The sequence below is a fragment of the Apteryx mantelli genome, chromosome 23, assembly GCF_036417845.1.
Source record: "Apteryx mantelli isolate bAptMan1 chromosome 23, bAptMan1.hap1, whole genome shotgun sequence".
NCBI classification, from domain to species: Eukaryota; Metazoa; Chordata; class Aves; order Apterygiformes; family Apterygidae; genus Apteryx; species Apteryx mantelli.
The window spans coordinates 5671154-6708807 of NC_090000.1; the positions used below are offsets into that span (position 1 = coordinate 5671154).

The 1037654-nt window shown below is 53.7% G+C and overlaps 4 protein-coding genes across 7 annotated transcripts; 3 read left to right on the top strand and 1 right to left on the bottom strand.

The window, feature by feature from the left end:
- Window positions 1–33966: 33966 nt before the first annotated feature.
- Window positions 33967–87902, top strand: IGSF9B (immunoglobulin superfamily member 9B). Its single transcript, XM_067310186.1, has 20 exons — window positions 33967–34030; window positions 46326–46523; window positions 47766–47912; window positions 50132–50283; window positions 52425–52542; window positions 54735–54876; window positions 55120–55265; window positions 58990–59132; window positions 60833–60973; window positions 62574–62690; window positions 65100–65250; window positions 65973–66096; window positions 69607–69782; window positions 70583–70809; window positions 70983–71067; window positions 72817–72978; window positions 73802–73847; window positions 75267–76904; window positions 86884–87005; window positions 87679–87902. Exons 1-20 carry the CDS (start codon window positions 33967–33969, stop codon window positions 87900–87902), a joined length of 4323 nt encoding a protein of 1440 aa, XP_067166287.1.
- Window positions 87903–102091: 14189 nt separating this feature from the next.
- SPATA19 (spermatogenesis associated 19) lies at window positions 102092–104300 on the top strand. Its single transcript, XM_067310019.1, has 6 exons — window positions 102092–102169; window positions 102258–102314; window positions 102944–103153; window positions 103423–103514; window positions 103674–103751; window positions 104219–104300. Exons 1-6 carry the CDS (start codon window positions 102092–102094, stop codon window positions 104298–104300), a joined length of 597 nt encoding a protein of 198 aa, XP_067166120.1.
- Window positions 104301–182982: 78682 nt separating this feature from the next.
- Window positions 182983–555448, top strand: OPCML (opioid binding protein/cell adhesion molecule like). Of its 2 annotated transcripts, XM_067309996.1 has the most exons (8): window positions 182983–183049; window positions 409061–409145; window positions 514136–514368; window positions 537584–537709; window positions 540899–541033; window positions 541634–541754; window positions 542110–542261; window positions 555342–555448. In XM_067309996.1, the coding sequence occupies exons 1-8, from the start codon at window positions 182989–182991 to the stop codon at window positions 555440–555442; spliced, it is 1014 nt and encodes a 337-aa protein (XP_067166097.1). In that variant the 5' UTR covers window positions 182983–182988; the 3' UTR covers window positions 555443–555448. The 2 variants fall into 2 exon arrangements, with proteins under 2 accessions (XP_067166097.1, XP_067166096.1); XM_067309995.1 differs by lacking the exon at window positions 182983–183049 and having other exon boundaries at window positions 408713–409145.
- Window positions 555449–565672: 10224 nt separating this feature from the next.
- Window positions 565673–930002, bottom strand: LOC106485208 (protein CEPU-1). Of its 3 annotated transcripts, XM_067309993.1 has the most exons (9): window positions 929842–930002; window positions 727593–727677; window positions 631501–631733; window positions 605489–605614; window positions 578426–578560; window positions 577812–577932; window positions 576179–576330; window positions 568846–568878; window positions 565673–567215 (listed from the first exon to the last, which is right to left on the bottom strand). In XM_067309993.1, the coding sequence occupies exons 1-9, from the start codon at window positions 929915–929917 to the stop codon at window positions 567115–567117; spliced, it is 1062 nt and encodes a 353-aa protein (XP_067166094.1). In that variant the 5' UTR covers window positions 929918–930002; the 3' UTR covers window positions 565673–567114. The 3 variants fall into 3 exon arrangements, with proteins under 3 accessions (XP_067166094.1, XP_067166093.1, XP_067166095.1); XM_067309992.1 differs by lacking the exon at window positions 929842–930002 and having other exon boundaries at window positions 727593–727865; XM_067309994.1 differs by lacking the exons at window positions 568846–568878; window positions 929842–930002 and having other exon boundaries at window positions 727593–727865.
- Window positions 930003–1037654: the final 107652 nt, after the last annotated feature.

Below are 1037654 nucleotides of genomic sequence, written 5' to 3' on the forward strand. Positions count from 1 at the left end.
GCTAAATAAATACTCTGCCCATCAGCTCCCAGCAACACATTTCCAAAGAGACCAGGATGGTGGGGAAGGCTTGCATTCCTCGGGGGTCTGTCTGCAAGCGCATGTTGGGATAACAGCTACATAGAGGAGCCCGCTAACCCCCCAGAGAGGACACAGCTGCCTTTTGGTCTTGCAGCCCACTGGCTATTGCTGCTCAGAGCTTCGTGCAGCTGTCTCCAAGCAGTACAGTTAGCACTCGTGGCCTGGAGGAGTCTGTGTCAAATGTGCTCATTTACCCTGTTCTGGTCCGGGGTGGAGAAGTGAGCGATAGTAATTAAAGATGGCCTCAAACCAGGTTACCAAATTAGGAACCTGGGCTCCTCAGCTTCCCAGCCCCAGGCTCCCTGAGCATCTCTGTCTACCTTGGTCTCTGCATCCTCCCAAGCCACCACTGGGAAGAGAAACTCTGATCCCGCCAGCAGCCCCAGCGCAGTGCAGAGGCGCGAGGGAGCTGCTGCATGTGGCTGGTGCGTGCAGTCCTTTTCTCTCCTTGTTGAACAAGCAGCATCTGTCCGACCCATTAGGCAGTGTGCACCCCTCAGGCTGACTGCATTGCTCTGCAGATATCCTTTAGCTCTCTTCACAGCCAAGTCTTCTCTCTCCTACCCCATTCCCCAGCAAACCGGAGTTGCAGATTACAAGGCCAGCTGGTCATTATCACGTTACATTGCTCACTTCCCTTGCCAGGGGGAGCCTGGGAGATGGCACCAACACGCAGAGCAGCAGGTTGGGCTCTCAGGCTGGTGACCCAGCCAGGGTCTTAACACTACAGGATGCGTAGCTGGCAAGAGGAAATAGAGCCCCTTCCCCCAGGTCAGGGCGGTGTGTGGGAGATCAGTAGCGTAACTCCCTTTTCCTCCATGTGGGGTGTGGAACCAAGGCAGAGGTCAGTGGGAAGGGGATGCCGCCTCTCTCCTGACCCCACCTAGACATTTTTTCACAAGCATGCTAATAACTGTTAGAGCAAAAGCTGTTCCAGGTGGCAAACCAGCATCTGGGCAAACTCCCCTTGGAGCTAATTGGCTGCGACTTGGGGAGGAGCTTTGCAAAAGCTTGTGCTTTGTCTCTATCAGTGGCTTGTTTTCAGCATGGAGCAGCTTAGCCATTCCTTGAATTCTCTCTGTTCTTGAGGGAAAACAAGGTTTAGAGAGGGAAAAACACTCCCTTAGGAAGAGTGAGAATGTTCTGTAGAACTTGGGCTCCCATGGGCCTCAGCCTACACGTGGGCTGCTGATATCCTGGGGGTGAAGGAGCTGTTCTGATTCCTCAGTGTTGTGGCAGGAGAGCAGTTGTGTCTTCAAATCCTTGTCGCCCTACTGTGCAGGTAAGAACAGCCTGCCTTTGCACTGCTCGCTGCCTCCCAGCAGATCTATCCCCCTTTAATCACATTTGCTAGTTCACTTCCTGAATCACTGTTTATTCTGGCTCCTAGAGCCCACGCTGATATAGAAGAGCAGTTTCATCTGCAAGCTGAATTTTCCAAACTTTCCGAGAGTGTTTTGACATGCTTGACTAGCACTTGACATGTCAGCCAAGGGTCTCAAACCACCCAAGCAGCACCTTGCTAGCCAAAGAACACATGCCCAGGGGTGAGTATTTAGCCATGCAAACACGCCCCATGCATGCAACGTGCCTATTGCACTGCTTTATTGCTTAATTGCCTTGGGTTTAGCCATCCTGGCTTTACTCTGTGTGTCTTGCTAGCAGACAGCTCTAGGCTCCCCAGCTAAAGCTTGTATTAGTGGCCTTCCATGACTTTCATAGAAATCAATGCTTGGCCAGGCTCTGGGCTGGCTGCTGTGCTGCAGTCCAGTAGGTTGTTTGGAAAGGAGTTGGGAATCTGGTTCCTCTCCTGGATCTTTCAGGTACCTCTTGGTGATCTCTTCCTATCCCTACCTATGTGATGAGTTAATCAGGCGACAGATGTCCTATGACTTGAGATCTGGAGCAGGTATTACTATGCCAAAAGAAGGATTTATCTCATGACATCAGCTATACCAATGGCTAGACTCCCTTTGTGGCCAGTAGGGATGGGGATTTCTTGGTATGAGGTCTGGTTAAATCAGGGCATTATGTTGCTTGAAACCTGTGAGGGAAGGGTACATTTGCTTGGCGTAGCTGAGCGCCTTGCTTCATACCTTCCCTCTGCTGGTGTCCTGTACTAGTCAGGTACAAAGTACTCTCTTCCTGCCTTGCAGTGGAGTGCTGTGGTTGGTTTGGAGGAGGAATAGGGCCTTAATCTCTGCCAGTTGAGTTGTGCTTGCAAAGGCGATTAGACATATGCCAGCTAATTTATAGTAAACAGGATGGAGGGAGAAGTTGCCACTTATAGATGGCAAATGAGCAAACCCATCCCTCCTGTCACTCTAGAGTAATGCATGCTGACATAAACCTGGTTTAGCTGTGAGTTTATCATTGCTAATCCTGCTGGTCCATGTTTCTGGTTCTCCCTCCTCTTGTCGTATTTCTTTCCCTTTCTCTGATTTGTCTTTTTCTCCCACTATCCTGGTACTAGCATCTCTTCGGCCTTTTGGGGCAGACAAGACCCCTGGCATCCTCCACCCTTCTCCCAAGACATTAGTGTTATTTTGTCTTCCAAATAATGTTTCTCCTTCTCTTGAAACGGTCTCCATGCAGATTAAAGCCATGCGGAAATCTCATTGTCATACCACGGTTTTGGAGGGACACCTCCCCATCCTGTTGTAGCTCTTGTCACCAAATTAGCAGTGGCTCTGTTTGCCTATCTGGCCTCCTTGGTGCTGCTACTCCATTTGATGAAGCATCACCAAGGTTCCCTTTCAGGCATGCTTGGCATCCTATCAGCTCAGTTATGAGAACTGACTCAAAGGAGTCTTTCAGCTCGCCTGATCTCTGTGCTCTACGGTTGGACTGTGCCTCCTTGGTTTGTGCTTATGATATCAGGGGGTTACCTTGTGCTCTGACCCATGTATGGCACTGCTTAACTTCCAGAGATGAACATAGGCTCATGGAATAATTCAGGTTGGAAGGGACCTTTGGAGATCTTTGACCCAACCCCCCTCAAAGCAGGACCAACTGAGACCAGGTTGCTCAGAGCCATGTCAGTCAAGTTTTGTGTATATCCAAGGACGGAGATGCCACCATGTCTCTGAGCCCATTCCCAGTGTGTCATCAATGTCAGTGAGGCTCCTGCCAGGACACCAGAAAGACATCTAGGGTGGGGGAGCTTGGACAAGCAGCCCACAAGCAGTGGTACCCTGCAGGCTCTGAGCTGCTGGCCCAGGCCAGACCAGGAGTTTCTGGTCAGCTTAGTGCTGGAGCCAGCCCAACCTGGAGTTTATTCAATACTTTTGCCTAAACAGCCACTCCTCTGGGCTTCCTACTAATAGCACCATGGGGAGTTGTAGCCTGTGACCGCCCCATTGTTTGGAGAACCACGCAGCCAAGCTAAATATTGTGCTCTTCTGTTTGAGGGACTGCTGATTGCTGCATGATTTGCTCGTGCTTTGAAAGGGGATAACACGGAGTTTGGGAGCCTAGAAGCCACCCGGGTCAGACTTCTTCTGTGTGAGTGTCTGCACAGCCCACAGTCTCCCTCTGCTTTGGGGGAGCTGGGAGCCTTTAGGGAGGTGGAAGGGAAAATATATGTCCATGCATGAAAGCAGTGGCCACAGAGCTTGGAAATGCCCCTTGACCTGGCCAGCCTGGGCAGAGTCTGAGGCTGCTGTCTGTACCTGACAGCCCCTGGGCAGCAAACAAGGAGTTCTGAATTACTTTGGGCTCTCTCCCTGGATGGGAGGGGAACATGCTCCTCAGTTCTGTTTAAACCCCTCCTGTTCCCCTTCTTTAGCTCTGCAAGCCTCAAGAGGGCGCATGAAACTTCTTCCCTCTGCCCCTGTTTTCCAGATGGGGAATAGAGGAACCTCTCTCACCCGGAGGATTACTGGAGAAATAGGACAAATTCCTCTGGGATGGGACATGGCCACTGTTTAGCAGCAGAGCTTCAGTCCTGGGCAGAGCCATTGGGGATGTAAAAGTGTGACAGTGGCAGGATTTGGGACTGATACTCAGCTTTAGTAAGCTCTTCTCTGTGTCCCATCAAAGAGCCTTGGTCTCATTCCTGAGCGCTATGAGGCCTATCAGGATACAAAGCCTCCTCCTGATACGGCTGTGGGTGCAAGGGAATGGCAACCAGAGCCAGGCCGGCTACATTTTGCTGGAAATCCTGGTGGCTTTCCGTCACTGTGATGATACGAGTGTCCCAGCTGTCCTTGCTTGACTGATCCACCCACACAGAATAAGTGGATTTCTCTTGTGGTACTAATAAACGCCAAAGAAACCTTGCCCTGCTATGCTTTCTCATTCGACTAAGCACTTCTCCGCATCCTGAGCATGAGTTGGATGTCCTGGCTGAACCTCAGCCCCAGGAGCAGATCAGCTGGTGGAAGGAGGTCAGAGACACGAATTCCGGAATGAATCAGAAACTGGGTCAGAGCTTGTATCTGTAGGGACACATTTCACGTGGGGAAGGGTGCGAGTCTTGGAGTGACAGGAGGCACTCGCAGGAGGTAGTACTGCACGAGACAAGGGGCTGGTGGCCCCTTGCTTGCGCGTTTAGTGCGGGCTGTTCTGCCTGCGTGTTGTGGCTGCCGTTTGGCCTGCTGCTTCTCCACGCTCTGGCATGGCGCAACCAGCGAATACGCCGGCACGATGCGGGGAGGTGTGAGCGTGGGGCTCCCGCTGCCTCCCCCCTGCCCAGCTCACCCCTTCCCTCTCCCCACGCCCCGAGCAGGGCGTCTGGTGGCCCGGGGGCCCGCTGGGCACCCCAGCTCTCCTGAGAGCACCTGGCAGGGCCAGCGTCGTGCTGGCTGGAGGCCGGCTGCAGCCCGCTGCGCCGGGCGCTCTGCCCCTAGGCTAACGGGGGGCCGGGTGCGTGCCAGTGGCTCGGGGACCCCCGCGCTTCGCAGGGTGCCCTCGGGGCGAGGCAGGGAGCACTGGAGCAGGGGGCTCCTCTGGGGGGGCTGGAAGCAGGAGATGCGGGTGCAAGGCCGGGAGGTGCCTCCAGCAAGAGTTTCTTCAGCCCGGGGGTTCCCCCTTGTGGCAAGAGGCTCCTCGCTCGGCGGCCCCGCTCGCAGCCGGCTGCAGCGCTGCCGTGGTGGCCCCAACCCCACCGAGCAGGGGGCAGCGGTGCCGGGCGAGAGGTGGGGTGAGCCCCCGGGTGCCAGGGCTGCCCCAGCGCCTCGTCGCAGCCCGGGCTGGCGCGGACACGTCCGCACTAGGGAGGCCCCGGCTGCGGCAAGGATGCGACGCGCTAGGAGCTGTACGGGCGAGAGCGAGCCCGGCCTGGGGGAGCAGAGGGGCGACCGCTCTCCCTCGCGGCTGGGAAGGATGGAGAGCAGCTGCGTGTCGATGCTGCGTGGGCTCGCTACGCCCGCTGCTCTGCCACGGGGCCGTGCCGCCGTCTAAAGAGCAGCACCCCGGAGGGTCCTGGCTATCGTCAGCCCCAATGCAGTGAGTGTGGACGTGCACTTATCTACCGGGCTGCAGCGCAGTAACTGGCTAGTGATGTGTTACCCGCACGGCCGCAGGGGTGTCTAGCCACCCGCTCCAGCTTAGCAGAGCTCTGCATCTCCCAGTGCTCCCTGCCAGCCTCGCGGGGGGCTGCGAGCCTGCTTTGGACACCTGGGTACCTTCGCGCGCCGTCCCCACGGGCAGGCTCCGTCTGAACGCCCCACGTTTTCTGGACAGTCCCATTGCCCGGTTGTCTCCGTGCGGGAACGCAGTGGGGCAGACTGGCCTTGCCGTGAGTCTCTGGGCTCCGTGAGCTGTGGAGAGCCAGTTTATGGGAGATGCCTGACGTTCGTGGCCATGAGTGGGGGCTGCAGCAGGGCTGCGTAGCGCAGGCAGTGCCTGCGTGTGAAACCAGATGCTCTGCAGATGCCTAGTGGGGTTTGTGGCTGCTACGGCAGCTAGACACGAAGAGGAGGCCGATACGGGCTAGCCGGGGACAGGCCGGAGGTCTGCGCAGCCTCCCGGAGCCCCGTCTCCTCCCTGCCAGTGGTGGGGGGCGAGGGGAGAGGCTGGAGCCAAAGGGAGCTGGTTCCCTGCGAGCTCTGATGAATCAGCACCTCCTCGCGCTCCTGAACGCAGGCTCCACGCTGCGCGTAGGCGGGCGGCACCCAGGCAGGATCAGTGTTTATTAATCGCTGTGTTGGGGGTGCTGTTTAGTCACTGCACCCACGGAGCACCCCCCCCTCCCGGCAGGCCCCACCGCTCTGCTCAGGAGGCATCTGAGGCACCCAGGCGCCAGCCCCGCGAGAGGCCGCGGGGAGGCCACTGCCTCTGCCCCCCCCGACGCTGCCGCGCGGCCCCTGGCGCTGCTGTTGCTGCCTGGCGCTTTGCCTGCTTCTTCCCTGCCCGGCCCTTCCGGGAGGCAGCGCAACAGGGCGATCCTTGTGGGAGAGATGGGGGAAACCGAGGCACAGACCTGGCATGTTTTGCCCGAGGATGTGTGGCGAGGGGTGACAGCAGGACACGGCCCCGCTCTGCTGACCTCCTGATGCCCAGCAGTGCAGAGGGGTAATGCCTTCCCAGCGCTGTGCTTGCAGCCTGCATCTGGCTCGCGGGGAGGGATTTATAAACGTGAAAGTGCTGCAGATTTAACCAGGGAGAGTGAGATGCGAGCGGAGGGATTAGGGGATGGGAGCGGGGGATGCAGCCCTTAAAGTGCTTGGGGGGCCTGGGAGAGGTGCTCTGGGTGCGCAGCATCGCGGTCGGCCGACCAGCCTGCACCCCAGAGCTGCGAGGGACTGACTCGCGGCTGTCTGGGGCTCTGCGGCGGCAGTAATCCTGCCTGTCCCACGGGCTCTGGATCCGGGCTCTGCAGGAGCCCCAGGATCTGCGTGGCAGCAGGGATCCAGCCTGGCCCGGAGCTGCCTGTGCGGGGAGGAAGATATTTACCCGCTGTGCAGCTCTCCGCAGGGAAAAACCCATTTAAGGGCCAAGTGCTGTTACTAAACACTCTAATAGATGGTTTCCAGCTCCACCGTCTGTAGTGACATGAAACTTGCATGAGATTTGAGAGGAAAAGTCTATTTCTTTGAAGGATGTTTTAATAAGATCAAATAGGAAAAAAAAAAAAAAAGTAACTCTTCCCCCCACCCCACAACTTTCTATCAGCTCTTTGCCTTCCGGAAACAAAACGCATTGCAAACTGGCTGCGCTCCTCTGCAGGGCAGCGCTGGGCAGCGGGGGGCTGGAGGGCTGGACTGGGCCGGGCGCTGCAGCACGTCTGAGAGCCCGCGGTGGGGAACCGGGAGCTGCTCTCCTTGATGTCTTCTGTGCGCCTGGGTGGTGCAACCTGCTGCAGGGAGCAAAAGCAGGAGAGCTGACGATGTTTTACCTGCGTTTTCCTTTCCATCTTTTTTTTTTTTCATCCTCTTAGTTGCCAGGGTGCCGCCCCAGCGCTGGCTGCATTCCTGGGAGGCTGCAGGAGACGGCAGCGAACTCGAGGGCTGTAAAACCTGCGTCGTCTGCAGCTCTGCTGTGGTGCTGCAAAGGAGGGGGCTCTCCCCAGGCTTCGCAGCCGCTGGCCCAACGCGGTGACACGCACTGACACAAGGGGCAGCGAACGGGGGCACTACGGCTCCCGTAGCTCCCCGGTGTCCTGCCCCTCGTGCTCAGTGCCGTGGGGCCCCTGCGGATGGGATTCATATCCTCTTAGTCTGAAAGGCAAAACTGCTTCAGCTCACGGGGATTAAGACATGCAATAGCTAGTGCACTCTGATATTGGCCAGGTCCTCTTCACAGCCTGCTCCGCGTCTGGCATCCGGACCGGCGGGACTGACCATCTGTGCCGGGCCGTGGTTCGGGCAGTTGGGATCAGGCCCCTTTCCAGGGGCCAGGAACACGTGAGGGGAGGGACGCCTGGAAACGTGGGGCTGGCTGTGCCCAGCGCAGGTGTGCAAGGTGCTCATGTCCTGCCAGAAAACCCCCCAGGCGTCTCCCCGGGGGGCAAAGCACCCTCCTGCCGGAGTGGCCTTCAAGGCTGGGAAGCTGCAATGTGCAAAGCTTTAATTAAGCGGATCTTTGAAATATAATTTGAATGCACTTAAGCAGTCTCTGGTGCATGGAGGCTGGGAGGAAGGGGGGGCTGGAGGAGGGACGGCCTCCAGCGTGGACCTCGGAGGTGCTCTGAAGTGTCCGGCAGCGTGGAGCAGAGCCCGTGGTGGGACGGGCTCGCGCGTGGCCGTGGCGGGGGCTGGCAGCCAGGGTCCAGGCTCCCTCCCTGTTTTGCTCGTAGGGCCGCGACGCAGGACTCTGCCCTGAGCACATTGCCGCCGCCGCGGTGCATCTCCTGCGGCGCTTGGCCGGACCGTTTGCGGAGGGAAACCACGCAGCACCCGCGCGGGGCCGGGGCCGCCAGAGGGAGTCCTCAGCCGCCGCCGCGGAGCCGGACGCCTGGCGCCGGACCGGCTGCGGCGGCCGGGCAGCGGGAGCGTGGCCAGGGCCGAGGGCGCGGGCTCCCTCTGCGCCCTCCCGGGACCTGCGCGCGCAGGACGAGGTCTGCGGGAGCCCTGACCCCTGCTGCGGGCCGAGCCCCGCTCCCGGGCCGAGCCCTCGGCGTCCTCAGCAGAGAAGCATCAAAGAGGCACCGCGGATGCGCCGGGAGCCCCGCTCTGCCCCGCTCTGGCCAAGGAGGCCAGAAAGCCCGAGCCGAGCCGTGCGGCCCCGTTCGTTCTCTGACTGCCGCAAAGCCCAGCCGGCACCTCGTGATTGCCGGGGGGATGGCCGTGCACCGCGCGGCTGCACCCCGCGTGCTGGCAGCGAGCGGCGGCATGTTGTCACCTCGCTCCGGATGCCCATCCTGGCTGAGCGCTGGGCCGGGAGGCAACGTTTGGGGTGGGGGCGCGAGCGGGGGCCAGCGCGTGGAGAAACCGGCCTCTCGCCTTGCCTGCCGCGGAGCTGGTCCCAGGATTTGCAGGTGGGTCAGGCTCAGCGGACCCTGTTGTTGTACCAGGGCCAGCGTGCGGAGGGCGATAGGCAGTGCCCGAGAGCGAGGGGAAACTGAGGCACGTCCCAAACCGTGTGCTGGGCCCACGTAGGGGAGAAAAGCGGGTTCCCAGTACAGCTTGCCCATCAGGCGCCCACCAGCCCAGGGATGTTGGGGGGTGTTCGCAGCTCTTCCCGCTCCGTTGCTGCTGTCCCTGCTCCTCGGGGAGGGGAGCAGCGCTCGCAGCACGGTGCAGGAGCCGGGGAGGCAGCAGGGGACGGCTCAGCGCGGAGCATCGGTCGCTGGGCGCTGAGCAGGAGCTCGAGGTGCCCCGCAAGGTCTGCCGTCACCCCCGAGTCGGTCTGCATCCAGCGGCAGCCACGCGGGGACGAGTCTGCTGTGTTTCACAGCAGCCGCCGTCCACCGAGGTGCCTTCCCCTGCGGGTTTTCTTGGCGTTAGCTGGAGGGAGCCAGCTTGCCCCTCCGTGCTCATGCCTGGCTGCTGTCTCGTCAGCTCATTTGAAAAAAAACCTCATCTCTTGCTGGCTTTCGTCACCGCTGCCAAACTCTCCCTAGATGCCAGAGCGATAGCGCTGCCCCCATGAGAAGGGAGCGGGAAGAGGCGCTTCCAGGATCGCTTCTTCCCTGAGCTGATAAGGCCGAGGAGAGGAAGAGGCGAGAAGCTCCCTGGTGCGCAGGGAATTTGCTAGCAGAAATCGCAGCCCTGAGAAAGCAGGCACAGATCCAATTAACTCGGCAGCGTGGGCTGGATCCTGCTGCTGGATCCTCCGCCGTGGATCCTGAGTGACTGTCATGTCCGTGGAGGTGGTGCTGCAGGGGCCGCGTTGCACCGAACGCCGGCTGTTCCGAGCACGCGCCGGCGCCCGGCTCATCGCGTCTCCCCCGCCACTCCATGTGCCGCGGTGGCTCAGCGGGCGGCAGGTGCTGGGGACCGGCACGGTCCCGTGGAGCAGGGAGGGCTGCGATGCGTCCGTCACGGTCACGGGCAGAGGGCTGAGAAACGGTGGGATTCGCGTTGCGAGAACCCGTGGCGCCCCGGAGACCCCCCCCCCGGCGAGGGCTCGACCGAGCAGACCAGCGGCAGAGCGCGCTGAACGTCTCCCCGGCGCTGAGCTGAAGGAACCCCTGGGAACGTGCTCCCTCCCGGTGGCAGCCACCAGACCAGCGCCCAGCCAGGGCTCGTTACAGCCGCCGGAGCGGTGGCCAACGGGGGCTCCTCGGTGCCACCGGAGCAGTGCGGCGGGTCCCGGCTCCAGCACCCCCGCCTGAGCACCGCGAGCCCTGCTCTCCGTCCCTTTCCGCATCCGTCGTGGCGGCCCCGGTGGGCTCACGTTCTCCACATAGCCGTAGACGTGTACAGATTTGCTTCCAGCCCTCGAACGGGTAATAAATAGAAGCAGGCCCAGTGCCTCTTGTTTTGATTGCCTCCGTTTGTTTCCTGCAAACAGCTCCTTCCCCTTGCCAAGTCTCGGCTCCCAGGGAAGTTTTGGAGCCGGTGCAGAAAACGCCCCGCGAGCAGGCGGGGACGCAGCCGCGGCGCGGTCGGGAGGGCCGTGGCCGTGCGGGACGCCTGCGCGCTCCCTCCCGCCCGCCCGCTCCCGCGCGGCGCGGCTGCGTGCGGGGTTCAGGCGCTGGAGAGGAGCGGCGGCCTCGTGCTGGGCCTCTCGGGGCTGAGGAGGAGGAGGGAGCGCTGCGAAGGCTTAGCCCGGGCAAAGGGGAAACGGAGATGCCCCGCAGCGCTCTGTGCCGTTAGTGTAGCCTGGGGTTTCCGTGTCCCCCCGGCTGCAGCTGACGGGGACGAGATGATGGGAATTAGAGGCCCAGGGCGAATCCCCCCCCCCCCCAGGCCCCGAGGTCCCCCGCAGCCCTCTGCACCCCGCTGCCGGCGAGGGGATGCGCTGGGCTCCCCGTGGCTCTGTCATGCCCTTGCCTTGGTGCCACCGCCCCTGCGCGCCCCCGAAGGGCGAGACGCCTTGGCCCAGGGCCGCGCGGCGACGCAGGGGCAGCAAAAGCTTCCTGCCTCCGGTGCTGGGTGCGGGAGAAGCCGCCCAAGAGCTGGGGCAGCGACGGGAGCCGCTCCTCGGGCGTCCGCGCGGGGACGCGGGCGCACACGACTCGGTGAATGAGCGCAGGGCGAAGACTGGCACAGGGGCCAGCAGTGCCGGGTCCCCTCTCCAGCTCCGCGGGTTTGGCAGCCGGAGGAGCCCTGTGGATGCACTCCAAGCCGCGGAGGGCCAGCGGACTCCTGCCAGGACGCCGGGGTGATGGGCAGGGCTGGCAGCCCCGCTTCCCCCCCCACCGCCAGCCCCTTCCCCAGCAGGAGGGGAGACCGGTGCAAGAGCAAGGCTAAAACCGTCCCCGCGGGGGCTGCCCCCACCGTGCCGCGGTCCCGCTCCCCTCTCCCCGGTGAGTCAGCGGGGCCGGGGGCGCTCGCAGCCCGGCTGCGGCGCTGCGTAACGGCGGAGCGGGTGTAGGCCCGAAGGACGCGCAGCTGCTGCCGCTGCCGCCGCCACGGCCGCTCGCGCGGCTCCTCTCCTCCGTCTGAGCCGCCTCATCATCATCTCCTGAGTCATCGCCGCCCCCTCCGCGCGCGCGGGGCCGGCAGCCGCTCCCAGCCGGCGCAAGCGCCCGGCCCTGCCGGGGGGCCGCGGGAGCAGGGGGGGCCGGGTGGCACTGAGGGGCTGCCCGGCCGTCACCGCCCCGCGCTGCCCCGCCGCAGCGGCGGTGGCAAACTGCGGCGTTGCCTTGCGCCGTTGCCCGGGGGGCTGGCTGGGAGGGAGGCTCGAGTGCGCGAGGCGGCGTTGCAAGGTGCTTTGCAAAGCCAGCGAGGATGGCGGTCGAGGCTGGAGCCGCTCCGCTTGCCGTGAACGAGCTGCTCCCGGAAAAGGTCCGGAGTCGGCTGCTGGCGTCGCCAGGCACGTGCTGGTTTCAGGTGAATCCTGGAGTTTGCGCGTGCGGGCGCCTGGGCACCGCTGTGCCCCCGGCACAGCCCCGCTGCCGTGCCAGCGGACGCCGGCAGAGGTTTGTCCCAGCCAAGGTGCCGGGGCAGATTGGAGGCAGGACGATCTCCCGCTTCCCTGCTCGGATGGGAGCTGCTGCCCTGAGCGGCGGCGAGACCCGACGTGCCTCTCCCCGTGCCCCGGGCGGCCTCTTCCCAGCGCTCGTCCCTTTTGCCGCTAACAACTTGTGCCTTATCCATCCTAATTCGGGTTCGCCCGGTTTTCCCTCCCGGCCATCGCTTCTGGTGCTGCCTTTCGCCGGTGGCTCAGCGAGGCTGCGGCAGGCAGCGCTGGCTCCCGGGGCTATTCCAGCCCCCTCACCGAGCCAGGGCTCTCTGCTCAGCTGAGGAGGTGGAGCAGTTTCAGTCTGCTGTCAGGAGGTGTTTTCTCCCGGCTCCCGAAACGTCGCTGTGGCTCTGCGCTGGCTCCGTGCGCTCGACAGAAGGACAAGCTGCATCGGCTCAGACCCCGGGTCCGTCTCGCAGAGTTTCCGACTCTGACAGCGGCTCACAGATGCCTCTCGGGGAAGGGAACAAGACGCGGATGAGCATATGGAGAAACTCACCCAGCCTCCGGGATCGGCAGCCTGGGGATGTCGTGGGCCGGAGGTGGCATCGCTCGGTTTAACAGCCCTTGCTAGATTTCTTTTTCTCCCGGGAAGGTGGCTGGGTGCTGCTGAGCCCACACAAGCTCAGTGCATCCACTGCGTCCCGCAGCGAGGAGTTTCCCCCCGCAACGAGCAGCGAGGTTCGCGCCGAACCGGCCGGCGGCTGGTTTCGTTTCGTGGCTCACAGCCCGTCCTTGCTCAGCTTCCCCCAGGGTCCAGGTGAGGCTCGGCTCTCTCCGGGGAGCTACAAATGCCGTTTGCCCCCTGGCTGAGCTCCTTGCAGGTCCTTCTGAAGCTCCCGGGTCCTGGGCTGACTTGCCCGTTGCCCGTTTGTTTCCGCTTCTCCGGATCCGGGCTCTCTTCCCCCCTTCTCTGCTTCGTGCTTTGCCTCCCGGGCTGGTAACTGGGTCACGAGTGCCGGAGACCAGGCGGAGCAGCAGCCCGGCGGGCGGTCACTTCCCGTCTGCCTCCACTCCGTTTTCTCCTTTTCCTCCTGTCTTTCTGGCTCGCGGGGCAGGGAGCCCCTCCTGCCTCCCCCTCCTCCTTGCCAGGGCCGTGGGAGGGATGTGAGCCTGCCTCAGTTTCCCTTCAGGACTGTCGGGACCCATCTGCTTGCTGCTTGCAGCAGCTCGAAATAGGGTCTGATCCTGCCTGCAACCCGTCCCTCACCGGCATCCCGCCCCTCCGCCCCGGGGAGCTGCTGTTTGCAGCAGGAGCAGTGTCAGATGGAGGTTTGCGAGGGCCCTGTTTTCCTGCAGCAAACGGATTACGGCCCTGCAATCCCGGCCCGCTGGCGCCGGGAGGACGGAGCTGCGGCATGTGTCGGAGCTGCAGCTGCGGCCAGTGCGGCTTGGCACCGGCGTCCCTTCACCCTCAGCGGCAGGCTTTTCCCTCTCGGTCCGGGGGACGGGGTTCGCACCTCGGCTCACAGCCGTTCCCCCGCTCTGTGCCTCAGTTTCCCCATCCGTAAGGGGGAGCGATGGGCGGGCGCTTTCTCTTTGGGAAACCTGGCACTAGCTGAGCGCCGTGAGCAGCGCGCACACGACTGCCGGGGACGGGAGGGCTGTCTCCAGGGGGGCCAGCCTTGGGTGCAGGGGATCCATCCCCACCTGGCGCCGCTGGGGTCCCGAGGCAGTAAAGAGAGGAGGAAGGATGCCTTGCTCCCTGTTTTCTCTCTGCCCCCACGGTTTTCCCGGCTGCACGTCCCATCCGAGCAGGAGCGAAGCGACAGCAGTGCTGAGGGGGTAGCGCTGCCCCATCCCTGAGAGGTGGGAACCTCCGGCCGGGGGCTGCCCGGCACGCGGGGAGGCAGGTTGTGCCGGCAGCCGCTGGGAAGGCGGGAGCATCCCGCCGGGGAGCGCGGGCGGCCGCGAACAGGCTTTGCCTTGTGCAGCGAGGAGGGCTCGCGGCGCCGACCCTCCGCCGGGGAGCGGCGAACAAGGGCGGCTGTGTGCGCCCGGCGCGCTGGCTGGCCCGCGGCCCCGACACGCATTCCTGCGCCGCCGCGGGCTTTCCGGGCAGGCTGCTGGCGTGCCCTGGGGGATGTGCCGCTGCTGTGTGGGGGGCTTGTTGTGCTTTCTTTTGATTTTCTTTTCGCAGCCTTTGGGTGCCTTTTGCAGCAATTAATCTGGGTCACGACATGCACTGAGCAAAACGGAGCGCCTGGGGCTCATTAGCACCCGGGCGAACGGCGCTGCAGAAATGCTCCGCGCGGCGCCTTGCCGCTGCCTGCTTGTTATTCCGGGCAAGTCGGGGGCTGCGGCAGCGGGAAATTCCCCTCGGAGTGAGGCCTCCACCGCACCCCCGTGGGCAGCAGGTGCAATGCGGAGGGACCGGGGTCCCCCGTCCCGCCGGGGTTCCCCGCGACGCCAGGAGCACCGAGCCCAGTGGGAGCATCGGTGCCTGACGGATGTCCGGGGGGCCTGGAGCCAGGCGGCAGCGGGGGCCCGGGGGGAGCAGCCCTGCAGGCTGGGAGCTGCTGGGTGCGCGAGGAAACAGGGGCTTGCAAGGAGAGGAGGGTGCCCAGCTGGGAGGGATCCGGCCGGCGGGCGCCGTGCCCGCTCTGCCGGGACGCAGCTGGCCGGCTTGGCTCCCCGCCGGCCGAGGCCTTGGCCGGGGCACGGGGCGGCTGGCGGCCGGGTGCGTGAACTCGTGCAGCGGGATGGGCGCGTGGCCGCTCCTCTCCCGATCGTAGTTGGGGAAACCGAGGCAGGAGCGTTTAGGAAGGTCTGGTGCAAACCCAGGCAGCTCTCCTGCCCCTGCCAGGCCCGTGTCGGACAGTGCCAGCAGCAGAGCTGAGCCTGGGCACTTCGTTTTAAGCCTCATCCAAGCACTAGAGACATTGCCAGCTCCGAGGCGTCCCAGCTGTCCCAGGGCTCGCTCCTGCACGGGAAGTGTCCGTGCGCCTCCTCGCAGAGCCCGGAGCCGCGCCGCGTCCCCGACACCCAACCTGGCTGCAGTCGCTGCTCCGCCGGCGCTGAGCCGCGCGCGCCGCCTCGGCTCCTCTCCCTCCCGGCCGCGGCGGCCCGCGTGGCTTTGCTCCGTACGGCCGGGCTACGCCTCCCTCTGCTCTCCGGCTCCTGCCGAGGAGTTTGGGCTGGGTCGAGGGCTGGGTTTAAGCCCCTCCGGCAGGTTTCGGGCCGTGTCCCCTGCCCCGAGCCTGCGGAAGGAGCTTCCTCGCTGGCCTCGAGGCTTCGTCACCTCCCGCCGCCGGCCGCCCCCTTGCCCGGACCCCTCCGCGGTGTCGGCCTTGCCGGGGGCGCCGGGCAGCCCCGGCCGGGCTGGGGGAGACGGGGTCCGCGGCGCCGAAAGCCGGGAGCCTCCCTGCGCTTGGCTGTCTGCGGAGGAGCATATGCGCTTGGATCTGCTCCGTGCCTGCTGTTTATCCGCTTCCTTCTAGTTAACTTATGTTTCCATTGCTGCCCATCTGTCTCCTTCTCTTCCTCCCGTCCCTCCGCTCCGCGCTCGCTGGCAGCCGGGGGCTCAGCGCCGCGGCCCGGGGCCCCAGCAGCGGCTCCAGCGGCGGCTCCGGCGGCAGCTCGTGGTGCTTCCCGGGGCTGGGTGCGTGGGGGCGATTCGGGCTTGCGTGCGCCCCCCAGGCTTCCTCTCCACCCGTGACTATTTTCCCCTCCGCCGATGTCTCGTTTTGGCCAGAGCGACCCACCCGCCGGCCCCAGAGCCGTGGCTCCCTGCTCTCCCGTTACGGCAGAAGCCCGTGTGGCCGGATTAGCGCCCCTCCTCGAAAAAGCCTCCTCCGCTCTGGCTGGTGATGAAGCCGTCCCTCCCTTTCCGCCAGCCCGAGGTGTTTCTTTGCTAAAGGTTTCCGAAGCCCCCGAGCCCGTTTTTTCCCCCCCTCGCCCTCCCCTGCCTCTGCTCGCCGGCTCTGTAGCTCTCCCGTCTCGTCCGCGCAATATTTGCTTTGCAGATTTATTTGACTTCCCGGCAGCGAGGGAGGGAAGCCCTGCGCCGCTCCCCCGTCAGCCGGGCGCTTCCACCCGGAGATCGGCTATTAGGGATACCCCGGCTTCTTCGGGAAACACAAAGGCATCAAGTGCCGTATCCAAAATGCACCTGCTTTTCTTGCTGCTTCAAGAAGCCCTTGTGGCTGCTGCCTCCCACTTCTCGAGCTTTTATTTATAGGCTGTCTTGCTCTCGCTTTTTTTTTTTTTCCCTTTCCCCCGGCACAGCTGAGCTGCTGAACTCGTAATATCGCGGCGATGTCTCTCTGTCAGCGCGGCGACGCGCAGGCATTGCGAAGGAAGCGCCTTGGAAAAGAAACCAAATCCCTGCAGGAGCTTCCAGGCACTCCGTCACCGCGCTCTTCATTAGCGCTGATCACCTCGCTGCGGGCGGCCGGCCGGCGAGGAGGCAGGCGGCGCCTTCCCGCCCTGCTCCCGGCATCCGGCAGCGCTCCTGCTTGGAGAAGGGAGCTGGCGGCCCGGAGCCCCGTCCCTGCGGTGGCAGCGGGACGACAGGGGCACGGCGCGGGCTCGGCGCGCCGGCACGTTTCCTGCAGCCGTGCCGGGATGGGAGACGGCGCCGGGGGGACCCGGCGGGGGAAGGGAGGGAGAGGAGGCCACGGACCGAAATAACAGCCGAAAAATAAAAACTACCGCCAGGCGGGAGGTTTGCCATCTGCCGCGTGGGCGCCCCAGCAGCAGCAGCAGCAGCAGCAGCGGGGCCCCTGCGCGCCTCGGCACCGCCGCGGCCCGCTCCAGCTGGGCAGCTCCGGGGCCAGGGCAAGGGGCCGCCCCGGCAGCGCCGTGCCCCCCTGGCGCCAGGCTGGGGACACGAGTTAGCGCTGGGGGGCTCCGGGGCGGGTGCTGCCCCCCGGCGAGGCGCTGGCCCTGCCGGGCTGCCCACGCGCCCGCCGCAGAACCAGCGTCGCAGGGGGAGAGCCTGGCTCCGGCAGGTGGGAAAATACCGCAGGTTGCATCCATGCATCCCCGTAAGAGCGGCGTGGGATTTTAGGGAGGGAGAAGTGAGGACAAGGCCCTCGTGCCCGTGCTGCTGAAGGCCGGGCTCCCCCAGGGCCGGGAGCCCCGGCTATGCCCGCCACAGGGCTCTGGGTAGGCACGTCTGCTCCCAAGGTTTGCTCTTGGCTTAAAGGTCTTTTAACAAGCTCTCGGCAAGCGTAATTCGGGGAGCGGAGCCGCCACCAGCGCAGAGCCCGAGGCGCTAATGGAAGGGCACTCGGAGGAGAGTTGCAGGCGAGGGACGAGCAAGGGGCAGGTTTGCAGCCGTGGAAGCTGCTCCTTTGCAGAGAAGCAATAATCGGCGTACGGTAAAGTTGGGATGGGAATGGGGCATGTTACTGCCCCAGTCTGGGAGAGGGGACAAAGGGGACAGTGTTTCCAAGGGGGCTTCCAAGGGGACACGGGCCAGGAGGATGCAGGTGGGAAAGGATGCAGAGCAATCACAGCCACTGCGGGAGTACCTGGGGCCCCGAAATGCCTCCAGGCCACAGCTGCAGCACCTGAGCCTTTAAACAGGGAAGGGGGGCATTTCCCACCTTTTCTGCTGCTTTGCACCCGCTTGGACCCTGCGCTGGCCTGTGACCCCCGCGGATCTCCTGGCAGGTACAGGGCTGGGAGTGCTCCTTGCTGCGGGGGGTGTTTGCCGGGCGCTGGCTGTAGCCGTCCCTCGGAAAGGTGCCTTGTGCAGGGATGCGGGTTGGGAGCTCGGCTGGAGCCGTGTAGACGGAGTGGGGTCTGTCCAGGAGCCCTGCTGGTTTGTGGCATCGGATACAGGCAGAAAAACTTGCTGCTGTCACTCGAGCTGCTGGAATAGTGGTGCCTCCTCCCCAGGGATGAGATGGGAGGCAGCTCCTCACCAGGGAAACACGGAGATCTGCTCAAGGCCAAGTGCTCCCTGCAGAGCTGTGCTTTAAATGTGGACTCCTGGCTGCTACATCCTGGGGTCAAGTGGCAGGCGGGGGAAGCTTTCACTGAGAATCAAGCGGTGAATTTTGCCAGCTGGGTTCCCCTGCTCTGACCCCTAGGCAGAGTGGGGGCTTCCTTGCTTGCCGCCCTTGGTGCATCCTTAATATTGCTAATGTTAATAAGCCTGCAAGTCCCTACAAAGCACCTAAAACTGCAATTACCCATGAAAATCCAGCATAGCATGCAATGCTGCCGCTTTGCAGTAAGTCTGTCCCTGCGCGACGTGAGCAGGGAGACCCCATGCGTGTGCCCGGGACCTGGCTGGTTGCAGAGCTGGGTCCCTCTTCCCCGCGTTGCATGAGCAACTGTTGCTCCTGCCCCACATCCATCGTGCTGAACCCCTGGTCGCCGTCCGCGTGCCTTCAGCGTGGCGAGGCTGCGGTGGCCCTGGCCGCTCGCTATTTATCTCGCAGCTGCCATAAATATCCGCTGGCATTGGTGCATCCCGCTGCGCTCATGCCCTTGTGCGTGGCACCGCTCGTGTGAGAGGCACCCGAGTAGAGATCAGGGTCCGTGGGAGATGGGGCAGAAAAACAACCAGAATTGCAGATGCTCGGAAGGGCTGTTCATTGACTTTTTATCCCTGTGGATTAATAAAGCGTTGCTGGTGGTGCTGACCTCCGCTCTTGTGGCTGCAGGTCCAGCCTTGCGACGCCTGGGGGGGCTGGAAAGGGGCTGTCGGGCTGCTGGGGGCGGTGGGGAGGGCCGGCACGCGGGGCTGCGGAGGGGCGTCCAGCGGGTTGTTTTGTGCCGACGCCGCGCGCTGCATCCGGGCAAGTCGCTGGCGGCAGCGGTGTGCAGACGTACGTCAGTAGTTAATAGGAGCAGCCCTGCCCTCGGGTGGAAGCTGCTGCCGAGGCCGAAGCAGGGGAGCAGCTGCTGAGGCTGCTGCGGGGGGACCGCGCTGCGCGGACGTGTCGGCACCGCGGAGGGCTGTCAGGGAGTGACGAACACGGGCGGGCGGCAGCTGGTGCAAAACCGGGGTGGCCGGGGTGGTAGGCGTACGAGGGTGTGTGGCGCTTTTTTAAGGGGAAGGGGGAGATGCGAGGGGAGGAGCCGCAGGCGGCGGCTGGCGGGGTGCGGAGCCGGGGGGATGCTGCAGGCAGCGCTGCAGCTCCTCCAGACCGGGGACGCCCTGCTGTGCACCATCAGGCTGGCCGAGCTTTGGCTTGTTTTGTCCCTCCGCCCCTGCACCGTGGGAAAGGCATTGGGGGGGGGGGGTGCCTGTTTTCCCCAGACTCTGCCATGGGTTGGGGTGCTGGTTTCCCCGAGGGGTCTGTCCTGCTGTGACAGCACCTTAGGTCGTCCCCATTTGTCCCGCATGGTTGTCTCCAAGGACTGGCATTGGCTTTGCAGGGTGTCCTGACTTTCCCAGCACGGTCTAAAAATAACCCAGGGCTCTGCGGGTGGGAGCTCCAGGAGGGGACGAGCAGCAGATAAGCAGGCACAGCCCTGGCTACCTTCGGGGTGCTCGGGCTGCCTCAGTGAAGTTGCAAGGCCTCCTCTCCCGTTTTTATCGAAATGGGCATTTTTGGCTCCCAGCATCACTCCTGAAGGGAAGCTCAGTGTGGGCTGCTGCAGAAGACACCAGCTCCCCTTCAAGTTTTGGTGTGTTTGAGGCTTGCCGGCCGAGCCGTCGCACCGCCGGGGCCAGGGGACGGGGAGGTGCAGCGACGCAGTTGGCCACGGGGCGCTGGGCTGGCAGCAGCTGGGTGCCAGGACAGCGCGGTGCCCGCCCAGAGCCCCCGACACGGGCCTGCGGCTTCATGGCGCCTGCTGCAATTCGGCGGGGCCCCGCAGCGCGCGAGGACCTTGGGCGAGATCCGGCTTCCTTGCCAGGAGACGTCTGCGCATTGGAGCGTCTTTGCATCTCCGCAAGCGTTGCAAGGAGCTGGGCTGTGCATTTATTTGCATTAAAAAAAAAAGAAAAGCCTTGTGCAAAGTCATAGCAGCAGCTGGGGCTCGGCACCAGTGCGGGGCAGTCACTGCTCGGCCGTCTCCAGCGTCTCTCCGGACCCGGATCCGTGCTGGCCTGGACAGCCCCCGCGAGGGCCCCGGGGCCGTGGGCGCTGGGTGCGACGCGGGCGGGCAGCCCGGGGGCCGGTGCGGCTGGGGCCGCCAGAGCCCGCGGCACAGCAGGGAAACGGGATCTATTTGCTGCGACAGCTTTGCAACAGATTCCTTGGCGGAGCTGAGTGCAAACTGCAATCCTCGACTGTAGGATGGCTCCTTTTTCCAGCCTGGGAGTGTGAGAAACAAATTTGTTTGGGTTATAAAAACATATTAAAAACCAACACGTTTTGTTTTGCAATATACATAGTTTTTCATGCCAATTTTTTTTCCTTTTTTTTAATGAGTGCCATTCTAATCCCTTCCAGACAAAGACGTTCCTTAATAACTTTTTGTGGAGGTAATTGCCGAGGAGACGTTTGGAAGCGCGGGGAGGGAGCTGTCAGTCATGCAGCCCCCGTCGACGGCTGCGTGCGTCATGCAGGTGCGAGCGGAGGGTGGCTGGAAAGCGCCGGGGCGGCTCCAGCCCACGGCAAGGCTCCCGGCCCCCCGATCCGGTGCCTGGCACGGGCGCTGCAGCACGCTCGTATGGAGCAGTGCAGCAAAGCAGGTTTCTGCTGGACTTGCAGAAATGTTTAGAGATGCTCCGGGAGCTGCAGGCGGGTTTTGACCCCAAACCGCTCACCTCGGGGTCCGAGCTCGCTCCTCTGAACGTCCGCCCGGTGAGAGGGGCCGGGGCGGCTCCAGCAGGCAGCATCTCCGAGGCGTACCCGGGCCGGCTCCCATCTTGGGGTCCTTCTGCTCCCCTTTGCCTTGCCAGGTTGCCCACGGGGTAGGTTTTGTTTTCGGAGGGGGGGACCCTGGAGAGGCGAAAATGTGCCGTTTTTTGAGATCTTGCAGCTGCAATCCTCTCCATTCAAAAACGAAACAGCAGGGCGAAGCTGGTTTCGGCAAGCTCAAATTCACATGGAGACGTTATGTCCAACCCCCAGTAGCTCTTCGCCCTGTATTTTGGGAATGGCCACATTGCTTCTCCCAGTCATTAGTGCTGGAGCAGGCAACATTACTGCTTGATCAAAAGCCATCTGCACAGGTCCAGCTCGATCCCACCAGGCTAACTGGGTACGACCAGGAGTATTAATCTATTTCAGAAGTTGTGTCTCCTCCCAGTTTCTGCCTTACGAGCGGTGAAGAGCAGAATTTGGCACCCCCTCTTCCCCTCGGCTTTTTCTCTCTGCGGAGCTGCTCCTCCTGGCCGGGTCCCTCCGGGTCCCGGGGCGGCTGCGTCCCGCCGGGGAGGCCTTTCGGGGTCTGCGCTGGGGCTGTTGTGGACCAGCTGGTCGCAGCTGCCCCCTGCATGGATTTCTCTTGGCAGGTCTGTTTTTCCAAGTTGGTGTTGGCTGCGCTCAAATCAAGCAAAATGCCTGAGGTTTATTTTTTTTTAAATGGCACTAACTTTGATTTGTAATTAAAGCACTCCATTTAATTAGAAAGGTACCACAGAACCTTTAGAAACATGACTATTTTTATATATTTACTCCCATTGCTTGTGTTTTCCTTGGTGACTTGAGCTCCAATTAAAAAAACCTCCTTATTAAGCTGACAGCTCTTAAATAAAACCGGGAGCTAAAAATACAGCAGGGCCGCCGAGCTGCCCTCCCCATCCCTTCCGCACACCTCTGCCTTGGACCTGCGGCTCCGCACTCGCGGGCAGGGAAATGATTGCTTGGGCTGCTCTTGCTCCGCTTTGCTCCTTTTGACTTTGCTCGATCGGGTTTTCTCCCTGCGTGGTGCAGAAACTCATTGGCTCCCGGCTCGTGAGCAGCCGGAGCTGCGCCGGAGTTGGGCTGGGACATGGCAGCTCCTGTTCTCCCGTGGTACAAAGTCCTTGCTGGAGGAGGAGGTAGCTTGGCCTTGCAAAGCCCCGGTGACGTACGTCCAGGTGCAACACGGTGCTTGCCGGGGCTCCGGGAGGGCTGGGGGGAAAGGGTTTGCTTTCCCTCTAAACGCTTGTGTGCACACATGCAGCGCAGCAGCCGTAGCCGCCTGCCAAGCTAAACAGGAGCCACTTGCGAAGCTCTTGGCACTTCGCTTTCTGCCAGCGGTCTGGAGAGCAGGTGGGTAAACAGCCGTTAACCACAAGCTGCAGCGCAGAGGTGGCCGGGCGGCTCGTCCCTGCGTCCGGACGAGGAGCGGAGGAACGGGAGAAGGAGCAAGCCCGGGGCTGGGGGAAATCCCCTCTCCCAGCCACCAGGTCGCGTTGCCTTTAGCTGCTGCAGCTCCCCGCTAAGCCGGGAGGACTTTGCGCTCCGGGAAACTGAGGCACGAAGCCTTGCCGACACGGCAGGGTGCCGGGGAGGACGGGGTCTAGTGCGGCGGTGCTAATCTGCAAAACGCTGCTGGGCGAGCGCTTGTGCCGCCCGGGCGCGGGAAGCATGCAGCCTGGCGAGGCCGTGCTGTGGCGGGGCAACCTGGAGGTGGGACAGACCCGGCGGGGGGAAAAGCCTCCCCCTCGGGTGTCCCTAGCCCCGACGCGGCGTGTTTGCCCCGTAGGGTCCTTGCTCGCCCGGCTGAGCCCCGGCTGCGACGCAGGCGGAGATGGATGGCCGCGCTGCCGCGCTCGCCTCGGAGGCACGGCGCTTGCCGGGATCTCTGCTTAACGGGGAGGTAATTTCCCAGAGGTGCCTGAAGTTGCCTTAATGCGAGCTGTCAAAATGATGTAAAATTGCGCTTGGCGGCTGCGCGGGCTCCCTTTCTCCCGATACATCTACTGTGACAATTTTGTCAAAGCTCGTTTCTGAAAAGCTGTTTTGATGGGGTGCTAATGGCTCCTTCTTAATCAGGCAATTGCGAGCGTGGATGTCCCCAAACGCGGCGAGAGGAAGCTGTTTCTTTCCCTTATAATTAAGAAAAAAAACAAGAATGGTTTTTGAAGGAGAGCAACCGCTCGCTCCTCCGGGGGCTGGGTGCCGCTCCGAGCCCGGGTGTCCCGGGGAGGGAGGCAGCAGATCTCCCCCGCGGGGCCGGGAAGCGGCGGCGGCGGCGGCTGCCGGGGGCAGGGGATGCTCGGCCCCCCGCACGCCGCCTGGTTTACCCGCAGCGGGCGGCGTGGGAAGGAGCCTGGCCCTGCAAACAGGGAGGCTGCCTTGGCTCGTCTTAATAAAGCGAAAGGTTAAAAATAAAAATCACTAAATGCCAGATTATCGAGATGGGATTAATATCAATTTAACCCCCCTCCCCCCCCCCCGCCTTCCCAGCATAAATAACTAGGCAGCGTAGCCCAGCTAATGAGATCGGGAGCCTCAGCAATCAAGGCAGAGGATTACCGCTGATGAGAACAAATCCCAAACGATGAGGGACGTTTCCAAAGCTCATCCTTGCCACCCCCCTGCCGTGGGGCCACGAGGGAGGCCGGGGGGCCGCCTCCGTCCCTGCTTGTGGCTCCCTCTCTTGCAGCACCCAGGTAGCCCCGCACGGCTGCGTGGGCTCCTGCCTCCCGCCGGCCTCGGGGCGCCTCGGGCTCCGGGGCTGAAACGGGGCGCCAGCGGCACTTCGGCACTGCCTGAAGCTGGTTTGCACCCTGACGCCTCGTGGCAGCGCGTGGGTAGCCCCAGCCGCCTCCTCCTGCGGCCACCCTTGGTCTCCAGCTGCGCTCTCCCTCGGCAGCCTCTGGCTTAATCCCCTCGTGCGCTTTTAATGTCTCTGCATGTCTCTAAGCTCCTCTGTACCCAGAGGCCAAACGCTCCTTGTAGGATTTTCATGTCTCCCCCGTGGATTAGATAGGAGGGCTGCAAATTCCTTGCAATTTCCTCATGCAGGGTGTATTATCCGCTTCCCGGGAAGCCTCCGAGGGACGGGGCAGGAGGGGGCTGCAGGGGCGACCCGTGCGCGTGCCCGATCTGCGCGATGACCAGCTGCGAGCGAGGCGTAGCCAGTGATCCCTTGTAGGGTCTCCCATTCGGTTTTTCTCCGCGGCGGACTTGTTGCTGGCTCCCAGGAAAAATCGCCCCGAGCCCTGACTCGGTGCCTCGTGTGCCGCATGGCTGGTTTCCCGGGAAAGGGAGAGGGGAGATGAACGGCAATAACGGAGGGCTTGGGTGCAGGGACAGCAGCGCCCGGGCTGCGTTCGGCTTGCTTACACCCCTGCTTCCCCCCGTCTGTGATCTGGCGGGTCAGTTCACCCCCCCAAACCTCTTGCTCCCCCCCCCCCGGGTTAGCCAGCCCGTTGGCTGGTTCATCAGCCGCCCCTGCTATTAGGTATCGTTGCTGCTTAATCGAGGCCCCAGGCGGCAGCCGTGATTGCGGAGGGAAAGTGCTGATTCAGCAGGTTCTGGTTAAGAGCAAATTCCTCCCCTTATGGATGGGAGCGGGACGTGGGCAGAAGGGGGAGATCTGGGGAGAGGGATTTCCTTTGGAGACAGGGATTTTTGGCTAGAAGGGGCCTTGTCGGTCCGGGCCATGCAGTCCTGGTGCCTGGTCGCTGCTGCCAGCTGCTGTCTTGTGTCCAGGAGCAAGCGAGCGGCTGGTCCCAGCATCCCGCAGGTGCTGGTCCTACCCTTAAAAACCAGTCAGTCCCGGCATGTCGCTAGGGAGTGGAGAGCATCCGATAAAGGCTGTCCCATGCATCCCGGGGCCGTGCATCCCGGAGCTTGCCGTGCGCCACGGCATCCCGGCAGGGCTGGCTGGGCCGCGGGAGCAGGGCTTTGGCTCCCGCCTCCACTCCCACGGAGCGGGGGTTGCCACCTCCTTCCCGGGACAGGAGCCGGGATTTATCTTTCCAATGTCTCTGTTGATGGCATCGATCGGGCTGGAGTGAAGAATCAATGGTAATTTGGTTGAAGGGCCCCGCGCGGGGCGCGCGAGGAGTAATTAGAGCGGAGAGGCGGCACGCGGCCGGCCTTGGCGAGCTCCCGGCATCGGGGCTGCCGGAGGAAGTCGGCAGCCCGCGCAGGGAGTTGTGAGCGGCGGGGAGGTCCTGCTGTGCGTCCCCGCTTCCCCGGGGCCAGGAGCAGGGATGCCCTCTGGAGCATCTGGAGGGCTGGGGTTGGCAGGAGTGGGGTTGACCTATGCCGCGAAGAGCTGGCTCCCTGAAGCCTGGCAAGGAAGCGCCTTTTCCTGGTGTGCTTCTCCTCCCTCCCTCTCCGCTACGGCAGCATCCCCATTCGGCTTCAGCCCCAGGCAGCAATTCTCCCCAAATTGGGCAGAGACTGCTGGAAAAAAGAGCCTGGCCCCTGGGGAGGGTCTCCCTCTCCGCCCTGTGCCTGGAAGGAGGGGACGGCGGGACCCCACCAGCCTCCATAAACTCCAAGAGCCGCTGATGAAGGATCCCAGCGAGAGTCAGGTCTTGCTGGTGGGGGGAAAAGGGAGAGGAAAAAATTTCACTGCAGCCTTGAGGAAACAGCACCGGAGAAACCCAGAACTGGGATGAAATGCTTTTGCTGCAGTTTTTCCAGCTCTCCCTTGCCCTTCCAGCCTGCCTGCAACTCCCCGGCAATTCCCACCCACACAGTTCGAGTCGGCTGCTTTTCGCAGCCCTGCCTTTGCAGGGGGCTGCGCTGGAACGGCCTTTCCGCTCTTCCCCAGCAAGAAGTAGGGGCCGTGCGGGCTTGAGAGAGCAGCCCGGCAGAGAGCGTAATGCAGAGCTGCTCCTCGCGGACGGAAGGAGGCGGCTCGGGCCCCTCGGTCACCCCCAGTTTCGCCTCCTGTGCTCTCGGTGGGGATGCTGGCAAGCGGTGTCCTGGCGGGGCCCCCGGGAATCTCTGCACGCAGCCGGGCCGCGGAGGGAGACGGGGGTGTTTTTGGAGCTGGGTGGGAGGAAGGGAAGGGAAGGGAGGATGTAAAGTTGGGGAAAAGGTCAAGCAATGCTATAAATAAGTGGCATCCGGGGAAAGAAATGTCAGCGTGCAGCATTAGCGACGCAGCAGCGCCGAGCGGGAGCGGGTGCGGATGGTTACGCGCAGGCTGGTGTTTGCGAGCAGCGGGAGGGGGCTCGGCGCGGGGCGGCTGCCGCGGGCCGGGAGCGACAGGCGAGGACCCGGCTGGAGGGAGCGGGACAGGCAGCTCCCGCCCCGTCCTCCCCGTTGCAGGGAAAAGGGAGCCGAGGTGGGCGAGAGGAGGCGGCGGGGCCGGTGGGTTGCGTGGAGGAGCTAACAGAGACCGATTAGGAGCGCTTTCTATTAAACGCCCGTATCCATCCTGCTATTAAGTGCTGCGCAGGAGACGTCTGGTGATGAATCTGTTGGCTCAACGCATGGCTGTCGTACTGCCCGGTTATTATTAGGGATGCTATTACGGCATCAGGCAGAAGCCGCCCCGTGGTCCGGGCTCTTGGGGCCTTGGAAAGCTATCCTGCTGCTGTCTGATAGGGAAAAACAGGCTGGAGCCAAGGATTTCCAGCTGCTCCGCTCCCAGGACCATCCTCAGCCCTTGCAGCAGCTGAGATGGGTACAGGGGGTCCTGTTTGCAGTCCTCCCGCCCGAGCTGGGAGCTGCGGGTCGGAGGGATGCTCCGGGGGGGAGGCCGGAGCCAGGCGGAGCGACGGATGGGCAGACAGTGGCATCAGCATCCTCCCAGCCCTGCTGCATGTTAGCCAGGCGTCCCGCTCTGCCCCACATCCCTCTGCGCCGAAGGGGGCCCGTGCCGGGCACCTCCCCGGCTGTGCCGCCCTCGGGGAAGGGGCTGGCGCTCCCCGGGGCTGATTGCGCGCTTGTCCCCGAAGCGGTCTGACTCGCTGCCTAATCATCTCCCTCGGCAGCCCTGTGAATGCAGGGCTGATTAGCGCCTGGCGGGGACGCGAGCGGGGGGGACGCGGACGCCGGGCCAAGCCCAGCTGCGGGGAAGCGATGCCGGCAGCGGCGGCGGCGGTGCCTCCCCCTCGCGCCGGCTGCCGCGGGGCTCCCGGCTCGCCGGGGCGGTCCCGGCACAGGCGCTCGCTAGTGGGGCGGCTGGCGAGGCGGCCCCATGGCCGGCCCCGGCGTGGGTGCCCCGGGCCCCACTGCACCCCATGCCTGCTGCTGGGCTTGGCTCAGCCAGCGGGAGATGGCGGACGGAGGGGGAGTGCCGTCTCCCCCGGGATGCTCATGCCAGCCCTCCCTAGGCATGGGGATGCCGGTCCTGGGGGGCAGCGCGGCTTTGCGCAGTGCCTAAAGGAAAGGTCTTTTGCTTGGGAAGCGAGGGCCATCCCTGGGAAAAGCAGGCGGCACGTGCAGCTGGCAGTGTTGGCAAAGCTGGTGGTGGGCAGAGGCAGCAGCTCCCGCGGCCAGCGCGGGAACGGGGCGGTTTTGGGTATACCTGCCTGCCCCCGCTGCTGCCCCTGCGTCCCCTGAGCCTGGGGGTCCCTTCTGGCCTGGGGCAGGTCCGGGGCTGCTGTTGCAATGCCCTGCGCTCTGCAGGCTGACCCACCATGCTTCCCCGAGCCCCTCATTGCAGTGTCTGGGCTGCAGCTGGAGGAAGCTCCTGGTTTTGCCCTGCCTTGGCTCTTGGGCCATGGGTGCACAGGAGCAGACAGCGGGCAGCGCCGCGCCGCGTCTCTGGCTGGGCAGGCTGCTGTCTCGGGGGGGAAAGGGGACTTGCCCAGCGGCGTGGGGCAGGGAGCAGCGTGTCTGCACGGGGTGGCGGGCGGCTCGGCGGGAGGGACACGGCTGGTCCCCCTGGCGGGTTCGGCTCTGCCCCTTCCCCTCCCGCGGCGGCAGGGAGGGCAGCCCTGCAGGGATGGTGGGGGGCTCATTAATCCCCGGGGCCGGCGCTGAGGCCCGGCTAAGCCCCCCAGCAGCGGGTCCGTTTCCGCATCCCTCGTTCGGAGGAGGAGCGGCGCGTCGGCCGCCGGCCCCGCTGCAGCGCGGGCAGGGAGGCGCGCGGCTCCGTCCCCCGGCCGCCGCCTGCTCCGCTCCGAACAAAGGCCGCTCTGAGCATCCCGCGGCTCTTGGCACGTTACAAGGGAGCCCTTCTCTCCGGCAGCGAGAGCCCTTCCCGAGCCCGGCCCGGCCCCCGCCTCCTGAGCCTGCTGCAGACCCCTTCCCTTCTCCATCTCCAACTGGCCGGCTCCGGGGGGACGCGGGGCCGGAGGCGGCGGGGAGCTGCCGTGGGCAGCGGCCGCGTGGGGCTGAGCCCCCGGCCGCGGGGACTGCGCAGCCGGCTGCAGCCTGCAGTAGGAGCGAGCGCCGGGGGAAGAGCTCCTGCGCCGGTAATTACCGGAGAGGTTCATGCCACATGATTCAGGGACGTCAGCAGAGTGTGTCACGGCTGATGACACGCTGCCTGCGAAGGGGCTGGGAAGGATGCTGGGGCGAGAGGTTGGAGCATCGGGGCAGCGGCGCCTGCCTGGCAGCGCTGAGCCAGCCTCGGTGCCCGACCTTCTGTGAGTCACCCTTCCCGCCCCGGCACAGCTCCAGCACCTCACCCCCTGCCCTCTTCCTGCGGGACAGCAGCCCCCCGGGGTGCACCGCTGGAGCCCCGTGCCTCAGTTTCCCCACGGGGCCGGTACCTGGGGCGTCACTGCGCCGACAGCCTGCTCTCGGTGAGGGGCGTCCCAGCACCGAGCTGCCTGGCTTTGCAGCCTGCCTGCCCACGGGGCAGCCGTGCCTGGCTCGGGGGGTGGCCGCGGGGCTGCCCCCCGCCGCCGGGAGAGATGCGTGCTCCCAGCACTTTGGGGAGGTGCCAGAGCAAGGCAGGACGCGGTGTCGTTACTCATGGTGATGACAGCGCCGATGACAAGTCCCACAGCCTCCGGGAGCACGTGCTCTGCCCATGCTCCCCGTGCCGGGATGTGTGTGCGTTCCCGGTGCCAGAGAGGCCCAGTGAGTAATTAGGTAGGCGGCCGAGCCGGGGGGCTGCGGGGGAGCGCGAGCTGCGGCGCGTTGCACCGCCGCCAGGCTGGGGCAGCTGCAGTTCGTGCCACCGAGCAGAGCGCGCGGCGGCCCCGGGCTCTGCCGTCGCTCCCGCGGGCGCCGTGGCCCCGGCGCGGCAGGTGCCGGTGCAGATGCATGGTGCGGAGCAGGAGGAGGAGGAGGAGGAGGGGGGATCTTTAATTTCTCTAGGTCTGAGTAGGGGTATGGGATGCCCCGGCCATCACGGCAAGCCTCGGGCCGCTGCTGAGCTGCGGCGGGGTCTGCGCCAGCCGCAGCAGCCGAGGGCTGGGGGCTCCGCTTGGGCGCCCGTGCCTGTCGCGGGGAGCCTGGCCGGAGGGGCGAGGAGGCGACCCAGCACCTTCCCCCATCTCTTGCCTGCCTGGAGGTTGGGCTGCAGCCTGCCGCTGGGGTGGGGGGCAGCCCCGGACCCCGGGGACGTAGTCAGGGCCAGGCGTGTGCGCCCCACTTTGGCACGGAGCCCGTTCGCCCTGCCCGAGGACCAGACGGGTGCCCGTGCCTCGTGCTGGGCAGAGGCACGCTGTGCCCAGGGCAGGTCTGAGGCTCATCGTGGCTGCCCCTGGCCTCGGCGAGCTAAGGATGGGGCATCGCGTTGCCGGAGTCAGATCCTTCTCTGAGGTTAATCTGACACGACAGACAATTGCTGCCGCTTGATACGGGGAGTGTTGTGCGAGTGAGTCTATTAGTGGGCTGATGACTAACCAGCCACGTTGGAGACCTGCTAATGGGAGGAAAAAGTTGCTAACGTGACTCAACTGACCCCTCTCCGCAGAAGTTAGTTTGTCTTTTCTGAAATACCACAGGTGGATTACTCCACGACTTGGATGGGGAGCAGGGGAAGGCATGGCAGGATATTCCTTGTTGCTTGCCAGCTGGAATCACGAGCCGGGGATGAGGCACCCGGGAAGGGAGAGGAGAAAGGGATTTGAAGGGAACGATCCCAACCCTGGGTCCACGCAAGGCGAGCCCACCCGCCCGCTTGTCCTTCGGTAGCTCAGTCAAGGAGCTCCTCAGTCTTTCCAATCGCAGGCTCGCTGTGCTCACAGCGACGCTCCAGCCTGGCTCAGCATATCCATTTTAAGCTCCCGTGTTTTCCGGGGGCTTGTGCGCGCCTCTGCCCTGAAGCCGTCGCCAGGGCAGGCTCCTTTCTCCCATGCCGCTCTCGGAGCGGGGAGCAGGTGACAGCTGGGCAGTGTGGGATGCCGTGAGACACTGAGTCCCGCTTTCCAAATGTGGGCCGTTGCCTCCCAAAGTGCAGGAGGCAGCTCTCCCGGGAGATCAGGTGTTGTGAGACTCGTGACTCCACCATGCAAATGCTGAAGGCTGTGAATAATCATGTACTTGTGCGGTGAGACTCACCCCTGCGTGGGCTGGAGCAGCCCCGGTCCACGCAGGCAGCCGGAGTGCCCGGCTCTCGCGTGCTGCCGGCCAGCCCGCCGGCGCAGCCCGAGCTCGGTGGTCCGGGCGGGCGCAGGCAGGGACCGGCACCCTGGGAAGGGCCATTTTCAGGCCAGCCCCTGTCCAGCCAGGCAAGTTAATCAAGGCTATAGCTTGCCAGGGCTTAGGTAAAGCAAGCCCCAGGCTTCTCTCCATAGGTCCATTCCATAGGTCCGTGCCCTAGCTGTATCACGGAGCTGAAGTATAGCTAGGGCTGTCTTTTTATTTTTTCTTTCTTTTTTTTTTTTTTTCTTTTTTCCTGCTCCCTGTGGAAGGCTGAACTAGAACCTCCCTGCTCCCAGGGCTGGAAATCTCTGAGTTTCTAGCCTGGACTTACAGGTCATGCCGAGTTTTCCTGTGCTGATACCCAGCCCTATGCTTCTCCTCTCCCTCCCTGGCGCTCCCAGAGAGACAAGTCCAAGGGAGCCGGCAGAAGGGCTTGACCAGAAACGCATCTCGCCGCTGACCCTGCGTGCGATAGGCAGAGCTGGATCCCCAATGCCTGTCCCGTTTCTGGGCACAAGCAGCGCCCCTGTGCAAACCATCTTTAGCCCTCGGGTTAGGCCAAGTGGTAGATCCATCACTGGGCAGTTGTCTAGTGACTCAGCTGTAAGTGACGGGCTCTGTTCGCGATGGCTATTCGGTGGGGGTGAACCTGGAGGGGAAAGGCTGTATTATTGACTTCTGATCTGCAGTGACTTTTTTTCCCCTTCCATTGAGTTTTGATCTAAAGGTTTCACAGCCCCTCGGAGGCAGCAGCAGCATCAGGTTGGCGGGCAGCCGTCCCTGAGGAGGTGGTGGGGACGCACAGGTCAGCGGCGTGAAAAATGCATATGGCTCGGGCCAGCGAAATGCTGCTGCCGATGCTGCTCCCCCATCCAAAGAGACGGGCATTTGCCTCCCAAGGTCTGTGGGATGGGTCCTGCTGGCTGCAGGACCATGGCGAGCCAGGGGCCAGGGCCGCGGTGACTCGGTCTTGGTGCCTGCGGGGAAAGGTCCCTGGAGAGAGACAGGTCGGTAGCTCCCGTATCCGTGCAGGGGCTGCCTGCCTCTCCCATGGGGACGGGTGGCCGTGGCGAGGGCCCTGGGGCTCCTGGCCCCGGTGCTGCTTGCCTGGCCATGTTGCCTGCTGCCTTCACCCGCTTGCAGCTCCGCTGCAGCAGACTGACGTGAAAGTACATGGAGTGCCCTGCTCATGTAAATAAACCAGTTATAAATAGAGAGGGAGAGAAGTGTGAAAACAGTGGGGAATGGATTTTATAAAACTAACAAATTAGTCTGGAAAAACAAGGGTGTGAACTGACAGCCGTTCTCCAACCCAAGACCATATTTCCAGGCCTTTGATGGATGATGATGGGTCGTTTGTACCATTGCTCTGCTCAGAGGTGCGCACCCGGAGCAGGGCTGGGCTCTCACCATCTATCATGGGCTAACAACGCTCCTGATGCCTCCTGGGTTGGGTTGTGTTAGCAAACATGTAATCGATGTCCCTACTTATTTCTTTCGCCCTCTTTAAAATTATGGCAAAACCCAGCTGAAGACATAAAGATGATCTGGCTCATAACATTGACTCAAGCTGGGCCAAAATATATCAACTCCTGCCCTTTGTGCAGGGGTGGATGGAGCTCCACCGGCCTTGGCCTTGCTGCCTGAGCCCAAGCCCACCGAGGCAGCGGGAAGTCTCACTGTGCGAAGGCGCTGGATCGCTCCTTCCGTACTGGAGGCTGACATATTTGCAAGCTTTCACTCCAGACCTCAGGACTAAGAGCTGAGTCAGACTTTTATAAGGTCTCAGATTTTGCTAGGGAAGCAAACCATCTCGAAGTGTGCACGAGCTTGGGCTGGGCCTGGGGGCGGCTCTCCACATAGGCCTCTGCCCTCCCGCCGCCCCGGGCATGCTGACGCTTGACCCTCGCAGAGGGTAACTCCGAGCAGAAGGTATGGGTGCTCCTTGCGCTTCTCAAACAGCTGCACCCTCTTTAAGGAACTTTTTTGCCTGTTTCCAGGATGCAAAAGGGAACAAGAGGTGAGAAGCAGCTCAGCAGCCAAACCTCTCTCCAGACACTCTCCCAACAGTGTGGGCATCAGGAACACAGTGAGTGCTGGGGGCAAAACTGTGCGCTTCTCCCACCACCCGGGCCAGGCCCCTCCTGCCCACCTGGGCTGCCTGTCATTGCTGGGGCCCGTTTCTCTGCGGGAAGCGAGCCAGGCTGTTTGCCCATCCGGTGTCACCAGAGGTCTTTGCAGGGAGGAGAAGTGGGCTTAGACAGGAAAGGAGAAAGGGACTTTCTGTGAATCTTTTCCCAGTCTTTCCTATTGGGGGGCAAAGGGAGTGGGCCCCAATTTTCTCTTCTCAAAAGGAGAGGCATGCTCAGCAGGGCACAGGGCTGTGCCAGGGACACAGCAGGGAGGAGGATGGGGTGGCACAGAGCCATGGCAGGTGGCAGGGAGCTGGGGCAGGTGGCACAGCAGGTGGTGGAGAGGTGACACAGAGCTGGGTCAGGTGGCATAGCTGGGGACAGGAAGGTGACCCTGAGTTGATGCATGGTGGCAGGTGGCACAGCTTGGGACAGGTCAGTAACCCTGAGCTGATGCATATGTGCAGGGGCAGAGGGCACAGCTTGGGACAGGGAGGTGACCCTGAGCTGATGCATATGTGCAGGGGCAGGGAGCACAGCTGGGGACAGGGAGGTGACCCCGAGCTGATGCATGTTTGCAGGGGCAGGTGGCACAGTTGGGGTCAAGGAGGTGACATGAAGCTGATGCATATGTGCAGGGGCAGGTGGCACAGCTGGGGACAGGGAGGTGATGGTGAAACAGAGCTGGTACATGGTGGCAGGTAGCACAACTGGGGAAAGGGAGGTGACCCCGAGCTGATGCATGGTGCAGGGGCAGGGGGCACAGCTTGGGACAGGGAGGTGACCCCGAGCTGATGCATGGTGGCAGGTAGCACAGCTGGGGATGGGGAGGTGACCTCGAGCTGATGCATGGTGGCAGGGGCAGGTGGCACAGCTGGGGACAGGGAGGTGACATGCACCTGATGCATGGGGGCAGGCGGCAGAGCCGGGGACAGGGAGGTGACCCCGAGCTGGTGCAGGGGCAGGCGGCAGAGCCGGGGACGGGGAGGTGACCCCGAGCCGTGCCGAGCCGAGCCGAGCCGTCCCGGCGCACCGCCCGCCGCTCCCGGCAGTGCGCATGATACTGCGGCGCGGGGCCCCGCGCGCGCCAACCCACCTTGAAACGGGCCCGGGCCGCGCCGCCAGCCAATCACCGCCCACTCCGCCGCGGCGCCGCCAATGGGCGGCGGGCGGGGGCGGTGCCGAGCCGCTAAAGGGCGCAGGCTAGGCTGCGCGCCGCGCCGTGCCGGCGGAGGGCAGGTGCAGCGCGGCGAGGCGGCGGCGGCGGTGGCGGCGGCGGGATGGGCACGGCGGCCGGCGGCCGGCCCTGAGCCGCTCCTGCGGCCCGGCCAGCCCCGCTGCGGCGCGGGGAGCCCTGCCCCGGCCGGGCCAGCCCTGCCCCGCCCCGGCCGGGCCGCCCGGCGGGCGGAAGATGCTGCGCACCGGGGGCCGGTAGTACTATGATTTGGTATGTGGCCGCTTTGGTAGCAAGTGTGCTCGGCGCCCGCGGGCTGCCCGTCCAAGGTGAGTGGGGCGGCGAGTGCTGCTCCCCCCGGGCTGCGCCGCGCCGGGGCTCCCGGGGTTCCCGGCGCGCCGGCGAGGCCGTTGGAGCTTGCCCCCCGTGTGCCCCGGGGGAGGGGGGGCTTGCACCGGGGAGCATGCACGGCGGGGGGGGACATGCACCGGGGGGGGCTTGCTGCGGAGTGGGGGAGCGCGCCCGGGGGGTTTGCACCGATGGGGACTTGCTGCGGGGTGGGGGGAGCGCGCCCGGGGGGTTGCAGCGGCGGGCAGCTGGCCCCGCGGTGCGGGTGCGTGGGGCGCGCTGCGGCTCCGCGCAGGGTTTGCGTCCTCCTCGGCGAGGGTGAGGGCGAAGGACTCGAGCTGTTGCGGCCGCGGCGCGATGCAGCGGGGCTCCTGCGCCTTTCGGAAGCCGTCCTGCGGAGGGAGCTGCGGGGGCGCCCCACGCGTGGCCACCAGTTTGGGGGGCGGCCGGTAGCGGGCGGCTGCCGGCGGTGCAGCGCTGCAGCCTCCGGGCCCGTCCGCCCCTCCCCTCGGGGGAAGTGATGAGCGGGGGGCACCGTCCCGCGGCGTTGCTCTCTCCCCTTTCCTTCTCCAAGGCTGGGGGCGGCAGCAGGCAGCGGCCCCCGATGCTCGGAGGGGAGCAGCGGAGTTTGCCCTTCTCTGCCGGGCTCTGCCCTCTGCCTGTGTGGGCAAGGGGAAATGCAGAAGGACTCACCCCCTTCCCTGCTTTTCTTCCCCTCCAGTGCCTCGGCCGTGCCTGGCTCTCGCTCCTGCCCCCAGGCTTTTGGGGTGATTTTGTTCCTTGGGACCTTGGTGTCTCTGTCTAACTGCGGGTGGCCACCCTCCTTCCTCCCCCATTCTGGCATTGATGCTGACTGCTCTCCCCGGGTAAACTGAGGCACAGGGTTGTCCAAGGTCAGGAGGGAGACAGTGGTGGGAATAACCCTGATTTTCCTGCTCGGGCTTCTTTTCCCTTAGCTGCCAGTCACTTCCGTCCCTCCCTCCCCCCGCAGCAGTCCCTGCAGGTGGAAGGTGAGCTGCATGCTGTCTGCGCTCGGCTGCTGATGCAGCACGGTCTCCTGAGCCTGCCAGCCCCACCAGGCTTCCCAGCCGCCGTGCGGGGAGCGTGCCCTGCTCGGGCAGCTTGTCCAGAGGGCGACTGCCCTGTTTACCTGAGCGCTGAGGTGCGGAAGGGGTCGGTACCCGGGCTGGGGCCCGGGGAGCGGCGCCGTGCGCTTGTAATTCAGCCCTGCCCGTGGGGATGCGGTGGTTGCCAGCAGAAAGCAATGCCTGGCTAACAGCCACCGCTGCTCTTCCCTCCCCGCAGCGCAGGGGAATACTGCCTCGCAGGCGCTTCCTCGGCAATCGCGGGCGGGCTGGGAAGGCGTCTCGCCACACGCTGGGACGCCCGCAGTGCCTGCCGCGGCGTGGGCGCGCCGGAGAGGGATTCCTCGAGCTTGTGATGTGCTTGCGGATGGATGGATGTGAGCAGGAGAGCCTCTGCCCCTCCGCACGCTGCCGCGGTCTGGGGCCGGGCATCCTGCATCCCCAGCACCAGCGTCCTGCCTTGCGGCCGGCTCCGCGCAGGGGGCTGGCTGTCGTGCAGCAGGCGGCATGGGATGCGGGATGGGGTTGCTCACCCACGGCTGCCCTGTTGGTGTGATGGGTCACTTGCTCGCTGTGCCTGGGGCTGGTTTCAAGCCGCAGCCAGCTGCTCCCTCTCTGAAATGCATCCTGCAGTGTGGCAAGGCAGGAATTTGCAGCAATGGTTGTAGAGGGAACCCCTGCCTCTCGGAAGAGCAGAGCAGGGAGGTCGGTGCCTGGGAACTTTGGCTGCTGAGAAATGCCCTTTGCGGGTCCAGCACATCCTGGAGAGGGCTCTTGAACCATGCAAGTGCCGTGGGGTGGGTGCTGGACGGGGGCAAGTGGGCTGCCGGGGGCCGCGGATGCAGGGGTGTGCGTACGGGGAGGTGCGTACGTGCTGAATGAGTGTGCTGTGAGTAATGCGTGGGTGGGCACTGTGCGTACTGGTGAGGGGGCGCTGCGGGCCAGCCTGTGCCTGCGGGGGGACCGTGTGGGGACAGGGAGCTCGCAGGAGTCGTGGCAGCTGGAGCAGCCCCTGAGCCCCCGCGTCCTCCCCTGCTGGGGAAAGCAAAGCTGCCCCCAGGGTCCTGGGGCTGGATGGGGGGCTGGAAGGCAAAGCAGAGGCTGGCTGGTGGGGATGACCCCTGGTGTCCCCTCAGTCCTTGTGCTGCGGGGGCAGAGGTTTGCTCCTGCTGCAATCACAGCCACTGGATGCAGGAAACTTTCTGCATGGTGTTTGGCTAGGCAAAAGCCAGGGGCTCCCGTGGGTGGTTGTCAAACCCCATCGCGTGGGAGTGACTGGAGGCAGCGAGGATGCAGCTGCAGGAAGGAGCCCGGAGCCCGCAGCACGTGCCACGTGGCTGGTGGCAGGGCACAGTGGGGTCTGCCAGCATCCCCTCTGCTGTCCCGCTGTCCCCTGGGGAAGGCTGGCTGTGGGCATCCCCTGGGCTGGTCGTAGTGCCTCTGCCCGGGGAGCTCTGCTTTGCCTGGCGCACCGGGAGACGTGTGGGTTTGCTCTTTGCCTGTAGCGCTGCTGGCTCTTTCTCGGTGCCCTGCAGTGGCCGCTGGTCTGGCTTGACCTCAGCCGTCTCTGCAGCGTGTCTGTCCTGAGTCACTGGTCTGAGCGCCTAAGGGCAGTGCAAGTCACTGTTGTGGCTCGCCTTGCTTCCCTGCTCTTCTCAGCTCGCTTTCCGCCTCCTCCTGGGCTGGCCACCCTCTCCAGAGGGGCCTTTCCCTGCACGTGAGCCGTGGCGGCTGAGGGGACGCGGGGCAGGCTGAGACCCCTTCCCTCTGCCCCGCATAGGGCACCGGATGCTGTTTTGGGAGAGCCCTGACTGGGCTTGCTCTCTGGGCTGGAGGTCTGCCCTTTGGGAGAGGGGGCTGTGGCCTTCCTCCCCACGCCTCCCCCTCGCAGAAATGCGGTGGGCTTGAAGCAGTGCCATACGAGCAAGTAGTCCTTTTGCCTTACGAGGCTTTCCGAGGGCTTTCCGAGCGTTAATCCGCTCAGTGAGGGAAGGAAGGAGCGTTATCCTCCTCTTACAGCGGAGGGAGGAGAGCTGAGCACAGGCAGGGCTGTGACAGTCCTGGGGCACGTTGTGAGTTGGTGTTGGAGGAGGGATCTGGACTCTTGGCGTTCCTTGTGGTGCCGTGACGCTAGGGGATTTCCTCTGTCTCCCATGAGCTTGACGTGGAGTTGCACAGCGTTCCCGCAAGAGGAAATGCTCCTGGATCTGGCTGTCACGGCTTGCCTTGGATACCAAGGATGGCTTGACTTGGCGAACTGCGCCAGCCCTGGCGAGGCTCCCACTGAAGGGGTCCCTCAGACCGTGGCGGGTTGCGGTTGCAGCTCCGACCTTTGCTGCGCGGAGCTGCTTGTCTCCACGCAGCTGTGGTGGAGCCCGCCTTTCCGGAGGGCTGCTCTGCTCTTGGCATCTGCTCTGCTGAGCATCAAGTTGTTGATAGGGCACCTGGAGCCGAAGACCTAAAGGCTTGGCGGGAGGGAGATGGCCTGTGTTGCACGAGAGGACTGGTGCCGCTCCTGGAGGTGGAGCTGCTCATTCACCGTGGAGGGATTTGGACTGGAAGCCACCTGCTTTGGCACGTGCTTCTGCCAGAGCTGGGCATCTCACCGCGTTCATCTGGCAAGGGGCTGCTTTGGCACTGGGGCTAGCCAAGGGCTTCTAGGGGTTGGCTCAGCTCCTGCGTCCATCCTTTCCCAGGGGATTTTGCTAATCTTGACCTGTTGGATGGGAGCATGTGGGGGCTGAGAAGGGCAGTAAGGGATGTGTCTGTCTTGATAGTAGATGTGGCTTGGTGATGGATTTTTGCAGTGATGCTTTTCTTGCTCAGTTGCCTTTTGATGTAGAAATGCAGGTTACCCTGATGGATGGATCCTGCAGACCTTCTCTGTTCCTCTCCAGAGCTGCTGCGGGGAAGGTTAACTCTAGTTAACCTTGGCTTGAGGGTGGAAAAGAGGCCTTAAAGATGGGTTATTGCAGTCCCTTCCTATGCTGATGGGGATCTTTCCCTCTTCCTTCCTACGCAATAGATGTCTCCAGAGCTTGGGTCCCCTGGAGATCAGCTGGCCTTGAGAGCACTAATGAAAAATAACTTCATTGCTCCTGCCTCACACTGTAGAAGCTGGCGTTGGTGGGAGGATTGTCTGAGCCAGGAACAGCATGATTCAGGAGCTGCTGGCGGGCATCTCAGCTGTCAACATGCAGAGCATTTGCATCAGAGTTATTAGTTCTAGGGTTGTAAAAGCGCCGGGGTTGGAGCAGGTGTCAGCATGGCTTGGGTTTGCATGCGCTGCTCGGTGGGCCAGGGCAGCGCGCACAGGCCGCACGCGCTTACCGGCGTGCTGCGGCTCTGGCTGTGCCCCGCTCGCGCCTCCTCTCCTGGGTCTGCCCGTGCACGCTCCCCGTGTCCTGCTGCAGCCGCTCCGCTCGGAGGTGCGCGGCGGGCGCTCGGAGGGGGCTGCTGGACAGGCGATGGCGCGCGGGTAGCTGCCGGTTGCTGGGAGATGGCTTCCGGGAGATGCCCGGCCGAGTGGCTCCCGCTCGGCGGCTGCTGCTGCTTGCGCTCTCCCAGCTCCCCCCCCAGCCGCGATGACTGCCGAGTTGGACCTGCGTCACCTTGGGCAAGGTGGCGTCCCCTTGCAGGACGGTCGTCCCCTTGCAGGACGTCCTTCGCCCCTCCAGTCCCCGTGGAGGGGCAGTGGCGGGGCTCGCGCCGGCCGTCTGGGCGAATCCGGCGGCCGCGACCCCGGCGCGCGCGCTGCTAAGCTCGTCCCCTCCAGCTAATCCCGCTCCCTTCCCCTGCGCCGCCTCTCGCCGCGTGACCTTGAGGCAAGTCACTTGACCTATGCGCGTCGCAGTCAATCCATCTGGAAAATCAGGTTTAAAATGCAGGAAGGGCGCTAGAACCCAGATGCTGCTTTTGAGCTGGGGGAGGGGGCGGCATGGTGGCGGAGGGGTGGGCGATCGCGGCCCCGCGGGGAGGCAGGCGAGCGGCGGGGTGGGGGCACAGCTTGCAGGACAGGCCCGGTTTCTCGGTCATTTCTTAGCTGAGTGAGCAGCTAATTGCAGCTTTCCGCTGCGTGGTTTCTAACTGGCTGAGCCCCCCGCGCGTCCCCCGCCAAGCTGTCGCGCTGCCATGCGTGCTATGATCCGGCACGGCCGCGGGAGGCGGGGAGACGGGGTGCTGCGGCCGCGCTGCTTTGCGGTCCCCCGCGGTCGGGCAGGCACGGGGCAGGCGGGTGGCAAGGCAGGTCCGGATGGGCACGGTGCCTCCGTCCCCGTCGGCAGGGGTGCGGGGAGGTTCGAGGCTCCTGGGGCTCTGGTCGGTGGGGAAAGCGCGTCGCCGCGCCCCTGATGAGCAGGGACGTGTCTCTCGGGGCTCGTTTCCGGATGGCAGCAGGGCGCTGACCCGTTCGCTAACGAGCTGCTGCTGGTGAAGGGCCCCGCGCGTGTCCCGGTGCCTCGGCGTCCTGGCGACCTTGCGTGACTCCTGCGGTGGTGCTGCCTGCGCGTGACGTGATGGCTCCGGTGTGCTCGGCACTATGGAAACCTCCTCCCGAGCAGCCTCCTGGGCTGGCAGCGCGGCGTTACGGCCGTCGGCAATGTGGGGAGGGGGGGTTTATCGTAGCAGCACTGCAGGGCTGCCCGGGAGGCAGCGCAAGTGGCGTTTGAGGTGCCGGCGCGCTAGGCGAGGCGCGTGGCCCAAGGACCTCCAGGTGTTCGAGAGCTCTTCAGCCTCGCGTTGTCCTTGGAGCGACCCTGTTCTCGCGCAGGGAGCAGCAGGCAGAACGTTGCTTCCTTCTCGGCTCCAGGATGTGGGAATCGAGGCTCAGCCCTTCCTCTAACCTTGAGGCACCAGGAGCCCTGAGCTTTTATTCCCTCGCCCCTTCTGAAAAACACCGTCCCCCTCTGTGAGGTTAAGCTGGCTGTGCTGGAGCGGGCAGAGTTTCCAGGTCCTCTTTGCCATCATCCGTGTGGCCTTTAGCCCCAAGGTCAGCGTTTATTGCTGCTATAAACTAAGGCAAGGGGTCCTTGCATTTGGAAATTTGTTCTGCCGCGGCCATGTCCTTCTCGGCAGGCTCGTGTGGCGCCTGTTCCGTAGGAAACATCCCGCTTCAGTGAGCGCATGCCACTTGTTGAGTATATCCCCCCGTCTTCATAGCTCCCCTGCTTCAGCCAGCTCCTGGGTGTTGCCTAGTTATGTCCTTGCTTCCCTCCTCTTGGCGCAGGAGGAACTGAAAGCCGAAGCTTAGGTGAGGGTCTTCCCAGCCTTGGTGTAGTCGTCTTCAGCCCTTGGGGGGAGCCTTGCAGTGGCGCTGTCTTTACGTGATGGCAGTCTTCCCTCTTCCCTTTGGGATGTGTTCAACTCCACCTCCACATCTTGTATTCTTGCCTCCTGGCACACAACATACTCTTATTTTTCCTGGATCCGAGTTGGTGACAAGGCCTGTTGATTAGTTTTTGGCTTTTTTTTTTGTTTTGTTTTCCTTGCAAGGTGTCCCCAGTTTTGTGTGAGCTTTGGATTTTGTGAGATTGCTGTGTTTCTCTCTGTTTCTGACCTTGTTTCAAAACCACAGGTTAAGCTCTGAAACCCCCTAAGCTTGGCTGGAAAATCAAGTGAGTTTAAAAATACACTTTGTTTGCGCTCTGTTTCTTCTGGCGTCTGCGGGTTGTTTTCAAGCATTTCTCTACAAATGTGAGGGTGCGAAACTTTTTTTTTGTTTAATTGAAAGCTGCAGTTCTCATTATTTATATGCTTTCAGGAGCTGGGACTTTAAGGAGAACTTGGACGTGGTGTGGTCAGGAGCAGCGGGAGCTGGGAGTAGGCATCTCTTAGTACAGGCTGTAAGCGCAATATTTATGGGTTGGGAAGGGGCAATGTGCCCATTCTGCAGACTCAATGGATGCCTGTAAAACATAGCTTTGTTGCTCCCTAACTGAGCTGTCGCAGCGCTGGCGAGTAGCTGAGCGCTGTCTGCTTTCCCTTCTGGAAAGAGGGGACAGGAGGGCACTTAGGTGTTCCTGGGTTCATGCGTGTAAGGACCAGTTTGTGACGACTACTACTGAAGATGGAGTGAACTCCCCTGATCGTTCTTCCCTCTGCTTGGCTTCTCCCAGGACATCTCCAGCCCCACGGTGCCCCTGGAGAGGGGAGGTCACCGGGCTGGGACCTTCATTTTGGGTGGAAGCTATGGATGTGGAGGCAGCAGAGCTTTCCTGGGAGGGGATACATGAAGGTCTCCCCTGACAAGGGGAGGGCGCGAGGGGGCCGGTGGCATGCTGGGCAGAGCGCCCCGATCCCTGCAGGAGCTGGGTGCTCGTTAGCTGTCGTGGCTGTCAGTCAGCCTTGCTCATGTGGAGGTGAAGCTTAGCCAGGCGTGCAATTACCCACCGGCCTTTTGATTAGACACCGGCGCTGCAAGCTGCCAGGAACTGACCTATTTTCCTCTGCTCACGTTCTTGCGCTTCCAGTCCAGAGGCCGTGGCCAGGCATGTGCACGGTGCTGTGCCCTGCCGCCCCGTCGGTGCATGGGTAAGCTGTGGGCTCCTGCTGGCAGCTCGCACGCGTTCGCATGCCTCGTGTTGCTCTGGGCTCTGCAGGTCCCAGGGGCTGGGCTCCCTCCTCTTGGGGTGTGCTGAGGCACGTTGGGCTCTTCCCTCTCTTTCCCAGGAGCGGAGAGGGAATTTCAGCCCTTGCCATGCCTGTTGTGCATCTCTGGGTGCGACCCAAGCAGGCATGGCCAAACGGCTTTCAGATGGACTTGGCTGTCGCTCTTGGATGAGCTGGAGATGAGGCTGCTAGCGTGAAACCCCAGTAGGTCCCTCTCCTTTGGGTTTGCTCGTTCAGTCTCTTGCTCGGTCGCTCGCTCTCCCCCTTCTCGCCATCCATTCTGTCCCTGTTTTTCACTTCTCCTTCTGTTAGCGTCTTGGCGCGCTCGCTGTGTTTGTGGCCTCGCTCAGCTGTTCACGCAGCCCTACTCCCCCGTGCGAGCTAATGAGCTGGGTTTGAACCCCCGCGTCGCCCGCGGGCGGGGAGTCCCCCTGCCTCGGCAGCCTCCCCGCGCCGGCCGGGGTGGGCTCCCTTGGGCCCGTTCAGCGGGAGCGTGGCTGGGTCCCAGTGTCCCTGCAGGTGGTGGTGTCCTTGGCTTGGGGTCTTGGGGCTTCCTGCTTGGCCTGTCCCTGGAGATGTGACCCGCTGGCTCTTTGACTTGTTGCCTCTGGTTTGCAGAGGGGCTGCGGTTCTCGGAGCTGGTAGCTGGCTCCGGGTGTTGGGCGTTGGGTCTTTGCATGAAGCAGGAGGTGCTGGAGTCACCTTCATAGGACAGGTGACTGGCAGTGTGGCAGCAGGACCTCCCTGGGGCCCACCACTGTAGTGTCAGGGCATGTGGCATCGGACGGCTCATGGCAAATCCCTTCTCAAGCAGCGTGCTTCTCCAGCTTTGCAGATGCTGCTGCGTGTGCATAGGTGGCCTTAGCTCCATTTGGCATGTAGGAACTGAAAGCCGCCGTCCCATCCTGGTCTTGAAGAGGTGGTGGTGGGCTCGGGCGGGCTGAGGGCTTTGGGAACGTCTATCTACCCCCTCAGAGAGGACAGGTGGAGAGGCAGGCACTGCGGTGAAAGGGGCAAGGTGCTAGAGCAAGCCGCCTCTTCCCTCCCAGGCAGCGAGGAGCTGCTCCTGCGCTTTATTTTATTTTCTCCTCTTTTGTGCTGAGAAGCCATTAAAGGCGTGAGCAGAGATTAAATTACTGACTTCCTTCCTGTCAGCAGGGCTTGCGAGGAAGGGCCTCGAAATCCAATCTCATTGCCGGCAAGCGGGAGCTGCTAATGGCCCGGGGAGGTGCAGGGCTGGCAGGGAGCGCCCGAGGCGGGGATCAGTCGGCTGGCTGGCCCCTGCCGTGGACGGGTTAGCTGGCAGGCTCCGTCCATCCTCGCCGGCACAGGGAGACATCTTGGGTCTCCATCGGCCGTGGGCACGGCAGCTGGGCGGCTGCTCCCCTTGAAGGTCTGGGTGCCCCGGGGAGGTGCCCGTGCTCCGCGGCGTCCCAACGGGAGCACGTGCAGCGTTGTCCGCCCGCTCCGCAGGTGAATGGAGGGTGGGTGTGGACGGGAGCCGGGGAGCGTGCCAAGACGCAGCGAGTCCATCCGGCGCTGGCCGGCCTCCAGCGGCGCCGGGGCGATGCTGCAGCTGCTGTGTGCCGGTGAGGGCTCGGATGGGCTCCGAGCTGCTGTGCTGGCCAGGGGCGCTGGGGACCTGCTCCTCCCGGCTCGGGCGAGATGGGTGCTTGGGCCTGGGGAGCTGGGGAAGAGCTTGTCCTTGGATGCTCTTGAGCTGCATGCAACAGCTGCCGTCCCCGGGAAGCAGAGAGGGACCGTGGGCAGGGCAGGGGGAATCCTGGTGCATCCAGTGCCATCTCCTCCCTGCCGGAGGAGCTCGTGGCTTGCCCTGGTGAGCTCGGAGGCTGCCTGAGGCCGAAGGCCGCTCCGGCCTCGTAATGCCCGGTGCAGGCTCCTCCCTGTGCCGCAGGCTCCCGCTGGACACGTGCAACGTGCTGCCGCAGCTCGGCCCCGGAGCAGACCAGTGCAGCTCGGCTCCCGCCTGCCCCCGTGCATAGGGGTGCTGGGGAGGGGTGCTTGCTGCATGCACCGAGGGGGCCCCGGGGTGCGGGTGGGGGGCAGGCCGGGTGCTTGCGCCTCTTCCCCAGGGCAGCGAGGCTCGGCACAGCAGGGAAGAGCTGACAGCCCCTCCTCTGCTGACAAGGCGCGAAAGCCGGAGCTCATCGGCAATGCAGCGATAATGAGGCCCAGCGAGGTGCAAGCGTGGCAGGGCGGTGGCGTGAAGGGAGACGGGGCTGTGTGGGGGAGGCAGGAGAGCGGCTGGGTGTGTTTGCACACCTTGCGCCTGTGCGCGCGGCCGTCCCTGCGCCAGCCCTGCCAGCCGCCGCCGGGATGGCGCCTGTGCCCGGCAGGTACGTGGCCCTGCAGGACCTACCTGTGGCAGAGCCGGAGGGGAGAGGCGTCTCGTGTGCCTGCTTGCAGCAGGCGTGCAGTGCGGCGAGTCTCCTCGCTGCCTGCCCCACGCGTGCTCCTCGCCAGCAGCTTACGTCCCTGCACCTTTGCACCCCGATGTCCCCCTTCCCCTCTGCCCAGCCCACCCCGTTAAACAGCCGTAATCCGGCCCCGGAGCCCTGTGTGCCGGTGCCGCAGGGCTGCGGGGAGTGGGGGCACCTGGCTGGGCACAGGGCTGGGCTGCGGACGTGCACCTTGCAGCGGGGAGCCGGGCTCAGGCTGCGATCCCTCCGCGGTCCGGCTGCCACCCCGCTCCCCCTCCTGCCGGGGCGCTCGGATGGTAAGCCTGCCGGGTGGCACGGAGCGGGCCTCTTGCCGGTGCGCGCTTGTGCCGGAGCCAAAAATAGCCGGTGATGCTCGGCTCCCGCGGCGGGGAAGCAGTGATGTCACTCCCCGCCAATCACCGGCAGCCCTGCGGAGCAGAGCGGAGGAGTGGGAACGTGCTTCCCCGAACATCCCTCCCCGAACGTCCCCCTGCGCAGGAGGCAGCAGCCGCTTGCGGGTGGCTGCCGGGGGGAGAGAGGGGGTCCTGCCTCGCCTGGCTGGAGGAGACGGGCTCAGCTCTGGAAGCCCCCGTGTGCCCCGGGCCCTGCCGTGCCGCTGCCTCCCGGGGAAGGGCCTTCCCGGGGTTTTGCCGTAGGGCGCAGCCCTGTGGGGTGTGGGTCGCCCTCCCGGCACAGGGAGGAGGGAAGGGGCCGGCACGTGGGTTTCCCAGCCCCACGGCGCCTTTCCGAGGGGCTGCGACGGGGAAAGGGGCCGGCTCAGCGCCTCGCGGTGCCGTGCTGCGGGGAAGGGAGCTGCTGCGGCGCCCCGCGCTGCAGGAGCGGCGTCGGGATGCGCCTGGTGCCCTCGGGAGCGCGCTGCGTCGGGGGCCCTCGGGCAGGGCCGCCCTGGTGCTTTCGGCTGCGCTGAGCTCTGAAACCCTCCCCGCTGCCTGGGCCGTGCCGACTCAAGCCAGGCTTTTCCCTGCTCCGGCTGCCGGGCATGTCGGTGGCTTGTCCTTTCTCAGGGCTTTGTGCCCGTCCGAAGGTGGGAGCTGCCTTTCTGCAGGGGATGAGACGCGGCAGGGAGGCGAGTGGCGTCATGGGTGGCCTGGGGCTGGGCACCTCCCGGGGCTGGGCCGCTGTCTGCTGCTTTGAAAGTCACGCTGAGGACGCCGAGCTTTGCTTGCTGATGAAAAGAGCAGGATGATAACAGGACGGGGCCGTGCTCGGAGCCGCAGCCAGGGTGGAGCAATGCCTTGGCGTAACGCTGAGACCGAAGCGAGGTTAATGACCCCCAGCCAGGCGCTGGACGAAGCGCTCGTGGGACCAGGCAGGAGGAGCAGGGTGCCAGACTCGAACCGCAGGTCGCAGCCGGCTTTCAGGCCTGGGGCTCCTGGTGACGTCTGGGAAGGAGCAGGCTTTGCCGGAGCGAGGCGGCTCCCGGGGCTCGGGCACAGCCAGGCCTGGGTGCCTGGGCTGGCGGGTTCCCGCGGGAGAGCCGGATCCGAGGGGATGCCATAGTTGTGGTTCCCTTGGCCATGCATTGCTTGGTGCTCGCTCCCGGGGCGGCTGGTCCCACTCAAGGCTTTCCTGCGGAGTGGCTGCTTTTGGGGAGGGCTGTTCCCAGGCAGGATGTGGGGCACGAGCCGAATAGCCTTTTCCCATGCCCGGGGAGCAAGATGGCCCTGGAGGTGTTGGTGGATTGGGAGCAATGCTGCGCTTCCTGCGTGTACCCCTCTGTGAGGGGACGGGAGGCAGCCCGGGAGCAGGGCGCCGGGGAAGGATGTGTGCCGTTGGGCATCCCCCTGGGTTAGGGGTGGGGGAGGCCTGCAGACGACACCCATCCCTGAGCCGGGTGGGTGCTTGTCTGAGGCGACCGGGGACGCTGGCCGAGCAGGGTGACCGGCTCCATCAAAGGCTCTCCTCGGCAGCGTGAGTCACCGGCTGTCTGGGAGCAGGCATCGTCTCCCCTTGGTGCGCCAAGGGTTGGCATTTTGGCTTTCCAGGTGGTCCTTGCTCTCGGGCTACCGCAGGTGCACTGGTCCGGCCGTGTTTCCCCGCGTGAGCGACGGGCAGTGATGGGAGCTGCTGCTGCTGCTGCGACCTGGCTGACGGGCACCGTTTTCTCCTTTCTCCCTTTGCAGGTGCCCACGGCTCAAGGGAGGAACCCGAGTTTGTGACCGCTCGCGCTGGCGAGAGCGTGATCCTGGGATGCGACGTCATCCACCCGCTCACGGGGCAGCCCCCTCCCTATGTCGTGGAGTGGTTCAAGTTCGGCGTCCCCATCCCCATCTTCATCAAGTTTGGGTTTTACCCTCCCCATGTGGACCCAGAGTATGCAGGTCAGTGCGGACGGGGGGCGCTGGGCACGCAGGGCTGGAGGGCACCGGGAGGCGCGCCAGACCCCCGGCTGCCCCGCACGGCTGTCGGGGCCGGCCGCGGCGGCGGTGGTCTCGCTGTTCGGCGCAAGGCTCGGCTCAATCTGCTCCTCTGTAGGAAATCGCGCTCGCTCTGCCTCTCATTGCATTCTTTCCACCCAGTTGGTTTTAATTAAGCAGCAGTGCTAGGAAGCCAGCTGGGCTGTGTGGGACGGGAGCAACCGAGGCAGAGAAACCAAGGGTGACGCGTGGTGGCAGTGGCGGCTGCTGCTGCTGCTCACGGGAGCAGCTGTGAGCCTTGGGGTGATGCCCTGGGAGCAGGGCACGGGCTCGGCCGCCTCAGGGGGACTCCTTCCCGTCCTCCTCCGTGCTGGAGCCAGGGATGCATGCCAGGTGGAGGTGGAAGGTGCCTCCTGGAGGTGCGGAGCCCACGTGGCTGCTCTCCAACGTGCCACCTTCCCCATGTGGCCTGTGGCTTCTGGTGGCAACTCTGAGGGCTGAGATGGGCTCAGGGCTGGTTTCTCCGTTCCCTTACGAGCCCTTGCCCTTCTGCTGAAACTGTTGGCCTGGGGGATGTTCAGGTGGGAAGGGTATGAGCACATGTCCCTAGAGCCTGGGCTGAGACCCACCAAACTCAGCTTGTGGATGAGCTGTGCTGAAGCTCAGTCGCTCCTGCGCCGAGGTGCAGTCCGGGGCGGAGGTTTTGGCTGTCTCGCTGCCAGTCTGGTTCCCCCGGCTGCGTGCGGGTTCAGCCCGGGGCAGCCGAGGGGTGTTGCCAGCAGGGTTGGTGGGGGCTGACCTGCTTTTGGGAGGCTCCCAGGCCGGGGAAAGGGCTCTGGGGCATGTCTGCTTGAAGGCTGTACCGGAGCCAGCCCGCGCGCGCGAGCAGAAGGCCTCTGTCACGGCGAGCAGACACCGCTTGAGGCGCATGAGCTTGCTGCGGCAGCTTGCTCGTCCCTCCCGAGACGGGCAAGCGCGGCGCGCCGGCTGCGAGCGGCCATGCGGGTCCTCGCCTGCCGGCGCCCATCGCCCCGTGCAAGGGCTCGTGGCCGGCGGGATGGGTGACGCTCAAAGAGCCCCCAAATTGGGGAGGGTGCGTGGTGCCTGCTCCCGGACCGGTGGAGAGCCTTGTGCGGCGCTGAGCCGGTGCCCGCGGGGCGTCACGGCGCGGCGGCGGGGGCTGACGGGGCCGCGCTCTCTCCGCAGGCCGGGCCAGCCTTCACGACAAGGCGTCGCTGCGCATTGATCAGGTGCGCTCGGAGGACCAGGGCTGGTACGAGTGCAAAGTGCTCATGCTGGACCAGCAGTACGACACCTTCCACAACGGCAGCTGGGTGCACCTCACCGTCAACGGTGAGTGCCCGCGGGCGGCTGTGCCGCCTGCCTTCGCGGGCGTCGCTCGCGGGCTCGGCGGACCGGGAGGCCGAGTCGAGTGCCTCCGCGGGGCGGCTTGCGTGCATTGGCCTAAACCAAGCTTTGCCCTCCGTTTCTGCTCCGCTGCTGTTACTGCTTAAGCCCGGAGATGGCCTGTGGGAAAATGCGCAAGGGGTTGGGATGCTGCTTGCTCCGGGCGCTCTGCCTGGAGCGCAGGGACCCCTTGGCGTGCTGCCGGCTGGAGTAACGAGCCAGCCGTGGAGAGATAACACCGGGGAACGGGGATGTGAAGGTCCAGGAGGACAGAGAGGAGCAGAGGCTTGGGGGACGTGTGTCCCTGCATCGGCCTAGGTGTTGGGAGGCACAAGGAGCTTGCTGAGCAGAGGCGAGGAGCGGCATTGCAATGGGATTTGGGGGAAAAAGCAGCTCCTCTCCCTGTGCGCACCCGTGCAGTGAGCGAGACCTGCAGCTGGCCCACCTGAGCTTTGGTTGCTCTTTGGAGGCATCGTGGGGCAGGAGGCATCTGGGGAGACGGGGTTCCCGCTGCGGCCCTGCTCCGGCCGGGGCGGCAGTGCCCTGGGAGCGCCGTTCCCCAAAGCACGGCGGGCACGCGCGGCTGGCACCTTGCTGCAGGTCTGCGTGCAGGGTCAGCTCCACACGGGGTTTCTCTCGAAGCCCTGATTGATGCTGGGCGTAGATTGTATCTGCACCTTAAAAGGAGAAGGAAAAAAAAAAGAGAGAGAGCAAACTTTGTAATTACGTAGTGTAATTATGTGAAGCTTGTTTAAAGGAAAAACATCAAGAAATGGGGCTGGGCATGAATCTCCTCTTCTATCAAACCCATCATAAAATCAAATCTTTATTTTCTTGAAATTCAGATTTACTTAAATTGCGTTTTCATTTTATTAACGCTGCGTATTAAACTAATTAGTGATTTCTCGTTCTCCACATCAGGCGGCGGCGGCGTTATTTTTAGCCCAGGCGGAGCAGCGGTAGGGCCGTACCTCTCCCTTTGAAGCAGGACGCGGTGATGAGGCTGGAGGAGCGGCGCGAGGGCTGCTCCCAGCCCCTCACCGCCCGCCTTGCCTGACCTTGAGCGTTTTATTTAACCTTTAGCGGGGACGTTTGCGCTGCGGCATGGCGTAGAGCTCCCGGATCGAGCTCGCTTAGCGAGCGGGAGCTTTGGGAGCGGCGCCGTGCCGGTGGCTCCCTGCCTGCCCGGCTGCTCCCTGCTGTCCCTCTGCCTGCAAAAAAGGTACGAGGTGCCCCGGCGCTGTGCTAGCAGCGTCTGCAAGTCCTCTGAGGCCAGCTCGCGGGGTGCTGGCTTTGGTTTAGCGGCTCCCATCTGGAGCCCCGGCGTCCCCCGGGCGGCCCGTCTGCCCCCGTGGCCATCCTGGACTCTTGGCCTCGGCTCTTTTTGCAGAACCTGTCGTTTTCTGGAGTTTTGTACAGCGCTGAGTGCACAAGGGACTTAATAGCAAAATAATAACCGTAATCCTCGAGGTCTGTGGAACTGCTTTCAGGGGGAGGGCTTTGGCTTCCCCGAGCGCATTAGAACACTTAATTTTCTTAGGGGAAAATAAAAATCATTTTGGGAGAAACAAAATATAATTCTCTTTTTCCGAGCAGATTAAATTGCCAACCTGTCTTCCTCGAAAGTGGGCTTTAACAACTGCTGGTAATTAGGGGCGGGCTGTAATCCTGCCAGCCTCTTTAATCAGGAAGGAGTCTTTCGATCTGCACTGCGGTGTTTTCTTCTGTTTTGACAATAGCGAGTTAAGATACAATGGGGAAAAGTCGCACGGTGCCCCGGAGCCAAGGGGGGGGGGGGCGGGTTACAGCTTGGGGAGGATGGGGCTTTCCTCCCCGTCCTGCGCGGGGCGGCCGGGGGTGCCGCTTGCGCGGCGTGCCTTGGTGCTGTGCGGGCACCTAGGGATGCGCCGGCGGTGCCGAGCCCCCCCGGAGCTCTGCGGCCGAGGTGGGGGGCGACCCCCGAGCGGGCGGCTCTGCCCCGAGCCGCCGGGGATGGCTGCTGCCGTGTCGGGGCAGACGGGGCACGGCTGCGTTTCTGGCTCGGCTGCAGCGCCTGACCGCAGACGGCCCCTGTCCTTGCGCCCTCCTTTCCGCAGCGTGGGCCGCGGGGACGGGGCGGGCGGCGCGAAACGCCGGGCTCACGCCGGTGTCCGTGTCCCCTGCAGCTCCCCCCACGTTCACGGAAACGCCGCCGCAGTACGTCGAGGCCAAGGAGGGCAGCAGCGTCACCTTGACCTGCATGGCCTTTGGGAACCCCAAGCCCATCGTCACCTGGCTCAGAGAGGGCGAGCTGCTGGGAGCTGACGGGAAGTACCAGGTATGGAGGGGCCCGGCTGGGGGCTGCCGGCCGCGGGAGGGGACTGCGCTGCCGCCCGGCTCCTTCGCGGGCCGGGTTTGCGTCGCCTGAACCCCTCGGCTGCCCCGGTCTCGCGGTCCGGCCGCGGGGAGGGGATGGGTGCTGGCGGATCTGCTGTGCCTGGTGCCGCAGCTCGGCTGGGGGCTGCGGGAGGAGGCGGCAGGCGCGTTGCTGCCGTGTCTGGAGCCGCGCTTGCTTTCTCAGCACTTTCTCCCGGCTTCCCAGCAGCCGGAGAGGGGGTTTCCTCTGGCTGCCGGCGGGCCGTGGCGGCACCTGCGCTCCCCGCCGTGGCGGCGGCCTGGCTGCGGTCCTGCAGCTGCCGGGCTGCTCCTGCCTTCGCTTCCCTCCTCCGGCAGCGTTTGGTGCCTCTGCCCTGCTCTCGGTCCCATGGGATGGTCCTGCAGCTGCTCGGCTCCCTCAGGGAGGTGCCTTTTCCCCCCTGGGGATGGCCGGGGCGGATGGCGGTGCTTATGGGCAGCTCTGGAGCTCCTGCTTGCTGGGAATAACGCCCCGGCTGGTCCTGCGCTGCTGTAGCTGGATGGAAACCGTGGATAACTGGTGTCGCAGGCTGGTTGGCGCAAGGCAGGAGCTGAGCTATTCCTCTTGCTGCCCCTGAAGCTGAGGGCCCCGGGGCAGGAGCCAGCCCTGTGCACCCACCTCTCCGTTCGCCTCCAGCTGCTCCCTGTCCTTTTTCCCTACCCCAGTGCTCAGGAACAGCTTGCAGCCCGGTGCTGGTACGGGAGGCCGGGCAGAGACCCAGCATGTTGGGCAGCCCGCGCCGGCTGGCTCCTCGCTGCCAGCCCTGGGCGCTGCCCGTCCCTTGGGCATTGCTGCTCCCTGGGGACTTTCCCCCCTTGCAGCGAGGGGCCGTCCTGGTGGCCGGCTCCGGACCCTGGGGACCCAGCGGCCACGGCTCCGATGCCCCCGAGGCAGAGCCTGGGTGCTGGGAAGACGGAGGAGGTTTGGGTCGGGAGGGGTTTGGCCCCTGAAGGACCCCTCTCCCATCTCCACAACTCCCGCTGCTCTCCCGGGCAGAGACTCCACGCAAGCCGTAATTGGTAAATCAGGCATTGGAATCAGCGCGGGCACTAATGAGAGTAATTAGGAATCATTTGTTACTAATTGAAATAGAAGGATGAGGCAGAAAGAGCGCAGGGGAGGGAGACTGGCGGGGAGCAAGGCTCTCGCTTTGCACGGGGAGCGGACGCCTCCGGGGGCGACAGTCCCACGTCCTGGAGCCCGGCAGAGCCCCGTCCTTCCCTTGCCGCCTCCCTGGGGCCCCGGCGAGGAATTCGGCCCCTCCTCTCCCAGCGCTGCCGAGCGGAGGAGAGGGGAGCAGAGCCGCGAGGATGATAGCGCTGTGCCGTGCTGCCGGTTGCACCGTGGCCCGCGGGACGGGTCGCTGCTAACGCCGCTGCCCGGCGGGAGAGGAAAAACGAAGGGGCTGGAGGAGGGGGAAGCACTCGGCAGCTCGCTCCCTTGCTCCCCGCTGCTGCTGGGGCAAGGCCAGGGGTGCTGGGGCTTGCAGAGCCCCTCCGCCTCCCCGGGGAAAGCCTTGGGCACGTCCTGCCCTCGTGTCCCGTGCCGGCCCCGACCCGCACAGGGCGCGCCTTCCCGCTCGCTGTTCCCCGGGGATCGGGAGCAGGTCCTGGCGGAGCGGCGCAGGGAGGGGATCCTCCAGCGAGGCTTCCTGCTTCTTGTAAAACACTGATTGTTTTGAAGTGTTTGGCAGGAGCGGAGCAGTTTGGAGTCTGGTGCATGTCAATCACTTCTTGCAATGTATTCATCTTCTGCAGGGTTTTTTTTCTTTTCTTTTCTTTTCTTTTTTTCCCCCCTTGGCATTGAACAGAAATGTGTGTTGGTTTATTAATATCAAAGCCTTGCAGGATGGGAAAACCCATTTCTCATCTGCCTCTAAAAGCAGGCGTAGCTCTCTACCGTGGGCTGCTCCTAGCCCTCGGGGGAGGCCGGCCGGGAGCATCCGAGCCTCGGTGGCTGCGGGTTTTGAACTCAGCACCGTGGAGTGGAGAAACGCCGTCCGCGAGGGGGCCCTGGGGCCGGTGCCCACAGGGGCTCCAGCGCCTTCTGCTCTCCTCCCGCAGGTGAGCGACGGGAGTCTGACGGTGCTCTCGATCACTCGGGAAGACAGAGGTGCCTACACCTGCCGGGCGTACAGCATCCAGGGGGAGGCGGTCCACACCACGCGCTTGCTCGTCCAAGGTAACTTTTCCCGGCGGGAGCCCCCCGTGCTCTTCCCCAGTGTCTCAGGGAGGCTGGAGGGGAGCGTTGATCCCTTCGGGAAGGCGCCGCATAGGAAGTGCTGTGGCCGCGCAGCTGTGCGAGAGGCGAGAGCATCCGTCGCCCCAGCGCGTGCCGCTGGGCGCTTCCCTCCCTGTCCGTCTTGCAGTGGGGAATGGGCTCGCCGGCCCCTAGTTAGTGCAGATCCGGCTCGGGGTGGCTGTCCCAGGCTTGCTGGAGGCTGGGGCCAAGCGCTTTCCCAGGAAGGCAGTTCCACGTGCTCCCCGTACCACGGCCCGGGAGCGCGAGCAGGGCCCTGCCGGCAGCGCTGCGCGGCCTGGAGCCGCGAATTGGGCAAGGCGCCGGCGCCTCGCTGGTGCTGAGCCGTCCGGCTGCGCGTCCCTGGCTCCGCGCTGCAAACCCCCTAGAGCAGGGCCCGCGGGGAGCGACCTGCCGTTAGCAGCTCCGAGGCCCAGGGGGAGGAACGAGCGGCACAAATTGCCAGGTATTTTGAGACTGACTGGCAAGACGCTACCTAAGAGATTGCCAGGTATTACTTAATTTAACCCCTGTAGTGCTTTTACGCTCGTTCACTGCTGAGAGCCTCTGACGGTGCCCCGATGTGCTCTGTGCCATGCAGAGGCGCTAGGGATGGTGTTTGTGGGGCTGGACCACTGTAGAAAGCGTAATTAGAAACATCCCAGCTGTAACCAGAGAGCAGAGCGAGGGTGAGCCGAGGCAAGCGCGCGGGGCAGCCCTGGGCCGGTCCCTGGCATGGCCTGGCCCGCAGCGGCTGCCGCACCGCCTCCCTGCAGCCTTCCGCTAAAAGCACCATCAATAAATAAACAAGGAAATAAAGCCCAAACCCCAGACATTTAAATAACATTAGAGGCTGCCAGCTCATCTGACCACATGGAGGAGAACAGGATTGAGGCTGCTGCCTCCTCCTGCAGCGGAGGCAGGGCTGGGCTGCAGCCAGTGCCGGGACGGTCCCGAGCCACCGGTGGCCCTTGGCATGTCGGGGGAGCTCTCGTCCCCGTGCTCACCCTGCTGCCTTGGCCTGGGGCGAGTCTGCCTTTCCCGGGGGCCCTGGCGCTCCTCGCAGGCTGCCGCAGCCCCTCTCTGCTGAGGCTCGTGGCCCCCATCGCCGTGTGCTCCGCTGCGCGTTGCAATACTCGGAAACCCTTTTCTAACCCAATTAGTGCCTAGCTGGGTGCCGGTGTGCAGGGGGCTGTCAGCACTGCTCCTTTGAGAGAGTGTCCCTCCTGGTCCCCGACCTGAATCGTTCACAGCAAGGCCGTGGTGCCGCCGCTGCGGGGAGCTGCCGCTGCTGCGGGCTCTGCGAGGGCAGCGTGCGTGCGTGGCCTACATCTGGTGTGCCTGGTGCCCAGTGGCTCCGCATCCCGTTTATAGGGCAGAAATCCACTTAATTGGGGCACCCTGGCGGATGGGTTGTCATGTTGATTAAGCAGCTGTGCCGATTAACAGCCGGGCTCTGATTGTGGCTTGGTTTTGTTTGGGAAGCCGGGAAAGATTGAGAATGTCACCAAGCGCCTCGTCAGATAGTGATGACACATGGCAGCTCTCCGGCTCCTTGGGACTCGGCTCCCTCTTTCATTAAATAAATCTTTAATTAGGTCAGCATCTACCAGCAGAGAGAGGAGCTCGGGGTGTCCTGTACTAGCGCTCCGCTTTCCGCCGCGGAAGCGAGCTACAAATGCTTGCTGGTTGGCTCCTCTGCCCCAGCACTTTGCTGCTTCCCCCTGGATTTTTCCCGTAGGTTGTACGATCTTGGAAACGTGCTCTGGGTTGAGAACCGTGTTAGCTGTATGCCTTGGGAGACGAGGCAGCGCTGCTGGTGGTTATCGACGCAGGGCTCCCTCCCCCAGCCCGCAGAGGTTGAGGCGGGGAAGATGCGAGTGAAGCAGCCAGGAAGGAAAGGGCCGGCGTGCTCCCCGCAGAGCTCCCTGGCTCCCCGTAATCCCGTCCTCCCACGGGGTCGTGGGGCTGGAGCCCATGAGCTGGAGCGAGCAGCGAGGCTGTGACCTGAGCCGGCCAAGGGTGCCGTGATGGAGCCGGGAGCGCGAGCGAGGCCGTGCCTCCTCGCCGGCAGGCTGCCTGCAGCCCGCGGCGCCTCTCTCGGCTGCGGGGGTGACTGTGCTCTCCGCCCCCAGGACCCCCCTTCATCGTTTCCCCGCCGGAGAACATCACCGTCAACATCTCCCAGGATGCGCTGTTCACCTGCCAGGCCGAGGCGTACCCCGGCAACCTCACCTACCTGTGGTACTGGGAGGAGGAGAACGTCTACTTCAAGAAGTAAGTTCAGGGCTGGCCCGGCTGGGGCGATCCTGCTGGGTGCTGAGCCTGCCGCCTCTTCCCCCCTTGAGGTGCCCCTCGGCCCAAGTGGGATCGCGTGTCCTTGTCCGGTCCCAGTTGTGCGGGGTGGCCCTTGCTCCCTGCTGCAGATGGGGTGGGAACAGCCCTTTTGCATCTCTGGTTCTCTGTTTTTCTCCATCCAGCTCTTTCCCCTCTCTTTTCTCCTCCTCTCCTCTTTCGCAGTGACCTGAAGCTGAGGGTCCGGATCCTGATTGACGGGACGCTGATCATTTTCCGGGTCAAACCAGAGGATGCGGGAAAGTACACCTGTATCCCCAGCAACAGCCTTGGCCGCTCGCCATCAGCCTCTGCCTACCTGACAGTGCAGTGTGAGTGGAGACCGTAGGGCCGAGACCGGAGGCACGGACTCCCGACGGACCATCACGCGCAGCGGGACGCACTCGGGTCCGATAATCATACTGCCGGCCCAGTATGACGTGCAGGGAGACGGGGAGGTTCAGGTTGATGCAGCAGCAGCCTTGGGATAGGCATCAAATCGCACTAGATCATTGCATCTGTGGAGAGATGGGAGGCTTGGCGGAGTTTCTGGGTTAATTCTGCTTGGTGCAAGGGCACCCAGCATTTGGCGCGGCGTGTCGGGCAGCCGATGCACTAAGGACCTGGGACTGTCGGCACCTGGTGCATCCGAGGAAGGCGGTCGCTCCTTGTGGTGCACAGCAGGTATCTGGGGTGACGTCCCCCCTGCCCTGGGTGCGTACTGCAGGCTGCTGAGCGCTCTGCCCTTTTGCGTGCCTTGGGGCACGTGGTTCAGTCCAGCTGTGCCCTAAAGCCAAGGGCATCTCAGCAGGTGCTGGGAGAAGTAATTCTCTAAATCTTGCACAAAGAGCCCCTTGGGCTTGTCCTGTCATGTGCGCTAGGGCAAAAGGGTGAGAGCATCTTAAACGTACTTGGAAACGTGTAACCTGGGTGACTGGGGATGTCACGTTGTCACAGATAACGCAGTTTGACTGCTATCAGCGCTCACCTTTGACAGAAGTGGTTGCTCTCCTCTTAATTAGGTGAGCATCTTCTTCTTGCTGATAGAGCTCTCCAGGCGGAGCGTGTGAGCTGCCTGCCGGTGGCGGCGGATGCTCACAGCAGGCTTTCCTCATCAGCTGCATCTTGTCGGGCATGGAAATACCGGATCAGGGCTCTTAGTATCAAATACTTGCTTATATTTGTCAGTATTTATTATCGAAGCTAGTTCTTGTGGCGTGGCTCTCCATGCATTTGTAGCTTTACAAGCAATGTTTTCGGGCGGTAACTGATCTAAACAAAGGAGAACAGACTCTGAATGGAGTATTTCTTCCCACGCTTGTTCTTTCAGACTGCCTGTGCTTTAATATGTAGTGTGCCGTGAACGTCCTATGGCATTCAACAGTAATGGTCTAAATTGCTACATTTTGCAATTGCAATATTGTTCTGCTATAAAACACTGTAGCGTTTTTATTTTATAATGAAAGATAGGCTGGAAGGAACTGGGCTTGAAATTCTGTTTTGGAGACCTTATAGCTTGAGAGTGCAGACCCACCGCTGCTAAACGTGTGTTAATGGAAAACCCAGCGTCAGCAGGGAGTCGCTATGAGAAGGGCTCGTGAGTCGGTTGCTTTCCTTACGAGTGCCAAGGAAGGGGTGAGGTGAAGGGCAGGAGAAGGGTCTGCCCTGATACCGTGCCCGGGAAGACACGCCGTTCGGCACCGTTAATGCATGCGGCTGGGCTGCTCTCGGCTCCTGGGAAAGCGCCTAGTCGCAGACTGTTAAATCTGCCCTGCCACTAATCCAAGACCTCTTGTCAATGCTGGTGGCTGTTAAAAATAGCTCTAGGTGGGGTTTGGACAGTCTGCCTTTCAGACAGGCCTTGCTAGTCTTTGGTGCTGGCAGTTAAAGCCGCAAGGTTTGCTTGGCTTTCTGTGCCCGTAAACCTGTTCCCCGCAGGGAAGCCTTTGCTGGGCCTGATGCTTTGGAAGAAAGGCTTCCTGCTCTCCCCAGTTAGGTTCTCTCCGTGCTCTGAGAAGCGCCGGTTGTCCCCTCGCTCCCCACGGAGAAGGGCACGTCCAGGCTGCGGCACCGGAGCTGCTTGCATGTTAGCGCCCGCGTGAGCGAGACCAGGACAGGGTCTGAAACTGCCTCGGCCCTTGGCGCCAGCCGCCGAAGCAGCCGTCGGATGGGGTCACAGCTGTGGCTGTTACTCGTCCAGCCTGGATTGCGGCCGGTGACCTCGTAGCGAAAGGCCCTGTATCCCGTTAGGGCCTCCTGAGCCGCCGGGCTCGCTGGTTGTGTTTCCGAAGGCGCGCGGCAGAGCCGAGGGGGAGAGCGCCTCGTCCGTACGCGCCGCTTCGCAATCTGCGTTACGGTGTCAGCGCCGCAGCGACGTGGCGCGGGCGGCCGGGAGGGCGCCATGGGGGTGAAGGGCATCGACGGCAGGAGGCCGGCGCGGGGGTGCCTTCCAGGCGCTTGCCTTCCAGGCGTTTGCCTGTCCTGGCGTGCGCAGCTCGGCACTGCTAGCGCTGCTTTTGAAAACGTGCATGGAGAACAGCTCCCGAACTTGCTTACTTTTTGCAAAAGAAAGCAATAATGAAAGGGGCTTGCAGAGATCTTAATTTCTAGGCTATAACATCTCTGCATTTTGTTCTGTTTCCCCCCCTCCCCAGGGCAGGCTTTGGTCAAATCAGAGCTGGGAGGAACGTGGGGGGCAGATCTAAACCCCCTCTTATGCTGGAAAGGCCGTGATGAATTTTCTGATTGACTTTTCTGTGTTCCCATTAATCACAGAACAAAACTTTTCTTACGCCCCAGGTTCTACCCCCGGGCACGCTGTGCCGCATCCGTCCCTTCCGGAGGATGGACCTGGATTCACCTTTCCCCTGAGCTTTGTAGTTTTGCACCAGCGCAGGGTTGCTTCACCCGCTGCAGCCTGGTGATTCCTTCCTTGACGTAGCGTAAGCTTGTTAGGATTCTCCCGTAGCCTCGTGCTGCTGGTGTCTAGACAAGATTGTAGAAATACTCGCTCTTCTCACTAGAAGTAACTTTTTTTAAAAAAGCTTCTTATTAAAGAAAGTCTAGATTCCCTCCAACCCACTCGCACTTAATTAAAAAGCTCTTAGAAGTGCTGTTAATGACACGTTCTAGACTGGAGGATTGCTAGACAACTTACTGTGTGGGTGGCGAAACTCGGGGAGGTTAGATACATATTTTAAGCTTTTTGCATCCCATTTGAAAGGGTGGAGGAAGCTGATTTGCAACACAACCCAGCCTCAATTAGGCATGGGGTGTGAATACAAACAAACAGGAGGTAACCTGTGCGAGGTGGCCTGACCGCAGGTCCCGCGTCGGTACTCAGGTGCTGCGGTGGGTATGTTTTAAGACTCTGGTGTTAGAATTTTTAGTTGCTCGCTGTTGTTGCATTTAAGTTGTTTCCGATATAAGCAAAAAGTGGAATTGATGCTTTATTGTTAGGAAGGGGACAAACTCTGCTTTCTTTCAGACTTTCCCCACAGCCTTTTCCCTCTAGCATGAAAAAATAAGATGAAGGGCACGTGGGTGGGTTTCCTGGCTGTGGCTTCACCTTGCACTCTTCCTCCACCTGGGACATCGGCCCCGTAACCCCTGTCGGTGTTGGGCTCTTGCCAGCCCTGCCGCGAGGCTCGCTGCCCCTTCGAGAAGAGGGTTGCACCTTGCGGGCCCCCGTGGCCGCGGGTGACGGAGCAGAGCTGGGCTTTTGCAGGATGGGGAGCAAGTCGATGTGGATGTGGGAGCACACATTCTTACTGTCTCTTCTTACATGCAACTTTTAATGAGCCCTGGGTGGGACCACGCTCGATAGGAGCAAAGCCTCCCAGAAATGCCGAGTATTACAGTGGATTTGGAGTGCGTAGGAAGCCCAAAGATAATGGCCTTTGGGAGCCGGGGTAGTATTTGGGTTTTGAACTCGTTACAAAAGCGGTGCTGATCCTCCGAAGGCAGGTGAGGTGTATGAAGAGCGCGTGCTTGGATGTTGAGGGAAAGAGGAGGACAGGGCTCCTGCGCAGTGTTAACCTGGTGCTGCTCTCCCAGATCCTGCCCGCGTGGTGAATATGCCCCCCGTCATTTATGTTCCCATCGGGATACATGGATACATCCGCTGTCCGGTTGAGGCAGAGCCGCCGGTCACTCTGGTCAAGTGGAACAAAGATGGACGTCCCCTGCGAGTCGAAAAGGTAAAGAAGCCCCTGGGGGAAAGGCAACGTGCCCCTCTTGGGATCAGAGGAATTGGTGCTGCCCAGAGTTGTTCATAGGGCACACGCGCTTCCCTGCCCCTGCAAGTGCTGCTGAGCACCGCTTGAACTCTGCAGATCCAGCCTTCCCACCAGGAAGGAAAAAAATGTGGACGTGAGGACGCTGCTTGTCCTTATGCAGCTTTGAACTGAGTTAATTTAGGTTCTTTGGTGGAGCCTAGGGCTCCTGCAGGCACTGTCTGCATCTCCCAAACCTAATGCCTGCTTCCCTATAAAATGACCTTTTTGGCCCTCTTTTTTTTTCCAAGGGCAGCTAATGGTTAAAAGACCCTTTAAAAAAAATCTTCATCTTCCTACAATCATGGTTTGATAGTCTGAGTGAGGATATTAGCCATTAAATATTTAAAGCAAATACTCACTATTTTAAATTTTTTGTTTAAATATTAAAGATCTGAAGTTTTCATTAAGTTTAAACCTGTTGCTACTGTGGGTTTCTGGCCTCCAGTGCCTGTAGGCTCTCAGGTGGAGTTGCAGGGTTGTGTCCTTGGTGCTGCCGGCCCACCAGGCTCAGAGGACTTCTGTGTTGGTGGGCTCTAGTCCTCAACCTCTTCCTGGGCTGGCAGGGCCTCTGCTGGGTGGCTTTTTCCTCCGACACGGATGCTGCAGAGCATGAGCTGAGACTTGTTCCACCCGGAGAGGTGGAAGGTCTTGACACATGGCTTGCTCTTTGCAGGACTCTTGGACTTTTAAGCAACGGGGGGCGGGGTATGCAGCACAGGAGACCTTTCAAAAAAAGGTTTAGGGGCTTTAGGCATGCATTTTACCTAGAATATAGCAGACTCTGTGTTGAAATCTTTTGGGCTACTCGAAAAAGCCTGACCCTATATGCAGAGGAAGGTAGCAGCAGGGTGAACGGTGACACAGGGAGGTGTCTGTGCCATTACACATGGGAGTGAGTGAGGTGACTCAAGCTGGCTGCCCCACGTCCCCTTGGATCCAAGGAAAAAAATCCTTCCTGGGAAGGCTCTGAGCCCTGCGGGGAGGAGCGGGGTAGACGATGGCCCTGCTCCCACCCGCGTGGCGGGCGCCGTGTCTCCAGCTCTCGCCTCCCTGGCAGATGTGGCTGCGGGGCGTCTGCTCAAGCTCGCCCTGCGTGTGGCACTGATGCCAAGCTTGGCGGACGTCGCGCTCAGTGCAGACTCCGTGGGTGGGATTTGTCTCGCCTAATTTTAGACCTCTTCAGCACTGATGTCTGTATTGAGGTCTAGTCTCCTAGGCGGCTTTTGCAGTCAATGGGAAGAGAATTGCTTCCAGGAAGCAGTTTTCCCTTTCAGCCGAGACGTTTACCTCTGGGTGGGATGAATCACACCCTAGCCGTACCTATTTCTCCTCATTAACTAGAAAAGGAGTCTAGACGCAGAGCTGAAATGGAGGCTTCCTCGCTGCATGCGGTCTGCATTTGGACAGCTTGATCTCGCCTGATTTTTTTTCCCCCTTTCTGCAGTTGAGCTGGCTTGGAGATGGGTTGGACATTGGGAATTGAACTTGATACTTGCAAGGGATTTGGGTGTCTCCTAGAGACGTAACAGCCAGCCTGGGCTTAGGATGTTGAGGTTGTCTGAAAGAAAAATGAACTGTTGTGTGTTGGATGCATGTCAACTCCATCTCTCTTACTGCTGTAGTATGCTGGCTGGAACCTGCTGGAAGATGGGTCAATCCGAATAGAGGAGGCAACCGAAGATGCTCTCGGCACTTACACCTGTGTGCCTTATAACGCCCTGGGTACGATGGGCCAGTCTCCCCCTGCCCGACTGGTACTGAAGGTAATGTTCCTGGTAAAATCCTTGCTCTGCAGCCGGCCAAGCAGCTTGCTTTGTGGTTAGGAGGGTTTTTTAACATGAGTTTTAATAAGTGCATGTTGCTGGTTCTGGCTTCCTGTTCAGTACAACACTGCCAAGGTGGATAAATTTTTTTCATGCCACTTATTTAGTTTTCTAATTTTGTGCAGAAATCAAGGTTTTACTTTGCTTTTCCAAGTGCTTGTGAAGAAGGGCTTATGTGCCCCCAAGCTAGTCCGTTTTTCCAGCTACATGACTCAGCTCAGTAAAAACCTACTGCCTTTCTCTGAGCCTTGTTCCTTATCTGTGCTGAGGAAGGCAAAGGCAGGACCTGGAGCCCCCTTGCAATGGCAACAGCAGGAGCTCGAGCGTGCAGGTGGGTCTACGCTGCGGTCGGAGGTGCGCTCGCTGCATGGACAGGCAAACCCTTTCTGACCGGACTCCAGTGCAGCTGCAAATACCGCGGAGAAGCGGCAGCGCGGCGCAGCGTGGGCTGGGCGAGCCTGCCGCGGTCTCTGCTGCTGGCTGGTGCTCAAGCCTGTGCTGCTGCATCGCTGCTGCTATTTTTAGCTGCGCTAGAGCGAGTGGGGGAAAGCCTACCTGTGCTGCAGTCGCACCTTTGAATGCCGTGTAGGCCCACCAAAAATCATCTGTCGAGCGGGCTGTTCGCTCTCTGCAGGCAGATTCGTGGTGGGGCTGGAGGGCGTCAGCAAGACTCAGCTCCTCTGCAGGGCTTGCTGTGAAAAGGCCGTGATTTTGGGGGCAAAAAGCTCCTTTGGAAGAAGTTCACCTGCAGACAATGGTGAAGGGGTGCAGGAGCCAGCTTAGGAAACCCTACGCAGACCAGGCAGGGAGTATGTGCTGCCTCCAGCATGTTGTGCTGAGTCCAAGGCTTCGGTGCTGGACCAGGGCTAGTTTGGGGAAGCATCATTCACATCCCTGGCAGTGCCTTTTTGCCAATAAAATGTTTAGGCCTGCTGACGTGGGCTTGGGTTAGCGGAGGATTTGGGTAACTGTATGATTTAAGCTCTAGAGGCTCAGGCTGGGCTTTTGTGCGAATGCTTAGCTGGAGGCACATGGACTGCACTGCCGTGGTGGTGATGGGCGCTGTTAGGCAGGAGCTGCTGCCTTTGTTCCCTGAACAAAAAAACACATGCTCATGAGCTGCGGTGATTAATGTTTTATTGCTGAGATTCACATGATAAAGCTTTGTAAACCTCCTCATAAATACACACATCCACTAAAATGTTTGCGGATTTGATTAAATCACGTTACTGTCTGATGCTATGTGGGTGGTTTTTTCCTGTTTACCTCCTTAAAATTTAAATAAGAAGCCCTAGCAGAGCGGCTCTTGGGAGAAAACTTCCCCTCCAGAACGTATAACCTGGTGTGATGTAAAGCTTCGTTAATGCATGCTTCCCTACAGCACCGCAACTTTACCCACGCCAATGATTGATTTATTTTGCAAGGGGCGCGTTTTGGTCAGGTGAAGCAGCTCGCAGGCGGCTACCGGAGGCAGGAGCGGCTGGGCCGGGAGCGGTGGGCGGCGTGGGTTGACGTTCCTTGCCTTTTCCCTTGGCTGCAGGACCCCCCCTATTTCACGGTGCTACCAGGCTGGGAGTACAGACAGGAGGCAGGGAGGGAGCTGTTGATTCCTTGTGCTGCTGCGGGAGACCCCTTTCCTATCATCGCCTGGAGAAAGGTACCCGGCCTGCCAGACAAATCTGCAGTGCCTTTGGCTTTTGATGAATATTGCAGACAGAGAAGCCACACTCTGTCCCGGTAAGAGCAAACTGCAGGTACAGCTGCTTCGCTTTGGGCTGAGCCACTGCCATCCTGTCCCACAGGTGGGCGGGGGAAGCCGGGCTTGTGGCAACAACAAAACCAAATAAAAGAGCGGTCTTAATACTGTGAAACCGTCACAGCAGCCTCTGCGAAGCTGAGCACTGCTCCAACCCAGCCCTGCTCCTCTTCCTCGCCCGCAGGACACCCTCCTCATCTTCCCGGCCCTCCTGCTCCGCTGTCACCAGCAGGACGTGGCCGTTCCGGCAGCGTCGTTCCTGCGGCACGGGCCGTTCTGCGTGCTGGTGTCGCGCGCCAGCAGCGCGAGGGGACGTGCTGGCCAGCAATGTCTAGGGGTCACCGCCGTGGGTCTTAGCCGCGTTTCTGGAAGGGGGGTGTTGCTCTGTGGCTCTTTTGCTGCACCGTGAGTTCAAAGACCCCGGGAAGAAGCTGACTGTTAACACTGGTGAATCGTGCTTAATGCTGGACTAGGAAAAACAGCTTCAAACTATTCCTTTCTATGGAATGGGGTAGGGTCTGGCCTGACCCGTGTCAGCTGGGGAATAACCTGATCTTGAGCCCCTCGGCTGCAGCATCCTTGGGGTGCAGCACCCAGTGTTGTGCTTGAACCTGTCACCGAAATCCCTTTGGTAACAAACCTGAAGGCTGAGCTGGCCGAGGCCCAGGGTGGGTTCGTGACAGCAGCTCCAGGAGTATTCCCGTGCAAAGCAAAGCGTTCCTGCTTGACCAGCCTTGCGGTCCGGGGCTGGGGGTTCGCTCCTGCGAGCTCTCCCCTGCTGCCATTCATGCCTAGCAGCAGTGTTGGTGCAGTGGTGCCTCCCATCCTGGGATCTCGCATCTTCCCGTAGCTGCCTCCAGTCCTCCCTTTGCTGCCAGTCTTCATTGGTGCAGTGTGAAAGCCACTGTGCTTGGGGACCCCCTTGGCCCCCATGTCTGACTCTTCTCTCCAGGCCTCCCGTCCCCTTTGCCCCTCTCTTAGGGGCTGGTAGGTGGAGGGTCCCAGACCACCCGCTTAGCAGAACTGGGATTACCCCAGTGCTGCGCAGCATCGGCCCCGAGACACAGTAGCAGGGCAGAGGGGCTCCCAAGGGACAGCTGCCCTGGCAGGGTGGGCAGCGTGGGGATCCCCCGCCGAACACCGGGGGACTGGGCCGAGCGCGCACTGTCCTTGGTCTGCGCGGTGCGCGATGCCGTGTCTGCTAGCTGCGCTGCTTGCCAGCGTTGGGCTGACTGTAACTTGCACGGGTTGCAAGTGACCTACCTGAAACTTCTTAACATTTTAGTCTTTTTATCCATCTTATTTTTTCCCTTTCCCCTTCTGACCATTTTTCATCTTATTTAGGTTTCTTTTCAACCTCTCTTGTGCCTTCTGGCCCTCTTTCCCTTGTAATGGCTCCTGGGCTTATCCTCCCTGGTGATTTCAGTCAGGGCTGACTTGGGCTAAGCTGAGTTTCCCAGGAAAAGAGCAAAGCGCTCTCGCTACCCGTCAGCCCTGTGAAAGCTGACCCGTCTCTTGAAGACTTTGGCTTTGGCACAGATAATCCCCACACCTGTTAATTCCCCTGCTGCTCCTATAAGAGGAGTGAGCTGTTTGCAGGCGCCCCGGGAGCCGGTCAGTGGCAATCCGTGCATGAACAGCAGAGACAGGACTCGGAGCAGTGTGGGATTTGTGCAGCTTCAGATAATGGCCATAAACACGAGCTGTTACCTGATATATCTTTCCGCTCGGCTTGCCGAGCTCTCCAGGCACCTTTACTCACGCCATTCTCCCGGGTCCTCTCCGGGTCTCCCAGCCCGGGAGAAGGTTTGCTGGGGGCATCCAGTGCCGGGGACCGGGAATGCGGCCGATGTCGAGCATCAGCCTTGTGTGTTTGATCATATTTCCCTCTAGCGGCTGGCACCAGGGACCACTGCTTGCTTTCCTGCTGCCCTGAAAGGAGATGCTGGGAGAGGGGTTTTGTGTTCCCCTGCAGTGGCGGCGGTTTCAGCTTTGGATGCTGAAGGTCAAGTCCTTTCAAAGGGTTCAGTGTCCCTATGAGTGTAGTAGGTTTTTTTGCTCATGTACGAGTTGTGAACATCAGCCTCTGTTCGGCACGTGTCTTGCGTTACCTCGTCAGGTCTTACTGAAAATGGGGGAACTTGCTGCCTTGCGGTGACTAGAGAGACCAGAGCCTTTGCTAGTGCCTGGTGGTGTCCTTTAGACCTTGCAGATAGCCCAGACCAAGCGCTACTGCCTTCCCCTGCCTCATGACGTGCGTCTGAGTCATGTTTTTCTCTGTCATTCTGCCCTCCCCGCTCCTTGCCCAAGGTAGGGAAGCCCAGCAGGACCAAGCACAACACGCTGCCCGGCGGCACCCTGCAGATCCGCTCCCTCGGCAAGGACGACCACGGCGAGTGGGAGTGCGTCGCCACCAACGTCGTCGCAAGCATTACTGCCAGCACTCATCTTACAGTTGTAGGTACGGGCGGCCGGGGGCTGGGGGGCCGCGGCACTCAAGGCTCGCTCCTGCGGCGGGAGGCGTGTGCTCCTGAGTGGTTTTGCCCCAGATTGTGTGTCAGAAAGGCACGAATCAGGGATCCTTCTTGTGAAGAGCCGTGCTTTCCTTTAATGTCACCCTCCAGCGGGGCTCCTTTTTGTTTTGTTTTGTTTTTGTTGTGGCCATGTCCCCCTGCAGACCGCAGGGCTCCTCTCCTCACTGGCCAAGCCCATCTGTCCCCTGCTGAAGCATGCAAGGGGCAGAGCTTGCTTTAAGGCTTGACGGTCTGCTGATATCGCAGGTGGTGTAAAATCTGTTCTTCTCCAGAGGCGCCTTTGAGGGGAGGCAGGTGGGCAGCAGCCTATGCCCCTTTAGCCAGCATGCCTTGGTGTAGCACGCCTCCGATGGTGCCTTGGGCAGAGTCAAGATGACCTGGTCCCCAGTGTGGCCAAGTGTGGAGGCATGGCTGGGTGGACACAGCTTGTGCTGTTGACATGTCTAGCAGAAATTCCAGACAGGAGAGACTTTTCCTTTGTGGAAGAGGAGTCTCTTTGAATCCTGGCTGGGAGCAAACCTACTGCAGTAGGTCTGGGCTGCGTTGGCCCTGGCAGTCACGTCCTCGCCTTGGGCATCCGTGCAGAGCGTGGCCTTGCCCGTGCAGGGGTCCCCACCGCTCTCGCCTCCAACCGCGCTCTCTCCCGCAGGCACAAGCCCTCATGCCCCAACTGGTGTGCATGTTGTGGTTGCCATGACCTCTGCCAACGTCTCCTGGGAGCCCGGCTACGACGGCGGATACGAGCAGACTTTCTCAGTTTGGTACGGCCCTCTGTGAGTCATCCCGGCATGCTTTGCTCTCTGCTTCTTTTCCTTCCTATTCAACCTGAGCTTCTAGCAGTGGGGAAGGGCCGTTGCGGAGGGCGGTGGGAGGCGGCAAGGGCAGGTTGCCCGGCTCTGTGCCGGCACGCTGTTAGGCGGGATTAGAGCTGTCGATGCCGCGGGACTTTACCCCCGCGAACGGCTGTGGCAACCCCAGCCCGAGCGTTGTGGGGTCGAGCCCTGTCATCTCGGTGTGGGGAGGGCGGGGGTGGCGACGGGCTGGTTTCTGCAGCTCCTTTCCCCCGGTGCCGAGTCAGATGAGCGACCAGCGGGGCACCTCATTGCGCTCCCGCTTACTGCTGCTGTGGGGGCATCCGAGAGGCGGCCAAAGATGCGTCTGCGAGCGCGGTCGGCAGCCTCCGGGCCCCGCGTGTTTGCGCTGCGTAGGTGTGCAGTCTCCCAGGTCGCCTTCCCCTTTAGTGCTAGCCACTACATCTGTCTGCCCCGGCAAATCTTACGCTGCTTTTCGCACAAGGGAGACACTTTGCATTCATGTAGCTTTGCCTCTGGCACTCAATTTCAAGATAAACTGTTTATGAAGCTTAGCAGCCAAGGAGAGGGTGGAAAATGCAGTGTGTAAAGCACATCCTAAAGAAGTGTGACTAAGTAGAAATGACTCCTTCCTACTCGGCGGCTCCCTGGAGGTTGTTAAACCTCCTGGAGTTTACGACCAGCCGCTGAGGCTGACGGTCTGGGTCTGAGAGACTCGTGAGGCTTTAGTCCCTTTGCTGTTGTGGTAGTTTGCCCCTTAGTACCCCTCCAAAGCAAACAGCACATTTGGGAGGGCTGAAACATTGGTGTAGCAAGTCCAGGGTTTTCTCTGGGCTCTGCACTTGCTGTCTTCTCTTTCCCTTCAGAAGAGCCACACTTTGAAATGCGAAGGGGATGGTGACTTTCCTTTCTCAGGCCGAGCCTTACATCCTCCCCCACTTCTTCGGGCTCTCTTCTTGCTCTCTTTCTTTCCTTCCGTTCTTAATTTGCCCAGATGGAGTCTGCTGATAGAGTGGAGATTGGATGCATGCTGCCCATAATGAATTCTGCTCTGCTTCAGACAGAGACTGGGCTCGGTGCTTGCCGAGTGGGGGCTGGGTAATTGTGTCGGGAGACAAAGGACAGGAGAAGGAAAGAAGAAGAAATTGAGAGAGCAGAAGAGAAGAATGAGGGAGAGAGCATGCCCTGAGTGAGCAAGGGAACAGGCAGAGCAGTGCAGAGCTTGCACAGCTGCCTCCGATGAACGTGTCCTTGGGAAGGAGGCATTAAGCCTCCTTGCTGTTGAGATGTGTCTCACCTTGGAAGGAGATGTCAGCTGCTGCTGCTGCTCTGCCTTGCTCCCTTGGTGACACCCCCCCCCCCCCCCCCCGCTGTCAGGGTCTCATTTCTTCCCACTCCCGTTTTTTCCAGATTCATAACAAAATGAGAGGCCAGCCAGCGATGGGGATGGGGGGAGGATGGAGAGGGAGGTGTCTGTCAGCCTGACAATAGGCAATTTTCAAGGTGCTGTGGGGATCTGGGAGAAGGAAGGTGAGTCCCATCTTGTCCTGACCTTAGGGCGTCAGCCCCACGGGCTCGTACTGGCCCATAGGACTGGCTAGCCTGGGAGCCAGACACGGCAATAGGGAGGCCGGGAGGGATGTGGTGCTGGGTGAACTGGAGTGCAAAGGGTAAGAGCAGAGCTGCTGTTCGCTTGGCTGGTGTCCTCTTGCTCGTGCCAGCCTCAGCTCTTTCGACGTCAGCTAATGCTGCCTGGAAATCTGGCCAGCTGAAGGTCGTGTATTTTCCTCCCTGCTGTGGTTACAGGATGCTCAGCCAGAACATTTCTTCAGCTCCCGTGGAGTCCATGCGCTTCTCCGGTTGGCGGCAGTGCTGCAAAGCAGGTCCCGTCCCCAGGGCGAACAAACCCCGGGAAGGGCAGCCGGAGCATCCCGTCAGCGTGCGTGCGCTCTCCCTGGGGAAGAGCTGCGTCACACGCGTGACGGTGATAAGCGTTGCGTTTGTCCGCTCTCCGCAGCATCGGGCCATTCCCGTTGCTTAGCTGCCTTGCTGAGCCCGACAGCGTAGAGCCCCGAGGCAGCGGTCGGGAGATGGGGCCGCGAAGGCAGCGGGGTTAAACGCCGCAGGGGAGCCTGCGCCAGGCGAGACGCTTCGCTTGGGGAGCAGCGTCTGCGGCGTCCTCCCAGCGACCGCTGCCGTGGCAGGGGAGCCTGGGAGCTGTAGTCCTAGCCGGGAGCTGTGTTGAATACGAAGCCTTCCTGCCCGCAGCCATCTCCACAGCTCGGTTTGGTCAAGCCACTCTGCACGTGCATGGCTCAGTTCCAACTTGCTTGTTTTCATAGCTTGCTGCTGCTTTTACTGCCTCACCTTTTGCTCCCGTAACAGCGGCATTATTTATCTTTTCTCCATCTCGTACTTCCTACGTGGTGGATTTACCTGGAAGAATACTCGTGGCTATAGATATGCCTTCATATCTATGCAGAATAAACCTTCTGCAGCGATCCTTCCAAAATCCTCTATGAATGCCGCTGAAGACTGCAGCTGAGGACTGGGATTCCCTAGAGTATCTAATATGAGCAGGGAGTTGACCGATATTTGCAATATCATTGCAGCGCAGTGACGCTGCTTTGAGACATGGGGGTCTTTCCCCATGGTGCTGTTCCCTGTGTGGTTACGACATGAGGAAGCAGATGCGCAGTCGTGCGTGCTGGGATCGCAGTGGGATGTCTCCGGGCACTATGTTCACCCTGGGTTTGTGGGTTAGGCCCTTGCTGAAAGGCTTTCCCTACTTTCCTGCATCTGAGTGGGGCTGTGGGGAATATGACTGTAGACTAGCTCAAACCCTGAGTTGCACGGTTGGCTTCATGGGGAGCCACCTGGCTTTTGCAAATATGGCTAAAATGGTGATTCAGTTAACTGTCTCCTGTGGGATTGCACATGCATGGATACGGTTAAGGGAAAACTTGGCTCTGACTTGGGAGCTTGATCCTACTGCTGAGGTACAATCGAGAAAAGGTTTCATCTCCCACTTCAGCTGTCACCTTTGCAGCCCTCACAGGAGTAAAAATAAGCAAACTTGCACTCTTTTTTTGGGGGTCTGACAGAAATAGCCCTTAGAGCTGGCCTGCTGGCACTGGTTTTGTCCGTGACTGCTCTAAGGGTGCATGTGTTGAGGTTGAGGGGAGGCCTGGCAGCGGTGTCAGTAGGAGCCAAAACACGGGCACCTGGCGTAGAGCGGCGCTGCGGGGACTTGCTCCCTGCCCAGCAGTCCTTGTTTGCGCCTCCCCTGAGCCGGTCACGGTGCCAGCTGTTGGGTGGCGAGCGTCAGCACCATGTCCATGCACATTGCTGGTATGAGATCAAGCCATCTATCAGGAAAGTTCCATTATTGCTTGAGAAGTTAACTTTGACTCTTTGTCCTTGCTGTCAAAGGCACCTTCCCTGAGGGGACGTTCCCATCTCTCTTGGCAGGGTGAAGAGAGCACAGTTTGGACCCCATGACTGGCTGTCTCTTCCTGTACCAGCTGGTTCCAGCTGGCTAGTGGTGGATACCTTAGAACCGGAGACCGCATACCAGTTCAGTGTCTTGGCTCAAAACAAGCTGGGCACCAGCTCCTTCAGTGAGGTGGTCACTGTGAACACTCTAGGTAGGCTGGGTCAACGGGAGGAGGGGGAAAGGGTTCAGGAGGGCCGCAGAGCTGAGGAGCAGGGAGGCTGGGTGGTGAGAAGAGGCATGGCCGTGTGGCCTTGGCCCATGTGCCCCTTCTGCTGCGGATGGAGATGGCAATGCAGCAGCAGTCGTTGCTGGCCCCATGGGGGATAGTTTGTGGAGTGTCTTGGATGAAGCTTGTGGACCTTGCATGCATTATAGTACAGAAGGCTTGTCCCAAGAGGCAGCCCAGGTGAGCTGTGCCGTGATACCAGTCACTTTTCAGCTCTTCCTTAAGTGAAACTTGGGTCAGGAGTTATTAATAGAGCGCAAGATCACTCATGTGCAACTCAGAACAGGAGCCATCACGAGAAGGCCTTGTACTGGGTGCCTGCCCTGGGGCTGTCTCAGAAGTAGGTCAGAGGAAGGAGGAGGTTTTCTAACACTGTCCCCTTTTTCTTAGCATCATTACATTTTTATTTCCCCCTTTTTGGAAAGTAAGAGAGCACATGCCTGGGAAATGTCCGAAACTCCTGGGGGGTAGGAACTGCCGCTACAGTGCTGGTCTGAGTGGGCCAATGCCAGGTCTTGTGGGAGAGCTCTGAAAGGTTCCTAGCATGCTCCTTTTGTGAGGATTTGCCCACGAACCTTGCTGGAGACTGCATGGGGTCGCAAAGAGCTGTTGTGCTGAAGTGCGAGTTGGGGCATAAGTGTGCAGCTACAGATCTAAGGAGGGATGGCATCCTCCACTCTCTTCTTAGGCCCACCTCAATGGTGTCTCTGTCCCGTCTTCTCTAGCATTCCCTGTAACAACTCCAGAGCCTCTGGTGTTGGTTACCCCACCGAGGTGCCTAACAGCCAACCGGACACAGCAAGGCGTCCTCTTGTCGTGGCTTCCTCCCGCTAACCACAGCTTTCCCATCGACCGCTACATCATGGAGTTCCGCGTCGGGGAGAGGTGGGAGATCTTGGATGACGGCATCCCAGGGACCGAGAACGAGTTTTTTGCCAAGGACTTGTCCCAGGTGAGCAGCGGCTGCCCACCTCGCAGCTCCTACGGTGGCTCGGCATCGCGCCGTCTGTCCTGCAGCCCTGGAGCGGCTTTCAGGGCTGGCTTTGTGAGCTGGGTTAGCTCGGTGGAGGCGCTTGGCGGGGAGGTGGTGGCGACAGGATCTGACAGGCATGCTTGCTCTTTCAGGACACCTGGTATGAGTTCCGGGTCCTAGCAGTCATGCAGGATCTTATCAGCGAACCCAGTAACATTGCTGGCGTGTCCAGTACAGGTAAGCGGTGGCTCTCTTCCTCTTCCTCCTTGCCCCTGGCAGCCGTGGGAGCATCTCTGCTGCCTTTGCGTTCCAGATCTAGCGCTGGTCTGACTAGAGCATGTGTCAGTACTCACGAACTTCGGATAGCAATGATGTGAGCACTGGTTTTGTACCTCTGCCTGAGCGTCCAGCTGTGTGCTTGGGCTGTGAGCAGCTACTGATCTCTGCACTGTTACAGTTAGCTGAATTTGCTAGGTAAAGGTTGAACAGTGCCACAGGTCAAATTGCTGTTTCTCCTGTCACGGAAAGTCTTAGTCTTGGACTCCGTGCTGGAAAACAGTGTTGGTGGTACGTGAGGTGTAGTGGCGGTCAGGTGCCCGGCCCCCATTTTCCTACGGGGGACTCGGGAGGTGTTGTGGGAAGTCCAGGTCAAACTGCTCCCCTCCCATCTCCAGACACAAGCAGCCAGGGCCCTGCAGAGCAGCGGCACTTGGAGCAGGCGAGGACAGATAGCCCAATTTAGTCCTTCCCTGTAGAGCACAGTGTGTTCAGGGGCACACGCCGAAGCAGAGAGGCGCAGCACATCTCGGCTCTGCTGGATGCGCCGAGAACAATGCTCTGAGCCGGAGACTGCACAGCCTAGAAATGGAGATGAAAGGTGCAGGGAGGGAAACGTAGCACTGCAGTGCAGAGTCCGCGGGAAAGTGCTGGAGCTTTGCAATAGGACTGCAACACACTGCAGCACGCGCAAGGACTCTGCTCCCGATCCGGCTCAGAGGAGCGCTCCTTGAGCAACGGGCAGGCCAGGGCACGTGACTGCCATGGGAAGGCAAGGTCTGCGGGAAGAGAAGGGAAATGAGGATGCGGTGAACCCTATTTATACCGGCGCTTCGGGAGAAGCTGCGGAGCCACCCAGCTCTGCTGTGCGCAGGAAAAAAGCAGTCTCTCTCTGCCCCCAAGTGGCGCTGGTGCGGTGCGGAAACTGCCTGCTGCAGGCTGCGTGCTTGCCTGCCTTCTGAAAGCCCAGTTCCTCTTGCACAATTTTTCTGATGGGATTTAACAGTACTCGTACGCAGAGGCAGCACCCATGGGGCTTGTGTGCATCCTTGTCCTGCATCAGCTGCTGCTGCCTGTGGCTGAAGGCTAGTGCCCGTGTCAGGTGAATGCTTGCTGACCCCAGCGTGCAAATGGGTGGTGGGGGCAGTTCTGCTCATGTGAGTTAGACTGGCCTCAAAGACTGCTCTTGCATCTGCAAATAGCTGTAGCTAAGGCCTGTTGGCGGTTCGGATCTGCTCATGGTCAGTGAGGTGGTGTAGTGAGGATTCGGAGGCCTGGGTGCTGGTTTCAGTCCAATTGTCACTGAAGAGCTAAAATGTGTTGCACTGAGACACGCAGGGGAAAATACCTTCTGGGACTGCAGCCTGAGCCGTGGTGGGTTGTTGGACCTGTAGACTGCCAGCAGCAACCATGCCTCTGTGTGCTGTGGGCACTTCTTCCCTAGGTATCAATCGAGACAAAAGGTTTGTCTTGTGGGAGGTCGCTAAATCACTTGTTGTTGGTCTGCAGCAACGTAGACTGGCCTCTCCCCATGGGCTGGGTCTGAAGCAGGGTCTTTTACTTCAAGGTTATCATTCCCAATACCAGCAACGAGTGAGCTGTCTTGCATTGAGACAGTTTTGCCCACTGAACTGTGGTGGGGACCTGAGGGGAAAGCAGCAGGCGGGGGTGCGTGTGTGTGTGTGTAACACCTGGCTTTTTTTTATCCAGACATATTCCCTCCGCCTGACCTGACGGAAGAAGGTTTAGCCCGCCCGGTGCTGGCTGGCATCGTTGCCACCATCTGCTTCCTGGCTGCTGCCATCCTCTTCAGCACACTCGCTGCCTGCTTCGTCAACAAGCAACGCAAACGGAAACTCAAGCGCAAGAAAGGTGAGCATGTGGGTGGTGTGTTTTCCATGTCCTTTCCATCTCCTCCTTTTTTCTCTCCCCTCGTCCCGAATTGCATTGTGGTGGTAATGTTCTTCCCTGTCTGTCTCTTCTTCCATCCATGCACGTCTTCAGGTGAAGCCCTAACTTCATCCTTCAGCTGTGACTGAAAGCGTCCGTGTTCGGGAGTGGGAGAGGAAGGGTGGGTGAAGAGGCAACAGAGAAACTCTAGCCTGGGATTTCCAAGGGAGCTCTCTTACATGGTGATAACTCCTAGTCCTGGGGGTTTTAGGGCTGGGGCGATCTCGCTCTTGGCCAGAGAGGGAGTAAAACTTTATGCAGACGGCTTACCTCCCCAAGGTCCCCCAGACCTTGGCATGCAAGTCGCTTCCTTCTGAGGGTCTGCGGGAGCAACTGCTCAGAGCACTGGTTTTATGTGGACCATGTAGTGTCTGACCTGCTGCACTAGACTAGAAGACCCCTGCAAGGAGACCCCACTGCTCCAGTTAAATAAAACTGGGACTGGAACCAGCCTCGCAGGAGTGCCCAGTAGGGAGAACTGTGACAAGTTCACGTGGCTGGGGAGCTGGCGAGGGCAGGGGAATTGACTTTTTTCACCTCTAGCATGTGAGATTGTGACAGCAGGATTAATAGGAAACTGTGACTGGAGCTGTTTGTTGTCCACAACCATTAAAGCACTGGAGCAATGAAAACTTGGCCTCTTGTTGAGTGTCTTCTTTTGTGTTTTGATGTTAAGTTTGTCTGTCTCTGTCTTGTTGCGCCTCCTTAGCGTTCTCTCTTCTTTCCCCTTTTTATTCTTTTCCAGACCCTCCTCTCTCGATAACCCACTGCAGGAAGAGTTTGGAGTCCCCGTAAGTATTTGTCTTAGATGTGGCGCCAAGTTGTGGTTCATCAAGTAGTTTGGATGTGCCTCTTTCTGCAGTTGTTAAGGTCAAATGGAAATATCTGACCTTGTTTTATTGCTTCTGATTTGTTTTCACTGTTCCCTAGACTTCTGGGAACAAATAATTTGCAAGAGACAAACAGGCTTTGGAGCAGAAGGCAGCAGGGACAAAAACCAAAAAGTTTAAACTAAGAGTCAACCCTGTGGAGTTGTACACATTGTCCAGAGCTGGACTTGAGGAGAGGTCAAACTAAATTACACAAGCTATGTTGCTTCTTAGGAGAACGGTTAGCCTGCTGCAAGCAGTCCTTTATGCAAGTTTGTTGTAGTTCTGAATCATTCTCTTTGCTCTGTTTTCTCTTGGGAAACTGAGATCATCTTAAATGCCTTTTTTTCTTTTCCGATGAAGAGTCCCCGACTCAAGCCTCTTCCCACATGTACCTAAAGGTTATGGGTTATGGTTCTGTACTAGCCACAACTTCTTATAGATCCCATCAAAACTGCTTAAGTGTGTTGTCCAGAGAGAACCGCTAAACAGCGGGAACATCTTCCTGATCTGAGTACAAGAATGAGAGATCTGAACACCTCAAGCTTTGGCTCCTGGACCTTTGTAAAATGTCCCAGTGCTGGTGGCTTTTAATCCTGCTTTTTTCCAGTTCTTCCACTGCACTGAAATGACCATGCCCACATCATCTCTGTTGGATCTGCTACGTTTTGCCCTTCAATCCTGTTTGTCCGAGGCTTTCTAAATAGGGATGAGTGGACTATTTTGATACTCTCTCCCCCTGCCTCTTTTCTCCCTTTTCAGGCTCTCAGCCTTACGTTTGAGTGTTCAGGATGGGGAAAACGTTGGTTTCAAATTATCTGTCAGCGTCTCTAAGGGAGATGCAGAATTCTGCAGGAGGGAATGTTTTCCTGATGTTCCTCTGAAGCCCTAGAAATCAGAGAGTCCCTCCTCTCGGGGGCTTTCCCAGGCCTGGATACCTCAGGTGAACATAGAAAGCTTAAAGGAATTGGAAGTGAGCTCTGGATCTTTCTTTTGTCCTGCTGGGGCCGTGAAGCTCATTGCAAGGCACTGGAGTGAACCGCCTGCCTTAGAGGGATGTGGAGGTATGTTGAGCTCTGCTCTGCTGAGGCCTGGAGAAGTCAGAGGAGATGTGCAGTGCTTCTGACTCCTCTCCCACTTGCTTTTCCCAGCCTGCTGGGAAGGTTCTGCCATCTTAATAGTCCCCACACTAATTTCTTCCAGCAGTTCCTCTTTTGAGAGCTGATAACGCGTTGTTTTCTGGATCCCGCTGGACTTTGATCCAGTAGTTCTTCTGGGCAAGAATAGCTTTTGTCCCCTCCCTGTGACCATCCCCTTTCTTGGTTTTTCTCTGTGGTCCAGGTTGTCTTCCGGCAAGGTGAGTCCCGAGAGCATCCGCACGCTCCGTCCCCCCTCGGAGTCCTCCGACGACCAAGGCCCGCAGGCCAAGCGGATGCTGAGCCCCAGCAAGGAGAAGGAACTGTCCCTTTACAAGAAGACCAAGAGGGCCATTAGCAGCAAGAAGTACAGCGTCTCCAAGGCCGAGGCCGAAGCCGAGGCCACGACCCCCATCGAACTCATCAGCCGCGGGCCGGACGGCCGCTTCGTGATGGACCCGGCGGAGATGGAGCCCTCTCTGAAGACGCGCCGGATCGAGGGCTTCCCGTTCGTGGAGGAGACGGACATGTACCCCGAATTCCGGCAGTCGGACGAGGAGAATGACGACCCCATCGTCCCCGCCTCTGTCACGGCCCTCAAATCCCAGCTCACCCCCCTCTCTTCCAGCCAGGAGTCCTACCTTCAGCCACCAGCATACAGTCCCCGGTTCCACCGGGCGCTGGAGGGCACCGGTGCCCTCGAGAGCCACCTGCAGGCCACCGGCCAGGCCCGACCGCCAGCCCCCCGGGCTTTCCACCACGGCCAGTTTTACGGTTACCTCAGCAGCAGCAGCCCCGGGGAGGTGGACCCGCCGCCCTTCTACATGCCGGAAGTCAGCCCGCTGAGCTCTGTCATGTCCTCCCCGCCTCTGCACCCCGAGGGGCCCTTCGGACACGCCACCATCCCCGAGGAGAACGGGGAGAACGCTTCCAACAGCACGCTGCCCCTCGCCCAGACCCCCACGGGGGGCCGGTCCCCCGAGCCCTGGGGCAGGGCCGAGTTCCCCTTCGGCGGCCTGGAGGCGTCCCCCGTGGTGTTCCCCCAGCCGCTCCAGCAGTGCGACGTGGCCGAGTGCACCCAGCCCACGGGCTGTCTTCCTCGGGGGCCGCCCCCGTCCTCCCTCCAGGTCCCCGCGTCCTACCCGGGCATCCTGCCCCTGGAGGCACCAAAGAGTTGGACTGGCAAGTCACCCGGCAGGAGCCAACCCTCTGTGCCCACCACCACCAAATGGCAGGACAAACCTATGCAACCTATGGGGAGTCAAGGGCAGCTAAGACATACCAGTCAAGGTATGGGCATACCCGTGTTGCCTTACCATGAACCGTCCGAGTCAGTCGGCCACAGCGGCACAAGCACATTCAGCCTGGACACCAGGTGGTATGAGCCCCAACCCAGACCTCGGCCCAGCCCTCGGCAAGTCAGGAGGGCTGAGCCCAGTTTACATCAGGTGGTGCTACAACCTTCGAGGCTTTCTCCTCTGACCCAAAGCCCCCTCAGCTCCCGCAACAGCTCCCCGGAGCTGACCGCCCGTGCCCGGCCACGGCCGGGCCTCATCCAGCAGGCCGAGATGTCGGAGATCACCCTGCAGCCCCCCGCGGCGGTCAGCTTCTCCCGCAAGTCCACGCCGTCGACGGGATCCCCTGCTCCGAGCAGCCGGGGAGAGAGCCCCAGCTACCAACCCACCACGGCCTTCACCTCTCTGGCCACTGGCTATTCTGGCTCCCAGGGCTCCTCCATGCCCGTGGACACCATGGATGTTTTTGGAGAAATTCCCTCTCCGAGGAGGGCTAGCGAGGAGATTCTCAGACCGGAGCCTACACCGACAACGGTAGCCACTTCGGGGTAAGTGTGGGCAACCCGTAGTCCCCCCGGCCCCCTCCTGGCTTCCCCCACCCTGCCTCACCTTCTCCCTCCAACTCCCTCCCCCACCATCATCAACCGAACTCATAGGGTTTGTCTGGATATGCTGCAGCATCCCTTTTGGAGATGGCGTCCCGCGGGCTTTGCTAGGACGCGGCTCGGAAGAGGCTCGTGCCGCGGGTACAGGTTGCATGGCCCTCGCTGGGGGCGTCGCTGCCCGAGCAGGTTACGTAGGCAGACGACCTTCCTCGTGTTCACGGCGCATTACTCGGACCGTTCCTCTTCCCCGACCAGTCGCTGGGAGTCTCGGTAACTCGGGATGCGGGCCGTCTACTAGGCTGGCAAAGACCTAGGTGCTGGGCCCGGCCCCTGTGCTTGCGTAGGTAAGTGTCCTGGTGTTACTGGCAGTTGTTTCCTCTTCTAGTTGCTGGCTCTTGGCTTTCTTCGAACGTTAGGGCCGTTGTGCCTCCTTGTCTTCCTTCTGTTCCTTCTTCCCGCGGAGTCTAGAAAGCTTTAATGCATGACAGAAGCAGCTATAAAAGTCACCTTGCCGCCCCATCTGCAAAAGGGATGCTGCAGCCCCAGGACGCGGGCAGGGAGAGAGATCAAGGACTTAGCCACACCAGCAGCATGTAAAGAGAGGAAAAAAAACCCCAGCGGAGATCAGGAAGCTGCCGGCACGCTCAGATCCTGCCCTAAAGAGGGATGTGGCTGCACTAGACTGTAGCGGCTGGTTTTCCAGGTACCAGGGTTGCTCCAGGCAAAGCGTCTTTCTCTTTCTCTCTCTCTTTCTCTCTCTTTGTATTCCTTCTTCTCCTCCGTCTCTTTCGCAGCACCTTAGATCCTGTAGCCGTGCTTCCGTTCCATCCTTTCGTCTTGCTTCATTTTGGCTTGTTGTGTAGCGGGGTTTAACCCCGCAGCTTGTGGAGGAGAGGAGTCAAGGCGTTCACCTGCCGGCGGCGTGCCGCTGCCCAGCGCGGGGCCGGCTGCGAGCCGGGGGGCCGGCGCGGTCGGAGGCCGACGGAGAAGAGGCGCGGTGGGGGCGGGAGGCAGGCGTTTCACCCCGCAGCGCCCTCCGCATTTCACTCCCTCTCTCTGGTACCTGGAAGCGTTAAGGCCTTAGAAATCCCTGGAGCCCTTCGGCACTGCTGGCTGCGGGGTGCGTGGGACCAAGGAGGGCTCACGGCCGAGGATGGGGGAGGGAGAGGACCTGGACGAGCCCGAGACGAATTCTGTGTGGCTTTTGACAGCACAGACGCCTATCTCTCTAAACGTGCACATGGATGTGGATTCACGTCTCCAGCCGGTCTCTGAGCAGGGCACCCTGATGAGTTCCAGGTGCAGGACAGTCACAGGACCAGTCTGTGTTAGAGCACTGTTGTCTGTGCTTTTATGCAGTGTATTCATTTGCTTTGTTGATTACTATTATTTCTTTTCCTTTCTTTTCTGTTTCTTTCCCCCTTTCTTCTCCAGATTTGTTTCGTTTGTGTTTTGGTTTCTTTCCCTCCTTTTCCTTTGGAGTTTTTGACGTGCTGATGTGTTGCGGAGCTCGGCTCCTTGCGGGTGTTGATAACTGCTTTGTTTTTGATTAATCTCAGCTATCTGGGCAGTGTTGTCGAGACAAGCTTCTCCTCAGCTCAATAGGTAAGGGTGATCCATGTCCGAAAGGATGGTGTGGGCGCTGCGGAGGGTGGCTGGGAGTGGGGCATGAGAGGGGACATGGAAGGGGCTTTTCCAATACCATCTCTTCCTTTAAAGGGGAATAAGGATTTGTAAAACGCTAGGGTACACCTTTGTACACATAGTCTCTGTGGCTTTTGGGTTTCCCCTCTCAGCAGTACGTCACTATCCGTGTCCCTTTGGGAAGGCAGTGTGGCTGGAGAGACTGGTGGTAGCACCCGTGTCTTTGGGGGTGAGATGGGCACGGGAGCTCTGGCTGCTTGTGTCCTGTCGCTCCTGTGCGCAGTGTGCTGGCATGATGTGGCTGGGCTTCGGGTACGTCGCTCATCTCCGCCATGGGTCTGCTGGGCACCACGAGCTCAGGCAGGTAGCTCTCATCTCGCTGTGACTGCGCTTCCTTCCTTCCTTGGAGGATCACAGTGTGTTGCACCCTCAATCCTGGCAGAGCTTGTGAAGCTCGAGGGGAAATGTATTAGGGAAATGTTTTTGTTGAGAGAAATATTTTGGGGTCTCCCAGCTGACCTAAGCAAGGAGGAGTTGATAGCCACGCACGTTGAGCAAGGTAAAATAGCCATTCTCAGGTTTTAACCAGCTGCAAATGGTGCTTTTGGACTAGGGCTCCAAAATAAGTCTCCAACTCTGTTTCAGGAAATGGAGACTTTTATTGCCATCAGTAGTTGGATTTATTTTCTTTTTCCCAGTATTTTTAGATTATAAAAAATGGGAGAAGTCTTTTTTCAAGATGGAATTCTATGGTTTGCAGTAGCGTAACTACAGTTTGAGACCACTGGTAAGGTGTTTTATCTTTGCTGTAAGCTATGGCGAGTGTAGTTGCAATAAAAGCCCTCCCTCTTCGAGATACTCCTCGGAGAAATCCTGTAAGACCTCTTCTGACCCAACTGTAATTAAACAGCTGTCTTGAAAAACTCTCCCAAGGAAACATCTCTCGGGGTCTCTCTTGGTGAGGACAGTTTCCTAGGTGGCCACAGGCATCCCTGGAACTGGAATGGAGTAACTAGGACTTTGTTTCTAGGCCTTATAAGCAAGGAACTTTCTCTTTCCCCTCTCACTATGATTGCTAAAACCAGGCAAGATCTTAGTCATTCCCAACCCCAGGGAGCAGGAACTCCGACCCATGTGGCTGTCAGGCAGACTGGTTGTGAAAAGATATGCGGTATTGCAGATGTGACTGTTTTGGGGGCCTGGCAATGCCCAGGGCTTGTTGGGACTGGTCTTCTAAAAACTTGCACTTGCTGCTGTGGATGAGAAGACTCAAGGTCCTAGCTGGTACTGCCCTAACAGCCTGAGAAGCCTCGTAGAACTGGAAGAGCGCCCTGCGAGAGGGAGACGAGTTGCCCGGTGAAATCAGGTAGATATTCCCAACAGTAAAATTCCTCCAGCTCACCTGGAGGATTGTCCTAGGGTGGGGAGAGCAGAAGAGGATGAGGGGAGGAAGGCGGTGGGTCAGTGTGAGGTTGAGAGTTGGGTCAGGTGAGAGCGACAGGGGGCACAGCGAGGGGAGCAGGTTTGGGACATATGATCCGTTGGGGGACCACGTCCTGGGGCGCTGTCCTTCCTGCCATCCTCTTGGGAGAAACTGCTGACGATACCTGGTCAGTTTGATCTCTTGAGCCATCTTCTTCCTCTGTTTTCCTATGCCAGGCCCAGAGCAGGAGGTCCCCTAAGGAGCAAAGCTAGTGCCGAGCCCTGTGGAAACCAGCTGGGCTGTGTCAGACTTCCCATGAAGTGGGGAAACCATCAGCAAGGCCTTGATTGTTGTCTTTCTCCTTTTCCCATGGTGCTTCCTGCTCTGGAAAGGCTCCAGAGCTGAGGGAAGTATCGCTTTAGCACAGCATAGGTCAGTACGAGCTTGCATCGGAGTTCGGCACTGTCTCTGAGCAGGCCTTGGATATGTTCTTGCATGGATACTAGCTTGCTCCTGTCTCTGGTGATGGGAGCCATCAGCTGATGGCATTAGGAGCAGGAGAGGAAGGGGCAGAATGGTATTGCCCAGCAGGACGTTTGCTGCAGAGCAGCGGTGCGTCCTGCTCCAAGACGCTGCCGGGGAATCCTGTGACGCTGCATGGGGTTGGACTTGCAGGCAGCATTTGCAGAGTCATTATCCCAAAAAGGGAAGCCATGAAGAGAATAAATCTTGCTCTAATAAGTGAGGCATCACATAAAGAGCCCAGCCAAATAATTTCTTTATGATTTGGGGGTCATAAAATTGTCAGTAGATGCAGAGCACAGGGTTTTTATAGCAGACCAGCCAGATTTCTATACTGCAGTAATAAAAGCTGAGAGGAGGAGAGGGAAAGGCAGTTCCGGAGCTTTGTGGCAGCTGCAGCAGAGCTGCCGAGAGCAGCAGCAGGAGGGAGCGCGGAGGTGTAACCTGCACGGGGGGCTCTCTTCACGCTGTGATCATTGGCATGTCCAGGTGCCAGGAGTGGGCAGGCTGTCGCGCAGCAGCTTTCGCCGGGTGGAGAGCGGGTGGCTTTTTTTGAAAAGCAGGAATAAATTATGCAATTACCAAATTAGTACTAGCAGTTTTCCCTTTCTTTCCAATGGGATGCAGTGGGCCGTTATGCATCTCCAGACAGGGAGGAGGGCGTTGTCGTCCCCTTGCAAGGGGGAAACCCAAAAACCACAGACGAGGCAACAAGCACCTGCACCCCTCGGCATCGCAGGCTGCCCCGAGCCGGCCGCCCCGGCTCGCCCTTGCCGGGGCAGCGCTGCCGATGGCCGGAGCGCGCAGGCTTGGACACGGCGTAGTGCGAGTGACAAAGGGCCGTCCGCTCCACGCGTGCGGGAGGAGGAGCACCCCTCGCTCCCAGCTTGAAAGCAAACAGGTTCCCCTTTAAAGACTGTCCATGTGCTGATCCTCTGCATGTGTTTCACGCCTCCTCCCGCTTGGAGAAGTTGTGAGTCCTCTTGTCTGAGTGCGTTTTTCTTGGATTATTACTTTTTGTTTCTTTTCAGTCTTTTTGATTTACTTATATATTTTCTCACTCCTGTTTTTCATTTATCTTCCTCTCTTCCCCCCCTGCCCTTCCCTGTGACTGTATTCCCCCCTTCTCTCTACTCCAGCCCTCTTTCCCTCACCCTCTCTCCTCCCTGTCCCTCTCCTGTCAGCATGGTGAAGTCCGTTGTGCAGATGAGTTGTGTTGTCTGCAGACCTGTAGAAGGGTTGTGCTCCCCGCTGTTACCAGCTCCTTCCTCTCATTGCGGCCACGGTGCCTCGGCGGCAGCGCTGTGCTCTGGGGGAAGGGGCAGTGACCGCTGTGTTTCTCTAACACCTTTGGCGCCGAAGGATCTCGAGCGATTCCCGGTTGTGTACTGGCAGCACCCGCTGGGATGGAGGCAGCAGCCAGCTCTGCCTCAGGGCTGAGGGGGAATTCCTGCCCTCGGGAAATGCCTCATGGCATCATCGGTGCCTCTGTAGCGGGCGCAGGACTTGAGATTGAGAAAGAGCCTCGTGTAGGTGAATTGACCTGTTCGTCTGAGGAGGATGAGGGGTTCAAGGAGCCTGGCTGGGACTCTGGGGCCTCTGGAGGTGTCCAAGCAGGTGCTTGGATCTGTAAGCAATTCCTGGATTTTGCTGCCTCGACTCAAGGAGAGAAGGAGACAGGGAACGTGGCGTTGAAGAGACCTCCCTCCGCGAGGTGAAATGTCTATTTTGTGCCCTTGAATCTTGTGGCCCAGTCTTTCAGTGGGTTCCCCTTTTGTGGGGAAGAGGGGTAGCGATGCTTCCATGGGCCTTCTCCCTTTCGTCCTTCACTTTGTGCCTGGAAAGAAATTTGAAGAGGAGTAACTGAGATGCATCTGTTGGGTTGGTCTGGCGGAGCCGGTCCTTTAGTCCTTCACCATCATGAATATGGGAGATGCTTGTTGCAGCTCGGCCGAGGAGAGGAGCTGCAAGGCACACAGCTGGCCTAACTCTCTCTTCTGCCCTAGGTCCCTCCCTTCCCATCTCTGGCCCTGCCGCTCTATGAGGTCCCCCCAGTGCCGTTGTGCTCTTTTCAGTAACTTTCTGTCCGTGTAGTTCAGACTCTTGCTCATTGAGAAGGGTTGTCCTCTGAAGACCCAAGGAAAACTTATTTACTGGATGTTTTGTAGAGGCTTGCAAAAGGCTCATGTCAGAAAGGTACCTGCACTTTTCTTCAAACTCCTTTGCTTGGTGCTATGCTGAAGGCTCTAGAACAAGTTCATCCGCATCCCTGAACCTCTCATCTGTTGGTGTTGAAGATATTTCTCAAGCATGGGCAGTTGCCCAATATGTTAACTCTGGGGGCCGGAAGAGGCTTTTGGCTGGGCTTAAAATGAAAATTAATTTGAAAGAATTGGAGTCCTTTAAAGAAATAAAGGGTGGGTAGAACAGATAAAACTTGGCTGGTGAGTAGCATCATTTCGTCCTCCGCTGTATCTCTTCCTTGCCAGAGGTCAGACAGTATTTATAGTGATACATGGGTTTAGTGCGCTCAGTGTTTATATTTGTGTGTATAAATACAAGTCCAATTACAGAGAACTAGTAGAAATGAGCTTCAGGCAATTTCCTCATAATCCCTCGCGTAAATCTGTTTAATTTTGTCAACATGCCACAGTTAGTAGCATCATCTTAGAAGAAAAAAGAATGGAAATAGCAAGAGCTTTTTACAAGTCAAGATTTAATAGTATGAGCAAAGTTGCCTGGGGCCGTGGGGCATGGGCAGACGCTGATGGGGCAGGACTGCAGAACGCTTGCTGAGCTCTTTGGGGTCCGGGACTCGGCAAACACAAGCTCTACGGGCTATGGACTGGGACTACAAATATGTGTTTGCTGGATATAAAATGGACAAAATAGCTACAAGCATAGAATTGAACTTGCTGCTGTGGGGCGGCTTTGTGAGCTGTTGTGTGCTGGGGTGCAGGGAGGTGGCTGTCGGTGTCGGTGCCGGTCCACGGTGCAGAGGGGGCAGTGCCACGATGGAGCTATCGCCCGGAGCCTCCGAGGCCACCGATCTCGCTAGAGGCTGTTTGTACCTGGCAGATCGGGGCTTGGGAAAGAGATGTTTAAGCACAGTAACTGCTGGCTTACACATCTAGTCTTTCCTACAAGGAAAAATTCTCCCTAGGATCCAGCCAGCAGGACTACCGGCTTATCTAATGAGGTGCTTCATCTTCTGCTGACGCGCTGCACGGCTGGGAGCTGGAACAGAGGATCTCCAGGAACATCCATGCCTTGATGTCTGTTTTGATGGGAAACATGAAAGGGGCTTTTTATACCCCACTCTTTGGGCTTCCATTGCATCTGCTGTGCCCCAGCTGCTTAATCAAATTATGCTGCACTTTTCTTGTACTCCAGTGCTGATAGCAGAACTGAGAAGCTTAGTAATCAGACACATCTTCAAAAACAACCCCCTCTACTCCCTAAGGGGGAAAACCCTTGGGAGCCCTTCACTTGTACCACTCTAGCTTAAGTATCTGCTCCTCTAGCAGCCACTTGGGATCTCGGATTGGAAGTGTTGCTCTCAAGCTGTGCTCTCAGTGATGATATTTAATGGTACGCAGAGAGACTCGCAGAGGAAAGCCTGGAACCTTCTGCATATATTTGGTGGTGCAGAGGCTGCACCTGCAACCAAAGCGAAGTGGAATGAGAGTCTCCAAACTGACCAAAGGTAGAGCTGGGCTTGTTCTCCATTCCTGGATGCGCCGAGGCCGTGAGTTCAAGCTGCCCGTACTCTCCTGGTCTGGGCTGCTCCTGCCAGGAACAATGCAGTGTTTCTTTAATGTCAAATGGGTCATAGCTTATTTATGGACAAGGTGACAAAGCAGGAATTTGAATGCACCAATGCCATCTCCTGTCAGTCCGTCTCATGTCAGTCAAGTCCTTGACTTGTCCATCCTGGCTGGCCTGTGAAGGGCATGTGGTGTGCAGGGTCCCGTGCTTCACACAGATCATGGCTCTTGCAGGCACTAGTGTCTGGATTAGACCAACTCTGAGTTGAAGAGGGCTCTGTTTTGCAGCCTTTCGGTTTGTCAGGGCAGTTTCCTGTTTCCTGCTCTTGCTGACACCTTCCATTCACAGATACAGCTCAAAGTTCTGGCCCTTTGGTAGTTTCTGTTTCAGTGGGCAGTGGAATAGCTGGTATCCTTGTCACAGTCATCTTTCCGATGGCCATTTATTTTCTTTCTTGTCTGCAATGGTTTCTAAATGAGGGAAGATGAAAATGCTTCACTTTTGTACTTGCAGCAGACTTGTAACATGGATTTCTCACCATTTTGAATTCAGTTCTTTTCATCATGCCTCTCTTTTTTGAGTCCATCATGGTTATTTGCTGTTAAACAGCTCTTGGACTGTTACTGAATAACCCGAAGTGCAATGAAATGTGAACAGAAGAATAACGCCTTGTGTTCGGATAGAAATGAGCCTGTTCAGAAGACAGTTTCTGATTAATGTTCAGTCCGGAAGACATGGGCTCAATTCCTGTTCCTATTCAGTCTGTCTCTAATTCTGTATGCGTTTGAGCTGAGAAGTGGGACATGCCATTTACACGATTCTTGCTGGTAGCTAGCCTGAAAACTGCCGCCTGGGGAAGAGCGTTGCCCTGCTTTCCGCTGGCGGTAGCTCTCGAAGCGTGGTCAGCCCCATGCTGCCTCGGGAGGTGCTCGAGGACGAGCCTTTGATCCCACGGACTACGAGCAGGGGGAGGGGATGGGCTGGCATTTGAACCCTCCCAGAACCACAAAAGCCTGAAGATTCAGGGATTGCTGTTATATCCACTGCGTAGCTGTTTTGAGAAGGTTTGGCTGCTGACCTCCAGTGACTGAGTTGTGAGACGGGAAGTGTCGTCTTTTTTTGAGAGGTAGGAGAGGGCAAGCACAGACTGTGTTGGAAGCACATTGGTTTAAATCTCCAGGCTTTCCTCTCTGGAGCCTTGGGTTCAAGCATTGGCTTTGTCACCATGAAAGGTGTTTGGATGTTTCCCATGTCATCTCTGGGCACCTCATATACAGGTTGTTCTGTGAAGACTAAAATTGCTTGCAGGTAATTATAGATGGCCTTAGCTGTCTTTACTCAGACTTCTGCCTCTGTGGGGTTACATATTTGTGCAACTTGGAGAGACATGAAAGTAAAATGGGAAGGGGGAATAAATGGGAAAGCAGCAAGAGGGGGTTGATAGGATGTAGGTGAGAGCTGGACCAACTTCTCTCCCTAGGAAAATGCCTTCCTCTGCTGCCCTGCTCCCTACGGCAGTCATAGCTTTCCCATCCTTGGACAGAAAAAACTGGTACGATGGAGGATAACAGAGTAAAAAAACCTTTGCAAAGAGGAAACCACTTAACCTTGAGCAGATTCTTGTAGAAGAGCTACTCAGGGAATAAGTCTGAGAAACAATTTATAACTACTGATTCTCCTGCAGGAAAAATCCCTTTGCAAATGCCCTCCCTATCCCTCATAATAAAACCCGTCAATGTTTTCATTTCGAAGTCATGGTAGGTCCTATCCTACAGGGCAAGAAAACCCAGCCCCCAGCATCTAAGCGTTAAGAAATGGAAGCTCCTGTAGCGTTGCATTTCTGTTGCTGCTTGTAGCAGGGATCTCGGACTTGGCCGCCCCCGCTGTGTCGGCGTGTGCCCTTCGTGTCCCTGTGTGTCGTGTGCCCCCTGTTTCCCGCCACGGGAGCGGGGGCAGGAAGGATCCCTGCCTCCGTGGTGTTTGTCGGGCCAGTGTCGTCAGAACCGGGGCGCGCACAGCTCCAGCCTGGGGGCTGTCGTGCTGCTTCTGCCTGTCTTGCCTTCTTTGTCCATCCCAAGGGGGTTTCCCACGACTTCCCAGAAAAGCCTTATCGGACATAGGATCTGCCCCATTCTTGTTATTTCACGGTGTTGGGGTTGCAGAGAGGATGAGCTGGGGTGCCCGTTGCGCTCTCGCATGGCTCTTGCGATTCCTCCCCGGCACGGCCGCCAGCAGGTGTTGGATTTTGTTTGCAGGAACAGCTGGAGCCGCGCTCTGCAGCCGGCAGCTGCGCTCATCCCGGTGCGCCGGGGCGGAGGATCCTGGGCGTGCGGGAGGGGGCAGGCAGCCGCAGCAGCCCACGAAGCCCCGGCCTTTCGCGTCCTTCAGCGCTGCGTTCTGCACTGGCACGTCGGGCTGACCGTGCTCCTCGACCCCGGCTTTCTCACCTTTTCCTTTTCCATGGCAGAGCTGGTTGGGGTTGGCTGACCCTTGCCCTGAGAGACGTCTTCAGACCCGAGCGTGGCCGAGAGCCACTGATGGCACGTGTCTGCTTTTCCTTTCTAGAAAACGTCCATCTCCGTCCCGGGACGCTGCTGCACCTGAGAGGCTCGAAGCTCTGAAATACCAGCGGATAAAGAAGCCCAAAAAGTCATCCAAGGGCTCCTCGAAATCCAGAAAACAATCCAGTGAGTGCGAGGACCCTGAGGTCCCCAACTAGTTCCCTGTCCATGTGGGCATGGACGTTCCCCGTTCCTCTCTCCTGGGGGCAGAGCTAGTGCAGGACCTCGCTGGCTCCGTCTCGGGGGGGTCTCTGAGCTCACAGCCTGCGCCTGGTTTTGTCACCAGCGTCCCAAAGGGGCTGACTCCCCTTGCCGAGCCCTGCGTAGCTGGGGTGCGCTGCCGTGACCTGTCTACGCTTCCTCCCGCCTGTGCTCTGCCCTTGCCTTTGAACGAAACCACCCCTTTCCCACTTTAACATCTGTCCACCACCTATCTCTACTGATTTTATTATTTTTTTGACTGCTGATTTTCTTTCCTGATTCCCAACATGCTTCTTGTGCTGTCAGGTCCGTCTCCTGACTCTTCCGCCACTCTCCCCTACGCTCGAAGTGACTTTCCGCTTCCTCCCTTGCAAACACCCTCTCTGCTTAGTCCTTCCAAAAACTCTCCTCCCTGCTCAAGCCTCCGCCAAGCAGCAAGGCTTGGGGTGCTCCCGTGAGGTTGAATGTGCTTGGTTCAGGGCCAGGCTTGACTTAATTTCTATTTTACGGTGCGCGAAGTACTGCGTCTGCTCCCGGCGCTGCAGAAGGATGCCGGGCCTCGTCCATCTCCCTTCTCTCCTTCCCTTCTCCTCCCCAGATGGTTCTGCCTCCCAGGTTCAGCAACTTCCCAGCTCTCAGGTACTGTGGCCTGACGAAGCTGTCTGCCTCCGCAAGAAGAAGAGACACCCTCGTCAGGACCCCTTCGCCCGCCTCTCGGCGCTCAAAGATGACCTCTGTCACCGGCAGCTCCCTGAAGACCAGACAGCGATTCTCAACAGCGTGGACCACGACGACTCCGGCGGGCACGCCACTTTGCTTTAGCCTAGCGCCCGCCCCAGAAGGTTAAAAAGGAGGGGGAGGAGGGAGCCGAGAGCCCGCGGCCCACGCGCGCCGCGGGAGGGGGGACGGCTGGGTTGTGGCTGTCGCTCCGCGGCCGGGTGGCCGGCCTCGCCGGGGCTACTTCCACCGAGCCCGGCAGCTTTACGGCGATTGGCGGCAGGGACGAGCCGGGGGGCTCCTCGGGAAGGGGCGTCTCGGCCCCTCGCGCGCCGGGGAGGGTGGGCACCGCGGCGGCGGGGATGCGGCGCTCCTTGCATCCGCTTTTCTCCGTTACGGCTCCGGTGGCGTGAGCCCGGGGAGGGAAGCGAGATGCTAGACCTCGGTTTCAGAAATTATCTCTAGACTTAAAAGGCGTAGATGGAGATTTTGACATTGCTTTCTGCAGCGTGCGTTTAGATAGAAATTGTGGAATTGAACAGCTGGCCCTGAATCACTGGAATAAATTAAATAGCACAGGGTGTAATTAATTCACAAGCAACTAACAAGCCAGACGGGAACTGATAATCCCGCGGATCTGGTTTTGATAAAATGTTACCAAATAATCCCGTGAAAGCTGTAATTGTGAAAATCTCCTTGCCTCCCTTTTCCCAGCCTCCTTTTATGTGAAGATAACAGCAACAAAAATATCAGTGACATCTTTCCTTATCTATCTCTGAAAGGAAAAACAAAAAGTTCCCCAAACCTTCAAATCCACCTGAGATGTGAGAAATCACAGTTTGTTGGTGCTTATGCATTTGAACCTCGTTAACGCATACTGAACACTTTGCAAATATGCAGGTATGGGTCTGTTTTAATCCAAGGGTGTTTTCCCCCAAAGTATAATTTGTCACTTTTGATGAGAGTGGTTTTGATTAACTCCTGGTGACGCTCCATGTATTACTAGCAAGTGTTCTTCAGTGCTGTGTAGTAATGCGATTTCTTACTACAGTAGCGTTTGTAATCTTTACTCATAACTGCAAAATGGGAAGACACCGTTTTAGGTGTGCGGTGTGCAAATGAACAGGGTTTGACTGCATAAAAGTCTCAAAAACCTCCGTTGGCAGCTTGCTGGTCCTGAAAAAGAGCAATTGGGAAATACCCAGCTCTGTGGATCAAGAATGGACGGCTTCTTATAGCAACCGCTCAAAACTAAGCCCAACGTCTTGCGTCAGTTTAAAATATGTTGCTGCTGGTTTCACTGTACCCCCCTTCTTTCTCCTGCTCCAGCCCAGTCTTATAGGCTAGATACGACACATGCTTTGGGTTTTATGCCTCCCTTGGCTCCATCTGAGGAGATCTGTTGTTCCCCTCTTGGTAATGCTGTTCTAACTCTTCACCAGAATGTATTTCCTCTTCAAAATACTTAGGATAGATTCCTTTGTCAATTGGTCTTTTTCTGGATTATGTAGGCCTTTTCTAGCAGGGTAGCTATAGCCTGCTGAAGGAATAACTGTCAGGACACCTGGGTTCGTTTTCCTGCTCTGCCTCCACTATCTAACTGTGTGGCCTTGGGCAAGTCACTTAACCTCTCTGTGCCTCAGTTCTCCCATCTGTAAAATGGGGATAAGTCATATTTAAGCACTTTTGTAAAGCACTTGAATGTCTACAGACAGGAAGTGCTAAATAAATGCTGAGTGCTATTACTGCAAAGTGATCCCTACCTTTAAACTATTTAGAGGTTTTTTTTTTTCCTCTCTCTTTTTTTTTTTAATGTGGTAAAATCAAACACTGCGTCCAGGTTTGCACGATTCTTCCTTTGCGGTAAAGTGCTAAACCCTCCAGCCTACCTGGGAATAAAATCAAGTACTTCATGTGGATGTTCTTGCTTTAAGTGGAGTCAGGCTGTAGAAGAAGTGTCAGGAGAACCGAAGAGCCTGTAGGCATTTTTTTGCCACAGGCTCTCCATTTGCATACAAAACCTTTGTTTATTCCCAGGTAGAATCGCCAGGAGATTCTTTGCAATCTCACCTTTATTGTGGTTTGCCTTGGTTATTGCTCTTGCTGCTGGTTGAACCTTGAAAGGCTTAGATGTTTGGAGGAACATGCAAGATCTCAGATGCTTGGCCAGAATGAATGGTTGGGATCTGGCAATGCAAACAAGCCAAGCTCCCAGAGAGATTTTAGGTAGAAATTCATTTTTTTTTCACTCTGGCGAGAAATTTCTGTTTTTAAAGGAGATTCTGCTTCCTCTTCCATCAGGGAGCAGGATGCTCAGAAGCCTACAACAAGTAAAAGCAGAATACAACTGCAACCTTTCAAATCTCAAAGCCCTGGCTTAGGTTCAAACCACTTGACAGAGAATCCTCTAATTCAATAATGAGATATTTTCAAGCTTTAACAACTTCATTTAGGTGATCTTCAAAACATGAGCAAGTTTGTTTCCAGAAGGAGGGAGGTTCTCTTAGAAATACCTCTCTCTTTCAAGTCTGGATCAGGGCATTTCTTCAAGTATATGATGAGTGACCTGATGTAATACCATCAGCTATCAGAGTGAGAATTCACCTTTGCTAATGGTATGACTGAGTATTTCTTTTATTTGAGTGTGTTTTAGGGATTTTTCCTAGAATCCACTTGGATCTGAATTGATTTAATACCATTTGCACATTCGGCAGTGAAAAACTCTGCCCGTGTAACTTCAGCTCACTGATATAGGCATAAGAGAAGCTGATTTCTGTCCCAGAAAATGTCTGACGTTGCAACGGAGAAGGAGATGAGCTAGCTGTAGGTACCGTCTCCAGATGTTCCCGGGAGCCTTGGGCTGGAGAGCTCCCTGCTGCTCTGGAAGGATTCCCGTTGTGTGAGTGTGTGCGTGCGTGCGCGAGCACGCATGCCTGTCGTAGCTGCTAGCGCTGTACGGACGTAAGCTGTGTGTCCTGCTTCTGATCTACAGGTGACGTCCACGCCGTGCGGGGGGCGAGGGAAGTGCCCGTGTTATCCGCGTGGTGTGACGCCCCATTGGGAGGAGACGCGTAGGCGCTGTGCTGGCGGCGGTACCAGAGCTAACTTGCAGACGTCCCTCTTTCGCTGTAGTTTCCTAGACCTCTCTGACAGGAGGTTTTTTTCTTCTGAGTGCTTTCCGAGCTATGTACGGTAGCTGTTCGTATGGGCAGGGAGGTCTCTTCAGGCTCTTGAGGTTGCTACCTTGGGACCATGCCCCTGTCCTGTCTTAAGCTCTAGAGGTTTTTCAGCGCAGAGGAGGTTGACAGAGAGGGCCGGCTTGCTTGGTCAGTCTTTTGAGAGTTTGTTTTCCTTTTGCAGGTGTTTTGAGCAGATGGCCCCCTGCTTTTCATGGTCTTCGACCTTTAGAGGCTGGAGCTGCAGCCCTCTCTCTTTCAGCTGTGTACCTGCCATGATGCTGGAATGGGGAATCCTGCCAGGGCGCCTCATGGAAGAATCTCTTTCCTAAACCATCCTTAACTCCTTCCAACAGCCTCTTCTCCACCTTCTTGGTTGTGGCTGCTGTCATGGTCAGTCGGTTTGGACAAAGGGGAGCAGGCCACGAAGGGAGAAAAGGTTGTCTGTTCCCTGCTAGACCAAGTCACCTTCCGATAGACTCTTGCCACGTTGCTGGGCCCCGCTTTGGCAGATGGTCTCTCCTTTTGCTTTGGCAACTTCCTCGCTTCTCCCAACCCTCTGGTTTCCATGCCCTTCAGGGGGTTTCTCCTCTCCTCCTGTGGACCTGGGACATTGGAGCTGTGTCAGACGATGCCCCATTTCATCCCTGTTTGAACTCCGTTTTGTTTTGGTTGTTTGCAAACACAGCTGCTGCTTTCTTTTTTCTTTTATGCTGCAAAAATATATCTTTATCTTCATCTCCCTGGGCCAAACTCTCTTCTTTTGTAAGCTTGTCCAAGGTAGGCGGTTCTTGCTGTATCGGTAAATGTACGATTCCTGCTTGCACAGTGCAAACGTGGTGTGTTTACGAGGTCCCCCAGAAAGTCCCAGCCTGCGATGGAGAAAAATGCCTCCAAAATTGCAAGCCGTCACTCAAGGTGGGGATGTTGCCCTTGGGCTTCACCAAGGGCAGCGGTGCAGTGAGCTGGCACCAGCTCGGTCCTCGGGGGAGCTGCGTTTCCCGCTGGCGCGTCCGCGTGTGAAGTCGCCGAGGTGGGAACGCTCCAGCTCCTTTTCCTTCCTGTCGTTGGGGTTTCTGAGGCGGCGGTTTGGGCTGTTGCAGCCAGCTGTCGCGGTAGCCAGGCGGCAGGGCTGGAGGTGGACCTAGGCTGGCACTGTTGGCTGCGGCTTTGTGTGGTGAGCATCAGCCTGGCAGGAAAGAAACGGGCCAGATCCAGCTGCCCCGAACCGGGGCGCAGAGAGAGTGCAGATAGGGACGTTGATACAGACGAGTCGCTTGGATCCTTGAAAGCCGGTAGGCAGAAAGGGAGGGGTGGTGCTAGGGTGCAGTCGGTCTCATCCTATGCATTGAAGGGGTGTTTTCCCTCCGCGGGCAGGTCTGGGTGCCCTCAGGTTAGGCGCTTTCCCTGCAGCAAGCTGCTTGCCGCACGGCCGGGGAGACGGAGAGCAGCGCTGATGAAACCGCACAGGAAAGTCAGAAGCGGTGGGGTAAAGCCAACGCTTGGTGTGGTTTTCCAGCAGGAACTGTTGAGCAATCTGGCCAAATATTTTTAAGGTATATTTGCCTGGTAAAGCCACTGATGTTTGGTTTGTTTTTGCAATGTTGACATTACTGAAAATGCAGGTTACTGGAGGAGGGGGAGAGGGGGCATTTAGGGCTCGCATATGGGGCTCAGTTTTCATGCCTGCCTTTAACTGCATCAGTGGGCATGTGGAAAGATGGGGTTTTGCAGGACCAGAGGGCCAAGAGCACCAGGGTCTTTTCCCAGCAGCAGCTCATGTGCCAACAGGCCAGGGTTGGGTTGTTATGCTGAGCTCTCCCACAGCTCGTGACGTGTAAGCGTTAATGGCTGGAGACCTTGGAGGAAGATACCCACCTCCCTGGGCAGGCAGATGTCACGTGCCTGTGGCATCAGGGCACACTGGGACTGGAGGCATTGCAGCGGCGTGGGACAGCCATTTGCAGCCTCGCGCGAGCGCTGTGGTGGCGTTTCGGCGTGCGGAAGTCCCCTGGTGCAGAACGGGCCCTGCCTTGAGCTTCCCGGGCGGTGGGAAGGGTTTGTGGGAGTCAGTGATGGTTTTTCTAGGGTATGAAGTTCACTGCTGCTGCTAAATGTGCAGGGTCGCTTGTGGCTTTGAGGCTGTCTTTGGATGAAGGGCACTAGGCTGTTTAGCCCGCGTTTATCTCCTTGTCAGTTGATTCGGTGCCAGCTGCGCTTTCAGGGAAGACTGGAGATAATTGTGTTTATAACTGTATATGATGGAGTTTCTTTGGATACCTGTACAAATTGCAGGGAATTGTTTGGTGACTTGTGCATGGGTAGTGTGTATTTGATAAACCGTGTTATTGTGTTTGAAATGAAGCTAACTGCTCTGCTTTGGGGTATGGGACCAGGAGCCAGGAATCAGCGTTATTTCCTAGCTCTGCCGATGGCTTCCTCTGACGCCTCAAGCAAGTTGCTTATGCTCTCTGCCTCAGTTTCCCCACCTGCAAAATGGGAATAACAACTTTGCTCTACCTACCTCCAAGGGTATTGAGGGCTCTGGGGTGACCAGGGGAGTGAAGGGTACTTTGCAGAGGAGCTGCAGAGCTACAGGCACTCTTGAAACCTCTCTGCGTGAGCTAGCGCTCTGCACCTGGAGCTGGTTGCCATGTGCTCCCTCGCTTGCTGCGGAACCTTGTTCCCCTGCTGCTGGCGGCTGGACAAAAGAGCTGGGATTATGTTGTCTGAATGTGGTTTGTACTTGGCAGAACAGCTCACCAGGGCTGGTATTGCCAGGTTGTTGTTTCCATCACGTTTATTCACAATTTGGGACGTAGATTTTTGTGTTTGCCTGAAAACACAGATGTTTGGGGTTTCTTTGCTGAAAGCAAGCCTAGTGTGTGGCGTTCAGCATGTTAGGCTTGGTCTAAGCGAGAGGTTTTTGCACCAAGGTGAGGCCCAAGTGGAGCTGGTGTCGAGTGTCCGAAGGGCGGTGGTTCACGGAGGGAGAAGAAGGGGTTTTTGCACTCATTAAGTCAGGATTAAGCAGAGAGCTCTTCTGGCTGAGCTAAGCACATAGTCATGTTTTGGAGGCCCCAAGGGGAGCAAACCTATTTTAGAACTGGTTGTCACCAGCAGGGAAAGAAGATGTGTAGATCTATCGGTAGATTTCTATAAAGGCCTACTGAACTCTTGGGGGTGGTAAAGTGAAGGAAGAGAAGGGATTGGAGACCAAAGCATGGCCATGCCTTGGTGTCCCATGGTCTTGTCTGATGGTTTCTGGATAGGACAGATGCATTTTAGACCAACTGCTGCTCAATCTTGTAGTCCCTATTGGGACAAAATCTGCCTGGTGTTTTGGTTTCTCCTCACCCTAAAGGCAGTGACACAGAATTTGGATTTCTGAGTTTTGGGTTGGTTTCAGCACGTGTTTTCAGCTGTAGTTCCCGGTTTGGGGTATTTTTTTGGAGGCTACAGAGTGGTTTTTCTGTGAGAGTGGATCGCTTGCAGTCTGACTTCACTGGTTTCTACATGTCCTGCTTGGGCTCCCTGTGGCCCAGAGCTGGTGAAGTTGATGCATTTTGTAGGAGGAAATCTTCTCAAGGAACCAGAGTAAAAAGCAATGTATATATGAGATATATATAATATACATAGAGAAGCATAGGACAAAGATAGGCACATATGCAGAAGTCCAATATATTTGCATGTAAAGGGGATGTTTGTCTCAAGGGGAGCGTGTTTAGAGCCTTGGTGGAGGAGGGGGTGGATTGGGATGGGCAAAGCTGGGCAAGGGTTGGGAGCAGCCAGAGTCCAGGGAGGGTTTGGAAATGGAGAGGCACAGATCTTCATTGCGTCCCCACTGCTACTACACAGGACTGGATATCTTTTTTCCCCACTTTTTTTTTTTCTTTATTCATGGCATGTAACTCATTGCTGGACCATGATATTGAGATGGTGGAAGTGATGCGCCCTTCTGCTTGCACATCTGAGACGCTTTGCTCTTTCTAGGGTATAGAGCGGGCACAGAGAAGGAGTCGCTTGAAAAAGCGAGGAGCCTGGCCAGGACCAGCTCTCCTGGGGCTGCTAATGCCCTACGTGGGGAACAGCGGGGCGCTGAGGATGTAGCGGTACCGAAGGTACTGTCTCTGGAGCCGTGTGCTGCATGGGCAGCCTGCGTACGTGTCACTGCTACCCGTGCAGCATGTGTGTGCACGCCACTGTCACGGCCCCATGAAGGGGGAGATATGTCATGTTTCCTCACCTCTGGTGCCATTTTTTAATAGTTTAAGGAAAACGAAACCATGCAAAATCCCCTTATCTAAAATCCGTGTAGATGTTGCTCTCCGGTTACTCATGTTAAAGCATTTTGCTTTGCGTTTGTGCTTTGCAGAAATGCATGAGTCAGAAAAGATGAGAGGGGATAAGGCTAAATTTGTTCCTTAAATTCAGCAACGTAGCATTTGCCATGCCAGGCTGTACCTGTGTTGTTTCTTCCATGGAGAAAGGCATGAACGTTCAGCCTCCCCACCAAGTGGCACATAACACAGGGTGTTTTTTTTAAGCTCATTAGTATCGCTTTTAGGCTCTAACGCATAGAGGGGATGCGTTCACCAAAGACACCACTGGAGGCCGCGTTAAAGATCACAGACCTGATAACATGAGTACTTTTTGCGCCGGAACGAGGACGCCTTCGAGAGGACAAGGAAACGCCGAACCTGCCGTGGCTGCAGCCGGCGACGTGACCCGTAAATGCAAAGCGGACTCCGTGCGCGGCGGCGCTGGGGCTCGCAGGGATGCCAGCGGCGTCTCGGGCCTTGCTCTCCGGGGAGCTGGTCCCCGTGCTCGCTACGCGGGGGTGGCTGTGCGGCCCTGGGCAAGCCGACCCTTACAGGAGACGGGATGTTGACTCACGTTTTCAACTTAATATATATATGTTTTTCTTTACCTTTCGGTGCCTGTGTTTGCACAGGAGGAGAGGCTGTGAAGTGCAATTTGTTCCTGTTAGAGGTGGCGGCTAAAATCTTTAGGGGCGATACGAGAGCCGAGTACTCGCAGGTTGCTCCTGGCTGAGGAAGCAGCGATGGCGTGCGCGACCGGCAACGCGTGCGCGTGCCGGGGAAGAAGGTTAGAGCTGCACTGAACTTCCCATAGTCCGTACAGCCCCCGCACGCGCTCTGGCTGCAGGACGAGGGCAGATCGGAGCCCGGGAGGTTCCCACGGAGCTCGTCGGTTTGGGGAGGGGACTGGGGGTGGGAGCCCTTTCCCTCTCCAGGGGAGCGGCTGCCTGCTCCCCTGCCCCTCCGTCCCCATCCACGATACTTTAGAGTTTTGGGTTTTTTTCCCCCATTTATGTTTTGGCCTGGCAGGTTTGCGCCGTTTAAACTCTGTTGCTTGTCTTTCGTGTGGCAGCAGGCGTCTTGTCCCGCGATGCAACCTCAGGACGTGCGCAGGCAGGTTGTCCCCATCCCGAATCCCGAGGGCTCTGGGTGCGTCTTTGATGCGTGCAGGGATGGAGGAGGCCCATAATAAGGGAGGGGGTGGGTAGGAGACGGGGGCAGACGGGGTGGCCGAGGCTCGGGGGGTCGGGATGTCGAAAGCATGCGACGTAGCGGTACGTAAGGATTTTCATAGTGGTTGCAGTGGGACGGGCAGCGCGGTCCGGAGGGACTGGCAGCGCTGCTTGCGCCGGCCGCGGGCTCCGAGCAGGGAGATCCCGGGGCGAGGAAGGGGTCGCTGGCAGCCGAGTGGAGCAGATTTTTTGCTTTTCCATCAAAATTGCAATTTCTCCCCTGGAGGACTTGTGTTCTAGCTCCCTTGAGGTTACAGGGCATCAGGAGGGCTGCCAAGGGGGAGCCCATCTTCCTGCGGCAAGTCAGTCCTGTGGTCTTAAAGCCCCTCTGATTTCATATTCCCCCTCCTTAACCCAGCACCTAAAAAAAAATGGTCTGCGGAACGAGCCCCAGTATCTCCAGGAAACCCTAAAGAAACGATATTGGTGTATTGAAACTGCATTGTATATAAAATTATACAAATATATATTTACTTTCTATTTTAGAGGGGGGGGAGGGAATAAATATTTAAAATAATTCCTTAGTAATAGGCATCAGAAACTTCTGTGCAGCGCGAGAGAGGCTGTCGGAGGTAGAGAGAGTCTAAATAGCTGGAGCAGAGCGAGTATTTTTACATTACATTGTGTTTCAGCTTCTCTGCTTCTCCATCCACCTATAAATAGACTAAAATATATATACAAAAAACTATATATATATATTAAAAAAAAATAGATATCTAAGCCACATAGCTGTTTTATTTTTGTATCCATGCCTAGTGCTGTTTGAGCAATACAGTACCGAGGGAGAGAGAGGCGGGCTCGGCGAGGCCAGGCGCCGGCGGCGGGGCAGGACGCCGGGGCGCGGGGGCTCTGCCCACCGGGATGCTCCGCTCCGGCTGCGGTGCCCGCCTCCGGCGCCGCTCCTCCCGCGTGCTCTGCACTCGCTGCCGCTGCCCTTGGCTGCCGCTTCGGCGTTTGGGGTTGGGGCGCGGGGCGGCCGGTTTGCTGCGAGAGCCGGGCTGGTGCCGCGGCGGGGCGCCGGCGCCGGGTGGCGGTTTTGCTGAGGGGTGTGTGTTGCATGTGCTTTCCCCCCCCCCTTCCCCCTTTCTTTTTTCTCAATGCAACAAGTGGAATTTGAGCTGAAATAGGTGCTGCTTTTCACGAGGAAAGACGAGGGCAGCCGCTAAGTGGGAGCCCTGCCCGGATGCTGCAGGCGCGGGCTCTCGGTGTCTTGGTAAATAAACCTTGCTCGCCTCCGTGGGAAGCGTGACGGGCTCCCAAAAACACGTGCGCCCGGTCCCGGCTGGGTAGGGCACCCTCTGCGCAGGCGCTTCAGTCCCTCTGCAAACCGGCGATCGCGGCCCTTGGAGGCGCTCTGGGTGCCGCGGCGGCTGCCGTGGCCTCCTCCCGGCGGGCGGCTCGGAGCAGGCTGGCGTGGGCAAGGCTGGGGCTGGCGTTTGCTCCCGCGGGGGCATTTCGCCGAACAACATCCAGGCGGTGCAGGGCAGGAGAGGAGCCGCCGCCGTTCTGCCCGGGGCGGCAGCGGCCAGGCTGCTCCCAGCAGCCCCCAGTGCGAAGGTGACTTGTTTCTTTTTTTCCCGTTCTTCTAAGCAATATGAAGCGAAAGCTAAAGGCGACTCTTCGAAGCCTGGAGGAGAGGGGGTGGAGGGCGCTGCCGGGCTGCGAGGCAGGCATGGTGCCGGCGCAGGAGACGGATCCCGCCGGGAGGTGGAGGCTGGGTGAGGTGACCTTGCCGGGGCCGGAGCCCCCGGATCTGTGCGCGGAGAGGGGGGCAGCCCAGCCCGGCCCGGCCCTTACACGGGGCGTTTTGGGTCTCTCTCCCACCTAACATCAGGCAGCACGCGGGAAACCCTTTCCCGCTCCAGCTGCCACCTCTCGCAGGCTTGGTTGTTTTACGGACCGCGTCCGTGGTGCAGGACCCCGTGCTTCGCTCCGGCCGTGTCCCCGCGCCGAGCTCCTGGGAGCCGGCGGAGGCGCGGATGGGGCCCGCGAGCCGGCACCCTGCCCGGCGGCGCGGCGTCCTCCGTAGCTTTCCCCCGTGTTTCCCATGTTTGTCGTCTTTGTTGGGGTCGGTGGGTGGGAATGGGACGGGGGGGGCGTTTCTAATCTCGAGCCAAGGTTTGTTCAGCACCGATTCTTAAAGCATGTTTGGCAGAACTTGCGTTTATTAGCAGCGAATACGTAAGTGAGTATTTTGTATATTATGGGGAAAAAAAATGAGGAGAAAGAGATGGGAAGAGGCTTCTCTCCAGCCACCACCTTGTGTCCTTGGGGCTGGGCGGCTGCACAGGTCCCCACGTCACCCGGCTGGGCTTCGGGGTGTTTTTTTGGGGGGGGGTGGGCTGGGTTGGGGCAGCTTTCTCCTTTCCCCCTCTCCCCCTTGCCCCTAGAATCACTTACAGGAAAAAAAACAGGAAAAATGTTTACAAAGCACACTTTCCACAGTACCGTTAACCCTCTGGATGCCAAATAGACACGCGGAGCCGCTCCCGGCCGCGTCCGTCACCGTGCTTTTTCCTTTTTGCACACCCAACCCCGCCGTGTCCGTCTGTCCTCGCCATGCCGGCAGCCACGCGCCTCCCTGGGCGTCCCGGCGGGGCGACGCGCTGGGGCAGCGTGCTTTCGGACGGATGTCCGCCGCCTCGGGAATTACTGCCTCTTCGCTGGCTCCGGAGCTGCGCGGGAAGGCGCCGATCCCACTCGGAGCGGGCTCGGGCGGGAGGGGGCCGCCGGCCGCTCCGGGTGCACTTTAAGGCCAAACTGCTTTTTTTTCCCCCCGGTCCCTCGGCGGCCCGGGGATGGTCCGCGCCTCGGTGCGGACGCCGTCTCTCCGCGATTCCCTCGGAGCAAGCCCTGCGGGGACCCACAGGGAGCGCCTCCCTTTCCGTGGGTTTCGTGAGCTGTCCTTGGGGCGCTTGGACGGAAGCGTCTCCCTGCGCGGCTTCTGCAGGAGACTTCCCCCCTCCGATGGGAAGCTGATACTTTTTAATCCCTTTTAATAGGTTTATAGAGTCTCTGGAACCCTCTTAAACTTCCGTAGGTAGCTCTCGACTTAATTTCCTGGTAACTCTATAGTGTTTTCCCGTAAGGCAGGATTTCCTGCAGAACTCAACAGCTCTTGGGTTGTGTGGGACAACTTTTCCTTTTTTAAGAAGAATTCTTGCCTCTTGATATCAAGACTAGACCATTCAACCTCGTTTCCATTTCTTGAATGTCAAGTATTACGATGTATAACACACGTTAGGGTGCTCTTTGGTGCTGTTTCAATGGTGACCAGTGGGACTGACTTTTTTTAATAACAATAACAATAAAGGAAACTTTAGTGCCACTGGTTCCACAATGTTTGTTGTTGTGACTTTTTTTTTTGTTTTTTCCTTTGGTCGGTTCTGTTTTTTACTAAAAACTAGTAGTGATCAGCTACTGAACTTCTGTGGTGTTGATTACTGACTCGTGCACTTCGAACCGCCGGCCGCCGCGTGGGTCGGCGGCGCGGGCGGCTGCCGGGAGCTGGGTTGGCTGTGTAACAGTTTAACAGTAGTCGGGTTTGATTCGCTTAGTTTTTAAATTGCACAGATGCACACAGCAAAAATAGCATTATGATGTGAGCCCAAACGGCAACTAGAGGGTTAATTTTTGAACTTCAGGTACGCTACTCAAAAGAAGAAAATAATAATTAAAAAAAAAAAAAAGGAAAAACGAAACACTATTTTTTCAGTAAGCTTTTTTTTTTCTGTAAACGATTTAGAAATAAATCTGAGACATGATGGTGCTGTACCAAAGCCTTATATGAAACTTATTCTGCGCTCTATATAATCTCTCTATATCTGTATTGTTGCTCTCAGCCTCGGTTCTGGTGAAGGCCTGTAAAATGCCAGCAGGAGGGACCGGCGGGGGCTTTGCAGGGCGCCGGGGGGCCGCGGGGCCGCGGAGGAAGGCTGTCGCCAAGCCCGGCCGCCGGTCCCCGCGCGGGCGGCGAGGGGAGGAAGAGGGGGTCCCGCAGCCACCACCGACGCGGGGGGCGAGCCCCCTTCGGCTCTGCTCGGGGGGGAACGGCTAGCGGCGACGGCTCGCTCCGCCCTCGGGCGCTCGGTTTTGCATCTTCCAGCTCAAGCCGCGTGCGGCGCGTTGCAGCCCCCCGCGGGCGCAGCGCTCCCCGCCGGCGGCCTCCGTGCCCTCTGCCGTCCTCCCCCCTCGAAAGCGGCGGGGCAGCCCTCCGCTGCGGTAGCTCTAAGCAATAAACCCGCTCTGCCACGAGACTTGGTCCCTTCGGCTCTTGGACTGTCGCTGGTTCCCGAGCGAGGGGTCGTAAGCGGGCGCAAGCCGGAAGGAAACGGCTCGCAGCCCTGCCTTACTGCGAGCAGCCGGGCCCTCCGTCTCTGCCTGTTGGGATTTTTAAGGCCTGCCGAGTACTTACCAAGTTATCGCCAGTAACGTTGCATGTTCATAGATTGACATTTTTTTAAATGTACCCACTTAAGAAATTATGGCAGTGTTGCAATGTTATGTATACAACTAGCCATTCTGTAGGAGAATGATGGGTTTTGGAACTGATTAACTTGCTCCTCATGTAACATTACCCTGCTTCAGAAATGTTTTGTATTTTGATATAAATAAACATTTGCTAAAAAAAAACCCACAAAACCCTGTCAATGCCGTGGATGTGGGTTGGGGCGCCGGGCTCGAGGCGCGGGCTGCCCGCGGGTGCTGTCTCTGAGCGGAGAGGGCTCCTCTCCCTGGTGCTGGGGGAGGCTGTGGGGCTGTCCTGTGCCCTGGGCACGCCGTGGGGCATAACGGGGACTGTGGGGCTGTGCCCGGTGTCCCTTGCATTTTATTTGGACGCCAACATCTAACTTTCTTGGGCGCCCGGAAGCTTGGCACCTGGGTGCTGCTCGTGCTGCCTCTGGGATGCGGCGGGCGCTTTAATCCATTGCTCCAAACGAGGGGTTTGGCCCAAGCCCCTCGGCTCAGCCCCGTGCCTGGTCCCTGTCGCTGGGGTGGTCGGTGAAGCGTGGCGCGTCCTGCACCGCAGGGGCTGCGCTCCGGAAAGGTGGCGGGGAGTAAACGTCCTTCTCTGCTATTCGCACCCCCCCCTCCCAGCGGCAGGGCTGGCTGGTTTCGGGGGAGGTTCCCAGTGGGAAGCGGGGTTTCTCTTCCCTTGTGCAACCTGCGGGAAGGTTCCCAAGCAGCACAAGTCAGGGGCGACACACGGATACTTTGCTAGACGAGCGAGGGAGTGTGACGGGGCTATGCCGTGAGATTAGCGATGCCCAGGGCATTTTTCCCATGGGAAACCCAGCAGCTCCTCCACCGCGCTGCTCCTAGCAGCCTTGGTCAGACACCGAGCCACAGGACGGCGCATGCCAGTCCCTGGTGCCCAGCACCCTTTTCCCTGTGGCCACGGGGGCTCCCCGGAGCGAGCGGTGCCAGGGCAGCACCAGCCCGGCGTCCCGGCACCGGTTCTGCTGCCGATGCAACAATGCGCAGCGCTCCGGTGTTCCGGCAGCGCTGGTGACCCCGGCTCCGCGCCACTGCCCCAGCTCGGCCCTGGGAGAGGCTGCCCCACGATGATCATTTCCACGTGGCTGGCGTATATCCTGGCCCGCGAAGGCACGGGCACTCCCTTCCCCTCCAAGAGCGCTCAGGTACACCGCGGGCCGGGGAAGGGGCGCCGCAGCGGGCTTTGCGGAGAGGTGGCCGGCGTTGCCTGCTCACAGGCTGCCTCTCTTCCAGGACATCCCGGTGGTGGAGATGGAGACGCTCTCGGTGCTCGAGCACTGGCTGCGCAAGGTGAGGATGAGGAGGGTGTCGCGAGGGATGAGGAGGGTGTCGCGAGTCTCCAATGCCCCGTACCGGCTGCATTGGCAAGCAGGGTGACCCCAGGTTTGGTGTCGCAGGGCTTGGCAGCTGACGTGGTGGGAACCCGTTCTCACGTCCAGCGGGGGGGTGAGTGAGGATGGGCTTGCAGGTGATGGGAGCACCGGGCATGACCGTGCTACCCAGAGCGCAGGGAGGCAGAGGGGGGTCCCAGGCTCAGCCCCCGGCGGGATCTGCTCTTGGACTGAGAGGCAGAGCTGTGCCAGCCCCCAAATTAAGCGAGGGAGGGACACAAACCTCGTGTTTAAAGAAGAGGTTAAGTCCTAGTGTGCAGCCTCCAGGATGGCAGGGGACCAGCCCTCGAGGGCCAGGCTGCTGCTGCCCTCCTCTGAGCTCCTGGACAGTAAAGGGCCCCAACGTCTTTCCTCGGACTGCTGTGGGCCCTAGGTGTAAAGCAGCTCTGGGGTCTCCCCTTCTGGGCCCGAGCTGCATCTACAGCAGCCGCCCAGGTGTTCTGCTTGTAAGAGTCGTTCTTGGTCTCCGTCTCCTTGGTGAGCCACTGGCTGCGTCCACGGGTGCCTGTGGTTTTGCCCCCTTTCCAGATCGAAGAGGAAGCTTCCAGGATCTTCAGGCAGAAGCTGGAAGGCAAGTCGGAGCAGAAGGCAGAGGACCAGTCGGCTCCTCTTGTGGACCAGGACTTCAGAGAGACAAACTCAGAGGTTGTCCTTTCCGGTGGGGTCCATGGGCTGAATGCGGCTGTGTCCCATGACATCTGGGACCTCGATGAGCCCCCTCCTGCACACAGCTATGAAGTGCTAGGGGTGGAAGGTGTCCTCAGGGCGACTTTGGGGTGAAATGTCCCCGCAGGCAGGGGAGCAGGCTCCGGGCAGGCCAGGCTGCAGGATGGGTCCTGCAGGGTGGGTGGGGAAGGTGCAGCTTCTCCGGTGCTGCTGTTGCTGGCAGCAGAGGCTCTTTCTTCACGCTCTCCTGCTCCTCACAGTTGCCACCAGTTGCTTTGGGGGAGCTGGGAAAGCCACCCGGCTTCTGACCTGGGATGAGCAAGCTTCTGTGCTTCCCTCAGGATGAGTACGCCTCCGACGTGAGCTCGCTGGGGCCGTCGCCCAGCCAGTCTTTTACGGACGACAGGACAAAGATCCAGTTCCTGAGGTGGAGGTAAAGATGAAGGCACGAGGGGGCGGCCTCGGGGACCCTGGGCGTCTCGGCAGAGGGACCGAGACGTGCCCCGGCGCTGGGCCAGGCTCCGAGTGGCCGGCGACGTCTCGGGGTGGCTGCGGTGGTCCGGGATTGAGGGGGCTCACAGGGTTCTTGCAGCCAGACCCAGGTCTGCCAAGCGTCGAGCAGCGTCAGGGACGAGGCGATGCAGGAGAGGCTGGACAAAATCCGGAGCAGGTGAGCCGCCCTCGGCCAGGCCCTCGGGGCGAAGGGCAGAGGGGCGCCCTGCTCCCGGGCCTCCCTGGCGCGGGAACCCTGCCGGCTCTCGGCTCGCCGAGCCCCCGCTGCCCCTGCTCCCGTGGCCACGTTACCAGCTGGAAATGAAGGCGCGGGAGCTGGAGGACTTCCAGTGCACAGTGGCAAATTCAGGAGCAGCAGGAGGAAACACTTTCTCACCCGGCGGGTGATTAGACTGGATGCTGACAGGGCGACAGACTGCCGGGGCACAGCGCAGTTTCATGAATAAGACCGTTCCCGGCTATAACAGACGTCCCCAGCCCCGTGGGGACAAGAGCGTCAGGACTTAAACCAATGCCCAGCGACTGTGGATTTACCCCCGTGGCAATAGGAGTTCCCCATATCTGATGCGGGGTCGGTCCCGTGCCACCCCACACCGCCCCCCCCGTAACCTCTCCCTCCTGCAGCGTGTCCCAGGTCATGCTCCAGGCCACGCAGGACAGCGTGTCGGACACCGACGTCCGGGCCACGCTTTCGAGCGAGGGCTAGGAGGTAAGGCTGGCCCGGGAGGAGGGCTGTGCCGCCGGCCAGGGCCACGGCTCCCTCCGGGCAGCGCGTTTGCACCGAGACGGCGGGGGACACGGTGCCGTTTGCTGCGCTGGTGCTGTGTCCCCCTCACTCGTCTGTCTCTCTGTCCCGCAGGCTCCCCATCCCCTGACCCTGCTGCACGGGGAGCTTTTTTGCCACCCGTTCCGAGACGATTTCTCCGGCCGCCTGCGTGGTAATAAAAGCCGAGTGGTGTTGGAGCACGGGGGCTGCGTGCCGGGGCTGCGTGGGGGCTGCGTGCATGCCGCAGCCGGGCATCCTGCGCGGTGCGCAGCCTCCAGGGCCTCGCGGTGCCCGGCCTCCGCGGCGGGCCGAGCCACGAGGTGGCGGTGCCGGCTCGGCAGCTGCCGCCGCCGCAGCTCCCAGGGCTGGCGAGGCGGCGGGCACGGAAAACGGGGAGGGAAGGGGAAAAGGCCGTTGCTGCGGGCGGCCGCCTCGGGCAGCTCTTGCCCCTGCTCGCCCAGCCGTCCTGCTGCGTGGCCAAGGGTGCAGGGATGCATCTGTCCACCCGCTTTCCCTTGCTCACCCCATGGCACCGGTTCCCTTTCCAAACCCCACTCTGCTGCATGCAGTGGGCAAAGGCACGGCGCAGCTCGCCCGAACCTGAGCTCCGGCGCCCAAACGCAGCTTGGTGTCCTGCAGGAAGGAGGAGGGGTGGTGGGGGGGACCTGTCCACCAGCTTGCGCCCGTACTGCAGGGGGAACCACTTCGTGCTGAATTAGAGGAAAACGAGCAGCAAACACGAGGCTGCTGAGCCGTGACCGAGGCATTTGTGTAGCTAAATGGTGCTGAAAGAGCTTATCAAGGCGATGGTGGGCCGTGGGCTCCAGGGGCAGGGCGGCTGGCAGCGGGGGCGATAGGGGGCTGCCTGGCCGTGCCGGCAGCACCCCAGACATCCCGCAGCCCTGCGGGAGGGCTCCTCGCGGGCCGCTGGGGCTGGGGGGCGGCAGGAATGGCCCCCACGAGAAGGGGGGCACTGGCAGCCGGGCAGTGCAGAGAGGGGGACACGGCTGAGCACAGCAGCGCTTCGAAGGTCTCCTGCTGCCCTGGCAGGTAGCCGCCCGGCTGCATCTCCTCCTCCCGTCGCCTGCGCCCTCGGCAGCATCCTCCCCCCGCTCCGGGGGCCGGGCTCCTGCTGCAGAGCCCTGTGCAAGGGCAAGCGACGCCGGGGGGGCGGGAGGCGGCGGCGGCAGGGTGCTCGACTCCCGCTCCGGCGGGTGAGCGGGCTGCTTCCCGCGGGAAGCGCCGCGTGCCTGCCGCGGGTGGATGGGGCCGGAGGCACCGTTACAGCCCAGCGGCGCGCTATTGATTGGTGTTAACGCTGCAGCTCTGACAACACCATTACCGGCGCTGACTTCATGTTTAAATCATCACTCCAATCACTCTGAAATACAGGATCTTTTATTTCAGACGCGCTCAGTGGCTCTTTCTGGTCCCCTGGCTCGGGCTCGCTCCTGGCGGGGCGCTGGGATAGTGTGAAGCGGAGCGGGACGGAGGGGAGGCGGGAGCGGGGGGGAGCAGGGGACGCACGCGGCTGTGCGAGCTCAGTGCCTGCGAGGAGAGGCCTTAGGGATGCAGAGGACAGTCAAGGGCACTGGTGGGCGACGTTCCCTTTTGGGCTGCGCAAATGGGTAGTAGCCCATTGCTGGGTAAGTCGAGGGCACGTCTTCCCCGCAGAGAGCATCACCCTAAACCCCAGTGCGATTGCACCGGGGCTGCAGCCGTGCCGTCTCCAGGTCCCCACTCGCAGCACGGCGCGGCCTGGCCCATCCCGCTCCAGGCTCCGCCGTGGGGATGCACGGGAAGCACAGCAGGGCTGGGATGTTCTGCGGGACATCCCTGCCCTCGGGCCCCGGCAGCCACGCCGGGCTGTGCCTGCAACACCTCGGAGGTTGGTGCCCGCATGCCCGAGCAGGTACGCCACGCGCACGGCTGCGGCGGGCACCTCCCGCAGCGGCTCCCTTTTCTCCTATTGCCAGCTGGCGCTGCAAGTCCGGCTGTGCGAGCACGGTGCTGTTCCCAGCCTGGGCTGCCCCTGCCCTCGCCAGGGCCGGCGACAAGCCCCAGGTCCCGGGCAGGATGGTGCGGCAGCAGCTGGGAGCCCGGGGGCGTGGGGAGCTCCTGGCCTGCTGCAATGCTTGCCTTTCCCTGCAGCACCCCGTGCTCTCGCCTGGGTTTCCTTGCTCTACTTTGCAGGGCAGGTGAGGCTGGGTGGTTTGTAGCAAGGGTCTGCCACCCCTGCCTCACTTTTCCCTGCTGTAAAATGGGAGCGAGGTGCTTCCCGGGACAGCACGGGGCAGCAGGTGAGGAAGGTCCCTCGCAGCCTGCAGAGACAGGCACGCCGCTGTATTTTTGCATCTGGCACTAGCTGTGCCTCGTTGCTCCTGCGCGCCCGCTGGCGTGGGCCATCACAGCTCTGCTCCTGCCTTATCGCCGCCCGGGGCTGTGGGGCTCTTGGGGTGACACTGGGGGTGCCTGACGCCGTCCCCTGCCAGGGCCCGGCGCTGACCCGTGCTGCTGGCGCGCGGCTGTGGCGCTCGCCCCGGCGGGACGCGGGGTTATCTGCAATCTGTTGTCGAGCCGGTCCCCGTTGCGTCTTTATCAGCATTACTATCCAATATTCCCTGGCTGCTTTGTCTTTGCTTTACGTTTATCAGTATTACCAGCCGATCCTCTGGTCCCCCTCCGCGGGTATATTAACGTTGCCCTCTGCTCTGCGGGCAGCAGCCGTGCTTTATATTCCAGCGCCATCCCCAGCTCCTCCAAGCCCGGACGCCATGTTTAATTAGATTTTCTCCCTGGCTCCGGCAAACACAAATTGAGCTCCCGGTATCTCTGTCTCGCGCTGGAGCTGGTGCCTGGCCGAGGCGGCCGGCTCCCTCCCTCGCGTTAATACGCCAGCGCCGTCGGGGGCCCGTGCGCGTCCGGGGGCTGCGAAGCCTGCGGAGGGCTCGCCCACCACCCGCGCCCTGCCGCTCCGCAGCACGAGGCTGTTATTTTTAACCCCCCCCCGCCCCGCTATCCAGGCGGTGCCGGGGGACGCGTTTATTGAGGAGCCCTTGGTTTTGCAGCCGCTGGCCCCATCCCGGTCTCCACCAGCACGGGCCGGTGAAGCCCCCGGGGCGCGCGGGAGCCCGGCGAGGCGCTGGGGGCCGGCGCGGGCCTCTGCTGCCAGTCGGCGGGAGCGCTTCCAGCGTGGAGGGGGGGGGAAAACTGTTTATGCAAAGTTTGTCAGATCCTCCGGGCATGAAGGGAAAGCAATGATTGTTCTCCAGCTATCTCAAATCTTTTGCCAATTTTGAAGATTAAAAATTTTCCCCGTGTCTTGCAGACGTGTTTCGTGCTCTCTCTGTGGTTTCCAGCTCCGCCATCCCACAGGCGCTTGCTTTCTCCCTGGATTTGTTCTTCTGCCACAATCCGGCCCTCTCCATGTGTCTCCGAGAGAATGTGGGCTGGGGTTTACTCGGGGGGGGGGGGGTGTAACGCCGGAGAGGCCAGCTCTGCAGCGCCCTCCAAAACGCCCGCGGGCCAAGCGAGGAGGCCGAAAATTGCTCCCTGCGTTGCACCGAGCTCGCCACATCCATCTCCCGCCTTTCTCAGCGACTCCGTAGGGGAAAATGGGCCAAAGACCTGTTTATGCCACCGGTTTGGCAGCATGCACCTGCACCTGCACCCACTGGAGCAGCTTGTGCCCTCCGGCTTGCTCCGTGCTGGGCAGCCGGGGCCAGAGCGCGCTGGGTGCAGGCTGCTCCGTGCCTTTCCCCCTCCATATCCCTGCTGCCGCGGCCGCCTGTGCCTTGAGGGCGCAGGATGCGGCCCCGCGGGGCTGATGGCTTCTCCTCTCCCTGCTCCTCGCAGCGCCGCGGCCCGAGGAGCACGTTTGCCTGAGTCAACAGCAGCCGAGTGAAGCTATTTATGGGGGAAGAGCAGGTGCTGGCGCTCAGCGCTGCTGCCGGGGGGAAGAGGCCCCGCTCCCAGGTTGGCCTCGGGGGGGGGGGGCAAATTTTCCCTTCCTCTTGCCACGTGCTCCCCTCGGGCGATCCCGGCTCCCTTCCTCCTTTAAACGCTGCTAGCGCAAGCAGGGCCTCGCTGGGACCAGCGTACGGCCTCGGCGAGGGGCCTGGCGAGGGAAAGGGGATTGAGCCTGGGAATGCTCCGGCACGGCGGCGCCAGGCAGAGGGAACGGGGGTCCCCCCTTTCCCACGGTCCTCCTTCTTCCGGAGGGCTGGAAAAGCAGCAAGTGCACAGGAGAGCAAGAGTGGGCAAGTGCAAGCTGTGCTTCGAAACACCGCAAAGGCTTTTTTTTGCGGAAAAAGGAAAAGGACACCCTGGATTGGAGCTGCTGAGCCGCTGAGAAAATGAACCTTCCTCTGAGTTGCCTGCCTGCAGTGCGGCGTCTGGTCCGGCTCATCCCATCCCATCCCATCCCATCCCGTCCCGCCGCCCGGGACTGCAGCCTGGCTCGGGGCAGGACAGCGCTGGGGCTGTTCCCGCGGCACAGCAGCCTGCGAGCGCGGCAGCGCCTTCCCACTTGCTCCCTCCCTCCGTCTCCTGTGAGTCATCCGCTGCCGAAAACAAGCCCTCGAAGAGGCTAGGATAAGTAATAAAACCTCTTGCTGCCTGCGAGGCTGCTGGTGTTGTAGCAGGAGGCGCGCTGCGCCCAGAGGCGACGAGGGAGGTTTGCTGCCGGGGCGCTCGGCGCTGTGCCCGCCCGGCACCGCGGCCCCCGCTTTCTGCCGGCCGCGGCCTGGCCGGGCTGCGCTCGCCCCTTGCAGAGCACGGCTCTGCAGCCGAGCGGGCTGCACGCTAACTTTAAATGGGCTTTTCTTGGCTAAGCCCGGGGAGGCTTTTCCAAGGCGCGCGGGCTATTCTTGGGGGCCTTTATAAGCCTTTAGTGGCTTAAGGCAGACCTCAGTTTGCCCTAATCTCTCATAAAAACACGTAGGTTTTTTGCCCTCCTGTTCCCTCAAGGTGTTAGCCCAACGCTTTCCTTCTCTGTTGTGCTTGTTTCAAAGATCGCAAAGAAATGCCTCGAAAAATCCTCCTTTTTAAAAACCCCAATCCTCAGACAAACCCCAGTGGTTTTTAGCCGGCGGGGGACGAGAGGGCGCCCGCCCCAACGCCGCCCGGCCGCTGGCCCTTGGGGCTTTAGCCGTGGCTCAGCCTCCTCCAGCCCTTGTGCCTGCCCGCAGGGGAGCGCCGCCCAGGCCCTGCCCCGTCTGCGACTGCTCCGCACCCCCATGGGGCTGATTTCCACACCCGGGCAGCCCGCGTGGGCATGGGCATCGTGCCGGACCTGCCCGCGCCAGCACATGAGGGACAGAGAGCTGTTTGCAGGCCGGCTGGACCCGAACCCCGCAGATTGGGTGCCACCAAGGGCACCGAATGGCGTGGAGCGACAGGAGCGAGCAGGGCTGTGGCACGAGGGTCCCTGGCCGAGGAACGGGCGTTTTGGGGTGGGCGAGCTCAAGCCTGCGGTCGCCTTTCTTCCCCCCCCCCCGCGCCCTCGGAGCGAGTCCTCCGCTCCTGCCGGTGTAGGCAGCTGCTTTGTGATTCTCAGCCCCGAGCAAACAAACGTGCGAAGCGCAATGATTATATTTGCTTTAAGTGACTGACACCTTGTAAACAGAGAGGAGTAAGTGTATTTATTGTTTGGGGGTTTGCAAGCGGAGTCAGCAGCCTGGGCCAGTGCCAGCAGCGGTGGCAGGGAGAGCGCGGTGACAGCTGCGCTTTTGGGGGGCCCCGTGCCCTCCGCGGCTATACACCTCCGCTGTCCTCGGTGTGCTTTTGCTTGGCCAGGGGAGGCGCGGGTTGAACGCAATGCAGGGGCAGGGAATAGCTTTTCCCTCCCGCTCCCCAAAACTAAAAGGGTTGCAGCCAGGTGCAAAAAGCGACCGTTCGAAGCCGCCGGAGCCGCGCGTAGGAACGTGGCCGGTGCCCGAGCGCCACCGCGGCAGCCGAGCCCTGGTGCATAATGCACGAGGGGGGGCTTTGCGTAATTCGCAATTAAGGCTGAGCCAAGCAGCCGCGTGTTTCCCGTTGCGCGCTCGCAACTTTGCGCTTGCCGGCGGGGAGCGAGACGGGCCTGTCTGGGACAGCCTGGCGGGAGCGGCGCCGTTTGCACATCACTCGCGCGCTCATGAATTATGCAGCCACCACGGCACGGCCGGAGGAATCGGCTGCAACACGCGAGCGCGGAAAAGCATATTTATCTTCGCGTCTTATTGATTTATTTTCCTCTCCCGTGATTTTTTTTTTTTTTTTTAAGCTCAGGCAGCTGCAGTGGAAAAGGGAAAACAACCTGGGCGTTTGGGAGGCTGCCGGAGTCAGAGAGTTTTTCTCCCCCTGCTCCCCAACCAAGCGGTCCCTTTGGATTTGCTCCGCTTCCAGGCGGGAAATGCACGGAGCTGAGCGCTGCCTGAGAAGGCCCAAGGTCTTCTGAGCCGTCTGACACTTGTTTTGATGGAGCAGGAGCCTGCGGATGTATCGCAGAGGTGGGGTTGTCCTTAGTGAGGCTAAGGGGTTGCAAAGGGGAGCGAGGTGCAGGGCATGCCCCTAGCAGAGAGTCCGGCCACCGGTGTGGTGCGTCCCATCGCTGCCCAAGGAACGGGGACCTTCTCCCGCTTGCAGCCGAGGGAGTCTGGCTCTGCTTCCGCCCTGCCGCTAGCCGCGGAGCAGGGCCTCGGCGGGACAGCCAGCTCCTGGGCACAGGACCGGGCTGCTAGGGCACGTCAGCGTGTTCGTTCTCCTCCGGGTAGAAACGCAGCCATCCGTTAGCCCGTTTTTCCCCTTGTCTCTTGGTCCCTCCATCCGCCCTTTCCATTCATTAACTCCACCATCTGCTCCCTCACTTATCTACTCCCCCAGTCACTAAATCAGCCCCTGCCCACTCCCAGCCCTCCGTGCAAACATCTCTCGGAGCTGTTCCCCAGCCGAGGGACCCCTCCTCAGCCTGGGCCCTGGGACGCGACGCTGTTTCGAGGTGTGCCGGCGGTGGCAGGGCAGGCGCCTGTCCGGCTGGGCAGCCAGCCCCGCAGGTGCAGGCCTGCAGCTCGCAAGCTCCTGCGCTGGCACCGGGGATGCCAAGGTCTTCACCACCGCGCCGACCTCCTCCCTGCTTCGTCTTCCCACGTCCTCGCTGCCTTTCTCCAAAACCGCTCGCTGCAGAGCCTGAAGTTCAGGGCTCCAAGGAAAGCTCACGAGTCTCCCAGGGTTTTGGTTTTCCCCTTAAGACAGCCCAGAAGGGGCAGGAGCAGAGAAGGGACTGGGAACCTCTTGGTCCCCGGCCTGCAGGCTGGAAACCAGCGGGTACCGCCGACATCTGTGCTCCACCTGCCTCCTCCTCCGTCCGCCCGGCCGGCCTCCTGGCTCCCAGCCTCCCCTGTCCCCGCTTTGGCTTTCTCCCCTTCGAAGGAAAGGTTAGCGGAGATCACACAGCCAGCCAGATGCCCAGATTCCTACTCCCTGGGGCTAATTATGGAACAACATTAGATAAAAGTCAACATATGTTGTAAAAGGCACTATGTATCACTGCCTGACAGTTCTTAACAATGTGCTCATGTAACAGCTGTCAGACTGCAATGCTTGAAAATGAGTAATATGTTGATTTATGTATATCAGATCTGCCCTTACATTCACCAACAGCAACACGCGAGGCCCGTGCAGCGCCGGTTTTGCAGCGGTAAAGGGAGCAGGTTGTTTCCGCCGGGCACTGGGGGAGAGGGGCTTGGCTCGGCTCCCCCGTCCCCCGTCCCCCGGGGGAGGTTTGCTGCAGCGGACCCGTAGTGGATCTCCTCCCTCGTCCGAGTCGAGATGGGCTGAGGCAGGCCTGAAAGCGCATTTCCGTGCTAATTGGGATGTTTGGCTGCAAAATGCAACGCGCAGACGCGTGCAAAGCCCTTTAAACCCCTCTGCCCCAGCTTGTTTTCGCAGGGGTCTCCGTGTTCTCCGTTAGACCAGGAGCCAACGTGTTTTGGAGCCCCGGGGCTGGAGGGGAGCCCTGGCAGCAGCTCGTAGCCGTCTCCACCGCTAGCAGTGCCTTTAGCGGAGCGCCCGGCGCTGCTGTGATACCTCACACCAGGTATTCCCAGCGGCTCTGTATCGCGGGATAAAATACATGGGAATTGAAGTTTGGGAAACCCGTGTGATGCCGGGGGGGGGGTCTCAGGTCAGCAACCCCCCCCGTGCGAGCTGGCGGCTGGAAGCACCCACGCAAAGCAGCTGCTGGTGCTGCCTCGTTAGCTGCCGGCGCTAATCAGCCTGGCTGGCGATGGGGAGGGGGCATTGCCTCCTCGCCCTTATTAGGGGGGCTGGGGGGAGGCTTTCAGGGCTGCCTGTGTGTGCGTGGGTACGTGCCTTCCTCTGCCTGCTGTCCCGGCGCTTTGCCTGGCTGTGCTGAGCAAGGGAGGGGGCGCCTGGGCAGGACCCGGTGGTGGGTCCCACCGCAGGTTCTCCACCAGCGCCCGCTGGAGCGGAGCCGGGCTGCGGCTGGGTGTTTCCCTCCGGGGGGACAGCGTTGCCCTCCCCGGCAGTTCGGGGAGCTGAGCGGGGATCTGCGTCGTGACAAGGCGGCTGAAAAACTCATGTGATTTAAACCAAACCGGAGAAAGTGTTGATTGCTTCTTTTTCCTCCACATTCTTGGCAGATCTTCAGGTTTGTGCTTGAGTTGCGTGCTCAAGCTATTTCTCTCTGACGACTGGGGTGGCTAGGCGTTTTTGATGAAAGCTGGGGTTTTTTTGTTCCCCTTCTCTTGCAAACAAGCAGCTCTGGGAGCGGGGACGTATGGGGAAGCGCAAAGCAGCTTGTGGCCCGAGCTAAAACTGCAAGAGTGGGCAAGGCGGCTGGGGCTGCAGCGTGACTCATGGGTACGTGCTTTAAACAGACCCGTCTCGGTGTGGCGGATGGGGTGAGGCTGCCTGGTGGGGAGGCAAGGGAGCCAAAATTAATTTGAGGTGGCAGTGTATTTTCAGCGCTTCTTAATGTCACAAGACATCATCGCTCTTCTTTCCTTTTCCAAAATGGTGATTTCTAGCAGTGTTTGCATCACCAGCACCCTCTTTAATTTATTCTCGCTCACCAGACATGTTTTTGTGTTTGTGCATGCTGGTTTTCCAACCTTTCTGGGTGGCTGTTTTGCTGTTTTTTTGACAAATCTGAATAGAGACACGAGCTGCACTTGCTTTGACTCCCTTTCAGTGCCTGGGTCTCGTAACCCGTGACGAGGCCACAAAGTTTCACATGCTGCAGGGGGATGTGTAAATCCCAGTAAAACTGCTCACTTCATTGAGACTTGAAAATATAATGAAACCAGTTATGTCATTTCTATAAAAGAAGTAATAAAAAATAAGGTTAATGTCATTCTTCAGCTAGGAGCCTGTGCTTTTAATCTGCAGAACAATAATGGAAAACTCCTTTTACGGAGCTGCTGAGTGGGTTGGACTGAGCCTTCACAAAACCTCACATAAGACTAAATAAACTAAGGCTCCACTGCAATTTGCTCTTTATAGACCAATATTTACCAGCCTAGCGACTACTCCACTTTCTAAGTGAATGTATTTCATACTTCTAATACATATTCATTATTTACAAACTTATTTCCATGCTCAGATTTTTGCTGCTTTGTCTGATTTCTCTTGGGGATTCTTTTAATATGCAGGCTTTGTATAAAATATTTTATATATATGTATGTATTTTGGCTACATAATTATCTAGTTGTATTGTATTTCTAAATATAACTTTCAAATTCCTAAACAAGGAAACGGTTTCAGGTGTGGCTTCTTTTTTCCCCTTCCTGTGGAGGCTGCATTAACAGCAGGCACTTGGGGGGGGGGGGGGCTGGCCCACATCCAGGCATGGTTTTGCAGCACCCTCAGCTGCAGGTGGGAGCCTGTTTCTCCTCTCACCTGGGGCTGTGGTGGGGAGGCCTTGGCTGTGTCCAGGTGTGAGGGCTGGATGGGAAAGGGAGGCTGAAATCCTCCCTCCTTCCATCTCCCCAGCTCTGCTAAGAGCTGATGTCGAGCTGCACAGAGGAAGCCCTGTCTGGTGTGTTGGGAGAGGTGGTAGTAAAGCTCCGGGTCTGTTGCCTGAAGCACAAACTGCTGGGGCAAGGTGCTCAGTGCGGGGGGTCTGGTGGAGCATCCCATCAGGTATGGTTTCAAAGCACACCACGTTGCCTGGGTTAGCTTTTTTTGTTCCCTGAGTATAGATTTAGCTCCTGAATTGCTGCAGTTAATTCCCACCTGCAAGAATACTCAAAATCAGGGCCACACCAGGACCAAACCCCAGCTGAGCATGGGCTGAGCTGCTGCTCTTCCCAACATGAGGCAGCTGTGCTGGGGCAGCAGGAGGAGATGGGAAAGCTCCTCCAGGCTGATTTCCTTGCCCCAAAGAAATATAAAACACTAAAAGTCTCTGTGTCCCTATTTGACCCAATGTTTGCATGGCTTGCTCTGGTGGACATGGTGTGGGGAGCAGCAACTGGTGACAGCTAGTGCAACAAAACACTTTCTTCTCCAGCTGGAGGTCCATAAACCATGCACAAAACACATGAATGCTAAAGGGCGTTATAGACCAAGGTTTGGGCTTTGGGGGCCAGACCAAAAGCCCTATGGCATTTGTAATGCAAATCACCCTGTCATGCCTTAATCATTACCACTGGGAGACAATTAGGGTTAAAACACAGATTTCCTGATAACGAGGGCAAACAATGCAGAAGCAAATAGAACAAAGCCTTGATATGATTCACTTCTACCAGCCCCTTGCTCTGAGGCTTGGGAAGGTGGTAGGGAGCGTGAGCTGGGCTCTTCTGCCGGGAGAGCATATCGCGGGGCTGGTTCTCCATCTCCTGCGAGCGTGCAGCATCTGGAAGGGTCTGGGCACATCCCCCTGCCGGGCAGGTGCCAGAAGAGCTGCAGTTAAATAAAAACTTGCCAGGGAGCTGCCTTGGGGGGGCTCCAGCGACCCCAGGGCTGGCCCGTTCTGCAGAAATCCCCCTGTTCCTGGACCAGAAAAGCCCTCTCTGGGATGAGAGCCCCAAAGCAAAATGGGTTAGAAACAGAGGGAAATGAATCAGCTGTTTTGGTGGCTGATCGAAGCACGAAATAAAGGACAAAAGAAGTGAAGAGCAAATGGCCTTTTTTGCATTTTTATAATCTTGTGGGTTTTATTGCCACAGTGAACTTAATAACACGGGACAAGAGCCTTACTCAGCATCGCCCTGCGGTTACACGGGGGGCGAGAGCAAGGGGAAAGGGGCCGAGGGTGGTGGGGTGGCTGCGAGCACGACGGGGCTCGCGGTGCCCCGGGAGCCGCGCGCGGTGCCCCTGCCACCCTGCTTCTCCTGCAGCATCTCCTCTGGGTGGTCCCCTCACTGCCACCTCCTGCACCTGCTGCCACCGGAAACTTCACAAAACACTCATTTAAAAAATAAATTTCCACCACGGCTTTGCCAGCTTCGGCCCTTCTTTGGGCGCCCGAATGCCTTTCCCGAATCCCAATGCAGTGGCCTGAGCCACCACTGAGAATTTGTGTAACACTTACCAATAATGTATTTAAGACTCAGTGCTGTTCCTGTGGGGGGAAAAAAACAACACCAGTGCTCTAATCTTTAATTAGATAGTTAATTAGCCTCCGTAGTTATGTACTGCGTTGCGAGGGGGCTATTGAACATGGGATGAAGCTGTTCTGCGAGTGCAACGAAGGACAAAGACCTCCCTTTTTGCTGCAATGCTGTTTTTTTCCTTCTTGAGCTCCACACACCAGACCTAGCCCTGATTTTGCAGCAGCTTCTTCTCGTTGGCACGGGCGGTGCCGGGGATTGCTGCGACAACCACGTGCAGGAGGTCCCGGGGAGCGGGGCAGCTGCGTTGCGTTGGCGGCCGGAGTGGGCCCTTCGTCCCACCTGCGCTGCCGGGGACGGGGGGCTGCAGCGATGCCTCTCTCCACGGGGGGGAGGCCTTGCTCTTTGCACGGAGCGGGGTCCTGGCCTCGCAGCAGGATGCGGCCCCGTGTGGGGAGCAGAGCTCTGCCCCAGGGCCCCGGAGGGATGTTGGAGGAGATGGTGCTTGGAGTCCCCGCGGAGGCTTTTTGCTCTGCCCCGGGCTGTAGCACATCCCTCGCTGCCCCGCCGTCCCCACAGCCCTCCTGTCACACAGCACGGTGGCTTCAGCTTCACCACATTCGGTTAAAACCAGCCATCAGCAGCCGTGCCCTCGCTGCCGGCTGCCAGCGCCCGTCCCTTCCCTGGCAGGGGCATACGGCGCTGCTTCCCGGCCTCTCGCAGTCAAAACCATCCCGTTTAACAGCATCCGGGCAGCGCCTGGTGCAAGCAGACGCCCAGCAGCACGCACACCTCGGGGGGGCCGGGGGTTGCTGCCGCACTGTAATGGTGTCACCGCTGCCTTTGGCTGCACTCCCAGGCAGCAGCTGAGGGGTGGCAACCTGTCCCTGTCCCCGTCCCCGCACCAGCGCCCCGTCCCCGTGCCGGTGCCATCTGGCGCGCGGCTGTGCCGGACCCCCCGAGCTGCGGAGCAGAGCGAGGGACCGTCCCCGGCTGGAAGCCACCTCCCTGCTCCGTAGCGGGGAAGAGATTTGCTCCAATTAGCCACGGAGCCGGGTATGGCAGGAGCATCGCCTTCAGCCCCGGCTCCTCGGTAGGCTGTCAATTACTGGCCCCGAATCTGGCACAGTAATTAAATGCCAGTCTGACAGTAAATATCAAACTGCTCGGGAGCTGCTGTTGTGAAATACAGACAAGTGGATTCTGTGTGATTGCTTTGGTAATTTGCTTTTTAATCTTTAATACCAATTAAGAGCAGGGAGGCAGGAGCCAGCTCGGTACGCGCGAGCTGGGGCAGCCGCACGCCGAAGCGGCACAGCTGAGCCCGGCTGGGGCTGGGGCGAGGGGCTGCGACGAGCTGGGGGGTCTCGGGGAGGGCACAGGGGTCCGGGGGACGGGCTGAGCACCCTCATGCTGTCCCTGGGACTGCTGCAGGGCCCTGCCCCTATGCCCAGCTCTCCGGGATAAGCAGAGCTCTCGGGCTGGAGCCTGCAATTGCCCCCAAATTTCCCCTTGCCTTGCTTGAATTGCAGGCGCAGGGCAGTTTGTCCCATCCCGGCGCTGCGCTTGCTTTTCCTTTCCCACCCCACACCTCCTGCACCCCCCAGCACCCTGGCAGAAGCCTCCTGCTGCTTCTTTCCCCCTGGCCTGGGTATTTCGGGGACTGGGGGCCCTGGGGGTCCTGCTGCAGCCGGCCCCAGGGAGCTGCCCCTCTCTCAGCCCCAGCCAGGGCCCCTGGACCCCCCCCCCCGGCCGGTGCTGGGGCTCTGCTCGGGGCTGGGCAGGGGGCGAGCACGGGGAGACGATGCAGCTAATGAATGACTTGCCTGTCAGGGGAGGAGCGCGAGTGTATTTATGAAAAAAAAAGAAAAAAAGAGAGAAACTCAAAAATCAACACAACAAAGTTGACTAAAGCAAATATTTCCATCCCTGTAGGAGGGAGCCTGGCTGACTGGAATGCTAAAATCACCTCTATTTGCATTTTTTTAAATAGGAACTGATAAAAGCAAATACTCTACCACCAATAATTATAATATTTTAATTGCGTTTCTTCGGGGCTTTTGTTTTTCCAGGAGACAAAGACAGCGTTGCAAACTGGCAAAAATCCCTGCTGCTCTTGTTTCAGCGGAGCTTTCGAGCACGCTGGCAGGGCAACCGCTGGGCTCCTTTGATCACTCTCCCGGCCCCCACGCCACCCCTCCGGGGCCTGCGGGGCTGGCGCTGGCTCTCCCCGCTCCTGCGTGATACAGCCTCTTTCAGCAACACTTCCGAGCCCCTGCAAGCTGCTTGCGTGGGGGAAGAGGGAAGCGAACGTGGAGCCGGGGCTCCTGCCCGTCTGGCCTGCTCCTGGCTTCCCCTGGGGAAGGAGGAGAGGAATATCTGCCTTGCAAGGGGCTGGTGGTGGTGGCAAGGGGGCAGTTTTTCCTTGTTTTTTCACCCTTTGCGCTCCCGAGCTGCTGTGGGAGGTAGTCCAGCTGGGTCTCCAAAACGAGGGGCTAGCAGAGGGGCTAGCAGCCACTGCCCCCCTGCTCCCTCCAGGGGTTTCCAGGCAGGTCCCAGCACAGGGGTCCTGGCCTCAGCTCAGAGACACCGCTGGCAGCCTGCCCCAGTGGCACAGGCGGCACAAGGAGGGCGCGTGGCCTGGCAGCCTGTGTTTGGGGATGCTCTCAGCTCCGCACAGCCCCGTTACCCCCCCAAAAGGGCCGTCGGGGGCATGCTTCTGCTTTGGTGAGCTGCCGCACAGCCTCCTCCTGAGGCAAAAGCTGCAGCATTGCACATTTGAACTGGGAAAGAGGAGGGTCTGCAAGCCGGGGCAGCGCATGGGGCAAGGAGGTCCCCAGGGGCATGGTCAGTGCCTCAGCGCAGCCCCGCAGCCCCCCAGGGCTGGCTCTCCCTTTGCTGAGGCTGCCGAGAGCATCCTTATCGCAGCAGAGCCCGCGCGACCTTCACCCCGGCACCCCAAACTCTCCCGTGTGAACCCCGACACCCCCGGGCTGCGGCTCGGCCGGCCCTGCGCTTTGGGGCTCGTCGGGTCCCTGGGGGGGGGGGGTGACATTGCCCCCGGGGCAGTTTGGGGCCGGGGCCGCCCCGCGCTGCCCGTCGCGGCCGCCCGGTGGCGCCGCGGGCGCGGGCGAGGCTCCCGCGGGCGGTGCGGAGCGGAGCGGAGCGGAGCGCGGAGCCGGCGGGTGAGTAGCGCCGGGGCTTCTCCCTGGGGCTTTTTTTTCCTTTTTCTTTCTCTCGTTGTTTCTTTTTTTTATTAGCTAAGCGCAAGTTGCGGCTCCGTGCACCAGCCTGCTCCGGGCTCTGTTGTTGCATTTTAGTGGTCGTCGGTGGTTTGCTCGCGCCCGGAGGGAGCCGCGTCTCGTGCAAATCGGCTCCCCCCCCCCCCCCTTCCCAAACCTGTCCCCAAGAGCGGGTTCAAGGCTTCAGTAAAACGCGACACCGTTCACTCGTCTTGTGCCCCATTGCCCCAGTGTGCACCCCATGCACGGATGAGCTGTCTGGGATTTCGGGTGACTAAGGAGTGTTCCCCAAAAGTCCTTTCCTACCCCTCCCCCCCCCCCCCACAGCACATTGCCGGTGAAGCGTTTCTCGCACCCCGCAGGACCGTGCCTGCTTTGCAGATGCACTTCATTGCCTGGGGCCGAATCCCCCTGCAAGCTTCGCTGTGTCCCCTGGCTGGTGCTGTAAAGCTCTGGCTTTGTGCAGGCAGCAGAGTGCACAAGCTCTGCCCCTCTGTGCAGGGGTAGTGTTTAATGTCACATAATGTCCTGGAGTGCACCCGTGCATCCCTTAGCTCGCCAGGGAGGCCCCCTTGCTGTTCAGCCTCCGTCCTTTCCACTGAGCCTGCAGGCTGCAAAAACAACTAGCTAACACAGGGCTCCCGGAGTAGCAAAAGTCTTAGTGATTGCAGTGTAAGCAAGGCTTGGCCTCGCTAGGCTTGATTCCCCGCCTGTGCTGGCCCTGCAGCTGCTGGCGAGCGTGCTAACGGCCCCAACGCAGCGGGGCTGGGGAGCTGCTCGCCTCGGCGCACCTGTGCCGGGAGCCGGGCATGGAGGCTGCGGAGGTACGTCCCAGGCGCTGCTCTCCCCTCGCGTGTCCCCGCGTCACGGGGGGAGTGGGGAACGGGCTCACGCGCGGGAGAGGCGCTCATGGGTGCCGTGGTGGCCACGGTCGCGCAGGCTGGACCAGGACCTGGCCTTTCCTGGGCTGGAGGGCACGTGGACCCGCAGCCTGAACGCTCTCTGAGCAGGGCTGGTGTGCGCACGAGGGGCAACCGTGCTCAGGTTACTGCCCGAGAGGGGTTTGCTCCCCGTTTCTGGCTAGCTTGGGGGATGCTGAAGTGTTTGGAGGGTGGAAAGGGGGAGCTGGATTTACGGGCGCTGATCCCAGTGCGGGGGGTCTCTGTGGGTCCTGCTGCAGCTCCTTCCAGCCTTGGAGCAGCCAGGGAGAGCGTGGGAGCAAGGGGTCTTCTCGCTGTGGTGGGCACCTGGCTCCTGGAATCGCTCCCCGTCCCTCTGAACCGGTTCATGCAGCCGTACAGGGGAGCAGACCTGGGTTCAGCAGCCGTAAGCAACCCCCTCTGGGGACTGAGGGGGGCTGTGTTTTGCTTTGGGGTCTGGGGAAGAGCCGTGTCCCTTTGCCTCGGGGTGGTAGTGCAAAAGTGAATGTAGCTAAGCAAGGGGGGGGGGGGTGTAAAAAACCAAGAAAGGGTCTGAAGGTGAATGTGGCACATGTGATCTGAAACCAGGCAGTTTGCAGCAGGTTCTGGGTCTGTACTGCTTTTGAACCTAGCCAAACGTAACTGGTTTGGCAGGGGCCTCAGGGGGAGCCCAGCCGGGGCAGGAAGGCGCGTGCCAAGGGGCAGCCGGTGCGAGAGCCCGGCCGGGCTGCGGCGCCCATGGAGCGCCTGGTTTTATTTAGGGTTTCGTTTCAGGAGAGAAAATGAGACTTTTCTTTTCTTCCCCCCCACTGCTGTTTCACCATGCTATGAAGCAGGTCTCACTCCCATTTTCTCCGTGCCCGGTGCCGGAGCCACAGAGCCCTCGTGAGGGCCGCCGGGGCGGGGGGCGATGGTTCCTCTCTCTTTCCCTGACCTCCACACGGCTCTTTTCCCCGTCTTTCCCTTCTTTCCGTGTCCTCGCGCGGCGCGGGCCCTTTCCCCTCCGGGCCGAAGTGGATTCTCTGATGTCTAGGAAGGGCTGAGGTTGGGGGTGGCAGCGTCCCTCCCCTGCCAGCTTGTCCGTGTCGCGCCGAACGCGACGGCAGCGGATGCCTTTGAGGCTTCGGGGCCACTGCCGGGCGAAGCCGAAATTGGCCTTTTTGCCCGCTTCTTCGGGGAGCCGGGTCGAAACGCGCTGAAGCGGAAGGGGCCGACGGGCGAGCGTTCCCACCCCTGCAAAGAGCCCGCCGGCCCCGGCCCCGTCCCGCCGCCCGGGCACGTGTCCCTTGTGTGCACAAGCATACCCATGCGCTACGGTATTTGCAGGGTCAGGGACTAATAATTTGAACTGCTGAGCAAGATAAATAAGTGTAAAACAAAACCAAACGCGGAGCGCCACAGGAGCAGGCAATATTGTTTGCTTTTCGAATAGACACACAAAAAATACAAACAGTAGCAGGAGGATACAGAGATTAAAAATTTTATAAAAACAAAATACCAGAAATCCCACCAGGAAGTGGTGTTTCCATTTTGTATGTGCATAAGATTAGCAACACTTTGCTGCCTGCTGTGAGTGTCCCTCTCCCCCTCCCTGCGGAAAACTTTGACAAAAATGTTTTTTTTTCTTTTAATGATTGAAATTTCCTATGAAAAATATTGACTTTTTAAATTGGAAACTGCCCCAGCTTCAGTCTGGAAGGCAGCCAGGAAGCAAACCGGTTTTGCTTTTCCGCTACCAAAAATTGAAAATTCGGAAGGAAATTAGACGCTTTCCGTGCAAATCTTTACGTCGCCGTGCGCCCCAGCTTCGCTTGCCGGGACTCTGCGAAGCGCCCCCCTCTTCCTCGCGCGACCGGCGCGGCTCTTCTCCATGCCGCTCTCCTCCCTGGCACGCAGTCCCTAAATCTGCGGGCGCTGAGGCATGGGAGCGAAGACAGGAAAAGGAGGTCGGCTGCGGTGCTGACAGTGTGGAGCTGAATGCCGGCTATCTGGGGCCATTCCCATCCCAATTCCCATAACTCGAGGGATGCTCCGTCAGCCAAGCGCAAACGATGCTCCCCAGCCCCAGCCGGCTGGAGTCCTTGCGAATATTCCCGCTGGGAAAGGGAAGGGTTTCTGTCCTGGTGTGTTTTTAGGGACTCCGGGCGCTTCCCAGGCAAAGGTGGGAGGGCAGGCTCGAAATCTCAGCCCGTTAATGACCCAGCCTTGAACGGCTTCGCTTCGAGAAGTTCCGGCAGAGTTTTATTGCGTTCTAAAATAATAATTACCATCCTGTTTGAAAGCGGAAAGTCGCTGTAAAGCAGAATCTTTTTCCTCGAAAAAAATGCTGAAGTGCATGGTTTGGACAAGGGAAAAAAAATAAACTGGAATTGATTTGTTTTGCAAATGACACTTCTGCCATTCCGCCTCTTTCTGCAACAGCGGTTGTATATTTGACAAGCTGGAAAATTTGGGATGGGGGTGGAAGAGCCCTGGCAAAACTGTCAGGTCAGCTCGCGCTGGGGCCAGCACGGCGGGCGGCTTTCCCGGGATGCTCCTGTGATTTTCCTGCCCGGCAGCAGTGCTGGAAGAGAAAGGAGCTGCTCCAACACCGCGTTGCCCCAAGCCCTCTCCGCACCCCGAGCCGGGCCCAGGCGTCCGGGCTGCCGTGCGCAGCGCTGAGGCGGCTCCTCCTCCGGCACGTGCGGTCGCCGAACCGGAGCCGAAACGCGTGCCGCTTCTGGGCGCGGGGCGCTGCGGCGGGGCGGCTCTGGCGAGCAGCATCCCATGCCGCGGCCGCCCGCGCGCCGCCGCAGAAGGCTGGGGTTCGCATTTGAATAATGAATTCTGCTGCAGACCGAAAGCTCGGAGATCCATCTGTAACGAGACTCGAAATAATTACAGCTGATGATTGCCTGGTACCTCAGCCAGAAAAAACAGAACAGATTTTGGCCGCCAGCAATTACAAGCAGCACCCGCTCGAGCGCAGAGGGAACTTTGGGAATGAATACATGAATACATTTGCGCGGATCGGGCGGCGAGGGGCCGGCCGGGGCGAGGGGCTGCCCGGCCGGGCTCGGGGGCCGCGCGCCCTCCCTGCCCGCCCGTGTGGTTTTTGAAGCTTCCCGGTTCCTCCCGGGGCTGGAAGCGCGGCGGAGACGAGGCTCCCCGGGAGCCGGCGTGCTCAGCGGTGGTGGGATGGGGCGGAGAGACGAGCCCGGGATTTCGGTCCCAGCTCCGCGTGGTCTCTGCGTTTTGCCCGGGCTTTGTGAGCCCAAACCCCGTGCTCTGCCACCGGGCTCGGCTTTGCCTTCCGCTTAATGGGGATAATTTATCAAATAGTGAATAATACACTTCCCTTCTTCCACGTCTCCTCCGCGTACCATTTCAACGAGCTGAAAATTGTCGAATTAGACTATTTTCCTTGACTGTTCCGCTGAGGAGCGGGGGGGCGAAGGCTTTGATGGCTGCGCCGGGCGTTTGCCTTGCGAAAGGAGCAGCGAACGGGAGCGTTAGCGGCCAGGCTTTGAGAAATGCCCTTGCTACCGAAGCACAGGCTTGCTCTGCCGAGGTCGGAGGCTGCTGATTTTTAGAAGTCTGTTTTCTTTGCCCCCTAGAGCGTGACTGCCCGAGCCTGGCTCCGAGTGACGCGGGGAAACCTTGGCCGCCGGCGTCGAGAACCGCTTGGGGACTGTAAGTACATTATGCTATCGCTTCTTCCCATGCGCCGAAATTGCATGTGCTTTGAATTGTCCTAGCGTAACGTGTCTATATTCATCATTGCTCCCTTATCTTGTTCGGCTCCGATCTACAAGAATCTTAGTTCTCCTCCGCACCTTAAATTCTCCTTTATCTGCCCGCGCGTCGCCGGGAAGCCCGGAGGCGCTGCGGCGGCTTTCCGCCCGCGCCTGGGAAACGCTCCCCGCGCCCCGGCCGCCGCTCCTGGGGCGCTGAGCTGTAGCGGCACGACGGCACCGTCTTATCCAGCTGGCTTTTTCCACCCGACGTGGGGCTGTCGCTCCTGCCCGGCCCCGCTGGAAATAGCTGCTTGCGGTCAGGCAGAGGGTGGGTTCGAGGTCCGCTGCGAGCGAGCGCCTGCGCTCTGCAGGTCTCCTCGTGGCCGTCGCTAGCTGCTTTTGTGAAACGGGGGGTTTTCCAGATGAGACGCGGCTTTTTTTGATCATACCTGGGGTAGGAGTTTCTCGCTTCCGCCTTTGAAGGGGAGGCTGAACGGTTTTGGTGGCGCGAAATGAAGTGCAAACTCCTCTTTCCTTGAAGACAGCAGCCGGTTTTGCAAAGCCGCTTGCATTTTTTTTCCCCGAGTTGTTTGCGCTCTCGGAGACGGAGCTGGCATCTTGCTGCGAGGGCGCTGGAAGGAGGGCTGAGAAAAGCTGGCGGCTGCGAGCGGTTGGTCCCGGGGAGGACGACGGAGCCGTCCTCAGGCCCGCAGCTGCTCTCCCGGCAGCCTGCCCCCGGCACGCTGCGGCGCGCGCGGCGGCTCTGGCAGCGACGGCTCGATTTCGGCTCCTCTCCCTTGCCAAGGTTTGGCAGGGACTGCCGCCCTTGGGTGAACCCTAATTCCCGGCTGCGAGTCCTGCTGGGAGGATGAAAGATGAAGTGCTTTACCCAAGACAGGAGGATTGAAGGGTCCCCGGGTATTTCTGCGTGTGACCGAGCGCGCAGGTGTTCCTCCCTGGGGTTCTCCCGCGCTCGCACTCCCCGTCCAAGCGAGGGTGAATGCGGAAACGGAAAGCGCCTTCTCTGCCCTCGCGTCCCAGACGCCCGGCCAGCCGGCTGCGTGCGCGGAGCGAGACTTCCCACGTGCTGCTTTGCGTCTCCATCTTACATAGCCGGAGGCTTCTTGCGGCGCTTCGCTTTTATTTCCGTCGGCACTGAGATGGGAGGATTTCTTCCTCATTGATCCGAGCTGTTTTCTCCCCTTCTGTCTTTATCATTGAAGCTGTTTAAAAAAAAAAACAAACAATCAAAACTCTTTGCCCAGGATCTGCAAAATGAGACTCTGGGTGCCCAGTTGGCAAAGACACCTAAGATATCCTGCCCTGTTCTGCCTGTCGGCGTCCTCCCGTTTCAGGTTATTGCATCTGGTGAGTTTTAAACGTGAGCGTCGAGCCTGCGTGGAAGCGCTGTCCTGGGCTGATGTGCCGCCCTGAGTCCTCTCCTAGAAATCTGTTTCCACCGTGCTCGTTTCCCGCATATCGGAGCTGCTTGGGCAATACAGACTGAGCAATATCACTTAATGGGGCCCCAAATAAGGGGAACAGCTGGTTAATCGGTTCAAGTGGCTGGGAACCAGTTTACCATGCGTTAAATATTCTTTGATTCTGTTTAATTGGGACATTGCGGAGACCCTGACGTCCAGTAATAAGGACAGTGGGAAGCTGATCAGACAGCTCGTTAACACTCAATTAATGTCGCTCTGTACGGCACAGCAGTAACTTTTAAAAAATGTATGCGTGCAGCTGAGGTGGAATTAGATTGCGATGGCAATTTCGAGAGTGCACGATCTGAGATTTCTATGCGGTGTAGCGTTAACTTGGTGCGTGCGTGCAATTGAAGTGGAATTAAAAGTTGAAGTGCGATTTTCTTTAGGTGAATGCAGTCACTTTACACAGTACAGAATTAGTTCATTTTTAATTTATAGGTGCAATTAAAGTGCACTAAGAATAAAATTCATAAATCTTTAGCTAACTGACCACGATTTTTCTGAAAACTCTTTCTGTTCCTTCTGACGCAGGCTCTGTGGGCACCTGGTGTGCTTGGAATAATAATAGTTAACTACTCCCCTTCGTGCTCTTCCCTGTCAATCTTATGTAGACTTTATAAAGACTTATCTAGATGTGCCCTTGTGATAGCTGTGTTTGCTGGTATAGTTTTGGACCTGCAGTTGTGTAGAGGTTCAGCAGGAGTGACTTAAGTGTCAGCTCTTCATCAGTGGTAAGTGCTGAGACACTGAAGTGACTTGAGCTGCAGGAGCAACTGCAGAGCTGGAGAAGAGCTGGATGGAGAGGGACTAAACTGCAGAGGAGGGAGGAAATGGGTCCCCTGAGCTCCTGTAGGGTTGGGACCACCTCGGCCTTTGGCGGAGGAGCAGCGCGACATCAGTGCAGGCGTACCGGCCGCTTAGCCCGCCGTCGCGTTTCTGGCATGGCAAAGAGCGATGGCTAGCGATGCACGTGAAATGGCCAGCGCATCATGGTGTGCTCACTGGGGGTGCTGGTCAGGAGAGGCACTTTGGTGTAGAACAGCTCTTGAGGGTGTTGTCTGTTGTGGATTGACCTTGTTTAAACTTCTGGCTTTTCCTGCGGAGAAGAGCTCCGTGGAGTATCGCCGTGCTGCGCCGTGCCCGCTCCCGCGCCGACCTGCCTGGGAATGCCCTCGCGGCAACGTCTGCGGGTCTGCCCGACGCTGGCCGGGCGCTACAGACCTGCAAGCTTTCTGCGACCCCGCTCTAAGCCGGAAGCATGAAGCTCCCGGTTGCCTTGCGGTGATGGAGAATCCCGATGACGCGGTGGAGAACAGGAGGGCGATTTCTGCCGAGGAGCACGAGGGTGACTTCCCTAGGTGCAGAAGGGCTGTCCGTCCGGGCTGCGGGGATGGAGGCTTCTCGGGGGGGGTTAGGAAGCCCAGGGCGCTGCTGCCCTCCTTTCCTTTCGGCTCCCAAATGGCAGCAGCAGATCCGACTCATAGCGTTGGTGGAGAGAGATCTCGGCCAGCTGGATCCAGCTTCCTTCTCTCCCGGCCACTTTCCCATCGTTTTCCCCCTGGACAGACCGCATCCACGCTTGGCGTAACGTGGCTGGAGGGGTAATTACCATCTCTTCATTTCCCTAATGAGCTCTGGGTCTGCTAATGAGCCTATTGCTGCTTGGCACAGTAGCCCCAGCAGAGACCTGTGCGCCGTTGGGGGCACAGCTTTGATCAGGGCATGTGTCTCGTCCCTGGGGGGTCAAAGCGGGGAGATTCCCCGCCAGCAGCTCTGTAATTCAGCTCCCTCCGACCATTCATCTCCGTCAATTGTGGTTTCATTTAAGGGCCTGTTTTTTCTTTTTTTGCCCTTCTTTCTTTTCTTTTCTTTCTTTATTTTTTTTTATTACATCTGCATGCTCAGTCATGCAAAAAATTACACGATTTCAGAGATTCGGCTGACTCCGGCCTTGGAACGCAAGGGCTGCTTAGTACCTCCATAACCATTCAATTAGGCCAGGCACACAAAAGAGATGTACTGGAATAACATGGCCTTTACTTAAAAGCCGTTCTGTCCTGTTCCGCGCGCCCCGCAGGGAGAACGCGGCCCTCCCCGAGCCACGCCGCGCCGCGTGCTCCCGCCGACAGCGCTCGCTGCTAACCATCTGTGCCGCCGATCCCGCTCGTGTCCGGAGGGGCCGGGGGACTGGGTCCCCCAGAGGGAGATGAGCGGCCTCCAGCCTGCGCCGGGGCTGCGGGCGCAAACCTCTCCCCTTCGTTTCGTTTTGCACCGGGACAAGGTCCCGCGGGGCCCCAGCCGGGGATGGGATGGGGTGCCGCTTTGCAGCTCCAGCGTGCAAAGGGTGGCAGCCGGCGGGGGAGCGCGGGGACGCGGGCGTTGCTGGCTCCGTTCCCGCCTTGCTCCCGCAGGCGGTTTTGCAGCGGCGAGAGCTGGGAGCCGGCGGATCTGTTGCTGGTGCTGTCACTCACTGACTTGCTCCGCGCCTCTGGGGGGTTGTTTCGCCCTTCCTCCCTCCCTGCCTCAGTTTCCCCTCCCGCATCAGGAATTATGGGCTTGGCGGTTCGTGGGGACCGCAAGGGCAGGGTGTTGCTGTTGTCTCTAGGAAGGGGAGCCACCGGTGAGGCCGAAGGAGGGGACGACGGGGCGGATGACGGCCTCCATCGTCCCCGAGCGGTCAGCGGGCAAGGCGACCCGCTGCGGCTGCGCTCCCAGAGGGGAGGCAACGGGGGCTTCAGACACACCGCCACTCGGTGCCACGTCTTCGGCTCCTCACGCTCGCCCTAGAGGATGCTCCGATGCTGGAAGAGCCCCAGGCCCCGCAGCCCGGACCGGGGCGAGGACGAGCCCCCCCAGCCCGTCGCTGCGGCTCCGTCCTGCCTTTGCAGCACCAGCGGCAGTTGCGGGTGGGCTGCTCGGGACGGGGGCGCGATTAAACACGCGGTCGGCAGCCGGCTTGGAGAGGCGGCGTGACATTTTCCTTGCAATTTATAGACCTCAATAAACGCTGTTCCAACGACTTCTCCTCTTCCTCCCCAAAAGCCTCGACTCTGCTGTTCAAACTGAGTCCGCGGAAGCGCGAGGCTGCGCGGTGCCGGGAGCGAGCGCGGCCGCGGGCCCGCTGCGAGGCCGGCCTCCTCGCTGCGCGGCAGGCAGCTGCCGAACGGGGCAGCCTCTTCGGGCGTCGTCTCCCCGGGCCGCTTAAAGGCTGCAGCAGCTTTGCAGTTCATGTGGCAGATCGCAATCGAAAACCCTGTATTTTTAGAATGATGATGATTAAAGTAAATCTGTTGCTTTGAAACGAGGGGCAGAGGCCAAAATAAAAGTTATTTCTTTTCTTCCACCTCTGCCCTTGAGCAGGAATTGATAAAAATCCTAATGCAGGTCTCTGTTCCGTTAGGAAGTCAGACTCCATTCCGGCTTTGCCTGGGAGCCATGTGGATAAAATATTAAGCACCGGGGCTGGAGCAATGCGGGTACAGCAGGCATAATCAGATGAGTTGTTAAAGGTCTGGCATCCTTTGGGGACATGTGTGATTGATCAGCTCTTGCAAAAATAAATAACCCAGCTCTTTAGATCTATGTAGCAAATTTAAATTTTTAATAAATCTGTATGTATGGTGAAGGATACGTCGTCACCCTGCACTCTGCGCCTATGATTCTGTGGGCAAATTTATCATGCTCTCCCTTTCAAAGGACTCCAGCTCCCGCTGATGGACAGTGGCGGCGTGATTTAAAATTCTTGTCCCATCATTATCTTGCCAAGGTGTGATGGGGAGCCAGGCTGGCTATCAGCCTTGCTGGGGATGCTCTGCCTCTGAAAGGGAGGAGGGGAGAGCGGAGGAGCCGAGGGAAGCGCCGAGATGGCAGCGCTCGCCTGCGTCCGCCGCTTGGAGGAGCCGCTTTCGCCGGCGCGCGCGGCCCGGGCCAGCGGGAGCGATGCCGCGGTGCTTCCCCGGGGCACGAAGCCCTCCCGACCGTCTCTCCCCGGGGAGCGTGCACACAGCGGGTGGGAGCCGCTGTAGCGAGGTGGCAGTTGAGAGCACGCTGCAGCCTTCAGGGAGATGACGGCACGAGGCGAACTGCATTTGCAAACTGATTACAGCAATGCCTGCTGCGCGGGCTTTGCCGGCGCTTCACCTGGGCGTCCCTGCCGATGGCACAGCAGGCAGGCGGGGAGGGCGAGATGAACAGCAGCATCTTCAGTTTGCTGCCTTGGCTGCTTTGCCTGAAATCCCGAGGTTGGTTTGTGGTCGGAAGCAGCGCGTGGAAGCAGGCACGGCTGAGCGGTGCTAAAGAGGGCTGCAGATGGAGAGGCTGGCTGGTGCTGTCCGGCCCTTGCCCATCTCCGCACGCGGAGCAGATGGCTGCTCCTCCGCGCGCGTGTGGCAGGGCAGGCAAACGGCTTCAGGGAGCTCTCGGGCTCTCTCCAGCCACCCGAGTGCGCAGGGTCATGGGCACGGGTGGCCGTCACAGCCCAGGGGGGCTCATCCCTTCCCACTTGAGTGAGAAGCAGGGGACCTGGGCAAAGGGTTTGCTCTTCTGCAAGACAGAGGCATATGTGGAGATGGAGGCAAAAGGATCCAGCCAGGCACAGCTGAGCTGCACGTCTGGAACATGCACAACATGTAGTAACGCAAAACGGGCTTTCCCGTGGTGGTTTAGTGCAGGGTCTGCCTGGGCTGGTGGCCAGGAGGAATTCACTAGGGCAGGGGCACTGCAGGGGTCGTAGCACTCCGTTAGCATCGCCAAAGTTTTGCGAAAGACTGATGGCACTTTTTATATTTTTGCATCCTCCACCACCCCACATCAGCATAAATCTGGAGTTAAACCTTGCTAGCAATGTTGCTGCCACCCCACCAGCTCACAGAGAGTCAAGGGCAAAGACAGGGGAGTCTGTCATTCTGCAGATATGACCTGAAGGTGATGCCACCGCTGCCTAGGACTGTTGATGAGGTGTCCCAGGTCCCTGCTGCTCTTCTCTCACAGCTCAAGCCTGGGGAGCATAGGCACTGTGGTCTCAGGACTCTTCTTCACCGCTTGGAACCGGGGTGGCCCCTGTTGCTTCGATGAGCCTGGTCTCCCTGGAGGAGATGCTGTTAGCAGAAAGCAGTCAGCAAATGCTTGTCTTTCCCCGTATGTGACTGCACCTGAGTGCAGACAAGTGCATGCAGAGAGGGAGATTTCTCTGCAGTATCTGGAGCTGGGTGAGATGTGATGTTTGGGTCTGCGTTCGTCTCCCCAGTCTAGCTGGGACTCTGGGCTTGCGAGGAGCTGAGGACCCGGAGTGCGCTCGGTCCTCTGTAACTCTGTCCCGTGTTTCTGCACCTTTAAGATCTCCAGAACTGTGGTCACCTGGCTGTTGTCATTTGCCCATGCTTGGTAGTGCTAATATGTCCAGATGTGCCGTCTGCACAGGGCCTTCTCAGCTACCAGTGGGCTCCTTGTCCTTCTGCTTACCTTGTGATTTAGCCAGGTAGCTACCACTGAAGTTTTTCATATGGTGCATGTAACCATGAGTATTTTTAAAACTAGGCTTGAGCTGGCAACAAATTCCTGTAGTTGTAAGACCCACTGAGACAACAGGTCCTCTCTGTCTGGCATGCTGTAACGATGCTATGCACTGACTGAGGTTTGCAACAGGAGCTTGCAGTGTTTGCAGAAGCTTGACTTCCCTCTCTGCGGGAAAGGAGAGGTGCCGACAGAGAGAGAAGATGCCTGCCTTGTGCCTCAGGCAGAGACTGTGCCTCGCCAGTGAGCCGTCGCCCAGCAAGGCAGGGCAAAGTCTCTCTCCCTTTGCAGGGTTGCTACTCGGGGTGTCCTGCTGGCATTTGTTGCTCTGTGCTTTTCGGAGGGGTGGCTACTGCAAGGAAAAGATGCTCTCTGGCCTTCTGCAAAGCGTGTTGCCGTGCCTACGGGTGCGTGGCTTCTGCAGGCCTACTTGCAGCTAGCGAGGCAGCCAGGCGGCGACTGCTGGGAGAGGCTGCGGGTTTGCACGCTGCGCAGCGAGCACGTGCTGGGTCGCAGTTGGGAAGGGGAGGAGGATCCCCCCCGAAGAAGGTCTCTCTGGGGTCGCGGCGTTCCCGTTGCACCTGAGCCTTTGTTCCCCTACTCGGCTGACCTGCCTGCAAAAACAGCCCGAGGTGGTTTTGGCGAACCGGGCGCTCATCTGTCATCTGGGCCATTTGGGTTCGTGCCGGTGGTTTTCCGTTGAGCCAAGTCCAGGTGGGCTGCTCCCCAGCATGGCAGCGTAGGCAAGGAGAAGGGGGGAGGAGATGAGACTTCAGGTTGGCCAGAAAGCCAGCGGGATGGCAGTTAGCTGTGGGGAAACCTTCCTGTGGCCTCCCTATAATGTACCTGTCACTGTGATCTGGGTACTGGTGAAAGGTTCAGGAATTATGTGTAGGAGAAGCAGCAGCTGTTCTCCCTCAAGGACAGTAAGTGAGCTGTAATCACAAGCTGGGAGAGACTCGCTGTTCTCGAGAGCAGATGTGCCTCGTCGGCATCTCTGCAAGCATCACGGTGGCTCGCGAGGGTGAGCCCCGGTGACAGGGCAAGAGGAAACGCTTAGCGAGGTCACTGGTCAGCGCAGTGGTTTGACATGATCTTCCTGGTGTTGCCACTGGTGAAATCACACCTGGAAGAAAACTGCTGCTTTTTATTCCACCTTGTGAAGGAGCCTACTACATCCAGGGGGGGTTGCTGGTAGTGCCTTGAAGGTATGGGTCTGGCCACCAGCAAAAGCTCCAAGCAGCCGCCCATCGTGGTCGGCGGCCCTGAGTGTCCCTCTGCGCGTGAGAAGTGGCAGCACGCAAGGGAGCTTGTCGCTGGCCCCACTTCCCTCCCCGAGGAGAAGCCGGGGGAGCCAGGTACTGCCCCGGCCAAGCAAGTGCCGACGGTAGGACAGGGAGAGATCTCAGCTTTGCGGTTGGGGTCACACCTTGGGGGTTGATTCCCCGATGCTGCCAGCCCGGCCGGGGGGCTGAGACGCCGTAAGCCAAGCAGAGGATCAGGGCTATAGAGACTGGTGTCTGGGACTGCGTTTCTGTTTCCTGCTCTGCTGCTTTGCGCCTCGTGTCCCTTTCCACCGTGCCTCGATGGAAGCTCTCGTCTGTCGGTAGGACTTGCAGAGTACTTGCAGCCTGCGGTACGTTGCCCCCGTGCTGGGTTTGCAGCCTCCAGCCATTACTAGAGCATAAATAACACCGAAAGTGGCGGGTGCGTTCCCTGACATGATGGATGGTCTCCTGCTTTGCTCCGGAGGAAGGTCCGAAGGCTGGAGCCATCCTTCTGCGATGGCGCAAACGGTGCGTGACCGAAACGTGGCTCTTGCCAACAGCAAATAGAGCAGAACTCGGTTCCCGCCCGGAGAGTGGCAGGGCCGGGAGCCAGACGCGGGGGGACGGACCCAGGCGACCGAGGGACGGCATGCACATCGGCAGCGACAGGCAGAGGGAGCCCCAGACTAGAAAGCAAAGGCAGTGCGCTAGGAAAGGTGGCCAGGGCACGTCGGGAGCCGAGAGCAGGCCCCAGCTCTGCAGTTGGGAGCTAACGCTGCTGTCTCCGGGCTTGTCCCGGCCTGGCAGCGCTATGATACCCATCCGTCTTTAAATACTGATGCTCAGCTCTGTAGGAAAACTTATTAAAAGCAAACATCGCCTCCTGTCCCTGCGGTAACTGAGAGCTAGTGCTGGATCTGCAGGATGGTCTTTAAAGCCAGGAGGGGGAGGAGGGAAGGTAAAAGTGCTCTGATGAAGGCCAGCCAGCACGGACCAAATAGCGTTCAGCAGGAGCAGGTTTGCCGCGGGCATGCTAGCAGGCATGCAGCCGATGGCTTCTGGCAGGTGGAAGGATGCCGACGCTAAGTTGCCATGTACTTTTGTTTCGTGATGGCATCTTTAACCCTGCAGAGGCTAGGGAAGCCGGCCAGCCCTGTCAGCAGCTGTGGGGAGGATGGGTACGTGGGCTCTGTGTGCATTAGGTTACGAATAGTTAGTTTGGCTTCCCCCACCCCACCCCGCCCCCACTTCTGATGCACATTGTGCTGATGTTCTCTGGGCACTGTCTTCTGCTAAAGCAAAACCAGCTGTGACTCCCGTTGAATCCAGTGGAGTTGCACCATGGTGAACTTGACTCTGTATGTGTTGCAGACCTTCCCACTGATCTTTAAATACTCTCATCAGCAGAGCCCTGATCTGGCAGCCAGATTCCTTGCTCGAGTTTAAATGACTGATTGCATCCCTCCTGTGCTCTGTTTGTTGTCTCAGTTTCTCTGATCACCAGCAAAGATGTTTTTTAAGACTTTCTGTTTCTTGCAGATAATATTCCTCCTTGAGCAGTCCTGCTTTACTGTGTTCCTGGTCCCTTTCTGGTATACAAGATCTGTTCAATACAGCTTCTAGGTCCTGCAAAAAGACTGCATGATTTTTCCTCTCTGCTTCTGTTGTTTGCTGCTCCTTGCAGGGCCAAACTTTCAAAAGATTCACAGCATCCTCCACAAAGGCACAGTTTCTGTTGCGTTCGGGGTCATCAGTTGCAAGATCCTGAGTGGGCTGGAGAGGACTCCCTCTAGGTCCTCCAGAGCTGCTGGACCCCGGTGGTTATTGCAAAGATGACCTCCTAGTTGGAAGCTTTCAGAGAGCGTTAAGTCTCTTGAGAAACTCAGCCCGGCCCGCTCAGCACCTGTCTGGGCAATGTGGTGGAGGATCCCCCAGGATGGACCACCTCCACCATCTCTAGCCCTCCCTAATCCCACCTGGGGCAAGGGGTGTCGATTTGGGATGGTTTTCCTTGACTAAAAAATGCACGGAGAAGGCTGTGCGTGGGTGTACAAATGTTGCCAAAGCCGCTGTTGCACACCCGTCCCCCTGGCAGCGAGCTGGCGATGGCTGCCCGTCACCGTGCTTGATGCACTGCACTGTTGAAGGACTTATGCTGCCTATTACCGTGGTGTCAGGGAACAGATACGGTGTGGAATAACGAGGAAAAGCCCTGATTCACCGGTGGCAGCATCATGACACTTTCTTTCAGGACTGACTTTCAGCAGTGTGAAGCACTGCTGAGAACATGCTTGGTTTCAAGATATATAGGTGGTTTTGTGCCTTAAAGACACGTCACGGTTCAGTATTGGTCTGTTTTCGAATCATCTTTTTTAAGCTCGCTCAGAAGGCCCAGCCGGACTATTGCAAAATAATAGTGAGCGTTTGGGTAGCTGGTTTTGCACACAAGAGGTTGACCCATAATTAAGTTACCTGTGGTTAATGTGTTAGTAATTATGAGTCATGGGGACTGCTGGTATAACTTATATGCACAATTTCACAGCAGACAAGGGACAGCACAAAGCATCTGAAGTCCTTTTCTGTGTGGACTCGCCGTTTTGCCCTGGGGAAGTGGCTGGTGGCCGCTGCTCGGCTGCTGGGCGGTGACTTGCCGACTTGCCCCAGGAAGCGGCGGTGCTCTGGTTTTACAAAGGCGAGCTGTTTCGGAGGGCAGAGGTTGCAGAGCAGCTTCGAGCGTGAAGGAGCGGGGGGACTCAAAACGTACCAGATGGAGCAAAAAGGGGGTTCACAGAGACACTTTATGGAGGTGAGCAGATGAGAAAAGCTGCTCGCTGAAGGTGATGGGCTGGGTAAAGCAAAGGGGAGGAAGGCAGCGTGTGGTAGGCTACGGTGATACCGGCAGCCTGGCTGCATGGGGGAGGCGAGTGGTTTCCAAGCCTCCCCAGCATGGCTTGTCTCCCAGCTCTTTTTGATGGCACCATGTTTTCAGGCTTGTTTTTGCCTTGCTGCAGTCCCTGGAAACCCAACCTGTCTCAATGAGGTCAGTCAGCCTGCGTTCCCTCTATGGCAGAAACCGTGGGGCGAGTGGCATCAGATGCTCTCTGTGCTCCTCTTTGCATCCTTCCGCTCATGCATGCATGTAAAAGCAGCTTTCATCTCCTGGCTCCTTTAGCATTCTCTTCCCTCCCCATTCTTTTTTATAAAAAGCAGAATTTTTGGAAATGAAGTGAAAGAGAGAAAAAGAAAGAAAGCACAGATGCAAGTTTTTGCTCATGAAAGGGAAAGCATGGAATACAACAAATTAAATAGCCACCCGGTGAGAAAAAAGGAATCGGAGTGAAAAATGGGGAGGGAGGGGGGATAAAGCCCAGATGAAAAAGGCAGGCTGGTGCGGGAACATGCCAGACAGTTCTGGAAACAGAGGCATAGCATGGTGGTAAAATAATTGTGCCCCTTCAGCTGAAGTCCACCACTTCCTTTCTGCCTCGCTAACCCAAGCCTGCCATCCTCCGTTAGCTCCCGCAATATTTTATCTGCCAGCGCCGGGCCTGTTTCACTGGCGGTGGAGAGGACTTGATTAATTAGAAGAGATCTCTTTTACACAGACAGCCTGGCTCTGTAGGGGGAAGACAGGGAACTATTTAAAGGGATGAAGATGTACAGCTGCAGCTGCCATCTCGCTCCCTGGTAATGGATTCACTTACCTATCTGAAAATTCATCTCCTTTGCCCTCTTTCTCCCCGTCTTTCTGGTGCAAAGAAATAAAATCGAGGGTAGCTTGGAGGCCAGGCAGTGCGTGCGATGGAGGCAGGGTGTTTGGCGAAAGCGGGGAGGCAGGGCAGGGTGTTTAGCAGCCCGTCCCCTGCGTGCCCTGCCTTTCTGTGCCAGCGAGAGCGGGCCCGTGCGAGGAAAAGAGCAAAATTATCCCTGGGTGAGGCTCGGCAGCATGCAAAACTCGCCTTTGCATGGGATGCTGCAGTGCAGAGGAGCTGCGGGGGCAGAGCGAGCCCGGCCGGGTGCCGCCGGCCCTGGCCTTGCCCCCCTCGCCGGGGCGGCAGCGGAGGCTGCTTCGCTGCCGGCCAACACGCGCTGGCTCCCCATGGGCTGGGTTCCCGCGGCCGGTGCTGCGCCGCGAGCTTCGCGGCTCCGGAGGAGGAGGAGGTGGGATTTAAGCAGCAGCGCTTGGGAGGTGTTTGAGGCAGTGAATAGGACTGTTTTTGGCTGGGGCGCCTGGAGCCTGCTTTATCGCAGTACTCGTATGCAGAGCGAGCGAGCCATGCGCCTGGAAACCCTGCAATTACGGTGCATTTGGTTGGGTATTTTGGCCTTTTATTTTCAGCAAATGGCTTTGTAATGCAGCCCCCCTGCGGGGCTCGCGCCACGGGGCGGGCAACGTGCTTGATGTCCTAAAAGCCAGCCGAAAGCTCTGCTGGCTGCAAGGGAGCGATTCCCCCAGCAGCAGCTGCGCCCAGAGCTTCAAACGCGCCTTCGCGGCCCTGACGCCGAGCCCCCGGGGTTCGAGCCGGGCCGGGGAAGGGACCGCCACCTTCTCGCGCTGATGCACACGGATTGCATCCCGCTTTAGGGAGGATGTGTGGGGAGGAGCTTTCCTGCTATAACACCTCTCCCGGCTCCGCGTCGGCCTCGCTCCTCTCTGTAGTCGTTGCGGTTCCCACGACTCTGGGGAAAAACTCTTCTTGGCAACTGGATGAGCAACTGTGGGCGCCCGGTTGCATGACTAATCCCTTGGGTTCCCAGGATGCCAGGGCCAGCAGGGAAGAGGTGTTGCGAGCCCAGCGGATCACGTGGCTGCAGGGCGCAGCCGGCCAGCCTGGGGTGTTACGGGGTGGCTGATTCGAGCCCGTGCACGGCCCCGCGGCGGGGCTGCGGGAGGGAGGTGAGGGGCGGCACGGCGGTCTGCCCGCCTGGCAAAGCCAGCGGTCTGGGGATACCCAGCTGTCCCGGCTGGGCTCTCCACACTGGGAGACCTCCTTCTCCTTGGTGTGCGTGGCGCATGCATGCTAATGCGATGCTCTGGCGGTGGAGGAGCCTTTTCCCTGGCAGATTCCTTAAGAGCAGACGTGGGTTTTGAGAAACCCTTGATGGCACTGCTTGTAATTATAATGTAATCGGTGTAATTGAGAGCCCAGGGCCTTTCGCTGGGGCTGATTTGCATGTTCTTAGCATTAAATCAAGACTTGTGGGGCTGTTCCCCCACCTTCCCGTGCCCGCGTTTGCGTGTGTTTCAGCGGTGCTGCTGTTGGTTGGGGCTGAGTCCGTCCTCCTGGGGCAGCAGGAGGAGTTTGGGGGCCGTGGTTTGCAGGGGCAGAGCGCCTGGATGCCTGCGGCACTGCGGGCCCGGGTTTGAGGGCCACCAGAGCTATCCATTATTGATAACCCCCAGTCTGTAATGAGCTCCCAGTCTGGATTAGCAAATCATTTGCAAGCCGATCTGGATTTCCATGGAACATGCCTGTTCTCTGAAGGGTTTCCAGGCTTTGGGCTGGTAGCAGCCTGCCAGCTCATACTGATTCAGCGCATGATGGGGTACGGCAGAATATAATGTTTATGCGTCGGAGTGGATGGCTGGGATTAGTTTTATTAAGTGGAAAGTGGATGCCGCAAGCTAGAGTTTCTCCTCCCCTGCTCCCAAAGCGGTCGGAGCGGGGCTGGGGCTGCGGTCCCTGCGGAGGGCAGCCGTCAAGGAGCAGGGCCGGAGCTGCATCTGAGGAGAGCCTCTAAATAACCCGCAGGGTTTTGAATGAGACGATTTCCAGAGAGAGGAGGGGGTTTTCCACCAAAGTGCTAATGTTGAGCCTGGAGGTTTTCCTGGGAAGAAGTGCTGTGGGCAAAGTGCACAGCTCCTGGTGCGATACAGGAACGAGCGGGCAAGGCTCTGTAGCCTGCATTGCATGGGGGGGTCAGTCCGAGTGCCTGTAAATGGCCTCGTTTAGCCTTAAAATTGCCAGTCGGGGTATGATTTGTCATCTCAGTGGTCAATTGCTTCACTTTGGTGCTGCTCAGCAGTTGTGGTTGCATTATCGCATCCAGCCTAGAAACAAGGGAACAGCCTAGGATTTTGTCATTCAGATGTTGTATTTCAGGGGATGGGTTTGTGCCTGGGCGGTAGTCGTGGGAAGAGTTCCTCTTTTCTCTCCAACCATTCTTCCAGCCTCGTCTGTAGAAGAAGAAAAACAATCAAATAAAACTGGGAAGGGCGCCTTGCTTAAATCCGCGGGGGATTTGGGAGAATATTGTTTGTGCTTCTTGAATAATGGCTTTTGATATGTAATAATATATTGTGCAGTTTTTGATGGCCAATATTACATTTATTTTAAATGATATAATCAGCCCTCAGCGTCTCAGTTGATTTAGTCAATTAAGTTTTTAACCTCATGTCTTCAATCTCATCTGTGAGTAATTTAAATGTGGTGATTTTAATGAAAGTACATCTACCTGTTCATTTATCCAGGCATATCATTGCCCTTTGAGTCTTCTGTGTTAGGGTTTGGAGATGTTTTTTCCCTTGCGCACAGAAATGTTTACCGGGGTGAGGAGACAGTAAATTGATTGGCATTAGGGAGTTGTTTCTTTCTGAGCAATCCAAATATAACAGATGCAGCGATTTCCAAAGCGAAGTGACACATACGTTAAGGCTTTTAGGGAGGACAGCAGTCTTGCCTCTAATTCTGGGGTTGCGTTTAACCCCCAGAGGAAATGGTGTTAATTAACCATCCAAAGGCGGCGGGCACGCAGCGGCCCGCAGACGGTGCGGCAAATGCCGCGGTTTGCCCTGGCAGTTCTGGCAGCCGTCAAGGGCTTGCTGTGAGCGTGCGCTGGCTGTGCAGAAACGCAGCCTGCAACCCGCCTGCGCGGCCGTCTGGCTCGCCGTACGGGACGGGCGGCTGGGAGAGCGCGCGGCGGCCGCGTCCTGGCGGTCCCTAGCTGGCGTCGCGGGAGGGAGGAGGTGCTGGGGCTCCCGGCTCTGCTTCTGGCCCCGCGGGACTGGTGCGGGCGCTGATCCGGACGGCTGGTCCCCGGGGGAGATGCCGGACTCCTGCAGCCCCCGCGATGCTCATTGCTTTTGACACGCGCTGAATTCAACATCAAAAAATGAAGCTGATGTTTTCCAGCCCTCGCAAGTGTTGCTAGGGGAAATGAAGACAAATGACCCGGTGCTTCGCCTGCTGCCCAGCCGTGCGTGCTCTCCCGGTGCCTTTGGAGCCCCGACGCAGCCTTGGCCGCCTTGCTGAAACCACGCTTGGAAGTGTTGGTGCTGGCTTTGCGTTCCCCTCTCATAGGGTAGCTTCCTCAAAATACATCTTCCTTTGGTTTTTGAAATGAAAAGGCTCAGAAGGGGGAAAATGCATGTCGTTTCCTCATGGAGGGAAACCTCCCCCAGCCCCACTGAAAATACTTGTTTTAAAATTTTCAGTGGAAAATACAAGCTGTTTTTGATAAATGTTTTCTGTCCATGAGGAGTAGCTTGTAGAGATTTGCAAAAAATTAACACGTTTTGGCAGCATAAAAGTCCCAGCTGAACACAGGAACGGGGAATATTTGAAACTTTTTTTGGTGTCATTTTCATGTGCAATTTCAGAAAAAGTTCCCCTACAGAAATCTCAGGGGATGTTTTCCTGTCAGTCCTAGGCCTAAATCGCTTAATGCTGGGGAGAGCTACAACCCTCTTATTTTAATTATCTTCTTATTGTCTTTCATAATGCCTCGTTCCCTGGAGATTTATCTCCATTTCGCCCTGGGACGTGTTTGCCGCGTGCTGGGCGTATTGAAGAGCTGGCCTTGAACTCCTCCCGCGTTATTAGCAGGTGAAGGTCATTCCGCGGTCTCATTGGAAAGTCGATTTCTCCTGGTTTTTCAATAAATGCGTCACCTTATTATTAGAGGTTCTTAACGAACTCCATGCATATCATAAACCAGTGAAACGCGGTGACATTGCCCGTGTTTGTCTGAAGCTCGCTTTGCTACGGCGAGCTCTTTTACAGCAGTGTCACTGCTGATACTCCATCAGCTCTTGCCTTGACATGAGGTACCTTGGGTTAGGGCTGGTAGAAATGGTTAATAATGTGTAGACGGGGGGGAAAATAGTTAGCATGTACTGGCTTCACCTGTACATTGGGCAGGTAAATCGAGAGGGACCTCACTGAGCTGAGTCTGAATTTATGTCAGCGAAGCCGACAGCAGGATCGGGCTGGTCCAAACCCCATAGAAATGAGGGTGTTTCCATCGCCGCTGGGGGATATGAGGAGGCAGAGATGCTTGGCGTCGCCTTGCTGCCTGCAGCTCGTCCCCTGCCTACGAGCAGCCGGCTTGCGCTCCCCCGTGTGCCGGGGAGGTTGCCGGCGCCGGTTCCCTTTAAGCAGAGCTTCAGCTGCAGCTCTGAAAACAGAATTAGAGGTAGAGTTTAATCATACAAGCTCTGGAAATATAGTAGATTAAATCTTTTTGAGGAGGGTGGCTAAGCACTTTATTTGCTGTGCTGGAATCTTCAGGGGGTCGGAGACCAGAGAACTAGATTTAAAGCTTTTAAATTCCTTCTTTTATTATTATTTTTTTTTCTTTTGAAAGAGAGGTTCTTTCACAATGCACAGTTGGACAGGAAAGACTTGAAAGTGACAGCTAGAAAAGAGAGAGAGCAGAATGAGGGGAATGGAGACACTCATCCAAAACAGGCATTAATAATGTTGCAGTGAGTCGTCCAGCTGCATTTAATCCTTAAAGTACGCTTCTGCTTGGGGAAGTGATTTTTGGCGGAGTGGGGAGAGGCTTTTCAGGGAGACTGTGTTGTGTCTCACTATTTTTGAGGATGAATTTTCTCTAGTGCGGGTGCACCACGCATTGGCAGCTGTTGCTGGACTTTTCCGACCCCATGCAGATGTGTGATGGGTGCGGGAACGTAAGGCTTGCCCAGACGGTGGGACTGGCCAGGCTGCCACCCAGAATGAGCCAAATTGGCAGAGCCAAGCCCCAAATGGGGCGTGGGGATGGTACTTGCTGCCGCCGCTCCCAGGGCTTCCTGGGGCTCCAGGTACATCGGAGAAAGGTGCTTTCCATGGGAACCCCCTAGGTGAAACTTGGAAATTCTCTCGGTGCCAGAGACCCGATGCCACGGTGAGGGGTGCTTGCAAATTGCAGGGCTCAGCCTGCTGAGGGACCTGGCTCCGGTTGCTTGGGGTGGGTATTTTGGGGGCTCTTTCTGCTTGAATTTGCCATGGGATTCCCATGCCAGCTGTTTTGTGGGTTTGGGTACTTGCCTATGAGCTGTGCATGGAGGAGAGGCCCCCAGCAAGCCCCTGATCCTGCCCTCCTCCCTGGCCGGCCAGAGCTCCTCTTTGCCCCTCCTGCACCCAGCGCTGAAGCTGCTGCTGAACCGCAGCTGGAATCAAGAGGCGAAGCGTCGCGAATGATCGAAATAAATATTAGCCAATTAATTTTGCATGCAGGGGAGCGTGGAGGGAGGAGGAAGGCAGGGAGGCCTCGCTGGAGAGTGCGAAGCCGTGCAATGCCTGGCCTGCATGGCAGCAGCCAAGCATGCATGTGGCGTGAGCAGTGGTCAGCAGGCATGCTTTGAAATGGCAGCGTGCACGCATGCACATTTGCGCGCCGCGCATTGCTTGGTTAACTTTCCTGCCAAATTCAGGAAGAGGCTTTGTGTTTCTAGCTTACTTAGCAGTCAAAAAATACCAGTGGACTTCGCTAAGCTGTTGGTTTTTGGTGTTCCTCGACAGAAACATTATTAGTCGCAACTCTGCATGGTTGTTCATAGATCCAGGCCATAAATAGATACCAAATACCTCTTTTCCTCAGGGAAGGCAGTTTTTATAGGAATGTGGACTTCAAAGCCTTGGTTGTGTTCATGCCTCTGTCTTTCAGATGTGGCGAGTGAAGCCCAGGGGAAGCTGGTAGAATCGAGATTGTAGAGCAAGGCAGGAGGCTAGATTTTTCCAGGATCTTTGAGAGTTCCAAAAACTGGAAGTGGGAGGTGGTCCAGGCAGACTCCCAGGGGTTCGATCTAGCTCTGATGACCTCTCGTGTCCAGGAAGTTCTGTAGTCGGTGTCTGTGGTCATTTTACAGAGGCATCTCCTATCCCTTTTGTGTCCTTGATGGGTGGCATGGAGGAGAGAGAGGAGGCTGCACTGCATGGAGATAGAGTGGTTCATTCAAGACAAACAAGGAGCATGGGTCGGGGAGGTGGACCCCAATGCCTTAAACCCCATTTGGTTCCCTAACCTTTGAGCACTTCTTCTTCTCTTGCATGTCCTCTCTATCCTGGCAGCTCTTAGGTACATTAGCCCAGAAAGGGCTATTAAAACACAGCCTTAGACTTTGACAGATCTGCTCTGAAATGAACCTAGATTTTTCACCTCCTGGCTGTGCTGGGAGTGTCCAGTGGCTTCCTCCTGGCTCCAGGCTCTACCTGGTGTGCGAGGGCTAGGAGTGGGGAATCACAGATGTAGAGGCAAAATGCCCAGGCAGTAGCCTGGTCCCGTGGTCCCCTCTGTACCGTGTGAGCTGGCAGCACCCACTACCTGCGCTCCCCTCATCTCCTGGCAATGTAGGCGACTTAGCCTGACGTGTGGATGCTCACATCAGCCCTCCAGGAGGCTGAGAGGTTTGCGAATCCTTTCTCGCTGCCTGTGAAATTATCATCTCCCTGAGCCTGCAAATAGGTTTCCAAGGCCCTGAGTGTGTCTCTAGTCTAAAACGTCCTTCCCACTGCTGACCTCAGCAGCAGAGCAGGCTATGGACATCAGATGCCAAGGCATGACACATTCCACTGCAATTAAGTTCACCTACGATGCAGTGTGAATAAGTGTCAGATTTATGCTTTTTCCCTTAATTTCACATGAATCCTCATTAGCAGTTTCTGGCCTAGATGCAGATGGCTCCTGTACAGCAGTGTTGCACAGGCATTGCATTGCCATTGGCTAGTAATTAGTACCCACTGGTGGGGAAGTAGGGACTTGACCCTTTCTTGTTAGTTAAGGCCTGCAGTTGACATGTGGGGTCAATGTGAAAGAAGTGTGCTCCAGCCATTGGATTGCTGCTCCAGAGGAAGTTGTCAAATGTCAGGTGGAAATGACAGCTCATTACAAGTCCAGCTGTTAAATAAATAAATGAAACAGCTCTCACTCTTTATTCTGTGTGTAGAAAAGTGATTGCAGAGCAGGCTTGATTGCTAAAAATGTTCACACTTAATTAATAAACACAGCTCACCATCAGCCTGCTTCCCCTTCTACAACATTTAGCAGAATGGCCTGTCTTCCACTTACCTGATCTGTGGCCATCATGTTTTAGAGGCCGTAAACTTTTGCATCCATTTGACTGTGCCAGTATGTGGGCACTGTGAAAGAGGACATGGAGATCAGCTTACTGCTACTTGTCTCCATGCCCTCTTCCCTTCCCCTTGCCTATTATCCCTCAGCTGCAGGCTGCTAGTGAACTGGAGCTGTCCCTGTTGTGGACCCCATGGAGCTGTGACTGCTTCTCCAGCATGAGAAGGTCTCCTCCATGTTCCTCAGATCTCCAGGTGTGAGTTGAAGAGCCCAAGTTTGAGAATGGAAGCCTGATGCTGAGACAGAAATGGGTGCCAGAAATGGCTCCAGACATTACACTCCCGTTAGCTTTGTGAACCTCTTCATTTGCAACCTTTCTCCTGTCTCTGTTGCCTCTGTGTGAAGCCATTTTAGCTTTCTGGACTCTCTGTAACGAGGAGTTCCTCATGGCATCATCCTAGAGGAGGGTTTCTCTCTCTCTCCAGTGAAGCCTGCTTCTACAACGTATGTTGATATACAAGACTCAGCGCAAGTGGGGTTCATTCCTTTCTCCCTGGCTTGCACAGTCCATGCAGCTCGAGCCGGTCTAGAAGGAGTTGGATGGGTCTCACTCTAGTACCTGGTGGCCAGGGCATGTATTTTCCATCCTGAATGCTTAATCATCCAATTTGTATTAAGGAGCCTCAGATTTCAGTTTCCAACTGTGCCAGTACAGAAGACGATACCTTGTTAATGAATGTGAAACTTGAAATGTCTTCTGTGCTGGGGGAAATGAAAGCCGAGAGAGGGGCCCGTACTTCAAGGTGCCCCAGGGAACTGGGGGCAAGGCCAGGACTGAACTAAGAGACAAGACCACCTGCAGATCACACGGCATTGTACTCAATCCAGTATCCAAATTTTAGTCTTTTAAGAGGATTATCAGGTATCTGTTTGAATTACTCTGACATGAACAGTCAGTCAGAAAATGTACATTCATTTGAAAGGTCAAGTACATCTGATTTCTGCATTTGGTATGCTGGGGCTTATCCCTTTAACTCTCCTTTTCTTAATGAGATTCTTGTTTCAAAGTGTTATGCTGCGCACCCAGGATTTGATGAAGTCAAGTGTGGTGAAGATAGTTTTTGTTAACATGTTTACCCTTTTATCTGGCTGTCCTTTGAAAGCGGGTTTCTCTCTATGGTAGACAATAAGGTTTCAGCAGGATGGCCAGCCAGGGCCTGAGAGAGAGGCTGTTTGCCAGCAACAAAGTCTTTTAGGAAGGAGAGATGAAGATGCGATAACAGGGCTGTGCTTCACAAAGAACGCCAATTTTTGCATGTAAACGAATGTGACAAATTCCTGCAAAGAGTGAGGGGCCTGGAAGGTGGTGCTGATGCTTTTGAAAGACCACCGGCCACTGCAGGTAGCTATGGGCAAACAGCAGGATACAAGCAGCTCCCTCGCAAACCGCTGTGGAAATAAATCTGAGTTTAGACAGGAATGGCAGAATAGTGTTTCTTGATTAAATTAATGTGTATTGATATTTCTCCTGTTGTTTTGACTTTGCAGGCTGTTTAAATTCAGCCTTGTCACAACAAAATACAAAGGAGGTTGCTCTGAGATTGATTTTTTTTTAATCCTGTCTCCGAAGAAGAGTATTTTAAAGTTTTATTTTTTGTTACTTCCGAGTTGACAGCCAGAGGAGGCTGCAAATGTTAAAACTGTTGCACAAATAATTATGTTAAAATGTCGAGCATACATTATCGGCAAAGATGCGTGTTGATTGTAAAGTACGAATCAATTTTCTGCGTCACAAAATTACCGACATCAGAGTTTGCTTTGGTGATTTATTCCCTTGAATGACGATTTTGTGACTACGAGCCTACTTTCCCCAGAGAGTTTTTTGATGGGTGAAGCTTTGGTCTCCTCTTTGCTGTCACCGCTGAATGCGTTTTTCTCCCCGCTCGCAGAACGGTCCCCTCCAACTTCTTAAAAATAGACTCTTTCATGCAAGCTGCATCCCAAAATGCTCTGCCAAGTTAAATAATGTAGTCACAAAGCCAAACATTGAATAATGACTGAGGAGAGGATTAAGGGAGACAGTCAAGGAACAAAAGAGAGATTCTCAAGTGTTTTGAACACAAGATTGAGAAGACAGAGATACACGGGGAGGCTTGTTCTTGCAGCAGCCGGGGAGAAGGCTCTTGCAGCTCTGCAAGATGACACAGATTAGCAGAGCCCCCCCGGACCCTGCTTTTCCCCCCAGCCAGCTTAGGGTGCAAGGTGCCACTCTGTTTAAATCAAACCTTTCCCCCAAGCCTGGCCGGTTTGAGGAATTTCTGTTGCGGGGGGTGGGGGGGTGGGTGGGTAAGGGAGCTGTAGTTAGTCCTGTTTTCCTAAAGGAAAGCCTTGTTTGTTTTTAGGATTGGAGTGACTTTTTGAAAGAAAGCGTTTTGGTTTTGCTTATTTCTTTGAAAGGGTGTAGTCCAAACAGCCTGATCAATCCTAATTTTCTACTTGACTTCTGTTTTGAGGGAAAATTTAAATAAAAAAGCGTCAGTGAAAAAATCCCAGGTGTGTAACTTCTCATGAGATTCATCATATTTTTCTAATCCAGCTCCAATTTCTTGAATTATAATAACCGTATGGCGAGTAGCTATTGGATGCTCTTATAATGAGAGACAGTGTCTGATTGAAAGAATGAGAGCTTTTGATGTTGCACAAAAACTTCTGTGAATGGCTTACCATAGCTTTTGTATAGCTAGAAAAAAAATCTTCTAGGACTGCTCTAATTCTAAAAGCGAGTGTTGGAAATGCTGCTGGTAGCCAGGAGTTTCAGGAAATGTCTTCTCTTTCCTGCACTAGAGTCAAAATACGGGTGAGGAAAGAAACATCTGTGCTCCGCTATAGCAGAAAGGGTTACCGGGCCTTCTGCTGGTTTCTTTTTTCTATTAGGTCTGGAGCCGTTTGAAAAGTAGCTAAGAATAAATTCCAAGGTGATGATTTACATGGCAGGTGACACCGAGAAGCAAATTATTCTGGGAGGAAGCACGAGGTGGGATGTATTTACTGCCTGTCTGGGCAAATTAGCCACTCTCGGATGCCTGGCATGCCTTTGTGTGGAAAACACATATGTCCAAAATAGCCTATAAAGAGAGGACCCACAGAATAGCAGTTAGTAAATGCAACCCCCCTCTATGGGTATTGCCGTGCGTCTTGCCCTGAACGCTTTTTAACTTGATCTTTGGCAAAACTGATGCCAGAGTCAATCTGAAGTGGAAAAAAAAGTGATTTTGAGTGAGCAAGCAAGCGGACAAATTTTATTCCTTCTGTTGAGGTGAGACGAGCCTGACTTGTGCTGGGAAAGGGGGAATGATCTGTATTTGCGTGGCCATCACTAGGTGAAGCCCTGTGTGTTGGGGCTGTTTAGGCTGCCCTTTTCTCACCTCTCTTGCTTGGCTTGTTTGTAACGCCACGTCCCGCTGGGGAAGCTTTTCATTCGAGATCAGGCAAATTATGCTGCGCTGGCTACTAGTTCTTGGTCTAGTCATGTTGGCTGTGATTTACTCTAAATGTTTATCCCTCCTCACCTTTGCTTCTTCCTGATGAGTAAAAAAAACCCCCAAAATAATGAAGTGCAGGGGGTAAAGTCTCTAAGCCCGTGTCGTGCAGCACTCCTGCAGCTCGCACACCATGGCGGTTTTGGAACCGAAATGCCATTTGCGAGGCTTGACCTCTCCCACGTTAGTCGTTCGCAACCCTTTGCGTAGAGAGTGCTTTAGGCCATATCTATTATGGATGGATCGCATGTGTTTCCAGAAGGGTTTTTTTTTTTCCCCAGGCAGTTTCAGGATGACTGCTTTTTATTTGTGTGTGTGCCCACGGAGAGCTCAGGATCTCATCTGGCTTTTAAGTATATACTTCTGTTATCTAGAAGGTATTGTAGGTGGATGTGTAAATTAGTATACTTCTGTTTATATAGAAATGTATGTATAGTATAAAAACAACTTACTTGTAAAAGGCTCATCCTGTCTCTGGAATGCGTTTGATTCTTAACACAATACAAAGTAATTTAATCCCCCCAAACCCATACATTGTTTGCCTCCTGGTTTCTTTCCAGCAAATTTTTCCTTCATCAAAAGATAAATCAATTTGTAGCAGCTATTGGCAGCTATTTAAGCTGGAGAATTGAACAGCTTAATTAGAGCAAGTGTATTAGAGGATCCGAGAGGCGCTAACCCATTCGGCGCCTCCTCGTGTGTGCCTGCGTGCTCCCCGGTGCCGCACGGAGCGCGTGCCTGGAAGAGCGTGCCGGCCCCGGCTGCAGCCCTGCACGCCGTGGGACGTACCGCTGCGACTGCAGTCTCGAGCCCCCGTGCTCCTGGGCTGGGGGATGGATGTTTCGGTCTGACGGGTACCCGACGCGTCTGCTCCATGTCCCCCACGCTCAACCGCTTGCTTCCCGCCGCCCCGTGCAGTACCTGGACCTCGGGAGCTTCAGCTCCGGCTCGGCTGAATTTGCTGCTACGTTTATGTGATGTTTCCTAGCTGAGGTAGCAGTGGCGAAGACAAGACTGATCTCCAGCGTAAAGCCCTTGGCAATGCCAAGGCCAATGTCTTGGCCTGGCCAGTTCAGGGACTTGAAGATTTATTCTTTTCCAGAACTTTTCCTTTTTAAATCAAAACAGTAATCACAATTTTCCTCATGATAGGTGCATGATTTTGATATCGGTTGTACCGGTGCATTAACTTTATGATGACATCTGGCCTTCTTGGGAGAAACAACTTGAGACGCAACAGGGAACTACTAGGAAAGGCAACCCTCTCAAAGCTCTGCAGCTAGGCTTGCTGCTAACTACGCTTTGGCCAGAAACAACTCAAAGAGGTATTTTAAAATGAAGTGGATGGGGGAGAGGAACTTCTTCAGAATGGCCTGCTTCACCTACAAAACTGTACTTTTGGTTCGGGCGTATTAAGGCGTCGGTATATAGAAAATCAGTCTGCCTTCGGAATGCATTTTAACAGCAGGCTTGCATGTAAACAACGGCATTCCAAAATTATCGCAAAGTGCGAACAGCGCCAGAAATAGAAATATTGCATCCTGTTGCTGCTGTTGCCAAAAGCTTGGGGTGCGCGGTCCTGGGGCAGCAGCTGAGGGTGGCTGTGTGCAGCGGGGCCCGCTGCCGCTGGGGAGCGAAGGAGCTGCAAAGTTCTTCCGACAGCGGGCAGCTGCGGTACGGTGTGCGCGTGGCCTCCTCAAAGCATGAGATTTAAGCTCATTTAAAGCTTAAATTTAAGCTTAACCTTACAGACTGCGCCCACCCGAATACATCAAGTAGAAATTGTTGGTGACAGCGTTTCCCCTGGGCCCAGGAGTCTAGTTCCCGCTGAGCCCGGTGCATTCGCGCCGCGAGGCTGGGCTGGCCGGAGGGTTCAGGGAAGGACAGTGTGTGGTGCCTGTTTCCCGTTCCCTTGCTTCCGATTTGTCCTTAAAAAAAGGGGGAAAAAAATTACCTAATAAAAGTGCAGACAGCATGAGTCAGGCTGAATCTTGTGCTGTGCCTTTGCCTTCTCCATTAACAGCTCTCGCAGACAAGTGTGGGGAGGGGTGATAGCCCCTCATTCCTAAATGACAGCTTGTTGCAGCAGTAAATTCATTAGTAACACTCCTCTAAATTACACTCCCACCCTTCTTTTCTTGCTCATGAAATTATTAGTGCTTCTGCCTGGTGTCTCCATCTCTCCGGGAGCGATCTGCTCGGGAGAGGGGCTGCTGCCCCACCACGCTCTCCCGGCATGAAATCCCCCATCGGGTAAATCAGCGTTAGGGGAGGGAGCCGCTGGCACCTTGCTGGCGTCTCTGGTATCTGCTGGCATCTCGCTGTACGAGCAGTTAGACCTCAGAAGACCTATGGGAAGAGGGAGGTGGATTTTTAGAAAGGGTTTCAGCCTGCCCTCGTTCGGGAGAGGGAACACCGCAGTCACGAGTAGTGGTTTTCCCACCGGGGCTGATTGGGGCCGGGCTCGCCGATCCTGCCCTGTCTCTGAGGCTTTTCCCCTGGGCGGCTGTGCGTGTCTAGGATCCCTAGAGATGAGCAGGTTCCCGACTGGTTGCAGCCGGTGAGATGCGTTTCTTCCAGCGGCTGGGAATTTGCAGAGCTGAACTCCCCAAGGCTTTGAGTGCGTGGGATGGTGATGGGTTACAATAATAAAAAAAAGTTCAGTTAATTTACCCTTGAACTTAGGGGGCTCAGATAAAATGGAATCGAGATCAGGGTAGTCTTGCTTAAGAGGAGAAGTATTGTCAGGGCAGACCAAAGCGTTATCCATCTGTTCCTGTAGCTGTTAACAGCCAATATTAGATGCCTCCACTGCAGCCTGGGAATCCTTAAATAGGTGCTTTTATGGCGAAACCTTCATGTGGGCAGTTTCTTCCCCCCTTTTCCTTGCTAGAGGTTACCTCGCACCCAAATCACCCAGGCGGAGGCAGGCTTTGCCAAACTCTAAGTGCTCCTGGCAATGTCTAGGCTTCGTTTCACGGCCCCCGCTTCCCCCATAAGGACAGGGCGAAAGGTGAAGGTGGAACATCAGCTTGAAAATCTCCTGCCATCAAAATGAAAATCTCAGGATGTCCTCATGAGGACAAGGTTTTCCTACTGAAGTATAAATCTTAAAAAATTAGAAGAGGTCTTGTGGGAGGCTCACACCTCAGACTGCCTCATGCGCCATTGAAAAATCATTTGTTTTATTTCTTCATTTCAGATGGCTTGTTCCACGGTAGCAGGCGTGTAGCCGTGCACGTGCACCGAGGAGGCGTGCACGCGCGTGCGCTTGTGTATACATGCACAGTTATTCTTGCCTCAGCACAGTGATTTCCTAACGATCTCTTACCCATCTAAGACAGATTGCTTTTCATGGTTCAGTGGTTGCAGCTCAGACATTCATTTTAATCAATAAAACAGTCAAAAGAGAGAATAGATTTACTTGTTTCTGGTTTTTTACATTTAATTGAAAATTTTCGAGTGATTACAAACATAGATATTATATAGATTGCAGAGTTTAGAAGACAATAAGTCCTAGAAGAGAAATCTCTCCATAGCGTAGGCCTGAGCACCGCGTCTCCCATCGTGATGCCCTGTGTAGGGCAGTGCTCAGCGCGGGGCCGTGTGGCGTTAGCTGCTTCTCCTGGCTCCTAATAGCTCTCGGCGGAGTTAATGGGGGTTTCGCCCGGACGTTGCAAAGAGAGGATACACACTGGGCGGTAATTAACACCGTTAAACCCCATTACCTGTGACAGCGGCAACTGTTCACATGTAGCTGATGGTTTGATGGTGAGCATGGACCGAAGCCCAGAGATGCCATCAGCCTCTGAACCATCTGATCGTAAAACACGTGTGAGAAGGGGCTGTAAAATTTCTGCAGATCGAACAAAAAGGGTTTAATTTTAATGAGAGCTGATTGAAAAGCAGTTTCAGGGAAGAAGAGCTTTTGGTCATAAATAGGGAAAATGCATATATTTTCCGTGGTATTTTCAGGGGGTTGGGTAGGAAGCTGTATTTTAAAGCTAAAAATGGGTCTGGGGACCTGATTTTGTGATTTCAGGCTGGGAATAAAAATGAGACTGTGAACTAGAAGGAACTTTTGTGAAAGCGTCCCTGTGATTTGAGTATGGATCATGCTGCGTTTCTAAAACTGTTTGAGAAGTGGCGTGTGAAAGGCAATACGGTTACTAGCGTGATGGCCGTCGCGTGATTTTTCTGGTTGCTCCGGGCTGTAGATGCTGGAGGTGGAGGCTTGAATCGTGAAAGATCCAGTTCTCACTTATCAGGAAAGAAAATGCCTGAAAATTTACGCAGGGGGAAAAAAAAAAAAAGATATTTTTAAGCAGTCTTTCAACCAGCAAAAAAAAGCCCTACTTTGAGGATAACGCCTGCCACTGGGAACCTCGGTGCTTACGACGCTAAGCTGCGGGCTTTGGGGGACCCAGTCCCAGGTCTTTGCCCATCGCGGGTTCCCTGGCGGTGGCAGCAGCCCAGGAAGTGGCAGGTTCGAGTCCTGCTCCCCCCGGGCTGCACGATCCTTCATTTCCAGCCTGCACCTCTAAAATGATGAAAATAGAAACCTTTCTTCGCAGAGGTGCCGTGAGAATAAATGGTTGGTAATATGAGGGGCTTGGACAGTAGGAGGAATAGGGATGGGAGCACCAAAGGTATTTGCTGGTGCCCTGCGGTGGAGCAGATGCTGCTGTGGTATTTATCACTTGCCTGCTGGTGGGTTAACCTTTTTTCCCACTGTGCTATAATAATGCATTTAATTTTTTAATCTGTCAGTTCACTGCTGTCAAGGCACCTAGGGACGTGTGTGTCTAAAGGTGCCTATGTTTGCGTGTGTGTAGGGCTACCTGTGTATATAATACATTTCTTTAAATTGGAATAAATGTATTGATTTCACCCCCAGAGCAGTGTCTTTCTGGGTCCTCCTGTGGTCTGAGGGAAAGGGTCCTTTGGGCCCTCAGTTTCCTGCATTGCAACTCAGAATGAGGCCTGAGAAACATTCCCTTTCTCCTGGGGATCTCTGGGAAAAGTAAAAAGCCATCTTGCCTCTCCGGTTGTCAATCTAATAAACCTGGCAGCAGCACGGCAGCTGAGCATATGAAAGTCATAGGCTGTTAATTCAAATGATTGTGGGAAAACTTTAAAAATAGTCATCGAGACCCCTGTGCTCTCTGCAAAATGAGATCTGATTTCTCTTTAAGTTGTTTTTAATAGCTGGAATTATCGAAGACTGGTGTTTACCAGTTAATAGGTTTGCGGGGAAGCTGCCTGTTTGGTGCCCATGGTGATATCATTTACACTGGTATTCATGTGATAACCTCTTGAGCGCTCGGGTCTCTTAACAAATTAAAGTTGAACCTCGTGTGCCGGGTACGGTCTGTCTCCCAGACAGAGAATTTCCTAGATACTTTTATTGTCATGCCTGATTTGCTCAGCTTCGTTGCCCTCTGGAAGCATATTTGTTGCAGCGTGGGCTGGGATGTGACTCCGGAGGAGCGGCTGTCGTTCGCAGTCTAGTCAAGGGCAGCAGCACCCAGGTGTCCGCTTGGGGCGAGCGCTGCTCCCTCCTCGCTGGACCAAGGAAAGGATGCTCAACTTGGGAGGAGACGGCCAGCGTGGCTCCCCCCATAGCTGGTGGTGGGGCAGTTTGGTGACGGCCTCAGAGAAGAAGAATGGGACCCAACGAGGTCCTGAAGAGCTTGCGGTTAACAACGTTTTTGCTGCTGTCACAACAGAAGTTTGTAGATTAGTGGCAATTCCTCTCTTGGCAGCGTTTTGACTCTTCACCCACGTAGTTTTTGTGCATTTTGGGCAGATTTCCCCCTACGTCCACCTTCCCAGAAAGATATGGACGTTTTCAGGAAGAACAGATCCTTTTTGTGATTTATTTTTAACATAAAATCAAATTTTCCTTGAGAAGAAGCTTCAAATGAAAAACTCTGACCAGCCTAAATTAGAGGGACTTAATTTACTATGGTAAAACACTTGGAGAGCTGCAGATGAAAACTGCAGTTTAAGTGCCTAATATTATAATTATATACTGATGTGTGTTATTAATGGGATTGCATGCGCATAGCTTTGTAGTAATGAGCTTTTTTGAAGATCCGTGTAATAGAGCTTTCTGATGGTAAGGACCCAAGTACTCTGTTCCTCTTGGAAGCATCTAGGAATTCATGGATTAACCAGGGACAGGGTTAATTCACTGGCTTGGCTAGTAATTAGTCACCCGTCTCCTGGAGGAGGCCTTCTTGGAAGGGGAGAGGAACCCAAACTTCCCCCTTTAGGGCAGTCTATGGATGAGCTTTTACTGTGGTGGGACAAGTGACTCATGCAGATGAAGTGTTCTGAGAACCTCAGAGATGAAAGGTATTGTGTTGACAAATTAGCACTTAGCAGATCACTAGTATTAAAGATCTGTGGGTTTGAGCAGTACCTACATTCTGATCTTTATAACACTGGGGAAGAAATAATTTCCCCATCCTGTAGCACCTTTTTGAATGCACTTGTGATGACAAATGGGGACAAAACATCAAAACCTTGAACATTTTCATGCGCTGCGACATCCCCTACCCACAGAATTGGGCTGGGTCAGTTGAAATGGTATATTCTTATAGTTTGCATCTACTTGCATATTCCATCTTTTATCTGAAAAAATCCTGGACAATGCTAACCTAGGTTTTGAAATGAAGACAGACTTTAAAACAAATAAGTTTCAATTTTAAAGAAAAACTTGGAATGTGATATTTTGATGACTTATTTTTTTCATATAGTCAATTTATCACAACTGCCTCTTTCCTGTGAAAAAATTTTGACTTGATAAATCAACATATAGTATTAATTATATTAATAGACACATTAATAATATAACTGTGTTAGTGCATTAGAATTCAAGACTTTCTAAGACTGAATAGGTTTAGTGGGACAGTATAGAAAATAAAGTAGCAAAGCGTAGAGACGTTACAGTGTGGGCTGGATATTTCTTACTAGGTATCTTTTGACAGGAAAAAAAAGATTTTTCAAAAGACATCACAGTGTTCTTTGCAAATCTTGCTTTTTTCTAAATTCTTCCCTTTTTCCAAAGCATAATTAGCTTTCAATAACTTTTGCATGGGGAGTTTTCATTTCGTACTTCCTTTGGAAGCTGCAACTGCTTTTCTAAAGTAGTTGGAAGTTGTGGTCCTTTTCTTCAGCATCTTTAGTCCCAAATTTGCATGACGAGAGACGCTCCTGTTTGGCCTGCCCTCGCTAGTCATGCAGAGAAATCTTTGGTACCCCTTCAGGGCAAAACCTGCTTCTGTCCTCCCAGCGCCGAGCAACTGTATGTTGCTGTCTGCTTCTTCCTTAATTGCCTGCAGCAAGTTGGGGTTCGGCTGGGGTGGGATGAAGGGACACAGCGCCGGTGATGCGGGAGGATCCCCGTCCCGTGCATTCATCTCCAAGCCTGGATTCCTCCTGCCCTTCTCATTCACTGTTGCTGTCAGTAATAAGATGGGAAGACTGGGCAAGGAGACAGCCCCAGCACCACCCTGTCCACCCCCACATTATCCTGACTTATTACATTGTAATAAATTGAACCATTCGACTTCATTATTTCATATTTGAGAAGATTTATAGATTGTCCTGGTGGCTGAAGAGGCAGTGATTAAAGGAGCAGTGTGCTAATGAATGAGCCTCAGCACAAAGCCGTTTTAATTAATGCACAGCCCAGGGGCTGTAAACGGCTTGCTGATAACAAACCTTGTCCATTCAGGACTTGAACTGACAACTTTGCACAAAATGAAGGCTTATGTGGAGACATGGGTAAGGTATTGAAATGGCAATTAAGGCTAATAAAGTGATTCATCTGCCCATCCATTGCTGCCGTGCTGGCCCTCCGATAGTATTCCCGGCCCTTTCTCTGCCTCTGAAGTAATGGCAAATGGAGATTTCATTTGGCTCTTCTAGCTATTCCTCCAGGATATAATTTATGGGCCGGCTGCTGCATCTGTTCCTCTATGTGGCTCTCTGACAGGGATTTTCACTCAAGGTCTTTCTGAACTTGCCTGGAATTTTCCTGAGTCAGATTGTTTTGTCTCGTGCTTTCCAAGGTGGCTTTTTGCTGCTGCCACCGTTGTTTTTTAAACTTTTCTAATGGAGTGCCTTGGTGGGAGAGGGGGCAGCAAATGTGTCCGCAGTTGTTGTCTGTCCATCCATCCTAGAGTGCAGTCTTGTCAGGCTGCTTGGCTAAGCAGAAGTTGGACTTGCACGGGTCTTGAATGGGAGGCTGCCAAGATGAAAATGTCATCTTGCTGCAGGCAACGAGGTTCAGCAGGAGGGTCAAGTAGCTGGCAAAGCCATGGCCTTTCTATTCTGGATCAGAGCCCCTTGTGTACCTTGACCGTGCTATAAACAACATTGTTCTGTAGCTGCACCTTCACAGGGATGAGCACGGTGATGGTTACGGCAAAGCATTATCCTTGGGAAATTATGGGTCAGATCAACAGCACAGGTAGATCTTTGCTGCTTCACTGAATTTAGGGGAGTTACAGGGATTTGTGCCAAACTCTGGATCTGTTGCTCCCATTGTGGTGGTACTTTGGTGTGTTTAAATGCTGTATCCTTTGGCAGATGGCAGTCGTAGAGCAAAACTCTCTTAGTCTGTTCAGTAACATGCAACTATCATGAATTGTATCCAACAAAACAGCTCCGATGCTGCATGGGGCTTAGCATCTCTGCTCTATTTGGCAGATGGGTTTCTCTGAGCTCTCCCAGTGGCCTGGGAGAGATGAGGCACCCAAAGCCTTCCACCATCCTATCTTATCAAGGTTTCAGCTTTTCCATTTTGCCTCACCAAAACCCTGACAGATGGAAGCACTGTTTTTAGTAAAAGCCAGCAAGAGATGTGGGAAGAGGTGGTAGTGAACTTTTAAAAAGTAAAATAAAAAGGCAAAAAATATAAATGATGCTGCCTGTGGCCTGTAGATTTAATGATATTTACCCATTTGATTGATGAAGATGATGAACGAGGCTTCGTGGCCTGTTGAGGTTGAAAAGTCTAAGTACCAGAACAGAGAGTGAATCAATCACTTCTCCTACTGCCCTGCCGGATGGGTTCATCAGTTAACTGCTGTTCCCAACAGGGTCATATATTACCCCTGGCTGAGGGACGGCATGTCAGCTATGGCTGCTGACTCTTCTCTGGAGAGATCGATAACCCATGGCAAGTAGAAACAATGCAGCCTAAATGAAACCACTAAAACTCCTCTCCAACTTTATTCTTGTGTTAAATTTTGTTTGCTAATATATATGTTCCCATAAAATGAATAGCAAGGGTTGGACTATCCCATTGGCCCGTGCAGTGCTATGTTCTTTATGCCAGCTAGTAGACAGCAACTGGAGAGGATGGTGGAAAGTGCTGTGGCAGTCTGTTGGAGAATAGTCTTCTCTGAGTGCCTGCAGTGGCCCAGTTCTTTTTTGGGTGCTTTTTAAAGCATCTATTTAGTATCTGAGCACTTGCTCATAATTTCCATGATGAAGCTCATAAGGCTTCCATGAGGAAGTATTCTGTCCCTTCTTTGGGCAGAGGCACAGAGACTAAGGATGGAAGTTGTCTCACCTGAATTCAAGCATTGATCCTAAGGTGGTTGAGTGGGGTCCCTCTCTTGTCAATGGGGAGAAGGGGTTTCCATCACTGGTTGCAACCTGAGGTATGTGTCTAGGACAGGCTGCATGAATGAACAACTCTGGGAGTGCTGATTGCCCTCTGTAGGCATTTAGATTTCTTCTTGAGATGAAAACTAGCCACCAGTCTTCTAAATGGTTGGGGTGGGCAATATGACCCCTACTCCCAGTGACTGACTCATGGACTGTTATTCAGGGCACATTGAATCCCACACTAGTAGTGGGAATTCAGTGGAATTCAGTAGCAGCGCTTCCCTTCCCGCATACATAGCAGTGTATGAACATAAACAGCCTGGGTCTGTGGATTTCCTGCAGGGAAAGTCATTAATTCACGTTAATGATAGAGCAATTTCCCAAAGGCCATTGGAGAAATGTTGTATTCCTACAAAGGTCAGACAATTCATTCTTTTTGCATCATGAGAAATATGCTCTTTGTGCCACCAAAATGGTGTAATTTCTTTGGGCTGGAACTGTATCTTTATTGCTTCAAGTAGTATTTTCCTCACCTGGGGTAGTCAGTAGAAGTAGATGAATTTTTTAAGGATGTGTTGGTAAATATGGTTTGAAAAACATTTGCATGGAACCATGTAACAAGCACAGGACTAGGGATGTTCATCAAAAATTTTGGGGTTTTATTTTTCCTGAGCTCCACCAACCTTGTAAGCAAAGCCAATGTGATTTATGGCTTTGTGTTATGTTCCTGTGAAACTCGCAGGATTTTGATATAAAATTCTCCTGGTTTTAACTGTCAAGTTTCACCTGAGTCCTGCTCGGAGACCATTATTCTTTATGTTGTCATTTCTGAAGAGCCTTTTACAGTGGGAGCTCAGCATTATGTGCCACTTAATAACTAGCAGGTTACACTCCTGAGTAAAGAACATTCTGCTATGTTCAAACCTTTTTTAGTGATCATTGCAACTGGTTGATGTCCAGGACAGATGTACAGAATGTTTTGCAATACGGTTGGGTAGGGAAAAGCCATTCTACTCAAGTACTTTTGCCTCATGATTTAGAGCTTAGAGGTGCTGGAGGATTTTCACACCATCTGAGTTTAGTTATCTAAAAAAGTCCTAAGTTAGGCTCTGCGTTTTCTTTGTCAGAGGAGGAAGGGAGGTTCCTGCCTTCAGTGCTGTGAGTTACGCTTAAAAGGGGAATGTCCCTCTCTTGAACTGGCCTACTGAAGACCCCTGCCAAACCTGTAATTGGGACCCCGTGGGGTGCTGCCATGTCTAAAGGGTCCCTGACAAGTGTAATGAATGTGGCAGAAGTCAAGGGAGGAGGATATTGTGTGGGTAATGCTAGAATGCTAGAGCTGAGGTCCCTGCGATGTGCACATCTGGACTCTGTGTCCATATAGCTGAGTCCTGCCCCATTCAGGGCTCAGATATTAAGGAGGAAGATGTTCTGGGACAGGTTTGGGAGCCCTCAGCGTGGGTGCAAAACGGGCACACTCAGTTTTCAGCCCCAGGCCACATGAAAAAAGGAGGAGGGATGGTTTTCAGGCAAGGCGGTAAGACTGGGACATCTCAGCACTGGTTCTCTTCCTGGTAAACCCACGCTGAGCATAGCTTGCAAATCATGTGAATTGGAGGCTTTTTTCTGTGTGGAAATGACTAAACTCTATGACTTATATTCAGCCCAATGCAGTCATTAGAAATTGGCTTAAGCTCATTATCTCCTTTTCATTAGCATTAACCATTAACTCTGGATAGTCTTGTTATTGATAAAAATGTCTCTGTAACCTTCTGAGTTCTTGGATTCAATAGACTTTACAGGCTGGTTGGGGAAGGTGTTTCTTTTCATCAGCTTTGAATTTGTCACTATTTCAATGGAATCAAAGGGGACTTCTTGTGTTGCAAGGCAGGGAGGATAGAAATACCAGAAGTACTTTGTCTCTCTCATTCATTATTTCATATACATTCATCAAATGACTTCCTATTTGTCTCCTTTTTAAGATAAATAATCTCAGCCCTTCCAATCCCTTGTCATATGGTGACAAGAATGATTTAAGGACATGGAAAAATTCCATATGACAAGGGCTACAGAAACTAGTATATTTTGTCTGGTTATCTCATTTCCTGAAGAAAGAGCAGAAGATGGAGATGACCAGACTGAATATGCTAGTCCTTCTGAAAACATCCCACTGATTAACACGGGAGCATGTGCATGGATACACACGTGTCCACCCAATTTTTTCCAATGGTAACATATTTCTGTATCTTTGGGCTGTGTTAAATTTGACTTGAAGTCTTTATGGAGTCGGATTCATTGAGCAGGAGGTGCCTGTACGGTAACTCGAGCCCTGAACCCAGAACTGGGTGCTGAACATGGTTGCTTTGTCCTTTACTCCATGGGAATGATTTAGAGCTTCACTGAGGTTACAGCTGTGGCATTTGTTCCACTGGCAAGAGCGTAGCAACTCAGGATACCTACCTCTGGTCTTCCTTGCTGTAAGCTAGTTAGGTCAGCTCTGCACGTCTTCGTTTCTCCATCTGTACCATGGAGCAATTGTAAGAGCTGATCTAGATGTAACGTAATTGTAAGGTCTCTTCTAGAGGGATTTGGAAGAGCTAGATTGCCTTGTCTGTTTTCTATTATTTTCAAAGTTATGTCCTCATTTTCCCCCAAGAATGCAAGAGTCTTGCTCGGGTTAATCAGGAGGGTCAGAGGGGAAGTTGTGGTCTTCGCTCTGGGTGGAAGAAGCTCTGGTTTAGGGTACTAATCCTATTGCAAATCCCGGTGCTTGGCTAGCTCTGATAATAATGCCTGGCACTTGAATGGTAGTTCACAGGCCTCCTTAAAGCGATAGGGAAACACTGAGCTAATCCTCCCCGTGCCCTGGGAGCAGCAGGGTGAGCAATCAGTTAAGGTTTGTGCAGCGCTTGCAGTGCCGAGAGGGGCTGCAGCTCTTGCTTGGGCAAGGACCCTGGGAACGTGAAGGCAGCACGGGTGCCAGCAGGAGCGTCCTGAGCGGCTCCGCTGCTCAGCCAAGGGGACATCTCTTCGTAGCACCTTTGCAATATGCCGGGCGCCCCTGGGGCTTGTTTGTTTATGAGCTCTCGGGGAGCTCAGATGGAACAAACTGTTTGAGAAATCTCTCCCCGCAGCCGAGCCTAATTCATCCTGTCAATCCGGTGCTCTCCTTCCCTCGCCTGTATTTAGTGCCATTGATTTATTGGATTGCAGGAATATTAAGAACCTCAAACTATTAGTCCTGATTACAACTTCTTGGCGGCTTCATCACTCCATGTGTCTTGCTTTGCTCCGAGGGAGCCTGGCCCCTTTGCTGGCTCTAGGAGACTATCGAACACTGGTTCGCTGGTCTCCTCTGCTCTGCCTTCTCCCCATCCTCTGCTCTTTCTGGGGTGTAGCTCTTCTTACAGTGACGTGCGAGCCCCTGTGGTTTTGGGGGGCACTATAGTGAAATGACAAAACTTTCTCAAGCTAAAATAAACTCATTTGTAGCAGAGCCAGAGAAATGAGGTTTCTTGAGTTCTCGCCCTAACCTGCCATTGGAGCACCCCTCGTTTCTCCTCTGCTGGTTCTCATTTTCCCCTTTATTCCCTTTTGCCATTGCCAGTCCTCCTGGCTCTGCTTTCCTATCTTCAACATGTTCTTTAACCATCTGGAGGTGTGTTGTCTTGCAGTGAGTGGCCTGGACAGTATTTTCCCTTCTCATCCCTTTCTGGCTCCTGAATGCTTCCAAAAAGAAACTGGGTCATCCCAAGTATGGATGCTTACTCAATGGGAATTTAGCTCCTCCAGAGAGATGGAGATACCGACTGCACAGAGGTGCTGCAGTAGCCTTGGTTTTGAGGCTGGCCCTGGTTTTGGGCATTGGGCAGTAAGGGAGGGGGGCTAAAAGCAGAGAACAAGGAGTCTGGGGTGAGAAGAGGGCTGAGAGGAGCAGGCTGTGCCGTGTTTCCCCCGTGGCCGCGTGGCGGTGGGGTTGCAGCCCCGGCGGTGCGCTCCGGCTCGGCTCTGCAAGGCTGCAGCCGAGCTCCTTACCCCGCCGGTGGCTGCGTGTGACTGTGCCTGGCGGGAGAGCGTCTCGCAGCCGGCGCTCAGCCCGGGGCTGGTTGCAGGGGCGAATCTCTCCTGCGTACGTATCTGAGGGCTGTTTGCGCCCAGGCTGGCGTGCTAATAGATGGGTTTGTTTATGAGCTGGTGAGCCGGTGGCTGCCAGAGTGCCGGCAGGTGCTTTTGTCACCGTGCCCTCCCATCCCTCTTTGCCGACCGTCCCATCCCTTCGCTCGGCTTTTGCTTTGCGCAGCCTGCGGAGGGGAGCTGGGGTTTCCAGAAGGAGCATGCCGAGCCTGCGAACCTGCCCGACGGACGTGCAGAGGTGGCGTTTAGCAGTGCAGCCGTGGGGCTTCCATTGGTGCCAACGCCTTGGGGGGCGATTGCCTCCTTGGAGAATCAGTCTGCTGCTGGTGGGGTCTAGCAACGCCTGCTAGCCGAAGTCCCGGCAACGGCTCTTTATGGCAGATGGTAGAAAGGTGAATTCCTCTGTGTTTAGCTCTTCTGATCCACCGCTGATGCAGGGCTGGTGGTGGAGAGTCCCGAGCTCTGGCCACCCTCGTGCTTTGGCGCTGGCCCCTGGAGCCCCCAGCCCCCGGCGGCTGTCGGCTTGCCCCTCCGCTCCCCGTGGTGCTAGCGCTTAGGTTTACTGCCAACTTCAGAAGCCTCCTTGCTTCTGAGGGGACGTTAGTGGCTCTGGAGACCACTTTCTTTGCTGCCTTCATGGTCGGGGGAGGACTGCCAAAGAGGAATTTAACGGGGGGGGACACACGGAAAAGGCTTTTAACTGAGTCTGAAAGCTCCAAATCACTTATGCTGATAATTAGAGAGGCTCTTACCTCTGCAGTGTCTTTTAAATGATGTCAGACGTTGCAGATGTCCCCGAGAAGCCGGGTGGCCAGGATGCAGCGCTCTGCTTGGGGTTGCCAGCTGTTTAATGCTTTGGAAATGATGTAATGTCCAGCGCTGGCTGCAGCCGGCCCCCAGCCCCCCTGTCGCCCCTCCTCTGCGTTCGGGAGGCCGCTGAGGCGCAGCCGGCAAATGGATGGGCTCCTCCATCGGCGCAGGCAGCCGGAGCGGCATCGCTGGCCAAAGCGTGCCTCTGCCGGCCCCGCTCCCCGCAGAAAGCCCGGGTGATTAGGCACAGCCGCCCAAGCCCGTCTCGCTCCCTTCGCTGAGCTGGGCCGCCCGCGGCGCTGGGCATCCACGCTGCCGCCGACGGCGAGGCGGGGAGGCGGCATCCCCGCCTGGGGCACCCCAGTGCGCTGGACCCCCGCTCCCAAGCCCCCGTCCTGCTCTGGGGAGAGCTTCGTCTCCAGACCCATCTGTCCTTAACCGCCCGTGGCCTTGAAGATATTTCAGACGAAGGGTTTCCAGTCTGCTGGCCTGAGACTCGCTAGCTCGTCTCAGCGAGCCGCTGGTGAGTGATGGCCGGCGTGTGCTCCACAAGGGTCTGGCTGTTTCCGATGAAAGGCTTTCGATCACGTTTGCTGAGCCCCGTGGCCACTCGGTGCTCTAGCCTAATTACACTTGCGCTGCTTAGTATACTGCATCCGTGAGGTGGGAGTGGGCTTCCACGCTTAGCCCACGTCTCCCAGCTTTTCCTGCTCCTGGGCAGGGCTTGGGGGGGTCGGAAAGTGGTCCCACGGGGCAGGGGCACGATTGATGGCAGGGAGAAGCGGGTCTTTAGTCAGGAGGCAGGGAAACCCGCACACAGGGGTTACTGCTGCTGCCCGCTGCGCGCGAGGATTGCGTTGCCCAAGCGCTCCGGACGGGACGTGGGCATCGGGGGTCTGCGGCCCTCCTGCGTCAGCTCTGACTGATGGGGAGAGGCAGGACGTGGTGATGGTGATGAAGGAGAAGCGAGAGAAAAGGACGTGGGGAAGCTAGTGCTCGGGAGAGGAGCAGCATGGCATGGAGGTTAGGAAGGCGAGAAAGGACTGAGACAGCAAGTGTCTCTCTTACCCAGGCTCTGGTTCCTCTAACGAGCTTTTACATACTTTTTGTTCCTGTGAATCTCACCGAAAGGCCGGAATTAAACCTGGGAAGAAGTCTGACGTGCTGAGGAGCACCTGATTCCTCCCTGGGAACTTTCCACTGGCTGGAAATTCACCTTTCTCCAGGCCCTCTTTAACATACATGGTCACCCATGGTGGTCTTTTTGCAGAGTCTGCTAGCAAAGCAGGAGATCTGGTCCCAGCTGTAATATTAAATACTGATGTGGTGCTGGGGGAGCAGGCTGAGATCAGCCAGCTGGCTTTGCAAGGGCCAGCAAAAGGTATTTGGTCTTTGCTTGATGTGTGTTTCATTTGGACCAGTATATTGGTTGCGAATAATTCTTTGGTGCACTTGCAAACCCTGTATTGTCCCTTCCCTTGGCTGTCATTGCTCCGTGGCCCCACAGTTCAGTTCTGGTCTGCCAGCTTGCCAGCCTGGGAGAGCAGCAAACATGTTACTTAAAGAGCAGCCAGCCTGCTTAAGGAGCTAAATTTATTTCATTTTCTAAACTGCAGCTGGGAAAAAATAAGGAGCCATTAGGCTGTCAGTTGTCAGAGCTTTACAGGAGCATCAACACATCGTGTTTTTCTTTACTGAGACATTAAATGTGTCAAGACCTGTGATGGACTGTCTGGATCAAATTCAGAGGGCAGATGGGATGGCGAGCTAGGGCAGGAAGACTTTCTCCTGGCACTGCCAGGCTTTACATTCGTACAAACCTCAGGGCCGGTAGACTTTCTTAAAGGTAAGGCCAAATCCTGGCCTTTTCGTGACTGCTGACTGTGCTGGGTCAAAGATTTCCCATGCAGGTGGAGTTCACACCGTGGAAGGCAGTGCCAGAAGTCACCTGCCCTTCGACCTCATGGGGAGCTGGGGCTTATGGAGGGGCACGGACAAGTATTTAGGTGTTTATTTAGTGCTTAGTACAAGGCTAGGTATTTATTTAGTGTTTAGAATGAGGCTATTTGTCAGACATCTTAAGAGTGCCTTCATTTTTTACCCACCGCTATCACATCCTTCCTGCAAACCCATGTTTCCGAGCCTTGGCTGTACACGTTTCCATGCCAGGCTCTTCCTCCCTTGCCCCGGGAAGCGTTCCTGCTCCTCCATGCTGCCTGCCCGGGGGCCCGGGCGAGGAGCGCGCCACGGCCCCGAGCGACCGCGTCGCTGCCCGGCGGCGTTGCGGCAGGGGCGAGGGAGGAGAGGGCAAGCTGGGCAGCCAGGGCGGCTGTCGCAAGAGCAGCAGGGAAGGCGGCGAGGACAGCTCCGGAGGTGCCTCTCCCCGAGGCTGAACCGTCCTTCTCTCCCGTTGAGCTGTCAAAGGCACCTGCAGTCGGCCGTGACTCAGGCCTGCTTTTACCCTGCCTCTCCTCCCGCTGAGGACGGCGGCTGTCACGGTGTCCTTCAGAGCTGCAGTCGAGAGCCGCTGTCCCATTTGCATTGTCACCTTAATGTGGCCAATCATGCTTGTATCTCCTGGGATGTCAACAGCTAATAATGGGGCTCAGGCGTTCGGTCCCATTTATATCGCTGCATAAAATGCGGTTGTCAAGTTCTTATGGGGATTAAGGTGCAGTTTGTAGATGGAGAATTTGGATGCTGCCAGTGGACAGGAGCGTTTCTCCCCGCCGGAGGTTAATGACTGGCCGACCATGGCAGTACTGCATCAGTCAGTATGCCGGGGTGCAGAGCTGACAGCAAGAGGAATGTAGAAACTGTTTGTAACTTAAGGCGAGAAAAATTCGATGTGAATGTAGGTTTTATTGTTTTTCAAAGCATAATTGGGACTTTTTTTTTTAAATGAATTTACAGAATGCACAAAAACTTCCCAAAGCCTTCAATGAATGGATCTGCAAGGTTCTCTTGAATGCAGTGTTTGGACTGCATGTAGCTGAAATGTATGGCAAATATTTTATTTCAGATGCTGGCATATTTGCACTGGCACTGACTGCATTACATGTGAGTGATGAAAGGGCCTGTACAAATATGGTGTTTCCATCGGTATTGATTGCATTATGATTGCAATTACGTTTGCAATGGAGCTGACTGTGCTGTGTGTGTCAGTATATTGGCGGTCATCATGAGAGCTTGCCTGTGGCCAGTTTCTTTCTCCTCTCGAGTCGTGGCTGGAACAGGGATTGAGCTGTCAAGGCAGAGGGAGAGGGACAAGGCTGGCTGTACACTGCGGGACGTGTGGGCACCTTCCTGGCTGTCCCGCACTTGCCCAGCAGTGCGGACTTGCCCTTGGAGCAATGGGAGCAGCAGGGGGATGGAGGTGCAAGTGCAATGCTGCCGTCAGTCCCGAGGACAGCCCTCCGGCCTCTGCCCGTTGCTGAGCTGCTCGTCCCCTCCGCGCGCGGGAGGCAGAGCGGCTCTGGTCCCCTGCCGGCTCCCGTTCCTGCTGCAGTCCCGCCTGGCTATCTAGTCAGACCCGTGCGCTGATGCAGGAAGACCTGTAAAGTTTCAAGATGCCATGCAGAAGTTCCTTTTTGCCCTCCGTGCCTGACCTGTTTATTGCAGAAGCTAATTTCCTCAGATCATCTGTGCAGTAAAATGTCTTTTCTTCTTTGATTCAACCTCTGCCTCTGTCTTTTTTGCTTAGCGAGAAGAGGTGCTATGGGCTCAGAGGTGTTTTTGATATTTTCGAAGTCAATATCCCTTCCCAGTAAGAACAAGTAGTAGTATCACTGTGTGTGTATATACAGGCTCACGCAGAGGAAGCATAAAGTTACTGGAACGGAAAGAAAGGAGCGTGCGTTTCCCAGGCGTAGGCAGGGCAGCGTGGCTTTGCCTTTTAGTGTCCTCTGAAGCTCGTGCGAAGAATCCTCTTTGCTACCCTGCTCTGGAAATGCCGTCTTGGTTTCTCTATCAGGATGGGGAGGGAGTTTTGTGCCTGCTCCTCCCCTGAGGCCGTGGGAGAATCCACTGCAAACTGCTGAAAACCAGATGCCCTTGAGCTCCCAAGGTGGTTCCCCTGCCGCAGCAGGCGTTCACGTGAAAGCTTGCAGGAACGATGGAGCAGCGGAGGCTGCGGCGAGATGGGACAGGCGGATAGGCCAGAGGGCAGGGATGATGGAAATGGAGATTTAAGGGGTGAGGAGGAGAAGAGGCACAGGGATGTCAGAGGAGACAAGTCGGTACAGCTTTTTTCCGTCTGCTCGCTTTGTTAGAGAGGAGATGAAAAGCTGGTGTGTCAGCCCTGACTTGGCCACCCATGGCCATTTGAAATGTGGCGGGATTTGCTGTAGCCTGTAGGGAGGAGCTGCAGGATTTCCCGTGGCAGACGGAGGGTTTGGCCGGGGAGGTGGAAATGCCTTTCTCAGTCCTTCGGTGCAAAGTTTTGCATTTACAGCTTAGCTGCTTAAGATGGCCCTAGCCAGATGCCAGCTCTGGGTTGTCTTCTGCAAGCACTTCCAGGCAGATGGGCCCCCTCCTAGTCCCAGGCTGTTGCACGGCATTTCCGTGCGATGCCGGGCCAGTTGCCGTCCTCCTCCCAGAAACGGGGAGGTTGCGGTTCCTTAGATAACCCCAACCACAGCAGCTCTTCCCGAGCTTTCTGGAGGCCTCTGTGCCTGGCCCTCAGCCACTGCCCCAGAGAGTTTGCCTTCCAAAGTAAGAAAGCAAAAAAATGCACGAATGGGTGAAAATGGTGAGGGGGAGGAAGGGAAGAGGAAGGGACACAAAATACACGCGCTCTGTGACAATCCACATGAGTTTGAAGTCAAAACATTCTGTGCTTGTCTGCTTTTTTCTTCACTCACCACCTGGTAGCTATTATCAGATGACAGTTTATTCCAAGCATCCTCTTGGGAGGAGATTTTGTAAGCGTAAAGATTTTAAATCCAGAAAGGGCCATTATGATCACTGGCATTGCACAAGGCAGCGAATTTGCCTCTAGATTCCTGTACGGAGCTGTGTAACTTGATGCTGGGTTTGCATCCCCTCCTGCAAAACTTCAGCCCTCGAGTCCGAAGTTGCAGCTCCGCTAGGTCCCCGCAGGAACCTTGGCATGGCGAGCATGTCCAAGGGGGAAGGAATATTGCGTTTTGGCTGGGAGAAGATGATAGGGGCTGCACGTGGGATCTGTGGATGTGTTTACCAAGGAATTTCATCTTTTATAACCTCTGGAGATACGGATCACAATGCAGATATAAATAGTTGCTGTCACCGAGCGGCTAGATAGCGCGAGCTGCCGTAGGCTCCTGAAAGGAGGTTTTGCACAGCAACCCTGTTTGGGTTCTCTGATGCAGGAATTTATCGCCCGGACAAATTGCCAGTTCATGCAGTGCCTTTTGTCTTGGCTTTTGCCTTTGTCACGCAGGCTTTTTAGTCAAATTATTAACCACCAGAATATTACTTTGCTATTAATGACATAGTAATAGGCTGCAGTGGGATAATGCAACTTGGGAAAAGCCTGTATCTTATCAAAGCGGCCGTCCTCTTCCTCGCGCTCTCCGGGGCCGCTGCCGGAGCGGGCAGGGCTTGCGCGTTCCTCGCCCGCGCCCCGCAGCCGTCACGCGTAAACGGTACGCGGGGGGGCTGCGCCTACCTTGGCGCCTGCGACTGCTCTCCGGCAGTGAAAATAGACTTGTCATGTTTGGTTTGGTTTGGTTTCCAGCAGATGTATTCACAAATAATTTCATTTGATGGCGATGATGGGGAAAGAAAAGAAAATCATCCCAATCATTTCCTGAATGTTATCCAATGATCTACAGAGCTAGTCAGAAAAAAAAAAATTGTGAATAACTTGACAAGAATGTCAGTGATTCTTGAACAAATTGCTTACAGCACATAACTCAATTGGCTTGAGTTTCTAGTCCGCTTCTCTGCTGGTTCCCAAGCACTCGGGCAAGACTGCCGTGTCTGGGTTCCCAGCACTGCGAGGGACACAGCATGCATTAAAATGCAGTAAAAATCATGGCGCTCTAAATACTGCTCTTTGGATTTGAGAGATGTTTTGGGAAGGGAAAGGAGGAATGCAATCAAATCTATTTGACCTCAGCTGCCCAAGCGTTGTCCCTTTAGTTCAGTGCCTCCAGGCATGTGCAAGCAGCAGTCGGACCAAACTGTCCGTGCTGGCGGATTCCCGTGAAAGTGGCACTGGCGGCAGTCGCTCTCCTACAGAGAGCAAAGGAGCAAGTAACTTCTGCCAAGGGGCAGCTGTTCAGCGTCCCCATGGTCATCGCGTTTGAATTTGCTTTTATTTAAAAGGGGGATTTATTGGCAGGCGGTGGGTGCGGGAGCGGCGCGCGCCATGGGGGGAAGACGCGGCTCGCTCGAACGCGGCGCTGGGGCCGGGGCTGCCCGCTGCGGGGCTCTTCTTCAAGCCTCTGACGCGGCATCTGATGGCTTCGTAGCAGCGGCGTTGGCTCTGGAAACGAAACCTGTGTTTTACGTCTCGTTGCCGGCAAACGTGGCTGCTGATAAACCTGTCAGGAGCAATCGCAGCCCTCTGCAGACAGCCTGCCAGCCGCCCTCCCCGCGCGCAGCCTCCCGACCGCCGCCGCAGCTTCCCCGCGCGCGCAGGTGGTGGCACCACGGGGGCCGCGGGCTGGCCGCTCTCGCGGTGCTCCCGCAGGCGCTCCTCTGCCTCGGCTGGCGAACGCGCGGGAAGGGCTCGGGTTGTCAGACCTGAAGGACGCGGGTGTCCCTTGCAGCCCTCTGCCACCCCGCTGAGGGTGCCCGTAACCCCCAGCCCGTGGTGGCCCGTGAGGGACAGCTTGGAGGGGCTGGTGAGGTGGCCCACTAGGAGGGACAGACTCGGTGCTGACATCAGGGATGGCGCGTTGCCTCCAAGGAACAAGTCAGCCTTTGCTCGGCCCCCCGGCGCGTGCTGACGGCTGGCTCTCCGCGGGCGCCGGCGGGGGCTGTGCCGGTGCCGTCGGAGCCACGGGCTAATGGGTGCCATATGGAGCAAGCGGTGAGGCTGGCTGCTCCTCCTGCCCGCCTGCCGCTTGTGGGCAGCCCCGGGGGATTTCTCTGAGCGCTGCCCGGACCTGCTATTTTCTCTTTCGTGGTTCAGCGGTCTCCGTTCTCACCGGGCGCTCCCCCGGGCGTCCCTGTGGGCGAGCAGAAGGGTGATGGGATAGAAGGGGGGTTCGTGGGACCCAAGAAACCGTTGCACAGGACGGCGGTGTGCACTGGGCGTCCGACCTTGGCTGGGCGCGGGAGCTCGCCCCAGCCTGCGACAGCCCAGCCTGTGACTCTCCGTTGCTCCTCTGCCCACGTTCCTCCCCGGATACCAGGGGGAAAAGGCACCCAGCCCCCTCGGAGCTTCGGTATCAGCTTTTGGGAGGTTGGTTATTTTTCTCCGTTTTCTTTTTGATATGTACTGCTAAAAAATGAAAGAGGGTGCAGCCAAAAAAGTGAAGGCTGAAACCCTCCTTCAGCATATGATTGTGGTTTGGTTTTGTTGATATTATAGTCTTGCATTTAAGCCAGTGAAGCAACAAGGTTTGCTTAACTCAGAGGGCTTGTGGTTAGAGCCAGAAAACAGCATTTGGAACAAAACTGGAAGTTAGGTGAATTTTGCCGTGTTCTAGATTTTATTATGATCCTAATGTCAGCCTGGATTTGTTGTTCTTCTGGGAGTGTCAGGAAAGACAGCAGATGGAAAGGTGCAACAATAAAATTCATTGCCTGCTGAGCTTGATGCCAGGGCTTGTATGAGCCTTGCACTTAAAGCAAATCCCCGAGGTTGTAAACCCCTGTGGAAATGCGGTGATAAAGTCTCCTGAGAGTCCTCCCCAGACCTGCACCTCAGCTCTGTCATCCACCTGTGCTTGGGAGGCTAATGGCACTTTCTGATGTCCGTCGAGATCCTTGCTCGGAAGGTGCTGTTGAAGGACAAAGTCTGATGATGTTTGGAACTTAGTGTTTTACAGCTCCCCTGCCTTCGAACAATGCCTAAAAATACAAGTGTATGCAAATTATAAACTAATTTAGATGATGGAGCATGGGAATATTGCTCATACTCCCCAAGCATGGCATTTCCAATCATATCTTTGTTTCATTTTTAAGCAAAGAAATCATAATCTTGACATGTTTATCATTCAGTGCCTGCACCAATTATCTCTTTGGGTTCATTCTATAGTTCATAGAGCTGATAGATTATGATCATGTTGTTAGGAGAATTGTGCAGTCATTATTCCTCCAGCTGGAGGAGAAGTTGAAAAACAATTATAAAGAATGATTCTCTTTGGATTGCTTTCTGAGCTCGTGAAATAGGCAAGTTCCTATTATTGAGCTGTAAGGCCATGAGCTACAAGGCTACCGCCAACCGCGGTTTTGATCTCTTGTGATCCAAACTGGATGATTTGTAAAGCTGATTTCCTTTAGCAAGTTCCAGGTATGGTTACTATTTCTTTACGGGTTGGTATTAGAGAGGTGGATGCTATTGGCCGCACAGGACTTGAAACCATGCGGAATGCTGATCTCCAGTTTAATTACAACCCCTGACCACAGACCGAGGATGTTTGTGATTAGCCTTTTGCTGGGTGGGGGGGTTAGAGCTTCATATCCAGGGCTTGCATCCAGATGATGCAGCGTTTGCCGTCTGTATCTAATTTTGACATGAAACCGGCTGTAGCGTGATTCCCTCAAATGACGTTTTGCTCGGAGATTTGTTTTCTTTCAAAATCCTTAATGAGACTCAGGGGACCGTGACCCCAAAGAAAACATTTGCAGGAGCTCCTGTAAAGGAGTCCCCCGGGACGCGGGGAGCTGTAGGCAGCGTGCTCCTGGGGGAGAGCTTGCCTTTGATCCCCAGAAGGATCTCTCTAATCCAATCCATTAATACATTTGGGCAGCTCGAGGGTGATTTGGCAGCCTTCCTTCTGTGATTGATCGCCCTCAAAGGAGTACAGCTCCTCGCCGTTCCTCCCTTCCCCCAGCTCTCCGTGCACACTATTGGATTTTCAACTTACTTGACCAGAAGGGAACAGAAACTGAAAAGCAAATGTCTTGTGAAGGCATCATTCTCGTGCTTAGCTTTTGCCTCCTCTTCTCTCCAGGGCTCCCCTTTGCTTCCCTGTCCCCCAGCTGGTATTCCAGGATGTGGCAAATGGCAGCATTCAAAGCATCGGTCGCGTTCGGGTTTATCCACTTCGGGACAAGACGAAGTCCCTGTTCCCCCAGGCCTTGTTGTTTTGCCTTCCTGCGGTGGTCAATATTGAATGCTCGGGGAGATCTATCTATTTAATAATGTACCCTGACAATATCTATGTAGCTTGTAACCAGCTCGGTATTGCAGGTCGGCACGGGTGATGAGTGGCACGCAGAAGTAACTCTCCAGATGTGAAGCGCCCTGTGCCTGGGGAACGGGGGAGCCCTGCTTGAGGGGGGCTCGTGATTTTGCCATGCCTTGGAGTGCCAGCTTCCCTTCCTGCGCTGCCACAGCTTCCCTCCTCCGGCTTTAAACTTCCTCCCTTCGCTCTCCGCTCCAGAGGGCTAGCTCCGCTTTTCCTCTGGGAAACATAGAGAACTATGGGCAGAAGACAGCATACGTGCTATGAGACCCCTAATTCCTTGGGGGGCCAGAGCTTCCTTCCACTTTTAGGACGGGATCTGCTTTCTGCCAGACCCTTTCTCTCCTCCTTCCTTGCATCCCCTGTAACACACAGTGCTTAATCAGGCTGCTTGGGGGCTGCACCCTCATGCAAGAGGGATGCGTCTCCCTCAGCAAAGCTCACGCTTCAAGGTAGGAATTGGGGAGCACAGGCAAGACCTACGGGAGCAGGGAAAGAATCTGCTGGCGGGGCGGCAAGGGCAGCCTCCGGCTCCCGGTTTGCCAGGACCCCGGCGCGGGCGGCCCCGGGTAGATGGCTGTTGCAGATTTTGTGGGAGGGTGAAGCTCTGGCTTCTCTGACTGCAAAATTAAATGGCAGGTTTGACATCATGGTGTTTTGAGACTGGGTGGATGTTTTTGCATGCTTGAGCTTGGCAGTAGGTTCAAGAGTCCTTGAAATTTTAGAGGGAAGATGGAGAAGTAAACATTATTATTCATTATTTTTGAACACCTACCACCCTGAGCTCCCAGAGTTAACAGGCTCCCTATGGGTCTCTGTTTGTTAGTATTTGGTGGATGGATAAACATACTTTATTTCTTTATAAAGGAGAAATGTTGTTTACAAGATTTAAAACAGAATGGAAATGCTGTTTTCCATCAGAAGTGTTCTGTGAACAATAACGAAATAATGTTTAAAAAGCCCTTGAAGTGTCCCTTTCAAATGAAAAATCGAAGTGCTGGGAAGAATATTAAATGCACGCAAAACCAAGGTATTAATGTGTATTAATGAACTAAGAAACAATGAAATGTAACCGAGAGCGAAATCTGCGCCTGTGCTTCATGGAAGCAGTGGTGCCAGAATACAAATCCCTTCAAGAGACAGTGTTGTTTAAAAGTCACCAAATCTAATCCCCCTTCCTACTCCTCCACTTCCCGTAGAAACTTTGTTGTAGTTTTTCTTTTCCATCCACTTTAATCGGGCAAGAGAGAAGGGAAAACGCCTTCTCCCCTCCCGCTGCAGGCAGGGAAGGGGAAAGGGATCCCGGGTCCTTCGGCAGCGGCGCAGACTCCCACGTTTGCCATGGCTCTGGGCTGGGCAACAAGACCTCGGCAGCGCCTCCGCTTTCAGGAAGAATAAGCCCTTGGGCTTCAAGACATATGGTGAAATCTTATTAATGAGGGTCAGGAACCCCCTTTTCTGGGGTAGGAAATCCCCTAGCTGTTTGCTTTAGAGTTCTTGCATCTTCCTCTGCAGTATTTCTTTAGAATAGGTCATTATAAGAAAAGGACTGTGGATATGCTAATTCTGCTTCTGATGGTACTCCTTAACGTGTATTTGACTACTTCTTTCATATTGGGTGGTAGAAGGGATAATATTTCTGGTTAATTCTCCTTTTCCTTTTAATTAGTGTAACAAGGATAGAAAAAGAAGCTTTTAAAAACGGACTCTCTGGTAGCGTATACTGAGTCAGAGCAAGACTTGCTTTGTTTTGAAGAGTAAGGCCAAGGAGGATGCCGGAAGTATTTCAGTTTACTTCATGGTCACACCAATTACAAAGTAAAAATATTTCCAAGTGCCAGAGGAGGGAGCCAGCAAAACACAGGAAATCCGAAGGATTCCACTTTTTAATGTCCCTTTTCCTAATGAAATCAGAATAAATTGATCCGAGCAGCACCAAACTTTGTGCGGGAAGTGTATGGCACCTGTGGAAGAGCTAATACAACTTGCATTGGTGTCCGGCTGACGAGTAAAGAGCGCTCCCCTTGGTACCGTGATGTTTGCAACTCATTACCTTGGAGGACAGGGCTTTCTCCTCTCTGCTGTGCTCGTAGGCTTCAGCTCATTTTTTGCAGTAGCCTCAATTGCTTGGCAAGGGGGTGTCTAGGTATGTTTGCCTCCACTCTTTCCCGCGCTGTTGTTCATGGCACTGAGTCATCCATGTGGATAACTTGAGCTGAGCATTTCACCATCGGGATGCTTGTGAGGGCCCATCGCTGCTTGTGTGCGGCAAGGAGCGGTGATGCCTTGTCCGTGGGCGTCCCCGGCCCAGAGGTTCCCAGCGCTGGGTTTGCGTGAGGGACCGTGCCCAGAGGTGGGGGCCGTGTGGGGGCGCGGGCTGAGACCCTGGTGCTGCCCAGCCCGCGTCCACCAGCCAAGGGAGGTGGCGTTCCCGCGGTTCTCTGCTGCCAAAGCGTGGGGGGAAGCAGGGAAAAGGCCACCCGGGAGATGCCGGAGGCGGCCACTCGCCCTGCAGCGTTGCTGTTGAAGGTGAGGGTGCTGCAGGAGAGGCGCATGCCACCCCGGCCGCTGCGGGCATTTCTGGGAGGTGGCCAGCCGGCTGATTTCCAGGTGCAGACCAAAAACACCTCTCTGGCTTCAGGGACACGCAGCACCGGCAGGAGCTGTCATTACCGGCCACTCGCCGCTCCTGCTCAGGCCTTGCCTTTTGATTTGCTCGCGCTCCATCCCTCTGCAAATTCCCATTCTCCGTCAACTTGCCTTGCAAAATGCCTGTGCCGCATACGAAATGGAGGAGATAAAATTACAGGAGCTCAGAATTGGCCAGGCTCAGTGCAATATATAACATAACAGATGGTACTACATGATGCCTTTGAAATATCTGTGCAATAGCATTTTAAGAAATGTATAACTGATCAGGCAGCATATGGAAAATACTTTCTGTGCTGAGAGAGGGTGCCATGCCCCCTCTCCAGGCACCTGCTCGCTCTCCCCGAGTTTGGGGTGCGACACGGCGGGGCACGTCTCTGCTCTTCAATGGAGAAACCCTCATAGAGCTCCTGGGAGCAGGGCTGCCCGTGAAACCGGGCATCTGTGTCACACTGAATATCAAGATTTCAATATGCCGTTTTTATTAAAAAAAAAAAAAAAAAGTTTTCATGCAAGAGTGAAGTGAAAACAAGGTGGTTTGAGCTGTACTTCACAAACCCCAGGAGCACCTTCCTCTGGGAGTAGCCCCAGCATGAGGCTATTCACCCCGAGTAAGGTGGCCCTTTGCTGGACTTGCTTCAGTATGTCCATGTCTCTCTTGTACTGGGGAGCCCGGCACTGGGCCCAACACTCTGGACGTGGCCTCACCAGGGCTGAGCAGCGGGGAAGGATCACCTCCTTGACCTGCTGGCAATGCTCTTCCTGATGCAGCCCAGGATACTGTTGGCCTTCTTTGCCCCAAGAGCACATTACTGGCTCATAGTCAATTTGCTGTCCACCAGGATCCCCAGGTCCTTCTCTGTAGAGCAGCTCTCCAGGCAGTGGGCCACCAGCCTGCCCCATCATCTGGTCATTACTGAAGACGTTAAACAGGATTGGCCCCGGTATTGACCCGTGGTGGATCCTGCTAGTGAGTGGCCTCCAGATGGACTTGTGCCACCGGTCACAACCCTTCGAGCCCAGCAGGTTCTCCACCCACCTCTCTGTTCACATCCCTAGCCCGTACTGTTGGTAGGCTGCCTTTTGCCTTGTGCAGGTCTAAAACCTCTTCTTTGTATTTTCTGTTCCCAGTTCTGCTTGCTGGCCTGCTGCCTGTCTTCATGGCCTTATATGTTGGTTGGCCCTCCTGTCTAATAGAGAGGACAATATTTCCTTTCTGTAAGGTTCAGCTCATATTCTTTAAGGTGCTTCGGGGTCAGGGGATGAAAGGCTCCTTGCGGTGTTTCTGCAATGAGTCAAAGTTGAGCTAAGAATAGATCTATAAACAAGACAGCAGGGAAGGTTTTCTAGCAGAGACTGATGGGACCCTGGGAATATGTTATTGCTGGAGTCATTTGCAAAGGAGGCTTGGACCATACAGAGCCCTCGGTGTGCAGGGTGCCTGGGTTTGCAATGACGGGGGCAATGACTCAGGGCAGACTAACCTCTCGCAACCTGTGAGACCTGTCGGTTGTGGTCCCGAGGAGTGTGTGCTGTGCGGAGGGTGCGGTGAACTGAGGAAAGATTGCATGAGATGTTGCAGGTAATTCTTGAAGTCAAAACCTGTGCTCCAGATGTTCCAGCTCTTGTGGTTTCCAGCTCCGCAGCTGCACTGCATAAAATAGGTGGCTGAAATAGTGAGGTTCCTCTTTCAGACGCTTGCAGGTTTCACGAGAAGTGTCAGAGTTGGCCCCTGGAAAAACCAGCAAAGAGGGGAGGGTCCGCACCTGAGGAAGGGTGCAAGAGTCTCGTGGCGGTGGGCGGCGCTGCGGGAAGCGGCTGGTGGGTCCCTGTTCAGATCCGCGGTGAAGAAACCCCGGCCGCCTCCCAGAACAAGAGCTTGCTGAGGGCTGTCCTTAGAGGAGCAAGGGCCGCAGCGTGCTCGAGGGCCCAGCTTTTTAGACGGCAGGGCGCACGCGAGATGCTTTGGCAGGAGGCAGCGTGCTTTGTTGCTACCCACGCTTGTGGAGAGAGGTATGTAGAGCTGTCAGTCTGGCATGCTGTCTGTCTGCTCACCCACCTAAATATCTATAAAAATCCAGGGGATATTAAATGTCCATGAGAGCCCTGGACACGCTGAGCTTCGTTGCTGAGCTAGGGCTCCCGGTGCAGTTTATCATCCTGACTGGAAAAGGCCGGCTGCCTCTTGCATGCACGCGTCCGACCTGAGAGCGTTTGGAGCGGAGTCTGGAATTTGCACCTTGGTCCCTGTTTCTGGACTAACCTACATGAAAACCAGAGCACAAATCTTGCAGAAAGGAGACTTCCCTTCGTTCTCTCACCTGGCTTTGTCCTCTCTGTTATCTCCGTAGTGTTCTGTTTGCTACCGTGTTTCACTTTAATCTGGTGTCCTCTGTTCTTACCTGAGCTACAGAGAATCAACGAGGAAAGCCGCTGAACTCGGAGAAAAATGAAAGGGAAGAAAGCTTTAAAAAATGTTTTCATTCTCTTTCATTCTTTAAAAGAAAAAAAAGCAAACAAAAAAAAGAACCCCCAACCCCCCAGAAGCACACAGCCAGTAAATGATGCCTGAAGTATCCTTGAACTGTCTCCTGCTTATGGATCAGGATGCATCGTTTCTGCCCTGCTTTCCCCCCCCCCCCCCCCGCTGCCCATTTCCCTGACGTTCAGTCATTTTGATCAAAGCTAGAGAAACAAAAGTCTCCCGTCTCGCCCCATTGCTGCGTTGACGGGAGATGGAAATTCGGCAACAGCGATGGCGAGTGAGCGTTTATAGCAGATTAGACGGGGGGAGCGCAGAGCTGTGGGGCACGCGGAGGGGCGGCAGGGGAGACGTGTGCTGGAGGAGTTTGACTTCTGCTCGGAGAAGACGTTTCGTAGGAAGGAGGGTTACCGCGGTCAGGGATTTGCAGGCGGGTGTCTAGCATTTCAGCGCCCTCCGGAGCGGGCCCGTCCCGCCGGCGGCCGTGGAGGAAAGCCAGCTCCGTTGCTGGCTTTTCCCACGCTGCTCGCGGCTGCTCCCTGGCCGGGGAAGAGCCTCCTGCAGCCCGCGGGAGCTGGGTGCTGGCGTGGGCAGGCGCCGGCAGCGTCCTGTGGACCCGCGGCGCTTTCGGGGGAGCCCTTGGGGATGCGCGGGGGACTCAGCTGGGGGCCCCTGCTCCCCGCGGGGTGCAGAGGGACAGAGCGAACGCATGTTGGGGAGCTCAGGGCAGGAGCCTGGCTCTTCTCAGAGGTATCGGGGACAGGGCAACAGGCAATGGGCACAAAGTGAAATACAAGAAATCCTGTTTATGCGTAAGAAAAAACTTTTTTTACGGTGAGGGTGGTTGAGCACTGGAGCAGGTTGCCCAGAGAGGTTGTGGAGTCTCCATCCTTGGAGATGAGATACTCAGAACCCGGTGGGACACCGGGGCGGTTCCTGTCACAGAGCCACCAGCGTTGGCGTGTGATTTGGAGGGCGGCGGTGGCTCAGTGGAAGCGCGGGAATTTCGGGTGAGGTGCCGGGACATATCTGGCTGGGTGCTGGTCTCCACGGTGGGGTTCCCTCCGTCGCAGAGCTGCTGAATTCATCGCTGTTCGTAGAGCATCTTTGGAGGTACCTCATCTAACACTCGGCTGGTAATGATTCTTGACGGGAATTAGTACCCTGTCCATCCGGCCCCATTCTGCCATCTAACAAGAGGAGATAAGTGCACTTAACAGCACACCGGCTCTTGTTCAGGCACCTTCTTCCCAAGCCAGAATCAATAGCAGGTCTCTCCAGCTTTTAGAGACTTGCATCCAGTCTTTTCATCTCTCGCTCGCTCATTTTTCCCAAGCAGCACACGCTTGCTTTTTTTCTTTTTTTACTCCGCAGAAATTTTCCCGTTCTACCTTTCATCTGAACCTGCGCAGCATTCCCTCGGCCCCGACTGCAGCTTGAGGGCTAGATAAGAAATCTTGTGGTAACTGGGCTTCCCAGTCCCTGTCTCCATCTTGCTCCTGGTTATTAGCACTCATACAGTCGCCTTTATCTTCAAAGTGCTTTGCAAACATTAATTAATCCTCCCACCACCCCGCCGTGGTAGGTGAGGGAGAGCTGCTCTCCCCTGGCCTGGCACGCGGTTTCTCCCCTCCGGCCCGGCGGTGGTGTCCCCCCATGCCGGGCTTGCTTGGCCTGTTTCTTGAGGAGCAGGGTCCTCCGTTCCAGGCTGGGCTTGGGGGACTATGTATTTCTCTTGCCTGCCTGGGCAGAGACCTGTGTGGAAAGGAGTACGTCTGCAGATTAATGCAAAGAGGAGGGAGAGAGAGGGATGGAGGAAATAAATGCCCAAACCAGGACCTGAATGCTCTGATAGGCTCGGGAGCAGCTACCCTGAGGCCTGAGCTTTTAACCTCCCAGGTGGTTTTTTGTCCGTGCGGTGGGAGGGTACCTGTAGCATCGGGGTGAGGGATGGAGCATGGAGTAAAGCGGTAGGGGCTGCTGGGGCAGGAGAATGGGATCGAGCCCCGGTGCTTGCCGGGTGCACCCTCAGCACCTGCTGCGGAGAGGAAGAGGCACTTCTGGAGGGAGATGTGTCTGACTGATGCGGACACCTATCTGGGGACGATGGGTGAAGCTTTTGTGGTTTGCAAGATGATCTGGAAGGTCCTTGTTCTCTCCGGGGCCTGTGAAGGGAGTCAAGGGTGACGGAGGCTTAAATAACGGCGTGTGAGCTGAGTGCCTGGGGCGGGGGGAGCCGCGTCCTCCCGCGTGCTGGAGGTGGGCAGCCAGCGCTGCCTTCGCCGCCTGCATGGGCTGTTTATTCCTTCAGTAGCTCGGAGTTCAGAGAGGCGCTTTTTTTTTTTTTTAACTACTTTTTTTTTTTTCTTCCCTTGCATGAAATGCAAATCAATAGATGTTGTATTCACATTCTAACAAGATGTCAAGGAGAAAAGGGTAGCCTTTCATTCAGGGAGAGACACAAACACACACAGGCAGCGGAGGGGGGAGCAACGAGCGGACAGGAAAAAGGGAGGGGGAGCGGCGCGATGGATGGAGAGGAGCGGAGGAAGGCGGTGGGGGAGGAGGGCGAGGGATGCAGTCGCTCCCTCGGGGCTGCCGAGAGGCTCTTGGGGCGGTGAGAGCGTGGCTGCTCGTGCATGCTGTGCTGGGCATGGCCACGGGGGAGCAACCCGCTAGGGATGAAGCAGCAGAACAGGTGAAGTCCATAGGCACGCTGCTTCGTGGACCTGTTTTATTTCTCTGAGGCCTTCGGTGTCTCCTCCTTCCCACCCCATGAAATCCCAGGCACCTAAACACTCCTGCTTTGCTCCCCGAGTGGCTTGTGCTCTGGGGAGCAAGGAAATGCAGTAACGGCTCGCTTGTGGACTTTGCACGAGAAGCAGCCCGGCAGGGAGGCTTGAAGGAGACGAAAATTATGCCGAATTGGGCTGGGGAAGGGTGGTCTGTGGAGACCGATGTAAAAGATGTGGATAAGTGGAGTGGTGAGCCCAGGACTGGACATGACAGCGTGGAGAAGAGAGTGTGCAAGGAGGGTGGTTGCAGGAGGTGGTGGTCAGCAGACGCAGCTGCTCTGGGGGCCGTGGCCCTGCGGTCGCGGGGGCTGCCGGGCTCAGCTTTGGCCAGCCCCGCTGAGGGGTCTGGGCAGCGTCTGGCTGCTTGGAGCAGCCCCGCGGGGCTGCTTGTCGCCACGATGCCCCGGTCCCTGGGGCTGACTTGTTCCTCCTCCTCCTCCTCCTCCTCCTCTCCTGTTTCTGCCCCACCTCTGTGCAAGCCGTAGGTGACTCCTGCCCGAGACTGCAAGCCCGGAGGTTTCTAGAGATCCTTGAAAGCAGGTTTCCTGGAAGGAAAGCCCACCTAGCCGGTCTTCATTGCTCTCCCCGCATGGTTTTGCCGCGTGGCGAGGAGCGGCTCTGAAGCCACGACCGCTCGTGCCGTCTCGGAGGCAGCCGTCGCAGCGCCGGGGCCATGGGGCGGCGAAGCGCCCCGTCCCACTGCTCTGCCTGCAGACCGAGCCCTCGGCGCGTCCGTCCCCCTCGGAAGTGCCGAGCCCTTGCGTTCGTGCTTTTGGGATGCTCTGCCGTGGTGGGGAAGGAGAGGGTGAGGGGATCTCTGCTTTATGGAAAGCTTAAGGCAGTGTGTTATTTACCAAGAGACTAGAATGGTCCCAGTTGTAAATATGCATTGAGACAGATTGGAAAAAAACCTGAAGATACACACAAGAATCGTGTTTAAATGTGCCCAGTAGACCATAATGTCTCCTTTCAGATCTGGTGCTGCCTGTCAAATTTAAATATGCATTTTAGATTCTCTGCTTCACATCAAAAAATAAACAACCCCGTACATCCCCAAATATCCCAGAAAAGCTCTACCAGCTAAATGCATATTTATGTTTATTTTTTTGTCTTTGAAGTCAAACAAATGAAGCAGCCAGTGCCTTGTTTAGCTCTGGAGAGCGAGCGAGCGGTGATAGATTCGTTTGCCTGACCTCCCACCAAAGCGTCTCGGTTCCCATTCTGCAGATGGGAAAGCAAAGGCAGCGATGTATTAAAGGTCTGGTCCAAGGTCATCCTTACAGCTGGGCTTAGCTCTTTGGGTGCCAGCCTAATTGGTTAAAACAGATGCAGGGAGGCTGGCTAAATGTGTGCTGGTTTTGGTTAATAGCTGTTGCCCAGGGGGATAAGAAAAAAAAAAAAAAGCATAAGGAAGAAATGTTTTGGGAGAAAAAAGTAAGAATGTGTTGTTTTGAAATTTGCCCAAATATAGCTTTTCAATTCCAGTTTTGAAAGCAGAGCAACATGTTTGTTCTGAGCCCATCAAACATTTCTGTTAATTAGAAATGATTTCTTTGTTCGTTTTCCCTGGTTCCTCAAGGATAACTATTTCTTTTTGCCTTGGATTGATCCAGGGCCCATTTTGTGGGTTCTGGGGAGTGAAGCAAAGTTGAGGTAGCGCAGTCCCCCACACAACCCGGGACCGAGGCGGGAGCTGAGCCGGGATGCAGCGCTGTCACCCCTCGGAAGGAAAGCAAGCCCTGGATCGGGCTGCCTGTGCACCACTTGAGCATGTGCCTTAAATGCCTTAAAGCCCAAACCTGTCCTCGCAGAAAGCACCGAGCGGCTGCAGCCAGGGCCAGGGCTTCAGCCGTCTCCAGGGACGGGGAAAGGGCAAGCGAGAAGGGAGATAGGAATTGTCCCAGGCTGCATGAGGTACCGGGCTAGGTATTTTACTCATCCTAGTGATTTAGCTCTTTCAGAGGTCAAAGTTATTGTGAACAAGGTTGCTTTACTCCTACTAAAAGGAAAAAAAGCCTCTGGGCGCTTCATGCTCAAGTACACCTAGAGAGCAAGCTGTGGGAGATGGGGGGCCTCCACCACATGGTGTGGGAATATGCCTGAGTTAAAAGCGTTTAAAAAGTTGTGGTTTTATTCGTGCTGAGTAGGAACTGAATAGAGATTAATGGCTAAAGGCTCCAGAAAGTTTGTCCTCCTGGCAGATGCTCAGGTCCGTTCTAGCTGCCGTCCCTTCCCTTGCCCGGCGAGTGTCCCGCTGCACGCGGCAAGCGCCGTTCCCGCTCTTCCTTGGTGCTGTTGTGAATTATAATACTGCCGAGAGGAGCGGACGTGGAGGGAGAGACGCTTGCCCTCTCTGTGATGAGCTTGCGTCCAGCTGCAACGAGTGGGTGTGACGAACCTGGGGAAGAAAACCAGCAGGGGAGGAAATCATAGAGGGTTATTTTTTTTTGGTCTGGATTTGAAGAACGTGAGGCGTTGGGTGTCAGAGAACAGCTTCGTTGCCTGAGCTCGGGGCCCCGGCGCGCAGCCCTTTAGCGGCTTGCAGGAACTACCTGGGCAGCCCGGTGTTTCGGTGACGGTGGCTTTGCTGGACCGCTGGGTTTCTAATGTCAATGAGACGTTGAGGGAGGCGTTGGACATGCAAAGAGGGGTCTAGCGGGAGAAGGGTCCTGGGGAACGCGGGGACCAAGGATGGTGAAAGAATCACCAAAAAGATGAATAGAGAGACTCAGGGAAGGAGCAGAACAAAACCTGGCATAGAAGAGAGTATGGCGGACGGGTTTATGACCAGCGCTGCCAAAAAGCTGTGGTGTGTGTGGGTATCTGGAAGTCCACAGTATTGGCCCAAGGGTGCACTCGAGCTGGCCTGAAACAGAAAAGAGACCTTTAACCAAGAGGTAATGGGGAGGGAGATTGTTTTGAGTAAAACAAAATGTTTTATTTTGCCTTCAAGCATTTTAAAATGCTTAAAATATATTTTTAGCAAAGCTGCAATGAATATGAAATAAGAAATGGAAACATTTCTGTTCAGAAAATGTCAAAAATAAGTGTTATTTCTTTTCAAAACTTTTCTTTGGAAATCGAATCAAGGCTGTAGCCTGCAAATGCTTTGAACTGGCAGGGAGGAACATTTTAGCTGAAAAATATCGTTCAGCCCTGGTGAGGGAGCTGGGGATGCAGCAGGGGGGTCATGGCTAGCAAGCGCCCCGGCGGGGAGGCCGTGTCCCATGCAATGCGGTGGGGAGGCTTGAGGCCCGGCAGTGGTGCAGGAACGCGCCCGAGGAGGCCTGGGGGAGAGCAGGAATCGGGGAGAAACTGTGGTTTGGCCTGTGCTGGGTTAAAGAGCCTCTGGAGAGGCTCTTTCCTCGGCAGGAACCAGGAGGGTTTTGGGTTGGGGTCTGCAAGAGCGGATGCCCTGGGCTCTGCGTCCTTTTAGGGTTCGGTGAATGTGCCGAAGGGGGGGAAAAAAGGCTCTGGATGGGATGCACGGAGAAGACTGCTTCTCAGTTTCGGAGATTTCGTGTGGAAAAACACCCACTCATGCTAAAAAGCTTGGCTTGCTCGCCGCTTTGCCTCTCCTGGCAGCAGGCAGAGCTGCCGGCTTGTGCTGGCGGAGGGGCCCCGGGCGCGTGGAGCCGGCGGTGTGCGTGGCAGGGGTGAGCGCCCGGGGCACCCCCAGGGACCCGCTCCGGCGGCGTCCAGCCCTCGGCGGTCCCGCTCGGCGGAGGATCTCGCACCCCGCTGCACGAGGCGCCGGGAGGGGACGGCTGCTGCGGGAGGAGCCCGTGGGGCTGCGCGTCCCCCGTGCCGGGCTGCTCTTCCCGCGCGGGGCACCGCTGCCCGCCGGGGCCGGGGTGGTGCGCGGAGGGGGTCGTCGGGCGCCTGTAGCTGCCCGGCTGCAGAGTGAGACCTGCAGAAGAGCAAGTGTGCGTGTGTCACTCAGCAACTCGAACCAATGGGTGCCTGGTAGGAGGTCTGCTTTGCACCGTGCACAGGCTGAGGCTGGTGCTCCTTCTGCGAGTTGTGCGTGCGTGCGTGTGTGTGTGTGTGCGTGCGCGCGTGTGCGCACGGGAAAAGCAGAGACACTGACTGCCTGCTCCCATCTCTCTCTCTCTCTCTAGCTCACTAACTCACTCTCCCTCCCTCTGCAAACATTGGATTTAAACCTGCTCAGAATTCAGCACAGACGAAAGCAGCGGCGGCAGCAGCAAGCAGCAAGCAAATCAGCCGCTAGTCTACCGCAGCTCCAAGATGTACCATCCTGCCTGCTGGATCGTCTTCACAGCCACAACTGCCCTGCTCTTCATCCCAGGTAGTGCAAAGAGCTTTTCCTCCAGGGGATGGCAGGGTGTCAGTTCAGAGGGAGGGAAAAACGGGCGGTGTGTGCGTGCGTGGCCGACCTGGACTTCCTGCACCGTGCGCACGAACGCACACCCGTGCATACGGGCAGCGAGTCGCTCTGCTGCAGAGAATTGCCAAGTGCTTTCGGTCGTCGGGGCGAGCGGGGCGCAGAAAGCCGTGCCCGTCCTCCGTGGCAGCGCTGGCCTCCCCGGCGGGCACCGCACCGCCTGGAGAGCCTGCGCGAGAGCGGCTCTGGCGCTTGCGGCGGAGGCTGGCGGGGATCGCCAGGCACGGCGTGCGTGCAGCCCGCGGGCTGTCGAGAAGTCTGTCCCCCTCTGCCTCGCTCCCGTCCTCGTGCTCTCTGCTCGGGCGTCCTCTCGCAGTAAATGGTGGTGGCGGGGAGCTTTTTCTCCTTGGAAGTTGGACACCTCCTGTGCCCTCCCTCCTGAGCCGTCTTGCCGTTCCCAAAGCCCCCCTGCATCTCTGCTCGCCTGAGGGCTGCAAACTCAGGCACCGCTCTGAGTCGTGCCCGTCTCCCCCTCGCTCGGGGGCTCCCTTCTGCAAGGCGAAAATGCCTCCCCCCGTGCAGGCACCTGCGCGGACCGCGTCAGGCTGCGGCGGGGGGCGAAGGTGCTGCAGTCTTCGCAAGCTGAGCAGGTGGCTGCCTCTCCCTGGGCTGTCCTCGTCCCCGCGGCTCGCCGAGCCCGCCGGGTCGGGCACGGCGTGTCGCCAGGTGGGGAGGTGAGGGGGGAGACGCGGAGCCTTGCCTCGAAACGCCGGCTCCGCGCCGATGCTCAGCGCGCGGGGCTCAGTGGGGTGGCGAACGCAGCCCTGCACTGCACTGCCAATCATCCTTGGGGGGGAACAGAGATGCACATTTCGGGGTGGAAGTCACCAGCATTTTGTGATGACAGTGTGCACTTTTAGCAGCTGCAAAGGTTATGGTGCCTGTGCAAGCAGATGGAGACTGGGTGTCGAGTCTCAGATGCGATCTTAACCCAACATGTGTTTTTCATGACTGTCAGTGAGAATTGCGCTTGACTCCAGAGGGCAGGGAAGAGGCACATCTATAATTTCAGCAGCTTTCCGTGGTTTAGTTGCAGTGCTTTTCAGTGCAGGGGTGGCATGTGTGGGAAGAAGATGAGCCCGGAGGAGGAGAGGTTAGCTGTGTCACAACTGGAAAAGAGCTCTTTTCGCAGCGCCGCTGTGACAAATAATCACAAGGCGACTCGGGCTAAAACTTCCTCCGGGAGGCTCGTGCCGTGGGACCGTCCATACCCGTGGGTTCTTTGGTAGAGCAGGGTGTAAAAGAGCCTCTGGGACAGGCCGGGGTGGCCCTGATGTTCAGCTTGAACGCAGGGCTGTGCGATGTGCAGGGGCTCCCGGGACAGGCCTGCTCCTCGGCGGCCAGCATCGCTCCCCGGGGCGTGCAGCCGGTCGAAGAGCGCCGACGGATGACCTCCTACGGCAGCGCTTTTCAGGTGTTGTCTCAAGCTCTGCAGGAAGGCCTTCAACCCAAATGGTGCAAGCAGAGTTTTGGCAGAGAGGGCACGCAGGCGTGAGCCAGAGCAAGCTGTGAGGAGGAGGAGGAGAACGCGGGGGCGTGAGCTGTCCGATTTTGCCGAATGCAAGGGGGTCTTATGGAAAATATTCCAATGCTTTATCAGTTAGGGCCAGACAAGCCAGGTACGCCATGGGAGGGGTGGGGGCAGCTTGCCTTACCAAAGCTGTGCTCAGCAGAGTGCTGGCTTTTTGTACCTGCCCGCTGGGTGAGTTCTCTCTGGGTCAAAATCGCAGAGAAATGGATGTGAGGCAGCTCAAATGGGGCACTGGACAGCGTGCGGACATATGCCGCTTGATGGGCTGTCATCGAGGTGTCCTTGATCTGTAGAAGCTGGCGAAGGCTGACATGGAGCATTTGCAGTTTGCTGGTGCCCTGCTGCAGTTTCCTCGGGACCTGGCTGTTTGGCCCAGGGCCTGCTCTAGCTGCGACCGCTCTGTGTCACGGGGAAGGAAAGAGAACCGTGCATTTAAGCCTCCAGTAGCTTGGGAGAGGGTTTCTCGGTCTGTGCTTCACAGTTGTAGCTTTCCCTTCTTATTTGTATTGAGCGGCAATATCTGCTTTGGCTCTGAATGTCCCCTGAGCCGAACCAGCCTAGGAATTTGCCCAGCTGGGCTCAGCCATTAATCCGTCAAGCTGAAAACCTGCTACCTGCATTAGAGGAAGGAAAATATGCCTGTGCCCTGGGCTGGCTTCTTGGCGCTGGGCTCAAGGGAAGCTTTTCCTCCCTGCCCCTGCACCAAGCACTTTATGCCTTGAAGCCGGGGATTTGAACATCTCCTTTTCTTGCACCAGTTCCAGAGAATGGATGTTATCCGTCTCTTCCAAACCTGGCCGCAGTAGAGATTTCAGTACTGGATTAGCCAGTGTCATGGTTTCAGTGATGTGGGTTGTAACGTGAGTAATTTTGGCAAAGTTGTTCCGGATTGTAGCCGGGATAGAGGGAAGGAAAATCTGCCAACCCATGAGGCCTGCATCTTCGCTTATTTTTTGGGGGGGTGTTTATTATTTGCAAGCATAATCCCACGTGTTTTATGCAGGTGATGCTCCCCTGGGATATGCAGAGGCTGTTTGTGAGGTGTAAACTCCTTCCCCCTCCATTTTTGTATGAATCCTGCAGGAGTTGTGCATGGGGTAGTTAAAGTGAGAAGGGAACCTGCTTTTAGAAGGTGTAATTAGAGTGAAGGGAAACATCACAACTTGAAGGCTCCTGGAGAAAATAGCATCACAAAGTTATTATTAGCTGTAATAGCTTATTTGCCAGTTTTTTCCTCTTTCTCTCTCTCCCACCTCTGTTCTTTTTTTTTTTTCCCTCTTACTTTTGTTTGGAAAGATGCGTTTTTCCCATCGGGGCTTATGCCGTCTCGTTACCAATTTACTCTTGTGGAATCTAAAGACACGAAAGGTTAATGCAATAATGAAACCCTGACCCCTCTGGTCACAGATAGCGTCTCACGCTGCAGCTTTTTATTTCTTTGTAAGACAAGTTTCCATCCAAAATAATCTCTAAGGCTAATGCTGTTGTCATCTGGGGCCTTTGGGGAGGCGGGTTCACAGACATCGGTTGCTTTCTGAGGTGCAATCTTTCTGATGGGAAGGACGTTGAAGGTTTTTAATGAGCCCGGCACTGCAAGGTGAGGTGGGTACTTTAATTGTCAAGCCAATGGCAAATGCTCTGAAGTGCTGGGGCATTTTTGGGTGCTGAGGAGTGAGTTGTATGGGGGTGGGAGGTGTGCTGCACTGGAGAATGAGGCTGGGGCAGGGAGAGCGTCTCTGGCTGCTCTGCAGTTATTATGGTGCAGTATCGTGGCTCTACAGGTGGCCGAAGGAAATGCACCCCGGCTTCTCGGGGCGTTTATACTGCTGCCTTTGTCGGCTCTGCAAAACGGGTTCCCGTGGCACGGCTCCTTGCAGCCTGGGGCTCGGGGGTACTCGAGCACCGCGACGCTCCAGTCCCCAGCGCTCGCAGCGCGGTGCCGATCCCCGTGCCCGGGCTCTGTCTCCGCAGTGCTCACAATTCCCGTGCAGGTACGTCCTGCGCTGGCTCGCTCCCAGCCTGGCTGCGGGCTGCGAGCGACGTTCCCTGCAACACGTGCCGTGCTGCTCTCCAGGGCGCCAGCAGCGCCGGGCTCTCTCTGTGTCCAGCAGCTCTGGGAGGAAATCCAGCTCTTTGGCTAGGTCTCCTTCATCTGCCGTTCTTGTTTCTCCCATACATGTATCTGAGAGATGCCCGAACCCACAGAAAAGCTGGTGCCCTCTGTCCTTCCTGGCACTGCTGCTCCGTTACCGCTGCGTTACCTGCTTTGGTACGTGCACCCGTTTTCCTTCCCCTTTTTCTGGGTGCTTTCATGCAGTGTTGGCATCGGTGATGAGACCAAGGGGGATACCTAAATCGGTATGATCCCTTTGCGCTGCCTTCCTAAGCAGGTCCTCCGTGCATTGCCCAGGTTTGTGTGAGCGGGGCTTTATCCTTTGGGGTTGCTGTTATCCTTCCTCCTACCAACAGCCATGGTGTGGGGCAAGCTGTGTGTAGTGTGTGCCGCTAGCTGTTGCCTGTCCAAGGGATGCTGGCTGTGCAAACCCTTGCGTGCCTGCCCGCCTCGCTCTCGCTTGGGCCGTGTAGCTTTGGTGATCGCCGTGAATCTGGTCTGAAAACCAGTGACTGTGCGGAAGGTGCCGCGTTTCTCTTGGGGGGCAATGCTTGCTGTGACGTTGGGAGGGAGAGTGATGGGAGAACAGGGAAACGCAGCTTTTGCTCCATGCAAATCGCTGCAGCGCAAGTTTTTGGAACAATTACTTCTGGGGGCTTCGGGTTTTGGGGCTCTGTCTCTTCAGCGGCGGCTGCCTTCCGGGCAGCACCAAACTGGTGAATATTGCTTTGCGTTTTCCAGCAGATTCTCTTAGACAGCATCGCCTTTGTGTATTCACTAGTTGCAAACGGCTGGGTGGAGGAGCTTTTGCTGGTGTGAATCCCTGTGAAAAACTGTTACGGCTGAAAAGGAGGAATTTTCCAAAGGCGCCAATGGGAGCCATGGGTACCTTGACTGGTGCCTTTGAAAATCATCCCCAAAGGCTTGAATATTTGGTTATGGTGAATTTCAAGCTGCATAAACAGCTGTGTTCATATTTTACACTTGACTATGCAATTTGAAGTTTGTGCTCTGCTTGACTAGAAAGCGAAGGCGTGAAGGAAGCAAGGACCAGGGCCCGGTGCTGGCTGGCTGCCGTCACTCACCCTGCATGTCCCCAGTGAGCTGCCGCTCCGGGTGCGCGACTCGTGCACACGTTCGGAGCAGGGGGCTGGTCCCGGGCTCTCGGCCGCGCTCTCCCTTGACCAGCGTCTGAGCTCTTGTTCCATCTAGTACCGACAGGAGCTTCGGAGGGTCCCTTTGCTACAGTCAGACAGCGATAGAGGAAAAGTTTTGGGTTTTTTGGGGGGTACGTGGATGTAGCATCCTACAAGGTCATCTGGGTGCTACGCTGGCTTCTGTCCCCCAGGGCTGCAACCTGCCCATGGTCAATCGATACTCTGCAGCCCTATAGTTTTCTCACCCCCAATTAGACGAAGTTCACATTGGTCCCCTGCTTCTTCTTCCCTTGCGGCACTGTCAGGCCGAGCTCTTCTCCGAGCTGCTCTCAGCTGCTGGGAGGGCACGAAGGGGTATGATCTCAGCTGTCACACTTCTCCTTTTTGTTTAAACTTAAAAATAATAACAGCTCTGCTGCAAGACTCCTTGCCTCCCAGTCATCTCTCCCTTTCTCTAATGAAGGCATGGTACTTATAATTACCAATGCGGCAACAGCATGTACAGAGGTGGCTTTGACACTTGCTGCTCGGTGGGTGGGTTTGTTCAGGGAACTCCTCTTTCTTTCATACTCGGAGGAAAGAAACACTTTCCTGCCTCCTTCTCCAAAGAGCCAGGGCTGTATTATCACCCTCTAGGGGTGACCAGAGAAGGTACATTGCTAGGTCCAGAGAGGTAGGCATGGCAGGGGATGCATCCTATCCCTTGCCTTGGATCTGTACCCCCATGAAATGATGATGAGTTCAGGTGTTGTGGGACTCAGACCGAGCAAGACCTGGACTAGCTGGTGGGCTCTTCTTGCAGTTTTCATTCAGGGGTTGAGTGCTTGGGGTGATGTAGGGCAGTGGTTTGGGGCTGGAGTGCAGAAGGCATTGGTTTGAGTTGCCTGGGGATGATGTGCTTCATGTGACAGGGTCAGGGAAGAGTGTTTTGCAGAGAAGCTGCCTTTTCAAGATGACCTGAAACGGTGAGTGGTCGTACAGTCACAGCAAGCAGGGATTGTGGTTTCAGGGGCTTTCTGGAAAGCACACCCTAATGCTGAGGCTCAGACTTGGTGCTTCTCACAGATCTCACTGTGCCATGGATCTGTCTCCGTGGGCTGAGTTCCCCAGATGGACCCATCAGCCTCGGGTGTCTAGGCTCAGCTAGGTCAAGCCACCCATAGGTGCAACAGTACTGAGAATAGGGCTGATGGCCTCCTTAGGAGGAGCTGTTATGGGGAAGCTGGACTTGTAGCCTTTGCAGCCTAGTCATGTGCCCACAGAATGCGTGTGAGATGAGGCAAGGAAGGGGGGAAAAAGGAAGAGTTATTTTTAGATTTACTTTTCTGTGAATTCAGCTCTAGTGAAAACTGCTGGATTGACAGCCCTGGAGACTGGAAACTGTCTGCAAACCGCAGAGAAGGGGAGGCCCAGCGAGCCTCCCTGCGAGCTCCGCACCTCAGGACAGGAGGCTGAGCTTGGACCCCATCTGCTCCGGCTGTCGGAGAGCAAGCTCACGGCACGCTTGGGTTCACTGCGACGTGGCCGTTCAAAGGTGTCAGTTCTGTCGGCCAGCACTGGGGCATTGGTGGGGTTTTATGGGGAAGGTGATCGCTTACTGAGGAGGACATCCTGGGTTACTTGTGTTTGAGGTGGCTGTGGGGCTAACCTGCCTTGTCCTTCATGGCTCACTCTGGTCTCTAGCTCCTCAGCTGTATGAGGACCAAGTTAACCTGTGGTAGGAGGATTTAGGCTTCCCTTCTGGTACAGCAGGCACACGGCTATGGTTTAAGCTTTAATATCAAGGGAAGACCCATCTGTTGCTCCAGGGTGGGCACTGCAGGAGTAGCCAGCATTCTTCTGATGGTCATTTACAGTTGTACTCTCTGCTTATGAAAGGGCTTTCCCCAAATCTAACTCTTTCTGCCTTCCCCATCCCTTTGTCCCAGCTCCAGGTAAACCAGGACAGCAACTGAAGGAAACCTTTGGTTTTGGGAGCAAGGCTCCCCATAGGACAACCCCACTGCCCAGCCTGGCAGCTCAGCTTGCCTGCAGCCTCACTTGTTGCAGGAGGCTGGGGAAAAAAAGAAAAAAAAAAAGACATTTCCACTAGCAAAATTGCCCAGGCACGTTTCTTCTGCCTGCTCCCTGCAGAGTGCCGAAAGGAGGCCTCTGCGTGGGCTTCGCACTGTCGGACCAGCACCCACGGGGTGAGGGTGGGAGGAGGTCAGGCCGTTTTGCCCCACACAGGCCTTTCCCAGCAGCAGTCCTCTGCTGTCCACCTGCCAGCCCATCACCTCTTCTCTCCCAACTGTTTACTTCTGGCTTTTGTTTCCTGTACTTGTTGCTATGCATGCAGCGTGTGGAAGGAGCTCCAGTGAATATAGGCCACACTTTGATTGTTCAGCAAGCTGGAAAATGATGATTATAATTTTTGACAGAAGGGAAGGAGGAGGAAGCAGATCTCTGGGCTTTCAAATCTGCTCTGTCATAAGCAGGATCTTGCGAGGGCCCTCTGATGACTTCTCCCTCCCCGAAGGAAATGGTGTTTGCATAGCAAGAGGGGTTACAGGAAAAATTCTTCTCTGTGCAAGGATAAAATAGCACTTCTTTCACCAAGCCTTCCACCTTGTGCTGCGGTCCTGTCACAATGCATAAGCGAAATGCAGTTGTGCTGGCCAGTAATTCAACGGGAAGCATCCGAGAGAAACCTGGAGTGGATGCTGCTAAAAAAAACCCGCAGTCCTTGTCAGACAAAGCATTGCACATGAGGTATGTCCTTTCGTCATCCCGGGAATCGCTGCCTTTCTCTTGGCATCGGCGTGAAGGTGCAGAGGGGCCAGGCAGAGCGTTGGGGCAGCGCGCTCGACGTCTTGGACTGGGCCAGTTTTTAGCACCTCTTGGCTGCGGGGCGTGCTGTGCTGCTGCAGGCGGGGTACCGAGCAGGGGCACGTTACGGGAGGCAAAACCAGTCGTGCTATCCTTCCCCTCCTGGTGGTACTGAGCGTCGTGCTGACTTGCTGTCATAACCAGGAAGAGCCCCATCCTTTAAGCCAGGCTGTGCAAGGCACAGCGAGACTTTCTGGAAATTAAGCTCTTGCAGAAATTAAGCCAGAAGGACCCCGTAGGCATGTTGCAAATAGGTGGCTGCCTATGACTGCATTGACTTAAGCAACTGGGCCACAGTCATGGCTGGACCCATAGGTGTTTCCCTTGTGCTGGGGGGCAGCGGAGCCCGTGCAGTGCTTAACCACCCATCTCTTCAGACCCAGACTATAGCCGTCGGCGTTGTCTGTACGGTCCCTGCTGGATCTGCCCGTTTATTTATTTGATATAATGGCTTTGGCTAATTTCCACTTTATTTTTTTTGTATTTATTTTAATGTGATCACTTCTAATGAGGCTAATGACATTTAGTCTCCATGGCGGCGCATTTTAATTTGGCCACTGAAATGTCAGCGCGAGGCAGCCCCTTAGTATCTGCCCACTGCAAAAGGCACCGCAGACAAAGGCCTCCGTTCCCGGCCTTCCCGCTCCCTCGTTATCTCCCGGCTCGCAGGGCTGAGCCAGGCCGTTTGGTCCCCTCCTCCTCCGGCGCCGGGGGAGCGGGTTCGGCAGCGCGCCGCCGCGGGGATGAAAGGCGACGGCCGTCGGGAAGCAGAACCTTTTGAACGAGCGCGCGCTCCGTAATTAATCAGATGTCAGAACCTCTAAGCGAAGTTAGCTTTGATCGGCAGGGAAATCTGTCAAACAGGTCATTCTGCTGCTCGTGGCATTTTTGTGTCTGTCTCTGCCCATCCATCTTACCTAGCCCCTCTCCTTTTTGTCGTCGGGATGGCAAGTGTCGGGGCTGAGCACGTATGGGCGAAGCGATGCTTAAGCCCCTTTGCTGAAATGCGACGGGACCACCCTTAGCGCGGGACGTGGCCCCCGTGGGAAACGGGACTGCAGGTGCAGCCAGCGGGGACGGGGCTGGGGTAGGAGGTCCCTGAGCCGAAAGTGGACTTCGGCTTTGCAGAGGCATCGGGGCTGTCCAGCGCTGCGGCGTGTGTTTTGGGGAGCGCCCAGCTGCAAGGTCGGGATGTCAGGAGCAACCTAAAATCTACGGGAGCCAGCTCTGAGATTACAGCTGGCCATACTAGAGAGGTGGCAACTTCCCTGAGACATATTGTACTTGAGTCCTCTCAAGATGTTGAACCTTAGAAGCACAGGCCGTTTTGCTTAAGAATGAGTCCTTTTCTCTGCAATCTGGGTCCAAATGCAGCTAAATTTGATCTGTTCTCCTTTGATCTGTTCTTCCCCCTCCATTCTGTGTACCAGGAATGGATGAAGATTAAAGTTTGCTGCTTCTGAGCAAACTAGGTTGCTCATCACTGCATGATACCCAATTACCTGCTGGTACCTCAGGAGTGAGAAGGTATTGATCCTGCTTAGATTTGAACTTGTTGAACCAGAGAGTCTGGATATTTCAAATGTGTTGCTTAAGACATGGCATTTCCTTCAGGAATCAAAGCACAATGCAGTCTCTGCTTCTGCACCCCATGGTCCTTAGATGGGAGGTGGATCTGTTGTCTCTGGCACATGGGAAATGACCAGTAAGTAATAAATAATAGACCGACACAGCATCTGTACTCTCCAGAGTAGAGGAGGGATGTGGATGTAATGACTTCCCTGTGATGTACATGAGGAATATCTCCATTTTACAGAAAATGAGTCCCCAGAAGCTGATTGTTCCCCATGCCAGTGGCTCTCTGTGCCCTCCGCGCTCGCCATCTCTTTGTGAGCCCGGCAGGCAGCAGGAGTCTCTTTGATGGCATCCCCTGTGTCTGCCTTCCTCCTGTGTTCTGCTGGCTGTCATGTTTCCAGACAGAAATAGAATTTTAATTCAAAATAAAAACAAAAACTCCCCCAAAATTATGTGGCGAGAAGAGGCCTGAGGGACTGGACTGAAACAGTTGTTAGTGAAATGCAGTGATATCAGGTCTCGCTCTTGTGTAGTGTTGTTTCCAGTAGCTCCTAAAGCGCTTCACAAAGAGGAGAAATTTAATTGTCCTCATTTTGGAGACAGGGAAACCAAGAAATAAGGATGGAAAATGACTGCCCAAGGCATGGGCAGAGGCATGTATTGAAAGACGTGTCCCTGCTGTAGCTCTAGATCTGAAGCAGAGGTGCATACCTGTTCTTCCTTGAGACACCAGTTGACTTTCAGTTTCCTCCTTTGTGAAACACAGGAGAAAGACTGTGAGATCAATAAATTGGACCCCCAAATGCCTGTGCTTTACTAAAATGGAGCTGGAGTGCAAAGGGGTTCTTGGACTTATGCTCCATGTGAATATCAGAGCGATTGGTGGGCTGGTTAACCTCACCAGAAGGAGAGGCTGTAGCACCCTTGAGGTAGCAATGCCTGGAGAGTAGGCAAACAGTAATTCACGATTAGCAAGTGACTTAGATTGTCCTTCTGAGTCGGTGGGCACCCCCCGCTCCTCTAAAACTGGGGGGAGAGCAGTGTGTGCTTGATACCTCTGTCCTTTCACATCTGGTCTCCAGCTGGATTCCCTAAAGGTCCAAGAGCGATGTTCTCTGAGTTGAAACCAGGAGGTGAATGGAGAAGAAATTCTCCAGCATGCTCTTTACTCAAGCCCTGGACTCAAAATGGAAATGCTCTTTCCAGTTTAACTGACAGCGCGCATTTGTCCTGGTAATGCCCACTGTGCTTCCGCTTTGTATGCTATAGTTTCCAGTGGCTGCTGCGAGGCGGCTAGGCGATTCCTTTGCCAGCCTTTCTATAGAGCCAGGGTACTTTATCTTTATAAAGTAGCAATAAGTGGACAGTATAATATATTTCACTTTTAATAAGGTGTTGCCAGTTGCACACACTCCACAGAGCAATTAGTGTCAAAAGCAGCTAAGCAATGGAGGGGAGCCGTAATTCGACTGTTTACCGAGTTGGAGGATTTATGGGCAGTCGGTGGGGGGAGCTGCGGCCGCAGCTTGGCTGGAGACGCGGGAGGTGCTGTGCGCCGCCTTTGAAACCACCCGCCTCCACGCGGCGGAGCGCCCCGCGGGGACGTGGCAGCCCTCGAGAGAGAGGCCAAAACGAGCTGCCGCTTGGTTCGGGTGTTCCCTGGGTCTGCGGCTTGGGAGGAAGCCTCAGGGAGCGGGTGCTCCTCCGTAGGGGAGGCTCTGCCCTGGAGCCGGGCACAGAAGCCACCGTGGTTTAGTCCCGTCTGGCCGGCGGCGGTCTTGGTCTCCGTGTTGCGGCGGGGAGTTCCTTGGATTGAAGTCAGGCACCGTTTAAGAAATAATCCTTTTTGTGATCTTTGAACACACTGCTTTTCTGTTTGGTGGGTGCTTTTTGTTCTGAAGTCGTGAGTGGATGTACGAGCGTGTCTGAGATCATTCCGATTGGGAAGATTTCTGTACGTTTTCTATTTCAAGCCCGTGTTTCTGATCTCTCCATGTTTTCTTCTGCAGAATGGAGCAGATTTCTGCAGATTCTGGAGGAAATAGATAATAATTTGGGGTCAGCCCAAAAAGAGAAGAGAGGGCTGGTTTGCCCCCCCATTTTTTAATAACTTTCAGAGATGTGAGACATCTTAGAAAATTTCAGATTGAACAGTGATTCAGTTCAAATTCAGGGACAAACAGTTTCATCCAGCCCAGATACGGGCCTCTTGCCACCTCCTCTTCATCGTTTCTCTCTGTTTGCTTTTTCCAACGTGTCCTGTGCCCAGCCTGATGGGCATCATACTTGACGGCACTGCTTAGGGGGAGGGTAGCCTCTTTTGCTGTAGTAGTGTATGATATTTTCTGTCCCGTTACTTAGGCACCCAGGATTTTTTTTTATTTTCGGCATTGCTGCACGTTGAGCAAAGAACTTCCCTGAGCTCACCCGGTGAGGTGCTTGTCTCCTTGCCTTGTTCCAGGGCACTGAACACCCCCTCCTTTTGTGCTGGGACTCTCTGATCTTCACACATTGTACTGTGCGGGAGGGAGGTAGCTGTTAGAAAGACCGTCTGCGTGTCGATCTCTCTGCCGAGACAGTCAGTAATATGATCCTGCGAGAGCCCTCCTGCCCAGATCCCACCAGGCTCGGGCTGATGCTTGGGGCTCAGGTTTCCGGAGGCTTAGCCCAGCAGTTGTGGGCCTGCCGTAGATACTAGATACGTGGGTGGACAAAGAGCAGCGCTACGATAAAGCGGCAGCGCAGGGGATGGGAGCAGGCTTCTTGAATGAGGGCGCTTCTGCGCGTAGCCATATGGATTGGGCTGGGGGAATGCTGTGAATTCAGTTCAGCCTGGTTTGAATGCAGCGCAAAGACATGGATTCGCTGCAGGGAAGCAAACTCTGTTTGTGTCTGATCTGTCGGATCTGATTTTGGGGCTCTGAAATCAGCCCATTGGGGAATGCACATGAAAGCGCAGGCTTGCAGCCACTACCTAAATGAGGAGTGATGCTGGAGAAGCGGTGAACAGCTTTTGCATCCCCAACCCGCAGGTGTAGTCAGATCTGCATGCATGAATCTGCCGCTTCCCAGCCTCTGCTGCAAGAGCGTGCTGGGGCTGCACGTTGGGGCCAGGCTCTCACAGGAGTCCCTGGATGCCCACTTACAAGGCAAAGCCTTGTCTTCACCCACAGAGGGGACAGTCAAAGCGTTTGACTTGTAGAACGAATAGAGGTAATATTTCTGAGCCTGTACCCCCATCTGCTCCCCCTTTTCCACCCCCTGTTTCTCAGTTCAATAGAGTTCCAGTTTCTTGGGTTTGTTCTCCGAATTGAAAGCCTTCCATTTTCGCACCTCTGTAATTGGTGCTATCTGTTGAGAGAAACTCTGCAACTCCGGCAAGCCAAGGTCAGGAGGAGCTGAATTGAATTAAAAGGAGTAGAAATTGGTTTGAGGTGGGCAACGGGCCGCAGAGAGAGCTACACAATTTCTCTCCTCTGGACTCCTGATGAGCAGAGAAAATGGTAGCTTCCCATCTCCACCCATGGGGGTCTGACACTGGCCCACCCACACCTTAATCTGCACACAGAGGTGGGCACCTTTCAATTGAAAACAAGGAAATGAAGCCCAGCATCTTGTCCTTTTATCTGGCCAGCAGGACAGGACTCTCCTCCTCTGGTTTCTTGGCTGGGATGCTAACAACTGTCACCTAAATGACCTTGCAGTGATTAAATACAGAAAGAAATGATGTTTTTAATAAAAAAGTGAAGCTGTGATACAAGCTGATGGCAAGGGGATTTAAAATGCTGTGTTCTAATCCTAGCTGTAACTCAAACCCAGGTGGAAAAACCTCAGCGCTGTGGGGCTAAGGATGAGCGTTGCAGCATTTGGATGACAATTCCTTAGCTCAGTTTGTGCTGTCTTAAGCTGGTGTAAAACTGGAGCAACTTCAGTGAAAGTCAGTGGATTTAGAGCCCTGTAGTCTCCCTTTCTGTTTTACCTGTTCTGCACTACAGTCGCTCCACTGACTCCTGGGGAATGACTCACGGGTGTGGATCAGGTCAGAATCAGGCAATGGTGTTGGTGTTTGCGCCGGATCGAGGGAGAAGATACCTGTACCCAGTTTGTCGTGGGTGTATGCATGCATCTCCCCCAGGTTCCTTACAGTTTTGGTGTGTGGTCCCCAGCTCCGTCCGCTGTCCCAGCGTGGGGCAGAACTGTGGTACAAACATGGCTTGAAAGTATGTTGAAAAACGCTTCTTTGTGCGCCAGTGTGGAGTTCTCCTAGAGGACTAGATGTGATGCTTATAGCTCTTTTAGAGCTTCTTGGAAATTTTCCCGTAAATCTTTTGTTTGTTTTAGTTTTGCTTGAAAAATATAGATTTCTTTGCTCACCAGAATGTACTGATGGTGAGTACTGTTTGCTGGCAAAAGTTGCTTAGCTGTAACAAAAAATAAGAAAAAAAGAAAAAAAAATGTTTGCTTGGCTCAAGGATGCAGTTTCTAGGGGCGGAAAGGCACCCATCCCAGGAAGCAAGTGCCGTGGGTTCAAGTCCCTGCTCTGCCTCCCTTCCCCAGGCCAGGCTCGCGGCGCTTTCCCCATTGGAGCTCTTCTACTGGGTATAATTAATGTTTACAACAAGGGGGTTGGCCCTAAGGTCTTCCCAAGCCCAGCGAAATGCCCTTGGCTCTTCAGAAATAGTCGCTCTTGCTTTGGTTCTGGCTTGGTGAGTATTCAGAGTAGAGTGGCTCCAACAGGATATTGCAGGAAGGGGGAGGGGTTTTTTTAAATTGTGAAATTTCAGGGAACAAGGAAACAATTTTCCACCCACTTCTGAGCTGGAGCAGAGCCCTTGCAGTCTCTCTTTCTCTCGCTGCCCAGCTGGGCTGGCGCGGGGGATGTGTAATTTATTCAGAGCAGCAAGAAGGCATGTGGCCAAGGTAGCCTTGGAGGATGCCAAGCTTGGTACCCCAGCTGCCCAGCCAGGAGTCAGTTTTGAGAGGTTCTTGGTATCTGCACGGAGGATGTCCTACACCCCTGCTGTCCCCCTCTCGCTGTCCCCTGCTCCCATCCCCGCCGCGGGGGCTCGGGAGCCTTCGGCAGGAAGAGGAGCACCAGGGGGCTGCAGCCAGCGGAGCGCCCTGCCCTCCCGCGTGGCTCTGCGTCGCTGCGGCAGCTCCGGTCCCCGCGCTGCCTCTCTCGTAATTTATACAAGAGCGAGCTGATGTTCCCTTTTAAATTGACAAAGGCAGCGAATGGAGTCTGGGAAGCCCTCTGACCCCCGAGCCCTGGTCCATGGAAATTACAGGCACTGTACAGAGCGTTTCCTCTTGATGTACTTGCAGTGGGGAGATGCTGGTTAATTTGCCAGGACTCAGAGGTGACCCGGGTTTAATAAAGAGGATTAATGGATTTGAGCTAAAGGTCTCAGCTGTTTTGAGCTGATAGCCTTCTCCTTCGAAGACAGTATGGCAAGAACAGCTCAGCCTTTGCGGGGAAAGGCTGCGGCGGCTCGTTTAAAGGAGCGCGCTGCTTTCTAATGAAATGATTTCCTCGCGGGTTAATTGGCAGAGCAAGGTACCCGTGGACCTGCACAACCCCATCTCGGGCGGCGTTGCTGTAAGGCTGTGAACCGGTCCTGTCGCCTGCCCGCGCTTGTGAGTGATAGCCGCCTCCGGGGATGGTGTGCCGGCGCAGGGAGGCTGCGGCTCGCCCGGGCTGTAGCGGGCACTGTGCGGGTCTCCTGCTGCTGGGCATGTCCCTGCCGCCCAGCCGCCCTCCCAATCGTGTGCGTGCGTGCCGTCCCCCATCTGCACCCTACCCGCGTGGGCAAGCACACCGAATGACCTGGGGACCGAAGGCAGAGGCCGTGACGTCCGGCCGTTGGACGTGGAGCTCAGACCTTGCTCTGGGTTCAGGCCCTGGCCCTGTATCTCCTGTTGTTGCTTTTGGGGGTTTGCTGCCAAATTTGGCCTTGGAGTCACCTTTACAGCACGCAGCCCTGCTGAACTATGATGCTGTGGCAGCTCCAGGGTGGAAAATGGCAGCAGTGCCATCCAGCCGGCACGTCCCTGTGGCAGTGTTGATGTATTTGTGCTTCATACCAAGCCCAGCATTGCTTCCCATACATCTGTTGCTGTACAGTGTCTTCTCCACAGCTTTTAGGTGAAGCTAACTTTAGGTGGAGGCTAACTGTCTCCACACTGTAGTAGAACTTGCTGATGCACTAGTTGGGAATAACGACGGTGGCTCTCATCCTGGACATGTGTCCTCTCTCATTATGGCCGTGAGCATGCGCACACTCTTCCCTTACCCCTCTGGGAGGAGAGGCCAGGTTTCAGGGCCTGGGGCATCCGGATGGGTACAAGGAGACTCTGCAGCAGGACAAGGCCCCTGGGAGGAGCAAGGGAGATGTTTCAGCTGCAGGGCTGGTTGGCTTGAGCTTTGTCACAGTTGGGTGTAGGGATCCAGGTAGGCTGGAGAAGGAATTTCTTGCTGGGGGGAAGAGCAGGAGGATTAACGGGTATCTGAAGAAGGTGTAAGGAAACGGCTGGCGTGACCGAACATGTGGAAGGGCTGAGAGCGGGGCGAAGGTTGGGGGAAGAGCTGCATACAGGACATTTGAGTCAGCGGATCAGTGCCGTGCTTCCTGCAGGCGAGCTCCGACATGCCACTCTCGTAAGGGTTAATGACAGCCCTGTGAGAATGATCCCACGGTGCTGTCAAAACTTGTAGCACAAGTGATAAGCTGCCAGGGACTGTGATGGGGAAGAGGCTGTGCTGCTGCTGCTGCCGTGTCCCCCCCTGCACTGCTTGCTCTCGTAATGTTTCTACCACTTAGAGCGCGATGAATTCCCTGCAGCATCCCCCTGCCTGGCCCTGTAGTCTCTGGCGATGTTCCCGTAATAAGTAAGTGGAGTACTCTGGGCAGGAACAGCAAGGAGCTGGGCCACTTTCCCTGCCAGAAAAATGCATGCACGATCAATGCAATCAACTTACCCTTCAGGTCCTTTTTGGGTTGGATGGAAGAGATGTTCTGACTGAAACCCATTTATTGAGTAGAGAAGGTGCAATGAAATTACAAGCTGTAGCTTTTACCAGCTCCTGGCTTCTGGCTTTCCTTTTTCTTATCCAACAGCCTGTCTAGTATTATGAAGCATCATTCTCTTATAACCCCATTTCTCCTCTTTTCAGAGGGGTAGGTGAGCACCCAGCAATTCATCCTTTGCCAACCATGTGTAGAGGTGTTCAACAAGAGACCCCAGCCTCCGAACACTGCCAGTCCAGCAGAAATTCTGCTGTGGAGCTGGTTCATCTCTGAACTATTATTTATATCTCTAGGGCTGGATACTGACCTTCCTTACCTTAGCACTCATCAGGGAAATCCAAATGAATTATTTCCTTGCAAAGCTGAGCATGAGGTCGGAGTCAAAGCCATTTGTGCTCTCCTTCCAATGAATCCCAGGGCTCTTTAGGACAGGAAGTGGAGGCATTAAATGTGTTGCAGAGAAATTAAGTACAGGATCCTGAATAAATGATTCAGCAAATATACTTAAATCTGATGCTGTGAGCACTGTAATGATGGGTTGTGATGTGGTCCTGGAATGCAGTTTCAGATGGAAACTGCGGAGGGAATTTGTAGAACTGTACAAAAATCATCCATCTGCTTTCATGGCATTTCTTCTGAAAACCCTGGGGAAAGGAGATTTGACTTCACTTTGTTCCCCCACTGGATTTTGCTTCCTTAGCGAAACAGGAATTGTCGGTCATTTCTTGATTAGGGAGGAAGGCAAATTTTGTCTGTCAGAGTGGCATGTTTTGGTCACTTCAGGCTGATGCTGGCTATTTTTTTGTCTGAAAACTGTGTGACTCATGGGGGATTATTCTCTTTATAAATAGGCCTATATTCAAGTCGGGGCTGAAATGAAAAAAGAAAAAACATCTTGAGTTTGCTGTCATTTGATCTCTTGTGCTGCACCTAATAGCCAGCTCGCCATAAAGCTTGATGTGATAGCCTGTCTTGCAAATAGTCTTTAATGCTCACAAGTGGCCAGGACCGGAGTTTTGTCTCTCATCCGCAGCTGCCGTTTCCTCCAGCATGGCGAGTCCTAAAGCCTGGCAGCAAACAGCATCGCCGCACGTCATCAGCTTTCCGAGGCGTGAGGGCGGCGTCCTGGCTGAGCTGCATCTGTGCCTGCCTGTGGTTTAGCTGCTCTGATGTGACATAAGTCATTTAGCTAATGGCCTTGTGCTATACTGATTCGTCCAGAGCACGGGGGACCAAATTCAGCCGTGCAGTAACAGGCGAAATGTCTATTCTGGTCCGTGGGAATCAGGCCACCGAGCGAGGGAGAGGGAGCGCTTTGGCCCAGCCGCGGCGAGGAATGCCCCGGCTTGGTGCGGATATAGCAGCTCGGATGCGGCGCGTGGCTGGAGCTGAGCCCTGCGCAGAGCTGTCTGCGCTGCTGCCTGTGGGTGCGTCAGCGGGCACCGAAGCCTTTTGCGGTGGGATCCTGCAAATGAGTCACGCTGCAGCAGGGCTGCTCTAAGCAGCCGCCGTAATGCCTTCGGCGTGCGTTGTCTTCACCCCGCCGCCGTCTGTAATTTATACCTGATACCGTCGTGTGCTGTTTAGCGTGGCGTCGGAGATGAGGAACGCGGTTTGCGGGAAGGAGCGGGCGCGGGGGGGCAGCCTGCGCGTCGGCAGGGCTCGCCCGGGCTTCGCCGGCTGCGGCGAGGAGGAGCAGGTCTGCCGAGGAACAGCTCCTCGCCCTGCAGCAGGGGATTTAATTCATCTGATCGCTAACTTAGCCTGTATGGCTCCACGTGGCGTCTTGCAGCTGCAAGTTTATCTGGGCCTTCCGAAAATCCAGCTGCAATTTTTTTCCCTTTCTTTCCCACGTGGTTTTGTTCTTTGCCTCTTACAAAAGCCTGGGCTATATAATGTTCTGGGACACTTTGGCGGCCTGTGACCACAGTAGATATTGAAGGGGGAGGAAGATTAATTTTATTTTCATAGTATGACTGCATGCTCTTGGCATTTTGCTGCGAATGGGCAATTTCCAACCAATTTGGGAAGAACGATGCGGTTTCTGTTGCAGTTTGCCTGAGTGTCGTGGAGCTCCCAGCTCCACGACTGCCCTGGTCTGCAGAAATGCAGCCTGGGAGATGCCCTCCAGGCCCGATAGCCCTGGGAGGAGGTCCCATGGGAATTTCCCGTTGCAGTTTGGGAAGGCCAAACTCCCTGAGTTGCTCAAGTTTCTGAGCTTTTTGCTGGGCGCCGGGGAGCCGCGGGTTCCCCGTTGGTGTCCCTGCTCGGACGCCGGCAGCCTGCACAATGCCTGGCAGAAAGCCAGGCCGGTTTCTTCAGGAGGCTGCTGACTGTCAGCAGAAGTTCGTTTGCATCAAGCAGTTTCCAGAAAACTTTTTTTTTTTTTTTTCTCTCCAAATGAGTTGTTTCTTCCTGCTGAAACTCTGTTTTCTCTGGAAAAGCCTACACGGGTCCTAGTTCTTTGGGCTGAGCCCTTGGTGTGGTGGCCTTTTTCCATGGCATTTGCTATCCCGTCCCCACCCATCCCACTCAGCCTTTGAAGTCAGTTTACCCCCTTTGCCAATAAAGGCAAACAAAAATTAAATCTATAATTATCATTACTAATTCCACTTAATTAGTCACAAGCCAGCAGCCAAATTGGCTTTCTCATAATTATCAGATAAGCAGTAAGCACATCTCATAGATTATAATTAACACTGCTTAATTAAAATCTAATATACATACACCCTTTCCTCAACATATGCCTAATTGGGTTCGCAAACAGAGGTGGTGTAAAGCCCCCTTCGCTGCCACTCCCCAAAAGGTTCGTTAGATGCCGCTTTTCCGTTAAGTTGGTTGAGCTGAGCGCGGAGACGGTGCATCGATGCTCAGGCTCGCGGGCGGCTGGGAGCAGGCATTGCCGCCCCGAGCTCTTGTACTGAGCAAACCGCTCGGGTGCTGCTCCCGGAGGGCAAAGTTAGCGGGAGTGCTTGGAAATGAGCCGAAAGGGGGGAAAACTGAGCTTGAGAGCGAGTCCTTGGGCTTTGCCCGCAGCCTGCCCAGGCGTGCGGTTGTCTAATGTCCCCGTCGCCACCCAGGCAGGAGGGGAGTGCGTCACGTTCATTAGCGAAAAGGGCAGAAAGAGAGGCACGAGCCCGATGAGGGTTGCCGCGGCTGGGGGAGCCGTGGAGCAGCTCAGGACCTGCTCGCTCCGGATGGCGACGTGCGCCTGGTGGAGCGGGCGCGGGATGGGACGGGACGGCGTCGCGGGAAAGGCTGTGTGCTCGCTTTCCTAGAAGAAAGGGCATCTCCTGATGGATGATGAACTTATACAAGATACTGTTCCGACTTAACTATTTTTTATTATTATTGTTATTGCTCCAGCTGTGACCTCTCCATAATCCCCCATCTACACTGGGCTCTGCAATAATAAAGGAGCTTGAATAAATTAGGCTTTCACAGGCGAAGGCCGGATTTGGCGCTGAGCTGTAGAAATTGATGTCTCTCTCATTTCCGCAGCCGAGCGGGGCTGGGAGCGGCTGTCGGCGTCGCCGTGCCCCTGCCTGGCGCTCTCCCGGAGGATGCCGTCTGGCTGCTGCGAAAAGCCCCGGTCCGTCTCTTTTTCCCCTTTCCGGCTGCAGAGCTGAGATAGCGCCTCTGGTCCCAGCGCCTCTCTGACACGCGCCAGCGGGTGCCTGACCTTGTGGCGATAGTTATACCACGTTCCCAGGGCGCGGCGGCATAGCGAGGCCTCCGGTTTGCACCGCGCTTTCACGTGTCTGGCTGCCTGCAAAAAGCGGAAACTACTGATACTGCTGATTATTAATTAGATCATTTGCCTGCCAGTTTTTGCTGAGCTAATATCTGACTGGTGAGTTTATTCACTGTGGGAGATTTGCAAAATGTGATTTCCGTCTGAGAGATGCTGAGCTGAGCTCCTTTCGGCTTTGATGGAGGGAGGCGCCTTTCCCAGGACTTAGTTCCAGCGAGGGCTCCCGTCCCGGCTGCCGAGGCGGGGAGCACTGCTGGCAGCTCACCGAGCCTCTGTCCCACCGGCATCCTCTCGGCTCCCTGGACTTCGGGCCCCCGGCTGCATGACGCGAGATGGGGCATCGCCGTCACGATCGGCAGCTCTCCGGGTTGGGGGGCTGCAGCTAAGTAGGTCTGGCTAGGTGTTTTTTAGGCCCGAGCGTTGCGACTGCTTGTGATGAAAGGGCATAATGCTCTGTGATGTGAGTTATTCTCAGAAGACCTTTAATGCGACGGCTGCAGAAAGTAAAGGCTTGGCACGTGCTCTGGTGTCGGGGGAGGATTTGCGGATTAGAGATGTGTAATTGTATGTAGTGCATGACAAAACAAAATAAGTGGCAAAAAGAACTCAGTCATATTAAGAATTCAAAGCAAGCATTAAGCTTTTTTACATAAAAAAAAAAGCAAGCAAAATGTGGAAAGCGATGAGAGGCAAAATCCCCTTTCCTTGCTGAAGCCTTTGCTCCATGTGCGTCCCCTAGCACAGTGATCTAGAGGTCCCAACGGGCTCTTCTTTCTGCAAGAGCTGAGGACAGCAGAGGGTTGTACGCAAGCAACTTTGGTAGCAGAGTGCGTATGAATCCTGCCAGCATCTGAACAGACCCTGGGGCCCAATTCTGATTTCTCTTGCACAGGCAGAACTAGAATCCCATTCGGCAGAGATGCAGCTGATAAATGTGTGTGTAGGTGGGATCTGCATTGGTTCCAAGGGGCCAGATCCTTAATGGGGGCTACACTTGTTTATGCCATGGTGGGAGCTTTTCCAGGAAGCTCAGCTCTCCCCAATATGTTGATTGTTGCTTGGAGGAAAAGGAAGAGCAGTCTCTCCTTCTCATTTTTTATCAGGGCGTTCTCTGCTCTCCGTTTGATGGGGTCCAGCACACGTTCTGTCTCAGATCTTGCCTGATACGATAAGGTACAGCCTGGATCCGTGCTGCCTATGGGACAAGTGAAGCTCGCCGTCTGTGGGATAGATAGGTGCCAACCATTTTTGAAAACTTTTCCTATCCTGGTGCCAAGCTTGGATTTATTTGTTGGCTGGGGATAGACATGCATTTGGAAATTGAAGGTGAAACATGGTAGGGGCCTACTGGCTGGTTTTCATGGTGACTTTGGAGCAAATTGAATCAGCAGAAGAGATGGGAGCAGAGTACAGGTGCCTTGAGCTGGCAGCTTGGTCCGAAGCCCTGTGCTGGAAGGGCTCAGCTGGATGCCCTCTTGTTCACGTAGCCCCTGCTGCCTTGCCGTCGGGCATTTTAGCACTGGTTGCTCACAGGCTTTCATTAGACTGTGCAAGGCAGCTGTATGCCTTTTCCATGGGGATTTCTTGACATCATGAGATCTTCCCAGATTAAGTAAATAATTTCACATTAGCTTAATTAAGTCTAATAGACTCATTAGTTCACTCTTCGTGCTTGTTCCCAAGGGAGCGATGGCCAGGAACCGTGAAGAGTTGCTGCAGAGAAATCCTGTGGCATCTCAAAGGCAGACAACGAGGAGCTCTGCTCCTGGTTGAAGGTAGGTCCTCAGCTCCAGGTGTTTTATGAATTAAGAGTTCAAATCCACATTGCAGCTCAAACCATGAGCTTTGACATTCTCTTATAAGCAGGCAAGTCTTTTCTCCCCAAAGTGACATCCAGTGTTGACCTTACTGGCCTGGTGGTTCAGATGTGCCAGGCTTTGTTGTCAGGGCTGTGTGCCAGGTGGCATCAAAGAGGTGACAGCATTGGCTTCATTGAGGCGTGGGAGTGCTGGTGGAGACGTGCAGCATCCCAAGCAGGAGCATGGTCCAATCCATCCCCTGGGGTCAGAATGGCCTCTGTGTGCTTGGGGATATCTTGACCGTCTTGGACCTTATAGAGCCATGAGATCAGTTTGGCAGTCTCATCAGATCTGGTTGCGGCTTGAATTTTTTGACACTTCTGCAGTGTGAAAAATGCACATGCATGGCTTATTTCTACCTAACATGGGAACCAAGAAGCCAAGGTGTTTCTAAGCCAACCACTTGTAGAAGCTCAGCAGCATTGCGAAGAGCAGGGTGTCCCGATCCGATGTCAGGGCTTGGGGGGGTCCCTCTGGCTTGTGAGCGGGACGGCGCACACGAGGAAGGGCTGCAGCAGGAGGCTTCAGGAGGGGAGGAGGTGCGGTGACTGATAGGGGACAGATGTTGAGCTGAGTAGCAGATGTGGGGGGAAAAGGACTGCAGCTTCCTTGAACAGAAGGTGATGGGGAATGGAGAGAGCTGATGGAAGCTAAGATGTATGTCCGTGTGCAGGCACTTGCTGGGGGAGGGAGAGTATCTATTGGCGGTGGGGGAGGACTTAGGCTTTTTATGTTACGTGCCTTCCTGGTGGTGTGCGATATTAAATTATACTGCTGTGCACAGGACATTTTTATGATGCATTTAAAGTTATGTCAAGGGCATCGAGAGCATATGGATAGGTGACCTCTTTTGGTGTTTGCATAAATCTAAATAAATAAAATAAAATTGAGAGAGAAAGGCAGGGACCTGCAGTTCTCCTTATTCTAGTGGTATGTTTCCGTCTCGTTCACACAATGTTGAGGAGCAGAAACCACAGAGGAGGGAGGGAGACATCTGGTTTCCCTTTCGAAAGTGTTGCCTATTCTTTATAAAGAAATTATTGTGTTTAGAGCAAATACTCTCCTCTCGCACCAACCTGAGAGTGGAGATAGATAGATTGGAGGGAAGCGGGTTGTGCATATAAATGGGAGTTAATCTTGGGAAAAGCGAGAGGAGGCTGGAGGCCGCGGGGCAGTTTGCTCACCGGGACGGGGAGACGCTGCTGTGACTGCGCGGTGCAGGAGCCGCGCGCGAAGCAGCAGAGGGTGAGGCTTGGCCTCGTCTCGGCCCTGCCGCGGGCAGAGGGCCGAGCGCCGGCCGGCCGCCCCGCCGCGGGGCGCAGGCGGGCAGCGAGGCGCTGCGATCTCGCCGGCGCGGTCCGGATGGGCACCGGGGTTTCATAGGCTGCGCAATGACGCTGGTGGGGGTGGGAATGGGAAGAGAATGGATTGAAACACTTAAATGCACCCAGCAGGAACCAGCTGGAGCCTGTGAAAACCTTGAATATATACCTATAAAAGGAGAACACAATATTTCGTTTGTTTTGTTTTATTTCACAAGAAAAATCTTCACAGCCCAAACTGTCACTTTGGAAATAATTCGTGGCTGAGGACTTCAACACCCACTCCAATGATATTTTATTCTGACCCTAGACAAAATCAATAGCTTTTTTTTTTTTCTCCTTTTTCTTCTTTCTTGAGAAAACAGTATTTTTCAGCTCAATGGAAGAAGAAAATAGATTCTGCTCCGTGTTGTTAAAAAGATATTATAACCAGTGTCTCTGGAAGTGTAAAAAGTACATGATCTAATATGTCTGAAGCAATTTTGAAAGGCTGCTTTATTTAGGATAATGGAGAAGCAGCAGTAAACCTCATAATCTTCCTGGATAAAGAGTACAGCAGGAGGGTTCAGAGATGCAGCTTTCTGCCCTGGCTTTTTACCTGTCACAGATAGGGGTTCGAATTTGGATTAAACCGGTGAGAGAAAGGGGAGGTTTGGAGGTGCTGGGTTCACTGGCACGTGTTTATATCCCCCCCAGCTCGCAGGCAGGCAGGTTTCAGCCAGAATAAATGGTCCCTCCATGCAGAGGGAAGTGGTAGCTCTGGGATGCGGACTCACCCCCGCGATGGCTTAGGGAAGGAGAGGGGGGCCTCGCCGCCGCCGCGCGGGCTTGTTACGTTCCCAGCCCCTGAAAGAAGAGAGAAGCCTCCAGCAATATTGTTCAGTCGGTCGTTCTTCTCGGGAATTTCAGAAAATCTTGTTTGTCAGAAGGGAGGCAAAAGGAAAAAAAAAGGAAAAAGAAAAAAGAAAAGTCTTGCGAATTTTAAAATTATAATTTTTTTTAAATAAATTATGAATACATTTTCTCTGTCAGGATTTGAGGCTCTGTACTCTGATCAAAAAGTTTTTGAGTGTGTTCTCTCCCTGCTTACTCAAATGTAGATGTGTGCGTTTCTGCTTCTGATTTGACTTTATTTTATATTTTTTTGATGAATTTTTTACTCCGCCAACAACAAATACTTTGTTTGTTCTTGACGGGCACTGAGGGAGAAAACTTTTGAAATCCTGCTCAAACACTTCGCTTGCAATCAGGGTCCATGGCAGAGGTTGCTCTGCGCAGCACCCATCCCTCCGGCGGTCGTACCGGCGGTAGGAGAAACAGCAAGGAAAGTGGTTTCGAGGAAGAGGCAGGAAGGACGGGGCTGGGCGGGTGGCAGAAGGCGGGCTTGGATTTGTGCCGCTAGCCTGAGGCTAGCAGAGGTTGCTTGCGTTACAGTTTCTTGAAGGTCTTTCCAAGAGGGAGTCAGCTCACCTAAAACCTTGGTCCTTCTCCAGGACAAGTGCCTAAATTAGGTGCTCTGATTCTCTGCTCCTCAGGGAAGGGCCAGGCAGTGGTGCAAAACTGGGCTAAGTTAGTTTTTAAAGCTAGCACCCGGAGCAGGAGTCCACCACCTTCTCAGCGGGCAGGTGGCAAACCAAGAGCATCCTCTGCAGGGCTGCCGTGGGGTGGGCAAGCGCCTCCTGAACCGCTGCAAAGCCTCGGCGGCCAGCCTTCCGGCCCCGCTCCGCTTTCTGTGAAACGGTGGTTTGTTTCTCACCTCGCCTTGTGCTGTGATGATGATGCGCGCCGCAGTCCGGCCTGCCGGACCTGGGGGCTCCCAAACCGAACCCGATGACTGACGCCGCGCTAACAAGGCTTCCCCCCAGCTCCCAGGAATTCAGCCCTTCCTCGGCAAACCCAGGGCAAAGCAGCGTCCAGGGACATCGTTCCTGCGCGTCTGGTCTTTAACTCTGTCGGTTAGGGAAGGACAGTCGATACCAGTTAAGGGTGTTGATGGTTCCCGTTTCTGGCTGCTGAGGTCCCTCTCGGGGCTCTCTTGCTCGCGTTCCTGCCCGGGAGCGAAACAGTCCTAAATGCGCTGATGTTGGTGAAACAGCAACGCGGCATGTGTAAGTGCCCGGCTGCCCCCGTTTCTGGGTCCTCCTGCCTGCCCGTAGCTCCATGAGCGTTTGCACCCCTTTCCTGAGCCTTAACGCGCGCCGGTTCGTATGTGTGTGCCGGTCTCGGTCTGCTCCCTGGAGGCCCCTGTTGCTGTGTAGCTTCTGACGTGGCCACCTGCGTGGAGGTGCCGGCACACTCGCAGCCCACCAGCCAGGGCGCGTGCCCCAAGTCGGTCTTGGCAGCCTGCCCGGGGCACTCACGGCAAGCGGAGAGTGGCGGCGGTGGCAGGTGAGGGCCAGCTTTCCGTGCAGGAGCTTGTTGTTGCTGCCTCCCAAGATGCTTTGCCGACTGCCCAACAGCACGTCCTTGGGCCGCTCGGTGGACTGGATAAAAGGGACTTTATTAGCCTTCCTTTCACGGGATGACAGGAGCAATCACTCTTGTAGATTTTAATTAAAATGTTTAATTAAGCACAGTTCTAGCAGGCAGAAAAGTTAACGCTGATCCTGGCCAAGTCCCCAGCCTTGGAGTTAGTGGAGGTGGGGGAGAGGAGGAGACAGGCGCGGCACGAAGGAGCTGCATTAAGCTGGCCATGGGTAGCGTTGCTGGACTTGCGCGAACAGCTTGCAGGAAGGGCAATAGACTGCTGCAGTCACGGTCCGCAGGGGAGGTGTTGCTGAAGGGAGGTGGTGTGGGCGTCCTAGCTCTGTTGGTGGCATGCTGGAAGAAGAAACTGCTTCTCCCACCTCCTGGGGATGTGGCTAAGACAGACAAATCGGGGGTCTGAGGTCTAAATCCCTCAAGGAGCTCGGCCAGCTTGTCCAAGCATAACGAGACCATTCCTCTCTTTCTGTCTCGGTTTCTTTTCCTGTAAAGTGAGGTAAAGGCACCAGCAAGCAGTTTTTCTCAGTGGGAAGAGCAGGGTAAAAAAACCATTGCAGTTTTATTCCAGATCGTTCTGAAATCAGACTGACTGGGAGGAAATAAATGGTGGCAGCATCCTATCCTTAGTCTCAGTGTGCAGGTGCTGCTGTTTTTCACCAACAGAAGGCACAGATGAAACCCCAGGTTGGTGCTGGAGGATTCAGGCCGGTCTCTCACCTGAGCTCCTCCCTTGCTAGGCTGGACTGCTAGGCTGCAGACTAAATGCTGCGCTGCCTGCTAAGAACCGGAGCTGGAAGAGGCTGAGGCGAGCTGGACCAAGTCAGATGAGGTGTGGGATGTGAGGGTTTGAGGGTGAATGGTGACAAGAGGACCTGTGTGTGTTGGTTATCCTCCAAGTTTGTGTTTCTAGACAAGTATAAAAACAAACTAAATGGATCTAGCTTGTGCAGCCCCTCTTCACAGGACTTGAGCTCAAGGCCCTTGACCATCTTGGTTGCCTTCCTGTGGACTCTCTCTAGTTTCTCCACCTCCCTCTTGAGGTTGGGGCCCAAACCTGGATGCAGTATTCTAGACACCTCTCTGGTGCCAGGTAGAGGGGAATGATATCTTCCTTTGATCTCCTGGCCATGCTCCTCCCACTGCAGTGGAGTTCATCGTTTGTCATAGTCACAAGTGCACCGTTGGCTCATCCTCAGCCTGGTGGGTACTGTCATCCCCAGGTTCTTCTCAGCAGGTCTCCCATGCAGCTAATCTCTTGATAGCTTGTACCAGTGCATGGGATTATTCTGCCCCAGGTGCAGAGCTTGACATTTTTCCTTGTTTAACCTCATCTATATTCTTCAAGGTGTTGATGAACACAGCTGCTTCCATAGAAGCAAAGCTGAACTGTGCTGAGGTCTGTTAAACTCATTTCCCTTGTGTAAGTCCATGAGACAACAGTGCTTGAAGTGGCAGAAGAGCCAAGGCGGTGGCTGGACTTTGTGGTCCTGTTGCTTTTTATTGTACTAGGAAAAAAAAATCAGCAGCAAGACTTGGCTTTGCCAGGTTTGGACTCTTTTTGCTGCTGGGTCAAAGAGCATCTGGAACAACAGGTCTTCCATGCAACTTCCTCCATGGCTTTAAAAAAAGGATCATAAACCAATTCCTGAAATAGGCTGTGGGGAAGGAAGGAGGGAAAAAATCAGTGCAATGTACAGCCTTTCTCCAGGGAGCAATTACCAGCCAGAGAAAAGCTATTAGTGCTCCTCTCCTTTAAATGTCTTTCCATGTACATGCATCCTCTGCAACTCCAGTTCTCCCTCATCCCTGAGCCCCAGGTGCAAGAGGAGCCCCTCCGGGTGGGAAGGGAACGCAAAGCGTGCTCCCCACTTCCATGCGGCCAGCAGAAACCTCCTGCAGAGAGAGGGCCAGCAGGGTGGAGGACCGCTGTCTCCAGAGGTGCGTTGCACCTCTCCTGAAGCATTACCCCATTCTGTCACCTCTCCTTAAGCTGAAACGGAAGAGAAAGTCTGGAGTGCCTGGAGAATGCAGGGAAATGTTTAAAATCTCCATCCTAATCTTGCAATCTTTTCATAACAGGCTGAGGGAAATGCTTTTTGTTCAGACACCCCTCTGCTGAAGTTCTTCTGCTTCCCATTTGCTCGCATTGCGCAGCACGGTGTGGTGCCACAGGCTCCCTTTCCTCCTTGTGGGGCTTTCTGTCCCTTGCCCCATCGCCCAGCACTGCCCTCAGCCTGGAAAGTGGCCTGAGGTCAGTGCTTACATCTCGCTTCCAGTCCTGCTTGTAAAGCCTGGCCTCATTTCCAGACGGAATAAGTTGTAATGATTTTTTGAAATCACCAAAAACAGGGTATAAGAGGCAGAGTTTGCATTGCAGAAGGAAGATGCAGATAGCTTGCTTAAAAAAAAAAAAAAAAAGTGTTTCTTTTCCACCTGCTGCAAAGCTCCATTTTGTCACAACCTTTTGAGATATCCCTCACCCCTGGTCCCTTTCTGTCCTGCTGTCGGTTGTGACTAACGTCACCTCATAGCCAACGTGCAGGTAATCCACTGCCACTTCAGGCTGCAGCAGGTTCGCCCCATCGCTCCTGTTCCTTCTCTCCTGAAGCGCTGCTTTTTCTCAAGATGCATGGCCAAGATGTCCCATGCCTGTTAACTTTATTAACACCTAAGAGAATTCAAGCTGTTCTTTTTAAATGCTCTCGTTAAGAGACATGCTGTGTCCTAGACTATCTTATAGTTCAAGACGCTGTGTTAAAGCTCCATCTCTTTCTTTGTTTCAAGGTTTGGGGATGATGCATCCAGGAGGACTGGGCTTTAGGACTCGTGTCACCAGCTGTGGAGTGAGGGTTCTCAATTTGGCAGTGATAGTCATAACTTTGGGGTAAGAGGCCATGGATTATTGAGTTACCTGTGAGAGGGCAGAGATTGCAGGGAAACAGGAGTACTGAGAGAACCAGAGATACCAGCAAGAGAGTGACATGGTCATGTTATCCAGGTAACAGCACGTGGACCTGGGGAGTATTCAGCTCTGGCCAGCAGGAGCCCTGGGGTTAGTGGCCAAGGGCTTTACAGCTGGCAGTTCAGTGTGAAAAAGCCAAGGTTCACTCTAAGTTGAGGACTGCAAATCACTGTCACCAGTTCTCTGTTTAGCATCCATTGCTGAGGTCGGTCTTCTCCATCTCAGAGACAGGCTCCTCTGGTTCCCTTTGCCGTGGCGATCGCTGACGTGTTTATTTCTCTGATTAATGAACTCTGCAAATTAACCTCCACGCTGCTCTATAATTGCTATTAAGGCTTCAAAAATCACTTAAGCGTTTCCGGCGCTTGCGAGCCCATTCCGTTCGGATGGCCAGCACAGCGTGCTGATTGCAGGGAGATAGAGCCAGTCTCCTGACCTCCACATTTACAATTAATTATTGCATTCAGCACCCAAATTACCCCCAGTCTCCACGTGCTCAGCTTTATCTCTCTGCACACACAGGCTTGGCTTTTAATTAAAGGCCCTTCAAATTAAATGAAAACAAATTCAATTATTACCTCTCATTGGAAGAGCTCACAGCAGATGCCTGACTATGCTTCTTCTACAGAGAACCTGGGGAGTGTTGGTCTTCCATAATCCAGTGTAACTAAATTTGCCTTGTATACTATTTTCCTTATCATCAGTTGAGCTGTTCTCTCAGCACTGGTTCAGACATGGACTTGACTGTTGCAGAGGAAGAAGCAGAGTCTTAAATGGTAATACCCTCTCTTGTCTGCATCTTCATATCTTTGCCGTTCAAGGAGAAGGTGCTCTTGTATATGAATTTCATCATCAGCCTCACAGATAACTGTGGAGGGGTGGGATCGTAATCACTAGTCCTTGTTTGGGCTGCAGTAGAACGTAGACAACCCCGAGATGAGTATTTGGCCTCCTTGTGCTGGATACCTGGCTCCCAGGGTGTGGCGGGATGGTCCCTAACTCAAAGGGACTGTAGAGTTCAGAGCTGCATGTTGGCACCCGGCGTCCTCCGGGCCCCTGGGCTTCTCCAAGGTCTCACAGGAACAAGGGCGAAGATTTTCAGAAGCAGTGTGAGTTGTGTTGTTGTAGTTGGGAAAATGTCAAAATTTAGCATTATTTCTGATAGTCTTTCGTACGGCAAAAAAAATGCGGGTGAGAAGGTTTCACAGCGTGAGGACATCTTGGGAAAGCTGAGCTCAGACAGGAGGTCTTGGCTGGAGATGAGGTTCATTTAACACGTATAGTGGCTCCTTCCTCTTGTGTGCCTTTTCAGTTGATGGTCTTACCCCTCCGCCCCATCTGCCTCAGGATTAGCTTAGCTAGCAGCTACTTCAAACATAATCTGTCCCACGCATTTTCAGTGATCCCCTAAGTGATCCTTTTTCATCTCCTCTGAAAGAGAGAGTTTCACTGGCACTGCTCTGCCAAGTCATTCTGTCCTGGTTATTATTTTTCTCCCTTTGTGGAGTTGGTGCCATCGTCTGTGCTGGCAGAAACTGGCAGGAGAGACCAGCTCCAGCCCTGCTGATGTGCGAAGGGAATCCTTCCAGCACATCCAGCTCGGGGAGGAGGGGGCCCCAAAGTCCTCAAGCGTGCCCAAGGATGAATGATAATTAACGTCAGGAGTAAGGCTCTCTGGTGGTGTAAATCGGTGGAAGCTCCGCAGCGTTATGCCAAGTAACACCAGCTGATGATCTGGCTCATTAGCTTCGCCTATGGAAAAATGTTCTCTGGCTTGCAGGGGCTGCCGGGCTACTCGTGCAGTGCGAGAGGCAGGTGGGTGGAAGGGCTGCGTGTAAATGCGCGCATGCCGAGTGGCAATAACATGCACCGGTGAGTCAGAGGGGCACTCTGCTAGCATGGTTCAAAAAGCACAGGCCTGTGCTTTCCAGAGCGGCCAAACTCCTCATAACTTCCCTGCTGTGCAGAGCCTCTCTGTGTGCTGCTTGGTATGGTAATAACATGAGATTATATTGCTCTTTAAAAGGCCACAGCGATCTCTTTTATTTTGCAGCACCACTGCCTTGCAGTGATTGAAGGTTAGGCTGCCGTGGCCGCGCGTTCCTCCTGCCTCGAGGGCAGCCTGCCTGCTCACCCTCGCCCGCGTGCCACGGAGGTCAGCTTTCCCGTGTGCCAGGCAGGCGCGGGCTGGCTGGGTCTCTGCTCCGTGACTCGCTCCTGTATCCTTTGGAGCAGGTACAAGGCTCGGGGCTGCCGCATGGCAAGCTCAGGTGCAATTATGCAGAGACCTAGTCCCACGCCGGAGTGGCTGCTGGTGAATTTGGCTCGCCTTGCTTGCACGAGGGTCTCCCCAAAATGGTGATGGCAGTGGAGGTTCAGTGCGGGGCCTCAAGAGGTCTAGTCGGGGTAGTGGTCAGCTGTGGGTCACTCATTTCAGGTCCTGGCTCTCCAGAATTCAGCATCCTCGTGGCAGCGTGGGTTTGGTGTGAGGTCTTTGCCCTAGAACGCGAAAGGAGGAGAGGTCTGTTAGGGCCGGGAGTTGCCCTTGCTCTTGCAGTGCTGCACGGGGCACTGTGCGACCCCCCGGGTCCTCTGGGCTCGCCAACAACACAACGGCACTGCAGCCACAACGGCGTGAGGCCAGCTTGGCGTAAGGAGCTCCTTCCCTTTGCCCATGTCAGAGACTACAAGGATTTTGGCTTTTATCACGCTGCTGTCTTTGCTCAGACCAGCGCAAAGGCATCTCGGTGCCGCAAGCAACCTGCTTAGCTTTCTAGTCCAGGGCAGCTGGACTCCAGCTGTCTTCACGCTCTCCGGTGGGTCGGTGCTGCTAACTGCAAACTGCAGCGAGAGAGGGAGAGAAGCAGCTGTAAATAACGGCGCTGCAGAGTGCCTCGGCCGAGCGTGGGGAAAGCAGGGGCGGGAGTCGCTGGGCGCTCTGCCCCGCGGGCAGCGGCTGTTGGGAGGGAGGGAGGCAGAGCCCGGTGAAAGCCGGAGACAGGGGACGGTTGAAAGCCTGGGGAAAGGAAGGCGAAGGAAAGGGTGCTGGGGGTGCGAGGCGTGGGAAGGATGCGGCAAGAGAAGAGGGACGAGAGAGGAAGGGAAGGGCAGTGCAGGCACGTGGCAGGGCTGGAGAGGGAGCGAGGAGCAAGCGGCGGGGAGAAGAGCTCTCCGGAAAGACGGAGCACGCTCACCTCGCCTGCCCGCAGGGAGCCAGGGCTGAGGGAGGCGGCATTGCAGGCGTTTAATTTGTTGCAGGCAGACGGACCGTGGCTGCAACGGAGAGAAACGGGCCAAACCGGGCAGCGAGTCCTGTGGTTAGCTCTCCTCTTCGGGGTGGCGGGAGCTGCGGGTGCCTCTGGATCGAGGAACAAGGGGGGTTCGGTTGCTACCACCAGGCGCTTGTGCGATTATTAGTCTCGAGTAGTCGTGGAGGATTTTCTGCTTCAGTTCACGAGTTCCCCCTTGCCGCACACACACTCTGGTGGGGAACTGATTTTCCTTGTGATGTTCCAGCAGCCACCGAGATGTCAGCTCTGCGTCTGGGGTGAAAAAATGAATGCTCCTTCCCCATCAAAACCATCTGGAGTGCTTTAATAACACAGGGTGAGATCCCAAGGTAACGCTCCCATTGCAGCCGGGGATTAAGATAGGACGTCAGAATTAGTGTCCGAGTGAATCAGGTTTTTCCTTCCTGTGGCATCTTTTCATCAGTGCGTCTCAAGGCATGTTAATCCTTGCAATTCACCCATGAGGCATCGAGGCATTAGCATCCTCGTATTGCAGCTGGGGGAAACTAGGCACTAGGGGAGAAACCGCTTGGCTGAAAAGAGGCAGTCAATAAGAGAGCTCGGACAGAGCCCAGGAGTCCTGACTCCTGTCTCCTCTGTGGCAACTGCAGCAATCACTCCCTCTGCTTTTGGTTAAATAAATGCAGTATAGTAAAGAAAACACTCCATCAGGTGCTTTGGGCTTTTAATCTCATCCACAGCTTAGTGCTGGGCATTTTAAGGGCTGCCCTGTGATTCGAGCACTGTGTTGCGTGGTGGGAAGCCCTGCAGAAGCCCCTGTAACCCGTGGACACAGCAGAGCGCGACGTTACTGTCTGTCCTTCCTGGCTGCTGGGAGGCAGAGGCAGGGCAGCAAAGTGCCTTTCCCCGGGTCGCACGAAGCCGCCTTAGAGCAGCGCCGAGACCTGAATCCTAGCCGCCAGAGCTGCGGTCTGGCTCCTCTCTTGCAAGTCCCAGATTCCTTTCTGAGAATATTTGACCTTTCAGAGAGTTCTCCGAGGGACTTGGGGAGTTCAGGAGGAAAGACAAAAGTCTGAGTTTGGGCTTGACTGCAGTGGGGTGCTTTTCACATGTGTCTGAAAAAAAGTTATTAAGCATTTTGGAAAGTGTTTATTTTGGGCATGCATTTCCCTTTTAGAAGCCCATTACTGCGTGTGAGCCTGTACTTTGCAGTGCGGTGATGGCAAAGTATGGTTTATAGGCCTAATGGAGCAAATTTGTCACTGGAGCAAGGAGGTGTGACTCTACTCAAGTTGGCAAATTGTCCCCCTGTTTCTGCAGACTGCTGGGTTTTCTTTTCTTTTCCCCCCTTTCCTCTGCCATCCATCATCATTCAGTGCTTGCCGCAGTGATTTCCCCAAAGTCATCTATCCAGAGGCTGTGCCATTAATGCGCAGGCTTCAGCGTGATGGGTTTGTTTGTTCTTGGAAAACTATAAATATTTCTGAAGTAATGGCTTAGAGGATGAAGCTAGGACTTTTTTTTTGTGTCTAGATTCCAGGGGGCTCAAACCTAATTAAAAAAATAAATAACCAAGCTTATTCGACACCATTTGTGGAGGTGAAGGTGTTTGGCAGAGTTTAGCATTGCATGTGAAGGCAGAAGTCGTCCCCTTTGGGTTTAGGCTGACGACGAAGGCAATCTCTCATCCTCTTCTCGGTGCGCTCCGGGATCAGGAAGGGGGTTGGACACGCGCTGGCCACGGTGCTCGACCTGGCGAGGTGGCCTGGCAGCGCTTCCCAGGGCCCTCGGCCTCCCGGCCCCGTCTTGTGTGGCTCGGTTGCAGCATGGGAGCCGGTTGCTGCATCCCACCGTGTCACGTCCGGAGCATCCTCTGCACTCACCGAAGTGTGGGAGGGCCGGGAATATCCCACGTAGAAATGCTCCAGTGTTCGCAATGTATGATTTGGCTACCATTTGTTATTTTTCCAGAGGGGAATAGCTGTTGGGAAAAACAAATTTTTAATTAATTTTTGACCACCACAAACTACAATCTGTTGTCCAAACCCGCAAAACTGTTTCACATTGAACGGCACAGGGGACATTCAGTTTTCAGCTGAAACCATTTCAACTCTTGTTTGCCAAGAATAAATAAATAAGAAAGTAAGTTGGGCTTTTAGGGAGCGGAGGGGAGCTTGTGACAAGAAGCTAGGTCTTTAACAAAAGACTCTCACTGTAAAGAAATATCCTTTTGTTTCATAATGACAGTCTTGAGACCACAGCAGCCTTTTGCGCCGGGGATTTGCCAGAGCCGTGCCGCGGGGCTGTGGTTACACTGCGGGCCGGCTGGAGAAGCCGCGGAGAGCTCAGAGCGGGCTAACGCACCGTGTTCTTTGGCAGGGTGCTTTCGATCGCTTGTTTTAAGCCAGCTCCATTTCTGTGGCTGCAATGTAGACGTAATTTTGGTAATTAGAGTTACTGCCAACTCTGAAATGTTAATCTCTGGGGCAAGTTTGCTGCTATCTGGCAGAGGGATGTTTGTGTCACCGCAGCCTGGAGCGAAGCAATGTGCATGTCACATGCATGGTATCTCAGGAGCTTTCTGTGCTTTTACTGGATGTGCAGCTCTCTGGGATTTCGAAGCTATGGGTCAAAATATTAAACTGTATTTCCTTTTAAAAATGAAACATTAGTGTTCTGCGGTTCTGGAATCCCCAAAGAGAAGCCCGTGGAAGATGCTGGAAGAAAGCTTGCCCTTGGTCTGAATGTCCTTATTGCCAATGGTGTCACAGCATCCTCTTTATATGTAAGATCGTCCATTCAGGGATTGGAAACAAGGATCACTTGACTTATCTCGTCAACCCCCCGGTCCAGGTAGAGCAAATATTTCATGGAGAGCTGGCTGTGCGGGATGGGTTGGCCTGACTGTGCTGTGAATACTTTTGAAGGATGCTTATGAAAGGGAAAATGGAGGTTGGAATATGACCAGTTTTCAAATAGGAAAGAGTCTGAATTCACTGGGTAATTTATTCATAGAGAATAATGCGATCCGCTTGGGACTGGTAGCAGGTTGTGCAGCCCAGGGCATGGGTTTTCCAAGGCATGTAGAGGATTTACACACGCCCTGCCACTGAGAGCAGCTGACGATATGTGTCAGTGTACCTGTGAAATGCGGCTTTTCTCGAGCAAGCTGACGCGGCCTCCTCGTGCTGCCTAAGGGCTCTGGCTCGCCCACCCCGAGAGAGGAGCGGGGTCAGCTCCTGGGGCTTCGCTTGTGGGGATCCGGAGGGTGCGCGGCTCCTCTTAGTGCTGAGGACACAACAGCTCCTGGAGGAGCTCAAGTGGCTTGTGAGCCCAGGGATGGCACCGCGACCGCTTCTGGAGAAGGCAAATCCAGTGTGGATAGAAAAGGCTGTTTTCAGGCTCTTCTTGGCCAACTGACTTTTTATTCCTCCAAAGAGCAGATGCTAATTGTTATCTGTAACCATCTACAGTCCCTGCTTTTTTAGCACAAAAGAGTGAGTACACACAAGATTGATAGGTCTGAGTTGCACCTTTGCCTCGTTTGGAGAGACTTGGCTCTGAAGGCATTTTTGCAGTGAGAGGTGGTTATTACGCAAGGGGTTTTCTTTTCCCCTTCCTCCCAGGAAGCTGGCGCCATAGTTTGCAGCTGTGTAGCAAAGCAGAGAAGAAAGCGATAAGATGGAGAGAGAGCGGCGTCCAGGAATGAGTTAGACCTATAACAGACCATCTTCCTTGAAAGAAGCTGCTACTGAAAACCCTTCACTATTATAACGCACAGAGAGAGATGAGGCAGTGGGTATGGCACAGGCTGGTGTTTGGAAACTTTCACGTAGCAAATCTTTTAATAGGGCTCTTCTCCGCATGGTTAACTTGCCTGGGCAGAGCGTTATGCTGACAGGCCTGTGCTGCTTGCAGTGCCCGGCCAAGCTCTGCGTGGTGTCGGTGTATCCCAAGCCCCCAGTCGGGGAAATGGGTGCTGCGGTGCTTCAGCAGCTGTGGGCTGCTGGCAGGATCGGTGCATTGGCTCTGTTGGGAGCCCCGGGATGCTGCAGCAAGACAAATAACAGCGAAGGAAAGGTGGGCCAAAACGGTCAGATTTCGCCTGGCTTTAGGTCAAAATCAGACTGCTCCAAAATGCAACTTGAGGCTTCTAAAGTTGAATCATGGTTTGATAGGTGCATCGTGGTCTGTAGGGCTTGGTGCAAAGCGTGGCTGAGACTGGCTTTTCAGGAGTCTGGACCCATTTGATTCTCAAACCACACTGACCCTCTGGTTTCAGACTCCAGGGCCCATGTCTCTGGGTGTGTGAGGAAGCATGTTTTGCCTGATCCCTGATGATTTTCCATGCTTCACACAGTGTACCTGTTTGGTGAGTCCCAGTGATGCATTTGAGTGCAAGTGCTTCTGTGACAGATGCGTTTGATTACGTGGGTTTACATCACATTAAGTAAAAGCAAGGCCCACAAAATCTTTCTAGTGAGTCCAAACTCTATTTTTCTGCCTAACCTGAGTGCTGCCCAAGGCATGGCTAAGGTTAAATCTTCCCTTTTAATCCCCATCTTCAGTGAAGACTGGACGACTTCGCTAAGTGTGATTGGAGCAGTTTGTTTTTAAGCTCCACATAAGCACTATGCTGGATTTATAGCGTTTTCATTCTTTCTCAATCGACCCGCTGGGAGCCATTAAACTTTTATTGCTCTCTGCAGTTGCCTGGCCAGAGCGGGATAGAGAGGCCTGCTGCTGGAAACACTCTGTCTTCTGCTGCTTGGTGCATGTTGTGGAGAGAAGGTGGCAGAGGGACACCGGGAGAGATGGATTCCCAAGCACAGAGACGCTGAGGGCTTTGCCCATTAGCTATGGGGTGCTTTATGTTTAATGGTCTTCCTGTCCTCTGCAAGGCAGAGAAAGACCTAAATGTCCTCCCCTAGTTTTTCTTGCCTCTTCCAAGGGCAGATGATATAGATGTGGACAGGGCACGAGGGGAGAAAGCTGCTGATGCTGCAGCCCTTCCTGGTGGCCATGGATAATTCGCCTCCCATCTCTAACCCTCGGTTTCCCCAGCCTTAACATTGCAATGATGTTCTCTTTAGTGAAAAGGCATCAGGTTGCCAGCTCAGTAACTTGCTGGCGGTGTCTTCCCAAAGGGAGTTGTCCAAGAGTATCCTCTGCTCATCTTTAAAAGCTGGGAACAAGGATCTAGGAGATTTAACGGTGTGTCACTATTATTTAATTCTTCCACTTAAAGAAAAGTGCTTGTTGATTCCTAGAGCGAAGAAAGGAGGGGGAGTACCCAAGGGGAAGCAGACATGTCGGGAATGCGAACCCTGGGAGCCTCGTCTTGAAAAAACGCGCGCGGCGTGTTGGTGGCACAACACAGCGTGGCAGTAATTTACAGGGCAGTTTCAAGCTGCTGAATTCGAGGGAGAATGCTGGTGCTGCCACAAAGATTGAAACATACTGGGGACTTCTTGATCTTTCTGATGTGACTCGCTTTTGCACGGCTCATCTGTCTCCTCTTGTGCACGCGCATGAGTCTTACTGGAGACAGGCCCGCGGTTGGCTGTGCCTTAATGCGGCCCTGGCCCTGGACGCTAGCTGCGGCAGGTCTTTCCGCAAAGCGCGGAAGCACTGGGAGATTTGCCTCCCCGGCGCTCGCTGGTGGGAAGGAGCTGGGAGCCGGCGGTACTGGGGTCCGGCAGCACAGGCCCTGCTGCTGTTGCAGGCTGGCTTTCCTCCCTCCCCAGTCCCATCCTTGGGCTACTTTGCTTACGAAGTGCTTGGCGCAGAGGCTGACTCATGCTGTGTGTCTTGCCGGGTGTTAGTCAGGACCTTGAAGTGTGTCCTCTGAAGGACGTCAGATCCACTGCTGGTGGTCGGTGCTGGGATGTTTGTGCAGTGCTGTCTCTCTTGAGTGTTTCATCCACAAACCTCTCAGCCAAATATTAACAAATGGAGCCTTTCTTTCCAGGGGCAAGAAAAGTTTATTGCATTTTATAGTGTGGGGAAGGCGAGACACAGATGATCTACCCTGAGCTACCTGATTTAGAGTCTCTCTAGTCATAGGGAGAGAAAGAGAGAGAGGAGACTCCCGGGGGGCATTTTTCTCCTCATCAAATGGGTTTCCAGGAGAGCGGAGATCAATGGCCGGTCCCTCCTCAGCAGTGCAGAGGCTGGATGTCTAACTTGTAGATGGCTGAGGCTGGGGGAAATGTACCCTACCGAGGAGAGAACAGGACCAAGCTAGGAGCAGAACAAGGTTCAGACCACCTTCGTGGGTGACCTGACCCCTGGTCTCATGTAGCTTAGCTGCTGTCCCTCAAAATGCACCAGCTGAGAGAGTTTCTGGCAGGAATTTGTGCTGGCACTACAACCCGTGGTTCTTGCTACGCTCTTCTCTGCCGCGCGCAGGCCCTTTGTCACCCCGTGCTGCCTCTCCAGGAAGGCGCTTCTGCAATAGAAAGAGCCATTTCTGATTTTTTCTTTGTGGTTGAACTTTCTGCAGCCCTTGTCTTTGTTTCCTGGGAGGGTCCTACTTCAAGTGTGAGTGCATTGGGTCAGGGATCAACCGCCACTGTGGCTCTGATATTTGAACTGAAATATTGGGCAGTTGGAGCTGTGCAGACAATAATTGCACAGACACAGAGTGGACACTTTCCCTCGATGAAGGAAGGCTTGCATTATTTTCTTATAGCGCAGGGAAGGCCAGGCTGGGGTACTTCTGCCGGCATGTTTTCTAATTTAATTACTTATCCTTGTCTCAAATTGTTTATGGTACACTAGGCTATTAAATGTGCCATAAGCAAATGGCTCTTGAAAGAGGAAGAGGATTTATTTGTTTTAGCAACCACTCCAACAAAAGTCTATTTCCTCAGCTAATTAAGATTCCGTTCACTAATTTAAATGTTATGCTAATTAAAGCATAATTCTGAAACTGTAAAAAGGAACTTAAGAAAAAAAAAGAGAGAGAGAAAGAAGCAGCAAGTAAGAAAGAAAGCTGGTTGGCCTTTAGGAATTACATTGAATTTATTATGTTGTTGTAACAATGGTGAGCGGAGTAATTATTTCATTTGCCTCTCATGTGCTATTCATACTGTTGCTTTTATTCATTTTCCCCCCATTCTCACACTTCATCTCATTAAGACCTGGTCTCTCCCTGCTAATGGACATTGTCTTGTGATGGTTTAAGATGAATTGTGAGCGTGATCCTTGAAGCACTCCTCGTGGTTCTCAGAGAAGGGCCGCGTGGAGAGCATTTGAGCTTGTTTATTTTTCAACCCAAGCTGAGACACTTTGTGGCCAGACTGGTTCAGAGAGTTGCGTCGTCTTCACTTTAATTAAAATATAAATAATCTGGTTGCAGGGGAAAAAAAGCAAGAAAAACAGGTGGGAGGTCTGTTTTGGTATTTGTTTTCTTTATTAAATGAGATATCTAGCTATATAGGCAACGACTAGAATTGGCTCCTATTCTCAGTTTACCCGTTGAATTCTTGGCATGTAACTTCCTGTTGTGCACTAGTTTCTGTACCTAGAAAATTGTATTGTTGAGTACTTAAACGCCGTTTTAATTCGCTGAAGACTTGGGAAAGCTTGTCTAGCCGAAACTTAAACACTTAAGGGAGTAGGAGAAACTTCATGTGACGTATGGGATCTGAACTTGCTATTTCAGTTGTGGCTCTTGGTCGAACGCCAAGCGCGAGAGCCCGTTTCCCGGGGTTTGCGCCCAGGCTGCCTGGAATTGGGTTGGAAACACAGCGATTCGTGAGAGTTGCCGTTCGACAGGATGGAAATCCCCGAGCACGGGCAGCCTCTCCCTCCCTCTTGCGTCTGCCGCGTTCAGCCTGGTTTATCCCATTTATGCCCGCTGAGAGCTGCTGTAGCCCTAGGACGATTTCAGCTCGGTGAAACCGGCTGGAGATGGGCCTCAAATGCACTGTTGGAGCCCTGGGCCAGGCTCTCCGCCTTCCCTGTGCTCCTCTTCCCTCTGGCTGGGTCTGTCCCTGCCTGGGCTGCTCGCACCCACTCTCCCCGGGCTCCCTCTTCACCCAGGGGCGAGGGCATCGTCCAGGCTGCCGTGCTTGTTCCCACTCTTTGCTGCTCTGTCTTGGGCAAGAGGATCTGCAGCAAGTTGCTTTGCAATGGCTCCTCACTGTGTTAATATTATTAATATTAAAAAAACAGCCAGGAGTGTATTGTTTTGGTTTAATTTATGTATTTGGCTTTTTTTTAAGAGGAAAGCAATTAAGACTCTCTGATGAGCTCTGCAGCTCTCCTAGCAGCTTGGGGAAACTCTAGCCATGAACTGCATTCAATATGCTGCCAGTACATTTGCATGTGGTCTTGATAAATAAATTTGGGTGGCATTGTAATAACTGAGATGTTTCCTTCCCCCTCCCTCCTCACCCCTAGCCCTAAGCCTGCTCACTGCTGAGCACCTTGTGTGACCGACTGAGCTGCCTTCGTAGTCCCTTGCTGGTGGTGGTTGGGCTGGAGCCACCAGGAGCCTGTAGAAAAGCCAACATGAAATCTGAAGCAGGGGGAGCCGACTTTCTGCCCTGCTCAATGGTGTGGCTGCTGAGCTGTAAGCCTGGGTGCAGAGCTGTGGGATGTTGGTGTGCATCAGTCCCCTCTGCCTCGTTGGCGTGCTGGTCTGCGTGCTCCCACTCAGCCTCAGGGACCTTCTGCGTGTTTCACCATACTGGGACAGATAGGGACTCAGTGGCGCTGGGCTGCTTGCTTCTGGAGCAAGGCTTTGACGTTAGCATAAGGGTGGTCTCATTCTTCTTCTGGTTCTGACACCACCTCGCTCATGGCCACAGACAAGTTGCGGTGCCCCAGTTTCCCCATCTGTAAAATGGGATATTGGCATCTCTTGTCTCAGCTCCACAAGTGTTTCCTGCTGTAAGCACTGAAGTACTCGGGAATAGCCCAGGAGAGAGCCCAAGAAATGAATGATGATCCCACCTTGTTTGCCACCTCTGCTTTCTCAGTCTGCAGCTTTGATCCAGACATTGAGGGATTTATGAATTGGGGGGGGGGGGGCATGGAAAGAAGAAAGTGAGAGAAACCAGTTCTACAGTGACCATTGTGTCCATCATGTTGATCAGATGGGAGGCAGTCAGACTGCAACCAAGCCAGTTTTCGTAGTGGCTCCTTAAGGGTGTCTATGCGGGACCTTCTGTCCTTTTCTGACGCTGTCTTCATTGTCACTCTCCCTGACATCACTTGAAAGGGTTTGCTTTCCCCATACTGGCTCTCGTGGGAGCCGGGGAGATGCTGGGATGAACACCAAATGCAGCAGGGGCGTGCAGAGCTTGTGCCAGGACACCCCACCTGGTCCTCTGCTCGAATGCAGCCCCGTGTCCCCATTGCCCTCTGCAATCGCATTGCCTCGGTGCCGCGGCAGCAAATGTTTGCATTTGCAATTGCATTGGCAATGTTTTGCCAGTGTTTGGCAACCCTCCAGCATTACCAGCTCCCTGGGACCCTGCCTTTCCCCATAAACTGCAGTGCTCTGTCTCGCCATTGGATTAGCAGCTGCTTCACCCCCTTCTTCTGACCAGCAGCCTCTCTGCCTTTCTCCAGCATCTCCCTGCGGGTGCGCTCCTGGCCAGCAGCATCTTCTCTCGGCTCCGGCTCTGCCCCTGCTGCACCTTTGGTTCAGACCTGCAAGCGGCACCTGCTGTTCCTGTCCTGGGCCGCAGATATATTTAAACTTTGATCTTGATGGGAAGTGACTGGTGATACATTAAAGCCATATGTTTTAGGTAGAACGGCGAGGACGTGTAAGCTCAGTGATATTCACATCTAGAGAGAGCTGGGAACTTGTAGTGCCACCCACGCTTGGTATTTCTGCTAGCTCTGCGAGGCTTACACAGCTGTGGAAGGCAGAGTGGGAGAGAGATCTTCTGCTTAAGGGATTTTATAGAGAGATGGATTAGGTAGATTTGATGGAAACTGAGAGTTTATGAAAATGAATTCACCTGCATCTCAATTTGGTTCTTGATGCCAGGAAAAGGGGAAAAAAAAAAAAAAGAGGAGGGGGAGAGAGAAAACAATGCAAAGTTAATTAATGTGCATTTTCGTGTGCTGTGCTCAACCGTTTTCTTTTTAACTGTTTAGCAAGTGGATCTGTTTATGTCAGGTTGCCAGAGCAGGGGGGGGTGAGGAATGCAATGCCGCTTCTCTTGATCTCTTGTATCTCCTCTGACTACCTAAGCGGTAGCTTAGGAGAATGAAGTGGGGGCTGTGGCAGAAGCAGCGAGGAGAACCGTATTGGCCATGGGTACTTGGCAGCATGAAAAAAATTGCTTATGATGGATGCGTTAATCTCCGAGGCTATCGGAAGTATCTTGCCAGGAATTGAATATATTGTTGCTAATTCAGGCACCCAGCTGGAGGAGACTGCCGTCTCCGTTGGCTGTCACGCCGCTTTGTCATGTTTGGCCACTGGAAGTTTTGGGGGGGAGCCAGATGTTGGGCTGGAAAAAAAACCTTTTGAAACTTCCCTGAGTCACCAGGAAGATGGTAAAACAAAGCCTGAGCGTTTCTATTTGAGACTGTGGATGGTCAGGGAGAATTTCGAGAGAACTTCCGGGGAGAAACGTCTTTAAGCACTTTATAAATAGTCATGTAACTAGCTTCACAAATGCAGCTAGGGAAATAGGATTATCTCCATTTTGAAGAGGCACAGGAAGAATCAGAAGCTGATTTTCAAAGGCTTTTGGTATGCCAAGGTACCCCTGCCTTCAGCATGCAGTCAAGCATATGGCACAAGCAAGGAGCACGTCTGGATTTGCAGCAAACCCATTAGGAGTGCAAATTCAGATGCTGGTTGGATCTCAGTCCAAATGTTTCCAGATTATGGGGCTGCTTAGGCAGCTGGCTGTGGGATTCGGTGGGAAATCCTGCTTTTTCCTTGCTGTCCCGAGCACTCAGGCAAGGGCCGTGATTCTGCCACCGTTAGACAGCTTGGCTTGTCCACTTGCTTTTTTTCCCACAGTAGGGAAGATCATCTCCCACGATGGGGAGCTTGTATAGCGATGCAGTTAAATCCTGTTGTCAGGGATGTGAAAGCTGGATAGCTTGGGATATCATCAGAGCTGCAAGACCAGGGTGCTGAACCTTGTTCTTCATTGCCATCTATTGATACTCTTATTACTTCAATAACTATTGGCATGGACAGATGCAAACAGCTCCTCAAACTCCATGAGACCTTAGGCAAATCGCTTCATCTCTGTGCTTCAGTACCTTCATCTATACAACAGGAATAATAATCCTTGTTTTCTATCAGCCTGTGTTGCTCTTTCAATACAAATATTAACTCCTTGGGGCAGGAAGTGTCTATGGGAACACATGAAGAATAGTGAGTGTTTCGAGGTGGCATTACATATATGAGCAGGACCGTTATCAAGGGACTGTGTGCAGTTCCAGAGAGCATTTTCCAAAGGAGGATGGGCAAAAGCCCACAGAAAGTTTAAAACAAATTCTGCGGGTAAACTGAGGCATGCCAGTCTTGCCATGGAGGGCAAGGGAAGAATTTCTGCCTGGTTTCTTCATTGAAAGGAGGTTCAGAGGTGATTTGGTTGTGGTCTACATGTTTCTCTGTGGGGCAGAGATTGCTGAAAGTAGTCAGGTCTTTAATCTAGCCGAAAAAGAGCGTATCAGGATCTGGTATTGGAAGGTGAAGCTGGACTCATTTACAACAGCCATGGAGTCCAGTTTCTGAAGAGAGGGTAATTAATCATTGCAACAACTTACTCTGAACCACAGCAGGGCTGCCATGAACTGTAAGCTTTAAGCTGAGGCTGGGCAGGGAAGGGGGTTTCTGAATGACTTTCTCCAGCTTCAAGAAAACTTAGGAGCTTGTAGAGAAGCTGCTGGCCGAAGGACCCCGGGTGGCACGGGAGCCGAGGCAGCGTGGACCCATGGGTGTTGCTGCTGGGTGCTCTCCTCCAGAAGGCAGGGGCTTGCGTGGGGTGGAGACTTCACCTGCGCGTGAAGGTCTGCCCGGTGCTTGGGGGTCCCCAGCTGGACGCAGCAGTGATGGATGTATTCAGTACTAATCGCTGTCAGGCCTCCAGGGATCAGGATAGTCATTGTGCTTAAAAAAAAAAAAGAAAAAAGAGTTTTTAAAAATCGATAAAAATAAATAAAAGGGCCATAAATCTGCAAAGACACCCACAGCTCCCTCCGGAGCCCTGGGCTCGGTGGGGACGGGCAGGCAGGCTGGAGCAGAGCCCGGCTGCCGAGGGCCGGGCAGCGGCGCTTCCCTCTGGGCCAGGGTGGCCGGATGCTGCCGCCCTGGGAGAGGGGTGGGCAGGAGCGCGGCAGCCCCTGCCTGCGCTCGTGGGGCGCTATTCGGGCGGCTGCCGGGGCCGCGCTGGGCTGCATCGGTGACAGAGGCGCTGCAAGGGCACCCGTGTCACGGGCCAAGGGGCTGGTGCCGGGGAGGACGGCCCCGGTCTTGCCTCCCCTCCTCCCCGCGCCCACGCGGCCGAGGCAGCCTGCATCTGGTTTCCGATATAGGACATCCCCAGCTGGCTACTCACCAGAGAAAAAAGACTTGCTTGAGGAGTGCTATGCTAATTTGGAGGCAGAGGCCAGGGACTGCTTGAAAAACAGAAGACCAAGCCAAGTCAGAGCTGAATAGCACCCCCTCATCTTCGCTCCCTCCCCCTGAACTCATCTGGCTTGATTTGCTTTCGCAGCGCCTGAGCTTGCAGCTTTGGGGGCATGTGTTGCTCCCAGTCTAATTTATTTGTGCTGAATAGCATCGCCTTCCTTTGGCACAGGCGGGTAGAAGTGATGGGCATGTTGCTATAAGGGGAGCTATCCTGCTTTCTCTTGTTGCTCTCCGCTTCTCAGCAGGAAGGATGTTTTTGTGGGAAAGGGTTTGGAAACATTTCACCCATCTCTGGGAGCTGAGGGTTAATAGTGAAGTGCATTCCCTTGCTGTTGGAAGTTAACTTGGAAATTGTAGATTAATTGTGAAATGCAATATAGCGAGTCGTTTCTTGTGTTCTTTCATCCATGCTTTATGATACAGGCTAGTTAAAGCTCTTCCCAAGGGGCAATACATTTTTATAAAACAGAAGATGCTGTGTGTGCCCCCCTTCTACCCTGGCCAAACAAATACCATCTCAGGCAAATAAAATATATGAGCTAGCTGACGCATGCCGCAATACCCTTTACCTGAACTGCGTGTCCTCATCGCCACACCGTGTGCAAAGAGAAGTGCTTCTGCCTTGGCAAGAGTCCTTCTGAGGGAGAAATATTTGTGCCGGTCATCTCTCACCGTGCAATTTATAGCAGCTGCAGCGGGCAGAAGGGCAGTTGGGAAGCTGCAGGCGGCAGTGCTTTTCTTGGGTCCCTCTCTAGCGTTCTCCTCCAACAAGAGCTCCCCGCGCAAGCGCGCGCCCTCTCTGCGAGGGTGCCCCTGTGCCAGGTGACTGGAGGTGGTGGGTCCCCGCTGGGGCGACACCAAGGCGTGCACCGAGCTCCTCCACGGCCAGCGTCTCCCGAGTGCCTCGCACCCTATGGAGACAGAGCCGGGCCTCTCGGTGCCGAAAGCACCCGGATCGGCCCCAAACCTCCCCCCGGCCCTGCCGGCAGCCGGACGGCCCCGTGGTATCGCGGCGGGGTGGTCTGCCCCGCTCCCCGGCGTGAGCGGGGTCGCCGCGAGGAGAATGCAGGGCTGCGGGGCTGCCTTGCTCCCCGCCGCTCCCCCTTCCCCCTGCCCGTGGCCGTTTGCTTCGTCGCCGGCGTGAAGGATGGTTTGGGGGCCGGCCACCACTCGCAGCCGCGCTGCCGGGCTTTACAGCAAGTGCTGCGCTACTTGGTAATCATAGGCTGTTAGCAGCCTGCGGAGGGTGGTCAGGCTCCAACACCAGCACTGCAAGGAGAGATAATGGTAAATAACCAGCAGCTATTGGTGAAGGCTGAAGTAAAATAAATGGATCCAATTTTCAGGCTTTTTTTTTTTTCCTTTTGTCTCCTTACTCCATCCTTTCTTCCCGTGTGACAGCCCAGCAGCTGCGGCTGTTGCGGTCCGCGCGCTGGCTGCCGAGCTGGAGAGCCCCGAATGGGGCCAGCGTGGTCCCCCCAGCTCGCAAGGTTTTAGGTACTGGGGGGGAGGCAAAAAAAGAAATCGGACTGCCCGACTAATGCGGCTCGTTTTATCAAAGGGTGTGCTGAAAAGGAAAGGGCCTGATTGCTGCTGCACGAGTGGAGGAGGGAGAAGAGGCCTCAGAAAACATCTAACACCTTAAATAAAACTTTAATCTTTTCTTCTCCCTGATATTTTGCTTTCCACACATAAACAGAAAGCATTTTCAACCTGTTCTTTCTGTTTCCTTGATGTCGTAGCGGCAGTTTTTGCAAGAAGTCATCACGGGCTGTGAAGGGGCTGGTGGAGATGAAGCGGGGAGCTGGGAGACCGTGTACTGGGGCCTGCAGAGGGAGCGACGGGGTCACTTGTTGGCCTCTGCGTGACGTCTTTAGACTTTGAATTCAGTACTCCAAAGTCATCTCTGGTGAGGACATAATAGTTTCCCAACTTGCACATCCTCCTTGTCAAAACAGGAATGTTTCTTACAAGTCTTCATCCAGGGTTTTGTCTAGTCATTGTCAAATACTTTTAGAAATTCCTCTGCAGCCACTTGCTTTTCTGTTTCACATCCAGAAGTGTTGCTGTACAAATGCTTTTCTTCCTTCTTGGCAACTCCCTCTCATTACTGCCCACTGATTTTGAGGAAAAGCGGTTCCAGAAATGGAGAAAATGAGAGGAGGTTTCAGACACGGGGTGGGGGGCACAATCTGCATTGCGTTCACGATGATTTCTCTCCAGACCTGGGCTCCTGGGTACCGGAGGGGGCTCGTTCCTGCTGAGCAGAGCTCACCTGAGCGTGGCGATGCCATTTCATGGCAGCATTTGGGGGTTTAGAAGCCTATTTTAATTTTTGCATCCATGAGGTCTCACTACAACTCAGGAGGGCGCGCGGGAGAGCCGTCCTACCGCGGATGAGTAGCTGGAAGATGAGATGAGACAGCTGGGGAGGCGGATGAGCGGATGGATAAGGCAGCCTGACCGTGCAAACCCCTAGCACGAGCCCAGGCGCCGCAGTGGCGGGGGCTTGGCCCCGTCTCGGGGTTGGCTTGGCAGCCAGTGAGACGAGTTTTGGGCGTTGTGGAGTAGGTGCAGCAACCGCCGCTGCTGCCGGCGTAGCACCGAGGAGGCTCGGGACGCCCCCATCCTCCGGCAGACTCGCGGCAGAGCACAGCATGGCTCCTCCGCCCTGACGGCAAGCTGGTTTCCGGAGCCTTGACAGGCTCCTTCCTCGCGGCGTGGCAGAGCGCCCGGGGGGTCCGCAGCCCGTCCCCACGTCAGCACCCTCCACGTGCCGCTCATCTGCCCGTTGCACCTCTTTTACAGCTAAAGAGTTACTCGTGTTGGAAAATGTACCCTTGCCAACCTACCCCACCTCTCTCTCACAGGGAAGAAGCCCGGATGGCTCACGTGATTGCAGTACGTGCTGCCTAAACCCTTCTCCCTTTCTTAAAATTTGCGTTTTATAAAAGCTAACCATGAGTCTCTGGTGAAGGGAGCTGAGGAAGGGAGGCGCCTGCTGAACGGTCGTAGGACGATGAAAAGGATGGGATCTTCCCTCTGTTCTTTATGGCCTCTCTCGCCTTCTCTTTTTCCTTGAGCCTTTGAGTGAAATTCCATAAGGGCTCGATGAAAGAGAACTTGCACACGACTCTAATTTCAGGTGTGAATATGGAGACATTTTTCATTAGGAAACATATGGTGTTAAGGTTAAAAAAAAGAGATGAAGCTTGACAGCCAGGAACAAAGCAATGAAATAATAACTACAGGTGGGCAAAACCTCCAGCAGGGTTTGCAAACAACAAAACCAAGCCAGGGGCGGTTAAGATCCAAGTGTTATTGTTACTTATTAAAGTTGCTGGAAAATTTTACAGGAGAACTGTTTCTTGATGGAAACTTGGGTTTTCATCAAAAATAAAAATTCCATGGGAAGTGTTCACCTTGTGCGGGAATTATGGACATCTGTTAGGAGAAAAACAGGCAAAAATGCAAAAAGCAAATCAGAAAACAACAGAGAAACCTTTACACCCAGTTGTGGATGAAGTTCCTCCCCCTTCCTAGTGCAAAGTACTGTACAAATATGGATTAAAAAGGTAACTCATAGATAACCAAGTTGCTATTCACTAGACCTGTGTTGGTCAGACATCTAGCCCAGGGGATGCAGATCGCTGACCCCATCCCTGGAGTCAAACAGTGGTCTCATTTCCTAGCTCAAGCAACTTTTTTCATCTTGAGTTAAATAAATGGCAAAATTCCTGACCTTTCAGTAAGAGGACGTTTCCTTGCTTCTTTCCTCTGGGACTTCATGGAAGTCTTCAGCCTCCTCATCTAGTGCTTTATTCTTTATCGCTTGGAAGTATTGTCTAAAGGCTCGAGATCTGAGCTTGGATGTCTGAGAGGCAGCTATTCTCTGAGAAGTTCTCTTTCCCTCTGCCCGACAAAATGGGGTTAAAGATATTAATCTCCTTGATAAAACGCTGGGAGAGGTACTGCTAAAAAGTACTGGATGGGAGGGAGATCATCCATTGTGCCGTTGGAGCAGTGCGTCTGGCCTCCCAGCCCTCCTTGGGGCCTCGGGAGAAAGTTGAGCTTGGGAGCTGAATGTCATTGCATGCACTCCGCTTTCTTCTCTGCTCTTTGAATTCCAAGTCCCGAGTGGCATTGCAATTTATGGTGAATATTTTACAGCTCCAAATGATGTTTTGTGGGATTCCGCTCATCTCGCCTGCTGTGCTTCCATCAGTCTCAGAGGAAGGCTGCTTTGTTGTATGTGTCAGCTTGATGAGGCGCCGTTTTTCCAAATGGATAATTCTGTTCCTTTGCCATCGAGGAAATTGTTTCCTTCCTGGAAAGGCTGCTCTGTCTTTTAAACAAGGCTTTGGCTGCCAGTGAATCGACTTGAGAAAACATGTCAAATAACTGCAGGTGACCTTGAGAAAAGGCATGTATGGGTGGGAGGAGGGGGTCTCCCTTGTATTTTTTCATGGTCCCCCTTTGTCGATTGGGAAGATCATCAGTGCATGGGGAACAAAAGCAGTCACGTGGGTTATTCCCATCCCTGCGAGGGCAGCGGTGCCATCCGTTTACTGCTTCCCATTAGCAAGCAGAGCAATACTGAGTGTGGGCCGGCACCGGGCAGCAACAGTGCAGGTTTCTCCCCAAAAGGGTGAATACCAAGAAGGCCCTGAGACATCCCGAAAGCCCTTAGGTGCTCCTGCCGTTGCACAGCTGTATTGCTCACGTGGTGCAAAACTTCCTTCGGCTGTAGGAACGATGATTATAAAATTGACTGCCTGTCTATCTGCACAGGCGGCTGAGCCTGGGGATCTGGCTTCCTTGGTAAGGCCTGTGGTTGCCTCGGAGTCCTTCTGCTTGCAAAAATTCTCTCAGAGGCTATAAGGACGGGCTAATGTTTTGAGCAGCGTGAGACAATACTGGATCCTCCTTGCACTTGCTCATGTGATAGCTAAAAAAGAAAATTTGAGAAGCAGTGTGTCTTTAAATGTGAAGATAACAGGATGGAGAAGCAAGTCAGCAGAATGACCCAAGCCAGCAGATCAGATCTGGAGTATCCTGCCCATCTTCCAGTTCCAGCAGTTACGTTCTGCTTTTTGCTAGATAAAATAGACTTGCCGCTGCTTGTGTCAACCTTGTGATAGTGGAGCCATTCCCACTGTGTGCTCCTGTGGCGCGGGAGGAGGATCAGGCCTGGCCGGCTTTGCTTGCTATCTTAAATGACGGTGTGTTGCACTCCACAGGTGGCTGCACCCCAGTGCCCTCAGTGTGTGTGTTACTGTGAAGTCTGCAAAGGCCTTTGACTTCAGGAACCTGTGGGATGAAAGGTGCCATAGAAACACGGTTTTTATTAATACCGTGGAAGCTTGCCAGTCATAATTAAAGCTGTGAGAAGCTTGGCGGTTTCACTTCGTGGAGCTTTGTACAAATATTTCTGTTGGGTTTGATCCATGCTGCTTTGCAGCCACTTAGTTTTACCTTGCACTTCTGGGCTGCCTGAAGTCTCCTAGATGAACTTGGTGAGACCTTCCCGAGTTGCATGTGACTTGGGGATGCAGCAGGGCAAATCTCGCATGATTTGCACACTGACAAGCTGACCAAGTTTGCTCTCAGCGGGCCATAGTTTGCTTGCAAAGTTAGGGTAGCAGAATAGCTTAGAGAAGTCACCCAAGTAGCATGTTGTGTGGGATTTCGCCAGGCATATTTCCCGCATATTTCTCTCTGTATCGGAGAGGAGGAGTGTGGGGAAGGAGGTGGGGAAGAAGCAGACTAAGAAGAGGAGGCAACCTTTCGTAACTGCATAGAGATCTCTCTCCTCCTTACCCACTCTTGCAGCAAGCCATCTGCTGCAACTGAGCAGCTTTTAGCCAAGTCAAACTTCTTTTTTTTTTTCCTAGCTTGTAAAATTGTTCCTTGCAAATTCATGAAGATGTCATAGTATTGGTTATACACACAACATTTTGGAGGATTTCTTTGCAAACATGTGTTCGCTAGGGAATTAGGGTTAGCTTTGTGGCACTTGGTATTAGCCCTCTAAAAGTCCAGTCTGTGCTAGGTGTCTGCGTTCTTCTGCAGTCACCAGGGAGACATGGGTGCCCCAAGAGTCATTGCTCATTTTATGCTTTTCTTGTGTTTCTCTATGGGTGGCAGAGGAAGTGTGGAAGATTTGCCTGACCAGGCACCTAACATTTAGAAGGCCAAAGCTGGATGAGATGACTTTTGGTGGGGTTTGGGGGAGGGGATCTTTTTCCTATTTGAAGGAAATATGAATAGAGAGACCAGCTGAGCTCTCTTGGGCTTCCCTTCCCTCCCCCCCAATTGAAGTTGGTTTTAATCAGCTTCTGAGAATTGTCCCATCCTTGGTGAACTCCAGTGAATGGAAATGATAGCTTAACCTCTGTGTGACAGAAACATTTGATGCAAGATACAGTAACTGTGATATTATACTTGTGATAGCAGAAGGATCATTCCTAAGATGATGAGAGACTCCCCCAGATTGAGAGATTCCTAAAAGTCCTTTGTCTCATCCACACTGTTGGGCCTCAGGCTATTGCATCCAGCCTACAGACACAGTCTAGCTGGTCTTCCCTTCTGTTTTGCGAATTTAAGATATTTCTAAGTGGTGGAATGATTGTTTGAAGGCGGGTTTCTTCAAAGCACTGCCTTCTTCCTCAACTTTCAAATTGTTTGCAGTGGGGTTAAAAATGGAGAGATGAAGAGCTCTTCCCATCTGTTGCCCACCTCTCCTTGCAAATCAGATGGAAATGCAGCATAGCGACTGACTGCATTGCGACACCCCTCCCGCAGCAGGCAGAGCAAAGGGGGCACAGCCGAACACACGCCTGTGGGAGTCTCGACTGGGAGGGTGCAGGCATGCAAGATATTTTTAACGCCGCTCCCCGAACGTGCAGGCAGCACTGGCAGAAAGTGCCAGATTGTCAGCCCAGCCGAGAGTTTGGGGCTTGTGAATTCTCGGGGAGGAAGATGAGGTGTGAATTCCAAGTGTCACGCTTATTCCTAGAAGCATGCCGTGTGTGGACCTCCTCGCTGCCCAGCGATGGTGTTCACATTTGGAGAGGTTTTGAGATCCCTGGATATTGGAGTTCTCCTGCGGCAGTCCGAGGGGGTTCTGGTTTGTAGCGTGTGCTTCGGGGCATCCTTCCCCTCTGAAATGTCCCTTTTTCTGTAAATCCCCTTTCCTTGGTGATGCTGCAGCCCCCAGCAGCGGGGTGGAGTTGATGGCATCAGCCGGTCTCCAGTCCCTGTGAGTGGTTCCATCCATGGCTGTGCTGTTGTGACGAGGCGCTGCCACCCTAGCCGAGGTTTTGCTGTTTTTCCCCGAGAAGGGGATGCCTGACGGGCCCTGAGCCTGCTAATCTTGGCAGCTGAAGACCTTTTGATCCACGCAGCTCTGTAGCACAGCCTCCTCTGTCCGCATGGTGCTAGATGGTTAAAAACCCGCAGTGCTGGGTCAAAAACCAGTTTGCACCTCCTCCCATGGCCGGGGTGTGCATCAGGGTTGGGGAGACACCACTGCCGCCTGACATGCTTGGGTGCCGGTTAAGGGTCTCGTAGCTCGTAGTTGTTCTTGGCTGTGACTCGGGGCATCGAGAGCGGTGTCACGGGGGTTTGAGGCTGCTCTCCTGCGGTGGGTCAGGGAGCGGCCCTTCGGCTTTCTTGGGAAATCAGCACCTGCTTCTCAGGATAAAGGTCTGGGGAAAACATCAAGGACTGGGAACTACTGTCCTCAAGCACTGGTGATGTTGTCTAGGCACTGGCTGTTTTGCTGGGGCTTGCAGGGAAAGATAGCGGCAGCCGCCTTTGCTGCACGGCCCCAAATTGTGTTGCTTGCTCTACAGTTGTCCCCAGGATCCCAGAGAAGAAAGCTCCTGGGGAGGAGAGCCGAGTAGTTGGCTCTGTGTCCTTAGAGTTACCTCAGAAAACTTAATTTCTAGCCTCCAAAGCTGCACATCAGAGCTGCCTCTTCAGTAGCAAGGAGTATTTTTTGGAGAGCTGTTATCTGTCTTCTCCTGTGTGTACAGCATGCCATTTGGGTTGCCAAGATGTTTGTCTAATGCCTCCTCTGCATAAGCACTTTTCTCGCTGCAAATACATGCAGTTTGTTCACAGCTCAGAGTGTTTGTAGAGGATGCTTATGTTTTGGGGGCTTGAGAAGAGAGCTGTGGCCTGTCAGGGATCAGCCTTGGCCTCTGACCTTACACCGCTGTTGCCCAGTGCTTACTGCCTACCGGGCAGGTTTAATGCCTGCGTGGAAGAGTGTTGAAGGAAGATCAGCTATTATTGGAATTGGTGTAGATGACTCGAGAGATGCCTTGCTTCTGTCTCAAATGCAATTAGTCCTTTCCACCAGCACAGGGAGAAGAAGGGTCTGAATTAGTTGTGGCTTCGCGCAGATGCAGCCGCGAACTGAGTCCTTCTGCATCTCTAAACCCGGTCTGAACAACTCCGGATGAGGTTTGCTTCCCTGTGTTTTTTCTTGTTGCTGCTTGAATCACGCTCTGCGTTAAACAGCCGCCTCTTTAACGCCGCGGGAGTGATGGAGCCGTTGCTGGGCTCCTTTACGTTTGCGACTGTGCCTGGGGTGTCGGGGGATGATGGCAGCAGAGGTGCTGCCTTGAGGGAGCCAACTGGGTCTGCCTCCTTCGGTGATGCCTTTCGATGCGGTGGCAGTGGGGAAGGGGGAGAGAGAAACCGCTTGCCAGAATCCAGCACGGAGGGACTGTTTTTTTGTTGCTCGCTGGATTTGGAGAAGGACCATTTCCAGCCTTACTTCTTTTCTTCCCTCTGACTTGTCTGGATCCGCTGGTTTTGGTTCAGTCCTGTCCTCTGTACCGTTGCCAGGCTCTGAAGCTAGGACTGTTTCTCTCCTCGGCAGGAGCTAAGGAGCAACTTTGTCAGCTGGCAGGCTGCCGCGTGGATTCGCGGAGGCGTGCTGGCTGCAGTTTTGCTCCTTTGTAGGTGAGCTCTGGCTCTACTGGAACCAGTTAGAGCGATACGCGCTGAACCCAAGTGCCACCAAGAAGTGACTTGGGTGAGATTTCTCCTGGTTTTGGTACCCCATGTACCAAAAACTTAAAGGAGACTTTTTGCCTTCGGTACTTAAAGGTTCCTTCCTTACTGAAGGGTCCTTCCTCGCTGTGCACTGTGCTTTGCCTTTAAATGGGACAGGTCATGAGGTGCTCGAAGTATGAGAGCACCTGAAGTCAATGAGTGTTTCTGAAAACCTTAGTTAAGTGCTTTTTGCTTCCATTGAGCTCCTGCCCTTAAAAACCCAAAATGCAAGACCGGACAGGCACGTTAAGGTTTCTTTACCATCCTAACTAGCTGCTTGCAGTTTCTGTCCTCCTGAAGCAATGCCCCTTCCTCCCTGGGCGGCTGGGGACAGCGGTGGCCGCTGCCCCGGCGCCTTCCCCAGCATCTCCCGGGGTCCCCGCAGGAGGGCTGCACCGCACGCAGCACCTCGCCGCCGACACCGCTGGACCTGCGCGGCTCGCCAGGTTTGCTGTCGGAACGGGGCGGCGTGTTTATGCCTGTGGGGTGTGCTCAGGCCTAAGGGTTCCCGGGTCTGGGGTTGGTGCAGCGAATTTGGGCAGTGCCTGGCGTCGGAGGGAGGTCTGAACGCGGGCGAGCTTTGCCCGGTTTCAGGAGCGGAGCGAACGCTCCGCTGCCGCAGTCTCCCCGCCTGCCCCTGGCGCACGCGCGCACCGGCGCTACCAGCCGCCCTCCGGCCCTGGCACTACTGGCTGTCTAACCGTCCCCTCCTCCTCTATTCTTATTATAGCAGGCGTATTGTTTTAAGCTGTAACCACGGCGCACTGTGAGTTTGCATAAAGGACATGTTGTGGAAGGGAATTGTATTGTATATACTGGCTGCGTGCTTCCTTTTAAACTATACCCCTGTCACCAGGCAGCTTTCTACAGGTTGGTTGCTGAGTGAACAGCTGAGAACCTGTGGGAAGACCCAAATGGCACTTAAATTATATTTGCTCTTTGATTTTGAAGACATTTAGTACCATTTAATAGAATCAGAATGCAATTTAACTCCACGAAGTGGAGGAGGCTGCCTCGGGAGAAGTGACACTGCTATAGCTGGGGAAACAAAAAAATTTAAGTGAGCAAAACAGCAGGGTCGGGTTTACTATCCAGATAATTATTATTAAATAAAGCGCAGAGTGGGACTGTGTCTATCAGCTTCCCTGTGCACTTGAAATGTCATTAACCACTTCAGCGCTGTGTAATGTGGCGGGTTGGCTGCGCCGTGGGGGAGGCCCGGAGATCCGCGGGGGAGCGAAGAGGCCGTCGCAGCCGAAGGTTGAGCGTTGGCCAGAATTAGCCGGGGAGCTTTTAGCCAGAAACCGATTTTAGTACATGCAGCCTTGCAACACCAGCAGCCCTCCTAATGCTCCTGGTACCCCAGCTTGTCTCGCTTCCCTGAACAACGTGCAGCCACAGCGCTTTAATGACAATATACTTTTCTCCACTAGGAGCTGGTTTTAAAAAAAAAAAGAAAAGAAAGGGCAGAAAAAGGGACAGCCCTACAGGACATTAGCTGTGCTGCGCTGGCTCGGCCCTCCCGCCGAACTGAAGCACCACCGTGGGGTGTCTCTCTCCGCTGTCCCCACGGTTCCTGGCTCAAAGGAGGGTGAGGGTTTAGTGCCCTGCTGCAGACTTGGTTTTATGGCCTTGGGCAATCTTATTTTTCGTGTGTGCCTCCATGTGCCTCGTTGAAACTGGCTGTTGCAGCCATCAGGATGTCTTCAGGTGTGACAGCGCCGGGTTCTCCGTGGGCTGCAAAACGCAGGCAAGGAGCCGGCTCGCCTGGATGCCTGGATGAGCTCCGTGCTGCCCTGCTACCCGGCTGCAGGTGCCTGGGGTAGTGCAAGGCTTTGTGGGCAGGTCTCCATTGCGGAGAAATGATGCTGTGGACCTGCTATTATTTCTAGCAGTTGTTCCCCGACTGTGCAAAGGAGATAATAGCCCTTTCCTACCTCAGGAGGGTTTTGCAGAGGACAAGTCTATTAAAGATTATGAGGCGCTAAAGATGTTTTGCTGATTGGGGCCATACAAGCAGCTAAGATGTCTATCTTAGGAAAAGGGTTGCCGTTGAAAAACCAGAAGATGGTCTTTTTTTATTGCCTGCCAGCTCTGCCTGGCACCTGGAAATCAAATTGAGTTTTAAAATTTTCTTTTTGCCTGCAAAAGTTACAGTAAACTAGGAGATAGCATGCATGCTGTGATGAGACGTTGCATTCTTCAAGCAGGTTTTGGCTAATAACCCCAAAGCTTCTCACTTGACAGGGAAACACCCAAGCTGCAGGCATGGAAACTGCAGCAGTGAGCAGTGAGGTGACCTGTCCGTGGCGCGGTGGGGTTTACCTGCTCTGAGAGAGACCTGGGGAGCAGAGCCCCTAGCCAGACCCCTCTGCACTGGAGACTAGGGCATTGCTGGCGGACGAGGGGGTTTGCAGGTGCCAGGATCTGTTGGATGGATGGGAATTACAGAGAGGAAAGATCCTCCCCCAAAACACTGCCACTTGCCATCTTCCAGTTTATCCAAGCAGTCCAGGCCAAGTCTGTGACTGTTACAGCTCTGATACCGCTGGGTACCAATATGTGTGTGTAGGCAGCGGCTGCTTGTAACACTAAAATCCATGGTTGTTATTAGATGAGTTTCCTTTGGAAAACGCTGAGTTCTTGTAGAACAGCCATGACAGCTGCAGGCGCCAGATCCGCATCCCTCTGCTAATAATAGGTGTGAATTTATGTCTGCGTCCCTGAAATAGCTTGATATGTCCAATCCTCCTGGATAAAGGTAAGGGATTGAATTATTACAAAAGGACAATATTTCATTTCCTATAAGTGCCTTAATCTCGTGAGTAAATATTACAGCTTTGTGCTGTAATCCCTAAGCTGGTATATCTCTTCCCTTCCCAGTTACCTTTTGTGTTGATTTACATTTAATATGTTGCCATTAAATCTCTTTTTCTCTCTGAGGCCTATTATAAGTGCGGTATTTATTCTGTTGAGTCTTTTTTAGTCACATTTGTATTGTATTCTAATGTGCTTGCACAAAAGATTGCAGGGCACATTCCTAAGATATTTTCATCTTTTCTTCCCTATTTCTGTCTGTGCTGCTGAAAACACATGCTATTTTGGCCCTCCACCCAAAGTTGCATTCCTCATATGGATGAGATGCCTGCAGGAAATCCTCTCTGCCTCCCTCTGCTAATTCCCAGGCTCTTGGGCTTTCCTGAACTGCTGTTCTCAGCGAGGAGGATGGCACCGTGCTCCCCCGGGGCTTGGGGGCTCGCCTCCACCTCCTTTGCCTCCCTACAGGGGGATTGGGCACCCAGTCTGGAGAGCAGCATTCCCGGGTAACATGAAAGCAGGAAAAAGGGGGAGCATTTCAGCTGGTTGCTGCAAATCTTTCCTTTTCCCTTCCCCGCTGCCAACATCTGCCCTCGTTGGGCGCTGCTCCGGCTCACCCATCCCTGCCCGTCTGGCCGCTTTCCAGGTCCCGCACCTTTGCTTCCCTGGCTGCCAGCATGGCCCCAGCATCATTTTGGAGGGAGACTGGAGAGATTCAGGGCCCGTGCCACCTGGGTTGCTGATTTCCTTGAGCAGATCTCTATACTTTCCTGTGTCTCCGTTCTTTCCTCCTCTGTCCCCACAATATAATTGCTTTGCTCCTTTCTAAAGTGCCTGGATCTCTACAGATTAAGGGTGCTCAGCAGGAGCTGTTATTATTGTGATGTTATTATTGCACAGAGAGACTGATATTTTAAATGCCTCCTTTGGCCTAGGCTTTTAGAGGTAGAGATGATTGGACAGGATAGATTTGGGTGAAAACATCTGCCCCGAGAGACAACCTGAAGTAGTTTGGACTGCAAGTATCTACCTAGGATGTAAGAGACTCAGGCACCGACTCCTGGTTTTCATCAGTGGTTTGAACATGAGGTTATCATCTCCTCCATGGAGCATCCTTGCCCATGGGAAGCAGCGGAAAAGCTTCCCTAGGTGGGATCTAGTTCTCCCCTCTGGCTCTTTGGAGAGGGCTGTATTGTAAAGCACGAGGTCCCAGGCGTCTGGTGGGGCGGTGGTAAACAGCTGGAAATAAAGCCTGTCCCACTTGGTTGGAAAAGGGTTACGTCTTCCGTGCAGAGCCAGTAACAGCAGCTTTTCTGGGGCCACTCCAGCAATTAGCATGGACTAAACAGCACGGACTACCAGGCCTTTCCCTATGTGACTTGCTTTTGGGATTAAGGTTCTGCAAGATTTAAAAGGAGAAGAGTACATCAAAATACCCGGAGGTAGTTAGAAAATGGTTGCATTTCTAAGCTGTTCCAATGAGGCATACAGCAAAGGAGGAAAAAACAAATGTTGGCGGTTGGGGAGGGGGGGAACAGGACAGAAATGATGCTTTTATCTTCTTTAAAATAACCCTGTTGGGTTTGATTTTAAATCTTCCATTCTCTCCAGAGTCATTCTGCTGCTCAGTGCGAAGCTACTGGGGGAGCTGGGGGGAGAGGGAAAAAAAAAATTAATTGAATCCTTAGGTTTGAGTGATGGCTACTCTGAGAGCTTGTCAACCTGATGGTAAATCTTGGGGGTGTTAATTGCTTTGAAATCCCTTTCCTCTCCGATTCCACTTGTCAGTAGCTCCCCACCTTCCAAACAGTCCCCGGCTCACATGCATGACGCACCGCTGGTTTGCAGCCCGTGGTGCGCTGACCAGGGCATTGCCCGGGCATGGCACCCATCGCCAAGGGAAGGTTTCGGGGCAAGGGAGGGAAGCCTTTTCCTTATTCTATTTCAAATGGCTCCTGTTTGCTGATAAGGTTAATTGATTTCTTTTGCTTTAATTAACGAAATTCAATTTCCACTTAATGAGAAAGATTTTGGTGTGACACGTGTAAATGGCAGAGTGAGGAGCGCTGGGCAAGGCGAAAGGGAAGGGGGAGAGCAGCTTGCACGCGGGCAGCAAGCCAGAGCGGCGTGGAAAGGCAATGCTGGTCCTCCCGCACCGGCCACCCTGCCCTGTCTCTCCAGGGTGCAGTGCAGCCCATTCCTCCTCGGACACCCAGCTGCATTCGAATTGACCCCAAGGGTACTGATATCATGCTTCTGCTTTTGCTGCTCTGGTGTGGTGAGATAGGCAGGGCCGATGTGGGACAGCTGTGCAATAGGATGAGGACAGCGACGTGCTGGGGAGGGGAATGTACCGGTTTAAGGCAGTGTTCAGTACCATCTCTCCACGTTGTGGGATGTGCCGCTATAGTGAGGGTGACCCATGTGGGCCACTGCTTTGCTGAGATATTTGTGCCGCTAGAGCAAGACCCGTGTGTCGCCCAAGCCAGCGTCGCACCCATCAGAGGCTTTTGCCAAGACTGCTCCGTTTTAAGGCCACTTTGTAGCTGTGGGCAGACTCGGGGGATGCTAACCACGGACCCGGGAGAAGTGCTGGCTGCAGCAGCAGAGACTGCTCGAGGTCCCAAGGCGCAGCACTGGGTGCTGCCAGCACCTTGGCGCCGCGCTCACCAGCGCCAAGCCCTGCTAGCAGCCATGGGGCTCCTTCCCTGGAGCTCAGCTGCCCTGTTTGCACCGAAACGGGAATCAATGGGGGGGGCGCAGGAGAATGGGCGAGAGAAAGTGAGTCACTTCTCATCAAGTTGATCAATCTTGCTGCCGCTGGAGCCTCTCGATGAGCAGCATGTGATTTTCCCTGCCTGGCGCGCGAGGTGGAAGTCAATGGCTTTCGATTCTGAGCCTGCACGGCAGGCACTCCAGCCAGCCGCCGCATTGCACCCCCGCGTCTGCGGCCGGCGAGGGGCTCCTGCGCACGCGGAGCGGCGCGGGGCAGGCTCCTGGGCGCAGCTGGCTCTTGCCTCCCTTTGCCCTGGTGCTGGCGCTGAAGCCAGCTCCAGCGTCTACGAGGGGCGGTCTGCTTTGAGGAGGAGGAGGGCCAGCTCTTTAAATGGGCCAAACAAAATGCAGCAAACTGGTCAGGGTGTATTTGCAGTGGTGCAGTCTCCTGGATGGCATCAGAGCTGCTTAACTCCATGGAGGCACGATACTGGCAGTAGAGAAGGTGGTCCTCTGTTGGCCTCAAGGGCAGGTGCTTGCTCCCTCATGGAAGGAGCCGAATGTTTTATCTGGTGCTTACGTCACTGGTCTGTGGTTGAAGACTGGGATCCCATTTCTAGAGCAGTTGCAAGCCTATGCTGGGCAAGGTGGTTAAGGTTTTGACCATGAGTTGTGTTGGATTTGGTCACCTATCCCTAGTTTTGCACAGCAGTTGGGAGCGCTCACCTTTTCAGCTGCTGGAGCAGCTAAATCTGCCCAGGACTGTAAACCAGAGCCCTGGGATCCTTAAGCTCATTGCACGTAAGCCAAAGCGAGAAGCATTCGCCATTCTGCTCTGCAGCTCCCTGCTCAGGGAATGGGAAGAGCGCCGAGCAGCGGGGCGGCATTAAGCAGCCCAGAAACGCGGAGCAGCTCTTGGCTGTCCTGCGAATTCCCATCTCCCAAGAACATGCCCCAGGAGGAGGACGCAGCAGGCGCCGGCAGGGTTATCAGGACAGCATGTGTCGGGGCCATTGTCTGCGGCCCGGGGGGCTGCGCGTGGTAGGGGAGCCTCGTGCCCGCCGCGCATAGGCCAGGGGCTGCAGATAAGAGAAAGTGATTTCTGGTTTTAATTAACTGAGCTTTCGTTTAAGGATAAACAAAGGCCATGTTTGTGTGCTGACAGCTGGCTGTCCTTCTGGGTCAGATAAGAAGGCAAGTTATTGCCTCCAAGCTGTGAGAGGGACCAGGAGAGAGTCCAAGAAGCGGGAAACGTGAACAAATGCCGAGCGGGCGTACATGCCGGCAGCCAGGATGCTTTGTCGTGTGCATTAAATAGCAAGCCTTGTGCCTATTCATCTCCCTGCCCCTGGGCAGGCAAAGTGCGGGAGCTGCTGTCCGGACATTGCTTGGGCCAATCCGCGAAGCAGCGGCGAGCGTGCTGGGGAAGGTTTCCAGGGCTGCCTCTGCAAAGGTGGGCTGCCTCTGCTCCGGGGGGGCCTTGCTGGCTGCAGCGGCGCGGGGTGCCGGAGGCACTAGCACCGCGGCTTGCTGGCACCCAGGGTTTGTGGGGCAGCGAAGGAGCCTTCTCTGAGGGTGCAGAGTCTCCCTGGTGCATGCTCCAGCCAGAGGATGTTTTCTCTGAGGGCATCGCCATGAGACGGGGCGTTTGCTGGCCCTGGGAGCCCCCGGTTGGAGCAAAGGCTCTTTCAGGAGGAGCTGGTAGTACCAGGGTAACTGCCAGCCTTGCTGTTTTGCTATCACCTCCAAGCTGAATTAAGTGTTTGAAGACCTGAGAAATTGCAGCATTCGCAGGCTTGTCATCTAAACAATCGCGTTCAGTGGGAGAAAATGAACGCTCCAGGTCGTCAGCAGCCACCTTCTGCAGCTGGTAGGTAGCAGTTAAACTGAAGGAGGAGCGAAAACGCCTTTCAACAGCTGATGATTCAGAAATTCAGTCAACCTACATTGCACCTTTCCCAATCTTGCAAGGAGAGGGTGTTCTCCGCGGGTGCCGGCTGTGGTTGCTGAGGTCTGCTGCAGCGGAGGGAAAGGCGCGACGTGGCAGGGCGCTGCGCGCCGCGGGCTTGCACGCCGCAGCAATAAGCCCTACAAGCATCCACGGCAGGCACCCGGGATGCGTCCTCCTGTTATGATCCTTCCGAAACAGCCCCTGCGCTCATAACACAGGAAAACAAGCAGCTGGCCTGGCAGGGTCAGCAGATGTGCCACGCTCCGTGCGTTTCCGAGCTGTGGTTTAGCAAGGATGGGAGGGGATCGGGGAGCCGAGAGCCCTCCCGGCTTCTTGCAGTCTCTGCCTAAACGAGTTCAGCTCTTGCCTGAGATGTGCACTGAAAGGAAGGTTGCACTGGATGTTTTCTAAGCTAGAACAGGTCTTTATTTCTTTTTTTTCCTACTACCAGAAAGTCTTTTTGACCAAAGTGAACATATTTCCTGGAAGTTTTTGTGTAGGCCAGGGTTTTCAATCATCTTCGTGAAAAATCAGAAAGCAAAACTTGATCTTTTTCAGTGAAATATTTCAGGCTGTGACTTTGAGGAAAGTGGCTTTTGCAAACCATCCCTTTGTAAGTAAAATGAAACAGAAGCATGTTCATTTCTTAACTAATTTTTTTAGTGCACTTTCTGGATTTTTTATCGAAGAGAGAGAAACAAAATCAAATCTTAAATGACCTCATGGGAAATGTGGAGGAAGAAAGTTTGTTTCTCCTCTAATCTTCAGCAAAGCGAGTTGGCAGTTCTGGTCCTGGTCTAGCCCTGGCACATTTTCTCCTTGTGCCTAATTTAAGGTGACCGCTGTAAGATCTGCTCTAGTTTCACATTCCTCAGCCTTGTTTTTTTGTACTTCCAAGACTGTGTGATGGATCTTAAGGAGTCTGCATTATGCAGCCCCATATCCATCTGTTGTCCTTACAAGTTAAACAGCTTGAAAAAAAATGGATTAGAGCCTCGGCTCCTATAATGAAGCAGCAATTTGTCTCCAGATCCTGATCCAGGTGTAGCAGAGCTAACGAGCTGGCTGGCCTTGAGCATCAGAGAATGTTAAATAAGTTTTTGGTGGAGAAAAGCTCGAGCAAGGAAGGGAATGTGAAGCTGGGGAGAGGGAGGGAGCGAGAATGGAAAAAAAAAAAAGCCATGGGAAATTGGTGTGCTGGATGGGCTTGTTCGTGCTGGGCAGCACAGCACAGCAGTGGGGCTGGGAATACATACGCCTTGGGTTGGGGCCCTGGAGCAGCCGGGTCTGTTTGAATGGTGCCGTCATCCTGCTGAGAGGGAAAATGGAGCAAGCGTTTGCCGTCGCACCGAAGCCGTTTTCTCCGAGCGCTCGTCAGCGCTTGGCTGGTCTCAGCTCACCCATGGGACACCCTGGAGAGCCGCAGGAAGGTTAAGCGTCCCAGTTGGCTCGGCAGGGAGGGCTGCAATGACTGATGCGGCGTCGCACCTCAAAGGCCAAGGGCAGGGCTGCCCGAGGGACCCAGGAGTCCTGCTTCCTAGGCCTGTTCTTTAACCGCTGTCCTGTTGCTGAGATCTGGAAATCCCGTTCTCATAGCCGAGCTGCAAGACTGGGTTTTGCTCGGCTGCTGAAGGGAACTGAGGAGAGGTGTCTTTGAAGGCAGAGTTGCAAGCAGTTGTTAAACCTCCGGTGGTGCCGTGTGTTATCTGGGAACTGGAGGGGAGAAGAAAGCCTCGCTAATAATGTCTGGTTGCTGTTCCTGCGCCGGGCCGTAAAGGCTTGCGTGCTGCTCCGAGTCTCTTAGCAACTCTCGCAGGATACAGGTTAATGGAATCGTTCCCCCTGATCTACTCCTAGCAGTTTCCAGAAGAGAAAGCAGGCATATTAAGGCAGGTAAAAATGGTGGCGAGAAAATAAGGAGGGGAGAAGGTCTCGGCCCATTATGTGGGAGAAAATACAGTCCAATTAAAGAGAAAGAGCTGAAAGCGATAGGCGTGGGGGGGAAGGGAAGGAAAGGGAGAATCACACACTTTCCTGGAAAAAAGAAAGTCGTCTTAGGTGGGGCGCATTTGCCTGCAGTGGTGTAGTGAGAGAAGAGGACAGGAGGCAGCCGGAAGGATAATTTTTTTCGTGGTGAGGAAGGTTTGGTTTTCAAAGTGAGGAGAGAGAGAGGGGAGAGAAGGGGAGGCCAGGCTGATGGCGATCACATTCCATTCAATTTGGAGAAAAGGAGAGAGAGAAAAGAAGATGAGCCTGAAATGAGGCTTAATTTTAATGAAGGAAAATTCTCCGCTAAGTACAGAGAGTTGAAAGGGAGGGGAGAGGAGGGTTTGGAAATGATAGGAGCCTGACATGCTATTGTGAGAGATTTCCTTTTCTTCCTTCTTCCTTTGGCTGAAAGAAAAGTAATAGAGACAGTGGAAGGTGGGGGGAGAAAAAGAGAGGAGAGATTTAATAAATAACTTAGAACACCTGAGAGGAGAGGTGCACTTTGTGGAGGAGCAGGGTGTTGTGGGAGGTGGCCCCGGGGGGGCTCAGGCGAGCGCTCCGGGCTCTGCTCAGGGCTCCAGGCACGGCCGGCACATTGCTCCTGTTCCTGCGGCCGCCTCGGATGCACCGCGTCTGCGTTGGGAAGAGCAGGGTCTCGGTCCAAGCCTGTTCACTGACTTTTTTTTTTCTTCACTTGGAACCGACTCACTTCCTTAACGGTACTGGAGGATTTTGAAGCACCCCAGAGGCCACCTGACGGCTGGTGCTGTAGGTATGCAAAAACGCTGAGTGTGAAGCGCTTGCTGCCGCGCGCTGAGGCCGCTCGGGATGTTGTAGTGACCGCCGCAGCAGGATTTGGATCCAGAGCACTGACTGGCCCTGCGAGGGAGGGAGGGAATCTGCCAGCAGCATACGGCCCACGATGCACGCCGGAAAGGTCTGATTTGGCAATGGGCAGTCATGCATTTTAGCTAGTATCTTAAATGAAGAGGTTGCCCAGTTGTGGCCCGTGATGAATTTTCTGCTGGGACCCTGAGAGCTGACTGCGCACGTGATGCAAGCTCCTGCTCACTCCCAGCTACTAATTTCCATTAGAAGAAGTTAAAAATACATGAATGACTTTGGTAGCATTATTTTCTTCATCTTTTGAGCGCAGTAATTGCTGTGCCTGCTACGGAACTGTGACGCAGTTACTATCAAGGGGAGGTGGAGGTGGCGACTGCTTAAAAAGTACTGTGACGCAGTCCACACTTACTGAACTTGTGAAATCCCTTTTACAGTGGTAGTTTATTGTTCTGCTTGCTGGTGTGAAGCCTCGTGAATGGTTGTGATCCTTTGCTGGCACAAGCCTTTCAGACAGGCTTGAAAGGCTTGGCTGAATAGGTGTTGCCTTTGTCATTTTGCATTGTAGTCCTAGTTGCCCTTGATTTGGTGGGAATTACTGGGTATTTCACATAGATTACTGCTCCCAAAGTATGCTGCCTGGTTTCTAGATCCTGGGTGCACAGACTGATACTAAAGAGACAACCACCGTTAAAAGCTCGTTTTATGTTCTTAATAATTCACATTATGGAACTTTGTTGATTTAAGGCTTTTTTTTTTAAATAAGTACTCATCCCCTTGGGGCAAAAAATCCACCTTGATTCAAAATGCTTCCAAGTTGCTCTGTCTTTGGGTACAAATTCAAATGCTTGGCCATTCCCCTAGGCCAGGTGAAGCTCACCATTCACTAAATCATTCTTTTGCTTGGGTGATTTTGGGTACTGCAGACTTCTTGTTCTTTATGAATAACGCTAAGTAGGTGTTAAAATAGTATTTGTGAAAAGCTAGCTGAAGAAATAGGAGGCAAATTGCCTGCATTTGCTGGTTCCTAATCAACAAGTAAACAAGGGACTTTGAGCAACGAAGAAGAGCAGGTGGTGTGAAGCAGTGACTGTGGGAGCAAAGAGGAGAAGTGGGTGGTAGCTCTGAGCAGTTCATACTTGGATGGATTCAGCGCCAGCATGTGCTCCTTTTCCGGATGGGAGGCCACGTTGAACAAAATTTTGACCCTGGGTGGTTAAGAAAGGTAATCAAGGGGAAATAGATCTTTGAAAAGTAGGCATCCTCATATCTGATGTTTCCTTTTGTTTCTAAGAGGTGATGGAAATGGGATGGGGAAGCTTTTTCCCCTTTGCTTGTTGAATCCTGCTTGCTTCACGAAAGGATAGACCCCCTTGTTGAAGGATGGGGCCCACCCAGAGTCTCAGCCCAGGTCATTTTAGTGGCATCTTAATGATCAAATTCTGTCACCCTGCTCGAGTGCGGCCAACCCTGCGTTTAATCTCAGTCAGTGGGCCCGCCTGAGTCAGAGTGAATCACTCTGTCCCCTCTCCAAGTTCTTACCCTTCTTCACTGAAATATTTCAGGATCCTCCAGAGGAGAGTGAAATCATACAAAATCATTTTCCGCATTCAGTTATTTCTTTCTTCCCCAGAAGAAAGCTGTGCGGTGAGCGTGAGCCCAAGTTTCTGGAGCCCTTTCTTGAGGGACATGCAGAGTTTAAGAGGCCCTGGAAATCTCTGGGTTTGTTCTGTCAGGCCTAAACAGGTAACAAGATCACCTTCCCCCCTTGGGGCCTAAAAGTGTGTCAGGAGAGCATCTGAGGTATGACTCTGCGATGTAGGGAAGTGGCTCAAAACAGGGGCATGGCCCTTCCTCTCCTGTATGTAATCTCAGATGTGGGACCTTTATTCTCCATAATTCAAGGCTCAGATCCTTAATTTGGTACGGAAGATTCCCTTTTGCCCCCCAAATCTTTTCCCTTTAAAATAACACCTGCTCATATCCTTGTGTCTGTCATGGGGAGGCAGAGAGATCTTCTCATCATGAAGAAACACAGTCCTCTCCATCCCCCATCACCATGCATCATCTTCCAAAATACTGCATAATGTCAGACTAAATCCTTATCAGAAATTTTAATGAGGAAAATAAAACCTGAAATCTGTGTGATTAAAATCAAATCTTCCCTCTTCTGCTCTGCTGGAGCTGGCTGCCAAAACAGAGTCGCAACGCTGACAATGGGAGGCCCCTTGTATTTAATTACCTCCGGCTTCAGTCAGCGCTTTAGATAGACATCCTCTGCAGTCCCTGCTGGGACTGTGGATAATCTAGAAGAACAAACAAAGGATAGTTAAAGTGGTCTTCACTAAAATATCTGGCCAGGCTGCTGTTCTGTGGTAGGGGAGATGAACTGTTTATGGCCTGCTTCTGGCCCCAGGGGAGAGTCTAGCATCTCCAGGGCTCTCTGGGGAGAAGAGTTGGCCAATGTTGACCCCAAGTGTCACTTGTTCTTCCCCCCAGATGATGGTCTTCACTTGACACTTGTGGAAGACTTTTCCATGGGTGTTGGTTGCTCACAGCAGATGCTCTGAAGACATTCTGCCTACCCTTGTCTTCCCGGCACCCTGCAAAACATCTCCTTTTGACTTCTCCCTTCAGCCTCACTGCACCCATGCCACTAAGGGCCTAGCTGTCTTTTCCTACTCCCAAGAGATCTCCTCTTTTTTCCTGCTTCAGCTATGTATAAGGCCTCAAAGACATCTCATGATCCTTTGCAGTTGCTGCTATGACAAACAGACATAGTGCTGGTATGTATCTCTGTCCCGAGGCATCTTCCTTGAGACCCAGGGTGGAGGCTTATCAAAGGGAGAAGAAGTGAATTCTGATGACTTGTGCCCATTATCTCAATGCTGTTCCAGTTCCATGCTCCTCTTGTATGCTTGGCAAATTCATCTTTCATCCCCTTTCTTGAAAGTGTTGTGTCTCTCTGCACCCAAATGACTTTCGGCATCAGGAAAGTCCCCCTGAACGCTTCTTGTGGCAGACTTCCTGTCACAAGTCCATGCAGTGCTTCAACAAGCTCATTGACTTATTCCCCAGTTACTTCCTTGCCTGTATTAATTCCTTGGGTACCTTTGAAAATGCGCATCTGACTTTCCCAAAGTTTCTTGAATTATGTCTTCAGCTGCATCCTCCATTTGTCGCCTTCCAAGAGGCTGTTTCATTTCATTTGTCCTTCGAATGAAGCGAGAGCATATTTCATGAGCCGTAGAATTGAATCAAATAGAAAAGAGCAGGGAGCACTCACCTGAACTCAGACCTTTCCCCATTAGAAAGAGATAATTAAGAGATACTTGAAAGGTGCAGCCAGACTATGTTTCTGGCAGGCATCCTGACTGGGTATCTCTGTCTGCCTTGCCCAGAATGCAGGAGGCTTAAATTATCATAATTTAATGGCAATAATACAAGAATCTAGATAGGAATAAGATAGAACAAATGCTGGGACGTGAGTAAGAGAACCTAGGTAGCAATGACCTTGCTGCATCTTAAAACCTGATAAGTCACAGTGACTTGAGCTGGTGAGACAGTAATGAAGTGGATATATGCAGGAAGAAGTGTCTGCCTTGGTTCGCTGTGTCATTGTTCACAAGCAGTTGGACAGCACTGCCAGCGTGACTTGTATTGTAGACAGGTCACTGTGCAGTGGTGGCATAATGGTGGGATATAGACTCTTCGTTGCTCTTCTGTTTTTTACTTTTTTTTTTTTTTTTGAATGGGAAAGCAGGAGTGATTATGCAAAGATTAGAGTGCTAATCATCACTTGCAAATGGGGGAGTCATTTCTGAAGAAGCAATAATATATTGAGCAAAGGTATGGACTGACTGACTCATTGCAGGTCTGAGAGAAGCCCGAGAACTGTTGTCCTTCAAACACAGGGGTCTTCGACCTTGTGAATCTAATGGGGCTGATGTGTGGGCAGCATCGGGTCAGAAACCTACACAAATCTTAAGAGGAATCCTGTCTTGATTAATGTCAGTGGGGCTAGATATTCTCCCCTTCTATAACTAACTATTCAGCTAGCTGAAGAAAAATATTCCACAACTGGGCTTCTGAGAAAACTTTATGTGTGCACTTTGCTTAATGTTCTCCAAGTTGTGTACGGGGAGTGCTGGGCTGGAATAAAGCATCTCCTCTCAGAAAAAGGTAGTGAAACTGAGTAGGAGAGGAAGGCTTTGCAAAGCTGGTGTGGTACAACACAGTGCCTGCAGTCCCCTTGGCTTTGTGGTCTCTGTGGTAAGTCCTTTTATCAAAAAGAATGGAGAGAGACATCTTGTTGAAAGTGTTGTTCTCTGTTTGCCCTCCCCAGAAGTAAAAACCCCGTGGGGCTGGACGTGTAGCAGCTCCCTGGAGGACCAGAACTTCTTCATTCTAATTTCATTTCATGTGACGATGATAAAATACAAACCCACAATTAAATCCATATTAATAGATACACATAGTCATGGGGCTGCTGAATTAAGGTCCAGTCCTGCTTGGTCCTGAGTGCCTTTCCTTCCTGCTGTGATTGCAGTGGGGACTTGAGAGTTTGCAGGCTCTCACATGGGGCACTCAGCATCTTGCAGGGTTGGGGCTTGCGTTTTGCAAATCGTCAAAGGCAAACCAATCCATCAATTATCAACGCTTCAGCTTGCTGCTGAGTAAATGAGAGTGTTACTGTGTATCAATTAGTAGCATCAGATGCCCTGAAATGATAGCAGAAGAGCCTGCTTTTGAGACGTGCCCGGCACCTGCACTTTCCTGTGTAGACAAATTGCAGCAGTGGATGCTGAGATGTGTCAAAAACTGGTTGCAAGACTTGGCCTGTTTGGGGAGAGAAGGTGTTTGTGAATTTGACTGCATGGGAAAGCAAAAATGTAGGTGCTACCTCCCTTATTTTACAGCATTCTCAGGCTGATCCAAATCCCGTCTCCTTTTGAAGTGCCTCAGCTCCTGTGTGCGTCGTCAGTATTTTTTACGCTTTATCAACCTCCCTGGGACCTGGCGGGTTTCTTCCTCCCCGAAGGGTAAGCACTCCCCCAGCATGGGGGCAATTTGCAGGCCCACACCTACGTCCACCAGAGACCTCGTCTTGTCTGCTAGGGCTGGGGGAAGGCCTGAGGTGTGGCGTGTGTTGGGCTGATGTGGCGAGAAGCCTTCCTCGAGGTTTGTGTCTTGGACTACCTAAGTCTGCTGCACTTAATTGAGGCAACTAGTTATAGAATATCAGTGGCTGGCTGCTGGGAATCTAGTTATACTTGTCATTCTTAGAGATTTTGAGCCCTCAGTTCTTTTTTTTTTAAGGTGTTTACTTATGAAATTCCAAAAAGGTATTAATTCCTGCTGGAGGAGAAGCATTCCCAACCTTGCCCTCTGCAGTCTCTAGCCTTTTCTCCTGGTTAAAGCCTCCGCGTTTGGGGTGCGACGCGGGGAGGTTCGCTGCAGATGCTAACCTGGATTGCCAGCCGCCCTGCGAGCCCGTCTGAGCGCGCGCGTGCTGTCGCCATGCCAAGTCCTCTTCGCTACAGCAATTCGCAGGGCTGGTTTGTCCTGTATCCTTGCAAGTTCATCACCACCAGGCTCTCATTATGTGTTCTCTCCCCCCACACTTTTTTTTTTTATTCTGTGCATTGAGCAGAGCTCAGTGAATAGCACATTTTTCTGCTCATTTGCTGGATGGAAAAATTCTTCAAAAAAAAGGGGGGGGGAGGAAAAAGAAAAAAAAATCTGAGTTCCTCCCCTGAAAACTCCAATGTTTTGTTGTGATTTCATCTATTTAAGTATATTCCCAAGAGGTTTAAATAAAACAGAAGGAAACTCTGAGACGGGCTTTTGAACCAGAAGCTCTGCATGTTTTAGCGCTTCAGCATTTTTTAAAGTTGTTCGCTTCTTCACCCTCCTCGAAACAATGCAGCGTGTTCAATATGAGGCAATGTCTTAGGGTCACCACACCTTCGTTTTTTAGAGAAACAGATTTGCTAGTTGAGCTTTAGTTTTGCTTCCCCCCATTAAGAAAATGAGCCTTGCAGGCTTTCGTGAAGTGGAGCTGGAGCGGTGCTGCCGTTTTAGACTAGCATGATACAAGACAATCTGTAAGAAAACCGAAGTTGATGGGGTTATCAGCAGTGGTGCAGATGTTAATTTAGCAGCTTGTATCTCATAATGTCAAACGTATTTTGCAAACAACGTCCACCTTAATTCCTCTCACTGGTAACTTTTGGCACCCCCTTCTTAGGTGTGGGGAAACTGAGGCACAGAGGCTTGGGCTGGCCTGCCTCAAGCAGGTTGTGTTTGCTAAAGTGTCTCCTCTGTGCTTCAGGGTAAGAGCTTGCAGTGGTGAGCAGCCGCAGGGGAGGGCATGTGCTTAAATAAGCCTGGGACCGAGCAGAGAGTACGATTTGGGACCTTTACGGTGACCCATGCTGCTGTGGCAGAACCCGTCATAGGAGAAACCTCCTTCTTCTGTGTCTGAAGGCACCCGGCAGCACCTCCGGCTCTCCCATGCTTGCTGTCTCGTGTCTGCGAGCTAAGGTACAATAGCCTTAAACATTCATGGCATGTTATATATTTAAAGAGTATTCATCTAGCACTTTTCTTAACAGCTACAGCAGTGCACCTGAGGGATTAGAGCTGATCTTTGTCACAAGTGTTTAGCACTTGATACATATGTTTATTATATATTTCAACTAAATTGGAGTCAATGGACTATCTGCATAAATATAATATATGTGAACAAAACACACATCCCCTCCCCAAATAGGCTATTTCCTATGCAGGAGCTCCAAAGAGTCGCCGGGATGTCTGATTCTTACTTCTGTTGTAATTGGCATTAAACTATAATACCCTCCCTTCAAAGAGAGGCTCCCATACTGTGAAAATGCCTTTGCTGTCCAGGCAGGGGCCAAATAATAGCAAATGATAAGCATGGAAAATATTTAGAACAAAAAAAAAAAAAGAAAGAAAGAAAAAAGGAGGAAAGAGGACTCTGAATTATCAGAGCTGATCCATAGCTTGCAGTCTCGTACAATTTGTCTTTTGAATACACCGTATGAACCAGCTATGAATAAAATCAGTCAATTTAACCCAAAATCAATGCTCTTTTGTAGAAGTGCTTAAAATCTAAGTGGAAGGGAAAGCTTTGAAGTTGCTTTCCCTTGGTAAATGCAGCACTTTACTCAGTGTTTGATTTTTAGCAGAATGTCCCTTGGTCTCCCAGTGCCCAGCACAGCACCTTCATTAGAAAAGCTGATGAGTAATTAGCAAATGTGTGGAAAATGACAAAATTAAGTATGTTTAAAGAAAAGCAGTGTTTTCGTTCCACATCCAGCATACCTGTTTTCCCTCACCCGCGCTGCGGCCCCTGCGCGAGAGGACACGTGTGGGTTCTCTTGGACTTGTGCGCCAAGATGGGCGCTCATTAGAGACATGCGTCCCTTGGCAAGTGCTGGGCACGTCTTGTAAGGAGCGCGGCGCTTCCTTTGTCTGCCTCGCGCCTCCAGGGAAAGCCCGTTGCTTCTCCACCTTGGGAGGGCTGCCAAGGCAGGAGCGCTGGCAGCCGCTTGCTTCGCAGCAGGTTGGCAGGCTGCATCTTCATGAGGGATCCAGGCAAGCCAGGTTGGCTCTTGCTGCGGGATTAGAGTCTGCTGCACGATAAAGACGTGCAAAGTGGTTCCCTTGTCTTCCTTCGGGAGGGAAGCTTGTGGGATTCCAGACCTTGGGATAACCAGCCTCGTAGAGGTGGTGTTTGTGCCAGCATGGCTTCCCTGGCTTCAAGCAGTGCCTCCGCCCGCTAGTCCTTGGCTTCGCTCCTTGGCTGCTGCCAGTTTTATGGAAGACAAATTTCCGGCCTAGGCAAGATACTAGTCCCTGTGCAGGGCAGATGGTTGAAACCCCATTGAATGAGATGTTCAGAAATGGATGGGATGTTATAGCCAAGGAATGGAGCCTGACAGGTCGCAGTGGAGGTGCCCAGTGACCACCAACTCCCTCTTCTGTGTCCAAGTTGAGAGCACTGTGATTCAGCCACTGTGATCTGGGGGCCAGAGGGGATTTGAAGACCGTTTGGGTCTCGCTGTTGTGTTTAGGCACCCTGTGCTGTCAAATGTGTTGTCTCCCAAGCACTCTTGAGGAGGTCTTAAACCCTCTGTGCAGCAGGGAAGCTGAGGCCAGGCAGGCAGCATGACTTGCTTGGTGTCTCCCGAGGAGGCTGTGGCAGAGGAGGGAAGTGACCCCTCTTCTCCCTAGTCCCAGGTCCCACTTCTATCAGTAACGTCTATAATCTTCTCATTTTACCCCTTTGCATGACTTTCTTGTCCTTGGCACCTCTTATATTAAGGTGATCCAGGGTTTTGCATGAGAAAATTACAGGGTTATGGCTGGGTGTGGGAGAAAGGGTCACTCAGGCCTTGAGCAGGTCCATTAACCAGTTTTACTTCCACTGTGATTGTGATATGAGGGTCTTCTGAACGTGTCGTGAAGATCCTCATTTGACAAGGTGCTTTCACAAGGTAAGGCCATGTTGAAGTGCAAAAGACTATTCCCATTTTGTAACTGTGAGAGTTCTCACTAGATGAGGAAATACCGCAGGGAGACTTTGCGTGTACCAGATGCCTGCTGTCTTAATCAAGTAAGTTGGCAAAAGTCCACTGTGCATGACAGATACTGCACTTGCTCGAATGTGCGTCCCACATGAGAGTTGTTATGGTACATCCACTTCTCATGAAACGTTTTCAACATGGCTTTTTCCTTGAGGAGCTCAGTATTAATCCCTGTAAGGGTCTGAGTGTCGTCTTGCTGGAGCCCATAACAAGGCCTCTCTGCTCTGCTCTTATGAGATGCATGCGTCCTTTATCAGAAATGAACCGAAGGAGAAAAGAGAAACCCCCGATGTGGTGCAGGTATAAATCAAAGGATATGGCAAAGAGATGGAGAGACAACTAGGAAGTAAGGATAGTAAAAGGGAAGCCAGGGAGAGGTGTGCATGTGTGTGTTGGGGGGCTTTACAAACGGAGCGATTTGCTAGTAGGCTTTAGAAGGTGGGGATGGGCATAGTGGTGGGCTTGCTCTTGTAAGTCCTTACAGTATGGATTACTGCAGTAAAAATTTTGTTCTCCCTCTTTGTTTTGGTCAGCTGTTGATAAATAGCTCAGTGCTGTGATGAATGTTGAGATCAGAAATTTGAACTTATTCCAGGCCTGTCAGATTTGATGTATAACTGATGTCTGCACTAATTTATACAGATGCTTCAGCAAGCTAGAACAATTCAAGATCTAGAACCACAAGAGTTAGACCAAAAAGACCAGCTCTTCTCTCTTGTCCCCAAAGACCCTGTGTGATTTCAGTGGTATGCTTGGGCATTGCGATGATCGTGGTGTTGATCGGTTGTGACATGCAGCATGGTTTTCAACCAGTGTGATGGAACCTCTTATGCCTATGAATGTTATGTTAATGCCTAGCGGCCCCAGCCAAAGTCAGGGTCCTGCAGCGTAGATGTACGCACAGATATGAAGACACAACCTTTCTTTCAGAAAGCTTAGTTCAAAATAAACATACCTGTTGAAGAGAAGGAAGGGAAACAGTAGTGTATAATGACTTCCAGAAGGGCACGCATGGGTTGGCCATGAGCGTAACCTGCTCTTCCGCTGCGTTGTCTTTACTAGATGCTGCTGCTTCTATTTCCCAAGCCAATAATATCTCAAGCAGGTTAAAAACCAGAAATAAAAAAGTGATTCTCACTAAATTTCCTAAATAAAAATATTTTGTGGCTTAGGCTATTTAAAGCTAGAGGATTGAAAACAGCACTCAGTCAGAGGGACATTGGGAGGTTAATACATGTACAGCTGGTTTGGCCAATTGATTTCTGTGACCATTAAATCCCTCTTCTGAAAGCCCTGCATATACCTTTGAGTTGATGTGCCCTTGGATGGTGGAGTGCCTGAAATACTCAGTGCTCAAAGCTTTGTTTTTCATAGCTTAGAAGCAGTAAGATGTCGCTTGTGAAAGGTGCTGGAGATAAACACGGCAGGGTTTTTTTGTTGTTTTTGTGTTTTAATTGGCTGGCAACTCTTACCATTTCTCCCCCCATCCACTCCTTATTTAGTTCAGTATGTAATTCCATACACAATACGCACACGCTGAGGTGTGGTTTCAAGGTCTTAGTGTGTTTAGCAAATATTTCAGCCGAAACGATCTGTTCAGCTGTTACATTGATTGCCAAGATTACAGCACGACAACAAACATTATTTGGGGGATCGGAGACGAAATTACAGCCCACTCTCTCCGGCGTCTGCAGCGAGGAGCAGATGCACCGTTAATTTTGTGCTGCAATGTCCATTACTCTGCGCGGTGGAATCGCAACGCATTAGCATTGCAGCCAGCCGTGCCTGATGGTGCCACCGCGGAGGCTGTAAACCCCATCGCTCGCTGGAAGGAACCATGCGAGGCCAGGGTATTTGTACGAAAGATGGCTGCAGCAGGCGAGGCCAACGCAGGGAAAGTGAAACAGGTGGTAGAGGTTGGCAGAGTCATGTGAACGGTTTGAATGCAAAAAGCGACTCCTGAAATAGTGGCAGACCCACAGCCTTTCTGTTGCGTGCAGGGCAATGGTACTGGCCATGGTGCAGGTTATTTTTTTTCTATACTAAGAGTAGCTCCTCTTGGACAGATTGAACGACTGTGTGGTAATAAACCTATTTGTTTTGGCATGGCTAGTGATGGGCAGTCTAGTCATGGTGTCTCCTCTTGAGAAGCAGGCTTCAGGTCCTGTGTGTACCTGACAGTGGGGCCCTGTTGTGTTAGTTTGGGACTCAGACTTCCACTTGAACCCAAACAGATTGGCTTGTAGGTGGTGTCTGACTCTGAACCTAGTGCAGCATGAGCCAGTGGAGCTGTAGAGGGTGGAGGAGTCAGGGTCTGGCGTGCGATCTGGATCCGTCCCTGCAGGAAGTGTGACCACCACTAACGCACACCTTCTGCCTCTGAGAACGGGGTCTTGATCTGCGCACAGCTACCAAAGGCAGCATAAATCTGACCACTGCGAGCGAGCCTGCCTCAGTTTCCCTTATCTGTACAATGGGGAACATCCGCACCTTTTCATTAGCAAACACAGAGCGCTACATGCACCCAGTGCGTGTGTGATTCCCATCATGCCGTGCTGATGTGGAGGGTGCTGAGCAGGGAGTGTCAGCAAAGAAAACAAGAAATTAGCGGGGTTCTCCTGTGACTTGTTCCCCCTGCATCTCTCAGGTGGAGCAGCCACGCATCGTGTAGGTGGGCAGGCTGTTGAGAAGAAGGCAGACTACCTTCAGGGAAAGGAAATCTTGACTCCAGCGCTGTCCTTCCTGATGGCTCTCGCTGCGGTGCCTTCCCTAAATATACGCTTTTCACCTCTAATATTGAAAGAGTAAAATATCTAATAGAACACATGAAGCTGCCGCATGCAGAATAAGGTCACTGCACTTGATCTCATTATGAACTTTTTTATGGTTGGAACTTGAATATCAACCGTAGCACGTATGATGAAGAGAAAGTGAATATACAGCTGATCTGAGAGTACCAGAATAGCCTAATACACATTACTGCCTTGAAGTTTGAGGCAGGGGCTTTGCAGTCCGAAGGACAGGGCTGTTAGCGACTCTGTGAATGACCTTGAACGAGCTGCTTTGCTTCCTGTTTTTTCGGTTTTCTCCTCTGGAAAAGCAGAGCAAACTCATTCCTAGCTGTAAAGTCACCGAGGTGGGTGAATGAGATTCCCCAGCGTAGGGCGCTCTGCTGCAGACCCTTTCTGACTTCCATCTCTCTTTTTTTGTGCATGTCAAGGAGCGCTGTTTCTACCTGTGCGACGGGCTGGACTCCCAGTGGAGTCTGGAAGTGGAAGGGGTCAGTTTTCCACACTTGATGCGGGTGCAGCTCTGATCCTGCCCCATGCTCCCCTGAGATTTCTGGCCAAGATAAGAGGTCCAGCCAGAGAAGTTGATTTAATGAGATTTCTGCTACTCAAGATGCTAGCAACAGGGTCACCCTTCATATTACACTTATTGATAGCTCTTCAGGAGTCTGCATAGAGTTAATAAGTGGTTAGCAGATGTTAGAAACATATTGCAGATATTAGTAGTAGATTGGTATAAATCCGTCAGTAGATGATGCTACTGATGGCTACATGCCATGGTTATAAGCTAAGCACTGACTCATTGGCTGAATGTTCAGCAATCCATTAACTGTTAACTATTTGCCTCTAGTAAGCCTTGTTTAACCCTCTACTGCCCAGCTGAGAGTCCCTCTCTGGAAAGTTTGGCAGGTGATAGCATGCAATACAAAAATCTCAACATTGCTGCCAAGATCTTAGCTACATTTGTAGCAAGTAATTTGTAAATCTGACTCATGCTGTACCTGAATGCGGTCCTTAGTTTGGGTCCCACTCGAAGCTCCCGCAACCTGTCTCTCCCGTTTATTAAGCATCTTTGTCCTAACAGCGATAGGGATGCAGAGAAGAAGGTGATCAAAGGGAAGGAAGAGGATGAAGTGAGATCAAATATTAAACTTCCAAATGTTTGCTGCTAAGTGACAGGGAGAAAGCAAGAATGGATTAGGTTTATGAATCGAGTGTCCAAAACCACAGCTTTCAGGGGCGTTCTCTTCCAACTGTCACAATGTAAAAAAATAAAACTGATGTGAAAGGGAAAAACCAAACAGCAAGAGGGACACATCACAGTCCTGTATCTTGCTAAACGACACACACCGAATGCTAGATTTGTTTCAGTACCTTTTATAGTAGCTGCTCCCATCTCAGCGAAGTTAATGAGTATCCAGTTTTCACTGCCTGCTGGGTAATGTCAGGTCTAAAATACAGCAAAGCCTGGCGAAGGCAGCCACTCAAGGGAGCAACAAATATCCGTTGCTTAACTGAGGTGGCTGTCTAACAGAGACAGCTCAGAATTGCTCTCGGAGGCCCTGTTTTTTGCTGTGACCAAGGAGCTTGTATGCCAAGTGCAAATGGGGAAAGATGACAAAAGTGGCTTGGAGCCAGCTCCCCACTCCTGCCCTTGGTATGCACAGGGACTGGTTTCTTCTTCTAACTTTGGCGGTAGTTCTATCTTTCTCTGGTTGCCTCTGGCTCTTTTGTATCGCTCTTCCTCTCTGCTAGCTGGAGGCTAACGGAGGAATGTCTCTTACTGGCTTTCCTCCTGCATCATGGAATGTCTTTAACCATTTGAACATCCACATTTATCTGTCTGGAGTTGCTTTTGGGTTTGTGGCAGAGTAAAATGCTGGATAAAACTGCTGTAAAATTCTCATCTGGATGACTCATGAATGTACAGACCTTACGCTGACATTTGTTATTGCTGCATTTATGATTTTCTTTATCTCCTACCAAATTGGCCTGCATGGCCCAGTCTCTAGATAAAATATCTGCTCTACAGTCAGTTGTACCTTTGATTAAACCATTAATCGGGAGAGAAGCTGGCATGACCCATGTGGTCCTGTGATTTCATGGGGCAAGTCTGGAGCCCAGGCTGCGGCTTGGTGGCGACCCTCCTGAATTAGTGCCAACCATGATCTGCAGTTACCTGTGGTATGGCCAGTTGGGATGTTTGCAAAATTGCTAGCTTGGTATGATGATTACTTACTTGAAGCTTAGTAAAAGAGCAGGAAGTTGCAGTGATAACCGCTCCCCTTTCTGTCTAACGGAGGTAGAGGAGGGCAGCAGAGAAGAACATGCATCTGGGAGGCCCATGCGGAGCTTAAATTCAAGATCCAGGCTGGGAACATCTTCATTTGACAGTCATCTTCCTCATCTTGCTTGGGGTTATTAATGACTCTGTGCAATGCAGTCTCTGTGGGAGTCCTTGCAACTTAGGGACGTACTCTTCTGCACCTTGCATGTACATGCAGGACTCTTGGGTCTTGGCAGAAGAGAGGAGCTGAAGGAGGGCCCACATGTGGTCTTCAGAGACTGCGTTTCTGTGGGATGGCATGTGCTGGGACTGAAAGCTGGGGAATTTGCCTGCAGGAAGAAGCATGGGTAGCAGATGCTGAGAAACCAGCACTCATAAAACCGAGCAGTGTCCGAGCCGAGAGTAGAGCTGAGGGCTGCTGAGATCTCCTGTTGCCCATGCCTTGTGTGGGATGCAAGGTCTCCTGCAGCCTGAATGCTGATCTGTCTGCACTTCTGCTGAATAATCCAGTCAGCATGGGGGAACGTGGGCTGGTGTAATGTCTCCTGTTACCATAGCATCTAAGTGCTTCTGAGATGTTAATGTATCTATGAAATGGGTCGGTGTTATTATTCCCATTAAACAGATGGGAAACTGAGGTGTGGAGAAATGGAAGACTGACTTGGGCTTAGTGATACTGTCACTATTTTGGGAACATGGACCCTGAGTGCGATCGGTAGCTGTAATTTAGAGACTGAGTTCCCTCTGTGGTGCTTGGGGTACTTCAGAATGGGGTATTGCTCACGGGAATCTTAAAATTTGGAGGCATGCTTTTTCCCTCAGAAATATGTATTGAAGTTCAATTAGGTGCTATGTTGAAAATGTTTTTAGGGTTACACTCATGATAATCACTCTTTTTTTATTGTTTTGCTATTATTATTATTGTAATCCTACATCATGGGGGATCTTCAGCTAGGGAATTAGTGGCCTGTCAAAGCAATTTCTCACCCCCTCCACCCAGTGCCTCTGGTTAGATTGCATTAGGTATTTAATTTATTATTTATTTCATAACATTAATGTATTATTTTGCCTCTTCTGAGTTTTCCTGTGTCTTAAGCAGTTGACATTTACCAGAATTATTTTATCCCTGATTACCTATATTTTTGATGAAAGAGAATTAAGAACTAATCAACATATGAAGTGTGTCTGAAGTCAGACAGTTGTGGAATGTGTTCATTTCCAAAAATACCGTATATCATGACTACAACTTTTTTTGATCTTGCTGTTTCTTTATTGTTTTTCTATATAAAGCTCATTGTGTCTTTTCTTTTATGTTAGCATTTCATAAGGTTTTGGTCTATTTCTCTGCCACTGGTGTCTGGAACGAGGGAGGATGTTTATATTGAATTTCATGCTCACTTATACCCGAGTCTAGTTTTTGCTTAAATGGCTGACATAGTTTTAAGAACCATGGATGGTTAGATATTGTGTTTCCAATTTCAGTTGCTTTTTTATTTCGAGCCTTTTCCAGTCCCTGTAGCATGTCTCCAGTTTATTACGCAGGCAATATTTAAAATACCCGTGTCTTGTTAAAAATAATAAAGGTTTAAAGTGTTATTCTCTCAGAGTATCTTTAGCTGGTAATGACCTTTCTACTTCTACTGAGCGCTCAGGTGAACTAAAGATGCGATTGTTCTTTATTACTGAAGGCATCTAACTAAGCCACATTTGCCAATGTCAAATTGCTTGTGAGCTGTTTGACCTGCTATTTACTTCTAATTTCTGCAAGCTGTTAGTAAGAGCCACACTAAATCAACCTGTCATTTGATCTTGTCTTTTGGTACCGTAACTGAAAGATTTTATACTTATAAGCATCAGAGAGGAACTGCTGTAAAACTCCTTAAGAGCATATTAGAGTTTACAAAGTGTGTAGGAAGTTGTTCATGGATGTAAGTGGTACAATTTATAGAGTAAGGGAATGTGCTGAAGGAGAGGAGAGGAGAGAAGAGAAGACAACCTGTTGTCTAGCTGATGTTCCTCTCAAAGGAGAAATGCAGGGAGTAGCGAGGAGAAATACGGGCTTTAAAGTAAGATTTCACCTGAGAAGTGGCAGTGGAATTCCATGTTTATTCTTACTCAATGATTTCAACAGAGAGTTTGCCCCGATTACGGGTTTACAAGATTTATTCTTTTCCCTAACTGCCAGAGCTGCAAAATCAAGCTGTATTCACCCTGCTTCTTGGCTCATCGCTAATAATAAAGATCCTTCAGTCAGAATAGAGTTGACAGTTGTGCTGAGGACAGTCGTCGCAGAATCCAGCACTAAGAGCGAGAATGCATTATTGTTCAGCGTGAACCTTTGTACGTCCATAGCGCCGTTCATTCAAAGGCTCTTAAAGCGTTGCTCAATTGTTAAGCTTCTCAATATCTCTGTTAGTGAGCTGGCGTTCAAGATTTCCCACAGCTGGGGAAACAGAGGCAGAGTGAGGAAGGAAAGGGAGATGATGTGACCAGGTTACAAAACAAGGAGGTGATCCGGTGACTTGTGCGTCTGCGTGGGGCTGGGGAGATTTGGTCCTGAGCTCTGGCATGGAAGTTGTCTCAATTTCCTTCCTTTGGAGAACTGCTGCAGAAATTTAGTCTGATAAGTGGTTGCACGTTATGGAAAATGAGCACTGTGGTAGTAGCTGGATGCAAATAGCCTTCTAAACGCACGATGGCAAAGCGGCATGTGTAACTTTCCAGCCTTTGCTCTATCATTCTCTAACTGCTGGAAAGCAGCCTTTGAGCAGCAAGCACCTTTTTTAGGGTATTGAGAAATGTGAAATTACAATGATGTACCTGCGCTTGCAAAATAGTGGGCAAAAGGCCTCGTACAGAAGGCTCACTCTATTAAAGTATTTATTGATATATGTATGTATATAAACACTGCAGAAGGCAAAGCCATAAAGGGTCCCTTTAGTGCATATTTATGGTCAGGTTCTGCTGTATCATCTTTTCCCCTCATCTTGCCATCTCCAAGGACCATTTTGCTGCAGACACAGTCTTCAAAGCAAGCTGTCCTTGCAAAAACAACCTAGGGAGCAGCATGTTTCACTTTGGCACGGTCACTTAGCTGGACTTCAAGCAAGCTTTTGATTCAGGGTTGTAAATAAAATGAGATTGTGCATGATTGCACGCTGTGGGCTTGCCTGTGACTTGGATTTACAGGCTTACATGGAAGAAAAATGAATCCTTTTAGAGCCCCATAGGACCATCAGGAACCTTACATACAGGTGTGTAACCAAGAGGACCTCGGTGTATCTGCTTCTTTTGCAGCATCAGGAGAAGGGAACCAACACAGGCAGAGCTGGAATATGAGAGAGGGCTGAGGAGAAAAATTCCTGATTTGTTCCATTGTGCAGATAAGTGAGGGGTAAAATTGGGTCCTTATTTAAGCTTCCACAAATTTGAGGGAGGATTGCTTTCCAGGGGTAAGGACATACTCCGGCCAGCACCTACTGAAGCGCTGCTGTGTTTCCTAATTGGGCTGTCGTAGTGTTACCGAGCCAAAAAAAAAAAAAAAAAGTAATGACCTTCCTTGAAACAAAGCTTGAGAGGAGAGGAAAGATGTGGAAGTGTCTTAGCAATCTGTGACCGAGTGCTTAGCACCAGCCACATGGATATGGTGAAGATGAGGGTGATATCTGTCTCCAAAGAGATAGCAGCATTGTGAAAACGCAGCAAAGTAAATCACTGCTCCCTAAGCAGAGCTAGCCCATATAAATCAACAATAATATCTCAGCCCTAGCCGAGTGCACGTCTGAGACACTGTACACAGCTCTAGTCACCATGTTATAAAGAAGGAAATTACAGAATAAGAGAAGGTGAGAATTAGGGCAGCAGGACCAGAGCTCTGTGAATCTCTGTGTTTTTTTCTTTTTTTATAGCAGTTCTGAACAATTGGGGTCAGATTGTTTTTGATTTTTTCTATAAAATCAAAGTAACACTTGAAATGAAATATCAGACAGTGGAAAAACCAAAATGTTTTGAAAAATCATGCCCTTCTCCAGGGCATGCTTTTTTTTTCCTAGCACCAAAAAACATTCAGTGACCACAGCAGAAATTCATTCAGTGTTTCAGTGGAGCCCATTTTTGGTGGAGCCTGCGCTCGCTGGGATAGCTCTGGAGCACGAAGCCCTCAGCTGTCAGCTCCTTCACTCCTAGAGATGCACAGCTGGATCACACCTGTAGCCTCCAAACATGAGAAGAGAGGGCTGCACTGAGCATTTTAAAAAATAGCTGTCCCAAATAGAAAGAGGGTGATGGATAGGGAATCAAACAAACCTCTACCTTCTTGTCTGTGTAACACTCAAAAAGAGATCAAAGTTGCCGGGTTCTGTGACAGAGGAGAGCAGGGCTGATGGTCACTTTGGTGGCAGCAGTGTCTGCAGAGGGAAAGCAAGTTTACGCCTTAAGGGGCTCAGACAAGGCAAGGGGAAGGAGTGCTTGGGCAGTTGGTTTTACTCACTGTACCTGAATGATATGCACGTAGGTGGTCATGATTTTTACAATGCTTAAATAAAACAGCTTTTTCTTACAAAAGAGGTTGGATTGCATCTGGGTTTTTATATGGGACAGTATTATTCCCGGGAGGAGTTGCATCACTTGGCCTGGACTGTGGCAGCAAAACCCAGCGGATCTGTGATGTGGGAGACTGTCACTTTGCTCAGTTCTTAATGGTGAAGGTGGGAAATGCAATATTGCTGAGTAATATGTTCATAGGAAGACTCCTTTATTAATGCTCGGTAATGACCTTGCTGGGGCACAGTTGAGCAGCTTGTCATCTGTCCTGCTCTCATTAGAGGTGGTGCTGGCAGAATTCAGTGTGCTGGACTGCGAGTTACTCTTTATCTTGGTTGCCATCAATATCATGCACTGTAATCCTGCAGTCATGATGGGGTTGTTCCCAAGGGCCTTGAATATGTCTAAAACCCACTTCATGATTTGCTATTTTAAGAGTCACATTTATAAGAAAAAAATAGACAGTAGGAGTAGGCCAGCAATGTCTTTCCTGTCAACAACAGACACATCAGAGATAAAGAGTCTTTTCTCTCTCCTTTTCCTCATGCCAGGGAGGGGAGAAATCCTGTTGATTCATGGGCTGGGAAGGCTGGGATGGTCCTTGTCTCCAGATCTACTAATCACAGATATTAACGGAGCCAACTAGAGAAGTGGGTCAGCATTCGTCCTGCGTTAGAAGGAATAGATGTCACTGAAAAGAAAAATGAGTGAACGATTAGGAGAAGGGGGGGGGGGAGTTTTGCAGTCACAGGCAGAGGCTAGGAAAGAGCGTAGAGGAAAAAGGCTCTGGTATCTCCACGGCAGATATGAGCAAACATCTTGTGTTGTAAATGGGTGAAATTGAATTGCTTGCTTGCTTGTAAATTTAAAAAGATAGTGTTTTTCTATCAATAACCAGACTCTTAAATAATAGACTTAGGTCTGACTACCAATCTCATTTCCCCATTTAGGGAGAAGGTCTCTCATAACAGCAGAGGAAGTCTCCACGTAACAGCTTGTAGCGCTATCTATCATGTACCTTATCAGTGGATGTACTGCAAGTTTTTGTACTAAGTCATCATCTTTCCCTTTGTCTCTTATGTACTCTAATTTGTGGGTTCTGTAATGCTACTTACAGGCAGGCAACATTATGGCTAAGGCCAAACCATTGCTCAGATTCAAACGTTGCGAAGGAGGTGGAAAGCAAAGCATGGGTGTCGCAGAATCTGGGGGAGGCTCTGTTTTTCTTAAATCGTGCCTTTTTGCGGTTTGCCTTTGCTGTGTGCCCAGGGGTGCTGCTTTGTGCCTAGCCTTGCTAGCATTGGCGTGCAAAGACTCCTTTACTCAGCTGGCACAGCCTGGAGAAGCTATGGCCTTTATTTGTGCGTTCAGAGAATGAATGGGAACCGCGTCTGAGTACATCCCAGTCTTGCCATAGAAATTTCCAGGGACTGGAATTCAGAAAGTATTTCTCCGTATCTGTGTTTAGAAGTGTTCATTAACATCCTTAGCATTTTACTTGGCCTAAGGTTGTATTTCCCATCGTTGGTTTTTCCCCTGCTTTTCTGGGGAAGGCAGGCCTAAACTCGGGACTGTTGCAGTGCGAGAAACCCATACAGTGGAAACTAGCTATGCGCTTGCTAAATGGGATCGTAACCGTGAGCTCTGCCGTTACCTTCTCAGCTGTGCCATTTTGCGCCCTACTGACGCCCTATTAAAATAAGCACGAATTGAGAATTAGTGCAGCGCAGTGGAAGGGACAGGCAAAACAAGTCCGAGGCTCCAAACAACAAATTATTCTTGAATCAAACATCTCATTAATGGCTGCAGTGTCGCCACTCTGTTTTGCATAATTAAGTTTCATGGGGCGTTACAATTAACAGTTGTGCCACAACGTAGGTAGGAACAATCTCCCGTTTATTTACCCTGGCTGTATCTGAAAGTGCTGTGTGGTGAATAAGATGCATTTACAAGTAGATTAGGGTGCATTCTGGGTCATAAATTGAGTAAGGCTGTAATTGCTTTCCAACAAAGGAGAGCTGCAAATAAGACAGGCCGCTTCTCTCTCTCTTTTTTTTTTTTTTCCTCCAGAAACCCCTTTTTTCCTGTTGATGTGTGTCTGAAAATTCTCATCCTGAGCTAAATAACACAGTTATGGCATTGAAAACCTTGTAGAAGCTTTTTCAACTTGACAGCTTCTACTCTAATATTTCAAGGCATATTTTTCCCCCTTCTTCTTCTTCCTTCTTGAGACTCTACTGCAGAGACTTGTTTTAAAACCGCATATTATGGCTTTGTATATTATCAGTCAAATATCCGCGTGTGCATCCATGATGTTAGGAAGGGGAGGGGGACGAGGGAGATGCTTGGGTTTCAGGCACTTGGAATTAACTGGGAAAGAAGCCAAAATGTCATTAGAAGCACTTGGATACAGCAGAATGCAAACCACCTCCAGTCTATATTCAGCTACTAAGGCAGGACCAGGAATTAAACATTTATCAAGGCAGGGGGGATTAAAACCTGACCAACAAATACTCTTCTTGGTGAAGGGTTTTCCCTGCAAGGAAGGAAGAACCCAGAGAGTTAGCTGCAGCTTCAGCCAATGATGTTTCTAGCTGTTGAGGAGCAATAGAAGCTCTCGCAGTCTAGAAACTCTCTAGGCCAAATGAGCTTTTCTTGCTTCAAATATTTCCTAATCGTAGTTTCTTATAGGATTATGAAGAGGCTGGTAGAGAATTTAAAAAATGTATTTTTTCAGCCTTACAAGTATTTCTTGGGTGGTTGATAAGACTTGGAGCTGGAGTAGCTAAAAGGGGAGAGAAAGATTTGGTTTCTGACAAATTTTGCTCCTCGTTATACACTTAAGGAAAAGCTGCCATTTCCTGCTAAAAACCCATTTGTCTTGCAAATTTCTATAATGAGCAGATTTTGGAATAAATACCATGTAATCTGCGATGACAGTTCTCTCATTTCTTTTTTATTAGTTCAGTCTTCTCAGCATCTGAAACACGTAGCAGTGGAGTCTCAGAAGAGGTTTAGGCAGCTCTGTGGGAGTTTTTTTTTTAACACCTTGGCACAGAGCTCTGCCAGTCGCTCTCCCATTTCATTCCTCCCCTTCCCTCTTTGTTACCTTTCATTTATTTATTCAATTGTATATTTTAGCAGCATCTGTCCATAGCCCCAGGCACCCTTTAAGTAATTTAGAGTACACACAGTCGCACATTAGCGAGACGTGAGACATGCCCCATCACATCATCCCCGATTCCTAGAGCAGCCTACCGAACGACAGCCCCATCAGTCCAGCCACCGCCTCGCTCTGTTTATTTTGTTCCCAGAAGGCCGGGAAAAAATGGAAGGGCTTCCCGCATATCTAGAAGGGCGTTAAGCAGGTTTCTCAACCGGGACTTGTGGTGGTTTAATTTCTCTTCGTCCTAAAGACGGTCAAACTGTTCTCTCCGAAAGTGAAGGACCAACGGTTTGAATGCCTCCTCTTGACGCATTTGTAGGAGAGGGCCCATAGCTTTGGTCTTGGCCAGCAGGCTGGAGCTGGAGGTAGGACATCCCCATCTAGAGGATGAGTGCTACAGCCTGAGCTAAGGAAGCCCGATTCTGTGGCCACTGTACCAGATCCGTGCAGGTCCTTCTCCACAGGTATGGATGCAGATGGAGCAGTTGCATCCAAGGGAACATGATGCGAGGGCTGGTTTCTGAAATGGGTGGTAGAGCTCACAGTTTAGGACTTCAGAGATTGAAAGCACAGTGTTATACCTCACCTACTTTAGAATATGGAATATTGTTGCTAGGACAAACACGGCGAAAGAAAAAGCAGGAAGCTGCTTTCTGCATTGACTTAAGTTTTGGGATGGGAAGGTGACTGAGGAAACATGTAACTTAGCAAGAGCTGTCTCTGAAGATACTTCCTCCTTTTCTGCAAGCCTGGATAGGGGGAGGTGGAAAAAGCAGCTAAATGAGTCTGTGAGAAATAAATAAGAAAACAAACAGCATGCAGGATGGCCTTTGTAACAATGTACCATTCATGCTGACCTTTACCGAAGCGTATTTAAAACTCAAGTTTTTCCCTTTGTGTTTCCTTCAGTCTAAAAGTGAATTACAGATTCCATTGCTTTCAGAATGCTCCATCCTAGAGCTATAAAACTTGGTGAACTTTAACTTTTATTTTCATTTCTCCTTCTTTTTCTTAATAGGTAAGTGGCATTTGTTTATTGTTGAACTTCTTGAAGGTCCAGAGTGGGGGATGTAAAACATCCTTGCCCAGTTGGAGATGCCTTGGCAGGTAAACCCGAATCTTTTTACTTCATTTTCTTTTCTGTTCAGTCCAAGCTGTTCTCTTTCCCTTTTGATGTTACTGAAGCAGGCTGCTCCTGCAGAGGAAGGAGCGTGGAGGTGCCGGAGCTTCATTTACAGTTCACTGGTTTGAGGAGCTGAGTTGCAATTTGGATTGGCAGCACTGTCTGTCTGCTCTTCTGGGTCAAACATTGCAATGTGGGAAAGTGGAGAGTTCAAGATCCCCTCGAGACGTGAAACTTGGACACTTTGCACTTGGGTCCAGCCGAGTTTTTTAGCAGCACCAGGAACTTGTCACTGAGCCCGTTGCTATCGTATAAACGTAGAGGGGTATTTCAGCCACTGCACATGAGAAACCAGACCAGGAATGCTTATGATTGTGCGGGGCTAGGCGCTGAGTGAAGTTTTTCAAAGCTTCAGAGCTGTTTTTCCACGAAAATGGTGCTTAAACTTGCTCTCACCTTCCTCTGACCTTTTAAAGCACGGTGCCTGCCTCTGCATAAACAACTCTCATGTGCATAGCATGCATTTCCAAATGCTTCCGTTGTACAGCGATTTTCACCATCACTTTTGCTGCAGATTTTTCCCTCAAGCATTTTGCCCTGTATCCCATGTTTTATTTGCTGGGAGTGCAGCCCAGTGATGCAGATAAACCAGGTGATGGGCATTGCCCACTTAAAAACATATTTGATACCTCGGCCGCGATGTGTGTGTTTGGTCAGATTTTGGCGATTTATTCAAGCGGAGCTATTCCCATTTATTCTCCTTGCTGTGCTCCTTTGCTGAGTTTTCCGAGGGGAAGCTGGGAGGCAAGCGGGAGCTGCCTGGGGGGATGTGGGCGTGCGCGGGCAGAGGGCTTTGCAAGGCCTTTGGTGTCCCTGTGGCTGAGATGGCCACTGTTGGCTTGGCTTCTCCAAAACTGTCCCGGGCTGTAGCTGCCCCCCTTCAGCTCGTCCCCCTTCTCCTGTACGGCTCCCTCACGCCGCCTAGCCTCCCCCCTTTCCCTTCTCTCTGCCCCATATTCTGCCTGTCACTTTTTCTTCTCCCTCCCTTCCTTCCCTCCACCAGGCAGGATGTCCTGCCGGGACACCTGCGCCATCCCCTACCCCCAAACAGCCCCCGTCGCCGCCGGCACGCGGAGGAGAAGCTGCGGCCCGCAGTAAAGCCATGACTTCTTTGCGACACCTTTATGGATGGGAAAGGCTGGGGGGGAAAAAGGTGTTTTTTCCTTTTTTTTTTAAACCTAGTAGTTGTGTTGCTTGGCGAGGCAGTAATCTAACCTGGGTGGAAACAAATGCCACTGCGTGACTGCCGTGCTAGCTTTTCCCCGCCGCTCCTGCTCCTCCAGGAAAGGTATCATTATTTTTCTCCTTTTGTTTTAGACTTCTGCGAACCAAAAGGGCTTGAGGATTTTAATGGTCTATCTTAAAGATTGAGAGGCCCTTTATATGTCAAACCACAATCCCATCCTAGGCTGTGCTGGCCTCTGCTTGATTTTATGAAGCTTATTTTGGATAGATGGTATTTTTACAGCTCCTGCCTTGCTTCACCGATGGCCATATTGATGTAGCGCCACAGGACAGGGCTAATAAATAGTTTATAAAACTGTAGGTTCATTCTCCCAAGTGATCTACGGCTGCGTCTGCACAGACTGCAAATCACAGCGCCGAGCCTCCGCACCACCGCGGGGCAGGGGAGGAATTGCAGAGAAGCAAGGCGTTCTCCTGCAGACGCTTGAGCCAAACTTTCCCGAACGGGACCGGTTTGCCCTAGCAGCAGGTGGTGGAAGGGCCGGCTTTGGGTTTCGGCAAGGCAGGCTCACCCTGCAGCTGCCGGCGCTACCCAAATTGCTGGGGCTTCGTCCCTGCCGCTCTGCTCGTGCTCAGCGTTTTCCACGGAGGCTCCCTTGAAACAAGCCAGGGCTCTGCCGGCGCGTGGAGCGCTCGGGCTGCGAGAGCACTGAGGCCAGCCCGAGGGTTTGAGGAGAGGGGCTGAACAAGCTGGTTTTGGCAAAACACGTTGCCGGTTTTCCCCGGGAATTTGCAGCATGGCTCGCTGGGAAACACGCCTGCTTTCAGGTGTGCCCTGCTGGTTTGTAAGGATGCCGTGGCTTTGGGAAGCTTTTCGTAGGTGCTGATTAAATGCCTTGTAGCTGGTGCATTTTAAATCGCCTCCCCTGCTTTGCTTAGGGTACCTAGGGCTTATCACACCGATTTCACAATAATCGGAGGGCCAAATTCTGCTGCCAGGATCTTCTTTCTTACATCAACCCGCCTAACTCTTGGGACCCCTGGTTTGTCGGCAAAGAAGGTGATTCCCGTATTTGGTTCACAGTGCCTCGTTCCCCGTGACCATCGGTGGCTGCTGGCTGGAGAGGCCCTGAGCTCAGAGCTTTAAGATCTGCTCGGTAGTGACTGCGAGGAAAAAGAAAGCAGCAAATCTCAAACGTGCGTTGAGTCATGTCTCTGCTTCCCTGAGCCATGCCACGAAGGGAAGGATGCTTTCGGAGCTGCTTTCGTCCCCGCAGTGGGCGCACTGATGTGTTTCTCTGCAGTGGAAGCCCCTGCAGTGAAACCTTTCCTCGTCCCTGCTGAATGCCTTCATGCCAGGGGGCTTTTCTGCATTTTTAGGAGGAGGTCCCACTGTGGCACAGCCCTTGATATCTGCGCAGGAGTCTCTCTGGTGCCAAAGGAGGGCTCTGCCCGTGGATAAAGGGGCAGTATGTGGTTCTGATTGAAATGGAAATCAGTCCATGGTTTTGCTTTGCCTCTTCTGTGCTTATTGCGAGCTTGACTTCCGAGGGCTGTCACACCTCCGTGTCCTTCCTTGCAATCTGCTTTTGATTTGTGCTAGGACCCTGAAATTCCCCTCCAATTTGAGCTGTTGCTTGTCCCTGTGCTTTGTTAATGTGACAATTTTGCTTGTGTTCTGAAGTGTGTGGAAGCTGAGCCCAGCCACGTCTCCGAAAGAAGCTGGGGGGAGCTCTGAAGTGCCATTTCCCTCATGCTTGTGGTTCTGTGTGCTTCAACCGAGCCACCCACCATTTCATTTTTATTCTTGCGGCCCATCAAATTTGCTTCCATAGGGTAAATATCTTGCATTTGGAAGGGATGAAATTGCACTGAGTGATGGGTATTTGAAGTGGGTTGCTAGGGACAAAATATCCCCTACCCTAAGCTCCAGCGTGTTCACACTTAATTGTCTTGTATGAAATATTTCAAGGAGTTCGTTATAGATACAGACACAGGGCCCCCAAGTTGCGGCAAGTGTGCCATGGGGTTCCCACTTGCCTGGGTCAGGACTTCACCCAGTGTTTTTCAGGAGCATTGCCAGCAAATTACAGCTTCAGGAAATGCTCAGCTTTCTCCATCTCTGCTTTTGAGGCAGTGCTTTACTTCCATCTAAGACAGCGCACATAGGCTGTTGCCTCCCTCTCCATACCTTTCCTTTGCACCCTGCCACTTGAGGCACTTGTAGTTGAAAAGCCGGGGGACCCTCATTAAAACCCTGGCAGCCTTCAAGAGCTGTGTCTTTGATGGGCTTCTCTGTTTCTATTCCGCTGTGTCGTCCCACTGCACAGCTTGTGGCATGTCCGCTCACGTGAAGTGATACTGAAACATCAATACCAGCGACTGGCTTGACACAGACGCAAAAGCTGTTGAGACAGGGGCTGTAATGAGTTTGCCATTTGAAAGACCAAGAGCGCTCATCTCACACTTCTCCATCCTCCCGGCCCCCTCCCCTTTGACACGCCAGCCACGATGACCAGGTTTCGTGGTGTAAGAACATGAGAAGCAAAGGATGGATAACAGTTTGGCTGGTCCCGCATGCTTGTCAGTTAGCATCAGAGCGCCCAACTGCACTCCGTTGGAGGAACTTTGCAGCCAGCCCTTGCTTCTCCCTCCAGTGCAGGAGCTAATGAGGAGGCAACCCTCTCTTGTACTATTGCTTGGGCATTTCCTGAGCTGCACTAGGTACCGGGTCATCTACCTCGCACTCAGGTATGCAGTTATAATAGCAATGTTTATTTTTATTGCCCTTATTTTGTACTGTGAAGTTTTAGCCACCTAAATTCAAGGCCCATTTAGCTTTCCATAGTCCTGGAGGCAGAGAGAAGGCAGCTGAGCCTGCCCAAAATCTGAGTAAGTCTTCGGAGCATGCCATGTCTTTCCATTGATGATAGAGGGGCTGCTCTTTGATTGCAGATTTCTCCAGTAGGTGCTCAAACATAGATGGGCAAAATTTGGATTAAGATCGATAGCACTACCCCCATTTTGGAGATGTGTAAACTGTCTCTGGGAGAATAAGCTCCGGGTGTGAAGGCAGTCTGCAAATCAGTGGTAATGCCAAGAAGTCCGGTTGGGTTCCCAAACCGCAGGTGCTGGGTAGGACTGCTTCCCAGGCAGCTTCCACTTGCTAGTCTTGAAATTGTGCTTCTTCCTCCCTGCAAATCCTTTTTTGCTTGTTTGTGCCTCTATTGACGTAATTACAAACGCATCTATTACAGCAGAAACTGGATGTCTGCAGCACGTATATGAGAGTGTAAAAATGTTTACTTTCGCAAGGGCAACTTTCCTAGTGACGATTGGCAGGTATGTTTGTTGTTGTTCCTTCCGTCGGCCGTCATTAAGGCACTGCCGGAGGCCTCCGTTGAGCCGCACCCCGCTGCGCTAGCACGCAACGGCACGGCGGCTTCGGGGGATTAGGTGCACGCAGTGGGAGGGTGGGGTGGCGGAGGAGGAGGTGAGCCGCACGGGCTCTGCATACAGATCCCATCCTCGGCTGCCGCCCGTCCTGCGCGCGCCTGCTCGCGCCAGCGCTCCCGACGTGGGGCCAGAAGGAGGTTAGTAGGCTAAGCCTGGCTTTCTGCTGGGTTAGCGGGGAATAAGCGCAGCCTTTTTTGTAACCATCCATTTTTATTAACCTTTGATGTTTCACATCACAGGAGATATTCTCCATCTTTCAGAGGGATGAACATTTCTTTCCATGCTCTAAATGGAAAGCGGTTGCAGGTAGATTGTCTCTGCCTATTGTGGGGTTCTTCTGTGGGAGAGATCTTGGCTATTTGGTGACAGGGCGACAGAAAAGGCCCCGTCTGGCCTGACAAAATGGATGTGGTTCCCAGCCTTTATGAGAAGCCTGCTCTGGGCAAACACTTTGTCTGTGTGTCCCTATTATCTGGCTTTAAAAGTGGCTTAACTATCTGTGTTTAATGCAGGTAGTTTTTGTGCGCAGATTTGGGTTTATGATCTGTTGGTTGAATCCCCGCAGCATGATGGGATTTGCAGAAGTGCTTAGCTTTGACCCGGCTCTGACCGCAGAGTCAACGGGAGTTTTTACCCTTGGTTTTGATTGGAGCCGGCTCAGGCCCAAGTGAATGCTTTTGAAGATCCCACCCTATTTTTTGTTCTTAAATGCTTATTTAGAGAGTTCTCTTTGAATCCCTGTTTTAAATGCCTAGGTCTGGTATCTGCTTGGCTTGTTCTTCGTTCTCCATAGCTGTCTTTTTACTTCTTCCTGTGTGTGTGAAAACCCACAGCTGTCTGCTTGGATCAAAGACTGTATCATGTTGCTTCCTTTCGGGTATTAGAACTACAAGCCTCTCTCGTTTCTCTCACTTTTCAATCTTATAACACTTAGGATTGAAGAGTCAATGAGGCTTTCTCTTCGTGGATAGTAGCATACTCTGTAATGTGGTCTTAAAAGGGACGTGAGGCAACTCTATTAGTTTTTATTCGTTGCAGCTAGGTTTGGCTGCTGAAAACACAGGGGTTGATTAAAGTGTGTGTGTGAAGAGGCAAGGACACTTGCATGGGCGTAAGATGTACACAAACACACAGATATATTAATCTCTGAGATGCTCTTGCCCAGGAATACTGTGCACCCCCCTTCGTGGTATGTGCTCACTATAGGAGGTCTCAGTGCATTAACTAGCAAAAAGACTTGTCCCATCTTCAGTAAGGATTTTATTCCTTTGCACATAGCTCAGAGGAAGAAAAAAGCCAAACCAACCCACAGCCTTCCCAGCACTTACCATCCCCCCAATTAGCATTTGGCAAATGATATAATATTAATGCCATATTTTTAAATGCTGTGCTCAGCTACCACGTTGTCCTTTTTTTTTGGAAAGGAAATGCAGTTGGGGAGACATATGGAAGTGCTTGTTCTTCTTGTTGCCATGGGTATGTCTTCAGCATCTTAAAACGTGTGGGTCTGCGTGCCCAGGTTTGGCTTGGTCCACTCAGCATCTCTCCCACACACTTTCTAGCGATGCTAGGACCACATTGCTAGTGAATGTGCCCTGGTATCCTTCCCTCTCCAAGGGTCTATACCAGGCTTCTTGCACCGTTTTAGGATTTATTTCCAGGTCAGCTGTATAATCTGAAGGCTAATTTGGTTGCCTTTCCCAGGAGAACTGTGGGAAGGCCATGGCATTATTGCTACATTATTCCTATTGCCATGGTGTTATTACAAGTGCTTTTTGCAATCACTTGAGTGATTAGTTTTTGTTTAGCTACATCTTTGCCACAAAGGGTGGATTTTGGCCTGGCTTAGAGGCTCTCAAGCTCTGTTTTTCCCAAGGTGAGTTTAAAGCACCCACAACCTCCAGTCAGGGCTTTGGTGTGTGTGGGAAGGGCTAGGTAGGAACCACGACAATTCTGCAGAGAAGACTTACCCAAAAGATTCTGCACTGAGGACCTCTCAAAGAGTTGGGGTGGGTTTTTTGGTGTTTTGGGGTTTCGTTTATTTGTTTGTTTAGGATGACTGCCTTCAATACCTGGTGTCCTTTGAGGCTAAGTGGCTGATATCGCTACAGCCACATTGCAAGCATATATCTCATTTGATGCTAGCTTAAACAATGCAAGCGGGAAAAAGACCCATGGAGGCGGCATTGTCTTTTCATTTGCCAGCTGAACCAGTCGAGGACAAATCGGCATGCTGGCATAGGAAACCTTAGGCTGTCCCTGCTTGTTTTGTTCCATGTTATAACTATTTTACGGTTAAATTTAAAAGACTTCGGTCTCCAGATATCTCAGCTGAATGTTTTTTCCTCTATTACTGTGCATGAAAGAAAAATGCAGCCCTTCTTCCCAGCTCCACAGTAGAATGCAATGAGACGGATATTTGGAGTTGATGCATTTATTAGCACCATTAGGACAAAGTAATGGGAACAGATACCTTGCTAGCTCCATGCTTTAAATTGCCATTTTTCCTTCGATTTAGATTGCTCTTACTCTTTCTGTTCCGATACAGGAAGGTCCCAGCATGGGATGATGAGATCAAGTGCGCATTGGTAGCAAATGTTGGTTGTATAAATGGCATTGTGTATAAAAAACATGTTGCAACACAACTGTAGTAATGCAGCCATGTGACATCAATTTAATGCATTTTCGCCATTAAGCTACTTGTTCAAGACATCTTTCAAGAATTTTGAGTATACCAGTGGTGTGTAAGACCTCTATTTTCTGAGTATTACTCATTTTGCAGCTAACAGATTTCAGTGCCTATTTGTCCCTTATGGAAGAGTCCCTGTAAAGTTCAATAGGGATTAAACTTGTCAGGCTCTATAGAAACATAACAGGATTCTGTGGAAATTATTCTGCAATCCTATAGAATGTAATAGACAATCTCCTCGTCTCTGGAGGTATTTTAGCTCTTATATAATTGTGGACCAGAATAGAAAATCTCCATTAAATTCAACAGGATGGCTCAAAAATCCTATAGGAAAATGATCGTTTTCTATTAAAATCAGTAGGACTTTTTCATAAGAATGTCGGTATTCATTGGGAGGTTTTATTCGTTTGCCAATCCTACTAAAAAGTGTTTTGTCAGGAGGCTGATGCTTGCTTTGTACTAGCGAACAGTGATCTGTGCATAAATGATGCTTATGTCCAATGGTCATATAATTTGTGGCAAGGCACTAAATTCCTTTTCAAAATAACTGGAGCAGGATGAGGCTTTAAATCCTGCAGGGAGGAAAAAATTTGATGGGGATTTGGAGACAGGTCTGCCTGTGAAGACCCCTCTGCGTGTTGCTATTATGTTATATAGGTCGTCAGGAGCTGCACAGCAGACCAGAGACAGGGTGTTGTGTACGTACACAGATGTGCGACAGACACAAGCTTTTCTCTGTCGTCTCCTTGGCTCTGTCGCCGCTTATCTGAAGTGTTCAGCCCAGGATGCTGCAAATTAATGTTGGATTGAGGCTCTGTTTCTGTTAAACTGTCCGTGTCTGTTTTGGACGGCTCTGTTACCTCTTGCATCTGCATTCTGCTCTCTATGGGGTGGCCTTGGTTTTGTGGAGCATTGGCTCCTCCGAAATCCAGGGCTTTGCTCTGGGAGGTCATTGCAGCTGCCTCGTTCCTAGCGGAGCACAGCCAACCCACAAGCTGGAGTAGTTAATGACATGCCGAGGTCTCTGCTTGGCTGAGGAGTGAACAGCCACCACTGAGAGGATCATCCTCCTTGACTCCAGCCATGGAAGGTGCAGCTGTGCATTTTGATGAAGGTAAGGCAGCCACCAAGCTGCTCAGAGCATTAACAGGACTTGCAAAAAACTTCCTGCAGATCATCTTATAACTGTGTCATGGTGGATAGCTGTCTTGGGTCACCGCTTGGGAGAGGCACTGCTTGAACCCTGGGAGAGGGGAGCCGTGTGGGGCAGAGACCCGTCCTGTACAAACAGGGGACGTCACACGGGACCTCGCTCGTAGGTGGGGGTTCGTAAGCACGACCGCAGTAGGAATGGGGCGAGCGGGTGGGGGAGCACTGGGGGAGCAGGGAGAGCCATGGCCATGGCTGCTCTTCGGGGCTGATTCAGACAGTGGCACCGTCTCCGCAGCAGCCCCACATGACAGCCTGATTGTCCTTTTCATGGTGGGAGGATGAGTCATATTGGAGACAGGAATTGCTACCTCCTTGGGGGGTATTTTCAAAGGATAATTTCAACTAGGAAGATTACTTTGTTTTGGCAAGGCACAATGGGACGGACTTTCTTGAAAGGATGGCGAGTCAGCTTGTCAGGCGAATACCAGCAACGCTGGTGCCGTTGCAAGGGTAGACATCATCCATCCTGTACTGTGGTTATGGCGGCCAGGGTGCATCTGCCCCGAGCAGCAGTGCAGCTGGGTTGTGCTAAGGGATAGTGCAGATCTGAGTTTTATTCCTGACATGCCCTAAAGTGTGCCAGAAGCCTGTGCCTGGATGAGGGCTTATACCCAGTGTGCACATAAGATAAGTTTGGAGCAGATTCATGGCTTAGGTCTGTATTTGAAATGCAGGGCACAAATGTAACTCCTCTGCAACAGGGAGCGTGCCAGGTAGAAGGGTTTATATAGCAGATTCTGCTTCATGGGATCAGCTGGTGAAGTTGAGAAGCTCCACGGCCAGGAGAAACATAGTGACGCAAGGTAAAGGTCAGGATTTGCTTCTTGATGAGGACTGTGCACAGAGAACAGACGCGGCCTCCAATTTATAAGTGCCTGCATTCCTTTGCACAGCCCCGATGCAAATCTGCAGAAACGCAGACTGTAAAAATCAATTGACACAACATATGTAATGGTCCCATCTACTAGGGAATAGAAATGTGTGTAAATCTGACATTAAACATGAGTTTACACTTCTTCCCTTCTTGAGAGAGCAGTGATTGACAGTGCTGTGTAAATGACATGTACACTCTGGTAGAAGCTGGGAAACATTTACCCTTCTGAGATACATGTGTACATTGGAGAATTGCATTGACTTGCCATGAGCTTAAGCACATCTGGAGGTATCATTTCTTGCACAGTTCCTTGCTCTTGCTTGCAATTGATACCTTTGTCTGTAAGCGGCAGTTGCATGGGGAAGCAGCCCTGTCTTGAATAAATTAGAACCTATGTTTTCTATTCTCAAGCTGGGCAGAGGGGGAAAATAAAATAAAGTACTACTCCCCTCCTCCCCAGTCTTCTCAGGTTAAGAGGAATATTTGAAATGAGAAAGATAAATTGACTGATACCTCATATCTACTCGAGAATATCTAGATGGTGATAAGGGGAAACTTGGAGCGGGTGATGGAGATGCCAAGGTCTCTGTCTGTGGGGGGCTCCAGCACAGGGATTATGAGCTGGGGTTCCTTGTGCGTGCACAGCCCCAGCAAACACACTTGCTCACATCCTCTCTTTTTAAGTCCGCGCAAGCCTGTCTCCTCGGGGCTCTCCCTGCCCCGCATCCTTCAGCATATCTGCTTGCTGAGCCTCTCCCTGTCTGTTGAAAATGAGGTTTTTGTCCTGCAAAACGTGAGATGCAAGCATGCTGTCTGGCATACCTGCACACAGACAGACCTTGTGAACCATGCTTGTTCGCTCCTGCAAACGCAGAGAATGTGCAGTTCTTTCATCCTCCTGGAGGAAATGCTCCACGTAACCATTGCGATGCAGCAGGTTTTTAAACTCCAGAAGCTGGGGGGCTGCAGGGGCCCATAGGGGCTGGCTTCTGTTACTGTGCCCGTCAGACAGCTACTCTGAGCAAAATCCAATAACAGCCATTTGAGATTAAATTCTGAGCACTTGAGTAATCTAAAGCCAGCAAGGAGTCAGTATCTCAGCAGTCAGTCAAATGGTTTGGGCTGTCATCTTATTAGAGGGAGAGAGAAACTTAGATTTAACCAAAGACCCATAATTTTCAAACACGGAGGCAAACCTATAACATTTCCTGGACATAACTCCCACTGGCTGTTCCCATTTCACAAAATCTTTGGCTTTTAAAATTTGTTACCATCCTTACTATTTGGACTTCTCAAGCAATCTTCTGTGACAAGAGGACCCATACCAATCAATTAATGGAGGTAGGGGTGGCGAACAGTAGGGCGTATGGGCACTGGGAGGGGAAGTGCTATGGCTGACTGCCTGGGACTGAACACCAAAATGTTGCCATTATCAGTGTCTTTTCCTCCATGGATAACAGTATAGGCAGAAGAAAAAGAAAAAGAAAGGACAGCACTCCATAGAAAACCCTGCTGAAATTCATCCCAGCCCTGGTGACCCTGGTTTCATAGCTCTCCTCCTTCATGTTTTCAGAGGTCTAGAGTTACCTCCCTGTTCCTCAGTGCCCCCGGTAGTGCCTCTGTCACTGTCTGCTCTGTAAGGTGCATGTTGTGTTAAATAGCTGCCTTCCAAATGTTAACTTATCAGAGCCTTCTGAAATGACTTGAAATTAATTGCAAGCTTAAATACTTCCTTGGCCTTTAACTCTGCTCCATACTGAGTGAGGTAAAGGTTTTGTCTCATCAGAGAGAAATCTTTTTGAAGAGGAGGGAGTTGTTCTTTTTCCCCCTGGAATCCATTTTCCTTTTAATTGCTTTGTACAGAGCCGCGGCCCCATGCCAAATGTGAAAATCGGCCGCAGGCTTTCTATTTATTTAGCTATATATTTATTTATTTTATTGTAAATTCGCATTTCCAGGCTGAGGACAAGGTTTCTGTGCCCTCGGAGGTGAGCTTTAAAAATAAGCCCCGGTGTCCTCTCTGCTTTTTTCCACACTTGTGAACTGAAAGGGCAGTCAGCTAAGAGGTGCGAATTAGATTTCAGTGCCTCCATGAAGGAACGCGGGCACCTCGCCTTGCGTGGCGGTGGCCAGGCTCTCCCTTCAGTGCAGTTCTCCTGCAAGTGCGGGGTAGCTAGTCTCACCTCCTTTGACGCTATTCTTCTCTCGTTTATTCCCTTCATTTTCATAGCAAACTCTGTGCAGGACACTGGAGCTGCGTGGCTGCATTCTCATACACAGCTCTCCCCTGTAATGAATGACCTAGATAGCTCTTTCTTCTTGGACAAAGAAATAAACAATAGCTTCGCTAACAATGTGCTTTGCTGCTAATTCATGCTGAGTAGGGCTTGGACTTAGCATTATAGAAATATTCACTTTGAGACAGATTATCTAAGGGACTCTGATGCCCCCTATTACCATAGTATCTGAGTGTCTCGCAGGTTTTGGAGATGCTTTCCTTCATGTTAACCCTGTGAGGCAGGGCTGAGATTGGGAACTGAAGCATCAGGAGAAAAGCTCTGCACACAGGGATCTGGGGACTGGAATGGCTCCGTTTCATTTATTTTCAAATAATTATTTTGGTATGACCTATAGTATGAAGGCAGCTGGGTTGAGCAAAATGCTGTGTGGTGTCAACATGAGGACTGTCTAGTGCTGTGCACCTACCATGAATACCCAGGCACTTTGAGCAATGAAGAGGAAAGTTTTTGTGGGCACCGTGCAGCCTTAGCACCCAAGTTTTACTGGTGGTACTGTGCACCAGATCTGGACTGGTTACTGTGGTCCTAGAGACCAGAGTGCTTGTAGCATCTCGGTGAAAGCAGCTTTGAGGTGCCTGGCTCCTCAGTGCCGCTGGCTTTTCCCGTGCTGGTGGAAAGGGACAGGGAGAAGGCTGTAAGACAGAGAGGGGAATACTGTGGATCCAGAAGCACTCTCTAGAAAGTGAATGTGGTGTCTCGTTTGTGCTGGATGGAGCTATTAAGCTTAAACTCTGGTATTTTCAACTGCATTAAGAGCAAGTAGCCCATTGAAATGTCTTCTGGTGCTGTAGGGATGGCAGCTGCTGTCCCTGGGGATCCTGTTCAGATCCCATCCGAACAGTTTGCCTTTCACTAAAAAAAGTTTATGCCCCCCTCCCTGGCTGATGTAAATCAGCACAACTCTGTTGCTGTCAACGTAATGATATCTCCACCAGGCGAAGAACCTACCCCACATCTGTATAACTCACTTAGATGTTGCACAGGGCTCCAGGGTCCCTTAAATAACATCCTCTTCCCTGACATGAAATCACCAGATCATTTGACCCGTTTCTTCTCTGTCGGTCCTGTGCATCTGGAGACTTCTCTTCCCCATCTTTGCCATGTTGCAAGGAGGATAATTTACTGTATCATGCTACTTCCTTTATCTCCGTTTATACTCACTTAATGTAGCTGGGAATCCACAAATTCCCTTTTACACTGTTCTGAACGTAACCTACTAAACCTTAATCATGGTTCGGGGAGTAGTAATTCTTTCTGTTATATGACTCTCTATTTTTTTCCTATATAATTTTTCCTTTAAGAAAAGATCATTAATCCATGTTTCTGAGCCTTCCCATCAATCTATAATTGAATCATATAAAAAAGACTTGATTTTACATCCTTATAAGAAAGAATTCAATTCTCCCTAATGCCTGCAGATTTATAAGTCTTAATCTCCAGATTTTTCTTAAAAAAGTTTTTTTTTCTAATAACCCAGCTCGTCTGGAGTTGTCTAAATTAATTGTGAACTTTAATATACTGTGATCTGAAAAGATCAGTTATCTTTTCCGCAGAGGAGACACTAACAGCTTAACAGGCCCATCTCGCAGTGAAAACAAAACCACTTCTAATAGATATCTAACCTTGGTGTGTTGGGAAGCACCCCTCGCAGACATCTTCAAAAGATGCTCACTTAATTATAGAATTTTAAAAGCCACGTTGCACTGCGGGGCTTTCAGCTCTTAAGTCTCTGTTCGTTTCCTTGCTGCTGTCACCTCGCCCTTAGAAGTACAAAGGGAGGACGTTGTGCCCTGTCGGTTCAGCGGACTGGGAGACCAGACGGGGTTTCTACTCCTGATTCTGCCACGAGACTCGCTTCTAAACCTCAGCTCCGTTATTTCTGTAGCGTGGTTCGAGGCATCTTTTCTTTGAATAGCGCTTGCCCCCCGCCGAGCGCGGGGCCTGGAAGGGAGCAGGCTGCGTGTTCCGCTCTCCCGCGCGGAGCGCGCGACGCGACGCCCGTCCTTTGGCCTGGCCTGGTGGCGGATGCGTTGTGCTTGCTGCGGCTCTGCTGTGGATGCAAAATGCTGCTCTGAGCTATCGCTTCGGATGAATACAGCTTAGTAGCTTTTACCACTGTTTTAGTACCTGTAGACAAAGTGCTTTTCCGTGCCGCTGCAGCTATGCTAATGGGAAAGGGAGAGAGTCAACAAAGAACTTGTGCTCAAGGATACCTGTAACTCCTGGAGTTCTCTGCTGGTCCCCTGCTGAGCTGCGAAGCAGCACTGGGTTTTTCTATCCTGAAGTTTTGCTGGGGAAGAAACGTGTGTGTATAAGGCACTTATTAATTTAATAGCACCCCTAAAAATTAGTTTCTTGGACTCACGGAAAACTTCCAGCTCTCTCGGGCTCAAGCATCCAGCTGACTGGGATGGCTGCTGTTTTCTAGCCGAATGGCTGTGGCTAGAAGAGCTTTGCCTTTGCGCCAACCCTTCTGTGCACAGGGAGTTCCCACCTTCGAGCCTTTCAGGTATTCGGCCTCCTCCTGATTAGCTGTCTGGTTTGCCTTCTCCTTTCTCCTCCTCTCTGCAGCAGGAGAGGAAGACAAAGCAAGGTAATTCTGCTGTCTCTGCAGACAGTAAATTCCAGCCAGGGAAGCTGGGATGTCCATTTTAAGCATGCTGTTCCGAGACTTGACAGTGGCATGTGTGAAGGAAATGGCTCTGAATTTCTCCAGTCTCAACTGTGTTTAATTCCTATGAAAGCTGTTTAGAAAAGCACTGTGTCTAATATTTGTTCTAAGTTTCCTGGACCAGGAAAAAGAGTAAAACCATGGGTTTGCTGTATGTGCATTTATGAGCTTCCATCCCTCTGTTCTCTTGTAGATTCACAGTCCCATCTGTTAGATATTTCTTGAACTGATGTGCTTTTTCTCTATTTGCATGCCATGCCTGTGCTGCAGATTCATCCTCTTTAAATGAGACACATGGATCTGCTACCAAGTCTCCTGCTGTGTCATCTTGCTGTCCGTCTCTCCTTCCAGACCTGCTGGGTTCATTCCCTTATGCCTCCTCCTGTGCTTTTTCCTCCTTAAGCCAGCACTAAACTTTGGCTGTTGGAGATTTCTTCCCTGCCCCTGGGGCACGGGAAGAAAGTGCTGCAGGGGGTGCATAACGCGTTTAGTTCTTTGGGAAGTGCTGTGGTTGGAAAGGCAGAGGATGGCTGCCTATCTTTGGTCCATTTATCCTGTGTCACCGCGCCACAAGCCCAGGCCGGGTTCTTGCAGAACAGCCCCTGCTACCAGGCTGGGGCTAGCTCTGCTGATGCCATGGGAGGTGAAGCCTGGCAGCAGCTCACCTCTTTGAAGAGTGCTCCGGGCTTCCCGAACGCGAGAGCGCGTGCCGCTCTGTGGCGCACGTCGCTGCAGCCCCGCTGCCTGGACGGGTTGGGCGATCCTGTGGCGAGGCCCCGAGCGCTGTGGGCGTGCGGATAGCTGGGACTGTGGTGTGGGCGTTTATATAAAAGGCAGGATTTGTGCATGCACAGGTGAGAGCGGGGCGTGCAGGGAGCACGGGGACTCGCAGGTTAGCAGGTCTGATCGGTCGCCTGGAACCTGGCTCTGCAGACTCCTGCTCTGAAAATGAGCCGTGAAATGGGATTAAAATCGTGGTCAGGTTTCCCCTGGCCTGTCTGCCTCCCGGTGTGCGTGGGCAGGTTAGATGTTTGTGTGCAATTACCCAATTAGGCTAACTGTCCCCTGGCTCCCAGTAACGTGTTACTGGGTACTCAGGAAACGCCTAGGCCTGTCGGAGCAATGGAGGCAAAACTGCAGCTTGAAACGGCTGCAGACAGATTTGTGCTCCTTTTATTTTATTCATTACTTTTTCTCCCTCCCTCCTTCCACTCTGTTAGTTGCCTTCTGAGGTTCAGATGGATTATCCAGATTGCAAAATCCAAACCCTCGCTTGCCTGCCAGGCCCTTCTGTTCCCCTGCAGTTAATTCCTTGAAGCAAATGCTCCCGACCGCTCTTTAAACGCTGCAGGGCCCGCCGGGGTGCTGCAGTGGAGCTGCAGAAGCAGCCCTGTGCGTCCAGGTCGCGCGAATCTCGGTGGCTGTGGGTCACCTGTTGAACGTTGAGCCTGTGCCACTGAAGGCTCTGCTGACAGGCGACTTCTTGTTTAGTCCCAGAAAGGAGTCAGGGCTTTGCATGAGCTAGTGGAGTGGTTCTACAGGTGGCTTCTTGCATCGCGTTCCCCCCAGGAGGAATGCCTCATGGAGGGGCAGCTACTCCTCCCAGCCGAGACCTCCAGCTTCTCCTCATACAGGGCCCCCAGGCATGGAAGATCCTCTTGGCATGCCCTGCGGTGGGGTGACCACAGGAGTGTTTCTGGTTGCTGTCCTTGTCTGGAGCTTGCTTTTTCCTAGGCCCAAATATTTTTTTGAAGAGCTTTAAGAAACAAACTGGTTTTGGACAGTGTTTGAAAGGGAAGGGAATAGAGGAGTGAAAGGATCTCTAGCTCATTGCTGGCGAAGTCATTTGATGTCCCCTTTTCTATAAGGGTGATAAGCTGTCCGGACCGGAGGTTGCCTGGGAGCATTTGTGCAGCCCCTGGCAGATGGAGCTCCGGTCATGGCTGGGCTGAGGATGGCTCCACTAATAATTTCTCTAGGAGGTTACTTGGCAAACTGCAGACTGCGAGGCTGCAAGTGCTGCTGGAGTGATATTAAACAAAATGTTTCTTGCTTTCTTTCCCCTTTATTTTGGAGGAAGACTCAGGAATCTGGAAACCTGATTCTTCCCTTGAGGACTTCATGGCTTCATGCTCCACCTCATTCCTTTGTCTTAACAGAAAAGGGTTGTTTTCCTCTCTTGGAAGGGAACTGACATGGCCATTTTCTTTTTGTATTGATTAAAAACAGTAACATCTTCAAGTGATACTGTGCTTCATTAGGTGGAGGGAGAGAACAAAAAGCAGGACTCTGTTTGCTCATCAACATTGTAGGGTTTTATTCTGTGCTGCCTGCGGAGCCAGAAGGGAGGAACACTTAATCAGTGTTGCCAGTGGGGTCAACCAAAAAATGCATGTGCTCTGCGTGTGCATGAAAAAATAAATGAATTTCCTTGCTGTAGTTGGAGGGGAAAATAAAGGAATGTGATCAACTACCTAGATGACCAGACTGTGGGTATAAGAGATGGATTTTAGTCTCAGGAGTCTATGACATGGGGCAAGCCACTTTGCTCCTGGCCTGCCTCAGTTTCTCCATCAGCAAAGCTTGGAGGGTTCATTCCAGTATAAAGCTAAATACCTGTTTTTGTGAAATTTTATGTATGTATAAATACACCTAAAATACATAATGTATACACATACTGAACTAGAAAATAATATTATTTTACTCTCTGTATATTAAATTCAAGGTGATGTCCCTTGTGACATTACAATTGCAACGGGTCACATTTGGGGCCTAAGCCCAAGACATGCAGCTTAAAAATCTATATGGATGAACACAGATGTTAAAAACTTTCTGGTGATTATACGGCCCTGGCTTGCTGGTGTTTGCAGCGGATGATGGATGACTACTGAACAGCTGAAGTTCTTTGAAATGTTCTGCTTGCTGTCAAGCCCTGTCTTTTTGCCTGCCTATCCATCTTCTCAAAATAACTGTATTCTGCAGTCCTTTCGCACATGCGTTGCAGAGGCTCCATGGGGAGATCCTTCAATGGGATAGCTGCAGGACTGCAAGGATTACGTTATTAAAAAAGAACAATGGTGATATTTCTTTGCATTTGTGACACTTTCTTTGCTGAGGTGGGTAAGTCTTCTCTTCTGCCTTTTACACCTGGGAAAACGAAGGCAGAGCCCAGAACTGCACAGCAAGGCAGGAGCAATTTGGAAATGAAGTCTATGAGTTCTCCTGTCCAAGGGTTGTGCTCCTTTCTAGGACTGAGCAGAACAGCAAAATGTACTTCAGGATAGGTAGAAGAGACCTGTGGTTGGCCCTGGAGGGAAATTATAAGCCCCAAGATGACAAAATAAGTCATCATGCCTAAGCATGTTAGTGCTGTCCTCCACATTTTGCTGCGCTTATTTGTGCAGCCCCTCTGGGAGTCCAGCTAAGGATAGAAAAAATTGCCTGGAAAAGCCTCAACCCACTTCTAATTCCCTTCTGAATTGTTGTTTCAGGTCCTGAGTCTTTGCATCAAGTCTGAAACTTTGGAAAAATAATTTTCCGTCGTTAGTTGGTTCTTCCAGCTCAGACAGTTCTTGCAGTACCACTAGATCCAGCGATCTCCTGCAGTGGAGCTTGATTTTCTAGTTCAGACTGTTTGGAGAAGCTTTTTCAAGCATTCAGACATGGGGTTGCCCACACTGGCTGTCTCTGCTTTCTTGGTGCTTCTCTGGAGCAGCTCCTGGCAGGGGCTGGCAGGTAGCAGCTTCGTGTGCTGGAGCCCAGAGCTGAGGCGGAACATATACCGTGTGATAGAAGTGAACACTACCCCTCAACTCCGTTACAATGAGGCCCCTCAAGATGTTCAGCTGCCCTGTAATTAGGTAATAGCCAAATCAAATGAAAATGTTAAATGCTATGAGGAAAGTACCAGCCTTGGCTCCCCAAAACCCTGGGTATTTTTATTTTAATTATAGGGTTGGTGGTTTTTTAATTTGAGTTAGGTGCATGAAGAAAGTTGTGCAAGAGAGCTTCTCCCTGCTCTGATTTGTTTACGAAAAATGTAAATGTGTGGAGCTTGTAGAAACCATTATTATCCCTTAGAAAGCCTGTTTCTTAACAGGGTAAGAAGAGCTGGGTTTATAGTTAGGGGCAGACCTGAGTATTGGGCTCTTCTGTCACCTGAGCACGTCTTTGCAGCGTGCTCGTCTTTGCAGCATGCTCCGTCACTTTGGCTTCTCTCTATTTCTCCGTCTTTCAAATGGAGATATTTAGCCTCATCTTCCTCATTCGCGGTGATGTTTGCGGTTTAATTAGCAACTGCCACTTCCTTTGGCATCCTCACTTTCTTTGTGGAAAAGTCCTAAGCAGTTTCACAGAGATGATAGTAATGAACGTCTGTGGAAATTGTTCTTAGAACATATGGCAATGAATATTTCCGTTGGGTTCATTTTAGCTATCCCATCGAATACTGTGACAAGAATATAATTCCCTATTTTGTTTTGAAAATAAAACACACACAGTCTATAGCATTTCTTCGGTAGGATTTTTCTGCAAAGATGAAAGGTGCGAGGGAAAAGAAAAATTATTATTGATCCTTAATTATTATTTTTTCTTTAATAACAAGAAGCCTTGGACACTAAAGAATGAAGTCCTCACCTTCCAGTCTCCTCCTCAGCTCCTCATACCTGAGCTTGAGCTCTTCTTTCTCATTTTCAGAGCTGCTATGAGCACCGCACGCTTCTGTGTCGTAGACGATGCGAGGTACGTGTCTTAAGAACTAGCGCGGCTTGCGCTGGCTGACTTCAGCGGTGGGGAGCAGGATGTGGCCTGTTGTCCTGGGAGCGCGCAGGGAGAGCTGTTACCATGTGAACAGACGCCGTGCCCTATGATTACAGTCGTTCTTTTGTCCAGAAAATAAACTGCAGAGTTTTGCTGCACCGTAATCAGGGTCTGATCTAAAGCTTAGAGAAACCAATGCGTTCCTTCACTGGCTTTGCAAAGGCAAAACAGTGGCAGCAGGGAGGCTTTTTGTCTTTGACACCAGAGTAGATGGCTCTTTCTTTTTGTCTGCTATCCTGTTTGTAAGTACGGATGACTTCTGCCCGTTGAGAGAGTGTGGGAGAGCTGCACAGGATTCAGAGCATGTTAATGCTCTCATCCCGCTATTTTACCCTGTCCTAGTTCTTATTGTACATACAGTCTCAGCCCTGGAGACACCAAAGCTTAGCAGCTTATGTTGCAATTGCAAAGGATTTCGTGTACCTTTTTTGGCTGGTGAGCAATGGAGAGTCTCATTTTCACACGCTGTAATGTGAAGCTTGTTCTAGAGGCTTGAGTTTCTCCTGAGCTGGCGTTGAAAGCGTGGGCCCCAGAAGCACCGAGTGGCAGAGCACGACTGTGCAAGGCACTTGCCAGAACACTGGCTTTAGTAATGTAGGTAATTAACCGTTCCGCTGAGTGACCATGGCCCCACGTGACTTGCCGGCAAGCCAGAAGCTCCAACACTTCGCATTAAAGGTTCATCATCTGTCAGCTGATGAGGATCAAACCCACCCGTACGCCCTCTGCGTGTGTTGTAGGGTATATGGTATGCATATTCTGCAGCGTGTAAGTGTTCCCTTTAATTGCAGAGGTGGCCCGTCTCCTGGACCGGCTGAGAACATGCAGCGTGGCCTTGCTGTCCTCTCCTGGCACCCCCTGTGGCCCATAGATGCACCCCAGCGGGTGATCCTCTCACCGCTCTTTTTTGGCGCTCTCTGCCTGCTGAGGTGCCCAGCTTCTAAGTGTTGCATAAAAGTGCTTCTCAAAGGGCAGGCTTCTCTTTCCTTTGCGCTGTGCGCAGTTCTGAGACACGTTGCAGAAGCTACTTGGAGAGCAAGTAACTTTTGTATTTAGACTGTAATTGGCTTTAAATTCCAAAGGTCCGTTGCTAATGATATTCAGAGCAGTTTAATTAAAGGGGCACTGTCAAGTACTTCCTTTATAGTTTCTCTTTCGTGTGTGCTCTCAGTTGTAATACCCTTTTTTGCAAGCTTGAAGGTAATAATTAAAGCAATTCTCTGCTGATTTTGTCCTTTTCTATTTGGCAAACCTTGATCCATTATTACTTTTTAATGGAGATGGAATTAACATGGCTACTTTTGTTCCGTAACCATTTCGGTTCAATGCAGCGTCTTGTTGCGCTGAAATCTCTCGTGCCAGTGGCGTCACTTGGAAACGACATTGATGCAACTTTGGAAAGTGTTGTCACGGCAGCTGTGCTGCGGTGGCAGAGTGCTCTCGTACGAGGCACCTGAACAGCCTCTGGGCTGCCTTATATGCGATTGGGAAGGATCCGAATCTTTGGGAGAAGGTGTTGGTTTGAACTCCTCCAAATGAAACAAAGTCAAGTCCGTCCTTTCCCCCACTAGAAAAGTCCATCCTTGTATATGTAATGGTATTTTTCAAGAAAAACTGTTTTCACAAGATGTCAATTCACAGAAGGAGGAATCTCGTGATCTAAGTTACAAAACCCAGAAATTGTCTCTTTTTACTTCTCAACTTGGGACTTAAATCTGTTAACTAATTTGTCTTGGACCTCAGACACTTCAGTTTCACTACTTGTGTTAAAGGGAAATAAACAGGGCTGAAAGATCCCAGCTGACCATGTTACGGGTGGGAGATCCTGCAGAAGTGAAGCTTCCTCTGTGCTCTTGCATTCTCCCGTGTCTTCTCTGTAGGAATAGCTCACAGATCTAGGAGGTGCGTTGCTTATCTGTGGCTCTGCCTTGCCTTTTCCCTGAAACTTTTCTGGAAGAACGTGTGCTTTGTGTTGTGAACATGAAGCTGCTAAGGATGCGGGTGAGATCAAGCAAGAGCATTTCACCTAGGTTTCAGGGCAGTGACATCCCTTCTAATACAACCTTTGGACTCTGAGATGGGTTGGAAGGGAAATAGTGACCGACTGAAAACCTCTGCATTCAAAAGCCTCTGCTCAAAGCCGTTCAGTCTTCCTTAGAGCAGTCAAGTGTAAAGAATGCTATTTAGATCTGAGAGGATAAGGCAATAACCGTTTTTAAAGAAAGATATTCACAGTGGGTCAAATTCTAAACAATGAGAATATTTCCACATGACAGCCCCTGCCAATAATTGCTTGTAATTGCTTTCCCATCAGTGCTGCCTTTGCCCTCTCTCTTTTACAGGAGCTGCAGAACCGCTGTCCTTTGTCCACTCAGCTTGGCTTTCTCCCCACCTCGTGCTGAGCAGGAGCATGTTTGCAATAGGGTTTTTTTGCAGACACTGTAAATCGCTCAATTGCACCTAGAGGGACAAAAGGTTCTTGCCTCCTGTCTCCTGGATCAAATGATCTGGTGGCTGGTTATTGCAGTAAAAGTAAATTCGCACTAGGTTAATGTTGAGGTGTAGCCCAGCTCTGAGTTGTTGAAACCACAAGATTTTTTCTCGAGGAAATGATTTAATGTGCAAAATGGCATGTCTGAAGGGGAGGTGAGCAAGGAGGGCTTTATGGAGAGAGCTGTGCAAGGTGGGAAGAGCTGTGTGTAGCGGGTAGTGTGCGGTTGGAAGGGTCCTGTATGCTTGCCCTCAATGCAGGAGCCTACAGAACCTCACTTTGGTGATGCCATATGAAAAATTTGTGTGCAAATAAAGAGAGCACATATACCTACCCAGAGAGAGCAGTAAGCGGGGTTTTGTGTTGGCTGCGTGTCTGCTCTCCCCCTGAGTCGCAGTAGCCTTTCTGAATTCAGCGGTGGGAGTTTCTGGGGAGCGCTTTGGACTGGAGGCCTTGCCAGCTCAAACCATCTGCCTTCCTCATGGATCATAACATGGGAAAGTTCTCCCAGCTGCAGCTGGCCAGGCAAAGTGGCAGGCTGTGGGCTGTCCTCTGCCGAGCAGACCAGCCCTTAAACCTGCGCGCTCATTTATCTAATTAAGCCTGAATTCCTTTTTTCCTGGTGAATCAATTTCTCACTCTTTAAATGGTAACTTCGTTGTGCTAATAGTACAATAGGATTACTAATGAATGTCTCAATTATTTAATGTTTGAATTGAGTAATTATTTTTTTGAGGTAACAAATTGAAGTTTTGAGGAGGAAAAATACTATCTGCTCCCCCCACCACCCTTTTGCTGCTGCATAATTAAGTAATTGTATAGCCACTGATTTAATAGCTACAAGATCAGGAGTGACATGTTTTATTCATTTTCAGCAAGAACGTTCCTCATTACTTCTCTTTCTCTTTAGGAGAAAGAGAAGCCCTGGCCACCTTCTGGGAAGGCAGGGAAACCATCTGCAAAGTCTTACCATGGGCTCCGCGGCGTTTCTTACCACTGTTTAAGGATTTTCTCTTCTGTGCCGAGTTGCCTTTCACGCTGGCTCCCAGTGGGTGCTTTTCCAGTCGGTGCTGGTGGGGTGTCGCTGTCCAGGTCTAGGCCATCCCCGAGGGGCGCTCCGCGGCTGTGCCGCGTGCTCACGACGCTGCATGCAGCTGCCGTGGCCGCGGAGCTGGTGTCTCGTCCTTCCTGCGTGCGCCTGGGCTGTCCCTAACGCGCTTTGTCCTTTCTCCACCTTTCAGCCGCAGTTTAAAATACTGCAGCCTCGTCCTGTGCAGAGAAAAAATTAATATTTTAAAAGAGTTTTTTGTTGTAGCTGCCACAGTAGCTGACAGCATTGCTCTTGCATTTCTTTGGTATGTATCTAGAGGGAGGGGAAGAGCCCAGAGCCTGAACATCATTTGGCCTGTAGCTGCTTCTGCAGTCAGTGGCCACGAGACCCCTGCCGAGAGGGTGTCTCGCTCCGAGGATGCCTCCGGTCTGAGCAGGCTCCTGCGATCGGTCGGTGCGGCGTGTTTGTCACAGATTGTTCTCCTGTCGTTTCTCTGTTAGTGAGAGATTCCAAGTGACAGTCTCGCTGGTGAAAATTCCTCCAGTCTTTTTAAATAAATACAGAACTTAATCACAAGGGAATTACTGTTCTCATATGTTGAGACATCCTGGTGATGAAAAGAAGCGTCTAAGGAACAAGCATATTTAGTGTCGACTGAGCATATATTAGAATTACTTTCGTTTGCTTGCACGTTAGCTGTGTGTGGATATCAGCAGTGTAGAACATGAGCTGGGTGATAGTCTGCACAAATAATTCACCTCATCTCACCTTTTCTGTTTGTTTTTCTTCTTCTAGCAGAAAGATCATGGTTTCTTCAAAGCTGTTTGTTGTAACTGGGTAATTTTTGCTAGTGGGACTTGATCTGTAGCTTGTTTGTAAGCAGTTGCTTGGGAGTATAGACATTTTTGTAGCCATAAAATGACCTGATAAAAAATGAATGGTATGTCATATTCTTGTTCTCTACTACAGGTAGATTCACAGTTAGGGAACGGTCGTTCCTTCCTTGTAGGAATGTAACGTTAAGCCGTGTGCCTGGCGCGCGCATTCGTGACGGTGCTGCCGAAATGGGCTTTCTTGGCGTGACCCCTCAGACTTCAGCGAAATCCGGAACAGCCTTCTCATTGACTAGCGCACTGGCAGAGGGGGAGCACAAATGTGCTGTGAATAGGTATCGCGGGGAATTCATTAACAGTACTTAATTAGCAAATTCTGAGTAGCAAGTGCTTCAGGGAGGTGAGGCTGTTCTTGCGGTGCTCAGCCCACCCGAGTCACGATAACGTCACCAGCCAGACGAGCATAAGGTAGTGGTGTGCACGCAGCCGAGCCCACCTCCACGCCTTCTGGAAAGAGCCACCTTTGCAGGGGTTATGTGTGGATTTGCACAGAAATATCCCCCCCGGCCATCCAGCCTGGTGCTGTATTGCTGCTGAGAGTGACAGAGCCGCTATCTTCCATGACACTGGGTTAAACTCCTGTGACGATGAGTGATTACTCACCACATGACAAATGAGCTGAGGACTACAGTGGAATTGCAACTAGTTTTTCAAGGGCTCAGTCTTCTGTTAAAGAAGTAGTGAGTTGCTTGTAATATTTTATTTAAAGCATGCCCTGTGTATTGAAAAACCACCCTGTAGATAACAAATGCCAGAGCAGGAAGCAGCTTTGCTGCTTAGGAGGAGAAAAGTCACAGAGCAGGAGGGGACTTTCCACTCTTTTTAGACCTGGCTGGGGTTTTGGAGGAGGCTAGGCCATGACATGTAAGGTCTTCTCAGCATCTCCTTAAAAAGCACCTCCGGCTCACAGGCGTCCTTGGCGCCCAGAGCTCCAGCGAGAGGCAGCAGGAGCTCCCGCAGCTCAGCCCTTGGCAGATCAGGCCCGCAGACTTGGTGTCGAGGGGCTGTTTGCTCTGCAGCGTCGTGACTGCAGCTTTCCACCTCTCTCTAGTCGCAGCTTCAAATTTCCCACTGTGTGTGAAGCTGCTCTGATAGGAGTCTTGTCAGCCTTGTTATGACATTGACCCTTTTCAAGTCCTGGGGATTACACGGTCCTTAGGCGTGGTGGCCACCCTTCAGAAAACAGGAACAATGGTGATATATTTTTCAAGCCTTTTCCAGGTATTTTAAAATCCTGCTTTCTGGTGTCCTTATTTAACACACACATTGTAATTAAGAAGAATTTCCTGTACTCCTTTGGGGCTCCTGAGAAATCTGAGAGCTTGAGGGTTTTGTATGTTATGTTAACGTGCTTGTTAAAAAGGATGGGTCTTCTCTGCAGAGCTGAGCAGACCTCAGGCAGCAGCTGGGACAGCTGTAATGTTTGAGGGCCTTTGGGAAGGACAAGCATGCGGTGCATTTGGGTGCGTGCGATGGGCTGCAGATGCTTGTCAATGCTGTGCACGGAGAATAAGGAGAAATCAGAGTCCTTTTTGGGTGTGAAAGGTGAGCTTAGGTGACCATAGACAGCACGTGGCCTTAGAGGCCAGATAATATGAACCTTTGGGTTGCACCGAACAGTGTGCAGGATGCACGCTAATGCTGTTTGCTTCCTAAAGCCTCTTTGCTCCTTCTTGTCTTGCTCATCTCCAGAAGGGAAGGTCAGGGTAGCGATGTGGCTGTGCACTTTCCATCCCTCCATCCCTCTGTCACTGTCTCCTAGCTCGCGGTGGGGGAAGTCTCACGCTGGTACAGCGCCACAGGGGGCGGTGGCCCCAGTGATGCCAGGTCGCCACCCCGAGGGGCTGCAGCAGGGAAGCCAAGGTGGGTTTGGCAGAGTGAGCTCTGCAGTGCCGAGGAGCCGTGCAAGGTCCTGAAACAACAGTGTTGGCAACAGGGAATCAAAACGCTTCTGTTGTTTAGTCAAAGCGTTCCCTTTGCGCTGCGCTGATGTGGAGGCACTATACACCAATTAACATTAAGTCTCACTCATAAAGTTGTCACTGCCAGGACCTTATTCTTTTATTTTTAATGGTGCATTTGATTTGAAGGTAATCCTAGTCACCTGGATAGCAAGGCCACCTTGGAGAAGGCTGTATTTAAGTCATGCAATTTTTTAATTTTCCATTCGGTTTGCTTGGAGCTCTGTTGTATGTGGATAAGGATGCAGCCCGTTAAGGCATGGTGGTGTTTGTTGTGAGCTTAGTGGCACTGTGGGCTGAAAAAAGATCTCCGTTTAGTTGCTATATTGTATTGCCTGACCAGGAGGGTGCAAATGTCCTGCTGGATGCTGCTGTTCTGAGTGTGGTCCTGGTGTCTTGGGGCCTTTCTTTTGCTGGAAGCTTTCAAAGTGGCAGGCAGTCACCGTACGCGGGTTTGAATCAAAAGCTCAGCAATGTTACTGATGTCTTGGGGGAAGGAAGGGACCTTTTGTTTCCTGAAATGTCAGCTTTTTTATTTTATTATTTTTTTTCCAGTTCAGCTTTGCACTGTAATTGTTGATAACACTAGGATCTAGGCAATAGTTAGATAACAGGAACATAAACTTATTAAGTCTTCACCTGGGCCAAGTCTGCCCTCTCTCTTCTAGGTTCTGCTGCTATAGTGCAGTTGAGTACAGGGGTCCCTAGGCACTATGGCTTGCATAAAAGTGAGTTTGAAAAAGACTGCGATGTGTTCACAGCAGGACTTGCCCACAGTTACACTGTACTGGTGACAAGGCTTGGATTTGTGTGTCACGACTTCCCATGCCCACTTTTGCAACGGGGAGACAGCCTTGCCTCTTAGCAACACGTTACTCCGTCCTCGACACTTCCTCGAGCATCTCTCCGCGGGGAGCTGCTGCGATCAGTGCTGGGTGTCCCTAGTGATAACCGGTACCAGATGTTTACATGTTTTGAGATGTCATAGCCAGGGCTCCTGATCGCTTCATCTCCGTTTTTTATGTTTCGTTTTGTAAGTAACATTTATTTTGCAAAGTTAACTTCTTTCCCTAAGTTCACCTCTTCCCTGGGGCCTTGCTATACCTGGCACTTGTGTATTCCAGCAGCCGCTTCCTACAGTAGGACATTGAGATACGCTAGATGCATCCAGCTGCTCTCGATGACTGTATTTTGGACACCTGGGTGGTTGTGGAGCACCGTGGAGCGCAGCTATCAGCCGAAAAGTGTCAGAGGAAGCTGACATTGTGGGGCTCCATTCCCCTTCAGTGGCTTCCAGGTGAGATTTGCTCTGAAGATGATTTACGCGTGCGCTGGCGCTGCGGGGCCCTCCGTGTCCGCTGTGCCCGGCGGCAGAGAGGGGCCGGAATTGGAGGGCCGCCGTCGCTCCTGCCCCGGCTGGGATTCGGAGCCCAGCCCCACCGGCTGATGTGGGCTTTCGGCAGCAGCCTAAGGCTCTCCCCGCTGCCGTCGGCGGTGAGGAGCTTGGAAATTCGTTGCGGTTTGGAAGAAAAGAGTAAGACCTTGTGTTTTGGAACATTTGGAGGCTTCTCTGCTAGAATGCCAGGCTTATGTTTGCTTAGATAGTAAGTAGCCTGTGTTGCAGTGATTCCAATTTAAATCCTCTCTAAATAGATATGAGTTAATTAACTTTTTTGAATTGTCATTAAAAGCCTCCTTCTCAGGTTTGTTGTTGATTCTTCCCGAAGGTGGAAACTGCGGGAGTTCCTGGTTATCTTGCTTTCGAGTGTTCTCTGCTGCGAACTTGTGGCGTTTGGCTTTTTTCAGATGATAAAATCTAAGATTTCACTCGTGAAGGTTTCACTCGGCTGAAAATCCCTGTTGAATGCTGTCTGAATACGGAGCATAGGATCAGACCCCTCATTTAGATCAATGGTTCATAAAAAAAAAGGAGAGATGAACTCTGAGCCTGTGAAAAAAACCTCATAGGGGGATAAGGGAGAAGGGGAAGAGCTGAGTTAATGGAACAGAGATATCTCCAGCCTGTAAATGGATGAAGGGAAAGGGAAGGTATCGTGCCTCATCCTCCTGGGATTAATTTTGAATATCAAACGCTTGATCTCAAGCCGCTCCTTAGGCAGCCAGTCATGTTTCCATGAAAGCTGTATTTTGAAAAGAATTTTTCCGATGCCTTAAAACAGAGGAAAGCAAAGCAAATGACCTTATCCTGCTTTGCATTATGTCACACTCGATGATATTCTTTTGCACTACTTGCAGATAGCTTGACACATTGAGGCAGACAGCCCCTTATTATTAAATCTGTTTGCAAATGTGCCCAGATTGCCCTTCACATCCGCCCCTGGTTATAAGCAGTGGCAGACTGTGGCTGTGAATCACAGGTCCTTATAAACACGTGCCATGCTGCCTCCCCTTCTCCCCTCCTCTTGACTAAGTCTGTCAACACTTTAGGAATTAATAAAGTATCCTACGGGAAAATGAAAGCGCTTTCTTCTCCCCACCTCGTGCACGAGCACAGGGAGACAAGGCGCTCTCGCAGTGCTCTCTTCCCGTGACTTGTTCTGGTCCTTCTGCTCCGTCTTTGGACTCCAGACAAGACGCTGACCTTATTAATCTCACTGTGCAGTATCCTGCAAACGGCATTAAGCAACCAAGTCCCTTTTAAGCTATGACATCTCTCCCCTAGGTCTCTGTGCAGGGTCAGATCAGGCCAGGGACGCTTTCCGCTGTCAGTCAAATCTGAATCAATACTGCCTCATGCTGCTAAGACTTGCTATTACTGCTAGCGCCGTTTCCTTCCAGACGAGACAGAAAAGCAGCTCAGCTATTTACTCCAAGGAGCGCGTTTCCCTGCAGAACACTGTGTTGTTCAGTCCCGTTTATGTTCTTCCTGACTAAATTCGCCGTGTAGCGTCAGCTGGGGGAATGGGTGTGGGTGGGTGCGGGGGGATCTTTCTTGCCTCTGACAAGCTGCGCGCCTCTTCCCCCTTGCAGCTGCTGATCTCCACCCAGAGGTGGGAAGTGATGTGCGAAGTGACTGCGCTTATTTGCGTGGTCTTGTCAGCACCGTTTATGTGGTCCTGGTTGGGGGCATTTCTGGGTGGCAGTCAGCTGTGTGTCTGATGTTCGGCTTCCTTGTGAGCTGAGGTGAAAAGTCCTCCCAGGGGACGACTAAGGGAGAATTTTCTTTCCTATATCCAGGCAATTGATAATTGGCCTCTGGCCTGTATGGTACAGGGCAAGGAGCCATCATTAACACAAAACCACAGATGGAAAAAACTCCCAGTGGTTTCAGTTCAGCCTTTATTCAGCTCCTAATAATTTTTATCCTACAACAGGTATATGGACTTCAAATATTCATAAAATTCATGCTTGTGTGTAATGCCACTGCAAAACTTGATAAGCTCTTTGCATCACCGGTCGCTCATGGCAGAGGGTTCCGAAGTGGCTTGTGCGTTTCTGCTGAGACGTCGTGTACCACTTCCAAAGTTGTTGGCTTTCAGTTTCTTTGAATATGTACTTGCCCTTTCTTTATGGGAGGATAAATAAAAGGCACCACCTGGCCTTGTTCTACGATCTTTTTTCTTCTTACTTATCTTCCTCTTGAATATGCAGCTCCACTTTTTTCATCAGGTGTGGAAATGTGTTTAGGATCAGATTTTTTTATTATTTTATTTTTTCCTATCCTTCTTATATACCTATATCTGTCCAATACCGAAAAAGGTATTGGAAGTTGGGAATATCGTTTTCTTCTGTAATAGCATTACCATGTTTTCAGTTATTGTTGTCTCTCCTTTTCTTAATACGTTTCGCTTTCTTGGCCACTGTTGTCTGCTGAGCGGATGTTTCTGTTGAGTTGTCCACAGTGAAGTCTAGTTATTTTTCCTTGAGCGGTTACAATTAAGTTAGAATCCATCAGTGTGTATGAGTTGCTGGAAATGCTTCTTTTGATAGGCATTACCTTGTACTTGTCTGTACTAAATTTCAGCTGCCATTGTTTTCTTAATTGCCTGTGTTAGATAATGCTGCATTTCCCACAGTCCTCTCCTCTTGACTAAAATGATTAGCACTTGTATCGTGAATGCTTCAGACCTGACACCTTTTTTCCCCGTGCCATTTAAAACTTCACCCAAGCTTGGCTGCTTGATTTAATCTGCTATCAACTTGTGTTCATTTTTTTTAGTCATTATTTTCTTTCTTTTTTATCTGTCTGTTCGCTTGCTTCTCTGCTGTTGCAGTCATATTGAGACTACCTGGTAGCCTCGGGGCATATTTTCACTGTGGTGGGAGGTGTTATGGCACACCTTCACAGCTTGGTTTTATCTGGGATGGGTTAGAAAAGCTCCACTTTCACAAAAATGTCGTGGTTAAGATGTAGCGCAAGCCATGTAGACCCTGCACACCTCTGGGGCGTGTGTTTGCATCGTTCATCTGTACTGAAGTCCATGCATATGTGTCTTCACTGCTTTTTTGTGGGTCCGCTGACCCACAGTGGTTTGAATCTAGCTAAAGAGTTTAGTCATTGGTATTTCCTCATTGCAATGTAGATATGATACTTGGAATCTGTCTAATACAGTGGATTGAAGAACCTTGATTAAGGAGATCTGACTTTTATTTTTCTTTCTGCCACATCCCCGCTTTGTATGGCTTTTGACAAGCTGCTCCTCTTCTTCCAGCTATTGTCTATTTTGTGTATTTTACATTCTAAATTCCTTGTTCAAATGACATCCCCTAACAATGCATCTGTAATAAGATGTTTTTCATCTTTGTAGCCTGCTGCTTCTTCAGTGGTATTGGTAATTATTAATCAAGACATTTTTGAAGTTCCAATAAATTATACCTGCTTTTCTTCAAGGTATTGTTGAATTCCTCAGAGAACTCTAATAGATTAGAGAGGTGTGACTTTATTTTTTAAAAGCTGTGCTGTTTGCCATGTCATGTTCATCTAGGTAGTTTATTACAACTTTCCAACTACTAATTTAACCAGTTTACTTCATACTGAGACAAGCCTTTGAAGTCTGGAATTATCTGTTCACTACCAAAGCAAGGAATGATCATTTCCATGCCAGCAGAAATTACCAAGTGAAATTCTGTGAGCCTCACTTTGTGAAGTAATTTCAGCCTTACTTTAGTTTTCAGTCTGTGAAAGTTCGGTTGTGCTTTTAAATGACCAAAAGCAGCTCTTCTCTTCTGGGATTGCCTGAAGTTCTCCACTGCAGGCGACGAAACCATTTGGTAACTTGACATTTATAAGAAACCTGTTACAGCTTCTCTCCTGTCATAGCACCTCTTTTGAGGAGGACCTGGACAGCATGTTAGTTAGTTGGTGTACTTGCCATGCAGCTGGGTCCTTCAAAAGGGCTGGTGAACCATGAAGAGGTGGAGAGCCCTCTGGCATAGCTCTTGAGGCAGATGAAGGGTATGGAGAGAGTTTATAGGCCCATCTGCAGAGGCAAGGTAGCAAGCTTGCTGGTTTAATGCAACTCGGCTGGCCTTCCTAGTCGGGTTAAATCCAAAGTCAATCACTGGGAGATATGTTGGTATCTTTATCACTGTATTTATATTTTATGGAACCATCTGGTCCCATTAAAGCTTTGAAAGTCAGCTTAGGTTGTACTGAATTTTACAGCAGCTGAGAAGAGGACCCTATGACAAGCAAGAGTATGTGAGATATGGGAATGAAGCATGTTTTATTGCAAGCCAAGCACTAATACCTCAATAGGTAGTGAGGATGAAAGGAGTGATACAGACTTTGAGTGCAGCATTCAAATTCCCTGTGCCGGTTGTAATGGGGCTCGGTGCTGTGTCCTCCCTGAAGGTAACTGTTTTTTTAGCTGTAATACTCATGTCCAGTGAAACACCATCAGCATCTTCTCCTTTGGGGTTATTCAGAGAGAATGAGACCTTGGTAATTCTTTGTGAAGGCAACAGTGACAACTTGAAAAATGGCTAGACTGGAACACACACGCCCTTCCCAGGCAGCTGGTGTAATGAGTTGCTCCAGGACATTAGTGTCTCCAGCCAGTCCTATCAACGACTGCATCCCAGTGGGGTGCACTCATTGTACAAAGCAGTCCAGCTACCTAATTTTCCACCTTGCTTCCTCCTGCTCTCCCCCCTCTTGTCAGTTTTTACAAAACCAGCTAAATTACGTCCATCAGAAACCGAGCTGAAACCTTCGCAATGGGCAGGCTTACTGCTTGGATCATTGCTCTTGTGTTACCTCCTCCAACGAAGCTGGCGGTTCCAATCCTGACAGCAGAGCAGCTGCAGAGTTATCAAAATTTGGAGCCTCCTTGTTCTCATTTTGCAGTCTGCTTGCTTGGGCAAGGCTCTTACAGACTGCTGGGTCCCTTCCCCTTTCTGCACATTGCCTTTCTGGGGCTATGGCTTGGAAAACTGCAGCGGAGTGGTGTGCGTTGACTGAATTGCCTCCTGCCTGACAAAGCTGGTGGCTTTCCCAGGCAAAGTTGGCCTCACTTCACACGCAGGCTTCGGTGGCAGTCCCAGTGCTGGTGTGTCTGGGGTATGTTTGGCTGGGACACGGTCCCAGTGCTCTGACTTGGGATGCGAGCCGTTACCATGCAAATAATCTGCTTTTCAGTGTGTTCCCAACATGCGTGGTGATGGGAAAGGAATTCATGGGTATTTTGTTTTTTAGTGAGCACCTCAAGTGTCATAATAATTCAACAATAGAAACATTTTTCTTTCAGCTGCAAACAAAACTTGCTCTTCCTGGCTGGATCCAACGGTTCCCAGCAGGTTTGAAAGGTACAAAACAAAACTTGTATTGATTTCTTCCAGAGAATAGCTGTGTATTTCCTCTGTAAATGCTCCTGCAACCCCCTGTGATTTTCCTGCACCCCTAACCCCACTCCACTACCTCCTTCTGCATTAGGATCTTCCAGCAGTAGCGGGATGGTAACTCCTTGCTCTCAGAAAGACAGTGGTAATTAGTTTCTGAGAAGCCCCTTGAGGTGCAGATGAAAATGCCTCTAAGGAGCTGCAAAGGGTGGTGCAGTGGGAGGCTTGGCATCCATGAACACAAGCAGAGAGACTGCATCCTCTGCGGAAGTCATCTTTAGCAAGCCCTGCTTTGCTTTCGGGAGAGCCCTGAAACAGCCTGTTTTTGATGAGGGAAACTGGGGATGTGTGCGATACTCCCCCAGACCCAAGGCTAGCTGGAAACAAGGAGGTTTGGGTTTTTTTTCAGTGCCCCGCTTGATCCTGTGCTGGATCCCTTGCTGCTTTGCACAAAAATTAACTGATCTGCCAGTTAATGTGAACATAATTAGTGTTGGGCTGCCTGGTGTTGGTTAATACAGGACTGTGATTGCCTCTCATCTAATGCCAGAGCATGGTGCAAAACCTCCTTAAAAGGGAGTTCTGTTCGAGGGGGCATTTGGTAGCCACGGCTCGGAGGACCACAGGGCATGCAGGAGAGCATGCCCAGGCTCTGTAGCTCGGAGGGATTGTTGTTGTGTGGAAACTTGACTTTTCTGTCAAAACCACGTGGCTGAGACCCTCTGCTCTACCTCACCACCCTTCATCTGTGACCTCTTGCAGCATCTCTGTCTGCCTCAGGGTGGTTCAGCTGGCCGTCCCAGTGCACAGTGCAGCAAATGCCGCACTCGAGGGGAATCAAAGAAGGGCTGGTGGGAAATGCATGTCTTGCAAAGGAAAGGAAACCTCTCCAGGCCTGATCTGCAGGAGCCCTGCCGAGCCTGGCTTGGCTGGAAGGGACCTCCTGCTGGCGCCCCACACGCAGAGTTCAAGGCACGGTATTTACTGGTGGCAAATCCCAGCAGAGTTGCTCACTCCTTGCCCTTTTCCAGGTGGAAATGGAGTGTGCTAAGCCATCTAGCAACCCTTCAGAAAAGGCTTTGCAAACCAAGCGTACATCCTTCTTTGCAGTAAGTGATATTTTATAGCGATAACTTTGCCTTGATTAGGTTGGTCACAATTTCCCTTCTCGCCCCTGAGTATCTAAGGGTTGCTGATAATGCTGTGGCTTTAGGGCAGTGGCTTTTCAGTGGTGCTGTGTATGTACTAGAATTGAGCAAATAATTCATGTAAGCAATTTATTCTTGAATCTACGGGTTTCAAGCTTGGGATATGTCTGCTGGGCAAGTTGCTATTTCCTTCACTTCATTAGTCAGCGAGTAATATGCTAATATATTTTGAAAGTTATATATTAGAAAAAGCATATGTAGTTCAGCAAACGGGCCCAGCTGGCTAGCTCACGTTGCCCAGTGAGCTCTGGACCCTCTGGTAGGACTTACCTGTGATTTGCTCGGGGGAAGGATCCTTTCCCATCTGCAGGGTTTACCCAGATGCTCATAGGTGGTGAGCACTGAAGGCGTTGTGAGCAAGCCGTTCATTCATATCCCCAGCTGATAAATGCTGCTTGCAACCCTGTGCTCTCCGCCTAGCGTGCAAGGTGCTTTGCGAACTCGGAAGTAAAGGGGCTAAATCTGTTTATGGCCCTGAGACAGTGCGTGGCTAGGGCTTTTTTATTCACCCTCCACTCCGCAAAGAACAGGGAATTGGAGCTCCTATCATGATTTGAAGTGGCTTTCCAGCTGCTGCCTCTCTTCCTGTCATCGCGCTGACCCTGTTTGATTAATGACCGGACCGTCCATTGCAGCACTTCCCTCTCTCCTTGACTTAATTCTTTTTTTTTTTTCCCTTGCTTCTATTTTTTTTTCTCGCACAAACTGCTGATCTAAATGTTCAAAATAAATTATGCTGAATAATGGATGAAGACAGCTGCATAATTTATAGTGCCACAGGGTGAGTCAAAGCTGCGTGTGCTCTTCCTCTGTTTCCTGCCCCCGGTGCCAGCCCGTGCCCTTTCTCTGAGCAAGCCGAGGAGCTGGAGGAAGCGGCACTGAGTTCACTGCCGGCTGTAGCGCAGGGAAGGGTGGCTGCAATTTAGATCCTGTACTAACTCAGAGAAGTGAATTCACATTGCAGGATTACTCACATGGGAGTATTCTGACTATTCCGTGTCCTGTATGCGTTATTATTATTATTGCTTCATGCTCCTTATGTGGTGAATGGAGAAGGACGGATGCCTGTGTTTTTCCACCCCCACTGGCTAATCCCAATTTTAGATCATTAAGCACGCTTCCTTAGCTTGTGCTTAATGCCTCGCACCCCTCTCCGTTTCATGTGTGAAACTTTCTCTAGCACACGGCAGTCCCTCCGGTCTCTGCCCAGAGACGCCTGTGTTCACAGCCCGTTAATTACTCAGCCCCTGATGTTCACCTCCCTCTGCGTGGAGGAGCGGACAGCTGGGCAGGGGTTTAGCCCTTGGTCTCGTTAATATGGTCCCCTTCAATAGCGCCCTTCGGAGAGGGAGTCCAAAGTACCTGCAAACCGCGGGTGAGCTTCTGCCCGGTGCTGGAGCGGCAGAGCGCCGCTGGAGGAGATGTGCAGATAACGTGGCGGGGGTGCAGTGCTTCCTTCTGGACTCGAGTTTTGCCTCGAGTGACAGCACTGGAAAATCCTCTGAAGTGCTGGTGCTAGCATGTTTCGTTTGCAGCAAGTTGCAGCAGGTCTCTTCTGACTTTGATATTATAGTCTAAGTCTCTCTACAAAGATATCAGATATAATTATAATATGTTGAAATGAAGTACTTCAACCTTATCAAAAATAACATTTTGATAATTTTTCACTGAAAATGTCAACACAATCAATAGGTTCTTGCAAATGTTTTGATTTCATTAAATTCAGCAGATTGTTTGGCTGGAATGTTTTAACCCGCAGTAAATATCCTTTTTTCCATATTGGGATGAACTTAGATAATAAGGTCACCTTTTATGGAGCCACACTGTGACAAAGCGTAGCTTTTTAAACGTTGCGCTCCATGTTCCAAGGGGAGAGAGCAGCAGAGATGACTGAGACAGAGTGAGGCAAAGAAAAAAGGATATACGTTTATGGAGAGACATCGTTTTTCTCTATCCAGGTTTATTATCCCATCCATTTGCCTCCGTCTTTTTCTGATGTCTTGTCTGTCAGCCGCTAAAACCTAATTCTGTAAGAAATAAATACAACTTGAGTAAATTAAGTGAAAAGGCTTCACAGAACCCAATTACTCTCTGTCCCCCGGATGCTGGGGAATGGAGTTCATTTCCCTGTAATGAACAAAACAGTGAGTGACAGTTTGGCAAAATGAGCTGTATCTCAGAGCTGGCTTCATCTGCAGGACAAACAGAGAGGTGGAGTATGTAGGAATGCATATGTGCCTATAGATATGCGTGCGTATATGTAGGAACCTTCCCCTGGGAGGCAGTTTTGCTCCTGTTCATCTTGGCACATGCTACCTCATTCGCCAGCCCTGGTTGGGTTCCTGGGAGAAATCGTGTTTATTATGGAAACCATTTGTTAATAAAAATGGGAGCAGCAGCTCATTTGAAAAACTGCAACGGAGATAGTTAAAGTTGCCCAAGCGTTTCCACTCAAACTCTCCTGGTTTCATTTGCTTAAAGGTCTCAACTTCCAGGCTGCAATTTTCCAGGCACAGTCATGCTCTGCTCTAGGGGAGGTTTGGGAGGAAAGCTCTAGGCAAAACGTGGCGCTTTGCAACCTAAGGGAAAGAATACAAAGGGATGTGAAAATACATGTAAAAGAGTATATGGGAGCTAGAAAGTAATATGGTTAAGGAACTGACCTGGGATACAGGACTAATCCCCGCTCTGTCACAGGCTTAACTGTGTGACCTTCAGCAAAGCATTTTACAGTCTGTTTCCCTGTTCCCCAGCAGTGCGTCATTTTGCTCGCTCTTCTTGTCTGATTGCAGGCAGGTTTGGTAAAAGATTTTGTTCCTCAGTGTGTGTATTGAACTTTGCACAAAAGAGTCTCACTCCAGCTGTTGCTGTAATACATGTAGTGTACTCTTAAGGAAAAAGTGCACACTGGAATAAGGCTGGGGGGGCAGAACCCACTCTGAAACCCTTGACTGACTTCCTTTTTGTGCATGCACATGCAGTGCTGCATATTTGTAGAAGATAAGATTAAAAGCAGGAGCTTTCTTAAGTTGAATGGACACGTGTGTGTACAGGGGCATTAAGAGTTTCACAGGTTTCAAAATCAGAGGAGAGTTCGTGGGGTGCAAGTCTCCTGTAACACAGGAGCCGATCCAGTGGCTTTGACACTGATGCCTGCCAACGCAGTGGATGGCATACATTGTTTCCGTAAATAAGATGAGGATACCTGAAGGATCTCGCTCATTCCCTTTGCCATTTTGGATGTTTAGACGTACACTCTTTTATAAACCTTCCTGAATCGTTAGGGGCAGGATACTGGACTTGAGGGGCTATGGCCCTACAAGTCCTTGCAGGACATACCTGTTCCCTACCATGTGCTTGTTTTACTGTGGAAAGTGTGAGCCAACGTAGCTTGTTTGTAGGAATCGTTGTGGTGCATCGAGTAATAACTGCATGAGCGAAGGAACTTGCAAAGCTTTATTATGCGTGATATCCAGCTGGTGAAAGACAGCTGCTGCTGCTCTATGGAGTATTATAGCCCCATAATCAATATCAGGGAGGAGGAACTGCTGGTCAACCTGTTCCCTATTATGGGCACTTAGGCAATGCTTGGGCTGACAAAGAACCGTGTACCAACTGCAGACAGCACATGTTCAACACGCTCCTCATATATCAGGGAGTGATCCAGCCAAACGCCCAGATGCTCTTGACAGCTAACTTTGGAGAGGAGCAAATGACAAAGCGGGCTTTCAACCGGGCGAGTCTCCATGCGCTTTGGATACTCTGTGAACCGCTTTGTTTCGGTCTTGCAACCCGGGGCAGGGAGACTGATAGACGCGTGCAATTAAGTCAATAAATATCAACTAAGCAGGTGCCTGGAGTGGTGTGATCTGATGTCAGGTGTGAAGGACCGGGAGCCAGGACTGCTGGGTTATTTTTCTGGCACTGCCACTGATTCTTTTTGACTTTGAGCAAGTCATTTAATCTCTCAGTAATTAATCCTATTCATACAGCTAAGTTGAGTACTGCTAGATACATGAGTTCTCACTGCAGGCACACTGCGTCCATTCAAAAACTCACAGTAACACCTATAATAGAATAGAAGGTGTTTGATTTCAAAGTGTACTGTCCTGCCATTTGAATCCTTCCCGTCACACACCTATAAAGGGCCTGTGGCAGGGCTCTGAACAGCTCTGGCCCCATACTGTGGGGAGGATTGATGCACACTGACCAGAACAGGGAAATACTTCTCCTGCCTTGACAAATAAGTGTTAATAAAGTTCTCTGAGAGCCTAGGAGGGATGGTACTAAGAAAGGCCAGATAATTCATGCTATTTTAGAATTGATCTTCTCCATGGCCCTTTGGTTTGAAGCTGGCATAACACCCACCGGGCCATTTGAGGCACACGCAAGCCTCGAGACCTTCGTGCGCATGCTAACTTGACCTCCTGCTCTACTAATCCATGCGCCATTTTACCAAGTAGCTGCTGAAGTCAATCAGAGAGAAGTGTTTGCAAGCAGGGCTAGCGCCTTGTGCTGAACGTTTTTATTAGCTCAATACAAACTGCAGCAGAGTACTTATTGATTCCAGTGATCCATTGCCATAAGTAACATCATTTATAAACTTTTAGGGAAGCAGAAGTGGTAGAAAAGCCTGCTGTGTAATCTGATTTGCTTGGGCATTCAAAATACCTTTATTGAATGAAGTATTTACTCTCTGACACTTTACTCTAGGGTTTGCTAGCACTTTAGGAAGGACCTGACAAGCAACACCAAGACTTAATTTTTTCCCCATCTGTCGCTAAATTTTTAGCAGGCAGTGAGTGGATGCAAAGAGCTCCATATCCAGTCCTTCCACACAGTCCCAACCATGTGGGTTTGTCCTTTGCCTGGAGACTGTATGCATACTGTGTAATCTGTGTTACGTGGGAAAACATGAGAACTCTTGCTTTTCCATCTCTCCAGCCTTTAACTGATGCTTTCTAGAAATGCTTTCTTATGCTCACAAGAAATGAATTTTAAGATCCTTGGAACTTTCCAGAGTTGCAGGGCTTTGGTCAAATTCCCCTGTGCTTATTCTTGCCCCCCGCAGACCCGTGTCGTTGTGTATTGTGTCTCTCTCTCTATATTTATGCCCATGTTTTATATATCAGGCTGCTACTGAGTAGGTCACTTTACTGCCTTAAGCTGCTGTGTAGTGGTTCTGTTAATCGCCTTTCATTTACTAGATGTGGCATCACTAGGCATCACTACCCCATCAGGGGAGTCGTTTCCTCTGTTTGGCAGTTGTGCCTGTAGGTGAGTGATGGGAAAGTTTAGGGCTCCTCTAAGATGGAATTTGCTGCAGTGAGAATCCCTGTTCTGTGCATGCACAAAATTACTGTATTAATCATACGCTTCTGGGATAAGCGTCTTGTTCCTTTAGCTGTTGGAAACTACAGATCTCTATCGCTTGGAAGAGTTCCTCAGCTAAATAGCGGCAGTAGATCCGTTGGGTTCTCTGGGGGGGACAGTGGCCTTACTACTAAGTCAGGACAGTTTAACTGGGATTTACAAACCCACCCAGGAGCTGTGGGGGAGCGTGCTTCCTTTGAATGGGAATTTAATATCCAAGTTCCCCCAAATGGCTTAGAAAGTTCTGTCTGGCTGTATGTTTTCTGAAAGCAGGTTTTAGAAAAACCTGGAAAACCACCTGTAAATGTGTTTTGACAGAATACCAGTGAATTCAAGCTGACTGTTTTTTAAGTTGTTAGCAGCTATGGGAGGCTAAGCTGAACAGAGGATGCTGTTGTGAAATAAAACTCTAGATATCCCCTTCAGTGCAACTTTTACCAGCCATAGATATTTCAGTTTGTCCTGTACAATTTAAGAACACATAAATCCATGCCTGTTTTTTTCTTGATACATCTATGTAGTGAAACTATTTAGAGGTGGGGTAGGAGAGTGATACAATATATACTTTCAGAGACACCAAATAGCACTGAGAAGGAGACGTTAGGAATAGAAAAGGACTAAATGGAAAACCAAGGTGGTACCAGCAGTAAAGCCTGTGAATTAGCTTTATTTGGGGAAGCAGTCTAGCCTAATGACTCATCCTGATTGTATACATGTCAGCTCTCCCTCCCTGCCAGGCCCCCAGAGCCGCAATTCCAGGTCAGTCCCATAGTCCTGTCTTCACATACGCTTTCCTCTGCCTCTTCCCTCTCTCCCGGTCAGAGGTGGCGTTGTCTGGTGGAGTAATTGCTCTGGGGATAACTCCAGACTCCGAGATGGACTAGGAGCCACCTGATACTTTCTCATGTCTAGTCCTGCCCTCCGCAGGGAAATTTTAAGCGTGTTGGAGTGATGGCTTTGCACAAATTCCCAGCTGACGGGATGTGTGTTTGGGCTGACTGTCTGGTCTGGAATTCATTAGGAACTTTTGTGTTTGCAGCTGTCTGTCGGATTATATCTTTATCGATCCTGCCTGCCCATGGCCAATGGGAAATATGTGGAAATGATGAAGCTCTTCTGAAGGGGAGTTCATAATCTTGCTCAAACAAAGCCAGGCCCCTGGAGGGAAGGATGAATGGCCTGCATGTAGCCTATTTTTGAGATGATACGGCTATCACATCTTGTTCCCCTTGTTTTACCGGGATAACATTCAATTACCCCTGCCAACAACAGCTTCCCGTAAGGGTTGTTGAGACAGCTAATCACTTGCCCCAGTTACTCCAAGTGAGAAGCACAAGCCAGCTGGAAGCCTGCCTGGGACAGTGGCGGGGGAGGATCGCACCGGCTCAGCCGGACCAGCACCGTGCACCAGTTTGCAGGACTAGAGCAGTCCCCTGGAGATCGGGTGTCTCCAAAGGAGTCGCAGAGCTGGAAGTGGGTCTCAGCCCCTGGCTCTGCCACTGCTTTGCTGTTTGACCATGGGCAAGTCGCTTTGTTTCCCGGCAGGATGTGGTCAGGAGCGAAAGGCAATCGATGCTGGCTGGCGGGTCAAGGAGAAAGAAAATGATGCTGTTAAGCTGGAGTTTCTGCTCCCGGTAGCATTTCCCGAGTCCTGCAGCGCAGGGCTTTGTAGGAGGATGAGGTGGTGGCTCTGTGCATGGATTCCCTGGTCTCTGTTCACCTGCCGCTCTGCGGGGGCTGCCAGTCTGGGTGTCAGCTTCTTCTACGGGAAGCTTTGCCGCCCATGTCATTCGGTGTGTGTGTGCATGCGTGCAGGCCCCTGCAGAGCTGTCAGAAGGTAACAGCTTTCACTTGGTATTAGTCCGGGCTGGATTCGTGCAGGCACCCTAGAGAGAGGAAGGCCCAGCAGCCCCGTGTCAATCCCTGACAGCACCTTCCTATTTGTATACCCAAGCAAGGAGACAACTTGCGAGACAACTGCACTTAGCCCCTGCCAAAGCCAAGCGCCAGAGAAGTCCCTGATGTATTTAGAGAAACACACTGTCTTGCCGTGTCTGCTTTGGAGAAACCTTGCTAATCCTTCCCGAAAAGCCCAAAGGGGAATCCAAAGCAGCTTTTCATTAGCCAGACAAGCCCTACAAGTTCCCCCGCAAAATACATACGTCGGTAGGGAAGCTGACTTCTGCCTCGGTAGCAAAGGTTGAGTGTCTGAGGAACGTGTGTGGAGGGAAAGGGAGAGAGGAAGCCTTTGCTCTCCTTCCCGTTTGCTGGCAGCATGGGGACAGCAGCCCTTGGAAAAGTGTGTGGGTAGGGAGAGGGGCTGTGCGTGGTCAAGTGGCAGGGTGACGGTGCATGTGCCTGCTAGGAGCTTCTCGTTGCAGTGAGTGGTGAAAAAAGAGGGGTTCCTGGAGGCTTCCTCCCTGGGTTTGTGCGGTGTTTGTGGCGTTGCTCCTTTTGCTCATCCCACATCTGCAAGCAAGAGCTTTGCATTTCCCTGGAGCTTTCCCAGGGCCGCATCTCCATCTCAGTGGTGGAAAGGAGCCAGCTTCTGTCCTCCGAGGAGAAACTGGCCGAGTCTCACAGAGCGACACCAGTGCCTCTTTGCTGCACGCTCTCCTCCTTTGCTCTTGTTGGCAACAGGGACCAGGGCAGCAGGAGCTGTGAATTAATGTGTGGGAAAACTGAAGTCATTTTGCGACTCTGGAGACTGGGAGCCAAACCCATACGTGAAGTCTAAGGACTAATATAGACCCAGACATGGTACTAGTGATTTTTTACCCTCCTCCCAGTGCCATCTCTTCCCTTGTACAACCATAAAGCTTCCAAGGCACCAGGCATGCGCTGAGGTTGTGAAGCATGCTAGTAGGTATCTGCTCTTTCCCACACGAGTGCTATCAAGTCTCATTCCTGGACTTCCTAATTGTGTGTAGTCCTTGCTGCTGCCTTGAAGCAGACAGCGCTTCCTGGCTTCCTTCTCTGTGCATGTGCAAACAAGCTGTCCCTGACGCAGCGCCTTTATGGCAAGAGTAAGTGTACCCGCTGGATTGGGTTTTTCTATTTTTTGCTGAGGCAATAGAGCTAGTACAGGAACTGTGTGTAAACAAGTCCAAAGTGCATGGAAAGCACTTATTTGGACTTCCTGCTGCACTAGAGAAGGGACGGGAACTCACTTCTCAATGAGGCTAGCTGAGTCAATGTTGATTGTGGTATATATCCTCGGGACTTGGAGCAGATGAGCATAAGCAGCAAGGCCATTAACAAGACTGTGCACGTGTAAATACTGTGCTGCTTGCTTTCATTTGTACCTGCTGTGTGTCAATCCACAGGCTGCTGTCTTTGCTTTCCCCTCATCTCTCCTAGCTGATATGCCTTTGAGCTGCTGCAGGTTAGACTGCAGCACACGCAGGATCGAGCGAATAGGTGATGCTAACAGGTTGTCAGCTCTGTGGCTGTAAGAGAATGCATTTCCCAGGCTGTGGGAGCTAAATCCAGGTGGACGTGACTTGCATGTCCAGAGTTTGCCTGTAATTTGCAAGACTTGCAGTCGCTGGGAAAGTGCTCTGGCGATATCTGCAGGCATGGCATAAAATCATTTTCGGGGGTGGAAAGTGACTCTGCTGAATGGATAAAATCTTGTGAAATTACACTGGGCTAAGAACAATTTGTTGCAGTCTTCCTCTCCTGAGATACCAATGTCAGAAAGGTCCAGATTTACCAGATCTGCTCTCTGTGCAAACGCTTAAAACATTAGGGTTGCTTTTTTTTGTTTTTTTTTGTGTTTGCATGGGTGTACTTGTGGCCTCAGAGACTGTAATGCCACTACAGCAGATGAAGGACTTTTAAATATGCAGGTTTGCTTCTGTGGATGCATGATCGCCTGCTAATGCATTGTGGTTAGATTAAAAAATATATATATCCTTCTAAGGCCAGGAAAATACCTGGGTGAGACGGAACTCCTGCTGAAGGACTATATTTATTTATGTACATATATATATATACACACATGTGCACACACACACATATATATGTGTATATATACACACGCAGGTATATATAGATGCAGACACACATATATAGACGCCCTCTTGGTGACATGGTGCATGCATTTCAGGCCTGCCCATCAGTCACGAAGGGGCCCGTTTCCTTGCCCCGTCTCCTCTGTTAGATGGTCCGTGGGTGGTGATCAGCCAGCAGAGTTGTTCCCTCTCGCTCGCTCCCGCCCGCCTCGGCAGCGTCCAGGAGAGTGCCCTCTTCCCTCTGCTGGGTTCAGGAGACACTAAATGGAAACGCAGGGTTCTTGTTTCCTTCTCCAGCTCGTTCGCCTCCCGCGCAACGGGCTCCTAATTTCTTTTATTTTCCTCCTGTCAGTAAGAGGCCATTCTGGTCCTCCCCTTGTGAGCGGCATTGCGGAGGACTTTATTTCCCTGCCCGCCACTGGTTAACTCCTGCAGGGGCTCTCCGAGGGCCCCCGCTGACACGATGAAATGAAGTCAAGAGCAGTATTAATTTAGATGGCTCTCCTTCCTGTGCCAGGGCTGTTGTTATGGCGGGGTTGGTGTGTAATAAAAGATCTTTGAGTTCTGGGGGAAATCAGATAATCTTACCCAAACACCGATGTGTCTGGACTGCAGTTAGCCTAATGAAACTGATGAATCAACTCTGACTATGTGTATTTCTCCCTGCCTTTCCTTAAGATGGTTTTGTGCTGGTCCATTGATTGATAGATTGACACCTGAGTGCCTTTCTTGTCAGTAGCTTGTCATTAGCGTCTGTGCACTGCTTAGAATTTAGACTAACCTGCACTTTTCTGGCCATGGGATATTTTGGGAGAGATTTATGAATTTCATGAGATGGACCCAAGTAATGATAATGAAGGCTCCAGGATGGTAAGGAGTATTTCTCTTGAAGAACGGGAAAATATTACGAACCTTGACCTCCCTTCTCACTTTTCGGGCAGCTCGTGAAGTCTTAGCGATGGAAAATTCCTGGGAGAATATAACACAGGGCAGTGTTTGCTCTGCTCTGTTGTGCCGCCTCCTCTACACCCTCTGCTGGCTTGGGCGGGCTGGAAAAGGCTGTTGGTGAAGGACAGCAAAATGATTCTTCTGAGCTGAGCTCACTCTAGCCCTCCTTCCTCCCCTCCCTGCCAGCACTGCCTGCACCTGAGGTCCCTGATCTGGGCAGCACAAGCAGTGCAGGTGCTCTAAAGTACCCAGGTACCTTCTGCGGTACCCAAATACCTTTGATGCTCTGGGAACCCCCAAGCCTCCGGGAGATGCTTGAAGGCCCAGCTGGTCCAGGGCCGTGTACCTGATGGCTCAGCACCAGGTACCTCAGAGAGGTGCAAGGAAACGAATATCATCCCTTGCCTAGGAAGGATTTTCTTTGCAAATCTCAGTCAGTTACAGTGATTGACTTCTGTGCCAAAGCATAAAGGGTTTATATCCCTTACACACTTTTAAGTTTCCTAGTATAACTATTAGCTTTCTTAGTGGTCTCCTTCACCTCTAATTTCTGTGAACCAGTATTTCTATTCTTCCATCATTACAGAGCTCAAACCAGGCTTGTCAGAGGCAAGATTAAACCCACAAACCTCTCTTATTAGAGAGTTGCTCCTGTGGGTTTCTTGAGGACTCAGGGACTCCACTACCAACACTGTCAGTGATGCAAATGCACTTTAGGTGGTTTAACTTCTCTGTGCCTCTGTTTACCCTTTCAACAAGGTGTAATACCCACAAAGATGCTGTGAGGCTCAATTACTGTGTTGTGTATTCTAAGATCCCTGGGTAAAAGAGTAGAGAATTATCCTGCCAGTCTACTTCAAATATTGTTTTCATTAAGATTAACACTGTTCAGTAAACAGCACCATTAAAACCATATTAGGTGTTTAATAAGTAATGTGTAGCTGATATCCATCAAGTCATCTTTTTGTAGCCAGCTGCTAGGTAGTGCACAGTAACAGGCCTGTTGAAGTGAAGCATCCTGCTTTAATTGCTCTTAACTATATATTTGATTAGCAGTGCTTAGATTTACATGAGGATGATTGGGTGGGCCTCATGGGAATTCCTTGTCTCAAGGGCACAAAGGGAACAGAAGACAGAGGAACGTTGTAAGCTTCTCTAGAGATTGTTTAGGCCAAAGCAAGTAAGCTCAAGTGTCTTGCAGTTATTCCCTGAGTCCATAGCGAGGCAGCAGACGGACTAATTGGGGAATGGACGAGTGCTGTCAAATCCTGCCGCGGTCGGGAGCCGGATGGTGCCTGGCATCTCTCAAAATCAAGACACTGTGATTTCTTGTTGCCTGCAGGCAGTATCTGCACATACTTGAAACAGAGTTATTGAAATCAAGGCTGCTTTTTCTAGTGATAGATACATGGAGTGCTTTTGTGCTCTGGCTTAACCAGAAATGAAGGAAGAGTCAAGTGGAGCTGCATCCGCTCCCCGGTCGTTGGATTGTGTGGATGTTAGAGTTCACAAGCCAAAGATTTCTTGGTGTGTCGCATCAGCTGCTCTTAACTTCTACCTTGTTTTTTGCCCCTTCATGTGCTCCCAGGCACTTCCAGGCCAGGGTCTCTCAAATACTCTTCCTCCTCGCTTATAGGGGCCTCAGCTGCATGGATCGTTCTCTCTCCACATCTAGGTTTATTCTTGTCCAGAGTTCCTGGCCAGCACAAACTGTGTAGCATATACCAGTGCTGAGGAAAAACAGATGCTTAAAAGCAGACAGCTAGAGCTAGGTCTTCAGCTGGGTCAAATGCAAGCGCATGGACCTGCACTGATTTACAGCGGCGAAGGCTCTTGCCTGTAATCTTTTGTGATCTAACACAAATATTATGGTGATTTAAAATGAAGAGCCCTGTCTCAAACTTGGCTGAGCTTTCCATATAAATGGTGCAGCCTTTGGAACCCTGCTTCCATTTTCTCCTTGCTGCCCATGCAGACATAACTCTAGCTTAACATTAATGGTTCGGTAACAGAAGAGATTTTTCTTGCCCTCAAATGTTGAATGGAGCAGCTGTCGGTGCAAATCAGGATTTGCCGCCTTTCTGACCCCCAGTCCTCTGCCTTAAAAAGGGAAATGGAGAGATGGAGATTCTGTCAGGAATTTTGGTCAGCCTTTGAGGCTTTTGGTTTCCTCTGGGCTGGACTCAGAGGCAAGCTGACCCACCGCTTGGGCCCCTGCTTACCTCGACCGGTTTACTGATTTCACTCTGTCATTTTACAGCAGTTTCCCTTGCCTCTGAAAAAGTGGTGTTGGCACTCAGAGATCAGTTGTGCCGAGGCCTGTTCGCTGTTATTGATGGTAGCTGTTAGATGCTGATATGTTGTTGTGTGCGAGCATGGAAAGTAATGGGAAAGTTATGGCTGCGTTCTCCAGCATATATAAAGAGTTATCTGCCTTGGCAACTGTGACTGCTTTTAGCCAGACTGACATTTGAATAATATATATGAAAGCCAGTTGAGTTTCTGAGAAATTACCTTCGTTTTACAGCATTCCCTGACCCTGTATTGGTGTAATAAACCCGTCTCTGTCAGGCGTATGACAGCAGCAGTCCGATTTCACACGGGAGGGGAGTCCGTGCGCTTTGCTTTGGCGTCTGCGGGAGCCAGGCAGAGGTGGAGGGGGGTCCGTGACCGCCGCGCTGGCAGGCAGCGGCTAGCCAAACGCGCGCCGTGAAGGCAGGGTCGGAGGTGGGGTTTCTAATCTGTACAAAGAAAGCTGATGAAGACGACTGTGTTCTTTGGCTCACTGCGGCGCGATAGAGGGCATTTCTGCCGCACTCAAGGCAGGCGTGAAATGACAGTGTCTGTAAGCCTTTGGCTGCGGGTTCTTTACCCCAGGGAGGTTTGTACTGAGATATCACTGACTCAGAGTTCTGCTCTCAGCTAAGTCCCAAGGAAATCCCATTCTGCCCACCAGCCAGCAAACGAGTCTGTAGAATTTCTACCAGCCTGGGAATAATGGCAGAGTAACACCAATTAAGAGGAGAGGCTCAACCATCTCCTGCTGCTCAGTGGAGAAGATCAAGGCAGGTTTGTCACTGTTTGAAGACTGGCCTTTGAGAAAATTGCCAGTGAAGATGTTCTGAAATAGCTCCAAACCTTGTGAGTCACTGCTGCTATGAATACAAATTGGTTGAGTGGAGTTTTGACTGAAGAGGTGCCAGCAGGGTGCCTTCCCCAGGTGCGTCACTTAGGGAGCCGGAGCTGGATCACAGCGGAGCACTCAGAGGGGAGTTGGTGGGAGTGGAGTCCCGGGATGGCGCTCACGGGAGGAGAGGGGCGCTGGCTTGTAAGAACAGAGTGTCTCTGTGCAACGCTGGGAAAAGACTGAGGCAGGAGGGCATGGGACTGGAGCAGGGCACGCAAAAGTTAGGGTGCTCCTTGCCTTGAGCTGGCAGGGGGATAAGAGAAGGAAAGGGTGCAGGTGATATGGCTGGAAGAACTGACAGTCCTGTGTGTTAGCAACCTTCGCGCGTTTTGGCTTGCTGGAGGGGTGGGTCTCGCAGTGTGATGTACCGGAGCCTGCCCTGTGCTGTTCACACATCCCTCTTTCATCACCCTTTGGATGTTGCCATGAGCCCCAAATGACTCTCTTCTTTTGCCCTTCTTCCACCACATCCTTGCTCCTGCGAGGATCGTGTGTCTCAGCTCAGTGTACTCTCCGAAGACTCTCTCCCTCATGATAACTCTCAGCTTCTGGTGCGGGGTGAAGGGCTGAGGGCAGGCGGGGATGGTACGGCTACGTCTGTGTTAGCTACGCTCACCGACAGAGCCTTGGGCCCTGACTGTTAGTTAAATATAGAGCAGCATTTAGCCTGGCATCAAGCAGCCAGGAAGGAGAGATGGAAGAACATCTTCTTGATTTTGGTGCCTCTGTTAGAAGTCCATGACTGCGTTTTGGCTTTGGGGCTGACGGCAGAGTGTGGCAGCCTGACGTGGTCTCTCTAGCTGGGCCTCTCTGTTACCGCACTGAGCGATGGAGCACACGGATGAAACCACGCTTTTTCTCCTAAATGGGAATGCAACACACTGAGAGGCTCTGCCCGAGGAGTGATTGTTCTCATTCCCTCTCTTCCTATGGTGTGGGTAGGAGCTGGCCCAATTCCCTGTTAGAAAGCTCCTTTTCTCTCTCCTTCCATGGGCTGTGTTGCCACCCCAGCAGTCACAGCTGTCTCTGGGGCACCAAGCCATCTTGCCACCCTTCTCCATTTCATGAGCAGCCGTTGACTTCCCTATCGCTGGCAGCTCCTTCCCTGTAAGGCACAAGGAAGGACCTGCTTGGGCACAGTGTAGACCCGAGACCCCCGCTGTTTCCAGCCTTCTGTCACTTGGGTGGAGATGCCCAGAGCTCCTCTGGATTCCTGTGATCAGCAGGAGCAGCTTTAACAATCTGCTTTTGGAGGCTGTGGTGCCAGGGCAGCTTGATCTTTTAGCTCCCCAGAAAACTTATAGCAGCACCTGGGAGGACAGTAAGCCCAAGCGCTCCGAGCTGGGGCCTGGCACTGATCTTGGTAAGGTTTTGGCTGCAGCGCTCTGTGAAACAAGGTCCTGCGCTTCCCTGGCAGCTTTATCTGAGCTCGCTTTGATGCTAACCGAATCATACTGGGTTAAGCCATCTGAGGGCCTGTGTTAGCTCTTGGCCCAGACCTTTGGCAGAGGAGAGCACTAACAGGACAAGAGCAGCATTCGTTGCTCGCCTGATAAAGGTGCGCGCTCATCCTTATGCAGGAGGCCTGTGTGCTGCGGGGGTGTTTCTGTACCTTGGCTTAGCTGTCAGGTAGCGGGCAGTGCCCGTGCATCCATACCGCTTGCTTCTGAACTTCTGACCTGGTGATTTATTTAAAGCCTCGTTATGGAATTCGCCCCTCCGTAAGGCAACCCCAAAGATGGCTCCGGAAATCTGCAGAGCTGAATTAAACATGTGCTGTTGCTTCTTGCAGACTCTCACTAATTTTGTGCAGGGAGGGAGGAGGCAGAGCTCAAACAGAGACGCATCTCGGCGAAGGCCAGATGGCCCAAGTACCAATCTCGCTGTCTCTTACCTCCCTACTAAATAAATGAGCGGTGCGGTGAGATTGGGGATCTGTAATTCGCTCTCAGGATGTACACTTTCCAGGCAGTTCTGTGCTGTCTGCGGCTGCTGGGGGTCAGTGTGGATTTTACTCTTACACCCTCTTGTCCTGAGATGTCAGTTAATATATGCGGCTCTTGATCAGAATCTCATTATTGGGAGAGTCAGCAGGGAGGGCTGGCATGGGTTGTTTTTTTTTTCCTCTGTTCCATGTTCATTTAGTTCAGTAATTTCTTTCCCTCAGGAAACCCAGGCTCAGATGCAGCATCTGGGTTTTCAATGAGGTCCATCTTTATTTTATGGTTGCAGCAGGCACTCTGTTTTCCAGCTGTGGAAAAAAAAAAAAGACATATTTTAAAGGACAGGCTTTCTTCTTATAGTGGTGCTGGATGCTGTTAGTCATGAAAGTGAGAGCGATATATGGGAAAAGGCAGCTACAGGCCAGAATCAGAGACAGTCTCTGCCATGTGCTGAAGGTGTTATGAGGCAGAAAAAGTTTCTTATATCAAATGAACCCATCTCCCACGGAAGTTGCTCTGCCATCCACTGGCAGCCTGAAGCCAAGGGAGGCTGTAGGAAGTCATCTGGGCTATAGCACACACTGGTGGCAGGCGGATGGATCCAGTGCTTCCACCAAGGACATGAGGTCAGGCTTGGTCAAATCCCACAGGGATCGAGGCCCTGGGGCTGGTCGGGCAGGACCGAAAGAAGAGGCTTGTTGAATTCCTTCTCGTTTGCCAGCTCTCCAGCGTGGGGCCTGCTGGCAGGAGAGTGCGTGGCTTGTCCGGCTTGGGACTGTGGAGGAGCCATGTGCAGAGCAGAGTGGGAGGCAGAGGAGGTGCAGTGAGGGACAGCAGCCGCTGATGGAACGGAAAATGCTGACATAAATTAATCAAACGAGGCATCTCACAAGATTGAATTAGATCCTGATTTATGACTGCAGTGCTGCTGCTTCTGCAGTTCCTATGCTCTGTGCTGATTCCTCACCCCCCTGATTTATGGGGAAGCTACAGCTCTCTAGCTGAGAAGGGGCCCGTAGGGAAAGAGTGGATGGATGGATGGTGTTACCAACTGGGTGAATACCAGCCATCACCCCATGTTGTTCCTTAGGAGTTCGCTTCTTCAGCTGCTTTATACACTCAGCTTCTAAGCGTTTTAGGTGCACAGCTCTTGACAGGGTGGCGTCTAGAAAAGGAGATAGCCTTTTGTCCTGCCTCTTGCTCATCCTCTGGTTCCTCAGCCCCACAAGAGAACCTCTGACTAGCATCCTCCTGCGCTGGGCTTCCCTTAAGCTGCAGAAAGACACTTCCCACCCTCCAGAATGAGTTGTGCTGTTTGGGGTGAGGGGGTCTGGTTTCTATTCCAAGAGATCCATCTGAGCTCCAAATCCCATCAGGGATATGCATAAGCTGGAACCCCAACATTTCTGGTTTGCCCATCTGAACCAGAGGATAGTTCCTAAAGCTACTGGCTCAACGAGGTGGCCTTGTAGATATTTATGGGGACCTCACCCCCATGCAGAGACGGGGAAGAGATGAAGGATTTAGGTGAAAATTGAGCGCTTTGGCAATGGACAAGCAGAAAGTTGGTGTGTGATTCCTGTTGAGCAGGTAAGGGAAGGGCCATGGGAAGTAGAAACGTATAGTTTGCATTGGATGTGTTAGAGAAGGGAGAACCTGACGAGTAACACAAAGGGTCCAAGGTTAGGACAGGGATTTGGAGAGAAATTAGTAAGGTGCTACCTATCTGAGGGGCTCTCTGATGTGCTTCCCCTCGCCCAAACCATCCATATAAGATTTGGTCAGGTTTTTTAATCACCTGTAGGAAAACCACTGTCCAAAGAGCCAGCCCCTTCTCCCATTCCCTGCTAGTGAGTCCCTCTGTGTGACTGCTGAGGTAGAGAACTAGAGGACTTGACATTAGCAGGAGAGCAGTAGCCCACAACCTTGTTTGCAGCAATGTTCCCTAGGTACCCAACGTCAGCGCTGAAGAATAGAAACAGATCTTCTGTCTTCCTGCAGTGTATTGATTTTTTGCTCCCTGCTTCGGCCTTTTGCTCGTCCTTTTCAGCAGCTGGTGGTGGAATGAAATATAAGGTTTGAAAAACTAAAAATACAAAAAGTGACAGCTTCATTGCTCCAAGTGATGGTATTTCAAGGGGAAGCGTGACCTGAAAAAACAGAGGCGTTGCTGCCCTCGCCTGTCGCTGCTTGCTTGGCAAAGAGGCGAGCAGAGAAACGGAAGGGGGTTCGGGGCTGGGGTGCTGAGTCAGGCTGGGAATGCTGAGTTGCATCGCTCCCACGCTCAGGGAGAGACCCTGCTCCTTCAGCAATGCCAGGTGCAGAGTTGGGAATGAAATGCTGCCCGCATGGCCGTTTGGATGCCTTTTACCTTATGGTCACTGTGCCTCCTGCCCCTGCCTCAGCATCAGGCAGTGGCTGCCCAGCCCTGCTCCTGCTGGTGTGTGTTGGGACAAGGGGGAAGAGCATTTCAGCAGTTTTGTGGAGGAGCAGCAGGCACGGCGCAAAGTTTCCCTTCATGGGCAGGTGGTCTGCAGTGGCATTGGCTCAGTCATGCCCTGGAGATCTGGGATTGCATCTCGGTTTGCCCCGTTTGTTGGAGAGAAAGTCGGAGGGGAGATGGATGAAGATCTGCTTGTGCAGCCAGCTCTGCGCTGCAGAGAGGAAGGCAGGGAGCTGGTGATGAGCCAGATCTGTGTCAGACTTGCCTGGGTTGCTCTGGAGATTTGGGAGCAGGGAGGCATGTTTGCCATCCCAGGACCTGCTATTTTTGTCGCTGTCACAGGTTCCCTGTGTAGCGTGGGACAAGTCAGCTTGCTCTGCCCCTGTATCCTGATCTGACAAACAAGGGTGGTAGTTATCCACCCCGGGATCCTTAGGTGACGGGAGCTGGGATAAACATAACATGCTCTTGCTATGTGTCTTGCACCTGGAGCATGATTTTAAGGCTTTTTCCAGTGTTCTGAGTGGATTCTAATTAGTGAATACTGCATATCACTGCAACGCGACAGTCTGCATTTGGAAGGAGAGTGCCCAGCAGGGTTTAAATTACTTGTCATTTGCCTTGTTTTGCTTGGCCATTTGAATGGTTGACTCTCTCCTAATTGGTATCGTAACCACTGGGGTGATATGCTTAGAGGTTTTTGATTGGATTCCTTTTGGGGAGGGGGGGGACTGGCAGAGGTGGCAGGAATTAAGCAATGGGAATTAATTCCTCTGTGTCGTTTGAGAGACAAAAAAATGCATAAACAAGATATTCTTTGGGTTTTCCAGATTAGGGCAAACTCAGTATGGGATTTGGATGGTGCAGGCGAGATAAGGCACTTGGAAACTTCGTCCTTATCATTGTTCTTCCTTGGTCATGTAAAAACAAGGGCTTTGGCAAGGCTGTGCAAAGGTAGTGCACTGGAGGAGCCATGTAGTTTGCATGCTTAGGTTGAGGTGCACTGGTGGAGATGTGTACTTTTGAAAGCTGCTTCAGGGTGGCAGGTGGGTTAATGTGTGTGTGTGTGTATAGCAAGGAAGGTAGAAGTATGCTGCATTTCAGAACTAGAGCAAATCAAAACTGCCCCCAGTGCCATAGTGGGTGTCACGAGGAATTTACATATGGGAAAACTGGCTCCAGCCCCAGGCCACCTACCTGCTAACTCCTGCTTTGCCCACAAACTGCAGGTAAAAGCGCTGGGCCCAATGAGTTTAGGATCCACGTGAACCCTCCAGAGTTTCAGTCTCCTGCCTCACAGCCAAGCTCCGCATTGCAATGTTCCTCTTATTAAATCCGATGGCGATGAATGGGACATGACACCTGCGTATATGATTCAAATCGAGTCATCCCATTACACGGTGTAAATCAATAAACAAAATGTGGCCGCTGACAGCATTTACGGTTCCCCCTATTACTGCCAACCAGCCCATTTTCTGCGCTTGAAAGAGGCATTTACACCCCATTTAACTGTGCTTTGATGCGGGATCCTGTTCCCAGGAAGAGTAGAGGCTTTGACAGGTGACATTAGGAGAAGTGGAGATCTACAGTGTTCATTTGCAGAGACCCGAGCAAAGGGCTGTGAAACATGGTATACGTGCTTGTGCCGTCTATCACCCTCATTGATTGTGCGTGGGGTGGGGAACTGGAGCTTCGTGGGGTCGCACCGGCTAGGGCTGGGGTATAATTGCACTGATATTTCCTGATGATTCAGGTCCTCAGGAGAGCGGGAAATGCCAGATTTCCCCTTTTCCCCTGGCTGGGAAAAGGTCTCACTCTCAAGCTAAGCAGTAGATGGAGAAAGGGAGAGGGGGAAGCAGGCTGGGGCATGCACCGAGAGCCATCATTCTTGGAATACCTCAGCTGTCCAACTTGATTATCTTTAATGTGCTCTGCAATCTGGTGATTAATCTGGTAATCAAAGCAAATATTACAGTAACGGCTGGCAATAAAAATATAACCTAAAGTAGATGTAAACCCTCTCCTTCTTCTTCTCTTTTTTGTGGCTTACAAATTGACAGTTGATATCTCTTCCCTTTATGAGAAACGGCAGGAGAGAGAGAGATTTGTGCGATAGGAAAGCCAGGTCCTGCTGCTTCTTGCCAGGGCTCGGAGAAGGCTTTGTGGTCCCTCGCCGGGGTGGTGGGGCCGAGCTTTGAATTCAGAGCTGGGAGGGAACCCGTCCTCTCAGCCACCCCGGTGCCATCGGTACCTGCAAGCCCATCGACTTGCTTTCTCTGCAGACCTTTTCGAGAGCTCAGGCTTTCCAGCTTTTCCCTATTTCTCTTCCACAGCCCTCAGTCTGAGCTAATTCACTCTAATTCAGCGACATGCTGTTTCCGAAGGGTGCGCCTGTGCGAGCGTGCGCCTGTGCAAATGTTTGCCGAGGGAGGGTCGCTTGTTTTCTGCTCCTTGCCATTCTGGCGCATGTGTGGGATGCTCAGGACAGGAGCAAAAACTATAGGCTTGTCCTCGAAATTACAGAGCGCCAAATCATATGGATATTTCATCAGTATACACTTGGGCAGGGATCAGATCAACTGCCCTGGAACTGAAAATTGATATTTATGTCCCATTTCCTGGAATCCCACCAAATCTCTGAATTATTTCAAAAAGGACAAGAAAGGCCTCTTTCTCTCTACCCGCCTTTGTTGTTTGTTGGTTTTGTCTATGTTTTGCCACTGCAATTGGCTATTTGGATGAAAAGGGCAGTTTGTGACCAGCAGGGAAAGATGTGGTTATGAAATAGCAAACAAGAGCAGGGCTTTTGCAAACTGTTCTCAATGTTACTGCTTGAATGTAATTTTGTCAGGGTATGGACATAAAGCGTAAACGTAAATGTGTTTTTTACATTCCTAATCACATTTTTGAGTAGATTTCCACCAAGAAAGTCCCCCAAGCTCCGAAACACAACTTGGAAAGAGACAGCATTGGTGTTGTTTCTGGAAGAGCAGTATTCCTATGTGCTTTGCTATTCCAACTTTGCTTCCAGTAAATATCCTCAGCAACTGGTATTGAAGTTTGACTGTCTGCCAGGAATCTACATCTAAGACGCTAAAGTTGCCTTGGCAAATGTGTGGGGTGACATTAGTCCCTCCTTTCCCCAGCTCCTGGAGCTTTTATCGTATTCTTTGTGGGAAAGTTGAGCCAAGCTGCCGGGAGCACCTTCCCATCAGTGCTGATGGACTGGGGAGTGGCATTTCCAAACTGATTCAATGCCAAAGCTAAAGCTACACACTTGATCCACATGGTGATTGGAGAGAGCAATCTGTTAAGTGGAGAAGGAGCTCTGAGGCTTGTGCAATGCAAGAAGTGAGAAAGGGGATATTTCAATGGAACTTCTCATTAGAAAGGTTTAATTTATTGGAACAGGATGTTTCTGCTTATTAAAAGGGTCAGTTTTTGATGTTCCCTTTCTAATTAGGAGCAAATCAAGAAAGATTTTGAAATATTTCATGTGATTATTTTTGAGATGTTTACCTCACCAACCTCAAGAGCTGTTTGCATTTGTGCTGACGTACCCTGGAGCTCTGCAAGGAGGAGCACAGGGTGAAACTGGTGCTGTGCACTCGTTTGATGCTGTGGCCAGTAGAAAAAATAGTCTCAGACTTGATGTGTCTCAGCCTAGAAAGCATAGTGTAGGCAAGACAGCCCCAACAAGCTCAATAGCTACTGGAAGGTGACCTGGCACTTCTGCAGCAGATCGCAATCAAGTGAGCTGTCGGCGTGTTTCCCTGCCAGCGCACGGCGCTTGCACCCTCTGGCGCTGACCACCATCGTTAGTGTTGGCTGATTTCACTTTGCCACCTTGGGAACGATGTTTCTGAATGCCTCCATGTCCTGTGTGCCCTCCTCTGCCCTTCTCCGGGCTGCTGGGCACCACGTTTCGGCTTTGAAGGAAGCACACCATTCTTATGTGTCTTTCCCATCTTTCTTTGGCTCTGTCACCTTTTGCTGCCAAATTTCCTGGACTGTGAAATGAAGCTTTTATTATCTTTCAGGAGGGGGGACAGAGTTAAATTAGTGAAATTAAAAGAAGACGATGATGACGACTCTAACCTAACTTCAGCCCTTTTCATTACGCCTCACATAACGAGACAGCAGGCTGTGTTCTGGGGCTTCTGCTTGGATTGTTGTAAAGAACCGAACTTTTACTTTCAAATTAACCTGTCAAATCACATATTTATAAAGGAATTGAAGGCAGGAGAATGAGGGTCCCAGATATTCCCACGCATCAATTAGGGGAAAATTAATTACAATTTACCAGTGTTAGCACATTAGCACTCCCTTGATTACAGAGCAGATCACTCTGTGCTGTGGAAAAAGTCATAATACAGGGTATGGAGGAAGAGAGGCCTTGGGGCTGTTTTCGCAGGGGACACCCTCTACAGAGAAGCTGCTCTGGGGCTGGCTTGAAGCCTCTGTCCGTGACAGCTGTAGGCCCCTGTCTGTCGGTGTCTGTGTCGCCTGGTGAGTCACCGACGTGACGTGACACGGGCAGAGGCAGGACTGATTTCCGTCTCCCTGGAGCGGAGTTGCCCCAGGTGACTGGTGCAAGGAGGTGGGATGGGTTCGAGGGAGCTGTCTTTTTTGCACGTTTCCATCCTCAGTCTTCTCAAAGAACAGCGGGGAGGAATAGCCACGTCTATGCCATGTGCGGCCGGGGAGGTGGGCTGCGCTGTTGATGAGACAGGAGGAGATCGTTGACGCTGCTGAGCAAGGATCCGAGGTGTCCTCACGCCCGCTGTGAGCCCCTTGCTCAGACGTGTCCTTTTTTAGGACTGCAGCAGCCGGAAACCAACATGAAACCTATGTGTATCACCAGGGCATCCCAGAGGGCCGCGAGATCTTGTGCGTGTTTATTCTGGGGGTTACTGAATATTTAATGTGCCTAAATTAGCGCTGGAAGGAGCTTCGAGGCAGTGGTTCCCCTGGTGGCTGCTCACGTGGCTGCTAAATGGGACCCGCGGCCACTCGGCAGAGGCCTGGAGAAATCCCTGCAAAGTTGCTTTTTGATGGGAAAGCCGATACCAGCTCTGTGACTAACTGCTGCTCCATTAGCAATTTGCTGCAGCAGTAAAAGGCTGCTGCGGGGGCAGAGGCCGCAGGGTGAGGCGAGACGGAGACAGTGCCCTGCCTCTGATGGTTCAATCCAATACCACTTTATTTTCGCCCTTGGGCAGCCTTGTGCCAAAGCGGAAGCCTCTCTGGAGTGGAGAGGGAGGTCGGAGAGGTCTTCAGCAGGGGCCTGGCAGCGAGCAGAGACAGATTGTGCACTGGAGGAGGGGGGATGGATTTCAGTGCTTTCTTTACAAGTTGAGCCAAAGTGAAGCAAATAGATGAGGGTCTAAATGCGTTGGAAGATGTAAGTGAAAAGCAGGCATGGCAGCATAAGGAAGATATGAAGCCTGCTATAGTTAGAGATGAGGTCAAAGCAAGCATCTCCGATGGTGGGTTAGGTTTTGGAGCCAGGTTTCGAAGCTCTGATTCTCTTAACAAGGACAAGAGTGGGTTGCTGCTATCCGGAAGAAGATATCTGATTGCCACCTTGTGTTTTGTGACTGAAGGCGGGTGAAGGATGATTGCTGAGATGGGCTAAGCTGCATCTCTGTTAAGAAGCAGAGGGAGAGAGACCTCGGCTGAGCGAAAGGGAAGTGAAATGAGCTGATGATTACAGGGACCAAACGAACTCTTCCGTAGGGAGATCCTGAGTGGGCTGTGTGACAGATTAAGTACCCTTTAAGTAAGTGCACTATGTCCCGTACTGCTAACCCAACCACAGGTATAACAACAATCTCTGGCTGCTCCTAACTCGGTCGCTTGGCATGGGGGTAGTGCCCTTCCGGACCCAGTCACCACCAGTTACCCACGAGGAGGCTTGTCGTCAAGCCGTTCCCGTGGAAGTCTCTCCATGGACCCACAAAACTTTGGCCAAGTTGGGAACAGATGAGCCTGGCAGGCAGCCACCTTGCAAAACCTTGCAAAGCCCCTTTGCTATTTTTATTTTTTTTTACCCTGGCATTAAGCACAAGCGAAGATGAACTTCTCAGAATCGGGAAGCCCTGCCTCGCAGGCTGAGCTGCAGGCCGTGAGGGCAAGTACCAAGGGGATGACTCCAGGCTGCGAGTGCGCTTCTGCGTTGCTTAAGATGGCCCCGAGGTGTGCGGTGAGAATCGGGTTCCTGGGAGCTCAGGGCACTTTGCCTGCAGGGCTTTCCGTGGCCTGTTCGTGTACTGAGAAAAGCATCGGACAGCATGTGTGCCCTTACGTGAGAGTGCCAGCATCGCCGCAGCCCCTTTCTGGGCAGCTGGGACAGTGACTGGTATTTAATGTTTGCCCTGGAAAGGTGAGATCAGGTGCATTTTTTCCTGTGAGCTTGATTTTTACGGGCAACCGAGGCCCCTTGCGAAAGATGTCCGTGCCGTAGGGGTGTCTGTCGCCGAGGCCACCAAGGCGGGCAGGAGGGGACGGGTGTCTGCGCTCTCACCACGCAGGTGCTGGGCTGGCTTTCCTCTCCCTGGCCGGGCATCCTCAGCGGCTCCCGCTGCCTCCGTGCGTGTCCCTTACGGTGCCAGTCCGGGGGTGGGTTTGCAGCGTGAAACGCAGCGCCGGGCGGCTCAGCGTGGAGCTCTCCTAGGGAGACAGCTTGCCGTGGCACTGCACCCCCTCCGCCCACCTCCCTCCCAGGGTGGGGGGAAGAAGGCAACCACTCTCGTGCCATTTTTAACCCGAAGCTTAAAAGCAATCTGTGCAGGCCTGTTAGCTCTTGCCAGCCCCTGCTTCCCTCAGCCCTTCAGGCTGTGTTTGCTGCCCTCGTGGGGAGAGAGCTCCTCTCCCCCAGTGAGCCCTGCAAGGCCGGAAAGCCATCCCGGCCCAGAGCAATGGTCCAGGTGATGGGAGCAGCCCTGGAGGGCTCCTTCTCATTCTGCACTTGCAAAATGAGGTTTGCTTTGCGGCCAGGGTGTGCCACGTCTTGCCAAGGACGTTGCAGCTGTGCTCAGGATGCCAGGGACAGCCAGGGACAGCCAGGGACGGGGGAGAGGAGCGGGGCTACTGTCTCCTTCTGCGGTGCAAATGCAGGGCACAGAAAGGAGGGCTGGGGGGGACCCAAGCCTCTAACCTGCTGCTGTGGTTGGAGCTGGTTAGGCTGTGCAGCGGGGGGCTCTCTGGGTCGGGTGTATAGGGAAAGTGGTGCTTTTCAACTCTAGTCCCGCTGTGGGATCTCCTGCTTCCCCAGTAAGAGCATAAATCCAGCCTTGACCCTGGTGTGAGCAAAATTTCCATGCACCCTTTAAATGAGGGGCATTACTGCAGGAGGGGGCATTAGGGCTCTCCAGCTGGCCCTAGCTCCGTGCACACAAATTGCAGCAGCTCTCAGCAGCCTGCCCTGCTCTGCTCCCCCCTGCCCCCTCTTTCCTATAAACTCGCTGGGGCTGGATCTCCCTGGATAATCCCGCGCGGCCTGCTTGGCCGGGATTCCAGATTGAATGTCTGCTCTTCAGACACGAGGATTAGTGTGCTGGTAGGATGCACTGCACTGTCGCGGGCACAACAGTCTCAACTCGGGAAATTTTTACTTAATTAAATTTATTGCCAGTTAACACAAACTTCTAATCACTGATTTGGGTATTGAGATGAGAGAAAATATAAACAAATTAAACGCTTAAGTAAACACCTTTCCTCTCCCTTTTGCTGGCTCAACTTAAGCCAAGTACCTTTCCTCCCCTATTCTTCGTCTCAGTTGCCCTTGTCTTTCGGCATCGGTTGCTCTCGGTCTGTCTCAGTTCCTTCGGTAAGGTGCCTGGCAGCGCAGGAGGTTGAGGTCATGTACAGAATGGTTTCTGTCTGCCATTCCTCTGTGCTGCTTACTGGATTTCCTATGCTCCTCCGTGTTTCTCAGTGTCCCTGCCCCAGCGTGGGTCGCTCATGCGCTAACTGGGCCCTCATGCATGCACTGTTTGGGCACTCATGCATAAATTAATTGGGTGCTCATGCATGCACTTATTGGGTGCTTATGCATAAGTTAATCAGGCACTCATGTGAATTAACTGGGTGCTTATGCATTTACTGATTGGGTGCTAATGCATGAATGAAGTAAACCCTGCAATTTATGCCCAAGGGTGCATGCCCAAGGGTGCTGAGGTCACCCCTCTCCCTCTCTGCAGGCTGAGCTGCTCCGAGCACATGTGAAGTCCGCAGGCGAGGAGGGAGGAGGGTTTCGCTAGGAGGAGAGAGTGGCACCTGCCTGGGAGCAAGGCAATTTCCCTAATAACTGGGTGGCATTCAGAGAGATGATCAGGGCCAAGTAATATATTGAAGGCTGGCAACTGCATTTGACTTGCTTTCCTCAGGGGTGACGGAGGGGCAAGCGGTCAGAAAGATGTCAGCAAGCTCGGGAATATTTCTCTACATGTTCAGCATCGCATTGCCTGAGCATAAAGGGAGGAAACACCAGAGCTTTGCAGGGTCTTGGGTTTGGATTCTGTTGTTTGCAGATGCAGGACAGGAATGTTGCAGGCTAGTTGCATGGCATCGTCTGAAATAGGGGCTCTCTCTTATGTCCCTGTCTACCCCTTGGGCTCGTGGAGTGGCTCCTGTGAGCGTGCTGCTCACCAGCCTTGTGGTGCTGAGCCACAGATGGGCTTAGAGGAGGAAACAGCCTTAAAAACAGTGGAAGCGGTTTGGATCTGAAGCACTTTAAGAGCTTGAGAATAGCTGGGGGAAAAGGCTGCTGAATACGCTGGTCGCCCAGCCGGGAGAGCTGGTGAGCAGTCTTCAGGACTTGCCTGGCGCAAAGGGCTTCTTTTGCAAAGCCTTGCCGTCCTCCGCAGCCCTGCGCCGTCCCGCCTGGCCCGTGTTACACCCCGATTCCTGCTCTGCGTGACCGTCCTCTGCTGAGGTTTGCTCTCGCCTTCGACCTCTGAACTCCCGGCCCTGCTCCAGCCGCACCGGCGAGGCTGGGTGCGAGCCCTCGGCACTGATTTTCAGGGAGCCAGTGCTTCCAGAGCTGGCTTTTCTCTGAGCTGAGACTACCCTCTGCGGCAGACGAAATGGAGCGGCACCCGCAAATGCTCTCTCCGGGCAGGCTGCAAGGAAATGCAGCGGTTTAACTCGCTGCTTAATCCTTACACAAAGATGAGGTCTCGCAGGAAGATAGTCTTACACATTAGCCCCCTCCAGGTTAAAGGAAGTCTCTGCAATTTTCATTAGGAGTAAAGGTCTTCCTTTCCTCTTCCTTGGTCAGGTCAGGTGCAAACCGCTGCTGCGGGGAGGAGGTATTGGCTTGGCTGATAAATGATCGCTTTGGGTTCAGCATCGCTCCGGTGAGAGGAGCGGATAAATAACTTGCTAGGCGTATAACCTGCGCCTGATGTAAAGGGTGTTTGAGCTCCCTCTGCACGAGGAGCGGTGAGGCCCCCGCTCCCTGAGCTGCTGTGACGGTAGAAAGGACTCCTCGTGGCCCGGCGGTGACTGCCTCCACGGCTCCGCGGTGCCTCCCGCTGCATTGCAGCAGGGCTCAAGGCAGCAGCTCTGCTAGGGGCCTTGGGACCCGCTTCCGAGAGAAGCTGGCCGGCACCTATCTCTGGCCCTTCAGTCACTGACACTACCCTGTATTGCTGCACAGGAAAGGTGCTAGGTTTTAATCCAGGATCAAAATTTAGATCTAGGGCGACAGCCAATTTCTTTGCATGTTGCACTGCTGCCTAGCTGGTCTCTGTGTCCATTGGAAGCAGCACAGGAAATTTAGGGATTAAGAACAGCAGTGTGAAGTTAGTCAGGCTGGATTTAAGTTGTGGCAATACCAAACAAAAGGCTTGATTTTGTGAGAAAAGCTAGGGGCTGCCTAACCGGAGTCCCCAGCACGCTGCTCCTGCTTTCAGTCCACGTCGGTGGCAATAGCCCTGATTGCACGTGCTGCGGCGTGACGGCCCGTCCGTTTCTGGTGTGCCGCCCGCGTCCGGCCTCACGCATCGTCGGTCTTAGCCAAAGCGTGCATTTTAGGGATCGCCCCTTCCATCCCTGCTGGATCCGTTGCCTCATTCCCCTTTGGTGTGATCGGCTTTTGCTGCTGCCAGCGCAGTTCGCACTGAGCCTGCGTAAGCAGTCGGGAGGGCTTGCTGCTCAGCAGCTCGCGGCTGATGTACACGGGCTGCGGATCCATCCCTCCACGGCGACTGAGGGTTGGGAGGCTGGGAAGCGTACCAGGGCTAGGGACCCCGGAAGCGCGAGCATCCCCCTGACAAGCTGTTTGAAGCCCAGCTGATCAGAGAAGGTGACAGCCCTGCCACATCCGGGAGCAGTTTCTGCGCCCTCCTTGCTGACAGAAGGCGTTTGGTTCCTTTAATATTTGATGGGTTCTGCCTTTTGCAATGTTTGTTTTCTGTGTGGCGGGTTGTTTTGTTTTTCCTTTGTAACCTCTGCTGCTTCTCAGAAACTGCTGCCCGTTTGAAATGTGCACGAGAGGGGCAGAGCACCCTGGAGGCAAGGGGAGGCAGTTATCTCCATCCATGTGACGCTTGCCTGCTTGGAAACTCTGCCTTGCTTGTGGGGCTGCTCCTGCTTCTCCCCCATTCTTCTTCATCCGGCCCCTGCCGCCTTTGAGTAGAAAAAGGCAAGGGAGCTGCGCTCAGCAGGGTCCCGCGCTGGTGCGGTGCCGGCCCACCGAGCCACCCCTCCGCGGTGCCTCCTCCGTCCTGCCCAGGGCTGGGAGCTGGCTCTGGGGCCGGGGAAGGTTGGGCTCCCCCACCGCGAGTCTCCTTTGCCCTGTCCTCGCCGGGGAGCAAGGGAGGCGATGTGCTGTTGCTCAAGGAGCTTCCAGCCGGGCTCCCCTCTGCTGCGGGGAGGCAACAGCACATGAGGAGGTGATGGGCGAAGCCCTTGGTGGCTCCCAGCCGCTCCTGAGCAAAGCTAGTGTCGAGGATGTTGCTGCTTGAAGATTGGCACTTGAAAAACCCCTCGCATGGCCGAGATGCTAATAAGCCTTTTTATCTTCTTTCTCGGCCTGTTCCCCCAGTCACCTTCCAGTTACGCAGCTGTGTCACTGCCCGAAAGGAGGGTGAGGGCGGAGGAGGCGACCTCCGGGGAAACTCTTGCACCGCCTTGCTTTAGACCCTTTTTTCCCCACACCGGCCTCTGCTTCTGCAGGGATAACGAAATGCTGGCACGGCTCTCGGTGCTCGCGCGTTTGCAGCAGCTGGCCGCCCTGGGGTTGGGAGCTGCAGCTGGGGCAGCGTGCAGGCGCAGGAGTCGCACCTGCAGGATGCCACGCGCCTCCTCTGCTCCTGCAGGACGCCCGGCCCCGTCTATACCCGTTGCTGCTGCAGACGGGCAAAGCTCTCACCTGGAGAGCCAGTCTCCCTGCAGTCGGGACTTCTGCTCCCACGCTGTTTCCTTCCCTCTCCTGGCACATCCCTGCAGAGGCAAATTTTCATGTGTCCTGAAGTGTGAGTGAAACTTGGGCTCATGCTCTCTCTAGGAAAGGAGAAGGTAGAGGAAGCATGGGCTGAAGCTGTTCTGAAAGATTTAGGGAGCGTGTGAAAAGCAAGCGTTGGGTACTCCTGGCTTTGCGGTCCAAGCAGCGCGCAGTTTGGAAGAGCTCTGCCAGCTGTCTCTCCAGGCGGGCAGGACAGGGTGTGCAGGGGGCTGCTGCGCTTGCCGTCTGCCGCTGCAGCAAGCGTCGGCTTTTCGGATGGGCTTCGGAGTAGGGCTGAGCTGGGGAATGTTTTCCCCTTGAAAGGGGGACTTTGTTCAGCGAACGACGCTCCTGAGGCCGAGCGCGCCAGGGTCAGCGAGGCACTGCCCGTATGCCTGGTAGAAAGGCATTAGCGAAACCCCGGTAATCAGGAGTGACTGATCTCCCAGCCTCAGCGGCTGGCGGGGTGAGCTTTCCTCCAGACACAGCCATCCTCTTTTTGACATACATTTAAGTGGGTGCTGCAATTACTGCGGGCTCTGACATCTGGAACGAGTGGAGCCACCCTTCCTGTAATTCATTGCCAATCTGATTACAAGGCAGAGCAGGGAGAAGTCAAATTATTCAAACAAAGCAAAAAGAAAAAGAGACAAGTCATGCCTTCCCCTCCGAGGTCAAGTTGTTTTAGTTGCCTGCTGGGGCTGGGGCAGGGTGGGAGGCAATCCTGTTGTTAGGCACTTGCCACGCTCTAATGATGTTGTCTGGGCTCAGATTTGAAGGTTCGTGATCTTGGGCATGGCAGGATGGTGAGGTTCATGGTGGCTGCTCTCTACCAGGCTCTGCAGGATCTGGAGATTTGTGGGTGTCAATTTGAGACAGGCCAGAGCAGTAGAAATCTGCGCTTTGCACATATTTGCCTGGGCAAATTTCTTAAAAACTGTTGTGGAGTAGTGGGGCTTACATGGGAGTTGGTTGGGCTGGATGTAGATTACCACCCTGTGTCTCCAGCTCGGTAATACAAATCTTGCTTTCTAGTTGCTTACCAGAAGCCAGATGTGATGAGCCTGGCAGCAAAGCTGTGGCTTGAACCTCCTAAGCTAAGCAGCGTTCATTTCCCCGTTTCCTACTCCAAACTTTTGAGGCTTTTGAGCTGTTGGCCATCTCTGCCCAAGGACACCTCCTGGGAAGAGGAGGAACGGGGACTGCCGCGTAGTCCATCTGTCCGTCCTTCGTGCTTGCTGCGTTTCCCCACCTCACCCCAGCACAGGTAGGCACTGCTCCCTGGCTCCAGGCTCCTCCTGGGCAGTGCGGGCAGCGGCTGATGGAGGTGCGCGAGGAGCAGGAGAGCACCCTGGGTATCTGTCACTCCTCTTTTTTTTTTTTTCTTCTTCTTCTTCTTCTTCTCTTTCTCCTCCCAAGGTGCACTTCTACATCTGTTAGACATGGCAGCTTTCCAGCTCGGTTAATTACATTCCGCTTACCTGAATTCCCCATACACTTCCAGCTGGATAACGTTATTCTTCACTGGCTGTCCTTAAAGAAACACAAAGCCACCCCACGCTTGGTCTTCCCGGCACTGCGTCGTTGCTGCATTCAGGGCTACGCGTCTTTGCGTTCAAAGGCCATCCCGTTATTTTTAAGAATTGAAAATTGCAAAGAAAAAAAAAATGGCACCAGCAGGAGGGGCAAATAAATCACGAGTAAACCCGTTAGAAATTCAGCCACTGCTGGAGTATTTGGTGACTGTTTCTTACATGATTTAGAATGGCTATTAGTGGTTTTCAACCTGAAAAATCCCCGTCACTTTGTAGATTACCTGTCTAAATCTCTGCAGCTCTTCTAAGGCAGGTACTTCTAAGGCATATAGGTATCTCTAAGAGTGCAAGTGCAGCAAGGGAGAAGGGCTGCCTCTGCTTTTAAATACAGAGGGGATTTTTTCAGGCAGCAGAAGGTAATTCCTTCAAGGAATTACCCACAAACTGGTTCAGAACTGCATTTGACAGTGCAGTGGAGTTGCTGGGGAAAAAAAAGCAGCAGGCAGGACACAAGCAGACCAGACAGTGCTGCTTTCTGAGCTGCTGGTGCTTCTTCCTGCAGTAGCTTGTGTTTTGCTGGAGGTTCCTCACCCACTTTCATGTCAAGCATGGCAAGGCTTGCTGAAATCTAGCCTAGCAGCGGCCCTTGCTGTGTTTTGAGACCTTGCTGCATTCTGGGTGCGAGGAAGTGGATTGCTTGATTCCTTCGCAGAGGTCCTCTGAGGGAGAAGCAGGGCAGTCTGGGAGGCCACCCATGAGGCTTGTGACAAATGCAGCGCTCGCAAACAGAGCCAGGAGCTGAGAGCGTTGTAGGGGGTGAATGAATGCACTTCAGAGTTTTTCTAATGGTTAAGTGGACGAGATAATGCCATACTTCTTTTCTTATTGGCCCAACAGATAAGTTATTAATGCATATGCTTTTAAGCAGAGCATGTGATTTGCATGGATACAATAGAGCAAAATTTTCATTATTTGGTGGGGTGCTGGCTGATCAAGGGCTGCTGAAAGGAATTTCGGGCGGATTTTGCGCGCTATTTATTGTTCCTCATTACCAGCCAGTCAGGCGCTTTGTCCTGGATCATCTCAGCGGCTCTCCACTGTATTGTTAGCAAAAGAGAATAATTTCATAAGTGTCTTGTTGAAAGATAAAGTTATCAACATTCACAGTTACTTTGCTTCAGTTCTGGGCCTGCTTCAGTTAAGGCTTCGTTAGAGGCAAAGTGTGTGATTTTTGTTAACAAAAGCACTCATCTGCTTCATGCCAGATGAGACATGAGATGTGAGTCATGATGTCTCAAGAAGAGCTTAGGGGGCGTTGGCGTGGGAAGTCCCCTTCTCCCACCCCGACGGTCTGTCTGTGGCTGGCGGTGATGGGCCAAGCAGCGCGTTTGAAGCCAGAACAGGGACTCCCTGAACCCTCGAAGCCAGCGCCCCTCGGTTCGGATCGAAGCCCGGTGCCCTGTCACCCAGGCTGACTTTGGGGAGCTTGTCAGGCTCTCCCTGATGGGCTAGCAGAGAGAGCCTGCAAGTGGCCTCCTGTGTTTCAGGGCATTTCTGGTGTGTCTAACTGAACTGACTGCACTGAGCAACTCTGTCCTCTAGCTTAATCCTCCCCTAGATTGGCAGAGTTTGCCGCACTGAGTCCAGCTCTGCACTGCTGTGTGCTAGCAAAGCTTCATCTGCTTATATGCACACCAAATCTCTTGCTGATCCTTTGCTGCCCTCCAGCTCAGCTGTTCCCCAGGGCCTCCGGGAGAGCAGTGTGCTGAAAGCCATCCTGTGATGCTTGCCCACTCCTTCTGCAAATCCCGCTTAGCTGCATGCAGGAACCTGGCAGTTCATTTGTACTTTAAAGCAGCTTCTCTTTGCTCCAGCTCATTTTTTCTCACTCTCCCTGGAAGCCTATGTAATCTCCTTCCTTATTGACACTCACTGCAGATCTTTATTGAGAATACCGTCCAGGGGCAACGCTGACAGCTCGGGAGTTGGGCAGGTGAGGCTACTGAAGCGCTGCTGTTTGATATTGCAGTTCCTTCCTAGCGCTATTCATGAGCAGGTTGAGAGCAGTGTCCTGTGCTAGGACTATGGTGTGGGACAGCAGCAGGGCTTCTCAGCAAATTGCTTGATGAAGGGATTAGGTGCTTCTGGGAGTGTCCTTGCTCTGGGATCCCCACCTATAAATAGCAGAAGCTTTGGGGAGCTCATATAACCTCCCCTCTAGGAACTGGTTCCTTTCACCCAGCTCTTGAGGACTTGGGATTCAGGGCTGCTGGCAAATGTGAAAAATTTGATATTCAAGTCATAGGGTCAGGAAAGCGTAGTCTGAAATGTGTCAGTCAAATCTCGCTAGCCTTTGTGGTTTTATTTATCTGAAATCCCTTAGATCCATTCTTCACTGCAGTTTGTATCAAGATTCACCTGATTGTGGCATGGATTTTGCAAGGTGTTTTTTCCTTAAAGCCCTAGTCCCTGGGACCCTGTGTGCATGAGGATCTCAGGCTGCAGTTTTCTTCTTCTAATAAGAAAGTTTCCCAGAATGCCAGTGCAAAACTGGGAAACACGAGTTAGGGTGGAAAAAAAAAACCAAACAAGCCCAAATGACCGTAAAATATCTATGATTTTTAAGGTGGTCCCTGATATTTCAAGGTTGGTTTCCCATTTTCCTAAAGCTCCGTGCAGGCAACACTGAACTGTCAAGGTACGGGAGGTCCAGAAAATACTTCTCCCAGCCTAACCTTTCAGTACAGTATGGTCCTGTTTGGCCTGTCTCCTTGCGAGTGGGGTAACCGTGAGCAGCCAGCCTGTTTGGGTTGCACAGTAGCATATCAGCTTCACTTTTGGGCTCCCAGGGTGCAGACTGAGCAGAGAGTGGGGCAATACTGGGGCTGGAGGGCAGCAGGAGGAAGAAGAGGGAGACCAGCCGAGATACCTGGAGAGGCTCCAGAGGTGCTGAGCTCTATGTGGCAGGTGACAGCTGAGGAAGGACAGGGCTTTTTCCAGATGTTGGGGCTCACCCCGTGTTTCAGTGATTGCTAGTGACAGCCCAGCCCTGGGCATGGGCTGCTGGGCACTGACCACAATGTGGTCTGTCGTTGGGCTTGCGGGCAGCGTTGTCGTCAGGCTTTAATGAGTTTGCTTGTGCTGATGTGTGGGTGTTGTGGTGATGGTGCTTCTCACTGAGGTGCTGTGACAAAATGGCTTTGCTCAAATCTGCAGCAGAAGAGCCAGAGGGAGGGATGCCATGTGGGGAGGTGGCTTGGCCTTGGGTACCTTCCTCCAGTACTGCCTAAGATTTTCAGCAAGTCCCTCTGCTCCTCTGCAGCTTTGTTCCCTCATTTGAACCACGCATGGGGAGACCTCTAAACCCCTAGTAGATCATGCTCGTGGAGGATCCTGTCCAGCACTGAGCCCTCCTGAATGAAGTGCCAGGTGGAGAAAGGACAAAGGGTCTGAGGGCCAATCTGTGGTTTTGGAGGTGATGCTGAACTTTCTTAATGAGAAGCATCCGCACTTCCAGGCATGTTTTGCCAGCAGGGTTTATTTCCCGTAAGCAGCTGGCTTTCTTCTGTGCCACCGAGCTTGTTCATGAGATCCTCTGAGCCAAGTCCAGTCCTGGTTGTTGTGCAGAGTAATTGTATAGGTGTCTGCATTTAAACCTCGTGTGAACCAGGGACAGAGGATAACTCTGAGAAGGGAGTAGCCTCATCTCTCTTGTTTATGTGGAGCATCACAAAGCCCTTTAAACAGCTTGGAGGTTCTAGCCCTGCTGGCAGACAGGTAGAAATGGTGCTCCCCAGGGGAAGTGAAGCAGCATATTTGCAGGAAAGCGAAAGAAGTGAGAACAGAGGAGTCCGGCTCTGCCCTCCTCTTAATAGCCCATGATGTGCCTTGGAAAGCTGAAGGGCAGTGCACTACAGGGTGTATAAGTTGGAGACTATCCAGGAGTTTGAATTTGCTTCTGGCCATTTTGTCTTCGGCAGAGACAAAGCTGCCCCTGGAAATGTTTGCAAGCTCACAGCAGGTGAGGGCGACTGCTGCCCTCCACGTGGGATGAGGCCTGGATGGCCGCGCCAAGGAAGGAGGGTCGTGTGACAGCTCTCTGAGCTGGCTGGCCCTTTGGCATATGGCGATGTTGTGCTTGGGTGCCTCGTTTTAAAGAATTATCAAAGAATCCTTCCATCTGGACCCCCTCGCCGCTGCCTGAGCGGCAGGAAGCTGACCAGATGGTTTGCAACAAAACAGCTTCAGATGCGGGAGGGAAGGAGACCTGTCCAAAGTAGCATGGGGCTGTGTCCTTGGCTGGAGCACTGCCGGCCTCCCAGCCAGGCTGGCTCAGCACCCAGGTGACAAAAGCAAAGAGCTCTTGCAGGAAAGCGTTCCCAGTGACGTGCAGTCGTGCGTCCGCAGGCAAGCACGCTCTGCGTCTCCCCTGCACCGTCTTCCTTGTGTTCATGCCCCCTGTAGAGCACCTCACAACCCTGCCTGCAAGTGCTTTGCTCACAAATACAGCCCCAGACACCTGGCTAGGTGCGGTTCATCCCCGCTGCCTCTCTTCCCTGTCCCTGAATGCACATGTGCAAATGCTCCTTTGCACAGGTTTGTGTCTGTTCCTCCTCTTGGAGGCATCTTTACGGTGGGGAAGGTTAAGGAAGACATGCTGCAGAAAGAGAGAGGAAGATCCAGACAGCTGTCTTGGCTGATCCTCTTTGGTTTGGTTGGTGGAGTGATTATTTGCTTTCCAGCTTCCTTGTTTGCTTTCCAAGCTGTTCTCTAGAAAAAAGAGCTTTGAGGCTGTGTGATCCTGAGTTTGCAAAGAGCCCAGAAGCATGGTTCTGTGCAGGGCCCTGTTCATTTCAGTGCGGCATGCCAATGTTTCGCTTGGGCATATTTTCCCTGTTTCACTAGCTAGGATGGGTTTGGAGCACTGTTGCTTGGGCTTTTACCCGGCACTGTGTCGAATATGAGATCACTTTTCAAAGGTCAGTACTGAACAGTTCAGGGAATAGCCGATCTGTTTCTTGCATTACCTGAGCTTTCCCTGAAAACCCTTCATCCTTCCAATCGCTGACCCTGTGAGATGTGACAAGCTTACAGCTCTTGCCAATAAAGTAGTGACTTGGTTTGAATAATATCTGACAATTACGTGCTGAGCCCCAGCATTATGCAATATTTATGCATGCGTCTGGACTATAAAACAGTGATTATCTAAGAGGTGTAATTGTTTGTAGTCTTACACTGAATTTCTTTTCCTCTTTGGCCTCGGAGACCCATACTGTTAATCAGTGGCACATGCATTGCTCTTTAAACGCTTGCAATAAGAACAGACCAGCCATTAGCACAGCAGGACTCAGTATAGAGTCTTGGTGCTGTGGCACAAGGTTTTGTGCAGAATTGGGGCTTTCACAGTAGTGAGAAGGTTTCTTTTATTGCCTCAGGGTCGTGCTTAGGAAGCGATGGAAGGTGTAAAGAGGGTCCAGTGCAGAGGATGCCAAGTCCCTGCTCGCTGAACTCTGAGCCTTGCGTGAGAAGATACGCTTTGATGCGGTAAAGAGCAAACTCATGTCGTCAGAGAGGGGTAGTTGGGCGGAAGGGCTGACCCCAGACACCCGACTCTTGGGACAGTGGCCAAGGCTCCCTGCTTTTCACGCCTCCCTTTTGCACTTGGACGCGTCGGGCAGCTAGCTCGTGCTGCTGTGGCTCTGTGCCCTTGCAGCGGAGCTGTGCTGCACTGACAGAGCAGTGATTGAAATATCTCTCTGTTCCTTGCCCCCTCTGCCACAGCAGCTGGCTTTGGCTTTGCTTTCTTTTTTTTTCCCCCCTCCCTTCTTTTTCTTTTTCCAAGCGTTGTTTGCTGTCAGCCTGGGCCAAGGAGGGAGTTAAACCCGCAAAGGCAAATGCCTGCTGTCGGATCGCATGTATGGGGTGTGAAGGAAAGGGCAGCAAGTCCTCCTGCCCCACGAGGAAGGGGAGAAGGTGCTGTCAGCACACGGGGAGCCCCCGTCCTGCTGGGATCATGGGGCCGATTGCTTGTTGCTGCAGCTCAGCAGCAGCAGGGGTGGTGGTGGTGGCAGGGGGTTACTAGAGAAGAGTCCCTGTTTGGGGGGAATACGAGGTTTGCCATTCATTTGGCCCTCGGCGCAGGCAGTCCGGGGGCAGGCGAAAGGTGTTTTCAGCTTCTGCTGGGGTGCCTCTGTCACAGGGCAGCCGCAGCGTGGTCCTAACGTCCTGGGACCAGCCATTCCCATGGCCAGAAGGCTCGAGGGACCGCAAACCACGTCCACAAGGCAGCTCTCAGTCTGCCGGGAGACAGACAGTCCTGCCCCGTCAGCAGAATGTGCAGTGGCGCCTCAGAGACCAGGATTACTGTTGCCACAGCCCGTTAACATAAACTAATACCGGCTGCTGTGCTGGAAGCAGAGAGAGACGAGGGAGAAAAATGGGAAGCGTGCGCAGGAATAAAGGACCCCCGATAATGAACCTGGCAATGAGAATGCAAAACCAAACAAAACACCGTCCTCGTAGTGCGTTGAGGATTTTGGATATTTGGTGGGTGTCACAACAGAACTGGTAGTGGATGACTGGTGGCGGGATTGCTGCCGCCTCACTGGAGCGGGCAGGAGCCTGCGCCCTTTATGCATGGATGGGGAACGGCTCTTAGGCGTCGTAAGCAAGTTTAGGCAGGCAGATTCGGCGCTGACATTTTGGCTGCGGTGGGATGCCCGGAACCAGAGTCGCGTTGTGGTGAGGTCTACGTGCGGACGCGGGACCGGAGGGGGAGTTTGCTGCAGCGTGCCGGGCTAGGTGCCTACCGAAGAGGCGCGGGGCCAGGCCTTCCTGCGAGGCAGCACCGCTTTTATGAAGTGCGCCTTCTTGCCTAAAGGCTGCCGTCTTATCAAAGGTCTCTCAGCCGTGGACAATTCATCTGTTTTTATGGTGGTGACGGAAGAATCCAATCTGCAGCCCGTAGCCGGGAAGCTCCGAGCCGCGCAAGGCTGGCTGAGGAGCAGAGCAGGTTTTTTTGATGGTCCGGGCTCGCGGGCGCTGTGGGGGAGGCATCTTGTTAATAGGTCCCTTGGGCCATCGCCTCCTGGCTCAGCCGTGTCTCCTTATTCCCTGGCCTTAGCTGGCAGGCCTGCCTTTTTTCCCTCCCGTTTGGGGCGGATGTTGGTGTCCCCTCGCGCAGGCGATGGTGGCGGGCTGCGCCCGGGTGCGACGGCGCGTGCGGTGGCAGCCCGTGGCCACCCGCGCCTGCTCTCCGGTGCCTTCGCCGGCCCTGCGGGGCCACGGGGGCCAGTGAATTATTCAGGCGTGATTCAGCTTCCACAGGGGCAGCCTTTACGGTGAGATTAGTTTGAGAGTCTTCCGACTGGCGTAGCTGGATGTGTGAATCAGGCTTGAGGATTCTGGCCCGGTTTTGATAATTAATTGATAGTTGAAAACATTTGACGAACGCGCAACAAACAGAAATCAAACCCGCTCACGTGCGCATTAACATTTCATACGCCTTCCTTGTTTGTTTGCTTTTAAATCACAAAATGCTCTGATACATTTTTAATCAAAAATGCTATTGGCTGTTTCCATCACTATTTCAATAGCATTCTTGATAAAAAGTTCAATATAGAAATGTAATGGGATCTTTTAGGAGGTGGGCAGTGGGTTTTTTTGACAACGGTTTTCATTTCTACAGAGGACATTTTTCTCAGGAAAAAATATATTTAAAAGCATGCTTGTTTGAAAAAGTACTCCTAGCTTTGAGGATGCTCTTTGATAGCTCCCTGCATCCGTGGCGTTGCACTGCAGTGAATGGCACAGCTGGGTTATAGGCGGGAGGGAGCTGGGGCATGACGGCTGCTGACATTTAGTAGGGGCAGATCGGGTTGGCGGGCCCAGGACGGGGCTCTCCCCTTGGACTTCGCCCATCCCTTGAGGACGGGGGGAAATTCTCCCGGCAGTTGGAGTGGGTGTTTCTGTGCAGCCGCATGTTGCGAACGTCCTTAGGCTCTCACTGCAGAAAATCCTCCTTGCAGTGTAAAGCCACTGACTTCTGCATGCCTCCCTTATCTTGAAAGCTTAACTAAGGGTTTTTTTCCCCTCCTTTCAAGGCAGGAGATGAAAGGCACGTTTGTGTGTATCTGTGTGTGTATGTAAGCACAGTAAATAGTGGGTGGGGAATATTAATACAGGACTAAACCCATCCCTGGCATGAATCACAGGGAAGACATATGTTGCAACAACTTTCCTAAGGGGGTTCTGGCCAAGGTAGATACCAAATTTTCCTTGGAGGGAAAAAGGAGGGAATGACAGCTCTTTTCTTTCCTAGACTGATGTAATTAAAGAGTTATAATGTCCTTCAACTTCCCTGCCCTTGGCACTGTTGTGCACTGGCATATTTATTTATTTATTTATTTTTAGCACTGACGAGTGGCTAATAGGCTTTATGCAGAGAAGCAGGAGGCCCAGAAATACAGTTCAGCATTGCGAACGGAGGAGATTATTGTGTTTCCCTTAGAATGAGCATCCATCCATCTTCCCTGTGCGGCTGACTCTGTGGCTAAGCGTGAGGTTAAAACCACTGTCCTTCCAGCTGTCGGTTAACACACTGAACTTTGTAAAGGGAAGCTTATTTTAATGGAATAGTAAAATACATTAGACACAATCCTCGCAGTAAATTTTCCTCTGATCTGAAGGAGAATCTACTAATGTAATGCGTCCGCCCAGCCCAGATGCCTGCAGATTTGTGGCTGCATAGCTTAAATAATAACAACAACAATAACAGTAGCAATAATATCCTTTGCTGCTGTCCTTGAGTGACAAGGGTGATGGAAAATGAAGTTGTAGATCGCTCGGGACGACAACGCGGGTATCCTCTACCCATCTTCCAGGTTATTAGCAAGCGTCAGTCACTGGAATGAATCTAATCATTTCCAGATGCTGTTCTCTTACAGATGTCTCCTCCAAACCGAGCTGTAGTGTTTTGGCTAAAGAAAGCAAATGGTTATTATGGGCCTGATTCCCATTTTTGCTCAGACCCATTTGGGATGCTCTAATGGGGCAGATGTACGTGGTCACATCACGTCACCCAGGCAAGCGGGGACCCTGGCCTCTGGTAGTGCTCCCTGATGTCATCTCAACACCAACACAACACCCGCTCTGTCGCTTCTCTATCTGTTGTTGTGGAGTCGCGCCACCCGTTGTTTCGTACCTTGCTCTGCTAACCACCGTTCCCCAGCCTTTCCATCTGTCATCCTTGATTGACTTGATGGACCTTGATTGATCTGAGGAAGAAGATTGTGGACAGGCTATAACCACTGAGAAGAGGAAGCAAGAGCGTTTGCTCTCCATCCTCTGCATCGCATGTGCTGTCCCCGTGTATCAGTTGTGTGTGTTTCGTGAGCTCCCACATGCTCCCCGCTCTTCTGGAGGAATTCTTATGGGGAAAATTGCTTTCCTCCCCCTTGAACCAGTAACCGTCACACTTTTCAGCAATGCGTCCTTGATGGATAGTGGGGTATGCTTGCAATAATAATTACTTTTTGAATTAATATAATAAATACAATTGACATTGAGATTTGCTGCCAGGGGAGAGGAAAGCAACCACAGTCCAGATGAGGCCTGCTCCCCTCACACCTTTTCTGGGGGTCCAGTTGATCCACAGGAATGGAGAAATCGCACAAGTTCATTGTTTTCCAAGCAGGTGGTGCTCTGTGAGCTTAAAGTGAGCACCAGATGGGCAGAGATGATGAAAGAGGCATCGGTGTGAAAGGCTTCCCTCTAGGGTGTTAAATATTACATTTACCGAGTCCGCAGAACTGTTGAAACCAATAGAACTAATTAGAGAGCTGATGTCTGGGAAGGACACGCCTTCACTAACAGCTGACAGAGATGCCAGATCATACAGAAATCTCCCTTTGTGTGCCCGTGCATCTCGTGTGAGCATGACGGGCAGGCCATGCGGCACATCCGGTAATTTTGGGGAACGGCACTGAAAAGGGAAAGTGACCCCATGTCCACCCTCTGTTGTAGATGAATCGGAGCCCAAGGGCTGGGAGGCAGGATGGGCCAGCTGGCTCCTTTGCAGCAGGGTTTTTCCCCCTCGCGCCTGGTAAGCCTACTGGGAACACCTCATCATTTCTTCCTTTGGAGAGCTGTACCGTGGAGGTGCCCTGCTCTTGGACAGCGCTGAATGTTGTGGTAGCAGAGGGTGAAAGAGAGTGTGGGGTTCATGAGGAGCTGCCGGTGGAGGGGAGAAGGCGCAGGGCTTGCTGGGGTTGTAGGAGCCCTGGGCTCATCCTGGAGAACACATCCAGGTCGCTGTGGAGTGATTGCCATCCTTATGATATTGCAATGCATGGCTGTTCTTGGGGTGGTGAGGAGTCAGGCTGTGGAAGCAGAGAGTGCTGAGCACGCCCATGAGCCCAGATGTGGCACTAACGTGAGCATGTGCTCTGTGCTGGATTTGAGGCCTTAACCCTGGGCTGTTGCATGCTGTTCCCCAGGCGGGAGTCAGCTCCTCCTGGGGCAGCAGAGAAGCTGAGCCTGCCGGTCTTGTAGCCCAAGGGTTCTCCCTGGGTTTGCCTGGGAGCAAGTGGGCACCGATCTGTGACCTGCTGCGCACCTTGGCCTGCACGAGGAAGTCTTCCTCTAGGTGTCTGTCTCTGCTGCTGAGACTGCTGCTATGATATGCAAGAGAACTGTCTCTACATCATAAATGGGAATAATTCCATTACTGCGCCCTTGTCAGTCTGGGGTCCTATTGTGTTAATGGACTTGTTAAGAGCATGCATACCAACAGCTGCCCTAAACGAGGGCAGAATTAGCCAAGCCAGCCCATACCATCTGTGGCCTCTGTTGGAGTTGCTTCATGTCTTTGTGCTGTAAGTGCCCCTCTGCCTCTCTCTCCCTGGCAGTTGTTGCAATGGAAATAATAATAATAAAAGAAAAGGAATTAAGACAAGTAGGCAAACATAAAAATGAGTTGTTACACGGCGTCTGTGCAGATTCTGATCTCAATGTCAAGAGAGCTTCATTCCAGCCTAATGGCATCTTTTCATGAAAGCACTTTGTAGCAGTCATAAATAAACACGCCAGCTGAAAGGCATGATAACAAAAAATGGAAACTGAGGCACCCAGGATCTTTATTATTGTACAAACAAAGCATCTGTGATTATTAAGAATGGGGAGAGGAGAGAGCAAAAATAAAAGGCAGACTATTGTATTGCTGCCTTGTCTGTGTCAACAGAGGACCTAGCTGTGGTAGGTTGACAGGTTGTCTGGATAAATAGTTTGGGGGCAAAACATACATTTGTGATGGAACTTTCTTTTTACAGCCAAGATCAGGAGCTCCAGAGGTACTGTCAAGGACGGACGAAGCTCTATAAATCAGGACAGGCTTTTTTGTCTGTCTGAAAAGTCTTATCTCGAAGTTCGTCCAGGCAATTTTTTGAGGTCTCTCTAGCTTCCTCCCTTCTCCTTATCAGAGCGCTGCAGCTTTAAATGCAGATAGATACCCTCTAATGGAAACACAAGCCAGAGCCCTCACTCCTTGTAAGTGCCAGCTCATAATTTAGTTGTGTGCCCTTTGGCATTGATGCATCCATCAATAAAAGCCAACGCAGCCGCCCCTCCGGGGCCTGAGGAGCGCGACGGCAGCCGGGGACCAAGCCGCAGCGTGGCCGACTCCCCGCTTGCGTCCTTCTTGCGCGGTGCAGGACAAGCTGTCTGTAAAATGGGCTGAGAAACTTTTGCCATGCAGTTGCGTGGAGAGGATTACAGAGCGATAAAGAAATCCTTCCTGATACCGGCGGCAGGAGAGTGGAGGAGAGCAGCGTTCTTGTCTATGGAGCTGTTTCAGAAACAGCCATTTCCCTGAATCCTCCCTGTTTTCTCTTGCTCTGTCTCTTTTTTTTTCTTCTTGTTCTATTTAAGCAAAGCATCAGTCGCGAGCTCAGAAGGAACGGCCAGTTTTTGGCCGGCCGGGGGCTGAAGGGATTTCGGGTGCCTGAAATCAGAGCTCAGGCCTGAACCAGAATGAAACCTGAAAGGCCGCGGGTTTCTCCCACACACAAGTTTCACGCGGGCAGCGCTCCCAAATCTTCGGCTGCTTTAGCTCTGCCTAAATCTCGTAACCTTTTCAGGTTCACCTGCGGCTGCCCGCGCTCCGTCTTGTTGTCTGCTCTGATGCACAGCGCAAGGCTAATGGCGACACTTCAGCATTTCGGACAGCTCCCGCTGTCTCCGCGCCGCTGCGAAGCGACCGCACCAGATTGTTAATTTCCCCTGCTTTTCCCCCAAATAGCGTTTTGCCTTCTGGCTAAAGCAGTGGGTTGCATCAGCCCACGAGCTCCTCACCTGTGGACACGTGAAGCGGGTTTAATAGGTTTCTTCTCTTTGCCCCACTGGGCTGTGACCGAGAGGGAAGACAGAGCCGCGTGAGCCACTAATTGCTTTGGCCCTGCAACTCCCAAATGATGAAAAAGATTAAAAGGGAAGGAAAACAGCTATTATATCTCTTTCTTGAAAAAACTTGCAGCATGAAAGGCTCATTAACATCATTAGTGTTTCATTAACCTCTAGCCAGACAAATAAGCCGGAGGTAATTTAACAGTATAGGGGGAAAAGAAAGAAAATTAAAAATTACCCAGGTGTAGGTGACATTCTGCAGCGTGCCTCCAGTGCGCCTCTCGAGAGGTGCGAGCCGCGCTGCCTTGCCTGCGTGCCAGGCGGGCGCTTGGAAGGGCGCCAGCGGCGCTGCCTGCCACCGGCGCTGGAGGTAAGAGCGAGCGGCAAGAGTCATTGATTGCGACAAAATGGAATTCATTTGAACGCAGCAACATCTGAAATGCTGAAAAGGAGCATGGCTCCGCACAATGCTGACTTCAAGAAAAAAAGAAAGGGGGGGGGGAGAGGGAAAAGCAAAAAAATTGGCTGCAAAATGACTTTCTTTGTTTGACTAAAATGCTTTCTCCCCTTGTTAATTTTTGTGGGGCTTTATTTGATTTTTATCGTTCCCCAAGTTCCCCAAGTGGTCCACCCCCACCCCACTCATCGAAAGTCCATATGCATGTATACACACACACACAGATATATTTATATACATGCAAACACACACTCTGGCTGCCTCTTTGTGCTAGCTTTGTCGGTCCAATTGTAACTCATCGCCTCTCTTGCAATTGCCTTTTCTTCAGCAAGGCCCTCTGGTATTAAAAGAGCATTGTCTGGTTAGTTCCCAAAATCTAAAGTTGGATTGGAGATATAAAGAAATTGCAGTGCTTTTTGCTGTTGGCTGTGATGTGTTCTGGTAGTTTCCAGAACTGCCTGGTTAATCTGGGTTGTCCATGAACACATCGTAAGAGGCAGCTGCTGCCTCAAAGGGGTTAGAGGCTAAAGAAAATGACCAAAGGGAACATCTTTCTCCCCATTTGGTCGGCCGCCAGATGCAGAGAGATGAAGGTGACTTGCCTGAGGTCACCCAGAGGAGGATGTGCCAAGGTTAAGAATCGAACACGGTCCTCATGGATCTTAATCCGGTATTTCCCACCTGTTTCCCTATCCCCAAAACCAAACCCAACAAAACTTTCCTTCTTCCCTACGCAATATCCTGCCAGGTTTGCCTATTTTAGCATTATTTTCGTTCTGTGTTGTTATAACCAGCAGGTTTTCTGTGGTTCTCTGTGGGGTGGGAGAAGGAAATCTCTGCGCCTTCATTAGCTCTAATCGCAGCTCTCATATTTACTCTGTCTGTGGCTTTGAGTAAGTCACCTAGCTTCCGTGGCTCAGTTTTTCCCTATCTGTAAAACGTGGATAATTCATACTGTGTTGTGCAGATTAGTGTTTTTAAAGAGCTTTGAAGTTAAGTGCTAAATGTCATCGGTTAATGCAAAATTCTTGGGTCTTTACCTGTTTTTACCCAGTGTTTAGTAAAGCAAGAAGTCTCGGCAAAGGGAGTGGATGTTGGCTTCATCTGAGGTTGGCATTGGACTGTTGTTTGGCACAAGGTTGGGAGATGCTGAATAATATAGCGCCTCTAGCTCCTTGTTTCTAGCTCACTTGTTTTGAGTAGCACCTTGAGCCTCTAAATTGCCCAGGTACTTAGGAAAAGCCTCGGTCGTCAGTGTTACAGGAAGGTTTTGTCTAGTGGGAGTCAGCCCGAGACCTCCGTGTTTCACAGGATCTCAGAGCAGCCTGAAGGCACAAATAACCTTTTTGTCATGTTCTCTGCTGCTGATGGAAACTTAGCTTCTGCTTGTTTCTGGTGTGCTGTGCCCACGTGCTTAATGCTGCGAGGATGGAGCAGGAGATAGAGCAGGTAACATTTCTCGGTGAGACAGGGCTTCCCATGTGGACGGCGAAGGAAAAACACCCGCGCCAGCAGATCGAGGAGCTGTGAGCTGGATGTGTCAGGGCCTCGCTCCAGATGCAGCACAAGCAAGCCAAAAAAGGTCTGAGAAATGTCCTTCAGACTCAGACAAGCATCTTCAAATTAGCCTGTGTAATCCAAAACTCGGCCAGATTTCCTGGACTAGCTGTGACTGAGGAGCTGGTCTGAGACTTCTGAAAATGGGTGGTGATTTTGGGTGCTGTTTGACTGGGAGCCTGCATAGGAGCCCGGGCAGCTGTTGGGAGCTGGCTGGAAATCGAGCCCCTTTTCAGGGCTGCTGGGTGAGCCCCTTGGGTAAGGCAGAGTTCAAAACCACTTTGAGAAATCTTGGTCTAGTTCTGCCATGGTGAAACAGCACAGGCTGAAACAGCACTAAGATCATTTTTACTGCTGTCTATCTATTTTTTTATCTGTGTTTCCATCCCGTCCTTTTGACAACTGTATATGAGCAGGCGGGATTTATCCATCCCAGCTAAATCTATTTCAACCTATGCAAGAAGCCCAGGAAATGATTTAACAAAAATATATAGTTCACTGAAATTATTCAACCCTCAAGCACTCAGGTTTAGGTCAGTGTAAATTTGAAATAAATATTTGTTCTGGTTCTTATCTTAGCCAAGCTGATTTACCCAGCAGCAGCCAATAACTCCTTTTGAATTCGCTGCAGCATCATCTTCTTCCAAGCGCTGATTCCCCTTCTCCCTTGTGTCCCTGCCTCGGTTTGTTATCGTGGGGCGGCACAGGCGAGTGCCAGGCTGCTGACAAGTTCTGCAGGATCCCTTAGTTCGGTGTCTGCGGCGTATGCCTGAATGGCTCCATGGTACGGAGGAAACAGGGCCAGGTATCCCAGGCCTCTCGCCTGAACTTCCCCAAGCTTAAGGAAATAACAGGTCTGGAGATTTGCCTTGGCCTCCTTGGTCATACAGATCTGTCAGAATTAGGAAAAGATTCTCTAAGTTTTCTTTAAAAGCTAAAATCAGAAACAAATGAATGACTTGAATAAATTAGTGTTTAGCTGGTTTCTTTTCACCTGCCCAACTTTTAAGCAGTTGTTTGGGGGGGTTTTAAGTTGAATCTAGGCATTTCCTTTTTGACTACAAAGCTCTTATTTGGGCTGGGGAGGGGTTTGGAGTAGAACGATTTACCATCTCTGCTTATTTCAGAGAAAACACGTAAAGTGAGCAATCAGGGGTTGCATCCCGAAACGATTCCCGCCGGCTCTGTAGCCGTGTCCCCCCCCAGCCCCGGAGGCCCTCGGCCCCTCCGGTGCCCGCTCCTGCCTTTGCGCGGCGCGGGGGGCGGCGGAAGGGCTCGGCAGGGCCGCCGCTGCGGGCGCCGGTGCCCGCTGCATCCCCGCGAACGGCTGGGGAAGCAGCACCATCTCGCGTCGCTCCGCAGCCGGCACAGCCGCTACCTGCGCGCCCGGCACCGCGGCAAGCACCGTCGGAGGCCCCGACCTCACCGGCTTCCTTATTCTTTCCTCTCTGAGGACCTGGAGCACGCTTTCCTCCTCCTCTTTTCATCCCCAAGTATATCACATTGAAAGTTTTACAGTGCTGGTTGCATTAAGAAGTGGACGGGGGTCTAATTCGGGATGTATGCAGGTGCTGAGGTTTGTTCGCTGTTGCTCCGAGTCCTTTTATACCAGCCTGTCTTGTATCCATCTGAAATAATAACTGCAAATAATAATATTAGGAGGTGTTTCTCTTGAGGAATGGTTTTCAGGGATATGTAGGACCACATCCTTTGAAAAGCAGTCCCGGGCAGTGCTGGTGCCGAGCCCAGGGGATTTCCATCGGGAAGCCTCATGCTCTGCCTCCCGGGAGCCCGGCGGGAGCCAGGTCCTGCCGAGGGGCCAGGGCGGGAGGAGTTAGAGCCTGCCGCGGCTCCGCAGCACTGCAGACAAGCTGGGCCACACGTGCAAGGCATGCAAGGAAGCAGGGGCCAGGGTGCTTACACGTGTAGCAATTAGCACTTTGCACCGGCAGGCCCTGGTGCATCTCTAACGGCGCCGGCAGTGACACCGGGCAAGCTCCGGTTGTTATTTACTGCGTGCCGGCAGCATCGCCGAGGCGCTGTGCAGCCGGCTCTGCTTCTGCGTGCAGCCGGCTCGCGAACGCCTCGGTGCCTTCCGTTGGGATCTCCCCTAAGGGAGGGGTGCCGTTGGGTTGCCCCCAAAAGTTCTCGAGATGGCAAAGCCTGGAGGATGCAGAGGGGTCGGGGAAGCTGCCTGCAGCACAGGGTGGGGATAGGAGACAGCGAGACTTTCCAGGTAAAACTTTTTGCTGAAAAACTGTGAAAATGTCGTAGAAAACACTTGGAGAAATAAAACGCAACCGCCCCCCAACCAGCAAGTGTACCTTGCTTGTCTTTTAAAAATTCAGGCATTTGCATTTGAAATACACCTGTTTTTTGTGTGTTTTTTTTTTTAAGAGAAGAAAATAGCAACGTCGTAGAAAATGAAACTTGTTGTTTCAGCAGAAGGACTAAAATAGCCTCATGTTTTTCCCTTTATTTTTACATTTTGGCCAGCGAAGAGTTTTATTATTGGCACAACGTTACCTGGAAAGTGCCAGACTGGAGAACAGCAATCAGTGTTCTCCAGTAATTCCCTCTGTGCACACTCTTGCTTTGCGATGACATTATTAGATAGCAAGTATCTTTCTTCTGCATCATTCCTAAGTCACGTTATCTGAATCACGTTGCCTAAAGGCTTAATTGGCGGCGGGGGTGAAGGGAGGGTGAGCGATGGGAAGTCTGCAGCTCGGGAGTAGATGTAGCAGCAGTGGGACGGGACAGCAAAGGTCCGGGTGGCCCCGGCTGGTGCTTTGGGCAACGAGCAGCCTCCAAAGGCCGTGGCGAGCAGGGCCGGCTCGCGAGGGGCCATGCGGGCAAAAGCTGGTGATGCGATGGGACACGAGTGCGGCGCCCAAGGCAAGCCCGCAATGGAGCTTTTTGGCAAAAGGGTCTTCCCGCGCCGGCTGGGAGCACTGGATCCCGCGCCCGGGCGGCTCCTACATAGGAGCATCCCTGGGAAAGCACAGCCGGCAGCGGCTGGGGAAGCGCCAGCGGGATAAAACTGCCGGAGGGCGGGAGCCAAAGCAGGCCTGGATGTTGACATTGAAAGTTGGCTTTTTGAAAGGCACAACAGCCTTTGCTTGCTGCAGAGCTAATTATTATGCAAATTCATGCTAATAAACTCTGCCTTGCATGTTGTTGAGAAGCTGCCTTTCCCGGTTAACATACCAGTAATGAGAGGTAGATTTGTAATTCAGATGCTGGTGGTAATATCCTAAATTACTCTGTGCTATAATGGACTTTATTTCTTTCTCCCCTCGGCTCCCCCCCCAACCAAATGTCAATGCAAAACAGTTGCAACTTTGCATATTTATTGCAGATGTATTTATTGTTGATAGGGGGTGAGGCCATCGGCTAAACAGCTCCCCTTGGCACACCCCAGCAGCCGGAGGTGGCGGGGGGCCTTGGCGATGGGCGCGCAGGCAGTGGTTCGGTCTCACCCGGCACTGCGCACGCTCCCGTGGCGCTCCGGGATAATTTGGCCACTTTGCTTCCTTCCACCCTTTCTCTGCTCCAGCTCTTGTGTTGGTTTTGGAAAGGAGAGTTTGGCGATGAATTGTTGTTTCAAAGAGTTTCCGGTCTCTGTGTCCTCTGTGCTGGCAGCACCCGCCACCAAGCAGAGGAAGACCCCGACCTGCTGCTTTCCTCGAGGGTGGGAGCTGCAGCAGCAAGGACGAGACGGCCTCCAGGCCCTGCCGGAGAAAAACCCAGGTGCTTTTTAGCACAAAGAGCATTGCTGGCTGCAGTGGGTCGCAGGGAGCGAGGCAGTCTTGCCGTGGGTAGGACAGCGGCAGTTTCCTCCAGACCTGGTATCTCCCACGCTTAGTTTTTCCCTGTGAGGAGCCGGGTGCAGGTCTGAAGTGCAGAGACCTGGTGGTATTTCTTTATTCGTTAATTCATTTCCATAGCATCCTTCAGTGAGTGGTTTTACATGACTGCGTGTTCCCTGAGTTGGTAGAGATAACCCAGGAAGCACGGATCATTTCCAGACTAAGCTAGGATTTAGGCTTAAAGCTAGTGAACTGAGGCTTCGATTAGATGGCATCAGCCGTTTATAATCTGTCTCTGTAAGATTTTGGCCCAACTCTGTCATCTTAATCAATGGAAAATCATGCAAGTCAGCTGTGCTTGACATTTCAGCTACTGTTGGGCCGCTTCTGTGCCAGAAGTACCCTTCTGTTACTCAGTGTCCCGTATATTTAAATATAAGGGCAGGTTTCTTTCTGGACCTACGAACCCGTGCTCAGAAAATCCTGATTTGGGGCCATACGACAGGGAATGAAAAGCAAACTCATCCCTCCCTTTCTCAAGGGCTGCTTAGCAGACAACCAGTGGTAAACAGCTGTCACCCTCTAACTCGCTCAGCTTAGGGTGAAATGAGAGGTCCCACTTCATTGCTGAGAAGATGTATTGTGCTTTCACTTGGAGCAGTTGGGGAATGCTGCCAAAAGACAAACAAATGGTGTTACTTCAGGTTTTGTTTTTGAGTGTTCTGGCTTTAGGGCTTTTCCTTTTGAGGAAAAAAGGGATTAGTAGGAGTTTGTGCTGGGCTGGGGTGGCTGATTTCAAAAGGAAAATCTCAAAATATTTTCCTTTGGGGTTGTTGCACGCAGAGGACAGTTACCCTTGATGAGCTGCTCCATAATAACAGCTCTTACCCAGAGCACCCAGGTGAAACGCGAGTGTAGCGCACCTTTCTCCTCTGCGGGCACAATGCCCTCCTAAACATTTTCTTTCCCTTTGGTGAATGTATATACATACAGCTTTTCTGGAGCTGCACGGTGGTTTTTTGATTTTTTGCCTTGCAATAACTCATCTGTAGGTGGCAACATGAAAAAGGCGTATTTCAGTCCCAGACAGACACGTTCTGGAAATGTCGTTGTGGGACCAAGCCTGGCTTGGTTCAGGCTTGTTTCTACTCCGTCTATGCAAGAGCAGCTTAGGGAAAGTCTGAAGTTATGTGGTAGTCGTCTGAGAGCCCCTTCACCTTGTCCTTCTGGAGCAAGACCCAAATCCTACAATAAAACTGTCCCGGCCTTCAGGAGATGCAGGTTTGTCCTGGGACTGCCCTGACGCTGGTAGGATGTAAAGATCATGACTATGGAGAGTTGGAGGCTCCAACAATTAAAACTTGGATGGTTTTTGCCACAGGGCCTTTCACTGGGGAGTTTCTGCATTGCCTTTGGGTGCATTGCCCTCGTCTAACCACGCTGGCAGCAGCAGGCCTCAGCCGAATATTGGTCATGGACCCTAGGGGTGCTGGGAAGCTCCTTGTCTAGCGCAATAAAACCTTTCCCTGTTTTCCCTGGGATGGAGGAGCAGAGACTGTTTCAGGATATTGCTCTGCTCCTGCTGAGCAGAGAACAACGTGGGACGGAGTTATGTCGTGATGGATTTACATCTGTTGTGGTCTCTGACCCGGTTGGGCCCAGCTTTGCTCCAGCGAGAGCTTTAATTTTCCACTTACCTCTGTCAAGAGAGACAGCCCCGAAGCTTGAGAATATTCATGGCTGCCCAAATCCTTTCAGTCGGTAGGGATGGCCTGGCAATCCCTTGAAAATTGGCTTACTGGGCAGAATTTCCTGCTTCTGGCTCTCGAGGTGATTCCTTGGGGAGAGAGCGTGGAGAGCAGCATGGCAGGGAAGAGCAAGGAGCAATGCCTAGTGAGCCAGCCGTGCATCTGCATTGGCGCTGGGCTGGCGCTGCCAGGGTAGTTGCGTGCACCCTGCGTGGAGGTGCTGAGCTCGCCTGACCCTCCGGCACGTCTGCGTGTCCTTCCCTGCAGAGCGGCCGGCTCGCTCTACTCCAGCATTGTAGCGTGTGTCAACGGGAAGCAGCCCTGAAGGACCAGGGGAGCGGGTTGGGGGTGAGGTGCTGAGCCAGCGTGTCTGCAGAGGCACAAACAGGGTGCCCCCGGGCCTTCACAAATCAAATGCAGAGATATCTGAAGCCTTTGAACATTTTTACTCTGCTTCTATTTGCATTCTGGCATCTGTGCGGTGAGAATCCAGCCAGGCTGGGACCAGAGGAAGAGAATTTTGAAAGGGACTAGAAAATGCTCAGCACCTCTCAAACCCTCCTCCTCCTCCTCCTCTGCTCGGTCGTCTCCCCAAGAGGACCTGGCTTCAGGAGTGCAGAGGGACGAGGAGCTGGCCAGATACCTGGTGTTTGTTCTGAATCCACCCGTCGAGTGTTTCGCAATTGTTCCACAAAAAGGTCAGACTAAAATTATCAAATTGTCCCTTCCGGCCTCAAAATATCGATGAGTCACTGAGGAGCAAAAGGGTGCAGCGCCAGAACACCGTGTGCAGCCTGCGGCGCATAATTTAAGACGCAGAGAGCCACCTCGAGGGCTGCGCGTTGCTGCCAGCCCCATTTCCTTGCGGGGCCCCGCGCAGCCCCCCTGCCCTGCCCCAGCTTCCCGGCCGCAGCCTGCCGCGAGCCCTGGATCCTGGCGCCGCGGCGCTCGTGGCAGGGATGTCCGGAGCACCTCTGCAACTAGCGGCCTCCCGAGGGTGTATCAGAGCGAGACGCGGGGCGTGGGGCCGTGGGCAGCCCGTCCTGCTCCGCTGCGCGGCGGGGAGCAGCGTGCAGTGCTGCAGCTCTTCCACGCGGTGCTGCCAAAGCTCCACGGCTCGTCCCTCGCAGCCGCGCCAGCGCCAGCTCCCTGCTGCAGCCGGCCCTGTGCCCCCGTCCCTGCCTTCTCTTTCCCCGGCACCGGCCTGGACTAGGACGATCGCCCCTTTCCAGGCCCTCGCCATCCCTCCCTGCGGCCGGCAGTGCTGGCGGGGTTTCCCGCATCCCCTGCGCTGCGGTGTCGTGGCGCGCTGGCAGCCTGCCGTCCTGTCCCCGGCACTGTGCCTCCCAAGGCGGTATTAAACCCTGACCCCCGTGGTGCAGCATTGAGAAACACCAGGAGAGAGGGCTGCTCGGCTGGATATCTAGGCTTTAGCTCTCCGCTCTCCTGGTCCTGCGGGATCTGGAGACCCGAGGCAACGTCCTTCTCCCCTTGTGCTAGACGCTCCCAAAGCAGGGGGCAGCCCCTCTTTGGAAAGTCCAAGAGGACAGGACAGCAGGGGTTGTTCTCCCCCTTTAGGGGTAGAAAACCAAGGCGGCAAGGGCACATCAATGCTCCGAGGAGTGGGGCACCACGAGGAATGGGTACGTGCTGCGAGCTGGGTGAGGGCTCGGACACAGTCATTTCCCAGGTTCACCGCGGCACACGGTGGCAGAGGCAGGGATGAAGTCTTCTCTTGTAAGCGTGTGCGCCATGACTTCACCAAAGAGCCGGCCTCCCACTGAGTGTCTACATCAGTTTCTTAATTGCTCTTTTAACTTCATTACTCTTCTTCTGTTGGCAGTGCCCTGAAGCAAGGAGTCCCACAGGTGCATTAGCTCTTGCATGCCAAAATTAGCTTCTTTTATTTAATTTTAAATAAATGTAACTTCCTTTGAGTGCCTTCCAGCATCTGCTGCAGAAAGGGGCAGAGGGAACATGCAGTTAATTTTGCATGTGCCGTTCCTTAAAGAGCCATGTAGTATTAGGACTTCTGTAAGTTTTCAGTGTTTTCTGCAGATAACTTTTGTGACCCTGTGCAAGTCAGTCTCTCTGTGCCCTTGTTCTCTGGCTGTAAAGCAAGAATATTAATGCTTCATCTCTCCCAACATATGTCTGTCTGGACTGGTTAGCGCTTACGCTTTTTGAGGTGGGCACGTCAGCTCCGTGCAGCATGGCTCTGATGCATACTGCACTCATACAAAGCGCTGAGTGGAGGCAAGAGGTGCTTGAGCTCTGTCTGCTTTAGGTTGGGCCCGAGGGATGGTTTATCCTGGGCAAAAGCGCAAGAGAAAGCCCAGGAAAGGCAGCAAGTTGCCTGCTCAGGCAGGCCTGAGTTCCCTTCTCTGCCACAGGTTCCCTGTATAGCCTCGGGCAAGTCACTTAATATACCCATGCCTCACTTTCTCACAGTTTAGGATCGTGTTGCTGAGTTACAGGTGTATTGGGAAGGTAACTCCACTGGTCGGGCACTGAGAGGGCATAGAGGTATCTCAAAACAGCGTGAACCAAGAGGGATAAGGGGCAAAAGGAATGTCTTCTTCCAAAGTTTGCTAAGAGGCATTGGAGGGTGGTATGCATGTGCGTGTTTTACATAGGCATTAAAATAATTTATGGTGAGCGTCTCCCTTTCAGCAGAGGAGGTGGTCAAGACGAGCAAATAAATCTTTAAAAGAATAATGTTTTCAAAATCAGGCTCCTTGTCCTCGAACCCTTTGATGTATGAGTGCAATAGTAGGTAGGACACATAGTGAAATAAACATGAGATCTCACTGGAAGAGAATAGCGGAGTGGAGAAAATATTAGTGTTTACATCAAAACTCAATTGGAGCACTCGTTTCAAGATGATAGTTTATTATATTGAATGCAATTTAGTCCCACAAGGATGTTTCTTCTGTCTGTGACATGCACACTCTCTCCCCACCTCCTCCCCTCTCTTCCATGTCGCGCTACCTGGGAACTGCCGTCCCCGGTGGATAATTCATCCTCATGCGCTCGCTGCAGTCTGTGATGGTTGGGAAGGGAAGTGGAAGAAATAACTGCTATTGGCAGCTTTGCTGTTTCTTAGAGGCCAAGGGCTGGCGTAACCTAGGGGCATCGTGACCCCAGGTCAGGATCTAGGAGATGAGAGGTTGTAGAGGAATTGCAGAGGGAGGAGATCTCCACTTGGTTAAATGGACAGCTGGTTTTCAGGCCACCAGTCCCTCCTCTCTGTCCTGTTGCCTCAAAAACCAAACTAACACCCAGTATAGCTGTGATTAATGGACCAGTGAGATTTATTCCTGCTCTCAGTTTGGCTGAAAGCTTCGTACCTCTTTGCTGAAGCTGGACTTCAGTGGACCATGGATGGGCTAAGTTTGCCAGTCTCCAGGTAGCTTAATATTGCACCATATGGAGGGAAGGAGAGAAGAAGGGTGTGCAAGGTCTCTACGCCACCCTAGTACGGATGCAGGGTGGGGGCCCTCAGGTGGGGCCCACTTGAAAGTCAACCCCAGGTCCTTGCCTCTGCTCCTTGACTTGCAGAGTTGTTAGGTTCTGCGAAACGGCCGCACACGCTGCTGTGTGCGGATTTGGCCCAGGGACCGCCTGCCGAGGCCGGGCAGGAGTGAGGTGCCTCCCCCGGGCCGGGGACCCCGTCTGACCGGGGAGCGCTCCTGGTTGTGCCCGGTGTGCCATCTGAGCTCTCAACTCTCCTCCCCTGCTCCTTTGTTTCCTAATGTGCAATTATTTATATGTATGTAAATTACAGGGCAAACAGGAGAGAGCGAGATGAATTTGAGATTAAAAAAAAAAAAGGATAATTTATTCTGCTGCAAATGTTGTTTTTGGAACCCAAATTCTCTCACCAGCCCAGGAGTGGAAAGAGAGAGGCGGTGGTGGAGGCGCTGGGCAGGAAATGGGAACCAAGGATGAGATTTTCAAAGTCACCTGGGAGATTGGGATGCTCTGTTCCCATTAATTTTAATAAGAACAGGACATCTGTCTCATAGTTGACTTTGAAAATATCAGCCCAAACTTTGTCTAACCCTTAGTTCTGTCTCCACCTGTTGCTATCTTGTAACAATCCTTTGATGGCATTTAGCAATAGAAGTACCTTTTAAACATGAGGCTGCTTTCTAACTGGCTGCAGTGATGGATCTATATAGACCTTGTTAAAGTGAGACTATAGCTTTTTTGTGATTTCAGACCTGCTGCAAGGCAGCAAAGAGAATGCCCCTTGGGTTTTTTATGGGTGATCAAGAGATCAGCTAGCATTGCACTAATGCAGGGTTAAGAATATCTCAGGTAGATCTTTAATTTATTCTAGAACCTCTAAGAAGAGTAATCCATGTTCTCCCAAGGTAACTCGTTCCTGCTCTTAACTAGCAATACAGTTGGAAAGTTTCTAGCTAAAGTTAGCAGCTAACTTGACCCTCCCAGGGTTATGAATTAAGCCACTTCCTTCTTGCACTGCTCCCCTGTGGTCAGGGGAATAGTTGACCATCTACCCTTTTCTGACAAGCTTTGGAATAGACAACAGATTTGTATCACCTCCCTCCCCTCCTCCCTGTCCCATTTATCTTCTCTTTTCTGGTCTACCCAAATCTACACCTTTCAGCTAAACATCACATCTTTCCGACTGCCCACCTTGCACCTTCTCCAGTGTGCTTGCGTCTTCCTTAGGAACTGGCACCAAACCTGGGCTCCTCCTGTGCCTGCTGCGCCTGGGATATGGCTCTGGCCTTCCCTGCCTTCCCTGCAGCGGTGGCGTGGTTGACTTGTATTTACCCTGTGATTGACTGTCTATTTGCACATCCTGTTCTGCAGTCCTGCTGTCTATCCAGCATTTGATTTCTTCATTCTAAGTGTATTACTTTGCAGTTGTCTTTATTGAATTTCATCTTGCTGATTTTCAACTGTTTGCCTAATTTATCATGAGTATTTTGAATTCTAATCCCAGCTTCTGGAGCGTGTACAGCTCCTCTCAGTCCAGTCTCATCTTTGCAGGATCTAATACATTTTCTGTTTTGTTATCGCAGGCACTACTGAAATATGAATAGGATCAGGGCCAGGGCAGACGGGGAATCCATTTGAAATGCCCACCCAGGTGAATAGCGAATGCTTGACAGCTATTCCTCATGTAGCTTCAGCCAATGACATTTCCACCCTTGGTGCAGGCCATGCTATCTTTCGCAAGTTCACTTATAAGGATGCCATATGGGACAGTGTCATATGCTTTAATGAAGTCAAGGTATATCACATCTGCTGCCCTGCCCCCTGCACTAGCCATGAGACCAATTACACTGTCAAAAAAGGAAATTAAGTTGGTTTGACATGATTTGCTATTGACAAATCCACAGTGGCTGTTTCTTATCACTCCATTATCTCCTTAGCGCTCCCAAAATTGATTGCTGCGTAATTGGTCCTTGCATCTTCCTGCGGAGAGGGCGGCACGCGTGGAGCCCGGTGGGCAGCGATGCAAGTTGAGGCAGAAGCGGTTTTCCCATGGTGGTGGGGTTTCCAGCTGTGCGCACTGCTGCTGGGAGGGCGCTTGGCGGACGGTGTGCCCAGCCGGGGGACCTCCGTGGCCGGTGTTAGAGTTGCCCCCGCGCTGCAAAGAGGAGCGCTGGCAGAGAGCTGTCGGGCTAATTCAAATTTGACTGCCCGGCCCGCGAGTTGAACTGAGTCGAAGCCTGTGGTAGGAGAAGGTGCCTCGTAAAGCCATGCAGCACCTCGCGGTGGCTGCAGGAGCAGGGGGAGCTCCAGGGCCTGGGTCTGGCCGTGGGTGCTGTGGGTGCCTCGCTGGTAAAGATTGCACCAATTCTGCTCGTTTTGTAGCACCTTTGGTAAACATGTTGGTCGATTCCATTTTGATAGTGTCAGAAGGGATATGCGCTTTGTTGTTTAGGGATTTATTGGATCTCAGGGGAAGCTCAGCATTGATCCTGTTCATCCCATTGACTCCTCAATCCCTGGAGACTGTAAGCAGATACTGAGTTAGTTGTTTATGCAGCTAATCACCCTCTGCGCGTGCCCCCCACAGCCCCACTGCTCGCTCTCAGCTCTGGCTCCCTTGTTTATTCTTGTTATTAGCACCATGATTTAGTTGTATGACTTGGCGATCAATTCTCCATCAGGAGTGGTGGAAGGGCTACTGATGTGTTTCCAATAAATGGCATGACAAGGAAAATACATACAAGCCTGTCCTGCCACCATCTCATTTCCTTTTGCACCAGCCCACCCTTTGCAAACATTCCCGTCGGCAGGACACAGAAACGTGGACTCGCCGTGTGTTTGAGGCATCATGCATTGGTAACAAGGGAATATCGATTCCCCCGGGATCGGAGAGTCAGTGGAGAGGAAATTCATGTAATGGAGTTATCTTAACACTGCGTCTTGCAACAGAGAGTCTAATGTGCCTCCAGGGCTTGTTACGCTGTCAAGGCTGCAGGTCCGAGGGGAATACGTGGTGCAAGAGAGTGGGAGATGAGCCGGGCCAGGCTGCGTGTTCAGAGGGCGGCGTTGGTACTGTGCACGTTGGGAGAAGATTTTCTGGTAGACCGTGTGCGTAAGGCTGGGGCTAAATGCTTCAGTAGCCTCTTGCAAGGTCTTCAGTGGGTATATGCAGGTGTGCAAAAGTAGTTAGTAGGAAAGGCAGTGAGAAATGGGGCAGGCGGAAGTTTGCTGGAGAGGGCGGTGATGGTATCGAAGGCTGAGTTTATGGGTGGGAAAGGAGGTGGGAAATGCAATGTTGCAGGAGCCAGGACACGTGCACGCAGGGGACGCGGGGCGGTGGGGTGCAGGCACAGCAAGGCCCTGGCGGCGGAGAGGGACGCGGGGCAGCTGACGGGGCTGGCGCTTACGCGAGAAGCTGGAAAATGTGCCGGAGACAGGCGGTACCTGCCGCCCACGCCCTGAGTTTGGGCAGAACAATTGCTCTGAAGTCAGAAATGAAATCCATCTCCGAGAAAATAACTAGAGGCCGATGTCGTTAATTAAGCTTCTAATGAAAACTTTCATTTTTCTTCAGTAGACAGATTCAGCATTTTCTATCCCAGTATAGTTGTATAAACTTAACTAAATTTTCCATCTGCCGTCGTTGCTCAGGACAAAATACAGTACATGCAGTAGCTGCCTCCTCTTGGCCTTGGAAAGGCTACAAGAGGATGGGCCCAATTATTATTAACTACTTGGGCTCCACTGGAGTTTTTTCCCACCTCTGCAATCCTCTGGTTTCCTCATCTATAAAATGGACTTCAGGGATACAAGAGCTGGGTGAAATTTGTTGGACAAAGTATTTTTCTAATGAAATCTGGGTTTTCACTGAGGTTTATGTTTGTTACAGTAGGAGGAGAGTGGAAACAGGAACTTCTATTATGCCACACTTTTTTTTCCCAGGGAAAATTCAAAATAAGACATTTTATTTTATATTGACACATTAAAACATTGCAAATGTGGTTTGGTACAGCTCACTGGTTTGATTAAAAAAAAAAAAAAAGTCCCTGTTTCTGAATTTCAGTGTTGTGGAACTGATGATTCCAGAAAAACCTTTCAACTTCTCACCCCATCTCAAGATGAAAACAAATGTTGAACTACTGAGATTTCCCAGAGGAAGGAAATTCTGCTTTCCTAACACCTCTAACACTCTACTTTTTGTTGTAAATCATTTTGAGCTGTACAGATGAAAAGCTCTTGGTAGATGCAAAATATTGCTGCTTTTTATTTTATTTATTATTCATCATGATAGTTCATGCCCAAGGAGGAATTCATATTCTTTCTTTCTTAGCTTCGGGGACCTAGGAAAATCACCCAGCTAGGGAGCCTGAATGCCTGTCGTTGTTCAAGGAATGGAAAAAACATAAAAAATTCATAGTTTGGGGTTAAAGTGTTTACTTTATTTGACTGTCTCTGTCGCACCATGTCTCCCAGCTCCCAAAGACCAAGTGGGCCGCTGGGGCGAGGAGCAGGGGTGACGGACGGAGGGTCCTACGCGGCGGCGGAGCCGCCGGAGCGAGCGCGGGAAAGGCTGCCGGCGGCGGGCTCGCGGGGCCAGGCGGGCTGGAGGAGTTTGCCGAGCGGCCTCGGGGGAGAAGGGCGCAGGTGACCTCTGCTAATTGCTCGCGTTTGCAGGCAGCGAGGCCCCCGGCGGGCACCGCACGGCCCCGGCTTTCTGCCTCCGCCCTGGGCTGGATTTGCGTTGGCACGAGCTGGCGGCAGCACCTGCTCCCCAGCCTGGCTCAGGAGGGGCAGGTAGCCTGAAAGTGGATATTAAAGGACTCCTGGCAAAGTGCCCGCGTGGCAGAGGAGGAAGGGAGCTTCAGATGAAGTTTTCCCCAAATATGCAATTAATTTTGACTTAATAAGACATTTATTGTATAATAAACAACAACTGATTCATGAAAAATTATTTATTGAGGATTTACAGCTAGGTAATGAATTTGTAGCTCAGTTTGCTTCTGGAAGATTTATTTACATAGCAGTTAAACCCCAATCAATAATATGCTTTTAATAATCACTATATTTAAGTGGTATTTCAACAATACACTGTAATTAGGCCATGAATTCTGCAGTAATTCTTTAGAGTTAGTATACTTTGGGGTTCATAGTCTCTCCTTGATCATGATGCGAGTGCTCCATTAACATTAATTAAGTGCATGCCAATCAAGCAGAGAATAAACCTCATTCCACGTGATTCGTTGCTGAATAGCAATAGGTTAGCAGGAGAGAAGCAGCGCAGGGCTCCTGGAATAGATAGCAACTGTTTCGCTTCAGCATCCTTCACTGGGTCATATATTCTCAGGTCAGCAGTCACCAAAAATTACTCCACTTGCACGGGTGCGAGGAATGGATTAGTTCCTTGTAGAAAGAGATCCAGGGCAGAACGCAGGGCCACTGATTGCTACCCTTTTTCCATCCCCCTCTGCCACTCCTAACTTGTGTTTTGCCCCAAAATAACACCCAAGTAAGGCTATACATGTCTTTGAGATGCAAGTGCTGTCTTATGCCTGTGGAGCTGTTAGTGCAGCTCAGGTAAGGGGAGAGAAGTCCCTAGGAGCTGCGCTTGTTGCTGGGACCCAGGAGCGGTTTGTGACACGTTTGCGCTGTCTCTGGGAAACCGGCTCCTGAACATCAGGAGAACATCTCTGCTCTCCTGGCCAGACTGGTGCCAGCACAGAGGAGGACGCGGCCAATGTTGCCTGCCCTGGTCCCGGCGCGGATGGGAGGGGGACGGCTGTTGTAGGTGCGTTGTGACGCCCAGAGAACGAGTCCTGGTCTTTGGGCTGTTGTGGCTCCTGTTGCAATACAAGTGAATATAAGTAAGTCTTATGCTTTGCTTCTTTCCACCTGAGATAGTTTTAGCTTGGCTTTTTAGTTAGATTTAGTATGCTGCTTGGTGCACTGATAAATGTGAGTATGGAGTGGGTGCATTTCAGAGCATCATTCTGCGAAGTTTTGCTATGCTCGCAAAGCACTTGGAAGTCTTTCTAGATGAATAACACTTTAAATCCACATTTTTCTTCTGCGCTTGGTCTGTCTATCTCTCTAATCTCTCTTTGTCTGGGCAATTGTACCTCCCTTCTCTCTCTGCTGCCTGTGATACTGCTCCTGAGAAAGAGATGGGTATATATATTTAGAAAATGTCTCCTGCATTCCTCTCCCACAAGGGACACCTGAAATGGCTTTGTAAAAAAAAACAAAAGCCAAAAATATTGCCCTTCACTCCCCTGCTTCTAACTCATTAGAACAGTGCCCTAGGCGGGAGGGACGTCACGGTACCTCTCTGTCACGGTACCTCTCTGTGCGACGGGGAGGGTGGGGGAGGAGTTGATACACTGATGAATATTTGCTGCACCTAGAAAAAAGGTTCAGTGCTAAGTACTTTTTCTTTTTAATTCTGTAAATCTTCTCTGGTGTGGTTAAAATGCCGTTGCCTGAGGAGCGCAGAAGGCAAGTTGTTGGCTATGTAGATCCATCACCCCTTGATGATATGGGGCAAAAAATGCGATGGGGTTATAACCTCCATATAAAGCCCCATGCAGACTTTCTCCCCAAAAGTGCAGAGTAGGGAAATGAAGCAAGAAGCAAGACAGCAGACAGGGAAGAAAGATGAGGTGTGTTATGATAATTGTTCTTCTTAATTGCTTTGACTCCAGTGACCAGTCATTTCTTATCCTAACAAAGACACGATGTCCATTCGGTCATGATTGCTAAGCAAATCCCAAAGGTAGCTCCTCTTCTTGCTCTGTCGCGGACCCAGACCACCTTGCACGTGCCAATCCCAGGGCCGTAGCCCACACCAGGAGATAGTGGCGGCTGGCCAGGAAGTCACAACCCTGGGAGGGGATGAACCCGACAAGCCCAGAGGAATTCAGCTGGAGCAAGGGGGTCTTGTGGGGCATGTAGGTCCCCCACCTCTCCTGCCTTACTGCCTGTGAAAACCTGCATATAGAGAGGCAAGGGTAGCACCAGTGCCATCAGGATATTTCCAGAAATGGAAATGTTAGTATCCTAATGTATGTACTTAGTGTGCATACACGTAATACGTATACTTACGGTATAATTAACATACTAAATGTGATCTAAAGCCCACAGGAGCTGGTGGAAAGGTGCCTGCTGATTTGAGGCTGGGTTTGATCCAAAGCGGAATAATTACAATGAGTGTTTCCCTCTGTCTGACAGTTCATAGCTTAGAAATCTGTCACAAAAGCCCTCCTTATAGAAACTTGAGTCTGAGTCCAAAGTTGCAACTGGCAGAAGTGCAGATCTTCAGACTCAATCAGATGCAGAAAGACAGGCAGGCAAAGCAGAGGTGGGAATATATTGCTTCTGCTCTGCACAGAAAGCTGCTGAAATTTTCCATATCAGAGAGATGCTTTACAAAAAGAGATAGTCTGGCCTGGGGTTTGCAGGGAGGAAAACAACAGTGATGACGACAGCAACAACAAAAAAGCTCCCCCTGCTTTCCATACTGGTGGGAATTGTTTGTTTATTCACTTCCAGTGACTTTTGGAGCCAGTTTTCTCCATTTGCAAGCCAACATGGTCTGCCCGTTTGCCCTTGGTGTGTCACAAGCCCTAGCAGCCTGTTGGGGAGGGTGCCTGCCTCCAGCGTCACCACTGGCAATGAAGCTGTGTATCCAGACGGGCTGTGTCGCTGACGCGCGTGCCAGGCTGTGGATCCATTCGGTCTGGGTTGCTTCCCGGCCTGGCTCGGAGATGCACAGGGAGTGGAAAGGGGCTGTCTGAAGCAGTTGTGGAATTTTTTTTTTTTTTGACGCAGAATGGTGATTTCATGCATTTTTCCTCATTCCCTGACATGTTATCTCTTGGTAATTAAACGAAAAGTGCAGCTAAGGGGGAAAGCATTGGTCATGCTTTGAATTGGGCTGGAGTTCTTAAAAATGGCTTGGAGGAGGAGGGGAAAGCATACATTTGTTCTGCGGTAGGCTTTATAACTAGTCTCAGATGCTAGTCCAAGCAAATGAGGTCATATTTGTGAGGGGAAAGCTTTGCTGGTACCAGCAAGTCCTTTCTCTCCAGCCTCAGCATGCAGGCTGGAAGCTTGGCTAGCTGAGCAGTGGCCATGAGAGGACCTTCTGGCCAGCTCCGGGCTTGCGTGTGCCCTCGCCGCGGGACTGCATTAGCATTCCCCCAGCATTGCGGCAGCGATGGACACTTGGTCATCAGTTGCATTAAACATAGGGTCAGTCATCTCCCTGCCTTCATTCTTTGTCTGTAATTCTGCATCTAATGGCAGCAATTAGTCACTGTCCAAGAAGGGATGAGCTAGCGCTTGGCTTATCCCTGCTCTCTGACGGATCTGCTTCTCCAGAGGGATGGAAAGGTCATTAACAGAGGGTTAGTTATTGATCGGCTTGGGGGAGAGAGGGGGTCCAGAGGTGAATCTCAGCACCTAGCTTAAGTGATGGGGCAGAGAAAAGAGAAGAAAAATAGGCTGGCAGCAGCCCCAGGGAGCCCACAGCCACCGTGCCACGGATGCAAAGGACAAATGCTTATTGATTGGAGAGTGTTTTTGGATGTAGGTGATTTTTCCCCCTCCCTAAAGCAGGGACCAATTATGGCTTTTGAGTGGCAGAGACAAATGCCAGAACTACCAGGCCTGGATTTCCCAGCACCAGCCTGCGTCTCCTTAAGGTGTCATTGCAAAGGCAGTGTGTGCCTGCGGTGAAAAGGGGCGCCCCTTCCCCAACAGGGCTGAGGAACTGGGATACCCCTGTGCTGCAGCTGGGAGCAGTCGTGTGGGGCTGCTGCCGGGAGCCTCTGGAGGCTAATGCACAGGGATGGGATTTGAGGGACCTGGCTTTAGCTCTTGGCTCCATCACTGCTCTGTTGGGGAGCCTCAGGCAAGTCACGTTACCCACAGCGCTCGACTGTAAAGCTGCAGAGGGTCTGACCTGCATGAGCATGTCCAAACAGCTGGGACTTCTCATAGTGAGAGGCTGATTCTTTTAAAGAAAGGTCCTGACAGCCAGGTCTTCCCACGCGTTGGCCCTGTGCATCTGACCAGATCCTGCTCAGGAGCTCCTGAGGACCATGCAGTTAGCAGCACCTCCCCTGTGTGCAAGGCACTTCATACCTCACTTAGTCATCTCATTTTTAGTTATTCCACACTATATTGTAATCCATCATCCCCTTTTGTTTCTCCCTCCCCTTTGCTTTCACTTGTCACGGGCTGGAAGAAAGCAATGATGTCCCCAGAAGAGGGATGGGAATGCATGAGCAGGCGTTTCACCTGCACTCGTTTGCTGGTTTTGTGCCCACGTGCCAGGAGCTGGGGGTGCCCCAACATATAGCAGATGGGAGCAGCTCTGCACCAGAGCCTGTGGCTTGCAAAATGCTGTGGAGGAAACAGATGAGGAATAAATTGCTCTTGTCTAGGAAAAACACAGATCAAGTCAAACACTGAATGCAAGGCTGGCGAAGGAGCCTGGTGCTTTGGGCAGTCACTGTACTGGAGTGAGGAAGGAAGGATCCAGGGCAGATTCAATGATTCCGTCAGCTCTTTTTTGGCACTGGCTGTAATTAAGCTGCGCAGCAGATAATTTAAGGCTGTTTCCAGGTTCCTGGGGAGTGCTCAGGAAGGAGCTTTAGAGTGGATAAGGGCCCAGGGCTCGCTCTTGCTGGGGCAGTAGTAGCTTTGTTTCATAGAGGGCTAGCTGGCTGTATCCATTGATGAGTCCTCCAGCTCCCGGAGACTCCTTTTTCTTGAAACCCCTCTTTGTGCTGGAGGCAAGAAATTATTTCTGCTCCTCCAGGTCAAGGATGGGCTGCACGTCAAGACAGGAGCACAGTGGAGAGCAGGAGAGTTGCTGAGTCCACCCATGCAAGGGACATGTCTATTTTGCCAAAATCTCTTGTCCCCCACCGGAAGGGCTGAAAGCCGAGCTCTGGTCACATGGACCCAGTGAGAAGCAAGGAAGGCTTCTTCTGCGGTGGGGAAAAAGGGAGAGCGAGACAGTGCAGTACAGGAGGAGCAGTGTGTGATATCTGCACCCTCTCCATGGCACTTGTTGTCTCCACCCTGCTCATGATGGAAGGCAACCCTCTTCCCCGTAGTGATTATCCTGTCCTCAGAGGCTTCTCTGACCTTCAGCACCAGATGGATAATGCTGCGGGCATGCCGGAAAAAGGCTCTGGGAGCGGTGTTTTCAATACGGCTTCGCCCTTCTGATTTATACGGGGGAGAGAGTGGTGCTGATGCACGCTGCTACCCATAGATTATCTTCATTCCAGCAGCAGTCAGCCAGACAGAAGAGGTAAACGGAGAGCTATCTGCTACCCTATCTGTCACCTTCCCTCTGGCAGTGGCGGTGGCTGCCGCAGAGCAGTGTCTTCTGAGCGGAGCTTTCCCACTCCATCAAACACCACAAAAAGTCATAGTCCGCAAACAGGTTCATGCATCTCTCGAGAGCTTGTCATAGCTGGTTCTCTCCGAAGCCTTCCTGCAGGGCTGGGAAGGGGGAGCCTGGAAATCGAGGGGGGCGCCTGGTCCACTTGACAAAGGAACGAGTGGTAGGAGCAGACAGAGCTGGAGAGATGGTAATTACCATCTCAGAGGAGCGGGAGTCAGCCCTCCTGGGTTCAAGTCTCGGTTCGGCAAGGGAGGGCGATTAGCCCAGGGCGAGCAGCGCTGGGGGCCCTGGCTGTGTTTCAGGCTCTGGGTAGGGTAGTTAAACCGGAGGAACGTAAATCGAAGGCACTGGGGACCCAGTGTGATTTCTTCAATTTTTTTTTTCTCTCTTCGCCTCTCAGGCCTTAGTTTCCTGAACTGGGATTAATCATACTTACCCTCCTCCTAGGGGAATGGTGAGGCTTAGGCTGTTCATGTCTGGAAAACACTCTGAAATCCTCTGATGAAAGGTGCTTACAGAACACTGAGCATTTTCAGGATTCCTGGTTTTAAATAAATAGGCAGACAACTGGTGGGAAGCAGGTTGGGTGCGAGGAGAGACGGTTTGATTAGCCGTGCGGCTGCACCGCGTGCTGCTCCCATGGGGGTTAGTGTGACGGGAAAGTCGGGAGCTGACCCGCAGCGGGTCCTGGGAGACGCCTCGCGCAAAGGGCGCAGAGCACCCAGTTTTTACAGCAGAAAGCAGAAAGTCTTGCTTCGGCATCAGGCAGGAGTGTCTCGGGAGGAGGGGTGGAAAGCCTGAAGGCAAGAAAACCTTTCTTCCTCTTCTTCTTCTTCTTCTTCCACTGCCTCTGAGAAGGCTGGGCGTGAACCAGGCAGCTTTCCCCTGCTGGAGACTAGGATCAAAGTTACGAGCGGAGAGCCCTGGTGTTGCTGCTGAGCTGGGCGGTATGGGGATAAGGTATGAGCAGCGATATTATGGGGCACAGAGACATTAACCCCGTGCTCCTCCTTGGAAAACACAGTGCGCTTGGGTCTGAATTTAATTTTAATTTCCTTTTTTATTTTTTGGTAAGTAGTCATGCTTTAGATCGCCATAAATATATATAGATATTTTACCAGCTGTGTTTAAAATGTGCCCAGTAGCCCAAACATAATGAGTTTACTCAATGTGGAGCCAAAGTAATATACGTGCAGAGAGTGCAAAGGGCAGCTCTGCAGGTTCCCAGCGCGGCGGCTTTGCAAGACACTTGTTGGGTAGCTCAAGATGAAGTGACGTCCTCCCATGTAAACACGCACAGGCTTCAGGGAAGATGTGAGGCCATATATCCCAGTCCTCCTTTGCACGGGAGGCCCCTGTTTCTAACACAAATCCAATCAGTGTGCTTTGGCTGAATAGCCTAGGCTTTGGTGCATTCAAAATTGCCCTGCGGCATAAGATGAGCAAAATCTGAATGCCTGGTGAGCAGCAATCCATGGAGTAGGAGCAGTGGGATATATTATTCCAAATAGAAGTGATTTCCATTGCTAGGAAAGAGTGGCCTGTTCTGAGCTATTGCACTGGACTGCTCAGTAATTTGCATGGTGCAGACTGGAGGAGAGAGCCTCATTTCGCGATAAAACTTGAGGCATATTGTTAGGAAAGAAATGTGGGCAAAAATAGGCAAGAAGTATAAAGATCAAAGTTTAAAATCGTTTACATTTCATCAAGAACTTGTGGAAGAAGGATGGAAAAAATCCTTCCTCAATTATGCTAGTTTTTCAGTAAAGTGAGTATGATTTAGAATGGAAAGAAAACATGCAGGAATTGACGTTTCCCTGTATTTTCAAAGTGAGAATTGACTGCTTAGCTGAAAAGTGTTACTTCAAGTGACATTTGTGGACACGTTGTGAAAATCCTCAAACAGCAAAAAGTCTTATTCAGAATTCAGCCAAATGTCATTTCTGAACTCCGCAAAGCTCTTGTAAGTGCTCTGGTGGCAGAAACACATCATGGCTTCAAGTGAGACACAGCGACCGCATAGTGCCCCAATTAATCCGATCGCGGCGAGGGGGGGCCCGTTGGCAGGGTTGTGCTGCGCAGGGGGGAGGGTGTCGGGCTCGGGTCTGACGTTTTGTGCCTCGCGATTGCCAGCGCGCAGAACAGGCTGTGCTGATTTCCCGCAGCCCTTGCTGTCAGTGTGCGGACGCCGGTGCTGGTGGTTAATTTGCATGTTGTCAGGATAACGCGGGTGTCAAACTAGCAACGGTAGTTGGGAAAGTTTTGTTTTGTTTTGTTTTGTTTTCCAAAACTCTCCCTCGGTTGGGTTGAACGGACTTGGGAAGGAGGTAGGGACATGGTGCAGCTCTCGGGTGCAAGCCCAAAGGATGGTGTAGGCGTCCCGCTGGGATTCAGGGGGCTGCGGGTCACGACGTTGCGGCTATCCACAGGAGGCTGGTTGCCTTGCGGTCCGCTCCCAGTCTTTCCCATCTAGTTTTGGGGGCAGGGAGAGCTGTTAGCACCAGGCACGAGGTGGTGGGTGCTCTGCCGGGGCCTCCCGGCGCCAGTGGTGTGCAAAGGAAAATGCAAACACAGGCAGTGCAGTGTCAGGATGCGATTTGTCCTCTTGCCCAACTGCTTTGAACGTTCATGTATCAGTCCTCTATCTGTAGCATTTTAATGCCTTTATAAAATGTTTCTTAACGACAAAAAGATAATTTGGCTAATGCAGCTCTGCACAATTAGGTTCCCTAGTTAACATCATGTTCCTGCATCAGATGCCCTTTCATCTTCTAGCCTATTTTTCATACCTGTGGTAAATACGTTTAATAATCAATTGGCATATTATTAACACACAATAACGATCTTACTAAATCGAAGCTCAATCTTTATTTGAGACACTTACAGTAAATATTGACTGTTCTGCAGAATTATGGCAGAGCCCTGAGCAGTCTGTTCCAATGGGAGCTGGATCCATTTTTTAATACCAGTTATTGATTTTCAGCAAGCAAACTGCCTTGAGGCATCTGTGGGTTTTTTTGCTCCTCTGTGAGCTGTTGGGAGGAGATGGACAAGCACCCAGTACACGGTTTCCCTTTGCTTCATCAGCATTGCCAACGCTAGAGGTGGGCAGAGCTAGTGGGGTTCTGCATATCTCTCCATCTCTCTTTGGAGTTGGCTGTAGCTGTTTCAAGCTGGGAGTTTCCTCTCCCTCTTTGGGATAAAGATGCTGCTAAAAAAGCAGTCCAACTGGTCAAACACATACCTCGGACTCTCAGACACCCCTCTGTAGGTTCCTTCCTCATTAGAAAGACTTGGTTCTCCTCTTCACGGAGAGGAGGGCGTAAGAATTTATAAGATCTGTTTTTCTCCTGACTGGATTTAGCCTCTCTGAAGATGGTGTGTTTGTAGCCAAAATACATGAATCAGATGGAGTTCTCTTGGGAAAGCAAAATCCTGAGTTTAAATTGCAGAGAGAGAACCACAAATTGGAAGGGCTTCTACACATTCCAGATGCAAACCCCCTTTCATCTCGTAGCTTTCTTTTCTCTCCAAGTGTGAGGAAGGGGGTGCTCCTCAGTCCTGACATTTGCCACTTTACCATGGAAAAAAAAAAGCAGATTCACCCTTCCTGGGACTTCCAGACTGGAATCCCCAACAGGTAGAATCAAGCAAGGATAAACAGACTGTCTGGAATCTCTGGTGATGACTCAAATTGGACTTGGTTGCGCTCCTGATGTTACTGGGCCATAAAACAGTTCCTCCACCTGCCTGTGCCTCAGTTTCCCCCAGGGGAAATGGGCAAGGTCCTTCCCGTGCCTGCGGTGCCGGGAGGGGGACGGTTAATGCCAGTGAAGCATTGCGAGCTCTTGCTGTTAACCACCTTGGTCCAGCTGAGCAAGGAGCGTGCTCCCACCCACCTCGGTGACAACCGGCTGCTGAGAGACTCTAGTTTAATTTTCTATTCCTAATTGCTGCTAAGGAATGGAAATAGGCTTGTTTGGTCGTTTGATGAAGATTGCTGCCAGTTCCCATTTCCCTGCCGTCCTGTGACCTGTCCACATGAGGCCTGATGAGAAATGACACTCCCTCAGTCTCCCTATGTCCCCAGATGATGTGCCACTTGCATCTTCATGTGGACGGGCTAGGTGACATGAGGGTGACACGTTTACAGCTCCATGCCTACCTGCTCCTGAGCTCACTGGGGATACATGTTCCTCCTACAACCCCTCAAAGGAGAACCACTCTCTTCCTCGCTGCTCCCTCTCTGTCTCACTGATTCAGCCCTTTAATTAGGGCCTGCCTTTAGAGGACTTGCATTTTGCATGCTAATGTTGTTGCACATCCCCAAGAGTGAGGCCAGTCACACTGCTCTCGCTGTTATTTCTGGCTTCAGGCAGAGAGATCTCCAATACGGTGGGTTCCTGAGCATGGAAATTCAGCGTGGATGGCTTCACTCTAAAGATATCTGACTTATGTTCAGTGCTTTGTCCATAGGAAAAGGGCTTTCCCTCTGCTTGGAGGTTTTGATGCTTTATCTTGCTTTGGGTGTCTCTCAGGGCAATTTCCATCTTTGCGTCTAGGTGATGGAGGTGGGCTTTGGAAGGGGGATGGATGCGTTTCTGGTTGCAGCTTGCCTTTACTGGCCTCCTGTGCTTTGAGGGAGCAAGGTGTGGAGTCTGTTCTGCTTAGGGGGAGGGAAATGTCCTAAACGGGGCTGCCAGGCGTGAGAATGGAGCGCACTTTCCCTTCCTCCGGGAACAGGCCTACATGATGATCCCACTAGCTCAATTTGTTAGGTTGATTTCCCCAGGGGAATGAGTTTTAGCTCTCCCCCAGCGCTTACAAAAAACAAGGGGAAAAAGACCTCTCCATTCTCCCTCAGGTGGGAGGGAAGGGAGATGGAAATTAATCATATCCCATGCAAGATCTGTTAGCAAATGCCTTGGAGGGAGCAGGAGGGCAGTTTGCACTGTTATTATTTTTGCGAGAGCTCTGTGTTCTTCCGTGGAAGATGTTTGATGGGAAGATTGTCTCTTAGGGCTGTGAGTTATCGCATGGCATATACACCGCTCGGGGAGTTACTCTGGAAAGACTTTCCAGATCATTCTTATTCCAGGCCAATGTGTCTGCTGGAGTCGTTTAAGTTAGCAGGGAACTTGGTGCGGTTTTATGCTAGCTGCACGTGGATTAATTCAGGGATAGCTATTCACACTCTGTCTTAATCCGGATGAGCTTCCAGATGTAGACAAGTCCTTATAAAGGGGTGTGACACACCTTAAAGACTCGAGCTAATTCCAGGGCTGTGTGTTTTTCCACACGCCCACAGTTCGGGAAGGACTGAGCCTTGGCCATAGCTCATTGAGATGTGAAGTCCATTGGTGTGACTGACTGTCTATGTATATTTATGTAGAATACCCTGGAAGGTGCTGTTGCTTGTTATTTTGACTGATTACAGGAGAGTGACTGTACTACAATAGCAGCAGCCACTCATTAGCTTTGGCATAGCAAGAGAGAAATCAGCAACTCATTCCATCCACATCCGCCCCTGGGGGTGAATATTAAACAGGAATTGATCCCGGATAATGAGAACACAGCCCGGACTGCTGCGATTAGCACTGTTAGAATTTTAAATAGTTAATTATTACAAAAGGCAAAGGGAGTGTGTCGGGGAGGGGGGTATAAGTGAGTGTTGCCCTCAGGGTGGCTGGTGTGTGTTAAGGGATAAGAGTTTGTGTGGTTGCAGGGAGTGTTTGGGGGGTAGGGATGTGGATGGGTCCTATTTTGATGGCATGTGTGTGTGTGGCATATATGAGTGTGAGCTGGGTGTACAACTTTGGGACAGTCGGTCCTGAACCTTGTGGAGGGGGGCAGGGATAAACTTGCACTGCTGTTGCAATGGAGGAAGCAGGAGGGAGCAAGTCAGGCAGGACTTTTTGGCAGGCAGCAGGTCCTGAGAGCTGCAGTGGGAATATTTTGAAGCCAGTTTTTCTTGTATTCCTCATCTTTGCTGGCTTCCTTCTTCTGGAACGTTGTATAGAAACAAAGGGAAGGCATGAGGAGGTGGCAGGTGCCAGGGGAAGGCAGGCTGTCTGCTTGGATACTGGGGAATTATCCAGCTAGAATAAAAATCTTTTGAAAAGAGAGGAAGAAAGAGAATTTTGCCCTTCTCATCATCCCATGCCTCCCAAAATACCAAATCTCCATGATTAAAAATTGACTCAAATGGACAAGCAGACACGGTAATTGATTGTGGCCTTTCATTTTTGCAGCCACACTTAATTAACCTTTAGACTCAAATACCAAGCACTGGTTAGATAGCAAGGTGTAGTCGGGGAAGAGGAAGACAGTGCCTGGTGGGAGGATCCTGGATTGTAAGAAGTCCTTCAGGGTGCAGATGCCTGGATGACACTGGCTTGCTGTGAGGAAGAGCAGGCTGCATGGTAATGCAGGGTTTGGGGACTGGAGGTTTGCCCCTGCTAGACTGCCAAGGGGAGAACAGCCTCCTTCCAGATATTTGCCTCCAGAGCCTTCCAGCATGGCCTCGTTTTGCATGCTGTATATTTGTTACTGTAGTTGTATTTGGGACTGTAGTCAGGCACCGAGGCCAAGTTGTGTGCAGTGCTGTACAAAACACCACACAGTCCTTGGGCTCCTTGTGCCATTGAGCTAACGAACTATGCACTGGTGGTTTTGTCTTCACGGAATGAGTATTCCCTGGTAGTGGTGGGAAAAAAAGACACAATATTTGGCAAGGAGTGGCATGAACATTGGTAGTAAAAAGCATTTTTCCAGCAATGTTGGTGTCAGGATCAGAGTTCGGTGCTGAATCCAATGGTTAAGCTGCTCGCGGTGTTGCCTGGCTTGGGGTGATTGCCTCTGACCACCTGCAGCATCCCCGTGTGTCTCACCAGCCGGTCAGACTCCAGAGCTGAGGTCAGAGAAACCCCCGGCGTGTGGTGAGCAGGGATGACTGAACAGCTAGCGATGGGGCTTGCCCTTCGGGAAACGCAGTCCTAAACACAGCTCGAAACATGCTGTCGAGGGTGAGATCCTAAGAGAGTCAAGAACGAACATCCTGACTTTGGGCTCTGTGAAGCTGTCTTCTCCCTGATATTATCTCCTAGACAGACTTTTATAGACTATTCCCCTGAGGACCTGTGGGAGAGAGCACTTGGTTGAAAACTAGTTTTTCCTGTCTCTTTGGAGGCTTGCCTCTCTCCCATACGTCACCCTTTCTTTTCAGCCGTGAATCCTGTGTGTGTGATCTTTAATGCAAAGATCCTCTAAGCTGGACTCGTCAAAGCATGAGCGGTCTCCACTCTCCAATGAAAACATACTTTGACCTGGAAAGTCATTTCTAGCAGCAGATGGGGTAGACCAGCTGGTGCATGTCCTGCTAGGTGCTGTGGTTACTTTAGTTTTTAAATGCTTTAGTTTAAAGAAACTTTGAGTCCACTCTGGAATTGCGGAAGTACCAGAGAAAACTTGGCATGAGGCATCAAAGTGTAAATTGAAAATTGGGTTACTCGTTTCAGAGGAGTCAAGGATGCAAATGAAAAGGCTCCGCGTGGTTTATCTAATAAAGGTGCTGTGACTTTGAAATTCTTGTGTAATATCAGTTCTGGCTTTCAGATCAAACCTTGGTTCAGCATAGAAACAGGATGACTGATTTGGAGAGTATGGCTCAAACCCAGAAGTGTGAATACAAAAAACTCACATTGCTTGGAATAATAGGAAGGGTTCCTATAGGAACAGTGGCAGCTCTTGAATGTCTGTGGGAAATCATTTGCTTCCAGGCATTTAAATGCCTGAACGTAGAAGAAACTCAGATCCAGTGCCTTGGGCTGAGCTGTGATAAGATGGGGTGATGCCTGGGTTCAGGTCCCCCTTCAGACTCGTTGGCACTTTCCTTTGGGTGAGCCGGATCCTACCTGTAGCTGATTTCTGTATGCATCTCCCTGCAATCAGAGGCCTCGGGAGGTTTGGAGACAAATTGCATTCATGCGTATCAGATGGAGACTTTGGGGGTTGAGCAGGAATTCTCTGCCTTTTGTCTTTTATCATGAGGAGTCAGGAACTGAGGTGACAACGGAGTCATGTATGAATGCAAAGTAAACAAAGCTGTGTGTGCGTGTGATGACAAGTTTCTTTTGTCCATAATGTATTCATCCTCTGAGTGCTCTAGGGTTACGCATTTAATTTGTTGTGCAATTGGCAGCTTTAGAAGTACTTAAGCATCCAGCTATCCTTGCCTAAAAATAACTGAAAAGAAAGCGTTTTTTTTCCAGGATGAGGGGAGCAGGGGTGGGTCAAGGAGACAAATGAATTCTGCCAGCCAGGAACACGGTCCACAAACCTGATGAGATGAACCGTGCTTTTCTACCTCCTTGGGTCTTTTCTTCTACCCTTGCTGATTCAGAAGCAGCTCTGGCCGTGAGTGAATGTAAGGGGAGCGTGTTGAGCTCTGCCCGGGTTGGTGGTGCCTTTGCAGGGCTGTGTGGTGCCAGCCGGGAACCAGGGGCTGGGAGCATTTGCTCGGCTGTTTTGGGAACCGAAGGCGTGAGTCACGGCACGGACTGCGTACACTGTAGCCATCCCAGAGAGGGGTGTAGGAGTGCAGTCCAAACCGTGGGGTGTTGCTGGCAGAGCTGAGAGGTGATCTCTACTGTCCTAATGAATCTGTCCTCTGCCGTAAGCAGTGTAACATCTGGCAGAGGTAGATGATTTCTCTGGGGGAAAAAAATAAAGTGATGGGCTCCCTGCTACCAGCTTCATGATACCTGGTCTTTTCAATTCAGTTCTCCTTTCACAGTGTCAAGAGAATCTCATCTTTCACTGAGGGTGAAAGTGAGGTGTCTGTCCTGGTTATGGAGAACAAAAGTAGCCCAGTGGCTGGAGCACTAGCCCAGGATTTAGAAAATTTGGGCTTAATCACTCATTCTGCTCTTGTCTTTCTGCCTGATCTTCAGCTCTCTGGGCCTGTCTGCGGTTGTAATAATACCACTTCTGCACAGGGGTGTTGTAAGAGTAAATATATTAAAGATTCAGAGGCATTAAGGTACTGTGGTAAGGTTCCTGCATAGCTAGAGAGCTTGCACTTACAAATCTCAGTGGCTCAAAAAGCAAATGTGTACAGCCTCAAATTGCCTATTTCTGAGCCTATCAGAAGATTTTTAGCCAGCCTTGGGAGGGAGAGACCTGACTTGTGAGGTCCAAAAAAGCTGGAGAGCTATAGACCTGGTGCTAATTGTGCAACAGTTGTGCAGAGAGTCGTGAAAACATCCTGTCCTGGAGCAGTTACTCTCTACCTTTACTCCTACCCTGGCACGAGTTTTCCGTCTTGCTCTCCATCCAGATTTAGCAGCTGCACAGTGCTGGAGCAGTTCCTCAAGTGCTGCAGATGTGTTTGGCAGATGCTAATGGGATTGAACTTGCATTTCGGATCCTACAGAAGTTTGGAGCTAAAAGCCTTGTGAGCCCAGGGCCTGGACCCCCCTAGAAAGATTAAAATACCCTCTCCCTACTTTGCAAAAAAGCTGAGAATCTGTCTGGCAAGACAGGTTCATTAACAAATTAATAGAATAATCAGCAGGGCTTTGTGTGCATTTTGCAGATAAAAAACTGGTAACAGCATTCTTTGACTCTTTAATGGGCTGATAAGAGCCAACTATCTGCTCTGGCTGGGCTAATCGGAGAGATAACAGAGGTTAAATCAATTGCATGGCTCTAGTGAGGGGTTTCACAGGGGGAGCTGCTTTCTGGGGATGCACAGAGGAGAGAGCCCGGGGTTTTTGAATATGATAAAAGGCAGCAAAGTGAGGGGAGGGAAGGGAGAGAAACAAATGCCAGCTCTGTAAATATTTCTAGCCACATTGTGCAAAGCTCACAAGGGCTCAGGCCATGGGCTGCAGCCCCTGGGAGGTTTATGCAGTTGAAAAATAGCTGGCAGGGTTGTAGGGAGCAATGTCTGCCATCAGTCCTTTGGGGTTTAATTTGGAAAAGGGGGAATTGCACTTGCCACCACCTTCTTTCTGATAAATGGCCGGGAATAGTGGGGGACGTGTTTCTTGGAGGCCCCACAGGCAGGATTCAGGTCGGGCTGGGGGTGCAGGTTCCTAGGCCATTGCTGCAAAGCCAAGGCCCTCAGCAATCAATGTCCCAAGCACAGAAAGTCTGTGCAGAGCTAGCAGTGAGCCCAGATCCTGCCAGTCCTGGTGATCTGACTTCTGCCTTGAGTGTGCAAGACCCTTTCTTGTAAAGCTTTTTGGAGCTGAGGCCCCGTGGTAGGAAGGACCCACCTGAGCGCTCCCTGCAGTGCTGCAAGCAGCTGCCTCGCTCGAGCCTGTTTATGAATGTTTTAAGCACTATCTTAAAACAGATCAGACCAAAAGGCTCTCCTGCTCGTGGTTGGAAACCTAACTACCCCAGGCCACCCTTAGCAGATTGCCTGCGTGACATCCCCACCTAGCACAAACCGAGTGCTGCTTCCTCCTTCCTGCAATGTCCCGGGGGCAAAACGCAACGGGAATGAGTTGCACATCGAGGCAGCCGGGTTGGGTAGTGATTCCCATTCCTGTTAAATTGAGGTGTCTCTTAATCTTTTTGAACAAAGACCACAGCCTATCTGCTATCCGCAGGCCTTCTTGCACCTGCGACTTACTGCAATTGGGAGCAGCCCTCGCTTTGCACGTAGGTGAGCAGCATACGTGATGGTTTCGCAGAACCATCATTTTACCTTCATAAATTACAAACGTGTGCACGGAAATATTGATACTGATATAAAAGAGGTCCTTGGGCTTGCCTCTGGAATGAGCAATAGAGAGCAGTCAGGATTCAGCGCTTTTTTTGCTTTCTACAGCCTCCCTTTGGGAGGTCTTAGGGTGCGCCAGCGTCCAGGGACCACAGCTTGTGTCACACCAAAGCCAGCGGGTTTCTCCTCGTGTCACCCCCCAGCCTGCTGGTAGCTCGCTGTTGTTAGGCTGCAAGAGCGGGTTGCGGAAAGTGGACGCTGGGGCTGCAATGGAAAGCGTTTGCCTCTGTCTTTCCCTGAAGAGCTATTAATTTGTACAATATTTGCTTTGTTAAAGAAAGGACATTGTCAGGCAGCTTTCAAGTGATGTGTGAAAGTGACTCTAATAAGATGTTCTGGGGAAGCCGGCAGGCAGCGCCGCCTCTCCTCCAAACCTCTCCACATCTCCTTTGAAAAGAGCACCAGCAACCTTGATCCTCCTCCTCCACTAGCGGAGGCGCTCGCTGCTCTTGCTGCAAAGTTCCCCAGCGCGGGGAGCCAGGGGCGGAGGAGCTGGGCAGAGCGGGAGGGCTGGGAAGCCCGGCTTGGCGGATAATTGCACGCGTCTGGCTGCCAGGGAAGAGAAATGAGGGGGAAATGGCACGGAGGGTGGGAGTTTTCTTAGGAGGCGCAGCTGCCGCTCGGGACTGCCGCGGCGGTAATCAGGGCGCGGAGTGGAGGAGACTGCAGATGAGACTTGGCTGCTCCGCCGCGGGAAGGCGGACGGGCTGGTGGCCGGGGTCTCCTCCCTGGAGCTGGGCCGTGGCCGGCAGGAGATGGGTGCGAGGCCTCCGCGGCCGTGCACAAGGTGCGGAGGTCTGGCAGGGCTTGGCTCAGTCCCTCTGGCCAGCGGCGCTCGGGTCTGGGGCAAATCCAGCAGTGTCTGAGCTCCTCTGAAAGCAGCAAGTCTCCAAAAACCAGCTGTTGTCCCCCAAAGACAATGAATGGAAAGCATCTTGGGGAGCTGAACTTTTTCTTGCTCCTCTTGTTGCTCTTACTGTGCCCAGAAACCCTGTTTTGTTGCGTGACTTCTCTCCTCTACGAGGCCTCCTATTCTGCCGTCATTGCTGTTGTATGGAAGTGCTTTCTGAAGCCTGTAAAGGGACTTAACTGGCATTGGTCATATAGACCTGTTGCTTCCTTCTTTTTTTCTCTCCAAGAGAAAAAAAATGCAGTGCTGTTGGCTCTCCCATTGAATACCCATAGCATACCATCTGCCCTGTGTTTGTCATCTTAGCTCAAACACTGGGATGAAAAGTGGGGCTGTTTCCGGTGCTTCTTGGATCCTTTGCTGGGCCAGTTCCTTATGTTGTAGGGGAGAGGCAAAAAAATAAAATAAAAACACCTTGGTGCAACAAAGTGCCAAGATTAGCGTGCGCAACCCTGGCAATGCGAATCTGTGTGTATAAACCTTCCAGGGTAAATCATGAATGTTGTTGTTTAGGTTTGTTTTGTTTTTGCAAGTGTTGGAGGAATTAATTATTGATTAACTAATTAATACTGTGCACTTCTATCCCACCTTTCATCCCAGAACCTCAGATCCCATTACAGATATTAACGAAGCTTGAAAACAGGGTGGACAAGGGACTGTGATTTGTGTGGCAAGTGGGTAAACTGAGGCACTGAGCGCCCAAGGTCAGCGGTAGGGCTGGAAGTGGAGAGTCCTGTCTCCTGCTTTAACGGCTCAGCGCTCCTCCTCTGCGCTCGCGGCTCTTCTGCTGGTGTGGAGCTGTCAATCCCAAATGACAGGCAGGCCTCTAGCTGCCTCGAACAGAACAGGACCATTAATAAAACATCCAAACCATTAGAATCTAAAGAGCCAACAGAAATGGGAGATAAAAGCCGATCACATGCCTCGGCTCCCTCGAGTCCCCCAAAGAGACATTTGCACCCCGGGGGTATGTTAACTTGTGGAAGTGACTTTTAGGAGGTGCTTGCAACCACGAAAAAATAGAATATAATTAGGTACAAATGAAGGAGCGGACGTTTTTGAGATGTTGGTGGGAAGCTGTGGCATCCCACGCAGCATGTGCTGCTCCTCTCCGCTCGGCGCTGAGCCCCTCGCGGCCCCCCGGCCACGGGCACTAGCGCCCTGTCCCGGGCCAGACAGCCGGCACCAGCACGGCTGGAGTTGGATGCATTTGGGAGGAGGTTGCCGGTGATGTTTAGGGGATGGGACCGCGTGATGTAAGACGGGCTCTGCCTTTCCGTCCGTATAAGCCCCTGCAACGCTGTGAACTGCTAGGCCAAAGTGCTCCCGTAATTCTAGGGTAAGGAGCCTTCGTACGAACTCTGGCAGTAATAAACTGCGTTTTTGTTTTTTTCTTTTTTATAAGGGCGCTGGGGCTGTTGGGAGGCTTAATTAATTAGTTAAGATGTTTTTCACTGCTATTGTGCCTCCCCTTAAATGCTTCTGACAGTAAATTCTCATCAAGTGGAAGATCTAATAAGTGTCAATTATTGAAGTTTGCTAATTGCCAGATAATAATAATGCTGATTAATAATGCTTTTAACACCACTGTTGATTTCAAATGTGGGGGCATGCACCACAGCACCATTGATTTAAATTACAATTTCTTCTGCTTTGTAGCTAAGCGGGGTAAAAGTCAGGTCGGTGGTATTTTTTTGGCCTAAGAGCACATTGTTCTAACCCCTCTCTGTAAAACCCTGATAGCTTCATAAGCACGCGATTTAAAAATAAATAAATAAGTGCGTGAGGATAATGCATTGTAAAAAAGCAGTTCGTTCGTTTCCTTGACAAGTGTAATTTAATTTTAATTATTTATGATACTTCATAGCCCTCTAGTAAATGTTCTGTAGTATATTTTGTAAAACTAATGAAGTCTTAGTAATAGGAGACCTAACTTGAGCCCTCTACCGAGCAGTGGAGAAGACACAGCTAGTCTGTCATGTTCTGGTTGGTGAAATAGCGGGTTGGTGACGTTTGGCGTAATTATTTTGTGTAGAGTCCACCTAGGTCGGGATGTCGGTGCTCTGCGGATGCCGTAGCAGGGGCATCGGGTCCCAAAGCACTGGTCTGGGCTTGCAGTAAAAACCTTTCGTTCTTTGAGCACTAGCAGTGGAGAAGAGCTTCCGCGACAGGGCAGGTTTGCCCTAGGCGTACGGTTAGGTCTACGAACATGGTGCTCACAGGAGCATCCAGCTTTGGCCTTTTGTGTTTGCAAAACTGCTGTGGATGTTGTAAGGCATTTTCCTCCCCCAAATTACTTCTTTTCATTTCTGCTCCAAAATGCTGAGGTCCAGAGAGTAAGGCAATGCAGAGCCCTGCCAGTCTTGCTCCATCGGCAGGGGCTTCTCCGTCAGCGGCGCTGCCCCGACGGCCGGCGGCGCCCCTGGCCGCAGGCAACCGAGGAGCCGCGGGCGGATCTGCTGCACGGGCATGCCCAGAGCAGCATGGGGTGTTGAACGGAAACCTAAATTTAAATGTTAAAAAGCTTTTGTTCATTACTGGTGGCATTTCCTCCCCCTCCCCGTTTGTCACTTGGAGCGGAGCTGTGACTCTTTTAATATCAAACAAATAATAAGCTCCCTCTAAAGTGATTTTTCTGACAAGGAGCTCAATATATTAAACTTTATCTATATTTTAATAGCCAATTTCACACCAAACTGCCTTCTTAATAATGTATTTACCACCTGGGGATATTATTCCAACCCATCTGGAAAGAATTGGAAATTAACTGTCCCTAAACTGAGTCTGTGTGTGCTTTAGATGCAGTGGAGATAACAGCAGTGTCATTCCTAGGGGAAGTGGGGGAGGAAGCTCATAACGCAGCGAGCAAAATGTCAGCAGCAAAGGCAAGAGCTGCCGGGGAAGCGAGTGCACCTCTTGCAGCAATTCAAAGCCCAGCCTCAGCCCACCGCGGGCATGCTCAGCTGCGCGGGGAACGGCCGGCAGGACCTCAAGGGCCTCTTCAGCTCTTTGAAGAGCGGAGGGTTTTGGTTTCCAAGGATTCAGCATGCAGCCGGGGCTCGGGGGGATCCGAGCGCGGCGCTGGGCACCGCCGCTCCGGCAGCACGCGACGGTGCTGGTCGCTGCCTCGGTTTCCTTGGGGGTCCAAACACAGCTGCCCCACGTAGGCCCGCCGAGCGTGCAAGAAGGTAGCGTTCCCGTTGCCCCACGCCGGTCAGCACTGCTGGTGTAAATTAGGTTGCTAGTGTTGCTAATGCAGGTCAGTTTGCTCACGCAGCTCGTCTAGCTTGGTCCATGGCAGCCAGGTCCTCTCTAGGTCTCTGTGACCTTATCTAAAGCAGTATCACCTAAAGCAGCGTAACCAAATTGCAGCTTCCACTCACTGTGTATACATACCAGCAGGTGTGTTTGTAAAATCTCATCAGTTTAGTCTAAATATTTTTATTGATGCAACTCGTGTGCTGTATATAGTTTCAAGGGACCAATCAGTTCGGCTCCTTGGGCATCAGGTACTGTCTGAACGATTATCTGTGGTCCCCAGCCCACAGAACCGATGTCCCTCCTTGGTGCTGGAGTGACGGCTGCCTCCTCGTGACCAAAAGCCAGTCAACGGAAAAGCCTCTTGCGGCTCTTTTGCCCTCGGAAGAGCAGAGTGGCGGCTAGCGCGTCGTCCACAACGCAGAGCCCTTCTAACCGTGCCTTTCAGAGCTGGGCTGATAAGAGACGCAGTCAAAATCGCAGCCAAGTTTATCAACGTCTAGTTAGGTGATTTTACTTATTCATGATCTGTGCGGAGAGCAGCCCTCACCTCCATGTCGAGGCAGTGCATGAACATCAGAGACTGCACTGCATGGGACATTAAGTCCAAACCAGACGCGAGCTCTTCATTTCCACCTGGCAAATGGCCCGCAGGCCGCGTGATTCGCTCGGATGGGCTGGCCGCGGGGAAACGGGCTGTTGGGGCGGGGGCTGCTTGGGTTTTTGCCAGACCCAGCCTCCAGTCACTTGCTGGCCAGGAGATCACTGAAGGGGGAGGTAGTCGCCCTCTTTGCTTTGCTTTTCGGGGCGAGGGAGGAATAGGACCTGCTCCTCTGCTTGATGTTGGTTAGCAAGGGGGGGAGCACTTGGCTCTGCTCACAGGTCTTGGATGGCTGCACAGGGAAGAAATCGCCTCGTCCATGAGTAGGCGATTAATGAAAAGTGGTCAGAAACGTTGATTTAAAGTGCTCGAGGGTTACTTTGTTTTGCTTTGGGGGACGGTAACATCTCCAGATTTTGGGAGGAGGTGGTTTTGACGGAAATTCCTGTAGGGGACCTGTAAGAAAGAAAACAATTTTAGGAAAATTCAAAAAAAGTAATTTCACTGCTTTAAAATTTTGTTTGAATTTGACTGTGTTGGAGGGTTTGTTGTTATTCATACAGTTCTATGACATGTCACTAGTACCAGTGATAAAGCAGGTTAATCCTTGCAATGTTTCCTTTCATTTTTTAAAATAATTAAGGGCAGCTGCTACTTAAAGTCAACTAAAGCATCCTGCTTTTTAGATAAAAGTGCCTTTTGTTTGTTGTTGTAATGAAACAGTTTGACATTGAGATGAAAGTCTCTGCTGTTTGTGTTGTAAAGAAATGGTTTTGACGCCATTTTTGAGCAGTGTCAAACTGTTCCCTTACATTTTGAACAAGACGCACTTTGATCTAGGAAGAAATCCAAGATGTTTCAATCAGAACTAAGCAGCAGCTGCCCTTAATGATTTCAAAATAAGATCAAATTGTAAAGTGTTTCAATCATTATGTTATGTCACATAATGACATCCTTGTAGCTGTTCCGTGTAACGTTCACTGTTGCATTTAGCATTGTGAAATGTTGTAGAAATAATTCAAAATAGTCTAAAACGCTGAAATGAAATACTGAAATTGCAAAGTGACTCTTAAAAACGTCAAAAGAAAAATTCCAGTGCGGCATTTTTTGGAGTCATTTAGTTAATAGGAGGAAAGCGTGTGTGTGCGTTTGTATTTTTCCTTTCCAAAACTGAACAAAAACAAAGCATTGAAAAGTTGAAAGCATCCTGTGAAATGGAAATTCTCCAAATCGACCCATTCTGGCTAGTATCGCATACGCTTTAGTGAGAAGAAAGGCTCGGGAGGAAAAGCGGGGCTCTCCGGCTGCAGTCCTTGCTCCGACCTGCTCGGCCCTGCTTGCAGAAGTAGGCGCAGACCGCAGCGATCTTGGCTGAGTCGTTCTGGGACGCGACTGCGAAGAGCCGCAGTGTTTGCTTAGGCATGCACTAAACCAGTCGCTTTTGAGTACCTGCATCCTTTGCGACTTCTGCAGATTTCTGCCCCGTGGTGAGGCCATTGGACGGGGACGGGTGTCCCTGGGCAGGAGGGAGGCAGCAGGGTTGGCGGCTTGCTCAGGTTTGCATCGCGGTCCAGGAGCTCGCCCACCTGCATGGTCCGAAGGCTGGGGCACGTTGGTGCCCCGGGTCTTTCGGAGGCTTTCGCCCACTGTGTTGCTGCCGGTTGGGTCTGGAGCAGGAGGGAGCCGTCCTTGCAGGTCCCCGGCTCCAGAGGCCCCGGATAGTCAGCTGAGCATGGAGACGGCGTGTGACAGGCAGGTCAAGGAGGAGAGGTGCATAAAGGCTGCTTTAATCCTGCACGGGCAGGATATGCATGCTGGCAGTTACCTGGGGACCCTGAGGTACCGGAATCCCTAACTTAATCAGACAGATAACGGGAGCAGCTCGAGACGAGGCAGCGGCAGCAAATGCCGAACAATAGGAGCCGGCCCCCCCGGGCCCCCGTGCTGCGACTGAGATAATAAACTATATAAAAATCTGTCACCGTGCGATAAGTGATGAATTAGAATCAATTATATGTTTAAAATAATAGATCTCCCCACGGTGTTACCCTCCAGAACGGTGATGGCTTCTGACTGGGCTTGGCTGCGTTGCCAAGAGGCTTGCTGGCACCGCTGCCGTCGGGGCTGGCGGGGCTGGGAAGTCTCGCGCACGCGGCCCTGCAGAGCCGGGAGCACGGCCCTGCATCGCAAAGAGGCAGCAGAAATCAAAACCGGCAGCGGAGCTTTTGTCGTTTAATTTTGCATTTCCTCCCGGTCCCCGCGGACACGTGTGACGCATCGACGCGGCCAGCTTGCGTGGTCCCTGTAATGGGTGTGCAGACACGTGGGGCGCAGTGACCTTGAGTTTTGTAAGGCTGCGGGAATAAGTGAGGCCGCGTAGCGAAGCTGGTGTGGGTAACTGCTCCGGGTGAAATAGCTCCTAGTTCTGCCATAAACTTTGCCTGACGTTGCAAAAGCATTTGGTTTACCACCTGTAAAAGCGGGTGTGCATCCTTTTTTTCTTGGACTTTAGGTGCAGGCACGCACAGGAACGCAAATGTGCTGTGTGATGGCATGTTTCTGGAGAGGCAGACAGCGCAGCTCTGTTCTTGCAGGAGTCCTGATTTTCTTCTCACACTGCTGTGACTCAGCAGTAACCCCAGGTGAAAGCTGAGAAGTGAATCAGACCCAGCACCGCTTGTCCTGTACGCTCCGGTTTTGGTCCAGCCCCGTCCACAGACCAAGCCTGGTTTCTCCCCTTTGCCGTTCCTGGCTGCTGGCAGTGCTTTTGCGGACCAGCCTTCAGCCCGCTGTTGTTTGCAATTCATAGACTTCAGAGATTGACCATTATTCTCGCATTACCGGCCGCTTCATGCGCGTGGCCTTGCTGCTGCTCCCTGCGTGGAGCTCTGAGCTATTTCTGACAGCAGAGCGCTGGAGAGGAAACCATGACTTTCCGCTGAGTGCTGCTCTGCTAAATAACGGCGCTGGAGTGTGATTTTTCCCCAAATGCCAGTAGGACGGCTGAATGTGTGAAATGCAAAATTAACCCTGCGAATTGTTCATCAAATGACGTGCGCTCGGGTTTGAAGGGTCTGACCGCCGGCGGGGTTAGGCAGGCGCCGTTCAGGCAGACTTTGCTGCCCTGTTGCTGCGTGTTGGAAACCACAGCCGACAAATGCGCGTGGCCAGCACGGACCAGCCGGCTGCACGCGAGCTTTGCGCCAGCAGTGGCCGAGGTTGGGCTGTCCTCTCCCCTCCCCATCCTGTGCTTGCTGCCGACTCCTGCCTGCCGGTGCATCCTGGCGCAGAGCCCTCCGGTCCGATCCTTCGTTTGGGCTGTAAATGGGGACGTTTGGCTGTTCAGCCATGTTACAAAGGAGCTCTTGGAGGAGGACTGAGGCCTGGCCAAATGTCTCGCCTGGAGGTGACCGCTGTGTTTCAGTAAGGAGGTTTTGGGCGCCAGCGCCCAGACCCGGAGCTATCTGAGCCCTTTGGTCGGTGTTGGAAGGGGAGCTCATGTAACGGGTGCCGGGAGCCAGCCCCAGCGTTTATTAGCCAGTGGTCGCAGCGGGGCTTTCAAGCTCTTGGTGTGCGTCTTGTGGTTTTGGTGAGGATCGGTGCCTACTTTTCGTCCAGAAGCGAAGGTGAAAATGCTTAGCTGCCCCCGTGGCTGTAGCTTACGTCAGGTACTCGCTGCTGCAAAGCGCTTTGAGATCTCTGGGCCTCGTCTGCATGCAGAAATGTGGGCTTCCTCGGCCCATTTCCAAAGCCAGCCTGCTTAAACAAATGCATAACCCTGCTCAGGTGTTCTCAGATGGTTTTGAAACCATTTATACTGATCTAATTAAAGTTGATTTTTTTCCCACCAAGCTCCGTTCCAACTGAATTACGGACGGGTGTGGGGAAGGAAGGGGTGTGAAGGTTGGAGTAGGTCAACACGGGCCGAGCCGGAACGAATCCGTGTGCGGCTGAGCCCTCCGGGGACCGCTGCGCCATCACATGTGCTGCGAGCTGAGCCTACCCGGCGCGAGGCCTCCTGGTGCGTCGGGGCCTGACGTTGTCTGCCCTGCCACGGCGCTCCCCATCCCTCCATCCACGCGCAAAGACCTCCTGCTGTCCTTCTCCAGCCAGACCCCTTTCTTCCTGCGTCCTGGGGGTGCCCCGACCTGCTGGAAACTGCTCTTTGTGCATCGCAAGTTGAATTAGAAACCCGTGCCTAGCTTTGCTTGCTTTATTATTTTGCTAAATAGCACGCGTAGTAGCTATAAAGCCCCTGGAAGTCTGTGTTAAGCAGGGGCGCTGGGACCAGCGCTAATGGAATGAAGTGAGCGGCTCACCAGCCACAGGGGTGCCCTGGGATTTCCTTTTTGAATCTTATTTACATTCGGACTAACAATAGCTCCCAAGCTTGGCTATAAATAATTTCTGGGAAAGAGTTGTCTAATTAAATGTACAGCAGCAAAGAAAGTACTTTTAACCACAAGGCTGGTGTCCTAATGAACGTAATCACTGGATGGGGACAGCTTAGGAAACAGAACTTGACATCTCCCGGCGGAGGCAGAGAGATGGAGGGGAAACATACTTGGGGAGAATTCCCAATCAATATTTAATTGCATAGCATGTTATCTGCCTTAGTATTTTTAAAAATAAAATTAAACCCCCACAGAAACTGGAGAACCTTAAAAGCAGATTTGAGGAGGGGGGATGCATCATTTTTTACAACCGTCTGGGGAGGGAACAACATCTAACTACCCCTGTAGGCATGCAAATTGTTCGTAAAAGACTAGACTTGGTAACATGGTCTGAATACAGGCTTTGACAGCATGCATTTATAGTGTTCCCCCATCCACTGGATTCCTCCTCCTCTCCTAGTGCCTCAGTTTCACTGCCTGTGAGTGGGGAATACAGAAATTCCCCTGCAGAGCCTCACGGATATCCAACTATAGTTTGCATCTGGAAAGCGTTTGGGAATGAAAATATGTAAGCAAGTTATCTTATAATTACATAAAGAAAAGTAACCAGCCATATGTTGCAGATACCATGCTGCATTACACCTGGATCCTCTGAGCAAAGGGATATTTAGAATTTGTTTCGCAGTCGCCCCAGGTTTCCTATTGTGCTCGGCGCTGTGCAACTCGGAGAAAAATCAGAGAGCTGGCAGGAGCAGATGATGGCCGGTAGCCGTGTGCTGCAAACAGATGGACGTACAGCAGTGGGATGGTGAGCAGGAGCTGCATCCTACTCAGCGTTCCCAGCGGTGCATGCTTGAGGTGGCAGGGGCTCTTGGGCAGGCCCTGAGGCTGACTTGGGCGCTTCTGGCTGTGTCCAGGAGAAGGCAATGCTGTGCGTACATGAGCAGTGCCTGGTTCCTTGCTGGGCAAGCCTGTGTTTAGTAAGGCAGGGTGTCCTGGTAAGGACTGACTGGAAGGTGGCTTCTGACTTGATGAGATGGGGGCTCTGACTCCGTGCCTAAGGGTAAAAGAAAGCAGGGTGGCTCCCTGGGAGCATGTGCATGCCAGCTTGCACCGTGCCAAGTGCTTGGGCCTCCTGGAAGACTGGGGCACAAAATTAGGGGGCCAACCAGCATAAATGAATGCATCTCCAGTTGGACAGAGATGGTGACTGATACTAGCAGGCTTGTAATATCTTCCAGCAGGGAGGAGGATTTTGGACTAGTGCAGCCCTAGATCTCAGTTTCCCTTGGTTTGTGGTGGTGACGCAAACTGTGCAATGACTGTGGCTCTGGCAAGCAGACGCAGAGGAGGGGGAGCAGCGGGATGCTGGGTCTTTTCTGCCCCATTTTGGCGCAGGCTGCCACCGTTGCCGAAGAACGTGGCCTTAGTGAATGCTTTTTCCATCCCCAGAGAAAATACTGTCTCTGCTGCGATTAATCTAATCGGCCACTGGATGTCAATGTTGCCTCATCCAATTACAACTGGGAAAGTATTGGATCTTCAAAAAGGGGAGAAAATGCCACTGTTCAGAATAGTGGAAGCTGGATGTTTTTTCCTTTTATGGAGTTGGCTCTTAAGTAGTGGGGGCTTATGTACTAGGGTACTGCCGAGGCAATAGTCATTGCTCTTGTTTCGCTCAGCCAGGGCTGGATTTGATCCAACCTGCATAAGGTCTAAAACCCGATCTGGGACAAAATGCCTCAGCAGAAGGAAAAACCAGATCCAAAATCTTGTCCCCTTCTTCAAGGCATGAATCAGTGCGTGCTGAGTCGTTGGTAGTTACCATGAGACCCATAAGTGATGTTTAGGAAGTCTGTGAAGTGCCCCTATGGATTTGGGTGCGAGGAAGGTTTGAGGACATGTAGTCAGAAAATATAGCTCTAAGCAAGCAACAAACGGGAGGATTCTCAACCGTGAGGCACTGTGCGAAAGGAGATCTGGATTTAAATTTTGCAGCTTGGCCTCCTCTCTGTTATCCATCTTCTAGCCAGGCACAGGGAAGCACAGACAGCAGCTGCATCCTGCCAAGATTCATGATCAAGAACGCCTCTCCCCCACCTCCTCCCTCCCTTTGACAAATATTTTAAATCCAGTCCACATTTTCGAAGGCAGGTGCAGCAGCCAGCCTCTCCAGCCTATTTGCACACACAGATGGGGCATCTTCGGCAGGCATGCAAGTGCCTGGGCAACCGTGGCCCTGAAATTTGGTACAGGTGTGCAGATTATAGATGGGTCGAACCCGTGTTGCAGCAAGCCTGAGGGTTCAAACTAAGGGCACGTCTGTGCTGCTGGCTGAATGCAGGGTTGAGCCTGCTTGCATGTTCGGTCTCTCCCCCCAGCTGTGTTTGCGCACATTTGGGTGCAGATTTAGCCCTCTCCGTGGACCGCTCTGGAAAGAGGGACCCCAGACGTGGTTGGTGCCAGCATGGGTCCAGGTCCACTTTGTTGTGGCCCCAATGGCATGAGCAAGGACAGGGCAAGATGCAGCTCAGTCTTTGGCCCCCCCCAGGGTGCTGCTCACTTCTCACCTTGCAGTGTAGCGGTGGACCCAGCTCCTTTTGCTCATAGAGCTATTTACTGCCTGAGCAAAAGGGAGTCTTCAGCAGCTAAATTCCCATGCTGGGCCCTATGGCGCGCTACCTCTTAGTGGAGACCTCACCACGAATAAGAGGCAGGGCTGCTGAAGCCAGCGCGTGCCCTTCTCCTTTGCTGGGAAGCCCGTCCCTGGAAGCGAGGCCTGGGAGGCTCCTTGCCTTTGCTTGCACCTCTGCAGCGCCTAAAGGGAGGATATTGTTCCCTGGAGCTGTCAGTCCACTGCCTTTTTTGCTAGTGGCAAAAAGGAAGTAAAAAGGACCTGTGGTTTCCATCCCTTTGGAATTACTCACCCTCCTTTCATGTTGCGTTCATTTGTGCTCGTTAATATCTCAAATTTAATGATAAGTCTAACGGAATTCATTTATAAGATAAATAAGATGTTATTAGTACGTTAGTGGCAAAAAATGTGCAAGGACACTGCTAATCTAAGGTGAAAATGCCTTCCTCAGTGAAATCTAATTAGCAGATTGTGTTCTATTAGTGACTTTTATGGGGAGTTCATGAAAATGCATACAAATATGATCCAGGCAGTCTCTTCTGTAAAGCGAGAGCCCTGGTAACCCAACCTCTTTTTCCCTGCTATGTTACTGCTGATGAAGGAAAATATTAATGTGTGTCCTATGCCGCTGCCAGAAGAGGGCTTGTGGAGTCAGAGGCCCTGACCAGGACCTCGGAGCGAAAAGGCCTCCCAGGGCGTGACGGGAGCCTGCTGCCGCCCTGCTCCTCGCCGCGGCAGCTAAGGTTGCAGCGGGAGAGTGGGATGGGGTTTGCCATTTTTAGGGGGCATTGGATGAAGGAGGGCAAGTCTGAGCATCATGCAGATTGAGTATGCTCCCTGCGCACTTCACGTGGCTAGGGATGGGGGAGTCGGCAATGTCCAGCTTTTCCCCTCTGCCTGAGCAAGCGACTGGTCTGAGCTGTTTCTTCCCTTTTATTTTGCCCCCTGGAATAAGAGCAGCGATGGTTACAGAGGTCTCCTTTGTACTTCAGACTTTCTCCCTAGCCAGATGTCTTGCAGAGTTCAGCATGGATAGCAGAGGATCCCAGATCCCAGAGAGGGGTGCTGCTTCTGTGCAGGGATTTGCCAGAAGGCAAGGAATTTGAAGGGTGTGCTTGGGTCCAAAAGGGGCAAGAGCACACCCGTGCCATCTCAGAGACTTGGCACCAGATTGGCATGTGCTGGCACATCTCCCTATTCAGGCAAGCCTGTCGGTGCGCTGTAGCTACAGGGAATGGATCCCGTCCAGGAACATCATACATCTTTTAAAGACTTACAGACCTCTACCAAGCCAGACGGTGTTGTGTAGTTGTTGCTGCCAAGCCATACTGGAGTCACGTGCTGTAGGACTCTGCTGGTGTCCCTTTTTCTCCTGGCTTGCCTTGCAGAGCCAGCGCAATGGGGACTGCCATGTGAAGGAGTCAGGAAGGGGACACTGATGGCTCTTCTTAGGTTTGTGCTAAATACCAGTATTAGGGGTGTTTCCAGAGCCGGAAGGCATTCCTCTGGTCCTAACTTGATGGACCAAAATCCAAGGTGAAACTCTGGCTTGGTCAAAGCCTGCAGCAAAGCTGCCATTGACTCTGGGGTGGCCTGGACCTCTGGGCTCCATGCGGTAAGCTCCCCCTGCAGTCGTTTGCAGAGTGCTTGCGAGTGCCCTGGAGGAGCCCCAGAGGAGCAGAGAAAGGCTTCGTCCACCAAGGAAGTAGCATTAGGGCCATCTCCTGCCCCTTAGCAGCCCTGTCCTGTCCCTTTTGTTCACGGAGAATGAATCCAGTGATCCCTGCCAGGCTTCTAAGGCTGGGGGGAGTCCATTAGTTATCGTTACCGATGTGCAAGGCGTCTGGTGGTTTGAAACATCCTTTCTGTCTCCTCCTATCTCCTGGTGCAGGAGCAGCCGTGCAGGATGCAGCTCTTGCTGATCTCCTTGCTGAACAGAAGCAGAACGGGGAAACAAATGCACAGGGAGTCATTATTCATGCAGATGATCCTCACAATTCAATAGAGCTAATTAGGAAAATGATGGAGGAAATTAGCACTTTCTGCAGGTTTATTAATATTAATAAAATGATTCTACAGTTAAAAATAATAATAATAATATTAATAAAATAAATATGAAACTGCAGAAGAGCCCTGCCTAGCTACTAAATAAGAGTCTGCTCCAGGCAGTGATCAACAGATAGCTTGAATTAGCCTTTGGAGACAGATTTCTTGCCCTCTCTAAAGATGGTATTATAGAAGGGAGAATGGATTGAGGCATGTTATGGGGTCATTTCTTGTTTTCCACTTCTGTCTTCCACATCAGCGAGATGGACTGAAGCTCAGCAGGTCCTTAAGGCACTGAAAAGTTTAGTGGCTTATCTTTAGTATGCTAGTGGTCTTGAAGAATAGATTTGGATGTTTTCTGAGAACTGCCTCTGATACCTGTTGTCTTCCTGCTTTTTGACCTACTGCGTCTGTAGTTGTCTTAGCAATAATAGTAAGAAAAATGATCGCATATACCCGGTTGTTGTAGCCTTGGTGTAATCTAGGTTCCTGCATCTGCCATTAAGTTCCATTTCCAGGTTCCTTCTCACATTTGTGTTTCTCAGTCATATTGGTTGCAGCAGAGGACTGTGGACACAGGATGTGGATCCTGGAAAGATCCTGGCTGTCCTGCTGGCACTGATTTGCAGTGGGGCCTTGGAAAGTGGTTTCAGCTCTCTGTGCCGCTGATGTGCCCAATAATCTGGAGCATTTGGGGGAGATGATTTGCAGAGTATGAGGAGATTATTAAATTAAAGACAGCACAGAACGTTAGTAATGAAAATACATGACAGAAGTACTTAAATGTGTAAAAATTTAATTAGAACTTTTATTATTAAAATATTGCTAAAAGTGCTTGCCGAAGCCTTCTCCTGTCTTTTGAGATCAAGGCTTTTCCAGTTCCTTGAGGGCTGAGAAGAGAATCTGGGGTGAGGAAGGGAATAATTGCAGCTGCTTCTGTAGAGGGCAGTGGGATTTTTGCCTTGCATCCCAGGTACAGGATCAGGCCCAGCCGTACCCACGGGAATACCTGGTTCGACTTGCTTCTTTTAGGAAGGCATTAACAGGGTTTTGCAGCCACGGCAGCACTGCCGTGCTGGCGAGGAGTGCCAGTGGGAGATGCTTGGTGTCGGGCTGGGGACTGTGCTCCCCTCTGAGCATTGCTGGAGGGTGGCAGCAGGCTGCCGGCAGCGCCTGGGAGGAGGTTGAAGACCTCATCGTCTGGCACCAAGCGTTGCAGACCAGCGGTCTTCCTGGGGCACCGCTGCGCAAATGATTGCCCGTCCCCGAGCCACGGCTCAGAGCTTAGCAGGGGCACCGAGGCTTGCAGATGGACTCCAGGCGGGGCGTTCGACTCCAGACTCCTTCTCTAGCCACGACAGGTGCGTGCACCTAAAAAACTTGCGGGAAGGCAAAGAAAAGGTGCTCAGAGACCCTTGATGTGACCCGGTCCAAGGCTGCACGCCCCGTGCCCTTGCCTCGCTGGGCACAGCTCATGGTCTCAGGGCTGTGAGCACACGCAAGAGCCTCTGTTTTCACCCTCTGTGGAGCTGTGAATACGCTGGTAACAGCTGTCTCCTGGCCGATCTGACTGCGTTCACCCCACGGAGTTAGAGATGCAGGTCTTGTGTGCCGTGCCACTTCCCAGAGCCTTCTCGTGCCATCTTTAGTTACATGGGAAATGATCAGAGCCGTTGAACCCCTTGCTTTAATGATAAATTCCATTATATTGCAAAAAATCAGCTTGTTTCTGTAATTAAAAAAACTACAGCTAGACATGGTGGTTTTCTGCTAGTGGTTTACACGTGATCTCCAATGTGACTGCTTAAGAATGACATCTCCAACTTTACCGTCTTCACCCTTGGGGACCTTCAGGTTGTACCTGCTTTACGCCCACGTGCGGGGCAATGACAGCGCCCAGCTCTTGCAGCGCTTCGTCTCCGGAGAGCAGCTCATGTAGCTCTAGGATCAGGAGCTGGATTTGTTTCCCTCTCCCGCGTCTGGCTGAGCAGCTCTGCCCCGGCGGCAGTATATCCTTGCTGAGATGGGAGAGCCAGGGAGGGAAGAGATGAGTATTTAGATTCCAGAGGAATTTGCAGGGCTGGCAGTTTTAAGGGGGGGAAAAGCAACCCTATCTCCCAACTTGTAAATTAAGCAGATCTGGTTGGGAACTGTCATTGCAGAAGAAGAAATATGAAACCTCTGGGGTCGTGTATGCAGAGTAATTTTTCTGACTGTAACTCTACTTAAAAGTGAGGATGTGATGAAAATGCTTAGAGCATTTTAAATGGACCCAGCAGACATCTGATTCAGCTCCAGTGAAGTTTGTACGGTTTTTATTGGGTGTTGACTTATTCTAAACTCACTAATACCAGAGTTTAGTGCATGGCTAAGAAATAAATTAGTTCCTTCTTCTTATTAACTGAAGATATTCTTGGATGAAGGGAAGGTGATAGTACGTTTTTTTTGTCCTTGTCTTGGTGAGCTGCAAGGAAGGAGAGGGAAGAGGTTAGTACCGCAGAGGAGAGGCTCCTGGTTGCCAAGGCGTGGGTGCCTGCTGCCTCGGTCGAGGGCAGAGATCGGATCCATGCCGAACACGGAACGGGTCAGGCCTCCGACTGCCGGAAAAATCCCCGAGATGAAGCTGACCTTGAAATGAGTCCAAGGATGTTTGTGTTTGTCGGGCTGACTGTGAGAAAGCTAATTGGCCGTGTGAAAGATGGAAAACGGAGGTTAATTAAAGAGGTTTTAAAAACAGAAAAGGAACTTCTCAGAAGCTCAGAATGTAACCCAGAATGAACGTTGCTTGGGAGTAAATCAAGACAGCTCCAGTCCCAGTTGCGCTTTTCAGTCTTCTCCCCTCTCATGTCCAAATGGCTGAGTTTTGTGCAACCCGCTTCTCCCTGGCAGCATGCAAAGCACGCAGAGCGCCGCGGGGGGATGGAGGCGTTTTCTCTCTCCGGGCATGCAGACCCCAGCTCAGCTTCCCTGCGCTCCTGGCCCTCCCGGGCTCCGGCTCTCCTGGTAGCCGGCATGGACATGCTCTGAGAGCTCCTGGTGTCCAGCGTCCCCTGTCAGCGGGGTGGTTTGAAAGGCTTGTGTGCGTCGGCTGGTTCCCGTGCGTAGGGGGAAATGAGTGCGTGTCCGGGCTGCTCCGGGGCGCTGGTAGCCCGAGTGAGGGTTGTTGCTCCCCGGTGCATCCGGGGCCGTTTGGGGCACCACAAAGCACGGTGTTTCTGCTCTTATGCATCAGAGCAGAAGCCGATTGCCTGCAGGGGAGGAAGCTTTTCAAACTCCTGTCCGGCGCTGCGTGCTCAGCTCCGTGTGCCATGCTGGTGTTTTCCCCTCCCCATGGCCTTTCTTTCCGAAGCAGGGTGTCTGGACCAGGCACATCATCTTAGGCAGCAAATTAAATTCCCCTGGTTTTATTTGGAGACGCCAGCAGGGCAGGGCGCACTGCATCGTGGTGTGGTTCTGCGGAGAAACCCACGCCAGACCGGCTGGCCTCATGGCAGGAGGAGACCGTCTCTCCTCCTGCCACCCTAGCCCAGCTTGTCCATCAGCGCACGGGGTTGTGGAGCATGCAAGCGGAGGGCAGCTTTTTGGGACAGAGCGTCCCAGCCCTTTCCGTGCTGCTTTGGGACATCTTGCTGACCCGTGTGTCCGGACCCCTGGTTGTGCACTGGTACAGGGGGAGATGGTGCGGTTGGGGCTCTCCCCGCCAGCCTGAGCCGAGCTGCCCCATGAGATCCAGCAGCGCGCAGCAGCTGGCCGGGCTGCTCTGCACCAGCTTCTTCCTCAACGTGGGCATCAGCCGCCCTGTTTCAGGGGAAGATTTTAAGCGTGCAGGTTGGCAGGGAGAATAGGTAGGTCTGGGGGATGCTGCCTCCCCGTCTGTTTTGAGGAACAGAGGGAATGCCCCAAATTAATGCCCCCTAAGAAGATAATGAAGCTGGTTTTGGTGGCTAATTGAAGACTAGGCAATGGCAGCAAGTGTGCTTGTGTGCATCCACATATGCCTCCATGAAATGAAGCATCTAGATATTCCGGCTTGTGATGGGATGGGAAGAAATATAAATGGATTGGAGAATAAGACACCCCAGTCTTCCTGCCTCTTCCCTCGTCTCCCTTCCTGCCTCCCCTGGATTTTAGTGGTGTAGGAATTTCGCCCCATGTGTTTAAAACAATATCTCTGAGGCATCTTGGAGCCATTTGTTTTCTCTTTAATTGGCTAGTGGGGAAAAAATAACGAAGGGAAGTCATGCAGGGGAAGTTTTCACTGGTGCTGTTTTTGGCAACAGAGTCACAACATCCTAAATTTATTTGTTTAATTGCATTATTAAAAGTATAAATAAAAATAAATCCAGGCGAGCAGCCGGATCTATGCTTTGCATCTCTAAAATAGAACCATAAATGCCACGGAGCACTGGGGGAATGATTTATTAGCCTGTTATCATGAGTGACTGGGACGCTTTCGATGGAGTCCTTGCTAATTTCTAACAGCTGCATTAAATCACAGATGCTATCAGCTATTATAAAATAATCACCCAGCGGTCTGCAAACCAGCATGAGCCCAGGGTCAGCGCCGGAGCCCTTCATTTGTTTCACATCTCAGCCTCTCTGATTCCTGCTAAGCGGAAAAAAAGAGGGCTTGTAGTGGCCTCATTTTATCATCGAGGAGTTGACAATAAATAAAACCTCTATAAACCTTTTCTAAAAGGAGTTTGGACTGGAATTTGCAACTAGAGGAAACCTTATTTTGTGCTTGCATATGGCTGTGTGAAGTCTGGGCTCCTGGGCCCTATTTCCCTTTCTGAAAGGGAGCCTGCATTTACTGATTTATAGGACAGACGGAGGATTTCAGGGTTTCGGCTTCAGTCAGGGCTGAGGAGAAGAAGAAAGCAGGTCCTGTGGCAGTTAAGGATGTCTGATTGGGGGCTCCCGCCGTCCTGTCTTGACTCTTCCCTGTTCAATCCTCCGCGTTGTTTCAACGAGTCACTTAAATATTCCTAAAGCCTGTCTGCCTTCCTCTCGTTTGACAAATGCGTGTGTGTGTTTATGTGGCTGGGCTCCAGAGAGGGTTAATATTTGGCCTGGAAATCTCTTTAGAAGTGCCAATCTTAGCGACAGAGAAACAACAGTGAGTAGGAGAGTATTCGAGATCCCGGAGAAGTTAGGAAGCGGCTGCTTTTCGTGACAGTAGCAGCGAAGCGGCTCGCAGAGCCAGCCCCAATAGCAGGGATAGTTTTAAAGGGTGAAGGAGATGGGAGGGAAAAACCACAAATAAATAAAAGTAAAGCAGTTAGGGAGAAAATGCCACCCGTCTGCAATGTTCGTGTTTTTCTCGACAGTTTTGCTTTATGTTGCAAGAGCTGCTTAACATGACAAATGCTGGCTTTAATAACAACGTACGTGAGGAGATGCAGGCTGGCCAAGTGAATAACGGAGCTCTCTAACTCATCACGTTATCTGACACTTTTACCTGGGGATGAATAGCCCTAGCCACTGGGACTGTGGTGTCTCCTGCCTTCCCGGGTCTTCCCCCAGACCGTTTTCGAGACAGCTCTGCTCAGCAGGCTCCCTTCCTTCCCTCCGCCTCCCGATTTGGGAGCTGCGGTGCTTCGGCAGAGTTTTGTCCCTGTTTGAGTTGAGCAGGTGCAAGGAGCTTTGCTCTGGATGTGGTAGAAGGAGCCTCAGAGCTACCTGTTTGCTTGAGGATGAGTGGTGACAACCCGGCATGCTCCAAGGCCACGTGCCGACAGGGCATGGAGCGATGCTTTGGAGGGGCTCAACTAGATGTCTGCAACAGACCTCCTATGTGGCCTCGGGAAAATTTCATATTCTCCAAAAGTATTTGAATTCTTTTGTCTTTTTGTACCTTGTTATCCTCTCTCTGAAATGGGAAAACGGGCTGTGCAGCTTAAAGGTTGTAAGTTGTTTCCTTACTGCAGTGTTGAAGATGGTCTGTGGACCAGGGATTGCTGACAAGGAGCATAACTGAGTCAGTGCCGTGTACAAAAACCTTGCTCAGCCTTTGAAACTGCAGTCAAACCCTTCCCCAAGGTTACAGTTGCTCATAAAGCATGTTTAGTTTTGTTTGCCGCAAACCTAGATTTAAATCCCCGAATCCAGACAGACCTGAGCTTTGAAGAGAATTGGATTTGAGTCAGAAGCGAATGGCTCAGACCAGGCTGACTCTAAAAGATGAATTAAAACTGACCTAGGAAGATGGAGAAGTCCACATTCAAATCCCGGGTTTGCAACTTGCATATTTATCTTGTTGTGACTAATACCACTGGGAATAAATCAATAAGTACAGGCGGGCAGAACAGATAGACTGGTTCAGATAACGTGGGACCTGCACTGGCAGTTTATCCATAGTTCAAATCAAACCCCTGTGGACATTTTCCAAAGACTGCAGGAGCTGAGATCCTTCCCTCAACTAACGTTTTTTTCCTTAGAAGTAAGGATTTCAAAGGTGGGGAAAAAAAACCTGCACTGGGCACAAAGAAGAACGACTGAAAACACTGAGAATTCGTTTTTCTCCGGGGATGTGCAGCCTAAGAAGCCCGCGCGGTTCAGACAGGCTTAGGATAAGCGTTCAGATCTCTATCTGCTCAACACAGCCGCCAAACTTTCCGAGCAGCACCCGTCCCCGTGTGTCCGCGGAGCCGCGGTGCTGCAGCCCCTCACGCCGCTGCGGCACGTGAAGCCCGGCGTTGGCTGCGCTCGCCAGCCTGGCGGCGGGGGGACGCTCGGGAGAGCGACGCGTGCGCTTCGTGCGGGCAGGGTCTTGGGTTGTCCGGGTGTGAAAGAAGAGCGGGTGGATTTGATTCCCCTTCCTTTGGCCTCCTGAACATGCGCTGGGGGTATCGTTTCTGAGCCGCCCAGGACAGCCAAGAGCATGGTGTTTCCCTGTTACAGCATCTGGCGTAGGCAGCAGAGCTGCGCTCTGATCATTTGTGCTTCTCTGTATTTTGTAAATAAGCCCAGAGGCTGTGCGGTGGCTTCGTATTTAGCAACAGAACGAAAAGGACTATATGCTATTTATTTATTTGTTCTTCTATTCATTCAGTTAAGAGCTTACGCTTTGCAAACATCTATGAAATGAGCCTTGCAGTGCTCCCGACGCGCTTTACAGGCAGGGTGAAACTGAGGCACCTTGCGAGCTTGGCTGGCTTCCCATGGCCCGAGCGCCACGGCGGCAGGCACCGGCATAAATCCCAAAGTCCCATTTCCCTTTTCTATTCTCCAGTGGCTGGTGAGGCTCAAATTCACGTTGCTGTTTGGAGCCTCCCTGAGCAGCTCACCCCCGGGGGGGACCCACGTGCAGATACGACCCTTGGCTTTCTCTAGGCCGGCAGCCTGTTTTGCAAAGCCACGTGTGCCGAATAGCCTCGTGCTCCTGCCGGCCTGGGTCTGGCGGGAGCGTGTCGGCAGTCAACGTTGCCTGCCTGGGCTGAAATGGCTCCTGTGTCCGTCTCCCTGCAGGAGAACCACGGGCTTTTCCCGCGCGTCCCCCCCTTTCCAAAGCAGCACAGCGCACCGCTCCTTGCCAAGCCCTCGCTGCCGCCCACTGCCTCCCGCTGCGTTTGCCGGGGGGTTATACGGAACCCCTCGGCACAGCTTCGGAGGGGAAACCGGGGCGTACCACACCGCCCCGCATCCTGCCTTGCTGAGAGCCCGCGGGAGCGCAGAGCGCTGTTGCCCTGTTCACAAGAGCTCGGCTGTTCCTAACCTACTTTTCCTGCCTTCCCTCTAAATAGGACTTTGGGCCCTGGCCGGCGTGAGCGGCTCTTCCCGCTGCAGCTCAGAGCGGGTGCTCGGGGGCAGTCTGCAAACTCCCCGTCCTGCTCCAGCTCCGCCACGCTGAAATTCAGCCCCGCTATGGCAAAGCCGTGTTCTTCACGGTGATGTCGAATCAGACGGGCTTTTACGCGGTGATTCGCGTGCTCTCGCCAGGGGGGTTTGTCCGTGCCCTGAATGCAGGACTGCAGGGCCAAGCCGTGCGCCCCCCCCCCTCCACCTGTGCGCAGGCGGGCTCCCTCCCTCCCTCCCCCTTGCCCACAGGTGAAAGCGGGACCCAGCTGCAAGCCCGGGCTGCACATGTGATGCGAATTGTGCCTGCTGCACCTTCTGGTGACTGCACCCCCCACACACACACATATAAATTGGCCCCAAGGGGTGCGTGCTTGCAGGTGTGCAGCTCTCGAGTACCACTGCCTTGTGCGCCCGGGTCGGTGCGGAAGCGCGGGCTGTGGGTCTCCGCTGCCAGCACCCACCAAAGCGCTGCCGCTCCCCGCGGTGCGAGGTGGTTGCAGCGCGGTGACTGCAGACCTCTGTCTGGATCAGGGCTCAGTGCGCCCTGCAGAAGCCGTGCGTAAGGTGCTTTCCTTTCCGCTCCCCAGTGCTTCCCCTCGCTCGCTCGTGGCTGTTGAATTCCCTTCTCCTTCGGCCCCAAGTCTGGTTTGCCTGTGCCCATGCAATGGTCGAGCAATGCTGCCGCCCCGTTTGCCTGTCAGCGCCCGCGTCCGCTCGGCGGAAAATGTTATCTGACCAAATGACCGGTGCTCTTGGGTCTCCCCCCTCGCCCCTGTGCCTGGCCGGCTGGTCGCCGCGAGCAGCTCGCTCCCGCAGCTGCAAACACCCCGGCGAGGGTTTTGCTGCGAGCCTGGTGCGAGGGTGGCTTCTGCTCTGCAAAGCAGCCACGATAATATTGAGAAAGCTGTTAAGGATCATAACATTTCTGTCGCTTTATTTGCCAATCAGCTGGCAATTTTTTTTTTTTCCCCAAGAAAATGTCCTCCGTGAAGCAGACTGAACTTTAGCGTGTTTTGAAATGGAAATGTTTTGGCAACGAAGCAAAATGTCATATGTCTGTAATCACCCTCCCCCCTTCCCTCGAGAGTAGATTTTTAAGAAAAAAGACCACATGGGATTTGAAAACCTGCCCAAATGCGCTAAATACCAACAGTAATGGCAACAAAAAATCTTGGCGCCACAAAGAAAATCTTAACATTTTGCTTTCCATATAAAAAATAAAAATTCTGGATCGTTGTCAGAAATGCTGCTGAAAAATGAGTTTCCAGATTGTCAAGTGATGTTGTGATGGCTTTGCACAGTTCTCCCGCTTTACCTGCACTTCTCAGCCTCGCTGAGGTTCCCGCTTGAGCTGTATACGGTGTTTTCAGAGGTTTTTCCTTTAATATTTGGCGTAATGGGGAGATTGCTTTTAACTCTGCAATGTGGGTGTCTTTGTAGCTGCCTCCTTTTTGAATTTCGGTTGTCAGATTTACACTCAGTTCAAGCATACCATATGTCTCTGGTTCAGCCCGGGATTTCAGCTGCAAGCTTCACATTAAGTGCAAAGTAATCCTGTTAAAACCAACAGCCACTGCTTGAAAGTTGAGCATGTGTTTCTGTGGCCTCCTGACCCGCCACCGTTTCGGAGTGACCCGAGCCTGGGCTCACCTCTTTTTTAAGGCTTTTATAAGCATCGGGAGAAGTTGTTTTTGTGTTCAGGAGTTTTGCGTCGCAGAGCCCGCGCGCACTGCCGGGGCATGAGCTCATGTGCCTGTACCTCAGTTTCCCTCTCCAAAAAGGGGACCCAACTGCTCTGCTTTCCTTTTGTTTCTGGTCTTGCCTTTCCCTGTCTTGTCTGCAAGTATTTTATGGCAAGGTGGGGACGTGCTAAGTCAGCTGGAGCCCGTTGCCCCTACAAGAGAGGCACGAGGTGCCTGTGCAGAGCCTGCAGCAGAGAGGTCCTGAGCGCGGGGGCCGCCCGGGCGCCCGATGTTAAGTCCATTCGGTGAGCAGGGATGTCAGGGAGCAGCGCGGTTCTCACGCGGGGCTCGAGTTTGCATTTTCTGCCGAGGCGAGCCCAAGCGCCGTGATCAATTTGAAAAACAGCCTGCATTTTTTTCACAATTACCTCAGCGTTTTTTTGCTAAATTCATGCGATAAAATGCATTGAATGTAACAGCACGGAAAATAAAAGTTCAGTTTGCGGAGAAACCCTGATTTAGGGTGGAGATAAAACAAGGTAAAACAAGTGGAAAAATGAAGTAGGATACATAAATTTTGCCCAATAGTTCTGAGAGAGGCGCGTCTGACAGGAGGAGAGACGGACAGAGGTGAATATTCTTCACGGGGAGAGCTGCTCATGTGCATTCGCCTGGGCAACAGTAAATCCAGCTAAGTGTGAACAGCTTTAGTGCGACTGTTATCCGGGAAGGAACATTTACATGGGGAGAGAGGTGCTTGGCTGGTATTTTTTGCTGCTCCCTTTGTGGTTCTAAAAGGCATTTTGCATTCCGGGCTGGGTCTTTCCTCCTGCAGCTCAGCTTAGCTTGCTCGCTAGCCTGGCTGAGATGTCGCCCGCACCGGAGACAGCAGTGCCGCTTGGCAGCTCTGCTCCCGGCTCTGCAACCTGGAGAGGGGAAACTGAGTCGCAGAGCGAAGAAATTACTTGTCTAGAGTATCCCTGGGGATTTAACGGCAAGAGAGTAATTGCTTTGTTAACTGGTGCTTGGCAGGACCTGGCCACCCCTTTGGCTGGCCGAATAAAGAGGACGAGTGAACGTGTTTCTCGCTTATCCTTAGTCTGCTGCTCCCGCTGGGTTAAAGCAGAGGTGCGTCTGTCACGGGCAGGGCGCCGGCTGCGGTGCTGTTCACGCTGTACCGCTGTGCTCCTCTTCCGAGCCCGCCGGTCCTAGAGCTCTTATTCTGCGGTGGAAAAGCTGAGCTGCTTTGCCGCCCCCCTCCCACGCGCACGCGGCTGCTCAGCTTTATTCCTGGAGCGGGAGATGTGATTATCCCTCTTGCGCTGCTTTGCATAGGGTGTATGTGCTCGCAGGGGCCCGTGCACAGTGCTCCTTGGTGGGCACGAGGTGCAGCGTGCTCATTTTGGGTGTGGAAATAAGAATAGTCGGAACTGGGAGAAGCAAGAAGCAGGGCGGGATATGGGGGAAGAGGTGTTGGAACGAATTCCCAAATACGCCGGGTAAAAATTAGCAGCTGCAAGTGTGCAAGAGAGAAGGTGGAGAAAAAAGGGGGTAGGGACAGATGGAGAGAAGGAGGGAGAGAAAGGAGGTGGGAGAAAAGGGAGGAGGAGATAATAGTGCAGAAAGATATTAGTTAAAAATCTTATAGCCCCAAGCCCAGACGCCATCTGTATACAGCAGGAATCCAACAAGATGCAGCTCTATATATACCCCATCGAGGTGTGATATACATATTGGCCAGATAGTTTGGCCAAGATTTTTCAAGACTGGAAATTTTATATGCCCTTAGAAAGATGCCTTAAAAGAGCCCCGCTTTCAGACAGCACCGAGCAGCTGTCTGCGAGCAGGAGCTCGAGACGAACAGTCATCTTTGAAAAAGCTTGTCTTTGGCTCCCAGAGGGAAAGCTGGAGAACTTCCACTTCCACCAACGCTGGAGGGCGAATTCCTCGGAGCAGCGAGGGCTGGCTCTTGGATTAAACGAGCCCGTGTCCTCTGGTCATGCAGGGACTGCTCGCTGCGTGGATAAGCCCTACAGCTCTGTTGGAGTTTTGCTTTGCTGGGGTGAGGCATTAACCCCCTCAAATAGGAACAAGACTGAATGACTCTGAGGAACTAAAGTTCATCTCGAAGGTGGGGGGTAAAGCAGGAAAGATATTTCCCATGATATTCACCTTAAGATTTCAGTCGGGTTTTTGGATGCTCTGGATGAGAGGCAGTGTGCAGAAAGGTGCTTGTGAGTGGGGAGGTGACACGTGGTAGCCATGTGCTTTGGGTCCCGGTGTCCCTGGAGTCGCAAACCCTGGCACGCCAGCCAGCACGGAGGAAATCCAGCTGTGGGGCCTTCGCGGAGATGTAGGGAGTTGGGCTAATCGGCCTGCTGGGGTCTCCTGGGACCCTGCCAGAAGTGGGAGAGGTGGCCTGGGTCCCCATCTCCCTTCCTGGGCAGCGTGTTGCTGCAGGTCGTCCCAGGGAAGCTGCAGGCGCTCCCTTCCTCCGAGGAAGGGAGTTATTCCCTGAGCTGTGTGGAGAAGGGGACAATCATCCAGGGAGAGCGGCGAGGCTGCAGAGGAAAATCCAGTGCTGGAGGTGCCCTGCTCCGTGAGTCACTCGGCAGCCCCTGGTCTCCGTCCCTCACTAATTACTTCCAGGCCTGTACTCTTGGCATTTGCAAGCTCCTGATTAGAGCAACGAGGGAGAAATCTCCCAGGGAGATGGAGCCCGAACTGCACCACTAATAAAAGCCGAGATTGACAATCGGACGGAAAGCGAGAGACTGGGAGGTGGAGGAACTCCTCCTTGCGGTCTTGGTTTCTTTCTGAGCTGCTGGGATGATGAGAGAAGGTCAGGGCTTGTTAACGTCTCCGTGAGGAGCAGGACGCGCCACTGCCACGTGCCTGGTGCCCCCAGGGCCTGTGCCAGGCTCTGAGTCCCTCTCGGTTATGCAGTAACGTTAGAAATGGACCTGAACTGAAGCCACAGGCGTGAGCATGTGTATGATCTAAGGTCTGCAGGCTGTCTCGGTGCAAAATTGTCTCCGTCTTTGTGTTTTCCGACTCTGTGTTTGGATCCAAATTTTGTAGCCTCCTGTGTTTATAATTCTTTTCCCCTTGCTCTTTTCTCCGCCAAGTCCCACCTTGCTCCCTTCGTTACGTGCCAGTGCACTCCCTCAGGAGGTAATATTAATTAAGGCGGTGTGACCGGCAGCTATTTCTAATGGGGTGGCCCAGGCTTCTTCTGGAAGCGCTGGGTGCTGTTGCCCCTTCTCAGGTTCTGTGAATATGCATGCGTGCCTCTCCTTCGCTGCCAAAACCGCGCTCGTCCCCGGCACGTGAGTGGCATGGGCTCTCCTTGCAAGCCGGTATGTGCATCCCCGCTCCAGGCATGTGGCAGAGGTTGTCCGCAGGGCCCATCGTTCCCCAGGCGTGCAGGTGCTCATGTGGCTGCGTGCAATGCAAAGGGCCTTGAGAAGAGGCAGGGGGTAGCGGGAGCAGGAGAAGCTGACCCGGCTGCCTGAATCCAGCCCCCAGGCTGGTGAGTGATCCCTCCTGATGTGGAGCATCAGCGTGAAATGACTCAGCTGTTATGCAGGGCCCCAGGGTGGGAACTGCACGCGGGGAAGCGTGGCAGGATGGTGGTAGGGATCGGCAGGGCCAAGAGCAGCTTGCTGATGTGCAGTTGGGGCAGCTGGACGGTACCCTCTCGTTTCACGTGTGCGTGTCAGGAGAGACAAGCAAAAGGTCTGGTCAGATGCTTCTCTGTCATCAGTCACCCCTTGCTGCCACTTCCTAAGCACAAACTCACTCTCTAGGGCTCCTGAGGAAAGAGGGAGTTTGGATGCAATGAGACATTTCTTTCCTCCTTGTACCTCGGAGCCCAAAGCGGCTTCTGGGGCGAGCACAGTTTAGACATATTGGCTGCAGTCTCTTGCACAGCCGTTCCAGTCTCTTGGGTAAGTCCTCAGTTAGGCAGGTTTTTGTTACATAAATATATATAACATTTTCTTTCCAGTCCTCTCTGAGCCTCCATATGCTTACCCATGCCCGGCTCTCTGGAGCAGCAAGTGTAGCCTTCTGCCTGTGTATCTATCCGTTTATGCCCTGCCTGTACATCTGTTCATGTAGCTGTGTCTCTCCAGCCTCCTCAGAGGCTCTTCTGAGGCAGGCAGGCTTTTTTCCCTTTAAATCTCCCCTTTCCTATATTACACCGGCTCTGGCAGGCTTTCCGCTACGTGCACGCTGCATCAACGGCTTCCTTTCCCAAGGGGTAAGCACCAATTTGCCCAGCAGGCCTGCCGGTCCCTGCAGCTTCCTCCCCGCGGAGCGCGTCCCGGTGTTGGAACAGGCGCAGCAGCGCTGGGAGTCAGGCTGCCGCGCTCGGGGGTAGGGTTTTGGCTGAATCCCTTCCCGCTATAAGCAGACACATTTCCCCGTACCGGAGCAGGAGCAGATGAGGCAGGAGAGGAGGCGTCCTTCCTCCTCATCCTTTCCCCTGAGTTACTGCCTGGCGTTAGCTGCCTGGTCAAGGGAAGCAGCCGACCTGAATGTCTGGGGTTAAGCAAACTTTTCAGCGGCTGAAGAGCCTTTTGACGGAAAGCTCAGCCTTGCCTCGGCGCTTCCCTCAGCTCCTAGACTGTCCTATTTATCCAGGTGACAGTGAGCATCGTTCCGGTGTCTCGCAGCCAGAGCTGCTGCCTGGAGCCAGCGTGCGTCTCTGCAGTGCGAGCCCTCGCTAGCTGGGGCGTATCTAGGGTTGTGGTGTCCCATGCCGCGTGTGGTGGACCCGCTGTGCAGATAACTAGGCTTGGGAGCTCTGAGAAACCCTTGCAAAAGCCTTTTCTTCATCAGTTGGAGCAGCTGTATTTGGGTCTCTGGACCAGCATGGGGTCCTAAATTAGCTTTACCTCTTTCACTCGCCCTTACGCTCATGCTCTAGCCCCTGGAAGAATTGGATTTGCCATGATATGTTCAGCAGAATAGGTGGATGCCCTTTGAGGAAGGGATCCAGCCGAGCTGTCCTGGACCAGCCAGCCTTGGCTTGAACATGACAAACCTGTCCAGGGCAGTGCAGGCAGACAGCAGTGTGGCATGGAGTTTCTTGTGTAGGCGGCAGAGACAGACAGGTGTGTCTGGGGGGGATCATCAAGGTCCTGGGGCCCCCATTTGCTCTGTGAGTAGGTAATGGAGGTCTTTGTGTGTGTCGAGGGGGTCTCAGAGCATGAAGTTTGATGTCAGAGACTGTCCTGTTGCGAGCGGTGGGGTGGGAGGCCCTGGGACTTTCTAGTGCAATGATCTTGGTGTCAGAGCAGGGACAGGGCAGGGAGTCCCTCTGGAGGTCCCTCCCAACTGCCATGATCCATCATGGTGATGGGACTGGTGCCACCTGCAGACTCCGGGTGGGGGTCACCTCCCCCATCTGCTAGGGGCTGCCCAGCCCCAGGGGAGCGCGCAGGCACTGATGCAGGAGAGGCATCAACAAGTGGATGGAGAGAAGGACCCGGCGAGGCGGCGCCGGGCAGGGGAGCCGGCGCGCTGGCCCCGCAGGCGCTGGGGGCTACGGGCAAGGGCAGGCAGAGCCTGCCGCTCGCTGGGGTGGCTGTTGCGAGCGTGCGGCTGTGCAGCGCGTGTCGCGCACGGCACGTACCCCTTGTCAGGCAGAGCCCCTGCTGCAGCCCCAGGGCTCTCCTCCCCCAGCCCCGGCTGGGGGCTGGCGTCGGGCTTGCAATGGTTAAAGCGGGAGCGCAGCACGGGCCGCGCGGGTGCCGTCGGCTGGCGGTGCCTCCTCGGCGGGAAGCGGGGTGAGCCGGCGCGGCGGGGCTTAAAGCGGGAGCAGCCCCGCGGCCGGGTGTCCTCGGCGGCGCTGGACGTGCGAAGGCTGCGCCGAGCGAGCGAGCGAGCGAGCGGGGAGGCGAAGCGCTGGTCAGCGATGGAGCCGCTGCCATGACGACGCCGGGAAGGCGGCGTGTGCGCGCCGCGCCGCGGTGCTCGGGGCCCCCGGCGCCCGGCGCCCGGCCGTGCTGAGAGGGGCCGCCGCCGCCTCCCGCCCGCCGCTCGCCGCCCCTGCGTGCGCCCGCGGCTGAGCAGCCGCCGCCGCCGCCGCCTTCCGCGAGCCCCCTGCCCGGGGCGGCTGCGCCGGGAGGAGCCGCCGCCGCCGTGCGCCGCGAGCGCTCCGGAGAGTCGCTTTGCGGAGCCGAGGAGCGCCGCTGCCTGCGCCTCGCGTCCTGGCGGCGGGGACGTCGCCTGCAGCTCCGCGGGGAAGTTTCGATCTTGCGACAGAATCGGCATTTTGGGAGCTTTTATTTTATTTTTTTTTCTTCCTTTTCCCTCTATTATATGTATATATATATATTAAAAAAAGACTACAGCAAGCAAACTCCGAGCCCGTTTTGCTCCCCCAGTCTGTTTTTATGGCTGCCCTCCCTTTCCTGCCAGAGACACTTACGTTTCCTCCTTGGGTTATAAACTTTTGATGCCAGATCTCCGCAGCGCGTGCCCAACTGAATCTTAAAGTAGCGTCTCGAGCAGACACAGATCCGTGACCTTCATCTCTTGCTCTGCACCTTCTCTCCTCCTCTTCCTCCTCCCCCCGGCCCTCCCGTCCTCCTCCCTCGCCCAAGGATACTGGGGACTCCCTCCGGATGCCGCTCGGCAGGCTCAGCGCTCGCAGGCTGCCTTTCCAGGGGCTCTCCTGATCGCCGTGGAGCTCCGCGCCGCTCGCCTCCGCGCCGGCCCCGGTGGTTTTGCTCCCCCCCGTCCCCACACGCACGCACCCCCGCCCCGCTCTCCCCCCTTTTCGCTCCCGGTGGCCTTGTCGGGTGTGTTTTTTGCCTGTTGGAAAAGTCCCCGCTGCCCAGGATGGGGGTCGGTGGGTGCTTAGCCCTGCCCTGGAGGTGCCTAGTCGTCCTCTGTCTCAGGCTGCTCTTCCTTGTGCCCGCAGGAGTGCCCGTGCGCAGCGGAGATGCCGCCTTCCCCAAAGCTATGGACAACGTGACGGTGCGGCAAGGGGAGAGCGCCACGCTCAGGTAGGAGCAGGGGGCTCGGGGGGTCGGGGGTGGGGGGGACGGGGACGGCGCCTTGCTTTGGCTCCGCGACGCGGTTTCCCCGGGGCAAGCCGAGCGGCGAGGCTGTGCCCCGGCGCGGCGGTGTGCGCGAGCGAGCGAGCGAGCGTCCCGGGACTCGGTGCGAGTTTGCCGCGTCCCCCCCGACGGGGGGCTCGGCGCCCGCGGGAGCGGCGAGGGGCTGCGCCACGGGCGCCCCGCGACGGGGAGCGGGTCGCGGCGGAGCCGGGGTCGCGGCGCGCGGCGCTGGCAGCCCGCCGACGGCGCTGGCGGGGGGCTGCGGGTGGCAGACGCCGTGCCGGCAGAGGGGCTGAGGTGGCAGACAGCGAGTCAGCGCTGCCTGGCGCTCCGAAAGTTGTCGCCGTGCGTGTGCCGGTGTGTGTGTGTGTGGGGGGGGGGGGGTCCGTGCTGCAGGTGCCCGTGCCAGCCTGCCTTCCCCGCGGCTTTCCAGGGCTGCGATGCCTCGGAGGTGTCAGTGCTTTGCCTTCATCGCTTTATAGTCTCGGCACGGATCTGTTAATATCGAATCAATCTTTTTACTCCAGGGGTGCATCTTATGAATTCTGATGGATGCTTTGCCTTGCGCTGTTTGCTGGGGGGGGAAATGCGGGCAGCTTGCATGCAGATGGGCACAGTACAGCAGAGCGACCCTTTTCATTTCCTGACTGAGTTACAGGTGGACGTGGTGCAGTCCCCGCGCAGGGTACTGCTATCAATAGGCACCGCGGCGGCGGGGTGGCCAGATGAGCAGATAAGAAGCGAGTGCTTTCCAGAGGGCTGCCTGGAGGCAGTGGGCGTCTGGGGTGCTGGGGGTTGGTGCGTGCTCCGGCCCTGGCAGCTGAGCTGGCTGATGCAACTGGGCGAGGAAGCCTCTGCCTTGGGAACGAGCCCGGGGAAGGTGGGACTGGAGCAAGCGGGTCCGAAGGAGTTAGCAGTCGGACGCTTTCTCCGCAATAGCAAATAGCTCGTGATACAGCAGCAGCCCCTGCCCAGCTAGCGCACGAGGCTGGCTGCTCCCTTGCTTAAACCCAGAGTAACAGGGCTGCAGTCGAGAGCAGCTGCTCTTCCCAAAGCCAGGCAAAGGGATGGCACAGTCAAGCTAAGTGTGTCATGTTCCCCGTTAGAGCTGAGCCGTAGCAGAGAGGAGAAGCTGCCGCTGGTATCAGCGGAGCCCGCTCCGTTAGCCCGGTGGTGGAGGCATGAGGGTTCGGGCAGGGTTTGATCCCTGCTGGTGCTGATCTGTGGCTAGGGGTCTGCCCAGAGGCAAAAGATTTGGCGTGTAGCATGGTGGTGGGAAGCGGCTGGTGGCACAGGCGATGTCTGAGGTCTGCCCCACCGCGAGAGGCGTTGGTCTGCTTTCTGCAGCGGACGCAGCAGAGCACAAGGGTCAGCACCGGCCCCTGCATGCAGCACGGCCCCGGGCGGCGTTTCCCGCAGCCCTGAGATGCCATGGGCACGCAGGGAAGCGCCGAGCAGCCCCGAGGCTCGGGGAGCAGGAGCGAATGGTGGGGTTTGATCTCACCAGGGCTAGAGATAACCGGCTCCACCAGGGCAGACGCATTGTCACACCTCGCGATTAGGGGCCGCGGCAGAGCAGAAAAGTGGAGGGCGCGTTTCCTTTGGCTCTTCCTAATTGAATTACAGCGGTGATTAACCTGAGTTGGACTGAGCCATGCAGCTGAACGAGGAGAAAGCAATCCCCCACAGAGACGTCTTTGGCCTTTCACCTCTGTGCTCTTCCCTTGCCTTTTTTTTTTTGTATTTTTTTTTGCATTTGTCCCCCAGGTGAAGCACTGGGACTGGGGCTCTCGCAAGGCAATGTGTGTCTAAATCGGCATGGGACCCTTTCCTCTTTGCTGGCTGTAAGGCAGCTGTGCGGGGCCCAGCCCCGCGGCCGTTGGGCTCCGCGGTGGGCTCCGGCGCTGGCCGAGGCTGTCGCCAGCAGAGGGCTGACTTGGATCTCCTTTTTTTAAGCTTCTGGCCTCTTTTCCTCGCCGTCTGCGAAATGGGGTGTTTGTGAAGCAGCCAGCCCTGTAGTGGGGGGGGGTGCTTTTCCTCTAAGGAGTGGGGTGTCCATCAGCGGGACCCTGCGTGCAGGGTGCTCGGAGGAGCCCTGGCCCTCTCCACCCCTGCCCTCCTCGGCGTCCTCTCCTGCCCGTGCTCTCGTGGCTGCTTCTCCTCGCTCACACCTCCTCCCGTTTCTCCTCAAGCTCAGCTTTTCCCCGCCGCAGCGGCTCCTTTCTCATTCCCTGGATTTCTGGCCGCCGACTGTGATCTACCAACAAGGCACACAAACACGCCAAGGCTGCCCGGGCCTTGCGGTTGTTGCTGCCCGCTCCAGACAGACATACGCCCCTTGGCTGAAGGGCATCGTTCCCTTCGCTGCAGTGTTAGGGCCTGATCTGTTCGTTCATTCGGAGGTGGCGAAGGTGTCGCTCAGAGCAAGCCGGAGGGCTAGCGCAGGGGTGCAGCGTTTCGGGGATGCGCCTGATATTCATTTGCGACGGCGTGGGACGCCGCGTCTGGCAGCGCCCAGCGTGGCGGAGGCGCCCACGGCCGGGGCCTGTGCTGCAGGGGCGGCCGGGGGGAGCGCTGCCGCCGTGGTGCCCTGCAAAACGACACCTTTCTTGGGGCCTGAGCCAAAGATTGCTGTTGACTTGGGCCTTTAAAAACAGAGATCCAAAATTGCAACTCATCGCACTTGCAGAATTAGCCAGAATCCTTTTAGATGTAGGGGGGACCCAACCTTCCCCTTCTGAATCCGTGCAGTCTTGCTGGCTGGTCCTGAGATGTGCCGAGCCTGCACTGGTCTCGGTAGGACTGATGGAAGCTCTTTGCTTTTCAAGATCAGTTCGTTAAATGTGTGTTGTATGTGCAGGAAGGAGGAGGTGAGAGGAAGAGCAGAACCGTGTGCTGAGGTGAAGGGAGCCTGGAGCCTTTTCAGCCTGGTCATGGTTTGCCTGCACTGGATACTGGGCACCTCCATTCCCACCTCTCCACCCTTTTTCCAAGGAGTCTCAATATAATCCTTGCAGAAACTGAGGCTACATCTACAGGCAACTTCCAGGCCACCTTAGATAGCGGAAAACAATTCCTGTCTTTTAAGTAGAGATTGTTGATAATTCATGACTTTTTATTGTAAGAACAAGCACTTCCCGTAATAGTTATGCACCTTGCCTCTCCAAGGAACTCAAGGCATTTTGCAAATTCTGTGTGTGCTATTAAAAAGACAATCAAGCTCACTCTTTCCCGACTCCGAAAGCAAAGCCCTTCTGCTGTGAAGCAGGGCAGGTGTTTAGCTGGCAGCAGTACCCAGTATCACACACCAGCTTCTGGGACGCGAAAAGGACCAACAATCACGTTGGTAACCAAAAGGGAGGCTGAAGAAGGTCGCATTTTAATTTCCCAGCTGGGATTTGATCTGGAAACCAGGATTAAGTTTCTCCTTTTGGGATGGCCCTGAATCTTGGCCTTCTATGCACTGCGCCTCTTGGACGTGCACCCCATTTCCCCGCAAGCCGCAGAGCCACTACCTACCCCCAGGCTGCTGGAGGTGGTGGTGGCGGCAGGTTCCCAGCACATTTAGCAGTCCCCACAGACTGGCCCCCTGCGAGGATCTCGGCCTCGGTTGCTGTTTCATCCAAACGACATCACCGTGCATTTAGTGGTGTTGGTGAAGTGTCTTCACCATTGCAAAGGGCTGCCGGGGTTGGAGGCAAGGGCAAACGTGATTTAAGCAGTCATTAAACTGCAGGTAACGCCACTGTCGTGGCAAATACTCAAGTAATGTAAGAACAGGGATATATAGTAAACCAGATCGTGTTGCTTATGCCGCTAGCGAACCAACCTTTTACAACAGGCATCAGTACAGTTCATAAAGGCATAAAACAACAGCTGCTCAAAATTTCAAGGCTTTATAGTTTTTCTGTATTTAAGAAATATCAGCAATTTTTTTTGACACAAAGAGAGCGCGTTCCCATAGCTGGCGTGAGCAGCTGAGAGACGGGCCGTGCAGGCTTTCCTTGATGACTGTTGCCGCAGGGGCGCTGGGGACTTGAGAAAGCCCCTCCGTTGATCTCTGCCTCAGTTTCCCCATCTATAAAATGGAGCTGGTAGCAGTCGGTCCTCAGAGAACATTAGAAGAAATGAGTGTTCACAGACAGCAATGAGATTTTTGTGCAAGAAACATTAGACATTGTTTTGTTTTCACTAAACAAAGTAATAAGGACACGTTGTTTTTCCCTATATTTAAAAACAGATTTTCAAGTAACCTCCCTTCCTATTCGCTTCTAACCGAACCTTGGCCTACCCAGTCATTTGTCTTTAAAAAAGACCAGAAGAACAGTGGTACCTTGCTAATTCACGTAGAAGACTTTGTGACTTGCTGCATTTTGTCAATTAGCGAGTATGAGAACAATTCCAATTAAAAATAAAAAGGCAGAAGAAAACATCATGAGATGTAATTCCTCCATTTATTTTTGCAATTATAGGTTTAATTATTTCTGACAATGCTTCGTTGTGGTTTTTTTTAATGCTAATCTACTGCAGTCCATTTCCCAGCACATGATGAGGCCTCAGTAAAACACAACCACTAAGAGTAGGCAGCAGGAGCGCGGTGTTGGACACAGGTCTGGGAAGCCAGGAAAGCCGAGATTTTTTTTCCCTGTTTCCTCTATTATTCTCTTATGCAGGTTTGGCCAAACCGCCAGCGCTCGCTGGACCTTTGTTTACCTACCTGTAAATGGGGATTATGGCGCTCGCCCGCCGCTGTGCAGCACGCAACCGAGGTGCCCGGCGGAGAAAGGGAGTATTAATGCAGAGCCGTCTCTGCTGGTAAATCCTTGCTGAGGAGTGGGAAGAGGCTGCTGCTTTTTGTGTGCAAATACTAAAAGCGTGGGGATTAGCGAAGCGCAGATTAGCAGGGCCTTGCTCGGTCGCGGCCCCCTCCCTCCCCCTCCTCCCCCAAAAAGTTTTCTGGAGCAGCTAAATATATACCTGCCGTTTCCAAGGTAGAGCGCGCTGCGTGCGGGAGCCCTAATTGGCGACTCAGGGAAATTGCAGCCACGGATTCTGGCATTTGGATCCTCCTGGCTGGCATAATAATTTCTCCCTAGGTAGCTGGTATTTAACTTGTCTTATCTGCTCCTGATAGTCACAATTACAGCACCCGCTAATTTCACTGCCGTGCCGGAGCTGTCGTCTGGGTGGCTGGAGGAAGGTCGGGGGGCGGCAGGAGGGCTCCCCGTCTGCTTTTTCTCCCTAATGTAAGGGAGGGCCGAGACGGGAGCTGAGTCGTCTCCGTTCAGTAGCACTGTTCTATGGCGTGTTGCCATCGAGGGGAAGATTCGCATCCAGATTTGGGGAGTTTGCAGTCAGTTAGCAAGATTTTAGCTGCTGCTTCTGGCAACGCCTCTCTCCCTGAGCTCACGCCGCTAAGGCAGGAGAGGCTTTGCCGTTGGTGTCGGGGGTGTAAGGTGGGCCTCGGTGTGCCTCGGTCTCAGCATCGCTGCTTACGCCGATTTTGGTGGCCTTAGCTCAGCGCAGCAGAGAGGGCGAGCAGGCGGAGAGCTAGCTGGCGCTGCGATCGCAACCAGAATACTGGAGCTTTGCTTTAAAAAAACCAACCGTTTTTCAGAATGCAGTAAGTCTGTTCTGGCTCTGCAGCGAAAGGAGGAGTCACGCGCTGTCGCTTGCCGAGGGCCGGGTGGCAAGTCCGAGAGGTTCCCGTGCCTCGGCTCGGTGAGACGCCAGCCTCCACACCGAGGCGTCGAGCTGTGCCGGTCGGCAGTAGTCAGCAGCGGTGATGCTCAGTTCCAGGGGATGAGATTGAACTGTTAGCAGTCCTTTTGCTGTAGAGTACATGAGATCTTTCTGCAAGCGTAATAAACTCCCCTGGATTGTAAACGGCTATAGCTGTCTTTCCTCTGGATAAGGCATGCTGTTCCAAGAGCTCCCGTCTTTGTTTCTAGGAAGGGATTAGGTGTTAACGGTGCAAAATGACACCGGGGCACAGCAGCTGTCTGTCTTATTCCCCGTTCCCTGAGAGTTTCTCTGTTCCCTTGACTGCTCTCACAGTTTGCTCTCCTGTACATAGAGCCTTCCATTTCTCTGCTTTTTCCGCAAGCCTAAAACATGGATGCTTTATACAACAGCTGGACATATTGTTTTAAGTGATAATCTTTAGATACTGCAGGCAAGCAGACAGTTCGTAAGGAATATCTGATTCAGTGACTGTCACTTCTTTTTCCTTCTTTGCAAATGGTCTTTGAGGGCTAGGATGTTCTGTTTTTTCCTCTTATTTTATTAATTAAAAAGAAATAAATCTGAAAAAGGCACCCCAAGCAATTCTTAGCCTGTAATGGGTTGTTTATCGCAGGTTTGACTGGATGTGTTAGGTCTTGTCTTCCTTGACAAACAGAACCCTTCATAGCTGGATCTGTAGTGCAAAGTACTCAATATACTGTACTTTTGTTTTCCTATGAACATTTTCCAAGATTTGTTTAAAATTGGTTGTTTCTATGACTGTACTCACTGATGGATGTGTTCATCAGGACACAAATGGGTCTCAAAGTCTGGAGGTCCTGCTTTTTCATTAAGCATGACGGTAATGAAAAGATCAACTGCTCTCAGCTAGGATCAGATCAGATCAACTCACGTTGAGTTGTGTCGACTCTGAAAAGCTACTTTGTGCCGTTTCTAGTGCAGGTGGAGTTCAGAGCAGAGAACCTACGTGAGGTTCCTACACGAGGAGCCATTGCGCGATAGTAGCTGCTCCGTTCTTCCGTGTAGACAGAGCACGTGAATTGTCCCACAAAAGGAGTCAGTCTGCAGATGAGTAGAAGATTGTGTCTTGGGTTTTCCTCCCTTGTGGAGATCCAGAGCTGTTTGCCATGCGGGAAGGAGATGTACAAAGCTGTGTGTGTGTGTGTACGTGTGTGCTGTCACTGCTCCCTAGGTGATTTGAGCTGGAGAGAAGAGGAATGAGAGGACAGGGAGGAGAAAGCAAAAGAAGAGACCAAAGAGTTGGGAGGGGAAGAAGGAAATGGCAGCTGCGAGAAAGGAATGAGGACAGGGAAAGAGAGAGAAAAACAGAAGAGTGGAAGGAACGAACCCCCCCAAAAGCCATGAATGACAACACACAGCGGAAAGCTTGTGAAGTTCAGTGCTCTGGGAAGGCACGAGTTCTTAAATCAGACCAGTCAATCAGCACGGCTAGCCTGGGGACAGGGCAGAGGCGCTGGCCGGAGGGTAGCTGAGATTAATGGGACTTTGGTTTAAGCAGGTACTGGAGCCCCAGGACACATCACAACAGGGCAATGTCCCTTCCACCCATTTATTTATTTATTTTTCTCTGTGCGTGTGTGTGTGTTCATGTGTATATATATTTATAAAAAAAAATTCTAACAAATTTCTAACCCATATAAATCCAATTACCCATGTTTTGCCTGCAGGGAGCGAGGGAGATTAATGTTTGGTATTTTGGCAGGAATGTAAAAAGGAATAGGTGGTAATAACAATGAAGGCTCATAAAAAGGAACCGATAGCCGTGTCTGTGCCTGGGAACCTGGCCGTAATTCTCATGGGCATTTGCCGTCAGGATGCTCTTCTCCCGCAGAGGGGCAGGAAAGAGCCAAGAGTGCTTCCTGGGCACTTGACCATTCATCCTGTAAGTGAAGATGACATTAATGTGATAATAATAGAGGTTGATAAAAAGAAATGTTTTATGCTTCCAGGGCACCTTCCTTTAACGCATCCTGCTCTGTATTGCTGGTTTCAGTGATGCAGGCTCGTAAGAGCCACATAAGCATGATGTCGATATCCCCATTTTACAGAGAGGCAAGCAAGTCCCAAGGCAGAGGATGAGAAGGTTTTGGGGAAGGAGAGATGGGAGCTAAGCTCTTCACCCTCTGTGATGAGACTGCAGTGGTTTTTTGTCCCTGGAGATCTGGCTTTGTGTGACTTGGCCCAAAATCTTTTGGGCAGTTTATGGCAGTCGGCAGCTGTGGTCGCCCCCCGTATGATATGTGATACAGCGTGATGCTTCTCCAGCCTCCCTGGGAGGACTTGCGGGAAAGCACAGGAAGGCTGTCTGCACTCAAGTGCTTTAGCTGGTTTCCTCGGTGCAAAGCGGAGGGGTCGCTGGCCTGAATGAAAGATGCATGCGCTGGATGGATGTGTTCAAAGGCCTGGCAAGGAGGAGCAGTGCGTGTTGTGGCCTTGCAGCCGTGCAGAGCAGAGGGCCCGCCGCTGATGCTGCAGCGAGGACCTAACCACGCTCTCAGTGCAGTCGCGAGGGGGTCGTCGTGCTAAGAGACACCTCTCCTCCCTCAGCTGTGACACTTGGGAGCCGCTCATCATCCTGCATTGATACCCTCCATTCTGTCGCCCGGGTTAGGTCTTCTCTTGGGCATATTTCTGCTCTTTGTGTCCCCTGCGTCACGGGTTCAGCGTGGTGAGTGACATCTTGCACTGCTCCCTCCACAGTCACCCGCGGTCATGTATTAATCACGGCTCGGATATTGCATCCCTACAGCAGTTTCTGCCTTCTCTGCTGGCTTTGCATCAGCCTCCTTGCTCTCCGTTTATTACCACCGCCAGTTTTATAACCCACTTTATCAGATGACTTTTTTTTTTTTTTTTTTAAAGAGCATAACCCACGAGCAACTCATCATTTCAGAAATAGGAAGAGAGCCGTTAGCAGAGGAGAAAGCCTCCATGCTTATACCTTAAATGAAGAGGCTGCTTTACAGTGTTGTTGCATTTAATTCAATCAAGGCAGTTAAAGCTGAGATTTAAAGTCCTTTGTGCGATCACAGGAGTTGCTCGGATGCAGCAGCAGGTAGAGGGAAAGATTGAGCCCATTTCCAAGGAGACTCAAAGTAACTGTTGGAAGCAGCCAGGCCTGGGGCTTACTGCAGCAGCAGCTACGTTTGGAAACTGTTAGCATTCGCCTCACATCAGATCTCGCTTTCCGTCACCCTCCCTGCTCCTGCTCCTTATTCCCGTATATTCCTTTAAGTGAAATTGATTATTTCGGCTTGTCTTTTTTTTGGTTTTAACAGGGGGGAGGGCTGGTTTTAATTAATATTCCTGGCCGCATGATAATTACACCGGCTAGTCCCATCGCTGTCTGAGTCACCCTCTCCTCCCTTGCTCTTGCGGGAGGGCTGTTTGGACTTAATTAAAGTTAGGGTTCCAGGGCTCGCAGGAACAGCGGGAGTCTTGCAGGGCTTTTGATGAAATGATTGCTGTGGGGGAAGCGGCTAGTTCCTTCCAAAAGTTGGAGGCTGTAATGCTACCGTCGTCCACTTGACCACCTGCATAAAACAAGACATTGCGTTTCACCCTGCGTTCCCCATATCGCACCTGTAAATTCCTAGACGTGCCAGGGCATTCCTTTTGGAAAGGTGCTCAGCACTGGGCTGAGGATGTCCGATGATGGCAGCTTCGCTGGCTCCCTTAGGTGGGTTGCGATGCTGATTAGTTACTTGCGTCATTACCGCCTTGCCCCCTGCTCCTAGGCAGAACGAGTCTTGTTTCCATGTGGTGCCCTCTGAAAGCCACCAGAAAGCTCCTCCCAAGGGAGCATGCTAGCCACGTCCTCTAAACCAGCCGAGCTCCTGAAACCAGGCACCACGGGCACATCGTACAGGTCCCGGGCACAGCGTGGGGGCAATCAGCCCGGGGAGGCAGGCTGGAGGGAAGCTGGAGGAGCCACGTGGACTCCGTAGGTCTTTTTCATCTCTAATTCCAGTGCTCGCGCTATCAGACAGCACTGCTACCAGAGCTAAAATGCAGCCCAAACGAGAGCTTAACAAGCTCCGAGAGCTGTCCAGAAAGTTATCCTGACACCAAGTGACAGACTCTCAATTGATATCCTCTGGAGACTTTAAACTCGCTTCTGCGAGGTTTCCAAAGCCGGTTTTGTCTCATACCTGAAGAATCCTTTATCCGTTGCGACGCCTCCCTGGCTCGTCTCATTGCTCTTGACGTTTCTCTTTGTTGCCTGCTGTAGCACGGGTAAACTCTGAACCCTGGAAAACTACTTACGGGTTGGGATTTTTTTTTTCTTCCCCCTCCCTCTCACTCTCTCCTGCTCATGTGGTCTCCTCTGCTGTCTCGCTGGTGTTCCCATATATATTACCTGGGCCAGATGCCGTCCCTGCTGGGCTGTTTAGGTAGTTGGCTGAAGCAACCTCAGGGCCACTGCTGGTTATCCTGGAGGGCAGGGAAGGCTCCAGGCCACTGGAAAAGAACAAATATAGTATTTACCTTTAGAAATGGAGGAGACATGGTCCTTAGAAACTGCTGACCAGTTGGCTTCAATCCTGAGAAAAATTCTGGAACAAATAATCAAGGCAAATTTTTGTGATCACCTAGAAGGTAACAAGAAACTGTGCAACAGCCAGCATAGATTTGTCAAGAATAAATTGTGTCAGACTAATCTAATTTCCTTTCTGTGACAGCATAACAAGCCTTGTGGTTAAGGGAGAGGCAGTAGATGTCTTAAGTATTGACTTAAGCAAGGCTTTAGATACTATGTCATCTGACATTCCTATGAGCTGATGGGGAAACATGGTCCAGATCCAGCTGTAAGGAGACAGGCTGGTAAATGTTTTGAGGCCGACCACTGTGAGGTATTTCCCTGCTCTGGAGACCCAACCCAATATGAACTTTGCACAACTGATAGCGAAAGGCTGCCTTTTGTGCTGCCTTTGCACTGGATTGAGGCTGCAGCTGGTTGATAGTGTTCTGTTGGACTTGCACTAAGGACTTGGGGGACAGTCAGTGTCATAAATCTCTCTGCTCCATACAGCGTTGCTGGTGTGAACATGTGTCTGTTCAAATCATCATCGTGCTGCTGGGCTGGTGTTTTGGGATGCCATTGAGGAGTTTAAATGATTCTGAAGTAGCAATGCGCAGCTACTGACAGCTCATTATATACTCCATCCAAAGATGCCCCATGTGAGAATGTCCAGAATTGAGTGTATCCACTTGTCTATAAGGTTTGTTTGGTGTTCCTTCCAGGCAGTGGGGTGTTTCACCCCACTGTCGGATGACTTTAAATCCACAGAGAGTATTTAATCCATTTCAACACTCTTCTGTTCTTACAGTAGGTGAGTGAGAAAGCCTGTTGGCGTCATCCCCGCTGCCTTCTGCAGCATTTCCTTGTGATGGTCCAGAACTGCAGTATTTCTGTCACACTCCTCCACGCTTCTTGGGGAGGATCTTAGTGTTGAGGCACCTGATGCAGAGCCAGCCAACCTTACCCCAAAGCGGTGCTGACCTGCCTTCCAAGTCACCCTACAGACCCATTAGGTACAGGAAAAGATTTTAAGAGTCATCTGGGGTGGCCCCAGCTGTAACACCGGGATTGCAGACTCTCAGAGGGGCACTTGGAACATTTTCCTTGATTTTGCTTTTACTGCCTCGTAAATCGGTGATGGGGCCAGCCTGTCTGCGCACAGCGGTTCCCGTACAAGAAGGGGCTTGTTCTCCCCGTCAGCCAGAGCCTGCGTTGTGCATTCGCTGGTGTTTGTGTTTGGGTCAGGAGTGAGGACTGCACCGCAGTTGTGTCCTCTTGGAGATGGCACGAGGACAGGTGGCAGTGGTCACTTGTGACCCTCCGGCTCTGCCGGAGGAGGCCAGTCCTGGCTGTGTCCCTACTAGTTGCCTTTTTTTGGACAGCCCCCATGTCCTTGCAGTGCCTCCTGCCTTACCCACCCCATGCCACCCTGCCTGTCGCAGGCCATCGAGGGTGGCCGCAGCGGCTGTCTGCGGGGTTAATCCTGGCACTGGGCCCCCTCGGGATGTACTCCAATGTCACCCGGCTCTCCGGTTTCACTGCGAGCCCCGCTGTGTCCTGCTATTGCTGATCTTGCAGCTGTTTTTCAAGACTGATATTGCACTTAGCAGGGTGCTGCCAAACCCACTAAGTCCAGCATGTTATTTTGCTATGGGAGCCATTTATCTTCTTCCTTTCGGGCTTGGCGTGTCTATCTCTAATCTTCCTTTCCTTCCACAAAGGAAGGAGCCCAGTCCACCGAAGCCTCCCAGGTGGCTGGCACTGGGAGCACGGTGTCTCCCAGGGTCCAACCCGCGTCTCAGGGAAGGGGGGCAGCTACAAGAGCCCCCGACCAGGGCAGGGGGCAGGCGTGTGGCTCCCTGCCTCACTGGTGAAGGGACCGCAGGGTCTGGTGGGCTTCTGTAGCACCGCTTGACATTTATCGATTGCTTTCTGTTTATTATTGAGAGGGAAAGCGCTGCGGACTTCAGCTTGTGCCTGTCTTTCCTGATCGCCGGGTCGCTGCCTCGCTGCGGTGAGGATGTCGGCAGGCGCTGGGTTTGGGTTGGAAAGCCTTGTTCTGGCTAGGGATGCCGATACCTCAGGAGGAGCTCGTGCGCCGTGGGCTGGGGTACCGTGGGGTACTTCAGGCTTGGCACCACTAAGGGGCTGTTACACGTTGCGTGAAACGGACCTTGGGTAGGCGGTGGGAAATGGAAAACGCACTGGAGCTGTGCTCAGCTGGGAATTAGGGTTGGTTTTCCCATGAAACCGTAAAGCAGACCTGCTCAGAAGGGTTGTGTTCTTGGTGCATCTGCCAGCTGTATGGGATGACTTGGGACTTGGTAAAAGCTGGGGGGGGGGGAAGTACGTTTTGCAGTTTGAGCAGTGCTGTGAGCATTGCATTTGGCTTTTCTTTTCACTGAAGTCTGTGCTGTATCTCAGTCTATTGACAGTACTCGCGTATAACTGCACAAGGCAACTGCACAAAAATAGGGAATTGGTAACTTGTCTCGGTTTGTCTCCTAGCCTGGGAGCTTGTGGGGACTGAGAGAGAAGCTGGGGGGCCAAATGGCAGGCGGGAGGTCCTGGGAGCTCCCGGCGCTGCCACCGACTCCTAGCGTGCCCTCGGCCACCTCCCTTCTTCTCTGCGGATTTTGATTTCCTCACTAAAAGGGGAGGGCTCCAGATTTCCCCAACTTTGCTCCTGTTCGCTGTAGTAGGAAGACGCTTATCTTTAGCAGGGGGTTGCGCGTTGCCAAGCACTTTTGAAAATCCCATCCAGAAGTTATCTTTAAGAGCAAAGCTCTTTTGCATTAAACATTAACTTAATAGTACAAGGGAATGCCGTGTGCTAGTTACTAAAGTTTAACAACTGTGTATATCTATTACCTAGCTGTTAAATCTTTATATGCCTTAAATAATCAATTGATATTTAATTAGCATACAGTACTATTACTGCCTTCCCGAATCTATAATGATAAACCAAGTTACAAGTTATTGGACGTTAATTACTAGCGGATGATTAGAAACAGCACGACATTTACCAGCCTCATCCCCGCTGTAATACAGCGTGTCCGTTGCACGCTGCAGAGTTAAACCGTGCTTACTGTCTCTTAATAATCAATGGGTGTTTAACATGCAATATTTGTCTAATTAGCACTAAATTAAATCCTCATCGACACCACTTCGGGGTAAAAGATCTGCATCAGATATGATGGATTAGACACGGAAGGCCTGTTATTGTAAGCAGGAGATGTGCGTGTCATTTACTCTGCTTGTCATGGCTGGCACATGCCTCTTTTTGAGTGTCAGCCTGCTCCCAAGGGGACCAGGGATTGAGTGATGCCTTGACGTTGGATTGACAGGCCCGGAGACCCCAGGGCTCTCCTTACTCGAGGAACAGATACAAGCAGCTTTTTCCCGTGCCCAACACTGCCTCCCATCGCGTTTCACCCTCCGACGCCTCTCTGCCTCGACCCAGGCGGACGAGGTCTCAGGTGGACTATTTTACAAGGCAGGGATCTTTTCCTCCCCGTGCCCCCCTTGCTCCTGCTGGGGGGGTGATGCCTTCTCACCAAAGGGCCAGCTCCCCGCAGTGTATTCGGTGAGGCTGGGGACAAGCGCGTGGCTGTGTGCGATGGCTCAAGCCCAGGGTGGAAATGAAGGGTAGAGACCCGGATAATTTGGCAGCTCAAGCTCCTTGCTGCAGGACGGGGAAGGACAGGGTGGCTCAGTGGCTTTCTTTTGTGCTGGCTGCTGGCCTGGAGGCCACTGCGGTTCAGCAGCAAAGGACCAAGCCGCTCTGCTGGTGCTGCCTGGAGAGGAGCCGTGCGGGTTGACCCTCCGTTCGGGACACGTTGGAAATGAAGGGTTCGATGGCAGTAAGAACTGCTGCTCTGCGGTGACTGTGCTTAAAAAGCGCTCGAGTCACCCTGCAGTTTGAACAGTAAAGCAAACACGTGGGAGAGGCTTGAGGAGCATGCCTGGCTAGGGAGGTGTCCGACGTGATGTCTCAAGACTCGTGTCCAAATCCTGGACCGAGATGGACAGTCGGAGGGGTGTTGGAGGCGAGGGTATCCCAGGTCTTTGCCGAAGCCCGGCGGCGTGCGGCAGAGGAACCCGCCAAGCGGCAGGGTGCCGCTGCGCTGCGCGGGCAAGTGCCTCGCTGCAGTTTGTCAGCAAACGGGGAAGTTGTTTTGCGAGAGCGGTGGGATGGATTGAGTGGCCTCCGGCTCCTTCTGAGAATCAGCCTGTCCTTCACACTCAGCGTGGATGTAATTAACTGTGCTGATAGGATGTTATGCCAACAGCAAAGCAGAAAACACCAGAAAATGAGTCAGAAGCGATCGGCGGGCTGTTCGTCACGGCGGCGCGGGGAAGCGGCAGCCAGCTGCACGGTGCGGCTCGCCTCCTGCCGCGCGACACGTGCACGGACGTGGGCTCGGCCTCGCGGTCCCTGAAGGAGGCCAGCGCTGGGGCCGCCTGCTCCAGAGACGAGCCACGAAGCGAAGGCTTGGCTTGGGCAGGCTCGCTGCGGGGCCCGCGATGGCTTGGCTTTAGCTGCGACGTAGGTGGGATGCACGGGCTCCGGGAGGTTGCTCCTGCTGCATGCGCAGGGAAGGCGGACGTCCAGCTCCCAGCCAGCCAAAGCGCCGAGCTCCCTTGTGTCAGGCATTTTCCAGGAATCGCTGGCCTTGCTGTGCCGTGGAGATTTCTCGCCAGTGCTTGTCCTGCCGCCCTCAGGGTTTTATCAAGCCTGGTGGAGACTCTTAAAGCCTGAGCAGATCTGTGCAGCTATCTTTGTTCGTGTGTCTTTTTCTGCCATCCGGAAGGCCGGATCCTGCAGAGCGCAGAGCCCCGCCAGCTGGGATTGATGTCTCCTGCACTCTGCGGGAGCTGGGACGAGAAAGAAGGGGGGGGAAAAAAATGACTTCCAATTAGCAATTGAAATTGTTCTTAAAAGAATTTGCCTATTCTGCAAGGAATGTTTAGTAATTGATAGCAATTTCTAGCAATTAAATACAAATTAATTCATGCTACTGAGTAGCAGTTTATTTATGGCCCTGTATTTATGGGCACTCCCTCTCCTTAAAAATATCGTCATTGCTTTTGATAAGTAATTAGAGTTTACTGAATAATTTCCCAATGTAGGTATGAATTTTAAATAATTTTTTAGTACCAAGTGAGTGTTTCATTGTATCTCTGAGTGAGGGATTATCATTATTTATGCCGTAGTAACGCTTAGAGGCTGGGACAGGCACTGTGTAAATGTATAACAAAGAGATGGTCCCTGCCCAGAATGGCTTACAGTGATTTTTATGTCTCTAGTCTCTGTAGCAGGCTCCTGGGGGTGCTTTTCCAATAAATAAAGGCCTGCGCTCTCCCTTCCCTTCTCCCAGGCTGAGCAGTCATTTGCACCGGTGCAGCTTGGGCTGAAAACAGTGGCTTATCCGCGATCATATTTTACCTTCCTCTTGCCTTGGGAGAACGCTTTTACTATTTATTGGGAAATAGTAATTCCCTAGCAGTAACAGTAACCGTTATCCCAACCGTTCAGAAGAGGAGGGTCAGGTCCCAAACGGTGAGGTGGTGGACTTAACGGAAGTCATGTCTTTTGGTTAGTTTGCTTATTTTTTCAATTGCAAGTTCTTTTTATTTGCCTTGTGGTTTCTAAGCCTTTCGGATGACCTCAGATCACAGCTGCAAACTTGTAATGGTACTCACAGAGCTATAAACATACACGTTAGCTCTTCATCAGATGAGATCTTTATATAGTCGCACGGCTCCAGGACCTACAGATTTGGGAGAAGTGGGAAAAGCAGTGAATGCTGAGTGTTGCAGATGGGAGCTCTCAGAGCTTTACTGGACTGCAAGAGAGCTCTGACCAGAGTTTCTGATAGAAAAGCTCTCTGTCCCAAACGCCTTCCCTGAGGCTGTGCCGGAGGGTACGTGGCTCTCCTTGAAACGTCCGGGAGATGCTTGGGGGAAGGCAGGACCCCTGGCAGTGACAGTGCGTGAGCAAGAAGTAGTTGAGGACAGGTGTCCGTGTTAGTAATATACTTAATGTCTCTGAAGAGCTAGGAACAAGTGCAGTAAAACCCATGTACAGTGAATATGTCTCCCGATACGTGATTTACAGAATGGGGTAATCATCTTAAAAATGCTGTAAACAAGAAAAGCTGGCCAGACTGGAGGGGATGTGCTAATTAAAGGATGCAGCAAGAACATCCACGCAGGGAAGATCCTGGGGAGAGAGGAGAAACCCGAGCCTGGAGAGCAGGAGCCTCCTGCTTGCTGCCTCTGCGCTTTTAGATTTGAGCTGAAAAGCTGGGAGCAGCCTGCAGCTTTCTGGTGTCACTTAGGTGTATTCTCAGAGCGCTGCGTGCCCTAAGTGTATTTTAGGGGTCGTGATATGGAGCGTGCTTCTCTTTCCAGCTGCGAGGGTCAAAGCAGAGCCTGGAAACCTCAGAGAAATACCCCATGGCAGCGTCTGCTCCGCAGTAACGGCTGCGGGGGCACAGCTTTGGGCGCTGGGATTTACGGTATGTCGTACCCACGCAATGCGGGATAAGCCAGGCTTGTTGTGCGCGCAGGGTGGTTTTCCCCTTCGGGGACTAAGTGCTCGGAGGGTATCTGGGAGCTTTGAGGCTGCCGGGACCTTTGGGAGCAGCGCGGAGGCGGCGGCTGCTTGCCGCTCCCGGCGTCGCCCGCAGCTGGCGGCGCAGCCCCCACCTTTGGTGCAAAGGCTGCGCGCTGTTCCTGCGCCGCCCTGCACAGCCTGTTCTGGTTCGTTTCTGGCTTCGTTACTGAGCGTGATTAAACGGTCCTTGTGCCGCTGGAGATTGTGAAAACACACAAAGGGACTTTTCGAGTCATCTGAGGCACTTAGATACTGAGGAGACAGATGCAGAAGAGACCTAGAGAGAGGTGGTGTTTGACGTGCTCTACAGTAATGAGGCGTCCACCCGTTAGGGCAGGTGTCCTCCTGGGTCCGCACTGCCACGCCGGTGCCTCTGCACAAGCGAGAAAGTCGAGACGGAGCCTCAGGACCTGGGAAAGGCTCCCTCTGGAAAGGAAATTTGAGAGTTGCCCTCTCCTTGAGAGGGATGGGGGACAGGTAGCTCTAAGAAGTGGCTGTTGCAGAAGGTGGGGTGAGGAGAAGGTTTTGAGCACAGCACCTCGCTTCTGTATCTCATTTTGTAGAGTCTGTGTGTGGCCAGCGATACAGTGCATGATGTTAGAGTGTGCAGAGATGGATTTAGCCGTTATCTAATGGCATAACAGGGCTTTGCAGCTGCTGTAATATCCTGGGGCCCCAGCTCATATACAGTGTAGGGGGTGATGCTGTCAAAGGGGGCTATTCCTATCGCCTTTCCATGAATCATCAGCAAGGGTGCAGTCTCCTAGATCATCAGGTCAAGCCTGTCTCTAGTCACTCTTGTGAGTCTTTGGGAGTCAGGAGTGGCTTCAGCAAAAGGTGGCAACTCTCACTGCAAGAGAGAAAGATGAGTTTGGCCAGCCCCTGAAGCTGTCCACTCTGGGACAGACTGTAGGGTCTAGACCCTGGCGATGACGCTAGGCAGTCGTCTTGGCAAAGAGAGGCGCAAGAGTGGCTTTTAAGGGTGAGGAGCAATTTCAAAGCAGCGTGCGAGCTTGAGGTCTTGAACCATCACAGCCTGGCAGTCTTCACTTAGATTTCAGTCCAATTGTTGTGTGCTATCCTTCCCCGGCTGGACAAGCGGGGAGCTGTCCTCCCTGCCCATCTGCAAACCTCGCAGCACTTCAGCATTTTCCTTTTACACCTTCCCCGCGACTGCTAGGGTTTGGGGCATGGCTCTAACTTTCATCTTGCCTCCTTTCTTGTGGTGATTCAGAGCTTGCGGCTTTTGGCCTCTGCTCTACAGGTTTCCAGTTTGTTATAAGCTGTTGTGAGGCAATTTGCGGTGTGCTAGGATGCAGAGCAGAGATGCTGCAGACCCTTTTGGATTAAACGGCTGCCTGACTACAAGGGATGAGACCCAGTGACCCAGCAAGTCCCCCCTGGGAGCTGTGTAACAGCCCCGCTGCGGCCCTGTGATCTGAACGTACCAGCACAAGCTTCGTGTCTGGCCATGGAGATCTTAGGAGATTGTTAAGACTTTTAACTGCAGTCTCTGATGGCTCCGCTCTCCCTTCCGGCGACTCTGAGACGCGCGCTCGTGTGATTAACTTCACATCCCAAAAGTCACTGCCTCTGTAAAGCTTCAGGACTCAGCCGGTGCTTCTGCCTGGTTGAACGCCCTGCAAGCCTCCAGACAAGGGTCAGCCAGGCTGCGGCTGGCGGAGGAGCTCAAAGGCCCCAGGTTGGAAAGCAAGAGACTTCCCTGGGCTTTGATTGCAGACTCGAGCGCCTGCAGGCTGCAAGGGGCGCAAACAGGGAGCGCGGGCTCTCGGCAGCCTTGCAGCCGCAGGGCTTGGTGCCTTGCGTGCCCCCTCTGCCGGTTTGGAGAGGGGGAGCGGCGGCGTGCTGCGGGAAGATGTCCAAATAAGTGTGCGAGGTGCGGGAAGTTGCACGACGTGATCAGAGTGGCTCCGTCTGGCTTTAAAACCTCCGTCCGGGTGAAACAGCCGGGAGGGTACCCCTGCTCGAGATGGGTGAGGCTCGGAGACGAAGGAGCTCCTGGGGGGGCAGCGGGCAGACCGGCGAGCTTGGGGGGATGCCGGCCGGTGTGCTGCAGTGGGGTTTTGCCCTAGCCTGGCTGCCTCCCTTTTGCATTTTAGAGCAAATGGCTTGACCTGTTTCTGCTCCTCGGGTGGAAGTAGCTGAATTGGCTGAAAAGCAGGCAGATCCTGCAGGTATATTTGTCAGGTCAAAGCCTCCCTGTCTTTATTGCCGTCTTCCTGACAGAAATGCATTCCTCCACCAAATAAAAATTCCATGCACGGAGCCGGTTAAAAACATCAATTAGCTTTAAAACAATTATTATTTCTTGAAATGCCATTTTATATATGCAATAACACAACACAATAATCCTGGGTTATTTAACAGAGCATTTGCCATGAAAACAGTCATTACTCTTTAAACGCTGCTGACTGTACAAGCCTCTTAACATTAAACAGCAAGTGAGGCAGAAGTCTTGCCATCAGAAGTGCCACATTCCCCTGACTATATTAGAGACACTGTCCCAGGAAGCTCCCTGCTTGGCTGAATGCCATTTCCCTGGCATTTCCCAAGCCTGGGAAGCTCTCGCGTGCCGGTGTAGCTGTCGCCGCTGAGAACAACCCTGACCCCGCTGGCAAAGAGCTGGGTCGCTCTCCCGTATGAGCAGGGAGCTGCCACCAGTCACGTCACGGCAGCGATGCCGCGAGCGGGGCATGTTTCAAAGTGCATGGAAATGCATGGGCATGCTTCACCCTTTTCCTCCCGTGCACCCTCTGGCAGTGCTTTCTGGAAGAGCTGGGAGTTTGCCCTGTTGTTTGGGACCGGCGTGTGCTGGAGACGGCCACGGCAGCCCCGAGTCGTGGTCGGGTGGTGGCTTGTCCGGCTCTGCCTGCGCCAGGGCTCTGCAGCCTCCCTTCATCCTCAAGCCCCTCTTCCGTGCCGTCCTGATCTCCTGGTGTAACAGCCATATTCTTTATCTGGTGTAAACTCAGTAGATTTAGCTATTTTAATATTGTCTATAGGGCCTATCATACTGCGCAGATGAGTCGTTTTCACAGTTAATAATGTATTTCACGTTAAATTCTGCATGTTTCCCCCCTTTCCTGGTTCTAGGGAATTGTGCTGGATGTATATTATTTGCTTACTTATTAGACCTCTTCTAGGTACCTGGCCTGTGGGAATAGAAAGAAATACCACTCTCAGGCTACCAAAAGCCTTTGGTTTAAGCAAAATAGTTGTGTTTAAAGATTAATTTAAGATGCTTTAAAAATTGAGCAGGCCATACATTTTTAATTTTGATTGATATTATTATAAAAGATTCAGCTGCAACTCTTCTCACCAGGACCTCTCTTGGCGCGCCAACAGTGCGTTTGTCTGGGAGGGACATGACTTAGTTATTTTTAATCTCTCAGACTCGCTCCTGTGAAATTTATGGCAAGCGTCGCCCCTAGTCTGGCACGGCGGATCTCGCCAGGCAGCAGCTCGGGACGCGCGGCAGGGCCTGAGAAGCCGGGGCAGCTGGTCACAGGGCTAGGGGTGGCCGAGCCCCGTGTCGCTATGGGACGAGGGGAAGGGGTGGCTTATTCCGGGAGCATTGCGGGGGGGACGCGGAGTCCGGAGCCCTGCAAGAAGCCTCGGTGCGGGAATCGCTGAGGACCTGGATAGGCAGCAGGTAAAATCTGCTGAACAGCCAGTGTGCTTGGTTTTCCTTCTTGCAAACTCACTGTATTAGTTTTTTCTTTATTTAATTTTATTCAGCATGGAAATAGAGACCTAAGGAAACGTTAGTGCCACACCCAGGCTCGGATGCCTTGTTCCCGAGGCCTCTTTTCATAGTGTTTGGCTTGCAAGTTGGGAGAGACAAGGCAGCTGCCGCAGCCCTGGAGGAACCGAGTTTGCCGCTGAGGAATAATTCTCCAAATTGCATTTGTTTCACAGGCGTGAAAGGTCACAAAGTGAAGGGAAACAAGAACTGTATTCAATTAGACAATTCGATCAAAATAAATCTGTCAAGATGGCATTCCTGCTGAGGAATCAATTGACTTGGAAAATGAAGGCAGCTGCCGCTGCTGCTGCTGCTATTATTGTTGTTATTATTATTATTTTAAATTAGCTCCAGTACCTGACGTGAGGGCCTGAGTTGGAGTGCCTGAGCGTTCACATCATCTATCACTCTTACTAGTTATTAATACATCCTCCTCCGCCTTGCATTTAGTGCCCTGTTAATAGTCAAGTGGCCCCAGAGTGTTTCCTGGGAGGTTGATATGAATGATTAGTAATGAGAAGGGATGGCAAGGCTATTTTCAGACAGAAGGTTAAAGGGAAAAAAAAAAGAGAGCGAGCGAGGGAGAGCAAGCAAGCAAGCGTGTGGCCAGCGTGCTTGGTCAGACACGTTTCGTGGTGCGCACTCGGAGCTGGCTCTGAATCAGCCTGGCTGATCTGTGTGCGTGTTCCCCTTTGCTGGCAGGTTGCGCCACTAGGACACCCAAACGCCTTGCCCCGTGGTTCAACAAGGCTCTTAAACCTGGGCTCCCGTCCCGTTGACTCCGATGGGAATTAAGCATATGCTCCAAGTCAAGCAAACGTGTACGTTCTTCCCCGAGTGAGCAGCGCGGCGCTGGGGCCGGCGTAGCCCCGGGGGGCAGGTGAGATGGCGAGGGGCCGTGCAGCCCCGCTTGCCGGGAGACAACCCCGTGCCAGGGCCAGGGGAGCCCCCGAGGGAGGTCACGGGGTGAGGGGGCTTGCAGGAGCCGGGACGGGCACGGCCGCTTGGGCTGGGGAGATCGGGAGCCCCTGCAGCGGGCTAACGCTGCGAGGAGATGTGCCGTTAGGGAATAAATGATTATGCAGGGGAAGAAATCCTCCTGTCTGAGAGATGGGGAAGCGTACACAGTCCACTCCATCATCTGAGCGATTTCAAACTTGACTTGATAAAGCACTGGAGACTCTAGCAAAGAAACAGGCCTGCCCCAGCCGGATGAGAGGCTGGATAATGCTGATGGATGCTTTCCAGCTTTGGAGCTTCCCGCTCCTCTTTTGCCATCAGCCCTTTGCTGTTGAACTGGCGTCGCCTCCCTGCTGTCTCCCAGAGTCACCCCCACTTTGAACGTACAATGTGGAGAAATAAAATGGGAATGTTTCGCAGGGCTGGGAGGTAGGAGTTCCTAGGAGTGCCTGATGTGAAAGGTGATAGAGAAGCTTCCTTCATCTTGTACCAACTGGGGTATTTTTCTTTTCATTGGGCAGCCTTAAAAATTTTTTTTTTAAAAAGCTTCCAACCTCCTTTAAAGACAGACTTTATCGCAGCAACATACTGCTCTGCTTTGTGGCTGTCTTCAGCTTGGTGCACCTCGCTGTTTGACTCGCCGGTGCGCTGGAGCAGAGTCGCTCGTGCCAGCGCTTCGCCAGCTCCGCTCCCCTCTGCCGCCGCAGCCGTGGCTCTGCTGCCGGATCCCTCCCCAGCACCCCGGCCGGGGAGCGCCCGGTGAGGTCCGCGTCCGAGCGCCAGACCCAGCATGGCACTGAGCCCAGCACGGCACTGAGTCCTCTTTTCCCTTGTGTCTCAGAAGGCTGCTAGAAACGTTAGCGGTGAGATGGGAGAGAAAACCAAGGTTGTCCTGGGCATCTGGCAGAGAAAATCTCCTAGTGATTGGCTGCAGCCCCAGCTGGTTTTTGTGGATGTGACAACATCCTTCTCTCCTAATGTCCTAGTGTGGCATGGACGTTGAATTCTCTTCTGTCTGTTATGCAACTGTTAAACCATTTCTCTAGATGTAGTTAAGAGATGTAGCAATAGTCACCTCAAGCCTTTGGGGACGGGGAAGAGGATATCTGTTCAGAAGAAGACTGACTGCAGTTGCTCACCCGTTCCCCCCGCATGCACACTGGCATCAACATGCGTGTATCCAGGTGGCCTGGCTGGGATTACTTGTGTGTGATGTGGAGGACAGGGGACGCTGGCTATTGAGTCCTCAGCTTGTTACTTGCTTTTTTATTGACTGGTGATGACAAACTGGCTTATGGACAGGTCTTTTATACCCTTTAGGACTCAGCAGTTATTTTAGGATGATGCTTTGCCTTACAATCTTCCTCCTTTCATCCTTCATAAATCTTAAGCAAGGCTGCTGCATTCAGACCGAGCTTAATATTCCTGTTGCAGATCTCTGCACAAAAATGACTGCGTTTCAGCAAGGAGGTGGATGGATTCCTCTCCACCCCTGTGCTTTACTCAAAGGGCAGTTGTGAACCTTGACTAATTGTTACTCTGTGAAGTAGCGTGAGGTCCTCGGACGAGTGGGGCATGCTGGTGTTACCTTGTAGGTGCATAGCCTGAGGGTGCAACGCGTGGACATTCGCCACCTCTGCTCTTCCCATCAGGTGGTGCGTCGTGGGTCATGTCCAGCGGGTTGGGATGGGGACGTGGTATTGCCAGCTAGAGGAACCCGAAGGAGGGAGACTAGGAAAAGATGGGGAAAAAGAAAGAAAAGAGTAAGGAGGAGACGCAGAGAAAGAGAGACTTGTTTTGCCGGCTATGTGTTGTTGGAGGTGATGTTTTTTGTAAAGAAAAAAGCAGAGGGGAGAGATCCCAGCCCCTTCATTTCACCTCTTCTCCACTAATGCACTCAGTTACAAAGGACAAATCCCATTCACTTGGCCTTTCTCCTCTCCTCATTAACTCCAATGACCTTGGGGCTGTGGCGGGAGCAAAGCGTTTATCCCAACAAAAGGATTATCAAAATAAATAGCCAGAGTTTTCAGAAAGGTCATGTCCCTCACAAGCCCAGGCAGAGGCAAAACCTCTGTGCTCAGCTGAGTTTGGATAGGCTTTCCTTCCCAGCGTCTCGGGTGATAAATCCAGCTTGCTGATGCGGTGCCAAGGAGCATCGTCCTCGCTGCGAAGTTGGAGACTGTCACCCGGGGAGCGGGACAGTGCGGGACGGGGGCAGCGCTCAGCCGCAGCGATATCCCCTGGGGATCAGTGAAAAGCCCCCGCGGTGCGCTGCCATCACCGTTGCCCTTCCCAGAGCATCCCAAGCACCTCCCGGTGGTGTCTGACCGGCAAAACAAGCCCCTAGACTCCGTGCAAGCAGGTCCCTGGGGAGATCCTTCTGCAGACAGGCTCCATGGCATTAGCTGAGGCAAAATGAAATGTTTGGGAAGGTGCGTGAGAGCGCCTTTGGCAAGCTTCCAGGGTATCTTCATCAGCAACAAGCAAGGGGAAAAAACCGCCTTGGTTTATTAGCAGATTAGTGTTCTTACCGTTCAGTGTATGTAACACCTTTTCAGCATGCGCTGTTCAGAAAAGCCCCGAAGCTCCGTGTGCAAGGAGAGGGTGGTTCAAAATCAGAACAGGAGCTGCTGGGTCTTGGGGAGTTCTTAGATGCGGGGAAATTGCAGGGGCGCCGTGCAATGTTAAAGCATGTATGTATTGGTCCATGAGCTGCAGAACTGCAAGTTTCTTTGCGCGTGTGCATTTGTCATAGGAGGGGTAGAGCTGGACCAGCCCTGGATCTCAGACCCGGGCACCCTGACAGCTCAGGAGAGCGTCTCCCCAGAGTAAGGCTTGCTAGTTTGCTGTGGACTGAGCCGAAGCTCTGCGGCTGAGGCTTGGAAGAATTTGAAGGTGGTTCCTATAAATATGAAGCCATATATATGTGCGTGTGTATATATTGGTAGCTCAAATGTAAGCCAGAAAATTATAGCTCCCCATCTCAGAAATAATTCCTCTCATTTTTATGTCAGGCTTGTTCCCGCATCTAGCGCGCTGCTTAGGTTTTGTTCAGGTTGGGCTTAAGGGGACAGCTTTTGTAATCAGCTGCTCAGTCAGCGTCATCTTTAATAGATGGTCTCTTTTTCCGTGTTTCCGACAGCAAAGAAACTTGCCTCTTAGCCACTCCACTCATCTCCGACTTTCAATTTCTCTGGGGGGAAAAAAAAACAAAAAAAAGTCCCTCTTTGGGTGGTGTGAATGAATTTGGTTGCTTACGATCAAACCCATCTTAGACTGTCAGCAGACACTAGGCCTCATGTACGGGGGTTTTGAAAACCAAGTGATGAGCTGATGCAAGTGTAATACCTGTCTGGTGGAAGAACAGAGCTGCCTCGCTGCTGGAGTTTTTATCACATTATAGGGTGAGACTGTCTGAAGGCAGCCTGGTTAGGATCTGAGCAGACTCGTCTGCTCAGCAATTCCCTTCTGCTCCTCTAAGCCCCATGCAGCTGGGGAAAAAAGCACCTGCCTTTGCTGCCGCTGCCCAAGTTAAATGTTACCATGTTTTATTCTCCCTCCTGCCTCCCTTTTTCACGCCGGCGTACCACAAAAATGCCTCATATCGTCATATGCCCCGTGAAACTCTCCTGGAGCATTCAGCTATTCCAGAGGAATAGAGGAGGATGTGATTTGAGGCTGGCATCATCCCCCCCGTCTTTCATCCCCTTCTCTGTGACACGATTTAGCATCTCAGAAGTTGCAAAGAGCCTCTGTCTTTGTGTAGATGCACCTGCTCTGTGTGTGCAGGTGGGCGCGTTGATGTTGTCATCGTAAAATTTGTGAATAATTTACCAAGCAACCAAGAGGGCTGTAAGGCTTTAAATTATTAAAGCACCTTTCAGTTTGGAGAAGGGATGTTGGAGATGTTTGCTTTGGCTCCAGGCTCTGCCTCGGAGCCGGGGTGATGGGGACGGGACCGGGGGAAGGAGCGTTTCGGCTGCTGCAAACAGGCTTGCAGTGACACATGGGCTGGCAGAGCCGGAGCCAGCTAACTAACTAGCTGAATAGATCCAGATAGGCACAAGAACAATCCAGACAGCTTTCATCATTTAAACTGGAGACGCCTTTCCCTGGGAAAGAAAAAAAAATGACCTTTTGTTTCATTGCCAGAGAAATGACATTCTCTTTTTTCTCTCTTTCTTTCTTTCTTTTTTTTTCTTTTGTTCCTCCCTTTATTCGTTTGGAGGCAGATGAGTAGACAGTTCCTCTCCCTGGAGCTAACACTGGGCAGTGTAGACCAGCGGGGAAGCACCCTGCCCCATCTAACACAGGGACACACGGTCTCAGGTCACTTGTGCGGTGGCAGCTCTGTGCCACCATCTTTTATTCCGGTTTGTGCTGAGGCAGAACGTGCCACAAGGTCTGCGCTCACCTATTTGCGCCTAACACCGCTGCCAGCAGCATTCCCACGCACACTTCTGCACCCTGGTTTTCCTGCCGATGCTCTTCCACGTGCATATTTGCCGTGTGAGAATCCCAGGGTTACGTGTCCAGGAGCTAGACACAAGCCCAGCCAGCAAATACGTTGTTGAACTTGGGCCAGGATGCACAAGTACTCGTGCTCACCAAATAGCAAAACTCCAAGCTGCTTTCAGCAGAAGCTTATAAGAGGTGATGTGTGAGAGGTAGGAGCAGGGGCCTCGGCCAGTTTGTGTTAAGCGTTCAGTTGCTGTCTCATTTTGGATAACGGCTACCCAGCAGCCAAGTGTGAACCGGTGCTGAAGCAGAACCAAGTGCTGCCATTTAAGGGCTTTAGCGTTCTTCTTTCCTTTCTTCTTTTCAAGCATGCTGAGAGCTGGGAGTTAATTCTGGAAGCATCACTTGTGCAAGGACGTTTCTGGCAGGCTCCAGGTTGCTAAGTGTAGCTAAGTGCCTCGAGCATCAGCAACTATTCTGCTCCCCTCTTTCTCCCTGCAGAGAAACTTTCAGAAGGGGCGCAAGGAAGCGAGCACAATCAGCCACGCTAAATAATACCCAAAGGTGCCGCGTGAGGCTGCCACAAACGCTGCCGCATGGGGGGCGGACACGACTCCCATGTACTGCCTACGCTGGTTGTTTCCTTGTCTTTCGCCCCCTTCCCTGGCTTGACGCTTTGGCCCGGCTCCATGCGTTAAGCTCTTTTGAGCCTTTGCCTGAAGTCTTGCCCTCCAGCTCTGTTTCTGATCTCCTCTGAATCCTTTTATTGGCGTCTTTCTAGTTGTGAAGCGCTCGGAGCTGGGGATACTCGGAGCAGCTTGGGGCTCAGCAGCAAGCTGCTGAGACCTTGGCGGGACTGAGGCCAGGCGGCACGGCCCCGTACCCATGTCCTCTGAGGGCACGGTGACAGGGACCAGCCTGTGTGAATGTAGCCTCCCTCGCTGCTGTTCTGGGATGCTCCTCCACAGGGGGTTTATGATCAGTGAGGGTGTTCTTTTGGGGGTTGTTGCCATCTCCTTTCCAAGTTATCATCCGCTTTCTCCCATGGGCTGTTTTTCAAAGTATTTTCTTTCTTTGATTTTCCTTTTTAAATTTTGCACCGAGTTTGGACTTCAGTTGTTGTCCCTGATGGTACCGACCAAGCAGGCTCTGCTGAGGAGAGCGCCCGTCGCAATTGTAGGGCACGTGGCGCTGTCCGTGCGCGGGTGAATGGGGAGCTCCGTGCGCTCCACAGCCTCAGCTGCTCGTGATCGCGTCTCTCTGGTGCTTGGCACACTGACACACGTGAGATGTTCCCATAGGCAGCATGCTGTTCGGAAACGGTGTATATTTTTAACCCCATCCAGTGCTAGAGGAAGCATGCAGCTCACCAAAGCTTGTGGATCCTGTGGGCTGAGATATGTGAGAGCGGTCACTGGGCCACGCAAAGGGTCTAGGTGGACCCTTGGGAAGGCGGTGGCTGCTGTGAGGAGACCTTTTGTGCCCCTGCATGGTTTCTGGGCTCCGCTGATTCCCATGCTCGGTCTGGGTCGGTTTTCTCCTGGTTAGGATGGTGCATGGATGGACAGGGGTTGAGGGCTCACCAGCTTGGCATGGCAGCTTTAGAGGGTGGTGGCAGCAAACGGCATATATAGCTGCCCTCTCTTTATTCCGCATGCTTCAGGTGTCTGGTGTATATGAAAGAACAGAGTGAACCATGCAGGGTGGGATGAGCCACGTTCCTTCTCTGGAGTTTGAGCTGACTGGTGCCATTGAGGGCCTTCTGGGAGAATGAGCTCATTTCTGGAGTGATGTGATTTTCCACTGATGTTTTCAGGAAGGATTTTCTTAACTATTTAAACCAGGTAAATTGGAAATTACTTAACAGCATGTTTCTGAACGAGGTATAAAAAGAACACTCCAAACCTTTTAAGTGTTTTTTACCAAATACAAATTTCATCTTCTATTAGTATCTTGGAATTGGTTTCTGAGGTGGTTAATGCTGTTCTTTGTAGCCGTTTCAGGTCCTATTCCTGTAACTGCAGGTGCCAGCCCTGTGTAATCCAAGTTAAATCCCAAAGCTGGTTCAGTTTCACGACTACTCTTCCTCTCCTGCCTTCTGCTATGGTATTTTAGGGCTGGAGAGGTTGGGGCCCCTGCCCATTAAAGCATTTAGGCATGTGCTGGGCTTAAGAACATTGTTGGTAAAGGACCATTCATGTCCTAAAGCAGCATGCGTTTCTTAGCTAATTCAGCAAAGCAAAGTCTCCCTTCTCGCTCTCCTTTCCACCCTCTAGTGATAGAGCCGCCACATTTGCAGGGTACCAAGAGGGAGGGTCAGGCCTGGAGCCTCCTCAACCTTCCTGCCTCTTGAGCCGTGAAAATTGATAACAAGCTTTGGCTTCTGAGACCTTCCTCCCGGGTTAGTTAGTTATGCCTGTGTCTAGTGTTGATGCAGCTGCCTGATGACCATCATTCAAGTTCAAGAGAGCCCTGCAGAACAGGAGAGAGAAGATCCATCCCTATCCCAGTCATGTCCCCTCGTGCTTCCTCTTCCCCCTCTTTCTTTTTTTCTTTCTCTCTCTCACGCACACACTTCCTATTAGCTCCCTTATTTTCAAGCACCGGGGAAAAGATTCAGTGTGTTTGTTGTCACTGTACGTGGTTTCAAAGCCTCTTTGCTAGCTCGCGGCCCCCCGAGGGGAATGGCAGCCCACGTCCCCTTTTCTGATGAGGGTTGGGTTTGCAAGGCAAGGAGCCGGAGTCAGCTCTGTGATTAGCAAATCCTCGCCCTGCCGAGAGCACGTGCGTCGTGCTGCCCAAATCAAAGGGGAGAGAAGAAAAGGCACGACAGGTGCCTCCTCGGCCTTTCCAAATATCCCACCATCGGCACATTTGTATTAGATATTGATTTCTGTTTAATAGAATAAGCCAGGAGAAATCACGCTCTTTGTTGGCGTTCAAAGGATAAACCATAAAAGCCATTAAGAAGTACTGTAAGCAGTGGGATGATTAATGAGACTTTAGGTGCATTCTACTGACTGTTTCCAGATAATGTCTTTGAAAGATCCCGTTGCTTCTGGCTGCAATTCAGAACTATTTATTTGCAAGGTGAAGCTCTGAGTAACAACGCCTCCAGCGCAAGTCCTGCCTGATACCGTTACGGAGACAGACTGGATGCCCCTGGTTTCCAATCTCTGGAGGGATTTTTGTTTTGTTTTGTAGTTGTTCTCTGCGGAGCTGCCAAGATAGTTGTGAGGTCAAGTGTTGAAAAACAGGTTGTCTGCCCTCAAAATGCTCCTTCTAGGCTGTGGCGAGAGGCTGCTTTGGAGAGGACTGCGGGGTTTAAGGAAGGAAGCCCTTATCAGGAGCTATTGATCCTGGGTTTTTTGTCTAGTGCAAGCGTGTCTTTGCATGGCTCCATAGCCCGGGCAAGGTGAGCGCTCTCGCAGCCGTGCTCTCTGGGATCCTGACGGTGTCGGTGCTTGCAAATCCCCTCTTGGTTTTGGCTCGCTGTGCGAGCAGGGCTGGCAGCGGTGCCCTGCCACGTCCAGGCTCTGCGCTGCAGGGCTGCAAGCCCCCGCACAGTCCGCGTGGTCTCCATGCTGGTTCTCTCCCACCATGGGCCCTGCAGCCAAACAACATCTGTGCACAGTCGTGCCCCTGGCACGTTGCTTCCCTTCCCTGCCAGCTGCGGCACTAGGTGTGATAACCTTCGTGTCAGCAGACCTTTGCGGAGGCACCGGAGGGGTCACCGCAGAGCCCGGCAGAGCTGCAGAAGTATGTTTCCCTCCATCCCCTTGAAGAGCATCTGTAGCTGAGGAGCATCTCGGAGGACTTCTATTCCAAATGCAACTTCACAACCCTTCTGCGAGGCGTCATCCTGGAGCCTTAAAGGGGAATCTACAGGAACGCTCCATTTTTCCACAGCACGCATTGTTTCCATTCCCCGATGGAAGCGTTGGGAGCACAAGGCGTCTCAGACCCAAGGTCCAGCCAGTGCTTTCAGGTCCCTGCTTTGCTTTTTTGGCTCCCTGACCTGAAGACCTCGTGAGCCTGGTTCGCGGTGGGCTGAGCAGGTGGACAAGGTGGATGCGGGTGCGGAGCTGCTCTGAGGAGCACAGCCCACGAGGCTCGAGCCGGGATAAGCCGCTAACCTGCAGCACGCCGTGACCTGCGACTCGCGTACGCAGCGCCAGGCGTCCTTTTCCCTTGGGAGGTAAAAGTTACTGCCATCGCAGCAAATCCTGTTGGTTTCTGAACCTCGCCAAGCCCATCTGCGGTGAAATAACAAACACAACTCAACGAAACAGATCAACAGAAAAAAAAAAAAGCCTAACTAGAAATGTTCTTTTTTTCCCCTCTCTGCGCACCTGAGCCTTTTGGGCTGCAAATCCACTGAAAGCGGAGAAGCTGATGAGGACTTGGGATAGCTGCGAATCTGTCCCTGACACATCGAATTGCAAAACATGCTTTTAGAAGAAGATGCCCCCCTCTGAGCCCCTTCGCCTCTGTTAACGTTTGGCTAGCGAGTCCGTATGGGCAGTTGCATCTGTCAGCTCTGATCGCAGAGGACATCTGCTCCGTCTCGGACAGCAAAGAGGCGCTATGGGAGGGGAAGCGCTTGGAGGGGCAGTGTGTTTTCCAGCTCGGCCGGTTTGCCCAAGCCCTGCTATCCTGCTGCAGCGGGAAGACGTTTCCTCCCGTGTAGCGTGGAGGGATGGGAAATGGCTTTGTGCTCCTCGGTTCCTCATCCTCGTTGCTTGCTTTCATTTCCTCCCATCCCTTTCTCCCAGTCACGCTGCGGCAAGGAGAAACGTGGCCGTGACAGGGCAGGATATGGGAGGCAGGGATTTTCTGTCAAGGGAGCTTTAGCTGCAATAGTTTGTCATCAAGAATAATAATAACCAAATGATGATTGGCAAACCGGTGTTGAGGGGGTAGCGAGGATGTAACCGCGCGCAGCAGCTGCAGGACGAGCGGGGAGCAGGCGATATCCAGGCTTTAATGAACAAGAACAAGAAGCTTAACCCGCTAGTGGAGGGCGAGGAAAGGCCTGATTCTGCCCGGCGGGGTAGTTATTTGCTCCCTCGGCCGCTGGCTGGAAGCGCTGCAGAGACGGCTGGCGAGAGGGGTTATTTTCCCCCTTTGCACTAAAAGAGAAAATTCCTCTCGTCACTGTTCCCTGGCTCCCTGTCTCTCCTCCTCTCTCCGCTCTGCCTCCTTCGCTTTGTCCTGCTTCTCGCTGGTGCTGCTCGCTGCCTCTCCTCCATCTTTGCCTCGCTCTGTCAGTCTCTTGCCGTTTTCTAAAGCTCCCTTTGCTCCCTTCACTCTCCTGTCACCTTTATTTCATTTTAATTCTTCGCCCTTTCTCTCTCTCGAACGCTCTCGTTTCCACCCATTCCTCCCTCGGCGTCCTCTCTCCTCCCTGCCCCTCCGTCCTCCGTGGGGACCTCGCAGGCTCTCCCGGGGCAGCGCGCTCGGGAGCCGGAGGCGGCACGGCGAGAGGCGTTTAATTGCCGCCGAGCTCTCCGTTTCCTTAGCCAGCCCTGCAGCTGATTTATTGCTCTTTCCGGCTCGCTTGGAGAAAATCGTTGAGGCTTTCGGCCCCTCCGGGGGAGGGCTGGCCCGGCATGGGAGGCTCTGCAAGCCCCCAGCTGCCGGGTTCAGGCGGTCGCGGGCCCTGCAGAGATTAAAAGAGCTCACCGGGTTTGTTTTAAGCAGTGGAGTCAAGTGCAATAGTTTGGGCCTAGTAACCTTTCCCGCAGGCGATATGTATAGAGAGGCAAGTTTTACGGTCTTTCCGCTTCCAGCATCCTCTCCTTTTTATTCCTGTCCCCTAGACGTGCGCTCACAAGGCAAGGTGCTCTCCAGGCTCTGCCTTTTGCATGCAGTCAGCACTTAATGAGCAATAGTGAGTAGTAAAACCAGCGAAGAGAGGGACGTGTCGGGGTTAGGAGCCCTGAGGTGCGGGATTTACAATGTTTATGAGCTCCGGTTTTGCCTCTGCCACTGACTCCTGCCGGCGATTTAGCAAATCCTTTAATCTCCTTCCTTCCTCAGTTTCTCCAGTCGGTTAAGTGAGGATAATGAGCCATAACTAACTTGCAAGCTGTCAAGGGAATGGTTTAATTAGCAGCCGATCATGCTAGGTGCTGTGGGGCTTTGGTTTGCATCACGGCTAAGGGAAGGCAGAATCAGGCGTGAGAAGGCTCTGAGGGGCTCAGGTCCTTCAAGATATTTGGCTGCCTAAATACTTCTGAGGATCCGGGCAGTGGCTCGTACAGCCTCTAGGCTCGTCTCGGGGTGGAGATGCTGCTTGTGGTCCCCCAAACAGCGGCACGCCAGCGTCCCCGCTGGACCCCACGCAGCGAGCAGGGACGGCGGCGGTTTCCTTTGCCGTGCCTGTTGCAGGCAGTCCTCCTCGTTTCATGCCACTCCTGCCTGCGCGGGGGTTAATTAAAGGCCCTGCCAGCAGCAGGGTTTCCCAGCCAGCCCTGCTCTTCCAGGAATAGAGGCTCTTGGCTTTCAGGTCTCTGTCATGAATCCAAAAAAGAAAAAAAGAGAAAAGAGAGAGAGAGAAAGAAGGGGTAAATCTATTCCTCCAAACCATCTCTGGCTGCCTGGTTGATCAGGCAAGGCGGTTTCTTTTGGAATAACCAGGTAGTGAAGCAAAGATGATGGAGGAAGAGCGCTAGATCGAGGCTCCCCCGTTGCTGGGGTCAGCCATGGGTTCCCACATGGATATCTTCATCCCTCCCTCCCCGTGGGGCCCGCTGTGCTCATCGGGCAACGGTGCGTCTCCGGAGGCACCTTCCCAGCGGAGCCACCGCTCCGCTGGGGCAGCCGCGTCTGGCTGCCGGATCACTCGGAGACTCGAGCAGGCTGTGTATTAGGCGGGTGCTTAAGTGTGCTGCTGTACTGCTTCTCGCCCTCCCGCCAGCCCCGTCTGCTCTTGCGGGAACCTGCGCTGGACCTTCCTGCTGCCACCGCCGGCAGCACGCTGCTTGCTTGCTTTGGATGCTCTCCAGAGCTTGGCTGGCCTTTCTTGCGCTGGGTGGGAAAAACGCTGTACTTGATACTTTTTATGAGACATCATCAGACTGTTATGTATGTGGGGGCGGGGGGCTTGTTATGTCCCTTGATTTTTAATTGTAGCAGCACGCTGGAGACATCATTAGGATGTTTGTTGCTTCACCCCGGCGCCCTTCTGGTTCTGGTTGCTGGGGCTGCCGCGGCGGAGCACTTCCTCCGGGGGTGCGTTTCGGAGGGCTGGCCGGCGTCGGCGCGCGCCGTACCCGCTGCCTCCCTCCTCGCCGTTTCCCTGAGTCGCTGCCTTAACAAGCGCAATTATGTTTGTCTCGCACCGTTTTTTTTTTTTCTTCCTCCAGACGAGCCCATGCTGACAAGCGCTTCGAATCCCGTTCTCTTTTCCCCTGCCAAAAATCCAGCGACGTCAACAGAACAGGCAACCGCGCGGGAGCCTGACCCGCTCTCGTTTCGTCCCTAGCGGCTGTCTCTGGCGTTGTTATATTGCTAGTGGTTTTCTTCCGCAGAGAGGTCATGTTAACTGGACTCTGCCTTCCTTTCGTCGTCCTAGTTTTCGTTTTTCTTTCTTTGCCGTGGGCGCACACGTATGTGTACATAAGCAGGCACGCTCGCACGTACGTTTCTGCAGAAACACACTCTCTGGAGGCAGCCCTGTTAATAAAATGCGGCGTTGTTTTAAAAGTATCGATGGCGGGGGTTTTTTTGGGGTTTTTTTTTGGCATTTTGTTATCAGAAAATTACCCGGCTTTATCAGCCCATTATGGGGCCCATTTTGCAAGCAAAATAGGTCCATTTTCAAAAAGAAATAATCTCATTGCAGAGCAAAAAATGCTTTTGGATGAAAATTGCGGAGCACTTTGCATTTTTTCCCTTGTTTGGGATGAGAAGCTGCCTCTTCTGCTGACACTGCCCATCGTGGGGGGGGTCTCTGATAACCGAACTAGTGAAGACTGGAGCACGCAGGGCCCTGTGACACCCTTCACTTCACACCCTGACCTAGCACTTGGCCTTACTCTGGGAGGTGACAAGGCAGCACATGCAACGCCTGCACCTACCCAGCGTTGTCCTGATCTCAACTGACCGGAGAGTCCTGGGCATCTGCCCGCGGGACTGAGGGTGCCGGCCTTGGGTGGGATACGCCGCAGGGCTGTTTCGTGCAGCGCTCTTTATTTTCCCTCCTGCTTGTGACTTGGTTTCCTTTTCTGGTCTCATTGATGCCACTCCTTTCTGCCCACTGCAGCGTCCGCAGAGAGGACTCTGAAGCGGGTTTTGCATCTTCTCAGCTGCTGCAAGTAGGTGATTTATATGGGGAAGGTGTTTTGTTTCATTGCCTTCAGTTATTGCAGAGAGCAACTTCTCTGTTTTTCCCTTATATCCCTTCCTCCCGCTGGGCAGGAAGCGAGCAAAACCCTGTTGTTTTGTTTACCAAAAATATATGTATTGTCGGGAGCAGAGCCGCACGTGGGCATAAGGATAGGTCTGATGACAGAAGAGGTTTTTTCCTGCCTCTCCTTTCTGTCTGGAGCTCCGTTTTGCTGCTTTGCAAGCGATTGCAATTGCTCTTACTGAAGAGAAGAGTTCATTTCCCTGCGAGGGCGGGGGATTTTGTTTCCTCGTGGCAGAAGAGCCTTCTGGCTCGCCTTTGGCTGCTCTTCCCCTCAGGATACGGTGACGGGCACCCCTCCGGGCAAAGGCTGCGGCAGCAGCTCTGCTGCTGGGGATTTGGGGAAGGGCAGTGTGCCGTAAGCAGGAACTTGTCTGCGGGTTGGAGCTGGGCTCCCTTTGATTCCCTGTTGAAATGGGTTTAGTCTTTGCCTTTGAGAAACAAAGAAACTCTCGAAATCTCACCCTGCAGTGACCTTTCTCTTTCTTTCCCTTGAGCTGGCAAAGGGCATCATTTGACCCGTCCACTCAATCCCATAAATCGTTTTTACAGACATGCAAAATATCGGCGAAAAATACTTCATCCCTTTAAAGAGAAAAATAAACAGTTTCTCTCATCGTTATCCAGTCTCCAGGAAGAAAAGCACAGTTGGTATTGACAAAGCTTCAAAGGGGGGGGGGGGGAAGGAAAAAAAAACACCCCTCAAACCTGAGATGCTGAACTTTGTGCAAAACAACTCGCCTTTGGTATTTACAAGTCCATAATTTACCCTGACGGGCTTTGGTGGGACCTCGCAGCTGGCGTGGCTGGGCTCCCGCGGCGAGGCTCTCTCTGCAGGGAGCGCATGGCCGAGCCGCGGGCACCAGTGCCGCGGGACCGGGGAGGGAGAGGCCCGTGCGTGTGAGCTGGTGGTCGCCGGTACAGAGTAGCTCTCCAGAGACCCACTCGTTTCACGCTAGGGAAGTTATCTAGAGCAAGCGTCCTCATTAGGGTTGGTTGTCGCTCTTTCAAGCGTGGTGGGACCTTTGGACATGAGCCTATATCGGGTATTTGACTTCTAAGCGGCTGTCGGTAGTGGAGCGCCGTGCTGCCCTGAACGTCCAACGCGAGGTGCTTGTCTGGGGCTTGGATAAGTACCGCTGCAAGTAAGAGTGTTTTAATGCTGCAGAATTCCCTTTCTGCCACTTTGAATCGATTTCAATAAGTGAACCTTACTTCTCTTGTGACCCCTAGTTCTCTGTGTGGTCTGTCACGTTTCCAAGTGCTCCCAGAGCCATAGAAATGCGAGGCCTTGTCTTTGACATTGAAATATTCTCATTCATTCCCCTTCCTGGGTTTATTCCCTTTGATTTCTGCTTGTTACTTTGAAGTCGAGATGAATTTTTGCCACAAAATTTCATCTCGGGGTGCAGCTCCACGCTCAAAGAAAGGAAGCGCTCACTGTATTTTATGTTTCCGTTCAGCCTGTTACAGAGTTGGACCCAAGCTGTGAAATTCAGATGTAAATTCCTCCTAAGCCCGGCGACTGTCAGGCACGTCTGATTGCCTGGCTTTTAAGCCAAGAAACACCAATGAGCAGGAAGGGAAGCTTGGGAAGCCTTCCTTAAACGTAGGAGTGACCATTCACTGCGACACTTATGTACCCAGAAAGCCAGCTGGGTGCGAGATTGGTGGCCCTGGAAGACGCTGAGGTCTTCCTGTCGCAATGAATGGAACTGGCTCCTGAGCAGCATGAGAGGTTGTGCTTAAAAAGGCTATTTCTACCTCTATCTCCGAAATGAGTTATTGATGTAAAAGAAATGAAAGGTTAGGTTGAAAATTATGGCTGCTAACTGGAACGCAGGAGGGACAAAAACCATCGGACACCCTGTCCCCACCCCAAAGGCATCCGGAGCGAGCAGAATCGGTGCGCGTTTTGTTTTCCCCTTTGTCTCTTCGGCTAAACCCCTTGGGCTGACCGGAATTTCAATGCGGCCTCGCGATGCCAGCAGCCCGTGGAGCCGCGCTGCGGCGGCCCTCAGCTGGTGGCTAATTGCCCGTAGCTGCAGCTCTCGGCCCGCTCCATTTATATCCGCGAGCAGGCGGTGGGATTACCGGGGGCTGACCAACTTCAATGCCAGCCGGGGAGGAACGAGGCGGGAGAGGGGAGCCACAAATGAGCCGTGCAGATGTCGGGAAGTGAATTAGCCTTTAAGAATGTGTTCCGTGGTGAGGCGGTAACGCAGGCGATGTAAAAGGGAGTGTGATGTTGACAGCACCTCTCCAGCCATCCCTCATATTTACCGAGGGATTGAGATGAGTTTGTTCTCTTCTGCCGGATCGAAGGCTACAGAGATCACAGAGCCTTCTAGGGTGTATGGCAGCGCTTAATAATAAAGAATGAGTCAGGTCTTCAATATTACACGAAGGTACCCGGCTTAAATAATAAATGAAGCAAAATTAATCAAGGTGTATCTGAAGGGAGATATGGACATTCTAATCTAGTGAGCTCAGAAGCAGCTCAGCAACTGTCAACAGGCAACAAAAATGAAGTCATTTCTAATAACCACATTGAGTGGATTCTCTAGATATGGTTCCTCTTTCTCTGAATAGTGTCATTTGTTCTGAGATTTCTTGTTAAATGATCGAGTGTCTCCTATGAAGAGCTCCCCCCCCATCACCCAGCATCTGCTGGGGTCTTTCTTTTCAGGTGTGAAATTTAGTTGCAGTCCTGCCTTTTTCCCAGAGTCTGGAGGGTGAGATTGCTGCAACCGGCTTCAGGCTCAAATCTGTGGAAGTTGAGATTTGGATAAAGAACAAAGAAATGAGTCCAGCTGTAATAATGATAACAGAAAAGAAAGAGAAAAATGGCTGTTCTCTCCAAAGGGCATCATTTACTGAAGCAATGCAAAACTTACAGGCTGGCTGCAGATTGAGGCCACTTCTTCCCTGAGTTGTCTCGCATCCTTCTTTCCAGACACGGTTGCAAACGTGACTACAACAGATGACTTCTGGTGACGTCTCTGTGCTCCTCAGTCCCAGTCCTGTCTGGCAGGGAGAAGAGGTGAGGAAAGGCAGAAAGGAAAATGTAACTGAGCTGAGCATCTTGGTATCCTGCTCTGCGTAGGTGCAGATCCAAGCTGGCTTCTAGAAAGCAGAGCTGTCTGAGACTGGGAAGGGAAGGAGCATCCTTTCCCTGTCCCCCTTTTCTTCCCTTTCCTACCCTAAACTTCCGATGCTGCTATGTCTTCTGTTTAGCTTTGCCAGCTGCCTTCTAATATTGCTCTCACATCGTATGGAGGGGGAAGAGGAGAGGAGAGGAGAGAGATGAATGGTTAGTCGAGTCTCCTGTGGAGTTTGGAGTCCTCTTTGAGTCAGCAAGCCTAGGCACGAAAGCTCCTTATCTTATTTCCATTTAGACAGTTCAGAATAGCCTTATGGATTTAGATGTTCATAGTCCTTTGACTTTCAGTGGGCTTTGGGTGCCTGGCTCTCAAATTCCCTTGCAGATCTCAGCTTTAAAGCTTCAGACTTTCCTCTCCAATGAGGGCTCCATTTAACCTTTCCTCTTGTCTGAAGGAAGCACATCCCATTAACCCACGCACACAGATGGAAAATTGAATGGGATCTTTGCCCTTTTCCTTCTTCTAACGCAACAACTCAGGGATCCCCCATAAAAGCTGGATTTCCCTTACGAAGCAGTTAGTGGCAAAAGACATACAAGGTAATTGGAAAAGTAGCCAGGTTTGAGATTAAAGTTGTTCCATCAGCTGAGACGTTTATAGAAAGCTTCCCCTCCGGCTGATTTACATAATGCTCCTAACCATTTCAGGAGGAGTGTTGGGAATCCCATAATGCAAATAACCCCCCAGCCTATATAATCAAATGCCTTCACCTGATCAGAGATGAGCGCAGGAAGAAATGTACCACATGTTTTACCCAGCTCAGCAATGTCTCCTCTGCAGACGGAATTGCTAACAATATTCCGACCTGTTGGAGCACAACATTGAAACGTATAGAAACAAGACCTGCAGCCACGTTCTGCAATTCAATCTTGTCTTTATTGCAGCAGCGGAGGTGCGCTGCATATTAGCAAGTACTTTTTTCCCCTGACTAACCTTGTCTCGGTCTCATTACCAGTTCCCAGCTCTGCCGAGAATCGGTCCGGTTGGGTCCTTGTCCCATGGAGGTGAAGGTGACTGGCTTCTCCTCCTGTCTGGGGATGGGGGAAGTGACTCAACAGCAGGTCCCGTGAAGCTTGTCCTGCAAAACGCTTAGCCCCTTGAATTCCCGCGGACGGCCACGCGGAGTCGGGATTGATGGAAGAGGACAGCTTCTTACCTGCTTGGAGTTACTGGGATACCACTGTAAACTGGTGTAGCTGTCCTGATTTTGGCGCACCTATGCAGGTTCACCCCTGCTGAGGATCTGTGCTCTAATCCTTTCCTTTTTACTTTTATCTTCCAGAGAAGAACAATATATCTCGTACTCTCTTGGTAGTTTCCTTTCTGTTCCTCGATTGAATTATACAGAGGGTACACTCGAGTGATTTTTAAATCTAAATGAAAATGTAAGGAACCCTTTGCCATAGCGCAGAGTCCTACAATAAGGCAAATTGTTTAACTTCTACACACCCCCATCTGGCCCTAATTGATTCTTGTAACCCAACTGTGATTTCTAACATGTTCTAGTCAGAGAAATCTACCGGCACTAATTCAACACGGTGAGCGCTGATATGGCGTTTAATGCGACAATGAGATCTATTTCCCTTCCTGAGTTAGCCCGCGAGTGAGTATAATGCTGGCTGGTGATGATGAAATAACAGGTTTGGGGGCAGTAAATGTTGGTGGGGCAGACTTTCACTGGAAACTTTTTTTTGAAGATTGGGAAAGAGTTTTTCTTCACCGTCATCCTCTTCCCTTTCCCCCTCTGCATACCTGCAGCTCTTTCTTTTTCAGTGGAAACCCCACAGGGGAAGGCTGTTCTTTGGGGAGCAAAGATCAGAAGCATTTTAGATGAGTCTGTATTTGCCATACCCCTGCTTGCGAAGCCCGTGATGTTTTGGCATTAGGATTCGGTGCACAGTTTGGGCAGAGGTTGAATCCCGTTTCTCTGCAGCGGCTTCCCTGAGCCTCAGCCCTCCTGTGCAGAGCAGGTATCCATGGGCTGTTGTCCAAAGATGCTTTCACTCAGTGTTACAACTTGTGTTCTCTTGAGCCAGGCCATCAATAGAAGTAGGTGACTTTTTTTTTTTTTTTTTTAACTATGCTAAAAATATTGGCTTTCTGGATATTCTTGGCTTCTTAGTAAATGGGGTGAGAGAAGAGCTGGTCATAATTCGTCTTTTGCTACAGTTTTCTGGAAGTGCTACCTTTCTTCTCCTTGCCCTGCTCTTTGGTCCTCGAGGCTGTCAGTGAATTGGAAGCTGTTTGCCCTGATAAGTGTTTTAAACAAGAGAAAACAGGACTGGAATAAGTTGTGTGTTGGTGGAAATATATCTGCGAGGCCTTTCCCATAGAGTAGCAGTAACTAGTAGGTGAAGTCCTTGCGCAGAGGGGTCCTCATGGAGGGGTGGTGGACTTCTGTCCTGCGTCAGTACAAATGTGCTAAGAAATGCCTTGCAGCGTGATGGTGGTGGGAGCCTAACGCTCCCCAGATGTCAAGTGGTGCCAGGACATAACTGTCACTCCCTTGGTCTCTCATTACTCCATCTTGCCATTGAAATCTTCTGTCCTCTAGGAGGCATTTCTAGCTGCTGGTGCTTGCTTTAAGACAACAAGGTATTTTAGGGCTGCCTTTCACCTGCTGCACTCTAATGTGACTTGCCAGGTGACAGACTGCTTGATGGCAGTGACTGGCAGGAAGCCGGGCTCCAGATTAGAGATGACAGGTCCAGCCGGCGCCAACCTGAGTGCGTCGGCTTGTCCTTAGCCACGCAGGGAGGAACGCCGACGTCTAGGTCCATGCGCTCCAGTGGAGCTCCGTAGTCCGGCAGTTGCGCTCCTTGCTTCCTCTCCCATACTGCCATGCTTATGTCTCTGGACACCGTGAGAGCCACCTCCCTTGGCAAGCTAATGGTTGGAAGCTCCTTTTTGACCACAGTCGACCAGATGAGGTGACAGCAGAAAGCCAGAATTGACAGCAGCACTTAGGTGTTTGGCAAACAGTGGTCATCTTGTCCAGGCAAAGTCCATACGCTCCCTCCTAAGGTCTGTAGTCATTTGTCTCTTCCCCTGCGCTGGGAGCTGTGTGTGTTTCTGTGATGGCATGCATGGCTTGGGTCAGGAGCAAGCTCATCCTCTCCCTAAGCAGACCTTGTACCTCCAGAGTTGTTTGCAGTAGTTTTTCTTACAAGAGCTATGCTGGGCTTTAAAAGAGGAGGAAAAACAGATGCTGGATTCTATGGGAAACAAGAGATTTACATTTATAGAAGGACTAAAAAGCTTCATTTTTGTTTGTTTTTGTTCTGTTTGTTTGCTTTCTTACTTTCCTGACTGTTTTTCACATTAAAAATTCAGGATATGTCTGTCTTCTGTTTTCTCGAAGGCTCAGAGGACATCTGGAGAACTTGTTAGGCTTATGTTGCGAGAAAGATGATTTGTTTGGAGGACAGGGTAAACCTGGCTGTTTGAAACCCCGCTTTTGGGGGTGGATTTTGTTGTCACCTCTTTTTCTAATCAGTTTTCTGAGAAACCCTCATGAAAAAGATTTCTTTGTTAAACCCTGCACTTTGAAAGAACGGTGGAGAAAGCCTCCAGTCCAATTTTGGGGGACCTCTAGTGAGTCTTCCCAGGAGACAGAGATTTATATTCCTGTTTTGTCTGAGGTAATCTGAGAAAAGAAGAGGAAAGCAAACAAACAAAAACATTTTTCTGTTAAAAATGGAAAGCAGCCAACCTCAAACCCCACCTTTCTGTATGCATCGGTCATAAGTGGGGGAAAAAAAGGCAGCGCCCCGCTTTTTTCCATTAAGCTTCTTCTATAATGTATTAATAGAGAATTATATCCTCGCTATAGGATTATTAAGAAAGAAGAGAGATAAAAATGATAGAAATGAATCCATATTCTATTATGTGGATGACAGTAGATACACTTAAGCCTTCTAGCCTTGACCTTGGCACATGTTTCATCTCAACTCTGGGCGAGTCTGAAATTGATATGCTGACACTCATCATTAATATGAAGAACCATCATCTTCTCTGAAGAGAGAGAGGGGATGGGAAGGAGTTTGCCAGCACTCCAATGGGCAGAGCAAGATCTCTTGTCTTCTCAGAAGAAATCCTTACGTGCTGCCTGTTCTTGTTTTAAATTAAACTTCCTACCGAAGTTCTTGTGTAGGAGTCCAGCTGGGTGCTGGCCTCCTCTCATCCCGGCCGGACAGCGTGCTTGCCTCTCTGCTCGGAGGAGGAACTTCCACCAGTAGCATCTCTGTCCCCCCCTGACCTGCAGGGACTCCCTTGAGCTTGGAAAGGGCCGTGCCCAGTCCCGCCCCGGATGAGGAAGGCCAGGGGGCCAAGCTGCTGCTGTGGACCTGTGTCTGCTGGGAGTCAGGGCAACGCTCCCCAAACTCACCAGATTCACGGTCAAGCTGGGCAGCACCTTCGTGGCCAGGGCTGGGTCTGAGGCAGTGCTGGAGAGCCAGGCATCGTGACCCCCCTGTTTCTTCTGCCTCGGAGCTGCCAGGCGCTGTCGCTGCTACCGTTCCCCACAGCCCGTTGTGAAAAGCATTGCGGAGGCGAGAGGTTTCCATTCTTTCTTCCTCGAACCAAGTTTGTTTAGCCCCTGAGCTACTGTGAGTACGGAGAGGCAGAAAGAGGTGCCTAATGTAGTGACAGCTCTGCTGTGTTCCCGCTAATGCAGATATCATTCGATCAATGCAATCCTCGGCAACCTCTTGTGAGGATTAATAACGACGAGCGCTTTGCTCGCATGAAAGCCGAGGAGAGGGAGACTTTGTTATCCGAGCGCTCCAGGTGGGAGCTGGCTGGAAGGCGCCAGGAGCAGTGCTGCCGTGGAGAGGCGGTTGTAGCGGGAGGCTCCAGGAGAGCTTTACTCCTAAGGTATTCCCGCGGATGGGAGAGACGGAGCAACTCCAACGCCTCTCCAGAGAGCTCCCGGTGCCCTGGAGCGCGTCTGTCCTGGACAGCCCCCGCACCTCCGCTTTCTTCCTCGAGGCCTGTGCTCGCTTCCAGGCATCCCAGCGGGGTGCTCCCGTCTGGCTCGCGCCGCTCCTGCTCGCACGCGGCCTCGGCTGCCAACTGGCTGATTCGAGATAGAGCGCCCAGCCGGGTTCGCAGCGGGGGCTGCGTCTGACGCGCGAAGCTGAAGAGGCGAGCTGGCTACGAACGGATAAGTGCAGGATAACACGTGCCAAGAGGGAGCACAGGCAGACTTATCTCCAGAGACCTTGGTGTGGCACTTAGCTTGCCTGTAAACACCGCGTGTGCTGCTTTCTTTCATTCTCTCTCTTTTTATTTATAACCTTGGTTGGTTTTTTTTGTTATTATTATTTCCGCTGAGCTGTAAAGTTGTTCAGAAAAAAAAAAATACTAGGGCAAATGTTTCAAGCAAATTAAACTGGCTTGTTAGGATGAGTGGCTTCTCCCTTACCCTTTGCTTTCCTTGGTTTGCTCTTTCCCGGGTGCCCACGTACATATAGCTGTTCTCCTGCTCTCAAGTTCAGTGTCAAGAACTTTAATGGCATGACAAGATACGCAGTGTTGCTGGAGTTAATACAGTCTCGAGTGTGTATGTCTGAGAGAGGCTTTCACAGTCGTAATTGGGTTTTACACAGTGTGTCCAGCTCTATATTTGGTGGCTGAGGCTCAGGTATAGCGGGAAGCCGTTTCTGCTTGAATTATGCAGATGGTTTTCTGCTGCACTTTTAAGAGAAAAACATGGACAATCTGTACGGCTGCTTTGCTCGTGACCCGCCCTGCTGTACAGCTGGAGGAAGCCCCTTGGCTGAGTTTCTAAGGAAAAATGTCTCGGTTGCCAGACTTCTTCGGGAAGGTAGTTTTTAATTACATGCTAATTACCGAACTGTTCCTCCTTTGATCTCCGTTTGTCTACACCCTCTTCCCATTTCTTTATCTGGTCAATTTGGTAAGAAGCCTGCTCGTGTCCTGGGTATTATGCAGTAAGAAGACGAAGCCTTGCAGGAATATTCAGTGCCAGAATTATTGTCGGGCTAATGTACTGTGGTGCAATGCATTACCTTCCTGAGGCTTCCACTTCTGGCCAGTCTCAGAGCCTGATGGCTGGGTAGGAGTGCGGATGTGACTGAGCCTGGAGAGCGCACCCGGGGGTGCGTTTGCCCAACGCCCCTCGCTCTTCCCCAGGGAGGCTCCGCTCAGGCCCCGGGGCTGGGGCCGCTGCGCGGTGCAATGGCAGGCAGAGGCCCAGGCTGCTTTTGGTGAACTAGCAGCAGGCGATGGCTGTTTGGGTACCTACAGGACAAGCAGTGGGAATTGTCCTTGTTTTGCCTGGCAGGATTCCTCCTTGGTCTTTGTCCCTTTTTTAAATGTGCACCAAGCCTTAGTCTTTTGATAGTCTTAGTCTGATGATAGCTGAAGCTACCGTTAAGTGAGGAGGTTGGCTTTGGTTGTCCATCACGGTTCTCCTAACCAGGGTCTCCCCTGGGAGGCTGGCAAAGGACAGCGTGAGCACAGCTCCTTTGGGGCCAGGAATACTTCATACATGCCTTGGCACAGTCTGCACGTGCCCCAGCTGTTGGTGCTCCATTTCGGCTCCGTCCCTCGTCTGAAGTAGGCAATTTCTCTAAAACTGCAGCGCTCCTGTTGGGTAGGCTTTGAACAGCATCCAAAGCCCCGCCGATCTGTCTGTTGTCCTGTCCATCCTGCACCCCTGGCTCTCCACAGTGCTAACGGATGGTGCTAAGGTCTGGTGTAAGATGCAGCAGGGTTTGGGACAGCTGTCACGCTCGCCCCTGCAGCGACGTGTCTGTGGCAGGCAGAGGCACGGGTGCTAGCGCGCGCTGGGCATCTGCATTTAGCAGTCGTTTTGTCTGGAGGCCGTTGAGCCGGAGCAGGCTCGAGGGCGGCTCCAGCAGACTAGGCAGCTTATTGATGTCTGTGTTGAGAAGGGCAGGGCTGAGGCCATGTTCCCGTCGCACTCCCCTTCCTTGCTTGAAGGCATCTGCCTGCCCGTTGTTTATTTCAGTGCGGAGCTGATGGGCACAGAATTAATTGTGTCATTTGTTGTCCCTGGCATTTCTACTCTGCTTGCTTCTTTCTTCTATTTTCTGCACTCTCTGTCTTCTCACCTCTTCTCCCTCCTCTGGCTTCTCCATACCTGCCTGGCGTTTACCCTCTCCCTTCTGTTTGCTTCCTCTTCTCTTTCTTCACTCTGTATTTAGTTTTCCCCCTCGAAAAATCTGATGTCCCCTCTCTCCTGTCCTCCCTCCCTCTGCCTTCTCTCCCCTCACCCCACAGGGACTTTTCCTCGCCCCATGTCCTTGGCAGCCCCGTTTCAAAAGCCCCGGAATTGCTACAAAGCAGGGAGAGCAATCACATGTGGGCTGTTAACAAAGCTAAGGAACAACTGGGACTGAAGAAAGACAGTCCGCAAGACAAGGAACCTTTGCTCCAGGAGGCGATGAAAGGAGGCAGAATTGGGAAAGATTTTATTTCAATTAGATTTTAATTAGCTGCTGTCTCTAAGCCTTCAGATCAGTCACCAAATAATTGAAAAGCAACAATATTTGCATGTGGCGCTTCGAAGAATAGTTGCCTCTGATCTGTGGCAGGGAGGGTTTGGGGAGATAATTCCCAAGGTCAGTTGCTCCTCGCTGGTAGTTCAGCGTGGGCAAGCTTCTTGCAAATAACCCACTGTAGCCTCACACTAATTTTACAGTAAATTAATGCCGAGCCGGCATTTGTATGGATTTAATTAGCAGGCAACACAAACTTTTATAAACCTTTTGCAGTGGCAATTTAAACCTGATTGCAAAGTTATTAAAGGCAGCCATGGCAGGCTGGCTCTATGAGTCTGCGGGGACCGAGGCACACTAAGACACAGGGCCTGCACAGACAATATGTTTATGGGCCAAAACTGGGCTAGGGTAAGCTGGTGACACCCTGCTGCCTTACTGGAGCTGTACTAACTTGGACGGTTCCAAATGCAAGTCTCTAGCGTGTCATTTGGCTGTTAACGTTCGATATTTGACTAAGATCAAGGGTGGGATCAGTTGAGTGTCTGATGTGCTCTCTGCCTTGCGTTTGCACGGCAATGTACTCAATAGCCTTCGTGGCGCCTTGCTGGCTGCAAGTGCTGTGATCTGTGAACTGCAGTCCTCTCTCTCCCAGCGTGATGCTGCTTGGCAGTGGCAATTACTCATGTCTTCCCTGGCTGGTTGCATCTTTCTGGAAGTTCAGAGATGTTGGCTCTCAAATTTGCCTTCAAAGTGCTCTTCTGCCAATTTCCAGACTGCTGCTGGATGTTTTTTACAGTGGCTACAAATAGTTGGGAGGCCATGTAACACAGAAATCCCCATAAAAGCTAACGTTTTCCTCTCAGCACTTGCAGGCAGAGCGGTTTATGAGTTGGTCTGTTTTCTATGGCAGTAATGTGCTGTGTGGTCCCTGAGCAGAGCTGCTAGAAATCACAAGATCAGGAGCTTCACAGTACACGTATATAGCTGATGTCTCATGTAATTAAATAAGCAGGTTAGTAGCCTCGACTGGGTGTGCAGATTACAGCTCCTGTAATTCAGGATGGGCATGGGTGTCAGCCCAGCATGGCCGAAAGCGAGGAAGAAGCAGCCCTTTATCAGTTGGTTTTTCCTGAGTCTGTATGCCGTGCTAAGGATATAAAAAATATTCGTGTCCTCTAGCTTGATGGGGCCCAGAGTGGAGTCCCTCCTAAATGCCTGCAGAGTGGGGATGTTTCTTATTTTGCAAATAATTGTATTTAAAATATGTATTATATAAGGGAAAATATAATTCTTGACAGAGCAGGTTTAATTACCAACCTGCCTTTGTAAGAAATGGGAATAGCAGCTTTCAATTACGTTTAAGGGTTCTGTATGGAGATTCCCGGACACGTCTCTAATCAGCCATAGATAGTCTATCCTCCATACTTTTCTCATAACATGTTACGAGGACAATGGCAAGTCATTAACAAACTATAATGGGAAAAGCCATATCTAGCTATTACATTCTTTTTAGTGAGGCTGGGAGGGTGACTAACCCTCGGTATGCTTTGTCTTCCCTTTTCGTTTTGCTAATAACATTCTTGCTGGAGACAGTCAAATATAGCCCAGATGCTGGGCCACTGGCTGCTCTGTTTGGCTTCTGGTGCCATTTGATTGAGTGTCGAGCCATATTCTGCTGTCTGCTTCACTGTGTCGGTCTGGAGTCGCTCCATGGGCTAGCATTTGTCTGACATAAATGGGAGCAGAACTTGGCCTGCCTCAACCCCCCTTCCCTGTTAGCTGGAGGAAAGCTGCGATTAATGAATGATTAGTGATATTATTTTGCTGTGTGTAAAAGGTGTCCAAGGACAAGTCTGAAATGGCTCTTGTGCAGCAAAGGGAAGTAAGAAAGAGCTTATGGACTCGAAAGGAGTTCAGTGCTGGCAGACATCTTTGCTAAGGTGGCTGAGAAACCTGCGTGGAAAAGTTTTAACGTGGCTGGTTATACCTGGGTAGCTGTGGGGGCTCACGTGTACTCATTTAGAGATCTGTCCTTAGCTCGCCAGTGCCCTGTATCCGTCTGAGGTCCCTAAATACATAGTCGGGTTTTCAAAGGTGCTGGACCGGGATTTTTCGTGTAAGTGGCAACTGTTGGATGTCCAGGGTCCTTAATGTAGGGCTGAGATGTTCAGGAGGAATGACGTGGGCACCCAGGTGGCTCTGAAACTGCAGGGAAGCTGGGCACCCGCCTCTCCAGGCCGCTGTTGAGTCCAGCATGGGAGACGGACAGAATTAGCTTGAGATGCTTTAAGAAGCTCTGGTGTTCAGAAAGTGCTAAGCGCCAGGTCACTGCAAACCAAATCATTCTAATTCCAAACTCGCCAGTCCCTTCTGAAAATCTGAGCCCAAATTTGGAAGGAGAGTTTGGAGCAAGGTGAGCTGGGAGAGAGGAGAGAGGAGTGCCAGAAAAGTAGGGAATGCAAGAGTAGAAGATCTCAGAGATATTTCCAGATGGATGTGGGTAGCAAAATGAGAGAGAATGCTATTTACAGCTTGCAATTAAAATAAATCTGAGCAGGAGAGGAGACGGCAGTGCTGAGTCTGTTGATGTGTCTGATGAAGCAAAGCTGATTCACCTAGAAGTTGACACAGCTGTGTTAATGTGCCTGCAAATAGCAGCTCCTGTCTGCCTGCCTTTAAGCCGTGATGGAAGGCCGGCCTGTCACCTGTGGGTTTATAAAAGCTGATGCCTCCCCTTTGACTGGGGATCATTTCTAGCTGGGTTCCCACGCACACACCAAACTCCGACTCCCGCCGCCAGTGAAAGGAGCAGCGAGCGCTGATGTGTTATTTTGGCTGCAGCTCTGCACTCTGCCAGTTGCTAGCGAGGTACATTAACTGTGGAAGCATTTCGACTGGCACCCATTACTTTGTTTTGCAGGATGCGGGCGTGTGTGCAGAAGGGAGGGAGAAAGCGATGGGACATGGCTTCCTGAGTGTAATTGCAGCGATTTACCCATTTGCTGTTGTGACTGCAAGTGAGTTGTCAGGCAGGGGTCTAATACTGGATATATGCACAAGTCATGAAAAGAATTAGAGTGTCATTATCCAACACTGCGTTTAGAGTTTTGGAAGGGGGGGGGGAATGAAAACCTTCTGCTGTGGGAAAGAGGATTCACACGCGCCCCCCACATGCTCAGGCACACTCTAAAAATACCCCTCTGTAATCAAGCTCCTACTGCTCTCCATTGTGCTTTCTCTTGCTGTTGGTGCTCATCAGTCCTTTGGGGTATAAATAGCAGCACTCCTGAGAGAGCTGCTGGGTCTTGTTTTGACATCCCATTTGCTGCAATGGTGCTGAACTGTGATGACACAGATACCAGGCTGTGACACAGCCCGATGAGTCAGCCTCCGCTTGGGCAGAGCTTGTCCTTGGAAGAGGCAGCGCTTGGGCAGCTTAAGAGTCCTGGAGTGTGGTACCCAGTATCCTTCAGCTCGAAGGGCAAATGGAAATTTGATGAAAGAAATTCAAGTGTAGAAGATGCATTTATGCATGCGTACGGGCAACAGGGTCCTGGATGTTGCTCTTGGAAGTCAAACAGCTTTCTGTCACCTGAGCTAGAAGTGACTTCCCTCTGGTCTGTCTGGTGTTGGCTTCCCTGCGCCATATCCTTCCAGTTCTGAGTGTTCATCCCCCAGCTGAACTCTCAGCACGACGGGGAGTGAGGATTTGGACTTGGCTGTGCCATGGCTGCGGAGGGACCGATAATATATGCCAGCTTTTCTCGGTGTTTAGCGGAGCTAGTTGTTTTGTGCGGTGCTTCTGGATACCGGCGCAAGCAAAGCTAACATAAAGCTTCCAAGTATAGCCTGGAGGAACTGAAGGCTAAAGAGGGAGATGTGATCTCAGTTTTCCAATATGTCAGAAGTTGTTACAAAAAAGAGGCCAATCGATTGTTCTCCATGTCTGCTGCGAGACAGAACAGGAAGGAATCAGATTAGTTTTCAGTAGGGAAGATTAAGGTTAGATATTTGGGAAAAGAAATCTCTCCCATAGGAAGCATATGAAGGTACTGGAAGAGGTTAACGAGAGAGGTCTTTGAGTCTCGCTGTTGGGGGCTTTTAAGATCAACTTAGGCAAATACGTGTCAGGGAGGGTCTAGGTACAGTTGATCCAGCCTCCAAGGTGGGAGATGGGATAGGTGATTTCACAGAGTTCTTTTATCAGTCTATAAATGTCAGCTTATTGCTGTGTTGTTATCACTCACTGTTGCACACGCACAGAGCAAACTCGGCTGTTACGATACGATGCTTATTAAGCAATTACTAGGGGAAGTGGAGGGGGTGTCTTCAACCTGACTGCTCTGCAGATTTCCTGTGAAAGCTGTCTCTCTGAAATCCAAATGTCATCAGTCATCAGCAGCTGAACAGCCTCTCCGAAATCTCCAAGTGGGACGTATGCACTGGTTCATTACAGCTGTCATCCTGCTGGTGCTTGGTTTTATTTGTGGCGGCGGTGGTGTTCACAGACGGCCTCTGCTGTGCTTCTTGGATGTGAACGCTAGCTCCAGGGGCTTGAATCCAAAAAAGTTTCGGCTGCTCCGAAGGCAGACGCTGTGTCAGCACCCAGCACAGTCTTCCAAACCTGTGCAGCGGTGGCATGCTCCAGGCAGCCCCAGCTCCCCTCTGCAAGCACCCGCTACCTAGGGAAAACAAGAATCTTCAGTGCTGCTTGCAGTTGAGGCTGGTCCACACATCTGAGCTGTTCTCCTCCTCGTTCTCTGTGGCTTATTTGAAAGGCCTTGAAAAAGATGCGTGCTTTAAAGGTGCTCCTTGCCAAGGTGTGTGAGGAGAGGGAGAGCATGGGTTTCTAAGGCTGCAGTCCTTTGCATGGTAGCTCTGGCTTGGCTCTCTCCTGGGCCTGACGGTGGTTTGGATCAGATGGGCAATTCATCCTACCCCGACGGTGTCCCCTTGGGTAGGTGCCCGGGATACAGCTGTGGCAGCAAGTCCTCCACTTAATTGGATGCTTTTTGCCTCCAAGAAGGAATTTCCTGAGACTTCCCCAGGGACTGTGGAGCGCAGCACTTCCCCTGTGCTGGGATAACTGCCTGAACTCTTCCTCTATGGTCCATTGCAGGGTTAAAGCGTATTCCCCACAGTAATCAGAGAGGGGATGAAATGTGCAGGCAGGAAAGAGAAAACCTAATGGGTAGGTAATTAAAGAACATGCCAGGGGATAGATGAATGAATAGAGAGAAGGGAGGATGCGGAGGGGCTAGAGAAACACATCGATACGTACATGAGGAAGGAGAGATGGAAAAGATTAATTTATGGTCATTGCTGTCTGTTATTATTCTGAGTCAGAGGCGCTGAGCACATCTGGACAGTCTCCAAACTTGCCATGGCGCCATAAGGTTAATACAAGGCCAGTTGCTCCGCCAAGATCCTCTGGGTTCTGAGCGGGATTAGAAAAACACCAGCTGCAGTTGGAGGTGGAGAAGATAGGGGAGCGCGAGATAAAAGGGTGAGGAGTGGGGTTAGAGGGCTTCGTGGCTGGGATTAGCAAGTGATGATACAGGCTGGCACCGGCTCGGGGTCATCAGAGAAGCGTTATTATCTGGGATGGTGGCAGCAGCAAAGTACAGACCTATCTTGGGAAGGAGAAGGTAGCGCTTCATTCTTTGTGTTGCCAGATGGGATGGGCTTTTAATAAGTTGCACTGCCTGGTTTCCAAGTTGGCTAGAAAACGGGGGGTTGTTATTTTTTCCTGTGTGCCTAAAATCCCTAGGGCTGTACCCAGAGGCATTTCAGCAGTCAGTGGCAAGTAGTTGTTTTAGAAATCTCTGCTGCACAGGAATTGCTTACGTCCCGCAAGCCACGAGTGAACTAATCTCCCCACATCCTTCAAACCACCATCGCCTGCAGTAGCTGAACCACTGGGGGAATAGATGTCAGTCGTGCTGCCCGTAGCCACAGCGATGAAGAAGTCTGGAGTCGTGAACAAGAGCCGTGCAGGAGGCAGCGGTGGCATTTGTGGGAGAGGAGTTGCGACTGGTTGTGTGTGTGGCAGATAGCCATACGTCCTGTGAGGCTGTCAAGGCACTAGAGGCCCTCCAGACAACTAGCTTTTGCCTGAAGGCTTGGCCTGATCCCCGTAGCTGAGGTGACGAAGGGATTTTCTGCCCCCTCCTTTTCCCAGGCGCTGTTGGTTTTTGAGGTTGTTTTGAGTTTGTTGCCCTCTTCTCTAGGAATAGATGTAGGAATTGCCTGTTCTGTAGGAGTGTGAGACTTTCCTGCTCTCTTCCCCTAGCATGTTGTAGATTAGTGACTTTGGATCTTTTATAGTAAAGGTCTTGACTGAATCTCGGGAGCTGTGTAAGGGCCTTATTGTGTGTGGCTCATGACCTAAGACTGGAAGGAACAGCTATCTTTTTCTCTGTTTGCTGTAACATGGGGGAATAAGATGCAGTGATTTCTCCTTCCCGGGGTAGCTTCTTACTGCAGCTTGAGCATCTTGTAGAGGCATCAGGTGCACAGAAGCCGACAGAGTGGCGAGACAGTCTTGTTAGCATTGCCACAGTCCCTGGGCAGGGGCCTTCGCTGAGTTGCGGGTTATGTGCTACAAAATGGCCTCTTCTCCTCCTCTTGGTTCAGACAAGTGGCTGCTAGGCAGCTGTATGCCTTCTTGTAGCATTGCTGATGCAGTTTAAAGCAGGTGTATAGCCATTTGCTTAGTGGAAGGGGTTCGGCAGCTCAGGAGAGCTAAAGTAGTACTTCACAATAAGGGATGAGCCATGAAACTTGTTGAAAACTGAAATCGGTAACAATGGTCCTTACCGGAGACCTGCACATCTTTTCCCTTCTCCTTGCTCCTCGTTTGAAGCACACCTTTCTTGTTCCAGCTTCCCAGGCTGGTGGGCTGAGCAGAATTTGCCTTTTAAATGACATGGCGAGGGAAAAAGTGGAGCAAGATATATCTATCTAAAATGCTTCTTTGGTCCTCATTGTGAGCCGTGCATTGATGTATATCAACTGCTTTCTTTGCGCAGCTCCCTGGGGCATATCACAAATCCGCATAATGTCCCCGGAGGCTGGGCTGGGCTGCTGGAGTGCCCTATTAGCCATTCAAGGCACTAACAACAAACACCCTCCTCGCCCTGCCGGCAGACGCTTCCCTATCCGCGAAGGCTCAGGAGCCGTAATTATTCCAGCAGCAGAGGTACCGATCTCAGGGAATCAGCTTGGGATTGGCCTGTTCCTGGCAGCACGGCATCGTACTGCAGAGAGGGACAAAGCTCCCCGTTTCCGGTGTGGGGCCGGACCAGTTGGCCGGCTGCCGGTGGCAGCGGTGAGAAGCATTGTTGCATGAATTTGCAAGGGACAACACAAGGCGAGCTATTGTGTTCCAGCCCAAAGACAGCTGCATTTACGTGGTGGGGAGACTGCACGATTACCATATAAATACAGGCCAAACATCATGCTCATGCGAAACTTTGAATAAAGTCGCGAGAGTCCTGCTGGAATACAGATTCAGCCCAAAAGTCTGATTTTTCCACTCATTTGCAGTATTGTAAAACAGGAGTAAATTCCCTGGCGACCTCGGAGCGCGTAGGGTTGTTGGAGTAGAGTGTTTCAGGAGAGTGTGGTATCCAGGCAGAAAGTATGGTCTTGACGGTACTACACGATTCTGGGTGACAATTTTGCATAACTTGGGAGGTGAGACCCTAAGACATGAATCTTGCTCCAGAGGCGTAATCCAGCCTGTTTCCCCTTTGGTCTGCCGGTGGGAAAGCAGGGAAGTGTGTATTAAATCCTCACGTAGTGGGGAGGACGAGTGTGCATCGCGGTTTGTTTATTCCCCGTTTTAATAATTGGCTGATTAAGTTCCATTTTTATGTGGTTTCAGTGGCAATCAGATTGAGAGCTGTAATATCCACTCACACCTTGTAATTACCATTAATTTCTTCTCCCTCCTCCACGCAAGTCAGGCCGGGCTTGGCAGCGGCAGCCGGGGAGCACGAGGGAATGGGAAGGGAGCAGGTTGCATATTCATGAGCCAAGTTCGTGCCGGCTCCGTGGACGGGGGGCTGCGGGGCGAGACGAACCGAGAGACAGGAATAGGTGGGCAGGGAGACGGGGCGAGGAACGGAGGGAAAATCCACCTTAAATCCGAGACAAAGGCAAGCCTGGCAAAGTGTCGAAGTCAGCACAACAGCCTGGCGAGCCTAATTACCATAACGATGTGAAATAGTCCAATCAGCAATCTGGGGCTAATCTTTCATGTATTACAGGTCTCTCTTTCGTAGCGCTCCACAGCTAAATGCATTTTTAATGAAGATATTCCTAGACGCGCAGATAATTTCCCACTCTTTACAAGGAGGGTATCAGAGCTCATTAAATGGGTCGTTCTTCTTTATATATAGCTATCTAGCTGTATGTACGTATGGCCCGTTTCTTTAGGAGGCCGACGGCGGTGCCGTCTGAGGCAAGGGGAAGCCTTGGCCCGTGCGGGGAGGGAAGGATGGTGGCCGCAGCGGCGGGACCGGCTCTGGCCGGGAAGGTTCCTCCTCCGTGTCTCCCCTGGGTCGGGGCGCTCTTCCCCTCTGCCGGCACCTCGGAGGAGAGCTCGGCCGCTGCGGAGCTGCTTCCCCGGCCCGGGAGGCTGAGCCGTGTCCAGCCCAGAGGGGGGTGTTTGAGAGGCCCCTGGGGCCTCCTCGACCCTAGGCAGGCAGGAGAGAGGAGCGTGGCGGGTAGCTGAAGGAAGGAGGGTCGCGGTGCTGGCAAGATGCTCCCTGTCGCCCCAGGGACAGTCGGGTCGGTGAGAGCATGGGTTGCGGCAGGGCCAAGGCTAGCGATGAGCGGCCAGTGCAGTTATTGGATCTTCAGCTAAGGCTCTTGAGGGCTTTGAATATTATTGCGATGGTGGTGATCTCGTCTACCACCGTCTAAAGAGCTGTCAGGTGAGACCGAACCAGCAACGCGAAGGGGAGCTTCGGCTGGCTGGCGACGGGGAGCTCTCCGGGAGGGAAGCGGGGTGCTCCCCTCCCCGCTCCCCGCGGCGCTCGTCTTGACAGCATCTCCACGGAGGCTTGAGCAGGGGAGATGAAAACGCGGAGATTGCCTTTAAAGTGGCAGGCAGCTGTCTCCTGACAGGGGGAGGCCGCGGAGGGGGTGTTTCCAATTATCTCTGTAGATTGGGCCAAGTCCCAGGAGGGGGCGAGGAGCCGCGTGTCAGAATGAGGCCTAGGAATTGCCAGGGAGAAATGGTGCAGTGGCCGGGCTAGCCCGGCGGCGTGTCGCCGCGAGAGGCCGATGCCGGCGCTGCTCAATTATAACCTGTCCAAAGGGGAAGAGGCTTTGAACTCCAGGGAAGGAGTGCTCGCTTTGTGCCTGCGAGCAGGAGGGTGCATTGAGTACGTGTATCTTATGGCACACAACGGCAGGTTTCCTACTTGCCAAACCTTTGTTTGGGCCCGAGCAGTCGTTCTGGGGGCTCCTTCCCTCTCGGGATTTGGCTTATAAACTTAAAGATGGAAAGACCTCCAGAGCATAAAGCTCTTTGAACGCTCCGGAGATGGGCTGGAGCAGCGGTGTTGGGCCTGATTCCTCACTTTTCGGTACGAGCTGTGCAGGAGGTCGCTTTGGCTCAAGGCGGACACAGGCCTTAGATCTTACATTTGAATGCTTGCACTGGATGTCCGGATTTCCACCTTCCGCCCTTCCAGTTTGCAGGGAAGTTCAATTTCTGTTTGGACTCACTTCTGGCCCTGCTTGTTCTTGGTATTTGGATGACAACCAGGTTGTTGAGGTAGAGGAAAGCGAGGGGCAAAAGGCCTTTACTTAAAGCAAGGCCAGAGGTGTATAGGGAAAAGGTGTCATGCTGGGAAGGTGCTGGGAGCAGCCACTTGTGTGGCCCAAGGAGGTTTGACCCATCTCTTCCCCTGCTTTGCTCCTAAGCCCGTCCTGAGGACCACTCCCGTTGCGAAAGCAAATGAGCATTGCAGGCAGCAAGGAGTTAGTTAAAGAGGGAGATGAGTGAGACAAGGATAGCAGAAGTTTGCAGGGTTGATAAACACCACAGAGGATGATTTTCTCTCCATGGAGTGGGCCATTGATCTGTGATTACAGTAGCTGAAGCTTTTACAATCAATCAGGTAGGAAATCACATCATGGAGGTTCAGAGGTCAGCAAAACTGGGAGTGCGGCAGGGGAGGGAAGCGCTGTCGGTGCCTCTCTGAGAGCGGGTTTGGTAAGATGGAGATGCAAAGATCCCTCCCAGGGATATTTTTCTCATGTGTTATTCTCTTTGAGGATCCTAAAGGAAATGGCCAAAGGGCATTAACTTGATTTGGCTTGCCCGGTTGGGAAGACTGGTGCCTTCTGACTGGTGCTTTAAACACCAGACTGTGTTGTCTTCTGTGCTGTGAGCAACTTTCAGTCTCCAGTGACCTAGGGAAAGAAAGTGCTGCCGTTGGAGTAGACAGTAAAACTCCCAGTGGGTCGAAGAGAGGGTTGTGCCAGGAACAGGAATGTGAAAGCATCGCTTGGACACAGTAGTGTTCCACAGTGCATTCGCTAATTAGGACATCCCACAGACTTTTAATGTGAATGAAATAGTCCTCTGCAGGCCTCCTTCTGGCCCCAGAAGCCCTAGCCCTAACCTGTCATTCTCATGTTGAGCCTGTGCTTGGCGATGCCTCTCTAATTGAAGTCCTTCAAATGCTGGAGTTTCACCCGGGTTGGGCTAAAAATACATCTTGAAGCTGGTGCTTGCAATGCTGAACTTGGATACTGCACGAGGAGCCGGTGTGTGTCTTTGCACTGACGAATGGATAGATTATGTGTGCGCTTTGGTTGCTGCTGTAAATAACTAGCTACTGTAGCCAGGTAGGTATTATAGATTAATTCCGTAATTGGTCCATCTAGAGTGTCTGCTTACAATATCAATTCATCTATTGACTCACCTAATATACTGAAAGGAGCTTTAGGAAGACACACGCACAAATAGTCAGAAAAAAACTGGCCAGAGCTCATTTAGCAGGCCGACGGAGAGGAAGGTCACGAGATGAGCAGTCAGGGAGGCTGGTAAAGGGTTACTCTTAAGCAGATAGATCACGTGTAATCTGGCCTTGCACGGGGAGAAAAGAAATAACAAAGGTATGGCAGATTAAATAGAACACAAAGGCAGAGCGTGTGATTACAGCCTCTGTGTCCTGCTTTTTCCTCGCCCCATGACAGCAGCTGCACCTCTCATTTTCTCTCTGTTTTTTTGTCTCTGTCCTCAGCCCCATGGCTTCTTAGCAGGATGTTTTTAAAATGTGGTATGATTCTGTTGCCTTCTGTGTTTGGAAACCCACGGCAAGCACTGACCTTTCAAGTCTCTTCATGATTAAAGCTCTTATTAATTTCCTGTGGGGCTACAGACACTCTGAGGCAGTAAAGTGTTGGGAGTTCATTAACATGTGGGGCTTTAATTAGTCGGCAAGAAATCCGTCTTCTGTCCTGGTTTGACCAAGGAAAAAAGAGGAAAAAAAAAAAGAGTGAAAATGATGCTAAAATAAAAATAGTGGCAGCACAAATGACTGCACAGTGGGAGTAGATTTCAAGGCTCACGATTTATTTATCAGGCATTTTAGACCTGTGTGCATGTTCGCCATACGAACCATCAGCGACGGCCCTTTGTACGGCGATGCAGATACATGCTCGCGTGGAGAATTGTCCTGCTGGCACCGCGGACGGGGACAGTTAATAAAATTGGAAAGAGAGCAGAGCAGGGTTTAAAAAGTATCCGAAGGCATAGTGATAGAAATGGGGGTGGCAGCACCCCCGTGCTGAAAATGCACTGTCTGTGCCGGTGTCAGGCTGTTGCACACTCACAGACTTGGGCAGAGCGCACACCAACCTCCCTGGAAAACCAGGTCCAACGAACGTACGTCCACTGAGGTTTGAGCCTTCCCTCTTGCGCCCGTTTGAGAGCAGCGCCGTGCACTTGGCATCAGGATTAGCGCAGATGTAGATGAACTGAGAGCAGAAATGGGTGCAGAAATAGCTGAGATGGTGTACTAATGGTAGACTGGGAGCATGGCATCAACATGTGGCCCTTTTATTTATTTAAACCTCTGGTGGAATAATATATGTTTGATTGCCCAGTTGATCTATTTGTGACAAGTGTTAAAACACATGTGCATTGATTTTCTTTGAGGAGCATATTTCTAAGAGTAATTTAATAGTGGTATTGAGCATAGCTTTTACTGGCTGAGAAAAAGGCAGAGGGAGGAGGTAGGGGGATTAGATGAAGAAGAGAGAGACGCTAATGGCGTTTTCGTAATGCAATTGCTTAGGTCAGTGAAAAGCTGTCACAGTTTAATGCACTCGCTTGTTGGGGATGTTATCATATACAGGATTAAGCCATTCCAAAACATGAAAACAAGAGCAGCTTGTTAGTGAGTGAAGCTGTTAAAGAGCTGCTGTTGCAAAGTTATGATCGTTGTAAGAAGGGAGTCGGAGCTGTGCTCCTGCCATTACCCTCTGGCGCTGCAAGTCTGCAGGGAAGTAGCTGACTGCCGGGCTCAGGTAGCCTTTGTCGCCCCCTCTTCCTGCGGGAGCTGGTTCTTGGCTTTTGCACGGAGATCCTGGATCCCAACAGCTCGTTACATGATAGGAGCTGACTGGCTAGATCCTCAGCGTGGGGTAAATCTGTGTAAATGTCTTGGCTTCTGTCTAAGACCTGATGTAAAATGCTGATGTGACTTACTGTAATTACTGTCATTGCCAGCAACTGAATCTTGGGCTCTTTAGGCATGTTCCCCATCTGTCTGGGAGAATGAGTCCAATATTCACGTACCGTCTTCCCAGAGCTTTAGCAGGTTTGTCTTTCAGCTCTTTACGAGGAGAAAAGATTTTCTGCAAGCTGGGGTCTGAAAGTCAAGCTGGGCGCTCTCTGGCTTATGCCCCTGCTGAAATACTGTCCTCATTTATACCCATGTAGTCTCCTTATCCCTCGCAGGATTGCAGAGCTCTTACTCGCGGCAGAGTCCAGGCCCTGCCAGAGATTGCACTAAAGCTGTTCCTCATGCATCAGGCGGAACAGGTTCTGGCTCCCTCTTTCTCCATTGCATTGACTCGGCAGGGCTGACAGGAGCAGAAAGCCTTACAAACTTGTCGTTGTCACTGAAAGTCGGCAGATGCGGCTCCGAATATGTATGGGGAGCTGCTTTGTTGAATATGACGGTAAGGTGGTGTCATTGTTCCATTGCCACTTTTCATAGCAGGGCTGTATTTTAGTCTTTCCCCTTGCTAGCGTAAGCTCCTGTCTGCCATATATAATACTTAGTTTTCAGTCCAGTCTAGTTGGAGATGTCGAAAACAATGGAGCATCTCCTCCTTTCTCTCGGGAGAGTGTTCTACCGCCGTGTAGATCTCTGCATCAAAAACTTTTTCCGTATTTATATCTGACCTAAATTCTCTTTCATTCTCTCTCTTTTTCTCTCTCTCTCAAGTAGTCATAGTTTTACCCCTCTGGCATCTATACCCCCTCTTTAGAGTTTTCACACTTCGAATACTTATGGGTTGGAGTAATATCCTACCTGTATATGTGTCTTAACTGGGCTATAAATCTTGCTAGTTGACAAGGTTATTGTTATCTGGCTGCTGCCATGACCCACTGTTAAAATACATGACATAAATTACACAGAACATATCATACAAGCCGTTTTTCCTCGTATGAGTCCTGATAAATATTAATGGCCCATTGCAGTAGCTTTGTACAGTGGTAGCATTGGAGTCAATGAGGGTGATCAGAGGCGTGATAATTGCTGGTGGACATGGACCCTGGACAGCCACCAAATTAGCGCTCTCTCCAAGCGCAGTGTTCTTTTAGAGCTCTGTCGCAGGTTTTTTTTGTCTCTGCTGTTTTGAACTCTCTACCGTAGACAGGAGACCCAGCTTGTATTAAACGAGATTCAACCCAAAACTCTTCTTGCATCTTAAAGCACACTCGAACCCGCTGACCTCCTCTGCGGTTCGACACAGCTTGGTCACGTGTTAAAATTAGGTTTCATGCCTGCTTCTCTGAGGTTCCAGCTGAGGAACCTCCATTGGGTTTTAAGAAGCTTAAGGTCATCGAGTGCACAGCCCCGAGGACGGGGAGGTCCGTGCGTCCAGCTGCCTAAGCTGTGGGGTTGAAAGCAAGGGCGGCCCAGGCTGAGAGTCTTTCCTCTGGGTTTTGCCACTGATTTGCTCTTAAGCTATGGGAAAGTCACATTGGCTTTCTCTTCCTCAGTTGGGCCATATGTAATATTTAACATAAAATGTGTTTTTTTACCAAGGGTGGCTGTTAATTGTAGCCAGTAATCTCTGCCAAAACCTTGGCGGTGACGAGGAGAAAAGCCGTGGGGTCGCGACAAAGCGTCGGAGCTGTAGGTGACGCTTTCCCTTTCCTCGGTGCCTACTGGGGCGCGCGGAGCCCTGCCACCCATCCGTTGCAGACGTGTGGGCAGGCGCTTTGGAGTCGTCTGTGTTCCCAGACCCACTTCAATACTCTTCACCCGTGGCCTTGGGATAAGTCGGCACCAACCTGCCCTTATCGCCACCATCTAAATTCACAGCGCCTGCCTCATGTAAATGGCACTTTATCCGCTGGAAATGTGAATCCAGGCAGTAGCGTCGGCGCCGTCATGCTTATCAGAAATACATTATCAGGTGGGGATTAGACAGAGCCTCGCGCTCGTGTTGCTGTCCACACCAGGCGAGTAATGAATAATGAAAATTCCAGGGACCAGAGACAAACGCGCTTGACAGGCAGGGAAGCGTCCGCGCCTGCCTTTCACTCACTTTAATGTGACAAACATGGCTCCTTTAGAAATCTTTCCACTCCATTCACCATGGCGTAGGTTGTTTTCTTTTTTTTCTCTGCCCGCATCCCTTTACTTGCTCGCTCTCCACCAGCCCCTCAGGCAGGTCGTCATCAAGGAGCACAGGGGCAGGAAAAGGAGCGCTTGGATTTAGGAGGCCACCAGCACCCCAGCTCTGACCCAGCCTGCCAGACGCTGCTTTGCAGTCAACTCACGGCATGTACGGATGCTGCATGATTTGGGTCCTTATCTGCTTTGAACTTCGATGTTGCGGAGTTTCTTGCCTGTTGTTTGTTAATAAGCTTAAGGTCATAGGGTGCAGCTTTCAGAAGAAGACAAAGCATAGCAGAGACATAGCTCTGCTCTCACTTTTATGGCCATAGTGAATTTGGTGCAGAAGAAAGGGAAGGATGGTGTCTTCCAGGGGAGCCTGACACAGCGCAATGGTCCTGCTTCTCAACCCCTCCTGTGTCTTTCAGTGCTGACCTTCAGCAACCCTTGCGGTTTTGCTTCTAGCCCCCCCCAGGTGCTCCCAACCGGGTCAAGCCTTGTCCCGAGCTGCAGGCTTCCAGTCACCTGAGTCTTTGGCACTTCCTCAAGGTCGATGGATGCTCGGTTTTATTCTGTCTCGTGCCATCAGTAGCGAATCTCTCACCCCTCCTTCCTAGGACATGTAGCATACGCCTTTTGCAGGGGGCTGACTGTCCACTCTTCCTGGTTTGCGAAGCGTGTAGCTCATCTGCGTGGTCAGTAAGTTGGAGGTAGTACCAGGACCTACAACAGCTTTCCTGGGCTGAGAGCAAGATTTCCTGCTGTTGCTGTCCTCTAAGTGCCCTGCGTCATATCTGTTATGTATGATTCACACCTGCCGAAGGATGGATGTGGGTTAGGTAGTTACGTGCGGTTTTTTGCAGGTTGCTACATGTGAGCTCTGCTTGTCCTCTAAAATATCTGGAAGCTCTGTAGCTTTCACTGTGAAGCGGTGGCTGACCTGTGGGCTAGGGCGCTTGTTGAAGAGTTAGCGTACAAGCAAAATGGGATCATGGGGACGAAGGGGTTCATCAGACGCAGGTATGGGATGTTTAACACCGCTCAGGTTTGGCCTGCCTCTAGTCTCATGTAAATCAGCCGTGGCAATGCCATCTGTAAAGTCTGTCTACAAGAGACGAGACTCTGGTGTTGAGTTTTTTTCTGCAGTTGTCATCTAGGAGTGTGCAATAAATTTTATGGACCAGAGTTTATCAAGCACAGAGGATGAGGAATTGAACTGCCCTGCTTGAATCCGAAGCTGATGTTCTGGAGCGAACAAGCACTTTCAGATGAGTGCTTCGATCACTCAATACCCACTTTTTGGAGGAAGTCAAATGACTGTGTCCCAAAGTGGCGTTTCCGAGGGGAAGCAGAGCGCCCTGGTGCCAGCCTTGCCTCTGCCTTGTCTATCACGCATGACATCTGTCTCTCTCCCAACCTGTCTCTTTTAAATGAATCCAGCCTGCTGTTGAGAGGATGTCTCAACTTGGCACCAGTTGTGACAATCGTTCTTGACGCAGTCTTCCTGCATGGGTTATGTAAACTCTCTGACTCCGGCTTTTCCCCCAATCCACCCGGCAGGGAGAGAAAGAGCTGTGAGCCCGCAACACATCTGCTTCTCAGTGTGAGCCTTTGCCAGTGAGATTCCTGCTAATTAATGTCAAACTTATTTTAGCAAATAATGTGCATTATCTCGTCCTGCGGAAGGGGTTGGTGCCAGCACTGATCACTGCTGCTCCGGAGGAGAAGCATCACAGAAGTGTTATGTTTCAGGCACAAAATGAGGTGGGGGTTGGCAGAGCGGCCGGGAGAGGGGCAGGTCAGCAGGGACGTGCATCGGGGATTGCTCCAGGCGAGGCAATGGCCTCCGAACGGTCCTGGGTGGTTGTGTCTTGGAGTCTTTGCCACACATGCAGTCTCAGCCAACCCGGATCATACACTTTTGAAATCAATTGATTTATGCCACTGACTTCAGCAATAACAGGATCTGGGCTCTGGAAGCCCCCTCCTACAAGTAGAGTGGGCTCCTTGGGTATTTAGCTGTAGTGACGGTTTCATTTGCTTTTCTCTTCAAGCGTATTGTCTTCCTCATGTATCGAAATCGGAGGAAGAGGTGTAGCAAGCATCCATCCTTTCCTGCCCTCCCCATTTTGTAATTATTCCTTAGAGGGGGAATTTTCCAAAGCAGGGCTAGCTGACCGCTACCCCGATTTATCTGACTCTTGCAGAGCAGAGACGAACTGGCGATTATTTGTTAAGGGGCAAAAAAAATCAGCCTCTGATAATACCAATAGTGTAACCTTTGTAAGCTGAGACAGCTAGCCTGTATTGGTGTAGCTGATATTTCAAATAACGCCACCATTAACTGGCTTTTGTTAGCCGTGTTTTTCATAGGAGTAAATTGAGGCGCACGGAGAAAACAGGCGAGGTATACACAGGGAGCCGGTGGCAACCTCAGGTGTAATGGCCAGAAATCCTGGCACCAAGTCCTGTGCCTGTAGTATTTTGGCTGCGATTCCTTTTGGAAGTGACAGCTAGATAAACCCCTTCTCTCCTTGCCCTTTAGCGAGCCAAAGCGAGCCGATAATGATGGGCTGGTTAGCGCAATCAGCAGCAGCTTTCGCTTGGGTTTCTATTGCTTCAGTGTAGTCTAAACACACTTTTGTCTGTAGAGTTTTACTTGAACTGTATTATTCTTCTTTGAGTCTAACGTTGCACTGTGTCTTTAATTGTGGAATCCTTTTACCTTTTAGGACAGTTACAGTTGAAGTTAATGAAAGTTATTTGCTACCATTAATGGCAATTTTCATTGCTGTGCCATTCTGTAGAAACCCCACTGAAGGAAATGTTCAAGGCCGGGTGACCATTCCGGAAAGAGCAATATACTGGGATAGCGCGGAGGAAGAGGTCTCTCCTGTGCTCTGGCACAGGGCGAGCCTTTCGGTCTGAGCATGCCACAGGAATCTGAAGAATTTGGGACTAGAGCTAGTAGCAAATTTTTGTTTGGAGCATTTTTTTCCCAACAGAAAAAGGCCTTCTTTGTCAAGAGATACACTGACGTGAGAAACATCTGTTGTTTTTGCTAAAAAGGGAAAAGGCTTGTAGAAGAAAAACTCTAGAATATGATTTTCCCCCCCTCCCGCTTTTTAACTGGCAAAATGGAAAAATGTGAGCTCACGGGGCAAAATAAACAATAAACACAAAAATAAAGTAAAATGATTTTTCTGGCTGGGCAGCAGAATTTCTTTTTGGTTTCTGGATATCAAAATTGGTGCGTAGGGGGGAGTAAATAGAAATCTGATCGGTTTGCTGTCATTAAAACAGACAAAGGTATGCGAATTAAAAGAAATGAGTTGCAACGCACACAATAGACTGAACAGAGAAATAACAATGAGGCTGGCCTCGTGTAAATAACAATATATTCAAGGGATCTCTTAGAACGTGCCTGCGTGGAAAGAATGATAATGTTGCAAAGTTAAGCCCTCCAAAGTTAAGACAAGTCAGATTGAAGGTTCTCCACGCAAGCTGAAATCAGCCCTGCTTACAGGCGTTCAGCCTCTAATATCAATCATTCACTGTTTCTAATGAACGAACCCGTTAGGGTCCCATCATGCCAGAGCATCAGGATACGGAGCTGCCTCTCTTTATACGGAGACTGTAAGGCACTTGGGAACCTTCCTTGAAGGTTTGTGTAAGAGATTAGCATTAGATGTTGAGTACTCTTAGCAGATGTCACGGCTGAACTTTCCGACTCACTTGAACGGAGCGGTAATATCTCTCACCAGTCGGAGAGGGAGGGAGAGAGGAAAGAGGGAAACCAAGAGCCAAAGCTCTTGGCATGATCGCATGTAAGCGATAACACATCAGGCGGAAATTAACTGCCTCTTGGTCTTCTATCAGGCTGCTTCCTGACTCCCGACTCGGGGACCTCGGGTCGCTGCTGCTCTCCATTTGCTGCGCTGAACTGGCTTTTCTCTAGGGCAGATGGCCTAACACCAAGCGTGGGGCGATGGCGCGTTCGGGATCCCCGAGCCTGGGGCTGCGGGGTGGTCAGCATGCTGGGGACGGGAGTGGCAGTAAGGAGCCGACGCGGAGCAAGTGCAGAACATCCTACTTGTCGGCTTTGAGGCTTGGAGTCAGCGCTTTCCACTCACCTGCTTTGCTAATGCACCTGTTTGTCACTGTCCCTTGCCCTCCAGACAAAGTGGCCTTATGTTTCTATCAGAGGATGAATCTGTCTTTGTAGCTTGAGGGAGCGAGAAACTACTCAAATCGTACAGGAGGCAGGTACGATGTGATAGGCTTCGCCGAATTGAAATGCGACAGCGACAGCCATTAGAGAGTCCTTTGCCAGCAGGTAGCTGAACTTCCATCATTCACAGCCTGTGCGCTTGTCCTCGAAGCGGTGCGCCTTGTTGCGGTGCGTGCCAGCTCCTGAGGTTGGCAGTTTCTCAGGCCTCCTTCCTGTGGAGCAACAGAAGTCCCTGGCTGGATTCTTACCGCCGCGGGAGGGGCTTTAGTCCTTGTGCTCCACTGATGAGCCATCGTGCCTTGGCCGCACTGCCCTTTGCGCAGCCAGGTGCACGCAGGCATTTCAAGGGCAGAAAGAGCCTGTCCCCGGCAGAATATAGATGTAGTAGCTCTCCCGATGGTAGGGAGCCTGGGCAGAGAGGAGCAGACCTCTGGCCCTTTGATTGGGCCTCTGAAAGCGAAGGAGAAGCATCTCAGGGGTCTCCTCGTGCCCTTGCCTTCTCTGCAGGCGAACTCACCTCCCCAGAGCTTCCTGCTTCAAAGGCACGCAGCAGTCTTGTCCTTTTGGGTGAGGAGCAGGGGGGGCTGGCAGGTCCCTGCAGGGCAGAGCTCCGTGGCTGGCCGGAGAGGACAGGTTTTCTTTGGAGCTGGCCTCCCTGCTTGTAGCAGTCCTGCCCCTTCGTCCGGCTGCGCCCTCAAGCTGGACAGGCGTGTCGGTTGACGGCCCCGTGGGATCGCTGCCGCAGTGGTGGGCACGTCCAAGCCTCCTTCGGTCCAGGTGCCGGCAGAACGTGGGGTCGTTCACCCGTCAAACCCTGCCCGCTGCCTCCCCAGGGTTTCAGGCTTGCTCCCGGCGTCCTGGAGCGCTTGCCTTTGGAGCTGTGGCTTCTCCTGCTCATTAGCTCATAAATAATATGGACCAGCAGCATTCAGTGCTAATTAATTTTGTGAACTGAACCAGGGTGAATGGGGTAATTGCCCGTGGCGTGTGCGGGCCGACAGGTGAGCCCTCCTGCTTTTGCCCTCCTTGTTTACCAGCTTCTCTGTGTTTATTTTAAGAAGCATTTGGTCCCTCTCCGTATGAAGAAGAAAAGCCATGTGATGCAACCCAGAGAGAGAGCAGCAGGCGCTGAATATTAAATTAAAACACATCCTTGCTTATACACAAAAAACCCAAGCTGGAAAGGTTAAGAGCTAACAGAGATCCTTAGAACAGTCTCTGTCTGTTTGGAATGAATTAATCAGACCATTAAACAAATCTTTTAATCTAAAGTATCCCTTTCATTTCAGTACTCCATAAAACAAAGTGACTGGAGTGTTGATGGAAGAGTTTGCCATCACTGTGCCTTATTTGTATTACAGAGGCTGGAGGGCACTACAGTTTTTTCTTCCTGTCCTCCTCTTTTAGAAACCAAAGCGGGAATATATAAAGCACCTGCACTATGAGAAAATAGACACGGAGAAGAAAGGTGCCCCCAATGCTAATAAGCTGCTCCTATCAGCCTGCAAATTGATTTTATGGGTCACCCTGATGTTCCCCCTCAACACGTGTAAGAGCAGTGTGGAAAGCAGACTTGCAGGTGTGGGGCTTGTCAGTAGGAGGCATGTAATATGTGGAAGCGGTGGGCAGCGGGAATCTTGGGATGGAGAGCTAGGGGCCGGGTGGACAGCAAGTGTTGCCGAGGTCGCGTAGTCCGGAATGAAAGGGAAAGTTGGTCTTCCAAAGACTTGTGAGCCTCAGGGAGCCTTGCAGGTACGACCTGACCCAGGGCTGGGGAGGGACTGGAGCCACTGGCACGTGCTCGTCCAGGGTGTCATCAGTGAGACCTCTGTTATAAACTGTACCCCAGGCTTGCTTCAGGCAGGAGACTTAGCATCCTTCCTTGTAAGGGTTGAAATGTGGTAAATACACGGCAAAGTGTTCAAAAACTGCGCTCGCAGGAGCAGCAGAAGCATCAAAGGTGGAGGCAAGGAGCTTCATCGCATGTGGGTGCAGAGGGCCAGGCGGCATCTCTTGGAGGCGTGATTCAGCAAGTTGCTCGATTCATCCCTAATCCTGAGAGCGAGCGCACGCGTTCCCGCTGCCTCGGTCACCTCGTGTGTTTTAAAGACTGGCACTTTCCGAAGTGCTGTGCTGAACTGAGGCTTCTAGAGTGGCATTTTTGAAGTATATCTGATTCGCTTGGTGCTTCGAGCTTCCATAGGCTCAGCTGATGACTGCAGCCTTGGTTTAAGTGACACGAAAAGCAGTTTCAAAACTCTATGGGAGTGAGATCCTACCGCTGATCTATACCCGTCTTACATTGCATTAAGGAATTTAGAAAGCCCTTTCCGGACTTCTTCCCAGCCAGCTCCGTGCAGTACCGTCCAGCTGCCAGAGGCGCCGACCCAAGGGACGCCCTAACCTGGCGACGGCGCCTCTGTCGCGGGCACGGCTGGCGGTGAGGAAGCGTCACGCCGCGTGAAGGCGTCCCACGGCAGCCCACGCGCGGGGCGGGCGGGCAGGCGGGGCTGCTGCGATTTGGATAGGTTGTAGCTCCCAGGGCCGGCATAGCTTGAGGGCACCTCAGCCTACGTTACCCGAGTCCTGGATTCAGCAGCCTGCTGAACTCGAGCCGTTGCCGCGTTCGTTGAACGAGTTCGGTCCTGACTTTGGGAGGGGAGGGAGATCTTGGAGACTGGTCGTCTTTCGCCCACCGTGCAGCGCCAGCTCCCGCGTGTCTCTAGCAGCCGCTAACCCAGCTGCGAACGCCTGGCAGTCCAGCCTTTGAGCAAATGCTACTATCAGGCTTGGATCTGTGGGGGGGGAGAGCGAAGGAGAGAGGCAGAGATAAAGGGAGGGCAGATCCAGGTAAAAGCAGGCAATCCTTTTTCAAAATCTAATGTATCCTCTTTTTTCTTTTTTTCCCCTTTTTAATACACTCTTCAAAGCTTGCTAAGATTAAGTGCGCGATTCATCTTTGCAGAGTTTGAATTTTAAAAGGAACAGCCAACTGTGTGATCGTATTATTAATATTTATACCTCGTCACAGAATGTTGACAGATTAATTATGCACTATGGTTTAAAAATCAGCAGGCAGCGTGGGAGGGTGGTGGCAAAGTTCATGTATTAATAACACAGCAGGGTGGCTTGCACGCTCCCCGTGTGGCTCGGTGTCATCAGAACTGCATCCCTGATTCATCTGAGGCACCTTCATCTTGGGCTTGACTCAGCAGCCGGGCTTGTAGGGACAGAGGGACTGATGGAGGGAAGGAAAACAAAAGCAATGAAGGTTGTGGTTTGCCGGCCCCTTTGCACTGCCCCGGGAGCTTTTGCGGGGCTGGAAAGCGGGCATGAGGAGCTTTGCAGTCGCCCCTGGCTTGCTGCAGGCTTTAAGAGCGTCAGGAGGTGACGTTGTGTAGCTGCAAATCTGGGTCCGGAGCCGGGGCTCTGCTCCGAAGCTGTGCAGGTCTGGCTTTTGTCGCCCCCGGTTGCCTTTCCCGTAGCAAGTGGACTCGGCCTCGCTCGCAGATATGGGGCGCTGCTCCCCAACGTGGTCGTGGCAGCACCGCGGCAGCCCCGGCCGTCGGGGCGGTGTCCTGTTTTGGAGTCGTGGCCGGTACAAGGCGCTTCAGAGAAAGGCTTAGAGCTTCTTCAGTGGACAGTTATGGCATGGCCTGCTGTATAGGAAGAGGCTTTTCCTTCCCCAAGAAGTCAGCTTATGTTGTAAGGCATGACATGTGATAGATTTATATGCTCTGCAGTCCGGGAAAGATATTAAACTATTACTCGGTAAGCCCTAGTCATGGAAGCAAAGTCATTCTGACACGAATCTGCTCTTATCTGCTGTCCGACCCTCATCTGGGAAGGTAAGAGTTTAGTAAATGTTTTGAGAAGCATCTCGAAAGCTTTCCCTCTCAGGACCTGCTCTGAGCCTCCTGTGTTTCTCGTAGAGATTTTGTGGATCAGCGGTTCAAAGTTATTAGGCTGTTCTGCAAAGTTTTGCCGCGGCTTGGGTCGGGGGCTTATTGCCTGGCTGTTAGGCTTGGCAAAACGTTTCTACTAGGCAGGCCGTCGCAAAAGGGGAAAGCCGAGGGCGTCTGCCTCCGGTTCCTAGCGAGAACCTGGCAGCTTCGACCGGCCGAAATTCAGCATGCTCTGAACACCCCCTGTGCTGTCTTTGCTGTTGTTGCCCCACGTGGGTAAAAGAAAACTAGTGCAAGTGCCTCTGCCCCCCGCTTCTTGCGGCGGAGACCCGGCCGTGGGGCTTATCTGCGGTTGAAAGCGAGGAGATTGCGTGTCCTGGCAATGCCGTGGATGTGCAGGCAGCACGACCGAGTCTGCCTCAGGCTTTAGGCATCAGTTCAAGTCTGGTTCAGAGAGATGGACAGATAGAAGTTAAATTAAGATCTGGCGCGTGGATGATTCATGCTAGCCAGGCTGGCTGGACAGCAAAGGTCTGCGGTTAAGAATAAATCCTTCCACCTGGAAATTGTGATGTTTGTCATCGGGAGAGCTGACTCCTGCGCTCGCACGGTTGAAGTTGTGCCCTCCAGTCATTCTCCGCGGGAAGAAAACTCACTCTCCTGAAGTCCTTTCTGGTTCCTGTTTCCGTCAAGGCATTTCTGTGCCTAAGCGCAGCTCCTTTTTTTGGAACGATTCCTTCTTCTTGGCAGACCTCAGAAGGGTGTTATATATGAAACAATTTGCCTTATCCATCTGGAATAATTTCAAGCTGTGTCTCAGGTCAGGGTGCGGGGAGGTACTGAGGCCTCTTAGAGAAGCTGGTGCCAGCAAAGCCCTCGCCCTTCTAGCGGCAGCGCACGTGTTTGCGACGCCTGGGTAGTACGTACGGCGCTCTTGTGCTCTCCTTTTTCTTCCTCCCTCAAGGTCTGCCCTGAAACAAACTCTTTGCTGAACTGTACGTGTGCAGCTGTGTTATCAGCAGTGCCCTTTGTAGGGATCTGTAGAGTTATTTCGAGAAAGATATCCCGGCTCCAATGAGGTGTTTAACCCATCGGAGAACAAAAAAAAAAATCGTTTAAGGTGGGCTTTTGAAAGCCTTGCCGAGGATTTGGATTCTCAATTTCCATTCAAATGAACTTCCCCTCTTCCCGTGAACGTGAGTGAGACTGGTGCTTCCAAATGCCTCTTTTTACAGCCTCAACCTTTGCGTTTTAATTAAAAAATGGAAAGAACAAAGGCACAATTGAGCAAAGCACTTCAGCAAGCGGGGTAAAGGAACAGCTCTTTCTAGGCTTTCAGCGTGCGCTTAGAGGTGCTTCAGCTCTTTGCTCCGTGAAATTGGGGTTCTAAGGCTCGTTTTGAAACGACCTTGTGCTCTTTTGGCTTGAAGGTGGACCACGACGTGGCTAGTCTGCGGTGCGGTTCACGTGCGTGCCTGCATTTGCTCGTAGTAGCGGCACGCGCGTATATGCGTGTGCACAGGAGAGGGACCGAAATTCGTTGCTTATTAATCCGTTCCCCTCAGAAGAGAAGGGAAGCTCAGGAGGGTAATTTGCCATGCAAAGCTCGCCGTTTGTTTACCGAGGTGAGGGTTAATTGGGAGGCATGGAAATGCCACTATGGGGCCAGGCCATTTTCCACTGCCACTCTTTTGTCGGGGCCTCCAGGAGCCCGGGAATACAGAATAGCTCCTTTGATAGCCACGCTGGCAACCTGCGTCCCTGGCTGTGAGCAGGCAGGTTAATGTATTGCTGTCCGTTCTGTAGACCGAGGCAATCAGGATCTCGGCGTGATAGAAATCAAATGAATACGAGGTGTGGGGCAGCGAAGGGAAAGGTAAAGCCTGTGGCTGCTATTGCAGCTGCAGGCGAAACCCTCCACAAATCAAGCGCAGTGTGGAAGGCTCATGCTAGAATAGTAGGGGAGGGTATTTGTGTTGCGCAGGCGAATCCCCCTGTTGGGTTTCTTTCCCTTTTGAGGCGGTGGGATGCAGTTGGAGGCAGACTGTGTTCCCAACTCTTTTATGTTGTGGGGGGAGGAGAGGCTCGGGGAGGTGCAAGAAGCCGGGGTGCCCAATTTGCACTCAGTCACTGCAACCATCGGCCCCGAGAAAGGGGTGCCCCACTTCCAAGCCGAGGGGGTGCGACGCCCAGGGGAGAGCTGTGCCGCACAGGGAGGCCGCAGGGCACGCCTGCCTCTCGGCTCCTGCAGCGTGCATCCGTGGGTTTGCACTGAGCTGCACTCTGTGTACGTCGTCTTGCCCCTCCGTGGAATCCGTCGGACCCTAGGTCAGGGGAAAGGTGCTATTTCATCCAGGTTAAACATCCTGCACAACCTTTGCGACTGTGTGCGCGCACGTGCGCGTAGATGCCTACGTCATTCAAAGCAGGAGGAGATGTCCTCCCGCAGCTGCTCTCCCGAAAGGAAAGGGACCCACTGAGGCTGCGGGCTCGACTAATTCCCTTTGTGCTCGAGAGGCAGCCCCGGGGATTTTTGGAGGGCTGAGATGCTGGGCAATCGCACCTACACGTTTCAAATAGGGACCCCGCCTGTCGTTTGTGGACACAGGCCTCTTGCAAGTTTTTGAGTCTGAGGTTGATTAGGGAATGTGCATTTGAGGTGACAGGAGGGCGACTGTGTTTTTCTTGCTGCTGCTTCCCTTGTCGTTGCTACATAGGAAACAATTAGGCATGACCGGGGAAAATCTCGGCAGCCCTCTGGGTTTCCATCAGAGAGTGCAGTTCCACTGAAAGTTGGAAGACTTTGTGAATCTTGTTGATTTTTGCCAGAATTTATTTTTTGAGGAAGTCAGTGCAAATGAAAATATCTGACTGTGCTGAAACCCTGAAGTGAGCTCCTCTGATTTGAACAGCGTTTTCGTTCTTTAAAAAACATAATTTTGTGTAGTGTCGATGTTGGGAGCTAAAAGGCCGCACTGACGTGAAATGTTTTGATTAATCCAGAGCAGTTGCTTTTCTTGGAAGTTTCTTGTGTGAAAAATTTCCATTTTTATGGCTTGCTTTCCTAATTGGGCTGAAAACAAATATCGAGATCTCAGAATCTTTTGGAAAATGAGTTTCACAACAGCCAAAGTTTATCTCCCTCCGCGTGGGCCAGCCAGATTTGTCAGCAGTATCTGTCAGATGCGCAGAGAGTCCTTAACTAAGCAGTAATATGGAAATGCAAAGCCTTGCTATTAGTAAATGGAAATTGGGAGCAAGAGGTGAGGGGAAAGGAAATGAAGGTCCTAAATACCAGTGGACAGATTCATTCCCTGCAGCTCCTGATCCAAGTTGGATGTTCCTGGAATTTCTCTCCTTTCCGGAGGAGAAGTGTTGGATAATTGTTTCCTTACAGTCGCGCCTTGCCTAGTTGTCTGTTCCCCACCTTCCCCAGAATGACTTCAGTCATTTTTCTGGCCCTGCTTTACTGCTTTCCCACCATGAGAAGACGTGGTAGTTTGGCAGGGAGCAGATGGAAAACCCATCCTGTAGACATCCAGTCTGAGTGGCTAAGTGCTGATCTCTTCAGAGGTCGATGTCTCCCAAGACCCTGGCACGTTCCAGAGAGCATTTGAAAAAGGCCTGTTTCCCTGCGGGAAGGTGGCTTTTTCTGGCTGAAGGTCCTTTTCCAAGTAGCCCTCAAGGTTAAAGTTGGATGTTCCTTCCAGATGGTCTCCATCTGATGCATCTCATTACGAGGTTGAACTGCCTGGCAAGCTAGGCCTCCCAGTGCCAAGAATAACAAGGAATGGAAGCCAGCAACAGTGATCGCTGCTGTTAGAAGGGCGGAAGATGATTTAAGGGTCAAGACAAGACCATATGGCCCATCAAGGGCCCGTTGTAACAACCCGGAGGATTATAAAGCAACTTGCGTTAGCGATCATCTTTCCTGCTTCCTATCGAGTCTGTTTGCTGTAACCTTTGCGAGTTCTGTTCCCCGGCTCCTTCTTGTTCTGATGTATGCGGTGAGCTATTTTGTACAGTACCAGCAGATGCTCGGTTGCAAACTTTCTTATGGGTTAGACTTCTCTTTGTGGGTCTGCTCCATGGGGAGCGAGTCTTCTCCCCAGAGGACAGGTGGGAGAAGCAGGAGAGTCTTGGGTTCTCCAGTTGCAGGCTCAGTTGTCGTTTCTCTGCACATGTCTTTAGGGCAAGTTGTTTGACCTTGTGTGTGTTGCTGCAAAATTGGGTATCACGCTGGAACCTTGTTGGAACCGGAGGCCGCAATGGCGAGGGGAGAGAGGCTGAGGATTTACAGCTCCTGCCAGGATTTCTCATTCTCAAATCAGTCTGAAGCGGCCTCCTGGCATTATTGATAGCTCACCCCTCAGCTCCCTCTGGCCTCCCTGCCCTCAGCCAGCCTATTTGCTAAGCTGAATAAGTTGAATCTGGCTGGTCTTTCCTCGAGATTTATGTGCCCGTGGAATACGTTCAGCCTATTGCCTTCTCCAAATAGTCTGGGTCCAGCCTGTGTGTTGGGGACTCTCCCCTGGCTCTCCTGCAGGCTTTGGGCTTTCCGTTATATCTTACAAAATTTGAGAAGGATATCAGCTGCAAAAACGAGACCCACCTTCTGCAGAGCACAGAGAGTGCTCTCTTAGGGCAATAAGGGGCAATTTAGCAGGTTTCTTTGTCAGACCTGGGACCAGTCCCTCGGCTGGAAGAAGGGTAGGTCTGCATTTCGTGCACTTCGGGGCCGAGATGAAGTTTCTTGGCATAGCTGCACCCTTGGTGCTGATGGCAGCTCCGGAGCGCTCTGGCCACGCAGATAAATCCGTATTTCTGAGCGCAGAGTCGTTACATTCCCAGGGCGTGCGCTCAGAGCTTGGCAGGCAGCGAGCCGTGCGAAGCAGCGCTGTGGGTGAATACGGGAAGGGCCGGGGAAGCCGCTGGAGGAGGGGAGGCCGTGACAGCTGATTCATTATTAAGGAGGCATGCTTGCCTATTCGCAAGGTCTGCCCTGGCCCGCTATTTCTTCCTCGCACTGTAAACAGCCCAGTGAGTGTCATCGCTGTTGTCAGTGACGCTTGTGGGTGCCTGGCCCTTGTTTGTGTGGCTGCTCGGAGATGCTCGTTTTATTGCAGTGCGTGCCCCTTGACGGGGTCGTTGGAAGTGCTGCTTTTTGACTCACTTCACCCTTCTGCAACTGTGCTTGTGAGGTCTTGCCGCCAGCGTCACGGCCTTTCTTGCTCTGAGCGCTTGGATATGGAGTAGAGGATCTAGGCTGAGCGGTTTTGCAGTTACCGGGGATGTTCTCTGCGCTGCCGAGCACCGCGCTCCTGATGTGAGGAGGCGTGGGAGTAGCCCCCAAGGAGAGCCGGGGCCTTGCGGAGTCTCTCGGCAGCCCTGGCCACGGCTGGGAGGGCCGGCTGATGGTGTCCGCTCCCTCCAGGCTAGCAGTGCTCCGCGTCGTGGCTCTGCCTCGCCGTCCCGCCGCAGCCGAGATCCTTAGAGAGCGAAGGAACGGAAGTGAGAATTGGTGGTAGACAAGGGTGGGGGAAGGAGCACGGCAGCCACAGCTCGTGGCTGCGGCTCCTCGCTCCAAGAGCGGTGTCTCTGCCCTGCTTTGGTGACCACCGCCGGCCTCCCGTGGCAGCCGGTGAAGCTGCTGTTCTCCATCCTGTACTCTGTCTCGCAGTCCATTTGCCCAAGGGAACTCTTAACAGTGCTGACCTTAAAGAGCAATTTTGGGCAAGCATAGAGCAGCTCAATTGTTCATAAACCTGACATTTATGTCTCAGAGATTCTTCCTCTGCAGGATGCACTGTTCTTTATGATTTTATCAAATAAAATGCCCCTTCACCCCTATCCAACCTCTTTCTCCTTCCCTGATGTTTTTGCGGGGCAGTCATCATGAACGGAGAGCTTGAGGGCCTCTGCCTGCCCTTAATGTTTCGGCATGGAGGGGGTGAGAGAAACTGTTGTGTATGCATCAGCTAGTGCGAATTGTTAGGCCTCTGCTTTGGTCCTCTGATGTTGGTAATCGCTGAGCAGGGATTTGGGGCTTGCGTTTTGTGCACACAGAGAAATGGAGTATTAAATGTAAACAGATCAGACTACCTGATGGACCCTGAAAGTTTGTGCCTGTGGTTTTCACTATTCCATAGAAATGCTTTTTGTCCTCTCAGATCTCTTCCCCGTTCTTTACTGGGATACGGTCATGGGAAGTCTGCGGGGTTTGCAGCGCGGGTGCGGGGAGAGGGTTGGTTTTTGGCCACGCTGAAGGGGAAGGGCCGCAAGGAGCTGTCGCGACGGGGCAAAGAGGAGCGGTGGAGGGTGCGAGAGCGCCGTTGGCCCAGCTCCTTGTCCCCTTTCCAGCGCGTGATCCCCACGCCTGCCTCTGCTCCTTTGTGATCTGTCCATAAGTCATCGGGCCCCGGTGCAGCACTGGCCCCCGTCTCGCAGCTCCTTCCCCCTTGCCGCCTCTCCGCCGTGCCTGCTCGCTCCGAGGCTCGGCGAGCGCTGAACTTTTGCCGCACGAAGACACCCACTGGGTGAACAAACACTGCCTACTCTGCTGACCAGGGCACCTTCTATCAGGTCTATTAATATCAACTCCACGTGGAGAGCTTGCTACCCTGGAAGTGTTAATTAGATTTCCCCCTCCTCCCTCCCATTATTTTTCCACCTCACTCTTCAGAAGATCTCTGAACCAGGAGATCAATGCCTCCCGCTAATCGGCTCTTCAGCAGCTTAGAGAGGCACCACAGCATACTCATTTTAATTCTCCTCTAACACCTTTGCTAATCATCCTTTGCAGCCCCACAGCCCCAGGCAGTCCCAGGCGAAGGAAGAGGCTGTACGGGGAGCACCAGCTACGTTATTTGCACCAGGTTTTGAGATCCGGCAGGGCCCAGGCACTTCAGTAGGAAGAAAAGGGGTGGAAGGGGACAAGGCAGTGTTAGAGAAAGGAGTGCACGGGACCTCGGAGAGGAGAAATCTGGTGTGAGCGGGCAACCCGGGCGAGAGAACACCCCACGGCTGGAGGCAAAGAGCAGCCCTGACTGCGTTTGAACGCTCTGGCTTGCTGCTTCCCCGTTGTGTTGCTTCCCGTCTTGTCCTTTCCACGAGTGGTTGGAGTCATTGGTTACTAAAATGTCACTCAGAGTGGTTTTCCCTGTCGGGAGGAAAATACAGGAGGATCCAGGGGCGTGCATTTGCCAACTGGACCATCTGCTATGGTCGTCTGTGTTGTACCATTTTCATCCCGCTCGTCCTGAAGTTTCTCCGCCGAGCTCGGCAAGGCAGGCAGAGCTCTGCCCGCATTCGTGCCGGCCGGCCGCATCCCTCCGTCGAGGCAAGCTGTCGCTGCCTGCGGGCAGGACTTCTGGGTTGCTTGGTGTTGATTCATCCTGGGTGGCCCCACGCCCCAAGGCTGCGTGAATAGCTGCGGCCACTCTAGGGACCGTGTCGGAGTCCCTGGCTGGAGAAATTTGTTTTGCTTTGGCTCGTTGGCTGGTGCTGGACCGATTTAACAGAAGCGGTATGGCCGCTGTTGAGAAGACGGCGTCCTGGATTGAGGTATGAGGGCCTAATAAGCCGGTGCATCTCCAACTGCTGTGATCCAGCTAAATGGCTGCGAGCAAAGGCCTGTGTGGAAATCAGAATGCATGCTAATGAGTTTTGTTGCCAAAACCAGAAGGAGCAAACTCTACAGGGAGTTTGTACTTTATTTTTTTCCCCGCTACCCAAGTTCAATAGCAGTGAATTGCATATTTCTCTGAGGCTTCTCAATAAACAATTTACAGTGTAAATATATTTGTTGGCATGCAAATCACTCTGCATTATGAGTCTTGATTAATATTATAATGTGTTGATGAAAGCCTGTAAGTGGTTCTTGGAACTAAGGTTCCTGACAAAGATAGGCTGTTTGGGTGCCCAGTGTTTGTTGAATATTAGATTAGGGTGTTTTTTTCCTTTGTGTTTTTTTTTATTTTTTTTTCTGGTGCGTGTTGTCTAATGCGTTGGGTGTTTTTCCCTCCTCTTCTTCTTTTTAAGATGTCAAGTGCGAAGTGACAACGGCGCACTTCAAACTACACAGTTAATTAAGGCAACCAGTCTCTTCCCTGCGTCGCTCCAACTCGTGTCTCCCCCTCGCACCCTGCGCAAGAGGGGCGCTACCGCACGCCGCCTTGCTGCGGTGCCGCCCCCTGCCCTTGCCCCTGGTCGAAGTGCTCCGTCCCGCTTTACACGGTCCCGCCACGCGCGCTTGCTCCTCTTAGTATGCATAGCATTGCGGAGCACAGCGGTTTTGTGTCGTCTTGTAATCTCACCTATCTCGCCAGGGTGGTGGGATGATTAATTAGTTAACGCTTGTCAAAGACTTGAGAGATGAAAACAAAATCTGTGTTAAGTGGGTGGAAATATATTTGTGTGCAGGGTGTGCATAGACTTATCTGTGTGTTATTTCTGTTCTACGTGGAAATGTGTAAGGAAGGGGGGCAAGCGGTGCGCAGTCTTTTTTTTTTTTCCTTCCGAGCTGGTGTTTTAGCTAGACGGCTGGGCGAAGGCAGCACCGGGAGGAGTTTGCCTAGCTCATGCGGAGCCCCGAGGTAGACAGCTAGCGTTTGTGGCTGAGTTAGCAGCAGAGAGACAGACCCTACCAAAAGTCACCTCCGTACACAATACGAGCAGACAGACGGCGTGTGCGTGAAGTTGCGGAGGGACGCAGTAGGAAGAGCGAGAGATACAGGGTTATTAGCGGTTCAGGCGTTGGCTGGTGGCTGGTAGCCAGGCCGGGATGTGGAGCAGCAAACCGGTTGGTAGAAGAAGCCATTCTGCGAGCAGCAAAGCTGATGAGGCTTGATTTGCCACGGATTCGTCCCTGGGGGCTGCGTTCCCCCGGGACCCTGTGGTGTGCAATAAGGGTTGAGCTCAGCCCCTCAGATAAGGCACCAAGAGGCTCTTTCTCCTCGAAAGGGAGTCTTAGCGTCCCCAAACTTTCTGGGCCTGAACGGCTTTGAGGCAGCCTCGTTCCCCGCCGGGGCGCTTTGCCCCCCGGGACCTGGTGGCAGGGCAGTGCCACCGAGCCTCCAGGGCTCGCACGGTGGGTGCTCGATGCCCCCGTCCCGCCTCTGCCGCTCTCTCCAGCGGCTCCGTCCCCAGCTCCTTCTTTCGTTTCGCGTTAAGGTCCTGAAGCTACTAGATGGCTCCTGGAGTGGAACTGGTTTTTTAAACCACCTCTGCCTTCTCCCATCCTTCCGGCAGAAAGCGGGTCTCCGCACGCCCGGGGTCCCTGGGTGCCGTCTCGCCCCTCACAGGGGCGATTGCCAGCGCTTCCCGCGCCCCTCCGGCATGTACTTGTCCAGACGGTGGTGACAGGCGTGGGGAAGTGTCGTCCCTCCGCCGGGTTTTGCGACCGCTCCTCTCCTTGCCATTTCCCTTCTAGCCTTTGCAGCGGCGCTCCCGAAGGTGTCAGGACAAATGCCACTCTCCTCCAGGCGGACGCGCTCGGAGCAACCGGGGCGGGGGGAGCGGGGAGGAAAAGCGAGGGGGGGAAAACTAACCCTCTTTAGCAGGCAGCGGAGGAGCGTTTAGTGACAGCCTCAAGTTTTGACCTTTGTTAACTGCTGTTTTGCTCGGAGAGTGACAGGGAGTGCTGTGGGATAGCAAGCTTTCGCTTGTACCGTTCCGGAGAGCTGTGCCGCTCGGAGCGGGCTCTTGGCGGCCCAGGCGTTACGCAGGGAGCGGTGGGAGCAGGGAGGTAGCAGCAGGTCCCCGGGCCGGCTCTCCCGCGGGGCGGCAGCGGTGGCCTCCGCGTGCCCTCGGGTGCCGTTCCGGATCACGCGGGTGAAACGCTGCAGGAGCAGGCGCTTTGGGGGCACGATGTCCCCGTTCAGCGGTGGCCCGCGCTGGAGCGGGGCTCCCGGCCGGTCGCTCCGCTCTGCGTCTCCTTGCTGCAGTGCTGAGACGTCCTGCAGAGCCAGGAGATGCAGCTTTGTGCTGCGGCCCCGGCACATCCCGCCGGCACCTGGGGAAGGCACTCCCCACCTCTCCCGTTACCCTGCGACTCGCAGCGGGTCTGGAGAGCCCTCAGAGCCGGGACCGGGCAGTGGAGGGAAAACCAAAGCACCCAAAAAAGAGAGAGAGAAGAGGGGCGGAATAAGGAGGTTGAGCAAGGACATGCACGCCTTAAAAGAACATATTGCCTTTTCTTTCTTTTTTTTTTTCCCCTTTTTTTTCTTTTTTTCTGAAAGCAGCTGTGGCTTTTTCCAGCACTTTTAAATGGTTGCCAGGGAAACAGAGCAAGGGAGAGTGGAAAGGTTAGATGGATATTGGACGAGGCTAATGCACTTGTTTCAGGCAAGAATTGACAGGTGCTTAGGACACGGAGGGTTCTGATAACTCCTCATTTGCACGGCTCCTTACCGGAGCCGCGAGTACCTCCCTACCGCCGTTAATTGTGTTTTAATCATTTGCAAATTATAATCCATCTCCATCAGGGGGACTCTAATGGTGGGTTTATGGAGCGCGTCCTCATGTTCTTTAGCCCTTACGGGACACTCGGGATGAAATATTTGGTACATTGGGCCCCACCGGTACGCTTGGGCTGACTTTAAGGGAGTTTGACGCCAGAGGAGGTCCCGAAGGAAAATGTGGGAATTGCGGATCGGCAGCTCAAACTCGTTCTGACAACATTCGGGAGGGCGGAGGGCACTTTGGAGCAACGCGGGGAGGGAACGGCGCACAGTTCACTGGCCATTTCTTCCAGCAGGGAACGAGGCACGCGAGAGGTGGTGCAGTGCCAGCCTGCCCCGGAGAGTAGCTGGGGCCGGTTTGGGGACTGATGCGGGTGGGCGCTGGGCCCCTCCGGAGAGGCTGAGCGTTTCCCCCACCGCTCCCCACTGACCTCTCTCCATAATGAGCCACCCAGAAACCTTAGATGAAATCTTGGCCTGCTGGAAAGCGATGGGAATTTTGTCCTGGATTTGCGCGCAGGCAGAGTTTCAGTGCCGTGCTCTTCACTTCAGCCCTCCACGCGTTCCCAGGCCAATAAGCATAGCAGGAGCAAATGCACCTTGCACTGCTGATGGTAACACCTGGAGCAGCGAGCGCATCCGTAGCCCAGCGGGCGGTCCATATGTTTTCTTCTCCATGCGTGCACAGAAAGACCGGAGGCAGCAGGAGAGAAAGGCAGGGATTTGGAGAGGTTGCTGTCACCCCACAGCTCCTAAGAGGCAGGGGGATGGGGCTACCTGGCACTACAGGTCTAGGGGGAAAAGCCCTCCCGAGCCATCACAGCTCCCTGGGAGGCAACGCGTGTGCGACAAGGCTAAACCTGCACCGCCCCTCACTGGCCCCCGGCGCTGCCGCGCAGAACGGCAGAAAGCTGCATCCCAAACAGCCCAAACAGGGCTGCGAGAGCTGGTGTTATTTAAGCCCTGCCTGCGTGTCGGCAGAGGCCCAGCGGAGCTGTTCTGCAGATCATCAGCAGGTCGGTGCATGGTGCCGGGCGGTGGCATCGGTGGCGGCACGTCGCGCGACGCCCAGCCCTCTGTGGCTCCGTGCCCGCCAGCCGTTCGCTCCAGCCTGACACAGCTGCTTGTGAGCAGCGCTCCCCGGGTGCTCCCAGCCCTTCCCGGCATTTTCACCTTCCTCTGAGTTGAAAAACAAGGATGGATGCCTCGCTATAGATTTTGTCAGCGGTGCTGTGGTTAGAGGGCTTCCATCCCCCCCCTTTTGTTTTTGTTTTTGTTTCATGTCTGTCTTTTCTAAAATAGCTGTTCCATCTATGGAATAACCAAGGGCCTTAAACTAGGCTGTTCGGGATGAGCGTCCCAGCTGGTATTTGCAAAACAGCAAGCACTAAATAGCTAGTGTGGATAAGCTCAGGCAGGCTCTGGCGAGGCAAGGGTGGCTGGTGATGGTTCAGTGCTTCTTTGTTTCTCCTGGGAAGCTAGGAAGGTTACCATTAAAAAAATAAAATTAAAAAAAAAAGGAGAAAACCCCATGTCCGAAAGCCACTTGTGCATGTGAAGGTGGAAAGCAGTGAGCATGGGATGCGCTGAGCTGAGGGCTGGAGATCCAAGCTCTTCCGCGTGTCCCTTTGGTCCCGCCGCACAGGCAGATGCGCTGTTGCTGTACGCAAGGGCTGTGCCCATCGATCGCGTTAGCGCACTGACATCCTAACGCGGCTCCGTCCTGCGCTGGCTCCCGCTAGAGCGTGCGGTGGCTCGATGGCTGTTGGGAGAGCGGAGCGCCGCGGTCGGAGGGAAAGCGGGCTTGCGAAGTGACAGGCAGAGGTGCCTTTTGCAAGGCGCTTGTGCTTAGGGAATGCAGGCCAGGTGACTGCAAGGGGAAAATGGTTCAGGGACCTTCCTCTTCCTCGCCCCCCCCCCAGGCAGCTGCCAGCAGCGCAGAGTGACACCTGGCTGGAGGCTTTGGGCAGAGGTGGCACGCAGTCCACTGGGGCTGAGACGTCCTGGCCCAGGCGGGCGGGCTGGCTGCAGCTCCCAGCCCGGCAGCTGAAAGGCAGCAGTCGCCTTTTTCTGAGCCGTTCTGAGGAGGAGAGAATTGGTTTACTCTTTGCCCAGAGCCCCAACTACAGCTGCTTGCTGATCCTCCTCGTCAACAGCTTCCCAAGTCTGCAATCTATCCATCACCCCTGAGTGATGGGTACCAGGCCAGAACAGAGATGTGCAGCGCTCATATGCCTATTATGACATTGTAGGTGTCAGCGCTGAGTGTGAGGGACTCGGGAAACGTCACTTAAAGTAGTAGAAAATGACTGTGCCTCAGCTGTGCTCTCGTTCCTGAGCCGAAGTGCTCTTACCCCAAGCAGTCCCGACTGGAGGGTTCTCTGTCTGTTAATAGGCATTTTGGTTTTGTATTTCTTACTGTAAAGTGCGATTTTAGTTGCAGTGAAAGGAGCCAGATTGAGAGCCCTGGGACATGAAAACCTTTTGACTACAAAGCAAATGCGGAATGAACACAGCTTCTCTAGGCGTAGCTTTCTTCTCCCCATCCCTTTCTCCTCCCCCTGCAGTAGAGCATGGTGGCACTCTCTGGTCTCCTGGATACTTCCTGAGCATCTCCCGCCTGGTTTGCAGGGAGCCCATACTAGCTAGAAGAGGGGAACTTGGTGCCTGGGACCTGTCCCATCAGGAAGGATGTTTGAGCATCCAGCAGCTGGATTCAGCTGCAGCTCCCGTCCCTCTCTTGCGGTGCAAGAACACAAGTGGAATGGCTTTCTCCAGCGAAAGCCCTTTGCTCTTAGAGCGAGTGTCACAGCTGGTGAGGCTTATGTTGACTCCAGAGCTGGTTGAAAATAGGTTGTCACAGACACATGCTTGATGTTAGCATGGCTCTTCCGGAAGCCGTTTACAAACCTTCATTCATGAGGACGTGTCATCCCCATCTGGAAGGGCTCCGGCGGAGGGGAAGCGGAGAAGCCAGCGGCGAACTGCCTGCTTGGCCATTCGGCAGGGGGTCGTGAGCTGGAGCAATGGCCACAGACCCGGCTCCAACGCCATCTAGCTCATGCGAGGCAACTCCGTTGCAGACGAGCTGCTCCTGAACGAGCCAGCGTGTCCGCGTGGCACCGCATGCACCGCGTCAGGGAGAAATGCTGGCGTGAGCTTGGGAAGTGGCACGGCTGCCTTGCCCAAGGTGGCACCTGGGGCTAGTAAAACTGGCTGTCGGGAGTACCAGCCTCGCTTGCAGCCCTAGTTGCTCCTTTTTCTGTCCCGTTCACCACTCCCAGTCTCCCCAGTCCCTTCTCCCTCGCCGTTTTCCCTTCCATTCTCCCTTCTGCAGCAGCTCTGGCTTTTGTTTGCTTGTCTCAGCAATGCACACCCTAAACATGTGCATTTAAGTGCCAGGGAAATCGGCTCCCAAGCGAGCTGACATTATCCTGCTTGAAAGAGAGATCGAGAATCGGAAGCGGGGGTGGAGCAAGAAGAATGATTTATGAGGTTTTGGTTGGCCGAGCAGGGCATTCTCAGCATATTCCAAAATAATTTGACATCATCTATTCTGCCTGCAGTGGGAGTTTGTTAAGGAAAGAGAGGAAAAAAAGAAAAGCCAGAAAAACAGAGCACCACGTGACGGTATGGTTAGAGCTTGAAGTTCCTCTTTCCTAAGGGCGAATGTCTCCTCTCACTAGTTCTCTCTGTAAATCACGCGGCGACTGCTGGTGTTGGCTTAGTGGCTCCGTATTTCCTGAAGTAGAGGTGGTTGCTCCCTCGGTTTCCTAAGTCCTCGCCATGCAGCTAGGGGACATAATCACAACCGAGACCGGCTTGAAGGACATAAACACAGGAGCCAGGAGGACGGTTTGTAGTGAATAATTTAGTGGATAAATTTAAAGCTTTTGTTCTCTTTGCAAATTATCTGCGAACTGTATGGGAAGGCTTTGATCGTACAAAAGCATTTTATATCATCTCTATCTGCCGACATACCACCTACCCACTTCACCGTTTTTTTAAACAGAGCGCTTTCCTCTTTTTTCTGTCCGCATCTCTGTCTCAGGGTTTGAGGACGGACTTGACCCTGACCCGGGCAGGCAGGAGGGGCGATCGTAGCTGCGTGGCGTGCCGTGACGGCGTGCGTTGTGCTGGTCTCTGCGAGCTGGGCTGAGGGGGCACCAGGCTGAAGGCGTCCTTTGCCCTCCCTGGAAACCGGCGCCTGGGAGAGACCCGAGGCGCCGGCCGGTAGGGTCCCGGCGAAGTCCTCGCCCCCGCCGCCGGCTCTGAGCCTCGCCGGAGTGTTGTCGGGCGCCGCCTTGAGCTGTCAGCACAGCGTGGGTCGCCTGGGTCGCACTGCGATGCGATGATTGATGTTTACAAACAGCAGTGATTTCCTGGCGGGAAGGCGTGACGGCCCGCGTGCCCGACGCAGAAAGGCGCGCGGGGTTGTGGGGTTTTGCTTTGCTGTGAGAACGCGCGTGAGCTTTTAACGCGGGTTCGCAGAGAGCCAGGAGGGCTCGGCGGTACCAGTGCAGCAGATGCTCTTTGCTGAGCTAACATCCTCTAATGCTGTTCAGGGAGCGTCAGCTCTTCGCAGCCGCGGAGTATTCCTCTCACCAAGTTTGTATCCAAACAAGTTTATGGAAATACTCTTTCTCTGAACGGGTCTCCCTTCTGGCGACAAAGAGAAGCAGCGAATTTCTACAGCAAAGAGCAATAATGCGACGCTGAGTAGGGGAATTCAGTCCTCGAAGCATTTTGCGCTCTCTCTTGGTTTTGCGTGAAAGGGAGGCGGGTGGGCATCGGGCTCGGCTCCCCGGGTGGGGAGGCAGGTGCGGCGAGCGCAGCGCGTGTGTCTGGAGAGCAGCTCCCCAAGGCAGGCGACTAAGCCCAAAGGGAGTCAGCGCTCGGGGGCCCTGGCAATGGGGTGATGCTCCTGGGAAGACATGGAATCGAGATTTCCTTTCCCCTCTGTGCTCTCCATCCTCCCTTTCTGGACTTTCTTGACTCCGGGCGCTGTCTCCCCTGTAGTGGCAGCCTCCCTTGAGTCCCTCTTTGCTCCCCGACGGTGCTGGCGCATGAGCCGTGTTCCTTGGGGCTCCTGCTAGCGTGCTCAGCTTAGGTTTTCGTTGTCTAAGGGGTGCAGCACCTCTGTGCGGTCTGTGCCATCATCTCCAGAGCTTTCGAGCTCCCCCATCCCCCAGCTCTCCTCTGAAGAGGCTTTTCCCCCTGTCCTAGCCTCTTTGCACCTTTTCTTTTTCTTGGGGACGACTGGCTCTGTGGGTGTGTGCCCTCTTTGCTTCCCTCTCGCACCCCCCTCCTCAGTTGCAGGCATCTAGGGTTGAGTTTGTTCAGGGCTAGGGAATGTAGTAAAGCGCGTGCGAAGGCGGCTGCAGCCCGCCCGACCCGAGCCACGTGAAATGAAGTTGTATCGCGTTCCAAGATCAAATTATCCTTCTCGGCTTTCTGCGAGAGGACTCGCCGAAGCCCCGTGCGGGGGCTTGCAGCCTCCCCCTCGTCTCGGTTTATATCCCTGGTCCCCTGGCAGACGCGGCAAATGCTCACTCATCAGGGCTTGCTCTCTGCGCTAATGGCCCTCTATAAATAAGCCCCAGGAACAGTGATAGAGAACAATCATAAAAGGCAGGCGCATAAATTAAAGCCGATGTTATAATAAACTAGACAAGCCCTTCATCGAGGATTTTATGTTTCTCCTTGAGTCTGCAGCTTTGTCAGGAGAAAATGATTTCTGCCTTCTTTTGCCCATTCCTCCCCCTTCCTACTCTCTATATACGTGCGCCCCCCCCCCCCCTTGTATACGGGTGCACGCGCGTGGGTGCGTGCGTTTGGATGGCCACAACAGTTGCCGTCACCATCCCCGGTTCTCGGCGCTATAGGTAGAAACGGCCGCAGGAATTTCCCAGAACAACTCACAACTTTCCTTGCTGAGGTACTTGGAGAGATGACAGGACCGCAAATTAACTGTCCCGAGTGGCTTTGGCTGCTCTTTCTTAGCTTTCGGATGGCTATAAAAGAAATGTAATGCCTCTGAATGGCTGAGACTGCGAAGAGCTTAGTCCAGAGCCTAGAGGAAAAGGTAGAAGTCGCTCCGTTGGCCTCGGCGTGCTGGGCATCGAGCCTGAGGCGGTCGGAGGGAGATGCCTGTGGATGAAATAGCAGCTCCGCGGTGTGGAAGGAGGTGTGCGAGCAGTGCCTCTGAAAGGGCGGCCCTTCCCCTCCGGCCCTAGGCGTCTCGCCGGGTCGGACGGCGCGTGCTGACGGATGGCAAGCCGCCTTTCCGCCACGCCTCAGAAGCGTGCCGTGAGCTGCTATATATTGCGGCAAAACGGCTGCCGTTCACGGCGAGTCCGTATCCGTCTCTCCGCATCGCGTCCTGGGCACCTGAAACTCGGCAGTGCGAGTGGGAGTAACACGTGGATCTGTCTGCTCCCGAAGCGCACCGTCGCTGCGATAAAGTCACCCGGGAGAATTAGCGGGTCGTGCTGCAGGCACGGGGGTTTCATGATTCGCGTTCATGTCCAGTTAAGAGCAGTAGTTGGCCTCTGCGTGCAGCTTGGCATTTCCTCCGTGCACGCAGAGAAAGAGAAGATGAGGCAGCATCCCTCCAGGGACTGGTCACGGGAGATGCCGAGGGAGATGGTGACCGTCCCCTCAAGGCGCCCAGCACTCCCGCAGCCCCCGTCAGTGCTGACCAGGTGCGGTATCTGCTGGTTGTGGGGCACGTGTGTGCCGGAGGAGAGGAGCGCAGCCCCGGGATGCTAGGGGTGGGATGAGGGTACCGGCACCGTGGCGTGGCGTGGAGCCAGGGCAGTTGGCACCTGCGCGGCGTGGCGGTGGCGGGGCTGAGCGGCAGCCCCAGCCCGGCGCCTCCCAAGCGCCGTTTGGCCGCTTTGGGTCGGAGCTCCCGGCGGGCTGAGAGCCGGCCGCGCGGAGGCAAAGCGCCCTGCTTGTCTCCGCGTCTTAATTACTGTCCTCGCGAGGAGGGGCGGAGAGGAGGAACATGTGCTGGCGAGCCGTTGCACCCTGCCTCGTGCAGGATGCTGCTGGCGCAACGAGGAGAAGAATTATAGGGGTCCCGCTCGTAATTGGAGGTTCGAAGCCATTTGCAGGCACACGTTCAGCACTGTGATAAATACCCCCCTGCGACGTGCCCGGCGCTGCGCAGAGGCGTCGGGGAGAGCAGCCGGCGCGGGGAGGGTGGGCAGGGGCTGAGGCCGCGCGCAGAGTTATGTGTGTCTGGGGGCAGCGCCAGCGCGTCCTCCCGGTGCTCGAGCCGCTTTTCCCCCTTCCGTTTTATGAAGATGCAGCGGAGGCTGTGGCAGTGCGGGAAGAGGCGGGGGGGAGGCGATGGCAAGGTGCTGCGTGAGCTGGAGGGAAGGAAGGAGAGGAGAGAGACAGATGGAGGGAGGGACAGGGAGAGGGGACGGGCGGGCAGCCTCCACTTTCTGGTCCCCGCGCCCCTGGATTCTCTGGCCCGAGCTCCCCCTCGTGTTCAGCAGCAGGTATTTCTCCCGCGCGCTCCTGAAGGTCCTCGCTGAGTTAATGCAGCGATCTGCAACCTTTGCTGCCTCGACGCCTACAACGTTTGCGCTGGAGCAGCCGCACCTCGTGCATGGCTTGCGTTTCTCGGTTGCCGCTCGGGGACCCCTAGGTTAAACACCCCCCGATTTTGCCAGCTGGACATTGCAGCGTCAGAGATGCCTCGAGGCATTTGGAAGTCTCAGTCCAGATCCGAATGCCCAAGCCAGCTGCAGGGAGAGCCACAAATGCCGAGTTTTGGCCCTGCGAGGGAAGGCGCGTGCCGCAGCAGCGCCCGGGCGGATCTGCCCGTCGCTGCTCGGACGGCATCCAGGCTGCCTCGAGGGAGGAGGTTGCGAGCGCGCAGCCGAACCCTCAGGCGTGAGATTGGGGCAGGCTGTGCACTGCAGCCAGGAGTGGCTTTTCCTTCCCTTGCGCCCGGCTCCGAGCTGAGCACAGCCCGAGCTGGTGCCGCGGAGGCCTTTTTGCAGCGTCGGTGGCTTCGTGCGCTCTCCTCCCTCTGGAGGCTGCCTGGCTGCTCCGTTACTCGGCCACCTTCGTTCATCAGCTTCTCTCTGGTCTCACGCGGGGTCGTTTTCTGCTCCATTTCCTCCCCCAGCCTTTGGATCCCCCCCCGAGCTCTCTGCTATCTTTGTCGTCGTCCTGGCTGGAATAAAATATGACTGCAACCGAGAAGCGCTGAAATCGCAGCTCCCCTCGGGGACTGTTTGCCCACATCACCTGTCGGATCGAGAGCCTGCATGTCCTTGGAAAAATATGTATTTCAGGCCGCCGGGGTGCTAATTTGCAAGGCCCATTACTCAAACGAAACATTAAAATGGCCGTCCATAAACCCGCGCCTTTATTCCTGCCTCCCCCTCCGTCTGAACTCCCCTCGCCAGGTATAGGCTTCCTGTCAAGCCTAAGAGCCAAAAGCAAAGATTTATCGATAGGTACCTTGACTCCAGCTTGCATTTTAATTATGTCGCCGTCAGCCTGTGCCGAGAATAAACTCGGTGGCTATTGTATTATCCTCGCTCCATCTCTCCGGATAAATGCATAAGGAGAGCCGCGGTTTTATGGAGTCCCTTGCCCGGACCCGTTCGCTTTCCTGTGTCGTTGCCTGCCCGCTCGTCTGTACGGATCGGCGGGCTGGCCGCCCTAGGAGCCGCCGGCCGAAACGCCGGTGCTAATCCCCAAATGAGGGGGCGAGGGAAGGATGCCGGGCCGTTGCCGAGGGGGGAGCGAGAGCTCTGCGCCCGTCTCTCCTGCTGACTCTGCATGAGCCGCCCAGTCTCTCCGGGCCTTAGTTCCCCTTTGCGCGGCATGAGGAGTGCCTGGCACCTCCGGGGGGCAGGGAGCCGTGGGCTCCCTCGCCCAAGCTCGCCGACGGCGGTGGGCTGTCTCGCCGCCGGCAGCAGCGAGCGCTGGCTCGGCCCGGGGGGTGTTTGTCCTGCCTGTAATTGCAGTCGTGTTATTGAGCACGGGAACGGGACTCCCGGGTCTTGCAGCATCCGGAGTAGATTGGAAATCTGGGCTTGGCAACGAACTGCGCCTTCGGCTGCGTGCCGGCGAGACCACTGGAGAGTTTTCCATATCTTCCGTTACGGCGAGCGGGGGTAGCTCAGGAAGGGAATTCCTATAATTAAACACCACAGGGGTCTCCTGTAATAGACCACGGCACCATTTCATAATACGCTCATAAAACGTTTCAGCTTATGTTTACAGGAAACCATTTCTCTTGTGTGTCTGCGAGGGAGCCCGTAACTGCTTCCTGGAAATGCCTAGAGGCATCGGAGGCGGTTATGGAGTTCCTCCTCCCCGCGCAGCAGGGCTGCTCGAGGCGGCGTTGCTGGCGCTTTGCCACATGCCAGCCCCCGGGACCCCTGTCCCGCGGTCACGCCGAGAGCGGGACACGGTGATCCCGGTGCGGGGACAGCGTCACTGCGGTCGCCGCTGCGTGCGGTAGCGCTGCTGGGCATCGCTCCGGAGTGTTGCAGAGCCGCGGCTCGCGGCCGCTGCCGTGGGGTGTGCACGCCGCGGGGAAACCTCCCTGCCAGCCGCAGGAGCCCGGGGCGGGTCGGCGGCGATTTCCACGGTAGCAGGGCACGGTGCTTCCTCATTGCTCCTCGCTAATCCGGCTAACGCCTCCGAGGTCCAGCGCGCGCAAGTGGTGGCGGAAACGCCAGCCGGCTCCTGACAGCAGTTTCCTGTATTTCTGCGCAGCGGCTGCTGTCCTGAAAGGTCTCGGAGCGCTTGATAAATGCTCTGCGCGCCCGAGCGAACGCTGCAGCACCTCCGAGGGAGATTTCAAGCGGAGTTTATCTAGACAGCGTGCACTCGGAGAGCTGGACTGATGCTCCCACACGGGCTCCTCGTTTCGCTCCTCTCCTGTGCATCTCCGGAGCGGAAAGGGACTCGATTCCCCTTTTCCTCCTGTTCTGGCATCGGCGGCTGAGCGCACCGGTCCTGGCGAGGACTCCGTGCTGCTGTGCAAACATTGGACTGATGGGGCGTCCTGCCTCTGCGGTGCTTGCAGGCTGCGCGGTATAAGTATACGTCCCCGGTCCGCTGGCCGTCAGGGCGCGCACGGCCGCATCCGCCCCGCAGGAGCCCGGGGAGGAGGCCCCAAGCCAAGGCGAGCCGCGGGCCCTGCGAGGCGCCGGAGCTGAGATTGCTTTTTGGCGGGCAGGATTTCACGCTGTGAGGGAGCCGGGGCGCGGCGACGAATTGAAAAGGCACACTTGTCAGCGGGGAGATGCGGTGAACTTCAGAGCTGGGCTGTTTATTTTCCTTGCGCGTGTGTGTGTGTGTTTGTGTGCGTGTGTGTGTATAAATATTATTCACATGCGACAGACAACATTGGCGTCTCTTTGCATGCGGGTGCGAAGTTTGACCTGGCACTTTCTGGTGGAAGCGATGCATATTTATTAGGAAGGCAATGGGTGGGAATTAATACCTCGCTCAGCGTGTCAGACGCTATCTCAGCAAAACGCTGCGATTATTAAAATAAACAGCGGCAAAAGCAGCTTTGCCGTGACAGCGTCTCGGAGGGTAACTTGGTTAGGGAGCGACCTTCGTCGCTGGCAGCATGCCTGGGTCCCTGCCGGCGGTGGCCGTGAAAGACGCTCGCGGCGCCTCTTGCCAGCCGCGGCAGCCCGGCGGAAGTCTGACTCTGTGGCTGTACGTACGGGGCCAGGTTTGGAAGGCTGCAGCCCGTGGGTGTTAGATCCCTGCTGGGATGCCCTCGGAAGTCAGCGGGAGTTCTGCCTGCAGAGCAATCGTTTTGGGTAGTGGGGGCAGAGCGGCTCCCGGGGAAGCTCGCCGCTGCTGCTGCAAACCTTTGCGCTTTGGGACGGGCACGAAGTTGGGACCCGGAAGGTGTCAGGACTCGGAAATCGTAACGAGTCGCACGACCCCGCGTTTCTGTCGCACAGGCTCCCTGTTGGAGCAGGATGGCCCTTAAAGCGGTCGCCTGCCTCAGTTTCCCCGCTGTAACAGTGATGTAGTTCTTTACGTACGCCGTGGCAGGGGAGTGCCAAAGGCTCCATTCGTTAATAAGCATAAAGTGCTTTGATAGTGCTAGATGGAAGTGGCGCGTATTGATATAATATTACTGTACCTCATTTGACTTCTTTTTCTATTGCAAGCCCCCTCTTGATCCCGGTACCTGCAGTAACAGTTATCTGACTATATTTTATCATCTGAATATTTCAATTAAATTACTTTAAAAAAAAAAAAGCCTACACTGAAGTTGGAAATGATCACTGTATCACTCCAACTTTCCTCCATTCCCAGAAGGTTAATTGAAAGGCAGCCATCTTGGTGACGTTTAGACAAATGAGGATAATTATGTGTTCTCCAGCTCTTTGAGAGGTTAATTGCTTAGATGTACGAAGACTTGAAGAACAAAGAAGGAATAAATCAGAAGCAGGACTGTGATCTGATAATGGAATTTGGTATATTCATGTACAACTCAAACAAATAAACCCCCTAATTGCATGAACTCATTGGGCTGCGCGGACGCGCTGCGGGGTCGCCGGGATCAGACACCCGGAGTCGACTCATCGCAGCCAGACCCGCGCGAGCCGTCCTCCGTGAAGACTCGGACACAGGGTGTCTGCCGGAGATGGAGCGGTCTCTGGTCGGGGAGGCCGGGCTGAGCGGCCGAGGGGAACGGAGCAGGCTAGATAACTCGCTGGTGCCTCCTGAGAAGACGTAGACATCCTCAAACTGCTTCTCAAAGGCCTCAGCGGAGCAGCACCAGCGGCCGGGCTCGTTTCGGCGAGCCGGAGCTATTGCGATAGGTTCCTCTGCGGGACGGGTCTTAGGGGGCAGTGGGAAGCACGAGGCTCCTTGGGACCTCGTGCCCTTCCTCGGGTTTGGACGAAGCGTCCGGGCTTTTGTGCATGGTCTGGTCCCTTTTGAGCAGCTTGGCCACCCCAGGCTCTAGTAACACACTCGCTTATATGAGGTCTCTCAAAGATGCACGCGCTCCGTGGTTATAAAAGACGCAAAGAGAAAGCCCTCTAATTCGGCCTGTCGCCTGCTCCTTTGACCGTAGGGGAAATATCGAACTCTTCACGGAAGAACATTTCAGTGCCGTAGCTGTTTTATTCATTTGAGTCCTCTGTCCGCGTTAGCGTCATATTCATTAGGTGCATTTATTTTCAGTACGTGTCATCTATCGTCCTCTGCGGTCTTGCAGGCTGGCAAACTTGGGAGAAAAGAAATGTCACGTTCCAGAGAGCGTAGACATTAGTAACGTTTCCAGTTAGGTATATACGTAGCAAGAGAGAGAGGGGGCTGAGACGCCCGCTGGTTCCTTACTGCCTGCTGAGTAAAGAAGCCGACCGGAATTTCAGCACCAGAAGGGAGAGAGGAGGTGGCAAGTAGACAAGTCAAAGGAGGTGCTGGAATGCCAAGCATAAAATTGCCTCTGGTGGGTTATTTTATTTTGCTTAATTGTTGGTGAAATCTTTGCAAATTGGCAATTATATTCTTGGGCTGATTGCTTACCCAGGTAATTTACAGACTTCTCGTTTGGCAGGAGCGCTTCCTAGCTTTTTCCGTGAAATATGGTTTCGTCCTCCGTCGGTAGCATTTCCCTCTTTTTATAAGTTATTAGGTCTGCCTGCAGTAATTTCACACGCTAATTCTTGTCGTCGCGCCATCCTAAAGGAAGCCGAGGTGTTGTTTTATTTTTTTTATTTTGTCCATTCATTGGGTTCAGGGTACTTTTGGGGGGGCCTGTGAGTTGGGAGGAGGTTTGTCTGTTTGTGGGTCCCTCTGTCCTGCTAGAACAAGGTGCAATGATGTGCCGGGATCGACGATCTGCGTCTTGCTGGGAACAGCGGGAATCTGTCGGCCCGACCCTCTTTAGGTGCTGCTCCGAAGGCTGCAGCTCAGGCTGGGTTTCGTTAAGCGTCCGGAAAGCGTGGGCTCTTATCGAAACCTCCAGGCTGTGCAAAGTGGCGAGCCCATCAGCTGGGCAGGGTTCAAACAGCTCCTCGCTTTTTGGCCGAAAGGGTCGGGAAGACGGTGCTTCTCCCAGTGACAACTTTGGGGTGAAAAATCTTGGTCTGGCATCTTTTTTTATTTTCTCTCTCTCCTTCCTCTCTTGGGAAGTTTTGAATCGATTTCAACTGAAAAATGCCTCGCCACAGCTAACCTTTGAGGAGCCCTGGACCTCAGCCTCCGAAACACTGGCCGGTGATTTTCCGCCTATCTGTCAGGCCAGGCTGAAACTGCAGTTTAATTCTCCGTGTTTGCTCTTGTATTGTGTATCAAGATACAGCGAGTTTATCCAGCAGTCCAGCTGTTTTGGAGATAATTACTACAGAACTCAACCTGATGTAAAATAATCCTTCCGGGCAAGCAGCCAAGAACCAGAGACGTATCCTCCAAAGACTGAAACCTCTCCGTTACCCTTAAGAGTCACGGAGATAGGAGCGGGTGTCTCGTGACGAATGCAGGTGTTGCGGTAGTGCCGGGTGGGTCTGAACAAGAGCTTAGCCTGGCGGCCTCCCCTGCGCGTGCCCCGGGGAACTGGGCTCGCGTCTGTAGAGGGCGGCGGAGCCGGCCCGACCGACCGGGGCTCGCACGTCATCGCGCGGCACAGATCTCAGGGAAACCACCGAGCTGCAAAGTCCAGATGATAGGAATCTCTTGAGAGCTGACGTTTTGGTGCGGTTTGCAACATTTTGACACCGAGCCGGCCGAGAAGAGCTCACGGGAGCGTGAGGACCCAGGCTGCGAAGGAGGCCCGAGCTGGTTTCCATCCGAAGCGTCCCGTGAGCCTTGGCTTCCCTTGGGGCACCGTTTCGTAGGTATCGCCCGTATGCCCCTCTGCAAACTTGCCGCCTCGCGTCGCTGCCCTGGTGCGTCAGCTCCTGCTAATCCACGTGTTGCGCCATCCTCCTTACAAGTTAAGCGTTATCTGAAGAATTGCTTTCTCCCTCCTTTTTCCACATCATTTAACCCAGTTACATACGGTAGGTCAGCATTTTACTGCGTTACCATTGACTGTGCTTATTGATCCCAGGGCTACTTCAAACCTCAGTGGTCCTGTGCAGATTTCTCTTAGCTGGTATCTAGCCCAGCATCTCACTGGAGTGGACGTAATGATCCAAAGACAACTGTGTCGTCAGGTCAGGTTGCCAGGGAATACGAAAGTATGCGCTTTTCCTTTGCCTCGGTGTTTGCGTGGAGCCTTTCGCGGGGGCCGGCCTCGGCCGCCTGCGACGCCTGTGTCGAGAGGAGCGCTACGCTTTGGTGGCGGCTGCTGGAAGGCGCCTGGTCAAATTTTTCCTCCTTACGAGTCGGTGACAGATTTGAGATCGCTTTGCTCAGACAGTACAGACGATCCTTTTATCTCAGGTGCGCTCTGGGCATCCCCTGGCCTGTGTTTTAATCAGTTTGCCAACATCCTTTCTTCTCCTGCCGCTGCAGGAAACCACTGAAGTCAGCGGCGCTGCGCCTGCTTTTTGCCCCTTTGAAAGCGGCCCGCTTTCCCCGTTGAGGGCGAGACCGTCGCCAGTCCCATCAGGACGGCTGAATCGCAGCGGTCGGAGCCTGGTATTGCCGCATGTTAATTACCGGTACTTACCTACGTGGCTAACTGAGACTGCGAAGCAGTTATTTCTGTCTCTCTCTGCCTGTGAAGGTGAAAGGAAAAAATAGAAAGGAGAAGAAACGGTAGCAAAAGCCAAAAAAAAAAACCCACACGGAGGGCCCCAGGTTCTTGAATGTTCAGGTCTGCGAACACTGCTAGCAATAAGCTCTGCTTTTCTTCTCCTCCTGTTGATTGAAGAACACTAGAAATCAGGCAGGGAGCAGGTGCTGTATTGCGTTAGATTAGCGCTGATTGAATTCTTACACAGGCGGCTGATTGAGGCGTGCGTTCGGCTAGCGCGCCGTTCTGCGAACGGCGGCCTGCGACGAGGAGGGTCTTTTGCCGGATCATGTCCCTTAATCAGCCCCCTTGAATCTGTCGATATTGTCGGCGGGTCTCTCGCAGGTGCTCTGCCGCTGTCTGTTTTGTCCGTGCCGTGCTGCCGAGCAGCACCCCGGGCTAGCCGTGGCAGCCGTCTCGCGGCGGGTGGGAGGAGAATTTGGCGCCCGTGGCGAGGTGACGTCTCTGCGGTCGCGGTGCGCAGCCTCCCGTGCCGGCCGCCTCGTAGATCTTCGGGGGCCGGACTGCAGAAGCGGGGAGCGGGCCGCGGTGCCCGGGAGCCGCCTGCTCCTGCCCGCACGCTTCCTCTTGCAAAGTATCCATGGTGGGAAGCTCCAGCTGCTGCTTCCCAGGACGTTTAGCGATGGCGTGAGGCTAAGTGCCCGTGGATATTGGTAGTCTCTCTGGAGAGGAGCTGTGAAGACGGCCCGCTTGCTTCGGCCTCCCTTGGAGAGCGCATCCTCAGGAGGGCCTGGTGGCCGAGAGCAAGTCGGGACGCAGCTCCCGGCGTTGTCAGGGACACGCCGCGTGACCTTGGGGAGAGGCTGCAAAGCTGTAGCTACCTTTCTGAGCATCAAAAGATGCCTCACTGGATTTCTTCCAAAGTCAGCAGCTCCCGTGTAGGCAAGCCCAGCTGGGAATTTCTCCAGAAGCGGTTTTCCTGGAATAGCTGCCCCTGCTCGGAGCCTTCATTTCCATTTCCATTCAGGAGATCAGGTGTGGATGCAAGCATTGACTTATTCTGATGTTCGCATTTAAGTGCCATCTGCTCTATAAACATCCCCATTGATTTGCTCTATCAGAAGGCCTCCTGCTTTATTCCTTTTGCTGCTGCCTCATATTTTCTTATGAAAATTTCTATTAAGCTAATAACAGCTGTCTGCCATTGGGGGCTTAGGCTGACGGCTTCTGAGCTGCCCTGCCGCAAAAGGGCAGCGAGCCGGGACGCGGACGTGGCTGGACTGCGGCGCAAGGGGAAGGGAAGCGCTTTGACGGCGTGCGTGCCCCGAGTCGGCGGTGGGGGACGGAGGGAGGCTTGGGGCCGCCGGGGCTCCCTTCTGCACCCGTGATTAGCTGGTTTGGCTGCAGAAAGTTACTGGGCTGGTGAGAAGGCGCCGCTTGCACACAGAGTACGGTCCTGGGGGCAGAAAGCCGTGCCGTTACTTTCTGCGCAGTGAGGTGGTTCGGAGCGGACCGTAATGCCCGTGACCTGAGCGAGGAGGAGCTGGGGCAGAGGGACCCAACGGGAGCCAGAGGCACAGGTGGCAAACGGTGGCGCCCTAGGTGTCTGGGAACACGTGAAGGGCTCGTGCACCAAAGCAGCGAGCTGAGGGTGCAGGAAAGACGACTTGGAGGGAGGGCTTTGACGGCAGCGAGGTGCCAGGCTTCCGCAGGCTCGGGCCCCGAGCGTTAGGTGCCTCACGGACCTTCACCCCTCTGGCTGGTTCGCCCCAAAAGGCGAGTTTGCCTTGCAGACCGTGCAAACGGGAAGGCGGCCGCGCGCAGTGCAGAGCTGCGGGGCCTTGCAGGCGCTGGATGCGCAGATAGCACGTTATTCTCACGTAGCCCTGGAAGGGTATCAGGGGGCATGTTTGCTAATTAACGATGCTTGTGTCGCCTTGCGGCAGGAGCGCAGCTTCTGCCGCGATGGGTGGTTTCTCGCTGCCATAGTGGTGTATAGCTAGGCAGAGTTATTATACGTCCTATAGACGTAGGTCAAGGGAAATACCGCGAGAAGCAGGTGGCTGTGCATAAATAAATAGAGGATGTTATTGTCTGTAAATGTATAAATATTATTGTCGTGTCTGTTTAAAGAGGAAGTCGGTCGAGGCGTAGAGCAGCTCAGTGGATAGGTCAAGGCCAAGGTTCAAGAAACGAACACTGGAGTCAGAAATCTTGCTCAGGTGTCCTGGCATCCAATAAGGTCTTTGTTTTGGAGGTGGGGGGAATGTAGGAATAAAGAAGTTGGCCAAGCGCAGATCTGCGCGCACAAAGCGATAGGACCCGAGTGAACTCGAGACAGCCTCACGGTGTACGAGAAGCTGATTTTCTCGGCGTTCGTAGCAGAAGGTTTGGTGGATCGGTACTTTGAGGCACGGCTCCCTCCAGTCTGCTGAAGACTTTGTGCAGGACAGGGCCACGATGGTTTCCTGCAGGAAAGCGACTGTCGGAGCCCTGATCCGGAGCTCCCTGGAGTCGGCGGCAATCTTTCCGCCGATGGCGGAGGGTTACTGAGTGCACCCTGCGTCATCGGGACAGGGATGTTTGTCTCGTCAGAAACTAGGGACTCACGTTTCAAACGGTGGGGCGGTCAGGAGGGAGCTGGAACCGAGCGAAGCGTGCTTGACTCCCTAATGCTGTCAAAGCATCCTTCCCATTTCGGGTGATGTTGTCCGGGCGGTACTGCCACGTCCCCGCTAGCCTGGACGCAAGCTGGAAAGAGAAGGCTTCGGAAGCCCGAGAAGGGCACAGGGTCGGAGGCGCCCAGCCTGCGGTGCAGGCGAGTCCCGAGCCCCTTTGAGGCAGCGGGCGCCCAAGCCCAGGGCAGGGAGATGCCGTTTGTGACGGCGGTGTCTGACATCCCTGCTGATGGCGGCAGCCAGCCCAAAAGAGCGGGGCAGTGCCCGGTTCTTTAAGTTAATCTCCTCCCAGCCCTTTGGGCCCGGCGGGGGAAGGTGACTGGAAATGGCCAGATATGAGTAGCGATGTGAGCTGGCTCCAGCCACGGCGAAATGTCGTTATTTCGTTGTATTTTCAAGCGCCGGTTCGAATTGTCCTGTTGAAACGGGTTGAGCATGGCGACGTTTGCCGGGAGGTTGACTCCGAGCGGAGCTGTGCGTAAGGCAGCCGTCGGAGCGAGCCGAGCGACCTTTGAGCTGGTTAACAAGGAGGTGGGTGCCACCCCCCCCCCCCCCAAATTGACGTCAGCTCGGACCTCGCGACAGTCCGGCGCCGAGCTCAAACTTCGCGGCGTCTCAGTTGCGTCGCAGAGGCCGCACGAAATCCTAAGGACGCCGGGTCTGAACGTGCCTGTGTTGTTTGGTGGTGTTCTACCCCTTGGGGGCTGCTCAGCTAGAGGTCAGTTTTGACTGCTTCGCCGAGACGGCTCCCGCGTTCCTCATCATCTTATTATTATTAGAATGTCTGGGAGCTGCAGTCATGGACCAAAACACCATTAGACTATCTGAAATGGAACTAACAAGAGAGCCCCTGCCCTCGCAGGCTTATTATCTTGGCAGATGGATATTTTATATTTAGCAGCCTCTAATGTATCAATCTGGGCTTTGATTTTTCACGGGGAGCGGCTTCTATTCTGGCGCTCCGTAGCGGGGAGGCAGAAGGCCACAGGAGGAGAATCGGCAGAGAGAACCCCCCCCCCCCCCCCGATAACCCTGATGGTGTGCTGTCTGTGCCTCTGGCGTGGAACGGAGGGTCCCGAAACCTTCAGCGGGCTTTTGGGGCGGGGGGAAGGAGAGAAGGAGAGGAGGACTCCGTTAGCAGGGATGGGCTCTGACGGTGGTCCGTAGGTCGCCTGCACGGCACTGATTTTGTGCAATCCAAGTGGCAACGTAGCGGTGGCCGGGCGCTTAATTAAAGTCGCAGGCATTGCGAGCTGGCGGCGTATGGCTCTGAGGGAGTCGTTCGGCTGACTCATGTCCGGTGCAAAGGGAGGAGGATAGGAGGTTACAGGAAAAGTGGAACAAGCAGAAATTGAGGCTTGTCGTCGGGACGTGGCTGGGGGATCTTTGCGGAGGCGTGTACTATTAAAATTACTAGTGCTGTCTTCTCGTACAAGAAGGAGCCGTGCCCTGAAGATGCCGTCAGGAGGCAGAATCGTGCTGCCGCTGCAGCAGGAGGTTGGTATAGGAGAAAGCGGCAGGGCGTCTCGGCAGGAATTGCCAGCAGGAAAGTCGGGACTGCTGGACTAGAGCAGACCTTAGGGCCGACCTGCGCAGCCTCGTGCTACGAGGAGGCAACGCCAGGTTCCCAGGGGGACGTTTCCTTCTAACGCCGCCGTCGCCGCCGCTCTGGGCGATTCCTGCGTGTTTTGTTTTAGCACGGGGACGCTGAGGCCCCGCGGAGCGAAGGCGCTTGCTGAGCGGTGCGGGAGCGCGGCGGCGAGGGCAGGGCTGCCCGTCACGCGCCGACGCTCTTGCTCTGCTATTCCAGCCGTTGAGCCCCAGCGCCGCTGGGGCGCCTCTCCTCCGTCCCCGGCGCGCCGGGTCCCTGCGGTGCCAGGAACGTGGTAGTTCGTGAGTTCGGAGGCAGGTGTGAGCCTCTCGCGGTGGGCCCGTGCCGGGCACCACGCAGCCCGGCTCCAGCTGCCGGACAGAAAGGATCGGAGGAGCGGGAGCAGGGAAAAGGCGGATGGCTGGGCGCCCCGCCACGGCGAGATGGGAGAGAGGGTGCCAGGCGCAGGGACTGGGAATTAACACAGAGCGCCTTCTGCCCTCGACACCGCGAATAAATATCACGGCTGACAATGATGGAAACCCGGCAGACACCGTCCTGCCCCCCGGGATCTATTGTGCGATCCCCGCCGCGACATGCCGCAGATGCCATTGTACCGCCGGCTAATTTGACGGTTTACATTGTCGAGAGAGGATTAGAGGAGCCTCGGGTTTTGATGGCCTGCTTCTCGTTTGCATTTTTAACGAGGTGGGACCCCAGCCAGGTTCTGTTCTTTTGTGTTTACTTCTGAGGAGCTGTGTTTATTTCCAATGATTACAAATAAATCTCCTCTTCCTTTGCTCCAGCCGCCCGGAATAAAAGGCGTTCAGAGCCTGTTAACTGTGTAGCCGGAGTGACTGTGCAAAGAGAAGGAAAAATCCAATTAGGAGTCCCCTGAAAATGTAATTAACATTTGCATCTCAAAGAAGTTGGTGCCCGGGTGTTTGTTTGGCCCCTTTTGCAGGTGCTTTCGGCTGGAAATTTCCCCAGCCGAAGCGCCGAGCCGTCGCCGTCGAGCGCACGCGCGCGGGGTCTCGCCACGAGCCGAGCGGAGCGTGGCGGCCCCTTGTACCGGCAGCGGGAGCCGAACCCGCCGTTAGCCCCCGGCTGAAGCCGAGGGAGCCGCCCGGCCCGTGTCGCGGGACCTGCCACCGGGCCCTCTTGCCCGTCTCGGCTCTGAACGCAGCTCTCCCTCGCTGCCGATCTGGGTCAGATATTTTAGTCGCTGGAAACTGGGTCAGCTGAGGAGTTTGCGGCTCGGTTTTGGCATTTCCATTTGTCATTTTGAAAAGATACTTTGCCTCGAGGAGTGAAAAATGGTTTGGGGTTGAAAGGCTGTAAAAGTATTTAAAAATATAGATCTGTTTGTTTGCATAAGCAAGTGGGAACGTTTCAGGTTGAGCTGAAGAGGAAGAGAGAGCGAACTTCTCCGCAGAAGCTCGCGGCTTGGCCGGCGACCTGTAGCCTCGGTTCTCCGCGCGGCCCGTCTCTGCTGACGGGCTCTGCGGGCGTGAACCGATTGCCTGGACTGTTTGGGACGTGCAGCAGCGTAGTGGTGGTCCTAAGCGTCCCATCCCTTGAGATAATTGGCACCCACGGAGACCGGTCTGGAAGACTCGCTTTATTTCTCCAGCTCTTTATGGGTTGCTTGTCCCTCCAAGCCTCAGCAGCAGAGAAAAAACAGTGCCCTCGCGGGGCCGTTTCGAGATCTGGAGCGGGAACCACTGGAAACGAAGGTGGCTGGCATTATTTCACGTCCTGCGCATAGGAACAGCCTTGTCATGTCAGTAATGAGGCCGGGCACGAGCCTGCCGCTGGGATCGACGCGGGGGCCTCTCTTAATAGGCCCGGGAGGAGGGAGACGGTCACCGTCTGCCCCCCGAACACGAAGAGCGTCTTGGTGGAGTTATCCGTATTGTTGACACTAAGTGAAATAATTCCTTGGAAAACTTCAAAATTAGCATTTAAGGATGAAGAATGGGCGCAATTAGAGCGGAAGCAGCGGAGCGCCGCTGCCCCCAGGTCCCTCCCTCATGCATCTTCTCACGCTGCTGCTTTCGGGTTCGTTGCCCTCGTCGCCTGCAGAGCGCCGCGATCTGTACGGGAGCTCTCGTTCCTCCACAGAGCAAAGGGATAAATATGGGTCTCCCGAGATGTCGGCTTGGAAAGCCCGCGTTTATCAGCGTGAGCGCGGCGAGGGCTGGAGCTCGGGCGAAGCGCGGCATCTGGTTCTCTCCTGGTGACCTTTGCTCGCGGGGAAGCGGTCCTGACAGTGAGCGGTTGTGCTGGGAAAGGTCGGAGGCAGCTGGCTGTGCTGGTAGGAGCGTATGTGCCGCACAGGGCGAACATCTGTGCTCGAAGGAAGCGATGCTGTAACGGGGCGGACGCGCAGTAGAGGAGAGGCGTTGAGCTTTGCGGAGGAACGGCTACGTAGCGGAGCAAGGGCGAGGCGCGTCCCCGTCCCTCCCAGCCCGTTTGCTGTAGGCAATGCCGTGATACAAGCCAAAGATTCGAGAGAAGGTGAGACGTGATGACCAGGGAGAAAGCTCTTTGCAGGCGTCACAGCTCGGAGTAGTGCCCTCTTCTGAACCGGGGCCGTAGTGCCGCCGGGTCGGTCAAGTCGCACGTGCTGAACGTGGTTGTCCCTCATCACGTGCGAGCTGAGCTCTTGCGCTTTTGCCCCTGTTTTCTCCGGCTCGGGCCGTCCTGTGCCCTGCCGTAGCCTGTACTCCCTTCCTAGTCTCGCCTTTGTTCGTACGGCTGGGGAAGAGGAGGCTTTTTACTGCTCTGCTTCTGGCCGGTTGGGAGCCCCCCTCCAACCCTTTTTCTCCCAGATGCAGAGAAGTGGGGGCTTCTGAATGTGGCGCCTGAGCGAATGGAAATCCAGAAAGATGTAATCCTCGATTTGTAAGCTTTAAAGCCCTCTAATTTAGGCTGGGGCTTTGCGACCCCCCCGCCCCTAGTTTCTTGAGGGTTTACGGTGAATGGGAGTCGAGCTCAGCTTTTGTCCTGAGGATGGTTCTCCGCGGAGCTGTCCTCGGGCAGTGGGGCTGGAGCGGAGTCGAGCGATGAGATTTGGGGGCCGTGGCGGGCAGGCTGTTGGCTAGGGCGAACTGCGTTAGCTTCGGAGCGAATCGCAGAGCCTTGGCGCTTTGCGTAACCTCCCTCTGCCGGCGTGGGAGCCTGGGCTTGGAGCAAAGGTTGGGCTTCCCTCCCGAGAGATTTCCTCGCCTCGCTTTTTGGTTTTGTGCAGGTGAAACGAGAAGGCAGGAAAGGGTTATTTCCCTCCCGTCTGGGAGGGAACTTCTTCATTTTCTTCAGTCCCTTCCGGACTTGGAGCCGAGCGGCTCTTTTGGAGATGGATATGGCACCTTCAGGAGAATGTTAATGTGGGTTTGTCTTTGTTCTTAATTAGATCCCTTCAAGGGAGAACCTCCTGGCCCGTTTTATTATCCAGCTTTGTCAGAGCTTGTCTGCTTTATCTAAACACTTTGAAGAAGTCTCTTTACCTGTTTGCTTACTGGAGACATTATCATAATCCCGGTCAATTGGAAATAGGTAGCAAAGACCGCTCGGCAGATGAGGCGGTGCTGGAGGCTCGGCAGCTAATGGATACCGCTTTCCGAGCACGCTAAAGAACTTGGCGGCGCGCTAGTTGCGTCGGGGTATTTATCGGCGTTTGCCTTTGAAACCCTGATTTCCGGGACGAGGGAAAAGTAGCGATAGGAAGGCGGGGATCTGCAAGAAGATGCCTCCGGAAATAGCGAGCTCTCTAGAGAAGCTGGGAGACCCTGACTTTTCTGCTGGTGGTTGCTCTGAGGCGTTGCCGTCACCGGGAGGGGAAGGGGGGCTTGCGAACGGCGGTTCTTCGGGTCCGTATTTGGCAAGCCGGTCGCTGTGGGGTTTTGTTCCCAAATTCCGCCCACGGCCCAGCCTGGGGCCGGTCTCCGTGGATCCTTTCTCGAGTCGCTCGTCTCGAGGGGCGAGTCGGCCGCCCTCGGAGCCAGGGCAGCGGCTCCTCGGCCGCTCTGCCCGGAGGCAGGCGTGCCAGCATAAGACGAGCCCAAGCGTCGGCCGTTCGTATTAGGTCTCTCTCGGCCTCCGTGGAGACTCGCGTTTTACGGCTGCGAAGGCCACCCCGAGCTCCGGGTGAGAGGGAGCAGAGAGCCGGGCCCCAGCTGCCCTAAGTGGTGCTCAGCAAGCAGAGCAGAAGGGACTGGCTGCTCAAGCAGGTGTTGAACGCTAGCGAAGCGCTAGCGATGGGGAGAGGGAGCCTTTGTCTTTTTGCTCTCAGCAGGAGTTTATTAGAGCAAGGAGTTTCCAAGCCCGACGCCTTATTGTGCATCCACGGCAGCGATCTTTCAGAGGAGCCTTCTGCGGCAGGCAAACAAAAGGCAAAGCGTGCGCTTTCTCTCGTGTTTCCTTTGTATGGGCCACCGTATCCGTTGAGTGCTCTTGCACTCCAGACCTTGTAGAGCTGGGTGCGTCCGTGCTGTGGGATGCGATCCTGCTTGCTTTCCTTGAGTGGTTGCTCACTCTCTGCTTGGAGAGACTTCCCGGGAGCCTCCCCGGAAGCTAGAGCCGGTCTGTGCAAATGCTCCCCGCGTGTCCCCTCCGGGGCGCCTGCCCCGGTTGCGCTGCAGACTCCAGACGCCCCTCGGCGTCCTCTGATACGCAGCGAATCGACACGGGCAGCGCTCTGCCTTTGCTGAAGCGCAGCAGTTTCTCGCGGGCTCTGGGTTTTTGAGGGCGCTACCGTCCATCGGGCAGCGTGGCGAGGTTAAGGGAGTTTGATGCCGGCGTGGCCCCTCCTCGGAGGAGCGAGTCCGCTCGCGTTAGCGGCGTTGCTCTGGACTCGCGCTGCTGCGGCTGGGCTCTGAGCCCGAAGCCGGTAGGCGGTAAATGCTCGCAAGGGTCGTGTGCCGGTGCCAGGCTTGCCCGTGCAACTCTGACAGCGGAGACTCGCTCGCGCTCTCTTTGGGCAGATTGAAACACCACCGTCCCCAGTAAGCGAGAGCCGCAGTTGGGCGGCGGCGTTTGAAAGTGCCCGAAGAGAGCGCGAGCGAGTCTCGGCTGTCACTTCAAGCCCTGGGCCTTGTACTTCACCCTAATGAGGGGACCGGTTAGTATCTCGAAGGGCTTTTGTCTGGATATTTATATGAGCGCCGACACGCAAGTTGTCTGTTTTACATATTACTGCCCTGATTTTCCAGTGCACGCAATGAATAATTTACGGAAAACGTGTGTAAGTATCTCTTTATTATTCATTATAATGAAGTGAGACAGCAGTAATAGTCCACTAGACTGGAATCCCCCAGGGCCGAACTTAACTAGGCTGCGCTTAGTTCTCCCCCAGTTAATTTGAATAAAGGGAGGGCTTGCTTCGCTGACACGAGAGGCGGTGCGGCGCGCCGCGGAGCGGCATCCCCTGGAAGGCGCGTTTCTTCCACGGGGGTGGCGCGACGGAGGTCTCGGTGGCGGTTTGGGGCGAATCCGGCACGGCGCCCGGTGCAGCGGAGAGCGTGCCGCGCTCCCGCTGTCCTTGCTTGACCGCAGGGCTCCATCCTGCCCCCACGGGGTCGGCGTGCACGGGCCGCGGCGGGAGCCGGCTGGTCCTGGGTGCGGGCGGGAGCGGGGCCGCGGCGGGGGCGCAGGCGCTGGGGTGGAAGAGCCCCGTCGGGGCGCGATGGCTCCCGGGTCTGCAGCCGTGGCCGTGCCCCCTCCTGCAGCGGTGCCGCCGGGCTCCGCAGCAGCAGAGCTCGCGTTGCTGCAGGAACCGCAGCTTGCTCAAAATCCAGGCAGCTTCCCGGCGTGCCGGCAAGACCGGGGCCGGCCCGGAGGACCATCTGTCTTTGCCGGAGTCTGCACGCGCTGTGGCTTGTGGAGATGTACGGCTTCAGCACGGGGAAAATTACTTGTTTGCGGGAGAATATATTGCTCGTTCCTGTGAACCGAGCGCCCGGGGGGGACTCTGAAACGCGCCTAATATTGCCCGTCCTGCCCGCCCGATTAATAATCTCGATCGAGCTGACACTCAGCGCGCGTGGCCGGGGAGGCATATAACACCGCCGAAGCCTCCGCGCAGGAGTCACGGCGCGGCCCTGGCCGCGCGGCAGGGAGCGGAGGGGGTCGGCTGCCAGGGCCCCTGGCCAACAGGCAGCCTTGCCTCCTCCTTTCCGTGACTCAGTTTCCCTCTCGGCCAAACGGGGCGAGCCCTGAGCTGCCATGCAGGGGGCCCGGCAAGAGGCCGTTGGTCCCCATAAGGGGTCTTTCCTGCAGCTCTCGGCTGCCCGAAGCTGCAGAAGGACGAGGCGTTGCCCAAACCTGCTTATGCCCGGGGCTTTTTTGCGGTTTGCTCTTACCCCAAGATGGAGCTCTCCTTGCCGGGCCCCCCGCCAGCCCTCGGGGGGAAAGGCAAAGCTCCCGAGAAGCCTTCGGCTCTTAATTTAGCCCAACGCGTCATGCTTGTGCTGGGGGTGCTGCCGAGCCGGAGAAGCCCAGAAGTAAATAGATCCAGAAAATCTATCAAAAGGAATGAGAAAACCGTGTTTTCTGGGAACATTTGCATGTCTTCCCCCCCGTTCTTTGCCAAGTGTAAGCCAGCGCTCCGAATGGGAGCTCTCGAGCCTCGCAGCGTCTCGTGGCGGGAGCGGGGAGGGCGGGAGCCAGGCAGGAAATAAATAATGGAAATGACTGTGTTGTGTTTTCAAGGCACTTGTAGGATTTACAGCTGCTTATCCAAATGTTCCCTTCTCTTCCTTTGCGCTCGCTCGCTCGCGCTCTTCCTCCTCTCTCCCCCGTGCTTCCTGTGTTTGTGCCGAGGCCGTTCTCCCCCGGCAGCGGGGGTATATATCACGCCGGCACGGCTCGAGGGCCGGGCTGGCAAGCCGAACCGTCAGCGAATTTTACAGCTTCATCGGAAGCTCTCTGCGTGCAGCAAGGGCAGGGGGGCGGAGGCGGGCGAGCGTGGCGATACGGAGAGCCGCCCCGGCTTCCCGAGGTCAGACTTGATGTGGTTTTCCTTTGTCCCCGTCTCTCCCCGGCAGCTCCGAAAAAAAAAAATTAAAAAAAATAGGCAGTGTCTTTTTTGGGGGACCCGTCATTGCGCTGAAAACGCGCGTGCTGGAGGGGAAGCGGGTGACGGTGGCCGCGGGGAGGAAGGAGTAGCCGACCGGGTGCGCGTCGGGTGTGCGGCCTCCTGGCCGGCGGCGCGCGAGCGCTGCGGGCAGCCTGCGGTGCCGGCTGCGGCGCCCGGCCGCGAGCGCCGGGGCATGAGGGTTGCCGCTCGGGAGGCCGCTCTGCCGCGGGCCGGGCCTCTCGCTCCGCCGCCTTTGTGACCGCTCTCTGCCTTGCTTTGCAGGTGTACCGTGGACGACAGAGTCACGCGGGTCGCGTGGTTGAACCGCAGCACCATCCTCTATGCTGGCAATGACAAGTGGTCTATAGACAACCGCGTGGTCATCCTCTCCAACACCAAAACCCAGTACAGCATCAAGATCCATAACGTGGACGTGTACGACGAAGGCCCCTACACCTGCTCCGTGCAGACAGACAATCACCCCAAGACATCGCGCGTCCATCTCATCGTGCAAGGTGAGCCTCAGCGCGCGCTGGCGGCCAAGCGGTTCGCGGCTGAAGGGCGCCCAGGCCCTCCAGGGCTGGAGCGGTCCTCGGAGCGACGCCGGCGTAGGGATCGGATCCGTTGCTTTGCACGGCGAATGGCAGGGGGAGGGTTCGGGCTTGCGCCGTCTCCCGGTTTGCTGTGCCGTGCCGTACCCGTGGGAAAGAGGAGGCCTGGGAGCTGCAATGAGGCCCGGCATCCTCCTCCTTTCGCCTTGCCTGCTCCCGCGCGAGGACCTCTCCCCGCGGAGCTGGGCTGCGGGGGGCCCCGGGCTCTGCCCCCGGCAGCGCCTGGTTTTGTGGAGTCGAGCATGGGCGCAGCCGCCTCCGGTCGGAAATGCCTCCGGATCCCTGCTCCTTTGCAACAGCTATCAGCTTTTGTGCAGTCTATAGATTAATTTTTCAGAGTTAGTGTTAGTTCAGGTTAGATAAAGATAATGAAAGTTTCCTAATCCTCTTAAAGAAGATTTATCTGGCCGAGTAGAAAGCTCTCGGAATACAATAAAGCGTGTATAAAACCAGGACCTAATCTTTCCTTTAATTTCAAACAGCTGATGGGTATTGATTTTGCAATGAGCAAATCTGAAAAATTTCTAGGCCTCAATGTGTCTCGGGAAAAAACCCAACACAGATATGTATATATTTACTTATCCTTCGCCTTTAGAAATGGCAGGGCTTGATTATGGCCACCAATCAAGGAAGGGAAGAGCTTCCCCCATCCGCCACCTCTCCCGTGAATCGCGTAGAGATTTGGGAGACGGAGCGGGTTCCCGCAGCGCACGGCCCGACGGCTTTGTGCGGATCCTCCCGCCGAATCCCTGCCGGCGGTTACGGTCGGAGGCCGCTGCCGAGCCGGTCCGAGGCCCTTGAGATGCTGCGGCGGAGGGGGCGGCGCTGGGCCAGGACAGGCGGACGTACAGGGCCGTCGGGGCATCCCCTCCGTCTGCCTTCGCGGGGCCTCGCGGGCCCGCTTTTTGGTTTGCGGAGGAGCTGCGTGTCTGCGATGCGCGATCGGTTCATCCCGCCTGGTATACGAACCCGCCGCAGCGGCCGAGCGCCCGCTCTGCCGTCTCCTCCCCTCTGCCGTCTCCGCCGAGGCCCAAGCCGCAGAAGCTCGCCGCTGCGCCGCGGCCAGGGGCGGCGAGCCCCGGCTGCGGAGACGGCTTGGGTCGAGGCCGAGATGCTGGGCGCAGCCCTGCGTGTGAAGGGAGACGAGGTAGGCTGCGTGCAGGGACTCGAGGGCGTGCGGAATCGCGGCTGGACGCTCTCGGGAGGATGGCTTTATGAAAGGAGCTTTCCCTGTCGCGGCCTGAAACGCGAGGAGGCATGCCTCCCTCCGGGGACGTCCTACTGCCTCAGCCCGGTGCCGAGTAAATGAGCTCCGAAGCCCTGCCGGGAGCGTGTGAGGTCCTCGCTGCCGTTCCCGCGAGGTTCCTCGCGCGCAGACGTCGCGGCGTAAGGCTGCGTCCCCCTCTCTGACGGAGCCGGGCGGTCGCGCGCCTCGTTGCAAACCGCATCCGCTCGCTGCGTCCTTCCTTTCTGTGCCCGGCTGCGCCTGGCACCCCTCAAAGGTACCTTCGGTCCGCGAGGGGCCTCCTTCCCGATCTCACGGAGCCGCGGCGCGTTCCCCAGGGATTTGGGGGACTGCGGGCTCGGTTACTCCGGTCGCAGCCTCTCTGCGTCGACGGGACCGGCCAGGGAGCGCCGCTCGGGAAGGGAGAGCGGACGCAGCGTGCAATTATAAGGCGGGCTGTATCTGGAGAGCGAAGGCTTTTCAGTGTGCTGCGAGGGCGTGCGTGCCTGAAGCGAGCGGGTTTGCGTGCGAGAGAGCGAGATTACATCTCCTCCTCTTCTTTCCCCCTTTTTGTGCGCCAGCTCGTAATAAATCTTCTGCACATAACACCCGATATCTTGCCTCCTGAAATCCCAGCGCGATTATCTTATCTCATTAAAGCAAGGCCAAAAATCCTTTCTGTTCCACAAAAACGCTCGTGCCAGGCGCAGGGGCGAGGATGTGTCGCAGCGGCGAGGCGCGCCGAGGGTGGGAGGCACGCAGTCTGCAATGCAGACGTTTCCTCCGGAGCTGGCATCCGACCGGGGAAGGCGAGGGACAGTCGGCGTCCGGATTAATTGTCTTGTAGCGGCGCTTTCCTATAGGTGCCGGGATAACTTTTCCCCCGGCGTGAGCGAGAAGCGTTTAATTGCTTGTGAGGGCGTTCTGCCGGCTCCTGTAAGCGGTGAATTAACCCTTCCTCGTACAGGTGCCCGGGTCTTCCTGTCTTCCTCAGCGTCGGTGCGTGACCTCCCGGGGTTTAGGCGCGCCGGTGAGAGGCCTCGTACGCGATGGATCTGCTAGCACGGGCGAGGCCGAACCGAGCGCCCCCGAGCTGTGCTGAAAACAGTTCTGTCACACGTACCAGCTTTTAAACCCTTTCTAAAGCAGCCTTGGCCAGGGTGAGAGGGAGAGGTCGGTGTGTCAGCAGAAGAAATCTCCTGCAGCGCTGGACGCGTTGCTTGGGGGCGTTGCATCTCCTTTGCTGAAGGGAAGCTTGAGCGAAATTCGGGACGCAGAGTTACGTGGGTGCAGGTCAACCGTACCCGGCCGAGAAGTTTCCCCGTCCCCTTCTTTTTATGCCCTAAGCCCAAGCAACAGGAGTCGCCTAACTTTGTCCTGCCAAGAACGTCCACCCCTAGATGCCACCTTGCTGTCCTGCTGACAGCTGTGGCGAGAGACGCGAGACCGTCCCCGCTCGGTTCGTGCCCCAGCTGCAGCGCGTTTGCTCGAAGGCTGCCACGTGCTTTAGGCTGGCTCGGAAGGAGCAGTATTGCAAGGAACCCGCCACCTTTGGCGCTAAGTGGCCTTCCTAGCGGGGAGGTCACGGGCCCAGAGGGCTCCAAAAGGGCTGCGGGACCGCGCTCCCCTCTCCTGCGGCTGCATTCCGGTCCGGGTAAAGCTTGCAGCGTTAGCGCGGGGGGCGTGTGCCCTCTGCAGCCGCTCTTCTCCCTGTTTGGTGGGTAGGTTGAGGGCTTTGGACTCTGAGGCGGTCGATCCGTGCTCGTCTGGAAGAAATGGACAGAAAAGTCCCAGCCACGGGCTTTTTCTCTTGCCGAGTGTAGCGTTAGGGACGGGTCGGCGTTAGGTCCGTGTGACGGTGACCTCCCGTGTGCCGCGGTGCCGGAGGGGAGCAGCGTTCCCCGGCGGCCGCGGCAAAGGAGCGAGCGTCCCGGCCCCCGGCTTCGGCCCGTGCTTCCGCCGCTCGCCCGGACGCGTGACTTTGGGCACAGCCCATTGCTTGTCCCTGTCTGCTAAAAGGGGGGACTGTTATTTCTGTGACCGAGAGTAGTGCTGGGAAAGCTCACACACGGGGCATGCGGGAAGCAGAACCAAGGGCCGGCAGGCTCAGCGGCGGCTGCCTGATTTTTGTCGCTGTCCTTCCTGAGCTCCGCTGCCCGTAAAGGTGCTGCCCGTCGCGTAGCTCTTTGCTATCGGGGAGGCTGAGCGCGTGCGGTTTCAGGCAGGCCCTGCGCTGGCTCGGCACCTCCTCCGTACGTGCATTCGGAGCGTTCGGCACGGCTCTCCGGCCGTCAGGCAATGTGCAGGGGTGGAACCCAGCCCCTGCCTGCGTCCGAGCTCCGGCGGTGTGAAATACGGGCTACGAGGGAGCCTCCTTCCCCGAGGAGCCGGCCGTCCCGGCGGGAGCGCGCCGAGACGACGGCGGGCCGTCGCCGCGTGCCGGTTGGCCGTTGAGCAGGCCTTAATGACCGGTTAGCAACTGTGTTCAGGACAATTACTTTATATCTGTATTTTGCAAAAGTAAAAGTTGCCCGGGTAGATTATTGATTCTTCATCCCTGTATTCAATTTGGTTTTAATTGCGCTACTGCAGGGCCAGACCTTCCCTCCTAGCAACCCTGCGATAAATCTGCCCGTGACTCACAATCAACAGTAAATGTGTCTCTTTGTGTCGTTATTAATATGTCTCTTGGATTGGTTCATTACAACAGTTAACAACGGCTTGTAAGAGCGTAGATGGCAGGAAGCCAGCGGACCTTTTTGTCTTCCTTTTTTCGTGCGGCGACGGCTCCGTCGTCACAATAGGATGGATGCTTTTGGGCGCAGGCGCGTGCGTTTCGGTGCATCGGTGTGTTGCCAAAAGAGCCGTAAACGCGGGCGCACCTGGGATGTAGTTTAATGCGCGTCGAATATGAGCGGCCTCATCCTCCTCTTATCATAAACAGGCTTTAAGGCAAATGCTGTCGGGCGCAGGACTTCTCTGTGCCTCCCTCCCTCCCTGAAGCGATAAAGGCAGGGCAGAGCTCCGAAGGCCAGCAGAGGTGAACGGCAGGGGGGTCCAGGCGGCAGAGCAACTTTCCTGGGACTAACGACGCCGAATGAGCTATAACGTCTCTTTCGGAGCAATTGGTCGAAAGCAAAGCCTTTTGCGTGCAAAGAGCTCGTGATGAGTGCAGGCAGGAAGCGCAGCTCTCCGGAGCGAGGCGGGAAGGCGAGGGTGCTCCGGGCCGAAGGCACGGACGCTCGGGACCTTGGGGAAGCCCTCCTGCCCCCAGACAGGCGCCGTGCCAAGCCCCCTCTCCATATACTTGGCTGCGTGAGTTTGCCGAGGGTGTCCCTTTCCCCAGAGCGCAGTAATCTGCGGGGCGAAATCATTTGGAAGCAAGAGCGTGGTAGACCGTAGCCCTTTGCAGGCAGCAGGGCACCCCCGCAGCCTCCTCCACCCGGGCTCTTTCAGGAGCTGCAGTGTATTTCTGCCGTGAACATGGAGCTCGGAGTCATTTTTTTTGGCCGAGAGTGTGGAGGTTGCTCTTAATGTACTGCAAAAACCAGCCCTTCCTTCTTGTAGCACAGGCAGCACAGAGGAGGGAGGCGAAGACGCCTTGAAATTGGGGAGCAGCAGTAAGTGAGCTGGGGTGGGGCGGCCTGCCGGGAGGAGAGGGCGCGAAGCAGGAGCGGAAGAGACGGGAGGAGCCAAAGAGGAAACGGGAGCGCCGGGCTGAGACCGAGCCTTTTCGGCGCGCATTAAGGCGTGGCGTCGAAAGAGAGGCGTCGTTAGATCGCGTCGCCGAAGGAATGTGCATCCCGTGGGCATTTCTTCCGTGGTTTTGTGTGGAGTCTGCCCAAATAGGGAGCGGCATTGGGGGGCGAGAAGAGACGCTGTCGGGAGCTGGCAGATCTCGGCTACTGGGGTTAAGTCTCCATTTAGAAGCACTTCTTATAACGTACGAGTTAGCTGGTCCGCAATCCACTGAAAGCATGAATCGATCGCACGTCGTGCGGCGTAGCTTTAGGATGCGAGCGCCGCGAGGCACCGCGTCTCGCGGAGGTCTAAGGAGCTGATGTCAGTATTGTCCCTCCGTACCGAAGAACGGCCTGTGCCATTCCTCAGACGCCTCTGTTTCTGATTTATGTAGAGAGCCCTCCTCGGTACTGCCCTTAATCCTGCTCGCCATGGATTTTTCATTAATACCTCTATCAGTTGTCTGCATCGTTACTGCTAGTTTCTGGTCGGCGCTATCCGTTTTCCTGTCTCGGCTTTTGCCGCTTGCCCCTCCCGGTGGGCCGGCAGGGGTTTTAAAGAGCGAGGCCTTCGTTAGCGACGGCGAAGTCGGGGTCGTTCGTCCTAGGCCCCCGCCTAACGCGCGTAACGAAGCGCCCGGGAACGTTGCCGAGTCGGGGCGCACGTCGGTCGCCGCGTCGTCGTCCCCTCCGAGCGGCGTGGAGGCGGCCACGGCTCAGCAGCGAGGGTTTCTAAAGCAAATTGTTTTTTTCCCCCCCTTCTTTCCGATAGCTCCTGAATTCCTCTGAAAGGGCCAACGCCTCCCCCGTCGGCCCGCTGGAGCTCTGTTCTTTGGTGACACGGATCGTGCTCGAGGGCCGCGGTACCGCAGATTGCACGGCTGCGGCTTTTCGCCTGCCTTTTGTCCCATTCTTTTGTCCCTTTTTTTGTCTGCGGAGGACAGGTAACGGCACCGAGCCGCTTCTCAATGCCTGTTAGAGTCGGGGACCTTCGTGGTGCGTCGGGGCACCTCTGGGGTTTGAGCTCCTTTGGCTGCCAGCGGAGCCGGGAGTATGGACGTGGAGGCAGGCCGAGACCCTCGGCGGAAGCCCCCGTGCGCGGCGTTCGGGGCGCTCCCGCTGACCTCGGCCTCGCCGGCCGGCGGGCGAGGACCGCGTCGGGGCAGCAACGAGTAGCCTGTGCCGGCAGAGGCGGGCGACGTCAGGATGTTGGCACGCGATGCGAAACGTAGCCTGAGGACGAGGTGGCCGTGGCTTTCCGTCCCGTGCCGCGGTTGCCGGGATGTCGGAGCGGGATGGCGCGGCTGCGGGCGGACGAGACTCCCTCGTTGCGTTTCTCCCCCCTCCCGCCGCTCATCACGCGGGGCCTCATCGCACGGGCTGCTGGGTTTGGAGGCGCCCCATATCTGAGCCCGTCCTCCCCGGCACCACGCCTCTGCGTCTAATGGAGTACGGTGGTGATGACTTTGTGCAGAGTACTGGCTCCGGCTGATCCTCGTTGGAGAGGTTACTCGTACCAGTGGGGAAAAGCGAAGCGGTTATTTTAAGACGAAACCTCTCCCAGAGCTTGGCTGCGTTGCGGTGGGGATAGAGTGAGGGAAAATAAAAAGAAAATCAAAAGGCTTTTAAGGGGAGAAGGAAAAAAAAGACTCAGGCCGGAAAAAGTCTTGCCAGCAGGAGTTGCAGCCTAAAACATATGATGCCTGTGACATTTAAACTCTGGTTTTGGATTTCCTTCTCCAGGGATATTTGTGCAGGGCGGGTGGGAAGAGGAAGGGGTCCAGCCAGGTACGAAATGGTTGAGATACCTGGATGCCAGATGCCCCAAGAGGGGACAAACCCGACCGCGAGCGACCCCAGGGGAAAAATCGATGAGCACAGGCACCATTGGAAAGCATCAGAGGCAGATGCCTGTGCCGAAGTCCAGGGGATCCCGGGTCTGCTCGCGGGTCCGCGTCGCGCCGTGCAGGGTCTCTGTGGGATCCTCCTCGACGGGCGTCCTGGGAACCGATGTGATTTTAGAGGCCGTAAGCCTGGGAGCAGGTGCTCGACCGCGCTAGCAGAGGTAGGCGAGGAGGTGCCGTTCCAGCAGCAGGTTGGGGAGCGACGCTTTCTTTTCCCCCGAGGAGGCGGCAGCAAGGGACGGGGCATTTGGGGCTCAGTTATGCGCCAGGGATCGGGGGATGAGTTCTAACCTCTGGCCTAGAGTGAATTGCGTGTCTTGGGAGCGGGGAGACATCATCTGTCAAGACATTGAGCTGTTCTGCCGTCAAGGCCTGCCCTGAAGGCTTGCCCAAGGGCTTTGATTAATTCTTGTCAGCATTTACGCCTGTTTACATATATCGAGCCTGCAGATGCAGAGAACGCTCGCTTGCTGGAAAGCGTGACGCCGGAGACAGCGGGGTCGGTTGCACCCGGCAGGAGTTTCGTAGTCCTAACCGCGCTCACAGACGCGGGGGGTTGACGGCGACGCTGTCCGGCTGGACAGGCCGCGCGGGCTTCTCCTCCGCGGCGCTACGGACCCACCGCCCGCCCGGTGCGGTGCACAGAAACCTGGGGGAATTTGTTCGCTGCCTTAAGAGGTGCGGTGTGGGCGCTCGCGCCAGGTCGCCCGGCTGCAGGAGGTCGGGTGAGTGTCCATCGTGTCGCTTAGTTGCCGCTCTGCTTTCGCAGCGACCGCTCGGAGCAGCTGGGCTAACGCTGACTCTCCGTCGGTACGGGTGTGAGGTGTGAGGTCGTCCTCTGGAAGCGGTGACGTGTCATTCCTTTTAACGGTCTTCCACCCGCTCAGGTCCGCAGGAGCGGCGCCGGGTTCTGCCAGCGCCGCTCGGCGTCACGGGCATCGCGCGGGGCGACGCCGCGGCCGTTCGGCCGCGAACCGCGGGGGCTGCGGCTCACGAGGGTCGCGTTCGAAGCAGGGCGGTGGCGTGTGACGTGCCGCAGCGGGGAGAGCCCCCCGCCGCCCGAGCAGGGCTGTCAGCTCTTTGAAGAGCAGGCATGGTTTTGGAGAGTAACGGCAGGGTAGCCTGGGAATATCGTCCAGTGTGGAAAGTTGTTTTTCCGTGGATGGCAAGAAACCGCCAGCTCAAAGCAAAGAGAACCTGTATCCCGCGCAAGAAGAAGACAAGGCGCAAAAGCGGCGACACGAGCACCGACTCCCCCTCCGTCCCTCGCTGAAGAAACCGAGAAGGTGAAATGGAGAGAAGATGACAGAACACGGGAGGCATAATAGTGTTTGGAATTCAAAGCCAAGGAGAGGGCTGAGAAAATCTGGGAAGGAATAGCAATGAGTGAAGAAGAAAGGAACCTGAGGCCAAGAAAGGCGAGAAGAAAAGCCCGGAGACTCGGACAACAAAGAGAAGGAAGAGTGAAACGCGCGCACGCCAGAAAGTGCCGAGCATCAAAAGAGGAGACGGCAGCGAAGGAAAAAATGAAAGAATGCTGAAGGAGCGAGGGCACAAAGAGGAGGAAGGTCTCGAAAGAGAAAGAGCCCGGCTCGGAGGAAGAAAACAGCCCCCTCCGCCAAGGCAGCGACGGCCCGCTTCGTGAACGAAAAGGGGAGCGCCAAAGAGCTCTCACGTGACGATGAGTCCCGGAGCGACACCGGTCCCCTGCAGCCGGCCGGGAGCGGCGCTCCCGAAAAGACGCCGGCATCTGCCCACCGGCCCGCACCGACGGGAGCCCTCGGGCGTGGGCTCTCGCGTGCTGCCCGCGCGCGAGATGGGAACGGGCTCGCCCCGAGGAGAGCGTCCTCTGCTTGCCAGGAGCGCGTCCCTGGCCAGGAGCCGGCGCGGCCGGGCGAGAAAGCCAGCAGCGTCACCTTCAGAGGTGTTCAGTAGCCGCAAGTCCTTCCGAAACGCTCAATGGCAACGTGGCAGGTGTCCTGGCCGGCCTGGGTGGTCGGCGAGGCTCGGCGAGCCCTCCCCGGCAGCGCCGCAGCAAGGGCAGAAGCAGGACGGCACAGGTTAACGCAGAGTTTTTGCAAGGACCCCGTCCCTCGAGGGAGAGGCTAGCGCAAACTTGGCGCATCCGGGGCGCTCTCACCGCAGGAGACCTCCTCCTCTCCGTGCGGCCTCGAGTCCGTGGGGTCCACAGTGGGTCCGAAGCTGTGGCCCCTGCCATATAGTCAACAAGGAGAATAGCGGGGCCCTGTTTCTCTGGAGGAGGAGGCACTCGAGCAGCGACCTGCCTCTTCCAAAGCAGCTGATGTTGATGACTGCGCTCCCCTGCTGACAGAGGTGTTGCGAGGAGGTGGGCACGCACGTCTCCAATGAGGACGGGGAGAAGGATGGTTTGGTGGCTACGTGCTCGTAGGAGAGAGCTTTGCGATGCTGCAGCACGTTCCCGTAGGTCTATTAAGGCCTAAGTAATGCTGAGAGCGAGCATCTAGAGGCAGAGCGCAGGCCAGTAGGTGTTTCAGGGGTTATCTGCGGGCAGAGATGCGCGTGCCAAGCAGGAGAGGGCCCTCGGCACGGCCGAGCGGCAGAGCTACGGGAACGTGCCGGCGTGGCGTGACCCGTGTCCCCCGTTCGCACTGCGGCGCAGCCCGAGTCGCAGCTGCACGAGGCCAGGTTGTACCCGTGTGAATACTCAGCTCAGAAGAGCTGCCTCCCCACGCATTCGGAAGGGTGAGTCCGTGTAGAAGGGGAGATTTTCTGCCGCGCCGTGGCTCGGCTCGGACCGTCGTCTAAGGGACGGGCAGCCCGCGCCCGTGCGTGCAGAACGAGCCTTAAGGGTAGCTGCGAAAGGGAGCTGAGATGCCGGATCGAGCCGTGAATTTCCGAGCAGCTGACCTCCGGTCTGGAAAATTGCGAGGCACAAAAGCATGAAAGCAGCTTGAGAATCAAAGGCATGTAGAAGTAGTGTTCTTTGGATCTTTTTAAGCGGAATTACGGGCATCGAGACTTTCGGTTTGCCTTCGCGAGGGTTGCTGCTGGAGCAGGAAAGCTATTTTGTGCGCGTGCATCCGTCTGCTGAAGAGGATGGGTAAAATAGATGGTCAGGGCAGGGACCGAAGGTTTAGGCGAAAGCCCCGAACCCCGGGGAATCCGGGATGCGGCGGCGTGTGTGGGCAGCCCTGGACTTTTGAGAGTATATCCTCGTTTCGGGGGCAAGTAGAGAGCAAACTGCCCTTACGTCGACTGGGATAAGGTGCCGACCTGAAGTCTAGACAGGAGTACGAAGGCAGCAGCCACCGGCAGCTGCCGGACTTGACGGGGAGCACCGGGAACGCGCCCTTGGGCTGCCGCGCTCGCGGCCGCTTTATGCCCGGGAGAGGCCCCCAAAAGGGGCCGCCGCTCTGTGCGACCGGAGCCGTCCGCGGCGGCGTGACGCGCCGGCCCGACAGCTGCCCGTCGCTCGGCGGCGCGCGCGCCTCTTCCCGCTCCGCGCGCCTCGGCTGAGCCGTCACCTGCCGCAGGGCCCGTGAGCTTAAAGAACAGAAGAACTGCGCGAGCTGATTAATTACTGCAAGAAACGAAGTTGAAGGAGAGGGGGGAGACTGGGAAAAGTTGTTTCCCCATTATATTTCCAAACAGAAAGAACGTTTTAGAGCGCATGCAAATCGCTCCCTGGGAAGCACTTGTGCTTCCTAATTGTTCATAAATTTTCTGACAGGTGGTTACGCAGTAGGTAAAACGCTGTGATTTTTGGTTTTATTGCGTTCGCCGTCTTAACGGGAAAACCTGGGGGGAACGGGCGCGCGGCGTGGCGTTCGGAGGCGCCGCCGGGAAAAGCTAGCTAGACGGCATGGCGCGGTCGCCGAGGTTTCACGGCGGACAGGGGGTCCTCGTCGGCTCGTTCGTCTCCGCGCCGTTAACCCCCGCGCTTGGCGGGAGGCGGGAGACGTTCTCGTGGCCCGACGGCGTCGCCTTCCGGCCCCGCGCGGAGAGAAGCGCCGGAGAAAGGGCTGGCTCGACGGCGCCCGCGGAGCCGAGCCCGAGGGAGGGGAGGCGATCTGCGACGGCGCCGGGCGCCGAAGGCAGCCGTAGAGAGGCCTTTTCCCTATGGCCCCGTCAGCTGCAGTGAAACTGTTTTCCAAAGGAGAGACAGGCGGAGCGAGAGCCCCCGGCGCTGGGGGGATATTAGCCGGCTTGGCAATTCTCGTCTCCGTTGCTGAGACGATTTGTTTGAAACGCGTGGGTTACGATTATTTCCCCCCGCTCTCCCGCACGACGCGCGCTTTCCCGGGGGAAGGCGGCGAGAAGGGAGCCGTTGAGCACGGCAGAAGGGAAAGGAACGCTATTGCCGAGAGGAAATGCTTTTAGAGCGTGCGAGATGGCAGCGTAACATGCCAGTCGCCGGGCTGAGAAATTTGACAGGAATCTTTCTGTTGACCAAACTCTAGCTGTCAGATGTACTTAATCTATTATCTCGGCAAAATCAACTCCGACGAGTCTCTCGGATTGCGCTGTCATCAAAATTGATTTTATCCAAGACGGTAATCTTTGCTGTCAACAAGCGCCACTTTGTTAAAACTCTTAACGTTCTCTCCATCCCCCCTGCCGGCCTCCCCCGCACGCCGAACGGGGTCCCGAGTCAGCGCCACGCTTCGCGCCTTCCTCCTTCCCCGGGCGCCCCGAAACCGGAGACAAAGCGGCGGAGGTCGGGCTCGGGCGTGCGCCGCTCGAGCCGCGGGCGCCTTCGCGCCCGTCGCGAAGCGCCGAGGCGGGACGGCCCCGTTCGGAGCGGGTCGGCGGAGCCGGGCTTGCGGACGGCGGCACGAAACCCGGTAGTTACGCCCGTGTCTTCTTGAAGGCTGTCAGTTAGGAGCCGGAGAAATCGGCGTAGCGGCCTCACAGTAATTTGGGAGGTGACGAAGAGGCTGGGCGTTCGGCGATCGCCGGCGCCGCGTGGCCGGCCCGGCCTCGTCGGCACGCGTCCGGCTATCTCGTCCGCGGTCGCCTCGGAGCGCCGTCGGGGCCCCGTGGGTTCGACGCCGTGCCTCGGCAGCGGGATGAGGGGCCGTGCGGAGAAGGAGCCCGTCCTGACTTGGGCTAAGCGGGCAGGCGAGGAGGAAAGCGAGCCGAGGAGCCGGCGGGAAGATGGGATTTGCATGTGGTCCTGCAGGGCTTGCGGGAGGGCCGCCCGGCCGGCCCGGCTCTGACGGCTCGGGGGTCAGCTTCCAAAGGCTGCGTCGCCAGGGGAAGGAGGGTATCGTCGTGCCTGTGAAATGCCAGGCTTCTGCCTTTGCTGTAGCGCGGCGGAGGATTGGAGGCGAGGACTTGCGGGCGCGCAGGGCTTTTGCCGCCCCTGATGTTAATCCTGGCATTTTTCTGGGCCTGAGCAATACAAGCGGATGAGATGCGTAGCCCTTTTTGGCTCTTCCTGCCCAGGTGGTTGGTTTGCGGGCGCTGAGGAGAGATGGTTACGATGTAAAAACAAGAGCTTTCAGCAGCCTGTTCTTCCCGGACGTGCCAATAGCGTTCCCGGGTTTCCTAAGGACAGGCTTTTGTGCCCGCTAAATGCTGGGTCTCCTGTAAATTGCCAGTGTCCACGCGAAGCTTGGCGCGAGCCGATAGCGTACGTTCCCGCCACCGTCCGTGGCCAGAGCGAGGCGGTGCCGGGCGTGTCGTTCGCCTCCTCCCTACGGCGCCGTCTCGGCCGTGCGGTGCGGGGCGGGCTGGGGCCGTTTGGCGGGAGCGGCTCGGCGGGGTCGGGCTGCGGTCAGGCGGCACGCTTCCGGCTCCGCTCGGGAGGCCGTGAGGGAAGGACGCCAAACCCCCGCGGGCTCCAGGAGCCGTGTCGCTCCAGCCCGCTGTGAGCGCCTGCCCCAGGGCGCTGAGCAAGCAGTTCCCCTCTCGCGCCCTGAGGTGCTTGGGAGAGGACGAGGGAGGCTCCGGGGCTCGAGGGTGCCTCGGAGCGTGCGGGACGGCCCCCTCGGAGGCCCGGCGAGGGGCCCCGCGAAGCGCTCGCCTCCCCGCGGGGTGCTCCGGGAGGCAGGTGCCGCGAAAGGCGGCAGGAGATGCGCTCCCGCACGGGTAGACGCGACCCGAAGGAGCGGCCGTCGGCGAGGGGGAGCCTCCCCGCAGGCTGCCGGAGCCGAGCCGGAGGGCGTCTGGGAACCTGTCCAGGCGCATCCGTCTTGCTGAAGCAGATAAACCTTCCGTCCTCGCCCATCTGGCCTTAATGAGAGGGAGATAGGTGAATAGCTATGGGAGGAGACGAGAGGTCCATAAATACTGCAGAATAAATAAAAGCATTAACATTTAATGAAAGAGGGCCAGGGCTCTCCCCGCAGATTCATCTCTGGGAAGAGGGTGAGGAACCGCGTCCGGCGCGAAGGGGAAGAAACCGAAGCGCGTGGCTTCGGGCGAGCCGTCCGCGAGAGCCTCGGGGAGCGCTCGCCCGGCACGGGAGAACCGGGGCGCTGCGGCTGGCGGCGCGTCCCGCCGGGGAATGCCGGCTCGGGGCCGGCGACGGGGCGGACGAGCGGGTCCGAAGGGACGCGCTCGGGGCCGTGGCTAGGAGGGACGTGACGCAGGGGTGCGTGTCTGTCTTCTGGGGGTTTGTGACCGTCGTAGATATCCCTCTGTCATTGGGCCCCATCTAAGGTGTTGGAGCAGGTCTGTGTGAGCGGATTAGGAGCTAATGATGTGGAGGAGGGACCCGAGCCGCGCGTGCCGGCTGCAGAGCTCGCTCCGCCTCCGCGCTCCACGCTACGCGGCGGTCACGATCTCGGAGCTCAAAGCGGCGCGCCGCGCTCTGCGGGGCCGCGGCGGTGAGTTTCTCTGGTGAGCGGCTGGGAGATGAGTCAGCCTCTGTGTTTTCACGTGTGGCACCCTTACATTTAGTAAATAATCACGCGGCAATTAGCGAAGCGCTGTCTCTCGCCGAAGGCTTTTGTGCCAGCGGGGAAGAGCTGTCTCTCCTTGGGCGCGCGTGACTCATCCCTCCTCAGGTAGGCAGCGCGCGCAGGTGAGCCAGCGCACCTCGCTCCTCATAGCCGGCTCGCTCGGGGCGTCTCGGGAGCGACAGGCTCTGCAGGAGCTTTGCGGGCGGCGTCCGGGCAAGGCACGGCACGGCACGTGTCTCTGGCGGGCGCAGATGGCGTCGGAGCATCGAGCGGGCATCGGCGTCGCTTCCGGCTGCCCAAATGGTGCGGCAGTCCTAGTGAAAGGAGCCTCAAACCTGCTGCGGGGTCCCGAGTACCCGGGACGTAAGGAATGCTTGCATGAGGATGCTGAAATGGAGGGATGTTGTGTGCATGTAAGCTCTTTTTCCGGGCGGGCCTCCGTGGGGCCAAGCAAAGATGCGAGCGGATCCCGTGCAAGCCACGCCAGACCCGGCGGCAGCGGGCAGCTGGGCAGCAGTTGCGTGGGTAATGCACATGCCGCTCCTGGTGTCGGTTGGGCTGGTAACACTGAGGAGATGCTCTCCTCCATCTTCAGGAGGCGTATCGTCCTGTAGGGCCAGCGTGCCCGCCGGAGGTCCCGGCACCGCAGGCGTGCGAGGCTCAGAGGGTCCGTCAGCGCGGCCCCCGCCGTCCCTGTGGGCGGCCACCTGGAGGCAGTCGCAGCCCCGAGCTCGGTGCCGGAGCGCCCGGCCGTGCGGCGCGGAGCCGGGCGCCACCGGGCCTCCCCAGAGGGCCTGGCGTCGTGCTGCTGGGCGCACCTGAGCGGCAGCTTTGGGCGCAAAGAGTTGCAGGCCCTCTGCCGGGAGGGCGCACGTGGCATTTTGCAGGGGAAGGCTCGCGTCCGCCACGCACGTGGTCGCCGTGTGGGTCGCGGGAGCTGAATGTGCCGGGCCGGGCCATGGCGGCAGGGAAGGCGTCCCGAAATGGCGACGCACCTTAGCAGGAAGCGTTGTGCTGCTTTTGTCCGGGTGTGATGTAAAGTAGTAATGAGCAGGTAGGGCGATTTGGGTCTCCGGCCGTAAAGCGAGGAGATACATCAAGGGCTTATTGTTACTGAATTTAGCGGCATCTCTTTCACATGCAGTTTCTCTCGCTGGCTTTTGGAATGTGCCAGAAATTACAGCATCAGTGTATTTTTTGGGCTACCAAACAGTATGCGTTAACTTATCCGTGATTAATATTACGCGGGGCTGACGGGATCCTCCGAAGGCCGCTCGACTAAGACCGGGAAACGATGCGCTGCCGCTCGCTTCTTTGGGATTTATTTTGCACTCAATTTGGTTTTAGTACTAGTCTTTTAAAGGGAAAACAGGACTATTAATAAAGGAGGCGAGAGGCCTTGCGCCTCCATAGCGCTTCTCCCCGTCGCTCTCCGACTCTTGCGACGGTGGCGGCGGGCCCCCCCCTGCACGCAGCACAGCGCTCGTGCCCAGGTGATCCTTTGGGCAGTAGAAAGCCAGGCGCCGCGTGGCGGTGCCGGCGGTGAGCCGGGCGGTTCGGCTGGGGTTTTTCAGCCCGCCGGCCGGGCGCCTGCTCTTTCGCCACGGCGCCGGCCTCCCGGCGTGCCTGCGAAGATCCTGGCAAAGGTCCGGTTCGCTCCGGCAGGCGTCCCTCAGAAGCCTCTCGCCGTAACGGCTCCGTTCACCTCCCACATGAGAGGGGCGTAGGGCCCTTTCTCCTTAAATGTGTTATTATCGGGCACGTTAGGAAGCGTGTCCCTAATAGCAGCTCTCGATCCGACGAGGCTCTGGCAAGCTGTTATAAAGCACATTAGGTCTGAGCGACAACGTTAACGCGGTGAAAGGAAGAGCAGGTAATAGCGCTATATCTTCCCGCCGAAGCGACGGCACCGTTCTCGCCGCTTCCCCGTGCTTTCTGAATGTTAACGCGTCGAGCCGGCGATCATTTCTTATGTTCTATATTTAGGGACGAGATAGCCTCATAAATATTGAATATTATCTGCATAGGGGATGTCGGGCGCGGGGAGGGCCCCCCCCTCTGCATAACGTGCGAGACTCCCAGATCATCCAAAGAAAGATTCCTGCGGGCATGGGAATGAATACGGATAGCATCCGCAGTCGCAGTCGCTGGGGCGCGAGGCCCGCGGAGGAGCGTCGAGCCTCGCGCTCCGGGGACGGCGGCGGCCGTAGGGCGGTTCGGTGGGGGAACGGAGCCTCTCGCCTTCGTGCCCGTGCCATTGGCCTGCAGCGATCCGAAGCCGTCCCTGTCTGGCAGGCTGGACGCACCAGACGCCGAGCTCGGCGATCGGGCGAGAGGGGGAACGGCCACCCCTCGCGGCTCCCCGGGAAAGTCACCGTCGCGCCCCCTCGTCGACCGTGGCGGCGGCCGGAGGAGAGGCCCGGAGGGGTTGCCGGGAGCGGGTCTCTCCTCTCTGCGGGTGGGTCGAGCGTGTAGGCAGAGCAGCACGAGGGCCGCTGTGCCGCCCTGGCCTCGGTCAGACGTGTCTTTTGGGAGGCTGAGGCTCGAGGCGGCGCCCCGAGGTGCCCTTTGGCATCCTGTGTGTCGGCTGGGGCCGATGACAGTACCGTCCCGGCGCAAGGGTCGTGAGGATGGTCCCGGACGAGGCGGGACGCTCGGCCCGGTGCCGTCTCGCGCCCCACGGCTGGGGCGAAGGGCCGCGGGCCAGTGTCCGGAGCGGGAATTTCCTCTTCCCCAGCCTCGGAGGCGCCATGGGCGATAGGCGCCGGCGGGAGAAGGATGCGCGGTGGGCCATGCCGCCAGCCGAGCGGCCGGGCCCCCCGGGCGACATCTTTGCGGCGGTGTGGCGAGTCCTACCTCCTGATGGCTCCGTAAGGCCTTTGGCTGCTTTCATCCGAGGCCTGAAATGGCAGGGCAGATCATTTCCGTGTTGCTCGCAGGACTCCCGGCGCACATCTCCGAGGGCAAGGGCCCGGCTCCGCGCCGGCCCTGCCGCTCGCGGAAGGAGCCCGGGGACGGCAAAGGGAGCGCGTCCTTGAGGAGTGCTCCTCGCCCGGCTGGATCTATAGAAATGCAATCAAGTGCCTTTGATGCCCTCCTGAAGGGCCACGTAACCTCATAGACAACGATTGCTGTTCTGGTGGCGCATCGATCGGGCCGGCGGCATCGTCCGCGGGCGACGGCCTCGGGCACGTCCGGAGCGGGGTAGGGGGCCCTCTCGGAGCTCGCGGCGGGCCGGGAGGGCGCCCTAAGGTGATGACGCTGCCGTGAGCCCCTACCCTTCTCTGCCTGCCCCCTATGCCCCGATGCGCTTTATGGGTTCGGCGAGCTTGGCTCTGTCTCGTGGGAATGTCGGCAGAGCAACGGCATGCGGCAGTAGTCACGGGGGAGGATGCCGACAGAGCCAGAGAAGCCAGGTGGGCCAGTGGCCGTCACGAGCGGCGGACTTTTCCTCTGTTCCGCGCTCGCCCGTCTCGGACGAGGCGCCAGAGACGGCGCCGGGGCTCCGAGGCGGGCGGGCGTCGACGCGCGGCGGCTCGTCCTCCCTCGGCCTTGAGTACCGATCCCGAATGGCACGCGGCTCTCCGAGCGTCCGTGCCGCTGAGGCTGCTTTTGCACGGGCCTGTAGTTGCGGGGCCGGCCATCTGCGGTCGGTGCGGGCCGTGACGGTCACTCTGTGCGGGGTCTGTATTGCGTAGGGGTGTGGGGGTGAGTCGGGACGGAAGGCGGTGCGTAAAGATTAGAGCTGGGGGAATAACTCCCGCGGAGCGCCTCTCGGGGCCGACGGAGCCTCGTCTGCCGAAGGCAGGGTACCTGCCGGGCCATTTTGGTTTCTTTGGATTTCCCGGGCGTATTTTGTCCCGTGTCTGTTGCTATCCAGCTCTTCAGTTGCCGACGGAGCCGAATGGCGCCTCGCGGCAGTGGGGCGGGGCGGGAAGGCCGCGGCGCCCGGGACCGACGCGCGGAAAGGCCGGATGGGACGTGGAGCCCGAGGTCGTGTGCCATAGATTTTTCTAGGTCTGTCCGTCTGTCTGCCCGCCCGCCTGCCTTCCTTTGACCAAGCGTTAGGCTGAATGCTTTCATCCGTATGGGGAACGTGTCTGTCTATTAAGGCTGTGAAAAGCAGGAGAAGTCTGAGCAATAATCCTTTCTGTTTTGCTGTAAGCTGCAGATCGAATATCCTCCTGGTTTGTCTGAAGACTAGAAGGGGGAGGGGGGTAGAGAAGCGAACCGGTAGGAAGGGGGCGGAAAGGAAGGGCGAGCGGAGCCTCTGACGCGTGCCGGGAAGAAGGTGACGGAGTCCACTTCCCGGGCGCTCCGTCTCTGTCCTACGCCTTTGCTGTTGTCTCGCCCCTCCCATTTCATTAGGAAGAGTGCTTGCGCGCGAAAGAGGCTCCTCGCCGGACAGGCGCCCGTCTTTCCCGGACGCCTTGGCGGGCGTAACGCGTGCCAGCGGGCGGCGGCGAACGCGAGCGCGGCCTCGCCGCCCCGGAAGGCCGCCGCTCCCGGGCGGAGGCCAGCGGCGGGAGGGGACGGTGCCTTCTGATGTGCCCGTGACGTGCCCGTGTGATTACGGTGTGAGCGGAGGAATGGGGGAGAAGGGTGTTATTGTGGCATGGGGCGTCTTCTAGCCGAATCGCTGGCGGTGAGGCGTGTCTCGGAGCCTGGGGAGAAGGCGGCAAATGCCCTTTCCTGGGAAGGATGATGGCAAACACCGTCAGGGCTGTATACTTTCCTAGTAGGCTGCTTAAGGTGCCGTTAGTGCAGGGGCAAGGCGGCGCGGGGACGTTGCTTGTGCCTGATACGGTCGTTCCCGGGCGCGAGCGGGAAAGGGCTGTGTTTTGGGGGCCAAAGTCACGGGCGGGGTCCAGCTGAGGCGGGCGGTGCCCGCGCCACTCCGGGCGTTAGATCTTGCGTCGAGCAGCTGGGGTCCGGGTCCGGGCTCGGGCCCGGTGCCGTTTGGGATAGGGATGGAGGACCTGCAGGTGGTGAGCGAGCCCGATTACCCGCGGAGAGGGGCGGGAGTCACGTGACCGGCGGGGGACGCCGAAGGGGGCGAGCCCCTCGTGAGGAGGTTGCGGCACGGTCCGTAATCCTTTGGGGGTAAGCCGGTCCCTGGAAGGGGTGTCGGGATGGGTGTTGCAGAGCAGAGGTGTCCTGTGCTATCAGGAGTCTAAATAATAATCGCAAGAGCCAGGGGGATAGTGAAGGAAGGCATGAAAAGAAGGAGCTCAGTAGAAGGGCTGCCTCTTTCTGCAGGTTCCTGTCTGTATGTGTCGTAGGGAGCGTGGGCCCGCAGCTCGGGCGAGAGGCTTCCCGAAAGGGAGCGCGTCGGGGACGAGGTCCCGGCGCTCGCCCGGCTCCGCCCCGAGCGTTAACCGTCTTCGGTGGTGGGTGGTGGCGCGCGCTTTTCCTTTTTGCATTGCTCGTGTCCCCTTAAGGCTGGAGACAATCATCTCCCTTTGATATAACACAGTGTATTCTCTGTTTATGTGTCCAGTTGTCGGGGGAGTCACCAGGCCTGTCGGGCGGCGGAGGCGCGGCTCCGCCCGCGCCGCGCCGCGGCCCGTCGGCCCCGCTCGCCTCGCCCGGCGTGGCCCGTGAGCCGCCGTTCCGGCGCGGGTGCCCGCGATGGAGAGGAGGGTGTTCTTCCGCCCGTGGAGGAGGGATGATGTGGTGGCCCCTATTCACTGGCTGCTTCTCTCTGACCTTCCCCGGGGGGTGGCTAGGCAAAGAGTGATTTGCCAGGTAGCTGGGATTACGAAGAGAGGCAGTTAAGCACCCGGGGGTCACCCGCTGCCCTCGGGGGTGTACAGCAGATGATTTTGGAGGGGCCGAGGGCCGAGGGAAAGTCTCTCTCCGTACGTGGTTTTGGCCCTCGGCACGGCAGGGGCGTCACGACCGAGAGGCCTCGGGGTCCCCGCCGGCGCTCCGCGGGCTCTTCCCCGAGCGGAGCGGCTCCGGGCGGTCGGGCGGGAGTTTGCGCCGTGCGGGAGGCCGGGGCCTCGGCGCGTGCCCGGGCCCGGAGCGGCAGTGCGGCGGCCTGGCTGTCACACATCTTTGACGAGTTGGCGTTCCCTGACTTGCAAGAGCGCTTCCCTCTGTGCCGGCTTGCGGTTGGAAGCGTCTCAGAAATGCAAGGGAAGGCGATGTCCTCGGCGCTGCCCGGAGAGCGGCGCGCTTCCCCTGGGCGTGCTTCCTGGGCCTCCTCTGCGCTCTGAGATGCTTTGGGCAGAGATGTGGAGGGAATGGTCACCTCTGCAGTGTACCGTTAGTGCCGGGTGGGCTCGTTCGGCAGAGGAAACGGCGAGAGGGAGCGGCGCGGCCGTTCTCGGAGAGGTCTCCCGCCCGGGCCGCCGGAGGCGGCGCTCCCGACCCCGCCGAGGGGCGTCTCCCGCCGCGGCGTGGCGGTCGAGCGTAGGCATCTGGGAAAGGTTTGGGACGAAGGCTCTCGGGAGCGACGCGGAATGAGAAGCCGAGCGCGGTGCCGTGCCGATGCGCGTGGGCTCCCGCGCTGGCCTGAGCAGGGTGTGACTGTTTTGTAGGGGTCGCGCCATCCGAAAGCAGGCGGGTTGCTGAGCCTTTCTGGAGCGCTGTAGCGTCTAGACGCCTGCTCGGAGGCATCTGGCTTCAGGAGCGTTTTGCAGAAAGGCTTGTGGCACGGTGCCGTCGAAGCTGCGGCGTGCTTTTGGCTCACGGGCTTCCGTAGCAGGGTTTCTAGCGGCGTTGTCATGGCCTACAGCGGGTCAGTCCAAGGCACTCATCATCGGTGGTTTTGCGTTCTGAAGAACCGTGTCTGCGTTCCTTTGGTGCGGGGAGGGGGCCGCGGGGAGGACGCTCGGACGCTCGGCGGGGCGAGGGCCGGCGGGGCGTCTCATCCCGTCGTCCGCCGGCGGCGGCGGTCCGGCGGGCGCGTTGCGGTCGCTTTTTCCTTCCTCGGGGCGTGAGCGGCGTGAGATGTTCCCGGGGCGGCGTGTGACGGCCCCGCGGCCCGGCGTGCCGGCAAGTGGCATTTTTTAATGGGCTTTAATTGCTTTCTGCCAGGGCTGTGGATATTTATGGCTTTGGAGAATGCCAAGGTATTTATTAGGTGGAGGATCTGGGGCTAGACTACTATACATCACTTTGGCCAGTATTGAATATACCCGATGCTTGGTAACGTAAAAGGCTTTAATAAAAATGCTAAAATATGAGACTTGTCCTTGGCCGTAACGAGCCTCGGTTATCACGGTTTTATCGGCGGTTTCGGTGGCTTTGAGGTTCTCCTCTTCCGCTCTTCAGCCTGGGGGGGGGGGGGCGCCGCAGAGGGCGCCGCCGCACCCGCCCTCCCGTCCGTGCCGTGCGCCCCGGGGCCGTCTCGGGCCGTGGGCGGGGGGTGGCGGACGCGCGGTCGGTGGCGGGCCGCGGGAACCCGGCGCGCGTGGAGGCCCGCAGACGGGCTCCGGGTCCGTGTGGGGGAGGCCCCGGCCTCCCGTCCGGCTTGGAGCGGGTCAGGTGGCTCGCGAGAAGGAAGGGTGTCCCGAGGAGATGGGCACCGCGAAGGAGCTGCAGGGCAGGGGGGTGGCCAGTGGCGAGTCCCTGGCTGTGTCCAGGGACACAAGAGGAGAAGGCGCGAGGGTGGCGCTGCAGAGGGTGCAGGGGAATGGGTGTGTGGGTGATGGCACCCGGGGGGGCGAGGCCCTCAGCGGACTGTGTCGCCGGAGAGGCTGTTGGATGGGGATGGGACGGTGGGGGGGGGGGTGGGGAAGAGCGTGCGCGCGGTGCGGGTGGCCGGGCGGTCGCGGCCCTGGCGCGCGTGGGAGGAAGGCCCTGGAGGAGGGTGCCGCCTCTGAAATGACCGGCTGTGCCAGCGTGAGGGAGAGAGGTGGACCGCAGGCCTGGAATAAACAGGGATGACAGAGATGAGCTGTGAAGGGTGCAGTTGGCGCTCTGGTGTTCTTTGTCAGCAAGCCCTGGTGAGGTGCAATGGAGGTGGTTTGGAAGGAGTGGGCAGGAGCCCGCGCGGCCCGCGCTCGCGGGGCGCTTCCCGCCTCCCCGCGAGGCGTCGGCCGTCCGTCGGATCGGCCGTGCCGACGCGGGGAAAGGAGCGCGCTTCGCCCGGAAAGCGAGGCGGCCCGGCTGGAAGTCTCGGAGGAGCGTCCTCACGCCTTGCTGAGAGATGGTGTACCTCCTCCTGTGAGGTGTTCAGGTGGCCCGGGCTGCTTGTGGTCTTGAAGGGGGGAAGCTAGGTTGACTGTGTTTGCAAGCGCCCGTCGCTCGGATCGGGCCAGCAGCGGCGCGGAGGACCCCCGTGCCCGGGACCTGCCGAGGCTGCCGCGCGGTGGGGTGCTGGACTGTGGGTGCCGTTCGGGCGAGTTCCTTTGGAGGGGTGGCTGGGGTGGGAGTGTCTGGCGCCCGGTGTCGGTGGTGCGGCCCACCCGCTGTTTGCGAGGACCGGTTTTGTTCCTGTGGTGCTGCGGGGGCCGGTCTGAGTGTTTGCAATGACCGTGGCTGGAGCGGGGCTTGTTTGTCATCGGGGAGCCGAGCGGGACGGGCCGGTCGGCCGCCTCTCTGAGCCTCGCCGAGCCATATGGCCGTTTGTAGGTATGGGGAGCCATTTCCTGCATCTCATGTGTGGGCCTTGGTCTCGTGCGGGCCTCAGATCTGCCAAGTGCCGGCAGGCGGCCCCCACCCGCCCTGGGAGTCTTTTGTGGCGTATAGGTGCCCGTGTGGTCTTGCCCTGTGTCGTACCCGGGGTGTGTGCGGGGGTGATAGGGAAAGGCGGCTGGCGGCCGGGTGCCGCTCCGTATCTGTGGCGCGTGTCGGGCGAAGGGGGTTCTTCCTACTGGTTTGGTCCTAGTTGTGTGGCCCAGAGCCCAGAAGGGGCCGAGCGGAGAGACCGTACTGCGTAGCACGTGCCTGTGCGTAGGGGCTAAGCGCCCGGCAGCGGCCGCGTACGGGCCGCTCGCGGCATCTCGGTGAGCGGCTCGCGTGGGTCTCGGCGGGGAGAGTCCTTCGGGCCGTCTCCCGGCAGGCCTGGGGTGCGGCGGCGGCGGCCGAGGGGCCTCGGGCCTCGGGCCTCGGAGGGCGTTTGCCACATCCGTGCGGGAGCGGCCTTTGGGCGCTCTCTCTGCTGCGGTCTGTTTTGCCCGGGTGCCGTGCGAGGGGCGCGTGGGGCTTGCCGGCAGGGAGAAGCGGGCCGGGGGCGTTTGCGGCGGGCACCTGAGGGTGTCCCGTGTTGGATGGAGCTGTTTTGGCTGGGGCGCGGTGGCGGTGGAGGGCTGTGCTTCCCGGGGGGCGGGTCCGGTCGCCTGCCGCATGTGGCCAGGGTCCTGCACGTCGGTGTGCTCACTGTGTCTCTCCTGCTGCCTTTTGTTGCAGTTCCTCCGCAGATCGTCAACATCTCCTCAGACATCACGGTGAATGAAGGCAGCGGCGTGACCCTCATGTGCCTGGCCTTCGGGAGGCCGGAGCCCACGGTGACGTGGCGGCACCTCTCCGGGAAAGGTAGGAGCCCGGGGGGCCGCACGCCTCGACTCGCGCTTAGGGCGAGATGGGCGTATGCGGTGTGAGCGCCTGGAGCGTGGGAGCGGGGTTCGCTCTGACCGTGGCGGGGCGGGCGGTCTGCGGGTCCCGGCGTCCTCGGGGTCCCTTCTGCCGGGCGAAGCGTCAACGCATGAGCTTTGCTCGGCCCTCTGCCGTGGCCCTGGGGATGTGGCTCCCGGCTCCGGAGGGGATGCGAGAGGGATGGCAGGGGGCTTGTGAAATACTGTGTGCTGCGTGTCGCTGTCTGTAATACCAGCGTCCTGCCTGCAGTTTTGCGTGCAGGTCTGGAGGGACGCGTCGTGACGGTCTCCCGAGCGTCTTTGCGCCGAGGGCCACCGGGGCGGCGGGGAGGGCGAGGGTCCCGCTTCCCGGCGTAGCCGTTTGCGGTCGGTGCCAGGCGTGTGGCTGTAGCGCCTCGTCTCGTGATGCGGTCGGCAGCAGGAGTCGGGGTAGCTGTGCAGCGGTGGCCCCTGGGAAGGGGAGCGCGGGAGAGCTGTAGCTCTTGGCGTGCCTGGGTGTGTATAGATAGCGTGTGTCTGAAGCGTACGCGCAGGTGGGTTGCGGACGTGCGGAGCGTGATCGTGGAGGCAGGGGGGACTGAGAGCTCCACATAGGTGGACTGGGAGGCCGTCCCTGGGAACGGGGGCCAGGCCCTGTATGTGTAGTCCTGTGTTTGAGGAAGGGGACGGAGGGTTTGCGGGAGGCTCGAGGCGTCCCGCTTCCCGCCCGATGCCGGGAGTCGCTGTCGTCGGGGCCGATGCTATTTGGATGCGTATTTGTCGTCCGGGAGCTCGAGGCGGGCGTCCCTCGGCGTCGTGCTCGCGGGGTGGGGGGAGGGTGGCACGGGCCACCCTGGAGTCGGAGGGGTGCTTAGTGTGGTGTGGCAAGGCTGTGGGCCTGAGTGTGCGTGGAAGCAGAAGTGTGTGGATGTGTGAATGTCTATAGTCATATATATCCATCTATAAATGTGTGTGTGTGTGTGTGTGTGTATATGTATGCAGAGATATATATGTAGCTCTGTAAGCAGAATGTGTCCCTGTGGAGATGCTGGGTTTTGTGCCGTTTGGGAGGCTTGGGTGGCGGTATCCGGCATCCGGACCGGAACGGGGCGTGCGGCGAAGGCGGGGTCGCGAGGCGAGGTTTCGCCGCCCGCGTCCGCGCGTCGGGCCGCCGGGACGGAGGGGCCGCGGGCGCCGAGCCGAGGCGTGGCCGTCGGGACGTCTCGGGGGGCGTCACGGTCCCCTCCGGCCTCTCGGCCTGTGGAGCTCCTGCTTGTGACATGGGCCGAACGTGGCGCTCCGGGGCGCTGGGTTCCAGTCGTGTGGGGCCCTCGGTAGCACTTGGAGCTGGCCAGGTTTTTTTTGTGGGTGATGGCAGCTGGGGTGCCTGTAAGTGATGGAGGAGAGCGGGCGGGAGCCGTCGGCCTGCTGCGGCGTCTCTTTTCCGCCAGGTGCCGGAGGCCCGGGGGAGGTTTTTGCTCGGCGGCGGGAAGGCCCGTCGGGAGGCCGCCGAATTCCCGGAGCGGCGGGGCGAGGGGCCGAGAGGAGCCCTCGGGGGTCCGGGCGCGGCGCTCGGCGCGGCGGTCCCGGGGAGGCCGGCGGTTCCCTGCGGGGTCTCGGCGAGCCGAGTCCCATCTGTTTGCTTAGCCTCTTGTTCTGGAGGAGGCGCGTGAGGAGGAGTGTCTCTGCCGCACGCCTCTGCCGGGCGTGTGCCTGCTTTTGAGCTGGGGTGTGTGTGTCTGCCTGCCTGCCTTTTTGTCCCCTTCCTGTGTTGTGAGTCCTTCTGGTGATGCTCCTGTGGGGCCAAGGGAGGGAGCCCCCCGTTTGCGGGAGCGCTTCCTTGGGCCGTTTCCCTCTCCCTTTGCCTGTCAGAATGGGAAGGCCAGTCGGGAGCCGGCGCGTGGCTGGGGGCCGGCGGCGGAGTCCCGGGGCCGGGCGGTCGGGTGGAGTGCGGGTCCCCCGGTTCCCCGTTGGACCCGTTGGTGGGCGGTGAGCGCCGGGAAAAGTGCGTGGGGGGCTTGGGAGGCGGGAGAGTTTGCGTGAGGCCTGGGATCGGGAGGTGAGCGTCGAGCCGGCTGTGTCTTGGTGCGTGTGGCCTGGCATGGGGGGTACGTGTGGCGGTCTGGAGAGAGGAGAGGGTGCATGATGTGCCGGGGTTTCCTGAGTCCTGGGCTGTGCGTGTGACGTGATTTTTGTCACGCGGGAGGCTTTGGCGGCCCCCGAGCCTGCGGAGGGTTGCATTTTGCCTCTGTCCGGTCTCTGATGGAGGGGGCCGGCCTCGCGGCCCGGCGGGTAGCGTGACCGCCCGTCCGGCGTCGGCGCCGGGGTTTCCGGCGTCCGTGCTGGACGCTGCTGTCCTTTGCTTTTGCGTCAGGGTGGGTTTGTAAGGCTGGGGGAAGGGGAGCGGGGCGTGGGGCGTCAAGTTTCTGGCTGGCTCTTCTGGTGTGTCTGTTTGTTTGAGAGGTGAATGCTCAGTGTGTTTAGGAGGGGTGCTGTGCTGTGCTGTGGAGGATCTGTCCCCGCTGGGCGGGGTGGCCGTGGGGAAAGGCTCCCGGTCCCTGCCCCGTGTCCTTTCTGCACTGCTGAGGCGGGCGCCCGCCCTGACGCCGCGATGCGTGCTCGTGCCGGGCGGAGGGGCGAGCGGAGGCGCTCGAGGAGCGGCCGTGGCATTGTAGCAGTTGTCCTGTGTGTGGTACAGCGTTGTTGGGGTGCTTTGGGGCGGGCGAAGGAGCCCGGGGCGAGGCGGTAGGGGCGGATGGGTCGGCGCCCCCTGTGCTCCCCTGTTGTCATGAGGAGGGCTCAGAGCCAAAGGGGTGGGTAGGGGGGCTGGCGGGAGGGCGGGGGGCGGGCGGTGCCGTCGGCCTCCTGGCTTCTGGCGTGGTGGCTGCCGGAGAGCTTTTTAGTGCTGGGTTGGAGCTCAGGCCTTTCCTCCTGTGTGTTGGGGTGGGAAGAAGGGTGAGGTTGGAGCGTGCCTCGGGAGGTGACGCTGGAGCTTGCCAAAGCCATGTGGGGTGTGCCGCGTGTTGGCCGAGGAGGCTGCCGGCCGCTACGGCAGGGGGAACGCGGGGCCGGATCGGGGCGCCGGGTGGGCTGCCTGGGCTCTGAGATGTGCCTGTCTCTCATTGTGGCGTGTGCTGTTTGTGTGTCGCAGGGCCCGGGTTCGTGAGCGAGGACGAGTACCTGGAGATCACGGGCATCACGCGGGACCAGTCCGGGGAGTATGAGTGCAGTGCTGTCAACGATGTGGCTGCCCCTGACGTGCGGAAAGTGAAGGTCACCGTAAACTGTAAGCAGAGGGGGATGGTGCGTCCCGGCTCGGGGGTCTCCGGGGCCTGCCGGCGTCCGTCTCGGGACACGCTGGCCCGCGGGGGGGTGGCGTTGCGGGGCCGGGAGGGCGAGGGAGCTCTCTGCGTGGCATGTGGCACCGGGAGCGTTTGCCTAGGGGGAAGAGGTGGCGGGGTGGGGATCTGGGGGTGTGTGCCTGGCTGACTTGCCGTAGTCGGTGGTGGTGGGGGTCCTCCTCCTCTTTGGTGGTGGAGGTGGGCGTACCGTGACAGTTGGTGGCACGGGGGCCTTGCCTGTCTGGGCCTGCGGGGGCCGGATGAGCCCCTCGGTGGCGTGGGGAGGTGCTGGCGGAGTCCATTCTGGAGGGGGTGCGCGGGCAGTGGTGAGCCTGGCGTCTGTTCCAGGGAGGAGGTGGCAGGGCAGAGTGGGGTTTTGTGGGAGCCGTGCGGGTGGGTGCCGGCAGGGGGGCCGGGTCTGTGGCGTGCCGGCTTTGTGGCGGTGGCCCTTGTCGTGCGAGCCTGGGGCTGGAGGGGGTGTGTCGCAAGGGGCGTGCGGCCTTTCGGTCTGTGTCGGGTCCTGACGGGGTCGAGGGGTTCCGCAGACCCGCCGTTCATCTCCAACGCCAAGAACACGGGCGCCTCGGTGGGCCAGAAGGGCATCCTGCAGTGCGAAGCCTCGGCCGTGCCCGTGGCGGAGTTTCAGTGGTTCAAGGAGGACACCAGGTGAGGGGGAGGCCGGCGGGCGTGCGGGCCGTGCGTGGGTCCCTGGAGAGGGGTGCCGGGGTGCGGTTGGGAAGCGCTCCCCGAGGATGAGCCGGGGAGGAGGGTTGCCTCTCGGGGTGCGGGGCGTGCCGAGGGGGTGCCTGTGTGGTGCCGGGGAGGCTGGGTTGGGCAGGGGTGGGTGTCGGGGCCGTTTGTGTGTGTGCTGGGGGGGGGGGGGGGGCTGGCCGGCCTCTGTGGCTGTTTGTTGTCGGCCGTGCGAGGTCGGTGCCGGGGTGGAGGCGGGAAGAGGGTCGCGGCAGGGGGGCGGGCGAGCCCTCCGTCCCCTCTGAGGGTTTTCTCTTTTGGCCGGTGGCAGGTTAGCGAACGGCCTGGACGGGGTGCGAATCGAGAGCAAGGGGCGCATGTCGACGCTGACCTTCTTCAACGTGTCCGAGAAGGACTACGGCAACTACACGTGCGTGGCCACGAACAAGCTGGGCAACACCAACGCCAGCATCATCCTGTATGGTAGGTGATGTAGTGCTCTGTGTGCGTGGCAGTGTGTGTGGCAGGCACGCGCGCCCGAGGGAAGAGCGGCGCCGGAGGAGGCGAGGCGAGGAGCGGGACTCTTTCGGCCGCGGCCTCCCGCGGAGCGCGGCCGTGGCGGACGGCGGCGGAGGCGGAGCCGGCCGCGAAGAAGCCCGTGCGGGACGTGTCGTCCGGCTGTGTCGGAGGAGCCGGGATTTGGAGCGCGTCGCTTTGAGAAGGCTGCCGGACAGGGGCGGCAGCGACCGGATGGACTTCTGTGCCGTAGTTGGTGGCGGTGGTGGAGGTGGTGGTGGTGGAGGTGGTGGTGGTGGTGGTGTTTTTTTGAGCGGCCGTCTGCTCGAGCGGGCCTTGCGGATGGGAGTCTCCCGGAGAGGCCGGGCGTGAGGGCCTAGCCGTGGCCTACGAGCGGCGGCGGCGGCGGGAGGCGCGCGTCATCGCTGGAGTGCCCGGCCGAGGCGGAGGCCTTTTAGGTGGGTGCAGCGGCGCGTGCGGTGGGGTGTGTGCCAGGGAAGTGGGGAGGGGTCCTGTAGGGTGTCTTTTTGTGCCCAAAGGGGGGGGTCTGTCTGCATCGTGGGGCGATGGAGCTGGAGGCTCGTGCGTGGGGCTGGCGTGCGGCGTGTCAGAGGCGGTGTGTGCATTGGGGTGGCCGGGAAGGGGGCGCGGGGCCGTGTCGCCGCAGGTGGGCAGGTACTTGTCCTGGTGGAGTGGGGCCTTGTGGCATGCTGTGAGAGGTGGCCGTGGGCAGGCTGTCGTGGGGTGCAGCGTGATGGTTGGAGGTCGGCTAGTTTGTGTCGGCGTCGGGGTGCCTGCCTGCTGCGTGCGGCTGGCAGCGGGAGCGTGGGGTTGCGGTGGGGTAGGCATAGGGTATGTGGCGAGTGTTCTGTGGAGCAGCGGCCGGGCCGGTGGCGGGTGGCTGCCGGGACGGAGGTTTGCGGAGCGTCTGGGTGAGCCGGGAGCATTTTTAGGGAAGCCGTGTGGTGTTGGACCAGGGTGTGGGGGGAGCTAGGGAGCGTGGGAGGAAGGGCAAAGCTTGGGCTCGCTGTGCTCTGTTTTGGGGGTGTCTGGTGTGGGTGCGGTGGCGTGTGGCAGGCGGTGTCGGGGTGCAGGGGCCAGGCTGTGCAGGTTTGGGCAGGGCTGGAAGCGTGTGGCTTGCTGTGATCGCTAGGGAGCCTGGTGGCTTGGCGCGGCGGCCCGGCAGTGGTGTTCGGGACGTGCGCGGGAGGCTGGGCTCTGGTGCCCGTCCCCTGGGGCTCGTACCCTGGCATGCTGCTGTTTGTCAACTTGTGGGGCCTGTCTGGTGGCGTGTGGCTGGGCTGTGGCAGTTGCCTGGGAGTGGGGGGGACGGGGATGTCTGGGGATCTGTGTGTGGTGGCGGTCGGTGGAGGTGATAGGGCTTGGGGAGATGGTGAGATCTGTTTGGCGGAGGCTAGGTAGCGCAGGGGGCAGCTGGGGGGGGGGTCAGGAGGGGGAAGGGGCGAGGGGGAGGGGTGGAGGCCCTCGACCTGGCGGGGCATCGCGTGAGCGGCCCTGGGCGCGGGCCACGGTGTCTGGCCGGGGGCTGCTGTGGTAGCGTGCGGGGTGCGTGGAGTCTGGAGGTGTGTGCTCCAGTGGTGCTTGGTGAGGGTGTGGGTGGTGGAGGACGTAGTTAGTTAGTTAGTTAGTTAGCTAGGTAGCAGGGGTGGGGAGGTGAGGGTTGGGCCAGGGGTGGTGTGTGCTTTGTGGGGGGGGGGAACCGGGCAGTCGGGAGGGCCTGGGAGTTGTGTAGCGTTGGTGTGTCAGGGGTGTCTGCGGCATGGGGGGTGTCGGCCCGTGGTCGGGGAGCGCTGTTGCGGTGCATCGGTGTTGTGGGTCGGGGCTGGAGGGGCAGGCCCGGGAGGGGGGCCATTGCTGGTCGGGCAGGGCCTTGAGGTAGTTGGAGCGTTTGGCTTGGAGGGTGGGTGTCCTGTGTGGGTGCCCGTGCTGGTCCTTGTCCCTCGGGATTGTTGTGGGGAGGGTCCCTGGTCTGGGGCTGGGGCCGTCACCGTGGCGGCGGAGGCTCGGAGCGTCTCGGGGAGCCTCAGGGCTGCGAGGGAGCGGCCGGGGCGGAGCGTCGTTTGGGAACGAAGCCGGTGGCGCGTGGGGAGGCAGGGGGGCTCTGTCCTTGCAGGGGCTGGAGCCTGGGGACGGAGGGCATAGGTAGGGCACCTTGGAGCGTGGGGTTGCGGAGGGTCTCGTGAGGTTGGGGAGATGCGTGTGGCTCGGCGTCCTGGGGTTTGTCGCGGAGTGGCCGGCGGGTGCCACGGAGGGAGCGGCGCTCGGGGCTTCCGCGTCTGTGGGTTGTGTGAGTCTGGGCGGTGGGGTCTGCGAGGCCGGCAGGGTGTCGCCCGGGCTCTGTGTTTCTGGGGCAGGGAGGGGCTGGATCTGCAGCGTGGTCGGTTGTTGGGGCTAGTGGCTGGTGTTCACAGGGTGGTTGTGTGTGGTGTGGTTCTTTCTTTGTGGGTGTGTAGTGCAGGGGTGTGTGTGGTCATGCCGCCTGGCCGGGCCAGGCCGGGCTTTGGCGGCGCTGGGTGCCGTGGGGTCTGCGGGGGTGGTGTTGGACAGTTTGTGCCCTAGGGGGGTTGGGGATGGGTCGGTCCCTGGTCCTTTGGTGGGGGGGATGAGTGTGACTGTGGGGGGGTGGCAGCATAGGGGGTGCCGAGGTTTGTGGGTTTGTGGTGCAGGTGATCCGGGGCGGTGTTCTGGCAGGGTCCAGGGTACGGTGGCGTGTCCTTTGGCTCTGGGCTTCCCTGGCGGTTTGGGGTGGCGTGCGGCTAGGGGAGCGTCTGTTTCTGTGGGTCTGTCTGGGGCCTGGGGCATTGCGGAGGGCTGTGGCATCGGGGCTTGACGGTGGGAGTTAGTTAGGGGGATGGTGCCTGTGCTCTGTGTCCCGCAGCTCTGTGGAGACTGGGGAGGCTGGTGGCAGTGTGGCTTGTGTGTGTGTGGTGGGGGGGGGGGGGGTCTGTGGTTTTGGCGGCCTCTGGCCGCTCTCTGAAGGGACCCGGCGTCCCGGGGGATGCCCGCGTCCCCCCTGGCTTTGGGGCGCTGCGGTCCCTCCCTGGAGGCTTGCAGGGCGTGCAAGGGTGCTGGTGTTGTTTGTGGCTGCTTGTTAGTGTCGGAGGGGTCTGGGATCTCTGCGGAGCTGTGGGAGGGCCGGGGCAGCGGCGTGGGCTAGCTCCTTTGGCCGGGAGGCGTCGTGGCTGTCGGGGGTCCTGCGTAGCTGAGGGGCTCGTGGGTGTCTCGCCGCGTTTTGGGATCGGGCCCGGCGGTGCCGGGGCTCTGGGGGATGCTAGCGTCGTCCTTTGTTTTGCTGGGTTCCCGGGGGGTCCCGGAGGGCAGTGGGGCTCAGGGGGCTTTCTCTGTGTGGTGTGGTGTCCTGTGGGTGTGGGGCGAGGCCTGGGGCTCGCGAGCCTCCCGGCAGGTTGCCGAAAGCCTGTGAGGTGCCGGGCGGCCGACGAGGCTCGCGGGCCCTCTGCCCTTAGCTGGACGGCTGGGGAGCCCGAGGGATGCTTGCGTCCCTCTTTCTTTCTTTGTTGGCCAGCCTCCTGGCATCTGGGTCGGGGCCCGGGCGGTGCCGGGGAGCCTCCCTGCGCGCAGGGGCGCCTCGGCGTCCCCCGGGCGAGTGCCGGCCGAGCGCACGGCCCTGTGCCGAGTCGCCCCGGGGCTCGCGGGCTCCGTGCAGCTTGCCCCGGGGGCTGGCGGGGCCAGAGAGATGCTCGCTTCTCTGCTTGTGCCTTTACCCCCTGGGCGGTTTGCTGGGGTCTCGTGAGCCCTGGGGCGAGTCCTCGCTCGGCCTGGGACTTTGTGCTCTGCCGGCCCTTCCCGGGGGGATGCCGAGGTGCCCCTGCGCACAGGGAGGCTGCCGGCAGGTGCCTGGGGGGTTGTGGGGTGCAGAGGGAGGCTTCCCTCTGTCTGCGGCCCACAGCCCTCTGGTGGCCTGGTGGCCCCAGGGGCACCTTGGTGTTCCCCTGGGGCCTGTGTGCCAGTGGAGGGGGGCCTCCCTGGGGCCCATGGCCTCTCAGGGACTCCCCTGAGGGACACGGGGGGAGGCTTGCCTCCCCCTGTGTGCCCCTGAGGCCCGAGGGACACACAGGGGGGAGGCTTGCCTCCCCGCTGTGTGCCCCTGAGGCCCGAGGGACACACAGGGGGGAGGCTTGCCTCCCCGCTGTGTGCCCCTGAGAGCTGAGGGACACACAAGGGGGAGGCTTGCCTCCCCGCTGTGTGCCCCTGAGGCCTGAGGGGCACACAGGGGGGAGGCTTGTCTCCCTGCTGTGTGCCCCTGAGAGCTGAGGGACACACAGGGGGGAGGCTTGCCTGCCCCCTGTGTGCCCCTCAGGCCTCAGAGGCACATGGGGGGAGGCTTGACTCCCCCCTGTGTGTCCCTCAGCTCTCAGGGGTGTCCCTGGGAGGCTGTGGGCCCCAGGGGGAGTGTCCTGTCCCCTTGGGCCCTGTGGCCTGTGTGTGTGTTTGTGTGGGGCTGCCGTGGTGCAGCGCTCTGGGCAATGATGTGCTCTGTGGGGGGCTCTGTCTCTCTGTCTTGGGGGGGGCTGCTGTGGTCTGGGGGTCCTGGCTGTGGTGGTCTTGGGTGTGATGATGGTTGGCTGTGTTGGGTGGTGCGGCTGCCTGGAGGACTTGGTTCTGGGTGGGTGGCGGGCTGGTCGTGGTGGGCTCTGGCGGGCCCCTTGGCCAATGGGTGCCTTGCCTGGGCCCTGCCTCTCGGCGAGGAGGGGGGCGGCCTCTCTTGGGTGGCCGGCCAATGGGCTCGGGGCCCTGCCTGGGGGCTCCCGCCCCGGGCCCCCTGCCTCCCATAAGCCCCTGGGGTCCTGAGCGACCGGGGGAGCGCAGCGAACGGGGACGAGCAAACGGGGCACTTAGCGTGGCACTTGGCGCGGGGCACGCAGGCCGGGGCACCCGGGGCCCGCCACGCTGCCCGGCCACCCCCAGCCCTCCCTGGGCAGGCCACGGCACTCGGGGCCCCGGCAGCTCCAGGAGCTCCACGGAGGGAGGTAAGGCCTCGCTCCCCCTCGTACAGGGGGGGGTCCCCCCCTCCGGGCCAGAAGGGCTACCCGGGCACCACAGCAGGGGAGAACCCCCCAAGCAACAGGAGCCCTCCCTCCCTCCCTCCCTCTCAGGAAGAGGGGGCCAGCAGCCCCCTGCGAGGTGCCCGCCAAGAGGAGCGGCCAACCAGAGGGCTTCGCCCTCTGGTTGGCCGCTCCTCTTGGCGGGCACCTCGCAGGGGGCCGCTGGCCGCCAGCCTCCGAGCGGCCGGCCCCCCGGGACTCGGTGCTCGGAGGCGGCCCGGCTCGGGCACCTGCCGGGCCGGAGCCCCTCCGGGCAGAAGCCCCTCTCGCTCAGCACCGCGGACAGCTGCCGCCCGGCAAGGCTCGCGGCGCAACGGAGCCCTTAGAGCGACCCTAGGAAGCCCGAGCCGCAGAAACAAACAAAAACACCTCTCTCCCCATCTACCTCTCTACCTATCATCTCTCCATCTTCCCCTCCCTTAGAACACCGCATTGGCCAGAGGAGCGCCCTGGCAGGCAGGCGCTCGCAGAGGTTGCCCGCCGAGGGCCCGTAGGGAAGCATCCGCCGACACACACACTTACTTACTTACTTACTTACTTACTTACTTACCTACCCGACTCCGCTCGCCCCCACCCCTCGACCGTGTGCCCAGACCGTCGAGAACAAGCAAACAAACAAAAACGGCGACAGCCCGCCCCCCGGCGCCCGCAGACCAACTGACCTACTCACTTACTCACAGACTGACAAACAGACTGACTCGCTCGCTCGCTGCCATCTACCTGCCTCGCCGCCTGACTGACAGACAGAAGCGAGCTGCCTGGGGCCCTGCGCGAACGCTGCCGGGCGGTCCGTCGCCCGTGACCCGTCCTCCGCCGCAGACTGACACGCCAGCTGACCTCACACACTGACTCGGTCACATACCTCACTGACTGACTGACTGACTGACTGACTTACCTAACAACTAACTTACTTACTTACTTACTTGCTGACTGACAGCCTGGACTTAATTACTTACTGACTTACTTACTTACTCACTTACTTACTTACCTAATGACTTCACTTGACTTCACTTGACTTCACTTGACTGACTGACCTAACAACTTTACTCACTTACTTACTCACTTACTTACTCACTTACCTAACAACTTACTTACTTACTTACTTACTTACTTGCTGCCTGCTTGCTGCCTGCCTGCCTGCATGGACTTACTTAGCTACTTACTGACTTACAAACTTACTTACTTACTCACTTACCTAATGACTTCACTTGACTTGACTTGACTTGACTTGACTGACTGACCGACCAACCTACCTACCTACCTACCTAAAGAAAGACTGACTGACTGACTGACCGACCTACCAACCAATCTACCTACCAACCAATCATCTACCTACCCACCTAAAAAAAGAAAGAAAGAAAGAAAGAAAGAAAGAAAGAAAGAAAGAAAGAAAGAAAGAAAGAAAGACTGACTCACTCACTGGCTGGCTGGCTGGCTGGCTGGCTGGCTGGCTGGCTGACTTCCATCCACCTTTACCTACCTACCGGCCTTTACATACTTACTTACTTACTTACTTACTTACTTACTAAAACAAACTTCCTTACTACCTAACTTACTTACTTACTTTCTTACTTTCTTACTTCCTTACTACCTAACTTACTTACACACTTACAAAAACTACCTTTCTGACAGACTGACTGACTGACTGACTGACTGGACATACTTAGTAACTAACTTCTCACTGACTTACTTACTTACTTACAGACCTCCATACATACCTAGTTTCCTTGTTACTTACTTTACCTACTCCCCAAACCAACAAACTAACTAACTAACTAACTAACTAACAAACAAACAAAAACTTTTCCTTCCTTCCTTCCTGACTTGACATTTTACTGCCTTATGATGTCCTTCCCTACACCGACTGACTGACTTACTGACTGACTTACTGACTGGCTTGCCTTGCCTTGCCTATACTTATCTGCTCACTCACTCACTTACTTACTTTCTCTCTTACTTACTTACTCACTCACTCACTCACTTACTGACACTTCCTCCCTTCCTTTGCTTCGCTGACTCGCCGATGGACGCGCCGACCGACTGACTTTCCCCGCCTCGGCTGAGACGGACTTCCTTGCGTACTGACTGACTGCATTTGACTGACTTACTTCCTTAACCATACTTTCTTACTTCATCTACTTACTTACTTACACGCTTACTTACACACTTACTCACTGACTGACTGACTCACCTACTTGCTTGCTTACTTACTTACTTCCTCAAACAACCTATCCCTAACCAAACCCTGCACAAACACATGGCCCCAACTGGTCACCCGCCTCCCCACACCAGCCACTTAGTTACTTACTTTACTTACTTACTTACTTATCTTTCTTACTGACTGACAAACAGACTAACTAACTTCCTTTTACTTTTACTGACTTACTGACGTACTTACTGACTTACTGACTTACTTACACACCTACATACCCCCTACTGACTCACTCACTGACTCACCCGAGCTACACCCAGCCCCCCACACAGACAAGAGCCCCCGACCTTCACTGAGAAGCTGCCGGGCCCCCGCCCACGACACCCTCCCGACCCTGCCCCTGCTCGGCCCCAGACCCGCGCCGTTCCCGCCGTGACCGGCACGCGATCGCCTACCCCCCCCCCCAGAACCGCTACCCCGCCCTCCCGCTGCCTCACGCCCGCCGCCCCCCCCTCCCGCTGCCCACGCCGCGACCCTGCCGCCCCGGCCCAGAACTGGGGGACAAAGCCCAGGCACCCTCCGGGGACCCGCTCCTCCCGCCGCGACCTCGCCCGGAACGCGTGCCCTCCCCCGCCTCTGCCCGGCGAACGAACGCCCCGCGCGGTCCCGACCGGCCCCCGGGTACCTGGCAGGCAAATGAGCGCCAACAGACACAATCTCAAAGTACAAGAAGTCTTTATTGTCAAGTCACGAGCCGTCGCGTGCCTCACCGCCGAGAGACATTGCCCCGTCTTCTCTCTCCTGCCGAGCGAACGCCTCCCCAAACACGGACGCAGACTGCGAGAACCCATCACCGCTAACACCGCTCTCCACGTGCCAAAAACTAACTCCCGCACGGCCACGCCGCAGCTCCGGCCACGCGGATGAGGCCCCGCCGCTACGGCCTCCGGCATCCCCTCCGAAATCGTCGCGTCCGTCTTCGCCCTGCCGGCCGAAAGAGCCTCCGCGGACCGAGGGTCCCTCCCCCGCGCCTCCGGACGCCGGGCCCGCTGCCGCGCACACCCTCTCCGTGGCACTGGCACCTAGGAAAAAGGGAAAAAAAACACACTCTCACACAGGATCCATCTCCAGCCATCCACAAAACCGACCCCCCGACCCCCTCCCTCGCCCCCTCCCATCCCACGCCGTCCCCCAGATCCCTTCCTCCCCGACACGGCCGTCTCCCTCCCCACGGCCACCCTGTATCGCCCCGCGCCAAACACGGCTCTTCCCGCCGCCCTGGCCGTCCCTGTGCTTTCACACCCCTGCTCTTTCCTACCCTGGTGAGCGTGCCCGGCCACCCCCGCGCGATCCCCTGACCCTCTCCTCGCCCTCCGCCTCCCGGCCCGCGGCAAGACCGCTCCCGCTCGGACGCCGCTCTCAGAGCAAACAAACACCCCACAGACCTACTTACTTACTGATCCACTTCCCTACCAACTGCCACACAGACTGATCTACAAGCAAACTAACCAACCGACTTCCTACCAAAGAAGTTCCTCACTCGCTTGCTCACTCTCTCACTCATTCACACTGCCCTGACTCCCTTCCTTCCCCGCTAAGAAACAACCTGCCCTCAAACTTCCACGCTACACCGCTAACCAACCCGAGGCCCGCGACACAAAGCCCCATGGAAGCGACGCCGCACCCTACACCGCTCACCAGACCGCTCCCGGCACACGGCCTAGACCGCATCGTACGCTCCCCCGCCCCCCAGCCAACACCACATACACCTAGCACTGCATAGGCAGGCACCCCCTCTCCAACCTTCCTGCCGCTACCCCGCCCCATAGCACAGCCCTGCGCGAGCCCCCCCCATCGCCCAACCCAGCACCTTCCACAAAACAACACATCGCATCTCTCCTCACAAACCACCAAAAAAAAGACAGCGCTGCCAACATTCCACCCCACGCAGAGGCCACCTCTTCCTTCCCAGCACGGCCCCGACCCGACGCTCCACGCACCCTGGCCCCAGGGCCCCCTCTACCCCTGAGCGCCCCCATACCCACCCCCGTGCCGTCCTCCCCGCGCCCCTCCGCCGCGCCCCGCCGCCCCCTGCGGACCCTCGTACGCTCCGCCGCGACCCCTGCCCCTCAAAGCACGCTCCCTCCTCACAGCCCTGCCTCGTCGCTGCCTCCTCCTCCCTTGCACAAGCACCAGGTACTACCTCACACTATCCTACCCCCCCCCCCAAGTCCCTCCCTTCTCCAGCACAACATGCCTTCTCCTCCACCCCGCTTGCCAAAAAACCCTGCGTCTACCCGGACAACCTCCCTACCCCCTGCACCCCAGAAACAGCTGAACCCCCTCCTGCCCTGTACGCTCCGACCCCCCCGCACCCAAGATACAAACAAGGCCCTCCACCCTTCAACCTCAAACAAACACCAGTCCCGACACTGCACCCTACAGCATGCTGCACAAAGCGCAAGGCCTCCTTCCCGCCCAGATGCTCTCCAGCAAAGCTACGCTCCCCCCCTCCGCAGCCCTGCTCTGCTGACACCCCCCCCCCCCCGAGAACATTGCACACAACACTATCCAAGGGCTCCGACCCCACACAACCCCTCAGCCTCTCCACACAGCCCCTTCCACGCTTCCCTGCACCCATGCAAAAACCCTCCACGCCGGCTCCCTCTGGCCCCCCACACCACATCACCCCCTGCCAACACAGCCTCTACCCAAAGCCAACTCCACTCCGATCCACTCCGCTCCGCTCCGCTCCTCTCCTCTCCTCTCCTCTCCTCTCCTCTCCTCTCCTCTCCTCTCCTCTCCTCTCCTCTCCTCTCCTCTCCCACACTTCTTAGGCACAACATGCATAACAACCACCACAACCTGCTCCTCTCCACGCTAAACCTTCCCACCCGGCCACCTCTCCTCTGCCGAGTAAGGCTCCCGTCCCACCATCGCGCACACGCCCCTTCCCAGGACTCCAACAGGAGCCTCCCTGTACAACTGACAATACCACCTGACCCAGAGCCTGCAGGACACTCCTGACAACAAGATGCTCCACAGACCCTACAGCACAGACAAATACCCCACACCTCACGTCTCTGAGCCGCACGGCGGGCGGTCTCCCCTACGCTGAACGGCTACCGGCCCCCCCCCCGACGCCCTCCCGGCACGCGTCCCTCCCGGCCGACTCCCGGGCACGGCGCGGCGGCCTACCTGCTCTGCGCCGAGTCCCGCGGCTCCACGCGACAGCCTCCCGGCTCTCCTTCCTGACAACTCCGACGGCAAGGGCCTTCACGCACGCGTCCAAAGCGCCGCTCTACAAGCTGGTCTGGCTCCGTAGCTCAACTCTTCTTTCCACGCTCCCAGATACCCTCCCTCCCGCAACGCACAGCATTCCTCAGTCACACCAAAGCCCTTCAGCTCCGACGCTTCCCAAGTCCGGCAAGACGCTCCTTCGTGCATCGTCCGCACGTAGAACTCTTCCCCTGCTCGCGGGACTCCTGCCCGGCTCCGACAACGCGGCTCCTCCTGCACACGGTTCTCTCCCCCACGCAGCTTCCGGCACCTGACGCAAACAAAGGCGCCCATGTCACCGCACACCGCTTCTGCCCCAAAACACGCCCGCGGCCTTTCCCGCAACCGGCACCCCTCCCTGCCCTGGCGGCCTCCGGGCCCCGTCCCCTGCAAAGTCTCCCGCTGACGCGCTCCCTCCCGCTTTGGGGACCGGACTGCCCGGTCCCTCCGCCCCTGCGGCCCCTCCTGACACCCCCCCCCCCCACACACAGCTCTGACACCCCTCCTTGCCCACTGGACAAAGCAAAAAGACAATCCCGACCGTCCCCCCGCCAACACGCACCCCTTACCTGACCTCCAAGTACAATGCACACGACAAGCACAGATCACATCTCACCGCACAGCCAGCATCCTCTCCGGCACATCTCCGCTCCAAAGGCGCCAGGCGGCTGCCGCCGCCTCCGATCTCTCCTGCGCCTCCGATGCTGGACGCCCCAGCCATCCAGAATGCACAGCCATGCTGAAATCCCACACCACCCAGACAGAAACAGCCACCCCGCACCCCCCCCCCCTTAGTCCTGCTCTCTCCCCGCCCTGGTACCCAGCCTGTTCCACAGCCCGCTCCCCTCCCACCAAAATGGGAGCCTTCCCCTGTGCCCGCGCCCGAGAAGCCGCAGCACTGCCCTGTGAGAGTGCCTTGTGCCCACAACCCCAGAGACAGCAGCCATAACACCACCTTCCCTGAAAACTCCAGCAATTACACCATCCCAGAGGGCAACGCTGTGGGCCCGCCTTCCATCTCCATCCCCTCTCCTCCCGGCAGTCACCCCCCTCTACCCAGAAGGACCTAAGACCCCCGATGCAACCTGCCGCCCGCTGCCGAACCGCGTCCGGCACCGGCCCGAGCCGCCTCGCCTCCGCCGGCGCCCCCGACGTCTCCGCCCGGCCCGAACGCCCCCCCCCCCGGACGGACGGCTCGGAGGTCCCGCGCGCAGTCGATTCGCTCCCCGCTAGCACGGTTCGCCCCATCACGCTGACGGTTCTCCGAACCGGACGCCTCCCCCAGCGCCCTGCCTGACAACTACCCCCAATGACAGCAAACAGGCAACACCGCAACCCTCCTCCAAAGTGCAGCAACCCCAACAAACTTACTAACCTAAATAGCGCCGACCAGCCTCCCCGTGGCACGCGACCGCTCCTGACGCTGCCCTGCCCCGCTTATGCTCCCTAATGGCGATGCCCCCCCTCTGCCAGGCCTCGCCTGCGCAGCCTCCCTCAGCCTCTACGCAGCAAAGCCGCACCTAACCCTGCATCTCCCCCACGCACACCCGCCACTACTGCCACAGATGCCAGGCCCCCCCGGCCTCACCCAGAAAGCTGACCATCATCGCACACTCCCACACCGAGAGGACACGTCTGCAGGGAGCCCGCCAGGCCCGGTCCGGCCGGCCTCTGCCTGTGACTAGCCCCCGCCGGGAACGACCCTGCGGCGTGACACGCACGGCCCTTCGCCCCGACCACGCGTCCATCTGCCGCCTCCCGCTCCAAACGCTCCACGCTCCAGACATTCTGCTGGCTGCATACTGCCCACGGGACAACTACCAGGCCCCTCACCGACACGCCCGAGCCTGCCTCCGCGCCCTGGCGAGCCGCTCCCGCCCCCTAACCCTGCGCCCGCTTCTACCAGCCAGACCCCGGTCCTCTGCCACGGCCCACGTGACAAAGTCCTCCCTGGGCAGCACGGATGCCCACGCTGGCCCCGAATCCTGCCCCTCTCCTCTGGTACACAGCACACAGCAACACTTACTTAGCGCACACATGCTACTCCAAACCTCCTTCGCCCGCCCTCCCGACGCTCCCTGCCGCCCGCTGGCCCTGACCGTGCTCCCCGAAGCCCCGAACCGACGCTCCCCACACCTACTGTGGCCCGCCGCGGCCTCGCCGGGCTCTAGACTCTCCCCGCGGCACCGTCTCCCTCTCCCGCTACCAAAAGCTCTCCGCTCCCCGGAGGACCCGGCCTCCGGGCTGGCCGGACGCCTGCGGCCGCAAAGCTTAGCGCGACGCTTCCCCAAAACACCCCGACGCGACTCTCCAGGCAAATCCCTTAAAATCCCCCCTGCCGAGCCCTCGCACTGAGACCGGTAGACCTCCCGACGGCCCGCCCCGGCCTGGCCTCTCCCACGCCCGCCCCAGGGACGCCAGGCAGAAAGGGACGGGGATCCTATGCCACAGCAGACAGACAGCCCCGCTCGCGACAGCCCTTTACCTTTGCCGCCGCCAGCTCCTCCTCACCTTCTTCTCTCCTCCCGGCAGGGCCCGGAGCGGTGCACGACGGTGGCAACGCCGCGTCCCGGGCGGCGGCCCGCCTCTGGCTCTGGGGAGCCCTCCTCGCTCACCTCCTCCTCAACTTTTGATAAGAAAGCCGAGGGGCCTCGGAGGCGACGCCGCGCCTCCCCTCCGCCGCGGACTCGGCCTCCCGCGCTGCCGGCCGCCGACCCCGTGGACTTCCGGGAGGGCGCCGCCCGGACCGGGACGGGGGCCCGCGCCCTCCGGGGACCCGGCGCCGCGGCCGCCTCGCCCGACGCGCTCTCGCCCCGCCCTCCCGGGACGCGCGGGCCCCGGCCGGGGCGCGTCCGCCACCCGCCCCGGAGGACTCTTCTCCGTCAGACACGTGACGCACGATGCAATCGGCGATGACTCCGAGCGCCCTCTTGTCTCGCCGTCTCCCAGCGCCGCCGTCCTTCTCGCCGCTCGCCACGCCGCGTGGACCCCGTCGCGTGCCACCGGACCGTCCCTCGCCCTGCTCGCCTGCCCGCACGCCGACTACAATGTTTCAAGGACTCACCTGCCTCCTCCCAGGTGCAGCCCCCATCCTGCTTCAGCACCGCAACAGCCACAGACAGCATCCCACAAGGACACCCTCCACCCGGGCCCCCGAGCGGGCGCCGGTCCCTCCCCGCCACGGACCCCGGGCCTCTTCGCCGCGCCCGGGCACGCACGGCCGCCGGCCCTTCTGCCGCGCGGGCCGACCGCGGCCGCCCGCACGGACGCGGCCCCGGAGGCGTCCCTCGGGCGCCCTGTCGAGCCCAGCCCTCGAACCCAGACGCCCGCAAAAAGGCCGCAGCTTCCACGGCAATGTCTCCTCCGTGCTGCATATAGCTCACGCGCAGCACTCGGCTCCGCCGAGCCGCCTTTCCGACCGCCCGGCTCCTTCCCCGACAACTCTTCACCCGCCCACGCCTGCCCGCCTCAATCCCTCCTTCTCCGACCGGCTGGCCCCCGAGATCCTGACGCCGAGTTGCAGACCGGCCCCAAAAGGGCGCCGCGGGCCCCGGCTCGGCTCCCGCACCCGTCCCGCCCCTGCCCGGCCGGAACACCGCGGTTGGCGGCTGCCCCCGCCTCCCCTACTTTTCCTCACCTCAGGCCCCCTAGGGATGCGCACCCCTGCCTCCGCACGGGGCTGTCTGCTCCGCCCACCCCCCCCCCGAGCCGGGACGCTCCGGGCAGCGAGGAGATTCCGTGGCCAACCCTGACCTGACTATCATCTTGACTGCGCCGCAACCAGAACCCAAAGGAAGCACAAAACTCAACAGGAAAAGCCCACGCGACCCCGCTACGCCACTTCACGGTCTCTGACGCTCGCACCACAGCCCCTCTACGGGCCGCTTTTCTGAATGCGCCCGGGAGGCTGCCGGCCCGCAGAGGCCGCCTTCCCCTGCGTTTCCAACGGCACGGCTCCTTTCCGCCCCTCCCTACACGCCCGGGACTGCAAACACCAAAGGGGACGGGCCCAAAGTCTACGCCATCCTCCGCCGAGGGTCTTCAGGAGCCCCTTTCCCCTCCTGCCGACCCGGGGCGGCGGTCGCCCGCGAAGCCTCCCCGCGTCCGCCCGGACCCGCGGCTTCGCGCCCCGGACGTTCGGCGCCCATCTCTGGCCGCCGAGAACGCCCGAATCCCACGCCGGCCCTTCCCGCCGCTCCGCGGCCGGACGCGAAATCGTCCGGCCGGAGGGCCGGGCCGGGCCCCCTCCCCGCTCCAAAACGCTCCTCCGATGGCAACCCAGGCCCTACAACAGACACGCTTACTTAATGGCACCGTGACGCAGCTGCAAAGCACACGGAGGCGCCCCTCCGCCAGCCCGCACCACGTAACGACAGCGATCCCACGCCTAGCCCTTTGCCCGCCCCACCCGGCTCCAAACCGAGAAGGGCTCCCAAACGATGCCTGTGCGCACGCTTTCCTCTCGGAGCGAACTGGGCCCCTTCGAAAACATCACGCCGCCCGCTCCAAACACCGTGGCAGAAAGCCAAGACGCACGCGAGCGCCCTCGCAGCGAGCAAACAAACAAACCCGGGACGGGGACGGACCCCGCGGGCCGGGCCGGCGCCCTCTCCCCGGCGCCGCTGTCGGCACGACGCCCCGGGCCCCCGCCGGCCCGAGAGGGGGAGGCCGACGGCGTGCGCCGCCCTCCCTTCTCCAAAATGGCACCATCTACAAAAATACACCGTGCGCTTCCCCTGCCTGGCAACTCCACGAGGCGACGCCGACCTCGGCCCGCCTCGGTCCGAGACGGACGGCACGAGGACGACCGGAACGCCTCGCCCGGGCCGGCGCCGGGCGTTCCCAAAACGCTTCTGCTGCAATGACAACTGAGATGCCGACCCCAAGGAAAACAAAGGAGTCACCTTCCCCCCCCCCCCCCCACATTACCTAACCACCTTATCTCCCACCTCAGAGGAACCGTGCGGGATATCACACCCACCTGACGTCACGCCTGCCCTCCGCGGAGGACCGCGGCCTTCCCGCGACCCTCTTTGGCCCAAACTCTCTGGACGCGCCCTTTGCACCGACCGGTCCTCCTCAGAAGACTCCGACACCGCATCCCACATGCCACACATCTCTCCCTGACGGTGTCTCCACGGACATTCCCCCGGCCCGTAGGCACGGCCGCAACAACTGCACGTCCCCCGCCCTGCAGGGTGCGTGACCCCCCCCGACATTCTCCCCCCATCCCTAAGGCTCCCCCGGCAGGTACCCCGAGGCGATGCCGGGCGTCCGCGCGTCCAAAAGCCCGGCAGGCCGCCCTGCTCCGCCGGAGGCGGCCGCCCCCTTGCCCGCTCGTGACCGGCCCCCCCGCCCCCCCACGCTCCTGGCCAATGCCTCCATTTGGGCACAGCCCTACTCCGCTCCCTTTGCTCCGAACGCTTCTCCGGTGCAATATTTCGGTCAGTCCCAAGGAAGGAACATCGCAGTAGCCACAGGCAGCCTCGGCAAAAGGCGGCGGCATATTAAACAAAAGCAGCTATGACACGCAGGGCCCGCGACACCGTCCCGCTCCCACAGAAACGGTACCCGGTCTCCCCACGCCGCGCTGCCGCTCCCTCGCGGGCGTCGGCGACGTTCGGCCCGCCCGACGAGCCCCGGCCGCGGCGCGACGGAGGGGCGCCGGCGCGCCGAGACCGGCGGGACGCCGGCCGCGGGCCCCGTCTCGGCGGTGCCGCGTCTCGGCGCTTCCCGCCTCGCTCGGCTTCCCCGGGTCGGTCCGGTTCCCTTCCTTGTCCTCCTCCCACGGGATGGCACTCACCTCTCCTGTGCCAGGTAAAGCACGACGGTGAGGAACGTGCCGGACCTGGGGAGCCGTGGCCCGTCCGCGGCACCCTCCTTCGCTCGGCCGGGGCTCGACCGCCTCGCGCCCGGCGGGAGCCCCGGGCTCGCGTCTCGCCGGCCGGGCTCCCGCCCCGCGCCGGCCCCCTCCGCGACGACCGCTTCCCACGCGCGTCGACGACGAGCGCGACGGAAAGGCCGCGCTCGGGTCGCCGACGGCTCTCTCCGGCCTTTCTCCTCTCGCGCCGGCCCCCCGCGGACGGGGTCGCGTCGGCGTCGTCCTTCGGTACGGCGACGAGGTCCGCTCTCGAGTTCCCGTCGATAATTGTATTAAAAAGGTGAATATACTACCTGAGATTTGTGCATGTTACATTGTAGTTGTAACCTTTTCTAATTCGACAAGAATAAGAGATGGTTGTGATTGTGCAGTGTATCAATAAAGTTTGACAAACTTTGTACCTTCGGGGCTTTCCTTCGTTCGGCGCGCTCGCCTCGGGCTACGGAAAACTCTCCTTGCCGAGGAAACGCCGCCCCGACGGCCTCTAGCAGGCTTCCCCCCCCCCCCCCCAACACACACACACACGCCACGACCCCACGTTCCCAAGCAAGCGGCCCACCAGGGCCGCCCATCTCATCGAGACACGACTCCTCTTCGCGGGACGCCTTTGGGCCCCTCGGCACCCCGGCGGACCTCTCTTCGGGCCGCCGCCATCGCCTCACACACCCAAATGCTGGCACGCGCCCTACCTGTGTGGCTCCGGGAGCCTCCCCCTGTGTCGAGCGGCTCTTCCCGAGAGCCTCCTGCCGGACCCAATGCCGCTCTGGCGACGCTTCCCACGCGCCTCGCTCGGGCAGACCGCCCGCCTTCGCCAGTTCCCAGCCCGTCCTCGCCGTGCGCTAGTCCCGCGAGCGCTCCTCATCCCGGCGGCAATCCCCCCGACGGCGCCGGCCCGGGCCCCTGCCGAGCCGCGGCCCTTCCCTCGATGCCCCCTCGTCCCGCGGAGCCCTCTTCCGCCTCGCCTCCCTCCTCGCCGCCTAGCCCGCGGCCTTCGCTCCGTCCCCCGGCACGCACAGGCACGTACCTATTGGCAGAGCCTCTGCAGTGTACCGAACATCCTCCTCCATCGCTCTCGCCCGCATTCAGCGAGAGACACGTCAGCCCGTTCCTCTTTCTTTCCGGGGCAGACGGTGCGGTCCTCCCCTGTGCTTACTTAATGGTCTTCTTCAAAAAGCCACACTCCTCAGACAAAAACAAACAAACAAACAAAATCCTACCCACCACCCCAACGCAGACATGCGCACCTTCCTTCAGAGAGGAAACTTGATCAAAGCCTGGATTTCTCCTAGCAAGATCCACCCACACCACACAAGAAGAGGGGAGGAAAAAAAAAAAAACAGCACTGACCCAGAGCGGCACCAAGCCACGCTGCTTTCCTAACAGAGCACCGGCCTCCCAGTGAGCGAGGAGGGAGGGGCCCCGAAGCTTCCTGGCCACCACCACGCGGGAACGGCCCACGGCACACCACCCTTCCTGAGCTCTGACACATACACAAACAAACCGGTCCATACGGAACAAGGGCCTGAAAACGCCAATCTCGTCGCCCGAGGAAAAGGCCCGCACGGCAACGGCCCCCCCCTCGCCCGCCTGGCACCCGGCACGGGCGCGCCTACCCGCGCCGCTTCCTTCTCACGACCGTGGCCCGAGAAGCTGAGGCAGGAAAAGCTTTGCCATCTCTCTCTCTCCAGAGACAGCAGTGGAAAGGGACACCCTTCTAAAAAAAGGCTATCCATCCTTTCCCTGGGGAAAAGCCACCTGCCAGCAGAATACCCGCTCTGCCCTGCTTTCAAAACATGCTACAGCCTCCTCAAGCGCTTGGCGATTTGGATGTGCTACAGGACCCCCCCCCACCTACCTCAATGGCAAGCCCGGCGAGAGCACCTTGCACCGAAGGCTGGTATCTACCACACCCTACATCTAGCCTGGCAAACCGTGCCAAGGCCAGGCAGCGCTCCACGCACGGGGATCCGGGTGTCCGGACAGCGCCACGGACAGCACGGCGGTGCCTCGCGCCCGCTCGGCACCCCCTTCTCCCCCGAGCGACCCGTGGGGGGGGCTACCGCCAGGCCCGCCCCACAAAACACCCGCCCCACACACACTTCTCCCCAAAGAGCAGGCTCCAAAACTGACCGAGAGCCCTGAAAAGCACCTACTGCCTTGCCGGGCACCTCTCCCAAACGCCTCCGGCGGTTCGACACCCGCCCTAGCAAAGCCTTTACGCAGAAATGGCCAAAGAGCGCAAACCTAGCGGCACCTACTCAGGCCGAGTCCTCTGGAAAACGTCCCCTTCCCCACATGCAGCACGTATCTCCCCATCGCCCGCACGGCACGAGGGCAGGTTAGTCCCCCCCTCGACATGCACGAGACGGCCCTTCAGGGCCACCCAGGCGCTCCCCGTCTCGCCCCGCGCTCCGCGCCTGGCGGACGCGAGATCTCAATTATCAAACGAGAAGGCAGGCAACAAGAAAAGACTCACGCATTACCGAGGAGCATTCCTGAGCATCACACTTAATACCTCTACATTCCCTGGGTTGAGCCAAATGATGCCTCATCGGCCCCCTCGCTCCCTTGCAAAAGAACATCATGCGCCGCCTCCGTCGGCGTGCGCCTCTTCTCAGGGCCGCGAGGCCTCCGTGCCCCATCTCCACCGAGGAAGCTCTGCCCGTGCCTCTCGGCTGAGATCCGACCCGACTGCTCTCTCTATTAGAGCGCTAGAGTGGCCCTAACAGAGTGACGGCCCTGGAAGGGGGCTCTCAGGATAGCAAAGCCAGCGAGGGCGCGCGGGGCGCTCTCAACTCCGCCGCCGGTGGCCTCGCTGGGCCTCGGCGTCGCTCACAAGGCAGGCGCGGCAGGGGGGAGCGGGACTCGCCCTCTGACGGGTTCCCCGGCAAGTCGCCGTGGGATCTACGTGCTTACCAGCCGCAGCCCGCGACCCTGCTGACCCGGATGCACGGGGCAGATGTGCCGCTAGGAGTCTTCACTGACATTTCCTAGGGGGAAACACCTGGCCAAAATCAGACGAGAGCCCTGCCGAGACATCGATGCCCCCTACGCAAAGGGTCCTCTTTCCCTGCCTTAATCCCACCTGCGCTACGACCGGCAAGAGCAAAAAGAGAGTAGGACAAAGATCCCCAGGCCCGTGCCGAAGCAGACCCGCCGGGATCGCGCGCGTCTCCGGTCGGCGACGGCCACGGCGCCGGGCCCTTCCGCTGACCTACGGCCGAGGCCCGGAGCTCGACGCCGAGGCGGCGAGGGCGTTTTCGGGCGCTCACATCCCTTTCCTACTCTGCCGCCTCTTAAATAAAGAACTGCATAAATGCATCCATATGCCAGCCTCTTCCTACCTGTGTTCCTCACTAGTTCTCTAACACTGGCATCCGAGCCCCCCCTCACCCCCTCCGACCAGGACACCAGAGCGCGGGCAGAGGTTCTGACACAAATTCCAGCCAAAGGGGAAGACCCCCCTGGCCCCTCCGTTCCCACCCCGACGCCACGACCCCTGGCCTTCCGGCCCGCTGGGCTCGTGGGGCCCATCTCCTCTGCTTCCTCTGTCACCTGCATCCCTCCACACCTGAGCGCTGATACACACACACAAAAACAGCTCCTGCCCCTGGAAACTCCAGCACCCCCAGGGAAAGGCATGGACACGCATCTGCCGGCAACAGCAAAACCGGCCGCAACAGTCTCTCAAAAACCAAGCGCTGCCACACGGAGCGACACAATCGTGTACCTGCAGGGCCGGGCTTTCTGCTCGCCTTGCCCTCTCCCCGTACAGCATCGTGAGCGGGGCGGCAGGTAGCCTCCGGTTCGCGGCGAGCCCATCTGCCGGCCCTGCCTGCACTTTCCTCTTTTTTCCTAATTAGGGCCCAACACACCAAGGACAGGGTGCGCAACAGCAGGGGCAGGGTGCTCCCGCCTGCAGCAACTGTGGGGCTAAAGCCCAGGGATCGTGAGAGCTCCCGCAAGGAAGGCGGCCCCTCGAGCAGAAGCCGGCGCTGCTTCCGACCACATCCAGGCCCTCAATCCAAAAGCAGGGTGGCGAGGCCCTGGCCGCTCCCCTCATCCCCTGCCCCGCGCCCGACACCGTGCGTGGAGCCGTTGGGGCTGGGCTGCTCGGCGCGCCCGTCCCGGGGACGGCACGCGCTCCCCCCCACGAGTGGCCCTGTGTAGAGCCCTTGACCACATCGCAACCCCTGGACTGCACGGCCCCCGGGCAGGGGAGCTGCTGCAAGCAGGACAGGGGTGAGCGCCGAGGGGTGCCGGGGCTCGGGACTCTGCACGGGGCACAGGATGGGACCGGAGCCACAGCCTCTTACCTTGGGAGCTCGTCTGCAGGGAACTGAGCAGCGCCGGTAAGCTTCGGGGCACCCTGGACGTGCCCGTGCCCCATCACATCTCTGCGTGCACCCAGGGGTCTCCAGGCTCCGGAACGTCTCGCTCCCCACACGCCGCGTGCGTGCTCGGCCCAGCGTCCCCCTTGGCTCATTCGCATCCCTCAGCCCCTGCCGCCGCGATCGGCTCGCTCCAGGCTAACCGAGTAAGTGAGCACCGGCACCAGGAAAGGCTTGGGGTCCCCGGGCCTACCTTCTCGCCCCAGTCCGGAGGGACGGTCCGGCCTCGAGCCCCTCTGCTCGGGCACATGGGGCCCAGGGCGGGCGCCCGGGAGGACGCTGCACCGCCACGGCCAGTCAGAAACCGCAGAAGTCACACGACAGGCTGGGGCACACGACAGGCAGCCCAAACTTGACAGCAGGGAGGCACGGCAGATCCAAGCGGGTCGCACGCTTTGCCCGCCCTCTCCGCTTTCACGAGGCTCCGCGCCGAGGCGTTTGGGGTCTCCTCGCTCATAGGTGCTCGCTGCCATAATGTATACTGGGGATCAGGGCCCCGGTGCAACCTTGCTCCCGGTGTGCCACGTGACACACGGGCCTCGCTCGGCCGTGGAGCCGATGCCATGGGACTGCTGCTTGGCCGGCGAGCCGGCAAACCCCCGTGCCCTTACGGGCACGTCACGAGCGGACCCGACCGAATCCACCCCATGCGACTTGGTAGCTACGTCCTACGTGCAACGGTCAGCAAGTAGTCCCAGCTGTCAAGAGCACCGCCCCGAGGCTCACGGCACCATCGCGACATACGGAAAGCGGACGCCGATGCGGACGGCGCCGCTCGGGCCGCCGCTCCCGCTGCTAGAGGGGGAGCGTGCGCCCCACCGGGAATTCCACCCGTTCCTTCGGCATTTCCCCCCCAGCTGTGCCTCAGCGAGCATCTCTCCCGCAGAGCATCCCCCAGACGGGCCCGCCCAAACGCTCCCGTCGCGGGGGGATCTCTCCCCGAGCGGGCGAGGCGCCCCGGCCCCCTCTCTCCCTCCCTCACCAAGTTCTACATAACAGCACAATCCGTTCCCGTGCCTTCCCTTTTCTCGCCCCATCCTAAGGCTGGGTGTTCTGGCCTACGACCCGCCGGGACGCGGAGTCCCACCCGCGGACGGACCGTAGCTACAGCTCGCGACGGTGCTCCGCCCGTCTCGATCGGCGCCTCCGAAACCGGGTCGCTTCCGCCAAAGCCCGGGGAGCGACCGCCCGCTCTCCGGATGGATGCCGAGCCCCGGAGGCAGCAATTTCTGCATAAATGCATCACACGGCCACAACACAAAAGAAACGCCGTTCGACCGCCACGGGCCGGGTTCTGCTCCTACTGACGCGCGCCCAAATCGGCCCAGGTGCCCGTGGGCGCCCGCTGGGCTTCGGTGGGCTGGCACCCGCGAGACCGAACCCAAAACACAGCTCTAAGGACAAAGCGCGAGCCTGCACTTGAGGAAGAAAGAGACCGCAGAAGCTCCTGCAAACCGGCGTAAAAAGGCATCGAGGGAGAAAAGCCCCGACCCGCCAACCGACCGAGCCGCGAGGCTTTGCCTCTGCCCTTATATCGGTGCTGGCCCGCAGCGCTTCTGCAGCTCGTGGCTTCGCACGGACGTACCGGGTTTCCTAAGCACCTACCTGATGCCGATGGGTCTTTTCCAGCCTTCTGCAGACCATCCCCGACCACAGCCACGGGTCGCCGTGCCCGAGCTCTTCGGCCGAGGCCCCGGCGCCGTGGGACGCGCCTCGGCGGCGGGGAGCGCGCGTGCCCGCCGACGCCCCGGACGATGCTTTGAGCTCTGCCCCGGAGCGGGCCGGGTCTTGCACGGAGCAGAGCGAAGAGAGGTGGCATCCGGGGCTCCCCGATGGAGCGCGCACGCCCGACGCCCGTCGACTCGCCGGAGGCCCCCGCGAGGCTCGCCGAGGCGCCGACCCTCGCCGGCGGCGGGGTCTCGCCGAGGCGGCGCTCCCGCCCTCCCGGCCCCTCTCCGTCCCCGCGGCCCTCGCGCCCCCGCTCCCCGCCGCCCTCCCCGAACTCACCTCCGGCGGGGCCCGCGGCAATGAGCACCACAAGCAGACGGAGCAGCCACATGGAACATTTGTTTTAATGGATAGGCAGAGAGAGCCCTCCCCTCGCCGCCCCGGCGAGCCGCGGGCGCCCAGGGCCGCCCGCCCCCCCGCCGCCGCGGAAAGCGCCTCCGCGCCGCTTCCGTCCGCAGAGAAGGGGAAAAAAAACGACCAAAAAAAAAGCCCGAACCCCCCAAACCAACGAAAGGAGAAATCCCCGCCGAAAGCAAAGGGAGCTCGCTTTTCCCGCGTCGGACGCGGCCGACGGCCGGCTCGCGGGGGACGGTCGGCGACCGATCGGTTCGCCTTCTTTTATATATATATACATATATATACACACACACACACACGCACACGCACGCACACATATACATATATATATATATAAAACTGAGCTATATAGATCTACGTCATTACCTCGGTTCCGTTTATTCCCGCTCGCGTCGCGTGAACGTCCCGAGCCCCACGGCCGAGGGGAACCGAGGGGGACGCTCGCGCCCCGGCCGCCCGGAGCCGGCGAGACGCCGCCGCGGCGCCGCTCCCTCCGTTCACCCGCCCGCGTCCGCGTCTCCGGCGCGCCGCCGAGCCCGGGGCGGGCGCGAGACGCCGCGCGGGCCTCCTTCGCGCGTTGCCCGAGAAACTCTGTCATCTCTTACAAGACCGATACACACCTAACTCCATATACAGCATGCAGTAATGGCAGCAAAAGGACCCTGCTGAGAACTGTGGCTACAACTCTAACGACAAAAAAATTTTTTTTATATATATATATATATGTATATTTATATATACTGTATATATATATCCCATAAAAAGAATAAGCATCGGCCTCCGGCTCGACACGCGGTGAGCGTCGCCCCGGCCCTCGGCGACGCGGGACGCGGACGGCGGGGCGGGCGCCTTCCGGTACCGCCGGCGGAGGAACCGTTCCGAGGGCCGCGTTTCCGACGGTCGCGTGGGTTCCGGCGGGCCTTCGCGCCCCCGCGCGCCGGGATCTCGAACGCCCGCGGACGGGCCGACGTCCCGCCTCGCGGGCGCCGGGCCGACGGGGGCGCCGGGCGACCGGGCCCGCCTCCGACGCTCCCGCGCCGCGCCGCTTCGCTCCGTTCCTTCCCCCGGTCTTGTTTTTTTTGCATTTTCGTTTTTTATGAACTAACAGTTCTAGGCTCGTATCAGAAAATATAATTAATAAAATCAAGAATGACTCAGAATCCCTTATTATTCACGATGTCCACGTCTAGTACAGTGAACGCATGGTTAACGACCGCTTCGCTTTCTTCCTTTGCCTTCGCATCCTCGCTGGAACTTTTTAAGATCTATCTATATATATATATATGCATAGCGGTGTGTATATATATATATATACACACATACGCATACATAAGTGTGTGTGTGTGTGTGTGTGTGTGTATATATATATATATATGTATGTTTGGGAACACAAATGGCGGCACGGTCCACAAAAAGACAGGGAAATATCATCAAAGAACGGAACCCGCGCATCCGAACGGAGAGGTCGCGCGCCGCGGCCGCCGCCGTCCTCCGCCGCGGCGGGACCGAGCGGGACGAGCCGGTCGAGCCGCCCGCCCGGCGGAGCGGGGCGAGCGGACGGAGGGCGCGGAAGCCGTTCGCCCGAACGGACCGACCGCTCCTCGGGACCCGCGCGCTCGCCCGTCGCGGAGCCAAAAAAAATGGGGAGGGCGCGAGGGAGGGGGCGAAAACGGGAAAGAAAAAGACTCAGTCACGTTGCATCTTCAGCAGGAAGCCTTGGATTTTGGTTCTCTCCAAATTCCCTTCTCTTCTCATTTTGGTGTGTTTTTTCCTCTTTCCCCCTCCCCCGGATTGCCTGGCCGGATACTCTCTCAATTCTTATGATTTTTTTCTGAAACAGTGAATACTTCTTCTTCTTCTTCTTCTTCTTCTTCTTCTTCTTCTTTCTTCGGGTGCTCGCTCGCTGCCGCTGCGGGTGCCGCCGCTACTGCGCAGGCCGGCGCTCGGGTCAAAACTTGAGGAGCAGGTGGGCGAGCGAGAGGGGCAGCAGCCACGCACCGCCGGCTCGCCGCCACGCGCCGTTGTTCCCGTCGTGCACTGCGCCGGGGCCTGCGGGAGGGAGCAGAGAGCGCGCCGCGTTAGCCACAAAGCAGCACCCGGGCACCGCCGTCCTCCCCCCCCGCCGCCACCACCCTCAAAGGCGCAGCGTGAGCCCGCCCCGTCCCATCCCGTGGGTGTGGATGACGACTCGGCGCGAGCTTTCGCCCGGGAAAATCCAGGCGGCCGGCCGCCGCCACGCTCCTGGGCGGCCGACCTGCCCGGTCCTCTGCTGCCCCTCGGCCTCGCGCGGGGACCCGGCGGCCCAGCGCTCCTCTAGGCGGGCGCCGGGGCTGCCTGAGGGCCATACCGTAGCCGCCCTGGCACCGGGAGCTATGCAAAAGACCCTACGCATCTACCCACACGTACGCCGCTTTGGGGCCCCGCTCCGCTCCCTGCTGGCGCCCTCTCCGGGCGACTCCCCGACCTAGCCGCTCTGCACAGAGAGGAGAGCCGGGGCCTCCTGCGCTGCCCCTTAGGGCCAATCCACCCCCCGGCCAAGGAAGAGAGCGAGAACAGAACTGCACTCCGAGCGATACGGCCCGCCCTAGGGAGGATGGCACGATGCACGAGGTCAGGAGAGGCACCCGGCTCCTCGGGGCGGGCGCTCCGCCCGAGCACGGCCAGCGAGGAGGGCGGATCGACCGACGCGTTCGAAACCCGGGCGCGGCCCCCCTCGCTCCACAACCCTGTCTGTGCCGGGAGGGCCATCAAGCCTTTAACTGCCGCCTCGGATCAGGCTTACGGCATGCTGACGCAACGATAAAAACTCTTCCCTCCGAGCCCCCGAGCGAGCTGCGCCCGAGGGCGGACACGGAGACAAGAATGGCTTTGGCTCCGAAGTATCTCCAAATCCCACCCCGAGTCTAGAGGTCATCCCGACGTCTCACCGCTAAATGCATTAAAACCCCAGCCAGATGCCTACAGATGCCTCTATCAAGATGACACCGGTCCCCACCGGGCCCGACCCATCGATCCCTCCATCGGATCGCACGGCCCGCGCCCGCCACCTCGGCCGCTAGTAACGCTGCTGAGAGGGCCGCCCGCTGCTCCGCCGCTACCGCGTCCCAGTATACAAGGATGGAGGCCGCACAAAAACCATGCCGGAGGAGGAAGGACCGCCCAGAAGACAGCTACTCAGCAACACGGGGAATGGGACCGCAAAGCCCTCCCGGTTTGCTTCCCAGAGGCAGGGAGCGGAGAGAAGCGGGCATGGAGAAGCACACGCACGACCAGGGCGCACGGAGGCAGGGAGGCCATGGCATGCAGAGGGCGAAGCCTGCAAAGAGGCAGCTACATCATGCTGCAGGAAAGGAGGCCGGGCCGCCGACGCCCGGGCACGAGGGCGGCTAAACCCCATGCAGCTAAGAAAGGCAGTGGCAGCGGCGCACCCGCGCCAAGAACTGCGGCCGAGCTGCGGGGAACCCCGCGGAGCGGTGCGGCGGGGAGCCTGGGGCTACGCGGCGCGGCGGGGCTCGGGGGACGCGGGGAGAGGCTGCGGGACGAGAGATCGCCGTCGCCCCTTGGCGGATCCCTCGGCTCGAGCCGCGGCGAGACGAGGCGGGGTGCCGGGGGGGCAGGGGACGGTGGGGAAAATGGAGCCGGGGGAGCGCTCGCGTTGCGGGGGCCACATATTACTGACCTTTCCAGGGTGTCAGAGCAGTAGTTGTCTCTTCTAAAAATTAAAGAACAAGTCACGGTTAAGGCAAAAGAGCAATGGAAAGCTCCAGCTCAAGACACTTCCGCTCCTCCTTCCCTCCAGGCGTGGCCAGCCGCCGGCCCGGTGCAAGGGGCACGCGCGCTAGCGCGGGGACCGGCACCCGCCTGAACGGGGCCTCGCTCTTTGGGGGCCACGTTCTCCCCATCCTCACCTTCGAGGAGGGAGAAGGGGTGCGAGCAGGCCGGCGGCTCGAAACCCACCCGGGACACCCGCGGAGTCGCCGCCCTGCTCGCGCGAGGGGCCTCGCCGCCCCCCCGCTAAACACCACAACCGAGGGCTCTTCTAAAACACACCCAGAAGAGTGATGTGGTTCCAGGGCCCTCGATCCAACTAAAGGGAGGCTCAAATTAGCCACTGAACGCACAGGAAGCCCTAGATTAAACACTATTGTCTCTGCAAACTCAACACCAAATGACTGGCCGTGAAGACAAACAAAAGAAAGAGGGTAAAACCAGAAAGACTTCTTCTAGAAGAGCCTGAACAGAAGGCAGGCTCGCTCCGCACGCCCGTGCGGCCGGGTAGGCGCATCACTGCCGGCCCGGTCCCGGAGAAGTTCTCATCGCGCTACCGGCACGCAATAAACCCTCGCTGGAAAAGCGGTTCTTTACGGAGGGCTCCCAGGGCGACGAAGCGCATCCCATTTTGGGGCAGAAACAGAGCGCGAGATTTAGGAAAACCTTTGGCGAAGCGGGAACCGGAAGATCGAGGCGTGTCGGCGCACGAAGCCTCGCGCGGCCAGAGGCGAGCTCGAAGCCGACCTGCCGCCGGGCGCCACACGACTCGGATAAAGACCAAAGGATAGGTACATCGTGAGGTCAGCCTGGCTCGATGGCAATTAGGCCCGGTCACGGGACCCAGATTTCATTCCCCAATGACATGACAAGTCAGAACAATAAAAATAAGGGCATATACATAATATGCTTAGACTCGCATGAGACGTTTCACTTCGTATCGCTCAGCATTTCCAATACAACATTAGCTACGCAAAACATCTTTAATGCATTAGAAACAGGATAACTGACAGCTCTCACAAGCCGTCATCTGAGATAAGTCGTCTTTAATTGAGGGGCTTTCCTGCTGGCGCGGAGTCGCAGACGCTACGGCGAGGTCCGATGCGACTGAAGTTTTTAATCCCACGAGCCAAGACAGACCCCATGACATCGAAGGTAAGGACGCGCGCGCTCACTCGCCCTCGTCCATCCCTACAGCGCGGCTCCACGCTCGGGCGCCCACGGCCAGGGGGCCGGCACCGGCTGCGGCATCCGGGCCTCACGAGCCTCCCGCGGCACGGTCCAGGGGGAGGAAAGGCGAGGACGCGAGCCTGAGGAGCTCGGTAGCTTCACCGAGGCTCGACCGGGCGAGGGGCACGGCACGCCTGCGAAGCCCGGCCTCCGGCCACGCGCGGCCACGCGGAGGGTCTTGCCGCCCGGCATCCGCGAGCCGACGGAGGTGTCCGTCCTCCTGAAAACTGGGGTCGTGTGTGACAACCATTACCTGGGAACCCAGCAGTGAAGAGAGGTGGCAACAGTCTCCAGGCAACCCTAACGACAGCTTAACCGTCAGGTAAAAACACTAACGTTCGTCACTTAAGGAGCCAACTATTTTTTGGGGCTTCAACCAGCAGCGCAAAAATGATCTTTCTGCTAGCGCTAGGTCTACGCTGGGGGCTCTGCCGCTTTGGGGCGCAGGGCGCGTCTCCGCCAGGCTGCCGAGGAGCCTCGGCGACGCAGCCGGCTTCCGAGGACCAAGAAAGAGATGCTGGACCACGGCACGGAGAGGCCGGGGCTCCGAGGAGCTACACGGCGCTCCTCATCGCCACGCTGGCACTCCAGCGAACCCAATACGTATTCCTCGACCGACCGCGATCCCCGTGGCCGAAGCCTGCCCGGCTGCGCACGGAATGCTGCGCGGATGAGGAACGGTCGCCTCCTTCCAAACATGCCATAACAAGAGGAGAACAAAAGAAAAGCCCAAACTGCTGAGGCAACAACAATTTACAGCATAAAGCCTTGCAACTTCTCTGGCGCGCGCTGCGCCTACCAACGGCTCAGACCGGAAGCCCTGCAGATAGCCGAGACCCTTAATCGTCAAAGGACGCCGAGCCTGCTTTTGATAGCCACGTCTCTTTGCAGCGGCTCTCGAGCGACAACAGGCCTCTACTACACAGGCCCGTGTTTGCTAATAAATTGGCTAGATGATCGCCGCGAGCTTCGCGGGCATTAATCACTCGACGCTTTTCTCCTCTGCGCCAATGCTATCAAAAGCAAGCTCCGGGCCGCCCGGGAGATAAAAGACGAAGGGAAAAACTCCGCGAGGGACGAGCGAGGCCGAGCGGCCGTGGCCGCGCGCTCCCGCACAGAACGCCACCCAAGGCTCCGCGGATAGTCAGGATAGCTCAGGCGACTGCCCTGGCGGTGCCCCGCGGCACGCTTCCGGCGCGGTCCCCTCCGGCGCGGAGGGGAGCCGAGGGCCTGGCGGTATCGTGAGGACCATTCGCATCAACTTCTTTCTCGGCATCCGCCTCGCGGATAACCAAAGAGGCTACAAACACACGCGCCACTTGGGCAAAGAGCTGCGCGTCCTTTGAGAAGGAGCCGTACGTGGGGAATATCGGCCTCAGCGAGAACCCGGGCCCCGATCTCCTCTTAAAGACGCTCTGGGCACGGCTGCGACAGTGACGTTCATCAGAACATCGGAAGCAACAAAGACAGAAGGCGTCCAAAGCAAAACGCTGACCAACACCTGACAGTGCTCCATTCGCTGACCTCGTCCTCGATGCGCTCGCGGCTCCTGCCCCTCGCTGCGACACATCGCGGCTATCTAGGGTATCTTGCTAAGCCCTTCTGCTTATACAAAGCCTGCCCGGCCTCCACGCCCGTCTCGTCCATCCAGCTGCCCCGTGCTTCTCGATCGCTTTTTCTGCCGGGAACTCTCCCGTCTGAACGCCCCCCTGCCCAAGACCTCGCCGAGACCATCCCGGGAAAGTCAATGACACGGATAGTTCCAGCTCTCCGGCACTTCCCTGCCGCTATCCCGTCATCTATCGCTCCCCGACCACCCTTGACCTCCCTCCGTCTACTCCTCTGGACCGCCCGCTCCCGACCTTATCGGATGGGCCCGAGGCACGCGGTTGACCCTTCTCCGTGCAACACCCCTCCGACCCCGTCACGAGGTAGTCGCCTCGTCCGCCGACATCCCTCGGCTCCCCTCCGCGGGGAGCCGTGCGGGCGCTTCCTTAGCGGAACAGGCACGAATCGTTAGAGCTGGGTGGCAGAACAGAGGGAGGCGTGAGGACGAGATGCGTGGGGAAGCCGTGCGGGAGGGGGGGACACAAAAAAAAGGAAGGGAGAAGAAAAACAGGGGATGAAGGGACTGAGTTCAGGAACATCTCCACGTACAGGAATGAGGCACCCTTGTCTGTCCCTCGCCCTTGCCGGGGGAGGGGGCGTGCGAGCCAGCCGCCACGGTTTCTTGGCGAGCCCTCGGCCGGACGGGCTACCACGGAGTCAGCCTCACGTTTGGCAGCTGCGGCCGCGTCCGGAACTGACGCCAGCACGGGGGCCCTCCGTGTCCTTTCTCGGGGGTCTAGCGGCCCAGCTTAGAAGAGCCCTGGCCCCGCTAACGGCAGCCCCTCGGCGCCTTTCGCACGCCCTCTCCTCTCGCCTGCCCCGACCGGTCTTCCTCGCGGCTTTCCGCCCCGGGGAAGGCTGTCAGTGACCCACCCCGAGGAAGCAGGGACGGTGCGAAGCCTTTGGTCAAGAACTGTCATTTGGCTGTCGGGGCAAAGCCAAGGGCATCCCGTTCCTGCACGGCCAGCTATTTCCCTCTCGCCCAGAAAGAGCGGACCCGGGAGCGGCCGTAAGCCCAGCGGCACCTGGGTCCTACCACCCCCTGACAGACAGGTATGGAGCAGGGGTAGATACGGGGCCTGCCAAAAGCGATCCCGAGCTCAACACTTTCAGGGTGAAGACTCCGCTTGGGATTTACATCCGAGCAGAAAAGACGTCAAGCGCGTTCTCCAGGAAGGCTGGATTTTGCCCCGCCACAGCACGAACTCTACGCCGATGCTAACAAGCGTGTCGAGCTCAAGCCATGCGCTTTACGGAGAGGAGGCCCGGGTGACTACGCGCGGCCAGCTACCCCCGGGCTCTCTGGCGGCCCTCCGGGAAAAGGCACCGTTCTCCATGCAGAGTCCGGGGCAGGGAGCGGGCGATGTCAGCCCGGGCGGGCGGCGGGCAGCGGGAGGTTAGAGGCAGGGTAGGGGACAGCGGATGGCACATACAGTGAGAGCGATACTGACCTTGGAACAAGGTTGAGCTTGTGGGCTCACTGATTTCTAAAACCAGGTGAGGAAAGAATGCAAGAGAAAAATGACAACATTACGTCTTTTTTAAGACTTCACAAGACACCGTCACGCACACAGGAGGCAGCACGGGAGGCGGGGGCGTGGGATCGCCAGCAGGATGGCGGTGGGCTGCAAATACGTCAGACGCCTTCGGGGCGAACAACACGAACCACGAGGAAATATGGGTGCGGTGCTGGGGATGGGGTACGGAGGGGATTCAGGACCACATTAGGCTGCCCTTGCAAAAAGCACACAAATGCCCGAGAAGCACCGACCGAGCCCCCTCGGGCCGGGCACCGTACAAACTCACACCGAACGCCATCCCTTGCGCTGGAAAAGCTTCCCACGTACATCCGCAAAGACAGAAGGAGGAAGCGAGACGGGCAGTTGCTTCTCCAGAGATACGCAGGAGACCCGCGGCACAGCGAGAGGAGACGCGAGATCTCTGGAGACCGGCTCGGCGCCTCTCCGGCGGGACCGCGCCGCTCGCTTTGACGTTCCCTCGTCCCCGCGCGGCATCTCCTCATCTACCCTAACGCCACAGTGAAAAAACCCGCTAATGTGCTCCTCGCTCGTTCAAACGAGCCGCCCGCCCACTGCGGGGCGTGGGGCGTCTGGCCGAGCCACGTGTTCTCGTTGGGACCTTCGGACGTGGCGCGAGGCACAGATTTGTCCTATTTCACCATACTTGCTTTTTTAAAGCGTTGCAGGAGCCTCGTACGCGCTCCTACGAGTCGGCCGAGCCCGCGCGTTCGGGCCGATCGGGGCCCCGCTGCGCCGCAAGCCCGGCTCTCCTCCCGAAAGGGCTGCCTTCTGTAGGCGCTCGCGGCTTATTGAAATAGCACATGCACGCTCGGAAAGCGTCGGCGATAGCGAGAGAGTTTAAGGCTCTAGGAAGTTGGCGCTTTTCATCAAATGCTCTTAGCTATGATTAATTCCAACCTCCGCGCCACTCCACGGTTCGTTTAACGCAGCCTGCTATTAATGTCACCCACGGTCATCGCTCGTGACGGGGGGCGACCGCCGAGTCGCCGCTTTCCCCGGGGCTTCCCTCTCCAGGGCGCGAGCGCCACGCGAGGCGGCAGAGGCAAAACCGCCGGGCTTTGGCCACGCTGCTCCCCTCCGACCGCTTCGCCGCAAGTCCCCGACGGGGTGAAAAAGGAGGGGTCCCGGCGGGTGGGTCGCAAGGAAGACGACGACGTCTTGGTCAAAGTCGGGGGGCGGCAGGACAGCTTCTCTGAGACAATTCAGTACCAATGTAAGCGGATCTGGCGCCCCCCGACCCGGGGATGAAGCGGCCCCGTGGCGGCGGCCGGCGATGAGGTCTGCCGCCTGCCTGCCTGCCCGCCTGCCGTCGCACGCGGAGGCTTGACAAATGTGTCGAGCAATTACAGCCCTTCCCGGCTGTGAGCGGTGTCAGATGGATGCATCATTCTAATCACAGCTCTGGCACGCAGAGAAAATAGCTCCCAGATAAGGGTACGAAGCCTCTCCCCCTTCGCACCCTCGGCACCTTCCCACGTCCCTCTGGCAAAGTCATTAAAAATATATATATTTTGCAGGAGCGGAAAAGACAACCTGGAAGCTGACAGAGCCACGGGGATCGTTTATTCTCTGGCGTGAGCGCGGCAGATGGCGTGTCAGGGAAGTCGTCAAAGGAAGGATGAGTCTGCTCTTCCAAAGGCACGTTTCTGGCCATCATCTCCCACCCCCCGCCCCGCGCCGCTCTCGGAGAGCTCGGGACGGAGCCTCGGCTCGCATCCGGACGAGAGCGTTCGAGCCGCGGTCTCGGCTCTGAGGTCCGCTCGGATCCGGACGGGACGGGAGCTCCCTCGCGGGCCCTGCCTCTCGTTCGGGCCGGGCCGCCTCCCTTCCCCTCCCCGGGCTTCGACACAAATTCAGGTCTGCTCCCCTAAAAGCAGGTTTCTGACCCAGTCTGAGACGGGAAACAAACTCGGTCAAACCGACTGAGTTTTGAACTCGGTCCTAGACAACCCCTACGATAGCTTCCCCCTACATCCAGGGTGCCGCCTGCAGTCCGTCCCCAGTCGCCTGGAAGGTCAAACACCTCCGTGAGGAGGCCTTACGAGAGCCTCGCGACGCAGCAGAAGCGGCCGGGGCTCGGTCTGGCGACCGCGGCTTCCCGCGGGCTCGCTCCGCAGATGCCGCCGAGCTACCTCGCCTCGACGAGTCGAGAGCGCCGGCGGGGAGCCGTCTCTCTTTCTCCCACGAAAACAGGAGGACCGTTTCCACCACCCTCCCTGCTAGGTACTTATCGGACCGAGACGAAAGAAACCTGATGCCAGACCCAAGTTCTTCATTTGTGACAGACCCAGAAACCAAGTCACGGTGCTCAACACCTTCCACAAGTACAGCTTTTGGGGGCTGCCAGCTGCTCTGAGGAACAGGCTCCATGCCCGACAGATATTTTAGGGTAGCATGGACAAAAAGGGATCTCAAAGCGAGGAGACGGGTCTGCTGGGAGCGGCCAGATCCCACCGCCCAGCAAGGCAGAGAAGACGTTCAATGGAGCAGGCTAGGAGGTCCTTACGGCTAGCAGGTACTTCCAGGGCAAGGATGTGGGAAACCCCAGGGATAAATGAAGTCGACGGACGCGGCGGAAGAAAACCGAGTCTGGCCGCGAGGGGCTCCCCGTCATCGCCGTCCCGTGACGCCCGGCTAGCCTGGCCCGTTCCCGATGCCACGGCGCGCGCAATGACCCCCCGGGTTTGCCACGCGCTCCGACCCACGCGCCGGGCCAGAAACGATCGGTAGAAAAAACACATCTCCCACACTCCAAAACACGGCTTTCTGCTGCGGGTCTCTCAGACATCTACGGCCTCACCGTTAGACCCGGCCCCGCCCCGGCCCCCCTCGCGGCGCTCGGCACCTCCCCGCGGCCCCGCTCACCGTAGAGGATCATGCTGGCATTGGTGTTTCCTAGCTGGTTGGAGGCTACGCAGGTGTAGTTGCCGTAGTCCTGCTCGGAGACGTTGAAGAAAGTCAGCCTGGAGAAGAAGGCTTCGTTTTCCACTTTCAAGCCTTTCTGTCCTGCGGCCAGCCTGGCGGGAAGGGAGAAGGGGAGAAGATGACGGGGACGGCTTCGGAGGGAAAGCGCCGCGACACCCGGGCACCCGCTTGCCTCTCCCCCCCTCGGCGATCGCCCGTTTCCCGGTGGCGCCCGCTCCCGCCCGAGAACGGGGACGCGGGGCTACGGACGCACGCAAAGGAGAGAGGAGCAGACCAGGGCAAGAAGAGGGAAAAGCTAGCGGGAGAGGTACGGAGGATGCACACTGCTCTTCAGGGTCTCGCCTGTTTACTCAGTGCTTTAACATTCCTGAACTCATCTCCCGCTCTACTCTTTCGACTGCTGCATCTCTTTGACTAGCTAATTCCTCCCAGGAGGTGCCAGATCTCCATTATCGCCCCGGCCCCCGCGTCGGGCTCCGACTGACGAGCCGGTCGGTCCGAGCGCGTTCCTGTTGCCGCTTCGAAGGCCCTCGTGATCTGACCTACTTCTTAGAAAAGCCTTTCATCTGCCAGGGAAACATCTGCCAATTTGTATATTAAGCCTGCTTCTTTCTTCCCAAAATATGCTAAGCAAGCAACCACAACCACCACCGGAGCTTATGTACGGCTAGGGCAAAAAGACGTCTCCTTATTCCCGGACACTGACGTGGCCCATCTTGCGGCACTGGGAAGCGCCGGGGCCCCTCGGCGAGCGGGGCCGCTTCCCCTGCATTTCCCAGGGAAAACTGGTGCAAAAAGAGGGTTAGAAAGGTTTGCCCGGGGTCAAAGAGAGAAGTTCGCTCCAGAGAGGGGAATCCAACAGGGGCTTCGCTGGTGCCCGCCTCGCTCCCTAACCACGGCGCTATCGCTAAAGCGGTCTGGAAAGGGGAGCCGCCGTGGTAGGACATAAAAGGGCTGCTGCCATCCTTAGGGCAGGTGGTCTCTGCGCTGTAACCAGCTCCTGTCTCCCTGCGGGCACCACACTTCCTCCGCCCTTCCCGCACTGCCTCACGGGCGGCCGGGTGCACGGCGGGGGCATGCCGGGGCGCCGCGGGCTGCGCGCCTTCGAGCGGGTGCAATCTGCGCTCGGCGCGCAGGCGGAGGCCAGCTCGGAGACACTGTCTGAAAGAGCAGCCTGGAACCGTCCCGCCCCGAAAAGTGCCCCTCACCTATTCTTGGCTGCGCAGACTGTGCTGAGTTAAATACAAAGGCCCAGCCTGCTTTTAATAGCTACTGGGCAGCGGCAGCTCCCGCCCGGAGCGGCGGATCCTAACCGCCCGCGGAGATGCGCAGAGTAGCCCCCAACGATCAAAACCTGCTCGTGTCGGAGGGGATCTGCTTCTGCATCCCAATCCGGTTTGCGCTGCGGAGCTGCGAGCTCCAAGCTTTATCCGTGATTAAACCAGCTATCGAAGCCCACCGGCAGCATCGCCGCCGCCCTCCAGCTCACGTGTGCCCGCGCCCATTTAGGCGACGCCGCCACGTACGACCAGGGGGCTGGGTGGCGAGGTGTCCCCCCACGCCGGGCACTTACCGCTTGTCGTCTTTGTACCACTGGAACTCGGCCGAGGGGACGGCGGAGGCCTCGCACTGCAGGATGCCCTTCTGCCCCACCGGCACCCCGGTGCTCTTCGCGTCCGAGATGTACGGCGGGTCTGCGGGGAGACGGGAGCCCGCGGTGAGCGCCTCGCCTCCCCTAGCTGCCTTCGCCCCTCGGGCTCCCCGAGGGGCTTACGGGTGCTTTTCCCTCCGTCCCTGAGCAGGAGCCGTGCTGCTCTCTTCCTCTCTTTTCTCTATCGCTTTTTTTTCTTAGGGAAAAAATTCCTATCTACCGCTCACTTCTTTCCTCTCCCCAGAGGATATCAGCCCAGTGTTGCGCTGCGGGCTGAAAAGCCAGGTTGACGCGAGCGGAGGAGGAGGTGTAAAGCAGTGGAGCTCAAAAAAGGGGGGAAAAAAGGGGGCAAAACACCACCTGCTTAGAAAACTGCCGCCGCCAGCCTCGGCTCTGGGGCCCGAGGCCGGGGTTTGCCCGCCTTCGTCCCTGCCCTCTGCCCAGGCTCCGTCCCTGCGGCTCGGTGGGGACGAGCCGGCCCCGGCCCGCGCCCCTTCCCACGTGGCCGCGCAGGACTCGGCCCCGGGGTTACTCACAGTTGACGGTGACTTTGACTCGCTGGACAACAGGGGCTGCCACGTCGTTGGAAGCGCTGCACTCGTACTCGCCCGACTGCTCCCGCGTGATGCCCGTGATCTCCAGGTACTCGTCCTCGCTGACGAAGCCCACGGCTGCAGGGGGGAGAGAGCGAGCGGCCGGTGAGCTACCTCGCCCGCCCACAGCCCTCCGCTCCCCTGCCGCCCTCCGCCACGGACTACGCAGAGCGGGTTTGCCGGGCCCCTCGGCCGCCCTCGAGCGGCCACTGGGCTGCCGGCTGGGAACATTCCCCTCTCAGTCATTGCCTAGGCGCTCTCCGACTCCCTCTCGGGATGCCCAGATCCTGAAGAGCCCGAGCTCTCCAAGGCACTGGGCACGCGACACATCATATAAAACTCTTTACATTGGCTCAGCAGCAGGCCAGCGGCCACCGCGAGCCTCCGCCGCACGCCTCTGCGCAGAGACTGCCTCGCTTTCTTGCACCGCTTTAGTTTCCAAGTGTGGTGCCCTGCTCCGCAGGCAGACCTCGGCGCGGAAGAACCCACACCAGCAAATTCCCTCTCGCGAGGGCCTTCTGCCAGCCGCCTCTCGCCGGCCGCGTAGCAGCGCGATGGCTCCGGTGCAAAGCAACTTTCCTTTCCGAAGGCTCTCGACACGTTTTGCAAGCTACGCTCCCCAATTCAACCGGCGCGGAAACGCCACCCCGTCCCATAGCGAGTGCAGTGGCTCTCTAGAGCCAGCATCCCGCGCCGTAGGCAAGGAGGGAGCAAAAAGCCAGGGCAACTTTACACGGAGGAAAGCCGGGGCAGGGCCACCGCATTGCCCCTCGCCAGCTTTCGCGCCCGGGGCTGAGTCCGTTGGCGCCAAACCCCTCCGGCCGCCCGGAGCGCCCGTTCCCTAAAGCTAAGGTCCCCAGCGCCCACGGGACAGGCAGGCTTCTCCTTCCTCCAACTGTTCACCCTACATTAATTTGTGGCCACTTTATTCCTGCGCATCCACCTCTTTTCCAACTGTATTTCTCCATAGTTTACTGAAGCTCAGGTAGCATCAACCCATGGCCTTTCCTGCCATCCGGTTCCTGACGGACCCCGTTGCCCACGAGAGCGCGATTCGCTTTGAAGCGCTCCCGTAGAAGCACACCTCTCCCGGCCAGCGAGGCGCAGGCGCCGGGCCGGCGGAGGCGATCGGTCGACCGAGCGCTCTGCGTTACGACGACGAGCGCGGAGTTAAAGAAGGAAGGGCAGCAATTAGGGCGCCGCGGCTGAACTTCCCGGAGCGCGCCGCCTCGGCCCTCTCCCAAAGCAAAGAGGCTCCTCGCCCTTGAGAGAACGGAACGAGCCGCTTTTAAATAGCCCCCAAACAGGGAGGCAGGCGACTTTTCTCTTCCTTTCTTTCACATCTCTCCATCGCCGTTATCAGATCTCCTGCAGCTGAGATGCTATAATTACTGTGCAAAGCATCTCCGAGACCAGTGTCACACTTAATATTCCTATAAATTTTAAACGGTAGTCCTTGGTACATATGTGTGGCAATTGGTGTCATATTTTAATTAGGCTTGCCCTACACCATCTGAAATTAATAATAGCTCGAATTACCAGTGTAATTTATAAATTAACATTGCTGCAGCATTAGGAAATAAATTAGCTCTGGACAGCTGTTTCTGGGATTGAGTGCCAACGGCAGGGAGACCGATCGCAGGTCCCGGGTCCCCGGGGGACACGGTGCGCTCGGCCAGCGGAGCCGGGCGGCCGAGAGGCCGCGCGGTCCCACGCTCTTCCTCGCGTTCGGCCCGGGCGCCGCGGCTCAGAGGAACGCCTCGCCTGGACAGCGACCGTATGTAGCGCAACCCGACGGGCCGCGGCTCGACGTGCTCGACCGGTCGACCTTACGCCTCCGGCTCCTAACGGATGCATGCAAAACACACACACGGGATGCACCCGTAAGGACGCGGAGACTGTCTGCGTCCCCCCGGCACGTGCTCTGAAAACATCTCTCCCCTGACACATCGAGAGTGAACACAGTCACACGCCGCTGCTTGTGAAGGCGGCTGCCTCGATGGCACGCTTTAAGTAGAGGTTTGCACACCGGCCCCCGAGCCTGCACGCCTGCATTTGGTGCAACGCACACCGTACGGCTAAACACGGCAAGCTCTTCCAGCACGCATCCCGGGTATCTGTTTAGTTCCTCACGCTGAAATCGCGTTTGCTGTTGCTGTCAGCTTAAACGAGCACAAATATGCTCGACCGTAATGAAGTCGCACCTTCGCTGTGCTCTGGTACGGACCACACGGCAGCGGCCTCGGCGCACAGGCGCCCCGGGACCGTGCACATCCTCTGCCCTTACCCCAGGGCCCGGCTGGCACGGACAGCAGGGCCGAGCCCTGCAGAGCGAAACGCTGCGACGAGCCGCTCCTCCGCCTCCGGGTGGCAGAGCCCTGCCGACTCCGGACCCGCGGCACTGCGGCAACGCGCGCCGAGAAACGGGGGCAGACTGGACGCGGAGCAGCCGGCAGTCGCCCACGCCTCCCCATCCTGGCCCTGCCACGGTGCTCACTGCTACCCACGCTCACAGACCCATCGTTTCATCAACTTTTAGGTTCCCTCCGTGTCCGGCAGAGAAACTGAGGGATGGCCAGCGCCTCGGGCGCTTATTGCATCGGCCGGCCGCCCTCCTGAGGGTCGCGCTCGCTCCCGTGACCCTCGTGAGACCGGCCGGTCTGTCTCACGCCCCTGCTCAGTGCCAAGAACCGGATGCCTCAAATCTGCACCTTTTTCTCAAAGGCGTCCCTCAGCTCGCTCACGCACCCGCCCTCCCTTTTCCACACGCTCCACGCTCGAGGCAAAGCCCCCTTTTGCTGGCTGTCCCGCAAATCCACGCATGCGCCTGCCCTTGTCCAGCACCGACCCTGCCTGGGAAGGCGGCCCTGCCGTGGGCTCCGCTCCGGCCCCAGCCCCGGCCCCGGCCCGTCCGCTTTGGGCAGGGGCGAAGCGAGTCGCCTTATGCAACCTGCGGCGCAGTGATAAATTGCTAACAGCCGCACGACTCCTCGGCCCGGGGCTGAAATTCCCACCGGAATGGCTCACGGTGAAAACCGCTGAGCTCATCAGTACATAGCATGACTGAAGGGCAAGATATGAAGGCGTTACCCCAAAATCAATATCCTTTGGAGACACAAAAATTGCAGCTTTAGATTCCACGGGTCCTGCAGCAGTGTGTGGTGCAAAAAAAAGGAGAGAGAGGAAAAAAAAACACACAAAAAACCCACCTTTTATGGCTGACCTAGAATTGGCTTCTCAGGAGCACAGCGCTGCCTGCTGATAAAATAAGGACACAGCCAGTGGCCTTCAGACGCTCCGTGCGCAAACCTGGCGCCGGTTTATGCAAAGGCGCAGATAATACCCTGTTTCCTCATTAACCAAAGGCCTTTCCCCGAGCGCGTGGAAGCCGTCGAGCGAGCCGGCCCCTCGCTGCCTCGCACGCTGCAAGAATCAGCTCTCGCTGTAGCCGAAGCGGAGCGCTGCTTTGTGGTTGGACCTGGCAGCAGAGCAGCCTGCGCAGGTCTCATTAGCCCGCAGAAGACTTGGCTAAAGCAGTGGCGGGGGTCAGCTTTCCCCCCGCAGAGGCTAGGGAAGTCGAGAGAGAAAGGTGCCCGCTCCCCCTTTCGCGGCACCTGCAGAGCGCGCAAGTCGGACGTAAGTGCATGATCATCAGCCGGCACGGAGGGAAAGCACGGAGAGCTCCGGGTCGCGGGGCCTGACACGCTTCACGTCGGCACTCGCGGGACTTTGGCTTCATCCAGCTGACTCCAGCACTCACAGCCAGGCTGGCGAGCCCGCGCCGTACCGAAATGCAGCGCTCGGCTTGGGAGCTAGCGCCTGCTTCGCGAGCGCTTTCGGGTACTATTAATGACCTGACCGTGACGACGACCCGCGCCGGACCCAGCCTCGGCAGGGCCGGGCGCTGCAGTAAAGAGCTAAGGGCAAGGAAGGGTCCCTGCCCTTGGAGGGCACCGCTTCGCACTAGCAAGACGAGTACCGGGCTGACAGCAAGCTTGGAGGATATTCCCCCCCCCCCCGCCCAACTCTGCCTGCTTTCTTTATGCATTTTTATACATCCATCTCTATAGGCAAGCCTAAATTTATACATACACGCAAACACATCGGTTTTTATGAGCCCTCTAAATACCGCCTTTCCATTCCCTCCCGCGCACAACGCCGCCGCGGATTCGCACCCTCGGCTGCCATCAGCCGGTGCGCGGCCAGACACAAAGATCGAGACACCTGCTAAACTTGAATTCCTCATTGCCTTTGAGCGGGCACGGCACCTGCCTGCTGGAGGGCTTAATGAACAGGAGGATACTCTCGACTGTGCGGGTTTTGTGTCGAGAGCTTGTTCTGATGGGAAAGTAGCAGTAAATAAAGAGCAAAGCCATGCAGCTTGTTATACGCTCCTCCAGCTGAGAACACGGAAAGCGAACGGGCTAAAAAATAGACTCAGGAAGCAAGGGAACAACGATCCTGTTCCAAGCCACCTGCCACGTCCCCCCGTGCCCTCCTGTAAAATGGGCTTCGCACAAAAAACGGGGCCGTAAAGACGCTTCGGTCCAGCCTCTGCCGCTGGCCCACGACGGCGCCTGTGCCTGCTGAACGGGACAAGGCGCAGATCGCGAGTAATTGCCAAACCGCTCCGCTCTGCGGCCGCTGCGTTTTTGCCTATTTATGATGGGGACTCTTGTTGATATTTGGACAAATCTCATTCGTTAGCACCCGCCAGGAATGGAAAAACAAATAGACGGGACCTGGGGAGTGGGGCCAGGGCGAGGCAAACGCAACCAGGGTGTGGGGCGCCTGCTCTGCGCAAGGCAACGGGGTGCTCACGTCACCGCGGGTGCTGCAGTCCCCGGGGCCGTCGGAGGGACATTGACCCTACCGGCCCTGCTCCGCTCCGCCTGCCCGCACCAGCTTCAGGAACTTTTACCGCACGTCTCTGTTTAGCACAATTAGGAGCTGAAATATTACAGGTATTAATGGGCAAACCCTCTCATCTCCTCAGCAGCTACAAAACTGCACAGCTAGCACCCGTTATTATTAATAATAATAATATAATACAGGCCAGAACTGCAACGGCCACGGACCAGCCTCTCTCAAAAGCTGCATCCGCGCTCGTCGGCCAGGGACCATGAACGCACCCAGTGCATGCAAGCCTCCTTGCTCCAAGGAGGAGCGCAGGGCGGGAGCACACCGCCCGCCACCCTGGGGCGCTTTGCTGGGCGCATGCCACCGGCTCCCTCCCCAGCTCCATCCCACACGGCCCCCAGCAGCGCCGGCTCGGGCATCACGAACGCTTTTCAACCATGCGGCCAAGGACACGTGCACGCTGCCCCACCAAACGCCATAGGGCCAGCCGCGGCCGGGCAGGGCCCAGCTGAAACATCGGACACGGCGACGCTGCGAGGTGCCACCTCAACCCCAGAGCCCGGGAAGGGGAGACGGTGAAGCAGAGCTCGGATCCACCTCCTCGGCAGAAGAAGCGGCAAGGAGGAGCCCAGGCGAGGCCCACTGACTGCCCAGGTCTTGCTCTATCAGAGCTGCATCTCCTGGCAAAGCAGGGCGCGGGGAAGGGGAACCTGACACACAGAGGATGGGGGCAGAAACGCACCCTGGGGTTGCAAAAGCGCCACGAGAGAGCTGATGTGCAACCAGAGGTCTGTGTTGTTAGCAGAGCCTGGGAGCTCAGCAGAGTTCGGCATGGCATCCAAGAGCCCCCGTCTGTGCTGGAGACGGGCCGGAGCCGCAGCAGGGAGGAGCCCGAGACAGCGAGGTACAAATAACCGAGCGACGTCTCTCTCGCGGCGTGGCAGAGATAAGCCGCCGCAGGTACATTAGCGAGATTGCCATCTACAAGGCAGTGGTCGGTGCCTGGCATCGCGAGGCCCCCGGCTGACGGGAGCTCATCCGTCAGAGCGGACGGGGACGGGACGGCGCGAGCGCCGATGGCAGCGGGAGGGGTGGCCGGAGCAGGACCAGCATGGGGGAAGGCACCAGACCGCAAAGAGAGCAGAGCCGCGCTGGGGTCCTGCACAGAGAAGATGGGATAAGGCATGGAGAGCACAGTGGGGGGACCTCATGCATCTGCTTTCCTCCTTCCTTGCCTTTCTCTTTCCCTCGCTTCCCCTCTTTTCCCCAGCGCAACTGGCCTCCCCTCTGCCTTCTCCTACCCGTTTTGTTTCCATTGAGCCTCTGACAAGATAATAACTCACAAGAAAGCGAACACATGCTCCCAAATTAATTACGTGCCGTCATCCCGCGGCTTGATGTCGCGGCCATGTTCAGGTCTCCGGGAGACGTCGTTTAAAGTTTCCCTGGCCGAGCACGGCCGCGATCCCATTAAGAAAGCTTCACGGCGATCAGCGAGGCAGGTCCCCGCGCTACCCGTGCTCCGCCGCGGCGGCCCCACGTGCTCGCCAGCAGCCAGCTGCTGCCGCGGGCCGCCCGGCTGCGTCTCCGCAGGGCGCCCGCCCGAGTGCGGCGTGCTGCAGAGCACGCGCTCCCGGCCAGGACACCTGCTGTTACTACTGCTGTGCATCGGGCCAGCACAAAACGCTCCGCGGTGGGATCTTCCCCCCCACCGGAGCTCAGCGAAAATCCACCGGGCATCCAGGTTTCCGTTCCTAATCCCGAGTTACCGTCCCGCCACGCTTCCGCCCGCTACGCTGCGCCGTTGCGTTTGCCAGGAGAAAACTGGGCTAGCTGGGGATCCGCTTGAGAATGAGAATATTTTATGGAGATAATTTTATTAAAATGTTTACAACAATACAGATATTGACATCTAGCTTCAATCAATAGCACAATTTATTGTCCTTCAAGGTGAACATTAAGCCAAGCTGCCCATTAGTCAATATTTACCTCTAAGGTCTATAAATCTTTATACTGGCTACAGCCAATGTTGACAGCGGCTGATTCCAGATAAGTAAAAGTAAGAGCGTGAAACATTGCTCCTTTTGGAGGTGAAATAGTAACTAGTTAATTACAGTCCCTACAGCGATTCGGAGCTATCAATTTATGGCTACTTCTGGCAATAAAAATTAACATTGCACGGACTCCTGGCTCGAAGCGACGGGCTAAAACCAAGAGCCATACATTTCAAATGTCACACCCCTGCACGACTGATGGCCTTCTTATAACTGTTTATAGTAAATAAATAAAATACACAAAGGTGATAAGAGCGAATCTGCAGCGCAGGAGACCCGATTCACCTCTCCTCGGCAGCAGCGGGCGGAAAAGCGCTGCTCTCGCGATTCAGTAGTGAGGAGCAGTCTTTTCGGTCCCAGGTTTCCAGGGAAGGACGCAGAGGCTCTAAGGAAACTTCCCAAACCCAAGCGCCCCGAGAAGGCGCGACGCGGCCCGTGGCGGCGGGTGGAAGATGGTGGGGAGGCAGAAGCTAAAGCTTCCTCCAGCCGTGTCCCTGCCCAGGGCGGGAGAGGGCACCTGCCCTTGGGCTCTGCTACCGTCACCTCTTATTACTCAGTATTACTCACTCCTCGCTATTCAACGATTGCATAAGGAATGAAGCTCATGACTTTGCAGGTGTTTCCGATTTTTTTCCCCCTCTCTCTTTTTGATCAGCCAAATGAAATAAAACACATCGGCGCCACCTCCGCGTCCCCCCGCTCCCCGACTCACCAGTACTGGTTTAACACTGCCGCGAGGCAGCATCTGCGCGCTGGGGGAGAACGGTCTGGGGCAATCAACCTGCTGGAAAGCGTCCAAAGAAATCGTGCAAAAAATGATTTCTTAGGATTACCCTAGCGACCCGGGCACACATGGCACGCTCCTTTCGTTAAATAAAGGCTATGACATTCTCATGCCATGGCTCCAGCCTTTCCCCACCTGCAAAGCCCTTAGAGGAGCGACCACCGCGGAAAGCGCCCCTCCAGCCCCAGCCCACGGCGGCTATCAACCTGCTCTTCTTCGTCTCTCGCATCCCACTGGAAGTCCCCAAACCTGCAAACAGCACACCGGGGACCATGGCACGCCTACACGGAGCCAGGTCGCCCGCTTTTTCAAGCTTCCTGACTCCGATGAAAGGAACCTCTCATCTTACGTGTGCTCGCGTTAATTAGCATGTTTCCGCGGGGCGGCTTGACGAGGAGCCCCGGGGGAGAGCGCTCCCGCGGCTCGGCTCTCGCGCAGCCCTCGCCGGCGGCTGCCGCTGCCGCGATGCTCCTCGCACCTCTCCGCCTTCCCGCAGCCGCCACGCACACCGGGAGGGCAAACGCTGGGTTTCCGCTGTGCGCCGTAAGAGCAAAAGAGGGCCGAGGCGCGCGGGGAAGCAAAATCCCTGCCGAAAGCCAACCTGTCACGAGCGACGGCACCGAGCCCACGCCGTTTCTCCGAGAACTACGCAGTTTATGGATCTTGAGAGCTGAGGTCCCCTCCCGGTCCCCGCTCTGTTATAAACAGAGAAATGTTTCCCGCAGGCGGCTAGCACCGAGTCCGACAGATTTACCGCTCAGGCACTTCTCGCCAGGCAGCGCCGGGCCGTAACTCAGGAAGCGCAGCGCGCCCCCACGGCAGCGGGCCAGATTTAGAGTTGCCGGCATGGTTACCCCAGTCCCGCGACGCGCGGAGCAGTATTTCCCAGCTCTCCCACCCGTTTCCGGCCCCTGGAGGCATCGCAGGGCTGGGGGCGCGAAGACGAGCACTGCAGCAATGCCGGCAGCCGATGTTTTCACTTTCCCCGGATTCCTGCGTGTGGTCGCTACCATTTGGGGCGCCGTGCTTGCCGGCCCGGGACCAACATTGCCTTTGGCTGGGCTCTCCCCTCGTGTGCAAACGTGCCGCTGCTCCTGCGCGTTGTTAAATTGGATGCGGCAGCGCTTTCTGAGCCAATTTAGCTCCTTGTCCCCACGCTGTTGCTTTCGGGGCTGGATGGGAGAGAGGCGGGTGGCGCCCAACGCGGCGGGGAGGCTCGCGGCAGCCAGCTCCTTCTCCCTCGCTCCCACGAACACCCCCTCCCGCTGCGGGCGCAGGAACGGATCCTCGCCTCGGGAAACGCGAGGCATCGCGGCATCGGCACCCTCGCTTCTGTCCTCCTTTGAATTGTTTCATTGCCGAACTGGGAGCTGATGGTGCCTCGCGTTTCTTCCCGCGACACGGCGGAGGAGCCCCGAGTGCGACTTCGGGCTGGCGCAAGCAGAGGCAGAGGCCTCCGAAGGCCCTGTGGCCACAGCACAAACAACTAGCACAACTCAAATAACGACTAAGTCGCGGTGTGCAACACGTCACGCTAGCCCCCGAGACAGGCACCACGTCCTCCTGTTCCTCGGGACTCTCACGACGCCATTGCATCACCTACGAAGCTGCTTGCGGTTGGCCTAAGCGCAAGGAGCTATACTCAGCGCCCTGCCACGGAGGGTGCCGGTGAGGTACACAGAGCCCGGAGCAGGTTTCCTCCGGCACGGCCGCTTCTCTGCATACGCCGCTGCAATCCGAGCTCCGAGTGTGCTGACTCGAGCCGCGGCCGTGCTCCCCACGGCCCCAACCTGGTGTGCAAAGCCCACCGCGCGGTGCGGCAGTGCTTGCCCGGCACGCTTGCCCGGCCCGTTCTGTGGCACGCGGCCGAGTCAGTAAAGCCGCCCGTTGTAACACCGTTGTGAGGAGTTTTTAACTTAAAAGTCCTTGAAAGTTTCCCACTGCGACTAGTCAAACAAGATCTCTTTCACTCTCCCTCTCTTCTCCGCTAACAATATTTATACTCATTTCTCTTATTGAAATCTATCTGCCGCCTGTGCTATTACGGCGCCTGAATGGCAGCTCCTACTCTCCGGGTGCCGGCGGCCCAGCTATTCTGCAGACAAAGAGGTACGAGCAGCCTGCCTGCTCTTGCGCTTCCCGGCCCCGGTCCCCGCGCCCGCCGTCCTCACCAGGCGCGGCAGAGAGGCCGCTACGGAAACGATGGGGCAGCCGCGGGCGCTCCCCGGCACCGTGTCTTGCCCGCGCAGCACTGCTCCGGGCCACTGGCCTCCCTCGCCGCCCCGCACACCCGCCCTCTGGCCCCGGGAGCTGGGCGAGCATCACCAGCGCGATGCAGCAGCCGGTGCACCCGCCGTCCCGGCAAGGAGGCCTTGGGAAGGGCTGCGTCGCGTGGGGGGAAACACGGCTCACGCCGCATGGGCAAAACGCCGGCGAGGCAGCAGAGAACGGGCAAAACTCAGTACGCGTTCAGGCCGGGGTCAGGACCACTCTGCTGCCACCCCAGCGCGAGTCCTTGGAGTGTCTCATCAAGGCCAGCGGCTACATACGATCCCCGTTTCACAGCAAAGCCAACCGAGGCCTGGGGAGGGAGGGGAATCACTTGGGGACGCTTCTTTTATGGCCCCGCAAACCCCAAATTGCGCTTAAAACACTGCTTGTTTCCGTCAGGCTGCTCACGCACGCACAGCTCGCTGCTGCTGGGGTGTTTGCGAGCCACAGACAACGTCTTTGTTATTAGGAATAAAAACGAGAGCATCAAACCCTTTGTTCGCAAGAAGAAATTCCTTGGGAAATAAAAGGATTATGGAAATTAATATTTAAAGACACAAAACAAAACAACTTGGGGACCAACCACCTTTGAAGGAATCTCTAACTCGGAAGGCAAGCGCATCGAATGAAGAACACTCCCTTTCATTGCAGCGCGCGTCAGAGCCCGGAGAGCTCAGAGGCACCGCTGGGAGCATGCACCGTGCCCTGCTCGCAGCCGCCCAGGGAGCGTGCTGGCCCCCGCAGCCGGCCGCAGGAGGCTGCATGCAGCGCGCGACGCGGCCGAGGGCCACCAGGCATCCCGAGCCTCTGCCGCTCGCTGGCCGCTGCCGCCTCTCACGCTGCTTCGGCGCAGGATCAAACCGCAGCCGTACGGTAACTCTGCAAACCGCGATCCGCACCGCAGAGGGTGGCCCACCGCTGCTTAGCGAACCGGCAGCGCCCGTCCCCGGCGGATGGGTCCCGCTAGCAGTGCTGCAGTGTCCTGCATGTTAGAGGGGAGCCCGGGCAAAAAACCTTTGCTCCCGGGCACGATGCTCAGAGGGCTGCGAAGCGCCCCAGCTCCTGGGACGCCGCTCCTGGGCAAGCCGCCTGACGCCGTGTGCCTGCGTCTTACAGCCGCGCTTCCCAGCAGGTATCCGCCTAACGCAGGGCCTTTGCAAACCTGGACGTTCGCTGCGCAGGGGAGAAACCCAGCACAGCCGGAGGAGGGGGAAGCTAGCCCGCACCCCTTTGCCATGGCTGCAAAAAGCGGGGGTGTCTCGCGGAAACAGCCCTCCAGCGCAGCGGCCGCTGGCCCGCCGGGGGAGGCTGAAGGAGCTGAGCGCCGCCCGGAGCCGTGCTGGGTAGGGCAGGACCTGCGACGCCGAAGGGCCCCGAAGGCAAAGCCCTGGGAGCCGCGTGGCTCCCACGACATTCGCCTCCCTCCTCACTGCTGCTGCTACGGCCAAACCCAAGCAAAAGGGTCAGTCTGGACGGCGCGTGCCACACTTGGAGCAAATTAGCACCGGTTGCACTTCACAAAGCACTTAAGTGATGTCAGCTCCCTAGTAAAGATGGCTTTAGTGCTCATTAGAGGGCCGCTTCCCTTAATGATATCCACATATTATTATAAGCATGGAGCCAGCCAGCTTCCTCATCTGCCCACAGCCTGCCGGCCCGGAGCACACCGGCCCGACCGCGGCCAGCAGCGACACGCCGGCCCGGGAGAACAGCTCCGCAGCAGAAGGCTGCGGCTGGGACCCGGGTGTTCCCCATGGAGCTGCTGCCAGTGCCGGTCCTTGGAGGTGCACGTGCAAGCGGCACGATGGAAAGCAGGAAAGGCTCCCGCGTGGGCACGGCACGACTCCGGTTGCTGTGACCAAGGAGCCAGCGTCTGCGCCCCGCTTCAACGCCGACGCTTCTCGCAGGGCCCACGAGCCCTTCTCGCCTCTGCCACCCGCAGCCCCGGGCCAGGCCTCCGCCAGACGCCCAGCACGAAGCCCGCTCTCCTTCCCTTCCTCGCTCTTTCTCCCCCCTCGCTGTTTTTTTCCCTTTGCCGCTTGCAAGGTGAGAGAGGACAGCGTCGCCAGAATGAAAGATTCTCCTGCGTGCCCTCTCCCAGCAGCGGCCCTAATTCATTTTTCATGGCCCCTTGCAGTGACAAAAGCCGCTGCTTCTCCCTTGTAAGCGTGCGCCATGCAATAAGTCAAAGCTGATGTGCATTTTCCCCCTGGGTGCCGAAGCTGTGCTTTTGATTTAATTTGTCCTGTTGTTTGGCTCTCAGCCTTTGCCGGCGAGTTTTTTTGGAGAGCCGGCAAGGTAGGGCCCCACGCTCGTGGAGGGGCTTCCTGACAGATGGGGTGCAGTGGGTAGTGTTTAAATAATTTGCTGCAACGCCAGCAAGAAGCTGCAGAGTGACAGATGCTCCTGTGGAAAATCGCCCAGAGAGACGCACGTATCCTGTTTGCGGGAGCTCTGGGCCTCGACCGCATCCTAACGCGACTCGCCTTTCCTGGAGCCCATCCCTTTTCTCTTGGGCTTTTCTTTTCCGTCTCCGCGAGAAGCCGTGGCATGCAAAGCCTGGCCTTAACCCTTCTCGGAAGCAGGAGGTTCTGGAGAACACCAGGAACCAGGGTGCTCTGCCTGCTGTTTGCAGGTCTCTTCCAAAGCACTTGAAAAAATGCCATGGGGCTCCCTGATGGGCGCAGCAACAGCCGTGCACGACGCCGGGGACAACGGTGGCAAGACCCTGGCAGAGCACTGACCCCTCGGACCGCCACACGCGCGCGGGTGACGCATCCCCTCCGAGCCACGCGCCCCTCTGTGCAACCAGCATCGCTCCGCGGGCAAGAGGATCCCCGTCCCCAGCCAAACTCGAGGTGCCCCAGTTTCCGCAGAATTTGCCTGAAAAATGGCTACCGGCGGCCAACACGGTAGGGTCCCTCTAGCTGCAAATTTAAACCCCAAGGCTTTCACCACAGGACAAGCTTTTAAGACGCAATTTCAATCCGAAGCGTTAAATGGCTGTAACCTCAGTTAAGCTGTATTTCAGCAGCATTAAGAAAATATCCCTAGGATGGGAAGCAAGTGGCATAACGGTATTAGAGTGAAAATAAGCAGCCAGTGCAGGCTAAATCCATCCACAGCACTGGCAAGAAGTCGCAGGGATCCGGGAAACTCTCCATCCCTCCTTCACGCAGCCAAGTGCAACCCCGCCGCTGCGCCCGGCGCCCTCGGGGCTCGAAACGGCGCTGGGCGCCCGGTCCGAAGCCTCAAGCACGGCTTTGGGGTTCACGCTGGAGCAGAGGCGCGCGACCATCGGCCGAGCGGCAGCGAACGCAGCACACCGGCAACGCGCCACGCTCAAGGACGCTCCCCCAGACCGTCATGAGACTAGCAACTACGGCCCAAGGAAAGCGATTTGGGGAGGCTGGAGAGGACCCACCTGGCTCCCCCCACGTCCCCCTGCAAAAGTCTTTTCCTTGGATGCACATGCATCCCCGAGTCTATCCCTGGGATCAGCCACATCCCTCCCGTGCCCGGCACCATCCACTCGGCATGGGTGACCGGTGGCTTTCTGGGGGCCGGGGATATTTTTATTCCTCGCTCTTCTCCGGGGGGCTGGGAAATACCCAGCAGTAACTGCACCGCGGCAGCACATCTGCCTGCGGGATACAGCCAGCTCGTCAAATTAGGAATTTGTTACGTGACGCCTGTCAGACGGAAACGAGGGGGAACGCGTGCGCAGGGGGAGCCGATAGGCCAGGCGAGGGCTGATTGGAGATAACTTTCCAATTTTTCATGAGACAGGGAACAAACGTTAAAACAAAACGAGGCAGGGAAGCCCTGATAAAAAGGCTGCGGTGGTGACCCGGGGGAGCTAGGGCGAAGGAGCTCCGCTCTGCCGTCCCGGCACGCCGGCGCCGCGCTCCTCGGGACCCGGCGAGCCCGCGCGGCCCCACGCTCACGCCGTGGCCATCGAGCTCGCCGAGCGCCTCCGCGCCCTTCTCCCCCGCGCGCCGCCTGAATTCCGGCAGGCTGAGGATCACTGTCGCCTCTCCATCATCTTTAGCCCATCTTTATTTTTCCAGACACGCTATTTTCCAGCCCAGTGGCCTTGCTCTGTCCCTCGTGTTTTATGGCACTGATGTCTCCATTTCGGGAGGATCATTCGCAATATTGCCGCTTATTGATAGAAGCCACGGAAATATATGGGCAGGCGAAAGGCAAGACGGATGGGCTTGTCACGGCCGGGGGCAAGGCGATGCTGGGCTGGCGGAGCAGCCCATCCGCCGCTCGGGAGCTGGCAATCGGGGGGGCCTGCCGGTGCCCGGGACGGGCGCGAGCCGGCATCGCCCCCGCGTGGGTATCGGCGCGCTCGGCCCCGCTACGGGCACCCAGGGCGCTGCCGGGCGGGGAGGGAAGGGGGCAGAGAAATGCATTACCGGGAGAGGAAGAGCCATTGTAAATAAGAGTGGCGCATCACAGGAAGGGGAAAAACCCAGGGGCTACGGCATTGCTGTGGCTTTAAATTATACTGTAGGAGGATAAAAATAAAAGAGAGGGAGACAGAGAGAAAGACTGGGAGGAAAAAGAATTGCCATTGTTTTACCAAGCAGATGGGAAAGTTCAGGGGATCAGAAAAAGACTATTATTATCTTGACTCGACCGAGAGAAGATGGGAAAGGAAGAGGCATTTTTTTCGCCGCAGTGAGGAATGCTGTGGCAGAAGTCATCTCGGCACAGAATTGGAAGGGAACGGAGATGTCGGCTCTCCAGGACAGCGCAGTTATCTCCACTACTTGGGCACATGCTCAGGGTTTGGCTTTTCGCCCCCTTCCCTGCCTTTTGCTCTGACTTCCAACTGTTCCTTGCTCCTTTCTCCCCTGGAGAGCAGGGCCAACGCCAGGTGAGGACGCTCTGCGTGCCAGGCCAGCGGCTCCGCTCCGCAAATCCAGCCCTGGATCAAGCTCCTCCGGCCTCCCCCCTAGCAAGGAAAGGGCTGGGGACACGTGGGGCTGGACAGCGTGGTGCAGATCCGTCACCGCCTCCCCTACGGTGCAGCTCCAGCTGTGGGAATACCCCCGCCCCGGGGCCAGCTGCAACACCAGATGTGCACGCTCCCCTGCAGCGGTGCCGGCCGTAACTGCAGCTGCGGGAACGCCGCCACGGCACTGCCAGCCACGGGGCCGGCCACACCAAGCCCCCCGTGCCGGCGCGAGCTGTCTTCCCTGCCGGCATAAGCGTCCTCATGGCAGCACCAGCTGCCACGGCGGCTGCCTCGGCTCCCCCGTCACGGGGCCGGCTGCAGCGCAGCGGCACGAGCTCCCTCGCACTGACACGTCCGCAGGCGCGGAGCCCCTCGGCCCTTCCTACTTCTTGCTCTCCCCACTGCTTCCTCTGGCACCAGGGGCTCGCCTTAGCGATCCGGAAAACACCCAGCCGTGGTCCGAACCGCGCTGCTGGACACATGGGCACACGCACAGCCACGGATGCACGCGGTCACGCAACTGACCCTTCCTGCACAACCGTGCCGGCACGCACTGAACCGGGCGCCCCAAACGCTTGCCGCCCTCAAACCGCCTGCACGGGGTGCCGCTATCCAAGCTCCCGCCGCCCCGCCGTTCGGCGCGCTCCCACCACGTGAGCACCTTCGGAGAGTCTCACTGCTTCTCCTGCTGGCCGTGTAACCGTGAGCGAAACACGAGTTTTCCCCAAGTCATCTGACGAGCTCTTTTTCCTGCGTACGTGCGCTTGCACGCACGCACACCCTCATTCACTCTGCGCAACCAACTGCAACGAGGGCTCCAGGCCCATTTACTGCTGCTCTTCAGCGGGCTCGTACCGGGCAGCGGAGCATCTCGGCCTCACGACCACGCGGCAGCTCCTCGCCCGTACGAGCACAGCACTGCTTCTCAGGCAAAGGCCCTGCCAGCCACAAGGCAGCTCTCTTCCCACAGGACTTCAGGCTAGGGAACGCGACAGCCCAAAAGCCCGCGGCACTGGCCTGAGCGCGGACAGCAAAGACTCATTTACAGCCTGGGCCTGGAGGTGAGGGAGCTCGGTCTGCTCTGCCAAGTCTCAGCAACTTTCTCCTGCCTCGTCCCTGCCTGCAGCCGGGCTCTTCGCTGCTCCCCAACTTCTTTCTGCTTGACTCCCATTCGCACGCTTTTCTCTCTAGGATATCTTGCACGTTTTCTTCCCCTCCCTCCTTTCCACAGTTTTTGCCTCCTTCCCGCTGCCACCTTTCCCTCTCTGCTCCCTGCGCTTCCCTGCACGCACAGCCTCGCTCGCTGCCGGCGGCCTCCGAGCTCCGCGGGCTCGGAGCACCCTTCGCACCCGCATCCCGGCCGAGCCCCCCCCGGACGCGGGAGAGGGGGCTGGCAATCTGTCCTGCCTAATCCTGCAGCTACTGACTCCTCATGCACTTAATATTCACGACAGATAGAACATTTCACGGCGAATTGGACGCACATTCAACTGGAAATGGAAATTTTATGACTGTTCTCACTCGGAGCTGCAGATTACACCAGCTGAGAAAACATGGAAGCAAATGAACAACCTGTGAACTGTAAAGTATATTAATAATGAAATCACAGCCCGGGAAATGAAGGCTTTATTCTGTTTATATTCTGCTCCATTAATAGGAAGCACTCGTGCTAGCTCCACCCCATTAGCCAGCAATCTGCGCAAAGAAAGAGTGCAAGGAGGGCAGGGGGACACGAGCGGGATCCGTCCTTCCCACCAGGGCAAACATCCCAGGCACAGGACTTGCGATCAGAGTATTTCCTGGCGTTGCTTCCACCTACAGACCGGCCGGGGCGGGCAAACGTGTGGGATGCCTTTGGACACTGTACTCTTCCCCTTGCAAGTCTGGCAAGCTGGAGCGGAGCAGGTGTTACAAGGAAAGGGGGGGAGCAGAGAGCAGCGCCGGGAAGGAAAAGGGCACCAACACTGGGGAAATCAGCTCCAAAAACAACAGAATCCCCCCCGTGGGGTGCCGGTGCCGAGACCAACACCCGCTCCCAGCCCCTCGGCAGAGCGGCGCTTTCTCCCCGTGCTGTCCCCAAGGTTCCCATCGCGCTCATCTCCGACCAGGCGGGTCTGGAGTATCTCCACGGACGGGGACTCTGCAGCCTCTCCGGGCGCTGAGGATGGAAAACGCTCTCAACTAATCCCCCCCTCTAAACACGCAACGATGCACATGCTTGCACGAGAAGGAAACTCGGGCTGCCCTGCGCCTCCTCCCAGGAACGGCCGCTGCGGGCCGGGAGGCGAGCCAGCAAGCCCGGCCGCTCGCTGCGAGCTAATTCAAGAGCCCTCAGACCAAGAGCTCCCTGCGATCACCCTCGGGCTGCTGCAGACAGCCTCAGCGCAAAAGCCCAAAAACGCCAAGCCAGCTGCAACGAGCTGGGACGGCCCTCGCTCGGCTGGAGGACGAGGACGATTTCGCCGCTCGTCCCACCCACCTGGCTCTGCCCTCGGACCGGGGCCGCGCGTCACCCAGCGCAGCCCGCGAGCGCCACGGCTTACGCAGAGCCCGTGACGGAGGCTACGCCGAGCCGCAGGCACGTCTGCTCCAGCCGGCGCGACCTGGCGTTGACAGAATGGGGACGCGCTTGCGCCGCTCGGATTTTTACAATAATACCGCGGGGGAGGCGCCGGCGAAGTTTGGCCCAAACATAATTACTTTGCACAGCTATTAGAGACTGATAAAAGGTTTTAATTTGCGCGGAGATCTCTCGAATCTCAGCAGCTCCCATCCCTTGCTCTTCCTCCGCTGCCTGACGCCCGCTGCACGAAACGCAAGTCCCAGCAAGAGCGCGAGCCGCCGCTACAGTGCACCGCGTTCACCGGCGAAACGAGGGCGCCGCGCTGCTCGCTGAAGACGAGAACGAAAATCGGGTGGCCGACGCAGGCCGCGTGTTGCTTTTTGCTCCTCTTGCCCTACCACGCAAAATAAATAAATGAAAGAAAAGCTGCTCTCTGCAGCGAGCCGAGGCGCCGGTTCGGCTGGGGTGCGCGAGAAGAACGCTCGCAGGAGCGAGTCAAAGCTGCTTGGGGCGTCAAAGTCACGGTGGCTGCGCACGGCCAAAGGCAAGGGGGCTGCTTAGGAGACTGTCATGCAAATGGGCCGGCTCCGCAGCGAGAGAAACGCATCTCCAGGATTGCCCTCGTCCTCCCTCGGAGCGGCGGTGCGACCCAAGGGCCCGGCTCCCGCGCGCCGCCGCAGCACGGAGCCGTCGTGCAGCCCGAGCAGCAGCAGGGCGCACCTCGGCCCCGCAGCGCTGGCGGGCAGAGGCGGCGGGGCAGGAACCCGGGCGCCGCTGGGCCGTACATCCACCGCAGCGACCGTACGACACGATTCCCCAAACCGCCATAAGGACTCGAGCACGGTTTGCCTCTGGCAAGGAGGGGAAGCGTGACATTGCAAAGCTATGTTTAGGGAATATGCTAAAACAGAGAGGTTTTTTTTTTTTTTCCTTTCCTTAAGAGAAAGGCATCGCCTCATTTGTAGCTGGTAGGGGTCTTGTTATTTTTGTACTAAAATGCGTATTTTAAAGGCGGCTCTGCCAAATATGCAAACAAATCAGCTCAGCAGGTTCATTTCCACCATGCAAGCAATCAAAAATATTACTTATATATACATATATACATAGAAGTATATAATCTCCCATTGCTTCGAAATAGCAGGAGGAACGAGGGCATAGCAGCGAGGGGAAATGAGAAATACGGCTAGCCATAGACAACTGCTCAGGGCATGATGTGTGCGAAGCGTTAACAACGTTTAGGTAACTCCTTACAGAAATCACACCCCGAGGCCAACGATGCAATGCTGTTGGACCCTGATCCACCGGGCCCAGTCCCAGGAAGGGGCAGCCCGGCTCCCCTGGGGTCAGATCCTGCTCCCACAGGAGCCGGTGGGAAGCTGTCAACAACCACAAGCAGGTGGGAAGCAACGGCCTCTTAGACTTATTCTTCTGCAGCATGAGCAGGAGCTCTCTTTTAGCTTTTCCTTCACCACGGACCACGTAGAAGACTAGCGCCCATCTCAAAATGCTGCTTCTCCAAGAGGACTGCAAGGAATTTCAGGGCGCTCAGGACCTGGCTTGGATGCCTTGCGACAGAGCAAGCACCAGCAGCCGTGGCACCCCAGGAGAGCGGGACAAGCTTCTGCACTCCTTCAGTCCTTCCTCGCAGGAGGTGCTGGGAAAACAGACACTTCTCCTACTCCTACCTCTCCCACCAAGAGGACCTGGAAAGACGGGCTCAGATGCTTCCAGCACTGCCGCATTTTTGACCCAGTACAAACAAAAAAGCATCAGCTGAAGGCTACTCTGAAGAAACCCGCGCGCACCTCCGTGCTTTCCACTTCCCCGCCGCTGGCAAGGGACCCCGGCCCTCTTCCCTGTGCGGCGGAAAAGGAGCCAGGTCACCGGTGACCTTTTCCGCAAGGGATCTGTCCGGCGCGCGCTGATGAAGTGCGCATCAAAAACAGTGGCAGATTTACAGGTTAACAATGATTTAGTGGAGTGCACGGCAGCCAAATTAATGCCGGCTATAATGTAGTTTACCTCATTAAACAATGCACACCAAGATCCTGTCTGTTGTAAAACAATTGGTCTCTGAAGCCTAGTGTTCATCTTCCAGGGTTGCTGGGAGATAATAAATGGGTAATATTCCGGCGATAATGGTAATGGAGTCACGGCTCAGAGCTAATATTATGGCAAAGCAGTAATTATTTCAACAGTAAACAAGGGGACGGTTGAGCTGCCGACAGGATTGGAGCCTCTTGAAATGCTCCAGTTAATTTAGCCGGATCCCAGGCCTGCGAGGGGTTCCTAGAAGGAAGATGAAGTCCTCGGCTGCCGAGCGCGCCTGCCGAGCGTCCGCGGCTTTATGGCCAGAACCCTCTCAGCCACCTAAATATCAAGCCGAGAGGCAAGGCAGGCGCGTTGGCCTCCTCCAAAACCATCGGAGCCCTCCGCGGGAGACCACGCGGCAACACGAGACCCGGGAGGAGCATAGAGAAAGCCCCACGCAGACCAGCTGCTCTCCAAAAGAGAGTATTTCCCCGTTAAAACGGCCAGCGGAGAGCACTCAGGCCTGCGGGAGGAAGCGAGGGTCGGCAGAAGTTAATTCAATTACTTGGAGCGGGGTCAGAGGGAGGGATCTCGGGATGCCGAGCTGCGAGGGAGAGGGCTGCACAGGCGCAGGCGGAGGGACTTCTCCGCCCGGGCAGATTCCCCTTCGCTCCGTGCCGGCTGCACAGCAAAACCCTCCCGGCCCGGCTCCAAACCGGCGTCCTGCCTACAAACACCCCACGCCGCGCGCGCTGGGCAAGGTATTCCTCGCCGAGCTGCTGAGTGCCCCCCTCGCTTCCCCCTAGCAGTGACCGCGATTTAGCTGCCAATAAAGTAATTCCTTAGAAACCGTCACAAAAGGCCTTGGGTGAAAGGTGCTCTCTGCGTGCGTTGCTGTGCCGTTAACATCAGAGAGCGCACCCTGCCCTCTTCGTACGTGACTTTTCGGCGGTAATGCAGCAAGCGTTGCACAGACGGCTCCGGCCCCTACAACTCAGCAGGCAGGCCAGGAAGGCTCCTGCAAAGATGAGGGACAGCAAATGATGAGCTTAAAGGGCAGATCCCTGGCGCGGCTGAGAGCCGGACCCTGAACTCCTGCGTCTCCAACAACAACCGAACGGAAACAAGCCCCCTTCCGAGCGGAGCCGTATCTGCAGCGGTACAAGAGGTCGCCGTGCGATCAGATTCCCTGCCCACAAAGCACGGCTCCACGTCTGTCTGCTTGCTTTTCAATTCCTCCCTTTTGGCCTCCGTCCTCCTGCCAGCAAAGCCCTTCACGCTGGCTTGGCCAGCGCTTCCCGCCGCGCTCGGCTCGCCTCGACCTGCTCCTCGGGAGCGTTACAATCGCCTCAATTGTCACGGCTTTGAAGGGCTGAATGCAAGACACGCTTGCGAGGTGAGACGGGGCGAGAGTGACAACGGTAGGACGGGAGCCTCCTGCCCGGCTTGACAACGCGCGGAGGCTCTTGCAGCTTCGGTCACGGAGCACGATCCAGGTGCACGCACGTGGTGGGGAACAACATCTCCGAGCGGTCCTCGCCTCGATTCCCCCGCCCTGCCACGCGCCTCGGATAATCCCACCCCACCGCAGCAGGAGGCCGGACTTCCATCCTCGCCAAGCCCGTGATCAGCATCCTTCCTGCTCTTCTCCGTCCCGAGCGCAGCAGACATGCCTCTCCCCGTCCCTTAGCAGGGGCAGGCAGCTCTTCAAGCTGTATTATTTGCAGCCGCTTGTCCTCTTAAGCCTTGCCAAGAGTCAGAGAGAATCAATATATCCAAATATACAGGACTTCTCCCAGAGTCCCTTCCTGCTTTGCTGCTGATGTATAGACAGATGATCCCGTGAGACCTCTGCCACATTAGGCCACTATGTCTCATCTATCTTAAGTGCATATACGAGCTGTGATTACTACCGTGTCTGAGCACCTCACGTCCTGAATGTATTTATCCTCCCATCAGTCCTGAGAGACAAGAAACTGCTATTACCCCTTTTAGAGAGAGGAAGCAGAGGGCCACCGAGGTTAACTGAATCGATCGCACAGAATATGTGGGTCACGGCAGAATCGGGACCCTCCGAGCTGCAACCGCTCATCTGTCTTACCTCTCTCCTGCCTTTGCCTCGCTCACACACCAAGGTAGCGCCTACCCCACAAATGCCAGCTCAAATGTAGTTTAGGCCTCCGGCTCCGTGTGGGATCTAGCTTTCATCACTGAGCCTAATCCTAAGATTAATGAGGGATTCCCGATATAAAGACTTCTCGATCAGACCTCTTATGAGCAAATACATCATCAAGCCAAACTGTAATGTCTTCCTGTGCTGGCATCCGCTTTCCTAGGCCTTATACCAGAATCCATCCTACTACAGAAATAATCCAAAAGCAAATGGACAAACTCATGGCAGAAAAGTCCATCGTGGGTCATGAAGCATGAAGAGTTGGACACAACCTCTGGCTCGGGAGGTCCTTGAGCGGCGGACTGACGGCAGCCAGGGGGACGTGCCGGCGGAGGTATCAGGGCGCACTTGCCCAGCTTTTACAGTCTTTCTGCATGCCCCTGGCCCTGTCAGAAACGGCACAGCAGGCTAACCAGACTTGCGGTCTGACCACAAAGCTACTGTTATTACTTACTGTTAAACCGTGCCTCTTCCTCCCGAGACAGAGGCTGTCAAGCCCTCATCCCTCCTGGGAGAGCCCTAGATGCCGCTAACTTCAATTCATCAGCACGTTTTGTGAGTTTAATGGGAGGCAAGACGAGTCTCGGTTCCACGGTACAGATAAATACCCCCCAGTTAGCTCGACGTGCTGCTGCTGGCTCTGCGAGAGAGACAGCTCCCCTCACTTCAGCATTTTCCCGTGCCCGGCAGCTCAGAGAGCTGTGCTTGTCATTAGCCAAGAAATTCCAGCGTTTGTCCACGGAGACATGAAAAACAGACTGACAACATGGCAATCACCATGACAACATCAGCGTTACCCAAAAAACAAATAAAGAGCCCAGTAACTATGGAAACACCTGAGTGACCAAAACCAGACTATTAACTAGACGATCTCTCCACAGTTTACAGATCGCATCGACGCCGCAAGTCTGGGGACTATAATAAACCTGAAGCGTACAAACCGAAAAGAAGCTTGTCACCTAAAGGTGCAAACGCATACCTGCATGTGTGCACACAATAATGCACGCACACGTGAAAATTAATACAGCCACCAGCTTACAGAGCCGCTTACACAGAGGTCCCAACGTCCCTGTATGCATATACTGACACGCAGAACTCGTGCGATTGCCGGTTTTAGCAGCAAGCCAGGGCGACTGGCAGAAAAGCAAACACCCGTGGGACCCTACGGGCTCCCCAGAGAGGGCAGCATAGGGGGGTCAGCCTGCCCATGCCTTTGGGGACGTGCGCCGTCAACCCCAGCCACAGGCCAGTGCAGACCACTGTGAGATGCTCCGGCACTTCTCCGACTTTCTGCATCTCATTGCTCCCTGCAAGGAGGGTGGCACGCCACCTGGGAGCTTCAGCGTATGAGTGCAACTGCCTGGGTTTTCTGTTCGATACCAGCTGTATTCTGTGCTCTGTCCCCAACCTTCGCACGACTTTCATAATTCACAGACTGCAAGGTCTACTGCTGAAAACAGGCAGCCGACAGCCTCTCTGACCGCAGCGGCCAAGTCCCGCACAACGAACAGATCCTCTTGAAAGATGCTGCTGCCTCCCATGCTGGACATTATAGCTTGACCACAATTATATGTGTCCTTCTCTCTTTCTTTGCCCTCCTCCCTTCCCTCTGCTGAGAAAGCCTCTCTTGACTGCGGTCCTAACAGTCTTGGCATCTCGCGGGCCTCCGAAGCCAGTACAGACAGCACGGTCCAGGCAGACTGGGCGATGGAGTCAGCCCATCAGATGCCAAAGTTTGGCTTCCCGATAAGGTGTTGGTGAGCTGCATTTTGAAGTGGCGGTGCCTGCCAGCTCTGGTGGAAGTTAAGCTGCCAGCTGGAGCTCCCAAGCCCAGCTTCACAGCTATGACTTCCCAGCAGAGCCACCATGTGGTTAAACCTCCTCCCCTGAGACAGAGGAATCTGCGACTGCACCAACTCCCCTTCTTGTTCCACTGGAGCCTGTTCACCTGGATTAACCCGAGATGCCGTGGGTTACAGCTACAGCATTACTAGCAGAAGAAATAAAAGGAAGAGAGAGGGATGAGGCAGAGGGACAGAAGATGTACTACAGCAGGAGATCTTGGCTGGATTGGCCGGGGATTCACAAAACTCTCCTCCAGTTCACTGCCAGCATCCTACTTTTGTTCATGGCACGAGGATGAGGATGGGCACAGGTACGGCCGGCCGCTCGGCAAGCCTCTGAGCGGCCAGGGAGGCACAGACGGGGCAGAGCTCCTGCCATTCACCGGCAGCAAACTCACTTGCCCAGGTCTGCACCTCGAGTTAAACGGTGCAAATACTCTCCCCTCCCATTTGTGGGTAACTCTTTCAGCCCCAGAACAGAACAGAGCCTCAAAAACAGGCTTGGTGGCTCCACTAACATGGCTACATCAGAGGAGATGAAAGTTCAGAAAAGCTCATCAGACCAAGCTGCTGGCTACTTATTACACCGGGCCAGACCAACGCAAGAGGCTAGAAATCAGGCGACTGGTCACAGGAACCGGTGATGGTTAGAAAAAGAGCCTGGAGTGAGACGAGTCGCTGGGGACCCAGGCTGCCCCAGGTACAAATGCACTGAAGGCCCAGAACGCACACTCCCCAGGTGAGCACCCCCTCGTCTTTGCTCCATTTCCCATCAAGAGCCACGCAGCGGACACAGCTGCCAAGAAGATAATACAGCCCATGAAGTGCCTCTGCGCAGAGGAGCACTTGCCAGCGTAAGCTCCTTCAGCTGCCATTTCTGCCCATTCCCGGCACAAATAGCACTGTCAGTGCCTCTCCCCGGTGACACCAGTGAGAGCTGCTTACCCATCCACTAAGAAAACCTTTAAATTATGCATCTGCTTTACCTTAACCACTTCTCTCTGGTCCCCTTTCTCTACTGCTCCAAGCGAGACAGAGGAAGACGGTGCAAAGGAACGGGAAGAGGCTTGCTCAAGACTTCTCCAGGAATGAGTGACGAGGCAGATCTAGAACTAGGTGTGGCCAAGAGATGGGACCAACACTTAGCCCTGCTTCCCCAATTGCTAGAGGGGGTCTTGGCTCTTCATATTACAGTACATCCCAGCAGGGACAGGGTTACCGTTTCAGCATCTGCTACAGCACCTCGGTGCACCTAGCTCTGGCTCTTAATTCAGTCCCCAATACTGCCAATCCTCACGTCTCTTATGTACGCTGAATGTATATCTGACAACTAGACGTCCCATTTGGTGGCTGTGGCGGACTCAGAGAGAGAAACAGAGGAGCTGGGTACGCAGATAGGCGGGTAGTGAAGTTGTCGCGGGCCGCCTCCGGGCTCAGCACCCTCCAGCAGCAGGAGGCCAGACTGAAGTAAATCTACGTGAAGATTTGTTCTATTTGAGTTTTGAAAGCAGAATGCCTAATCATGGCCAAAATCAGGTAAGAGCTGCTGTTGCAAATTACACAGCACCACAGGTAATTTCTGATTAGTTTGCTCTTCCTCTCTTGGTGCATCCTCAGTTTCCATAGCAGCTAAGACCTAAGTAAAATGGAAACATCTGGTTCAAGCGCAGGTAAGGATTCCCTGGGGAAAGAAACCTGCCGGATGGCAGCAAACACAGAAAAAAAGAACAGTCTTTCTCTGGAAGACAGAAGTATCATAAGTGAGAAGTCTGGTTAGGAGAGGATGGATGGCATGCAGGAGAACATGGCAAAGGGCACGGGAGTAAGAGAGAAGGGTCCTGGGGGAACAAAAGGGGATGGGGGAAGGAGAGGAGGGACTATGGGCAAAACGAGAAGCATTTGAATAGAGAAGGTGAGGAGCTTGAGCAAGACAAAAAGACACAGTTAGGGTGGACAAGGGGAAGAGGAGAAAGGAAAAAAGACTTCAAAGTGGGAGCAAACGGCCTGGCTCGATCCTAAATACTGCCTGATGGTGACAGACAGAGTGACAGCTACGTCGACCCCATTCCTTGACACTCGGTGCTGGAGAGGAGCACGCGGATCTGTGCCCTGCACTTTATCACTCGTCGGCACGCAGAGACAGACCAAAGGCCTCCCTCTCGGAGGCAAGACCACCGAAGGTTGATAGGGCAGCACACGCACAGGGGCACGGTTATTTCGGAGGCACGTGTCAAAGGAAGAGACCGAGTTGCCACTGTCTCAGCTTGCGCTCTCTGCCTGGCCTATGGAGAGCGATGGATTTGGCCCGCTAGTTTGCTACAAAGCAGGCAGACAGGAAAAATCAATGGAGCAGCACTAAGACACCACCGTGATCATCAGGCAGCTGCATGAAGAGAGCAGACACGGTGCCGTCCATCACCGCTGCCGTCACCTCTTCCCCTTTGGCTGGCAGGCAGCCCAGCCCGGGGGTCCCGAGCGGCGCTTGAGGCAGCTGTCTGGGACAGCGGCGCAAACTGCTAAGGCCTCAGGGAAAAAATGCATGAGGTCGAACAGAAGCACTTTGCTCGGCGGGTCGTGCGCGGGGTGGGAGACGAGCAATGTGTCAAGTAGAGGATCGTACCCGGGCCTAGCACTGCCCTTTGGCCGGATGCCCAAAGCCCCCAGATCTCACCCTCAGCTCATCAGTGAGAACCTCGCAGCGATTCGGGACCAACGGGACAGCAAAACTCAGAACTGCAGGAAAACGTCTGGGAAAGGATTTGGAAATGATATGTTCCTGGCCTGGCGCGTACGGGAATGCACTTCCCAGCAGTCACGGTCCCACCTATGCAGTCACACCTACGCAGTTCTGCTCAGTTTTTGCTTACCAGTTAACAAGAGGTACCAATTAAAGCCACATGCTTAGAGCCTTCTCCTGTTGATTTGCATTGCTATTTCCAGTCCCTCTCTGAAGCAACACGAGACATTCCAAGAAAATGTTTCAAACCGCCCTGAAACTGGCTCTTGGTAGAGGTCTGGTGCACAAATAACAACAACGGCGGCTCCAGCAAACTGCAGCACTCCCATGACTCCAAGTGGCATATTCGATCCCTGATCAAACCGAAACCCAACCCAAAACTTGGTACCTATTGCCAGTCCTCCACAAAAGCGAAACTGTTCTCTGCTTTCTTAGCTCTACCTCCTCCTCCGAATACACAGTTTAAGCAGTTAGTTTGCACCAACAGGGTTTCAGCACGGGACAGGGAGAAATCTCCTCTCCCAGAGCATCAGGCAGAGGCGCAAATACTCCACAACCACAGTCCTCGACTCCTGCCTGAAGTCACCTTTTTTTAGTGCATACCACCTCTACTTTACAAACTGAAATGCCAGGTGAACCAGCCAAGGATATTTCCCCAGCTACTCACAAATGACACTCTGCCCTTCCCGCAATATTTTTGGTAGCATCTGGCTCACTTACCTTTGGGTGAGATGTGTCTCCAGGTGATCGTTGGATCTGGCCTGCCCGTGGCTATACAGGTGAGGCTGACGTTGCCACCTTCATTGATGGAGATATCAGAAGAGATCTCGATAATTTTCGGAGACACTGTAACGACACACAGAGGGAAGTGAAAATGCAGCCGGTTCTGATATGACTTAATTCTTAAAGTGTGGGTGAAGGAGGATGACTTTCCTTCATCCTTCTATCTCTACCAAGCCAGCAGTAGCCCACCAGTCTTATCTGACTTGGCAGTAAAACAGAGGGGAAAGAGGGGGGCGGAGGAGACAGGGCTGAAGCGGGAAGAGATCGCATGCACAGGGGATTCAGTCATTTTAGGGAGGCTTGAGATCCTCCATTAGTGCATCTGTGATGTGAGAGAAGGTACTTCTCCCTCCACACGCGTCCAGTACTTATCCTGTCCCCCCAACCCACGACAAACCCTTTCCAGTAGAGCTACTTCCTGCTGTGAAAACACTGCCCCTTCTCAAATCTCCCAGGCAAAACACTTGTAGCCGGTGCAACAAGACCACGCAAAGCACGCGCTTGCCTTGCAGCTCCTTCTGCAGACATGCAGGCTCTACGTCATGCCTACGGAGCCTGATGTGACCACCGAGAGGGCACTGCGAAGACGACAAGCCTGCCTAGGAGTCTCTAAGATCTACTACTCTGCCAGGGAAGGGCATTTCAGTCAGGGTGGAAGCTGTCCTGCCGCATTGGAGCTGCCATCACGAATGTCCGGGGCCGGGTGAGAGAAAAGGGGTGGCTGGCCGACCCCCACGTCCAGAGCAAGAGGGGGAACTCGCACACAAAAGATGGGGGAGCCTGAGGAGAGGGAAGGGATCGAGAGCAAACGGGCAGCTCTCGGTTCCCGCCGCCGCGTGAGCAGAGGCCGTGATGTGGCCGGCGGGGAGGGCTGGGATTCGTACAAGCTCAGACAGGATGGCAGGGCTGCATGAGAAAAACGATCGGCCGCTATTATCAGCCTGCACCTGCAGAACATAATAAAGACCATCACCTTCCTCGCTTAGTTTTTTTCAGGCCATTCTCCAGAGCCTAATAGAGGATTCGCACCCTGCTGCGGTGCTTTGCAGGATAGTTACAATTCCCTTGCAAAGGCTCCTGCTCCTTCTACCGTTCAGTGACCCACTCGAGGCTCTAGCCCGCGCCAACACCGGGCACGGTCCACACCATTCCTACCACTCTTATTCTTGACTCGCACCCCACTCTGCCAAGCACCCCTTCCTTGCTTTCGCCTCCAGTCGCGGGCAGGGGGACTAGCTGGCACGCGTGCAAGCCTTCCCAGGGGCTCGGCTGAGCGCAGAATGACTGCAATGGCCTTGCGCGCGTTGCCTCTGCTGTGCAGGTAAGTAATTTATTGATCCGTAAAGCACTCCAAGACGCTCTGGAAGGGATTATGTCATGCCAGTGCCGTGCAATAAAATAAAAAATGATGGATTTTTTGTGAACACGAGGGTGATTTAGGGTTTGTAGTTGGAAGTGTAGTTAAAGTACATTTTAAGTGGAAATCAAGGTGGGTAATGAATTATTCTCTGTTTTGAAGGGCTTTTGGGAGTTCATTTTTTTGATGCTCTGGGCGCAACAGCTAATCTGCTAATCATGCACCAGAGGACAACTGGGGATCAGACATTCCCAGAACAGTAGGGGCTCTGAGGCAGGACAGTGTAGGGCACGAAGATGACGCTGAAGGAATTATGCTTCTATTAATACGCCTCAGTATCATTAAACCCAGCGTAAGGGGACGGCACGCACCTCTTGGGACTAACAGCCCGCACGGTGCTGGGAGATGCTCTGCCAACAGAAGGAGATGCAACGAATTATGCCTGTGCTACAACTGCCCCACCACGTCCCTGGGAAGATCAGCACCACTACCCCAGCAACGTGCGTGCACCTTTGAAAAGACGCACTCATGCAAAAGAGCCTATGGTCTCAATAACTAAAATGGCCAAGGAAGCATCACTGTTGCTGTTTCACAGAGGTGGAAGGAGACAAACGGAAGGCATTGCCCCTAAGCACCCAGGAAGAAGCGGTAGCAGACTCGAGGTGCGTGTCCCGACAAAGCTAGAAGACCATCTATCATCTTCAGCGCAACACTCCCTAATTCAAAGCAGAACCTCTGTGACGCTTTTAATTAATGAATCCATGTCATTCAAACTTCGCTTGTTTTGTAGAGCTCGCCGAGACTTAAAAAGTAAATTCAGGTGTGAAGACTTTGCATTATGACTCTGTTATAACATAAAAGGATTCGCATCAACATAGGCGAGACAGACAAAAAATTGTTATCAAATTAACTGACTGTATTTTAAACCATAATTAAAATGAATAAAACTTTGATTTCTGCTTCTCCTGAAACGTGAGCATCACATCCTCCTCCTCGGCAATGTACCAGTGCTGGTATTGCCGAGGAGGTTTTAATTTTGTTCAGACTAGGCAGGGGAGGAAAGATTACTGGGTTCTTTCTCGGCCGGGCAATGGGAGATTTTGCAATTCTGACTGAGAAGTGCTTTGAGCCACTTGTGCACCAGCGGGCACAAAGCCCACCCCGCCTGGGTAATCTCAGGACACGCTCAGGAAGAGGCTGTTGGTCTCGAGCAATTTACTTCAGCCCGCCTCAGACGAGACGAGGCAGAGGGGAGGCTGGAATGGCTGGGAAGTAAATGAGAGCGACAACGTGAGCGAAGTCTTTAGCTAACCCTTAAATTAAATGTGCGCTGGTAGGATTTAACACGACAGTTATTGTATGCTAATTAAATGTTTGAATAATTAACCACACAAACTATTTAAAATGCCTTTCTTGAGACTGAACAGGTATATTATAAGGCTTTTACTACACTAGGGAGAAAAAACTTAATAAATAAGTGATTGCAAATATATATTCAATATGACTTAACAGTCGACAGTGCTCCCACCCCATCTGCATTGAAATGCTTCATCCAGTGGTTGGCAGTTCTACGGTGATGGGGCAGAGAAAAAAATTCTTATGCTGAACGCAGGGCGCAGATGGAGCTGTGCCCCAACGGGAATGAATAAATAAATAAAGCTAAATAAATGCAGGCTTCCCAGGCGGGAACGCTCTCCTTGCGGGCAGTCCTTTTGTGTTCAGCATCTCTCTTGCTCAGAAGTGATTAAACATGGCAGCGTTGGCCAAGCTGCTCCAGTGACACAGTGCAGATTTCCCCAGAGACGGGCTGGTGTTTTATCGATCTGATTTTTTCTTTTTTTTTCTCTTTTTCTTTTTTTTTTTTTTTGTGGCCACGATACCGGGAAAGGTCTTTGCACCGTTCTGAACTATCTCAGACCTCCGCAGGTGCCCAAGGCATGCCCTGGGTTCGTCCAGGCTTGCAATCCACTTGCGCACACACAGTCCCCAGGACAGAAATATTTAACGAAACCTTATGGTGTGTTACATGTTCTCGGGTTTCAGCAGAGCCCCGCCACGCCGCTCCTCACACCTCCCGAGCTGCCTCTCAGACGACAGCCACTCCAAGGCATTAGTTGGGTGACTGATGCCTTCTTTGATTACTCCTCCAGTCTGTTTTTATACCTCTTCCCTATTTGCATAAACATCTCCAGCTCTGCCTCCTCGTTCCAGCCAGCCCAGCTCCCATCATCATTATCTCCCCATCCATCTTCCCCGGCTGGCGAGCGCGAGGGCCGTGCTGATCGTGCCACGCTTTTCCCCTGACATTATGTGGTCGCTCGCTTCTCCTGCTGCACCTCCCGACCCGGCTGCCAGCTCTCCCTGGAGCGGCCAGCTCCTGCCGAACCGCAGGGAGCGAGCAGAGCTGTGCAGGAGCTCAGCCGAGTCCCCCCCCCCCCCCCCCCCCCAGACTTCAGTCATGCTTCAGGTGAGACATGAGGAGGCCCCCGTATATGAGGGGAATGTGGAGCTAGGGTGGCCTTGCCACAGCGTTATGGGAAGCAAACCTCTGACCAACCTCATCAGCCATCAGCAAATGGGACAACCATGCAGTTGTCTACCTGTGCTCCTGATAGAAGAGACACCTCACTTTCTTAGCTGGCACGTTTCATGGGAGCGGTGGCACAGAGTGCGCCTTAGATTGGGCCCTGGGTGCCTCCAGGGGAAGACCTCCACAGCACGGGGCACTGGAGAGAAGAGGACACTTTGGTCACGCGTGGGGTTAGGGAAGGAGGGTGCGCTTACAAGAAAGAACTGCATTTTTTCACTTAATCATCTCAATTCTCTTCCAAGCCCTTCTGCAGATTGGGCTGCAGCCTCTCTGCGTCTGCAGTCTGTTCACAGGGATACCAGAACATCCCTGTCCATGCCCGGGCAACGCCGTGCTGAGGGAGAACACGTTCCAGATGTGCTCAAAGGCTTGTACGAGAGCCAAGCAAGCACCACAGAAACACAGGCATGCCCTTTCTAAACCTGCAAATTGTTTCTCGTGTCGGAGATGGGCAGAGCGGGTTTTGTGACAGCCCGCGGCAGCTGTGCGGTGGGCTGGACGAAGACTCCAGCATTACCAACAGCAAACTGCTCTGAAGAGCCCCCAGGAAAGTAGCTTGTGCTATGTAGGACTCGCGGTCCACACGGCAGCCTGCAAGCGAGACAGGCTGTCCCTGTCAGACTGGTACCATGCTGCTTCCCCCTCATAAAACATGCAAACCTCCATCTTCCAGCACGAGCAACATCTGCTCCAGATCAAAGGAAACAACAAAGAACAACTATAAAGCTTCTCGAAGAAACACTTGCGTTCTGTAGGCAATCTATGATGTGCACTGGCAGCTTCCCGAACACCGCGTTGGCATAGTTCCCGCTTCTGATAACTCTCTCTCACAGTTGTCACCCACAAGACATCTCCATGTTTTACAGAGCACTACAACCACAGGTCCTACTTCAGTGAGCCGGCCGTGGCGAGCGTGCCGTGCGCCCCAGGCTTGCTCGCGGCAGCGGTACGAGGCGGCCGAGCCCGCTCACCCCTGCGACCGACCTTGCAGCTCTCTGCAGAGGGAAGCTTCGCCAAGGTCAGCCAGGACCGGCCGCAGGCAGGGACCAGACGCGAAAGGCCCTGCCTCGGATTCCCCGCTCGATTCTGCCAGGTTGCATCCACCTCAATTTGCCTTATCTCTGCTATCAGACAAGTTCAGGGAAAGCAGAGGTCTTGCACATTTGTTGCCGCAGTACCAGTCACCTCCATGGTGCCTTCTCTCGCTTTTGTGCTTGATTTTGTTCTGTTTTTTAAGGAAAGCACAGAGTAAATTGAGAGACCTGCTCCTTTAATTATAGTTGTATTATAATGGGCTTCTAATTCAGTTTATGCTACTCTAACACAACCATAATTAGGAAAAAAGCAGTGAGGGCGTCATCCTTCCAGCATATCAACACAGCTCAGGAGCCGTTCAAAGGAAATCCATGGGGTTACATGGCTGTAAGGGAAAACACGTCCAGCGATACTGCTCAGTCACGCAGGCAGGCACAGCGCTTGTCTCCAAAAAGCTTACAATTTCTTGCAAGTGATCTCATGCCTCGGGATTCAGCTCCTGCCCCTGGGGCTGCTCCTGCCCTGGCTTTAGCCAATTACCCGCTTCTCCGCACGTATGCCAAGTTCAACTCGGCATCACCAAACCAAGGGACCGAGCACCCTCGGCGTAAACCTCAAGGTGGTCAAAGGGATGAAGAAAGAAGCCTGGAAACGAAAAGGACGCACGTAACGGCCTTAATAAGCAAGTAATAGCTAACTAATGGCAATTGCTCATTTTAAAGTACGGCATAATGAGATGTGTCATACGGCGCCAAGATATGTACGTCTAAGTGATTTCTAAGGCAGATAACACTTCCTGTGGCAGCAAAGCTCTCCTGAGCTTGGAGGACACCAAATTTTTTACGCACGTCTCTGCAGCAGGTTATATGGCAGGGCATTGCAATAATTCAGAGGGGGAGGAGGCAAAAAGACGTTTCCAGCCATTCATTAGTAAAATATTTGTGAGCGCTGATATAATTCACCGCATAAGCAGCAGGGTTTCTGCAGGCAAACTTTATAGCTAAGTGCAAAAGGGAGCCCAATCTGATTCCACTTATGACAGCATAAATCAGTGATACTCCTACCGTAGTCAACAGGGGATACGCTGGAATAAACATGGCACGAAAGGAGAGTCAGGTCTAAAGCACACGGACCTTCTCCCTTTCCGATGGGCCCCTGTCACCAAATCCGGACCCAGATTCCCTTTATACTAAGGAGTTGGGCTGCTGCTTCGTTAGCTTTTGGCCCCCTGCTTTCAAGGCTGTGAAGGGATCCACGCTCTTTTCCATCCATTTCCCCCGCAGCAGGAAAAAAACAACGGAAACCAAGCCCCACGTCTTTGGGGAATAAAGGGAGAGTTTGCTTGATGTGGCTATTAATGGATAGCTTTACAGAGTGGACAGGATCTGTCATTAAGGTTTGGGAGCCCTGAACTCTGCTTTCAGACCAGGATGCCCACAGGAAGTCATGGCACTGCTCTGGACTTCGTTTCCATCTCTAAAATGAGTCAAATGATGCTGATCTCCTTTATAAAGTACTTCACACTCTTCTTTTGAAGAAGAAAAAAGAAAAAAGAAAGCGAGGTATAAGAGTAGAGTTTTTGTATTATTAACCATGAAGAAACACAGCCAAAAAAAGACTGTTTCACAGATCAGCTCCCTGCCACAACAGATCTCATTTTCAGTTCCATGTACGCTGCAGGAATCAAGGACCTAGTTTTTTAGTTTTTGGGTTTAGCTCCCCAGTCGTCCAGGACTCCCTGTGCAAGGCGAGCAACGCCTTGCAAGAGGCAGAAAATTCAAGGATCTAGAAAGCTTAAGGCACTTGCATCATCTTCCCAGCTACGCTGACACCTCTCATCCTAGCACGAAAGCATTAAGGAGCCTGTCTCTCAGCTACCTCCACAGTAACCACGCTGACAGTCAAACCGGTAACGACGGTGTCTGGCCCCCCTCCGGGATCACAGGCGACGCTTCCCCCCAGCTGTGCCCCTCTCATCCTGCAGGCCTCAGCGCTGCTGGAGGCTCTGTTAATCCCCCTGGGAAAAGTCACAGCACGGGGATGAGCCAAAAAGTGTTGAGCGCACATGCGAAAGTTTGAACACGACTACTTGTTAATACAAAGCTTGTCAAACCCATCACCTAGAAATGCTGAACGTCTTTATTAGATTCCTTTATCGCCCCCCGAGATCGGAGGGACACGACTAGATGATTCTCAGCGGAGATGTCACCATCCAGAAACTAATTAAAGGCTGCGCAGGAAGTTGGGCCACACACACTCTGGAGAACAAAACGCATTAGCAACCGGAGTCAAGAAAAATATTACAAGTGAACTTCAGATCAGAAAGGGCAAGCTAGGGATTTGACAATAACTCTCCTCTTCCCGTCTTTCCTCCCACTGCTCCCTGCACTCCCTTTTCCTCTCTCTCCCAACAGAAGCGAGCCGGCTGGGATCTCAGGGCTTTCTGGGATCAGCTGCTGCAGTGGCATCTCATGATGGATGCAGAAGCACATCTGACCCTCTCCTCCACTGGGCCACACCAAGGGAGGAGATCATGATTTGCACTGGAGGAACTTAGCTTTTTTAGTTGGAAAAGCTCCATTACCGTTGTCAGTAAGCTGCAGAGACAGATGGCTCGGTGTTTACAGCACTAGACCATCCCCTGCTCTGCCACAGGCTCCCCAGGAGATAGTCCTGGGCAAAACACTAAATCGTTTTGGGTCTCTTTGGGTCTCAGCTTTTCACCTATACAATGAGAATGACAAGTGATTCCCTCCTTCCCAGGCTTATTATGAAGACAAAGTCATAAGAGATTATGTGGTACCCAGAAGCTATGGTCACGGGAACCACCTGTACGTGGAAAGATTTCAGCATGGCAACACACGTCCCAGGAGCTTCATCCTGTGTGTAGCTATGGCTCATGAATAGTGAGATGCACACATCTAGTTTAGGGCACACATCCTGAGTGGATGGGCCTGTAAATAACACTTCTCAAACAATTTGGAGTCTCACGTATCAATGAGCAGCAAGTATATATGATATTCCGCTTCCTCACGCTCTACTGCACTACTAGCAATCTCCAAGGAGCCCTTCCCTCTCAGGGGATTACTCCAGAGGCTCATTGCAACCAGTCCTGCTAGTCCTACGGCCAAGGGCCAGAAGGGGTACCCAAGCCCACAGCCCAGGGCACGCACGAAGCTGTCACAGCAGCCATTGCACCCATAGCCCCAGTTGAGCCATCTGGTCCATCAGCACACACCGTTGCGGTAAAAAACACACAAAAACTCAGCTCAAAACAGCCAGAGGGAGCAAGGGACCCTGCCCCACACACGGGCAGCACAGGTCCTTTGGCCCCATCGCATGACCAGCTGCTCAACATCTCACCCACCGCAGCCCCACTCCAGGAGAGCGGTGGCTCTCCACGCTTTGCCGAGGCGCTCTGTTCTCCGGGAATAACAAGCGCGCGGAGGGCCGAGCGCGCTGACCCGGCACCGCATCACATCACTCAACCCACACAAACAAAGGAGCTCAAGCATCCTTTCCGAAGATAACTCAGATGCTCTAATGCAGCCAGCATCTCCAATGAATACAGGGCAGGTGTCTCTGAAGTGAAGTATTAGTTAAAATGATGCTCTTTAAATTACATTTTGGCCATTTCAGGCAGAGAGGTTTTGTGTGTGTGTGTGCGTGTGCTTTTTTTTTTTTTATGATCCATCAAGAGGCTTAAAAACACACAGAGAAAAATAAATCTCCCTTCCATTAAAAACACACTATGCTGTTGCATATTTGTTCTTATCTTTGCTCTCTCCTGTGTTGCCTCTCCCCCGACTCAAGCACAAAATAAGTGTTTATGATTACACTTTCCACACTGACACTAATCTAATTCTAGGAGCTGCACGGAACATGCCCAGGGAAAGCATGGGAGCTCGCGCCAGGATTGCAGGAGGATGAGTTGAGTTTCTGGAAACACTGGAACGGACTCCAGTCCACTGATGGTTTTTCCTCAAAAACCACTGACTTTAATGCAGAACCAAGCAAAGTTCAAAGATTTGACTGAATTCCAATTGCTGTCTATTTATATCTTCTGGGTCTACCGTCTACCTAGCTCCTCTAGCTGTGTCCCTTTTGCATTTTAGGGGAGGGTTAGGGCAAAACCGATCCCTGACAGGTCTAAGCACAGCAAGACTGAAGCACTTTGCGGGGTGCTGGAGGGACTCACACTATGCCCTTCTCCCCCTACGAACGCATCCACGCTCCCCGTGTGCCCTCGGCAGGCTGGTAGACCGGAGCTGCACTGCGTCGTTAAATCCCTCATTTACCCTAAAAGCCAAACGAGGGTTTTAAGTTCTCGGATGAGAACAGAGGACTGGCCTCCCTGTGCTCTGGGCTGAACTTCTGCAGCCTTAGCCCCCCCTGAGAAACTGCAGAAGCAATGTGGAGCGAGGAGCCACGCTTTGAAAACAGGACAACTTTCTGTGCCGTCGTTGGTCCTACAGAGGGAATGCACCCTTGTGTGATTTCCATTAAAGCTGGGAGTCTATCAGGCAAGAAGAAAGGTAGAGGAATCGCTTTGTGTGCAGCCAATAACTTTGGTACCATCGCCTCTCTTGGCTGGAGTCTGTCGCATGCACAGATTCCCCCCTGTGCCGTGGCTGTTATCAGGGAGGCCTGCAAATACCTGATATCAGATGCTTCCCAGCTGCCCATGTAGCGCACCTCACCCAAATGCAGCGCTGATGTCTTATTTACAGCAAATCCTGGGCACAGGCTTGCCCTGACTTCGCCCTGGGGGAATGGGAGCCATTCCCCTTAATGCTTGTCCCCAGTCAGCCCCTTTCCTTCCCCCTTCCCTCGTTGCTACCGGCTCAGCTTGCTGCCGTTTTCCCAGTTTGCAGGACAGCAGCATTGCTGAGCAATGGCTGCACAGTTCATTTTCCTAGACAGGTTCACCAGAAGAGAGACGACTTCTGATGAGCTTAACAAAACCTGCATTTGGCTGGGAATTAATGCCATTAGCTGAGGTTTACTGGTCTCTTTTCATCTGGCTGTATTTTCACCTCATCCCCACGGTATTTTGAGGTCTGCAAAATACACCTCTGTCTGAGATAGGACTTTCTTCCTCCTTGTGCCTTGGCATCCCCAAATAAGGACTCAGCTGAGATCCTTGCACTTCTCACTGTCATTTAAAACGGTCGCACTCTGAGATTACCTTGCACCTACGAGGTGATGACAGGGTGCCCTCAGTTTTCTGTTCCCGTTCAGCTTTGCAGACCATTTGAGGATGGCCATGCCCGTTGCTGGACAGGAGGCGTGACTGTTCCCCTGGCACCTGCCGAGGACCGAGCAGCAGCCTCAGCCTGCGCCTGCTGCTCTGCCTGCCTCCCATCTGTCCATCTGTACTTTCCCAGTCCCTTGCAAACTGAGCTCCACCGATTCCATGCATCTTCTCAGATTCTAGCTTTATACAACTCATTGGGTTTCTTCCCTTCATCTCCTTTGACTCTGGTGAAAAATAAATGGATCGGGCACGGAGCATGGCCCTATTACTCTCTGATTAGCAGGTCTCCGGGCCAACACTGCTACTCATGTCCAAACCCTTTCGTCACCTGCTTATAAAGCAGGAGGTCAGTAAGGCCCAGCAGTTCAAAATGAACCGCAGGTGAGGTGATTTATGCCTCCAGATGCTGCCGCTCTTCCTGTCCCCCCGGGAACACGTCTCTTAGCAAGCGACTTGCTAACCCATCCATCACTTCTGCTGAGGCAGGCTGAACTTCCCAAAGCCTCCCCAGCCTGCTCCTTCCTCAGCTAAGGTTGAGGACTCTTAACTCTTGACCATGCTATTGAAAAGCCCTGCCTGCGCTGACTTGAGTTGCGAGGGTTGGCACTTGTACGGACCAGGCTGCGCGGCTCTCAGGCCAGGCACCTGGGCAACGAGGACGCGGGACAGAAACCCCCATCGCCTTAGTCACGCAACGCACCTTCTCCTTCGGCAGTGCTCATCACTGTCGCTACGTGCCTCCCAGCGCGCAGACCGGACGCAACACCTCCCGGACACGCCGCTCCCTCCCTCCTCCGGCCTCGTTCGCCGTGGGGATAGCTCTTCCCCAGGGCCGAATGAGACAAGGGTGTCGTGCTAACACTTAGGCATCAGCTAGCAAAGCTATCTGCAGCAGGGCATCCGCATACACAGAGCACGCATTAAAATCTCCTTACAAAACTGCAACCCAAACACGCAAATTCTGGCAAAGTTAAAAGCAGATGAAAACATGGGAGCAATGTTACCGAAAGGCAGGGCTATCAGCACGCTTATAGTACACAGGGGTTGCTCTCATTTTCCATACGGATTGCTCCTTCGTTTCCCATTTCTCCTAAATGAAACCCTCGAGCTTTCTTCCTGGCCTCCCTCGCGTCTTTGAGAAAGCTAAGAGAACCTCAGGGAGTTATTCTCCCTCAGTGCATCCTTTAATTTTCCTATTTGTCTTTCCAATGCCCACCCTGATCAACAGCACTAGCTATTCCCCATGTGCTCGTGCTTGCCGTGGAAGGAACATTTTTACCCCTTCCTGCTTATTCCTCCTCCTCCCGTTTAATCATCTGGGAGACTGTTTATGCAGAGTTTCTTTTTCTTCCCTTCCTCTTCCCCTTTCATGTCTAAAACCTGAGATTCTCTGATTCAAAATCATTACTGTCTTTAACTTGGCTTGGCCCTCTTTAATTAAGTTACTTTCCATTATTTTTTATCTACTCCATTTGTCTACATCCCCCCTCGCCCTCCCTCGTTCTTCCTTTCCTTCTCAAGGCAGGCTGGGTATGAAATCTTACATTTCCATTTGGCTAACAATCACTTTGAATTCTTAAATGCTATTAAATTGGATCACACCGGTCACTGGACTGGAGTTGTCGAGCTGTGATATTTACTTGCGCCCGTCAAAGGGAAATGAAATTGCAGCAGCGCAGTGGTGGAGCGTGGGGGAGGCGGTGGGGGAGCGCGTGGGGGGGGGACGGGACAGATTTATCCTGCCCGTGGTACTCGCAAACAGGCAGAATCCCTTGGGATTTCAGAGCCGAGTTCAAAGGAAACTCTTACGCTGAATCATGAATGCACTGTAATGTCTTTAATAAATCAATTACTTGTTGGCAGGGAAGTGTCACTGCATCTCCAATCCTTGTAATCACCTCAGCCTTGCTGTGCTTTAAGTGCTGAAAAGCCACGGAGAGGTAGAAGGGGAGCCAGAAGTGTCGGGGTAGGGCAAAACAAAGAAAAACTTCGGCTTTATCTTGCCAGAAAAGAAAAGATGCGGATAGAAATTTGCATAATGCAAAAACAAACCCCCCCCCCCCCCGATGGTGACTTCCAGCCCCAGGAACATTTTGGAAAGCGCACTGTGTCGCGGGACTCTGCAAAGCACAACCGTCGTCCTTAGCGCTTAGGGAGCACAGCCCGAAATGAAGCTAGGGAGAGGCGGACTCCCTTGCTGCGGGTTCAAACCCTGGGTGCATCTGGGCACGCGGGGATCCGGAGAGGCCCCTGGGTGACGGTCGCGGCATGGGGCTGAGCATCGCTCTTGCGAGCTACTTGCAAAGCGGCGCTCTCCTACCGCCCCCTGGCAAGGCTTCCTCTCGCCGCCCGTAATGAGGGGGCCTGAGTTTTGCGCTCCTTCGTGCAGGAGGGCGCCGGTATTCCCGTTTCACGGAAAGAGCCCTTTTACAGTAGAAAGATTGCTAAAGAGAAAGAGAGCAGGATTTGATTACAAAGCAGTCCTGGCCAAATTCAGCTCCTCCTCTCCTCTCTCCGCAGACAATATCCTCCCCTCGCCACAACAACAATAATCTGAGCACAAACAGACACGAAGCTTTTGAGAAAGTAATGAACTCCAGTTGGAGCCAAGGCAGGAAGGGTTTAATGTGCAGCTCAGAAAGCTCGGCGAGGCCATCAATTATATAGCCCTGCTGCTGAAGGAGCAAAAAAATAGTATTTCAGACAGACTTGGCCAAAAAGAAAAGACGGGGAAGGAAAACGCTGCGAAAAAGGCATTAATTCTGCAAGCGAAGAGAAGTGTTTGCAAAAGAGGAGGATCAAAGGCTGAAGCTCTCAGGCTTGCTGCAAGGCAGAGGGATTACAAAGAGGGCAAACCATGCAGAAGACATCTCTGTTGACCCTGATCTGGAGGCCCGTCAGGCCAAGGATAGCCCCGGGTGCAAATCAGAGAGCCACTTTGCTGCGAGGGCTTGGCAGTGACATGGCACCAGCAACCCAGAAATGAAAAACGGGCGCCTGGCCCCACCTGGAGCAGCCAGGCTTCCCTGAGCTCCCATCCCGGCCTTGCCATGCTTCGGAGCTGTTCCAGCTGTTCCCAAAACTGCTGCTCATGAGAAATGCCATGCCGTTTTTGAGGGGAGGGGGGATAAGGGGAGTTATTGCTATCCACAGCCTTCCAGTTTCTCAGATGAGCAACCAACCACACCAGAAAAACCCAAACTAGGAATATTTTGGGTTTCAAAACCAATATTTGCACGCCTTTTCTGCATGTCTTTGCGTTTTTGCTCTCTGCTTCCCTTTTTTTTCTTCCCTTTCTCCTTTTCTAAATATCATTCTGCAATTGCACCAGCAGAAAAGAAAAATAAGAGGGGGGAGGGGGGAGGAGAAATCACAAGTCTCTAAATATTTCTGTGCACTTGCCTCTGTCTTTGCACTCCCCCTTTCCAAATTTCAACCTTCCAAATTCAAAGCCCAAGCAAAACCAGAGTGGAAAATATCACGTTTTCCCCCCCCAGTCCCCCCTGCTCACACTCCCGTAGGCCCAGCTACCCCCACGCGGCCTGTCCTTGAGCTCGCGCGCGCTCGCCGCAGCTCTTCCCATGCTCCGGGGCCGAAGCGAGCCGTGGCGCTTCGCCGGGAGCTGGGCAGCACCGCCGAAACGGCAGCTGTTCCCTCGGCCTCTCCTTTATCTCCGGCGCTGTGTTCACATCTGTTTCCCACTCCGACTCTTTCCCTACCGCTGGGAGCCTGGCTTTAAATCACCGCTCAGCACGCAGGCTGCCTGGCGCGGATGCCACGCTGCCCGGCGCGGCCCGCTTGGACAAGGTACCCGAAGGCCGTTTGCAAGCTTCCCCCCGCACCTCCGCCTTTTCCTCCCGGAGCTCGCCAGGGCTACCGCACTGCTCTCCCCTCCTCCCTTTTGGCCGCGGAGTTATCTTGGCTCGGGAAGCACGTCCAAACACCTGGCTGCTGGCAGCGCCGGGCCTTGGCAGGGGCTCGCCGCATGCGGCTCGCCGATAGGGAAGGGGAGGCGAGCGGAGCCCGGCCGCCGAGGTCGGCGCAAGCCACCTTGACTACGGCGCGCTCGCCCGGCCCGGCGGCTTCGCGAGCCAGGCGCCGGCGGCTTTCCAGCCGCTCGGATGCCTCTGGCTATCGCTGAAGTTTGGGCCAACTCTATCTTCTAGTTCAGTGGGGGATTTGCATGTTAAGAAAAACGCTGCCGTGTGCAGCAGCACCTGAGAGCTGTGTTTGAAGAGGCGCGTTTAGTCCGCCGGGCAGCTCTCTAGTTAAAGGCATCGGCACCTGCGGCTCCCTTCTCCGGCAGCCAGCGCTGCTCCCGAGCGTGGCAATCTGCTCCCGGGGTGCAAACAGACCGGGGTGCGCGGCGGGGACCAGGGCACCTGCTCATCCTCGCCTGCCGGCGCGAGTCCCGCCGCGCGGCACAGGCAAACCCCGCAGCCCTTCCCGGTGTGCAGTCCCTCCGGCCCCAGGGGAGACCTCCCAGCGGCGAAAGACCTGCTCGACAGGACAGATGCAGACATGCCATATCTGAGAAGGGTTCAGGAAACACTCTGCATCACCAAAGATAATCCACAAAGGTGAGCCAGGCTGGCCAGGAGGGGATCAGATGGGCGGTGGGTTTAAAAAGATCCCTCACTGCAACCCGCGCCTAAGCACTGTTCCCTGAGAAACCCCACCAAACTCATCTCACCCAAGATCTCCACAGGACTGCAAGCCACCATTCCCTGGAGCAGACACCTGGACCTTCCTGCATGCCACCTTCATGGCACGTGGATGGCACATCTACCAGGCGCCGCGTGGGCAGCGCAACTGCCAATGGTGAGATGCAGCCAGCGCTGCAGCCAAGGTCGTCCTCCAACAAGCAAACCCTCTTGGGCAGAGACCTCTGCTCCTGCTCTCCCCAAGCCTCTGGCCCAGGCTCCCGATTCTGGACTTAACCCCAGGGGGACTGGCCAGAAAACCATCTCTAAAGGCCCCGAAGAAGAGCCAGATTAAAGTATCAACGCAGAATTTATGCTCAGGACTTAAGGTTTAATAATGAAACAGAAAATCAATATTTAATAAAGCAAATGATGGAGAAAAACATTGAATGGGAGATGAGCTGCTGCTCATGTTTTCAAACATGCAACTCCCGGAGGAGCCGGTTTGGCAGGAGAGGCACAATACCAGATTGCCATGAAGCGCTGGCACACGGGCTGCGGTAGGTCCCACCGATTCCAACTCTGGTGTCAAGGGGGCTTGCGGGTCTTTTATTAAAGGACAAACAAGGAATTACTGCGGTGGTCAGAGTCCAAATACCCATGGAGAGAGATCAAATGCTGATGCACACAGGGAGCGGAGCAGCTGCTTTTCAGCACAGGCCCAGATTTGTGCTAGGGCTCGAGAAATGCCGGTAGGCGGGCAGGAGGGCACCCAAGCTCGCGTTTCGGATGTGCTGGCAGAGCAGGGCTGGGATGCACCGACACGTCACGAGCGCGCTAGGGCTCAGAGAGGAGAGCAAGTCCCAGCCTCCCAAGGGAGAGGGCTCTCCCCAAACACAGCGGAGGAGCAGAAAGGTTGGGGAGTAACGACCGTGGCACTAATTCACAGGGAGAGGGACCCAGCACTGGCTCATCAAGAAGAAACACGGGGCAGCAAAGCGTCCAGGACGTTAGCAGGGGAGGGCTGATTACAGCTGTGTGCTGTAGAGCACCGACCTGTCTCTTACCCGCTAACACCCCACAGCCCGGGAAGCTGGGAACGCCACCGGAAGGCAGGCCCTCGGCGCGAGCTCAGGGTGCATGGCTGGTGGGCAAGGTGGGCACCAAACCTGTCCCCGCGGCGGCCGCGAGACACAGACACGGCAACAAGGCAAGCACGGAGCAGTCTGCTCCGGAGGAGGGATGCCAACGGGATGCTGGGGACAGACGAGCAGCTCGGTCTCCCTCCCCTGGAGGCAGGAGAAAACTGCACTTGGCACAAAGGACAACTCGGCCGTCCCCTCCGCTGGCTGGTGGTGCTCCGGGGGCTGCTCCTACGCGCACACAACCAAACCCACAGCCCCGTGCCGCTGCCTGCGAGAGGGGCTGCCCAGGGCCTGGCGGTTCAGCGCCGTTCTGCAGCGCAGCACCTGCACGTGTGCACGTGTAATACAGCGATTTCACCTGCACGTTCCCGTTCAGAACAGCCCTTTGCAGCTCGTGCTTGCTACGCATTGCAAATTACCCGCTGCTCTCAGAATCCCAATGCTACACCCGCATACAAGCTGCACTGGTGCCTCGAAAGAGTTTGTCAAATTTGGGATCCATATTCATGAAACCAGGCTGAGTGAAACGAGTGAGCCTGAGAAAGAGATGCTCCACAACAAAGCCTGTTGCAGCCTGCAACGCTGATTGCTTGAGACATACCCGATCCCAACACTCTCGTAGCCCGGGGCTGCAGAAGACACAAACACCTGATGCTGAGTTGCAGAGTGGTCTGCACTCCCAGCGCTGGGGACTGCTCTGTCCTCCTGCAATGAACGGCCTTGCAATGGCACGTGCCTTTGCAATGGTCCTACCTCCTGCCACGTCCCCCTACCCCGCCTCCTGCGCCTCATTCACCTGAGGGATTAAGCCCACCCGCTTCCAGCCCAGAAACAAGATGTGCTGCCGACTGGGAAGGTGAGCAATTTTCCCCAAATCCACCCACCCAGACGAGGAGGTGTAGCCGGGCAACTGCCAGGTCGCGAGGCTCAGGACGCACAAGGACTTGCCGCCCGGAGCCGTGCATGAGCCCATGCCCAATGCGAGCCCCAAAGTCGCATCCACCCCACCCTGCCAGCTTGCACAAACTCAGTCCCACAGAGTCTGAGGACTGGATAAGACCTCGGAAGGAAGGGGACTCTCGCTTGCGTGGGTATCGGTGATGAGCTCTCACCGGAGGAGCAAAGCATCGTTCCAGTGCCCTTGGATGAAATACCCCCTCCTCTCCCACGCGGCGTGCGCCGGGTTGCCTGCCTGCCTGCTCCTGCAGACTGTCAATAATTTGTAGCCTGCGCCGGGATCCTTCACGATGAAAGATGACATATAAATATAAAACGTTATCGCTCCATAACAGCCACATGCTATAAAATGCCAGGCAGAAGGATCTGGAACTAGATGGAGGGAGCGCTTTAAATCCTTCCCTGCAGAGTTACTACTGGTAAAACAACAGACCCACTCAGAAGAGCACCGGCATAGGGGGGAAATAAGAAAGATGCTGATAAAAACACCCCGGCGGTGGCAGTAAGGTGACTTTATACCGGCGCGACCTCCCTGCACCAGCGTTCCTCCGGCAGCTCCAGCAGCGCTGTCGGAGCGGCGCACCGGCCACCCGTACGCCCATTCATTGCATCCCGGCGCCGCGACCATCCCGGCGCTCCCCTGCCGCGACTTTGCAAAGATGCCTGCGCGTTACTATAGTAACAATAAAGCGCTGGTAGCAATATTATACTACAATGAGTTGACTCTGTTGCCGCTATTACGATAACAATGCTGTTACTGTAGTAACATCACACTGTTGAGGTCTCACTGTTCTACCCTTAATTTTATTGTAGTAGGATTAAATTGCAATAATGTTATTGAGCCACCATTAGTGTTACCATAGTAACAATAGCATTAAGGTGGCTATATCGCGTTACAGTGGTCGCAGTGTTCTGCCACAAATATTTTAATGTAGTAAAACAAAGGAGATTACTGCAGTAACATTAAACTGCAGCGACCTCATTAAACCACCACGGGCTTCATCGCGCTAAACGACCCTACTCCGGGAACCGTACGCTACGGCGCGCGGATTACCACCGCGCCCCCACCACGCGCGTGACAAAAGTACGGGTTTCGGCAGCGCCACCCCTTGGGCTGGCAAAGCCCCTTCCTTCATGGCGGAGGAGGAACCGCTGTCACCGGGTGAAATACGCCCTTTATGCCGGCGCTTAACGCCAGAGCTGCAGACAACTTAAGCCCTCCGGCGGCCCTGTTTTGAGAGCTTCGGAGGCGCGTGGGCCCGCTGCGAGGTCGGCCTCCTGAATCTCCGCAGAAGGGATTAGCCGAGCCGCTGCTGAAGCGCTGCAGGTGATGCTGGTGACCTCCCCGTGAAAGCGTTTGGAGAGGACGGGCAAATGGAGCCGCCGGGAGCTCGCGCGCTCCGAAAGGCTCAAAGCAAAGCAGGCGCTTACCTGCTGGAAGAGGGTTGAAGAGAGGGCAACCTGCCTGGCTCTGCGCGTCTCCAAGGGGGGAGAAAAGAGAGCTGCGGTGAGCTCATCTCGCAGCGATAAAAGCTGCAAAAGTTGGGGAACCGCGGGAAACGGCCCCAGCGTACATCGCCGCACCACCCCAGCACGTCTACAACCTTCACAGAGATACAACAGCCCGGGACAGAAGAGCCCCCGGCTGGGACCGCTCAGGGTTCGTGTGACCCCCGCCGCTCGGGGGTCCCCTGCAACACACTGGGTTACGGTATTACCAGGTCATAAGGGGGGAAAAAGAGAGAAATGAGCCACAGCCCTGATGCATGTGGAAAAGAAAAGCAGGAGGGAACTGGAAACGGCTCGTGTGTCCTACAAATCACTGGTCCTCCTCCTTACTCCATCCTCCTGCCACTTATTTCTCTTTGGGGAACAGGATACGTCCTCAGGTGGCTTGCACTTGGTTTTGGCCGCAACCTTCTCGTGTTCACCGATACAAGCCCCCCAGCGAGCCGAGTGCTGCTTAATGCGCAGGCCAGCCAGCATCGCGGGGGGCGCGAGCCAAGCACGGAGCCCTCCTCCGGAACGAGGGCACCGCCTAAAACCCCGGAGCACATCTAACCTCCCCACGCCAGACGGCTTCGCCCACGGCTCCCCAGAAGGGAAGATGACCCGTCCCCAGAAGGGGCGAAGGGCCGGAGGTGCCCCCGGGGGCTGCGGGAGCGGACGCCTAGCCGGGACGGCCGCTCCTCTGCCGGGAGCTGTGCCGCGAGGCCAGATGCGCGAGCCGGGAGCAAGTGTTTCCAACACAGGCTCTCGAGCCTCTGTTTCCACCCCCCTCCCGCCCCACGATATAATTGCTAATTAATAATAACGTTTAGCTCTCAGATAGCGCGTTCCATCTTCAAAGACCTCTGTCGACATTAACGAATTAATCCTCATCAACCCCCCCTGTGAAGTAGGTGACAATTATTATCTCTGCCGCACAGATGTTAAATTGATTTGCAAAGAGGTCAAGTGACTTGGGGAAAGCCGGAGAGAGCGAGCCTACGCAGCCCAGCTCCGGCTACGCCGCTCCTCTGTTAAGACGCGCAGGCGACCGCATCTGCGGGCTGAACCCTCCTCTCGTCCCCCTCTTGTCTCCTCTTTTGCACCTTTGCAGCCCCCTCGGGCAGGTGACGAGAGCCGGTGCTCAGCGGGCTCCTCACCCGCCCGTGAGCCGGGCCTCGATGCTCATCGCAAGCCCACCAGACCAACGCGAGGGGCGCGCTGGGGGCCTCCCCCCCCCTTCACTCTCTCCCCACCGCAGTGCCTGCCATCCGATGGAAAGGGGGCCGACGTCAGTGAGAGAGACGCGAGCAACCTTGGGAGGGAGGCGCAGCAAAACGCGGCACAGGGAGCGAGGGAGGCGGCAGCAAAGGACACGGAAAGCAGCAGCGAGAGCAAACCAAGGGGAACAAAGCCAACAGCGAGGAAAGCGCCTAAGAGGACGTGAGAGACCTTCAATCCACGGCAACAGCCCTGATGCACAAGTAATAGATGCTTTGATGGATGGGTGGCAATTAGCAACGACAGAGAGAACAGTACGGAGAGCATCGGCAAAGGGAGCCTGGAGCTCATGTGAATGGCAGGACGATTTTCATTTTGTGCCACTGATTTCCTACCTCAACCCGTTTGGGGAGGACCTTTTTGACGGAAGAGCTAGGAGGCATTACCCAAACCCATTTTTGCTCCTGGATAGGAGCGTTTCTCGTGCAGGGGAAGAGGGGCAGATGCACCAGGGCAGCTCGTGCCTGCGGCAGCTCCTGCAGTTGCTGCGAGGAAGCACGGGTACAGCATGGCAGTCCATCCCGCAGCTTCATACACTGCCAGTTCCTAAATCCCATCGTTGCCCCGGAGTGACCGCACGACCCCGGGCAAATCAGCCATCCTGCTGGTATGTCCTGCCCCCTCACCCACCTTGCTTCTTCCATCTGCAATATACCTGCAGTATCTCCAGGGCACAAGGGCCATACCTTTTACTAAATATTTGATGCAAACATTTGCTTTTTATTTGCTACAAAACAAAACAAAACACACTCCCAGCCTTCCCTACAGCTTCAGGTGTCACTGCAATACCAGCAGACCCAAACACAGCTACCTCATGGGGTTTTGAGCACCTGAGCACCTATTGCTGTCTCATGTGGGCTCTTCTGCCCACCTGCGGCTGTCCGAGCTGCACTGGGCAGCGATGGAGAGCTCCTCAAAAACAGCCCTCAGAGGCACCCAGAGAGCAGCCGCCAGCGCAAAGCTAGACTTTATTCAGGTCAGCTGGCAGTGGAGACGGCTGCACGGAAAGCCATGTATGTGAAGCCACTCGGAAGAGCGAGGCTCTCCCACGAATGGTCACGTCTCTGGGCTCGAGATGGTCAGCAACCCTGAGGAAAAGCTTCACTCGAGCCCAGAGGGCAGTGCAGGGAAGCACCCCTGCCCCTCCTCGCCCGGGGGCAGCGCTCAGCCAGGTCACCCGGCTCAACGCCGGACCACCAGCCGGCTCCTTCCGTCCCCTCTGGACATCCCTACGGCCTCGGCACTCGTGGCAGCGTTGCCTTCGCCACGCGCCAGGTCCCAGCGAGGAGATCTTGCCCTTCCCAGCAGCAGGCGGGGGTTTGGGCAGGTGGGACTGCAAAACGGGTCCATCAGGAAGGCTCTGCGGATTCGGGGCAGGAACACCGGGCAAAGCAATGCATTCAGCTCGTTCTCAATTTTTCCTGCAAGCCACCTCGAGGCTCCTGGACAGCAGCTTACGGCATCAAAGGCAAATTAATCGGGCAGAGTTTGGCACTTGAAACACAGCCGGCTCTGGGAGGCAGCGAGAGGGGCGGCGAGCGCCCCGGCTGGTTTATCTCTCCGGCGCACACCTCGGCAGCGGGGCTCCCGGGCGGCCCCGGCGCGGGGCGAGGGATCCGCAGCACGCCGCCGGCACCCCCGCCGCCGGGGCGAGCCCGGGCCCCCCCTCGGCACCTGCACCTGCGCCGCCCCCCCCCCCCCCCCCCCCGTGAGCAGGTAATTAACTCCCAAACAATGGCCGGGATTTGCAGATTAACGGAGGCCCACGAAGGAATGGGAAAACTCATTTACACCAAACAAAAGGGGAGGGGTGATTAGTTGCGCCAGTGACAACAGCGAGAGCCAGACGGGCCACGGAAACTGATAAAGAAACAGCAAAGCACTAATATCCCCCAGTTGCCTTTTTTTTTCCCCCTCTCTTTTTTTCTTTCTAAGCACTAAAATTCCACCATTTTCTATCATGCAAATTTGTGTGTCTAAGTGAGATTAAACTCCGGCAGGCTCCATGCCTCCTTCCCCAAGTCCATTTCCAGCACCGAGATAAGGGCAACTTTCCTTAATGCATCTTACAAGGCAGCGGGGGTGTTTTGCAGGTGCACATTGGGGACGGCTTGCTATCAATACAAATAGAGCTTTGCAGACACTGGCCTCCCGGCCTCCTCCTCCCTCCCCTCTCTCTTTCAAACCTATAACCCGGAGAACAGCTGCGCTCGCAAGATTTAAAAAGCTTAAATGTCCTGCAGGGAACGGGGAGAAGTGGGGAGGCCGTGGTGGAGATTCAGGAGGGGCAAAGAAGCAGAACTTGCTTGTTAATAAAACTGGAGTGGGGAAATGGGAGCTGAAAGGATTGCTCCTCAAAAGTTAACGGGTCCTGTCTGAAGTCATCGTCTTCAGCCTGGGTTTCTACCTCTATGCACGTCCAGAGCTTGCATTTTGCAAGCGGGGCCTTCCTGGATTTGTGTCTTTGGGATAGAGCTTTCTTCACCCAGGAACACCTCTGTACTCCCAGGGTCCAAGGCAGACTACTGAAAACGTGGGCAGTGCCACTTCATTGCGCTTGTGTGGTCCTATGGCAATTTCTCCTAAGAAGAAATCAGTGATGGACAAGTAGGCTATGTGGGAGACGTCTTCCAGACGCTATAGATAACAGGGGCACTCCCTGAACAGTTCATCTCGGGTCTAGTAACAAAAAGGCAGTGGGTGTTTGGGAGCTTTCTTTCTGGGGTGATCCAGGTGCAACGAACCTCCTTTTATCTTTTGCAACTACACTGTTGGCTTGCATCGACTTCACATCAGCACCTCTAAACCTGACCCCATTTAAAACAGCTCTCAAATTAGGAGGTCTTAACTTTGATGCATTCAAGTGCCACCGGTCTGTCGTCCCACTCCTGGGCTCCTTTGTCCCGTGTTAGCGCAGAGGCTCGCTGGCAGCAGGAAGGGGAGGTGTGCAAACCTGCTATTCCCGGACCAGCAGCAATCACCTTCTGCCTTTCTGTGGAAGGATTTTAAGAGTGACAAGGCACTCTGAAAGCCTGACTGAGGAGGAAAGGTTGGAGAAACCGGGTTTGTGTCGTTTCAGAAAGAAGGGGGCTGAGGGGGCACATGATAACAACGTTCCAAAAAGGAAAAGGTTGTTACAAAGAGGACATTGATCAATTGTTCCCTATATCCGCTGGGGATAGCATCAGAAAAACTCCACTTCATTTGCAACAAAGAAGGTTTAAGTTAGATATTAGCTATACATTTTCTAATTATAAAGGTAGCGAAGCAGTAGAATAGATTGTCCAGGGAGACTGAAGAATCTGCTTTGTTAAAGATTTTCAAGAACAGCTTTCACAAACGTTTGCCAGCGATGTCGCTGCCTCATTGCAGGGAGACGGGCTAAATTAGCTCTTGAGGTGCCTTCTACCCACCTATTTTGGGATCTCAGCCACCAATACAATCAATCTAGAAATAAATGTGCTCCACTTCCCTCGCTGTATTGTGGACATCCTTGGTTTCCTCGCGATTTTTAGCTGATTCTCCCCCACTGCCTTGAGGAGCATCCCCAACCCTCTTAGCCTAAAGAAAGCTCCTTCTCCCACCCCTTTCCTTCTTCTGTTTTTTTGCTGTTTCCCTCCACAGCTCTGCTTCCTTCAGCAGCCCTTGGCAGACACCAGGGAGGCCCTGTCTCCTGACTCCCTCTGTCCATGGCCCTTTCCCAGTGGACACCCTAGCCCTAAAGCTATCCCCCAAACTTGGGAGGAAGAAGGGATGCATGGAGTGGAACGAGTGTCTCCAGGCCTTGAGCTGCCGCATCCATCACGCCTGCTCAGGGAGGAGAGGGCTGCTGACACCCCACATGGAAAGAGAAGAGCTCCTTGTCCTCCATGGCTGGTCCCTTTGGAGGGCGCAGCCCGCCCTGGGGCACAATTTAACTGTGTCTGTGCCAGGGCTGGGGTAGGGAGGCACAAAGCAGGTCAGATACGGCAAGCTCTCACTGGACTGGAGGTGCGCTGATCTCCCTCGCCACTACTCCCATCACGAATATCCCCTCTCACTTCCCTTCCAAAGAGCGAGCTGGCTCGGACGGGAGCTGCCAGGGCAGGCTGGACCTTGCACCTCGGCTGCGCGCTGGACGTGGCGCCTACGCGATGACCAGCGCTCAGAGCCCCCGCTCCTCAGGGAGGGAGGGGTAAGCGCCGTTTCTCAGAAGCAGACTGTCTTTTAGGACAGGATTACACTGGTTTGCATATTTATTGGACCCATTTTCCAAGGCAGGAGTGTTAATCCAGACACCTCAGCCAAATTTTTATCCAGGTCATTAAGGCAGGCCTCTCTCTAACTGGACACGATGTTCTCTTTCATGTCCTCTCCCAGAGCATTGCTGCACATTCAGCTACTGCCACCTTCCACCCGAGAAAGGGCTGCACGAGCCAAGCAATAGCTCCTGAAATTACGGGGCCCTCTCCGCAGAACCATTATTTCCAACTGGCAGCCGTGAGCATGTTCAGCACGTTATAGCACCAAGCCCATCGCTGAATCCTCCAGTACTTAACCGCGCCACTATAAGGAATTAAGGTATGACCTTATGCTCTAGTATCCAAACAACTCTTCCTAATGCTGCAGCAAGACGCAAGAGGGACAGGCCTGGATGCCTGGTGATACGGGAAATTTGTGTCAGGAAGCCTGGCAATGGAAGCAGACCAGAGCCATTACAAATTGTCCTGCATCACCTCGGCGCCTGATAGCAACTTCAAAACTTGCAGGCGATCGACTTCAGCTTAAGAAACTCAGGCAGGTAATAACAGATCGCAAGATAAACAGCAAGGACCTCGGATGGCAATGCATCCGCTTTTCCTCCACAGTTAATGGAGATGGAGAAAGTCCGGCTCTGTTTAGTTTGCTTGATTGCTCTAAGAGGAAAGAGAAAAGAGAAAGGCAGGGAGGGAAAAAAAAAAAAAGGCTCTGTTCCTCCCCCCCTTCTATTCATTAGGCTGTCAATAACGCTCAGGCCTGGCATATCGACAACGGATTAGCTCAACCCGACTCTGTGTACAAGACCAATGCCTTTTTAACCCAGCTTGTTTCCAAATCAATACACCCATCAGCATTCGAAAATTAGCTCGAGATGAAATTCCAATACTCAAGACGGTGTGTCATGCTAAGAGGCTGCTGGCCGAATCACAGAAGGAGGAGGAGGAGGAGGAGGAGAAAAAAAAAAAAAAAAAAGGTGCTAGCAAGGGATTAGAAATTTTCCATTAATCCTCCCCCAGGCTGCCACCACTAGGAACGCACCAGTCCCCATATGTCCCACTAGGCAGGCTCCCTCTTGCCCAGTGCACAGCCCGGCCAAGTCCTGCAGCACAAACGCGGGAAGCTACCTTGCATGAACATCCATCTGCTGGACCGTTGCGTGTGACCGCACTTGTACAGCCCCTCTGGAGAGTCCATGTGGGCTTGCACTCGGCCGCACTCGCTGAAGAGTGCACGTACACACCCCGCGAACGTATGGCCTCAGTGATGCGCGTTCATGAGCCAGCCAGCGTGCGCTTGGCTGACGCAAACGCCCCACCACCCCTATGCCTTCTCTTCTCCTTCATGCAGAAGCGTGGGCACACAGTTTGAACACGCAAACACATATTGTAGCTAGGTATACACACACCCCTGCAAAGTACACAAATCTGCTCGCTCTCTCTTTTCCCCTAGCACAAATTTTACTTCAAGCATTGCCTCCAGCAAGGCAAAAAACACTGAAATACAACAAAGAAAACCAGCAACATGGGTATAACTGATTATTTCAGAAGACAGAGTTTCCCATATCTGAGCCCCACTACTACTCCAGGAAAGTTGGGTAAATGCTACTGCAAATCCCTGGACATTCTCCAACTTCACTGGGACTCTCTAAGCCTGTAAATCACGCCCCATGTTTGCACTAAACCACCTTGCACGCAGTAGGCTTGCTGTAGGAGTAATGGGAGGAGAGAAGGAGTCTTATGTTAGGACAAAGGGATGGAGAGGTATGGGCTAGACTGCCTGGGAAATGGTGAACAGGAGTCAACAGGCGACAGGACAACAGGGGTGAAGATGAAGGAGATTGGGATCATGGGTAAAACAGGGGCAAGAAACCAGGGCAAAAGGGAGGAACAAAAATCACAGCATCAAGTCCAGTTCCTCTTTGAAACCCTCAATTTGCCTGCACATCCCTTCCTCTTACCTTGCACGATGAGATGGACACGCGATGTCTTCGGGTGATTGTCTGTCTGCACGGAGCAGGTGTAGGGGCCTTCATCGTACACATCCACATCTTTGATCTGGATGCTGTACTGGGTTTTGGTGTTGGCCAAGAGCACAACCCGAGGGTCCAAGCACCACTTGTCATTGCCGGCATAAAGGATGCTGCTGCGGTTCAGCCAGGCCACTCGGGTGACTCTGTTATCCACGGAGCACCTGGGGAGAGGGGAAGAGGCGATTCATTAGCACGCTGCTGTCGGTAGGTCTGCTGCCCCCCTCCCTTCCCCAGCCCCTACCTTCCTATTTTCACTATTTTTAGCTTTGCTGCAAGCAGCAGTTTCAGAGACCAAGTGCGGCGGTTCTCCAAAGAGGACAATGTCAGCATTTTATCTGCCATGCTCAAGCACCAAAATCCATCAAAACTGGTAGTTCAAGAGATTTTCCAAAGAGCTTCACAATTACTTTAGACTTGGAGAGATCAGAGCCACCCACCACCAGTCACTGAAGGACCTTTCGCCCCTCCATTCTCATCTGCTCCTTTGGGCCATCTTACTTGGAGACAACCGGAGCTGAGACCAAGGCACACTTCGTTAGCAGTGACACAGCTTGCTACCTCCTGCCCAAACACGTTACTTTCCATTTTCTCCACACACCTTCATATCCCTGCAGCTAGGCAAAGAAATGCAAAGTACAGCAGGGACAGCAGCTCGCTCCCTGCTTCACAACGGAGTGAAGAAAATTTATCTCCAGAGAAAGCCAGTTCTGACACACCTCTAAAGAGAAACCTTCAGCTTTCAGCCATTTGTCCCTTCTGTCAGTTCTTCCTCTCCTCTGTATCATCTGTACCACTACATCTCTTTCACTTGTTGTGCCTCATCCCAGTTTCTCAGATAAATGTTTCACTGATTAGGCAATGCTTTGAAGTTAGAAATCTCCTAATTCCAGCCTAACTAACAAAATGAGCCCCCCACCTAGGAAGACAACAAGGCACAAGCTCGCAAGCAATTTTAAGAGAAGCTACTGAAAGAGATTATTCTACTGTCCACAAGAGCAGAGACTAGTCTTGCTCCACAGAAGGTCTCGGCCAGCCCTATAACCCCGCGTCCCCATATCCCTGAGCCAATGTTCGAATCTTCCCTTTCCACAAATCATTTCAAGAAGAGTGAGGAGCACAGGAGTGTGAAGGCTGCCTGCTATCCAAATCCTTCCCCAGGCCGTAGGAGCATGCAGGCCCCCAAGCTAGTTAAAACTGTGCTTCTTTCCAAATAAGTTCAGGATTATGGAGCTGTTATAACTTCGCAGAGCTTTGTTAGATGCCAGTGACGGAGGATAAAGTCCCTACATAAAACCGCTCAGCCTAAGATCCATTGTTTATGTTCTCACCAATCTACTTCATTACTTGTGCAGTGCCTGGGATGCAAATTAACTTCTGAGTCACCGAAAGGGAGAGCATCAGCCTTTGAGAGGTCTCGCATGGTAACCTTGCCGAATGCAAGGGACTTAATGGGCTATATATGCCAGACCACGGTAGCTGTGGAGTTTCAGCAAGGATGAATACGTCTTCTGCCTGTGGGCTGTCAGTGAGTTGTCTCGACACTCGGAGTCCTTCAGGGATTGTGTCCTTTCTCAGGGTAAGCACACTGGAGCAGAGCCGCAGAGTAAGTTAATAATAATAAAAGCCATCTGCAAGATGTCTCAGGTCCCCCCTAAAATTCATGCAGCTATCTATGGCCTTTCTCCCTGCATCTGTCTGTCTATCTGCTCTCTTTCCTGCTTCTTCCTTTTCTGTGTCTATTACTATCTTCAGCTATCGCTGAGCCTGCTGCCAGGCTACACAGGGAACGCATGAGGTCTGTTGCAAAGTAAGCTGTGAACGGGGCCGTTTCCAATGCACGGAGGCAGCACATCGTCACAACGAATTGATCCTGCTTTATAGCGAATTTGGGGAAAGTGAAACTTAATAGACATTGAGCAAACTGCAAGATCTAAATTTTTCCAGGCTGTGAGCAATGCTGGCAATAAATCCTGTTCAAAGTGGAGTTTCCCTAGATGGGGCAGAGTCCAGAGTACTTGGTCCTGCCACCACCTCTCTGCATGTGGTCCTGCCTTCCTTCTCTTTAAAGGCTAGTTTATCTCAGAGGAGCTTTGGAAGACTTTCTATATTAAAGTCTGTACAATCCACACAACCCACAATTCAACATATTTACACCTCGATTCTCTCCATGAGGAGGCAGGGGATGCTACTACTCCCATTTTACAGATGTGGGAGGGAGATGCAGAGAAATCTGAGGTTGCGTTAGGTCTGTTTAGTTCTGCCAGCAAAGACACGGACCCACTCTTAGGAACAAATAAGCCTCTTTTCGGAGATGCCTCTTTGGCCCCTGCAAGGACAGAAGGAACCTAGACAACTAGCTCAGTGTAAATATGTAACATCTGGAGCTAAGGATGAGGAATGCCCATCGAAGTGATTTGCCAAGGCGAGATGGGTAGTCCGTGGCCCAGGACTCCCCTGCTGATTCTCTAGGCTAGAACCCAAAGTACTGGTCCATCCTCCCTCTCTGATGTGAAAAACATCAGATAAATTAAACAATTTTATTACTGTTCTCTAATGATATTACGATAATAATAAATTCAATGTGAGCAGATTTTTATTATCCACATAAAAAAGCAATAGTTTTACCCTGGGCTGAACACCAAGAACTCTGTCCTTGCTTGCTCGCCGAGGTCTCAGTGGCATTACAACTTGAGCAAACCCCGAGATCTTAGTTTCTCAAGTTGAACAAAACTTGAGATTTCATCCAAAGGATGGTTTTAATATAATTGTACTGTGCCTCCCTTTGCTACAGCGGTTGCTTAGACCTTTGGGTTTCAAATAAAATGTAGGCAGATATTTGGTCCCTGACTTTGGCTTGCACATCACAATACATTCAAAGAGAAAGGCTCCTGCAAATGCAACACACAGCAGCTCTGTACAAAAAGAGGGGAGTCCATCCTCAGTGCTAAAGCCGTATTGCAGAGAAGAACCAGGTAATGAAAATCCAGACGTGGCTTGAATTTTTTGGACCGACCCCTTCTGCAGAGATTACCACTGAGGACTGGTAAGCAGGCTGAACTAAAAATACATATTTCCTCTCTCCTCCTCCACACTTTTTTTTTTTTTTTTTTTGTGAAATGCATCAGCTTGGAGATCCCTGGATAATAATGGAGCCAGACAGTGTATAATCCGAGCATTCCCTCTATCATATGGGCATTTAAGTGCTTTTGAAAAGCAATGGGGCTCAGGTAACGCATGAGGCAACAGTGAAATAAGTGCTTTCGCCCTTCACAGCACCTGGTCACAATCTTTTCTTATCGCCCAGACACGCTTCTCTGTCCTGGGATCCGCAAGCTTAAAGTTATTTTATTTCCTTTCCTTCCTCTTAAAGCTCCCGAGCCAATATATATATAATAAACCTCCAAAACAGCTCCTGGAGAGCTGTTAGGATGGATGCACTTTGACCTTCCGATCCTGCAAACTGTTCACAGGACGGCGGGTCACAGCTGACCAGGAGCAGCTTTTATTTCTCTCTCTGGCGCGGATGGCATTGGGATGAGCTAAGGACTCTAAAAAGGCAGCAACCGGTGGGTGGGAAGAGATAACCCCAAAGGCTGGAGACTCCCCTTAGCCCAGGCTCATTCCCCTCTCGTGGCACTGCTGCTCGGAGCAGCTGAGCAACCCGATGGTCCTCCGTCCCCTCCATCTGGTCCTCTTCCCTCCTCCAACGGCTCCTGTTTCCATCGACATAAAGCCAGGTCCATGGATAGGGAAGCCTGTTCTCCCGCACGCAGGTGGTGAGAAGGGGCAGAGGAAAGGCAGGGAGATGCTCCACCCTTTGGCTGCTGCGGGGAGGTCCCGCTCCAAACACAGGGGGAGAATAAAACCACCGCCGAGCCTGGAAATCTTCCCTTTCCGCCCCTCTCCTGGCAACGCGCAAAGCCCAAAGACGCTTCCTCCTTGCTCACTCGCATGCCGCTTTGAAGCTTCCTCTCTCTCCCCGCGATGTGCCAGGGAGGGAGGGAAGGGAGAGGTCCCCGGGGTGCCGGAAAACAGCACTTGCCTCAGAAAAGATGTAAAAATGATTAAGCACAGATGAGGTAATTTTCTCTCTCAAGATCCGTAATCCTTGTTACATCCAGCTCAGAAGGCAAAGCCTTCTCCTCCAGGAAGATGAAAAGCTGCTGTCTCTCAGCATAAGGAGGAGAAGCTTTTCTTCTCTCTCTCCCTGTTGTTTCTTTCCCTCCAAACCCGGAACCCCAAGCCTCACGGCTTCCCCTCAGAGAGGTGGAAGTGCTGTTAACACACCGCTGCTGCACCACCTAAGGGCTGTGCGGCAACGGTCTGCTGAGACGCGCGGCTCCTGCGGCTGCACAGGACCCGCCGAGGGCACCACGAAACGACCACGAGCGACGGAGTTATGGTGTTTTAAGGCAGCCGCGCAGAGAGGGAAGAGCCATGTGCAATGCACCCGCCGGCCCGTCACGACAGCGGTGACGTGTCCTGCCCAAACTCCCTGGGCAAAGGCGCACCGTTGGGCACCAAGGAGAGACCGTAGTGGGACGATACCACTCCCGTGCAGACCTGCTGGCACCTCTCGAAGCCAGAGCTTCGCAGTTTTGTTAACTACCCTCTACAGGCCAACAGGTCCATTTGGACTAGCTGCTCTCCTCCAAATAAATGACAGGGGGCAGAGCCTGGGAGGCCTGACCACGGACCCCCTCCAGGTTTCCGCCAGACCCTGCCACCCCCCTGCATCTGGACCGCAGATGCCACCAGTGGCGTGCCTCTCTCGAGTTTCTTGGCTTTCTCTAGTTTGCACAAAGAAGATGACGGGAGAGGAGGTGGCCTAGCAGTGGGGGGAAGGAGGTTTTTAATTACTGAAGTGTAGTAATTGGCACACAACACTTTTTTGTTGCCTCTTATGCAGATTGCTGGTGTTCCAGAGGGCTGGGCTGGAGAACACAGATTGTCTCAACCCAGCAGGACACACAAGAAATGAATAATGTTAATTAGAACTGAAAAGAGCTCCGCGGAATTAGCAACCTGATTGCTGCTTTCATTGCAATTATCAGGGTACAAGCTCCGTACAGGGGGATGCGGGAAGGCGCTAGGCAGCAAATTTGGGGGTACATCCTGGAGCTGTGACCAAGCTAACCAGCTGGACACCCCACCAGGCTTGGTTCTCCTTCCAGCTCCCCCCGAGCAAGCATCTAAACACCTAATGCTAACTCAGCCATTTCCAGACACCGCTGGATTTTGAAGCAATTCCTTCAAGACAGCCTCAGCTAGCAGGGCTTTGCTTCTGCTTTGGGTCTGACCAGTCTGGAAATCAGCCTGGAGGAGCTAGTTTGGAATTTAGTTAAAATCCAGGTGTGACCGGACCAGACCAAGGGAGAGGGCGAGCTGTCCTGGCCCTGCCGGCGCAGGACCGGTCCCTCCAGCCCCACCTGGCTGCAGGGAGCAGGGAGGATTTCAGAGCTTCCAATCCCTGCACCAACCACTGCGCTATAAATGATCAGCCAAACTAGACCGCCGGCGGCGGCAAGAGCTTCACATCTTGGATTTATTTCTGTGATTATCACATTTTATTGTTATTTATTAGGATTAATTAAAGGCCAGGCTGTGAACAACTCAATCCCATTCAGGCACAGTCCCACTGCTCTCGTAGACGTTCCTACGATATTTATGCTCCAGTGGAAACAGAAGCTTCTCAATCAATTCCCGAGCAAAGGGAGAACTGGTCAGTGGGGTCAGCCAGCCACCCCAGAGACTCTCACCCAAGGAGCAGATCAAGCAGGGACAAGCGGAAGAGAGCACGTATACACACAGCTCCAAGTGCTCAAGCTCGCTTTGCCTGGCTGCAGCGGGAGGGCTGGCACTGATTTCTGCGCTCCTGCGGGGAAGCGGGGTGGATGGGAAGAAGGTGGGGCTAGACAGACGAACACATGGACCGGCATTTGAATTTCCAGGCCTCCCACCCACGACAGTAGAGCCGGGTGATATACGAGGCACCATCAATGTCTTGCATCCCGTCAGAAGGGCAATAACGTGTCGGCTGGTTTATGCAGGCATCTCCGAGACACGTTTAAGATGCCACGGGGTCTTTTGTTAACTAGTCTGGTGAGACTCCTTGCCTCATTATAATTTCCCCCGTAGGAGCTCTAGGAATCGGAGGCTGAAAACATTACGGTTCATGTATTTACTAGAAACACATGGGGGAGGGGGGCGGGCGGCCGTGCTCCAGACACAGATTAGAAGGAGCTAGATATTTAGGTAATTCAGCTGCAACCAGAAGGGAAAAGACCAAGTTCTGGCATCACATCACAGCAGAGGGCTTTTTGCATATCAGCCCTAACTGTCCCCCTGCTCTCAGCTCATCCTTTCCCACAGTACCATGCCTCCAGACTCTTTCACAGTTAAAAAGGCAAAACTGGAAAGAAATGGCAGCTGGTGCACCACAACCCGAAGCCAAGGGGCCCCCGGGGACCTGCTGCTCAGGCATCTGCTGCCTGTGGCTCCCTGCACAGGGATGCACACACCATGGATGGCCCAAGGCCATCATGCTACACCTGCAGCAGGTGCTCTGGAGGCCTTTCGCTAATAAATATTAGACCTACGTCCTCGCTGTCACAACCCAGGCTGGTTTGCCTCTTTGCTGTACTGAGCTAAGTCATGTACTAGCTTTCTCGACCAGTCTGACCATTCGCCAGGAGGATTTAAACTTTCTGCAGTCTGTACACACACACTGCAAACGTGCTGTGCGCAGGTGCACACCTTCACTGCAGGTGCAGTACGCTCCTATACACACCGGCATGCTAGGCACTGCTACCCCAATGCCAGCGCCGTGAAGAAGGAGGGTGCACACGTACTGCACTCTTGGTACATGCCACGTGCATGTGACACACGCAATGCGCACTGAGAGCACGTGTTCATCGACACACGCGACAACGGGCACGCACACCTCCAGCAACTCCTCTGCCGAGATTCGACAGTGGGTGAACCACCTCTTGCTGCTCTTAGTGTGCAAACACAACACGCGTGAGAAACGTGACTCGCAAGGCACTTCCCACGCAAGCACAGATGGGCGGCATGAAACCCTTCCTCAGAAAGATCTTCAGACCAGACAGTCCTGCTGGCTGACCCCTTCTGCACACTGCGACCGGTGCAGCGGCATGGATGCACGTCTCCATGCACAGCCCCTTTCCTCCCAGCTTGCATGACTGGTTTTTGCAGCAAAGCACACGCAAGCTGCCCAGCTCCGTGCAGGGCTACGGAGCACCCGCATGGGGACCTCTTTGCTCAAGCACCCAAACAGCCCCAGCACAAGCAGGTCCAAAGGGAAAGGAAGAGAAAGAGCAAGCGGAAGACGACAGCCAAAAGAAACAGCAATGGCGCAGGATGGCTAGCAGGGGCGAGAAGGCATTTCCCGGCATGGGGCAGCCTCCAGCCGGGTACGCGGGAGCTAACCAGACGATTAACTCGTCAGCGGGGCTGCCAGGGGAGGAGGAGTCCCACTGGGGCTGGCGGCTACCTCCGCCTTCCCCGGCGCAGCAGTCGGAGCGCTTCCAAAGGCCAGGGGCGAGCAGGTGCCCTCGGATCAGCTGCCACCCAGGTCCTCGCTCAAAATCACACTGAGCTGGTCAAAGGCAACGCTCAGAAAGGGGATAATAAAAACCCTTCGTGCTTCCCCCTCTCTTCCTAGCCCCGACACCGGGAAGATCTGAAGGTGCATAACCACTGAGAGTCAAGGCGCCCCGCTGATCGCCCGCGTTATACACCAGCGGTGTCCCACGCTCCGAGCGAGGCTACAGCAAAGCCGCACCGCCTTGCCCCCTTCAGCAAATCCTTTCCTCTTCCTGCCCTTCATTTCTGCCCTCTAAAAGGCTTTTAAAGGCATGTTTGGCACTTCCTTTCCAGGGAGGGTGAGTTAATGCATGTTTGTAAAGTACCTGATCGCCTCAATGGAAAGTTTATACATGCAAATGATTCACACTAATTACATTAATAATAATATACCGGTCTCAAAAAGATCCGCCTTGGTTCATTGCCCGGGATTCAAGGAGCTGCAAACAACTCCCAATATGCTGCCTTAGACAAGCTTATTGGCAAATACCAAGGAAAGAGGGGAAAACTGGCCTGGGAAGGAGAGGAGGAAGGAAAAACTGCAAAAAGGTGCGGAGCTCTCACTTCACAGCCTGCCAGCCAAGCGCGACAGCAAGTTACAGAGGGGCCACAGGTCACACGAGCACCTCTGTGCACCTCACAAATTTGTCCTTTAAGGCCCCATCTGTTGCAGTCGGTGGAAAGACACTCTCTGGTTTCACTTGGCAAGAGATGAGACTTTGCGCACGGCCCCGGGGAAGCACTAAACTCGCCCGGCCCAGGGACGCACCTGCAAGCGGTCCAAAGAGACAGACGGACAGCAGGAGGCTGAGAGGGCGAACCGCTGCGTTCACAGCACCTGCCAAGGCAGAGGCAGGAGCACCCACGTCCCCTCCAGGTACACCAGCAGAAGTGGTGCACCAGGACCAGCTGCCTGATATCAGACCGGCCCCGGAAAAACCTCTCCAGGGTTGGAACCGTCCCCAGTTTTGGATCGTTTCTGAGCACTGGGAGAGTAAGCCCCTTCCAAAGCAACCCTTGGCTGAGGCACTCGACATATTTTAAGCCTTGTCTCTGAGCCGTGGTGGGAGACAGTGAAGCAGGCAGGTCCCGATGCAGCAGTCGGGGATGGCTTGCCTGGGAAAGTGTTTATCTCTCTGCAATGCAGCAGTGCACCAGCACCTTTCCAAGTCCCCTGCTCCTGTGTGAGGCTCATCCCAGCCTTTCTATTTATCCTCCCATTGTCTCTCATACAACAGGATGCTGCACATCTACAGCATCTTCCATCTCAGCATCTCAATGCGTGTGACAAAGCGTCACTGAGGGCAGCTTCTCTGAGGCAAAAACAGCATCTAAAGGAAATGGGTTTCTAACCTAGGCTCTGGCCTCTGAGACTGACCAAGAGCAGCGGCACAAGGGTACAAAATTTGCTCCAGGGCATGTTCCTGGCCCATCTGGTTGGGTGCCCTCCAAAAGCATGTGATTGCTAACGCTTCCGAGGGGGGCGAAGCCGGCACCAACACGCATGCAGGCAGCTGTGCAGGGACACGTCCGGTTTACTAATGAAACGTTCCACCACCAGCGAGCTCCAGCTAGCGCCGGGATCCTGCCCTGAGCTCTGAGCGCTCAGGGAGCCTTGGACATTTTGCTCCTGCTGATATTCTCCTTTATTCGCATTCTTGACGATTGCGAGGGAAGCTCCCAGGTGCCAGCAGGCAAACACCCCTGGGCAAAAGCCAGCCCTTCCCCAGAGATCTGCCAGGGTTAACTACAAAAGGGTTATCTTTTCTGCAGAGAGGGCATCCCACCAGACCAGATCCAGGCCCTTGCAGCTGCCAGCACACCATGCTTATTCGCTGCCAGCTTGAGACGCGTCTAAAGAAGCTGTGGGAAACTCTGCAAGAAGGGAACAGCTCTATAACGATCTCATCCTTTCCCCCAAGCATTACAGAGCAGTTCAAATCCTGCAAAATAAGGCCTCCTCATCCGAAAAGGTGCGGAGAACAACTCTCCTCTCTCTGCCTCCACAAAACCTCGAGAGATCTCTCTTCTCAGAAAGGTCTCTGAAAAATACCCCTTTGTCACCCAGGAGCCCAGGGCTGAGCCACTTAAAGTCTAACTTCTGCCTCTGACACCGTACTTGGAGCAGCCCACGAAAACCCCTGGAGTGGGCAAGGGCTTCAAAACAGCCCGCAACTGCTCGCACAGTGCTTTAGAAAGCACCACCCATCGATGCTCATGGCCACTGCCCGCTGCGTAGTGTTAATCCGGGGGAAGGGATCCTTGCATCAAGCAGCGTGCACAGCGCCCAGGACCATGGAAAGCCTGGGGTGAGGAGGCTCAGGACAGTAATGCCGTTGCGGAAATGGGTGCTTGGGCACCACACAGAGCCGGGAAGAGCACTCAGCGTTCCCAGGCCAGCGTCCCATCCTTCTAGATCGGCGGCCACCCGACCGCTCTGCACTAATTCAGACCTGCCAGCAATTTCGGCTGGCGCTTGCCTCCTCCAGCCCAGTGGGGAAGTTCCTCAACACTGCATTCCCAGCAGTTAGCGCTGATCCCCAGCGCTGAACTCTCTCAATTATGAGCAGTGCCCCCTGAATAAATCCAGTTTCTGCTTTGTGCAATTGACACTAATGGCCTGGGAATAAAGTGAAGCCATCTACCCCAACAGTCTGCAAAGGAACGCATTTAACTATGCATACAGGCAGGGCACTGCTGAGCTTAACTGCACCGAAAATGTATTCGAAAGGAAGTGATGCACTTACTTATTACAAGTGGAAAATTATCCCTAAAGTGGTTTTTCCTTATAAGTTGCAACACAAAACAGGAACGGCAAGGGGTAAGCGGTCGCTGCCAGGACTGGGGAGCCGGGGCAAGGCAGCGAGCAGGAACCGGGTGGAAAAGGACACTGCGGCGCAGGATACAGGATGAGAGGAGCAGGGGGCAAGTGGGAGCAAGGAGTGCTGCAAAAGGAGGGCTGAAGGGCACTGACAGGAACAACATGGGGAAACCTGCCCAGAGAGAGCACAAGATTTGGTATCAGGTATTAAAGGCATCAGTGATGCTTTCCAGTAGTCCAGGACGCTATGACTCAGGACTGCAATGTGGAGAGGAAGACAACCATGCACGTTCCTCCTCTCACTTGCTGGCTGTGTCTCACCAACCTGGTCTAGCTGCAGCAAATACACAGTGCTAGGCACTATATATACTTGTAGTCTAAAAAAAATTGCTGTCCCAGGCAAGTTACCACGTCAGCCTCCTACATCAGCTCTCTTTCATGCTCCTGACTGCAATTTCATCACAAGTATATATATATACCCAAGTATATACTGCTCCTAGTAACAGATGGGCAGAGAGACAAACAGAAAGAGGACAAGGAGCAAACCCTGAAGGGACAAGATAATCCCTAAGATAAAAAAAGAGGTATGGTCCAGGCAATACAAGACCGCAGGGAGGAACGTGGCATCCCCTCAGTCTTTGTGGTTGAACTCCCAAGCCTTGCAGCACCTCTCTGGGTGCTTCCTAACAGAGCAGAGACTAGTCACAGCCAGTGCTGCAAGCCTGACCTCCTCCCCAGCCAGCCGGTGACACAGTGGTGGCAGCGTGTTGCCCTTCACTTCCACCTCTCTCCAAGGACACTTAGGCAATCTCCCCTCTGTCCCAAGGTGATGGAGAGAGGAACAATCCCCTTTTGCAAAGAGGCTTTCTCATGGCTGAGACAGGAGGGTAACCTGTGCTTCTTGGTTTGAGACCAGCTCCCCAGTGAGGGCTTGCACAGCTTCCTACAGAAACACTCCATACCCACCAGACAGCCAGCACCCTGCCTCATGACCTAGTGTGGTGATGTGACGGGGCACGTCCCCGGCAGGAGGTGCAAAGGAGGATGCCGACGCAGCAAGGAGGGAGGTAACGGGAGAGCTAGGAGAGGAAGACCAACGCAGGAACCATGTCGGAGCAGAAAGCCATGAGATCTTCCCAGCCATGAGACTCCCACCGATACCCTCTCCCCATTTATAACACGGCACTAACAAAGGACTGAAACAAGAGAGGGAGGGAAGGAGAGGACCCTTCCCTCCACACGAGCCCCCCTTTCCTCCCTTCTCCCCTTGAGGACATCGTCCTTAAAATATATTTCATTTCACAGCTGCATTATGGTACCACAAAATCCTGCGAATCCAATTTAAGAACAGATTACCTCCTCACTTACTTCATTTGAAGCAATTACATGTTAATTTTCATTGAGACCAGCCTAATGCATACCAATCTGATGCTGCAATCTCATTTGAATACTTGAGGGAACGCTAGTTGGGCTCCGGGCTCTGGAGGCTCATATTTAAAGGGCCACTTCACATTTCCTTTCTTTTTTCCCCCTGGTTATTTATGCTTTCGTTGCATTTGTGGCACTCCTCCCTCCCTTCCCAGCATTTCCAACAGCTGGTGCCACTCATGAGACCAACTAGAAAGGCCAAATAACTTTCACAGCAAATTCCCCGGAGCCAGTTGGCTGGGACCTGCTGCCAGTGCAAGATGAGGACTGGGCAGGGCAGGGAACCCAGAGCAGGAGACCTTGGCTCGGCTGAAAGCTCTTGACCCTCACCAGAGGACGGGAGAGCTCCCTCTCTCACTGTAAATATGTACAGAGCCTTGCTCACCGGAGCCCTGGTCCCTGCTGCCGGGGGACTGCAGGCGCTCCAGGCACATAACTCTAAAGGCGGGTTTGGCCCAAAGCTCCTTTGCAGACGATGGATGAGTTTGAATGGCATGGCATGGACACCAAAGGGAGATGCTGCCCTTTGACCTCTCTGGCCCCCAAGACAGTACTTTCCTCAGGCCAACATTCAAAATAACCATCTTCTTCCTGCATAAAGTAAATAACCTTCCAACACGGAAGCCGCTGGCACACATGCACTGCTGCTACACGTGACTCTGCATAGCAACCTCCGCTTCCTCCCAGGCCAAGCGCCTAATAAGAATGGCCTCAGCCTGCATTTCTTGCTGATGGTTATCTCCTATTCCCTCATGTTCTCTTAAAGTTTCCCATCTAGCCAGGCCCACGGTATCGATTGGTGTCTCGGACACCAAGCTTTCAGTAATTAATAATGCCATAAGAGTGTGGATTCAGCTCCTGGTTGAGACGTGAACACATGCCGTGTCTGTCTCGCTGTACACATTTCAGTGATAAGCATTCATGTTTGAGGCTGCACCTTAATTAGATTTTTAAGATTGCAAAGGGCCCTGAGACACTTGTGCAGACACCATATAAATGTATATTGCATTGTACTGTAATTAATCCAAGGTGATGCAGAGGCAGATGGAGTAGGAGCAAGGGACTGATGCACTGCAAGACAACCAAGCCAAAGACTTTAGCACGTCACCAAATGCAAACCCACTCCACAGCCCGAGCGCTCATGGGCTGCTGCTCCATGAGCTAAGGTCTGGAAAGCAGGGGAGCTTCCTTGTCATGCCATCCTCCAAGTGTTGGACAATCTTCAGAGACCCTATGAACAACAGACTTTTGGATAATGGGTCTCAGGAGCAAAAGGTTTCCTGCAGGGGAGTCCTGCTGCCTCCCCTCTAACTGCTAGGGAATAGTGCCCACCAGTGAGTCTGCACAGCACCTAGCATGCCTTCTCCTTTGCACTGTAAGTTCATCAGCCAGAAACAAGAAGAAATGCAACGAAGACAAACAGAGATTAATTGCAGGTTCCCCTCCCCAAAAGAAATAATCAATAGCTGCCAGGAAGCACTAGAAAGCCAGCTGCTGTCACGGCTGTAAGCATTCAAACATCACAGTGATGGGCTGCAGCAGAAAATCCCCAGGCATTTGTGTCCCACATCAAACAGCCAGGATGCCCTGCAAGCATGTACAGAAGTGACTGAAAGAGGCTGGTTAACTACTTTCACTGGAGAAAATCCTACAGGAGGCCTAGATGTAGGCAGGAAAGCAGTTTGAGCTGAGGATGACTCAGGAAAGGGGTGGAAGCTGATGAAGTGACAGGAGAAAAGCTATTGCTCAAAACATCATTTCTCCTCCTACAGTGTTCTGCACCTCTGCAAATCACTGCGCAGTTGGTCCTTTTCTGCCTCAGAGCTGGAGGTGAGGGCTTTTGCATCCTAAGAGCTGAGGGACTTGGCACTTGTTGCCTGCCTGGTGTGACCTCCTCTAAGAACAGAGGCAGAAAATCTGGGCTTGGATGGTCTGGGGCCAGGCTCTCTGCCCAAGGGTATCTTGCCTGCAGCTGAGAAGGCTTGCTGACTCCGAACACATGCAAAAGCTGGTGACGAACTTGTGTTGTGCACAACTGCCTTAGTGTGCTGCTGCTCTCTTTATAGTGGGCTAGCCAAGAGGTTTCACGCGCATTTGGGATCTCCCTTTATTTCAATTAATAAAACACAACTGCTTTCGCTTGGTTCCAACAGCCTTTGCCTCCGGGAAAGCAGCTGAAATGTAAAGCAGGTGTCGACCTGAAGCTACAGCATTACCTCCAACACGGAAAGCTCTTTAGGCCACAATCGTAGCCACAATCAGTTACTGAAATCCTGGGGTTGGGTTACCCACGGGGAACGTTGCCAGACGGGGCTGCCCTGTCCCAGCTGCACTAAGCCTCACGGCAGCTTGATGGGTCACAGAGTAGTAGGTAAGATCTCCACCTCCCCCGTGGAGATGACATCTCAACCTCAACCACATGCAACGCTGCAGGCGCCAGCTCACGGAGTAAACGTCTTTTGGAGGGAGAGCTTTCTCTTTGGCAAGACGCGAGCAGTTTTGGACAGAATGAAATGAATCCCTGGGCCCCATGGGGTACTGACAGAAACCATATAATCAGGATTCAGGCGAGGAAAGACAGTTACCTGGGTAACAGCATGTTAACAACACATCTGTGACCCCCTAGGACTTTGCAGATGTTGCTCTGCTGCAATAGCAGAGCCACTTGGCACTACACAGCGTGGGGAAGACAGCAGGGCTTGGGAAACAGTTATATCCCAGGTTCAAACAAGTCCCTCAGTGGAGACCGTTGCTCCAGTGGTTCAGTGGCATTAGCAGGACTAATCCATCAGTGTTTTCCCCAATGCACGTCCAGGCTAGGTGGAAAACTGGAGGGTCATTCGGTGCTGGAGCCTTGCCCCAAAGCAGCCTCCAGCCAACCATGGGCAGCTTTCGGCAGGACTAGCAGCTTACGCTGCGGATCAGCCCCCCGACTGCTTGCTTTCACCACTGCCCCACAGGTCCGCTTCCCCCAACCTCACCGTGCTGCTTCACCTCTCCAAATGACTACGGCCATCGCAGAGACACGGATGGACGCCCACGTTCCGTGACTCTGCCCTCCTGCCGCCAGCCCCACCACACACCGGGCCAGCCCTGCTTCCTCCTCCTAAGCGACTCATCACATTTTTCTCCTGCTCTCTCATCGCGCCCGCATCCACTTCCCAAACTCTCCTCTGCAGCGAGCAGGGAAGGAGATGCCTCAGCGCTGGCAGACACAGATGCAGTGCCAAGGTGAAGCAAGGACACACCGGATGCTGGTGAGCCGAAGCAGCAGAGCGGGCCACCATGGCCTCTACTGCTCTTCCCTGGGAGGATATCTCAGCCTCCTCTCCCAAGAGCACCCCTCCGTCAGCAGTGACCCACCAACCCCTCTGCTGGGTCCAGGGAGGCCGCGGCGTGCTCCGCTCCCCCAGCGGCAGCCTCGCTGCAGCCTGTTTGCTTGGCAGGTGGAGGAGCACATGCACTTCAGCTAAAACAACAGGCTTTCACTGTCGTGGGGATACGTTTTCAAAGTGATAGGAGAGACTTTGGTTGCCCGTTTCCCACGGAACCAACTCAGTCCCCGTATGAGTCTTTGAAAATGCATCCTTTATAGTTTTCCATTTTGATGTCACATCTGTAAGAATATATGGTGGGTTTTTTTCTTCTTCTCACCCTCTTCATCCTTTTAAGAGGAGATGTCACACTTTGAACTCTAATTTTTATTTATTTTATTTTTCTAGGGAAGGATTTTCTGACTCCCCATGGAGCATGGGAAGGAGGAAAAGAAAGCGGGGAGGAAAAAAGCCTTCAAAAAGTGCCCAGATTTAATTTTTTATCAGAGGAACAGAAAGAGAAATTTGTTGATGATCAAATGGATTCAGGGAGCTTAAAAGAAAGGGACCACCAGTAAACGGAATCTAGTTAAGGAATTACATGCAAGGCACAAGGGACGCTTGAGACGCAGCAAAGACGTAACCAAGTGGAAAGCCAAACCGATCAGTCCCAAGCCATCGGAGCAGCGAGAACAGGAGGCAAAGTATTCACTCTAAAAAAGCAGGAGCTTATGGGATTGCCGACGGTTTGCCAAGGCGCTGAGCCATTGCAGCACCGGCTGCCGTCGGAGGGAGCTCAGCACCTCGGCAAGAGCAGCTCCAGCAAGCTTTTTACCTGCTGACTTTCCTGCATACCCAAAACACGAGTATGCAGTCAAGAGCTGTGCCGCTTTGAAAAACGGCACCCCGGGGGCTTTGTATTTTGCTTTTCCTCCTCAGCACCTTCAAGTTCAAGTGTGTTTGGTTTATAAATCCAAGGAGCTTTTTTTGTTGGTGTTGCTGTTGCTTTGTTTCTAATTCGGTGACAGCGCTTTGCAAATTCAAGCTGGGAACTGAAAAATGAGCAGAGCCCTCTGGATGCCGTGCCCTGGCCAAGCGGCGGGACAGAGTGCTTTAGAAAGGGCATGAGCAGGGAGCACCAGGAGGTTCGGAGGGGAGGAAACCGAGGCACAGAGCTGAGCAGCGACTCGCCCCCCGCCTCCGAACCGCACGGAGATCACTTCTACCTCACCCTCCCCAACCGCCTTCCAGAGCCTCTGCTTGCCGAAGCCTTCAGGAGACCACATCCTACCATCTCCTGAGCTGTGACCTGCCTGGCTCATCTCTAAAATGCTTTAAATAGGAAAACAGAGCAGCCGTTTGTTTTCATGCAGAGTCAGTGGCGAGCAAAACCCAAGGGCTGCATGAGATTAGCAGCCGGCTCCTCCAAAGGCATGGAAACTTTGATCATTTAATACGTATGCACCACGTTGGCGCGAAGGGGTCTCCGAACCCCAGCAAATGTTTTATTAGGGCAATTCAGGCTTTTGCGTCCAAGCTGTGCCCCCTCAGACTCCCGGGAGCCGGTTGTGATTGGAGAGACGCGGCTCGTCGCTCGCCGCCCGCTCCCAGCAGGGCTCTGTCGCTGGTGCGACGCCTCGCGCTCACCAACCCGCACCGACCACGCAGGGGGCCGAGGAGCCCAGCTGGAGGTGCGGGCACCTCCGGACGCTGTCGGGGATGCCGAGGTGCCTTGGCGAGCGGCAGGTCTGCAGGGCACCAGCATGAGCCTCTCCCCGCCGCCCGCACCGAGCCCAAAGCAGGAGGCGCCGCTTCGGCGGAGGGGACCAAGTCCAGCCTTCATCTCTCGCTCAGCCCTTGATTGCTCTGCCAAAGCTGCCGACACGGGGGCAATTAGGCCCCATCACGGCAGTGGCGGTACCGTGCGCCGGCTGTATATTTAAGGAGTCTATCACTGCCATGTCACAAGCGCCTCTAAACATAGCAAATGCCTCCAAGGACCATCAAAGCCTCAAACTGCCGACAACCGGAAAGCAAAACCAAAGAGGGACAGAGGGAGATTGATTTGCACGTAATTAAGGAAGGCTGAGAGTGACAAAGACAAAAACACGCTGAGTCCCAGTGCAAGGGGGGCGCAAATGCACTAATGTGGTGCATCAGCAGGTGCGATGAAGCCCTTGCTGCTGCAGCAGGTCTGGATGGGGCCATTCTGCGATTCAGAAAATATTGGGGGAAAGACCGATGGTGCGGGAACAGCCCAGCCTTACTCAAAGCACCTGTTCCACTTGCCTCTTCCAGGGAGATCCATTCATTTCATGTGCAAGGATAATGTCTTTCCAGTCCCACCAGCACCAGTGCCGAGCACAATGTGAGCGGGGCTCTGGGCATCCTCCTTCCTCACTGACGGACCTGCCAGCCACCGCCGCGAAGCGCTTTGAACCTCCCTGGGAAAGGGCCGAGCCCGGCAGCCTGCACAGCGCGCTCCTCCAATCCATAACGCAAGAGCAGAAACCACCTTTTCTATAGCTGGCTGATACATGGCAGGAACCAACTCTGACCTCCGCGAAGCGCGGTGGGGGGAGACAGGGAGAGAAATAGCCATGGAAATGGAAGTGGAGTATCTCGGTGTTATCAGGAAGGCACTGTATGATTTTTTCATTTGCAAGTGACTTACAATGGCTTGGTCTTGAAATGAGTTATTCCTAAAGTGATTATTTGTTGTTGAAAATGTCATCCTTGCTGGAAATTTAAAAAAATCATGTAGGTTCTTCTCCCCACCGCCACCCTCAACCGTGAATGGAAATAACGCTGCTCATCACTGAACTTCCAGCTCCCAGAGAGCTGTACTTCAGATTAGGAAACAGTGCATGAAGAAAGAGCGGGGCCAGATACGATCTCAGAATACAAGGACTCCTATTCAGAGGACGCGAGGCTGGTAATAAATACGAGTACACGCAGCTATTCCTCCACTTACAACTGTGCCTCAAGAAGCCTCCCAAGAACCATTCTGGGGGAGACATTTCCCTGCTCGCATTCTATTAGGGCGGTTCCCATTTTTTGTCTTCTTAAAAATATTTACATTCAAAATAGACAAGAAAAGCCTACAGGGGGCCAAGAAAACAGGATTTTTTTAGATCTTGTTTCCGTAAGAAATTACCAAGACAACAAGTTAGTAAGTTCCAAGAAAGGATTTGACATTTTCCTGGATAAAAATAGCACCTGAAGTTACACTGCCTAGGACAACACCTTATAGGCAAGCGCCGCAGAAGCAATCGGAGAACGAAACCCTTCCTGGAGAATGGCTAAACTCACCCCTGGAATCCACCAGCGCAATCCCATTGCCTGGCCATTTCTATAGGTTTTCACGCTAATTTCCACAGAAGTCTATTGGTCTTGTCCCTATTAAATTTGATTGGAATTTTTTTCCACAAAAAGGAAATTACAAAAGCTAGCAATTGTCTTGCTTCGAGGCATACACACATCATCAGCTTAGAGTAGAATGCCAAATACCTACATGGTGTAATACTGTAGAATTAGGTGCACTGTGGCATTTTCTGTATTAGGCACGGTCAGAGGCAGAAGGGGAGATGTTTTTCCATCAGCTTTGGATCAAATCCCAGGTGTGGTAACTTGTGTGTCACAAGATACTCTCTGCCTATAAAAATATCCTCCATTAATGATCCAACCCACGACAGCACGCAGCCTTCTGGGCGACTGCTGCTGAATACAAGATCAAGAGACAGATGGGTATGGATATATATCTGGTAGGAAGGGACCGCCTGGTTCAGCTAGGAGGAGAATCTCCCAGAGATGGAGCTCTGGAGTTGAACCAAAGGCAATTTTACCATTTGCTCTTAAAAACAAAAACAAAAAACCCCCAACTGTGCAATTCAATCAGACCTGTGCACACAACATCATGCTGCAGAAATAGGAGACTAGAGGCCAAGTCTAAACACCAGGTAAAGCCATGACAATAAATGACTGAATGAGGACACCAGGATTTTGTATAACCATTATGGCCATGACAGCTTTCTAAATTTTCTGCTGCCAGCAACAAAAGGCCCTCAGATTCATCGAGAAGGGCAGATCACGTGGTGTTGCTAGCCCGACTCCAAGCCAGAAGCACTGCAAACCCTACGGAGAGCGGTCCTGCTGGTTGCATTGTGTGCATTGCAGAGCTCTCCACCAGCGACGCGGCTCCATCCCACGCAACGGTTTGAGGACAGAGCTAACAGCGGGCCGAAGTCCGGCCACACCGACTCCAGACTGTGTCCGGGCAGCAATTACATCTCCGGAGGCCACAGCTCCCACTGCTTCTGCCCTGCTTGCTCCCAGGAATTGCTGTTTATACCTGCCTGTTCTGTTACGGCTTACCCGCTGCACACCCAACGCGGACACGGAGCGTGAGCTCTCGGCCGCGCCGGGGCACGCGCAAGCGGGCGAGCAGCGCCGCAGCTCCCATGCAGGCAGTCGCCTAGCTGCAGGCGCAGCCCAGCTCTTAGCTTCTGCGCAAATCTTTGCAAGGAGCCTCCGGGCGTTCGCCCAAGCCAACCGCGAGCCCCCGGCCCCTCTGATGCCGTTGCGCCTCCGGCGCCGGAACGGACGGGCATGCAGATGGACGACTGGAAGAACGAGAAGCGGCAGCAATGCCAGCCGTGCCCGGAGACGCGCTGGCCCCGGGAACGCGCGTGCCTTCTGCTAGGTACTGCTGTTTACTAATCTGCTGCACTCTGCAGCTCCTTGGGCGAAGCCAAGCTGCCCGGCCGTACCGCACTGTCCAACTGCTGCCAATGTAGAGCTTGACCCTATTTATCCAGATGGCCCAAATCTCCCAAGCACTGAGGCTCCTGCAGTTTTCCAGGAAAATACCCAGTCGTCTCATCACATCCAAACCCCCCTCCTTTCTCACCCAGTCCAGCAAATCCTTCCTTCCGCCCTCTCCCAAAGACAAAGGAACAGAGGAAAAGTAGAGGCTGGCAGAGAAGTGGGGATTTTATACATCAAGAGGCTTGCTTGCTTTCCCTGCCTCCCCCCCACCTTTTCTTTTTTTCTTTTTTAACTAGAATATGAATGTGTTTATTTATAAATCGAAATTCAAACTAATTATTAGCTGGAGGCTTTCAAGTAAAAATGTAGGTCATGCAATATTATGTGGGATAATAGCAATTGTTTCAGCTTCAGGAAGCGCATAAGTAATGGAGACTCACTCGCTCCCCAGCTCGGCGAAACGGCAGGCGCATCCACCTGGCGCGGCGGCTGCCTCCGGCACCTGCAGCGCCGGCGCTTCGCGCAAAGGTCGGCACCCAGGGCCCCTCGGCAGCGGCTGCCGCAAGGACGCAGCCTGCCAGCTCGCACCCGTCTCGCAGGTCCTCGGCCCCCCGCCGCGGCAAGACCTTTGCAGCGGTCCCTTCTTTCTTTCTGGATGATGTTTATCCCCAAAATACATGTCCTCGTCGTGGTGACAAAGGCGCTACGATTACGTCTATGGTACAGGCGGGGAAACTGCGGTGCAGGGCACGAACGCAATTTACTGACGTTTCAGAGGAGGTTTGGTCAGACCTAGGAATAGGCCCCAAACCCTTTCAATTTTTGTCCCCTGCCTTCAGCCCGTCCTCCCTTTTCTCTTACACGCGAGGAGACCAAGTGCTGGACCAGAGCCGCCCGTTGCCCACCCCAGACCCCAGCAGCGTTTTTGCACAGCGATCCAATGCAGAGGGCTGAAGTACACCCCAGGGCATACCCAAACTAACCCGAAGGATTAGCTGGATTTTCTTTGGCCAGAACATTATCTTATCTAGAAATAAAAAATAAATAAAAACACAGCCACTCAGTGGTACAGACAAGGACTGCAGAGGCTTCAGAGAAAGGAGTCTGTGACGCAGACTTCAAGCTACACATTAAAACAGAGGTGTAAGTGCTGTCAGACCGCTTCCTGCCTCCGAGCCGGGAGAACTGCCTTAACTCATCACGGATAGTGAAGCTGAAGCCAGGAAAAGTGAAATAGGGAGTTACACATAAGAACATGTTTTGCAGCAAAAAATCTTTTTATCTGCCCCCAGCAGAAAGGAGGAACATGGAGAAGCAGGTAACTTCTGCAACCAATCCCAAGTGCCTGAGACAGCAGGCACAGCAAATGCAAACCACTTGCAGTCAACTGCTTGTGATCAAGGCTGAGCAGAAAGGTTGCCAATTAAAAACACTGAATGACTTCAAAGAACAAAGAAATCTGCAGACATTGTTTGATGGTGCATATTCTGCAAGCAAAAAAAAAAGAGGCTAAAAATAGGCTAGAGGCTGTGAGCCAGATTCCCAGCCTGGTGAATTCACCGACTTTGGGGAGTTATGCCACTTTACCCATGCAACCGTCATTGTTGCTAAGTTCTAATCTCCATTTAAACTTGCAAAAGGTTTTCTTTTCCTGCAAAAATACAAGGATCTCTCCCCATCTAGGAGCTCATCTCTCCTAAAGAAGCTCTCACGACAATCATCAAAAATAAGCCCTCCAAGCCTAAGCTCTCTAACATTCATTTCTCCACTGCTAATGCTGGACTTCTTGCTGTTAATCCTTAAATATATCCTCAAATAAGAATGACAGTACCTGAAGCGCCTAACAACCCTGTATCATAAACAGAGACAGCCTCTGCATTCCTAATTCGGTTTGCCACATGAGAGCTGACACTAATCCGAGATCCTGAGTCCCGGATATCTCCAGCTTAAATACCATCACCTTGCTCACCTTGACATTACGAGGCATCTTGAACTTTACTTGTCCTGCTAAACTTTCAGAACCGCTTTTTCCCGGCTGTGTACAGAGGCTGACCCACAGCAAATTCAACCTCCGCGCCCGGGAGCTTCGGAAAAGCATTGACTGCACCTCGCGCGGTTCACTGCTGCAGGAACACCGGCCTCGGACAGTCGTGGGGGTGGGACGTTGCAGAAGAAATCTCTGTACATCACAGAGCAAAAGCTGCTTACACAACCCGATGCCTCGCGCACAGCCACATCCCAAATCTCCTCCTACCACCTTGGTCCCAAGGCTCACGTGGGCCCAAGCCAGTACGGCGGGCAAACGGCGCGGGAGAGGCTAACTACGCTGACAACTGCGCTGGCTCGTCTGGGCACCGCACCCAAAATTGCCAATAATGGGACATAACTCTCGCTAGGCCTAAGAGTCCGGTTTTCAAAGGGCTCCAGACCAGCACGGTGCAGACTATGAGAAACGGGCACCCAACCCCTTCAGCTTCTTGGCATATCCCTGCCTAACTGCGAAGAAGGGCATTTGCTCCAAAATAACAGGAACCTGTGCAAATGTGTGCACTTTGGAGATGGGAAAAGAGCATCTGACGTTTTGCAGAAACCCAAGGAAGGAAGTTAAGTAAGGCTGCAGAAAGAAGTGCTCTGTGAATGTTAGTATTTAACCCCCAAAAGGCAGTGTGAAAACAAAATAAGAGTACATGGAAACGCAGCTGTCTTCTGCAAACCAGGCACCAAAACCAGAGACCAAACGCAATCTCTAACACGCGAGGCTGACGGGAAGGAAGGATTTTAGCCTTGCTCTGCACGCAGCTTTAACTACGCAGTAACTTCTCAGGCCTGCAGAATAACGACCCCCATCAGGCTGAAGGTTTGCAATTGCAGCTGCAAGCCAGCAACGAGCCAGAGAGAAGAAATCCTGCCAGAACAGCGGAAAAAAGCTGCGAGCACCAACCATAAGCCACGCGCAAGCCTTAAACTTCATTCCAAGCCACCCTGGACACGGCAGGCTTGCTGCGGGCCCGCTCCATGCTGGCGAGGAGAAGGTGCCAGCCCGCATCACGCTGGCAGAGCTGCTTCCACGCACGGGGAGGGCATGGGGACTGTCACCTTGCAGAGCAGCTGCCGCCGCCGTGCCGCAAAGGAGCAGCGAGTGGCAGTGGGCGCCGGCGCTGCTGCGGAGCCGCTGTGCACTGCACGCGCCAGGGCTGCCGGGAGCTAAGGGCAGCGCCGGCCAAACAGGCTCCGCCGCGCGCAGAAGCAGCGAGAAGCCCGCGCTTTGCCTTAATGCACCACCACGATTTACGCTGCGAGCGCCAGCACCCGGAACGGCCGGAGGGCTGCACAGAAGATCGCGACTGCGCTGCGATCCCTATCACGGCTGAGATAAGCAGCAACTGCGGGCTGGGAGCGGGCTGCGGTTCACAGCTCTCGTGCAGAGCTGCAATTTCGCTCCAGGCCCGTCCTTAGCCAACTGCAGAGCGGCGGAGCAAAAAGCATGCGGCTGCTCCGTGCCTCTGGACAAGGTCTGGCTGCCTTCACTCACGCTCCGGTGGCTTAGGAAAACTAAATCGCACTCCTGCTACGCATCACACATATGCAAATGGGAACTGGCAAACGTCTACACACCGGTCACTGAAGATTTCTGCTTAAAGAGGAACCCAGATGTAAGCACGCAATGCCCGTCCGCAGCATGGGCGATTCGCATCCCATTCAAAGACTCAGAAGAAGAAACGCGGGGACTCTGTCATGTTTGCCTTCTGATGGACCCGCTTTCATCCTCAGGCAGAGCCCGAGCAGCTTTGTTCTACGCAATAATTCATAAGGATATTTCTCGTACTGCCAAATCTTAAAATAGGACCAAGTATTTCACAACCTCTCTTACTTTTCTTTAAGTTGCAGCTCTCAGTGATGTGCGGTTATACCAGAATCTCAGCTTTCATTAAGGGAAAAGCACTCCCGTGCACTCCTTCCTCTTCCCCTCCAAAAACACCCCAAATCAAATGAAGATGACCCCAAAAAACCAATGAAAGCACATCAGAAAACACCTCCACTTTGCAGACACACGGTTTTAAAAGCGAGAAACTCAGGGTTTTGAATCTGTCAGCTCTGCCGTCCTTATGCCATACCTCACAGGAGCCCATAAGAACAATTCTCAGGCTCCTTCCTGTCTTTAATCTGTCTCAGCGGGCACAATAAACAACTACAAATGGAATAACAATATCAAAAAGGGGCCAGCCGGAGGGGAGCGAAGATGCCGTAATGCAGAGAAGGCCTGAGATACCGACAAAGGCTTTTAAGAGCCATACATACTAATTACGGTGTTAAAAATCTGCCAGTCAGAGAGCTGGATATTAAATGGAATTGGCTTGAGATGACAGGCTGAACTGGATTTTAAAAAATTATTTATTAAAGTGCTCTGGATACAAATTAATGTTCTTAGTTCAAAATGTATTATTGTCTCTCCAGCTTTGATCTGCAAAGCGCTTTGAGCGATGAATGGGAAAGGTTGTCACATTCCCCTCCGTCTGCTCTTTAAGTGACTCCGCACCCCTCGCTGAAATGCTACTTTGCAATTTCCTTCGGCAATACCTCTCATGAAGTCGCGGGGAAGAGCCGCGTGCTTCAGCCGTCCCGGGGGGGGCGAGCTGCCCAGCACGGCGGCCTCAGCCCTCGCCGGCAGCCCCGGCTGCTGGACGGACGAGGCCGGGGTTGGGGCCGAACTCATCCCCCGGCTGCGCCGCTTGCCTGCTGCAACGCGCTCGGGCCAGCGCTGGGGGAGCCGGCGGGGGGCAACGGGAGCTTGAACGCCCCGGGGGTCATCCGAACCCCACTCCACCAAGCCCTTCGCGCGCAAAGCCCCCCGCCGCGCGTCTCGGCTCTCGGCGCAGTTCACTCCATTCTCTTCCCAGGTCAGCTCCTTCCTTCCCACTTTATCTCTTCCTACTTTTTACTTATTTATTTTTTTAACAATGTCTGTACAATTTTGCTCTCGATAACACGCGAGTTAATTAAGCCGTGATCTCCTGGAGACAGGTTGCTACAAGGAGATAAGCAGCAGCTTCTGTTCACCGTAAACAGCTGTGCTCCTGACCAGCTTCTGGGGATTTGCTGCTTTTGTACCGAACACAAAACAATCGCTGCCAATTAAACCTGGACATCGTATTTTCCCCGCGATCGGCGAGTCTCTTGACGTCACCTTCCCCCACGATCCTTTCGGAGGAGTTGCGGGTGCACCGCGCGGCTTACGGGAAATTAATACCTGAAGCTGTAAGTACACGGAGCCAGATAACGGCGTTAATTCACCGGCAGGGCGGCTGCGCGGCTTGAAAGACAACGGAGGAGCGGGGCCGGCCCCACGGCTCTGAGTCACCAGCCGACGGCCCGACGCCGCGCACGGCGCCGGGGGCGGCTGCTGCTCCTCCGCTGCTGACGGTACTGCGAGGGCAGTCAGCGCTTCCAGCGGGGAAGCAGCACCCTGGCTCTGGAGCGGGGCGAGCGACGGCTCGGAGGATATTCAGGCTCATTTAGGTCCCCAGGTTTGGTTTCACCTGTGCCGGATCAGAAACCCAACCTTTCCATTCGGTCGCTCCTGGCAAAGCGGGGCTACACGCGGGTGCAAACGTTATGCTTTTCCTTGTATCCGAGGCATCGTTTATTTAAAAAATACACACTGCATTTCCAGCAGAGTTGTGTCAATAATGGATTTGTGGGTTTGGTGGCTAAACAAGCCACAGAAAGAAATCATAGGGGAAAAAAATCATTTGAGGTCAAACAAAATGTTTCATTTGACCCAAACAAAACTCTTCATTTTTGCATTTATATTCTGACACCATTTCAGCCTCCAGCTATGGCAGCTCCCAGTAGCTTGCTGTCAAACTGGGACACATCAAGCAGGGCTCTGCCAGGGCCTGCCTGGCTCCAGGATTATTCCCCATTTCTATGAACTATCAGAGATGACTCAAGTTTTGCAAAGCCTGGGTAACACCACGCTGGTGGGTTGCAGGGACTTTGGAGGATGGAACCGCAATTCAAAGGATCTCAAAAAACTGGAGAAACAACTCTGACATGAATAAGAGGAAATTCAACATCTAAAGGTGCAAAGCAGGATGCTGAAGAAGGAAAAATCACAGGAGCAAATACAACCCACGAAATAAGTAATGAGTCCGCGGCCTTGCAGAGAGACACCTTGGCACAACAACAGCCCTTTACCTGAATATAAGACAACGGTTAATGCTCGTGTGAAAACAAAAGTAAACCTTGTTTCGGGCTGCATTAGCAGGAGCGTCTTTCTTAAGACAAGGTGGTAACAGTTTTGCTGCGTTCAGCATGGGAAACCTCTGCGCTGCTTCCTACCTTCACCCAAGGGCAGAACCACACACTTATTTCCTGCCTCTCTCCAGTTCTCAGTGCAGTGGGTAGGACGACACCTGAACACCAGTGTGGACCTGGAACCACCCATAAAATGGGTCTAATAACCTTGACCCATCTCGGCATCCGAGGAGAGCTGCCGCCAAGCCTGGAAGACGCTCAGCTCCTGCACTAAGGAGGGACTTGCGGGCATCCTAGGCATGCACAAAGCCGAAATCACCGCAGCCGCTGGCAACGCAGGGCTGGAGACAGGCTGGAAATACATCCAAACAGAGGGGCCTGAGACATTCGCACTTCTGGATTCTCAATAACCTCCTCTAAAGCGGCTCTGCTGACAATACAATTACCAGAATACCGTAAGTGATATGCCAGGAGCCGCTCATTAAACACAGTCACTCTGGCTTCGGGGGGAAGGAAGGAATAAAGGTGGGGGTTCCTTTTTTTATTCCCTTGAATGTGGCTTTAATGATTTCAAATCCCTTCAACCCAATTACAGCTCGGTATTCTGATGAGGGACTCTGAGCTATTGTGTGCTGGAGCCATTATCTGGCGGCCCATAGAAAAATTAGTACCTGGGGAGGCTGACGCTGGGAAATAAATCTTTCCCTGACATTTTGGGACCAATTCTTGGCCAATTAGAGCACACTTTGCTGTGCAGGTAATGTGTATCCAAACTGCTCTCCCTGCTGAAAAGGCCAAGCAGAGAACAAGTGTAATCCATGCAAAAGAGAAGGCAGAATTATCCGCTGCAGACTTGTAACCGGCCACTTCTCCTTGACGAGTTATACACCCCGCTGCAAGAGCCGGCTTGCCCAGTGGCGGCCAGCACCGTCCGCACCTAAAGTGACGTGGCGCCCTGCCCGGGGCTCGCTGCCACGTCGCAGCGGGGCAGAGCTTGGGGGAAACGCAGGCAGATCCTCCGAGCCCATCTCACGCCGTCCTTCTGCCTCCCTTGACCCACCTAGGAAGGGATTGGGCAGGAAGGCGGCGACTCCTGAGAGCCGGGCACGGCATCGCCGGAGCGCTCGCCTGGACACGGACCGGGCTGCCCCGAAGGGTGCGCGGTGCTCAGGCCCCCGGCACGAGCACCGAAGATCAGCCGCTGATATTTGTGTCATCAGTCCTGCCCGGCTCCTCTCACGACCCGCGGGGCGGCAGTCCCTGATGGCCAGACACACAGCCCCTACGCATCTCCAGCGCTATCTCCGAGCCCTGGGCTTGTCCAGGATATTGCTTTCACCGCCTTGCACGGAAATGCTGAGTGACAGACATCTGCGATTACCGAGCACAAAGATCTTAAATAAAGCCAGAGCCGAGGGCAGAGGGGGTCTGGCTTGTGACAGTCCCCCTCGCACATGCCCCATGACGGTGACGGTGCCACGACCAGGTCAGACTCTGCAGTGACAACAAGTCCACCCGTGCAGCGGGGACCTGGAGGGCAGGGGCCACGGGAGATTTTGCCCAGGCTGGAAGGCAAGAAGTGATGTCTCTGAGACGACTCATCCCTTGTGGGTAGGGGAAAGACCCGAGGGAGATCTAGGGAGAGCTGCATGCCCCCTGGGGTGGTAGAGACCAGAAACCTGCTCCACCAAGCCCAGCCGCCTGCCTCTGGCCAGCTACTGAACACGGTGGGGATGCGGACAAGGAAGACAGCCATGGGGAAAGTCAGAGCCATCAGAGGGAAAAGGGCAGCAACCTCTGCAAACGCAACAGGAGAAAAAGGACTTTCCAGCTTATCTACAGTAAAACCAGGAGAAAGTCTCTTCTGAGCCGTTCCTCCTTTGCTGGCACTTGCTGGGCTGGTTTCTAGCCTCTCTGTCTCTTGCCCTGTTCATCTGATGGAGCTGTCATTACAGAGGCCCCCTAATTGCTCAAAGTTGCAAGCTGCCTCCTGCCCGCATGCACCCGTAGCAGGCGCCGTGGACAACCTCCCATCCCGGCAGCGCGGCATGACGTGGAGCCGCAGTCATCTGTCGCATATGGGAACCGCCAGGTTGCTCCGGCCCTCCCTCCTCCCAGCACTCTCCTCTGCACTGTTTCCAGGACAACAGGGAAAACAGTATTAAAACAAAACAAAACCCAAGAAGGAAGAGAAGATTCCAAATTTATCAGTTCTGGGGTGTGCAAAGAGACCAGCTTCATCTCACTGCTCTGCCAAAGACCAACCACAGGAGCTCAAACAAATGCTTGAGGGCAGCTGAGCACCAGGCAAGGCTTGAGGAGAAGTTTTGAGCACTTGGCCAGACCTGGTGGGTTCAGAGACCACCACAACACAGTGTCTCCTGGCTCTGAGAAGTCCTTGCGCTCCCAAGCATGCCTGGGGACCTTTGCATCGATGGGGCAGACTCAATCTCTGGGTCACCTCGTTGGTCTCCTTGCAAAGCGGGAAAAACCTGGCCCTACCTTGCAAATAAATTTGGAAATGACCAGTAGTCCTGCCCACCCTGCCAGAGGAAAAACACTGAACAAAGAGCTAAGACCACGGTGGAAAGCAGGTCTCAGCACTGCATAAAACGTACAGCCCCCCCCAAGCACAAAAACTGAGCTCAGCAGAGACCACAGAGATGGAAAGACTCTCCCAAACCACCTCAAAATGTTCCCTTCTAAGACGACGGAGGCAGTGGAGAGCAAGCTTGTTCAGTTGGCGACCATATTGCCCCTCTCCTCATCATCCAAAACCTCCACCCAGCGCCCCCTTTAAAACAGCAAATCGAGCTAAAAATGGCAACTGCGTGTTTATAACGTGTTTGCACTTGGTTCAACAGCAAGCTGAAGGGGATCAGCGCTGCCTGCCACGAGCACAGCAGTCCAGCTGCGCAGGCGGTAATGGCACAGCTGGTGACGCACGCTGCAGTAACTGCAGAGCCAGTCGTTCGGCAAATTAAAACGGTGTCCTGCGCTGCCTTTTAACACCTTCCTTGCTCGCCCACCTGGGGAGGTTGCACTCGAAGGCATAGAGGGGCATCACGCACTCAAAGCACCACGAGGGAGGCTCCGGAGGGAGGGGAAAGCGCACACATAAAGGCTGTCTCGCAACGCGCATCCGCTACGGGGTCGAGTTAATGTTGCATGGGCATCTTGATGTAACTTTTTGTCTATAATAATACTAATGGTGAGCGGTTAAATTCATCCCTGGTGAGAAGATGATCATAGTTAATGGAATTAATGCAAGGTTTTAATTTGCCTCTTGCTGCTTGGTCCCAGTAACTCCCCAGCCTCCAGCAGAAACGCCAAAAATATGGTGTTTGATCTTCACTCCCCTGATACTCATGTACTTTTCATAGTATTCACCATCTGGAGATGAGAAAACCCATCAGTCCTTCCGGCTCTGCTGCAACCCTGATAATCAGGCAATCTGGTGCTCCAGCCACAACACGAGCCCCGTCGTCGCCGCCGGCCCACCCTCCCACCGCAGCTCCGCTGCTCTCCCCTCTCCCTCCCCTCCTCGGGAAAGCCACGAGGCCCAGCCGAGCCCAAGGGCAGCTCCTCGCAGACCATCCAGCAGGGATCTGCTGCACTCAAGTCATGCCTGCCCGCTTTTCTTTGCGTGCACCAGAGCCTGAAATACATGCACACTCCAGCGAAAGCTGAGCTCCCCATCTCTTCCCTGGCTCGCACGCTGAGCCCAAAGACTGGCCCTGGAGCAACTAGGACCAAACCCGTTCTCCGATGAGAAAGGCATCACGAGCGATTGCATATGAGCCCTTCCTAAGTCAAGATCTGGCACCACTACTTGCCTCCAAGAGCGCAGCAGAGGCTGAATTTGCTGACCTAGACGCAGGGCCGAGCAATTCCTAGCAAAAGCCGGGACAAAGTGCAAGGCTTGCACTGCCACCGCCGCGCCTGATGCCTCCTCCGTGCGCAAACGCACCTGGGGGCATCGCCAGGCATTTTGCAAATGAACGAGAAATAAGCAGACGTGGTTTGAGGCTCGAGCTCGCGACGCGAGTCTAGAGCAGGAGGGCTTGGGGGCTGCTGCGAACACTTCAGGCAGTTCTAATGGCAGCGTCTCTGGGGAACGAGCCCAGCGTCTCGAAAACACAGAGGAGCTGCAAAACAAAGTAAAGAACTGGCCAGAAGTCGTCTGATCCAAATAGACTGGGACAGCAGAGATGGGGAGAATGAAAAACAGTATTAAAAAAACAGCGGTGTGTTGCTGAAATGAGATTAGAACAGTAACAGGTTCACTCCAGCGCCAGCTAAATCCCCATTAAATCAGATTAATGCAGATGCTCTTTATGTAACTGACCAAGGAGATCAATATTGTTGTTTCAGTTGGGGAAGGAAAAAACTCGTGTTTGACAAAAACATATCATTGATTACATACAGCAGCCTCCATCAGGGCCACCTTGCTCAGGAGTGCCTAAATTGGCGCTGGCCAGACCGACACCAGCGGGGGCGGCTCGTTGGTGCGGCACGCTGCCGCTCCGCAGCGCCGAGGGAGGTTCTCCTCCTTGCTAGCGAGCGGGCTCGCCGCGTCTTCCCTTGCCGCTGCGCCCCACGGCGAGGGCGCCTGCTGGGAAGTCCCCCGGCAGCCACGCGGCAGCTCTAGTCCGTCCAGAAGACTTTTCGGCGCCTAAGCCAGCAAAACGGCGTTCTCCATCGCTCCCACTCCTGCTAAACCCAGTCCCCACTTCTTCTACTGGCAGAATTAGCCCTCCTCCACCTTCTCTGTCCCGCGGGCATCATTAGACCTCACTCCTCCCGAATCCTCCCTGCCTTCCCGCATCTGCCAAGGGTTTGGAGGAGAAAACGAAGAAAAAATAAGGCAGGGGAGGGAGGGGAGACGGAGCAGGAGGGCCTGGGGATTATTTTCTCCATAAGCCATTATCCAATGGCCAATAGCAAAATTAGTACCTGGAGAGGCTGCACTGCGATATAAATCTTCCCGTGACATTTCAGGACCAAATCCCAGCTAATTAGGGCACGCGGCAGCAAAGGCAAGCAGCAAAGCTGCAGACACCTCGCATTTCGGCTTGCGAGCCTGAGCAGCACCAGGCAGAGCACAACTCAACGGCGCGAGGGGTGAATCGTCCCTCTGCGCCTCGTCCGTGCGCCCGCAGCCCACCGCTCTCCTCCCCGCGCTAACGCAAGGCGCAACCCAACGGGGAATTGCGCCCTTCGGCGGCTCAGAGCTCCAAAGACCATCCAGAAAGCGCTGGCCTAGTCCCAAGCCTTTCCCAGGCTTTGGAAAAGCACCCGGGAGCCCTGGCTCCCTCTCCTCGTCATCTCATCATTAGGGCTGGATAAGATGTTCTGCAGCAAGTGCTATTTTTGTTATTCAATCACACTTTTGCAAATGGAGAAGTACCGATGTACTTCGTTAACATGCCAATTCACCCGCATTTTTGTTCTGTTTTTTAATCAGAAATTTTTGTGTTTAAAACAATTTCTCACTGTAACCTTTCCTTTACATTTGTTTTATATTAACAATAAATCTGAAAGCTCAAAAGCAAATAGAAGAATATTTTGATTTTTTGTTGAGGCAAAAGAGTGAAATCCATTCAGAATATTTTTCCAGATTTTAAACCCAGTGACATTTTGAAATGTTGTGCTTGCCGGCTGAACCTGAATGATTTTTTGGAAATGGCCATCAATAGAAGAACCACTTTCCACCTCGCCTTCCTGTTGTCCTAAACGATTTGCTCTGCGCGCTTTAAGAACACTTTTCCTCCATCCCTTCTCCTATTTATAGGAGCATTCAGTTTGCATCAGTGCTGATGAACGCTTTCCCTTGCAAACACAGGTTGCACGGGGCAGCACCACTGCCTGTATATGGTATATGAAGCAAATTGCGATTCCTCATGGATCACCTGCTTAGTAAGAGGCGGGCGAGCTATTTGGATACTTAACTCAAAAACTATCCCGTTTTTCCCCATTCTGACACCCTCTTATGAAACTGCCGGCAGGAGAGGATGGCGCTCGCCACCCCAGAAGTGTCTCAGCCTGGAAACCCCAAATGCCACAGAGGCCGGGGAAGGGGGGGAAGCAGACGAGCCAAAAAGCTCCCCGACCTCCTCAGGAGCAGACTGCAAGGAGTTAACGCGCACAGGACTCGGCAATTTAAATGGAATCCCCCTCGGTGCTCACAAAGCTAAAAATAATCATAAATTGCTTCCCCAGGTATCATTCTCCTGTCCCTCAGGGGAATCAATCACAGCATCAAAGAAAAGGGATCTCCAAAGGCTCTGTCACATGCAGAAATACATGCGCGCAGATGCAGGAGCTGGGTGAATAACTGCAGCAAATAATTTAGTCAGCAAATCCCACCCTCTTTTTTTTTTTTTTTAAAGTTTTTGTAAATTTGCTCAGGAATGAGTGGCAGAAATCTCAAATTTAATTTAATTAGCACTTCCTCACTGCCTGGAAATGGCTTCTCTTCAGCCCTGACAGTTTCATCCTTTGCTGGCTTCCTTTGCCTAACATTGACTACTTCCCTCTGTGTTTCTAATGGACCTGAAAGACTCTTGTTGCATACTTTATTTGTGCTCCGGCACCAGCAAAGATAGACTAAAAGCTGCTGGGGGAATAGACTCAGATGTCGAATGGATGCGGCAGGCCCAGCAAGGGGCGAGAAGAAGCGCAAGCGCTGCGTTTTCTTTCTCTCTGTCCTAGGGAGATGCTGATTCATTTCATTTTTTAATTGTATTTATTCCTCAGCAATCGGCGGTGGATGTGGAAATGACAATGACATTAGATGGAAGGCAGCTAATAAGGAACGGCATTTAAAAAACTTGTGCGTGTGTATGCAGATTATTGCCAAGCGGTGTCATCTGGGGGAAAAGAACCTAGTCCGAGAACGTCCCACCACGAAGCTCGCGATGCGCGCAGCAGTAACGGGGCAGGCAATGCCTTCCGAAGGCCCAGGGCGCCTCGTGCAAGCCCCCACGCGTTCGGGGCAGAGGCAAAGCTCCCGTGTCGGCTGGCGGACCCGCATGCTGGGAGCCGCCGCTTGCAAATACGGATGCACCCAGCAGGCGCCGAACGCAGCACGCATGACCTGCCCGCACGGGTGCGGGAAGCAAAAACCCAGCGCAAGCCTCCACGTTCTGCGAGCAGCAGAAGCAGCTTTGAATGCATCCCCCTCCTGCAAGGCAGGAATTTGTTAGTCTAAATATACACTAATTACACAGCGCGGGCTGGAGAGAGCAAGGAGCCACTGTAACGCGTTGCTTTTTTACCGCCGCGTGCGCGGCCGAATGAATGCTGCTTGATTGGCATTGAAGGCTCTGCCGCGCTGTATCGTAACAAGCGCGCTGAATGTTTGCTGATGGGAAGATGGGCTCGCTTCGGGGGGCTGCCTGGGAGCACACGGAGGCAGCACGGCGCTAGCGGCTCGCTCGGAAATCAGTGCGGACCTGCACTTCAATCACTGACGCCAAGGCTGCTCTCATGATGAGAAAAACATATAGACTGTAGGGTGCACGTATAATCTGTGTGTGTCTCTTTTGTTGAATGAGGTGTGTAAAAGATCACTTTCAAAGAAATATTTGCTTTCTCATTGAGAAATAAACCTCTTAAATACTGCAGCCTCAGTTTAAAACAGATTTGGGAAGTCCTACATTATGCTAGCCAAGAAAAAAAAGCGCAGGAGGATTTGTAGGTGTCTGCTGAAAACCCCACATTTCTATGGAAAATTTAAAGGCAGTATTTATGATTTTCTGCTTTTGGAGGAATTTTCTCACAAGAGGGGAGAAAGACAATTCCCACTTGACCGGGGGCTTGGTGCTTACAGGCTGGTATTTAACCCGTTTGCCTCCCTTTACGGCTGGAAAACGAGGCTGAGGCTGCCTGCCTTAGCAAAGCCAAACCCAAGAACCTAATGCCAGCGCTTCAGCTGACTAGAGAGAGAAATTCTTATTTTAGGCCCCCAGATAAAACACACAGACCAAAAAGGATGATACACCCCCGAAAGCGTTGATACCAGATGGAGAACAACTCCATTTCCGTCAGCGAGCATCTCTGGATTTACCCGAGGATGAGAGAGTCATGCTTGGCCCCATAAGACGCTGGAACCATTAAAGCACACTTAGTTGAAATATCTACACAGCACAGACAAGCTCGGGGCTCTCGTCCTCGGCGCTGCGGTTGCACAGCAAGACGCAGTCCCTGTCCCAAGGAGACACAGCACCGGCAGGAGCTGGTGGAGCAAGCAAAGCCACAGGCGCGGGAAGCAATTTTGCCCAGCATGAGGCAGCAAGTGGAAAGAGAAGGAAGGTTTCTCCATTCCCAGCAACTCATCTGCTAGGCACCGATGCCCCTCTAGCCAAAGCCTAAAATTATCGGCGGGACACGTCGTGCCTTCATGAGCACACCCAAGGGCAGAGGACGGGACAGCTCTGCAGCTGATGGGGCTCAGCGCTGAGAGAAGGGAGGCAGTATGCAGAAAGCATGGACTCACGGACACAGCCGGGCAAGCCGGCAGGAGCAAAGCGGACGCGCTCCTCCAATCACAAGGCGTTTCTCCACTTTGGAGGGGGAGAAACCACGTCCTTCCCTCAGCTTTCTCATGCAACTTGGAAACGCCGAACATTACGACAGCCTCTCTCGCTTCCTCCCTCTGCACCCCAACTTGGGCAACACCCCACCAGACCTTCGCCCCGCTCTCCTCCTGGGGCTGACACTCCCGTCCGCTGTTGTTCGCGCACACACACAGATTCAGCATTGCATTTTCTAAATATAATTCATCACCTAGCAATTACCAAGTATAGAGAGTAGGACTGGAGTCGTATTGACTTACAAAGCCCACACAGTCGGAATGCAGCCCAAACAAATCAATGACATATTTAGCCAAATAAACTGCTTTAGCAAGCTGATGACTCCAAGGTCTCCTTGCATTCACCGGTATGGATGTGTATTTTGCTGGAATACCCTGTGGTTTGTTGGCAGAGAGGTTTCAAAGAACGAAGCAAGCTAGCGCTGGTGGATCTAACTTCCAGCTGAACCCTGCTCTGAGCGGGGGGTAAAACCAGGCGACCTCCAGAGGCTTTCTTCCAACCTACATTATTTTATGATTCTGCCCACTTAGGCTCACGAGAGTGCGGCCCCAAATGCTGGCAACAACACTTAGCTATTCCCTCTCCTCCATTAAAGTCCAATAGCAACAAAGGATCAGTGGCGCTGTACCGCGGCTCACGGCTCGTGGATAGTATGGGAAACCAAGACTGTTAGGAGAAGGTGAAGATACCAGTTGCACGTCGGCAGCCCCCTTGCTAAAGGGACCCTGGAGGGCCTGGGTACCAAGGAAATGAGAGCGGGCTGCGAAGTGATGCAGATTAGTGCTTCTGGGAGGCTGCTCTGTTGCAAGGATTTGTCATACGATAACGGGAACCACTTAGAAACTGCAAGACGTAAAACAGAAGGTGGACTCCAGGGGACGTACAGTTTTAACAGCGGCAAGGCATCCCTCTGGCTTGCTCCCATACACACATATACTAATGCATCAGGACAGGAACCGATGTCCCTGTAAATACTTGTAAAAACACATGGATTAGCTGTGCCCACACTTTGCTACTTCACATGAATATATCACCTGTGGCAGTTGACCAAAACTCTGTCTTACCACTGGTCATTATGTATATTTGGGTGGTAGCTTGTAGTCCCTGTCATGGACAGTGCCACATCGTGGCGGTCACTGTACAAGCACCAAAGAGGTCACTGTGAGCAGAGGGGGTCTGCTTCGCCCAGAGGGTTGGGTCTGGAGAGCAAAAATATTTCCCACGCAGGAACAAAAAGTCAAATAATCAAGCACTTCACTTCATTTTCAGGTCTTCTTCTCCAAACACTTTAAAAATGCATATTATTATGAAGGCAAATGTCAACAGAAAACATAATTTGGAAAGAAAAACCTGAAATGTTTGTTTTGAAAAGTGGCTTTGAAAATGGACTTTTTCCAAGCTTTTTAATTTTTCCTTCTTTCTTGGCTGAAACTCCTCACCAGATTTGGCAGGGGTTCACAGATGGCGCTGGCTGACCCAAAACTGAATTTTCAGAGAATAAGCTATTTGTCCAAAAAAAAGAAAACATGCCCAGATTTGCTAGGCTCTAACCTTCTCCCACACTCCTCTCTCTCTTGCTGCAATAAGCAGCTCTCCCATCCTACAGAAAAGACTAGAGCAAGAGGCCAAGTGCATTGGAAAGCTCTTTTACAGCAAACAAGCAGCAATTCCTTCCTCAGCAAACAGACAGCGCAGATCGGCAAAGAGCATCCTCTTCCCCGATCGGGAACCGATGGAAGATGCAAAAGCACATAATACCTTTCTGCACTTTGCCTGCCTATTTGTTTAATGATGGAGGAGTTTTGCACTGAATGAGCACCACCCCACACCAGGTGCTTCCTTGCTGAGCGAATTCGCTTGGTCCAGGCTGTCCTGAAAGGCTGTGCAAAGCTTGGCCCAGACACGCAGACAGAAACTGCTCTGATTCACAAGGAAACACAAAACACCTGCCGGATCGAATGCTCTTCCCGCATAGCTTTCAATAAATAGTTTCAGAAACCTGCCCCTTGGCTTCATCAGGACAAAACAGACACAGCACTGGCTCCATCCATAAGGGCACTGGGAGGATCAATACATTAACAGTTGTGGCGCATACAAGATAAGAGAAAGGGAGAATTTAATATAGCTCTGTAGAAGTCAACACATGGCTATGTCATTGCAGCAGCTGAGAAACTAGCTGTTAGTGTTTACTCACAAACAATATGTTCTTCAGGATCTGGCCTCCTCTCTTAACTAGAAGATCTCCTCGTGGACGTTCATCTTCAGGGAGTAACGCTACAGAACATAACACAACAATACCACTCTGGCATCCAAATCTCCCCAAAAAATGACACGGCCAGTGCTCTAGTCACCACCTTTCCATCAGATCTGTCTCTCTGCAAATTAAACCTAGCTTTGAATCATTAAAATATTTTTCCCTCCTTGCCCATAGTTCCCTGATGCTGCTACTGCCCTGCTGGTATTGACCTAGCAAGGGCCAAAAAGAAGTGCTTTGATGTTTTTTACACTTGCACTTAAAAAAAACAGAAAAAAACCAAAAATCTATTTCTGGTTATTTGTGTTTTTGCTTCCTGACAGGTTCACACCTTTGTTGTCCCTTCAGAGCACGCATCAAGCACTTGTGATGTGCCAAGTGACCTGGAAGTGGCCCCGGCTGGTGCTGTAAAACGATAGCCAGCGCGCTGGGAACAGATGCAGCCGCCTGCTCCGCGGGGGGAACGCGCCGCAGAGCCGCGTCAACCTGGAGGGCAGCACTCGAAGCGAGAGCTGACAGCCCCGTTTTACGAATAGCACGATGCAGGGCCCAAGGAAGTAGAAGGATGATTTTAATGCTCTTGAAAAGTACCGCATGGAAGCCAGCAAGTGAAGTCTTTGTACCCCCCCCTTGGAAATTAGCTCTTCCAACTCATTCCTGCAATTGCCAGCTCTTACTTGCAGCCCCCTTGGAAGAGCAGGGTTTGCCCATAAAAGCAGTGGAATATTGGTATTTCTTCCCCTGAAAATGCCATCCTGAACGTGTCGGCGTGGAGAGGGCTGTTCAGCCCGCTGGTTCTGGAAGGAGAAGCTGTACGACCTGCGGAGGACAGCCTCGGCTTTCAGGCTGACGAGGCAAATATCCCCCTTTACAGTGCAGCTGCTGCCGGGAAGCGCTACAGCCCTGCTGCGGGTGACAGCGGTGGCAACAGCCGCTCTGACTGTACCCAGCCACTCCAGATGCTGCAAATCAGGTATCTGCCGACATGTCTGGCCCCCGCTGTCAACGCAAAGGGCAAAAAGCTGGTCGCACTGGCAAATCCTCCCCCTTGGGCCCACAGGACTGCCCACAAAGAGTCCGATCCTAAATTAATCTGAAAATCCCTGGAAAGGTCCCGAAGATCCAGCCGCCTCGGACCCAACCAGTGGTTCGCTTAACTTCAATTTAAAAGGGGGACAGCGGTACCCCTGAACCGGCAAAACTTCTCATGCCTTGCACAAGAAACACCCACACGCGATGGGCTGACCTTCAAGCCTGTGAGCTGCAAAGACTTGGGCCGGGAAGCAGAGGGGATCGGGGGAGCCCGACACGCACAACAGACCCAAGGCCATGTGCTGTCTTCCCCTCTCCCCTTATGCTGTGCTGCATCCCATAATGTCATGTCCATTTGCAGATTGCACTTTATTGGTTTTTATTTGGCAGCCTCGCTTGACTCTGCCCTTTAATTTATCCATTATACATTCTGATTAATTGGCCGATAAAGCTCTGTCCAGTTTTTAAAACAAATTCCCAGTCCATTTGCTTTTAGTGGAACTGCGAACAAGCAGTTTAACTCATTACATTATAGCACTCATGCTTACGGTTCACTCCAGAAGAAGATATTTCAGGAGCATGCACATGGAAAACAGCTCCGACCTGTATTAATAACCTCTCGGCGGGCTTGCGCGCTGCTGGGAGTCCAAGAGGGCTCCCATGGCTCTCCTGGGGAGCCGCGTGGGAACGGACCCTTCCTCCTGCTCATCTTCGCCCCGGCAGACTAGAAACCTCCTTTCTATGTGTGTCTTTATACCCAGTGACCGGTCAGCCGCCACGAAACCATTTTGCACCTCTCTCTTCCTGGGCGTCATTGCTCAGTCGCCCTCTTTTGCAGCAAACCATCCCCAGCCTTTCTTTGCTCCGCTCCGTGCCTGGGAAAACCCCGCGTAAACATCCCCAAACCGACCGCCCGAGCCCCCCCCCCCCCCCCCCGTCGCGATGCTCGCAAAGCCCTCGGCAGCAGCTACGCGGTCGGCGGTCCTGGCTGCCTCGCGCTCGCCGCTCCGCGCCCCCCACCACGAAACACCTCTGCTTTCGTGGCACCTCTTCTCCCGAGCCCTACCGGTGTTTTCAAATACAAACGCGCAAGAACTTATTCCAGGCGCAAATGAGGAGTGACGCACGCGGAGAGCCTACGGGATGGACGCGTGGGGAGAGGAGAATTAATTCTGCCGGGCTGCCTCTTAAAAGCGTGAAAGGAAGCAAGAAAACTAACCGGAAAGCAAACGCCATTTCCCTTGAATATGAAACTAGGAGTGAATAAGCGACGGACTTCCGCACGGCGCCTTAACGCCCGTCCATCAGCTTCGCTGCCTCTTCTCCCCTCGAAATGTTATTATCTATCACTCTCCTGGCGTGAACAGGACCGGGTGCATCTCTCCGTCTCACTAGCTCAGCCGATAAGCTTGACAGACCCGGGCCCTGGTGACAGGATTCACATTTCCAGTGGATAAAGTGCCATTTACATGAGGCGCGCGCTGGTGCGTTTCCATCAGCCGGGACAGAATGAGGATGGGAACAGCTTGTATGCTTCCCCTCCGGAGTAGCGCCTTTTTTTTTTTTGGTTTGTTTTTTTTTTTAAGGGCAAAATCTGGACCTTCTCCTCCCCTCAGAGTTATAAACACCGCCATGAACAAGGCCCTGGCCCTGATTAAAATTCCCGGCATGCCAGAGTTTGCAAAAATCTCCGGCCCCAAGCAAAACAAGCTCCGGGGAAAGTCTGGCAACCCATTGTGTTTTGCTGTTGTCGAGGGGATTAGAGGGGAATTTGGCATGCTCCCCTTTTCCTTCCATCGGACTGATGTCTTATATTTTTCAAGGATCCTTCTTTAGGCCACGCCGCTTTCTTCTTGGGGAGCTGGTTGGTTTTTAATGTTCCCTTTTGTTTTCTTGACACTGCCCCTTTCATTGCCTTTTACTTAGCAAATTGTTGCCTTCTTTAGGCAGGAACAACTAGTGACCAGTTCCCACAAGAAGAAAAAATGGGAAAGGGAGGAAAATGTGTTGTCGAGACAAATTCCTTTACTATCAGCCTCCTTCCAACCAATGCCTTCAAGTTCTTCATCGTTCTGCCCCAAAAAAGCTAGACACCTCAGCGCTCAAGTGGACCACATACCCTCCTGGAGTAAACCAGCATAATCCAGTCAACTTCATATAATACCAGTGACCTGGCCCAGTAAGGGCCCCCCGAAGGCTGGAAACCAGCTGGTTCCCCAAGGGAAAGCAACGCAAATTGAGAGGCGTTTGCCCCATCTCTGCGGCGCCTCCCCCCGCCACCACGGGCGGCAGGGAGAGCGGGTGCAGAACTAAGGTGGCAGGGGGTGCGCGGGGGACCGGGAGCTTAGCGAATGCAGCCGGGATGCCTGCTGCATCCCGCGGGAGATAGCAGGAAAATTGCGGCCCGCCCCCTCCGGAAGCCTTGCTCTCCGGCTCGTCCCCGCCACGCGCCCACGCCGGCACCCAGACGAGTCACATCGCTGAGCAGTCACGCCACCAACATAAGTAAAACTTCATCCCAGGCAAGCGTGATGGAAGCAATAAAGATCTCCGACAGCACTGATAACCGCCAAGGTCACCAGCTTAAGGGCACGCTCCTCTCTGACAACCAACACTTTATTGACTTAAAAAAAAAAAAATCTCTATTTTTTTTTTTATTTTGAGTCCATCCACAAACTTTTCTGCAGGCCTATTTCAAACCAGGGGTCCCTAAGCCAGGAAGATGAACCTACATCCAACAGTCCTTAATCTACCGTGCTCGGTGCTCGGAGGGTCCCATTTAACTCTGCAAGGGACGTCACTCCAGGCACAAGACGAGACTCTGCCAGAGCTGAACAGCCGCAGCACGTTGCAGCCTTTGAGCTTTGTGCGTGGAAACGCTGGAGCTAAGGGCAACGCAAAGCCGAAAAGCCACATGGACTGGAGCAAACTAGCCATCCTCCTTCTGTCAAATGATCAGCAGAAATGATTAAAAGATGGGGAAACCTTTCACTCTCCATCGATTCTTCTCTAAATTACATTTGAAGGAAGAGTCTGCACTTAGTTTCTTTTTTTTTTTTTATAAATAAAATACTAGGCCTATCTGTTGCTCTAGATCTCTAGCTTCCTTTTTAATTGGCAAAGTGTTTAGATGAGAGGGAAACCCCACGCTTTTTCCGCCGATACTGCTCCTCCTAACACTCCACAAACAGAAACTGAGCGTTTACACGAAGGGCGCCAGGACGGAGCGTGCCACACGCACGGCGAGTACGGAAATGCAGTACGTTCCCGGCAACAGGAGGGGGAGTAGGAACAATGGAAGAAAAAAGGCAGGAGAGATTCCACCGGGGCGATGTTGCTTCTGCCCCGTTTCGCTCCGGTGCCAGCCCATTACCATCCCCGGCTTGGATATCCGCTCGCTCCTGGAGACAGGACAGTCTCGCAAAGCCCTGCAAAGAGACCCATCGCTCATGGCGTGCGCTGCAAGCCACGGGCAAACTCCTTCGGCCAGAGGTCATCCGCATCCATCTGCTCTGATTTCCCACCTCAACTGCTTGCTGGTAAGGGCAACACCTAGCTCCCAGGGATCTGGAGGGGTATGATCCCTTCGGGTTTGTAGACGGCCTCCTGAGGATATTATCCAAGACGCTTTCCCAGGAAAGGGCGCTCTCGCCGGGGCCGGGCACAGCACGGCTCTGCGGGTGGGAGGCTGCTGACCACAGGAGTTTAGCAGCAGCCGTGGTATTTCTTTGCCTCAGTCATTAATCGTGAGGACAGATGGAAGGTTTACAGGGAAAGTGGGCAGCAAGCCAGCCGAAAAGGAGGAGGGAGAGAGCTCCTTTTGGCCTTTCTCCTCCGGGGCTACCTCCGGCGAGGCTGCTGCGCGGGGCACGCCGGGAAACGCTCCGAGCCGAGTCTTTGGCTCCATCCCCTCCCTCGAGCCGTTCCCGAAAAGCCCAGGAGCTGCTTTTATCAAACCAAGTGGGAGAAATCTTTCCGAGAAAAAAAAGCTTGTTTGCTGCTAAGTATTTGCATTACTTCATACACCCCGTGCCTCACATCCCAGCCCACGGAAAGGAGGACGCACGAATTTGCAAGCCTGCAGGGATGCTCATATCGCCCAGGCATGACAGCCTGCAAAACTGGAAGACAGGTAGGTGAACAGACTCCCAGCCTTCTCAGGGCAGACTCCAGAGGCCAAGCCGGCGCTCTAGCTCCAACCGTCCTTGCTATGCAATGTGAAAAACAAAATCCCGCAGTCCAGGCTCGCAGCCATGCCCCCAAATATCTCCCCAGCCACCCCCCTGCAAAACCTTTCTTCCTGCCCTCGTGCTGGAAGGGTTATTGCTCCTTCCTCACAGCATGAGCCAGAAATGTTTGTGTGGAAAAAAAATCCCCCAGGTCAGTACATTAATGTCCTGCAATGAAAAATAGTTCTGTCTAAATATGCTCAAGGTAATTCAGAATACATTTGAGGTGATTTCAGATTCTAAAGTCTGCCTGTAACAGCATTTCAGGCTGTGTTTACCAGCGCTTTCCCCCTGCACTTGCAATTTTTTTCTCACTAGTTATTTTTAAAACATTTGCACAACAACCGAACAAAATAATCATGGCTAAGGGTAGGAGTCAGCCTCACAGCAGCCTCTCCCAGCTTCTTTGGAGCTTAACCTCCCTGTTTTCAGGACCCAAAGTCTTGCCTACTGCAGACCTGGGTTCAACTTAGGTCACATGCGCAACCAGGCTAGCAGTCCCATCTCACTCCTCCAGTGGCAAACCTGCAACGAATTCACCAAATTCGGTGAAGCCAAAGCCAAATTTCAACAGCAGCAACCTGCAGCAATTCAGAGTGACTCCAAAAGACAGATGCTAATTTTACCTCGCAGCTTTTGCGGTGGAGACATCAGTGTTCACCAATTCTGAACCTAAATCAGTGGCCTAAATCCGGAGATGCACCACAGATTTCGACAGGGCCAGAGTCCCCTCTAGTTCCTACCCGCGCCAGCCACGTTCACGTCTGCCGAAAGACAAACCTTCCCCGATCACAGCGTGCACGGGGTTACACTGACCCTCAGAGCTGCCCCGGAAAACTTCCAGCCCGCCTGTGCAGAGGGCTCGGAAAAGCCGCTTTGGGCGCCCCGGTGCAGACACATCACCGCCCTCCTCCTTGCTGATTCACGGCAAAGAGACAGGAGCTCGAGAGATGGCCTAGAGCGGCAAGCCATGCATCCTGGAAATGAAACATCAAACAGGCTATGGCCGGAAACAGATCACACCGCAGAAGTCCTGCAAAGCCCCATTACACATGCACGGCAGAATCGTGAGCTCTGCGCAGAGCAGAGTTGGGCACCGGGGTACGGAAAGCCGCGGCGAGCCGGGCATGCAGGCATCACCGGGGGGTTTCTCTAAGAGAAACTCTGCAACGCGTAGCCAGCTCAGATCTGTTACCTGTGGCAAAACAGCCCAAGCCAGACGGAGGCAGAACACGCGCCGACAACACACTGCGGCAGAGAAGTGCGTGTGTATGTGTGTGCGTGTGTTGCACACAACTTGTACTCTTAAAGTACAAGCCTGGGAAAGAAACAAAGAGATATGGCTTTGGGCTCAAGGGGACCCATCTGTTTTTGAGGAGTATTTATTTATCTATCAATTAATGTATCTATTTTACCTTGTGGTTTTGCACCATCTTGAAAACAAGGAATCATAATATCCCTCAAGCAGTTCTGCCCCTTATCCATCTGGTAAACAGCCATTCTGCTTTATTTTCTTGGTAGCTTTTTTTTTTTTCCCCCCAGCTCTGTGGTTTCTAACACAGCTGAAATCCCCCAATTTCATGACAAGGACATCACCATTAACGATGATAGCGGTAATAACGACATTGCACTTGCACAGAACGCTTCCCATCAGCAGATTTCAACCCATTTCAGAGTCACCTGCAAACACCCATCTGCGGGGGCCAAGCCGCACGCTAATTTTAGGATAAGCGAAAACTTGCCGAGAGAAGCCGAGTTCTTCCTCGAGTCCCAGCGCAAGTCCTGAGCGAGGCTATAAATAGGGGCCCGCACCGCTAGCACCTACTCTCCCGGTAAACACAGGCTGTCACATGCACGCATGCTCGGTGACATTTTCCCAAGCACTTCTGCAATTAAGCCCTCCTCCGGCTTTCCACGGGCTCGGTATCGTTCCTGGGAGCTTCCCTGCACGGGTGCCAGCGGACCAGAGCCGGAGCATCGCCCTGGGGCGAGGGGGGGGGGTCCTCACCGCCTCTCGGGGCGGCGGGGCTGCAGCCCGGCCCCAAACGCGGCGCCTTTGCGCCCAGTTTCCGTGCCGCAGAAGCCTGCGTGCACTATTCATGCCGCTCACCCGAGGCTGTAAAACGGTCCTTTTTAAAAGTTTTTTAGCAAAACGGAGTCTCTGAACGAATGACACGGGGTTAAACAGTGTCTATTTCCCAGCAAAAACAGTAAATTATAGCGTATATATTCCCCGCTGAACGAGGGAGCTGGCGCTCCAGCTGGAGGCAGGGCTGGGGCGCGCGAGACACGCAGGATTTATAGCCTGAAACGCGCTAACAGTTGTTCACAGCATTAGCTCTCTGCACATTATAAACACTTACCATCTCCATCTCAGGCACTCGTTGTACTTTGCAGTTATGAAGTTGTTTCCACTTTCTCCTCCCCACCCCCCTCTTTCCCTACTATAATATTTAGTCTGCAGCTCTGCTTATTTACATACCTAATTTCAGTTCTGTTTGCAAACACAAATTAGTTTTGTGCAATTACTTTGTGCACGGACATGGAGTTTATCCGCTTCAGCGGTTTAACAGCACTGAAAGTGACTGCACAGGACCATATGGCTCTCTATATATAATCACAATATTACCTGCACATATTAGTTACATAAGAGCTACATTATAACTAGAACAGTTCAAAGAGGTTCAAAGAGAAAAGGAAGAAAAAGAAGAAAAAGAAAAAAGAAAAAAGAAAAAAAGAGAAAAAGGAAAAAGAAAAGAAAAAGGAAAAAAGAAAGGGAAAGGAAAAAGGGAAAAGGAGAAAGAAAAAAGGAAAAAGGAGAAAAAGGAAAAAGATTCCCCTAACCCATCACACGGGCAGCGTAGGAGAACAGCGCTAGGCAGCTAATTGATTTTCTGACAGAACTGAAAAATCAGGTGAAAATTTTTTTGGGGTCAAATTAACATTTTATTCAACCAGAAAATAAGAGTTTTGTTTCATTGACAGATTTGCTGCCCTGTTCTCTTTTTAGTTTGTTTTTCTGTTTAACCTCATTAATAACAGTTTGCTATATTTTTACAGCAAAAAAAGAAAAAAGTTACTTGAAACAAAAAAATCCAAATGTTTTTCTGGAGAATGAAACAGAAACTTCTCTGGATAGTTCTTTCCTTCCCCCAACCCTAAATCACTGGCATGAGCTAAGTCCACCTATATATTTCTAGTGGTCCCAAACCTCCCTTTCGCAGGGGAAAAAAAAAAGTTATCTTGAAAACCCATATTGAAACGTACAGGGAGGAAGTTTCTAACTGCTCTGCTTGGACACTTGGAGCGTGCTGCAAGCCGCTGGGGACATCTCCTGCCCCAAAGCCACCCGGCGCTGAGGACCTTTCTCGCTACTCGGAAGCAGTCTGGTGTGGGCAACAGGCTGGGGAAACGGGGCCCGTTGGGCGGAGAAGAGCCCGGCAGCGGCACGATGACGCCGGCCACCGAGGGACGAGCTAGCCGCGACACCACCGCCGCCGTGGCCCCCTCTCCACGGCCCGTTTCACCGCCGCTCGCCCCGAAGACCCTGGCAGTGCATCGTATTTTACGGTCCGCTAGGAACCGGTGTTCGAGCGCAAATTCATTTCACGTGTTACGAGCAGCCCTCGGAGTAAAAAAGCCTACCAGCCTGGAGTCCTCCTGAACCTGCGGCCTCCGTGCAAAAGGCTCGAGGGACCCTGCCCAGCTCCCCACGGGACGCCGAAGGGCTTCACAGCTTCTCGCCTGGCCCCACGAACGCTGCGGAAGCCTTTTTCCGCCCTTCCCCTGCTGCTTGCAAAACGGTCTTTATTTATATAATACATTTCACATCCAAGCCATCTCCGAGAGCTCTACACAAATATTAATTACCAAGCCTCAGGTGGTAAATTATAAATATCCGTTCTCTCAAGATCAAAAATTCTACGTTTAATAATAATAATATAAAAAAACCCAACAGACTGCACGGTGGCATCTGAAGTGCTAAATGAAGGCGTATTCCTTTGCTCCAGGGCTGCAGTAAAACAGGCTGGACCCCGGAAAGCTCAAGATACGGAACAACCGAGGGCCGGCGTTTAACGAAGAGGCCACAAAGCCAGGTGCACAGCACGCTCATTAGACTCGCAGCTTCCTGAGAACACGCTGGGCATCGAAAGCCTCGCAAAGCACAGCGAGGAAGTCGGTGAACCGGCCAAGCAGAAGTCAGTGCAAATAGCAACGCGAGTACCGCACCGCGGTGGTGGGCAGCAGCTGGCCAGCAACCCTGGCAAACATCTGGTAAGCTGCAGAGGGGCTTCAGAAATTCGCCTCAAAGCCGGCCAAGGCATCATCCATGAACACTGGGCAACTGAGGCTCAAGGACACCAAAAAACCCCGATCCCTGCTTCGGCAATGCCAGGGGCCTGACGCTGGCCCAGGTTAGACCCTCATCAGCAGCTGGAGAGCTTTAGGCGGTGCAAGTTCCTTATTCCTCAGGGATGCTAGCTCACAGGCAATCGGGACAGCCAAATTGCTACTAAGCACGTAGTGCGAGAGCCTCAACAACATCTGGACTTGCCAGACTCCTCAGCTGGAGACTGTAAAACAGCTCTTGAACAAGCCCTTTAAGAAATCCATAGACCCCAATGACCATAAAGCTATCCTTCCTCAACCCCGTCACTCCACTGAGACCACGTGCTCAGTGGGAGCTTTCCAGCCTGTCCTGAAGATAACAAACAGGAGCTCTGTCCTCTATTTGCTGGCTCTGAATATTACTGTTGAACAAATATTTGCAGGGCTGAGCCCCTGGTAAATACATTTCTAGGAAGACCTAATTAGCTGACCAAGCCCAAGGATCAATTACAGAACCATTTGCTGACAAACACTGAACTTCAGCCAATCAAAAAACCTTCTGATGTGGTTTTCTAACAGGCTTGAGCCCTCCTCAGCGCCGGTCGAGATGCGGCTTTGGGAATAGCCACTTGCGCGACAATTCTCCCTCGTGCTACCCCAGCACTTCTTTCTCCTCACCCCTTGGGATGAGGGGAATTGAAGGCATAAGGACCGAGGAGTGCTACTGCAGGATCAATGGCGCTGACTTTGAAAATAAGCATCTCTGCTCTGCTTGGCTTTTATCTAGCAGCTGGAAATCGCTACCCTGCGATAGTGTCCTATCCGCGGCTGACATTCTCTCTTAGGCAAAGCAGGGCAGCACCCCTCTGCTTGTCCAACACTGATTATACCCGGCAGGACTGCTGCGCTACACGAAGTGTCAGAGTCACGACAGCGTGATGATGGACTCGCTGGGTACAAGGCCAGGTGTAATAGGGAAGCAGCTGCTTTCCGATTCTGCTCTGGGATCTCTCGTCCTTGCAGCGTTCATTTCTGGGGTATACTTGACACTTGTTCCCCAAGCAAAAGCTGCCATAGCTGACAATGAGGAATGAGCAGCGCACGCACGGCCGAGATAAGGCCCTGCAGCGATAAGGCACCCAGATCGGCTCTGCTCTGCTGCAGCACGGGCTCAGTCTCCGCACACGAGCAACGCCAGGGGGTCGAGCAGCCCGGGGCTGAACCGTCCCCGCTGGGCTGCTGCTGCTTGCTTGGCTGCCCACCCGCTCCCAGCTGAGCGTTTCTGGATCTCGGCGTCCACACGGAACAGAGGAAAATCCAGAGGACAATCCAACCCCAAATCTTATCGCTACCCTGTCTTTACAGCACAGAACCTATAGCATGGGACAGCTGAAGCCCACACTTGACCCTCAGCAGCTAAGGGACGCACTGTAACAAGGCAAGCTCTGCATCGTGGCCTTTGCAAGACTAGCAGCCTTTCTTCTAGCTCTAAAACTAGCTTGTGAGCCACAATGCATCTCCAAAACCTGCCTCTCTCCTTGTACTCAGGGAATCAAGGACACGAACAGCTTGCTGCAATTCTCAGTCTCTGCAGCTTTGCCCAAGCCCGCTCAGCTTCGGTTCAAGTGCTTGAGTGCATCACTTCCAAACTGCGGACGGTACAAACAGGGTGGGTCTTTTAGGACCTGGGATTTTTGTTGTTATTATTTTTAATACGATTTTCTTTGCTGCTGCCTGCTGGGCTCCCCCTTTTTGTGTAGATCACAGCAATCAATGAAGAGGACAAAACCCCAGCTTCTCAAAGCGAAGGAGGCAGGCAATCAGAGCTAGTGGAAAGGACACGCCAGGAAGTCAATGAAGATTGGAAATAACATTTACAAAACTGGGACTCAGCAGGACCAGGGTACTTTGCCTGGCTGTTTGAACAGTGTGGGCTCCTCTTTCCCTCTGAGTGCAGCAAACAGCTGGCCTGTAAGTAAGGGCACCTAACAGTAATAATGTTGGTGACGATCACTGCAGTAGCCTCCCTGTGTTTCACCTGTGATTGTGTGGCTAGCGAAGTCCGCAAAGACGACTTTGTGCACTGGTGGCATTTAAGCATTTGCTTCTGACCACTGGCTACTGTCACACCGAACCGCGGCAATGTTTTGAAGACCTGGAGCACTTCTCTGTTCCTGTTCTTGGCTGGCAGCACGACTAACCGATCTGCACAGGCGAGACAGGACGCTGCACCAGCACCCTCACCGCACACTCCTCCCTCCTCCTGCTTTTTGCACGAGCGTCACGAAAAGCTTTACAAAGCAGAAATGGACAGTGGCTCAGTTTGCCACCTAATTTCAAGGCTGGTGCCTCCAGCTGCCTCCTAAAGCCACCCTTGTAGAGGAAGGAGACTTAATTTGGCATTCATTTAGTGAGAAAAGCATGGGTCCTACACGGAATCACGAGCAAAATCTCACAGCTATTTACTGGTCATGCTACTGCAGTGTTATTAAACATGATCTCCAGTATACACACCCCAATCCCAAGGGATGACCAAAGTAAAACACAACACGTATCTTTAGAGGAAGGAAGGGGGAAAAAGAGAGAGGGAGAGACAGGAAAAAAACACCTCTAAATAAAAGACTCTCTGATTTAAAAAATGACAACATATATTTACACACAGAACAAGGGTAACCATTACTTCCAAGACACATTGGAAGTTGAACATGGAGAAAAAACATCCTGCCCCTCTTTTTCGGTCTCAGCAAGATGCCTTGGAGCACAGTCTATGTCTGCCTTGGTGTAAGGAAAGCACTCATCCATTCCAGCCACCACCATCGCTTCAGAGGAGATGGGAGCTCACATGCTGGACTTCCAAAGTGCCACCTCTCCATTTACATATGCAATAATGCATGGCCCATTTACCTACACATCTCCCAACGAGCAGAGACAGGAGGACCTCCTACAGACTGCGGTAAGTCAAGACGCAGGTAGCATAATATTAACAGCAATAATGGCTTCCTCCCAGCCCTGGTTTCTCTCCTCACCCATCCGTATTCCCTGCTACTCCCCCTCTAGCCCCAGCTGTGGTCGATGGGTCCAATTTCACAGCTGCTCAGTTCCAAATTGGACTTATGCTTCACAGCTGTACTTGGACTCTTGTATTTGTTTGCTATCAGATATAATTAAGAGAGGTTTCATTGTCTGATGCATCTGACCCTCTGCTCCCCGTTTCTGCAAGGCTACCTTCCTCACCCGCTCAACACCGCTGCAAGCTGAGCAGCTCGAAAGCTTGCAATTGCCACCTTGGACCAGTGTCCTTCTCTGCTGCCTTGTCCTGCCAGGTACATTAGCTTTCTCCAGAGGAAGTCCAGGCACAAGCAAAGGGAGGTGATGAACATGGAAAGACGCCCAAAAGACATAGTGTGAAAGCATACAGCCCTCTGCCCCTCAGACAAGCACTTTCGCCAGGCCTTTCCCCGACTGTTCTTGCTGAGCTGTGAAGCAGAACTGAGCTGGAGAAATCAAAACTGATTCCAATCTTATTATCCAACACGGCCCTATCAGCTGAGACAGCAACATTTATCACATTAATAGGAATGATAGAAGAAAACTGGGATCCTGTCCAACAAGAGCACTTTATCACATGTTGCACTGTCTTACAAATCCAATTATCACCAGTCGAAGGTCTTAACGGCCCTCCAATAGTGACTCTGGAAATCTTAAAAGACTATAAAAGCACTTGTCCAGAGGCTGCAGTATTACCTCTGCCAGGGCGTGGGTAGAAGCGCCATGCATCTTCCAGGAAGCTGTAGCAGCTTCATCCCTTCAAAGAGAAGTTCAGAAAAGGGGGACAGTTGTCACTAGAAAGTCGACCACCAAGACGGGGGGAAGGCAGGAATAAGCCAGATGCGGAAAGGCAGGCTAGCCCAGCATGAGGAAGGGGAGCTGACTGTGGCCGAAGCAGGGGACACATGGCACTCTCCCAGCCGAGGCACATTACGTGCTGCGGATACGTCCTCTGCCTCAGGCCATGCAGGGATGCTCGCAATTTGCTGGCGCGCAGCACAAAGTGTCACCCAAGCAAGAGGCATTATGAGTTTTTTCGGACCAAGTGCAATGTCAGAAACAGACTACCAAAGACACGATCACAAAGGACTTCACTCAGCCTCCTGACCTGTCTCCCTATGGAAAAACTCAAGCAGAGCTTCTTCCAGTTCTCACTAAATGAAGAACATTCAACCTAGCATGAATTACTTTACTTTTCTTGAGCTGTCAATTATTAAGGTTTCATTCCAGCTTGATCCAAAATGATTTTTCCCATTTTCAATATTGCAAGCAAAGCAAAAAGAAAAAATCTGCTTTTTTTCCTGTTGCTCTAATGATCGTATCTTAAATAATTTAGCCGCTACTCTTCTATACTTCTGCCCTTCACTCACCATTACCTAAGTATGTTTTAGCATTTCTCTTTCTGCCCCAGTTCAGCTAGTGCTTGTGGTCAGAAACAACAACCACGGGAATTCATCACAACAGGACAGGCTTTTCATTTGATTCTACTTCGTTGAGCATCTAGAAACCACAGTGCCTTATTTTTACTGCCTTCCGCCCCACACAGTCATTTCGGTATTCCCACAGGCTCACGCGGCACGGAGACACCTCTGAAAGGCACCGCGAGTCAGGCATCTGGACACCATTTGTGTCTTGTCTTCGAAAGCCCCCTTCGAACTTCAGCAGGGGATGAAGACTAAATCAGCACGTTAGCTGTACTTGATGGCAGTGTGAAAGGCAAGGTGCAGGACAGTGGAAAATCCGGGGTATTGTCTTAAACCGCGTGAGTGTGAAGCGCTGTCTTCCAGGCAGCTGAGAGGAGCAAATTCTCCTCTTGCTTACGCTTGGCTAAGGCAGGGGTGGCAAGGGGACAGCGGAGGATCTACTCAATTATGCACTGGCATTTCTGACACGTTCATGGAGCACGCACAGCCTTGACACGGCTTGCTTGAGAGCCCCAGAGGGCACCTCCTCCCACCTAGCACCACCACCTCCACCAGCAAGCAGAAGACACCTGGGACAGGAACGAGCCTCCCGCCCCACAGTGCCCAGGACCTCACTTGGCTCAGCTGCCCTGGCTGAGAGAGAACGGGACACGTGTCCCTGTGGGCTGCTCTGACCTACACCGGGTCCTACCAGCGCTGCTCATGGCTGTCACTCGCCTCCATCCCATTTCCATGGAAATGGGCAGATTTGTGCCAGAGAGCCAGAAAGTATGGCCCAACTTTTTCAGAGTGGAGGCACCGAGGTGGTGCAGGCTCAGCCGGACAGGAATAAGGCATCCCTTGCATCCTGCTATACAGATGGGTCCTTCATCCAAGCATCTCCCCAACAGACCAGGAGACCAGGGCTATGCAGAGGGGCCTATTCTAGCCCTAATACAGCACAGCACCTTGGCTGACCGGCTAATCAGCTATACAGCTCAGCGTGGGCATAGAGGATTTCCCGGATTGTGGTTCACCATCTTGCACAAGCACAGCAGGTCCCTATAATCTGGATTATTTTTGCCTGCAGGGAACCCACTCTCCAGGCATAAAGCAGCCTTCAAGTGGGCTTTATTCTGCTCGGGCTGAAGTCTGCAAAGGAGGAGCAGCTGCAGCCGTACATAATCTCCCGCTCTCTGGCCTGGGTGATGAACCAAGGCACCCCTGACCTATAGAGCCAATGCTGGATTCCCTCTCTCAACTCATGCCCGGTGTTTCCAGGCAATACTGCTAAACAAAGCAATGACCAGACAAATTATACTGGTTTCCCGTACAGGGTCTCCCCTTTCGCGGCCATGGCAGAGGGGGGAACGACAGGGCTAACCACACTCGAATGGCATTACCATTGCTGGGAAGCAAGGGGTCTCCAGCGCACTGTTCTTAGATATTTAAAGTGATTTAATGGTTGTCATTCATTATTAATCATGGTTATTAGAAGGATGCCTACAAACACACGGAAACCGGGCTCTTGCTACGCCAGACACTGCACAAACACTGAGCAGAAAAACGGTCCCTTCTAGGAAAAACCGTGCTCCCACCCAGCCCTGCTAGAAAAGGCGAAAAAGATGCTCCCTGCCTTCAAGTATTGCCCCCAAAAGACTCTGGGCAGGTATAAATCTAGTGAATGCACAAGGCAGTGGGAAAAAAACCCACAAGTTCACAGAGCGCCATGAATGTTCAGGGCAATAAAAAGAGTTTTTAATAAGCGCCGTAATGGAAATTTACGTCAGGGCCCACAAAATATTACAGATGGTCGCTCGTGCAGCCTTTGTATTAAAAACAAAGTAAATTATATTATCCTAAAACAATAAATGAAATTATAAAGCATAAAAGGAAATGGAACATATCCCTTGCCTTCCCCGGCCGCGAGGGCACGATTCTGAGCGCAGAGTGCGGCAGAGGAGCGAGTGCCGGCAGCCTCCCTGGCGGGGGCAAAGCCCAGCCCCGTGCCGCTGGAGATCCACCAAAAGGTGCCTGGGCCGAAATGTGACGGCGGGACCCTGCACTGCAACTGTAACCACAAAAACTTCACGATAAAAACACACTCCGCTGGACGTGATTTAACAGGGCAGGTCTCCAGGACCCTCCTGTGTCCACAGCAGCTCTTCTGGGCTGGCCAAGAGGTGGGAAAATAGATAAACCAGCCAGAGAGGGGTCTGCTGGGCATGGTCCCCACAGCGGTGACTCGGTGCTGGCGTATGTCCCTGCCGGACGCCTGTGTGCCCACCCTGGCATCCTGCTGGTGGATGCTCTCCTGGTATAAAACACTCCGTTACTTCCATTCGCTCTTAATTAAAAACGGAAGAAACTCCTGAGGCTTTGACAACAGACAGGATCCTCTCTGCGTGCTGAAAGCAAAGAGATGGATGAAAAAAGCAAGGAGCATCCGATGCATTGGGAGATGAAGGGGTGACGAGGCAGGAGGAAGAAGAGGGAGGAAGGAAAGAAAGAAAAGAAACAAACAGAAAAGCCTGGGATTTCTGAAAAGCGGCTTTAATCTTTTCAGAAATGACATGGATTTGGCAAAGCTGAAACCTGTGCCAGGCAGTCTGGAGGCACAGTCTACTTTTAACGCGTGCCTGATCCCTCTCTGCCTTCGGGCACGCGGTCTGCGCCCGTGGAGGGGAGGACGCAGCGCTACAGTCCCTGGCTCGCAAAGCAAGCGTGAGCATCAGCCAGCAATTTCCCTGGCCCCCACCAGGCTGTCCAAGCCGGGGACGGCAGGCGGCTGCGAGCCAGGCTGAAGGTGAGTCATGCAAAGGAAGCAAACAGAGATTTACAGCGATCTTCAGCCTGCTCTGAGGGCGTTTTTCTTTCCCCTATGTCTCTTTGTACCTAAAACTTCTCCAGGCTATTACCCTCTTCGCAACAACCCGCCCTGCGCAGAGGCAAGAGATACAATTTCACTGATGCGAACGCGAACGAGCAGAAAGCAACCCAGCTCCCCAGCCAATTCCTCTACTCCGGCAAGGCTTACGGATTTGGGGGTTGGGTGAGAAATGAGACAAAGCGGATGCTATCGCGCTTCCCCGGTTCGCACCATTCTCCCAGGAGACTGCCCAATTTTCTCTCTGTAAAATATCTCCATTGCCCTTCGTTTCTCACAACCGGGGGGAAAAAAAGAGAAAAGGGAAAAAGAGAAGCAAAATCCAAGGGCTCAGCCCCCGCCTGTTTTTCAGCCTCTCGAGGTTCTGCTCGGTTTCGGGTGGTGGCAGAGGGTGCTGTGTCTGATTGTTAGCTGCAGTTTGTTTTCAACCCATAAAAGCACTCACAAGAAGGATTTTCTTCCATTCCCACAGAGCCCTGTACAGTGACGCTGAAAGCTCTGGTAAAAGGAGCTGTCAGGGCACATTATCCAAAGGGGCTGACGCCTCTGGAGAAAGGGAAGTTGAAACTACGACTGCGAAAGAGGAGAGGTGGGGGAAGATGACTGCCAAACAAGACGTGCATTGAAGAGAGCAGGACACGATCGAGAAGTTTAAAATCCACTTTGATGGCTACTATTGCTCACTTTGTGGGCTGACTGACAACGCGCTCACCTGCCTCTTTAGCAGTCAGGGCTTTTTACTTATGCTACAACCACCGCCCAGCGGCATTTCTTTCTAAAAGGTGGAGTCTGTCCTTTAAACTGTGATTTCTCATAGCGTGTTGTCTAAATCCACAGCAGTAGTCTAAGGTAGTCCCATCATACGACTGCTAATAATTATCTTGAGCGCCGTCCTGAGGCTGGGATGAACTGCGTTTGGAGAGGGTCTCTGCTGATCCCTGACGGAGCTCGGAGGACTTCCTTCGACACAAACAACTTGCATTTAAAGTTCCACCTTTCAGTGAAATGAATCCTGTCCTAAGCGTACCGCTGGCCCAGTGGCAATGACACGACATTTTCTAAAATTCACAGCCCATCCTTCTTAGTCTCCACTGGCACTTCTGTTAAGAGAAGTAGCAAGCGCTGGAACTGGCAGTTCATCTTGTTTGCTATTATTATCTGTCCTGAAATGACACCCTCAGCTACATCCCAAGGCCCCTCGGTGCTGGGGGCTGTCACTACGCAGAACAGAAAGATGTTTCTGTTTTGCAAAATCTCACTGGCTGAGACAGGAGACAAAAATCCAACACACTAAGCAAGAACGAGGAGACGCAAAATTGGCCAACACCCAAAGCAGGATGATTATCACAGCATGTGCCTGCCTCCGTCCGTAGATAGCCAGGACCAGCCGGTCAGAGCAGAGACGGAGCAAGAATTATCAAATAACCTACATTTGGGGAAGCTTCTTCCTAACTCCCATCACTGAATAACCAGTTTGTGGCTTGAAGCAGGTTTTACAGACCTTTTACTATTTTTTTTTTAAATAATCCTAATGTAATTGTGGATATTCTCACTCCCCAGCCAAGTGCCTAATCGCCCCCCTCCAGGAATCCTCCCGGATCGAATCACGGCATGCGACAGAAGTGGTCAGGAAGGAGCACGGCAGCTCGTCAGGCAAAAAGAGTCGGCAGCAGCACATCATGGGGAGGAGGGGGAGGAGGAGGACAGCAGAGGTGGCGCTGGGATTCGGCTCAATCCTGCAAGTCACCGTGTCTTCCCCCCTGAGGCCCCTGTCATCCCGCGGCTCATTTTAGACGGGTGCGAGGATCAGCAGCAATTGCAAGTCTGTTTTTTTTTTAATGCCTTCAGCCTTAACTTTTTCTTTTGGCAGAATTCAGAAGAGCTCTGCAAACTCTTCTCGAAAGACACTGAAGGTCTCTCTAATTGGCGCAATGCAGTACCAGAACAGACAGGCCCAAAGTAGGGCTAAAAAAGCAGGTTTGGGTAGCAGGAATTAAGAGCAGGGGAATAGGATGCTCTACCCTTGCTAACGAGCCTCTGCAAGCGGGAGGGTGCAGTAGGCTGTTGAGGAGGCCCAGCTAAAACCCCCATAGCGTGCCTGCTAACGGAGCAGAGCCAGAGGATCCCGGTGACCTTGCTGGTGCAACGCAACTCACTCCTGGGCAGCACCTTTCGGGGTAAAACATCATGGATTTGAGCAGCCAGAGCCGCGCTGCACTTGCGATGGAACGGGGAGGCACAACGGCTGCAAACAGGGCACCAACTCAAACACTGCGCAAGGAGCAGATCCAACCCTTTCTGGCAAATATTGCAAAAAGGAGCCTTTATCCACTGCTTCGCCATCTGCGCTGCAGGATTTAGTAAGAGGCAAAAGGAACGGAAAAAATCTCTTTGACAAGAAGAAATGTGATATTATTGGCATTACCAAGTGAAGGTCAGGTTGATCTGAATGACTGGACTGTGAAGTCTTTGTTATAATCCATTTAGTTTCATGCTTTCAGAATTACCGATATGGCAGAACCACTGGATACCTATGGATTGCTACCAACCAACTTGAGTGGTGCTGGTCTCACCAGGCACAGATGATCAACGGATGCTAGCACCCGGGATGGAGTGCTTCCTAAGCGCTGCTCTGCAATGAGGGGAAGAGATAAACAGCTCAGCCCTGAAGGGCTTGATTTGGGGATATAATAAATTAGAGCTCACCGGCAGGCGGTATTGAAACATCAGAGTCTAAAGACTGTCAACGGTGATCTTCTAACAAAGGCGTATTCATCTGTTCAATGCGGGCTAACTGTGTTTGGCTGAGCATCCTTCACAGTTAAAATACCGCAGACCTGAGTACTGAGGACGGCATTATGCTGACAATGTAAACACATTAAGAAAGCAAAGTTACAAGCTCAGATGCTGGGTGTCGCAATCACGTCCAACCTATTTAGCAAATAACGTGGAAAGAGGACATGACGGATAAAGACGAAATTAATGACTGAACTGGCGCTCAGTGATTATCAAGAAACTAGTGATGAGGACCTGATTACATTCACTATGGATAATAAAGGCTTGCCCCAATCAGTAATATATATACTCAGTGCTTCAAAAGGACTCATTTCCAAAGCTGGGGAAAATTATGGGAGAAATTGGCTGGAAGGAAAAATGTCAACAGAGAAATGTGGGCTCGTAACAAAAAACTTATTAGACCGCCAAAAAGTCAGGACTCCGCAATCCAAAAAAGACAATTTTGGCTAAAAGCCCTATTCTTCTTGCTAAGGCAGCAATCAGACATAATGCAAAAATAAAAAGCAAAATAGACAGCAATCAATATACATTAGAAGTTATGAAGTGCATTGATAAGGAAAGCTAAAAACACTGCGGGGTAGGCAACTGCTGGCAGAACCGTGGAGGCGATTTTAACAGCGTTACACCTAGCCTAGCTCAGGCAAGCTGGCGCCTCACTGCCAGACCAGCCCAAGCAAGCTGGTTTTCTCTGCTAAAAGGTGTCTCCAGAGAACAAGTCAGCTTCGAGCCTGCTACAGACCCCCTGCGTAACCCTGGCCAGGACACTTGACCCATCTACAGCTCTGTTCCCATCTGTGAAATGGGTACAATAACAGCTCTTGTGCCTGTGGTTTGTCTCCCTTCCCTAGTCAGCCTGCTGCCCTTTGGGACAAGGACAGCTCTGTACTGAGTCGCAGGAGATTTATTTAGTTTACAAGTTACAGACTTGCCCAGACAGACTCTCACATGATGTAAAGCAGTGAATTCCCTCTGCAGTCAATGGAGCTGTACCCATCTACATGCCCGGGACTCCTGTCAGCAGAGCTAGATCCAAACCACCGCTGCGACAAATAAATTCACAATCACCCCCAAGAGTTTAAATTTTGACCCCAAATTTGAGCCCAGAGCTCTTCTCCCAGATGTTGGTTCAAACCTTTTTTTACGCAAAGAGTGAATTAATTACTAATCAGCACCAAGGCGCAATCCAGTGCCACTGGGTTTGGATGGCACTAATACTATGGTGCTAATACTGAGAAAGAGAGCTGCACGGTACTTTTTGTATGAGTTCAGCAGGAACCCCAGGTCCCAGCTAAGATCTAGCTCAGGTAATTACAGTCAATCCAGTCAATCTCCCCAAATGCTCAAACAGAGAAAGATACCTCGATACCTCCCTCCCACTCGTCCCCGAGCGGGCGTGCTGCAAATGCTGTGCACCGACAAACAGATGTGCCAGGCATTGATATTATTGTAACGTCTTTCAAACAATTTGTATCCCCAGAACAGTGGTAGAGAGATATTGTATGGCAAATAAATTAAACCATTTGGCCATAAAGCCAGTAACAGAGAGAGAGAGAGAGAGAAAGCAGCACAGACATTGGAGGAGAGAGAGGGTTTTTCATGAGATTAGAGAAAGATAGAAAGTCAATGGGAAAAAGGAATCCTGGAAAAAACAACAAAAAGGCAGCAGCAAGGATGTGCTTTCTGGGATTTGTGGGTATGGCTCTAACAGAAGGGCAGGCAATTTGCGGCAGTCTCACGAAAAGAGCTCGGAGACGAGAGGTTAAACCCGTATAAAACACCTGAAGCAGCAATAACAGCAGAAGACCGAAAATGGAGGTGGGAGACGTGGAGCACCCCTCTAAATGCCTCCACTCACTTTTCCGCCTGGCCGAGCCGACCCACTGGCTGCCCCGACCTAGCGGCTCCCACCGCGGCGACCGGGAGCCCGGCCGGCACAGGTAGCCTGATCACTCGCACTGCTGCTGCTAATTTGCTCCCAAGTCCCTGGGATGCTTTAAAAAACATTTTTATTAAGCCAGATGGAGAGAGGGAGAAGGGGGAGAGAGGAGGACTGGAGGAGAGAGGGAGAGAGATACGTCTACGTGCCAGGTGCCAACAAGGGGGAAGGAAGAGAAAAGAGAAATCAAGCGTGGAAAATAAAAGAAAATGTAGTCGGAGATATAAAGCCTGTCAAATTGGCTGCAAACAGTAACAAAAGCAAAGGAGAGAGAGTTTTCTCTTTAACAAATGCTTTGATCAGCTGTAGTTGATATAATTACTATATAAAGCTTCAGCAAGACAGAAATAAGATACATTTATCTTTGCGACGCAACGAGAACCTTTCTGATCGCTTCCTTTTTCTTTCCCCCCGCCGCCACAACCAACCCAGGTCACACAGCTGCTGCTTTGCCGGTGTCCCTCCCGCAGGACAGGCCGGGCACCGGCTTCCCCGGAGCTCGGCCCCGTCAGCCCTTGCACGTCAGGGCTATTTGGGGGTGGGCGCACCGGTTTGGGGTGCTCGGCCGTTGCAGCTCAGGCCAGCTGCGTGCCACGGGCGCGGGGCACACGACACAGCAGCCCAGGAGGCTTTGACCACGCTGCTCCAGGCTCTGGTCCAGGCTGTCCACCTACCCAACCTCACACCATCTCCCACTGTCTGCACCCTGCAGCGGGGAGCAACCAAGCCCTGATCCCTCCCTGGCCCTGCGTGGTGCGGAGAAGAGGCCAACAGCCACGAAAGTTCACGCGGCGATTCCTCAGCCCTAACTTGCTGCAGTCCCCTTATGGCTTTATCACACGTATTTCTCACCTCCTTCCTCTGCTACACTGACCTTCACCATCATGGTCCTCGTGTGTGCAACTGCTTGGCCAGGTGATGGACTTCCAGTACCGAGAAACATTTCCCTGGCCCAAATGGTGATGAAAAGATGGGACCCTTCCAAGCAAGACTGCACCAGAACAAGAAGTCTGATTCCCTTAGTTTCCAAACATATCCCAGTTTCAATCATTCTTATTTTTTTTAGTCTAGCTAGGTAGTATTTCAAAACAAACAAACAAACAAATGCCACAGCAAACTTTTCCCATGAAAAATTTCCCTTTTGACAAACTGACATTGCTCAAGGGAAAAATAATTTAGCCAGAAAACCCTGCCAAACCCCAGCAGCTCTCATTACAACTGCTTCCGCACTCTGGCGTGTCCCTGCTTCGGTGACAGCCAGTCGAGCGTGGCTTTGCGCAGCGACAGAGAAAACGGAGATGCTCCTCCGAGGGCGCTGGGGTTTCAGCCTGGCGCACGGAGGACACCGGCGATCCCGTCGGGCTGCGGGGCAGCGATGCGCCGGAGCGACCGAGCACCTACACGCGCGCTGGGGTTCGCGGGAGCACGGACCAGGTAAGCGGGTGCGCGCGCATCCTAAGGCGAGAGATGCAGCAGAAAGCTGCGCCCAGGGGAGGCGAGCGTGCCGGCAGCCGCGCGCGAGAGGCGCGGCGGGGGGACGTGCACGACGCGTCCCGCCGTGCGGCACAGCGGCAGAGGCGTGCGGTGTGCGGAGAGGAGGAATTTGCACGGGTCCCGGGCGGGCACAAGGACAAAGGCGTGCGTGGAGCACGGGCGCGTGCCCGCGCGCATGCATGCCGGCCGGCGAGGGGGAGCCGCGCTCCTCTCCCATGCTGCATGCAAAGCCCTGATTTATTTAGACTGGAACAATTTGTCGGCGGCTGTAATTTTAACTACCTCCGTGCTGAGGAGCCAATCAGGGGCTGTGCTCGTCGAGGCTTTTATGAGTTCCCATAAAAGCAGCAAAATGAAAACTCAGGGGCCCTTAAAATATACTCCACGGGCTTGTGCAGTGCAATTGGAGGCTTTTATGACTCCTGTCAGGGCTTTTATGACCCTGTAAAACTGTGCAGCAGCCCAGACTGTGATGAAAAGTAGCCTCCGATGTCTTAAAAGCCTAAATGGTCTTGTACATTTACAGGACCTGTTGGAACGACGCGGGGAAGCCCCGAGGGACTGCGCCCTGCTTCAGCTCTGCCGGCGCTGGGTGCTGCTGACGAGGGGCCGGATGGCAGAGGTCCCTAATCCCAGCGGCCCCGGGCAGGCGTACGGGATGCGGGTCCGGCGAGGTGGCATGCGGGGACACGCGGTCGCCTCCCCGGCCCTGCATGCCATGAGACAGCTTTCTCCACGCTCGGCTCTAAGAGACGTGATTTTAAAGCAGCCGGCAGGCAAACCTAGACAGTCTCCAGAATAAGTGAGTTTGATGGCATCGCGCTCTCTTTTCCCAACACAAACACCACTTGATTTAGCAGAACCAGCAGGTTTTCTCTTAACTGAAGCCAAGACTGTAAGATCAGGGATGATGCCGGTAAGCAGAGAGAAAACCTACCAGGCAGGCAGCAACCCAGGAGCATTAATAAAGCTGTACAAGGTACAAAATGCAATACAGAAATGGGGGGAGGGGAGAGAGAGCAAAAGGGATAAAACAAGACTAAGGCGTTTGCAGGATGCTGGGATTTGTGCTACAAGCCAGGACAGACGCGTACTGGGTCACTGAGCCACAGAGTTACAGCAAATGCTGCAAGTGAAATGATAATGCATCACAGAGGACAGGAGCGAAACATATGCCTGATGTCATCAAAAAAATAATCCATCTCCATATGCTCTCCTGGGCCAAAAATTACACCAAAGTATCCTAAAATAAGAAGAGTTGCTTTACGCATGAGAAAAACGCTGGTGTACGAGTACACGAAAACTTCCAGTCTCCTATATGCCACATCTAAACGCCTGTTGTACAGCTCAGAAGACACGGAGGAACCCCATCACCCAGCTGGGTCACGCGTTCAGCAAAGCGCAGCCTGAGCGGGGACCCGGACTATGGCTTTGCAGCATTTCGCAGGGAACTACAAAACAAGAACTACTAGCTAGCAAGACCACCTAGTGATGCTAAACACAGAACGCATTAGGGAGAACTAGGACGAGGGTACAAACAATTTGCCAGCGCTTACAGAACTGAAATTGGGTGACTTTGTAATCCAGTGGGAATTTTTGGGGGACTCTAGGGACAACACCTATATCAGCTTCCCATGTCAGCGATCATGGGGTAAGAGGCACGAATACCAAATGAACCTTCTCTCTTCTTAAACTTTCCTTTTTGAATCAATAGTTTTTAATCAAAACTCAGATGGCAGAAATCAGCTCCTGATTAATATCAATAACAAAGAGCAAAACCAACTTTTGTGTGCTATTGCAGAACATGCTGTTTCTGCCTTTTTCCATCATTTCAGCAGTCTTGCAGTTTTAGCACAGTGCACAAAGATTCAGCAAGATATTAATTCCACTAAAAAAAAAGGTCTCAACAAAAACACCGCTAGACCAGTAACATGCCAGGCTCGCCAAAACTCTGCAATCCTTCTGTAAATGCTCCTAAGCAACTTTGTACACCCAGCAAAAATAAATTCCCTAGTAAAGCCTGCATTTAGCATGGAAATTATTGGCTATTAACATTCATAGCAAATACATTCAGAATCAGGGTAAGGTGAAAAAAAAGTCTTTACTTTTTCCTTCCTCATCCCCCTCCCTTTCTTTTTTTTTTTTTTTGGAACAGAGCATGAATGTGGAAAATAGCCTATTGAGCCCACTTCCCCGCCTCACAGGAGCTGCAAATGTGATCCTTTGCTAGCTCAGACAAAATCTGCCATGCTACATTAGGCTTGATAGCAAATTTGCTACTTGCAAGCTTTTATCAAAACTGTATATCTAAAATCTTAATAATATAGAGATTTTGTTTGGTCTCTCTGGCTCCCCCCGCCACCCTCTTCCCCTTCTCCCGCCTTCTTGCCCCCAGGTTTACAACTCTCTGCTTGGAACCAATTCCCAATTTGGGACTCAGCACTTTTAGCCACGCAAGAAAGCGGAGCATGCCGGGGCACTACGGGGAAGAAATCAGCCAGATCTCAACAGCTGAAATTTATTCTGGCACAGAGACAAGCGAACAAGGCCTAAACGCTTCTCCCATCTCACTTATGACCTATTTCGAGGACTTACAAGTTCATTTCTGAATGAACAAGTCATCCACAGTCAGTGGAACAAATGTAACATAGCCTTCAAGGGCTCTACAGCCAGATTCTCTGGTGTCTGCTAAGGCATAAGGGGATGGTCAAAGATTTTTCCTGAAATCGCTCATACAAAAAGTCTTTCTCCTCAGATATTGTCTGATGTTTAACAAAGGCTCTGCATATGCTGGAGCCCCACTCTCATGGGGCTGCTGTAATAGCCTGTCCCTTCTACCCAGCCACCTATTTTAATGAAATTTATAGAAATTTAATATCTCTGAGACCTCTTTCCTTCTGCCAAATTGGGTTGAAGTTGGCCAAAGGGCTCAAAAAATACAGAGGGAAAGGAGTAGGTAAGACAGTCAGACAGACTGCATGATTGCATAGTCTCCTTTCTGTAAGGATCCAAACTAAAAATCAATATCTTTTTCTTTTGTCTCTACGGTTTGGGTTTTGTTTTGTTTTTGTTTTTTCAGAACAAAAGTTGCCCTTAAAAATAGCAAGATGTTCTCATGGAAAGTTTTCTGTTCCAAACATGTGCTAGAAAACTTTCAGGCAGCACCTCCGAGCTGCAGGCAGGGCTTTTCGGAAGGAAATGTTGTCACCCAAGTCCCCGCTCTGCTGAATTCCTTCTCCCTGGCTTCCTTCATTAGTCCCATCACCACTGGGACTAATGCACCTGAAACTACAAGATGTCATACAGCCGCCGTGCATCAGCGGGTGATGGAAGAGCAAGTTTTGTGTTTAAAGCATGGCACAGAGAGCTCCTGAGTGTTGGTTCAGCCGGAGGCTTTGCTACAGAGAGGCTTCATGAACTGGAAAAGATGCTTCATCTCTGTGACCCTCTCATTTTTCTCCTCCATGGGCATTTGCAAAAAAAAAAAAGATCAGTATCCCCAGCAAAAAGGTTCACTTGACCTCAGTGAGCCTTGGAATCATGAGAAAATGAGGAAAACTTTGGTGGAGCCATTCAAAGGGCTGTTCCAGATTCAGCTACAACTCTAGCAGCTACATACTGAGCCAGATTGACCAGTTTCCTGTTTCTAGAGCAAATTCTATCACCCAGCAACTGTTTGAGCCAGCTGGAAACTGAGGGGTTTCCTTGAATTATATTACAGGGATAATCTCTGAGCCTTGGCGCAGGAAGCAGGGGGGTTCTTAACTCCATTATGGAAGTCGCTAGAGCAGATGGAAGCAAATCTTTCTAGGAAAATGGATGCTCCACAGATGTCTGTGAGCTAAGCGTGGCAAGCGCAAAGGAAGCCATCAGAGATTGCTGCGAGGGACCGCCGAAATGCAGAAGACTAAAGTTAATTCTTAATGGAAGTTTGTTCAAGCTTTAGCAAAGGCCAAAGCCTTCCCCTCTACAAAGAATGCTGTGCTCTTGCCAAGTACAACAATATCGGGATTTTGTAGCTTGCCCAGTTCCAGCAGGCCAAATCCCCAAATAATACTTAAAGATACTCTCCAAGCCCGCTAGACTCGGAACACGGAAATCTGCCATCAGAGTTCTCTAACACTTCCTTTCCGAGGGGCAATCGGCACTTTGGCAGGCTCAGGTGAAATTAAGCTTTCAAATAGTGGCTAATGAGATTCTTGCCTCTCCTTTCAGTCCCTTCAGAAACGTCTGATTTAGGTTAAGACCTCGTGGACTGTAGCATTTTTTGGTTCTCCTTACAATCCAAATGGGAAGGAGTCCTGAAGATCTCTTTATTCTGCTACAGTTTTTTTCAAGAATGAAAGTCCCCAAATCCACCCTCCCTGATATCCTCCTTAGTACAGAAATGGCAAAACTGCCAGTATCTCCTTTTACTTCTTCTCATATCTATTGCTTAAGCATGAAGTTGTCTACTATTTCACAGACAAGTCACTGAGATGAGTATTTTTGCCACATTAACATCTTATTACTCCACTAACTGAATGATTAGTTAATATACAGGATCTTCAGTATTTCCATGAGGAAGAGAAACCAATGACAGAAGCACGCATTTCTCTGGATTAATCTTGCATTTTGTCATTTTTCTTTTAAAGCGAGCAACGAAGCAAACAACCTGTAAACACACGCCTTCGTCCTTGGAAAGGAGGAGGTACGCATCTCGAGGAAATGATTTCCAAACTCCTAGCTGCACGCCTGCAGAAAGCAAGCAGCTCGCCCAAACCACATTGCCTTGCCCTGTCTCTCCTGGCGGCTCGGGTCATCTTCTGGCGCTCTGCTCCTGCTCCAGCCTCCTTCCCCCAGCCTCGCTCAGCACCGTGCATCGCCAATGAGGCTTTGGCCACGGCTGTGCTCTTCCATCAGCACCAGCTCCCTCAAGCACAACAGCCAGATAAGACCTTTATCATCCCTTTCTACTCCACAGTAGCTGGAACACGGGGTGAAACTCAACGAGGCTGAGCGGGGCTGCCCGGCTCACTGCCCACTTCGTGGACCGGAGCAAGCCGCTGCAGCTCTCCGTGCCCCTCTTCTCCCCCGGCCAGCTCGAAGGAGGGATACTCAAGCAAGGAGAGCTCTGGTTTGCCTCTCGCTTTCCCTGCTAACACTCTGCAAAGCAGCGTTTCCAGCTGCGGGAGCTCCCCAGACACGTGGCTCCGTGGGCAGCTCCTGCCCCGACTTCCCCTGGGACAGCAGGCAACACAATTGAACCACTACTTTTCTGAACCAGAAACCCAGCCGGAAAGGGAAATCCTCCGGGGTTTGAGGTCACCCTTGTCTGAATGGTGAACATCTCCGAGTGAGCCGTTTTCTCCCCCTATTGCACAGCTCTGCATGTGTCAAAGAAAGCAAAGGATATAGAGTGGCACAGACCAGTGTCATGTCCAAGCCTCACTTTAAAAATGAATGGTTTCTTCTATTTCCCCAGAGGAGAAAGGAGCATACACCCGCACAGACACACACACAAAATCGATAAGTCGTTGGGTCTCAGGGAACAGCTCTTTTGATTATAACCCTCCTCTGAGCCAGACACAGGGCAGGGCTTGCAGACTAGCAATAAGAGGCGTTTGCAGCAGTGCCTGGGGAAGGACGGTCCCCTCGAGGCATGCCTGCGCCCAAAGGACCGGAGGTGAGGACGGACGCGGAGGGCAGGGAAAGCCTCCATTTCACCCACTGAAACCAGCGGCGCATCCGGCGTTTGCCCTGGGAGCTTTCCCACCGGGGGACCGACCCGATCTGATCTCGCTTCGCTTCGAAGCGGCCAAACCTCGGTACTGCAGCTGCGAGCAGCGCCTCCCCTCACCCCGGCGTGAACTTCCCAATACCCAGAAATATGTCTGCTATTTATCATAAGGGGACTTAATCCAAAGAACCTTTCTCTCGCTACCGGCTTTATCCATTCCATTTATCCGCTGATCTCTCCCTCCCCCATCTCATCTCGCATTCAGCGCACCCTCCCCCTGAGCTGCAGCTGTTTTGCGAGCGGCAGGAATAAATCCTAATTTAATACCTGGGAATGGGGAGCAGTGCCCTTTTCCGGGGAGCTGGAATCGGGGCAATTCCCTAGCAGCAGGCGCCGGGGCACGCTCTATCCCACCAGGCGCCTCCAGGCAAACAGGCAGCCTAAGCCGGTTGATCCCAAAAGCTTTCCCGGCAGAAGGTAAGATCAGAGCTGCTCTTCGCTCCGAGGCTCCCCGCAATTAAATTGGCTCCCCCATCCCTCCTCCCGCACACACACACACAGAGGCTCTTGCTTTAAGTCCGTTTCCAAATGCTGAGTTACTATCAAGGACGGTTTAATGGGGTCCTGGATTTTAAAGTCACTGGCAACACAGTATGGGCCTTTTATGGTTAGTAATGAATAAAAGAACCCAAATCACTTTTTTTCCCCCCCCTTCTTCTTCTTAACATTTGCTGCCTACAAATTAAAGCCATTGTACTTCTCGCTCTGTCTCGTTCCTTTTGCCTTCCTCTAATACCATCGTAGCCCACGTAGCACTGTTTGAGGGCATGCTATACCGCGTTACTGCCCGGGCCCCGCTCCCTGCTGGTACCGCTCAAGCCACCCATCGCGCCGGCCTCCGCAAGAGCTCGCCTTTCCCCCTCTCCTCCTTATTTCCTCTGCTCGCACCTTCGTTCCACCTTTTCTTCCTTCTGTCTTTCCCCCTCTTTTGCTTCTCCTGGAAGCAGCTGCAGGGGTAACACCGTTTTGGAGCCGGCTTGCAGAATCAAGCCCTTTTCTCTTCTCTGTAAGGTTAGGACTGGCACAAGGAGCCAAAAGGGCTACTGGTTGGTCACCAATTCTGGTTATATTTAGCATTCTTTTGCTCAAAGCTCCAGCTCCCTGAATCACGTGATTACACAAGACTCTTATTTCCTATTAAAAAGTTTCATGACCTCACAGCTGCCGAGAAATGCTGGAAAATATGAGTCAGACTTTCAAAAACACACAAAAAGACAGAAAGACTGAGCCTAAACGTATTTTTATAAAACCATTACTCAAGGGGTATCTAACCCTGCTTATTAAATGTTTCTAATTTTTAATTCAATACTGGAGAGAGCTAGCCTTCCAAACATTGTTAGATGGCTTCGAAAGTCTCCATCTTACCTCACTTTAATTAAGACAGTACAAAAGATCTTCATACCCTTTGGGTGAAACGTTGGCTCTGTTGGACATTTTTTCATTAGCTCCACCATAAATAAGATTTCAAGCCTTGGCATTTACCACAGTAGTAAAATGAAGAAATCAACATGACACAACCCATTTTGGTAACCGCGAGTGGATTTCAAGGCAAAACCTTCTTACTTATCCTCACCTTTATCTTTATCCCATTGATAAAGCATTATCGATGTCCAGCAGCTATCTGATCGCACGCTAACAGCTCTATTTGTAGCGAGCTCGGCTCCGCAATATGATATCAGCGCTCCGTCCTCGCCCTCCCCAGCAGATTTGGTATGACAGCAGCGTTACATGACCTTTTCCTTCACTCTCACCTGCCCCGGCATTATTCTGCATGGGGAGAAGACCTGCACGGACTGACACATCCACTGGGTGACTATGAGCCCAGGGAGCCCCTGGAATATGCCCGGAATTATAATATAATATAAATACAATATATATTATAAATATATATAGTACAATAAATATAAAATAACTGAGAAATATAATTGCCAAGAAGAAAAAGAAGGACGTGAAGAGGAAAAGGATGAACTGCCCAATCTCCTTCTCATCTCCCTACTGGTCCCAGCCTCCTGTCACAACATTTGCTTACAGTTTTTTTCTCTGTAAAGCACAGGGAAAGGCACTAAATGACACAGACTACATAAGTACATATTTTACTGTACTGTTATTTATTATTAATAATAGTAATGCTAACTCTGCCCTTGTAGGCACCTCTATCAGGGAAATAGTGTTTGTAAATGTCAATAAGCAGTTTCCTCAAACACCCAGGCATCTAAAGCAGCCGTGCTCCTTCCCCGCGCGGTTAAACACGGGCATATTTCTGTTTCTGTCCCTTCTTGCGCTCCTGTCCTTTCTCTGGCACTGTTGCATGAAGAATATGGCTGGAAAGATGCTTCCTTTTTTTTTTTTTTTTTTTCTCCTTCCCCCGAAGAAAAACAAATCCCTTCAGACTAGTTCAAAATATTTTCCCCACTTTGTAACTGAACTCAAACCTCCTTCACTTAACACCCCTTCCAAAATAACTGAGTTAAACAGTTCAGTTTAAAACTACAAAGCCTGCTCTCTTTCCCTTGTTTCAAATGAAACGCTCAAAATAAAAAGTCATTTTTGTCTTCATCTTTTTTTCTCAAGCTTTCCTTTCCCCCCAAATAATTTGAAAGATCTAGTATGAATTGGAAAACGATTCCAGATGACCTAAAAAATGGGTTTTCATGTAAAATTTGATTTGGCTGTCATGAGAACTGAGACGGCGTGTCAGATTGACTGCAAAGACTGCTATATGGAGGACATCAACACTTCAAGGAAATCAGAAGGGCACAAGGGTTTCCTCTAAACTCTACCTGGCTCCGAGACAGGTGGGGGACAGGACCGGGTGCTGCTAATGACACCACCAATTCCTCCCAGGGGCCTCCTCTCCTGGCCCCACCAGCAGCTCTCATGTTGGGGGACAACTTGGGGGTCCCTCTTTTGGGACCAGAACCTTTTAACAGAAAGTCCCAAAGATTTTGATGTGTTCTCCGGGCTCCACAAAAATTCACCTTCCAGCACAAAAATCTGTTGAAATGTTGCTGCCTGCCAGAATACGGATGCACTAAAGGACAGCTGATGCCTGACATTTATCTTCATGACTGAAGACTGTAGACCAGAGAACATGAGAGGCAGAGTTAGTTATCTTCTCTTTTCCCATGATTGACAGTAAATGTCAGGAAAGATTAGTTATTTTGTATCATATACATGCCACGCATGTTTTTAATTCTCCTACTGAGCCAATACTATTTCCAGTTACAGTTGCAATAAATCAGGCATACTTGCCCTGCATGGAGAAAAGAATCCTGGAACTGGAGAAGACCCTGTGGTCACCGTATCTATTTGGTGTGTCCTTGGCCCAGCGGGGGAGTCCCCCGAGGTGTGCTATTCTGACACCACCACTCTCGTTTCCATTAAAGTTGTAATTAAAACCATCCTCTATTTATGCATCACCTTTCAGCATGACAGATCCAACAACACAAGCTGATACACAAACAAGTTACCTTCCCTGTCAGTGAAATGTGGCCACCTCTGGGGTGAAACTCCTGGTATTTAACAACCTGATGCAATCCACGTGGTAATTTGGGACAGACAACAGAAAGACATGCAGGAAGAACTTAGAAAAGAATACCGATGAAATCTGGAAGACACTAAAAGTAATGACTTTGCATTAAAAAATGCTACCTGGAATGTGGTAAGTGGTCAAAAAATTTGGTTTCACTCTTCTCTGAATGATGGAGTTTATTGCAGCAGCGTGACCATATTCCTGAGCACTAATAAACCCAACATGTTCTGTGGAGAACAGGCATTAACATACGGTTTTAAATCACAGCCACTAGCTTTGTGATTGAGCTAATTACAGCTTCAGCGCAAGGTCCAGCAAGCTCTACTGCAGCAACCCGGCTCTCCTGCAGTCAGGCTGGTAGGCAGCCTGCCGAACCTTCCACGGACGCGCGTGCTAGCATTACCTTCTGCTCACATCATGCTTTTAAACCTGCTCTAGACAAATCAGCAGAGAAGGAGAGCTCTTGCCTCGGGAAGGACTTCATCTCACGTTACCCTAGAGGTCTAGAAGTCAGTTGTCTGCACCAAAGCTACTAGTCTATTTTTCCTCTACCATCTACGGAGGCTATCTCTAAACTGCCATAGTTACCTTTAAAAACATGAGCTGTTTGCTCCTCTTCAATCACTGCAGAGGGTGCTTATATGACTAAGTTTTATATGGCTGAAGTAGGTGAGATTAATCTCATCATAAACCACTAAGATTTCTCTCTGATCAGAAATTCCTTTCTGCTCGCAAAAACAGCTTCCAAAAAACCCCCTTCCTCTAAGCTGGCTCTTCCTTGCAAGAAAAGAAGCCATTTAGCTGAAATCTCCCCAGCTAGCTGTAATCACAGTAAAATGCAAAATGGTGACAAGCATCACAGATGGAGCTGTGTCACAGACAATGAAGCCCTTTCTTTAGCATCACCTAGTGACCTAGAAGGTTCTAGGCTTAAATACTGTTTCCCTGGTGCGAATTGCCAAGCAATCGGAGGGGAAGACATGAGAGGCTAAGCTGTAGTCCTTTCTGATCGTGACTAGAAACTGCAGCAGTATAAACAAACTCCACAAGACCTGGAGAGACAACAGCAAAGGATAACATTGTCCTGACCTGCTGTCTGTCTTGTTAAAGTACATTTCGACATGTAAGACAGAGTACGAGTCATTTCTAAGCACATCACAGCTTTGCATTTGCCTATACAAAACTGGCAGTATTTAATTCCTTGCTTTGTACAAGGTTTGAGATTCTCCCGCAGTTCAGCAGGCATCACATATCTTCAGACTCTTACTAGGATGACGAGTCAATGAAACACGAGAAATGTGTTCAGATGGGAAGACAGAAAGTGGCACTATCTCCTTCTGGTGCATGTGCGTATATCACACAGGGTCAGTTCTCCTTCAAAGAAAAGCTGAAAAGAAGCTGTTCATGGTGCAGAGCTTCCATAAAGGTGTGGGGCTGACTGCCTTTGGGAATCAAGTCCTTTCTCTAGCCAAGGAGCGACTAATACAAGGGATGCCATGTCTTGAACCTCCGCCCAAACCTCCGACTTGTTCTGGACCTGCAGGGTTGCCTAACGTCCTTCTGCCCGCCATGCGCTGGCAGCACGGTCTCCTGTTTTGGAACCAACACGTCTTTCCTGGGCTTTGGCGGAGTGCCACATTCCCCTTTTTGGGGGCCCGCTCCAAGCTGCAGATGGTCTCTAATTGCACCTAGCCAACTGACTCCGAAATAAAACCCTGGGGCCATCAAAAATCAACTCTGACTTTAGGCCGAGGGAGTTGTCTTTGTTTCATCCCACGCTGTTCCCCTCCACTTTGTCATTTCTGGTGTTGGCAGTTAGCACCGTAAGCTGGTTTAGGGGAAGCATGGAGAAGATTGCAGTATCGCCCCGGGGGGGGGGGGGGAGGGTGCCAGGTCCTTTCTTAATGGCTTTCATGTCTTCCTATATCCTTAAATAATTGAAATCTTTTTGTAGCTAAGTACCTCCAAGCCAGAGGGCACTAAAAGTTTTAAACCTCTCTGGGGAGACCAGGGCCAGGAAACCTACATAACTCACAAGATGTCCTGCCACCAAAGTACCTTGTCTCCTGAAACGGGACCAACTACACCACTCTTCCAAGCTGCCTTCCTTAATGGCTTCTCTCTCAGGATGCTTGTCACTGCCATGCGAAAGGTGTCCTCCTTTATTTGTAACAGCATTTTAAAATCTAGTTTTAAAACAATTTCAGAGTAGAGTATGATGTCTACAAAGTATTCCTCCAGAGAAAAGTGGCAGCAGGGGTAACTTGAGGCTCTCCTATTAACTAATTAATACTAGAAAAGCACAGGACATAACTACTATATGGCTGGCCCTTCCTCAGACACATTACCTTCCTTAGATCAGACATAGCGATGGAGAAGTAGTTCACATCTTTCTGCCACGTGAATTCCCCATGAGGACAGAAGACCTAAAAGGCATATTTTCCTCTCCTCTCTCTTTCTATCAGCAAGGTGGGCATCTCTAGGGTCCGAACCATCTACAACCACAAGAGGTCAGGTCACTGCATCCTGGAGAGAGCAGCTCAGGAGTACGGGTCACCTCTGGGCCCGGCTCATTGAAGAAAGTGCTGCTACCTGCTGTTGGTTCACCCGGAGCAGCCCTTCAGCAGGGTGCCAAAGGCAGGCAGCAGGCTGGCTCATCTGCCACCTCTGCACTGACTGAGCAGGATGTTAGATATAACAGCTTGCCCTAAAAGTCCACATTTCTTCAGATATGTGCTTCATTAAATAAGCCTTTGCATTTTATTTGAACACATCAGAGAGCTCTTAAAGATCCTAACACTTTGCTAATATTCCTGAGGTAGTAAATATATATTCCCCCGTTTTACACAGGAAGAAGCTGAGCAACAGAGAAGCGAACAGCATTTGCCTAAGCGTGCAGGCATAGTAGAGGAACGACCCCAGACGACTGTCCTTCGCTGTAACCACTAGTTCATGCTTCCAATAACTAAATCCCTGTGCATCACTCCTGATGTAAATAACCATCCATTTATAACTCATTGTAATTACCTGTCTATTTCTGCGTCCCGCCTTTGCAAGGTAGTCTCTCTGCAATTATAGTTAATTGCTTTGATTGCTACTGCATATTTCCAGAAAGTTCAGAAAAAAATACACGAGACAGGATAGTCTACCTGGGGAGGCATATGGAGACCAGCTTGCAAAGAGTTAATATTTAAAGAGTTGGAGGGCTTTTTGTTGTTGTTGCTGTTCCTGCCAACCAAACGGCCCTAAGCATCTTTAAAGCCCCATCAGAACTGTAGAAACAAATCTTACCTGAGAGACTCATTTCTGTATCAGCCCAATAACTATCTTTGAAAAAAAGCTTAACAAAGTTGAAAGAAACCCCTACCAGCCCTCTACAAATATTCCTAGTCTCAGGGTAGTAGCAGCAGGTTTACATCCCGAAGTAGGAAAGCTTGCTCTCCTTAAAATATATCTTGTTCCAGTCCACCTAGTGTAATCACAGATATTCGTTAGCCTGTAATCAACTTGTCATCGACTGGTCTTTAAATATCCCAGGGCGGCGAGATCCATGTGACAATTCATTTAGGAAAGTACGAAAGCACCACACTCCTGCCCACCAACCTGAGCAAAAAACCATCGCAGCAAATGCTCCCGCCTGCTCTGCGGTGGGACGCTAGCTCAGGCTCAGACGCCAAACAAACGCCAAGCTGGCTCTGAACAGCACCATTTTCAGGAAAAAAAATGACATCAGATTGGTGCCACCTGCATTTTCACTGTCCTCGGTCCCACTCGGCACCTTGCGTCCCCTCGCTGCCAGCCCGCTTCCCCGTGCCCAGCTTCCCGGCAGCGCTCCCCACAGCCTCGCTGCCGCAGCCGGACTGATCGCGTTATAACGCCCAACGGCTGCTCAACGGGAAGGTCAGCCTGAGCAAAGGATCCCACTGAACCACGAAACCGCAGCTCGGCTTCCTTCTGAAGGGCCATCAATTACTCGAAGCTGTCAGGATGATAAGGCAGCCCAGCCTCCACAATAAGGAGAACATCCAGGCTAATAACTTCCCATTAAGCTCCTCGGAGCTGGATGCTTGCTTTGCTTTGGGGCTGTCGCCAGGGCTTGTTTGCTCCCCTTACCCAGCTACGTTGTGAAGGGACATGGTTTGAGGCACCGTTGTAAAATATGCTCTGTAAAAGCAGCCCTGCCTGGAAATCGTTGCCAGAGCTGGACAGAGAAGCCCCAATCTCCGGGTTCCCGCTCCGATGGAGGAGCTGCCAGGTTAGCCTTCCTTCGCTAAAGGAGAATGACAGCATTCAATGCAGAAGATTTAAACAACAAGAAAAAAAAAGGAAGAAAACCCTCTTATCCATCACTTCTGATCAAGTTATTGCTTGCAAGCCTATTGGTAGCATGCTGCAGAGAAAGCCACAGTTTACGAGAGCGGTGATTCTACGTTTCTCTCTTTCTCCCCCTGATATTTGCTAACCTTTAAATGGCTTTTCATCACGAATTAGAGAGGAATCACAAGGGTTCTCAGGTTCGGGGCTAGTTTATGAAACTGAGTCTAATATCCCCATTTGTTTCCCTCTACTTCTTCAACGTATCCTGAGCTGCCTGCCATCATTCCCAGCAGCTTCTCCCCTTCCCGGGCCAAACAGGAGCTTCGGGCAAGGAATCGCTCAGGAGACTAGCTCAAGGCACTTTATGGCCTACGTTTCCCAAGAGTGCTAAACGGGGTTGGTTGCGTGGGGGTTACGTTCACCTCATAAAATTTGCTTGAGAAAAATCTCCGATCCATTAATGCTTCATAAAAATTTTACAAGGTTTCTGCTAAAGGAAGAAAAACAAACAGAGATGGTGTCAGCATCCAGGCACTCTTTAAATCAAACATTCTTTCTCTAATGCATTTTTTTTTATAGTACCAATCAGGAAAGCAATCAAGCATGAAGCCCACAGCTCCCTACGCTTCCATTTCCAGCTTCTGCATCCCTCCCAGATCAGGACATTCCCAGCCAGCTAACAGCACGCCAGCCACAATCCCGTCATTCCTGCGAAGACCCACGCCAAGACATCCTGCGCTCGCTGCAACAGCAGCTTGTACTAAGTTTCTTGAGTGATTGCTAGGGTAAGGCGAGCACCAGAAGACATCACCCAGAGAGCTGAGGACACAGCGTACTGACAAGGATCTCAAGCATCCCTGATCTACAGAAAGACGTTTTAATCGATTTAATTAACTCAACCATGCCAGAGTCCAGAACTGGAGTAGGATTGATGCGGGAGCATGAGTGAGGACTGTGAATGTCTTTCAAGCACAGCAGGACCAGTGAGGGATGGAGGAAGTTCCTGTCCCTTCCTGATTATAAGCAGGAGCCTTTGCACCCACAGGCATTAGTAATTACTTCAACAAAAGCCTGGGTCTTGCCTGCTTTTCCACTAGGAAGCTGTCCTGCACGGGTGGGCTGGTGAGAGGTTTGTGATTAAATCAGCAACCGAGGTCTAGCCCAGACAGATACATTTGGAAGCCAGGCACCGGAGTCAGCTTGGAAGCTGTCTAATAAGTTTGGGAAAATGTCAAAGGTATTTCTGCAGTATTCACTGTCCAAAAAGGCCCAGTAGTCTTTTTTTTTCCTTGCTTGTTTGTTCCTTTGTTTTTCTGAGACCTTCCCCTTCACTGCAGAAATGTTCTGCTGCAAACCTACAGCATTCTCCAAATCAAGCTTTTTCATAAACAATATATTAAAAACCAACCCCCCAAAGTAAACTCTGCAATTGAATACAAAACACAATTATTGAAGAGCTGTGCAGTGACAGCTAGTGATGAGAAACAAGAGCACCAAAAATAAGGGGAAAAGGCAAATAAACGAAACACTCCAAAGCAAGATATTCTGAGAATTCAGGAGACATTAAATATCTAATATTAAACATCTATTTAGATATAATATGTATATGTATAAGTGTAATTATATATATAGTATTAAATATATATATATATTATGTCTTTTGCAAAGCTTTTTTTTAAGTAAAGTTCATTTTTAACCATAAACGTGTTTGATGTCATCTACCTGCTGCAGATCTTTAGAAGGGAGGAAGGCTTTTTCCTAAAGACCCAGGCACAGAAATTTGGGGCAGCCCATGGGAGGGTTGCAGCCAAAGTGGGTGCCAGCACCCCGTTTCTCACCTGCTGCTAATGCACCTGAGCGCTTGCTCCACATCCCACTATTTACAGGCTGAGCGCGCTCCCATCGCTAAGGAAGCCCTTCAGAGACAGGCAGCAAAAGCGTCAGAGCCGCCAAATAAAGCCAGAAGAGATGCCTTCTCCCACGTACCTTCTCCCTCCGGCGGTTTCACAAAGCTATCTTTGGACATCTAAGCTTGTTAAATAAACAGGGGGCCTTCCAAAACACAGATACATGGTGGGGATGAGTTGGATTAAGGGGGCTTTATTTCCACCTCGCATTGCTTCTCCTCCACTCTCAAAGCCCTGTACACCTCCCAGATTGCAGCCAGAGCTGCTGAGCTTAAGCAGAGAGTAGCAGGACAGAAATTCACAGAGCTAAGAGAAAAAAATTAGCAATAAACCCTTTGCTGCCTCCATTATTTGCTCTGGAGAGGCTGTGATGCTGGTTAATGCCTGTCAGCTCTGCTTCCATTGAAGAAAACAAAAATCAATGAGAGCCTCTTAGACAGGCAGGGCACAGAGACGTCCCTCGCGCTGCCTTTCCGTCTCGCCCCTCGGCATTCGCAGCCTGAGTCAGAAGAGAAAGCGTTTGCACCCAAGTTTCCCAGATTATTTGCGGTCGGAAAGGAGGTGCAGCGGCGGACGCAAAGCCAGCCGCGGAGTCGGGCTTTCCTACGGGTTCCTGCAGGGACGGGGGAAAGCAGAGCACCCCTAATCTCACCTGCTTTCTCTTTAACTGCGGATGCTGTTAATACTACAGACTTCTGCAACGACAGCTATGCCAGGGGTGTGAAGAGGTGTGATTCTCCGCTAAAATAGCCATGTTGGCAGAGGCCCCTACTGCAGACGTAATTATACCAGCAAAATTCTCTTCCACCCAGGTTTTTTTTTTTGCTCCTGGAGGCTGGTTTTGCCACACTGACACAAACAGTGCTTTGCCGGCAGAACGGTTCCACACTGGGTGGTCTCCGTAGCATTGGAGTCAGATTTTCCCTTACTGTTAAAGCATTTCAGCCTCTCCTGCAGAAAAGATGCACCTCGGACATTTCATTAGCACAAAAACAATACTAATAAACTCGCAGGTTACTGGGTGAGGTACCTCCTGACGGACCACACCTAGAACTGCTTATCTGAGGCTCTCTGAATTTGAGGGATGAGATGCAAACGCCGTCAGAATCCAGCCCTCCCCCCCCCCCCCCAAATCTCTGTTCTTCCCCCATTTCTGCTTGACAAAGCATCTGGTACATTCCCGGAGCTTATAACCAAACAGCCTCATCTGGCCATAACCAGGTACCATGGACCATGGCTCTGATCACTGTCAGACATCTCCTAGTTTGATCCCATTGCTTCTTCTAGATGCTTGGGTTGGGATTTGTCACCGCTACACGTGAGCTAGTCATGGGGACAACAAGCTCAAGTGCAGACATCCACCAACCCGGACATCTGCAGTTAGATGAGCAAGTATCCCAGCTTGCCCGTGCTTTTCTGTGCTCTTAAAGAAATGCTAACTGATTGACAGCAACCCAGCTTTTGAGGGCTTTTTTTGTTGGCTTCTTTGCTTTTTCTCTCTCAAAACATACGTATTTCATCTCACAGACCCTAGCTATGCTGGTCATTGCGTCCCGCTGCCATCAACGAGAAGAGACAGGCACCTCCAAAAGGAGGTTCATCCTCTTGGAGGACAGGTACCTCGCACACACGAGCTAGACTGCACTCTGGAGGATGGACTAGTCCCCTCTCTCTTTCTGCTATCAAGTCTGAAAGACTTGCAATTTCCGGATGGCCAATGTTAAGCAAGACTGATCTGACTGGCAACCTCCTGGTTTGAAAGCGGACCACCAGCCGAAGCAGGCAGCGACACGAGCAAATCGAGCTCCGCTGGCGAAGGCTTTATGATGCTACGCACACGTTGCATTAGCAAGCGAGCACAGTGGGAACATGTGGTGTGCGCAGAAGGAACTGTTTACTCCGTACATTTGAACAGCATGGCACGAAGCCTCTCCACATGTTTCTTGTTACCCAGGGTCCCCGGCAAAACCTCCCTAGGCACTTTGACTGGGCAATCCTCTCCATCGACCCGCAGGTTTGCAACGACGCTCTCGGGACTGTGCGCTCAGGAGGACTGCGTCTAGTTAGCACCTGGTGAGGAGGGCCTCGAGGAAAGCTTGAGTGCTCCCAGAGCTAACGTCTTACTCAGGCTAAGCAATACTGCGCAACTAGAAATGGGATTGCTCCTGACAGCATACAAAATCAGAGACAGACATCTGAGAGTGTTGGCAGGAGCCAGCATCTCAGCATGTGGGCCAGAGAGGTCAACCTGCTCAGCCCGGCCTCAGGGATGCAGCAGCTCAGGACTCCTCCTGCCCACCTGACCTTTTTACCCACCGACATCCCTTCCCTCTTCCTTCCCACCGGCGAGAGGAGCTGCCCTTACCTCCGCTACGAGAATCGCCTGGCTGAGCGCTTGCCTCTGCAGCCACGGCTCTGCAAACAATACTGCTTGCCATCTCCAAGAAAAAACATATCAGAGACCTCGTTCTTCAGAAAACAGCTGTCTGAAATTACAGCTGCAGCGTCTCTGCTTAAGGGTCAGTGCGCTGCACAGGCCTCCAAGGCAACGCCTTGGGAAAACAGGGGGGGAACGGTTCTCATTTCGGCTGGGAAGCCACACAATACAAGAAAGAAAAGATAAAGGTGTCACAGCCTACTGACACCAAAGTCCTTCTCTGAGGAGGAGCTTTCTGTTGTACCAAAAGTTAAAGCCAAGCCAAAATCACAGTGCTCGAAATCCCCCGCGTTTGGGAAGGGTTGGATCTGGACCCATCTTCCCAGCTGTCTTGCCTCTGAATAATATACCCTGAGGTATTTTTAGCCTGGACTCCCACTGCAGTGAGCTTATGCAATCATGCTCTTTGCATGTATGCCTCTTGTCTAGCAATCTTCCCCAATAATTTGTGAAGCCTTTGGCCAATTTTAACTACGTTTGACAGAGGAACAGATGGCTCAAAGACATTAAGTACCTGAAAGACTAGTAAAGATAGGCAGCCAGGTAGAGGAAAGAGGCCCTGCGAGTGCCCCATTGAGGGAAAGGCCACGTAAAACGAGTTTCAGCCTTATTTCAACCTCCGCGAACCCACACAGGGTAACGCCTTTCTGAACGTCCCAACCACAGGCTGCAAGTAGTTTACTCCTACTTGGACCAAAATGAAGCAAACTTGTAAGAAACGGGGCTTTATTAGCTTCCGTGCCTGTCAGATGACTTACTCTGCATATGAAAGAGCAGTCTGCGTTACAACTTAGAGGAAGGAGCAAAAACAACACGCACCAAAAGTAAAGTTTCCATGAGAGCAGAGGGGCCACGTCTCTCCTCTGGAACTTGCTGTGTGTCTGCGCTAAGCACAAAACAGCAGCTGGCACAAGAAACTGCTGGAAATTTTACCTGGAGAACAACCTTTTCGTGACTATCAAGGTTAAAAAAGCTGCATGCAAACAGCCCTGAGCTGTGGGGAGGCCGGAGGTGGATGTGGGCTCGGTGGCCAGGGTGAAGGGACGGCGCGCACATGAACTAGCAGGCAGCACCAAGAGGAGCACGAACAGCAAAGACTCAGCACTTCATTACGGCATCATTAGTTTGCGCGGCGCTTTGCAGCTGCATGCTAAACACCAGCTAATAGGAGCTGCTCATCTATTTCCTATCAACATACCTTTTTAATGAAAGAAAATGGCTTTTTAATAAATAAAACTTTTTGCTGAAAATAGCTGCATGGTCGTCTATAATTCTGCGGCTGGTGCTGAGAATGTAAAAAGTCCCAAAGTCGAGATATAAAGCACAAAACAACAGTTAGCGGAGAGGAGATCAATGCGGAGAAAGAGCAACCACCCCAAAATCGTTCGCAGCCGATACAAAACCAGCAATCGCTTCCGCGCTTCTCCGAGAATGCTTCACACTCCCGTGACTAAATTAATGTCAAAAGCATTTTGCAAACTAATTAATACTCGCAAACTCCCCAAGCTTAGGTAAGTATTATTATTCCTGTTTCGACAGAGGAGGGAAAATGGCAAAGAACAGCAAAATGACTTCATCCTCAACAGGGAGCTATAGTTAGGGCTGAGGATGCAGCAGCCCCCACCCCCCCCATGCCCTGCTTGAACCAAAAAGGGGGAGGAGCTTAGCACTGAACAATGGGACCCCTCATCTTTTGTCTCTACAGAGACCATCTCCCCTTTTCTCAAAGAAAAGCAGATTTGTCCACAAAATCAACTCCGGGTGGCGCAGCCTCTCCCAGCAGGTACAGATGGGCTTGCTGATCAAGACGAATCATTTGGCACATTAAAATGACCTGGATGTAAGCGCAGAGCAGGCTCTTGCTCAGCTACTTCTCTGCCTTTGGGGGCTAAGGGGAGAAAAACGATCCACGCCTCTCGGCTACGCAGGACCGGCACATCTGGCCCCTCCGGCCTGAGCCGCGTCTCACCCCCCCCCCCCCCAGTCAAGGGCTTGCTTGTTTGCTTCGCCAAAGACCCCCCCTCGCTCTCAGACAAGGTTAATAGGGTAGAGAGAGAGCATCTGTTTATGAGAAGGTTATCAAGTGAAAGGCAGTAACACAGTCTCCAAACCAGCTTTTCATAGCCTCTTACTTATTATTTAATTTGGCTCCAGTACGCGAAATTAGGCTAATGGCTGTTAAGTGGTTAAGGCACGCACATTGTCCATCTGCCGAGAAGGCTCCAGGCCGTTGTTCTGTTTCAAAGGCTAAGGAGGAAAAATAATATGAGAGTTGCATGCTGTTAGTTTGAGAGCTCATAAATGCATTTTCTCCCTCTCTCCCCCGCTCTTTTATTTCTTTTATCTCCATTGCTTTTCCTGTTGCAGCATTAGGAACTTCTGGAAAGCGAGTTACTGGCTTTTTTTGTCATTGTTGTCGTGCTTTTTTCTTTTCTTTTCTTTTTTTTCAGTCAAGTGAAGGGTGAGCCAGCCGGTTTCAGCAATGCCACAGATACCAGCTGTTGCAGCCTTCAGATTCAGGCTAGCAAAGTGCAGCATACCCCCTTCTCCCATTTGGTTCAGAAGCATTAAGAACAAAACCCTGAGCTTTTGTTTCTTTTTCCTGACATTAGGACTGGCAGCCTGTCTCCGCCAACGGAACATCGTCTTTGCTGTTTTCCTTACACGCAGTCTGGAGTGATCAGCCCCCGACTGGACTCCTCGCTCCATTTAATAAGTAGCTCCACGCACACCACAATGAAGGAAGCTTGGTTTTCTACACATTTTTGGTGTCTCAGATGATGCAGGCTCAGACCGAAGCTCCCTCTACTCTTGAGTCTTGCACATGGCCAAGCCACATGCAGATTCTCTGGTGTCTAGTATAAGAGTCAAACTCATTCTTCCATCCTTTTGAAGTACTAACAACGTCTCTCCCCTCTACCTACTTGTCTATTTTCATACAACTTGGTGGAACATAATACCTGACCCTCTGCAAAACCTAGCTGAAACCAGCCAGTTGTTTACAAAAGTTAGCAGAAATTAAGAAGAAGGGGATGCACCCAGGAACAGCGATCATTTAGGCCTTGCTCCTACAGCTTCATGAAGAAGGGTCCTGCATGATTTCCAGGCAAGCACGCTAGCAATAGGGTGGTTAAACTGTATCCAAAACCTGGCCAAAAATCCTTAAGAGGAAGATCCCATAGATATTAAAAAAAAATCTCTACAACGACATTTTTTGTCCCTTGGCACCAAGACACACTTCGCAAACTCTGCCTCACCCCCAGCGTGACCACAGCTCACGGGGAGGAACAGCGGCTGCTTTTCCAGGGAGCCAGCTGGTAGATGCCAGCCTTCGTGCTGCAGTCAGGAAAGGAAAGGGGCCCTTCAGCTGCAGCAAAAAACGAGCCAAAATGGGCTCTTCTCCTCTAAGCAAGAGTCGAGCCGCCTCCGAGCGAGAAGGATTATTTATGGGGAAGCAGTCGGGGATGGCAAGGAAGGAAAAGGCAGCTGAAGAACATTTCTCATTTCCCTCCATTATTGCAACAATCCCACTTGAAATCCAAGTTTATTTCTCCCTTCCCCAGCCTAAAAAAAAAACCCCAAACCATACAAATTAAGCCAGCCTTCCCTCCCTTGTTATACTCTGAATTTTGCCAGAGGTTAGCGGGTCCATGTCAAAGCCACAGCAGGAGACACAGGCAGCAGTCGGCACCACCCGGAGAAAAGATCAGAGCGTTTACTGACGGCCTGGCCCCCCACCGGGTGCCCCCAATGCCGCTGTGCCAAGTCTCTCTTTCCCACTTGCGGTATCCACGCTTGCCATTTGCCCCAGCTCCCGCTGGCTTTCTCGCGGGGACCTGCGCCGTATCTATCCTAGTTCATTAGCTGAATGCAAGGCGTATATATATATATATATATATTGAATCTCCAAGTGCTGCGCTGGTTGGCGTGCGCAGAAGGCAAGCAGAGCCGGTGCTCAGGGCGGTTAGTTGTAACACTCGGAAGAAAAAAACAAAAAACCCCAAATTACCACCCATCTTTTTCATTTTAATGCTTGTCTCTCCCGGGTTCCTGCTGAACCTAACCCAAGATGCACCTTCCAGACTCAGCTAGGAGAGTGGGTGTGGGGACGCGATGAGAAGGGGAGGAAAAAAGAAATTAAACTGAGGAGGAAAAATGTATGTTTATTGCGCTGTGCGGCGCGAGAATAAAACGGCTGTACATTGGAATAAGCGCCGAAGCAAGCTGCTCGGCGTATGTCCCGCAGCTCTGCACCTGCTCTCGCTGACACGATCACACGGCCGAGCAAACGGGAGGCGTGCAAAACCGCCACGGGTTGCGCAGAGCCGGCGCCTGGGAAACTCGCCTGGCTTTGGCCGACAGGCGCGGAAAACTTTCGCTGGTGCACAGTCTCCATTAGGGGGAGCGAGCTTCTGCAACTGCCGAAGCAGTTTTGCGCTGGCAAAAACCCCAGTTTGACACATTTATGCCTGCATATCTGTGCTTTCGCCAGTACTGCTTATTTCCCTTTCAGGCTGGGATGAGATATTAAGCTATCCTAGCAGAAGTCTGACACCAGGAGAGTTGTGTGTGAATAGCATATCCCGGCAAATCTGCAGGATAGAGAACATCTAGAAGCAGGTTAAGGGATAAATATTGACAAGTCTTGACTGGAGAAAAGAAAATGTTCATTCAGATGTCGGGTTCTGCATGAGCTCGAGAATCGTTGCCGTTTTCTACTGCAACTGAACCAGATTACAGAGATTGGGCCTGAGGCATTAAAGCAGGGAAAAGACCAGAAGAAAGAGATGATTCCCAAGCTGGAGGACTTGTGCAAAACTTTCCAGCTGAATGAGGGAAGAATATAGCTTTCACAGACCTTTCAAACCTGCACCCTGACCAGGGGGCACTTTCATCTGAATTTGGAGGAACTGCAGGAATTTTCCTTCAAGTCCTTGACTATAACATACCGTCATGGAACATATGCAAGGGAACGAAAGCATCACAGTACTTTGCTTCTGATTATCAGTGTTTTGAAGGGTTTACTTGGCCTAGTTGCTAGCAAATTTTTCAAGATTTTTCCCAAGCACTGAGCTGGCAATTACAGGAAATGGTGTGGGTCTTTCTTTTTTTTTTTTCTTTTTTTTTTTGCAAAATGGTAACATAGAAATCTAGGGAGATAGCTTTGAACTAAAGCTGACAGAGGAGAAACACGGAAGGAAACGTCCTCGTCGGCACAACAGCTGTTTCAGAGGCACGAGTGCAGTGAAAATTTGTGGAGATAAGGATGATCTTGAAGCTAAGTTTTTCACAGGCTGCAGAATTTGTGACTGCAGGAGTGCAGTCTGGAAGGCAGAAAATTGAGGAGCACAGGACACGTTTTTCCTTGGACTGCTTTAAGAAAATGAAGCTTTGACCCCCTCCTCCCCTCCCCAGGGAACACTGCAGGAAGCGCTGGATGCTCATAGCCTGCAGCCTCGCCGGTGGGACTGGAAATTGCTCTGCCCCTGCTGGGATCTGCAGTCCAGGCCACTAACGGGAATGATGGATGAAAACGAGGGAGAGGAGGAGGAAGTGACTTCTTAAGGCTCTGCAGCAGCAAATGGCCTGGGCGATTAAAACTGAGTGGGCAGTTGTGTATCACGCTGGATTTTCTGCCTGTTTCATCACCAGCAGTGACTCAGGAATATTCTTCATCGCCCTCAGGAGCAAGGATATGATCATTTTCTGCCACTTGAGATGAAGCTAATTTTACAGCAGCTTAGAGAGAGAGCCGTCATGTGCTGATTTCTATCCTGCCTGCATCACACATCGATGCAGCACAGCAAGGCTGAAAACTCCCAGGCGCTGACTGCAGAAAGTGGTAGTGCCTGACGCCAGGAGAAAGTCACCCGAGAGCACCGTGTGCCAGGGGAGGACCGCTTGGGGTTGCAAAGGTCTCCGAAAGATGAGCGCCGCATGGGACTTAGATTTCCAAGCAAGGAGAAAGACAAGCATCCTACCTCTGGTCAGGTTTGTTAGCAGGAAAAACACGCCTTAAGGTTTTGAATATGCTCCTAATAGGGCAAGCACACTGAGCAAGGCTGAAGGGCTCAAAGGCCTCCCCATCTACCTGTTCACATCTGAGCCAGTCCCAGAGACACTGAATTTACCAAAACCATTAATGCGACAGGAGTCCAGGGTCCTATGTAAAAGCATTCGTGGTTGCTAGTGCCAGCTTGCTCCCATGGTGCACCAAAGCCAAGGCCTGGCTGAATTCCCCATCTCATCCTACCGGTGGTTCCCACAGGGCAGCAGCGAGACGGCAGAGAAACCGTTGCCACCGCCGGCGCGGCGGACGGACCGCCTGGGACGCTGGCTGCCAACCCACCACCGCTCACCAGCCCCATCCAGACGCGTTGTCTTGCTCACTGATGGCGCCGTTTATTTATTTTAGAGAAGCAAAAGCTGCCTTCGCACTAGGCCCTGGCAGTGCCTAGCTGGGCTCCCCGTGCAAAGCCGCAGTCTCGCAGCCATCGGTCGGCATGCGATTCCTTGACAGCCCTGGCTCCAGGAGCTAACTGGCAGTGGTAGCTGCATTTGCAGGGGAAACGGAGCGGTACTGCCAGCTTTTAGTGACAAAAGGAGTGTTTATAACAGGCGCGGTGACAGCTGTCCGAATGCCACATTTATTTACAAAACGTTAGTTAAATTACTGACAGTTGGCGCGGCAAAGGGAAGCTGAGAGGAAGAGCTGACATCTCCCCATCTCCCGAACGCAGCAGCCCCGCCGCTCCCCTCCATGAGCCGCTTTGCACGTGCCTCCCGCGCGGCTGCACCGGGGCCACCAGGCCTTCAGCCTTTTCCAACAGGAGCAAGAGGACCTTTTTTTCTCCCCGTGATCTCTTTGGTCCTCGGTCATCTATTGAGATGACTTAGGGCAGTGCCACCTGAACGGGTGGAGGTCACCACGGTGTTTCGAGGGGACCGCAGCACAGCCAAAATTGCGGGCGTGCTGGTTCCAGGCTCGCAGCAGGCGTCCGGGGTTGAAAGGCTCCACGCTGGGCTGAACGACGCCCAAAGGTCTGCATGCTGCTGGCTTCCCACCAGAAGGAAATTGCTGCCATTGCCCTCCCCGAGCCAAGGAAAACCAGAGGAATTGAGGCGACGCAGCTGAGACGCACCAGGCAAGGGACTCGCAGGAAAAGAGGAGCAGGGACCAGGATCGCAGGGAGGTGGCTTTGTCCCTGCCGCTGGGACGAAACAGCGCGGGCACCGTCGACTGCAAGGCACCCAATTCCCCGTCTCAGGTTTGGGAGTGCAAATGCTGCCTCCTCGCAGCCTTCCCAGAGAGAAGGAGTTTGGGACATTGCTGGTATATAGCAACCTCGCAGAAAACCCACATTAAACAATCTACTGTGGTCTACACATCGGGCCAAGGTTCAAAGGCTTTCATTTGCACAGGAGTGCTCATGTCCCAGCTCCTCCCCGGGCTTGCCGAGAGGCCTCCTCCCACCCCAGCTCCTGGGGACCACCCGAGCCACCACCGTCCCCCTCCGTGACCGTGCCATCACAGCCTACGATGGGACCGAGACCTTCTGAACGGGTCCTGCCCTGCACGAGGCCGCAGAGTACAAGCACCCAGAGAGGGCAGAGGTTTTCACGTGCTTTCCTTAATCTCACAAGAACACACGAGTCCAGGGTAACCGATACCTTTTGCTCCTCGCGTTCCGTTTGCAGAAAGACCAAATCGCATCACTTGCACCCCCCCTCCCCAAATCTGCGTGCCTCGGACTGCCGTGCCCAAAACGCTCCTTCCCGCCAGTGCCACATTTTACCCCGACTTCTACACAGTGCAAATTTGCTGAAGCAAACAGGGTCACGCTGAGCATTAGCCTTGGAAAAGAACGGATATTCGACATAAACTTTTGTTTGATTCAAAGCCGAACAGCTGCTGCAGTTCGTAGAAGAAAGCAGTGGAAAGGATGAACTTGGAGGAAAAAACTGAAGCCAAAACGTAATGCACTTCAGAGGTGGCAGGAAATGATTTTTCAGCTAATGGGAAAATCAGCAATTCCAGAATTTCTTCCCTTCCGAAACTGAATGAAATCAAAATTGCAGTATTTCCCATAAGACACTCTAAAACCATGAGTCTTCCTTCAGCTGAATCAAAATGTTTCTTATAAATTTTGACAAGATGCCTCAGTGAACTCATAAACTCAGATTAAAAGGGGGAAAAAAAGTATTTTTCCAACCAAATCCACATCTGCGCTGTTCCCAACAAGGAAATTCTAAAACAAATATTTTCCAGTCATGGTACTCAGAAGAGGAACTGATTTTTTTTTCTTTTTTGTCAAAAGGTCTAATATTCAGAAATAAAATTCTGTATTTTCTTATGTAACAAACTGTAACTCAAGTTCGAAATTTTCAATTAGAAGTGAGAGAGGCAGCTGCCTAGCTCCCGCTGAATTTCAGTGCAAGATGAGCACCAAACTTTTAGAGACTTGGAAAATACTTGCTATAGTTTTCACCTAGATCACTCTTCCTTCGAACTCATCAAGAGCTTTGTATTGGACTGTGAGAGAAGAACAGAAATGTTACATAATAAAAATTATCCTGGAACTTGTCCTACACCTATAATTTATGGAATTTGAAGGACTTAAAGATAAGAACCCAAATATACCTTCAAATATTAGTGCTATGCCTACCTCTAAGTCCAAACTGCCTTTAGATTTGGAAGTGATTTTTAATCTGGATCTGCCCTTCTTTATGCACTTCTGTTTCCTCCTGACCTTTGAGAATCTGGTTTTCCTGACTGCTCCTTCTTATGCTTGGTATTAGGGATGTACAAAAAACACAAGCCTGAGAAACACACTGGATTTGCTGAACAGAGAATGTGAAGCTGGAAAAATAATGACCCCACCATAAAAGAAAGAAAGAAAAAAAAAAAACAAAACAAAAAGCCCAGACTCCAAAATCCAAAGTAATGAATGTTTGGATCATGTCCGGGGCTCTGCATGTGTCTGATAAAACAGACGCAGGTGTCAGAGCCATTTATGGTTGCAGGCGCAGAGTCGGTCAAAATCTCCCATCTCTGGGAAAAAAAAAACTGTGATATTTCACCAGCTGCTCGTGTTGGAAGGTAGTTTTATTCCTTATTTACTCTGCCCTCATTGACATGCAGAGCCGGACTCGCCTGTCTCCTGTTTGACCCTTGTGTCCTTTCCTATGCTGCGCTCTCCCCACAGGTGTCACCACCTCCAGACCAAGCTCAGCTCTTCAGAGCTTGTCTCCATCTCACTGACGCTGCTTTTTCCACGGGAGAATCAAGCTGCAAAGTCAACTTTGCCTTCCGACTTTCCATATCAATCCATCTGCTCTTCTGTCTCCTCACTTTGCATATAAACTAACGACTGCTTTCCAGTACGAGTGCCGCTTGTGAAGAGCCAACACCGCTCATTGTGAGCTAAAGAATCCTAATATACTAATGATTTTGGACATGTTTGGCATTTCAGAAGACACTGCAGCATCCAGACAGCTAAGCCCAATTCTCAAAGTTTGGGATATTCTGAGCCAGATACTTCACAGCTTTGCCTGTCTGACAACTAAACCCAAGGAGAACAGCAGATATTTCACATTCACTTTACGAAGGTGCCGCATGCAACAAAGAGCAAGTTCTTTCCGCTGGAAAGGGCTTTCTGCATTGCTATTCCATGCACAACGCGTTAACAGTTTGCATATTGTAGCAAGACTAAAATGCTTTCTTCCAAGCTGATCCACAGTCCATTACAGTTAGGAGAAAGACTTGTGGTGACATTAATGAGCACTGGATCAGCCCCTTTGTCGGCATAAATCTCTCTATTGCATCGGTGGGATTGCATTTTCCCATTTGTTTGTTTGTTTGGCTCTGTATTCTCATTACAATTTCTATTAGCCAGTTCTCCCACTGATGTGGCCGTAGATTAATTCTTTCCTTTTTTCCCCCCTTTCCTCCTGAAGAAAAATAAGGGTGTCTGAGCTAGAACATAGCAAACGGAGAACTGGCAGGTCTGGGTGGGTGCGGAAGGAGGAACGAACAGCTCTGCTAGACCAGGATGACAATTTTCAGCCAGTGTAAACTGGAGTAACTCCACTGAAGCCAACACAAGAGACAGTGATTTAGGCAACTTGAAGAACACCCACTCCCCAAACCCATCTCTCATTCAGCACATTCACGGAGCTGTCAGATCACACAGCACAGCAAGGAGAGCGAGCCATGCCAAACACCGCTGTGCTCCCTGCCACGGAGGACTCTGCCAAGGCACAGCAAGGCAGCACCGCGACGGCACAGCGGGATGGCTCGTAGCTAGAGATGAGGCCAGGCTCAGCCAGTTTCCACCCTTTGGACTGTCACCCAAAGGCATTCAAGGCTCGAGGCTTAGGCTTGCTCAGGGCCAAGGTGGGAGCTGTTTGTCAGCAGAGTTTGGATGTTGGGTAGTCCCACAGGTTGGGATGGCACTGATTTTGCTGGCCTCGTTCACTGATTTTACTTCAGCTCCTGCCTAATGATCACCAACCCACCAAGCAGCTCTGCAATACCATTATCATATACCATATTCTACAGCAGCAACAATTCCCTGGCACCTGAAGAGTCCCCTACAGTTAAAAAATGCTCACACGATTCCTTGCTTCACAGTAGCCCCTTCAAACTGCAACCTAGCCCCTTCAAACTCCAATCAAGAGCAGGACACCGTTGGACATCTGAGGTGCCCCCCAGTAGGACCCTCTTAGCATTTTCCGTACAGTGGGATGCAGCCCAGCATAAGATTGCAATATAAGCAGAGACTCAAGGAGACAGAGTAAGAAAACATCGCAATTGCCAGAGATAAATATACACATTTACAGGACATCAGAGGGTACCTAAAGTCAGATGAAGCATCAATGGCAGGGCCAAGAACCGAACCTCCATTTCATAACCCCAACCTAACAATTAAAAATGCCAGCCCAGAACCTCCACTGGCCAGCTTTGTCAGCAGCAAGGTTGCTCTGACCTCCCTTCCTCCTTGCCTTTCTCCTTTCCTCATCAGCCCCTCCCATCCCAGAGAAGGAGGGTACAAATCTGTTTGATTTAAAGCTCTCTGGACCTGGTAGGCTGGAAGATCTTAACCTTATGATGGAGATGATAGCTCCAGAAATGCACGCTTGACCCCTAGGAGACCCAAGTCCAGACAGCTCCATAGAAGACGGTGAACTATAGGCAGCAGTTCTAGCAGGAGAGCTATAAAGGGAAACCCTCCTCTGGCACAGCAATCAGGAGCTTGTCTCATCTCAGATGGAAATTGCACTCAGAAAAAAAATCCATGCATATGACAATTTTTTTTTCCACTTTAAGCTGATTCCATCTCCGAGATGGGAGAGAGGTGGCTAAGATTTGCTGACATGTCACTTTAGCAATAAACTCCTCTTTCAAAAACATGCCATCGCAAGCAAAGCAATCGACTCACAAGCTCCACGCAGCCTCCCCTCGAACCCTGGGAGGTAACGCGCCAGGCTTCTGCATCCCCTTTGATGGAAGATCTCAAAGCACGCAACGGAAATCCTCGCTGGAAAGGAGGATCCAGCAATCACAGGAGGAGGAGAATAGGCAGGGGGGAGGTGGCACTGTGTGCAGAAGGCAGCAGGAGCCAAGAGCCCTAACCCTCCGCACTGCTCACATCTGCAGCGGTTTCCTCAGTGAAGGCATGGATACATAGGGCCCGCTCTCCCCCTTTTTGTGCACCCATTAACCTTAATCCAGGGGAGTCACCAGATCCCTGAATCTATTCAGGATCTAAAGCGAGAGGTGTGGAAGCGAAGGTGAGAGGTGAGCGTGCTGCGCTCTGAAAGAGTCAGGAGAAGAAACTTCTGCTGTTAATACATGAGTCGGTAGCTTAGCTCCATCCTTACCCATGCCCACAGGACCCCTGGAGGCTGCTCCCACCTGAGCACAGCCCACGCTCTCAGGATCCTCCACTGCTCCAGAACCAGCAAAAGCAGAGCAACTGCACCTTGACCTGCAAGCCCGGGCCGTGCCCTCCCAATTTGGACTTGGCAAGCGGGTATGGGAGCAGGAAGGGAAGCGACCAGGAGCTTCAGGCCCTACCGGGTGAAGCTCTAAAATAAATAATTGCAGCAAGATGAAAAATATCAGGTACTGAACTTTGGGAACATCAGAATGAGATGAATATTTCATGGAGCAGCGCGCCATAGGGCTGAGCCCTGGAGAGGAACACGCATACTGATCTGATAACAAGGAGTTCGGTGGTTGTACAAGCACGTGGGGAATTAGCCGGGCAGGGCACGGGAGCACTGCGATGAGCGGCGAGTGACTCAGGACGCCCGCGGGGACGGCGGCGTGCAGGAGAGGTATGGCAAAGCAGTGCCCCTCTGCCAGCATTATTGCGGCTCCTCCGGCTGCTGCGGTCCAGCTAAGGGAGCGGTGGGACTCAGGGGCCTCAAGCCAAATGGATGCAGAGCTGGGAAGCGCAAGCTACCAAACTAGCTTTTACAGTCATCATCGACACCCCCTCCTTTTTTTTTTTTTTTAATTTATATGAACACATATCGACTGCGCCCTCATCTCTGCTTTGCTTCTGTCCCGTCTTGCTCTCTTTGTTTGCACCACGTCCCGGTCTGGTGCCTAACGCCTTGCAGGGCCCCCTGCCCCCATCCAAGGCCACCCACCCCCCACTGCTCAGCGCCAAGGCCGATGGGGAACGTGAGCACGGCGTCCCTGCGCGTAGACGCCTGGGGAGCCGATCCCCCCTTGCCTCCTGGCAGGATTTCTCAACTCATTGACTGCAAACCACAAATCAGTTGACCAAAACCTCAGCGGAGAATTCCCATCACTCAATTCCCGTCACTCGCAAGGGAGGCGGAAGGAGGAGCCCTACCTTGGCACGGAGAGAGAGGGAGATTCCCGCACTCGCGTCTTGGTTCACATCCTTGAAAGGAAGAGGAGGAGGAGGAGTGACAGACGCTGCTGAGCCCTGCTGTGAGCGAACGCGAAGACCTCAAGAGAGAGGGAAGACGGCTCCTCTTGCGCTGACTTCTGCTCCCGGGGTTACCAGGAGCCGCCAGACAACGCAGCTAGCGAGGAACTCAGCTGGAGAGCAAAGGAAACAAACCCAGATCCTCCAAGCAAAAGGTCTGCAAACAACCTGAGGGAGTCAGGGCTTGCACTTTGCAGCGTCCCCAAGGACCCAAGTGAAGGAAGTGTGGTAGAACATACGTCCAAATCTATCGCATTATCCATCAGAAACTAGCTCTATTTTTCTTCATTACACAGTAATAACATGGAAATGTAAATTCCTGCAGACAAAGGGGGTAAAAGATGGGTCGGAAAAGAGTCAGCAAAAGCAGAAGCCATTTCTGAGAAAGCTTGTCTTCTGCTTGGCAAACAGGCGGTTTCTGTTTGTATCTATCGAAATCAAACAAACATGTTTGATTTTGTTTTGCTTTGTAGCCAAGTTATCATTTCTCCAAAATTACTTCAGACGCACAACAGGGGCAAAATAAATTTGCAAAACAGACTTAGGTGAAACATTGCAAAGAGATTAGTGGTAAAGTACATAGCACTTTTCAAAGCCTGAGTGGAAACCATGGGGAATGTCAGGGTTAAAAAAGAAAAAAAAAAAAAAAAATCAGACTCATGTTAAAAACAGATTCGACTTTCAGCGTTGGAATCAAAAGGGGAGCAAATAAAGGCTCTATGTCACACTGCCAAGAAAAGCAGGGGAAGGGTACAGAGGAGCCTGCGAGATATGCGGCCCTAGCCCTGCAGTCGGGTCTGCGTGCCATCTGGTTGGGGCACCAGCAAATTCAGGGGGATGCCGTGCAAGCGCCTGTGCACGCTGCTGATCAGAGCCTCGCAGCGGAAAGTGCTGACTGATGCCAATTAAAGTGAAATCATAATCAAGCCATTTGTTTTGGTGCTAAGAGAACTCCTCCAAAGGTCTCAAAAAACGCCTGGACTCGGTTCAAGCGCTGGATGGACGTTCAGATCAGGTCTGCTGCAATGTGACTCTCTCATTATTGGCTAGGGCAGGTGCCATGCAGACACGGGGGGAACGGAGGGAGAGGAGGGGATCGGCCTCATCTTAACGATGTGGCTTACAAGAGTCAGCAAGAAAGATAGCTCTTTGACCCATCTTGTCCTACACCCAAGCTCTAAATATAACCCCAACAGCAGGAATAACCACAGCTCGGAGACCAAAACAAATGATACGCTGTTGCACCCAACTTCCACACACTCTTTTTCCTATCCTTATATGCTTTGCAGCATCCAGGAATATATCCAGTCCTCTGTCCTACCGTGCCCCGGATGCTAGCTCTATCCCGAGGTCTAACCCTAGATTTGAACCTAGTATAGTGACCTAACGTACCAACACAAAAGCAAGATAAGCAACTTGACCATCCCAATCCCCCCTCCAGCAGGCGTTGCAAGATTGAAGGAAATATTTGAATAGCTCTGGGTTCCTCCTGTCCTAAGCTGACTCTTACGGGTAGTGTTTGCTGTAGTCAGGTAATCCATCCTGGCCAGGTAAAGGAGAACAGAGCAGTGGGCCTACCTGATGAGCCCTCTCATCTCAGCCCTATGAGTCCCGCAGGATCCATCAGCAAAAGTGATTTTTGAAGCTTGGCTGGCACGAACTCCAGTCGTCTCCCCAGACTGAGAGCAGCAACCCAGATCTGCATCAGCCCCAACCATTATATTTGAAGTCACACTTCCAAGCTGGTGTGAAACACAACTCTGCAAGAGCCACACAGCAAAGCCTGTGCCCTTTAAAATTTATGTCAGAGCTGGGCATCAGAGCACAAAGTAATTAACTGGCCTGAGCCAGCCCTTAGGGGCAAAGCCCATAGCATATGTCTTACCTAATACAACCACGCAGCACTCCCGCTCCGCTCAGACCTTGCTATTAGCAGGCGGTTCTCTCCAGCCAAAGCACTTTCCCACCTGCCAACGCGCAAAGGCTTGCGCAGGGCTCCGAGCTGGCTGCGCGCGGCGGCTCGGAGCAGTGGAGGGGACAAGGGGCGAGCCTCAACCTCACGCCCTTCGGGACGCCAACCAGGAACCCATCCGGCCACCGAGTGCGGAGACACCAACGCAGTGGGGCGAAGCTGCTCCTGGGCTCCGAGGGCTGGTTTAAGCAACGTGGCAAGGGGCAGCATAAGCAAAGCTCGCCCCAGGACCCTCGCAACGATAGCGGCTCGTGGGACAAAGCGGAGCCTCCAGCCTCCCGGCAGCTGCCGGCCCGGCTCCTTTCACCAGCACCGAATTAACTTTGCTCCTAGGGACGGTGGGGACGGAGCCTGAAAGCGCCTCTTTGGGCAGCGTTACAGAGGCGGCAGCTCATGGCACAGCTGCCCGAAGGCAACCGCGGGTCCCTGGCACCCTGCCACCGGCCCCGCAGAGCGACTGCCCACCGGAGCCCGCTTCTGGCAGTGACGCGCTCCCGCTCCCGGGACGGGGGGACAGACGGGACTTTCCGAGCGCTTCGGAGACCCGGCTGCTAAGTTTTCAAACTTGCTTCCCCTTTTGTCAGCTGTGCAAAAAACAAGAAGGAACCTCCCGAGGCATCTGTTTCCTTCCAAGTCCTTGGCTGCAGCTCACCGTCCTCCGACCATGCATGGAAATGAGTGGGAAAAGAGGAGGCCCTTTTTTTCCCGCGCGTCCCTCTAGCACAGCCCCTGAGGGCCGCGCCGCCGGGGCTGGGGCTACGGGGCAAGGGGAGGACGGCTGCCTAGGTCCTGGGTGGCGAGGCAAGGCGGGGAGGTGGCCGCGAACGGCGGTGACAGGATCCGGCGGAGCCTTTCTGAGCGGCATTACTATTCCGAACAAGTTAACTCATAAACAACAGATCGATAGTTACACTGGGAGCCAGCTCCGGCGGGGAGGGGAGCGCGCAGGAAGATTCACGCTTCCTTGATTTCCTCTCTTGGAAATCTGTATTTTCAATGTGCTCTTCTCCCTTTCGGCTTCTGCACAGAGCCGTGTGGTGCCTGTGTGGCCCCAGGGTACCTAGCCAGGTAGGCAGCAAAATACGCTCGCTTGCCAGACTAATGCTCCCGCCTTGGACCACAAGGAAGGAGAAAGCCCCCAACTGCCGGTGCAAAACGCAGCCCTCCACCTCTCCAGCTACTGAACTAACGCGACAAGCCGGCAGCAGCACAAGGCCATCAATTTTGAAGAGGAACGCCCACTCCAAGGGGCAGGACACAGGGAAATATTGCAGGCGCAGATTGCACATCCTAACACTGACACGCAGGGCGCACGAGCCCGTCTCTCTCCGGGCGCTGGCACGCCTGTTCCTGCGTGCCTGTGTACGGACAAGGAGAAATTCATATCTTCTCCTCCCAGTAACCCTGGAGAGAAAAACTCAGGTGCCCATTGGTACCAGGTACCACCCTGCTACTGCCACCCTCCTGTGGCTTTTGCTGCCTGGACCTCCAGCCATCTAAAATCCTCTGGCTTTGATATCCCCATTGCAAGAGCTGGGATTTTCGGTGCTTGGGAGAGCCCAAGGATGGAAGAGAGGAGAGGAGATACCTTCTTTTAGCCAAGCCCAGGGGGGCAAATTCAGAGCCAGGCCACCCCTTCCTCCCCCCCATCTACCTATTTCCAGGTCCCTTCACCCAGCCAGGCTACGGTGCAAGATCAGGGAGGAGGGAGGGAGGGAGGGAAGGAGAGACGGCCACCCAGAGCAGAGTCCTCCTGAGAATAGCACATCCGAGCTTCAGGAAACACATAGGGAGGGTATTCGTGTTTCTAGGGGCCAAACTGAGCCCTCAGTTTAAGTTCCACCATCATTTAAAAAGAGAGCGTATTAGGAGAGAGCCGGGTGAGATCCTTCCCTAGGTTGTCGCCCTTGCTTGGCCCTGCTCCACTCACTGGCGCAAAGCAGGAGAGCTCAGCTCCTGCCTTCCACACCCATCTGGCCCCGCAGATGTTAACGTGTCACCTATGCAAGGTGCTGGCAGCGGAAAGTCACTCCTGAGCAGACAGGAGTTGTAAGCCCTGTTTCAGAGCACTGCAATTAAAACCAGGCTTTTTTATTTTTAATGTCACTATTAAACATCCCTGTCAGCAGCGAGGGACCTCCTCCTGGATGACTGAGTCCATCTGCTGCAAGGAGAGGAACGGGTATCTGGGCACAAGATGTCCCAGAAGTTACAGCGATCAGAACCACGGTTCCTTTGGCAGCCTCCACGTCCCTAAGAGAGCGTTTGCGGCTGCAGCTGAGAGGATCTCAGCGCGGGGTGCAATGCCCAGGCTCACATTTCACACCGCTCCGAAAGAGTCCGCGTCGGCAGGGAGCGGGACCCCCCCGCCTTTGCAGCCACCCCAGCTAGGGGATGCTTAAAGCAGAGCCGTAGCATCTGCGCACCCTGCTCCCCCCCATCCCCGCAGGGATGTCACCGGCACCTTCGGAAACGGCACAAACCCCCCCACCGTCGGGGGCTCAACAACTTCGGCAAGGGATTTGTGCTAGGCGGCATAGGTGCCGCGGGGCAGCGGGGTTATCTCCCAGGTGTCGCCAGTCGCGGTGCCGCGGATGCCCCCCTCACCCCCAGCGCGCGCCGAGCCCCCGCAGCCTGCGGAGGGGAAGCGACCGGACCTCGACAACGCTGCTGCCAGCAACCACGCGCACCGGGGGCCGAGCCTGCCGGGGGTCCGCGCAGCACCGAGCGCGGGGGGCCGCGAGGGAGCCGGGCTCCCCTTCTGTCCCCCCAGTAACTTTCCCCGAGGCACCCGCGGGGCTGAGCCAAAGCACCCGCGCCTGCAGCCCGGCCCCGCCGCCCGTGCTGCCCGCCAGCCCCGCCGCCGGGACGCGCCCCCCACCCCCGACCCCCCGAGCCCCCTGCTCCTACCTGAGCGTGGCGCTCTCCCCTTGCCGCACCGTCACGTTGTCCATAGCTTTGGGGAAGGCGGCATCTCCGCTGCGCACGGGCACTCCTGCGGGCACAAGGAAGAGCAGCCTGAGACAGAGGACGACTAGGCACCTCCAGGGCAGGGCTAAGCACCCACCGACCCCCATCCTGGGCAGCGGGGACTTTTCCAACAGGCAAAAAACACACCCGACAAGGCCACCGGGAGCGAAAAGGGGGGAGAGCGGGGCGGGGGTGCGTGCGTGTGGGGACGGGGGGGAGCAAAACCACCGGGGCCGGCGCGGAGGCGAGCGGCGCGGAGCTCCACGGCGATCAGGAGAGCCCCTGGAAAGGCAGCCTGCGAGCGCTGAGCCTGCCGAGCGGCATCCGGAGGGAGTCCCCAGTATCCTTGGGCGAGGGAGGAGGACGGGAGGGCCGGGGGGAGGAGGAAGAGGAGGAGGAGAAGTGGCAAAGGTGCTGGACGCTGGGCGAGCCGGCTCTTCCCGGGAAGCAGTCCGAGGCTCACTTGGGCACGGAGGCGCCGGGGGAGCCGCCCGGCTGCGCCGCGCTCCCGCCCCGCGACACACGCGCGCTTGTCCCGAGTTCGCGGCTCCCCTCCGCCACGCGGAGCTGGGGAGGGGGGGGCCGGGAAAAAACAAACAAAAAAGCAGTAACAGCAACAGCAACAAAAAACCCAAAAAACTGCGTGAGCTAGCAAACAGGTCCAAAAAGGCACGAAAAGGCAAAGGTCTCCAAGCAGTTCCTCTCCTCCAGCCGCGCCGGCTGGTCCAGGCGGGATGCAGGGATGCGGCCGGAGCCGCGGGCGCACGCAGGGGCGGCGAGCGGCGGGCGGGAGGCGGCGGCGGCCCCTCTCAGCACGGCCGGGCGCCGGGCGCCGGGGGCCCCGAGCACCGCGGCGCGGCGCGCACACGCCGCCTTCCCGGCGTCGTCATGGCAGCGGCTCCATCGCTGACCAGCGCTTCGCCTCCCCGCTCGCTCGCTCGCTCGGCGCAGCCTTCGCACGTCCAGCGCCGCCGAGGACACCCGGCCGCGGGGCTGCTCCCGCTTTAACCCCCGCCGCGCCGCGCTCCGCTCCTCGGGACCCCCCCTCTCCCCCTGCCCGCAGCACGCTCTGCTCTCCGGTGCGCTTACCTGCGCCACGCAGCCCGCCACCCAACTACCGCTGACATTTGCCCGTTCGCTCCCGCTGCACCATCCCTCCCCCCCACACACACAAGCCGCCACGCAGGAGGGGAAACTGAGGCACGGGAGGCTCCCCCCCGGCGCGGTGGCGCAGGCAGCCGGCAGCGTGCCCTCCCGGTCCCCCCGCACCTCGCAGTCACGCAGCACCGGCGCAGGTGGCGAATTCCTCCCCAGGCGCGAGCACGGTCCCCGAGTACTTTTTATCAGCTCGTAATTTAACAAATATCGCATTTGCTTATGCCTAGTAATTCCTCCTTCCCTCCGCTAGCTGCTCAACACATTAATTTCTCCAGGCACCATCTCACTCCGGGAAAAGGTGCCGGGGAGCCATCCTGAGAGCACGAAGCCCTGAAGCGACTGCTGAGCAAGCCCTCCCGTTAGCCTCCTAAAACCCTGCGGTGCCGAGCCTGCACCGGGGCTCTGCTTGGGGGCGATAGCCAGGGCTGAGCCTCTGGAGGTGCCACCAGGGCTGCAGGAGCCCAGCGCTGGTGGAAACCGGGCCTCCTCCGTCCGCTGTCCCCGGCGGCTCCGCCGCAACGCGGGCACCCCCTGAACCTCCCTAGAAGTCCTCACCCCACTGCAGTTTTGCACAGCCCCGATATTTTTTTTAATCACTGCCAACCTGAGCTGGATTCAAACTTGTGACCTAGATGTGAAAGGATCCATAGCCCGTTACTAATCCCTGGAGTCTCCGAATCCCCTGTAAACTACTGCTTAATTCACTAACTGTGCCATTTAATCTCTAAAACATTATGAGCTGTGCCGGGCAGAGGAAACACTCAATCAAATAAACCTTTATTATTATTGTGCGTGCTGATAGGTCATATGAGAAAGGGGATTGCTTCGCACGCCTCTCCTCTCCTTCCTTTGCTGGAGGCTCTGCTTTGAATTTAGCACGGGGGAAACGCGCTGCCTGCAGTCTTGCATTTCCCCACTGCCTCCCGACTCCCCCGGAGGAGGACAGGAGCTCCCCCCAGCTCTTGCCAGGAGGAGTTTAATCTCCGCAGCTCACTCCGCTCCTGACCAGTCTGTCCGGGGAGCGGTAACTGCCTGCACGGAGCAGCTCCAGCACTGGGGGGTTTGCAACGTGTGGCCTGCAGCCCCCTTGGGCCTGCAGATTGGACCTAAGGGGGCTCTGAAACCTCACTTGGAGAAGTGAGACCACCAGCGGTAGGTCGAAACTCATTGCACGGGAACGTGACATTAGGCTGGGAAATTTTCCAGGTTGCACAAGGCAGTAAAGAACGAAGAGCACTGCTTTTTCCTTACTGCTGCTTCTCCTGATGCAGCACCCAAGCGCTCCTGGCAGGATGAGGCCCACTGCGCTCCGCGGGGCTCAGACCTAGTCAGTGCTGGGAAACACGCTGACCCCTGTCCAGGACCTTCCTACTAATCGGCACACTCAGCACACAAGAGCTCGCTCTTTCTACAGGGCAGCTCCTTGGATGGGCAGCAACCACCTCCTCCTTCAGCAGAACCACAACCATCTCCTCCTTCAGCAGAACCACAATCTAATGAGGACAACCAGGTAACCTTCCTACGCGGTATTTGGGCCCAGATTACCAGCAGCACCTTACATCACGAGAGAAACCAGCTGGCCACGCTGCAAACGCGCAAGGTTGGAGCAGAATGTGACCTGCTTGCACGGGGAGGCAGGCCCAAACTCTCCGCTGCTACGACGGGGGGCAGCTCCTGCCCAGCAGCGTCAGTCTTTGCAAGGGCTGGATTTGGCCCATTTGTTAGGAGATCATCAGTGTTATTTGAAAATCCCGAGGAATTTAAATCCAATATACCCGGCTCCTGCATAATGAACCCCCAGCAGCATCCCTGGTCTAGCTCCCTGCCTCTGCCTCTCCCTCTCTCTCGCATACATACAATGTACATATAAATCAGCCTGTCACAGCTCGTCTCTTCTCTGACAGCTGTAATTGCTTCAGACTTTAAAAATATCTATAGACAATAAACACACGCATGAAAACAGCAAAGAGAAAACGAAATCAAGATTCCTTTAAATAATTCAGTTGCTCCAGCAGCAGAGGAGCCAGCAACTGAGTCCAGCTGGGAAGGTTCAGCAGCAAGAGAAAGAGAGCTTTGTAGCTTCCTCTGGGGAAGAGAGCGCCTTTTTTCCTGAGCTGGTTTTCGACCACGGCAGCAGCAGAGTCTGCCATATATGGGCTAAAAGGCTTGCAAAGCAGCACCTATGCGAGGGGGAAATGCGGCATCTCCCTTTCGGCTTCTTAAAGCTTTCTTCCTACTCAGATAAAAGTCTTTTTCCTAGGTGAGCAACAGGCAGGAGACAAACAGAATAAGCAAAAACAAACGCGCATGCCCACGCTATATATTTATATATTTCTCCAACGCATCTCTCCAACCTGCTCCGGCTTTCTAACAAGGCTAAAGGCCCCCCTCTCCTGGTGGAGACCATAAACAGGGCAGGCACCGGCAGCAGCGGGGAGCAAGGCAACGGCTGGCCCTGCCGCGCGACTCCGGTGCAGAGGGGAGCAGCGGCACGGACCGAAGCCGGGGCAGGATTGCCCCCCGGGGAGCCGGCAACCGGCGGGGAGCAAGCTGCGACCACAGACGCATTCAAGGAAAGGGAAGGGGGTTAGGAAGAGCAAGAGCCCATGGTTTCGCTTTGCCGAGGAACGTCTAAATGGGAGCATCAGGGTGGGAAGGCAAAAACTGGGACGGGGAGCAGAGGGCAGCTCTGAGTGCCTGGCACACGGGGGAAGTGGCTGAAATCCCGGCTGTTTGTCAGCCCGGCAAAACGGTTTTCAGCAGATATTTACTCAATTTTCTAGCAGGAGATTGGAGAGGGTGAAACTCAGCAGCGCCAGTTCACAGCGACTCTGGAAAACATCTTCCAGCCCTCCGCTCACGTGGCCCTTCCGCAGCCCACCTGTGGCTTTCACACAAGGACGGTTTTTAAGCAAATCGGTCCCTGTTTGCCCCGGGGAAGAAATGCCGAGTTTCGCCTGGGTCCGTGTCTGCCCCCAGGAACCCCTGAACCTGGGAAAGACCTGGGGGCCCTCCAGCAAACCCTGCCTGAATTCCAGGCTTTTGAGCAAAATTAGAGAAATAGGCTTAAGCCTCTAATCTGCAGATGTGACTGGTCCTGCAGGCTGATATCCACATGCAAAATTGCAGCTACGGCTTTCTATCAATTGAAATAACACGGGTTTTGTATTTCTTCAGCTTTCTCAGAGCTATCTCACGCAGTTCTAGCATCTATTTTACACGGAGCTGCCTGCAGGGATGACTGATAGATAGGCTCATACAACACCATATACCTAGGCCTATATATCTGCCTATAAACCTATGTACATACAACACTGCACCTCCCAACGCCAAGAGATTTCTGTTCTGAAAAAAATACCCACAATAAGTAGGTCACAGCAAGGCAATTTGTACAGCCAGATTTTTCTTTTAATTCCTCTTTTTTCCATTTTATGAAGCTGATAGATGGCAATCTACAACCCCAAAGTAGAAATTTATTTTTAATCCGAAAGTGCCAAATACCATCAGAAACATAATTTACGCACGAGCCAGTCTCACTCCTTGAAAACTAAAACATTACTTCATTCCCCTTTCAGGCTAACACATTCCTCCTCATTCTTAAATAAGCCCCGAGTTGCAAGAAGTGCTTAATCTTGCTGGCACGAGTCAGGTGAATCACACGCAAGTCGGGGAAGCTTTTCCTGAAGAACTGCTCAGCCCTGCGTGTCTACAAGCAGAAGACACCCAAGACACGGGCCCCTACACCACAAACCGGACCGACTCATTTACCCCACGGTTAACAGCTGCCCCAATTAAGACACAACACGCCTGCGAGTCTTACTTGGCTGGAGGCATTTCACAGCCCTTCTCATCCCCAAGTAACTCCTGCCCTGAGCAGGGCAATGACCCCATTCTGGATGTTTTAGGCAATTTTTCTGAATGCAAGAAGGGTCCTCACGGACACCCAGACCTCGTTCCCCACCACCCACTTTTCACAGCTGAGCATAGCCTGGCACCGGGAAGGCTCAAAACCTCTGTTTACAGAGTTTCAAAACAATGCAGCAGGCTCTGCTAATCCCCACTAAAGATGCAGTTAATATCTAACTAGCGTTTATTTAAACTCACAGTAACTATACTGCTAAAGTTGAATTAACTGTGCTTTTGGGAGCCTTCCCCTAAAGCCACGCTGGGACCCGCTGCTCCGCTCCCTCTTCTTCGGCGCCTTGCGCTAGGCACCCTGCCACAAAAACAACATTTTGTTTGCCCTTAAAAAAAAACCCAAAAAACTGGTGGGCTTGCTTTTGTCACTCACTCTCTCTGCATTTTCCAGGGCAAGTTAACTCCTTCCAGTGCTTCTAGATACTGGGGAGCACGGAGAGGTCGGAGCCGCACCGCCTGTTACTCGGCACACCCATAGCATACCCCGTGCCACTGGCTGCCGAGGCAGCCCAAAGTGCTCCTATTCCTACTGTCCGTAGGGATAAATGGCAGCAACCCTGAGGATGCTCTGATTTACATTACAGATGGGCCCGGCAGCACTGCAGCTCGGACACAAGCTCGGGGAGGGATGCACAGCACTCCCTAAGGCATGACTTTTCCTTAAGGATTAGCCCTTTCTCTCACGGTTCTCAGCGTTTGATTCTTTTACAGTAGCCCAGCAAAAAAAACATACGTATTTATAAAGTGATGCTGCCATACACGCAGCCTTAATATTAAATATCTCTACGGGGAGTTAAAAAATTATCACAGAGATCCTGAGGCATGCCGGCACAGTGGAAGTTATTAACTGGGATTGATCCCAGCTGTCCTTGGTACAAATCGATATTGTTTCTATATAAATCTGTTTCTTGTTGCATTGTTGTGAAGTTACGTTGCTATACTAACACTTGGAAAGGCATCCTTCACCCTCCCACACTGCATCCGCGGCTGCATTTGATCGGAATGAATCAGGTGCCAGAGACAGCTGACGACATCAGATAAAATCATACCATTAGCCATCTAATAGCATTTTATAAGCGTATGACATTAACCCGGTGCTCTACAACTCAATCCACTCTGCATTTTAACGGGAATAAGTATGTGTGCCCGCGAAGAGTGAGAGGAGGAAAAAAAAAGCTGAATAGGCTGAAAAGCAAGCCATGCCTCAGTTCTCACCTAGGATATTTGGGAGCACCGGCACAGCTTCGCTAAACACGAAGGTTTCTAACAAACAATGAGCTTTTCTCCCCTGAATTTCTTGGTTTGCCTCCTGCCACATGCTGATAAGGCGCACGGTATGGCCCAACAGTTGTTTTCGCATTAAACACGAGAACACCGAGGCGGTGGCGCCTGCCGACCTGCCGCGGCTTCGGAGACTTCGGTTTTCTCCTTTCGTGAGGCAGGCATCATGCAGACGGGGATTTTGCAACACACATCATCTCCTTACGTGTTTGCAGGCAAGACGCTGTGTACCAGCACCACCAGCTCAGCTCTCCCCTGCCCGAGCCCAGCTAGGTGACATCCATGGGCTTCGCACCCATAACCCAAACCCAGGTGTCCTTCAGAGCGCCGACCCCAAAGCGGCGAGTTTGCTGTGTTTTCCCCCAGGAAAACAGCAGTCCAGCCTCTGGGGTGGCAGTATGCCCCAATCAAGAAATCCCAAGTGGAGATTTCACCCAGAGAGCCTGGGTATCAGCCCATGCATCCTCAACCCCAGGGGGAATCAGGGAGGCAGATCTTCAAAACCAGTCCTGGTCCACCTTCAACCCAGCCACATCCCATCCTCATTTTTCCCCAGCCAAGTGGACTCTCGCGAGCCTGTTCCTACCAGAGAGCTGCTCCGTCTGTGCAAAACAGGTGGAACAGCTGTCAGGAGCTGAGGAGATATCTTGATTTAGGCCAATTTTTTCAAAAGCAGATATTAACAGCAGAGCCCTTGCAATCCCTCCTTTCAAACCACCGAGCACTCAGCAGCTCTCAGTGAAACCCCGGCCCACTGCCAGGTGTTCAGCATCTTTGAAAATCAAACGCTCCTGGAGACACTGATTTGCCTTTTGCCTGCAGCTGGGTTTGGATCTGCATCAGGCACTGTCAGAAAAGGTGCTCAGATGCAAGCTTTTCCTTCGGACTCCCACCAAGCTGCAGCCAGGAAGGGGCTTCTTCAGACATCCCTCAAGCCCGAGCGCCCGCACCTTCGCGGGCTCCCATCTTTCGCTAACCTTAAGCGCCAAAGTCTCATTTCACAAGGCGCTGAGGCTGCCAAGTTGCCGGCTCCTCGGGAACAAAAGCAGGGCACGCTGCTGCCTGCATGTATCAATTCTAGTTTCGCCACTGCTCTTCTGACCCTCGCAGCGCTATGCATCCAAGAATAATATTAATAATAGTCGTGCCATTAAGCAAGATGCTGGGTTTGAATCTGAAGATTTTGAGAAATGATCTCATAAATTTAATTCCCGGGGTACCATCTTTGAGCGTTAACAGGCACAGTCGCCTCTGAATTCTGGGAAATGAGCATAATTACATGGAAATCGACAAGGCACAAATGCCAAGAATTCTGTTAACCTTTAATACTGCAAAAAAACTCTCCCCTTGTAATTATCTCTTTCCTTTGTCTTAAATGTTACTGATGAATATTTAGTGGGATAAGCAAATAAAAGGAGGCTGAGGGGTGCAAGGAAGTGCAGCCCTGCGTAGAATAACTCTGCAAACCTCACAGCTTGAGAGTGGTTCCAGCCGAGAGTCTGCGTCGCGGCACGGCTACAGCCCAGAGCCCGAGCCGGGCTCGGACCCCGGATTGCCAAAATTGCCACGCGGGGCCATGTCCCCCCAGGCTCCCACGCAGCCATGGCTCATCTCCGTGGGATGCCGGCAAGTGGGCAAATGGGGCTGCACCAAAACCAGGCTGGCGCTGCTGCAAACCTGCCCTCATTCGGGTCAGTGGCACAGGCGCCGGGGAGACCTGTGGTCCCAACCGTCACAGCTACAGGTGCCCTTATGCCAACCTAAACTTCATCTTGGAATAAAACTTCCTGGGTAAAAAACACATCACCTTTCAAACATATCCTCCCTAGGGTTGCAAATGGCACTGCCCTCTTGCTGCACATTGAGTCTGATGGAAAGAAGATTTTCTCCCGGCGTGAACTGCATTAATATCTGTCACCGCTCTGGCATTTCTGCCTATAATGATGAAAAATATGAGCAGAGAATGCGGGGTGCTCTCAGCGTCACCTCCCTCCCCGTGAAGCAAAATTAGAAGCAGCTGCTCCTGTTCCCGTACTCTTTATGGCTGCACACCACAATCTCTGGAAGCTTATTATTTAGGGGATCACGTGGGGATAACTGAAAGTCACGACCTATCCATATTCAAGATGTGCCTTACTGCAGACAGGGGGTCAGCTCTCCCCTCGTCGGAGCTAGATACTCGTATAAAGGTCACTCTCCGCTTTTAACGTCGCGTCAGACCAACCGCTGCCTGAACATGGAAGAGAAAAAGGCAAATCTCCCCAGTCAGATGGAGAGAGCAGATCTCCATCTCGGGACGAGAGTGCCAGCTCTGATCTGCATCTCCGTGCCAGCACAGGTTAGTCGGGCCATAATGGGCCGTAACTCCAAACTTGCCGCGCTCCAGTGGTCCCGACAAAGGTGAGGGACCTTTCTCCTGATTTTGAAAACGCCCTTTCAGTCTAAGCCTTTCAGCTGATGGACCTGCTGATTAGGATGAGCAAGGACACAGTGAAGCAACAGCACCGAATCAAACCACAGGCGACAGGAAAGAAACCCCGCCTGCACACAACCATGGACATGCTTCTCTTGGCCACTGGGAACACCCTGAGGTGCTGGGGGCTGAGCTTAAGGCATGTGACAGGGGCTCCAAAGTCACCGATTCAACTCCCAAATCTTTCACTGGCTCTTTGGGTTGTCCAGAACAAGTCGCACGCTAGCAGCCAAGGTCCTCTTGGTCTTCACTGCTATTGGTGCCTCTGCTCATCCCAGCTCGCATCACACCTTCCCACTGCTCCGTAAACACAACCCAAGTAGGTTGTCACCCAGGCCATAGTGTTTGCTAGCTGGTAGGAGCAGTGGTCCATGAGTCCCACAGTCCCACCCAGAGAATTAACGTGCCTAAGGAAAGACTGGAGTGGTTTGCAGTAGAGTCAATGCAAACTTCCACTCCAGCCTCACACTGAGACCTTTGCAGGCTCTCCTCCTTGTTCCAGGAGGAACAAAGCCAAAGCAGTATTTATTCACAGAGGACTGGAGGGAAAAGTGAAACGAAAGAGGTTAGCTCATTAAGTACGACACCGACCAACCCCTCCCGACAGAGGTCTGAGAAACCAGCTCTGCAGTTACCGAGAGGAGGAACATACGTCAAAGCCTAGAGACAGGTCTGATCCGCCAGCGAAGGACCCAATCCTCCCCAGAGCCTGGGCAACGTTGCGGCTGGCTTGGACTCGAGCCCATCACTAATGCACACACGCAGACACCTCCAGCAGCAACTGCCCCGCGCAGAGGCAACCTCGCTGCTCCTGACCTCGGTACGAGGCAGATGTTTGCTCTCCTCCTCTCACTCTCTCTGTCTGTCTTAAATTGGAGTGAGCTTTCTAGTCTCCAAGCTGCTTTTATGTCCCTTTAAAAGGTTATAAAAGCTGTCTTTATATTCCAATAAAGGGATATAAAAACAACCTTTTTTGCAGCTCAATAAATGTGGTTAACTTTTCCCCCCATTAATGCTCTTCTCCATGGCGTTGTGGGCATGTGCCAGCTGGTGCTAGGCACTGACGTGCCGTGACACCGGAAGGAGGGCTGGTCCCAGGGCATTTGCACCTGGAAACCAGGACACAGCAGCAGTGTCCCACAGGAGGCCAGCGAAGGGCTGCGCTGTGACATGATGGAAAGTCAAATGGACAATATACATCAAGGGGAGATGAGCCACCCAACAGGGTTTTGCCATCTCCTGGACTCCTCCCTCCTAGACAGCATCCCTTGCACGATCCAGCTGGGAGTCGCCACATCTAGGGCTGTGCCACCTCCCTCCTGGGTGACGAGGGACAGGTTGCTTCATCGCCCCCTGCTCTTCATCCGTGATGTCTGTTTGGACTGTCTTGACACTAGGTCAGCAATTATTCCTTTCCGAGCACTAGTGCAGTGCCTAGCGTAATGGGACCCTGAGCCCCACCGGTGCCTCCAGACATCGCTCTAATTATTATTTACTGTTTGTGCAACCATCCTGTGGCTTTGCAATCAGTCTTTCTCAAAAGCTCCTCTTTCCTTGGAACTGCAGTGGAGAGGATCTAACCAGTCCCTCTGCCCATCCAACAGCCTCTCCAGGCATTAAAACAAGGAGGTTTATTATTTTTGTGACAGTCTGTTCTGCAAGGTGAACACAACTCGTATGAATCAAACCAACTTGGATTTCATACATCATTCCCCAACACCACCAAAACGAAGGGCAGGAGGGGGTTCGGCTGCAGAATACAGAGCAGCGAAGCATGTTTATTGGTGGTGATCTATTAGTAATTGGGAGGCTGGAGGGAGCTGGGACTTGGGATGCTGGGATGAAACTGCAGACGGCAGAGGCGCTGGGGAGATTTGAGTCCATAAATAAGGCATGCATGGCGTGAACAGCTATCAAGAAAGGAAATTGAAGCCCAGCACCAAGGAACTCGGAGACTTTCTGGTCTGTTCTCACCACTGATTTATTCCTCTGTCCCTCCAGACTGCAGGATGCTCTCCTTGGGGGTCAGACGGGGGCGAGGAGCAGAGGACATCTTTCTGCACGCTTTTGCAGTGAGCTCCTTTGCACGGACACGCGGCCCACGTGCACACCCCTCCCAGCTCACTCCTCCACACCCATGCACATGTGGGCAGGCAGGTTGAGCTGCCTCTCTCAGCTCTCGTGTGGCTACAGAGAGCAGACCACCGGCAAAAGGAGCCGGCTAATTAATCTAGCTAATTGCCAGCGCTGGGCCCCTTTTAGAGGCTACAGGAGAGCGCTGGGGCTGGGCAGAGGGCAAAGGGAGAAGGTGAGCAGGGGCTCCCCAGAGAGTCCAGAAGCGTTTACCATCCCTGGCACAAGAAAATCCATACTCATCTCGGCTCCCGGAGGTGGGGCTGCCCTCCCAAGCTCCTATTAGCAATTTCCAATCAGCTTTTATTAGGCTTGCATTGATTTGCTGCTCATTTCGGTGGGAATGAAGGCCTAAGCATTACCAGAGCCTAGACTGTCTCAGCTAAGGACAGCAAGCCAGGAGCCGCCGGTGCCTGTAGGAGAGGGGAAGGGTGACGGGCCGGGATGCTGGGATGGGTGCAGCTGCCCCATAGGAGAGCAGAAGCAAAGCTGCCGTTTCCCTCAAATGCCTGCTCTGTTTAAAAAAAAAAAAGACTTGCACCTCCTGCTACATCTTTCCCTGCAGCTGGCCAGCATGCATGGAAGAGGGACCAAAGTCAGGAGGGGCTTTAGTCTCCCCCCCATCTTTTTCAGGGGGTGGTTTGGTGCCCAAGCGCCTCCCATGCTAGGAAGGGGGATTCTGTGCTGTGTCCCTCTGCAGCACCCAAACCTTCAGCCGGCAGCAGGGAGCCCTAAAGATGACTCAAGGTGCCTTTGCAGGGGCACGTGTGATCCAAGAGCCCGTGGCAGCCGCCCAACCCCAGATGTTTGCTTGGGGGAACACCAGCTCTACAAGGAGCGTGCTGGGGACATGGGGCCCCAGGAGCAGGCGAGATGCCGGGGCTGCAACGCAGCCAGCTCGGGAGCAATGCCGCAATACCACTGGATCCCTGCTCCGCGAGAAACAGGCTCCTAATCCCACGTTTCTGTTTCCAAGTCAACATTTCAACATAGCTTGTGAAACACAAATTCTGTTAGGAATCAGCTGAATATTTTGTTTCGATAATGCCATGACGCTATCGTACACATTAGCGCATAAACCACCCTAAGAGTAGAATTTGAATATCAAAACAAAGTGTTTTTTTTTCTTTCTGGCAAAACCATCACTGTAAGTTATCTGTTTCCAACTGTTACTGCTACAGCATTTCTGCACGTCCCTGTTCTCTGTAAACCTGCTTTGAATCCCACATCCACAGACATCACTAGGACCCCCTGTCCCTGCACCCGACAGCCCCCATCTCACCCCATCAAGCAGCGCCCATCTCAGCAGACCGGGGTGGGGGGAAGCAAAAGCCACAACTTTGCTGCATTTCAACTTAATGTTATATATATATATATATATATATATATATATATATAAAATGCCCCCCAGTGAGCAATTGTGAGAGCCAGTCCCTAGAACACCCTAGGAAATATTAAAATGGAAGAGGAGAACGGTTCACAGATGCCTACGGTTAGGAGGATAAAAGCAAAAGGCTGCAGCCTTGGATGTGTCTCACTTCAGACAGCGAGAGAGCAAAAACAGACTCTGTTAAATTCTGCCCCAGATCTGCCAGCGCAGAAACTTTAACTGCACTTTGAACGAGGCAGCCGAATTATCTCCTTGGGAAGCGGCTGCCCCCAGGCAGCCGTTTGGGAGGCAGCGGGGAAGCGAAGCCCAGACCCGTGCTGACATGCCTGGCAGCGCCGTTGATTGCTTGCCCCGGGGCTGCGGGTAACGGCCAGGGCGACGCCGCGCCAGCAAGCGCGCGCCCAGGCTGCTAGACGGGTGCCTTTCGAGAGAGGGTTTAAGGAGACAGGGGTGTCTCCCGAAATTGCACTGCATGGGGATGCAGCGGTACGGGAGCGCGTCCTCCGCCAGGGACGTACCTTGACCCTGCTACGGGAGTGGGCACGTGCTGGGGAGACCCAGAGCGTGGTGCCTCGAGGGTCCAAGACGGGCACCGTGCTGCGCGGAGACACCATCGGGAGAGGAGCGCTGCCCTGCGGCGCTGGCCTTTTTGTCCGAGATCAGGGACAACAGGTAAGCGGAAAGGATGGGAGGAGGAAGCACAAGGAGGCCTGAAGATCCCAGGCAGGTCCGGTCAGGAACCCTGGTGTCCAGCTCGTTCGCTGCCCACTGCCAGGGCAGAGGGGTGCGTGGCACCGCGAGGTCCTGAGGACACCCAGATCCTAGGTTAACACCTAAGAAATTCTGCCACCAATAAGGAGAAAAGATGCTTTAGAGGGCTCGGTGACATCAGTGGGTAACTTTGCCGACGGTCCCATCAGGGAATGGCACTTTGCTTCTAAACTTGTGTCGCCGATGCCAATTGCAACCACATAATGCGCAAGTTGGGCTGATCCAAAGGGCCGGAGAGCAAAAGGCACCTTTCAGCTTAGAGTCAGCCCTCGTGTTATTTAAGGCCCATTTCCTCCCCTGCAAGTCATGGTGCTTTTTCCCCTGTATCTCCAGGCAGTTGGGGAAGAGGACAGGGAGACAAAACATGGAATACAATGAGATCCGAAGCCCTATAATGAGTATGTTATTTATTACTCCCTTTTCTCCCAATCAGTGGATATTGGTGCCTCAAACCAAAGATTCGGGGACTTTTGTCCCAAGCTGAATTGGACTGTCAAAGCCCTTGCTGGCACCCACCATGCCTTTCAACTGGCATCAGCACACAGCTAGCAAACGAAGCGGGCCAAATACCTCCCTGGCCTAGCTTAATTAAAGTCAATGATGTTACACCAGGGAGGAACCTGGCCCAGTGTCCTGAACTGGAGTCCACAACAAGTCCAGCTGGCAACTCACAGGCAGCCCGGCAATGGCAGGAAGGATCTCTGGCACACGGAGCAGCTTTGGGAACTGTATTCGGCTTATGCAAGTGGGAGACAGACTCAATAAACACAGCACTAAGTAAACCAGATTCGTAATAAATAACAACAACCAGCATTTCGCTTCATCCAAATGCTACCAAGATCTGGACCAAATGGTCCTCCCAACTCCCGTGAGCAGTAGGTACATTTCATTAGCCCTATTACACTGACAGGGAAAGAGTCGCTGGGAGCTTAATAATAATAAAATCCCATTATGTTACAGTGCTTGTCATCTGTATATCTCAGCTCGCTCCAAAAAGGAAGGAGAATGGCTGTGCTTGTTTTAATGGAGCAGGGTGGGGGGAACCAAGACGTGCAGCGGGGTCAGCAATTAGCCTCCGGTCCCACGCCGCGCCGGCAGGAGAAGCCGGAGTTTGCTGACCAGCGGCCACAAAGGCGCATCTGGGCTGGGCTGATGTGCTCAGCGCCGCAGGCAGGATACATGGCACAAGCTGCTGTTTTACAGAATTCAATCGAAGGAGGTTTACGCCTGGCCAGAGGGACCTGCAGCAGTTCAGTTCCTTATTTTCCTACTCCTTCTAGTGATCGATCTGATCTTTTCTATCCTCAGCCTCTGAGGTTTGCTTCACCTGAAAATGCGCTGTAGATACTCTCTGCCTCAATACTATGGATTTAGGACAGGAAAGCACAGAAGTTGCTAAGGGCAGAGCTTGCCAAGACATACCCCTCTCAGCAACTCAATGAACTCCACCAGCTCAACAGAGCTCAGCAACTCTGGCCGCATGGAGTCCCGTTCCCACAACCCGAAGCCTTGCACAGCGCGACGACAACACTGCATCATGGGGGGAGGATGGGAAGGCAGGATTTTCGCATAAGGAAAACCACCCAAGAAAAAAACAAAATTGTTTTCACAGTGACACAGCAAATTCACCTTTTGACAAAAATGAAAAAATCCCACCAATGGGAAATCAGCCCCAAAAGGAAGGTCCTTGGCCGTTACCAATAGGAGACATTTCCGCAGCACTCTCATGCCGGATCGTCTCCCTGCCTGCTCTTGGGAGCCCTCGGCCAGGCGTAGGCAGAGCTCATGCTGCCCAGCTGAACCTGTGCTGACAGACCCAGGTGAAGTCCCACCAAAATTTTAACTTGCTTATATGCACGACAACTGCAATTACACAGCAATCATAGCGTGATTACATGGTAGCTATGGTTTCCACACCTGTAATTTCCACTACGCTCATATAAGTAGAAGGTTACTTCCATGGCTGCAAATTAATTACAGTTTAAGTGTAATATCGCTGGTGGTACTGAATACTGAAAACACACACACACGGTGACCAGGGAACCGAAGGCATAATTGGGGAAATGTAGGTAACCTTAAAAATGAAATGTAGAAAAATTCCAGTTATACGGACTACTGGGTGGTGATCGGGTTATTCAAAAGCATAACCATAGTGTAAGTACACTGTAGTTGTAAGGTAATTACAGCCCCACTATTATACATTACAACCCTCCATTTCGTGCCTAATCCTATAAGTTAGATTCAGAATGGGTTTCACAGCACCAAAAGACATCTGACTGTTGCAAGAAGGAAGGACAGACACGGATTGCCAAGGACAGTGAAGGGACAGGAGATGGGAACGGAAATGTTGGAGGCAGAGGAATGTGGACTGCACGTCCAGACCCCGTCACTAACGCTGAGCTCAAACAGACGGGGCAACGCCGACCCTCCCATACAGCTCGCTGGGTGCAGCCTAGACAAGGTGGAGAGCTGGGCTTGGCTGGCTGGGATCTGTTGAGGAGGTGCAAGCATTCATCAAAAGCCAATCTGCTTTTGAAAAGCCGAAAGAAGGTTACTTTGGATTAATTTTTCACCTCAAAAGCTTTTCGGATAAGTTCTGAAATTGTCATATTAAGATACTTCAATATTTTCTAAATGACAAGCTTGAGCACTGATTCAAAACGCCTCTCAGTTTGGATTGTCAGGTAATTTGTACCCAAACATTTAAATTACTTTCTGCTGGCTCATCTGTTTGGGGGGGCGGTGGTGGGGGGGGTGGATTTGGAGCTTTTGTTCATTTCTCGGTTGCTGAAATTTTGATTCTTCACAGTCTGCTTTGGGTTTGAAAGGGGGGAAAGACAACCCGAAAGCCTTCTGCAGCTCGAGAGAGCATCCAGCCCGGGACAACCTTCACCGGCTCAGGGGATGAGCTCACCCCAGGGCCCCCGCCGCCGTCGCCGCACGGGGCAGACAGGCTCAGCGCTGGAAGATCTCCATCCGCTGGCCGTCTGTCCTCTCTGCCGCTTTGCCAACACCTACCAAGCCCATCTAGGCATGCCTCCCACGGGGTAATAAGCCATCTGCTAGCGTACGAGGCCACCCGAAACACGGGGCGCGCAGGCTGGGCAGACAGCTCGCCTGCTTCGGAGGAGCAGCCCCTCCAGACGCGGCGCGGACACGAGTTTTTCTGGACGCTGCCACTGTTTTCTGCTATTCGCGGTGACGGGAATTTTGCCCATTGAGCACAATCTGCACATTTTCAGGGCCTGCCTACGCCCAGGCCAGCACAAGCTCCTCTGCCTGCAAAGCTGGGTAAATACTCAGTTGATTAGCTTCCACCGAGCTCTGTCAGGTCACATTTGGACCACCAGTGCTGAGCAAGCTCATTTAAAACTAACTCAGGTTACATCCTCCGTGCACCGCAGTCCCAGCCGGGCGGACGCACCTGATGTGACTTACAGGTCTCCCGCTGCTCCGCGTTGCTACCTGAGCTTATTTGCCTGGCGCTGCCTTGCATTTGTATTTCCACTCGCTCCCAATGCGGCGGATGGAAGATTTGGGCACAGGAGGGGATGCGCGCTATGATATTCGCGGCGTAATTTAGCAAGGTCTCAGAACCAACTAGACCCTTTCTGTCGCACAGCACGTCGATGCGATGAGAGACTATTCCCCCTAGTGCTCTAACAACATTTATGCAGAGCAGACGTGCGGGCGTGAAAATGCAATCAGGTGGGACAAAACCCATGCTCTCGCTGGGGCTTTTTTCTGCTTTTTCTTTGTTTCCTGTTTGCAGAAAAAAAAAGAAGCTGGGCCCAAACCTTCATTATCCGCTTCCGCTCTCAGCTTTACCCTTGGGCTGCCCCGGCTCTGCAGCGAAGCACAGGGCTGGCCCCCCCTCTCCTCGGAGCAGGGCACATCCCTGCAGGCTGCGGAGACTGCAAACCCCGGGAGCAACTCCCGGAGTTGCAGCCACATGAGCCTGCACGCCACGCGCAGGCTTTAGTCTCTCTAAGTGCACTTTGCAGTCTGAAATAATAATAATAATAATAATAATAATAATAATAACAAAAAAAAGGAAAAACGGCTGGAGACTTTTGCAACCTGTTGTTCGGCACACCTGCGGCCTCCCTCGGCGCTCGCTGGCCAGTCCAGCCTCCCCTGGGATGCCCCCTCCTTGCTCGCAGCCGCCCCCGGGGACCCCCGACGCTGCTAACGCCACTGCCCGCAGGGGCTGGCCTCAGCCCCCAGCCATTTACCTCCTTCCTCCCCCGGCTTTTCCTCAGGAGGCCAATTACAGGCATAGCCCCGGGGTCTGTAAACACGAAAGCCACCTTCCTTGCAGCTGCCCGGAGGGAGTCCCTCTTCAATCGGGACGTTAGTGGCACCGCGGGGACCCCTTTGGTGCAGCCGCTGAGTTTAAGGGCGATGTAGAAGGCCGGTTGGGGCAGGGCACCAGGGCTCTTGCAAGCAGCAAAGCAGATCAAGCCAGGTCCTAGCCAGCCCAGAGCTGCATTGCAATAAGGTGCAAGCACGCCTGCCGCGGGAAATAGGGTTAAGCTGCTGCGAGAAGAGCTTTCCCATCTCCATTAGGGGCTGAACTAAGCCACGAAGCCTGAAAGTTGATTATATCTTTCATTAGGAATGGCTGAATGATGTTTTTTAAACTGGAAAATGAACTCAGCTACGAGGAAGCACTTTCCGGGCGAGGCTGTAGAATAGGTTTCCCCGTGGAATAGATGCAGTTGTGAGAGTCAAAATTAAATTGATATTAGAACATGTCCTGAGGGGAGAAAAGTCATGTGCTGCCTGCAGAAATGGCATCTCACACAGGGCTGACTCGAAAATGGAAATCCACTGAAACTCAAATATATATTTTCTTAATAAAAAAAAAAATCCCCTAACTTCCCCATCTCAGCAAAATTTCCAAAAAGGAAAATTCTCATGGGATGGAATTTTTTCCCCCCCTGTGGAAGTACTGTTGCAGCTGAAACAAGAAGGACATTTCAGCTTGCTCCTGTCTCCTGGAAGAGTCGCCTTGGCTTCGCTGACTCCCTTTAGGTGGGACGCGATGCTGCAAGGAGCCCTCGAGGCGGGCTCGGGGGCCGCGCGGCTCCCTGCCCGCCTCCCGGCTGTCCCCCCAGCCTGCAAGGACAACTCCTCCTAGCTGAGCGGTACCTGCAGTCACAGAGTAAAACTGCTGAGCATCTTGCAGGCAACCAGCCATCATTTGGATTGAGATTTTCCCAATGGAAAATCAATTTTTCTGGCAAAATCGATGTCCCAGGAAACTCTGCGGTTTTGCAGTAAAAGCATTTTCTGATGGAGAACTGCTTCGATGGAAAATTCCTAGCCAGAATTTCCAGGATGGCTTTTGCCGTCCTGATGCTTCACACCCCAAAACACACTCAGCAATCTCCACTGAGTCGAATGGGGCAAAAGGAAAAGCAGCGAGTGAAAAAGCTTGCACGGCGAGCAGAGCACCTCCCCGACGGAAACACGCAGGGAGGGAGGGCAATCTCTTGCGCATCGGCCTCTGTTGTGCAACTCAAACCCGACACGAGTACCAGGCGCTTGCATGTTGCAATTTGCATTCGCCGGGAGAGAGAGAGACTGCTCCAGATGCATTCACAAGGGGACCCTTCGGATCAGATTAACAAAAAGCTGCGGATAGCGACAGTTCCTCCGCCGCGCCGTAGCCTGCTAACAATTTACTGTAACAGTCTCCGAAAAGGGACGCGGGCTCCTTTGGCATTTATACACTGTTCAGGCTAACGTGACACGGAGGCTCTTCGGGGAGCGTTGCCCAGCGGCTATGTGCAAAGGCGGCTCCGCCGGCGAACGCCCCCATGCACGCAGGGTGCGCGCGCCGCCTGGCCTTGGCGCGGCTTCCAGCGCCTCCTCGCCCTCCCCTACCGCCAGTTTGCTTAAATAAAAATATCCAGCCTGTCCGGCTGCCCTCTGCGGCCGAGCACTGCAGAGACACGAGCGAAAGCCGGAGCTGCCCCGGCCTTGTGCCTCTCCTGCCGCCGCCGCCGACAGAGGGGTTTTGTCCATGCCGCAGCTGGAGATGCAACTCCCGGACATGCCGCCGCTGCAACCAGCTTCCCACCCAGGCCTTGGGTGGGAGCTGCCCCTAGCTGAGCACCTTGGTACTTCCCACGCTCAAAGTCAGACCCCCAAATCCAAGGTTTGGCTTAATTTTGAGATCTAAAATAATACCAGTCGTAATCAAGGTGAGTTGGTTTTATTTGGGTTCCTAAGCAAGAGAGTCATATTTCCAAGGTTTTTTTCTGCAACTGTGGCATCTCCAAACTGCTGTTAAACGAAAGCTGAGAGGCCTGTGCAATCACATGTTTCCAGGAGCATTAAGAAAAACATCAACTGTGATGAGACCTATGAGACTTGCAGTAAAAACAGGAGGGTTGGTAGCGCCGCATACATCTGTTGTGAGCAACATCCCCTGCACGCTCAGTGGCTAATTCCCGTTCTCTGCCAGAGGAAATACAGGGCTGCAAAGCTGATACCAAAAGGGGTCACTACACCATCAGGGAGCCCCATACCTCCCACTGGCCTCGACTTTAATTGCAGGCCCTCAGCTCCGTGGAAAAATCAGCCCCGCGCTCTCTCAATCAGAGCATGCAAAATCTGAAGAAACCCAATACTGAAGGCAGCTTTTGTGGATTTGCAAGTAAACAGGGTTGGACCGAGGTCAGAAAGCTCATCAGTGGTAAAGACAAGACAAGAACTCAAGAGTCCCCGCTCTGAGAGGGAAGCTAATAAAAAGGCATCGTCGCCTTCCAGACAGTGAATTGTTGCCTAAACCCAAAGATCACAGACAGCGTTCTGCTCTTAAGGGGGGCAGTCGAGGGAAGAGATTTCCTAGCCATTAAGTTCAGCTATAAAGTGCCTGCAGCAAAGTAGTATAAGTGGAATTTATCATGGAATCGTATAGACCATAGAGCCAGGAGAGACGGCTTGGGTCAACAGGTTGACCTTTTGCATTTTCTAAAGATTCCTCCCTTCATCTTCCCCATTAATGCCTTGTCTCTCGCGTGCCCGGACGGCGCCTCGGCTGCCTCCCTGGGGAGTCTGTGCCACTGCCCACTTGCTCCGACTGCGGAGAACTTTGTTAATGGCCAGGCAGAAAAACTTTCCCTTCCTTAGCTCGGGGCCATCGTTCCTCGTCCTACCACCTTCTGAGACCATGAATAATTCCCTTCTTCATTTCCAACCTCGCCTGGAAGGTATTTATAGGCTGTGATCACTTCCCACCTCCTCAGGAGGCCTCTCCTTTGCTAGACGATAATTTAGCATTAGACCCAGGCAGCCCAGCCTCGCGATGCGCATGCCCAGCAATTCACCTCACTGGCTTCTTTCTGCACCATCAGGAAATGAGTTTTACTCTCCCAATGATTTTTTGCTAAAGCCGGTGCCAGCATCATCTGGCTCCTCCCAGGCGGCAGCACGATTCTGGTTTAAGATCCTCTTTGACTAGTCATGGTCTAAGAAATTTGTATCCATCCCAGCTAGGAAGGGAAACCTGGGGCAACGGTTTTGCAGCGAGGGATGGCAAAAACGGCTCCAAAGCACTACGATCTGAGACCTTGACCATTCAGCTAGCAAAACGTACATTTCTATTTGGGACTGATGATTCCGTCTAGATCAGAGCCACCTTTTCAGCCAAAAAGTCCAGCCAGACGTGCAGCGTAAAGGACGGTTGCTTGGTGTCAGTTGTCTGGAGTCATTCTCATTTCTGCCCTTCCTATTTCCTTATAGAGCCAAGCCACAAGTAGAAGCAGAGACAGCAGAATAACCAACAGGAAGACAATTCCCAGGGTGTTTCCTGCCTCATATCAGAGGAGCCAAAACGCGCAGATGAAAACTCTGCAAATGTTTTGTAAGGGAACAACAGCCTTTTTGAAGATGGCTGATTTCCCAGTGCAAACATTTCATCTAGCCCTGTGAGTTCTCTGCAAAACAGTTGGAGCCCCACAAAAATCTGTCAAAACATTTTGAAAGAGGCTTAAATTTTTGGGTCATTTGAAAAGTAACCATCGGCACCCAATTGCAAGCCCAGTAGACTGGTAGATAAAAAGAAGTGCACATAAATTAAGTAGTCAGCGTTTCTACTTGGTTTTCGCCTTCAGCAAAAGGAGTTTGAATGAACCTGAAACTTTCAGAGAGGGATCCAAAGGGATATAAGATAGCATGAGCCAAGAGTTATGAACTGCAGCATGGAGATGATGTGTACTATGGACAGCAATCCACAAATTTCCCGCAGGACCAGTGTGAACAATATGCCTTTGGAATAGACGTTTTGGGCCAGATGCTCAGTGGGTATCAATCAGCTGGTCCACTCCCATACTGTGATGCTAAACGCTACTTTGCACCAAAGCATTCATGCCCTTAGGGACCTCCCCAGCACCGGGGGAGGTTTGCTTGCTGGCCAGCTTTCCCAGGGTTTCCCGGCACTGGTGACTGCATGCCTCCTCCTTGTAGCCCCGAAATGACTCTCAAAAGGCTATTAACTGACCCAGGAGCCTTCTCTGTGCAAGAGCCAAGCAACAAGAGCAGTTGCCAGTGCCTGAGCCTGCTCATGGGCACTCGTGGTGGGCCCAGGCCATGCTGATGTTGCCCCACGCTCCTTGCTTGAGGGACGGAGCTGGGCTTGCCTGTCCTGGCAGAAAACAACATCCCTGGCAGTGGCATCACTCCCTGCCATGGAGACCAGCTCTGCAAGGGTTTCTTCACTTAACAGAGGGTCATAGCCCTACAGAGGCCTTCACTGTCACATTAGGAGAGAAAGCCTGCAGGTGAAATTCAGCCAGCACCACCTGGCTGAACAGCCAGATCCTCTCAGTCCATTAATTTCTTGGGAACTTGGTAAGAAATTGCCCTCACCCCAGGCTGGCTTGCATCGGGGCTGGGTGACCTCAAGAAGTCTTTGCTCCAGAAAGGAGGTCAGTCTCCAACCGGGAGCACAACACTCCTGTTTCACGCTGAGGTCCCTGCTAGCCTGGCACCTTGACTGCTGCACAGTGGTGCGCAGGGAGGCCGGGGGCTGATTGCCCCCCATGGCGCTGCCCCTCCTTGGCCAGGAACACCTGCGAGCCATCTCGTCCCATTTCCTCCTCTCCACCTGGCTGCTTTGCTTTCCCAGCTCCTGCCAAGAGCGGCGAGGCAAAGACAGGAGGGAGAGAGACGGATGGATGGGCAGCGACTGTCCACGCGGCCAGTGTCGCACAGACGCACCGAACAAGTTTCTCGGGGCATCTGCCAGCTCCGAACCTGGCGTGCTAACAAGGCCTCCAGCTATTCCTCTGACCCCGTCCTGTCCTCCCCGTGATGTGTGCTCTTCCATACGCCGGTGCCTGCCCAGCCGGAGCTCTGCTCCCTCCCTGGGGATCAGGGCACTGGCGCGAGGAGCTGCAGGAACTGCTGGTTCCTACCAAGCGACTGCATCAAGGTCGCTGCTTGTCGCGCACGTGCTTGGACAGCAGGCTGGATGCCGGGGCCACAGAACCCGGTCCATCTTAAGAAGGGAGAAAAATCAAACTGTTGGGTCGTGTTCAACAGCAGGAGGAGAACAGATGTCACTGCATGGGTGTTTCACCAGGCTCCAACTGGCCACCACCAGGGCTGATAGCAGGAGCTACAACAGCATGTGGCCCCAAGCCAGCGGTCCCCTCCACTGCTACTGCAGACCGGACCAAGAACAAAGAGACCAGTCTCCAAGGCCAGCCATGACTTACACATGCAAACCAAGCTGCACGCGCCCAGTCCTGCCACTAGCTTCGCTCCCAGGAGGATACCATTGCTGTGGGTTGTACAACCAGCCCCATCTGCACTGGTGCACACCAAGAATCACATCGCACGAGGTGGGTTTCTACCAGGCAAGCCTGTAACCCAATCCTGACTCTGTCCCTGCACGTTCATGCCCCTGTGGACCTCTCCCAACCTGCAGCACTGCTTTCCTTGCCATCCCCTGCCCCACGTTTCACAGGACCACCAAGTCCCACGTCAGGGCCAGTTACGTTGCTTCTCAGCTCCAAAGCCACCACGGCGGCCACCACCAGCCTCTGCACTCTCTAGACACATCCATGCCCAGCTGCTGCCAGTCTGTTCCAGTTCCCAGCTGCCCCCTCTCCTTTTACCATTTCCAACAGTGCAGGGAAGGGAAGCAGTCGGTTATGAAAGCCAGCTGGGAGGGAGGAAGCTGCTGCTTTTTGACAAAGCCAGAATGTAGCTACGGCACTTATGAGTTTCCCTTCCCCGTGCAAGCGATGAGAACAGAACTGGTACCCCGGGTGCAGCAGGCAGGAGTCTGATAGGATGTAGCAGCTAATTCGCGCTAATGGTACTAGGGGGAGGAGCGCTCTCTGGAGAAGAATGCACTGAACTGGGGAAGCAATAACCCAAATTGATATCTGCTTCCAAGCGAAAAGGCCTTGAGGAAGGAAGGGCTGGATTTCTGCACCAAAACTTGGCTGGAGATCTTGGAAGGGAGCTGCCTGGGCATGAGGAGCAATCCAGGGATCTGCAATCCAGGGAGCAACTCCGGCAGAGCCCAGGCCACGTCGGGACGGGCCCCACGTCCGGATCAGCCTTCTGAGCCCGCTTGGAAGGATTCAAGAGACAGCCCTGCGCAGAGCCCAGCCTGGGCAGCCAGCCCCGAGGGGATTCAGAGCGCTTGGCTCGGTCTCCAGCCCAAAGTAAAAAGTCAGCCCATCTGTGCTGCGACAGGTTGATATAGAGGGTGAAATGCCTAAGTAAAATTCCACAACAGGGCATTAAAAAGATGTAATAAAATATACACGAGTTATTAAATATTGTCATCAAGATGAGCCATAAATCAGAGATTTTATGGTTTCTGATTATAAATTCCATTTATTCTGTAAGCGTTTAAAGAAAGAAAAATGGAGACTGAGTAAAGATTTAAGCCCAGCCATGATGCTGATGATATTTCACTGTTGCTTGTGGATGTCATGTCCGTGGGAGTGAAGCAAGGCTGGGGGAGCCAAGGGTTGGGTTGCATAGAGTTGTCTGGCGGGAGCCTCTCGCCACGACGCTCCCAGCACCGGGGCAGAGCCGCAAGCCCAGGCGCTCGCAGAGACCGCGCGCGCGCACGGCCATCCCCAGGCGCTGCTCTCCGTGAGCTCGTGCACGCGTCCCCTCTCTCGCATGCCTTCCTGTTCCCCTCTCCCTCCGCGCACTGTTTATGGGTTTGCAAAAAGGAGCTGACTTTTACGAGCAAGAGTCTAAATCACTTCAGGGAAGGGAAGGATGAAAACGGCGCGTGCATGCGGCAAATACTATCTTTTCTCCCCTTCAAATGCCAAGAGAAAATGTCAAAGAAATTGCTTTCTTGGAAATACTCAAGGGTTCAAATAACTCTATTGCCAGGTGTCAGTTGCCAACTCTTCTCCTGTGCCACCCCGGCCAGACGGTGACACTTGTCTTGCAGTTGGTCTATTAGCTGGTATTTCCTCTTCCCCTCTCGTCTGCCCCTGACTCTGCCAGGCCCAGGGAGGGATGGAGGAACCACACGGCATCTCCTGGCACCAGGAGGAAACCTCACGATAAACAAACCCAGAAGAGCCTCGAGCAGGAAAAGCAGCAAACCAACAGCCCATCGGCCCTGATTTTTATAGGTAGGAATACCCACGTCTCTTGATAGTAATTCCTAAATTCACCGACCTTCCCATTTTTTAAAAAAAATTGCCACACAGAGTGGCAGACTAGTGTTAGACATCTTCCTTCCTCAGCCTCAAACTGGTTGCCTCAGTCTCAACGCTGCATTTTTCAGCAAACACCCAGGCAATGCACGCGCATGATATATGCTTCCGCACGGGCTATTTCCGATTGACCCGCGAGCCCTCCGGCTCCTCTCGCAGCCCGCAGACGGAGAATCTACTGCCGCCACGACCAACCCAGGTTAAATTCAGACTAGCAAATCTTGCAGAATAAGGGTGCGCACGCCAACTGCAGCCTTAATCAGTTCGTGATCCTATCACAGTTCACGCGCACAGGGACAAAACCCCACGAACGCAGAACTATCACCCTGCCACGCAGCAGTTAAATCCCGTCCCTCAGATAGGCTGGGTGGAAGGCAGACCACAGGGCAGATCCTGTTTAATTAGGGCTCATAAAAACTTCTCAGCGCTGCACCGGAGAGTGGGGCTGATTTGCAGCTGCCTTTAAAACCGACCAGGGTTACTGCTTCAGCAGTTTTCCCAGCCAGTTTTATGAATGCAACAATAAAGCAAAAAGTTTGCGTGCAGCGAGTTTTACGGCTGAAGCATCTGATAACGTCACGCCAGCTTATCGAAGGATCGAGGCGACGGGTGGGCTGGGGTGGGAGGAGGAGCCGCAGCCCAGCTGCAGGTGGGAGGCAGATGCGGTCCTGCGGAGCCACAGCGGCCTCTCGGCGGGGAGATAAGACGCGCTTAAAATTAGCTTTGCCGTATTTCCAAATAGCCTCTGTGAAGGTTTATATCCTTCCAGATGAATGCAATGATGGTCTGACAGGCCTGGAAGCTGACGGCCTATATTTATCTGCCGAACAGGGAGCAGCTATTCCAAGCAGCCTCTGCACTCAAGTTATTCTTATTTCTAAGGTGTCCCGTGGCCACGTGGGGGACCCTGCTGTGCGGGGCTCTGCACGTCCCCAGGCTGGGGAAAGCACAGGTGTCTGCAGCCCACCCGGCTGAGACTTCCAGCGAAGAAAGGTGGGGGGACATAGGAAACATAAACAACACCTATTAAATAAGGATCTTTTTTTTTAATTACTGGATAGAAATGCTCCCTCCCCCTCCCCAAATCCTTCTGCCAAGGCTGCTGAGCACCACGGGCTGCATCCCGACCAGTGGGCTAGAGCTTTGCAGCCTGATCGCAGGTAACCGAGCCATGCAGAGGGGCCATTTCCAGAGGGCACCCACCAAGCACGAGCTAGGCTGGGCGACACGGTGCCACGGGCTCAGGGACGAATTTCTTCTCGACCCCTGAGCCTCCGCGTGGCAGGAAGGTGACATTCGCGAGAGCCCCTCGGGGCCCCGCTGCAGGTCCGTGTTGCCGCTGCACGCCCTGCTTTGCAGCCAAGCGCACCCACCACCGCCTTAGGTAAAAATCTGATGAACCAAGCTTTATGCGTGAAAGAGGCCAAAGCGTGGCAGGCCAGCCCGTTAAAAAAGAAAAAAAGACAGGGCAAGCGTAAGGAAAAAGAAGAACACAGTGAGCCTGATGGGGTCGGGGCACTGCTAAGGATGTCGATATCCATCACTCACCACTAACCTTTCTGCCACTCCTGACCTCGCAGGGGATGTCGCTAAGCCGCAGCAAAATTAAAACAGAAACGAAGCAGCATTAGGTCCTGGAGAGAGGAGGAAGCGGCTGACAGGCAGCAGCAAGGGCCAGCTGCGGAGACAGGAGGGGCTCTGCGGCAGCCCCCTGCGCTCCCCGGGGATGCAGGAGGCAGTGGGGAAGCAGGCAGGTGGTCAGCAGAAAGGAGGAGAGGGTCAGCAACGTGCTCCCCCGCGCGGTGGGACGCAGAGGAGGGGGGCGCGTGGGGCTCAGCTGGCAGCAGCGGGGTGGCGGAGGTGAGCATCCTCCCCGGGGAGAAGGGAAGGATGCGGCTGAGGCGGGCGGAGGGACGGCAGCTAGCAACAGCCGGCGAGGTTGCAAGCTGACCGCTCTGCGCGTCGGGGGATTTCGGCTCGCAGAGGCTGTTTCCTAGGGTTCCAGGTGGGTCTGTATGCCTGTGTGGTCCTGCCTCCCCACCCGAGATACTTGGGTGGAAGCATCAAACAAACTGGCAAGCCTTCCTCTTTGAGGCTTGGAGCTGCTGAAGCATTACCCTCCCCTCTCCTCCTGCCCCCAGCGCTCTGTGCAAATTTAAAGCCTGTTCCAGATATGGGCTGACCTTTACAGCACACGTGAAAAGGCAAAAGGATGGTATGAGAGGCACAGAAAGGAAAAATATGCCTTGCAGTGGAAAATGGATCATGCACATTCCCAGCTAGCAGAACAGCAGAGATGGGACCCATCTAAAGGAGGAAGGGTCTCTGGCCTAAGATCAGTTCCCACCAAAACCAAATCTTCATTTCAATGCCCTCATCACCCCAAAGAAGAAGTCGTCTTGAGTGGCATTAGCCCTGAAGCATATGGGACCAGCCTTTCTGCCAGGCAGACCTGCTACCACCCTCATCCCACTCAGCCAGAGCTTTGAAACGCGCCTAGGCAAAGCAACAAGCCCCATCACAGGGTGGCTGGCCTTGCTGGGAAGTGTAGCTAAGGCTCATCTGTGACGATCTCTCAGCACTTGGCTCAGTCATGGGTGGACCGTGCAGGTAAATTCCCCAGAGTAAGGTATGCAGTTTGGATGGAGGAGCAGACCATGGCCAGTAGAGCATGGCCAAGGCCTTGCTACGGACCTGTTCGCTATGGCAATATCTCACAGCACCCAGTTGCACGTCATACAGTGGGGAGAGCATGTTTCTCCCTCCAAGGTGCACGGACACTTGTCTTTCAGTTTTAATGGAAACTCCCCCAGCCTGCTGTTGCGAGGAAAGGCAAACGAGTGCCTCTTCCGTGTGCCAGTGGTTCCTTCCTGCACCAGGAACGGTGCTCGCCCAGCAAAAACCCTCTGCGCAGCACACGGAGGGAATCCAATCAGGCAAACCGCAGGAGAGGCGCGCACGCTGCACTTGCACACACAAATGGCAGCCTACCCGCTGCGAACCCACGTACGCACGCGCCACGAGAGCGCCCAGGCTCTGGGGCATCACCCTCCGCCACCGCAGCCCGGTCATCTTTAACGTCAGCCAAAGCGAGGGCTCCCTCGCTCGCGGACGAGACCCTCCCTCCGCCTCGCGCGCTGTCAGCGGCGTGCAGGATCAGCTCACGCTCCTCTCTGCAAGACACCCAGGAGCTTAGACAGCGCGGCTCCATCTTCCCTGCTGAAGCAGTGTAAACAACCCAGCTGCAGGCGGGGAGTGCAAGAGAGGACACGCAGTTGGAAATTTCAAGGGCCAATTTGCTAGGTAATTTACTAAACACGCTAATAATTGACATTGCAAGCACCATACTGCCATCCCCAGCTCCCGCCTAATACCCAGAGAAAGGGGAGGAGAGCAGCTTTCCCTGTCCTGCCCGCTCTGCAATTCCTCCTCTGCCAGGCAATCTCCTGTTTGCCATCTGGGCAGCCTTGCTTCACTCGGTCCGAACCAACGGAAGCAGCAACCCTGGCAAAAATGCCTTCCCTATTAGTATGCATATTTCCGAGCACTGATTTCACCTGAGGACCTGTGCGAAGGAAGGGTGTGTTGTAATTGCCACCTCTTCCCTAGTTGTAATTAAAGGCAAGCTGAAGGGAGTTATGCCCAGTCTCTTACTCTTCCCGAAGCTTCTCCCACTGCCAAAAGAGTATCTCTGCAAGCAAACTCCCAGCAGCTTCTTGGAAAAAGGCAGCAGCTCAGATTGGAGTTGCAACCTGTTTCAGATTAAGGTAGCTATATTAAGCTCCCTGCATAGTCAAGAGGCAAGAGATGGTGCCCAGGTATCCCATATAATTTAACTACCTGCTTCAGGAGAGAATGAGTTGTCCTCTAATCACTACAGATGGAGCCCTAATTACCAGGTTAGACTAGACACCTACGTTTTAGGCAACTCAAACTGGGTGAGGTGAATCCCAGTCTACATATTTACCAGCGGTGGCATCTCTACATCAGTGGAAGTTAGGCGTTCGGTCCTGAAACATGTTCAAACTGATGGTCCTAAATCATTTAATTCCCACACAAATGGGAGGGACATGGGCCATTTGGTCAGAAACCCTGTTTGGCTGAAATTTAACCTTTCCATGGGAACACGTCACTTTTTGACAAAACTACACTCTGGATTTTATTGGAAGTGATTCATTTTTTTTCATTTTCAGAGACCTTTTCTGGCTCTCAGTGTTTTATATTCTCATCTAAGGTGCATTTTGGAGAAGCACATCCAGAATGGGTCCATTGACCCACCCCTTCTCCCTCCGTGAACCTCCAAGCCCAGGGGAGGAAATCAAAGCTGTGGTCACCTTCCAATGAAAAATTAAAACAAACCTGGGCACATTCAGTAGCAGTTTCTATCGCCAATAGAGCCCGGTGCACAAATTCGGTCCTGAACCTGGCTGGATCTACACGTCAGCAAAGAGGCCAAAAGTCTGACAAGCCAAAAGTGATTCAGAGTGCTCAAAGGGGCTAGGGGCTGAGAGAGCACATGAGCTCTCTAAAAAACCCCTCAGGTTCCCTAAAGGTATTTTGTGTTGAGCATCTTTAGTCTGAAAACCCCTCAAAACTTCTGGTCACTCACAGCAACCTGGGTCATCAAGAGCAATTAATCCTTCACTTGATTAATTTTACCTCCTTTCCTGCCTGCGTGCAGCCCAAGATTCCCTACAGGCAAGTCATTCCGCAGATGTAATTACTCCACGGATGGGCTGCAAGCGCTCAAAGTTGGAGCGGTGTCGCTCAGTTGCGATGGTCAGGGAAGTCGCAGAGCAAACTAATCACCGCTGACGCTGCTTAGACAGGAGCAGACACCAACCGCCCACGACGCCCCGCAAACAGGGAAGGGCACAGACACAAGGTCAAACCTCCAAGCAAATGCTTGGGAAAGAGTCAGACTCCACTAATTCCTTCGATGGGCGTAAACGACCCTGCTGGGACACCACACCGCTCGACCCTCCTGCCTATCTTCTCCATCAGGAGACACTCAGCTCAACACAGCTGTCTCCAGCGGGACCGGGAAAACCTTTTGTTTAAAAGGGTTATTTTTGGTGGTGGCTTGCTTTCTTTTTCTTCCATTAGAAGAAATATTCATTAGCAAAATATCAGAAACCTCTGGGGCAGCTTGTGCTTCTAATTCATTTCCAAATGTATAATGAGCCAGGAGTTAAAATTTTTAGGGTGAATTTAATTGACCTTTGCAGTGGCATTAGGCAGATTGGCTTAAAGTCTATTAAAGCATAATGTAACCTGGTGAGATTTTAGGGAAGGTTATTGGAAAAATCTATTGAGTTGGACTGTTTTGCTTCTTTCCCTACCCCTTCTCTCCTTCGTTTTTTCACAGAGAAAAAGAAAGATGGGTAGAGAACAGAGAGGGGTGAACAGAAGGGGAGAGAGTGGAACAGACGGGGAGAGAATTGAAAAGGGGAAGGGAGGAAAAGAGTGGGAGGGAGGGAGAGAAGAGCGGCTCAAATAGGCCCTCAGCTGCTGATCCGTGTAGCGGTCTTGGCTTCTCAGGGACGGACATCAATATCCACCAACCGAGCAGCTGGCCCATTTGCTCCGTGACATGGTGCCAGCTTACACCAGCTGAGGATCAGGCCCTCCGGCCATGGAAAGCATCCCAGCTTTGTGCCAGCGGCCTGTGAGCAATTAGTTCTTGCTGTCTCCTAGGGAAATATGGATCCAAAATATCAAACAGATGTTGAACTTGGTGCTGCCTTGCTCTCTGGATCCCACGGCCAGGAGGACGCAAACCGAGCTATCTAAACCGTTTAAAGATGCTCCTACGGGTAAGATATAAGTTTCCACTACAGAGGCTGGGAGGCAGGTTAATACATCGCAGCTCGCATCCAGGGGGAACATGTCAGACCTCTAACATTGCTCCCCAGGGGCTGCTGAGAAGAAGGGAGGACCAAGCTGAAGGTAGAGCAACCATCAGTCTGGACTGCAAGCCCAGTGACACAGCCTGTTTATCAGCAGCTCTGATCGAGCTGGGTGCCGCTGGGAGATATGCCAGAGGAATCCACGTCTGAGCTGTCATCACCCAGCAGATATTTCCCCATCGGTGTTTATGCCCCAGCCCAGAGACGAGGGCCCGCAGATCAGTCTGGGAAAATCTCCTTCGTGGTATTTTGCAACACGGCTTGTTTTTCTCTTGCCGAGCCCCAGTAATCCCCGGCACACCCCGTGTGCGCGGCGAGCGGGGTGGAAATCCCTGGCTCCCGCCGGCCCACGCCGTTCCCACCCGGCGAGCCTCTCCGAACTCATCCCCCCGGCTGCTGAGTGCCTCGGGGCTCTGCCGCACGGGGAGGCAAACCAGAGCGGACGGGAAGCGAAACCCCAAGCTCCCTCCGTGTCCGGAGGCTGGACATGGACCCCCGGGCTCAGGCTGGCGGCCGGACCTGCCATTCCCCCATTCCCACCCGGAGAGCCAGTCCGATCTCCGGAGTGGCAAAGCGCGGAGCCCGCCCTGCACCGAGCGCCTGCGGAGCTCGCCTGCTGCGCTCGGCAGCGCGGCGACTCCCTGCCCTGCTGCTTTCCGTGCTCCCCCGAGAGGCTGCGGCAAGGGAGAAAAGCGTTTCAAAAGAGGGGGAGAAAAAAAAAATTTAGAGCGAGCAAGAGAGAAAGCGGGGCCGTTTCAGAGGAATGCGGCGAAACGGAAGCCTTTATGTTTCAGAAAATTACGGGTGTGAGGGGTCTCTTTGTGCTAAATGCTCCAGATGGGATGAAAGTAAATAGAGCTCAGCTGGGCAGGGGAGCTAGGGCGACATTGAGAACAATTTTCAGTCCTGCTAGATATTAATTTCCCATACATCATCTGCCTGTCCTCTGCTTGTTTGAAGTTCCCAAGGTTTCAGGCTTCAAAGCACACCAACGCCTGCCATTTGCACAGAGCTCATGGATCCGCGGGGAGCCGCATCAGCAGGTTATAACATCGCGTCCCGGCAGCAGCCCCTCCGGCGCGCTCCGGCGCTCCCCCCTGCGCCGCGAGGACGAGTGCAGAGAGAGGCGCGGGCAGCAGCGGCTGGAGCCGCCCCTTGCCACGGCGCGCCGAGCTGCTCGGGGCTCTGCGGCGGGGAGGCAAACGCCACCGGCCAAAGCGCTGACCCCGTTCGTTAGCCAAAAGCACGCGTTAAACCCCCAACCGCGTGTACGTGGGCGCCTGCAAAAGCTGGTAGGGTCGTAGCCCCAATCCCCGTTCCGCCACAGGCCCGTCACTTACGAAGCACCTCCCGAAACGAAGGGAGATTTGTTAGCTTGCACCAGCTAACGAGGATAAGGCCCGTTATCGTTGCAGCGGTGGAGAGACCCAGGCGCCGCAAAGCAAGCCCTTCGCCCGACTCGAAGCAGGCAGCGTGCACGGATCCGGGGGCTTTCCAGGGTCATTCTGCTTGACCGGAGGCTGCTGTCCTCTAACAAGATGCCTGGGCTCTCGGCACTGCCAAGGTCCCCCTGCCCCTCACCCATCCAGGCTGCAAAAAGCAGCGGTGCTTCTCCAAATCCGGCTTTAAGCCTTTGCAGCAATTTAATAACACTACCAGCGAGTCCTTCTGGGCCCTCGCTGAACACCATCGGTGCGGAGAGGTTGCATCAGGCCAGCGACGTCCTGCCTGGCACAGGGCAAAGCAGGCAGGGGTATTCCCAGCTCTCCCACAAGCAAACTGAGGCATGACTGACCAAGGTCCAGGTCTAAAGCAGAGCCAGGCCAAGCAGGGCCCTACCATCCACCTGCTGCGACCGTGAAAAAAGTGGAAGCCGAGGTTACTTTGTGATTGAAGTCGCAAGTGCATAAATTCGCAACAAAACAAATAACAGCCATAATTAAAAAAAAAAAAGTCATTCCTTTTTCCTCCTGCACTTGCTGGCCACAGTGCTCAGGACACATCACATGCCACAGTTACAACTAATTATAAGTACCAATTACGATGATAATGAAATAATCTACCTTCCAAAGCTGGCTCCTATTAATTTTCCCATGCTGTAAATAAGGCTGCGCACTCAGGCCGGACACAGCGAGCAGCATGTTTGCACTTGGCCGCTCCGGACCTGCTTGCCCTTTTACAGCTGATAAATTCCCATAGGGACAGGGGACAGCGATGTACTTGTGGACACAGGACTGGCCCCGACCCTCCAGCAGCAGCGAGTTCTCCAGGTTGGCAGAAAAAGCACACACTATTCGTGGCAGAGATATAAAGCAATAGTGCAAAGACCTGATCTGTCCACTCCTTCCAACGACCAACACCGAAGCGAAACTTCTATTTCCCAACACCATCTGTGGCAGAAAAACAGGGATGAAGAAAGACACTTTGGCTGAGAAAGGCACCGAGGAGCGGCATTTTTCCCTGTTCTAGACTCCGACGCGGGAAAGCGCAGGGGCGCAGGCTGATTTGTAAGCCAGCAGTTAAGCAATATCCTGACTGATGAAGTACTCGGGTTTGCACTTCATTGCTCTCGTGAGTCAGAGCGGGAATCTTGCTCCTGCTGCCGCCTCATTTCGCATAACACCATGTGTCACTTGGCCGCCCCGCGCCTCAGTTAATCCACAAGTAAACCGGCGATAACAGTGCTAACACACAGCTCTTGATCGCTGCCACCAAGACGCAATAAATACACTACATTTTCTGCCTTTGAATCCCGCGTTCGATTACAGAGGAGCCCGGTCAATGCACTGCATCAGTCAGGACAGTGATGCAACGCTCGTCCTGCCCCTAAATCTTCCCCTGCAACTTGGCTTTTTCCAGCGCCCCTTTCCAGCCTTGGAATCATCCTTCACGGGCCGGAGCAGCCGCCACCCAATACCTCTCGGAGATATTGCAGCACTGGCCGAGGCGATGCCCACGAGGCTGCCCAACCCCTGTGCAAACGCCCGCGGGAACGGCGCCCGGCGAAGGGAACGCCGCTGGCCCCGGCCATTAGACAGGGCTCAGCTCTTCCTCCCTTTGATTAAAAAACTGCATCTGCATGAAGCACCTGCTCATCAAAACGGGGCCTTGTCGGAGCGAGATGAGCTCCCACGCCAACACCTGGGTGCCCAGAGAGCTGGCTCCCCACCAAAGGCTTTTACGAAGTGCCCTATTTGGTCAGAAATGCAAAATGTCAGCGCTGCCAAGAGGTAAAAGCCTCTTCGTGACAGAGGAGTGAAAAGGCCCTCGTGCCCCTCAGACAAGATTTTCCAGGCCCAAAGGCCTTTAAACAGCAGCTCCAGGCTGAAATAAGTGCAACGAGACATGCCAAAAGCGACAGGGTTGGGGCTGCTACCAGGGGGTGAGCAAGGTCTGCTGGGGTTTTGTTTCGGACTAACAGCATACATGCTGGAAAAAGTCATTTATGGGAAGGGAAACTATCCGCGGATTCGAGTCAGCTTTAGCGAACAGTTCTTGCAGAAAATAAATAGAACGAGGAGAGGAGCAAATGGAAGAGAAGTCAAAACATCTCACAGTGCTGTTTCTCATGTGGTACATTTCAATCTTGCACTTGAAATGTCATTGTCATTTCAAAAAATTGACATTTAAATAAAGGTTAAAAAAAGGCTACATACGTGAAGCATATGGGTTTACTTTCAAGTTAGCATAAACTGTGTCATTATAGTTCGACAGAAACACTGGTTTTATGCCATCAAAAAAAAAAAAATCGCCCAGTTTCTCTCTGAGGTGACCCCAAGCCAAAGTTATTTCTTTGCTTTGGCCACCAACCAAGCTGTAAAAGACAATTAAAAGAAACATTATTCACCCAGCATTAGGGAAAAGCAGTGCTGAGATTAGAGGCACGCATGGCGAGATTGCCCCAGGAGGAGGCCCAGGACTTGGAAAGCAAGGTCACCAAATTCGGCCTCCTCTCCGCCCTGCTGCTCGCTCAGGGCTCAGCTCAGCTCGCCTCACCTCTCCATCATGCAGCTCCTCCATTTACAGAATAAGCGAAACGTTCACAAAGATCCCGAGGCAGCAAGAGTTACGACATTCAAAATTGCCCAATGTCAAGGTTGGTCCGAACCAACCCTCTGGCACGAAGCAGGATCTCAGATGACCCAGATTCTCCTTATATGCTAATCCCCGTTTCTTCACTTCTCTGCTCGGGGCACTGTATTTATCAGAAAGTCATTGGTATCGAAACAGTTGTCTCGCTCAAACCCGTCAACCCCTGGCACTGCACCATAGACGTGACGGCATCGAGACCCGCAGGAACAGAAATCCTCAAGTTACATGTGAGACAGGAGGAAAACGCTGAAGGTTTTAGCAACAAGGAGCAAGGAGCAATGCACAAAACCAGGGATCTGCTCCCATGCAAAGGTGCTTGGTTCTCCATCAGCTATAGGAAGAGCAAGGGACTATCGCTAGAACCTGGGCCAGAGCGCAGAGTTCACACCTGGATCTGAGCCTGCCCCAGGCTCAGAGCTGTTTCCGACTAATTCCTAATTCCGAATAATTCCTTCCAACGGTGCAATGGCAAAGAGCTCCCGGCCACGGCACGGGTGAGGGCAGCGGCAGAAAGGAGCACCAGGCAGAAATGCGAGGTGACCGGCGCAGCCCACGAACACACGTTGTCCTGTCTCCACCGCCTTCGCTCGCAGCGCCAGGGAAGCCGATGGAAGTGCAACCATCGACTCCCATCAGGGTGTGATTTAATGCTGCCATAATAACAATGCCATGCATCCAAATTGTTTTTTCCCCCCAAAATCTGAACAAACCAACAGGCAAAAACCCCACAGAGGCAGCAAAGGGTCTTTCCTCCAATCTCTGAAAGAACTGCTCAAAGTTCTGATTTCCTTTGAATTTCCCCCCCGCACTGATACAATGCAAATAAAAATTACAGGGACAGGGGGAATGATTGACTGGAAAATAGAGGGAAATTCTCTGCGAAACAGGCAGTCAACGGGTCATTTGTGATATATCAAATTGAAATTTCCAGCACAAGAACCACCGGAGGAGAAACATGCAGTAAAACCTCAGGAAAATATTTCCCCCGCCTGTTTTTCCGTGAGGCCGTGATACCCGCACAGAGAACGTGGCCTCCCCGACAGGCAGCCCCGGATCACCCGCGGGTTCGCTAGGCAGGAATGGCAGCAAAGGGGGACGCGCATGAAGGACAGAGATGCCCAGCTCCTTCGAACTTCACACACGGTTTGACTTGAAAGTCCCCTAGACACGGCAGCAGCATATTGAGGAATTTGATCTCCCTCCCACCTGAGCACCTGAGAGGAAGAGACTTATTTTTTACAACCTCCTTCAAACGGGCCGTGCTTATAAATTAACTGCTGTAATAGCTTCACTTCTTCCCAGCCACGGCGCAAACTCAAATCAGAGCAAAAACGCTTGGTTCTAGTAGCCAGAGTGCTGGGAACATTTCTGATCTGGATGTCAACTCCACAACAGCTCCTTTTCTTTCTTTCTTTCATTTTCAATTTTTTAAAATTATTTATTTTTAAACAAAGCTTCAAAATCCTTAGAAAAAAGATGAGTTTTTTCTATTCTGTGCTCAAATGGTTCGCAGTCCCCTTGACAGGGAATCCAGAGGTGCTAACAAAATACAAATGGATAATTAATCACCATAATTGTGGATTGGGTGTATTTTATTCACTTCAGTCTCCTCTGTGGCGTTTCTTCAAAGGAAAAGGAAAAAAAAAGTAGTAGAGAAGAGAAGAAAAGAAAGCCCGTACACCTAAATGGGCTGCACTGATTTATGGAGATTTAGTTTAGTCCTAGGGACCTTGTGACATTAGAGTCCAACCAAACTCCATTCTTAGCTTTATGATGTTTTCAAGCCCCCTCAATGCAATTATTTCCTTGTCTCCCTACAGCCCATCCATTATTCTCTATAATAATATGTTTTCTGAAACTCCTTTCCATAAACAACTATAGCAGGCAGCAAGAAACCTCATTGTTATTGATATCATGTCACATCACTAGTAAAATGGCTTATGGAAAATGGACTGCGAATGGAGACGGTTTCAATTTAAAACATTCTGACCTTTTACATTCTTAAAAAAATAAATTGAGCTAATACGCAGTGACATCACACACAGACATGCAACCTTGATCGTGCTGGTGACTAGAGCTTCACTCCCGGGGCACGGCTGGGACAATCCTTCCATAGGTCCCAGACCGTTGAAGTCTTGGCAGGAAAGCGGGCCCCAGAGGAGCGTTATCCGTGAGCATCGCTCACGCTGCTGAGCTGTGCTTAGATTTACGTTTGGATCAATGCTTACTCAATGGGGGACAATCTGATGGATTTGTAGAGGTTGGACAAAGCGAGCTGGGTTATAGTTCAAGCCACCACTGATGCCGTCTTAGCACTGAGGCAGGTGGAGCATGCGTACTCAGTTAATTAAGATAGTTCAGCTATGGTGATGGTAACATCAAGCAGGGGTGATAACTTTTTATACTTGCTACATAGATGCATCATAGTATGTCCGACTCCCTACAATGTCTTTCATGTCTCTGCAAAGTTTAGGTACAGCTTGCATTTTCCTAAGCCTTGAAAATAAATCCTTATGACCAGGGCTATGAAATCAGCCTATTCATAGATTCAAGAAAAAAAGAGTTATTATGAAAAGATCAAGAGAAAAATTAGTTATTTACCACTAGGAAGAATAAAAATAAAAGAAAATGTCCAAACATACCTGGAAATAGTTCTACAGGGCGAGCTAACTGAACTTGCAGGCCCTGCAGCCTTCCTGATCTTCCTGTTTATTTTTACATTTGTGCGACAGGAGTAGCCAGGCAGTGTACTTTATCAGGGACCAGATTTTATCTTCCTAATCATGGTCCAGGACCAATACATGGAAGCATTTACTGGTTCAGAAAGCATCTGTACCGTTGCAGTAACTAAGCACCTTTGCAATACTCTTTTCCACTCGATTGTAGGAGCTGATAGCTCACGTGCCGCTAGCTAGAGATTGATGTTTCATATGTTTGAAAGCTAAACCTCCAAGAAGAGTATATAGCACTGGTTTCTAGCTCTAGTGCTTTTCATAACATCCAGTGACAATATCATGTCAGAACAGCAGCTGCAAAATCTGGTCTTCAATAATTACCAGCCTAAAGTTCAAGGCTAGCTAAATCCAGGGTTTTGGTGCAATCTGCTGCAAAATGCACTCCTCACTGGGCTCCCTTTTTTTTTAATACATATTTCAGGAGTGACAGGCTGTCTGAACTAGGCTACAGTCTGCCTAGTTTAAGGGGGTGTATCGCCAGAGACATCCTTGCCACAGATAGTTGAAATAGATGGGATAAATGCTACGGACAAATGAAACCTTACTGTTTTCAACTTCAGCCAAAGAGGACCTTCACCCTCAATCCCCATCTGTTAGTGCCCGCAAAGAGGAGTGCAGAGCAGCAGAAAACGGTAGCTTGAGAACGGCTTCCCTGTTTGTACTCACTCATCCCACGATTACGCCTTCCCCAGGGAGGACAACCTACACCGCGTTAGCTTGCGTATACCATGGCGTTAGAGGCAGCGCGAGCAGGTACCACAGAGCGACCGAGGTGTTGCAACCCTGCTGCGCCCATCGCTCTGCAGCCTTGTGTGCTGGGAGTTCCCGCCGCTCCCAGCGAGAAGATTTTGGCACTTAAACTCACCTCATACATTCACGAGGAGCACATGTTCAGCCTAACTCCGCATTACACACATTTCAACAGCATGGATTATTTAGAGAGCTAATGAGAGATAATTCACGCTTTCCAGCTGCAATGACACGTACAAACACGTCCAGAACAATTTAGTGGATTTGATAGCAACATACATAGGTTGTGCAAAAAAGATCTACAGCAAAGACTTTCATTTAAATGTCACACCAGTGACCTGTGCAGAGTATTAAAGCAGGGGACTGGGACATGCTAGCACTATCAGTTTTACAAACATTAATGCCTTTCAAGCCCTCATGGGCTTGAGATGAAAAGTGCTGTTCCAGAATCAAATTATTTCCCTGGGACAACCCTGGAGTGATCACATTCCTTCTCCTGCAGAGGATATCTGTTGCGTGAACACTTTCTCCAAGGCACGTGGGAATTTCAGGCACTGTCAATGTAAAAGATGAAGTTCTAGAACATAGGAAAGCTATGTAAGGACAACAGAGGGAAGCCATGATGGGTTTCCATCATTTCAGAGAGTCAAAGGGCAGAAGAGACAACCGAACCTGACTGCCAGGAGATGGCAAGCCACACAATTTCACCCTGTAAAACCTGTAGCATACAGAACAGTTACTCCCTTGCGTTCAGGCAAATACTATCAAACCCAATAACTTCTTGCTGATCCAATGCATAGGTTTTAGAGGGACAATCGGTCTTGGTTAAAAGACTTCAAGAGATGATGAATTTACCATTTTCCCATGCAATCAGGGGATAGCTTGGTTTGCATCTGGCTTTCCATTTTACTGGAGTTCAAAAGATGTATTGCACAAAACGGTCTGGATTTAGGCCATGTATCACTGACATCTCCATTGAAAGAGTCAGGCTTTGCTAGTGTCTGCAAGCAAAACTCCTCTTGTACAATGTTTATCTGCATCTCATGGAGAGACACCTTCAGCTTTCTAAGAGCAGAACTCAGGACCCAGAGCTTTAAAACACCCAAGTTTCTCCTGCCTCCTTTGACAAAGGGCTCCTGCACTAGCAAAGCATCTTCACCTCTCCAGGAATAGCTGGGAACATTATACTCTCACTGATATTCAAGTGTGTGCGTGAAAAGAAATAGATATAGCAATAGTGGAGGAAATGCTGCAATAGCCAACTCACTTCTGCCTGGGTACACAGGAGTCATCTCCGAGGAGCACATCCCTTCCCCAAAATCAGCCTCTCAGGGCCTGGGACAGAAGCTGTCCTAGACCGGGGCTGGCGATGGAGTCATGTAGCCGTGACGCCTTACACCAATCTCCACTCCAGGAAGTTGCAGGGACTTCCATATGCTTCTTGACATCTACACGCCAGTAAGAAATGGGGGAACAGGCCCCAAAACCCACTGTGATGGCCAACTAGGACCCAAAACATCCTCCGAGTCCCGCCTGGAGCGAGGAAACATGGGCAAAATAAATAAATAAATAAAAACAATCTCCATTTGGAGGCACTAAATCCCCACTCCTTTCCAGATGGCTGGGAGATTTCTCCCAGGTGGTAAATATATTATTAAGAACTCATTTCACCGTGAAATTGACTATTCAAAACACAGACAGAAGTTAATATATTAGGACAACCTGTCTGAAAAACTCACGTTAGAGGGAATTTATTTTTGTTTAATATAAAACACGGTACTATAGACACGGCCTTCCTCAAGCTTCCTCTGTTATGAGCACCCCGGCAGGAACAAGCGTTCCAACATCAGAGCGGTTGGCTGGAGACAAAGGTCGCTGTACAAAGTCAGCCAACATCTCCAGGGCCGCCCGGCCCTCAAGGACATCACCAACATCCTTGCCTGAGCTAGGATACCTCTAGGGCTCCCACAGACCGGCTCAATGCATTCATCCTGGCACCCGTCAGGAGTAAGAAAATGTCCAGCATTTTACAGAGAAGAAACTCTGTAAAGAAAAGAGTAATAGAAGTAAAGAGATAATAAGGGACAAGTCCTCAGAGCTGCTTGGAGACTTCCTGCCATTGACCCTGAAGTGTAGGGGGGAAAAAAACCACAAACAACATCACCAGACCTTTTACAGGGATATAATTTAGGTTGCAAGAGACCTCTGGAGGTCATCTGATCCAGTCCCCTGCTCAAGCAGGGGTGGGTTTCAGCCCAAAGTTGAACCTAAACTTCCTCCAAATTTGGATTCAAGCCTACACCTTGAAGTGTGTTTCATTCACATACAGATCCAATCAAAGTTTTGGGGAGGCTGGAACCTACCGTTGCTAATTGCACAATTAATGTATTATTTGCTATTAACCACTCTCTAATAAGTAGATGTCTAAATGTTTGCTAAAGCATTTTCTAGTTGAGTCAATTGTTTTGATTTAGGTAATTATTTAAAAGTATCCCAGATTTTTTTTCAGCATAATTTAGCAAATCAGTAATGAATTAGCCTCACAGGAATGAGAAATACCTTGTATTGCTTAATTTGTTTCACAGTCTCTCTGTCAAGGAGCTCTAGCTTTCCTTTATTATGAGATCTGCCCAGTGGAAGGTCAGAGAGGGTGACCTGTGTCTTCCCACTTAGTAGTGAAGGACGAGAACCTGACTGCTGGAGACATGCAGACCTTGGAGGATTGTGCCTTCATTAGAGGTCACACATCATCTCCAAAGTCCTGGGCATTCTGGAAAGCACACACAGAACAAACCTCTCTAAGCTATGAGGCTATCAGACTTGAACTTCTCCTTCCATTTTAATTCAGCTGCTAATTAACTAGCTTTAAACTATCTAGGATAAACCGAACTCTTCGTAGACCTTTGTTCCACGACACACATGGCTTGTCAGCTACCTTAGCTGAACTTCCTGGCAGCTGAAACAGCCAAGGATACCTTCAGCTAGGAGGAAAACTCTTCGAAACGATGCCCCAGTATGGGGCACTAAAGAATGCCCTCTTTTGCAATATTATCTGGGAGCCTGTGTATATATTAACCTGGACAGACATAACGTGTACTGTGCAGGTTGTCCTTTGAGAGGAAGGGAGAGAAACTAGTGGAAGACATCTGAGGAGCAAGAGCGCATAGAGGTTCATGGGATAAAATGTGATGGGAAAGAGTTATTCTGCTGTGGGAAAAATCTGGACATTTCAAAGAGCCACAACCCTTGCTGGGCCTTGGAAAATTCCCATAGAGAGAAACACAAAGACGCCTTCCTCTCCCCCCACAAATCAACCCAATTTATCAGGAACAATCTCTGACCTCCACTGTAGACTTTCTGCTCAGACCTAGAGTAGAAAATCCACTTGAACCCTGAAATAGCCAGTAATCTGCAGTAACTTGCAATTAAGGCCTCTTTTGGCAACTAAATATATCCACTATCAGGCTACAGACTTGGCCTCCGGCTCTTTTTCTCAGTCTTTTCGCTGAGCCATTCTGCTGCAGATAAATAATTAAATACGCATTGGAACAGGGACCTGAACACACATCCCCTCCATCCCGGCTGCGTGCCTGAACTGATGGGCTATAAAATCTCTGCTGGCCCAACAAATATTTATTCATGTAAAGTGGAGCAGCTTTGATGAAAGAGCAATGGAGACGAGCTCTATCCTTCTGCTGTTTAGAGAACTCACCCGGGGCAAACACTGACAGGACGGACATGTGGTTTTGTTGGCCAAACCCAAAGTGTTTTTATCTTCTGACTGAACTTGGCATCCTTTCAAACTCACCATAAAAGTAAAAATAACAGTAATAACAATAAAAACAAAAAAAATCCTTTGGGTGAAAATAGATCCCCCCTTTCTATCCCACTCTAACTTAGCCGTTTGGGTTACTGAACATTAAGGGCCATGGCAGCCTTCTCCCATGACAGCTAGGACCACCCAAACACTTGTAAACTCCATCAGCAGTAAGTGCAGTCCTCAAGGATGCTCCAAGATAAGCAGTCCCCTAGGAAGCCCTCTTATTAAAGCAGTCCTTCCTTGATTTGCTAGTCCGTGCTAGCAAATCAATTCCTAGACAGAATTTCTCTGCCTCAGTCCTCTTAGTTTTGATTCTCTTCCATCTCCCTTCTCTTGTGGAATAAGCGATCATTAATCCCGTCAAAGGAAATGAGACTTTCGCTCACATATAGGAACATGTCTGAAGTTCCTGCAAAAAGTAACACATTACCTTGATGCCCTGACACCATGAAAAATGGTTCTGGGGAATGTGTCTTGCTTTTCTTCTTTTTATCAGTTATTCATTCAAGACACCAAAACCAGCTGTTATGAGTGTCTGGCATTTGCTTTACAAAAGGAGCAGGAAAAAAACCCCAACGAAATAAGAAAAGCTTCCTCTGTGCATACATTCTTTCTACAAATCCGAGTGCTAATAGTATTTGACATGTTGGTAATTTGGGTTTTTTACCATAATTCATTTAGTGTGGTTCTGCTTTATTATGGTACATTTTACACAGTGATGCACAGAAAATGTTGGTGTTGCTTTTTTTTCCTCCTCCTTAAACACTTTTATTCCTTCCAGAAATCATTCACTCACACCAGCCACATTCTAGTCTAAAGAGGGAGGAAGGGAAGCAGAAAGCAGGAATCAAATAGAAAATGGGCAACGAGAGCAAACGAAAAGAAGGGAAAAGGGAAAAGACAATAGGAGGAGAAAATAAGCCGAGAAATTATGCAAATGGAAGAAAACAAAGCCAACAGCCAGAATGACAGAAGGGCAGGCAGAGAGGCAGCGGGAGAGACAGTTCCCGGTGTTTAGGGGGAAGCTTGTCACGGGGGTGGATGGGGCATATCCGACTGCTGCACAGACACTGCAGGCAGTAAGGAATCTAGCTGGCTAGGACTAATTTGTTGTTATTTATTTTCAAAAGAGTTGAGCTACCCTGTAGACACCCCCTCGATTGCTTCACTGCGCCCAGAGCGTTTGTGTGACGTTGGACAGCACGTTCTTTAGGAAGTCTCCGTGTTCTGCAAAAAGCCGGGCAGAAAATCACCTTCCTGTTCCATAAAAAAAATCTGCCCTTTGTCCCTACTTCCAAAAAAAAAAAAAAGAGAGAGGGAGGTGGGACCCAAAAAAATCCACAAACCAAAGTTCGCAAATTATATCAACTCAAGCAAAAAAGGATGCCAGATTCAAAACTCTTGAAATTTCAACCATTTTTGCTTAGGTAACTGAAGACGTAGCCTCTAGGTGCTACCAGCACACAGAGGATAGCGCCGGCGGCACTGCTCCGAGAAGACCCGGGGAGAAAGGGGTGAGACGGAGAGGGCCGGCGCCCGGCAGGGTGATGGGAGATGGGGAACGCTCGCTAACGCAGCCGGCTTGGCGTGGCTGGCAGGAGCCGCTCTGCTCCCAGGCCATCGCTGGCGTTATCATCGCTCTCCGAGGGCTTCGAGCCTCCTGCAATTCCCTGTTAGCTAACGAGGAAAGCCAGGGACGCAACAATTGTTTTTGCTTGGGCTGCCTTGTAAAGGCTTTGTCACTCAGCGCTGAAACAAAAGGGGACTAATAACACCCTGGGCCGCAAAAGCAAGTGCCAGGGAAGAGGCAGAAATCAATTATCTGGGTGCAATTCAAAGGGAGAGGAAGCAGCAAGCACGCGCACATCAGCAAACAGCACGCATAATCCCATTAACGCCGACGCCGTCCGTCCCCCTCGCGGGAGCCCCGCGCCGGGGAGAAAGACGATAATTAAAATAAACAAACAAAAACCGGCCTCGACTTCGCGGCGGAGGGACGGTGGGACCGCGGCATCCTGCCGGGCTGGGGCCGACGGGAAAAGCGTTGCCCACCGGAGGGGCCGCGTGGGAGGACCTGGGAGAGTCCCCGGGCGAGCGGAGCACCTGGCACCAGCTGTGAATTTGGATACAACACGCGGGCTCGCCAGAGCGGAGCCGCACGCTCTCGTGCCACGAAGCTCCGTTGGGTTGCTGTTGCTGTAAAGCCGTGTTTTAGCTTTCCTCCCCTCGCTCCCTCGGGGGACGATTAGGGCCAAAGCAGCTTTGAAACAATTAGGAGGACTCTGGAAATTAAGAAAGCGCTTGGAGGGAGCTGAGCGTTGCGGCTGCCGTTCCAGCTCACCCGTCGGGGCGAGGGAAGCCCCAGGGGCACCCGCGGGCTGCTTAGCACTTCCCGGCGTGCAAAAGCCTGGCCTGCGCGCCGGGACCCGAGGGGACGGCCCCGGAGCTCCTGCGGGCAGCCGCGCCGCAGAGGCGCCCGCTCTCCGCCAACGCTCCCATCCGCACGCCCCACCTGCACCGCAATTTCAATTTTTCAAGATTGCTGCTGCACCTGGCAGCGTCAGCGAGCTCGCCAACGCTCCTGCCCTGGAGAGAGATTCGAGGAGATACGCCGGGGAATCGCAAGAAAATAACAAACCAACATTAGCACTTCTCTGTTCCCTCACTGTATTCTAAAACGCGCAGCTACCTGGGGACAGAGATCATCTTTTTGATTTGTTTCCGTGTAGTACATAACACACACAGTCCTTTCCGTGACTGGTTTCCCCATGGGCTACCACATTTCAAATATCAGTGACCCGCTATTTTATCTCATGAACCCTTCCGGACAAGGACTAGTTTGTCATAATTGTTTGTACGGCCGCCACCACAGCTTCCCAGATAAAAAAAAAAATTACTGCTCCAGCATAACTTTCTATTACTTTTTCCTGAGCATCTGCCCCTGGCAGCCTTTGGAGATAGGACGCCACACTGATCTGGTATTGCAATCCCTATTACTTTTCAGAAAAGGTCTCTCTCCTCCAGAGCCCACGACGGGTAATGGAAAAAGGGATTCTCGCTATCTTCCGAGGATTTTGGATCAGAACCAAAATGAGCACTGGAACTCGAGAAAGTCTAAATCCCTTGTGGCTCCCCCCAGGGCTGCCCTCTCTAACCGCGCACCCCTTGGCTCAATCTCCGGCTCAGATATACGGCTGTTATATAATTTACACATTGTCTCCAAAGACGAGAGAGCAGCTCGTAAATTCAAAAAACACGCCCTTGCAGGGATGGTTTTAATACCGGACTTTTAATTCAAGGAATGAGCAATTCAATTTAATTCCTGGAAATATTGTCCTTTGTCTGCCTGCTCCACTCAGTCCATCTGTCCTAGGAGCCTCAAGAGAGCAAGAGCCAGAGCCGGGAGAGAGAATGAATGCGCAGACCCAGGCAGCGTGCTGGCACCCGCGACACATCACCATGAAGGAGGCAAGATTAAAATACAGACACTTAATCCCCTGCAAAGCCTCTTAAGCGTTTATATCAGGGTCAGCTCAGTTGGTGCTTAGTCAACCTGCCTCTGAAAAATACCCCAATTTAGACCCTTCCGCTGACTGTCAAGCAGGCTGAAATGAGGAACGGGATCTAAGGCGATAGGGACCAAGTGGATGAAGGTAAATGCAATGTGAGTAACCCTCATTAGGGAGCAAGGGCCTTTTATAACCTTGTCTTTGCCACCCATCCCCTCCCCGAGCCGCTCGACGAATCCTTTCCTGAGCTGCTCTGAGCACACTATAGATAGATATTTTCTCTTCCCTCACTTCTCTGATCTCAAAGCTTCCACGATAGATAATCGGTCAGAGTTATCCCATGGGTAAGCCCGTCAGCTTCAATGGAGTCATTTGCACCGGAGATAGATATGTTCCCTGGGCTGGGGGAGAGTAGATAGGCTCTGAGCTGGAGAGGTGGGAAGGGGAGTTAAATCCTGATAAAGACTTCCTTAAACAGGGGCTTTCGACCTCTGGGGCTCATGACTCCTGTCCAGGCTTTCCAGACGTGCACTGTGGTGCATTTATTCCTAGAAGAAAAAGGCTTGCTTTCCCTAATAACCTTCCCCAGACTCCTTAGAAGCGGCTCTCCAACTCTTAGCAACGTTATCCGAGAGAAATAAGTTGAGGCTCACGTTACCGAGTGCAACAGAGAATTTTAAGGACTTGCACAAGGCGTAATGAAAACAAAACATCCTTTGACAGTTTATTTAGGCTAGGCTCCCTGCTCTGCCACATTCAGTTTGTATCACTTCAGCAGCCAAAATTTTCCTTTTTCCTTTCTTTTTCCATCCTAAGTCAACCAAAATTAGAATGGAGATTTTGAGCTACAGAGCCAACTTCTACGCCAGCCCTGCTCCCGCTGCCTCCTGACATGTGATGGGGACAAAGGGAGTTTGCTGCAATCTGGGTTAACGGTGCACCACAGCTCTGCCTAGAGACGTGAAAACCCAGCCTTGTGCCTGGGCCAAGTCTCATGCCATGGGACACGCTGAGCTCCCCAAGCCAACGCCTGTTTGTGGGACAGTTGGAGATGCAGCCCTTGCTTTACTGGAGCAACCGCTTCTGAGTCCCACTGTCACAGCAAGCTTTGGCTTTCTGTTTTCAGTAACCCGGACCCCAGGAGGGTTGTCACCGAGGCACTGGGGCCTCCTTCTAAGCTAAGCAATAACTGGATTCACCAAGAGTCAAAAGATCCCATCTCCTGCAGGATGCAGGAGAAGCACAAACTATTTTTGCCTGAGCCAAGAGATGATAATACTTTACAGGATGGTAGACTTAGCAGAGACATACTGCACACATAATTCTAATCATAAGCACTAGTGTATATATATACACTCAAACACACATAGACATACACTCCGTCTGCAAAGTCCAGATGATCCTACAGCTGTATTTTAATATTTCAAAACCAGGGTCAGAGTGAATCTCACTGTCTCCCTCTTATCTTCCCTCTGCATACCAGTACTGTCAATGCCATCGGCAATTTTACATGTAAATGAGCCCATCCATCACTCCCTGCTCTGCAGCACCTCACTTCCAAGACTACCATGGAGTTACACCATTAAATCTCCTGGCTTTACAATATACATCATGACATATTTGACATCAATCAGCTGTGTCAGTCCGCTCACTGTAAACCATAAACTTGCTCTGCATTCCATCTCCGTGCACAGTGATTAAAACCTTCTCAGCCTGGCTTCCTGATTATGGTGATAAATGATGATTCTTTCCCTTCTGACTCAACGGTCGCCCATCCTCCCCTGATTACCCCACCCGATCCGACACTCTTCCCTAGTTATTCATGTGCAGTGCTCACTCCCCCGTCTGGCGCTCTGGTCTTGCCAGCCAACTGCTTCTGAGCCATCTCATCCATTCATTCACCTTTCTGCCAGCATGTTCATGTCTCCTGTGACTCCAGCTACCCCCATGTCCTTCAAAGTAGCTGCCGGTGCAGCTTTGACCATCTCCAAAGTGTTGATAGAGCATTAGAGGATATGCTTTTAGGAATGACTGACCTGGATGGATGCAGGTGGGCCAAGCCATAGACAGACTTCACATGCATAGCCAACATTTGGCATAGACTTACACATGTAGTCATCTTAATGCACATTCAATGTGTCAAGTGACTTCAATGAGACACACCATAATCCTACTTCATGCGGTATTGTGCTTTGAGGCACCTAAGAAAACCCTGTCTCAATTGTCAAAACTACTGATCCTTTGAAAATCCCATTTCCTTCCCGAAGAGCAAGTGACACTGCCTGACTCCTGAAGACACAAAGTATCAGGCCTATCAAGCAGCAGACCAGACTTCAAACTGTAAATGAGAGTTAGAGGGGTTGGCTTCAGGCTACTGAAGCTCGACATTTTGACCTTCTACTCCTGGGAAATTACCTCATTCCCCTCTTTCTGTGGTGGGAAACTCTGCAAGAAGAGTTTATTTGGGCCAGTCTAGACTTTAGTACCTGCTGTTCTGCGGACTTACGTTTTGTCATTCTGGTTGAAACCACAGAAATTCAGTATTTCCATATCATATTTAAATATTACACACCCACTTTTTCTTTCTTTCTTGAGAAACTTTATGCTCCTCAAAGTATTCTTAAAACTTTATGCTTCGCTGATTTTGCTAATAACTCTGGCCCAAGACTGAAACCGTTTTAGAATGAAGGCGTCACTATGACCCTAAAAAAAAAAAGAGCAAAATCCCATCACCACCTAAAGAAACCAAAGGATTCCTTTCAGGAAATGGACCCGTTTGTGAAAAATCGCAGGTGAATGCAAGAAGTCACAATCTAGGAGATGATTACAATTTCCAGCCCCCTTATCTTGTTAGAGTTTCTTTCAGCATCTAACTGTTGCTGCTTCGTGCCCTGGAAAAGCCATGACATATTGGCATGATGCCCTCTCTCTGCACCTCCCCCTGAGAGCAGAGCAGAGAAACCTCATGAGGACCCAGAGCATCTAAAACAGACTCCGCGTTTCCAGAGGCTGGCGCAGTCCTTGTGACCTTTCCTGCTCGCCCTTCTGCCGCTGCGTCACCTTCCTGGCACCTAGAGATATAAGGGGCAAAACGGCTAGCTCAGAGACTATATTTTTCCCATCCACTCAGCTGTAAATGACTTCAGAGATGAGGCAATCGGCAAATGGCACAGAAACGGTGGATGAAGCCAGCCAGGCGGAGACAGCCGAGGCAGGGGCCGAGAGGGAAAAAGTTAGCAGCTCGCTTTCATTCTTGGGACATCCACAGAGCAATGATCCCTCCTTCACTGAAAGATGAATGGGCAGCTGTACAGGTTATGAGGGAGGTTTTATTGCAGATCAATAAATCTGTGTCAGAGACCCCATCTGGAGGGAGTTTTAATTTAAAGAAAAGAGTGATGAATGACGAAAGACAATAAATCAAAAAGTTGTGAGCTCCCATCGGCATTAACCTTCTATCAATGCAAACATGGGCTCTGATGGATGTGAGGGTACCAGAGTTTGCTGGCCCCACAGGGCCTGTTGGGACCTGGGTGTCAGAGCCCCGCAGCACAGGAGCTTCAACAGGGATCAAGGGGACAAAAGAAACCCAAGATTTATTACTGTGGCGCTATCAGAAATCAGTGGGAGTCAGTAGGAGACAGCTCTCAGATCCAAATCGGAGAGAACGCTGGAAAAAAGAATACCAAGGAGAGCTCACAGCAACAAACTTGAGATAGGACTGACAGCAAGAGGGGAAAATCAGAGATTATCTCCAGTCTCACTGCTCGAAACAACACAAGGAGCTGCTCCGGAAAAAACTTCCCCCAGAAGCACTCCTTTTCATCATGTGGCTTTCTTCATCTCTCCTCCTGCTACTTTGTGGCCTGACTCCCAAACAGAAGTCAACGTTACGACTCCCATTGCGAGCAGCAATAGCACATCTCTACCTCAGATGTGATGGCACCTCCATAACCGAAATCAAATGCCAACCTTCCCAAGGTGGTCAAAGAGACCGAGACTATATTAATACAGGAAACCTTCATAGAGGTTTTGGATGAAGCCCCAGACCCACAGATGCAGATTCTTGGTGACTACATATCAGCACACCTCTGCTGAAGGCCAGGTATGGACAACTTTGCTTTTCTCGTGAGAGAGGTTCAGGTCACCCCTCATCATGAGCACGTTGTGCCAACTCGAAATGAAATCAAGGGTCTACAGCAAATTTCACACGCCTGCACCAACCACTGCTTGCCACCTCCGGTTGAGTATTGTACCGCGCTGAATGCGAAACAGGAAAGAGAAGAAACACTTCACAGAGACAGTATCTCCACATAGCTGCTCTCCAGCAACGAGCATGGTGATTTGGAAAAGGTCTGCAGCTTTTTTCTTTTTTTTTTTTTCAGCTACTTGGTAATTAGACACAACGCTAATAAGATCTTTATCACCCGCTACCACCTTGTGACAGTGCCTTTACCTGGCTCACGCGGGTTAAAACATAACTACATTTACCAGAGCCTGAGAAGATACACATTACCCATACTCAGAAAATCCACTTTAAGGGAAGATAAGGACCATTTTATTTGGATGACCACAGTTATTTTCTAGGTGATCAGTGATTTGGGGTGCTCTTAAGACAATTTACCGAGATCTGATTTTTCGGTGCTGGAAACTTACTAGACAGCTATCTCCTCGACTGTGGCTCAAATTCTGCTTTCACTTTGCCTCTTCATAAAATAAGAGCATCTTGAACACCAGTTGCTTTTAAATTTTGGAAATCTGCACTTTTTCTGAATTCCTGAGCTGCATTATTAATCTTAGCTTCCACTAGAAAACGAAAGCTTTTTAAGAACTCAATTTACTTTGCATCATATATACTTCAGGTTAACTTTATTTTTCACTTTACTCAGCTTGAACTAAGCAATAATCATTCACAGTTTAATGACGATAATTTCAAACACTTTCAGACCAGGAATCTTAATATCCTCTCTGACCAGCGGAGAATTTCCTGTTCTACAACGAGATTACATTTAATAAGATTATATGCGTTTCTGGTTTTGCTGGCAGCGGTGGTGACAGGAACTTTGCCAAAAACAGAGCGGCAACACTCTGACATACAGCTTTGCTACGTTTCCAAACGTCCAGTGAACAGGTAAAATATTACGGGAATAATGTTCTACGGGAAACTGAGGCATGAAAAAGGGGGATACAAATATGTCCTCATTTATTTAGGCTTATGTGAAGACAGACTGTAGCAAAGACATAAATATTTCCTCCAATTTTTTTCATCTTATGAAATAAAACTATCTTCTCACATGCCTTTTGGGTTGAACAGCCCCCGGTGCAGACACAGACTTGGTTACAGCCTCCCCACACCAGCGATGCTCCCGGAGGTCCCTGCCTCGTTCAACTGAAGAAAATCTCCAGGGTAAGAAGCACTTGGCACAAGCTGTGGAATGCAAACTACTTTTTTTTTCCACCCTAAACATAAATACAATTAATTGAACAAGGTAATTCCCGAAGCAGGTCCTGGAAAGGGCCATCTTGCTGGAAAAACACAGTCCTTTGTTACGCGCGGCTCTGGCACTGGGCTCAAAAATGCCACTTTTTATCCCCACTTCAATGTTTTTTAGAAAATGCTGTCCTACTGTAATGCCTGTGACAAATGCGTGTTAGTTCACAAACCTGCGGGCTGCCAGAGCAAGGAAAAGGCGCGCCGGCTTTCCAGCTCTAGACACGCTTTACAGAGCCGGGTACGTGCCGTTAGCTTCACCGCGCACAGGGGAAACCGAGGCCAAGGGAGGCAATGCTACTGCTCAGCTGCCGCTTAAATAGAAACCATAAATCATATCCCAGAGGATCTCGCCAAGCCCCTGCAAACCGAAGGGGTGCCGTCCCAGGCGGCTGATGGTGGCTGCATTAGGAAAATCTAAGCACTGTGTTTGGGCGCACATCTAATGAATTCAGCTTCCTTTCAAAAGACAAATGCCATAATATGAGGGGATATTTCACATCGGCTCTCGAGGGCTTTTTACGGGCTTTGAGCCACCAAAACGAGAGAGGAAGCACAGCAGGCGCTTCAGCGGCAAAAGACAAGCCGACGAGTTGATGGAAAACCCGGGCCGGTCTGGATGCGCCGTCGATGCTCTCGCAAACCAGGAGCTGACGGGAGAAGGAAACCCAACAGATAAATGGAAAAGCAGTAAAAAACCTGATGGGGATGCCAGGAAAGAGCCGCCTGCACTAGCACTGTGCTGAGCCGAGCTGCTGCTCCCCTGCGCTCCACCACCGGCTGCCTTGCAGACCGGAGCAGGGCTCAGCGGCGCGCAGGACCGCAGACCTGCCACGCAGCACACTTGGCCGCAAAGGAGGCCACCGCCGCGTTTTTGGAGTTTTATTCTTCTCTCTCACCCAAAGCCTCAGGCAGAAAAGCCAGAAGGAGAGCCAGAGCGAATACGAGCGTATTGGCTTTTTGGGTCACTGTTAAAAGGATCGTGTAAAAGGAGGTCAAATAAATATTTAACACGGTTATTAATATCTGCCCCTAATTTCATCCCTCCTCCTCCCCCCGGCTCCTCCCTTTAGCCTTCATCTCTTCATTTCCCTCCGCTGATCCCTTTTAAGCAGGTCAGCGCAGCTCCGAGGACGGGCGGGCTGCCAGCACCCCCGGGGCCAGGCAAACTCCCTCCCCGGGAGCCGGGTGCGAACCCCGCCTGCTGCCTATCTGCCACGGATCCCTTGCAGGCAGCGCGTCAAAGCAGTTCGGCTACACGGGCGTTTCCTGCCTCCCGAGCGCAGGGTGGCACTTGGCTCCGGTGCGTGCCTCGAACGTGGTCCCTGTGGAGGTGCAGCGCGCCGGCTCTGCGAGCTGCTTGCCTGCCTGCCTGCCTGCCTGCGCCGCTGCTCGTGCGTCTGCCGCAGCAACGGGGCGCCTTGCTCCAGCGCAGCTGCGCGCCCAAAGGGGCTCCGCCGCTGCTTCCATACCCGCAGAAAAACAACCCAAAGCATGGCGAAAAGAGGAGCCCTGCGCTGATTTTTACCCTGTGCAGTGAGCACGCCAGGGTCTTTGGGCAGTCGCTGCCGTTGCCCCCCGTCTCCCTCCTCAACCTGCTCCACTGGCTGCAGGTGCAAACAGCTCCTCTGCTCTTTCACAGCCCCAGAAGCTCACTTAGCTCGGCGTTCCCACGCACGGCCCTTTGGCCTCTCAAAACTCACGGCTTCGCCGAGGAATGCCAGATGACTTAGGGCCAGGTCTGGTCAAAAACACCAGGCTGCTAACGCGAGCAGACGCAAGCCCTCGGGAGCTGCGCGGAGCCGGGGCTGCCGCACCAGCTCAACCCAGCGGCAGGTCCTGGCCGGCTGCAAAGGGCACGCCGAGCTCCCTGGCGGATCAGGCGCTTAACAGCAAATAGCCACGAGAGAAATGATTTTCGAGAAGCGAAAACTCGGCCGCTGCTGTACTTAACCGCCCAAGGAAACATCGCGGGCAGGGCGATCCGTGCCTGCCTCCAGTTTTGCGTTAGGGAAGGCACAGCACGCGCTGCAAGCTGACCCGCCAACGCCGGGGTCGGGAAGTCAAGCACTCGAAAGTTAGCAAATGCATTAATTGCGGCCGCCTCTTCAGCTGCCGCGGCCCTTTGGCGCGTCTCCATTACGGAGCGGACTTCATTAGGGGCCCGTGTCCCCCGGCCCCGTGCTGCCTCCGCGGGCGACCGGTCCTCCAGCAGCTTCTCCAGCCCTCGTTGCTCAGGTGGCTCCAGGCCTTATTTATTTTACTCTGTTCAAACCCACTCGGAAGACAAAATTATTCATCTCCTCCTCAGCCTTTCTCCGGCACTTCTCACGACAGTGTTAAATGTCTTTGCAAACATCCCCGCATTTATCTTCGCAGCCCTCCCTTGGATGGAGGACTGCAATGTTTTCCTGGCTTTACAGTCGGGACCTGAGCCACGGGCCCGTCTGCTCAGCCGCCCCGAGTAACCTTTGCCAGCAGGACAGGGGAAAGGGAAAAAAGGGCAGCAAACGCAATTAAACATCCGGGGGATGAGAGCGACCTTCAGGCATGGATCAAATAAACCGTTCAGACCAGGCGCACCCACAATGCAGGGCAGCATATCTACACACTCGCATCCAGGCATCTAAATGAGGAAGCTGCTCTCCCTTGGCAACCTGGCTTCTCCAAGAGGTCATTCAAGGAGACCCTCGGACAGGACACCCCTTGGCTGGTGGGACCTGACCTGGTTGTACCAGAGACGAGCGGCGGACAGTACCCAACAGCCACCCATCTGCCGCCTGCTTCTGCAGCCCTTAGGGCTTATTAGCATCCTTTACTCCCTCCCTCCCTTTCTTTTCCCTCTTCATCTTTTTTTTTCCCCTCCCTTATTTTTTTCTTTTCAAGTTTATAAAAGGTCTGCAGCTGAGCAGGAGTTGCCATGATAACAAGGCAGCCCTCGGCTGCTCGGGTGGGGAAGGCGCTCACGTACACTGCCATCCTCCGTCCCCCAAACCAACTAAATAAATAAATAAACAAACAAAAAGATAGATACTGAGCGTCACTTTAGAGTATAGCGCAGTCGAAATTACGGCAATTTCCTGTAACTGGAATCAAATGCCCAACTTCCCCAGCTCGCAGCAGGCACTGCCATTAATTCAAACACTTGCGCGAGAGCTGGGATGCCATTAAAGGGGCCAATTTCAAGTCCATTTCCCTGATAAACAGACAGCAGCGAGCTCCTAAATTGGGGCTTGATAGATTTGATTAGGGCAGAGTTTTCACAGGTTGCGATTTTTGGCAGGGAAAACTGCCGTTTGAGGCGCGAGCAGAAACGGCAGGCGAAACCCTCTCGCGACGGCGAGGGGGGGTGGCAGGGGCGGCGCGGCGCCTCGCCGCTTATCCCCCCCCCCCCCCCCCCGCACGCTGGGGACGGCGCCACGCAATTAGACGAAAGACGTAAAGGCAAAACGTTATTTGAACGCGGCGTCGCCGAGGCCGGCCACCTCCTCCGGGAGCCCGGCGGCGCTTTCTCCATCCTTCACGCGCTGAGCGAGCCAGAGCTCCGCTCCGAGGAGCCGCCGGTCCCACGCGTTCAGGCTCGACGCGAGATGATTCCTGCCCCTTACCATGGACTTTGGGGCTGCCTCAATACGAAGCGGCCAGAGCGACTCTCCTGATGGGGAGGAGCGGGGCAAGACACTGCGTTAAGGACCGCTTTCCGAATCGAGGGAGAAGCAGTGCTGCGAGGGAAGAGCAAACCTGCCTAGATGTGCCCACCTAGAAGCTGGCGTGGTCCTCAGTTGCAGCTCACTCGCTCTCCTCCCCTTGGGTCCGCGGCGCTTTTGGGGGCTGCGATGGCTGGTCCAGCAATACCTGTAACTCGGGACCGCAGCCCGGGCTGAGATCCAGCAGGGCCTGGCAGAGCCACACAGCCTTCTCTGCTCCCCAAGCCACAACAAGCTGTCACCACGCCATGCCGGCCCCTGGGAAATGACAGCAATCCCTGGCGAGATGGGGAGCAGGATCACGACTCCTCCAGCAAAGGATGAATATTCATTCCAGCATTAAGCCCCCTATCGGGGCTTCCAGGCAGGTGGCATTAACGCTGGATCTCCAGAGATATTTCTGCTTTATTCTCAGGAAGCAGAGCCCTGACTTTGAGAAACAATAACTCACTCAAGAAAAGCTCATTCGCTCTTCCAGTGAACTTAAAGTCCGGCACAAATGCGACACTAAAATGACAGAAAGCCTGGAAACACCTTTTGCCTCTCCCCTCACGTGTGCTCAGACACGCGCAGGTTACGGCTGCAAATCCCAGCTCTCCAGACGCTTCCCGAGCCCCCACAAGCAGGCACCCTTCAGGGGAAGGACTCCGGCATTTGAAGTCAGGAAGGGTGATCTTAAAAAACGCCTTATTGAGTTGGGGACAAGTGCTGTGGTGGCATTTACAAGTGCACTTGGTTGCCTTAGTAACTATGAATCATTGCACAGGGTTGCAGGCTCTCTCCAAAGTCCAGGGCAACCTGATAACTCAGTAGGCTTCGTATCTGGTTACCTCGGGGAAAACGGGTCAGCTTTTAAGTGTTAATGGCAAAGGAATAAAATTCAATCCTGCATGGGAAGCCAAGTTCATGCCCATCTCTCATCCCACAGAGATTTAATAACACCAGCTAAGAGTTAGGCTTTAGTTTTCATCTAAATAGCAGGGAACAATTTGCAAATGAAGTTATCTTCGTTCCGCAGACAAGGAAATGAAGGCAATGAGAGGTGACGTGACTGCCCCAAGGTCACATAAAAGGCCATTAACAAAGCTATGACAGGTTTCCCCATGACCGTCCCCTTACCACTACATTAATATTACTTAACCTTCCAAAGCGCACCTAACTTTTTGCAGGGGGTGAGGGGGGGCAATGTATTTCTTGCTATTGCCTTGGCAGCCGGGACACGCGGGAGAGAAACAAAACACTTTGCAGGCACGTGTCAGCCTCCGCAGACGGGCTCCCAAGTGCCAGCGCCTAATGAAAACATTTGCAATTATGATGATAATATTATGATTTTAAAAGGAATTAGATTCTGTTGACCTAAATCTTAACTGCGCAGCAATTCAGGGCTCTGTGGATTTCTTAAAATAAAATTGCCCCAGCGTAGCAGACGGCGCAGCGCTGCAGTAACCCGTGCCGGCTCCGTGCTGCTCTCACCGCCCGCAGGCCTGACGCAATGGGTGCGCCCGGGAGCGCAAGGACCTGCCGCTCGAGGTGGCAGGAGGTAGCCCACAGGCCACCATCACGCGGTACGGTCTCAGCCCTGACGCCAGCAGGCACGCTTTGCCCATGCCTCAGTTTCCCCACCTTCACGAAAAGGATAAGAAAGGCTAAAATGGCAGTTAGGCATCGAGAGCACAATAGCAGCATGGAGTTATTTTTTCCCCTTCAAAAAAAAAAGCCCATCAAGGTCTTGCTTTCCAGACCTACCCATGGCCGCCTTCTCTCTCCACAATCCACCTTCCTCCGGGTGTTTTGGGAGCCCTCACCCCACGTGTCTGCACGGGAAGTATCAGAAATGTCAGGCTATCACATATAGGTATATCCAGGAGCGTGGGGCTCCTTGCCGCCAGGTCCACCTCTCCCATTTGCACGTGCACGGGTGGGTGTAAAACACTGCCCGCTTCAGCCTGGGCATGGACGTAAACGAGCCCAAGACCCGCAGGCGCTTGCTGCAGTCAAGCACCCGGCTGCTCGCGATCATCAACAGGTACGGAGCGTTTCCCGCTCCAGACACTTCCTTCCTGTGCTGGAGAACTTGGAGGTGATCGAATAGCAGATCCGTCTCCACGGCTGAGGATGTTCATTATAGTAATGCAATCGTACTGCAGGCACGTTGCAGCGAGAGTCTGAAGTGAAGCCTCTTCCCTTCCCTTCGGACATTAAAGAGGAACATATTTAATCCCTCCTGTGCTATTCACAGAGCGCTGCAAGGGCTGGAAGATTCATGTTTGGTTTCTTACAGCACTGCTCTTCCTGCTAATGATGCCCTTCGAGCTAATATATGCCGGAAGGGATTCACATTAGTCAAAAGGGGCACCATAAAACGGCATAAGGGAGAGACGAGAGTCTGCAGGCAATAAAGCACGCGGGGGAAGCATCGCCGCCCCAGATGCGGGCCCCCGTGCCCCCGAAGAGCCAAACTGCCCCGCCAGCCACTCTCCTACCGTTGCGCAACGGGAGTTTTATGTCCCCGGCTCAGCGAGGATGTTGCTCCAGATCTAAGAGGCTGCGGCAGCAACCAGATGCCTGGCATGGCTGGAGAGGCTTCCCAGCCCATGGCCAGGCATCACGGAGCGTGGTACACGGTTTGGGGCAGGGGGTCGCATAGAGGTCCTCCTCTCCCTCCCTTCCCTCTAAGCAAAACCAGAGGGTGAAAGAAATGCATCCTCGTCCTCCTTCTAAATATACAACACAAGCCAAAAAAAACCAAAACCAAAATCAGGAACAAAGAGAGGATTGCAGTAAAAAGAAAGAAAGAAAAAAAAAGCAAGTGGGATGCTGAAGGCAGAGGTCTGGCGCTTAGGCTCCGCTCCCTGCGACCGCTGACTGCAAACTGGGGCACACTGGGAGCAGTCCAGAAAATCGCAGTAGTACGAGATCCCCTTTCTCCGGTCACACAGAAACGCGTGCAGAATAGAAACCGCGCGCCTGAAGAGCAAGGAAGACCTCAGTTCGGCGGAGCCCTGAACTCCAGCAGGCCGTCTGCAGCCTGCCTTTGTGCCAATAGCACTAACACGTGTTAAAGCCAGGGAAAGAAAAAAGGAACCACCCCCCCCCCAGCCCACCCCCCCCCCCAAAAGAGGAATCAGGAGCAACCTTTTAAAAGGTGCCTCGTTTCTTTCAGATTTTTAAATGGCATCATATCAAAACACCCCATAAAAAATGAATCTGAGTGCGTTTTGTAAATTATAGATCAGTCAGGAGTGATCCTTCACTAAACAGACTGGTGCCAAGCTCCGATTCCAGCAGTATTTCAACGGAGCATGCTGGGCAGGAGGTCACAGCAGTCATAACAGCATGTTCTCTTTTTACTATTATTATTCTGGTGCAGAAATAATAACAGTACCACTTGCAAAGGGGGCCGTGCGCTACACCAGGCTGGTGTGCAGGGAAGGAGAAGGCGGGTGGTGGGGACAGAAAGGAGCAAGCATAGGGCTAGATGCCCTAACTAAAGATACATTTGGTACAAAGGTGGGCAAAAAGCACTCCTGTTGCCATCCCCCCCGAGTTCATCTCAAAATAATTCAAAATATTGCTGTAACTTCAAGCTCTTCTGCAAAGTCACTGCCTGGGAGCAAAACTACCACTCTAAACACACACACACACCACAGGTTCTTGCATGCATGTGGCAGGAGGATAAATTCGGCCAAGGGGGTCAGGAAGCCCCTTTCATTTCACTGCTCTCTGCGGGAACCGGAGGAGGACACGCCACAGAGGTTAATACAACAGGCCTCTCGTGCCAGAAGGAGCCCGGAGAAAGCGCTACGTGGTTATTCTGCGAATTTCCAGTGGGCATTTATTCCCCCTCCTTTGTTTGGCAATTCCTTTCCAACACCAGTAGCAAGATTGGCCAATTATCATAATTGGGTCACCCCTAAAGATTGTGATAGACACCCAGGGCAACCTAACAGAGAGAATCTGACTTATGGCTCATTATTAGCTTTAGCTTGACAGGTTATTTCAGTAACAGGCAGAAAAGCGATCAGAGCACAGGCACTGGGGAAAACTCAGGGGCCATGCAGCCGGCTAGGCTGGAGCGTTTGCTCAGCCATCGCGAAAGCCCGCAATGTCACCTACGGGCAGCTGCCCCCATGGGCTTTTGGCACGGGCCGTGGTTAGGGGGACGTGGCCGGTGGGACCTGTTTAGTGGTGCCCTTCCTGGTAGGTAGGCTGCAAATCCATGCACGATCCCTGCTCTCTGCTGGATGTCGCGCCTGCGCTTTGGTTCAGCTCGGAAAAGCGGTGACCCAAAGATCACAGGAGGATCCCAAACACTGTGGCACTTGGGTTCCTCCAAAGCCATGCTGAGTTTTATTTTTTGGGACTCTGTTTAAAGCAGAGGTTGGCTGCTGGGTTCAAACACTCCCAGATGGCTTGAGGAGATTGCCTGTCAGATTCAGGTGTTTGCTCATCTCTAGCCTTAATTCTCTCGAATCCGAAAGGTCAAGAATCAAGTGCTTATCTCCAACATACGCGTTGCACAGTGAGACCATGCTAGCTTCAGTAACCATTTGCAACCGAGTCCAGCAGGGATAACCTGCAGCAGAAAGACCCATGTTCACATTCAGCCCTCTGGATTCCCCGTCCAGAAGGACATGTTCCCACGCTTCCTTTAGGCCAGCTGGTCTGTACAGCAAGTGTCCCTTGGGAAGGCTGCTGTCTGAGGGCTGTTGGATCACTGCCCCCCCTCGCCATCCGTTTCAGGGATGATCTGGGGGTGCCGTTATTAGTGCACGAAGAGCTGCTCTAAAAGCTGCCCCTAGAACGGATGCAAGTCACCGGGCAAATAATCAAAACTGATACTTGCTTCTGGTCCAGGTGACAAAACGCACCTTGGCCAGGGGACCTGTTGCGTCCCCACCTCCCTGGTGCCAGGAGCCAGCTGATCCTCCCAGGAAATGAAAAAGCCTTTCCAGTTCCAGGCTGGGTTTTTCAAAGAGATGGAAGGAGGCAAATGCTGAATTCCTCCTGAACTTCTACGGGATGCGAGCGCCTGCTTCCCCTCAACTCCTGGCAAAAGCCAAGTCTCGAGCCATGATCTTGCCCTCACGTAGCGCAACATTTATTGCACCAGCAGCAGCCACCGGTGATCACAGGAGCAATTTTCTTCGCGCCGCCCCTTCGGAGAGGGAACCCGGCTCCCTCCTCCTTTCCCTGTATTAACACTTAGCAAATGTGTCTTTATCAAAGGCGCGTGCAGCCAGACAGCTCCGCTGAGAAACATCTCTCTCCCTCCCCGAGCCACTAAAGGGCTGTGGAATCAGGACGGAACAGATGTTTTAAGGACTTCATAAATCCGTGAAGATAAAAAACCACCCACCCAGCACTTTATAACAAAACCCCATGCTGACGAACTGGCGTATCAGAAATAAATACAGCCACCCACAGAAACCTTCCAATAAATCTCTTCCGCATTATATTATATAGATATATATGTGTGCACACATACATATATATAACTATAGGAATCCTCATGTTTTTAAAAATGCCAAACTTGGACCAAAATGGCTTTAAAATCTCACTGTGTCTCTCCCGACTCTTGCTGGGCTTACTCCGCTCCCATTAATCTGACCAGCTCCCCCACCTCTCGCATCTCTCCGTGCCCCCTCCCTCCCACGGCTACTGTCATTTCCCAACTCCCCACCACCGCTATCATCTCCCCCAGTAACTCCTCACCAAATTCCAATGAGTTTTTCTAATTAGACTAATTAATTTTCTGCCCAAGTTAATAAGACTGTCTGCAGTTCAGAAATAATTGGACTTCCCAAACACCAATATCCCCTCCCTTCGCCTCTCTCCCTCCGCAGCGAGCTGTGATAGGGCTCCTTAATAATTCAAAATCGGCTTCTGTTTTTCAGACGATGGCTTTGCATTTCCAGAGTTATTTAGTTTTTTCATTAACACTACCTTTCCCCTGCCTGAGGAGGAGCCGGGAGGTGAGGGCATGGAAAGGGACCGTGCGGCGCTCACGGCCAGGGGACTCCTTCCAAGATGCAGTAAATCCCACTGGGTCCACCCATGTTACCTCCCACCAGTGTCTTGCTAGATTTATTTTCCCCACGCTGGCCTTTGCTTTTTCCCTTTTTGGAGCATCCTGGAGTTGGGGGTGGTTTTGGTGCCTGGTGAAAGGACAACATGGTTTGTCCACAGGTTGGGGTTGCCCAGACCCGGGTGGTATCCTGCAATCGGGAGCATGAGGAGCTGAACCCAGGGCAAAGTTTAGAGCTCAGACAGGGCGAGTGCTTTGGATTTAGCAGCTGAACCTGAACACTAAAGCAGGCCGTGGAGAAAGTAGAGCTGTGACATCAAAGAAAAAGAAAAAATCCCAGTTTTAAAAGCATTAACGGAGCAGGTATTCAACAACCTTCCTTCTGAAAACATCCAAACACTTAGACTTCATCAAAGCAAATTGCTTAGCTACAGGCAAGCCCAAGGCCTCCATCAAAAGGGCCTGCTAGCTTCCAATGCCGGAGAACGAGGCCACTCGAAGAGGCACAGTCACATCTGCTCTGACTCATTGCTGGGGAGAGGCGACCCGGCACTACAAGCCCGGCCAGGAGAGCGTGGCTGGGAATTCGCCACTTTGGGAGAAATTTTGGCTGGCGCCGCGCAGAAGGTCAGACTAGATTAGAGCAATGACTTCCCCCGCCTTAATACTCTGCATCAGGCTCCCTGGCTCGCGCTCCCGCCTGCTAATCAAATAAAAGAAAGAAGATAAAATGCCAGCCGCAAACGAGAGATTTGCAGCTGGGGGATCTAATTCCAGGAGGCTGCGGGCCATAAAAAGGAGGGATCCATTAGCATCCACTTACCTGCCGTGATGAAGTGACCGCGATAAAGTGCACAGGATTAAACAAATTTAAGTGAATCCCCTGACAGCATTTTTATGGGATTGAAAGAGGTTTTATCCACTCGCAACCTCTATCCTCGGAGGAAACTGATTCAATAAAAACTAAACCCACTTCATCTAGCAGGAAGGGAAAGAAAAAAAATACACAAAAACTCGGCAACGTTTACAGAGTCACTAAAGTGGTCAGGAAAAGAATTAAATATAGGGCAAGTCCCTGAATGGGAGAAATTGGCCGAAGTTTGCTGCTGTAACCGAGCCCCACTAGCGCAACGCCAAACTTCTAATGCCCCTTGCGCCGGTGCGCGACCGCCGTTAGCCCCTGCGGCCCGGCTCCTTGCAGCTCCCACGGCTTTTGCAGCCAGGGAGGAAGGGCATTTTCCAGCTATTGCTCCAGCTCCTGAGGTTCCCTCCGCCCTAAAAACGGCCTGGATATCCAAAACGCCCTGCAACGTCCTCCCCTGCCAGGCAGGACAGAAATAAGCCCGTCTCTCGCCACCGGCTGCTGGCTCGGGCAGGAATCGCTCCCTTCCCCGTCCGGCTATTTTGCGCTTAGCTTAGCGAAGGGCGGCAGCGCCGCTGCTGCCTGCAGATAAGACGCTCGCGCTCCCCAAGGAGCGCGACGCCGCTTCCCATCCCGCGGCCGCCGTCTGCCGCCGCCGCCGCGGGAGCGCGGCCTGAATGCCGAGCAGCTCGCCCCGCGGCACCCGGAGCGGCGGGCGCTCGGCAAAAGAAACCCGACCCGGCCGGGCCCCGCGGCGCCGCCTGCGCCGAAGCCGAAACGGACGGGAGCGCGGGGCGCTTCCTCCTGCCCCTCCGCCAGGTTTGGAGGCTTCGGGCCGGTTCTTCGGGAATTGGCCCCAGTTCAAAGCCGGCGGCGCGGGAATGGACCGCCGGTCTCCGGCGGGGCGAGGGAAAACGGTGGCGCTCGGCAGGGCTGAGCACGCGGCGGTCCGGCGCCGGCACGGCCAACGCCATCGACTCGTATCAGAGGACGACGGAGAAAAATTAGAAGCTCCCCGGAACAAAGGCGCTTTCCTCTCATGTACGTTCGCGGAGGAAAAAAGCCATTTTAATTACTGATCAAAAATAAATGACTTGCCATTTGCTCAGACTACTTTTTTTTTTTTTTTTGTCTCTCCCAAAATTACTTTGTAGAATTACTTAAACTTATTAATATATTTATAAGGAAAGAAAACACCCATAAACGCTTGGAATGCTGAGCCAGTGAATTAATTAACATCAAATTACTAGTGGTTACTACTGCTTGATACTAAACATTACTGCCCTATTATGTGGAGAACGGACAAAAAATCTCTTGCAGCTGTTAATTATTTCAATTATTAATTTTACTTAATAATTCATATCCCTTTCCCGACCCCCTGGAGTATACTGTGGTATCTACATTTCTTCCTCTCCTTTTCCATTTCTCCATAACTCTACCTTCAGGAAGACAATCCATCACTCTGCAAGGTTACTGGCTCCAAGAGAGAGGATTTTTTTATTTTATTTTATTTTTTATAATCTGCAGCCATTCCCTCAGAGAAATCCCCCCAGTAAATACCTACTCCAGAGAAACGATAATAAATCCTTAAAGGTGAACCGAAGTGCTTTTTCCCTCACATGCTCCCTTTAAAAAAAGGGTAATATAATGTATTAAAAAAGAAAAAAACACCTTCTGAGAGCCCAAATCCTTAATAGAACATACATGGAGAGCGAATTACAAATAAATCCACTTTAAAGTGAAGTGGAAAGGATTTTTTTTTTTCCAGCACCTTTTAGGACGGGATGAAGCCACCGGCGGCGGGTTGGCACGAGCGGCCCCGTTCCTCCGCTCACCGGCAGCGGAAACCACCAGCGCCCACCCGGGTGCCTGCCACGAGCTGCGTCGGTGCTCAGCCCACTCCCCGGGGCTACTGAGCCGTTCCTGCGGTAAGAAGGTCCCCCCGGTTCGGAGAGGCCCCCTCGCCCCCGGCTCTGAAGCAGTCCCCCTGCCCCCGGGCATTTATCATTTGGTGCCCGCAGCCCTTCAGACACGAAGGGATTAAACAAGATGCACTCGCAGGCTTCTCCTTTCTCCCTTTTTTTTTTTGGCCTCCTAGTTTTTAAGCCCGGAGGATCTGCATTTCTGCACTTTGGCACTTAGCCACGCTGAATAGAGACTTACTTCAAAGCAAAAAGGAAAGTCGGGATTACAGCACGGCGCCGCATGAGCCAGGGCTTCGAGCAAACCCTCCTGCACGGGGAAGCGGGTGCGAGCGAGCACTCTGCGCCGAAAGCACGGCTCCCACGCAAAAAAACCCTGCCAAGCCCGCAAGGAAAACCGGGCACCGAGCGGGGAACCGGAAAAAAAGCCGCCGCGCAAATGCATGTTTTCCAGAGAACGGCTCAATCCTGCCAACACCTGTTGCTTTTGGGGCCTGCTGCAGCTGAGGGACGGCTGCGAAAACCAGAAGCCGAAACGCGGGAGTCGACTTGATGTACGGCGCCGTAACGGCCGCGCTAGGGGAGGACACCGAACCGCCTCGCTCGTGGGCGCCTGCACGCCGCTGCACTGCTGGGTTTGGCTGGAAATTAATTTTCAGATCAAAAGGAAACCATTTAATGACAGAAACTAAATGGGGTTGGTGGAGGATGGAAAAAAAGGATGAAAATCCCAGCGGCCCCAGGCCATTTCTTGCCACGGAGAGGATTAATATTTCTGATGGATTTTTTACAGGGAGAGAGGAGGAACTCGCTGCTCCAGTCTGGGGCACAGAGCCCAGATGCGATTCCAAACAGCAAATGCTTGCCACGAAGCGAGCGCGATGCACCGGCACGCGCACACGCACGGCGAAAGCTCTCATCTATTAATCTCCCTTGATCTAGAGGGGAGAACTAAAATGATGTTTGATGCTCTTTGCTGATCTCTGGAGGGCAAATCAAATAACAAATAAGGGGAAAAGCAGTCAGAAAAATACAACACAGTTTATATTGCATAAAAATAGACATACGACAAAATAAATATTAGGACTGCTCTTTTTTTTTTTTTCCTTTTCCGGGAGGAAGGGAGGAAAGGGCGTATTCGCTAGCCTCCAGAACAGGGTTTTTCTTCCCGTTTGATCTTTTAAATGCTGAGAATAAAGAGATGAGATCAGCTAATGGGTGGCCTGGCTTTTGCAAATTCTCAAATGGGGAAACAACTGGGCAGAGCCTTAACGCAATAGCTGCAGTATCTAATACTTTGCTGTTTAGTACAAAGAATATTCCGCCTTTCCATACCGTCACTTTTCTGGAGGTCTCGAAGCACTCTGTAAGAATGGAGTGAATGTCACTAATCCCTCTGTGCGGTGGCAGCTAAGAAAAAAAGTCCCATTTTGAATGGCTGGGGGAAACTGAGGCACAGAAAGGGGAAATAATTTGCCCACGCTCTCTCAAAAACGTGGCTATGAAAGGAATCCAAGGCCACTTTTCCCTTCTAGCCGCCAAAGGCAGCTCCCTCCCAGAGCCACCCGAACGGCTCTGAATCACCGTGCCGCCGCTGGGGCAATCTGCAAAGGCCACACGCTGCTCCTCTTTCCCATCAGTTGCAAGGAATCGGCATTTCCGCATTATTTTTTCAACCTCCCGCTCCCGCACGTTCCCTGCAACGTCATGTTTTTTTCCATTCAAAAAAGGGAAAACTCAGTTCTTCAGGAGCTCTAGGAAGCTCTAAAGCGGAGGGCAAAAGCGCAGCATCCCCGGAGAGAGCGCAGAGCAGCACAGCCTGGATGCAGAGCAGCACAGCCAGACAGTCTGTGACCCCCCTCCTGCACCCCTCAACGGTCCGTACGAGCCACACAGGTCATCGCGTCCCCGAGCCAGAGCCCTTTGCCGCTGGCTCTTGATGCAAGGAACTAAATCCTGATGCATTCCCCAAATTAAACCCCGTGACTCTGCATTTTCCCAGCTGGCAGGAGTGGAATGGAGGTAAGCCTAAAACAAGGGCAATGCCAGAGGTTTTCCCCGCTCCAGCAACGTGCCGGTAGTTCAAGCCCAGCCCCGAGCATCCTCCTCAACAGAGCGCGCGGACTCAGCTTTTGGGCCTGACCACATACCCAGCACCTAATGCACCAAAATCCTCCTCTGAAAACAGCCTTTCCAGTGCTCCCAGCAAGCAAATAACAAACACATCACATGCGCCAGCACGGCTCCCCCAGAGGCACTTTCCTTTAAGGAAAGCACTGGGTTTTGTGGGGCTTTTTTTTCTTCCCCCCCTTTTCTCTTAGGCCTGAACGGTTTAACGAGCGTCCTTTTGACCTAGGAAACTTAGTTTTAATTTTCATGGCTCCATCCAGAGAACAATGTGTCCTGGGGGCATCTTTGAGCACAATGTACACTTTCATCATCAAAACAAACGCTAGAAATACCCATCTGCCATGTTATCAGAGCGTATTGGCTCACTGAGCCGGACACCGCTTAGGGGACAAGGGAGGCTTTTACTCTTCTCAAAGTCATGAGCGCTCCCTCTAAGCTCTTTAGCATTAGAGGCTCCTGCCGAGGCGGGTATTAGAAGCTCTATTCCCTTTTCCCCTAGTCTGGAATGACAGGAGATGGAGCTTTCTTAGGAGACTTCTGCTCCTATGGGGAGAAAATAAGGGCAGATCCTCCCTTTATGATTCACTTGGGCGCCTGGTGGGACCTCAGGAGATGCCTGCTCATGGGGTGATGCTCCCGGTGGGGAGGAGCAGAGAGCTACGCTGGACCCCACGCCAAGGATTCGCTTCCCTAGCCCAAGGTGACGCAGGGCGAGCGAGTCCTCCGGCCCAGAAACGGGGATAACAACTTTGCCCGGTCGGTTGGGACTGCAGACTCGTTGGAGCGAGGCACCAAGCCTCATCGCGCCTTTGTTCTGCATCCAGCGTGGTGGGACCCGCATCTTGGCACCGGCCTCCAGCGCCTCGCTAATGTAAATAATCCTCTTGATGTGCACTAGCTACATTCAATTCTGTTAATTATCCAGACCTTTCCAATTCCCCCACCGGCATTCGGATAATCAAGACCCTTCCGCACCATGATACTCGGCTTTATAAGATTTGCCTCCTTTGAGTCCCTTCCCCAAACCCACTTCTCCAAGGAGGTTTATAAGCTATAGCCTCCTCTCTCTCACAGACTGGAATAATTTGGAATAAGTTATAATAATAGTAAACATAGTAAAAACAACAACAAATCAAACATGCTTTGTTACTCCCTAGGCACACGCATTTGTCTTCCAAGCGACAAAGTAATCACATTTTTGGTTTTAATTTATTACGTGCATTACAGTTGGTGCCTAGGGGCACTATCACAAGTCATAGCCCCACTGTGCAACGGGAGGAATTTAGACTCTAAATTCTCCCCTCCTTTAGCTTCTCCACCTGCCAGCTACTCCAGCGACATCTTCTGCCCCCGTTTCGCTGGCGCGGGGCCCTGCACTCGCCTGCCCGCGCCGGGGGGAAAGAGCTCCGCGGCGGGCGTGCGGGGTCCCCGTGCGGACAGCGGGGTCGAGCCGCGCGGGTTGCACAGCCGCAACCTGTTGGTCCGGGACCTCGAGGATGCCTGGCGCTGCTGGGAGGCCCTGGTGATGGACCGCTGGGCACCCGACTGCCGCTCTCCATCATCTTGCACTTAAAAACCTCCGGCTCGCTGACCCGCATTGGCCCTGAGGGCTCTATTTCCTAAGGCACTTGCACCAAAAAGCGCATTTTCACCTCTTGGGCTTTGCATTTCTCCCTTCACACGGCCTCCAAACACGCTGCCCATCATTACTGCTTACGGAGCATCAACGTGCATGCATAAAGCCCTGGAAACACAGGGCCCTTTCTGCAAACAGCACGACCGCAGCGGGGACACACGGTAGAGGACCCGCCCCGGAGAGGGACCAGCAGCGACAGCAGCAGGATTTCGGGGGGGGGGGGGGGGGGGCTCTGCATCTTAGCTGGCTGCAGCAGAACTTGGCCGGGCAGCGCGGGAAGGCGCGAGGCTGCTGGCGCGGTACGGCTGCATCTGTCAGCAGCCGTCTGCTGCCCGGCTCCGCGGCCCGGACCCAGCAGGTGTCCAAGCCTCCGTGCAGCCGCCGCGAGCTCACGGGAGATATCTCCTGGCTCCGGGCGCTTGCAAAAAGGAGGAAGAGGATTCTCTCCCCTCTCTTGACCACGGGCTCGCAGATGCTGCCGTTATTTTTTGCACAGCGGTTGGTGGCTTGTGCTTAAGCCGGCGCATAAGTGGCGCAGCCTCTTCAGACCTTGCACTCCTGCGTGAGTGACAAAGCTCCTTTGCACAAAAACAGCACCAGTGTCCTTAACGCGTATGCACAAAGCAGCTTGTTAGCATGCCGGCGCGGGCGGGGGCACCGGGTGTCTCCACCTCATCAGGCCAGCAAAAGCAACGAGGTTTTGCTGTGCAGGAGGGGAAGGTGGGGAAGGAGCTGGGGAAACGGGATGGAGGGCGCGCTTTCCTCCCGCCAGGTAGCACCGAGAGCGATGGCCGCCGCGGAGCAGCCTGCTCGCGATTCCCGCCAGGGCGCCCCAGCCTTTTGGCAGGTAGGGGCCGCGTCTCGGGAGCTGACATGTCTCTCTGCCATCTCCAGCTGATGAAGCGTCAAATGAGATGGAACGGAAAGCGAGGCCCATCTGGGGAAGCCGGCTCCGCCAGGCTGGCTGGCACGAGGAGGAGGAGGAGGAGGAGGAGGAGGAAGGCCAGCCGGCTAGGGCGGCGCGGTGACCTGCTGCTGGTGGCACCCGCGCTCAGCAAGCCGATGCCGTGGCGGGGTTTTTTGGCTGCATTGCTCCACCACGGGTCACTCCTCCCCCTCTTCCCCCAGCCAGCAAGAATCGGAAACCGCCGTCGCAATTGCCAGCTCGGTCAGCGGTGACAGCACTCGCAATCTTGAACACAAATAATGATGATCATTAATTACTGTCCTGATTCATTAGCATGAGAGAGGGTCCCTGGACAGGCTGGATGCGACGGCAGCGCAGGGGTGCTTGGATCCGGCGCTTTGGAGGAGGGGAGGGCCGGACTCGCACTGCTCTGAAGGGTTCAGAGCAGGGGTTGGGTTTTCAGCGCTGCGAAAAGGCAGGAAACGCACAGATTTCTCCCCCCTCCTCCAAAAGGGAGCGGTGGTAACGGGAACGACACACACGGCCCCCAGCCTTGACTGCAGCACCTGCATCTCACCCAGGCAACACACTCATCTGCAGCAGAAGAAAGAAATTCCCAGCCTGGCCCCTGAATTGTCCCAGTTCCCTCCACCCAAATAGACCGTCAACCACTCCGGAAGAGCAGAAAGCGATATGCAAGGCTGAGATTCCTCAAAGGACTTTATGGCTCAGTGGAAGTTCCCTTCCAGCACAAGGGGAGACCAGGCTCGGTTCCCTATATGCTAGCAGGTTGGTTGGCGAGGAGCTGAGGCAAGGCATCATGTCCAACTTATGCCCCGAATATGGTTTTCATCACCAGTTCAAATGCAAAAAACCAAGGTCCCCAGCACAAAGAACTGATGCAAGAAGTCCTTCCGGCCCCCGGGGAGGGTGCTGCCCTGCTGACAGGTTGCACAGATCTCCACGGGAGTCATCCCTCCCGGCACCAAAACGAAACACGACCAGGGGGAAAAAAAAAAAAAAAAAAGCTCATACAGAAAGCCAAATATATATAGCCCTGAAGTTCTCTCTTTTGTGATACCCTTTAATAGGATCAGCAAAACAGGGTCAGCACGTAAAATACAGTTGCTTTGGAGATCACAAAAAAATACTTTAATCTGCAGTGGCTTTTCACCTCTGGGGCCTGTGAATTGGTATACTGTATCTACTTATTTAGCTGATCCTGTTTAAAAGGTATCAGAATAAAGCGGAAGGAAAAAAAAAATCCTTCATCGTGCAAACTGAGCCAGAGAAAACTTTCCCTCTAGCAAGACTCTGGCAGAAATCCCAGTCCCATTCCACCGGTGGTTTGAAATACCAACAACAGGATGTGCTGGGCCTGAAAATGCATTTCGCAGCCCTGATCTCGAGCTGCTCTTCCTGCAGGACAACCCGCGGCGGCAAGCCGCTCCTCGCTGCAGCTCCCAGCCCCGGGGGAGGCCCTGAGATGCTCCTGCAGCTCGTCGGGGCTTCGCCGAAGGAGCCCGTTTCTGCAGGCAGGGACGCGTCAGCACCCTGCCACGAGGATCACGGCCCTTCTGCTGCTGGAGGAGCAGCTAGGAGAGAAGGGGAAACACAGGTGCAAGAAACCAAGAGCAACCAGGCTGCAGAGACACCTTCGAGGGTGGGTACCACAGGCTCCTTGAGAGTATCAGAGTGATGGAGCTTGCATCGAACCCCGAAACGAGGCAAGTCCTGCATGCTCCCTCCCTCCTCTCTACTGCAGTGCCCAAGGGCAGCAGCGAGGAGGACTTTATCACATAGCAACACCACGAAATGATCGAGAGCGCCGGAAAGTCAGGGTAGCTCTGGCCAAAGCAGCTTTTGCTCTCCTGGGCTGAGGAAGGACGCAAGACACAAGCCACTGTCTGATAGAGACATCACGAGTCAACTATGCATGAGAGAGAGAAAGGGAAGAGCTCTCTTCAAAGGTGGTTAAAAACAGGAGGGAGAGAAGGCTACAAACACAGGCAAGATGAAGAACCAACTTGTGGCTGCCTTGAGACCGTTACCTGGCTACAGTGAGCGGCTAGAGGGGAAAAGCCCACTCTGAGGGCTTGCTGCCCGCCCAGAGGCTGCCGCTGCTCAATTCCTGCCAACCTATTGCTATCGACTTTTTTCGTTTGAGTCCACTCTTTGGTCCCATTTGTACGTCAAAGCCAATAAAGCGAACAGAGATACGTGAGGCAGAGACCATGCAGGAGAAACAGCAAGGTCCACGCGTCCAAGCGGCAGCTGCCCTGTGGAGAGGCTACAGGCTGGAAGGGAGGGAAGAAAAGAGCAGATTGGGGGGGGAAGAAATAAGGCAGTAGAAACAACAGCGCAGGCTGGGCAAATCTCCACGGGAACTGGGTTCCCTTTTCTGGGCAAAGAGGTGGGATCTGCGTGATGGACCAACTGTCCATCCCACTACCATACCTCTTTGCTGGTCTGGAGGGCACTGGCTTGCCCAGCATCATCTAATATCCTGCAGCAGAGCCACAGACCGGCGCTGGCTCTCCTCGATACAGCAGCATTCCTCCCGGGAGACGGCACCGCACGATGTCCAGCCCGAAGGAGCAGAGCTAACGCACCGTCCCGCCCCACGCCCCGTGCCGTTCCCCCGGCTCGCTCCCCACGCCAGGCGGGAGGCCACTTTACCTCTCCCGCCGCCGGGCGGTTTCAGCACGGGAGCGCTCGTCCCGGCGCTCTGGGCCAATTCGGCTCTGATTGCCTCCACCAGATCAAAAAGGAAACTGAAAAGATCGCAGCGCGCACACGGGCACGCCACGCCGCGCAGAAGCGGGAGAAGGCAACGATTGGTGCCTCCAGCCGTGACCTTTATTTTCCATTAATGGACCGGGGTGAGCGTCGGCTGTGTTTGAAGCTGCATAAAATGAACCGAAAATAAGAGGGATAAACAGTAGCAGTTAAGGCCCCTTTTTTCTTTTTTTTTTTTTTTTTTTCCCTTTTCCTAGAGGAACGCTGAACCAATTTCAGCAAAGTTACTGACACACGGCGAGCTGCTTAGGGGCACCGACAGGGAGCTGGGAAGCAAGCTGCAGCCGGGGGCTGCCGGGTCTGCACGCGTGGGGCGACGCCGAAGGAGGACGGCCACGCCGGGGAGCCTTGCAGTCCCCGGAGGCCAGCAAGTCCCTGGCTAGAGTCCCAGCTGGGCAGGGCCGGCCCGTTAAAAAACAAGCATTTCTGAGCTTGCATACGGGACGGCGTCAGAAGGCAAGCAGGAATTCAGGGATCGGGCCGGGTTAAGATAAGCAATTTGAGATTCCAGTGCATGCTGTGCTAGCCTACTAACTCTTTAATACTTTAAACCCAACCTCATCTCCCAGCTAGGCCTTTAATTTAAATTTAACTGGATAGCTGTTCTATGTTTAATAAATAGCTATTGATTACTTCGGGAGCACCTGGGTTGAGGTTTACCACCTGAGGCTGGGTACACATGTAAAAATGCACAGTATCTATTACTGCCTTATTAAACCTGAGTTCCAGGCATGTGTTTAATAGCCACTTCCTATTTAATTAGCCAGTGATTTCAGGGTTTATCGGTATTTATTTATTTTTTTCCCAACAGGGATGTAGCCCTGGGTTGAACTGACATCCCTGGGAAATCGTATCCTCCTCCCCCCCGCCGGGCCCTCGCGCGGATCCCAGCTCAGACAAGGCTTTTCATCTGCTGCTTTATGAAAAATAAATACATGAGGTGGGCGGGGAGGGCGTTTTAATCGCTTCCCTTTGGAGGGGCCGCACCGGTCCGTGCCGGCAGAGAGGGATCCGTCGCCCCGGCGGAGCAGGTCCCCATTCCCACGCTTGTCCCCAGCTGGTGCCGATCTCCCAAAAACCAAGCCCGGAGCCTCGGCAACAACCGTCCTCTCCTCCTCTGCAACCGCAGCTTGCCACCAGCTCTCTCGAAACCCCCACAGGAGCAAACGAAGCCTTGCGGCTCGCGGCAGGCAACGGACGCGTCTCACCCTTCCCCCGGACTCGGCATTACCATATTTCACGCCGAACGCGAGATATTTAAAGGTAAGTTTCCATCAGGATCCACGAGGATTTATCTACGCGGGCTCCCATTAGCGGTAATAAGATGAAGGCGATCAGCCTCATACGTTTCTCTTTGGCCGGTATAAATGCCTTCGCGATCATTAGACGGATGTCTGCTGGAGGCACGGGCGGGAAAGAGGGGGAAAAGGCAAAGAAGGGGAAGGAAAAGAAGGAAAAAACCACTCCTGAGCTAGATCCAGCTTTGTCTTGCCAGGGGAAGCGGTTGCATTCGGGGGAGATTTAGCAGCCGCAGGGGGGCCCGGCGCAGCCTGCAACCCGCGCGGGTGCAGGACGGCCGCTCGGAGCGGCTTTGCCACGCGGCGGCAGGGATGAGCTCCGGCAGACGCGGCCCTCGCGCTCGCTCTCGGGCGGGCTGGGGGGTTTTTTGGTTGCTTTTTGCGGGATTTCTCGTCGCTCGTTCGTGTGGTCCCAGCGGAGGTTGCCATCTGCCAGCGCGTCACCCCGACAGGCAGTTTTGTCAGTGCCACCACGGTCGGTGCCACCGTGAAGGTGACACTTTTCAGGGGGTCTGGCTTTTTATTTTTTTTGTCTGCGTTTATTTTTTCACAAAGCAACTTCAAAAAAGCTTTTTCAAAAGACTTGATAAAAACAGTCATTAGAAAATTCCGAGCTTATAGATATTATTATTTTTCCAGCAAGTCCTAGAGATAACAGCTGAAATCAGGGCCCTGCTGTGCACTTCACAAACATGGAAAAAAGCCTGGCCCTTCAGAAAAAGCCCGCACTTGCTCTTTGTTATAGCACAGCCAATGGATATTTGGTGCCAAGTACTGCAAAGAGGTAGGATGTCTTATCACTCTGGTCCGCATTCACGCCAATGGATGTTAACTCTGAAGTATACTGATGGCAACGCCCACGCAGAATGGGAACACACCATGAACACAGCCCAGCATACACTTTGCAGCACCACCTCCTCCTCCGCAGCCCACCAGAGCCACCAAAAAGCCTCCTGTTACCTCCCTCCCCAGCCGGAGGGTGACAGAGGGCCTGGACAACCTTTGCAAAACTCCACCACCACTGAGCCAAGCCACCGCTTTCCTGACATGACATTTGTTATCCCTAATTACCAGCTTGGCTCCATTTTAAAGCCATTTGCACTGATTACTCTGACTGCTGCCTTGGGTAGTCACTGACATAGATTAACTAATCAGCACATAGAAAAATATTTCAAATATATGTGTATTCGCCCAAATTCCTTTAGTGTCCTGCTTTGCAGCTTCTTGGCTTAAACTGATGCCCACTTGCTCTTCTAATCTGACACCAGCTCAAAGAGCCTCGTGGCGTCAATCCGCTCAGCTCCCTCCAGAAATGTGTAAGCCCTCAGCGAAGTCCCTTCTTAATCTCCAGTGATTACAGAGCTGGTGTCTCTAACTCTGCCAGGATAAGAGTCCCCGCACCCCCCGCAGGTCGCCCGTTGCGCTCCTGGCTGCTTTGTGTCACTTCTCCGGCATCGCCGGCCCCGCAGGTGCCAGCGGCCCGTCACCGGCCCTGTTCTGCTACGCAAAGCTTTTTTTTTTTTAATGCATTTCCAAACTATTGAGCCTTCAGGGTAATTTAGATTCTTATTTCCAAGGATTTCCTTAAAATCACCAGGATGAGAAATTTGACTTAAAACAAAAAAGTGACAATTCTCCTTTATCCGGCCAAAGGAAACCCGCCACCAAGCCCTCCCGAGCCAGGGTGGCCGCCTCTGCTCCCGACCGGGACGCATTGCCGCGGTTTAGCCTGCAACCACCTCCGCGCCGGGAGCCAGCACGCCGTCGGCACAGGTCGCGAGCGCGCGTGCGGCGCGGCCGCTCCAACGACAAGTAATTCCAGCAGTCATTTCTGATGGGCAGAAAGCAAGCAAACGGCTGAGCAGCGGGAGCCCGGGCTGCCCACGGCACGCGGCCAACGGCTCCCCAAAAAAGAGGAGGAGAAGCTCCGGAGGGGGCTCGTTGGGGGGGCTTCGACAGAAGCCGGCAGACTGCAAAGGGGGGAAACGAGCCCAGGTGACGCCGCCTGGCCATTTCCGCGAGGCTGAGGCCGGTGGTGCTCGCTGCACGCTTTGGGCGCGCGCTGCCCGGGCACGTCTGCCACCCGCTTCGCTGCGGCCCGTGCGAGGTGGGCAAGGGAGCGGCAGGGCTTGCCTGCACCCCTGCCCTCCGAGCCACCGCTCCGGCAGCAAAGGGGAGCGAAGGAACACCCGCAGCTCTGCCATCCGTGCGTGCCTCGCATCCCGGGCCGGGCAGGAGGGAGAGCTCCACCCCGCAGGCACGCTCGGAGAAACGGGGTTCCCCCAAGCTATCGCGCCTTTCCCCCGAGCCTTCAGCACAGATCACAGGGGTGAGAGCCAGGAGGGTGGCAGGGGTGAGGGCCACGGGCCTTTTCCGCAGCTCGTTTTCGCCACCTAGTGCTCAGCTCGCAAGCGAGACCCTACCTAAATCTCTCCGGCACCCTCTTCCATCAGAGAAACAGGCAAAAATACAGGCGATTTCACACGTACAGAACCGCACGGGATGGAAACCTGCCTTGCAAAGGGAGACCCGGGGCAGTTCAGACCGGGATCCCGTGCATCTGAAGCCCCAAAGTACAGAGCATCTACGACCCGTTTCTAAAGAGCTGAATGATCCCAGATGGACTGAACCAGGCACAAGAAAGACGCAGGGAGGACGCGCTGCATCTAATACACAAAACCTTGGAGACGCTGCTCCGGGTTTCTGTTGCTACACGCTTCCCCTTTTCCTTTGGCCTTGACAAACCACTTCCCTGTGCGTGCCTCGGTTCCCCCACCTGTAAAAGGGCAGGAAGGAGGAAAACTTTTCCTTTAAAGATGCAAAGGAAATTACCTAATTTGATACCCATTAGGACGCAGGGAAACGTAAGGGATGAAAGCTTGCCAGCACCTGCTCAGGGATGAAACTCCTGAATACACGCTGCTGTGCGTAAGGCCTGGTTTTCCCTAGTCTGAACTTGGTACTCCTCCCCAGCGGGCAGCACAAGAGACACGCAGGATCTCAGCACAACGCAGTCTGATATCCACCAGTGTGCCCCGGCTGCTTGATACGCGCTGGACACTTGATAACTCAAAATTGCGAAGCATTTTAATCGATATGGAAAACCCGGGCTCGCCGTTCCCGCAACCACCTCTGGGGAAGAGCGCAGCAGATGCTTAAAAATGAATGGGAAATAAAAAACGTAAGCCAGAAAACCATGAATCGGAGCCCAGCGCAGCACCTGGAGCCCTCTCCTTCCCGGAGTGGAGCACTGCAGGGTGCTCAGCAGCTGCAGGAGGAGGCAGCAGCTCCGGAACGAAGCGGCACCACCGGGAAGGGGTGGCCTGCAGCAGACCTTGGCCCCCTGCCCCACGGGACTCTGCGTTGCTGCGGGAGGGGATTGCCGCCTGCCGACAAGCCACAGCCGGGACGCCCCGGGATGCGGGAGGACCAGCCCTGGGAAGCGCTCCTGCTACCTCCTCTTCCACCGCGGCAGAAAGGCAGCGGCATCTACCGGCCGCGGCTGCTAATCACGAGTTGAATAATCAGCTTATTACAGATTCGGATAGAAAATCATAATATTTGCTAATCACAATATTAATTTCTTGCTAATTGGCTGCCTGATGGAACAGGCAGAACAAGGGGGCACCAGCTGTCTGCCGGAGCAGCGCGTTGGGCGGCTGCTCCGCGCCGGCGCGGGCTTTCGCTTCCTTCGGCAAAGCCGGGTGCCGAAGCCGAGGCCCCGACTTCCCGATGCTGGTGGAAACGTGCAGCGTTTCACCACGAAAGTCAAGTCCTCGCAGCCAGACCCGCACTCCTCCGCTGATGGGCGGCAAGGAGGAGAAGGACGAGGGCTGGGCAACCCAGGCAGAAAGCAGCCCCCCAGGAGGAGCTGGGAGCTCCCACCTTCCCCCCCTTGGTGCCGGGGGCCCGGGGACCTCTCCGATTCGGAGGAGGACGGCGTCTCGCCGAAGCCGCTCTGCCCCTTTCCCAGGTAAGCCCTCCGCGCGGAGCCGGCGCGACGTTATGCGCGTTGGACACCAGGCAAGGCTGATCACAGAGTCATTGCTGCTGCCGCTAATGAGGCCCTTAGGCTAATTAAAAAGAGGAGTAAAACACAAAAAGATAATGAGGAGCCAGTTTATCAGTCAATCGGAGGACAGGAACATGCCAGCGAAAGTTGGAATACCTCCTGGCTGCCAGCATCCCGGCTTTGGCCCAGCCCAGGGCTGGAGGGGGACCAGGCAGCAGCCAAAATGGCTTTGCGCTTCCCGGCTCCTGGATGGGGACGAAACGGGAAGGTGACATGCTGGGAGAAGGGCTTAGCAAGGATCCCGGCTGGGGGGGGCTCTTTGCATTGCCCAGCCTCAGGAGCAGGCTGAGCACGTATCCTAGCAGACAGAGGGACCTCCCGGAGCTCCAGCCCTCGCGGGAGCAAACCCTGGGGAGCAAAGGGCCTGGGTGAGCTCAACCACTGCCCAATCGGTCCTAGCTTTTGAGCTCCAGGTGCTTCACTGCCTAAACTGGGCCACGTGGGTGTCGATGGACCACCCCAGACTCAGCTTCCCGTGACCACAAGCTCCAAGGCTGCGACAGATCTTGTCCGCATGAGGGACAGCAGTAACGCTTCCCACCTCCGGCAGGCGCCAGGACCGGCAAGGACGCTCCTGCAGCAATGCCTGCACCGCTGCAACCACAAGCGAACCTGCCCTGATTTCGGGCACTACCCAGGACACGAAGGAGCCTACAACGCAGTATCCACCCTGGCCATGCAACAGGGCTGCTCTTCCCCTGGGGGCCAGCTCCTCCTTTGGTTAGCATGGAGAGACACAGCCCCGCTGCAGCCGGAGATACCTGGATCCAGGCTGGGATGCATATCCTCGCTCGCACGCACAACGCTCCGCAGCTCCCTGGCTGGACTCGCGTTGGGTTTGAGAGGGTAGAGGAGGGCAGGGGAGGCGGGGGCAGGAGGGATGTCGAAGGCTCCTTCCAGCCAGGGCCCCTGAGAGCGACCGTCCCCTCCCCTGGGTTTCGCATTAGCCTCTAACCAGGCGGAACGAATTGGCAGGAGAGGCTGCAATCCTGTCGCCAGCGCGTTATTGTTATTACTATTATTATTATTATTATTATTATTATTCCTGTGCCAGGCGCCGGGAATGACATTTGCAAAATGAGCGTCTCGAATTAACCGTGGGGCTGGGGAGAGGACAGGCGGCAGCAGCACGAGGTCCCGCTCCTGAGGCACCCGGGGTGCACGGGCCACGTCGGCCGAGCCCGGGAAGGAGGCAGAGAGGTGCCACCAGGGCCCCACGCCGGGTGGGTCCCAGCAAGCACGGACCCCCGCAGCCCCGCTCTCCGCAGCTATGCTGCACGCCAAGGACAAAAGCCGAGCGCCCTGGGAGCCTTCTGCTGACAAACATCCTTCAGGGCTTGCTCGCTAGCGTTCAGGCCCCGCTTGTGGACGAGCCGGGAAATCTCCGGGGTGTCTTTGCAATAAACCAATGCAAACACTTCAACCTGAGCAGCGGCAGCTGGAGACGCCGTGCCTGGGTGCCCCGGCGGCGTCGCCTGCCGCCGATTCGCCTGCGGGAGGACAGGCGAGCGGACGCGGCGAGAAGATCCGCGGGGGTCTTGGGAAGGGGCAACGGGGAGCAAGGAACCACCGTTCTGGAGGCTCCACGCTGGCCCCAACGACTCGCCCGCGTGCAGCTCTTGGGTGGCAGCAGCGTAGCAGAGCCCCGTCCTGTCTAGGCACCGCCGGCTCTGCTGCACGCACAGCCAAATCCTCCCCGTTCGGCAGCGAGAAGTTGCACGGCGCCAGAGAATTACTTTTCCGCTGCAAAGCCCCCCAAACTGGGTGGGAGCAGGCACAGCCCGTGCCACGCACTGAAAACAGGTCTTCTCCCCACCCCTGTCCCCGCAGCCCCCATCTCCCACCATCGGTCTGGGGCGGGATAAGCAAAGAGAGCTCGGAGCAGAGGGAAGGAAGCGGATGTGGGCACAGCTGGGGATGCTCGGTGGGAGAGAGGGATGGGGGGGGATGCGAGCTGCCCCTTTGCAAACCCGGAGGCTGCCAGCGGGCGTTCAGGCACCGCCGGCGCATCCTAGGGCCCGACTGCCCGATGGCCCCTGATTACGGCTGTGCGACACGTTTCTTTGCAGGAGAGAAATTCCAGATCTATCACCAGAGCTGTCGGAGACGCTGCTCCCGGGCTGTGATTCATTACCGCGCGGTAGACGCATCGCGAGAGGAGGCGACGGCTGCCTCGCTCGCAGCCCCTGTCCCCGGGGCCGGAGCTGGCCTGTCCCCAGGGCTGCTCCGAGATAACCACTCCGCCCTGGGCCGGGGCAGCTCCCGACAGCACGGCACAAGCTCCCGCAGGAGATGCTCCCCGCAGCGCGGCCGGTGCAAACCCGCCGGGGAGCCCCGGCTTTGCCCTCCGAGCCCCCCGCGGCCCCAGCTCCCGCTCGGCTGCCACGAAAGCCTCTGCAACGGGAGGGATGCTAATTAAATTACACTTCCAGCCGAAAACTGCTTCGTCAAGTAAATAAATAAATAAAAATTAGAAGGTCATCAAAGTTGTGTTTGGAGACCATGGCATTAGCATACATCTGCATAGCAATGAAGGGAAAAAAGGGCCATTTAAAGAGAGCTGGTAATTTACCCAGCCAAGTAAACTTCATTACCTTTAAGTAGCGCCGCACGACAAGCACTAACTCACACCTTTAACGACTATGACACAGATGGCAGAGAGGGGCCTGGGGAAGGCGGCGGCGGCAGCCAAGGTGCCCGGGGCCGGCGGGAGGGGGCTGGTGGTGGGCAATGCCCCCCGGCACCCGGGCCACCTCCCGGCAGGGCCACCGGTCCCGCCAACGCCGAGGTCCCGGCACCTGGGGACAGGGTGGGAGGCAGCTGCGGGGGGGCCCTCGTGCCACGCAGAGACACGACGGCTTGGGGTGAAAATGGGGAAAAACGGGGCCACTGCCCTTCTGCCCTGGGATAACCCCCCCCCCAAAAAAAACCCCGCGCATGTGCGGGGCATGCAGTGGGGGGCTGCAGTACCTGGCCGAGCCGTGCGAGGCCACCAGCGCCACGCGCTCCGTCCCTGCCTCGCCGTTAAACGCACCAGCTGATTTCTCCAGGCTGTTATGTGTGTATTTATTTCCGATGAGGTCAGGAGTATCAAGGTTGTAAAATAACATATTTTCACTTGTTTTCTTCCCAGATCTCATACGAAGCACTTCCGCCGAAGTCAATTATCTCCCGGAGGCTGTGCTCCCCGCGCACGTACACTCGCTCGGCGCTGCCTTTCGGCACATCAGCTGCCCGACACCGCCGAGCCGGGGGGGCCAAGGGACGGAGGCAAACGCAACCCCCTTGACAGGGACGTCAAATCTCTGAAATGACAACTGCTTTCCAAAGACGACGGGCAGCACGAGCGCTCCGACTGCCTCTACAAGAGCCTGCGTCGTCGCGCAGAGCAAGGCAGGGACGGCTGCGACCGTCCCTTCCCGGTCTTGCTCCGGCGCCGCAGCCCACCACGGCAGCGCGTTCAACCCCGGCGCCGCGGGCGCACCTATCCCGCCAGCGCCCCGCTCCTCGCCGGGCTGCAAGCCCAGCCGCCCCCGCGTTGGCAAACACGCACCCCCGAGCTGCACCGCGAGCAGTTTTGCAACACCCCGGCCGAGCTGACGGTGCAACAAATTGTTATCCTCCGAGCCAGCAGCAGAGGAAACGGCACGCGCGCTCTTGCGGGGTGCTGCAAGCATGCACCGCGGCTCTTTGCTACGAGAGGATGGGACAGTTCCGCCATCGCGGTGCTCCCTGCAGAAATGTCACTTCTGCTCTTCTCGGTGCCAGCTGAGCACCCTCAGCTCACGTCCCCGCTGCCCCTTGGGAGTCCAGTGCGTTGTGGTAGGATAAGGGACTCCCTTTTTCTACTCCACCCTCCACTAACCCTCCTCCTATGGTGGATAGGGCTGCGTCCGCAACCCGCTGAAATAACGGCGCGTTGCTTCATTGAGGAGGTCCCCAAGGAGGCAGAAAGTAAGGGCAGGCACATGACAGGGAGAAGAAAAAAACTCACCGAGCAAGTCAGGGCTCCTTCTGGGCCCATAGGAAATGCCCGTTCAAGCCCCCTCTCCAACTTGGGCACAGCTGAAACCTCAGCATTTCTTCACGCAACGAGTTGCCGTGCCCTGACCAGCCCTGACAGGCGGGACCAGGGTCACCCTTTCCGACCCAAAAGCTGTCTGGTGACAAAGCCAGGACGGAGCCTCTGCACCACGCCGAACAGCGCAGGGACGTGCACCAGGGTCTCCCACGCTCCTTCGCTTTTCCTTCCACTCCCACCTGATCAGCTACATCTTCACAGACTGCTTTTTGCAACGTCTCATTTCATTCCCCATCAGATTCTTCCACAGAGCATAATCCCGCCTTGTCAGGCAGCCCTTGCCGAAAGGAGCGAATCCTGCTGGATCCGTTCCTGTGCGCTTTGAAAATGCAGGCGAGCACCTGAGGCAGAAACGCAGCGAGCCGGTGCGTGGGGGCTTTCCGCGGCTCTTAATTACCCCGGCGCCTCAATTCTTTAGCTCTGGCTCTAAGTGTTTTAGCACGGCTATTTCTCAGCGTATCTCCAGTTTGCTTCTCTCTTAAGTACCAGCAAAACTGGCTCACAAAAAAACAATAACGAAATTGTAAAAAGACGAGATTTGGATTATTTCTTTTCTCTCTCCTCTTCCTGAGACAATGACAACAATGATGATTACTACTGGGAGCGTAACCTAATTTAACGGTGTGAGAACGAGCCTGCTATGGCTCAGCAAACTGAGCCAGGCAAGAGCTAGAAGCACTCCTCATTAAACCTTTTCCACCTTACCCTGAGGCTCTTGATGGCGAGGAGGCACCGGTGCACGGCAGGACAGAAACCGAGACGAGTATTAGCAGGCGCACAGGAGAGAAAGTCTGGAGGCCACGTCTCCCCGGCTCGCTAGGGAAAAACACATCCTTCCCCCATACGGGCAAGCAGCTGGTCCCAGCTCAGCACCTGGGGCTGCGATGCCGGTTCGGGCATCCTCGTGCCATTGCCCATCCCTCCTGCCCCTTGCTTTCCTTCAAGCACCGTCCCCAAGACAGAAAGAGCCTAATTTAGGGTCACATCCTGCAGAGCACCAAGATGCTGCAAAGGTCCTGCATGGGCAAGGGAAAGGCCCTGCTGCAGGCTGGAAAGACGCAGAAGCCTTTTCAAAGGTGCTCAGGCAACCAGAAAATCCCAGGCCAAGATTTCAGGAGAGATTTAAGGGCTCGGACGCGGTGGGGGTTCTGCAGACAAGCCACCGCGACCAGGTGGAGCGGCAGTGACAGCTTGCGAGCAGGCTCTTAACCTTTCGCAACACGAAGCCAAGCACATTTGCTTACGCCTTCAGGGAAAGACGGCCGCGCTAACGCGCTCGCTGCTGCAGCGGCTGCAGGCGAGGAGCTCAGGCATGGCCGGCTACGCGGGACCGCCGGTGCCGGCGAGCTTGTTAGACCGGCGGCGCGTTAAACACCGCTGCCGCCAGCTCGCGGGCAGGGCTGGAGAGGACCTTCCGCCTCCGACGTCCTCCCTTCCCTCTCCTGTCCCCCCTGTGTCCGTGCCCACGGCCGGGGCAGCTTGGTTTTCCAGCCTGAGGAATCGAGGCGAGCGGAAAGCCGCCTTGCCCACCGCAGCCCTGCAGGGCTCAGGCTCCCACGTGCCATTTGACAGGGGGGCTTCAACCCGTCCAACTGCTACAGACCTGCTCCACCACGGCCTTTCTTTCTGGTACATCTATTTCAGCGTGCACTACGATTTCTGCATGCCAATAGCTGTACGGACAGAGGTTAAATAGGTGGGACATGCATACCAGGGACAGGTACCCGCTTAAAAATGTCTTAATGCTGCATGATGGACTCTGCCCCACGGAGATGTAGGCACAGCAGTACCCTTGCAGGGGCACAGCTGCACGCGCGCTGTTAGACTTGTATTGCTTTGACTAGACAGATCGCAGACCAATGCAGCTGGAGTGGCACAGACGTGTGCAGATACAGACTCTCAGAAGCGCACAGATATTACTATGAAGTATTTGCATTGCCACAACACATAGTTGGCCCCATTACGGCACTTTCTGAGCCCCTTGTAATTACAGATGCTTGCATCCTCGCAACCCCCTGGAACGGCAATGTACCGCGATTACTTCCCATAAGCAGACAGCGATCTCAGATCCAGGGAGGCTAAGAGAAACGTTTGCAAAATAACACTTATATAATCCAAGAAATGCTCAGCAGGATTTACAGAAGCATCTGTGCGAGTGTCTGACTTGTTCTGCTATTTGGATAAAACCTGCCCAGAGCAGAAAAACTAAATCTGGTCACAAGTGACATGGCCCAAGGCCCTACAAGCAGTCTGTGGGAGAGCGACTAAGTGAAGCCGAGGCCCAGCTGGGCCTCTGATCCACAGCATCCATCCCGCCCTCCCTGGCATCTGGAGCCGCGGGTGACAAGGTGTCATTGCCACAGCTGCCGAATTAAAACATGCTGCACATCCTGAGAGCACGGCAGGACCCGGGAGGCACCCAACCCGCCTGGCCCGTGCGTCTCCCTGCACTTCCTGCCCCAGGCGTTATTCCCAGGCTCCTCCGCTAGACCCCACAACGTGTCTTCCGAGGCCGGCTCGTACCGACGACCTGGGCAAAATAAAGTTGTGTTGCAAAGTAATTGCACCTGCAAGGCAGAGACGAAGCTGTGACCAAATACCATGCACCGTCTCTTTGAGATTTGCAAGAAGCCGCCTGAATACATCGGTAATAAAAACAACAAAGAAGAAAATTGGGATGAGCTGCTCTAATACCGTGGGGGTGGCAGCAGTCAGTAGCTGGAAAGCAGAGTGGGAGTGGAGTGATCTTCCCCATCCCTGATGACACCTTTTTTTTTTTTTTTTTAAGACATTATTGCTTCCTTTCTCCATTCTGTTAAAATTCAGCCTGGTTTCAGCTGCTGGTGTGGCATTACCTACAGGGCCATCTAAGGTGAGACCGTGGCTCACAGAAATGCATCTGAGCTCGCTTTAAGCCATCTTCAGAAAACAGTAATGACCGAGCTATGGTATCCGTAGGATAACTGCCTGTGTATCTACCCATTTCTTGGATGGGTTTGGCAGCCTGTGCAGGCTGGCACATCCGTGCTACCATTGGGATTCAAACCTGGATTGTGCCAAATTCTATAACCAGGTGCCAAAATCTGACCCGGGTCGTACCAAAACTCTACAACCTTCCCCTTGAGGAGTGACAAAGGTCGATAATCTGGATTCTGCTCCCAACTTTACTACTCCGTCGGCTGCATTCCTTTGAATTTGCCTTTCTGCAGGCCCGCCTGTTTGCACGGTGCCTGCCACGGGCCAACCCCCTGGGCTGGTTGGCATCTGGAGGCACCGCTGGAAGATGGATGACTAACAGGAGCGGAGAGGAACACCCCAGCAAACCTGCCGTGTCTCCTGGAGATCACCACTCTGCTCCGGTTACGGGTCACCTCGCAAAGGTGAGCCTGCTCGGAGACCAACATATCATTACCGCTTCTTTTTATAACCTTTTTTTTTTTCCCCTCCTAAAGCACCTTGCTCCAGTAATAACTTGGAGAGATGTCGCGGGATGCCAAATAACAAAATGCATTTCCGCAGTGGCTTCATAATTAATGTTTGCATCGTTTATCTTTCATGGAAAGATTATTCTGACTAACGAGGTTCTGGGCCACTAATTCATTACGGTGCCTTGTCACTTCCTGCTCCTTCTTATTACCCAGAAATAGACTCATTAGTCAGAGTTCAATGACAGGGAGAAATTGTGTTCGTTAATTTAATTCCCCTTCTCCCTCTCTCTCTCTCCTGGGTCTGTGTTTGTCCGAAACCAGGGACTAGAAGGGAAGGGAGGAAACGGGACTCGCGGCGCTGGGTGCTGCCCGTGAGCTTCCCACGCCGCGCCGGCGCAGGAGGGAGCAAAGCACCAAGCGGCCACGTGCAGGCACGTGCGCAACCTTGCCCAGCTGCCGGCCCTTGTCCGGCTCGACCTGGGGCTTTATTTCTCCCTCTGCCCATTTCAGCATTCCCGCTATCGCTCTCGCGCGACATCTAGACAAGGTGTTTCAGGCCCGACGCGCGCAAAGCGGCCGACACGCCGCCTCGACCGGGAGCGGACGGGCACAAAAGGGAGAATTGATTAAATGCAGCAGGGAAGAGAAACGTAGAGCAAAAAGGGACAAGGGAGGAAAAAAAGAAAAAAAACAAAAAAGGCCCTGAGCAGCACATAAAGAAATAGGTAGACGGCCAAAGAGAGGAATCGATCCCGAATGCGGAACGATAACAATCGCAAATCGGGGCTGGTGGGATCGATAGGCGCCGCCCGGACCTCGCGAGGGCCCTGGTGTCTCGCCGCCAGCCCAGGCGCAGCATTAACCGGGGGAAAACCGCAGGCGCTCGGCAGCGCCCGGTGCAGGGGACGGGCAGGGAGCGAGAGCAACAGCCTGGCCAAGACAGAAAGGACATTTTTTCTTACATTTAAACAGCACCTGACCAAAGAGGAACTGTGTCCAGTGGTGGCCACCTGGGCACCAAGAAGCTGGTGGAGAAGCAGGGGCAGACAGGCTGAATTAGGGAAGAAGAGGGAGAGAAAGCTATTTTCATTCCCACACGCACACGTGCTAAAATCTGAGCCCAAGGAACCCGAGTTGAACACGCAACATTTAACGCATTTAACTCAGCAAAGCCCCGAACCACCAGGGCAGTGCAACGGGGAACACGTCCAGCAGAGGCACCTGCTGCTCAGCACTGCGAGGGTTAAAAGCCTGGCAACGTACTCATTTACCCAGTTTTGTCAGGATGCCACTGGGCTTTCTCCAAGTAATTACACTAATCGGGGGATGTAAATACTGCACTGCCGCAAGAGAGACCAGAACCGGGGGGTGCCAACGGCAGGGGCACGAGGACAAGCAAGATCAAAGGCAAAATTGTTAAAATCTACGCGGCGCTGCCTGCTATCGCCGCCAAAGTCTGCTCCGGGGCTCGAGGCTCAGCCCGAAGGCCTCAGAGCTGCAGCCGCCTCCCGGCCCGTATATGCACGCGATTTCATTAAGCTCGCTCGTTAAAGCGTATGGGAAAGCCTCCGGCCAGCAGCGTCCCAAATCCGTCCCTCCCTCGCAGCGCGGGGCCCCGGCACTGCAGAGGCCAGGTTGCATCTTCCCGCCGCAGGTTGCATTTTCCTGCTGCAGGTTGCATCTTCCCGCCCCGGCAAGCTCGCTGCCACGGGGAAATTGTTGCTTTTGTGCAAGCAACGGGTCCGCGCGGAAACTCGTTGCCCAAACCGTGCATTTACCCATTTACCCACTCGCGCTGCAATCCCGCTGCGCTTCCCGCACCCCCCCCCCCTCAGCCTAATCGGCACGTGGCAGCGGGATCTGCTCTTCCCAGCGGGATCTGCTGCTAACAGTCGACACTTCATTTAAACAAAGCCTTCAAATTGTCCAAATATTTGCCTCAAACACACTTTGCGCTTCCCCTCTCAGCTCGGTGCCCCTCGGGGGGGGGGGGGGGTCGCGCCGACTTTCCCATCTATCTCAGGTGCTGCAGCCGCCGCGGTGCTGCTCCGGGATGCTCCGGCTTGCTGCCGGCAGCCTGGAGCGGGGATCCCAAGCACCGGCTGATAAAGCAAACTTCAAAACTACCAGTCGGCTCAACCTGCTCCTCCCTCCTCCTCCTCCTGTCTCCCCCTCCCTGATACAAAATGCCAAAATGAAGGGAAAACTCTCATCTTGGGTCAAACAAAATGTTTCGCATCATTTATTTCTTTTGTTCCTTTCCTCTTTTATTCAGCAAATCCAGGAAAAAAAAAAAAAGAAGGTTCAACATGGAAATTGAACAAAACGCTTGGACTTTTTCAAACCTTTCTTTTCCTCCCAGCAAAAAACATTCAAATCGTTCAATTTGTACTTCAAATTGCTGCTAACATGGGAGCTCACACCAACAGTTAAGGGAGGAAAAAGATTAGCATCTACCAGTCCTAGGAAAAGTTTGGCACCGCTAAAAATGAGGATTTTGGTGAAGAAAACGAGCAGCTGAGAGACAAGATGTTGCCGAATAACATCCCCCGCCCCGCAAAGCTGCTAAGGGCGAGGAGGAAATCTCGGAGGGTGCCGGGGTGCCCCTCCGCTAAGCGACTGCGCACGAGGCGCCGGCTGCATCCGTGCAGAGCTGGCGCGGGATTTCATGGACAGTAAAGCAGCTCCGCGCAGACCCGACATCTCCATGGCCTGTATATACTCCCGACCAGCCCCTTTCCCCCCTTCTTGCTTCAATTTCAGCTCGAAACACAGATTCCTTCGTGCTCACCCATTCCCGGCTCCCTGTCAGTGGCTCAGCCGGAGCCGGGCTCCGGAATAACCCAGCTCCAGCAGCCAATTTGCTCGCTGCGAGCGCAGGCAGGTGCGGGAAAGGATTGCCCCTCGGGGGTCAACTGGGTTGATGAGGAATGGGAAGCGCGGAGAAAAAATAAAGAAAAAGCCGAAAACAAGAGATACGACATGCTGCTCCGCAGCTCCAGGGAATGCCGGGAGAGAAAGCATGGACTGCCGTTTGCTTGCGTTTTGTTTTGTTTTTTTTTCCTGTTGTCTATAACTACTTTTTCTCATCGTGTTTTCTCTCTTGCTAGACTGCTAGTTAAGCCCTGCAGACCTATACCTGCTCAGCAATACCCTGCCCTGCTCGCATACATATGGTAATAAAGATATCTAGCCGCAGAGCAAAACAGAGCAGGAGACAATAATTCTTTCCTGCCTGCTCCTGGACAGTGCCCAGCACGCTTGCCACTGTAATTTAGGCTTGTCTTGCAAGGCCAAGCTTCTGGAGGAAGTCAGCACACTCGCAGAAGATAAGCCCTGCAAAGGCCCGCGAGAAATTACCTCATTGCTGCTGCAAACCGCCAGCAAAACCAGCCCCGTCCAAACCGTTCCCTCGCACGTATTGATGCAACTCGATGCTAAATAACCCCCCTGGGTGCTCTGGGGGGAAAGCCTTGCCCAAAATGTCAAAAAAGGAGCTGCAAGGAGCAGACTGGTGCAAATGTGACCCTGGTTCCAGGTGCTGCAACACCCTGCAGGCATGCCGAAATACTCCGGGCTCCGGCTGCCCCTCTGCATCGAGCGCCGTTTTCCCCCATGCCAAAGCGGCGAGAGCATCGCTACGCCCAGCGTTTCTGCTTCCTATTAATAAAAACGACGAACAGGCGGCAAAAAGCACACGAGCACAAGTCCCCGTGTGGCAGCCACCTACCTGAGCAGCCCTTCGAGGCATCGCTCGCCGCTTGCCGGGCAAGCCTTATTCCCCCCCCCAAGGGAGTCCAAAGGAAGAGCTGGAGAAAACCCCGCAGCAATAACTCAAGGGAAGAGTTATCCGGACGTCTGCAATAAGGCAAAATAATAAGCAACGGGGGGAGAAACGAGGCGGTGGGGAGGACTTCATTCAAGTCCACCTCATCCAAGTCCTTCCGGGGCCCCCACCTTCACGCGCCCCAGCACTTGCCCACCGTCAGCTTCCCAGGCTGTCCCGGTTTTGTGGACTGGGAAGGGAAGCACGGGCAGGGGATGGCCGGGCCAGCGGAGCCCGGGAAGCGGCAGCCCGGGACTGATCCAGGCAGGGCTTTCTCCAGCTCGTTCCTGCGTGATTTAAGCAAAGGCCTCCCACCCCATCTTTTACAATGCTGTCTGCAGCCTAATAGGTCCCAATCCTAAGAAAAGTTTCATACTAAGAGAAATTTCATTATTAAAGAGAAGTTTTATTACATCCATCCATCCACCTGCCCATCTTTACACGTTCACGGCTGGTCCGTGAGCGACGCAGTGAAAACCTGAACGGCGCAGAAACGCTATGTACAATCGCAGCCGTAGCAGCTGGGACGGTGACAAATTGTCCTCATCCTTCTTCATCTATTTGCAAAGCCCGGATGCTAACGTCTATAGCCACGTCCGCTGCCTTTCGGAGGCACGGCCTAGGGCACGCCAGATGGGGCGACGACACGCTCGGCGCCTGCATCACCGGCTCATCGCCGAGCCGCCGCACGCCGCGGACGCTTACGGGGGGAGACCGCGTCCTTCTGCAAGAGCCCAACCCTGGCGCGGGAGCTCCTGCGCGCTGCCTGTAAATGCCCCCGCTCAGGCACTGGTACCTGCCTGTCCCTGCTACACTTAGTGGTTGAAACAAGCATCTACCAGGAGTAGCGAGAGGGGGGGAAAAAAAAAAGGGAGGATGGGGGATTTTTCTTTTTTGATTGAGACTGGCTCAATTCGTTGCGCTTGTGATCACCGGTGGCTTTTATTGCAAAGCGCTAGACTGGAACGGCCCAGCGTTCCCCGCTTGCAATCGGAGGCTGAAGCATTAAGCGCTCCGTCGCCTTCGTCCCCTGCGGTCGCAGTGCCGGGGTGGCCGTCCCCGCTCTGTCCTCGCCTTCCTCCTCGCCCAGCCTAACCCCCAAAGGGGCTCGGCGGAGGCCTCCTCCCCGCACCGCTTTTGCGCGCGGAGGCGTCGCGCGCAGGAACCCTCCTGCTTTGCTTGCTGCCGGTAGCGAGGTCGAGGGGGCCCCGCTTGCTGCGCAGCCCCCGCTCGGAGCCACCCAAACCAAGCCCGCTTCAGCGAATTACTGGCTGCACCTTGCAACACCGTCATGAAACCAGCGGTGGTGACAGCCTGGCTGCTCCCAACCGGTTTCAACCCACGAGATGCTCCCGCTTTTGCTTTTCCAGCAGAAGCAAACGTGATGCATCCAACTGCTCTCCTTCCCGCTGCCTTGCAATGGCTCAGCGCCGCAGGAGCGGGGAGGGAGCCACAGCGAGCCCCACTGCTGGGGTTTCCTCCCCTCCAGAGGGGCTGAGCCACCCCAAAGCCGAGCCGGGGACGCAAAGCTCGCGAGCCACCGCCAGCCACAGCGCAGCCATCGCTAGGTGGGGACAGAGCCCTGCTGAAGCCGAGCCGGCGAGACGCACGCCGCAGCGCCCTGCAGCCCGGAGCTGGAACAGGGTCCAGGGAAAAGGCGGATGGGCGAGACGGACTGTGCATTAGTGATTTAATGTCAGCGTGGGTGCTTCGGCGCGATCCCAGCGAGGAGACCCCCCGAGGAGCGATGCCCGTCCTGGCGAGAGCCCAGCCCTTTTGCAAGGCGCACAAACCCCTCCACTCCCCGCCGTGCTCGCAGCAACCCCAGGCCGGCCCCCGCGAAGGCGCGAGCCCGCAGCCGTGATGCCTGATGCTATTCTACCGCCACAGCAAAGTGTTTTTCTTCATTCTTGTTTTTCTAAGGTCTCCTCGAACCATTATTCCTTTGAGAGAAGCTTTTACTTTCCCTCCTCCCTGCTTTGTAGCAAGTTTTCCTGAGTGTTGTATTTTTTGCAGCAAGCATATCTATTGATTTTTCGCGCTGGGCGAAGCAACGCGGCCGGCACCTGCGGGGATCTCCATCTGCAGGGCCCTGGCGGCTCCCTGCAGCCCTCCGTGAGCCGGAAGGGAGGATCGGGGACAGAAAATCACGTGCCAGGTTTCGACTGCTGCTCCTGTCACCCAGCAGGACTCAGGCCCATCCAAGCGCACAAGACAGACCAGCAGCATTCCTATCATTCATTTCTTACTGGAAAATAAGGCATTTTCCCAAGCAACGTGATTTACCTCTTTGAAAACCTGGCCCGTAGCGCGCCCACAAGAAGATCGCTGCTCATCCCCCCCGTGCCAAATGCAAGACGCTGCAAGGGGACCCGGCGGTTCTCCGCTCAGGCTGGCATCAAGCTCAGAGCCAGGTTTCTACCAACAACCCTCCCTATTAATAATAGACTTTTATCCCGACTCTCTGCTAAAAACTCTCCATCCCAGCCCACAAATTAAACGGCTACAGCGAAGGTTCAAGAAAAAGCGGCAAAAAGGAAGGAGGAACGGGACGGGACAGAAAGGTTAGGATTTGCAGAGGCGTTGCCAGCAGCAGTACCGAGGGCCCTTGGCCCATTTCCCCGCCGTTTCTTTAAGGTCGAGTGCGATAAATAAAATGAGGCTAACGCACCTGAGCAAGGAGCGCTCGGGCGCCCCAGGGACAGGGGTGTCTGTGCACGGACGAGCGGGGAGGAAGGGGGGCACAAAACTTTCCAAAGCGCACGTGCAGGGGAGGCGGAACAAACCAGCGCCTCGGGAAAACTCCGACTTTCTCCCCCCTCGCAGATACTTTTAATAACCAATTAATATTTAGTCAACAAGCAGCTCCGCTAAATCCAAGGAGATGGATTTCATAGGAGGACTATTTCATGTGAAATGAGCACTGACTCATCAGCGGCATTTACCAAGGATTATGGATTAGCCGGGCGCGCGGTATCCATCACTACAAATCCGGCGGGGAGGCGCTTGCCGGCAGCTCCGAGACAAAGCCCTCCTGCACCGCCGCCGCCTAGGGACCCCGGCGGCACCCTGCACCCCTGGCCCAGCACTTCGCCCTCCCAAATCCTGCAAAACCCATCCCTTTGGCACCCAAAGAAATGCTGCCGCGGGTGCACGAGCTGGCGCCTCCGCGGCGGACGGCAGCTGAGACCCCGAGCGCTCGACACACGCGCCGCCTCTTATCTGCATTGCTCCCGCCGAAGGAGGTGATTAACTCCCTGACCCACGGAGCTTTAACGCGACCTCTGAGAATAGATAGAATCTTGTTATCGTGTAATGAGTTTTATGGCTTATTCCAGCACATTTTGGCCATGTTTCTCCAGTGATTAGGGCAATTATCAGCCTGCGCATTTCAGAATTATGAATTATGGAGCCTCAGAAAAGACTACAGAGATTTAATATCTCCCAGCATCCCTGTGCCTCACTTCCAGCGCCTGGCGCGGCCGCCGGCCGCTCTTTGCATGGGGAAGGGTCAAAGTGCAGCGAAGGAGTCGAGCATTGCAGCTGCCAGGCGCGATCCGGTCACCAGTACGCTGTCGAGAGGAGCCCCACGTGGCTTTGCAGGAGGGGAAACTGAGGCACAGAGGGGCAGGACTGCGCCACCCCCCTAAACACGACGGCAGGGGCTGACGTAGCCGGGTTGCCTGCACAGCCCGGGCTGCGATGGGCACAGAGGGCTCCGGGAACAGCCACATTGTGCCAACATAACCCGCCCTTAATTCAGCCCAGATGGAGGCGTCTAAGGATCTCCAATTGCTCCCTGCTTTATGTTCATTTTTTTTTCCCTCCCTGTAAACGATCATTGGAAATTGACTGCTGCTCCGGAAAATACAGACGGCAGCAAAAACCATCTCCGTAACGGGAGCGGAGCTGGCTCAGCTCAGCCCTCTCCCCCTGCTCACGCATGGGTGTGCTTCGTCTGAGTGCAAAATGTAAAATATTAATTTTGTGTAGAAATAAAATTGGAGCCCTTGGAAACGGGCTCCGAGAAATAAAGCCATCACTTGAGTTAATTAAGAAGTGATTATACTGAAAGCCTGTAATAAAGGCTTCACGCTGCAGGACAGACCGAGCCGCTGTACCGCAACCCGGGACGGGGCAGGAGCTCGGAAATCGGGCAGGAGTGGCACGGGGAGAGACGAGACGCAGAGCCAGGTTCGTCCCCCGGAGCCGGGCCCACCGCTGGAGCCGCTCTGCTGGATCCGGGCGCTTCCCTGGCACCCCGCTCCCTCCCCTCGTCCCTGCGGGCTGCCCACCACGCTGCCTGCAGCGCGACGAGCCGCTCGTCTCGTTCGCTGGGCGGCCAGCTCGGTGCGCCCGTCGCGCCGAGCAATTCTGCAACGCGTGCCATGCAAAGCATATGCAAAAGTCGGCTTCCCCCAAGGGGTGCCAGTGCCTCTGCCCTCCACGAGATGACAGATAAAATCCCCCGTCGCTGGAGGAAGGCAATTTGACATAACAGCTGTTCCGACATTCGCTCCCTATGGATACCGCTGGCAATAAGAATGCAAATCAGCGCTCGCTGCACTTCTCCGGGAGAGCAACTCTCACCTGAAGAGCGGGGAGCGGCGATATTGAACGGGAACTCGCCAAGCCTCCCTTCGTCCCGGCGAGGCAGACCCCGCTGTGCCCATTCGACAGATGGGCACCGCCTCGCCGCGGAGAGGCGGCCCGGCACGTCCGAGGAGGGACAACGTCGCCCCTTCTCCCGGCCGCTCAGCCGCCAGGACGTGCCGAAACTCGAGCAAAAGCTCTTAGGGCCCTGCTGCTTTCTGTGTGGCAGCTACTAATTATCCCTTGAAATTTATGGGCTCCTGGGATGCACGCAGATGGGTATTTAAGTTAACAGCGGCCTCCGATCGCCTTCCGGGAATCGCCCGGTGATGCCGGACGCTGCACATTGCAGGCAGGGAATCCCGGACGCCACGCCGGTCGCTCGCGCGCGGGCCACCTCGGCAGCCGGCGGGCTGCCCCGCGCACCTCTTCCAGGGCGCGCAGGGAAAAGCGGAAAGGTCCCCGAGGGCCGCAGCGCTGGGCTTCCGTGCCGGGACTTTGCCGCCCCGGCGCGGTGCCCTCCCGCGTCCGCAGAGACCGAAGCTACGTCCATCTCCGGCTCCTTGCCGTACGCCCGCGCCACCCACGGCGCAGCATTCGGGGGCCTGGCGCCCTCCCAGCGATGGTATTTTGCTTTGTATAATTAAATCTTAATGAGAATAGGGACCGGCGCTTCCCCAGCGAGCGGCCTAACCTCGGCACGCGGGAGCCGCTCGGCTTCCTAATTAATAAATACCTGTTGGTACACAAAGCGGAGAGCCCCAGCGGGAGGGCGCGGGGGCCGCTCCCGGGATCCGTGGGCTCGCCGCCCCTAGGCAAAAAGGGGGGAGTCGCTCCCCGAGGACGGCTCTAAGCCCTAAGCCACTGGATTAAAACGCAGTTATCGCCGCTCCGTTTCTTCCGTCAACCTAGATCCTGTTGGTAATTTTTTTCCTTTTTTTCCCTGCAGTTGATCGTTTTGATTAATTCAAATCACATCATTCCCAGACAAGCAACACAGCGAGTTTACTATCCACGGGAAAACATTTGTTCGGTTGGACCGAAACTCCTCTGCTCCGGAAGGGCACGTCGCCAGCCCCATGGCACAAGGCGCCCACGCAACCCATGAGCAAGGGTCCCCACGGACGCGTGGGAAACCGAGGCTCAGGGAAGGTGACTGGCCAACATGCGCGGCGGGCCAAGAGAGACAAATCGGGTCCTCAAAGTCCCGGGTGAGCACCCTGCGACGGGGCCAGCTTCGTTCTCCAAACCAACGCAAACCCTGAAAACGGACCCACGGAAACAGGCTTAACCCTCCACTTCATCAGTCCAGTTTCACTCGGCGAGTTACCGTTGCAAGCAAAATCAATTTAAGCAAAGGTTAAACTAGTTCCGTCCGTACTAGGAGTTTGCACCATTTTAAATAAATTGATTTAAAATCGATTTACTTGCATTTGTGTTATCTTTCTAATACGAGCAGAGACGTAGCTAAGCTCGGTTGGAATTTTGGCCCAGGGCTTACTTTATTTCACTGCTGGCGCTTTCCCGATAGGGGTCAAATGCCAGAGTTGGAGGACAACTTTAAGTAATGATAGTAACAGAATTCATGGGAATCCCGATCTAGAGTTAACCTGGCTTTAAACAGGTATTATCTGTTGTAAAACTTGCACTACTTGTCCAAAAGGAGGGAGTCATACCCTAAGTTTTCTTGGATAAGAGAATCCAACCCGCTTTTCCTAAGCCGCCAAGGGAGAGGCTACACATAGAAAAGCTTTTTGTTCACCATCCCTGGGAACTGCCCTGCCCTCTCCTCTTTGGTGGTCCAGGCTTCTTAGACCAGGAGCAGGTCCAGGTGTGCCTTCAAAGCATCTATGGCATTACGAGTACTTAATAATAACTCATCTCTTCAACTTCTGTGAAGTCCTCTCTGAAACGAGGCTGTAAGAGCACCCTATTGCCTGCCTCATCGCATCATGAGGGTGGAAAAGGAATAAAAATAACTCAAGCACAGCACAGAGCACTGCAAGGGGGAAAAAAAAGAAAGTCCCTTCTCTTTGTTAAGCAAAAATGACCTCTAGTCCCATGAAGAACAACCCCCCAGCAGACTTCCGCGAGGCCGCAAAAAGAAGGATACCGTTTGATTTCACCTCGTTCTGCACAAAACCATGAGGCAGGGCTTTTTGTGTGCACTTTCTTCACTCAAAGCAGAAAACTCCTGGGGCCTGGGGAGGCCGGTGTGCCGGCGGAGTGGGTGAAGGTGAAACAGCAATCAGAAAAGTTACGTTATAGTCCTAAGGGGCAGGAGATACGTAGGTAGGAAGAGGATGGTTGTAGGCACCTACAGGCAGGTTGGCAGTGGAAGGACATCCCAAAGGGCGATACAGTGCAACTAAGACCTCAGTTACCTATTTATATCCCTTGAATATTGGGGAAAACATGTTTCTTTTCTCAACTAAGTGCCCAGATTAAGCAGGAAGGCATTTACTCTCTAGTGCTCGGCTTCTGCATTGAGGCATGGCAGATTTTTGATTTTATTACAAAGTAACACCTGAAGTCCAGACTCAAAAACAAGTGTTCAGTCTCTATATGCAAATAGATACTCTCTACCTTCAAATAATGTCTTTCAAAGACCTCTACCCCGTGTCGTATAATAGCGGATGATGGTATTCTCAGTAGCAGTCAATTCTTTCCGAGGCCCACTAAACTCTTGGCCTTGATAATAACTTGTGGCAAGAGGTTTCACAGGGCAATTGTCACTACTAAAATTTTACTGTGGATATAAAATTCCCTTGTATCAGGCTTAATTTTGTTAATTTTTAATTCCACAGGACATCCTTTGAATCTTGAATTATGAGAAAGCACGAAGGAGTTGCAGTTGACCTTCTCTATATCATTAACTATCCCATGAATAGTGCAAAATGCTCCAGAGAAGAACTGAAATATTCGGCAAACAAAGCCCTGTTCTCTCCACTGCCTCCCCTGGAAAAACAGAGCAGTAATTCTTTAGCACCCAAAGCAGACGCCCCAGCTACGGCTGTAGGCACCTATAGCACTTGGTGGCAATGCAGAGGGGATGACTTTGGGCCAAGTTGCCCACAGCCAGCAGACGCGAGTCATGAACATCAGCTTTAAGCCACGCCGGGCACCCACGCGCTGGGGTGGGTCTAGCAGAAGCCGGGGAAGGTCCCAGCACTGGTACATTGCCCCGGTGCGAGGGGAAGCCCAGTAAAGGCAAGCAGGTTCCCCGGGAGCCCGCAGGCTGCAGCCAAATGACCACCCTGGCTCAGAGCAAAGGGCCCCAACGCTCTCCAAAAAACACGATACGGACCCAAAGAATGCCAGAAATAGCTCATCTTGGGCCGTGCTCCTGCCACGAATTCGCGACTGCCTGCGTAAGACACTATACCTGCTTCACCAGAAGGATCGATCCTCTCTGACCGTGCCTAATCTCTTTTGCCGACGCTTTACTCTTGTATCGCACCCTGCAGCAATGAGTCCCACGGTGCAATTACATGTCATACAAAGAACCACTGTCTTCTGCTTCTTTTACCACTGCCATCCCCAGTAGTTATGACAGTAACTATCTGCCTGTTGTATATTTTACAGCTGACTACACGGGGACTGATGTGCTGAGAGTGGATTTTATTTCCCATCTCTATAGCATGGAAAAGAAAGGGATCGGGGAGGGGGGAGAGGAATGGATTTCCAGTTTTGGAGGGGGCGCTGAGGAGAAGACAAGGTTTGAAATTTCCTCCTGACAGCACTTTTCAGGAAGAGTTATTAGAATTTATTTTCAATTATACACAAGAATAAGCCGTCTGCAGTATAGTTAACTTTCAATTTCAACCAATTTTCGACGCATTCAATCATAGATGCCTCAGTGATTAAGAATCTATGTTGCAAAACAATTCCCACTTTGCAACAATGCAATCAAACAGATCTACAACTCATAACCCATTATCCAATAGTTTCTCAGCTCATTGGTGAAGTGAAATAAGATTCACCAAGCATCCCCTTTTTACCTGGCCAGACCCCAAGCTCATTTGCAAACAGATCGGCAACTCAAAACAGCCCATGCAGGGTTTTTGGTGTGGTTTTCCCTCTCCTTCTCTCTCTCTTTTCAAGGTGCAGAAATGCAAAGGGGGAACCCAGCCGGGCTGAGCCCGGAGGTGCCTCTGCTCGGCCGGGATGCATTGGAGGGCAGGGGGAGCAGAGGCAGACAGAGACCTGTCCGTCACTCTGCATGCAACAGGTCGCACGACACGCTGAAGGCTTGTGCCCCCAGCTGGCACCGGGCTCAGCAATGCCCTGCCCTCCTCCGTCCTGCTGCGGCCCCAGCGAGGAGGGGAACCAGCCTGATTCCATCAGGTCTGGAGGAAGAGGGCGGCAAAAGGATGCTCCACGTCCTTGCAGCCCCAATGTGCAGCACACCAACAGAGCCTCTGCATGGTGAGCATGGAGCGGGCCTCCATGGGGGGCATGACTTGAGAGCAAGACGTTTCCTCTCCCGAGCTTGCATGGATGAGATCGTTTTAACTACACAAATGTGATTTGGAGCAGCGGAGACACCCCCTTACAACCCTCGCAGAGCAGAGCAGCCAGTAACTCTTGCTCCTGGAGATGCACCAGTGCCCAAATGCACATGTCCACGGCACCCAGCTGTCCAGGCATGCTCACGGGGCCACCAGCAGAAGGACAGCAGCTCCCTGCAGGACGGGACAGATCACAATTTCCCAGTGGACACACTGGGACCGAACAGCTGATTGGAGAGAAGGACTTTAAAGCTTGCTGAGCCTGGAGAATATGGAATAAAGTGCCTGGAAACCTCCTGAAGGAAATGGCTTGCCTTGGCAAAGCGTCATTTTGTTAAGACCATGGGAAGGAGTCGACTTTGAGTCAAACCTTTCAGAAAAAAAGTGTTAGGGGCAAAGTCTTTGCATGACCCGAGGCTAATCAAGGATTGCACCCGCGGCGGAGAGACACCTCTTCCCTTCTCACCCTTGCGGGGCAGCACCTCTTTGAGGCTAATGGCTGGGGACTTGGGGGCCGTCAATCCCAAAATGCCCCCCTCCGGCACGCGGCTCCCCTTCCAAGGGGCATCGCGCACCCCCCTGAGCCGGCTCCTCTCTTCCTTTGATGCCGACAAATAACAATTTCAAACCGGGGAAGACACCTGGGAGAGCCGAGGCACTTGCGCTACAAGATAATTAGAGATTATTATAATCGAAATTTCGTTGCCACATCAAACTGTGTCTTTTAGCATTAATTAATCTCCTCTCCCAGCCTCTGAGCACTCTCGGCTCTCCTGCTGTAGGACAGCGGCTTGTCAAACACACCAAAGACTTGCATCTCATTTTCTTATCAGAGGGGGCGAGCGGGGGGCCGCGGAGCAGCCAGCAGCCGCCTCGGTGCAGCCACGGATGCGAGGACGCCTGCAAACCCGCTCCCTGCCTTGCAAGCTTGCAGAAGGAGACGCAGGCTGCCAAAACGGGCGCGAGACCTGCCTCCCCTCGCCTCCTTCCCCTGCCTCCCCTTGCCCTCCCCGATAAAAGCCAGGCTGGAAAACAGAGTTTCCTCCCCAGAAGCGCCGTCTCGCTCCACCGCAGGAGCCCAAAACAAGCCCTGCTCCCTCATCTACGGATGCTCCGTACGACCTTGAATAAATCACATGGACTGAAACGGCCAGGTTTATTGGAGGGAGCGAGGTGCTCGTGCCTTGCCTTCCCCATGTGATTTAGGCTCCCGGGAGTCAACGCGGCCAGGCTCCTAACTCAGTCATGCTGTAAAAATTCACCTTTCGTGTCCCCTTAGCAGCCCGACACAAGAGTAATGGTACTTGCCGCTTTCGGGAGGCCGGGGGAAGACGTGAGGATAAATCCAGTTGCCCGCGTGAGGGTCTCCTGTTTGACCTCCTGAGGGTCTCCTCGGGGGACAAGGTCAGACAAGGCTGGGTGCGAAGCACCAGGTAGGAGGTTGGGAGGGGGAAAAGGAGCCCAGCTCGAGACACCTGAGAGAAGACCTATTTCAAAACCACTAAGCAGCTCTGGAAAAAACCCATCTGCAACATGAGAAACCTCAGCTTCAGGCAACACCGCAGCCGGATCCTGCAAGCCAGGCGGCACCCAGCATCGCTTTTAATGGTGGCTGCAGAAGCTGAACACCTTCGTCTCCTCGCAGGGCTAGGGGCAGAGGTTGGGTATATATTGGCGGTATGCATGAGATCCCACACGCTCGAGTCATTGATTCCCCGCTGCTTCCATACCTCATCTGAAAATAAATATCCTCTCCCTCGTTTCCACCTCTCCACTCCCCCTCTCCCCGTTATTGGCTTTGTGACGGAAGGCTTTAATTTATTCGCCCGGCCGTATTTTTTGCGCCGCTGTTTTCTTGCAATTTACACCATATATTATCCGCCGTCTTGTGTCATTTAACTCCAGAAAGCGGTTTGAGATACAGTTTGCTTGAATGATGCTAGAGCCATTAATCCTGATCCTGCCGCCCAGGGACTTTGCGACCGTGGGGAAGCACAACCTGCCGGCGGCGCTGGCAAAGCCGACATACGGGGAACCCACGCGCACCCGTGTGCACCCCGTTCACGGGGACCGCGAGATGGCAACGGGCCCCTTCCGCCCTGCAGCCAGGCACAGGCTCAGGGATGCGGATTCACGTTGCTCTGCTCAACGGTATCGGTGCAAGCTACAGGTGAGCGTGGTGGGTGGCAGGAACCAGCCCCGGGAGGAAAAATACTGCTCTTATTCACCCCAGAAAATGGGACAACGAGAAGATGAGCAATGCATTAATGCCGGCAGATCCTCTCCGCTGAGCCTCCAAGCGCCAACGCTGCCTAGCAATTGCTCACCAGAGGGAGAGCACTGATGAAAAACAGAAGAAAAAACAGGGGGAAAGTTTAATGAAATGAAAAATGCATTCCGTTTTATTTATTTATCGTAATATTTCCGTGCGGGGAGGGCAGGCTGGGCATGATTATTCATTGTCCTCCGCACGGCGGGCTCTGCAGGCAAACACTGCCTTCGCTCTCGCATCTCCGCGCTGCCTGACACCTTGTTAGGGCGTATTTAATTACGCTCGCTATTAAGAGATGAGAGAGTTCCTGCCTCAAAGAGCCTCGAGTTCAAGGCAACACCTTCGCTGCGACATCGGGGACCAGGCACAGAGACGTTTTAGTTGCAGGGAAAGAGTCACTGTGACAGAGCCACCACCCGGACCGGCAAACACGAGCGAGACCCCCGCACCGAAACCCGCCCGGTCCCGCGCGTACATGCACCTTTCACAGCGGGCAAGTGCCACCTTGCTTCAAAACCCTGCCTGTTTTCAGCCCCGCTGACCCAACGGCAATGCGGTGCCCCTCTCCCACACGCAGGTCTCAGAGCAGCTCCCTGGGGCAGACGATTCCCTTGTTCTGATTCTCCCGACGGGGGAAACCGAGGCAGCGGGCGGCAAAGCGGCTCTCCCGAAGCCGTGCCCGAGCCTGAGCGGTGGGACGGGGGCTCTCCTAAAAGCCGGCTCCTCCAGCGCCCGCGCCGCAGCCCCTCTCCCCCTCGGGAACTGCCTTTCTGAAGCAGGGAGGGCAGCACAGAACAGCGAACCCGCACGTGCTCGGCGTGCCAGAGCGTTTGAGACAGAACCCGCAAAGCCCTGGGGACTTGCAAATATTTGTAGGAATTCCCGGCGGCCGGCAGACAGCTCACGAACAAGAAACCATTACGAGCCCGTGAAGAACAGTGACCTGCAATTACCGCCTGTAGTCAAGCAAGATGTTCGCCAGGCGCTTTTGGGGGGAGTGCGGGTGGGATCTCCTTTCCGATCATCCACAGGGGAAAAGCAGCCGTCTCGGGAGCAACAGGCTCTTGCTTTTCGTTTCTGGGGCCAAAATAAGGACCCCCACACATACATCCCCCCCCCCAGCTGCTGTCTCTGACATCGCCCAGAACAAGGCAGGGGAAGGAAAGAAGAAAGCTGAAGAGGGTTGGGGTTTTCTTAAACCTGTAATTTAAAGGCCAAAGCGCTAACGAGTGCACAAGGGCAAGAGGCGACAAATGTCTCCGCGAAAAACACAGAATTACCATTCTAATGGATGAGCGTTGACACCCCGGCTCTCCCCCGGGGAGGCCCGTTTGCTTTCGTTAGCTTGTTAGCAAAGGATTTGACACAAGCGATTAATGCCGAGTTCGTTAAGGTGGGTGCTTTTTCTCTTCTTCCAGATTCAGCACAGGGAAAGGGGCAGGGGGGAAAGGTGGGGAGCAGATCGGCTCGCTGGGTGCCAAGGAGCCAGCTGTACCCGAGGAAGCAGAGGACAGAAGCAACTCAGCACGCCAGTGCTCAGCCCTGCTGTCACAGTGTGCTGTTCCCGCAGGCGCTCCAGTGCCAGCTGCTGTCCCCAGCTGCCAACATCTGTCCGCCGGGGAAAGCCATCCCTTCCAGGCGAGCCGCAGCTCAATCACGATCGCCTGCTGCTCCAGCTAAGCAGCGCTGCTATTGCTAAAAAACCACCCGCCTAAGTGGTGGCCAGCCCTGGAGACCCCTCTTGGGTGAGGAAGAGGAGGGAGCAAGCAGGGGTGACCCCCTTTCCGGGGAGCTCAGGGGGGTCCAGGGCAGCGTCGCCTGAACTAGCCGGTGCACAGGCAAAAGGAGCTGCAATTTAATAGAGATGCAAAAATAGACAAGCTGTGCGGTGCTGAGCACCCCGGTGACACGCGCTGTGCACCCCAAACGCAACGCCGCTCTCCTGCCGGCCCGGCTCCCCCCAGACCCCTCGCTATCATCCGCCTTTTTCCTCTCCGCTTTCCAGGCTCCATATCCAGCCCCGCTACCCCGCTGTGCCGCTGCGGCAGGCGTCCCCGTCCCCGGGTTCGAATGCACCCGGCCTGGCAGGGCGCAGGTCTGGAAATGTATTTCAAGGTCAATTTGCTCCCGGATCAAAACCTGTTTGCTCTAAAGTGCAGATACGCCGTGGGAGGGGTGGCAAGGCAGAGGGAGGAGAGGAGAAGTGATAGCAACTAAAAGGTTTCTACTTCAGAAAAAAAAAAAAGAAAAAAAAAAGAAAAAAGAAAAAAAAGGAAGAAAGGAAGAAAAGAAAAAAAAGGAAATAAAAGAAATAAAAGAAACAAAAGCCCTACCTCTCTTGCCCTTTGCTCCTTCCTCCTCCATCTCCTCTCCTCCAGCCTCCACGCTAAGGCTAAGCGCGGCTCCCCAAGCAGGGGCCGCGTTTTCATATCCTGTCACCTGGGGCGACGAGCTGTAAAGATCTTTCCCAGTCACAGCTGCACCCTGCCACATCATCGCAAGTCACCAGGCCATTACTAAACTATTACCAGTTTCCTACGGATTCTTTTTTTTTTTCTCCCCAGAGGGCGATAGACCTTGCTGAGCTCTCCGAAGGGACCCAAAGCCGCTGCCGGCTACAGCGATTCCCACCTGCTCCTTGGTCGCTCTCCCCGACGGAGAGCGCTTCGATGGGGATTTCGGGCGGGCGAGCAGCACTTGTGCCGCGCTTTGCATTTTGCAGGGGGCGGGAGGGCCCAGCTCTCGCTTTGCCCCCCAGCAACGGGCAAGCGGCACTGCCGGAGCCAAACAAGCCAGGGCCGCAATGCCGGTGGCCCCAGCTTTTGGGGAGAAAAAGCTCCCCTCCTCCCCGACTTTGGCATCGTGTCCTACCTCTGGTCATTAAAACTAGCAGCCGGGCCAAAGCCACGTGCAGAAGAACCCGTCGGCAGCACATCTCACACCCCCGCATCCCAGGGCTGGACCCGAGCTCGTGGAGAAGCGATGGATGAAGTTCCCGTCGGACCACGCAACCCTTCCTCCTGGGGCACGGCACGGCTGCCGGCTGTATCGCAATACAGCAGCAATTAGCTGCTCCAGGAGGTTAAGACAAAGCCGCCCCCCCCCCCTTTACTCCCGGAGAGAAGATGCGGAGGGAACATGCACGGAAAGGTGAGGCCTCCTTAGCATCTCTCCAAAGTAATTCCACTTGTAACTCATGGAGCTGCCTCAGCCGACTGCGCCGTGCTTGCCCGCTTCTGGATGAGACAGGCATTTGTATGAGATACACAAAGCTATTTAGCTGTTCAAAAGCTATCAGCACTTACATGCAAGGTTGGAGCAGGACAGGTTCTGCTGTATTCAGGGCATCAAAGGGGATTATCCGGGAAACGATAACAGATTTTAATTTAGATCGTCCAAGATGGGTAGCGGGGCTGGGGAGGGAGAGCTGCAGAAAGAGGCTAGCTTAGCTCCAGACTGCGGGGGAAAAAAATAAAAATAAGAGATAACTGATCTTAAAAGTTGTGTCCAGCAATTTGCCATGCTGACCACGGAGCCGGGCGTTTTGCTGCTCCGCCGTCCAGGCGGCCGCGAGCCCGGATGCCCGCGCTCCCTCCTTCCCCATGCAACACACCTCATCCTTCACAACCCCTCCCGGCCCCGACGGCGAACGCCTCCGAACAGAACGGAGCCTCAGCCCCTAGGCCACTGAATATTCCCTTTTTGCCCCTTTTCTGCTCAGGCATTTTTTTTTTCTAGGGAGGAAAAGAGGAAGCTGGCATCTCTCCCTGATTGCTGGGTATCAGGCAGCTTATCCACAAGTTCTGGCTACATTAATTCTCCTTTGCAGTGACATTCCTTCATTCCTCTGTTTCCAGCCAGGTTCTCCATACAGAATTAAGGAGCTCTACAAAGCGAACACAGCTACATTGCAAAACACTGCTGCTTCAACACAGGCAAGAGTATTCAGTTCAGATATTTACTTTCAAGTATCTAACTTGAGAGGCGAAGTCTCCTAAGCTTTCCATGCAACGCAGGGATGGACAGAGGCACCTCCGGAGATGATTAACGTCAGTGCTGGAGGTCCTACTAAACTCTGGACGCCCAAACACCCCCTCAAAATCAAAACAGTTCATTTAAAAAAAAGGAAGGGTCTTGACTGCTTAATTTTTTTAATTGAAGCTAGGTAGCAAATTCTTCCAGATTGATGAACAGTTTAAGTCAATCCCATCCCTTGTTTTCTTTTTAAAAGGAGCTATTTGCCTCAAGTCCTCTCTGGCAGCATAGCTGCTTTGCAGGTTCTGCCTTTCTATTTCCGACGATCCCAGATGGGATCTATGAATAAAACTAAAGAGGAGCTGGAGATAGGCACCGAGTCATTAACGCAACAAATATAGACTCTGCTGAAGATCTAAGACAGGAGTGGGGGGCATGAAAAGCTTCCACGTTCTCTTCCTTGGGACAGATCCAGGCTGATGTGAAATGATGCGTCTCCGCTGACATTAGCAGAGCCGAGGGTCTAGCTCTTCGCCTCAACTCCCCGGATAAAATTAGAGCTGGTAGGCATGGAAATATAGAAAATACTCTCCCTGGAGGGGGGAGCTATGCAGAGTAGAGATTCCCTGCCCAGACTGCCCATCTCATGGGTCCATCCCTTGGCTGCAGGAGGAGAAAGCCCAAAGTCCCAAAGGGGTCTGCCGGATCGCCCACATCCCTCACCTCCCGAAAAGCCCTTGAGCCACGGGCTGCTGCGGGAACCGGATCCCACGGGTGCAACGCGCTTTCAGTTCACACACGGATCGGACGGAGGTGTTACCTACGGACCTCCGTGGCACCAGCACCCGCCCAAAATTCCTGCTTCCACACCTCGCAGGCTGAGCCGCCCTCCAGGGAGCTAGCAAGCACCTCCGCCAAGCATCCGAAAACACCGCGTCCGCCTCGGCCCTTCCCCGGGCTGCAAACTTTTCAGAAACCCGCCCGTCCCTCGTTCGAGCCAAGAGCAAAATTTTCCTTCCTCCATCCAGGGCAAATTTTGGTAACGGTCCAAGTTTTCTTTCTTGGCAATTAAAGTAATAAATAAAGGCAAAAGAATCTCATTTCGTTTTAATGCAGAAGTCATGAAAATGGAGAAAGAATGGCACTGCTGAGAGGCAAGGGGCCATAATTAACCCCCTCCTTTTCTTTCTTTTTTTTCCTTTTTTACTGTTTTTCTGAAGGCCTGACTGCAACGCTTGTAAAACCTTCCTACACAAAAGCGTGAGAAAGCCCCCCCTCCCCTCCCCTCTCCCACCCCCAGCCACTAAATGGAATGAAATGGATTTTTCAAATGTCATGCTAGTATCCACTTAATAATACATTTTCCTATAGACAGGACAATAATATATATTTTAATCACTTTTCTACAGGCAAATAAACGGCACGGAAGCCTGGCCTTCACTGGCGCTTGGAAATTATGAATTTTTCAATAACCTTTTCTATTATTCATCCTGTGTTATTCCGTAACATTTCTATGTGAGCAATGCGCTTGCCAGACACTTTATGAATCTCTTCTTTTATTTATTAAACAGCAAGGTGTCTCCCTGAAACCCCTCCTCGCTGCCCCCCCCCCCCGAAGGATGTCGGTGGAGCCTGAGCGAGGCCTTAAGACGTATAATTACGCCGCGGGTTATTAATAATTTCCTCTCACTGCTGCCCGTGCCGGGCTCTTCCCGCGCGTTTGCGCGACGCCCGGGTATTCGGGACGGGAGCTGCAAATGCGCGACGACCGCCCCGAACCCCCCCGCGGCAGCCAGGGGCTAACCTGCCGGGCATGCGGCCCCCTCCCCGGGCCAAGGAGGGGAACGGGGACCAAATTCGGGGCCAGACGTCGCTCGGGCCGGGAAAACCCGCAAGGAAAACTAACGCCGGCTGCTGCCGGGCGGGAGCGCGGACGCTTCCCGGGACGCTGCGCTCGCCCAGGCGCCGCGAGGCATCGCGCCACTTCCCTGCACCTAAGACCAGCTTAATTATCCGACGGTGTCTGTTACTGACTTGCACAACACGGAGACCTCGGCAGCTGAAGGCAAAGGGATCCTTTGATGGGAACCAATTAGGAATACAGATTCGACATTCAAGAGAGCCGAACGGTTTACGTGCGCGTTCAAAAAAGAAAAGGAGATGATGACGACGACCGGGAATTAATCTCAAGTGCGGTGCTCGCGTATACCCACAAGCTAGGCGGTTAAAAAGATCTATAATTTAGAGGGAATGACCTCTTGGGGGAAGAGTGGGGGTCCTCTTTTCGCAGCAACCGGGACCTTATTATTTTGCAAATGACATCTCCATCACAAGCCAGAGCCTCTCTCGCTAAAATATATATGAATAAATGATACGTGGAGAAGCTGCTTTATGCAGATTCTTGGCGGAGATGGAAAAAAAAAGAGATAGCAAATTAAGGCGCAGGTTTCCCATGATGTGCCCGCTCCCCTCCCCAAGGTTCAGATACCAGGATGGTTTGAGAATTAAAAATAAATAAGTAAAATAAAATAAAAAGAAAACTGTGCATGAAGCCCTGCACTTTTAAAGGGAAAGAGGGAGAAAGAAAGAATTTAAGAACACGGAACATGTCTCTGTGCAGCTACAGACATCAGGAAGGGGCTGGGGAAGGCTCCGTGCAATGCCGAGCACGACGGGCTCGGGGCGGTGGGACTGGTGCTCAGACTCGACCCCGGTGGTAACTCTCACGCGGGCGACGGCATCGCCGCGACCTCCCCAAAGGCATCAAGCTCATTGGGGCACGTCGTGACCGGCGTAACTGCTGTCGTGTGGCTCCACCGCGCTGCGGAGCACGGCGTTACCCTCATTTCACGCCCGGAGAGACGGAGATTCACGGAGCGAGTCACAACGTTCGGGGCAAACGCAGATCCGAACCCGGATTTCTCTGTCGGCGCTCGTATCTTCCGTTAGATTATCTCGCCCATTGCAAGGACACAAGGAAGGACGTTGCCCCAGCAGCCGCGAGGGCCCGGGAGCCTGTTTAATACCTGTTCAAACACCGATAACTCCCGGCCCTGCCGCCACGCGCGCCGGCGGCGGGAGCTGCAGCCTGTCACTTGTCGAAGCGCTGCCCTGATAACTGCTCGTTAGCAGCCTGCAAAAACAGCCCCGCCAAAGCCGGCCGGAAAACCCCGCGTGGGAAAAGGACGGTGTCGGGGACGGCAGTGGATTTTCGGGGGCAGGAAATGCTTCGGCACAACTTTCTGTTGTTGCGACGTCAGGATGAGGTGGGAGGAATTGAGTACGGGCTGCAGAAGCGGCTCAGCGAAGAGCCCGGTGTGCCAGCCGGGCGACCACGTTCTTCTCTAGATGCTCTCCTCAAAAATCATCACCCTACAACAACTATATCCAAAATTCACAACCCTGAGCCAGAATCCTACTGCACAGGAAACCAAGGACAACAGGCCAAAACTCCAGGAAACTGCTTTCTCTCCCCACCTTCCAGGTGAGGAGCAAGTCCACCCAAAAGCACCAGGCAGGTGCCATCACCAGGGCTGCAAAGCAAAAGCCTGCTCCGAGGCAGCCACCTCACCTACTTCCCACCAGTCGTGGGAACGCAGCTCCTGGGGGTGCTGAACGGCCCACGTCCCCCAAAGCCCTCGTCAGGCAGACTCGGTCCTTCACGCCCAGAGCCAGTGATTTCTAAATTGCCTCCGGCAGCTCCCGAACGGGGCGAGGAAAGAGGGGGGCAAGGCGACGGGCTGCTGCTTGGCAGAGACGGGGGCACGTCCTCGAGGCAAGGGAAAGGGCAGATGCTTGACACGCCGGGGAGGGAGCGCGGCTGGTAACAGGACAAGATAAAATTACAAGTGACAGCACAACCTGGGCCTCCAATTACCGCACGCTGCAGAGACGGGAGACGGGCGAAGCGAGCCGCCGCGCGGGGTCGGTGATTGACGGGGCCGGCCCGGGACGGCGGCGAGCCGTGCACGCATCCTCGGGCGCCTGCACCACGGGGGCTGCGGTGGCCGGCATCTTCAGGAGGACCTGGTTGCATGATGGCACCAAAATAAATGTCTACGCTTTCCACTGCGCTCCAGAATTTAGCTGGTGAATTCCTCGGAAAACTGGGATGTCACCCCATTGAGTGCATGCAAGCCGAGCTCTTTAGGAAATCCAGAGCCAGGCTGAACCAAGCACCGGGAAAACAGCTTCCGAGCATCTCTGAAGCTTTGCCCTTAAATGATAGTCGCTGGCAGCTCCAACTTTTTAACGCCACCCGAAGTATTTTCAGCCTGGTTTCCTCGAGCAATGAGGCTTGCGTGCCCATAGTGCCTATGCGACTGATTCCTCTCCCCAACCCTAGCAGCTTCTAAACCTTATAACCCATTTCAATACAATCTGATAGGAGGACACATTTATCTCAAAGATTTGAGTTTGGGGAAAATTGGAAGCTGGTCAGATGAAAGATGCTATTAATACACTCTTAACGGAGAGAAAAGCAAGGTTGTGAATTCAACTTTTCTTAGGCATCAGAAAATCCACCAGGAGTTCGCTCTCAGGACACACACATTTCTGCTGCTCACAGAAGGAGCTGTGTGTTTATATATATGTGTGCGAGAGTGTGTGTGTGTATATATATATATATATATATATATATATATGAAATCAACACTAGAATATTTGCCTGGATAAACTAATCGAAATGACTTGTTGGATGAGTTCACCGACTATAAAACCCTGCAGTTACAAGGTATAATTACAGCAGCTTTTATTTTCCTCAACAAAGAGAAAAAAGTCTTCATTAAAACAGAGTTAAGATTGTAAACAGATCATTAATTTATAACAACATTATCAGATGGGTTACAGTTATTAAAAGAGCACGCATCGAGGAGCCGGCGAGCTGCGGAGCGAAGGTTACAGCAAGCCGCAGGCGGGAGAGCCAGGCTGGCAGAGCACCGCCGCCGCCTGCTAGGAGGCACGGCACAGCAGGGGGATTTCTTCCAAAATAGGGCACTTTTGTTAACGCGCCCCAGTGCAACCCTGGCATTTCCAAGGGAGCGCGTCCCACTGCCTGGCAGAGGTGGCCCAGCGGCGAGACAGCACCGAGAGCCTGATGCGCGCCCTGGACAAAGTCTCCTTTCCGGCGGGCGCGAGCGCTGCAGGAGCCTGCGGCTCACCTCCCGCAGAGGCACGGGTTGCACCCCACGGCGCTGGACCCCACGGGCGTCTGCCCAGCTAACCCGGCGCCCGGCGAAACCCTCCAGGTGACCGTGCACCCGCAGGAGCAGAAGCCACCACAAAGGTTACGCCAGGCAAGGCACAGCCACGCCACTCTGCGCTTTTGGAGGCAGGCGGTTTTAATTGCCTACGGAGAGCGAAGCAAGTGGCACCACCGAATCACGTCCGAGAAGGACCACAACGAGATCTCAGCCCGTGAACGCAAGATCCATCACGTCCCTTTTCTGCTCAATTCAAGGTTTCCTTCAGAGGGGCAGCAGACCCGAGCGCTAACAGAAAACCAAGGGAAGCACACGCTGAGGGAGGCGAAGCATATGAATTGAGAGAAAATAAGGTTTCCGGAGCGCGCCTGGGAAGCCGCAGGGAGCGACGAGCGTCGCGGGTGGCCTCAGCCCCAAGCGAAGCCAGGGGTCGGCGTCTTGCCGCAACACAGGGCACCGGCTCGACCGATCCCCTCCCGGCCGCAGCTCAGGCCTCCCATTTCCCTTGCAACTTGCTTCGGGTCTGATTTCAGTGCATCATGTGGAAAAGGAGAGAGAGAGAGAGAGAGAAATACAACCCTGGCAAACCTTTTAAAGCCGGCACAATTCTCCCTTGATGGCGCATTGTTAAAAGGGATGTTATTCCAAGGGGACACGGTGAATCTATGCAGTCAATGCTCCAGCACTTTAGTGGCAAAACAACTCAATAGCCTCAATTGACTGTATGAAATTCTCTCATTTTACCACTATAAAGAAAGAAGGCAGAAAAAAAAATAAATAAGAGGCTGCATTGCATTTGTCTTCTGTTAGCTCCCTGTGCAAGAGCATCTGAATTCCTGTCCTTAGCACAAGGAAAACCAATTCCTAATAGGCTACGAAAAAGCTTAAACGCGTCCAAAATTCATCCCTTTGCGCTCCAGAGCTACTCTCGCGACCGCCCCACAACAGCCTCGGCAGCATATAAAAACAGCATCTTCCCCAGCCAGGAGCCTTGATTACCACCTTCCCTCTGATGAAGATGATGTGGGATATGATTAAAGATGCTCTGAAAAGACACAAAAGTAATCGATAAGAAGTTTTCATTCGAGTCGCTCTGCCTCTTTTCCCCAGCTAGGTCACTAGGTGTTCCTCCTCAACGGCTGATTTCTTATTCCAAATTTGTCTGGACCCTGCTCTTCTTCATCAGCAGAAGAGTTTGAGATCTTGAACATCTCAATTGTTCCTCTCCTGCTGATTGGGCTTTGTGGCTCTTTGAGAGCTCCGGGTTGATGGCAGAAGTCGGTCTGCACCCTTGATCGTCTGGCATTTAAGGGGGCTTGAAGGGATTGTGGAAAGCTCAGAGCGTCGCAAAGAATCAGAAAATATTATTTTCTTAAAGAAAAAGCCCTAGCTTATTTTTACGCCTTCTTTCTATGCCAGCTATGGCATGTTGTACATTCAGGAATTTAGCTACTTCCACCACAGTAGCTAGTAACCATGCCAATAATTACAAGCTGTCCTCAATACGTCTCCGTGAGGGAGGGAAAAGCTGCTTTTACTTCAAGTAGCATAATCTAGCAGACAGGTCCCCAGTCTGAGAGAGCAGCCAGATGCCTGGGTTCCTCTCCAAGCTCTGCTGTGTGACTTTGGGCAAGTCACTTCCCTTCTCCGTATCCTCTTTCAACTTTTCAACGTCCTCTGCTGTCTACCGCGCGGGCTGTCTCTTCTCCCTGCATTGCTGCCTGCAAGCACGAAGGTAATACAAGCACTAATGAGCAATGCCACCCGTCCCCAGACAGGCAGGGGATTGAACATCTGGGCTTCCACTGAACCTCTGGACGGGGAGATCTGCAGGCAGGAGGAGAGGCTGGGAACGGCACAGGCAGGAGCCAGGAACGCTTCATCTGTACTTCTTCGCCCATCCCCTGATGCCCCTGGCTCTTCCAGTCCTCTGCCCCCCGAGAGCCTCTCCCGGAGCACGGGAACCGTGCTGGAGCCCCGTCCGTGCTGGTGCGCCACGGCTGGACCACATGGATGCAAGGAGGGACCGCACTGACTTCTGAAGTCTCTTCTGTTCAAGTCAGCACCTGGGGCGATTTCTCATCGCAGGCAATTGATATTCTACCGAGCATCATTGGAAAATAATCCGCAAACAAGACGCCGCAGGCTATAAAAATCACTCCCTCTCCTTTGCTTTAGATTGCAGCTTAATAAAAGCGTAGCACAACCTAGCAGAGGAAACCGCCACATTTTGCCCAACCATTTCATCCCTTTGTGCATTATTAATCCGTTTCGAGTTGTATCACGCTTTCCTGGGGCGGGAAGGAGAAGGGGTCTCCAGTCATGGAGGAGACTGTCTTTTCCTTTCAGGATTTGGCAAGAAGAGTCTCATTTAACAGAGCAGTTGAGAAATGAAGATTGGCACTTAAACCTCTCTGCTTCCACACTTTGCTCATGGCAAGGATCAATATTACAAGTCATTTGGGGCTAATCTCCACCAGAAGCCACAAATACATGGAGGATCTTCCATCCCCAAGTGCAAAAGCCAAACCGTGCCGCATCGGGAAGGGAGCTGGTCCATCATCAGTAAGGAAAAAAGGTTTCAGCCTAGGGGAAATGGGCTGACACATTGGTTGCTGGGGCTCTACTGAAGGAAAAATGCTGAAATGGCTTGCTGGAATAGCAGCAGACCCCCGGGACATCCCCCTCTACCTCAAAGCAAACCTGAAGGACACTGGAAGCAGGTGGAAAAAGCACCATTCTCTGTTGGGAAGATGGAGAAAGCGAGGTGCAGAGGAGGGAAAGGGCACACGCTGCGAGGCAGAGCTGGCTGCGCAAGCTAACAACACTGCTCGCCGCACAACTCACACCTGCAAGCCCACACGTGGACCAAGCTCTCTCCCCAGGTGCTTGCTGGCCCAGAGCCTTCCTCCCGTTGCTTTTCCCCCTCTGCCTTTCTTTCCGCTGGGACTCAGCTCGGTTTGCAAGCAGCTCCGTGCAGGAGTGGCCCCGGGAAAGTGCTCTGCATGCTTCTGATTGCCACAAAAATAACGCACCTGGGAAAAGAGTAATACGGGGCCTTGCAACCCCTTCCTCGACCGCAGCATTCCCCAGCCCGGATATTTTAGGCACGCGTGGACTCATGCTGCAACCTCTCCGGTGCGATGGCACAAAAGGCAGCCCCACGGCAGCGCAAACGGCTCGTGCCGCTCGACAGAGCTATTGCAGAGGCTCCGCATCATTTTTGCTCCCGCTGAAAACGTACAATATACTGTCTTTTTGGGAGCCGTTTAAGTTGGTTCATTTCACACAGTAAATTAACCTGATTTCTTTAATAGGGGATTTTTATTTGGTGTCAAGCCCCAACTATTATACCAAATACTGTGCCCTGGGACTGCAGCTATTAAACTTTCTCTCCACGCCACGTGCATACTAAGCAGAAAGTGCTGCCAGATGCACTGCCGGGGCAGCAGGCTTGGTGGCGCTTTGAAATAATGGCTCAATCATTTCTAAACACCCCGGCTATTTACTGCTGCCACCTGACTCAGGAGATGTCTCCAAGCAAATCCGCGCTGGATTCATCGAACCAAAAACAAGGCACCTGCAGCCCTCCTGAGCTCAGCCCCTTCCCCAGCTCTCCCAGCGACGTGTGTGCCAAAAACGGCTCGGCGCCTTTGCCGTCCAACGCGCAATACGCGGGAGGATGCTGCAGAGTGCAGCTTTGGGCTCATTTGTTTGGAGGTTGGGGGGGGAGGAAGCATTTGCCACATTCCTATTCCGCAAGAGCTACTTTCCACCCCCCAGGAATTACTGCAAATCTCAGTTTTACGAACTGCAAAACCCGGAGCCTCCCTGCTTGCAAGGCCAGGGCCAGCGACCTCCCAAGTTGGCCGCTGCTTCTAGGGCCATTAGAGCCGCACGGAGCCCCGTTAAGGGCAGCAGGGGACAGAGCGAGCGCCGCGGGCTGCTGGGTTGGTGCTGTAATTTGTGCAACTGGAAACAGTCCGACGTCGGTGTGGAAAGGGCATCGTTTTCCCCTTTCCCTTGGCAGGGCGTGCAGGACTCAGCCGCTTCCCTCTCGGATCCGCCTCCACGCCTGGTTTAGCAGCTGACAAATGCCACCAGTTAATTTTTCTCCTTTACCCCTATCTGGGGTGCTGCTGACATTTTGATATTTCCCTGGGAGATTATCCTTCACATAATGAATTTTCCCCAGCCCCTCCTTTTTTTTTTTTTTTTTTTTTTTTGTCTTTTGGCTTTGCTTGCACACACTCGCGCTCAACTCCGCCGACTCGAGGAGCGTGCCCGACACAAGATGAATCGCCCAGAGACTCCTGGTGCATCCTTCTTTACACTTCATGTCTTCCCACCACGGATGAGAAATAGGCTTTTCCCTCATCCATCATAAGTCAGCGTGACAAGGCTGTCGCTCTTCAGCATTGCCTCGCTGTATCATGCTCCTCGCCGTCCTGCTTCGCTGAGCAGCTTCGCTTCCCTGTGAGCATCTGGGACCTTTCCGAAGTGCTGTGGATTGTATGAGGGATTTGGGCACCAAGCAGAAGTTATTTCCGAACTCTGCCTTCATCCAAATTGCTCCCTCCTCTTGGGCTGTGCCCCACTAACATCCTGCATAACTCAGGCAGTGTTAGCCATAAGGAAAATTCATGTTAAAAAGGGGGAAACTGAGGCACAGAGCACCTACATGACCGACTGAGGTCAGACAACGCAGCAGTGGCACAGCCAGGAATAAATACGTGCAGATCCTGACTTTTTACCTTGTATTACCAAACAAAAGAAGCCTCAAGGACTTGGTGGAAACTATCTTCAGAACCCAAGGAAGAAGTCAGCTACCAGAGGAAGGCAGCACCACGCCGCATATTGCTGCCGTATGCTGAATAGCACCGTGATATGAAACACATTGCTGCAGCCGCAGCCAATAAATAGGTCCTGACCACTCAGTAGCATGCTCCGTTTGGGAATAAATATTGTGGCACTCAAGGTAACGAGAAAGTGCTGGATGCAGACAGTCCCCTTCCAGACCTATGTACTCATCGCGGCTGGGACAGGGGGGAAATTCTCCAGGGGAACAGCCTCTGGCTAGAAAATGCTGGTTTTATTGAATGGAAGTGTTTCCCCCCAAAAGCGACTGTCAAAAACAAAGGGTGAAAGTATCACCACTCATCTCTTTAAAAAAAAAAAAGAAAAGAAAAAAAAACCAAGTATCTCACTGTCGCTGGATGAGAGCTTGTTTCCATGACAATTGCAGGTAACTTCCCGGCAAGCCGTCAAAGAGCCGGGATGGAGGGCTGTCCCACGGAGCAGGAAAAGCGGCAGGTACCCAGTGCCCACCCGTCACGGCCCCTTGTGCTTTCACCGCCAAAATGCCGCTGGAAACACGAGCGCGACGGGGTGTCCAAGCCTCCGCCCCACGCAAGCTCCTCCGCGTTCTGCAGGACAGAGACGCGGCTCCAGGGGCTACGCGTGTCCGGCCGCGGGAGCAAAGAGCTCCCGGCCGTAAGCTCTTGTCATTCCCAAGATAAGCGGCTCAGCTCTAAAGACAAGATTTAGCTATGTTTGCTCCCAAACCCTGAAATGAGTTCCCCCTGTCTGCCACGAGAGATGGCTCTCCTGAGTCGGCCATAAATCGCCCCAAATTCCCCTCGGCACATTTCGGCAAGGGGGGAAGGAGCGGCAGGTAATCATGCTAGCCTGTTCCGCGAGGATGCTGTTTTTAAGCAAGTTATTTATCCGGAACGCTTTTCAGGTGTAACGATTGCAGCTTGCTAGTTTGCTTTCCAAGTTTTTTTTTTACCGGCGGGTAAAGATTTTTCCACCCCCAAAGCAGAAGGTCTCCCAGCGGCACCGTCTGCCCCGTCGCCAGCCTCCCATCTCCAAGCCACGCGGCACACAGTGGCGTCACGGCCCCTTCCCCTGGGCGCTCTTCTCCTTCCTAAAGGGCTTTCTAAATCTGGCAAATCTCGGAAGTGCATGATAACCGACCCAGCATTAGGGGGGAAAAAAAAACCCTTCTCCCGTCACCGAGGTCGCAGCCAGCTCTGGGATGAGCTCAGCGTCGATTTAATCGCAGTGCTGAGCACCGGATAGCATCACAAGCCAGAGAATGGCTTCTATAAATGAAGCTATGAAGAGCAAGATGAGAAAATTTGGTGTGAAGAGCGGATATGACATACCATGACCAATTTTGTTTGTTTGTAGACACTTCAAAAATTGAAGATATCCAACTGCCAATACTTCAGAGTTACACAGGCGATATATATACATCTATCTATTTTTAAGCTCTTGGGCTCATTAGTCAAATTCAAGCTGTGTTCCTCTATTAGAATGGATCTGACGATGCCATTTCTATTCCCGACGGGAACCTTATAAAGTTTTTTTTCTGTAGCTTTCTAATGTTCTCTAACCATAATTTTTCGGAAAGACAGGCTCAAAACTTGCTTTCTATAAATCCATACCAATGGCAACTAATTCACGTGGGACATGATCACGGCGGTGTTAATGCCAAACCTTCAGGAGGAGTCTAGCCTTCAGAATCAGGAGATTGTATAATATTGGGGCACCTCTTCTGTTTGCTAACACCTTTCCGAACCCTACAAACTGCTTTATTTCCATGTTTCTGAGCTGCTTCTTACCTCCCCCCACCAGCTCCCGCAACCTTAGAAGCATAACTCACAAACACACATGAAGAAATCTGGGTTTCCCGCAACCTCCTGATTCTTGAGCCTTTCTCCTTAAGGAAAAAAAACAGAAGCCCCGAACGCAGCAAGCTACGCAACACGCACACAAGAATGGGTAACACACCGCTCGCAACAGGGAACGAATAAACCGTGCCTCTGGCCTGTGCTTCTTCACAGGTATCCAAGCAACTGAGTTCATTTACTTAGCAAATTCCAAAGCAGCAAACAAAATCTCAAGTTCTCAACTGAAGGCACTTGCAACCTGTTGGAAATTTCAGCATGTCCCTCGGTTTAGGACCCAGCATATGACAAATTGCCAGCCCTGACCGAAACGACTCGGATTGTGAATGCCGGGTGGAAGATGAGGTGTCTTCACAGCATTATCGAAATGCTGCAGATGATTGCAAAGTGCTAAATAAAGGCATTGAAGAAGCTGGACACTGAGAGACACGGAGAGAAATTGGAGCATTCAGATTTTGCTGTGACAAACGTTCAATATCTGTTGGATGCGAACTACAAATTGGTGATGGGAACTCGGGTGCCTCATAGCTATTTGAAATACCAGGGCAAAAGAACAACACCTTTCTGTGAGCGAGCACAAAAACAAATCAGCCCAGAGCGCATACCATCAGGCAAGTTAGAAGGAAAGTCAGGAAGAGAGGCAAAAAAGAGCCAGCTGTGTTAGATGCATGGGGAGATGCCGACACTTCCAAAATGAACAGATGCTGCACGGTCCTGCCATGCCCGGGAGAGGGGAAGACGGGAACCGAGAACTGTGCAGCCTCCGGAGAGGGACGGACAAGCCAGCCGACTGGGTCACGCACACCCACAGCTTGGCAAGCTCAGCCCGCATCCCAGCAAGATGCATCGTCAGCCCCACGAGCTGCACCATGTTTCAGGACACTCCTCCCTACTTAAACCAGGGCCCGGCTACGGGGTGACTAACAGCTGGAGATGGATTTGGGGTGGGAAAGTTGCCAGGAGGAAAGCAGCAGAAGCTGTCGTGTGTCACTGAGCCGCAGCCACCAAGGCTAATTGAACCTTCGGGCCCTGTTCCTCCTGCTGAAGGGAACGGGCTGAGATTAATGAACAGAACCAACGATTCCTTTCTTTTTTTTCCTTTTTTTATGATTCTTTTTCATAGGGACATTTGAGCACAGCAGCAGAACCAGGATCAATGTGAGCAAATGTAGATACTAATGGGCCTTTAACAAGACACCTGGGACCTGGGTATCCTGCTCAGCCACAGATGCCAGTCGTGCCCTCCTGGGATGAGGTTGGTGCACACAGGCCCTGGACTCCCGCACTGCAGCTCCAGCACGGCAGAGAAGTGATCCTGTCCTCCACTCCCACCAGGAGACCATCAAGGACCTTGCTAGTGGGCCAGCAGTGGGGTCAGCTGGCTGGTGGATCACTGTCCATGCCTGGCACCCCTCAGACTCCCAAGGTGCCCACCTGTCACCTTCGGGAACAAGACTGAGCCCTGCAATACCATACCCAATATTAGCAACTCTCAGGCCATGTAGCATAAGCACGCAGGAGGAGTAGGAGTTGCAGAAGACCCAGTTGCCTTTGCTATTGGGACGGTCTCACCTGAGATGGTTCAGCTGCTGTGCTGAAAAATAACCTCTGGCTCCAGAAACAGGGTGGCAGGGAGAGAGAGCACAGTCTGATGGGTCAGACCTGCGAGCCATCTGGGGCGGCATCGCATCTCCAGCAAAAGCCAACGCCACACGCATCAGCCAAAAAAACTTCACAACATACCAGCCCTGCGCGAGGTCCTCAACCTTATCCTTAGTGGTTTCATCCTTTTCAGAGCCACGCTTACGCGGGGGGGAAAGAAACCGAGCTCTGCCAGATAAGCAGCCGGCACATCTGCAGCAGGGACGCCCGCTTCAAGAGACGGCAGTGCAAAGCGGGCTGCACGGCGTGGATTTTAATGGATTTGCAAATCTGGACTTCTCCATCACGCCGGCGTCTCAGCTGAATCGCAAGCAGGCTGGCGCCGTGCTGCTCGAGGACGTGTTCAACCTGAAGCGACGGTTATTATGCGAGTCAGGCAGCTTTCAAGACAATTAGGCACCGCGCACGACGCGCTGCCTCGCAGGTGGCTGGCCGGCTGCACCTGGAGCGGCACGCAGCGGCACGCGCGGGAGCAAGGCTGCGCGCGCCGGCAACGCGCTCGCCCCGGGGGCCTCGCGGGGTCCGTTCCTGAGCCCGTGCGTGACTTCGGGGGACCCCCTTGGACCCCCCCGGCCTCAGTTTCCCCAACTCCCTGACTCAGAGGGTGGTGTCAGGACAGCAAATCGCCAAGACCCTGCCCGAGTGACATATCTGATAGCTACTGCTCTGCCCTGCTTGGGAAGCCACCAGAGAACGGCCAAGCGATGCTCTCGGTGGGATAGAGCATGAGCCAGCCCTGCAGAGACCCGAATTCCGACCCCAGCCTCCGAAAGCATCCAAAGTCCTGGCAAATGCCCTCTCCCATCGTGTCAAGGCACTCATCAGCCTCAAGGGCTGATTTCACATGACTTCTGGAGGCAAGGCAGGCTCCCGGGAAGGAGCATGGACATGGACTCCTCCAGACCTCTCTCTTCATCAGAGTTACTGTTTTGGGTAATGATGAAGCAGGGGAATTGATTTGAAGCCTAATGAATAATCAGCCACCATCAATAATTGTAATCACTAATCTGGTGCAATTAGAGGCAATTATAATAAATGCAATTTCCTCCCGAGCTGCTAACGAACTGCAAAAATATGAATTGACTTGAACTGGCTGCCTGTGATTTATGCAGTTGCAAGATCAAGGATCCTATTATGCCAATGAAGGCTCTTAAAGGGGCAGGGAATTTGGTTTGCGTCCCTTCCCCATCCCACCCTCCCTCTCTCCTGGCAGAGCAGCACAACTCCGTAAGGAGTCCTAAAACAGTTGGATAAAAAGTGTGAAGTCCCTTTGCTTCTCCTTCCATCCCCGTAAGGACAAGCACGTAAGCGTACACGCAATTCCCAGTCTAGCTTCTGCTCTCCCACCGCATGACGCCTGGAAAGCAAGGGATTATATGAGGTAGGAGAGATGGCACGTGCTAAATCTGTGTGTGTGGAGAGATTGCCACCTATTGGCATATCAACACGTGTGATGGAGAAGATAGCATCATCTGCAGATACGAATCAACAGTTCAAGAAGCAGAGTCTTGTAATTCTGGAGATGAAGCAGCCAATTTCAAGTTGTCTATTATCCCCACAATATGGTTAAAGGCGCTATTTCAAAGTGCCTTTTAATTTCGAGTGCCCAGGATGACACGCACAGCCTCAATTTGAAAAGGTGATAGGCACAAGAGCAGGATCTTGCAAGAAAATTTGAGATTAAAAGCAAGCAGACAAATACTTTTTCCTCCCAGGCTCACGGGAAAGTGAAAAAAAGCACAAACCACATTCCAAAACATAAGAGCTGAATTCAACAGAAGAGTTCAATTGAAAATGTCAGGGCAGCATTGCAGGGATTTCAGAGTGGCCCGGCTTCTCCATTAACTTGGAATTCATCGCAACTGGATCTTGCCAATGAAAGCGCTGATTTCAACAAACGCGGGTCCTCTCGCGAGGAAGGAAGAACACGTGTCCCTCCGTGGGCAGCCCCCCGTGCCCCTCCGCGGGCAGCCCCCCGCGCCCCCCTGGCTGCCGGGCTCTTCGGAGTCAATAGCTTGCCCTCTCATGACAGTAAATCTCGCTGCTCACCTCCACAGAAATCAATCCCTGCCTATTACTGGCCCGTAACCGTTACAAAAATTTAATCAAGAGGCAATAAGGGAAAAGAGCAAGTCCATCGCCGGAGCACGGGAATTTCAAATACAAAGTATGTCACCGACTAATTACGCAGCGCTGCCGACTTCCGCTGATGTTATTTATTATTTGGGGAACTGCAATATCCACAAGGCTCAGCCTGGCCACAGGACCCTGCACAACCATCGACCAACCTTCTCACAGCAAAACCCACAGAATATATTGTCCAGGAGTGGGTGCAGCTGCTTTGGGTGATCACTGGAAGAGGGCCGGGTCCCAACCGAGTCAGCGGGTGAGCTCTGAGAAACGTGGACACTCATTCCCACAGGAAACGTGTGTTGGCTCTAACTGCTAAAAGCCGCTGACCTTTCCTCAGGGGGGATTCTGGAAATCTAAAATGGCTTTCTGTGCAAAATTGGTACTTTTGCGGAGATGTTTGCATTAAATTTTCCTTTAGAAAAGGAAAGAAATAAAGAAGAAAAGGGGGATTAAAAAAAATTTCTACCAGAAGCAGTTTCAGGGGGTTGGTTTGTTCGCGGTTCATTTGCGTGTGTCTTTCAGGAAAAAAGCACAGGGAAGAGAGCAGGGAAAATAAAGTACGTCTCCAAGTCTTTCAAAGTGCCTTGCAGAAGCTGGTTGTCATCTCTGTCCAGGGTCGCCCCTTGGTGACACTTTCAGAAGAGCGTCCCAAGCGGGTGCTCACCACCCAGCCTTCCCGCGCGTGGAACGGCAACAGCCCTAACACCTGCCGAAGCGCCACGGTCCCCTTGGCACCTCTCCCCACGGAAGGCAAAACCTGCATTTACGCTGCAGGTTTTCTTTCTTTCAGACCCAAGTCAAGATCTAAATAAAGTCATCACGGCAAACCACGAAAACGCACATACACAAAAAAAGCCCCCGCAGCTTAACAGATTCTATTTAATTACCCAGCAACAAATGACACCGACCCTAAAGATGCAACAGGAACGCACGCAGCTCCAGAAACCTCCCATCCTCCGCTTAAAACTTCCAATTGCAAAACCTCCCCCCCCCCCCAACCACCACGGCACAAAACAAGTAATAAATATGGAAATCCGAAAAGCCAGAGAAAATAGTGACTCCGCCGCCTCCCGCCAACAAAGCACACGGCAGCTTCGCGAGGAAATGAGCAAGTTTATTCCTTCGCTGCACTTTCATGAATTCCTTATGCTTTCCAGTTATTGCTGGCCCATCAAAGTGACAGGTGTCTTTCTTGCGCTGACAGCATCGCCCGCCGTTCACGGGCCATCAGGCAGCCCCTCTCCCGGCGCCTGCTCCCCTGCCAGCAAACCAATTGAGGTGCTACAACCCCTCTTTACCAAAGCCGCTAAAAATCTCCTTAAATTCATCTCCGGCAAAATCTACATGGAAGCGGGTACAATAGAGAGAAACAGGGAGGGAGGAGGAAAAGAAAAAAAGAGAGAGAGATTGCAGCTGAATGCACCAGGACGCGTTATACTAAGGGAAAGAAGCAAAGACTTCTGCTCTGTGCAAACCCATCCTGTAACTGGTCTGCGGATGGGAAGCTTATTCCAACGCTGCCTCGCGAAGCGGCAAGGGTTTCGGCGTTTAGGGCCCCGCAGCTCGGGGCTCGGCGCACAGATTTAGCAGCGGCAGAGGGAGGTTGCAAGAGCAACCAGTCGCCCCCTCATCCACAATTTTGCCTCTGGCAGCAGCCACCACCGGTTTCCCCAAACCACCTCTCGCACGAGCTGCGGCGGCACCTGCCCGGACACACGCTTTCGTCCCAGCCCCGACTGGTTAATGCCGAGCTTCTGACCTCAGGCATTTAATCCAAAAAGAGACCCCCCGAAACACCAGGTGCCCTCATTCCCTCTCCCATTAAGCCGTTCCCAGTGATATTTTCCACCAGTGACTTCCACAGGCCAGCTAAACCCTGGTTAGAAAGACAGGTCCTTTGATCAGTCACGTATTTAGCGCTTTGTGATTTCCCCAGGAATTCGTCATTCCCTTCTTCCAGGGGGAAGGCGACCGGCGGCCCAAAGGAGCTTTTTCAGCGCCGTTCCTCAACGCGAATGTAACTGCAAAGCCTTCCCACATCTGAAGACAGGATAAAAGCCTTATTTTGCTAAAAGGTTGTAAAAATTTGGCTGCGTTTCAAACCCGAACCCAAGCGTTTTGAAGTTTTCTCCCAATGTTTTGCTGCTGGCCAACGGAAACGTTTCATTTTGGCAAGCGGTTTGTTTCACTTGTCGCTCCCTTCAAATTTGATAACACGAGATGCAGGCAGAGGAATCAAAATAAAGCTATCGGAAGATCTCACGGGATTCGCGGGTGGCCGTTGATGCCAATCCGTTTGCAGGGGGCTTGGCGCCCAACCTGCACGCTGTTCGATTCCCAGAGGGCTTTTTTTTACCTGGTAGCGGGTTTACGCCGGGCAGACGTACCCCAAGCCACCTCCCTTCCCGCTCCGTCTGAGCTGCAGCCCTCCTAATCACCGAGCGGCTTATTTTTAATTGTGCTGGAACGAAATTGTTATTTAAACCACGGCTCTGGCTTTTCTCCCCCAAGACCCCTCTAATTCCTCCCAGATATTAATTATACGGAAATGCTAAGCTGCAAAATCTCCAACCGGCTGAAGAAAGCCCCTCTGGCCAGATCCTCAGCTGACGTAAAATCGAGGGAGCCGCATGGATTGACACCAGCGGAGGGACCGAGCTGTCACCCCCCAGTGCCAAGGCCGGCCAAAGGGAAGCGCCTGCCTGCAGCACCCGGAGCACAACACTTCCCAACGGAGCGCCAAGGTTTGGAGGCCTAATTCCTGTTTTCTACGTGATTTCAGCACTTTCGCGTCTAAGCCCCACTAACTTTTAACGCTCCCAAATCTCTGCCGAAATTCGGAGTTAAGCCGCTAAGCCATTAGACTATTTCACCTCCCGTGCCCAGCGTTTGCCCTCACATTTGCTAAGGGGGTCTCGCTTCCCCCTCCTTGTTCTCCCGGTCACTTTGCCTTGCAGATGATGAGGACGCTGCAGTCCGTGAAGATTTATCCGGGTAGATTTGGCAGTATTGTCATATTTATTTGGAACCACAAGATATAAATTGAATTTTGGGCTCCTTCAATCAGGACGTGTTAGGGGCTCACACAAGAATAATGCTTTTCTATTACATCTGTACACGGGAGGCAGGGCTTCTGCCTCGCTCCATCGTGTTGCGTTTGTTTTGGAGGGTCTCCTACCGAATTACTTTGGTTTTTTGTTTTCTTTTTTTACGTACTCATCATGGTAGGTTGTGGCATTTTGGTGCCCAATTTTATAATCCTTAAGACACAAAGGGAATGTGAAAAGCTGAGAGAAAACACTTCTCTTCCTCTCCTCCCCCATGGTTCAGTAGCCGATATAACCCTTAACAAATTGATTTGTCAGAGAAAGAGAGAGAGAGAGAGAGCGCACACAGTATTAAGAAATTATGAATTATTAGGGAGCTTTAAATGTGGAAAAAATTATAACTATCGACTACAGAGAAAACGCAGCGCTATTGCAGCCCGCAAATCCTCCGGGGTCTGCGGTGCCTTTGCGTAGCGCTGCTGCGCAGGGAGGTGCCGCAACGCTCCGTCCGCACCCGAAGCCCCGCCGAGGAGCGGCCGCGCTCCGTTTTTAGGCATTTCCCGGCAAACTGGAAACAGGAACGGGCCAACTCGCCCTTCCCCTCCGCTGCCCGCTGCTCTTCCTAAACCAAAATCATTCCCGTTTCTTCCTCCCCTCTCTAAACCAAGCCCTTCTCATCTGCTCAGCCTCCAAGGAAGTTCGTTAAACGATTCATGGAAAGCGGCTGGAATATAATTAGAAGTTGGAGGATTTTGCAGGCCAGAGCCGACACGCGGACCCGGGGCGCTCGGGAGACCAAGCCAATCCGCACCTGGAGTCTGCTCCCAGCCGGCGGCCGGCCCCGACGTGCAGGGAAGCTTGCGCACGCCTCCGCTTCCCGCTGGCTGAGAGCGCAGGCTGCCCGGGAAAAAGGCGGGAGGAACGCAAGAGCGCGGGGCGAAGCCCAGGGCAGCCGGGCGTTCCCGCACGGCCCCGCTCGCCGGCCCCCCGGCACGGCACCCGCCTGCCTCCAGCCTCCCGCGGGAGGCGAGACTGGAACCCGCTCCCTTCACAGCACATTAACCCCATCTCCGCAGGCCCCGCGAGGGACCGCGCTTTAGCCTAATATGTGCTTAAAGCCTGAACGTGTGCGTACGTATTCCCAGATATCTGCCATCCAGCCGCGTGGCTAAGCCGCTTCCAGACGCTTTACCAATTATCCCCGGGTCTTCTGCACAACCCATTACCCCGTAGACACCGCTAAGCGCGGCATAAACAACCCTTTCAGAGGAGAGGCGCCACAGGGGTCAGTTTTGCCCAATCTTTTTGTCGGAGCTACCGCGGGAAAGGTCTGCGGCTCTGCGAGGACAGCCTAATGCCTCGCAGACCAATTCCAGCCATCCGTCCCGCGCGAGGCAAGCGTGACGCAGGGGGACTGATAACCCTAATCCTTAGAGTCTACTTAACGCAACTGCCGCGTGGGAATCCCAAGGGCCCCCATCTTTCACCCGCTCCGTGCCCGAGGCACCGGCGAGCACTTCCCCTCCTCGACGGGTACCAATGGGAATTAACCCCCTGGGAAGCGAGCGGCATCGCACCGGCTTCACGTCCTGGCAAGGCCAGGAAGGTTTGAGCCCTAAGCTCACCCGACAGCCCACCGAGCGCCTGTCCATCACCCGGCCCGCGCGGCGAGCTCTAAATGTCACCACGTGCTTTCCTCTTCCCTTCCCTCCTCCCCGTTGTTTTTAAAGCAGCCAGACTGTTAATTAAAAAGGCAGAAATCAATTGCCCTCATCTCCCCATCACAAGCTCCTCTGCATGCAAGGATTAAAGCCTGCTTCTACTTTAAGTCAATTAGAGATAAGGGGAAGCTGACATTTCTACAACCCGCCTTATCAAACTGCTTGAAAACCGCTCAGATTAAAATGTAAAAAGATTATTTCTTCAGCTCTCCCTGCCTCTCTCTTTTCTTTTCTTTTTTTTTAATTATTCAGAAAAAAAACCGACAATCGGTTGCCGATAGTCTGAGATAGCCCTTGCTCCGGGACGGAGCTATTAGCAACTGCTGAGGCTCCCCGGGCACAGGTTGCTGTGGCCTGCCCACCTGATACCGGCTTGCTCGTGCAACCATCCTCTGGGAGGTTAAAAACAAGTATTAGGGCATCTTTGAGAGCTCGGGTTTGCATTTCTTCCTTGCTGCGGGGTTGCTTTCCCGGTGAAGCCCCAAACGCCGGAGTCGGGAGCTGCAGTCCCTTTGCACCGCTTTATTCCCCGAGCAGCCGGAGCAGCGAGCGCGCCTCCAGCCCGACTTCTCATCCCCGGCGAAGGGGTCGAAACCCTGCCTCTGGAGCGCATCCTAATTAGGCTGCGGCCAACCTAATTAGCTGCGGCGCGGGCGGGAAGCCGGGACGCGCGGCTCCAAAGGCCCTTTGTCAGCGGGAATGCGGGGACCGCGTTTGAACTCGGCGCCCGGCTTGCATAAAAAACGCCACCGGGGACCGTGGCCACGCGCTTCGTCACCGCCGTGCCGCGAGCCGCCGGCCGGGCGCACAGCGCCTTTGCACAAGGCAAAGGCAATCCCTGCCCGGGGATTTACTGCCCTGAATTACTCCAGCTAATCGCTAATTCCCACGAACGGGAGGGTGCAGATCTGCTGCGGAGCCGGTTGCAGGGTGGGATGGCCGGAGCAGACCGTGCAGTACGTTTCACAAATTGCACTTGGCTGCAAGCGCAAAGCAAAGCCCAGGGGCCAGTAAAATAATTCGGCGTCAAGTTAGCCCTTCTGGTGGGAAAGAAGCCATGCGACGAGATGAAAGCTGCTGCGCTTCGCCCCTCCTCGCCCTCCCGCCATGTGGCGGACGCCTCAAAATGTAAAAAACCTTGCACGTCTAGGAAAGTACGGGAAAACGTTGAAGGTGCACATCAAAACCATTTGGGGATTTTTCCCAAATACTCAAAATGTTAGAAACAAACTGCAACAGCAGCAGAGGGATTTTCATGGATGTTTTTCACAGGAAAAAATAAACAAACAAACAAATAAATAAATAAATAAATGGAGGGGAGGGGGTTGTTTTGCCAGCCACCGAGAGGCTTCGAGGGGATCCTTTACTGCCGCACCGCCAGCTCGGAAAGGCCACGAGAGCACCCGAACCGAATGAGAGTGGGAGATGGAAACGGACAGATCAATAGCTCCTTTCAGACGTGCACGGGGGGGAAAAAATAAAAACCAGAAAAAAAAAAGGGGGGGGTGCAATTCAGTGGTTGGACCAATGTCAACCGGGAAGCCGGACTCCTGGCTCCCGTTTCTGGCTCTGGCCGATCTGATGAGCGGGCCTGAGCTGCAAGGTATCCCTGCCTCAGTTTACTCATCGACAGAGCAGGTATAAACTTTTCCCGGGGCGTAAAGATTTCATTAAATTCTCCAAGATTTACAAAACACTTCTGAAAGCTCCTACGTATGAAATATTCCGATGTCAGTGAAAACGTCAACTGTAACATATTAAATCTCTTTCTCTTAAAAAAATAATAATATGAGATTACGTCCCAGGAGGAAGTTTTCCCCCTAGATTTCCTCCGTTCTTATAAAAACCATCTAGCATCACTTAATGGCTCATAAATTCCATCTCGCATTAAGCGGATATTAAACATGTATTTATAAAGGTTTAAACAGATCAGTTCGCTTAATTTTCAGTTCTGCTTTAGGCAAAAATAATGCATTTCAATCACAAGAAAGTCCTGCTGTGGCTAATGGAGAAGGATCAGCTTCGGACCAGACTGCGAGGCCATGCTAATGCGCACCGGGGGAAAGGCTGAAGGGACCGGGGAAAGGAAGGGGACAACTTTTGAGGACATGCAAGGGCCAGGCACAGCCGTGCTTTACGGTCCTGCAGGACAGTGCCGACGGATAAGTCCATCACACAGAAATATGAGATCCAGCACTTAAGCAGGTCAGTGGGACTTACAAGTTAAGCATAGGACATAATTCTCTTGTCTACTTTAAAAAGGGTATAAAAACAGATTAATTCCCCTTTCAACTGTGTGGACCAGATCTTTGACAGAAGCAAGTTGCTGCTAGTCCGCTGAATGGAGTTACGCCAATTTGCATCCGCAGATTTGGCCTTCTGAGTCCTACAAAACTCATTCAAAGACTGCAGGACTGCAGCTTTGTTTTATCTATACAGAATGGCACAGACACTGTCTCCTAACTAAGATTATTATTCATAGCTACCATAGCACAAAGGTCACGGGCACTGTTTCTGGAAAGAACCAAGTCTTTGGCCAACATGTTCCAATACCCTGTTCCAGCAGCGAATGATCAAGCACCTAATACTCAACCCTGCAAAGGGGAAATTCCTTCCGAAGAGTATTCGGGCACCTACCCACTGCATGAAATACTTAAGTGCAACCACTGAAATTCTTCATGGTCAAAATATTCCTGGCCTTTCGTCAGATCTAGAAATGTCACTCAAACACATTTATCTAAAGGAGACTAAAAATGTGCAGCTTTGAACCAGACCAGCTCACTACAATGTGACTGGAGACACTGCTATTGGGGTCCACCTCAATGTAATTTTTAAAAGACAGATATAAACACCAGCTTGGGTACAGCTCATGAGAAAAGCTTTCCCTTTTTGTCTTAGGCAACGGAAAGGCTGGATTTGCTGAGAAAATCAAGGCCTGAAAGCTCAGTAAATAGCAGAGACGCACATGGCGACCCTGGAGAAACAGCAGATTGGGAAGCAAAAGAGGAAGGCAAAGGGAGAGGGGAGAAAATCCCTATGGCCACAGCTTCCTTGTCCGTTGGTGGCACCAAGCTGCAGCAGGAGGAACGGGGTCCCCACAGGCAGCGCTGCTGGGCGGAGGTCTCCACGCCAGGCGGGCACCCAACCGAACCAACCTGGCGCTTTCCGGCCAGCCTCCCTAAACCCGCTCCTGAGCTGGACGGATTTACCTCCGCCCCTCGTATCCATGAATATCAAAAGCAGAAAGCTTTCAAATGAAGCAGCAGAGCTGGTCTGCTGGGGGACAATTAGAGGGTAAGGAAGAGAAACTCAATTCCTTGGTTTCCATGCTCACCGCAGTGGGCACAGGGGAGACGACTCTCCCGTACTCGCTCTTCCTGCATTTTCAAGGGGGAAGACTGCTGGCAGGATGCGAGTGTGAAGGAAAGAATAAAACGGCAAGTCTGGGGACAAGGGTGACCTTGAGAAGGCGACGTACAGCCACAGGTTTTGAGGAAACCTCCTTATTCCAACAAAATCATATCATCTCTTCTTGAAGCCAACCGCTAGAGGAAATACCGAGACCGAAAGCTAATGCTGCGTCCATCGGAAAAGAGCACGATACGGGAATGACAGCCAAGCGGCATCTTTGCAAAACCTAGCAATTTGCCTGAGACGCGATGAGTAACCCTCAAGCACCCGGAGCGCTGGTTTTCTGTCCCCGATCCACTAACTGCTTCCAAGACATCCACAAAAGGCTTTTAACAAGAACAAGTCAGTTTTTATAGCATAAAGCAATCTATGCGCATAATATTTCTCAGTCTGTGCCTTCACTCGAAAATTTCTACCATCAACAAATCAAAAGAGATTGAATATTACTATCTAGATGAGCATGATACAAAAGGAATAAAAGCAGGCATTTTTAATCCTTAGATAAAAAGTCAAAATATGGAATTTCTCTTCTGAGATGTTGAAATTCAACATCTTGAATTCTTGAACTTCATTTGGGGTAAAATTCTGAAATTGTGAATTTCCTTCACATCACAGAAAATTCCAAGGAATATTTTTTGACCTCACTGAATGCTTTCATTTTGAACAGATTTCTGAGACTGCTTTATAATATAATATAATGCAAAACAATGAAGCTGAAACACGATATTCCAGCCTATTGCAATTACAGCTAATGGTGACTCTCTGCAAAAGCTCTAATAAGAGCCGACCTTATTAGACTTCTTGATTTCATTGTCAGTATCTGGTGATGGAAACATCTTCCACCATAAACCCGCAACCCAGAACTTATCATTCCTCCCAGAAGAGAAACAGAGGAGCCGCTCCGTGAAATTCAGCGGGCGACACCTCGCAAAGGCATGCCACCAGATCCTTTTCACGCAAGACATCATTAACCTCCCTGTCACCAGGTATCATGAGAAAGAAGAGCCTAAAGGAAAACCAAAAGGATGGAAGCTTTATATAAGCAACGAGGACTTCCATACTTATATTAGAGAATAAAGCAAGCCTTCGTGCTTCAGGGCACTGACAGCCTCAGGTCAGAAAGAAATTTCTCCTAGAGGGAAGCTACTTTACAGCCACTCTCTGGGAGGCTTCTTGGACCTTCACCAGACTCTCGCTTTTCAGAAAAGGGACAACGGACAAGCTGGCCCCCTGATCTTACATCCCTACAACTAGTCCGAAGGCTGGAAGAACTGAAAAATAAAGTGACAAAAACCTAGTGTTTCTGTGACAGGGTCACTGGAAGCGTGGCACTGACTTGTCCCTTTTAATGAGTGTTAATGCTCTCCTTTCATTTCAATGGCCGTGGGATGCCAACACATTCATCTGTTTTATGAGTCTCAGTTCAATTTCAAGAGACATTTCTTTGGACATAGAACATTGTAATTTGCACTAGCTCCCCATTGCGAATGGCTGAAGTTTGAAAAATCACCAAGTGAGTGATCAAACACATTATAAAAATAGGCAGGCAAATGCACCACTATCTTCTCCTCAAGAGCCATTTATAGGGGCCAATCCAAAAGCCATTGAAGTCAATGGAAAGACTCCTGCAGAATTCAATGGGGTTTTGATCAAGTCCTTATTGTGCTATCCATAAGAAATAGGTCAGATATTTATATATAGTCTTGAAATGTTTTGTGCCACCATGCTGGCAGCTTGCCTTTTTGAGTCACAGTGTAACTTTTTGCAGTACTTGCTCCAAACCGACGCATTTTGCGAGTACACCTTCCTAACGCTTGGCACTGGTGCTGATGCCATACTGGCTTTCACCTCGGCTCCTTGTTTCGGCTGCAAGAAGCCCATAAAAGCATTTTATTCTCCTGACTTGGCAACGTTTTAATATCCAGTTTGCACTCCTTTTGCACAGGGGTAACTCATTCTGCAGCAGAAAATTGCTCCCGGGATGCAGTAACGGAGGGTGGGTGCTGTGCGAGAGCCTGCACCTTTCAGCAGCCGATGATTAAGCCAAAGCTCCTGAAGGGGGGCACGCACTGCTGTGAGCATGCACTTCATTTAAGAGGAGCTTGTTTCAGTTTAATCTTAAATATGCTCCCAATCAAGCCGAGCCAAAATAGAACTGTTCACCCTTGCCTGTTTTCCAGCGTAAACGCATCAGGTTAAATTCATATTTTAAACCGTACTGGAGAACAAGGCTTGTTTTGTCGACAAGACCTTCGTTACGCACACCTTTAGAGTGAGACTGCAAATTAACAACCTTCTTTTGCATTCAGTAGGTGCTATTTTGCTGTAACTTTGAGTAGGGGAAAAAAAAAATCTTCGAGCAGATGCAGTGAACATTATTTCAATTTAACACAGAGACCTCCAGAAAAAGTAATTGTTACTTGCTAACAAGTTAGTTACTTCAGTTCCAGTTTTAGTCGCAATGAGACTTTGGAGTAGTTATTTTCTGCAGCAAAAAATCTCACCTTTGTTCCTGCCTGGTGACGCATCTACCATTTTCTGAGGACTGTGAAATAAATAAAAGCAAGCCTCAACCCTTTAAATCATTATTCATAAGCAAAACTTTATACAAGTGAATCATCTTATTGAAAGCAGTAATACTTCTCATATACTCCAAGTGAAATGCGTGTCTGTTTACCAATTAGTAGGATTGTGGCTTCGGTTTATTCAATGTAGCTCAATGTTAATTATTTATAACACTTTGCAGTATACTAGTAAATGTGCAGTAGCATCTCCTGTAAAAGTAATGAGACCTTAGTCCCATGGAAACTCCCTGCAGCATCTCTTATTAAAACTTCATTGAAATGAGAGAAGAAATGGGTGATTTTGCCTGTTCAGAGCGTGGTATGTGGAGCAGCAAACTTCCACCAAGTTGAATTTAGCCTTTGTACGTTTTGATTCTTTTCAGTAAAAATCAATGGAAAGAAACAGCAACACATACATTCTCACTAGCCCTTTTATAAGGCAGACATTTGGGAAACGCATGTCACTTTAATAACTAGTCATTTTAAGTAACCAGGGACCATGGGTGAACAAGGGAGATGGGTGAACAGCTCTACACTAATGGAGCTTAAGGCAGGTGTTCTTGTAGGATCAATTTGACTGCAGATACGTCTCGTTTCTTGGCATGAATTTGATGAATGCCGAGCATGGCTCAAAGATGAGATAATCTGCTCAATTTATTCTTATTATTTATTTGCTATCCTTGTGACAAAATGAATTATGACTCTGCAATGAGCCAGGAGCAGGGATAAAGTTACCATCGGGAAAGAATATGTCATTGTAATAGTATCTTTTTTTCCCCTCTGAATGAAATCAGCACTCTGAAAAATGCTTCACATATTACCTGGAGGAATCATTTCCAGACAGCAGAAGGGTAAAGCGAGCCTTTTTGCTTCACTGTACAAACACAATCACTACAACGGTGACTTAATACAGTCATTTATATGGATGCCCAGTGTTTTTAACGGTGGGAAGAAGCTGTCTTTCTAGGAAGCCACGGAGACCTTAGGAGGTCACTAACCCGCGCACGCCGGCGGGTAGCCAAGCAGCTTTGGGTGCTGGGACGGATACTTTGAGCATCGGGGTGGCCTCGCACAGAGCTCCCTTCTCGCCGTAAACTGGTGTACATTGATGGCGGCAGATTACCGAGCTCAGAACAGGGGGACTACTTCCCTGGGATATAGCTTTACAGTGTATAAAACCAGCAGTAGCAATAGTCTTATGTTCTACATACCACAGCCCATTAATTTACTATCAAAGGGGTGTTACAAGGATAACTACATTAATGATTAAGCCTTTGAATGCCTGATTGTTGGGTAACTGAATGAGTGTCAGGCAGGTGATAGACAGGTACTTAAATTTGCCACCTACGTTCTGCATCATGTGTTAACCCTTCATCGATAGCTTGTACTCCCCGGCATGGATAAAGGGAAGGGGCTTTTTTTGCAGAGCTCTGCCACAAAAAGAACACACAAGGTTAAAAACGTGAGAAGTCTTGATCAAGGAGCTGACTGGATTATAGCCAAAGCTGCAGAGACTCCCTCTCTTTCTTCCAGGCAGGGATCTGAGCACAAAGAAATAGGTTTTGGGGGGAATTCCGCATAATTCCATCAAATCCTTTTTGTCGTTTCTTTACCATCCTTTAAACATCTGACAAGGCAAATCGACCGTGCAAGGCACAGAGGGAATCTCAGAGCCGGGGCTATAACTCTAAGTTCATTAAGTGTGAATTATTATTTGAGCCAGCCTCAATTTTCGCAAGCAGAATTATACATTCCTAAAATAATGTCCCTGACACATGCAGAAAATCGGCTTTACAGCTCTCACCTTGAACTCCATCAGAACTCCTACCTCATCTGTCACCCTTCCATGGCTACGAGACTTAACACCAAGCTGCAGTTTCACCTTTAATTATGCCAGGTATTTAAGGGCTAATGTTCATAGAAGAGGAGTATACGAGGCAATAAATGGCTTTTGCGGATGATTAAATGCCCAAGCAGAGCAGAGGCACTTGATAAGCGCAAAGGCCATTTGCTCGATTATGTTCCCAGTGCCATGAACTTTATTCCTGCTACCCAACATGAACGAGGAATATTCAACAAGCTGCCGACAGAGAAAGAAAAACACGAACATATTGGGTTTTTTCCCCCCCTTCCACCATTCATGGAAATATAGTTTACTCTTGATTTTTTTTTTTTTTTAATAATGTCCCTGGGAATGGTGGGGAATCTTCAGAAATTACATTGTATCAACATTTTCCTCTATTTTTGGTTGCAGCCCACAAACTGAGAAAGCGGTGACAAATACCAGTCTGGTCATATGTCCAATAGCACAAGAAATCCATAACTGTGTTTTGCATGGGGTCAGTTCCACCCAGTGTGACTAAGGATATCAGCAGCAGATATCTTCTAACAAATGATATTTCCTGCCAGCTACTGAAAGCTTTTGCTTGCCATAAAATTGCATAGAGAATTTATCTCCTCAGCCTTTTAATTTCCTCGCATCTCTGCTGAGTGCAGAAACTTGAGGAGCGCCGCGGCCCGTCCTTGCCAGCAGCGTCTTTCAGAGCTGTCCTCGCCCCAGGTAAGCGGGGCTCGCTACGAAATCCCATTGCTCTGCTCTCACCTGGACAAATGCTAATTTAATAATCATGGTTAATAATTATTTAATAATTATGCATACCTTTCCAGAAGGACACGGACACTGCTGCACAAAAGGCTGCAATCTAGTTTATCCGGTTTCTTTTCATAACTCCCAATGCGCCATTATTAGGGCCACTTTATATTTCTGTCATAGTCAAAGGCCACAGACCGGGTCATCCCTTGTTCCACGCCATTAAAAATAAGTTAAACAACATTGGACCCAAGAGGAAATTTGAGGCCCTCTACTGCTAAGCTTTATCTGCAATGAAAATCCATCTATTACTCCAATTTTCCACTTCCCGTCAACCAGCCGGTTTTCAATTCCTAACAATACTTGGCCATACCCAGCTTTCCTATCCCCCAGCATCGTAAGCATAGGCTACAAAGTTTTACTGACAAAGTTTTACTGACCTAGCTCAACTCTCCAGTGTGCTTTTTTTTTTTTAATTTATGTAATGAAAAATCATGCTTCAGTTCAAGGAGAGTGTAGCAGATCCATGGTTTCCCTCTCCCTTTTCCTCCTTCTCCTCCCATATGAATCCCAATACAAATGAAAACCAAAGATCGCCACTGCAACCTAATCGTTCTTCTGGACAGGAAGGGAACACTGTATTTTGGGTTGAATGCGAATTAAATAGTCCTCTCCAAACAAAACACTCACGTTTCTTCTGACTTGCTTTCACCCATCGCTGAGCTGTTTATTACGATTATTTGTCTCCGAGCTGCAGAAGTGGATTTCTCTGATGAAATCCCAGCCACGTGCCGCCTCCCTCGGAGGCAGGGGGTTGCCTCCCTGACCACAGCCCATGCTCTGAAGCACGCCGAGTCCTTGCACCTTGCAGGAGCTTGCAAGTCCTCGCAGATGCGTCTCTCCGCATTGCGCAAACGAGGGCCGAGATACACGCCACCTAAGGCTCGCCAGCAGGCTCAGCCAGCGCTGAGCCCAAAAGCCACCGCGAGCATCCCAACAGCCTGCAGCAGCCCGGGGAAACGCCGTTCACTGAGCCGGAGAGCTTGCGTGACCACCTGGCAGTCAAAACTGTCCAAATGACAGCTCGGCACCGTTTGAAGTCCCCGCATCACTCCTCCTCTGTACTGTTAACACAGCAGGTGCCAGGTTGTTTATGCTGAGTTGCCTCTTAGCTCAGGTGTTGACTTTTTTTTTTGCTTTAATTTTGTGCCTCGGCAAAGAGCATTGTTTACGCGACCAGAATCAGCAAATGGAGAAAACCATCTGGGACTACTTCCTAGGAGGTCTCGTTTTGAAGTCTAAATAAGTGCAACAGGTCGGGCTAAATTCATCCAAGGGATGCCCCTGCCGACTTCGCTGGGGAGGGATGGGGGAAAATGCATCCCAGGGAGCAGGAGGCTGCTTTGAAGAGCTCCCGTGCTCCACTCCAGCTCCTGATCCTTTTCCATCTCAACGTCTGACTTTTATGGGACTCATTCAAGGACAGTCCTCAAGGATCCAGGCGGGTCTGGATCTTGATTACATTTTAGCAAGGATTTCCACTCCCGTTTCCATCAGAGCACACAGGTCTTCCCGTTCCATTACACAGACCAGCTCATGGCCTTACAGTGCCTGTGTGCCGGAGAGCTGCAGCCCCTGGCCCACATAGAGAGGAAAAGCTTGGGATTCCCAGAACTTGGGAGCCTTTGGAGCAGCCGGAGCTAAAACGCTGCCTTGTAAGCTCAAGGGTGGTGGTGCCCGGCAGTCTGCTCTGCCCCCTCCTCAACAGCACTGAGCAGCAGGAGAAGCAAACCTTCAGGTGCAGCAGATGGGACTCGTCTTGCCTTAACTCGCTGCTCTAAGTGGTGGTCGCTTCCCATGCTGTTCACAAGTCCTGGCTGCCAGGGTACCTACGATGCCCCTAGCAGGGACGCCGGCCTCCTCCCTTCCCATCTCCTTTTGGAGCTGAGCTTCAGTGCAAAAGCTAGTTCACTTTTATTTTTCCCCAAATATATCAGTTTGCCTAAGAAAAGATATTCTCTCTTGTCACAAATCTTCCCTCAATGATATGTGACATTTTCCTGCCTTCACCTATTTATTGCATGATATGATCTCACTCTCCGGTGCTGATTTACATGCAGAACTTTTCTCTCTTTTTTTTTTTTTAATTGGGAAAGAAACTCTGCGGCTTTTGTTGCCTCCCTAACACGATGATTTAAAAATCTGGAGTGAGCTGTTTACAGATAGGCAAATTTGTATCGAGTGCTCTTGAGATCTGTTTCCAAACCTCAGACTTTCTTTATAACCTTGGGTAAATCATGAGGAATTATTCTGCTAGCTTTTATTAACTCAGATCCCGCATTTCTCCTCGGCTCAGCTGCCTGTAAAATGGGAATAACGATAGACACTTTATCATCTTGGGGGCAGGTGCGCCTCTTGCAATCTGCTTGTACAGCGCCGAGCGCCAGGATGCCGGAGGTCCGGTTGGGACTCCAAGGCAGTTGGAGGAAGGCGGAGAGAAACGCGACGACAAACGGGAAGAGCGAGAACGGCAGAGAGGCACGCGGCGGCTGGCCAGCTATGGGGCGCAGGCCACGGGAGGTGAGCTAAAGCACGCATCCTCTGCTACTTCAAGGCAAGCGCAGCAATACCCTGACGGATGTCCCGGGGGAACGGGGGCTCCCCAGGGAGCGGTGCGGGCAGCTGCTGCTTCACTCGTGGTGAAAAGCGTGGAAGCAGCTGCAAGGCCCCATCAGCCTGTGATTGCCCGGGAAAACAATCCCATCTCCCCGGCTTACCGCGATGAGGGCTGGAGAAAAATCAATCCGAAGCTGAGATTGGATACCGTAATGCAATATTTATGGCTCTGGCACTTGAGCCAGGCGCTAGCCACAGAGGAGGGGATGAGGTGCAGATGTGCACGGCGTGTGCCCAAGCAATGATCACTTGGGCGAGGGGGGACAGGGAAGCCGGGCTCCTCTGTCCCGCGGGAGCATGAGCAGACGGCGGCGATGCCTGCCCACGGAGCAGCCAGGGACCAAAGCTCAGCTGACCATGTCTCCCCCCAGGAAGAAAGACAGCACCGAAGTAAATTTTGGGAGGAAACAAGCTGGGGAGAGGCGTGCTCTGTTTGGGGGCTTTGCCCTCTACCTTCCCTCCCTGCTGCGGGTGCTCGGAGCTGCAGTCGTGTGAATCCTGCTGCCGGCGGCTTTCCCCACTACGGACCCTTCCTCTCCCGCTGTGACACCCGGCAGACTCACTGGTCCCATTGCTCCCAGCCCAAGCACCCGAGCCGGGCAGGAAAGGCAGCCAGGGGTTGGATGCAAGGAAAGGCTGGAGCCCGTCCAACCGCCCTGGCCAAGGCAGATGGCAGCGATGCAGAGCTGGGAGAGCGGTCAAGCAATGGAGGGAAGGAATAAACGGGTCCCATCACACCCTACCCAAGGCTATTAGGGCATATTAATTCCTTAAAGACCCATGCAGAGGCCACCGAGCACCCAGTCCATCGCTCTGCTTGCCAGGAGCAGTGCCAAATCCAAACCCATCATTCCTACCTGCCTCCCTCCTACCAGCGACAGCCGAACCCCCAAGCACCCATGGGTACCACCCAGAGAAACCGCCCCGGCCCAGCAATACCCGAAGAATAAGGAAAATAGCAAGGGGCGACCCAGCAGGCACCTGCTCAGACGTCGCTCTGCAGCGCTACCCCGGGCCCCGCGGCAGCCCCTTTGCACCGCTCCCCTTCCCGCAGCCGCCCCGGCTCCGGCAGTGCGCCGGCAGGATTTATAGGGCTGTCCCGGCAACACACCGACTCAGTAACTGCAGAATGGCAGTTGTAAAAAATCCCATTTGCCAGCGTATTAGAATCCTATTAGCGCTCCCGGCGGAGAAATAACGCGGGCCCTCCTGGCGGGATGAAAGGGGCTCGGGCTCAGCCTCTGCCGCTTTATGGTCCTCTCCCCCATTTGCTGATCAAACTGACAGATATAAAGCTGCAGGTGAGAAGTGTCCTTGGCCCATAAGCCCGACAACAAAAGACCTTTGAAGACAACACGCCAATGCGGCAATCCTGGTAAACAGGCGCCGGCGCTGCCAGGCAGCGAAAAGGGCCCTTCGTGCTTTCCAGCAGCCTCCCATCCTCCCAAGATTGCAGATGTGGCCTGGTGTTTCGGCCCAAATTTGGAGGGGATAGCTCCACCGCTGGTGCGGACCCTCACAGTGATGCGGAAGGAACAACACTGCAGGAAGCCCTGCCTTTCTCTCCTGTGCACACAAATGTGCGCGGGCACATGGCACGCTTCCTCTTCCCACCTGCCCATACCAGGAAAACCGGCCTCTCTTCCTTGTGGTCTTAAAGACCAGTTTTCACAAAACACAGGCAGTTGCATAGTTACTACAGTGATCACCCATAGATATCTATTGATTGACTGGAGAAACTGCAGAAAAAGTTATTTACTGAAAACAACAGGAGTTCCCCTTGAACGGAGCAGCACCAGCCTCCAATCCCCACCCAAAAGACTCAGCGTAGGGATCAACACACCAAACTTTCAGCACCTCAAGGACAGACCTTGACGTTTAAGCTAAAGAAGCAGCCGTTACTCATGGACATGAGCATGTTTCCACCATCTGCGTGAGCAAGTTCCTAGGAGGAGCCCATGGAGAGAGCAGGCTGCAAGTATTCATCACCTTAACTTCACCACGTGGAAGCTAGACGCCATTGCGCGGTACCCAGCGCTCCGGCTGAACGGGCGCAGTTGCTGTGCAGTAGCTGCGCTGTTTGGAAGAGGAGCAGGTGCCCCGTGCTCTCAGCTGGCCACGTGTGCTGCGTTTCTGAGCCTGCCCGGGACACGCCTGCCCACGGGAGCCCATTGCCTCTGAAGGCCAGAAGCTTTGGAGATGGACGTGAGCAGCACTGGCAGCCTTTGCCTCTCCCTGGGCTCGCCAAGTGCAGCCTGGATGGGGAGAATAAATAAATAATTGCGGACTGCTTGCTCAGCACGGCTGTAAATAGTTCATGAGTTCCAGGAGATTTATTCCCCTCTTCTCGCCTTAACAAGCCCACAGCAGCCATGGAGAGATGGGAAAGTTCACAGTTTACAGCCTTCAACTGGCATTTTCTGGGGGAGCGGGGAGCACTGCGCTGTATGGCAGAGCCAAGCACAGAGGCAGATCGGGGCTCAGAGAAGCGGGATTCAAGGGAAAGGCAGAAACAGGCCCACATCCAGCAGCAGCCATCCTAGCTCATCCAGCAGCTCATGGCCACTGCTAGCTGGGATCAGCGTCTTCGAGAAAGAAGCAGAAAATCCTGAAAGAAGGAATTACGGACCCACCAATCCAGGAGCAAATGTTTTTCCTAACCCTTAATGGTTTGCTAAAAGGCCATTAACTGTTCACCATGATCCCATTTGCTGCCTGCCTGCCTTCATCTCAAAGTGGCTTTATCATTAAGACAACTCTCCTTGGGAGACTTCCAGTGCAGTCTGACACAAACTCAAGAGACCCAGTGCACTCCCACTGCCTCCCTCCCAAATGCATTAGGCTGGGTCACACTGAAATGGCCTGTCCACAAGAGATTTGCACAGCTAAGAGGAAACAGGAGGGATTAAGCGCTTTCCTCCGTATCCTGTGACAACTACTTTCCTAGGGACAAACATTTGCACTTGAGGATTGCAGAAGCAGCTGACTATTCATCCAGGCTTTCATTTTGAGGACCCTTCTTTATTTCCAAAGCAAACTTGGTCTGCCAGAGTTGTTCCAACAAAATTTCTCCCATGCCGCCTCTCTCTTAAAGCCATCTAACAAGAGGGCCAGGAAACTGTGTGAGCTCCACCAGGCATCCACCCCTGCTCACAGCAGAGCCAGCAATGTAAAGGCTTTATCAATCCCCGGAGCCATCCAGCCTCCCCTGCTAGGTCTCTTTATTATGTGCCTTGACATTTCAAAGGGTTATATTTCCGCCTGTGAGAACCATCAGTCCAGCAGCACACAGTAATATATGGAGTAATAGAGTCTCAGCACAGCAGGTTTAATCTCATATTGCTGAAGCCCCTGGTGTCCTAGCCAAAGTAAGTTTGTCATTAGGAATTCCTTTCTCCCGTCTGCAAGCTTGTTTTGTTTGGGGTTATTATTTTTCCCCTAAAGAGAAGAGAAACACTCAGGATTGATTTATGACTTTCCCATTTTCTCCTATGCAATGCAAACTGGCAAGCTCCAGGCAGGAGGAGAGCAAGACATGGAGAGAGAGCAGCAGGCGTTCTCCCTGCCGGCCAACATCGTGGCATCGTGGCACCCACCACCGCCACCATCTGGGCACTAACTTGAGGACTGGCTGCCGAGCCACGTCCTCTTGAGCTCTGAGTGAGGTCAGAGCCTTTTGCGCGGAGGACTCTACAACTTCACCCGAGCAGATTTACCAGCCAAAGAGCTGCCAAAGATTAATGATCAGCCATGGTGCATCCACTAATTCAATGAGAGGGCTGGCTCTGAAGGGGCAAGGCAGGGGAAAGGAATATAATCATGATATTTTTCACAATGCCAACTTGGATTCAGACGGACGAGGTAGCAACGAAGGCAGCAGTCCGTAAAATCAGAGGTTTCCCTGTGCCTTTCAGGGCCACCCAAGGGAAGGGGATGAACCTCTTAACGCTGACAGCATTAGAAAGGGACTGGAGAGACATCAGGAGCCCCCAGGACACGTTCCTCTAGACGAGGGAAGATTTACCTCCCAGTCTGACCGCAGCACGCAGGAGGAGACACAAGTGTGAAATCACCTCACTTTCTCTGGTATCCCAATCGTTTGGGAAAGGTCACTTTCAGAGGTCGGTCTGATTAAACATGACACATCAGCAGGGACAGATCACACTGCTGGAGATGGGCCCTTGCCCATACCCCTCCATCCCAGCCTTTCCATGGCTCCTGCTTTGAGATACGGCCAAGCCGCTTGCGCAGCACCTACTGAACTATCACAAATTAAAGCCCAACGTGTGAACATAACCCAATGGTCAATTTTGTTTCCTTTCACATGTTCTGTGATTTTTGGCAGTTCAGCAGCTCCTTCAGAAGCATCCCAGCCACCTCTGCAACAAGGCTCAGCACAGAGCTGACAGCAGCAACTCTCCCAGCCACCCCAACATACGTCATCTTGCTTTTCAGTCAAAGCCCTGGAGCGTATCAGCCTCTGCAGCTAATAGCAGACAAGTGAGTGACACAGCTAGTCCTATCTCACTGCCTGAATAACTAGGTACACTTCCATGGCTGTGACAGCCATCGGAATATTTCAGCCTGGATCGAGAGGAAGGCCTGAACTTGCCTCTGTGGATCCCTAGGGTGATGTGCCCTGATGGCCACAAGGATATTCAGAGAGGAATACAAAAGCCAGGTTTAAAAAAAAAAAGTGGAAATGGGGCTGGAAGCCTTCTGGGGGCCTCCTTAGGAGGAGAGGGCCCATGGGGCAGAATAGGTCTGTGCTCTGCTACTGCATATCTACTGCATGGGAATGGGGTGAGGAGAGTGGGGACAGACATGCACCCATCAGTGGTAGGTACCAACTGGAAATCCCCTAGTAGAGAGCCTTTAATACAGCATCCTCCCCTAGCTGGTTGGCAGAAACACCATCACAGCATCCAGTTCCTTGGAGCCCTCCCCATATTCATGGGGAATCTGAGCAGTACTGAAGGCCCTATCTCAGACCCTTCAAGGTGCAGGAAAGTCAGAGAAAGACCCAAGCACACCACCCTCAAACAGAAATACCAACTAAATGAAAAGACTGGGGAAGCCTGTCCACATTTGGGGCCTTGGAAATAGGTTTTGCTCTGTTGTAGGAGCTTTATTCCTTGCTGCATTTGATTGCTTCTTTCCCCTAGAGCATGGCCATTCCTGGAATCATAGCTTCATGAAGGAATGAGATAAAAAGCCGCAAGGAACGATGCCAGGACTCCTGGGCTTAATCCGTCCAAGGCTAGTCGACATTTTCCAGTTGAAATCTCTGGCTCTATCTAGCAGACGATGCTCTGGCAGGTGCCAGATAGCAAATCTGAGGACACTCACTCAGTGAGATGTTTTACTCAGATGTCTTGGCCATGACAAACAAGGAGCTCAGCTGGCCTTTCTGAGATCTTCAGTTTTTCATTTAGAAAACTAATTGCAGACGCTTAAGGGTGCTTTGCGTGGTCACTCGGGTGCATCTGGGCAAGCAGGAGTCACTTGGACTTGCAGGTTTCCTTCGGGGCAAGAATGCTTGAAAAACCTTAGGGGAGTTTCGGAGAGAGCGGCACAGCTGGAGAGAAGCCTTTTGCATCTGGAGCATGCCAGCACGGGTGCTACTGGACCAGGTCTGGAGGAGCTCACCTGCAGGGCTAGTGACCTGCAGGGCAGTGATTTCCTTGGTGCTGCTAACACTCAAATTAACACAGTCCAAAACAAACGCAGCATTTGCTGTCCGTGCTGAGCCCCCTCCAGAACCAGCGGGGCTTTGAAAGGAGAGAGAGCTGGCACCAAAATCCCCCTGCCATGCAGGAGGCTCAGACCCCCTGGTAACCAGCAGATGAGACCTAGAGAGGAACCAGGCTGAGCAGAGCGTGTCATGCCCCCCTCGCTCCTACGCCTTCCCGCTGCACGCCATGACAGCGTCTCCGCACCGAGATCCAGGCTGAGCGCCTGTCCAGTGGCCACCGCGCTGGCACGGCGATGGGAGGACAAGATGGGCTCATGAATATGTAGAGGCAGGGCCGGAATTAACATCTTTAATGAAATAATAACACAGGCAAGCAGCTTGTTTTTCTGACCACTGCTTGATGGCTAGGGAAGCTCGGAAAACACTCAGAAAAGCAAGTCCTGGTGGCAGACTGGTGACACGTCCTTTCTTCCTTGTGGCACTTTCCTGCTCCTTTTTCAGCCCCCTCCCCATCACCTTTCACATCAAGAGGGACAGGAAAGTAGCGGTGGGTCAGGTCAGATGCTCACTGTTTCGGGGAACGGCCGGCAGCACACAGCAAGAGAGAAGGTATGAAAAGCAAGGCAAACGCAACGCGCAAGGACACAGGAAGCTACACAACCGCTACGCTCCGCCAGCGCTAGGAAAAGCAGCCCTGCATGGAGCGTGGGTGACGCCAGGCAGCACCCGGCAGCCAGAAGTCCCGGCCACCACCGAGGTCTTGTGCATACGGCTTGGTTGTGTATTCAAGCCAAGCCCAGGGGGATGGGAGCAAAGAGGTCACCTATATCCCCCGAACCACCAGGATCACACAGAGCACTAGGGCAGCTTGGAGATCCCAAAACAGCACAGCCAAGATCCCCACATCAAGCCTTAGACTTACGTCTTCACAAATATTAGGCTAGACTGTCCCTGCCGCGGCAGAAAGGGATTCTCTCTTGACAGCAACCCGATCGCTCCCATATTGACTACATTTCAATTAGCGAGAATCCCATCTGTGCGGTGGGCCTGGCGGAGGGAGGAGCGGCAGGGCTGGCCAAGGTATTGAGCCTGCATAACAGTGAAAAACGCATTTTAATCAAGAGGCACCCCTTGTGCCCCGCGCCACAGCCAGGATCCCAGGAGGAACACGCCGAAGGACTTGCCGCTAAATGGAGAAGACCACATCTACTACCAATCCCAGCCACGCTGCTGGGTCCTTATGCATCCTTCTACTTTCCCAGCTCTTTGCTCCCTTCCCAATTAACTCTTCGCCCTTTTCTCCCAGCAAGGGCATCAATCAGTGCTTCTCGTGAGCCCTCTAGGCCAGGACAACTCCTTCCTGTCCTCTGTGCTGCTGAAGATAGTAAATGAGGATCTACAGACCAGAGATAACCCAAGGCTGCCTCTAGCAACCTCAAGTGAAGCAAGGGGGCATCTTGAGGAAGCGAAGCGGCAGCACATCCCTGTCCTTCCTCACTGTCCCCAGCGGCGAGGGCAGCCGTATGCCCCGCTTGGGCATTTAATCTATGCCAACAGCCCTTCAGTCTGAGAGAGGCTCCGGCACCATCAGTAAGGCTTAGCACGGGGATGCGATTTCAGGATCAGGGACTTTCCTTCTCAACGCACGTCTCCTGGCGAGACCACGCTGCATCCTGACACAGCACTAGCACGCTGTAGCATCCCAGCAAGCGTTTGCCTGGCTTTACTACAGAGCGCAGCAGGGAAGGAGATGGCGAGCTCGGCGCCAGCCTTGCTCAGCAGAGCCGCGGCAGCTCACCGAGGACGGAGGACAGGAGCACGCCAGCCGCCGGGGCCGCTTGCCGCAGGAATAAGAGGCTGCTGTGCCACAAAAGGGCAGAAGCAGGTTGAAGTTTCTCCCTCTCTTTTGTCAGGTCAAATTTACTGCAACAGGAGAACATTTCAGGAGAGACTTGTCATTGTTTGTGGCGGTTTGGAAAGCTCCTAAATACGCTCTGTGCAATCGTGAATGTAAATTGAATAGAAGGAAAAGCAATTTGCGAGGCATTAAAATCCCTCTGCAGGTTCCTTTGAAATGATCGATGTCTTAAACCACGATGTTATCTAGACATAACTGAGTTGGGCAATGCAATCCAATCCCTGAAGTCATTGGCTTCACAAGTAACTTATCAGCCCACGGACCGCATTCACTCCTGACCTCAGCTCGAGCAGAGCTGTGCCTGCTTCTGCCAGCAAAGGATTTGACTCCATATCTCTTACGGCACCTTTATCACAGACTACGAGATGCAGGAACTGCAATATTTGCATTAAGGAATGGACGTGCCTGGCCCTGCTGAGCTCCCACTGAGCAGCACTCCAAGGAGCCCTCTCTCCCATGCCCGGCTGCTTGCAAGAGGGGACTAGGACAAACTTTACTCACGCCGACTATTTTTGCACAATGCGCAAAAGCCAGGAGGTGTTGCTTGGCACAACCTTAAGAAACTGCAACTAGCAGCACCCTGCAGCGTGTCCTAGAAGCTACTCAATTCCCCCACCCAAAGCACGGGCAATCTTCAGCAAAATGGAAGCAAGCACATTTTTTTGGCAAAGATTCACCGCACCAGACGCCTGCCAGATTTCAATATGCTACGATACAAGCCCCAAGGCAACACGTGGGATCTATATCCGAGATCACACAACTCTGTGGGCAGAGTTACCAACATGCGTAAATCCAAGCAAGCAGAAATCACATTCGTTAAACTCCCAGGCCATGCCGAAAGCTGTGCATCTTCACTGCGAAAACGTTTGCGTCCACTGCATTAAGGATTACGGAGGTTTAAGAGCGTTCGCAAGTTTTCACAGAACGGGACTTTGCAAAAACTCTCACGGCTCCAGTACCGGCCGCACAAGGCAGCTACAGAAGCGACGGCTCTCCGGACCGCGGCCCAGGATGCTCCTATGCAGGCAATGGCCGTGCCGGAGCGCTCCTGGACCGGCCCCGGGCAAGCTCACCACCACGATGCCAGCGGCGCCTGTGCTTCGCCATGCACATAAACCATCCCTTAAGAAGTGGATAAGAGTGTGCGGGCCGCACAGGACAGCTGTTAGCGGCGTTGTTTAATGCACTATAGGAAGGCGCCCAGACAAGAAGCAGGACAGAGCAGACAACGACGCGCTGAGCCGAGGCAGCGGCCTCCCGCGGCGAGGGCTGCTGTGGACAGATAGGCGATGATTTCTCTCCAAGCAAAGTTTCTTCCTAATCCCATTAGCCAGAGCCAGGCCTGTGCCCCGAAGCAGGCAGGTTTATATCTATTTCAAAGCCCTGGCTTATTTAAATAAATTCACTGTTATAACCGCGGACAGGCTCGTGCATATAGGAGCCCTGTCGGGAGTGGGGTTTCGAGTCATGGCAGGGCTAGAAAGAAAGGAGTGAGCCAGCAGGACAGTGGAGGAGAGCAGGGGGAGAGGGAAAGGGTTAAGGCTCCCTCCTGCTCTCCCCAGCCCAGGCAGAGCTGCCTCTCTCAATCAGTGTGTGATTGCAATCAGCAGGAAGGTGCCGTTTGCATTAAACAGAGCAGACAGGGGAAAAAAAGCCAGACTCTGCAATCTGCAAAATTTATGTAAAATTCACAAACAACAATAAAAAACAGCTATTTTTTCTCCTCTTCCCCTTGTTATTATTTTCCCCAAGGGCAGAGGAATAGGACGGAGCGCAGAGCCAGCACTTCCCGGCGCCCCTGCCCGGGCTGCCGTACCTAAAGCCTCCTGACGTCAGCCCCGCAGTCTCCTTTACTACTAATTTTCCCTCATGTTTTTTAATTAAATTCTCCGCTTCCCTCAAATACCAGTCAATGAACCATCCACATTTCCTCCAAATACCCTTGAAAACGTCGAATCAGGCAATTAAGAGCAGTGCGACGCAATGATACCAGCGGAAACATTGCCGGAGAGGCATCACCCAGGGTGTTCGCAAGCCCCGGCAAGAGCGGCCACGAGGGTCGGGGTAACACGTAGGCGGCTTTGCCACGCTGGAGGTGCAGCTCCACGTCTGAACCAGGCAGGCGAAGCTCAGGAGCTGCCTCCTGCGAGCTGCTGTCGTAGCACCCAACCTGCTCATCACAGCAACTTCAGAAAAAGGTAACAGCAGTCCTGAAGATGGCACTCATGGGCTAACCTTCCCTCAACAAACTTCCCTTCCTGACCCTCCTTAATTAGAGGTTGTCCAGGGCCCTGAAGCTGGATGATTCAGGGTTCCTCCCAACTCTCCAAGGTTATCACTCTAGGTGTCCAGCTTGGCTGTAAAATATGTCCTTCCTTCCTACCCTTCGATAGCTACGCTTTTGGTTTCAAAGATCTCTCTCGACGAGGGATTCAAAGCCTAAGACTGAATAAATAAATAAATAAAAAGGCTGAGAAACTTCAGGAGTAATAGCGTGTCTTGTAAGAAGGCAGAAAAAAGGAAGAAGAAAGATCTCTTTTCATCGGTTTGATATTTGCTGCCTTTCAGCTCCACTCAGCAGCATCCTCTGTCCAAATATTGTGAGACAGGGGCCCAGCAGCTCCGTTTAGTACGCCGGATCCCCTGTGCCAACCTGGGACCGATTTATGGCTCTCCATCGAGACTCAGCGGGAATTGGATAAAATGCAACTGTTTTGCTCGGCATTTTGCTTTGAGGGCTTTGGCTCGTTTGAACGAGAAACTCAAAGGGCCTTTGAAGCCCCTGTGGATTGGGACTGCATGAGAAAACCCCGTGAGCCCCTGCAAACTCCAAAACACCCTCCTGGCCTTTGTGCCGGGGCTGGCTCCTGCATTTGCGGAGCGCGGCTGGGAGCCGAGCGCTGATCCTGCAGAAGTCCGCCTGGGTTCGGAGCAGCCGCGGGGCTGCTGCAGCCCAGCTACAACCCCGCGCTCCCCCAGAGCCGGCGCGTGCCTCTTGCAGAGGGAGCCTTGGATCCGGCGTTCCCGTTCGGCACAGCAGCGCACGGGGCATAGGTGCAAGTTTTATCTTTGGCTGGACGAGCAGCTCATGCCAAAGACGAAGGGAGACGGCGGGAAGACAGCGTTTCTAGACGAGCGGGATAGGGAGCTATCTAGACAGGCAGCCAGGCAGGCGCAAAGATAACCAGGCACATTCTCCCGCTGCACGGGGATCACCTTGAGCGCGGTGACTTTCGGAAGCGTTAAACCCCATGATATAAGCGGGATGACTATGTCAAGCAGCACGTCACGAGGGCTGTGATGATAGGATCAGGCAGGACTAGTGATAACTAGAGGCTTTGTTAGGCTCTTTTTTTTTGATGAGCGGTTAGGTGTTAGCCTAACACGGAGCGAAGAAGTGCCTGTATTGGGGACAGTAAACAGGGTAATATGTTATTGAGAATCTTCTGTTTGTAAGCAGAGGGCTGCCGTGGCTGTTTCTGTGCTCCATGCATTATTTATAGCCCTACCTAGCACTGCGGTCCGCTTTATCTGCCTTCCAAGGGGTTCTGCGAGGAAATGAATCTTTGACTCAGCAATTTTTATTCCAGCTAAATGAAAAAGAAATATGCACTCACATACACACAAACCGAAGCCACCCCGGGGAGGCGGCAGGGAGCTAATCCCGCACCCCAGAGAGGCTGCAGGTATCGGCCGGCTGCTGCTCCGAGGGAAGAGGTTTAACTCGCCCATAAATTGACGACCGCTCTTCCCCTTCCGCTGACCTCTACCGCCTCGTCCGCCTGTCCTTAGGCTCTGCGCCGCGGGAAGCAACAGAAACCCAGCCGCGGGGAGAGTTCAGGGAGCGCCCAACGCGCTCTAGGTGCTGCCATCAATTAAACAGCTCGGCGCAAGGCATCAAGCAAATAAATAAATAAACGAGCCGGGTGAGAGGCTCCACATTTCTTCCCATACGCATATACACATGCGTGTAAACCCAATTTTTCAAACAATAAAACACTGACGATTTTTCTGCATGAAAAATTCACTCTGTCTCGCAGCCATCTAAGAAGTAAACAAACAAAGCCTTTTTTGGTGGAAAACGTCACCCAAATCATTTTTGATGAATCCTCTTCGCCGGGCCTACAGACACCGGCCCTATGCGCTACGACTGCTCCCACCATGGGGAACGATGACAGCGGATAATAGAACGACCACGAAAATAAAACAGCGGCGATAAAACAACAACGTTAATCAGCGCGGCCTCTTGCACCGACGCGAGGAGGAGGGAGGGAGCCCGGCGGTGTTTGCCCCGGGGAGGACCACGCTGCCTGTTTACGCAGGTATCCCTCTGAGTCCCGGCTTGCAGCGCAGCCCAGCCAACGCGGCAAACTAATTATCACCTCTCCCTCGCCAGCATCCAGGTTCTTTATAAATAGTTCTTTTAATCAGGGCTGCTGCGCCCACCGGGCCGGGATGCGAAACCCTAGCGCTGGTGCAAATGGGTGCCCCAGATCTATTCCGGGCTGCGCCGTCCCAGAAGATAACCCGGGGGCTAGAGGCCCCCGCAGCAGCAATGCCGGAGAGCTGTCGGCGTCGTGAACCGCGGAAAAGGCGTTGCGTGGGACCCTGCTCGTGGGGAAACCCTCCGGTCCTTTCCCCCGTGGCAGCTCCTCCCTCCAGGAACGAATGGGAGAACGGGATCCCTTCAGCGCCTTCCCCAGCAGCTCTCCTTAACTCGCCCTTGCCTCAATTTGAACAAAACCTGCAAACCAATGCACTCAGATGGGTTTTCCAGCTTTAAACGCAGCCGTGGTGCGTCGAGGGGCACGCATCCGTCACGGCTGCATCCGCTGGCGCGGGTGCGGCGAGCAAGCGGCTCCCGCTTCCTTTTGGCTCTGGACAACAAATGGGCGCTGTCACCGCAGAGCAACATAAAAAACGACGCGGCGGCTTGTTCCCTTGCCCTTGTGCGGGCAGCGCATAGGGCGCGTGCCCTGGGCATCTCCCGCTAACGGAGGTCCCCAATTAAGCGCACGGGGCGCCCGCGTCAGCACCGCCACGCTCAGCGCACCCTGCACCCCGGCGCCCTTAAACCAGCGGCCCCGCTTGCATGGTGTGGGCTGCAAGTGCACGGTGCGGTTCAGCAGCTCCGTGCCTGACATCCTGCTGTGGCCGGGATCGCTTGCACACGGGATCCCGCTGCCCTGCGGACGGGCAGGCGACCCATTACTATCCTTAAAAACCCACCAACCAACCCCCAAAGCCTGGACTTCTTGGCAGATGGTGGTTAAAACACTAACGTGTCTCTCCCTCGCCTAAAGCTTGCCCTGATGTTGCTCCGGAGCAGTAGAGAGGCGGCTGCCTGGACGGGGAGCGAGCCGGGGGATCCTGCCCCAGCCCACGGCACCCCAAAAGCCCCGGACGTCGCAGAGCCCCCGAAAGCACCGTGCTGGGCAGCTCCGCCGGGACCCTGCTCCGAGACAACCCTGCTTTGCTGGCCGGTGGGGAGCCAGGTCTGGCTACCAAGGGATAATCCAGCCCCTTCCAAGCACGAGTTTGCAGGTGGAAAACCACTGCAAGACCGGAGCAAGCTGGGAATTTTTTTTGGAGACGTTTCATGCCCATAAAAACGAGTCTTTCCTAGCGCCGAAAGCGGGTCCTCGTCCTCCCCTCCCCGCGCACTCCGAAAAGAGAGGGGAACCGCGCAAAGCCCCTGCTCCCCGTGCAGACGGGGCTCCCGAAACCTCCCGCCGCAGCCCTCGGGGAAGCGCACCACCTGCGCCCCCGCGGGCGCCCAGGCCCCCGGCGGGCACGGCAACCTCAGCCCACGAGACGCACTCTCTAGTTAAGCCGGAGAAACACGAAAATAATTGAAAAGCTAAATAAAAGAGAGGCGGCGAGCGAGCGTGCGGTTGGCGGTGCCTTCTGCTCGTTAGGAAAAGGGGGGCACTTAACACTCTACAGACAGCAAATTAGCCTTTAATCATTGCCTCCGTTCGCCGGGTTTTATCTGCGAGCGTGTTAACGCCCCGGCACCTCCCGCGCACCGGCAGCCCTGGGGACTCCAGCTTGCCTCCTGTTTATTCCCCAGCTGCTTTGTTGTCTCCGATCAGCGGAATTAGGGAGCTGTGTCGGCAGAGATACTTCTGTGCAGCCAGCGAGAAGTTCACACAGAAAATTGATATTCGCCGCAAATTATTTTGGATGATTTACTGGAATGAATTAACTCGCTGCGACGTGGAGAAAATTCCAACGGCGGCTGCGCCGCCACTGCCGCCCGCCTCCTGCGAACGCGCGGCACCCGCTCGCCTGCCCTGGGGGGGGGGGTCTCAGCGGCGGGGGTCCTCCCAATATCTGGGGGTTTTGCTCCTCTCCCGTGCCCTGGCAGCTCACGTGCACTTGCACAGACCAAACTGATGCCCCGCGTTACTCCCCCCATGCAAGGAGGCTGCAGCGGGGATGCTACAGGGCGGGCACCTGTAACACGGCTTCTACCCGAATTCCAGCCTTGACTCTGTCATGTCCCGTTTTATACGGATGCGGATGGCAACAGCTGCAGATGTATATGGATGGACCCGCAGGAGAACGGACCAACTCTTTGCATGAGACAGCAGGAAAGACAGCTCAAAGGCTCGTGCTTTCCTCCGTCATTCGGTTACACAACAGCCGAGTCCGGCGCCGCTCCCAAGCCCCTTGCTGCCCCTCAGCTCTCGGTCGGGAAGCCAGGCAAACGGGGAAAACCCGTGCTAGTTAGATTGGGAAGCGGGTGACGAATGTGACACTTGCCCTCCCCAGGCCACAAAAGACGCACAACTCTGCTGGCGCAAGGTGGCCTGCAGCAAAGCTCCTTTGAGCATCGCTTGGCCTAAACGAAACACCAGGCCTCAGTTTTGCTGCCTGTAAAATGGGCTAACCGCTATGCCTGCGGCAGCCCGGAGAGCTCAGCTTTCTGCACAGCTCGGGCGCATCTGCAGAGCGCCTGCTTGTAAAGTCTCCAGATTCAGGATGCAGCGTGTGCCCTGCCAAGCCAACGCACTCCAACGGGTCCATCAAATTCAGGGCAGGGAGGTGCCCAGCACCCCGCAGGGATCAGTACCGCCCTGCCAATATCGTCACCAGCCGACGGGGAGGAATGGGTGCTCTTCCCGGGGGATGACAGCACTGTCTCGCTCAGTGTGTTTCCCTTCAGCACCCAGAGTTGCTCCTGAATTATTACGTTACAGTTTCCTACAGGGAACCAGGAGGGAGCGGTGCCCTGTGGATGATCCCCTCTAACGCAACTTTGCAAACCCCGCTTTACACCTACAGACACCTGGAAAAGTTTCAAGAGAGGTGGGAACATCCAGTGACAGGAGCCAGGAAAGCAGCGTGGCTGTTTTATCCCTGGCTCTGCTTCTGCTCTGCACTGCCACTTTACCGCTTGCTTCTTGCACTCCTGCTGCCTCGGTTTCCCTCTTTGCAAAAAAATGAAGATAATGCCACTGACTGATCTTTTTACAGCACTTTTGAGATCTCAGGATGAAAGACTCGGTGCTCAACACAGTAAAAAGGACTGCGCCCCGCTGGGACGACTCTTCCTTTGCATGTCCTCGTGCCAGCGACTTCTGCGGTGATCCCCCACCTCCAAACCAGGGCACGAAACTCCCGCAGGGGTCCCCTGCCTGCGACGGCATTTGATAAGGGATCCTCGTGACTCCGAGGCCCCCCCACGGACTTCGTGCGACTGCCAGCCAGCTCAGCGGAGGGTTACGCTAAGTCAAGAGCATTTAGGGATTTCTAATTAGTGCTCTCGCAGCGGGCGAATTCGCCGGGCCAGCTCCGCTCTTGCCGTAACTCCACCGACTTTGACGGGTTTATGAGAGGGATGAACTCAATCCGGCAAGCCTGGATTTCTCTCCCACCAGACCCCCGCTGCCCCGGCCCTAGATAGGATCGACACGGTTCATCGGGAAGGGGGAGCCCTTCTGCACCGGGGCGTCCTCATCCATCCGCAAACTGCAGAACAGGGACAACGTGGTCCCTAGACTCTTCTACCCAGCCGGAGGAGAGGAGGGGGAACGTGGCTGCAAGCTACCGCAGCGGCTCCTGCATCCCGGGATTGCTCATAGCCCTGCCTAATCCCCCAAGGAGCTTACGGCATCCGCAGGGATCCTCTAGTTCATACCCTGAGCCCTGCAAAGCCAAGAACGGCGAAGGACACGCGGTGCAACCCCGTCCCAGCCCACGGGAGGGAGGCCAGCCCTGTGCCGGCGGGGAGTCTCTGCAAGCATCATCGCTGCCCACCGCGAACCCCACTCGTAGGGCGAGAGAATCGGAGAGCGCCGTCACCGCCGCGATCAGGGCTCCCGTCCTTCCCCCCGGCACGGGACCCGCGCTCCAAAACCGACGCTGAATTTCACCCCCTTGTCAGCCGGAGCTACAAATGGAGGAGCGCTGGGCGCAGATGTCGATCGCCCAGAAGTCGTCCCGTATTTACGGCGGCGGGAGCCAGCCGCCGGCGAGGCTGCGCCCCCCTGCCTCCCCGCAGGGCACCCGGCCCTGTCAGATTCTGTTCTCCCATGGTTACTTAACGTGTAGCTTGTACATAACTGTCTAAATGCTGCAAACTCTTTGGAATAAGCATGGAAATTGGTTTCCAGGCTCCAGCAGTTTCTAAATAATGAATGTTTAAGATAACAATAATAAAAAAAAAGCGACACGCAAACTGGATTCTAGAGACAGGGAAAAAAGCAGAGCGTTTTCAACGCAAACCTCCAAAAAATCCTGAAACGGCAACAGGGCACCGTAAAGGGAGCAGAGTTGTTTGGGAAGAGCAGGAGCGGCACGGGGGGCTGAGCGGGACTAAGGACCACTGGCTGCAGCCGCCAATTTAACCCCGCGCTCTCTCCGTGCCGCAAACCTCATTTCTCCGCGTTCCCTGAAGCTCCTCTTCACTTTATATTCCGCCTCGATGCAGATGTAATATATTCTGTCAGTGCAAAATTTGGGCTGAAAAATGTGCCGGCCTTCGGGAGACGTCTGGATTGAATTGGCAGGGAGGGAGGGCTCGAGGAGGAGGATGCGTGCTGAGGAAATTATCGCAGTGAGACTCGAGAGACTGAAGGAAACCGAAAATCAGGAAGGAATAGACTCTTCTGGCTCTCTCCATGAGCCAAAAGGCATCTTTGGGTTCTACTCAAAGCAAAGGACTAGGGGAAGGAGGACTGAACCACCCATTCCCATACGGCATCCTCTTGCACCGTGCCTTGATTTCCTCAGCTGCAAAAGGAGTCCAGTATTTGCCTAATTCCATAAAACTTTCTTAACAGCGGGTTCATAAACAGGGTGCGGGAGATGTGCATCTCACGGGAGCCTGCCAGCAGACCAGAGGAGGTCTGTGCGATCCCTGGAACAATCATCATGGGACCAGGGAACAGCTGGGCAATGCAGGAAGGATGCCGCACTCGCAGTCCAAGCAACCAGCTGATCCCAGGCTCTCCGGGAATACGCATACGGCTCGGGACACCTCTCCCTGAGATACAGCCGTCCCTGGCATGGAGTCGGAGTTCCTCCACCACTGCTACGGGGATTTCCCAGCCTCGGCAGTGCTGCGCGGCAGGTGAGTCACTGGAGTACGTGTCTGCACGAGCCGCTGGGGCTTGTCGTGGGCACTGAGGTCCTCTTAGTCCCCGTCCTCCCCAGCAAGAGCGGGGAGAGGACTACAGAGGAGAGCACCCGCTCACGGGCTGGCTCCGTGCAACGTCTCCCCCCTCTCCTTCCCCGCGTTTCGCGCTGGCGGCGGCTGTCAAAACCAGCGCTCGGCCCTTTGGCACCGCGCGGCGGCGGCAGGGCTGGAGAGGCTCGTGCCCAGGTCAGCGCCGGCCCCGAGCGCTCCGCAGCCCGCACGTGGGGGCGAGCGCCGGCGCAGCCCAGCTGGGCTCCCGCGCTGGGCGGCCCCGGGACAGGCGCTGGGAGGGACAGTCCTCGTCACCGAGCCCAGCGCCACGCTGGTTTCTATCAGCCACAGACACTCGGAGCAGAAGGGACCAGAAAAATCTCCGTTTCTACACCCTGCGGGGCACAAAACGCTCCCACGACTCCGAGCTGCCCGTCTTTCACAGCGAGAAAAGCCCTGCAGCGGACCTGCTGCTCCTTAATCCCCGAACGCTTGCCACTGCCCTTAGCTCCTGGCCAAGGGCCACCATGAAGCGCCAGCAGAGATGTCGGCCGGGGCTCGCGCTCTGCGTTACGGGTTATCCAGCGCGAGGCAGCCCAGCACCAGGCACGCTTCCGCTCGCGAGGGAGGCAGAGCCTACGGGGACGCGAGGAAGAGCTACCACTCGCGTCCAGCACTGCAAAAAGAGGAGGAAACTTGCCCTTCCTTTTCAACAGGTATCGAGCTCAGCCTACGGTGACTGCTCTGCAGGGGAAGGCCAAGTTTTGGCGAGCCGAGCTACCCTCCCCTCCTCGCTTCGGCGGCGGGACTTTCCCACGGCGCCACGGAGCTCCAGCACGCCGGGGGCACTGACACCAATTGGGACGGTGCCCGCTTGGATTATAGGAAGCGTGTTACCTTTACGTGTCACCCAAATTATACACAGGCGCCGTAACTCACTCAATGGGGCTTTTCGCCCACGTCAGCAAAACGAAGAGATTCAATTACAGCCCCTGACTGGGCCTGCTTATTGTTATTTATAATACAACGCATCCCCGCTGCTGGGGAGAGAGATGTCCAGGTGCCGCAACGCTGGCTGTCTTGCCAGTTAATTGAAACGCCGGCGCCTCGCTAAGATTGCTCATCCCGCGACGCAGGGCGGTGCGATACACCCGCGGCACCGCGGCGGAGGGGCCCCGTCTCCGGAGGACACCCCCGGACGGAGCAGACCTCTCAGCAGCAGCCCGCTCCCGAGCAGCCGCGGAGGCGCAGCGTGGGGTTTCAGACGCCGCCGGGCAGAGCGCTCGCAGGAGAAAGGCACGGCGGCGACGGGGATCCGCAGGCGTTTCCTCCGAATGGTTTCAGCCCCAGCTGCAGTTTCTAAGCAGAGAGATGAATTTTTTTTCCCCCCCTCTAGCTGCCCAGTCTCACTACGGGCTCCACATGCAACGAGCTAACGCTACCCGAGTCCTTCCCGTTTCTTCCTCACCATTAGCAAAAGGATGCCGAGGTCAAAAACCAACCCAGGAGCTGCCGACGCATAAAGCAGGAGGAGAAGCGGCTTATAAATAATAATAGAGGGGGATCTGAAAGCCACCCTGCGGCCATGCAGGTTGGCTTCCTCTCTCTCCCTCTGCACGGCCAGCAAACCTGGCCCCAAAGCTGACCTCTGAAAAACAGTATAGATCCACCTTCAGAGAATCTCCAGGCTATGCCTTCCACAAAGTGGAAATAAATGCACAGGATAATCAGGAGCATAAAATCAGGAGCCTCAAACGGACTGTCAGTCCCCTGCGCTCCGCCTGGCTAGCGGAGGAGATACCCTCCCATGCAGACAGCACGGCACGGTTAATGCAAGCTCCATGCAAATCTCTCTCCCCTTCCCTGCCATCTTCATCTCTTGATCATTTCTGACAGCCCAAGTTTTGTCAGCCAGACACATTAAAAAAGAAAAAAAGAAAGAAACAGAGCAAGTCAAAGCAACTTGGAGATCTGATTGGGGGAAGGGATTGGGAATAAGAAGTAGGAGGAAAGGAAAGGTCCCTGGAGATAGCAGTGAATATGTAAACTTTCTCGATTTCCTCTGCCTACTCATACCTCTGTGTGTTAACAACTAGACAGACATCTTGTATATATTTGATAAATAAGCCTCTCCATTTATTCAGGGGAGTGAATTTGTAGCTATTATGATTCAAATGGCATGACAGGTTCTGGATTGTTGTATTTTTTGCTATTGGTTTTACAAAAAAAACCAACATGGAAATTGCAAAATTCAAAGCAATTTTCTTTGGATATGGATCCTCACAATGCCCAGATAGGTACAGTTATACATATATATTAAAAAAATACAAAAGTCAGTCCGAGTGCCTCTTCTCTTGAGATAGGAGGATGAGGGGCGCAATAAATAATTTAGAAATTGCTACCATCGCTTGATGCAGAGTGATGGATCTGGCATGTGTTACAACAAGGCACATGCTGTATTCATTACCCATTGAGCTACATTTTAATTTCTCCCTCATTAACCTTATCTGCGACTGGGGTTGTGTATCAAGTCAAATCCTTCGGATGTCAATCAATTCATTAGATGGTTGTTTAGTTTGTCATATGTGCTGTTATCGCTTATTAGACTGCCACGCCGATCAATCAATCAAAAAGGGAAGGCAGCGCCGGCTGAAAGGGGAAGCGCCGCCGCGGGATCGCAGACACGCGATGATTCCAGCCTCATGATTCCAGCCCGGCTCTTCGGGGAGGGGGGGAGCAGAGTCTGCCTCGCCATACGGAGCATTAACATTTTGCAAAGGGGGGGGGGGCGGGGGGGAAAACTCCAAATTTCTCAGAAATCGTAGTTCGAAACCTCAACTTTGTTGCAGAGCGTCTGAAACAAACTATAACTGAGAGCTAATAAAGGTGTAATAAAAATATTAATAAGGTTAGTTAAGTGATTGCCATTAAGGCTCAAAGCATATTACAAAGGACGGCGTATCATGAAGCCGCCAGCACGCACGGTCTCCCCTCCTAGGCCATCCTGTCTCTGTTTCTACCCGATATTTCCCTCCTACGGAGTTCTTCGCGCTTTCCCTGATGCTTCCAATCAATGGCGCATCAAAGCCAGGCTCTGGGCTCGAGGGATCTAAATTCTCATCCAGCCTCACCTGCTCGGCCTCACCTATCTGAGCATCGTTCCCGCACGCAGACTAAGCCCAAAGCGGCCTCTGTCCCTCCAGGAGAGCGGCAGGCTCCGGCTGACGCCCCGCGGCACAGCGGCTGTCCATGCGGCGGCTGTCCCGCGAGCGCTCGCCTGCCGCCGGGGTGATCCATCGCCCAGAGCACCTCACGGAGTTTGATTCCTTTCCCAGCTACCAGAGAGACCGCGCACAGGCATCCAACCTATCTCAAAGCCCCTTCGACGGGTACCCGTAACCACGCAATCGTGACAGTGTGCTGTGGTCATGCAAGCACACCAACCACAGCAGCTCTCCAGAAGGCACCGGCCGTGTTCAGCAGGCTCGTCTCGCCGGAAACGTTATTGCTGCGGGCCGCGACGGGTGCTGCACGGGGCGCAGGGCGCTCCCAAAAGCGTGCATGCTCCCGTGGGCGCGGGAAAGCTGCAATGGGTAAATAAAACACAGTAGTCCTGCACGGGGATGCAGCCAATGCTCCACGAAGCCTTTACGCTCTGACTCGCACGCGCTTCGCCAAGCAGGTTTTCCTTTGCAAGGGTGTTTGTACAGAGCAAAAGCATAGGAAGTCCCAGCATGAGCATCTTCGCTCTGCTCAGTGTTTTTCCCTCCTCCTCCCACCACATAAAATAAAGCAGTCAACAGCGTACTATCTTCTTTGCACCGGGCATTCACTAGAAACGTAGGAAACGATCCGCTTGTAGAGGAGGCACTTTGCCTACTCACGGCTCCCCGTCAGGAAAGCCAAACACTCTGCTCGCTGAGATAACCGACCATGCAGGACAAATGCCGTCCTTCTGACAGCACGTCCCAGTCTGAAAAGAGGGGAAGCCCAGAGCTTGCACCAAGCAGACGCGGCGTGCCGAGGAGCGGAGCAGGAGCCCGTGCGCATGCACGCATCCCCCTCCTCGGAGGGGCGGCTGCTCGCCGCGCTCGGCTGCGGACTCCTTGCAAACAGTTAACAGCCCCGACGGGGCCGCGCGTGGCAGACTAGAAGTGGTTTTATCGCCACAAAACGGAGGCAAAGCCTACGGCAGAGCCCAGGACGCTCTGCCTCGTGCTCCGTGTCCTTGTGCCCCGGCAGCTCTGCTGCAGCACACGGCAGAGAGCTGAGCCCACCCCGGAGATGCAGAGTGACGGGCAAAATTATAGCAACTCACTGCTCCCAAGCCAGGCTCAGGTCAGACCTCAAATGCACGAACCTTTGCGGATGCTCAGAAAAACATCTCAAGGGCTCCCTGACCTTCCCCATGGAACGTGGGATCAAAAGCGTCATTCCAGATGCCACCACTGAAGGCGTGTTTGTCCTAGGCCGTTCCAAGGAAAACCTCCTTTTCCCACCATCAGAAATGTTTGCAGATGAGGGAAGGTTTCCAGAAGGCGCAGTGAAACATCCACATTTTTTAGGGGCTCGTCTGAACCCATTAGCACATCTTAATTGCTATCGGCACAGAGGAACGACAGACTTTCACACGTCTGCCGAGGCTGTCTGCCTCCTCGGGAATACGGGAGAGGCACCAGCGCGCAGGCCCGAATCCCGCGGGATGCAAGTCGGGTCCCCTCCTTGTACAATCTGTCCCGGGGCTCCTCAGCTGTTTGCAGGAGGAGGTGGGGAAAGGGAAAGGAGCCAGCGCTCGTCTCCCAGCCCTTCTCTTGGCTAACGCTGGGAAGCGCTTGCCAAGTTCGCGCACGCCAGAGCCGAGCCCCGTGAGACACCCGTGCTCCCCGCAAGCGGGGCACCCTGCAAGAAGGCAGGGTCTCCCCGCAGACACCCGGGCAGACCCCGCGGAGCCAGCCGGCGCCGCCGGGAAAACTCGGGGCTGCTGCAGCACGTCGGTTAATTCGCCATCAGGGAAACGGCCGGGCCAGGTCACGGCGGAGGAACGGGGGAGCGCCGCCATTGCTGATCCGTTCGGGTTTTTTTGCATTTCTTTTAAGGGGATTTCATTTTAAAAAAGCTGCCTTGATAAAGAATGTACCAGGGTGAAATGAGATTAGACCAGGGCTCCGAGTAGCTAAGAGCGGAAGGATGGCTGGGGACACGGCGGCTGCTGCTTGTCCTATCATCGCATATATCCTTCTTTCCAATCCATCTAGCACCACATATCCCCTTCAGCTCACTAGCTCTCGCGATCCGTGCCCTCTATCCATCATCCACCTATTCATCAACACACATCCAGTCCTATCTACCTAGCCATCACTATAAATATCCCATCTATCCATCTCTCCCAATCTATCGCTCATCGGAGAGACCCTTTCCTACCTACTCTCGTATATATACATATACACATACATATATACATATATATATAAATATAAAAATACACCCACACCTGTCTATCCGTCATCACCGTCTATCCCTTCCCGTCTGCCTGCCCCCCGCTGCACGTATCCCTCTGCCTGCTGATCTATCCATCACAACCACGCGTTCGCAGGGCTTGCGTTGCCTCTCTTCTGAATTTACTGCCCAAGGGCGCTAGTCGCTTTGCCAGGTATCATCGGATCCATATACTATTAAGCGGCAGGTCTAATCCCTCCCGCACGAGGCCTGGGCAAACCACCTTTAGCTTTACGAGCCCTTTACAAGTCAGCTCCCAAACCACATAGCGAGGTCCCTCGCCTCCGTTCGTCCCTCCCTTTCCCCAGGTGGGATTTTTCCAGGGCGCTCAGCAGCGGCCTCAACCTGCACATCAATTACGCCGGCAGCAGGGCCAGGCGGAGGCTGGCGCAATATCCCTGCTGCAGTATCCCGCGCTCCTGCTGTCCCCGCCGTCTCCGTACACAGAGAAAGACCGTGTCTGCACAGCCTGAACGTCTCTTCCCCAAGACCGAGCTGAACGGCCGAGGAAGGAGCAAGGCAGGAGCCTGCCTCTCTCTCCTCCAAGAGACTCGCCGAGGTGCTGTGCACCCTCTAGCATCACCTCATCGCTACCAGCAACGTGCGGCAATGATTTTGGGCAAAACCCCAGGCGCCGGGCTAGGGGGGAGCGCCGGTGCCCGCACGCTCCCCCGGTGCTGCTGGGGCCGTGCCCGGCTCCTTTCGGGCGCTCTGCAAGGGCAGCGTGCCGGGGCAGGAAGGGATTTCACGGGCGCACAGCGCAGATGCATGCGACCCTCTGGCAGGGCAGGGAACCCAGATCTCCTAAATCCTCTATTCCCTCTCCAGCAGAGCAGCCGAGGCCCTTATCGCACTGCAACCTGCCCCCTTCTGCAGCTTGCAGACTCCCTGTTTGGGCACGCCACCTCCGTGCAAGAGCCGAAAGGCAGGTTCAGCAAGCGGGGGGGGGCTGCCAGGGAGAAAGGAGAGGAGGAATTTGCCACAGAGAGGAAACACACAAACGGTGCTTAAAAACTGAAAGCTGTTACTTTAATTACGGGCTCTCTGCTTTATCACCAATAGCATTTCTCACACATTCATCAGCAAACCTGGTAATAAATCAATCGCGGGTAGCCAGGAGCTGCAGTCTGGCTCCTTCTCTTTTCTCTTCCCGGCTCCCTGAGAGCTTTCGCTCCATTAGTATGCAGTCCGGCACTGCCAGTCTGTGCATTTCTCATCGGCTTTGGACTGAAGCTGGTATCAAGCGGATGCCCCCAGCACAGATTTCGCATGGCGAGCTTCGGCTGCGGGGAAGGCAAGGGAAGGCCGGCGCAAGGGACGGGGAACGTGCGCGGCCGGCTCGCGGACCCCCCGCGCGCACGCCATATGGGTGCTTGGGCGCCCGCGGGGGGCAGGCGGGACGCGCACGCCGGGCACTGGTCCCCCCGCTGCGGCGCAGGTTGCCTCTCCTCCGCCTGCTCTTTTCGGCGCGCTTTGTTTTGTGCCTGGGGATGGAGCGCCATCCGGCAGGGCCGGGGGGTGTTATCCGCCCGCTCGCTCCCGTGCACGGGGCCGCGGCTCTGCCTCGCTGCTGGCCCTGGCTGTGCAGAGGAGAGACCCTCGCCTCCCATGCAAAATATTTTCTGAGCGCTGCCACGAGGGAGTTGGTGCACGTTTTGCCATCTAACCCAGACGGCAGAGCAGAGCCCAAGGGAGCACCGCACGGGGAGGCGCTTTCCCACCGCGTTGCTACATCCTTGCAGTTGGTGCAGCCAGGGAAAGTGGGCTCTGCTGTCCCACACCGGAGTGACCCAGACTGGCAGGCGCCCGGGAATGGCACAAAAAGCCCAAACATCCAGCCCTGCTCCCACCTGCACCGAAACTGCCGGTTTGATTGGCGCAGAAACCCCCCTGCGCTCTTCCCTGCCGGGACAGCGACGCTCGCAGCAGCGCAGCCAGGAAAGCCGCCCGAGCCCGCGCAGCCTCAGCTCCCCCATCTCACCCGGATCTTTACAAATCCTGCGCAAGCAGAAGCAAATTGCTGGAGGAAACGCTGCACACCCCTTCGCCCGCCGCACGCACTGAGCTGCCCTGGGTGCTGCCTCGAGCCGCGGGCTGGCGGGGTGCTCGTTCCTGTCCACCCTGCCAGCTATGCCGGAGCAGGATTTGGCCCCAGGAAAACAAGGAAGAGCACGACAACCCTAGCTAAGGTCCGTGCGGACAGGCTGCTCAGCACCTGCCTGCTCCTTGATCCATTGCCATCTGCTGCAGCACGAACACCAGCCACTATCAGGCAGCTCTGATGCTTGAACGCGAATTAAACGCCCAGTTCAAAGCCCTGCATTTCTCCACTCCTGCTTTATTTCATTCCCCTCTTTGAGCTTCCCACTTCTTATTTTTAATATTTCTTTGAGTGCTCCTGAGCTTCGTTCTCCGTCAGCAAAATCTGGAAGGCAAATTAACAGAGGTTTGCCCCTCGCCCTCTTGCAGCTCGTCTTTAACCTGCTGCTTCTCATTAATCGCGAGAGGGCTGCACAGATGTGCGCGGCAGCAACACACACGGCCCCGGGCAGGTTTGCCCAGCACGCTGCTGCGACGGGCTGGCGGAGCGACCGAAAGGGAGCAGATGATTTCACCTCCCGGCGCCTTGCTCCAACTCGGCCTGGCTTGCAGCGAGCAACCCCCAGTCCCTGCACCGTCTGCTGTGCAAAATTGCTAGATGGGTTCCCTCCAATTCCTAGTGGAGCGAGTGTGCAAATCAAATTGACCTTGAACACGAGTTGGCCTCTCATTAGTACTCTCAGCAGAGAGGCAAAGGACCGAGAGGAGACTCTCCTTGCAGAGGCGGTGGCAATGCCCTGGCCAGGGGAAGAGGCTACACTGTGCTGTGTGTGCTTCTGCCAGCGGGGAGAGGGCATATCTGCATGTTTAGCTATTAAAACCCCTCCCCAAGGCGAGCTCTCCGACTAGGAACCGCCCTGGAAAGCTGGGAGCAACGGACCTCAGTAGCGTATCCTGCTCAGGCGGCTGCGCTGCACCAGCCGGCCACCTCCACCCCGCGTGCCGTGCGCTGCGGAGACCTTCCCGCCCCCGCTGCAGGTGGGCTCCAGCCCCCGCCTCGGCGCAGCGCAGGGTCTGCGGCCGCCACGCGCCGGGCGCCCCTCTCCGCCGCTCGCCCTCCTCCCACGCTAACGCGTTTCCCTCTGCTCATCGCCTCCCCGAGCCTCCCATTAGGAGCTCCGGGCTGGACATCTTCCTCTGCAGTTATTTACAGGCGGCCAGGTCTGAGGGACCCGTCACAGGCGACTTGCTCCTCGCCGCCGAGCCACGGGGGCCAGATACCTCACTGCAGATGTCGTTAATTCTCCAAATCCCCAAATCCTGCCCCGCCGTCCCAGGCAACCTACAGACACAGCGTGCTCAAAATTTACGGCCGCTGCAGCCCCGTGCCTCCTCGGGCACCGGGGATGAGCAGGAGCCGCTCTCCTCCGGCAAGCCCGACGGGCAACGGGAGCCCCCGGGGCAGATCCTGCCTGGCCCACGGGCATTTCGGGAAGGGGCCGCGCAGGGAGGGAGCGAGGCCAGTCACGGCACCGCTGCCTGGCGGGGAAGAGCGTCGGGTCGGGCGAAGGAGGGACTCGAACCCGGGGCTGGCACAACTGCCGTGCCAGCTCTAACGCTGCGGGACTGAAGCTGAAGAGCGGCGCTGATGCGCGCATTTGCAAATGTAAATCCAGGCCTTTACGCATTTTCTTGCCTAAAATAACCAACTAACAGAAAGCTATTGCAAACACCAGAAACCAAAGGAGACTTTTCTGCTACAGTTCCTTCCAGGAGATGCCGGTGAACTGGAAACTGGGGTCACAGCTCCTGTTTGGAGCTGCTCCTGCAGGGGAGCACCTCCAGCGTGGCCAAGGGCCGGCAGCCTTCACGACCCTCGGTCATGCACACGCCGAGCTGCTGCTCTGCACCAGCCAGCGTGCTGGCCTCCAATCCCGATGCCGTTGCTACATCCCTGCCTAGCACGGACGAATCCCAGAATACAGCCGTCACCGCTAACCAGAGCCAGGGCAGCAGCCGCCGGGCCCAGCTGGGGCTTGGCAAGATCAAGCGAGCCGGGCACGGAGCTGCAGCCTGGGGCGCAAAGTCCATCTGCTCACCTGCGTGCACCCACCCCGCCGGCAGCACCGGAGGGACGGGCGCCGCTTCGTGGCCGGGTAAACCGAGGCACCTGCCCGGGGGCTGCGGGGGGGGGCTGGCACGGCGAGTTTGCACCAGTCTCTGCTGCCCACGACCCTCTTTGCTGTATCCCAGATCAGCGCCGAGCCCGCTCCCTCCGCACGGAGCCCAGCCCAGCCAGGGCACTGCTCAGCAGCCAGCTCAGCGCGCAAATGACGGTGCCCCGGCACAACGGGCACCTCGCTATCGGAGCGGGCAATCCCTGTGCTACGCGGGCCGCGGCAGAGCCCGGCTCGCTCTGCCGAGCCCCCCGAGCAACCCGCTCCCCCCGCCGCAGCCGGCAGCACGCCCGGGGAGCTCGTCTGTGCCGCCACCAGCTGCTGCTTTTTTCACCTAGTTGCTTCCCTGACCATAACTGCTCTTTAATTATTTAATGTCTATAAAACACCTGGAGACTTGCATCGGGAGGGAGATGAACTGCACGACCTAAAATAGGTCTTTTCCTTCTCGAACTCCTTGCATTTTATCCTGGGATGAAAGGAGCTCTATTAGGCAAAGCGTCAGTATTATTAGATTTCCTTGGAGCCCTAACAAACGGATATGAGATTATTACTGCAGATGCATTTCTAAGGCACTCATCTCCAGAATATCTGGGCATCAATTACACAGATTTAGAGATAAAATGCTTCCCCCAAGAGAAGAAGGTACAGAAACCCCCTCTCTTTTTGCCTCTCTTCCCCCTTTCTTCAAAACATGCTCACCTCCCTCCCGCTGCCTTCTGCAGACCCAGAGCTGCTTACAAGGAAAGCGCTCTGGTTGATGGGCAACCCTAAATCTTTGAAACATCTGAAGCAGTGAGAGCTTTTTTTGTGAAGACTGGCAGGAGTCAGCTGAAGCGATTTCAATGTGCAAATGGATATGAAAAGATGCAAGAGGAGGAACAAAACGTAGGATTTATTGTTCTAAGGACAAAGGGTTTGCTATTAGAAGAGATGGCCCGATGGCCTGGCTCCAGCACCTACGGGTCACGCCACAGAGAAAGACGGCCCCGCTTTAGGGGTGAATTGGGAAAGCTGCGAAGTTTGGATTTCACCGAGCTGATAACGTCTCTGATAATTCTCTGCATTACTATTTCCATTATGCTAACACCTAGCAACACCACAGGAATTGTGCTGGATATTGAACATACGAATCCACGGCTGGAAGCGCTTAAAGGCTGAAGAGAAAAGATCAAAGTTGGAGAGCGAAAACAAGGAGAAGTGGCTTGTCCGGGATCATGCAGTGGGTCTGCAGCAAGGACCACGAGGCTCCTCATCTCCCAGGTCCTACCGCACAGCTTAGCCGGTGTGGACCATGCTGCACTTCCCTGTCTGGCTCAACATTTTTGGCCATTCTAGCTTATCTTTTCTCCACACAAGCCAAATATCATGATATACGTACACACACACACACATATATATACATACATTTATATATATATATTCTTTTCATTTCCACAGCTCGTTCCAGGGATCATGATTTGGCCCAATTTCCAAGTGTCAAATAGGTAACTTCACCTGGCAGTAGTGGTTCATACCCCTTCCTGCCCATGGCACTTATCTCCTAGGCAGATGCTTTGCAAATACAGCCAGGAGATGCCTCCCACACCAGTACGCCGCCGGAGCCCCCCTCGCAGCTCAGCTAACCCACTTCCCCATGCTCACGCAGCAACGTGGCAAAAGGGGCAAAAGCCAGAATCAAATCTCCCGGTTCTTCTCCAGTCGCTACAGCCCACCCTGCCTTCGACGGCACGACTTTGCCCTGTCTCTGCAAGCTGTTCGGCTGGAGGAGACGCTCAAATTGCCTTTCACCGAAATCCCCCAGACCGACAGCACGCACTCGGGCAACGCTGGTGTCACACAGCATGTGGGGTCTCATTAAGCTGGGATTCCTTACTGTTCTGCAACGCTATTGCAGGCAGAGATGGCAAACTTAAACGGCAACGGGCACTTCACCTCCGTGCTGTTGGGCAAGGAGAGCATTGGGAGCCAGGCTGCAACGAAGCAGTGGCTGGCCAACCGCTACCCCAGGGTCAAGCCCATGTGCTGCTCGCAGTGCAGTACGCATGTGTAAAACACTTCCAGGGGTTCGGTGCATCCTCCACACAACGTAACTCTCGCTATCGTGCTGCCTTGACATCTCTGTGTTGGACCAGGTCTCCCGCTGCGCAAAAGCCCTTGGCCCCAGGACTGGCGCCTGAAGAGTTAACCACTTCTCAAGCAGCACTTGGAAGCCCCAGCTCATCAGCATAAGAAAACCTGACCGACTTGGAGGTACGCCATGATCCTGCCATGATCCTGTCGTCCTGCCCTATAGGGAAAACCCACAGAGCCGCCAGCATCGGAGAGGCGAGGAACAGGGAGCTGGGGCTCAGCCCGGCTCTGCTGCAGCTGACGGCGCTGAGCCCTAAGACACACAGGGTGCCGGGTGGCTGCTGCCCTGCACCCGGCTCCGTGCAGCAGCCACCAGGGAGGCCACCACCATCGCCCGGGTCTGGGGTTATGCTGCTGCTCTAAGCACGACTTTGAGGGTACTTTTCAAATGTAGCGAGGGTCAGACGCCGGCACCATTTCCATCCATCTCCCAAATCCTTGCTGTTATCCGACTGGAGCCATGCGATCTCCCTGCCGTTGCTGAAATCCCATGTGCACCTCCAGCACAGTAACGCTGCAGTCCCTTTCTGCCCACCACCATGTGCCCAGAGCAGGACCTGAGCTCTCACCCTTTGCCCCTGCCAGGGAAAGGTCAGGGCCAAAAATGAACGGACCGGCCTCCCCTCCTTGCCTGCCAAGCCCATGTACCAGAGTGACTCCATTGCCACCTTCGGGGATCTGCGCCAAAGAGAAAAATATATTCTAACAAATCATCTGGCTTGCACAGATTTATAATTGAGACGACAAAGATTCCCCAAAGATTCAGAGACCCGTCCGTTCTCCTCTCCTCTAACCTCTATTCCGTTGTAAGCATCTCTCCACGTTTCACAAGCAACCTTGGAAATCGATGCTCACTGAATCACAGTTAGTTCCTTTGGTTTATTTATTATTTTCTCAGCTTGAACTCAAACCTTCTTCCGCACAGGGAGACAGCGGGGGGGAACTACCCAGTACCTCACAAGTAGAAGGACTGAGGAGGGCTGCATAATGTGGAGACACAGGAAGGACAAGAGACTTTTCCTTCCAACACGTTGCTTCTGGTGCCACCAGCCATGACCCAGCGCAAGCCAGCACTCAGGTGAGGGATGCAAGATCTGCAAGAAGCATGGGGCTTCTGGAGTACTGGCTGTTGAATACAGGATGTCCTGAGTATTTTTCTAGCCATGACATGGGGAACATCAGCATGCTCACCGTTTTGCAGAAGAGGCCAGGAGAGGCCACATAGCGTATGGAGACGGAGCTGAGAGGAGCACCCTTCGCGCAGAGGTCTGACTTCCCAGACTCCCAAGCCCCACACAAATCCCCAATCCAGAGCGAGATACCCATACCCGGGGAGACAGGTGCAAGATAGGGGAAGGAGGCCACAAGCTGCCTTGTGCGGTGACCCTCCTGGGCAAGGAGGACAGCGCAAATCTCCTCCCCAGGCCAGTCCACCACCTTCCACTGTCATTCCCATTGCACCAAAACTAGAGGTGGGCACGGCCTCCCCCCTCTCTCAACAGAGGACCAAAAGGCAAACTAACGTGGGCAGCAATGCTCAGCTGCAGGTTGAGATTTCTCGCAGGGGTGAGATTTCATTAATGCCAAAAGTCTCCTGGAGCCCCCCAATCCCGACCGAGACTCATGCAACCCCAGGGGGTGCTGGGGCCGGGCGGTGCAGCCGGCTCCCGGTAACTCCGCTTTGCTGCGGAGCCGCTCGTGACCTGCAGCAGAGCCAGCTCCTTTCTTCCAACATGCTTCAAGCGGGAAGCTGTGGAGGGATAAGGGAAAAGAAAGGCGCGCACGCACGCACGCGCCCGCCCACAAAGCGGCAGCGAGATCAAGGGGCCCTTGTGCCGCCGATCCACATCAGAGGCACGGGGCTGATTTGACTGCTCCGCGAGTTTCGGCAAATTCCCAGGCAGCCCTGGCAGGGCCGAGCGGGAGCCCGACCTCCTGCTCGGACGGTGCCGGTGCCTACGGCCCTGCCGCCTCTCGCCCGCGGCCCCGAGCGGAGCGCCCAGCTGCGGCTTTGCATGCGCCGCACGTCCCTGCCTGCTGCGCGGGGTCGGTGCTCGTGCGGGGCTTCGCTTTGCCGGCTCGCTCCTGCCCCCCACCCGTCCCCCCAGCCGGCCCTTTTTGTACACGCGCAGCAACAGAGCCGGGGTGGGGGGGCTTCGCTGCAAACGCTGCGCCCTGCCGCCCAGCCCGGCCACGTGCCGCCCCGCAGGCGGTATCCCGCTGCCCCCGCTTCGGTACTGCCCTTCCGCCTCGCTTCCCGGAGCCCGTTCTCCTCGCCGGGCTAGCAGCTCCCGGGCATCATCCCCGCATCCCACTCGCCGTCCCCGCTCTCCCCTCCCTGCTTTTAGAGCCCCCGGCGCCGCTCGTCCCCCTCTCTGCCCCGCGCCGCGACGGCGCATCTCCCGAGCCCTGCCCCAGCGCTCCCGCCGGCACAGCTTAATGGGAAAGAGCGGGCGGTCATCAAAATTCCCCGCAGCCCGTGCGAACGGAGAGGCGCAAGGGCTGGTTTCCCGCTCCGCTCCCATTTCTTCATCGCGGTGTCTCTCCATCGACCTTTCCGCACGTTAGCTGCTGCCTCTCCCCCAGCCAAATGTCCAGCGCTCTGGGTCACGGACCGTGTCTTTGCAAGGAGGAGAGCTGGCTGGCGGCAGCACGGGCAGGTTGCCTTTCCGGCTCTGCCCTGACTTTGGGCAAGCCACGAGAGCTCCAGTTCCTACGCGCCCAGCAACCGCGACGGCTTCCGAGTGCCCCTTCACAGGTCAGAGGCTCGCTGTCTCGGCAGACGCACGCCTCGAAACGGGAAGCAGCTTTGCACGCCTCCGTGCTGAAGGGACTCGGAAACCTGCCGGGGTTTCTACAGAGCCCAGCATCGAGACATCCTTTTTCAATTGCCGTGGCCAAGACTCACCTTTGCAAAGTTAATTGCAAAGACGGCAGCGTAGGAGCAGAAGGCAATCCACGGGGCTCTACAGAAAAGCCAATTCCCACAATAACGGGCTGCTGGGATTTCTATGCAGAGCGGGACAGCGCGGGGCAGGGGTGAGGGAGCAGAGCGCGTCCGAGACAACCGTTCCGCCATCGCTAACGGGGGGGATAAATAGCTAGTGCCGACATCTGCTGAGAAACACCTTCCCCGTTCCACGCTGAGAATTACAATCTAATAATATCCCATCTGCCCCCCCCTTCCTTCTCCCTCCCCCACCCAATTACCAAGCCTGACATTATCCGTCATCTTCCCTTTGTGTCGGCGAGAATCCAAATGCAGACGCTGGGAAATTAATAATAATTGTTGTGTCAAAATGCGGGATGTAATCAGGATGCGGCGTGGAAGCTAATACAAACACAAACAAATTGTATTTATCCTCCTGAAAGATCCCTCCCCTCCTTTCCCTAAGGGCCACTGATGATAATACTCGTGGAAGAGATGAATCAGTGCTAATATAGGGATTAGGAATGGATTCCAAACCCCAGTCTGGGCTGCAGTAAGAAAAGAGCGCTCTTAATTGAAATTAGAGCTGGGATTTCTGTGCCTCTGCAGAGATGGGTTAAGCCCATCGGGGCTAAACAGAAGGGAAAATAAAAATAGCATCTTTATTCAGGAGCAAGGAAGAAGGTGGGCAAGGATAAAAAAAGATTCTCCCTGGCTTCAGCACACCTGGTTTTCACATGCCTGCAACCTCACTTTTGAGGCTACGTTTCGTACCAACAGATTCCCGCAGACCAGGTAGAGAGCGTGTGCTTTTGTTTCTCGCGCAGAAACCTTTATCCCTTTTCAATTCAAATACGGGTTCAGAAAGGATATTTCAAGATCAAACCACATCTCCCACATTCGGATCAAACCCAATGTGCAATAAGCTCAGGAGCCGACCCCCACCGTTCCCTGAAAAACTTTACGCCAAGCCACAAGTGAAATGTGGTCTTTGTCCTAGCAGTCATGTCAGCAAAGGTAAGCATCCTATCTGCAGCAAGGTGCGCAAGAATAAAAGGTGAGGCACAGACCACCGGAATAAATGGCATCAATCCCACGCCTGTTCCTTATTGGACTCCTATGTCCCTCTGTGCCCGAGGTTCACCGGGACTGATGAAGAGCGTAAAGACAATTTTGTCTCACGCTGGCTCACTCGAGTAAGTGGCCTCCAAGCTAAGCACATTTGAAAACCTGGCATTTATTCTGAAACCTCAGAGGTGTTGAATCCTTCCAAGATCATGATTTCGAGCAAGAGGGGTCCTTTGGAATCTGGTACTTAATTGCAGCATTTTCTCTCTTTTCAAAGGTTTTGACAGTGAAATCCCACCCAACTCCTCTAACCTTCCCTGTCTAAGCCCTAAATGTCACCCTGAATGATCCCTCTCCATTGCTGTTATTCAAGGGACAGTTGCACATACACAAAAAAGAAAATAAGGACCCAGCTGTGTTTTAGTCCTATGAGGAGATGAGCAATTTCTGCGCTGTAATTTCAAATTAGATTTTACTTCTAAGAACAGGTTTCTAAATTCTTGCTTAGGGAGTGGTGCCACAGTCTGTGTCTTCCGCTAGCAAATATGCATCTAGACTAAAGAGAGGCCCAAAATAAAACACTCCCGGTTCCAGTGAAAGCTCTGATTTGGCTCTGACCTTCACAGCTCGCACTCAGGCTTCCTCCACCTCCAGCCTCCCCTGCCCCTCACCCAGCTGCATACCCTAGTGTGAAAAGCCCAGCGAGGAAAGTCACGTTTCCAGCACTAAAGGCAGAGGGATGCCCCTCTGCAAAGTTTCCTGTGAACAAGGCTGTGCGGACTTAATTTGTCGGCTTGGCAGTGGAAGGTCCTACAGGGCAACCCAAGAGGTTGCAGGTCCAAAGAGAATCAGTCAAGCATGGCCAGTTACAGATGACTTGGATGCATTCCTATTCCCCATCTCTATAATATCCTCTCAAGGAAAAGCTGGAATGACAGTAAATGTGAGCACGTACAAAAAATACAGAAAGCAAACACGAAGCCCAATTTTACTTTTCATCCCAGCTGCATTGCACTGTGATAATACTGTGGATTTTTACAAGCCCCTTTGCATCCCATCCAGACTTTTATTTATCCCTTCGAGACGAAGAAAGCTCTACAGCCTTATAGATATCAAGCTTACTACACCAGTTGTGATGACTAACATTTGGGGCACTGATCTGGTTATACGGTGACCAGAGCTTTGAAGTCTCTCCAGAAAATTCCTTGGCAGCTTTCATTTGTACGATTGATTATGAGAGCACCAACGGCCTGGAGAGGACATCTTTGGATTAGCCTTGAGATTAGATTTTCAGAGAAGCTCCCCACCTGCTCTGGAGAGCCCGGCTTGTTGCATGTGGAGCTATTGAACCCAGTAGGGGTCTTGAGGCCGGTCCAAAGCTAAATAGATTCTAAACACCGACACCATCTAGAAATTCGGTCCTTTCACAGCCAAGCACATTTGGAATTATTCTGTGCAGATGGACAGAGAACATCCTTAGGAGGTCAGACACGTGCACCTAAACCAACTCCCCAAGACTGCTCAGAGGCAGGGATTCGTCCCGTCTAAATTCTGCTCCCAAAAACTTGGGTACATAGTCCAATGGAGAAATCCGGCTCCCTCTATCAGAAGCAGAGGTTGATGCCTCTAAAGAGCCCCTACCTAAGGACAAGGTGGATTGCGTTTTGGAGCTACCCATCTCCCACCAGACACCTGGGCTAGACCAGAGCCTCAACTATAGCAAGCTATGGTTACTCCACCAAATGAAACTTCGTGGAAAAGCAAGAGAGACCTTAGAAGCTCTTGTTCCCAGTCCCCTCCTGCAGCCCCTAAATGTGCACTTCCTTCTCAAGCTGATTTTTCCCATCTCCATCGCAAGTGCCAAGCACATGTTTGCACTGTCAGCATCCAGAGACTGGACTGCCTCCAGGTCCTCCTTCTGGCTGTACCGTCGCCTCACCGAGAGCCGGTGCTGTGCCCACTTGATCCCTCTCAAGGAACAAATTACAACGCAAGCACAACAGTAAAACAAGAGCCGGGTCAGGGCAAGCTGGCAAGAGACCGCTGCTACGCAACAACCCACCCGAGTGCCCGAATCGACAGCTCCGGAAACGCAGGGAGACAGGCGGCACCTGAGGAGACGTGCAGCAGAGGCTGGGGCTGGATCATGGATTGTTGCAAGCATGAAAATTCATTCATATGAATTTGGAATATAATACCTGACACAAGATGTATCACTGCTGCCACACTGCAATCCCAGATAAGGACACAGCAGTAACAGATGGAGGAACAAGGCACTTATCTTGTTAGCTGATGGATTTATCTCTCCTTCCCCCACCTTCCCTACATATTCCATAGTGCGCAGAGAGCCACGTTCCTTACCAAAGCAGCATATGGAGCACAAATTGATTTCTTCCTAACACCCCCCTCCACACTTTAATTCAATAAGAGCCGGAGTGGCGGATAAACAGCTTGTTGTGCTAGGAAAATTTCAAAACAGTCAAGAAAATGTCAAACTGTCTTTTTTATGAGTGCCTTTTTTTTCTTTCCCCCTCCTCTCCTTCCCTTTTCTCCCCCCCCACCTCCCCGGGTGCTCAGAGCGCCGGCTGGCAGCGAGGATCGGGGGGCAGGGGGGGCTTGCCGAGAGGGGCCGTCCCCGGCGGGGCAAAGGCAGCCAGGGACCGGGGCGGCTTTTGTTAGGCCGGTTCGCGGCAGAATGTGGCTTCGCTCCCATCCTTGGATGGGAGCTGGGAACAGAGCGGCTCTGGGTAAAAGATTAGGCAGATGGTTTCATCTGGCAGCTCCCTTAATCTCATTACTGGAGCTAGTGGAAGTTTTTAAATACGATCGCTCTTTCCTGCTCTACCCTCGCCCCACTGAAAATGTCCCTTCTTCTCTCCCCCAAAGAAACATTTTTATGGGGATTTCTTTGTTAGGAATGAATAAAAACTTTAAAACCTTTTTTCTCCCCTCATATTTGGTGTTTTTTTTCCTCTAAGCGTCTTATTTTAGCACAGAAAAGGAAGAATTATTAAAAAGGAGGAAAAAAAAGCAATTAGTCATTTTCTGTTTTTTGCTTAAAAACATGGAGCACTTTGGAAATAGCACGGATGCACTTCTGAAAACCGAAAGCTTTCTCGTGCGCCCCTACGCCGCGGCCAGGTCAGCCCTGGCGATCGCTGGGCAAGACCCGAACCGAGGCCACGGATGTGGCAGGGGAGTTATTCGGAGAGGAGGAGATCCGACCTCAACCGGAGGCTGGGGGGCCGAGTCCAGGGGCTCAGTCCCTCCGCGAGACGTCAGCGCTTCGGGAGTGCCCGCAGACCTCCGAACCGGCAGACCTCGCTGAAGCATCTTGCCCCACCGCTTCCTCACTCGCTTCCTTCCGCTCTCCACCAGCCGAGAACCGCAGTTTCCTCCTGAATGCAGCACCCCATCACTGCCCTCTTTTCCAGCTCCCCTTACGCCCGCCACCGCTTGCTCCCCTGAATGCTTCTTGCAAGATAGACACCATGCATGTACCAAGCAATACCTCTGTTAGCAGCTCCTATCTTCCTCGCTATGCAGCTACCACGTACCTTTCCTATGGACCAGAGACCATTACAGCCTCCAAGTTCGGCCCAGGAGCACGCACGGCTCGAGCTGGTCCTGGATTATGGCAGTACCACTTCTAGCGCTGGATAAAAGTCATTTCTAACCCACACAGTTTGCCACCAGCTGTATTTTACTGCCTCGAAAACCATGCTGCGGTGCTATTAGAGCAATGGGATCCAGTCAAAGAGCCTGCTTGTGTATTTGGAAAAAAAATCAACATGAACATGAGGAAAGAAAAGGGGAATGCGCTCGTGGAAACAACACAAAAACCACCGTATTTCCAACAAACTCAGTGGATGATTTCACTTAAAGCAAACAACTGAATAAAAACATGCCCCAAAGAAGCAGAGAAGCTGCTTTGTTTCCTTCAAACTTTCTCCTGGAAAGTCTCTATTTTTCAGCCAGCTCTGGTGACTCCCAGCCATCGCTGGACTGGTGCTGGATGACTGCAACCCAAACGTGCAGACGAGGCCCTGCGTAACCACGGTTAGATGCCACCAGCGGACCCATCAGCCTGGTCAGGAGGTAGCATCAGTGCCACCTTACCCCTGCTGGCTGGCAGCCGCAGCTCAGGGGAGGGACCGGCTTTGGCAAACGCCAGCGCGGGGCAGCGTACCTGCAGACCCACCGGGAGCGGAAACGCAGGCAGACGGCACAGCTGAAACGCAGGCACGAGCAGGGCCAAGGGGAGCACCCGGCGCTCCGCAGCGCTTTGCACGGGGCTGCCGGGGACGAGCGAAATCCCGCATCCCGCAGCACCCAACGCTCCCTCCTCTCCCCGGGGCCCCAGGGCTGGCTGCGGCGGACTGAGGACCGAACCGCGGACAGGCACGGATGGCGCCCTGCTCGCAGAAACCCCCCGGGCGCCGTGCATGCAAGGAATTGTGCAGCAACGCAGCGCCTGGGGCTGCAGATCCCTGCAGGGCAAGCGAGCACGAGGGAGAGCAGATGTTATTAACGCACTGCAGCAGCAGCACGGGCACACGGCAACGCGAGAGAGGCGGCGAAAGCCCCTGCGGTCGGGTGCGGGCAGGGGCAACCGAACCCACAGGAACATGTCCCGGCAGGGAGGGCTCCGTGCTGCCGCTCCGGCCCTGCCGCTCCGGCCGAGCAAGCCTTCCTCCCCACCCCCTCTGCAGCAGAGCGGTGCAGAAGGCTGCAGGATCCTGCAGGCAGAGGCGGTGTTTAGCATGCAGGAGATACCGCCGAGCAAAAAAGCCCTGCCTGCCACGGGGCCTCGCGAGTGGCTGGCGAGGGGGAGCCGACGCCGGCTGCGAGCGACGGGCGCACCTTGCCGTGGGGACGCCCCCGGCCCCTTCTCCTCCGCGGGACCCTTTCAAACCTGCCCCGTCCCAGCCCGGCTCTGCCAAGCACCCGATTCCAGCTGCAGGGCCAAGGATGGAAAGCTGCTCTCCAGAGCAGCCCGCATCCTGTTTTCTTTCCTTTTATTTATTTTTTTTCTTTCAAGGTTCCCTTTCCCTCCCTTCTCATGAGGTTAAAGAGCTAAAGACCAACTCAGAGACAGATAATAGAGTGACAGTGCCTCATAAAAAAGGAGCTGCAGCTTCGGAGAAAGCTGGCATACGGTGCATTAGGGATTTCTGTCGCGGCAGCTGGGAGTAACAGTGACCCTCTGAACTCAATTTGCTCCACGGCTTTAAAGCGGAGGGAAGACTTTGGGCCGCCAAACGCCTCCTCCGGCTTCCAAGGGTCCCTGCAGCCCGGCGCAAGCTTTCCGTGGCCTCCTGCCTCATTGCTCCTCACCCCCCCCGAGCCGCTCTGCCGTGTAGAGCGATTGCTTTTAATTCATAACCAGGAACGGCGGCAGCAAATCAGACCCTTTGGCGAACCGCTTTCGTGGGAAGACTCCATAGCTTTCCCCCTACCCCAGCAGGAGCGGAGGGGGGAGGCTGGAGGGACGCGCGCAAGGTGAGCGCTGCAGCAGCCGAGGCTGGAGGCAGGAGGCCCTGGGCATCCTCGCAGCAGCCAGCCGCATGCAAAATAGCTCCGTGCAATTGCACAAACCCATCACATTCCCCCTCTGCCGCTGCCTTTTTTTTTTTTTTTTTTTAAATGAGTAGAAATTCTTCCCACTACGCATTAGCGCCCAACGTAATGGCGCAAAGCATTTTTCATTTATCATCATAATGCCAGTCAAACGAACCCCCTAATAACATAAATGCAAGAGGAAAGCTATTAGAGTTTATTTGTGCAGTGGCTTTGAACTCGTCCCCACTGCTCCAACCGTGTAACTGGAGGGGATGGATGGAGCTTGCCTCTTCAGGCCCTTTCGTCAAAAGCCATTCCTCAGCTAGCCAGAGTCTTTCCTTACAGACCATTACGGCCCTGCTCATATAACTATTTGCCAAATTACCAAAATAACTACCTAAATACCTGAACTAAGCCAGTCCTGTTTAGAACGAGAAGCAGCGGTGAGATCTTTTGTGCCTGTTCATAGGTGCGATGGGCTCCGAGTCGAGCTCCTGGGGAACGACGCGCCTCAAGCACACGGGCTCCAGACCCGAGCCCTCCCTGGCCACCAGCGCTCGCCCTTCCGGGGCCCTTCAGCCAAGCAGACTGTCACTCACGCGGGGAGCTCCACCAGACTCCGCGACGCTCATTTGCATGGGTAAACTTGCCTGTACATAAAAAGCATTTGGAGACTGAATTTAATCTTGGAGACGGTCTTTCAGCTCCTTCGTGACAGCTCTTCGAGCCCGAGATTTCATCGCCAGCATCTTTCCTCCCTGCCCTGCAGCCCCACCTCGGCGCGCCAGCTCTGTTCCTCAGCATCCCCTGCCCCCTTCCCACGTACTCCAGCTTAGCTTGCCGCAACGGTTCTCATCCCACAGAAGAGCTGTCCGGGAAAGTCATCAAAAGGCATTTCATTTTAAACACAATAATATCCTCATTAAGTCTAAATTAAATGCATATTTCAGAACCTAAGAGTGAGAGCAAACTGTTCAGTCTTATGCTTTATTGAACAAAAATCTTTGTGTGCAAAGAGCCTTTGTGCCAAATTGCAGCCCGGCTGATGGGGCCAAGCTATTCCCAACCGTGCCGTAACCAACGCGTCAAGATGTGCGGGGCTGGCAGGGAGGACCGGCACCGCGGAGGGAAACAGAGCAGCCTGACAAATTAGTTTGCTCATTAAGTTAAGAAGCCTATTTTGCTCAACTTCTACAAAGCAACGTGCTTCGCAAGCGGGAGGCTTCCAGGGGGCCGGGGCTGCCGGGCAGGAGACCCCGCTGTCGCCCCCGCTGCGCCGCGGTGTCACCGGCCCCTTTCCCCTTCGCCGCGCTCTCACCGCTCCGCGCGTGGGGCTATATCCACGCTATCTGAAGCACGGCCACAACGCTAGCCGGCTCCGCAGGTTAGAGCTGCCGCGGCTTTAGCAACCAAGGGACGCCAGCTTTGGAAAGAGCTCCTCAGGATGGAGACGTGCGGCAGGAGCAAGGAGAAAAGGGGCAGGACACAAAACTGGGGTGGAAAGAAGAGACGTGAGTTGTGAGCCAGTGTCGCAGCAGAGGAGGGCTCGCAAGAAGGGACGACGATAAAACCCAGGGAGGGAGACAGAGATTAATGAGCGTTTCCCAACTATGATAATTTCTGGACGTCAACACATTAAATTTAATATCTTCGCAGGCTACTGAAAAGGACTGCGACTCTTCAACTGCAAGGTGCAGAGGGAAGAGGTCCTGGCTGACCTTCGCGCGGTGGGTCTGCACCTTGGGCCAGGGAGTTTCCAGGGCACAGAGCGTGCACCGCGGCACGCCGGTGCAAGTTTGTGTGCACGGGAGGGTGTATTTTGCACTGCCGTGTAAGGCCATGTCCGTGCATTTGTGCTTCCTCCACATCGATGGCACCACAGGCAGGAGCACATCTAGCTGTCAGCACCCATGCGCCAGTGACACGCCTCCGAGTGTGAGCTGGGGATAAAACAGGGTGTTTTGCAGATGTGTCTGTCAAAAAGCGCACGGGTGCATCCACGCAACTGTGTCGGTGCGCTAGGATGCTACTGCACCAAGTCTGGAGCCGCGGCAAGCGAGCTTCCATCTCCGCGACCTCTAGGGAAACGCCAAATTGCATCCATTGTGCTTGTCTAACTGCGCTTTAGCCTCACTCACTCGCCCTGGACAGAAAGTAGCTAGTGGGAGGTTTAGTCCTTGCTCGCGGCTCTGAAATCCCTGCGTTTTACACTGCCCCAATGAGAGCGCCAGCTACGAGTTTCTGCAGCATTTAACTCTGCAATGGACGGTGCCAGCATTTTGCTCAAGCAAACCGTAAGTGGTTGTGGTTTCCCTGGCACGGAGGCATTGCTGCAGGGGCGAACCCTGTCCTTATTCTCATCTCTTTTGTGCCTGGCTTAGAGTTGAGGGGAGAGGCAGCGGTAGGATTGCTTTGCCAAGGCATTTCAGAACGGGTCCATTGCTATCCTGGAGGTTTTTTTATCCTCTCGACTCCATCCAGCCACTCTACGCCACCTCCTTTTGCATGCATCTAAGCCCTAGGAGAACTGTCCAAGAACTCACGCTTGAGCTGCCACAGCAGGGCATTGCCTGCTTTAAAGAGCTACCACAAGCCCCATGGGAAAGGGGACTCCGGCTGCCTCCACAGGAGCCGCTACAAGAGACAGATCTGCAGTAGCGACTACCACCACATCTTGCTGTGACCCCTCGCTTTGCGACTGCATCTACTTAACGGGTCCAGCCTTCGCGAGACGCTGCTCTGAGATGTATACCCGGCGCTCTGGAGTTGCACCATTTCTCTGCCCAGCACCGCAGTCTGTGTCAGCTCCCCAATAAGATTTGTAGGCCATGCAAAATTGCTTTATTGACATTTAAAGGTCTTTGTCAATCTGGCCCCACATATCTTTGTTATGGAGGACGGGATTCACTTCACCTAAATCTGCTGCCTTAAAGTTCAGCACCAAGTCTAAGCTATTTTTGCCTTCACGGCTGCGATGCTGGTCACTGGCACGCTCTGGCTGCTCTGTGAGAAGCATCAGCCCCTCGAACCATCTCCAGGACCTGAGCTCCCTCACCGCAGCCCGGCTTGCCCCAGCACCGCGGGGCTGACATGGTCATGCTTGCAGAGCTGGCAGCCTCACGACCCCCACGCATGACACATTTGCATAGGAGGCTCTGCCGGCCCCAGGGAAGCAAGCCAGGCCCTTCCTACACACATGCAGACATTTGTTGACCTGTTTGGACAAGCAGCAGGGGCAACCGTGATGGGCACGGCTGCAAACTGCTCTTGTCAGCCAGAGCGGGACACAAGTCAGGAAAGTCTCCAACCCAGATCACCCGCAGGCAAGCATGAGGCAGAAGAGCATGAAGAGGAGGAGAGAGCAGAATGCAGGGGTGCTCCATCCCTTACAAGCACCTGCCAAACCAAGAGCTGTTGTGCAGCCACAGGACATGCAGAAAGACAAGTCAGATGTCTTACAAGCTTCTGAGATCACAGCCACCGGCTCAAGGTAAGGAGCCAACAGGTGTCACCACAATTTCTCCTGAAGGATATGATGGGATCCACTGCCAACCTCGGACCTCCGAGACAGCTACCTCGCAGCCTCCCCCAGTGCGCTCGTACCCCCCCCCGCCAATTCATCAGGTCAGATTAGGAGCGACTGCAAGGCCCTGGGAGCACAAGCCTTACTCCCAGCTGAGAGTAAAGCCAAAACAGGGAGACAAAGCTTGGGAAGAGGTGCGAGGCACATCTGCTGAACACATCTGCATACAGAGGGGAGCAGAGGTGAATCCTCAAAGGATCTGTTACAAGGATGAAATGTTGAGCAACTGCATGAAATATCCAAAGGGGGATTTTAACTATCGGTAATAACAGCGGAAGCATGGCAGGACACAGCCAGTCCATCAAATCTCTATTACGTGTTCAAGGTAACTTTGCATTTCAGAAGGTGGAGGCCAGAGCAGGGAGAGGCTAGCCAAGAGCGGGGTCTGACTGAGGGTCAGGATGGACTGCAGGTCTGAAGGGGGAAGGTAATTTGGGTGAAAGCGATGCTGGAATGGTCGAGTTCACAATTCAATGGAAAGAAAGCAGCAGAATAAGGATAATGGACTTCAAATCCCAGTCTTCAACAAATTCAGAAAGCTGGTAGATAGGGTCTCTTGGGAAAATAATCCAAGGGATAGAGAAGGGGAGAGTGGGCAGTTATTGAAAGAGACTATATTACATGCACAATAGCAGGCTATCCCCATGCAAAGGGGAGATAGGACGCGTAGTAAGAGACTGCTACGGCTGAATCAGGAGCCCATTCAATGACCTCGAAATAAAGAAGGAACTACGCAAAAAATACAGACACAAGGGCTTATAACTAGGGATGAGTATAACAGAACCGCAACAGCATAGAGGGGCAAAGTCAGCAGCACTAACATGCAAAACAAGTTTCAATTAGCAAGGGACACAAAACAAGAACAAAACGGCTCTTGGATATGTTCAAAGAAAGAGGAAAGGAAAAGTTAGCTCTATTACTAAGCAGGAGAGGAGAGCACATTGCGGAGAAATCTTCAATTCCATGTTTGATTATATGTGTATTTAGGAAGGTAAATTATGAGCAGATAGCTCCAAAACATACATTAACAGGGAGATAGGTGTTCATGGCAGAGCAGCAAGGGAAGAGAGCAGAAAGAAAAAAGAAGAAGAAAAAAAAGTCAGCAGAGACTGCTGAAGTTCACCCTTGAGCACTCAAAAACCAGCCAGAATCATCCCTGAGCCACTAGTGCTTCTCTTGGAGAACTCACAGAGGCCAGGGGAAAGAGCAAGAGATCTTCATCTTTAAGAAAAACAGCCAGGAACCGTAGGCAATCAGCCCAACTTCAATCGCTGGGAAGATACTAAAACAAACGATGAAACAATCACAGCTTGTAAGTCCCGAGAATTTAATAAAGTGAGGAAAAACCCACTACCACCACCAACATGAGTTTGTCAAGAACAGATCATGTCAAACCAACCTAATTTCCTCCTTGACAGGATAACTGAACTTGGTGGATAAGGGAAAAGCTGTCGACATGAAATACCTTGACTTTAATAAGGCTTCTGACGCTGTCCCACATGGCACCCTCCAAGGAAAGTTGAGGAAACACTGTCTAGATGTAATCACCGTGAGGCTGGGGGCAGAGGGGAGAAGGGATAACAGCCTGTTGACAAAGTGCTCTCAAAGAGCTGTTATCTATTATTTACGATCAGGCTCGGAGGGCAACTTAAAGTGGGATTCCTCCGGGGTCTGTCCTGAGCCCTGCTCCATTCAATATTTGCATTTAACAACTTGCATTATGGAACCAGAAGCACACTTATTAAAATTTGCAGATGATGCCAAGCTCGGAAGAGAGGGGCTGGAAGCGCTCTGAGGATAAGACCAGAATTTCAAATCAACTCCGAAACGAGCAATAAGAAATCCAATATGGACAAGTGCAACGTGATACAGTTAGGAAGGCGAAATCAAATGCACATATAAAAATGAGGGAAACTGCCACAGCAACGGCATGCAGAAACGGATCTGGGGGTTAGGGCAGACCACAAACTAAAAAGGAATCGACCAGGCTACAAAAGATGGCAAATCTTATTATGGTCTATGTTAACATGAGTGTCATAAGAAGGACAAAAGAGAATTATTTTGCTCCACTTGGTTTAATTCAGGCCTCAGCTGCAATACTTCATCTCGACCCGGGTGCCACGCTTTCAGAAAGCCAAAGGTTAAGTTACTGTGGCTTAACACGTTACCACGCATCAGCTGACCTGTGGTAACCGCTTCGTCTTAGGCTGCCGTATACTCAGCTCAGCCGAACCCGCAGCTCAAGGTTTTCTTTCTTTTTGGATCAATCTGAACTGCGTTGCTGCAGCGTGCACACAGGGGTACACACATGTAAGCCATTACTACAGCTGGAGCGATACAATGGATTGTGTGCCTGAGCCGTGGACAAGGGGGGTGAGTCCACGGAACAGCAATGACATTGATAAGAGACAGGGATGACTCTAAGGAAACATGGAAGTCGCTGGGGTTTGCTTGTCTCTAAAAGAAAAGAGCGAGTAAGACATGACAGCACTCTCCCCATACATAAATATCATACGAAGGTAGCAATGAATAATTATTTGCCACATCCCTTGGAAGAGGGAGGCAGGAGAAGAAAACAGCTTAATTTGCAACAAAGGAGATTTTGGTTGGATACTTGGAATAGCTTTCAGGGAGGCTGGTGAAACCCTTGCAGAGGTCTCTGGGAAGCTGCGACACCTCCATCACCATAGAGCAGCTTAGACAGTTGTCCATGAAGGATGTGCCAGATGTGCTCAACTCCACCCCAGGGCCAAGATGCGGGCTACATACCTGAGATCCCAACTAGCTCTACATTTTAATAGTCCTACACAGCTCACCCAGCATCCATACTAGGATACAGCAAGCTTTCAGGTTCCACAAACACATCGCAGCAGCGTAACAAAGGACCGGACCACGAACCGTTTTCTCCTGCTGGCAAGCAACTGCTGTACAAGTAATCTCAGCGATGTCAATGAGATACATCTGCGAGCACCTGCTCACCAGTGGGAGCAAGGGCTCCACCGGCCAGACAGCGTGACCCCACAAATCAGAGCAAGCCATACTCAGCACTTTTATTCTTTATTGTTACAGTTCAGACAGCTCCATTATTTATCCAGATTACTTATTCATGTTCTATTTCCAGGGACAGCCTGCTTCACTGGATAGAGTTACCATCATCTCTCTTCTCTGCCCACTCCCAACTCTAACGCCCTTCCATGTGGTGCTACTGCAGTTCATGTAATAACGTTGGTTCTGCCAAGAATGGCACCCCCCAACCTCTGGCCACCTGGGTGACTGTCCCATTTTTCATTTGTCCCCCTCTCTCACACCATTCAGAGGTCCTGGCAAGGAGAGAAAGGGTTTACAGAAGGAAAGGCATTTCTAAGAGCAAAACACGATTGCCAGAACTTCTGAGCGCTCCTATGCCAAACCCTGCGTGGACCTGCACCTCTAGATACCTCATGATACTGCCGTCATCAGCTCGAACCCACGTCTTAACAACCTTCCCATCCATCATGCCTCCCCCTATGGCATGTACAATTTTCCTATGATCACACTGAGGTGGGAAGGAGGGAAGAAAAAAAAAAAAGTCAAAGCCACCAAATCAATTCCCTTAACAAAATGCTTAACTCCTGTTAAACAAAGGGAGGCTTCTCCAAGGAGTGATTAGAATCACAACAGCAGCCTAACTCCGTTTCAAACAATACTCCAGGCATACATTTCTCACTACTGTCTCTCAAACAGTGCTCTGCAAGGCTTGCAGCCCTATTCCAGTGGGTGCTGAGCACCTCGCAGGACGAACGGTAGATTTTAGGTTTCCCATTGGCTTCAGAGTTGGAAATACTAAATGTTCGGCCAAATGAACTCTCAACCACAGGTGCACCCTAGGACATCAGATGCAACAATGTTCAGTGACTTTACCCAGGTATTTTGCTGTTCTAGCCAACAAAACTATGGCAGAAAGCAAGAAGTCCAATTTACCTTGCACGTTTAGGAAGCGCAGCATTCAGCTGCCTCCTCTTTGGCTTATCATACAGACCTCATGGCCAAGACCCGTGCATATCACAGACATCATGTCATACACACCAACACCATCATTCCAACGGGACATCTTATGACCTACAAGCAGACATCTCCCGCTTCCAGGTAACTTGAAGAGATGCACAACAAGCATCAAAGTCCCAAGAAATCACATGCCGAGCACATAAATACTCCTAGCTCCAACTTCCAAGCCTCTTCTCTGAGCTGTCCTTTGAGGTGCAGAACTGCAGTAGCGGCTGAGAGATGCTCTAATCAGTGCATCTAATTTCAAACAATGTAAGGACCATGTTATGCCTTGGGATAAATGTGAACAGCTTCCATTGAAGTAAAAGAAAGGTATGTACTTCAGAAGCTGGAATTTGGCCTTAAAAAAAGTCACTAAAACTAAAATATTAAAGTGCATTTAAAAACATAATAAGACAGATTAACAATCAAATAGAGTGTCTTGCCGAGGGACTGATAAGTGAGCAGGATTCCACGGGCAGATACCACTATTGAAGAAAGGCCAAAAAGGCCTTGTTTAGAGTAAAAACGGCTTTTAATCCAAAATACAGCATGGAAATTCATTTCTTCTCATACATTTTCCATGAGAGAAACAGCCCAATCAGCCTTGTTTTGAGCAGAAATGCTGAAGCTCCCACCTGGAGTGTTGTGCTCTGCTCAGCACTGGGAGGGACAGGAAATTGCCCAGTGACTCAGTGGCATAATGTCAGCCCCGGCCCCCTCTCACAGCTATTCGCAGAGCATTTTTGACTCATCTGAAAAACGATGCGACCCAACCTGGCCCCAACTATCTGAACCACATGGAGAAAGAACTGCAAATCCCTCTCCCTCGCAGTTGCCTTTGCCCGGAGCTGCAACACACCGCTTGCCAAGGGGAGAGACGGGTGGTGAGGGAAGGAGGACGGTACCCAGGGAAACTCTTTAGGGTTGTTGGACAAGTTGGCACTGTCCCTTTAGCACAACGTTATGGGGAAGAGGCCACGGATCTGCAGAGCGGTGCAACCCACAAATTTGCCAGATTCAGGCTTTTTCTTTCTGAAACAGACCTCCCAGAGCCCTCAAAGGTGGAAGCAGGCTGGTGAGAGCTCACCAGCATGTGGTGTTGGGTCTGGAGAACAGATGCAACATCATCCTATGACACCTCCAGGTTCAATCCCCGTAACCAGCAAGGCGCCCGCTTCCTGCCTCTCTTTTTCCCCTCCTGCACACCCTATTCCTTTCCTGGTAGATGCTGGACTTGATTTTATTTGCTCGTTAAAATGCCTGCGCAGGAGACATCTTTCATCTGTCAGCACTGTCCTAAAAAGCAGAGAAGTCATCAGGAGAAATTAGCCATGGGGAGCAGCTGGGAGGGGCGGCGCTCTCTGATTTCAGTTCACTGAGAGTGGTGGACTTAGTTCATTCCCAGCCAGACTCAGTGACTGAGTTTTGCCGGATTTAGAGTGGAAACCAGATGGCATCTCTACTCCTGCTTGACTTCAGAAGCTTGTGTGTCTGATAACCATCTTAATAACAGAGAGGCAAAGGAAGGTTAACCTGAATTTTGCTCAGGTTCAATCCAAACTTCACAAACATTAGCCCCAAAACATGGATCAGGTCTATCCAACAGGCTCCAAGACTCTACACACCTGACAGGGCACCTCCCTCACCCTCACTGAGCCCTCTTAAGGTGTCAAAATCAGCACGTGATGAGCCACCAGAAGAACCTCACGGTGGTGAGTGCATTGGGGCTCAGGGGTCAAGCAAATGAAGGAGGGGGTCTCTCTCCTGGGTCTCCATGGGACTCAGGACCCCATCCACAAAGTGGGGGGAGAATGACCTGAAGGTGGCAAGTGGAGGGTCTCACAGGAGGCTGCCTCACAAGGCAATCAAGAGCCCGGCTGTATTTTCCCATCACAGCTGGACTGGCTTCCCCAGCCCCAGTCGGAGGGGCTGCCAGCCGATCCCCACCACCAGCACGCTTTGATGTGCGCACGGTGCTTAGCTCCCTCGAAACGCAGGGATGTTCAAGCCTCGTTACTTCGGCTGGGGTCAGGGAGACTGGAAACGTAAGTGTATAATCCTTTCACAAGTTAATTAAAGTACCCATCCATCCTTCATTCAAACCATTAGCCATGGGTTTTTACAATTAATTATTTGGAACTGAATCAAACAAACAAGTAAACAAGCAAACAGAAGAAGACATGGAAAGAAAAGAGCAAGCAAAGCAGAGAAAGGACAGTCGTGTGGTGGGGTATGACCCAGGCTCCTCCACACATTGCTCCCGTTACCGCACCGCTCAAAGCAAGGCGCAAGCCCCTTTGGCTGGCGAGGGAAGGCGCCTTGGAGGTGAGGGCTTTTGGTGCTCTGGTTCAGTTCTGGGTGCTATCTCAAGCTTCTCCTACGACCTTGGGGAAAGCTCTTTGCCCCTCCTCGTTATACCACCAGCCCCTCCTGCCATGACCCAGCACGCGCTCCCCTTGCCCACCTTGGCAGACCCGTGAGGTGCAAATGCAATACAAATAAATGATTTACAAGCCAGGAGAGCTCTTCAGGGAGATCTTGGTGGGCTCAAGTGGACAGAAGGCAGCGCCTTCCAGCACCGAGCTCCCCCAGCACCCTGGGGGTCGCAGTCAGGCTCTCTGCCACTGCAGGACCTCTCTCCCTGGGCAACCACGAGACGAAGACGGAGCTCGCAGCAAAGAGCGGAGGAGCCTTTCCACCGGCACAGACAGCCAGGGAAGGGCTCATGAATATTGCAAGGAGGGCGAGCAGCTCTCCTATCCGCTTAGATGGAGGCTGGCTTCCCAGGTGAGGCTCTTTGGCCTACTTTATCTACTCTCTTCCACACTCTCTCTTGATTCTGAAGCCTCATTTCAGCACACATATGTGAGGGGAAAGGGGGAGTTGGGGAACAGAGACCCGTCCTTCCTTTTTGCTCCCTTCCCGGGGCTTTTTTCCTCGCTTTTCCTTGCATTTCCTTCCCTCTCATTTGCTCTCGCAGATGCACGCTGTCTCTTATCCCCTACCTCCCTCTCCTCCATGCCCTCCCTACTCTCCATCAAGACAAGGTTTAATGTCTTTCCATCTCTTCCCGGGTAAATTGCAGCGAGCCTGCCGGCTGCTCGGGTGGAACGCACTGCTTTATATGCACCATAAAAGGAGACAACTCTGTAAACAATATTATTTTTAATAAAAACCTAGGCTTTGGCAGGCCAGCTGCTTTTGTGTCTGTCTTAATTTAATCAGACGATCAGTTCTCTCAAGCAGCAAGAGGGAATGAAAAGCATTAGCAAGGAATCAAGGAACTGGTGAGGAAAAGACGTGATTTCCATCAAGTGCTTTCTGGCCTAGCGTGTTGCTATGTGAGCAGGACCACAATTTCGGAAACAGATTCCCACCCCGACTCATTCACGAACAACTTTGTCACGGCCCAGGAAGGCCTGGACCACATCTAGCCACATCATCACGTCAGCAGGGATCAGACCGCACGTCAGGGGTGGCGATTGCCTGGAATCACACCCATCTTATTCCTGCAGCCGGTACGTTACTCTTCCTATAGTGCTTGCAAAAAACCCGCATAGCTGATACGAGCAGTTAATAAATCCATGCTTAATGACACTTCCCGTCAGAGCAGATCCCCGAGGCTTTTCCTGGGTCTAGGATTACCTAGCATGTTTCTCTGAATCCCAGGCTCCTCGGGACGGGAATCCCACCCGCTCCGGCGGCCTCCCACTCTTCTACCAAAACATGGCCAGCCAGATCGGTAACCAAGAGCTGCCTTTCCAGAGGCAAATCCCAAACCTCAGAGGCCAGGGTAGGGTGCCCTGTCTGTCACGGTCAAAACCTCAAAGCAGATAAATATCATAATGTTAAGGTAAGGACAAAATAAAAGATCTTGCAAATATATCCCAAAAGGTCCAGCCGAGGGTACAGGAAGCGCTGGTGGGGCGTTATTATGAAATGCATTTTCCAAAGAGCCCACAGAGGCTCCAGCGGAGGAGGTCAGATGAGCAGCTGCAACAACCCACCAGAGAGGGAGAGCAGCGGCTGCCCAGAGCGAGACAGCAACGCTTAGCATCACGAGCAGCAGCTGATTTTGAAAGGTGTCACTTACAGACAGCAAAAACCTGGTGGAAGCAGCTGATTTTGTGACACATCTATTCTTCAAGACCAAGCAACAGCCAGCAAGCATCTGCCAAGCACAGACTATTCCCTTCCTCTCGAACCAAGCGCTCACAAGAGACTTCGCTGCCGGCAGACTCGAAGCTTGGCCGTGACACCCTCCCCAAGCCTGAGCTACTGCAGATGTGATGGCCACCTCCTTTTCCTCGTTGCTTTTCTTGAAACTAAAACAACCTGGAGCAGTGACCACGACTGCCCTGGCTTAGTTAGAATCAAAGGTTTCTTCACTGGCATTCAAAGCCACAAATCCTCTAGAACAGAGTTCCTCAAAAATATGAAATAATAATTGCTAATTACAGACACAAAGTAAACAAATTAATTTATATTTACTTGTATTTACCCCGTTACAAAAAACCTTAATTACCTAGCACATTTTAATATCTTAAAAATACATGCTAAGGCACAGCCATAAATATCACCAGTAAAGCAAATATGGTGCTCGGCATTGCAAAGGAATTAAAATTAGTATTTAATTACAAGAAATCGCTTGAAGTTCTTTTGCTACCATTAATCACTTCCAATTATGAATGTAATTATAAGTCATCTTTTCTCTTTGGGTGGTCGCTACTGGGACACGAATCAGTGACCCTCTGCTCCGGAAGGGAGAGCCACACTTTGTTAGCTAAATGACAACTCCTTGCTGATTGTGTCAACGGGACGGGTCAATTAAGAGTCTCTATGGAGCACCTAAATGCTAAGGGCATGCAGACAGGGAGAGGCTGAGGAGGAAGACAGCGTTACTTCATCCCATTTGCTTGCACCAATTTTACAATGCTCTATTTTCACTGACTTCAATGGCTCTATCCACACTCCAGCAGCGTGAGAGCAGAATCAGGGCTATAGAGATAGATAAATTGATGTAAAAAATAGTTCATCATTAAAGGCTGAGGCGATAATATTCTCTTTTGCTACAAGGCAAATCAAAGCCTTGAGAGGTCCCTCCTGCAACACGAAGCTTTTCAGCAGAGACACGTGGCAAGATAGCGGGTATAGCTGAAACCTGCCCCCTCCATCTCTTTGCTCCAGTCCCCCTCAGTCCTCACCTTTCCTTGGGCAGGTGGTTGTTAGCTGAACTGGCTCTACCTCTGCTGTTTTAGGGCGAATATCCCCTCTTGGTAGCACAAGATAGAGCGAACATTACTGGTTTAGCTCAATGAGTTGGGGTCAGCTGAGCTCAGTTCCCTTTTAATCGCACAGGGCCAATGAAATAAATCTAGGCATCGGGTTGGATGAATGCTGCAGAGCATCTTCGGTCCAGGCTGCTAGTGCCCTGGTAACTATAGTCTACATCCCACCACTCCCCATGGATTGCTATCTTGACTCCCCTCAAGACCACTTAGCCATGTAGCCTGCTTCTGGCAATGCACGTTACTGAACAAGACCAAAACACAGAAGACAACAGGGAAAATCAAATGGAAACATTCCCTTTTGGTTCCCTTGGTACTTCTGCACATAGAATGTGATTAGACCGTCCTTATCTTCGTGGGAACAGTTGTTAGCAATAATGAAATTATCCAGCCCTTTTCTTTTTGAAATCCAGCCATATCCTTTGGCTCCAGGAAATAGGGGCAATAGCATGTGCTGTTTTCATAAAAAGCCACAAGACAACATATTTCATTGCAATAAATTCTTTTCCCTCAAGTGAAGAGCAGAGTGAGAGATTGCAAGGATGAAAAAAGTTTCAGCCAAAAGAAAGGGCTAAGCTGAACCTCTGCCCATCTGACACTACAGCTGGCTCTTCACAATCCAGAGAAGATCAGATGATAGTAACACTTGTTGCTCGCTCCTCTCCCTGCATCGCCAGCTGAGACGGAAGGAGCAGCTCCTGCGACGTTAGCAGGAATCTCCACTCGAGCGCCCACACAAATACAAAGCGCAAAATGACAACTCTCTGCAGGGAAAGCCCTGCCTGTGGAGGACTACCATGCCATTCCTCCCGGCGGCAAAGTCCAAAGAAGACGCAAGCCAAAAACTCCCCACGCGTCTCCAGAGACTTGTGGCCATACTGGATGATGCTTAGGAGGGCAAGGGGAGGTGCTGAGGCCAAACCGCATGCCTCATCCTTGCATTACAGCCCCCACCTCCCCCTCTGCAGCTCCCCTGGGCTCTTTTGCCATTCGGTTTTGGATCCAGACCAAGATCCAAACTCCCTGCTAGGTGCTTCAGGTCAATCCGGCACCCCAGAGCACTCCCGCGTCCCGGCGAGAGCCCTGCAACCCGGAGAGATGACTTCTCCGGAGCGGCACGTGCAGCTGCTTAGCAGCTCTGCACCTGAATTAACCAGCCACCGTCCCCCTGCTCCGTGCTGTGCTTCCTCCTAATTAGCAGGCTGCATTTTGCCGTCCTCCCAGTACTTGGCTGAGTCTCCCTTCCCTCTGCTCCTCGCTTATTCTGTTCACTGAACTAATTGCTGCGCGCCTGCACCCTGGGTGTCTGCTGCTGTTGGAGAAGATTAGTATTTTTACAGAGGGGGAAAAAAAGATTAAAAAAAAAGATTGTGTTTTTTAAAGCAGATGAAAGGAGAGCCCAAGGAGATGTGCATTTGACTCTCAAACACGCTCCTTCAAGTCTCCCTCAGCAGTACTTAAAGGCGTTTCCAAAGCAAGACTTTATGAATGCTAAATGAACCCAGCGCCTTGCTCCCCTGCCACAAGAAAGGCAAAAACTTATCTTTTATATACAATATTTCCTTTATGGCTGACACTGTGCATCACGCATTGCTACTATCAGCCCCACTTCAGACACAGACGCTGACCTTCACAAAGTCACAGGAAGACCAGACCCCTGCCTTACCGGGCCCAAGTAACGCTGCGGCTGGCGAAGGGTCGAGACTCCCGCCAGATCCAAGCGGTCGCCTACCCCGTGCTGGCCCCGATCCTCACTTGGGTGCCAGCACCCGCATTCTCCCTGATTTCAGGAAAGAGATGCAATGAACACCCAGGCGTTCAGCATCCAAACACCTTGAAAACCTCGCTCGTTTATTCGATGCCATAAAATGCTCTTGCAAGCAGAGCCAGCAGTGCAACCCAAACCTGCCCACTACCTTCGCTGTGAGCCCATCCTCTGCACCTGAATTTAGTCTCGCCCTCACAGAGGCTTTTCAGCAGGACCATTACCTTCCCCTGCTCGCGCTTTCCCTATCTGTGAAGTGGAGAAGCAGCACGCTTGGCTTCGCCGAGGAGACTGTGCAGAAGCTGGTGCATGCTCTTAGGAAAACACCCACCCAAAGGAAGTCTTGGGAGATTTAATTAGCTACCGTCTGTGCTGTTTGAGCTTGTTAGGTGCTATATAATTGCTAAATATTATTATTATCTCTGCAGGTACACCAGTTTGTTAGGATAATGATAGTGATTGACATTTCCCTGGCATCTTTCATCCCAACCAGATCCCATATTACCCTATTATAAAATGCTGTTCTGCCTTGACTCTCCATATGTCTCCAAACTGTCAACAAGATCATTGCTGGCTCCTCATCGCCAAAAGGGGGACTACGGCAGAGAGGTGCAAAGGGGCTGCCCAAGTTCACCGAGCATCTCAGAAGCAGAGGTAGGACCCAGCCCAACTTCACTGCCTAGCATACAAGTCAAGTCGCCCAGGCATTTCAGTTGCTTCTCTGGACCATTCGTACAGGCATGACTCCAAAACGCTCTGCACCTGGCTCGCTCGGGCACTGCTAGCAAAACAGCCCAGGGTTGCTTACTGGGCTGTGCTTGAACATCAGCATGGAGTTAACCTGCAAGAAGTGGTCCTGCAAGCCACCGCAGCCAAACGTCCCTCCGGCGCGGGGCTGGCCTGTCCCTCCTTGGCACCAGCAGCTCTACCACAACCCAACCGCCAACTTGAAAAATCTACTCCAGGGACAGCAAAGCAGAGGGGCCACCGAGTGATTAATTGGAGACTATCAGTTTGGGATAGGTCTTTGAATTCTCATTAAGGCAGGTGTTGAGGCATCGCACATTAATCCACAACATTTCCCCTTCGGCCCAAACAAATAAATAACTCTTGTATAATTCAGGGCAAATTGGGTGGAGCCTCCTCTCCTCCTCTCTCCGTCTCTTTCCAACTAACCAGTGAATAAAACATCGCCCGCAAATCTATTAGGCTAATTTTAAATCCTGACAATTTAGCAGCACTTCAGCAAGATAAGAGCCATTTATTAAAAGCCACAGTTCATTAAGCCAAATGCTGCTGGCGTATTTACTCAGAAAAATGGGGCTGGGTTCTGCTCTTGCAAAGACCAGAGCTCCCCAAAGGAGCAGAAGTGAACGTATTCCACCCAAAGAGAGAGGCTAGCGCCAGCCTTCGCTGGCTCCAACGCCACGCAGTGCTCGGGAGCATCCCCACCTCTGCCAGCTGAACCCGCGGGAGATGCGGTCCTGCCCGGCGGCCCGAGCACCTGGGCTGCCACCCTCCGGTTGCTTCCGACAGCACCACGCTGCCGAGATAGGGCTATTTTGGAAGAGGCGTTGCATGCCAAAAGCCACCAGATTGCACCTGTAGCTTTTGTTCCTGCAAGCTGCCGCTTGACCCGTCTCCATTAAGCCTCTCTGCTGTTCCTGGGGAGCCATGGGCCATGCCACTGGGCTGGGGGGTGCCGATGCCAGCGGGTGCTTCGAGACACGGGCAACGGGCACGGCGTTTCCTGCGTTTGGGGAGCAGCAGGAAAGAAAGGGAGACCAACCCACTGCAGCGAGCAGCCCGGGGTCCCCGGCGCTCTGGGAAGTGAATTTTTGGATAGCCTTTCGGAGGGACGAGTTTCATGAACTCTGAAAGCCCATCATCCGCCCTCAGGTCTCCTGCGGCACAACAGATGCCAGCAGGACGCAACCACCACAGTGCTGTAGCCCAGGCTCTCCGTGAGCCCGCAGCACCCACTGGGGCCAAAGCACCCTTCCCAGGAGGGTCTGGCGAGGAAGGACCTGCCTGAGCACACCCTCAGCACACACGGCACTAAACAAGCTCTGGGCCAGCAACAAGGACCTTATTTCTCTCCAGGAGCTCCTGGCTGCACGTTTCCCAGTGGTGCCAACACAACGTTACCAGCCTGCACCGCGGGTCCTTGCACCTACGGCCCGACCAATATGGACCCGCTGGTCCCCGAGAAGCAGGTGGAAGGGAGGGAGCCGCACCAGCATCGCTGCGAGGAGCCGGCAGCAGAGGGCAGTGAAGAAATCCCATCTCACCAAGCATGTGAGCGTAATTCATTCCAGCGGGAGACATCCAAGAGACTTTATCAAGTGCAATCGTCCCACTGCGCCTTTCACCTGCGCACACTTGCAAGACAGTCTGGAGTCACTACAGAGTCCCCCTTTACAGTCACAGCTGAAAGGAGCATTATAAAGGTGAATTAACATTTAAAAAGAATGTAAAAAACCCAGAACTGTTCTAATGATGATTAATGGGAAGCTATAAGGGAGGCCGTGACCTCCTAGTGTCATTAAATGGATTGGCAGGTTTCTGAGCATTAATTATAAATAGCCACAGGAGTTCTAGTGCTTAGCAGAATGATGATAAATCCATGACACAGACCGAGGGACACGGAGTCAGAAGCGCAGAGCAACGCGTGCACGCACACGTGTGTGCATGTGTGAGCGTGCAAGGAAAAAAGGGGTGGCACATGTGTTAATGCACACGTGCCGGGGAGACGGAAAGGAAAGCGTGCAAAGGAGTGTGCTGGAGCATGCTTCTGTGTTTGGGTGGATAAGGGGAAAGAGAGAGAGAGAGAGAGAGAGAGAGAAATGGGTAAATGATAAATTAGACCCTGCCAGTCAATCACATTTTCTAAATGTTTTATATCCCAAAAGCTATAAAAGCAATATTCCTTTCTGGCCTTATTGGAGCCATTTCTGTAAGGCAATCACATCTGTTTCCTCAGGGATTTGAACTGAAATGTGCCTTGCCTTTTTTTTTTTTTTCTTTTTTTCCCCCCTTTTATATTTACTCTCTAGCCTGCTACCAAAGAAGGGTCAAAGCATGCATACAAATAGGGAGGAGGAGGAGGGAAAAACAAACAACCAGTGACCAGCGGCGATGAACAGCCACGAGCAAGAAGTGCCGCAAACTTCTCTGAATTCCCTGCCCATTAGCAAAGAAATGGCTGCAATCATCCGAGGCTGCCTCGATTTTGAATCAGTCAGCTCTTATGGCTAATGCTTCCTCAGCTTTCCTGTGCATTAGTCTCCAGTTGCATAGGTATTTTGGAAGGAGGCCTGCACCGGTGCGCGCCACCTCGGGTATGCTCATCTCCTCCGCCTGCCCGGGAGCCGCAGCACCGCGCAAATGGCATCCCGGTGCTCCCAGTAGCTATTGCAACAATGCCCGGAGGAATTCCCACCCCTCAAAGCCCAAATCCTCTCCAAACCCCAAGGGGACACCTCAGCCACAAAGCTGCTTTTGGCAGACGCCGGGGGAGGCACACTGGCGCGACGAGCGTGGCAAGGGGTGGCCGTCCCCTCCCGGCTGCAGTCGGTGCCGCTCAGCCGCGTGTCCTGGTCCCGGAGTCTGCTCCGGCTCGGCGAGCCGAGGCTTCGCACGTGTGCAGGGAAAAAAAAGGGAGTTCATTGGGAAAGAGCATCAACAAACTGGCAGAGCCCCGGGATGGCCGAGTCCAACCAGGAGCTGAACAGACACAGCGAAGGAACGGAGTGACGACCTTGGGCTCCTTAACGAGCTCTCCCAACGAACCGCATCGGCTTGGGGGGGGGGAAGGCCCCTCTGCCTGCCAACGAACAAAATGCAAAAGACTCCGCTAAGACGCCAGGCACCCACGAAACCCCATCGCGGCTCTCAAGCGGGAGCCTGGAGGCTCCCAGACCCGGTATCGCTCGCCGCGCGGGCGGTCACATCCCACCGCCCAGCCCAGGACAGCACCCCGGCCGCGAGCCGCGGGATATTTCAGCTGGGACCGTGCTCCCCATCTCCTCCCGCGCTCTTGCAAGCTGCGGTTTTGCTTTCGGCCCGTTCTGCAGGGACACAAAAGCACGAACCAAAATCCTCTGGCAGCAGACGTGAAAGCATTGCTCTTTTTATTTAGATACAAGTATCATTACCTTTCCTGGGTTCTTCCACAGCAAGGCATTATTTCAACTGATTGGAAAACGGTGCTAAAAGAACAGGTTCTCCATACAATTTTCTTCATATCCTATTAGTTGCAACACAATTACAGCAAATACATCAATTCTTAGTCCCAGCAGCTCCTGAAAGAGCCACCTATTAAAAGCCAGCTTATTAATGGAATTGTACATCCAGGATTAATCGGGCTGTGCCGGCCATTTCCATTTCTCATTCCACAAGTGCTTTTGTTTGCTTAATAGGCTGAAGTAACCTGAGAATGACACAACTTGGAGCTTCCCCCCATTTGCTGTACACGCCGCCAGCGCATGCAATCTCTCGCGCCTTCCTCTATTCCACAGGGCTGCTCTGGGATCAAATCTGGCACATGCCGCCAGGGAAATCCATACGGCAGCCGCGGCAGGGGGTGGCGGGGGGGGGAAGGGCTTCTGCCTTCAGAAGAGCACGGCGGAGCCGGCAAGGGGGCCGGGCGGTGGAAATCCCGGCTAATTGAGCTAACGGCGCTTCTGCGCGAAGACAAGCTGAGAAGAGTACGGATGGGAAGAAAGGCGATGAGACCCTCTCCGAGAGCTGGAGAGGGAGCAGCCAGGGCCAGAGCTGGCTGGCTGGTGGTAGATACACTGATCCTCCCATATTTATCTTTTTTCCAAGGTGCTGGTGGAGAGACAAGGCTCCTCCAAATTGCAACAGCCCCTCGGTGTCCGGCTGCCGGAGCTCCGTACCACCCGCTCACCAAGCTTGCGAGCTCCACACCACTTCTCCCCCTCCAGCCCCGGCGAATTTGCAATACCACGAACGACTGCCGAAGCAAGCAGGCAGGAGCGGAGCCGGGCTGGTGCTACAGCATCACCTTGCAAGCACCCAAAACGACTCCCGGCACCCCCAAGAGCTTCGCTCCACCCGGCCCACCCCGCTCCCAAGGAAGCCCTGTCGGGCCACGACCGCGGGGCGCCGGCAAAATCGAATCCCATCACCGTCCCCGTGGTTAAAAGCGACGACCGCTGTCTCCCAGCAAAGATATTACTGTGGCGGCAAAGTCAATGCATGTTGAAGCATGGTAATATAGTATGACTTTTCCCTTTAATGGAATTTTTCTAGCCCACTAGGAAAAAAAAGACTCCATTAGCCAAAGTACAAAGGCTCCTACTTATTAGTATTTTAGAACCGCGGCAAAAACATTTCTTGAATCTAATTATTGCTGACAAATATGAAAATTGAAATCAAAGTTAAATTTTCAGCTACAGTGCCTCATACGGCAGCAGCTTGCCAGCTCCCAACTATTGCATCAACACATTTATCCTGCCGGGAAGGCTGCGGAGATCGGGCCCCCCCCGCCCGCTGCAGCCCATCCCTCCGGCATCGGCGGCATTAACCCTGACACGTTCATCTCCGCGCCCGGGACTGCCTAACCCGCTCGGTGTTCACCAGTTGCACACAGCCGACACATCTGAGCAAGGCTTGCAGGGGCCGGAGAGAGAAGGAAAAGGCTTTTTTCTTTTTCCTTTTTTTTTTTTTTTTCTCCTTACTTTGCCCTTTCCCACTCCCTTCCACCCCAATCCCAACATGAGAGCCACCAAGTGATTTTAAATTCCTTGAGACACAGCGGATGGAGGGGGAAAGGGAAGGAAGAAGAAAAAAAAAAAAGGAAGAAAAAAAAAGGAAGAAAAAAAAAAGGAAGAAAAAAAAGAGCCTTGTCAACATATTTCCTTCCCCCCCCAAGCACACTGCAAAAATCAATCCCCTTTGTCATTTTGCTCTGCTTGTGTGAATGTTTAATGGCTGTCGAGGGAGATAATGATTGCTGCTAGGAAATTCATTTCAGATTTGCTATTTATAAAGTACTCGGTGCTCAGGTGGGAAATTAACATAAGGAAGGGGGAACGGGACCCGACGGCGCGCGGGGGGAAGAGAAAAGAGCGGCGGCAGAGGAGGGATGCGAGGGTCTCCGGGGCCGGCTGCGCCGGAGGAGGCTTTGCCCCAAGCCGGAGCATTTTCCCGCGGCGGAGGGGCGAGCACGGGAGGGCACCGGCCACCTCGAGACCCGCCGCTCCGAAATACCCCCTCGGCCCCGGCTCCCTTCCCACGCGGGGCTCCTGCCCCCAGTGCTCCCCACGGTTATCCCTGGATTAACGGCAAAGCGCCTCCAATTACCCAGGCGCCGCAGAAAGAGCCAACCTGTTGCCAGGTGTTTGATTCTGAATCCCGGGGGAATTCCCATTTGTAATACAGCCAGATCCGGTACAGTCAGCATTTCACATACAGTCATTGAGTTGCTAATTCCTTGTCTCAGAAGTTGCTTTTCACTTTCTGATTTTTCAATAATAGGCTTCGTATGAATCCCTTAAGCTTCTGAAATAAGCTGAAAACCGCTTTTCCAGCCATTTACATAAACACAAGTGGATCAGAAGGAATAATCATAGTTTATGCATTATTTGGGGGCTTTGGAGCTGGCTGCTAACGCGATGCCAGGTTTTGAAGCCGAAAAAGTACAATGGGAAGCGCTGACGTGGGGAAAAGTGGCACAAAGGTAGACAACAAATAATACAGGTTTTAATGTCATGTTCAACAACAAGCCGGCTTGGCTTGGCGGGTCCCCCGGCCTCCGACGGATCCCGCTCCCTGCGAGCGCCCTTCCGAGAAGGGCTTCGTTAAGAGACACATCGCTCACGCCAACCCCAAACTCGCCTCTTGCCAGCCAGCCCTGCCGCTACCCCTGCGTCTGGCCCGCTAGCAAAACCGGCGGTGCTGGATGGGGGGACTGCAAAAAGTTGAATATCGGCACCCTCTCATCTATAAATACCATCCGCGCTGCAGAAAGGGAATAAAGCTCCGCCGCAAACAAACAAACCCCGGAACTTAGCGTTCCTCCCTAAATATCCTCCCGCAAGGGGGGAGAGAGGCTTAAAGGGCAAGATGAGATTAGAGCGTTAATGAACCTCGCTTCGCTTCAAATGTTGGTCATGCTTCCAACGAGGGTGGTCAGACGCGGCCTTCAAACCGGTTCCTCCAAAGCAAGGACCCTGCTTCTGGCAAAATCAAAACGTTATCAGAGGATCTGTTCTGAAGAAGCAACAACAAAAAGTGTAACAAGTCTTGAGACTACCAAGAGAGGCTCTTTTGATACTGCCCGAATACAGCCTTCAGGTTCCTTTTTTGTTTGAAATAACTTCACAACTCGGGACAGAGGCTGCTGCAAGCTCAGAATCAGAACAAACTATTTCAAATCAATCCCTGTTTTTCCCAGAATTCATTTTCACAGGGAAGTTGCGGTCGCTCTGCCACGTTCGGTTTTGGAATGAAAAATACTGTTTCACTTCTAATAATACAGATTTTCCCCGTGGCATTTCCTACTCCCGAACAGCTTCATGTGCTGCAGCCCAAGCACAGCCCCGGTTTCTCTGCGCTCGGTGCTGCACGATTACACACTGGGGAGAAAGTCCCCGTTTCAAGGAGAAGCCGGGCCAGCTCCCACCACCGCGTCCTTGGCGTCTTAACGGAAATATCCCCACAGCCGGTGATTCACTCCTGCTGGTTCCCGGGGATCCCGGCTCCCACGCAGGGCTGCCGCGACACTCTCGCCCCCGGCGCGAGCGCTGCACGGAGCCTCGCTCGGGAGGCTCCCCTGATTAGCAAGCCGAGCATGAGGGAGGCAGCGGAGGAGGAGGAAGGGAAAGCAGGGCGAGAGGATGCCAAGAACGGAGCAGTGTCTTCAGTGGGAACAGTCAACTGGACAAGGGGGTCAAGGAGGTCAATTAATTTACAACAGCTTTCAGCACTGGACATATTAACTGCAAGCGCATCAAAAATCCATGACATCCTCCTTGGCAGGAGACAACAGAGAGCGGCAAAGGCCTCACCTCCGATTTATTATTAAGCAAGAGCAAGGCATGTGCTGCTCGAGGAGGGAAGAGGGAGGCAGCGAGCACCCCTGGACTGCCGGAGCAGCAGCTCCGACCGCGCGGCCCTGGGGCATGCAAAGCCCGGGGATGCAACGGCACCTGCAGAGGGGCTCCAGGGCCAAGGCCAGGTGCTCCCTGGGGCTTACGGTGCCCCCAGGGACATGTCGATGGAGAGCTCAGCCTTTGCATTTCTTCCCCTATGAAGGCTGCTGAGGGCACAGAAGGCGTCGTGCACCACAAGCATCTCTGCAGAGGCAGGACTTCAGGTTCCCACCGGAGCTCTGAGGGACCTGCAGCAGCTTTGCAGCTGCTGGGGGCCTGGTCTCCTTCCCATCGCTGCAAACCAATGCTCACGCACCTCCAGGCAAATCATTTAATGTCTTGCTCCTTGTACAACACACGCACACCTGAACGCGGTCCAAACTTACCGCATCTATCATTTACTCTTTTCATATTAACATAGACATGGGTTGTCCACATGAAAATGCCTTTGCACACGGTGATCCCTCCATGCCCTGCCCTTCATTTCTTCCACCAAAGGTCTGACTGACGGTGGGACCAGCAGAACGGCTCAGTTTTCCAATACAGAATCCAAAAACCTGGCATCTTTCTCACTTTTGCCCCTATTTGAAAGCAGGAGCTCAACCTCAAGCTCTGGGGCAGCTGCAAGCCTTTGCAATGAACATCTGAGACACATTGCTTTTTGGCCCGTGAGTTTAAGGGGAGATCTGGCACTGCACATCAAGGGAGCACCAACGGACATTCACACACTGAAAGGTCACATCCACCTTCCTATAAGTCCTGGGCTCTACTAGGGACCCCTCTGAAGTGGGGAACGAGGAAAGAAACTTTTGCCCTCTCCTTCCCAAACCTCAAAAGTGGCAAAGACAAACACAGAAGAGATTTCTTCTAATCTGCATGGCCAAAAAGAGATTGCCCACGCCGCGCTTTGCGGGCCGCGGTGGGAGGCTGCAGCGCACCTCCGCCGTCTCGCTGCAAGTTGCCTGGGAAGCAGGCTGGCAAGCTCTCCCCCGCCACCTCCACTCCGGCTTCTCACAGCAAACACAAGCCCTGCTTGCTAACTTGACCTAGATCTGTCAACAATCAATTTTTCCCCCCCATAGGGAAAAAATAAAACAGGGAGGGGGGGAAAAAAATCACAAATATGGATATTCTTAAGTTAAAGCAGCAAGAAAAATAGATGAACCAGACATTTAGAATATTGAATGCACTTGTCTCGTGCAAGTCAGGGCTGGCACAACAGGCAGACAGGAGAACTGTATGCCAGGGTTACTGTGCTGCTCAAAATATCTCCATGGATAAGGAATAAGTTGTTTTCCTCAGCACCGTGACACCCCAAAACCAGCTGCAGCGGGAATTCCTCCTCCCAAGCAGTCAGCCCTGCACCTCCTTGGAAACGGGACTGGATGATTCTCGTCCGAGTTGGTGGGGACGGCCCTTGTGGCCCTTGAGGAATTGACTTGCACCAGGCACGAGGAGCTTTGTTCCAAGCTCATGGATATCACCTCATCTTAGCTGACTCGTTTCGCGCTCTCAAACTTCAGAAACTTGCGCTCAGCCTCCTCTTGGCCGATCCGTTAACGCCCATGAGGCTCATCCCAAACACAGGGATGGCTAAGCAGCTTCCCACACCTCCTCCCTGCCACGCTGGCCAGCACCGCTTCCTCGCTCGTCCCGCTGTGCATCACCACAGCCACCTACTCACTGCCTGTGTTTTAAGAACAGAAGCAGGTGCCTGCCCCAAAACACACAGTAGTTTGTGTGCAGCACCTAGTGCCACACATCTCCATGCCACAGGTGGGGATCCTAGCTGCTACCGTAACTCAAACGGCATGAACTAACTCCAGCGTGGGTTCCCCGCCACACCACGCTATAAGGTACCTCCTTACAAATAACAACTCTTTCCATAAAGAGCTCTTTCTACAGATGCAGCGTAGAGCAACCAGAGCAACTTTGCTCCTCGCTGTTTTGCCAGTCCCCCCACTGCATGACCAGGTCGGTGCCCACGCATGGATGAATGCTCCCAAGAAAGCAGCAATATCCCGAGTATAAAACCGAAGCAGAAAGCTTGAGTGTGGCACTACAGAGATCCATGCAGAGCCCGCAACCAAACTGAGATCCTGAGTGCCAACCCAGCGTTTTAGGTGCAATCCCATGTTTTTGCGCAATGCAGCCTGCCTTCAAAAGCATCTTCCCAGTGGCAAAGGTCTATCTGGGTTCCTATTTACTCTGCTGAGTCTTAAAAATGTGCCAATTAATCCCAGCCAGTGGCCTGATTTCCAGAGGTGCTGGATACCTGCTTACAGCTCCAGTTAAAATCAACAAGAATGACAGATGTTCAGCAACATTCAAAATCAGGCCATTGAGCAACCAGACCGCAATCCTCTCCTTTTATGTACTACATATAACTGGGTTACCTAATCATGTAGCTATTGATTATTACTGTTATTACCTATTAAATAGCTATTTTCTGCTGTTGGGGCGAATATCACATTTTATTGACCTGCACGGTAACTATTAACCGCCACGAAGCCACGTCTAATATTTTCCCCAGGGAACAATGAATTCGGGTATTCACAGAAAGACGTCGACAGGCGTAATTTTTCTTATACGACTTCACCAGTGCAATCGTCCTCTCGCACACGCTGCCAGCCGGCTTCCCTCCACCCCTGCGCGGGAGAAGCCCTCCTGAAATGCCCCCACGGGCTGGGGACGCCTCTCGGGGGTCTCTGGTGGCCAAGGGGACGTAGCAGGCAGCTAACGCCCTGCACATATGCCGCCAGCATGGATCCAGCCTTTCACCCGCCTCCTCGCCTCAAGTTTAGTCCACATTTCAGTTTGCGAATTATCTGCAACCCGGCCGCACCTTCCGGACTGAGCAATAACTCTTTTGGATGAGGGACGCTTAGTGCATGATGTTGACATATGCTATTACTTCACATACCTATTTCAGCTCGCATGCTTATTAGAATAAGGTCTTTATGCTAATTTGTAAATCAAATTCCCATAATTCTTGGCTTACTGATGCTAAAGGCCCAGCTAAATCTTCTACGACCTTTTCAGCCTGGTTAATCCTTTCACACGTGGTTGAGTAAAGAGTTTTCTTTTCTCTTCCACTCGGATGTGCGCTGGGTGTATATTTTGCACCAGTCCCGCTCTCTTTCTCAAGAAACCCAGGTGGGTATGAGCAAGCGGCACCGTGAGGCATTACCATCTCTGGGTTTCAGTGCTGTGAAACCGGGCAAGAGGCAGTTAGAAAATGCTGCTGACGGGTCCTTGAGCGTGTTTTAGATATCCATCGCCAGTATTTGAAACCATCCGCAAAAGCGATCCATTCAAGCACTGAGCACCGCGAGAGAGAGAGCAAAGACAATGAGATCTGTGTTGCCAAATACCCGCTCGCTCCCCGATGCCCGGGGCCGTCCTGGCGCACTGTAGCCTCCCTGTTCCCATTTTCCTCCCCTCAAGCCTTGGCTGCTCTCCAAGGCAAGGCCGGCCCTTTGGCCAGCAGCGCTGCTCCCACGCGCCGATATGACGGGCACCTTCATCTCCCTCGGAGAAACAGCAGCCAAGCAGCGCCCCAGCCTTTGCTTCCAGCAGAAGCAACCCGCAGTCAAGAGCAGATCGCGCCCTTGGAGAGCCCAACGTCGGGGCTGCCACAGCTCGGGGGACATTTAGGGCGACAAGGTCTCCTGCCTCTTTCCTCATGCAGGAGACAGCTCACGTGCTGGGAGCACATTTCCCAAAAAACAAATGGTTTGCTAGCAAACCGGCACAACTTTGACAACCGACGGATGCTTGCACAAATACAGATGGTCAAGCGCTCACGAATTATCCCACTTGACGCTCCACTTTACTCTCAAGCACACTCACCAGCCACTTTCCTTAGTGTTTGTTTGGCTGTAAATAGGTAAATGACCTGGAGTATTGATAAACTGCTGCAGAGGGCAGCACAGATCTCTTGAGCTATTTGTAGCAGATCTGTGCAAAGCACAGTTTTCCTGCACGACAACGATTTTTGCATTTTCCAAGCAAAAAAAAAAAAAAGTTTTTTTTTTTTTTAATATCCAGCAAGATATAAAAGTTAAAAATTCAAAAGAAAAATGCTGTGCATGTCAGAGGAGATCGTGAAGCAGCTGAACCATACAGCTTTGCTATTTGGCAATGTGCGCATAGATATATACTCATACATTACATTTGGGGCTAACGAGTCCCAATTTCCATAAACTCAAGTTTTTGCTCAAAAGCTGTCAAAACTGACTTTTTTTTTATGAATCTTTTAAATACAGTTATACAAGAAAGCCACCCAGGTGGACTCCTTCCCTCCCAGCACGCAGCACTGACAATCCAGCACACCCAACGCCTCCTGGTGCAGGAAAGCCCCAAACTTTTTGCGGCTGAAGCCTGCCCGGGGCAGCGCTTTGCCCCGGGTGCCCCCGGCCCGCGGCACGGCGCTGCTCCCCGTCTCGCCGTGACTCAGCCGTGCCCAGCCAGGTAGGTCTGGCAGCGCCGGCGGACGTGACTCCCGCAAGGAGAAGGGAGCCGAGCCCCGCGCCGTCCCCAGGGGCTGCCGGGGCGCAGCGGAGGAGGTGAGGGGGATTTTTTTTCCTGGGGACGCCCAGGGGAGGGTGGGAGTGAGGGGATGCGACCGATTCCTCCCTACCGCTCCACTGCCGCGGGGAGCGGGAAAAAAGGAAATAAGATAAAAAAAAGCAACTTTCTCCCCTGTAAGCTTTGACAGCAAAGAGGAGAGAAAGCGCGAGAGATGAGCAGAGGCAGAGAGCAAGACTGCAAGGAGCGGAGCCTCCGGCACGCAGCGAGGGCCGGGGCGCAGCGAGGCTGCAAGGAGGAGCGCGCCGGAGGAGGGAGCGCGGGAGGCCGAGGAAGAGGAGGAGGGATGCCTCGGCACGCACCCGGCATGCTAAGCAGCCCCGGCCCCGCGGCGCAAGAGCGGGCCCCCCTGCCCGGCGGAGAGAAGTTTGCGCAGAGGGGGCTGGCCGCGTCCCCTGCTTCTCCGCTCCGGTACACCCGGTGCAGGCGGTTTCCATGCCCTGCGCTGGAGTCCGGTGACGGAGACACCCGGCCGGGCTCCCTGGGCACGTCAGTCCCTAGCCCTGCCCGGCGCGGGGGAGCACGGAGGGAGCCTGCTCCAGCGAGAGCTGCCGGCTGCAATCCCCCTCCCCATGCAAAAGGCAGAGAGAGGGGGATGCAGCGATCCCTCCAGGCATTGCCTTCCCCCGGCACCCAGCCCGGCAAGCACCGGTGGGCAGCTCCGTGGTGCCGGCAACGCATCCCGGCGCCGGGGGACCGCCGCGCATCCCGGCTCCTCGGCCGGGCTGCAGCCCCGGCCCCGGGGCGGAGGGTGCAGGATGTGGCCCGGTGCTCTCCCCCCCCCGCCGGAGCCAAGCCCGCTCCCACAGCCCCTCCAGATGGCTGCGAGGAGACTAACGCAAGCTGACAGGCTCCGCGCTCGCGGCCAGATGGGGCTGGCTTCTGCCTCCTCCCTTCCCCGCTTGCTCCTTCCTCCTTTTCTCTGTTTTTTTTTTTTTTAACACCCCCCCCCAAAAGGCTTCTCCTGGAGGGTCCCCAGGGGGTGGCTGAGCCACGCTCGCCCGGGACGCGACTCCACCGGCCCCCCGCAGCCCAGCCCGGGGCAGGGGGTCCCCGGCGGCCGAGTTCTTGGGACGACCTTGCCGGCGGGTCCGGGACGAGCGGAGGGGCCGACAACCCCCCCCCCCGGCACCCCCCGGATGCACCGCTCCGGCGGGAACTAACTTGAGCTGCAGAGCGGGTCGGCGCCGGCTTCCTCCCTCCGTCCCCCCCCCGCCCCGTCCCCAAAATCGCCGCTCCGTCACGGGGAGGGAAGTTGCCCCGGGCCCTACCTTGGGAGAGGAGGAGAGCGGCCATCCCGGCGAAGATCACCCAAGAGACGGGGGGGTGCACGTTCGCCTGGGCCATGTTCAGCGCGGGGCTGCGTTTCTCCCCTCCTTCGCCCTGTGTCACTGCCTGGCGGGGAGAGGTTTAAAATCCAGCGTTTCCCGGAGCGAAGCGCACAGAGAGAGCGAGAGGAAAAAAATATATATATATAATAATAAAAAAAAAAATCGCGGGGTGGGGGAGGGAATGAAATAAAAAAAATTAAAAAAAAAAGGGGGGGGAAGGGAGGGGAAGGGGGTTGAAAGGGGCTGCAAGGCGCGAGGGACGGGCGGCCGCCGTGCCCGCTGCTCCGGCCCGCACACGCCGCCCGGCTGCCCGCGCCGCTGCCGCCGCCGGCCGCGCACGCCAGCCCTGCCCCGCGCCGCGCTCATTGGCTCCGGGCTGCGCGGGCAGAGCCGCCCCGCACCGCCGCCCTCGCCACCCCGGCTGCAGCCGACCCCGAATCCCCTCCCCAGGTTACCCCCCGAGAACGCACATTTGACTCGCGACTCTTCGACTTGCAGCCTGAACTGACTTTTATCGCAGATAGAAGCGCGCACACGGAGGCGTGCTTGGGAATCGCCGCGCTCCGGCCGCACCGTTCCCATCGCTCGCCCAGACAAGGCCGTAAGCAGGTGCCGCCTGCACCCCGCCGAGGTCTCAACACCCTCCCGCCACCCAGCTCCTTGCAACGGACCGTCTCACGCACCGGCATCTGACGCCCATTGCACGACGGCGCAAACGAGACCGACCCTTGCCTAGCTCAAAGATCCATAAACACCACGTCTGGCCACACCACAACCCTCCCCAGCCCAAAGCCACCCCACCCCAAGCACCACCGCGCCTGCACAAGATAAGCTGTTCAAGACTGGAATCTTAATTCCTGCCTGCTCCCCCCCCCCCCAGCATTTGTCTAACATGCCAAATATTAGAGGCACTCAACCTGGAGACTCCTGCGAGCTGATGCAACTCAAATAAATAATATCTTGTTAAATATTCATTATTTTCATTAGTGGTAAGGATGTCTCATTTTGCTGCTTGAGGTGACTCACAGGCCCTTAAAACAACATTATAGGCAGAAAAATGACAAAGCAAAAAAAAAAAAAGATATCTTGGCATTTTATATTTACTCTTCATCAGATGCTTCCAAAATCTGAGCTGTTCACTTTGCAATTCAGAAGAAGATTTGGCTGTAAACTCTTGGAAAATCCAGCTGCGTTTCTCTCTCTTTTCTCTATCCCTATCGCCCAGAGAGATTCTTCGAATCAGATCTGGGCCAACAATTCTGCCGAAGAAAGGTGAAAAACAACAGGCTCCAAGTCGCTCTTCTGAAGTTGCATTGACAGGTCTGACAATAACAATATGCATGGAAAAAGCTGGCAGCGTGGGATGGATCGGCAGCCTGGAGTCTGATGGCCTTGACAGCCTGGGCTGCCAAGCGCAAGCACATCCCACCCGCTAGCCTGCTGAAGGGTCGCGCAGTCCCCTACCAGGAAGGGCCACCTTGAGTAAGGAGAACTGTCCTCAGGGCCTGAGACCTGTACTGTTATCATCCATCAACCTTCACGCGGGTCTTGACAGCACCAAAACTACAGTTGGTGTAGAGCTATCTCCTGGTCCAGAGGCCAGAGAGCTTTTAGCTCACTCTCCTCCTCTTCTCCCCCCAAACCCAAGGCTTGATTCAAACCACAGCCCTCAAGGAGAAAGGCTCCATAACCTCCCATTCATCTAGGGCTCTCTGCCAAAATTTAACAGCACTGCTGGGAGCAGTCTGCACTTCTTGTTAGTGGCTGTGCAACCTCCAAGCTTGCTAACGTGGCACGAGTAGGGAACTCCTACAAAAGCCAATACGGGCTATCGGGTTATATGGGCCCATCCGCCTCGCTATGGTGGGGCTTGACCTCCTCCTCCAACTCAACAGAGCAATGCAAAAATCCACAAGTGCCTCCATTATCTCTAGCTGGTACATTTTGGATGGAAAATGCTCTTAGTAAGAGGTGGGGGTTCCTCTCATCTCACCCTCTGGTTCTTCCCCACTGTTCTGCCAACATGAGCTGCCTACGATCATGCAAAATGCCAAGAAGCAATTTTTACCATCCTTCACACCGCTTCTGAATTTGACTCTAGCTGCCCAGTCAGCTAGCACACTTACAGTAACTTCAAACGGTTGATGAGCTTGGTTTGGCTTGTTACCTACATCATAAGCTTCAAAAACAAAACTTCCCTGTGTATTTGCCTAAGAAAAGAGAGCAGTTTAGAGGAAGGCCATATGCAGTAGCTGCTCTTCCTAAGGACTTGCTCCATGCATTATTAATTCGCGCAGTACTTGTTCTAAGCACGTATATTTACCCGATGCACCGGAACAGCTCTTAAGGAGCCTTCGGCTTGTGGCTTTGTGGAACATCAACTTTTCATGTTGAACAGCAGGTGATGTTCAACAGAATGCCTTGCAATAAACGCCTAATATCCATTACACTCATATATATCTATGTGCCGTGCTGATATGAACATGCAGATAGCAGGGCTCTGCATCCCTGAGATATGGGGACAGGGGAAGAAGTTATTCATTGGAAATAACACACAGATATGATGGTAAAAAAGGGATACCATACCTCCACGTATACAGAGCTGTGGAGAGAGACAGACAGAATTTCCTTTTAGCAGAAACTTCAGCTAAGTTTTAGACGATTATTTTTGCAGATCAGAATAAAAGACCACAAGACAACACCTCACCTATAAAAAAAAAAGCAGAAAAAATGGCATGCTGTTTTGAAATGAAACCTCTAACTGGTTCTAAAGGAACGTTATGACCTTGCTCAACAGCACTGCATAATGTTTAATAGATATTTTTTGCTGAAACTGACATATTCCCAGGCGTGGTTTTATTTCACTAACATTTTTCCAGAGGGAAATGCCATATTTCATTGGATTCATCATCCCTACGTACCCATACCTATAATTATTATACGTATCACAATAACATTCGCAAGCTTTTGATAAGATTTTGCTTCCATTACACTCAATTCTGTACATATACCCAGTAAAAAAACAGTTCCTCCCTTGAACACTTAAAGTCAAAACAGAGAAAGCAGAGAAAGGTGTTGAGACGAACAAATTACTCCTCATTTTATGGATAGAAAAAGTAAGACTTGGAAGGGATAAGTCACTGCTTCAGGTCAAGAAGGGAATCTCCAATAGCCTTGAGAACCAAACAAAAATCTCCCAAATGCTAACCAAGGGTGTCAGGACTTTCATGCCCTACGTGGACACCCGGTGTCCTCCTCAGGTGTGAGGAGTCACCGGCAGGTTCCCTGCCTGCCCTCTCAAAGGTGCTCACAGCACAGGAACCAGCACATCCACAAGCCAGATCCCATCCTCATCTGCTTTACCGTGACAACACCTTACACATGATTTGGCTCCCCCACGAGTTTCCTATAGATCTAGTAGGAATATAAAGAGCTGAACATTGAGCATTGCAAGATTCAAGATACCAGTGGTCCTCCTGAGCGCTTTCCGGCACCAAGACTCCCATCTCCCAGCACGCTCCTATGGTATTTGTAACATATAGAGCACCTTTTCTTAATAAGGTACGGGGACAAAGGGGCAAAGTTGTAAAGCATCAGCTCTAAACAGTCTGCTTGGGCATGCAAATGCCTATACGGTGCCCTCAGAGGCACACGCAAGCGCACAGGACAGCTTCCCTCCTAGACATGCGGAGCACACGCAGATGAGTACCCACAGCCAGTTGCCCTGTGCATGGATGCCAGGCTTCGCTCCTTTAATTACACCTCCTACGGGCAAGAAAGATAAGCCCAAATGGAGTGACTGCATGAAGGAAGGAAGCCTATAAGTTATTCATAAGTTCAGGCTCAAGCTCCTCTCCTGCTTTCACTCCATGACACCTTCAAAACATATTATTCATCTATTTTTTTCCTCCTCTGGGAAGAGAGATGGTAATTGTAGTAAATATATCACTGCCAAGTCATCCTCCTCGCAGCCTCCGCGCCTGCATGGCACTAGGGGTAGGGATTGAAGGCAGCAGCCGCTCTCCGGGCGCTTTGCAACGCTCAGGCTCCATGAAGGACAGGCAGTGATAGAACCCCATGCTGCTGCGATGCCAGAGATGAGGGACCCTGGGGACCACGCTGGAGACAAGCAAACCCACGTGGGTAAAAGCAGTGGCAGCTGAGCCCTCGGTCCAGCGCAGGCACGGGGTGCAGGCAAGGGGGACTGCACCGCGTCCCCTCCGATGTGACCTACCAAGGCGCCCAGCCCAGAACCAAGACACAACGTGTCGGGTGTTCACAAAGTCCCATCAACTACAACACTTTCATTTGCTATGAGACAGGCAGCAAATCAAACCCTACCCCTCTGACTGTGTATCCCCCATTTTAGACCAGTGCCCCCAAATCCCCTTTTGCATTTGCAAGCAGCCCCAGCTCCAGAACAAGTTGAACCAAACACTTAACCATCTCACCAAGCACATCAGACCTCACACTGGGACTGCTTTGGTCGCTGAACCCTGTTTCCATCGCAGCCTGATGGCATTCAGGCAATGGTAAGCACTTCACAAGAGAGCTAGCGTGGTGGGACATAGCTCCCTTTCTGGCTCGCCTGGCCTGGTTTCCAGAAAAAATGATCACATGCAGCCCTGTCTGCAGACAGCCTTTGGAGACAAGAGCCACAAAACAGAGGTTTTGTTTGCCCTCTCAAGGCTGTTCCAGACAGAATAAAGCACCTAATGCTACTGCCAACTAAAGAAGCTCTCCTTGAGCTCAAGAGGTTAGTTTTTCTGAATGCAACAACACGAATTCTCATCTCAGCCCCCTAGCAGCGCTCGCCACACACAGGATTTGTTGTACTCAAGTGCAAAAATAACCCTGAAAGCAACATCTATGGTCAAGCAAAGGAGGGGAGGGCAAAGGCATTGGCACGAGGAGCCTAGGAGAAGGGAGATGGGGCACGGATTTTATTTATCCTCAATTACCTGAGAGGTCATTTACTGCAATGTCCCTGGCACTTCCCCAGCCCTTTCTAGCACGTTTGAGTCTTGTGAGTTTTCTTAATCTCCTTCATTGGTTATTGCTCCTTCAGTGCTGAACTCAGCAAGATCACTTCTGTTTAGAGAGAGCTTAGAGCCGAGTACATTAAACACAGTAATGCCATGTACTTAAGGGCACTGGGTCACCACCCCAGCTCTGAATGCACCGTAATACCTTCCCAGAATGGGTGCTTCTCGCTGGGCATGGTTTCAGCACAAGTCTGCAATGCAGAATACGTGCCAGCCTCAACTGCTGGCTCTCCTAAGCAGCCCCAGTGGAACGCGTGGTAAGGAACGCTTCGGAGATAAAAACCCCAGCAACCAGCAGCTCCAGTGCTGAGCACGCAGTGTTGGCCATTAAAATTTAACTGATGGCAAATTACGTGCTGAGGGACAACATGATCTTCACAGCGCAAGAAGCAGAGAGAAAGGGCAGAGAGAGAATGGGCTGGCTCTAGGCAAAACACCTGCCCGCTGCATGATACCGGCTGGCATCCCGACTGCAGCGCGAGCCCTGGCGCCGCGGGCCTACCCCCCACGAGATACCTCCCTGGACAGGGCCAACCACTCAGCTTCTCCAAGCTGCAAGCTCTAGAGAGGTGCTCAGTGGCCATAATCCCCTTGGTGCCAATATATCTGTAATTTATCCCTGTCCTCAGAGGAGCCAGCTTCCTCCTTATTCCGCAGCCAAGGGCAGGGACGCTTTTCACACTGATCCACTTGGCAGCCCCCACCGTCGGAGCGCGCGATGGAGGAACTGTTAGTCCCGACTGGGCTCTTTATCACTCCTCACTGCCTCCAGTCCGTGCTTCCCGTTGATTAAATGTCTATTTACCTATGCATTACAAAGAGGCAACAAGTCCATCAGGGGAAGAGGCACTGTTCCATAGGCAAAGACTCGGCAAATAGACGGCTTGAGAAGATAGAGGATGTTTACCACCTTGCACGTGCTTCAGGGCTCGAGGCTGACACAGCCCTGGCACGTCCCTATGTTTATTTTTTCCTCATCAAGCTCTCGACTGCCCTCTCTGGGACTCTGAAAGCGAAGACCAAGAGGAGATTCAGCCATCTGCTGAGGGTCTGTCCGGGAACGCACGAGATGATCAGCGCATACTGCTTTTAAGATACCTGCCTCCAGAGCTGTCATATTTATACATTTCTAACCTTCTTCCCAAAACTGATGACGGGATATGCATTTTGCGGGGCGAACACACTTCCCTAGCAGTCCAGCTGCTTTGGAGCTAGCGGCTATAGCCACACCGGGGTAAAGCGGCAGCTCAGACAGGACCTGACCACCAAGGTCACCTCGCTCTGCTGCCGATACGCCCCAGCTTAGCAGCTACGAAGAGCAGCAGTTTGGCATGAGAAATACAGGAGACCATGGGCTTCCTGTTGTAGCTGCCTTAGCAGGAGCATGGATTCATTACAGGTCCCAGCTTGTGGTAGCTCGGGCACCAACCTGGAGTAGCTGAGAGCCATAAGAACCGACACGCCAGGAGCTGCACTGCGTCCGAGCGGCTTAACCCGATGGCTTTGCGTCCCTTCCCCTGCTCCAGGGGCCAGGTCATCTCCCCTCTCCCAAAGGCACTGAGACCTGGGAACGCGTGGGAGGCACCGAGATGATATTCATTGACCAGTATTCTCCATGCTGGGAGTGACATCCTTAGCACAGCACAGACTCATTTCTTCCAAGTTTAAACATGTGCAAAACCTATTTCACTTCCGAAAGCCCCACGCCTCGGACGGGTAGTGCAAATCCTCCAAATCTCACCCATCTTCTAATTACCAGCAGGTCCTTGGCAGGCCTCAAGCATGAGAATCTCTACTCCAGATGAAGGCAGAGGGAAAAAAATAAATGTGCACATTACAAAACGCTTTCTGTGATGAAAGTGCCATTTGAGACCCTGGAGACTGCCTAGGGAATTTTTGTCTTCTAATTCATGTCTCCCACTCTCCAGCTGCCAACAAGCAACCCAGGTAAGCTAGCCCTAGCAGCAAGGATATTCATTTTAAGTAATAACCCGCCGCTTTTGAAAACCCGCATTTGCAATTCCCGCTCCTCTCGCTTGCCCTGCCACCCCGAACTAATTGCATTCCCCGCATGTCCCTTCTCCCTTCCCTCCGCTGTCCCCCCCCCACCCAGTCTTTAAGGGCTCGCAGTACTACACAGCAGGCTCAAAGCATCCTCAAGATTAGTTCTGTAACCTGCCCAGCACAGTAAGAAAATTGAACGTGGTAGGAAAAAAAAAAAAAAAGTGGGGGGGGGAGAGAGTGGGAGGGAAGGAAAGAGCGAGCGAGCCAGCTCTTGTCAAGAGAGCAGTAGTACAAGGAAGTAATTTTTCTCTCCCTAGTTCAGCTGGACGCTGTTGCCGACGTCCGCGCGAGACGCTGCGTCCTTTCTTCTCCCCCGCGCAGCTGTAGCACCAGCAGATTGCAGAGGGGAGACGCAGGGGGAAGGCAAAGCCACTGAAATGGGATCCGACTGAATTTCCAATAGGGCGCCAAAATACATACATATTTCTATGCACGCGCACGCGTGTGTGTATATATCTAAGTTAATGGAGAAATCTGTGAATAGTCGGTTTCAAAATAATTCCAGTGGGGGAAAATCAGGGGAAGAATCAGCAGTTGCTACCAGACCGTTCAGGGAAGTGAAACGCCGACTGCTGTTTATTAAACAGCGCTTATTTTCAGTTTAGGGTGCTTGGGATGAAATTAGGTGGCGATACACAGCACCCCTTTTGTCAACCGAAGCTTTTGCAAGCTTTGAGGATTTTTTTTGTTTTGTTTTTGCACCAGTGCCCTTGGAAAGATGACACGCAGCCTACTCGCTTGCACACCCAGCACGCCGCAAGCCTCAGACACTGCCTGGAGTACTCCTAACTTTCTTCTTTCTTGGACAAGATCAAAAGCCACATAAAATTGCTGTGCACCACAGGAAGAGAACAAGAGAGAGACAGAGCACAAGCCACATGTTTGAACCCTGCAACAGCAAAGCGTCTGCTAGGAAAAATACCAGGAAGAACATGCAAATCCGTATGTGAAAAACAGGTAGATTCTGGGAGCCGACATTTAGGAAGAAATCTTATTTTCTCAGCCTGAGACACACTCTTTGTGACTTTCTGAGCTTTGCAAAACAGGACAGAGGAAAAAAAAAAAAAGACTGACAATGAGCACAAAGTTCTTCAGAAACACACAGGTCCCAATCTACTGGAGGTTCCTCCACCATCCCTATTCCCTGCATGTCCAAGTGCTGGGCGAGGCGGGATTTCAAAGAGGACTTTATCTTCAAATCCTAGCAGAGGGCAGAGAACGGGAAAGCAGCAAGAGGGGCAGGCAGCAGCCCCAGTTTCGCTGCACCTAAGCTCTCTGCCCATATCTTATGGCCAAGCAGTAGGATGCTCCCTGGGAGAAGGAAGGTGAGGAGGGTAAGTCTACAGCCTTCAGTTCCCCCAATCCATCTTCCCCCAGCTGCTGTGGCATAATGCAATCAAGCCTGGATTGATGGAAGGAGGAGAGATAAAGTTTTAGGGAAATGGAAGTGCGTTTATGTATGCACACAGTTCAGGTATCTCAAAAGATTTCACACTGTATTTCACGTAATTCAGACTTCTAAGCTTCTCCCTTAGCAATGCAAGAAGCGAGCATAAATGAGACTGGTCAAAAACCTCCTAAGCTTGAAACATCTCCAGGTTTGCAAAATCACTTTCGAGAGCTTCCGGTTCTGGGTTAAGCAGGATGCTTAACCTAATGCCAGTTGTCTTGAGCCACATAAAGCCGCGCTCCCAAAACCTTACCGCACCGGCAACTTTGCACCTCAAAGACGCAGTATAAACTATTTTAAACATTTTGAAAACAAACTTAGACCCTTCAGACACACATAATCTTGTAATCAGAAATAAGAGTCTGCTGTACCTTGGAGATGTCTTCCCCTGGAGGTGACGGGACAGTCCAGCGCAGCAGGAGAGTCGGCATGTCCGCAGGGGAGCTCAGGCCAGCCTGGAAGGGGAAGAGGACACTCGTTCAGGCACAGCACCGAGATTTCAGCTGCTTCTCGCTAGGTTAGTTAGTGGGGGAGCAAATCAGCTCTGGGGAAATGCACTAACAGCTTTTCTGAGCGCCAAAAGGGCCAAAGGAGCTGCAGAGAAACCACCCCCATTGCATGCTCCAACCCTGAGCCGGAAAATGCAGGGGACTCCACTTCTGCGCAGCCCCGATCCTGTCTGCTGAAAGCACTGCTCATCATGACGCTGTTTTCAGCATAAACATCCTCATTTGCAGCCTGAGGTACGGAAACGTTCTGCAATTTTTATTTTTATTTTCAGGTAACACACTAAAAGCTTCCTCAGCGCACACCAGGATCTATACACAAGGACGCAAGCAAAGGGCTGGCTCTGCAGACCAACCAGGCCATTCAGGCTGTTCCCAGTGAAAACAGGATTGAAATCCAAAAAACTATGGAGAAAAAAAAACGACTCTCTCTTGATATAAAATAGACCCAAAGTAATCTTACATCTGATTGACAGCTATGCCATCTCCCTCCAACACAGCTTTACTCATCATACCTATTAACAACCAGTGGTGCAGCGAGCTTTATCTTTGCACCACCTCTGCTCTGCAGCAAGACCACCCTCCACCATTAAAAGAGCAACCCGAAAACAAGGAAGCAAGCATCTAATGCAACAAAAATAAATTAAAACCCCTAGAGGACACCAAGAGTTGTGGCTTCTTGACAGCGTTTTCCAAGGCGATGTTTAAACACGGAGAGGGAAAGGGGTTTAAATGTGTCAGTTCAGCCCTCTGGCCTGCAGCAGCACACGCGGAGCAACGGGAGCTGGGATAATCACACCTTTGCCTCCGCGCGCCATCCAGCCAGCACGGGGGTTAGCACCTCCGTCCCCACGCAAGAAGGTTTAAGTCTAAACTGGAAACACCTAATCTTTCCACTCTCTAAGGGGATGAACCTTTCCCCCGCTCCCGCGAAGGCGTGCTTGCACCCTACGCACGTCCTGGCAATCACCGGGTTCACCAAGGTACCCCGAACACGCGGTGAACGCGGCGTTTCCCCCCAGAGCACGGCGATTACTGGCGCTTCGCCTGCAAAACGCACAGATCAGCCTCTGTGCTTTGCAGAGCTGCCCCGGGGTGGGGAGCGGGGCCACGAGGGGCTCGTCCCCGGCCCCACAGCCCACGGGGGTCACATCGGGAACGCAGTGGGCTCCCCCGCTGCCGCCAAGGGGAGCGGGGTGAACCGCCGGGGGAGGACTGGTGCAGAAAATATCATGCCTGTTTTGCAAGAACCGGGTCTCCCGACAGCAAGCGAGAGGGGCCAACTCACCAGCCAACACAGCTCCCGAGCACAGCCCGCGGCACCAAGAATAAACTTATTTTTCCTCGCAGGGAGCTGCAGGTCTGGCTGAACGACCCTCCCGCTTGCCTTTTCCTAAGGAGCAGGGCCCCCCACGCTCCCACCGGCTTCCTGGAGGCAATTAATTAACCACAGGCAGGGCAAAACCCAGTTCCTATAACCAACAGCTACCGCAGGCATCGCTGCTCCCAACAGCACGGGCCTCATCAAGCTCATGTGGTCTGTGGTTATTGATAAGCTCTCAATGCTGTTGAAGTGATTAGGGAGCAGGAGCTCCAAAGCTGCAAGAGCAGCTCAAGGCAAATTCTCCCCACCTGGAGCCTGGGCACTGCCTGATGGTCCCGGGCCACCTGGGGACTCAGCCCGCCCCAAAAATGCACTCATTTTGGGCAAAGCATCCAGAATACATTGCGAGGAGGGGCCTGAGAAATGCAGGACGCTGCATTTTTATTATTAACTCCTTGGCACGTGCACTGACGGCATCGCGGGCACCGCTGTGGCCTCAGGGCATCCGGAGGGACGGATAAACCACTGCCACCTCGATGCCGTCAACCAATGCAAGCTTCCACCTTTTGCCCGTTTCGTCTAATACGATAATACTCATAATAACAAATATTGTTAAAAGTGAAAGTCTCTCTGGAGATTTTGGGTCTCGGGCACAGGTGTTCAGACTGCAGAGCCTGTGGTAATTGGGCAACTCATTCATTAACGGAAATGCAATTTAAAATCTATTACTGTTTTTAAAACACAAAGCTCTTTCTCCTCTCTGGCCCAGGCCCAACATTAGCCAGCTTCCCTCAGCGTTTAGCAGAAATATTTCTGCTGTGGCGGATCCCAACACAGATCTCACCTGGCCCCCAAACCCATTAGAAACTCTTCAGTTGGTGAGGGAGGTACGGTTTGATCACAGGAGCAAATGCCAGCTGCTTTATCCTAGTAGGAAAAGCCATAGCAACAACCAGCAATTGAAAGTTAAAGACAAATTAAATAACGCACAAATATTTAGCAGTGAGGATGATTAACCTTTAAAAATAAACTACCAATAGGAATCCTGGATTCATCATCTCCTGAAATCTTTAAATCAACCCTGAATGCCTTTTGGGAAGATTTATGCTCAGCAAACAGAAAATTCCAGGCTCAGAAGAGTTAGCTAAATGACTTTTCAGGGGCCTGTGGGCGTTATCTAAAGTCCCTTCTGGCCCTAAATTCATTGCATCTCCGCAGATGACCCTAAATTGGCCACGGGAAGCAAAATCCTACCTCACTACCCCTCTCTGGGTCAGGCACCCGGTTTGAAATCAAAATCTGAAGTTTGGCACCGAAGCTGCTCGCTGTACTTCTGCTAAGAGACTATCCCCACCCGCGTGTTACCTGAAATTCATAAATTAAATATGCTGAAATGGGGAAAGTTTCATCAAACACTCTCCCCATTTGCAGACGACTTTTGGTGAGAAGATGCAGTCTGGAGAGACTGTCCCGGAAAAGTTCTTTTTACCTCCAATTTTACAAGGCCAAACAAGAAACAAATCCACCCAGGCAGGTCCCCGAGCTTTTCCAGGCATCCAAACACCGTTTGCCTATGTGTGGTTGTGGGTACTGCGTGGTGCGGATAGGTTACTAGGACAGGTTATACCGTTTCCTTGGGCAGAAAAAGCAGTAATAGAAAAACACTTTAGAGTGGTGCAATTGCGACTGCAGTAGATGCTTTGTGTAAATAGATCTATTGGCAAAGGGAGAAACCATGCTTCGAGCCAGCGATATTATAGCAGCAAACAGTTCCAGTGTCAAGGTCTGTTGTGGCTCTTTCTCTCTCCCTTCGCTCTCCAAGATGTTGTCCTTCATTTGTGCTTGTCCCGAGCTCCCACGCTTGGCGACTGCAAGCAGTCACTGGGGCTTTATGCACTTCACCTCGTGGTTACTGCGCTGGGCATCATCTAAGCAACACCGAGGGCCCCAAGAAAAACCACAAGTGAGCCCCGCGGGGTGGGGGTTTGTCCCCATGCCCGACCGCACGGTTACAGCCTCGGTGAGGCAGGGTTTGGACACTCAAATTGAGCACAAACGTGCAGGAACGGCGTACGGTTCCCACCTGCCCGTTAACCTAGCACGTACACACGCAATGTAGCCCAGCATCACCCTCTTCACATTTCCCTTCACTGCTGATTTGTATCAGCCAACATTTCAAGCACAGACCGGGTTGCAACCCCCTCTCTCCCCTTTACACGCCTAGATGTTCTCCTTCATCTCTTCTGGGTTCATCTGTTCTTCCAGTAAAGGATCCCCCTCCACTGCCAGGACAAACAACAGCTTTCCAACCTACGTCAATCCCTGTTTCCCCAGGAACTTTCCAGCTATCTCAACCTCTAGTGGCCGTTGACCCAGATGTGGGTTTACGTGCAGTCGAGAGCAGCCAAGAGCAACTGCGGAGATTCAGCCTTAGCCCAGCCGGGCGGCGCAACCAGGGCCATCGTGTGCGATTCAGCGGCCCCCTCGCCGCGCACCAGGGCTGGCATCTCAACGGCAGCGTCTTCCCTGCCCGTCAGCCCCCTTAACCTCGGCTGACGGGGGCCGCACCTATCCGCGGGAGAGCTGGATGCACGCATGACGTCAGCAGCGCTGCGCCGGGACGAGCACCGCCAGTGCTTCTGCAGGCATCCCAACATCTGTTGCGCCTCGTCCCGAGCCCAAAACTGTTAATACGGCTTCACTTTCGATGAAGACACGGCCGCCTCATTGCCTGCTGAACATACCAACGGGGTAAATTAAACCCATCCATCTCAGTACAACTCGCAGTGGAAACATTTTTATCCTACAACAGAAGTTTCTGACAATCAACCTAATTTACTTCAATAATAAATGAAAAGGGAAGTTTTCTTTTATAATAGCAATCAGGGATGAGTGCTGTGGTGCCTTTTTTGAGTGTTTTTTTTTTTTTTAAGCAAACCCCATTCAACTCATTCTCTTTAAATAAAATGATTCCTTTATCTATTATTCATTTGAGACACAGAAGGAGGACACGAGAGACCGTGGAAGTGTGCAGTTTGTTTCTGACGTCCCTGGAATAGCTTTTTAAAAGACAAAATGCACGGAGCTTGGGGGTTTGATAGTTTAGGAGCGTGGTACTTCTACTTCCTCCGTTTTATGATTTTATAATGTTGCCTATCGCTCTGGTGTCTCCATGCAAATCTTCGCTAGCTGAGCCTTTGCTATTTGCTTGCTGCTATTCGTGAAGGCTGGTAGCTTAAGGGCTGACAGTCCTGCCGGGTGGTTAAATGGTATAGGTGTGAAACGCACCTATGTAGCAAATTTTCAGAGGGCATCCGTCAGGTTTTCATACCATATTGCATCGCATCTTTTCACTGGGTGATCGCAACATGCCATGAAGAATATAAAGCCAAGAGAAACTCCTGCACGGGTCGTGCAACTTCTGCCGTGGGAGATTTGGTGGTGAAACGCTCCCCAGGATGCCAACAGCATGGGAGGAGGCAGCACGCAAGGCTGGTGCATCCTTGCCTTGGCTGTATCACAGCACCGGTAAGTAAGAACGCCCTGCTGCACCCCAATTCCCAGAGTACGGCCTCACAGCTGCTTCCTCCAAACCCTTTGGTTGGGATTCCCCCTGCTCAGCTGCAGGTGTGCAGATGTCCGGCACCTTGGTGCAAGGCGGGTGGCCGGCGCGAACATCCTCAGCTGCGGTCCCATGCAAGCAGAGCGCGGTCCCTCCGGAGGGTGATGCAGCGGGGAAGGCTGTCTGCGAGGAGACAAACGGCCTCTGGAGATGCCTATTTCTCTCCACTGACTCGGAGGGAGCCCCAGGCGACGAGCTCAGACTTTGACATCTAACTTTTCGACAGCGAAGTCAGAGCAGATTAATCCAACCCATTATTGGGGCCTTTAATTTTTGCTGGCTTGATTTACAAGTGCTTACTCAGCACCGTCAGCTCTGTGCCGCGACACAGCACCGACTGAAGAGTTTTTCCTCCTCTCCCCTTCTCCTCCCACCTTGGACGCAGCCATCTTTATGCTGCCACATGCCCCACACTATCAAGTACAGATAAAATAAAAGTTAGCCTCGCTTACAACTTTCTCTTGGAACTCAAACGCTTTTTAAAAAAGTAAAATGTTCAATTAACGTGCATTGTTGCTGCTGTTTTTAAAGCACTTGGGGATGAAAAGCTCTTTTTAAAGGAAGAATGTATCATTATCCTCATTTTGTAGATGGGGGAAATGGCTGAGTCATGAATAAAACACCGGTCTCCTGAGTTGTAATCTGCTGCTCCATCCCCGCGAAACATATATAAACCTCAGCACTCCTCGGTGCAACCCCGGGGGCTCTGCCCTGCTCTCCTGGCAAACCTCACACAAGTCAGCACAGCCTTCCGTGAGGATTACAACTTGCCTGCCTGGATATGGCTCGGACACCTCTGGATGCACCTAGTTACATGAACCTGGTTGGCGTTAAGCAAATAGTCCAAAAATTCCCGCAGTCTGTAGGCATTTCCTACGCTGGAGCAAGGAGGCTTCGGAGCGGCTGCATGCTGCAGTTAGATAGGGAGGTTCTCTCTGCTTTTGGTCTGCCAAGCAGAGCTGCAGGGAAACAGGCTTGGCTGAGCCTCGTGGTCTAGCCTGGAGAGCCCAAACTCATCTTGGAGGCTGCAGAAGGCTTCCTCACGGCATTGCAGCAACTGATAGGAAGGCACCGGCTCTGCGCAGTGCAGCAAAGGCTCCGACACTGCACATACACTTCTTGCTGCAGGTTGCTCGGTGGTTCACAGCACCTCCAGGCTGGTGGTCAGGCTTTCCCAGGGCTACCGGGCACCCTGACACCCCGGCGAGAAGCCTGTCCCCGCGCGGGACCCAACCGTGCTGAGTCTGCACGGCATCTGCCTTGCACGCTACCTGGACAGCTGCTGGGAGCTCATCAGGCTTAGGTGGCCTCATTCTGCGCTGCCGGGTTCATTTCCAGCCATCTCCTGGGGCCCCGGGGGAGACGAATCCAGCTCTTGGCTGCTCAGTTTCTGCTAATTGCAGCTATTTCAGCGACACAATGGAAGGGTTTTTGTTCCTCCTGCATTGTCTGCTGGCAGGTGGATGCCATTATTTTGTGGGCCTGGCGATGCTAACGACACAGCCGCTCTGCCCCCCAACACGGGCTCCCCAGCAGATGGGAACCACCAGCTGCAGCCAAGGAGAAGGGAGTCTGAAGGTGCAGGAGTTTTCTTTTGCAGGAAAGCAAAGACTAGAATATTGACTACTTAACACAGCCATGGTCTCGCAGAAACCCTGCCTGACCTGCTCACTCAGCTGAAAATTACAGGCTAACTTCTCTTCGCCTGGGAATACGCTCTCCTGTTCTCAGGGTAATGGATTCCAGGTCCTCAAAGCAAGTCTCCAGCATCGTGTTGCAGCCATGCTTGCAGAGGTCTTCCCAAGCGTAGAGAGTCAGATCCCTTTCCCTGGCCTGTTGTCCATCTACCAGCAGGACAATCAATGAAAACTGCATTTGTGAAAACTGCTTTTGTGAAAGAAGTGAAAGCTTTTGGGGGGATGGTACTCACTAAACAGAGTCACAGAGGAGAAGGATGCAAGGGTTCGCCCGTGCCGCAGAGCAGCCTGGGTTGCTAACCGCTTTTGGCCATGGTTCGCATGGTCACATCAGTGAGGAGGAGCCAAAAGGCCCTCAGTGCCCTTCCCTGACCTGCTGCCAACCCAGCCTTGGGTTTATTTTGCTCTTTCAGCGTGGCCCCACCTTGATCCTTCTGGGAAAAATTTTACAGGGATTCGCAAGGATTTTGTGCTCCTTCCTTCCTCTTTGAGCGCATTGCAGCTGAAGGAACGTAACAAGAGAGATTCGGAGCCAGGAGATGCAATAGTAACAAAAATCACTGACTCTCTCCTCCCCTCCTTAAACACCCCATCTCACACCCAGGACATCGCTCTGCCTCCTTCCTTTCTCCGTCCCTTCGTGCTCCCGACCCACCTGCCCCCTCGCCCCGCCACTGGCACCCTGCAGCGTGCCCCCTGCTAATCCAGGCACAGAAGCTCCAGCTCGGGTATTGAGCAGTGTTTGCAGGCTTTCTGTAAACTTCGGTTGTAGAGGTTTCATTAGGCTGCCTCACAGTCATTACATCAAGTAATGGAAAACATCCATCTTCTTCTGCTTCTCTGCAGCCGCCAATGGAAATCGGCCTGAAGAGCGTTAATCAAGCTATGAAAATCACTGGCAGCTCATACCTTTATGAAGAGAAACTCTGCTTGGGTTCAGAGGCCACAGCACCTCCGAAGGAGTCTATTCTCCCACTGCCGAGAGCTCATCGCTTGTATTTTTGAGGTGAACGAAGGGTTCGCTCCTCTCTGAGGAGCATTAAAGAGGCCACGGGTCCCCCTGCCTAAGGCATTGCACCATCCCAACCTGCAAGCAAACAGGACATCCCTACAAGGTCCCAAGTGTGATTTCTCCCCAGGTTACTCCAGAAACCTGGTTTTACGCAAGCCCCAAACTGGACCTTTGCAAAGGCGAGTCAAGCTCCCAAACCCTCCCTTGCACCTTGCAGGTGTTTTGCACCAGGCAGCTGCACACAACAGGCACAGAAGGGATGGGGTTTTGCCTACGCGGAGGGGACAAACTCCAAAATCAATACCTGGTGTTTAAGCAAGGATAATCGCCCACTGACTCTGCCACCCTTCTGTCGAGTGGTGGCAAACCTAGGGCCTTACAGGTCAGCAGTAATCTTGATAAAGTCACACTCCGGTACCTACTCCTTATTCCTGCTACAGCCAAACAGCAGGGAACCGTTCCTTATTTCATTGCAGAATATCAGAGCCCTTTTTCCTGCAACTTGGTATCGCCCCAAAGATTCACATTCTTCACAGAGTCTCCAGCTACTTGCAACAGCTTCTTAAAAAACGAGCGTTCAAGCAAAGCTGATAAAAAAAAGAAATTAAATTGGTGTTCCCAAACCAAGAAAAAACCCTGCAACTTTCAAGACTGCATGCAACAGCATCGCTACGGATTCTAGACCCGTAAGGTAGCATCTGCCCCAGCAGTGCCGAGCTCAAGGCTGTATTTCTCAGAAGTCTTTCAACTGCAGTGAAGTAGATTTGGACGCAAGAAGCTAACGGCAAAATCCAAGCTTAAAAAAAAAAAAAGAAATTCAGATTAAATGTTTTGCCCTGTCACAGGTTGCAGCTGTTTAGGGAGGAGCAGATTTGAGACTCAACAGCAGCCTCTAGTTTCAGAGGCCAGTATTTTTCCAGCCCCTGGACCCTCCTTAGCACGAAACAATATTTGCTGACCCTAAAGGCCATTGCTGTGATTCTGGAACGAAAGCACCTTTTTGTATCAGTCCTTCTATGTTATTTTAGCAGCTGCTGCCTTACAGACTGCTGGAGTAAGAGATTAATGCTTTAATTATACCATCTGAAAGCAGGGAGGCTGAGCTTTCAGATGGTATACAGCACTGACTTCTGGCACTGGTGGATCTGGAGGGAGTACACACTAAAATCAAGCTGGAATCCAAGTGAGGAATAAAAGTGGAAAAAGTAGTAAGACAGTAATCAGAATAATGTGATTTTAATGCCCAATATCTCACTACCAGCTGGGGCTAGAAATTAAAGCTTTGTGCTTGCTGTAAGTGGGAGATCTTGTCTTGCAAAGACCGTCTCTCTCCCGTTTCCAGCCCTGTTGTTCCAGGAACTCTTCGAGAGGAAAGCCGCACGCGTTTGCCCCGAGCACATCCATAAGCGCGCGACCTTCCTCCCTCCCACCCACCCATTTCACAGGTACGTCCAAGCGCTGCTGCGCCCGTGCCCTCTCTCGACTGCAGGATGCCGGAGGGCTGCTCTGCCTCCAGCCCCCAGGTAGAGGCTGGCCAGGGAGGACCAAGGAGAGGACAACCTGGCTGGATTCCTCCACCCTCCATCAGCAAAGTCTCCACGGCCCGTGACAGCTCCGGTGTCGGCACCTCGCCAGACCGCGCGCCTCGCTCCGCACCCGCGCCACCCGGGCAGGGGCATCTGCTCCCCTGCCTCCTTGCAACCTCTGTCCCTCTGCCTTTTTCCTTTCCACTTTTCTCCTCTCTTCTTCGACTCCTCAGTGTTACCCTTCTGCTTCATTCTCTCGCCACCTCTTAACCTATTTTTCTCGCATCTCCCCCCTCCCCTTCATCCGTCTCTCCGCTCTCCCTCCCTCCTACTTAGGAGGAGGATCAATGTACTGGGAATGCTGACTAGGGAATTAAATCCAGCCAGCCTGTCTCTTTGAGAGACCTCTCGCTAATCAGCTTGGATGGCTTCCTATTTCCCCCCCTCCACTAGACGGAGAACCTGCAATGAATTCGTCCGTCCCTGGTTCTTGTCAGCCTGCCCACAAGGAGGCAAATGTCTCTCTCATCTGCTCCGCGCTCAGCTTTTCTTCTTGATTTTTATATCAAGTAGGCTGGATGCAATAGCGGGACTACCTTGTCGGCTTCTATTTTCTCGCTGAGCTGTGATCTCAACTGGAGCGCTATCCGCGAGCAAGTAATTCCTTCCTCTCGGCTGAGGGGTCTGTCTGTAGCACACGGGGCTTCTGTGTTTGCCACTTCTGTTCTCAGAGCACAGCTGAGAAAAAGAATGGTGGAAATCAGGCTTTTCAGATGCACATTTATCTTCCTCAGCGTCTTTCAACTGAGGAAGCTTTATAGCCGTCTCAGGAATTGCGCTGCAGACATGCCTTCCACATTCACGGCCGTTCTCCGCTGTGTTTTGCGGAAAGGGAGGCGAAGGCAGAGACTTCCCCAAGCCACCGGCGGGTCAGAGGCAAAGCTGAGCAGAGACCGGACAGCTCAGCTCATGCAACCACATTACCACAGAGCGCTCTGGCGGCAGTTTGGAGCTGGGCTTAATTTTGCTTTAATGGCTAGAGATAGTAGCTAAAACTAGTTCAAATTTCCATCCTGTGGGGGCCCGCGCAAACAAGTCTTTCTGGTTTTCTATCTGTTTTCAGGGGCTTCTGAAAAAGCCACTGAGATGTTTCTTTACAACATTTCTGCTGCCTGTCATTCTTCAACTGCAGCACTGAATTTGGGCTTTTTGGACCAAATCACAACTTCAGTGAATGCAGGTCAGGATCCTGCACCGAATCACAGCTCCTGTGACGCACCATCGGTCAGGAGAGACCCTGGCATACATCGGGGGATCGGGAGCTGCAGCCCATGGACGATCCAAATTACAACCCCCAGGGGCACAGCAGAGCACACGGATACACACATTAATGCTGAACCAAAAGAAAACTTTTGGCTTGCTTTGACAGAACAAAACCAACTGAATCCAGCTGTCCAGATCCTGCAAAGATGTCGCTGCAACCCTTCGAGCAAAAAAATAGTGGGGGAGAAAGTCCCCATAAAAATAATTAAAAACAAAAGTCAATTTTGTAGAATCTACATGTTCCTTAAACAGGCAGTCCCATGAGCAACAAAACTAATGAAGCCCGGCTGCCTATGGATTGGTGTCTCACGGCTGAATTCTCTGATGTCTAATGAGGTGCAAGCTCTGATCAAAGTTTCTCCCATCATCGGGGAATTCCCAACAATGCACTGATACAGGGATTCTCCAAGGGTCTAATGAAGGATGAGCTCATGCTGCTGCCTTGCCTTCTGCAGTGGCTCTCGCTGGGTGCTTTCCCTCCCTCCCAAGCTCTCTGCCTACACAAAACTGGTAGGAATTCACCATCCTTGGGCGCAGTTTGGTTGAAAAGGCTCAAAAAGCATCCCGGGGGAGCGTGCAGCAGAATCACATAGGCACGTCAGAATCACACGGGAGTCGCTTCCCCAGAAATCAGGCTAGAAAAACTTGCCAGAAACTTTCCAATCGACTCCGCGCCGCGGCGTGCAAGAGGGGCACTCGAGACGTTAGCGCGAGGAGGGAACTGGGGCAACGCAGACGTTAGGACGGTGCCTTTCTCATCAAAACCCAGCATCTCGCCACCGTGCGTGCAGCATTCACGTTAACCAGCTTCCCTCCTAGGAGCCACGGGCAACAGGAAAGCTGCAGAACAGGACGCCGAAAACGACTGGAGAGGCGTGGGTGGAGGATAGACGCATCGCACCGAAGGAAAGGTTTTGCCGGGTCTCAGGGGAGGCAGACAGGGACGGCAGGAGCTCACCAGCTGCTTGTCCTTTATCATAACATAACAACGCGGCTGATGCAGAAACGATTTCCTTGCACGGCTGCCTACGTAGGATGCAAGTGAAGTGAACCAAGCTGCACACGAACATGTGTACGACTGCGCCTGTGTGCGTGCGTGCTCAAACACGCATGCAAACAAGCTTTGTTACTCAAAAGCCTCCCATAGGCTCCCTGCTGCATCCAAATGAAGCAAATCAGTGTTTGCCAGTGTTACTAGAATTCCCTGCAGCCAAAATACAAGATTTCTGCTTCCGAGGCCCTCCTAGGATTATAAGGTTTCTGGCACTGGCTTTTAATCAACCTTTTAAGACACTAACAAATATGTTAACCACAGAAGTCTAGAGAAGAGAGGAATGAAGCATGGGTAGGACGTAGCGCGCTCAGGCCCCCGGTTTAGCCAAGGGAGAGGGGTTCGAGCAGCCCAGCCGAGTCTCTGCAGACCCAGAGGGACTTGCACAAGGAACCAGGCCCTTCTCCCAGCCACGGTTTGTCACACCACTTCTCCCTTTAGATTCCCAGCCATCACGAGGACCAAAATAGTGGGGAACGTCCGAAGTAGCAACAGTGGTTGCAATAAGCCCAAAAAAAAAATTGCGGAATCGCCCCGGGCCAGGGGAAAGCAGGCCGGCTCTTGCTGCAGCTGAGCAGGAGGAGGATGGAGCTATGAGGGCAGCAGCTACTGCGGCAAGCTAGGGCCTCGGCGCACAAGGAGGGCATCTGCCAGCCCGTCACGGCTCAGCCGGAGCTGCGGGCGCTGCCGGCTGTCAGGGCCCGGCCAGAAGGGCAGCTTGCTCGGCTCCGACAGGAGACGGACGCGCTGCCGCTCGTCGAGCTGGCAGCATCTGCGCCTTTCCACCGCTGTGTCGCCTGGCTCGGTGCAGAGATTATGTGGCGTTAGACCACAGCTGACACTGGTGCCCGACACTCGCGTGCCCTTACGAGACCTCCTCTCGTGCACCGGGCTCGCTCGGCGTGCCGAGGAGCAGGGAAGGAAGCATTATCGCTGCCACCTCGCCTGCCAGGCTCAGGAGACCTTTGAAGCAGGCACCACACTTGACCCTCATCCTCTTCTTAATTAACAGCGTGGGTATTAAATTGCAGCCTTTTATTCATGGACAGGTGTGCATCTTTGTCAGAGGTCCCTGCTTAAATCATCCGCCTCGTCTCCAATAACAATGTTAACGATGCTCAGAGCCAGCTCTGGACTGTAAAACATATTTCCCTGATGTTTGTTCAATAATTCCATGAGAATTAAAAACATCTATTACCGGCTGCAGGATGCTAACAGGCCCCTGGAGCGGAGACCAGGCTGTAGCTCACTCAGGGGGCTCAGCTGATGCCGCAGATGCTGCTCTCTGCGTACCAGGCTCTCGCGCTCCGCAGGGTCCGGTGCTGCAGCAACACACGGGCACAGCAGGACGGTCTGCTGGTCAACCCACAAGACTGGGGTTATGAGCCCTGCTCTGCTGCCAGCTGCGTCAAGCCCACGTGCCTGCTGCGCTCCAGGAGTGCTCCTCATGCACTCGGGTTGCTACAGACCTCCACCCTCCGTCTGCTGTCCCGCCACCATCGTTGCTATTGCAAGCACCGAGATGTTATCCCAAGCCACCAACAAGGCTCCGCTACACAAAACGTTGCAAGAGATGGTCCTTGCCCTGCATCGTTCACAAGCTCAGCAGAAAAGGATGGAGAAAAGCTGCTAAGGAAAGGCAAGCCCATAGAGAGGACACGATGGCACCGCGCTGCTCAGCGACAGAGCAGGAACAGAGCCCAGGCATCCCGAGCCACGTCCCAGACAACACCACCAGGCTGCTAAAAATGCATATTCATCACTCAGTTCTCGAGCCACAGGGTACAGGAGATAACTGTGCCTTGACGCAGACTCGTGCTGCAGCATAGTCCCCGTCCCTGTCATGACTTCTGGCAGCTCAGAAATGTTGTTTCTGGAAAAATATTTATCCTTTTAATGAAGCAGAGGCAGCAGTGGAGTCCCCAGAAGGTCAGAGCAGTGCTTGTTGCAATCAGCTCCCTTCACGGCTCCCGCTGAATGGGGCTCTGATTGCCGATGCCAATCAGAACACTCAATTTTGCCTGCCTATTTGGAAATTAAAACATAAAGGCACTTTCCCCGACACGGCATTTAGGGGTGGTTTATATAACATAATCTTGTGGGCATAAAGCCAGATGAATTCAGAAGGTGAGATGCTAAAGCGGAATGACTTTATTTAGCTAGAAAGTACAACACGCCACTGTAAAACTCTCCAGGGCGAGGCAGAACAGGCGCCAAGTGCTGCTATCGATCTAAACCCCACCACCGCCATCCAGGCATGCCAGGACACGGTGCTTCCGTTGAGGTCCTATCTCTGTGTCTAAAGACTGAACTGCTTCCAGTGGCTGCTAGCCAAACTGCAGGCTGTGCTTTGATTCCATCGCCTGTTACTTTTAATTATTATTGGTATTTCTAAGCATCTTTGCGCCTCGCCCAACCACTGAGACAGTTGGATGATCAGCAGGCAGGAGGAGAAATGAAAACAAACTATTCCAGTCCTGCAAAAGCTCAGCTCCTAAAACGCACAACGTGCTGCACAGCGGCCGGACCTGTCCCCCAGCAAGCTCTCATGATTTCCATTTAAATGGTCAGAAATAAAGAGCAGTTCTAGTTACAGCATCTGCCTGAAGATTTTCATCCCTCTCCATACCCCTCATGAGCACAGCTGTTTGAACGAGAGGCAGAAGAACCATTTGCAAAATCTCCAGCTGAAGACTGATGGATATCAGACCTGAGCCAGGCTCTGTCTGGCTGCACGTTCCCGAGCACGGGGGGATGAAATCATCACACAACCGTCCTCCTCCTCAGCTCCCAGCAAGCTCCTGCAGCCTTCCCCATCACGGGACTCGGTGGAAGGGCTAAAGAGGGACCAGGACGACAGCACCAGAGCACCTGAGTTTCACTATTTCCAGGGTTGCACAGAATTTTAGGAGAAGCTGAACAGAAAGGGACACATAGGGTTGCTCCCTGTCAGGTGAACATCTGATGATTAAGCGGAGGAGCTCCAAAGCTGAGGGCAAGAGCGGAAGAGCCAGCTTTAGCAGGGCAATAAATTCACACGTGGGCACAGAGAAGGGACACTTGAGCAACGGGTTTCATCATCCCCTTTCCCATTCGAGGCTGTGTCTCAGGAATGCTCGGAGGACGTGCCGTTATGCAGGCACTGACCCAAGCTCCTGAGCAACTTCTCCCCCTGGCCCAGGCGAGTTTAGTCTTCATGCTCCTGCGCTTTACCCTGCCATGAGCAGTGTGGTCACAGCTGCTGGTATCATCCCAACCATCGTAAACGGATGGCCACAGCCCGGCAGGATTAGACCCAGGGGCTTCACTAGCAGTCACCAAGCCTCACGGCATGTTCAGGTCACCAACGCCGAGCTGAAAGCGGAAAAGGGAGCGCTCCCCTGCTTGCTCCTGGGAAAGGCCTCCGAACAGGCGCGCTGGGTGCAGAGAGGTCCCCAGCCCATGCCGAACCAAGGCTAAGCCTCTTCGGGAGCAGCCGGGGAGGCGGCCGCGGCAGGCGGACAGCAGCACCCTTGGAGACTTCCCCAGGCAGCCCTGTCCCTCAGCGGAGGGGGGGCACGACGAACGCTGCGCGCCCAGGAACACGCCGGCCAGGAGCCGGGGGAGGCAGGAGAAAGGCCCCGCTCCGGCGGGGATGCCCGCGGGCAAGCGCTCGGACAAGGGGCATCTTGTTAAGGGGAGAAACAATTGTGAATGCCGGCGGCGGCTCCCTCCCCGCGCGCACAACGGGGCCAGTCTCGGCCAGCCACCGAGCCCGGCTGCCGGACCCCCCGACGACACCGCCGCGCCATCTGCCAGGGCGCCCCGCCGCCAGCGCATGGCCGTTTAATTCCAGCCACCCCCAACGCTGCACATGGACACGCTCTTTTCTAACACCGGGGAGCTTGCTCCATCCTGTAAGCAGGGAGAATGGAAAATTTCACTAGGATAAATCAAGGGCAGCCCTTGGACAGGGGCAGGGTGGGCTCCAGGCGCCTTGAACACCTGCACGTGACCATCTGCATGGGGATCCTTTGCACATGCAACCCTCAGGTGCACGTCCAACCTGACCATCATCTCCATGCTCAGGTTCAGAAGCACCGGGAGGGCAGCGAGGACACGACGGGGAGAGGAAGCGATCCCACTCTCTGCGGATTAGTTCCTCTCCTCCGTAGAGCCTCGCCGTCCTGCGCAGGAGCTATTGTTAGACTCGCGGTTATGCAACCACCTTATCGAAAGCTCCTCTTCAAAGCCGTGCTTCGGTGCCGGCACACGGCACGACGTTTCAATCCCCCAGGCGAACGGTGCTAATGCACTCGCTGCTCATTCATTCCCTCCGCTTACAACCCGCCAGAGTGCACATCTGCTCCCAGATCTTCCCACCGCATGGAAACACCGCTCTCACGGCTGTACTCCTAAAAAGGCTTTAATTACAGGATAAGAGAGCCCATCAGATCTCTTAATTTAGCCTGTCTTTTCATTAATCAAAACATAAGATGTTTAAAGCAGAGAAGTGCTGGGGGGCAACTGGAGTTAAAGCCCCAGGTGGTAAGCGAAGGTAAAAGCAACTTCTTCCTATGCTCATCGCGTTCTGCCCTAGTGCTGTAAAGTACACTTTACAGTGGCCTGGAGGACTCAAATTATAGCTCTAGCTTTATTTAACAAGAAATTCATGTCACCTGTGTGCAGCTGCCAGTAGGGAGCAGCACGGCAGCTCTTTAAAAGCACTCAGGGACATGCACAGCAGCGCGGGACGGCAGCGGAGAAGCGTCTCCGAAGCGGTGGGCAGGGACGGAGGTGACACAGGTTTTACCACCCTAGAGGCACCAGCCTCTGGAGCCCTAGCTTTCCCTCTGCCCTGCAGGCTGGTTTCCTCCGGAGAGCGCTGATCTCGCACAGACTCCCAGGTTTCCCCTCCAAAAGGGCAGGCGTTGCTCCGAGGCTGCAGCCCCGGCATTGCACAAGCCCCCGCCGGCTCCTAAAGGCAAGGAACCGTGCAGGATGCTGGGGAGGACACGATGGCCACGTGCACCAAGACGAAACCCAAATTTTCATGAAACCACAGGCATATTTCAGCGGGGCTGAGGTGCATGTCCTAATCAACACTTGCGTGCAGGTATGTGCGCATTTGTCCTGCGTAACTGCACAGGGAGCAGATATCCTTTGCCTGAAGCAGCCTCTGTGTATGCAGATACCAGCTAGAGCTACCAGAAGAAAAAGAAAAAACTCCAAGCCCAAACCCAAAGCCTTCCTCCGGCATTCATCATTTTAATTAGCAGAGCTGTGCCTGGAATCTCAATGGGAGATTATACCACAAAGAGAGCCAGGCAGAATAGCACAAGTGTCTCCTCTCACTTCAGAAATGAACAGAGCTGTCTGTGAAATTATTAGCAATATTACGTGTCCCATTTACAGCTCAACTCGCACGCCCTGGGCGCTCACCTGGCAGCAACAAGGAATCTAAAGACCGGGATCGTTTCAGGTGAACGGCAACGGCAGTCGAGCCAGACGACATCTCCGACACCGGTGTCGTGCCAAATCGCTAAATTTTGGACCTCGGTTGGTCATCCCTTCCCCTCTCTTGCACCTCCCCAGAGGTCCCGGTTGTCCCTTGTCGAGCTCTTGGCACAGAAGCGCTGATGCTGGGAGGCAAAGGTGGCTTCCGACGCGGTATTTCCCGCTGCCAGCCCCGAGGCGCTGAACAGTATGCAGATCACACCCGCACATACATGCACGCACCATCCAAACAGATACGCTAAGTGAATATATAAACATATACATCCTCGATCTCCCAGGCCTCAGGTATCTTCAGATAATAATAAATATCACAAGAGTATGAAAACACTTGGTGCTTGTTCGCCAGCCTTCGGTACAGATCGCCTTATTCTCTCTTATTCCCTAAGGGTTAAAAATTTCCTTTCGGAAGATTAAAGCTAAAATTTCTCAGGAAATAGGCCAGAAGCAGGCACTGACTTTATCTGTGCACCTTTCTCGAGCAAGGGGTAATCTTCAGGGACCACTTCTGTTCTCAGCAGAGGCAGCCACACGGGAGAGATAATAACGGGGTGTTAAAGAAACTGTGGATCAGTATATCCAGCATTGCCTGTAAATTGTTTTTAGCCAGCCCGTTGCCTTACCAAGTAGGTATCACGTACAAAGCCAGAGAATCACCCCGATTCGTCTATACTGCAAACCTCCTTTCCATAATCTCATTTCTTTATTAAACGCACCTTCACTTGCAATGCCAGGCCCTAAGGAAAAACTGCTTTGCCACCGCAAGTGAGTTTAGAGCTCTTTATCACCAAGTGGAAGTTACCAGAGTAAAGAGCATTTCAGTCGCATGGCATTATCACTTTATTCGAAATTATAGGCTACAAACACATTCACCATCTCTAAGCGTTCAGCTAAAAAAAAAAAAAGGGGGGGAGGGGGAGCCAACTGGAACTCAACCTGGCGCTCCACCAAAGCCCCTTCTGAAGGTTAAAAATTAAAAAGGCAACATTTTAAGGAGTCAACAGAAGTGAAAGCTGCTCTGTGTATTTCGCAAGCTCGTGCGTTTTCGGGAGTTTGGCTAGCACCTCCGGCAGAAGTGCCAAAGTGCGGCACAGCCGTCTGGTGCTCCTGCGAGGTGGCACGATGCTGCTGGTGGCTCGGTCCTGGACAACCAGCATCCCCCGCTTCCCGTGCCCTCGCCTTCTCCTGAGCCTCTGCTTCCCGCTTTGCGACGTGGAACGCAGACCAGCCTTCCCTATCGAGCACATCTACATCTACGATGGAAATGCTAATAAGAGCCACTTATGCTTATTAAAGCGATTCCCTCACACCCTAGGTAAAGAGGACATTATGCGAAAACCTGCTTTCCGAGATGACTAGCACAATGTCTCAATCATTACAAGCGCAGATAAAATCAGATAACTTTTAAACAAATGAAAATGTTGAGTTTAGACCATCACCCCTTGGGATATAATACCTGCTTTAATGGCGCTGCATGTAAGTAACCATACAATTGCCAGCCGCGATACAACCCTACAACAGAGAGCAGAGCCAGGAACTGCGATTATCAAAACACACGCTTCCAAACCAAAGGAAAATCTTCACTAGCCCGCTGCAGCGGTGCTTTTATCCTCCCTGGGGGCTAGGAAAAGACAACTCACTCCTGTTTCAGCCACTCTTTTGCACTCACTGGCACTAAGAGAGTCCATAGGAGATTTTGGGGTGAGCCAAAAGCCAAACTGGAGGCGTAAATAAGGCTCAGAGACCTCCCGGGGGGTTGTAGTGGGGCCTCAGCTGAACACAAGAGCTTGACCCTAAACTAAGAACCCTATTTTTTTTATTGCCCTATTTTTCTTCATCTGAGAGATCCTAAGGATGACGCAGACCAAATCAGCCTGCAAATCTTCCTCGAGGTCATGCACAGAGCCCAGGGCAGTGCGAGTGGCGCAGGGACTGGGGAGGGAAGCGTGGTGGCCCTTGGATGCTCAGCCTGCCCTGACCCACGCGCTTTGCCTGCGTGGGATCTTCTGCTGCCAGGGCTCTGGGGAGGGCTCGCTCGTCATCTCCCAGCGGTAGAGCCACAGCAACGCCCCAGGCCTGTCCCTGTGACGGGAGGGAAGCCCAGGCACCGAAAAGCAGCCCAAACCATCTTCTAACAGGACCTAACCTCAGTCTCGAACTCTTCCTGCTCTGCAGCTAAGCGCTCACCACGAGCCTCTGCACAAGGAGAAAAATCACATCTGCTGGAGCCGATCCAGGCTAGAGCAGTTAGATGACTTAAAACGCAGCCTTCTGACTCCAGCCAGTCCCTTGCCCAGAGTAAATCAGTAATGCCCAATATTCAGCCACTGAAAAGGCGATTAGTCAGGGCAGGTCGTGCGAGGCAAGCCCAGGGCTATCTCTGAATCATGCAGGCAAGGCTGCCCACCTGCCTCCCAAAATACAGGCCCATTAAACGGCAGGGAGGAGGGATGTTTGCGCATTCATGGACTATGGCAGTGGTTGTTCTTGCATCGTCTCATAAATATTTAACAGTAAGCACTTTGTAAAGAAGAATGTTATTAAGGCTGGTATAGTCTGTGGCTCCAAATGTGGCCATACATCAGACGTTGCCAGCCTAGTATACACAACCCTCTTAGATCTGCCGGTGGCAAATCAGTTTCTTTGGGTAAAGAAAAAAAGAGAAGGAAAAAAAAAAGTAAAATCCAGAGTCTCTGAGGCCTGGGGGGAAGCGCGCGAAACGTCTGAGGGATATCCTACCAATAGATCAGACCTCCACAATCACCTACAGCAACACAGATATCTCAGAGAGATGGGGGAAGCAGGGGAGGGCGAAAGGCAAAAACCCAATAAAACAGAATGCACTAGATGAAAAGCAATTCTTGGCAGCAATTTTTAGCATAAACACATTGTTGGCTTTTTTTTTCTTTCCCGCAATAGCAAATTAATCTTTTTATTGCTGCTGAAGATGCTCTAATAATATTTACTCCAACACTTTACGTTTTATTGTGATCCTTTGACTTCTTTGGGGTGTTTTTTTTCTTGGTCTATTGATTTCATTTGCTTCATCATAGCCCTGAAGGGAAGGACGGAAGAAAGCCTACTCCAGCAGAGGGCAAACCCACCGAGGCCCGTTTCGTGAGGAGGTTAAGAGCCCAGCTCGGCTCCTGTTGGCCCTTTGGAGGCTCTCAGGAATCGCAGTGGGAACCAGCCTCCTGCTTTTCAGCAGGTTTTAATGCTCGTGCTAGACTCAGGGCTCGATGAAGCCCATGAGTTTTTGCAACATTAGTCTCCAGATCAAGCCCAGGAGCCAAGCTTCAGACCAAGAACGCGAGATCCCACCTTTGAAGGCCACTTGGCTTCTCTCTGCTAACCTGTCCGTTCACTGCCGGTTCCTCCCATTGCTGACGGAGGTAACAAGGAACGAAACCAAATTTCCCCAGCCAATTCCCCAAAGGGCGCACGCAGCCGGGCAGCACTGACCAGGGATTTGTGGTCCTCAAGGATGACCTTGCATCCTGCAGGATCAGACCTGTGTTTGGATTTCAACCTGTGTCCTGATGCTCAAAGTCACCACGTTCCCATACCTCCCTCCTAAGCTACACAGCCAAATACTTGCTTTCTGTTCCAAAAGGCAGATAATTTCTCTTATTAGGCTTCACAAACTGGTCACTTAATTCTCACTGCATAACCAGGAATGGTTATAGTGGCTGTTGAGCATTGACCATCTGAGTAACGACATATGAAGTATATTTAAATAGGAAATAGGCCTATTAAGACACTTAACAATATGGCAGTAGCTAAAGCAGCCCACGAGTTCATAATTTGGTTTAAAAATATTGAAAATGATTTTAATTCCCTAATTATCATAATGAAAACCTGGGGAGAGGATGCGTGAGCGTGTCTGGGAGGAGCGGCAGGACAGCAGGGAAGTGGGAAGACAGGCAGCAAACGTGATTTATACACCACAGTCGCTCACCAGGCACTCGTGTGGGTTCAGATCCCGGCTCTCCGGCAAGCTCCACGTGCAGGGAGCATCGGAAAGGGCAATGGGCTTCCCTGGGACGCCCGCAGGAGTCAGGGCAGGGCAAGGAGCACCCTGGGACGATGCCAAAATTTGCGGCGGGGTTGATCCCGAGCCTTTCCATCCTCATCATTTCCAAGGCCAAAAGCAGAGAAAGCTGCAGTGAGGCAGCCTGCCATGGGGCAGCCGCAGCGAGGGAGCCGGGGCTCCCTGCTCCAGCGCCCTCGCGGGATGCACCAGCCAAGAGCAGACAGGACCGACCTCTCCCATCCGCCCGACATCCTCAGCTGCCTTCTGCGTACGCATCCCCAAAGGCTTGCTCCCTTCTGACTTCTTCTGGGGTGTTTTTAGGCATCGCTAGATGAAGCCAGGCTCGGGTCACGTCGGAGCGGTCCTGTTTCATGAGTACTAAGTTCATTTAATCTGCGCATGTGTTTAATTCCCCACTCTGGCATTTCTCTCCTCTATCACTTTTCACAGACTGTCAGTCCTGAACCCCTTTGCAGAGCAGCCACATGCCATACCTACTTAGGAATTACGCCAGCTAGAGCAGTCATTAGGCACTTTCCATGTCCTACATGCAGCTGTGAACATTCATGCTAGTGAAACTTAATCAGACAGCGTATCAACTGCAAGTGGAGCGGGGAGGTAAGCAGGGATGTCACCAGTCGCTCCCCTGCCTTGAAAGCTTTCAGGTTGCTAGATTTTTTTTTTTTTTTTTAATTTAAAAAGTTCCATTTGCTTTTTTTCTGCTCGAGGAGTTTCAGCATCCAAGCAGAGAATCCTCATTGCCCATTTTCCCCACTAATGGTCCTGCCCACGGAAACTCACCCCTTCCGCCGACCTTGTCTGCCTACTCCCGCAAACCCTCCTTTCGCCTTTTCCGAGGCTGCTGGGGCTGCCCATTGCCGGACACAGGATGCTGGGCTGGATGCGCTGTTGCTCTGATCCAGTCTGGCAGCTACTAAGTGACAGCTTTGCAAAGGCATTTAGGTACCTAAAGATGCAGATCGGATGCCTGGTGCGATTCTCGCATGCAGAAGCCAGAGAGATGCCTATTTCCTACTGCAACCAGCAGAAGGTACACACCTCGCCTGCTCCAGCACCACCAAAATTTCTGCATTGCTGTGCTCCACTGAAACGCTGGTCCCCGAGACCGAGCGGTGCCTAGACCCAGCGAGAAGTCAGTAAGTGAGCAACTGCTTCCAGCTTCGGCTGCTTACCCACCCTGCAGACCAGGCTTTAGCCATCGGTGGGAGCCAGGCACCGAAGCCCTTTCCCACCAGATGTGCAACCCTGAGCTTCAGACTGGAGTTGCAGGTTCAGTGCTTTCTGGAAACGCGTCTCGGGGAATGGCTTGCACAGCTGGCTCGCGTCTCTTCTTTCTGACACTGCTGCTATCTCGCTGTTTCCTTCGATGCTTCGTCGTCTGATGTTTTATTACGAGTGCTTCACTGCTCAGGCTAGGGCTACTCCTGTATTCATAAAGCACTTGTCTGGTGCTGGACGCTACCGCGAGAGTAAATAACCTTGCCTTTTGCTCAGCACAGGCTGTCAGTACAGCTCAAAGCACGTTTACAAAGGTCAGCTTAAGACAGGGAAACTGAGGCACGCAAGGAGGACACAGCTTGGACACCACCAGGAAAGAAACCCAGTCCAAAGCGGCGAGAAGTCACTGGGAATGAATCCCCCCTGCGTCAGCAAACCCGTGTCCCTCCAACAAACCCAGCCCCACCGGCTATTTCCCTCTGCCTGGCTTTATTTCCCCTGCAGTCGTTAGCGTATCGACAGAAGCCGCGAGGGTGGTGGGGGAAGTTAGCATTTGCCCTTCGCAAGGTCAAGAAAATCTCTCAAAATGTCATCGAGTTTTGAAAGTCCTAAATGAAGAAATTGCTTAATCTATCTAGGGGATTGTAGCTATTATATAAACTGCCGTAAACAAGCTTCAGATCCAGCTACTAAGGATTCCACCGACATCGAGGAGCCCGGGCTAAATTGACAAGTTGTCTCCGCTGCCCTTGAAACTCAATTTGCCATCACTCACCTCATTTCAAATTAGCACAGGAGCCTCGCAGTCCGATACTACTCTTTTGGGGCTCGATTATGTAAGTTCCCTGCCGCTCCCTCCGCTAGGCGAGCGGCTCAGGGCTTCGTCCTATTGCAACGCTGCAGCAGGTCTCCGAAAAGGAGATTAAGCTACCTAAATTAGAGAGAAATTCACCCTTTTGCCGGCAAACCCGCAAAAGGTGCGCGCATCACTTAAATCCCTTCCTGAGCGCTTGAAGGGATGCAAGCAGGGAATGAGCACAACGGTAGCCCTTTGAACAGAAGCGAATTTCATACCTGCTCGGAGTCAGGTATCATTTGGGACTGAGCAGAAGAGTCACAGTGGATCAGGATGGCTCGAGGAAGAAAAGACTCTGGATTTGCGCACCTCTTATTTTAAACAGGCCCTGCATAAAATCTGCTTGAACCACATTTGCAACCAATGTGTTTAACATTCAGGGACTGTTCCCCTCCCTCCTCCCCCGCCAAGACTGAAATTTTTAAGTAGCTAAAATATAAGACAACAATTTCACATCAAAGCTAGATGGGTATTATGAAAAATGAAAATCGGCAAAATTATGGACTAAATCCCCCAGACTTTTCAAGGAAAAGCAGGTCCAAATAACTCTGATAATGTCTTTCCAGAATTTAAAGCTTTGGGGGAGGGGAGTGTGCATTTGATCAGACAATTCATTTGAATTAGGGAATGGTCCAGCCATTCCATGAAAATTTAATGCAGCAAATGAAATTCTAAGCAGTATTTCTCCCCTTTGAAACCTTTGGAAATAAGAGAGCAAGCAATGATTACATTGCAGAGCATGGATTGTACTGCACGTTATAGCACAGTCGTAGCTAGCGGGCTTAGGCGGGTGTGCTTGACGCTGTATGCTGATGCTGTGCAGGACCATCTCTGCTCCAAGGATCTACCTTTTAGAGTGACCGGGCAGATAAAGGGATGGTCAACGCCCTTTGTACAAATGAGGAAGAAAGGTTCGTTTTCTCGAGATCACACAGATGATAAGATTTGCATCTCCTGGACCCCAAACTGGCACCTTTGCCCTGAGCGCTCTGCTCCCAGATTCATCAGAGAACGCCAGCATCTCCCAACCTCTGAATTTATCAGCAGAAGCACGCTTGGAAAAAGTATTTTGGATTTCAGCTGCTCTGCAGCAAACGCAGCTCGCCCGCGAGTGACAAGCAGCTCCCAAACTCCGCTCCCCTCCCTAGCACTGCCGGGAAGGCGACTCATGCAGCTCTGCCTCCCAAGTCCAGTCAGCCAGTTACGCTCTCTAATTGACTCCGATGGATTTAATTGGGCTGGGACGGCATACAGCACCTCAATAAATTCTCCACGAAAAGGAGGAAGAGAGCACAGCGCTCAGCCCTTGGTATCAGATGCTGCCTTTGAACCCAAAAGTGTCGCACTTGCAGGCTGCAGCCTGGGTCTGGTGGCACCTGCCGTCACCACCTCCATGGAGTCGCGCGGGGCCAGGTCCTTAGCTAACGTAAAGCAAAGCTCTGCCTTGGGAAGGACAGTGCTTCTCTACAAAGACTAGGACAGCCTGCCGCACGCCTGTACGCGCTCACCAGCGCTCCTAACGCTCAGTGCAAGAAAGCTGCTCCAGAGCCTGAGCTGCAGCTGGGACCAAGGCGACTAAGCCACGTCGTATTCGGTCCCTAACGGCGCGTGGAGGAGCCCCGTGCCTCACGTCACAACCTCCTGCCTTCGCTGGCCCGCACAAAGGACGCATTCACGGCTCAGCTGGCCATAGCCTGTGCCCTAAGCCTGGAGCGGCACTCGAACTCGCGCCTCCGGCCCCGCTGCGAGCGCAACGCACGACACCAGGCGCGATAAGGGGGCTTGTGTCTCGGGGCAGAGCACGCACAGAAAGGGCCAGTGTTTTCTGCCGCCGGCCGTTCCCGGCTGACCCGCTCGCGCAGACGAGCCCCCCGCCTCTCCCCGCGCTGCAACGCAGCTCGCACCCTGCAAACTCGCTGGAGCGATGGACAGGGAGGAGGAACGCGCAGACAAGTCATGAGGTCCAGAGCCATCCCTCCCAGGCGGAAACCTAGCCAAAAAGCAAAAATCACCACATTTGGAGAGACCTGAGGGATGCTTACAGCTATGGTCCCAGGACACACTCTGGTACAGGAGCTTTCATCTCATGCCCCAAAACCCAACTGCGCTCTTGTCTGTTTTCTTAGCGTTTTCAACTAAGAGGCCAAGGCTGAAGTGAAGACCAAATCTCTTCGCCCGAATTTTTTTCAAACCAAGGCAGAACTGCTCTTTTCGTAGTTACAAGAAGAGCAGCGAAAATTCTCGTGTCCTGCTGCTGCCCTGGGACGGGACAGCAAAGGGCACTAAAAGGCTGGAGAGAGGCAGGTACTATCCTCAAGTCCCTGACTCCGGCCCTCCGGACTCAGGGAGGGCAGCACGTGCTGTGCCAACACTGCTCCGCTTCCCGCCACGTCTTGCAGCTTTGCTGCTCACCATCATGTTTTCTGGAGTAAGAAACTGCGAGGTTAAGAGGTTTCGGGTCCGTTTGGGTTCCACAGCACCAATTAAGCCAAATACGTCACAAAACCAGCATTTTCATTCCCCAAAGGAAAACAGAGGGCGGAAATAAGGAGACGCAAGAAGGCAATAGGAAGTTCCTAGTAAATCCCAAGTAATTAGGAGGCAGGTACCTCACTTACGGACCAGTTGCAGCCTCCAGAGTGAATTCACTTCGGGTGCAAGGTACAAAGGTTAGGCTGGCTGTATCTTATCTAGACTTGCACTCCTACATCTCGAGTTAGGTCAGCACAGGATTAAGCCCTTTGCTGTATCCATCTTGCAAACTGTCCTCTTCGTCCGACCGCCGGCTCTCAGACGCCTCGCGGGCATTGCATCCTTTCGCTGACACAGAAACCCTCCTGCTTTGGCCGCCAGCGCCTTGCAGCTCTGCAGCCTTTTCCGCCTCTTCTTGCCCCAATTTGCCCCCTGGCTGCGGCGAGCCACGCGGCGCCTGGCACACCGACCTACCATCGCGCACTGCCGCCGCCGCGGTTCGGCTCCTTACACGACAGGGACGCGGTGGCCTCTGCTCCCGGCCCGAGGGCTCGCGAGCCGCAGCGGCGACCGCAGGCCAAGGGGCGCCCGAGCCCGCTCGCCGTTCTGCCGCGGCGCCCGCACACCAACGCGGGGCCGAGCGCGCGAGCGTGGGGAAAGCAAGCCGAGGCGAGGCTGGGTCGCTCGCGGGAATCGCTCGGTTTGCACGGCCCCGCGAGGCGAGCGCAGCTCCGGGCTACGTGGCCCGGCCTGGGAACCCCGGGCTGATCTAACCTGCCAAGCGGTGGCGGAAGGGAGCCCGCGCCGTAATAAAAACAGGGTAGCGAGCACCCAAGAAATCACCAACCCATCCATCAGCGAGCCTCGAGCACATTAGGAGAAGCACTTGCCTAAGCAAATTACCTTGAATAGTAATTATCTCCTGGTTTTATTGCTCATGGCATGGGGCCAGAGCTCCAGCGTAGGCAGCAGCCGGGCTACGCCAGCGCTGATGGGGACTAACGCAGAAACGCCCTCCGTGCAACCACGTCCTTGCAAGACCCACCGCGTCCTCCCGCCAAGAGGATCCTGCAAAAGCCAAAAGCCCGCAGGGCCCCGGCGGGCTGACACCCCTCCCCGAGCCCAACACACACAACCGCATCCAGCAGGAGCATCCCGACACCTCCCTGAGCACCTGCCGACCGTCCCAGCCCTAACCGCCAGCGACGCTCGGAGATCCCCCTCCTGCCGTCCTCCGAGCCTCCCGCCGGTGCGGGGAGCTTTCGACCTGCAGCGTGCGATGTAGAATTTAACTCTGAGTGACTATAATAAAGCGTTTTTATTTTTAAACTGTTTTATCCCATTTTCCTCCCTCACGAGGAGCGCACCTTGGTGTCAACAGGACCCTTTTGTCTTTGTAAGCTATTTTGAGGCAAAGTATCTGCAAATTACTTCCCCAAACCTCCACGCGAGCAGATCATGCAGAGAAAATAGGCTTTGCAGGAATGCAGTAAATTGTTTCTGTCACACAAGGAAATATAACCAATAGAAATCGTTATGGATGAGTCATTATGAGAGGGACCAAAAAAATTAACCTTCATCCATTTCCTCCCTCTCTCTGCATACGCGTGCGAGGGGAGGTGGATAACGCCTGCTAAGCGAGCGTATTAGCACCGCGGGAAAGGCAGGAGGTGCAAGCAGGTACACGCAGGAGAGGGCCGCCGCGGGGCCGGACGCTGGGGAGAGGGTGCCCGGCGGCGTGCAGGATGGGTGCGAGGATGGGCACGAAGGGCCGGGCATCGCTGCCGGGGGGAGAGGTGCCGCAGGGCGCCCCCGAGACGGAAGGGATGCTCCGGGGTGGGAAAGGGGAGTGAGGACAGGACAGAGGAGCTCTGCTCCATCCCGTCTTGCAGCAGGGAAACGCTCGGCGCGTCCCGCGCTGCTGTCGTCTACCCGTGCCCTCCCGTCCCTCTGCAGCTGTCACAAGCATCCGGGTGGGAGCGCATTTAAGAAGGAAAGAAGGGGCCAAAGCCAAAAGCTCCCCGAGCGTCCCCAGTTGCCAGCTGCAGCAACAGAGCAGCGCGGGTACCACTATGAGCCATCCCTGCCCAACCCGAACGGCACGAGGGCGAAAGTTGGCCAACATCCAGCTGTCCGCGCTGGGCTCTCTCCCCTTGCCGTCCACCACAGTCCTCATGCGCATGTGCCCCCCCTCCTACCATCACCACAACACATCCTGCCACTCCGTCGACCGTCACCAACAAGCCCCTTCCTCACTCGATTCTGCGGCGCCAACGCGAGCATACAGGTTTTTCTTTTCAATACACGGAAAAGATGAAAGAAAGGCACGTTACGGCTTGCAAGCGGAGCCAACGAGCGCGGCGACCTCTCTTTGCGTGGGTGAGGCGTCTTCAAGAGACAGGAACAGCAGAGGGGGATACGTGCGAACATCGCCAAAGAAAACACTGACTCCCACTGCTCCGGGGTGAGCGCAGCGGGTAGGAACGCTGCTCCGCTCGCCGTCCCGCTCCCTCGTCCCAGGACCGCTCCGCTCCGCCGCTTCGCTTCGGACCCGCGCGCATTCATTACAGATGTAAAAATCCATTTCCAGCGCGGCCGATAACGATTCGTGCAGCCGCGCCGTACAAACACCGCCGCGGAAAAGGCTCAAGTGTTAAATGTTCCCTAATGTGCAGTAATTGATTTCTATGTGCGCAGTAATGGATTTGGTCACATCACGCAACAACGGATTTGACATGGGCTCTCACTGATATTATACGCGGCGCGAAGTTGTTAGTATTGCGGGCGGGAATTAGCCTTTAATAGCACCGACCTCCGTGACCTGCATGGGCTGACCGGGGCCGTGTATGCAGCTACCAAAATCTACAGGGCTGGTCCACAGTCAAGGATGTAATCAGCGATTTAACAGCTGAAAACTGCTCGAGTCTACATGAAACGCATCCAGAGGTTCAGTCTAGCCGTTTCCTTACATATATGCAATTTAAATCCAGCAGCAAACTACCAGGGGATGCTAGAGGACAGGCGAGGGGGCTGAGTCTGGGGGGCACCCGAAGCGAACCGACCGAACAGGGAGGTGACCTGCGCCACCCATTTGCGCAGCGCCCGTGTTGGACCGACTCGACCTTAGGTTCTCTGGCACATTTCAGAAACCAGGCCCTGGGTGATGCCAGGTTGGCCAGACCATCTCAAGGCCCAGAAGGGTGGCCTTCAGGAACGAGCCACCCACGTCAGGTGGTCAACAGAGGATGCTCTCCTCAACCGAGTTTTGACTCGGTGACCCAAGCTCTTAGTGCTGCAAATATTGTCTTTGGGATCCTTCAGGAGGAACAGATGCATGACTAACATCTCAGCACTACCCCTCCAGCAAGCCAGTTTCAAGCAAAACCTTAGTGGAGGTCTTCACACCTGCAGATACCTTACCAGATCCAGGCCAAGCTTCGTGCACGTGGCATTTGCACCCACGCAGGGTCCACGGATAAGAGGAACTCAAACCAAGAAACCTCAAGCCTCCTTTCCAGCCCTGACACCCGGACTCTACGCGCTCCAGGAGCGCGGTGGTTGCACGCAACGAGACATACCCTACGCTCCACCCCGGGCACGCTGCCACCCTCACAGAGGCCTCACTCTCGCGCCGTGCAGCCTTCGCCTCCGAGTCAGCAGCAAGCAGTAACATCGCGCATCCCACCGTCAAGCCATTTACGGGTTCCCGCACATGCTAAAAACACCAGCGGGGGAAGTCGATTACCAACTTGCTCCCTGTCAAAGGAAGCAAGAGCTAAAGCTCAGCAGCATCTTCTATCACCGGTGGCCTTCCCGCAGCAGAGGGGGAGAGAAGCGGCGAGGGGGGTGCCTCGGAGGGTATTTACAAGCTTTGCGGTGGTGTTAAAAATCTATTATTTGCACTCCATCTCTGCAGCACCATTCACCTTCTGTTGAGAAGCGATTGGGCTCCTGTCTGTCAGGGACACTGAGTGATTGCAGTGAGAAAATTGCATTCAGCAATGGGGGATTTAAGAGGGTGCTCGTCCTCAAACCGGGATCCAATTAATTAACTCAGAGGAAGGGGCTGTTTGGAGTTTGTTTGCTCTTTTCTGTATTTTATTTGGTGCATTTAATTTATTGGCGGGTTGCTTGCTCTGTTTCCTTCTTTCTTTTTCTGTTTTTCTTTAAGACTCTTTGCAGGATGATAAAGCGTAAGGAAGGTATTTACCCAGCAGGGGATTAATTGGAAAGCGGGAAGGAGAAATGGCTGGGCCAAGCCCTAAATCCTGACCCGAGCGCTGCACCTGCCAGCACGGGGAAATTGAAAAGCCTCCCGGGCGGCCAGCGCTTCTGCGCACACGGGACGTGGTGGCACAGAGGCCGCCCGGCCCAGATGCGGGAAAGCCACGCGGCGTGGGAGCTCGCGTGGGAATGGGAGCTGGGGGAGCACAACCTCCTGCGATCGTGGCTCCAGGACCCGCATCTCGGAGCAGGAGCGCGTTCCCGGGAACGGACGATGGCGCGGATGCACGAGCTGCCACGGCTGATGGAGACCTCGCTGCCTTGCCTGCCGTTCGCGGGCAAGCCCTGCAGCATCGAAACCACGACTGCCCGACCCCGCCGGCTGCTCCGGGCCCTCTAGACATTTTACATCGCCGCTGCCATCTCAAGGGGCGAGGAAGGGCCTCCTTTTGGCCTTGGTCCTAATCTCTCAAAGGAATTAATCTTCAAAGCAATCTAGCCCCAGCCACAGCAAAGACAAAATTTCGATCTCCGAGTTGCAGTGACAGCTGAGCTCCTCCGACAGGGGAGATGGGAGAGTGGTGGATGGATGGGGCCAGCGCCAGGAGAAGCATTAACAGCCACAGGCACCCAGACTGGAGCGCACGCGAACACCACATTTTTGTCCTTGGGAAATTCCAATATATTGTTTTTCTCCTTTACTGGAAAAAAAATCAGATTTCCCACCTCCCCAAAACAAATTTTTTAAAAAGTTGATCTTGGAACTATCAAAACTATCTCAAAGGCTTTGTTTTCCTCTTATAATACGGTTTCCTATTGCAAACTGTAAAATAGTCTACGCGCAAAATGATAAACTGAACCGAAGGGATTTGACTTCATTGAAATAAAACATTTAGATGAAATTTTAAATGAGGAAAAGGCTATGGTCCCATAAAATGATTTGATTTTGGTGAACCTGTATTTTCTTTTTGAAAACTGATTCATTAGAAAAATTTTCAGCCAGCTCTAATCAAAAATGCTTTAGGCATTTTTGAAAATTTCAGTCTCTAGCTTCAAAACTTAATTTGTGTTGTAAAGCAGAGAAGTTTATGACATACAGATACAGTGAATGGAAACACTTTTTGACTTTGCAAACACTTCAACTCTAAGAAATTAAATTAATCATAATTTGGGAGAACAATTTTTAAAAGTTTTTTCTGAAAGTACAGAAAGTATATTCAAACTCATCTGAAGACGGATGTTATAAATATATTATAAGGTTGTCATCTTGACGCTCACAGCTTGCATTTTGCTAACACCATCTCTATTTAAAATTTCTTAGGGTCGTGAGCAAACAAAATAAAAGACTGAGCTTGTTTCTGTTCAGGAAAACTCGAGTGATGAAACCATTATACAGAGCACCTCCAGGAAAGAAAGAAGGCAATACACAGAGAGAAAGGATGGAGAAAAATAGAGAGCAGAGCAAAAATGGAAAGAGAATGAGAGCATCCCTGGAAATGCTCATTCCAACAAGAGCCCCATTCACGCTCACTTGTCTTTCCCTTCAGGGTTAGTTCTTGTTTCATTATAGATTAACACAGCATCTCTTCTCTTGAATCTCACTTGCTGAAGATTGCTACATCCATTTAAATGGATTTCAAAAGCCAGGACTGATCTCTGCCAAGTTGCAATTTTGGACGCTAGCATGACGGGTAATGCACTCCAGCCTCTACCCAGAGCGAAGGAGGCGTGTGAATTGCTTCCTTGATATGATAAATTCATTAGAGAAAGGAACCCGAGATAACAGGCGCCGCACTTGGAAAGCATCGGGTGGCGCAAAGCTAGGAAATGGGGTTGTGGCATTAGCCTCCGAGTTTACATTACAATGAAGAGCCGAACAAAAAGACTTGTACAGAGCACTGGAAGGGACCTCGGGGGTCAAGCAGCCCTGCTGTTTGCTGTCACAGGCAGCCACATAATATCACCTGTGTAATTCTGGTTGGTACTTGAACCCGTGAACTCTATAGCATGGGAAGCATCTCAAAACACCATCTTGGCAGACTACTGAGAAAAGGAAATCTCATTTTCCCAAGCCCAAGGGAGCTGCAGACCTTGCCTGAAGCGATGCTAGCTCCTCACACAAGACCGCTAGCACAGGCGTCTAAAACCGGTGCCAGGGACGCTCTGCTGTCCGTGCCGACCGCCCGGCACCTGCGGAGGACTGGGCAGCAGGCACTTCCACAGCTCCAGGCTGCATGACCTGTGCTAGCGCACCCGCTCCCGCCATCTCCAGCCGCACGCCCAGGGGACGCGGTAGCTTGCCGGGTTCATAGCCAGGCCTTCGTTTAAGTTTGGCTCCAATGATAAAGCAGAAGGAGCACGGCAGGCTCGGAGTACCTGCTCCTGCACTTTTGCTCACAAAAAAAAAAAGGATGGAGACACAGGAGGATGCCCACAGGAGGGCCCAGCAAGCAGCTGGCCAACACTGAGGGCGTCGCAGGGAGCCCGTGCGGAGAGCAGAGCCTGGAAGCGGCGGGAGCGCGGTGCTGGAGCAGGACGCAGGAGAGGCTGGAAAGCCTTACCCTGCAATTTAAGCCTCTCCCCGGCTGCAGCAAGGATAACACAGTGATGCCAGGAGCGTGTGCATGTACCCGGCACTTTGCCTTCCATAAAGCTACTTTATCTAAAACAAGCCTAGCAGTGACATTACTTAATCAACACAGCGAGATGCACCGAGATGGAGTTGAGCATAAAGAGATTACCGCGGCGGGCGAGCTGCTCGCAGTTACGAGGTTGGCAAAAGCCCTCCCGCGCCGTCGAGCGAGCTGCCGGATTGATTCTCATCTCGTTAATTGGCTTTTGGGGCAGCAGGCAGCTCGGGTGCCACCGCGGGAGGAGCGGCACGCGACGCCTTCCTCCGAGCCCTCGGCACAGGGGGAACATCTGCACGGACGTCCTCCACCTCGGACCTCCAGGTCTGAGCCTGCACGCACTCAAGACACTGGAGCGCTGGGAATTTGGGTCTTATAGCTGCGCTTTTACCTATCAGTCACACGGCTCATCATCTCTTTGATTTTACCTAGGATAAAATCACAGCACCACAAAACCCTGCTTTTCCACTGATTTACACCTGTTGAGGATTTGGCCTGTAACCCTTATGCAAGTGCTTTCTAAAAAGATGATTTTGTAAAGGAAACCAAACTATCTCGCAGCAGCAGCCGCAAGCTAGGAGCAAACAGCCACTGGGCAAGGCAGGACTTTCCTCCAAAGAAAAGCGAATAATGCTAGTCTCCGCCCAGGAAAAGTGGTGCCGGCACTTCGCTTAAGGCTGCAAAAGCTCAGTTTAAGCCAAGTTCACTGCAGTTCGGTCTACGTCAATTAAGAAGAAATTTAAGCTAATGAGAAATAAGTGTCCAGGCAGAGCTTTGCATCGATTTCGTTAGACCAATGTAAGAGAGCAAGTGCATGCGCATCCGTGTGAATGTGTATACGCGCGCATGTGTTTGCGGGGATAACTCTACTGAATTTCGGCAGCTCACCCCCAAATCCTCACTGGTTAATTCCAAAGATTTTTTGCATGCAGCCACCAAATTTCCAATGTATTATTTTTTTAAGTAATGATGCTAATCCCGGGACATCTAAATCCCCTGCAAAATAGACACTGTTTTCTTTTGTACAGAAAAGTTGGGAGATAAATTGCAGATGATTCAGTAAATAACTCAGCCTATGACCTTGATGCTTATTGATTCCTCAAGCTGTTTATCTTTCTTGTGTGCTCCCCAGCAAAAACAATTATCACTTAATTATAAAACAGCTTGGCTTGAGGGAGCCTCCAATTGGCTGGTAAGCTTTCCAAAGGGGTGAGTTAATCTGGGTAAACCACACAGCCCCGACCAAAACGACTGCTTAAGATGCAGAGCCACAAACTTCATTATTTTCTTCCCAGCTCATGTTTTTCCCCTCGTTTTAAAATCACTTAAGGATGTTTAGCCAATCCGGGTGTTTGACTGACTGAACCCTCTGAGCAAACGGTATCGAATTGGACTAGAAACAGCAGGTGCCAACGCTTGAAAGGGAAAAAGGAGAACCGTAATAATAAAAAGAAGCAAAAGGAAAGGCTACTAGTCTTGGAATCAAATACCTGGATTGTTCTCTCTCTCCTTCAGTGACCTTGGATAAGTCATCTTCTCTATCTCTGTTGCCTCCCACTTTCTCCTCTGTTCAGACTTGCAGCCATCTCGCGTGCCGAACCCAGCACAAAGCACCGGTCCTGCTCTTGACCCAAGCTGCACAAAGCCGCCGGGACGCGAATAATGTCAGCGCTTGGCACTTCTGCAGCCACGCGTGCTTTTGCAAAGCACTTAGAGACATCCCTTAGCACAAGAGGTAGAGAATCATTACCTCCACCTGGAGGCAGGGGGAGAGAAAAGTACCTCCCCCTGGCCAGGAATTCAGGATGTGCACTTCCCATGTGCCTCCAAGGCTCTGCCACCCTACTCCCCTTCCTTTACAGGAGAGAAGGCAGCAGGACATCACCCTACCGCCAGGAGGGCTTTGCAGATGCATCTGCAGCCTATTATCATTCTACGGGGCATCGCACCATTTTGGTCATTTTTTTTTAGTATAATGTCATCGCAGTGAATCAGTCCTACAACTGAAAACATTTGGAGGTATGGCTTCTGGGTACACATGTAGGGGGTCAGTTACCAAACTTGCAAAAAAAAGTGGATAATTAGGCTTGAAAAGACACTCGCAGTCACATGAGGACCAGAAAACGGGATGATAACAACCCTTCAAGCCTCTGCCCCAGGCATGTCTACGTCTGGATTCATGGCGCTTGGCTGGAACACAAGCAAGAACGAGATCACTTCAGAGACGGCTTCTGCCGTGATGCAGCCCCCATCCGCGGTGCCGCGGGGCAGGACCTGCACTGGGAGCAAGGATTTGGGAGAAGCAAGACCTCAGGCACTGCTGCTGCTTACCAGTGCAAGGGATGAGGAGGATGGAAATCACTTTGTTCCTCCCCTTCCCTTGTTCATATTCCTGCCCTCTCCCAACAGTAGTAAGAAGGGATTACAGGGAAGGAGTCTTGCCTAAAGGACCCGAAGGCAGTACGATGCCGAGCTCCTGCTGACTTGACTTCCCTCACTGCCTTTAAAGATCCCCCTCAACGCTCAAAGCAAAGCAGCTACTGGATAGGAGGCATTTTGGAGCATAATTCACATGGGGACAGAAAGCCAGCAACAAAAAGCAACCGGGGTGGCTCCGAGCCTGGACCCCACCCCGGCACGAGCTCCCTGCGCGGCCGTTATTCATCTCCCACATTGCCAGTCACACCAGAGATCCCCCCGCGTCCTTCCTGCGGCAGAGAGGGGTTTGCTGAGCATGCACGCAGCAACGCGCGCCCAAAAGGTGCAATTCCCGACTCCCAGAGTTTGGGCAGAGAAGGGCCCCAAAGGCCGAGCCGGGCTCTGAAAGTTGATCGGGCTCCAGACGGGCAGCAGCAGAGCTCCTCAAAACCCCGCGCGTCGGAGCATCGCAGCCCTGGTAGCGACGGGCGGCCCGGCGCGCACGGCCCCACGGCCCGCCGATCTCCCCGGGTTTCGAAGCGGTGCCTGGCTGCGTACGACCACGCAGCGTTCACCTTCGCGAGAGCAAAGCGCAGGGCTGGCTTGCCGCTAAGAGCTGGTGTCGAGAGCGACAAGCGAAGAACCTGAAGGACAGCAGGGCACGACGCTCCAGAAACATTAATATTAACCCAAAAGACTGCCGTTCCCACCGCGAAGGAAAAACTCGGGTTTGGTAGGAATGTTGCACAGACCCCACAGATCACTCCGGGTTCAGCGCAGGGGGCTCGCAAGAGACTTGGCAGAGCGTCGGTGCCCAAGCGCGAGCGTTTCCAAGCCGAGGTCGCTGCTCCGCAACTCTCAGGATCGCGCGCCGGCAGCTTCCGTGGAGCAGCCTCTCCAGCAGCAGCGCTCACGGGGCAGCGGGGCGCTCAGGCACCGAGCTCAGAAGGGAGGTTGCTGCAGGACACCCGGCACCCTGCGTGCTTTCCGCCAGCCGGCTATCAGTTTGTGCTCGGGCACATCCTAATTTCTCAAGTAGGATAAAAGGAGACGGTGGTGTCATCCGCAGGTATTTTATGCCATTAGGGAGCTCCAAGTAAAACTCAGGACCCGATTCACCATTAGCAGACAGCCCAAAACGCCTGCGGTTCCCAGGCTGTTGTTTTTAGTACCTTCCTTCCTCGCGACTCGAGTAGCAAGAATTGCAAACAGCTCAGACCCCAGCTCGTGCGAAGGCTGTTATCGCTCCTCATAACGAGGAGAGCTGCCCGTAATTATCCCTCTTCCTATCATTCACCAGCCAGCTACAACAAGAACTGCTCCCATTTCACCGCGTTTTCTGTTTTCTTTCAAAGCAGTTTAGGGAGTGGGGAAAAAAGCAGTACCTTCCCCTCCAACTCCTCTCTCCTCACCACCGCAGCAGTTACGCAGAAAGTCTGCCCGTACCTACCACAACCCTGGACAGAGGTGCGCATCCCCCCAGAAAGGAATAAAAGTTGCCTGTCCATGCACTCATCCATCGCGAAGCTGTGCGCCAGGGTATTCTGCACACCCGTGCTTCCCCAGACAGCGGAGCCGAGCCAGCCTTGCAAAGAAGAGGGGGTTTAAGGCCCGGCGTTTTCCAGGCAGCAGCCCTGACCACGCCGGTATATACGGTACGCTTGCAGGAGGGGATTGTCACATTAAAAAACTCTAAATGCTTAAAAGGGTTTTCGTTTAGACTCTCCTGCCGCGAAGCGTCTTCAAGGGCCCCAGATTTATTATTTCATCAGAAGATCAGAGAGGGGAAGTTTGTAGGAGATCAAACAAATACGAATACATTAGAAGAGACAGTAGGAGAGGCTGGAGAAATTGTCGGATTAAATATAAAAAAAAAAAAAAAAAAAAAAAGGCGTCAGCGTTTGCGCCGACAAGACTGGCTGTTTTCCCTCGCCCTCCTGGGGGCTGCGCCGCTGCAGCTCCCAGCCTGCTGCGCCCAAACCCTATCCCCATTCGCGTGGACAAGTGAGAGGAGATCAGGGCCCCTCGGGTGGGAGGAGATGCCCCCCCAACGCCAGAAAGACCTGCTTCCCATCTCTTGATCTGCTCGCCCTTTCCACCCCTTTCCTGCCACATCGGCTCTCGCAGCCCCAGCATTCGGGAGAGGCAACACCCATGGCAATAGTGACAGGGAGCGTGCCAAATGTTTGCAATCCAGGCCAGGATACCACGTCCCGGAGCACGCATTAGCTGTGGACGCGGTGAGAAAACCACTGGAAGATGGAAAAGCGTCTTGCTCTTGTTACACGTGCCACGCTAGAGGAAAAGGACTCAAACGTGGAGCATCTCATGGGGGAAACGGTGCTGGGGCTTCTCAGCACTACAACAACCCCTCGCCATCTCTCGAGACAAGGCGGGCGAACCTCCCTATCTCGCGGTGGTGGACATGCCGGAGGTACCAAAGATGGCTAAAAGCAAGCAACGCTGCAGAATTTCACGATACTTCTGGCACCTAGTTATGCTGCCAGTTAATAAAGGTGGATTTTATAATAGCAGCTCTGGGTACACTTTGCTGCCAAATTTCATTTTAGCTACAGGTTTGGAAAATACCCCGAGGAAGACAATGCAAGGGGAAAAGACGGATCCCTTGAAAGCTGCCTGGAGGTGGGCCCGAGCTGGGCTGCTGGCGCTGCTGCAGGCTCCCTCGGTCGCTCGATCTCCCCGTGCACCAGCAAGTCTCATCATCTTGTTTTCCCACACTTCACGGGATGGAGACTTATTCAGATGCGCCTGTGCCAACCCCTAGCACGGTGCGCTTAGATCTCAGTGCCTTTTGGCAGCACCGCAAAGCTACAAATAAAAAGACCACCGAGGTTACAAATTGTAGCGTGGCCCACCAAGAAAGGGGGCTACCTGCAGAAATTCGCCATTATCCGTAAGCTGCGTTGGAGCCTCGATTCGGGCCTGCGCTGTCGGGTGCAGATATCGAGCCCCGTGTCTTTTTTAACTTTGTAAGCTGAAACACGTAAGCTTTTCCATCTCCTCGCTCCCAGCCCGCCCAGGCGCTTAGCAGCTGAGCAGGCTTCGGAGCCTTCTGTTCCCGTCGCACCCCCGGCACCTCTCGTCTCCTCCGCAGCTGCCAGCTAGCACGGCTTCATCTCGGGAGATCAGTGGGCGGACTGGAGCATACCCAAAGTATATATAGCAGCGTGCACAGGAGGGCCCGCGGTGCCGCTGGCGCTTCTGGGAGCAGCAAGGCAACCGGCTGCCAGCGCGTCTCCTCCCTTAAATCCTCATTCACAAGGAGGAACGTCACACCTTGGAGGTCAAGGCACATGCAGTTTTAATTCATTAAGCTAACTTGAGTGTCAGCTGAGTCCACAGTCTTGGAGGAAAAAAAAAAGAAAAAAAAACCTCCAGCTACTTCTATTCGGCTGCACTGGGGGCAGAGCAGGGAAAGCTTTGCTCGCTTCTACCCAGGCAGCAATCACCGGCATTTGGGTTCCCACCACCAGCAACTCCTCCGCTAGCCCGTGCTCAGGCACTTTGTCCAGGTGTTAATGCAAGGGTGACAACCCTTACTGCCACCAAGTCTCTGCCTGCAGGGTCAAGGCACCTTGTCGCCTTCTTTCTCATCAATACCTAATGTTAGCGCTTCAATCCCAGCTCACTTCACAGCTCCATCCGTCTCGCCCAGGCGACCCTGGCCTCTGCACTCATGGCTGTCATGGAGCAAAAAGGCAGAGGGGAAAGAGGAAAAATAATGTTTTCACTCCTGGCAGCTGGGTGGAAATGGCACCTACTTCTGCCTGCTCCAGACTCAGCAAAACTCAGCTTTCACCACCCGACAGCGTACACGACAAGCCCACGCAGACACACAAAAATCAATGTGCATCGATCCCTAAGCCAGGAATTCATAAACTCCTTTAAAGGTCAAAGATTGATTTTTCACTTTCTGCAAAAAGAAGAGACTCCAGCCTGCCCCTGCCCTCAGCTGACATCCCGCACTCCCCTCTGCGCACGCAGCACGAGCGGCTCGCAGACGAACGCACCCGTGCACGCCAACGGAGAGGTGGCGCACAGCCAGATGTTCACACCGCACACACGTGCTCCTAGGTATGCAGCATGCACAGCCATCATACAAAACCGTAAGTGACATATATAAATACATGACGCAGGTGGTACAAGCATGCATTACTGGTAGAGCATGCCCATGTGTGCACGTTTAACTCCTTACTTGCCAAGTGCCTTGTTTTTAGAGGCTGTAGACAGGACTGAACCCTTGCAAGAAGCCAGACAGGTTTGGAGGGGAGCAGTGTCCCTTCCCAGCACCAGCTCCATGATGCCCGTGGCCTCGCAAAGCGGGGTCTGGCCCCGCAACCCGAGCCCAGGAGCCCAAGCGCAGCCTCTCGACTGGTGACAGCAACGCTCGATCTGGGGACAAGCTGTCAGCTTGCAGGGGCGCAGGCAGCTGGGGACATCAAAGGCACTCGAGGAGGTGCAACGTGCTCTAGGTGACCCTGTTGGAGCAGGGGGGTTGGACTAGATGATCTCCAGAGGTCCCTCCCCACCTCAACCATTCTGTGATCCTGATTCATTAATGTGATGACCCCTCCCAGCAAGAGACATCCTGTAACTGCCTTTGGGGACCCACGAGGACCTGAAAGCAGCCTCATGCAACCCAGCACCCTACTGCTGGCCAAGAGACACGCTGGAGGGCAGCAGCTATCCCCTGCTCTCCTAGCCGGGGTGCGCCGCAGCCGCGTTGGCCTCTCGGCTCCGCGCTTTGCGCCTTACGGCGCGAGCGTGCACACAAAGGCACCGACATCCCAGCTGCGTCCCTCGGGGGGTGCAAGCAGCCCCACCCCAAAGCACCACGGGCGCTCGTCTTCCCCGCACCTCGGCTTGCCCTTGGCTCCCCTCCAACCGCGGCAGCCGGCAGCAACAGCTAATTGCTGCAAAATAGCTACTCTCCATTTCAGGGTGCCGCTTTCTTTCGCTTTAGTAGCTGGCAAACGAATCCTCCAAGGAATTATAATAACCCTGCCCTGGCCCCGTTCCCTGGATTTCTGGCCCCTTTCCCTGGCATGCTTCCTAGCTGGGCTGGAAGTCTCGCTGTCTTTATCTGAAGTCCCTTCTCCCTCCTCACAAGCCTGCCTGGCTTCAAGCCAATTTTCATATGCACGGCACTATTTCCTCCATAGGTCAGCACTTTGCTCAAAATCCTTTGCTCCTTTAGGTCCTGCATCCCAAAGAGCTACTTGCAAAAGCAGCTGTGTTGTAGAAGGACTTTTATCCCCATCCCCACCTAGATCAGGTCCCTCTATGCAATACACACCTATATTCAGTGCCATATTCTATATTCAATGCATACTTATGCTCTTTGCTTCCAAATGCAAAAGCTTTCCCCAGTTGTGCCACAACTTACTGCAATTTGGAGGCGCAAGACAGCACATTAAAACAGCATTGGATTTAATTGATTTCTCTGCATTTCTGTGATGGAAGCTCAACGCTGGAGAGATGCTGAAGGCAAGAGGGTACAAACGGAGCCGAAAGGGACGGGCACAGCTGCCAGCCGAGCACCGGGGCAAGGCGCAGCATGTTGGCAAGGCTTTTCCTTAACTTCAGGAAACTTTGAGGCAGGTCCATAAGCTATATCTGTGCTCAGAAGTATGGGGCACCTGTTGAAGGAGTGAATCACCCTCCAACTCTGCCTCCCCAGATCTTCGACAAGCTCAGGCAGGCAGCACACACTTCACCGGTAGAAAAACCCGAGATCACTTAGAGCAAACTAAGGGTTCAGCATAGCACTGTGAAAACTTTCTACTGAAACCCTCTAAGTTCGGTCTCCCAAAGGGGGAGACTGCAGCTTGGAGCAAGTTTGTAGGAAAACCTCAAGAAAAGTTGCAAATTAGCTATTTGGTTTTTTTTCTAATGAAAACGCCCATATTTGAATAAAAAGCACAAATGCCGCTGGCTGGCCAGCACCATCGAGCCGTGTCAGGACCCGGCTGGTGCGCCTGCTCTCCTCAAAGCCGCTCGTGTCCGCGTGCGGGGTCCCACAGCGGCTCCCCAGCTTGTGCCGGGGGAGGCCGATTACCGCGTTACAGGGAATGGCAGCGACTGTCAGCCCTCCCCTCCCGCGCCGCCGGCTTTGCGAGGGGCGTTTAATGAGGAAGGATGCTCGAAAACAGAGGGGAACGTAAACACCGATAATGATCGCAATTACGGTTCTGCACCAGCTGTTAATAGGAAAATGAAGTTCCTCAAAGGTTAAGGCTGCCGGGATTTGGTATTCTGGTTTGCGTCCAGCGTAGACACGGACCCCGATCTGACATGCCAATACATCTGGAGGGAGAAGATGGCAGGAGACCATCTCGGGCTGGGAACACCCATGATACCGAGATGGAAAGCACCCCTCTCCCCAGCTGCTTGACACATTCCCAGTGCCACTGCCAAGAAAAAAAGGGGACGGGGCTAACAGCACTCACTAAAGCCAACTTACAGGAGAAGATTATGTTGAAAAACCCCCTCTCCGAGCCCTACAACACTGCTATAGCAGTACTGTTCAAGAGGGAGAGAGGAGAACCCCTCCCCGACACCAGTGGTCGCTGCGGAGGAAGGACGGCCGCGTGATTAAGAGCCAGGACCGCACGTTCCAGCAAAATCGAGCTTAGTTCCCAGACCCGGCACAACTTTTCACATGACCTTGGACAAGACATATAATCTTTCTCTGTCTCATTTTCTCGGTGCTTGCCTAGGAGGAATTGGGCTAAGACTGTCGTACAAGGGGCTTGGCCACACTTGAATGCTTACTTTAAATTCAGTAACTGTCACTTAAATCAACATGCTTCGCATACTTGCATGGACTGTGCTTTTTTCAGACTAAACGTGTTCACCTTAATTATAGAAGTTTGCAAGTCATCGTGAAGCCACTGGGTCCTGCCACTTCAAACTTTATCATTTAGGCACGCGTACGTCCACAAAACCCATTTTGCATGTATGGCACTAAGGGCTGGGACCTTCTGTTCATCTGGCACCTTCAACGTGCCACTAGGTAAGAAAATTAAAAGAGATGCAGATGCAAGGAGAAAGGTAGAAGAAAAACACTACAAGTGTTTTTACCAGAGGGGAAAGGAGAGTAGGCTCTAAGTCTTAACCGTATTTATAGAAGAGACAAAATACGGGCGCTGTTCTGAAGCAAAAGGCTAGGTCTGGGCAAAGGCAGAACCAGAGGTCTGATTTGCAAGTCTTTAGCTAGCTTCTCTGCTTTATCAAAAGGATGTAATTGTTGTATTTAAGATTTTAAATCCACTTTGGATTGTTACTTTCTCCCCCTGCCCCCCAAACAAAGCAGGTTGCAAATAAAAGTGAGTGAGGAAAAAAAAAATCAAAGGGAATCTATTGTAAAGAGAGATTGATTTCAGATCATAAATAGTTTTGTCATATTGAAGGACTCAAGTCAGGCAGCAAAGAGGATAAAAATGATTAAGTAAGCAAGAGATTTACCTGCTCTTCTGCTTCCAAGAAAAACAACTCAACAGCTGATTAGAGCCAGACAGGAGACAACGGCTCAGGCACAAAGCGTTTTTCTGAAATCTGCTTTGCGGAGGGTTCACCCTGCATGAGCCCGAAAAGGGGCCCGGCTTTATAAACGACCCACAGCCGACACAGCCACATTTTACCTGGCTGCAATTCAAAGTCACTGCAAGAAAAAAAACCCACCGGCGAGCTGGGCTGGCGGCTGCGAAAGGCAGCTCGCCAAAAGGGCGACGCAAGGACACGGGCACGTAGGGGGGAACCGGGGCCCGAGGCTCTTTGGCTCGGTGGCAAGGACGGGAGGGATTTTAGCTGGTGGGCGTTTGGGGGAAGAAAGGACGAGACAAGAAAGAGGGATAAAAGTTGGCAAACAGGCTCCTTTTGGCTGGGAGCATGAGCCTTTACAGAAAAGGTCACCAACGCGCTGCACAAAGGACACATCCAGCGCGCGTGCCTTCATCCCGTCCCTCCCCAGTCCAGCCAGTCCTACCAGTAAGTGGCCCGAGCACTCGACGGCACTCGAGGGACAGTAAGGACAACAAGCCCCAGCCGGGGGTCTGGGCCCCACCGCACCAGCGGGAGCGACTCTGCACCAGGCTCCCTGCCCCAAAACCTTGCAATCTGAGCCAGGATCGCCCGGTGCCCTTCACTGTGGGGCTGCTAGAGTCTTTCAAGGTAAAACAGCCTTAAAAGCAAAACTTCGGTGGAAATCGAAGTCTTTTTTTTTTTTAAAGAGGATTTGTTTCAGAAAAGCTGTCAAAAATGTTTAATTGATGAAAAGCTGGATTTTCAAGGAAAGACATGTTTCAGAAGTGACACTGATAGCCATGTGAGTAAAAAGTCTGGGGTTGACAGTGTGAGGAGTGGGTGGAAGTGCAGGGGAAGAATACATTATAGCTGCAAATGTAAAATGAAACAAAGCCGTCATCATTTTGAAATCTTTACTAAAAGGGAGCTCTACTTTTTGACCTGAATGCTAGTTCACTCGGTGCCATTTGGTCTCCGACTTGCAACGCAAGGACAAATCAAGACCGGCAGCAACTATCTAGTCCTTTAAATGCCCGTTTTATGATCACAGCGAGGGCAAGAGAAACCTGACACTTCCCTAACACCACAGAGAGGTTCAGACCTGGAAAAGTAATCGTCTTTCCCAGCGCCGGCAGACTCCATGCAAGCAGCTCCTGCCAGAGACCTGGGTTTCGGCCATCCTGCCCCGACCCACGTTCTGAGCACCGACAGTCGTCAGTGTCTCTTAATTACCATCTCCAAAAACTACGCAGCACACTGAGACATGGTGTCTATGTGATGCCTTATCATTGTATGGTTAGCAACAGCTAACAGGCTGACACGGTAGGATACCTAATCCCGCAAACCAGTACCAGGAGAGCCGAACTTCAGTGTTTTCACGTTATAAAACTGAAGCTAAAATGAGCAAGGGAGCACAACAAGGAAACTAAAAAATTGAAATATTTCCCAGTATTTCAAGAGGAAAGAACTTTTTACTCTGGTGGCTTATAAATCATGCAGCAAAACTACAAAGCTAGAGATTTCTGTGCTTGACTAATGTTGCCGGGCTTTCCTTGGAGATGAACAGTTTGACCTCAGGATGTCAGCATTAAATAAGACAAAACCATCCACAGTGCTCTCTCTTTTTCTTTTTTTCCTCCAATCCTAACTGTTGTCACAGTGTTTCAGCGATTGCAAACAAACTGCCTCCACCTGTGCGGCCGCCTGTCCCAGGAGAGCCCGTGTGCTGCAGGACACCCACAAACCTCCGGGAACCGATGCAGCCACAGCTCCCTCAGCATGCTAAGGCATGACCCAAAGGCTAACACTCCCATGAATAACTTCAGGGGGTGGCACTTGTAGCCAAAACAGAGTCCAGGGAAGGAGAGCAACGCCTAGGAGTAGAGCTGCAGCTTTTGGCATGCGTTTTTGATGCCTTGCCGTGGCCAAGGCCACGACTGCCAGGGATGGGACAGCTGCTGCAGCCACAAGGTACTTTAGGTGGTGGCGGGACCTTCCTGCCACCCCTTTCAGGGCAGGGGCACCTCAAGCACGTGCTCAGAGGTGGGAAGGAGGTCATACTTTGTGCACAGGCTGGACAGCTCCGGCATGCAGCTGAAATGCCGTTCTCGGAGGAAACACCAGGCCTACCTAGTAAGATGCAGCAAAAGACTCAGTGATGCCTATAAATAATCAGGCTCTGTGCAAAAAACACGTCTGGACAACTCTGCCAAGACACCTCAGGGCTGACTCTCTACATTTCCATGTCTTTCTTGTTAGGAAGCTGCCAGTTCCCAATGGCCTGCACGGCACGACGGTTGTGGGATACAAGCCAGAAAGGGTTGGGGGACACAGGTACACCCTTCAGCTTTACAGAGCAAAACACAGTCCTCCAAAGCTGGCTCTCGGGGAAGCGGAGCATTCAGTAGCAGTGTTGCAGTGACCTTGAAAAAAAATCTAAATTGGTGGTTGCCCAAAAAACATCTGGAAAACAGCTGGAGCAGGGATGGACCCCAAGCTTCCGCTCTGGAGCTAAGGACAGCTCAGAGAAAGGGTTAAGCTATTTCTTAAAAAACAGTTGTTCTTCCCCTTAAAAGAAGAATGTTGCCTAGGGACCCTACCTCATGCCGGGGTCCCCTTTAGCTCAGGGCATCCCACCTCTGGTTGTCCACTCTGAGCAGACATCCTGCCTGCACCAGCTTTTACCCCCAAAGAACAGCAGCTGGGTCCCAGCCACCTCTGGGAGATCTGAAAAATCAGCCTTAAGGCTTGGATGGCATTTGCAAAATAAGATAGTGCCTGTTTCAGCGCTTGCCCCTCGATGCAGGCGAGACGTACAGGGTGCTTGGCCTAGTGAGAAAAGCAGAAGGAACTAGCAATCAATATATCAGGTCAATTAAAAACATGTATGTGTGTTTCTATTGCTGAAAACATGATGGAAACGGTTGAACTAGATGAAATATACTGTTTTCAGATGCCCTTTTTTCCTTCACCGTCCCTTGAAAAAATTGTGTAGCTAGCTTTATAGAAAACACATGCCATTTGGAAACAATTTGCCTCTTTTTTAATTCCCTTTTTCCTGGCTGAAAATATGTGCTAAGTAGATTGCTTTGGTCAGCACAAAACTGCATTTGGGGGTGAATAAACTAGTCGCTGTGAGCAATTTGCCCAGCGCTGTTGCAGGCCAAATTGGAGAGTTAAACTCCCAGACACTGCAAGCTGGCCTGAAATTACCGAGCAGACTCCGAGGCCATTCACACCGAGTGAGAAACCAAACATTATTTACCCGGAATAATGCAGCAGCAGTATGGCCACGTAGCCCAGGCAACACGGCTCACGCTCAAGCGCAGGCTTCGCAAGGTGAGTTTTGAAGGGGCAGCAAAGTCCTGCCTGAATTCGGGAGGTGCTTTGCGCTTAGCAATTGGCCCCGTGGATAGCGCAGTCAGGTGCACGCGGCGAGGAACAGCTTGGATGGTGTATAATGGAGGCATTACCCTTGAAACTGCTGGAGCAAGCCTGTAATAGCATTACTCATTAGAGCTGGCATGAAAGCGCTCGGCTTTTCTTCTCCCCATCCCGCTATTCACTCGCCCCTTTGCGCCACGTGCACATGAAACGGATTCGAAACTCAGAACTGCTCTACTTGATTTCCTGGTATAAAACTACTGAAAAACTTCAAGGCCACAATTTCCCCATCTTTAAAGTGGATGGAAATGCCTGGTCCTTTCTGCTGAGGGACGTTAGCCCTTGCCACCAGTGCTGCTGTCTGGAGGTCAGTGAGGAAGAAGAGGACTCCTAGAAGCTCCCTTAAGGAGAAAATATGGACTCCTCCACCTTTGGGAGGAGGACCAAACCCCAGGAGGACAGCAAGAACAACCTCCTCTCCAATCGATGCCGTAGCCCTTCTATTTCTCCGAGGCTGGTCCTGTGCTTATCTTGGCTGCAATAAAGTCACTGGCAAGAGACTGCTTCCCTTGGACACCAAGCGCCCATCTCCAGAAACGACTTGCCTTTTACGGACTTCATCTCTGCACCAGGAGGCTCCTGGGTTCTCCTCGAGTGCCACTGTCTGCTTGCAGCAGGGGGAGCAGAGGAGATTATGCCTTAGTCAGCCCGGGGCCAAACGGGCATCGCTTGCCTGGGCGTGTGAGAACGGCCCCCGAGAGCCAGAAAGTCCTCCATCAGAAGATATCGGGGAAAATACCGCTTTTGCAGCACGAGGGATGGAACGTGAACGCTAGAGCAGCTCCTACTATCCCCCACAGGTTATCAAGTCTTTTTTCCCCCATTCCTGCAAATTAGGAGGCGTGGGCAGAATTACAGAAAACAGTTTAAGACCAGGCTGCCAGTGGAATAATTTAATGTTTAGAGAACTGTGGCCAAAAGCGATTGGCAATTTTCAAACCTTCTCTTTAGTAGCTCAAAAGGACCAATCTTCAGACAGTGCTGGGCACTTTCCTTCTGAAAACAGGGTCCATTTATGGGTATATCTTAAATACGATGAAAAGAACCGTGCAAAGTCACCAAAGCATTTGCAAAGTTCTCAGCCTCTGATTAGCTGCGGTTCGTTATTTCTGAGCTCAGATTGGTCATCTAAGGCATATGGGATCAATTCTGCTTCCTGATTTCAGATGGCCAGTGAGAAAAATTTGCAGTGAACACATGTATGCGCTAGTCTCACAACGGCTGTACCTTTGGAGATGAGCCAAATGGTGGGGCAAGAACAGGAGAAAAGAATCAAGCAAAAACCTGCTGTTGGGTTTGGTGTCTCATAATCTAGCAGAGCAGCTAGATGCTTTAATCGAAATCAAGCCAGCCAGATTGGAAAGGAGGGAGCGAAACATCGACAAAATAAATTCTCTGCGAGACACAGCTTGCCAGTATATCTGCTTTGTGACACCTCCTGTAAACTCCCGAAATGCAAATTGCATCGAAAGCAGTACCACCTCTGCGAAGAGCACCGAAAGGAGAGCGAACAGGATGGCACCGAGCAGCTGCGCAGAATTCAAATGAGGGTTTGCAGGCACCGTTGCCGCAGCACTTGCCGACGGCCAGGACGGACGGACGGGCCGGGCAGCGTAGCCTACGGGAGCACGTCCGTTTGGACAGGCATGCGTTCAAAGGGCTCTGCAGGGTGGTAAAATTCGGTATGTGCTCTGTGGCTACGCCCAGTCAAGGCACGTAAAATCCTGAAATACAGGAGGGATGGCAGCGGGGAGACCATCTGCAAGGGACCGCATAGCGCTTCGCAGGTTGACAGGCGGGGAAAACACAGCCAACTTTGAGGAGGAGGAACACAACGGCGTAGGAGCAGGCACTAAAGGCCTTCCTCTGCCACAGTGACTCCCAGGAGCCCCTTCCCATCTCCAAGCCCCGATTTCCACCTGGAGCAAGGATAATGGCTACGTTCCCCCAGAGAGGGGCTCTCCGTGTTAGCCATTAGCATCTGCCAAGCACTTGGAAAGCCCAAGATATGAGGACATGCTCCTCCAGATTTCTGAGTGTCAAGGTACTTTGGTTACAAGTCACCATCCTGATGCCTCTTCCCCTCTAGTCCCGGGCAACACCACCCAGGTGCAGCAGACCCGCTTAGTCCCTCCACCCTTTGCCACCAGCTGAGAGCGCCGGAGAACCTCCTTGGGTGTGCACACAACAAAAACCCCAAGAGCTCCTGCCCGACCGGCGTAACCACCAGCGCTGCCTTGCTGAAAGCCGCCTCCGCAGCACCAGCCACGGCTGCTTGCCCGCGCTGCTGCGGCCTGTCAGGCCGACGTCGGGGAGCCCGGAGACCCGACAAAGTGTTAAATCCTGCAGCAGTGGAGAACGAGGTGGGAACCCAACCATAGACCCTCCACCGCTCCCGCGCTGGCCCCAAGGAGAACGAAAACTGACTGAATGACTCCAGCAATTAACTTACTTAATCTCTAACCCAGTCCTTTTAAGGCAAATTCGCTAGCGTTAATGGAAAAGGGTACTTTGGTTTTCCATCACCTGCCAAGTCATTTAAAAAATTGTTTTCCCCCTTCTTCCCTCCGCATTCACGACTTAATTGCAACAGCTCTTTGACAGCAGATAGGTTCCAGTGGGCTGCCACTCCAGATGTCAGGAACATGTTAGCAGGAAGGGGACCCATAGGATATTTATGGCTTTAATTCCTCGGTAGAGGGCTTTGTTCTGTCATGCGGCGACGTACGAATTGCCACTCATTTGATCCTGTATTTCCACATCAGTGACACTTTGTGAAGGGCTCGTGGCTTCCCTTTACCGTCTCCAGAGCTATCGGCCCCTCTTCTGCCAGTGCTGCCCCAGATCAGCCAGGCTGGGAGAGCGTCCGGAAGCGCCGAAAGGGCCGTTCAGAAACGGGGCCCCTTGCTGCATGGTGCTGGCAGAGGATGAGGGAGCCGAGAGCTTGCAAAGTCAGCCCGCGGCGGTGCCCGGCTCCTTCAGCTCTTCCCCAGCCCCACAAAGCAAAGACGTTCCCAGGAATCGCCTTGTCCAAGCTGCCGCAAGGCTTTCCCAGAACATATCACTACTTTACCCCGCAAAAACACTTCTGCAAAAAGCCTGGACTCCACAACTAGCAGAAAACAGCAGGCTCTGCCCCCATAAGCTCCATCTCCAGCATCAGTAACATGCTGCAAGCAACGCGCAGCCCTGAACCGACCACCAACAGATGCGAGATACACCCTGAGCTCCAAGCAGCCTGAGCGTCAGCCGTTCGAAACGCAGATCTGGAATTAGTACGCCCATTAAGTAATTACTCTTCGCGTAGCACAGCCCTGCTCACCCGTTCCCTATCACCACCACGCACCAGCAGTTGATGAACCGCCCAATAAACGGGGGAAGCGGAGGGGAAGGAATTCCCACACCACGCTGGAAACCAGCTAAAGGACCAGTTTTTTCCCAAAAACCGTAGCACGCGCGCTCAGCTGAAGCAGCCAGGTTCGCCGCCACGGCGAAGGCGCGCAGCTGTTGCAGGTACGGGAGCCGTGCGTGTGCAGCACGGCATTTCGTTCAGCTCCGTTAGCAATCGCTCCCGTGGCTGGAGAGAGGACAGCGCGCTCCGAAATCTGCTGTACGCCACAGGAGGACTCCGTCTCGGAGGCAATATGTCAACCTGGGTCTCACTCCTTAAGGTAGGCGACTTGTGCGGGGCGATGACAAGCGCCAGGCGCACAACCGGGACTAAAACCCAGCCCTGTCTCCATGCTAATGCCTGAACGGCGAGTGCAAGAATAAGGCGGAAGATGAAGTCTCTCGCTGGTCTGCCGGTGCTATGAATTTCTATCGTTTCCCAACTACAAATTGCCTGAGAATAGCGATGCACAAAAAACCCAATCCTGTGGATTTCTATTTGTTATAGTTTACGTACAACAAGAACGAGCGCATACAAATACTTTCATTATTTTGTCAATACAATTAGCTCTGCAGGCGCCAACGTGAGCTACTCCTTGCGCCTCCCCCCCGCACTCCCCCCTCCTCCCAGCCCAAGCGGAAATTGGCTTTGCAAAACGCAGCGGTTTATTTTCCCTTTTCCGACAGGCACATCGCAGGCAGATCGCGCGCTCTCTCCCACCCTAGAAAAACAATCTTGCCAGAGCGGTTTTCCTGCCTGACGGAGCCGCCCTGCTGCCAAACGCACCGGGGGTCCTTCCTGCACCCGTGCCACGTCCCCCGACATTTGCTCCCACCAGGGCCGGGCAGCTCGCCAGCTAGCCGCATGCCAGCGGAAGGAGACAGGATGGAGAGCTGGGAAAAAGGCCAGGGAGGACCAGGGCTCAACAGTGCATGCCAGCCTAGCTCCAGGGCTTCTCGCACCCCATCAAAAACCCTGCGGTTGCACGCTGCAAAGCACCGGCTAGGTATAAATCCACCTTGCCGTTGCAAATTTGTGCAGCGCTTTCCGACAGCTTGACTTCGTAGCAGCCCGTTTTACACGGGATCGAATATTGCCCGCGTGTGCCCCGCACTGCCGCTGTGCAGCAAAGCGGGTATCGCCCAGCTCCCCGGGACCAGCGCTCCAAGTCAACACCAAGCAGCTTGTGCTTGCGCCCACCCCGAAACCACTGAGCAAACGTGGGAAAAAATGACCGGAGGAGCAAAGTCCTTGGGGGCAAGAGGTGGTGATGGCAGAGCCAAGCAGCTCTTCAAAGGGCTGCAAGGAGCACCCAGGAAAGCCGGAAACCTCACCTCGGAGCCACCGGCCACTCGAAGCCTCCAGCCCTGATCCGTCTCCCAGGCACGGAGTCCCTGCAGGGCTAACTGACCTCCTCTTCCTAATCTTGTCCTGTCTGCATGCACGAGCATGCAGCCCTTCCTCTTATTTAGGACCAAAAATAGCCATTCAGGCTTAGCCTATTAATTAAAATCTGCGAGTGCTAATTTTACTGCCAAGTTGGAAGATCCTTACTGCATTTTATTAGGCAATTGCCACTTGTAAGGGGTTTAAATTGATGTCTTTATCAGACAATGCAATACAGGATAGTTATTATAATAGTTGAAGTCATATCCTTTAAATGTTCCAGACATGGCCTGGGTCCGGGCCTCCGTGCTGAATGGAGAATTGCTCTCCCATCTGAAGACACCAGCCCCAGGGCAGAGGCACCCCAAAGCAGACAACCGCTCTAGTCCGACTGCATGAACACCACACCTCCCGGCCTCCGTCTAAAAGGCGAGCGAGGGGAAACCGAGGGGCAGGAGGGAAGAGCGTCTGGTCACCCCACAGAATTGCATTTCCTTCTCTTTATCTGTTAGCCAGCATGGCAAAAATTAATCACCTGCTCTGCTTAGACATTTCAAAACTAAGGAAAAAGTCAGTGCATTTGGGCTTTTCAGAAACTCTTTTCTCATTTGGGGGGCTGATTTGTTTCTCCTACTCACAACAATTTTAATCACCTTAATACAGCGCTCTAGGGAGAACTATTTTCCCAGCCAATCTTGCACCCTCCTCTTAACCGAGTCTCCCGTAATGTGCTTATCGCTGAAGCACCTGAGCACCTTCCCGTTGTGCCTTAATGTTACATGACAGGCGACAGAAACGTTTGGTCTCTCATCCTTTCCCGAGGGAGAGGAGCACATGCACGATGCTCTAATTTAGGCACAGCTTTGCTTTTAATAGAGAAGTTATCATCGGGGCCGAGGAGAAGGCCTGGCTGGTGCTCAGGTAGGTCCAGCCCGAGGGCTGAGATGACGGCAGAGCAAGGTTTGCCAGCATATCGCTGTCTGGAGAGGTGCAAAACCCCACCGTCAACGACAGTCACATCTCCCCTGCCAATTTTTGGCCTCCCAGGATCCGATTTGTTGCAATTCTCCTTCCTTTTCTCCGGAATCTGCAGCTCTGCTGGGTGATGACAGATAAACATCCTCTGAGTCCAGGCTTTTTAGAGAATTACAGCCTCCCGACAGCTTTATAATAGGTTTGTCTGAGTCACGAGCCGGTCGGCGGCAGCGACGCCTGTGACCGCTGGGTTTGGATCCTGGTTTTACTGGGAATTAGCCCGGTAGAGCGCAGACCATGGGACTCCACGCAGGCGAGGAGCCACGGTGGTACTCCTTTATCGCCACCCTACAGATGAGATGAGCCACAGCACGGGAGAAAGGTTGGGGACACGGAGCAGGAGGAGCCGGGACTGAACCTAGGTCACGTCCTTTAGGCGTCACCTTCCTGCATGCAAGCCCTCGGCCCCCTTTTGCGTCTCCCACCTTGAATAAACGGGACAGGGCACCGCTGAGCATCTCCTGCGGACGCAGCCGGCGAGGCCAGGACCCTCCGGCTGCAGCTGATGCCCGTCCCCGAAGCAGCGATGCCAGCTCGGTCCCAGAGGATCGGTGCCGCGACGCTCCCATTCGACAGAGGTCCCAGCGGGCTCGGATCACGGCGCAGCCCGCTCCCGGGCTCTGCCTTGGCTCGTGCTCCTGCACCTCGGTCCCTCAAACGCTTCCAGGTCCCTGCCTCAAATCCTTTGTCCTATTCCTCACGTCCGTGCCCCTGAAAGAAGCCTCTCCCATCTGATCTATGCGCCGACTCCCCGCACCCTCCCGGCCACCCTTTCTTCTTCTGCTTCCTCGAGCTTTGTTCTCTCACATTCTCTTCCCTCACAAAGATTAAAGCTAATGATTTTTCTATGGCAGAGCACTGGCAGACTGGAATTACTGGCCTGTACTCTTCCAGCGGAGAAAAAACCCATAGCGAGTGCAAATGACATTGCAAATCACCTTTACACGAACGGAGAGGAAGGATGGCTGCTTCGGGAGGGGAAGAAGCACCTTGCAGCGCTCAGACTAGCACGGCTCCAACCTCAGCCTGAAAGTCAGGCAGGGCAACGGCCTTGCTTCCTCAGCTCGCTTCCAGGGGAGGAGAGATTTCAGGAAAATGAGGCTTTCCCAAGAAACAGTGCACTGCGGAGAGGGCCCTCTCCTCTCATCCCCCGTGCCAGGTCCAGAGGCGGACGTTGCACAACCCCTCGGGCACCCTGGAGCCAAGGCTAGCAGGGGAATTTCAGCGTGCCGCCCTCCTGTCGTGCGTGTCCCAAGGTCAGCTCCGCGACCCACGTCCCCAGCGCCGAGCCGCCCCGCGCCGCCGCCTGAGCAGGCAGGCAGACAGCGACGGCAAAGCCCCTGCCTCCAGAAATAGAAGCGGCGGCGGCTTTGCGAGAGCGCCGGGGTCCTGAAAGGCGCCGGGTGGGAATATCGGATGTGCTCTGCGGAGGACTTGGCATTGACGGGGAGGCGGCGGGGCGGCCGAGAGAGGATCCGCGGGAGCCGCAGCCCCGAGTAGTCGCCTGCACGCCAGCCTGCCCTTGCAGGACTTGCTCCCGGGCTTTGCTGCATGCGCTTGCCCGCTGCAAGGCGAACGGTAGATGCCCTCACGTACCAGGGCCAGCGCTCTCCAGAGACACGCAGAGCAGGAGACCCGGGCTCAAGGGTCGCTCTGTTAGTGCCAGCAATTTATCAAAGTAAAATCCGGGGCCCCAGCAGGGCACATGCTTCATACAACACGCGGCATCAATCCAGAGCTTTGAAATTAGCTAGGATCAAGAGGGACAAATGGACATGCTCCCTCCTCTAGGCACTTTGTAAACAGAGGAAGAAAGAGAATAAACATCAAAATCCTGGAAATTCTCATGCACTGGCAAGCGGTGAATCTTTGCAGAAAGCTCGGTAGCCCACGGGAACCGTCGCGGGCAGGCTCCCGGCAGAGCCCACGCAGGCAGCGGGCAGCCAGCACTGCAGCTTGTGGGACATGTCGGTGCTTCACAGGCCTCCTACCCGGCCTCCTTCAACTTCACCCTCCAGCCAAAAGCCACAGCCCAACTTCCCAGCCTCGCTCCTAACGGGGGGTCTCATGTGCCAGCCCCAGCTAGTTAACCTAGAGGAGAGCAGAGCCCTGGTGCGCGGGCGAGCTGCCTCCGCGGCCCAGAGCATGCACCAACCCGTCCCAGCTATCCATCAGCAGGACCTTCCTCTCCCTGCGCCCACAAAGCCCTTCCCAAGGAAGCCCGTTTCATCACCATCCTTTGCAGCAGCGTCCCCAAGCCAAAAGCCTGGCCGCGAACAAAGCAATCGGCCAAAACCCAAATGCATCGACGGGGCCAAGCGCTGCGGTTTATCTTTGTCTTCACACCTAAGTCTGAAGGCAGCTGGCAAGCTTCGAGGGAGCCGGCGTTTGGCTGGGGTTCAAACATGCACTTACGATCCAGCTGCTCGGCCCTGGCACACGCCACCAGACCTGTGCTCTGGGTGGATGCTGACGGGTACGGTGGTTTGCTACGGTCACACCGGTTGGGCTACCCTCCTGGAGGTCTTCACAAGCTTAGTGGGACAAGGGACAACAACCAGTTCCTCCAACACCCCACCAAGCAGCGATGCCGGTTCGGGCATCCCTGTGCTGGCAGGACATCCCGCTGCGCAAGGAAGGACACATCTCCACCCGCTTTTTACAGTCACCACCTCAATAACCAGAGCTGGTGTCTCCAGGCTCCCTCCCTGCCCTGAAACCGCCCTTGCTCCCTTAAAGGCTTCAACGGCTCCTCCCCAGAAGCAGCCACGTTTCTGCCGAGCGAGAAAGCAGCTCGCACGCACCGACCGGATTTCGGTGGACGGCTTGGAGGTCCTCAGAGCCGCGCCGCACGCAGGGAGCTCGGAGAGGAAGAGACACGAGATGCCCACAGCTGCTAGACAGCCATTACATCCACGATAAGTTTAAAAAGCAAAGCAAACTCCAATTAACAAGACCGAGGTAGGGGAGGTTTGCAGCCTGGGAAATTACAGGCTCCCGGAGCTAATGAGGACCCTGGGCCTCTCGCTTCTCATCAGATTCCTGGTAGCTTTCAGCAGTCAACCCTGACTGATAAATTCACAGCGATGGAGGAGAAAAACAGAGGAAATAAGAGGATTCACCTTCTTAAATGTTTAAAGCGTATTACCAAAACAGGTGTGTAATGTCGCCGTTACGAATGTCATTCCCAGCACCTTTTGATTTCCCCTTTCCTCCTCCCCCACTTTCACATCGAAGAGTCCAACCTATTAGGGAACAAAAAGAAGCTGCCTTTTAAATCTCGCTCACTCCGGCTCCTTGCTTGATAGATGGCTTCCCCTCTGAAGCTCTGTTTCACATAAAAGCATCTCAGCACGGTGCTGTAAATCTGGTTTACATCAGCTTTTATGGGCGGCTGGGTTGGGTCCACGTCTAAATTACCATTTATTTATTTGCTTCAAAGTTAAAAAAAAAAAACAAAAAAACCCTTGCTATTGCTCTGGTTGGAGGGCTGGTAAATGGTGTTTCTAAATGCCTCTTGTAAAGGGGACGGGGCAGCCGCGCTGGCAGGGACACCGAGGCACGGGGAGAGGCTGCTTGCCCAAGGCCACGCAGCAAGGCAGTGGCAGCTTTGGGGAAAAAAGCCGAGGATCCCGTGCCCCGAGCCCAGCCGTTCGAGGCAGGGCGTTCACGTTCACACGAGCAGCTCGATCTCTGGCAGCTATTGCAGAAAACTATAGTATGAAGGCACCCAGCAGAAGACTGCCAAGAGGTCCCTCGCGTGCCTTCACCAAGAGCAGCTCCAGCCTGAGCTGCAGGCACCCAGCCCACCGCCGGGGTTTGGAAAGCAAGGTCACCGCGAGCAAGTGGCCACGCAGCCTCCACCTGCGTGAGACAAGGACCAAAACCAGAGAGGACAATTTCCCAGATGGAAGAGTACATGAAACCCTGGTGGCTGCAGGGTAAAAGGTTGGGCTGCACGGCTCCTTCCAACTCAATAGTGGTGGTGGAAGAGGAGGCACAACCCCACCGCTCCCACCATCCTCGGCCACAGGAGCCAAGGAACGAGCCTGCCTGCCCCGGCTGCGAGGCGTCCCGCAAACGCATCCTATCCCAGGAGGTTCTTTTCCCAGGGAAAGCCCTGCGGCGCCTCCAGAAGCTCGCTGCCCCTCCGGAGCCGGCTCTCCCGGGCAGCCTGGCCCCTAGGGCTGCCTCCGGGTATCCGGAGGGCCAGTAAATGCAGCCAGGAAGCTAATCGCCCTCTGCCCATCCTCGCTCGCCCGGGAAACTGCGATGCGAACTGTGCAAATAAACGATTCGGGGTCAACTAGCATTTTGAGGGAGAACAGGGGGATTTGGGTTTGGGCTTAAGCAAGTGCTCTGCTGCTGTTTCAAGCTTTTATTGCTTTTAGGTTTGCTAATAAATACAAAGGATGTTTCAACAAAAGGTCAATGGAACCACAAAAGACTTTCTCTTACTAATTGACAAATGTATGTTTGCTTTTTTAAACAGACATCAGCAGCACGCGCGTCCCCAGGAGGAAAACCCCTCGTCCCACCCAAGCGGCCCACTCGCCACTTAAACGGTGGCTTTTCACAATAAACTTACCTTCGGCTCACAGCGAGTTAGTTACTGCCTCCTGTCCCCTCTTCTAATAATCAATATTGATTTTACTGCCTGTGTTATTATCCCAGTTTGGAGATTTATTTTCTTGTTTTGCTTTGCACGGAGACGGCGGTTTACAGCGCAAGCCCTCATTTTATGCCTCCTCGGGATAATCATCTTGCCCCACCGGCAAATCGCGGCGCTTAGGCTGCATTGAAAAATAATCATCAGCCGCCCACCTTGCCCCCGCAGAGGCGTCGGGGCTCGCAGCGCGGGGCAGCGGCAGCTCCCGCGAAACGGGCACCCGCCGGGTGGCGGCAGCAGCCGGGTTCGGGGTGCAAACAGCCCCGGAAGGGTCAGAGGGCGAGCAGGGAAGCTCCTCGCGCCTGGCACGTCCCCTGTGCCAGGAGGATGCCGGAGGCGGCGGGAGGAGCTGGCCCCCATGCAAACACCTCTCAGCGGCCCCGGGTTTGAGCAAGCAGCTATCGGCGTTACGCAGCCGACGCGGGTCACAGCTTCCCGCGCCGCCACCAGCCCGCGCGAGCGTCCCCCGCACCCGGATTCACACCCTTCTCCAACGCAAACCTTTGAACTCGCTCTTCTTCTGCAAATTACTTCTATTATCTATTCTATCTAAGGGTCTGCCCTCACCCTCCGAACGCAAGGCAGCACTTTTTCGGCAGGCGTCCCCCCCCGCCGGGTCGCCGGCACGGTGTCGGCCCCGCTGCAGCACTGGGGAGCCGGCTCCGAGCGGCCTGCGACAAGACGGGTCTCCCGACCCCTGCACCCAATTAGCAGAAGAGACCATGTGCAACACGCGCTTGACATTGATATGATTTAACGCTAATAACCAGGTTTCAAATATTTATTGCAATGGCTGTTTTTAATAAATATTTCATGAACACCAATTTTATTTTTTTTCTCCCCCTCTGTTGCCAGCTTTGTGGGCTTAATTTGCCTTAATGAGGATAAAAATCGCTCTGATAAATTGCTCCTTTGCAAATGCACACGATGCGAGAGCAACGCTTGCTTGAAGTATTTGTCATGCCGAGCCGAATGTCTGGCGAGGCATTTGCAAATGGACTCGGAGCTCCGGAAAACAGCAGAGAAGTTGGAAGCAGGGGAAAACAAACTGCGTGGGGTCAACAAGCCAAGAGACACGCTGGCTCGGTGAAAGGCCAGCCGGCCCTTTGGCCAGGGGATTTGCACGCAGAAACAACCGCGAGCCCCGGGGTAAGGAAAGAGATGGCAGCAGTGACCTCCTCCGGCCTCGGGGGACGTGCGGAGAGGTGCACAGAGGCACGTGGAAGGAAAGGAAAGGAAAAAACGCTGGAGAGCCATTGCTCTCCCTGCAGCACCCCCACCAACACGACCAGAGCTGAGGCCACGGCTCCTCCAAGCCTCTCCCACCCCGCCGGCACCCTCCAGCCCTCCCGGGACCTCCCTCCTCGCAGGAGGAGGAAAGGTCCTAGGCACGAGCCAGGGCACCCGGGCAGCTTCAACCACGTGACAATACGGGGAAGACGAGAGGAGAAAGCGTCTCCCACTCTTAGCCTATATTGAGGGAAACATCCAGCATTTCTATCGGCGCCAGGAGTAAGCACTCGTTTATGTTTATGCCTCGACTGCTGGGAACTCCTGCGTTAATACACTGAGGCTTAGCGTTAAGAGGTATTGAACTAGCAGCTTTATCGAGCACGCGCAGCTAAGCCCAAGCTTTACCCAGAACTAACCTAAGCGCGAGGCCGGGGACGCCTCCTCCGTCCCCATCGCCCGCGCAGGACCGCCGGCCGCACAGCCCTCGGTGCCACCGCGGGAAACCCGGCTCGGCCGCCCAGGCACGGGAGCCGATTCGAGGCCGTGCAACGAGCAGCGCCGGGGGCAGGCCTTCCACGCGCGCCGCGCTCGGGGACGCTCAGGAGGGGTTATTCCCGTACGAAGCATCCTTCGCTCCGCTCTGCGCCACCACAGCTCTATGCGCCCCCCCCTCCGGCTCCCCAGCAGAGAGGAAAAGCCAAATGGGATGTGCAGCAAGAGCCGCGACAGCAGCTCGAGAAGCAAAACTCCACTTTGCCTTTCGCCGTCTTTTCCTTTCTTTTGATGTTTCATTTTCCCCCTCTCCTTAAGTTTTATTTATTCTTCCTTTTTATCGGGCGCTTTTTGGTGCATATTACAACCCTCCAGCCTTCTCTGCACACACACCCCCCTCTTCAGGTTGCTTCAGAAAACACACGTTTGCATTCCTGCTGCTGGAAAAGGGGGGGACAAATGCCACCTGCCCCCGTCCGCAGGAACGGCACCCGCTCGCTGCTGGGCAAGGCGAGACACAAACTGCTGGAGAAGACGACGAGAAACCAGCACTAAGGGCGAAATGGTTCAGTATAGGCAAGCTCAGCTGCAAGAGGTTGCAAAAATCCTATGCCCTGCCAGGAGAGGCTTGGACACCCCCCGAGCTGGGCAAGGCTCAAGCACAGACGAGCTCCCAGCAAGGAAAAAATCATGTATGAATTGCACACGCCGTACAGGAGGTTGTTGCACAGACCCTCTGCCGGGGTGGATTTTGCAGCACCCACAGATGCACGACTTGGAGCAATCGGGGTGACTCCAAAACACTTTCCTCCCCCCAGCCCGTTCCCCTCCCTCCGCCGCCCCCCCGGCTCTACGGTGACCGGCGTTTTGTGCTCTGCTCCCTCCGTCCCGCACCAAGGGCAGGGAACCGGAAAAGCCCACAACGAACCAAAGCAATTCAACTCCATCCCGCCTGCGTCAGCTCTTTCTGGCCAGAACAGCAACCACTTTATTATCCTGCTTAACTCCAAATTGAATTGTGTGGAAGGGAGAATATTTATTAAATTCTCTCCCAGAAATCCCCCTCACAGCAAACTCAAGATGAGACAATATTTTTATACAATTCAAGAAAAAAACAAACTATCTCAAAGTAGAAGCGATTTTTCCCTTGGGACTTAATTTCAATAAACATGAAATTTCAAGTGGAAAAGGAAGAAGAGAAAAATCTTCCTTTCCTGAGCCCCTCCGATGTTAAGTCTAAATTACCCCAAAAGCAAGCAAGCAAACAAAAAAACAGGCCGGTGGGTACTTTGGGCCAGGACTATAAGCAGTCATGGAGAGGTCAAGTAGAAACCCAACACCTTCATTTTAATAAGAATTATCTTGAGAACAGCATTTTTCACCCATTCAGCAATTCAGTTATTTTAGTACTTTGCTTTTTTTTCCTCCCTGTCTCACTTCTACCAGGTGTGCAGAAAGTTACCAAAAACATCAATTGGGAAATGTCAAAATGCAAAATCTCAGCATTTCACTTCAAAGTAAAGCATTCCGCTTCGAAATTTTGGCATTTCTGTAATTCAATAAGCCGATTTGAAACATCTTATCTGGCAGTTCTCTGTCAAAAATAGGAAAATCGACTTCTTCCAACAGTTTGGGTAAAACCCTGCATTTTCTTAGGGACGTTTTCAGTTCCATTCAATCACCTTTTGTTTTAACGTCCTCTCTGCTGTATGCCCTTGTACAAAACCTTATTACCACTACAGGCTTCTCTTTTCCTACTTAGGAAACCGGAGTTTGTCTCCAGTCAAATCCTACCAGCAGAATACTCTGGCCAAAAACAGTAATAAGCTTTAAGGTCCCTGAAGTAAAAACAACGCAAGAATACAATTTATTATTTAGGCAGATAACGCTGCGCAAAACATGTTAGCCACATATTTAGGATGGTGTAACTATCTTGTGTTTATTGCTTAGCAGAACGGAGTTTGCTTCTTGCCTGGCCTCAAGGCACCGATGGATTTAACGTGACCAGGAGACCCGGTTTAATGTTTTCTAACGGAGCAGTGGAAAACGCTAGGTTGGCCAAGTCAGCAGGTTTCGCAGAACGCACGCATCTCTTCCAAAACGTCATGAAAAACTGTCCAAACCTTTCAGCTGTCATATGAAGACTCAAAATCATGCAGACAAAATGACAGCGCAGACTCCACCGAAACGCAGCATTTTTTTCACGACAGCAGCTCAGCTCTTTTACCCCATTTGGCACAGCACGCCGGTGGCCCCCGTTGCAAAACCCGCACCCAGGAGCACCAACTTCCAGCAGGCTTCAGCGTCAGCGATGCCAAACGTGCAAACGAGTCTCCTCTTGGAGAGGAGACCTTTTATAAAGCCTTTACAGACCAGGTCTAGCAGCCAACGTCTCACCAAGACCGTATCGCACGTACAAGACAACTGCAAGGTGGCAAGAAGCCGAGACAGCCGTGGGAAGGTGGGAGGATTCCCAGCTCCCTGAACTGCTCCCCAGGGCCAGGGTATTTCTCTCTCCCAAGATTAATGAGAGTCGACCTTAAAAGCAAGAGAGAAATGGCCAGTGCTGGATTTCTTTTTTTGCAGCTGCAGGGCTTGACTGAAGTTTTCCGCCAGCAAAGCAAGATAATTACCTTAACAAGATAGTTGTGCGTGCGCGCGCACATGGCGAAAATGTGCTTTTTATTATAAGCTCATCAAGATTCTAATCTTACAACAAATAAGGCATGGCATGTAGATATATGATATCATGAGAAAATCAATATTGATTATTAGGAGCAAATATGTGGTATACGGATGACAGTTAAAAATCCTTTTATGATCTTGTGGAAAAATGATGGCTGAACACCACAAATACGGCAGCGTGGACACAACAGCTTAATCACCAAGTCAATCGATAGAGTGGGCAAAGTTTATAAAGTTGCAGAAACATCACTTCAGGAGAAAAGAGGGGAAGATGATTTTACTGGGCATCACAGGGGGGGCAGCAGAATGGATTTGGGGGGGGTTTGGCCCGCTTGCCTACCACTCACTTGGATCACTTGGAGACCAAAGCCAAGCCTTTAGGTGCTACAGGTTGAAGGAACAACCGGTGGGAGAAGCATTATGCTTTTATTCCTGAGTTAGGCAAGTCTCAGAAGGAAACTTAGGTATCTATATTTAAGTGTATGCATATATCCACATAAAACACTCAGTGACATCGGTTAAAAAAAAATAGGAATCCAATGATTACTGAGCCGCAGGAATCGAATGGCAGCGTCACCCCCCTGCACTGCTCCACGCTTGTCACATCCGCAGTCCAGTTAACGCCCGACTAGCACACGCAGGCACGCAACACGCGTGCGCGCGGCGAGCGTTATCGCTGCCGCCGCTGCACCCTGCGGATGCCTTCCTCGCAAATGGGCCATCCTTGCGCAGCAGCATCCCAAGGGAGCGCCCGCCGAGCGGCAAGTCCCGCTCCCCCCTCCCCGCGCGGAGCCCTCTGCCCCTTCCCGACGCTCGGCACGTTTGTATCGATGGCCTTCCGCCTCGCCGTCATGCCGCGACGATTCAAAGGCGCAGACCTTTGCGGAGCGAGCGAGTGGGTTTTGTCAGCGTTCAGCGCGTTACGGGAGAACGCGTAATACGTTCCGGCAGTCAATCGAATATGACATGATAATGAATGTTAACATCACGTGCGCCCCTTTGCCAACAGAGGGGAAAGTCATGTTAGATTACAGCTAAACACGGTGCCTGTGTGAATCCCATTTGCCCGTCTCCTTGCCTCCTCTCCTCTTCTCCAACCTCAGCGTTTGCTCGCTCCTCGCTCGAGATGCTCTTAGTGCCGCCCAGGAACCATAAACCGAGACCTGATCTTTAGGAAGTGTTGGCATTTGATTAACCACCCGCCAACGAAGCAAGGAGCGCTCCTGAAAACCACGATACGACTCCAGCTGTTCACCTTTCGAGCTGAACAGGGAAGCGGAGCCCTCGTGCCTCTTCCGAACTCAAATCACCATCCTTACAAAAAGGTGCCCTAGGGCTACTCAAGACCACACGAGACGCTCTCGAAGCTTATCCCTCTGATGCAAGAAAAGGCGCCTGTTTGCCAAAATTAGCAAAGCGCCCCACCATAAACCAAAACAAGCACCAAACCAAAGAAATTAAGAAATGCTTTTGGTCATACACCTTCTTCCTGCAGGAGCCCATTTTCATAAAGGGAAGCGCTAAAGGCTACCAAACTCCTAGGCTCTTTGTGGAAACGTGCTCCCTATGGAAGGTCTGTCTCTTTTCAAGCAATAAAAGAAAGGATGGGGCGAGAATGGGGCTTTCTTCACCAGAGTCCAACTGCAGGCACCCACCTTGCTCAAACCGTTGCAGGAACTGGGACCTTCGTACGCTTCCTGGCGCAGCCTGCCAGACACACCTGGTCTCGCTTTATCTATCACTGTCTTGTTCCAGGCTCCCGTAGTTATATTTAGGGCATGTTAAAGAAGCAGCTGAGATGGTAAAACAAACAACAGCAATCAAGTGGCTCTAATGCAAGCGCTGTTCAAGCTGCTGAGCTGATGAGGCTCACCACTTAATCACTAATTGGGACGGCCGCTTGAAGAATAACGTTCCCTAATCACCACGAGATACTCGGAGTCACGGGCCAGCGGCCGATTCCCATTGCTCTTGCTCAAGTGTACACCGCAGCCCCGGCGCCTGGGAAGTAAAATTAAGGAGAGCAGCACCAGGACCAGCCTTTGACTAGTGAGTATTTGGGTTTTGTGCCAAAAGATGGAAAAAGCAAAACTTTTGCTGCGGACACCCAACTGGCTACAACGGGAACAACTGGTTTAGTTTGGATTTCTGGGACCCAGCGCTCTCCCCAGCGCCGCTGCAGTGCACACTGAACCCCGTGGTCCTCCTGCAGAGGACCTTTAATAACCTGCCGGCCTCGCTGCAGACACACGGGGTTGCAGACACATTAAGAGACACGCCGCTCACATTGCAGATACATCGATCACACCGCTCCCTTTGCAGGGACAAGCTGATATCACACCACACCTCGGGAGATGCGTCAGATCAGAGCTAACCCTCAGAGGACGCTTTGCCCTCTTAGCTTTGCACAAAGATCAAAGCAGCCTCCTGCCTTATTTGAGATAAGGACCAAACCATGGCCATGGTAAGAGCTCTGATCCCTGCAGGGAGAGGATGCCTGCAAGGTAACCCAGACCAGGCTTAATGTCACTGCTTAGAAGCACGAGGTTTGCAACGGTCCTTTCTTCTCCCTCTCTCATGCCGTAGCTCTTCACTCTCCTGAACCAAATCTTGCATTGGAAAAACTCTGACAGGATCAGACAGCATCAACACTCTGCCCAAATCCCCCAGAGAGACCTGCCAGCCCCAAGCCCTTATCTCTTCATCACCATAACAAACACAGCTTCAACAGATGAGCTTCTTCCACAGCTACATTCAGGTCTGTGCTGAGGCTGGGGAAGAACACAGGGGCTCAGCCTCCGTCTGGAGAAGGGTGCAGGATCTGGGCTTGAGCAGAATCACTCCGTCTCTGCAGATTAATGTTTCTAGCCTATGGCTACCACAGACAGATTTTCCCAGGAGCCAGGGGGTCACGGCAAAGCCTTGGCTCCCAGGTCCCCACGTGCACTCAACCCCTCCTAGCTGAAGCTGCCCAAGGCTACAGTGCTACCACCATGCTTGGGGTTACCTGACACCTCCTCAGCTCACCCAGCAGCCCCGGCTGGTCCCACAGCAGCTCCATCCCCTCTGTCCCTAGCTCCTTCCAGCCTTCCAGGTGCACCTACAGCCCTGCCACCCACCTCTCATCCACCTTAGTGAACGCCTTTGGCTTCCACCCAGTGGATTTTCTCATTAGTCCTGCAGCGAGGCTTTCCATCACGCGCTGCCTGGTGAGAGTCACCCCTATGCACTGCTGTATTTTCAGTGAGATACAGTCTACACCTGGTCTTATGCTTCAAAAAGTCCCTCCGAAACCACATCCTCCGCCCAGGAGCTCCTCTGTCCTTAGGCAAACCTCCCATCTCCCAGTCGTGGGGACCACACACAGCCCTGCTAACGCACCTTAGTCTTGCCCAAACACATCCCTTGCACTAGCATTACATTTGGCTGCTCGATGCACCTAGAGCTGCTGTTAGCCAAGTGCCAGGACTGCCCTCGTCCCAACACACCATAGATCCTGCACTTCTCTGCACACCGAGGCACTGCGCAAACCCCAAGGCACGAGCAGCAGAAACACTCCTCTCCTGACTACCAGGCCCTCATCCCTCTTTGGACCCTGCCAGTTCCACCAGAAGACGAAGTTTTAGGAAACTTTGCTCGAGCTGCCACCAGAGTTCATCGGAGAGGCAGCCGCCCCCCGCACCGTCCCCCACGCGATCCACCTGCGGCTGCAGGCTCAGTGGGCGTGAAGGGGCTGCGCTGAATACAAATGGACTCTTTCACTTAGCAGGAGGCAGGTAATTTCTTTTGTCCCTGCTGATGCATTATTGATTGTGATGAATGTCAGAGCAGGAGCCTGTTCCAAAAGCCATTAAACAATAATTTCATCTCCGGAGGGTAATTGATTGTCAGAGGGAGCAGCTTTGCTAGTTGCAAGGTGGCGGTGATGGGGAATGTTTGTATTTGGGTGGGGACAGAGGGAGACTTGGGCATACTTCATGATTTATTAATCAGACATAGAAAAGGACTAGAAGAACGAGCCCACTGAAAATAGGAGTCTGACCTCTTCTGAGCTGCCACGCAAGGCCGAGGGAGAGCAAAGAGCCCGTGTGATCCCCCAGCTTGGGTGAGCTGGCACCGCTCAGTCACGCTTTGCAGGACATCCCTAATAGCACTATTCCGGGCATCGCTCGGATCCACCCGTGCACCTCAACGCTGACCCGCAGCTGCCCTTATTATTCCAGCCGGGCGCCCAGACGTTAAATTGTTTTGCAGATGCACCTCACGCCTTGCCCTACGTCTCCCACCGCTTTGCTATCGCACCGTGCCCCTGACCCGCAGCAACGGCACTCCGCAAGCACCCCACGCTCCTTGCCCAAACATCCCAGCCCTCCTTCCGCAGCCCCCTGCCTCCAATCGCTCCGCTAATGTGCTTCCCCATCGACCAGAAGCCCCTCGGATGCATTTCTTCCTGGCTCCCAGCTAGCAAAAGTTGTCAATTAGAAAGAAATGGGATGGGAGCTGTTAGGTTGCACCGGGGATTATCCCGGACAGGCTCCCTCCTCGTGTGCTTGGGGCTGCACAAACCCAGGCCCCCAGTACTCCTGCCTGGCTCCAGCAGTTTGAGCACAGGAAATCACAAGCAATACGCGTGCCACCCATTTCCATGAAAATTTAGGAGTGCATGGTGTCCCGTAGAGAGCGATGGCCGAAATGGAGGCAGACAGGTATGGATTGGAGAGCTTGGCTGAGGTCCAAGCCTTGGGGCATGCAGGCGCACAACGAGGGGGGAAGGACCTCCACCCGCCCTGGCAGCGGAGGGAAACCGGAGCACGACAGCCTCAAAACACACCGTCACGAGCCAAGCGAGAGGGCTCGACACAGTTACGCAGCAACATTGGAGGGAAAGCAGCCCGCGGAGGGGACACGGTGCACGGGAGGACGGCCGAGCCGGCAGCCCGCCAGCACCGGACGAGGGCAGCAAGGGCAACAACGTCCTCTCCGCACCTTCTCCAGCGCACTGGGGAGAGAAAAATCCCTCTGTCAGGAGGAGAGGGAGAGTTTATCCGTCTCCTCCGCAGCGCATGAAAGGCGGATTTATCACGGAGTTCTCCTTCTCCCTCTCTTCATTTGGCAGTTCATTATCTTGTCGGCTGCGACGGGCCGGCTCCCCCAGGACTCTCCATCACTCGCCGTGCACACCTCCACCTGAAGGCCACCTCTGACGCAGAGGACAGCAGCTCTCAGCGCCACCGCACACCCCCCCGTGGCCAGGGACTGCATCTTAGGGAGGAACCGAGTGCAACGCTGGGGGGTTTGCTCCTCACCGGCGGTGCTGTCCCCATTGCTGCTGGGTTTGCTGGCAACGGCCAGGCAACCTCTCTGCACCGAGTTCAAAAAGCATGTCCCCAAACGCTGGTTAGCTGAAAAACCACCAAAAAGCTGGTGCTTTTGGATGGAGACTTCACTCTTGCTGTTTCTTGGGTGGGCTTTTAATCAAACAGAAAAAGTTTAGTCTGAAAGGAGTGAGGAGGAAGGAAGCTGTTCTTTTTCAGTTCAGCAAGCCCTCGGGCTTAGCCTCTGAACTGTTTTCAGGTAACGCCTTTTGCATTCACATCAACCAAAAGGCCTGGAAATACTTCCAACAAAAAACGAGATTTTTCACCTCACCACAAGACTCCAGGAGGAGCAACAAATATCAGTGAAATGTCTGTTCTAGGAAGGAGAGCTAGTAATTTTTAAACCTGTACTGATCAAACCGTATGAGAGATGGGTATGAGGCTTCTGATGTTCCAAACTAATGGCTGCATTCCTGGCATCGCATGCAAAAGCATGGCTCAGTTATGCTAGGCTATAAGTAAATGAATGATAAAAGATAGACCACGACCCAAAACGCAAACCTAAATCTTTCACAGGATCTTGAGAGTTGAAAGCCTGGCCGAATCAAGCCAAACAGACCATGCAAAGGACCCTTGCAAGAAGATGCAACAGTTCATCTTCTCCCCCATTAGCTGAGCTGGTGCAATACTCTGTTTGCTAGGTATATTTGCAAGGATATCTCAGCAACTGTGGTAGCCCGTGCACAGTTATGACTGCAAGTGGCTGTCCCAACCATTAGCTTATTTATACCCCTTCTGTTGCTGTATGCAGCTTACAACTACGTGCTTGTGAAGGAGAGATGCCAGCTATATCACTCGTCACTGCTTCTACAGAAGACACAGCGACTTGACTTTCAGAACCAGACCTTGAAAAAGTTTAGTACAAATCTTTTGGTGTTTGTTTGTTTTCATTTGTTTTCTCCATTACATTTTCAACGATCAATACCATTATTTGAATAAAAAAATGCACTATGTAAAAGAGAAATGCCATACAAAGAATACCAATAGAACATGCTGCCTTGAAGTGAAGCCATCGAGGGAGAACGTAATTCTCCCAGGGAGCAAGAGGCCATCAGACCTTGATACTGGCACACCGCTAAGCCCCGCTCCTCACTGAGCATTGAAAGTAACAAAGAATAAAGAAAAGCAAAGCAAAGAACCAAATCCCAACTTCAAAAGCTTTTCTGTTTCAAAGTGGTGCATGAACATTAACTGACTTGTCTTCTCCACACCCCTCTGTGGTAGGCGCTATTATTTTCTGTATTACAGGAACAGCTTGGTTAAGCCCCCAGACTGCAGATTTGCAGGATCTGTGATTTGCAGCTCTTGCACTTGCACCATTTCAGAAGCCAGATGTGCGGTGGCGGGTCCCTCGGGTACCAGACCTGCCCTTCCCAGGGAGCCGGCGACTCCACCATGGCAGAGAGCAGACAGCAGGCATCACCAGGGATGAGTTGGTTTCTTCATCACGCTGAACCCTTGGGTTTATCATGTCCTTATAGACATAGCAGGAAGATCTGGTCTACAACAGCATCCAAGGCTTCATAGGTGGTCCAGGCCAGAGAGAAACCCTAGGGAGTCCCACCTGGGGCATTAACTACAAGATTGCCCTTCCACTCCTACACCGCAGGAGGACACCACATCTCAGCTAAGGAGACCTGTGCCTGCACCCTGCCTCCTTACTGTCGTGCAGGCAGGGACGTGCTCAGGGAGCGAGGCACTGGCGTGGTCCCCAAGCTCTTCTCCCCAGGCTCGCAGGCAGGGCTGTGCTTCCCAAGCATCCTCCAGCGCGGTCCCGGCCGGCAGCTTAGCTTAAGAAATCAAAGCACGGCGACTTGAAGCGCCGCTTGTAGCTTAGCTTTCGTGGCTGCTCTTAACCCTAGCGACCTTTCCAGCTCTGCCCTGCCAGCACAGAGGAAAACAAGCCACTTGACAGGCTCCGTTCGCCTGCTCCCTGCCTCTGCCTGAGCCAGAGGAGAGTTTCCCCAGAGAGGGGAGATGAAGGAAAGCACCAGCTCCCTGTCTAAAAGATGAGGAGATATATTCTAGCCGACATCCAGCACTATCAACATTTTATGAGCTTGGGAATCCAGTTAGTTAGCCAATATTTTACTTAGCTCCAGTTTAGATTTAAAAACTTGACCTTCTCCGGGCGCGTGCCTGCATTGCATTTCACTCGGCTCCGTTCTGCTGAGCGTGCCAAGTACGAGATTATTTATCCTCCCGTTTTTATTGTTGAACTGTTATTTGTTCATTTGTACTATTCAAAAATCAATAAAAAGATGGGACTCCCTAAACAGACACTTTGGGCACCAGCGCAGCTCTCAGAGGCGGCTATCACACATCGCACAAGGCAAATGACCCAGAGCAGCTCTGCTCCTTGGCAGAGTGGCTGTAAATCAGGAGGCAAAGTAGCCCTCATTTTCTCCTGCTGTTGATGGAATAGTGAACTGATTTCCACCTATCACACTCGTAGGGCAGCAGTTTGGATGCCCAGTTGCAAGCCAGAACCCCGCTGGACCAGGGTTATACTGGAAACCCATTACAGGGGGAATGTCACCACCATTCGATGGTGGGAAACTGAGGCACACAGACCCTGGGACAGAGCGAGACCTTGATCACCCTGGCCAATTCCAGCTCCCACTGCAATAAAATGTTTAGAGACCAAGGAGGGAGAGCGAATAGTGGGACGAGCCACCTGAAGTACAGGGCACCCAAAATCATGGGCCGGGATGAGGTGGGACAGCCTGCTTGGCTCCCGTCCCCAGGCTGAGCGCCAAAGCCCATGCCCACCTCCGGCTGCGGCATGAGCGATCGGTGACAACAGCAGCGGCACAAAGCATCGACACAGGCGCCGGGACCCGACTCTTATCTCCTCCTTGCAGAGGGAAATACCGCAGTAATGCCGCTAATTAATACCCCTTGACACTTGCCTGGCAGGGCATACGTCTCCCTTCTCTCACGCTGCCTGCCCAGGGCACGCACAGCTCGGCACAGCGCGCCCATTTGTGCAACGCACACACACAAGGACACAGCGGGCAACGCTGCGGCCGGAGCCGGCTGGGCCCCCATCACCTCCCAGTGCAATAAGCCCCCAGTAAGCAAGGCAGTGAGCAACCGCTGTCCCCCTCCTCGCTCCGCCTGCCTAAAGTAATAACACATGAAACAATTGTGTTTTAATAAAGAAAATTGATTCCGTTTGTTTTATTCATTAACAAACCTGAGCGCGCACACACCAAACCTGAATGATTTATGGTCACAATTTGCAAAATTATTTCTCTATTGATTGGCACAGGTTTGTTTTCTTGTAGGTGCAGTCAATTAGAGGGAATACTGCTCAGGTGGGCAAATTAATCAGTCTTAAGTATAGCCCCCAATGGAGAGGGATGCTGGATGCAGCACAACCAGAAGACTTGGCAGCCCTGGTGCTGAGTCAAACCTTCACTCTGTTGCTTGACCCACACCAAAGCGAGCTTTACCCTTGCCAAGTGACCAGCCCAAGGATTTCCTCATCTTTTCAGTCCCGCTTGTGCCCTAAAGATCGATTTTCAGAGGTTCTCTCTATGCTTTCGATGGAAACCAAAGCGACACAAGACCTGCAAGGTTTTCATTTTGATGCTCTCCAATGCAGTCCTCTCCCCCAAACTTCAGTCTAACTCAGATTCACCTGGCGCAGGCGCAGTCCCTGCCTCGGCTGCATTTTTGGCTGCTGTGACAGACACCCCTCCGGCGTGGGCGGCCAACGGCCCATCAGCCAAACAAAGGGCACGCCACGGGGAAGGTGCCCACCGGAGCTCATGCATATGGAGCAGCATCCCACTTGGCATTACTCATCGCACCGACTCCTACCCCGGACAGGAAGAACAATGAACTCGGGGAACATCAGATTGCAATCGCCTGTGTGGTTATTGCTGCTGGCAGAACAAAGCAAAACCTCTCTTAACACCAGGGGAAGAGGTACACATCCTCTGGCAAATCCTTTGAGAGCAGCTTAACTCATTACTGCCTCCCGCTCTCCATTCTGCCTTTAGAAATGGCAGAGCTGATGGAAAGGACTGTGCACTCTCCGTATCTGCTCCAGCGCGAAGTCGGGCAGCAACGTCAGCGGAAAGGGGCTCAAGCAAGCCTGCTCTGAGGCAGGCAGGGAGCAATCATGTGGGCTCATCTCCTCCGCCAAAGCCAGCTCTTAAGGACCCTTTAAGGCTCCTCTTTTAATCTCAGTGTTTGCAGCAGAACCAGACAAATCGCATGCCAACTCCCACACCAGCAGCCACACCACCGCTCCCTGCAAACCCAGCTCTCCCCGTGTGCTTCCCCCAAGCCCAAAAGAAGTATCCCGCTAACACGCTGCGCCTTACACGAAGCACGTGCTTAGGGCACGGAGTCACTGCCGCAGGGCTGCCCGCATGCACCAAGTGATGTACAGCACGGACGCAAGGCAACGGGGGGTCAGACCCAGCCCCACGGACAAAGCGGGCGCACGCAGGGCTTGCTTCCATCTTTGCAAACGTCAGGGCCTATTCTTTCTCGAATGAGATATGTATGTGGCAACGCGATATTAAATTACAAGTCAACTAACACAAAGGCTTTTAATTATACGCCAAACACTAGCCGCTGTCAGAGAGGAGACACCAGGCTCAATGGCCTGATAGGCTGTTCCGCTCTGGCAATTCCCATCTACCCGGTAAAAGTCCAGGAAATTGGATTGGTAATGGGAATGGGGGCCTTTCACCTCCAGCCCAGCCATTCACATCCAGCCCGGCAGGGAGAAGGAAAAGTCATTACCCAGCTGATGGCCGCGCAGCAGCCAGTGTGAAATGAGTCGGTGGGTCTGCAGCGACGAGTAACCGGCTGGGGAGTCTCCGGCAAACACAGGCTCGACGCCGCAGAGACAAAGGGAAAGCCGGGCTATTCCCAAGCCTCAGGATGGAGCATCCTCCTCAACAAAGTCCCATCTCCTCCCCTGCTAGAAGGGATGCTACAAGCCCTCACTCCCTGAGCTCGGGGTCCGATTCGGTCCCCACGACCACGGCCAGCTGCATCTCGCTCCCTCGGCCTCGACTGCAGCGAGATCACGGAGAACACAAAGCATCACGCTCCTCTGCCAGCACAGACACCAAAAGCCATTTAGTCTAGCGCAGATTAAGGGTGCGCTTTGATGCTGGCTGCTTTTAAGAACCTCTCACCGCAGAATCAACCCCTCTTAAATGTATACGGTTTTATTCCCGGAGCCCCCCGCGAGGCAGAGACGCATTGCGCTCATCGTTAAGGGCAAGGCACCGAGGTGCCCAGAGATGAGGGACTTGAAGGCCACCTCAGGAATTCGTGGCAGAGCTGGGAAGCAAACAGGGAACGTCTGAATTTCAGCCGAGTCCATTAGCAACTCTCCTCCTTGCGTCTCCCTTCGCGCGCCGAGGGCAGGAGCTCGCAAGGGCAGGAACGGGGGCACGCGAGAAGGGCTGAGCCCCCTCGACAGCATGTTTTGGCGCAGATGCAAATTGCAGAGAGAGACTTTCACACCACTGTTCCCAGGCACGTTGCACTAACCCACAACACCCCTCCTGCCTGGGTACCCAGACTGTCGCATCTGCAAGCTCTACCTCCAATCTGTAAGGCTAATTTGTTAAACAGCTTTCTTCCCCCTCGGGAACGGGGTCGTTGGTCACAGAAGATTGATTAAGCTTTTGGTGAATCAACATTAATGAAAATCAACACTGTCTAATGAGTGTTTTTATGGCAGCGCCATAAAAAGCATTAGAACAGGTAAACAAAGTAATAGCCAGACAAATCAACAAGGTCCTGTCCTCTCCGAGCCGCGTCGGGCGGCTCCCTCTCCCTCCCAGGCAGAGCGGCAACAGCTGGCAGGGAGACATCTCCGTCTCTCCGGGCTGGATGCCTGCACGAGCTGCACTTCCCCGCGCCCGCCTCCCCCGTTTCTGCAGACTCATCTTCAGCACAAGCCACATGAGATTACACCCCCGGCCGCAGCCTTGCAAGAGAGGCGAGCTGGATTTCCCCCAGATCCTGCGAGTTCCAGCGCAGGGAACAGGCACCCTGACCCTCACCTATCCCCCCCCCCCCGCCCTGCGGGATAAATTCAACTGCAACAGCCACAGGTTGGGTTCCTGCCACCCAAGACTTGCTCTTTGCAAACAAAACACAAAAAAATCAAGGGCTACTCTGAACTGGGTATGTTGTCTCTGAAGCTCAGTCCGTCTACAAGATTCACTGCTCACTGCAGCCACATGCCTGCTCCGAGGCAAGTACCATCAGCAGAGCCACGCCGGTCAGCCCAGAGATTGCCTAGCTTTTTCTTGGGCTCCCACATTAGATGCTTCAGAAAGAGTCCAGGTAAATCAATGATGCCACAGCCAAAGGCTGAAGGGTGCAGGGCTGCGATGTCCTGGCTGCGGGACTAGCGCCACCATAGCGTGGAAATGTTCTGCACCATCATTTGGTTCTTCCCAAGGCGCTTCAGCATTTCAATCCGGATTTTCTGAGCTATCCCTTCAGAGGCTCCAGATCTAAATGGAATGATTGGAGGAGGCTTCTTGTTACAGGACATCATTAAAAATAATGTATATGCTCGAACTGTAGTCAGCAGGGCTTTGCCAGGGATGTGCAGGAGAAAGGCAAGCTCTCTGATCTCTGATGGCGAGAACAACCTATTAAAAAAGAATTTAGCCTCTCACAGAGAGCCATCAAACTGCTGGAAAGCCCTGGTCTCTGCCTCTGAGCTCTTGTATCCTTCAAGGACAGAAAAAAATCCCCAGATCTGAGCCCTTCAACTGCATTTGAATAATTAATTGGAAAAAAATCAGGCACTTGAACAGGTGCACAGGGCAGGCACAGGTTTTCCCCCCCCGTGGGGCTACGCAACTTCTCCGGAGCCCCCCCAGCAGCACGCCCGTTCCTCGTCGGCTCCCGTTTCACCTGCACACATCTTGCTACTGCCGCGAGCCAGCAGCGTAATCCTTGCACGGCGTAATATTTTTTATCGATGCTGTGAGTTCCCATGCATACAGCCCCTTGTATCTTTTTGGTCTTGGCAATGTATTATTCATGTGCTCCCTTGTTCCTGAACAAGCCAAGAAAAATGGAGAAAGATTAATTTCCAGGGGAAAAAAAATAAATAAATGGGATTGCTTTTTTTTTTTTTAAAAAAAGGACTCCGATTCATTCAAAGAGCTGCCTTCTCCACATAGCCTGTGTCACTGCTGATTGAGTTTCTTCTCTCCCCAGCTCCTGGGTCTGTTAGAGTATCTTGTCTCCTTAGTATTACTGTCGCACTTCCTTTTCATATGCCTGAAATATATACTATTGTGTTTCGACTTTTAGTTTTTGTGCAGGAATTCCTTTCATGTCTCATCTTCTGTAAGGTCCTTTTTTCTTGGCAGTCAAGTGCATGGATGTTTGCTGCCAGGAGATTTTGCTTCTATTGTATTCCAGGCATATTATAATATTTTTTTGTTCTATATTGTCTGTGAGGTGTTCCATGGGTATTTTCTCAAGCTAGCATGACTTTTTCCACGTGGATGCTGCCTGCCTCTCAGCATCTCCCCTTGCTCTTCCCCCTGCAAGCACGAGAGAACAGCCTCCTCAGAAAACACGCAAAAGATAAGACGGCAGAGAGCTTGGACAGCAGTGCTCGGGGTCTTTCTTCAACTAACCAAACCACGGTATATGTGGTTTTATTGCTAGCACTCCTTTCCCAGACAGCAGAACTGGGACGCAGAGTGGCAGCGGCTTGTACCAGGGCACGCTGCAACTAAGCGGCGGAGGGGAAAAAAAGAAGCAACCAGGGAGTTCTGTCCCAGAGCCTGTGAAAGGACTTTTCTGCTAAACCTGACCTAAATTGCCATGGGATTGTTTTCCTTCAGTACGAGAAGAGCAGTTTCTGCTTCCTCTTCTTGTAGCTTTGGTAACAGCTGATTCCCAGACAACCAAAACTGAAGAGCAGCCGTTTTTAATGAAGTCCTGAGCACGACCGCCAGCGGCGCACGGCCCTCCACGAGAGGCACGGCGGGGAAAGGCAGAGCCAAGGGAGCACATCAGCCCTGCTGCGCTCCAGGGCCACCTCCCTGGATGCACCAGAAACCTCAAGTCAAGCAGATTGCAGCAAGGAGCCCTGACCTCCACCGTTCCCGAGCAAGCCAACGGGAAGCTGCAGGAATGTGCTGATAGAAAGGAGTCACAGACATGTTCCTCTTGGAAACAGCCCTGTCCAAGACCATGGGAGGCACTTCTCCGCTGCACGGCCGCAGTCCACGTGTCAAGCCATCTCCGGTGGCCGAGAGCAGGCTCCTCTCCTGCCTCCGCCATGAAGGGAAATTACTTAAGCCATTTTAGGATGCACTAAACCAACTCCTTGACTTAATGTGAATAAATCTTTGCTTCTTGTGCTAAGGTGAGTTTGGTCCGTCTCACAGTGAGGCAATGGGCATTTTGGCTACCCAGCTATGTCAAACCATCAGTCTTCATCTATATGCCAAGCTCAGTGAGTCCTTTCCCAAGCTCACCCTGGTTCCTCACAATCTGCAACACTAGCCAGGCCTCTCTCCTCACGTCCTATCCCCCACCTCAGTCCAGATCAAGAAAGCCCTCTGCAACTCCTTTGCTAGCCTATACACAGCTCTGCTAGTCCAACTCAGTCAAGTCTCAAAAGCAAGAGCCTCAATACATGGGGTGTTTCTAATTCCTCTGTCCCCTGGAAGTGGAGACATCAGAAAATCCAGCATTTATATGGCTTCAAACTCCTCCACGGAGGGCCTAGAGACAGAATGGCTTCTGGAGAGATTAGTTCTCCCATAACGTGCTCGTGACCAGGCCTCCTGATCTCTGTCAGCATCCCTTGAAGAGTGTCTCCTTTTCCGTTTGTTCTTTGGACCCCTCTTCTTCAACTCTTTGACTAATTATAGTTTGTTGGTTGTTATGGCAACTAAAGATCTCTCTCGGCATCCAACTCTCATGATTTGGCTGTAAACTGCAACACCGGAAGAATACAAATAGGTTTTAAATCCTTCTTGCTTGCTAGCCTTCCTCGTAAATCCGCCCCTCAAAAAAAGCTGTCCTGTCAGCTTGTTCTTGTTGTCATTACTCAAGGAGCCTGCAGCAAAGCCAGAGCAAAGAGCCTCCTGCATCCCGTGGCTGGTACCACCAGTAACGCTGGCGGTACCTTTTAAATAACACTGCCAACACCCTCCCACCCCAATGGAGCTAGAGCCAGACTTCATTAACAAGTAGGCATAAATAAACAGCATCACCTCTTCACCTCACACCTTCTACAAGAGTCCTTCTGCAGGCACTCAGTAATAATTTAAGCCAGACGCCCACCATGAGTCAAGTTAAGGTCAACCAAACCCTTCCAGAAGGGGATGCCATGTGTGCACAGGACTGGAAAGCCTGGCTCACATCAAGGCAGTGGGAACGCTTAATTCAGTGGATACAGGAGCACACCCGGAAGCTGAAAACAAGGCCATTCCTGTTCCCTTTCTGCTTTGTCCTTATCACCTTGTGCACAAACACTCAGATAATAGGTATTAAAACAGCTCAGAGACACGAGACTGAATTGAATTGCAGAAAAAAAAAAATCACAACAATGTTATTAGATTGCTTCTACCAGCAGGCACTGAGTCATCTCGTATTGCCAAGGAACAGTGGGAACATGGCCCACATCTTCATTCCTCACGCATCTAACTCCAAGGAGAGGAGGGTACCTTGCCCTCTGACAATATTTCTAATTAGAGTTAGGGAAAACAATGCTCTGTACTCCATTTGATAATGAACATGTTTTTTATTGGATATGATACATAGCCAATGTTATGTGATCAGCTCCACTGGAGCTTGGAGACTATCTCTGAAACCTTCACTCATTCAGCATAGGCAGGGGGATGGAGGAGGGAGGTAGTTTGCCTGCGGGACTATCTGCACAAGTTAGCAGTAACACTGCCCCTTGATATTTTTTGCCCATATCAGCAGCATGCGGCTACCAGATTAGTAAGATGGGTTCTTACTGGTCTCGCACACCTCTTGCCCTTACTACTTTGCTCCAGCTGATAGGCAAGTTAGCCACAGCACTGGGCAGAGGACCCAGGAATCAGACCACACGTTAACCCCTGGCACCAGGCACCTCTTCTGAGAAAATCATGCAAGCCTTCCCCAGGCCTTCCTTACAGTACACCAGCAAAAAAATATTCAGACCTCATCCACCCATGATCCATCATTACACTGCACATTCCTCTCAACATCAAGCACTCTGAAAAGGAAATTTGATTCCTCCATCCTGAAATACCTGTCCTGCAGCCAGTGCTTTGCAACTCGTGGATTATTTTTGGCTCAACTGCTAAAGCAGAAGTGGCTGGCATAGACCAAACCAAGCTGACTTTAAAGGTTCTCCCTCATTCCTCACCAAAAGAAAAGCAAACACATCTCATGGTGATGAAATATTCCATTCAGGATAAAGCAAGTCATTGCAATTTTGGGTACAGGATGCAAGGCAAAAAATCCAGATTCCCCAATCCAGAGGTAGAAAGTCTCTGTACCCAGGCCTCTGGCAGGCTTGGGCTGTGCCCCCTTCTCCCCTGCTCCAGCAGTGCATGCTGACTGCATTACAGGAGCTCCTGGGCATATTTCGTGCTGTCCGTTCAAACTGGGTTCCCTACACTGGAGCAGGGACCAGCTCTCTAGCCTCTCAAGAAAGCATTTCTCCAGCAGGCTGTATTCACTTCCATTAGCATTGCAACATACAGTATTTAAGTCACCCATGCAAAATGGAAAGCCCCACAAAGTGCCAACCATCTCGGACAAGATACCAACCCGTAGCATAAACGGGACATCATCCCATAGCTGCTGTCTGCAAGTTCTCAGTCCCCTGATACAGGCTTTTCTCCCAGACAAATCCAGCTTTAGGACCACAGAAAACACATGGAGGCTGGGGAAAAGGAGACCCAATGTCTCCCTACTAGTCACAAGATGGTTCACCTTTCACTTGCAGGGTGCCACCCGCTACGGTGGCCAGATTATGAGGAAGCTGCTTGGCGACATTCATGAACTGCCTGCTGATGGAGAGGTCTGTTTACCAAACCAGCTGGGGAGGGACCTACCCTCAGCTCCCAGTGTGTAGGAGATCAATACTGTAATTGGGCCTGTTTGTAGCACATGAACTATTGTAGCCATAGGGGTGGCGCAAGGCGGGGGCACTGGGACCCGCTAGCTTAACAGGGTCTTGCTGCCCTCTGCCGTGCTGCAGCAGCAGGGAGGGCAGCAGCCTGCTATTTGGGTGAAGGAGGTACGGATGGGTCTTTCCTCCCATGCTCCAAGAAAGGATGGAAGCACCAACCTACGCCCCACCAGCTGCAAAACACGGAGACCCCGACATCCACCCTGACTCCATCCTATGCCCCAGCCACATCTGTCCGTGTGGGGCACTGAGATAGCAGGTCCAGGCCAAACGTGTGCCGCTGTCCTGTCCTGCCGTGCCCCCGCCCTGGGATGTCCCAGGGGGATGTCCCCGGCAAGCACACACCTTCCAGGTGAGGTGGCTCTGGACCGCCCCGCAGCACAGACCCTGCCCGCATCCCTTCGGTCCCTGATGATTGCGTGGGTGGTTCCTTTCATTGCTGTGTTTTCAACTTCAATGCAGATTTAATGCACAGGAAATTACAAACAAACCTTCAAAGTGATTTCAGAGGGGCAGGGAGGAGGTAGAGGAGAAAAAAAAAATCTCTCAGCCACTTGGATTTGTAGGAAATGGAGAAAATGAAGTGTTGCAAGTGACCGTAATCAATAAAGCATCAGGAATCCAGCACAGACCTCCACTCTGCCGGGGAGTGCAATTAGATAGCTAATGGTGGTAAAAATACTGTGGCACTGCTGGCAATGCCTCCCCAGGGGCACTGTGCTCCCTTCCCTTATCACCATGTCCAAGGTCCTTGCCTGGTGTCCATGAGCATGTGTGTCTGCCAGCCTACATGGGGAAAAGAGCATTAGCTCCATTTTACAGAACACAAGCTGAAGACAGAGGCTCCTTTTTGTCTCTGGAAAGGTCTCAGCTGTAGGCATCTCACCTAAGGAGCCCCATCAGCTTGCACATATGCTTGGCCTTTCCAATCAACAAGTCTAGTTTCTAGAAGTAATCCTATCCCCTCAACCCCATCGACAGGCAATCAAAACACCATGCTGAACTCTTAAGCTTCTCATACCTTTCAGGAGCACAAGCCTAAACAAGATATATACCAAGCCACGAGGGAGAGGCAGAGTAAGGAGCAGAGGCTCCCTGCTGCGGCAGCTAGGTGTGCAGCAACACCTCATACCGAGACAAAGCCACCTGCAATGCAAATGCACAAGCTGTGTCCATGCACATCTCCATCATTTGAAAAATCAATCCTGCAATCAAAGAGCAGCCGAAGCAGGGATGCTGGCTTGCAAGAGGAACCTAGTTCTGAGCTCCCTATTTAGGATATACCAATGACTTGCATTCTCCCCCCAGCCTATGTTTGAGGTGGCACAAAATTAGGATCACTCTTACCCTTCCCTTGCATTATATAGAGATGCAAGAGCAGTGCAGGATTTAAGAAAAGAGCCCCAGATGCCAGGTTTAGATGTGACTGTTTTCCTCCATTTCTACCAGTCCATTGAAATAAAATGCAGAGCATGTGCCAGGTCCAGCAGAGCACCAGGAGGTCCGGCAGCTTTCACCAAGGTGAGGCTTCTGCTCTGAACTAAACCCTCACCTGACCGGCCGATGGATGCTCAGGTGCAGGCACCTGCGTGGGGACCGGCTGCCATCTCGTGGGCAGAGGGAAGAGCACACAGGGCTCTTCCCCCATGGACTCCCCCAGTGCTTATTTGTCCCGTTTAACGGTACAAGGCGTTTATCCCAAATCCACACATTCTCTGCTTCCCCCAAAGCCCTCAGCATCACTTCAGAGGTCACCAGCTAGCTGTACATTTAGATGAATTATTCATAGGCCAGTATCAAATATTAAAAGCAGAGTTATATTGACATATTCTTTGTATATTCAAGAACATTTTCACCAGTAAATTGCTCTTTCCTTTTTTTCCTTCTTTGGCCTGTTTCCTGAGAAGCCCTAGGGCCTGCCAATACATCTTTCTGTTTATCTGGGCTTTTACACTCCCCCACGCTCTCTCCTCACAGAGATCAGTCACGGACTGAACAAGCCACGTGGAACTAGGTCCCATCTCAGGAGCAATTCTCACTGGCGTTATTCAAAAGGCACTTGGACTTTTGAGCTTTGCATCCTAGAGCCCAGCAGGATATGGATACCCTTCCCCATGGACACCCTTACCGGAGAAGTCTGTAGGAAAGCATTTACACTGCAGTATATTCCAGCTGCCGCTCATGCCTTGGAAGCCTCCACCTTTCTCCCTCCATACCCAGAAGCCACTCAACAGGAAAGTCTTGCCCAATGCAAGGTCTCAGCTCTATAATCCCCAAATCCAGCCTGAGGCCATTTTTCCAAGACAGCCCCCTTGCCCTGCCTCCTCCGGCAGCCTGGAGGCATCCCTGTTTCCACAGCCGTGGGGCTTCACTTTGCCTGGCACTTTCCCCATCTCCTGGCATCTGCAGAAGCCTCTGGAGAAGGAAGGAGAAGAGAAAGGGAATACATGAATAAACCAGGCATCATTTCCATGGGAATCTGCAATGCAGATGGGCTCAGGGAAGCTGGTTCAGGCAGAATATCGCCTGCTCCTGGCTCCAAGTCTATGGATCCAGACAACAGCACCTACTCCCACCAGGACAGCGAGGGAAAGAGCCCTTGGGGGCAGGAAGGAAGAGGCCAGCGAGGTGCCAAAGGCGCAGGCAGCTGCACAGCTCGCCTCTTGCACACCAGGAGAGGAAAAGTGCCTCTCGAGGCCTGGAAGAGGGACGACAGGTCTCCCCACCTCACCCTGGGCTTGCTGCTCTGCAGCACTCTTCCATCTTCCACGAAAGGCACCAGACATCGGGGCGAAGAGACAGCGCTCGGCTGTAAAGAACAGCTGGGCTCTGGCAGCACAAGAAGCTCTGGGTACTGAGCACACCAACACTTGGTTGAGGCCAGACTCAGGTTTATTTGCGGCACCTGAAGGCACTTTCTAGCTCCTATCAAGGCCAAACCTTCCCTGTCAAAGTAACACAGGTAGCTGGGCGATGGGCAGCCTCGTGATACAGGTAGCTGTGCCAAAGCAGCACTGTTTCCCCGGCAAAGCTTTGGCCGGCTCTGGGGAGAGCTTGGCAGCTTTTGCACAGCACGCCTGTGGAGTTTGCCTCCTCTTAACCAGGCCGCGGCTGCTAAGGAGATGCTCCATTGCGGGTGTCAAGCCGAGGCAGGCGGAGATGCAGCACCAGCCACTTATCGAAACATTAAAGTTCTCCTAAGCTGCCGAGTTAATTCCTCAAACGCCCTTTCAAAGGGCTAGATAAATACAATCTGGGAGCATCTCCGCTCCCTCGGCTCACATATCTTTAGTCAGGCAGAGAGATAACATTTCATACAGATTGAGACAGTTTAAGCAAAGGTTGCCGGCTAGCCTTTCCAGCAATGGCTGTTTCCAGAGCGTCGCCGTGATCCCGTTTCCTTCCCCATGCCAGCAGCAGGGAACAAGGAGCATAGCGGGGAGGCCTGATGGCAAGCCCAGGCACTTCCCACACAAGCAGCATGAGCGCTCCCAGTGAGGTCCTGCAGGAAGCTACCTCCCCTCACACTGATCTTCCCAACATTCAAGTCATCTACTGCAGCTTCTCCAGCGTCTGTGACACTGATATTTCCAGGATGGAGTGCCAAAAAATTTTTCCAGGACCCGGGGCTTCAGAGACGCTCTGTTTCAGGATGGATGACACCAGTTTCAGCACTCAGCTGCTGTGGTCAATGCACGCTGATTTTTCTAAAAGCCATTCTGCCACATCCACCCTGTGAGATGCCAGCAGCAGGGTTACACCTACATTACAGGACAACCGGCAGAAACATCTTGCCTCAGGCCTCCCAGGCAGAATATACTCCCAGCCCTACCGCTCATGCCAAGGCAAGACACTCCTTCCAAGATTTCCATCTTCACCCCACACCGAGAACCCTATCCAGCCACCCTGTGCTCAAGTGAACGTGCAGTTCCCCCTTCACCCCAGCTCACTCAACCTGCTGGCTAACTTGTCTCAACCAGGTTCTTGCTGCCTTGGTTAAGCTGAAGGTAACACATCTTCCTCTCCTTGTGAAGACCAGGTTGAAAGTCCTAGCTACAAGCAAGGCTGGAAGTACACTACGCAATGCTGCTTATAGCTCGCCTTAGCAGTAGGAACAGTGCACTGCCCTGCTTTTTTTTTTTTTTTTTTTTTAAACACTTGAATCTAAGCTCTTCTCCCAAACTCTTCCCAGGATATGACTGAAGCGTTCTGCTTCTCAGCAGTATTTGGGCACAGCCCAAACCCAGCTTTCAAGCCTTGGAGAGTTGAGAAGTGTCTGGAGTGAGGACACCAGCTGAAGATGTTGGCAGTAGGGTGCAAGTAAGACTTGCGCTCCTCCACAGTAATTCCTCCATTTGGCTGGGATGGGCACAAAGCGCAGCAGAAGCCATTTCCTCTACTGCCAATCTCATCACCCCTTGCCGTAGGGGTCCTTGGACAAACAGGCAGCTCCACGATAAGGCGGAGAACATCTCAGAACCTGTGGCTGGCGAGGGAGGGAAGGAGGAACACTGGCAAATGACAGAACCCTTATCTTAATTACAGGCTTATTTGCATTTAAATGAAGGTTATTCTATAATTACCACCAAATGTTTTGTGTTGCAGCTGAAATACCTCTCCATGGGCTGTCAAGCTCCTTCCCATTTTCATTTTCTCTCGCCATTCTTCTGCTTTCTAATCAGCTGGCACATGCGGAGAGGCCTTCGCGCTGCATTCCTCCACTGCAGCAGCGCGGCCCACCGCCTCGCTTTTGGAGACAGGGGCCTCCGGGCACCACCACTGCCCAGCGTCCCTGGGGGAGACGGGAAGGGCACGGCGCTCTGCCATTCTCCCCCAGCACTGGGGGGCACAGGTACATCCGAACTTAAGATACTGCTTTTTTGCAGGTTAAAAGCTTCAGTGCAAAAACGAAGGAAGTTTTTTGATACCTCGCCACCCCAAGTTAGCACTCTTGCAACAAGTTCGACAAGCTACAAAAGCCACAGATACAGACAACATCAGAAAAAGTTAGATCAAATTAATGGACAGAAGGATTGCCGGGGTTTTCCAGCAGAAGCATCTGAACCTCATGTCTGGCTCAGGAAGTTCCTAACACACAGGCTGCTGGAAACCAGGATCCAAGGTCTTCTCTCGCCTCTCCGGTCTTTCTGCTGCAGACAGCTATTCTTGACTGCTACTGGAGTCAGGATAGGGGCAACCCAAAAGCCAGGGAGAGATGTTTGCACCATAGCTAGCACTTCCTCGGAACAGATAAAGCACTCCCATAGAGAAAATAACACCCAATTACATCATTCAAAACAATCACAGTGAACATACCCATGCAAATAGCCAAATTAAGGCTGAATGAGAAGCCTTCTGCTATTTCCTAAATTGCTATACCTTTAATCAAGCTCTTTTAACAATCTCTCATGAACATTTTCTCTCTCTAGCCAGGAGAGCCACATTAACCAACCAGCCCATATGGGGATGAACGAGACAGCAGCTATTAGAGCCACAGCAGAGTCTCCTGTTTATGGAGCTGGTAGTAATGAAAACAGACAGTTACCTCTCACTAGACCCATCTTTCTTCTCTGCTCCTACCCACCACTGAATCTCAGCTGCTGCACAGCCTTCACATCCCCCTGCCAAACTTCAAGTCTCTGCCTCCATCTCATGGAGAGACTGGATCTCTTCAGCTCAGTTGAAAGTTATTTTTCTTAAACAGGCAAAAAAATCCCTTCTTCCCCAATTTCATATGGCCTGAGGCAGACCTACAGCATGGAGATTTTTAGCCTGAACAATTATCACCTGGCAGAGCATTAACTCACTGGAAACAGGATCTTGGCTACGAGCAGCTTTGCCAGCTCCATACCTCAGGATAGACACCCCCCTCCAGTCCGCTTTACAGCCATTGATGTTTAGTAAGAGGCAGCATGGGAAACCTGCTCTTTTTTGTCAGCAACACAACTGTGATGGAAGTCGGGTGCTGATGCACATGTCAAACCAATTCACCTTGTTCTTCCATCACACAGACAGAGAAGATACAAGGGCAGAAGCCCCTGCAACAAGCCCCAGCCCTGCCCTGGAGTAGCACCACTCCAGAGACTATGAGCATCTGCTTGTTTTCCAGCCTGGGCAGGGCTTACCACCAGAGCCAGAGATTTTTTTCCAGGTTGTTTTATACTTCCTCAGGACATGAAGAATTTATCTGCCCACCGAGGGCTGCAGCTTCCAGCCTACCGCAATACCTGCACCGCTTCTGAATCACCCTGCTAAGCTTGAAGAAAGCAGGATAACCCTTCGGCCACATGCTGTTACAGCCCTGGATGGGTATCGCAACTGGCCCTGCCAGCAGCAACAGCTCCTAGCACCCTGCCACCACCAGGGCTGCCTCTCACAGGTATTGCAAGGGGCAAACCGCCATAGCTGAACACCTAAACTTCCCTCTCACGCTATGTTTGCAAAGAGCAAAGGAAGGTGGAGTCCATCTGTCAGTCCGTCATGATTCTCATCTCCCAAATTGCATTAAGAGCAAGCCCGTAGCGATGGCTTTTCTATCAGGCTCCAAGCAAAGCAGCCCTGTCACCGGGGATTTCACAGAGCTAAGGATGAGATTTCAAGTCAGGGACTGCCTAGGACATAGACACAGTATGTTAACGACCTGGTGCAGAACGGCTGTGGGTGCCAGTATGCTAATGACCTGGAATTAAGCCAAGAGCATTAACAGAGCAGTGAGGGGTATCAGCGGGAGGTAGGACCTGCTTCAGAAGAGGTTATGGAAATCAGAAGGTGCAACAGAGCTGCAACAAGGTGTGCTGCATCGCACTAGGTGTGGCTCAACCTCCTTCGCAGGAGGATTCAGGTTGGAAGGGACCTGTTAGGAGACCAACACAAAGACCTTCACCTCTCCACCATTCACGGCACGAACGCCTGGCTTGAGCCAGCACCAGGCATTTGGAGATCTACAGTTTTTTGTTTCAGACTTCACTTTGTAAAACACCAGGCTGTACATAGAAAGCAACCTGCTCGTCTGGTGGAAGTCCTTGAGCTCTGACAGAGCCTAGTGCTACAGCAATCACTAGACATTTTACACTGGAGCGTCAGCGCTACGCTTCCCCATTTGCTGTCAGGGGATTTCAATACAAAATGAAACTCTTCTGAGCTTCTAATCTAGTTAAAAATCTCTTCCAAATCTTCCCTCCACTGGAGGGAGGAGAAGAAAAAAATAGCAAGAAACATAGCATCTTTCTTCCTTCTCAATCTCCCTCCCCTCTGCCTTCAAGTGCTCCTTGGAGTGTCTCTGCGGAATCATGTTTATATGCAGTGAGTGCTGTTGTTAGTTAATAACATCGCGATCACTGAACCTCCCTAATGAAAGAGAGAGACAACATAAACTGTCATTTCAAACAAACATGCAATCAGGGTACCAGCAGCTCTGAAAATATTATCTTCCCAATTTCACGGGCTTCACGCAGGAAATAGGCTGCTTTCATGGCGATTCCGGGGCACAGCTCCTAATTCGGAGGATTCGGAAGCGGGCTGGGAGTGGTGGGGACACATTAGAGCCATGAAATTGGCGGGGCTATGAAGAAGGAATTGTTTTAGCAGCTGGAGCCGAGAAGGACAAATAACAGCCGTGATTATATCTTCATTGCTCATCGTAACCAATGCACCAGGCAAGTTGTAATTAGACTGTGAAGAGCTGAAGTTTTGCTAGTGAAGGCTTTCCACTTGCAGTCAGACGCAGCGCATTTGTATTTGTCCTGCAGCACCAGCACGCTGCAGCCTACCCTGCCCCTTCCACGTGCAAAGAGCAGAGACCAGGTCGGGCCCCGCTAGGCTGCGGCAAACCCATCCCTATCCCACCCGGGACAGGTCTCGCTGCTCCAGCTGCGGACCGCTCTATTTCAGAGGCCTGGAAAACTCAGGGCACTGTGTGCCGACAGCAGCAGCCTTTGGCTCCATGCACGCACAGCTACAAAAATTCAGACACAGGCCACTTCTTTCCAGCATCCCTTGGCTCCCCCCATGGCAGGTACATTATTACCTTTCCTCCTCCTCCTCTAAGTTTCTTCCACCTTAACATCTTTTCTTCTGACTCGCAGCAAATCCTGCATCTCTCTCCCCTCTACTCGTGCTTCGCATACGTGTCTCGACAGCCTTAGAAAAAACACAACCGCCCGGCACTGAGACGATCTCCAGCTGATGCAAAGCTTTAAGCCCACGAAGCGCTGCAGACTTGGACCAGCTAGAGATCAGCTCCTTCGTGATTAACACACTTTCAAGGCTTCAGCAGCCTCAGGTCTCGGCTCTGCTGGACAGGCATGCTGATGAGGCTGCTCCCTCGCGGGCGAAGGCAAGGCTTCCTCTAGGTTCACAGACCCACCGCGCACGGGGGGGGGTCTGCAAGCACCCGGGCTTGGAGACCTTCCGGAGGGAGCAGCTTGGGATGCAGCGCCTTCCCAGCTGGAACTGGCATTGCTCAAAGCTCGTGGGGGGCAGAAAGTGATATATCCGGATTTGTTTGGAGTCTACTTACACAACCGCTCCCTTGGGAGACAAATGCAGAATGGATTTGCCATGCAGGCCCCAGGGAGAAAAAGCCTTTCAGATCTGCTCGGACAAGCCTCTATTTCATTCCCATACCAGCCAGTTTTAGGGAAGAGAATTAAATCACTTAACCTCCTCCTGACAGCCTGCCTTGCTGCAGAGCGTCCCCAAGAGAGCCGCAGCCCGAGCGCAGAGCAGGCAGAGGTGGAGCGGAGAGCTTCCAAGAGCTTTCCCTCGGCTGCGCCCCCCCGGACACACTGTCGGGGATGGCTCTGGAAAGCCAGCTTGGAAGACGAAGCCTCCCGTTCCTGCCGATGCCATCGCCACCAAGGGCAGGGGAGGGAGCAGGGAGAGGAGCACGCCGCAGATCCAGAGCGAAGGCAGCTCCCCTCTGTCGGATTCCTCTGATTTAGTTTGAGGGGAGCGCTGAAGGGAAAAGGAGATGAGTCTTGCCTTGAGAAATATTTATTATCCTAAACCAGAGCTAAAACGAGGCTGAAAAGAAACCCGGCTTGCTCTGCACCACCGTTAGCACCAGCAGCTTCAGCATATCCAGCCTGTCTTTATCCAGCCATCATGGGATAAAAGGAAAACGGGGTGAAAACAGCCCATCTCCAGGCCCACACCAATGCATCGGCAAAGGAACGGGAGGTAGACCACAACAAAAATCTCCCCTCGTAAATAAAAGAGAGGGCTAATTCCCCCCACCCGGCAGTTTAATAGACACCTGCGTGCCAGCCCCCGCGCTTCCCTGCACAGCAGAGAGACCTCGCCGGAGAGGCGACCGCGCTGCCGTGGAAGCTTGGCAGGAGAATTCAAATCGAGTTTAAAAACTCTTTTGACATTTAAGGAAAAAGAATCAACAAGCATCTAAAGCCATGAGGGGACCAGGCACATAACTGGCTGAATGTCACATTTAAAGCTCAACAGATAGCAGCTGCTTTATCTCCCAAGGCAGGTGGTTTGAGTGGTAAATAAGGCACAGGGGGCCAGATCCTGATCGCGCACCTGCATCACTTCACCGACTTTGAGTGTGAGACTCTGGATTTGCACCAACACAGCAGACAGCCATAATGGGACTGGAAAGTCTATTAAACTTTAATACTTGCGAGCATCAACAAAAAATACGCTACCCGCACCCTGCCTTGACCCTAAATATCTGTACAGGCCACAGCCGCACCAGTAAAAATTTATTGATTTAAATTGGCAGTGCCCTTTTTGAATCAGCTGTAGTTCTGACTGATGTACAGATAGGAGCAAAGGACATTTGGAGCATTTTAATGTACTTTTTACCGCATTATTTCTCACCATGATCTTAGCAGCTTCATGAAAATGACTCACATAGCAAGCAGCAGAACCCAATGTAATTAACGACCTGGCAACTCTATAATGATCCTTTCTACATAAAAAGGTCTTCCCCATCCATGAATAGACTTGAAGTAATTTATCGCAATCCATATAAAGATGAGATTGCTTTGACCTTGGGGATTTGCTTTAAGGTGGGTTTTTTTTTTCAGCAACCATAATTGCTAAAAAGATTTTAAGTGATAGCAGTTGAAAGAAAATTTTTTGAATGTGAGGTAAAAAGTGAAGAATCATCATGAACAGCCTTCAGAGAGAACATTAACAAACACATACTCCGCATCACTTAGGGATGAGATTTGAGGACTAACAATAGGTTTCTTCCCTTTCTAATGGGCATTACTCTAATCCTCAATACACTGAAGCACAGAGGTAATTTTACTCCCACGAGTCGCTCCCTGGAAACTGCATACGCAAGAAAGCCTGCGGGGAAGCCAGCAATGAGCGGTTTCATTGCATTCCTGCTCGTCCCACAAAGCTGATGATTCAGCCAAGGATCTGATCCCATTGCATTTTAGCCCTACTCAAACGGCAGGACTGACGGCAAAATAAGGACAAAGGCTGCCACCTCCGTGCTCCCTTCAGGAGCGTGCACCTGCACTCGCTGCTTGGCTCAAAGGCATTGATCATATATATATATATATATATATAAAAATATATATATATATATATATATAAAAATCCACATATAGCTGAGCCGGAGAGAGCATTTTGCAGGCTGTCCTACAGCTGTATCGCCTGCGCTGCACAGGGCATCACGGCACCAGGATTGGTCCCCAGGGAGCAGCAGCCTGACAAGCCAGCACCACAACCAACACGTGAGAGCTCCTTGCAAAGCAAATTATTTACTGGGGAGAACAAAACTCCACGGGAACCAACTGCTCCAGCCCTGCCACCTCTGCAGGACAGGCCGCGAGGAAGCGCAGGGGGAGATGCCCAACATCACGGCTCTGCATCGGGCTGCCCACACCACCCATCCTGCAGGTAGGTGATGATCTGCATCTCTCCCTGGCTTTTGCAGACCTGACCCAGGTCCACCACTGCTTCTGCACACAGCTGGCCAGCGCACCCTGCTCTAAAAGCACAAGGGACCAGCGAGGGAGGCAGGACCACCAGGCTATCAGTGAACTGTTAGCATGAGGTTCAGTGTGCTAGCTCATATTGGCATTTACCATTTCCAGTAAAGTCTCTGCTCTTTCCATTTTGATACCACCTTGCCCACCTGTACGTATTTCCCACTTTCCTCCTGTTTCCCCTTACTTCTCAATTCATCTGGCTCATACTTTAGCATTTCCCAGTCCCTGCATTTTCACAGGGAAACTATCACAGGAAGGTGATTTAACCTGAAGCTGAGTTCACTCTCTCAGGGCTCTTTTCAAGGGCCTTGAAAGAGGCAGGAGACACCTGGAATGGGGTCACATCACATGCTGGCTTAGTTGTCACAGGACATCTAACATGATGGACTAGAGTGACTTCCAGGCTCTGAAGTACCCAAGGCTGTTCTGATTCCTTTCTCAGAGCTTTGGGGCTGTCTCCATTACATGGAAACATGTCGAGTGAAGGAATAAATCTGTCCCAGAAAGGGTAAGTTGCAGATCTGACTGGAAAAGGCTTGGCTGGAACCATTTTCCATCAGAGAAATTAAATTTGTCAGAATTCAAACACCCTGCAGAGTCAGGCCTTTTTCTGCAGAAATTCCATTTCACAGAAGGAAAAATTGCATCCAACAACTTTGAATCATCCCACTCTGACAGTTCTCAAAATTCAGTGTTTGCATTCTTTGTTTTGAAATAACCTTAACCTCAGACATGCTGTTTTCCCCCGTTGTTTTCTCTTATGCTTTGTCAAGCAAAACACAAGCAAGCCTAACACAAAAACAAGACGTGTTTCCATCTGATGTTTTCCCTTAACAGAGAGTTTTGAAACTTGCAGTTTCACTGCCATTGAAAAAAAACAAAAACAAACAAAGAAACCCAGAAGAGTCAAAATCCTCAGCGAAAGTTCCCATTCGCCTCCTTGCACCCGCGTTGCAACTTAAGCGCCGCTGCCCTGTAAATCAGGGCTGGGACTACAATTGGGGAGTTCCTGCCCCTGTCCTGGCTGACTAATTTTGCAGCGAAAACAGTGCTCGAGGCCGTAAGCACAACGCTAGCGACAGGATATTCCCTGCATTTCACATCTCCGCCGTTTCTTTGCATCAGTTATTCCTAGGCACCTCTGTCATGAAGCAGGACTCCCGTTATATCAGATGCTGTGCAAGCACCTTTGATGGGAGCCTCACCCTTTAAAACAGTCACTGAAACTCAGCTGAAGAGAGCACTTCTCTGGTGGAAGGGCAAAAAAAAAAAGAAAAACCCTATGTACTTCAAAATTCATGCCTTGGATCACGATGGAATCACCTTTTCCACTAAGCAAAAACACTTGAAATAGTCAAGAAAGAACAAAATGACATCAAAATACAGTTTTCCTTATCTCTCCCAGGCTAAGTTTTATTATATTAAGTATTTAGGATTAATATTTTACTAGATTTAAGTTTTAATTAAACTTGAGAATTGTATTTAAGAGAAACAAAACAACAACAAGGCAATACCCACTATTCTGATCTCAAGTCACTTAAAATTCTGGAGAAAGTTATCAGACTCAGCAGGAGCTAAAAAGCATCTTCCAGAAAAGCGTTATTCCTTCAGAAATAAAACATCTCTAGCATCCCGCTTCCTATTGACTATCAGACCACATCACTAACAATCACTACCATAGCTCACATTAAAAAATTAAGTCCATAACTGCAGCGAAACGTCTACCCATTTCTTTTATGGCTTCTTGCCGCAACTAGCTATATATCTCCATTATCACAGCGCTATCACCAACACACAATAGATCTGAGCCTGCATCGTAAATAACACTTTCATATAACAAAGTTATGCTTAGAAGTACAGGCATAAATTAACGCTCAGCCATGTAACTCTAAATAGTATTTTAGGCCTTGTCAGAAACCAATTATGCAAAATATTATTCTTGTAAAGATCTGCTCATGATACTTCAAAGCGTTCCCTCATTTCAACAACCGTGGACAAAGCACGGCGCTGGGAATCAGAAGCCGAGGGTTTAGCTAGGAGATGCTCAGATGATTAAACCCTCTGAAGCCCTCTAATTACTGACATCATAGCTTGGAAGCACGTGTGCACCTTCAAAAAGGAGTATTATAATTTGTCATTTGTATTCCAGGGATGCCGAGGCCTCCACCCAGCCCAGAGCCTGCTATCCTCGGCAGAGGATGCACCAAAATCGAAATAAGCAGGAGCAACTGCCGCGAGCCGGGCTTGCAGGGTTTAACCAAAGGTATTTCCAAAGCCTGCCCTGCCCCTGTCTTTACACCATTTTGGCCGCAACCCAGAAGAACACAAGGTAGTCTTATTTCAGCCAGGAACCACGGCTCCCAAAGATTAAACGTCTCTCTCAAGGTCACAGACGACGCTGTGGAAGATGCGGGGGAAATTAGAAGCATCCATTAGCTTTTCATCTCAGGTTGGATACCTGAAACGGGAATCAGTCAGAAGTCACTAGTTGGCTGTGAAAATCTTGTCTGCTTTCAGTTCAAGTGAGAGATGAGCACAAAAAAACCCAAGAGACATTTCTTGAGGTCTCTGGTAATGGTTTAGCAACTCACACTTTTATTGTCCTGGAGACCCAGGCCCTAAGAAACCAGCAGTTCATTTTCAAATTTTTATTAAAATGCTTCTACTTCATCCACTAAACATTCCGATTTTAAGATGAATTCTTAAGTATCTCTCCCGGAGCTGCAATACCAGAGGCCCTTTGCTTTGCAAAATCAACATTGCCCAGGTGGGCAAGGCACATATTTTATTGCCTGCGTGGGTAGATCAAGCCTCTCCGCATCATTTTGCCTTCTGCATAGCAGCAGGTGGCAGAGGCTATCCGGAGCTCAGGGTGGGACGTGTCCCTACCACCTTCACCCAGATCAGATCACCCCTGCCAGGGGCAAGGCTCCTGCTGGAGCGCGGACCGAGGTTACTTCCTCGCGGCCACGTTGGCTCCCAGCAGCGCTCCGGCTTCCTTCGGCTTGCAGGAGTTTGCTGCAAATCTGATAGCAGATGTGATTTCCAGCTGGGTCTATATACCAACCACAGCAGGTTCATTAATAACAATTATTAAGTGCTTTATGTTACAAATTAGGCCTGTAGGAATACAAAAGAATATCCAGCCGGTTGGTTTACGGTCTCTTGCCAGAGATGACTGTAAATTCCCATTATCACAACACCATCACCAGGGCAAAACGGGCGTAGGAACTCATCGTAAATAATGCTTTAAAACTGCCAAATCATCGTTGGATGCAAGAACATAAATTAGGGCTCAGATACAATGCCACCAAAGGCCTCAGCTAGCAGCTCTGATGCATCTGCCAGCAACACCCAGATTTTCACAAGTTGCATGGGGTGCACGCTGGCGCCAAGGGAGAGGATGAAAGACTGAAGATGGAAAGAAGGCAGCTTTCTACCCACAAAATGGTGAAGGTTGAGCGGACACGAGCAGAGATCCTGAGGACACCAGCTAACTCCAGAGATCCCACTGGAGGCATCTCAGGCACTTGCGTCCAGTCACTTCCACCCCGGGCTGGATGCAAGCCAGGGAAAGGAGAGGGAGCTTATTCATCCCATCACTGAGCCCTTGAGGCATCTGGTTCCCCCCACCATGAAAATTTTAATAAAACTGGTGCATCGACTTTCAATTAGAAGGCCGTAAAACGGTTCATTTTCATCTGTTTGTTGCACAGTAACACAGATCCTCAGGAGGAAACGGCGCCTCTTCCAGACTGTCTGCAGCGCAGAGAACATTAATTGAATATTCTGTTGAAACCACCTTCAATTAGTGCCTTGAATTTTTGCATGACATTCATCACTGCAACTTGCCCAATTCTGCATGCAGCACATTTGGGGTTTCGTGATGCGCACATCACATTAACTCACGGCATTATCCTGAAAATAACAAATTTATTTGCTAATGAGATGCTAGCCAGGGCAGAGTAACCTACCGCTGCAGCAAAAGGCAACAGCTTCTCAGGCCGGACAGCACAAAGTTGAAGGGGAGAGGGAGTTTGTGCCTCCAGCTCCGCACTCACCATGGAGAGGGGACAGAAACAGCTCATCCCAACAGCTCGATTGCTCTGGAAAGCAAACCTTCTGCAACCATAGCGTATGCCCAATAAATTCCTCGTGCTAACCCAAACCACGCCATGACAGTCGTTTGCCATTTCAGCTTCTCTATATGGGAAAGCCAAGGCCAATCCTGCAGCTGGTTTTATTGCAGGGGCTGCTGTCTCCCAGAAGATAGATCAACAGCACCCTTCAGCATGGCTCCCCCGGGTCTGGACACCAAGATTAAGTGCATTCATTCACATCTCAGTTGCGAGTCAGGCCGTAATTGAGACCGGTTTGTCCTGTTACTTGGCTCCTGTAGCACCATCAAGCCCTTTTGCTTTTCTGGCCATATTTTAGGGAAAGGTTAAGCTGACTGCTGGCTCGGAGACAGATGCAAGGGGAAAAATAAAAATCACATTTCAGCTATTACTTCTGCTGTCCGCAGGCCTCACCCAAGCAGAGGAGCTGAAGCCATCTATCTCAGGCCTGACCTTCCCCAAGGGCTGGCGGAGCTCTGCTGCAGATGCTGCCCGAGACCTGCTAGTCCACAGGGCAAACGAGGCTCGGCAGCAATGCCCTGAGCTCTGCAGAGCCGGGATGCACCAAGACACACCAGGACCCCTCTCTCCACATCACAGGCCATCACTCAGCACGGAGCAGAGATGCTGGGAGACATTCTGGTGAAAAGGTGCTTTCATCTTTTGCCAAAAAAGCAAGCGTGTTTCAAATCTTATATTCATCTATGCTGACTGGAGGGATCTTTTTCTGCTGAGTCCTGACGTGCAGCGACCTCCTTTCCACTCATTTCAGTGACTAGCAGAATCTTTCCCAAAACTGATGTAAAAAGGTAGAGGAAGCCACTGAGTTTGTCAGGCACCAGAAGCTCATAAGCAAATACCCCACGGCATCACAGGTCAAAACAAGGCATGACCAGGGAGACCTAACAGACCTGTGGAGGGGAATTCAGAGATGCTACACACAGCTGTGCATCCCCTACACCACAGGAATTTTTCAATTGGTTTCAATCATTACCTAGCCTCAGGGGAGCAGCACAGCTTAGAAAGATGAGCCGTGCAAGCATGACCCATCACATCACTGTGCCTCAGTTTCCCCAACTGTAAGAAAGCTGAAGCACTAAAAAAGGGTACTTAGACTTCATGGAGCACACTGTCATCTACTGAGGTAGCACACTATTAGCAAGGTGACATTAATAAGCAGATCTTACATCCTATACTTCACATGCAAAATTGCATGACAATGAACACCGTGTCAAGTGCACAGCAAGAGATTTTTTTGCAATGACAGGAGCTGTTTTTTTTACTGACAGCTTCATCATTCACTTCAGCCGACAGATCATTGGAAGGGCGTGGGCGAGAAGGGGAGCAAAAACAGGGTCCATAAGCATGCATCTAACTTCCATATAGCTGTAGCACAAAGGAATCGTGACATTTAAGACTCAACCCAGGGGTACGTTTCATTTATTGCACATAAACCATCAAGGTCTGGATTTTCACAAGAGCTTGGAGTCGGGCTCATTTTGCTTCTACTGAAGACACAGAAAACACACATCTACTTCAAGAGAAACACAAGCACAGCAGCAACCGGAGCACTTTTGAGAAATCCCACACAACAGCCAGCATTTTTTAATTGTTTCTTAACTTTCTATCTGCAGAGCACTCTAATATAATCAAGGTCCTCTGCACAGGGGATTAGCAGGCTTATATCCCGTGGATCCAATCAGGAAAGTCTATCAGCAAAACATACTTATGTTGATACAGCTATTATAATCTGCATAATTCTTCTGAGTTCACATACTTAATGGATAGCAAACAGTCTCATTACTGCTGCAACTTACATCCATAGGATCTCTATGAGCCATTCACTGCAGTGTTTTTTATTATTCATAGCTTTAGTTATTGATTTTCAGGAGAAGATACATGCTTTTAAGCACCATAAAAGCAGGAGAGGAAAACAAATAGCACTATTCCAAGATTAATACACTGTTCATAATAAAAGGATGGCTGTCACATTGCAAAGTATATGGCTGATGGAGCCTTGACAAATTCCATGCAAAATGGCTGAATTGCTTAAGCAGCTTGTTAAATAATTTAAAGACAAGTTTTACTGGAGGCAGGAAAGTTCTTCCCCAAATCCACTTTCTTAGATTTATGTGCTAGGAGTATGTTAATCTACCCAAGCGCAGAATTCGGCTGGGATGCTCCTCTCAGCACAGCCCAGCCAGGGCAGGAGGGTTCAGGTGGGGGTGATGGGAGAAAGCACCGCTCCCGGGTTAGAGGGGCATCGGTCGTTCCTGGTAGCACGGGGGGAGCGCGCTGCAGAAGGAGCCCGTGCATAGGCCACACCGAGGGACAGCGCTGCGTCCACCTGCCTCCCGCTCCATCCATCGGATTTTCAAGACTTGTAGCTCAAAAAAGGAGCTGTTGGCAGGTCCACAAGGGAAGCCCAGCTTAGACCAGCCCAGCTTCTCAGTGCCTCGAAGCACTTTATATGAAGAGCTCTTCATCTGGCTTCCCCTCTTGCTCTGATGGATCTCCCCAGGCAATGCATGTTCGAGAACAAACCCTCCCAGAAGATAGGAGAGAGGCACAAGGACGTCTTTGACCTGTGCTGTACGTCCAGGACCGGTACGGGAAAGCACTAGCTGACACTGAGCATCACAGCACGACAACACATCTTTTATAACCAGCAGCCTTGCATCCCTCTGGCAGGCAGAGCGCCACACTACTGAATAAACCAGGTAGAGCAAAGCTATTCATCCCCAGCAGAAAAAAAACCCACCCAGCTTGAGGATATACGTGCGAGGAATAGCTTCCCGTGCCCAAGAGCCCTTTCAAATCGACATCACAGGACAGTGAGCGCAAAGTCAAACTCAGAGGCAACAGAGCATTCACCAAAAAGCAGCAACATACTTGTTTGTTCATTTAAAGGCTCACGTACGAGACATCAGAACAAAGGACTGTCCAAATCACAACATTACTATAGCAACAAGGGGTCCCACCATGGTCTTTTTGTTCCAGACACTCTACAGACTGTCTCCATATTAATGAAGCAGAAGAAAAACAACTTGCAAGACGCAATGTTAGGGGCTAGTCTTCTCCAATACTGAGGCACTAACAGGTGCAGGCAGGGGAAGAAATAAGCACTCCATAACAGCTTGCAGAGCACCAGTACTCAGGGCAGGCAGCTCAAGGACATTATAGGTCCTGTGGTGAGGAGCAGGGGGTGTGCTGAGGATGCTTGGTAGCTCACCTCAGAGCTTTAGCCAGGAGAGCCGTCCCAACAGCTTCACATTGCCCTCTTCCAAGCCTAAAGAAGAAGGGTTAGGTGTCAAAGAGCTGTTGTACTTTACTGTACTGCCCGCTTCCTGCTTTAATTAACAAGTCCATCTATTTGCACAAATTTATACAGACCCTACTGCCAAAGCACTGCTATGCTGCATTCTTAAGATACTCATCCTGCAACCACCATGGGAATGTAGGCAACAGCCCCATTTCACAGATGATCGAGGACGGGATTTATCTGACCCACAGACCACATCCATCTAAAGCAAGTTGTTCCTGCCTTTTTAGGGATGACAGGGAGTGGGAATCAGTCCCAGGATGAAGTTGCTTGCTCTGACAGTGCCTTGCCACACCATCACCTCATTTGCGTCTGAATTGCAAGAAGAGGAATTATACCTTAAGTTATTTGCCACACAGGAAATTGGTGTCAAAGCAGCAAATTGCACATATTTTTAACTCATCCCAGTCAGCAACAGGGCTGCTGGGCTAGCTTTCCTCCCTAACAGCAGAACGGTGGCTTCAAAGCTGCTGCTGGAGACGAAGGAGTGACATATACTGAGTTTTACTGCCCCAGGAGGAACTCTAGGAGACAGCGCACTCGAGCCAGTTAATTTTTTCTGCATCATTTACATCCACCCACATTAAAACTTCCAGGCAGCTGTAACTTTCATAAAGCATCTTCCAGAACCTTAACAGAGGTATCGCACTTCCCCAGAGCAGCCCGTTAAACAAAGCGCTATTTAAATGAGAGGGGCGTAAATATTGAAGCAGCCCAGAAATTCCCCCGACCCCCTCGAATCGCCCGATCCGACTCACGACGCGGGAAGCCCGGGGACACGGCAGGCTGCTTTTTATCTCTTGCCAAGTCGATGCATCTTAGCCCAGATTCCCACTCTGCTGTTCCTCGCCCTCCCTACAATGTTAAGTCAAGGAGCTTCTCTTATTCCCACCACCCATTCGTAGCTGTAGGGTTGGAGAGTTACTGCTACTCCCACCCCACCATAAAAAGGCAGGTGACAGTGCAGGAACAGGGCCATTTATCACTTGGGGCATCAAGATTAAAATGCATTTCCAGCTCTCCCGGCATTCACTTCAACAACTCGCCATCCTTCAGCTCCTATATCTTCACCCAAGAAACAGCTGCGCAGCCAACGGAAGAGCTCGCGGGAACCCCCCCTTCTCCATAAGCTGTCTTCAAGTGGGGAGGGAAAAAAACAGGTCCAGAGGGCTGGAGGCTGAGGCAGTCAATCTCGCCTCTCCGGTGACATGCTAATCCACTCCGCCGGCTGCGGCTGCCGCCGGAGCCTCTCCGCGAGATGGATAGCGCCGGCACCGCAACTCCCTCTGCCTCGCCTCTCTATCCATTATCATTACTCTAATTACGGCGGTATCTCTGTAAACATGTTGTCTGCGGTGCTGCTGGCGCTGCCGCTCATCCCTCACCCTCCGACAGCTCCGCGTGCATCCTCGGCCCCGCAGGGCCGCGAGCAGGGCCCGAGTCAGGTCCCGACGCCTCCCAGCTCTCCTGCCTGCACCGAGGCTTCCCAGGGCCCGACAGCCACGGATTTCAAGCCATCAGCAGAAATTAAGGGTAGTGACAGGACTCCTGCCCCAAAAGGGGGCAATTCAGATGGGAGGCAGCTGCCTCGGCATCGCTAGTTCCCAGCTCAGCGCTTTGCAGAGAGTACGCGACATTTTCCAAGGGTAACGGCAGGAAGAAGAGGTACAAACGCTCCTCGACTTCTTGTCAATCCCTGCCTCCGCGGCGAGCAATGCAACTCCCACCTCCTGCCAGGAGGGACACAGGCGCAGTGCTTCCCCGCGCAGGAGAGGGCAGCCACCCCCGCCGCAGGAAGGGGAAACTGAGGCAGGGGGGTCAGAAGGCAGCTCCAGCGTGGGAGCGCGGCACTGCTCCAGCACCAGCCTCCCGGAGGCTCCTGGGGGACAAGGCAGCCGCTGCTGCTCACCTTTTTGGCCGCAGCACCGGCCTCAATGTGCCCCAAGAGCTCCGGCTCTCCCGTACCCCCGGGGCGCCAAGAGCCCTTCGCCCGTCTCTTTCCAAGGGACGTTTACAAAACAGCGCGGTTTTGTTCAAACCGACGTTTCCTCGCCATAAACCCGGGGGTGGCGCAGAGACAGGGACCCCCCCCCTGCGCCTGTCACCCGCATCCCCGCGGAGCATCGCCGGCCCCGCGCTGCCCCCCGCCCGCCTCCCGCCGCGCAGCGCGACCTACCTGGGCGCCGCTCCCGCCGCCCGCTCCGCGCTGCTCCGCTCCGCGCCGCCCCGCGCACCGGCTGCCGCCGGCCGCCGCCGGCCCTTTTAGGCCCTCGGGCCCAGGTGCGGAGCGGCTCATCAGCCCCCCGCGGCACCGCGCCCTTTTCTTTTTCAAACACGTGCTAAAACGCTCAGGTGGAAGCTCTTTTGTTTCGCGTACGTGCAAAAGCACTCGGTGTGCAAGGTTTTGCGTGCACGCAGAAAGAGGGTAGGGCTGCAAAGTTTTTAATTTATTTTTATTTTTTGCATGGAAAAGCACTTAGTGCAGGCGTGCAAACTTTTTTTCTGCATGCATGCAAAAATGCTTAGTTCGGGCGTGCAGGGTCTTTTTGTGTGTGTGCCCGCACAGTGTAAAGGTGCAAACTCTTTTTAGCATGCATGCAGAAGCACTCAATGTAAGGGTGCGAGCTCCTTGTGTGTGTGAATGTGTGCAAAAGAACTCAACACAAGGTGCTAACTTCTTTTTTTTTTTTTGCATACGTTCATGCAAACACAGTGTAGGGGCGCAAACTCTTTTTGGCAGGCACGCGGGCACACTGGAGGCACGGGTGCAAACTCTTTTTTACGTATGTCTGCAAAAGCGCTTAGCGCAGGGGTGCAAACTCTTTTTAGCACGCGTGCAAAAGCATTCAGCGTAGGGGTGCAAAGGGGTGCAAAAAGCCCCATGACTCAGGTGCAAGGTTTAGCGGCGGGGATTTTGGGGGTGGTTCCCGATGTTTTGGCGGGAG

What these genes read in the sequence shown, in the direction of transcription:
- IGSF9B (XM_067310186.1), top strand. Translation starts at nt 33,967, where the DNA reads ATGATTTGGTATGTGGCCGCTTTGGTAGCAAGTGTGCTCGGCGCCCGC. An exon ending in GGTGCACCTCACCGTCAACG is followed by an intron (nt 47,913 to 50,131) that starts GTGAGTGCCCGC and finishes TGTCCCCTGCAG; the next exon opens with CTCCCCCCACGTTCACGGAA. An exon ending in GAGCTGACGGGAAGTACCAG is followed by an intron (nt 50,284 to 52,424) that starts GTATGGAGGGGC and finishes CTCCTCCCGCAG; the next exon opens with GTGAGCGACGGGAGTCTGAC.
- SPATA19 (XM_067310019.1), top strand. Translation starts at nt 102,092, where the DNA reads ATGATCATTTCCACGTGGCTGGCGTATATCCTGGCCCGCGAAGGCACG. An exon ending in TCCCCTCCAAGAGCGCTCAG is followed by an intron (nt 102,170 to 102,257) that starts GTACACCGCGGG and finishes CCTCTCTTCCAG; the next exon opens with GACATCCCGGTGGTGGAGAT. An exon ending in CTGGACAAAATCCGGAGCAG is followed by an intron (nt 103,752 to 104,218) that starts GTGAGCCGCCCT and finishes TCCCTCCTGCAG; the next exon opens with CGTGTCCCAGGTCATGCTCC.
- OPCML (XM_067309995.1), top strand. Translation starts at nt 408,979, where the DNA reads ATGGGGGTCGGTGGGTGCTTAGCCCTGCCCTGGAGGTGCCTAGTCGTC. An exon ending in AGTGAAGGTCACCGTAAACT is followed by an intron (nt 541,034 to 541,633) that starts GTAAGCAGAGGG and finishes GGGGTTCCGCAG; the next exon opens with ACCCGCCGTTCATCTCCAAC. An exon ending in CGCCAGCATCATCCTGTATG is followed by an intron (nt 542,262 to 555,341) that starts GTAGGTGATGTA and finishes TCCTCCCGGCAG; the next exon opens with GGCCCGGAGCGGTGCACGAC.
- LOC106485208 (XM_067309992.1), bottom strand. Translation starts at nt 727,759, where the DNA reads ATGGGGGTCGGTGGGTGCTTAGCCCTGCCCTGGAGGTGCCTAGTCGTC. An exon ending in GGGGAGAGCGCCACGCTCAG is followed by an intron (nt 631,734 to 727,592) that starts GTAGGAGCAGGG and finishes CCCTCTCCCCAG; the next exon opens with GTGCTCCGTGGATAACAGAG. An exon ending in AGTCAAAGTCACCGTCAACT is followed by an intron (nt 577,933 to 578,425) that starts GTGAGTAACCCC and finishes GTCTCCCCGCAG; the next exon opens with ACCCGCCGTACATCTCGGAC.